General features: G+C 42.4%; 4 protein-coding genes, 4 long non-coding RNA genes, 1 other non-coding gene and 1 pseudogene across 24 annotated transcripts; 4 read left to right on the forward strand and 6 right to left on the reverse strand.

The window, feature by feature from the left end:
• Nucleotides 1-86,920: 86,920 nt before the first annotated feature.
• Nucleotides 86,921-88,615, reverse strand: LOC138755538 (dynein heavy chain-like). Its single transcript, XM_069921735.1, has 2 exons — nucleotides 88,518-88,615; nucleotides 86,921-88,346 (listed from the first exon to the last, which is right to left on the reverse strand). The coding sequence occupies exons 1-2, from the start codon at nucleotides 88,613-88,615 to the stop codon at nucleotides 86,921-86,923; spliced, it is 1,524 nt and encodes a 507-aa protein (XP_069777836.1).
• Nucleotides 88,616-165,681: 77,066 nt separating this feature from the next.
• Nucleotides 165,682-169,628, reverse strand: LOC138751330 (uncharacterized). The gene is made up of 3 exons (XR_011349820.1): nucleotides 169,094-169,628; nucleotides 168,215-168,382; nucleotides 165,682-166,061 (listed from the first exon to the last, which is right to left on the reverse strand). It is a non-coding gene; the product is annotated as an uncharacterized lncRNA (long non-coding RNA).
• A 10,805-nt stretch (nucleotides 169,629-180,433) lies between these two features.
• LOC138755574 (general transcription factor II-I repeat domain-containing protein 2A-like) lies at nucleotides 180,434-181,969 on the reverse strand. Its single transcript, XM_069921842.1, has 2 exons — nucleotides 181,000-181,969; nucleotides 180,434-180,885 (listed from the first exon to the last, which is right to left on the reverse strand). Exons 1-2 carry the CDS (start codon nucleotides 181,967-181,969, stop codon nucleotides 180,434-180,436), a joined length of 1,422 nt encoding a protein of 473 aa, XP_069777943.1.
• An 8,788-nt stretch (nucleotides 181,970-190,757) lies between these two features.
• LOC138742262 (N-acetyl-beta-glucosaminyl-glycoprotein 4-beta-N-acetylgalactosaminyltransferase 1-like) lies at nucleotides 190,758-901,203 on the forward strand. 11 transcript variants are annotated; one of them, XM_069896459.1, is made up of 23 exons: nucleotides 282,221-282,273; nucleotides 326,124-326,340; nucleotides 357,982-358,143; nucleotides 362,248-362,432; nucleotides 413,942-414,057; nucleotides 556,980-557,093; nucleotides 578,197-578,292; nucleotides 579,574-579,664; nucleotides 626,378-626,478; nucleotides 627,397-627,464; nucleotides 677,293-677,371; nucleotides 749,970-750,036; nucleotides 772,238-772,378; nucleotides 778,262-778,371; nucleotides 807,369-807,469; nucleotides 815,916-815,986; nucleotides 817,631-819,140; nucleotides 829,698-829,990; nucleotides 832,743-832,896; nucleotides 844,994-845,066; nucleotides 861,248-861,401; nucleotides 865,259-865,385; nucleotides 876,147-877,976. In XM_069896459.1, the coding sequence occupies exons 5-23, from the start codon at nucleotides 414,001-414,003 to the stop codon at nucleotides 876,271-876,273; spliced, it is 3,534 nt and encodes a 1,177-aa protein (XP_069752560.1). In that variant the 5' UTR covers nucleotides 282,221-282,273; nucleotides 326,124-326,340; nucleotides 357,982-358,143; nucleotides 362,248-362,432; nucleotides 413,942-414,000; the 3' UTR covers nucleotides 876,274-877,976. The 11 variants fall into 11 exon arrangements, 10 of the variants coding, with proteins under 10 accessions (XP_069752515.1, XP_069752503.1, XP_069752581.1 ...); XM_069896424.1 differs by having other exon boundaries at nucleotides 362,248-362,392; XM_069896469.1 differs by lacking the exon at nucleotides 362,248-362,432.
• Nucleotides 459,420-553,047, forward strand: LOC138742292 (uncharacterized). Of its 5 annotated transcripts, none has more exons than XR_011344041.1 (5): nucleotides 459,420-459,552; nucleotides 474,024-474,124; nucleotides 537,843-538,013; nucleotides 548,294-548,368; nucleotides 552,931-553,047. It is a non-coding gene; the product is annotated as an uncharacterized lncRNA (long non-coding RNA). The 5 variants fall into 5 exon arrangements; XR_011344042.1 differs by lacking the exon at nucleotides 537,843-538,013 and adding an exon at nucleotides 546,303-546,399; XR_011344044.1 differs by lacking the exon at nucleotides 537,843-538,013.
• Nucleotides 748,242-748,380, forward strand: LOC138752051 (U1 spliceosomal RNA; annotated as a pseudogene).
• On the reverse strand, nucleotides 801,213-801,317 carry LOC138752144 (U6 spliceosomal RNA). Its single transcript, XR_011350408.1, has one exon. It is a non-coding gene; the product is annotated as a U6 spliceosomal RNA (small nuclear RNA).
• On the reverse strand, nucleotides 884,932-890,180 carry LOC138742303 (uncharacterized). Its single transcript, XR_011344045.1, has 2 exons — nucleotides 889,759-890,180; nucleotides 884,932-885,415 (listed from the first exon to the last, which is right to left on the reverse strand). It is a non-coding gene; the product is annotated as an uncharacterized lncRNA (long non-coding RNA).
• A 17,030-nt stretch (nucleotides 901,204-918,233) lies between the features above and the next one.
• Nucleotides 918,234-966,908, forward strand: LOC138742311 (uncharacterized). Its single transcript, XR_011344050.1, has 3 exons — nucleotides 918,234-918,357; nucleotides 956,082-956,319; nucleotides 962,351-966,908. It is a non-coding gene; the product is annotated as an uncharacterized lncRNA (long non-coding RNA).
• On the reverse strand, nucleotides 953,269-1,023,026 carry LOC138742305 (plakophilin-3-like). Of its 2 annotated transcripts, none has more exons than XM_069896564.1 (13): nucleotides 1,022,901-1,023,026; nucleotides 991,977-992,065; nucleotides 989,194-989,987; nucleotides 987,874-987,997; nucleotides 986,878-987,082; nucleotides 974,970-975,147; nucleotides 973,673-973,790; nucleotides 969,532-969,699; nucleotides 968,516-968,695; nucleotides 967,363-967,516; nucleotides 963,692-963,884; nucleotides 962,139-962,223; nucleotides 953,269-955,156 (listed from the first exon to the last, which is right to left on the reverse strand). In XM_069896564.1, the coding sequence occupies exons 2-13, from the start codon at nucleotides 992,052-992,054 to the stop codon at nucleotides 955,124-955,126; spliced, it is 2,310 nt and encodes a 769-aa protein (XP_069752665.1). In that variant the 5' UTR covers nucleotides 992,055-992,065; nucleotides 1,022,901-1,023,026; the 3' UTR covers nucleotides 953,269-955,123. The 2 variants fall into 2 exon arrangements, with proteins under 2 accessions (XP_069752665.1, XP_069752661.1); XM_069896560.1 differs by lacking the exon at nucleotides 1,022,901-1,023,026 and adding an exon at nucleotides 999,349-1,000,214.
• Between the last annotated feature and the right edge of the window lie 12,975 nt (nucleotides 1,023,027-1,036,001).

Genomic DNA, 1,036,001 nt, shown 5'->3' on the forward strand with positions numbered 1-1,036,001 from the left:
ATTAAAGGGAGATTGTCTTGCACCGCACTGCCACAGTCTTTAAAGGAGCAGTGGCCCTGTTCTTCCTAAAATATTTTTTTTTATTGAGTTGATAGAGAGAGGAGGATTGCATTCTATATATTTTGTCTACAGATTTTAAAAAAAAATATTGATTTGGCAGGGTGAGATATTACATTGCATCAAAAATCCTCGCCTAGGCCAATTTAAGAAACATTCTGTTCTATGGCAGGCTAAACTTGTCAGCACCCAATGTGAGGTATTAAACAAGCAGCCTCATTTTGTCTTCTCCAGGCTATGGGCTCCTCTTGCGGGGTTTGAGCCGGTGGGGGGAGAGGGGGGGTGTGTGAGCGATTTCTGTTGCCCCTTGGAGAATGGGCATTCTTCCCTGCATGTCAGTGTGCTGCAGTTAAGCTCAATTAAAGTTGCAACTTTTCTTAGAGCTACGTTTTAGCAGTGAACTCTCAATGCATGTACTAACCAAATATATATTTCATGTGGCAATGAAAATTAATGGATTAAAAGCTGGGTACTTACTGATACGGAAGGTTGTTGCAATTCAATCTGACTCTCCCTCCCATAGGATGATGATGGTTCCTTTCAGTCAGTTTGTGGGGTTTGATGTGAGGATACCCCACTCCTCAGAAAGGAACAGCGTCAGCATTAATGGATTTACGCGAATAGGGGGTGGCACAGGATCCCTCTCGGATCCAGCGGCATGGTGAGGTCCAAGATGGCTGGGGGAAGTTCTGTTGCAGTGAATGGCCAGACAAAACTTCGATGCAAGGGGTGCCCTTTCCGTGCTTCACAGCATGTGTTTGCTAGATGGCCCTTGACCCTACAAGAGGGTTTGTCCACCCTTTGGCAGGTCTTGTTTCTATCCTGTGGGGTGGCTAGCCACCCTCTACATCAGGCAAGCCAAATGGAGGAGCTGGTTTAGTCGCTGACTATGTGAAAGGTAGTACTGGGTTACATGGTACCAGTAGCACAGACAAGTGACCACACATCAGTTGAAGGTTGTGATATAATATTAGATATTCATATGTTCGAAAAACCTATCCACATTTCAGCTCCATTTTTTTCTGGAATATTTTCTCTGCACTTTTTACACTGCTTTGTCATACTATGCATTGGTTAATTTGTCTGAATGGCACACACACAAAACTTTTCACTGTAATATGTCAATAACAGGAACAACTCAATCAATGATTTATTTCCAGTTATATTGACATGATGCACTAAGGGTCTTGCAATGATGTCATTTTTTGCATGCCTAGAAATATTTCTAATCTAATTACATTAAAGTGACCCAGAATTAAATTTACTCTTCTGTTATGTAATTATTCCAGTCTTTAACTTAACATTGAATTTATTGTATATTCTATCTTGTACTTCAATGGATACGTATTTATACAGATAAACTCCACTTTACAAATATTCACTTTACAAAAATCCACTTATAAAAAGAAACCCATGTTCGCTTTTATGAAGAAATTATAAAAGTTTTATAATGGGTTTTCGCTTTTCAAAAATTGCCTTCAAAAGTAGTCAATGGGTCTTCGCTTTACGAATTTTCGGTTTACGAACGATTTCTCAAGCACGCAGGGTATACCTGTACTTATAAATGGATGCATAAAGGGGGCCTTCAAATATTAATGCCACGTAATTTTATAAGGAGAATTGTTCATTTTAAAATATTACTTCTTCATTATATCACAAGCTTGTTCTGAGAAGAAGCAGTTTATTTCTGATCGATTTCTCGGGAATTATTGAGGCTCGAGGCTTTTTATCAGCACATAAAGATGTTTAAAAAATGAGGAATGGAGTTTCAAGATCTCACATTTTGCTTCCTCTGTTCTAATAACAACACCGTGTCATCAAGAGAGCAAGTGATTTCACTGTCAGTTCCCAGGCACATTCAACAATGGGAACTGAACTGGACAACAACCCTGGCTCAATCAGCATGTAAATGTAACAAATGTGAATTCCATAATGCCTTATGGGAAATAGCCTTGGCCAAATCACACAGGAATGCATCATCTTTGGAGATCGAGACAAACCTACTTCCCATGGCATTATTCTCAAAATGCAAAAAGGCTTGCTGCTCAAAAATGACAAGGTCTTTCAACTTTATATAGGGGGGAAAAGTCGCATTAAGTAACCATGTTATGTTACTTCTAAGTAAATGCCAAAAGCTTCACATCTAACAGTCATGATTGCGATGAGAATAAAAGCAGCGCACATAGAGGATCTACTCCACTGCAGCACAGGGAGTTAAGCCCCAGCTATAGAATTGGCTTAAATGATGAGGGGGAATTTTATTTTGATTAGGTTGAGAAGTATAACAGGGAACCTACTCAGTTCTATGCCATCTCATTGGCTCTACACACAGCCTTGGAAAACCTGAACAGCAGGGATGCATTCTTCAGGATGCTTTTGTCGACTACAGCTCGGCATTCAACACCATCATCCCCTCAAAATTGATCAGCAAACTCCAAGACCTAAGACTCAATAACTCACTGTGTAATTTGATCCTGACCAAAATCAGTGAGGATTGGGAAGACCATCTCCTCCACAATCAGTACCAGAGCACCACAGGGCTGCGCTCTTATCCATCTGCTCTACTCGCTTTGCTGTATAGCTTAGTACAACAATAATGTCACCCACAAATTTGGTGGAAGTGGGTTGTATAAAAAAAAGGGGGGGATGAGTCAGCATACAGGAGGGAGATTGAAAACTTGGCTGAATGATACTCCAACAACAACCTCACACAATGTCTCCAAAACCAAGAATCTGATTGTGGACTTTTGGAAGGGAAACCCAGAGGTGTACAATCCAGTGATCATTGGGAGGAATCAGAGGTTGAGAGGGTGAATACATTTAAATTTCTGGGAGACATCATCTTGGAGGACCTTTCCTGACCCACACACGAATGTCCTCAAAAAGAAATCATGTCGGCGCCTCACCTTTCTAAGGAGTTTGCAGAGGTTCGGTACAACATCCAAACTTTGGCAAACTTCCACAGAAAACATGCTGACCGACTGCAGCAGAGCTCGGTGTGGGGGCAACAACACCTCCGAATGGAAAGCCCTGCAAATGGTAGTCAACAGAGCCTAGAACATCACAAGCAAAAACTCTCCCCACCTTCAAGAAAAGCTACAAGGAACAATGCTTTGGAGAGCAGCAGCAATCATCAAGGATCCACACCATCCAGGACATGCTCTGATCACACTGCTGTCATCAGGAGAGAGGTAAAGGAACCACAAGACTCGTACTACCAGATTCAGGAATACTTGCTATCCCTCCTACACAACAAACTCAATTAGAGCTCATTAAGGACTCTTACTTTGGACATTATTTAATACTGCTTATTTCTTTTCTGTATTGCACAGTCGGTTTGTTTATATTTCTTTCTTTGTTTACACTTCTCTATTTTGTATCCATACCTTTCCTTGTGTGCATTTTTTTTGCACTACCGATGAGTAGAAATTCTGCCTGGCCTGCAGGGAATAGACTCTCGGGGTGTCATGTATGTTCATTGGCAATGAACCTGAACTTTGAACTTTGAAATTCAATCCCTCTAGGAATGGAGGGCAACATCCCATTTGCATTTTAGATGATCCTGCAAACTAACCATTTGCAGTTCATGCATAAGCCCTCCCTAGTTCCTCTGCACAACAGCAGGCTGCAATGTTTCACCATTTTTATTTTGGAATAAAAATTGAAATTGTTCTTGAAATGCTCCATTTTTTAAAACTCTTATTCATTGGTCAGAACTGGTAGTTTAATGTAGTGTTACTAGCATTCTTCAAGGTGATCTAAAGTCTTTTGTAACTATTTCAATGAGAAAATTAAATCCACACTCCATTAGCAGTACTCAAAAAATCGTTAAAGATAGCATCAAACTTGAAAAAAATAGTAAAAAAACCTCTGTGCTCACCGTGCCATAAGTTGATGCATTTGTTTTGATTATCTAGATTCGAAGGTTCCATGAGACGACATCAGCTCTTTATTCAAAATTAGGGACAGAAAGCGGGAGACCCTCCCTAGTCGTGAAACAGTCAAATGGAAAATGATAGAAACTATTTTAAATTGCTATTGGAGGGGATGTAGAAATGAAAAGAGGGTAATCTGGCAAAACCAACAAAAAAGTGATGAGGCAATTATTTTTCTCCGAGGTTCGTGAGGATTTGGAACTTTCAATGCCAAAGGCTGGTGGGCAATTATTGAATATTTTTAAAGCAGACGTGTAGATAAGACTCTTGATAAATGAAGGACCAAAGGCTCTTGGTAATACACTGTTGCAACATGCAAAATGCTGGAGGAACTCTGCAGGACAATCAGCACCCGGGGAAGACAAACACAGTCAATGTTTCAACCCCCTCCCCAAAAAAAACATTCATCAGGACGAGCAAAAAAAAGAGTGTAAAGGCAGAATAAAGGGGTGGGGGAGGGAGGAACATGAGCTGGCAGGTGATGTGATTACAGGTGGAAGGTGAAGAAGATGGGTGGGGCAGGTGGAAAGAAATGGGGAAAAATAAGAAACCAGGAGGTGACTGGGGGAGAAGACAGGGCTAAGTACTCTGACAGAGGAAGACTGTGGATCATGGAATGAAGGAAAAGAGATGGGGAGGTGTGGGTGATGGGTTGGTAGAGTGGGTGACGGAGGGGCAAGAAGAGAAGGAATGGGACTGAGGAATCAGCAAAATCAAGGGGATGGGGGAATGGGCAGTAACAAAACAAAAGGAGATTATGACTAAAAATTTAGTCAAGTTTATTGTCATCCGATTGCACAAGTACAACCCGATGAAATGGCGTTCTCCGGTCCTCAGTGTAAAACACACAGACACACAACCAGAGATAACACACATCCAGACAAATAATACATATGCAGGATAAGTATTCATATACATCTCAGATGGTTAGTGTGAGCAGTTCCTTTGGTCATTCAGCATTCTTACTGCCCGTGGGAAAAAGCTGTTCCTCAGCCTAGTGGTGCTGGCTCTGATCCTCCTGTGTCTCTTCCCCAATGGAAGCAGCTGAAAAATGCTGTACTCAGGGTGGAAGGGGTCCTCACTGATTTTGCACACCCTCTTCAGATAATGATTCCGGTAGATGGGGGGTGGGGGGAGACTCCAGTGATATCCTCTGCCACTCTTATGGCCCTGTGGATTGACCTCTGATCCATTTCTCTGCAGCAACCATACCACACTGTGATGCAGCCGGCCAGGACACTCTCGAGAGATCTCCTGTAGAAGGTTAACATGGTGGTGGCCGGTCGCCTTGTCCACTTCTCTCTTCGCAGGAAGTGCAGTCGCTGTTGCGCCTTCCTGTCTGGTGAGGAGATATTGTGTGTCCATGATAGGCCACTGTTTAAGTGAACTCCAAGGAATTCAGTGCTCTCTACTGCAGAGTTGCTAATGCCATCTGGTTGGAGACTGCCAGGGTGGAATATATGGTGTTCCTCTGACTATAATGTAGAGTTCAGGTCAGAATGCCATCAGATGTGATCTTATAAAATGGAATAGGCTTGGTTAGCTAAGAGTCATAATTCATAAGCTCCCAATAAAATCCTTTTGAAGTGACCTTAGGGAAATCATAAAACTCACAGCAAATCAGAAATTGAATTAAAAGTATTGATTTTATTCTTTAGTTCAGCTGGTGAATTGGGAGACCAAGACAGAATTTGGCTGCAAAAACCACTGGCAGGAGGCAGTCATTACAGAAACTTCTCCCACCGTAATATTCCCACCGTAATATGGTCACAGGAATTTCTAGAGATAAATATTGACTTGAAAATGAGGCTGAAGGAAGTAATGCTTTGTCAACAGGAAGTGTTAAAGATTTTTAAACGGTAGATAAATGATGTTCTGTGCCATCGTTCATAACTCCCATTGTCGGTTTCTTTGCCCTCACAGTTTCCTTCGGTGTCATGCTCCTTTTCTGTTCATCTTTCTCTCCATTTTGTCTTTCTTTATGTTTGCTCCAGGACTTTGTTCATTTCTATCTATTTTATATTCTCATAGGATCACAGAATATTTACAAGATTTTTGCCCACTGGTCTGAAAAGATTACCTATCCTCATCTTCCGCCCTCCCCCCCCCACCCCCACCCCCACCAACTTTAGCTCCCAATAGTGGATTCATAGTTCTGCAAGTCATGGCTCTTCAGGTAGACATACAAGCATTATCTAAATGTGAGAAAGTCTAATTTTAATTCTATTTAATTTAGACCTACAGCACAGTAGCAGGCCCTCCAGGCCCATGAGTCGGTGTTGCCCAAATGCACCAATTAACCTGCAACCCCTACCCATTTTGAAGGATGGGAGGAAAGCAGAGCTCCCAGAGGAAACCCACGCAGACATGGAGAGAATGTACAAACTCCTTAAAGGATCAAACCTGGATCGCTGGTTACTGCAAGAGTGTGGCACAAACAGCTGAGCTAATTGTGCTGTCCAGCTGTGCTAATCTTTCAATGATCCCCGCCTGCCTCGGGGTGAAGAAATTTCCCTCACCTCCAAGGTATTCATTTGACAAAATACTTTAAATATCTGCTGCTGGTTTTTGACCCCTCTGATGAAGAAAACTGGTCCCTCTTTATGCACTCCATTTCGATTTCACCCTCATCATATTAAGGGTCCACACCACCCACCACATTCTCTGTTCTTGCTGCTGCCATCAGGAAAGAGGTATAGGTGCCACAAGATTCACACCACCAGGTTCAGGACCAGCTGCTTCCCCTCCACCCTCAGACTCCTCAACAACAAACCCAATCAGGGATTCATTTAAGGACTTTGACTTCTACACTTTATTGATTTTTTTCCCCCTCTCTTTATTGCTCAATGTTTGTTTATATTTTTTATTTGTTTTCCATGTGTATGTTGTGTGCAATTTTTTTTGCACTACCATTTAATGGCAATTCTGCTTGGCCCGCAAGAAAAAGAATCTCAGGGTTGTATGTGATGTCATGGATGTCTCTGACAATAAATCTGAAATCTAAATATTATACTCCTCAATTCTGTCTCTTGTCCAATCCTTTCAATGTTTACACAAATCTCTTCACCCATTATCACCATATCTTTTCTGTAATGGAAATTTTAGACAGATGGCACAGGTGCTCTGTGGTTAGTAAGGGATTGCTCAAGGAGGTATGTGAGTGGAAAGAAAAAGGTTGAGAACCACTGCCTTAGACAGTGTTAAAGTTGTGGCCTTAGGACTATTACACACAGTTTGAATATAATTTCTCTGCCATTATATTCTGCACCTGAGCAGTGAAGGAACACATTCTGCATGCACCTATTGACCAGATGTGCCATTCTTCAGAATCTTGAATTGAATTGTTTATTGTCAAATGTGCCAAGATACAGTGAAAACCTTTGTTTTATGTGAAATCATCCTAAAGTACAGAAGGCAACCCGTACCCTACCCCTCCACCCCCCCACCCTCCCTGGACAAGTCAACTATAATGTAGGTAACGTGCTACTTAGACAAAGTTCAAGATGTAGAGAAAAGCACAGATAAACAGTTTAGGGGGATCACCTTTTAAGAAGTCTTTCATGTCTGATAATACCAGGAAATGTACAATCCCTTTGATTTATTCACAGCTCTATTCCTACTAATTGTGTCTTCCCTTGCCGACTTCCACCTGCACAAATGCCTTATCTCAGAGGTGTTTGGATTAAATTTCATTTGCCATTTTTCTGCACAGTATCTTCTTGTAGTTTAAAACATTTGTCCTCTCCATTAACCAAGATGGCGGTGTGTTTGCCACAGGAACCCCCAAAGTAGGTGTCGTGCTCAATTTTTGAGCGGACAAGGATGGAGACTGGAACACAGGGAGTCAGACGTTGAAATTTGGGGATGCCAAGCAAGAGCAGACCTCCAAAAAAGGCCAAAGGATAGAGCTTACATTGTGGACTCGAAAGGCCGAGGGAATTGAGGCCTCTGCTGGGTGATGTGGCCTTCAGTCTTTAGCACCAGAGTTGACGTTGCCTGTTGCCAGGGGTCGTTGAGACGACGTGGCACCGACAGAGGAGGTGTCCCAAGCCATTCGGAGCAGCGGAGCCGGAGGATGTGTCCTGAGGTGTCCGGAATGGAAAAGTCATAAGCCCAGTTCAGGGGTCCTGAAGATACTTGTCCAGGATCACTGGGGCCTCAAAGCCTTGGCTTTGATCTCGAGAGATGGCAAACTGTGAGAGTGGTTTTCCCTTAAAAAAAGACAATTTCACATCCAGAGTCCTGCAGATTCCAGGAAACCTGGCCTTGATTGTGGCATGGTAGCAGCCTGCAGTGGCCTCTTTGGATCGGGTGAATGGTCTCTAGCAGACATTTTAACACCTAAAGACATATTTCGACATCGCTTCTGTAACCATGGCCCGGCCTCTGAAAAATCAGTGTATTGTGGCACTGTTTTTTAATGTACATTTTACATAGCTGTGTGTAATTGGAGATGTGTGTGTAAGAGAGATATTTTAATTTTGTGATGTTGCAGGGATGTCCTATGGGGAGATAGTGGTGGCCAAGGGCCCAAGATGGCAGCGCAGCAGTCACTTGCAGTGGCCTCTGTTCCTATGCTGACATGGACATTGCTATCCTGTCTTACTGAGCCTGCGGACTGGTCTCGGTCTATAAAGATGTTCGGTTCACTGTTACTTTTGTACATTCTGTTGAAGCTGCTTGTTTTAAAGTTCAATGTAATTCTTCTTCTTTCTTCTTTGGCTTGGCTTCGCGGACGAAGATTTATGGAGGGGTAATGTCCACGTCTGCTGCAGGCTCGTTGGTGACTGACAAGTCCGAAGCGGGACAGGCAGGCACGGATGCAGCAGTTGCAAAGGAAAATTGGTTGGTTGGGGTTGGGGGTTGGGTTTTTCCTCCTTTGTCTTTTGTCAGTCTTCTTCAAAGGAGGTTGCTGCCCGCCGAATTGTGAGGCGCCAAGATGCACGGTTGGAGGTGATATCAGCCCACTGGCGGTGGTCAATGTGGCAGACACCAAGAGATTTCTTTAAGCAGTCCACGTACCTCTTCTTTGGTGCACCTCTGTCTCGGTGGCCAATGGAGAGTTCGCCATATAACACGATCTTGGGAAGGCGATGGTCCTCCATTCTGGAGACGTGACCCACCCAGCGCAGATGAGTCTTCAGCAGCATGGATTTGATGCTCGCGGACTCTGCCAGCTCGAGTACTTCGATGTTGGTGATGAAGTCACTCCATTGAATGTTGAGGATGGAGCAGAGACAGCGCTGATGGAAGCGTTCTAGGAGCCGTAGGTGATGCCGTTAGAGGACCCATGATTCGGAGCCGAACAGGAGCGTGGGTATGACAACGGTTCTGTGCACGCTGATCTTTGTGTGTTTTTTCAGGTGGTTGTTTTTCCAGACTCTTTTGTGTAGTCTTCCAAAGGCGCTATTTGCCTTGGCGAGTCTGTTGTCTATATCGTTGGTGATCCTTGAATCAGATGAAATGGTGCAGCTGAGGTAGGTAAACTGGTTGACCGTTTTGAGTTTTGTGTGCCCGATGGAGATGTGGGGGGGCTGGTAGTCATGGTGGGGAGATGGCTGATGGAGGACCTCAGTTTTCTTCAGGCTGACTTCCAGGCCAAACATTTTGGCAGTTTCCGCAAAACAGAACGTCATGTGCTGGAGAGCTGGCTCTGAATGGGCAACTAAAGCGGCATCGTCTGCAAAGAGTAGTTCACGGACAAGTTGCTCTTGTGTCTTGGTGTGAGCTTGCAGGCGCCTCAGATTGAAGAGTCTGCCATCCGAGCAGTACCGGATGTAAACACCATCTTCATTGTTGAGGTCTTTCATGGCTTGTTTCAGCATCATGCTGAAGAAGATAGTAAAGAGGGTTGGTGCGAGGACGCAGCCTTGCTTCACGCCGTTGTCAATGGAGAAGGGTTCAGAGAGCTCATTGCTGTATCTGACCCGACCTTGTTGGTTTTCGTGCAGTTGGATAACCATGTTGAGGAACTTGGGGGGGCATCCGAGGCGCTCTAGGATTTGACAAAGCCCTTTCCTGCTCACGGTGTCAAAGGCTTTGGTGAGGTCAACAAAGGTGATGTAGAGTCTTTTGTTTTGTTCTCTGTACTTTTCTTGGACCTATCTGAGGGCAAAGACCATGTCAGTAGTTCCTCTGTTTGCGCGAAAGCCACACTGTGATTCTGGGAGGACATTTTCAGTCACACTAGGTATTAGTCTATTAAGGAAAATCGTAGCGAAGATTTTGCCTGCAGTGGAGAGCAGAGTGATTCCCCTGTAGTTTGAGCAGTCTGATTTCTCGCCTTTGTTTTTGTACAGGGTGATGATGATGGCATCACCAAGGACCTGAGGCAGCTTTCCTTGGTCCCAGCTGAGCATGAAAAACTCATGCAGTTTGGCATGCAGAGTTTTGCCGCCAGCCTTCCAGACCTCTGGGGGGGATTCCATCCATACCTGCTGCTTTGCCACTTTTCAGTTGTTCAGTTGCCTTATAAGTCTCTTCCCGGGTAAGGACCTCATCCAGCTCTAGACTCAAGGGCTGTTGAGGGAGCTGGAGCAGGGCGGATTCTTGGACTGAGCAGTTGGCACTGAAAAGAGATTGAAAGTGTTCTGACCATCGATTGAGGATGGAAATCTTGTCGCTGAGGAGGACTTCACCGACTGAGCTGCACAGAGGGCTTTGGACTTGGGGTGAGGGGCAGTACACAGTATTTAGTGTCTCATAAAAACCCCTGAAGTCGCCAATGTCAGCACTAAGCTGGGTTCATTTGGCGAGGCTAGTCCACCACTCGTTTTGGATCTCCCAGAATTTGTGCTGAAGATGGCTGCATGCGAGACGGAAGGCTCATTTTTTCTCTGGCCAGGAAGGCTTTGCAAGGTGAGCCTGGTGGGCAGATCGCTTCTTTGCCAGCAGCTCCTGGATTTCATGGTTGTTTTCGTCAAACCAGTCCTTGTTTTCCAGGAAAACCTCCAAGCAAAGCTCGAGGATGCAAACTGCCTCAATGTAATACTATGCTGTTATTTGTAAGGGCTAAAAATTGTAAATGGAAGGCTGTGACAAGAGCGTGGCCGTGGTTCATAATGGCTGCACGGCAGTCACTTGCAGCGGCTCCTTGCTGTGGTGCCATTTTGCCCACTCCTATGTAATTATGTAATTAAATAACACCTTGTCCTGGAGAAAAGCAATCTCGTTTTTATGGCTGTTTTACGGTTAGAAAAATGAGCCTGACTGAAGTTGTTAAGTTGTTTTTATGTAGCATTGGGGGTTTGGGGAAACATCTCATTTTTCTTAAAAGCAACAAGCCTACTACTACTAACCAGTTTCTGTGTCAGTGCAGATTACTTTACCGCACTTAGATCTTCATCGTTAATCAGTACCTGTATTACAAAAAAAAGGACCGAATACCGAGCCATTAACATTACCTTTTGATTCTTGCCTCTGAGAGAGTGGTGGATTCAATTTTCCACTCCTACTGAGATCCCATAGGTGTTTACCTTTTGACTACCTTGCCACGTGGGACCTCATCAAAAACCCTGTTAAAATCTGTGTTGATCATATTATGTGCCCTGACTCATAAAACATCCCTGTAATATCAGGGAGACTTCAATTTCTTCAACCTGATTAATCCATATATTTCACAAGATCACAAGACCAAGGAACACAATCAGGCCACTAGGCCCATTGAGTCTGTTCCATTAATCCCCACTAAGCTACTCTACACTAGTTCCAATTTCCGGCCTTCTCCCCAAATCTCTTGATGCCCTCACTAATGAGATACTTGTCTAATTTCTTGTTTAAATACTCCCAGTGATCTGGCTTCCATTGCTGTATGTGGCAGCAAGTTCCACAGATCCATGACCCTCTGGGTAAAGAAGTTCTTCCTAATCTCTATTTTATATGGATAGCCTCTAATTTTCAGACTATGGCCCATTGTCCTCAATTCACCCACCAAGGGAAACATCTTACCCGCATCCACCCTATCTAAACCTTTCAAAATACAAAATGCCTCTATGAGATCTCCTCTCATTCTCCTATACTCCAATGAATACAACCCAAGAGCTGCCAAATGCTCTTTGTTAGCCCTTGCATTCTGGTATCATCCTAGTTTATCTCCTCTGCACCCTCTCCAACAACATCAGATCCTGTGTGCCCAAAACTGCACACAGTGCTCCAAATGAGGTCTCACCAGTACCCATAGAGCGTTATCAACACATCTTTACTCTTGTACACTATTCCTGTTGAAATGAATGCCAACATAGCATTCGCTTTCTTCACTACCAATTTCACCTGGTCATTAATTTTTAGGTTTCCTTGCACAAGGACACCCAGGTCCCTTTGCACATCCGAGGTCTGAATTTTCACCCCATCCAAATAGTATTCTGCCTGTTTATTCCCACTGCCAAAATGTACGATTGTACATTTCTCTATATTAAATCTCAGCTGCCATAATTTTGCCCAGTCTCCTAATCTGTCTATATCCTTCTGCAACTTTACGGTTTCTAAATGAAGTTTTTTTTTGGTCCCTCTAACTTTTGTCACCTACTGGTGTGATTTATCCCAAACTTTCTTTCAAAGCAATGATACAATTTTAACAGTCCTGTGTTGGTGCATCGAGTTCAGTGTTTGATGAAGCTTTTCTTTTATTCCCTTGTCCTGCCCTCTCTCTGCCTTGTTATCCAGATTTCCCTTTCCTTCCATTTTAAGCATCTTGCATTCAATTGTGTGCCACATTTTCCTTGCATTTCCTCTCGCTTCATATCCAATCACGCATATTTGATTTTAAAGCAAGCCTGGACAATATCCCATCAGATCGGAGGCGGACACAGCAGAGGAAAAATAATCAAACATGAAAACATTCAGGACTTAAGTCAGAAAGAAATTGAAGGGCTACGACTCAGAATCAGGGCAAAGCAGCGATGAGGAAATGTAGCCTGGGGCTGGTTTACAGAGCCAGAATAATTGTAGAGCTCCTCAATTTAAATTTTAATATTTACATTCAAATTTAGACAGACAGCACCGTAACAGGCCATTTAGGCCCTGCAGTGAACTGGGATTCACTGGTTGGGTGTTGTGCTGATGGCTGGCCCTGCCCCCATCTGCCCACATAGAACCCAGGCTTTCCGCCTAAACCCAGAATCCTTCCGAAGACTACTGTGAGACCCTACCCTCAGTTATAAGCTAATAAAAGCATTTGTTCTCCCGCCAGATGTGAGAGCTTTTATTCATGCTATGATTTTATTAGCTTATTCCCTAATGATGGAAGCGGTACTCAAGCCTGGTACGCTGCTGATAGACCCATTGTCCCCCAACGTGGCTGAGGAGTTCACATACTGAGTAGACTGCTTCCAGGCCTACCTGAGCGTGACCAGAGACGTCTTCCTCACCAATGAACTCAGGAGGTCTGCACTCGTTTCGAGGGTAGGAACGAAAGGGTATGCAGTCATCAGGGACTGCACTACATATGATGCTGCTATCGAGGCATTGAAGGCATGGTATCTGAAGTTGCAGAACGATATTCTAGCAAGGCACTGATTCTATGTATGTTGCCAGCGGCCAGGAGAGATGATCAATGACTACCTGCTGGATCTGTGGACGCTCGCCAAGAAGTGCAGATACAAAGCGGCTACAGGCCGTGCTTGTGAGGAAGAATAAATCCGGGACACTCTAGTCGCGAGGGTCTGCTCGAGGTACATGAGGCAGTGACTGCTTGAGTCAGGAAAGAAGGACCTGGCTAGCCACGTCGAGCTGGCCAAATTGCTGGAACAGGCCAAGCTCCAGGATGACAGCAAACTCGCTGACCCCGATGATCTATTCCAAGGACCGGCTGCTACCACTACCCCAGCTCTAACAGCTGCCACATCCCGTGCTAGGGAGAGCTTTTTCTGTAGCAAGACCCAGCATCCCTGATCTCGTTTCTGAGCTAAAGACTCAGTGTGTTCCAGCTGTGGCAAGAAAGGACATTGGGTGAGAGTTTGCCGCACGAGGGGAAGCCCGGGAAATTCTGTGGCCTGCACTGTTCCTGGTTCTGATTCCAGCCCCAAATTCATCCGAACCCACTTGCTGCGCGACATGCCAACAGAGGGTGGAGGTGAGGAAATGGCACGCAAAGGCTCGACGGCCATCTTGGCTACATGATGGAGAATGACATCATTGGTCCCAGTCCCAATAGGATGCACCCCCTGTTAGAGGTCCACATTCCCAGGACCACAAAGACTTTGAGGAGATGCCTGAGCTTTTTCTCATATTGGACCCAGTGGATCCCTCAATACACTGATAAGGTTCGCCCTCTCTTAAAGCCACTAATTTTCCCCTCTTGGCTGAAGCCCAAACAGCTGTTAACTACTTCTGGAGCCACATTGTGAAAGCCGCCATGTACCTTTTCAAGAGGAAAGCGATGCTTTCAACGTAGCCCTAGCCACTACCCTCAACCAGGTAGGCAGACCAATTGCATTTTTTCAAGGCCACAAGAGCTCCGGAACCCATTGGTGGAAAAGGAGGCTCAAGCCATTGTAGAAGCCGTGAGGCACTGGAGACACTACCTGGCTGGTAGAAGATTTACGCTCCTCACTGACCAATGTTCAGTCTCATTCATGTTCACTAATGTCAAGAGGGGAAAAAATCAAGAATGATAAAATTGCTAGTGGAGGATCAAGCTCTCCACCTACAATTATAACATTGCCTTTTGGCCAGGAGCCCTTAAGGACCCTCCAGATACCTTATTCAGAGGAAGCTGTGCCTCTGCACACACCGGCATAATGAGCTCTGCCATCCAGGGGTCACCCGATGGCTCATTTTGTCAAGGCGCGTAATTTGCCCTACTCCATGTAAGGTGTCAGGGAACTGACCAGGACTTGCCAGGTCTGCACGGAGTGCAAGCCACACTTCTACCGCCCCGCAAAGGCGCATCCGATCAACTCATCCAGGCCCTTCGAATAGCTCAGCGTTGATTTTAGGGGACTCTCCTCTCCATGAACGGGAACACCTTATTTTTCCTCTCTGTCATTGATGAGTACTCCCACTTCTTGTTCGCTATTCCATTCCCAGACACATCCACCTCGTCAGTTATGAAAGCCCTAGACTCTATTTTCACTCTGTTGGGTATCCTCGCTATATTCATAGTGACTGGGGCTCATCCTTTATGAGTGAAGAACTGCATCAGTACCTGCTGGTGAGGGCATCGTGTCCAGCAGGACTATCAGCTACAAACCCCAGGGGAACGGGCAGGTTGAAAAAGAGAAGACTACGATCTGGAAGGTTGTCAAACTGGCCCTGAAGTCAAAAGGCCTTCCAGACTCATGCTGGCAGGAAGTCCTCCCTATGGCACTCCATTCCATCCATCTGCTACTGTGTACCATAACCCACCACTACTCCTCACGAGCTACTATTTACTTTCGAAAGAAGGTCGACATCGGGAACTACACTCCCAACCTGGCTCACCACTCCTGGTCCAGTCCTTCTTAAGAAGCATGTGAGGAGAAGCAAGACCGACCCTCTGGCGGAAAGGGTGAAACTGCTCCACTCTAATCTCACATACACCTATGTGGAGTATCTGAATGGCAGGGAGGACACCGTCTCTATCAGGGATCTGGCACCTGCTGGAACAGAGGGTCCGTTTCCTCAAGTGCCTTGTGAACCACGGAGCTTATTCTCACCATCCGCCAGTCAGGGCTTTGGGGGATCCGGTTCAGGAGGAAAGTGCAACCCTCTCCACTGTTGAGCCGGACACCCAGGCTCCTCTCCTCCCTCACAAGGGGACCAGAAGACCCAAGGAGTCCCGGTGCTAAGGTGTTCCACCAGGGTCTCCAGACCCTGGACCGCTTAAATTTGTAAATTTGTAAATAACTGTATATTTTTTTACCACTTATTTCTGAACCCATGTTCTCGGTCTTCATTCCAACACCCTAAATTCTACAGGAAGGGGTGAACGCAGTGAACTGGAATTCACTGGTTGTGTGTTGTGCTAATGGCTGGCCCCGACTCCCGGCTCTGCCCCCATCTGCTCACATGTAACCCTGGGTTCCCACCTAAACCAGAACCCTTCTGAAGACTGCAGTTGAACCCTACCCTTAGTTAGTCGTGAGAGCTTTTATTTACGCTACAGGCCCACAAGTCCGTGCCACCCAATTTACGTGCACTTGTTCCACACCCCTGGTACATATCAAATGGTGGGAGGAAACTGGAGCCCTCGGGGAAAACCCATGCAGCTATGGGGAGACATGGGTTTTGGGGTCCTCTGGGATCATAACAATACCAACTCCTTACAGACAGTACATGATTCAAACCCTAGTCCCGATTGCTGGCGCTGTAAAGGCCTTGCACTAACTGCTATGCCAACAGTGCCACTTGAGGCCAAAGAAAGCCTGAATGCAGCTGGAAGGAGGTTATTTAAATTTGAATGTGGTGAGAATGATGCCTGGGAATAGCAATCTGGGATGTGGTTTGCTTCTCTAGTTTGGAGCTTGGAAGTACGAATTAGATGGGAGATGAGGAAAAATTCATAGAGCTGTCTGTCAACAATCAAGAGACACTCCGCTGCAGCATAGGGTGTTTGTATTTGGAAGGAAAGCTGAGGCAATTTGGATCTCCAAGAATTAGTCCTGGTATTGGCTTAGTACCATGTAAGGAGAGCAGGGCTACCTGGCAGGGAGAGGGAGTTAGGCTGGTTGGGGGTTGGTAGGGCCTTAGATAAGCACAATACACAACAAGTTGCAGCTGGCATCCAAGCATGGGAACCTGGTCACTGGCAGAATCCAGAAACCATATCATTTACTTGTGCTGATTGCAAAAATTCTGCATTCCTTTCTATTTGCTTGTTGCTTTTATATGTGTGTTGCTTACGTAATGCACATTCTTTCTCCATTTTTCATGCTTAAATGTTATGCCATAGCCATCAATTACTGATATTATTGCTAAACAATAATTATACTTAATTCTAGTAGGAATTGTCATTTCCATTCCTGTTTGAATTATGGTCTGCAGCAAAGTCACATTTGATCTCCTTTCTAATTGTGATGGCAGTACATTACTCTCTTCAGTTTTCCTTGAACATTTTGCATATTTCATTCCACCAACCACACATCTTTCTCCAAGATACATCATCGTACAGTTCCATGAAACAAGTCCCAGCCTATTCATATTCCCAACACTGAATACAGCTTCTGCATCTCCACTAATGGCTTCTCCTTTCTCCCAATGTTGCTATCATCATTTAAACTCTTCTTAGAGCCATAGAACATTACACCATAGAGGCAAGCCCTTCGGCCTTTCTAATCTGTTCTGGGCTATTACTCTGCCTCGTCTCAATGACCTGCACCCAGTCCATAGCCACCCATCCACGTGCCTGTCCAAATTGTTCTTAAATGTGAAAATTGAGTCCGCATTCACCATTTCAGCTGGCAGCTTGTTCCACACTCTCACTGTTCTCTGTGTGAAGAAGCTCCCCTTAATGCTCTCTTTAAAGTTTTCCCCCTTTCACACTTAACCCATGTTTGGTTTGTATCTCACCTAAACTCAATGGAAAAAAAGTCTACTTGCAATTACTCTTATCTATAGACATCATAATTTCTTCCCATTTCTATCTCAATCCACTGCATAAAAGGCAAATTATTAAAAAAGGATACATCATAGAACTGTACGGAACAGCAAGGCCTTTTGGCACACGATATCTGTGCTAAATATGATGCAAAATTAAGCTGATCCCATCTTCCTGTTCATGACGCATATCCCTCCATTCGCTGCCTGTTCATATGCTTGTCTATGTGCCTTTTAAATGTTGCTGCCATATCTGCTTCTACCAAAAACCCTACCTAGAAGGCAGTAGGTTCCAGGCACCTATAAAACTGAGTTTAAAAAAAAACACATCTCTCACATTTTCCATAAACTTTCTGTAACAGAAATTGTTATTATTAAACTTAAGTTTAATATATATTTCTTAGTAAAAGATACTATGTAGGTTTGGAAACAGGAGAAAGACACAAACAAAGTCTAGAAGAGATGCTGTGGCTCCAATCCCCAAGCTGTAAGCAAAGCCATAAACCAAAGTTGATTGCTCCATTGGAAGCCTGTTTGCTCAAAAAGACAGTTTGTCTGCTAATTCAGAGCAGGAAGAGGTTTGGTTATTGTTCTCCATTGAAAGTTTGGAACAATAGATTTTTTTTATTGTTTGCTAAAAAGATACTTGTTCAAACAAACAGGAGGCCATCTGCCATGAGTCGTGTTTTTGGATAAAACAACAAGTATCGCTTAAGCTAGTCATGTGATTGAAGACACTTCAAAGAAGCAGCTTTTGTGTATCATCAATGAGATTGAACTGAGGTCAGAAATACAGTAGCATTCTGTGAGATCGATACTGTTGTGTTCACCTTACTAGAAGGAGAAACGATGCTGTTGCTATTGTAATAGTCACTTGTGAGTAACCCATATCTGAGAAAAAAAGTAAGATTATTCTTGAAGTTGAAGCATAACTATTATAATGGTTATTTCATTTAACCCTTGCCTGAGTTTGTGAAAACATCACAGAAATCACAAGAGAGAGGAATTGTGAAATCATTTGTTTGTTGAATCATTTCTCTGAAAACAACTCAACAAGAATTCATGAGTTTTGAGAAGTCTGATGACTCGGTGTCTCAAAATACTTCGCAATTACTTCTGAACATCAATGTAAAGATTTTAAGTTTGAACACAAGACTGAACTTTAAATTTGAATATCTCTTCAGAATTGTGCCCAAACTGTAATGGTTTGGGATGTGCCCTCCCCCCACCACACACACACACACACACACACACACACACACACACACACACACACACACACACACACACACACACACACACACACACACACTTGCACATAGTGGAGAGTTAATTTAGAGTTAAGTAAGATTTTATATTATTAATACTTAAAAATTATTGTTTTGAAGATACCATTATCTTGGAGAATTTCTATTGCTGCTGGCCTATGTCCTAACACTTCCTCCTTTCCATCTTGAATCTCTGCCCTCTGCTATTTTACATTTCTACCCATAGAAAAACACTCTGACTATCTGTCTTTGCCTCTCATAATTTTATATATTTCTACGAGGACACCCCTCAGCCTCCAACACTCCAGGTAAAACAATCCCATTTATCCTCTCTTCTGTTGGCTCATACCCTCTAATCCAGGCTAACATCCTGGTGAACACCTTCTGCATCCTTTACAAAGCAACCACATCCTTGCTGTAGTGAGATGACAGCAGAATTGCACACAATACTCCAAACGCTGCCTGATCAAAATTTTGCACAGCTGCAACATGGCATCCCCCAGTCGTATAGTCAGTGCCCTGATTGATGAAGGCAAGCATGTCATGCTCTTCCTTTACTATCCTATCCATTTTCAGGGCACTATAGATGTACCCCAAATCCCTCTGAGCATCAGTGCTCCTCAGGGCCCTGCCATTTACTATACACTTTTTTCTTGAATATTTTATATTAATTTTCATAGACTCGTCAAAGAAACACTACAATCATTTTTAACAATCATGTGACATAGAGTCTGCATTTATCCCCCCACCCTCGTACAACTGAATTTAATTACCTCAATAGCAAAATGAAAAACAACCCATATATTCCCCCCTCCTCTTTTCCCCCTCCCAGTTTATCTTTACCCACCCTCCCAGCACCAACAAACAAGCTATTGGTGCCAATCCCCCTGCCATTCTGAGACATGCCTATTGTACCCATCTATCTCTTGTACTTCCCTCCCTTTCCTTGAGCTCCCTGTATTCATTCTTACTTCTAATATACATTCATCTTTAAACATTAGCATTATGAAAATAACACACATCCCCCATCGAATTCCACACAATTACAATACTTACAGTCCATATTACCCCGATTCCCTCTTTCCACCTTATTTACATTTACATTTAATTCCGAAGCGGTGGCAGGATTCATACAAAGTCTGTTACCTCTCTTGGATCCTTAAAAAACTTTATATACTTTTTTTTTTCTTACTTTTGACCTCTCAAAGTTCTGCACCTGTCATTTGTCTGGATTGAAGTCCATCCGCTATTTCTCAGACCATATTTCCAACTGATCTATATCCTTTGGCAGCCTTCCTCCATATCCACAACTCCACCAACTTTTGTGTCATGTGCAGACTTGCTAATCAACCCACCTACATTTTCATCCAAGACATATCACAAGCAACAAAGGTCTCACTGGACACAGATCTCTTCCACCGATTTAAGGAATGTTTCTCTACTTTGCCTTTGAGTGGACTGACGTTTTCCTAGCTCGTCTCTTGTTTTAATGTAATCGCATAAAATGGATGGGAATTTTACTTAATCTTCCTCACCAAGGTAATTTTGTGGCCGCCTGACTCCCTGTTTATGTTCTTGTCTGCTTTTCTTTTATTCCTCAAAGACCTTATCCAATTTCAGTTTCCTGAACTATGCATACGCTTCCTTCTTTGTCATTCCCTGTCTTTCTTCCTCACAGGAACACATTAGTCCTGAATTCTGACCAGCTGGCCTTTAAACAATTCCAACTTGTCAGTTCTAGACCTATCCAAAAGCAGCTGGCTCCCAATCTACTCTCCTGAGTTCCTGCCTAATACTGTTGCAATTAGCCTTCCCCCAATTTAGCACTTTCTCCCAAGATCCAGGCAAAAACAAAACAACTTTCCTGAATTTGTAGCTATCAGGGTCAGGTTTGGGCTATTTGCCAATACTTTTGTATCACAGGGATTTAAATTCTTTGCAGGTTTGGAGAAAAGAGCACAGAAGAGCAGGGAAATCGTATTAAATCTTGTATTATTTGTTAATCTGTGACTGGAGTATTGCATCCAATTCTGCTTGGCACAGTATAGGATGAATGTGAATGCTCTGGAAAGGATGCAAATAAAACTTACTGATGGTTCTCGCCATGAGGTATTAGATGGGAGAAATGATTCTCCTCATTGATTGAGAGGAGCTAGAAGCTTAGACAGGGGAAATAGAAGAAAGCTTACCCTACCAGCAGTTGGTTCAAGGACCACGAGACGTGGGTTTGAAATTCTGAATAAAAAAGAATACCAAGCGGAGTGAGAGGCAACATTTTTGTGCAGTTTTGATCTGGAATTCTTCATAGAGTGAAACACAGAAGCCTTCAGATTGTAGTTAAAACACAAAACAAAATGCTGGAGGAACTCAGCAGGTCTCACAGCATCCATAGGAGGTAAAGATATATAACGAACATTTTGGGCCTGAGCCCTTCCTCCAGATATGAGGAAAAGCAGGCAGGTGCCTGAATTATGGAATTGTCCACGTCAGGATGGTGGGATTGGATCCGGTGAGGGCTTTCAAAAGGGAATTGGATTGAAGCTTTGAATAGGATCGTGTGCACATCTGTGGGCAAGAATGCAGGAATGAGTCTGATGGAACTTTCCTCAATCAGTGAGAATAATGGGCTGAATAGTCACCTTCGGTGCCAAAATCAGTTATTAATTCTAAGATGTCACACATTATCTGGCAGTAATCAAAAACAATTAAATCTCATATGAAGGGAAAGCTACTGTTCATCTGGAAATTTGTGACTACAAAGGGCAACATTAATAACTGGGAATTAATACATTCCCGCCAGGTACAAAGAAAGAAACCAACATGGAATTAATCAACTAGAAATTGAACAGACTAATTGAGGGTGTCACCCAGATATTAAGTGGTGATAGCCAGGATTTTCAAAAGGAACAAGCCAGAGGTTAGAGGAGCTCTGCCATGGGAAAGGTTTGGCGGCAAAGGGCTGAAGAAATAGGCCATACTTGCGTTAACACCAATGAGTGGGAGATGCTGGAGGTTGGAAATCTCTTCAGCCCCAGTCATCAAAATGCCATTAGACCGGACTGCTCCCACTGTCAGCAAGCTGAAGCAAAGCATAATAAAACCAATGAACAGATTCCACATACCTTGAAAGATGATGGAAAGAGTAGGAGAAAAACAAATCAGGACTGGGGGTGGGATGGGTCAAGATCCACACATTGTGAGGCACCATAGACTATAATGATACAAAGTGTGGGCAAACACCATAGATGGCTGTGATGCTTCATTGCCTGTTGAGCAGAACACCTTCTACACCTGCTTTGAGAAGCATAACTCAACAGTGTTTATTAGAATCCCTGCAAAAGGCCGAAGACCCTGTGATATCTGTCTCTGATGCTGGCATCTGAAAAACAATCACAAGGGTGAACCCCCGCAAAGTGTCGGGCCCTAATGGCAGACATAGCAAGGTACTGAGAATCTGTGCCAACCAACTGGCAGGAGTGTTCACGGATATTTTCAATCTCTCACTGCTGCAGTCGAAAATTCCCACCTGCTTCAAAAGGAGCAGAATGAGTTGCCTCAATGGCAATCACCCAGTAGCACTCACATCTACTGTGATGAAACGCTTTGAGAGATTGGTCATAGCTTCACAGCAGTCGCAATATCACTGGCTCTCCACTCAGCTCTGGATCACCTAGACAACAGCAGCTCATACATACGGCTGCTCTTCATTGATTACAGCTCAGCCTTTAAAACCATTATTCCCTCAGTGCTGGTCAACAAGCTCCAAAGCTTAGGCCTCTACATCCCCTTCTGCAACTGGATCCTCAATTTCCTCATTGGAAGACCACTGTCATTACAAATTGGAAACAATGTCACCTCCTCATTGACGATGAATACAGGCACACCACAAGGACGTGTGTTTAGCCCACTGATCTACTCCGCACCTATGACCGTGTGGCCAGGCACAATTCAAATGCCATGAACAAATTTGCCAATGACATCACGGTTGTTGGCAGAGTCACAGATGGCAATGAGGAAGCGTACAGGAGGGAGATTGACCAGCCGGTTGAGTGGTGTCACAACAACAACCTTGCGCTCAGCTTTAGTAAAATTGAGGATATGATTGTGCACTTCAGGAGGAAGTGAGAAATACATGAACGGTCATCGACGGGTCAAGAACTTCAAATTCATGGGTGTCGACTTCTCTGAGGATCTGTCCTGGAGTCTCCAAGTTGATGCCATCACAAAGAAGACTCGCCAGCAGTTGTACTTTGTGAGGTGTTTGAAGAGATTTGGTACATCACCGAAGACACCAGAAAACTTTTACAGGTGTTCCATGGAGACCATTCTAGCTGGTTGCATCACTCTCTGCAATGGAGGTGCCAACACTCAGGAGAAGAAAAACTCCACAGGGTTGTTAACTCGACCTGCGACATCACAAGCACCAGGCTTCAATCCACCAAGGACATCGCCAAGAGGCAGCGTCTTAAGAAAGCAGCCTCTATCCTCAAAGACCCCCACCACCCAGGTCATGCCCTCTTCACTCTGCTACCATCGGGGAAAAGGTAAAGGAGCCTAAAGACGAGCACTCAGCGGCACAAGGACAGCTTCTTCCCTGCTTCCATCAGATTCCTGAATGAACAATGAACCAAAGACACGGCCTTGCTTTGACTTTTTCTTGCACTATTTTTTATTTATTTTGTAAGGTGGTTTATATACAGATTTGCACTGTGATGCTGCCGCAAAGCAACGAATTTAGTGACATGTTCATGACAATAAATTCTGATACAGAGGGACACTGGAACAGTTTGAGTAGCAAAAGAAAGAATAAGGATATTTTTCCTTCAATGTGCAATTATAAAGCATATTAACAGATTTTTTTTAAATTGTTTTTAAAATGCAATTAATAAAAGGAAATTGGATAGAAAATACAAAAATAATGCCACAAGGTCTTTAATTCCAACCTAAATGGAAGTGGTCCTCAGTTTGAAGTCTATATTAATAATAGATGATGCAGCATATCACCTATTGTAAATGCCAGCTTGCATGAATGGACAGCACATATCAAAGATACCCATGCTATCTGTTCATGCAAGCTAACATTTAACTGGTTAACTTGCCAGTGTTTAAAGAAAATAAATCAGCCTTTACATAAGATGACATAACTTTTTGTCGCAACATTCCAACCAACAGGGTATGAAAGGAAAGTCATAGTTCACATGTAACTTAGTGAATGTTGAAAATGCGGTGAATATTTTGCAGTCTGGTACTCTCAGTGTGGATCAACAACTTTAATTATATGCTATCTTTGTTGACATGTGATTGAATCAGGATAATTATGTGACCATAGTCTTAGTTAAAGAAAGGAAAGAGGGTTTACATGGATACCTAACAATAAAGTGGTTTGAATTTCTCACGGAATTATAAATAACGTGAAATAGCCTTGTTCTACCTTCAATTTCTTGCAAATATTATTGTCAAATGATTATCATTCGACCAATCCTTAGGGCCCTCTGAAAAAACATACTGTTCTCTTGAGAAGAAGGTGTCATGTGAATTCGCAGTCTGTAAAGCTTTAGTGATCAAGACCTTCCTTCTTTTTTTTTAAATGTTTTATTTTTCACACTATGAACCATATTGACCAAAATACACATAAACATTTCCCTCTTGAATATACACAGTGTCATTTTCTCCCCTTTTCCCCCTCCCTCCTTCACCCCCCCTCCCCACCCACTCAACGTTCAACATATATGATACATTAAACCCATTAAAAAATGTCATCACACATTGAAAATAAACAAGAAAATTGTGTCTACTTTTACATACTGGGTCAGTTCATTTAGTCTTCTTCTCATTTTGTCATTTTAGGTGGTGAAGGTCCGCAGTAGGACTTCTCTGTTGTGTTCCATGTACAGTTCCCAAATTTGTTTGAATACTGTGATGTTATTTCTTAAATTATATGTTATTTTTTCCAATGGAATACATTTATTCATTTCTATGTACCATTGCTGTATTCTCAGGCTATTGAGGCATCAAGGAATATTCCAGTTGAACAAATTTCATCCCTTTCACTTCCACTGTGGAGAACATCTTATCCCAAAATGCAAAATTTCCAGTGGAGGAAGCCAACTCGCTTCTCCCTTCCATTGAACATAAAATCTTGAGAAATATGAATAGAGCCAGTCCATTTGGCTCCACATGCTAGCTCGGTATTAGGACAATGACTGATCTTTTACCCAGCCCCATATCCATATCTATAAATCTATTTACCTCTGTCTTGAGCATACTTGAGAATTCTGAGGATTTGATACCCTGGATGAAGATAAGAGCTTGCATAAGATTACAACATATCAGACCATTTCCAAATCATTCTTATTTAGTATAATTTTGTGAACTTTTCATTTTTACTTTCACTGGAAAAAGTGCCAGTCTGCAGTATGAAACATTTCGTCATTATTCTCACTTTTATAACACTAGACATTACCAGCCCAGCTTTAATTTAATCTGGACACTATAAATTGTTTCAAAGAATGTGACATTTGTGTGGCAAGCATGCGGAAATATTATCTGACTTTTATAAATGGAGCAACACCAAGGACGTTCTCAGAAATGCTGATTTTAGTGAAAGATAAATTTATAGTGAGTATTTCTTGGGAATGCAGTTCCCTTTGTTACAGGGTTTGGATGAATTATTGAATCTGAAACAACATATCACTTGAAATTTAGAAAGGCGCCGAAACTCAGCACTGAAATGAGTAATAGTTGAGAAAACTAGATGGCTGGTGAGAAGAGCTGATTATGGTAACAATGTTCAGGTTTATTATTTTTCAATTCTGCTAAGTGAAGACTTCCACTTCAATATTTCAAGGATCTAGAATTTCTTACTAATTTCAAATGTTTGCACTCGTTAGTGCTTGTCCATCAAGTTTCTGTCTTACCTCTCGAGCAGCTGAAAGGAAGCATCACCTTCTAATTTTATCACTGCTTCCCCTCCCAAAAATATCTGCCCATCATTGGTCGCGGCCCCTGATGATCGTTGAGAGAAATTGATTGGTGAATCACATGTGCTCTCATTCTTTGGTTCAACACATCTTCCATAGGAACGGTGAGGTTTGAGAAGCATCTGCGTGTTCCTCCCCTAAAGTGAGAAAAGGTTTTCAGTAAAAGTACAATCATCTTCATTTTCTTTGGATGGTGCTGACAGATGCGAAGCTCTAACTGGATTGTTTCTGACTATTATCTATCATGCAAGTGGCCGACATTATTGATAGCTGTGATTTTGACAAAGTGGTGAATCCTAGCCATGAATATATGAGACCTTTCTTGCATGGTGCAATATATCCATCTTGCCCAACTGAAGTAAGGCCAGATCTGGAGTGCCAGTAATATTCCACACCTCAGGTTAAAAAAAAGACCTACTAATAAAAGTGATACCAGGAGTTATGTGTAAGAACTTCCAACATTACAATAAGATTTAAATTCAAATTAATGATGAACTTAGTGAATGCATTAAAGTATCTCTTAAAACTTTGGCTGATGATAACATTAGATCTTTCTCCAGTACATACATCTCTTGCCTTCAACATGCACATTTCCCCCTTTTAAATCCACCTCTGAGGTTCTGAAGAGTTTGAACAGTGCAATAAAAATGATGCATGCCATTTAGCCACATCTGCAGTCTTACGTTATGACAGTCTTATGGGCTATTGACCCTTGAGTTTAACTGGATGTACACATTTTTCAAAAGGCTCCACTTGTGCAGACAAGCAGCAGTCAGGAACAAATGAGCCACCATCAAGTTGAAGTGAAGGATTGCAGGAAAAAATAGAAATCCATTAGGGAGTCTCATAAAGAGTGAAGTTAACTCGTTAACAAGTTAAATTCATAATTGGTGCAAAGGAGAGTAATATGGAAGGACTACCAAACCTAACATGAACTTCCCTGAGAGAAACAGCAAAAAGTGGTCATGTGAAGTCACTGAAGTCATGGATAGGTGAGGCTGTGGTGAATAAGAATGAAATACTTTGTGCCCATTTACTAATAGAAGAAAACTAGATAGGTTGAGGGAAACCCAAAATATATCATAGAAATATTTAATGGTTTTTTTTAAGTGATAGAGATAATAATAGAGGATGCATTAGGAATTGAGACCCAGAATCCAATGGTATACATCCCAGAAGATGAAAAGACGTAGGTGAAGAAATCATTGGTGTGTTGGTCATAATTTTCCAAACTTGTTTATTTCACTTACTTGAATGTGCCCTGAGAGATAGAGTGACAGAAAGTAGGGAGAGATACCAATTTGTCAAAGTGAAGAGTGAGACATGCCTGATTAAACATTTTTTGAGGGTGTTATTAGTGTGTTAGGTAGAGGAGCTTCTAACCAAGGAGAAATGTTCTAAAGCTGAAAAGGAGATTGCAAGAAAAGAGTTTCTGAAATTAGGAATAACTGTGTTGCTAATTGATTGGGAATTGAAATTCAAAAATGAGAGAATTATTCTTCTGTGTTCAGCAGTGGTTCTCAACCTTTCCCTTTCCACATTAACTTTTATACAAATATTTTGTTATTAAGAATCAACCACTTAGAATGCTATTTAAAGACTTTTCTTAGAACAATAAAGAAAAAGGTTACGAGTTTTGTGTATCCTAAATGAAGGATTTAAATACAACTGAACTTGTATTGGAAATAATTGAAAATGCATTGCTGATACAAACACCTAACTTAGCCTCCTAGCAACTATTTATATTGGATTGAAGTTGCTACGGGGACGAGGGGAGTGGGGGAAAACGGGGGTGTGGGGGGGAGGGTTTAACTACAGATCACGGATCATATCACAGAACTACATGATCACATCAGGGAAGTATAAAATATCTTGTGTAAGGGAATTTTACCTGTATTGTTTGTATAATTTGTGTATTCAGTATTATTTTTGGACATAGTACAAGTTATGATTTAATTATTATAATTATAGAATTTGATGTCCTGAAGGAAATGTTATGTATTAATTATGCTTCTAATTTATAATTGATATGTGATATGTATATGCTATGATTTGATTTATGTTATCATTATTTACCTTATGTAAAGGGTTTTTGTTAAACAAAATTAAAAAATACTTTAAAAAAGAATATATCAAGAGCACAAGTCAACATGGATTTATGAAAGAGAAATGGTCTTGACAAATTCTCTGGTGTTTTTTGAGGTTTTGGCTGGTAGAATAGATAAGGGAGAAACAGTGGATAGAGGGTATTTAGATTTTCAGAGTGTCTTTGATCAATTCCCACAAAAAAATTGGTGTGCAGAATAAAGAGGATGAGACTGAGTGTAAATAAATTGCCTGACAGACAGGAAAGAGGGAGAAGGATCTTTCTCACTGGACAGATCTCTGGTGTCATACTATTAGGGATTGGAGTTTAAATTCCTATTGTCAATATATAACAATGATTTTGAAAAAAATAAACTTAATGTAGTATTGTCACATTTGCTAAATGACACAGAACTGGGATTGTGAGTTGAGAGGAGGCTGCACAGAGACTTCAAGGCAATTTATACAGTTTCCTGGCTAGACAAATACTGGACAGATGCATTTAACTCATTCCTGGGGTGGTGAGAGAAAACTGAGGTCTGCAGTGACTTTTGGAAGCTTGTCGAAAACCCCATTTTGAAGACAGGTTGTGAGTTCTGAGTTCAGCCTGTTGAAAACCCTTGTAGTCCTTACAAGAGGAAATGGCTTTCTAGAGTGTTCCTCCTGAAATAAGGGAAACAAGAAGAACTCTGTGGTGACCTGGAAGAAGAGGTTATCATTTAGAAAACACATGACGGGGCAAGTTTCTTTGGCAAGACAATGAAGTGGCTGATTGGAGAAAATCAGTTTGCATGTGTCCAAAGAACAACAAATCTCTCTCTGAAACCAACTAGAACCTTCTGATTTACCTTTTCATTAGAGCCTGATGAAGTTCATAATAGTTAAATTCTGTGCACAGTATAAGAATTGCCTGCAACCAGTGAACTTGGAGGAGTGAGAAGTGAGATTGGACTGTGAATCAAAGAACTTACCTGAACATATACACATTACATACACGTGTGCTTAGAAATTAGAAGGGGGGGGGGTGTTAATAGTAATAAGTTAAAGTTTGATCCTGTTTTTATGTTTAAAATGAATTAAAAGCTACTTTTGTTTAAGTAGCCATGTATCTTGGTGAATTTCTATTGCTGCTGGGTTTTGGGGTCCTCTGGGCTCGTAACAGCAGGGAGGAGTACAGACCAACAGACAAAAGTGATCACTGGATATGGAGAAGAAGCCAGGAGAGAGGAAAGATGAAAATTGATAGTGAGGTGCAGGCAGGTGGCTTTGTGAATGCAGAGCTGGGGTAAAGGCAGAAGAGTACAAGGAGAGACAGAGCTATGGGAAAAGAGAAGGGGGTAGGGGGATGGAGTGGTGGGGGCTAATGGAAACAGGAAATGTTGATGTTAATGTCATTGGGATTGAAGGTGCCCAGACAGAATATGACGGGTTGTTCCTCCAATTTATGTGTGATCTCATTCTGGCATGAGACCAGGCAAAGGAATGGGACCGGGAATTGAAATGGGTGGCCACTAGGCGTTCCCCGTTATTACAGTGGACAGAGCCGAGGTGCTCAACCAAGTGAGCCCTAGTCTGCGTCCAGTCTCTCAGGCACAGAAGAGCCTTCAACGGGAGCCCTGTATGCATTGGATGACCCCTCTAGAATCACAAGTGATGTGTCGCCTGCTGGGCCACAAGTGGCGATGAGGGAGGAGGGAGGGTGCAAATGAAGCACCTCCTGTTCTCATGAGAGTAAGTGCCAAGGGGGTGCATAGCATTCCATAATTGGAATAAGTGAAAGGGGTGGTGAAATTGAGATGGTTGATATAAAGATCTGGAGTGGGCAGCTGACTAGGACAAGGTCTCAAAGAGGAGGAAGGCGGCTAAAGGTGGGAGAAGGGATCATAGATGGGGGTGGGGGATGAGGGTGGAGAATCATAGGGGAAAATGTGGCCACTGAGACAATGATGACAGAAAAAGGGGTGTCCACAGAACTCATTGAGGTGTGGGCGAAGGGTATTGAAGGTAACCCATGTACTGGGGACTGGGATTTTCGTCCCTGAGATGGGAAGGTCGGAGGGGATGGGAAAGACTAAGCAGGAGTCAAAGTGGGAGCCAGTGTGGTGGAGGGCATTGGGGCATGGAGGCTTTGGGTTATTGATGGGGATGGGGGGAGAGTGGGAGGTCAGAGGGTGTAGATACCAGGTCGGGGATGTCAGAGGAGAGAGGTGTAGGGTAGAGGGTGTTGGAGGAGTTTTTGGGGGGGGAGATGAGAGGGTCAAGGTTGGGGGTGGGGCTGAGAAGCATTAGGGGGTGTGGACTGCACTGGGTGATACCATCAGAGGGGGTGATACCAGAATGGCTGTCTATAAAATTTTTGCACAATGTTTCAGCTGAAATTTATTACTTTTTATAAAAATATCCCTGTAGTTAGTTAAACAACAAATCTTTTTTCCTAAGCCCATCTTATATGTATCAATATAAGATGATAAAAATTCTATCAACCTGATGCGCCCCCCTCGCCCCCCACCACCCGCCCCCCCGCCCAGCTCTGCTTCCACCCCAGACATACAAGGAACTAACACCTGTACACTTATACACTCAGTGCATGGGGGTGGGGGAAGGTGGGTGACCCCATGAGTTACCGCACTGGGTGACACCAACCCTCGAAGGGGAGCTCAAAGGAGTAGATGGGGGATGAATAAGAGAGGTGGTGGTGGGAGGGATTAGTGGCAGAGTAACCAAGCGAAGGCTGAGGTTGATGTGGAAACTGACAAAGGTGTCACCGTGGATCCCAGAAATGGTGGTGGTCAGGATCTGGATGGGTACCTTCAGCGACGGAAGCGTCAGGGTCTCCTCTGTGCGGGCAGCCAGTGCTGAGGTGAGAGATCGCGTCCGAGGCATCAAGAGTTCCAGTCAGCAGGCGGCCAGGGCCGAGGCGAGAGTCACGATGGAGGGATCCAGCAGGTGGGTAGCCTGGGCCAAGGTAGAAACCTGCATTTAAAGTTGAAGAGGCTGCAGTCTCCAGGAAGGTGAGAGTCCCTGAGCATTCTGGTTTCATTTCATTCTCCTCTCCCAGAGACTGGCCTCTGAAAACTGCCCCAAGTGAACATGAGGGACAGGAAAATAAGCAACGAGTTGATGGGCATTGGGAGAAACATTTTGACCATTGGATTTGACTGTTATTTTGCAAAATTTGTCAAATTGGCAACACTGAACACACTCATTGGAGTATTATCTGTAATTCTGTTCAACCAGCAGTGGGAAGGATGTCATTAGGCTGGAAAGAGTGCAGAAATAATTCACAAGTATTTTACTGGGCCCAGAGGCCTAGAATTAAAAGGGTGGGACTGTTTTGCTTGGATGGTACGAGGGCTGATCTTAGGGATATATAAAATCATGAAGGGCATGGATATAGTGGATGTCCACAGCCTTTTCCACAGTAGGAATATCAAAAATAATAGGGCATAGGTTTAATGTGAGAGGAGAAAGATTTTAAGGGGACTTTTTCCAAAGTGGGGTGGTGGGGATGTGGAGCAAGCCAGCAGAGGAAATGGAAAAGACAGGTACAATTACCTTTAAAAGTGATTTTGACAGTGGCAAACATAGAAATACTTTTGAAGGATATGACTGCCTTTTGCTTTTGATGGAATGCTGCATATTCTGTTGAGTTTCTCCACCACTTTTGTGTACTGCATGAGACCCCAAAAGGCAAACAGGACAAGCTCAGCTTGGCATCTTAGCTGGCAGAGATGAGCTGGTCTGAAGGGCCCGATTCCCTGCTGTATTTCCCTCTGACTTCAGGTTCTTAGTCCGTGGACCTTGTTTAGAGCCAGTCGCCAGTGGAAACGCATCCAGGGCGATGCGCAAGAGACAGGACCGGAACAGTGTGGTGGTTCATGTGCATGCGCGGGGCTCGGAGGGAGGAGAGTAAGAGGGTTGTGGTCACCTGCGGGTTTAGGGTGAATGGGAAAGGCATGAAGGGATGGTGAGAGTGGTTTCTGGGAAGAAGATGGTCTTCACCATTTGGGGCTGAAGAACAAGCGAGTGCGTTGTTAAAAGTTGTGTGTGTAGCATCCATCTTATCTTGCAGTTACATCAAGTTACATGCGGTGACCCCACTTGTTCACAGCAGCTTCTCAGTGAAAATGGAAAGGCATGAGGATAAAACCATTGCGCGAGCAATTGGGGAGATCAATCTTGAAGTCCACCTCCCCACCCCTTTTTTACAAACAATGCACAGGTATGGTTTTCAATCCTTGAGGCATGCTTCTCCTCACTAAATGTGACAAGTCAGTCAGGGGACAAAATCCGGTTTGCTTGCGGCACGCCAGGTTGCTTGCGAAGTAGAAGACGTTCTAGTTAATCCAGCCGACAGCTTTCCATATGACATCCTATTTTGGAGCGAATCCTGCCGTCCCTGGAATCTTGCATTGCGGAACTGCTAGGCAATGGCAGCCTTGGTGACAGGAACCTGTCATTGATGCTGAGAAGATGGCTGAAGAAGATCCTATTGAAGGGGGGGGGGTGGTGTTACGACCTAGACCACCAGCAATAGAATTCACAAAGACAATGATATTTTATAAACAATAATCATTTTTATTATGAACTATTAATTACATAACACTTATAATTTAACTCTAACTTAACTCCACTATGAGTGTATGTGTGCGTGTGTGGTCCCAAACCATTAAAGTTTAAGCACGATTGTGAAAAGTCTATTTTTTAAAGTTTAGTCTCAGAAATCTTTTGTTCTAAAACTCAAAATCTTTACTGTTGTTCTCAAATCTCATGACAGTGTAGAGTTATTTTCAGAGAATTATTTCTTCAAACAATGATTTCCCCCTCTTGCATGGAAGTTATGGAACTTGTTTTAAACATTTATTTCACATCCAGGGTAGGGTTATATGAAGTGACCATTTAAAAATGGATACAATAGAACTGTCTTCTTTTGACAAAGAGACAGTGAAGTGAATCTTTCTCTTCGAAACCACCTCCGATAACAAGGAGAACACAACACAACAGTATCTCTCTCACTGAATCACTCCTGGTTCTGTTTGAAGTCTCATCTCTTCCAAAAGTATGAGTTGATGGTTCTGATTTGTCTGCTCAGGTCACATGTAGATAGCTTTGTGTGTACACAGATCAATGGAGCAAAAGCCAGCTTGTTTGAGCAGATGCCATTTCTTAGCAAACACCATTGTCTTTAGTTTCAATGAAGAATCACTTCTGACTTTTATGGTTGTTTATGTATTTTCAACTGAACAATGAATTTGAGACACTTCATTTCTCAAAATGGTTTATGTGTGCAAGTGTCTATGTGTGTCCCTGGATCCAATCCACAAAGTATTTTTCCAAGAAATATATATAATTTTAACCTAAAGGTTAATGATAACACAATTCCATCACAGGGGCATATGGAAACAGAGATTCCTCTGCTGTTTACCTCCTCGAGTTCAAGGACACCTGGTAAGTGTCCTTCAAGTGTCCACCCTCAAGGAATTAGCAAGACATGCTGACCTAGTTATGGTCATGACCTCTGCAGTGCAGCGAGCTGTCTCGAGTCATCAGGAGAAACAGACTACAGCAAAAGAAAACTGAGCTGGAGCAACAAGTGGCATTGCTTAGTGCACAATTTGAGCAGCAAATAGCAGCACTCAGTGCGCAAGTCCAGGCTTTAACCACCCAACGAATTACCCCCATTTCTGGCCTAATTGAAATTGTGCGGGTCAGTGACTCAGCAAAAACGATGGACAGTTTTTGTGTGTAGAGTGTGTAGAGCTGTTGGCTAAGCACGCATCCTTGTGGTGTGTCTGTGTTCATCGTCAGTGAGGAGGAGCTGTTGTTTCCAATTCATACCGACTGTGGTCTTCTGATGAAGAAGCCAAAGATCTAGTTGCAGAGGAGGGTGCGGAGGCCCAGGTCTAATGCCAAATGGTTTGAGGGACAGAATCTGCTAGTCTACTGCAGGGTTGGTATCAAGGGGGGGCATCAGTAGGCATTGCCACCCCCAAAACGAGGAGCTATGCTCCCCCATACGGTCACGGCCATCAGACCTACCCGCACACCCTCCCGCATCAGTACCATCTAGGTTGATGCATGCTACCGACTCTCCGACTGCCCCCAGCTATGTCAATAACGTACATCAAGCGTCAGTAGCATCTAGTGATGACGCAATTACAAAAGCGTCCTTGTGCCCAATGTCAGAGGGGAAGATGGTGTTCCCGATAGGTAGGTCCCTGCCAGCACCTCCCCACTCCCCGATGACAGGTCCCTGCTAGCACCCACCACCCTCTGCTGAATGACCCCCCCCCCCCTTCAAAATAGCTAATGCCCCCTTCTAACATACATTCTGGCACCAACCCTGGTCTACTGATTTACTGGAGGATGTTACAGCTGGCCACAACTTTGACAGTGGCAGCCAGCCCCAAGAAGTACATTTGCACAATGCAAACAGTGCTGTTCCAGTTATTGAGGAGTGCTGCTGCTTTAAGAATTAGGGCTCCCACAAAGGGAGCTCCCAGGGTAGGTTCATCTGAGCAAACTGCTAAAGAACAGTGCTCACAGGGAGTTGTGTTCTTTTTTCAGTAGGTGATAGTGTAGGTATATGACTGGATACTCCTGGTTGGAAGAAACGAATGTGTGTGCTTTGGAAAAGTCTTCAATCTCGGCAAGTTTCTGTCACCACGTTGTCTGTTCCTGTGCCCCAAGGAAAAATGTTCTGAGTGTGCCGAATGAGTGACCTTCTTATTGGAGTAGAGGGCAACACACTGCGAGATGTGCACAAGTCAGCAGCCTAGAATAGTCTTGAGACTGTGAACTTCAGTGAACATGACCCCTAATTTCCACATGCAAAGCAATTCAAGCCCATGTGAAGGATTGTGACCGAGGTCACAAGGAGGTCTTATCTCAGCTAGAATAAAGATCAGACCCTGAGCCTTGGCCCTTTAACGAGCAGTTTTAAGAGAAACATGGTTAGCAAAGCCAAAAGAATTTAAAAATGGAGGTATTGTAGTCTAAATTTTGCTGGAAACATTTTGGGCATCCAGTTATTGTTGATGTAATCTCGGGCACTATAATGTTGAAAATGTCAATTAAAAATTCAACTGAAAAAAAAATTTAAAAATTTTTTTTAAATCGGGGATCATATTTCCCACCAGGTGCTAAACGGCCTGACAAGGACACAGTTTTGCTCAACCGAAGGCTGAGAATGTTTTCAACCGCACAGCACTTCTACTGTTATATAAATGAATTTCTCAGCCACAGTCTGCTTTTACAGCCAAGCTAAATTTCTAGATTACAAAACTGTGATGCTTTTCAACAAGTGAAGCGTAGGTAGAAGGTTTCACGTCTTGTTCAGTCCAAAAGTTGATAGATTTGTTGATGATGAGTTAAGATTTGGCTGCAGGTTTGGCATGTTTACAAGGAAAGATGCCTGTGGAGCATTACTCTGCAGTTAAGACTGCACTGGGGGAGTGGGGCACAAAAGCTCTAGGCTAACATCTGTAAATCACTATCCAGCCATTTCAAAGCACTCAACAGGTCTGCTTCAGAGCAGAGGATGGTGAGATTTGAAGGATTCAGAGATCTTGCATTTTCTTTTTAAGCAAATTGTGAGCAGTCTTTGCAAAATATTTTGCAAGAAGGTTTATCGCTGGTCGTAACAGAATCAAAAATTGCTGGTAATATTCAGCTGGCCAGAACAGGGACAGAGAGAAACAGCTGAGGCTGATGATCTCTCGTCAGAACTGTGAGAAGAGTTTAAAGACGTTTGTTATTGAGCAAGTTAGAAACTGGGTTGGGAGGGGTGGAGGGAGGGGTTTGGAGAGGGCAAAGGAAAAGTCTGTGCTAAGGTGGGAAATAAGAGATCGATGACATGGGATGGAGATCCCATTGGGGTGGAGAAGAGATCTTGGCATAAAGCAAATAAAGAAGATGATTGAATTCAGAGGAGAGAGAGCAGAAAATAAAGGAATACTGGAGATGTTTATATCAAATGGAGGCATCTAACACCATCATCCCATGAAAACTGATCACCAAACTCAAAGACCTGGCTGTTTGTATCTGTGTAATTGTATCCTGGATTTCCTCACCTCCAGACCACAATCAGTGAAGTTTGTTAACAACATCTCCTCCACAAACTCTATTAGTTCTGGAACACCACAGGTCTGCGTTCTTAGCCCTCTGCTCTATTCATTTTACACCTGCAACTATGTGGCCTGGTTCAACAATAACAAGATCTACAAATTTGCCGACAAAACCATGGCAGTGGGTTGTATAAAGGAAGGGGGTGAGTCAGCGTACAGGAGGGAGATTGAAAACTTGGCTGAATGGTGCATCAACAACAACCTTGCACTCAATGTAACCAAAACTAAGGAGCTGATTGTTGTCTTCAGGAAAGGAAAGCCAGAGGTCTACAATCCAGTGATCAATGGGGGATCAGAAGAGTGGAGAGGGTGAGCAATTTTAAATTCTTGTGAGTCACTATCTTGGCGGACCTTTCCTGGATCCGACACACCAATGGTATCATGAAGAAAGCACGTCAGCACCCCTACTTCCTCACGAGTTTGGAGAGGTTTGGTATGACACCAGAAACCCTGGCAAATTTCTACAGAGATGTGGTGGAAAGTGTGCTGACTGGCTGCATCAAGGTCTGGTATGGAAACACCAATAGCCCTGAGCGTAAAGCCCTTCAAAAGGTAGTGGACATAGCCCAGGACATCACAGGCAAAATATCCTCCCCATTATTGAGTACATCTACAGGGAACACTGCTGTCGAAGAGCAGCCGGAAATCATCAAAGACCCACACCACCCAGTGCACCCTTTGTTCTCGCTGCTGCCATCAGGTAAGAGGTATAGGTGCCACCAGGTTCAGAAACAGCTGCTACCCCTCCACCATCGGACTCCTTAATGACAAATTCAACCAGAGACTCAGTTAAAGACTTTTACTTGTGCACTTCATTGTTTTCTTTTTCTCTCTGTATTACAGTCTGTTTACATTCATTATCTGTTTACAATTCTTTTTTTGGTTTACATTGTGTACAGTTTTTTTTTGCTCTACCAATTAGTGGTAATTCTGCCACGTCCACAGCAAATAAAAGAATCTCAGGGTTATATGTGATATCATGCATGTACTCTGACAAGAAACGTGAAATTCCAAGGTGGGATAGGAGATCATCTGAAATTGTTGAATTTAATGCCGAGTCTGGAAGGATGTAAGATGCCACGTCAGAAGATAAGGTAAATACATTAAAAAGTGCCAGAGAAACTCAAAAGATCCTGCAGAATCCATAGGAAGCAAAGATATACAACCAACGTTTCTGGCCTGAGCCCTTCGACAAGGGAAGAGCAAAAGGCAGGCAGGCGTCTGAGTAAAAAGGTTGGAGGAGGAGCGAAGAAGGAGCAGGGGAAGAAGCATAAGCCAACAGGCAATAGGTGGCTATGAATAGGAAGGCAGGAGAGAAAAGCTGAGAATTGATCAGGGTAGGGGGTAGCTCTGTAAATGCAGAGTTTTGAAGAAAAGAGAAGGGATGGGGAATTGGGGGGGGGGGGGTGTAGGGACTAATGGAAACTGGATAAGTCGATGTTAATGCCAATTGGTTGGTGGGTGCCCTGACAGAATATGAGATGTTGTTCCATCAATTTACAGATGGCCTCAGATGGGCAGTGCATGAGACTATGGACAGACACGTTAGCATAGAAATGGGGAAAAGGGTGGGGAATTGAAATGGTTGAATCTGGGAGATCTCCACTATTATTAGTAGACAGAGTGAAGGTGCTCAACGAATGATCTCCCAGTCTGTGTTGAATCTCATCAATGAAGATGAGACCACTGCAGGAGCCCTGGTGATTCAAATGTGAAGTGTTGATTCACTTAGAAGGACTATTTGGTCACCTGAATGGTGTTGAGGGAGGAGATGTGGGCATTTTCAGGGGTAGGTGCAAAGGAGGAGATTGGTGGGAAGGGGAAGTGTTGCCTGCAAAAGGTGGAAGGAGAAGAAGAAGTGAAGATGCGTCTGGTGGTGGAAACTGTGGAGAATGATATGTTGGATGCAAAGGTTGATGGGGTGATAGGTGAGAACAGGGTAAATCCTGTTCTTGCTGTGTCTGGAAAGGGCAGACCTGCAGGAAATGGAGGAGATGTGGGTGAGGGCCGTATTGATGGTAGTAGAGGGGAAGCCAAGTTTTTTTGAAGAAGAAGGAGGACATCATGGATGATCTGGCATGGAAGAGTTTATCCTGGGGGCAGATGCGATGTAATTGCTGGTGTAATTGCAAGAAAGAAATAAAATCCTTGCAGTGAAGAGGTATAATCAAGGTAACTGTGGGAGCTGGTGGGTTTGTAGAAACATTTGTAGAAGAGAAGGTGCAGTACTTCAAAACCGAATATTACAGGAAGACAAAGTAAGAGTTGGATGATGGATTAAAGTGACAGGTGAGTGCAGTCTGTGGATCTCCCTTGTGGACAGAGCAGTCTCGTTCTACAAAGGGATCACCCAATCTTCGATTGGTTTCTGCAATGTGAAGGGGAACACTGAGCAACAGATGTAATACAGCATATTGCAAGAAATACAAGTACAGGTGTATTTCATTGTTTTACCTGGAAAGAGTGTTTGGCTCCCTGGACAGGAGAAGAGATAGAACAATGGTTTTACTTCTCTTGAGGTTGCACGGGAAGGTACCCGTTGGAAGCTGAGTGGATGTCGGTGGAGACAGTGGAGCAGACTTGGTGGAATATGTCCCTTTACTGATGCTGTGAAGGGAAGGGAATGGTAGAGGCATAGAGAAAGCGAGGGAAGATGAGAAGGATGGAGGCAGGCAGAGAGAGGTGGCTTCACGTTGGAGATATTGGAAGTTATGGAGGTTGACCCCTTTCGTGGTCAGGTGGGGTGAAAGGTGAGGACAGAGTGATGTCCTCAGAGGAAGCAGGGTGCAAGTGTAATGAAGGTAGCTGTGGGATTCTGTATATCGGTGGCCAACCTATCCACAGAAGTCGGGAGAATTAAAGAAGGGTAAGAGCCATGTCCAAATAGGAGTAGTATGGAAATTGTTATCTCTGGAATCTACCAGAGATATTATTTACTCAGTTGTTGACAGACAGGTGAGAGAGGTGGTAGGAGAAGAAGAAGTGCTTCTCGAATATTTAAACACATGTTTGATTCTGAAATTGTGGGGCTGACATGAGAAATGAAGGCGAATGGACCTTTATTAACTGGAGTTTGAAAGAAATAGACTTGGTCATACTGAATGAAATCTTGCTGTCTGTGGTTTGTTGATAATTAAAAAAAACCCACTGACATCAAACTTTTGAACTTCATTTACTGATGTCTTACAGGTTGGGGAAGCCAAATGTGTCACTTTAATCCACTGCTGGACTTATAGAGGGAGAGGATACACAAGAACTGACACCCCATTGATTTCAATGTGAATTGATGCCTGTAGCTTATGGTTGAACTTATCATCATTCAGGTACCTTGCCGTTTGGCATGGCTGATCACATCTCTCTATCTGTCATGATTGTCTCCAAATTGTCTCCTTTGGTGAAGGCTCCATCTTTGATCTGAGACCGTAGTTGATTATACAAGGGGGAGGTGGTTTCCCATTGTCTTCAGTCGGAGTGTCCACCCTGGCCATCAATTAGCAGATTCATCTGCCCAGCATTTTTAGTTCCACAACCATAAATTCCAATTTGTTTTGTTTTGTTTAACATTCTTAATCATTCCTAATTGCTTTTATTTATTTAAATTAATTTTACTTTTTTTTTAATTTTATGGAGTATTTTCATCTTTTGGAATAACAATTTAATTTTGTTAATTATCTGGGAATCCAAGTGCCATCTGGATAATTCTTCATTTGAGCTGAACTGATTCATTTTTGTGGTACAGTAACTATTATAAACAAGTGTTAACAAAGAGGAGCTGGAACAACTCCTAGGCAGTGTCAATGGAGTGAAGTAGATAGACATCATTTTGGTTGGGACCTGCTCAAGATTCCCATCTGCAACTTCTTGGGTCTCTCCATTTATTGTATGTGGTTTCTCGGTCCCCCACTTTTGTTTTGTACGTGAACAATCTCCACCAGTGCTTCTTCAGCCCCCTCTCCAGTTAGTGCACCATCGACCTTCCATCTAATTTTCTTCCCGGCCACAATTTGGGGTCTTTATTCTGGTGAACTAATGATGATCTCTGCCTTACTGTGCAGCAAGAGCTATAGAGCCATAGCATGAAAACGGACCTTACAGCTATCGATACGCACTGTCAAAAGGTTAGTCCGACCTGAACCCAACATCCCAACAAGTTCTCCTGTTTCTACAACTCACACACAATTTACAATTAACCCACCAACATGTGGCATGCAGGGTGTGGGTGAGGGGGGGGGGGGGAGAAGAGTCTGGGCACCTGGAGGAAATATACCCAGACACATGGATAACATGTAAACTCCACAAAGGCAGCATTGGAAGTCAAGATTGAACCCTGGTTACTGGGACTATGAGGCAGAAGCTCTACTACCTGCACCACAGTGCTGCTGATGTTCCAGTGCTTTGCAGTAATACCCATGTGTCCCTATTTAGTTTACTTACATTTGGTGAAAGTTCCTTTGAATATTGAAGATCAGAATGTATGAGGACAAGAAATATAATCATCCCCAAGGGTCCCTAATTCCTCCAATTAGGCAGAAGTCCTGCTGTAACCTATGCTAATATTAGCAACAGGTACCATCAGTTGGAAGCCTCACTGAGCCTTCAGAAGCACTTGGATTGATCCTGGACGCAACTCGAGGCTTTCCATCATTAAATGGAGCTACGAGAATGACTGAGTTGAAGCCTTAGACTGAAATCCAAGGACACGGCAAAATTTTTGTCCAGCATGAGCATCGACTCACTGCTGATGCACGGTTCAGGAGATAATTAATCCTCCTTAAATGTAGAGCTTGTTAAGAAGAGAATTGGAAGCTTTTTTAAAAAAAAAATCTTCAAAAGAGAGTAAAGCAGAAGAAAAAGGAAAGAGGAAAATTGAACATTCAGCTAGGATACGATCATCTCAGGAGAATGGCATTTTATCAGCAAGGAGGAGGGAGGGGAGCAGAGGCAGACGACCTGAGCCCTGGAGTGTGGTACTCAGAGTTTGCAAATTCGCTAAGGATCCGCACATTTGTTGCACAGTTTAGTGCCGTCTTTCATTGAGTAATACATCATTTGCAGTGAAGTATACACTTTGAACAAATGCCAGGTGGAAAAATGATTCTGTAAACTCTCCAGAGGCTCCTCCTGGCCTGCCTTTGGTCTGCATTAAACTCCCATTCACATTCCATTTACTTAACAGTGTGTTTACCCTATGACATTCGGAGAAAAAACATAACTCAGGAATACACAGATTATTCAAAGCGAGCAAGATATCAATGATTAACAGTTGTTCCTTTGGGGATATGTATCATTTCTGGGGTATGGTGAGTCACTTAGTAATGTGTAATGCAGACACAGAGGGAACTTTAATCATTTCGATACGTTGTGGCTTGCTTCTTTCATTTTTTTGTGTCTAATTTGGTGGAATAACATTTCTAATATGAAGTACTTACATATCTCTACTTAGCATCAGGTCTTGCATTACATTCACACTTTATACATTTACCATACACACAGTCAGGTAGCATGCGCTTAATGCCAAAACCATGAAATAGCAGCTAAAGAGACCAGATGAAGATGTAGCTCAAGCAATGAACTTTACCAGCAGACAGTCATCAACAATATGCACACAGTGGTAGTTGGGGTTGGTAAGAAAGCCTCAGGAAGGGATTTGCACTGATCTAATGATTAGATAATGACAACATACCCCATATATTATACCCATATGACACACCCCAATAGTTATATTGAAGAGCGGGGTGTAATGGCTGACCTCACATGGAGTGCTGGAAATAGTCAGGTAGGAGTGGATGGAGGTGGAAGTGATGGAGAGCTTGGCAAATGAGTACGACTGGGGGTGGGGGGGTGGGGGGGAAGAATTCAGAAAATCAAAATTAAAGGAGTGTGATACAGTAAAATCCCTGGTGTCCGGCACCTATGGAAATTGGTAGATGCCAGATAAGTGCATTTTCCATTTGCTTGAGGTTTACTCTTGCAATGCCTAACTAATAGGAACATAGGAAGTAGGAACAGGAGTAGGCCAAAAATGGCCCATCGAGCCTGCTCCGCCATTCAATACGATCATGGCTGATCTAATTTATGACCTAACTCCACCTATCTGCCTTCTCCCCAGATCCCCTAATTCCTCTATCATGTAAAAATTTATCTAACCGAATTTTAAATATGTTTAATGAGGCAGCCTCAACCACTTCCCTGGTTAGAGAATTCCAAACATTCACTACTCTCTGGGAAAAACTATTTTTCCTCATCTCTGTCCTAAATCTACTCCCCCGAATCTTGAGACTGTGTCCTCTCGTTTTAGTTTTCCCGGCCAGCTCAAAAAGCCTTCCTACGTCTATCCTATCCATACCCTTCATAATCCTATATGTTTCTACAAGATCTCCTCTCATTCTTCTGAACTCAAGCAAATACAATCCTAGACGATTTAATCTTTCATCATAAGTCAACCCCTTCATCCCAGGGATCAACCTAGTAAACCTCCTCTGGACCATCTCCAAAGCCAGTATATTCTTCCTCAAATATGGAGACCAGAACTGGACACAGTACTCCAGGTGCGGTCTCACCAGTACCTTATACAGTTGCAACATTACCTCCCTACTCTTGAATTCAATTCCTCTAGCGATGAAGGGAACATTCCATTTGCCTTCTTAATAACCTGCTGCACCTGCAACCTAACTTTTTGTGATTCATGCACAAGAACTCCCAAGTCCCTCTGCACAACAGCATGCTGTAGTTTTTCACCCTTGAAATAATATTCAGCTCTTTTATTTTTCTTGCCAAAGTGGATAACCTCACACTTACTAACATTGTACTTCATCTGCCAGACCTTTGCCCACTCATCCAGCTTAACTATATCCCTCTGCAGACTCTCCACATCCTCATTACAATTTGCTCTTCCACTCAATTTGGTGTCATCCGCAAACTTGGCTACACCACATTTTGTCCCCTCCTCCAAGTCATCCATGTAAATGAACAGTTGTGGGCCTAACACTGACCCCTGCGGCACCCCACTTACCACTCTCTGCCAACCTGAAAAACTCCCATTTATCCCGACTCTCTGCCTCCTGTCAGACAACCAATTTTCAATCCAGGCCAATATACTTCCCCGGACTCCACTTTCCTGTAATTTACTGATAAGTCTCTTGTGCGGCATCTTATCAAACACTTTCTGGAAATCCAAATATACATCAACCTGTTCCCCTCTATCCACCACACCCATTATATCCTCAAAGAATACCAACAAGTTTGTCAAACAAGATCTTCCCTTTCTAAAACCATGCTGCATCTGCCTGACTGAATCCTTGCGTTCCAAAAGTTTCACTATTTCATCTTTAATGACGGCTTCAAGCATTTTTCCAACCATAGATGTCAAGCTAATTGGCCGATAATTTCCAGTCTTCTGCCTACATCCCTTCTTAAAAAGTGGTGTGACATTTGCTGTCTTCCAGTCTGCTGGGGCCTGCCCAGAATCCAACGAATTTTGGTATATGACCACCAATGCATCAACTATAACTTCTGCCATTTCCTTCAGAACCCTTGGATGCATATCATCAGGACCAGGTGATTTGTCTGACTTTAGTCCCATTAGTTTCTCCATCACTACATCCTTTGTAGCAACTATTTTATCAAGGCCCTCCCCAACATTAGCATCCTTAACTTCGCACTTGGGCATGCTGGACATGTATTCCACCGTGAAGACTGACAGAAAATATTTGTTTAATGCCTCGGCCATTTCCTCATTTTTTGCTACCAGTTTTCCAATCTCATCCTCCAAGGGTCCTATGTTAACTCTGGCCACCCTCTTCCGTTTTATATATTTATAACATTTTTTGCTTTCTGTTTTTATATTTTGTGCCAATTTACTTTCATAATCCTATTTGCCATTTCTTATTACCCACTTTGTAACCCCTTGTTGTCTCTTAAAGTTTTCCCAATCTTCCAGTTTCCCACTGCTCTTTGCAGCTTTGTACACCTGCACCTTCAATTTTATACTCTCCTTTATTTCCTTTGTTAACCACGATTGATTTTCCCCTCCCTTGCTGCCCTTTTTCCTGACCGGAATATATTTTTGTTGAGCATTACAAAATATTTCTTTGAAAATCTTCCACTGTTCCTCAACTGTTTCATCAATTAGCCTGTGCTCCCAGTCCACTCTGCCCAATTCCTCCCTCATCCTATGGTAGTCACCCCTGTTTAAGAATATACTAGTTTTAGATCTAACTATTTCCCCTTCCATCTGAATGAGAAATTCAATCATACTACGATCGCTATTTCCCAGATGATCTCTGACTATTACATCATTTACTCTACCTATCTCATTGCACAACACTAGATCCAGGAGAGCATTTTCTCTTGTGGGTTCCCTAACATACTGCTCAAGAAAGCTATCGCGGATGCATTCTATGAAGTCCTCTTCCAGACTCCCACGACCAACTTGATTTTCCCAATCTATGTGAAAGTTAGTCCCCCATGACGACTGCCATGTCATTATTACATGCCTCACTTATCTCTCCATTTATTTCCTGTGCCACTAAACTATTGTTATATGGTGGGTGATAGATAACACCCACCAATAATTTTTTCCCTTTGTTATTCTTTATCTCTACCCAAATGGACTCAACATTATGCTCTTTAGATCTTGCATCATTCCTCACTACTGCCTGGAGCTCATCTTTGATTAAGAGTGCAACTCCACCTCCCTTACCATCCTGTCTATCTCTTTGCACCACCTGATACCCTTGAAAGTTCAATTCCCATTTAGGGTCACCTTGTAGCCATGTTTCCGTGATGGCTACCAAATCATAGGCATGGGTACCGATTTCCGCCTCAAGTTCACTAACCTTATTTCTAATACTGCGGGCATTCAGATAAAGTGCCCTTATGCTCTTTGTCCTTTTAATATCTAGTGACTTCTGTAACCTTTTCTTTTGATTTTTCTGCCCACTATTTTGTTTTTGTAATTTTCTTAACACTATCATTGACCCGAAAACTCACTGCACCATCTGATTTTTTACTTTCTCCTCCCAACATTACTTTTCCTATTTTACTTTTCCTGGCCATTACTTTATCTTCCCTACCCTTTTCCCTATCACTCTGGTTCCCATACCCCTGCCAAATTAGTTTAAACCTTGCCCCACTGCTGTACCAAACATACATGTCAAAATCATGACACCTTTTGGATTTAGGTGCAACCCGTCCCTCTTGTAAAGATCATGCCTTCCCCAAAAGAGATCCCAATGATCTAAGAAGCCAAATCCTTGCCTTGTACACCAGCACCTCAGCCACACGTTCATTTTCCTTATCCTTACATTCTTTTCATCACTTGCATTTGGAACAGGTAGTAATCCCGCGATCACCACCCTAGTGTTCCTGTCTTTCAGCTTTCGTCCCAGCTCACTGTAATCTCTTTTCATTACCTCCTCCCTCTTCTTGTCAATGTCATTTGTACCCACATGTACCAAGACATCAGGCTGCTCTCCCTCTCCTCTCAGAATATTTTGGACCTGATTTGTGATATCTCGTACCCTTGCACTAGGGAGGCAGCACACCATGCAGGTATACTTATCTGGCTCACAGAACCTCCTGTCCGTACCCCTGACAATGGAGTCCCCAATAACTACTGCATTTCTCCTTTTCCTTTTCTTTTGCACCACTCTGCCAGGCTCATTGCCATTGACCTGGTGCCTGTGGCTATCTTCTGTCCGGTCATCTCCCTCAACAGAATCCAACACAACATAACTGTTGCTGAGTGGGATAGTCACTGGTGTGCTCTCCGTTTTTCTCGCTATTTTTCTTCCCTCCCCCCCCCCCACCCCCGACGGTTTCCCACTTACCTGATACAGGTTCTGGAGTATTTATCACCCTGAAAGTTGAGTCCGTTAACTCCTCACTCTCCCTTACAAGCCGCAGGTCATCAATCTGCAACTCCATATCCCTAATTCGCTCCCTTAGTAACTGCATCTCGGTACACCTGGTGCAGATGTGGCCATTTGGGAGGGTGGAGGTCACCCATTGTTCCCACATCTGACACCCAGTACTGAGCACTAACCCTATTAGCATGACTCTGAATATGAAGGCAAATAACTCAGCTTACCTTTTCTCCTTGCCTGCTTTCGCCAAAGAATATATCGGCATTAAGAATAAACATTTAGTACAAAAGATAAAAACATCAGTAAACTGTATTTTCACTGAACAAACTTCGATTGCATGAATATACTGGCATACCCTGTACAACACGGTTTTGAAAAGCATGGGTTTTGATATAACGTGGCTGGTCCCCATCCTGAGCGATCTTTGATCAGATAACAAAGCCCGACCAAGGTACTCCGCTGGTTGAATATTCGCTCCCATCTTAACCAAAGGTTTATGTGTTACTTCAGAGAACATTTACTTTTACAATTTTAAACATACATATTTTTTTAACCTATTATTTTATTTTTATTCATTTTAATTTTTACATTTGTTTTCCTCATTTATTTTTCTGTTTGTTTGAATTCCAGATACCAGGGGTTTCACTGTATAAGCTTGCAAATAATTTGTTTATCTTTGTTTCATCATCTTCAGAGCATTATTTGGTTATCAATGAGCTGTTGGAGAAAATTAATAAGCCAGGCAACATTCCTGGGTAAAAATGGGACTGTTTGGTGGTCTTGATTTCTTACTTTTCAGACTGGGCACTCCGACTGATATTTTAATTGTAGGTTCCACAGCAAAATAATATTCAGGGAAAACTATAACTTGGTTACCCTGCAAACATATCAAGTTTATCCTTTTTTAAGTTTGGAGACCAAAACTCCAGATATGGTCCACAAAGGGTCTATCTTTTTTTATTTTTATTTTTATTTTTTTAATTTTTTATTTTTCACACCATAAATCACATTAGCCATGATACACACTTTTTCCTTTTCACACATATACGGTGACATTTTCTCCCCCCCCCTTCCCTCCTCCCAACCCACCCCCCCACCCCCCCCCCATCCATTTAAGGTATACAATCTAGGATACATTAAACCAGTCAGACAATGTTGTCACTCGACAAAAAAAAAAACACCAGAAATTCTACTGAGTCCATTCTTTTCTTTCCTTCTCCTTCCATCAACTTAGGTAATGATTGTCCCCGTAGGTTTTCGGTATTGTATTTAATGTAAGGCTCCCATATTTGTTCAAATATTTCAATATTATTTCTTAAACTATGTTATTTTTTCTAATGGAACACATTTATTCATTTCTATATACCATTGTTGTATTTTCAAATTATCTTCCAATTTCCAGGTTGACATAATACATTTTTTTGCTACTGCTAGAGCTATCTTAACAAATCTTTTTTGTGCATCCTCCAAATCAATTCCAAATTCTTTGTTTTTTATGTTACTTAGGAGAAAGATCTCTGGATTCTTTGGTATATTGTTTTCTGTTATTTTGTTTAATATCTGGTTGATATCTTCCCAAAATTTTTCTACTTTCTCACATGTCCAGATTGCATGAATTGTTGTTCCCATTTCTTTTTTACATCGAAAACATCTATCAGATACTGTTGGGTCCCATTTATTTAACTTTTGAGGTGTAATGTATAGTCTGTGTATCCAGTTATATTGTATCATACGTAGCCTCGTATTTATTGTATTTCTCATCGTTCCAGAACATAATTTCTCCCATGTTTCCTTTTTTATCTTTATATTTAAATCTTGTTCCCATTTTTGCTTAGTTTTACCATTTGTTTCCTCATTCTCCTTTTCTTGCAGCTTAATAAAACTGATAGGTATCTTAATTGTGCGGCTCTATAATAATTTTTAAGTTTGTAAGCCTCCTTGTTTATACCATTCTGTTAATTTATCTAGTGCTATCCTCGGTTTCCCCCCTCTCCATAAAAATTTCCTTATTATTTTCTTCAACTCCTTGAAGAATTTTTCTGTCAGTTGTATTGGCAATGCCTGAAATAAGTATAATATCCTTGGAAAAATGTTCATTTTAATACAGTTTATCCTTCCTATTAGTGTTAGTGGTAAATATTTCCAATGCTCTAAATCGTCCTGTAATTTTTTCATTAGTGGATAATAATTGAGTTTATATAGTTGGCCGAGATTTTTGTTTATTTGTACACCTAGGTATCTTATTGCCTGCATTTGCCATCTAAATGGAGATTCCTTCTTAAATTTTGAGAAATCCGCATTATTCATAGGCATTGCTTCACTTTTATTTACGTTTATCTTGTAACCCGACACTTCTCCATATTCCTTCAATTTCTTATATAATTCTTTTATTGATAGTTCTGGTTCTGTGAAGTACACTATAACATCATCCGCAAATAGACTGATTTTATATTCCTTGTCTTTTATTTTTATTCCTTTTATATTATTATCTATTCTTATCAATTCTGCTAGTGGTTCTATAGCTAACGCAAACAATAAAGGTGATAGTGGGCATCCCTGCCGCGTTGACCTGCTTAAGTTAAATTGCTTTGATACATGTCCATTTATTGTCACTTTCGCTAACGGTCCCTTATATAATGCTTTAATCCAGTTAATATACTTCTCCGGTAAACTGAATTTTTGCAATACTTTGAACAAATAATTCCATTCTACTCTGTCAAAGGCCTTCTCTGCGTCTAAAGCAACTGCTACTGTAGGTGCTTTATTTCCTTCTACTGCATGAATTAAGTTAATAAATTTACAAATATTGTCTGTTGTGCGTCTTTTTTTGATAAATCCAGTTTGGTCTAAATTTACCATTTTCGGTACATGCTCTGCTAATCTGTTTGCTAATAGTTTAGCTATTATCTTATAATCTGTGTTTAGTAAAGATATTGGTCTATATGACGCTGGTAAGAGTGGATCTTTCCCTTGCTTTAGTATTACTGTAATTATTGCTGTTTTACATGAATCTGGTAAGCTTTGTGTTTCATCAATCTGGTTAATTACATCCAGGAGGGGCGGAATTAATAAGTCTTTAAATGTTTTGTAGAATTCTATTGGAAATCCATCCTCTCCTGGTGTCTTATTATTTGGTAATTTTTTTATTATCTCTTGTATTTCTACTATTCCAAATGGTTCTGTTAATTTATTTTGTTCCTCTATTTGTAGTTTTGGTAGTTCAATTTTAGTCAGAAATTCATCTATTTTCCCTTCTTTCCCTTCGTTTTCAGTTCGGTATAATTGTTCATAGAATTCTCTAAAGTTTTCCTTAATTTCTTTTGGATTATATGTAATTTGGTTGTCTTTTTTCCTTGATGCCAATACCATTTTCTTAGCTTGTTCTGTCTTAAGCTGCCATGCTAGGATTTTGTGCGTTTTTTCACCCAGTTCATAATATTTCTGTTTTGTCTTCATTATATTCTTCTCCACCTTATATGTTTGTAGTGTTTCATATTTTATTTTTTTATCCGCCAATTCTCTTCTTTTAGTTGTATCTTCCTTCATTGCTAATTTTTTTTCTATATTTACTATTTCCCTTTCCAACTGCTCTGTTTCCTGATTGTAGTCCTTCTTCATCTTTGTTACATAACTTATTATTTGCCCTCTAATGAATGCTTTCATTGCATCCCATAGTATAAACTTATCTTCCACTGATTCCGCATTTATTTCAAAATACATTTTTATTTGTTTTTCAATAAATTCTCTAAAATCCTGCCTTTTAAGTAACATGGGGTTTAATCTCCATCTATACATTCTTGGAGGGATGTCCTCTAGCTTTACTGTCAATATTAAGGGTGAATGGTCCGATAGTATTCTAGCTTTATATTCTGTTTTTCTTACTCTATCTTGCATACTAGCTGATAACAAAAATAGGTCTATTCTTGAGTATGTTTTATGTCTAGCCGAGTAATATGAATATTCCTTTTCTTTTGGGTGTTGTTTCCTCCAAATATCCAAAAGTTGCATTTCTTCCATTGATTTAATTATAAATTTGGTTACTTTGTTCTTTCTGTTAATTTTTTTCCCAGTTTTATCCATATTTGAATCCAAATTCAGGTTGAAATCCCCTCCTATTAATATGTTCCCTTGCGTATTTGCTACCTTCAAAAAGATATCTTGCATAAACTTTTGATCTTCTTCGTTAGGTGAATATACATTGAGTAGATTCCAAAACTCTGAATATATCTGACATTTTATCATTACATATCTCCCTGCTGGATCTATTATTTCCTCTTCTATTTTAAATGGCACATTTTTACTAATTAATATAGCTACTCCTCTTGCTTTTGAATTATACGATGCTGCTGTTACATGTCCTACCCAATCTCTCTTTAATTTCTTGTGTTCCAATTCAGTTAAGTGTGTTTCTTGCACAAATGCTATATCAATTTTTTCTTTTTTCAGTAAATTTAGCAGTTTCTTCCTTTTAATTTGGTTATGTATTCCATTAATATTTAAAGTCATATAGTTTAACGTAGCCATTTTATACTTTGTTTATCTTCCCTTTCCGTTTCTCCATCATTACCTTTCCTTCTTATCCATTTCTGTTTTCTTGTTTTAAACCCTTTATAAGACAACATTCCTAAAACATCAAACATTTTCCTTATTCTCCTATTTAAAACTTCTTTAGCCCCAATCTCCCCTTCCCCTCCTGAGTTGTCCTTTATCCCTTGTCGGACAACTACATCTCCCCTCTCCATTTGGGTTTGCGAATTCACTCGCAAGTGTCAGCTGATTTTGCAGTGACCGCAACTCCTCCCCACCCAGCCCCCCCAGAAAGGATTTCACTTTTCATATGTAACAAAGGTCACTCTTTTAGTTCCCTCCTTATTCCCTCTATTCCATTTCCTTCCCTTATTAATTCTTGTCTATACTATCTATATTTTCCTCTAAATACGGATACATTCACATATGCACATTATACATATACACACTTATACCTCTTTACCCACATACATATAAATCGTGGTCATTTTTACTCTCATTACGTGTCTTCATCCCTCAGTCTATTTTGTAATTGTTCTGCAAATTTTCGTGCTTCTTCTGGATCCGAGAATAGTCTGTTTTGTTGTCCTGGAATAAATATTTTCAATACCGCTGGATGCTTTAGTATAAATTTATACCCTTTCTTCCATAAAATCGCCTTTGCTGTATTGAACTCCTTTCTCTTCTTCAGGAGTTCAAAACTTATATCTGGATAAATGAAGATTTTTTGCCCTTTGTACTCCAGTGGCTTGTTGCCCTCTCTTACTTTTTCCATTGTCTTCTCCAGTACCTTTTCTCTTGTAGTATATCTTAGGAATTTTATTAAAATAGATCTTGGTTTTTGTTGTGATTGTGGTTTAAAGGCCAATGCTCTATGTGCCCTTTCTATTTCCATTTCTTGCTGTAGTTCTGGACATTCTAGGATCCTAGGGATCCAATCTTTTATAAACTCTCTCATATTCTTGCCTTCTTCATCTTCCTTAAGGCCCACTATCTTTTTGTTATTTCTTCTGTTATAATTTTCCATTTTATCTATTTTCTGAGCTAACAGTTCTTGTGTCTCTATAACTTTTTTATTAGATTCCTCTAATTTCTTTTTTAAGTCCTCTACCTCCATTTCTGCTGCTACTGCCCGCTCTTCCATCTTGTCCATTTTCTTTCCCATTTCTGTTAAGGTCATATCTATTTTATTCATTTTCTCTTCTGTGTTGTTTATTCTTCTTCTTAAATCATTAAATTCCTGTGTTTGCCATTCTTTAAATGACTCCATGTATTCTTTAATAAGAGAAAGTATATCCTTTATCTTGCCTTTCCCTTCTTCTTCTATTTCACTGTACTCTTCCTCTTCCTCCTCTTCTTCCTCTGGGTTGGCCATCTGTTGTTTCTTTGTTGCCCTTTTCTTCTCTTCTTTCTTGTTTCCATTGTCTTCTGTGTTCTCTTCTTGCTGCAGGTATTCTGCAGCTGTCGTTGCTGGCTGTGGAGATCGACTCCCCAGCTGGTCACCCCTCCCGTCGGTGTGTTTTTTTTCCTGCGCGGTTGCGCACTTTTACTCGGCTCAGCGAGCCATTTTTGTAGTCCAATTTCTACCGACCTGAGGGAGCGGGTTTCCCTCTCCACCGCGGGCCTCTTCGAACAGGTAAGGCCTTCTCCTTCTTCCTCCGTTGTCTTCTCTTCCTCTCTTCTTACCGTTGCTTTCGATTTTTCTTTTTTTGTCGCCATCTTCTTTCCACCTTTATACTCACTTTTCTTTAACTTTTATTTCTGTGCCTTTGTGTTTTCCTTTGTTTTTTTCCGACTTTTCTGGAGAGGGCTGGAGTTCACCGTCCGGCCACTACTCCATCACGTGACTCCCCCCACAAAGGGTCCATCTTAATGGAATAAGACCTCTCAACTTCGGCACCGAAAACCTCTCACGATAAACATTAGCACACCACTTTTAATCTGCTTGCTGAACCTACATGTTAGATTTTGGTGACTTGTGTATAAGATCCAGACCCTTAATAGAATTTTGGATGATGATAGTCCATTCCTGGACTCAAGCCATCCATTTTAAACTTGGGAATGTAGATCATTGCGTCCTTGGAATTTTCCTCCTCACAGACTTTTTTTTAAGCTGTGTTCTTATACTAATGCCTATAGTATTTCCTTCAATTCACTAATATTTCTGGTAGATTTTTTTTCTTTGACTTTTCATGAAGGGAGATCAAAGAATTTAATCCAATTCCTCTGTCTTTTCATCGTTGGCGGTTGTAAAATTCTTCTGCCTCTGAGGGTGAGGGACCCAGAATTGTTCTTGTTAGACTTTTGATATTTCTATGGAATATTTGACTGTCTCTATCATGGTTTCTCAACAATTTATCATTTATTTAGTTTCTTCTTTATTTCCTGGATCTTTATTTCCTGAAATGGTCCCAAATCTCAGATCAAAACACAGAAATACTGGAGGAACTCAGCCGGTCTTGCAGCATCCATGGGGGGTAAAGATATATGACCTCGTTGGGGGGGAGGGGGTAAAGATATATTACCTCATGGAAGGGCTCAGGCCCGAAATGTTAGTAATATATCTTTACCTCCGATGGGGGATGTGAGCTAAGCCAAGTTCCTCCAGCATTTCTGTGTTTTGACTGCAAGTCTGCGGATTTTTGTGATTCACTCTACATCTCAGATCTCCTACTAATTCTAGAAATGTTGTAACCACCACTTTTGATTTTATACCATCTTTACTTTATTCAGTCAATCATATTTGGGCCACTGCCCCTGTTATGATGTTGTCCCTTTAAAGGATTTTTTTTTGTTTTGTTTTTCCATATCATATTGTGCCATTTTTTAATTCCTGGCCATTGCTTATGCACCGTCAATTAATATACTTTTCTGATCAAGTTGAGCCAACTCTCTGCTCCCACCTGGAGGTTTTCTTTCTTACTTGTACAATTTCAAAAAAATCTATCATGTTAAGCTTATTTTTCCCTAAAAGGACCTTAAAAACAAAATTGTTTCCATATTTGACAGCATATCGTCCCCCCCACCCCATTTTATTGGGAAATTTTAAGAAAAGTTTGTTTGTCTATTTACAGGTAAAACGTGGACATAACATGCAACTAGGATATCGGTAAAGCATGTTTTAATAACGCTGGTGTAATTAACAAGAGGACATTAAAACAAGCAACTTTCATAAACAAAAACACAAGTGTTCCAAAACAAAGACTAATCATCTTTAATGCCTGAAGATTCATCAGGCATCAACACTGACAAAGCCCAAAAACTCAGAAGGTTAGTGTTATCAATTCATGAAGCTACTTGGTTTTTCAATGGGAACAAAAACATCGAGTGCACAGAAAATGCCAGCAGATTATGAAGATAAAATATTAGAATTTTAAAAAATTTGTAATGAATGCACAGAAAAGAACTTGTTTTGAACTGAGCCAAATAGGGAGCATGGATGAAGATCCAGTATGACCGTCTTCTTCGTTCTCAGTGCCATCAAGGGCATTACTAATTCCACACTTCTTAAAAGCCTTAATCATAATTCCAGCTCCTACTGTTTCCCAAGAAGGCTTCGCACACTCACACACCTGTGTAATGGTGGGACGTTTCACTCTTCCTCTTTGTGTTAGTGCATGGTCCTTTTCTCCCATCCATTTGTTCCAGTGTTCCCTCGTGCTATTTTTAAATGGCTTGTTTATACACACATTTGAAGGCTGCGATTAGCTCGTCAGACCACCAGGAATGACAGCCATCTGGGTTTTCGGTTTGTGTGCCTTTACTTTTTAAAACAGCGTACTTTCTCTGTGCCCCGAACTGATCCCAGACCAGAAGTGCAGATTAAAAAATATATATACAAGAGTCCACCGGGACGCCTTCACCACATTTTCTGCAACTGTAATTTGATTCCAGCTTCATCCATCCAGCCTTTTGGATGAACATGAGCAAACACTGCAAGGTATTTTTTTCCGTCAGGCTGAGCCTTTTAAATATTGCAAATGGTGGCAGTTTTGTGCCAATAGCACAACAGGCCAGAACCACTGTATAGTGTGTCATTTCATGACCAGTGGATTTTCCTCCGACGGTTTTACCTCCTTTAACACTCACATTTTTGTTGGATGATACATCGAATGTTACTGGAACTTCATCCATGTTCCCCATTTGGCTCAGTTCAAAACAAGTTCTTATTTGTGCATTTATTACAAATTTATAAAATTCTAATATTTTGTCTTCATAATCCACTGGCATTTTCTGTGCACTCGATGTTTTTGTTCGCATTAATAAACCATGCCTTTTCATGAACTGATAACACCAACCTTCAGTTCCACCAAAATCTTTATGCTTTTGTTCTTCCCCTAATCTCCTGGCCATGGTAGAAACGCATTTCGCGGATTCTCTTCCATTTATCACCCAGTTTAAAAAAAAATTCCTCCAAGTTGTGGCCAAATTGGGGATGGACAATGAAGGTTACGTTTACCCTTTTTCCCAGCCTCGAGCCATTTTTCTTGCTTTCTCCTTACATGCACCTTTTTTTTGTTGTAGGCAGCGCTCCAAAAACTTTAGCTACACCTTTATTACCCTACTTCTTAGCATATATTACAACTTTTAGTTTTAATGCAGCAGTGTAACTTGACCGCTTTCTTCCTGTCACCATCTTGCGGATGAAAGCCTCCACTTCAGTGCCCAGCATGGCGGCTCCAAAATGTCATCTTCATGTACAAGACCTGGGGGAGGGTATTTGAGGTGATATTTTGGAAAAGAAAAATGGGCCTTATACGCCATCAAATATGGTAATTAACCATTTTCATTGCACAATGTTAGATCAAAAATAACCATTTATCAAGTTGATTTCTCAGTATATTGATGGAACATGGAACAATACAGCACAGGCCCACATTGTCTGTGCCAGCCCTGATGCCCATATTAAACAAAATCCATTAAAATTCATCCAATGAGGTGTCTGTTTCAATGCTGCTTATAAACGTTTCAATTGCATCTGCTACACTGTTCCCACTCCCGCCTTCCCCAACCCCTCCAGCATGTTCCAGACTCCTCCACCTTTGTGTAAAAAAAAAGCATTGTAAATCTCGTTTAAACTCCACCACCCAACTTAAAACTCTATCTCTAGTAGTTGACATTTCCATCTCAGGGAAAAGATTCTGACTGTCTATCCCATCTTTGAATCTTATAATTTCATAAACTTTTATCACGTCTCCAACACTTCAGAGTAAACAATGCAACCTTGTGCAACTTTACAGCTGATACTCTCTACTCCAAAGTCTACACCTGCTTCATATGATGCAGCAACCAGAATTCCCCACATTACTTCAAACGGGCCTAACCACAATTTATACAGCTGCAACACGACTTCCCAAATGACATACCCAAAGTTCCAACCAATCAAGGCAAGGTTGCCTATGCCCTCTTTATCACCTTCTTCACTCGTATTGTCACTTTCAGGGAGCTATTGACTTGCTTCCAACAAATTTATCTCAAAATATACATTCCAAGAATTTTTTTTGGTGTAATATTGTATTTTGAGAATTTTCAATCAACATGCAGTCAAAATGAAGAATAATAAAAATCAGGAATGTAATACAAATATCGATCTGTTTAACATACCCCATACCCCACCCCATACCCCACCCCATACCCCACCCCATACCCCACCCCATACCCCACCCCATACAACATATAACATATCAGTTTACAGCATGGAAACAGGCCAAATCGGCCCCTCGAGTCTGCGTCGGTTCACTTGAACAACTCCACTAGTTCCTCCCTCCCACTCTCCACCCATAACCCTCCAACCCCCTCAAATCCATGTACACATCCAACTTTCTCTTAAATGACAGATAGGACCCTGCCGCAACCATCTCCTCTGGAAGATCATTCCATTCTGCCACCATTTTCTGTGTGAAGAAGCATCCTCTAACATTTCTCCTAAAGTTTTGCCCCCTTATCCTTAACTTATGCCCTCTTGTTCCAACCTCCCTTGCCCTCAGTCTAGTCTATCTTTTCCTTTCATAATTTTAAATACCTCTATCAAATCCCCCAGACTATTAGAAGAACGCCTTCCTTTAACAAATCTTACCTGATCTGAATGTATCATTTTAGGTAAACATTGCCCCAGTCTATTAGCTAATTCCTGTGCAAAAAAAAATCTTATAATCAGTATTCAAAAGCGAGATAGGTCTATGCAATGAGATTTTTTATGGGTCCCTTTTTTTTTAACCCCGGCAACACTGTAATAATAGCTGTTAAAAAAAAAGTCCAGGCGTGTCTGAGTCTCCACTGCCTGATCTAGCACTATACCTCTAGTATAATTCCTTAAATTGTCTATAGAACTTGGGCAAGTTGCCGATATTAAAAAAAGGTAAGCGTCAACATGTGATTCAATTATTATAAAGAAAAATTATAATAATATGACAAAAATGCAAATTCAATGTCCATGTTGAACCAAAGGAAGAAAAAGATAATAGAGAGAAAGCAGAACAAGAGGAACCCACCTCCTCCCCAAGAAATAAGAAAAAAAGAGAAAGAATAAGAAAAGATTGGCTTTGCCCAGATAAACCTCTCCCATCAAGGGACAAATAACCTGACTTATCTAGGGTCTTCAGCGCTGCAAGCACCCGGCAGGGGAAAGACAGGGGAGGGGGGGGGGGGGGAGAAATCATTAAAGATTTGCATGATATAAAGGAAATGGGCCAATGACAATTTTTCCCAAGCAAAATATTTCAGTCACAATTGGGTCTAGAGTAGCGATTCTCAGCCTTCCCTTTCCATCCACATACTACCTTACTAAGCTCAGAGCACCAATGGCATAAGGATTACTTAAAATGGTATATGAGTGGGAAGAAAATGCTGGACGACCACTGCCTTAAGGAAAAAGGGAAAGAATCAGATCCCATTCCTCAGGATGAAGTTTGAAATTAATCCCAACTTGGCCTTCACACATACTCTTATTTTCACTTCAAATGTGTTTCTCAATATCAAACGATAATGATGTTACAGTCACTACCTCAACAGCTGCTGGTAATAAAGGATTCGGCATTATTAGTTGGATAGAATTCATGTGATAAACTGGAGGATCACAGCTGGTTTTAGGAGGAGAAAATACAGGCAACGTCTCTGCTCCTAGTAAATATTCAGTGAATTTCTACCCTAGTATTAGCCTGAATGGGAATTGGATGAGGATAGGATTTGGATCCACTGTGACGTCAACAGGATCTCAACATCTTGAACTCACTATTGTAACAGTTTTGATAACAGTTCATTAATCTTAAACTTTATAACTGTTTAACTCTTCATGGATTTGTCTGACCTGCTAAAGTATTTCTCTAAGACCACAAAACAAAGCAGCTGAAATAGGCTATTCAGCCCATTGAGTCTGCCTCGCCATTAAATGATAGCTGATCCATTTTCCTACTTAGTCCTATGGCCTGGCCTTCTCCCCTACTTTCGAAACCATGTCTAATTAAACATCTATCAATCTCGGTCTTAAATCGACCAGTGACCTGGCCTCCACAATGACCTGAGGCAACAAATTCCACAGATTTACCACCTTTTCTGTGAGGGACACTTGACAAAGTAGCAACTCTCTGCCTTCCTTACAGTAGGCAAGTTAAAGAATTTCATACATGTTACATTCTAAATGCAGAGCTTTGTGACAATAATGGAACCTTTACCTTCTGGCTGAAGAAATTCCATCACATCCCTGTTTTAAGTGGACACCCTTCAATCCTCAAGTTGTACCCTCTTGTCCTTAACTCTCCCATCACAGGAAACAGCCTTTTGACATCTACTCTATCCACGCCTTTCAATTGAAAGTGTTCTTCAATGAGATTGAATGCCCCCCCACCCCACCCACCCACCCACCCCCCAATTCTCCTAAATTCCAATGAGTACAGGTCAAATACTCCTCGTATGTTAGCCCTTTCATTCTCAGAATCATTCTTGTGTATCTCCTCTGAACCCTCATCAACACATCCTTTCTTAAATTGGGAAGCCCAACCCTGCTCACAATACTCTAAGTGATGCCTCACCAATGGCTTATAAAGCTTTAACATAATTTCCCTGCTCTTGAAATGAATGCCAGCATTGCATTTGCTTTATTCACTACCATCTCAACATGTAAGTTTACCTTCAGGTTATCCTGCATGAAGACTCCCAAGTCCCTTTGCATCAGGATATTTTTAATTTTCTCCCATTTAAAAAAAAGTCTGCTTTTTTTCTATCAAAGTGCATGACCGTACACTTTTCGACATTGCATTCATTTGCCACTTGCCTGCCTATTCTCCTAATTTGCCCAAGTTCTTCTACAGCCTCTCTGTTACCTCAACACTACCTGCTCCCCCACCTACCTTAATATCATCTGCAAAATTAGTCACAAAGCCATTCATTCCAAAATCCAAAACTTTAATTTCCAACATCGACCCTTGTGGAACACCATGAACAACTGGCAGCCAACCTGAATATGATCCCTGCATTCAAACTCTCTATTTCCTCCTAATCAGCCAATAATCTACCCATGTGAGCTTGTTTCCTGTTATATTATATGCTATAATCTTGTTAAGGAGCCTTATCTAAGGTACCTTGTCAAAGGCTTTGTGAAAAATCAAAATACTCAATCTTCTTCTTTCTTCGTTGTGCCTGGAGGAAATGGGTGCCCCCACCTGGGGAGGGGTGGGGGGTACCTGTTCAGAAAGTGTGTATTGCAGGTGTCAATCACCTCACCCTGTTGGACACATGCGTGCCCCTATCTGGAATGTTTTCAGAATTCACATGACCTGTTAATCAAGGTTGGGCTCTGGCCACTAAATACATCACCTGTCAATCCAGCCACTAATTAGTGTATACCTTGCTATTGGCTGATTCAAATCATTCAGCATTACTATTGGCTAGAGCCCTGTATTTAGCACCAGGTGAGAGCCTCAGACAGTGTTCCATACCATTGGTTGTTACTGTGGATGTTGCTTGGAAGGATTGCAGGTAAGGTCTGCACTGAAGCTGAGCTGTAGTATTGCTATAGTTTAAACTGCTGCAGATCAATGTTTGCAGTAGAGTTGCACTTCCCAATGATCAGGGATCTGGAAAGGGTGTGTGTTACCCCTGCTATAGTGTGTGGGGGTTAGCATTGATTGTGTATTATAAGTTGTGTATTGTTCCCATGTTCCATTGTAAACTGCATGTGCTTTATTCCTGTAATATTTCTCATACTTGAAATTGTGTGTTAATAAAAACTGCATGTCATTGCAAGCCCTTGTGTCCAGACTCTTCTCTCTGTGAACCCACCAAATCTGATGTCTTTCCCAACATGACAATTAGCACTGTGGACATGGTTCAAAATGTTATGTCTGGACATGTGGAGTTTTAACCATATGGCAGTGTGACTAGTTTAATTAATCATGAGTGAGGTTATATTTATAACTGTGTATCTACTCACCAATGGAGGCAATAGGAGGTGACCCACAGGTAAGAAAGGGACCTTTGGGTTAAAGTTTAAAATTCCTGGTTGGACCAATGACTGTCAGGGTTTCAGCTGTTTAGTGGTGTGGTTGGCAAGCCAGGCCAGTTGGTTGGTACAATATGTTGGATCCTGTAGGCAGAAGATAAAGCATCATGTGGTCTCCCTACTGGGGTTTTCTGAGGCTGGGGGGAGTCATAGGGCAGCCCTATGGTTACTGATAGTCCTGCTCAGGTGCTAGTGGGATATTGCATCAGAGCTAAGTAGCTGGAAGGACTGGGAAATAGAATCCTGGCAATAAGGACACACAGAAAGATAAGGAGGTAGAATCCCTGCAACATGTGTGTTGTGCACTGCAAGAGGCAGTGCTGATTGCCCAAGGGCAAGTGACTAACTTAGAATTTAAAATAGTGGTGGAAGCTTCCAAGCTGATTGAAATGTAGCAGCTTGAATCATGAAGAGTATGAGCTATTGGCCAACAGGGTGAGGTGATTGACACATGGTTGGAAGATAAGTATACATGAATGAATGGTGATAAAACTGAGACCCATGACACTTCCATCTCCCTGCATGCCTGAGCCTTCACATGACTGACCAGTCACCACATGGTCCCAGGTATGCCAGGAGTCCACTCTGCTGATTCTCCAAAATGGGGAGGTAGCTGAAAATGGGGGACCTTGGTTGGTCATTGGAGCCCCAGGAATACTTGGGTAAGGGGCTAACTGGGTGAGGGAACCAATACCACCAGTGGCCAAAAAAACACATAGCCATTCTGCTGCTTCAGATGGGAGCCAAGGGTGCTCCCAATTCTCTTCTCTTTCATGGGCAAATGAGCACCCTGGTGGTCTGTCTGACCAGCAGATGATTGCCATTGCAGAAGGGGTTGATAATGGCACCACACCAGAGGGATGTGAGATAACTGCAGTCTGAGTCAGGTTTCCTGCCCTCCTAGAATGGGGCCAACACAACTGGCCACAGAGGGCATGGGGATGTGGATTAAGCAGTGGGCACTGATCATGGGTATGTATAGAGGTGCCAATGGGCACCACCTCCCTGGGAGCATGAAGGTGACATTTAGTCACAGCCACAAGCTCTGACCTTAGAGAGGTGGTCTTGCCCCTCATGCGAATGGCAACTGGTAAGGCAGTCCAGGAAGCCATTACCCTCCTGAAGGAATCTGAATAGACAGAGCAGAGATCTCCTGCTTGAGGTTTCAGGGCTGAGAGGAAGTTCAGCAATGTCACCCTGCCAGTGACTTATGGAGTCATGGGGGCTCTCTCGGAACAGCATGGAGGGGAGGGGGGAAGCCCTGTGGGGGTGGAGTTTCCCATGTGCTGACTGGACCAGCCTCCCTCTGGTCTTGGCCACCCCCCCACCCAACCCCGTGTCACAGAAGACTCCCCTTCAGGCTGTACCACTTCTCGATGTGAGGATCTATGAAAGACTGTTACTCAACAGACCTGCTGCTACTGAATCACAACTGTGGCCACTACACTAGCTTTTGGTACTTATGTAAAATTTCCTAACTATCAGGAACCAGTTCTGCCACTTATTATGCAAAGAACTTTCCTGTAAGACTGGCAGCAGCTGTTGCCACGGAAATTTTATCAATTGTCATTTTTGGACTTTGAACCTTTGCGTTTTTCTTTTGTTTTACTTTGTTTTTTCCTCTTTTCAATCATCCTGAGCTGTAGTAATATTGTTTCAGAAGTAGTGTTAGGGAATTAAAGTTACAAGTTGAAGATTCATAGTTTATAAGTAGAGTGTAATTGATCAAACCAAAGTAAGAAATGTATATATTGTGTCACTTTACAGTGTTAGAGTTGCCCCAGAACTCCCATTAACAGAAAAGCACCTCATTGGTGGGGGGGCTTTTATTTAAACACTAAATTAGCTAACATTCAGTTCTGACTCCTCCTGGCTATTGTTACAGGGATCCAACTTAGGCACTTGTGGCACACATTTGAAGAGAACGCGAGCAGGAACGGCATCCTGGTATCAAAGAGCCCAGAAAAATGGGACACTCGGGGGTGTAAACCTTGGATAAATGCCTGCTGGCCTGCACCTCCTTGCCTCACAACACGTCAACAGGTGTCTGGGCTCTGTGTGTAGGGAGTGCCCAAGTGTGAGGCCAAGGTGCAGGATGTGCAAGCCAAGAGAGGAGTCTGGCATGTGCACTGTCTGGGCCCAGATGTTGATCAGGGTGCTCACATTTGGCAGCCAAGCTGGAGAAACAAGGTATGTGAGTTGGTGACAAACAAATTCCTTTTTCTACCATCCCCTCTGACACTGGGGACAGCTTCCACAGGACCCTGCTCCATTGGTAATACAGTGACCCTGTTGGGTCAGGTGGAATAGTCTTGCCTAGCATTTGGAAGGTACTTGGGCATTAGTGTTGTTTTTGTTTTAAAGCACATTGCTTTTTTTATAGTTATTCCATACACATTAAGTCATTGATTGACATTCCAGAGTAATGTGGTTTCTGAGAGGTGGGAGGTTGTATGCAGAGAAAATGTGTCCCCCCGCTTGTCTATAATGTGCATATTGTTGGTGGTCACATGTCCTCCCTGTCTGAAATGAATTTGGAAGTCCCATCACCTATCAAGGTTGGAATCCAGCTGCTAATTGCATCACCTCCCAGTCAAGATTGGGCTCGAGCCACTAATTAGTGCACACTTTGCTGTTGGCCAATTCAAATCACTCAGTTTCACTATTGGCTAGAGCCCTGTATTTGGCATCAGGACAGCCCATTGCTCTCTCTGTTCATGGCGATAGCCCTGGTCACCCCTCCATTCCATAGTCGCTACTGTGGAGTTGGCTTGGAAGGGCAAGGTCTGGACTGAAGCTGAGCAATAGTACTGCTATAGATCAATAGTAGAGCAGCACGTCCCAATGATCAGGGTCTGAGAGTGTGTGAATACCCCTGCGGATACAGTTTGTACCAGAGCAGCCTCCTGACAACTGACGATCAGGGGTCCGGGAAGGGTGTGTATTACCCTTGCAATAGTGTGAATGTTGGCACTGCTTGTGTGAATTATAAATTGTACCGTGTAGCTTTTTCCCATGCTCCATTATAAATTGTGCATCTGTGCTTTATTCCTGGAATGTTTCCCATGCTCCACTATAAATTTTTATGATAATAAAAGCTTAGTGTGATTGCAAAGCCCTTGTATCCAGACTAGTCTCTCTGTGAACCCACTGAATCTGATACCTTTCCCAACACCATAAACATCCACTGCATCTCCCTTATCCAGTCTGCTTGACACTTCTTCAAAGAATTCCAATAGGTTTGCCAAGCAAGATTTTTCCTCAAGGAAACTATGCTGGCTTGGGCCTATCTTGTCAGGTGCCTCTAAGTGCTCCATAACCTCATCCTCGACAATCTACTACAGCATCTATAATTTCTGCTGTTTCCCTTCCTCCCTTCTCGAATAGTGGGGTGACTTCTGTGATTTTTTTTCTTTTTTTTTTCTTTTTTCCTCCTGTCCTCCAGGATCATAACAGATTCCTGACAGGTCATTACCAATTCCTCCACAATTGCTACTGCTGCTTTCATAACCTGAGGGTGTAATCCATCTTTTCTGAGTCTTATCCACCCTTAGACCATTCAGCTATCAGATCACCTTCTCCCTTGAAATAGTAACTGCACTCACTTCCTGCCCTGTTAGCCTTCAACATCTGGCACAAAACTAATGTCTTCCACAGTGAAAAATGATCCAAAATAGTCATTCGGTTCCTCTGCCATCTCCTTTTATTTCATCCAGCATTATTTTCTAATGGTTCCATTATCTTACCTTTTACTCTTTATATACTTGAAGCTTTTTGTATCCTCTTATATTATTTGCCAGCCTATTTTTGAACTTCGTCTTTTCTATCCTTGTAAATTTTTAATTATCTTCAAGTTTTTAAAAACTTCCCCAATCCTCTATCTTCCCACTAATTTTTTGCTTCATTCTATGCCCTCTTTTGCTTCTACGTTGGCTTTGACTTCCCTTGTCACCCATGGTTGACATTTTTTAATTTGAATATTTTTTCTTTTTTGGGTCTGGATTTATCCTGCACCTTCCTTGTTTCTTGCAGAAACTCCATCCATTATTGCTCTGCCATCTTCCCTACTAGTGCCCCTTCTAATCTACTTTGGCCAGTTCCCCTCTCGTGCCACTGAAATTCCCTTTACTGAAATACTGACACATCTGACTTTAGTTTCTCCCTGTTAAATCTCAAATTGAACTCCATAATATTGTGGTCACTGCCCCCTAATGGTTCTTTCTACTCTGAGTGCTCGAATCACCTGAATGTACTCTGCCACTTTTAGAAAGTGGAACTTGAAAGTCTGCAGTTGCTGTGATTGTAGTAAACATATAGAAATGCTGGAGAAACTCAGATCTAGCAGCGTCCATAGGAAATAGAGATATATTACTGACGTTTTGGGCCTGAGCCCTTCTTCAAGGTATGGACAATGCAGGCTGTGTCTGAATAAAAGAAATGAAGGTGGAAGGAGTACAGACCAACAATCAATAAGTGATAATTGGATATGTAGAGGGCAGAGGAAGAGAAAGGTGAGGGGTGGGGGTGTTTGATTCTGAATGTAGTGCTGAGGGGAAGGAGACAGGGAAAAGGAGAGAGGGACAGAGCCACAGGAAAGGAGATGAAGGGGGTGACTAACAGAAACCAGAAAAGTCTATGTTGATGCCATCCAATTGGAGGGTGTCCATCAGGAATATGGGTCTTCCAATTTGTGGGTGGTCTCAGTCTGGCACTGCATGAGATAATGGGCAGACACGTCAGCAAGGGAATGGGGGCAGGCAATTGAAATAAGTGGCAACTGGGAGATCCACACTTTTGCAGCAGATCGAGCCAAGCTAGTGAATGAAGCGATCTCCCAGTCTTCCTCCAGTCTCTGATGTAGAGGAGATCATGACAGGAGCACTGGATGCAGTAGATGACCCTGGCAGCATCACTAGCGAAGATCAGATCGGGCTGTAGATTACAGTGCTGAGAGCCTGGGGCAAACTTCTTTTCTCCATGCTGAATGCTCTCTGCCTTTAACAGGAACCTGTGCTGTGAATCCTAGCACCCACCAGATTCAAGGTAAAGTTTATCATCCGATTGCACAAGTAGATCCTGATGAAACCACGTTCTTTAGACTTCAGTGCAAAACATGCAGGCACACAACCAGACATCACACACATACAGATAGGTGCTACACATACAGGACAAATACAAGAATATATAAAATAAATGGATGGATACTATTAAGTGAGCATTAGAAGCTCAGATAGTTAATATGAGCAGTTCCTTTGATTGTTCTGCATTCTCAATGACTTTGGGAAGAAGCAGTTTCTTGGCCTGGTGGTGCTGGCTCTGATACTCCTTTATCTCTTCTCTGACAGGAGTAGCTGAAAGCTAATGTGTACAGGGTGGTAGGGGTCCTCTACAATTTTGAGTGGCTTCTTCAGACAAGAATCTTAGTAGATCCCATTGATCGGGGAGGGGAAGGAGACTTCCCCCCCTGTGATCCTCTCTTATGGTCCAGTGGATTGACATCGAATCCAATTCCCTACAGCAATTGTAATACACTGTGATACAGTCATCCAGGATGCTCTCAATAGAGCTCCTGTAGAAGGTTGACATGATGGTGGCTGGTAGCCTTGCCCACATCAGTCTTGTCAGGAAGTGCAGTCCCTCTTGTTCCTTTTGTGATAGGTGAGATGTTGAGTGTAAGTCATAAGTTAAGTGAACTCCAAGGAACCTCGTGCCCTCTACTCTTTCCACGACAGAATTATTTATGTATAGTGAAGGGTGGTTGTTCCAGGACCTCCTGAAGTACACAATCGTCTCCTTCATCTTGTCTAGGTTGAGATGGTTGTTATTCTCACATTATATCAAGATTTTCCACCTCTTCTCTGTAGTGCGACTCATTGCTGATGAGGCTGACGACTTGTGTTATCTGTAAACTTGCTGACACTGTGGAGCTGGATCTGGTGATGCAGTCATAGGTCAGTATGAACAGGAGTAGGCTCAAAGGGAAATGGGGCCAGTGCTCAAAGTTCTACTACTGACCTGATCTTTCTATTAGGTCTAGAATTCAGTTACAGAGAGGGGTGTTGAGTCCCAGCGCGAACATCTGATCCACCTGTCTTTGGGAAATGATCGCATTAAAGGCCAAGCTGAAGTCAATGAATAGCAGCCTAGCGTGTGAGGTGTTGCTCTCCAGATAGAGGGACAAAACCTCTACTCAGTGGAATGGTTTCTTCCATAGGCACATTGAAATGGGTCCAATGTTTGAGAGATGTGTTTTAAACCATTCCATCACCAGACACTTGAAGCATTTCATAATGATGCAATTTTCTAATTTCATTTCAAGCTTGCCATGATGGTGGATGCTGGCCATTATCCTTGCTATCATCGAGGTATGACTGATTTTGGGAGAGCTGTGCAGTCAGAGGGGAGACAGCAGCTTCTATTAGATCTAATTGGAAGTGATGAGAGAGCCTGAGGCTGTGGATATTGGTCAAAATATGGAATGGGTCTCCTACAATGGCTGCACTCACTTTACCATTCTGAGCTCTGCATCTCAACAGCTGCCCATCCCATCCCCTACAGGTAGCCAGCTCACAGTGCACAGTGGAGCGATTCATTCCTGGAAGGCAGGTTCCACAGCAGGAAAGATGGGACTTTCTGCCACAATTCCTGAGCAGCTGTCCTGTCAGTGACACATCCCTCAATAAATAGTGTGGTGGCGCACATCCTCATGGTGAACCGGCCTCACTTGTATTGCCACGTGGCGGGGCAGCCATGGGGAAATGGCGTCGTCAGGTTTCTCTCTGACTCCAGCATCCCTTCCATCAGTGCCGAAGGACTACGGTCTCCAAGCCCATCCTGGTGTAGGAGCCTGGAAGCCCATTGCCCTGTTTTAAGAGTGGTGTACTTGCCCACAGCTGGTGGGTGGTGGATAATGTTGTTCACCCACACTGCCATATCTTGCTCCAGAGCACTCACAATGTGGTAAAACATCATGGTGTCTGCGGAGATGTTGCGGAGTTGAAGTGCCTGCCTGAACCATGTTCTCGGTTGGTGGGTCCAAAGGGGGGATTGCTTGATGGAGTCAGTGTTGAGTTCTGCCGAATCCATGGTGTTCAGTCCAGAAATTCACCATGAGGATGTGCGCTGCCACAATGATCCTTTTCAGCATTGATTCCATTAGCACGCTTATTCTTTGGAATGCACCCTGAGCCCTTAGCAAATTAAGTTTAATGCTGCAAGGAAATTAAGACTACATTAAGTGGGACGGTTGGATTGCGGTTAGTGCAATGCCATTACAGTGCTAGTGATTGGGATGGGGGGTTCAAATCCCACATTGTCTGACAGGAGTTTGTACGTTCTCCCTGTGTCTGCGTGGGTTTTCCCCAGGGCGCTCTGGTTTTGAAAAGTACTGGGTGTTTTAGATTTATTGAGTGTAATTGGGTAGCACGGGCTCGTGGGCTGAAAGAGGCTGTTACCATGCTGTCTAAATTTAAATTAAAAGAAAAAAAATCTAAGTGGGAATGGGAGCTGGAGTTGGATAAACTCAATAATTTGAGAGGCAGGGAAGACCACAGACTGCTGCTTTAGTGATAACAGCAGCCCAAGGTGTAGTGTTTCTGTGGCTGCAAGTGAGACTCCAGATTGGGTCATTGTCACCCTGGTTCCAGAGTCCAGGATATCTGAATGGGTGGAGGTCATTATGAGAGGGGAGGGAGAGCAGATGTGGGTTGTGGTCCCTGTTGGTACCAATGGCATTGATAGTAAGAGATCTGGTGGTCCTGAAGAAAGAATTTGGGGAGCTAAGTAACCAGTTTAAGAAGCTGAACTTTCTGGGTTTGAACCTGTGCCATGTGCTAATGAGGCAAGAAACCAGAAAATAGTGCAATTTAATGCATGGTCAAGTAAATCACAAACTTCTGCAGACACTGGTTGAAGTAAAAAAAAACATGCTGGAGGATGCAGGGGGGAGGGGTGGCAAAGGCAGGAAATAATAGGTGTAGGTAGGGGATAGCAATAATGAGCTGGAGGAGGGATAGCCAGGTGGAGAGGGAGGGGAGTACTGGAAAAAACAAAGGCAGAGGGGATAGAAAAGGCAAACTGGTTACCAGAAAGCAGAGGTCAATGTTGATGCCATCTGGCTGGAGGGTCCAGAAGGAAAGTAAGGCGGTGTTCCAATCTGCAGGTGGTCAGGTTGGGACAGTACACAAGGCCATGGACAGACATGTGAACATGGGAGTGTGACTCAGATTGAAATAGTTGGCTACTGGAAGGTTATTATTGTTGGGAACGGAGTGGAGTTGCTCAGTGAAGCAATTGGCTAATCTGCGACCGGTCTCTCTGATGTAGAGAATGCCACAAAGGGAGCACTGGATGCAATAAATCAGTCCTGTGGATATACAAGTGAAGGGTTGCTTCATTGCAAGTGTTGCACCTACTGCGGCCACAGGGGAAGGGGGTGGGGGGGGGTGACAGAGGGAGGGGTTGGTGATGGGTGAGGAGGAATGAGTGCATGAGAGAATCACGGAGGAAGGGGTGCCTCCATGATTCCCTTGTACACTCATCCCTCCCCTCCTGCACCTTCCTCTGTGGCCACAGAAGATGCCACACATGTCCACACTTCCTCCCTCACCATGGTCTGGGACCCCAAATACTTCTTTCAAGTGAAGTAACACTCGTACATCCACAGGACTAATTTACTGCATCTGGTGCTCCCTCTGTTCTCCTCTACATCGGCAAGACTGGTCGCAGATAGCTTTGCTGAGCACCTCTGCCTCAACAAAGAGCTCCCAGTAGGCATTTAAATTCACAGTTGCACTCATGTGCTCACACGTCTGACCATGGCCTTGTGTACTGTCCCATCCTGGCCACCCCCAGATTAGAGGAACACCTTATTTTCCATCTGGGCATTCTCCAGCCAGATGGCTTGAACATAGACTTCCCTGCTTTCTGCTTATCCTGCTTACCTTTTCTATCCCCTCAATTTCCAGTTTTTCCCAAGTTCTCCCATCCCTTCCCCTCCACTCACCCAGTCATCCCTCCTCCCCCTCATCACTGCTGTCCCCTCTCTCCACCTATTCTGCCTTTGCCACCCCCATCCTTTTGTTCAGATGCTTGCTGTCACCCTTTCATACCTTAGTGAAAGGCTCAAGCCAGAAACGTTGGTTCTGTATCTTTACCTTTGCTATATAAAGGACACTTTGACCAGCTGAGTTTCTCCAGCATTTTGAATTTTTACATGATGAAATAATGCAGGAGGGAGAGATTTGGATCATTGGGTTCTCTTCCAGGGCAGGTGGACCTGTACAAGAAGGATGGGTTATAACTGAACTGGATTGGGGGGAGGCAATATTCTTGCAGGGAGGTTTGCCAGTACTACTTATGATGGTTACAACTAGAGTAGCAGGGGTGGGATTCTGAGCAACAGGGCAGTGTGGAAGAGCTGAGGGGGCTGGGAGATGCTCGGACCTACAAACGTGAAAGGAAGGTGAGAGGCCAGAGTCTGAAATGTGTTTATTTTTAATCCAAGGAGTATTGTGGTTAAAGGCAGAGGAACAGCCTAGATCAGTACTTGGAACTGTAATGTTGTGTCCATGAGAGAGTTAGTACCAAGAGGGACAGGATTACTAGTTCAATGTTCCTGGGCTTTGTTGTTTTAAATGAGATTGATAAGGAAGTTAAATAGGTGGAGGTGCAGTGTTGTTAATTGGGGAGAGTCATAGCTGTACTCAAAGAAAATCTAATGGTGGCTCAACTACTGAGGCAATGTGGGAAGAGATAAAAAATATGAAAGGTGCAGTCAAGCCATAGACCTCCTAATGGTCATTGGGAGGTGGAGGAATAGATGTGCAGACAGATTATGGAAAATTGCAGAAGCAACAAGGTTGTCATTGTAGGAGATTTTATTTCACCTAATATTGACTGGATGTTGTCTCTGCTAAAGGCTTAGATGGGGCAGAATTTGTTAAGCATCCAGGAGAATTTTTTTGAAGCAGATAGTCTAACCAGGAAGAGGCCCAGACTGAGATGTTGGCAAATGAGCCAAGCCTGGTGATTGGAGTGTTAATGAGGAAACTATTTTGGGAAGAGTGATCACTCTTCCTTAAGCTTCAAGTTATGGACAAAGGCAAACTTTGGCCTTGTAGAAAGATACTAAAATGGAGGAAGGCAAAGGTCTGATGAGGGTGGAGCTGTGGGTGTGTTTGACATAGCCTTCAGTAAAGCAGTCAACAGGATCCCTCCTGCTAGGGCTGTCCCCAACAAAGGAAAAAGCTATTATTTGTGGTCCACAGGGATTTGTATCGTTTCAGAGAAATGTAAATGACATGGATGAAGAAGTAGGATGGTGTGCTGCAAAGATTGGTGGAGCTGTGGATAGGGTGTTGAGGGCAACCAAAGAATACTACAGAATATGGATCAGCTTCAGATATGGGCAGAGAAATGGCAATGGAGTTTATTTTAAATGTAGACATACTGCACAGCAACAGGCTCTTCTGTCACTTGGGAGGTTAAGTGTAAGGGGAATATAAACAGCAAATGGCAGTACTCTTTTTTATAAAAAAAACAAAAAACCCCACAAATAAATAAATAAAAATTGATGTGCAGGGAGATCTGAGACACTTGGATCATAGTTCATTTGAGAGGCCATGCAGGTAGATGGGATGGTAAAGAAGGCATATGGTAATCCTTGGTTTCATAAGACTGGGCATAGAATTAAGGAAGTCTTGTTTTACCCTCATGAAACTTTGGTTTGGGTACACTTGCAAGGCTGGTGGCCTCATTACAGAAGGATTTGGAACATTTTAGAAAATATATCGAAGGGGCTTACCAGAATCTTACCTGGTTTAGAGGGTATAAGTTGTAGGGGAAAGATTGGTCAAATTTGGGTGGTTTTCTTTGGAACCAGGAGCCTGACAGTTTTATAAAATTGATGCATTGATAGGGGGACAGTCTGAATATTCCCACTCCCCCATGGTCAAAGTGTCACACTAGAGGACGTGCACTTAAGGTGAGGGGAAAGATGTTTAAGGGAGATGTACTGGGCATATACTTAATACTGAGAGTGGTATGTGCCTGGAACGGGCTGTCAGTGGCAGTGCTGGAAGTAGATAGAATAGTAGCATGTAAGAGGCTTTGAGATGTACATGAAAATGAAAGGGATGGAGGGATATCTGTCAAATGAAAGCAACAACAATAGTTTTTTGGAACATCTTGGCCCACATATGTGGGCTGAAGGGCCAGGAAGGGCCATGTGCCAAAGTTGAAGACAAAATGAGGGGTTTTCCATGAATGGCTGTGATTTAACTTGTGCATTTTCTGACTTGGTTTATTGCTTTACATTGGTCTTCCTGATTAACCTGCTATGTAGAAATAAAAATGCCTCATTAACCTCTTCAGCTCAATGTTCTTTTCATTGCTGGCATTTTCTCTCTGTGACTGTATCGAAGATATAAAATGTTCCTGATGTCATGGTCATTAATGCAGCATGAGCTGTGGTCTGGTACAACCTGCACCACAATTGCTGTGCATCATAACATTTCAGAACACTGATTCAGTTGTTGAGATTCGCATAAAATGAGGTAGCCAGACAGCATGGCACCAGGCTCAAACACCTCCGCCACCAAAGGAAGGCAACGAACTCAAACTTCAAAGCCACATAATATGACTGAGGTCATGTCTCCAGCAAAGCTCCAGGGAAATGGATCATGCAAGCTGGCCAGGAAACATTTTAAAGAGGAGTAGAAAAGTGGTTATAAGGCTGGGTTATTGTAAATCAACTCAAAAGGATGCCATGCCTTTGGTCAGTGAGTGCACAGTTTATCACTTGCCAAAAGCCCTTTATGACTGGAGTTGAGGAAGATTGCTAAGAACAGGATCAGGGCTCCTTGAGGTCAAATTACTGCCAAAAATCACCAGGTCTCAGACAGAAATAATTGTTAGAGATGGCAGCCAAGAGTAGATACATAAATTGATGCAGAGTGCAGAAGAGCCACTGGTCAAATTTTCATTTTCAACATTCAAAATTGGGCCGTGAAACAGGATAGATGGTTTCATTCTTGGGCAGCAAGATAAACATGATGCCCCTTCTATTTCGATCAAGAAGGTGAAAAAAAAACTCAAAATCTGCTATTTGATGGTTTGGAAATCACAATGGTTTGGCACTGAGCTTTCAGAGATCCCATTCTGCTCACCAGGGCCTTGATCCTACTCTCCTTTTAATCACACTGCAACCCTATTTACATATCCCCATTAAACTTATTGGGCCCTGTTCCCACAATCTCTTTAATCACATTGTGACCCTGTTTCCATACTTTTAAACTTACTAGGGCCCTACTCCCTTCAAACACACTGGGACCCTCTTCCCAAACTCTCTTTCAGTTTCACTAGTTCACTATAAAATATGCTAAAATATTAAAATGTGTCACTATATGAATGGGAGTAACATATGGTTTGGAAAGTTTGCCAGTCCAATGTCCGAATGATAATGGATTGAATTTTATTATATTGAGACTAAATTTCCCTGGACAGTAAATTGATGACCAAGAATGCTCCCTGCTCTCATGGAAATTTCATGAGAATGGAAGTGAAGTGCTTTTCCTTCAGTGAATAATAATCCACAACAACTCTACGGGAACTGAAAAGCTGAAATTCTACTGCAAGGCCTTGCGAGGGAGAGTCTGTGATGGGTAAGGGCTGGTGAATGAGTGGTGAAAGGTCTAAATTGTGGTAATAGTGCCCAGAACCACCAAAGGAGACCTGTTGTGATATGTAATTACACCACTAGGTCACCAGGGGTCATCCTGGTGACCTTGTATATAAAGCACTCCAGAGCTACAGTCTAGCCTTCCAGGTTTTTCTTGCAGAGAGATAAGACCTCTTAGTGTACATATTAGTTTATTAAAGCTGTCTTATACTCGCACTGCTGTTGTGGTTATTGTCAGTACAATTTAATAAACTAATATGATAGCTACTATGATGGAAGCTGCTTCTGCTCCAATGTGCATTCCCAATCACCTGGAGACTCTTCCTGAGGAATGGTATCCAGGGACGACTAGCACGCACTTGCTTCTGAGGACAGATGGCAAGGAACCGCAATACTGGAATCGTGGCGGAATGCAGGGAAGACCGCAGAAGTACGATAGGGCAGGTAAGAAACGACCAAGAGCCCTGCCTGCCTGTGGTTTTGTCAGTACAGGTGCTGTCAACCCTAAACCCCGGTCTGATCAGAAAGGAGCCACTACAAGTGCGGGTGGAAGGATCTCCAGAAGTCGTGCTCCCGATCGCCATGAAAGTGCAGAATTCCCAACCACTCCAGAGCCAGGGAAAGCAGACACTGCTACTGTCACTCCCCCAGCATCAGTTTCCCCAGTACCATGGAGACCTGATGCTACCACTGGGATCCCCCCTAAGCCTGCTGCAAATGTCCAAAGCCAGAGATTCAGCCAACAGCCCCAAGCACCCAGGTTACTCCTCCAGCAGACACAAGCCCCACTGAGGCTCTACCAGCAGCTCCCAGTACCCCAGGGTCCACTCTTGCTACACCTAAGGGACCAGAGATGGCAGCCATGTGCTGCAACCAGACAGGCTGGAGCTCGACCCCAGAAATCCTGGAGCTGGGACGCACTTCAGCCGCTGGCAGAGATGCTTTCTGAATTACGTGGAGGGTGCTGAGGCATCGGATAAAGAGCTATTAATGCTGCTGGGTGCAGCTGGGAGACCACCCTTAAACCTTTATACAGGATGCCAGGTCCTACCAAGAGGCAATGAGCATTTTACAGAGGCGTTACAGTGAAGGGAATAGTGAACTCCACTCCTGGTACAGACTCATGACCAGGTCACAACAAGTAGGGGAGTCTGCCAGAGACTTTATACTCTCTCTGAAAGACCTGGCGAGAGGCTGCAACTTTAAAGCAGTATCAGCTCAGGAGTATGCGGAGGACCTTATTAGGGACAGGATTGTTGTGGGCATACGGTCCACTGAGACAAAAAATTTTGGACTTGTGAACTTACAAACAAGGGAAGGCGGCGGGGGCGGGGTGGTGGGTGGGGAATAACAATTTTTTAAGGGGGGGTGAATGTGGTGATATGTAATTACACCACTAGGTCACCAGGGGTCATCCCGGTGACCTTGTATATCAGGGGTGTCAAACTCAAATTCACGGAGGGCCAAAATTAAAAACTTGGACTCAGTCGAGGGCTGAACTAAATATTTATTGAAAATTTTCAACAACATCTGCATGTTTTCTCTTCTTTCAACATATGTAATGTTAATCTTTAGGATATAACTTCAGGAGGATAATGTTACAGGTCAGGAGTAGGTAGCTCAAGTTCACCCTTTGCTTGACCTGAGGGAAACCTATTTGGTTCCTGTGGAGATGTAGTCAGCATTCACAGGCTGTGTCCATTTTGGCCTGCATCAGGACTCAGCATTTCCTGCTCACTCCTCAGGCTCTAGACCTCTATTCACCCTCGACCCATCATCCCGCTACCTGACCAGTCCTTTACCCAACCTCTACTCACCCCTCACTCTACTTGCTCTGCCTCTACCCACCCCATCCTATACACGCCCCTCTACTGCCTCTACCCACCCCATCCTATACACGCCCCTCTACTGCCTCTCCCCTCAACCTGTTCCTCCCTCTACCCGTCTCTCACCCTCTAATCACCTCTCCCCTACTTGCCCTGCCCCTCCCTTTTACCTCTTCCCTATCCACCCATCCTTCTACTCATCCCTCCCTCTAACTGCCCCTCGCACCACCATAACTTCCCCTGCCCATTACTCCTCACCTACACCCTCTGCCCACCCACTCAGGCCCAGTGCTCTGCCGATCAGCCTTTGCGGGCAGCCACCATCTCTCTCTTCACGTGCAGGGCCGAACCAGCTGTCCCTGGGGTCCGCGCGGGTGCAAGCGCTGAAGGCCGTGGCGACCGGGAGAAGTGCGCTCGCGCTGTGGAAGAACCGTCCGGTGCCAGTCGCGCGGGGCTCACGCTGCCTGGGGGCCGTGCACAGCCTGCCATGCCCGTCGCACCGACAGGAAATCACAGGCGCTCGCCAATCCGCCGCACTGCTCGACAGGTGGGAGAAGTGACTGCGGGGAGCCTTCCAACTGGCTTGCTGGCTGATGACACTGACAGACTTCTCGTGTTACAATTTCTCGTGTTACAATGGGGAAGGATGTGCAATGAAGGGGGAGGATGGTGGGGGTGACACATTACCAAAAAACAGCATCGGCTCTCGCTGCAGGGTGGACCACCTCTAATACTTATTTGAAATGATTTGGCCCGCGGGCCAGAGTTTGACGTGTGTTGTATATAAAGCAGTCCAGAACTACAGTCTAGCCTTCCAGGCTTCTCTTGCAGAGAGACACAATCTCGTAGTTTACATATTAGTTTATTAAAGCTGTCTTGTATTCGCATTAAAAGCTGAAATTCTACTGCAAGCCCTTGCGAGGGAAAGTCTGTGATGGGTAAGGGCTGGAGAATGAGTGGTGAAAGGTCTAAATTGTAATACAGATGCCCAGAACCACCAAAGGAGACCCATCCAGGCCTCTGACCAATGATGCAATATCTTCCTAGTGAGGTCAGGGATCACAGTGCATTCATCTTTTTTGGCAGTAAAGTATTTAGCCTTTAAACTCTTTCCCACTCTATCATTAAGATGTTCTTTAAAATGGACTTTAATTCACCTCCAGTAACATTTCTTCCTTTGGCTCTGTGCCAGTAGGAATCATGGAACACTACAGTACAGAAACAGGCCCTGTCAGCCTTTCCATTTTTTTGTCTAGTCCCATTGACCTGCACCCAGTCCATAGCCCTCCATACCTCTCCCATCCATGTACCTGTCCAAATTCTTAAATGTTAAAATTGAGCCCACACTCACCACCTCAGCTGGCAGCTCATTCCACACTTCCCCCACCCTCTTTGTGAAGGTTCCCCCTCACTTTCCTCCTAAATTTTCCCCTTCTACTCTTAACCCATGTCCTATCATTTGTATCTCACCTACCCTTGGTGGGAAAAAAAGCCTATCTACATATACTGTCTATCCCCCTCATAATTGTAAATATCAAATCTCCCCTCATCTATGCTCCAGGGAATAAAGTCCTAACCTGTTTAACCTTGTAACTTAGTTCCTGAAATCCAGGCAACATCCTAGTAAATCTTGTGCACTCTGTCTTATTGATATCCTTTCTCTAGTTAGATGATCCAAGTTTGGCCTCACCAATATATTACAAAACTTCTCAACTCCAATGCTCAACACTTTGATTTATGAAGGCCGATATGCCAAAAGCTCTCTTTATAACCCCGATCTACTGTACTTTCAGGGAATTATGGATCTGTATTCCCAGATCCCTCTGCTCTACTGCACTCCTCGGTGCCCTATCATTTACCATTTACAAACCTTTCTTGGTTTGTCCTTCCAAAATGCAACACCTCACATTAAATTCCATCTGCTATTTTTCAGGCCACTTTTTCCAGCTGGTCCAAATCCCTCTGCAAGCTTTGAAAACAGTCTTTGCTGTCCACAATGTCTCCAATCTTAGTGTCATCTGCAAACCAGCTGTTTATTTCTATTCCTATGAGGGCTCTCTTCCTATTAAAGAGGAAGTGTAAATTAAAAGCTTCTTTAGTGTCATTGCAAGGTTATAGGTTGCACTCAGATTGGACCAGGCACAAAGATATATGGAGCTAACTGGTTTGGAGTGAGACAGGATTGTTTAATTCCTTTCAATGGACCACAGATAGTGACATTTTTTGATGAACTGTCCTCACACTCCATTCACCCTCAAATTTATGATCAACATAACTAATGGATTTTATAGTTAAGTTTTGAGATGAAATCCAGAGACTTGGACTAATAGACCAGAGCTTTGAGTTCAAATCCCACCATGCCATTTAAAATAAATTACCTGTTTCTTTAAAAAAAACACTACTGGATGGTTGTAAAAAATCTGGCTCAATAATCTCCTAGAGGAGGGAAAATGCCATCCTTACCTTCCCCATTCTATCCAATCAGATACACCTATGTCAATGACTCTTAAATGGCTGAACAAACCATTCATTTCAAAATCAGACCAGGCTGTAAATGCTGACCTAAGCAGTGGCTGGACCTTGAAAAATGTAAATGTGTCAGAACATTTGAACATTCAACAAAAAACACTGAATTTCTTCCTTAAAGAGTGACAAGCCTGCCAGCTGGATGTGTTCAAGTCTAAGTTCCTCAGGTACATTAAACTCTTCAAAGTCAAAAGCATTAAATGGAATGAGCAAATCAATTTTAGGATGGTTATCAGGTTTCTTGGCTGGATATTCTGGTGGCTCCAAAATGGAATGGTGTTCTGTGGGGCTGAGCTGCTTTTAATGTTCATGTTTTGTGGACTTTTTCTCTGATTAATCTGATTTGGCACCTGCATGCAAAATATTGTTCATATTCATCAGGACCTTTCTTGGTTTGGTGCAATGTCTGCAATGGAGGTGTTCCAGCTGTGGAAGAAAGTAGCTTTGGTTATTCTTTGCTACCAACACTCAAGTTTGTTTACTTTCTCCACAAATATTCTCACTGCCATTTCAATTTTAGATCATTACATATATCCTGCTCGTTGACAACATTTGAAAACCACTGCTAACTCCAAGAGTTAAGTCAAGAGCCCACTCCAGTGATTTAAGGACATAATCCAGGCAGACTTTTCATTGCAGTCCTGAGAGCATGCTCTCATGCCAGAGTCACTGTCTTTTGGATGTTTAAAATAAGACTCATGAATATAAAAGATCCCTGACCCCAATGTAAAATGTAAAATTGTATAGTTAACTTGACATTCTTTTATTCCATGAATAACAAGTCCATGTATTCAGCTTCATTTTGACTGAAACACAATGGTGGGGGCGTGGAAAGAATTAAACAGGTTTGAGTAGAATTATGTAGAAATGGGAATTTGATGTTCAGTTTAGATTATGGGTGGGCCAGAAAGCTTGTTACTATGCTCTCCTCTCTATAACTCTATGACAACCCAGAGTGGGAGCCAAAGAATCCACTTGCTGCTTGTGTTTTTAAAAAAAAAAGTCACATAAATCCTCTCCTTTCCCTTTCATATCTCTTCCGAGTCAAAAATGGAATGCAATATTTATCCACATGGAGGAAGTAAAGCTTGAAGATGAATGTATGTGTATGCTTGTCCAATATGTAACTATTTGAGTATGCTTGTATAATATCCACAAATAGATGCATTGTAGGAAATGTATATTTACACTTGTATGTTCACTTCTGAAATTTCACTTAATGCTTCCTTTTGCGTTTCCCACATTCTATTAAAAATCTTCCCAAATTGCTGGAAAGGTATTTTCTTGCAAGGAGCAAGTGACATCAATTATGTTTGTGTAACTCAAGCAGTGTCTTTTGAAAACCATTTCTGTCACCAGGGCTGAATGACTGGGTAGGTGAAGAGCCCTTTACTGGGCTATACAAATACAGCTGGAAGATGTCACAGCAAGGTGGCAGATTGTGTCAAGAGCAGACCCTTGAGTTTGAAGTAATTAACTCCAACATATTATTGCTGCAAATGTTGTAATGTATTTATTAAGATTTGATGTTTTTGTATTCATGCATCTCTGATTAAATAACAAATGTGCTTGAAATGTATTTTTAAAAAAAAATTACAGAAGAATCTAAGATGTTGATGCAAACAAGGTAACTTAAAAAAAAAAAAAAAAATATTCTGGTTAAGTTGAAGATTTCGTGGAGGTGCATCTCCTAACACTGGTAACATCACCAATTTGATGATATTTAGAAAAACTGACGGCTGTCTGAAAGTATTTGCAGCTGGATATATTTATGGCAGCCGTATGATATCTGTCTTGACATGTTCCATTATTAAACTTTGCCACTGTTTGTGGCTGCAATGATGTAGCGGAGCAGACTGTTTTTCCTCCTTTGATTACTTGCTTTGCAAGACTTCTAAATGCCTCTCTATCTAAATAGTAAGTATTCCACTTTGTAAAGACTGGTAGCTGTCTTCCATAGATTTCCCAGCTGACAACTGCAGGTGAAAAATCCTGACAGTGACATGTTGGTGACAGACATTTAAATTTAGCAAATTCAATATCTTTTCTACTCAGTAATGTTCATGATTATTTTTCAAGATTATTTTATTGTCATGCAATAAAACACAAAATGTGATTTTAGACAAAAAGTCTATCCTAAGGCAAAGATTTGCTATCAGCAAAAAATGCCCAGTGCCCCTTACAGCCAGAGAAATAGAAGCAAAGAAGAGAATCACTGAGTGTCCATAAGATTCACCTCTGGTGCCTAAGCATCCACACAGCCTCAAGTCTGAGGATACACACCTGACATGATCAGAAAGCCTCCAGAACCCAATTGCATCCCGGTTCTGATACCTGGTACCCCTTCAGCCAGTCTGCAGCTTGGTGCTAGTCCCTTGATATCATTCACCAGCAGTCCTCAGCCTACACTGGTTCCTCGCCTCGAGTCACCGACAGCCCACTGCCTGTTTTCTTCTGCCTCAGAGCCCCTCGCTAGTCTGCTGCCAAGGTCACCATCCTATGGGTCGTCTCCTCTGCATTTCCTTCTCAAATAGTGGGTGGTCTCCCCATTTTTGGTGGTCTGCACCAGTCCTCTGCTTTCCCCGGAGTCTGCCACTGCTGACCATTGGGGCCCAGACCATTAACAGTCATGGGATTTTGATGTCCATTGACTACATGAAGGTCTCCACAGTCCCTCATCTTGTGACCAGTCCAGGGGGGCCCAATGCAAATATTTGTAGCAAACCTTGTTTCATGGAATGGTTGGAACCTAACCATGGTTGCTGAATGCTCATGGGATATGTCTGCTTGGCCCACTGTAAACTTCAAAAGCTGCTCTTTAACTCTTGCACTTTGGAAAGTTCAACACGTGTTGAAGCATGCATCTTTTCCCCAGGGGTAATTCAAACAGGCCATTCCCTGGAGACAGTGACCATGTTGACCATTGGCTCAAGATTACTTGACCTCAGAGATCAACCCCACCAAACATCTCTGTTGGAATCCTGTCAGCTCAGGCTCCCATGGATTGCGGATCACATTTGCATTAGTTACAAAAAAAAAGTTGAAAAAGTGACCTATTGCAATATATCTGTTGAAATTGAACAAAATGCTTTGCAAATTTTAAAAATCTGCAATCCATCTCCCTTTATTGTAATTATAAATCACTTACCAGTGGCCTTTCCATTGGGGACACTGCTCCTGTCTCCAATGCCACTGCTGAGATTAGAATGAGGTCATGTAAGAGGTGATGTAATGTAATTGCCTCCTCTTTCCCTTATCCAAAAGCCTAAGCGATTTGATTGGCACCTTGATAATAGACAATGTAAACATGATCTGGATGCGAGAACATGCCTAAAGCTGTTACTGACAAACAAGTGGCTTTGAAAACTGTTTTTCTCAGTGGCTTTATAATTGTAAGGGGAAAAAAAAATCACTTTTTCAGCAAAAAAAAAAAATTCTGGCATAACTATAAAGTGAGTGATTTATATCAGTCTCAACAGAAACTGATGGTGAGCTTATGCTGTAGTCAGGACTATTAAAATCGAGCCTTGGGACCACAGGATAACATTATTAGTCAGTGAAACACAAAACTCTGCACACTCAGTGATTGTAGTGAAAACACAGAAATACTGGAGGAACTCAGCAGGGGTCGCAGTGTCCATTGGAGGTAAAGATATATAACCAGTACTTCGGGCCCATTCCTTCAATGTTTGAGTTCAAAACAGGCAGGCACATGAATGAAAAGGCTGAGGAGAAGGAAAGAAAAGGCAGGGGGAGGAGTACAGATCCACAGACAAAAGATGACAATTGGCTTTCATACTGGCGAGCCAGTAAATTGGCCATACATTGAATTGGTTAAAGAAGCTGCTTTTCCCATTCATACTGGACCACTGTTAACCAGTTCTGTGTCTTTTCACACACCACCAGGCATCCTGGGGAGAGGGGCACCTATCCTCACTTTTTGTCTCCAATACCCCATGGGCTAACTGGCACACAGGCGTCAGATTGCCCAGGGGATGATACATCTGACCTAGGTGGTCCATGCTGGCATGTTGATTGATATATTGGCAATTAATTACTGGATAAGGTGCCAGTGTGAAAGGGATTAGAGCAGTGGTTTTCTAACTGCCCCCTTAATTCACATACCTCAAAGTAATCCTTATCCCATCAGTGCTCTGTGATTAGTAAGGGATTGCTTAAGGTGGTATGTGAGTGGGAAGGGAAGGTTGAGAATCACTGCTCTCGACCCAATTGTTACTGAAATATTTTGCTTGAGAAAAATTGTCATTGGCCCATTTCCTTTGGAGTCGTGAAACCGTGCACGAGTCAATTTGGTACGATTAAAAGTGGTTTTCAAACTTTCTTTCTACCCACATACCACCTTACTAATCACCGAGCACTTAAAGTGGTATGTGAGTTTAGGGAGTAGTTTGAATACCACTAGGATCGAGAGACAGGACTAAAGAAAAGGAGAAATCGAGATAGATGGGGGTGGTGGTAACAGAAACCAGAGAAGTTGATGTTAATGCCATCTGGTTGAAAGGTGCCCAGATGGAATGAGGTGCTGTTCCTCTGTTTTGTGGGTGGTCTCAGTCTGGCAGTGCATGAGACCATGGATAGATATGTCAGCATAGGAATGGGGCAGGGAATTGAAATGGTTTGCCACTGGGAGATCCCTATTGTGGCGGACAGAGTGAGGTGCTCGATGAAGTGATTTCCCAGCCTATGTCCAGTCTCCAATATAGAGAAGACTACAATGGAATCATCGGGTGCAGTCGATGACCCCTGCAGAAACGTTATTAATCATGCTTAATCATGTTGTTGGTGAGCTACATTTTTTAACTATACAGACTACTTGGTGAATGTATTTTCCTGATGCATGGTTTAGGATTTCTCTTCCCATTGAGAGAAATGACGATAGGAGTTGGATGCAATCAGATCTGTCTGGTGGGAGTGATGGCCGATTGGTGAGAGTGGTAGCCTGAACAACACATGTAATTCTGGGATATTGACAGTGGAAGTTTGAATGAGGAGCTACTTATCAGTCTCAATGCCTCCGACTGGGTACAGTAAAGGCTGGTCCAACAACTCCAAATGAAGCCTTGACTTTCTTCACAAGTCAGCCATAGAGTTGTACAGCATGGAAAAAGGACTTTGCATTGAGCATGTGAGTGCCCACCAAAGTCCCTGTCTGAGCTGGACCCATTTGCCTGCATCTGGCCCATATTCTTTTCCTATCAATGAACCTGTAGAAATATTATTTAAATGTTGTAATTATATTTGCCTCTACCACTTCCTCCAGCAGCTTGTGTGATAATACATATTGCCATATGTGGAAAAAGTTGCCCTTTTGAATTTTAACCCCTTGCATCAAATCTCTGCCCTCTCATTTCAGACTCTTCTATACTGGGGGAAAAAGATTGCCATATGTGGAAAAAGTTGCCCTTTTGAATTTTAACCCCTTGCATCAAATCTCTGCCCTCTCATTTCAGACTCTTCTATACTGGGGGAAAAAGATTGTCACTATTCACCTCATCTAATCATTTTGTCTCATCCACCAATCAAACTTCTACAGACAATATTGGCTGGTTGCTTCACAGCCTGGTTTGGAGATTTGAGTACCCAGGAATGTAGAAGGTTGCGGAAAGAAGTGGCAAACCCAGCCAAATCCATCACACATGGAGCTCTCATCCATTGAAAATGTCCATGGAAGGTGGTGCCCTTAAGAAATGACATCATAAGAGATCTCCATCACCCCATTCATGTTCTCTCTGGCTGCTATCTTCTGGCAGAAAGTAGAAAAACCTTAGGTTACAGCACTTCCAGATTCAAAGACAAGCCTTGTTCCATCAGCATTGATGCTGTTGTTTAACAACAAAGCTAACTATATGTACTCTGGGGCCACCAAACAAATACTGTCTATGCTGTTGGTTTTTTGCACTGACTGCAACTGACAATATTTATTTATATAATCTTTCACATTGTTATTTTCTGCCTCATGACAAATTACAATAATTAGTACAATTTTCTTGACGTATCTTGCATATCTGTGGTTAAAACGGGAAGAATTTTGGAAAGAACATTGTACTACTGCATATGACAATAATATTTCAAATCATAATTCTCCTTGTACCCCAGATCCAGTAGCATTCTTGTGAACATTTTTGCATTCTTTTCAGTTTATTGATAGCCTTCCCAGAGCAAGGGGACCAGAAATCCATACAGTATTTCAAATGTGGCTTGCATCGGAGTTCAAAAGTTCAAAGTTCAGACTTATTGTCAAAGTACTTGCATGACATCACATTGCAACCCTGAGATTCTTTATTCTGTGCCCTAGGCAGAATTTCTACTTGTTGGTAGTTTAAAAGCTGAATTCAAGAGGAGGTCTCTTTTGTAAGCTCTTCTAAATTCCTGTTTAAAATGGTGAAAGATGAATTCCAATATTTAGGAATTACAATTATGAAAAGTTACAAAAAATTTAGTGAAAAGTTTTTGGTATTGTGGAATAAGATGAAACTACTATTATCAGGATGGTCACCCTTATCTATTACACAATGATAGGTCATTAATGCGATTAAAATTAACTTTTTGCCTAAATTTCTCTTTCAAGGTTTATCAATTTTCATTAGATTCAGTTATTTCTACTTGCAGATGGCAGGGGAAAAAAAACCACATAAATAAAGCCAATCTTCAAAAGACTAAAAGGAATGGGGGATTATCACTTCCAGATTTTAGATTCTATTATTGGGCAATTAATATACCTAATTTACTTTTATTATTAAATTTGGGTAGAAAATGGAACTGAAGTTTAAAAAAAACACTTGTATGTTGGCAATTTTAGGATGTTTTTACTATTTTCCTTTTCTAAATTGACATCTAATCTATTAATGAGAAATAGGTTGAGAATACAGGTTCAATTTAGAAAATTCTTTGGGTTTAATTGTTTTTCTCTGGTTAGTCCCATTATATATAATTTTTTAGCCATCTTTGGATGAAGGTTTCAAGGGTATAGATTAGTTATCCAAAGTTATAAGGATCATTTATTTGAGTTAACTTTGCCTCTTCTGAACAATTATTAGCCAAATTTAGTCTTTCTAACAGACATTTTTAAAGATATTTACAAGTTGGACATTTTTTTTCCAGTCCAAGTTTTCAGATTTTCCATGAATCTCAAACATTAATATTCTTGATTCACTTTTTAACGTTTTTCCCCCCCCATGGTGGATTAATCATATATTTACAAAGATTTATTGGGCTTAAGATCAGCCTCAATGACTGATTAAGAACGATTTTGGAACGAGATTTGCATGTAACATTTTCAGATGAAGACTGGTTCTCGACTCAGCTTGAATGATTCTCCATTTTGTGCAAGGCATTGCTTATTCCAATTTAAGGTGTTACATAGAACATTCATGTCCAAACATGAATTATCTTGGTTTCATGCTGATATTGATCCACTGTGAGAAGTATAAAAATTTTTTGAAGCTTAATGATCCATCTGTTTTGCAAATGCCTAAATTTAGATTCCAAAAAATACCTTTTCCAAACCTTACCAATGATTTTTAAGATTGATATGGAATCTTGTCCATTAATTGCTTTGATTTTTTTAACATCAGGCAGATAAATCTATCTGCAACTCTGGAGAAAATTTTAGCCTTCACTATGTTGATAGCCAGACGAGCAATTTTATTGAAATGGAAAGGTGACTTTTTGCCTACTCATATGCAGAGGTCACATGATGAAATGTCCTATTTAAGATTGGAGAAAATTAGATGCAACATTAGAGATAAAAAGTTTCAATTTGTAAAGATGTGTGGCCCATTCATGGATACTATCATGTTTGGAAGAATTAAGAATTTTGAATGATCCGGAGATGTCTGGAGGTCGCTGTCCAATCCACAATATCCCTTTTCTTTTATAAAGGTTTCCTTGATTAGAGGGAGGGGGTAGATTCAATTTAGTTTTTAGTGTTTTTCCTTTTTATTTGGATTAATTTGGCAATTATGGGTTTCAATATGTTATTGTAGATTAATTCAATAACTTGTTGATAAAGACACCATTATTAAAACATTTGCTTAATGTTTGGAATAAAATGAATCATGATATTGGTGGAGGGTCTATTTCACTTAAAATGCCATTGGTCCAAAGCCGCCTTTTAGCTTTTTCAAGGATGATCAGTTCTTGAATATATGGTGTGGTAACAGAATTAAAGTTGAAGATTGTTATGTGAGAGGTCAATGAATATCATTTGAGCAATTGAGAATCAAATATGCTATACCACATAATACTCTGTTATTTTCAGTTAAGAGCATATTTGAGAGATCAGGTTGGACCAATTATGTTTGTCTAGTTATACTGAGTTTGAACTTGTTAGGAGTGGAATTGTTTAAAAAATGCACTTCTTTAATATTTTCACTATTACAAGCAGGAACTCTTAACCTCAGATTACCTAGATCTAGGCAGAGATGGGAAACAGACTTGAATATTGTAATTGATGAACAAACATGGGAAAATTTGTTGAGATTAATACTATCAATGAGCGATTATAGATTAGTTCAATATAATTTTTTGCATCAATTCTATTTTGCACCACAGAAATTGAATAGATTGAAATCTGATTTATCAAATCAATGTTGCAGGTGTGGTGAAGATGTTGGTTCCTTTATATTTTCAACGTGGTCTTGTCCTAATGCGAGTTCTTTTTGTGTGGATTTAGGGAACCTTTTGGAGCAAGTCACAGGTGTTGTAGTTCCACAAAATCAAGATTTATTTTTATTGCAAACCATTGAAGGAACAAGACTGAAATTGTCAATTTATCAATTGGAATTTGTTAAATTAGCATTTGTGATAGCAAGGAAATGTATTGCAATTACTTGGAAATTGGATACCACTTCAACTATGCTGAAATTCAAAGTTGTTTTCCTTTAGGAAAAAAAATCACTTGTCAAGTAAGAAATAATTACCCTGTTTTTACAAATTTGGTGCCAGTACACACAAATAATGGGATTAAATTGGTAGAGAAATCCTTCTTATCACTCTGGCCCTGTGGATACTCTTATGTTTGTTAGATCTGGTAATTTGAACTGGACAACGTCTCTTTCTGTAATCCAAAGATCTCTTTATCTTTATACCTATAAAGTTTTTTTTTTCATTTTGTATTCTGTTTGAGAGAGGTGCTTGGGTTTTTTGGTGGGGTGAAAACCATGCAGATAATAAATTTGTTTTTTAAGATCCATTATAATAAATAGTTACTGCATATATGGGATTTTAAATAAAATATAAAAAAAATTAATTCCATAACTTGTTTCTCATGTGGATTAAGGAACTGTCTAGTGTAGTTCCATCCACTTCTTTTTGCAGTTATATGTATATGAGATGACTTGTGTTTTCCTTAACATTTTTTAAGTCCTTGTTAAACTCAATAAAAATATTTTAAAAAGATATGAGAAAAATGTAAATAAACTGAGCAATACAGAAAATAAATATTCAGTAATAAATCATGTGCAAAGTTGGTCCTTAAATGAGTGGTGTGAGTCTTATGTCATCTATTCCTCTTTCCTCATGGTGGCAGTGAGAAAAGAGCATGACCTGGGTGGTGTGGATCCTTGATGATTACGGCTTCCCTCCGACTGCAATGTTCCATGTATACTTTCCTCAAAGTTGGGGAGAGTTTTGCCTGTGATGTACTGGGCTGTCCTCTACCTTTTGCAGGCCTTGCGTCCAGGGGTATTGGTACTCCCATACCAGGCTGTGATGCAGCCCATCAGCACACTATCCACTACACAGCTGTAGAGGTTTGCCAAGGATTTTGATGTCGTACTAAACTTCTGCAAACACCTGAGAAAGTAGAGGTTCTGATATGGTTTCTTTCTGATGTCATTCATGTGTTGGGGCCAGGAAATGTCATCCAAAATAGTGATTCCCAGGAAATAAAATTTGCTCACCCTCTCCATGTCTGATTTCTCCTCCCCCCCCCCCCCACAATAATCACTGGATCATCCACAATCAGCTCCTTGGTCTTGGTGCCATTGAGTGCAAGATTGTTGTTCATACACCATTCAGCCAAGTTTTAAATCTCCCTCGTATGGTGACTCATTGCCCCCTCTTGTACAACACCCTACACTGGTATCATCAGAAAATTTAAAGATGGTGGTATTGTTGTACTGAGCCACACGGTTAGAGGTGTACTGAGCCACACGGTTAGAGGTGTACTGAGCCACACGGTTAGAGGTGTACTGAGCCACACGGTTAGAGGTGTACTGAGCCACACGGTTAGAGGTGTACTGAGCCACACGGTTAGAGGTGTACTGAGCCACACGGTTAGAGGTGTACTGAGCCACACGGTTAGAGGTGTACTGAGCCACACGGTTAGAGGTGTACTGAGCCACACGGTTAGAGGTGTACTGAGCCACACGGTTAGAGGTGTACTGAGCCACACGCTTAGAGGTGTACTGAGCCACACGCTTAGAGGTGTACTGAGCCACACGCTTAGAGGTGTACTGAGCCACACGCTTAGAGGTGTACTGAGCCACACGCTTAGAGGTGTACTGAGCCACACGCTTAGAGGTGTACTGAGCCACACGCTTAGAGGTGTACTGAGCCACACGCTTAGAGGTGTACTGAGCCACACGCTTAGAGGTGTACTGAGCCACACGCTTAGAGGTGTACTGAGCCACACGCTTAGAGGTGTACTGAGCCACACGCTTAGAGGTGTACTGAGCCACACGCTTAGAGGTGTACTGAGCCACACGCTTAGAGGTGTACTGAGCCACACGCTTAGAGGTGTACTGAGCCACACGCTTAGAGGTGTACTGAGCCACACGCTTAGAGGTGTACTGAGCCACACGCTTAGAGGTGTACTGAGCCACACGCTTAGAGGTGTACTGAGCCACACGCTTAGAGGTGTACTGAGCCACACGCTTAGAGGTGTACTGAGCCACACGCTTAGAGGTGTACTGAGCCACACGCTTAGAGGTGTACTGAGCCACACGCTTAGAGGTGTACTGAGCCACACGCTTAGAGGTGTACTGAGCCACACGCTTAGAGGTGTACTGAGCCACACGCTTAGAGGTGTACTGAGCCACACGCTTAGAGGTGTACTGAGCCACACGCTTAGAGGTGTACTGAGCCACACGCTTAGAGGTGTACTGAGCCACACGCTTAGAGGTGTACTGAGCCACACGCTTAGAGGTGTACTGAGCCACACGCTTAGAGGTGTACTGAGCCACACGCTTAGAGGTGTACTGAGCCACACGCTTAGAGGTGTACTGAGCCACACGCTTAGAGGTGTACTGAGCCACACGCTTAGAGGTGTACTGAGCCACACGCTTAGAGGTGTACTGAGCCACACGCTTAGAGGTGTACTGAGCCACACGCTTAGAGGTGTACTGAGCCACACGCTTAGAGGTGTACTGAGCCACACGCTTAGAGGTGTACCGTGAGTAGTGCAAGGGGCTAAGAATGTAGCCATGTGGTTCTCTGGCACTAATAGAGATGAAGGAGATGTGATTACCAGTCCTCACTGATTGTGGTCTTTAGGTGAGGAAATCCAGGATCCAATTACACAATGGGGTATTGAGGCTCAGGTCTTAGTGTTTGCTGCTCAGTTTTGAGGAGGATGGCATTGAATGCCAAAATTTAGTCAATAGAGCATACTGATGTATGTGTCTTTGCTGTCCAGGTGTTCCAGGGATCCGTGAGATGGCATCTGCTGTAGACCTGTTAGTGTGGTAAGTAAATTGGAACAGATCCATGTTGCCACTGAGAGGAACTAATGTGCTTCAACACCAGTGTCTCCCAACACTTCGTAACTGGATGTGAGTGTCGCTGGTCAGTTGTTAGGCAGGTTACTACACTCTTCTTGAGAACGGGTACAATTGAGGCCTATGTGAAACATGGGTATCACGTTCTGCTGGAGTGAAATGTTGAAGTTATTCAATGACTTGTCAAGTTGGTCAGCACAGGTTTTCAGTCCTCAGCCATGTACTCTATCCAGACTGGATGCTTTCCTTGTATTCTTCTGAAGGCAGCCTGCATGTCATCCTTCGATTCTGACAGGATAATTAGGGAGCATGGGGGTAGACAGTGGTTTTTTGTTCTGGTGGTCAAACGTTTCAGAAGGCAAAGAACTTGTCTGCGAGTGCACCTTTTCTGTCTCCTACTGCACTGGATTTGGTTTTCAGCACGTTATGTCATTTAGGCCCGGTCACAGCTGTCGGGTGTCCTTCATTGCTTCCTTTCTTGTCCAGGATCTCCACCTCATTTGGGAGATGGCTTTTTGTATGAGGCCATGCTGGTTGAGAGTCTCAGGTAAAGTGAAATGCAAAAACTGTTTAAAATTGTTGCCATCTGAGAGTAATGTGCATGTCTGGTGCTGTGATATGCACAAGATAGCTGAGGCCAGGAGGAAAACTTGCAAAATGAAGTGAACTGAGTTCAAAGGACAGGAATTAGTTTTAGGTTTAATGTCCTCGTTGTGCACAAAATGCTTCCCTTTCATGACTGCAACCCTTGCTTAATGTCACCTTTACTCTTGCTATTTCATTGGTCTCAATCCCTAACCAAGGTCTCTGGTCCAACAATCGATTTCCACCTTTGACCCTTCACCAGTGTGTGGCTCCCATCTCTCACCATTGCAGACCACCACAAGTCTTCATCATCACCTTTATCACTTACCCAGGTATTTACCACTCCAGATATGCCCATATTAGTGGGGGACACGAGAGATTGCAGATGCTGAAATCCAGAGCATAAAACAAACTGTTGGAGGAACTTTGGGGGTGGGGGGGGGGGTGGCGGGGGGTGGGAAACAGTGGGGCCAGGAAGGGAAATGGACAGTCAACACTTCAGGTTGACACCTTGGATCAGGACTGAGAAAGGAGAGGTAAGACGGGCTGCATTGAAGAGAGGGGTAGGGGCCACCAGGTGATTGGTGGACAAAGTAGGGGTGGGATGACAGATGTTTCCAGATGGGGAAGCAGGAGGGGTAGAGTTGAGAGACAGAAGCAGGAGAGCAAGTGGTGGAAGCATACAAAGAGGGAAAGTTTCTCAGTGAGGGCATTATGGTTGCCATAGTGGTTAGTGCAACGCCTTTATAGTACCAGTGATTGTGACTGGACCGGGGTTCAAATCCCACACTGTCAGGAGTTTGTATGTTCTCCTCGTGTCCATGTGGGTTTTCTCCAGGGGCTCCAGTTTCCTCCCACCATTCAAAAACATGTAGGTTAATGGGGTGTAAATTGAGTGGTATGTGCTCATGGGCCAAAATGGCCTGTAACCATGTTGTCTAAATTAAACATTTAAATTTAAATGCCAGTAAACTTCAGCACATATTCAGCAGGATCTGCTCAATTTAACTCCCTTCTCACTGATTCTCAGTCCACATTGACAATTTTAAAGTCCAACCTACCTCAACCTACCCCTCTCACCATAACCAATGATATTACCCAGTGGCCAATCCCACCCACTCTAACTGCTTGTTCTTTCCCTCATCTCAATTTCCCCTTTATGAGCAGGGATGAGGTGAAAGTCAAATCAGAGGAGAGTTGGGGAAAAGGGTGGAGAAGAGTAAAGGGCAGATGAGATGCTGAAATGGTAGGTAACTCGGAAAGCTCTTCAGGACTGCAAGTCTTCATTTCAAATGCGGCGGGGGGCGGGGGGGGGGGGGGTGGGGAGAACGCCCTCTGTAGCTTCAAGGAAATGCACAGGGAGTACGAAAGTTTAATTGACTTTGGGTTGAATGTAGGGGTGAATCAGTTTACACATGTACCTTCATGAATGGAGTATGGAAATATTATAAATGAATGCTAATAGTATTTAAATGAGGCCAGCTGCTGTAAATGATGCAGATTCCCAGAGGGTTGGTTACGGGGATCAGAATTTTAAGAGTTGTCGGACGAATAACCAATTTTTTATTTTCCATTCCTTTCCAGCTGGTACTCAGGGAGGAAATGGTGGGTGATGCTCCATGAACATTCCATTCTACAAGCCTGCGCAGGCCCGTCTCTATCTCTCTCCGTACATTGGCCACTACTTTGGTGCTGCCCTGATGGCCAGGGTGAGCTTGCCAATTTTATTTGGTTTGGTGATGATTTCCACCCTGCCCTCTGATTACTTGTTCCATCTCTAGCAAGTTCCCCACACCTTGATAAAGGGCTCAAGCCTTAAACATTGGCAATGTATCTTAACATTTGCTACATAAAGACACTGACCTGCTGAGTTTCTCCAGCATTTGTGTTTTTTACTTAATCCTGTGTTTTACTTTCCCTTTTCTTGATCTTTGCCTCCATCTCAGGAAACAATGCTTGACAGACATCATCTGCAAACCCACCAACTCCCACAGCTACTTGACTACACCTCTTCCCACCCTGACCCCTTTAAGGTTTCCATTCCTTTCTCTCAATTCCTCTGTCTCCATCGCGTCTGCTCCCAGGATGAGATCTTTTGCCAGATCATCCGAGATGTCCTCCTTTTTCAAACAACATGGCTTCCTGTCTGCCACCATCAATTTTGTGCTCACCTGCATATCATCCATTACCCACCTTGACCCCCACTCCTTGTTCCCCCACATACAAGAATGGGATTCCCTTGTTCTCACCTACTACCCCACCAACCTCCACATGTAACAGATCATCCTCTGCCATTTCTGCCACATGATCTGACCGACAGACACATCTTCCCTCTGCTTTCTGCTGGGATCACACCTTCCGGGCCTCCCTCATCCACTCCTTCCTCTGCACCTATTGCCTTCTTGGCACTGACCCCTGTGACTGCAGGAGATGCTCCACTTGCGCCCACACCACCTCCATCATTTCCACTGGGGGGTCCCAACAGTTCTTTCAAGTGAAGCAACACTTGCAAATCTGCAGGGGTAATTTACTGCATCCGGTTCTACTGTTGTGGTCTCCTCTACATCAGAGTGACTGGACACAGTCTGGGTGTCCTCTTCATTGAGCTATTCAGCTCTGCCTCCGCAATAGTGTGGAGATCCCAGTGGCCACCTATTTTAATTCCCCACACCTTTCCCTTGCTTACATTTCAGTGAAATGGTCTCATGCACTTCCAGACTGAGACCACCCACATATCGGAGGAACAACACCTCGTACTCTGTCTGGAAACTCTCTGACCGGATGGCATTAACTTAAACCTCAATTTGTTAGACCCCCACACCCATCCCATCATTCCTCTACAATCTCTCTTCCCTTTCCCCGATTCCTTTCACGGATCCAAAATCAATTTTCATCTTTCCTCTCTCTTGTCCTCTTATCATATTCAATGAACGCTGATTATTGGTCTGTCCTCCCTTTCCCATTCTTCCCCTTTATCCCCAGCCTTTAACACAGACGCCTGTCTTTTTTTTGTGGCTCATACCCTGAGGAGGGGCCCAGGCCTGGAATTTCGGTAATTAATTTTTTTTTACCTCCTACGGACGGTGCAAGACTGGCGGAGTTTCTGCACCCTCTCCGTGTTATGACGACAGTCACAGCTGCTGCAAACCTTTGGGTTTCACTCTAGATAAACCCTTGTCTACCTGCAGTGTTAAGGCTGAAGATCTGTCCAATATTTTGCTGATGTAGGAAGGGTGACTGGAGACACAAAAAAAAGCTCTTTCCTTTAGACAGAAAAAAATGAGATTTCACATAACATGTTCACTTGGTGTCATGGATCACTCACTCTGGGTTGTGTTCTGTTATGAAGCTCATGAAATATATCCTTTTCATAAAATGCACCAATGATTGTGTCCTTGACATTTAAATGTCCTTCTTGGACCTTCATTCCATTTGTTCTGTATGATGTCAATTAATCTGAAAGTATCCTCACACATGGCTCTCCTGAGCATTTTTGAGGAAATGACTTTCATGAGTGCGAAACAGAAGTTGAACTCCCCTCTTCAATTCCCTTCAAATTAATAACTTGCATTGCACATTATATTGGAGAACTTTCCAGTTGAACTTGACCAATAGGACAGGGATCCAGCAAAAAATTGTGGAGGAAAGATCACTGTACATTTTTAGAGACTTTTTGAAAGAAAAGTCGGAGAGAAACAAAATTTCTCAGAAGATCCTTAGATGAGGTAAGAATGACTGTTTTGAACATCAAGGGGTCTGAGTAAAATTGAACTGAATTGCTTTGTCTGCCTCAGCCTTCTCAGGAAGTGGAACCTTCCTGATGTCGCGCTATCGATCAACCACGTTGGACTGAGTTGTGATTTAATAGGCTGCACATCGCACATGTGGCTGGCCTGGTTCCAAGGCAGGTACTGAGGGAGGAGTTTAGGTGTAACAGCCTTTCTGGGAATTCTGAGGGGAGGAGTCACAGGTAAGGGGGGGGGGGGTTGGCCAGCCCATACAGTGCATTCATACAGGTGATGCTAATAGCTACACAGTGGTTCCACCACACTTAAAAAGTGAGATGTGTCCAGGATAAGTCGCTCGTTAAGTGGACTCTGAGGAATGTGATGCTCTCCACTGCTGACATATTAACGTGTAGTGGAGGACAATTGTCCTTGGTCTTCCTGAAGTCCGCAATTATTTCCTTTGTCTTGTGCACGTTGAGATTCAAGTTATTATTCCTGCACCATTTCACCAAGTTTTCAACCTCTTCTCCATATTGCAACTCATCGACGTTGATGACGAGACCAACTGCTGTTGTGTCATCTACAAACTTGATGATTCTGTTGGAGCCAGATCTGACATTGCGTGGGCTGAGCACACAGCTCTGATGTGCTGCTGCCATCACTTAATCGGATTGTGGGAAAAAATGGGTTCAGGAGGGATTAGTGTGGTTGATGGTGTGCTTGGACAAGCAGAGCCCGTTTCCATACTGTTCAACCAGCATGATAGACAATTGCTGCATGAGCTACGATCACACTGCATAGGTGAGCAGGTTTGACGGACTGAATCAATATAAAAAGAAAATATTAGAAATGTCCAGCAAGTCTGGCCATATTTGTGGGAAAAGAAATGGTCAACATTTCATGTTTGGGACATTTTCTGGTTTTGTTTTAGATTTCCAATATTTGCAGTTTTTTTCCATTGTCACTGTTTTATTGAGGGCTGAATGGCTTCAACCAGATTATGTCTAATGGTCTAAAAATCTCAGGATGAATCAGAGGATTGTTTTAATGTAAGATTTTCTGATCTGAGGTTGAATCCATCCAATTTTGGATGGGATGGTGCTATTAGTGAGGGAAATGTTCCCTTTCCCTCTCCTGGATTCAGGAGGCAGAAAATTCTGATATTCAATATCCCTTCACTTATAAGAGGGTCATTTTGATGAGAAATAAAGGGCGTCCCTCAAACAACTGCCTCATCCACATTGTGAATTATCTAAAATAATCCTCTACCAGAGTCCTTTCCAGATTAAGATTCAGAAGTGCTAATCTGATGAAGAGTTAGGGTGTGTGTTCTGGCCAAACACTTATCATTTATCTCACTGTATATTGGAGACTTGCTCTGTTGACTGTCATTTTATTTGCACTGACAAAACTTCAGAATGGCTCTGTAGGCAGTGACTTGTGGTATAGCATAGTAATGGCTAAAGTGGTCAATCTCTGGGTGTTCTTGTTGCAATTATAGGGGGAATGGTTCGATATTAAAATTTTGACACATTTTGTATTTCTAACAGTGAGGATTGCATCTGGATCTCTGCCTTCTGCCTCCTGTTTTAGATTCCACAGTACACACCCTTGTCTAACTCTGTACCCCAAAGAGGTGCTAAGCTCTGGGGAAAACAGAACAGTCACCTTTGTCAAGTAATTTATATTTCATTTGTGGTCAGTAAAATTCTGGTCTTTAGCTCCATTACTGTGTCATTTTGAGGCACTCTACTATGGCTGACATTGAACCTGAACCCTGACGAGGCAAATGCCCTGTTTATCTTTAGCTGAGAGCTCCTCTTTGTGGAACTGCTTGGAATTACCTTCTGGAAAGACAACTGCTGATTTTGTAACGAACTCGTGTCCTATGCACATTGGAAGAGGTGTACCAGATACAACAAGCTCGTATATTGGTCACAGTTACAATGTGTCACATGGGAGTCTCCATTCAAACAGTTCTCAGGTACAGTGAACACTATTTATATATAGTGCAAGATAGGTACCTGTGCTTAACAGATGTCTTGAAGTAAGAGTTATGCAGGTATCCTACATAGTGAAGTACACTGTTGAATTCAATGAGCTATTACAGATATTCTAGGAATAATGACTAACAGGACTTCCAGGTAGCATTGGTACAGGCACCTTAGGTACAGTGGAGTACACAATGGCCCTTGGTTATACCTGTGTCTGTGCCCCAGGGCAGCCTGTTATAGAGATGTCCTCTGTATTACAGTAAACTGATTCCAGTAAACTGATTCCAGATACAGTAGATCCATCAGAAGCTGTGGACAACAGCTCAGTGTTAACCAGAAAATTGTCTGAGCCAAGCGAGCTATACAAGTATTATAGGTATAGTTTACACTACGGTCCCAGGTACAGGCACCTCACATTTAGGTTAGTGCACACTGGCCCACATTTTCTATCATCTAATTATAAAGCTTTATTTGATATTATACAAAGGGGGCAGGCTGGTAAACAACATGATCACATCCCTTTGGGAGCATTCTCCCTGTGAAGGAAGACACCCGAGATTAAATTCGTCAAAGGCTTCAATGCACCAACATAGACTTTCACCATCTGAGAAAACGAATGTTCAAAGGCCAATGTCTCAAATCCTGCACCAACCTCATGGCCTATTGTGCAGCAGGGGCCTATTGTGCAGCAGGAATCCCCGCACTGCCATGTGCTTTGAGACCTGTATTACCTGAAGCAGGTATTTCAAATCATTGCAGATATACTGCAAAACTCTGTCTCTTCCAAGACCGACATGTCATAGGAGAAAGGAACCAATGTTAGCCATCACTCTCTGCCCAAATCTTTACTGAGGTCTAATTCCAATCAGTTGACTATGATGGGCAGGCCATTTCACTCGTGTGGCAGGCACTCTATTCCAAAATCTATCAGATTGCTAGTGAACTAAGGACAAGATTCATGGATCTACTCAAAATTTCCTGGAGGAAAAATGATTAATGTTCTTCCTGTCACATGACTTTAATAAAGAGGAGCAATCTAAAACGTTACAGAACAGTAGCAGGCCTCTTTGGCCCTTTTAGCCTGTGCGGAACCATTTTCTTTTTTGCCTAGACCACTCCCATCCATGCACCTGTCTAAATTCCTCTAAAATGTTAAAACAGCCCACTTCAGCTGGCAGCTTGTTCCAGCACTCTGTGTGAAGAAGTCCCCCCCCACTAAACTTTTTCCCTTTCACCCTTAACCCATGTCCTCTGGTTTATATCTCACCTACCCTCAGTGAAAAAAGCCTATTTACATTTACACTATCCCCCTCATAATTTTAAATACCTCTATCAAATCTCCCCTCATTCTTCTACACTGCAGGGAATAAAGTCCTAACCTGTTTAACTTTTCCCTGTAAATCAGTTCCTGATGGGATTGAGAACCTCATATCCATGCATTCTGATCTCACAGAAGTTCAGTGTAGTGCCAGAAGGAACACACCAGCTCCCAAATCACCCACATGACACCTCATTTTACTCATCTGCCAGTTTCTGCTGATCACACATTGGCTACTTAGGAAACAACAGAACTAAAGTGGGAGCAAGCTATCCTTGATCCAGAGGCATTCTGTTATCAGCTATTAACAATACATTTAGTTCCTCTTGAACTTTTAATTCATGCGACTTAACATTTAAGAACACAAGGCCTTTTGACCCATCAAACCTGCTCCACCACTGATAGAGATCATGGCTGATCTGATAGACTCATCTCCACCTCCCTGCCTTTTCTCTTAATCCCTCAATTCCCCTACTATGTAAAAATCTATTCAACCTTGTCTTAAAATACATTTACTGAGGTAGCCTTCACTGCATCAATAGACCGTGAATTCCATAGATTTACTACTCTCTAGGAAAAGCAGACGAAAGAGGTGTGGCGGGTGATGGGTGGGGTGCGGGTCAATGGGGCTAAGTGGGAGAAGATGTTCAGCATGGACCTGAAGGGTAGAACTGGCCTGTTCCTGTGCTGTAATTTTTATATAATCTTGAGGTTATACCCCCTAAAATTTAGTCTCCCCCACCAATGGAAACATTTTGCCTACCTCTATCCTATCTATGCCTTTCATTAAAATCTCTTCTCATTCTAAATTCCAGCAAGTACAATCCCAGATGACTTAATTTTTTGTCCTCATAGGTTAACCCCCTCATCTCTGGAATCAACCTGGTGAACATCCTCTGCACCAAAGCCAGTATCTCCTTCCTCAAGAAAGCAGACAAGTACTGCATGAAGAGAGTCTTACCAGTACCTTGTAATGTTGAGGCATAACCTCTCTGCTCCTAAATTATATTCATCAAGCATTGAAGGCCAGCATTTCACTTGCTGCCTTCTTGCACCTGCAATCCAACCTTTTGCGATTCATGCACAAGCACTCCCAAGTCCCTCTGCAGGGGAGGAATGCTGCCTATTGGTTGCCATTTAAATAATAATCAGATCTTCCATTTTTCCTTTTAAAGTTTTATTCCATCTGCCAGACCCTTGCCTACTCACTTAACCTATCTATATCTCTCTGTATCCTCTGCATAATTTGTTTTTCCACTCAATTTAGTGTCATCAGCAAACTTGGATAAACAGCACTCTGTCCCCTTTTCCAGATCATTAATATATATTGTGAACAGTTGCGAGCCCAGCATCGACCCCTGCGGAAACCCGCCAGCCAGAAAAACACCCCTGTCCCAAATTTATGCTTTCTATTGGTTAACCAATGCTCTACCCATTCTATACATCACCCCATCTATATGCATCCCAATCTTATGTACGTCTTTTATGTGATATCTTATCCTTTTGGAAATCTGGGTAAACATCCATCTGCTCCTCTCTATCTATTGCATTCATTGTATCCTCAAAGAACTCTAGTAAGTTAGTCAAACAGTACCTGTCTGCTTAATTCATGCTATATCTACCTGATGGATCAATTTTTCTCCAGATGCCTCGTAATTATTTTAATGGTAGGTTCAAGTATTTTTACAACTACAGATGTTAAACTGTTTGGCCTATAGTTCCCTGCCTTTTTCCCTACATCCTTCTTTGAATAATGTCATGACATTCACCTTTCAATGCATCAGGATCTGCCCAGATAGGAGATAATTTTGGTAAATTATTCCCAAATCCTTTACCATAACTACTGCCATTTTTTTCAGTACCCTGTGATGCATTCCATCAGTACCAGGGGACCTGTCTATCTTTAGACCCACAAGTTTGCTCAGTACTACCTCTGTAATGATGGCTTTTACATCCAGGTCCTCACCTTCAATCACATCCATAACATCTTCCTTTTATCACGGGCTGACGTGTCCTCCGCTGTGAAGACCGACACAAAATAGTCATTCAAAGCTTCAGCCATTTCCTCATTATCTAATATCAATTCCCCCTTCTCATCCTTCAAGGAACCAATCTTCACTTTAGCCACCCTTTTCCACTTTATATAATTATAAAAACTTTTACTGTTCATTTTTATATTTTGTACTAAGCTTTTATCATAAACTACCACCCCTCTCTTTATTGCTCGGTTCCTTGTTGATGTTTAAAGTTTACCCAATCTTCTAGTTTCCCACTGCTCTTGGCAACTTTGGACACACAAGCTTTTGGTTTGATGCCTACTTTTATTTCCTGAGTTATCCATGGATAACTCCATGTCCCTACCCTTATTGTCCTTCCTTTAAACTAGAATATATTTTTGTTCACCTTGAAAATCTCTTTGAAAGTCTTCCACTGTTCCTCAACCGTGCCTCTATGTAGCGTGTGCTCCCAGTCTACCACTGGCCAACTCCTCCCTCATTCCCTGTAGTTTCTCTTATTTAATACATTGATTTTCGACTGAACTATTGAACCACCTATGAGAAACTTGATCATTACTGTGATCCTTCTTTCCAAGAGGATCCCTAACTACAAGATTGCTCATTTTACCTGTCTCCTTGCACAGGACCAGATCCAAAATACTACTTTCCTTTGTAAGTTCAGTACCATGCTCTTCAAGAAAGCTATCACTCATTCCATGAAGTCCTCAAGATTGCCTCCACCAACTTGATTCACCCAGTCTGTGCCTGATGATGAAAGCTGTTCAATCTTTACATGCTTCTGATATTTCTTGGTTCATTGCCTGTGCCACAGAATTGGGATGGAGTGGTTGGGAATTGTGGAGAGAATAAAATGGATTAGGGTAGGATTAGTGGTTCTTAACCTTTTTCTTTCCACTCACATGCCACTTTAAGTATTCCCTATGCCTCGGTGCCCTGTGATTAGCAAGGGATTGCTTAAGGTGGTATGTGGGTGGAAAAAAAATGTTTGAAAACCACTGTGTTAATTGTACCTAATTGACTCGTTATGTGCACAGTTTCATAACTCCAGAGGAAATGGGCCAATGACAAATTTTGTCATCAAACAAAATATTTCCATAACAATTGGTTCTCAACCTTCCCACTCACATATCACCTTAAGCAATCCCTTACTAATCACAGAGTACTGATAGCATAGGGATTACTTTGTGGAACGTGAGTGGAAAGAAAAAGGTTGAGAACACTGAGTTAGGTGCTTGATGGACTCAGGGTATGAAGGTCCTGCTTCCATCCTGTATCTCTCTATGGCTTCTAGCAGCAGTTGGAGACGCTCCACATCGAAGTGCAGTCGGATTTTCGATCTGTGCCAGTTCCAGAAGCTTTATGCAAGATCTTCCTGGTGGTTCATTTGGGAATACACATCAGTACATTTATTTTAGTGTGTTATAAGAACAAAACGAAAGCACTTAGCAGATCTGGCTGGATCTATGGGAAGAGAAACAGTGAACATTTCAGATCAAGAACTTTGTCTTGGGAATGAGATGTAAGAAGCTTGTTAAGCTACTGGGATGCGGGTGTCTGAGGGTTAAATCAAGGGGATAATTTAAGTTATCTGATCAATGTGTGATAAGGTCAAATGATAACACAGACAATAGAATGTAGATGTGAAAAGCAGAGCAGCAGGAGATGCTCTTTTATTGCATTGGTTAGGCACTGCAATCAGTGTAATGAGGTACACACAAGAAATGTGTCCAGCAATGGGACAAACTAGCACAGTGTATTGCTCCAACATTCTTCCATTGCAAACCAACATGATCCAATTTCTCTTAATTATGATCATGTGGCCACCCCAGCCACACTCTTCCCACTGGGAACGAGATTCACAAGGGTGAGATCACACACAACCAGATTCAATAAAGAGTGTCTTCCTCACTGTTGTCAGACTCCTGAATGAACCTCACATGAGTAAAATTATTCTGCTCAGCAGTATCTAATCTCCCCAAGTCTGCACTTCAGTGCTGCACCTTACTTGCTGTACTATGTCTGGGGTATCTAGCTGGATTGCTTGTAAAACAAACTTATCACTGCACCTTGGTATATGTGACAATATATTTGAACTTGATATATAGGGCATGTTTCTCAGACATTGGGAAGATCCAGGTGAGCTCAAATGAGAAAGGTTCAGTCCCAAGATGTAGGCTCATTTAATGAACTGCCTGTTGGCCATTTTAAACATAGCCAAAAAGCCCTGTACATACCCATGATTTATTGTTGCCCAGCCTATTACTAAATTATCTCTGCAATATTTTCCCCTATTGACCTTCAACCCCAACCATGAATTGCCAATGAATGGGATCCAATGGCAGTCTCTTCCACGTCTGCTTGTGATGTTGGACTGCCAGCTTCCTGTGGCTCCTTTTTCACTTGAGTAATTGCTCCAGAAAAATTTAATGAGTTTTGGGCAAGTAGGTGCAGTATAATAACTTTATTCCAGAGTGATGTTTTTGCATATTTAAATCTAAACATAAAACACGGTAACAGCCTTTTGGCCCACGAACCCGCAGCACCCAATTGACCTACAAGCCCAGTACATTTTTTGAATAGTGGAACGAAACTGGAGCCCCTGGGAAAAACCCAGGCAGACACGGGGAGAATGTACAGACAGGGCAGCATTCAAACCCCAACTGTGATCGCTGGTGCTGCAACAGCGTTTCACTAACCACACTAACTGTGCCGCCCCAACTTTCAACTGTTAAAAGCTTTCCATTGCCTGGAAAAAACAATATCAATGGCACCAAACCCCACTCGTGATACCTGAAAGTCTGCAGACGTTGTGAATGCAGTAAAAGCACAGACGAGCTGGAGGATCCCAGCAGGTCTTGTAGAGTCCATAGGAGGTTAAGATGTGCAACTGACATTTTGGGCCTAAGCCCTTCTTCAAGGTCTAAATAAAAGGCAGGCAGGTGCATGAATTAAAAGAAGGCATTGGGGGAATACAGACAAAAGGTGTTCATTGGATTTGGGTAAGAGGACAGAAGATAGGGAAGGTGAGAAATGATTGGGGAGGAGGGGTTTAGCTCTGTAAATTCAGAGCTGAGGGAAAGGAGACAGAAAAGGGAAGACAGACAGTAAGTGGACAGAGACATAGGGATAGATAGGGGGATGGGGGGTGGCTAAAAGAAACTGGAGGAGTTGATGTTATTGCCATTGGGTTGGAGGGTGCCCAGATAGAACATGAAGTGTTGTTCTTCCACTTTGCAGGTGGTCTCAGTCAGGAGGTGCATGCCAGCAAGGGAATGGGGCGGGGACTTGAAATGGGTGACCACTGGGAGATCCCCGCTATTGCAGTGGACAGAGCCAAAGTGCTCCAGGAAGTGAATTTTTTCCCCCAGTCTGCGTCCAGTCTCTCCGATGTTAAGGATACCACAAGGGAGCACCATATACAGGAGATGACCTCTGTAGATTCACAAGAAAAGGGTTGCTTCACTTGGAAGGGCTGTTTGGGCCCCTGAATTGTGGTGAGGGAGGAGGTGTGGGCATGAGTGGAGCACCTGAGGTCACGGGTTAGGGTGAGGATGATCTCATGCGGAAGACTTCATGGTCATCTGAGGTGCCCTCCTTCAAAAAAAAGTAGCTTCCCTTTTACTATTATCAACTTGCCCCTTACCCTCGCATGCTCCCTTATGCACTCATCTAGCCTGGGCCCCTCCACACCCACTACGCAACAAGGACAGGATTCCCTTTGTCCTCACCACCATCCTACCAGCCTCCACATTCAACATATCATCCTCCACCATTTCTGTCACCTGCTATGTGATCTACACCCCCCCCCAACACATCTTTCTTCACCCTATACATCATCTAGAGGGGCTGCTCCCTCCATGACTCCCTTGACTCTTCTTCCCTCTCCACCAATTGCTGCTTCAGCACCTACCCCTGTGACCTCAGGAGGTGGTGCACTTTCACCCAAACCTCCTCCCCTCGCCACCATTCAGCACCCCAAATAGTCCTTCCAGGTGAAGCAACCATAGTGAATCTGCCGGGATCACTTACTCTTGTTCTCCCGCAGGTGGTCTTCTCTACATTGGAGAGACTGGACTTAGACTGCAAGATTGCTTCGTTGAGCGCCTTCAGTCTGACTACTGCAATATTGGGGGTCATCTATTTCAATTCCCTGCCTCATCCACTTGCTGACATGTCTCTCTGGTCTTGTGCATGGCCCCACTGAGACCACCCACAAATTGGAGGTACAACACCTCGTATTCCATGTGCGAACCCTCCAACAGATTGGCATTAACCTTGACCTCTCCAGCTTTCGTTAACCCCACCCACCTATGTCTTTTTCCCTCTTGCTCTGTTTCACTCCCTTTGCCTCCTTTCCCCAGCTCTGCATTCACAGAGCTAAACCCATCCTCCACTCCCCATCAATTCTCACATTTCCTGTCTATCCTATCCAAATCCAATTAACACCTTTTGTCTGTTGGTCTGAACTCCTCCCCCTGCCCTTTCTTTCATTTCAGACTTTTTACACATACCTTGAGGAAGGGCTCAGGCCTGAAATGCCAGTAAAATATTTTTACTTTCTATTAGACACTGTGAGACCTGCTGTTTCTCCAACATTTCTGTTTTAACAAGCTAACTCCTCCAGTTTCTATACACTGTAATGAGAGGACCAACCTCTAGATGTCAGCACTTTACCTTCAATGCATGAGGTGGTCCAATTCAAATTTGGTTCAGGATAAGTGTTCTGGTGTGTATACTCTAGGTGGTGTCAAATATTCTCCAGCCTGAGCCTTTTGGGTAGACCTAGGGCAGTGGTTCTCAACCTTTTTCTTTCCACTCATGTCTTTTCTTTCTTTGGCTTGGCTTCGCGGACGAAGATTTATGGAGGTGTGTGTCCACGTCTGCTGCAGGTTTGTTGGTGACTGACAAGTCTGATGCAGGACAGGCAGGCATGGTTGCAGCGGTTGCAAGGGAAAATTGGTTGGTTGGGGTTGGGTTTTGGGTTTTTCCTCCTTTGTCTTTAGTCAGTGAGGTGGGCTCTGCGGTCTTCTTCAAACGAGGTTGCTGCCTGCCGAACTGTGAGGCGCCAAGATGCATGGTTGGAGGTGATATCCTTGTACCTCTTCTTTAGTGCAACTCTGTCTCGGTGGCCAGTGGAGAGCTCGCCACAGAACACGATCTTGGGAAGGCGATGGTCCTCCATTCTGGAGACGTGACCCACCCAGCGCAGTTGGGTATTCAGCAGCATGGATTTGATGCTTGCGGACTCTGCCAGCTCGAGTACTTCAATGTTGGTGATGAAGTCATTCCAATTAATGTTGAGGATGGAGTGGAGACAGTGCTGATGGAAGCGTTCTAGGAACCTTAGGTGATGCCGGTAGAGGACCCATGATTTGGAGCCGAACAGGAGCATGGGTATGACAACGGCTCTGTACACGCTGATCTTTGTGTGTTTCTTCAGGTGGTTGTTTATCCAGACTCTTTTGTGTAGTCTTCCAAAGGCGTTATTTGCCTTGGTGAGTCTGTTATCTATCTCTTTGTCGATCCTTGCATCAGATGAAATGGTGCAGCTGAGGTAGGTAAACTGGTTGACCGTTTTGAGTTCAGTGTGCCCGATGGAGATGTGGGGGGGCTGGTGGTCATGATGGGGAGCTGGCTGATGGAGGACCTCATTTTTCTTCAGGCTGACTTCCAGGACAAACATTTTGGCAGTTTCCGCAAAACAGGACGTCATGTGCTGGAGAGCTGGCTCTGAATGGGCAACTAAAGCAGCAAAGAGTAGTTCACGGACAAGTTGCTCTTGTGTCTTGGTGTGAGTTTGCAGGCGCCTCAGATTGAAGAGACTGCCATCCGTGCGGTACCGAATGTAAACACCGTCTTCATTGTTGAGGTCTTTATTGGCTTGTTTCAGCATCATGCTGAAGAAGATTGAAAAGAGGGTTGGTGCGAGGATGCAGCCTTGCTTCACACCGTTGTCAACGGAGAAGGGTTCGGAGAGCTCATTGCTGTATATGACCCGACCTTGTTGGTTTTCGTGCAGTTGGATAACCATGTTGAGGATCTTTGGGGGGCATCCGAGACACTCTCGTATTTGCCAAAGCCCTTTCCTGCTCACGGTGTCAAAGGCTTTGGTGAGGTCAACAAAGGTGATGTAGAGTCCTTTGTTTTGTTCTCTGCACTTTTCTTGGACCTGTCTGAGGGCAAAGACCATGTCAGTAGTTCCTCTGTTTGCGCGAAAGCCACACTGTAATTCTGGGAGGACATTTTCGGCGACACTAGGTATTAGTCTATTAAGGAGAATCCTAGCGAAGATTTTGCCTGCAATGGAGAGCAGCGTGATTCCCCTGTAGTTTGAGCAGTGTAAATTCTCGCCTTTGTTTTTGTACAAGGTGATGATGATGGCATCACGAAGGTCCTGAGGCAGCTTTCCTTGGTCCCAGCAGAGCATGAAAAACTCATGCAGTTTGGCATGCAGAGCTTTGCCACCAGCCTTTCAGACCTCTGGGGGGATTCCATCCATACCTGCTGCTTTGCCACTTTTCAGTTGTTCAATTGCCTTATATGTCTCTTCCCGGGTAAGGACCTCATCCAGCTCTAGAGTCAAGGGTTGTTGAGGGAGCTGGAGCAGGGCAGATTCTTGGACTGAGTGGATGGCACTGAAAAGGGATTGGAAGTGTTCTGACCATCGATTGAGGATGGAGATCTTGTCGCTGAGGAGGATTTCGCCATCTGAGCTGCGCAGAGAGCTTTGGACTTGGGGTGAGGGGCCGTACACAGCCTTTAGTGTCTCATAAAAACCCCTGAAGTCGCCAATGTTGGCGCTAAGCTGGGTTTGTTTGGCAAGGCTAGTCCACCACTCATTTTGGATCTCCTGGAGTTTGCGCTGAAGGTGGCTGCATGCGAGATGGAAGGCTCGTTTTTTCTCTGGCCAGGAAGGCTTTGCAAGGTGAGCCTGGTGGGCAGATCGCTTCTTTGCCAGCAGCTCCTGGATTTCCTGGTTGTTTTCGTCAAACCAGTCCTTGTTTTTCCTGGAAGAGAAGCTCAGTACCTCTTCAGTGGATTGCAATATGGCCGTTTTCAGCTGATCCCAGAGGGTTTCAGGAGACGTGTCCGTGAGGCAGCTTGCATCCTCGAGCTTTGCTTGGAGGTTTGCCTGGAAGTTTCCTCTCACTACGTCTGACTGCAAGTTTCCAACATTGAACCTCTTTCTGGGGGCTCCACTGTTCTTGAACTTTGGCTTGAAGTGAAGGTTGAGCTTGCAGTGAACAAGCCGGTGGTCAGTGTGGCATTCCGCGCTGGGCATGACCCTGGTGTGGAGAACATCTCGTTTGTCTCTTACTCACACCAGAACATAGTCCAGGAGGTGCCAGTGTTTGAATCGGGGATGCATCCAGGTAGTCTTCAGGCTGTCTCTCTGCTGGGAAAGGGTGTTAGTAATGACAAGCCGCTGTTCTGCGCAGAGTTCCAACAAGAGGCACCCATTGTCGTTGCACTTGCCGACACCATGCTTGCCAAGGATTCCTGGCCAGGTTTCTGAGTCTTTGCCGACGCGAGCGTTGAAGTTGCCAAGGATGACAACCTTGTCAGCTGTAGGGGTGCGTTGGATGAGGTTGCGCCGATCAGTGTAGAACTTGTCCTTTTCTGCTGGTTCCACCTGAAGGATTGGAGCATAGACATTGATGAGAGTGATATGTCGCTTGTTTTGAAGGGGGAGTCGCATGGACATGATCCGGTCAGAGTGGCCTGTCGGGAGGTTTTCGAGTTTGGAGGCAATGGAGTTCTTGACCATGAAGTCAACACCAGATAGGCGTCATTCAGCCTGAGGCTTGCCAGACCAGTAGAGTGTGAAGCCCGCACCGTGTTCTTGGAGGCTGCCTACATCTGCAAGGCGGACTTCGCTGAGAGCGGCTATGTCGATGTCGAGTCTGAGGAGTTCATGTGCGATGAGGGCAGACCGACGTTCAGGTCGGTGGCTGTCAGCCTTGTCTAGCATGGTTCTGATGTTCCAACATGCTAACTTGAGTTTGTGTGCATCTTTTGAGAGGGAGGATGTGGACCTGTCCTTGGGCCTGCGCAAAAGAGCTTTTAGGTGGAGTGCAGTGTCCCCATTCATGTACCACTTTAAGTAATCCCTATGCCATCGGCGCTCTGTGATTAGTAAGGGATTGCTTAAGGTGGTATGTGGTTGGAAAGAAAAAGTTTTGAAAACACTGTTTTAATTGTACCTAATTGACTCGTTATGTGCATGGGTTCACAACTCCAAATGAAATGGGCCAAATACAATTTTTCTCAAGCAAAATATTTCTGTAACAATTGGGTTTAGAGCAGTGATTCTCAGCCTTCCCTTCCAATTTGCATACCACCTTAAGCAATCCCTTACTAATTACAGAGCACCAATGGCATAGGGAATGCTTAAGGTGGAATAGGAATCTAAGGGGGCAGTTTGAAATCACTGCTGTAGAGCATTGAATTGGAGGTCAGTCCACAGGACTATGAGAGTGGCAGAGAAGATTACTGGAGTCTCCCTCACTCCCATCGATGTGATCTACTGGGATCATTGTTTGAAGGGGGTGTGCAAATTCACTGAGGACCCCTTCCACCCTTCACACATCTTCCAGCAACTCCCATCGGAGAAGAGATAAAGGAGTATCAGGACCATCATTACCAGGCCAAGAAACAGCTTCTTCCCACAGGCAGTGAGAATGATGAATGACCCAATGAACAGCTCACACTAACTATCCGAGATTCACAAATGCAAAACAAAATTTGTTTATTTATTTGTATGCATGAATACCTGCCTTGCATAAGAAAAGATATGTGTATTATGTCTAGCTGTGTGTCTGCATGTTTAATACTGGAGAACACTGTTTCATCAAGTTGCACTTGTACAATGTGATGATTATAATAAACTTCTCCCTCATGATTATACAGCCTCGCCTTTACTACATTCACTGTTCAAACCCTCCTATGGAAGTGAGTGCAACCCTCTTTCATCTGGGGCACAGAATTCTCTTTGGTTTACTCACATGCATGTCTTTCATTTGCACCCCTCCTCTCCTGGCTCCATTTGCCCATCATCCTTCAACCTCCTTGGTCCACCTCACCTTGCAGCCCCAGTCTCATCCCTCTCCTTGTTACATCAGCTATCTTTCTTCCCTTCCCCCCCCCCCCCCCCCGCCCCCCTCTCCTGATGCAGGGTCTTGAACTGAAATGTTGACAATTCCCCCAGCAGTTTGTTTTCTTTCACTAATTACCTGCTCACAACTAGAACACTCAAAACATTTTTTTATAATCTACTCCTTTTCTAGGATGAAGAGACCCAACTATTCATTCTTTTCTGGGAGATGCAATCCATTTCTACACCATTCTTGTCAATATTTAATTTGCACCTTCTCCAGGAACTCTGATAAAGCTGAATAGAATTCTCCAAGCTTGGTCTATCTTCTAAAAATATGTACTTATGGAGCTGGCCACAGCCAAGAAAGACACAGCCACCACGTTGAATGTCGTAAACAACTGTTTAATTCAAATTCAGCACGCGCCCCTTTAAGGGCAGCATTTATGCTGCCCCAGGTGCACGCTGGGCAGGAGACCTGAGGCAGGAAAAAACTCTGATGGTGTCATCTTCCCATGGCTGCCCCGCCACGTGGCGTTGCATGCGGGGCCGGTTCGCCATGAGAGAGTGTGCTGCCACATAATATTTTCATCTGCTTTTTGTGACTTGATAAGCATCTTCAATATTTTAATATTTTGTTGGTTTAGATCACAAATTACCCGGGGTTGGGGAAGCAGAACAGACCAGGCCTCACCTGGATTTGGGAAATTGAGACCAGGGGTCAGGGAAACGCAGTGAGGGAAAACAGCGGGGCTCCATCCTGGGCTTGTTATCTGCAGTCCCTGTAGCATGAGGAACAATGGGTACAAGCAGCAGTGTTTGTAGCTAAGCTGGAGGAGGTGACAAGGCCCATGGTCACTCGCCATCTCTAAAGGGACTTGCTCTTTCCTGTCTTTTTCATCCATTTTGTAAGATGGTGCCAGAGCAAGAAACCTCTTTGCTAGACTTTGAATGGCACATAAAAAAGTAAACTTTGCACTGTATCTCTGTACACACGACAAAAATCAATAAATCTTTCTTCCATGCAATAGACAACCTCCTCATTTTCTATACCAAACTGTAACACAGCACACTCATTGACATTGCTCTGAGCTCTGAAAATGAGTTGTAATCTATTTTTCTAAATCTATCTAATAATAGATAACTTCACATAAGCCGCCACCTTTCCTGAAAGCTAAGCCAGCACTAAAGAGATAAAATATGGAGATTGCATTGAAACCTCTGACAGGATTTCCTGCTCATACCTTGTAGCAGATAATTACATTTTTATCATTTTACTTTTTTTAGATGTTCACTTTTCTGATTGGCTTCACTATTGACTATTTATTCATAATCCTTTGGCAAGCAGTCAAAGGCACCAGCAGAGTGATGGGAAGAGATTTGGTCACCAGACTTGTCCATGAAAATACTATTACAGTGGAACCCCAATTTAACATGAATTTGGATATTATGCGATGAGTCATTGGACCCCTTAACACCACGTTCCATTCTTTGAGATAGGACATAAAGCGAGCCCATTTTAAAAGATGCAGTACCAAGGATGGCCATCCTGTGGTGCAGTGGATGTTTAGAAGTGGAGCGTCTAAATGATTAAGGTAAGTACTGTATTGTTTATCTTGTTGGGTCATTCATGGCATGGATGAAGGGGTGGTGTGTGTTGCTGAAAACAGGGTGGGGGTGGGTTTGTGTTGCTGAGAATGGTGGGGGGGGGGGGTGGGTAGATGCCTAGAATTGTGAACCAATCTTCCTCAGAGGGATAAATTCAGATCGTTCTCCCATTCCTTTTTAATCTTAATTAAGGAAACTGTCTTTATATTCAATATTTTATAATATAAAGTGGATATTATAACTTTATGTACAAAATGTAGTTCAGAAAGTTTATCTACAAAATCAGATCATGAAGACGTGGAAATTCTGGAAGTTTTGATTGAATAAAATGCCCAATTTGATAATACTTAAAAAATGTCTATTTAGTAAATTAAATTCCACCATCAATTGTTGTAAAGTTGCAAAATTTTGTTGAATAAACAATCTTTAAAGCTTTTAAACCCTAGCCCATTCCATTCTTCATAAACTGCATCTAAAATGCATCGGGCAAGTGAGGAAAAATTCAAAATATTTCCTCAGTTGAACCCAAATTCTTTGTCTCTACCTCATTATTAAATTCTTTGTTAGAGGTGAGGATAAGCCTAAAACAGCCGACATATAAGTATTTTTTTTAAAATTCAACTCCATTTCAACCCAGTTAGGATAGTTGTCTGTTTTATCAAATTGTAACAACAGTTACTTATTTCTTGTATTCTGAAGATAAATTTTATTTAACTGAGTTTTCTTTCCTTGCCATATATATGCCATAATAAATTATTCCAATGTATCAAAAAATTAGGAATAAATATTGGTAATGATTGAAATATAAACATTTTGGTAAGATATTCATTTTGAATTAATATGACTGATCAATAGTCAGAGAAAGTGGTGACCGTCCTGATAATATTATCTTAGTTTGATTAAATAAACCTGCAAAATTTTCTTCAGAGGTTTTTAATGTTCTTATTTATCATGATACCTTGATATCTAAATTATTCTTTCACTATCTTAAAAGGGAAATTAGAGTATAAAGTAAGAGAGCTTTTCAATGGTAACAATTCACTCTTAGGTAAATTAAGTTTATAGCTGGAAAACATGCTAAAATGTGTAAGTAACAACAATATCTTTGGAATGGAAGTCTCTGGGCTAGACACAAAAAATAAAAGTTAATCTGCATATAAAGATAGCCTATGTTTAATTGTCCCTCTAAATAACTCCTTAAAATTTTCTTTTGAACGTAAAACAACAGCTAGCAGTTCCAGCACTTGATCAAAAAGCAGGGGACTTAGAGGATAACCCTGTCTAGTACCTTGATGTAATTAAAAAAAACATTGTTGGAAATTAGTACGAATTTAAGCTATTGGGGATGCATATAAAAATTTTATCCATTGAATAAAAACTGGGCCAAATTAAATTTTGCTAAGGTAGCAAACAGATATTCCAGTTCTACCCTATAAAGAGAGAATGCATTCATTTGAATGAGTGGAATAAGAGTGTATAATATTCAGTAGTCTATGAATGTTATAATAAGAATATCTATTTTTGATAAATCCAGTTTAAACTATATTCCAGGCAGAATATTCTCTAATCTGTGAGCTAAGATCTTTGATAAGATCTTCATGTTGACATTAAGTAAAGAGATAAGATGCACAATCCTTTGGATCCTTCTCTTTTTAAGATTACTGAAATTGAAGCCTCACTAAATGAAGGTGGTAACTTTCCTTCTTATAGTAACTTATTCAACACTAAACTTAGTTGTGGAACAAGTTCTTTGGAAAATAATTTGTAAAACTTAACCAGAAACCCATCAGGACCTGGAGATTTGCCTGATTGTAAAGAAGATTTTGCCTTTTGCAATTCCTCTTGTGATATTGGAGCCACCAAGCTTTCCTGGCTTTCAGAGAAAGAGTAGGTAAAACTCAAAGGAATAATGTTTAATATAGAAATCTCTAAAAGCATCATTTATTTTAAAGTAATCAGAGGTTGTTGTACCATTAGGGAGACATAGCCTATAAATTTGTTTTTTTTTAGCCAAAATTCATTTCAATAGAGTGGCTAATAATTTTCCCAATTTCTGCCCATGAATATAGAATTGACTTTTAGTCTTCAATATCTGTTGTTCAATTGGATAAATCAAATATAGTTTTAAGTTCAATTCTTCTGTTGTATAACTCCGGGTCTTTATTTTGTGTAAATTGTAAATCAGTCTGTTTGATCTGATTAATCAAATTTATTCTGTCTTTCCTAGTCTTTTTATCTATACTAGCTGTATAGTATTTTCTAAATTGTTGGGCAGAAAAGAAATCCTGTTGAAATGGAAAGATGATTTTTCGCCTACCCACTTGCAGTGGTTACAAAATACCATGTCCTTTTTGAGTCTAGAGAAAATCAGACATAATGTCAGAAAAATTAAGGTCACGCTTGATAAGACCCAATGGGGTCCATTTATGATTTATTACCACAATTTGAATAATTAAGGTACATGGATGTGGTAGTCTGGAATACTTTTCTGGACCTCCAGAGGTCGCTGCTCCATTCCAAGGCTGCTAATAAATATTAATTTTTTGGAAAACTTTAGTTATAATCAATAATAGATAATACATGCAAAATACAATGTAATACATATTTTATCCCATAATACCCCTCCCTATCTCCATCCATCCATCCACCCCCCCCCCACTAATCTACCCCCCAAAAAAAGAAAGATGGAGGAGAATAATTAAAATAATATATTTAAATATGTCAGGGTTAGGAACCACACCACCCACGTGTGGGAAATAATTTAAGAGTTAGTATGCATCCAATCCATATACCGGCTCCAAACTTTAACAAAAAAAAGATAATTATTTCATAAATTATACGTTATCTTCACTAAAGGAATACATGATCTCATCTCCGCCGTTGGATATTCAATTGAATATCATTCTTTCAAGTAACTGCTAAACATTTCCTAGCTACTGCCAAAGCCAACCTCAGAAAAGAAATTTGAGGTTTATAATAAATATTAATTCAACATTGTTTGGTAGGAGGGGTTAGAGCAACTGTGTTTTTCTTTTCATTTTAGTTGGACTTCTTTCTTGTATTTGGGGGAAACAAACACATGGGTTTGATTAGGATTTCATGTACTATCATTAATGTACAATATGATCATCAATATAAATATATATTGTATTTGGTTCTTTAGGAACTTATTATGTATATGTTTTCAATTAAACTCAATAAAAAATATTTGAAATAGGCAAAGTTTCCAGCAGAATTGAATTTGTATTGCCAGCATGTTGCCCTATTCCTTTTGATTGTCTGTGGTGATCTATCCCCATCATGGCTTCCAGTTATTGGGTGAGCTGTTCTGTTAAGAGCTTACACCATCAACAATAGGAGCATGCTGGTCATCTGCATAGAAGCTCATAATGTTTAGTAATGCAATTCTAAAACAATAACAGATTTTGTTTACACTACAGCCAGCAAAAGATGAAGTCTAAGTGCTCCCAATGCATCAGTTTTGCCCATTAAATTTTTCAACCCTCCTATGGATATTTACAATAAATCTACAGGCACTGAACATACTGACTAATTATGCAGGGGAGCAGTGGGGGATGAAAATGGATCCTGACCCCAAAACATTCACTGTCCTTTTCTTTCCTGGCCTGTTGAGTGCCTGCAGCTTATCAACATTTGTGGAAAATGCAGTAAATATCCCTTAGAATGAAACCCACTGTGTATTTCCAGCAGTTTGTTTTATACATGACAGGAAACTTTGTTATTATGGACTCGTGACTCCTAACCGATTCTGCACAAGTTCCTGGAGAAGGTGCAAATTTAAGATTTACAGGAATAGTGGTACAAATATATTGCACCTCCCAGAATCTAATCATGGAATTGTTTTAAATGTATCTCAGAACCTTCTTGAAGTGTAAAGCAAGAACTCTCATCTTATATGGAAAACAGAACCTCTTTAAACTTTGTATTCAACTGGTGCTCTTATCTAAAATTTTACAAGCACTTTAAATGTCCAAAACTAAGGAGAACTGTAGAAACATAGAACACTACAGCACAGAAAACAGGCCATTCAGCCCTTCTAGTCAATGCCAAAACTATCATTCCGCTAGTCTCACCAACCTGCTTCCATTTCATAATCCTCCAGTCCTCTCCCAACCATGCATCTATCCAATTTATTTTTAAAACTTTAGAGTGAGCCCACATTTACCATGTCAGATGACAGCTCATTTTATACTCCCACCACTTTCTGAGTGAAGAAGTCCCCCTCCTAAACCTTTCCCCTTTCACCATAAAGCCATGTCCTCTTGTATTTATCACTCCTAATCTCAGTGGAAAGAGCCTACTCACATTTACTCTGTGTATACCCCTCATATTTTGTAAATCTCTATCAAATCTCCTCTCATTCTTACACACTCCAAGGAATGTCCTAATCTGTTTAATCTTTCCCTGTAACTCAATTCCCGATGATCCAGCAAAATCCTAGTAAATCTTATATGCTCTCTTTCAATCTTGCTGATATCCTTCCTGTAGTTTGGTGACCAGAACTGCACACAATATTTAATTTGGCCTCACCAATGTCTTATCCAACTTCACTACAACATCCCAACTCTTGTGCTCAGTACTTTGATTTATGAAGGTCATGATGCCAAAAGCTTTCTTGACAACCCTGTCTACCAGTGGCGCCACTTTCAGCAAATTACGTATCTGTATTCCTAGATCCCTTTGTTCATCCGCACTCCAGTGCCCTACCATTTACTGTGTATGTCCTACCTTGGTTTGTCCTTCCAAAATGCAACACCTCACACTTGTTTGCATTAAATTCTATCTATCATTTTCTGGCTCATTTTTCCAGATCCTTCTGCAAGCTATGAAAGCCTTCTTCACTGTTCACAATGTCTCCAATCTTAGTGTCATCAGCAAACATGCTGATCCAATTTACCACGTTGTCATCCAGATCACTGACATAGACAACAAACAACAAATGATTCCAGCACTGATCAGGCCTCCTATCTGAGAAGCAACTGTCCACTAATACTCTGTTTTCTCCCACACAGCCAATTTCGAATCCAGTTTACAACCTCTCCATGGAACTAATCTTCCATATGGGACCTCGTCAAAGGCCTTACTAAAGTCTGTGTAGACAACATCCACAGCCTTTCCTTCATCTACCCTCTTGGTAACCTTCTCGAAAAACTCTACAAGATGTGTTAAACATAACCTACCATGCACAAAGCCATGCTGACTATCTTTAATCAGCCCATGGCTGCCCAAATACATGTAAATGTATATTCCAGTTTTTGATTTTGAGGATTTCTGAGGCATAATTGTCCCTATTTTAAGTTTAATTAGCCTTTAATACACATGAAAACTTCATTCATTCACAATAGCTTTATAATTCTATGGACAATTTCATGGATGGAGGCCATTCAGCCTCTCAAGACAATGTTGCTTCTCAGAACAACCTATTCCCCCCACTAATTTCCCCTTCATGCTCATAGGCCCAGCATCTCCCCACTATCCTTCTCCCACCCATGCCATGGATATTTGCAATACCAAATAATTAATCAGCACGTCTTTGGGATGTGAGAGGAAACTGGTGCATCCAGAGGAAACTAATACGGTCGGGGGAAGAAGAAGCAATCTCCACACTTTGCACCAGAACCATGATTAGACCCAGGTCATTGAACCTTTGCAGCAGGTGATGCTGCTGCATCAGTACCTTGACATTCAGTGATGTGACTGTGTCCCTCAGTCCATATACCTACCCGCCTTGAGCATGCAAGCTTGTGTATGCGGCTCCTGTCCTAGGCATTGCATTATTTAAGTCAGGTTTTGTTGTGAAGTGGGGAAAGAAGTACTATGTGTATGAGAGGAGAGGGGATGCAATACAAAATCATTTCACGGTGGATAAACCAACTGATTCCAGAATGTTGCTCAATTAAAATTTTGATGCTGCTATTTTTCAAATCTCTTCATGACTTGTGAACCTTGTGGACCTTCCTTTGAAATGTGAACCCTCTAATATCCTGTTTTCCTCCAATTCCCACAACTCCAACTTTTATTGCAGCACCACTGACATTGCATTTTCAACTTAAGCCCCTCCTTTGTGTACATAATTTAAAATTAGACATAAGCACGGTGTAGCGTAGATAAAAACTCCGACTCAACTGGAGGGGGAACTAATGCTTTTATTAGCTTACAACACAGGTAGGGTTCATGAACAGGCTTCAGATGGGTTCTGGGTTTAGACAGGAAACCAGGGTTATATACGGGCCCCCAGGGGAGGAGCCGGGAGGCAGGGCCAATCATTAGGACAGCATACTTCTAGTGAATCCCAGTTCACTACACACGCTAACATGCCCTTCTGGCCGATGAGACTGTGCTGCCAATTAACATATAAGCACCATGCATTCTGAAAGGTGGGAGGAAACCGGAGACATGAGAAGATCCTTCCAGGCAGTGCTGGATTTGAACCCGGGTCGATGGCACTAAAATAGCACTGCACTGACCGCTGCACTGACCGTGCTGCCCTATAGCATTAGTTTTTCTGCTCTGACAAATAACATTTCCAATAACCTCCAAAAAAAAAGTACTTTTTGAGAACAATTAAATTTTAAGTATATTTCTGAATACATTTTACTTTAAGAATACAGGTTTTAAAATGTGGATTTTGTATACAAATGTTAATCAAGCACATTTATTTGTTGACACTTAATGGAACATACCAGTGATGATAAGAATCGGCTTTACAACTTTTCTCCCAACTTGTTCACACCAACCAAGTTTTTCCACTCCAACTTGTTCCATTTGCTTGAGTTCAGTCCATATCTCCCTGAACCTTTTCTATACATACTCCTGTCTAAGTCTCTTGTACACATTGCTACCTCTGGCAGTTCATTCCACATGACCCATGACCCACCGCTCTCTATCTATGCCCCTCATGACATTAAATCCCCCTTGATCTCCTACACTCCAGGTAGAAAAGTCCCAGACAATCTAGCTTGCCAAGCACTGTAACATGCTCCCTTCAGGTTTAATTATATTTTAATTATATTTTTCCTACAGCTGGGTGAGCAAAACTGTACACTATGCTCCAAGTGTGATCATATCAATGCTTTGTTCAGTTGTCACATGAGTTTGCAGCTCAATAAAATGTGATTACATAATTTACAGGGATATGGGGTGGGGGGGAGGGTGGTGCTAGAGAAACTAGATTAGTAAAAATCTATTCTTGCATTGAAGGCTTTGAAGAGTTACTAATGAAAAGAAATTACTGATAACACAGCACTTTGGGTGTGGTGCGCTGAGTGAGGTAGCCTCAAGCAAACACAAAACTCAAAAAACTACAACAGGCTTTATTCCAGTAAAAGTCTGAACGCCAGTTCATGCCTTGGTGCCTCCCGTGTGACTGGTTCAGGAGGGGCCAGCTCAGGTCTATATTCGGGTTGGTTGAATGACAGCCGGCCAGGTGGAATCAGCCCCTTAGGTGGTCTTTCTGCAAGTACAGAGATCACCCCCTGCAGTGGGCTGGTGGTCATATCACCACACTGGGATATATATTCTGAACTATTGGATGTTAATATTCAAACCCACATCTATTTAAAGAAAAATGTTACCACGTTGCAGTAAACTTTTCAGTGAACTCAGCAAGTTTAAAGGGAGCAGAAAACTGGTCCCCAAAGAGTTTTTTTTTTAAAAAAAGGAGTGGGGAAATAATGTTTAAGCTTTTTTTTCCAAATTCAATTTATCATCATACAAACACCCCAGACCCTGGCTCCAGCTGCAAACCTACCGACCTTTCCAATCTTCTGGCCACACACGCACCCCATGCCCTGGATGTCTAGCACCTAACATGTGAGTCGGTCGCTAAACCATCAGGTTATCTGAACAGTCAGGAGCTGAACCATTGACATTGTTATTACTAAGATAAAAGTCCATGGGTGCTCTGAGCTGAAGAACACATAGGTGGAGGGCTGCTGGCAACTCAAGGAGGGGATCCCACTCAGGCTGTTGCTGGTAAGGGACTCGCACCAGGCTGTGGACTGTTCGAGACTGGCTAAAGGGGTACCAGGTATCGGAACTGAGATGCGAGACGGGGCCGAGGGAGCTGAAGTCTTCCTAACTGTGTCGGAGGTTCGGATCTGGAGCTCAGGTTGCTGATGGTTTGGACTCAAGGCCTTATGGGTGTAGAGACTACGGGGGAGCACTGGGACGAATCCATAGATTCCCGGTGTCAACGGGGAGACTCTCTTTTGTTGCTCTTTCTCTGACTGTAAGCGGCACCGTGCAATTTCAGCTGATGGTGGATCTTTGCCTGACATTAGACAAAAGGAAATTTTGTGTAATATTACATTTTCTGTGCTATTACAGAATCTGTTTTATAAAAGAATCTTGAATGAAGTTACAAATTGTTTATCATCATTAACGGTTGATATATTTGCCTAGAGCTTTTAAATAACCAAAAAGGTGTCAGCAATTTGTATTAATTTGAAAAACACCTCCAAACTGGACAAAATATTTCAAAACTTGCACAATTCTTCCTTTTTGTTACCCTCTTGCTTCTTTGCCTTAAATCTAATGTGGCAGAGAGTCAATCTTGTTTGATTAAAGTGAAGTTCATTGTTTCTTTTTGACTTAAATGCAGACATTGGATTAGCTCATGCAATTCTACACTGTCCTGGTTTTGGTTCAGATTTTCACTGCCTTTCCCTTTTGTTTGGTCAGCGATTCCAATTTTCTTTTAATGATTCAATGGGCTGTTATAAAGTGCACTGCCCTTGGCTATGAAAACAAACCTTTCACAAGAAGCCATTCTCTTTCTTGATCTTGCTCTTTTGCCAAAGGGCGAAGTGTTGAGAATTACTAGACTTTAAAGTATTTTCCTAAAAATATTTTAGTTACATTTCAAGCAATAGTTTTCTTTCCATCTGTGCCATCCATTTGCAAATGATGCAGTCAATGGTTCAAAGATCTCAACTCTGTGGTATCTATGCCATGTGACTCGTTCTTACCTTTGGGGAGTCGGGAGGGTGGGGGGGAAATGACACTGATTTAGATCTTTTCAAAATTTTCAGTATTTTAGGCAATAGTTCAAGACCTGCTGCTCATTCAGATATATGATCTTTCGGTTGAGATATCCACTCCAGGTGTTTCCTGGAATTCTGGTAAACAAGAATCCCCTTGGCCAATGTCACCAAAGAGAACACAACATTAATTTTTCAATGCCTCCTTTCTGCATTAGCAATGAGCAAACTTCTGCCACCCCACCAGCAGTACAGCAGGGATTAATGGATTTTTGGAGCCCTTCAGAAACCAGCCCTTTGGCCTCGTGTCGCCATGGTGGACAAGTTGTCTACCTAAGCTGGATTTGCAAGATGCACAGTTCTTCGGATGACAGATTGGAGCAGATAATAGATCATCTGCTTCAAAGCTCCAGTAGCACAGATTATACCAACCCCAGGGAAATTTGCACATGCTCTGACCATGTTGGTTCTTCTTGGTGGGCTGCTTCCTTTCCATATCCCAAAGTAGTGTTGTCATGGCGGGGGGGGGGGGGGGATTAATTGATGCAGAATGAAAATTAGCAAAAGCTGTGAGATTATGAGAATAACATGATATTAATGTAGAATATGTGTGAAATTTGAATCCATGGTCTGAAGAACATTTCTGTTTATCTCTTTATGATCACCTCTCCCTCTGTCAGTCCAGAAATTATGTATCTCTGTACCCTCCCCAGTCTGCATCAGTGTTAAGATGGAGCTAGTAGATAGCTCTGTTTCTAGGGGGTAAATGCCTCCAGTGGCTTGTGAAAAGGCCAAGAAATACACCAGCATCCCAACTTCCTCAGGAGATTGAAGAAATTTGGCACTTCCAACAAAAGCCTCGACTTTTACAGGTGCATCGTTGCATGGTATGGGAACAAGAAATGGTCTGCCTAAGACCACAAGAGTTGCAGAGGGCAAAGGAGCTCACCCATTACACAGCCGACATATTGAAAGACTCATTCTACCTCAGCCACTCTCTCTTTACTCCCACTCCTGCCTGGAAGATTCACGAATGTGAGATTATGCACCAAAAAAAATTCAAGGTCAGTTCCTTTATTGCTGTTATCAGACTCCCAATAATAAAATTATGTTGCCTTTGATCTGTACCAACTGATCTCTCTTTGTATCTCTGCAACTTATACTGATATAGTTTTACATGTTGCATTATGCATAAGATGACTTCTGGTCTGTTCGCAAAGCAACCTTGATAAATGCATCTTGGAACGTGACCATGAACCTTAACTTGACTTGCAGGTTATGGAGTGTGTAGATGTTGTGATGGTTGTGCACCCACAACAGCACTGAAGAAATTCAGCAGGTCACACAGTATCACATTTTGGGTGGCATCTTGGTGCAGATAATGCTGTTATCTCAATTCCTGAATAGGAAAGCCACAAACAATGATCAGGCATCATGATATGGGCTCTCGAACTTGGGATGTTGTAATAGAGACAATGTTTCTTGTGTAGGTCTGAGATGGGTATTTATGGTGAGGTAATAAACTGGATTTGACATTGGCTGTGTGGGAGAAGCCAGTGAGTGGTGGTGGATGATTGCTTCTCAAACTGGAGGCCTGTGACTAATGGTGTTGCCTCAGGGATCGGTGCTGAGACCATTGTTGTTTGTCATCTATATCAATGATCTGGATGATAATGTGGGAAATTGGAAAAGAAAGTTTATAGTTGACACAAAGATTGGAGGCATTGTGGACAGCAAGGAAGGTTTTCAAAACTTGCAAAGGATCTGGACCAGCTGGCAAAATGGGCTGAAAAATTGCAGATGGAATTTAATGCAGACAAGTGTGAGGTGTTGCATTTTGGAAGGACAAACCAAGAAAGGACATACACGGTGAATGGTAGGGCACTGAGAGGTGCAGTAGAACAGAGAGATCTGGGAATACAGATACATAATTCCCTGAAAGTGGCATCAAATGTAGATAGGTTGTAAAGAGAGCTTTTTGCATATTGGCCTTCATAAATCATTGAGTACAGGAGTTGGGATGTTATAGTAAAGTAGTTTAAGACATTGGTGAGGCCAAATTTGGAATATTTTGTGCAGTTTTGGTCACCTAACTACAGGAAAGATATCAATAAGATAGAAAAAGTGCAGAGAAGATTTACTAGGATTTTGCCTGAGTTTCAGGAACTGAGTTACAGGGAAAGGTTAAGCAGGTTAGGCCTTGATTTCCCTGGAGCGTAGAAGAATGAAGGGAGATTTGATAGAGGTATTTAAAATTGTGAGGGGGATAGACAGAGTAAATGTCGATAGGATTTTTCCACTGAAGGTAGGTGAGATACAAGCCAAAGGACATGGGTTAAGGGTGAAAAGGAAAAGTTTAGGGGGAACTTCTTCACACAGAGAATGGTGGGAACATTCCCAGCTGAAGTGGTGAATGCAGGCTCAATTTTAACATTTAAGCAGAATTTGGACAGATTTGTGGATGGGAGGGGTATGGATGGTGCAGGTCAGTGGGACTAGGCAGAAAAAATAGCTCAGCACAGATTATAAGGGTCAAAGGGCCTGTTTATGTGCTGTAATTTTCTACGGTTTTATAGGAAGTAAAGGAGAACCAACATTTCAGGCTCAACCCTTTGTCAAGGTGTGAGCAAAAAGCAGGCAGGTACCTGAATAAAAAACTGGGGGGTGGTGGGGAAAGAGAGGAGAGGAGGGAGGAAGAGCGCATGCGAACAGGCAAGAGGCCATGGGTGGATATATGTGGGAGGGTAAAAGAGAAAAATGCTGAAGTGAGAGTGGAGGGGGTAGCTCTCTGAATGAAGGGAAGGGAGTGAGGAGCTGGAGGGAGGAGGATAGACAGATGGGAAAGAAAGAGACTCAGGGGAGGGTTTTAACAGAAACTGGAGGTCAATGTTAATGAAGAGAGTGCCCAGAAAAGACATTAGGTTTTGGTCCTCCAATTTGCATGTAGTCTCGGTCAGTTTGGCAGGTTTCATTGATTATGAAATAGTGATTACAACCTCATCCAATCATGTCACTAAGAATAGACAGCAACTTCCATGAAATAAGCATCCATTGTATTGCTGTAAATGAGTCCTGAGCTCAGAAAACCTCAAACCCACTGATGATATAGCTCACCCTACAAATGGAATGACCCCATTTGCAATTTGCAAACTGCAAATCCCCTTCCATAACAGGGCTTGCCGCAGTTCACCGGTCATGAATGCTAAGCCCCTATCGGGCTGAATGTAATTGGGAACACCAAAAATTCTGTCAAGTGACTTAATGACAGATGCTGAAGAGACGTCAGGGCAGGGTATCGCAAAGGGAAACCTGGAATATTCGTCCATTACAGTAAGGAAATATACATTTTTGTTGTTGGAAGGTAACGTTCCTTTAAAATCTAAGCTAATCCTCTCTAAAGATTGGGTTGCCTTGATGAGAGTGGCCTCCGGATCTTTGAAGTATTGCGGTTTACATTCTGCGCAAACGGGACAGGTGTTAGTCAGTTTCCTGACTTCTTCCAGAAAGTAAGGAAGGTTGTTAGCCCTTGTGTAATGGAAGAACCTCATGACTCCTGGGTGACACAGTCTGCTATGGATCTCTTTTAGCCCCTCCAGCTGAGCACCAGCAGCAGATCGTGACAATGCGTCAGAGGGATCATTTAACCTGCCTGGTCTGTACTGGATCTCATAATTATAAGTTGAGAGTTCTATTCGCTCTTTATTTTGCTTATGTGTTTAGTACTGAACATGTAGGCTACAGATTTCTGATCAGTGACGAGAGTAAATTTTCTGCCAGCTAGAAAGTGTCTCCAGTAGCGAACAGCTTCAATAATATCCTGGGCTTCTTTTTCAATGGCAGGATGTTTAAGTTCAGGTCCGCGTAACGAGCAGGAGAAGAATGCCACAGGTTCCTGGCAAGGCACAATCTGAGGCATCAGTTTCCACTTGGAATGGGACATCCTCGTCAATGGACGAGAGTGCAGCTCTGGCAATATCAGCATTAATTCTCGAAAGCCTTCAAGGCCATTGGAGAGAGAGGAAAAGATTTAGTGTCAAATAGAGGGCGTGCCTTCGTGGCGTAGTCCCGAACCCATTTGCAGTAGTAGGAAAAGAATCCCATACACCTTTTAAGGGCTTTTGCTGAGTCTGGGGGTGATAACTTCTTAAGGGGGGGCCATTCTTTCCAGGTCGGAGCAGATTTTGCCCTTGCAGTTAATGTAGTCCAGAATAGGTAGCTCTGTCGCATTTAACACACATTTGCCCTCGTTAAATGTAAGGTTGAGTTCTTTAGCTGTTGCTAAAAATTTCTTTAAGTTGTTGTCATGCTCAGCCTGTGTTTTCCCACAGATAGTGACATCCAGATAGGGAAATGTACCCTGTAACTCATACTTCCTAACAATCTTATTTATTTCCTTCTGAAACACGGACACACCATTAGTGACCCCAAAAGGTACCCTTTTAAACTGGTATAACCCCCCATCAGCCTCATAACCCGTATAGGGCCATTCCCTTTTCTTAATGGAGATTTGGTGATAAGCTGCTCGATATTGGAGTACAATTTGTATTGCGCTATCTGATTAATCATTTAATTGATGCGTGGGAGGGGGTAGGCATCCAGGTTAGTGTAACAGTTGATTGTCTGGCTGTAGTCAATAGCCAGATCGTGATTTTTCATGACTACCACTTGGGCCTGCCATGGACTCTTACTAGGTTCAATTACTCCCTCTTTAAGCAGTCTCTGGGTCTCCACTTTGATAAACTCACAATCCTCTTTGCTGTAAGAACGGCTCAGTGGCAATTGGCTGACACTCAGGGGATAAATCACTGAAAAGGGAAGGAGCTTTGATCTTTAATGTAGACAGACCACAGTAACTAGCGCGGGGGATGGCAAGTGTGGGTAGAGTACACTGTTTATCCGAGATTGAATATCTAACCCCAGTAACACAGGTGTGCAGAGCTCCGGCATAATAAAGAGCCACACATCAGTAAGGCAATGTCCCTGCAAATTTAAAGTAAGTTTACCCTTGTCCCATACAGTTTTTGTAAGTTCACAACAAGCCATCGATATCTTTCGGTTCGCTGGATATCTCCACAAATTTAAGGCTCTGGCAACTCTCTCGTGGATGTAGCTGTCAGTATTCCCCGAGTCTATTAGACAATCAAGAGTCTCACCATTCACCTCCCCCTTCATAGTCGACCATTCCAGTCCATAACATCCCCCAAGCTTTACAGTCAATTGACATATCACAGGGGATCTCACCTTGCCGCCACTTGAAGTCGATTCAGCCTGCTCGTCTAAAGATTCCCCCTTTTCACAGTTGTCTTCCATTCCTGCAGCTCCAGGACACATTTTCTTGGTGCTTCTCTTCTTATCAGTGGGAGTACTTTTCGCCTTGCACGCTTTAGTGAAGTGGCCGAGTTTCCCACAATAGCTGCAGGTAGCAAATCGATCCGGGCACTTCTGTCTGGGGTGCCAGCTCTTATCAAAGAAGTAGCATTTTTCAGACATTCGCCCTTTTCTTTGGTCTTCCAGCACTCCTGGATGTTTCCTTTTCGGTTTCTAGCATTTCACTGGACCGCGTGGCACTTCTCAGTGTTTTGGGTAGAGTATTTGCCCGGTCATAGGTTAAGGGCTCCGTCTCCACCAGCCTCTGTCGGATGTAACTGGAGTCAATCCCGTTGACGAAAGCATCCAGCTTCAAGGCATTGCGATGTTGTTGCACATTGACTGCCCTGACATCACATTCGTTTGCCAGTGAGTCGTGGGCCAGTGCAAAGGCAGCATCACTTTTCCCGAGTTTCTGGCGTCTAGTCAGCAACTGGTGTCGAGCAAGCACCACGTTCCGTGGCGCTGCATAGTAAACAGTCAGACGTTCCCGGGCTATAGCCAGAGTGGTAGCTCCTTGCATTATGGCAAAAGGGACCTCACCCAGCAGAGTTCAGGTGGCCCCACTGTATCACCTCATCGACCACGTTGTTTCGAGCCATGCAGTAATCGAAACAAGCAATCCAGTGGTTGAAAATTTCTCTGGCCCTTGGGGCAGACGGGTCGATCATCAGCCGCTCTGGCTTGAGTGCTGCATCCATTTCTGCTAATAAAATTGAAGTGCCAGTTGATGAAGTAGACAGTCGATGTGGTCAAACAATAATCATGGCTTTTATGAGCAGAAACTCATGGTACAATAATGAAGATAGTAGGTGCATATACAGTTATATCCAAGAGGAGTGTCCTTAACTGTAGAGATAATGCACAGCCAATGTTAGTATAGCAAGGCTCACCAGAGGGGAGACAGGCAGCTTGGCAGACATTCACCACAGCTTCTTTAACAAAATTAGCTGAGCTTGCATCAGAAATTGGAAACTAGAGATAAGGCAGCCCTTTCCTTCATTCACTTCTTCAGCTCCGATGCAGATGGCTAATCACCTTGGATACTGTTCTCCATTTAAAAATAACTATCCACTCTCACTATATTAAAAAAATGAAAGGCTACCTACTAGTTCAGGCCAGGTTATCCTGGTTACATAAGTCATCCTGCTTGCTCTTTTATAATTTTGTCTTGCCTTCAGTCTCAGTCATTTGCTTGTACTTCAGGTTTGGAGCTTTCTGCGAATGGGGTCATTGGTGGCTATTTAAACAAAACTTCTCCTGCCCTCCTTTCCTTTTCCCTCCCCTCCCTTCCACTCCTTTTCCCTCCTCTCCTTTCCCCTCCCCCTTTCCTTTCCTTTCTCCTCCCCTCAAGGTTATCAGGCAACCAATTTAAATAGTCCCTTCCTAGGCATAATTTATTCCGCTGTGGGGATTTAGATGTTTGCCTTAGAAACTGCAGGCACTAGGAGCCCTGGAAGCTTCTGTACTTAAATAATTCATTGCTCTTTGTTCTTTTTTTCTTTGGCTTGGCTTCGCGGACGAAGATTTATGGAGGGGGTAAAAAGTCCACGTCAGCTGCAGGCTCGTTTGTGGCTGACAAGTCCGATGCGGGACAGGCAGACATGATTGCAGCGGTTGCAAGGGAAAATTGGTTGGTTGGGGTTGGGTGTTGGGTTTTTCCTCCTTTGCCTTTTGTCAGTGAGGTGGGCTCTGCGGTCTTCTTCAAAGGAGGTTGCTGCCCGCCAAACTGTGAAGCGCCAAGATGCACGGTTTGAGGCGTTATCAGCCCACTGGAGGTGGTCAATGTGGCAGGCACCAAGAGATTTCTTTAGGCAGTCCTTGTACCTTTTCTTTGGTGCACCTCTGTCACGGTGGCCAGTGGAGAGCTCGCCATATAATACGATCTTGGGAAGGCGATGGTCCTCCATTCTGGAGACGTGACCCATCCAGCGCAGCTGGATCTTCAGCAGCGTGGACTCGATGCTGTCGACCTCTGCCATCTCGAGTACTTCGACGTTAGGGGTGTAAGCGCTCCAATGGATGTTGAGGATGGAGCGGAGACAACGCTGGTGGAAGCGTTCTAGGAGTCGTAGGTGGTGCCGGTAGAGGACCCATGATTCGGAGCCGAACAGGAGTGTGGGTATGACAACGGCTCTGTATACGCTTATCTTTGTGATCTGCAACAAAAACCCAACCTGTAGTTCCTCACCTCTCACTAATCACCCTCAGGTTGTTTTGGTTCATTGGCAATTAGATCTGTGATCTGTGGGAGATGAGGAAGAACTAACTCATCAAGGCACTGCAGTAGTGATTTATTGACACCTGCAGGAAAGAGTTGTTTGATAGATACAGAATGTTTTAACTATATTCATGCTGCAAGATGAACACTGGAGTATAATATGAGTGTAAATTGAATGTCAAGAACAATACTAAGTGTGGGGCACTTCCTTAAAATTAGAACAGGACCATCGAGGAATTATGTCAGGAAACGATCATTGAAACCTGGACCCTTTTCCCATGAAAAGATGGCGAAGAGGGCAATGAGAAATGCACACCAAAGATGGACATGATAATCACAGAAGTAAGGCATGCAAATGGAATAAAGGTTCAGACCTGACAATGACTGTGCAGAATTTTCCTTGTGACCATGTGCGTTCCCTCGAGGTGTTCTTGCTTCCTCCCACATTACAAAGACAGCTTGGTTGGTAGGTGAATTGCCCCTCTGTGGAGAAGCGCAGTGGAGTCTGTGGGAAAGAGATGAGCATGTTCGGGAATAAAATGGTCCAATAAATAATATGGGATGAATGTAAACAGATGCACTGTCAAAAAGGACTTACCGGTAATAAGTTGGTCCTTTGTGTAGGGAAGAGTGAAAAGTAACAAAGGGAAGTTGATGACATGTGAGAGGGAACAAGTTACAGGGGGACAGAGAAATGAGACTTGTACGATTACTCTGCTGGGAGCCAAGGTTTATTAATTGGCTTCCATCAGGCTTGTAGCAAACAACAAATAAAGATTTGAGAGATAGAAAGGGCTCAACTTGTTCCCATGTACTGAATTGATCAGGATGTTGCCAGGTATCCATCTCCGTTGAGTTCTCTTGTTTGTGCTCAGGTGGGGATAAAGAGACTAGGGCTCTTGGCCTTTATTAGGGGTCTTGGGGGGAGGCAGGAGGGCCAGCCTGCCCAGCTCAGTGGGGAACGTACCCGCAATACCATGTTCCACCACATTCACCTCTCCTTTTTAGATGGAGTCCAGCTGCAGGTTGGTTGTGCTGCCCAGCCTCCAGGTGCATGATTGGGCCTCTCCAAAAGTTGGGGGAGGGGGGTTGAGACTATGAGTGGGGGATGGGGGCTGTCAAAATGCATCAGTACCCCTTTTAACTGGCACTGGAAATCCAGTCCCAAACTGATGGGGGTGCAGAGATGGGGCATCACCAGCAGACTGAAACTTTTGTATTTGGTTTCCCCCACCCCCCCAATGGTTAGGTTCACGGAGCACTTCCCGTGGATTTCTGTCAAGAGGGACTTGGAGGCTAGTGCTACCTGACACTTCGCAGGGGATACGGTCAGGGAGTAGCTTTCGGTGGTGCCTGGGTGTATGAAATTCTTGGTGCTCCCCGTGTCAAACAGGCAACCCATAGTGTGACTGTTTACCTCTAAGTCCATCATGGAACGTCCCAGCTGGTGTGGTTGACTGGCCCAAGATTATCAAGGCTAACATCAGTTTGCTGTTTGACCCACTGCTATCGTGTCATTAAGTTGGTGGCCACCAAGATGACCGCCCAGGAGATCACGTAGATGGCAGCCCCCATGGATCGCACGCGGTGGGGCCCGGAGGTGAAGCCAGCAGTGACGTCCCTCCTTGTCATGATGTGGGCCCAGAAGTTTGGTTCTCCACAACCGGAAGTGACAACTGGAGCTGCTCAATCCAGATGGTGACATGGGTCTTGGGCTGCAAGCAGTGCTCCTAGCAGGAGGCTTTGATTGGCATACCCTTGTGTAGTGCCTTTTCCACCAGCAGTTTGAGCAGGTTGTGCTACGTGCAGGAGTACTTTTGAGGGTGCTTGCTCGGCCCACAGTAGTTGCACCTCATGTGCTCAGCAGTTGTGGTGACCGTCAGGGGCAGGGTCCACAAATCCCAAGATGGCACCACCCGTTCTGCATATCTGGGGGCCACATAGCCCATGATGTAGGCCTCTGCATTCTTTTGGGCCGTCTCCATGGCCTGGGCCATCTGCACGACTTCTTGTAGGGACCGATTGCCCTTCGAGTCTTTTGCGGATGTGTTAGGAGTGGAATCTACGAATGAGCTCCTCCTGGTACTCGTACTCTGCCATCATCACGTCCCAGTACTCGAAGTCTCATCTCAGCTCCCGCATGGCCTGCATGAACTCTTGAACTGACTCACCCAGGCCTTGGTGTTGGGAGCTAAGCTGGAAGCATGCATACATGGTGTTCCTCAGTGCACCATATGGCTGCTGGAGCAGGGCCTCTTCATACCCCATACAATCGCGGATCAGTTGGTACGCGTGATGACCGACCGCTGCGAATAGTAGGTCATACTCTTCGCTGTCTGCTGTGATTTTGTGGCGCCTCACGTCGGCCTTCAAGCAGTGTGACCACATGGCGAATTTCACGGAGGCCTCTGGGTCTTTTGGGTCGATCTCCAGCTTCTCCAACTGAATTGCCTTGTCCATGGCGCTTAAAACTTTAGATCAATAAATTGCAGCGTGGTCAACGACCACTCCCAGACACAAAGTAAAGGCCAAAGGCTTTATTGATCTAAAGATCCGAGCATGCCTCAACATGCTGCTGGCTCAAATCCAAGGGCATGTATAAGGGAGAAGACTGGGGATCTCGGCCTTTAATTAGGGTCTTAGGGAGAAGGGGCTATGGTTCAGCAGGCCGGCCAGCCTGCCCAGCTGAGTGGGGAATGTGCCAGCAATACCATGTTCCACCTCACCCTCCTCCAACCATACATCAACTGGTGTATTCCCACCACATACCCGGTGGATAAATTTAGAATATGTGAGGACATCATGCCCAGAGGCGAATAAATGGAACAATTTCACTTCATTCCATTCAATGAAAGGTGGGGGTCATGGGGCAAGGTCAGGGTGGCCTTACTAAACCTCAGCCTAGGGCCCTGATAGTAGTTAATCCGCCACTGCTGGGATTCCCTCAAGCTCATCTACACACAACTGTGTCCAATATGACTAAAACAGTGGGGAGGAGCCCCACAAGGCAAAGGATCTTGAAGGAACATTGTGCCTGCAGTGGTTCAGTCCTTCTCCTGGCTCTCCATCCCAGAGGATGGTGATGGTTCCTTTCAGTCAGTTTGTAGGGGTTTGGTATGAGGATACCCCACTCCTCAGAAAGGAACAGCGTGTGTGTGAATGGACTTAGGTGAGTAGGGGATTGCACAGGTCCAGATCCCACCCTTTTATCTCCTCCCTGATCCAGCAGCATGGTGAGGTCCAAGACGGCTGGCGGAAGTCCTGTTGCAGTGAATGGCCGGGCCAAGCTTTGATGCAAGGGATGCCCTTTCCGCACTTCACGGCATGTTTGCTGGATGGCCGTAATCCTACGAGAGGGCTCGCCCACCCTTTGACAGGCCTTGTTTTTCATCCCACGGGGTGTCCAGCCACCCTGCGCACCAGGGCAAAGTAATTGCATTTTAAAATGTTAACTAAACATATATGCGACTACTTTCATTCTGTTGAGATGTACTAAATTCTTTGCAGTGAAGTACTTCGGAAGTATGATCACAACTGCGTTCTAGGAAATTTGAGCACTGATTTAACCGAAGTGATGTCCTGCAGAGCAAGTAAGATAATCACCAGGTGTAAGGTAAGGGTGGGGGAGAAAAGGAATTTCAATTAAACCTTTAGCCACGATAAAATTCAGGGTGTAGTTTAGAGTTTTATTAGCAATCAGACAGTATTTTGCAACTTGACAAGAATAAGCTTCTACTCGTTACCTCGGAGTTTGAACTAACTTTTCAAAATTTGTAAGATTAATTTGTTTCTGGTTTTTGACCCTATTGTTTACCTTATTTTTAGTATTAGTAGTGGACTGTTTGTGTTAAGCCAGTAGCCTCCAAAGAGAGGGGATCGATAAGTAGATAATTAATGTACTGTTTTTATTACTTCTTGATGTAACGTGGGTTTCAATACTATATTTATTACTATATAAGATTTGTTAATATTTTATTTTATTGTCATGTACATTTGTAATATTTATTTGATGAATCCAATAAAAATATTGAAAAAGAAAGTTTCACCTGTCTAAATGCTGGCAAGATCTCTCGAGGAGAGACTCTCAAACCAATAATACAGTGTTCACAGAAGGGTGTTTACACTGAATTAACAGTAAGGTCAAATATCTCTTTATTATCTGGGGTTTTTTTTGTCCAGAATGATTAAATCTTTACTTCGGAGGTCCTCCTATCTTAAGAAAACTACAGAGCCCAATCAATAATATAAAACACCATGGTCGTCATTATTGAAAGAGTGTACAATCCCATTGATGAGTCCTTTTTGGTACCTTTTAGATTTGACCCTTTGGAGTTTGTGGAATGAGTGGAAGGATAGGTAGGTCCAAACACAGCCAGTGTGGAGTTCCGGTAGTTTTTTTTTGTTCCTCTGTTAAAGTAATACTTTTGCTTTTCTTTCTGTTGTTCTTTGAACTTCCTCATTTTCTCCCCTTCTTTTGTTTTCAGGAGGTTCTCCTCAATGGGTAGGTTTGATCTTAGCCTATGTCCCATAAGGAGTTGGCTGGTGACATACCACATTGGAGTGGCATTGTGCAGTATACTAGCATGCTCTAGTAGAAGTCTGTTCCACTGTCTTTTGCCTTGTTCATCAGTCTTTTGACTGTCTGTACTGATTTTTCCATTAGACCATTGGACTGTGGAAAATGAGGACTTGACATGATGTGTACAAAGTCCCACTCTTTGGCAAACTGTTGGAACTTTAAATTGCAAAACTGGGGTCCATTGTCTGTGAGGACCTCGCTTGCCATGCCATGTCTAGAGAATATGGCTTTCATACCTGTTATTATAGGATCTGCAGAGATGGCTTTCAGTCTACACACCTCTGGATGCAGGGTGTAATAGTATGTTACTACAAGATAGTCCTTCTCTTGTCATTCAAATAGGTCAGTGCCTACCTTCTGGTAAGGTTTGTATGGTGCTGGGTGAGGCTTTAGTGGTTCTGCAGAATCGCTTGCTTGATATTTCCGGCATATTGTACAGTTTGACACATCATTTGTTATATCATTGTTGATTCTTGACCAGTACATCATCTCTCGTGCTCTTTCTTAAACTTTTTGATTCTGAGATGTCCTCCATGGTTACTTTTTAGCATCTTTTTTCTCAGACTCTTTAGGTTAAGGATTTTGCTTCCTTTGTAGATAATGTCTTCAACCACTGATAGTTCCGCCCTGCAGTTCCAGTACTCTGAAACGTCAGGTGAGCAGTCCTGCTTCACGTTGGGCCATCCATCCAAGATGTTTTTTTCTCAGTTGTCTCAGGGTTTCATCTTTGTTTCTCTCTGACTTTATGAGCTCCATTTTTGCATCTGATATGGGCCGTGTACTTGTGATCATGTCCATGAAGGCGTTCATGTCTTCATCCATTTGGTGTTTGCTGTCTCTCTCATGCCAACAGCTCTAGACAACGTGTTTGCTGTGTACATTAGCTTACCCGGAGTGTACGCTACATTCAGTGTATAGCATCATCATTGTATTCTAAGTGGACATTCATTTAATGGCTTTTGGAACAATGCAATCAGTCTCTACACTGATTGTTTATCCTGACACAAACTGATGAAATCTTTTACAGGTGTATGTGATGCTGAGCGGCTCCTTTTGTCCACAACATCGAGTGAACTCACCCACTCCATTGGCTCATCTATGTTCTGAATCACATTCAGGCTTTCCATCCTGTCCAATTCTGCTTTTAGTTGCTTTAGAAGCACAAATGGAACTTTTCTGCATGGATGTATTATCGGTGGCACATGTTTATCCACTATGATCGTGTGTTCTCCTAGAAGGCAGCCTAGACCCTGAAATAGGTCATTGTACTCTTTCATGAGTTAATCATAGACTTTCTCTCCTTTGCTTTCCACCACGAGGAGTCTTTTTATCAGGTTCAGTTTCTCACAGGCTGTTAAACCTAGTATGGCCTGTACATCCTTTTGTACCACGATGAATGCTAGCATATGCTCTTTGTCCTTGTGTTTCACTTTGACCATGCATTCTCCTTGCACTGAATATCCTATTACCTTCACTTTTGTTCCATTCATCTTTGGTCTGGGTCTAATTTTCTGAAAATCACTCTCTGATGTTACATTAATTTGTGCTCCAGTATCCAATTGAACTGAAATGCATATGTCATTCACTTTTAATCTCAATATCCAGTCTCTGTTTTCTTTCTTTTTTTCAGTCACGATATCTACATAGAATTCCTCTGTCTCTCTTTCATCTACTGCATGAACCTTGCTTTGTTGCACTTGGTTCCTGCAGCAACGGGCATAATGGATGCTTTTGTTGCACATATTGCATGTTTTACCATATGCTGGACACTTTTTTTTGGTAGGTGTTGTGCACCATATTGACGACATGGCTTTTAATTGTTCCTTTCAGTTTTGTTTGCTGGCCTCACCTTTCTTTTCACTTTGGTGTGCTTTTTGTTAAATGGTTTATGTCTGTTCTTGCTCACTGGATCCACATTGCAGCTAGTTTAACTGAACAGCTTTTTTGCCTGTGTTTTTACAGTTTCTGTAGCCCTACAGAGTGCTATGGCTTTATCCAGGCCTAGGTTTTGCTCTCTTAGCAGCCAGTCTGTCTTTTATCAGCAATTCAGTCAGTCCTCCAAATTCACACATTTTGCTTCTGTTTCTCAATTCAGTCACATACTTTCTTCCATTTTCTGTGCCTCTCAAACATCACATTATGTTTAGATATGCAGTATGCCTCAAAGTGTTCCATTTTTTTTTCCAGTTTCATTTTACCTCCTTCGGCAGCAAATGTGAAGTTATTATACACCTCCATGACATGTAAGAAAACTGATGGTTTAACTTTATCACTTTTCTCGTCATCTCCGACTACCACAAAATACAATCCAAAATGTTGTTTAAATCTGTTCCAGTTTTCAGCCACATTACATAGCAGCTGAAGTTTTGCTGGTGGATGTAATCCTTCTGTTTTTCACTGTGTTAGCTTCTCTTCACTGATCAGTTGCTAACTTTAGATTTTACCTTTTAAAGTATTTCCTTTAATTTCCTTCATCCCACTTCTGACACCATATTTCATCTTGTATTCATCTATATGAGTTCTTAGACAACACATGGATGAGGTAAAGGTTATTTTCTTTAAAGTTGTAAACAGCACCATGAGGCTGCTAGCCTCCATTATAGATAACATTCTGTGTGTCGCTGGCAGCCAAGTCTAATCAAACAGTAAGGCATTGCTAGTTGCATTGCAAGCCATGATCATTATCATTACATCATATAGGCAAGAATGTGGCTGAAAAAATTCAGGCCTTGGGGTCGTTGTGGATAACAGTGAGTGGGGTTGACACACCTCAGCTTTGTAGCTTCAATCAAGCAAAGTTACGTGAAATTTCTTGCAGATGTCCATTATCTTAAATGATTGCAATTTATCTTAAATGATTATTTTGTAGGGGCCTGCACAAGGAGACAAAGACCATCCCACAAAATGGCTGACAAACGCTGTAACCATGCGGACCTGGGGGTGACACTGACTGTCGTTCCAGGTGACAGGGAACTCTGGCGGGAGTGCCAGCCAACTCAAGATCGGCGCTCTGACTGAGCGGGCTCCTGACGTCAGAGTCAAGGGCCCATATAAGCAGAGCTGCCAGGGCAATAAAACCGTCTTCAATTTCGACTCCTCGTGTGTGTGAGTGCATGTGTCTTCCTTCCACACTTGTCGTAGCATGTACACTACAATTTTAACGTTATTGAAAAAAAGAATTAAAAGTTGAAATTTAGGCAGTCCACGATCAATTCCACTCCAGTTCTCTGACTGAAGAGGGAAATGTGGAACCACACATTCTTCCACAGGAGGGATGGTGCACTCCTTCCATCGCCTATGCAGTGTCTTTGTGTGCTCCTGATGTACTATCCCAAATGGTCCCTCTCTACATTGAGTGGAGATGAGTCAGATAAATTGTGCTAATGGTTAAGGAGGAGAAGTTCCACAACTTGAAACAATTCCAGATATTTATTTTAAATCCTGCCTTGGATAATCTTTTACCTTTAAAATGCAACTTTTTTTGCCAGTAACTTGTATTTGTTACATGAGTCAATATTTATATACAATCTGAAAACTGTCATCACAGCAAGATAGAATACTTTATTCGACAGAGTGTCCAATTAACATCATTTAAAATTGTGCCGAGGTCAGTTGTTATTTCAGAAACAACTTGTTCCTCGTATTTACTGGCCTATCAGTTTCATTTTAGATTTTGAAAAATAGAATAAGGTCTGCATGGATGTACAGTTACTACTCACAGACAATAGAGATGGTACTAAATTCCAGGCACCATCATTGAAGATGTAGAAGATAAGATGTCAGTGAAAAAAGAAAGCGCGCCAGTGAAACGTACCATCAATGTTTGTACACCATTCAATAGATGCAGCAAGTGAAGCTGGTTTGTACTTTCTGCTGTGATTTTTGAAGTCAAGAGCAAGGATAGAAATGGTGGGCCAGGTGTCTTTGAGGAAGTGCTTTGGCCGTGGTTACCTTGGGGACGTTGGTTGCCATTTTGTGTAACTGCAACACTTGCTTGAGCGATTGATTCAAGACGGCAGCAAGATTTGATTACCACGAATATTGCTTTGTCTCTTCTGATTCATGTATAGCTACTGAGGGAATGCTTCTGTCTCCTTGTAGTCCTCCTTATACAGTGTGGAAATCTTTGGCCTTGTTATATTGGAGGGCAGCAAACTGGCCTGACCTCAGCAACATCTCAAAGGAATCTAATACATAATAAGTGGAGAAGTGTGGATGAGATCAGTTACCTTGCTTGTCCTCCAATCACTGCAATGTAGAGGAGAACTGAATATGCCATCCTATGGAAGCAAGGTAAGAATCAGCTATGCTCTTTGAAGACAAGAATCAAATGCCATTTCTAGCTTCTATAGCAGTGGAAGTTAAATACAATAGCTTATACACTTATCTATTAATTATCTAATGTGACAGTAATAATTAGATTGCCTAAACGTAGTGTTTCATATGTATTGTCTTGGCACTTTTCTGAACAGTGATGTGACAGAATGCATAAAGGAGATACCTCTCTTGAAATTACTGCTCAGTAATTAGCTGATAGCATAAAGGGATTTTTACGAACAGTGGTTTCTGGGTTAAGGTGTCCAGAGTTTGAACTGTGGCAGGTTGCGGTTCGAGCATTTCTTTGATCCTGGTGACCACACTTGCATGAAGGAGAGCCCAAAATGAGGAAGGAACGAGCTTAAATTTCAGCGTATCCATCAGGATCTTCTTTCCTACAATTGTCAATGTTATTTCCACTCCTGCCAAGAAAATTGTGTTTGAAAAATTAGAGCACTTCTATGAAAATAAAAAATAATTTACCGTAGAAACTGAACAGCGCTGACGTGACTGTTGCATTTGGGAAAACTTTGGAACATTTATGTTCAACAACTTCATAATATCCACATGATTGTAAAATGGTAACTTTTTTTTAACCCACAGATCACCTTAAGTATTTCTTTACTTATGGTGGATCATCAATAATAAACTCCCTGTGGGGTGGGGAATTGAGGTTAATGAGCTCAAGCCTCTTCACAGAACAAAGAAGGGATGTTTGTTTTATTGGGAAAAAGTTTTGAGAATTTTTGTCTGGAAGGCCACATTTCGAGTCCAGCCACTCCCCTGCCTGCCTCCTGGCTGAGACTTCCAATACAATTAACCACTGAGAAATACTGTTTTAGAACACCAGAGAGTGGTGGAATGAAACATGTTAATTTGCTATTTAGATTTATATTTTAAATTTAGACATACAGCACGGAAACAAGCCATTTTGGCCCATGAGCCAGTGCCACCCAATTAATCCCCAGTACATTTTGAATGGTGGAAGGAAACCAGACCCCCCCACCGGGGAAAACCCACACGGACATGGGGAAAAGGTACAGACTCCTTATAGACAGTGCGGGATTTGATTTCCACCAACCACCCCCCCCCCCCCCCACTGGCGCTGGAATGGCGTTGCGCTAACCATCATCCCAATATGTAACAGGGGTTTGGTCTCAGATAAGCCATTTAGAAGAAATGAAAAGCAGACATGGATGTTTCCATAGAGAGAACCAGATGTGGGAAATCAGCACCCCTCAATATTGGATATTCAGCTGCCCAGGATAATACGTGCAAGAACATCGTCCTCATCTGTGCTCAGCCTTGTTATGAAGGGCTGTTGAAGAGAAAAGAAGAATAATGGTGAGAAGATTGCAATGCTTCATATTAGAATGAAGTTCTTTGAAAATCAAGGGCTGATTGTTTTTAATGTGGGTGCCTCAGTCGCCTCAGCTGCAGAGTCACCAGAGCTCACCGCAGGCCCTTGCCCCAGCTGCTCACCCATCCAAACTCCCAATGCCCGAGCTGCCCGCCCATCCGAGTTCCTGACACCCCGACTCCGACTCACCACCCAGTCCCAGTCACCCGAGCTCCCGACAGCTTGAATGACACAGGTACTTACCGTGGTCAAATGTTTGACCTGTGTAGAAGTCAATCCTCTCCCACCCCTCTTTTTGGGCTCAAAAGTGGTCCAAAAAACTCAATGCTTGCACAAGTATGTACAGTATTTAGGTATCTATTGGAAGTAAAGATGGTAATGACATCTATTCTTATCACAATTTCCTGGATTTTGTATGATAGATGTAGAGTGGCGAAGTTAATTGGAGCTTCCATTACAAAGAATGTAAGACCATCTATCTCAATAATAGATTCATTCATCATAGTTTATTTTGCTCTAATGCTCATTTGTTCAATATTTTCCACTATTAGTGATCCTCTGGGCTGTAAACCACACAGCAAAATATTATCCAACATCTGTTGCTGAAAAGTAAATATATTTTTATTATTTTGGCTATTAGTTTAGTTTTGCTGCCTTGTCTTCAATTTTTAAAGCTTGTGAAAAATTTGCATTTTAAGTGCGATTAAAATTCTAATGGGTACTGCAAACATTTATGTGTTATGCCTTGAAATTGCAAAACCCTGTAAACACAAATTTTGTCTCTGCAACATGCTCTTTATGTGTGATACGAGTTTGAATTGAATCCAGTTTGGGCGGAGGGGGGAGTGTGGGCGCAGGGGTGTGAGTGTGTGTGTGATTGTGTGGGTGTGTGTATGGGGGTGTGTGTAATAAATACAAATGATAGATAATAAATATTCATAGTTACCAGAGTGCAAAATAATATTACAATGGCGCAGACAGTCCTTTTGTGGTGTTGGAGCACTCCGTGATTAGTGTAACAAGGGAAAGTTAAAGACCCCGATTAGCCATTGGAAACAAACCATTCTTGAACCCAAAGGCACTGGTCTTCAGGCTTCTGTACCTTCTACCCAAAGATAGCAGTGAGAACAGGTAGTGACCAGTGTGATGGAGGTCCTCTCTTATGGTTCTCTGCCTTCTTGAAACAGTACCTCACAGAGATATCTTCAATGGATGCCTGTGATGGACCTGGCTATGTTTTATACCTTCTCCAGCCATCTCTGGTCCTGGGCACTCAAATGACCAAACCAGTCTGTGATGCAACTAGTCAGACTCCTTTCCACAATGCACCTGTAGACATTTTACAGGTGGATAAGCTTGGATTATTCAACAACATGCTGAATCTCCTCCGATTTCTCAGAAGGTATGGGCTCTAGTGTGCCTCATTCAACAGTTGCCTTGATGTCCAGGAATTAGAAGGTACTAATGGTCTTCTCCTCTGTTGCAATAATGTGGACATCCGCAAGGTTCCACGGCCCCCCTTTCTAAAATCAACAAGCTCCTTGTTCTTGTGGACAACTGTTGTAAACCACCGTATGTACATGTTTGTCTGTTTGGGCGCACCCATTGGCTGAATGTGCCTGTGGCACCTCCCACAGGCTCCAGAATGTTCTACAGCTCCCTGCCTAGTGCAGAACAGTCGAGCAGCATGGATGTGCTTTTGTTCTAAAGCTAATAAAAGCCTATCAGTTTGTTCAACTTCGGTCTTTTGGAGTTATTGGTGGTGCATCAACAACTCTATCCTATATTCTGATACTTCATTTCCAGTTACTCAGACAACAATAACACTCATCAGTAAATATATAGATTACATTGCCAAACTTGGCCACCCAGTTGGAGTGTGAAAGGAAATGAGCAGGGGGCGAAGCATGCAGCCTTAGGGTGCCCTGTGTTGATGGTCAGCAAGGCAGAGGTGATTTTGCTGATTCACTCTGATTGGGGGTCTGCTGATGAGGATGTCAAGGATTCAGTTGCAGAGGAATGGACAAAGACCTAGATCCCTTAGTTTGGCCATAAATGTTGAACAACAGCCTGATGCATATGTACGTGTAGTTTAGGGCCAGCAAGATGGCATCTGCAGCTGACCTGTCGTAATGATGGGCTAATTTAACTGGGTCCATTTACTTTTTGAGACAGGAGTTCATCTGTTCCATGACTGACTGACTGACTGACCCTCATTTGGACGTTAGTACATCCAAAGTTAATCACGCTAAGTTTGAAGTGTAAACGCATTGTGATGACAGTGAGCATGCAATGTTAATTTGTTATCTATATTGCTCATTGCTGAAGGTACAAGGATCCAATTCATGGCAGGAAAGAACCCCTAAAACTGGTACTTCAAGAGATTTGTCATTGGCTGATTTCAATTAGCTGTGGTCTTCGTTGTACATGTGTTTGGCAGTTATTGAGTTTTATAAAAGTGCTAAGATCCTCAGGAGGGATGTGATTGTTGCTGAAATCCATCTGCACAAACCAATTTCTTCCAGACTTTAGAACAGATGTTGTCCTTGAAGGAAGGTATGGCTGGGAGAATGAGTGAGAACTGGGCAACTTGCATGCATAGACAATGCAGAGATGGGCTGGTGTTGGGTGTGTGAGGCATTTGTGCTCCCATCTTATGTTGACGGACACTGGTTAATTGCACAACATATACCCACTTTCCGTTGAAGGTGGCTATCCAATTTGACCCTCATGTATCAACACTTCATGTTTCTCTCTTCGCAAATTCTGACGGACTTGCTGAGGATTTCCACCCTCTTTCTATTTTGATGTCAGCATCTAGAACATGGAGCATAAACATCCACTGCACAGGCCCTTCAGCCCACAGTGTTGTGCTGACCTAATAACCTGCACTAACTGCTTAGAATTTCCCAACTACATAACTCTCAATTTTTCTCAGTTCCTATTGTACCTGCCTCCATCACAGTTGCCGGCAGCACACTCCATGCACCCACCACTCTGTGTGGGAAAAACGTACCTCTTACATCTCCCCTGCACATTCTCCCTGGTACCTTAAAACTTTGCCCCCTCGTGTTTACCATTTCAGCCCTGGAGATAAACCTCTGGCTCTCCGCACAATCAATGGCTCTCATCATCTTATATCCATCTATCAGGTTGTCCTCCAAATGTGTATAAACCAAGCTCACTCATCCTCTCTTCATAAGGCATGCTCTTCATTCTAGGCAATATCCTTGTATATCCTCTCCGTAGCATCCACATCTTTCCTATAATGAGGTGACCAGAACTGAACATGTGGGGCCTAAATAAGTACTTGTGCAGCTGCAACATTACCTCGCAGCTCTTAAACTTGAACCCATGGTTTATGAAGGACAACACACCATATGCCTTCTGAACAGCACCTTCAATCTGTGCAGCAGCTTTGATGGTCCTTTCAATTCTTCCATCCTTGTCAGAGACCTCCCACTAACAATGTATTTTGACTGAGCAAAATGAACCACTTAAATGGGTTCAACTCCATCTGTTACTTCCCTTTGTAATCTCTGACAAGCACCCAGACGATCCACATTACTACCAATGTTCATATCAGTAAACTTACTAACCTATCATTCCACTTCCTCATTCAGGTCACAAGGAGGAGGGTCCCAGGACAGATACCTGCAGAATACTTCTGGTCTCTGACCTTCATGTAGAATACAAGCCATCCACAACCACCCCAAGCAGGCCAATTCTCTATACACAAAGCAAGGTCTCCTTGGCTTTTTAAAAAAAAAAATTATTTATGAGTTTCCAAACTTATACAGTTATGTATTATCAATGATGACAATATCAATATTGATTACAATTTACAATTATCAATTCTATACAAGAGTTTCTGCAGAGTTCATTTTTTCAATCCCCTTCCCCCACCACCCCCCCCCCCCCCCCCCTTACCCCCTCCACACTTAACCAACCACAGTTACACACAACACTCAGGACATTCACAACAAAAGGTATGAAACATTTATCGGGGGTTTATGGGTTTGTCACGTCATGGCGACCAATGCTCAGGTTGTTTTCTTTTTCTTGATTTCCCACCCCCGCCAATTGAGGGGTAGATAGGGAAGGTAGGGCAGCGAAATACGATGGTCCACAGTATAATTGTGCTCCTATGAAATTTAGGTATGTTTGCCAAATTTTAAGCCTTCCTTGTCTTCTATCCCTCCTTGCATACTGTATGTGCTTGTACGGGAGTGCCTTACCATATTGGCTTACTGAAATCCATATACACTACATCCACCACTCGACCCTCATCCTTGTTCTTTGTTACATCCTCAAAGAATTCAATCCAGCTTGAGAGACATGACCTTTCCCTGACGAAGACAAGCTGACTGTGCCATATTAGATTATCCCTCTCTAAATGTTTGTGAATCAAATGCTGCAGTTTTTCTTTTGCTCTTTTTCAATAAATTTACTTACTTTTTGAAACAGTAAACGAGTCATCCAAATCACAGTGACTAAAAGTCTGCAAGTTTTAAAAGTTCTGGCATTCAACTCAACATTTTAAATAAAATAAATAACTCAAAAAAGTGTTAAGTTTCAAGAACGATGATATGATATTCATTGTGCCTTTGTTTTCTCCTCTATTACGGGAAGGATGTGGAGGCTTTGGAAAGTGTGCAGAATAGGATGCTGTGAAACAAGAAAGTCGGCAGTCGCTGAGATTAATAATAGGATGCTGCCTGGATTAGCCAGTAAGATGTAAAGAGAGATTGGACAACCTCACTGGCGGAGGGGATACCTGGATAGGAGTTTGTGAAATTATGGTCAAAGCCTTTTACCCAGGGTATTGCCAGATTTTTAGAGGAGATGGGGGGGGGGGGGTGGGTGGAGGGAAGAGAGATGTAAAGGGAAAGTTTTTTTTCAATACAGAGAGTGGTTGGTGTCTGGAGCAGGCTGTAAGGGGGAGTACCGGAGCAGATATGATGGCAGCATAGATTGAGTTTTGACAGAAGACTCCTAAAATAAGGATAAGCGTGAGGAGGAGATGACCTTATGTTTTATCAACACACAGAGTCTTGATTTTACCTGACACGAAACAGGTTGCTCTTCTTTTCTACTTTCCAAAGCAGAATACTGTTCGTTGAGCTCCTGTAGTGTTTAAATATCAGACAATTACATTCACTGGGGTCCTGATCAATGATCAATATTCTAAGTTTGAAGTTTGGATTGAACAGGAGTCTGTGGGCCTCCAGAGACTGCGGGAGAGCTAGAGGCAAATACTCGGACACTCATTGTTTCCAAAAGGACGCTCTATGTAGCAACTATGAATAGTTAATCACAGACATAATGATAATTAAAAAAAATTATAACCAACATGTACATCAAATTGCAATATAAGGAAGAGGATGAAACAATGTATAAACCGAAACAAAGTTGGGAAAAATTTAAACACAGAGATAAAGAACGAAACATGGGAGAAGTTATGTACAGGAACAATGAGGAACATGATAAATAGTAGATTATGTATGATTCAATATAACTGGATACACAGGTTATTTATTACTCCTCAGAAATTAAAAGAGTGGGACCCAACAGTATCGGATCGATGCTTTCACTGTTAACAAGAGACTGGAACAACATTACATGCAATTTGGACATCTTCAAAAGTAAAAACTTCCTGGGAAGATCTAAACCTAATATTAAACAAAATCACAAAAAATAATATACCAAAAGATCCAAAAAAATTCTGTTAAATAATATAAGAGACAAAAAATTAGGACTAAAATTAGACAGAATCCAAATAAAATTTATGATGATAGGACTAGCAGTTGTCAAAAAATGTATTATGACAACCTGGAAAATGGAAACAAACCTTAAAATACAACAGTGGTATCCATACAAAATAAACAAGTGTATTCCATTAGAAAAAATTACATACAATCTGAAAGACAAGTGTACATTATTTGAACAAATTTGGGAAACATACATAAAATATGTTGGAGAATGTCGACCACAAACCTCCATCTCGTAAAAGAACATAATTATGAGCACAATAAGATTTAAATATGTGAAAGTGGACGATACGACTTTTTTTGTTATTTCTTTGTTTTATGTGTTTTATTATTTATTGATTTTTGAAGGGGGATGGGGAAGGGGAAAAGAGGGGGAGAAAAGGAAGAAATGTCACTATATATATATATTGATGATGATCAGTTGTGGATGTTACTGATACAACTCAGTTCAAGAAATAAATTTCAAAAAAAAAACCCAAAAGGATGCTCTATTGCTTCTCTTTCATCAATTGGGGTGCTGGCCCATGCTAATGGCGACTCTCTGTCTTTACGGCAGGCAAAATTTGTATTTTAAAATGACAGTAAAAAGGAACCTCGAAGAACTCCATAGCTAAAGAGAAAAACTCAAACTCTGGCAATCTTTTCACCTGTTGCAGAATGAGTTAATTCTAACAAATAAAATACAATTCCCTTATTTCACACATGACTTGAATTAAAGGGACAATTATTAGATATTGGGGCTGGAAACTTGAAAAATCAATGTAGTATTGCAAAAAAATAGTTTTATATTGGAAATATAATTATCGAAGGGCTTCTTGGATGATATTAAATGTGACAGGTCCAATCAAACAATAAAATGGAATTGAGATTAAGTAAGCTACTGAGTAGTACTTGTACCTTCACCATGTGAAGGGTCTTCCAAACTAGACTCTATTGAATACGCAGAAGTGAATATAAGCAACAATAAATAATATTGGACACGTCATTGGATTCTTGTCCTTTCAGTGAATTGGGACCACTTTGTGGATTGGTTGATTGTTGGTTATATTTTTCCAGTATTTTCAATATTTTCAAATTTTTATGATGGTGGTCCAGATCTTGGAAACATGTAGGACCCTTCTGCACGTGTGACATACGTGCAAGATGTAGACCAGACTTTAGCCCCTTTTCCACTGGCATCCCAGTTAATTGGCCATGCAGTGTCCCAGGATAGGAAGCCCTTTGTGCTGTTTCCACTGGGCCACCCTTAACTGGGACACTAATTGCTTTTCCACTGAACGCCAACTCATCCCCGGCGATTGGAGTGTTCTACCTTCAACTGGAAATGGGTGACTTTCTGCTGTCCCTTTTCCACTGGTTTTAGCAGCACACTGGCGTCAGCAAATGCCGGGGATATGAGTAGGGGTAGAGGCGGTTAATCCCTGGTGTGAAATGACGTCGTTTGACGCCAGTGTTCCTTTTCCACTAGACCCTGTCCCAGTAAATTCCCAGTTAATTCCTGGGACAGGGTGCCAGTGAAAAAGGGGCTTTTGTTGCTGGTTGTTCACACAAGACATGTCTGAGTTTATTGGCTGTTGCCTGCATTTACTAGGTGCATATCCAGTGCAGCCAAATGTACTGTACAGAGGCGATTACAAATAATGGCGAATTATATTGTGTATATTAAGTGCTCATAGCTAGAGATGAATTTTTTCCCACTCCATCTTTTCTTGGTGACACTTTAGATTGTTGCTAAATGCAATGATCTTTGGAGGATCAGCAAATTTTATAGAACCATTTCTTTAACAAATCTTGTCTGTAGCACAGCTCCTTCTGATACTACCGTCTGGAAGATGTTGTTGCAGGAGATCCTGCAGAAGAAGCACAGTGACTAAAACTGCATATTTAAAAATAGTTTTGCTTGTTCATGGTGAGTGAATCTCTTTAGATTGCACATCAGCAAGAGAGCAGAGAAATAAATTGACATGAGAAGGAATGAGCTCAAAGATAGAAGCATTTGGAAGAACTGCACCAAATATTAAAAACTTGGTCTCTTAGGTGCCATTAAGGAATGCGGTAAGTGGTTTAAATGCTTGTAGTTTACTTTGATGGAAGTTAGCACTGCTCTGCTTTAATGTGCACAGCAGCATGACCAGCCTTGGCAGATCTTATGCTGCCATTCAAAACTGCTGCAAAACTTACTGTAGTGACAGTAAGCAGACACAAGATTTGGAAGACTGAACAACAGGCTTTATTCTACTTAAAGTCTCTGCTGCAGTTAGATGCAACTCTGTGTGACTGACCTCGAGGGGCCGGATGTGGCGGATGATTGGCAGCCGACCAGGTGGGTGCTTGGTCCATTCAGGTCAGCTGATTGACACCCGGTCAGGTGTGGTCTTGTCCTCTGGTGATTTTCCTGCAGGTACATAGGTCGCCCCCTGCAGTAGGCTAATGGTGTATCACCCCACAGATACTCACTGCTTGCCATTGCAAACCGTCGCAAGCTGCCTCCAGCATTCAGTGGTCGCTTTTCAACAAAAATACCTATTTGGCTGCAGTAAGTAAGGATTTTGCTGCGTGTGTACGCAACACTTATGATCGTGTTCCTACTAATGTATCATATGCCTCACCCCTTTGTGCATCACATAGTTACCACCTCAAACCAATCAGATTGAGTGAAAGCTGGGCACCAGTGAAAGCTTGAATCAGACTGAAAGGAATTGAACAGATATTTTGTGATGTGCTTCAATAAAGCCCAAAGAGGTAATCCTTGGATTAAATTTAAAAAAAACACCATGCCTCACAAAAAATTCCAATTATCATGTGATGAGTTTTTTAAAAAATTCCAAAATTTCTTCCCAAGGGTTCTTTATGATCACTTGGTATGCAATAATTAGATGTGTGTGTTTAAATGGCTTTACTGGAAAATTTGGTAAAAACTACAAAACAATGCTTATACTGGCATCAAATTATTTTGAACAAGACAACTAACCTTGCATTTGCATGAAACTGCAGTATCTATTGTTTTCGTGAATGCATTGATCCATTATTTTGAAAAGTGAATAAACATTTCCATTATCTTAGAGGTCAAAAGAATTTCCAACAGGTTAGCCATTTATTTGTTAACACAAAAGTCCTCATTGCAAGGTTACTGTGTACACACCCTGCTTTGGCTGGTGAAGAGTTTATGAATTAATAAGTATAAATGTGATGGAAAAGGATCTGTAGGACCCCAGCTGTTGAGGGCCTGTGCACCAGAAGTTGCTCTAGAGTAGTGATTTTCAAACTTTTTCTTTTTACTCACATACCACCTTAATTAATCCCTATGCTATAGGTGTTCTGATTAGTAAGGGATTATTTAAAGTGGGATGTGAGTGGGAAGGGAAGGTTAAGAATCACTACTCTGGACCCAAATGTTACTGAAATATTTTGCTTGAGAAAAATTGTCATTGGCCCATTTCCTTTGGAGTTATGTAATTGTGCACATAACGAGTCAATTAGGGACAATGAAAACAGTGGTTTTCAAACTTTTTCTTTCCACCCACATACTTTAAGCAACCCCTTACTAATCACAGATTAGTGGTATATGAGTGGAAAGAAAAAGTTTGAAAAGCCACTGCTCCAGAGCAACCATTCTCAATCATTTTTTTTTTGACTACGGCTCCCTTAGGGCTCTGCTCAAAGTTTATGGGCCCTTTTGCTGTGAAGTAATTAAGCTTAGTTGGTTTCCCTCACACTTCTCTCCAACCGACTACACAAAAAACTATTTTTAAATGATTTCAGTCCGTGGTTCCCCTTAAATGTGATGTGGCCCCTGGGGAGCTGCCATTGGGAATGGCTGTTCTTGAGAAAGGAATCAACACTGATTGGGCCACAGCTGGAGAACTACAAGGATACAAAGCTCATGTTAAGGGCTTCATGCAAACTTGTTCCGAATGAGATATTTCAGTCATAAGGTTAATCTGAGTGAGCTATGACTTTTCTCCCTGAAGAAAGAAGGTTGGGTAAAGATATAGTGGAAATATACAAGAGAATAGTTAGTTTAAATGTGGAAAATATAAGGAAGTTGGTTAAATTTCAAGATTATTCAAAATCAGATTTAAGATTGTGGGCAAAATTGCAAAAGAATTATGAACACTTTTATTTAAATATCTCTGAGGGTATTAATATCATGAATTCACTGACTTAGAATGCAAAAACAATTGGTTAGCACCTTCAAAAAAGAAATTGGATTGAGCCTTGAGAGACACTAACTTGCGTGGCTAGGGGGGGAGAGAGGGGGAAATAGGGAATGCTTAACCAGTAATTATAATATACTTGATCAGCCTGTGGTCCCTTCTTTGCCATAAAAACATTATTTATTATGTACAGCACGGTAACAGGCCATTTCGGCCTACGACCCCAAACCGCCCAATTACACCCAATTGACCTATACCCTTGGCGCGTTTTGAAGGGTGAGCCGAAACTGGAGCCCCTGGGGAAAACCCACGCAGACACAGGGGGAACATACAAACAGATAGCGCTGGATTCAAACCATGGTCCCAATCGCTGGCGCTGTAACGGCATTGCACTAACCACCACGCTAACCGTGCCACTCCTAGTTTTGTCATTGCTCTGATTTTTGTCATTCTAACATGACCAAAACATTTTAAAAAACATTAAAACCAATAGTTTAATGCTGCTTTATCCTTACCCTTTTAATCAACCAGAGGAAGATTATCTCTGCTTCAGATTTGTGTAGTAATGGTTTACTTCACAGGCAAACATAAAAAATTCCAGAATTCAGGAAATGTTGTCTTTTAAGATTTGAATTTTAAATAACATTGAGAGTGCACCTGAGATTAATTTATAAAATTACCGTGAAGTGACAATGTCCAATTTTGCATTGCCAATTCAGCAATATTAAACTTCTGAAGTGGAAAAACATGGATGATGGAAATCTGAAAAAATCCCCAGAAAGAGCTGGAAACGTACATTGGATGGCACCCGTGGAAAGAGAAATAGAATTAACATTTCAAGACAAAGAACCTGCAACAGAGTTGGGAAAGAGAGAAAAGTCCAGGGAGTTTTGAATTGGACAGAATGTGGGAGAGAGATGGAAAGGACACATCTGTCAGGGTATGGATGGAGTTGCCACGGTGATAAGCTGTTGATAAAGCAATCTGTTGATGGATTACTGAGGGATATTTATAGACAGATATAAGCACTGTAAAATACTAGTCGGCAGTAGAAATGTCCTTGCCCCAGGTCCCCAGCCCCATGTCATAATGTTGTAATGAGTTCTATCATACTCAAAACTACTACGATGAAATGGTTTGAGAGGATGGTCATGGTTGGAATTAACACATACCTAAGTAAAGGTCTGGATCCACTGCAATTTGTCTACTGTCACAATCGCTCCATTAGCAGATGCAATATCACTGGAACTCCACTCGGCTCTGGATCACCTAGACAACAGCAACTCATACACACGGCTGCCCTTCATTGACTACAGCTCAACCTTCAACACCATTAATCCCTCCCTGCTGATCAATGAGCTTCAGACCCTGAGTCTCTGCAACTGGATTTTTGACTTCCTCATCAGAAGACCACAGTCAGTGCAATTTGGAAAAAAATGTCTCCTCCTCACTGACAATGAACACAGGTACACCTGAAGGATGCATGCTTAGCCCTCACTCTACACCCATGACTGTGTGGCCTGGCACAATTCCAAAGCTATTGGCAAATTTGCCAATAACCCCACAGTTGTTGGCAGAATCACAGACAACAATGAGGAAGCGTACGGGAGGGAGATGGATCAGCTTATTGAGTAGCGTCACACCAATAACCTTGCACTCAAAGTTAGCAAAACCAAGGAGATGATTGTGGATTTCAGGAGGAAATCAGTAGAACATGATCTAGTCCTCATTGAGGACTGGAGAAGGTCAAATCCTTCGAATTGCTGGGTGTCAACATCTGAGGATTTTCCCTGGACCTTCCATGTCAATGGAATCATGAAGACTGCTCACCAGCAGCTAAACTTTGTGAGGATTATGAAGAGATTCAGTATGCCACCAAAGTCTCTCAAAGGTTTCTACAGGTATATTGTGGAGAGCATTCTGACTGGTTGCAACTCTATCTGGTATGGAGGTGCCAATACTCAGGACAGGATAAAACTCCAGAGGGTCATTACCTTGGCCTGTAACATCATAGGCACCACCAGTCTTCACTCCATCGAGGACATCTACAAGATGTGGCGTGTTAAGAAAACAGCCTCAATCCTCACCATCCAGGCCATGCCCTCTTCACTCTGCTACCAATGGGAAAAGGTACAGGGGCCTGAAAAGGCGAGCCCTCAGTGGCACAAGGACAATTTCTCCACTGGCATCAGATTCCTGAATGAGCAATGAACTGCAGACATGACCTCGCCTTGTCTTTTTCTTTCTTTTGCACTATTTTTTATTTATTTTGAAATCTGCTTTATATAAATGTTTGCTGCCACAAAACCACAAATTTCGTGACATGTTCATGACAATAAATTCTGATCCTCAAATTAATTAAGCATGAAACACTTCATGCAATATAGTTTGATAGGCATTTTAATCACTTACTCAGATTTGGATTTTTTAAAAAAAGATCTAACTCGTATCAAAGGTAAGAAAAAATTGCAACTCTTCCAGGATTACATACGCCGTAAGGTCTGTGAGAATGTAATGAATATGGCACTGGTGGTGGTGGGGGGGTTAAATGCATATCAAATAATGTATTGAAAGTGAAATCAGCATGTAAGATGATTCCACTCTCATTTTATTACAGTTTATTAATAATTCCATGTATTTAGGAAGGTTTAGTCAAATTTTCATGCAGTCATCATAAAATTACAGGCACTGCAGGTCAAATCAACCCTTCAGGAGGTTTCACTGAAGCAAATTACTTCCGTCATGCTGAATAAAATATAACATTTAATAAGGAAATGAGGTTGCAAATTGAAAATTACATTTCCATCAGGCTATGAAAGCATTAGTTCTGGAAGTATGCAAATATAAATTAGAATAAAATCTGTTCTTGGAGCTCTCTAACAGATCAATAGTTATTGAATAGTGTTATGATACAGTATCATGGAGAGCAGAAAGATCAGAAGATCTTCATTTCCAGACTTGTGTTCATGTGTGAGAGCCATTTCTATAGCCTCCAAAAATCTTTCTTTGGCTTGGCTTCGCGGACGAAGATTTATGGAGGGGGTAAAAAGTCCACGTCAGCTGCAGGCTCGTTTGTGGCTGACCAGTCCGATGCGGGACAGGCAGACACGATTGCAGCGGTTGCAAGGGAAAATTGGTTGGTTGGGGTTGGGTGTTGGGTTTTTCCTCCTTTGCCTTTTGTCAGTGAGGTGGGCTCTGCGGTCTTCTTCAAAGGAGGCTGCTGCCCGCCAAACTGTGAGGCGCCAAGATGCACGGTTTGAGGCGTTATCAGCCCACTGGCGGTGGTCAATTTGGCAGGCACCAAGAGATTTCTTTAGGCAGTCCTTGTACCTTTTCTTTGGTGCACCTCTGTCACGGTGGCCAGTGGAGAGCTCGCCATATAATACGATCTTGGGAAGGCGATGGTCCTCCATTCTGGAGACGTGACCCATCCAGCGCAGCTGGATCTTCAGTAACTTGCAGGAATTCACACATCCATGAGCTCCTTTTTCCTAATTATGTACCTGCCCAATCAGTTTCAAAATATTGCAATTGTATCTACCTCTACCTCTGGCACCTCGTTCCACATACCCATCACCTTTCCCTTGGATCCTCTTGAAATCTTTTAGCTCTCACCTGCAGCCGGCATCCTCTAGTTTTAGATTCCTCTGCTCCAGCAAAAAGATTACGACCATCCACTTTATCTCTGCCCCCAGTCATTTTGTAGCCTCTATTGGGACACCAATCTCTTTAGAACTCAGGTTCTTCAATCCAGACAATATCCTTGTGAACCTTTTCTGCACATTCTGTCCCATCAGCAGCACTGAGATGATGGATAGGATCTTGTTGGCGTTCCAAATTCTGGTCCAGACTTGCTGAGATTTTCCATCATTGGTCCAGTGCATCATCATCTGGATCTGGGGCGGGATGGAAAACTCCATTGAATTTAATCGGGGAAATCTGGAACCGCAGATTAGAAGGCAAAAGGCGAATTAGATGGTAAAACGGCATTATTAAAAATTAATCTGGCATAATGTAATATTTTTAATTATTTTAAATTATTTGTAATTTTGCATTTTAATTATTGGTTTTAAAATGTTTAATGCTGCAAAATAATTTTTATTCTGTTTAATTAATTGGTTTGTTTTTTGGATGTCTCAATGTCAAAGATATTTAAAAAGTAATAATATCTTTAACAGGAGGCAAAGCTCCTCCTCCTCCAACTTTCCTTTCTCTCAAAGCCACCCAGAGGTTTTCAGGGAGCAGAGAATCTGCTGCAGGACATCTAGGTCTCAATTGCCATCAGACTTTCTCTACCATTTGAGGGCCAGTGAGACTATTGATTAATAAGTGGTTCTCAACCTTTTTCTTTCCACTCACATGCCACTTTAACTATTCCCTATGCCATAAATGCTCTGTTATTAGTAAGGGATTGCTTAAGGTGGCATGTGAGAATCACAGATGAGAACTCTCAGGGTACATAGGTGTCTGCATTTAATTGAGATTGGCTCTAACGCAGAAGAGCAGGAGGTCGACATGACTCCAACATCCATTCACCAGCCAGTATTAACTAGAACGCACACACTCTCCCACCCCCCCCCCCCCCACCCCCCGACCCTTTCTTTGCCAGAATCAGAGTTCCAATCCAGTCTTTGAATGGTGAGACCCTTTGGTTGGGTAAAGGTGTCTGGTGCATTCTCTGTTCAATATGACTTTATCAGAAGTCTCTCCAATCTGTAGCCTATTAAAAATATGCCAAACTCACCCACGAAAGCAGCAAACCAGAAAGCTTGTCTCAGTATGAAAGAAAAGGAAGGACAAATGTTCAAAGAGATGAAGGTGGTGAATCAATGTCAGATTGAAAATTTGGATAAATTCCTATGAAGATATAATATTTTATCTGATTATTAAACTTCAATTATCATGAAGCATGAAGTTTTTAATGAGAGTAGATTCATTTTACTTTGCATGGGTCTGGCTGACAGATCATAGGCAGATATTTTAAAATTGCAGAATCAAAAGCTTTTATCCCTGATCACCTTGTGCAGAGATTCCCTGATAGCTCCAGAATGCCAAAGTACTGAATTGAATACATGATGACTTCAGTGTAGTAAGGCAGAACATTTTAAATGTTCTGTTTGGTGTGACTGGTAACCACAATTTCATGGATTTTTACAATATTTTCCGTTCAACCACAGCAACTGAAGTCACATTTCCAAGTGGTATCGTAGTATTGTGCCCTATATTTATTGTCACGTGGCACAGCTGAGGGCTCAATTTGGATCATTTCTTACACCTTGAGTTACCAGCCTTCCCAGGCTAATCTAATGAATTTTATCCTGACTTTGTCAAAATGACAAGCAAAAGATTTACAAATATGGTTTTAGTATTTTTACATTCTGAAGCTTTTGGGAAATTAATTCCTTATGTCTTAATATAATAATTCTCAATCTGCGGTCCACAGATGACTGGTGGTTCATGAATTTGATATAGGTGGTCTGAGTGACACGGCAAAGTCAAGTTTTATTGATATAATATACAAGTACAGGTTGATCCTCTTTAATCTAGTGACATCAGGACCTGGCCATTGCCAGACTACAGAAAATGCTAGAAAACAGAAATGGACCTCTAAGGTAACTCCCTTTGGAAACATATCAAAGGTAGAACAAAGGTTAAAACAGGAAATAATATTGTGAGGTGGCACGGTTAGTGCAATGCCTTTACAGCATTCGGGACTGGCGTTCAAGTCCTGCGCTGTCTGTAAGGAGTGTGCACTAACGGTGGCAGATTCAACCTTTACAGCGCCAGTGATCAGGACTGGAGTTCGAGTCCCGTGCTGTCTTCAAGGAGTTTGTACTAATGGCCACTTTATTCAAATTTCCAAGTTCAGAAATATTGTCAGAGTAGATACATGAAATCATATTCAACTGTGTAATTCTTTTTTCCTGTGGCCAGGCAGAACTTCTACTGATCAGTAGTACAAAGCAACTATGCGCAAGAAAAGATACATATACAAAGAGAAATGTAAACAAAGAAAGGAGTGCAAAAAACTAACTGCAATTCAGAAGTAAATATTTAATAATAAATAATGTGCAAACTCAGAGTCCTTAAATGATCCTCTGATTGGGTTTGCTGCTGAGGATTCTGAGGGTGGAGGGGTATCAGCTGTTCCTGAACCTGGCGGTGTGAGTCTTGTGGCATCTGGACCTCATTCCTGATAGGAGCAAATACATAGCCTCTTAATTCCTGGCTCCAAATTCTGGTTCCCACCAGTCATTGCTGAGCACAAGCACCGCCCTCGCGGGCACAGTCCCCGCAGTTGCAGGATTTTACAAACTCACTTGGCTTCTTTACCGGGCTATTTAAAAGTCTGTACAGAGCTGTTTGCATTAGGACTGGGTGGTGGAAACCTTTGGAGCAGTGCTTTGTTTCCGTTCCCCATTCTCCTGGGTCCGCACTAGCAACAGCACGGCCATTACAGAAACTCTAACAGCGCTGCCATTGGAATGCAAATCATATCAAAATACTTAATCGTATCAGTTGTTGTGGCTAAAAAAAAAAATCCCACACTCTTATAGCTGTCCTCAAGAAACTGCTCAGCAAAATCCAGGACTCACAGGTTGCTTTCTGGAGCACGTTAACAGAGGAGGAGTTGGAACTAGACACAATTACTACATTTAAGAGGCTTTGAAACAAACTCCTAAATTGGCAAGGTATTAAAAGATTTAAACCTAATGCAGGCAGATGGGCTTCTTGCATGTGGGCCAAAAAATCAATTAAAACATGATGGGCTGAAGGGATCAAAACTGTGCATAGTACTCCAAATGTCGATCAATCCACACCCTGTACAACCAGAACAATACCTCCTTATTGCTGAACCTGGGGCGTAGCCAGGTTCTAAAGTTAGGGGGAGCAAACACATAAAAAAGGCGTCACGATGTACAGCAAATAATTTTAAATTCATTGTACATTTTTATTTTGGTATTTAACATTGACACACAAGGGAATATATAATTGTTATTTGTATTTAAAATGAAAACATAACAGAAATATGTTATTTAATTATTTTACATTTTAAATGTAAGATGAAAACAAAATGAAGCAATATGAAAAATGTTTGAAGCAACTACAACAGCCTCTTTCATCTCGGCTTCATTTTCTAGCAGAATTATCTATTACTTTATTATAATCTACCTCAGTAGCCAACCCAGACAATCTATCCTTGCCCAATGTAGGACGAAGGTAGGACTTTTTGTGTTTGAGCTGGCTAAAGAATCGTTCCACATCTGCGCTTGTTATTGGGAAGGTCAGAAAAATGTGGTACAATGTGGATAAATGGGACACGTGTCATTGGCGATCGTGAATTTTCGTACATTGTTGATGGTCAGTTTCTCGACACTTGAATTTGTCGTACTGCTAGTGCTCATTAGCTCCTTGTTCATGTCTTTGAATGTAAGAAACTCTTGTACGATTTCAGTTTGACTGTTGATGACGTCTGAGTAAGTGTCTGCTAAAAATTCTAATTTGTTCACATTATCTGTGTTGTCAAAATGCTTTGGATCTAAACCACTAAATTTGGAAGCCACATTTTAAAAATGCTCAAATCTTTCATTTGTCCAACAGAATCTAAGAACAACTATGATTTTCTTTCATGCATCAAATATTCCTTCATCCTCTACAATTTCTTCATGGCTCTCCTTAGGAGAGTTGGCTGAAGGAGGTGGGGAGGGTTCTTTTCTTCTCTTTTTTTTATATATATAAAAAAAATGTTCATGTTTATTGCTGTATATGTCATATATTATTTGTTTTTTGAATGAATAAATAAAGTTAAAAAAAAGGAATCTTTTCTTTTATCTTCTCTGCTTCTTCTATTCCGTATTAATATCACGTTTTCTCGCCAACTTGGTTGCTTCAATCTCAATCCATTGGAACTGAGATTCATATTCATTTCTCATGTTTTTCATATCTTTTTCTAAAAGCTGAATCAAATGAGGAGCCGTTACCAGATCTAGACTATTTTTCTGTAAATATATCGATAAATTGAAAGCCTTGTCTAGCACTTTACTTCAGAATATAAGAACAACTAAGAATGCGTAAGTACTGAGTGTTTCCAGTCTACCCTCTGCCTCAGAGAGCTGTTTAGGAGAACAGTTTTCTATCTCATCATCCAGAATTCTTTGCAGAGCAACTACTAGCCCTGGTAAATTTTAAAGACTGGCTCTACTGCTGACTTTCTGGATCCCCCTCTAGTATCACAAAGTTTCTTTAGAGTCGTGCAAAAGATTTGATATGATGGCATTGTTTTTTTAGCACTGACAGACGGAGTAAACAGTCATAAAAAAAGGTAAAGACACTTTCTAGAATTCCAGCTTGGTTTGAATATTGGAGCTTACTGCATCGATTAGAAGGAAATTTAAATTCTGTGCACAGCAGTACGTAAAGAGTGGATTTGGGACAACTTCTCGAATCTTTGTTTGGAGACCAGATATTTCGCCTGACATGATGCTTGCTCCATCGTGAGACTGACCGTTACACATAGTCATTGACAATGCTAGGTTTTTGATTGTTGGAAGAAGAATGTTGAAAAAAATCTTCAGCCCTTGCTCCAGGTAATTCGCTGAATTGCATAAATCTTTCCAGTGCATCACGATTTACCATTACATTGCAAGGATAAATAAAATTGATAAATCCTGCCAATATCAATTGTAGAATCAACAATTATTGCCAAGTATTTAGCCATCTTGATTTCAGCTATTATTTTTGATAGAACCAAGGCTGATAAGGACTATATCAGATCATTTTGTATGTCAGGGCTGAGATATATGGCATTTCAATCACTCCAATAATGTATCATTTTTGGCAAACACATCAATAAGTTCCAAAAAATGGCCTTCATTTGTACTTGGGGCACCTAAACCTTGATGCTCGCGATGACCACGGAATGTCAATCCCTGTTGTCCCAAAAAGAGAACCCCATCTACCACACAAGTTAGAATCATCCTATTTTTCTCCATCTCTTTCCTTTCTGCCATTACAAGGCTAGCCAAGACAGTTCTGGTCATTGAACAAACAAAATTTGGTAAGGAAAAGAGTTTTCTCCGCTTTTTGGTGACTTTCACTTTTTTCCCCCCACTTTTTTCAGTTTTGTGTGTACCTTTAACAAAAATCTTGCAGCCAGTTTTTGGATCATTCCAACCATCCACCTGATTTGCAAAAAGCCAACAAGCAAAACAAAGAATGGTGTCAGCTTCTTTCTGTCCCACCCAGATAGTTTCTTCTTCTTAGTATTTTTCTTCATTTTTTTTTCTCCTTATCAGAAATAAAATCCATGACTACAGCACCAAAGGTCGGTGGATTGATAATTGCACCCATGGAAGGAGAGCAAGGAAAGTTCATTGGTAGGCTATGGGTGCCAAAATGTTTTGGCTTGTGAACAACACAAAATTCATGGGTAGCCTAACTATTATTTGATGCTCCGTCCAACATTATATTTTTATTGCACTTATACCTGTCACCGCTAACTTATTATAATTTTGAAAGCCAAGGAGAAAGTAAAATACCCTTGGAGTTATTCCTCCCAAACATGCTCAACATTTCTACAAACACTTAGATATTATATATTTACAAAGCTGTAGATGGCCCACGATCGAGTAATGGCACCAGCAGAGGTCAATTTTCAGTTTTACGCAACAAATTTTCCGACAACAAAAGTATGTTGTTCCAATAGTTTAGACAATGCCAAGACACTTTTCTGCTTTGGCATTTTTGGGGGAAATGCTTCGTTTTTGAGTTATAACCAGTTTTATATATGAGCGCCTAATAAAAATTATAATGGACAGTAGCCTACAACTAGAAAATTGTAAAATCTATGCAGATGTTTAATGAGGTGGCTGTGTTGTACATGAAGCAATTATATGTTTGTTTATGCCACAACAGACAGTATCAGCGTGTGACAAGAAAATATTCTATTTTGATTTGTGCAATGATGCTTGGTTCATCCTTGACTTTCGGTTATCAACAAACGAGTTGTGTACACGCACTCTCATTTCCTTTACATTACTCAAATATTTCATTTCCTAGCTATAATATACATAATTGTATTCTACATTCATTAATTTCACGTTTCAGTAATAGTGTCATTATGTATGAAACTTACATATATCTGGGGTTGTGACTTGTGACAGGAAAACGATGATGTTCCACGGGATCATCCAGTGCCAGAGAGGAGGTGATGGGATCACGGTTTGTTTTGGTTCCCCAGATGCCAGGCTTCCAGTGGCCACCAGTGCATCACGGGAGACTGAGCACACGATTCAAAACACCAGGAGGTTGGTTGAATAAAGTAATGAATGAATCCAGAAAGTTCTTCCGTGACCATGCAATAAAGGGAAAAAAATAATAATGAGGTTTGACTTGTATTGCACAAGGGGACTAAAGAGTTAGACTTGTTGAAAAGGCATCACCTTTGAAACATATGTTCAGGCCCCCCCCCCCCCCCCCCTAGCAATGTCACTGTTCTGACCCTAATCCTCTTGCAAAGATGGCCAAATTACATTTGCCTTCTTGATGTACATGCCTGACATATTTTATTGATTCAGACAAGAGTACCAAGATTGTTCTCCACCTCATTCATTTCTATTCTGTTGAGCATGTTTGGGAGGAATAGCTCCAAGGGTATTTTACTTTCTCCTTGGCTTTCAAAATTATAATAAGTTAGCGGAGAAAGGTATAAGTGCAATAAAAATATAATGTTGGACGGAGCATCAAATTCTAGTTAGAAAGATAATATCTTTCTATTCCTCCAATTGGAATGCATGATTTACCCACATGCCATTTTTTATATATTTTTTATCTGTTGCAGAAGATTATAACATGCCCTCCCCTCTGTTTCTGTGATCTTGGTAAACTTAGATACTTTACACTCTGCTCCCTCTTCCAGATCATTCAAATAAATGGTAAATAATTGATGGCCAAAGACTGATCAACCCACAACTTGCATCCTTCTCGTCTGAAAGGGGCCCATCTGTTTCCGATGTGACAACCAATCTTCAACTTACAGCACTCATTTTCTCCCAAACAATGAACTCATATCTTGTGCATTCACTTTTGTGTGTCAAATGCTTTCTGGAAGTCCAAATCTCTATATATACTGCTACTCCTCTATTAATTCTGCTCATTACATCCTCAAAGAGCTTTAATAAATCTGTCAAACATGATTATTTTTCATAAAATCGTCTTGTCTTGTTTTGATTACATTAAACTCGACTAAATCACAAGCAATTTCATTCTTGATTGCAAACTCCAGTATCTTGCTGACAATAGATATTAACCCATATTTATTGTTTTCCAATCCAATTAGTGAATTCTGAAAAAAATTCAACCAATGGCTCCACCACCTCCACAGTAACTTCATTAGTAATTACTGATCAAATCCTCTTTTTCTCTTCCCACAGATGGAGCCAGACTTGCTGAGTGTTTCCAATAGTAAAACACAAAAACACACAATGCTGGTGAAACTCAGCAGGTCAAACAGTGTCATTTATATAGCAAAGGTAAAATGCACAACCGACGTTTCGGGCTTGAGCCTTTCCTCGCGGCATGGAAGAATGTCAGCAGGCATCCAAACAGAAGAGTAGGGGTGAGAGGGAAGGGTGTTTTTGTTTCATGTTTCCAATATCTGCTGATTTGACTTGATTTTTACTGAGCACTTTCAAAAATTTTGGAACTGCATCCATCTGTCTTCAGATGATACCAGAAGTCAGGAGAATTGCAATGACGGAATTTTGGATAGTGAATCCTGTGGTTTCCCGAAGTTCTGATTTCACATCCTGAAACCTTGCTGTATTCACCTAGATGGACATTCACTTGATTGGCAGGCATGGATTCAATCCGGGTGGGAAAGACTTCACGTAAGGCCCAGACTGTGCTTGGGGAAGATCACAGTGAAAGTCAGCAAAAAAAATTCCAGAGGTATGTAGGGCATTGCTGACCCCTACCCCAGAGATCTTTGAGCGGAATGTTCCCTCTAAATTTTAGTAGTCAGTGTGCGCAAAAATCTTAAGTTGTGCAAATTTTTTTCCTGTGACAAAAGTATGTGTGCACTGAATGCTTGTGCAAATGTAAACTTGAAACTGTTTTAAGATCATTTTGGCACAACCTGTCTCTCATGACTAATAAAACTGTATTGATATGTGTAATATAATATGTATGATTGCATTCTACAAAGTAAGGTATTTAGTTAACATTTTATTCCATACTTTGAACTGCATTATTTGACGTAACTAGTCTTTTGTGCACACGTTAATTTCCTTTGTGCACTGGTTGCAAACAGTTTGGGAAGAACAGTGTTTGAGTGGTAGTGGGAAGAATAAAGCTGAGGATGGGAATAAGCTTCCCTGGTCTTCCAAGCCCCACAGACAGCAAAGTAGCTGTGTTCTAATAGTGAATAATGTCATGACTCAACACTGAAAATATTCTATATTATTCTCATTCTGTGATTCCTGAAAAATTAATACAACAATACAGCACAAGAATAGATCTTTCAACCCATGATGTCTTTGCCAAATATAATGTCAAATTAAACAAAGTATCTTCTGCCTGCACAGGATCTCCTTTTATAAATGTAAATATTTTATTTGTGACATGGTCGTAAGTGATTCCAGCCAATGAAACCTTTGCTGCCCCAATTTCACCCAATTAACCCAAAACCCCTATGTTTTGTTTGGAGGGTGGGAGGAAACCGAAGGACCCAGTGAAAACCAACGCAAGGTCTCGGTGACAAAGTGCAAACTGGATTTGAACCTGTGTCTCTCGGGTCAATAGTGGGGCTTCAACCACTAGGCTAACTGTGCTGCCCACCATGCACTGTGTCTTATTTACCCAGCTTTACTTTCATTCATTTTCTAGGGATCTGAGTGACCTCTCCAAGCCAGCACTTACTGTTTCCCCTTAAATGCCTCTGAGCTGAGTGGTTTACTGAAGAATTTGAGGCATCTACAAATGGGTCTGGATCTACATGTTGGTCCGTCCAGGTAAGGATGGCAGATTTCCTCACCTGAAGGGCATTAGTGAGTCAGAAGAAGTTTTATAATGTTAAGGTTTCTGGAAATAAGTTTAATTTTTAAAATGTTACATTATTTACTGCTTTTTAATTCTGTGATGGAATTTGGAGTCATGGTTCAGGATTATTAGTCCAATAGGTCAACTGCTTCATCACTATACTCTGGCAAGGACTATTTTAAAACATTTGCCATCTTGTTTTCAACTCCCTTTAAGGCTTTACAATTCTATAACTACAAACCTCCCCCAACTCCACAAACTCCCATAGCCTTTATCTTTCTGAGGTTTTGATTTACCTGTGGTGGGCAAGCCTTCAGCTGACAAAGTATCAAATCTCTCTGCCATCCTCTCCACAGCACATACCCTTAAAATCTCTCCCCTCAACCAAAGTTTGGGACATCTATTTTTCTCTTTTCAAATATTTTTTATTAATTTCAAATATAATCATGCATATACCAAACATTTATGGAATACACAGTAGTAATAGCAAATGACAAATTTGATAACTCAACAAGCTATAAAGCACATATAACCATAATTCATCTGTTCTAACGTCTCATTATCTGGTTGAGTGACACATTTTATTTAATAAGCAATCCTGAAATGTCAAAGATCAGGTTGTTTCTGGTGACAGCACATATTACAATCTCAGGATGACCAGGTGTGTTACAGCCATGGAAGTTCTGTCATAGTGTAAAGCTTTTGTTCTGGAAAACCGTGGAAAATGATAATGTACAATAATGTTTGCAAAATTAACAATTGTATGAAGACTATTAGCCACAATGCTTTCTTTACTAATTTCTGTTTGCTATCTTATTTCTTTATTGGTGATCTTTGAAATTTTCTACCAAGATATTAAAAGTTACTTATTTCCAAAAGCCAAACTGCTAGTGGTAAGATGGTGGAAAGGAAGTTCACCAATCAAATTTAAGCAATACAAAACTCTATTTTGCCACAGAAGGCCACTTTCAAAAATTATTTTTATTTGCCTTTATGTATAACACTTTGTTTTCACCTTAGCATATCAATGAAGCAGGCACTAGTACTAACCATACATATTTCATATTTGGTCTGTTTATGACAATCAACACCAGCAATAAGGTTACAATTGATTTCTAAAGGGCTACATTGACATTTAGCACAAGTGACCAAGGGACAAAAAAAAATCCTGGTTGTCACGTGGAATAAAAGAGTTTTGTCATGAATTTCTGTTTTTTTTTTCCCTGAAAACCATACTGTTACGAGCCCAAAGGACCACAAAACCCAGCAGCAATAGATATTCACCAAGACAAATAGTTACTTAGATAAAAGTTGTTTTTAATTATCTTTAAACATGAAAACAGAATCAAATTTTAACTTATCTCTATACTTAACTAACCCAAATTAACCCCCTTCTAATTCTAACCACACATGTATGTAATGTGTGTGTAAGTTCAGAAAAGTTCTTTGGTTCACAGTTTAATCTCACTTCTCCTTCCAAGTTTTCTGGATGAAGGCTTATACTGTGCACAGAATTTAACATCTATAAAATTCACCAGGCTTTGGTGCTCGAAAGGTAAATGTTTACCGTTCAGGAAGGTTCTTGTAGGGTTTGCAGAGAGAGATGTGTTGTTCCAGGATTTCCACAACTGAGGTACCAGCACTAGTCACCTCAATGTCTCAGTGATGAAACTTGCCCCATCAGGGTTTTCCAGATGGTAACCTCTTTCTTTCAGGTCACCAGAATTCCTTTCTGTTCCACTTATTCCAAGAGAAACATCAGACAGATAGCACTTTCCCCCATCTGCCTCTCTGGAGCTTTCCTGTTTCCAACCAGCTTTTCCTGGCTTGCACTGTCCAGTTGCTTTCAGTGTCAAACACACTAGCTGAGAGAGCTTGTTGAACTTGTCTTATCTCTCTCTCTCTCTCTCTCTCTCTCTAACTGCCAACTGCCAGAAAGCCATGTGACTCTCTCACTTGCAAAAATCCCCACCTTCTTCAGCAAACAACAGGAGTTATCCTTCTCTTCTCTTGGTCAAGTTGTTGTCTTAGGTAAACAAAACCCAGGAGTGACTCTTCTGTGAGCACTTTGCAGAAAGGTCAGAAGCCTTGTAGTTATCCAACCATCCAGCGTGTCTTCAATTCCAAACAATGGTCTATTCATTTCATGATTGTCATTTCAATTAGCACCTACTTGTGGAATGTGCATAAAAATCTCCAAAGATCCTACAATGGTACTGAAAATGAATTCTTCAGTATTTCAAATAAGATCTGTTTTAAAATGTGTGTATGTATGTAACCTACTCTAATTTTACAAAATTCCTCTCAATATTTATACTCCATCACCATAGAATTATTTGCATGCTCAAATATCTGGGGCATATCACCCATGTGATACACACTTTGCCCATGCAAAAAATTCTAAGAGCATCCCCTTCTCCAATTATGCCATTGCACCATAGCCTTTAAGGAGTATTCTTTTTTTTGTCCTTGAATAGAATTCTAATGATCTATCTTTCTGCTCGCAACTTGAGTACGATGTTTCAATAGTTTAAATCCCTTTCAATTCATTCTCATTGTATTTCAGTACAATGGACCTAACCACTTTCCATCTACCACTATCACATAGAAATGATTGTCAAAGCATATTCATGAAATACATCATCTAGTCTTTCACAAAATCTAATCAGTTCTTCAATTTTGAAGCAAGATGCATGACCTGTAATCAAACAGCTGATAAATTGAATGCAATTGAATGCTGAGATATGATTATAAGAAGCAAATGTTGGAAACCTGGAAGGAAAAAAAGAAAACTGGGCAAAAATTATCTAAAGATCTAGAAAGAAAAATAATATCAGAAACCAGGAGAGACTAAAAAGACAAATAGAATAATGAAGAAAGAGGCAAGAAAGTGCAGCTGGGACCAGTTTTGGCCTTTAGTATCCTCTTGGACAGCTTTTCACCTGATTCAGTGTGAACCTCCTTATGTTCTGATTCACTCCTTTCTCAAGGGTGATTTGGAGCATTTGAAATAGACAGCTTCCTTTCTGGAATCAGAAAATTATGTGCTGCAAATGAACTTAAGGAGTTGCAACCACAGTTCATTATTTGACCAATAATAAAGGAAACAGTGAGGAGATTAAACAATGTCTCTGGCACCAATAGTGAGATTCTCAGACATAATCTGGGAACTTTTGGTGAGATCGCAAAAATCATTTTCCCCTTGACTTGTCATATGATGAATTAGGGAATGAGCTTTAAAAAAGATTGGAAGCACTTTGTATCTCTTGACTGCAATAAGAAATTTATTTCAGGTGCTCAAAGGTAGGATCCATCCTCACCTCTCATGACTTTGTCTACTCAAATGAGTAAACCTATCCTTGGGTTTTCCCAGCTGTTATTTTCTTGATTATCACTTCCCCCCACAGAGATACAGGGAAACCTTTATTGTCATTTTTTTCTGCCTTGTTCTTTTCAAAAGCACATCTTTTTTCCAAACTTTCATCTCTTTCCCAAGTTGACTGTTGCCTCCCCCCCCCCCCCCCCCCGCCCCAATTATTGCCAGTGTACAGATAGATGACAGCACAACTGCCTTTGCTAATCATTTGCAGGTCTCATGATGAACAGATTTAATCAGTCCAAGGAGGGAAGCTCCTCAATTGAACCCCAGACAAACAACCTTTCGGAAGGCTTATACAGCCCCCCTCCCCCACTTTATCTGCAGTTTTGCTTTCCACGGTTTCAGTTACCCATAGTCAACCACAGTCTGAAAATATTAAATGGAAAATTTCCGAAATAAACAATTCTTCAGTTTTAAATTGTGTACCATTTTGAATAGAGTGATGAAATCTTGCACCGACCTGCCTGGGACCTGCATCATCACTTTGTACAGTGTATGCACACTGTATACGCTGCGCGTCCTTAGTAGCCATCTTGGTTATCAGATCAACTGTCGCGGTAGTGCAATGCTTGTGTTCAAGTAACCCTTTTTTAGTATTGTTCTATTTTATTATTGATGTTGTTGTTAATCTTTTATTGTGCCTAATATATAAATTAAACTTTATCATAGGTATGTATGTATGTATAGGAAAAAACATAGTTCATATCAGGTTCGGTACTATCCATGGTTTCAGGCATCTGCTAGGGGTCTTGGAACATTTTCCTGTGGATAAGGGGAGACTACTGTATAGGTTATATGGAACATGGAAGAGTACATCACAGCAACAGGCCTTTTGGCCCATAATGGCTGTGCTGAACACAATGTCACATCTCTGCTGCTTGTACCCTTCTATTCTTGTATATTCCTGTAACTGTCCAGAAACCTATTAAATTTAATCTCACTTCTCCTTCCAAGTTTTCTGGATGAAGGTTTATACTGTGCACAGAATTTAACATCTATAAAGTTCACCAGGCTTTGGTGCTCGAAAGGTAAATGTTTACCGCTCAGGAAGGTTCTTGTAGGGTTTGCAGAGAGAGATGTGTTGTTCCAGGATTTCCACAACTGAGGTACCACCACTAATCACCTCAATGTCTCAGTGATGAAACTTGCCCCATCAGGGTTTTCCAGATGGTAACCTCTTTTTTTCAGGTCACCAGAATTCCTTTCTGTTCCACTTATTCCAAGAGAAACATCAGACAGATAGCACTTTCCCCCATCTGCCTCTCTGGAGCTTTCCTGTTTCCAACCAGCTTTTCCTGGCTTGCACTGTCCAGTTGCTTTCAGTGTCAAACACACTAGCCGAGAGAGTTTGTTGAACTTGTCTTATCTCTCTCTCTCTCTCTCTCTCTCTCTCTCCAACTGCCAACTGCCAGAAAGCCATGTGACTCTCTCACTTGCAAAAATCCCCACCTTCTTCAGCAAACAACAGGAGTTATCCTTCTCTTGGTCAAGTTGTTGTCTTCAAGCCCATTCAAGACACCTGCCAACTAAAACTTACCTCGGACATCTCCTTTAAACTTTCTGCCCCTAACCTTGAAGGCATGACCGTGACTATTTCAAAATTGTGGGTGCATCTTTCTTTCATTGCTTCTCTTGAGGGCCTACCCTCTCAATCAAGATATGACTCAGCAGCTCTTGAGCAAGCAACCATTATGTAGTCCTGAATAGGAAAGTAATCTGGCAAATCTTCCTCATTCCAATTAGAAATTTATCCTCAATTCTCTTCTACTAACCTAGATCAAACTAAGTGTGAGCCAGTGGAGCTGATCAAAATGCATTAACACACAAACTCATCTTCTAAGTACTGCACAGAAATGTACAGCCTTGAAGACTTTTGTCAGAGAGGAGCTCCCAGAATAAAGTTCAAGGAAGCAGACGCAGGGACCAGCAGTAAAAGAGGAAAAGTGATCATCTATCAGCTGTCTTACTAGAACATACTGATCCTGGACTCCTTGAACAACTTTCACCTGACAAATAATGTTGAAATTTGGCATCTCTGTTTTTTATTTTTCCACAAGGTCCAGGCTGAGCCTTCTTCACAATTATCTTTAAATTGTATTTATGTATTCTAAATTTCCATTTAAAATTGTTCATGATCAATATTTAGGAATCACTATTACAAAAAGTTATAACCATGAAAGAAAATTTTATAACATTACTTAATCAGATTAAAATATTATTATTGGGATAGTCACCATTTTTGATTACATTGATTGGACCTATTAATTTAATTAAAATTAAATTTAAAGACTTCTGATCAGTATTGCTCTCCCACTGAAACCTTGATCACATGGATAGGTTCATTTGCCAAATCAAGGTCTTGTATGGCCCTTTCCCTGGACTCTCCACATGCTGTTTTAAGAAAACATTTGGGATGACCCAAATTCTGCCCCATATGAACCTATGGCACTAAGGAATTCCTGGTCAATGTTGGGGAAATTAAAGTCCCCTGCTGCAACCACCATGTTCCTTTTACATCTTTCTCTAATCTGTCCACATATTTGTTCCTCTATCTCAGTGGTTCTAAACCTTTTTTTTCCACTCACATACCACTTTAAGTATTCCCTGTTCCATAAGTGCTCTGTAAGGTGGTATATGGGTGGAAAGAAAAAGTTTGAAACCACTGCTTTAATCGTACCTAATTAACTTGTTATCTGCCTGGTTTCATAACTCCAAATGAAATGGGCCAATGACAATCTTTCACAAGCAAAATATTTCAGTAACAATTGGGTCTAAAGCAGTGATTCTCAACCTTCCCTTCCCACTCACATACCACCTTAAGCAATCCTTTACTGATCATAGAGCACAATGGCATAGGGATTACTTAAAGTGGTACATGAGCGGAAATAAAAAGGTTGAGAACCACTGGTCTATCTCCTGGGAATTGGGAGAACTTCAGAACTGCCCCATCAGAGAGATTGCACCTTCCTTGCTTTTGATCTCAACGCATTTTGTTTCAGTACATGTCATTTGTAATGAGTAAATTTGAAAAGAATACATAGGGCAATTGCATTTGCAGCTATTTAATCTGCTGGCTATCGTATTGTGACTGGGTGGTGGGGGGAATATAAGAGACTTAGTTTTAAAAGGACAGGAAAAATTATAAAAGGAAAAAAAAAGTGAGACAGACAGGAGCTGTTTTCAGGTGCATTCTCCGCCAAGAATGTCCCTGCAGAAGCAGATGCAGAGCTTTGGAATTGTTGTTCAGGTGGCAGCCCTAAAAGTGCTGTGCTGTGTAGGCTACTAGCATCAAACCACACAAGGCAGAGTGCAGGTAAAACATTAGTTTTAATAGACTGGTATACAGCTAGGCTTTGAGGCCTTGTTCTTGCCTCTGTACAAGCCTAGGCCAGAATGAGGGGGAAGGGATCCCCCCCAACCCCCCGGGCTTATATACACCTGGTGACCTGGTGGTACAATGACATCATGCATGACATACCACCACATTCACCCCCCCTTAAAAAATTGTGACTGACCCTCCCCCCACCCCCTCTGTCTCTTTGCACCCGTTCATAAGTCCAGTATTTGATGTGGTTTCCTCTTCCTTCTGGACCTTCGAGGGGTGGGGGAGGTGAAGGATGCCAGGGCCTGGGGGTCTTGGCCCTGGGTGAGGGTATGGTGCATGGGTTTCCACCCATGGGGGTGTGTTTGTCTGCTGCTCTTCATGCTGCTCCATGGGGGTCCGCGACGCTCCCACATCGACCTTGGTTCCTTCCTGCTGATTCTCCGGAGCCTGTGGTGCTCCTGTGTCGTCTGCCGTCCCATCCTGCCGATCTGTAGGGGTCTGTATGGCATCTGCAATGTTTGCAGAGGAGGGCCAGTCCCAGCAACATCATCCATCTAGGCAGCACGCCTGTCACGGCTTTCCTCAGGAAAGAAAAGATACGGTCATGTGGTGTCACGTTAGTGGCGGTACACAATAAAGAGCATATGGAGTGCAGAGCCTCTGGTAACACGTCTTGCCACCTTGCGACTGGTAGGTCATTTGCTTTGAGAGTGAGGAGAACTGTCTTCCACATGGTGGTGTTCTCCCTTTCCACCTGCCCATTCCCCTTAGGGTTATAACTTGTAGTGCAACTGGTCATAATGCCTCTATCCCTGAAGTACTGTTGGACCTCGGTGCTCATGAAGGCAGCACCTCTATCCGTGTGTATATAGCTAGGGTACCCACACAAACTGAATATAGATTGCAGGCACTTTATTACTGTGGCTGCGGTGACCTCGGGACACGGGATAGCAAAGGGGAACTGTGACTACTCGTCGATAACGTTTAGGAAATAGATGTTCCTGTTGTAGAATGGGTGGCCCAGCTAGTCGTGCAAGCTCTACAGCTGAGACATGTGATTCAGGGCCACACAAGTGCTCCTGGACAATGCGTCTGAGGGCTCATTGAGCCTCCCTGGATGGTATAGGATGTCGTAGCTGAACATCGACAATTCTATCCTCCAGCGCAAGATTTTATCATTCTTTATCTTCCCCCTGTTCTGGTTATTGAACATGAACGCCAAGGATCATTGTCCCGTGACAAGGGTGAAGCGTTAACGGGTCAGAAAATGTTTCTAGGGCCGCACTGCTTCCACAATGGCCTGGGCATCCTTCTCCACTGCTGAGTGTCTTACCTCGGACCCCTGAAGGGTCCATGAGAAAAAGGCCACCATCCGCCCCTCTTGATTCAGGGTGTCTGAGGTGTCAGTCTCTACCTGAAAAGGAACCGTCTCTCAATGGATCGCAGGGTTGCCTTCGCGATCAGATCTCTGATCTCTTTGAAGGCTTTGATAGCAGCAGGGCTGAGGGGAAAAGTTGAGGCCTTTATGAGTGCACGGACCCTGTCAGCATAATTGGGGACCCACTGCGCATAGTATGCAAATAGCCCCAGACACCTCTTTAATGTCTTTTGAGAATGAGGGATGGGGAGATCTAGCAGCGGGCTCATGCGGGCTGGGTCCAGGCTGATATCCCCGTTTTGCACCATGTAGCCCAGGATCGCTAATTTCCTGATGCTAAAGACACATTTATCCTTATTTTATGTTAGATTGTGGTCCTTTGCTGTCTGAAAAAAAACATTGAAGGTTAGCATCATGGTCAGCTTGATAGTGGCCGCAGATTGTAACGTTGTCCAGGTACGGGAACACCACCTTTAAGTGGTACTCGTCCACCATGCGGTCCATCTCCCGCTGGAACAGGGATACCCCGTTGGTGATACCAAAGTGGAGGAGGAGGAAATGGTACAACCTGCTGTTCGCTTCATACACCATGTATATCCTATCGCTCTTTCTAATGGCCAACTGGTGGTACGCTGCCTTGAGGTCGATAGTGGAGAACACTTTGTACTGGGCAATGCTGTTTACCATGTCCGCGATATGCGGAAGCGGCTATGCATCCAGCTGAGTGAATTTGTTGATGGTCTGACTAGTCTACAACCATACGCCTCTTCTCCCCAGACTTCACTTCCACTACTTGTGCTCTCCAGGGGCTGGAACTCTTTTCTATAATGTTCTCCTGCAGGAGTCTACGGACTTCTGCACCGATAAACTCCCTGTCTTTTGGGCTGCACCTCCTGCTCTTGGTGGCCACCAGGGTGCAGTCAGGCTTGAGGTGCCTGAATAAACGGGGAGGGCTCTATGTTCAGGGCCATGAGGTTGCAGTAACGCTTCCTTCTAAGGATTAATGGGGGAAGCGGCCCATCATGCACCATTGTGATGCTTTTCAGTTGGCACTGAAAATCCAACCCCAGCAGCACTGGAGCACAGAGGCATGGGAGTACCTGCAATTTAAACTCCTCATATGCCTACCCTGGATCTCCAGAGTGACCCTGCAGAAGTGGTTGCCCTTAGTCACATGGTTGTTAGATGCCATTAGGATCTGATGGTCACTGGGGTATGTTTTTAACACAAGGTATTCAACCAACCCTTCATCTGTAAAGCTCTCTGTACTCCCACTATCCACCAAACAATTTACAGTAGCCCCGTTAACCTTAATACTAACGGTCGCGTCCAATAGGTTGTGCGGACTCACCTGATTCAGTTGTTATGAGGCCAGCCTGGCATTTCCTCCATTCTGATAGGAGCTTTCATCCCAACCTCAATTGTAGTACTCAGTACCGAAGCCGTCATCTGGTCGCTGTGTCCACTGCCCGGCGTCCCAAAATGGCCAACAGCACATGGGCACTCTGCTTCGTCTTGCCTGTGGGGGAAGGAGATCTTTCCTACCTCTCATTTGCATGAAAGAGGGCTTTGGCGGGAGCCTTGAGGCTTCTGCATACTTTCACATAATGCCCCTTCTTTCCACACCTCGAGCAGTCCTTCTCCTTAGCTGGACAGTGGGCTCTGGGGTGCTTTAGCTCCCCGCAAAAAATGCACTTGGAACGGTCTAATAAGACAGTTGCTGCAGAATGTTGCCCTTGTTCACCCATGCACCTCTCCCTGTAAGTGGCCCACGAGTCCAGCTCAGTGTACTCCTCCAGCTCCCTCCTAGAGTCCTCCAGAGCCTCCGCAATGGTTTCAGCCACATCTAGCCTCACTGTCCCCTTTTCTAACAGCCTCTGTCTATCTCCGTTGACCTGACCCCGGCTACGATTCTGTCCCTCACCAGGTTGTCTGCATACTCTTGGGCAGATACTGTCTTAAAATTGCAAGCCCTCGCCAAATCCTTTAGTGTGAGTATAGTCTCTAACAGACTCCCCTGCTTGCTGCGACCTGGTCATGAGTCTGTGCCTGGAGTGCAGCTCACTGTGCCCCCTTTTATAGTGTCCATGCACAGTGTTCATTGCTTCCCGGTATGACTTGGTGTCCTGAATTAAAGAGTACGGACGATCTCCCAGCTGAGCCAGCAGTAGCATCAGCATTTCCTCCTCTGACGCTCCCTCTACCCCTGCGTAATTTAAAAAACACCTACCTCTTTTTCTTCTTTGGCTTGTCTTCGCAGATGAAGATTTATGGAGGGGGTAAAAGTCCACGTCAGCTGCAGGCTCGTTTGTGGCTGACAAGTCCGATGCGGGACAGGCAGACACGCTTGCAGTGGCTGCAGGGGAAAATTGGTGGGTTGGGGTTGGGTGTTGGGTTTTTCCTCCTTTGCCTTTTGTCAGTGAGATGGGCTCTGCGGTCTTCTTCAAAGGAGGTTGCTGCCCGCCAAACTGTGAGGCGCCAAGATGCACGGTTTGAGGCGATATCAGCCCATTGGCGGTGGTCAATGTGGCAGGCACCAAGAGATTTCTTTAGGCAGTCCTTGTACCTTTTCTTTGGTGCACCTCTGTCACGGTGGCCAGTGGAGAGCTCGTCATATAACACGATCTTGGGAAGGCGATGGTCCTCCATTCTGGAGACGTGACCCATCCAGCTCAGCTGGATCTTCAGCAGCGTGGACTCGATGCTGTCGACCTCTGCCATCTCGAGTACTTCGACGTTAGGGATGAAAGCGCTCCAATGGATGTTGAGGTTGGAGCGGAGACAACGCTGGTGGATGCGTTCTAGGAGCCGTAGGTGATGCCGGTAGAGGACCCATGATTCGGAGCCGAACAGGAGTGTGGGTATGACAACTGCTCTGTATACGCTTATCTTTGTGAGGTTTTTCAGTTGGTTGTTTTTCCAGACTCTTTGCCGAAATGCATGCTAGCACCGGGGGTTCTGGGATCCAGCTCAAGGTTCTCTGGCCGCAGTACCTGGCTGCGCCTCAGCTTGTGGTTTGATAGTTGGGGGGTAGACGCATGCTGGGCCTGATCCCTCTTGCACGTGGTCGCTTGCCCCTGTGGAGACGTGGGCCCCCTCTGGGGAATCGGAGACGGTTGGAGTGGCTCTGGGGTAACAGCCCGTCCCCCCGATCCTGCCTGTAAACCGCAATCGGCAAGGCAACTTGCTGTATGCCCTTCACCCATGTCTGGCATGATTCCTGGTCGTACATCAGGTACCCCACATGCTGCCCCAGTGAGTTCGCAAACAGGTAGGGTACTCTGCCACTCGTTACTTTCCCCGGGATCCTCGCGTGCTACATGGCTGATCCTGGTCCCGGTGAGTTGGGGAACAGGCTGGGCACTCTGCCCCTCGTTACTTGCCCTGGGATCCCCACGTGCTGCATGGCTGATCCTGGTCCTGGTGAGTTCGAGAACAGGTAGGGTTCTCTGCCGCTCGTTACTTGCCCCGGGATCCCCGCGTGCTGCACGGCTGATCCTGGTGCCAGTGTATTGGTGAACAGGTAGGGCACTCTGCCACTCGTTACCTGTCCCGGGGTGTTTCTGACCCCTCCGAAATCCACCACAACTGTGGAGTGGGCTCCACCCTCGCTTTCAATCCCGATCTCACAGCTTTCTGGCCAGTCCGTTTTCAGCTGCATGTGCGCAGGGCCCATTTCCGTTCCTGGGTCCCTGAGTCGGGAGCAAGTGCAGCCGAAAACGGACCGGCCATAAAGCTGCGAGATCGGGATGGAGAGAGAGGGGAGATACATTGAAATTGAATTATTAACTGAAATTAAAACCAGATTTATCTAAACTAAAATAGGAATAAAAATTTGGCAGCAAAATCAAAACAATTGTAAACCTTAATTAAATTAAGGCCATTTTTCTGAGGTTTACACAGAATGAACGATTCTGGTTGAGCAGCAGTACGAGCTCGTGCAGCTTTGAGATAACCCAAGAACTACCAGTAGCTCTGGGAGAAGATTCAAATGATTTAAAAATAACAAACTGAGATTGAAAGAACTACTGAATAGAAGAACAAAAATAGAATCAATGAAAAAGAGGGACAAATCGAGCAATGGAGAGGATTTAATAGGAGTTAAAAGGTTTTACAGGAGAGAAATAGAAAATGAAATATATGCAGAGAGGCAGGGAAAATGGTGACCTGCCAACAATCTGTGTTATATTGGGACGGCTTCAGTTTGTCAGAAATGAAAACTGGATGTTGATTTTTACATTGAGTTTCACTGCAACTAATCAACAGGTTAAAAAATATGGAGAGGCTGGTGCGGGAGGGAATTGAACTAGTGAAATGAAAGGAAGTGAAAAAAGATGCTTAGAAAAGGAATCATCCAATTTATGTTGTTATTTAGCCTCAAGGAGGCATCACACGAAAGGAAAAAGTGTGTATCATGGCTAATGTGATTTATGGTGTGAAAAATAAAAAATAAAAAAAAAAGGAGGCATCACACGAATGTACACGGTTTAAAACTAAATTGGTGATTCACTTGGAAAGAATTTTGTTTAAAAGCTCGGACAACTGTGGAAGGAAATGGATGGGAAGATGTTTTTGAACTATTTACATTTGAATATGGCTGAACCAAATAGAGTGAAACCCGATTTTATGTGCCCGATTTAACGTGAATTCGTATATAATGCAACGAGTCATTGAACACCCTGCGGATACCAAACTCTGCAGATACTAAAGTCCATAATTATTCAGGGGTAAAATAAGCAAGCAAGTGATCCCAGCAGGAGTGAGGATGCCAGGCTCCCAGGCAGGAGCGAGGTCCCTGGCAGGAGTGGGAATGTCGGGACCCCGTGCAGGAGCGGGAACGTTGGGCCCCCCCGGGCAGGAGTGGGGACCTCGGGCTCCCAGCAGGAGAAGGTACGTCGGGCTCCTGGGCGGGAGCGGGGACCATCTGCCACTTGTTACTCTGACCGACAGCGGGGCAGATTGCAAGCGCTCTATCCGCGGATGTAGTTCTGGCTACTTCAAAAGGCAGTTAAACGAGCTGCTGAGCAGTGTTAAGCTGTGAGCCTTCAGCATCACACACTTGTTTCCTGCTGGCAAAATTGCCATTTCAGGTGTACTAAAAATTAATTTGTGTTCTAATTTCAACTGTAACAGCAACAATTTATTGAAACCCTGATTTAGCGTGACCCCGCTGTTTTCACGATGAGATTTCATGGACCCCAATGATCGTGTTGTAACGGGGGCCACATTGTACAGCTGAATATACGTTTGATTGAATGGTGAAATGATGATTGTACATGTGCACATGTACTGATTCCTTCTGTAAACCAGCAAGGGAAACTATGTTGGAACCATGTTGCAAAAAAAACCAGAAACAAAAATCAAAAGAGCTGGAAATACTTAGCAGGTCAAAAAGCATCTGTGACAAGGGGAATAGGTAATATTCTTGGTCTAGGTGCCTTTGTTAGAACTCTGAAAGAGGAAAAACAAGTTTTTTTCTTCAGTAGCAGAGAAGATGGGGGAAGGCTGGGTAGAATATCTCTGACAGGTGAGACCAAATGAGTTGATGTGACAATGGAAATAGCAGATTATGCTCCACTGTTTATATAATGTGTTTCTAATGGCATAGTGGTAGGATGTGCCCAGAAGCTAGTCTAAACAAATTAGAAAAATAAAACTGATAGCAGGAAGAAGTGGCCAGTTCTGAGGCAGACAGAGATCTCAAATTGGATAATTTAATATCGAGTTCAGGAGGGTGTAAAGTGCTCCCCTGAACTCAATATTACATTCCTCAAACTTATTTGGGCTGCTTTGTAACAATGCAGGAGACGACAGACGTCACCTGGAAAGGCTATTTTGCCCCGGATGGTAAGAAGGGAAGAAATGCAGTCACAAGGGGAAATATCACGGGGAAGGACCTCCTAGTAGGAGGTTATGTCATGATAGTTGAGCAATCAGTAAAAATAGTGAACTGAAGTAGGTGCAACTGAACAGGATTCTTGATCACAAGAAGTTTTCAAAGGTTGATGAAACTTCCATGTGTATCCAACATTTTCCATTTAATGGGCAGCTAGTTGGTTGTTTCCTTAATTTACAGAATGTCTCATCGAAAGAAAATTCTGACTGAAGGGAGCATTCCTCAGTGGATTATATCCACATTTTTCAGGACTCTTCGCCGCTTCCAATAACTTATCGTCAGTCTTTTTCTCATGTGTTTACTGGCAACCTCAAAGGCAGTGGAGCATTTGACATGCAAGATTTTCATCTAAAAGGGAAGAAGGATGTATTTTAGTAGCATCTCTCCTGACTTTGGGACATTCGAGGGTGTCAACAAAATACTCTGAAGTGCAGTCACTGATGTAATATGGGAAACATTTGGAATGCTATTTGCCGCCTTTTCCATGCTCAGCTGTCATCATGAGTAGTTATCCGGTTTCTCACACGGAACCTATGCAATGTTAAAAATGGTGATTGTGGAACAAAGTGAACACAGAAGACATTGGCACTATTTGGTAGTGGCTGCTACTTCCATCATGTTTTCCAGGGCCTATCTTCCGTTTTGATCAGATCACAGATCTGAAAAACATCCTTTCCTACTTCCCATTACTCCATCTATTCTCCTCCTTCTCCTTTGCCACCCATACTTGAGTTAAGATTCTTTTAGTGCTCCTCAAGTGGTGATGGTCTTCTGCTTTAAACATTGGTTTCAACGCTCACTATTTCAGTACAGAGCCTCAACCTATTTCTGCTGTCCAATTCTCTTCAAAGTTTCTCCTTTTTTTTTTCATATTTCACATCTAAGATGGCAAGCAAGTAGCCTTTACCAAGTCTTGGTGCAACTATTGAATTATAGAAGGAAAATTATATCTTTCCCACCATCATTAATGCAGATAGGGATAGTGAGGAGGATCGAGGTGCTGACAGTCTGATCCTGGAGTTCTAATGTAAAGTCATCAACCTCAATCGATGCTTTTTGTCCCACTGGGTATCTAACGATTTTCAATATTTATTTCAGATTTCCATCATCTGCACTTGTATTTCATTTTCATTAAATTAAAGTCTATTTTTTGGCACATGAAAGTTCTGCTGAACTGAAGTCAGTCAGATTGTTTTCTCTTTTTCAGTTCTGATGAAGACTGCCAGATCTGAAATGTTCTTTTCTTTTTCCAATCTTTTTATTAATCATATTATAGGTAAAAATACATGAGGAGAATTAAAAGAAGACACAGGTTGCACCATGTATGAGTCTCAGGTAAAGCAGCAAGTGCCGATGAATGAGCCACCAAACAGTTCATTAACAGTCTGGATGAGTTAATCTGTAATGACGGTTATCAACCAGAGCATATTTTCGATGTGGACGACACGGGACTTTTTTTTTAAGCAGAGGATGCCGGGACAAACTTACACAAAAAGCTTGCACAATGCTGAGATTTAAAGCATTTAAGGATCGAGTGACCTTAAGAAGATATTTTTGAGTCAATATTATCAAAAAAGGATTTTGGAATTAAAAACGGAGACTTCTTGAAATAAATACAAAAATTTAGGTAGAGATTATTTCACATAATCTAGCAAAAGAAAAAAGTTAAATTTATTTAGATCTTTAAATGTTTTGGTAATTTTAACCCCAAGATAGGTAAAATGATCTTTAACCACTCTAAAAGGTGTATAATTATAAACAAATACACATGTTTATTGGGAATAATTTGCTCTTGTAAAGATTCAATTTATATACAGAGAAACTACCAAATTGTGAAACCAAAGACAACATTTTTTCAGGATCTGAAATATATACCAAAAGAACATCTCCATATAAAGATACTTTGTGAATTCCATCTCCTCTATTAATTCCCCGAATGCCAGTGGAATCCCAAAGTGCTATTGCTAGGGGTTTCAAAGCTAAATTAAATAGTAAAGGGCGAAGTGGACAATCCTATCTAGTTCTTTGAAATAACCTAAAAAGTGAAGATTTTTAATTATTCGTAATTACAGCAGCGGCTGGAGTTTGATAAATCAAATTAATCCACGAGATAAAAGCAGGGACAAATTAAACCTTTTCAAAATTTCAAACAGATATTTCCATTCCACTCAATGAAAAGCCTTTTCTGCATCTAACAACACTACACATTCTTGAGTTTTAAATGATGGGGGATAAATTATATTCATTAATCTACGGATGTTAAAGTGTGATTATCGATTCTTTATAAATCCTATTTGGTCTAACAGAAATAATCTGAGGAAGAATATTTGAAATGTTAACTTTATTTCTCTTTTCACTGATGTTGCATGATCTGCTGAGTGTTTCCAGCACTTCTTGCTTTAATCAGTGGTGTGCAAAGGTGTTTCGGTCTATTTTTATTGCAATTACTTAGAACTGCCTTGCTGATATAAACGAGCTGAGTACTGGATGTAAACACAGCTGCAAACTAGAAACAATGTTCCCATGAGAGGAAGCTGATTGATATTGATTCTCCCATTGTTGACCTTTGTCACCAATGTCACTTAGCTTTTCCCTTAGTTTCAAACCTTTTGGTTCCTGCTATGTTCCTTGGCATGATCACACTCAATACCGGCAATCCTCAAGGATATGTATTAAGTCCACCACCATACTTCCTATACACCCAGAACTATACAGATAAATACTGTTACAACTCCATCTTCAACATTACTAGGCTGGGTATCAATAACAATGAATCAGTATATAGGAAATGAACTTAAACTCCAGCGGAATGGTGCCAAGATAACAACCTCTCCCTCAACTTCAATAAAGATGATCATTGCCTCCAGGAGAGGTGGCACATCTCTGTACACATTGCTGAAGTCAAAAGAGTAGCTACCTTCAAGTTCTTAGGAACAAATATCTCTGATGACCTGGGACAAGCACATTGACACAGTGATCAAGAGTGTGTATCTGCACCTTGCCTTCCACCAAAGGTGAAGGAGGTTCGGCATGTCCCCAATGTCCTTCAGCAACTTCTACAGGGACACTGTCAAAAGCATACTTGCTGGGTGTATCGCAGTGTGGTGTGGTGGGCTGCTCTTTCAAGATGAGGAGAATCTACAGAAGGTAATGAAAGCAGCCCAGAATAGAACAAAAACACCATTCCCCTCCATAGACTCTGACTACATCCTTCACTGCCGAGGCAAGGCAGCAAACCCATCACATGCTGATCACGCTCTCTTTTCCTTCCTTCAGGGAGTAGGCTAAAGTGTGTGAAAGCACACATCAACAGTCTTTAAGATACTCTAAGTTTCTTTCCTGCAGCCATCAGACTCCTGAATGAACCCTACAACAGTGCTCTAATGCTGCCCTGATCTTCCTTTTCATTGTAGTCCGATACTCTGTAAATTGTGTTCTTTGCATGGCTGTTGAGATACTATGGGATCCAATCACCTCTGTATATATTTGTATATAGTGTTAATGATTGGCTGAGAGCCGTAGCCACACCTACTGGCCAGGTCATAAGGTGCCGCTTCTAACCAGATCCAGGTCAGTCTGGACTGGTTGCCCTCGATGTACTACACTCCAGTCTTTTGTTAATAAAAGCCTTGGTTTGAGTCAACAAGTCTTTGAGTCATTCGACGTGCTACAGCTGAATATAGTGGTAACTTGTTAGCTGGTTTGCAGAAGAACCAGTCTCACTGTACTAGGTAGTTTGCAACAGATAAACTAATTTACATCTTAAATATTTATTCATTGCCATGAAGATGAGCAGAAACTATATTAAAATAGAATTAATAATACAGAATTGAACTTCACAATTACTCTGAATCTCAAAATGCTATGCTGTAAGAAATAGTGAGAGCTCTTTACAAGAAAGAAGAACACAATGAAAAGCAGGAAGCAGAGAGGTTTAAGGTGCTAGTAGTGATGTGAGCTTGTGATAGGAAGATAAATGTGGCAAAGCCAAATAAATCAGTTCCAGTGGATAAGGAAGTAATGACTGAAAGGTCACAGTCAGCAGGTGGAAGAGGTGATCAAGGACTGATCAAATCTGATGCTGAAGCAGGTTTAGTCTTCCTACATGACACTTAAGTATCTAAAGAGAACCTGGAAGGACTCAGCACATGGAGAGAAAAAAAAAACAGCCAACGTTTTGGGTCAGGACCCTGAATCGAGACAAAAGATCTTGATTATAGAGCTTTTTAAAATTTAGACATACAGCATGGTAACAGGCCGTTTCGGCCTGCGAGTCCATGCCGCCCAATTACCCCCAATCCACCTACACCTCTGGTTCGTTTCCAAGAGTGGGAGGAAACCGGAGCCCCTGGGGAAAACCCACGCAGACATGGGGAAAACGTACAAACTCCTTACAGACAGCGCGGGATTCGAACCCTAGTCCTGATCGCTGGTGCTGTGAAGGTGCTGAGCTAACCGCTACGCCAACCGTGCAGTTTAAAGTTCTGAAATTATTTTACATTTAGTATGTCCCAAATCAGTGTGTAAACTATTACCCAAATTAAACTGTAATAAGTTATTGGAATTCATAACAAGCTCCAACAAACATCAATTAAATAAAGGTGATCAATTTTGAATGCTAGATGGGAAGTGAGGAGATTTCCTTGTTCTTTCTTGAATCATACATACCTGTTGAGGGACAGCAGAGCCCGTGTAAACTACCAATGCTGCACCTCAGTCAGCAGTGCAATACAATTCATGCTCAGGCCTCAAGACCACGTCCTTAATCCACCACTTTTTATCTCGTAGGTGAGAATGCTACCATTGAATTAAGTCAGACTCCAAGATCGGTAGAATCCCCATTATCCGGAATCCAATCAACTGGAAATTCAAACAACCAGCAAGGAAATCAATGAATATTCAAGTAAATAAGAATGGACAGATGAATCCAGCAGGAGAGCACTGAGTCTTCCTTGGACACGAGGAAGTTTGCCTCACTGAACTACAATGCCCCTCAATGTGTGCACATTCCTTTCGCTGTCGCCATTTGGGTGGAGGTGAGCTGGGTTGTCAGCGGTGGGAAGGTGGTAGAGTGTGTTGAGGGTCTGACTGGGACACTTGAGTTGAATCCAGTGGGATGGGGATAGAATATGAAGGATAGGATAGGATATTAAAGTAAAAAAAATTAAAATAAATGAAATTTTAAATACAGATAAAAGTTTAAAATTCTCAAAATAAATGTTGTCCGAAACAACACACAAACACCTGGGAGCAAACATTCAGCCAGTGGAGCACACTGATCCACCCCACCCCTCCCCCACTCCCCTCATCCTGCAGCAGCTGTTTGAATAAAGTTTCAATAAAGTTGTGTTTGAATAAAATGGCAGTGCCCAGGATGAAGAGCAGGCCGGTGGGGCAACTCTCCCAAAGTGTCTCCCTATCCCTGCCTAGTAATAGTCTATAACTTTATTAGTATAGAGTATATCATAAGGCCATAAGGCTTTTACTGTAAACTTGGGGAGGTGGGAGGTTAATTACGACGGTGGCACGGTTAGTGTATCGGCTAGAGCAACATTGTTACAGCGTCAGTGACCGGGGATCAATTAAAAATTTTGTAAATTACAAGAATTGCTTGATTAAAATGAACTTTACATAATTAAAGACTTCAATACTGATTGTTTTCATATTACTTTACATTTTGCACTGTGCTTCATCTTTTAAATGGTGTATTTTTAATGCAGGTGTATTAGTTAGGCATTGGAAGAGTGAATCTCAGTCAAGTAGAAAATTTGCATCTCTGACATCCTGTAGGTGCCAGATAATAGGGATTCTACTGTACCTACAATGGTTATTGTACAGAGTGTAAACAGAGTGAATTTTGTCAATAGCTATCTCTTGATGGTAAACAAGAAAATCTGTGGTCCAGTGCAGCATCTATAGAAAGTAAAAGACAGTTCAATGAAGGGCTCAGGTGCGAACCATCGACTGCCTTTTACATCCTATGGATTCTGCATGACCTGCTGAGTTTCTCCAGCGCTCTTGAACACCCATCTCTTCATGTTCACACTATGTGGTAGTTGGTGCCCTTTCCTAATTCTTTCATTTCCAAAACTTGTCAGGAAGAACCACCGTTTATTTGTGATGATGATTTTGCTCTCTCGTTTGCTGGCAGTATATTTTTGCTTTATAATTTATTCACTTGCAATGCCAACTATTTTTCAGTGGTATCTTTTTTCTGGGTCAAATATTATGGCTCCTTAACTAACGACATGAGCAGAAAATCTCAGCTGTGGCTCCAATGTGGTAGTAGAGAAGTGCTTGATTGTAAAAAGTGCCAAGCATTAAATGAGATCTTCAAATGAGGTGTTATTTTCCCTCTCAGGTGAACACAATGGATCCAAAGTCATTGTGTAGTGAAGAACATGGAAATTCTCCTGGTGTCAGTTGGAATTATCCAGTCATTTATTCCACAGCTGTTCTTACCATGGTGTTTCACACAATAAATAGTTTCCAAGGTTCAAGAATTATTTCTTTGGCTTAAAAATACTGAGGTAGAGGAAGGTTCTATGTCAAAGAAGTTCCTCTTCTATTCCATATTTCATAGATTTTTTTGTGTCGTTGAAAGAGGCAACTTGGCCCATTGCATCTATAACTGGCTCTCAAAGCAATCCATGCTGTCCATTATTTCTCTCAAACTTAGTTTCTTACAAATACCTATTAGCATGCCCTAATTCTTCCACCAGCTACTTACTTCAACAATAATTTAATGCAGCCAGCTGACCTATTAATCTTTGATAAAGCCAGAGCACCCTGGGGAAAATCCATGCAGTGACAGAGTGAATGCACAAACTTCACTTGGACAGTTCTGGAAATCACAGCTGAACCCAAGACATAAGGTATTTAAGCTATCGGCAGCACCACTGTGTTGTGCAAGTTCAAATTCAAGTTTATTGTCATCTGAGTGTACATACCCAATCCGACGAAACAGCATTTCTCCGGACTACAGTGCACACATGAACACACACAATACACAGGACACAATAATCACATACACTGTACACATGAAGATATAACTTAAAATAAATATCTATAAATATTTTGGGATGATATACTCAGTAACAGGATATTCATCAATTTCACAGCCTGCGGGAAGAAGTTATTGATCGGAAACTATTTTGACACTCCTCGCTCCCTCCCCCCCCTTGCTGAGGTTGGTGGGCACCGGAATAAGGTTGGTTGGAACCTGGACCTGTGTCAATAAAGGTGTCAGGGTGCTACACTATGTTTGCAGTTGGGCTAACCCAGGGGTGTCAAACTCAAATTCACCGAGGGCCAAAATTAAAAACTTTGACTAAGTCGAGGGCCGAACTAAATATTTATTGAAAATTTTCAACAACATCTGCATGTTTTCTCTCAACATATGTAATGTTAAACTTTTTCTTATTAAAATAAATGTTTAATAATAGTTTTGGTTAAACTCTTTCCATAAGAAGCATTAACAAATAAGAAATAAAATATTCAATAAATAATAAATAATATCTAGCCTTTAAGCACCTTTTAAATGTATTTTTTTCACAAGCCAACAAGTCAAAAAAATAACAACTCACTTCAATGAAAATCCAATCTTTCAACTATGAACAGTCCAAAGTTAACCAAAGAAAATATTAATCCAAGCTTAGCTTGCTACACTGTGATTTACTTTGATGCACCTGGGTCTAAACCAGATACTTGGCATCTCTTCTTAGATGCAAGTTCATCAAACTCTGGTGTCAGACTCTGAGCTGAGGAAATCCTCAGGACTGAATGAAGGTGCTCGTCAGTAAGACGACTCCTGTGTGGTGTTTTGTTTATCTTCATCAAAGAGAAGAGTTGTTCGCAGAGATACGTGCTGCCGAACATTGACAACATTTGAGCAGCTTGTGTACGGAGTTGGGGCAGTGTGTCGGGAAGGAACTGTGGGAACTGCGCAGCACCGACAGAGTCATACTTTGACTTGAGTGTGTCATTACACTGGAGCTCAATCAGCTCCATTTGGAGGTTGGTTGGAGCGCTTGTCACGTCAACCGCAAACGGATTGCTGAGTAATTCAAATCTGCATTTCTGGGCTTCAAAGTCAGCAAATCGTTGGGAAAACCGCACGAAGTACGCTTAGTTTTTCAGCAAACTCTGCACTGGGCAACACGGCAGGTGAGATCTGTTCTTTCATAATTTGGCAGCACAGAAAATGAGCCATGTTTCCCTGCAGCATCTGAGTCTCCCACAAGCACAACTTGGTTCTAAAAGCCCTCGTCCCTGAAGCTGCAGTTTTAGCGCATCGAGATGGCTCACGATGTCACACAGGAATGCCAGCTCACATTGAAACTTTTTATCCCTGAGCTCTGTTGTATCTTTGCCTTTGCTCTCCATAAACAGACATATTTCTTCACGCAGCTCAAAGCATCTCTTCAGTACTTTTCCTCGGCTAAGCCATCGTACCTCTGTGTGATAGGGCACGTCTCCGTATTCTGACCCTAACTCCTCCAGAAAGGACTGGAACTGGCGGTGATTTAAACCTTTGGCTCTTATGAAGGTAACTACTCGAGTTACAGTATTCATAATATGCTCCGCTTTCAAGGCTTTGCCACACAAGACTTCCTCGTGGATTATGCAGTGGTAAACTGTAAGCTCACCTGCGTGATTCTCCCACATCTTCTCCCGAATCCTGCCCACCAGTCCATTTTTCTGACCATGCATCGCAGGTGCACCATCTGTCGTTAGTCCCACAAGTTTATCCCAAGGCAGCATCATTTCATTGAGACATTTGGACACCTCCTCGAAGATTTCTTTTCCTGTCGTTGTGCCATGCATGGATTTTAATCCTAAAAGTTCCTCTGTAACGGAAAGTTTCGTGTCCACTCCACGGATGAATATTGATAGCTGGGCAGTATCTGTTGTGTCGCTGCTCTCGTCTGCAGCAAGTGAGTATGCCATAAAATCTTTCCCCTTCTCCTTTAGTTGTTCTTGTAGATTAGTAGCAAGCTCACAAGCACGCGCAGCCACGGTGTTTCTTCTCAGGCTCACATTTAAAAGCGTTTGCTTTTTATCTGGGCAAATGACATCGCAAACTTTGAGCAGGCATTTTTTAACAAACTCTCCCTCCGTAAAGGGCCTGGCTGATTTGGCGATCTCTGCGGCCACAATAAAACTAGCCTTTACAGCAGCCTCACTTTGGGATTCTGCTTTGGTGAACATAGTTTGCTGTAAAACCAGACTTTTTTTCATCTCCTCCACCTTCTGGAGCTTTTGCTTCTCGTTCAGATCCTTATACCTGTCCTGGTGTTTTGTTTCATAGTGTCGTTTTATGTTATATTCTTTAACCGCAGACACACTGGCTCCACACACAAGACAAACAGGTTTCTCTTTTAAAATGATGAACATATAGTCAGCCTCCCACCTGTCTTGAAAGGTCCTGTTTTCTATCTTTCGTTTGGCCATTTTTTGTAAGGGGTTTATTAGATGTGAGTTAGGCAACAGGACCTCGCAGATGTTAATGAAAATAAACAGAGGAGGTGGGGGCGCCCATGCATTTGCAAAGCATTCTGGGATTCAATTCAAATAGCTTTATTGTCATTGTACAAAGTATACAACGAGATTAAAAGACAGCAGTTCAAGGTAACCTATGCAGCAACTCAACCACAGACAGCACCACGGAAGTTAAATAAACAAAAAAAAACGCCACAGTTCTTAACATAACGGTCATCAGCCACCCGAAGTTCCAGCTCGTCCATTTTGCCTGCCAAGGATCGCACGTTGCCGAGAAGCATGCCAGGGAGTGGAGGTCTGCAGGGAGCCCTCCCCAGCCCAGCCAGCAGGCCCGAGCGGCATTCCCCCCCGCCCCCTCTCCCTCCTCCGCCCCCGCCTCCGCCCACCGCAACCGCCGCCAACAACCCAAGGAGACCCCGCTGGTCTCGCCATCTCACCGGGAATACCGTGAGAGCGGTGGAACTCATCCACGACCTCCACCCCAGCGGAAAGTCCGATGCCCAGCAGCACCTGCCCACAGATGAAGCTCAAGGAGACGCGGAGGTGACCCACCACGTTCAGCCACATGGAGCTAGGCGGCGGGTCCGTTGTAGCTAGGCGGCGGGTCCGTTGTATCGGCGCCGCTGTGAATATCTAATGAACGTTCCCGTTAACTATATCGGTGTACTGCTGTGCCTGCTGTGGAAGTGCTAAAACTACTATGGTAGTGTTTGCTACTGTGCATGTGCTATACTTGTCCGGCGGCCAGCGGGCCAACTCTAATATATATTTAATATGATCTTGCGGGCCAAATATAATTACATCGCGGGCCAAATTTGGCCCGCGGGCCAGAGTTTGACATGTGTGGGCTAACCTGTGGAAGTGATGGTGGCTCCAGCACCTGGTCGGTGGGGACGGAGGTTAGTGATGGAGGTGTTGGAAGCTCGGGCCTGTGGGTAGCAGGGACCAGGATGCAAACCCATGTTGGAGACATCAGGAGCTTCAGCTGGGGCCGAAGTGCAGACCTGCATCAGAGGCTTTGGAAGATCTGGCCTCTGGGCACTGGGGATGGGTTGGATACCCACTTCTGGAAGGTCGGTGGGCATTTGGGGTCTGAGAGGTCAATGATATTTGTATTTGCAATTTGGTTAATGTTCAGTTGAAACAAAATAATCAAATTCTTAAGAAATGGCCTCAGATTGCTTACTGTTTAAGATAAATAATTTAATTTAAACTAGACTCAACCACGCTCGAACCAGAAATTGAGCCCTTCTACTTCCGGTCGGCTTCCGGTTGGTAACCACGTGGTTCCGCGATTTCCAAGTGCTCCCCACAAAGGATTCCGTGAGCTAAAAGGTTTGGGAAGCCCTGATCCAGGGGCAATTTAAGAGGCCAATTAACCCATCAATGTTGGATGAAACTCACACTGTCACAGGGTGAATTTGCAAACTCCACACAGACAGCAGCAGAAGTCAGAATTGAACTTTGGTCACTGGGAGATGTGAGACAACAGCTCTTCTAGCAGCATCACTCTTGTTACCACTTCAAGGTGGATGGATCATCCATTGAGCAGTGCTAACCCTAACTGATAAGATGTTCCGGTGGTGCATAAGATGTTCATACATCTCAGATGACCTCTATTCTCAAGACTCACACGGTGAGACGTAAATAGGGTGAACCTGTGGCGGCTTGCCTGGCAAATTCATCCTTAACACATTATTCGTGGATCTTTTCCTTTAGTCATCCTCTGAAATCAGTCTTTTCTGTTGCTTTCCATGGATTGAAACTAAAGATCTATAGACTACCGGTAATTCTTGCTACAATTTAATAGTATACAAGAGACCAATACTATGAAATACTTCTTTGGAATTTATGGTGCACAATAAGTAAACTGTTTTCCACCAGATTATATCTGTAGAAACTTGTAAAATGTTACAATTAAAACTGGATAAGACCAATGTGTCTTTGAATGGATACAGATCCAATACAACCCATGGTGTAATGGATCACTTGTCTCATTGAGAAGTTGATTTACTGATAAAAATGTATAAAACCTGTACATGTGTCAGCAATGTTGCTTATTAGTTTCTGCATAATATTTAACAAGATGGAGTAGATTCTGATGTCAGCAACTGTATATTCATCACATGTTAACATATAGGCATGATGAAATGTGACAACCCTTGTATAAACATGCTGTTTTATTTGTCCAGCAGATCTATTGCTTGCACTTGCCTTTTACAACCACCAAGAATGTGATCTGAATTAATTGATTCTATATTTGGTGTGGTCAGGTTAGGCTCAGGTATAATACATGGATATAAAAAAGAAAACTAACTTTCACTTACGTATCAGCTGTCACTGCAGATGGTAAATATGCAACCATTTTATTCTTTTTTTAAAAATCAAACTCTCTATACTTCTGCTAGATTCCTCTTCAGCTATTGTCTTCCTTTTTTTCCCAAAACTTTTATATGCTTTAGACTGGGGTCCGAATCCCACGCTGTCTGTAAGGAGTTTGTACATTCTTCCTGTGTCTGCGTGGGTGTTCCCTGAGGGCTCTCGTTTGCTCCCACCATTTAAAACGTACCAGGTTAATGAGCTGTAATTTGGGCAGCATGGACTCGTGGGCCGAAATGACCTGTTACTATGCTGTATATTCAACTCTTGAGTTTTGTTAGGCATTGAAAAGAAGTATTTGATCAGACCCATGATATTGATAGAAACTTTATGAAGCAAAGGGAGGCCATTTGGCCCATCTTGCCACAAGTTGAACAAGTGGAATGCAACCTAGTCCCACTTTTCATCATTTGGTCCCAGACATGATGGTTTCTGCATCTATCATCCTTTCTGGAATTGTCTCAGCTGTCTACCACCCTCTGGGTGGAAATACATTTCTCATCTCCTCTTCCATCTTTCCATCAGTTACTTGAATTCTGTGCCCTCTGTTCTTTGAACCCACTTTTCAGGGGAATTAAAGTAGAAAATAAGAGAAGGAGAAGGCCATTCACTCCTTAATTCCTGCTCAATTTAACATAATCATGGTTGATCATACTCTTCAGTATCCTATTCCAGCTTTCTCTCCATACCCCTTGAGCTTTTTAGCCAATCAAGTCACAACTGCTTTCTATAGTCAGGAGGGCCAGAGCAGATAGAGGTGTGGAGGAGGAAAAAGAGGGTGAAGATTGTACGCAATGTCAGAAGTCGAAGTATTGAACATCATGGAAATTTCTCAATGCAAGAAGTATTGATGAGATGAACTAGAGAGTGTGGATTGGCATGTGGAATTATGACATTATGTCCATTAATAAAACTTGGTTGCAGGAGGGGCAGGACTGGCAGCTCAATTCTGGGCTTCCATTGCTTTAGACATGATAGAAGGGGATGGGGAGGGATGAAAGGGAAGGTATGGCATTGCTTGCCAGGTAAAATATTACAGCTGTGCTGAGGCAGGATAGACCAGAGGGTTTGTCTACTGAGGCTATATGGGCGGTGCTGAGGAATGGGAAAGGTATGACCACACTCATGGATGTTGTATTATAGACCACCCAACAGTCGATGAGAATTGGAGGAGCAAATCTGTAGAGAGAGAACCGACAACTGCAGGAAACATAAGGTTGTGATAGTAGGAGATTTTAAACTTTCCACATATTGATTGGGACTCCCATACTGAAAAAGGGATGGATGGCTTGGAATTTGTCGAATGTGTTCAGGAAAGTTTTCTAAATTAATATATGGAGGTACCAACTAGAGAGAGTGCAATACAGGATCTCCTATTAGGGAATGAGACTGGACAGGTGACAGAAGTATGCGTAGGGGAACATTTTGGGTCCAGTGATCATATTGCCATTAGTTTCAAGTTAATTTTGGAGAAGGATAGGTCTGGATTGAAAGGATCTAGAATTCATGGATTCGGATGAGTTGATTTCTGGCAAGGATGTGGAAGACCTTGGAAGGTGAAAGTTTGCGAAAACAGCATTTGTATGTACCTGTCATGATTAAAGGCAAAATTAACAGGCATAGGGAACTTCAGTTTTTGAGGGATATTGAGGATCTGGTTCTGAAGAAGAGAGAGGTGTATAAGCAGGTATAGACAACAAAGAGCAAATGAAGTACTCGAGGAGTATAAAAAATCCAGAGAAACCTAAAGAAAGAAAACTGGAAGGCTAACAGGTTGCTTTGGCTGACAATGTGAAGGAAAATCCTAAGGGTTTATATAGAGCAAAAGGAACAAAATTGGTCCCCTTTAAGATCAGAGCGGTCAGCTACATATGGAGTCAGAAGAACTGGGAGAGATCTGAATTTTTTTTTTGCATCAGTATTTACTCAGGAAACTGGCAATAAGGAAAACAAGCAGTGAGGTCCTGAAATCTATACAGATTAATGAGAAGGAGATGCTTGCTGTCTTAAAGCAAATAAGGGTGGATAAATCCCCAGGACCTGACAAGATATTCCCTCAGGCCTTGAGGGAGGTTAATGTAGAAATTGCAGGGGCTTTGACAAAAATATTTAAAATGTTCTTAGCCATGGGTGTGGTGCTGGAAGATTGGAGAGTAGCTCATGTTTTTCTGTTGTTTAAAAAAGGTTCTAAAAGTAACCCTAGAAATTATAGACCGGTAAGCCTGATGTTAGTTGTATGTAAATTATTGGAAGGTGTTCTTAGGGATTGGGTATAAAAGTATTTGGATAGTCAGGGACTGATTTAGTGATATACAACGTGGCTTTGTGCGTGGTAGGTCATGTTTAACCAATCCTATATAGTTTTTTGAGGTTACCAGAAAAGTTGATGAAGGAAAGACTGTAGATGTTTACATGGATTTTAGTAAGGCCTTTGACAAGGTACCACGGGAGATTAGTCAGAAAGGTTCAGACGATAGGTCCTCATAGAGAGGTAGTAAACTGGATACAACATTGGCTATATGGGAGAAGCCAGGTGAATGCTTCTTAGACTGGAATAGTGGTGTGCCTCATGGATCAGTGCTGGGACCCTTGTTATTTGATCATTAATCTGCAAGATAATGTGGTAAATTGGATTAACAATTTTGCAGATAACACTAAGATTGAAGGCATTATGGACTGTGAGAAAGGCTGTCAAAGCTTCCAGAGGGATCTGGATCAGCTGGAAAATGGGCTGAAAAATGGCAGATAGAATTTAATGCAGAGAAGTGTGAGGTGTTGCATTTTGGAAGGACAAACGAAGAAAGGACATATATGGTAAATGGTAGGGCACTGAAGAGTGTGGCAGAACAGAGGGATCTGGGAATACAGATAGATAGGGTTGTAAAGATTTTTTTTGGCATATTAGCCTTCATAAATCAAAGTATTGAGTATAGGAGTTGGGATGATATGGTAAAGTTGTATAAGACATTGATGAGGCCAAATTTTGAGTAATTGATACAATTTTAGTCTCCTAGCTACAGGAGATATATCAATAAGATAGAAAAAGTGCAGAGAAGATTTACTAGGATGTTGTCTGGACTTCAGGAACTGAGTTACCAGCAAAAGGTTTTAAACAGGTGAGGACTTTATTCCTTGGAGTCTAGAAGAATGGGGGAAGATTTGGCAATGGTATTTGAAATTATGAGGGGTATAGACAGACTAAATGTAGATAGGCTTTTTGCACTGAGGGTTGCTGAGATTCAAACTGGAGAATGTGAGTTAAGGATGGAAGGGGAAAAGTCTAAGGGGAACATCATGGAGGGGGGGGGCATCTCTTCACACAGAGTGGTGGGAATGTGGATCGAGCTGCCAGCTGAAGAGGTGAATTCAGGCTTAATTTTAACATTTCAGTAGAATTTAGATAGAAACATGGATGGGAAGGGAATGGAGGGCTTTGGACTGGGTCCAGGTAAGTGGGACTAGGCAGAATAATAGTCCAGCACACACTAGAAGGGCCGAGGGGCTGTAATGTTCTACGGTTCCAAGTTTCTTCTTATCTCACTCAGTCTTTAGTGTCTTACCCCTTAACCTTAAACTGTCCTTATTTATGTTAAGTAGATAACTTTATACAACTCAAAAAGTTTCCCTTTATACACTTGCTCCATAAAGAACAACCTTTTCTAATCATTCTTCATGGATAAAATTTTTTGGCTCTGGCAACGATAATAGAGGCAGTAATACTTTTACTATTAAATCGAGCCCTTTCATTCTCTAGCATTTTCTCTCGGTTGATAACAATTATTAATAATATAGTCACAGAGTAAGTAGTTCAGCATTGAATTCGGCCCACTGCTGCCCAACTTGCTTATCTATGCTAATCCCATTTGCCTGCTAATTCCACATCCCTCCAAAGGCAACTCTTTCAAGTATATGTTTTGTTGTCAAAACACAATGCTGGAGAACCTCAGCAGGTCAAACGGTGTCCTTTCCAGAGCAAAGATTAAAAAAAATACATAACCGACGTGTCGAGCTTCAGCCCTTCATCAAGGTATGGATTCATGAAACCCTCCAGCTTTTCATTACTGTGGCAATTGTTACTCGATAAGATTTACGTGAAAAAAGTGTGTGGGCGTGAAATTCAAGGGTATTGACACGTGCCATTGGCTGTTCACACTGGGAAGCGGGGCGAGGACAGTTCACACCTCGGGTCTGGCCAGAGTTCTTCCACACCTCGCTCGCATCACTGGACGGTACCGGCAGGTGTCACACAAGACTGACGCCATCCCCGATTACACAGTCACCGTTGGTGTTGCTGTTGACTTGCAACGTGTCGATATAAATAAATGACACTCGGTTGATTCCGCAGGACGACCCCACTTTGTTTCGATGTAGCATATGGGAGAGGGTGACAGCGAGCCAAGCCTTTCCATCGCGAACTCCCAGTCTCCTCGGGGCAAGGGGGGCAAATAAAGCGAAGGCAGCAGTTTTCAGGTCCCAGGACTGTTGACGTGGGAGCAGCCAAGATAAATGAAGTCTGGCTCTATCTGACTGTTTCATACACCGAATTTAAAATAAAAGTACTGATCATTGCCACCAGTTCCTGGCTTAATTGCACAGGCAGTTACAACGCCTCCGGGGGTTTTTTCTCTCCCCACCGAGCAGCCAAAATGATCGTCCCTGTTCAATGTTTTTAAAAGGACAGCCAACAATGAACTTGGAGCAAGATTGATCCCTCTTTCCCTCCTTCTCCCCCCGCCCCGGACTGGGCGAAAGTGACGGTATTTCACGCAGGGTTGGCCACGGTCGGGAGAGGTGGGAATGAGCACGACTCCGCTCGTTGGCAGCGGGGCGACTTGTTCTTTAAACTCCCTTTCAGGATAATAAAGCAGATATTTGCCCTCTTGCATGAGCCGGCTTGACTCAGGGGATGTGCCAAGTTTGCCACCACTGAGCCGGAAAGCAGACTCCTCTCCAATCCGCCAGTTTCTTTTGGTTAAATATAGTCTATATAATGCAACCCAAGACTTTGCAGTGTAATCGGACTCGGGCTAGAAAGAGCACAGTCAAAAGAGAGAAGAGCGACTCCTGCAAAACAAAAAAGGGACTCGCTTTAATTTGGATCGCGGCCAGATGTTGTCTTCATTGCTTTCGGGGGCAGGTTTTGTTTTATAATATCTGGAGGTTGTCTAATCTCCCTATTTCTATTTAATATTTGTCATGAGTTTTGCATTTTAACCGGATTGGCCCGACCACATTTCGAACGGTTACTGCGCCTATTTGCCCCGAGAGCCCGGCGACGTTTTCAATATTGCACAGAGCAGCCTCAGGGGTGTAAACGGGTGTCACGAAAACAATGCAACTCCCCCGTGCAACCGAAAATTAAAAAAGACATCCTTATTTCCACCACCTTCTGTCTGACCGTTCACTTATAACATTGCATTTGGGTAAAATTGCCTCCTCTATGTTTTTTTTTAATGAAAGAAAATCTAACCCCTTGACAGTTTTTAAGCCTGAGAAGTTTCACGCTTTGCTTTTTTTATTTAACCCAGAGTTTCACGAGTAGCTCTTTCCAGCGAATGCTGCAACGTGCATCTATCTGACACTTTCTAAACCAGGCGGGGGGGGTGGATGGAATTTAAAATAAGATTTTTGAACACTATGGTTCGATTGTTGAAGCTACTTTTAGGTCGCTTTAAACATTCTGTCAATGAGCACAAGGGCTGACCCCCCCCCCCCCCACCAATCTGGGCCAGTGGTATGATCCTACAGGTCGCTGTCACCGTGCTGAATCGGAGCCCGAGCTGTGTGTAGCCTAACCTGCTGGTCGCCCTGGACCCGCCCTGGCCCTTCTCCCATTGGCTCGCGCGCCTGCCAACGGGAAAAGAACCGGCGTCCGATTGGCGGCCGCCGTCTCTGCCCTTGGCCCGGCTCGTTCTGCATGCTGGGTTGAGCGGTGGCGGGAGTCCGCCGCTGCCGCCCGTGCAGGAGGGGGACTGAGCTGCGTCCGGTCCCGCGGTCTCCACCCGTCGCTGGCACCTGGCAAGGGGGAGGCAAGTCGCCCGCGTATCCGACGCGGGGGTGCAATGCAGCCGGCTGGCCTTGCCTGCCATTGGGACTGAGAAGGGGGGGGGGGTGAAAATTCGCCGGGGGAGGGGGGGGGAGAGGTGGGCATCGCTTTGAAGATGTGGCGGCGGCTGTGAGAGAGCCAACTGCGTTCGGCTGTTGGCACCCGGGGAAAGGGACGGCTTCTTTCCCCCCCCCCCTTTCCCTCCCTTGGCGGCGCGCCTCCAGTCCCCTCCTCCCCACCTCTCGCGGAGAGAAATGGGCTGGCGGCGGCTAGTGCACTGAAAGGATGTGGCGCTTTCCTCTCAAGAAGATCCGCAAACAGTTCAAACTGCTGCTCCTGCTCGTCCTGCTCACGTTTGGCATCTGGTTCACATACCTGCACATCGCGGTGCTGAAGAGCGGCAGAGCCCTCAAGCTGCACCTCGCCTACGGACGCGGTGAGCTCCCTCCCTCCCTCCCTCTCTCTCTCTCTCTCTCTCTCTCTCTAATACATGGCATTAACTCAAACCGCCCTTCACTTTAACCTCGCACCACTTCACCTGTTGCGGTTTGCCAGATGTACCGGTCTCGTCCCGAACTGCGGTCAGTTTGCTCTATTGTGTGCGAGCGGAACATCTTGTGTAAAAACACAAGAGGGGCAGTTAGAACATTGCGAGCGAACTGGTTGGAAGTTTCGCTGGGGGGGGGGGGGGGGAATAAACTTGGGTCACAGACCTGATGATGTTGGGGGGGGGGGATGCCCTCCGATTTCTCACCATCAGGAGCTTTGATCTGGATATTCCCCCTCCCTGTGTCGAATACAACGGAACGTTCACAACAGAGCGGCAGGACCGTGTCAATGAAGGCAGAGTAGCCCCCAATCCCCCGCAAGCTCTGGAGCCCGACCAGATCGTATGATCTAGGCCATACTGGTCGGCAGATTGCCATCTGTATTCGGGGTTGACCAAACAACTGCAATTAACACCCAGTGCAATATTTCAGTGGATCGCGGGCATCAGAAATAATAATAAACGAAAAGGCGGTTCCCTGCCGAGGTGGGGCATTCAGAACATAGAGACGTGATCTCCAGTTGAAATGCAGGCTGCTCCAAGTTTTTTGTGTGTGTGTTGTTTTGCGCGTCTTTCCAGTTTCCAACTGGAATCTCTGAACATGAGCCGGAGAGCGGGCACCGTTCCCGGACGGCGGGGACCGAGATCGGACATCGGTTCGCCGAATTTGCGGACTCACACCGGCTTTCAGTTCACGAGTTTGGGGATTCGGGCATCTTTTGGACGGCAAAACTTGTGCGACTTGGTTCCTTGGCATGTGGAAGGGTCTGTACGGGAGACGGAGGTGCAATCTGCCGAGTTAACATTTCGGCAGTGATCCTGACACAGCTACAAGAGGTTTTTTAATTCACTGCCAGGCCAAGTCGGAAGACCAGCTGAAACCTGTGATATGAAGCGACGCGATAAAAGCGTTTTTTAAATTCCCAGATCAGCCTGAAATCGCTCCAGGTTGTCCAGAGAAATCGGAGAGAAAACCATGCCCATAATTTTTCAATCTTACCGAGGCATGACACTTGAAAATCTGCTCATAGACTTAAACAGAGAGTTTGCCGTAACTTGGGTGGCAGGTACATTTTTTAGGTGGAAAATAGAGTATGGTTTTTTTATTCCTGTTAAGGTGCAGATGGTCGTGTTATTTTTCAATGGCCTGCCCAACTAATTCTGATTTCTAATGAACTGGACAAGATTTACGGAGATGTTCCTTATTGATCAGTAAATCCAAAGCAAATAGGAAAGTTGTTGGATTTAAAATGAACATGGTAGCAAGCAGCAAAGCTTGACGGTCAACTCTTTCAAGTATGATGGCTGGTGGGGTTATACAAGCCTCAGTACCTGGTGATGATGCATCAATAACTTTGATTTAAATATCAGAAGCACCAGCAAAATGTTTACAGTTGTGTGGAAGAGAAAATGTGGCAGACCATAAACGTGGGAAAAGTGCAGAGTGGTGAGTTTATGCATTGGGAGAGGGGAAACAGATCACAGGAACTTACACTAAATATTAGTGTACAGGAACATGTGGGAGGAACAGAAGGACCTTGAAGAGTTTGTACCACAGACCACTCAAGGTAGACAAACATTTTGATAGGATGATTAAAGGCATATGGGATACTTTTCCAGTGTTAAATGCAGCAGAAAGAATTGCATAGAACACAAAGTAAAATGTACAGTTCTCTCCACTACATTGTAGGAATGATGTGCTGGATCAAAGAGGATTCTCATGCTTGTGAATGCAAGAGTGAGAGAAATTTGGATATGAGGAAAGATTGTACAGATGGATTTGTTTAACTTTGGAACAAGAAGCTAAGGAGAAATTTAATTGAGATGCACACAATTGCATGGGGCCTAGATAAATAAAAAATGGGGTTCTTTTATTCCTGTAAACAAGGTGTGAAGTAAAGGCTCCTCTTAAAAACACACAAGATGTTCCGCTCGCACACAATGGCAACTAGAGCAACTACTACATTTAGAATGTAACATACAGGAAATTCTTCAACTTTGTCTACTGTGTCAGACAGTCGCCACTTTGTCCAGGGCCCCTCACAGAAACCTGCAGCACCTGGTGTTCCTATGCGGTCTCCCCTCCAAGTACTGACCAATCCTGTGCCGGCTTAGCTTCATTCCTGGAGCAGAGATATAAGGATGAGTGGGTGATGGATGTCACTACTGGAAAGAGTGGCAGAGCTAGACATCTCCATTATACATGAAGTGCCATTTCCTGCAAAGCTATGGGATAGTACTTGGAAAGTGGGCTTCAGCTGGAAATTCACTGTGTGCACTTAGTTGGTGGACAAAATATACTGATGATGTTACAATATGCATGAACAAAGAATAGCTGAATGGACTTGGTTTAATTATATTTGACACAAAATACCCGCACAGTGAGAGAAGTTCTTCTGCGATTAAACTAGCAGGCTATATCCAACAATTGTAAAGAGCACCATTTGCAGAGTATAGGATGAAAATGAAAAGAAAGATAATTAGCATCAAGCAAGGATAGTATAATAGCACTGTTTCTGAGTTCATTTTGGAGCCTGATGGCTTTAAGCCTGTTGGTGCATGTGTTCACACTATAAAGCCGTCTCCCGAATGTGAGGAGGGAGGAGAAAATGTGTCTGGAGCGTGTTTGATCTTTCAGGATGTTGGCGGCCTTTCCTCATCAGCAGGGGATGTAGTCAGTGTCCATGGAGGGGAAAGAAGTTCTCATTCTGCTCTGAGCTAGGCAATGTCCATGGAGAGAAATGGTCAGTCAGTGTTTCGGATTGGAATCCTTCATTGAGACTAAACTAATTTTGATTTCTAATGAACTGGACAAGATTTACGGAGATGTTCCTTATTGATCAGTAAATCCAAAGCAAATAGGGACCCAACGGAAAGTTGTTGGATTTAAAATGAACATGGTAGCAAGCAGGAAAGCTTGATGGTCAACTCTTTTAAGTATGATGGGAAGGAAAGATATCAAGCATAAAAAGAGGGTGAGTGCTGGGAAGGGGCCAAGTGGTGATAGAACACTGAGTAGCCATCTGTGCCAAATATGGTACACGTTACATTACTGGCACATGATACCCCCAGTATTGCTTGCATATTCATGTCTATTGAAATGTCCATTAAACATTACTGTCATATCTGCCCAAACCATTACCATGCTCTGTGTGGGGAATAAGCCTACCCTGCATAAACCTTTCCCCACATATTTCAAATCTAATATGTAATATTTTTAGTCGGGATGGGGGAAAAAAATCTGCCTATATCCTGACTATGCCTCTCATAATGTTATGAACTGTCTGGTCATTCCTCAGCCTCTGATGCTCTGGAGAAACGAGTCAAAGTTTTTTCATCCTCTCTCCATACCTCATGCCCCTCTAATCCAGACAGCATCATGCTAAAACACATCTGTACCCTTTCCACTGCCCCCACAGTCTTCCTGTAATGGGGTGACAAAAATTGAATGCAATACTCTAAGTGGGCCTAACCAAAGTTTTGTATAGCTGTGATATAATGTCTTTACTTGTTGATCACTTTTAAGGAATCTGGACCCTCAGATCCCTCTACATATCGATGCTTTTAAGAATCCTATCATTAACTGTAATTTTGCCCCTTGGATTTGACCTCTCAAAGTGCAACACCACTCACTTTTCCTGATTGAACTGCATCTTCCTTTTCTCTGCCCATACCTGTAACTGATCTATATCCTGTTGTATTCTGTAATAGCCCTCTACACTGTCCACAACTCCACCAGTCTTTGTGTTGTCTGCAGACTTACAAGCCTGCCTATCATCCAAGTCATTAATTTCTATCTCAAATAACCTGGATTCCAACAGTGATCCCTGCAGAACATCACTCATCATAGACCTCCAGCCAGAGTAACCTCCTTCCACCACTACCCTCCTGTGAACTAGTCAATTCTGAATCCAAACCTGTGGATCCCATGCATACTTACCTTCTGAATCACGAGGAACATTGTCAAATACATTATGAATGCCCATGTAGACGACATTGACTGTTTTACGCTCCAATTGTCTTTGTCATCTCAAAACAAAACTCAATTAAATTATGAGACATGATTTGATCCAAGCAGAGCCACCTTTACTGTCCCTAATCTGACCATACATTTCCAAATGTGCATGAGCGCTGTCCATAAGTATTATCTTCAGTTGCTTGCTTACCACTGATGTGAGGTTACTGGCCTATAATTGACTGGATTTCCCTTCAAGAACTGGCTTCTCTTTAATCTTCTGCGACAAGACCAGATTCTAGAGTTTAAAACAAAAATAGTAATCTCCTCTTGTTTCTTTTAATAACCTGGAAAATATCCCATCAGTCCCTGAGACTTTTCCACCTTAATTTTCTTTGAAAATGCTCGTCAAAAGTGCTAGGATTTGAAAGTTACAACTGTGGGCTGGATCTGCACATTCTGATGCTCCAACTCATGGTGGCAGTCTGCAATTGCGGACATGATTGTGTATCACAAAATAATGATGCCTAATCCAGGGCAGGGAATGAAAATCTGTTGTTGGTAAAAATATTTGATTAAAAAATTGCTGTGTTTTATTTTTTTTAGCATTGATTACAAACTATGGTGAACTTTCTCAAAACCAGTTATTGTTCTTCAAATTCAATTAAAAAAAAACCAAATGTATGAGAGTTATATAAACTGCTAGATATTAAGGACTCAGTGGGTGTGGATCAGAACAATCCCCTTTAGAATTAATCCCAGAGTCCTGGTATCCGGATTGCCTGATGTGTGTGCATTTAAGACAGATTCCCACCTATTTGACTGCTGAGCTCCTTCCCTGATATATTTGTCCTTTGTTTCAGAATAGTCAGTAAGATTTTACATTTGTATCGCATGCTTCTGCACACTCTTTACAAGTATTTTATCAATGGCTTGGACATCCCGGCAATGAATAAGATAAAAATATATTGCCCATCTCCTGCTGTTCTGAATGGACGGGCTAAGGGGTGTTACAGAGTTCTGTGTTGTGTATTGGCCTATGTGTTGTGTGGTTTTATGTTAAAAAGTGACAGTTTGCCTTAGAGAGCCAAGGTGAAGGTGGACTCCTGAGAGAGTGGGAGACGGACTGAGCATGTGCAGAAACTGATCTAAAAATTTCTGGACTTGGGGGGCGTGGCAAGATGGCGTAGAGTCTAGACGTGTAATCTCGACCTCTGACCGGACTTTTCAGTACCCATTTTTTAACCCTTTGTTTTCAAGTTTAAACTTAAATTTTAGGTTAAAGTATTAAGGAACTATTATGGCCATTAATGGTAAAAAGATTAAACCTCAAGTGCAGAAGAAGTTACATTTTTGAAATATTGACGATTTGGGGCCTAAACAACTTGCTACAGCTTCAGGTTTAATTTCTTCAGTGCCTAAACTACAAAGATTGCCTGTGGGAGCTGAAAAAAAAATGTCTACTACTCACCAAGTGAAGGATAGTGCTGGAATTACCCATTCTCTGGAGGAAGGTGCGTGTTCCCAAGAAGTGGATCCTGATTCTGGCAGCCTGCTGATTTTAACGGAGGAGCAGGCAGGAAGACTACTCCATTGTCTGAAATGCTTCATCTCGATTTCATCTGTGATTTTTTGAAAAAACTGCGAGCTGCGGGGGGAGACCAGCGTCGACCCCCTGAGGAAGTCGGGGTGCCGTCGCTGAGAGTCCAGACCCACAGTAAGACCGTTAAAAAGCCTTTTGTTGAGTTGCAGCAGGAGCTGCAGTTACCTGGTTCTGCCACTATGTTAGAGAAAGCATGGGTGAGCTTTTCTGAATTACAATGTAAGCAGTTAAATGCTGTCATTCAGCCTATAATGAATGAGTTGGCTCAAAGGATAAGTTCAGAATTGAATACAGTTAAAGCACGTGTAGAAGCATCTTGTGAAGATTTTAAAAAGTTTCAGTCTGCTTTTTTGGAATGTCAACAACAAGTCGCTTCTAATACAGAAAAAGTGTTGAAGGTTGAAAAATCCATTATAGAATTGCGAGAACGTAAGAAGGAGTTAGAGAGGAAAATAGACTATTTGGAGAATCAAAGTAGAAGGAATAATGTGAAAATTGTTGGATTGCCAGAAGGTATGGAAGGACAAGATCCTCTTCATTTTTTTAAAGACTGGATCCCACAAGTATTAGGGCAAGAATTTTTTTCTGAAGGCTTGGTACTGGAAAGAGCTCATAGAACTTTAAGGAGAACACCTTTACCTGGTCAGCCACCGAGACCTGTAATAATTCGATGTTTGAATTATTTGGATAGAGAAGCCATACTTCGACTGCCGGTGCAAAATGCGAGAAAATGACAAACTCCATTATTGATTCAGAAGAGCAGAGTTTTTTTCTATCCTGATTTGAGTCAAGAGGTTATTCAACGTCGACATTTATTTAATCTAGTTAAAGAAATTTTGTGGCGTAAAGGTTATAAGTCTACTTTTCGCTATCCGGCAGTGTTGAAGGTTTTTCGTGGAGACTATCGATCTGAGTTTTTTGAGGATGATCATGAAGCTGATTCGTTGCCAGATGTAAGAGGACAAAGACGTAGTCCACCATTGTCTCCTAAGGAAAAATCTGGTTGTTCTGGAAACAGAAGAAATGGGAAAAATGGGAATGGAAAGAGTCCAACTTCTTTTGAAATGGGATCTCCGAGTTTGGAACCTCTTGGATGAATAGCAGAATCTTATTCTTATTTTACTTTTTACGTTATTATGATATTTTGAGATTTTTTTTGTTCGGCTGGGGAGGAAGAGATTTGTTCTAGGTTCTATTAGTCATCAGCCACTGGTGGGTGATCCACACCCAAATTTTGTTTAGGGATTACTACCTTTTGGTAGTAACAGTTTTACACTGTTATAGAGATTATTTGCAGAGTAACCAGTGGGCATTGTTATAAAAGGGGGGATTTTGATTTAAAGTTTGAAGGTGAATTTTTGTTAATAAAGTAATTGTTCATCTTTACCCCTGTGTGATAAGCCTTTGTGGTTGCTGGTTTGATCTTGTAATGGGGGTGTGATCAAGCACAAGTCAGGCAGGTAAAGGTAGGGTAGTTTTACAAAAGGTCAACATTTTTAAACTCTCTCTTACTGCTGCCACATCTTTATTTTCCGATTTACAAAATAAACTCCCTCTCCTCTTTCTCCTCTTCTGGGACAAATATGACCTGTACAAATACGATGCTCCCAAGGGGGACAACTAATATTCTGGCAGCCACGTTTGCTAGAGCTGTGGGAAGGGTTTAAACTAGATTGAAAGCCCATGGAATGACAGGAAAGATTCTTGCATGAGTAAAGCATTGGCTGATCGACAGGAAACCAAGAGTGGGAATATAGGAATCCTATTATGGTCAGCTGCTGGTTACCAGTGGTGTTCCACAGGGGTTAGTGTTGTAGCCACTTTGTTTTGTGTTGGATGTTAATGATTTGGATTGTGGAATAAATGGCTTTGTGGCTAATTTTGCAGATGGTACAAGATTCTTGTTGGGGCAGGTAGTGAGTAGGAAATGGAGAGGCTGCAGAGAGACTTGGAGAGATGAGGAGAATGGATAAAGAGGTTGTAAAGGTTAAAACCCTGAGTTTTTGACTCTTAGTTAATTTTGTGCCTATCTCTTTAAGAAGGAGTGTTGTTTGTAGTGTTACCATAGCAACTATGACATAGTATGTCTTAATATCTGACCAGACTGGGTGATTGGATCTTATTCTTCGACGAACCGTGAAGTAGATATGAGCTCGAGATAATTTTCTTTGAATCCGTCTTATTTCTTCTTGTATATCTCTTTGAAGTTGAATATTGTTATGTCTTTAAATATAGCCGAATGCTTTGTTTATTCGTCATTATGAAAATCAATGCGAAGTTATATAAAATGTTTATCTGTTTTATCAACAAATTGAAGCATCATCTACAAAGTCTGGTTTATTGGATTAATAAGATAGTAATTAGGAATATTGTCCTCGCATCTCTTTGAGGATGACACGTTTTGAAATGTGGAAATACTAGAACCTGGAAAGTGTCATCTATAGAAGTGGCAAATGAAGTAGGATGCTGCAAAGAGTATGGTCATGCACTTTGGTAGAAGGATTGGAGGAGAAGACTATTGTTTGGATGGGGAGAAAATTCAAAATTTGGAGGTGTAAAGGGACTTGGGGGTTGTAATGCAGGATACCTTAAAAATGAATCTCAAGGTTGAGAAGAAGGCAAATGCAATGTTGGCTTTCATAACGAGATGAAGAGGGTATAAGAGCAGGGATGTGATGTCGAGGCTTTTTAAGTCCTCAGGGTTCAGTTTTATGTAGACGGTCTCTCCAGTTTGTTTCAGGATGAGCCAGCAAAGATTTTACACTTTCAGCAGTTTTTCCTCTGTCCTCATTAATCACATCCGATGTACCTCTCCTCTGGACAGATAGTGTGTAGTTAATACTGTATATTTCGGTGTATAAATCAAGTTGTGAGACCACAAAAAAAATCTCTTTTATATAAAAAAAAATGGGGGTAGACTTATAAGCCGGATAAACTTTTGAGACCTTAAATTCAGCTCAAAATCCAATCCGTGTTGATCTGGTGTTCAACTGATTCGACGTATGTCAACCCTTGAAAAACAAAAAAAAAACCCTGACTGCGACAGATTTTCATTGAGATTTTTAATGAAAACAACAACACAATTAGCACCCTTCAAAATCTCTGTCATCGTCTGAAAATAGCATATTTAGTACCCTTCAAAATCACTCTGAAGCAAAGATGGCAGCGAGCACATCCCTACTCTCACTGTTTAAACCGTCATCATACCAGTCTGCATCTGATGAGGTGGCTTCAGCTTCGTCATCAGTGTCCCACAATAAATCATCTTCCATGCCATCAATTGCATAAGAGATACAGCACTTTTTAAACAATTTTATCACAGTTTCTACTTTAACTTTGTCCCATGCTTTGAGCATGAAGTTACACAGCAGATCGAGTGATGCATCATGCATTGCCCCGCCTTTTGTAATGGCTTTTCTGCACTTGACATCCATGTATTCCATTCCTCGTGCACATGGTCTTTGAATGGCTTCTTCAAGTAGACGTCGAGAGGTTGCAATATAGACATCAAACCACCTTGGATAACCCCCATGTAAGTATTAAGTAGCGCTAGCCTACATTTAGTCTTCTCAGTTAAGTGGCCACAAAACGTATCCCAGACCAGCAAACTTCGTTCTTTGCGTAAACCCCCGGCCACCTGTCTATCCATTGTTTTATACCATTTTCATCCATCCATCCTTTTTCATGAAGATGTACCAAAATACCTGGAGGGTATTTCATTTTCTGTTTGATTTTGGGTTTGAAGATTACCATGGATCTTAACTTTGTCTCGTCGGCCATGCATGATAACACCACGGTAATCCTGGTCCTTTTGTGGCCTGTAATTGTGGTTTGCACAGTTTTCACACCTTTCCATTCCACCATTCTATTGCCTATCATGTCAAAATTCATAGGGATTGTTTCGGATTTCAGGTATTTGGATATGGGGTACTGTTCCTGAATCACCACTCTCCAGATCACTCCCACCTCCATTTGTAACACATTCTGTTGTTCTCCATTTTATCGCACACCCTTCTTGCTCGCCACTCTGCCATGAGTATTACTTCCCTTACTTGTCGCCAAAATGTTATTTGCCTGGTTGCAAATTTAGAATCTTTGACACTGCATGTAAAGGTTTCTGCTCCCACCTTTTTTTTTGTAAATTGGTGCCTTCATTTTGTGTTTCACCAAAGACTGCAATAACATTTGAAGATCCCAAATCAAACAATGGTGCTGACAGGGACAACCTTTATCACTCTACTGTAATGGGACAGTAATTAGATTTAAAGCGACACATTGGCACAGCAGTAGCAATACGGGTTCAATACTGACCTTTGGGGTCCTCTGTGTTTTGTACATTCTTTCTATGGCCATGGGTTTCCCTGGGTGATCCATTTTCCTCCTAAAGACGTGTGGCTTGATAGGTTAACTGACTACTGTAAATTGTCCCTCGTGGGTAGATCAGTGGTGGAATCTGGAGGGTGGTGGGGGGAAGTGAGAGTGAAGGAAGATAGGTTGCAGGTGGACAAGTGAGGGAATGGGATTGACTAGGTTGCCCTCAGAACTCATTGGACTGAATGACCTTTTGTCACAAGGAAATATGACGTCTGTCCTACTTTTGCTGGGCAAACAGAAAATGGCCAATTTTTCACATTGAGGGGGATGGAGCAGCATTGTGGCTGTGGTGGGGGAGGTTTGCCAGAGATTAAATATTCCAGTGTGTGTATACATATCTCTCTGTGTATGTGTGTGTATGTAACAGATAAAGACAAAAAGCCTTGCACATAAAGAATATGGTCTTTACTGTATCTGTGCCCTTAATAAGCCTTCATATCACATTACTGACATTGGGCTCCAAGATGGCTGAGGTGCAGTGTCCATCTGACATCCATTCCAAGTGCGAGGGTAAAAGTGCTCATGGAGTGATGTTCCCCTACTCCCCATAAAAATAAATTTAGACATACAGCCCCTGAGCTTGTGCCATCTTAATACATTATTTGTTTGCTTAATTGCCCACCAGCTCTTAGTCTCTTCTGTTGCATGACTGAGTGCTATCCACTGTTTGCTTCATGTGTATGCTTCTTTTTTTAATGTGTTGTGCATGAAGTCCTCTTGTAACCAGGTAATTTCTTCCACTCCCAAGTGCATTTCCACACACCTGTGTACCAAAATTACAGATTGGTCAAGGTTATCAGGACTGACTGGGTGTATTTCACTGCTCTAGCTTTTTAAAGCATCCCTTTAACTTTTGCAATATGCAAGTTATCCTCTTCAGCAAACACTCCCTGACTCTTTTGGCATGCAGCTATTTGGTAGGCTGTGCGGGGATGGGGGACAGGGTGGTGGGGGGGTGGGTGTTGGGGTTGAAAATCCTCATCTCCTCATTTATAATGAAACTTCTTGTGTAGACTTTTTTTTTTGCCCTGTAACTTCTCTCTTCTATCAGCCTGTTCATTTGTAGGAGGCACCACTCCTCACAATTTTCCCAGTAATCAAATACAAGAGATCACTGGGGAATAAAAGTGGAGTTGTGGTTAATTAATCTCAATTTCTCATTCTAAATGTTTTGAGTCTATTTGCAATTCCTTGCTTCTCATCAATACATTCAAATTGCAGATCAAGTCCAGTTTAAAGCTTTGGTTTCTCTTTTCCAGAAATATAAACCACTGGACTTTCAATTCCATTGCCATCTTTGACCGTAAATTTGTATTTGGAATGAAATAGTCATCTTTTAAGTGGGTGATTGGTGGGGAGGGATGAGTGCACAAGGGAGTCACAGAGGGGGGAGTCCCTATGGAATACAGAGAGGGAGTGGGATCCTGTTGTAAGTGCCAGAAATTCTGCAGAACATGTTGGATGCGGAGGCTGGTGGGGTGGTAGGGTGAAGACAAGGGGATTCCTGTGTTGGTTACGTATGCGGGCAGAGGGGGCCATGGGAGATGAACAGGAATTGGAGGAGTTGCGGGTGAGTTGATGGAGGTAGAGAGGAAGCCACGCTTGTGTAAGAAGGTTTTCATCATCTCCTTTCCAGAATCGAGCTCGCTGTTGCAGGTTTGGGCTGAGTTTGCCATGAGGTTTGGAGCCGAGTCGACTTGGCAAAACCCTCACTTGGTGTCAGTGAGTAGGTGCCACTTGATAGCATTGTTGATGACGACTTCCATGGAAAGTGAAGGTGAGGGAAGCCAGTGGTACCAACTATTTATTTTGAAATCCTGCAGATGGCGAGTAGGAAAGGAAGAATGAGGTGGGTGTGGAGTTCCACACTCAGCTTGCAAAGTGGTACTTTGTAATGTCTTTGGATTCATTGCTTTTGCCAATCATAGAAGGAAAGAGAAACCTTAACAATGAGCTTTGAAATAGTAGGTATGTGTGACTCAAGTTTTTTATGGGTAATCACAATGGACATTAAACCCAAAATGGATGTTTAATATAGCAGCACAGTGCAGTGATCTGTATGAAGAAATCCACAATGAGACTGAAGACTGATGACTGATTTGATGATAAATTAGCTACAGAAGTGACTAAACCTTTAATTAAAATCTTTTCCTTAGAATGGGAGGTGTTAGCATGAACATTTAATATTGTTTAAACACTTTGGCTATTTGGCATTGTGGGCGTATTATTATAATTTTAACTAACTAGCAGTTTGTTTGGCAATGCTAATTAGTATTGATGTAGAATTGGGTTTAGTGAGGCCTGAAGGTTTGGCATTTGGACCTCCTGGACTTGGTTCCTGTCTTAAACTGCAGGGATAAAAATGGCATCAAGCTGTGAGATTCTATATTAAATGATTGTGGTTGATTAAGCTCAATTCCCCAGCAACTGAGAGTCCACAGCATGAAATTGTTTATAATTCCACAATTATTGCCAGTCTTGGCACGATCATAAACCTGGCTGGCATGGTGTATCGGAATAGCACATTTAATGCTCTCTCCAGTTTGTAGTTATCTATAACAATCCATATAGTGAGAATTCATTTACAGTGGCGGCATGTTTTTAATAAAAAATAATTTGGCTCCAAAGCAATTTGGGATATCCTGAGGATACTTTTTTTTTGTAATTTTGGCAGGTGGCAAAAGCTTTCATTACTTTTCGGAACTTGTAGTACTGAATAGCACATGTGAAAATGCTTCAATTCCAAAACTCCTATAGTTTAATGATTACAGGTTAAGTAAAATCCATATTAACTAACCTCCCAATTGCATGCCTGTCTATCAGTGGGCTAACAAGTATTAATGAAAAAACTATTAATGCTTCCTCTTGTGTGAGGTGCGTATGCGACATTTGGGAGCTCTTTTTATTTTTAAACATTTTACTGATAGAGCACGGTAAATGGCTCTTCTAGCCGATGTAACCCATGCAGCTCAGTTATACCGGGGTGTAGCCAGGTTTTAACATTAAGGAGAGCGATCACATAAAAAAGGTGCCATGACCGCTGTTCCCTCACACACACACATTTTACGACCACTTGCAAAGGAAATTAATAGGCGCACATCCACGACGCATACCAAATTATTTTAAATTCATTGTACATTTTTATTTTGTACTTAACATCAAAACACAAGGAACTTAAGGAAGATACAGTTTTAAAAGAAGTACATAATTGTATTTAAAATCAAAACCTAATAAAACACATTATTTAACTATCTTACAGCCTACTGCACACCGAAGCTTCCAACACCTGACCCTGAACCCTCCCCTCAGCCTACCACACACCGGAAATCCTCCCTTTGGCCTAAAGCATACTGGAGCTCCCGATACTCCGACCCCTCCTCTCAGCTTACTGCACACCGGAGCTCCTGATGCCCCGACTCAGAACACCGCCTCTCCCCCCCCCCACCCCCACCTAAGCCTATCATACATCAGAGCTCCCGATGGCTGACTCTAAACCTTCCCCTCAGCCTACCTGAACTGTGGGACATAATTTGCATCTAATGAATTAAGTTTTAAAATAAAGCATTTTACTCACAGCCCCTTGGGTTTGTGGCGATTCATTCAGGCGTAGCATGCAAACCCCGATCCATGGCAGCTAACAGCTGAAGGCCTAAACGTGCCTAATCAGCAAATTGTGGTGCACTGTTCGCCAGAATCAGACACACAAAGGTAAAGACTGTACAACAGGGTTTAATGCATAAAGATTTCCACAGAGCCAGGCTGGCTGTGGCTACAGCAACTCTGAGTGAGGCCTCAGGAGGCCGGCACAGGCTTATATCCCAGAGTGTGATTGACACCCGACTGGGTGGGGCTTGATCTATTCAGGCCGACTGATTGGTAGCCGGCCAGGTGTTGTCCTGTCCCCTTACACTCCTGCAGGTACAGAGGTTTCCCCCTGCAGTAGGCCGGTGGTGTACCACCACATTCACCCCCTTCTTTAAAATTGTCCCGGGGTTAGGGGGGGGGGCAGTAACAAGGAATCGCACACACTATGTACATACAATATTTACAGGTTGAGACGACTCGGCCGGCGAGGTCCCTGTGACCGTCGTAGGACTGGCTCCTGGTCAGCGGTGAAGTGGGGGGGCTGGTGGCAAGGGTGTGTGTGGCTGGTGTGGTTCTGCACGGAGGGGTAGCCAGGGGGGCTGGGGTGGACATATGTGGGTCGTATTGGATGGGTGGGGGGGTGGGTTCATCTCCTAAGGCTGAAGCGGGCCTCTGGTGGTTAAGGAGGCCCTGCGTGCCCCAAAGCTGCATGGGGACGGGGATGTATGCCTGGTCAGCGTCGTCCTGGGTTGGAGGGTGGTGTGGTGTGATGGGTGCTCCTGCTGGTGCCAGGTCCCTGGTTGAGACGGTGTCCTCCCTGCCACTGCCGAACCTATCGTAAGCGTAGTTATGGTTTGCATGAAGGAGGAAAACCTGCTCCACCAGGGCTTCAGCCTTGTGTGTCCATACATGCTTACGCAGAAGCACCGGTCCCGGGGAAGTGAACCATGCTGGGAGTGACATTCCAGCCACTGACCTCCTGGGGAATGAGAACAGATGTTCGTGAGGGGTCTCGTTGGTAGCCGTGCACAGCAGTGACCGAATGGCATGGAGTGCCTCGAGGAGGGCGTCCTACCAGTACTCAACGGCCCACCCTTTTGACCTGAGAGCCAGGAGGACTGCCTTCCAGACCACCCCATTCTCGCGTTCCACTTGCCCGTTGGGTTATAGCTTGTCGTGCGACTAGTCGCAATGCCCCTCACTGTCAGGTACTGGAGCAGCTCGTCGCTCATGAAACTAGACCACCGGTCGCTGTGGATGAAGGCGGGGTAGCCAAACATGGTAAAAATCTGCCCCAAGGCCTTGATGACGGTGGCTGTGCAGGTGTCCGGACAAGGGATAGCGAAAGTGTAGCGTGAGTACTTGTCCACTACTGTGAGGAAGTAGGCATTTCGGTTCATGGAAGGCAGGGGCCCTTTGAAGTCCATGCCGAGACTGGCTGAGTGGCCTTTACAACGTGGGCCTGGGTGGGGGTGGGGGGGCGGGGTGGAAGAAGCGGGGTTTACGCTCCGCATAGACCCAACAGGCCTCGGTCATGTCCCTGTTGTCTCTGATGGTGTATGGCAGATTTCGGGACTTAACGAGATGGTACAATTGAGTGATGCCCGGATGGCAGAGGGACTCTTGCAATGCCTGCAACCTGTCATCATGCATAGACGTGCAGGTGCAAGAGAGGGCATCAGGGGAGTCGTTAAACTTCCCGGGGCGGTACTGGATGTTGTAGCTGTAGGTTGCTGTGCGCAGGATCTTGTATCTCCAGCGCAGGATCTTGTCTTTCTTGATCTTGCTCTTGTAGGTAGTGTTAAACATGAACGCCATGACCCACTGGACTGTGAGGAGCATGAATCTCCTGCCGGCCAGGAGGACCGCTGTGCCAGTGGTTGTGGTGCCAGTGGCGGACCGCTTCCATGATCGCCTGGGCCTCCTTTTCAATGGCAGAGTGCCCTAGCTCGGAGCCGTGGAGGGTCCTGGAGAAGAAGATGACAGGGCGTCCCCCTTGGTTGAGGGTAGCAGCGGGGGCCATCTTGGAAACATCGTTCTCCACCTGGAAGGGGGAGTCCTCATCCACAGCCTGCATCGTGGCGTCCGCGATGTCTTGCCTGATGCGGGTGAAGGGTGCCTGTGCCTCGGGTGGGAGGGGAAAAGTTGTGGCTTGGGCCAGTGGGTGGATCTTGTCTGAGAAGCGAGGGACCCACTGCGAGTAATAAGAGAACAGGCCCAGGCACCTGTGGAGGGGATTGGGGGAGGGGTAACTCCATTGATGGGCGCATCCTTTCCGGATCTTGGCCGATGACTTCATGGGCCACGAAGTACCCCAGGATGGCGTGGCGGGTCGTGCTGAACACACACTTCTCCTTGTTGTAAGTGAGGTTCAGCTCCACAGCCATCTGGAGGAATTTTTCCAGGTTAGCATCGTGGTCCTGCTGGTCACAGCCACAGATAGTGACATTATCTAGATATGGGAACGTCACCTTTTGCTTGTGCCAGGCTACCATACGATCCATCTCCTGCTGGAAGACGGTGTAGGGCTTGTCCTTCAGTTGGATAGGGATTTGGTGATACGCCGACTTCAGGTCAATCGTGGAGAAAACCCGGTAACGGGCTATCTCATTGACCATGTTGGTGATCCTTGGCAGGGGGTAGGCATCCAGCTGGGTGTACTGATTAATGGTCTGGCTGTAATCCACGACTATCCTCGGCTTACTTCCCCCTTTGACCACCGGTACTTGGGCTCTCCAAGGGCTGTTACTGGGTTCCATAACGGCTTCTGCCAGGAGTCGCCGCATCTCCGCCTTGATGAAGTCCCTGTCTGCAGCGCAATAGTGTCTACTTCTGGTGGCGATCAGCTTGCAGCCTAGCGCAAGATGTGAAAAGAGCGTCGGTGTGGTGATGCGCAGTGTGGAGAGGCTGCAGGTTGGCTGGGGCTGATAGGTGAGTGGAGATTGGGGCACCCGGAAGGCAAGGGTGACACTCTGCAGGTAGCACTGGAAATCCAGGCCCAGGAGGAGTGGTGTGCAGAGTTTGGGCATGACCAGGAGCTTGAACCTTGTGTAAGTCTCCCCTCCCACAGTTATATTGGCTGAGCAGCACCCAAGGGTACCAACAGTCTTATCCTTGGTGGTGAAGGTGATCGAGCAGGTGGTGGAGTGGACCTTTAACCTTGGGGAGTGGGCCACGCTCGGGTGAATGAAGCTCTCGGTGCTGCCACTGTCCAACAGGCACTTTGTTGACTCACACGTCCATCATCGAGTAGCCTGAGATCATGGGGGATGTCCCTGGTCAGCATGGTGGCAGCCAGGACTGTCTCAGAGTTGGAGTCGTTGCTATCAGGAGGGATGGGGAGTGTTGATAGGGTGGCCTGGTCATTGCCCATGTTGACCACGTCGACATCGGTTGTGAGGTGCAGCGTGTGGTAGTCGATGGCCTCCGGAGGCATGGAGAATGTCGGTAGGGCAGCCTGGTCATCGCCCATGTTGACCGCGTTGATGTCGGTTGCTGTATGCGGCGTGCGGCAGCTGATGGCACCCGGAGGCGTGGGGAGTGTCCTGGTCATCGCCCATGTTGACCACGTCGTTCTCAACGTCGTCGGCGGCCCTCCGTGTTGGGTACTGCCTGGCCCAAGATGGCGGAAGCATGTGGGGGGCTGCTGCGTGGGTGGCCTCCTTCCCCAGCCATGTCCGGTGCATTGGGGAAAGTGACATCATCACAGCCGGCAGCAGTGACGTCATTACGTCAGCCGGAAGGGAGTCACGCCGTGAGCCAGAAGTGATGTCACTGTAGTTCTCAGTGAACGTCGCTGGCGAGAGTGGGGGCTGGTGGAGATGCTCAGGGTACACGCTGTGATAGTTGCTAGCGGGGCCGGATGTTGCGCGGTCGAAGTCGGGGAATACGGAAGTCGTCGCGGGGACAATGGCGCTGCCCGCACGCTCACGTGGTGGGGGGGGGGGGGTTCTGTGGGGAAGGAGGGGAGGTCATAGTGGGCCGCTGAGCTGCCGGCAGGTTTAGATAGGCAGACTTTTGCAAAGTGGCCTTTCTTGCTGCATCGGGAACAATAATGGTTCCTAGCTGGGCAGTTTTGGCATGATTGCCGATCTGACCCATACCAGGACCCACAGTACTTATAGGGGCATCGGGTGCCTGCCACAGCGATGTTTTCCTCCCCTTCTTCTCGGCCTGGGGCTGCAGCTGCCGTGTGAGAGGGCCATGAGGGAGCCTGGGGGAACTGGAATCGAAGGTTTTGACATGCAGGGGTGCTGCTTCCAGAGATTGGACCACTTCCACGGTCCTGGTTAGGGCATAGATGTTGACTTCCAGCAGCTTCTGTTGGATGGCCCTCGAGTGTAGCCCTCAGACAAAGGCGTCCCGGATCAGTCTCTCGACCTCCTCTACACCTACCCTGGGTTCAGCCAGACACGGTCGGGCCAACTCTCGGAAGTGTCCCAAGTAAGACTCCGCCATCTCCCCGATTGCTGGGCTCAGGTGTTGAGGAGGTACCTTGCACAGACCACATTCTTGGAGGGCTTGTACAAGTTTTCGAGAGTGTCCATTGCGCTCTTGTACGTGGAGCAGCCTTTGGTTACCTGGAAGGCGCGGGGACCCAGCTTTGATCGGAGTAGGACCAACCTCTTCTGATCGGAGTCCAGGATGTCGCCCTCATATGCCTCGATGATTGCCTCGACCGCGTCCTGCCAGATCTCAAAGCATGTCTGGGCTTCCGGGTGGCATGGGTCAACCTTGAGGCTCCCTGCGCACAGGAGTTTTTCCATAGCCACCGTGGGAAAATTTTGTGGATTAATTTGTGGTGCGCTGTTAGCCAGAATCAGACACACACAAGGTAAGACTGTCCAACAGGCTTTAATCCACAAAGTCTTCGACAGAGCCAGGCTGGCTGTGGCTGCAGCAACTCTGAGTGAGGCTTCGGGAGGCTGGCGCAGGCTTATATCCCAGAGGGTGATTGACACCCGACTGGGTTGGGCTTGATCCATTCAGGCTGACTGATTGACAGCCGGCCAGGTGTTGTCCTGTCCCCTTACACTCTTGCAGGTACAGAGGTTGCCCCCTGCAGTAGGCCGGTGGTGTACCACCACACAAATGATAAGCACAAAGTTCAAAAAGACACCACTTTTGAATGAATGTGCTCAGGGGGTGTGTTTGCTCCCACCCCTCCCCCCAGCTACTCCAATGAGTTACACCCAATTAACCTACTAACTCCATATGTTTTGGAGGGTGGAAGGAAAGCGGATCACCTGAAGAAAACCCACTCAGGGCATGGGGCAGCCATACAAACACCTTACAGAAAACTAATGCTCAGTCAGCAGAACCCTGCAAAGTCCACATTGACTCAGGCAGATGCAAGTAGTGCAGTGCAGGGACTCTGAGGTCTTCGCTCCGATCCCTCCCCAGTAGTGTCTGTGCTTAATACTTATACTGTATCAGTAGTTAAAACAAGAATAAGGGAAGGTTTTTCAAGCATGAAATAAAGCTTAATTCTTACTTTGAGTACACGAGCTCTGCTGGATTCAAAATGGCGCTAACAGTGTGTCAGAGTCCCACTTGAGTACAGCAAGTTTAAAAAAAAATCAACTTGTTATGTCATGTCGCTGCTAAAAAATTTTGAGGATAATTGGTAATTTTGGTAAAGTGGCTTTTGGATAATCAGAAACGTACTGTACAAAAAAAACCCCTGCTGATGCACAAAATCCAAAATGAAGGTAGAAAATGCCGGAAACACTGTTTCATCAGGCAATAGCTGTGGAAAATGAAACAGACAAAGCAATCTGGTTCAAGAAACATTTGTCATGTCTGACCTGATGAGGTAATTCAATCTCTTTGAATGTCATGCCACATCTTTTGAGCGCTGTTAATCTGCATCCTTCATCAGTTCTGATGTTTTGGCCAGTCCAGACAATGGAAACTCTGTTATCACTCATTGTCCAATCTAAAATTGCTCTGAATTGCTCACTGGCTCATCAAAAGTTTTTTTGTGAATTTAAATTTCAGAATAGGGAACAAAAAAAAATTAAACAGTGTTAATTTCACTGTTTGACGTGTCTCCTCTATGTGGTAAAAGTGCTACCCAAACTCCATAAAATCATTATGCTACAATGACCTGCCAAGCTTTGCCATTTCCAAAGTTCTGTGATAGCTGAGTTCAATCAGAAAACTAATTAATCAATCCACTTGGATCTGGAATTTGCTTGAACTGACGTTTTTATCAGCTGGACAATTTTGTCTTTTTTTTTGGCACACGAAGCCTATTTAGCATTTGAATTTAAGCAAGGAATATCCAGGAGAAAAAGCCCACATTTGCAGAAGAGGGATTAAATTTTAAAACCACCCTGCAATCACTGGGCACAGTTAAGCAGTAAAATTGTTCATCTTGTGCTGAGCATCAACAACAGGTAATTAATTAATATTTTATTGTGGAGTCAGGAAATTTGTCCGAGAGTAAAATAGAGTGCATTGTAACACGGAGGCATTTTTTAATTGTCAAGGATACATTTGTGTGCAGGTATAATGTTGAAGTAAACACTCCCAATGTTAAACTTCTTTCCTTGCCACAAGCAACAGCCTGCTCAGAGCTCATTTGGTTTCCATTTATTTGATTAAAAAAAGGAAGTCATGTGCCCTTTCGGATGTGGAGTCTGGAGTGGATGCTGGGTGGGGTGGGGTGATTGGTTTGGGATAGAAGTAGGCATCGCAATTAAGTGTTGGGTTACAGGGATGGGCACACAAAGTTACATATGTGATTGGGTCCGGTTTGGCAATGGACAGAGTGGATGAGAACACACTGACCGAGGGGACCTTGGTATTGAGTAGCAAGTTGGAAGGGGAAGTGCTCAAAGATGGTTGCAAGATGACAAATACCTTGGGTTGATGGTGACGGATTGTGAGTGGTTTATTTTTAATGCATGGCTTGTTTTGAATCTCCAATTTTGATGTATCAAGTGCAGTTCATGTGCCTAGGAGGCAAGGCTATTCAGCAGGTGACATCAAGATGTGTTGCACGGGGCTCCATAAATCTCTGTGCATATCTGTTCTGCTCTTTGTGTATAATCCATCAAAATGACAGATGATCTAATTAAAATTTACCAAAGTGCACCCCACTGGATTGTACTTGGGTTTTAAAAATATTGAGCAATTTGATAGAGCTTCAGGTCTGTTTTTTTAAAGTGATTTTTTTTTTTGCTTTAGAATAAGTATTTGCCGAGAATCCAGGGTTTATCCCTCTGTTTTTCCTGTGTGAAATAGAATACTTAATAAAGTACATCTGACAGGGCAGTGATCCTTCAGGACTGGACTGAAGTTCTTCACCCTTCCTTGGGGTCAGTACTTGGAAGAGGCACGATAGTCCTCACTGCTCTGACTTTCGTGCAAATGCTACTGGTGAGTGATGGCACTCTCTCCTGAGCAGACAAGAACCTGCCCTTTGTGCTCCAAGGAAGGGGCAGAGTGCACAGACTATAATATTCATAAATGGTGTGATGCAATATATTAATCAACTGTACTTTGTTTTGAGAAATTGTATTAGTGAAGTGTTCTGCAGAATAACATGGACTAAACCGTGCTTGTATGCAAGGAATAAGCTCCGTTCCAAATTCTCACATTGCCTTTGGTATAGCAAGAATCAACAGTCATGTGTTCATTGCACGTCAAAAAAAAAACATGATGAATTAAATCAAGCTAACTCCCAAGTTAAGCTCCTAACTTTGCATTGCCTGGTAGGCAAAACGATGCAGATTAATGACCTCAAACCTGCTTCTAAGTTACTTAGTAAAACACAGACACTGTGGTTAAAGTTAAAACATCATACTGGAGAAACTCGAGATAAAGCGGAGGGATGGCTCATGCCAGTATTAACGGCAGCCATCCCTTCTCCCTCTGCTTACTGCTGTGTCCTCCCTCTACCTATTACCTCCTGCTTTTGGTGCCGTTCTCCTCTCCCCTACCCCTCCCCTCCCCACCATTTTGTTTGGACACCTGCCAACATTTTTTTCATAGATTGTTGAAGGGCTCAAGCCCGAAACATTGGTTATGTATTTTTATCTTTGGTAATATAAAGATTATGTCTCATCCCGGGTGAGGACTGCACCATTTCATCAGATGCAAGGATCGATAACGAGATAGACAACAGACTCGCCAAGGCAAATAGCGCCTTTGGAAGACTACACAAAAGAATCTGGAAAAACAACCAACTGAAAAACCTCACAAAGATAAGCGTATACAGAGCCGTTGTCATACCCACACTCCTGTTCGGCTCCGAATCATGAGTCCTCTACCGGCATCACCTACAGCTCCTAGAACGCTTCCACCAGCGTTGTCTTCGCTCCATCCTCAACATTCATTGGAGCGACTTCATCACCAACATCGAAGTACTCGAGCTGGCAGAGTCTGCAAGCATCGAATCCATGCTGCTGAAGACCCAACTGCGCTGGGTGGGTCACATCTCCAGAATGGAGGACCATCGCCTTCCCAAGATCGTGTTATATGGCGAGCTCTCCACTGGCCACCGTGACAGAGGTGCACCAAAGAAGAGGTACAAGGACTGCCTAAAGAAATCTCTTGGTGCCTGCCACATTGACCACTGCCAGTGGGCTGATATCGCTTCAAACCATACATCTTGGCGCCTCACAGTTCGGCGGGCAGCAACCTCCTTTGAAGAAGACCGCAGAGCCCACCTCACTGACAAAAGGCAAAGGAGGAAAAACCCAACACCCAACCCCAACCAACCAATTTTCCCCTGCAACCGTGCCTGCCTGTCCCGCATCGGACTTGTCAGCCACAAACGAGCCTGCAGCTGACATGGACATTTACCCCCTCCATAAATCTTCGTCCGCGAAGCCAAGCCAAAGAAGAATATAAAGAATACTTTTTGACCCGCTGAGTTTCTCCAGAGTTGTGTTTTTATTTCTAAGCGACTTGGCAAAGTGTTGACAAGAGAATGAAGGGTTGAAACCTTACTCTTATTCTTTGGTGAGGCTTTTCAATTCATAATGTCTCGGTGCATTGGCTGCAGTTAATGCTGGCATTGCTTACACAGCATTAAATACGAGCATACCAGACCTCAAATCTAGCCAAAAAACAGATTGAGCAAATAAGCAATTATTGCAGTGACATTTAATAATTGAACTTTAAATTCAAGAATTGATTTTTTTCCCATTAAAATCTTCTTTCATATGTAAATGTAATGGGGCTCATTTGCAAGATTATTTTCCATTTCATAAGATCTTGGTTCTTGTGTATTTTGTTTCATAAAAATGATTTAATTTTCCTTGATATTTCAAAGAATGGCTTAATTAGACTCTGGGAGAGTCATTAAATGAGGTTAATTTGGTCCTTTGTTAGTGATTGTCAACTGACCTGGGCAGTTTTTGATGAGGTCTTTTGTGCACAATGTCGGAAAGTAACATATCTGAATTGAGTTTGATGTTTCTAAATGGGCAGCTCAATAAATCAGCTTTTCATTTTAGATTTGATGATGCGAGAGCTGCACTTAAAATACATAGTAATAATAGCATTGAATTTAATAAAAATTTTAAAATTGCCATTGAATGATTTGTTCAACAGCTACAAAGAAAAATGAAATTAAATGACTAGAAAATTGTGTTCCTTGAGATATCATTTTGAAACTCAATGGATTCTTTCTGGAGATGATGATTTTGTTCATATGGTCCCTTCCTTTTTGATTGTAAATATATCCCTAATTATTGGAAGATTTGCATTCAGGGCACACCCTACTTGCATTTGACGTATGCTTTCAGAGATGAGAAGGGGTGGCCTGGTTGATGTAGTGGTTAGTGGAATGCCTTTTACAGCGCCAGTGATTGGGGCTAGGGTTCGAATCCCGTGCTTTCTGTAAGGAGTTTGTAAGTTCTCCCTGTGCCTACATGGGTTTTCCCCAAGGGCTCTGGTTTCCTCCCACATACCGGGGGTGTAACTGTGCTGTATGTCTGAATTTAAAATTTAATTTAATAAATCTGTAACTGGAAAGTATTTACTTCTGGCATGAGCGAAGATGACTAAATGAGAGAAGGCATTTGACTCATTTGAAAGATTTTTTAAAAACAAATGGTGCTCCACTCTTGTTATTACCTTTGGCGAAAACATTTTGCAAGAATATCTCTGTGCCCCTCCCACTGAACCTAGAGGGAAAAACACAGTGGAAATAGAGAGAGGACCTGAAGATTGGATGTTTGTATGAATAAATGGATGATGCCCATTTCCTGTCCCTCCCTCTCTCAGATCTCCCATCGTCACCAAAGAAAACAACCCTTGACTTCTTTATCCTTGCAACCTCTTCTTTATTTCTCCTTGTGCACCTGAATGTGGTGTTGACTCCGAAATTCAAGTTGCTCTTTCCTGCACCTTGTTTTAATCCCTACAAGCAGGCATGTGTTATATGTTATGATCAACATTCGACATCAGCCATTCTCAACCTTTTTTGCTCTGTGACCCTCTTCCGACTCTTCTCAAAGTTTATAGACCCCCCCTTGCTTGTGAAGCAGTAATTTTGATTTCTTCTGTACTTCTCTCCTACTAACTACATAAAAATATTTGTTATGTGAGGTGAAATATTTTTATGCTCGTGCCCCTGTTGAAAATGGGTATTCTCTGCCACTATGGCAAGGAAAAGCTATTCTCTGCCACTATGGCAAGGAAAAGCAATCTATGTTCACCTTTTCAAAATGACTGACCCCTTTGTTCTCCTCCTTTGCCTTACTGCTGTTGTCCATCTTTTTGGGACCTCACTCATCTGATTCAAATCTCATGTATCTGATTATATCTGGAGAATTGTCATAGTAGGTTAAGTTCCTACTTTTGTGTAGCCATCACTGTCATCCCACAAGAATCTCTGTATTCTCACCTGCACAATGCCCTTTGGCAACAATGAGACAAGCAAGGTCAGCTTGTATTCATATAGTGATGACTCTCAGTTCTACCTCACCACTAACTTTCTCCACTCCTTTTCTGTCAGAATGCACAAACATTTTCTTCAACCATATATTGGATGTCTTGGTCATGTGAAACGGTGAAACCTTTTTGGAATAAACTTAAGGAATTTCTAGAAGTTATTTTGAAAGTGAAAATTTTATTAGATCCTCTGGTATTCTTGTTGGGTAATAGAAGGATTAGTTTAGAATTGAAATTAAATAGATTTCAAATCGCTTTTTTGAGATTGGCTTTAGCTGTGGTTAGAAAATATTTGGCAATTACTTTGAAAACTGAGACTGATTTGAGTGTTCAGAGATGGCATATGGAGTTGTGGTCTTGTATTCCATTGGAAAAGTTAACATATAATTTGCGTGATAATTATTTATTTTATCGTGAAATTGGAGCCCGTATTTGGATTATATAGGGTTGAATTATTAAATTCTGGTTCTGGACGTTAGTGGTGTTGTTCCACCATAGTAATCAACTGACGAATTTTGATGTTATGTGATCTCCTCTTTCTTTTTTGTGGGGTGAGTGCGTTAGGGAAGGGGGAGGGGGGGTTGTAGGGGATTAGCTTTTTAAAAAGATATCATCTATGTATTTCGTGCCTTTTCTAAGTTTTATTCATTAATTGTATGTTTAACATATGCAATATGATTTAATAAATAAAATTTTCCAAAAAAAAATCTATACATTGGAAGATGCTGTGTTTGGTCCCCTCGCAAATTCCATTTCCTTGTTATGGTCATCATAGATCTCCATGGTAACTCAGACTGAACTGATCACTTCTAACCTTGAACCACTCATCCCTGCTGGCATCACAGTCATAATATCATCACCTCTCCTGTTGAAACCATCAACCCTGACTGTGTTACCTCTGGATGCCCCTCTTCCTTAGCATACCAGCCTCATTGTTCCTCTCTCCACAACTTTGTGGCCATCCTAAGTTCTGTTCCACATGTCCTTGCATCCATCCGCCCACGTTTATCCATTATCCCTGTGTGGACGGCTGCTTATGGGTTCCAGTTAAGAATCCCAATGACTTTAAAAGATGTTCACCCTCGTTTTCAAATATTTCAGCGCATTTCATTTCACAATTTCCATTCCTGAAAATTCAGTGCTTCACCAGTTTTTTCCTCTTGACCATTTTCAACTTTATGACTGTACTTTAAGGGGCCTTGTCTTTCTTTACCCGGCATGGCACTAATCTCTGGAATTTGCTTCTGCTCCTCCTTCCACTTCTAAGATGTTTAGTAAACACTTGGCAATTTACCATAATTTGTCCTTGAGTACCTACTCATTAAATCTGGTTTGTTTGATAGATAACCAAACGTAATTTTATGAAGTACTTAGAATATCTTGGTACAATAAAGGCATGCATAATGAGATGACATTGTTACCAGATCATTTTAATTAAATGCGATGTGGAGAGAGGGCACAAGAGATTTACCTGGGATGGAGTGTTTCAGTCGCAAGTGGAGACTGAAGAAGTTTGGTCTGTTTTCCCTGAAATAATTCTTAAGAAGGTATATGCTGAGGCATATACAGTTATGTGTGGGAATAGATTGGGTGGACTGCAGGAAATTGCCCTTATCGGAGATGGGTAAAGAGTATAAATTTGGATTAAGAGATTTAGAGGGGATCTGAGGGGGACTTTTTTTTTCCAAAACGGTTAGTGCAACGCCTTTACAGCGCCAGAATTGACGGCAGCATTTAAGAAGATGAGCACTTTAGTTGCCTGGGCCTGCAGGGCAGTGGGCCAGTGATGGAGACAGAATTAATTTAGATGGCTGCCCACTAGTCAGTGTGTTTATGAGGTGTGAAATGGCTTGTTTCTATGCAGCACTATGAGTTGGTTTGATCATTTTTGACATTGTAGCAGATTAGAAAATTGATATGAACAAATTCATGAAAACATTAATAAGACAAATATTAAATATTTTTTAAAAAGTGCTAGAGGAACTCAGCAAGTCCCACAATGTCCATAAGGGCAAAGGTGTTCCTTGATGAAGGGCTCAGGCTTGTACTCCTATAGATGTTGTGGTTCCTACTGAGTTTCTCCAGCACTTTTGTGTTATTACTACAATCACAGCATCTACAGAATTTGTTTCACTCCTTAGACAAAAATGAGTAGTTTATTTCCTTGTGAATACAAAATGGTGGATGTATTTTACTTGGAATGAGACCAGCATCTGTTCTCTACCACACACATATTCCACTCATTACATCAGATGGATAATCTATTGACCAAAATCTTGCTTTCGTATTTGGAGCTGGATCAAGTCCATAATTATCTGGAAGGTTAAGAGTCATATTTTTGTGTACATACATTTTGATTCAACCAAGAATCTGATGCACTTTGCTGAAAGATCAGCATCTGGGCAGCACGGTTAGCGCAATGATGTTACAGCGCCAGCGATTGGGACCGGGTTTTGAATCCAGTGCTGTCTCTAAGGATTTTGTACGTTCTCCCATGTCAGCGCAGGTTTTCCCTGGGGGGCACCAGTTTCCTCACAACCTTCAAAAATGTTCTGGGGTTTGTAGGTCAATTGGGTGTAATTGGGTGGTATGGGCTCACAGGCCTGTTACCGTGCTGTATGGCTAAATTTAAAATTTAATTAAAAAATCTCATAACACAGACATTGATTTGAGTTCATGTAGTGTTTCATTATCTTTAGCTCTGATAGAATAGTTTTTTTAAATCCTACTTCATCCAGAGTTGATAGAATAGGAATAATATTTGCTGCATGTAGTTCTCGTCAAATCACTCATTATTTTAAAATTTTTTTTATTTAATACATCACAATATAACCAATGTCTAACAATATTTACACAAACTTTGTACATGTATATATACATAGTATATCTTTGGCTTTGCTTCGCGGACGAAGATTTATGGAGGGGGTAAAAAGTCCACGTCAGCTGCAGGCTCGTTTGTGGCTGACAAGTCCGATGCGGGACAGGCAGACACGATTGCAGCGGTTGCAAGGGAAAATTGGTTGGTTGGGGTTGGGTGTTGGGTTTTTCCTCCTTTGCCTTTTGTCAGTGAGGTGGGCTCTGCGGTCTCCTTCAAAGGAGGCTGCTGCCCGCCAAACTGTGAGGCGCCAAGATGCACGGTTTGAGGCGTTATCAGCCCACTGGCGGTGGTCAATGTGGCAGGCACCAAGAGATTTCTTTAGGCAGTCCTTGTACCTTTTCTTTGGTGCACCTCTGTCACGGTGGCCAGTGGAGAGCTCGCCATATAATATGATCTTGGGAAGGCGATGGTCCTCCATTCTGGAGACGTGACCCATCCAGCGCAGCTGGATCTTCAGCAGCGTGGACTCGATGCTGTCGACCTCTGCCATCTCGAGTACCTCGACGTTAGGGGTGTAAGCGCTCCAATGGATGTTGAGGATGGAGCGGAGACAACGCTGGTGGAAGCGTTCTAGGAGCCAAACGAACACAGCTCAGCGCGGACATTGGCGACTTCAGGGGTTTCTACGAGGCTCTAAAGGCTGTGTACGGCCCCTCACCCCAAGTCCAAAGCCCGCTGCGCAGCTCAGACGGCAAAGTCCTCCTCAGCGACAAGATCTCCATCCTCAACCGATGGTCAGAACACTTCCAATCTCTTTTCAGTGCCAACCGCTCAGTCCAAGATTCCGCCCTGCTCCAGCTCCCTCAACAGCCCCTAAGGCTAGAGCTGGATGAGGTTCCCACCCTGGATGAGACATATAAGGCAATCGAACAACTGAAAAGTGGCAAAGCAGCAGGTATGGATGGAATCCCCCCAGAAGTCTGGAAGGCTGGCGGCAAAACTCTGCATGCCAAACTGCATGAGTTTTTCAAGCTTTGTTGGGACCAAGGTAAACTGCCTCAGGATCTTCGTGATGCCACCATCATCACCCTGTACAAAAACAAAGGCGAGAAATCAGACTGCTCAAACTACAGGGGAATCACGTTGCTCTCCATTGCAGGCAAAATCTTCGCTAGGATTCTACTAAATAGAATAATACCTAGTGTCGCCGAGAATATTCTCCCAGAATCACAGTGCGGCTTTCGCGCAAACAGAGGAACCACTGACATGGTCTTTGCCCTCAGACAGCTCCAAGAAAAGTGCAGAGAACAAAACAAAGGACTCTACATCACCTTTGTTGACCTCACCAAAGCCTTCGACACCGTGAGCAGGAAAGGGCTTTGGCAAATACTAGAGCGCATCGGATGTCCCCCAAAGTTCCTCAACATGATTATCCAACTGCACGAAAACCAACAAGGTCGGGTCAGATACAGCAATGAGCTCTCTGAACCCTTCTCCATTAACAATGGCGTGAAGCAAGGCTGTGTTCTCGCACCAACCCTCTTTTCAATCTTCTTCAGCATGATGCTGAACCAAGCCATGAAAGACCCCAACAATGAAGACGCTGTTTACATCCGGTACCGCACGGATGGCAGTCTCTTCAATCTGAGGCGCCTGCAAGCTCACACCAAGACACAAGAGAAACTTGTCCGTGAACTACTCTTTGCAGATGATGCCGCTTTAGTTGCCCATTCAGAGCCAGCTCTTCAGCGCTTGACGTCCTGCTTTGCGGAAACTGCCAAAATGTTTGGCCTGGAAGTCAGCCTGAAGAAAACTGAGGTCCTCCATCAGCCAGCTCCCCACCATGACTACCAGCCCCCCCACATCTCCATCGGGCACACAAAACTCAAAACGGTCAACCAGTTTACCTATCTCGGCTGCACCATTTCATCAGATGCAAGGATCGACAATGAGATAGACAACAGACTCGCCAAGGCAAATAGCGCCTTTGGAAGACTACACAAAAGAGTCTGGAAAAACAACCAACTGAAAAACCTCACAAAGATAAGCGTATACAGAGCCGTTGTCATACCCACACTCCTGTTCGGCTCCGAATCATGGGTCCTCTACCGGCACCACATAGTATATATACATATGTATATATACATAGTGACTTTTTCCATTTTCGTGTTACAGAAACAAAGTCCATAATTAATGTTGAAAATTATTTCACTTTGTCACTAGTTTTCTTCTATTAACAGTTCAAGTCCAGGGGGAGTGCATAAATGATGAGGCTATTGGTAAATTATATTACAAATAATTACACTCACATTTTATTATTTACTATTTCAACTGGTAACACTTGGCCTTGCTACTAATATTTTACCTGAATAAAAATTTTTGACTCCACAATAATAGTTTGTAGTTAGTGTATCAGTGTATAGTGTACCTTTTATCGTCAAGACTTTTAAACTTAATTCATAATATTTATGTTTGTTTATTTTCACCTGTACAGAGCGTAAAAAGCCTAAGGGTAACTTACAAAAACTCTCCATGCTTTTTTTCTTGGATTCACTTTTTAAACAAAAATTTCAGTGAACAGTAATGAAATTGATCAGCACTGAACTTTAACAATATCATCAACGTTAACATCACAGCCAAATCTAATTTAAACGTTAAATCGAAGTTAATAGTACCTTTCCAGTGGGAATCATGGCCATCACTCCAGTCACATTGCACCTATGTTATCTGGGTTTGAAATGTTGATCTGAAGGAATTCTTAATTAAATAGTGAAAGGCTGAGGTGAACGCAATGAAAATAGCAGTGGATTTCATTATCAGTGCCTTTCTTTGCTATCAAGCTTTCAGGTTGTGGAGAGTGAACCTTTGTTATTCTTTACTCTTGCAGGTTGGGAGAGGTTCCTGATATTCAATGTACTGCACATTCCCTCATGCACTTCAGTCTTTTATGGTTTCTGCGCGACTACTGCGCTTACCTTCCGGAGTGGCCGTTCACACAGGAAGGACATTTACATTATTTGCGGAATTTCGTTTGCTGGACGTGGGTCGATTTCGATCATGACGTAGACCCCAGGTGCGATGCCATCCTATTCATTTAGCCCATTGTTGCAGACTTCCTGCAGTTCAGTTTAGACTGCAGGCAGTCAGCAAAAATATCTAGGCCTGCGGCAGGAAAAATTTGGGAACAGGAATGAGTCACTCCTTTCTGGTCCAAACTTTTTAAACTGCCTGCATTGCAGGAATTTTGCAAAAATTTCCTGTTATGCAGCAGCTGTGTTTTTTTTTAAAAACATTTATGATGACTTGATGCCCATTCTCCAAGCCCGAGCATTTGTAATAAATGTCTGTGTACAGCATTTTGATGACGGAGTGTGGAGTAATTGTGATTCTAAAGTTATACTGATTGAAGTTGAATGGTTTCCTATTTGTCATGTAGGTTGGTACCACTCCAATGGGGAACTTGTTTGAGTAAAGGTTCAATAAACTTGAGAAGGGATTGGGGGGACTGAAGCAGCAACATGGCCTCGCATGAGCCAGTTTTGTATTGGGATTGGATTTTCATTAAACATGCTGGATAGAATCAGAATTTGCATGTCGTCATTGAGCCAATATAGAAAGGAGATCTCTCTCTCTCTCTCTCTCTCTCTCTCTCTCTCTCTCTCTCTCTGAACTGATGAAATGATTACTTTCAACCTTGAACCATGTATTCATGCTATCACTTCAGCCATTCCACCACAACTGCATTACTTCTGAAGCATGTCAGCCTCCTCATTCCACTTTCTCTAAATTTGTGATCATACTGTTCTGTTCACCTGCCCTAACTCATCAAGCCATGTTAACCCATTGACCTTGTATGAACTGACCCTCTCTGGGTTCCAATTAAGCAATCCAGTAGTTTTCTTAAGATGTTCACCCTTGTTTTCAATCACTTCTCAATTTCCAACCCTGAAAATGTTGTGCTCCTCCAATTCTTGTCCCTTGATCATTGATGCAGAAATAAGGGTTTTTAAAAAAAATTGGGCAAATTTGAAAGGATTTTTCACAATCTGCATCGCTGATAAAACTGAAGACCTTGTACAATCAAAAAAGGACATGTTTAGTGATCCATACTGTTCCCTGTTTTTCCCCCCCCACCCCGGCTGGAGTTGTTCAATGCTAAAGGTAATACCGATTGTACCTCTTTGTGAGGAGGCAATTGGGGAGGATCCTTGCAATAACTTCCCATGCAGTGAGACCCACTTAGCACAGTAATTATAAACAATTAGACGTGTTTTTTCTTTAATTTTCTATTATGTCCCTCTGAGATTTAGGAGCGCACTGTTCCCTTCACATGAAGGAGATGAGGCTGTGATCTTGCATCTGATGCTCCATCCCAACACATTTGGCGGGCTTTTCAAACTTGTTAAGATGACAGTGCTCCTCTTGAAGGATGGGTCATTTGTGACACAGACCAGACAATTTGTTGAGAAATGGAGTCGATGGCATTTGTATGGAAGTTGGAGACTAATTCTTTGAAGCACTCCTCCTGCTGGGCACACTTTGCCCCTTTTGAGGCTTGATCAGCTCTCTTCCATTCTTGGGTGTCCATGGGGTAGGTCGTTGATTTTTGGATGAAGACAGTCTGGACTTTGAGAGAACTTTTCAAGACCAACACCTCAAAATCCTGCACTAATCTCATGATCTACCTGGTAGCAGTGATGGACATCCTGATGCATACTATGGAGACGTGGACTTAGCAGGTATCTCAAAATACTGAAGAGATGCCATGAACACTGTCTGTGCAAAATTCCCAAATCCACAGGCCGGATAAAATAATCAACAATACTGCCCTCTCCCGGGCCAGTAAGATGCTATAAACACTCTGCTATCTCTGGTTGTTTGGCAGTGGCAAGTCTGACACCAATCTCCTGAAAGTACCCATCATAATGTTTGGGAAGAAGACATTTTTTTCCCCTCAATTTACCCCTGTGCTCCACAGATTTAAATTTGTAATCAAACAATTTGTATTTGATTAAAGTGCACATTCCAGATTTTATTAAAAGGTATGTTTTGGTTTGACCATGTAGAAATAACAGCACTTTTTGTGTCAACTCCCCTCGTTTCAAGGCACCATAATATAGGGGACATATGGTATGTATATTAAAGTAGTCATGTTTAGTGCTTTGTTGTTTATCCCAATGACTGCTTGAAGTCTATGATTCGTAGACATCACCAGGTGCTGAGCATTTTCTCTGGTGATGCTCTGCCAGGAGTCTACCGTAGCTGTCTTCAGCCCCTGCTTGTTTCAGGGGCTTGTCCTGTTGTTTTCTCTTTAGCATGTGGAAGGCAGACTCAATTGGATTTAGATCATGGGGGGGAGGTGGGGGGGGAGAGAGATTCTTTTTTCAACTATTTCCAGAATTATTTTTGGTCCTTTTGTTTTTTCTTTCCCTTTTTTATTTGAATCTATTAATGTTGTGATTAGTAGTCGATTCCAGCAATTGCTCAGGTTGGTGTTGGAGATTAGATTAGCAATAAATGTTTACTTTCTTCCTTTCTTTTCATCAATAACATGGATCATATTGTATCTTGTTTACTGTTGTTTATCATTTGTAATTCTGTTTGATCTTGAACATTATATCATTTGCATCTATGTAGTCTGATAAAATAAAAAGATTGAAAAGCAAAGGATTTAGATCGGGTGACTGACTTGGCCATTGAAGAATTTTCCAGTTTTTTAGTTTTGAGAAAACCCTTTTGTTCCAATGAGTTTGGAGGCATTTGCTCGAACTTGATCAGATAAGATGTTTTGTAACACCTCAGAATTAATTTTATGACTGCCATCAACAGTTCCCTCATCAATGAAGATAAGTGCACCAGTACCTGTGGCAGCCAGACATGCCCGGGCCATAACACCATCCCCACCTCCCCCACCATGTTTCACCAGATGGATCTTGAACATTTCCTTTAGACTTCCACATTTTGCTCTTGCCATCGCTCTGATACAGGTTAATCTTGGTCTCGTCCATTCACAAGACCTTTTTCCAGAATTCTGCAGACTCTTTTAAATACTTCTTGGCAAACTGTAATCTGGCCATCCTGTTTCTGTGGTTAATTAGTGGCTTTCGTCTTGCAGTGTAGCCTCTGCATTTCTGTTCATGAAGTCTTCTGCGGACAGTAGTCATTGACCCATCCACATCTGCTCCTGGAGAGTGTTTCTGATCAGTCGGACAGGTGTTTGGGGATTTTTCTTCATTACGATGAGAATTCTTGTCATCAGCAGTGGAGATCTTACTTTGCCCACCAGTTCCTTTGTGATTACTGACCTCCCTAGTACACTCTTTCTTCTTAATTATGTTCCAAACTGTTGATTTTGGAAATCCTAAGGTTTGGCCGATGCCTCTTACTGTTTTATTCTTGTTTCTCCAGCCTTGTAATAGCTTCTTTGACTTTCATTGTTGAGAAATGGGAGCTACAGACTCCAAAAGTGATCACAAGCTTAGAATCAAGCCGAGCTCTCTTATACCTGGACCAATGAAGCAATTAAACATATCGGAGGAATCACAAACACATGTGAAGCCAAATGTCCCGAAGATTATGGTGTCTTGAAATGAGTGAACTATGAAAAAAACCAGTGCTGTAATTTCTACATGTTTAAAGCAAAATTATACAAATAGCCTTGAATAAAATCTAGAATGTGCACTTTAATCACTCTTGAATAGTTTGATTACAAATGTAAAATTGTAGAGCACAAGGGCATATAAAGGAAAAATATCTTTGTCCCAAACATTATGGAGGGCACTATATATTCCAAGCTCTGTCGGAGAAGATATTTCTTTTGGAAGAAAGAGAATATATTTCAACTCAGCTCTCAAAGTCTTTTTGGCTTGTGAGAATCTGTTGCTTGTGAGAGTTCAAAGTGCAGAAGGATGCAGCAAGCTGATCTACTGCATGCAGCTCCAGCAAACTGGGTTCAGTCTTGACCTTCAGTCCTGTCGGTGTGGGGTCTGCATGTTCTACCTGTGATCATGCATTTTTCCCAGGTGCTCCAGTTTCCTCCCATGTTCAAAAGTTCTGCATGTTGGTAGTGATTATTGTTCATCTTCTCAAGTTCTAGTGTTGCTATCTATGTATACAAAGGTGGCTAATTAGATCAATCTGGGTCGGAAGTTCACATTGGTGATGGAGATGCAACAATTCTGATTTTTTTTTTAAAAATGGAAAATTCCATTAAAAAAAAACTTGCCTCCAGAGTGATCATTTACACAACCTTCCTGTGTTGCAGAGTTTGTAAGAGGATGAACGTGGGTGGACGTCGTAGACATCAGCCCGGTATCTTACGGCGTGCCTGCGGTCAATTTAGACGGCAGCTGCTCTGTAAAAATGTGTAGGAGTCTCGGTGGAAAAATTACGGGATGGAATTTAGCAAATAAATTTTGTCACGGCGTTTTAACTCTGCTAGCAATGTAGATAATTTGCACAAATTTTCTGCTTCTCAGCAGCTGTGCAAAAGAGCCGAATGCAGTAGTTAGTAGCGCTCGAGTTTTGAGGATCTCTTTATTTCCTCCATTCTAACTTTCTTATCTGAACAAGTACTGCTCTTTGTATGAGCATGCCAAACAGGATAATGATTCAATGTACATTGCACCCAGTGGTAAGTGTCCATGTTAAGAAACGAATTATGGCTATGTTTTCAATTTATAATTTATGTATGTTGTGTATATGATATGGTTTATGCCATTTACTATTTGATTTTTAAATTAAACTCAATAAAAAAAATTATTAAGAAAAAGAAAATGTTCAGGGACGTAGTAAAAAGAATCTTTATCGGTCCACCACATAACCGCCTGGCCTTGGCCACCTCTCCAGAAAGGAACTGATTTTGCCCTCTGTCATCAGACTTTCTTCTAACATGAGAAAATAATGAGGGTCAAGCAGTATCCAGAGGTAGAAAAGGTCACTCATTGTTTTGTGTTGGGATCTGTTGTGTGTGGGAAAGACAAGTTCGACAGGTCCCAAGAGAAGCGAGTCTGAAGTTAGTAATTTTTTTTTTACACCCATGAGGAGTTTGCGACAAGGATAAAAGACGTAGACTTGCATTCTTTCACTGGATTGTATGACACACTCTCATCAGATGTAACAAGTGCTTGATACTCACAGCCACTCATGGAGAGATAGCTTTATAATCATGTACTATGCCCAACCCATCCCTTGATACACTGGAGGCACAGCTTTTAACTAAACTAAACTCGGGACAGTGATTTCTTGAAACCCAATATTAAAGCTCCCAACCTTGTATCCGTGCACACCTTGCCAATGACTCTCCAGCATTGCCCATGGTCCCCAACCTGGAGTGGAGCTAGGGTTCATCCTAGGGGAAGAAGAAAAGGGACAAATAGTCCGGTCGTGGTGGGCTTTATAGTGCCATTGGCTGGAGACTCCGGCCCAGATTATCCATTGGGTAATTAAAGGATTCAATGACTCTGTGTGCTAATCTGTTGGCAGGGCTTGACCTTGATTTGCAGGTGAGGTGATTTCTAACAAGGTACCTGCCGGTAGGGTCATGTGGCACACCTAATCCTCCATTTTACTGGAGCCTTCATCGAGATATTGCCATTTCTCCCTGTGGTTGCTGCCTGACCTGATGAGTAGCTCCTGCTTTTCATAATTGCTTGCTCAAGATTTCAACAGATGCAGTTCTGGTGTTTCTTCATTCCTCGAACATGGGGGTCTCCAAAGTGGTTGATATCGACCCCTATGTTCAAGGAATGAAGAGACACCAAAACTAGGGGGGGGCGGTAGTTGATTGAACCTTTGGGGTTGAAAGAATTGTGGAGCCTGAGTTCCCCACTCCTGCCAGGAGCCTGACATCCCCTCTCCTGCATAGGAACTCGAGTCGACTTCTTCGATGCAGAATGCACCACACCCGAAGACTTGCATCCAGCTACTTTTGGCATCTCCTTGGCCAGAAGCGAAGTTTAAAAAAAAAATACTATTGTAATCATTTGCTTGCTTAATTTACCAATTTGTTACTTGGCGATTGGAATGTGGTTACAAAATTTGGGTCGTTGCTGGGAGGCTTGGACACCACGCACGTGCTCTGCAGTTTCCCTCACTAATGCATATGGAAACTGCTCATATACTTAACTATTTATCAGTCTATTTATTTATTTTTGTACATGCCTGGGGGTCTAAGAGGGATCAAGGATTTCATGAAGGGGTCAATGGTCTAAAGAGTTTGGGGACCTCTGCTCTAACCTGTCCATCCCATTCTTTCAATAGCGTGTGTAGATACTGGGAGCCTTGTCCAGGACTTTCTGAGTTCCCCTTGTACAATGGTGAATAGTTGAATCTGGACAAGAGTTGATGGGAAAAGAAAAGGAAGGATAAGTAGTATTAGTGCAAATAAGTTTTTGATGGTCAGTGTGAACTGAAAAGGATGAAGGTCCTGTTCTTGCATTGTCAAATTTGTTGTCATATGATTGTACAAAAGCAGTCTGTTTGAAACTGCATTCTCTGGTCCTCAGTGCAAAATGTGCAGACACGCAACCAGACAAACACACATTGTTTTATGTGAATTTTGGAGGAGCGTGTGGCCTCCCTGTCTGGAGCATTGTGGAGGGTCACATAACCACCTTGTCTGAAATTTGTTTGGAAAGTCACATCACCTGCCAATCAAGGTTGGCCACCCATTAGCACACATCTCACTGTCGGCTCATTTATAAAGGACTCAGTGTCATAATTGGCCAGACACCCAGCTCAGAACAGAATAAACATTTCTTTCTCTCTGCCTCTTGGTCCAAGTCTGCGCCAGGTTGCTACTCTGCACATTGCTAGAAGAGTAAGGGTAATGTGTGCACTACACTGAGTTGAGCTGTAGTACTGCAATAGATAAGTGCTTGCAGAGAGCCCAACCCCCTTGGTACATGGATTCGGGATTGTGTTTGAAAGCCGCTATATGTGAGGTGTGCACACGTGTGGTAGGGTAAGCAGCCACCAGTGTTGGAGTCCCTTGTGCCCAATATGCCTTCTTGCACTGTTATAGCTTTTGCATCTCATACCATGTAGAAGATGGGCAGCCACTGGTATTGGAGTCCAACCTGGGTCCACAGTGAATGCCTATATAGTTATTTAGTGGTAGAGTAATGATGTTTGTTTTTCATGTATTCAATAAAGTTACCTTGGATTGTAATACTTGCGTCCAGACTTGTCTTTCTGTGAACCCCCTGAACCTGATATTTCCCAAACACAACGTGCATACAGACAGACAAAACAGAAGGCAGATGAGCATTCATATATAAAAATAAATAAGTAAATATTGATGATTTGTAGATATGAGAGTCTCGAACGGTTAGTGCGAACAATTCCTTTGGTTGTTCAACATTCTCACATTGTCCTGGATATTTCAGTGTATAGGACGAGCCTTGAAGTACCAAAAACACAGGGATCATCTTATAGGCCAGAAAAAAAAACATAACTTTAAAATTCTACTCAGAATACCACTCTACTGTCACTTTGTCCCATGGTTTGATCATAAAATCACACAGCACAGCAAGTAATGCAAAAGGATTTTTCAGCCCTCATCACCCAGTTATTCCATTCTTCATGCATATGATCTTTAAATGGGTTGTTCAAGCAGACATCTAGTGGTTGCAATGGAGAAGTCAAACCATCTGGTATAATGGCAATCACAGTATTGTTTAAAACCAACCAATTTTTACTGTTCTCAGTTAAATGGCTGCAAAACATCTCCTAGACCAACAAACTCCATTCCTTGCGTAAACCGCCTGTTCAACACATTGTCTATCCGTAGTTTTTCACCACTTTCATCCATCCGTCCTTTTCTCATGAAAAGGAACTGGTGGGAATTTTATTTTTGGCTTTAATTTTGCACTTGAAGATGACCATGGGTTTTAACTTTGTACCGTCGGCCATGCACGGTAACACCACGATAAACCTGGCCCTTTCGTGGCCCATCCTTCTGGCTTGTACAGTTTTCCCCCTTGACATTCCACCATTTTATTGGCAATCCTGTTGAAATTCACGGTGTGGGGGTGGTTCATCCATGTTTCCGATATTTGAGAATGGAAACTGGTGTTTTTTGCCGCTGACTTATAATAAACTGCTGAAAACTGTTAACTTTATGATCAAGATCTTTTGGTAGTATCTGAGCAATTTTTGTTTTTTTTGTTGTATTACCAGATTTTTTTTTCCCTGTTTGTGAAATGGCTGCACCAGCTGACTGTACCTTTAAAATCTCTGCTGTGTTCTGGGTTTGACCATGCCCACCTCAGTCTGATTTTATTTCTTGTGACTATGTAGCGATCTTGCCTCGGTGAGACTACCCATTCTGCAATGTGATTTTCTAACTCTGGCCAACAAATGATTCCTCTTCTCATCAAACATTTGTTTCTTTGGTATTTTTCTTAAAACATCACTTTTTTTCTCTCCACTCTCTTACCATCTTCTCAGTTATGTCCAATGTCCTCACAGCAGCTCAGTTGGTAGATTCCTTGGCCACTTCAGTGACTTTTAACTTAACTTAAAACTTGCTTCATACTGTGACAGAGTATATAGATATGTTTTTGGGAGATAAATTGGGGAACGGTTTGTTAAAGTAGGTCACATACCAACACTTTAAAACAGATCTTATTTGAAATACTGGAGATCTGCTAATGCTCGACATATCGTCTCCACAGCTTTTGAAAGAGTGCTCAAGAGACTTCATTAATAGATTGTTGTTTACAAAAGGCAACAGATGAAAAATCTTGTTGGAGCTGCAGATTGTCTGGAAGAGTGTCATGTGGTTTTGCAAGCAGAGAGAGTCAAACAGGCTTTCTGTGTGTGTGTGCGCGTGCGTGCGCGTGCGTGCGCGTGCGTGCGCGTGCGTGCGCGTGCGTGCGCATGCGTGAGAGAGACAGAGATAATTCTACAATGTTCCAGCCAGCAGAAGCAGCTGGGACTGGACAGGACAAGCTGGGAAGCTTGTGGAAAGCCCCATTTGAAAGATGGCCTGGTGCAAGTCCTTGTGGCTCATGCAAGAGGAGAGGACTAGCAGTCTAATGTTTCACTTGGAATAAGCAAAACAAAAAGGAACTCTGTGGTGACCTGAATGGAAGAGGTTATCATCTGGAGAACCCTGATGGGGCAAATTTCATCAGCAAGACACTGAGGTGACTGATTAAAAAAGATCAACAATGAAAACTGACAAGAACCTTCCTGAGCGGTAACCATTTACCTTTAAAGCTCCAAAGCCTGGTGAACTTTATAAATGTTAAATTCTGTGCTCAGAATAAGAATTGCCTGCAACCAGTGAACTTGGAGGAATGAGAAGTGAGAACTTTTCTGAACTTAGACGCACATTACATACATGTGCGCTTAGAACTAGAAGGGGGTTGAGTTAGGTTATTTAAGTTAAAGTGTGATTCTATTTTCATGTTTAAGATAATTAAAAACAACTTTTGTTTAAGTAACCAAGAGTCTTGGTGAATATCTATTGCTGCTGGGTTCTGGGCTCATAACAATACTTTCTTTGCTTTGCTGGAGGCACCATGATAATACCCACCTTCTGGCCATGCCCAACAGCTCAGTCAACGCGACACCAGCCCAGTCAACCCACGTATTTTTGAGAGGGGTCATCTTTTACACCTGATTATATGATAAAACCAGGAAATTCAGGCTGAAATTGGGGACCCATCTTTTCTGAAGGATGTCTTGTATGCTGAAATATATGATAGCTGTTTCTTAGCCTGGTGGTGTTGGCTCTGATACTCGTGTATCTCTTTCTTTCTCTGTGTTGGACGACTCTGACTTACCATAGGCGTCTGAGCAAAATTTGGCCATTTGGCCTCTCGAGTCAGGTCTGCAATTCGAATTATGGCCAATTTTGTTTTTTACACTCAACCTATTCTCCTGCCTTAAGTTTTTGGGGCAGCATTTGGCTTTCAAGTGTGCTCGAGTATTGGGTTTTTTTTGTGAAGGCCAGCGAAAATGGCAGCAGAAACGCTGAGGCCTCCAACCAACCCACCTCATCGAGCCTCACCCGTAGCAGTGCCTGTGGATCCCACACAGCCCTGCTCGGCCACTGTGGAATGCAGCCCATAGAAACGAGCATCCTCCATGTCGAGGGGCCACCTGAGAGTTGAAACATACACTTGATGAAGGGCAAATAAAAATATGAGCTGGAAGGACAGAAGAAACTGCAGACGCTAGAATCTGGAGCAAAAACCATCTGCTGGAGAAACTCAGTGGGTCAGGTAGCATTTGTGGAAGGAAAGGGCACTAATTTGGGCCTGGAACTCTCCCATAAAAATTAGATAATTTATATGTTGTCCTACTAAATGAGGAATAAATATTGGCCAGGTACCTCTTGCATTTGGACATTTGACATGTCCTTTACAATCAGCTCCTCCATTTAACATTTTATCTGAATGACTGCCCCTCCCTCCATCCACAAGAGAATTTTCTTTTTAAAATATTTTTATTGGGTTTAACAAAAACCCTTTACACAAGGTAAACTAATGATAACAAACATAAAATCATGTACATCGTTGTAAGTTAGAAGAATGTTCATAATTATTACAGAACTTCAGGATACCAAATTCTATAATTATAATAATCAAACAATTAAATCATAACATGTATTATGTCCAAAAATAATATTGAATACACAAATAATACACGTAAAACTCCCTTATATAATATATTTTGTACTTCTTTGATGTGATCATGTTGTTCTGTGATCTGTAGTTTAAACCTCCTCCCCCTTGACTTATTTGTCTTAATAAAAGAGTCTCAACCATTTCCCTTCGCAGTTGTTGCCTGAGTCACTCCTGCACTGGGGTGTCCTTTTTGGCTTGGTTAGCAGTTTGTTTTGGAGAATGTTAAAGCAAAGCTGTTTCTCATGAGTCAAAAATTCACATGGAAGCAGTTTCTTGACTGGAGTAATACAGTCTATCACCAAATATAACATTGAATGACTTGTGAATGTCAGTAGCATTTGTCTAGCAAAGCAATGCTGTTGAAAATTGTATTGGGTCTACTCAAGATTTTGCTTGAATGTAATGGTGATCACGGAGGGAGTTCTTGTGATGTCCCCAATGTGCGTGCTTTTATTAAGTGTTAAAAATGAACAGCTAGCACCATGTACCAGTATAATTATTCAATGTAGCATGGAAAGTTATGGCACAAATTGCTTATTTCTTTTGGAGTGGGTGTCTGATTACTTAGAATGCTGTTTAACTGTGTACAGTTCTATGGAATACTAGGTTATAGTTACATGTGGTAGAGAGAAGATTGGGTATCTAAATCTCTGTGACTATGACATGGAATGAAAAGAAGTTTCTAAAGCACTGACTCTGGGGAAAGAGGGGATTGAAGGAAAGATTTGACCCTTCATTAAGTTGCACTTTTAATAACTCCACAGAGGTTTAAGCCACCCATGGCTTTGAACCTATTACTGAGCTTGATGGCTGACGCTTAACGGCATCAGCGAGTGAGTTAACTATTTTACACTGCAAGGTATGGGGATTGTTTACAAGCTGAAGCAGGGAAAAATGGAGACCGGCGAGGCTCTGTTGTTCTTGGATCGACTAGTGGAAAAGGCAGCTCTGAAGTCCAAGTACCAAGCAAAGGCCACGGAAGTAGGAGGTGTCAAGGTGAAAGATGGAGTAATATCATCTGAGAAGCTTTGCCAGATCTTGAAGGTTGGAAGATGAGAACCTGTACAATTTTCTCATCTTAACGATGAGAACTTTGAACTCTTGAAAATTCTGCAAAACAAACCAAATGCCGATTTGAAAAAAAAAAGGATATTATTTAACTATTTATCCTTTCATGGTTTTAATGAAGGATGCTGTTCATTGGTTGTCCTTAATTATCCTTGAAGTTGGCAGTGAGACGCACTCTTAAATTTGTACAGACTGTTGATGGGACAAAGAGCTCTGAGAATTTGGTAATGGGTTTCCGAAGTATTTCCAAGTTGGTGCAACATGTGCCACGCAATGTTAATCCTAGCCTTTCCTTCTTAGATGATCGAAGTCACAGGTCATTGAAAAAGACCAAACTAACTTGCTGGGGTCTCGTTGTGTGACGCTGCAGGCTCCAGTCATGATAACACCAGTAATGGATGGAGTGAATGTTGAAGATGATGAACTGAGCACCTCCTGTATCCTCCTGAGCTTTCAGAGTGCTGGAACTGCTCTTATCCAAGCAGGGGGAAAGCATTCTTTGTAAGGTTGGAAAGCCTTTGTGGAGTTGGTGGCTATGTTGTATTGCAATCTCCCACTTGGAGTCCACTTTGGGCCCTTGTCATCCATTCTGCCACTTTGAATATTGATAGTGATTGATTTATTGGAATGAACAGCACCATCGGTTATGAGCCACAGATAGCCATGTCCGCAGTTGATGTTCAGAGGCTTCATGGGGTCCAGAATTGGTTGAGGACTCCCATGGTCACCTCATCTAAATTCTGAAGTCACATGTGATGGAAATGCCACACTCCCAATTGGTAGTGGGGGAATTTGGAGGAACTACTGAAATATGATTCTATGTCTAGTACCATGTCAGGCTGTTGGTTGAAGTAGTCTTTGCTGAGAGATTCCATTTTGTCATGTACTAATGCACAAAATCTAACAATCCACAAAAGTCGTAAACTTCTGCCTGCTGCAAAGACACACTAACAAGCACCAGTTCCATTGTCCAGTGTCCTCAACAATAAAAGAAAACAGTAAAAGAAAATCCCTTCAGCAACAGCACTGAGTGTTCATGTATTAACTCCAGTGCTCCTGCAGCCTCACAACCCCCTGTTCAATCCACCGAGCTCCCAGTTCTGAACCTCCGATATAATCTGGAAACATTCAGCACATGAGGGCCCTTTCAGGATCCCTTCTTCCCCTCGACTACGTCACGAATGCTAGTCCTGATGCCTGGTTCCCACGAGGCCATCTCCAACAGTCCACAACACGGTGAGAGTCCCGTAAGATTAAAATCTTTACTTTTGATTTGTAGTTAATTTTATGACTACCCCTTTAAGAAAATTTGTTTTTTTAGTGTTACCATAGTTACTATGATGCCAATATTGTCGTAATATCTGAGCAGACCAAAAGTTTGTATCCCATTCTTCAAAGAATGACAGAGATGCAAGCTCAAGATACTTTACTTTAAAGTCATCTAAACTTATGTTTGTTTAAAGTTGAATATCGTTATGTCATTATACAGTATGCTTTGTTTACTCATTGCTACGAAAATCTCAATGCAAAGTTGTGCAAAATGTTTGTTTGTTTCATCAACAAATTAAAGCTACCTACTGCTGCATCTACGAAGTTTGATTAATTGAATTAATAAGATAGTAATTCACAATATCATTGCTTACTTTTCTTTGAAGATGACACATTTTGAAATTGGGAAATACTAGAACTTGGAAAGTGTTGTCTATCAGTCCTTCAGCTGCCGATCGCCAGCAGGCCTGTGTGGGTCCTTCAACCACTGAGCCTCTCGCTGGTCTGCTGCTGTGGTTACCTTCCCTTTGGGGTTCTCTCCCAGTTATCTCCTGCTTAGTGGATATTGTTTGGGTTCTTGTGGGTCCCACAGATTAAGACCCAGACCAAAGTTGGGGTACAAAGCACACATTTATTTCAGGGATGCAAATGGGACAACAGGGTCGATATGTTAGGCAAACATCTATCGCGTGTGTGCGCACAAGCACGCACACACGCACACACACGCACACACACACACACACACACACACAGATAATGAGAGAAACTGGGGGAAATTACATGAACTTACACATTCAACAATCAAATCAAGGTGATATTACATGCCCCCACCCCTTGACTGGTACTGACACGGCTCTTGCTACCTGGCCTCGAGACTCACCCCAACCCAGTGTGAAAGGTGCCAAAGAGGCAGAACAAAGGGGTGCATGATCCTTTATAGTTCTGCAGACAGTACGGGGGGGGGGGGCAATCACTCGGGGCAGTCTGGGTCCCGTTGGCTGCTGTGGCCAGTGGCTTGAAGCCAAGTGCAGGGGTCAGTTGAGGTGATTCACCTGGGCCAATTGGGTGAAGGTCAGGGCTGAGTCTGGGGGGGCTGCCTTAACTGCAGCACCTGGTGATTTAGGTGGGCCAATTGCAAGGGTCACCTTGATGGCTTGGGGTGAGTCTTTGACCTTGATTGGCAGGCAGGGTGCCCTCCGAACATGAGCACAGCAGTGCCACCAGGTGGTGGATGCTGCCTCTCCATAACAGTGGAGGATGGGGCTTCTCCCACTCTGATATTGTGCCCAGTCTGCTGATTACCTGGAGTCAACAACCCATTGTGGTTTGCTGCCAAACATGGTCAGTGCCAACTTGAGCAAGAACTCCCGTGGTTTCAAGATATTTAAAATGACACCATTGGATCACTTAACAGCCTATTTGAAGCACATACCGAGGTTGTCAGCATCACGATCGGGCAGTAAGACCTTGAGGAGGAGCATTATGTCTCAGTTCCCCACTCTCCTGGGTCCGGTACTGCAGTTTCAGAAGTGGCGTCACAATTTGGGGGAGGGTGGGGGCAGTTCTCCCTGTTTATGAACACTCCCTCGATGCTGTAATTGTCTGCATTCGTCTTTGTTTGAGATTAATGCTGGGCAGTCAGTCCAGTCTTGTTTCTGAAAGATTTGTATGTGATTTCAGGTTTCAGTAGTAAGAGACTGAGCAATAATGTTAGATTTTTTTTTCTTGACAGGACATGCATGAGCTAAATTTTGTTTGACAATCGAACATTTTCATGACCACTGTTACTCACGCAGTACTTTAATTATAGTTATATTCAACTGAGTTTATTTAATGAGCTAAATTTAAATTCTTTGGGTTTGGCACTGAATCATTAGTTCAGGCTTCAAGATGACTAGTCAACTAGCATTATCACTGTTACTGTATCCTAGGAGTCGCTGGAGAAATTGAGAGATTAAGCATATTGTATAATCTGTTGCAAAGTGAATTTGTGATTCTACTTTTACATTCTTGTTCAGTTGAGGTGCATAATTAGGTAACCATTCATTCAGCTTTTTAATTTTTTAAAAAATTTTTCACACTGTGAACCGTATCAATCAAAATACATACAAACATTTCCCTCTTAAATATACACAGTGGCATTTTCTCCCCTTTCCCCCCCCCCCCCACCTTCCCTCCCCTCCAAACCCATTAAACGTTCAACATATACAATAAAACCATTAAACAATGTCATCACACAGTGAAAATAAACAAGAAAATTGATTCTACTTTTACACACTTGAAGATGTAATAAGAAAGATCTAGTGTGATTGTTTTTATTGAAAAATAGATTAACATTTTTATTTATCTTAATTAAATGATGGGATATTTAATCATCTACTAATTCTCAATAAGTAACTCAATATCACGATGTTGATTGTGGAAATAGATAGACACTGAAACTGAGTTAATTACTTTTGCAAACTGAATGCTTTACCTTCTCACTTTGCAAAGTTGCTTTCTGTAGTTGTAATTACATTAACATTAGGTAAAGGTTCCATTATTGCCACGTCACACCACATTCTAAAATGTAACATGCATAAAATTCTTTAACTTTAGGCAGCAGAGAGTCACCACTTTGTCCATCGCCCCCCTCACCGTAACCTACAGCACCGGGTATTCCTAGGCGGTCTCTCATCCAAGCACTCACCAGGCCTGAGCCTGCTTAGCTTCAGACAACACTCAATCTCAGGTATAATATTCAGGCTATTACGCAGACCTTTCATTGGGGCTTGAGAATGAAAATACTGACCTGGGAGAGTTGTTATCCATTAGTATTTTTTAAAAATATCAACTCCCTGTCAAAATTCAATCATGAACCAAATATCTAACAATGGAGATCATCCACCATCAAAAGACTACACTGTTACTTTCTTTGTTTGATAATTTGACAAAGTCTTAGGTTCATTTTGAAATCATTTAACTCCTAATTACAGTACAACTCCAATTATCCAAAACCCTCAGTTAACTGAAATTTTTTTGGAGTGGAGTTGACCAGGGACCTGGGGGGAAAGGAGTGGGGGGGGGTGCAGGAGTGCAATTCTAGGGCTCCTGGCACGATCAGGGCCTCAGTGGGGAGTTGTTGCTGATTGGCGGTGGCCAGCATTTTTTTGGGTGAGCATTAAGCGTTATTTTAATGCTTAAAAAGTCTCCACTTGTTGTTTTTGCTGTTTAAACACAGTGATTTACTTTTTCTACTGGGCTGTTTTAAAAAAAAAATGATTGGCTCTCCGAAAAATAACCAAAAAAAAACCTCAACAACATTTATCCAAAATGGGCCCGGTCCTGATCATTTTGGATAATCGGAGTTGTACTGTACATTTTTTTTTTCCCAGGCCTTCTCCTGGCTTGGATGCACAAAGCCTATTGTAGAACTGCACTGAGATCAGATAATCCAACAGTCTACAAAACCTGGAACTCTTCTGGTCTAGTCTGTGCCACCAGGATCTGACAGTCACCTGAAGATTTGATGCGTGAGGTCATGTACTAAATGTTATTTTCTCACAAACGTCAGGGTGGTCCCGTGGTGATGATGAAAGGAAACCTTGCCTTTGCATTGATCTGTTGAATGAACAAGAACTGTAAATAATAAACTATAATGATGAACCTTTAAATATTTTGCTTAGAGTTCCAGCAAATGCTGTTTTCAAGATTAATGAAACAATCTGCCTGATAACAGCATTGAATAGTTTCTTAAATTAATAAATTTGAAATCAATGAAACAAACACAGCGTATCTTGACTGTTTTGAATCACTCCCGCTGTCCTTGCAATGCACCAGCTTCCCAAAGAACCAATGTGAAGAAAACAAATTTGGCTGACAATGTGATTTTTTTTTTTAAAAATTTGCTGCGAGACACAAAAAAAGTGGAAGGCAGGACCAAAAATCCTTAACAACCCCCCCCCGTTTGTCCTTGCCTACAGACTTCAATAAGAGAGACATCATCTTCGCTGTTCTCTGCTGCCCTAGCCATTTTCAATCTTTATTACCTTAGGACATGCATGTCTGTGCATAAGAGTCTCAGAGACGTGCATATGAATTTTTAACTCATCGTTTCCTTTGATTTATGATTCATCTCCAGTAATTGAGGGAAAAAAAGATTTGTTTTAATTTCCAACTTAAACATGAGGAGGCATTGCCATGTGACAGTTGAACACAGGTCCAGGTTTACGACGATTAAATCCTGCCAATTTTGTAATGGAAGACTATTGTCTCTAAACAGAAGGCTTGTATTTGTGTAGCGTCTTTTGTAACTCTGGAGTGTTTTACATTTCACTAGCCCTTTTTACGCTGAATCATTGCATTATTGCCAGCTCAAGTTTTTTTTTTAAAAAAAGGAAAATTTACCTCCTATGGTTGTTTCATCTTGTATTCGTATGTTTGAGTTCCTAGACAACACATGGATGAAGGAAAAGGTTCTTTACTTTAAAGTTGTTGTAAACAGAACCATGGGGCATGCCCTGAGGCTGCAAGCCTCCATTACAGATTGCATGCTGTCTCTTGCTCTGTGTCAGCCCCCTGCTTGCAGCCAAGTCTAATCAAACAGGAACTATAATCAAGGCCCTGCTAGTGGCCATGCAAACATGATCACTACTTATACAATGGTGACAACCTATAATGAGGATCCCGCTGTGCCTTTATGCATAGCTGAGTTGGGAGCCGCTTCCTGAGCTGAAGGAGGCGGGGCAAGTGGTGCGGTAGTGCTGTCTGGCATTGTGACCTCAAACATGCATGCTGAGAAGGGAAAGCAGCCTATACTTGAAAATGGTGACCGAAGAGCAGGTAAGAGTGCTAGTTGAGATCTGTGCAAGTGGTCTTAGGACTCTGGAAGATCTCCTGCACAATGTAATAGCCTCTGTTAACCATATAGGTCTTTAAAAATTTGCACTCTTTGGTCACGGGCTGACGGTGTCATTGTGATGTCATCAGCCCTCCTCTTTGGAGGCACATTTAGTGGCATTCCTTTTAAGTAGGAGGTGGAATGACGTCACTCCACCTCTGAATCTACCTTCCAGTCAATCTGCCTTTGGACCTTTTACCGAAGTGTGAGGCAATTTAAAGACAGAGAATATCTGTCTTTACAATCACTTTTTTCCCCTCTCTTAAAGGGCCTAATGAGTTGCTTTGAAAATCCAATTACGTTCCAATGTAGGGGGCTGTGGTGGTTAAATTTGCATGGCAGGCTCGCAAAACAGCAAAGAATGAAATAACCAGAAAATCCACTAATGGGGTTAATTGCAGGATAAACACTACCCAAGAAAACAGAAGAACCCTCCACTGCTTTTATTACCTTTTCTGACCACCTGGGAGAGAACGTGGAACTCCAGAAAATCTCCAAAGATTGTGTCTTTGACACTGTGGTACTGTTTTAGTACAGATCTGGAATTGTGCTCTGGTGGAAAGTGAACCCTGAGGCAAGACCTTTATCACTGTGCTGAGGCTGATACATAAGATTTTTGAAGTCACAAGTAGAACATTTGAGATCACTCCCAAGACTTCTGCAAGTGTTCCATTTTTTTTTCCATTAAAGACAAATAGATTAAATCTGTTTCCAACCAATCTATTGAGGTGTTTTCCATAAATTCTCTCTTCACTATCACAATCTCGCTCTGCATCCTCCTGCATTTCCACATTCATCAGCCCACTGCTGGGAAGATGAGCAAGGAAGTTTCCCATTTTGAAGTGAAAACCTAACTACCACTCAGCACTTGACCAGCTTCGTGCGTCTGGCTTAAGCGCATTCCACAACTGGGTGTGCTTCTCAATGGACCAATCAGCAAAAAAGTGCTTTATCATCAGCACCTAGTGATGCTGGGAAAGCAAAGCTGGCGCTAAATGAGCTATTCACCTCCACCAACAGCCTTGAAGCGAAGCATCTTGAAACCGTGTTTATCATAGTAGGGCACTTTATCCAAGCCAACCTCATGTGCCTGCTACCAATTGACGTGTCTCATGTCCTACCAGAGGCCCCAAACACTCAACCATGAGAAATGCCAACTGCTCCAACCCCCCACCTATACTTTGATAAACAGACCTCTAGACAGTGCTTTTCCTACCTGCAGAAGCTGAGGTGTGAGACCTTAGTGGTAAAAGTTGTGCCACACTAGGCTGAGTAAGCATATGATATCTATGTGACTGTTCTGAGTCAGGAGATTGGTCCTTGTTCAAGGGCTCGGCAACCAACCTCAACGAATATGCCATTACCATCGTTGACTTCATCAGCAAGTGTTTGGAGTATGTATGAGTGCCAAGAGAACAGTCCATGTGTCCCGTCTCCCCCCACACCCCCCATCTGGAAATTATCATTGCTGACAAAGTCCACTCACCACTGAAGGTGAGGAATGAAGTCAGGCAACTCAGCCCAATACAATGTATCCAGATAAAACTGCAAGGCCATCAAAGTTGCCAAGAGGTGGTACCAAGCCAGACATGAGTTGAGGACGAGCATTGTGAACAGCAGGAAGGATGTGGAAAGGTGTACGTGCCACACAGGCTCTAAAGAGACACTAGACAGAATAACAAACAATTGCCTTTTCTCTCCTTATCGCTAGAAGAGCAATTTTAGTGAGATGGAAAGACACTGTCCCTCCTAGTCTTATTCAATGGCTATCTGATGTGATGGAATGCCTTACTTCAAGTTTATGGGGTAATTTTCTTCATTATTTTCAAAATTTATTAGATTATTTAATCTCGTTTTGTGGTTTGGTTGTTTTCCCTTTTACAGTGATGGAACAGATCTGTTCAACCTATAACTTCACAAGGGAGGGGTTAAATTATTAGCATAATTTTTACGTCTTTTTTTTGGCTTTTTCAATGTATCCTAGGTTGTTTGTATCCATATGTAATAGTATATTTTTTGGATACTTGTTCTTATTATTAGCTACTAGTCCAGTGGTTCTCAACCTTTGTCTTTCCACTCACATACCACTTTAAGTAATCCCAATGCCATCGGTGCTCTCCAATTAGTAAGGGATTGCTTAAGGTGGGATGTGAGTGGGAAGGGAAGGTTGACAATCACTGCTCTAGACCCAATTGTTACTGAAATATTTTGCTTGAGAAAAATTGTCATTGGCCCATTTCCTTTGGAGTTCTGAAACTGTGCACATAACGAGTCAATGAGGTACGATTAAAGCAGTGGTTTTCAAACTTTTTCTTTCTGTCCACATACCACCTTAAGCAATCCCTTACTAATCACAGAGCACCGATGGCATAGGGATTACTTGAAGTTGTATGTGAGTGGAAAGAAAAAGGTTGAGAACTATAGATGACACTTTCCAAGTTCTTGTATTTCCCAATTTAAAAACGTGTCATCTTCACTGAAATGTAAGCAACAATATTCTGAATTACAATTATAATATTCCAAATAAATCAAATTTTGTAGTTGCAGTTTTATGTAGCCTTTAATTGCTTGAAAAAAACAAATTAACATTTTGCATAGCTTTGCATCAAGATTTTCATACTGATGAATAAACAAAGCATTTGGTTATATTTAAAGGCATAACAATACAAAATGAAATAAGACAAATTAAGATGATATAACATGATAAGAAATGATTAAGGCGAATTCAAAGAGAAGTATTTCGAGCTCGTATGTCTTCCATGGTTCTTCAAAAAATGAAAGCAAGTTCCCCGTACACCCGGATATTACATCATAGAAACCATAGTAACATTACAAACAACAATCTTTTTTAAAGGGACAATCATTAAAAATTAACTACAAATCAAAAACACAAGGTTTTAACCTTTACAAGAACCACTGTACCACCAGCGTTGCCCAGGAAATAAAACACTCGATTGTTGACTACTTGGTTGAGACAAAGTACGCGAAAAAACTTATTGGTAATTCTGCATAAATTGCCCCTTGTCTGTCTGGAGGCCTAAGCACTGAGATGGGCGTATCGCTGCTGTTCTGTTTCCCGCTGCCTGCGCCTTGCATGTCTGGAAGCATCAACAGTGAGGCCAGACTGATGTTCCTCTGCTGTCTCTCACTTATGGGCTTGTGAAGAGCTTCTGCCAATGTGGCTCCACTTTTTTTTTGGGCCTGTATTGAACTGGGTTTGGCCACTCGTTTTTATTTTCAAAGCACATTGATGCACAGCACTGTAACTAATTGAGGTGTCCCTGCTGCAAGTTCAATTTTTTTGAACTGCATATGACCTTAAAGGTTAAATTCAATGTGGTCATGATATTTGGCATCAAATGTTACCACAATAATAAAGTCAGTGCAAGCTGGTCAAAAAACAATTTTGAATGACCTTAAAGGTTAAATTCAATGCGGTCATGACATTCAGCATTAAATGTTATCCCTACTGAACCTCCTTGGACATTTCTATAGGGCTCCATATTGATTTGTGTGGGGAACAGACAAACAACCAGACATACATGCTCAAATATGTATTAGGTATATGATTTACTTATTAAACTCAATAAAAATTATTGAAAAAGGAAGAATAGCAAACAATAGTGGATCCCTCCCTGATAAGCTCAAAGCTACCCTTCTCCTTAAACAGGAGGTCAGTGAGCCTCCATGGTCTCTGCTGCAGACATCATATTGGCCTTCTGGGCAGTGAACCTGTGGAAAATGATTGGTCTAGCTGGTGGGAGTATTCACCCTACTTCAAGAAGTCTATCATTGTCCTGGTGCTGCAGAACATAGTGCAAAATGACTGCTGGCTGGTGCCTCTGACTATCGTGAAGTGCTTTGGGAGGCTGGTCATGGCTTTCATTAACTCCATGTTCAAGTTTATTTGTCATCTGATTGTACCAGTACAACCCACTGAAACAGGGTTCTCCGGTCCACAGTGCAAAGCATGCATAAAGACATAAGACACACACAGACAAATGATACTCTCGCTGCCTGTGGAGAGAAGTTGTTCCTTAGCCTGGTGGTTCTGGCTCTGATACTTCGGAATCTTTTTCTCAATAGTAACAGCTAGAAAATACGAACCCTCTTTAAACAATGATCCTAGTGAATTCCATTTTTTTTGGGTGGGGGCTAGGGGAGGTGATCCTCTCTGGCACTTTTATGGTCCTGTGGATTGATCTCTGATTCGATGCTCTATAGCAACCATAACCACACTGTGATGCAACTGGCCAGGACGCTCTCAATAGAGCTCCTGTGGGAAGTTGACAGAATGGTGGCCGGTAGCCTTGCCTACCTTAGCCTTTGAAGGACATGCAGTCACTGTTGTGCCTTTCTGACAAGTGACAAGATGTGTGTCCAGGATGGATCACTTCTTAAGTGGACTCTAAGGAACAGTGCTCTCCACGCTCTCCACTTACGAGTTATTAATGTGTAGTGTAGGGTGGCCATCCCTGGTCCCCTGATGTCCACAGTCATCTCTTTTGTCGTGCAGTTTGGGACTCGGGTTGTTATTCTTGCAACATTTCATGAGATTTTTCATTTCTTCTTGTGTATTGCGACTCATCGATGAGGCCATCTACTGTCTGCAAACTTGATGAGTTTATTGGATTTGAATATGACCATGTATTCTTGGGTCATTAGCGTGAACAGGAGTGGGCTGAGCACAAAGCCCTGAGCTGCATCAGTACTCAGTATGATGGTGCCTGACATTCTGCTCTGAATGCGGACAGACTGTGACCTTCTGTTAGGAAGTCCAGAATCCATTTATGGAGAGGTGTGCTGAGTCTCATTGAGCTCCTCCATCAGCCTTTGAGGTATGATTCTATTAAATGCCGATCTGAAGTCAATGAACAGCAGCCAGGCGCCCTTCTCCTGAAAGGTCAGGGTGAAGTGGAGGGTCAAAGCTATAGCATCGTCAATGGAATGGTTCTGTCTAGAGGCAAATTGAAATTGATCCAGTGTCTCTGCACTTTGATATGTTCCATGTCCAGACGTTTGAACCATTTCATAGTGGTGGACATCAGTGCCACTGGGCGGTGGTCGATGAGGCCTATTACTGTTGCTCTCTTTAGTACTGGAATGATGGTGGCTGCCTTGCAACCCATGGGGATGATGGACTGTTACAATTATGTGTTGAAGATCTCCGTAAGGACCTCCATCAATTGGTCAGCACAGTCTTTTTGTACCCAGCTGGCTATGTTGTCTGGACCCACTGCTTTATGTGGGTTCACTTTGGATAAGATTCTCCTCACCTCAGCTGTGGCTATGCAACTCCCATTTTCCAGCCAGCCTTGACCTGCTCTAATTTGCCATCTGCCACAACAATTCCTCGGCAGATGCTATCTCCCTGGCTCTGCAGTCAGTCATGGAATCTGGACAACAAGAGCATTTATTCCAGACTACTATTGACAGCCTATAGCTCTGCCTTCAACACAATATTACCAATTGTTTTTTTTTCTCTCCCTTTGGCATCTGCGAATGTACTGCTTCTGTCTGTTATGTTTCACAACCACCTTGTTGACTAATTTCACATTGGTGCCCTCTTTCATCCCTCCCACCCTGTCCTCTTTACACTGGCTTCCCTACTATCTCTCTCCAGTCTTTTAAAAAATTTATTTAATAATCATCTTAATTCATACAATAAAATACAAACAAAGACATAACATTTTAACCCTTTATACCCCCCTCTAAACTACCCCAAAAAGAAAGAAGAAGAGGTAAAGATCAAATAACTTAACACCCATCAATTATTTGCCATGGTTTGGGACACCACCACCAATGCATGGGAAAAAAAATTAATAATTTAATCGCATATATTCCATATATGGGCTCCAGGTTTTAACAAAAAGAGTAATTATTATGTAAATTATATGTTATCTTTTCCAACGGAATACAAAATCTCATTTTCAAATGCTGTCGTTGAATACTCAAATTGGTCTCATTTTCTAGCCACAGCTCAAGCTAATCTCAGAAAAGCAATTTGAAATTTATTTAATTTTCACTCCAAACTCAATTTCCAATAAAAAATACCAAAGGGTCAAGTGAAATCTTAAATTTGAAAAGGGCTTCTAAAAGTTCCTTAATTATTTTCCAAAAGGGGTTAACCATCTCGCATAACCAAGTAGCATGTTTTTTTTTAAAAAAAAGAACCAACTTCTTTATGACATCTGAAACATAAATAAGTAGAAATAAACTTATATTTCCTTAATTTCTCCGGAGTTAAATATAATTGATGAAGAAAATTGTAATGAATCAGTCTTTCCCTTACATTTACAATTTTAATCATACTGTCCTCACACAAGTTCATCCAATCATCGAGAAATAGATATAGACATATCTTTTTCCCATTTTAATTTAGATTTATAAACATCTGGTTTAAGCATTTTATTCTGCAATAAACCATACATCTCAGATATAAATCCTTTCTTACCATTAGTAAGTAAACTTTCAAATTTAGTCATAATGTACGCCTCAAATTATCCAACAATGGTGCTTTAACTTGACAATAAGAAAAAAAGAGTATTCGAAGATATTTCATATTTCTCTTTCATTCTTTGAAACGAAACAAAATATCCAGCTTTGTAACGATCTTCTACCAATTTAATTCCTTTCTGTTTTCATGACTTCAAAAGTTGATTATTAAGTGTAAAATGAAAAAGTTTATTTTGAAACAAAGGAACTTTAGCCAAAAGTTTAGCTTCAGTACCTATAATTTTGTTCTTCTTAGTCCATAATTCTATGAAATGTTTCAACACTGGTGAATTACAATCTCTCCAGTCTTGATTAAAAGACTTTGACTTGAAATGTCAACCATTCTTTTTCTCCCACTGATGCTTCCTGACCTGCTGAGTTCCTCCAGAAAAATGTGTTTAGACTCTGATTCCAGCGTCTGAAAGCTCCTATATGTTCCTTATAAAACAAAGTTGATTTTGCACTGCATTAATTGATCTCTCTCACTCTCTGCAGTTTGTTCTACTTGCTGTGCTATGTATAGTTTGACGAGACAGATTGCTCACAAAACAAACTTTCTCAGTACTTAGGACAATAAACTTTAAGGAAACAAGAGCTGTGTTGGCAATAGCCACTCACTCTGTGCTGACTCTTAGGATGCAGAACATTGATAAAACACGTCAAGAAAACACAGACTTTGATTTTCAATTATCTGTCAGGGAGCTACCCATCAATACAGACACCTTTTTGGATACTGCAGGCTGTCATTTATAAACCACTGAACCCTGCTGTACAGTGTGCATTTCTCCATTAAATCAGTTCATTCCACTGTCGGATATTGTACATCATGGTTTAAAACCATTTATTTGCCTCAAACAGCACCATTAATCCAAGTAATGGAAGTTTAGTTAGAAGTGGGAAGAGCCATGCGCACATTCTATAAGTAATAACACATGGCACTCACACATCCCAAAGAGTTCGCATTCTCGGCCACATCATCTTTTGCACTATGGCCACTGGAATGAAACACAAGTGCCAGTGAAGCAGTCCTCTTTGTGTCCTGATTCTTCAGTCGGGTACCACCTGATGCTTCATATTGTACTTGGGTTTCTAATCTAAATACAATGAAATGAAAGAACTAACTTTATTTTGCCATTGTTTCTGCAGTTAATTTAACTTCCTTGAGATGCCTCTTTTATTCCCCAATAAGATCACTGGCCGAAGAGCTTTGCTCCTTGTAGGTTTGTTTTCCAAATGCTTTCCCATCCCACCACCAGGTGAAATCCACAGCAGACTAATGATTAAGCTTTTCCTATTCTCTCGAGAGAATCATGTCCATTTCTTCTTCAGAAGCTGCATCACGTTCTAATTCCAAGCCCTGTATTTGCACTTTGTCCTTTCAGACATTTGATCTTTTGCTGTGCTATAATTATTTCCGTTGAAGCATTAGTTCCATCATGGCCCATATTTAGGCTTGCTGTACCATTGTGTCCAGGAGTTGTTTGTTTATTCCAGGTCCTTTTTTTTTGAAAAGCATAACTTGAACCCCTTTTGCCAACTTCAAGTAAGCCCAATATGATAGAGAGGGATCGTGGGAAGAAATGGCAAGTTCAGGCATAGCTCACCATTTACACAGTTAAACATCCTTTGTAGAAAATCTATTAATTCAATGATTAAGTATGCAATGGCTGGCTGTCAATTAGTTCATCTCTTTGCCTCAGTCATTCAGTAAGGAGTTTGTATTGTGATCAGTCTGTGGTAAATATGGAGGATTTTTATTCTTTAGCATGGTTGGGTATGAATTGTCTGGAGCTAGAGGTAATGTGAACTCTGTGATAGGGATGTTTGCAGAGTGCTTGTACTCTACATTAGCTTAAACAGGCCTTTCTGCCCATTATGTTTATTCCAACCATCATGTCTGTTTGTACTAATTCCAATACTTACACTGTTTCTAAATCTTTCGAATGTCTTTACTATTCCTACATCCATTGCCTCCTTTGGCAGCTCATTCGAGATACCAACTACACTTTGTGTGAAATATATACCACTCAGATTAAAGGAGATCTCCCTTCCACTCAAAACTTATGCTGTCTAGTTTTAGACAGCCCTGCCATGGGAAACAGAGAATGACTATCTGCCGTCTCATTGCCTTTTGTAATTTTATACCTCTTTCATGTGTTAAGAACTAACATCCCCCTCAATTTTGTTAGGGACTAAAAAGACTTTGTTAGCATTTACAAAGGAACAATAATGGCAAAAATTTACCACACAATGGTAGATTCAAAACGATAGTTTTTAATTAAACTGTAATAACATGTTATTTCTTACTTAAACTCTAACTTAAACCATCCACTGTGTGTGCGTGTGTGTGTGTGTTAAAGTCCCAAACTCTGAAAAGTCAGTTTTAAAACTTCAACATCATTTTGGTCTTGCTTGAAAGACTTAAATTTTCAGTTCAGAAATAATTGTAAAGCACTTATAAGTATCTTATCTTCAGGTCTCTTTAAAGTCACAATTCCTTTGATGAGTTGTTCTTCAGAGAGATTTTCTTTACATGAGCGTTCTCTTGAATGAAGATTTTGGAATCTGTGTTCCAAACGATGAAACTGCCCTCTTTATCTTAGAGACAACCAGAAGTGGGCTTACTTATTTCAAATACACTTAGTCTGTGTTTCCCTTTTTCAGGAGTAACGTGGGCAGCTTTTTCCCCCTCTGCAGGAAATATTGCTGCTGGTCAGTTCTGCATCTTAACAGAACAGCAGGTTTTCTTCAACTGAACTCTTTGTCTCCCATTTCAATAATACATTTCTGGCAAATCTCTCATGTCACATGGTATGTGACATCATTTCTGTCTTTGAAGTTCATATTGTCTTTTCACGCTGATGTGCTAAAAACATCCAAGTCCACTTCTTTACGAATCAAAGAAATTAACTTTGTTTGAAGGTTCTCTCCTGTTTCTGGGCTCTCTGGAACTTACTAATGAAATGGCTTCTTGTACACACAAGCAAACAATCCATTGTCCCACTTATCTCAAGAACCATCATAAAAAAATCTTGCATCTCTTCTTGGAATGCAACACCAGACTCTTCGGCTTTCAAACTGACCTCTGTGGTCAACAATGTTTGAAATGCAAATGAATTTGTTGATGGTGAAGTCAGCTACCTGCTGCAAAGAACCATATGTGTCCGTAGAATGTAAATGAGCCCTGTCCACCTTAAACAAACATAAAATATAGTTTCAACATTAAACTAAGGATTAATATATACAGATCAGTTACACATGTCACTACAGCCCCCTTTGGTTCAGGGAAAAGAGACCAAGCCTACCCAATATCTGCTGATAATTTGAGTCCTCCAGTCCAGGTATCCTTGTGAAACTTTTCTTTATTCTTTGAATAATGTAAAAATACAATGCTGGAGAGACTCAGCAGGTCAACAGTGTATTTTATATCGCAAAGATAAAGATGCATAAACAACTTTTTGGGCTTGTTTATGGAGAAAATTTTGGGAGTTGCCCGCACAAAATGGTGGGGAAGGGAAGCAGAAGAATATATGAAAAGTAACGTAGCCTATTCTCTCTTCTCATCAATGAAGCAAGAAGTTTCACAGCCTTCCAACTCATAAATTGCAATATATTTTGCTCATGTATGTTTGATTGAAATAAACATCTGCTTCTCTGCTTGTCTCTGCATTAAATAGAAGTTTTGCCTTCAAACACAAGAGCATTGAAATTTAATGAGCGACTAATGAGAGACTAATTTGCCACCTGGCATTACATTCATTTGTTTGTATGTTTGATTAATTTATTAATGTATCTTTCTCTTAAAAGATCTCCAATGTAAACATTTCTCTTTTGCATACTTCTCCATATTAAGAAAGATCTTGTCAAATGGAAGTCCAGTCATTTACCTGTGTGAACATTTTACTTCATTCCAAATATTTTTGCAAGAAATCGTTAACTTATAATTGCCAAAGCACATTCTTCATTTCCATGTATTTTCTCTTAATGCAATGATTTTACAATATGAGGATACTCTTGCCTACCATTTATGTTTCCATCTTCTACTTGCACCCAGTGCTTGATTAGCTGCAAGCAAATGTAGTCCAAAACATAGCAGTTTCTGTAAGTAAGCTGACAACCTCCTGCTCTATCACAGCCCTACATCTCAAATCTCTTACACCTCCTCACACTGCTCATACATGCACTGCTCAGATGAGAAGAAATTTCTTACAATAAAAGACTGGAATGCAAACCTATTGTCTTCAGGAACAACCCTGTTTTGTCTGGTTGTGTACATACAGTCAGATGATAATAAGCGTGAATTTGAACTTCACTTCGAGCCACAAATTTTGTGCCATGGCTATGGCCAGGTGCTCTCTGAAGTTCAAAGCCACGATGAATCAAATTTCTGCTCCATCACCTCCACCTCCAAATGCCAGCTGCTTCATCTCACCTGTTGTAAAACACTCATCCATGTCGATGTTGTTTCTGGGCCCAACGGTTCTAATATACTCCTTGTCTTCCTTCTGCTCTGCAGTGGGCTAAATGACAGCATAAAGAACATCTTCCCTTTTAAAAAGTACATTAAATGAGCATTTGCAAGCAAATTTGATGCTGAGATATTGGACACAGGTGGCCGTAATCTTTGGTGAAATGGTTGTTTTCTAAAGGAGGGAGGGAAATGCCCAGATGAATGGAGAGGTTATTGAGGTTAGCGGGTTTGTCCAAAACTCAGCAGTTCAATTCTCATTTCACGATCCCTGCTTACTGACTTACATTGGTCCCTATTCAGCCAATTTGTTTGGCCTTAAACCAAGTTGCTGTTTCATATTTCTCTGTTTTGCTTTTCCCAGATCTCTCTAAACTTCTGTAGCCCTGTTATCCCTGGACGCTGCCCTGATTTTTGTTCCTGTGCCATTGGAAAACATGTCTCTAAGCTTTGCAATTTTCTGCTTAACTGCCTTTTTGACTTTTTCTCCCTGACACTGAAATTGGTCTTTTTAAAATCTTGTGCAGAAAGATGAAACTAATTGGGCATGTACTCTTGGGTTAAGGAAGGTTGAAACACAAGTTCCTCTGGATAAAATGGGTGGTGAGAGGATGTTTGCTTTTGTGGGAGAATCCAGGAACTAACCATTCTCAACCTATTTTTTTGCCTGTGGCCCCCTTATGACTCTGCTCAAAATTTATGGGCAGTCAAGCAGTCAAGTTTTAGTTTTTATACTTTTGTCCTACTGGCTACACAAAAAACCCCATAATATTTATGTTACTTGAGGTGAGAAGAAAACAAGGCTTTTACTTAAATGTGCTCTGGTCACCTGGTGTGGTGGGGTGGGAAGTCAGGCCATTGTTGAGAATGGCTGCTCGAGATAAAGAGTTAACTGTGCAAGATTGAAATAAGGTGGAATTTCTTCTGAGGCTTATGAATCTGGAGGATTCTTCCCGTCAGGGAGCAATGCGGGCTAAATCATTTAAGAATCCCAAAGCCTGCAAAATTATGATCTCTTGGGCTGCAGGGAATCAGGCAGGGGAAAAGAGCAGAGACCAAGATCAGATCACACTTTATGTCCTGACATCTACGCCTTTCAGCTCCTTGAGTCTGTACCAGCTCCCAGAATAATCTCATCATTCCTATTCCTCCACTGGCTTTTCTGTCGGTCATTCTTTTCCACATCAACTTCCTCATGATAAACCAATTATCCAACTGCTGTGGACTTGATTTACAGAAACCAAATAATTACTACAAATAGCAGCCATTCCATCCTTGATACAATACACCATCTGGCCAAGCTCTTATTTTCTTATGAAATTTTGTTTATTCATACTTCTATGAAGCACCTCTGTACATCCCAGCACATTTACAGGAGCTAAATAAATACATGCTGTTTAGTTATAGGAAGGTTGCAGGGCTTTGTGAAATTGTCATTGAACAGTAATATGTAAAGTAATTGGTAAATGTATTAAACTCAAAACGATTGACGGTGATGGACAATTGCTTCAATCTATCTGAAGAATAGAGTAGCAGAACTGCAAATGCAGTTGCCTAAAGAGAGCATTCTTTACTGTTGGGAGTTGATGATCCAAGACCACTTTTTTTTTTGGTCTGGTAACTGATTGATGCAGTGTATAATTCCATGTGTCACTTGTGGTTTTACAGAAGCTCATAAAATGTTTTGTGAAATATGAAAATGTCAAAACAATATGAAATAGTTTTCCTTAGTGTCTGCCAGCAGAGAACCATAGAACACGACAGCACAGAAACAGGTCCCTTCAGCCTGTGCCAAAAAGAAGAGGGATATTTATACAGGCATCTCGACTAAGCACCACTTGCAAACTATATTTGAACTTGAACACTTATGCATTTCAGAATCAGAATCAGGATTTATTGTCATGAACAAGTCATGAAATTTGTTGTGCAACCGTTCATATTATCACCATCTTACAACATTACTATAAAAAAAATAAAAATAATAATGCATGAAAAGTAAGGCAGTGCCTTTGGTTCATTGATCATTCAGGAATCTGATGGCAGCGGGGAAGAAGCTGTCCTTGTGCCATTGAGTGCTCATCTTTGAGGTCCTGTACCTTTTTCCCGATGGTAGCAGAGTGAAGAGGGCATGGCCTGGGTGGTGGGGGTCTTTGAGGATAGAGGCTGCATTTTTAAGACACTCTCATGTAGATGTTCTCAATGGAGTGGTCTGGAGCCTGTGATGGCGTAGGCTGAGTTAACAACCCTCTGGAGTTTATTCTTATCCTGAGAGTTGGTGTCTCAATACCAGGCAGTGATGCCACCAGCCAGAATGCTCTCCATGTTACACCTGTAGAAGTTTATGGGAGTCTTCGGTGACATACCGATCAACTCAGACAAGTCACAAAGTATAGCCGCTGGCGAGCCTTCTTTGTGATTGGATCAATGTGGAGGCTCCAGGACAGATCCTCGGAGATCAAACATCAGGGTGTCAACATCTCTGAGGAGATGCACTTGACCCTGCCTACTACTGAGCCCTTGATGAGGAATGGGTTGTGTTCCCCTGGTTTCCTCCTGGTCCACTATCAGCTCCTTGATTTTGCTGACGTTGAGCGCAAGGTTGTTGTAATTACACCATTCAACAAGCTGATCTATCTCCCCCCTGTGTGCTTCCTCTTTGCCATTTGTGATTCTACCATCAACTATGGTGTCATCGGCAAATTGGTAGATGGCGTTGGAATTGTACCTGGCCACACAGTCATGGGTGTATACCAAGTAGAGCAGTGGGCTAAGCACACATCCTTGGGGAGTGCTTGTGTTGATGATCAGTGAAGAGAAGACATTGTTTCCAATTCATACTGACTATGGTCTTCCAATGAGAAGGTCAAGGATCCAGATACAGAGGGGGTGCAGAGGCCTGGAGCATGTATCTTCTTTACCAGTACTGAGGGAATAATGGAGTTGAAGGCCGAGTTGTAGTCGATGAAGAGCAAGCATATGTGTGAATTGTTGTTTTTGAGGTGATCCAGAGCTGAGTGGAGAGGCAGCAATATTCCATCTTCTGTGGAGTGATTGTGACGATAGGTGAATTGCAGTGGGTCCAGGTCTTTGCTTAGGTACATGTTAATTCTGGCCATGACCGGCTGCTCAAAACATTTAATCAGAGTAGAAGTTAGAGCTACTGGGCAGAAGTCGTTGAGGCAGCTCACACTACTCTTCTTGGGAAGTGCGATGACTATGCCCTTTTGAACCAGGTGAGAACCTCTGACTGCTGCAATGAGAGGTTGAAAATGTCCGCAAACACCGGCTAGTTGGTTGGCGCAGATTTTCAGTACTTTGCCAGGTATGCCGTCAGAGCCTGACGCCTTGCGAGGTTCACCCTCTTGAATAATATTCTGACATTGCCCTCAGAGATGGATATCACAGGGCCCTCAGCCTGTTCAGGGATTCTAGTAGGCACTGTTTGGTGATTCTTCTCAAAGCAGGCATAGAAGATGTTCAGCTCATCGGGCACACCCACCCACACACCCACCCACCCACACACCCACCCACCCACCCACACACACACACACACACACACACACACACACACACACACACACACACACACACACACACACACACACACACGTGCACGTATATTCGAGCATAGTTGGGGTAAATTTAAATAAGATGTTATATTTTTAGTAATTATTAATAAATGTATTTTAAAAGAAAAAGAATAACAGTCTCTTGGTGGATTTGTATTACTCCTGGTCTGTGGTGTAATCAAAGCACACACACAAAATTATTGCCGATAATGCAGATAGATTGTGTTTCCATGATGTACACTTTCTACAGAGCAGTACAATTTTCTTTGGCTTCAAGCTTAAAGATTACTTCTACTTCTGCTGCCTGCATGGCCTTTGAACTAAGACAATTTTTTTCTCATAATGAGGATGGGATAGGAGGTAATAATCTATTGCAATTTGCAGGTATATTGTTTCTGAGTGTGCCATCACTTTAGTTCTCAGGCGGCATGAGATTATTCAAATCTGATATAAAACCACTGCTTTGGACGAGTTCATGCTGCCATCTTTTACTCTAGATGTTTGTTGATGTCAAAATGCATCGAGTGGGATTGGCCTTTACCATATCTGCAAAAATGATATTGTTGGTGTGAACTCATCAATAACTCAAAACAAAATGATATTCACTTGATGCTGCTAATCCACATAACAGGCCAAATGCTTCTAAGGTTGCTTGGCCTTGACTGTCAATTCGCTGTAGGTGGTTAAAATAAAATAAATATCTACAGAACAATATTATCAAGCTTGTATGTTTGAGAAGATTCCAGCTTTAGACCAGAATTGATTTATCAAATGTTTTCCTCTGGATTTTCAGTGGAGTGGAGAGAGAAATAAAAGCAATCTTGTTTTTGAAATAATGAGTGTGCCAGCTTCACGAGAACACTACATTCGTTCAAAATACAGAGAAAGGATGCTGGAAGTCAACTTTGACTTTCAAGGTGGTCTTGGAACGGTGAACCTCCGTAACATGTGTGCGAGATAGAAAATAATGGTGCTTCGTGTAGTCTAACCAGATCTGGGAGTGAATTGTTAAATTGATCCACTCTCGTCCCTTGGACAAGAAATAACAAATAGTCCATGCCTGATTAATAGTCAGGATGGACATATGCTTTCATTGGGAAACTAGAGGATCAAAGATGGACGCAAGAGCCTGGGTGAGCTCGTCAATAACTAAGGAAATGCACTGCAAACAGACAGCTGAAGAAAGTCAAGCAGTTAAGATTTTAAAAGTGTAGAGGTAAGTGAATGGGAGCATGAATTTTTCATGATATCACTGGGTGGTGAACTGTGCTCAAGGAGTGTAGTGAACTGGGATTCACTAGAAGTATACTGTACTGACGACTGGTCCCGCCTCTCGGCTTCTCCCCGGGGGGCCCGTATATAACCCTGGTTTCCACCCTAAACCCTGAACCTCTCTGAAACCTGTTCATGAGCCCTACCTGTGTTGAGAGCTAAATAAAAGCGTTAGTTCTTCCTCCAAGCCGAGTGTGAGATTTTACCTATGCAACAAGGAGGATGAAGAGCCTTGTGCTTTGATGTTCACCATTGATTGTTGTACAGTCCAGGAGAATTTGAGCTATCAGGGGAAATTGGTATTTGGCTGCAAGGGATCTGTCTCCCTGTCTATTGGGAGAACTTCAGATTGGGTAGGTCTCTACGATGGTTTTGTGCTTTGTGTTTCAAAAATAAAATAATTGGAGTTCAATTTAAGATATCTATCTCAAAGTAAACCTGCTGAGCTTGCAGTGAATGGATTTGCATACCTACAGGCTGCTCAGTTATAAGAAATGAAAGCTTGTTTCATACCAAGCAACTCTCATTCATTTTTATTCCTGGGGCATTGTTTGCAAGATTGAATTAGACTGGTATTTGCCTTTAAACTGCTCTGTTGTATGATCTGTCCTTTGTATAGATCTGCAGCAAAATAGAATTATTTGCATTGGTTTAATTTAGTTGTCTCCGTTGTAAAGAGAAAGAGGAACAATATCGCATCGGGGTTAAGTTAGTCAAAGCTGTAAAATTCGCATTCAAATTTCAAATTTATTGTCAGAGCACATACATGAGGTAGCGTGAGTAAAAGCTCTCACGAATGGAAGGAGACCATACTCTTTTATTAGCTTTTAACTGAGGGTGGGGTCTTACAATGATCTTCAGAAGGGCTCAGGGTTTAGGCGGGTAGATGGGGGCAGAGCCAGCCATCAGTATAATGCACCACCAGTGAATCTCAGTTCGCTGCACATGAAGTCACATGCAACCCTAAGATTCCTTTCTCCTGTGGGCACGGCAGAATTACCACTAATTGGTAGTGCAAAAAATAAACTCCACACAGCGTGCACACGTAAGCCACGTAAACAGACAACGAATGTAAACAAACTGACACTGCAATGCAGAGAGAACAAAAGAAAATCAATGAAGTGCAGAAGTAAGAGCCTTAAATGAATCCCTGATTGGGTTTGTTGTTGAGGAGTCTGATGGTGGAGGGGTAGCAGCTGTTCCTGAACCTGCTGGTGCGAGTCTTGTGGTACCTATACCTCTTTCCTGATGGCAGCAGTGAGAACAGAGCGTGCGATGAGTGGTGTGGGTCTTTGATGATTGCTGCTGCTCTCTGACAGCAAGGTTCCTTGTAGATGTACTTGATAGAGGGGAAGATTTTGCCTGTGATGTCCTGGGCTGTGTCCACTACTTTCTGGAGAGTTTTGCGCTCTGGGTATGTTCCCATACCAGACCATGACGCAGCCAGTCAGCACACTTCCCACCACACATCTGTAGATATCTGTAGATATTTGCCAGGGTTTCTGGTGACATGAAATGTTTATTTTCAAGATTGTAATGTGCATTAATCTGTTTTATCAACCAGTCAGCTCCCACCATACAATGACCTTTCCATCGACTGAGTAAACCCGATTCATAATGAGTTGCTGCTTTGGCAGTCGGGGTGGTCTTCTGAAGGGTTTTCCTTTGTACCTTTCCAACAATTTCAGCGACCACACGTGAAGTATCGCATCCTCCTCCAGTTCATCTCTCATTTCCACCGGTTTCTCCACGTCCTTCAAAATATTTAGCAACGTAATGGCCCGCTATAACTCAAGCTAAAGAGTGATAATGTATATTGTGGCCCATCTGTTCTTGAATCTGGGCTTGAATGCACATCAGAAAGCTTTGCTGGCTGCAATAAAAAAAAATCTTAATTAAATGAGAATTGCTGGAGTTGCACCACTGATGAGGTGTTACAATTGCCTGGGAAAACTAGACAGACTGGGATTGTACTGCATGGAGAAGCAATGATTGAAGTGAGATTTAAGAGATCCATTGGTAAACTAGTCTTGATGCAGTAAATAAGAACAGTTTCCACTCGCTGGTGGAGCTGTAACTAGAGATTGGATTTTAAGTACATGTCAAAAGAATGAGGAAGATGAAGATAAAAATGCATTTTTTTCTAAGAGTGTGCTCTTATAATGAAATACACATCCTGAAATTGGAAGCAGATTCTCCTGTATCTTCCACATAGAATTAAACAAATAGTAAAAGAGGAATAGAATTCGGGGCAATGAAAAATGAATCAATGAAGTATCGTTGAGTGGTACAGCGGGATGAATTCATTGGTTCTTTCGAAGGACTGTCATGAGTTTGAGTTTAGACAATTTTAATCATAGTTTTCATCTATGTTGGCACAAATCCCTCTGCCCTGCCAAGTTTTAACTATTTTGCAAGTCTGTGTTCTCCCATAAGCCTTAGACAAGAGTCCCAGTGCTCCTATCCTCAGTGGTCTGTTCAAGCAATTATAAGGATCGGTTGCAAGTGAACAGAGACTAACCTGGCTCATAACTACACTCCAGATGGCAATCAATGAAGCACAGGAGCGCTCCAACCAAAGCCATCTGGTTTGCAGACCTAGCGATACCGAATGTGGGTTTGTAGTACATTGCTCTGGCACTTCTATGTGCACCTGTCAGTGTATCAAGCATGTGGCAGAAAGTTCAGACTCTGCATTCAGTGTGTTGAGGAGGATAAAGGTGCAGTAAGCACCAAGGAGTTGGATGGTTAATATACACCACTAACCCTAAGGTTAAATAGCCTCAGGCAGTATCCACAGTTGGCATCTCGTAGGAAGTCCCTCTGTGCCTTGCCTCCTCATTGCCAAGTCTGACCATTTTGCTAGACCACAGTGTCAGTAATCATGCAAAATGGGTCCAGACTGGAAATGGGATAAGAGATTATTTTGATATGAGTACAAACTGTAGAAGCCTCGATGCTAATTCTCCATAGTGATGGTCACTCTTTTCAAGGCTATTGGTAGCATGTCTGAGGCACACTCATTCAATCTCTTCACTCATCAGCCAATACTTTGCATATTTTTGATTGTTGATACACTCAACAGCCTCTGATATGCACCATTTCTATTCAGTTCAATGGAATGCACAGACACTCCAGTGCTGATCTTTTCACCATTATCTGCTTCTGATGTATAAAATGCCTTTGTTAAATAAACAACTGCCATTTGCACTTGTTGGCAAATGGCATGAGGTGTGTAATGCCACAATATCTGAGTGTTGAAAGATTTTCTTCTGCAGGATTGTAGGATGGTGCAAGGGTATGGTTTTGCATAAAAGCTGTATGAATTGCTATTGAGTTCACATTCAGACTGGTGAGGATTTTATGCAGCATGTTATCAAGTTGTATAGTCATACGGCACAACACTTATATGATACAAATGTTATTTCCAACTCACTGGTCGATGCAGAATTCACTCTAATCTTGTTGCATGCTGCAGGCTTGGGGTGCTTTATGCTTTAAAGAGTTGTGAATGGTTTTAGAGGTGATGAAGTTTTCAAAAAAATTGTTCCAGTGCTAATGTAAGACCTCTGTGTGTGCTTAGTGCATAACCTCGCGATTGTCAATTAAATCTTGAACTTTGAGAGGATGTGAATCAGAACTGCCGAGGATTCAGCGAAGATGCCGCACTTCTTCATGGAAGTTTTGAGCAGGGCATGAATCCCCTGAAGCCTAATGAGTTAAAAAAAGACGGACATCAGACAATATTTGTAAATTTATTAACTTAATTCATGCAGTAGAAGGGAGTAAAGCGCCAACAGTAGCAGTTGCTTTAGACGCAGAGAAGGCCTTTGACAGAGTAGAATGGAATTATTTATTCAAATTATTGCAAAAATTCAGTTTACCAGAGAAGTATATTAATTGGATTAAAGCATTATATAAGGGGCCATTGGCGAAAGTGACAGTAAATGGATATATATCAAAGCAATTTAATTTAAGCAGATCAACAAGGCAGGGATGCCCACTATCACCCTTATTGTTCGCGTTAGCTATAGAACCACTAGCAGAATTGATAAGAACAGAAAATAATATAAAAGGGATAAAAATAAAAGACAAGGAATATAAAATCAGTTTATTTGCGGACGATGTTATAGTATACTTAACAGAACCAGAACTATCAATAAAAGAATTATATAAGAAATTGAAGGAATATGGAGAAGTGTCGGGTTACAAGATTAACGTAAATAAAAGTGAAGCAATGCCAATGAATAATGCAGATTTCTCAAAATTTAAGAAGGAATCACCATTCAGATGGCAAATGCAAGCAATAAGATACCTAGGTATACAAATAAATAAAAATCTCGGCCATCTATATAAACTCAATTATTATCCACTAATGAAAAAATTACAGGGTGATTTAGAGCATTGGAAAGATTTACCACTAACCCTCTTAGGAAGGATAAACTGTATTAAAATGAACATTTTCCCAAGGATACTATACCTATTTCAGGCATTGCCAATACACTTGACAGAGAAATTCTTCAAGGAGTTAAAGAAAATAATAAGGAAATTTTTATGGAAAGGGGGGAAACCGAGGATAGCACTAGATAAATTAACAGAATGGTATAAACAAGGAGGCTTACAATTGCCAAACTTTAAAAATTATTATAGAGCCACACAATTAAGATACCTATCAGATTTTTATCAAACAAGGGAAAAGCCAGATTGGGCTAGATTAGATCTAGATAAAATAGGGGAAAAGATACTTGAACACATATTATATAAATGGGATGAAAAATTGGTACAACGTAGGAGTTCTCCAGTATTACATCATCTGCTCAATATTTGGAAGAAGATTCATGTAGAAAGGAATAAAACAAATTACCAATTACCAAAACTAATAATGACGCAAAATCAGTTACTCCCTTTTACAATAGATAACTTTTCCTTTAGAGAATGGGAGAAAAAAGGGATCAAAAGAATAGAAAATTGTTTTTCAGGAAATAGATTATTATCCTTTGAACAAATGAAGGATAAATATAATATAACTCAAGATACAGTGTTGGCATATTACCAATTGAGATCCTACTTGAAGGACAAATTAGGAAGTAGTCTGAGGTTACCAGATTTATAACAAATATGTATATTAAACTGCAAGAAAAGGAGAATGAGGAAACAAATGGTAAAACTAAACAAAAATGGGAACAAGATTTAAATATAAAGATAAAGAAGGAAACATGGGAGAAGTTATGCTCTGGAACGATGAGAAATACAATAAATACGAGGTTACGTATGATACAACATAACTGGATACACAGGCTATACATTACACCTCAAAAGTTAAATAAATGGGACCCAACAGTATCTGACAGATGTTTTCGTTGTAAAAAAGAAATGGGAACAACAATTCATGCAATCTGGACATGTGAGAAAGTAGAAAAATTTTGGGACGATCTAAACCAGATATTAAATAAAATTACAGAAAACAATATACCAAAAAACCCAGAGATCTTCCTCCTAAGTAACATAAAAAATAAAGAATTTGGACTTGATTTGGATGATGCACAAAAAAGATTTGTTAAGATAGCGCTAGCCGTAGCAAAAAAATGTATTATGTCAACCTGGAAATTGGAAGATAATTTGAGAATACAACAATGGTATGTAGAAATGAATAAATGTATTCCATTAGAAAAAAATAACATATAATTTAAGAAATAATATTGAAATATTTGAACAAATATGGGAGCCATACATGAAACACAATAGAGAAAACCTACCGGGGACATCTACCACCTAAATTAACGAAAGGAGAAGGAAATGAAAAGAATTGTGGAATTTCTTGTTTATTTTTATTGAATGACAACATTGTTTGACTGGTTTAATGTGTCTTAGATTTTGTACTTTAAATGAATGGGGGGGGAGGTAGGGAGGGTGGGATGGGAGGAGGGAGGGGGGGGAAGAAAATGACACTGTATATATTTGAAAAGGAAAATGTATGTATCTTGGTCAGTGTGGTTTATGGTGTGAAAAATAAAAAAAATTTAAAAAAAGCCTAATGAGTTAAGTGAGATGCATTTGTGCCTCAAATATTGTTTAGTTTGTTAGGGAACAGCTGATCATCAGTCAAATTGATTTTGAAAGTACAGAGAGTAGATGCTTGAGATTGGCTGATCTATTGGTTTGAACATATTGTGAACTGACAAATTGTTTTTAGTAGGGATAAGTAAAATTTGCCATTCTGTACCAAGAATCTTTTTTTTAAAAAAAAAACAGACCTGTGAAATTAATTGGAAATTACACTTAATAAAGCTATTTTTAGATGTATCATTTTGTATGCCCAACATTTTCCCTTATTGGTAAGTAAGGATATTTTTGTCTTTGGTCAGCATGGAAATAATTTGGCTCTTGGCTTTGAAGGTGGCACAATTATTAGGCTTTGCAGATAGCAAATATTTACTCAGACTTCTGAGCCATTTGAATCAAAGAAGAATCCTGAAACTTTGATACCGGCTATGATCTAAGAAACTCCTTTCTATTTTGTATCCACTGCTGCTTTAACCTTGCTTTTCATATTTTATTACCTGCAGGCTATGGTGTTTACCACTGAATTTTGTTTCATGTGTTAATCTAATAGTCTTGGGGAGGATTCTGTGCTGTGATTCCTATAATGAGGAAAAAGTTCTTTCGTGTTCCAAGTTAATGAAAATATGATGAGATGGGCATATAAACCAAGTATTATTTCTGAAATATTGTTTCAGTTCTATGCACAAAGTAATTGTATTCATGAGTGGGACCTTTGGTAAGGTCTTTCCACAGTAATAGCTGTCTCTTTCGTTACACTTTATAGATTGTATGCTTCTGAATTTCATTTTTTTTGTGTGTGTAATGTGAATTCTAAGAGGATTTGGGCCTCAATAGAGACACATTATAGATACAACGGTTTTGAGTAAAATTCAAAATCTGAACAGCTGCTTCATTCTTTTTATTCATTGGTTATTGATGTGCTGACTGACTCTTGTGGAGTCCCTGGAGGCTGAAGCCAGCAGAACAGTTTCAATGGATGAATAAGCCTTGTTTACCTTGACAGGCACTCAAGGGGCAATTAATATTGATAAAAGCATCCTTCTCCCTGTTTGAACCCATAGATCAGTGGATAATTACACTATCAACGGATGCAAACCAAGTGATTCCATAGCTGATCTCAGTACTTGCTCATCCTCCCCTCCGACATTGCACGATCAGGGCACATCTTTGCATCAGGGAGGGGCAGTGAGGGTTAGTGCAATGCTTCCTAATATTTCCCCAGAGTGACGCCATTTAAAATGAGGAATGTTTCGTGATCCCTAAAATGATGCAGCTATTAACTTCATGAATATGCATTCCATTTTATGGACTTTAAAATCCAGATTAAAGGATTTGCTTTAAATGTAGTGACTGGTATCGCAGCAAGTTGTAATCTGGGTGGGCCATTGTGCCACAAATGACAAGGAAGCATCCTTCAATGAGAAATAGCCACAGATCTTCTGCAGTCACCACCCAGCAAGGATCATTGCCTTGCAGGGAGAAAATTGGAAGAGAATAGAAATACAGGTGTTTGCCAAGTCACAAGGATTTGGTCTCAGAGCAGCATTTAAATTATTTTTGTCCAAACAGTGATACAGAAGGAGCTGTTTGACCCATTTAGGTCAAGGCTGACTCCAAACACATTCCAGCTAATTCCCCCAACCCCCACTTCCCTGCATCCTCTTCTCAATCGCATATGCAGGGCAGGACATTTATAATAGTTGAGTAACACGTCTTTTGGGTGTGGTAGGAAACCAGAGCACCTGTGGGAGACCCACATGACCATAGGGCGAATGTGCAAACTCTCCTCTCGAGAGGTTGGGATGGAACCTAGGTCACTGGAGCTGTGGAGCTGTTCTGTTTGCGATACCATGTTTGTAAGTTGTGGAGTAGAACAAGGCAGTACTTGCAATAGCATAGAATTTGTTTTCCAAGATTTATATAGTGCAGTGTGGGAGCAATGAGATGTGATCACCATAATTCATTGGGGAATAGAACACTTCCATTATTGAGCCCAATTTTATGTACGATGTGCAAAACTTTTCTGCAGTGTTGGATTAACTACCACCTGGGCCCTAGGCAGAGCATTAGTAAGGTTCCGCCCCCCACCCTGAACTTTCCCCCATGCTCCATGGCTCCCACCCTTCATCCGATACTGCGACTGTGGTAAAACACAGAAATGCTGGAGGAACGCAGCCAGTCTCGTAGCATCCTTGAAGAAGGGCTCAGGCCCGAAACGTCTTTACCTTCTGTGGACGCTGCGAGACCTCCTCCAGCGTTGTGATTTTACAATTCAATTTACAAACATGAGTTTGGCTTCTCCTCTGGTACGTTTGTGCATTGCACTCGACTCTTAACTCTGCAGACTTTGTTTAACACTTTTAATGTTCGGAATGTTGCACTATTTGTACTTCATGGAGTTGCCCAAGCAGAGTGGAGAGGTAATATAGGATTACAAGCTGTGATTTAACTAGTGGTCATTTCACTGGTGATAGGAATTTTCCAGAAAGAATGTAGTAAGTAGCTATCTCAGTTCATTGTTATTTCCCAGGTGTTGGTCTACAACTTTGTAAAGTTCAGGGTTTATTCCAGTCCCATCACTGTGCCCTTGAAGAACAGAAACAATCTCTGTTCTCTCCATGACTGCAAAATTGTGCCTCAGCTGTAACCTATTCTGTCCCTCCAGCCCTGTCTGGGCCTCTCAACATTCTGCACAATGAATTAAACAGGAAGTGCTGCCTGCAAACACCTAACATGCTCAAAAGCCTGTGTAAAGAGAGGGATGGAGTGGGGGGAAGAGGGAGAGAAAGTTGATGTTTGCTCAGAACTCACCATCTGCACCTCAATCTCACTCCTGCTTTGATACTTCTCTTTACCAGTGGGCAGCGCAATACCACAAATTCCAAGGTTTGGTCACTTACCCATCAACAAGGTGCATCGTCAACTTTCTGACAAAGATTGCCTCTCCTCCTCTCACCCTTGAACCCATCCCACTGGGCAGAGAGGTCACGGCCCTGTCCCACTGGCCAGGGAGAGGTTGCTGTCCCTTGGCCTGTCCCCTCTCCCGCTGGGCAGGCAGAGGTCGTCATACCCCATCCCTGTCCTCCATCCCTCCGGGCAGGGACAGGTCCCTGGACCCCGTCCTGCTGTGCAGGGAGAAGTCGCCGAACCCACCCCCAATCATCCTCCACCTTCCCACCAAACTAATAGATCTTTAACATCTCTCCAACTAAATTGGATATTAAAAATCTAATAGTTTGGTGGGAAGGTCAAGGATCCCACACAATCCGCTGTCGTCGCAAAATCTTCATGCCGCCAGCCCGGCACCGCTGGTTTCCAGAAACCGCCGCACGCGACACCAACTCTGACCCACAGTCACCGCCGGGCTCATCTGCACAGACACAGTAAGTAGAGACCAAGCGGCTACCCTTTACTGAGCAGGCGCTGAAGCCTCGGGGCTCCCTAGGCTTCAGCCTAATGGTTAATCTGCCACTGATCTTCTGTTCTATTGATGTTCTTTGGTCTCACCCGGGTGGAATATCATCAATTGTTTAAGGGTAATTAATGTTTCTTATTTCAAAGATCTCAATTAAGTCCCTGAGTGAGATTAGTTACTTGCTCTAATTAGTGGTGAAGTATACTATAGGGTATTTGAGAATAGTGGAAAATATTTTTCATGTCACCAGGCTTAAATTTGCAGAGATCCATTTCTGGAGTAAGGCAGATTCTATAAGATATATGTCATTAGCACTGATATGATGGGGGTTTTATTATTTCGTGTATCATTCTTCCTATTGTAGAGTATCTCTCACAAAAGATTTTGAAAAAGGATTTCTTGTGATCCAGCAAAATGGGCTAAATTGCATTTTTATTTATAGTAGTTAGGCCATCGAAATTGGAGATGGTTGTAAATTGCAGAGGCTTTAATTGGATAGTGCACGAAGCAGAAATCTCTGGGATTAGTTCTGTGATCCCAATAGTTTGCAGTGTTAGTTATTAATCTGAAAGTGTTATAAATAGAGAACCTGTCTGGTGTCTCTAAGGCATTCTGTGGGGGATGAAATCCCAAATGATTTACAGTTTCTTAACTAAGCACTTAGTAAGTGCAGTCCACATTTTCTAACAGATTTTATTTCAAGAAATCTAGCAAATATAAAGGTTATGATGTCTCATTAAGTATCGCAGTCTGTAAAGTATAAGACATGAAATGGTGAAGAAAAAATACTCTGAATTTTGGGACATAAGTAGAGGCACATTGAGGGGAGACTTTTGTCACAGATTTGACCAGAATCAACCTCAGGCATGATGAGTTGTGATCTGTGCAGACTCCGAGCAACGAGTCTTCCATCAAACCTCACGCTGAACATGTTATGCCATGAGCTCTTGCGTCAGTGCTCGGTTTTGATGTTAGCATACCATGAATCATGACTGAGTCTCTGTCTGTCTCCAGTAGGAAATAAAAACTGAAGATCCTGGAGAGAGAAACAAATATAACAGTCAGGTCAGGCAGCATCCATAGAAAGAGAAACTGAGTTAACATTTCAAGGTCAAAACCCTTTGAAGAAAACAAAACTGTTTTAAATTGCTGAGGAAGTAGGAAGGATGAAGAGAACAAATATCGTTCTACCTTGAAAAAGGTTCCCAACCCAAAACTGTCACTATTTCTAGCCCACAAGTCCCTCCAACTTTTCATTATTTGTTCAAGATTCCCGATTCTGCAATTCCTGGTTTGAAAAAAGCAGACAGAGCAATTGCTGAAACCAACAGGCAACTGCTGGAAATACCCACTAAATTAGGCAGTGTCTGTAGAGAGGTACAGAGTCTGTAGAGAGTCTGTAGGGGGTGCGGGGGGAGGGAACTGAACTGTTAATTTAGTTGGATAAGCTGATAGTAGGACTGCTCAGTTCTAATACAAGCAGGAGGAGCAAGCTTTGTGAAAATTCTTTTTCTTCTTTGGCTTGGCTTCGTGGACGAAGATTTATGGAGGGGTAATGTCCACGTCAGCTGCAGGCTCGTTTGTGGCTGACAAGTCCGATGTGGGACAGGCAGACACGGTTGCAGCGGTTGCAAGGGAAAATTGGTTGGTTGAGGTTGGGTGTTGGGTTTTTTCTCCTTTGTCTTTTGTCAGTGAGGTGGGCTCTGCGGTCTTCTTCAAAGGAGGTTTGCTGCTCGCTGAACTGTGAGGCGCCAAGATGCACGGTTTGAGGCGATATCAGCCCACTGGCAGTGGTCAATGTGGCAGGCACCAAGAGATTTCTTTAGGCAGTCCTTGCAGCAGTGTGATTCCTGCAGTCACAGATAGCCCCAGATGTTGACCACTCTGGCTTCAGGGGTCAGAATGGTCTCATCAAGCTGGCATTACAAAAAACCACAACTATTTCCCATTTCTCCAACCACTTAAAGTAAGAGTCGTGGAGAAATCTCTTCATTCATATATAACCAATGAATGTGATGTTCCTTTAAGTTGTTTTCCAGAAAAAGGAACATGTTCCATTAGACTCTTCTGTTCAATACTTGGTTGCAAGCAAGATTATTGTGTGGATTTTCTTGCCCACAATGGAACTGTTTTGATGAAGGCCCTATTGAAAAATCATCCAATTACAGATGAAAATTCCTGTTTGTGCCACACGATTTTGATGACTAATTCAATAAATATGAGGCAGCATATTCTAGAATTTTCTGTGGAATTACCACTCCCATTTTAATGCTTTTACCCTAAAGCCTTTGGTAAATATAAATATATATTGTATTTCATGACAACACACGCTAATTGTAGATGTTATTTTATGAATTTTTTATTTTTCTGATCTGCAATATTTGGAAGAATCTTTTCATTTATCTGTGCAAAACAACACTGATTTCACATTCACTTTAGTTTCCGTGTATTTACAGCATCTGCAGACTTTCTGGTTTCACAGTTTTCATGGGGACTTTTGTTAAAAGAAGCACGGAATGCAGAATTGTCTTTTGATTTTTTATAAAGATCATTGTAGAAATTTGGATCTTTCCACCCCAAAGCGTGCTGCCAATCCTTGGGCATCTGAAGCTTCCACCGCCAGAACCAATTTTACATGAAGCAAGCGTGGCACAGTATGTGGAGCAAAGGCATAGAAATGATGATGGGGCACAGACCGAAATAATAAATGGTGGAACATAAGAGGGAAGACCAGCATTAAGCCACATCAACACTTGGCTGCACTGACATTCAATAAGAATGTGGCCGATATTCACATCCCTGCCCGATCCTTTAAATCTCCCGCGAGCTATGCGTCAAATCAGTGTTAGACTCCCGCATAGTTACTCGAGCTACATCAGAATAACAATGGGTTCCAGTAGGTCAAAAAGGTATGATTCCATCTCTCACCATGATCCTAGTGGACATTTTCCAGCACTGTGTAGTGTAAATAAAAGCTCTCGTGACTGGAGGGAGAACAAATGCTTTTATTAGCTTATAATTATGGGGAGGGTTTCACAGTAGTCTTCAGAAGGGTTCTGGGTTTAGGCTGGAAACTAGGGTTATATGTGAGCAGATGGGGGCGGAGCCGGGAGGTGGGGCCAACCATCATTACAACACACCACCAGTGAATCCCAGTTCACTGCATTCACCCCTTCCAGCACAACTTAGGGTCTATGAATGAAGAAGGAGAACATGGGTTCAGAAAAAAAATGGTTGAAAAATATACAGTTATTTTCAAATTTATAGATTTAAGTGGTCTGGGGGTCTGGAGATCCTGGTGGAGTGCCTTAGCACTGAGGGGGGGGGAGAAGAGAGGTGGGCTGGGTCTCTGGCTCAACGATGGAGGAGGATGCACTTTCCTCTTGAACTGGGGGTGGTGAGAATGAGCTCTGTGGCTCACAAGGCATCTGAGGCAACGGACCCTCTCGTTCAACGGGTGCCAGGTCCCTGATGGAGATGGTGTCCTCTCTGTCATCCGGGTACTCCACATAGGCGTACATGGGATTGGCATGGAGCAGTGTCACCCTTTCCACCAGGGTGTTGGTCTTGCTTCTCCTCATATGCTTCCTGAAAAGGACTGCCAGGTTGGGAGTGTAGTACCCGATGCTGACCTTCTTTCAAAATTGAATACGAGCTCGTGAGGAGCAGCATTGGTCACGGTACACAGTAGCGGCCGGGGTAGGGGGTGAGATAGTAGTCCTGCTGGACATGATGGCCCTCACCAGCAGGTACTGATGTAGCTCGTCACTCATAAAGGATGAGCCCCGGTTGCCATGAATATAGCTGGGATACCCGAATAGGGCGAAAATGTAGTCTAGGACCTTTATGACTGACGAACTGGGCAATGTCTTGACATGGGATGGCAAATGGGAAGTGGGATGACTCAACAATGATAGAGAGGAAGAAGGTGTTCCTATTCATAGAGAGGAGAGGTCCCTTAAAATTGACACTGAGCCGTTCGAAGGGCCTGGATGAGTTGATCAGGTACGCCTTTCTAGGGCGGTAGAAGTGCAGCTCGCACTCTACGCAAACCTGGCAAGACCTGATCATTTCACTAACATCTTCCATGGAGTAGGGAAGATTTCTCGCCTTGACAAAATATGCAATGCATGTGACCCCTGGATGGCAGAGCTCATTATGGCTGGTGTGTTCAGAGGCACAGCTTCCTTTGTATAAGGCATTTGGAGGGTCATTAAGGGCTCCTGGCTGATAGACAATGTCATAATTGTGGGTGGAGAGCTCGATCCTCCACCTAGAAATCTTGTAATTCTTAATTTTGCCCCTCTTTACATTATTAAACATGAATGCAACAGAGTGCTGGTCAGTGAGGAGTGTAAATTTCTTACCAGCCAGATAGTGTCTCCAGTGCCTCATAGCTTCTGCAATGGCTTGAGCCTCCTTTTCTACAGATGGGTTCCGAACCTCGTGACCTTGGAATGTCCATGAAAAAAATGCAACCAGCCTGCCCACCTGGTTGAGGATCGCGGCCAGGGCTAGGTCCGAAATGTCGCTTTCCACTTGGAAAGGTACACTCTCATCCACCGTGTGCATGGCGGCTTTTGCAATGTGGTTTTGGAGGTAGTTAAAAGCCATTTGGGCTTCAGCTGAGAGGGGGAAATTAGTGGCTTTTATTGAGGGATCCACTGGGCGTAATATGAGAAAAACCCCAGGCATCTCCTGAAAGCCTTTGTGATCCTGGGAATGGCGAGCTCTAACAGGGGGCGCATCCTATCAGGATCGGGGCCAGTGATGCCATTCTCCACCACGTAGCTGAGGATAGCCAGACGTTTAGTCCTGAACACGCAATTGCTAGAATTATAGGTGAGATTCAGGGCTTTTGCCGTATGGAGAAAGTTCTGGAGGTTGGCGTCATGCTCTTCCAAGGCATGGCCACAAGGTGACATTATCGAGGTAGGAGAAGGTAGCCTTCAACCCATACTCATCCACCATTCTGTCCATCTGCCTCTGGAAGATAGAAACTCTGTTAGTGATACCGAAATGGACCCTCGGAATTGATAGATACGACCGTTAGCCTCAAATTCTGTATATGGATGGGTCCTCGGAACGGATTGGCAGCTGGTGATGAGCAGCTTTCAGGTTGATGGTCGAATAGACCCGATGCTGTGCAATATCATTCACTATGTCTGAAATTCGAGGGTAGGGGTATGCATCCAGGTGTGCGTACTGAATAATACTTTGGTTATAGTCAATTACTAACCTAGTGTTGTTTTCTCCTTTTACCACTACCACTTGTGCTCTCCACGGGCTGGTGCTAGGTTCAATGATACCTTCCGTCGAGCAAACATTGTGTCTCAGACTTTATAAAATCTCAGTCTGCTGTACTGTACTTCCTGCTCTTGGTAGCAATAGGTTTGCAGTCTGAGGACAGATTTGGGAAAAGAGGTGGGGGGGGGGGGGGGGGGTTGATATTCAGCATGGAAAGGCTGCATTTGGGTTTTGATTTTAGGGGCCCTCCATTCCAAACTGTTATAGAAGGGAGGGGACCAGAATACTCCAAGGTCACGCTTTTAATGTGACACAAGAAGTCCAGACCCAACAATACCGGAGTATGCAGTTCATCAAATACATATAGGTGTATCTTATAAAACTCACCCCATCCCTTCAAACTAGAGATGTACTATATAATGTTGTTGAACATGTGTAGAATGTGAATGAGATGGGAGAAATATGTGGTAATTGGAAGGATACATCCTTAGGTTGTACTTTTGTACAGTCCGTGAGTCTATGAAGCTTTCAGTAGAACGTGTGTTGATTAGGCATTTAGTGGAATGTCTATTTACCTTCACTGTCACTATGGAGTTGCTGAGTTGGTGAGGTCTGTCCTGATCTAGGAACATCGAGGCTAGGTACCTGGAGACTCCATACTCCTCACTCGAGTGGCCCTCACTGTCCTGGGTTGCTCTGTGTGGGTAAGATTGTGTCGACCTCGTGGCATGGCAAGATGGCTGCTCTCCTCCCTCTGACGATGATGGCACCAAGTTTGAATTTGGGTGGCGGTAAGATGGCCGCTGAGCTGCTTTGTGCTGTTTCCTCACTTTCACCCTCTGTCGGTATGTAGTGCAGCAAGAGGGTTCAGGTGAATTCGTGGCAGACAGTTTGGGGCTGGAATCGGATCTAGGAGTGGTGCAGGCCGCGGCTTCTCCAGGCTTCCCCTCATACGGCAAACCCTCACCCAATGTCCTTTCTTGCCACAGCTGGAACACACTGAATCTTTTGCCGGGCAATGTGATCAGGGATGTTGACTCTTGGCACAGAAAAAGCACTCTCTTGCATAAGAGTGCTGTCTAGTATGAGTAACAGCATCCGTTCATGCAGGGGTAGCAGGAGCAGCTGGTCCTTGGAAGGGGTCACCTGGGTGAATGAGCTCACTGGCTTCTAGGTCATCGTTCTTTAGCTTAGCCTGTTCCACGTGGCTAGCCTGGTCCTTCTTTCCCATCTCGAGCAGTTGCTGCCTCATGTACCTCGACCGGACCCCCGTGACAAGAGTGTCTCGGATTTGTTCTTCCTCACGAATGCGTCATGTAGCCACTTCGTATCTGCACTTTTTGGAAAGCATCCACAGATCCAGCAGGTAGTCATCGTTGGCCTCTCCTGGCCACTGGTGACGTAGAGTGAGACGGTGCTCCCACCTAGACCTTGTTTTGCGACTTCATGTTTCTAGCCTTCAACACCTTGATGGCAGTTGCATATGTAGTACAGTCCCTGTTAACTGCATCCCCTTTCATTCCTTCCCTTGAAATGAGTGCGACCTCCTGAGTTCATTGGTGTGGAAAACACCTCTGGTCGCGTTCAGGTAGGCCTGGCAGCAGTCTACTCAGTACGTGAACTCCTTAGCTACGTCGGGGGACAGAGGGTCTATCAGCGGCATACCAGGCTTGAGTAGTGCTTCCATCGTTAGGGAATAAGCTAATAAAATTGTAGCATGAATAAAAGCTCTCTCGACTGGAGGGAGAATAAACACTTTCATTAGCTATAACTAAGTGTAGAGTTTCACAGTAGTCTTCCGAAGGGTTCTGGGTTTAGGCGGGAGACCAGGGTTATATGTGAGCAGATGGGGGGCAGAGCTGGGAGGTGTGGCCAGCCATCAGTACCACACACCACCAGTGAATCCCAGTTTACTGCATACTGTTCATTTTACCCAATAACCTTCCTGTTTGGGATGATTTTTACATGTTTCAGATATTTCATAGAGAACCCATCAAGGATTAATTTGGTAGAAAATCACCTGGCTTTTTGAGCTGATTGGGAAGACCAGTGAGGTACTTTGATTTGCAAAATGTATGGTGTACTTTTATATTGTGACTCTGTGATCCAAGCTGTTGTTGCTTTTGTAAAAAAGCACAATTTAGAATGAAGAACCCATTTTGTCCTTGTTAAAGAAATTATGCTCTATTTCTATTTGATGGTTCCAGTGATGACAGAACAATTACAAAGATACACGGCAACTAATTATCTGTTGTTGAAGGTTGTTTTGTCAGCAGATGAGACTGATGGCAATTCTACAGTCTGCACAAGGAAAATTCTCACAAAGTTCCCCCTTGGGTGCTTCCTATCAGTGTTGGAAGAACTCTTTATAGAGTTGCAGTCTACATGCTGTTCATCAAGAGTCATATTCACTCTATGACTGTGAATAATAAAGAATAGCACCAACCACTTTCTATGGCAACTTTAAACCTACAAGTCCATCTTCGAGAGGGATGATGGAGTTTGGCTGTCATTAGAAATTCGTAACCATTCTATTTCTGCTGCACAGAGACTTGGAAGCCATGATCACAACTGATAGGTCCTTCGCAAACCCATTCCCAGGGCCATCTTGGTTCCTTTCTGTGCCTCTGCTTCTTCTAAAAAACATCTTCCTGGAGTGGAGAAACAACTGGGGTGGGGGGGGGGGGGGGTGGGTGGTACATTAAGAAATCCTGTTGCTGGAATCTTGAGCAACAAAGAGACACTGAAGCCTCTCAGCAGATCAGACAGCATCCATGGAGAGAAATTGACAGTGTTTGGGGTTGTGAGCCTTTTCTCGCCACTAAGGTGGAAAGGGGAAATAGCAAGCATAAAAAGGGGCAGGGTTTGCAGTGGAGGAGTCAAGAATAGGAAACTGGACAATGGAAGGTGGAAGAGGTGGCGAGATTGATGGGGGATGGAGGAGATGACCAGGGAGGGGAGTTGAATGAAAAGTGAGTACTGAAATGGGCAATGGAAATGGGAAAAGATAAAGGACAGTTGGAACCCCAGGAGCTCATTGTCTCCAGAACTCGCTCTCCATCATAACTGATGCTTGCATGTGGGTCCATCTGGAGGCAAGGGTCCATGGCATTGCTAACTTATTCACTGAAAGTTAGGAGAATATGGCCTCAAGCTAATAAACAGCCAAAGACTGACAATCCAGGCCCGCAACAATCAAGATCCACCATGGGACCTTTTTAGAATACGGATTACTTTCTATATCACGAAGGCAATTTTCAACAAATGTAGATGTCAGTGATGGAATTAAGCACTGTGTCCAATGAACCACCACCTCCTTCTGCTCTGGAGGAACTGCATTTCCGTCTTCAGTCCTGCCTGCCAGTTTGTGGTCTAACGAGAAACCGTGAGCTTTGCCCTTGTGTGTGCTTCTGATGCACGGACATTCTACAGGAGGCTGCTGAGAGATGCCAACAATGCTACTTCGATTAAATAATTCACATCCAATCATTCCAATGGTTTCATTTTTTAAAAAGTCTCCTTAACGCCACACTCAGTCAAATTAGAAAAGAAATCGGAGCAGCGGTAGGGTCTGTGGTGGTACACCACCGGCCTACTGCAGGGGGAAACCCCTGTACCTGCAGGAGTGTAAGGGGACAGAATAACACCTGGCCGGCTGCCAGTCAGTCAGCCTGAATGGATCAAGCTCCACCCGGTTGGGTGTCAATCACCCTCCAGGATATAAGCCTGTGCCGGCATCCCGCCAGCCTGGCTCTGTGGAGGTTTTTGTGGATTAAAGCCTGTTGTTCAGTCTTTACCTTGTGTGTGTCTGATTCTGTCTAACAGCGGACCACAGGGTCTTTGGCCCTCAAGCCTGCTGGGTCATTTATCAAGATCATGGCATATCTTCTGCCTCAATGTTATGGTCCTGTCCACTTCCATTCATTTCTTGAATGTCCAGAAATACCACTGGCAGTCACTCTCATCCTGCCAGGTCTTTATTCCACCTTTGGGATCCAGATGGTGATAAGGGATGTGAACTTCGGTGAGCAAGGGCAGTGCACTGCAGGCCCAAGGTGAGGAGCGAAGCAAACTAAAAATATGGTGCGCAGGTTGTTGCACGCAGGAAAGTGTGCACTCCTCCGTGTGCTGAAGAGTAACAGTGTACATGTATGGACACGTTTCATTAATGCTTTCTGCTAAAATTAAACAGTCTTCACCTTTTTAAATGGAAGCACAAAGGCAGGTGCTGGGACTAAATCAGAAAATGCTGTGTCTGCTCAGGCAAATGCATCATTCTTACAGCAATGAGGATTGGGGGTTGGGAACATGGCATTGATAGGGCAAGTATTATAGAAGATATGATGTGACACAATTCTAAAGGAACCATATAGATTCAAGTGGCATTTTGATAATGAGCTTAAAGAATGCATTCTAATTGATCCCTTCCTGTGTGATTGTATTGGTGGATATTCCACTTTGACTCATTCATTTATTCACTGCTGTTCAATCTCAGGATTTGTTTGTATAATTGTCAATTTTATTGCTTTTCAAGAAGAACAGAAGAAATACTGTGAGTAGTATTTCCACCCAATGGCGTCTTCCCTTCTGCCATCAGATTTCTGAACGGAGAGTGAACTTTTCCACTAGTTTATTTATTTTAAAAAAATGTAATTTATAGCAATTTTGCACCTGTAACGCTGCCACAAAACAACAAATTTTGTGACGTGTTCATGACAATAAATTCTGATTCAGAGACAACCATTTTCTATTCCTCTCAGTGACCTTATCAGAACATGTTTGAGCAGGGGTGGTTTATTTAAGCTGTGATTGCGATCTGATCCTTTCTGGCGTGGGGAGCTGTGGCGCAGCCACACTACAACTTTCTGAGGTCCAGAACAGGTTCAAACTAGGTTATAACCTCAAGGTGCCAACTTCCAGGGTCGGCGCCAGGGAGGGGGGCATTCACGGGCATCACCCCCAACTGAGGTATTGTGACCGACCCTCCATTCACTCGCGGCTGTCGCCCCCTGAAATGACTTATTGTGACCCCGCCCCCACCCGCAGCCCTAGCATCACAAGGGTGCATCACTCACATCGAGCGCCACTAGTCTCCACACAATGTAAGCCGTGCATTTATTTGCTGCTTCGGAGGGATGCGGCTGCACGGAGAGGGTTCCCATAGTCACCACCACCTCAACCCCTCCCACTGAGCGAGTTTTCGAGCATCAGCTTGCGCTCCCCTAATGCCCCCCTCCCCGGTTAGACTTCTTCTGGCGCCGACCCTGCCAACATACCTTGGTATGTTTGTCTTGCTGCCTCTTTCAGATGCCTTCAACCCCTCTTCAGTGTGTATTCACACATTGGAACTGAGAATGGTGCTCAATCTTTCCTGCATGACAGCCAAGCCAGAGAGTGTACCATCAGAAACGATAAATTGCTTCATTCTCAATGTATCCAAGCATTCCATCCTGAGGAACATCCCCAGTGACTAATAGGCAGATTCCCCTCTTTGTAAGGAGTTCGGATTGACCATTAGCAGCAGGAAGGTGAAAGTCACGGCCAAACCACCATGGTTTAGCATTGATAATGTGCTGTTGGCAGCTCACACATCTAGTTGTGAAATCAGCAGCAAATTTCCATTAGATGCTGAAAGCAGCCCTGGAGATTCAAACACTGCAGTGGTTACGTTGAACTGAGGAAGAAAGTGTGGACACAAATCAACCTGACAAAGAATGAGGAGCAGGGTTTATTGTCATGAGCAAGTCGTGAAATTCGGTGTTTTTGCGGCAGCGTCTTGGTGCAAACATCCATATTATAACCATCTTACAACATTCCTATATATAAAAAAAATAATAGTGCACAAAAAAAAGAAGACAGTCTTTGGTTCATTGATTGATCAGGAATCTGATGGGAGTGGGGAAGAAGCTGTCCTTGTGCCGCTGAGTGCTCAACTTTAGGCTCCTGTACCTTGTTCCCAATGGTAGCAGAGTGAAGAGGGCATGGCCTGAGTGATGGTGGTCTTTGAGGATAGAGGCTGCTTTTTTAAGACTGCCTCATGTAGATGACCTCGATGGAGTGAAGTCTGGTGCCTGTGATGTCAAGTTAACAAGCCTCTGGAGTTCATTCTTACCTTAAGAGTTGGTGCCTCAATACCAGGCAGTGATGCAACCAGCCAGAATGGTCCCCTCGTTACACCTGTAGAAGTTTATGAGAGTCTTCGGTGACACACCCATCTCCTCAATCACCTCACAAAGTATAGCCGCTGGCGAGCCTTCTTTGTGATTGCATCAACGTGAAGGCTCCAGGACAGATCCTCGGAGATGTTGACACCCAGGAGTTTGAATTTCTTGACCCTCTCCACTACTGAGCTCTCAATGAGGACTGGGTCGTGTTACCCTGGATTCCTCCTGAAGTCCACAATCATCTCCTTGCTTTTGCTGACGTTAAGCACAAGGTTGTTATCGTTACGCCATTCAATAATCTGATCTATCTCCCTCCTCTACGTTTCCTCGTTGCCATTTGTGGTTCTTTCGGCAACTGTGGATATCATCGGTAAATGTAGATGGCATTGAATTGTGCCTGGCCACACAGTCATGGGTGAATAATGAGTAGAGCAGAGGGCTAAGTACACATCCTTGGGGTGCGTTTGTGTTGATAATCAGTGAAGAGGAGACATTGTTTCCAATTTGTACTGACTGTGATTTTTCCAATGAGAAAGTCCAGTTGCAGAGGTAGGTACAGAGGCCCAGAGTTTGCATCTTCTTGACCAGCACTGAGGGAATAATGGTATTGAAGGCTGACCTGTAGTCTATGAGCAGCTGTATGTACAAGTTGCTGTTTTTGAGGTGATCCAGAATTAAGTGGAGAGCCAGCGATATTGCCGTTGAGCAATTGCAGTGGGTCCAGATCTTTGCTTAGCTACTTGTTAATTCTGGCCATGACCAGCATTTCATCACCGTAGCAAAGAACGCTAAACAATGAGCCCACCAAACTCCCATCCTCGATATGCTCCACTCTGTTTCACTCTGCCACAGGTATGAGAATAGGCACACAAATCAAAAAAATAATTGCAGATGCAAGAAATCTGAAATAAAGCCAGAAAAGCTGGAAACATTCATCAGGTCAGGCAGCATCTGTGGACTGAAAAGTAGTTAACTTTTCAAGTCTGGTACCCCTGCTACAAACATCCTAAATGTCCACTGCTGGGACTGGATCACCAATTTAGAAGATCTGGAGTGCACACACTTTGGTTATGAAGCCAGTAATGATAGCCATCATCCATCCAATAGATATGAACAATATTCCCAAGGACATTCTGAAGAATGAACTGAATCACATCCTGATACAAGGTCAACAGTGAGTGAACTATAAAAATGGCAAGCAACATAATAGACCACTGGAATTCAACCAATGATGGTTTGGATCTTTGGAGGCTGACTAGAGAAGGGTGTAGGATGAACAAAGGAGGAATGGAAAGCTGAGCTGGGGTAGCAGTGGGCTCTGTGAAATCAGAGGTTCTGAAGCTTCATCCTATGGTCTTCATTTCATTTGCTCACTTATTGCAATGCAGAAGGAAGCAACCTGATCCATTAACTCCATGCTGACTCTCATCCCAGCATCCCAACGGTTCCCTTTGATCCTCACTTTCCTGTGGTCTTGTAACATCTTCTCTCTCGTGTCCACTTCCCCACCCCCCCCCCCCCCCCCACCCCACCACTGTCAGCCTTCTGCTCCTTATCTATACAATCTACAGTAGCTAATTCACTTAACAGCATGTGTTTGGGTTGAGAAGAGAATGTAGCAATCAGCAGAAACTCAAAAGCAAACTTCTCACCGGCAAAACTACAATTGAGATTGAATCCCAGGTCCCTGGAAGTGTGGGTCATGCAGAATTTATTACCTGAACCACAGCAAACTATGTTTCACATGGAGATGACCATTTTATGGAATGGAATGGTGGCTTGCCCAGCCAGTAACTCAGTTGCAAAGAATTCCAATTTAACACAACATTTACCCCCTTTTACCCCAATCCCATTTAATTTGGGTGTGAATGACCCATGCTTGAAGCAAGGTCAACCTGTTCACACTGAACCAAAAAAAGCAGGGTCGGTGCGACCTTTTACATAGGAACCCACATCCTGGCGCAAAAGTATGTTGAACCTGCAGCATTATAGCAGCGGACAAGCTTTTTACACAGGATCCAATGCGAAATACATCGGCTTTGATGCTACCTGTAAAGGTTAAAAACTTGTTTTGATTCTTCGTTAATTTTGCGCCTGATTCTTTGAGAGAACACTTGTTTGTAGTGTTACTATACTGACTATAATGTAATTTGTCGTAATATCTGCCAGGCTAACCGCTTTCTCATTCTACAAGATGTGACGGAAGTGTGAGCACGAGAAATTTTTCTCTGAATTTTTGTATCTCTTTAAAGTTTATGTATCTCTTTAAAAGCTTTTTATATCTTTTGTATCTCTATTATGCAGTAAATGCTTTGTTTATTCATTGTTATGAAAGTCTTAATACGAAGCTATGCAAAATGTTTATCAGTTCTGTCAATGAATTAAAACTACATAAAGTAACAGCCACAGAGTTTGATTTGTTGGATTAAAGAGATCAAAATTTGGGATATCGTCACTCATGCTTTGGAAGATGATTCTTTGAAATTAGGATATTATTAGAATAAGTAAAGTGTCGTCTATACTACCTACCTTGCAGAGCAATTGCCGGGATTAAAATGTTTACAAGAGGGGTGTGAGAAGTCCTTTGTGATGTTATTTGCTTTCTGCCATGCATTGTATGTTGTAGATGTCCATCATGGTAGGAAGAGAGATCCCAATAATCTTGTCCGCTGACTCCACCAACCTCTGCAGGATCTTGCGGTCAGAAGTGGTACAGCTTCCAAACCAGGTGGTGATGCAGTTGCACTGGATGCTCTCAATACATCCTCTGTAGAATGTAGTGAGGATGGAGGGTGGGAGATGAATTTTCCTCAGTGTTTGCAGGAAGTAGAGGCATTGGTATTGAGCTGGTGTTGAGGGACCGGGTGAGATCCTCTGCCAAGTGCTCACCAAGAATCTTGGTACTCTTGATTACCTCAACGGTGGAACCGTCAATGGTCAGCGGAGAGTGATTTTCCCCCTGGGCCCTCCTGAAGTCAACAACCATTTCTTTTGTTTTATTAACATTCAGATGCATGTTGTTGGCTCTGCACCAGTCCACCTAATCTCTGTACACTGACTCATCATACTTGCTGATAAGGTCCACCATGGTGGTATCGTCAGCAAACTTGATGATGTGGTTTAAGCTGTGTATTGCTGAACAGTCATGAGTTAGCAGTGGACTAAGCAGGCAGCCCTGGTGGGGGGTTCGTGTTCAGTGTGATGGTCATAGAAGTGCTGTTTCCGATCCAGACTGCCTGAGGTCTCCCCATCAGGAAGTCGAGAATCCAATTACAGAGGTAATTTCTGGTTCCCATAAGATGGATTGGCTTTCACTGGCAAGAAGGGAAAATATGAATAGTCAGTGCGTGTTTGGAGCATGGGTCAGGGTTGGGAACATGGCCAAGTCTGCAGCTGGACCTGTGAACGAGTCTTTGGAGTAAAACATCATGCATACACCGTGACTGAAGTTTAAAAACACCCAAAATGTTGGAGATACTCAGCCGGTCAAACAGCATACTTTATATAACAAAGATATGTTACAGCGGTCAACCCCTCCACAGATACAACAACTTCTAAGTATCAGCTTGTAAATCTCAATTGGCCTACTTCAGCTTCTCAAAACCAGCTGAACTGCACTCTTACAAAAACACAATGCTGGAGAAACTCAGCAGTTCAAACAGCGTACCTCTTATAGCAAAGATAAAGATACATAACTAACGTTTTGACCTTCTGCCCATTTTGTTCATAGTTTGATGAAGGGCTCAAACCCAAAACGTTGGTTATGTATCTTTATCTTTGCTATAAGAGGTACGCTGTTTGAACTGCTGAGTTTCTCCAGCATTGTGTTTTTGTAAGAGTGCAGTTCAGCTGGTTTTGAGAAGCTGAAGTACGCCAATTGAGATTTACAAGCTGATACTTAGAAGCTGTCGTATCTGTGGAGGGGTTGTCCGCTGTAACACATTGTTACTGCAATGTTATTGTCTGCGGCATTACCGGTATCCATATTTTTTTTGGTTAACTATGGGAAGCCAGTGCCTCGAACCCTCATGAAGAAGGAGGCAGTATAACACAATTTTTCCAGATAATTTGGGAGAAAATATAATATTTTGCCTGATGTTCTTCACATTCTAAGTTATTTTGAGATTGATGCATTTGTTTTCATGTACCAAATGCCATAAATATTATAAAATTTACCTGTTACTTCAACCACATGGTATTTACAGAGAGATAAAGGTAATTGTTGAGCTTTTATAAAGAAAGGGATTGCATTTATGTCACACTTTTCACAACCTCAGTTCATTCCAAGCTGTTTTTGTGTTAATACTTCGATTTTAAGATGCTGGTCACTGGTGATTACTCAGGACTCACTATTACTACTATAAGTAAGAAGTTCTGTCATTCAACATTGATAATTAATTTCAGGGGAAATTTCTGTGAGCAGTTCTTGAAAATAATGAAAGGCACTAGGAAAAGAGAGCACATTTCTTTATGTTGAGTTGTGCACAATTCAAATCACTGTACAGATAATGAGAATGGGCAGCACGGTTGGCGTAGCGGGTTTGCGTAACATCTTTACAGCGCCAATGATCGGGAACGGGGTTCGAAACCTGTGCTGTCTGTAAGGAGTTGGTATGTTCTCCCCATGTACACATGGGTTTTTCGTGCATTCTCCAGTTTCTTCCCACCGTTTGAAATCTACTGGGTGTGTAGGTTAATTGGGTAGCACAGACTCTTGGGCTGAAATGGTCTGTTACCATGCTGTAAGTCTAAATGTTTAAAAAAAAATTCAAAAATGTAAAAAAAAATTGACCAAGTTGGCAAGTTCCCTCTTGTGAACAATCCAAGGACTCATCCCTTGCTGACCCCTGTGCCATTCTGCTTCCTGTCCCATTCCTCCTCCCAGTGACAAACTCATGGATGTTCTTCACTGCACGTCTGTTCACGATGTACTTTCATGGTAGTCGGGGTTGGAAGATTGGGCATTCAGTGCTGATGTCCTTGGTGTTGGACTATTCCCCACTTCTTGTTCAAATCCAGCACTGATGATGATTCGAATCACCTTCTCCTTCCCAGGACACCTTCCCCTTCATACACAGGGGTTGCAATGTCTACCTGTTGATCATTGCCAAATCACGATTCCTCCTGACACACCTCCTTGCAGGAAAGAAGAGTGATCTCTTTCCAGCCGAAAGAACTTCCAATACTTGCTGTTCACTGTTAATGTTCCTCTGTAATGGCAATCATGTAATTTATAAAAGCCAAATAGCGATTGGGTGACTGCTCTATAGGGCCTATCAAGTAACCAAGTATGATCCTCAAGTGTCCAGATGCCTGCAACCTTTTTGTCTCGCTCCCACTCTGGCTCCTGTGGGTCTTTTAGTTGTGTTCCAGTGCAGCTCAACCAAAGCTTGAGAACAGGCACATTGTCTTTCAGTTAAGCACCTTGCAGCTTTCCAGATTTGCCATTGTTCAACAGATTTGGATAATAATGCTTCTTTTTCACCTGCACCTTCTGCATATCCTTTGACGTGGCTCGTGCTGTCATCAGCCTCTCCCCTCTTGCAACACAATGCTTCTCGCAGTTTGATCTCTCCTGTCGCTGACCCAAGTTATGGACCTTCTCATTTCCCCCCTTCCACTGTTTCTCTGCAGCTTAATCCTTGAGTCCCCAGTTCTGATGCAAGGTCATTAATCTGAAATGGAAGCGGTTTCTTTCACCCTTGAGGCTGCCGGAGTGGTTGAGGATTTCCGTCATTTTCTCATTTTTATTCAGTGGTTTACTGTTTTTCCCTAACACCTCTAATCCTTTCATCTCTAACTTTAAAACTGATTCGACTGCACACTGAGCCTCGTAATTGGGTTGAAAATATAACAACAATATTAATAAAGTAAATAGTTACGTCCAGGCTGTTCCTTGATGTCTTTAATAGATCCAAAATAGAAGCAAAAAAATGACTAAATGCAAGAGGAATTTAAGAGGGATTGATTATGATATAAAAGCCAGCATGACTGAGGAGATATTTGAATCATAAAGGTTAAATACAACTGTGAACAGGTCTCAATTCATGTGGCTAAAAGCAATCTTTCTCTGTGCGTTCTTTCTCGCAAACTCATTTACTATAAAGAGTTATCGTTTGCGCTGTCAGGCAACAAATGATGGATAGGGTGCCATTGTGAGTAGGCAAAAGCTCCATGACAACGCAAACAATATTCTGATAAATGTGGCTGTTCTTGCTATTCAAGCTGCTTCTAATTCACCAAGACGTGAGTTTTAAAAAAATAGGCTGATGCACTGCCTTTCTGTCAATTAAGTTAAACTGATATTTTTAGCAAAATTAATTATTGGCTGGAATTCTAGGGCTCTTGTTTAAAAATTGACAGTCATTGGGTTAATATTTCAGGTTCAACAATCCTGAAGTGACGTTATGGTAGAAGTTAGTTTTAGGGTCAGGGGAAGTGACATGTGGTGGTCCCTGTACAACAACAAAGCCCTTGCGGCTGATGAAGGCCATTCAGCCCCTCTTTCTGCAAATGAGGTGCAATTGGGAAACAGGTAGCGTGTTCTTATTGAATGCCTAAGCATATTTGAAGGTGGGAGGGTGGCAGAGGAGGGGCTGTGGTGGCAGGAAACTGTACATCCTACTTATTTTTCAATGACCAATCTGTCCCCTTGCTCTATCCCCTGTACTAGATACCCTATTGTTTCATAAGTGATTCAGGAATTTTATCCCACTCAGAGAAGAACTGTTTGATTTTTGCATTCTAAATAGATCTCGTGATGGTCTGAAACTCTAATTCTCTGTGCTACTTTGTCAGTTTATTATAACCATATAACAATCACACCCCTTCTAGTCCTTGCCGAAACTCTTACACTCTCCTAGTCCCACCGACTTGCACTTTGCCCATAACCCTCTATACCTTTCCATCCATATAGATTTTCAATTTTTTCTTAAAAGATAATATTGTATCTGCTTCCACCACCTCCACTGGAAGCTTATTCCACACAGATGCCACTCTCTGAGTAAAGTAAACTCCCTCTTGTATCATACCTAAACTTTTAGCCCCCTAGCTCTCAGCTCAAGTCCTCTTGTTTGAATCTCCCCTATCGTCAATGGAAAAAGTCTATCCGCATCTACTCTATCTCTCCCCCTCAAAATTAAAAAAAAAACATCTATCAAATCCCCCCTCAGCATTCTACGCCCCAAGGAATAAAGACCTAACTTGTTTAACCTTTCTCTATAACTTAGGTGCTGAAACCTAGGTATCATTCTGGTGAATCTTCTCTGTACTCTCTATTTTGTTCACATCTTTCCTGTAATTTGGTGACCAGAACTGAACACAATATTCCAAATTTGGCCTCACCAATGCCTTGTACAATTTTAACATTACCTTCCAACTCTTAGACTCTATGCTCTGATTTATAAAGGCTAGCTTTCCAAAGGCTTTCTCCACTACCCTATCCACCTGAGATTTCACCTTCAGGGAACTGTGTACCATTATTCTTTGATCTCTCTATTCATTTGCATTCTTTAACGCCCTGCCATTCGCCATCTATGTCCTATTTTGATTAGTCCTATCAAAATGTAGAAATTCATCAATCCTATTTAAGAACCTTCTCAAGGGAAGAGCATTCACAACTGTTTCATGGTTGATCTGTACCTTGTCCTCTTTCTCTGGGGGTAGGGAATTGCAAACACACACATCTGTCCTCCTTGGGACAGATGAAAGGATTGTGGTGCACAGATATTTGAGTGGCTGTTGCTTCTGAATTTTATCAGGGTAAAGTAAGAGTGGAATTTTGTCTGATTTACATCAAGTCAAGTCAAGTTTATTGTCATCTGATTGTACAAGTAGAACCTGACGAAACAGCGTTCTCCGGTCCTCGGTGCAAAACATGCAGACACACCACTAGACATAACATGCATACAGGCAAATAATGCATACATGCAGGACAGGTATTATATCTATAACATTAAATAAATAAATACATATTGCTCTGTACAAATTAGAGTCTCGAAGGGTTAGTATGAGCAGTTCCTTTGGTCATTCACTGCCTGTGCGAAGATGTTGTTCCTAGCCTGGTGGTGTTGGCTCTGATACTCCTGTAAGATGCTGTGTGTAGGGTGGAAGGGGTCCTCAATGATTTTGCGTGCTCTCTTCGGACAATAATCCCAGTAGATCACATCAACTGGAGGGAGGATGAAGCTGAAGAGGAGGGAGACTCCAGTGATCCTCTCTGCCTCTCTTATGGTCCTATGGATTAATCTCTGATCCATTTCTGGCAGCAACTGTACCACAATGTGATGCAGCCGGCCAGGATGCTCTCGATAGACCTCCTAAAGAAGGCGGACATAATGGTGGCCGGTAGCCTTGACTGCTTCAGTCTTCTCAGAAGTGCAGTCGCTGTTGAGCCTTCCTGACAAGTTAGGAGATGTGTGTGTCCATGATAGGCCACTAATTAAGTGAACTCCAATGAACTTAGTGCTGTCCACACTCTCCACTACAGAGTTGTTGATATGTAGTGGAGGGTGGTAGTTCCTGGTCCTCCTGACGTCCATGATCAGCTCCTTCATCTTGCCAATGTTGAGACTCAGGTTGTTACTCTTGCACCATATCACGAGATTTTCCACCTCTTCTCTGTAGTGCGACTCTTCGTTGTTGCTGATGAGGCCGACTACTGTTGTGTTATCTGCAAACTTGATGACACCATTGGAGCAAGATCTGGCGATTCAGTCACTGGTTAGTAGCATGAACAGGAGAGGGCTAAGCACACCACCTTGAGGTGCACTTATGCTTTATGTGCTTGATATTCTGCTACTGACCTGGACAGACTATGGTCTTACTGTTAGGAAGTCTAGGATCCAGTTACTGAGAGGGGCATTGTCCCAGTGAGGACAGCTTCTCCATCTGTCTTTATATTAAATGCCGAGCTGAAGTCAATGAACAGCAGCGTGGTGTATGAGGTGTCATTCTCCAGGTGGGTCAGGACAGTGAGAAGCAACAAGGCTATAGCATTGTCTGTGGAATGGTTTCTTCTCTAGGAGAATTGAAATGGGTCCAACATCCCTGGGAGATGTGTTTTGATGCATTCCATCACCAGATGCTCAAAGCATTTCATAATGGTGGAGGTCAGTGCCATAGGGCAGTAGTCATTGAGGCCTGTTATTGACGCCCTCTTGGGAATCAGGATGATGGTGGCTGTCTGGAACCCTAAGGGAATGATGGACTGCTGCAGTGAGGTTTTGAAGATGTGTGTGAAGACCTCTGTCAGTTGATCTTTGCAGTCCTTCAGTACTCGACCAGGTATGTTATCTGGTTCTGCCACCTCGTGGGGGTTCACCCTGGATATGGTTCTCCTCACCACGGCTGTGGCTATGCGGGAGGCCTGTTCATCAGGAGGACACAGAGCTTTCTTTGGCATCATCCTGTTCTTCTCATAGAACACCGTGCATAGAAGGTGTTCAGTCCGTCTAGAAGGGAGGCGTCTGTCCTTTATTACGAATCAGAAGTCAACCTTGTGAATTGAGTTGATCCCTTGCTGGATATTGCAGGATAAAGCAGTTCAAAGTTAGGGAGTTCAGAAAACACTCAAAGGGCCAAAGGGTTAAGGCCATCCTTCATTGTGGACAGCGGTTTCTATATGGTGCATGTTGTTTGTAAGCACCGTGGCCCTGAATTGAAATAGATTGCTAAGTTTTACCTGCTGAAAATGTCGGTTGTAATGGAACATGTGTTTGAAGGCTTTTCAATCAAATTGGTTCACGTGTATGTACTTAACACATTTTGCTCCAAGGACTGGCAATCAGGTCAGATATTGATAACAACCTCTGGACTTGTGTTGATTCTGCAGACCAACTGCAACAAAACTGATCTTGCTCAAAACATCAGTCTATTTTGTATGGCTCTTGGTCCGAGCAGCTTGCTGGGCCTTTCTCGGGGGCAGCTCAGAGTCAGTAACATTATAATGATGTCTGAATCCATATGTTTGCCAGCTTCCTTTCATGAAGGATATGAGTGAACCATTTTCTATAATTGTCTGGTAATTTCATTGTTACTAATATGAGATTTTAATTCCTGATTTATTTAGTGAACTGAATTTGGATTCCCTGCATCATCAGTGAAATCTCTAGATGGCTAGTTCAGTATCACATTATATCGATGAACTCCTATCCATCACTAATTTGTTAGCATGGCTCTTGCAGAAAAAAAACCTTTTGCTCCGTTATGTAGGATTTGGATCAGTAATTTAGTAGATTTCAATGCATTTTGTTCCTTTTAAGAACAGTGGATTATCTTAGTGTAAGCTTGGTGGGCCTGCCACATGCTCGGTCAGTGGTGAGGCATTGAATGCAAAGCTTCTTCCATAGATCAGCATGTTGCCACGAAAGCCATCAGACTGAATCTGCAAGTCTGTCTCCCAGTTCTGGAGTTTGTGCCTGAACTTTTGAGAACACCCAGCATTTAATTTTCTACATCCAAAGAGTTTTGCCTCTCCCACAGAAGCAAAAATGTGGGGTGATTCTCAGAAACTTCCACTGTCCAAGGAGCAAGGTATCAAGTCGGCAAGGTTTGCAAAGACAGAGTACTGGCTAGCGTTGAATGTGAAGGATTGGTGTCTTAAGTTGCTTTCTGGGCAAAGGTGGCTTGCTACATGCTGCTCACTCCTGAATATGTGATGGGCTGCTTTTATACCACCATTCTCACCTTCTTTTCTTTATCAGATGCCAGCACTGGGAGCCTTTGTCTAATCACCATCCCACCTAACCCTACTGCTTTTCCTGCCTCTCTCTCCCTTTGTTTGGCATCTCTCCTTGCCTAGCTGGTCAGAGCTCCAGTCAGAGAATACAGCCTCCCCAGTGAGAATATAGACTGGCTCCTGGACAGCAAAGGCTGAGAAAGAAAGAGGTTGTGGTACGGTTGGCAAAGAGAGGTCTTCTGTGAATATCATGGAGTCATAGGAATATAGCACAGACAGGCACTTGGTCCACCTGATTTGTGCTGACTATCCAAGACACACTTAGGCTTCACTCATCTTATTTTCTCAATATCTATTGTCATGCTCAGGTCTGTAACCCATCTCAGTAGCTGAGGGCTTCTAGAGAGACTTGTTGCCTAAAAGGAGCAACGCCTTCTCTTCTGCTGATATCATCTAGGTGAGTTTCAATGAGTGCAAACTGACCAAGACCAGGCAGTTAGGCAGTACGGTCAGTCGGACCCTTCATAGACTGCGGCAAAGCATTGAAATCCTTACTTCTAAGATTTAATCATACTATCTGCAGTGTGTATCAGGTTCTTCGGTGCCAAAGACAGCCAAGCACATTCAGCTCTGCACCTCCATCAACCACCCTGAAGTTTCATCCCAGTCCAGAACTGATGCATCCCTGCAGTTTGTGCCATCTGACAGCTGGACTGCACATCTTCCTCCCCTAGAATTGTCTCCACCTGCACCAATTATACTCAGTGCCATTACACTGGAAAAAATGTTTCCAAATTGCACAATCCCCTCCGATGGAAATGTATATTTCCCTTCCCTTTGTCCTGGCTCCTTTGCTACATTGGAATTCCCATCTCAATTTTGGCGGATCCTCGTGGTGGAGCATGTCAATTAGAAACATGGGACTTTCTCACCACCTTCAAAGGCAAAATGAAACAAATAACAGAATAATTGCTGATTTTGTGTTGATATTTACTACCCAGCAGAGTTAATCAGTAAGAGAAATCTAAATCAGCATGGTATCAGGGTTTTCATGTGTTCTCCTCTGCTATTGTAAACTCTTTAAAGACTAATTGTGAAAGATACAACTGATAGAATAGGCATGCCAAACACCATTCATGTAAACTGTTGACTGTCACTCTTGGATATTCTTTCTGTGCTCTACTTCGGTTTGCCTTTGGCTGTTCTACTGCCTCTTCCTCAATAATCCTCTTGTGACTGATGGACGGACGGTTGCTCAATAGCAGAAGTCCAACAAGGGCAACTGCAAGGCTTTGGAAATCTTTAGTAAACTGTTGGAAGCCCCTTTGCTGCAGTGTCATGATGCCATAAAGCCATGTGGAGCCTGTACTGAACCTTGCTGGAGCTGCCTAACCTTGCAATATTGTCAAAACAGCTTACATGACAAAAGTCTGACCTTCTATGGCTGTAGTCACTTTGGTTGCTTTTCTCCACACTGCAGTGGGGCCAGAACATTAGGCATCAGACACTAAAGCATAATGGAATCTGCTATGACAGTATTTGCTATGGAGCTGGCCCCCACCTCTCAGATAGATATGTAAAGGGTGCAGCGTTGCCGTTACAGTGGCTCTAGCAGTGCCGCCATTTCCCACTCTGTGGTTGAAGTAAAAACACACTGGAGGAGAAACTCAGCTGGTCAAACAGTGTCCTTCGCCTAGTAAAGGTAAGTAATATGCAGGGAATAGAGATATCTATCTATCTATCATTCATGTGCAGGCATAAAAGATTATTTGGCCCATGGCCTATCAAAGTGGAGAAGATTATTTACAGTAAGAAATTCTGGCTTCGAATCGGAAGGGAGAATCGAACGACACCTCTGAGCTCAGTGCTGTTTCTTTAATTAATTAATTTAAGTGCATTAAGTTGCTGAATTTACTTAAATAACCCAGCTTCAGAAACAATGTAAAGTTTTCAAATTTAAAATAAGAATAAAACCAGAAGGAGTAAGATTTTGCTCAAAAATCAGACAGTGAGTTGTCCAAACAACATGATGAGTACATTTTAATACAAACAAATTTATTGAAATACTTAAAAATTATACTTTTTTTACAGGGTCTGGTTAGACAATCATTTCTCTTGCAAGGGATCTAGAACTAAGGGCCACAAGCTGACAGCCACACAGGGAAGCTCATGAGAAAGTATTACTTCCTGGAGGATCTGTATCACTCTCTTGGTTCCATTCATACTGGAGCTTCATGTGTACATCTGAGTAAGACTGAAGTGTTCCTAAGTGTACACACTAATCAAGTCATGTCAAAGTTTCATTTGGTTCCTAAAACCCAAAACCAACTAATCTGAAAGCTTTGATGAACAGTCAGCTGCTTAAAATGTCAACTCTCACTCTCTCCCAATGGATACCATTATTACCTGCTGGGAATTCCCATATTTTCTGTATTTATTTAACACTTTCAGCATTTTGTTTTCAAGTGCTGTCACTTTACACACACCTCTTGCCATTATCCCATAGCTACAAAGCACCCTCCTTTGAAGAAGACCGCAGAGCCCACCTCACTGACAAAAGGCAAAGGAGGAAAAACCCAACACCCAACCCCAACCAACCAATTTTCCCCTGCAACCGCTGCAATCGTGTCTGCCTGTCCCGCATCGGACTTGTCAGCCACAAACGAGCCTGCAGCTGACGTGGACTTTTTACCCCCTCCATAAATCTTCGTCCGCGAAGCCAAGCCAAAGAGAACAAAGAAGCGACCAAACCCCCTAATATCTACCCACCGTTTTGTAGGAGTAACAGGCATACATCCACTATCAACCAAGAACGATGGCAGGGGACAGTCAACTATGTCTGCCAGCTAAATTGCATGGCATAGAGGATGCAGACACTCATGATGTCAACCACTCTGGACAGGATCAGAGGCCATTTGAGATGACAGCATTTCAAAACATCACGACTTTCTCGTATCTCATTTTTACTTCGTCCCATCAAATCTTATGGTGTGTAATATTAAATTTGTTCCTTTACCCAGCCTATTCTTCCACCACAAAATGCGGCCCTCAAAGCAATGCTCTGGAGCTCTGAATGGATTTTACAGCCAACATCTGTGCATATGTTGGCCGTGAGTGACCAGGCAGGGGAAGACAGTGGACAAGGGATAGTTTTTTTTTCAAGTTCCAGTTCCTGTACAGTGAAGTTGCAGGAGGGCAATATTGGGATGATGGGCATGTACATTGAGATGGCTGCAGCATTGTCTAGCAGCATGACTGAGCCCAACTCCACCCTGTACATATCTATCAGAGAGGTGGGGGCCAGCTCCATAGCAAATATGCACAGGTTTTGAATGGCCCATTAAAAGAGCCGACAGTAGTTTTATTTAAAATCCCGCGATGGTGGGGTCTGCGCCCAAGATGGCGATGCCTATGATCGGCAGCAGCTATGAAGGGTTTCAGACTCCAGGGGAAGTGGAGGACTGGCGCAGGGTACCAAAAAATGGGGAGACCCTTCCCCCACCCCCCGCTCCCACTCAGTCTGAGAAGGAGAAGCAGAGGAGACGACCCATGGGATTGTGACCGTGGTGGCGGACCAGTGGGGGGGGGGGGTTTTGTGGCTGAAAGACCAATGCATGCGGCGGGCTGCTGGCGACTCGAGGTGAGGACCCCATGGAGATTGCGGTGGGAGACTCGCACTGGACTGTGGACTGCTGGAAACTGGCTGAACCGGTACCAGGTATCGAAACTGGGATGCAAGAGGATGCCAAAGGCACTGAAGACAGTCAGATCTGGAGCCAATGGTTTGTACTGGACTCGTGTGGCTGTTGAAACACTGGAGCTGAATCTACCGACACTCATGACTCTGGGGAGGGGGACACTCTCTTTTGCTTCTCTTTCTCTGACTGTAAGAAGCGCTTTAGGCAAGAGCAATTTTGTGTAATATGTCACTCTTTTATTACAATGACAATAATTTGAATCTTGACTATTTACATGTCTACATAAAAACCTCTTAAATGCTATTAGTTTATCTGCTTCTACCATTACCTTTGGAAGCCTGCTGCAGTCATCTGTGTTTGAAAAAAAATGCCATGCACATCTCCTTTGTACTTTTTCCCTCTTACCTCAAATGTAGTTTAGCTTTGGGGGTAAAAAGATCCTGACTGTTTACCCTGTCTTTGTCTCTCATAAATTTATAAACCTGTATCTGATCTTCTCTCAGTCTCTGACTTTCCAGAGAAAACAACCCAAGTTTGTTCTCTTCCTTTATTGCTCAAACCTCTAATCCAGGCAACAAAAGCATCCTGTTAAATCTCTTTTAAACCTTTCCAAAGCTTCCACATCCATTCTGTATTCGGGGGGGGGGGGGGGTGGTGGGGGGAAGGGGCGAGTGTGGGGGGAGGAATTAGGACTGTACACTTCAATACGACTTTAAGCATACATCCTTTAAACCAGTAATTTTCCACCTTTTTCTTTCCACCCACATCCCACCTTAAGCAATCCCTTACTAATCACAGAGCACCTACGGCATAGGGAATACTTAAGGTGGGATGTGAGTGGAAAGAAAAAGGTACCACATCCTCAACCATCCTTTTCCTCAGTCAACTAAAGGCTGTAATGATTCACTGAAGGTGATAGCAAATTTCTGCATCTGAATTTTGATAACAGACAGCTTCTAAAGTATGGCGAGTGGCTGTCCCTGATCTCACCATGAACCTTCACTGCCTGAGGGCAGGTGGTGCAGCAGGAGTAGGTCCTTGCCCATTGCCAAATCAATCTGCAGGTGGGTTTAGTGAGGACATGTGTCAAAGATTGGTGGGGGGGGAAAGCCGGGGTGGGGAGGGGGGGAAAGAGGAGGTTTGGCAAGTAAGGGTGGGTGGGGGCTAAGGGCAAGATTTAGGCCATTGAGTCACTGGGGATATCATCTGACAGACATCAGGAATTATAAGGCTGTCAGGTAGGAGGGTTGGGGATGACTGGGAGATCAAAATGGATATCAGATTCTGATGCAGGGTCGGTGCCAAGGGGGAGGGGCATTCACGGGCATTGCCCCCCAAATGAGGTAATGTGATCCCCCCACCTGTTTGTGGCCATAGTGCCTGCATATGAGGTACCCCTGCCCCCACCCACAGCATTAGCGTCACTAGCGTCCAGTGTCACTGTCCATGCAATATAAGCAGCATGTTTGCCTGCTACCTTGGAGGGTTGGCGGTGCTATCGCCACCCAGAGGAAGTTCACATAGTCATTACCACTACCCCCATCTCCCACCCCCACCTGCTGAGAAATTTTTTCATGCGTCAAATCCCCCCCCCACCCCCCACCCCCACCCCCACCCTGGTTACTTAAGACTTGTGCTGGTGCCGACCCTGTTCTGATGTTTGAGGTTGATCAGAAGTTGGTCGGAGTTGCTTGGGGATGTAGGAGGGTCAAGAGTTTAATTCGGATTGGTGAGATCAGGACAAGTGTGGGACTGATGCAAAAAAAGGACAGACCAAGCCACTATTCCCTTTCTCTTTTCCCACAGCCCTGTAAATAATTTTCCCTTGCTCCTCTCCAATTCCCTTTAGAAAGCCATGATTGATTCTGTTTCCACTACACTATTTGTCAGTGAGAATAATCAATATTCTCCAGTCAATGGGGTGATGGACATTTTTAGATATTAAAACACCGAATGTTTGAGCTACTCAGGAAGGCAGGCAGAATCTGGAGAGAAAGGATTTGCTGGATGATGACTGGAGTACTGGTCATAGTATCTACCTGAGCAAAGACCCGTGTCATTGTGAACATTTTTTTTTAAACAGAATTGCATTGAAGAACTCTTGAGACCTGTATAAACTGTTCAGTTGAAATAGTTAATTGGGCTCTGTCTTCTTTACTCAGAGTCAGTATTGAATTTAGTGTCAAATGTGTGATCGTGGAAATGAGAAAGCGCAAAAGGGAGCTGACTTTATTTTGCACTGACTTTATTTTACCGTGAAAAATATTGTAGGTACATATGAGCTGAGACTAACTGGCACTAACCCAGAGTTCCTGTCGCCATTCAAGTATTCTGCAGAAGTGTCCAAGTAATGTATTTGATAGTTATTGACCGGGTTTTCAAAATATAGTCAATAGTCAAGATCTGGAGTGATAATGTCAAAAAGGCAAGTTGAACGTGTAATCGAAGGATCAATAAGCATCTTTGGCAATCCAAGTTTATTTTGACTTTGTTTCAACATTTTAACTGTATTTTTTATATTTTCTGCTGTATTTTTTTTTACCATTTCCTTTGTCTTTGTTTTGAGATTAAACCTTTACAAGTTGTGAGTGGCTCATGTATTTTACTCTTGTTGAAAGAGCAAGTGGAAGAGGGACCTCCAGAAAGGTAAAAGTTGGGAAAGTTTCCAAGAGAAATGGAGGTCTCCAAAAGTAGGACCAGGAGAGAGGGGCATTCTGTAAAATCGTGGCTTCCTCTGTTTTAATGAGGTAATGGCTGACCTTATATTGACCTCACCTCTTCTTTCCTATCTGGCCGCCAGTACCCTGGACTCCACTAAAGACTAAAACAATCCAGCCTTGAATATATTTCATTGATTTGGCCTTCATGGTTCTCTGAAGTTGAGAAATCCAAGGATTCACAACATCTTACAACATCCCAAGAGAAGAAAATCCTCCTCATTCCTTTCTGGAATGGATGGCCCCTTATTCTAAAACAATAACCTCAATTCACCCAAAACTCAAATGTCCACTCAGCATCTACCTTAGAAAGCCCTCTCAGATTTCTTCCGATGATTAGAGACTTACCCTATACAATCTTTCTTCAAAGAATAACTCCTTCATTCTATATAGTATTCTGAAAATTTTTTGAGCTCCCAATAAGGTAAGTATATCTTTGACAGAGTTCGAATTGAAATTGCAGTGTAAAACCACTTTGAAAACAAACTCTAGTTTGAGGCAGAAGTGAGCTGTAGTAAATCGGTAGATACGTGAAAATGCATGACGGTGAACAAGCAGTGGCTGACATTTAAAGAATTAATACTTTATTTGATCATTAAAAATTTATTAGTCTTAATTGTAGGTAGTTGATGCCCTTGCACGGATCCATCACTTATAGTGTGACAACCTGAAATTGACCCATTTATCCTGACTTTCTATTTCTTCTTAATTAGCTAATTCCTTATCCACAGTAATTCGTCACCTGATATCGCCTCAAACCGTGCATCTTGGCGCCTCACTGTTCGGCGGGCAGCAATCTCCTTTGAAGAAGACCGCAGAGCCCACCTCACTGACAAAAGGCAAAGGAGGAAAAACCCAACACCCAACCCCAACCCACCAATTTTCCCCTGCAACCGCTGCAACCGTGTCTGCCTGTCCCGCATCGGACTGGTCAGCCACAATCGAGCCTGCAGCTGACGTGGACTTTTACCCCCTCCATAAATCTTCGTCCGCGAAGCCAAGCCAAAGAAGAAGAAGAAGAAGAGTTGGATTAGGGTGGACTTCATTGGTGCATTTAAGGAAAGCAAATATGATGACCGGGTGAGGCAAGATGGGAGGGGCCCTGTTCAAAGTTGAAACATCAACATACAATACTCCTGATTATAAGCCCTCCAAAAGGTAGGGTACACACCATAGGCAAAACCCTCCCCTCCATTGAGAACACTGACAGGGAATGCTGACGTTGGAGAGCAGCAGCAATCATCAAAGACCCACACCACCCAGCACACCCTCGGTTCTCACTGCTGCCATCCGAAAAAGGTCTAGGTGGCACAAGACTTGCTCCACCAGGTTGAGGAACAGCTACTAGTCCTCAATCATCAGACTCCTCAACGACAAACTCAATCAGAGATTCATTTAAGGACTCTTACTTGCACACTTTATTGATTTTCTTTTCACTCTCACTGCATTGCACAGTCAGTTTGTTTATATTTGTTATCTATTTACAGTTCTTTATTTGCTTACATGTAAACACTGTGTACATTTTTTTTGCCTTACCAGTTGGTGGTGATTCTGCTACACCTGCAGGAAAAAGGAATCTCAGGGATGTATGTCATGTGATGTCATGTATGTATGCTGACAATAAATCTGAAATCTGACCTAGGGAATTGTTTATTTGATTAAAAATTCTTGTAGAATTTATAGAATTCAACAGTTAGTCTACAGAGCTAAGAGATGGACATTCCCTTCCAGGAGATCATCTTGTACCTTCATTCCAATGTAACATTAGGCAGCTTATATTATACTGAGTTTCTGTAGTTGGCTAGTCCATTGGATCTTTATCATTGAAAATAACATTGAACCTGCTGTTTGTGATCTCTTTGTATTACAATACAGGGAGGGTTGGGGTTTTATATTGAGAAGTGAAGTCTGTTTTAGTGTCTTAGACACTGAGGTATAGATCCCCACTGGCACTGAGTGAAGGTCATAGATTCTTGGAGCAGGCCCTTTGGCTCAATTGATCCATGCCAATCGAGTTGGCATCTGGGCTGGTCCCATTTGAGGCTTCAGGATTCCTACAAGCTGCAGTTACCACTCCAGTGCCTTTGGACTCATTTTCAGCATTTAAGTAGAGTTAATCTTAAAGTGAATCAAGATGGTGGGATTGAGAGAAAGTGTGGATAAGCATTTTTACCCAGAGGGCATTTGCGATCTGGAACCCACTGCCTGTAAGGAAAGTCATTCAACTGCTTTCAAGAGAAAATTTGAGAGGCATTTGAGGAAGAATATTTTTCCAGTACTATTGGGAAAGAGTGGAGCATTGGGATTGAGTAGCTTGTTCTTCCGCACTGAGGTTTAAGTCCATTTATCTGTAGTGAGTGCTGACATTGAGTGCAACAGGAAATGTGTGGCAAAGTCTAGGCCCAAGTCCACAGGTGCTTTCACCTTCCATCAGACCTTGGCATCATCACAACCCTCTGATCTTGTTTGTTCATGTGCTAATATACTGACTAATCCTGCTCAGTTCTCATGAATGCTGGATTTCAGCATGGTGTTTGGCCTTCCTGTTCTGACAGTGTGATGACCAAGGGAAAATATCTCCCTCTTTCCTGCTTGGTGATGGAAATACTAACCCTTTCTTTGTTTCTTGTTTCATCCTGCTTAAATGACGAAAATGAGTCCCAGTGCATTGGAGTTGGAACTGCAGCTGGGAGGAATCTTGAAGCCTTAAATGGGACGAGCCCAGATGCCAGCTAGGTTGGCATGGACCAGTTGGGCCAAAAGGTCTGCTCCATGACTCTTTGACCTTCACTCTCAGTGCCAGTGGGGATCTAATGCCTCTGATGCCTACACTAGTATCTAAGACACTAAAGTGATGTGGGGCTATGGCAGCACTAGAACTCCCAGAAGGCATCGAACTGGCTATGTGACATCAGTGCATGATGACATCAGTGCGAGTCGGGCGTGTAATTCAGGTTTTTAAAAGGTTGCACGATAAATCAGTTTGATTCACTTGAAAAGCTCTTTGGGTGGTTATTTCATCGTGTCCACTGTGGTTCCTTTTTTCCAAAGGCACCCTGTCCCAGGAATTATCTAGGAATTTAATGGGACAGGGCCAGTGGAAAAGGAACACTGTCCGAACGCCAAATTACATCATTTCACGCCAGGGATTAACCGCCTCTGCCACTACTCATATCCCCGGTGTTTGCTGATAAAACCAGTGGAAAAGGGACAGTGGAAAGTCACCCATTTCCACTTGAAGGTAGAACACTCCAATCCCCAGGGATGAGTTGTGTTCAGTGGAAAAGCAATTAGTGTCCCAGTTAAGGGTGTCCCAATGGAAGCGACACAAAAGGCTTCATATCCCGGGACACTGCACAGCCAATTAAGTGGGATGCCAGTGGAAAAGGGGCTTAAGACAGTTCTCCCTCCACCTCTCAACCTGAAACCCCTTTATTCTTCCAATCTTTCAACCAGCCAGCCATTTGAGCACCAAGACATTTTATTCACAATTCAAAGAATGCAACATTCCCATGTTTTTGCTCTGTTTCACATGGTGGAGAGTCAGCAGTGTAATGTCCAGTAGATTTTGTTTATCAGTCAAAACACACAAATCTCACAACCAGACCTGCTGAGTCCTTGTTTGTTCTTTTTTTAAGCTTACAGAAAGGTAAAGGAAAAGGGCTGAAAATTCCAGGCTGTTCCAGAGTTTGGATAGAATGTTTCCCGGCCCCTTCAGCCAAAGTGGAATACAGGGCATCGGGAATGAAAATCTAAAGCCCTTCCTCCGCTGGCATCCCAGTTAATTGGCTGCACAGTGTCCCGAGATAGGAAACCGTTTGTGCTGTTTCCACTGGGCCACCCTTAACTGGGACAGTGACGGCTTTTCTTTTTTAAAAACGTTTATTTATGAGTTTAAAACCACACAATAAAATACATAATTAAAGATAATTCAAAACAATACAAATACATGTGGTATATAAGCAAAAGATAAAAAAACCCTCCCATATACCTCCCTCCTTTCCCTACAGAAGAAAAAAGAAAAAAGAAAAGACTAAGAACAGGACAAGAGACCCTCAACAGGGATCCCTATTACTTTAAAGTCTTTATAATATACTGAGACCTTAAGGAGAAGGGAATGTCAGAGCTTCATTTAAATATTAACACTCATATTTTGTAAATAAAGGCTGCATATCTTTCAAAATATATAATATTTTCTCTTAAATTATGTCATTTTCTCAAGTGGTATACAACTCCGGACATCAGCATGCCATCTTTCTCTACCCAGATCTGTATCAGATTTCCAAGTTATGGCAATACATTTTCTTGCTATGTATTAAACTTCTTTTGATACATATTCAATTTCAACTTGGGTTCAATAATTTTTAATTACTCAATAAAAATAGCATTGCATCCTGTGGGAATTTAATCCTCGTTATTCATTCCAATAAAGCGATTACTTTTCCACTGAACACAACTCATCTCCTTGGGGCAGGAGAGTTTACCTTCAACTGGAAACCAGCGACATTCTGCTGTCCCTTTTCAACTGGTTTAGTCAGCATGCCAGAGTCAGCTGACGCTGGGGATTTGAGTCTGGCTCGAGGTGGTTAATCCCCGGCGTGAAGTGACGCCATTTGACGCTGGTGTGCTGACAGTTTTCTTTTTTCACTGAACCCTGTCCCAGTTAATTCCCCGTTAATTCATGGGACAAGGTGTCAGTGGAAAAGGGGCTTAAAAGAATGCCCTCATGGGATGTTAAAAATTCTTGCATGCATTGACACTGACGGAGATAAAGGCCAGTCAGCTAAACTCTTGAAGAGATATCAATCCAAAAAGCAGTTTTCTAGTCACGATGCTGGGAAATCTCAGCAAGACTGAGAGGACTGAGAGCTCTGCTCTGAACTGCATGAGCAGAAGCCCGGACTTACTGTTGCATTAAGTGGTTAAACGTTGGAGTGACCACGTGAAAAGGCTGACAGTTGGAAAATCTCCTCCATCAGTTGTTTGAGGAAAATGCCACATTTGGGAGTGGAGTCTCAAACAAATGATTTCCTTACTGCTTTTGTTCCATTGTACAGTTCCAATGAAATCAACAATATCTCCCTGCAATCTCTGTCACCTGGCAACCATCACAGACATTCCCTTTGTTCTCTCTACCCTGTCACCTCCCCCACCCCTCTCACAAATTGAAACCTAATTGTCTGATCATTTCCCCAGTTCCAATGAAAGAACGTTGACCTGAAATGCTATTTCTCCCTCATCAAACACTGCTGAACATCCAACTACTATTTCTAATTTTCATATTTACATTACATCCATTACCAAGCAACAGTTCCTCGAAGCGATGAACATTTATCATAACACAGTGGGATAAGGCTGTCACTTATGAACGATCATACACAAGAAACAAACAATTGCTTACATATTTAGACTTTTCCCATTGTTGCCACTGCAGGGTCTAATCATAAAATAATGTTTCTAAATTTTCTTCCTATTATGGTGTCACTGGTGGAGAACAATATTTTTTTTCTGCTTGGTTATCAAATGTCACTGAGCACACACTAGGAACTGAAAAAGCATACTCTGCATTCTTCAACATTCGTAGGTGCACAACTAAATGCAAAATGTGACTTTTTTCATCCTTTTGGGTGTTTTTACATAAGACCGCAAAACCGCCACTATTTCAGCTCTGGCATAGGGTGACATCATGAGGTGGACAAATCAAGGAGACACTGTTAAAATAAAATGCAACATCTGCATGACTCCTGATACCTCCTTTTTAAAGGCAACAAGTTACTGTATTTCACCCTCCTCTCCCTGAATTGTCTGACAATGATGTCCTTCTTAGAGAGGTATTCGTTTAAGACCTTGCTTATGTCCCCGTCTCCATGCACAGATCGACTTTTTGTTCCCTATTCGATCCTGCTCTTTGCCGAGTGGCACTCTTGCCCTTAATGTACAGGTACTACCCAACTTGCGAACTATGCAACTTGCGTCCATCCGCACATGTGACCGTAGTTAAGAGAGCAAATTCAATATCATCAAGGGGCTTAGCCGAACTCCAATACGCAAACCCACCACACATGCTCCAACTGAAGACCCACGCATGCGCACAGGAATCAAGATGGCCGCGCCCAGCCTGCAGACCCCGGGACGGCGACTAACAAGGTAAGTACGCACATTTTGGCTCTTGCATGCCCTGTATCCCTGTTATAGTTTGTCAAATACAACATTTGATTAAAAAGTTTGCTTTAAGACTTCAACACTCCACGCACTTGGGCAAAATCCCGACTTGTGTCCATTTTGAGATAAGGTCCCAATGACAGTCATAAGCCACGGAGTACCTGTATTCACAAATGCTCAGGGATTTCCTATAATCTTTTCTCCTAGTACTTCTCAGGCCATCTCTTCACCCTCCTGATTCCTTTTTATAATTATTCCCAACACATTGTTCAGTGAAAATAGCCAGTTTGATTTTGTCTGATTGCATAACTATGAAATGACTCCCAAACGTGGCATTTCCATTTTTCCTCAACTGCCCTTATCTGTCATTTCAAATTGACTAAAAAATGAAGAAAGATGCACTTTATTGTGCATATGGCTGAGCAACAAGCATTAAATGATCAAATTAATCCCTACTAACCAATGACCCACACTCTCTTAACCCTCCTCTCGTTTGGGAAGAAGGGTCACAACCAGGTTGAAAAATAAACCCTTTTCACATTTGCATCCCACAAAATTGCCATTCAGTTTCCTGAGATTGGAATAAAGGTTTGGCTTTTCACACTTGACCACTCCTAACTGGGACACTGCAGCGAACTGGGATTCCCTGGTGGTGTGTTGTGGTGATGGCTGGCTCGGCCCCTTCTGTTCACATATAACCCTGTGTTCCTGCCTAAACCTAGAACCCTTCTGAAAACTACTGTGAGACCCTACTCATAGTTATAAAAGCATTTGTTCTCCCTCCAGTTGCGGGAGCTTTTATTCACGCTACAATTTTATTAGATTATTCCCTAAACGATGGAAGCGCTACTCAAGCCAGGCATGGTGCTGATGGACCCTCTGTCCCTCGATGCGGCTGAGGAGTTCACATACTAACTACACTGCTTCCAGGCCTACCTGAACACGACCAGAGACGTCTTCCACACCAATGAACTCAGGATGTTCACACTCGTTTCGAGTGTAATGTAAAGCGTATGCAGTCATCAGGGACTGCACTACATAGTATGCTGCTATCAAGGCGTTGAAGGCTCGGTATTTGAAGTCACAAAACAAGGTCCTAGTGAGGCACCGACTTGCTCTACATCACCAATGGCCAGAAGAGACCATCGATGATTATCTGCTAGATCTGTGGATGTGCAGTTATGAAATGGCTATGGGCCAAACTCGTGAGGAAGAACAGATCTGGGACACTCTAGTCTTGGGGATCTGCTCGAGGTACATGAGGCAGAGACTGCTCGAATCAAGAAAGAAGGACCTGGCTAGCCACATTGAAATGGCCAAGCTCAAGAACGACGAACTCGAAGCCAGCTCGCTCGCTCACCCAGGTGAGCCCTTCCAAGGACTGAATGCTCCCGCTACCCTTGCCTGAACAGCTGTCGCTTCCTGTACCATGGAGAGCTTTTTCTGCAGCAAGAGCCAGCATCCCCGATCTCGTTGCCGGCTAAAGACTCAGTGTGTTCCAGCTGTGGCAAGATAGGGCATTAGGTGAAGGTTTGCTGTGCGAGGGGAAGCCTGGAGAAGTCCACGGCCTGCACCGCTCCTGGATCAGATTCCAGCCCCAAGCCATCTGCCCCGAATTCACTTGAGACCACTTGCTGCACTACACCCCGATGGAGGGTGGCAGTGAGGAAATGGCGCGAAAAGGCTAGGTGGCCATCTTGCCACGACTCAAATTCAAATTCAATGTCATCATCGTCGGAGGTGGAAAGAGGGCAGCCATCTTGCCGCGCCATGAGGTTGACACCATCTTACCCATGCAGGGCAACCCAGTATGGTGGGGGCCACTCTAGTGAGGAGTATGGAGTCTCCAGGTACCTAGTCTCGATGGTCCTAGATCAGGACAGACCTCACTAGCTCAGCAACTCCATAGTGACTGTGAAAGTAAACGAACATTCCTCTAAATGCCAAATCGACATAGGCTCTACTGAAAGCTCCATTGACTCATGGACTGTGCAAAAATACAGCCTAAAGATGTATCCTTCCAATTATTACATATTCCTTGTGCCTCATTCGCATATTACACGTATTCAACAACATTGTATAGTACATCTGTTGTTTGAAGTGGGGGGGGGGGAATTCTGTAAATTTGCTTGCATATTCTGGATGAATTATGTGCTCCGGTGTTGTTGGGTCTGGACTTCCTGTGTCAGCTTAAAAGCGTGACCTTGGAGAATTCTGGTCCCCTCCGCCCCCTGTCATGGTTTGGAATGGAGGGCCCCGAAAATCAGAAGCCACATGAAGCCTCTCCAAACTTAATGTCGACCCCCCCCCCCCCACCTTCCCGAATCTGTCCTCGGACTGCAAGCCTATTGCTACCAAGATCAGGAGGTACAGCACAGCAGACTGAGATTTCATAAAGTCTGAGACACAATGTCTGCTCGATGAAGGTATTATTGAACCAAGCACCAGCCCGTGGAGATCACAAGTGATAGTGGTAAAAGGGGAAAACAAGTCCAGGCTAGTAATTGACTATAGCCAAAATATTAATTGGTCCACACTCCTGGATGCATTCCTCCTCCTTTGATTTTCGGACATGGTGAATGATACTGTGCAGTGTTGGGTCTGTTCAGCCATCGACCTGAAAGCTGCTTATCACCAGCTGCCAATCCGTTCTGAGGACCATCCATATATGACATTTCAGGCTAATGATTTTCTCTATCAGTTCCGGAGAGCCCCTTTCGGCATTACTAATGGGATTTCTATCTTCCAGAGGCAGATGGACAGAATGGTGGATGAGTATGGGTTGAAGGCTACTTTCCCCTACCTCGATAATGTCACCATCTGTGGCCATATCTTGGAAGACTATGACGCCAACCTCCAGAGTTTTCTCCACACGGTGAAAGCGCTGAACCTCACTTATAACTCTGACAAGGGCGTGTTCAGGACTAAATGTCTGGCTATCCATGGCTACATGATGGAGAATGGCATAATTGGCCCCAATCTCGATACGATGTGTCTCCTGTTAGAGCTTCCCGTTCCCAGGATCACGAAGGCTTTGAGGAGATGCCTGGAGTTTTTCTCATATTACGCCCAGTGAATTCCACAATATGTTGATAAGGTTCGCCCTCTTTTAAAAGCCACTATATTCCCCCTCTCAGCCGAAGCCCAAATGGCTTTTAACTACCTATGGAACTATATTGCGAAAGCCACCATGCACGCGGTGGACAAGAATGTACCTTTCCAAGTGGAAAGAGACGCTTCAGATGTAGCCCTGGCCGCTACCCTCAAGGAGGAAGGCAGGCCGGTTGCATTTTTTTCACGGACATTACAAGGCCACGAGCTCCAGAACCCATTTGTGGAAAAGGAAACTCAAGCCACTGTAGAAGCCGTGAGGCATTGGAGATACTACCTGGCTGGTAGGAAATTTACGCTCCTCACTGACCAGCGCTCAGTCACATTCATGTTTAATAATGTAGAGGGGAAAAATAAAAAAATTGCCTGGTGGAAGATCGAGCTCTTCACCTACAATTATGACATTGCCTATCATCCAGGAGCCCTTAATGACCCTCCAGATGCCTTATCTAGAGGAAGCTGTGCCTCTGCACACACCAGCCAACTGCAGTCTCTGCATAATGAGCTCTGCCATCCAGGGGTCACCTGCATGGCTAATTTTGTCAAGGCATGCAATCTGCCCTACTCCATGGAAGATGTCAGGGAAATGACCAGATTTTGCCAGGTCTGCGTGGAGTCCAAGCTGCACTTCTACTGCCCCACAAGGGCGCACCTGATCAAGTCATCCAGGCCCTTCGAACGGGCTCAGTGTCAATTTTAAGGGACCTCTCCCCTCCACGAACGGGAACACCTTCTTCCTCTCTATCACTGATGAGTACTCCCACTTCCTGTTTGCCATTCCATGTCCAGACATGTCCACTTTGTCAGTCATAAAGGGCCTAGATTGTATTTTCGCCTTGTTCGGGTATCCCAGCTATATTCATAGAGACTGGGTCTCATCCTTTATGAGAGACGAGCTACTTCAGTATCTGCTGGTGAGGGGCATCATATCCAGCAGGACTTCTAGCTACAACCCCCGCGGGAACGAGCACCTTGAAAAGGAGAATGCCACGGTCTGGAAGGCTGTCTAACTGGCCCTGAAGTCAAAATGCCTTCCGAACTCACATTGGCAGGAAGTCCTCCCTATGGCGCTCCATTCCATCCAGTCACTACTATGTAGTGCGACCAATGCTACTCCTCACTAGCTCCTTTTCAATTTTGAAAGAAGGTCGGCATCGGGAACTACACTCCCAACCTGGGTCACCACTCCAGGTCCTGTCCTTCTCAGGAAGCACGTGAAGAGATGCAAGACCGACCTCCTGGTGGAAAGGGTGAAACTGCTCCATGCCAATCCAACTTAATACCTACGTGGAATATCTGGATACCGTCTCCATCAGGGACCTGGCACCCACCGAACAGAAGGACCATTGGCTCAGGTGCCCTGCGAGCCACGGAGCTTATTCTCGCCTCTCCTAATCAGGGCCTCGAGGGATCCCCCTCCACCATTGAGCTGAAGACCCAGCCCGTCTCTCCTCCCTTACAAGGGGACCAGAGACCCAAGGAGTCAAAGGTTCCCCCTGTGCTAAGGCACTCCACCAGGATCTCCAGATCCCCAGACTGCTTAAATCTGTAAACTTGTAAATAACTCCATATTTTTCAACCTTTTTTTTCTGAACCCGTGTTCTTCATTCCCAGACCCTAACTTCTACAGGAAGGAGTGAATGCAGTGAACTGGGATTCACTGGTGGTGTGTTGTGCTGATGGCTGGCCCCGCCTCCTGGCTCCACCTCCATCTGCTCACATATAACCCTGTGTTCCCGCCTAAACCCAGAACCCTTCCGAAGACCATTCTGAGTCCCTACCCATTGTTATAAGTTAATAAAAGCATTTGTTCTCCCTCCAGTCATGAGAGCTTTTATTCAAGCTACAGACACTGAACACTTTTACACTTGCAAGGACTGTTCTACCTTCTAATGGTAACATCATGACGCATCAAGTGATGGTGGACCTGCCCTAAATCCTGATCAATGCATTATGATTTTGTATTTGAACAAAATTAATCATGCCTAATTATAACATAATTTAGCTTTATGTACAGCACAGTCTGAGCCCTTCACCTCTGTTGTTGTTATGCCGACCTATATAAACCTTTATAATGGTCCGTGGAAGAGTGCTAGCAATAAATAGCAATTGCGGACAATTTTTAAACGGGGTGGGGAAGTTGGTAGCACTATAGTGTACAATTTATGCAGCGTGGGAAAGTTGATAGCACTATCACTTATAATTTATAAATACTATGGGGGAAAAAGTGATGGTGGGCCTGCCGTCCCAGAATTCCATGCAGCAGAAAAGGGGCTGGATGCATGGAGCATTCATGGAGGGATTTCTCTGCCACATGGGATTCTGGGAAGTTAGGTTCACCATTGCCTTTTCCCATGGTCTTTATAAATTGTGTACTACGGTGCTACCAACTTTCTGATGCTGTTCAAAAATTGTCCACTGTTGCTATTTATTCCCCCCCTCCCGCTACAACTTTGCCACGGCAAAGTTTATTTCTTCATTTTAATCTTTTCTTCCTTCATGATCCTGCACTCGTGCAAAAACTTGGGTAATTTCAATCCCACAATACAATTACCTGTTTCACACTTGAATGATTGCAACACCAGATTCTGCAGACACCGGGCATCATACAAGGGGTCGAGGCCGTCAATCCCCAGCGTGAGATGACGTCAGTAGATACTGGCATTGAGCTGATTTTGCTTTCACACTATATATTTTAAAAGTCGATTGGGCGTTAATTCCTGGGACCACTTGCAAATGTGAAAGGGGCTATAGTTCTCTTCCTGCCCATGATCAGAATCTTCAACACTTGTAATATAATGATGCCTTTGCTCTGTCATAACTGATCTCTCTCTCTCTCTCTCAGTGAATTTAAAACTACATTCTGTATTGTTTTTAACTGCTGGTCTATGTATGGGTTGACTTGCTGGACTGCTCACTAAAGGGCCTATCTCATTCTGGAGACTAGGTGGTGACCTGGTGGCGACTCGAGTCTCTGCTGGTTGCGGAGACTAGCTGGGTCTCCGGGGAGTCACGAGAAATTCAAACATGTTTGATTTTTTTGGAGACTTTTTCAGTCTCCAGCAGGTCTTGGAGACGTCGTGGTGACATCGCCCCAGTCGCGGAGACGTCTCCAAGACCTGCTGGAGATTAAAGAGACTGAGGAGACGTTGCGGCGATGATGTGGCGATGTCTCCGCGACGCTGCTTGACTTAGAACCACGTGACTGAGCGTGTGCTGGCATCATCGAGACGCCTTCACTCCTGGTCCAAGTCACAGGTACATCCCGGTCAAGGTCTTCATCATCTGGTACTTGTTCCTGCTGCTGTTGCTCCTTGTACTGCCTTGGAAGATGCCCCACCATCTTGTCTTGCCAGGGGACAGCTCCAACCCCAGAGTAGTACTGGGTTAGGTACTCTCTCTGGTTCTTGGCAACAGACGCATGTTACTTCCTCTTCTCTGCATCCCCTCCAACTAGTTAGTATACTGTCTCCACACTCCAGGGGCAACTTCATGGGTGTGTGGGTCCTCTCTGTCAGCTGAGAGTCTGATGTCTGTCATCATGCTGTGGAGTGTACAGGCAGCAAGGACCACCTTTTCTACCGTCTGTGGGCGCTTCATCATCATGGTGTGGAAGCATCTGAATCTGGAAAGAAAAAGAAGAGTTAAAATTAAAGTCATTGTATTTGCTGTGTTTACAATCTGGCAAATATGACTGTCTGTGTGGCAGGAAAAAAAAAGTGCTGCACACCTGTTTGCCAAGATACCAAATCTGTTCTCCACAATAAGCCTGGACCTGGACAGCCTGCAGTCCCTGAAGATGCCAGCATCTGAGTCAGCCCCAGGTGTCCCCACGTTGAGGTACATGAACTTATAGTCAGCATCTACCAACGCCAGCATGATGATGGAAAAGTAGTCTTTGTAGTTGTGGTAGACCCTGCCTGACCCTGGAGGTTCAAGAATCCAGTGCACCACAGACGTGATGGAAGTTCCACTTCTCAGAAAAACCCTTGGCTACTTCCTTCCACTCCTCTGGAGTAGATGGACACTTGATAGCCTCCTTATGATACTCATCATAGATGGCTTGGCACACCTCTGGGACAATACTGACAATGGTGTTTGGAGCCACAGGGAAGCCACGGGACAGGCTCTTGTAGGAGTTTCCTGTAGCAAGGAACCTCAGAGTGATGGCAACCTTCAAACTAGGGGGCAGGGCCTTCCTGAAGTTAGTGTCTTGCTTCTGGATCCTGGGAGTAAGGTGAACCACCAACTTCCTGAACATCTCTGGATCCACCCTTAGGAAATTCTTGAAGGACCTCACATCCCCTTCTTCCAGGTGTTTTATCAGTTTCTGATACCAGTCATGGTGTTGCCGTTGTCAGAGCCACTCACGTACCCACACTGTCTTTGCCTTCCTGACACCTTTTCTGGTCTTATCCCTAGCCCTGGCCTTTGCCTTATTCACGGCCAGAGCTATCAGCACGAGGGCCAAGGCCTCCTTCTGCTCATCCTCCAGGTAGGGATCCTGCTCCAACAGCATAACAGCCTCATTGCAGATGTCCATGGTGAGAGTTCTTGACTGTCTGATGTTTGAAAAGCGAATGATAGATCTAGTTGTAGATTTAGGTATATATAGACAGGGAGAAATCACGATGACTTCTCTGCAACCTTGCGGAGACCCATGGCGACCAATCGGCGACTGCCGGAGACGTCGCAGCAACTGCCGGAGATGTCACGGAAACGTTGCCGTAACTGAGAAGACGTCCACATGACTTCCAGGCGAATTGGTTGTCACCTTGTCAGGAGACGTCGCGGAGATGTCTCGGACGTTGCCCTGGCGTCGCCTTGGTGAGAGCGCAAGCCATTTTTTGGTCTCCTGAGTCGCGGTGACGTCTCCGCCAATGAGATAGGCCCTTTAGCAAAGCTTCTCACTGTACCTCAGAACATGACTATAAACTTGAACTCGAATGACCCTATCCTCTTTCCTTCATGAAATGATGTTGCAAACCATTCCTCTTCTATTTAGCTGTGACACCTGAATTGAGATGGTTGATATTTTTAAGAAACAAAGTTGCCCAAAAAAAAGACATTTCCAGCAATGACGGAGAACGTTGGAGAGGGAATGCAACAAATGAGTTTAGAGAACACAGACAGTGAAATGAAACAGAACTGAGCTCTCCTGAGGCAACAGTAATTTCCTTGTGAAATGCTATTCGACTCTTGGAAGGCGAAAAGGAAGTTGAAACAATGGAGAGTCAGGCAAACACATTGACGCAGGCAAGGCCAGAAAAATATAAGTAATGAAACCATTAACCCAGTGCATTCCTGGAAGCCCAAGGGCTTTCGCTTAAATCAGATAAGGAAGAGAATGACCTTTGGCTAATTCTCTGAGAATCAAAATGAAGGCAAATCATCTTAGCTCTGAGAATGTGTTGTGTTTTTCTCCCGCTGCAACGTAACTTTTTATGTTGCTACATTTCAGCAGGTTTTTTTTTGGTCTATTCTCAGAATTTAATGTTTATCATTCTGTCGCCACTGTCTCCTATGTTGCCATTGCTTCCACTTCCTCTTGGTGCTGATATCAGAGCATATCGGCTTCACACAAAATGCTGCAGAAACATTGACTGCCAGTTGCTTTCCACGAATGCTGCCTGACCTGCTGAACTTCTCCAGTGTTCTATGTGTTCCCCCCGGTCTTCCAGCTGCTGCAGTTTGCCAGGAATTTCGGCATGCGGTCTTTCCAGACTAGCTGCCAGAGTTGTTCACTGCACTTTCTGTTCTTATTCCAGCACGTGGATCATTGGTGGCCTGATCCCAGGAGGAGACTGGAGGCACGAAATGCTGAAATCCGGACCAAAAAAAAATGTCTGCTGGAGGAACTCAGTCCGGGGTTAAGCAGTGTCAGTAGGAGAAAAAGAACTGTCAAAATTTCGACTTGAAGGGTTCCAAGCCAAATTGTTGACCACTCTTTTTCTCCCATTGAATCTTGCTATTTATCCCCACCCCCCCCCCCCCCCCACACTGAGTTTGTCCGGAAGATTTTTTTAAAATACAAGCCATAAAATACAATACATTTGCCAACATTGACTCTAAATCCCCAGATGTTTCCCAGGTTTGGTCAGGCTAATTGAAGCTCCTTGCACTGAGCTGAGAACTATATACATGCAGTACATCTGCTCCAACTTCCCTTTGTTAATCAGCTTATGTTGACAATGTTTCATCACCATTTCTTTAAATTTAAAGGTGCTCATTTTCTTTGCAACTTAAAGTAATTCAGATATTTTTAACTACAAATAAGGCAGGAAGATGGTGTGAGGCCTCAGTGACCCTTTCCGAGATTGATGTTTTCATCAGAAACATGAAATGGTTTGTGTATTTTTTTTTGCCTAATTATCCCACTGGCATTATCTTTGTCAGGCTTAACCTGTCCTTGATTAGAAGACAGAAATGACATCATGGAGATGTAATAACCCAAGGAAGACATTGTACAGTAAAAATCAAAGGGACTTGTGTAGCCAAGAGTTGAAAATAGTGAGCACATCATTTATGAAACTGGATATCAATGTCTGAGTGATGAACTTTATTTGTAATAGGTTATATCATTGTTTGGTTGAAAAAGATGATTTATTAATTATCTTTGTATTTTCTGGCCCTTGTATTAAAGAAAAAAGATAATCCTTTAAGAGGTACACAGCTTGAATACACCTGAGTTTGTCTGATCTCAGAAGCTAAGCAGGCCCAGGCCTGTTCAGAACTTGGAGGGGAGACCGCCTAGGTACACCAGATGCTGTAGGTTTCTGTGAGGGGCACTGGTCAAAGTGGCGACTCTCTATCTGCCTTACGGTAGATAAAAGTTAAAGAATTTCATGTATGTTACATTCTAAATGTAGTATTACGTGGCAATAATTTTACCTTTAATCTTAACATTTCAGCGTTTGCTGTATTTCGATCTAGGCTTCTCTTTGGTTTGGTTACTCTTTGTCAAAGAATTGAATATTGGAAGGGGAGAGTGTGTGGAATTCTTGCTAAAAATGACAGTTGGAGAATATATTTAATTAATAACCTTTCCTCCCCTGATGGTGATTCTGTGCCTCATTTATGTACATTGACCTAGTTCTGGAAAGATTTGCCTGACTTTGTCAAAATACATAATTGAACATTCCTACCTAATGTCAGTATAACTGCAGCTATTATGAGATGAAAGTAAACAGGTTCCATTTTGTATTAGAGAACAACTTTGATTATTCGGATTCTCCAAAATCTTCATTTATCTGAATTTTTTTAAAAAATTGGATAAATGAGGATATAGGAAAAAAAATCAGAAATCCTCATTTATCAGAATTGTTTTCAGAGCTGAACTGACTTCACAGGTTGAAACAAAATTCACCTGACATGAAATTAGAACATGATTGTCCTTCTTCCATTACACGCTCTATCAATGACTCCAAAGATTGAATGGCTTTAATACACATTTGATTTCAGCTAGCCCAACTCCATGTGCTCGAATGAATGGAAGGGGGCAGGGAGGTCGACCTTTATGGCCAGGTAACAGGGGGAGGGATTACATGGGGTCGAGTCATCAGTGGACAGGCCAGCCACTTATACACGGAGCAGCAACATTATATCCATACACCTTCCCCTACTGACTTTTCTCTCCAACTCTCCCTCTCAAACTGCGTGCCACTGTGTCCCAGCCGCAAGCGGTCAGAAGAATCCCCTGACCCAGTGTCATCAAGCAGAATAGCCTCCCGGGGGGGGGGGGAGCAGGAACTCAGGCTCAGTGGCATTCTCTCTTCTCCCCTTCCCTTCCCCTTGCCTCCTTCCCTTCTCACCACAGCAGACACCGACACCAACTCTGAATCCTGAATCCTCCCCTCGGTCTGCTTTCCCAGTGTGCGTGCGCAGTAGGCCTAGGGGACAATTCAGAGTTGGGACTCTGGCGACCGGGGAGACAGGAGCCTGCTGACCTGTCAGTGTGTGTTCCACTGGTCCTGGTACACTCCCTGGGGATCAGCGGCAGCCGTAGGTTTGTGTTGGGGGATGGGTAGCGGTGGTTGGGAGGTCTTGGTGATTGGCAGTGGAGTTGGGTTTGTCTCGGTATCAGCGATGGCTAGAATTTTTTTGGTGAGAATTAAACATTATTTCAATGCTTAAAATGCATCTCCTTGTGGTTTGTTGTTGTTTAAACATTGATACAAGTGATTTGCTGTTACCTCTGGGCTGTTTTTATAAAATGATCTGTTCTCCGAAAAGGCCGTTTATCTGACATAGGCCAGGTCCCAACCACTTCGGATAATTGGAGTTGTTCTCTATTATTTATATTTAAAATTTATTTTTATAGGGTTTATACAAAGATTTGGTGGATTCAGATGAGATAGATTGAGACACATTGTTTCTTCCATTGTATATAGTTATTGTTGGTTACTGTATATATGGAGCTGGCCTGCCCACTGATGACTCTTACCCTATGACACCTCCCCTGTGGCTTTGGGCCATAAAGGTTGAGCCACCTCATCCTTCCCTCCATTCCTACACCTGGATCCGGGCCAGCAAGGTTCTTCTGTATATTAAAGCCTATCATTCCCTCAGCCCAGTCTTGGTGGTTACTGGTATTGCACTACACACATCTTTAGACACACCATTTTTAGGACAAGCATGCAAGAAATTGGGCAAGTCATTAAAATTCTCAAGCACTGGGAGTAAATGTTGAAGGCTCTTAGCAGGATAATAAGCATTTGTGAAAAGAGAAATAAAGATAATGCTTTAGGTCAAAGACCCCATCATCATATCAGATCTTCAAAGATCTGACCAGACATGACGGAAGAGTTGATCTGAAACCTTAACGCCATTTCTCTCACCACAGATTGTTTCAGATTTTCAGCATCTGCATTTTTTTTTTAACATTTTCAATTTTGATTGAAATCCTCATGCTCTATTGACACCAGGCAACTTAGCCTCAGGCCTAAAATGATAACTGTCTTTTGCTTTCCATGGTTTCTACATGAGCTACTGAGTTTCTCAGGCACTCTGTGTCCTGCATCCTTGCTGCTTGGTTGTGAATTTGTCTCCACCCTCTAACGTCAACTGTCCTTTTGTTTTTGCAAAGTTTATTCTTGGGATGTGCCTGCTCCTGGTGAACTTGCAAATTGCTGGATTTCTTCCATTTTCTGTCTCTCATCTTAAAATTGATTCTCAGGATTGAGGTATTGCTGCCACTGCCAACAGAGATTGTTCATGCCTCATTGGCTTTGAATTCAAAGGCTTGCTGGGCCATTTCAAAATCATTCACAATGCAGTCAATCTGGAGTTACAAAGGCCACAGATTAGCTACATTAACAACACCAACATTCTGAGGTACAGGACACATTTTCCAGCAAACCTGGTGAAATCATAAGTTCTGACCAATAGTTTAATCACTCTGCAACCTTAACAGAATCAGGCCAGGAAGTTTCAGGTATTTCATCCGAATCTGAGCTTAAGGTGAGGGGAGAGAGGTATAATAGTTACCCGAGGAGTGAGGGTGGCGGGAGTATTGAACAAGCTACGAGAGGGGTAAGTTGAGGCAGATACTATGGCAATGTCTAAGAAACATTTTGACAGATACCTGGATAGGATGGGTTTAGAGGGATATGAGGAAAATGTAGGCAGGTGGGATATTCTGGTTGGCATGGGCATTGAGGTGAAGAGATTGTTTCCACACCCTCTGAATCTGTGACCACGACAAAATTCTTGTTGAAGTTGAAGGCAACATGTATGAGATCCTTGTATTGCCTGGGCTCCTGGTTGCCTCAGCTCCAGCTTATTTCATGTAGAAAAACTGAGGACATTTTTAATTAGCATTCTAATGCATTGTTGCAGGATTGAAAGCAGAAACCTACCATTGCTGCTGAACCATTGTAGATGTCTACCAACAGCAAAAGAGACAGATAGGGAGAAGGCAACTTTGAAGAGAAAAAATTAAATTCCAGGTTTGCTCCAGATTGGCTTTAAATTGTAAATCAGAAACTTCTGCTCCCAATCTCTGGAGTAATGCAGGCTACCCTTACTACGTGTTTGTTAGGCAACCATAATGTCTGTGGTATCATCTGTTAGTTTCTGATCTTTTTGAAACATTTGAACTGGTTCACAGATTTGTTAAAAAAAGAAATTCAAGGGTATAATACTTGACAGTATTATGATGGGTAAGGGTATGGGTGGGCAGGAAATGAAAGTTTCTGTTGCAATAACAATAGATCCCTTTAAGGTCAGATATGTCATTAGTGCCGATCACTGATGGGACAATAAAGGCATATTGAAAATGATCTTATTGCCTGCTGTTTGGTCAAGCTATTGATCAGTTTGGGTCTGAAACAGTCAATGGATAGTTCAAGGGACAATGTAAGAGCGCTGAATTAGCAACCAAGGAGGAACATTAAAGAACGGCCATGTATAGATCTAAGACAGCAAATAGTTTCTGTCTCTTGGCACTGAATAGACAACTGAGTTTGAAAATTAGTAAGGGACGTGAAGTAATTTTCATAGTGTAGAACAATAAAAATGCAGGGAATAATCCCAGAGCAGTAAGTAATGATGTATTGATTAATTCCTTCTGAAAATAATTGTGTAGACTGGGAGTGATGTTGAACTGGAGCTGAAAGAGATTATAGGGAAAGAGAAAACTTAAAATCAATAATATTTTAAGAGTAAGTTGCTGTTTAACTTTGACTCTCTGTAAGGCAAAGTGGTGATGGGTGAATGATGTCAATTAAGATGTAAGTAACAGACCATTGTTTGTTCTGTAGTTATCAGCAGGTAGAATGGAGGAGTTTGGCCAGAAGTGCATTAGAGTACTCTTAGTATTAGAGCAACTAAAACACGGAAGAGGATTTCAGTAACAGATGAGTTGAGGCAAGGCTGTTTGTTACAGAAGTGGAAAGGACACCAGATACGTGGTCAGAATTTTATCTCAGGACGGAGTGTGAAAAGACTTTGATCAACAGTCCAGTTGACCCTCAGACAGATCCAGAAATGGATAATTGAGTCAGTAGCGAGGGAGCAAAGTTGATATTGGGACCAAACACAAATGCTACAGACTTCCCAATTTCTGAATGACATTGGAGTATCCTGTCCAGCTACATCACAGCTTGGTGCAGCAGTTGCTCTGCTTAAGGCTGCAAGAAACTTTAGCTCAGGCCAACACACAAGCGAACTTCCCGTCCACCAATACCTCCCACTGCCATTATATTAAAGGGCCGTCCCATCCGAAAAACACACTCTTTTCCTTTTGTCAACAGAAGATAAGTGAGCTTGAGAACACAAACCTCCAGACTAAAGGACAGTTTCTTTTCTGCTGTTATCAGACTCTTGGATGGATCCTTCAAGAGTACCTTTCTTCGTATCCTGCACTTTGTCTTAGTAACATAATGCACTGTACTCTTTGATCCTGCATCACTACACACTGCACTCTTGTTTTGTTATTGCACCACCTGCTGTAATGAAGTATGGATTGACTTGCCTGCATTGCATACAAATCAAAGATTTCCATCATGTCCTATGTGTGACAGTAAACAATTCAATTCAATGAGTAGTCCAGCAATTTAGAATTTGAGAGTGGAGGTGGTGAAATAGGGTTTAACTCAAGAATATAGGTTCAGTCCACTCAATCTCCTCAAACATCACTCTGATACAATGGACTCACCATCCCAGGGAGAGATCTGGTGAACCTTCAATGTACTCCCTCAATTGCAAGTAAACGCTTTCCTCGGTGTGATAAGACTTGTACATTACTACAGTGAAATCCTGTTATAATGCAATTGTTGGGGTGCCATAAAATCTAATCACAAAAAAAGCAGGGTGGCGCTAAATTGGGATTCAATGTATTTCCTCATTTAATTTGCATACCTACATCATTTTCCATTTCTTTTTTATTTGGAACATCCCACTTATTCTGTATACATTTTAAATCAATCCGGGAGCCCAAGGTCCTTGCTCCTGCCCAGAGCCCAACATCCCCTCTCCTTCCCAGAGCCCAACATCCCCTCTCCTGCTCAGAGCCCGACATCCCCATTCCTGCTGGGAGCCCGATATCCTGCTCCTTCCGTGATCCCGCCGCTCGAGTCCAATGACTTACTATGTTATATCTGAATTTGTGCTAAATCGTGGAGTGTAAAATCAAAGTTTCACTGCATATTCCAGTCTCACTTGGATCCTCAGAGTAAGATATCTGTACACTTGTATTCAAATTCTCTTACCATAAATTACTAGACTTCCATTCTATTTGGCTTCTACTCACTCTGCATCACAAGTTTCATGATATATATTAGTGGCTGATTAGTTTTTAATTAAAATGTATTTCCCCAGGCTGGCAACACATTTAAAAAATCTAAGCAAAAAAAAATTCCATCTTTAAGCTTGGGTCTGTCAACACACTTGTGCAATTATGAACTGATGGTGCAATCAAAGAAGCTGCTGAGCAGGATTGTATTGTGGGTTGGGAGATTTAAGCAGTGGGCACTGCTGAGATGGCCCCTGTAACTTGACTGGTGAGAATGGAAGGGGAGCAATAACATTAAAATGTGTTAAGGCCTTCTTCTATTATCGTCTGAGCACAGGACAAGTTGCTTACCTGAACTTAATTGAGATTTTAAAATGCTTTTAATTTGGGCTGGAGACTTGAACATAATTTAAGAAATGAATGGGATGACTCAGGAGAGGAATATCCTCAAATTAATGACATCAGACATTAATGTAAAGAAATAAATGTATTGTAAATAATGGAATGCAACACGTAGCCAAACATATTGAGCTATTCTGGAAAATCTAATTAAGCGGAACTTTCGATCTGTGCAAATGCCTGTGTTTTTGCATATCTCATTTAGACAGCTCCAAATACTGCAACCATGTTGAAATTGGCTGCTAAACTCGCCAGAAACTAATGAGTGTAAATACAGTGCTTCTGACCAGCAATGAAAATGTTGTGAGGTCTATAGTGATTTGTGCAATACAAATTATGTGGTGCTTTTATCAGCAAGTGAAAGATTGGATAACAAAACTTTAAGTGGCAGTAATGCCTTTTTATTTTTTATTTGAGTTTTGTTTCAGTTAAAACATAGAATCGCAGAATAATTCAGCGTAAATGAAGACCATTCAACTATTTTTGCCTGCTGGCTCTTTGCAAGAACCAACCAGTAAACTCACACCATTCCTTTCTCTCTCTTAACCCTGAATTTCTTTTTCTTGTGTGCATTCATCCATTATGTTTTACAGTTGCTATTGAATCTACCAGACTTTTCAACGCAGCTCATTTTTATTTTAATACCTATTCCTTCAAAGGAGGGAATCACTGCTGACAATGTTGTCCAATTATTCAGAATTGGCCCTGAATTGAAGAGTCATCCACTTTGGGCAGTCTACAGTCAAAAATGGCGAGACCAAGTAAGGGTGGCAGTTCTCCATGCCTGAAAGATATTAGTAAGCTGGGCAGGGTTTTACGGCAATATTGTGTGTAAGAATATAATAATAATTAAGACCAGGAATATGACACTTGGTCTATTGTCCCTGTTCTGCCATTCATCAAGATTTAGCTGATCCTGCAATAAGCCATATTGTTCGATATTCACGACATCCAGAAATCCTCTGATCTCCACAGCTCTCTAGAGGAGAACATTCCAAAGTTTTATCACCCTCTGAGTGAAGAAATTTCTCCTCATTTTAATCATAAATGGGCTTTCTTTGATTTGGTCTCCTCTACCTCTAAAACCCTAATCCCAGGAAAAGAACCTCCCTCTATCCAGACAGTCCAGCCCCTGTGAATACTGTAAACTTCAATGTGGTGAACATACAGATACAAGAATCATTGCAGAGATAATGTTTTTTTAAATTTTCCACATTTATTTAATTAAATTCAAATTCCCCAGCTGTCATGACTGGCATTCCAACTCATGCATTTATCAATGGAAAAGATGACTTCCCCTGGACATTTTCTCATGAGTCAGGAAGGTACAGCAGCACCTACACTTCCACAAGAGGTTGAGGAGGGGAAGGCAATATTTGACACGAGCACAATTGAGAGTGTCCTGGCTGGCTGCGTCATTGTGAGGTATGGTAGCCGCAAAGCATCGGACCAGAAGTCAATGCCGAGAAGATCACTGAGTCTCCCTTTCATCTAATGATGACATTTACTGGGAATGTTGCTTAAACAGGGCGCAGTGCATTATGGATGAGCTTTTCCATCCAGCACACAGTACCATCAAGAAGAAGATAGAGGAGCATCAAAATCACATAGGAAATAGTTTCTTTCCCGCAGGCTGGTAGATTAATGAATTTTATTCATAATCCCAAAATATTTATTGTACATATATTTTAAATTATATCTTTATGTATACGTCCAGTGTATTGTATATGTATATACCGTGGTCTAGAACAACACTGTTTCGCCGGATTGTGTATGTAGCCAGACCTGATATCTCTCTGCATATCCAGTCATTTAACCATTCACTAAATTCCAAAATTCTCCTAAATAGAATAATACCTAGTGTCGCCAAGAATGTTCTCCCAGAATCACAGTGCGGCATTCGCGCAAACAGAGGAACTACTGACATGGTCTTTGCCCTCAGGCAGCTCCAAGAAAAGTGCAGAGAACAAAACAAAGGACTCTACATCACCTTTGTTGACCTCGCCAAAGCCTTCGACACCGTGAGCAGGAAAGGGCTTTGGCAAATACTAGAGCACCTCGGATGCCCCCCAAAGTTCCTCAACATGGTTATACAACTGCACGAAAACCAACAAGGTCGGGTCAGATACAGCAATGAGCTCTCTGAACCCTTCTCCATTAACAATGGCGTGAAGCAAGGCTGCGCTCTCGCACCAACCCTCTTTTCAATCTTCTTCAGCATGATGCTGAAACAAGCCTTGAAAGACCTCAACAATGAAGACGATGTTTACATCCGGTACCGCACGGATGGCAGTCTCTTCAATCTGAGGCGCCTGCAAGCTCACACCAAAACACAAGAGCAATATGTCCGTGAACTACTCCTTGTAGACGATGCTGCTTTAGTTGCCCATTCAGAGCCAGCTCTTCAGCGCTTGTCGTCCTGTTTTGCGGAAACTGCCAAAATGTTTGGCCTGGAAGTCAGCCTGAAGAAAACTGAGGTCCTCCATCAGCCAGCTCCCCACCATGACTACCAGCCCCCCCACATCTCCATCGGGCACACAAAACTCAAAACGATCAACCAATTTACCTATCTCGGCTGCACCATTTCATCGGATGCAAGGATCGACAATGAGATAGACAACAGACTCGCCAAGGCAAATAGCACCTTTGGAAGACTACACAAAAGAGTCTGGAAAAACAACCAACTGAAAAACCTCACAAAGATTAGCATATACAGAGCCGTTGTCATACCCACACTCCTGTTCAGCTCCGAATCATGGGTCCTCTACCAGCATCACCTACGGCTCCTAGAACGCTTCCACCAGCATTGTCTCCGCTCCATCCTCAACATTCATTGGAGCGACTTCATCCCTAACAACGAAGTACTCGAGATGGCAGAGGCCGACAGCATCGATTCCATGCTGCTGAAGATCCAACTGTGCTGGGTAGGTCACGTCTCCAGAATGGAGGACCATCGCCTTCCCAAGATCGTGTTATATGGCGAGCTCTCCACTGGCCACCGTGACAGAGGTGCACCAAAGAAAAGGTACAAGGACTGCCTAAAGAAATCTCTTGGTGCCTGCCACATTGACCACCGCCAGTGGGCTGATAACGCCTCAAACCGTGCATCTTGGCGCCTCACAGTTTGGCGGGCAGCAACCTCCTTTGAAGAAGACCGCAGAGCCCACCTCACTGACAAAAGGCAAAGGAGGAAAAACTCAACACCCAACCCCAACCAACCAATTTTCCCCTGCAACCGCTGCAATCGTGTCTGCCTGTCCCGCATCGGACTTGTCAGCCACAAACGAGCCTGCAGCTGACGTGGACTTTTTACCCCCTCCATAAATCTTCGTCCGCGAAGCCAAGCCAAAGAAAAAGAGAACCTCCTTTGAAGAAGACCGCAGAGCCCACCTCACTGACAAAAAGCAAAGGAGGAAAAACCCAACACCCAACTCCAACCAACCAATTTTCCCCTGCAACCGCTGCAACCGTGTCTGCCTGTCCCGCATCAGACTTGTCAGTCACAAACGAGCCTGCAGCTGATGTGGACATTACCCCTCCATAAATCTTCGTTCGCGAAGCCAAGCCAAAGAAAAAGAAATTCCAAATTAAAGGGTGTAGATTTAAGGGGAGGAAGGGAACATTTTATAAGGGACCTGAAAGCCAGGATCTTGCTACTGAGGGAAGTGGATGCATGGATCGAGCCGCCATGAATAGGAAAGGTTTTGAAGAATATGGGTCAAACTCGGGCGGATGGGACGACTTTGATTGCTGTGGGCAAGTAGAGCTCCATGATTCTGATGGACACGCTTCTTTTTCTCTCCACAATTTGCGGACATTCAATGGGACAAACATTTGCAGCATAACCCTTGGATTTCTTTTCTCTGACTGTGACACTTTGATTATTTCCACCGTCGCCCCCCCCTTACCCTTTTGAAGTTCAGTGCTTATGATCATGGGTGCTTTGTGTTCAGATGGCACCACAGATTGCAAAAGAAACACTTAGTGCACAGTCTGCAACATTCGCTGCGTGGGATAGATGCAGGAAGCAAAGCTGGAAGTGGGACTGTGAGAAGTTGGTGCACAAAGGGCAGAAAGCATGGAGCTGGCAGTGAACTGGGAGTAATACTCAGTTTTGTTTAAAAATGCTTGGCTTTCTTTCTCCTTGAATATCACATCCAAGTTAAAAAGGAGCAGGAGTAGATCTCTCAAATCAGGCTTGACCTTCTATTTCAAAATCATTCTTCTGCCTGATTCATCTAATATCCAGACATTTCTCGATCTGAACGCAATTAGTGATTATCATCGGATTACCTTCTACTTCAAGAGCCTGATAGCTGCTGAGGTGAGATAGGCGTGGGGGGGAGGTGGTGTGCGGGAAACAAAAACTGTTCTTGAATAATATAAGAGGCTGGCATCTATACAGTCTGCTTGAAGGTAGCATCAAGAAGAGTGCACAACCAGGGTGATGGGGCTCCTTTATGATGTTGGCTACCTTCTTGAAGTAGTGCCTTACTAAGGTGGATGGAGGTCAATGCCCTTAATGGACACGGCTAGGTCTGCCACTTACTGCAGTCTTCTGCGTTCCTAGACTTTTGATTTTCAAACTAGGAAGAGTGGTGTGGAGAAAAATGTTCTTCCGCATCTTGCTTGTGCAATATTAACGTATGCTGGCAGCAGATGTGGTGGAGGCAGGTTCCACTGTGGGTCTCAAAAGGAAACTGGATTAACATATGATGAAAAACTTGCCTTAAAAAGAATAGGGTTGTGACATGGAACTGGAGAGTTACTCTGGTAGATAGCTGGCATTGACACACTGGCCCATGTGTCCTCTGTCTGTGGTGTAATTCTATGATTCTGCATCATTTCGATTCTTTGAAAATTTCAAGATTATGGCCAGTCGGGGAGGGGTGGGGGGGGTCACCTAATGCAATTGCTATGCCATCAGTCCCTGAGCAATGTTTCTTTTGAAAACTTTACAGGAGAACTTCAACCACATTGTCTTGACAGTACCTCAGTTATGATCAGTCTGAAGCAATAAGGTCTCCCAGCCCAGTACTGGACTGGGATGCTGTGGTGAATTTCTGCTGAGCTGTCAGCCTTCCTTTCGGCTAGCCTTGCCTTACTGACATTAGCCGTGTATTATCTCTACCACTAAGGACATTTAGTGGTATAACTGTGTATGCACCCATTGTCTTTCATTATTGTACCATTAGTTTCTGCTAATAAAATTGAAGTGCCAGTTGATGAAGTAGACAAAGACGATGTGGTCAAACAATAATCATGGCTTTTATTAGCAGAAACTAATGGTACAATAATGAAAGTTATCTGTGGGAAAACTCAGCTGAACACGACAGCAACTTAAAGAAATTCCTTGCAACAGCTAAAGAACTCAACCTTACATTTAACGAGGGCAAATATGTTTTCAACGCAACAGAGCTACCCATTCTGGGCTACATTGTTCGCAAGGGTGAAATCCACCCTGATCCTGAAAGAATCGCTCCCCTTAAGAACTTACCAGCCCCAGACTCAGCAAAAGCCATTGAAAGGTGTATGGGATTCTTTTCCTACTACTGCAAATGGGTATATGACTACGCTACGAAAGCACGGCCTCTGTTTGACACAAAATCTTTCCCTCTCTCTCCAATAGCCTTGAAAGCTTTCGAGAGAATTAAAGCTGATATTGCCAAAGCTGTACTCTCATCCATTGACGAGGATGTCCCATTTCAAGTGGAAACTGATGCCTCAGATTGTGCTTTGGCAGGAACCTTTAATCCAAAGAGCTGACCGATGGCATTCTTCTCTAACATGTTACACGGACCTGAACTTAAACATCCTGCCATTGAAAAAGAAGCCCAGGCTATCATTGAAACTGTTCGCTACTGGAGACACTTTTTAGCCGGCAGAAAATTTACCCTGATCACTAATCAGAAATCTCTAGCCTACATGTTTAGTACTAAACACAAGAGTAAAATCAAAAACGATAAGATGGCACGCTGGCGAATAGAACTCTCAACTTACAATTATGAGATCCTGTACAGACCTGGGAGGTTAAATGATCCCTCTGACACATTGTCACGAGCTGCTGCCGGTGCTCAGCTTGAGGGACTAAAGGAGATCCACAGCAGACTGTGCCACCCAGGGGTCACAAGATTCTTCCATTACATAAAAGCTTACAACCTTCCTTACTCCCTGGAAGAAGTCAGAAAACTGACTAAAAGCTGTCCTGTTTGCGCAGAATGCAAACTGCATACTTCAAAGCTCCAGAGGCCACTCTCATCAAGGCAACCCGACCATTTGAGACGATTAGCTTAGATTTTAAAGGACCGTTACCTTCCAACAACAAAATACCTTCCAACAACAAAAATGTATATTTCCTTACTGTAATCAATGAATATTCAAGATTTCCCTTCGCGATACCCTGTCCTGACATCTCATCAGCGTCTGTAATTAAGGCACTTGACAGAATTTTCAGTGTTTTTGGTTTTCCCAATTACTTTCATACAGACAGAGGCTCAGAATTCATGAGCGCTGAAATGCGCCAAGCCTTGTTACGCACCATGAGCTACAACTCACAGGGCAATGGGCAGGTCGAAAGGGCTAATGCTACAGTCTGGAAGACTGTTAACCTTGCGTTAAAGATACATGGTTACCCTGTTACCTGGTGGCAGGAGGTGCTGCCTGTAGCGCTACATTCTATTCGGTCTTTACTGTGTACTGCAACAAATCAAACACCTCATGAACGTATGTTTGCTTTTCAGGAACTGTGATGGACTGGCCAGCCTGTCTATCTGAGCCTGGAACCATACTGTTGAAGAGCCACTCTTGGACGCGTAAAACGGTCCCTCTAGTCCAACCAGTTCAGCTACTGCACACTAACCCCAATTATGCTCATGTTAAATTCCCTGCCTGGTTCGCCCCTTCCACATACCCCTACTCAGAGTGTTCCTGAGAGGTTGGACTCAGCCCTCCCCAGCCTGTGACCCCTAGTAAGCATCCAGATGGCCATGCTGAGGCTCCACTGCCTCACGCTGGCCATTCTGGAGCGGGTCCAGAAGTCCAACCTTCCCACACTACAGATCCAGGAATTATATCAACACTGCCAGCTCCCAAGGTTGCAATGCCTGCACCTGTCCCAATTAGAAAATCCACTCGTATCCGTAAACAACCCGAGAGGCTCCAGTACTCATAAACATCTCATTATATTCCGATTGCTGTGCTAGATACTGGCCTTGTTTTAGCTGTCAGTGAATTCTCAATGCCATTTATTTTATTAATCTATTACGCTTGCAGTAAATTGCCTGCCTGCTAAAATTTTACCTAGCAGCTGTCCCTTTGATTTTAACCCCTCTTCTGCCAGGGGGAGACTGTGGTGAATCTTTGCTATGCTGTCAGTCTTCCTTTCAGCTAGCCTTGCCTTATTGACATTGGCCATGTATTATCTCTACCACTAAAGACAGATATAACTGTGTATGCACCCAATGTCTTTCATTATTGTACCATTAGTTTCGGCTAATAAAAGCCATGATTATTGTTTGACTACATCATCTTTGTCTACTTCATTAACTGGCACTTCAGATACTTGCCAAATAAGGGAATTATTTACATTAATCATTCAGCCTCCGCCCTAGTTTGTTGTCCCCAACCCTACAATTACCTTAGTCCCTTGCATTTGTGTTCCCTGCCAACCTAGCACCTCACTGATTCAGATACTCATTCCATCTCTCATGGCACAGCTGGCCCTGCTTTCTCTCTAGATTACTATTGCCATTCAAGCAATCTGTGCTCTCCCAGTCCCCACCACCACTGTCAACTTCCCAATGACCTCCACCTGTCTTTTGAAGGAAATACCAAGTGGTTGGAATGATCTTTCAAGTTGTGCCTACAGCTCTTAATGAAGGGGGGAATGTTGGTGCAAGGTGTTTAAGAAAGGAAATGTTTTTTTTTAACTTTCCTCAAATGATAACCCAATTTTCTATTCAGTTGTTATTTCTACTGGACTATTCTATTGGAACTTCCTAAAATATTGATACATTTCAGCAACATGCTGTTTGTGTATGGTTCTTCATTTCCTTTGAGGTGGTTATTGAGAAAAACTTGCACCGTTTGCCAAATTGGGAGTTGATGGAATGCTAGTCTCCATCAATCACTTCAAGCCTTCATTTCATCCATTCCCATTGTGCAGTGGATGTAGTGTTTATGGCCTACAAAATGCTTTCCAGTGGTCTTGACGTATCCAATAGCATCCCACAACTCACAGCTTTGACCACCAAGAAGGATGAGAGCATCATGTGCTTGGGAACACCAGCACGTGTAGCTTTTCCTCCAAGCATTGACTTGAAAATATACCACTATACCTTCTTTGCCATGGTCCCTCAATCCAGGAACGTCCAACAGCACTGTTGGTGTACCTTCACAATAAATGATTCAAGAAGGTGGCTCACTGCCACCTTTCAAAGGGTTTGAAGAATTGAGCAAACATGCTGACCTTGCAGATCCTGAATATACAAGACAGTGATGTAATTACTCAAGCAATGCATTGTTTCCCTCAATTACTTTCCATTGGACTCAAATATAATACAAGAAATCAAATGTATTCTCAAGTATGCTCTGCTTATCACATGACTTGATTCAAATTGCTTTTGTTTTTGTTTCCTAAGGTGATTACTTGATTGAGGAGATGGGTCACTGGTTTAAATCGGTAAATGTTATCCAGTTGGCAGTGTTTTTCTTATTGTTCTTTTTGCTCGCAACACTTCATGTCTTTATCTCATTATTGAAATTTTCAACTTTTGCTAAATTTGTAAAATTAGGAAAACTCTTTCTGCCATTGGCTTGGATTTTTCCACAGGGTCCATAGATTTGATCACCTGTCCTTTTCACTGGCTGCCTTCCATGTGCCTTATTTCCTCTCTTTCTTTCCTATAGTCTATACTTTGATCACCTATATTAACTGTTCTTTGAACATTTATATTTCTCTCTGACTCTTTTATATGTTTTTCCTTTTCTCTCTTTCAACCTTTAAAGTGATCACAGTGGTGTTAAAGCTGTGGTTACCTGTTGCGTTCCGATTTGTCCAGGGTTGTAGCAATTGTCAGCAAATTTTCATCATGTATCAGCATCCATGAATGCTGAAAGCAGGAGTTTGATGCAAAAAAAAAAACCCCATCTAGTCCCAATTATTTTCTGAATATCACTCCATGGAGAGTTTGAGGCAATAATTTGCAATTAAGTGTAAAAGACTGTTCCCATTGTAGGAGTTTCAAAAACAAGATGCCTTGGGTTTAAGGTGAGAGGAAGGAGTTTCAAAGAAGTTCTGAGAGGTATTTTGATTTTGCGCAGTGGTTGACATATGGAACATGGTGCCAGAGGAGGTGATGACATCAGATCATATAGCATAGGGACAGAATTAAGCCATTCAGTCCAACAAGACTGCTTTGCCATTTGAATCATTTTTGGTATTTTTCCACTTGACTCCATTCTCCTGCCTTCTCCCCTTACAAATCAAGAACCTATTAACTTTCATTTTAAATGTACCCTGTAGTGACTATTTTCCTTTATAATCGCTTGAAGGAATTAAAATATTGTTGTTGTCTATGACTCATTCATACAAATCCGTACTAAAGTCAAGTTGAGTTTTCCATGGTTTATTTGACATTATTATCAGTTGCTATACATTGTTACAAGTCATTAAAATTTTGTTAGACAGTACTAAACTTTGTTAAACAATAGTTAAATGGTCAATAAAAGTTGTTGGATCATTCTAATTTCTTACCATTTCATAGAATAAAGAAACTAACTAGCTGGTAATCTCTAAAATGGCAGAAAATCCAGCTGTAACCTTGGCTCCAAGATTGTTACTATGTAAACAACATCTAAAAGCTGCATACAGAATTTGCTTGCAACCATGAAATATTTTTTATCCTTACATACCCAAAGAATTGGCCTCAGCAGCTGTCTCTGGCAGCAAGTTCCATAGATTAATCCCCTCTGGTGAAGTAATTTCTCCTCATCTCTGTTCTAAAGGGACGCCCTTTTCTTCTGAGACTGTGCCCTCTGGTCCTGGACTCTCACGCTGCTGGAAACATTTGCTCCACATTCACTCTGTCCAACCCTTTGAATATTAGTAGCTTTCAATGTGAGCATCCATCAGACGTGATCATGATGTTTAAGAAGCATTTCAACTGGTACTTAAAATAGGCAAGGCATATAAAATATGAACCTGGAGCAGGCAAATGAAATTAGTGTAAGCATAGATATGGTGGGCTGAAGGGTATGTTTCTGTGCGATTATGGCTTTGCAACCGATTGCACACCAAATGATGTAAGGGAAGACCCATCTGGGGAAGATGAATGCTGCAGACAGAACTGGGATATTAACATTAATAGGAATGTTTTTCCAAGTTCTGCTGTTATCTTGGAGTTTCTTCCACAAAAAATTCCAAAACTAAGGGATAGCTTTCTCCAAGGCCATTCTGTCAAACTAACTTAGATTGTAGGATGAATAAACAAAAACTTGGTCACTGATGTGGCTTTTGAAGGGAAGAGAGCGATTAAAAAGTGGATTGAGGGAGGGAATTCTAGAGGTTTGGGAAGGCAATGAAAGTGACAACTGTCAAAGTCACTCTGATGAATACCTTCTCTCCAAGGAGATAATGCAAAAATTTAGTTTATTTTTTGCATGTTATTGTTCAGTACAACCCTCCATCCTAGGTAACTCATTTGAAATTCATTAAAATGTACGTAAATATCTTACAGATGTATTTTAAATCTCCAGGGTCAGAATATTATGAGATATAATCTTTACATTGAGCCAGGAAAGAGCAGAGAGCTCATAATTGAAGGACTTGAAATTAGTGTTTGAGATGGGTGAACATTGTGGTTCTTGGTGTTGATACTGACCTCAAACGCTGATAGAGTACGACAGTAGTTAGCGGGCAGGAAGCAGAATGGACTTTGTTGGGAAAGAACAGAAAACAGATGGGGCTTCTGTGACAGGAGGCTGAGGATAGGATATAAGGCAATAAATTGCTCTAATTATATATTTTTAATAAAAGTAATGTTATACATGATCGCTGAATGCTGAAATTTTGTTGCCCCTTTCCTGTCCTTATTGTACAGAGACAACTTGTATTGCCTACCAAGACTGAGGCTAATTATTCAACTATCAACCGAAAGGAAGCTCAAGCTATGTTTTGTGTGATGCTGCCTTGCTTTGACTTAATCTGCTGACAACTTACTCATTGGTCGGGTGCGTTGAGTGACCACGAGCAGCTTTCTTGAACTTGGCAATGGTGGCAATATTTGAAAGGATGATCACTAAAGTGTTCTTGTTAAGGTGAATATTTCCATGCAGGTGCATTTATTGTAACTGTTACCATGATTTAAATGGCTCGAACAAGTTAATCAATCCTGCTATCATTCTGCGACAGCTTGGACGTGCTCATTATGCAGCAGGTTTATTTTATCCTTGTCTTTCCATTCTCATTGTCAATGATAAACTCGGAGCTTTGTGTGTAGTCATTGATTTGTTCTATCCATGACAAGTGAGATGAATGCTGAACACACAATAGGATTTCCCCCCCAAAATCTTAACTTAGTCATGTATATGTTAATTTTGTGGCAGAGCTTGTATTATGTATTATTTATTTACTTTGCCTGATCAAAATATGATTATAAAGAGGTGTTATTATTTTGAAGATCTGAGAAGGAATTACAATTTTATTTTGTGTATCACTCAGCTATTTTCTTGTTCCTTTATAATCATATCGGGCAGGCAGACTAGTTCATCATGACTTGACCCATGCAGCTTAGTTTGCATGATGGCTTGGTAAGGGATTTTCCTTCCTCTTTGTCAAGTCAGAAATACTGACACTAATCAAAGACATTTTTTTTGCTGTCATTGACCCTGGTGCAGCTGGTGGTCCTGCTGCTTCACAACTCCAGCAAAGTGGATTATTCCCTTCTGACACAGGACGCTGTCTGGACAATATTTGCATGCCCTCCCTGTGACTGGGTGTGTTTCTCTCAATTACTCTAGTCCCACATCATAGAGACTTGCAGGTGGATGAGCTAAATGACCTGCAAGTGGCCCCCTAGTGTGAGGCAGGATATGAGAAGAAGGAGAACAGAAAATGCAGCTGTGTGGCCTCCGTCGCTCATGATCAACCATGGGTACTCTGTCTCTGGTAGTCCCTGGTTTGTTGAGTAGCGTCAACTGTGGCTATTGATGCTGATCCTGGAATGGAATGCTGCATACGTAGGGCACCATTGAATTGTTGCCCACTGCCCGCTCCTCAAACTGACTCAAGATCACTCTCTTGCTTTGCTCAAGGTGTTAATGAAGCGTACCTCGCCATTTGTTGCGATCATCTGCTGTATCCTCCCAGCACTCTGCGTTGATTTTTTTAAAGGCTTTCATGTCACACTTGCAGAGGTCCTTGAAGCGAAGCTAGGGTCTACCAATGTTCCTCTTACCTATTGCCAGTTCTCCATATATGATGTCCTTTGGCAGTCTACCATCCTTCATACGATGGATGTGGCTCAGCCAGAGCAGCCTGACTTGTCTTAAAAGCATGAACATAGTGGGAAGTCCAGCATGGGAGATGACCTCAGAATTTGGGACTTTGTCTCTCTGAGTGATGCAGGGGATGTGGAGGTGAACACTATTGAGTTTCCTCTCTTGCTTGGAGTAGATGGTCCAAGTCTCGCTACCATACAGAAGGGAGCTGGTAACACATGCATTGTACACAGCACTGCTAAAACCTCGCACACCAAGCATCAACTATAGTTTCTCATGGACCGCTTCGCTAATGCCTGCAAGGAGTGCGGACTTATTATTACCCTAAAGAAAACAAATGTCCTTATCCAGAACGTTGTGGAGACACCAGTCATTACCGTCTACAACTACGATATAGAAATGGTCCATGCTTGGGGTCCACCATTAGAGTCACTCTCTCCCTCTTTTTTTTTTTTTTTATTTTTCACACCATAAATCACATTAGCCATGATATACACAATTTCTTTTTCACACATATACAGTGACTTTTTCTCCCCCCCCACCTTTCCTCCCAAAGCACCCCCCCCCACCCCCCCCTCTCATCCATTTTAGGTATACAATCTAGGTTGCATTAAGCCAGTCAGAGTCACTCTCTCCCTCGATGCTGAAATCAATAGGCGCATTGGGAGAGCAGCATCATTCCTTGCTCAACTCTCCTCACGAGTCCAGGAGAAGCAGAAACGCACTACAAAGGCCAAGACTACTGTGTACAATGCATGTGTTATCAGCACCCTTCTGTATGGTAGCGAGACTTGGAGCTCATGAGGGATTCCCATAAATAGGTGTCTGATAGTAGGTGTGGACTCAGTGGGCTGAAGGATGTTTTTCTGTACTGTGGGATACACTCTGATACTATCACTGAGCTGCGAAAGATTAAATGTGGGTCCAACATAACCGTAAATTGGAGGAACAACACCTAATATTCTTTCTGGGCACTCTCCAAACAGATGGCATTAACATTAGCCATTTTCAGGTGCTCGGACGCAGATAATGCACTGGCAGACGCTGCTGGGTGAGTGCAGCTGGGACGTTCAGGTGGCCGCGGAGAAGACACCTTTCTGTCACCTGAACATGCAGGTTGAAGGAGAGCCGCATCTGAGCGAACGCGGCTCCTGTGGACTGTGGACATAGTTACTGCTGCATTCCCTTCCCCTCTTCAACCCTGTATCTCTTTTGAGATATCTTCGGACCTTTAATTTTGACCTCTTATTTATGTCAACATTTAATTATGCCAACTTTGGCAGCCCTGCCTTCAGCTGTCAAGGTTCTGAGTTTTGGAAGCAATGTGCTATTTTTTTTACCAAGTTTTTGATTATGTAATCTAATACCCCAGAGTAGTTTTTTTTTAAAACCGAATAAATGCTTTGCAATGTTAAAGTCACTAACTAAACGTAAGGCGCTGTTGTTAAATTGTTACCTACCCGATGGCAAGAGAAACAATATTTAATAGGATATTAAATCTTGAACTAAATATCTTAGAAGGATTGTGTCTTAGGCTACATTCACGATGCTGCGTTCAGATGCAACGGGGGATGCTCCGAGCTGGAGAATATACCTACCCGAGGAGGGTTAGGTAAGTGCTCCTTGGGACTGGGTTCTCCACTTTCAGGTGGCCACCCAACAGGGTTGAATAGGCGGCTTTATAGTCAGGTATTCTGGCCACCTGAAAGTGGCTTTTGACTTCTCTGGCTTCTGCTAGCCTACTCCCTTCTCTCCCCTATCCCTCTGTCTCCTTCCCTCGAGCTCCCCACCACCTTCTCTCTGCATTCACAGTTTACTCCCTGTTTACTGCTGTACCCTCCTTCCCATATTCACCTATTACCTCTTGACTGTGGGCCAGTGCTCCTTCCCCCTCCCCCCCCCCCACCCCATCACTATCTTATTCAAGCATCTGCCTACATTTTGCTCATAACTTGAGATGAAGGGATGAAGGGCTCAAGCCTGAAACATTGGTTATGTATCTTTGCTGTATAAAGTGCACTGTTTGACCTTCTGAGTTTCTCTGGCATTGTGCTTTTACTTCAACCACAGGGTCTGCAGACTTTGTGATTTACTCCAACATGTATTGCACAGGGCACCACCCAAATTGGAAAAGAGTGAAAAGGAGGATGCGATAAATGAATAATTGAAAACGCTTGAGTTTAGAATCCTGTAGTTTTGTAGAAGTCTGCAAGGCTTTGAGGCCTTGCAGCGATCATGGCAGCAAGACCATCAACATTTGCCATCAACATTGGGGATTTCTCTGCATACGTAGCTGCATACGTAGCTGCTGCGAGTAACAGGTCCCTCATTCAGAGGCCATGGTGTGGTGCGGGAAGTCAGCAGAAATGACAATGATATCAGGAATTTACAAACGGCTCTGCTACAAAATACTCTGCAAATATTATACTTTTTGCATGAGTTCTGAATAGATTTTAACAGTGCCCCAAATCTGAATTACTGTTTTGCTATCTCCCTGGCATTAAAAAAAAGTGTAATGTTTTATCTACGGATTGTAATACTGTCCCAAATATTTTGATTATCAATGTTAAGATACATTCCTTTTTTCAAAATGTAGCTTTATTTATGGTCCTTCGGCTTCTAGCTAAATCTTATGCACATAATCCAAACTTTATCTAGCACTGCATAAAGATGTTTAAAATTTAAGTCAATTTTTTTTCCTTTCTGGTTTATTATCCACAAGAGACACCTTGGAACTGTTGCCTAATTACAACTAACATTGGAAAAACACAGAGAATGGAAAGAAAGAAAGAAAGAAAGAAATTCCTAACTCATTATTTGGTTTGTGTTCCCCTTGTGAGCTCAAAATTCTTTAGTACTTACTGAGTGCCCGTAGATTTGCCTCATGCATTCCCACAGCCCCCCCCACCCCCTGTTCTATCCATTGGTAACCCAAACCTCCAACGTGATCAGGAAGCCTTCAGCACCCGATGCCCTTCAAGAGCCCTTCTTGCCCTCAGCACCCTCTTGAATCCCAGTTCCGAAATCTAGTTCCCATGAGCCAGTCGCCAGCATCCTGTGTGGGTCTGACCGCAAATCCTTTCAGTCCACAGCCTTTGTGGGCTCTTCAGTCAGTGAGCCCCTCACTGGTCGATTCTCCTGGTCTTGTCCCTGTAGTATTTTTCCCAAGATTGGCTGCACATTTTTACTCCCCATATCATACACTAGCATTTCATGGCTGTACTTATCCTGATCTATTTACCGTATTAGTTTTAAATTGCACGGTGTTCCATTCAGCCGTCATTGTCAATAAGACTTTCCTACAGGATTTGGGATTATGCTAAAATCTCAGCTGATAAGGTTTCATCTTTTGTGTTCTGCAATTTGTAAACAGGAGAAAAATCATAGGCTATGTGAAAGAAAATGTTCTGTTTCCATTTTTGAGTTTATTTATTCTTAAAATATCAAACTGGGATAAAGGCTGTGTGAGTTGGGGCAATTCAGGGCAGAAGATCACAAGATGAAATCCCCCAAAAGTACATCCAATCATAACTGCTAAAACTAGCAGTAAACTCGTTTATTGCCCCAGGAAGTGTGACTTCAGGAAGTGTGACTTCACGATGCTGTACTAGGTGCTTTTTTTCCCCCAGAATGGGGGAGGGGGACTTTAACACTGATGTCTAAGTCAGACAATTACCAGTAAATCTGTTTTCTCTTCCTCTCTCTCTCTCTCTCTCTCTCTCTCTCTACCCCCCCCCCCACCCACTCTTTCACTCTTTACCCCTCTCTCTCAGCACCCCCCCCTCCCCCTCCAGCTTAATGCATGGCAAATTTGATTTAACTGAGCAAGATTCAACTTGAATTACGGTTCCAAGGGAATGAGATGACGAAGCAAGATATAGGTATCTGTCTGAAACACACTACTATCATTCAGACAATGAATGTAGTACATTTGCCAGTCCCAACTCAGTGCTGTGAGGAGGAAAATGAAGCATTCCAATCAGCCCATACAGTAAAACAACAATTTGCATTTAAATTACACTGTTAGGACCATAACAGGCAATTCACATGAGCAGAATCGGAAATCAAAAAGACATTAACATATTGACAGTAATTGGGCAGGACTGGGATTTGTGAAAAGCAAGAGAGATGGTTTTCTAGACTGGTAATTGTGATGCACTGTTAGCCAGAATCAGACACACACAAGGTAAAGATTGTACAACAGGCTTTAATCCACAAAGACTTCCACAGAGTCAGGCTGGCTGTGGCTGCAGTAACTCTGAGTGAGGCCTCGGGAGGCCGGTGCAGGGTTATATCCCGGAGGGTGATTGACACCCGACCGGGTGGGGCTTGATCCCTTCAGGCCAACTGATTGACAGCCGGCCAGGTGTTGTCCTGTCCCCTTACACTCCTGCAAGTACAGAGGTCGCCCCCTGCAGTAGGCCGGTGGTGTACCACCACAGTAATACACTTTGATTAGGCCACACCGGGAATACTGTGTCCAATTCTGGTCTTCCCATTGCAGGAGGGATATGGAAGCTTTGGAAAGAGAACAAGGGAGGTTTCCTGAGATGCTCCCTGGTTTAGAGGGTATGAGTTTTGAGAGAGGTTGGACAGACTTGGGATGATTTTCTGAAATGTAGGAGGCTGAGGGTCAATACAGCAGTGATGTATAAAATCATGAGAGCTAATGATGGTATGAATAACCAGAATCATTTACCCAGGGTAAAGTGTCACACACTGTAGGACAGGCATTTGGGGTGAGGGGAGGAAGTTTTGGGGAGATGAGCGGGACAAACCTTTGGGTTTCTGAGGTGAAGTATGAGGAATAGTGGCTGAAGCAAATGCAATGTGGCATTTAGGAGGCTTCCAGATAGGTGGGGGTGTGAGGCCAGTGGATGGAGGGATATCTATTATGTGCAGGAAATTATTAGCTTGATTTGGACATCATGTTCAGCATAGACATGTGGACCCACGGGCCTGTTCCTGTACTGCATTGTTCTATATGCAACTCAGGTTTTGGATTAAAAAAAATCAATTTTCTAAAGCAAATGAGGTGGGGACGTTTACAAAGGTAGTTCCAATATGTTGAGTGGCAGCTACCAGAGTTGAGGAGAAGGAATCAATTGGTGAAATAATGTCCCTTCCAAATCTCACCTCTCAAGGAAAAACGTTATTCAATGTAATTCTGTCTAAGACAGAATTTCCAGAGGTGCCTGACGGTGGAAGAATAACAGCAGTATTTCTCACTTTACTGTGATCTCCCTTGCCCACACCAATTTGAGAAGGCAGCTTTTTTTTTTAATGCTTGTAACTTCTATATGTGTGAATTAAATAACTATCCTGCTTCCAAGGGCAGCCTATGGGATTTTTCTATTAACATTTTTATTTTTAATGTCTAAGCAATGAGAAAGTTCTTTAAAGATGGTGACTTTTTTTTAATGCATCTTTTACACCCCTGGAGATTCTTTTATCTGATAGGCAGTCACTGTATTTTTTTCTTGTGCTCAGTTGTACATCTACCTAAAAACGATTTACTTGAATGTCTAAATAAGTTCTTGTTTTTCACCCAGCGAGCAGCTTCAGATTCTCCCAGGGCATCATTAACGTGCTTCAAAGCTCCATGCATTTTTTGCCAACCATTCAAGTTTTCCCTCCCAACCACAGAAAGGCACACCTTTCTTGCTAGCGTGCCACATTACCATACCCTCAAGCAATAAGTATGCAATACCTGGGCATACATACTGTCAGATATAAGTATATTAAATTCGGCCAGTCATTTTAATAGCGTAGCAAATACCAGGTGGCTACTTTTACAGAAATGAAAAATTTGTGAATAGAATTTGCACGCATATTATTTACACATTGGAATAACCTGCCTGAAAGAAAAGCATGTGAGGTATTCAGGTTGCTAATTTGCAGATTACTACTGGACTAGTTTTATGGGGCCTGCAGCCTATTCTTGCCAAGATATATGTTCTCATTTTCCTGTGCCACTAGGCGACACATCACACCAGTGTTGGATGCATTTTATTACTATTCTTGCATCTTCAGAATTACGAAGACAGAAGTCTTGCCGATGACAATCTATCATGCATACAGAAGTACAACATCCAGGAAAGCACTGTGGTGAATTAGGAGCCAATCCCCGTCAAGGAAGTGAACTTGGACACTGTTTTATTTGATCCTGGGGCATCAGGCAGGCTAGTATTTATTATTCAGTCCCTAGATATTGAAAGAATAAAACTCAGTGCAGCATTGAATCACATTCAACTCCATTCCCATGACACATCTCAACACGGTACAATATTAATTAAACCAGTGGGCTTTCTGACAGTCTAATGCGATATTTCCTTTTGTTTCCAGGTTTAATGAAATCATTTGTGGTGTTGTAATTTGAGCTAAGACCTGCTAGTTACTGAAATAAGACCAAAATACCCATATTTCTGCACCATTTGAAATATTACTGTGAGTCTATTCTGCTTTAATTGTTCTTTTAAGCCTCTGGCCTCCCTCATTCTTTGCTTATTCTCCTGGGCCACTGACTGGAAATAGATTCTTGTGTTTCCATCCAGGATATTCTACATTGTTTAAGTTACCCCCTTTCCCTACTCTTACTTTGGTGTCTCTGTTTCTGTGGGATCGCCAGATGAATTGTTCCCACGCCTTCTTTCTTTTTTTCTTTTTCAATCTTTTTATTGATGTTATAATAATAAAACATATGAACACGTAATAGGCTCCAAAAGCTCGATGGTTAGAGCCTGGGTCTTGCAAACTAGGGGTTGTGAGCTTGTTCCTCACTGTGGCCTCATTTCTGTGACAAAGTGGCGACTCTCTGTCTTCCTTACGCTAGACAAAGTTAAGGAATTTCATGTATGTTACATTCTAAATCAGAGGTTCTCTATCTTTTTATTTTCACTCCCATACCACTTTAAGTATTCCCTATGCCATCGGTGCTCTGTGATTAATACGGGATTGCTTAAGGTGGGATGTGGGTGGGAAGGGAAGGTTGAGAATCACTATTCTAAATATAGTATTATGGGACAATAATGGAACCTTTCCCTTTATATAGAATACATAAGTACAGAAAGTAACAACATTTTTTTGAAATATTTTATTATAATATGTAATATCTATCTCCACTACCTAGACCGGAGTTGTATGGCAAAAAGAATAGTATTCTGCTTCAGAATAGTATGTAATGTAGCACTAGATGTTAATATCCTTTATTACACTCCTGAGACTTACCGCCTGGACTCTGTGGGGTAGTCAAGTGAGTGATGGCATCTTCTGGGTTATTGAGTGAATGTTCTCCTTCCTCAATGTTTCGCTGCTAGACCCACGACACCTCTGGAGGGTTCAGCAGTGAATCCCAATGTCTTGGGCTCACCCCCCAAGATGCGATTCACTCACTTGGGGGGCCCAGGTGAAATCCTTTCTCCTCATCCAGAGCCGACTACCCTTTTCAGCAGCTCTGGAGAGATCTTTAACTGCTTATCTGTGTATCTTTCCCCTAACTCTTGGAGTAGCCTTGATGTCGAAGTGGCTGCAAATCCTCTGCAGCCGATTTCAACCGGTCGGACCCTTGCCTTCCAGCCCTGTTACTGCACATCAGCTGCCAGCTCAAAGTCCCTCAGTTTTGAAAGCGCAACAAAAACCATGAAATAAAAATTGAAATTGTAATTATTCTATAATTCTGAAAATAGTTCGCTAATGGTCCCCACATATTTTGAAAATTCATATTCGTATCAGTTCCAGAGCATCGGATTTTCTCTAAGTTAAGGCAAATCATAATTTCACATAAACCATTGAGCAGAAGGGGGGCTTGAGTGTCTTCGATATACTAAGTGGCTCAAGAGTAAAGTCAGATCAGCCAGGCACTGCTCTCCCTCTGATTCCTCTCCATCTCTTTCCCTCCTTCATTGTACACTTGCCTTGTGTTGCAAAGATGCCTGAGCTCAGAACTCTCCTACGTGAAGTGATCCAAATTATGGCACCTTTACCCATTTCATCCCTTCTCTCTAACATTGATTCTCTGAGGAGAGACATTGCCAAATCCGGCAAGTGGCAGAAGTAGGTCAGCCATGGTCCTGACAAATTAGGCTGACACCCATCACTTCTTCAAGGACATCCACAAGAGGCAACCTCTATCCTCAAGGAGCCTCACCACCCAGGCCATGCCCTATTCAACCTGCTGCCATCAGGAAGGATGTACAAGAGCCTGAAGACAAACACCCGGCAGTACAAAAACAGCTTCTTCTTCTCTGCCTTCAGATTTCTGAATGGACAATGAAGAGCAGACGCTACCTCACTTTAATCTTCTGTTTATTTTAAAATGTTATTTATAGCAATATTTGCACCTGTAATGCTACCACAAGACAACAAATTTCATGACATGGTCATGGCAATAAATTCTGATTCTGAAATTATAGAGTAAGTCTGAAGGGACAAATGGCTCATTCCTCTTCCTCCAATTTTGTATCTTTTTCAAAAAAACTTTTTTATTGATTTTAATAAAGAACTTTTACAAACAAAATAGGTACAATTCAATAAAATGGTATGGACAGTAAAATAAACTAAATAAGATATTCCATATGTCATTAACATACATAAATTATAATCATATCCTTAAGACATATTCTAAATTGTATAAAATTATGCAACGTGCAACATAGTTTTAAAGGAAGAGAAATGGTCTCAAAAATGAACACAATTCATAACTCCAAACCACATTCTTAATCGTACATCAAAGCATAACATCAAAGAAAAACCCAATCTAAAGGGGAAAAAGAAGGAAAGAAATGAAACAAGAAATTGTAACTTCTTTACAAAGAAGTCGTAAATTTTATTTTTTCCCCAAAAAAAGGATTTACAACTCTTTCCTTCTACTTGTACAATAGTTTTATCGATATTCACAATATTCTCAGATGAACGAAGCAATTATCTATTATATTATCAAAGAGAGAGAGAAAAACCCAGTCCCTAATAATCAAAACCTCTACTTCTAAGCAAGGTTAAAAAACAAAGATACATGGGAATCAAGTGACATCACTCGGGAAGCATACAGCACAGCGCCAGAGCATCTAAACACCCCAATTCTTTATGTTATGATAATATTCCACATCTTATGGAAGTTAGTATTTACATCTTTAATAGCGTATCTGTTTTTTTTCTAAACTTAGGTAAGACATGATATCATTTTGCCTCTGAGTGGGTGTAGGTCCAGTATTGCCTTTCCATTTAATCAAGTTTGCCCATCTAGTTATCAGAGAAGTTGATTTTGAGTTGGAGTTAGAAAACCATCATATTCTTGAAAAGATCTAAATCCGTGGTTCTCAACCTTTTTCTTCCCACTCACATACCACTTTAATATTCCCTATGCCATCGGTGCTCTGTGATTAGTAAGGGATTGCTTAAGGTGGTATGTGGGTGGAAAAAACAGTTCGAATACCACTGTTTTAATCGTACCTCTTTGACTCGTTATGTGCACGGTTTCATAACTCCGAAGGAAAGGGCCAATGATAATTTTTCTCAAGCAAAATATTTCAGTAACAATTAGGACTAGAGTGGTGGTTCTCACCCTTCCCTTCCCACTCACATAGAGGCCTTCGCTTAGGCAAGGCAAGGGGAATGGATGAGATGGGAGGGAGCGGAGCAAAGAAAGTTCTCCTGGCAAGAGCAGTGGGAGCTTCACCATTAGGGCTACTTATGATATCTTGCCATCTGCCATGAATCTCATCCAGTGGTTTGGAGTGGACACTACATGCTCCCTCTGCCCGACTTCAGCAACACTAAAGCACATTTTGGTGGGCTGCAAGACCAGCCTCATTCAAAGCTGATACACCTAGTATTATAACCAAGTGCCATGGTGTCTTGCAGCAGTGCTGGAAAATCAGCAGATGAGTGGTAATGTTCTGCCTCCCCCTTCATCCTGGTGGCTGTTGACAGCACTTATCCAGGAAGGTGAGGGTCGAGCCGGAATCGCCACATCAAGATCAGACAGGGAGCAGTTAGGCAGGGCGTGTGATTGGAAGATGGTGGCAGACTTACGCCAGTGCTTCCCAAATGAAATCATGGAAACCAACCTCAGACTAGGTCAGAGGTGTCATGGGTCTATCAGAGAAACACCAAGGAAGGAGGGCGCCCACTTGATAATCCAGAAGATGCCACCACTCACTTGGCTACCCCACGGATCCAGGCAGCAAGTCTCAGGATGTAATAAGGGATATTAACATCTAGTCTGACATAACATACCTAGATATAAATTGCACAAGTGCTATGATTACTACTGGAAGTTGTTTGAACAATGGAGAGATTAAGTCGATAACCTTTTAACATTCAACTTCTGCTAATTTCTGTGTCAGATCGACTGTCATGCAGCGCAGTTGGAGCTGCCAACATTTTGATGCGATGTTAAGTTGAGGCACCGTCTTCTTTATTTGCTTGGACAGATTATATCCCATGGCATGTTGCAAAGAAGGTTTCTATGAAGCTCTGATCAGCCAATAAACATTTGCCAAAAAATGGCTATTGTTTCCCAGGATGCATTCATATTTACATTGCAATCTTGGTTTTTAAGATTACTACATACAAGTTTTCTTGCATTTCTGTCTGCACGATTGAGGTGGGGGATCATGCATAGTCAGAGGTCATAACTTTGTTCAAATATTAAGACCAACAATAGGAAGGGCATACATAGGACCCTGATGGGATGAGGTCAAATATATCAAATGACCCTTTGTGCTTCAGGTTACCTTGGATTACATTGGTGACTTTACGCAACTGATAACCTGCATGAGGAATTTGTAATCTTTTTCAACATTGCGGAATCATACCTTTGCATCTTAACCTGAGGATTCATTGGCTATATTTCCAACTTTAGGGTGAATTAAATAGAATATACTTTGCACAATTTCTAAAATGATCTCCTATCCATGACTGCCTCCATTTTTAAACAGTTACCTGATGAATATTGGATGCACAACAGGAATGTCTGCAGGTTCGTTAGAACCACTTAAATATTACAGGCAAGTCTATTTTAATGGAAATCTGTAGCTCAAAATTCCCAGAATGTAAGTGTTGACCTGATTGCACCATATAACATGTCACACTCATTATTTCCTCCTTTGTGGAGACTGGAATTTGACTCTGAAATGTTCAACCCTTGGAAATTCATAGACTAATTCTATTGCACACTTCATATTGAGGTTGATTTGTGTTAAACTGATTAACACGATGGTGGTTTTAAACTCAATCTGTCTCTCATCAAACTTGTTTCATCTACAGAAGCAGAGTAAACAGACATATCACATTGCAGACAAAAGTAATGTTAAGCAACAATAATTTATGATAATAAGAGGGCAACAAATCCATGCCCACTGGTTTCACTGTGTATTTACATTGTCCTTCTCAACCAGGAATGGCTGTTTTTAACCATTGCCCACCGGAGGGCCAGAGTCTTCCTCTGATCTATGATGTATTTATTTTGTTGATCTAGACATGAGATGGCATTTTTAAGGGCACATCTCTTTTTCATTTGAAGTTCTATAGTCATGTATTCTTTGGAACTGGCTAAAAATGGATAGTTGGGGACCTGATCATTTTAAAGGTTGTTCCAGCTTTAATTATTTTCCCTATCCATTGCTTTTGCTTTCTTGGAACTGCTGGAAGTGCAAGCCACCTGTTCCTTGGTCTGTGACAGATTATGTTATGTTTTATATTGTACATAGATGTGTTTTAAAGGAAATAAATTGTGGCAGGTTTTTTTAGTGTAGATCACATACAAACACTTCAAAACAGGTCTCCTTTAAAATGGCAGAGCTCTGCTCAAGCCAGACAGTCCAGGCTCCGGGTGCCTTAGCAGAAACTTGAAGAATGCCTATAAGGGATTCACAAGTAGGTGTTAATTGGATGTGCTGTGGAGTAATGGATTATTGTGTTGGAGAGCAACAGATGAACACACTTAGAAGATTGGGTCCAGTGCCGCAGTCTGAGTGCTCTTCACTGTTCTAAGAGGGTCATGTGTTTTTTTCTCTGAGTGAGAGAGAGAGAGAGAGAGAGAGAGAGAGAGAGAATTCAGTTCTACAGTTCAACAGCAGCAGCTGGGACTAGAACAGGACAAGCTGGCAAGCTTGTGAAAAACCCCATTTTGAAGACAGGCAGTGAGTTCTTAGTTCCGCCTATTCAAAGCCCTTGAGGTCCATACAAGTGGAGAGGAATAGCTGCATAATGTTTCACTTGAAATAAAGGAAACAAAAAAGAACTCTGTGGTGACCTGAAAGAAAGAGGTTATCATCTGGAAAACCCTGATGGAGCACGTTTCTTCAGCAAGACACTGAAGTGGCTGTTCAGAAGGAATCAGTTGTGGATGTCCAACGAGTAACAAATCTCTCTCTGGAAATGGACAAGAACCTTCCTGAGCGGGAACCATTTACCTTTCAAGCACCAAAGCCTGGTGAAATTCATAAATGTTAAATTCTGTGCACAGTATAAGAATTGCCTGATACTGGTGAACTTGGAGGAGTGAGAAGTGAGATTGGACTGCGAATCAAATAACTTTTCTGAACTTACACACATATTACATACACATGCGCTTAGAATTATAAGGGGATTGTTAGATTAAGTTAAGTTAATAGTAATAAGTTTGATCCTGTTTTCATGTTTAAAGATCATTAAATGTAACTTTTGTTTCAGTTACCATTTGTCTGAGCAAATTTCTATTGCTGCTGGATTTTGGGGTCCTCTGGGCTCATAACAGCTCCCTTACATACCATCCTCTGAGCCAATCAATTGTCTCTATTGTCCCTTTCTCTTCTAGATACCCAATTGCATGTCTGACCACCAGCCATTCCTCTTCACTTTTGCTCCATCTCCACTCATCCCTGAATGATTAACTTTCTATGATTCGCAGTCCATGAACTTTGCTGGGAGTTCCTTCCACATAACTGATGCAGGCACCTGCAGAGCACTATTTTATCATGACCTCTCTCGGTGTTTTAGAATTTGAAAAGGTGTTGCTGAAGAAGCTTTGGCAAGTCACTGCATTATATTTTAAAGATGATATCCACTCCAGCCAAAATGCAGCCACATTGGAGGTGGGGTGGGTGGGGGGGGGGGGGGGGGGTGAGGGGGTGGAATAGATATTCGAGTTGGATGCACTCTCAAGCCAAGAGTGATGTTAGGATATTCTTGAGCTTCTGAAACATATTCTTCAGCTGCTACTTCCAGCTCAATGGTGGCTGTTTCTGGATGATACTTTCATGAGGGCAGTTGGACACAGATCCAGAATTGCATTCTTCCCTCTTCTAGAGCTTCCCATTTTGTATAAGAGGTATGTGGCATCAGCTTATGGTGTGCCCTCCTCCACACCAAATGAAAAATCCACTGAAAGTACAAGCAAAGACCATACACTTTGACTGATGAAAACTGCAGCATTGTTCATCAATGGAGAGCAAATCTGGGAGAACTAGATAATGAATTGCAATTGATATCCTGCATGTTTCCAGATATGTCTGAGTGAGTAATTCCAAATAGTTCCCTGCAGGCAAGGGTAATGGATACACTCATTAATGAGTGCATCCAAAGGCAGTTTAGTGCCAATAATTAATTATTCAAATTGTCCATAAAAGTTGCCTTTAAATTAATGATATTATTTATGACCCTGGAGATGGTGAATGGAAGGGCATCTCAAAATGCAATGGGTTGTGAATGCTTTTCTGTTACTTAAGTCTGTTATTAACATCAGCATAAATAATGGAGCTGTCTAACGTCAATGTTGCTGCGGATTCTGTAAATTCCAGCAACCATTGTAAGTTTGACTGCGAGAACATTACCACCAATTACTTAAACTAACCACTAATTACATACAAATTGAAGTGGTGGATTCCAACGAGGGTCGCTGGTGCTGTAATAGCATTCCACTAACTGCGACGCTAATGGCATCGTCCTACTTTTCTTTGCTACCTTCAGGAAGAAGATACAGAAACCTGAGGTCGAGCACCTCTGAAATAGTTTTTCTCAATGGCTATCAGGCTGTTGAACCTCACTTTACTCGCCTATATAAAGTCTCCATAATGTTTGGGACAAAGACACTATTTTTCTCCTTTATTTGCCCTTGTGCTCTCCATTTTTAAATTTCTAATCGAACAATTCACGTGTAATTAAAATGCAGATTCCAGATTTTATTACTACATCGTTTGACCATGTAGTAATTACAGCACTTTTTATACATAATCCCTTCATTTCAGGGCATTTTGGGACATTTGGATTTACAGGTGTTTGTGAGTACTCAGTTATGTTTAATTGCTTCATTGGTGCAGGTATAAGGGAACTTGGCTTGCTTCTAAGCTTTTGATCACGTTTGGAGTCTGTAGTTGTCATTTTTCATGAGGACCAGAGTTCTGCAAATGAAGGAGGCTGAAAAACAAGAATAAAACAGTAAGAGACATCGCCCAAACCTTAGGATTACCAAAATCAACTATTGACACATCATTAAAAGGAAAGAGCGTACTGGTGAACTCAATAATCGCAAAGACTGGCAGGCGAAGGAAGGCCTGATGACAGGAGAATTCTCATCATAATGAAGAAAAATGCCTGTCCAATGGATCAGAAACACCCTTCAGGTGCCAGGTATGGATATATCAATGACTACTGCCTGCAGAAGACTTGATGAACAGAAAGTCAGAGGCCACGCTGCAAGATGAAAGCCACTAGTTAGCCTCAGAAACAGGACGGCCAGATTAGTTTGCCAAGAAGTATTTAAATGAGCCTGCAGAATTCTGGAGAAAGGTCTTGTGGACAGATGAGACCAAGATTAACCTGCATCAGAGTGATGGCAAGAGCAAAGTGTGGAGCTATAAAGGAACTGCCCAAGATCCAAAGCATACCACCTTTACCATAGTTTCCATTTTGTGTAGCCCCTGTATTTCTGTCCATGAAAAATCTTCTGCAGACAGTAATTTGATATATTGACATGAAGAGTGTTTCTGGTTTGTCAGACATACTATTGGGGATTTTTCTTCATTATGATGAGAATTCTTCTGTCATCCGCAGTGGAGTACTTCCTTGGCTGATCAATCCCTTTACTCACCAGCACACTCTTTCTTCTTAATGATGTTCCAAACTGTTGATTTTGGTAAACCTAACGTTTGAGTGATGTCTCTTACTGTTTTATTCATGTTTTTTAGCAAAATGGCTTCTTTGACTTTCATTGCACAACTCTGTTCATCATGTTGAAAAATGGCAACTACAGACTCCAAAGCTTACAAGCAAATCTAGCACCAATAATCATTTAAAAAAAATTATTTTAAAATTTAAGTTTAAAAAGAATTAAACATACCTGAGTAACCATAAACACCTGTGAAGCCAAATGTTGCAAACATTATGGTGCCCTGAAATGAGGGGACTATGTATCAAAAAGTGCAGTATTTCTACATGGTCAAACCAAAATGTCTACAAATAACCTTGAATAAACTCTGGAATGTGGACTTTAATTACATGTGAATTGTTTGATTACAAATTTAAAACTGTGGAGCATACGGGAAAATAAAGGAAAAAAAGTGTCTTTGCCCCAAACATTATGGAGGGTGCGGTATATTTATGCATACTGGGGTCATTTAAAGCATACTATTGGTGTTGAATTTTTTAAACCAAAGTACCTGTTTGGTTGCAGCAAGTATGAATTTCAGTGGATATGTGCGTGGTACTTATAAGTCATTTTCAATATCCCTAATCCATCCAAGTCCATAAGCAACTGATTTCTACAAAAGTTCATCAAGAAGTGTTTTGACAAATGCATCTCTTGCTGTGGCCTTTATCAACCTTAAGCACGTATAGAAAGCATGCAACATTGTCCTCATGGCCAATTAAAAACTAACTACAGGTGGTGGATAATCTCAAAAGTTCCTTCCTGCGGCTTTGAGCTTCATAATGCCAGTTCAGGCATTACGAATACTCGAATTATGAAAATTTGCTTTCATGAAAGGTTTTGAATGGGTTTTCACTTTTACAAAAATAGCCTCCAATCATAGTGAATGGGTCTTCGCTTTAAGCCATTTCGGCTTACGAACGGTTTCCTAGGAATGCTCTAATTTCGTAAAGCGGGTGTACCTGTCTTACCTTTAAATTGGTATCTTGTGACTTGCCCATCTCATTTTGTATGTGCGGAGAGTGCCGTAGTGGAATTTTGGGGGCCATCTATAGCAGAGAAAATGGGCTCCAAGGATCATGCTTGTCCCCTGATTTTGTTGTGAGTCCGTTGTTTTCACCTTTCTAAAAGAAAATAAATTTTATTCTGTGCTGAATACTTCCAATAAAAGAGAGAGTGTAAATTAATGGATCAAAATGCCATATCTACTACCTTGTACTTAGCTCAGATAATTGTAAAGAGTGAACTGTCCAGGCACTGATACCCTGGCACATATCAATTCCATCTCTATATCACCATAATTCAGTTAAGTATCATTTCCCTGACTGTATCTGATCTTAGATAAGCACACTGGCCTGTTTGTCTGGCCTTATTATGCCTGCAGGTCTATTTCTGTCAGTTATTTTTAAGAGAAGCTACATTACTGTGTTTAGCTACCAGAACAAAGTTCGGTGAAGATTTAATCTAGAAATGCTATGTCTGAAAATTTTTTCAGAGCCACTGCAATAATTTTCATTGCATATTTGGGATTAGCTTTTCATCGGAAAACTTTTTGATACAGATTCAACCTTTTGATATTCTAACTAAATAATTGATAGTCTTTAAATTTTGATATCCAAAATAAGATGAATAGATCAATTATCAGCAACAAAATAAAATAATGCTTTTTTTTCCCTATCCTGTTAAAGTTTATTGTGTTCAATGAATGAGATTTAAAAGATCTGAAGATTTACGATGATTGAATCACTTGTAAAATGGAAGAGGGCGAGTTTAAAACATAATTTTTTTTGAGTCGTTGAAATGACCTTTTCACTTACAGAGAATGGTGGTTGGAGGGGGAAAATATGGTCGAGCCACAAATGTTACAATTTTTCTGATTTCTGCTGATGTTTACTACTTCCCCAAATCCTCCACTAAAGTGATTCATCTTCCGGCTTCAGCCCTTCCGCAGAAGCCATTTACAAGCAACAAAGTTTGCTTTCAGAGCTAGAGCAATTAAGCTATGTGGAGAAGCCGGGACCGTTGTTGCAAAGCAGAGAGAGTCAAAGGGAGATTTACTGGAGCCTGCCAACATTTTGAAGGATTTATTTATTGAAATAAATCGTCTTCACACGGATGAGCATTGCATTTATACAAGTATAAAAGACTTAATAAAGGAAACAGTGTTGAGTGGCAAGTTTAAGAAGCAGGTAGTCCTCAACTTAAAACTGTGATCTGTTCTGACCCACCGGTCGTATCTTGAAGTGGACGCATGTCACAAATTCACTGTATCCGCTTTATCATTTATCAAATACAACATGGCGGCCACCAAGGCCAGCTCTCGCGAGAGGTTGGCCACCACTGACATAAGCACTATTTTCCATAGATAGGCCCCTACCTTCACCCCAGAAGTGTAATGTTTATGTTCTTTATTTTTTAAAAAATTAGTCACATGTACGGATGGCCGTAAGCCGCATAGGTTGTACGTCGGGGACTACCAACTTATGAGATGGAAGGGCGCAGCAGGACTTGGTGGTAACAAAATCACTTTCTATAGGGAATTAAATAAATGCTTGTGAAGGAAAGGGAGCCGTGTAAGAGATGTATGGAAAATGAGGCTGTGGGTAACTGTGACCGTCTCTAAGGGCTGAAGAGAGTGCCCTGGGATCCTCTCCCTCTACATCTTATGTCATAATGACATATCATGGATCATTGGAGCCAACCATACCTGTGAGAGTTGTTGAATAGTGAGCATTTTCTTTGATAATGATGTAAAAGGACAAATATTATGAATGTTGGATTTTAAGATGCCTCACTTTCCTTTCAGTTGTTGTGGGGACAGGAAAATACTCAAAAATAAATCTCAAAAGTCCAAAGTTCAGATTTATTGGCAGAGTACATATATACAATCCTGAGATTTTTTTTCCCTACGGGCCAAACAGAATTTCTAATGATCAGTAGTGCCAAAAAACTGTACTCAAAAAATGATAATTATATAAAATAGAGAAATGTAAACAATCTGGGGAATACAGAAAATAAATATTCAATACTAAATAATGTGCAAGGTTAGAGTCCTTAAGTGAGTCTCTGATTGAGTCTGTTGTTTAGGAGACTGATGGTGGAGGGGTTGCTGACTGATCTCGAACCTGGTGGCACGAATCGTGTGGGACCTGTACCGCTTTCCTGACGGCAGCAACCAGATCAGAGCAAGTCCAGGGTGAGGGGGATGCTTGATAATCGCTGCTGCTCTCCCACGTAGATTTTCTTCATGGTGGGGAGAGTTCTGCTTTTGATGTGTCCATGACCTTTTGCAGGGGCTTTCCGCTCATAGATATTGGTGCCCCCCCCCCCCCATACCAGGCTGCGTTGCAGCCGGTCAGCACGTGTCGAAGTTTTCCAAGGTGTCATACCAAACCTCCACAAACTCTTGAGAAAGTGGAGGCGCTAATGTGCTTTCTTCACGGTGACATTCATGTGTGAGGTCCAGGAAAAGTCCTCCGAGATGGTGACTCCCAGGAAATATAAATTTGCTCACCATCTCCATCTCTGATGATTAATGGATCATCCACCACTGGTTTTCCCCTCCTAAAGACTAACTCAAGGAAATACCAGCCACTATTATTGCTGGTAAGTAAACATACAGTAACAAAGAACTTGAAATATTCTGTAGAGCATCATTATTGAAGGACCATACTTCAAGTGTGATGACTTTACAAAAGAAACGAGCATTGAGAAACTGATAACACATATAAAAAATTCTGCATGAAGTGCTTCTCCACAAGCTGGTGACTCTAGGAATCCTGGGTTAGAGTTGGAAATGAATGACACATTGACTGGAACAGATTATATCTTGGGAACCAGAACAAATTAAAGCAGATGCCAGACGTCAGAAATAAAAGCAGAAATTGTGGCATCCATTAACTTTTCATTGGAGCTTTCTTCAAAATAACGGCATTTCTTGTGGCAGTCAAGCAAACTAGGGACAAGTTTTCTGTGAGCTATCTTGACAAATGTCTGGAGTTCTACCACTCCCAGTGTTGCATTGGTTTTCATTTCTCCCACTGGTAAGTCTGCTTGTTCTGACCCCTGCCACAATCCCTTCATGTTTCAGAGTGATTCCTTATCATCCCCACAATTTGTCTCACACGAGGCCTGGGTCTCCAAATCTTCAAAGCTTAATTCTCTTTTAACTGAATTTATCATCGCATTCCATCATAGCTAATGTTTTCTTCCATTTTCATATCTTCTGTATCACTGGAACTCCAATATATATGAATATATATTCACAGGTAAAACACAGGATTCTGTTGACACTGTGGTTAAGTGGAAAAAAAACACACATTTTGGAGAGACTCAGCACGTCAAGCAGTGCCTTTATATAGCAAATGGCTCCAGCCCGAAACGTTGCGATGTATCTTCACCTTTGCTATATAAAGGCACTGTTTGACTTGCTGAGTTACTCCAGCATTTGTGTGTTTTCTCATTGTTTCAAATGGTGATTATTCCCTTGATTTCCTGCCCTCTTCTTTTGCTTTCCACAAGTGGTGATGCAGGAGACCGCAGCTGCTTTAATATCGAGCAAAAAATAAACTGTTGGAGGAAGTTTTGTCCATTTCTCTCCATAGATGTTGCCTGACCCATTGAGTGTTCATTTTCCCCTTAATTCCCCTCATCCTTGCCTACATTGGTTCCCGGTCACCAAACATCCCAATTTAGGAATTATCATGCATCTTTAATATTCTACATAGTTTTAAGAATCCCCAAGTCTGTCACTTTTCTATGCCTGCAATGCAATCCAAGATCTCTGTTTCAGGGGATCAGACCTTTGAATTCCCCCTCGTGGGGTCCTAATTTGCAAGCCCCGCTTCAGAAACTGCTTGGCTGACACTAGTGTGGGCTATGGTGGCACCCAGATGAGAAATTAAACTGAGCTCTGTAGTGCAATCAATTACCACCCACAGACATGAAGCAAGAAGTCAAAGGCTTTATTAATCAAAAAACCAAGACATGCCTCTACATACTTACTGGCTCACATCCAAGGCAGGTATGAGGGCGGAGACTAGGGCTCTCGGCCTTTATTAGAGGATCATATGGGGAGGGGCTATAGGTACAGAAGGTGGGCCAGCCTGCCCAGCCCAGTGAGGACATACCGGACATGCCCACAGTACCATGTTCCACCAGAAGCTCCATTCTGGTAGATGACAGAAAATCCCATTCTTTTTTTTGGAAGAAAAGGCAGGGCAATCTCTAGTATTCTGATAATTCACTGTTGTTCCTGGGGCAACATTGGGTCACCTTCGAAGTGACCACGTTGCAACATTTGTTGATGATCTCATGTTATAAGGGGGACATATAAATGTTCCATGAATTGTTGCTCCCTCTTCAGCAATTTTAGGATGTCCAATCATAAATTCTCTCTCCAGCCTCTCCTCCCCTCTCTTTGTTTGGAACCCAAACCCCCACTTCTTTGTCAAGATTTTTTCCTCAGTCTCTTCTTTGGCTTGGTCTCCATTTATATCTCTCGATTCTGTGTTGATTTCCCCCTTTTCCCCACCACCCCCTCCCCTCCATGTAAGAATGTAAGAAGGGCATCAATCATCTCACTACCCAAGAAGGGTAGTGTGAACAGCCTCAACGACTACTGCCCAATAGCATTAACTTCTACTGTGATGAAATGCTATGAGACGCAAAATTAACATGTACCTAAGCAAAGATCTGTACCCACTGCAATTTGTCTATCATCACAATCGCTCCACAACAGATGCAATATCGCTGCCTCTCCACTCAGATCTGGATTACCTCGAAAACAGCAATCCATACAGACGACTGCACTTCATTGACTACAGCTTGGCCTTCAATACCATTATTCCCTCAGTGCTGGTTAAGGAGCTACAAACTCTAGGCCTCTGTACCCCCCTCTGCAACTGGATCCTTGACTTTCTCATCAGAAGGCCATTGTCAGTACGAATTGGAAACAACGTCTCCTCCTCACTGATCATCAACACAGGCACTCCCCAAGGATGCATGCTTAGCCCACTGCTCTACTCATTATACACCCACGACTGTGTTGCCAGGCACAATTCCATGCTATCTAGAAGTTTGCCAATGACACCACAGTTGTCGGATGAATCACCTACGGCAACGAGAAAGCGTACAGGAGGGAGATAGATTAGCTCATTGAATGGTGTCACGACAACAACCTTGCACTCAACGTCAGCAAAACCAAGGAGATGATTGTGAACTTCAGGATAAAGTCAGGGGAACATAACCCACTCCTCATCAAGGGCTTAGTAATGGAGAGGGTCAAGAACTTCAAATTCCTGGTGTCAACATCTCTGAGGATCTGTGCTGGAGTCTCCACATTGATGCAATCACTAAGAAAGCTCCCCAGTAGCTATACTTTGTGAGATGTCTGAGGAGATTCGATATGTATCCGAAGGCTCGTAAACTTCTACAGGTGTGCCATGGAGAGCATTCCGGCTGATTGCATCACTCTCTGGTACAGATGCACCAACTCTCAGGCCAAGAATAAACTCCAGATGGTTGTTAACTCAGCCTGCAACATCACAGGCACCAGACTTCACTCCATCGAGGACATCTACACGAGGCTTAAAAAAGAAGCCTCTATAGTCAAAGATACCCCCTCCCCCACCACCACCAGGCCACACTCTGCTACCTTCGGGGAAAATGTACAGGAACCTAAAGATGAGCAATCAGTGGCATGAAGACAGCTTCTTCCCCGCTGCCACAGATTCCTGAATAATCAATGAACAATAAAACACTGTCTTACTTTTCATACACTATTATTGTTATCTTTTTAATACAGTAATGTTGTAAGATGGTTATAATATGAATGTCTGCATCATGATGCTGTTGCAAAACACCGAATTTCTTGACTTGTTCATGACAACAAATCCTGATTCTGATTCTGAAAAGAGTTCACTCTGGAAGCTGTGGGTGGGAAAGGGTAATTGGGGAGACAAATGTCACATGATTCTCCGATGCATTGTTCAACCTCCCCTCAGGTTCATCTCCTTACCTGCGCTGAATTAATTTGTTCTCCAGACACCAGCACTGAGGGGAATTCCGGCTGAAGTTCCTGTTCCTGGCTTCCACCATTTGTCATTGCCAACTGAGACCAGGAACTGTGACTTTTCTTAGATAACTATCATCAGGAGAGAAAGTAAATACAAATATATTTAGTCAATATGCAGACTTCTGATGCTTTGTTGATTTAAAAGTCACTTGTTGCTTGAGAGACTGGCAGGAGACTGATTCAATCCCCCATTTATTCTTTTAGAATTCAGATTTCTTAGCAAGTCTCTCAGTGTATAGGAACTGTATCATGGATTTCACCCTCCTGTGAGGTGAAGTGAAGTCATTAGCTTTTTATTAGCTTCCCAATAACTAGTGGCCAACAAAATAAGAGACATGAATCCACAGTGTTTGAAAATAGGGTCTTTGGCATATCAAGTCCATCAAGATCTTCTTTACATTCGTCCCGTTTTATTCTCCAACCATTCTCCATGATTCTACCACTCACATTAGGAGAAATGCCTTTGAGCACAATGTGACACAATGAACCTACCAACCCATGTCTCTGGAGTGCCAACATTTGAGATGCATGTCTCGGGAACTTCACCAGGAATTCCCCTCGGAGCTGGTGTCCAGAGAGCCATTAATTCAGTGCAGGGTAGGAGACGAACCACAGGGTTCGTTGAACACTGCATCTGAGCATCATGAGACACAGTTAACCTACCAGCCCACGTCTCTGGGGTGAAACATGAACGTCTGCAGACGCAATGATTGTAGTAAAAACACAAAATTGCTGGAGGAACTCAGCAGGTCGCACAACATCCAATAGGAGGTAAAGATATATAAACAATGTTTCAGGCTTGAGCCCTTCAACATATGAATAAAAAGTAGGAAAGCATCTAAATAAAACAGCTGGGGAAGGAGGGAGGAAAGGGCAGGGGAAGAAGCACAAACCCACTGATAAAAAGAGATAATTAGACATGGATTGGAGGACAGGAGAGAATTGATTGGGGAAGGGGTGTGGCTCTGCAATAGTAGATCCGGAGAAAAGGAGACAGAATGGAAAGAGAAAGAGAGAGACGGAGCTAGGGGATCATTGGGATGGGGGAAGTGAACAGGGGGTGGGTGTGGGGGTGGCTAATAGGTACCGGAGAAGTCACTGTTAATGCCATCTGGTTGGTGGGTGCCCAGACCCTCCAATTTGGAGATGGTTTCAGTCTGGCAGTGCTTGAGACCACGGAGGAATATGTTGGCTTGGAAATGAGGCAGGGAATTGAAATGGGGTGGCTACGGGAGACAGAACAAAGATGCTCAATGAAGCCATATTCCAGTCTGTGTCCAACCTCTCCAATGTAGAGAAGACCACAGCGAGAGCACAGGATTCAGCAGACCACCCCTGCAGATTCACAAGTGAAGTGTTGTTTCACTTGGAAGGATGTTTGGGACCCAAACGGTGGTGATGGAGGTGGTGTGGGCAGATGTGTAGCATTTCTTGCACTCACAGCGGTACATACCAAGTGAGCAATGAGTGAGAAGGGATGACTGGACAGGGGAGTTATGGAGGGAGCGTTCCCCACGGAAGGCGGAGAGGAGAAGATGTGTCTGGTAGTGGGATCACATTGTAGATGGTAGAAACTACAGTCGGATGTGGAAGCTGGTAGTGAGGACAAGGGGAATTCTGTTCTTTTTGCACTTGGTGGCGGAGAGGGTCTGGGCAGATGTGTGGCTCAGGGACAAGTTGATGTAGTGGAGGGGAAGACATGCCTTTTGAGGAAGGAGGACATCTCAGATGGTCTTGTCCTGGGAGCAGATTCAATGGAGACGAAAGAATTGCGAGAAAGGAATGGAATCATTATAGGTGAGGGAAGAGGTGCTGTTGAGGTAACTATGGGATAAGTAAAATCACCAAGCTGGAGAAACACAGCAGGTCCAGCAGTGTCCTTTATATCGTCAAAGTGAAAATACATAACCGATGTTTCAGGCCTGAGCCCTTCATCAAGTTATGGAAAAATATCGGCATGCATCTGAACAAAAGAGTAGGAGGGAGTTGGGTGGTTTATAAAAAATTCCTGTTGAAGGTTTGTATCCTGAGATGAATGCAGTGGGATTGAGAGGGTGAAAGTGTTGCTAGAGATGGACAAAGTGAATGTGACATGTGGGAGAAACCAGGATCCAGATACAGAGCACTACAGGTCAGGTCGAACCTATATGGCCAGAATTCCACCACTGTAGTGGCAGCTACACAGATCCTGAAAGAACACACACAATCAGATGGGTTCACCTCAGGGAGCAGACTAGTTTATTGCAGGCTGCTGGGCTGCACTTATACTCCCAGCCTGGACCTGGCTGAGAACTCTGCTGGAGGGGGCTGACGTCACCCGGGCATCACGTGATCTGTGCAGGGTCTTGGAGAAAGGAAAAACCCCCGACGGTGTCATTCTGGCTGGCTGCCGTGCCGCGTGGCTTACAAGCGGGGCCGATTCACCTGCCTAGTGGTGAGCCGCCACACAGCCCCCCACAGAACCGGCGCCAACGTCCTTTTTTGCCGGGTGGCCTCGCTTCTTGGGCTAGGCTATGACCACAGGCTCGGTGGGATTGAGGTGTGCTGGCTTCAGCCTGTCCACGGTAAACAGCTCCCGCCTGCTGCCAATGTCCAGCATGAACGTAGAGCCGGAACATTGTACAACCCTGTAAAGCCCCTCGTACGGTTGCTGCAGAGGTGCCGTGGTCTGGCCCTGCTGAACGAAAACGTACTCCATGGAAAGCAGTTCACCGGAAACGTGAGATGGGTGGGTGCCATGCCTGGGCAGCAGTGGGGGTTCGAACGAGTCCAAGCGTGTGCTGAAGTGAGGAAGTAGTTTGTTCGGTGACCGCTGAGGATTGTGAGGTGTGTTGACGAACTCACCAAGTAGTGCCAGCTGCGCACCATAGACCAGCTCAGCTGATGATGCCAGCAGATCTTCCTTGGGAGTGGAGGGGATGCAGTTCGTCTGCCCACTCGGGACCGATGAGGCAGGCCATGAGTGCTGACTTAACGTGGTGGTGCAGACATTCGACCAGTCAATTGGCCTGCAGGTGGTATGCCGTGGTGCGGTGTAGCTGGATCCCCAACCTGTTGGCGAGCTGTGCTCACAGGCTGATGTGAACTGGATGCCCTGATCGCTGGTGAGGCGAGTCAGGACACTGAACCAGGTGACCTAACCATGCAACAGTGCTCGGGAGCAGGAATCGCTGGAGACATCTGTCTACAGGATCGCCTCGGGCAGCAAGTGGTGCAGTCCACCATCGTAAACAGGTAACGGTTGCCCTGGGAAACGGGTAAGGACCCGACAATGTCCATGTGAATGTGGCTAAACTGTTCCTGGGCATTCTCGAACTCCTGTACAGGCGCCCTGGTGTTCCTGTGCACCTTGGACATCTGGCAATGGGTGCATGTTCTGGCCCAGCCCGCGATCTGCTTCCGCAGCTCATGCCGTATGAACCGTTCTGCCTGATGGACCTGATGGACGGATGTGAAACGTCGTGGATGTGACGGAAGACCTGCCTGCACCACTGCTGGGGAATCACTGATCGCGGGGTGCCCCTGGAGATATCGCACAGGATGGTGCCTTCGCCGCTCAGAGTCGGGAGATCTGGGAACCTCAGGCCAGTGATGGCGGTCTTGAAGGCCCTCGTCTCCTCATCAGACTTCTGGTCCCAGGCGAGCTGGTCGAAGTCGAGGCTGGGCATCAGCGCGCAGATGGCCGGTCGCGAGAGTGCATCGGCAATCACATTGTCCTTCCTCACCTTGTGCTGAATGTCGGTGGTAAACTCCGACACGAAGGAGAGGTGACACTGCTGGCGGGCCGACCAGGGATCTTTTGCCATCGCGAGCACCTGGGTGAGTGGTTTGTGGTTGGTGAAGTTGGTAAAAGTCCTGCCCTCCAAAAAATAGTGGAAATGCCGCACCACCAGGTACATTCCCAGTAACTGACGGTCGAAGACACTATACTTGTGTTCCAGCGGGCGGAGCAGGCGGCTGAAGAATGCCAGCAGCTTCCAATGTCCATTCACCTGTTGCTCCAGGATGGCACCGATGGCTATGGCAGAGGCATCGACAGAGAGTGCCGTATGCATGTCAGTGTGCGGGTGGGCGAGCATGTTGGCCTTAGCGAGGGCATCCTTGGTGGCCTCGAATGCGGTGCAGGCTTCTGGGGTCCAAGCAAGTGTTTTGTGCTTGGCTGCAATGAGGGCGAATAGCGACTGCATGATGACACTGGAACTTCTGGGATGAAGCGGTTGTAAAAGTTGACATTACCTACGAACTCCTGCAGCCCCTTGAGGCTGTCTGGGCATGGGAACTCCCTGATAGAGGCGACCTTTGCAGGGGTGGGCGTGGCTCCTTCGGCCGTGATGGTATGGCCCAGGAACTGCATGGACTCTTTCCCGAATGGGCACTTGGACGGGTTGATGGTAGGGCCGAAGTCGGCCAGCTGGGAGAAAAGGGCGCAAAGGGGTACCTTGTGTTGCCCCCAGTCCTTGCTGGCAATGAGGATGTCGTCCAAATAAATAAAGACAAAATCCAAGTCCCTGTCCACAGAGTCCATGAGGCGCTGGAAGGTCTGAGCAGCGTTCTTGAGCCTGAATGGCATGTGCAGGAATTCGGACAAACCAAAGTGGGTGATGATGGCCGTCTTGGGTATGTCCTCAGGGTGCACCAGGATCTGGTGATATCCATGCATCAGCTCAACCTTGGAGAAAACCCTCGCACCTTGCAGGTTGGCTGTAAAGTCTTGGATGTGAGGGATGGGGTAACGGTCAGGAACTGTTGCCTTGTTGAGCCGTCGATAGACTCCGCAGGGACACCAGCTGCCGGAGGCTTTCAGGACCAGGTGGAATAGTGAGGCCCATGGGCTGTCAGACCACTGAATGATCCCCAGTTCCAACAGGTGCAAAAACTCCTTCGCCACCTGGAGCTTGTCAGGTAGGAGCTGGCGTGCCTTGGCGTAAACTGGTGGGCCCTGGGTGGGGATGTGGTGGAACACCCCTTGGCGCGGCGAGGCAACAGAGAATTGTGGCTTGAAAAATGTCGGGAACTTGTCCAGGATTCACTGAAACTCGCCTCTGGGCATGCTGATCGTGGCCATCTATGGTTGCTCCGAGTGGGAGGCGTTGAGATGAACAGCCTAGAAGGTACAGGCATCCACCAGGCGCCTACCTCGAATGTCCACCAGAAGCCCGTGTACGAGGAGGAAGTCTGCACCCTGGATGGCGGTCGGAAGGGACGAGATGGTGAACCTCCACGCAAAATTTAGTTGGCTGATCTGGAAATGGACTGTCTTGTCTCCATACGTCCGGATTTCTATTGCATTGGCCGCATGGAAGGGAGGTCCACGAGGTCGGTACCTGGACTCAATGGCCATGGCCGGGATGACGCTGATCTGGGTTCCAGTGTCAATGAGGAACCGCCGACTGTTGACTGAGTCTCACAGGTAGAGGAGGCTGTGTGCTTGGACAGCCACCGCAGCCATTAACAGCGGCCGGCCTGCTCGTTTCCCTGGAACGAACAGGGCTGACGACACTTCCAAGCCTTGGCTCTCCAGTGCTGGTGGTAGAAGCAGAGCCCTGGAGCGGATACTGTGGCCTTGGTTATGCTCTTGGGGGCCCCTGCAGGGGCCGGATGCTCTACCACAGCGCTAGGGGCAGGCTTGGTATGGTCGAGCACGTGCCTTGTGACCTGCTGGGCTGCTGAGCCCTCTGGGAATCGTGTGAGCCATAGGTCTTGGCCCTTCTGGGTGACATTCCTCAGGTCGGTGATGCTCTCCTGGAGCAGCAGCAGCCAGATGTCCCCAGGGATATGGTCAAGGAAAATGAGCTAGAAGAGTGGGCAGTTGATGTGATCAGCCATGAATGTGAGCATCTCGTCCATCAGGACAATCGTGGACCTGTTCCCCAGGGCGTCTAGGTGCAGGATCCGAGCAGCACGTTGGTGCCTGGATAGTCCGAGGGATCTGGTAAGCATTCACTTGATGGTCTCGTATTTGTCTTCGGCGGGTGGGTGCTGAACGAGGTGCAGCATGCGTCTGGTGGTGTCCTGGTCCAGGGCAGCGACCTCATGGTAGAATTTGGTCGTGTTGGACGAAATCTGGCGGAGGTGAAACTGAACCTCTGCGTGGTTGAACCAGGTTTCTGGCTCCTGAACCCAGAATTCAGGCAGTTTCACGGCTATAGCGCTGATCCCAGGCTCCTGATGGGTTCAAAGACATTTGAACCAGTCGGGGTCACCAATTGTAGCGGCAGCTACACCTGCTCCTGAAAGAACACACACAACCAGACGGGTTGAGCTCAGTGAGCAGACTGGTTTATTGCAGGCTGCTGGGCTGTACTTATACTCCCAGCCCGGACGAACCAGGCTGAGAACCGCGCTGGAGGGCACTGACATCACCCGGGCTTCACGTGGTCCCCCAGCGCGGGCTTATGAGCCCCGTGCTGGGAGGAAAGGAAAACCCCCAATGGCGCCATTTTGGCCGGCTGCCCCGTCTTGTGGCTTACAAGTGGCGCCGGTTTGCTTCCCTCGTGGTGAGCCGCCACACAGCCCCCCCCCCCCCTCCCAGAATTGGCACCAATGTCCTTTGTCGCTGAGTGGCCTCACTTCTTGGGCTGAGCAATGACCATGGGCTCGGTGGGATTGAGGTGTGCTTCAGCCTGTCTATGGTAAACAGCTCCCGCCAATGTCCAGTGTGAATGTCGAGCCGGAACGCTGCACAACCCTGTACATTAATTTTAAAAATTACCATCACTTTATGTTTTTGAGATTGATAACTAACACTGGTCAGCATCTAAAATGGTTATTAAATGCATTTCTCTGAAATTTACATATTTCCTTTGACTGTGAGATGCCATTAAGACAGCTTAAAATTAACAAAAAGCAAAACTTGAAATGTTGGCAAATGATTGCTCAACTACATTTGTTGCTTCCCGTTAAACAAAACCCATGCCTGTCTGCAGAGAGACCTGGAGAACATTCAGGCAAGGGCTGATGAGTGAAAAGCAACATTAAAACCACTAAAAACAAGCAGCCAAAGGGCATCTCCAGTGAAAGAGCAATAACCCGGTATTGGCTTTGTTATTGCCTAGTGTCGTACCGTCGACATCCCGGCTGTTACCTATTGACCAGAAATTCTCCTAGATCACCCACTATCACTTCAAAAACAAGTCACGGGTATTATTTGGCAAGTAGCTCACCTTCTGATTTTCCACTGTCCCAGAGGCAGTGTGATGAAACCCTCTCCTCTAGCCTGGTAAAGGGCACCACCAACAGCATTGAAGAAGCTCGCACCATCCAGGAAAAAATTGCCTGCTTGATGGGTATTCCATCCAGCATTCCATTTATTCCATCCGCCACTGATTGTAGTGTGTCCATGATATTTGCTTGCTCAAATTACTCCAACAGCACCACAACTTCCATCAAGAAGAACAAAGGCATCTGGTACTGGAGAAAATGACCTGATCTGGCTTGGAAATGGTTATTGCACCGAATAAGCAGACAACACAAGTGGTAACCTTGGTCAACGCCTTACTGTTAAACTCTATGTACAATGGGAGCTTCGAGTAGTGGCGTCTGGTATCAGCCAAGCTCTGTTTTCAACCACCGTGCCTCGCGGGGAGTCGCGCATGCAAGGCAGCGCTGTGGCGAGAAGGGTGGCTGCAATGCAATCGCAGTGGGCGTAGAGCAGCTGATGGGAGCGCTGTCCTCAGAAATGTATCTTCATTACTGGGTATGAATCCTGAAATTCCTTACCCAAGTAGCAGGATGGGATTATCTTCAGTCGAAAGACTGCAATGGTTGAAGAGGTTTGTTTGGCACCACTTTCTCAAGGATAATTAGGCATGGGCTATTACTGTTGGCCTTTCGAGTGACATTCAAATCCTAAACAATGAATTAATACGCATATTAAGGCTACATAATACACAGGATTTATATATGAAATTAAATGGCTATTACATGCCACTGCTACTTTTAGGTTATGCTTGTTAAGTTTAATTGTTTTTTTCTAACTCACGTTGAGAAGAAAGAAATACAAACCAAAGGGACTGTATCACTTTTTAAGCAAGATGAAACAGTAAATGACCTTTCAAATTCAGAAGTGTTCTGACAGAGAGAACAAGAATAAGAAGAACTTATGTGAGACCATGTCCGAGCCTCTGGACAAAATTAGTTAGAGCTTGGACTTGTGGTGAACATGGCAGGTTGGTCAGAGACCCAGCTTCCGAGGGAATGAGTAGGAGATTGGGGCATTGAAGGCACACACACTCTCTCTCTCTTTTTCTTTCTCTTTTAGGTGTTGTGCTTGTGAAAGATCCACATAGATGTAAAGGGTCTTTATTCAGCAAAAACATTCTGGAAAACATCCCTCTCTGACACACAGTGGAGAAGCTCTGGAGAATCTCTCTCAACTCAAACAGTATACTGAATATTTTATACTCGAAGAGTTAAGATAACAGTGAGTAAATACAGATTCAATAGTCACAGTGACAGTTTACTTCAACATTCTTGGTCTGGACATATGGCTCCAGAGAATTAAACGTCCACAATGGGAGCAGATTTGACAGACATATGATAGCACTTTGTTGGGAAATCAGACACACAAAACAGCTGTTTTTTACCATTGCAGATAATGGTTCCTATTCATGTAGTTATCCTTGTTGTAGATTGAGGACTGGTTCTTGTGGATATATACTGGTTGAACCACCTGTCCCATTACTCCTGAAAGATGTTTAATGCCTGGCAATCAGACATGGGTGCTGATCAGCACGGAACTTCCTGCAGACACTGAGGAACATGGGCTTGATGATTACTATGAAGTGGTTGCCTGAGCAGACTGTGCAGATCATCTGGCAGAATGCCTCATCACCAGAACACACCAACAAGCACCAAGACCCTGCTCGGCCACCAGTGAGTGGAGCCCTCCCAGTTAGATCTGTTCTGAACAACTGGAGTATCGCTCCCTTTGCACATTACCCTTAAGAAGACAGTCACCAAAGTTCCAAATTTGGATTTATTGTCAGAGTACATTCATGCCATCACTTACAACACAGAGATTCTTTTTCCTGCAGTCGAGGCAGAATTTCTATTTATCAGTAACTGGGGGTGCAAGATAAATTCTATCAAAAAGAAAGAGCAAATATTTGAATGGAAAAATATCACACTGAGGCTGACAAGTGAAGTCATAGCCAACATGAAAGCAAAAGAGAGGGCATACAAGGAAGTAGAAATTAGTGGATTGGGGAAGTTTTAAAAAACTTATAGAAGGTAACTAAAAAAAAAACTCACAAATAGGGAAAAGATGAAAATAAGCGAGAAAATAATATCAAAGAAGATAAGTAATGCTTCTTCAAAATTTTAATGATTTGGATTACAGTATAAATGGCCGAGTTTGCAGATAGTGTAAAGGAAACATGAAAGCTGCAGAAGGACTGGGGGAGATTAGGAAAATAAACAAAGAAGAGGTAAATGAAATATAATTTTGAAGAATAGATTATAAAAGCAGGGATGTAATGGTGAAGGTTTATAAGGCACTGGTGAAACCTCACATGGAGTATTGTGAGCAATTTTGGGCTCTTCATTTAAGAAAAGATGTGCTGAAGTTGGAGAGGGTTCAAAGGAGATTCACGAGGATGATTCTGGGAATGAAAGGGTTATCATATGAGGAGTGTTGGACAGCTCTTGGCCTGTATTCGTTAGAATTTGTGAGAATGAGGAGAATCTCATTGAAACATTTTGAATATTGAAAGGCATGGACAGATTAGATGTAGAGAGGTTATTTTCCATGGTGGGAGAGTCTAGGACAAGAGGGCACAAGTTCAGGTTGTAGGGTGTCCACTTAGAATGAATATGTTGGAATTTCTTCAGCCAGAGAATGGTTAAACTGTGGAATTTGTGTCTGCAAGCAGTTGTGGAGGCTAGATCACTAGGTGTATTCAGGGCCGAGATTGATAGGTTCTTGATTAGCCAGGGCATCAAAGGCTGTGGGGAGAAGGCCGGGCAGTCATGCTGACTGGGAAAATGGATCAGCTCATGATTAAATGGCAGGGTAGACTCAAATGTTCTGAATAACCTATTTCTACTCCTATGTCCTATGTTCTGAAGGTCCTCCAAGGTAGTAACTCCCAGGGTTTTCCCAGTTTCTCCATCTCTGATCCCTGCATCGTACACCTCTGGTTTTCCCTTCTGAAAGTCCTCTATCAGCTCTTTGTTTTGGTGACATTGAGTGTGAGGATGTTGTCATGGCACCCAACAGCCAAGTCTTCAGTCTCCTTCCTGTAGGCTGACTCGTAACTCCTTCTTGTCCATCTCTGTCCTTTCTGTCTGACACTCTCTGTTTCAGTCTCTCCTTCTCCCTCCAACTATTTCTCTCACTATTTCTGTCTTTATGTCTCTTCACTGTCTCCACCTCTACATCTGTCTTTTTCTCTCTCTCTTGCTTTCATTCTGTCCATCTATATTTGTCCCTTTTTCAGCCTTTGTGTGTCTATTCCTCTCTTTCCATGTCTCTTGCTCCCTCTTTCTCATTCTTTCTTTTCTCTTTGAATGTCGGTCTGACTCTACTTTTTATATTCTTAATTCAAGTTCGTTGTTTTTTTAAATCATCTGTATATATACAGCCCGATGAAACAGCATCTCCCTTGTCCATAGTTCACACACAAAAACACACAATGATGCATAATGATCAAATAAATAATTAAAAAATTAGAAAATACATAAATAAGATATCTTTCTATTTTTTATTTATTTATATATTTGGGATAATTTTCATGGTTGCAGGATACCGTTCTTCATTCTTACTACCCGTGGGAAGGAGCTATTCCCCAGCCTGACAGTCCTGATTTTTATGCTTCTATACCTTTTTCTTTGATTGTAGTAGGTTGAAGATGCCGGATGGAAAGGGTCTTCTAGAATTCCTTGAGCCCTATTTAGACAGTGCTCCTTGTGGAGGAAAGGAAGTTCTGTGCCGATATCTGGTCTGATGCTTTACAGCACCATAACACATAATATTGCAGCCAGACAGGACACTCTCAATTGTGTATCAAGACAGAGGCCCGGTAGCCTTGCCCTCCTCAGCCTCTAGTTTTGAGCCTTCCTGATTAATGATGGGGTGTTGTTAAGCCCAGGATAGGTCATTCTTTATATGCACACCAAGGAACTTTGTTCAATCTGCATTAATATCATTCATGTGTAGCGGAAAATGGTAGATATTTGTTCTCCTGAAGTTCACAATCACCTCCTTTGTCTTTCCGCATTGAGACACAGGTTGTTGTTCTCGCACCAGTTTACGAGCCATTCAACCTCCTCCCTGTAATCCAACTCATCATCGTTGCTGATGAGACCAGCTACCGTTGTATCATTCACAGATTTGATGATTGTGTTGGAACTGAATCTGGGAAAGCATTCATTAGTCAGGAGCGTGGACAGAGCACACAGCTCTGAGGTGTGATGGGGCTTGAGGTTTTGCTGCCAACCTACAGGCAGACTGTGGTCTTTCCATAAAGAAGACCACAATCCGGGTGCAGAGAGGGTGTTGCCTTGCAGCTAGGACAGTTTATCCACCAGCCTCTGAGGTTACGATCATGTTAAATGCCGAGCTGAAGTCAATATAAAACAACCTGACATAGAAGGCATCATTCTCTCGGTGGGTCAGGAAGTAGCGGAGGTTCAAAGTTATTGCATAATCTGTGGACCAGTTTGGACGGTAGACAAACTGGAACAAGTGCAATGTCGCTGGAAGGTGCACTTTGATGTATTCCCTTCACCTGCTGCTCAAGGAGCCACTGGGTAGTGGTCATTTAGTCTGTTTACCGTTACTTTCTTGGACAGTGTGATGACAGTGCCTGCCTTGAAACCTGTGGAGACAGTGGACTGCTGTAGTGAGATGCTGGAGCTGTCCATTATGACCTCTGTCAGCTGGGTCACACAGTCCTTCAGCACACGACCAGCTTGGTATCTGCACCTGCTGCTTTGTATAGGTTCACACTGGAAAGGATCTTAACCACCTTAGCCATGGCTATGCAGGGTGTCTCTTCTTCACGGAAGACGAGGCTTTCTTTGATGTCACCTTGTTTTTTTTCTCATCGAATCATGTAGAAGGTACTAAACCTGTCAGGAAAGTGTTAATTGATTACTCACTGAGGCTACTGTCTCTGATGAACTCTGTTGTTCATTTGATCAATTGACCTGGCTTTGGCAGTGGGGTTTAGATGTAGGCTTTTAAAGGGGATATTTTGTGGAGTGAATGGCCATAGTAATGGAGTCTGCATATAAATAATGATTCTTTTGGTACTCAGAATGGATAGGAAAATGAAAAGGGGGTAATTTCATTAATCGAAGCAGTATCAATTGTCATAATATTTTGATGGTGTGGTTTCAGATACAGTCTGAATTGATGTTAACCCAAGATTAGGAAGATCCTTTGCTATTTAATATGAGCCACGTTAATATTATTCTTTGGTTTCTAAGTGAAGAGATACAGGTATGTGATAGTGGGCGATTTTATTTCAGTACGTTTATTTTTAATGCCCTACCTTTTTACACTAATTTGTGCTTCTTTCAGGAGCCAGTTTCACTGAAGAGAGTAAAGTAGAGCGTCTTCACATTTATGCTGGCAAACAAATCATTAAGTTTGTCAAGTATCTGACGATGACAGTAACACTCTTGAAAGGCATCTTGCAAGTGGGTCTACTCACTCATGCATCAGGGTAAATGTATTGCACTCGATTAACACAGTTCAATTGTCAGGTAAGAAGGCGTGACCTGGAATCGGGAACAAGATAAATTAGGCACACCCATGATAATTAAGAAGGGATTCAAGGGGTATAATCTCAGGTGAAAAGTAATGAAGGCAAATGAGCGAGATGGTGGCAGACTCCATTTTCCCACCAAGTTTTATGGTTCAGCCAAACTCATCACTAGCTTTGCCTTGTATACAAGAAGTAACTTCCTCAATATTTACAGTGACAAAGACCAGGAATAGGGGAGAAAGCCAGCAGTTTCATACCAGAGAATCTAGTCCAGTGGTTCTCAACCATTTTCTTTCCACTCATATACCACTTTAAGTAATCTCTCTGCCATTGGTGCTCTGTGATTAGTAAGGGATTTCTTAAGGTGGTATGTGAGTGGGAGGGGAAGGATGAAAATCACTGCTCTAGACTCAATTGTTACTGAAACATTTTGCTTGAGAAAAATTGTCATTGGCCCATTTCCTATGGAGTTATGAAACCATGCACATAACGAGTCAATAAGATACAATTAAAACAGTGGTTTTCAAACTTTTTCTTCCCACCCACAGACCATCTTAAGCAATCCCTTAGTAATCACAGAGCACCTATGGCAAAGGGAATGCTTAAAGTGGCAAGTGAGTGGAAAGAAAAAGGTTGAGAACCATGGTCTAAGGTCACCTGTAGAAACAATCACCCAGGAGATGATTTTCTGGTGTTTGCAAAAGTGCATGTGACTAAATATCAGGTGACTCAGATTTGCCAAAAATCATGTGTGTGATTAGCCTATGTGATTGTTGTCGAGAGGTATGATAAAGAAAGGCTGCTTGAGATTGAGTATACAGTTCCCACACAGAGTGAGTTAATATACTTGGTGGCAAACTTAAAGCATGTAGTATTAAACAGGTAGAACTGGTTACCAATCCGAATGTTCAGAGTACTAGTGAGTGGATTTGAAGTGTACAGTTGTGATAAACTGCTGTATGTATATATTTGTCTGTTTGGACACACCCATTGGCTGACTGTACCTGTGGTTCCTCCCACAGGCTCCAGAATATTCCACAGCCCCCTTCCCAATGCAGAACAGTCGAGCAGCATGGATGTGCTTTTGTTCTAAAGTTAATAAAAGCCTATCAGTTCATTCAACTTCATTCTTTTAGGGTTACTGATGGTAATATCAACAGTCATGGTTCCCAGTCAATGGCACTGCTCTTTATGGCATGGCTGGCACCAGGAGGAGGGGGCATGCATGGGCATTGCTCCTCCAAATGAGGTATTGTGCCCCCCCCCCCACCCGCACCTCGTGATATAAGCATGAGGGTCTGTGTGATACATTGGAGGGAGGGGGAAGTGCGTCACACCGAGGTCCATGACGTTAAAGCAAACTCCCTGAGAGAGTCTTCGAACCTCAGTTTTTGCCCCCCCCCAATTATACATTCTGATGCTGACCTGCTTTTTGGTTAATGCCCTGGACTTGATTTACAATTTCAAATTTACAGATGATTCAAAATTCAGAACTCTGCAGGCAAGCAGTAAGAGACCTCAAATGGGTGCATGCTAACGGAATGAGCAGGGGAAATGTTCATTGGTACCTTTTGGTAGCAGGAATGGTGAATGTAAGCATTTGATACCATTTAATGTGGATGCTGGAACAAATAAACCTTAGTATTTATGTAGTCATTGATATGATGGATTCAATGACAATACTGATAACAAAGTACATGGCATTATTAATAGGATAGCAGGACAAAAGCAGAGAGGTCCTGATTTTAAGGTCTCTTATGCAATATTCTCTTCCGTTCTGTGCACCATACTTTAGGAAGAATATCAAGAACCTGGGAAGCATGCCTGGACAAGTTTCTAGGGAAGATGGATTTTTAAAAAATTATCGGTCTATCATGGGTACACAGGGGATGATAGTAAAAAATAAAATAAATTAATAGTCTAAACATGGGTGGTCTGGAGAGATATATATATGTAATAGTGGATCCTGTGTAAATGTTGACCCTCCTTTTGGCCTAAAAATCACATATTTTCCATATATCATGTGCAAAATTCGACCACCTAATTTTTGGCCCCAAAATAGCTTATTTTCTAGACATTGCGTGTAAAAAAAATTGGCACGGAAATATAAAAAAGCATCAGCTTTTTGCAGCTCAACTTGCAGACAGCGCTCGTGGTTTGCCTCCGTTTTGTTTCAGAAAAGAAACAACAAGTACGCAGCAGCATTTAAGCTAAAAGTTATCAATATTGCTGAAGACAAACAACTGTGTTGCAGGAAGAGGAATTTGTGTGTCGGAGGAACTTGTGAACGACTGGAGAAAGATATCAAACAAACTTCAGACAGTGCCGAAAATAAAGTATGCTGCCAGAGGTAAACATAGCAAGCGGCCACAATTGGGGGAGAAAAAAAGCACGTCGCTGAGTGGATGATTGAAAATCGTCAAGACGGAAAATGTATTACTCGTGGTGCAATTCGAATCCATGCATGAAAGGAATCAAGGAAGAAAAGACTTGAATTTCATGGCAAGTGCTGGATCATGCATGCGGTTAATGACTTAGCACTTTGGCAGAGAGCTAAGGTTTCACAAAAGCTGATCCGGATGTAAAATATTACAGTTTCACCAGTTTGATTTCAGACATGGGAAGAAGGAAGGCTCCAAGTTATCATGCATTGGGAACTTAGATGAATGACACGACATGCCAGAGAATCGAACGGAGAACCACAAAAAGGAGAAAAAAACAGTGGTTGTGAGAAAAGTAGGCCTACTGTAGTTCTTTCTTGCATGGCTGACAGAATGAGTTTAAACCCGATGGTTGTTTTTAAAGAGAAAAACTCAGCCAAAGGAGAAATTGCTGAAAGGAATTGTCCACCTACTGGCTGGATCGGTGCAGGCAGATGTAGAAAATGGTTAAAGGAAGTCTGAAAGTTGGTGGCCGATGCAAGAAAGAGTTTGCTCGTCTGGGATCAATTTAGGGCATGTCTAGTGAAGAATATTGTTGATAACCTCCGATTGCAAAAGGCTCACGCGGTTGTGATTCCCGGTGAATTTGCAACCAATGGATGTTTGTATCAATAAGCCATTTAAGAACATGATGAGAAAGAGGCAGAATAACTGGATGCGTGAAGGAGAAAAATCATCCAGAAAAGGAGGTAGTATGGCGGCTCCTTCACTGTATCAGATCCATGAATGGATCGTTGGTTTTCATGAAAACCAACATTATTGTCAAATCATTCAAGAAATTTGGAATTTTGAATGCATTGGATGGTACAGAAGATGATTATCTATGGGATGACTGGGATGGCGACGAAGAAGCGGATGTACTAGCTCAGACTAGGAACAGCACTGATGATGAAGATGAAGAGGATCCGTACAGTGACATGATGATTAAGGCGCTTTATTCGGTGATGAAGATGTTCAATAAACTTTTGTGTTTGAAGGCATGTATTTAAGTTCTTTATTCATTTAGCGATCGTTTGGACCTCTGCCACAGACACGGTACTTTTGGACTCTTGTGGGAATTTTGGCCTCTCAAAAACAGTATACGTGTGAAAGTCAACCCCCCCCCCCACCAAAATTTGACCCAAACAATTCATCCCCAAAACTTGACTGTTATACGTGTACATTACGGTAAAGGGTGAAAAGCAAAATAGCAGAGGAAAGAAGAGCACAGAAAATCTGGCAACAGAGAAGGCTCCCTGGTGTAGGAATATGGTGGAAATAGAGGTCCGATTGGGGGGTGGGGGGGGTGGTCGGATGTGCTGCGGAGGTTAATGCCTGTCAGTCATGAACCCACGCTGTACCACTGTTACCTATATCATTTTCATCACGGATATTTTTTCTTCCTGATTTTCTTCTCTCTGCATCCTTCATTCAGAATGCTGTATTTTTTAACATCCAATTCTGATTAAAGCATCTTTCCTGTTCCTCTCTCCACAGCTGATGTCGGTTTCCAATATCCTCTTTTTGATTGTCCATTATTGGATGAGTTAGGTGGCAAGGTTGCAGACTGCCAGTGCAGGTACCCTTTAAGGTCCACTTGCCCTCAGAACTTCGTCTTCCTTTCAGGAGGCATCTGCACTTTACCGTTGTTGATTCATCCAGCACTGTCTGGTTGAGTATCACCACTGCTGTCTCCAAATTCATATATTTGCCAACTATCATCTCCTGAAAAATATCAGGCATGCTGAACGTCTTCACATTGGCTGATCCACCAACAAGCTCCCCGCTCGCCCTGCGTCCCTAGAAGGCTCATTATGGTGGCGTGTTTCTTGAAGACTTGCCCCATTGCCGTTCATCCCTGTCATTGGCCCACTCTACGCGGTCCACCTGAACACAAAGCTGCATCTTCCCTTCAGGTCTGTGTGTGTTCTCAGAGTGGTCCAACCTATAAGGTCCCCTCAGTCTTCATCATTTTACACCCGTCTGCGCTCTGTTCTCGCTGGTTCGCCCACAACGGTCCGCCTGAGCACCCACACTGCATCTCCCTGTTGTGTCTTTGTTGTTTACTGAAAAATATCAGCTGGCCTGCATGTTACTCTGAATGCCTTCACATTGCCTCGCCCACCAACAAGTGCCCCACTCGCCCTGCTTCTCTGGGTTGTTCATTGCTGTGGCATGTTCCTTCGCTATTTGTCCCAATGTTCCTGGTTCTCCCTAGATAGTCCACTCTGGCTTCACCCTTTAAGATCCACTTGCTCTTTGCTCTGCATGTACTGTATCCTTCAGGTCAGCCTGTGCTTAATTACCTGTCGTACACGTCCGCCTGAGCACCATGCCGCATCTAGGAAAGCATGGTGTCTCCTTTTGGAATTTAAATTAATTTTTCAGGATTTTAGTCTTTGAGTGCTGGTGCCTGCTTCAACAATCAACCTGTGCTTGTCCTAAAAATCTCTCCTAGTTAATTGTAATGTACAGCAGCAGGTTTACGAATGGATAATAGAGAAAAATGGTGGCGGGGGGGTGGGGGGGGTGGAGGGGGGAATAGATGTCTCATTTAATTTGGCTGTATTAAGCTTTTTACAAAGTGCCAGCACTGGTTTTACATTTTCATAGCCTACTCAGGAAAGGAAATCAACTGTTGTTATGAACACAATTTATTGCCTCCCTTCCAGGGATTGTTTTTTTTTAATGTAGTGTTGTTCCTAATGCAGTCAAGGGCAGATTGGACATTTGTAGACAACAGAAGCAATTCACCATTGAAATTCTAGCCTGTGTAATGAGTTCCAGAAGAAGCCTTTAGTTCCCTGATACCTTCCTTTTGTCCATGACAATAAGGACATAGTCATAAGCAGAATGTGACCAGGGCATGGATTAGCATACCTAGTTTTAATAAATAATCCTTTATTATTAATATGTATCATGAATTGTTTATCCTTTTATATTTACAATTTATTCTTCTGTCTTGAAATACTGTGGTAATTTAATTTGTACTATTGAAGTTGATGTATTTTACTTATGTGTGTGGCTGCAGCAAGTAAGAGGCTCCCCAGCAGCTATACTTTGTGAGGTGTCTGAGGAGATTCGGGACGTCACCGAAGACTCTTGTAAACTTCTACAGGAGTACCGTGGAGAGCATTCTGGCTGGTTGCATCTCTGCCTGTTATGTTGGCGCCAACTCTCAGAACAAGAATAAACTCCAGAAGGTTGTTAACTTGGCCTGCGACATCATAGGCACAAGACTTCACTCCATCGAGGATATCTACATGAGCCGGTGGCTTAAAACCGCAGCCTCTACCCTTAAAGGTCCCCCACCATCTGCTGTGATATGCTGGATCTAGAACTGGGCCTCAGCCTGGTTGATTTGTCTGGATGGTCGGCAGCTTGAGGGCAACTGTGTTGACTGCTGCCTGTTTGCTCATTGCTGGGTTTAGATGCTGTCTAAACCATCAGGGTCACCAATTGTAGCCGCGCACTACTCGAAAGAAGACACACACGTAGTGTAGTCAGGTTAAACTTTGAGTTTTATTGGGGCTCAGGCCCGACTTTTATACTTACACTGTTCCCGCTGTGCCCCCTCCCCCCCCACAACATGCATAACATAAGTGGTTTCCCGCGCGTGGGTACTTCCCTGCATATCAATGCCCTTCTTTCCCACGTGCTGTCCCTGTCTGTTGGCTGTGCAGCAAGGCCAGCACCATTTTGGGGTCATTAGCCCTTAAGTTGCCCTTGCCATTCACCCACCGGTTTGCTTGTTGGGGCTAGTGGAGCTTCGAAGAATGAGTGGAGATTTGATAAAGGCATAGAAAATTATGAGTGGTATAGATAGAGTAAATGCAAGTATGCTTTTTCCACTGAGGTTAGATGAGCTATAAACTAAACGACCTGAAAATTTGAGGGAGGAAGAAAGGAGGCAGCAGAAAGGAATCTATAGACTTCTTAATCTGACGTCAGTGGTTGGGAAGATGTTGGAAGCAATTGTCAAAGATGAGGTTATTGAGCTCCTAAGGAGCATCACAAGAAGATAAGTCCAAGTCAGTATGGCTGCAGAGAGACTTAGATAGATTAGCAGAATGGGCAAAGAGATGACAGATGAATTATAATGTTGGCCAGCGTACAGTCATACACTTTGGTACAAGAAATAGACATGGAGACTATTTAGAGGGGAGAAAATTCAAAATACATTAATACTCAAAACATATTGCACCTGGTATAGGTGAGAAGCAGGAGAACCAGGAGATGATGGGAAGTCAGAGAGAGTAAAGGTTACAGTGAAACATGGTAGACCCAAATTACGAGAATGTTCTGAGAACGAGCATGGAATTTTTTGCCCAAATGGCATCTTTCTGTGTTCTAAGAAGATAAACAAAGGTGGCGAATCAGTAAACAAAAATTAACTATGCCCAGTTGTGGCTGAAATCTTTACTTTTAAAATATCAGTGAGATCATTGAGACTTTTGGATGAAATGGTTGAGATTTAGGACAGCAACAGGTGCCCCTAGATGGGGCAACCCAATCCAAGGTCTCTGACCTGATTTGTTGACTGACCATTTCTACCCATGGTTGTGACCTGATCTGCTGACTTCCTCCAGTAACTCTTGGCTTACTCAAGATTTCAGCATCTGCAGTTGTTCTGTTTCACAAACTAAGGATTCAGAAATAGCTGCATCGTAATTATCTTCCGAAGTAAGATGCTTTGAGAATGTGGGAATGTGTTCTGCACATCATCGTAGCTTTCTCTTTGGCTAAAACTAAGGACACTGCAGATTTCCTCAATACTTACTCAGCACCTAGGTGTTTGAAATCAGAAATGCGATCATCAGGATTAATGACAACAGGAACAATTTATTGTATAGAAAACTAATCAGCAGACACTCTCAGAATCAATAATGCTTTGCCCATGCATAAATCAATTTATAGTTACATTAAAAAAACAAGTGTGCCATCCTTAATTTCAAGGAGAGGTCATCTTTGCCTTCCTATTAAAGTCTGATCAAGAGAAAGCATTGATAATTTTAACTTGATTTCAAAATTGCTCACTAAAATAAAGGATTCACTTGTTTGGTTGTTGAAGTTCATCTAAAGGCAGTGTGGAGCCAATACACAACACCTTGTACTGTTGAATGAGACTGATTGCATCACGAGTTACAAAGTCATACATTTACAGAACCAGGTCCTTCGGTCCACTGAGTTTGTACTGACCGTCAACCATTTGCATCCCATTTTAAAAAAAATCATCCCTCATTCTCATCAACCTCCACCCCCTCTCCCTCACCCATCAGTTTTACCTTTTACAGTGGACGGTTAACCCGCCAACCCACATGTTCCTGGGCGGTGGGTGAAAACTGGAGCAGCTGGAGGACGTTCACACAGACTCAGGAGGAACATGCAAACTCCACTGAGGTAGCACCTGAAGTCAACATTGAACTCAAGTCTCTGGAGCTGTGAGCCAGCTAGGAGATAGAAATGAGCCCCATAGTTTGATCTAGATTTGCCACTCCCAGAAGAACACATGGTCTGGCTGTGACTTTCATTGCCAAAGTTATCAGATTATGGTGCCAATTGGTGTCCAGGCTGGATCCTAATGATTTGCAGCATGAATACTTCCCCCAAACACTTTACCCTTATAAAAACACAAAATTCATTAAAGGATTATTGAGTTTCATTCCCTTTTGCCAAGTTGTTTCAAGGCATATGCAGTCCTGAGGTATAGAGTTGTTGGAGATTAATTTAGAATGCACTGGTTAACTATCGGTTAGCCTTTTACAGAGCCCTGTGGCAGTAGTGGCAATGTACATCAAACTGGGTTTACAAGAAATGGGAGTGTTTGAATTCAAGCTGAAGCAAAATGCAATTGTTTCTCCGACTTGATGCCCCAATCTTGGAAACAGGACTGCAGTGTGATAAAGGAGATCAAGGAGCAGCTTGTTGAGCTGGGAAAGATGCCAGAAGTTGGAAGAGGGTGAAAAGGCCTTCAGAAGGAGGCTGTATTCTCCAGTCTGCACTTCTCCTTTCTGAACCTTAGTGAGGACTGGAACCTGAGGAGATTAATTCCTTGGGAAAGTGCTCTCAAAGATACACCCCAGGATTAGGACCATGACTGTGAGTTGCAAAATGGGGCTGGAATCACATTGCTGTTTGCAATCACCACTAGTTTCTGGGACTTTCTAGGCAAGTCAGATGACATTAAAACATTTCAGTTTGGACGAGATGAGAGTGGTCTCAGAATTGACAAGATCATGGCAACTTTCAAAGGCTACAGGCCTCCAAATCTGGCCAAGAATTACCCCTGGTCTTTCCCATTATCCTTGCAGCCACTCATTTCCAGTCAATCATCATGTGCCGGTGGCCTTTCAAGCCTACAAGCATTAGTAACTGAACTGGTTACTGAGGTCAGCCTTCTACCTGCGAGAAAGGCACAAGGTCAGAGTGAGGGATGAGGGTGAGGGATTAAATGGATGATGCACCATCTGCAGATGTGGCACAAAGGTATGTGGCGAGGAAGATTGGACTTGAGCATACCTGTTGACTTATTGCTGACACTGGCCCTGCAGCTGAGAGATGGTCACTCTAAAAACATGGCTCACTCACTCCTCCCATTGCAAAGTAATCCCTGCTGGTTTGTTGCCATTGGCATTGATAGAGTATCATCTTCCCTTATGAATGAGATGTCCATTGAATTGTATTTGGGCAATGTAACCATCATGGTTGAATTGCTGGTAGCTTGTTTAGAGTGTGAGCTTCTGAATTCTGCTGAGAGTCTTTGTCTGTGAGAGATCAGCCAAAAAACGATGAGGTTTCTGGCCTGAGTGATAGGGATTGTTGGTGGGAGAGCGAGATCTGTCCTGGAGCCTCCATGGCGATACAATCACGAAGAAGGCTCACCAGCAGCTATACTTTGCGAGGTGTCTGAGGACATTTGGTATGCCACCAAAGACTCTCGTAAACCTCCACAGGTGTACCATGGAGAGCATTCTGGCTGGTTGCATCGCTGTCTGATATGGAGGCTCCAACTCTCAGGACAAGAATAAATTCCAGAGGGTTGCTAACTCAGCCTGCGACAGCACAGGTGCCAGACTTCACTCCATTGAGGACATCTACAGGAGGTGGTGTCTTTAAAAAGCAGCCTCTATCTCAGTGGTGCTCAACCTTTTTCTTTCCACTCACGTGCCAGTTTGAGTAATCCCTATGCCATCAATGCTCTCTGATTAGTAAGAGATTGCTTAAGGTGTGGTATGTGAGTGAGAAGGGAAGGGTGAGAATCACCGCTCTGGACCCAATTGCTACTGAAATATTTTGCTTGAGAAAAATTATCATTTGCCCATTTCCTTTGGAGTTATGAACCCGTGCACATAATGCATCAAAAGGTTTTCAACCTTTATCTTTCCACCCACATACCACCTTAAGCAATCCCTTACAGAGCTCCTATGGCATAGGGAATACTTAAATTGGTATGTGAGGGGAAAGAAAAAGGTTGAGAACCACTGCTCTATCCTCAAGAACCCCCACCACTCAGGCCATGCCTTCTTCACTCTGGTACCATCAGGAAAAGGTATAGGAGCTTGAAGTTGACCACCCAGCAGCACAGGGACAGTTCCTTCCCCGCTCCCATCAGATTGTCAAATAATCAATGACCAAAGACTTTCTGTGCATTGTTAGTTTTAATTTTTAAATAGTAATGTCATAAGATGGTTATAATATGAATGTTTGCACTATGATATGCTGCCATAAAACACCAAATTTCATGACAATACATTCTAATTCTGGTGTGTGGTGTCTCGAGCAGGTGGCGCAGTTGATGGAAGAGGGCAGGTGAAGATGACATTCACCGCCTTTAGCACTGGTGTGAGATTGTTGAAGTTCTTAAGAGTCCACATCCTTGCCCTTCAGGAGACACGAGAGACATCAGATGTTGGAATCGGGAGCAAGAAACGATCTCTTGGAGGAACTCAGGAGCATCAGTGAGGAAACAAAATGGCCAATGTTTTGAGCTGGAACCTTTCATCAGCACCTGAAGTCTTGATCAAGGGTTTGGACCTGAAATGTTGACCATTATTTTTCTCCCACTGATGTTGCTCGACCCATTGAGTTCTTCCAGCAGATTTTTCGCTCTATGCCATCAGGACCTTATTCCTGAGATTAACCTCAGCAGCTGCCCTTCTCTGCTACCATTTTATCTTGTGTCTGAACGATTTCCTGTCCATTTTTGGACTGAAGACCTCTCTCATCCTTTCCATATCCTTCATCAAGGGCTGCATCTGAACATGTGAATGTGCATGCTTTTGATTCCTCTACCACAGCTTTCTGCAAGCCTCTAACCACCCCCACCCCCACCAAAATACATCCCACCTTCACTGCAGCCACAAGAGGAACAGGGCTGGTTTTCAGCAACATGGCTTATGCAGGGATAACCACATGAAAAAGAAAGGCAATGTGCTAAATCAAGAAATAGCATGGTTAGCACTGACCTCTTTCCAATATAAACAGTATATTTTTGTGCATCTCAGACTATTTGTGTTGTGGGTTAATAGATCATGAGCACACCAGTGTCTGTTTCTAGTATAATGGAATTTAGCCCTATCCATCACTTGGTTTAGTCTTAGAAACAAATGATCTGACTGCATTTACTCCTGCTGCATAAAGCATAAAAGCTTTAGTTCTTTTTTTTTCTAACCACTTATCTACAAATAACACTCAAGTTGCATAAAACCACTTACGATCAGGCAAAGTAAATAACTGAGAATGTTTCCTTTGTAGAGATTGCAGTACAGTTGTGGATCATGGTAGTGTAAAACAAGAACTAGTTAGTTGTAAATTTCCTACTTACTCTGTGGAACTCCAATCAAAAAAGTACCAACTCTCTAGACTGGTGAGTTGAATTGAATTAATACCACCCTGTACCACAAGATCACTTGATCTCTATCGGCTAATCAACTTCAAATCCAACTGCCTGAGTCATCTGACTCCAATTGCCAGATATAGCCTTCAGATAAAATCCCTGCTGAAGTCTGCTGCAGTAGTGAATATTGTGTCGACCTGAATGAAGCAGAGTGATGAACTAATGTCAACCAATTTTAAAAAAAATGGTTGGAGACACCACTTCCTTTTGTTTATTGATGGCACATTCAAATTTGATGTAAAAGTGGGGCTAATTTTCTGAACTAATGGAATTCAATGTATAGCATAGACTCCAGAGCAACAGAGTACCTGATTTTCAGATGTTGAGCTGCCGTATCCAGATGTTCCTTGCATGTGTACATGTGTGGAGGCTGAGCTCCATCCCATCATCAACTCACAAGAGGTTGGGCCTCAGGCTCAAATAATGCACAAACTGAGAGTCCTTAACTGAGTCTCTGATGGAGTCGGTTGTTTAGGAGTCTGATGATGCATGGCCAGCAACTCTTCCTGAACCTGGTGGTCCTTCTTTCATCGTGGCAGCAGCAAGAATGTAGCATAACCTGCGTGGTGTGGTGCTGCTGTTTTAGTCTCCGAGATCAATGATGAAATTCACTCTCTGTTCGGTGATGGAGGAAAATTCCTCAGTCTTGGCAGGGAACTCGGAATCTGTCAGGCAGCAGTGATCCCTGCCTTTTGGTATTCTTCTGAGAATTTTCCTTCAGCAGGTAGCTCAAGCCACCTGAATGATGGCACCAAAAAGCCTTCAAATTCACTGTTTACAGGAAGTTGAGCGATATTTGTACATGATAACTATTATAACTATCTTGGAAATCAGATGAAATGTTAGGAATCGCATTGCCCATCATTAAATTTAGATATAATTTAGACATCCCCCACATCTCCATCGGGCACACAAAACTCAAAACGGTCAACCAGTTTACCTATCTCGGCTGCACCATTTCATCAGATGCAAGGATCGACAATGAGATAGACAACAGACTCGCCAAGGCAAATAGCGCCTTTGGAAGACTACACAAAAGAGTCTGGAAAAACAACCAACTGAAAAACCTCACAAAGATAAGCGTATACAGAACCGTTGTCATACCCACACTCCTGTTCGGCTCCGAATTATGGGTCCTCTACCGGCACCACCTACGGCTCCTAGAACGCTTCCACCAGCGTTGTCTCCGCTCCATCCTCAACATCCATTGGAGCGCTTTCATCCCTAACGTCGAAGTACTCGAGATGGCAGAGGTCGACAGCATCAAGTCCACGCTGCTGAAGATCCAGCTGCGCTGGATGGGTCACGTCTCCAGAATGGAGGACCATCGCCTTCCCAAGATCGTGTTATATGGCGAGCTCTCCACTGGCCACCGTGACAGAGGTGCACCAAAGAAAAGGTACAAGGACTGCCTAAAGAAATCTCTTGGTGCCTGCCACATTGACCACCGCCAGTGGGCTGATATCGCCTCAATCCGTGCATCTTGGCACCTCACAGTTTGGCGGGCAGCAACCTCCTTTGAAGAAGACCGCAGAGCCCACCTCACTGACAAAAGGCAAAGGAGGAAAAACCCAACACCCAACCTCAACCAACCAATTTTCCCCTGCAGCCGCTGCAACCGTGTCTGCCTGTCCCGCATCGGACTTGTCAGCCACAAACGAGCCTGCAGCTGACGTGGACTTTTTACCCCCTCCATAAATCTTCGTCCGCGAAGCCAAGCCAAAGAAAAGAATTTAGACATACAGCATGGTAAAGCCCCTCTCAGCTCGCAAACCCGTGCCACCCAATTACACCCAATCAAACTACACCCCTGGTATGTTTTGACAGTGGGAGGAAACCCACACAGACATGGGGACAATGTACAATACAATCTCCTTGCAGACATCGTGCGATTCGAACCCCTGTACCGATCGCTGGCTCCATAACAGCACTGCACTAACTGCTATGCGAACCATGTTGCCCTGTGACACAAAATAACCTCTTTATAGATAATATTGGTAAAAGTCCTACAATTTTATTTGATGTGGGAGTTAACAGGTCTGCTTATCTTTTCCTGTGACGTTTGCGATTTTAGTTTGTAGTGCTCACAGAATGCATTGCAAAAACACATTTAGGCTTATTAATATGCCTTTCAAACCCATAACCACCCTCATCCCGGACAAGAACAGCAGGTGCATGAGAATGTCATCACTTGCAAGTTTCATAACACCTTGCTTGGATGTATAATGCACTTCCTCAACCCCTTTGGATCAAAATCCTGGAACTCTTCTTGAACTGCAAGGCATGACATCAATTGCACTGTTTCAATTAAGTCTCACCACTGCGTTCTGAAGGATAACTAAAGTTGACAACCAGTGTAGTCTTTATATCTCAAGAAAGCTATTGTTTTAAAAATAGCATGCCTATTTCCTGCTAATTTTTTTATTATTCATGGAATACGGACATCACTGGCATGCCAGCATTTATTGATCCATATATTGTCCTGAATGAAGGAGGGAGATAAATATCAACTACACTGATTGGTCTGGGAGATTTGCTTCCATAATCGGGAGTGAACTGGATTGGGTTTTTTTTGACATCCTAGTAGGTTGATGGTCACCGTAACAGACTATTTTTCCCCAAACTCTTGATTTATTTATTTACTTGATTTTTGAGATCCCCTGCTGTCATAACGAGGCTCAAAATCGTGCCTCAGAATCAATGGTCTAACATTCTGGCTGAGAGCCCAGTAACTTAACCACTGTGCTGCTATACAATACGCTCAATTAGCTGATCAGATCTATCACATAATTACCCTTCTAACATTTATTATGGCATGTTTAGACTTTTCAACATTAACAGTGGGATTCAAAATAATTGGGCTGGTATGAATTTTACAAATCAGATCATGCTGCCTGTGGCTGTAGTTTAATTCCTAAAAAGAAGAGTTCAAGAGTCCAGTCTTAACTCTGCCCATGGATATATATGCTGCAATGTCAATCATTGAAGATTTCTGAAAGGTTGTCATTTTCTTTGAAACCTTTCTTTTAAGGATTTTTGTTTTAAATGCTGGAGAAATGCAGCATGTCATGCAGCCTCTTTATGTCCCAAAAGCCACTTTCAGGTGCATTCTCCGCCTTGAAGGTGGATGCAGGAGCAGATCCCAGCCTGATGACTCACCTTTCAGGTGGCAGCCCTAAAAGGCTGCTACAGCCCACCTAAAAAGGGCCTGTTGTTCCAGAGGCACCTCGTAGCACCTCTGCATCTGAAGGAGGCGGGGTGACTGGTGCCACCCATCATAAATGTGTGGCATAGCAATTGCCGTCTTCCCTACCCATCATCCCCCACGCAGGTGGAGCCGCTCTGTATTTCCCACACAGTTCCAACTGCGTGGGGGTTGATGGGTAGGGAAGGCCACCATTACTACGCCGCATTTTGAGCAGCAGAGAGCGGCCCCAGTGCAGGAGCGGAAAGCTGGGATGTGACAGCCCGCACTGGCCACCCCCCGACGTCCCCTGCTGGCCGCCCCTGCCCTGATGGCCCCCACCGGCCACCCCTGTCCCGACATCCACGCCGGCTGCCCCTGTCCCGCTGCCTGAAGCCCTCCTTCCCACTGCCTGACAGCCGCCCCCCGCCCCACTGCCTGACTGCCCCCTTCCCTGCTGCCTGAAGCCCCCCACCCCACTGGCTGACAGACCCAGCCTTATTGAGGAGGGGAGGTTGGCGATACATTGGGGCAGGGGCGGCCAGCGGGGGATGTCGGGGAAGGGGCGGCAGGCAGGGAGGAGGGCTGTTGGGCAGCAGGAAGGGGAGCTGTCAGGTCATGTGGCGGGGGGGAGGTTGGGGGAGGGCTGTCGGGCAGCCGGGAGTTGGGTTTAAGGCAGCTGCATTCAGGTGTGTCGGGGAACTTTGCCGATCCACAGATTATCCCTCCTGGAGGAGGGTTGGTGAGTGCGCCTCGGAGGCATGTCAAACTCTTTCAGATGGTTACCCCGACAGCTGTAAAGGGGTAGAATTTGTGGCTTTACATTGGGGTATTCTGGCCACCTGAAAGAGCCTAGAGATAAAGATACTTAACCAATATTTTGGGCCTGAGCCCTTCATGAAGGAATGTGCATTAGCAAACAGTGGGCAGGCTGTTTTTAAAACAATATCTGTAAAAGTTATAATTACACAGAAAATTACAAGGACACACAACATATCAATATGTTGGGAAGTTTTTGATTAACATGACACCTTGGCCTTGATTCAAGTCAAGCCAAGTCATGTTTATTGTTATCCGTACAACCTGACGAAACAGCGTTCTCCGATTCTCGGTGCAAAACACGCAGACACAACCAGACAAAACACACAGACAGGCAAGCGATACATATAGGTATGCATGACAGTTATTCATATAGACATATAAATAAATCAATGCATATTACTTCCCAAATATGATAGTCTCAGATGGTTAGTGGGAGCAGTTCCCTTGGACATTCAGGATTCTCACTGCCCGTGGGAAGAATCTGTTCCTCAGCCTGGTGGTGCTGGCTCTGATCCTCCTGTATCTCATTCCCCGACGGGACCACCTGAAAGATGCCGTGTGCAGGGTGAAAGGGGTTTTCAATGATTTTGCTGGCCTCTTCAGATAATGATCCCCTTTAATCATGACTATGGGTGGTGGGGGGGGTGGTGGGAGGTGGTGGGGATCTTTTCTGCCACTCTTTTGGTCCTTGTGGATTGACCTCCGAACCATTTCTCTGCAGCAACCCTCCGCAGGATTTTAGCAGGATTAGAGCAGGAAGCCTCTCCAGAAATATCAAAGCAATTAGTGTTTCCATGCCTTTGACACTTTCTTTGGAAGTTAGCACTGAAACGTAGAACTACTGCAGGGAACCTTGTTATTTATAGTACAGTGAATGTGCATTAAGAATGAACTGTCAACTGTGTTTGGATATCAGTGCAAGTTTGCCTTTGTTCTGGTGCAAACTTACTATGTTTGCAGTCAATACACATGGCTGACTCTATCAATTCAATCTTGACATCTATTCAAAGATTCTTTCTGCCCAAAATGGGTTTCTATTTTGTGTCGACCCGGCCACAGATAAAACAGAGTTGTTTGCTAACAATGTTTCCTATGTTTTGTGAGACTGTATGAATTTTTGTCAGTAAATATTGAAGGAATTAATGAAGTTTATTTTCGTCTATACAGTACTTTGAAAATTTTACATGCTGCAGTTTTCCAGATCCTCAAAACAGACTCACAATAACTTAAATAGAAGAACACATAAGATGCATTATTGTGAAGAAAGAAATCTTGCCAGTGTTTGTGACACTGAAGAATAGGAATATTATTTTAAATAAATTGGTTTTCTGGACATATATTTTAATATATTTGTTTGATATACCAGATGAATATTTATTATTAAGGATAATTTTCAAGAGGAGAAGGAGTTATGTTATGATCCAGAGACTTTTAGTTTTGAGTATTCTATCTGCTATGTCAGGGACTGTTTAAGCTCAACTTGGTGATTTTCTAATAGAAACTATGCTTCCAAGGTTCCGTGCAAGGCACCATGAGATTTCAAGGTCAATTTTATTGTTGAGTAAGTCAGCCCAGTTTATGTCATGGTCCTGATTTTCTCTCCCTCTGGAAGCCATCATATCAATTTGTAAGACGCACTGCATAACCAGGGACTGAGAATTAGGGTTAAGAGTATGATTTTATTCAGTCTTCGTGCCACCGTAATCTTGTAAACCTCTATCAAATCTCCCCACATTCTTCTTCACTTCAACTGAATAAAGTCCTAACCTGTTTAATCTTTCCCTGTAGCTCAACTTCTGCCAGGTCTTCAGGGGGTGAGTTAATCATGAATAATTTTGCATCCCAAGCACTGTGTGCATCACACATATTTTGCAACTCGCGCGCAAAGGAAATTAATTTGCATCAAAGGTTAGTTACCTAAGATAATGTAGTAATTAATATTTATACTAATTGAAAATAATCTCTCAGCAAACTGTTTCTGTTAGCTAGTTAGTTGGTTAAATTAACCAAACTTGTATTAGGTTAAGCAGGAAAGGACTTTGGCAAATACTAGAGCGCATCGGATGTCCCCCAAAGTTCCTCAACGTGATTATCCAACTGCACGAAAACCAACAAGGTCGGGTCAGATACAGCAATGAGCTCTCTGAACCCTTCTCCATTAACAATGGCGTGAAGCAAGGCTGTGTTCTGGCACCAACCCTCTTTTCAATCTTCTTCAGCATGATGCTGAACCAAGCCATGAAAGACCCCAACAATGAAGACGCTGTTTACATCCGGTACCGCACGGATGGCAGTCTCTTCAATCTGAGGCGCCTGCAAGCTCACACCAAGACACAAGAGAAACTTGTCCGTGAACTACTCTTTGCAGATGATGCCGCTTTAGTTGCCCATTCAGAGCCAGCTCTTCAGCGCTTGACGTCCTGCTTTGCGGAAACTGCCAAAATGTTTGGCATGGAAGTCAGCCTGAAGAAAACTGAGGTCCTCCATCAGCCAGCTCCCCACCATGATTACCAGCCCCCCCACATCTCCATCGGGCACACAAAACTCAAAACGGTCAACCAGTTTACCTATCTCGGCTGCACCATTTCATCAGATGCAAGGATCGACAATGAGATAGACAACAGACTCGCCAAGGCAAATAGCGCCTTTGGTAGACTACACAAAAGAGTCTGGAAAAACAACCAACTGAAAAACCTCACAAAGATAAGCGTATACAGAGCCGTTGTCATACCCACACTCCTGTTCGGCTCCGAATCATGGGTCCTCTACCGGCACCACCTACGGCTCCTAGAATGCTTCCACCAGCGTTGTCTCCGCTCCATCCTCAACATCCATTGGAGCGCTTACATCCCTAACGTCGAAGTACTCGAGATGGCAGAGGTCGACAGCATCGAGTCCACGCTGCTGAAGATCCAGCTGCGCTGGATGGGTCACGTCTCCAGAATGGAGGACCATTGCCTTCCCAAGATCGTGTTATATGGCGAGCTCTCCACTGGCCACCGTGACAGAGGTGCACCAAAGAAAAGGTACAAGGACTGCCTAAAGAAATCTCTTGGTGCCTGCCACATTGACCACCGCCAGTGGGCTGATAACGCCTCAAACCGTGCATCTTGGCGCCTCACAGTTTGGCGGGCAGCAACCTCCTTTGAAGAAGACCGCAGAGCCTACCTCACTGACAAAAGGCAAAGGAGGAAAAACCCAACACCCAACCCCAACCAACCAATTTTCCCCTGCAACCGCTGCAATCGTGTCTGCCTGTCCCGCATCGGACTTGTCAGCCACAAACGAGCCTGCAGCTGACGTGGACTTTTTACCCCCTCCATAAATCTTCGTCCGCGAAGCCAAGCCAAAGAAAAAGAAAGTTTTATTAGCACTAGGCTGTGCCAAAATGACCTTGAAACGATTTCAAGTTTACATTTGCACAAGCATTCAGTACACACGTAGTTTTGTCACCGGAATAAAATTTGCACAACATAAGATTTTTGTGCGCACTGACGACTTTGTTCTGAAGTGTAATTGAACCAAGCTATTTCACCCAGGCAGGCAACCTCCTGGAATTCCTGAACTCTTCATGATATGATCCATGGATTTAGAGGGAATATATAGGGTGTATATAAATTGTATTGAAAGATTTGAGCAAAGTAAATACCTGAAGAGAGCTGGTGAAACTTGATTTAGAAATGAATTGAAATGAGGCCGAAGGGAATCAGAACAAGCCTTAAATAACCTTCAGATTGCAGGGCAGAGGTAAACAAATTTAATTAGTGTATTTTGGGACTGGTTGCCTGGAGTCAGAGGGGCTATAAGATAAGGCAATGCCAGCTTCCCTTTCTGAGAAGTAAAGGGAATGGAACTATGTGGTCAAAACTGAGAAGAATTACCTCAAAAACAAGATGTTTAGCAAAGTGAAAGGTTAAAAAAAAAACTCATGGTAAATGTGATACAATGACATTTCAAAATCAGAATCGGAATTTATTGTCATGAACAAGTCATGAAATTTGGTGGGAGCTCTTGGACAGATCCTCGGAGAGGCCAACGTGGCCTATTTCCGCTCCGTAAATGGTTATATGGTTATATGTTGACACCCAGGAATTTGAAGTCCTTGACCCTCTCCGCTGTGGAGTGATTTTGACAATAGGCTTATTGCTTAGGTACGTGTTAATTCTAGCCATGACCAGCCTCTCAAAGCATTTAATCACAATAGAAGTTAATGCTATTGGGTGGCAGTCGTTGAGGCGGAATCGTTCATGCTGCCTTCTGCAGAAGGTCCTGGTCTCACTGCTATCTCCACCTATACATCTTGCGCAACTAAACCTTTCACTGGCGATCCCTGTTTTCCTGTCATTAGCATTGTTTATAATTGAAATTCACCATGCCCTGCTTAGTATTTGCCTCCTTGAATGAGCAAATTAAGTTTATTGCCATGCACAACGAATGTCCTAATCTCTGCAGGTTTTCAGGAACATTAAAAATAACCCACCAACAATTGTTTAAGCATAAGTAACACAGAAGAAGAGAAAAAAGATAATAAATATAGAAAGAAGAGAAAAAAAATCAGAATAATAAATATTATCGGGCAAATGTTGCAGTTCACCTGCTTTAGTGTTCTGTCTCAGAGTGCAGTACTAATTACATAGTCCAGGTGTGACTAAAAGATCACCCCTCATTGTAGGCAAGACTCTGCTGTCATAATGGTTGACTCTAGTCCATGAGTGGTCATGACTGACTAATAGTCCAAAGCCACATGAAGAACCTGGCAACAGGAACTCCAATATCCCCCCCAAAATAATGGAGAGCTTCTCTTCAGACCCTGGGCAGATCCCTAAAGTTTGCATTGCAGCTGGGTGCCAAACACCACAATAAATTCAAGCAGGAATGGATGGGATCTGCAACCACAGCCCTTTTATGAAAGCACAATTATGTTCATCCTCTTGCACTAGGATTACAACCAAACTATGATCACACATTCAATGATGAATGAACACAGGTTCAGTTTGTAAAAATATATAAATGTTTGAAAGAAAAGCTAGTCAATTATCAGCCATTTAAGTCTTTTTTTTGTATTGAATTGAATTTAATTGTTTATTGTCAGGTGTACAAAGCTACAGTGAAAACTTTGTTTTGCATGCTCTCCAGACAGGTCAACCCCTACCAGCACAGCAGGTAGTGCAATGATAAAACAAAGTGCAGATATAGTGATAGAGGAAGTCCCTGATTCAGTTTATTTTTGAGGAGTCTGATGGTGGAAGGGTAGCAGCTGTCCCTGAACCTGATGGTGCAAGTCTTTTGGCATCTATACTTCTTTCCTGATGGTAGCAGCAAGAACAGAGCTTGTGCTGGGTAATGTGCATCTTTGATCGCTTCTCTGACGGCACCGTTCCCTGTAGATGTTCTTCATGGTGGGGAAGGTTTTGCCTGTGATGACTTGGGCTGTGTCCACTACTTCTGCAGGGCTTTACGCTCAGGAGTATTGGTGTCTCCATACCATATTGTACTGGAGAGTCCAAGATTACCTTTAAGAACTGTGTGAATGGCATAAAATGGCCTTGATACATTTGCTATTCTCGACACTGTGGTTTCATCGATTGTCACCTTGTCATGGTGGAGGAGCTTGTGTGGTCCTGAGATCCTGAGAGTGATGCGATCTGGAGCTATGCTCCTGGTAGGACCACCCACAGTGGTAAGATTGATGGTGAGGTCCCTGACAAAGAACAATCCAGCTAAAATGTCAACAGTGGAACAGGTGGACGAAGGTTCTTCGAACTCAACGGTTGTGAAGGTGGACGAAGGCTGCAATCCATCAGCTCCAATCATTGTGGTTTCCATTCCATTGGAACTAGTTAGTTGATCTGTGAAGTATCGTATGCTTCTTGGAGTGCAAAATGAAGTACACGTTAAACAAATACATGCACAAATGTCTTCGCTCAATGGGCCACTTTCCAAGATTGGACTCATAAGCCACTTGAGGGCCCCTAGGAATCAAGACCATCACCCTTGACCTCGATGGATAGCTATGACGACAACTGTGGTTTAGTTCGGAGTCTCAAGTCCCTAGTGTATGACTTGATTCCACAATGTTTTGAATGAGAGATGAAAGCCCTACCACTGAGCAAATGGCTCGCTTTCTACTTTATTGTGTCATTTAATGTACAAAATAATTCAGCAAACCAATTCCAGCCTCACAAGCTGCAAGTTAGTTAAGATCACAAGGAGTCCATTGTGTGAGGTGAGACGGTGATGCGTGGGCTTGGAATTGACTGACTTCCTGATCATATTGCAGGCTACAGAGTGAGTCTGTGCAAAGAAAAGGTCAAGCTTCTCCAAAGTGAGTGGGTAGTTACGCATGCAGTTAAATAAAATATTTTATGTCCTGTTTATTTTTATTACAATCACAGATTTTGCTTATATTGTGCTTTGGTGACTGTGGGTATTAGAAGTGAAAGTTTTGTTGGACTTTTAGTAGCATCCACACTGAACTATTTTTCCACCTACTTCCGTTGACCTGCAACCATACTCTTGGACTTCATACCTGTCCATCCATGTACCTATCCAAATTTTTCTTCAATGTTGAAATCAAACCCACACTAACCACCTCCGCTGGCAGCTCATTCCATCCTCTCACCACCTCCTGAATGAAGACATTCTCTGTAATGTTTCTCATAAACATTCCAGCTTTCACTCTTAATCCATGTCTCTTGTTCTTATCTAACCCAACCTCACTAGAAAAAGCCTGCTCATATTTACCATTTCCATGCCTGTCTAATTTTGTATGGTGTCAGGTCACTTGTCAGAATGCTACTGGTACCATGTAACCCAGTACTACCTGTCGGATGGTCGGGTGGTCAGCGACTAAATCGGCTCCCCTATCTGGCTTGCCTGGTGTGGAGGGAGGCCAGAAACCCTGCAGGATGAAAGACAAGACCTGTCAAAGGGCAGACCAACCCTCTCATAGGGTCAACAGCCATCTAGCCAACACATGCCATGAAGTGTGCAAAGGCATCCCTTGCATCAAAGCTTGTTCCGGCCATTCACTGCAACAGAACTTCCCCCAGCCGTCTTGGACCTCACCATGCTGCTGGATCTGTAAGGGGATGTCGAGAAGATGGGTCTGGACTTGGGTAACCCCAAACTCACCTAAAATCCATTCAGGCACACGCTGTTCCTTTCTGAGGAGTGGGGTATAAACCCCACAAACTGACTGAAAGGAACCATCATCCTCCTACGGTTTGGAGAGTGAAAAGAAGAAGAATTTTGTATCCCTTTTTCAAATCTCCCCTCATTCTCTGACACTCCAGGGACCTATTCAACCTTTCCCTATAACTCAGCTCCTCAAGTCCTAGCATTATCCCTGCAAATTTTCTCTGCACTCTTTCAATGTTCCTATAGGTAGGTGTCCATAACTGCATTTAATATTCCAAGTTTAGCCTCACAAATGCCTTGTACAACTTCACCAAAACATCTCAACTCCTGTACTCAATGCTTTGATTTATGAAGGCCAGTATGCCAAAAGTTGCCTTTACCTGTGTGGCCAGTTTCAAGTGATTATGTATCCGTATTCCCAGATCCCACTGTTCCTCCTACTCTTCAGTGCCTTACCACTTACTGTATAAGTCCTATCCTGGTTTGTCCTTCCAAAATACAACACCTCACACTTGTAAATTCCATCTGCAGCCCCTTTTTCAAGCTGGTACACATCCAGCTGCAAAATTTGAATGATTTCTTCGCTGTCCACAATGCCCTCAATCTGTAAGCTTGTTTATCCATTTGACCACATTTTCATCCACATTGATGGCAAACAACAATGGACCCAGCATTCAGCTCTGAGACACACAATCACTAGTCACAGGTCTCCAATCAGAGGGGCATTCATCTACCACCACTCTCTAGCTTCACCCACAAAGCCAGTGTCTAATCTAGTTTACAACCTCATCCTGATACCAAGCATTGAACCTTTTTGACCAATGACTCATGCAGGACTTTGTCAAAGGTCCATGTAGGCAACACCCACTGCCTTTTCTTCAACTTTCTTGGTAATCTCCTTGAAGAAAAACTTTTATCAGATTGGTTAGACATGATCTACTACGCACAAAGCCACTGACCATCCCTAATCATTCCCTATTATGCAACTACTTATAGGTCTCTTAAGATACCTTCCAATAATTTACATGACTGATGTCAGGCTCACTGTTTCTTATAATTACCTGGATTGTAACCAACATTATCTTTCTTCTAATCCTCTAGGTCCTCAAACTCTTCACCCATGTCAAAGGACATTTTAGATACTTTGTGTGCTCTTGCAGTTTCTGCACTCACATGTCTCAAGGTCCATGGCAGATTCTGAGCGATTTAGCCACCTTTATTTGCCTCATTGCAGCAAACACCTCTCCCTCTGTAATCTGTGTGTGGACCACAACCTCACTGTCCATCTCCTGACTAAATACATATTTAAAACAAAATCATTTAAGATCTTCCCCATCTGCATGTGCAGATGACTTTCAATGTCCATGCGTACATAACTGGCCTTCAATTGGACCAATTTTCAGAATATTGTCATGAGCATGTCACAAAATGCATTGTTTTGTTGCAGAAATACTGTGTAAATATTGCTATAAATTAGATTTTTAAATAAATGAATTAGTCCAAAAGAAGTGAAAAGGAGGTAGTGTCTGTGGTTCATTGTCCATTCAAAATTCTGATGACAGAGGGGAAGAAGCCGATGAGTGTTTATCTTCAGGCTTCTGAACCTCCTTCCTGATAGTTACAGTGAGAAGAGGGCATGGCCTGGATGTTGAGGGTCCTTGACGACAGAGGCTACTTTCTTAAGACACCACCTCTTGTAGATGACCACAATGGGGAGGTATGTTGCCCATGATGGCACTAGCTGAGTTCACAACTCTCTGTAGTATTTTTTCCCTGTCCTGTGCATTGGGACCTCCATCCCAGACAGTGATGCAACCATTCAGAATTCTCTCCATGATACACCTGTGGAAATTTGCAAGCATCTTTGATGACATACCAAATCTTCACAAACTCCTTGCAAAGGCTAGCCATGGGTGAGCTATCTTTGTGTTTCCATCGACATGGTGGCCCTGTTTCCATCGACATGGTGGCCCCAGGACATATCTTCCAAGATGTCATCACCCAGGAATTTGAAGTTCTTAACCCTTTCCACTGCTCACCCCTCATTGAGGACTGGTTCATGTTTTCCTGATTTCCCCCTCCTGAAATCCACACTCTACTTCTTAGTTTTGCTAACATTGAGTGCAAGGATATTGTTGTGGTGCCACTCAACTGGATAATTTTGTTCTTTATTATTCTTTTGCTCTTAATATATCAGAGCCACCTCATGCCATTTAGCCTTCCTGATTTCCTTCTTGTGTTCTCTTGCATTTCTATAGTCTTGTTTGTTCCTCACTGCGTATATCTCCTTTGTCTTAACCAGGGCCTCAGTGTCTTTCAAAAACTAAGGTTCCTTATACCTTTTTGTCCTGCTATTAATTCTGACAGGTACATTCAAACTCTGTTGAAGGATTCCCACTAACCAAGCATGCCTTTGTCAAAAACAACCACTTCCTAATCCACATTTGCCAGATCCGTTCTGAGACCATCAAAATTGCCTATTCTCCAATTTAGAATCTCAACCCAAGGATCAGGCCTATCCTTCTCCTAATGGCATATCACCCTATCCAAACTGTTCCCTCACATTGTTACATTTTTCCAATTGCATAATGCAAAAGGTCCAATTGTTATTCACAGTGAGCCAACAATCCCAAAGTCTGACCGTATTAATTAATCGCTGGAGAGCTCCGTTTTGCTTTGCTGCAGATGATATATCAAAATAGATCCAGTGGTTCCCACCCTTTTTCTTCCAAATCACATACCACTTTAAGTATTCTTTATGTCATTGGTGCTCTGTGAGGAATTGCTTAAGGTGGTATGAGTGGGAAGGGAAGGTTGAGAACCACTGCTCTAGAGCCAATTGTTAACAAAATATTTTGCTTGAGAAAAATTGTCATTGGCTCATTTCCTTTGGAGTTATGAAACCGTGCACATAACAAGTCAATTAGGTATGATTAAAACAGTGGTTTTCAAATTTATTTCTTTCCACCCACATCCCACCTTAAGCAAAGCACCTATGGCATCGGGAATGCTTAAAGTGGTATGTGAGTTGGGAGAAAAAGGTTGGGAACCACTGAAATAGATGCTTTCTCCTTTTTTTATTTTGTGATTTTGAAATAGGTTAAAAGAATGGAAAGAGTTCGAGTGTTGTTGAACAGGGAAAGGAGAATAAATAAACCCCAGCCAGATGTCCAGAGACACCACTTGTGCATCTCAAGCTGTGATAATTATTACATGGGAGCTTATGAGGGCAATATAATTACATCCCAGTGTGGATCTGCTGTATTGTATCAAGTACCAAGGCTGTATAAGGGGCTCAGGTACATCACCTCTATTGCATGAAGTTACTTTAGTTGATAAAACTATGTCAAGTGGCTCTCTTTGCTGCCTTTGTGCTCATGCTCCAGTTTTTCTGATTTGAAAAGCTGTTTGTTTACCCCATGCATTGGAACAGCTACAAAGGCATACAATATAGAAAGACCAGTTCCTCACCTATTTATTTATAATTAATTTTTGCTGATTTGTCTGGTGTCAACCCAGTCAGCCACAATCGGATTCCATGAAGCAGCACATAAATGAAACACAATTATAGTGGAAAAAAAAAGAAGTAAAAAAGAGCAGGTTGGCCACCAGGCCCCTCACTTTGTGATCGATGCTGGCCTCAACTCAAAGTTCAAGGTACATTGTCATGTGCACAAAATGTATTTACTCGTGTGTCTTATAGAGTCATGCAAAGAGGTGCCATCGTCCAGTGCCTTCATCAAAAAGAAAAAGAAAAGCAAAAGGCTGGATCCTTTCAGAGGTCCCTTCTCTGCAGATCCCCTTCCGTGCCCAGTTCCCCATAACCCACAGATCAGTGACTTACCAGGCATTTATCCCCACTTTAAATAGATCTAATAATCTGACCTCCACCATCTTCTGGGGCAAATAACTGCAGAGATTGACAGCTCTGGGAAGAAATGTCTGTATATCTCAGTTTTAAACGACTAGACCCTTATTTTGTCCCTTTAATCATTATTCTTGCACTGGTAAAAACATCTCATCATCTACCCCTTAGAATCTTACATAGTTCATTAAATTCACTCTCATTCTTCTAATCTCCAACAAACACTGACCCAAACTATCTAGACTTTTTGACAGTAGTCCTCTCATCCCAGGAACTAGCCTGGTGAAACTTCTTTGGACTTCCTGCAATGCTACTTTCTTTTTTTTCCATTAAAGTGGCCAAAACTGTGCAAGAGTATCACCAACATCCCATGCATCTGTAATTAAACCATGCAATTCTTAAACTACAACCTCTTTGCAATAAGAACTAAATTGCTGTTTGCCTTCTCATCTATTTGTTGGACCTGCCTGTTGATATTTTGTGATCCATGTACCAGAACACTGAAATCTCTCTGCATTTAACTCATTTGGTGCCTCTCTCTATTTTCTTAAAAATTGTTCTTTTGATTCTTCTTCCAGTTGGCATAGCAGTTAACGCAATGCCTTTACAAGACTAGTGATTGGGACCTGGGTTCGAATCACTGTCGTTAAGGAGTTTGTATGTTCTCCCCGTAGCTACAAGGATTTTTTTCAGGGTCTCCAGTTTACCCCCCCTCCCCGTGAAACATACCAAAGGTGTAGGTTAATTGGGTGTAAATTGGACACCGTGGACTGTGGGTCGAAAACGACTGCTGTAAGTCTAGATTTAAAAACATTTAAAATTCCCAAAGAGCATGACCTCACACTTCCCCACGTTAATCTCCACAGGACATGACCGACTCGTCTAAACCCAGTAAATACTGGCATGAGGAGACTGGCAGGTCATGAAAGCAAGTCAGGAAATTAAGGCCAATAAGATTTACTCCCTAATGTTGTTACTTGTGTGAAATTTGCACATTCACTCTGCAATGATTTAGTCCAGATGCTGAGATTTTCTTGCACATCCCGAGGATATATTGCTTGGTAGGTTAATTTGCCGCTATAAATGACTTTTAGCATGCAAGTAAATGGTATAATTTTTAGGCGATTTAGTATGAAGTTGGGGAGAATAAAATGGGATGAGTGGAAGTGGGTGCTTTGATGCAGGCACAAACTCTGCCCTGCAGGACCTATTTCCATGGTGTATGACAGTATAACATTTGCTTTTGCACTGTAAGTTGCTTTCAAAATTTTTTAAAGAAATACCACTTGGTGTGGCGTGGCATGATGGTGTAGGGAGAAGGCGTGGGAAGACACCTCACCCTGCCATACTCTTCAAAACCCGTCTAAAAGTTTAAAAAAATTTAAAATTACTGTTGATTACATTAGGGAGGTACACTACAAGCAGCTATGAGGAAAACTAAACCTAAATCAGCAAAGAAAACAGCTACTAAACAGTTAACAATTACTGAAGAATCTCAGCCTACTTTGCAAACGGAGCCTCCGTAGTTGATTTCTACTCAACCCAGACCGCAACGCCAGTCCATCGATAAGGTGTACACTACACTGGCAATCTCTTGGTGCCTGCCACATTGACCACCGCCAGTGGGCTGATAACGCCTCAAACTGTGCATCTTGGCGCCTCACAGTTTGGCGGGCAGCAACCTCCTTTGAAGAAGACCGCAGAGCCCACCTCACTGACAAAAGGCAAAGGAGGAAAAACCCAACACCCAACCCCAACCAACCAATTTTCCCCTGCAACCGCTGCAATCGTGTCTGCCTGTCCCGCATCGGACTTGTCAGCCACAAACGAGCCTGCAGCTGACGTGGACTTTTTACCCCCTCCATAAATCTTCGTCCGCGAAGCCAAGCCAAAGAAAAGAACACTGGCACCGACTTTGTGAGTCAACGATTTTCAGTTATGAAGGAACAATTTGCTGAAATGAAGGGAAAAATATCTTCTATTAAAATGGATGTGGTAAAGTGCTTGAAAGCAATGGATTAGGTCCAAGATAAATTTAAGAAGATTAATTGTAAAGATGATGTGGACCAATGTAAAGAAAGGATGGGACAGATGGAGCACTCGTTTACTGGTTGGGAGATTCAGAAAAGTGATTCATTAAAGAAGACTGATGTCTTAGAGAATCATAGTCGGAGAAATAATGTTAAAATTGTTGGTCTTTCTGAAGATTTTGAAGGTTCGGACCCAGTTCAGTTTTTTCAGAAGTGGATCCCCGAGGTCTTGGGAACAGCATATTTCCCGAATGGTCTGGAATTAGATAGAGCTCATCAAGCAATACGAAGAAAGCTGCTCCCTGGTCAAGCTCCACATTCCGTTTTGATTCGATGTCTGCGTTATCAGGACAGAGAGAATTGATTTTAAGACTTGCTGTACAGAATGCAAGAAATAATCAGGGCCCTAAACTTGTTAAGAATAATAGAGTATTTTTCTATTCTGATTTGAATCAAGCTGTAATTAAATGTCGTAAAGAATTTAATTCAGCTAAAATTGTTCCGTGGAAGAAGGGATTTAAGTTTGCTTTTCATTATCCTGCTGTGCTTAAAGTTTTTTATGGAGATTATCAAACTCAGTTTTTAATGATGCTGCTGAAGCCCTGACATTTGCTAATTCTTTACCTGATAATAAGCAGGGGTTAGGTCAAGAAAGGTTCCCTCAACAGCTTGTTATGGTTCCGAAAGGGAAGAATGGGAAGGAAGCGATAAGTGGATTTGATTTGATTTTTATGTTTTATTTTTGATTGCTCTCATCAGATAGGGGTGGTTCGACTACCAATCCTTCTGAAGTAATTCGCCACTTTGTGGCATTTGTCGCTCCTGTATACTTGAGAGGGGTAATACTATTATCTTTCTTTCTTTGGCTTGGCTTCGCGGACGAAGATTTATGGAGGGGGTAAAAAGTCCACGTCAGCTGCAGGCTCGTTTGTGGCTGACCAGTCCGATGCGGGACAGGCAGACACGATTGCAGCGGTTGCAAGGGAAAATTGGTTGGTTGGGGTTGGGTGTTGGGTTTTTCCTCCTTTGCCTTTTGTCAGTGAGGTGGGCTCTGCGGTCTTCTTCAAAGGAGGCTGCTGCCCGCCAAACTGTGAGGCGCCAAGATGCACGGTTTGAGGCGTTATCAGCCCACTGGCGGTGGTCAATGTGGCAGGCACCAAGAGATTTCTTTAGGCAGTCCTTGTACCTTTTCTTTGGTGCACCTCTGTCACGGTGGCCAGTGGAGAGCTCGCCATATAATACGATCTTGGGAAGGCGATGGTCCTCCATTCTGGAGACGTGACCCATCCAGCGCAGCTGGATCTTCAGCAGCGTGGACTCGATGCTGTCGACCTCTGCCATCTCGAGTACCTCGACGTTAGGGGTGTGAGCGCTCCAATGGATGTTGAGGATGGAGCGGAGACAACGCTGGTGGAAGCGTTCTAGGAGCCGTAGGTGGTGCCGGTAGAGGACCCATGATTCGGAGCCGAACAGGAGTGTGGGTATGACAACGGCTCTGTATACGCTTATCTTTGTGAGGTTTTTCAGTTGGTTGTTTTTCCAGACTCTTTTGTGTAGTCTTCCAAAGGCGCTATTTGCCTTGGCGAGTCTGTTGTCTATCTCATTGTCGATCCTTGCATCTGATGAAATGGTGCAGCCGAGATAGGTAAACTGGTTGACCGTTTTGAGTTTTGTGTGCCCGATGGAGATGTGGGGGGGCTGGTAGTCATGGTGGGGAGCTGGCTGATGGAGGACCTCAGTTTTCTTCAGGCTGACTTCCAGGCCAAACATTTTGGCAGTTTCCGCAAAGCAGGACGTCAAGCGCTGAAGAGCTGGCTCTGAATGGGCAACTAAAGCGGCATCATCTGCAAAGAGTAGTTCACGGACAAGTTTCTCTTGTGTCTTGGTGTGAGCTTGCAGGCGCCTCAGATTGAAGAGACTGCCATCCGTGCGGTACCGGATGTAAACAGCGTCTTCATTGTTGGGGTCTTTCATGGCTTGGTTCAGCATCATGCTGAAGAAGATTGAAAAGAGGGTTGGTGCGAGAACACAGCCTTGCTTCACGCCATTGTTAATGGAGAAGGGTTCAGAGAGCTCATTGCTGTATCTGACCCGACCTTGTTGGTTTTCGTGCAGTTGGATAATCCAACTGCACGAAAACCAACAATACTATTATACTATTCTAGTATTCTCTTTTGGGGTTTTTTGTATTTTCCTTTCTTTTCTTTGAGGAGATCCTTAAGTTTGTTTGTATTAAAGCAATGGAGAGTTGCTTCACTATTTATGGGGGGAAGTTTATAGTAATGCTTTATGGCTAACTTAAATTTACAACTTTTAATGTTAACGGGCTTAATAATCCGATTAAGAGAAAGCAGGTATTGGCATATATTAAAAAGTTGAAGATTGATTTTGCCTTTTTGCAAGAGACACATCTGACTGAAAAAGGAACATCAGAAATTAAAAAGAGATTGGGTTGGACAAGTTATAACATCTTCTTTTAATTCTAAAGCAAAAGATGTCACTATTTTGCTTAATAAGAAGTTATCTTTTAAACTGCATTCAGTTTTTGAAGCAGCTGGTAGGCTTTTGATTGTTAAATGAAATTTTTTTTTTTCTGAATCCTGGACCTTAATGAATGTTTATGCTCCTAATATAGATGATAAGCAATTTATGGTAGATTCCTTTCTTAATTTAAGTCAAGCATATGATAAAATTATGGTAGGGGTGATTTTAATTGTTGTTTAGATCCATTATTAGATAAATCTCCAAAACCGATAGTTAGAACTAAAGTGGTTAAACAGTTAATGACATTAATGAAAGATACGAATTTGGTAGATATATGGAGAAAATTAAATCTTAAGGAGAAAGATTTCTCATTTTATTCATCTTGGCATGATTATTATTCTAGAATAGATTTATTTTTAGTATCAGCACAAATACAAGGATGAGTTTTTAAAGCTGAATATAAGACTAGGATTTTGTCTGATCATTCTTTGTTATTAATTACTTGTACTGGTTCAGAGAGAGTGGAGAATGTTTATCATTGGAGATTCAATTCATAATTGTTGAGACATCCTGAATTTGCTAAATTTATAAGGTACCAAATACAGTTATTTTTGAAAATAAATGTAGGTTCAGTTAATAGTAAATTTGTTTTATGTGATGCTTTGAAAGCTTATTTATGGGGACAAATTATTAGTTATACTGCTAAAATTACTTATAATTTAAGAAATAGGTATGCATTTTTGAAAATATGAAGCCTATATTTACAATTTGTGGATATTAATATTTGAATAAATCTCAGACTTTCACTTTCTCTCTCTCTCTCTCTCTCTCTCTCTCTCTCTCTCTCTCTCTCTCTCTCTCTCTCTCTCTCTCTCTCTCCTCTCTCTCTCTCTATATATATATTTTTTTTTAAAGATATTGATGATGTACTCCTATTGTGGTTCTCTAGTCCTGGTCTTTTTTCTTTTCTTTTCTTTTGTGTAGTAGAGGGTTGGATGGAGGAGGGTGGGGGGGAGGGATGGAGTAGTAGGGGGTTGGAGGGAAGAGGGTGGGGGGGAGGGGTGGAGTAGTAGGAGGCTGGAGGGAGGAGGGTGGGGGTGGAGTAGTAGGGTTTTTTTTTCTATTTTCCTCTCTGTATGTGTGTGAACACACCACATGTATTTGGAATGAATTTTAAATATTTCAATTGCTTATTTTGTGGTTTAAAATAAAGTATTCAAAAAAATGTTTAAAGAACATTTGGAGTAAAACCCAAAAGTCTGCAATCAATGAGATTGTAGTTAAAACTAAAAAATGCTGGGAGAACTCAGCAGGTCATGCAGCGCCCATAGGAGTCAAAGATATATAACAAATATTTCGGGGTTGAGTCCTTGTTTTTTTTTTTGAAAATTTTATTTATTGGTATCTTTCATGCATTTCAAATTAACTTGCAATATCATTACATAATAAATACTAAATAATTTTCAATTGTTATTTCCTCCACCCCCCACCTACAGATAGAAAAAGAAGAAAAAGAAAGAACACATTCATTGTAATAATTAGAACCACATTCATAATACCATAATATATTTCTTGATGAAAGTACCATATTTTCAGGGGGGGGGTTGAATTAGAAGGTCTGGATTAGTCTATATTAATAAATCTCATATAAGGCTCTCATATTTGACAAAATTTAACATAATCATCTCCCATATTATGTAATTTTTTTTCTAATGGGAGACAATATTTTATTTCATTAAACAATTCTTCTATTTTAACATTATTTTCCATTTTCCACGTTTTAGCTACACACTTTCTCGCTATTGCTGTTGCTCGACTCAAAAATCTCTTTTTTATATTTATCCAATTCCAACTTTACCCAACAAAAAAAAATCTTGGCTCTAATATCTTCTCTAACATAATTCTTTCCAGAAATCTTTTACCTTTTCACACAACCATACTGAATGTAAAAAAATTACCAACCTCTTTTTTTACATCTAAAACATTGAGTAGAGAAATTTAGATTAAATTTATTCAACTTATAAGGTGTAATAATACATTTGATGTAAAAAAAAATTATATTGAACCATTTGGCATTGAAGGGCTTGAGCCTTTCTTCAAGAACATTTTAGTTTCTCCACAAATCAATTACACAGGGAATCGAAAAGATCTGAATGTGATGAAGGGGAATAAGGTTTTGCCGAAAAATAATTAACCAGTGTTTCATTTAAATAATCGCAGCGGTAGTATATTTTTCATGAGTCATACACATATTCAACAATACCTCAAGGTGTGGAGCTGATACTGATATTTGTTAACTGCTTCTTCTGTCAGATGATGCATATTTTCCATGAGTAGAAGCCAATAGCACTTATATTGAGAAGTGAAAGAAGTGGTTTATTAATGTCATCTCAGCCAGAAATATATACAGTATGCTGATTCCTTGTCACAGTTGAGATTGCATTATTCATTAACTTCAACACCAACTTAAGAAACTTCTTGCCATTTCCTTTAACAGAGATGGTTCTGGGGTCTGAAGCATACATCATTGTACCAAATTAAGGTTGTGCTAAGATTGAATCACTTCACATGGCATTTTATTTATTGTTAAGTTTGCAACTTAAACAACGCAATAAATTAAAAAACCTAGCAAGCTTGTGTGGTGGTACACCACCGGCCTATTGCAGGGGGAAACCTCTGTACCTGCAGGAGTGTAAGGGGACAGGACAACACCTGGCTGGCTCTCAATCAGTCGACCTGAATGGATCAAACCCTTCCCAGTCGGGTGTCAATCACTCTCTGGGATATAAGCCTGCGCCAGCCTCCCGAGGCCTCACTCAGAGTTGCTGCAGCCACAGCCAGCCTGGCTCTGTGGAAGTCTTTGTGGATTAAAGCCTGTTGTACAGTCTTTATCTTTGTGTGTGCCTGATTCTGGCTAACAGTGCACCACAGTTTGTGCTGCGCATTGTGTTTGACAGTAGACATTTAGACATTTTCATTCCCTTCAGTAGAAGTGTGATATCATTTGAAGAGTTCTGGGCCTTTCAGATTATGGAAGCTATGAAACTCTTGATAGCTGTCAGCCTCCTTGTCAACTCGTTGGCTCCACTCTCCCACTTGGGTCAAATGCACTGTCACCAATGCACATGACATTCAGTGCACTGTTTCATTTTGACCCAATTAAATGATTTTTTTCCTTATTGCATCAAACTATGGAGGGCTATGATCTGGGTTCAAGTCAATGGGGCTAGGCAAATTAATAGTTTGGTACAGACTAGATGGGCTGAAGGGCCTGTAGTGTTCTAACTCAGTATTGTAAACATTTGTTTTAGCTATTGCATTTTTCAAGTGTGTCAAACTCATGTTTTACTTTTCATTGCAAGACTTTGTAGTTTTTTGTAATATTGAGGTGAACTTCTTCCAGTTCAAAAGTGAGATTTTGCATTACTGTAAACATGGTAAATAGTTACACTTTGTTGTTCTTGACTTTCTACATTCCCAGGTAAGTCTGACTACACCACCCTCCTGATTGTTTCTCTCTCTTGTGGTCTCAGCAGATCACACTCCGCAATTTTCTTACATAATTTACAGGGAATCTCTTGCAATATCATTTCTACCCAGCCTTGCACCTTCAGCTCTTACACCTCACTGAAACTCTCACAGCCTGTCTTTCCCTGCATTTGCAACATTTCCATTCTGCTTTCATTCCCCATCGTCTCTCCATCTCAACTACCTCCTCCTGCATAAACATTACTTTCCTTTGTTTGCTACTAAATCCAAAATCTGTTTCTTTTTGGCCATCTACAGGATAATTTGAAACTCTCTGGCCTGCCTCTCATTTGCGCAAATGAGAAAAAAAGGGCTCTGAATTTTTTTTTTAACTACATTTATCACAGTACAGTGGTGCAGCTGGTAGATTTGCTCCCTCACACCTCCAATGACTAGATGCCAATCCCATCCTTTGGTGCTGTCCACATGGATTTCTGCAATGCTGTGGGCTTCCTCCAAATTCTGCAGTTTATATCCATATCCCAAAGATATATGAGCTGGTAGATTAATTGGCACTGTAAATTTCCCCTCCTGTACAGGTACGCGGCAGAACAAGCTGGGAATTAATGGAAAGGTGGGAAGAGGTGGTGGAATATGCAATGCCCTCCATAATGTTTGAGACAGACACATTTTTCCTTTATTTGCTCCTGTGCTCCACAGTTTTAAATTTGTAATAAAAAATTCACATGTGATTTAAAGTGCACATTCCAGATTTTATTCAAGGTTATTTGTATACCTTTTGGATTGATCATATAGAACTTACAGCACTTTTTGTACATAATTCCCTCATTTCAGTGCACCATAATGTTTGGGACATTTGGCTTCACAGGTGAATGTGAGTACTTAGGTACGTTTAATTGCTTCATTGGTGCAGGTATAAAAGAGCTAGGCTTGCTTCTAATCACCTTTGGAGTCTGTAGTTGCCATTTTTCAACAGAGTTAAGCCAATGAAAGTCAAAAAAGCCATTATGAGGCTAAAAAATGAAAAGAAAACAGTAAGAGACCTTAGGATGACCAAAATCAACAATTTGGAACATTAAGAAGGAAGGACGCACTGATGAGCTCAGTAATTCCAAAGGGACTTGTATTCCAAGGAGACCCTCCACTGCTGATGTCAGAAGAATTCTCTTCATAATTAAGAAAAATCACCGAATGTATGTCTGACAGATCGGTAACACTCTTCAGGAGGCAGGTGTGAATATTTCAATGACAATTGTCCTCAGAAGACTTCATGAACAGAAATACAGAGGCTACTTTGCAAGATTCAAACCAAGGGAAAGGTGGTATGCTTTGGATCTTGGGCAGTTCCTTTATATCTCTACACTTTGTTCTTGCCATCACTCTGATACATGTTCATCTTGGTCTCATCTGTCCACAAGACATTTTCTTTCCAGAATCCTGCAGGCTGTTTAAGATACTTCTTGGCAAACTGTAATCGGGCCATCCTTTCTGTGGTGAACTAATAGTTTGCAACTGGAATACCAGGTCCTTTGTGATTACTGAGCTCATCAGTATGCTTCTACTTCTTAATGATGTTCCAAACTATTGATTTTAAAAGACCTAGAATTTGGGTGATGTCTCTTACTGTTTTATTGTTTTCCAGCCTCATATAATGATTCCTTTGACATTCATTGGCCCAACTCTGCTCCTCATGTTGAAAAATGGCAACTACAGGCTCCAGTGGTGATGAACAGAGTAGAAGGTAGCCAAGCTCTCTTATACTTGCATCAATGAAGCAATTAAACATGCCTGAGTGAGTAATCACAAACCCTCTGTGAAGCCAAATGTCCCAAATATTATGGTGCCCTGAAATGAGGGGACTATGTATCAAAAGTGCAGTCATTTCTACATGGTTAAACCAAAATGGTTTAACCATAAATAAGCTTGAATAAAATCTGGAATGTGCACTTTAATTCCATGTGAATTATTTGATGAAAAATGTAAACTGTGGAACACAGGAGCAAATAAAGAAAAAATGTGACATTCCCCCCTACATTATGAAGAACACTGTACCTATATTTTGCTGTAGCTCCAGACTACCTTTGTCACTACCCACAGTACCACAAATTTTTGTCATCTAATAACTTGCCAATCATATTTACTACATTTACACCAAATTATTGATATGTATCTCAAGCAACAAGAGCCCCAGCAACAATTTTGGGGTGGCACGGTTTAGTGTTGTGGTTAGGACAATGCTATTCCACCGTTCAGGGTTTGCATGTGGCACTGTCTGCAAGGAATTTAACCGTTCTCTGCATGTTTGTGTGGGTTTGTTCCGGGTGCTTCAGTTTCCTCTTATATTTCAAACACGTATAAAGTTAGTAGGTTAATTGGTCACATGGGTGTATTTGGGCTCATGGGTCAGAATGGCATATTACTGTGCTCTATCTCCAAATTAAATCCCTGTGAGACACTGCTGATCACAAACTTCTATCAGACAAACATCCCCCCACCCCACCTATGCTTCCTGTCTCTAAGCCAATTTTGAATTCAATTAGAAGCTCACCTTGTATTCCATGTGTTACAACCATCTGGGCAAGCCTACCATACCTTGTCAAGTGTTTTATTAAAGTCTGTCTTGACAATGTCTCCTGCCCTGCCTTTATCAATCTTCTCAGTTACCTCCTGCAGTCAAATTGCTGAGGTAGGATTTCCCCCGCAAAAAAACCATGTGGACTATCTCTGATCTTCCCCCGCACTTCAAAATAACTAAATTCTGTCCCTTTCAACAGTAATTTCACTAATGCCACTGATGTTAGACTCACCATCTTACCTGACTTATCTTTGCTGCCCTTTTTAATGACAAAATTTTCCAGTCTTCTGGCACTAACCCTGTGGCCCCAACTATCTCCACCCTTTCTTCTCAAATCACCCTGGAATAATCTCTTAGGAGACTTCTTTACCTTATTTACCAAAAGACTCCTAGACAGATGTATGGATGTAAGAAAAGTGGAGGGGTATGGGTGTGTGGTTGGGAAGGATTAGATTGTTGTGGAGCAAGTTTATATAAGTTGGCACAATTATGCTGCAATGTTCTGCTCGATCACATCCTCATTTTGCTCTCCTATTTTTCCCCCTTAAGTGTACTCCTGCATCCGTTGTACTTCTCAAGGGATTTGCTTCATCCCAGCTGCTTGGACCTGACATGTCTCTCCTTTGTTTCCTGCCCAGAGCCTCAATATCCCTTGTTAACCAAGGTTCTTTAATCTCTCCACTTTACTAGGAACATGCTGGCCCTGAGCAATCCTTGTCTTATAAAAGCTTAAAAAAACACAACTAAATTTGGAGGAACTCAGCCGGTCTTTTCAGCATCCATAAATTGCTAACGTTTTGCACCTGAGCCATTTTTTTCAAGGAATAAGACAGAAGCAGGAAATCTCAGAATTCAGACAATTCCGACTGGGGGAGGAATCCAGACCATTAACATGTGTTAATTGGATATGATAAGGGGGGATGTAAAAATTCATCATGTCTGTGGGCAAGGAGGCAAGGAAACAGAGGAAGGTGATGGGGGAAAAAGTGAGGGGGTTAGTTTTAATGAAACCCAGAGGTCCATATCAATGCCACTTGGTCAGAGGGTGACCAATCAGAAGATGAGGTGTCCCTCGAATTTGTGGGTGGTCTCAGTCTGGCAGTGCATGAGACTATGGACAGACATGTCAGCAAGGGAATGGAATGAGGTCACCAGAAGCTCTCCCAATCAACCTGTGTAATTTCCTGTCTAATAACATCAAAATTAACCTTGCCCCGATTTTGGATTTTTACTTGTTGACCAGTCCTATCTATTTCCATGACCACTTACAAATTGCACTGCTTCATATCCCAATTGGACGTCCCGTGTTGCCCCCTAACAATTTATCCATTACTCCAGAAAACGTTCCTGGACACATTAACAAATTTCAGCTTATCTAAGCCCTTAGCACTTTGGCAGTCTCTGTCAATAGGGAAGTTGAAATCACCTTGTTCTTTTTCCCCAAAAATAAACTTTATTCACAAAAATTATTTACAAAAAGACCCTCAGTGTCATGTCCTTACATTCCCATTATTGTACATTGTCACATTCTCCCTATTTACAATATATTTACACCATTGCCACTAATGTAGCACCTTGTCATTACTCCCCACCACCCCTCCCCCCCCACCTCTCCTCTTTGAAGGGCTTCCCTCAGTCTCAGTTCCTCAATGCTCAGTGACGGAAGGACTCTGGACTCTAAATTGAAATGACTTAATGTTACATCATTTACGCCTGTCTGCAATCTCCCTATTTACTGCTCTATTCCTGCTGACTGCTCCAATCAAAAGCATAATTCCCTCCTCTTTCTTACCTCCACCTTTATCAAACCTGTGCTATTGAGCTGCCAGTCATGCCTCACTTTCAACCATGTTTCTGTAACAGCAATAATTATCCCAATTATATGCCCTGAATTCATCTGCTTTACCTGTCTGGCTTCTTGCATTAAAATAAATGCGGTTTAGTGTGGTGCGCTGTCAGTCAGAAGCAAACACAAAAAACCAAAAGACTGTACAACAGGCTTTATTCGATGTTAACTTCCACAGAGCCAGCTGTGAGATTGTGCTGCTGTGAGCTCTGAAAGAAACTTTGAAGGGCCGGCTCAGGCTTATATCCTGGAGGGTGATTAACACCCGACCGGGTGGGGCTTGGTCTATTCAGGTCGGCTGATTGACAACCAGCCAGGTGTTGTCTTGTCCCCATGCTCTTTTGCATGTACAGAGGTTGCCCCCTGCAGTAGGCCAGTGTTATACCACCACATTTAGTCCATCAGATCTTCCTTGCTCTATCTTAGTCCTGTCTACTGAATTTGTTTGCTTTATTTGACGCAATGTTCCTATTGGCCCCACCATTGCTTTGGTTCTCGTCCCCGCTGACAGACTCATTTGATCCATCCTGAGTAGCATTGGCAGATCTCCCTGTCGGGAAAATTGGAGTCTCCCCAGTTTAGATGTAACCTGTTCCTCTTGTCCTGGAAGAGAGCCCAACAATACATATCCCTAGAACCCTTCCTCCTGCATCAGATCCTTAGCTAGATATTTAATTGTGCCAGCTTTCTAATTCCTGCCTCTCTAGGGAATAATCCTGAGATTATGACACTAATGGTTTTCATTTTAAACTTCTACCTAAATGTTCTTTGTTGTAGAATATAACGAGGATGGAGGGTGGGAGATGGACTATCCTCAACCTTTGCAGGAAGTCGAGGCTCTGCTGGGCTTTCTTAGTTACGGAGCTGATGTTAAGGGACCAGGCGAGATACTCTGCCAGGTGCATGCGGAGGAACTTGATATTCCTGACAACCTCAACAGTGGAACCGTCGACGATCAGTGGAGCATGATCTCCACAAGCCCTCCTGAAGTCGACAACCATCTCTTTTGTTTTATTTTAGCATTTGCATACAGGTTGTTTGCTCTGCACCATTTTCTTAGTATCTGCACATCATCTCTGTATTCTGCCTCCTCATTCTCGTCACTGTTGCGTCATCAGCAAACTGCCCAATTGTGGGTCAGCAGAATGAACAGCAGTGGACTAAGCACGCAGGCCTTGGTTGGGGGGGGGGCGTGCTCAGTGTAATAGTCTTGGGGGTGTTACTGATTGGGAGGTCTCCCCATCAGAGGAAGGTGTTTAGACCCAGCAGGCCCAACTTCCTTATCAGGTACTGAGGTATGATCGTGTTGAACACTGAATTGAACTCCATTCAAACATACGAGTCTTTATTTTGTAGGTGGGTGAGGGCTAGATAAAGGGCAGTGGCAATAGCATTGTCCATGGAGCAGTTGGATGTCTATGTGAACCTGCAGTGAGGTGGCAGCAGGTGCTTGATGTAGCCCATGATGACCCTCTCGAAGCACTTCATGACGATGGACATGAGTGCGACAGGGTGATAATCATTGTGGCAGGGTACAGACGACTTCTTCAGCACAGGAACAATGGTGGCGGCTTTGAAGCACATAGGGACCATGGCGTGACTCAGAGAGATGTTAAAGATGTCAGTGAGAACGACCGCTAGCTGAACCGTGCAACCCCTGAGCACTCTGCCGGTCCAGCGACTCTCCTTGGGTTGACCTTGCTGTTCATGTCTGCCACTGTAAAACACAGGCCCTGATCATTTGGAGGAGGGGTGGTCTTCTCTGCTGCCACATCGTTTTTTGCCTCAAAAAGCACGTAGAAGTCATTCAGTTCATCTGGGAAGGTTTCATATCAGATTTATTCTGAATATTGCAATATCTTGCCAAAGCCAGCTCACTTTTGGCCAAATTACTGTGCTGACCTCTTTTTTTAATGCAGGTTTTTTTTTCCCCCTAATGCTTGAACAAGTGACCAAATCAGTAATTTTCCATTCCTTTCACCTTACCCAGTATTTTTGGAATTTGGTGTGAGAAGCACTCATAAGGTCTGAGTAAGAAATGCTGTGTCAGGAGGAAACACTCAAGCTTTGCGATGCTTATAGTTTATTTGTTTTAATGGTATTAAAATTCCTTGACAACACTTCATGGTGAGATCAAAAATTAGGAGATGGATAGATAATTCCTCCCCTGACCAACACTACAGTAAAAAAGTCACTGGGATTGATTTGAACAACAGGGTTCTATCGGTTACATTCAGAGAGACTTTTTTTTAATATACTGTGAATAGATTTTGTTTTAGAAATCAATAAATAAGTTTCATCTTTAATGTGGCAAAGGATTCGCAGCAGAAGCAAGGTACAGCTTCTTAAACCTGTCCCAACATTCAGTATCACGACTGATATCCTATTAATCTATCCTGGTGAACCTGTAGCTCTCATTCTGGCAGTGACTGAGCCTCCCGCAGCCCTCAAAGATGGAGAATTCTATAGAAGCCATCCACGTGATTGAAGGAAGTGCTCCTTGTGCTAAATGACTGAGCCCTAATCTGAAAAAAAAACATGGACCTACTGTTAGATCCCTATTCAGGAGAAACAACTCTTTTTCACCTTGCTCTGTTAAGTCATCTCAAAGTTGTATCCGTTTAATTGTGCTAATGAAGCAGAGAAATTCACCACAGGAACTTATCCCATGAATCTTTAGTGTTTGTTTTCCAACAGCAACATTGGAAAAATCTGTGAAAAATTTAACATAAGTTAACATAATTACTCACCTTGTGGTTGTTTAAATTGCACGCCTTAAGATCCTGTGCTCGCTAGTCTCGGTGCTTTGACGTGGAGCAACGTGGCCTGAGTCATCACTGGGCGTTGAAGCCATAAGGTGGGTTTGGCGCTGCAGGCTTCCCCCGGAAAGTAGTTGGGGTCCTGCACGATAAATCGCGGTACAGGAATCGACTAAGCATTCCTACACTTTCCTTTTTAGGCTGCCCGCGTAACGGTAAATTCCGTTGTTACATGCCTGCAGTCTAAAAATCCTTTTTGAGAAAAATCTTCCCTTGGGAAAGGAAAGGAAAGCAGAACATAAAACTCATCAGGTATATTATTAACTAAAGTCTTATTCATGCAGCAAGGTTTATTTTTATGCTTCATTGTTCTTCTAGTAAAGCCTATTTGCATTCATAATTATTTGTTGTAGCTGTTTTGCTTGTTTTAAAGCCTTTGTCTGTCAATCCTGAGATAAATCTTTCTATTTGTAAATCTCACGGCCAACTCTTTGGCAGACAATGTGCTGTCACTGATCCTCCAGTAATTTTAACTGGATGGGAATCTTAAGAGATTGAAGAAATGCTGATGTTTTACTCTGGTTTATATAATTCTCCTTTGACTTAAATGAAAAATAAAACCCAGAAGATGCAAAAGCAGAGGTGCTGGTAAGGTCCTGTCTCCTCATAGGATGAGTTGATGTTTTATCCACTAAAGAGGATAGTTTTATGCTCTTGCAAACATGAACACAATTGCACGTTAATTGAGGCAATTATTTCCCAAGCTCCTAAGCAAAATTTGGAAACAAAGCCTCGGCTTTTATCAAAGGTTTTTTGAATGTGTTGCAATACTCTCTATGCTATAATGCAGCTATTCTCAACAGGGACAGTTGCTCACCCTGCCCCCCCCCCCCACCACCAACACCCGCCTGCGGCCACAGCACATTTAAGGAGGAGGGGGGCATGGACTGAAAAATTATGTATTCGGCAGGAGAGATGCATGGAAGAAACCAACTAAACTTGACTGCTTCACAGGAAAGCGAGCCCATAAACTTTGAGTAGGGTTTTGGGGTTTGGGGAGGGGGGAGGGTGCATAGCTAATAAAAGAGTAGCTGCATAATGAACCATTTTTTCACAACAACCATCTTGCAATATTTTGTTCCAGTTGCATCACTTCTTATAATGTGTGATGCCATGTTCAATGTTTAAATGGAAAGGACAGTTAAGTTGTTGGTAACGTCATTGTTAATTGAAAATCAAAAGAAGTGCAGATGTTGGAAACCTGAAATAAAGAAGGGAAGAAAGAAGTGCGGATGCTGGAAACCTGATATAAAGATGGGAACAAAGTGCAGATGCTGGAAACCTGAAATAAAGATGGGAACAAAGAAGTGCAGATGCTGGAAACATGAAATAAAGATGGGAAGTGCTGGACGCACTCAGCCGGTGGTACAGAATCTGCAGAAGGAGAAACAGGGAATGACTCAGGTCCAGGGCCCTTGGAGGAATTGTTTCCTAGGAATTCAACCTTCTGTAACTGAGTGTTGGTGTGGAAAAGCTGCAATATAGTGTAGTCATGAAAACTATACCTTACTTGTAAGTCATTTCTCCTGAATTCCGATTAAATGACACAGTATGAGAAGGATTTTCTCCCTATGCTGATTTAATGCCATTAAACTGGACTGGAGAATCACATCAACGAGATCAATGTGTAATATCATATCAGGCGCACGGACATTGACTGTGCTGTGAGATACCATTGATTTTACAAAGAGATTATAGGGCTTGCAATGAAACCTAGCCAGATTAGCCTCAAAGGCTCACAGAAGATGACTTTAAGGAATAAAATTCAGATATTTGTTTTGAGGAATTTTTTTCTGATCATTGAATTAGATGTTGAGTAAGTTCAGTCTGCGACCATACAAGGTGAATATAATGTGAGGGGGAAACTGAGCAAACATTCTCTAGTCTCCTTGTAGTCCACTACCAGTAACCACCAAGACTGGGCTGAGGGAACGATAGGCTTTTTTTAAAAAATTTTTTATTTTTCACACCATAAATCACATTAGCCATGATATACACTATTTCTTTTTCACACATATACAGTGACTTTTTCTCCCCCCCCCTCCTCCCAAGCCACCCCCCACCCCCCCCTCTCATCCATTTTAGGTATACAATCTAGGTTGCATTAAGCCAGTCAGACAATGTTGTCATTCAACAAAAATACACCAGAAATTCTACTGAGTCCATTCTTTTCTTTCCTTCTCCTTCCATCAACTTAGGTAATGTTTGTCCCCGGTAGGTTTTCGCTATTGTATTTAATGTAAGGCTCCTATACTTGTTCGAATATTTCAATATTATTTCTTAACCTATATGTTATTTTTTCTAATGGAATACATTTATTCATTTAAATTTAGTAGTTTCTTCCTTTTAATTTGGTTATGTATTCCATTAATATTTAAAGTCATATAGTTCAGCGTAGCCCTTTTATATTTTGTTTATCTTCTCTTTCCGTTTTTCCATCATTACCTTTCCTCCTTTTCCATTTCTGTTTTCTTATTTTCAACTCTTTATAAGACAACATTCCTACAACATCCAACATTTTCCTTATTCTTCTATTTCTATCTTATTTATCCCCAATCTCCCCTTCCCCTCCTGAGTTGTCCTTTATCCCTTGTCGGACAACCACATCTCCCCTCTCCATTTGGATTTGCGAATCCACTCGCAAGCGTCAACTGATTTTGCAGAGACCACTATTTCCCCTCACCCCGCCCCCCCCAGAAAAGATTTCACTTTTCATATGTCACAAAGGTCACTCTTTTAATTCCCTCCTTATTCTCTCTATTCCATTACCTTCCCTTATTAATTCTTGTCTATACTATCTATATTTTCCTCTAAGTACAGATACATTCACATATGCACATTGTCTCTATTCACTCTTTACCCGCATACATATCAATCGTGATCATTTTTACTCTCATTACCCGTCTTCATCCCTCAGTCTATTTTTGTCTTTACCCACATACATATCAATCGTGATCATTTTAACTCTCATTACCCGTCTTCCTCCCTCAGTCTATTTTTGTAATTGTTCTGCAAATTTTTGTGCTTCTTCTGGATCCGAGAATAGTCTGTTTTGTTGTCCTGGAATAAATATTTTCAATACCGCTGGATGCTTTAGTATAAATTTATACCCTTTCTTCCATAAAATCGCCTTTGCTGTATTGAACTCTTTTCTCTTCTTTAGGAGTTCAAAACTTATATCTGGATAAATGAAGATTTTTTGCCCTTTATACTCCAGTGGTTTGTTGCCCTCTCTTACTTTTTCCATTGTCTTCTCCAGTACCTTTTCTCTTGTAGTATATCTTAAGAATTTTACTACAATAGATCTTGGTTTTTGTTGTGGTTGTGGTTTAGAGGCCAATACTCTATGTGCCCTTTCTATTTCCATTACTTGCTGTAGTTCTGGACATCCTAGGGTCTTAGGGATCCACTCTTTTATAAACTCCCTCATATTCTTGCCTTCTTCATCTTCCTTAAGGCCCACTATCTTTATGTTATTTCTTCTGTTATAATTTTCCATTGTATCTATTTTTTGAGCTAGTAGTTCTTGTGTCTCTTTAGTTTTTTTATTAGATTCCTCCAATTTCTTTTTTAAGTCTTCTACCTCCATTTCTGCTGCTACTGCCCGCTCTTCCATCTTGTCCATTTTCTTTCCCATTTCTGTTAAGGTCATCTCTATTTTATTCATTTTCTCTTCTGTGTTGTTTATTCTTTTTCTTAAATCCTTAAATTCCTGTGTTTGCCATTCTTTAAATGACTCCATGTATCCTTTAATAAGAGAAAGTATATCCTTTATCTTGCCTTTCTTTTCTTCTTCTATTTCCCTGTACTCTTCCTCTTCCTCTTCTTCTTCCTCTGGGTTGGCCATCTGTTGTTTCTTTGGTGCCCTTTCCTTCTCTTCTTTCTTGTTTCTATTGTCTTCTGTGGTCTCTTCTTGCTGCAGGTGTTCTGCAGCTGTCGTTGCCGGCTGTGGAGATCGACTCCCCAGCTGGTCCCCCCTCCCATCGGTGTGTTTTTTTTCATGCACATTGCACATGCGCGACTCCTCGCGCATGCGCAGTTGCGCACTTTTACTCAGCTCAGCGAGCCATTTTTGTAGTCTATTATTTACCGACCTGAGGGAGCGGGTTTCTCTCTCCGCAGCGGGCCTCTTCGGACAGGTAAGGCCTTCACCTTTTTCCTCCTTTGTCTTCTCTTCCTCTCTTCTTACCATTGCTTTCGATTTTTCTTTTTTTGTCGCCATCTTCTTTCCACCTTTATACTCACTTTTCTGTAACTTTTATTTCTGTGCCTTTGTGTTTTCCTTTGTTTTTCCCGACTTTTCTGGAGAGGGCTGGAGTTCACCGTCCGGCCACTACTCCATCACGTGACTCCCCTCGGGAACGATAGGCTTTAATGTACAGAACAACTTTGCTGGCCCAGATCCAGGTATAGGAATGGCAGGAAGAGAGAGGTGGCTTGACCTTTTTGGGGGAGGAGTCATAGGGTATGAGTCATCAGTAGTCAATCATAACTATATACACTCTCTCTCTTTGGCTTAGCTTCGCGGACGAAGATTTATGGAGGGGGTAAAAGTCCACGTCAGCTGCAGGCTCGATTGTGACTGACAAGTCCGATGCGGGACAGGCAGACACGGTTGCAGCGGCTGCAGGGGAAAATTGGTTGGTTGGGGTTGGGTGTTGGGTTTTTCCTCCTTTGCCTTTTGTCAATGAGGTGGGCTCTGCGGTCTTCTTCAAAGGAGGTTGCTGCCCGCCAAACTGTGAGGCGCCAAGATGCACGGTTTGAGGCGAGATCAGCCCACTGGCGGTGGTCAATGTGGCAGGCACCAAGAGATTTCTTTAGGCAGTCCTTGTACCTTTTCTTTGGTACACCTCTGTCACGGTGGCCAGTGGAGAGCTCGCCATATAACACGATCTTGGGAAGGCGATGGTCCTCCATTCTGGAGACGTGATCCATCCAGCGCAGCTGGATCTTCAGCAGCGTGGACTCGACAATGGAGGAAACATATCACCACACTCCTGTTTCCAAGGATATCAAATTGAAGTGAGGTTTTGCCTCTTTAGCTCATTCAAATTTAATACACATATTGGACATCAACTAAAAATTCTTCACATTTTATTTCCTGCTGGTTGGTTTTCATCTTTGGAGGTTGATATTGTTTCCATTAGCTCCTTTACATAAAACTCCTTTTCACGACCTTCTAAGGACAGAGCTGTGCAGAAATGTTATTTTTTTCAATCTGGTTGAAAATAGCATTTGGTTTATTTAAATTTGTTAAATGCAATTGTTCAGAACATTTATCGTCTATTTCTTCCATCCATTGGTGAGGCCAGAAATGGGTTGCATTTCAACATTTTCTTGTAGCCTCAGGTACACAACTACAGAAGGCATTAAGCTAGCAAGCCAGTCGGGGTTTCTATCCTTATGCTCAATGTGGCTATTGCTAAAAAAAGCAATAGTTATTGTCTGTCGATAATCTCCTTTGAGCTAACAAAATGGCTTGCTCAGGGGTTATTAAGAGATAACAGCATTGTTCAGTTGAATAAAAATGATAGATTTTCTTCCCACGAGAGAATAAATTTTATATTTAATAATATTAGTCATTATTACTTATGCTATCTTTTAAATTCCAAATCAACGTAATTGACCTAATTTTAACTTACCAGTGGCCATGGCAGGATTTGATATTGGATTTGTGTCTTTATCATCAGTTCAGGCCATTGAATAGCCACACCAGGCAGATAACAGCTCCATCTCTTATCATTACATTGTTCCTCTTCTATATTACATGTAGATTTCAGGGGCCAATTCTATTATTTTTTTGGCCAGACAATGAGAGGGACAGAGAGGAGAGTGGCAAAGTGTCTGCCCAAAGATGATATGCAGAAGATCCAGATACTGTGTAGGAACAGGGAAGGATGATGAATTAATTGAATTGCATTGTTTATTGTTATGTGTATTGAGCAACAGTGAAGAACTTTGTTTTATATGCTATTAAGGGAAGTCAATCGATATTAAGTAAAACAACAGTTCTGGTATGGTTTTACACTAAATCGAGATTGTAAGGTATAGTGTGACAAAATGGAGGAAATAGAGAAAAGTACAGTTAAAACAGAGCTAGGGCATCATCGTTTATCAATGAGAAGGCCATTCAAGAGACTGTTAACAGGAGGAAATAAACTGTCCTTGAATTTGTAAGTTTGCATTTTCAAGTTCACGTCCTGACAAAGAGGGAACAGAGAATGTGACCAGGGTGGGATGGGTTTTTTAAATATGTGGTCAGCTTTTCCAAACCAGGAAGATGTAAACAAAATTGATGAAGGGAAGGTTGGTGTGTATGATGGCTTGAGCTCCTAAGTTATGAGGAATCTCTGGGCAGCAGAAAGGTTTGCACTGCAAGAATAACAGAGGAGATCTCCATGATGACATTCAGGATCCAGAAAGGAAAAGCTAAATGTGATTTCAGTATTAGATGTTATTAAGAATCAAAGAAATCAGTAAGAAAATTAGCATATTGTTAAAGAAAATAGTAGCTCCACAGAGCTCTGGAGCATTTTGTACATCACCATCTGTAACATATCAACAGTGTCGGATTAACCATTAGGGCTGAGTAGGCTGAAGCCTAGGGGCCCAGAGGGTAAAGGGGCCCAAGCCCCTAGGCTTCAGCTTACTCAGTAAAGGGTAGCCTGGTCTTGGTTTATAATATCACACTTACTGCGGGTCTGCACAGGTGAAGCCAGTGACTGTGGGCCAGAGTTGGCATCATGCCATTGCTGGAGTGATGCACGTGGTGATTTCTGGGAGCTGATGGTGGTGGCATGAAGATTTTCCATTGCGGCACATGTGACCTCTCACCTTCCCATCAAGTGATTAGATTTTTAACGTCCAATTCGGTCAGAGGGATGATAAAAATCTAATCGTTTGGTGGGAAGTTGGAAGATGATTGGAGAGGGGGGTTGAATTAAAGCAACTCGGCCAGAGCGCCTGGAGGCAATCAAGTGAGTGGCACTCTGGTGGAGTTGGTGGGCACTGCTGGGAGATTGACTGAGAGGTCACTTCAATCAAGGCATTCATCCAATTAGCAGTGGGGTGTCAGACCCATGTATCAATTCGGGCTCAATGCTACCTGTCCATCAATGCTCGCGATTGTAAAAACATACGTGAGTCTTAGGTCTGCCACCTGCAGCAGAGCTTGGCTCATGCAGTGCCAGCATAGCTCACAGAAAAGTCGGGGACAACTGATTCAATTAACCCTGGACTCTCTGCCACGGGAGCAGAAAAGAGATCACTTTAATTCAGAGTAAGTGATCACTTTAATTATTCACGCTGTTTAAATTATGAACGACAGAACAGTTTCTGGAAATTGTACCTAGAGTTGAATGGCGGGACGGCTGGCTGTGGCTGGTACAAGCCGGAGGGGTGTTGCACAGCGGAGAGCTGAACAGAGACAAACTGACCCAAATACATCCCTGTGTCAGAGTCTAGCGATGAGGTCTCCACCAGCGGCCGGCACCAAGGCACCCCACTACTGGCCAACCCCTCCCCTCCTCATGCACTCCACTCCACTGGGCTATTGCCCCCCGGCCTATCAGTTCTATCCTGCCATCACCGAGCACACCGTACACACGCAGACCCTGAGTACATACCCAATGGATGAATTTAGAATATGTGAGGGGAGGGCATCATCGGGGTTGACGGGGGGGGGGTGAGCAAGGCCAGTGCAGGCCTTACTAAAACTCAGCCTAAGGGCACGGGTGGTAGTTAATCCGCCACTGCATATCAATAGCAGTAGCAACTGAGAGCATCGTTTATCTTAAGAAGCAAAGTAAAGCAAAAGCATTCAGAGTAAAATATGAAGAATCTGAGTGAGGTAAACAAAGGCCTCACTACCTCTTACGTTGAGAAAAAAACTAGCTGGAGTTCCTGTCCCCATTTTGAATGTGTGGTCTCTTCTACAGGAAATAGATAATGAGTTGCTCATAAACCCAACAATAGCACAATTGTTGTAGTTTATAATCTGGGGTGGGGGGGGGGGGAGGTCAGTGGGGAGTTGTGTGTGGAAGAGGAGAAGATCTCCATTTGGAAATGACGTGAAAGGGAGAAACCCAAGGATAAAAGGCTGCTTTGTCACTTCAGCAGTCTGATGCTCCTATTAGAATGGATTAGTGTCCGAACTGAACTGCTTGGGATGGATTTTAGAGAACTTACGTGCTCGTGCAGGCAATTTGAAGAGTGCACTCCTGCTCTTGCCTTTTTGGACATGTTACTGAGGGTGAATTATTCTTAAACTTTTGTGCTCTGATATCTCAATTGCACCTTTCTTGGTGTAAGCTCATCTCCTGTGTTTAGATCTAGGTGCACAGGAATCATTTCCTCTCCATTCTCCCAGCACATTTTAGGTCATTAGCAGGGCTCCTGCAGCAACCTGGACAGAGATTAGTTAGTTCATAGTCGACTGGAGTTCGAACCTGGAGGGTCTGGCCTGTGTGTTTAAATGCATTTCAAATGGGCCTCATGATATCCCTTTTTAGATCAGGGATTTGATGTAGAGTTTGCTGTACCTCAAACAACAGAGTACGCACCACTAAGCCAAGGAGATGATAGAAGCTTGCATCTATACCTTTTTAGGAGTATCACAATATTTACTTCTCTCCACAGAAATTGACTGTTTAGGGCAATGATTCTCAACCATTTTCTTTCCACTCACATACTACTTTAAGCATTCCCTGACATCGTGCTCTGTGATTAGTAAGGGTTTGCTTAAGGTGGTTACGTGAGTGGGAAAGTTGAGAAACACTGCTCTAAACCCAAATGTTACCGAAATATTTTGCTTGAGAAAAATTGTCATTGGCCCATTTCCTTTGGAGTTAGGAAACCGTGCACATATCGAGTCAATGAGGTACAATTTAAACAGTGGTTTTCAACCTTTATCTTTCCACCCACATACCATCTTAAGCAATCCCTTACTAATCACAGAGCATTGATGGCATAGGGATTACTTAAAGTGAGTGGAAAGAAAAAGGTTGATAACCACTGGTATAGGATGATAGTGGTCTTGTAAAGTCAATAGAGGATATGATTCATAAAGTTGTAAAAAAAGCAGAAATTGCACGATATACTTGGAATGAGTGAGTGGAGTGAACATGAACCACTCCTCATCAATAGGTCAGCAGTGGAAAGGGTTAAGAACTTCAAATTCCTTGGTGTCAACATTTCCGAAGGTCTATCCTGGGACCTCCATGTTGATGGACAAAATAGGCAAAGAAGGCTCTCCAGCAGCGATACTTCATGAGGAGTTTGAGGAGATTTGTTTCACCCCCAAATCTTGTAAATTTCTACAGGTGAACTGTGAAGGTAATTCTGATTGGTTGCTTCACTGTCTAGTATGGAGGTGCCAATGCACAGACTACGGAGAGTTGTGAACTCGGCCAGCACTATCATGGGCATCAGTCTTCACCCCATTAAGGACACCTACAAGAGGCGTTGTCTCAAGAAAGCAGCCTCTATCTTTACCACCCGGGCCATGCCCTCCTGTACCTCTAACACCCAATCGTACAAAAACAGCTTCTTCCCCTGCCATCGGATTTTTGAGTGGAGAATAAACTACAGACACTGCTTCACTTTCTCTTCTTTTGCACAGATTATTTTTACATGTATTTATAGCAATATTTGGATCCATTAAATGCTTCTGCAAAACAACAAATTTCATGACATATTCATGAGCACAAATTCTGATTCTGATTCAGACACATACCCCATTTAAGGATTAGAGTAAAGATTTGAATGGTCTCATAATTTGTTGCAGGTAAGGTGAAGTGAAGGTTTATTTTTTTCTCTGCTTATTGAAGCCCTGGAAGAGTTGACCAAATTGCATTGTGAACGTCAGCTGAGCCCTTCTGAGCACCTGTGTCCCCCTTTAGCTGCTAATTCCCCCCCCCCTCTGCTTATTCCCCTGCAGATGCAGAGAAGCTGAATGAAGTCACTGATATCGGCAGGAGAGCTGGCTCAATCCATGCCATGTCCGACAAAAGGAAGATTGATGACTCCAGTGACAGTCAGGAAGATGAACAGATGGTAAATGAATTCTTAACAGTTTCCTTGAGGAAGATATATCAAGCCTGGACTGTAATTATCTTATTGATGTGCCTTAGGTTGCAGTGATCCAGTCATGGCAAAATAATTTCTCCATCACTTTCAAGGTAAATTCTCTCACCCTCCACATTCACAGAAAATAGAGAAAAACAAAGGTTTTTGGTGCATTTCTGCAGGTAGTACTAGATCAAATAAATCTAGATTTTGCAAAGAACATTAAACAGCATAGAAAATAACTTTTCAGCTCAATGTTCAAATTGCCTACATAAACTCGTCCCATTTTTCTGTGTTTGGCCCATCTCCCTTTAAACCTTTTCCATAACCACCTTGACAAGTTGTCACCTACGTCCCCTTTAAGCCTTTCTCCATGTTAAATCTATGCCCTCTTGTTTTTAAAGCCCTCTACCCTTTACCCTTGGAAAATGAATGTGACCAACAAGGAAATGAATGGAATCTGAAATGCCAGGAGGAAAGTGAAGTAAAAGAATGTGGTGAGCCCATTGGACCCCAAAACCCAGCAGCAAAAGAAATTCACCAAGACAAATGGTCATTTAAACAAAAAAGTTACTTTTAAAACAGGATCAAACTTTAACTTATTACTATTATCATCTTAACCCCCTTCTAATTCTAAGCGCATGTGTATGTAATGTGTGTATAAGTTCAGAAAAGTTTTTTGATTCATAGTCTATTCTCACTTCTCACTCCTCCAAGTTCACCATTATCAGGCAATTCTTATACTGTGCACAGAATTTAACATTTATGAATTTTCACCAGGCTCTAGTGAAAAGGTAAATGGTTACCACTCAGGAAGGTTCTTATCGGTTTTCAGAGAGAGATTTGTTGCTCACTGGACACACACAAACTGATTCCTTTCGATCAGCTACTTCAGTGTCTTGCCGAAGAAACTTGCCCCATCAGGATTTTCCAGATGATAACCTCTTTCTTTCAGGTCACTGCAGAGTTCCTTTTCTGTTTCCCTTATCTCAGGCGAAACACCACACAACCAGCCATCTCCTCTTGTATGGACCACAAGAGCTTTAACAGGCTGAACTAAAACTCACAACCCATCTTCAAAATGGGGTTTCAAACCAATTTCCAAAAGCCACTGCAGAAAACCAGCACTCTCTCTCTCTCTCTCTCTCTCTCTCTGTCACACTTAGAGAAAAATCTGTTTAACTCTCTCTGTTTGCAAAACCACATGGCCATCCTAAAACAGCATACCCCACCAAAACAGCTTGCTGACTCCCAAAATCAATTCATGAGAGATCTTATCAGTTTCCTGAGATGAGCCCTTCCATTTGGACCTCATTGAGAAAATCTCCAGCACAGGAGTCTATTCTCTTTGCAGACCTGTAGGCACCACCTTTTGCATAACTGTTGCATTTTAAAATGAGATATGTTTTGAAGTGTTTGTATCTGCCCTTGACCCAACCAAAACCCCACAATCTATCTTCCAAAAACATATCTATACATAATATAAAATATAACATAATCTGACACAAGTTGATTGCTGGAACTAATTAATGATCTCTAATTGTTGAATTTAGTGTTGGCTCAGGAAGCTACAGTGTGCCATATCAGATGTTGAGGTCCTATTCCCTGATTTTAAGTTGACCTTTATTGGAACAGTGCAGGAAGCCAAATGCAGAGAGATTAAAATGGGAGTGAGGTGAAGAATAAAAGCGACAGTGAACTGGAAGCTCGGGTTTACACTTGGCGACTGACCATTCTGCGTTATATGACAAACAGCAGAAACAATGCCCTGTATTGGGTAAATCGTAGTTTCAGGCAGATGACAAGAAATGGGGAAGTAAAAGAGCTGGTTATTCATCACCTCCACAGGAATATGCCATGAGAAGAGGAGTAGATAATTATTTTCAGAGTTAGAAAATGGCAACAGGCCTTTTCTGCTCGAGTCTTTGCCGCCCAATTACATCCATGTCATCCTGTAACCTACTAACCCCATAGGTCTTTAGAGCATGGGAGGAAACTGGACCACCGGAGGAAACCCATGCAGTCATGTGCAGAACACACAAATTCCTTGTAGACAGTGGTGGATTGGAACTGCTGGCACTGTAATCACATTGTGAAAATGTCTCCTTTTAATGATGATGAGGTTGGATCTTGGCAGGCATGGCCCATTTAGAAAGTTGAAAGGAGAATGAGTTGGGATGGTGTACTGTAGCTGCATCAAGTTGAAGGTGTCTGAAAATGTGACAGTTAATTCAAGGTGGAGATAGTGTAAAGGAAAACGAGGCCAAAAGGAACTCTGTCTGCTTTCTGGGTCGGAGTGAAGGTGAGTACAGACTTGTGAGAAATGAAACAAGTGTATTTGAGATCTAAGGTGGGGGATGAAGTGGGAAGGAGTAACCACAGAAATGGAAAAGGACATTTTGGAAGATGGAATTTAAAGGGCTTTAGACGAAAGAAATAATGAAAAGTAAAAAAAAATTATGGTTGAGAGGGAGAGTTTTAATATTCAAGTAAAAACACACCGAAATGCTGGAGGAACTCGGTCTTTTCAGCATCTATTGGAGACAAAGATATATTGCCGACGTTTCAGGCCGGAGCCCTTCTTCAAGCAATAAGCAAAATAAGCCAGAAGCAGGAAATCTCAGAAAGTCACAGAATTCAAACAATGCTTGGCTGGGGGAAGGATCTAGACCCACAAAAGGTGTTAATTGGACATAATAAGGGATGAGGTAAAAATTTATCATGTTGTGCAAAAGGGGACGGAATGGAGAGACCGAGATAGGGAAAGGTGATGGGGGAAGAAGGGGGAGGCGGGGGTGGTTTAATGAAAGCCAGAGAAGTCGATATTAATCCCATCCGGTTGGAGGGTGCCCAGTCGGAAGACGAGGTGCTGTTCCTCCAATTTATGGGTGGTCTCAGTCTGACAGTACATGGACAGAAATGTCAGCAAGTGAGTGGGATGGGGAATTGAAATGAGTGGCCAACTGGGAGATCCACGCTATTGCAGCAGACAGAGCTGAGGTGCTCAACAAAGTGATTTCCCAGTCTGCATCCAGTCTTTCCAATGTAGAGACCATGGCAGGAGCACCAGATGCAGTAGATGACCCCCTGCAGATTCACAAGTGAAATGTTGCTTCACTTGGAAGGACTGTTTGTGGCCCTGAGAGGTGAGGAGGGAGGTTGTATGGGTGCAAGTGGAGCATCTCCTGCGGTCACAGGGGTAGGTCCCAAGGGGACGATTAGTGGGAAGGGAGGAGTGGACAAGGAAGTCATGCAAGGGAGTGGTCCCTGCGGAAGGCGGAGAGGGGAACCACCGTTAAATTGGAGGAATAGCACCTCATCTTCCAACAGGGTATCCTCCAATGGATGGCATTAATATTGACTTCTCTAGCTTTAGTTAACCCCCTCCCCTTTCTTCCCCCATTGCCTTTCCCTATCATTGTCTCTCCATTCTGTCTCCTTTCACACAAACATGATAAATTCTTACCTCGTCCCTTATATCCAACTGACAATTTTTGTTGGTCTAGATTCCTCCCCCATTGTCTGAATTCTGGGACTTTCTGAGATTTCCTGCTTCTGGCTCATTCTACTTATTCTTCGAAGAAGGGCTCAGGCCCGAAACGTCAGCAATATATCTTTGTCTCCTATACATGCTGAAAAGACCGAGTTCCTCCAGCATTTTGAATGTGTTTTTACTACAATCACACGGTGTCTGTGTTTCACTGAGTTTTAATATTCAGTTGTGCCTTTGAGCTGTCTAACTTGGTTGGGTTCTTGCCTCCCACTCCTGAGGCTTCAGCTGAATAATCCAGGACATTAGTCTGCATGCACCATTGATGGAGTGGTGCACCATCCTCTGAGTTGGACGCAAAGTGTGCCCTGGCATTATTCTGAGGAGGGACAGCAGTATTTTATGCTCCATTCCAATGAATATTGATCCCTCAATCGTCATTGCAAATACTAATCATTCTGTCATTTTAATCTGCTGTGCACATTTTAAGCTGCTTTGCGCTTGAGAGGGCACTTTCAGAGATTCTCTGTTTGTGATGGCACAGACTTTCTTTGCAGTCGTTAATAGGTTGTAGTAATAAGACCTTGACTCGGTATTGAGTTCTGCCATGGCATTTCGAAGAGAAGGAGCATTGCTCCATATTCAACAACATTGCTCTCTTTAAAGTACATTAAAACATATTGTGAACATTCCTTCAAATCCATAGAAATATATTTAATTTTAGCCTCAACATAAAATTCTAGCATTCTCACTTGCTAATCATTGTTTTCATTCCTCAAAATGGTGGAAATATTAAGCAGGTCAGACAGCATCTTTCGAGAGTGAAACAAAGTTGTGATGAAAGGTTGCAAAGTTGACAGATGCTGCCTGACCTGCTGAATTGTGTTTTTTTCCCAGTTTCGTAGCATCTTTTTGATTGCCTGTCGCCTGAAGTGCAAATATTTCATCTCCGGCCAAGATTGTTTCAGAAGTGAGTGTTTCAGTCAGAGTTATCACCTGAAGGCAGAAACCTCAATTGTGAAGAGGGAGCTAATCAGCAAAATGCAGAAACTCCAAGGGCAATGTTTATCGAGGATAATAACAGACTGACGGGCACAATAATCTTTAAGCTATTGATCCTTTAATCTTGCTGTGCTCTTTGAATAACGCCCAAGCACAGTGCAGTGAAAGTAATGTCCTTCCTAAACTCATAGTGAGAGGATAATTGCCACAAGTTGTGATTTTGCAAATGCACATGGCAACTCAGGAGTAAAGAAGAGATTTGTATTATCCGGTACTCATCAGTAAAAATACCTCTGTCTTTGGGATTTTACACAACATGCCATTTTAACTGCAGGGTGTTCATCTTGTTCTTTCCAAGATGATCCCTTTCAAAGTAAGTACAGCATTTATATTCACACAGCATATCAACCAATCTCAAAAGTTCTAAATTTGATCTGTAGCGGCAGCTACACTGCTAACTGAAGGATTGCACAACCAGACGGGTTGAGGTCAGTGAGCAAAAACTGATTTATTGCAGGCTGCCTGGCTGGTCTTATACTCCCAGCCCAGACCTAGCTGAGAACCGCGCTGGGGACCCCCGAAGACACTGGGGCATCACGTGGGTCCCCAAGCGTGGGCTTCTGAGCCCGGTCCCGAGGTCGGGAGGAAACCTCCAATGGCGCCATTTTGGCCGGCTGCCCCGCCGCTTGCGTGACAAGTGGGGCCGGTTCCCCAGCTCCTGCAGATGCGAGAACTCTTCCTTCGCTATCTGGAGCTTATCCGGCGGGAGCCGGTGTGCCTTGGTGTGGACCGGCGGGCCTTGGGTGGGGATGTAATGAAACACCCTATGGCGTGGTGAGGTGGCGGAGAACTGCGGCTTGAGGAGGGACAGGAACTCATTGAGGATACACTGAAACTCATCCTTGGGCGTGCTGACCGTGGCCATCTGTGTGGGAGGCGTTGAGGCGAACGGATTAGAAGGTACGGGCATCTACCAGTTGCCTACCTTGAATGTCAACCAGGAGTCCATGGGCAAGGAGGAAGTCGACACCCAGGATGGTGGTTGGAAGAGACGAAACGGTGAACCTCAACGAGAACTTCCACTGGCCTACCTGGAAGTGGACGGTCTTGTCTCCATACGTTTGGATCTCTGTCAAATTGGCTGCACAGTGGGGAGGTCCTCAAGGCTGGTTCCGGGACTTGATGGCTGTGGCCGGGATGAAGCTGATCTAGGCCCCAGTGTCGATGAGGAAACGCTGGCCGCTGACTGAATCCCGCAGGTAGAGAAGGCTGTGTTCTTGGCCAGCCGCCGCAGCCATTAACAGCGGCTGGCCTGCTCGTTTCCCTGGGATGAGCGGGGCTGACAACAGTTCCGAGCCTTAGCTCCCCAGCGCTGGTGGAAGAAGCAGAGGCCTGAAATGGATGACTTGCTTCTGGCTATACTCTTTGAGTATAGGGGCCGGGTGTTCCACCGCAGCACAAGAGGAAGGCTTGGCGTGGTCATGCCCGTGACTTGTAACCTGCTGGACTGCTGAACCCTCTGGGAATCGTTCGAGCCATAGCTCCTGAGCCTTTTGAGTGACCTTCATAGGGTCGACAAAGTTCTCCTGGGACAGTAATGGCTGGATGTCTTCAAGCAGATGGTCGAGGAAGATGCGCTCAAAGAGTGAGCAGTTGGTGTGATCGCCCATGAACGTGAGCATCTCGTCCATCAACTCGATTGGAGATCTGTCCCCCAAGGCGTCGAGGCGCAGCATCTGAGTGGCACGCTGGCGCCTGGAGAGGCTGAGGGAGCTGGTGAGCACCTGCTTGATGGTCCCATACTTATCTTCCACAGGTGGATGCTGAACGAGGTGCAGAACTTGTTTGGCAGTGGCCTGGTCCAAGGCGGCGACCAGATGGTAAAACTTGGTCGAATCCGATGAAATTTGGTGGAGGTGAAACTGAGCCTTTGCGTGGCTGAACCCAAAAGTCAGGAAGCTTGATGGCTATAGCGTTGATTGAAGGGTCTTTCTTGTTGGGTTCAAAGACTTTTGAACCTGTTGGGGTCACCAATTGTAGCGGCCGCTACACTGCTAACTGCAGGATCGCACAACCAGACAGGTTGAGTTCAGTGAGCAAATACTGATTTATTGCAGGCTGCCTGGCTGGTCTCATACTCCCAGCCTGGACTTGGCTGAGAACTGTGCTGGGGGCCCCCGATGTCACTGGGGCATCACGTGGGTCCCCAAGCGCGGGCTTCTGAGCTCGTTGCCAAGGTCGAGAGGAAACCCCCGATGGTGCCATTTTGGCTAGCTTCCCCGCTGTGTGCGTGACAAGTGGGGCCGGTTCACCTGCCTAATGGCATACCGCCACACTCCAATCAGTGTGCCACAAGAGGTGGAACACATGTTAACAATGCTTGCATAGCAAGAGTACCAGCCAGACTATTTTAATTCTACGCAAAGACTGGAGGAACTCAACAAGATTTCTCAAGATTTGAAGAAAGGGTCCTGACCTGTAATGTTGACTGCCTATTTCAGTGGTTTTCAAACTTCCCCCCCAAACTCACATTCCACCTTAACCAATCCCTATGCCACTCACATCCCTGGTATGTGAGTGGGAAGAAAAAGTTTGAAAACCACTGTTTTAATCGTGCCTAATTGACTCGTCATGAGCATGGTTTCATAACTCCAAAGGAAATGGGCCAATGACAATTTTTCTCAAGCAAAATATTTTAGTAACAATTGGGTCAAGAGCAGTGATTCTCAACCTTCCCTCTCCACTCACATCCCACCATAAGCAATCCCTTACTCATCACAGAGCACTGTGAGTTTAGGGGGGCAGTTTGAAAACCGCTGGTCTATTTCTTTCCAGGGATGTTGCTTCATTCACTGAATCCTTTCAGCTTTTCATCGTTTGCTCAGGATTCCAGCATCAGAAGCTTCTAGTGTCGCACATTTTAATTCTAACACAAACCACTTGATGCTTTGATTGATAAAATAAACATCAAAATACCAGCTTGAGCAAAACCATCCTTTATAAATTTGCATTTGTAAGTGGAATAGAATATTTAATTAGCAGCCTTACCTCATTCTTATTTATTTTTGTCTTTGTTTTCTGTTGCTCAGTTTTGTGTAGGTTGTCTAATGACAGTGACCTTATTTACATAGGTGGCTCCCATGCAAAAGTTAAAACAGGGAACTTGCTCATTGTAAGTCTGCAGTGACACATAATCAATCAGCGGTAGGTAGATTTCAATCATGTAATTCTTGGTGGCATTGCCCATCATCGTCAGTGTGATTCTCAGCCACACACAGAATCTGAGCTGAGAAACGGAGTTCATGCTGTGACCGACCCCCCCCCCCACCCACCTACTGTCCAAAATCCTTCCGTTATCCGGCACTGAGGGGAAGTCCCTCGAACAACAGAAGGGGAGTCAGGACAAGGTGCCACAGTGGCTAAATAGAGAACCAAGGCAACAATGTACATTGATGAAAATGTATGGATGTGGCACTAAGGATGTGAAAAGACTTTTAATAATTTATCATGAATAAAGTTTATTTTTAAAAAATGCAATGCAATCTGTCTTGCTGCTGTGATCAAATGGAATATATCCCCAGCAATTCAGAACGAAAAAGCTTTAAAAAAAAGATTAGTTGTTAGTTTTATTTGTGCAAAGTATCTTTCAGAGATGGTGAAAGATGTTGTGGAATAGAATGCATTTCACCTGCTCACATATCTGACAAAATTCAGTTTAAATGTAGCATAGGTCAAGTGTACATTAGAGCATCTTTTGCTGCAGCGTCATAATTAGCCTCTGACGACTTCACGGTGACATTTCTGACAGCAGGTTCCTCGCTAACTGATGCTGAATGTCTTGTTGCTTTGGGGACTGACAATCTTTCAGGCCAGCGGAGGTGATCTTTTATCCTTTGTGAGATACATTGAGCTTATTTCTGTTAGGTCTGCTTTGTTCATGAATGAGTGAGACAAACACCAGACTGAGTCGAAATCAGGGTTCTTTGTTCTTTATTACCGGATTGTAACACTTGCGACTAACAATGTTAGTCGGAGAATGCATTCTGCCGTTATCAGCAAAATGGTGATTTTTTATACCCTTGGATACATGCTTAGAACATCATCATATCATTACTTGTCCAATGACTAAAACTGTTGCTATCCTTTCCCTGCTAGCTTCCTGCCTCTCAATCCATCAATGTCTCTCTTATCTTGTAAGTACAAGGATGCATTCACATCTTGTTACAGCCCTGTACAGGGTAACTCCTTACACATTCCCATCTCATGATGTTTTACCTTACATTTCTCAAAGGTGAAAGCTAAACCCATGTCTTTGCCCCTGTCCATAGGGTTAATCTTCCATCCAATGTCTCTCTGAAACTTTCCTTTGAGAGATAATGAATCTGTTTGGGAGCCATTGTAAACTAATCTGGCTGGTGGGGAACTGATGTGATCTGGTTGGCTAACAGCTTTCAATGTAGCTGATTTTTATTTTTCATCCATTTCAGTTCGATGCCTCATTGGTTAAAATGGCTTACTTTCCTTCTGGCTTGATTAATTGTCTCCAGTAATGGGTTAGATCTTCAATTTATTGGTGCTGATACTCAGTCTGGTAGTTTGGCAGATTTGCTGATTCAGGAAACCCAATGGCACAAGGCAGGAGCAGTTACTGTGGTTGCAATGACTGAGGATGGTCAAAGATCATTTACAGTTGGAAAAATGGGATGGGGATGGGGGGGGGGGGGCGGCGTTGTGCGTGCATGTTGGGAGATGTCAGGATTATGGGGAGGTTATGTTGGAGAATGGAAAGGGTTTGCAGCAGACTTCAACAAGGATTTTATTTGAAGGCTGCACCTGGCAATTGGAGTCAGGTGATGCAGGCAGTTGGATTTGAAAAAATATGCTCAGATCAGCAAGAAGCTGATCTAGGCAATAGTGATGAAGGGAACTTGTGATACGGGGTGGTATTAATTCACTTCAATTCAGCAGTTTAGAGAGACAGTACTTTTTTTTGGAATGAAGTTTCATACAGTACCTACAGCAATGAGTAAGAAATTTACAACTAACTAGATTTTTTTCTTCTACTGGTTAATAGTTTGAGTGGGGTTTAATGAATACATAACGATTGCAGAGCCAAGAGAGTTTAGGAGAGTGTTTGGTATTGAGAAATTGGTTACAGGTAACTCGGACCAAATGCCTTCTTCTAGTTAAGATACCTGTCTCATATTTTAATGTTATATGTTTTCAGCATGGATTGAAATTAATTTTTTTTACATAAAGACACAAAGCCTCCTTTAATGGTTTTTGGGATCTAACTTCTCTCTGTGTGTTGAACCATCTTCCTTCTCCAGATGTTGGTGGGCCTTGTGTCTGATAATTAATATTTTTAAATTTTTCTAATTGGCTCAATATCATCCATTTTAGGGATTTAAAATTAGCCTATTCTTTGTCATGGCCTCCATGTAAGTCCCTTCCTCCCTTTATTTATGTGCATTATGTAAATAATACATTCAAGTTCTGTTTCAGATAGGTTCAGCAGTTTGGTTTAGTGCTAATTCATTTGTTAAACTTGGGTGGGATTCATGGTATTGGATGCAGTAAATTGTTTCACTGTTGTTTGATGCTAGTCCATAACTAGTTACTGTTTGAGATGATCTCCAGTGTCATTAGTCACAGTTCCTTCTGGGCCAGGTGGTTTTGCTTTGATTTGATGGCATGAATTCCATACATCCTTGATCCCTTTTACATAGCGATCACTCTTAATTGGTGTGTGAATGACCTGTGCTTAAAGCAAGGTTGGGTTGTTCACACTGAACCAAGAAAAGCTAGGTCAGTGTGACTTTTATAATAACCCCGTATCCTGGAGCAAAAGGATGCGGGACCTGCAGTATTACAGCGTCGGTGTCCTGTGTGATGTATAACGTATGTGTCGGGCAGTGACTTCATTGCTGCTGCTTGAAGTTAGAATCACTTGCTGGTAAGTTGCATGCATTCAACATCATCAGTGCATCACAGCCTTCGACTGTTCTGAAGATGGGTAAGCCTTCTTGACAGGAGCTGATGTGAAACGCATCGGCTCTGATATAATTTATCTTGTGGGTAATACATGGGATGAAAATGACCCCATCCTGTATTTGTTCTGTTCACACAGGTAAGTGAAGCAGTTAATTCCCATCTTTTAATGGCTGTGTAAAAGGGGTATCTGAGTATGGATATATTGTGACCCTATTGGAATGGTGGAAGTTGTGGTGTTCCTGCTTTGTAACAATAAACTGTCTGGAACCACTAATCTGCAGCAGGAGCTAGAAGTCTCAACACGAATGTTGGTCGAGTGTTTCTTGCAAATAAACCATTATCCCTTTTGCTACGTATCTATTGTGCGTTAATGCATTTGAGAAGACACTACCATTAGAATACTGACATTCATATGAACTTAAATAATGTACATTTGTCATGAAATGCACAACACTTGCAGATTGAGAGGTTGGGAGGAAAAAGAACTAAGAAGATTTGTTGAATTTTTGAATGAACTGATCGATAAATAATAATCCTAACCTCTGCCGTCATTCGTGGATAATCATAAAAGTGACAAAATTCTTGTTTTGTCCCACAAGGATAGGATGAAAATACACAACTCTCTCACAATGATACCAGCCTGATCCATATCCATCTGACCAGTGGAACTTGTCTAATTGACCACAAAGAATGAAGCCTGCACAACATCTCTTCCAAGGGATCTACCTTGCAAGCGCTATTATTTAAATAAAATGGAAGATAAATAATTTTACAAATATAGGACTTGAATTCATTTATTCAATGTGAGCCAATATTTTTACTTCAAATGTTTGTTCTGCGCACCACCAGGATGAAATCAAAAGCTCTTATCCTAATATGCTAATCTATTCTTCTTTCTTTTTTCTTTGGCTTGGCTTCGCGGACGAAGATTTATGGAGGGGGTAAAAAGTCCACGTCAGCTGCAGGCTCGTTTGTGGCTGACCAGTCCGATGCGGGACAGGCAGACACGATTGCAGCGGTTGCAAGGGAAAATTGGTTGGTTGGGGTTGGGTGTTGGGTTTTTCCTCCTTTGCCTTTTGTCAGTGAGGTGGGCTCTGCGGTCTTCTTCAAAGGAGGCTGCTGCCCGCCAAACTGTGAGGCGCCAAGATGCACGGTTTGAGGCGTTATCAACACACAATAATCATAAAAGTGACAAAATTCTTGTTTTGTCCCACAAGGATAGGATGAAAATACACAACTCTCTCACAATGATACCAGCCTGATCCATATCCATCTGACCAGTGGAACTTGTCTAATTGACCACAAAGAATGAAGCCTGCACAACATCTCTTCCAAGGGATCTACCTTGCAAGCGCTATTATTTAAATAAAATGGAAGATAAATAATTTTACAAATATAGGACTTGAATTCATTTATTCAATGTGAGCCAATATTTTTACTTCAAATGTTTGTTCTGCGCACCACCAGGATGAAATCAAAAGCTCTTATCCTAATATGCTAATCTATTCTACTATCCTCATAATTCCTGTTCTTGGATGCTATGTTAGGGAATCAAGGGATATTGGCACAGTGCAGGTTAATGATACTGGGATCGAAAGTCGGCCATTGCTCATTGACAGAGCAGGATTGAAGAGTGACATGGCGTACATTTACTCTTAATTATGCTCCTCCGTTGGAATGACAAGCAATTCTCATGAAATAATTTAACAGTATGTATTTATCGATGAGAATTTTTTTAACACCATAGGTTTTAAACTGTCATACTGAGGTGTAAAACCACCTTTTATGGGGATGGCTATAGGGAAGACGATAAAGGAAGCAATCTTGTTGTCATTCTGAAACAAAGTTCTCAACATCTTACAGGTGTAACCTATTTATTGTTTTTTTTTTAAATTTTTTATTTTTCACACCATAAATCACAATAGCCATGATATACACTTTTTCTTTTCCACACATTTACAGTGACTTTTTCTCCCTCCCCCCTCCCTCCTCCCAAGCCACCCCCCCACCCCCCCCCCCCTCATCCATTTTAGGTATACAATCTAGGTTGCATTAATTCAGTTAGACAATGTTGTCATTCAACAAAAATACACCAGAAATTCTACTGAGTCCATTCTTTTCTTTTCTTCTCCTTCCATCAACTTAGGTAATGTTTGTTCCCGGTAGGTTTTCGCTATTGTATTTAATGTAAGGCTCCCATACTTGTTCGAATATTTCAATATTATTTCTTAAACTATATGTTATTTTTTCTAATGGAATACATTTATTCATTTCTATATACCATTGTTGTATTTTCAAATTATCTTCCACTTTCCAGGTTGACATAATACATTTTTTTGCTACGGCTAGGGCTATCTTGACAAATCTTTTTTGTGCATCTTCCAAGTCAATTCCAAATTCTTTGTTTTTTATGTTGCTTAGGAGAAAGATCTCTGGATTCTTTGGTATATTGTTTTCTGTTATTTTATTTAATATCTGATTGAGATCATCCCAAAATTTTTCTACTCTCTCACATGTCCAGATTGCATGAATTGTTGTTCCCCTTTCTTTTTTACATCGAAAACATCTATCAGATACTGTTGGGTCCCATTTATTTAACTTTTGCGGTGTAATGTATAGTCTGTGTAACCAATTATATTGTATCATACGCAGCCTCGTATTTATTGTATTTCTCATCGTTCCAGAGCATAATTTCTCCCATGTTTCCTTTTTTATCTTTATATTTAAATCTTGTTCCCATTTTTGTTTAGTTTTACCATTTGTTTCCTCATTCTCCTTTTCTTGCAGTTTAATATACATATTTGTTATAAATCTTTTGATTAACATTGTATCTGTAATCACATATTCAAGGTTACTTCCCTCTGGTAAACTCAAATTGCTTCCTAATTTATCTTTCAAGTAGGATCTCAGTTGGTAATATGCCAGCGCTGTATCTCCAGTTATATTGTACTTATCTCTCATTTGTTCAAAGGATAAGAATCTACTTCCTGAAAAACAATTTTCTATTCTTTTAATCCCTTTTTTTTCCCATTTTCTAAAGGCAAGGTTGTCTATTGTAAAAGGGAGTAGCTTATTTTGCGTCAATATTAGTTTTGGTATTTGGTAATTTATTTTATTTCTTTCTACATGAATCTTCTTCCATATATTGAGGAGATGGTGTAATACTGGAGAAGTTCTATGTTGTACCAATTTTTCGTCCCATTTATATAATATGTGTTCTGGTATCTTTTCCCCTATTTTATCTAATTCTAGTCTCGTCCAGTCTGGTTTTTCCCTTGTTTGATAAAAATCTGATAGGTACCTTAATTGTGCGGCTCTATAATAATTTTTGAAGTTTGGCAATTGTAAGCCTCCTTGTTTATACCATTCTGTTAATTTATCTAGTGCTATCCTCAGTTTCCCCCCTCTCCATAAAAATCTCCTTATTATTTTCTTTAACTCTTTGAAGAATTTTTCTGTCAGTTGTATTGGCAATGCCTGAAATAAGTATAGTATCCTTGGAAAAATGTTCATTTTAATACAGTTTATCCTTCCTATCAGTGTTAGTGGTAGCTCTTTCCAATGCTCTAAATCGTCCTGTAATTTTTTCATTAGTGGATTGTAATTGAGTTTATATAATTGGCCTAGATTTTTGTTTATTTGCACACCTAGGTATCTTATTGCCTGCGTTTGCCATCTGAATGGGGATTCCTCCTTAAATTTTGAGAAATCCGCGTTATTCATAGGCATTGCTTCACTTTTATTTACGTTTATCTTGTATCCCGACACTTCTCCATATTCCTTCAATTTCTTATATAGTTCTTTTATTGATAGTTCTGGTTCTGTTAAGTACACTATCACATCATCCGCAAACAGACTGATTTTATATTCCCTGTCTTTTATTTTTATTCCTTTTATATTATTATCTCTTCTTATCGATTCTGCTAGTGGTTCTATAGCTAGCGCAAACAATAATGGTGATAGTGGGCATCCCTGCCGCGTTGACCTGCTTAAGTTAAATTGCTTTGATACATGTCCATTTACTGTCACTTTCGCTAACGGTTCCTCATATAATGCTTTAATCCAATTAATAAACTTCTCCGGTAAACTGAATTTTTGCAATACTTTGAACAAGTAATTCCATTCTACTCTGTCGAAGGCCTTCTCTGCGTCTAAAGCAACTGCTACTGCCGGTGCTTTATTTCCTTCTACTGCATGAATTAAGTTAATAAATTTACAAATATTGTCTGTTGTGCGTCTTTTTTTGATAAATCCAGTTTGGTCTAAATTTACCATTTTCGGTACCTGTTCTGCTAATCTGTTCGCTAATAGTTTAGCTATTATCTTATAATCTGTGTTTAGCAGAGATATTGGTCTATATGACGCTGGTGAGAGTGGATCTTTCCCTTGTTTTAGTATCACTGTAATTATTGCTGTTTTACATGAATCTGGTAAGTTTTGTGTCTCATCAATCTGGTTGATTACATCCAGGAGGGGCGGTATTATTAGGTCTTTAAATGTTTTGTAGAATTCTATTGGGAGTCCATCCTCTCCTGGTGTCTTATTATTTGGTAAATTTTTTATTATCTCTTGTATTTCTACTGTTCCAAATGGTTCTGTTAATTTATTTTGTTCCTCTATTTGTAGTTTTGGTAGTTCAATTTTAGTCAAAAATTCATCTATTTTCCCTTCTTTCCCTTCGTTTTCGGTTCGGTATAATTGTTCATAGAATTCTCTGAAGTTTTCCTTAATTTCTTTTGGATTATATGTAATTTGTTTGTCTTTTTTCCTTGTTGCCAATACCATTTTCTTAGTTTGCTCTGTCTTAAGCTGCCATGCTAAGATTTTGTGTGTTTTTTCACCTAGTTCATAATATTTCTGTTTTGTCTTCATTATATTCTTCTCCACCTTATATGTTTGTAATGTTTCATATTTTATTTTTTTATCCGCCAATTCTCTTCTTTTGGTTGTATCTTCCTTTATTGCTAATTTTTTTTCTATGTTTATTATTTCCCTTTCCAACTGCTCTGTTTCCTGATTATAGTCCTTCTTCATCTTGGTTGCATAACTTATTATTTGCCCTCTAATGAATGCTTTCATTGCGTCCCATAGTATAAACTTATCTTCCACTGATTCCGTATTTACTTCAAAGTACATTTTTAATTGTTTTTCAATAAATTCTCTAAAATCCTGTCTTTTAAGTAGCATGGGGTTTAATCTCCATCTATACATTCTTGGAGGGATGTCCTCTAGCTCTATTGCCAATAACAGGGGTGAGTGGTCCGATAATAGTCTAGCTTTATATTCCGTTTTTCTAACTCTCCCTTGAATGTGGGCTGATAACAGGAATAGGTCTATCCTTGAGTATGTTTTATGTCTAGTCGAGTAGTATGAGTATTCCTTTTCTTTTGGGTTTTGTTTCCTCCATATGTCCACAAGTTTCATTTCTTGCATTGATTTAATTATAAATTTGGTTACTTTGTTCTTCCTGTTAATTTTTTTCCCCGTTTTATCCATATTTGGATCCAAATTCAGATTGAAATCCCCTCCTATTAGTATTTTCCCTTGCGTATTAGCTACCTTCAAAAAGATATCTTGCATAAACTTTTGATCTTCTTCGTTAGGTGAATATATATTAAGTAGATTCCAAAGCTCTGAATATATCTGACATTTTATCATAACATATCTCCCTGCTGGATCTTTTATTTCCTCTTCTATTTTAAATGGCACATTTTTGCTAATTAATATAGCCACTCCTCTTGCTTTTGAATTATACGATGCTGCTGTTACATGTCCTACCCAATCACTCTTTAATTTCTTGTGCTCCAATTCAGTTAAGTGTGTTTCTTGGACAAATGCTATATCTATTTTTTCCTTTTTCAGTAAATTTAGTAGTTTCTTCCTTTTAATTTGGTTATGTATTCCATTAATATTTAGAGTCATATAGTTCAGCGTAGCCATTTCATATTTTGTTTATCTTCTCTTTCCGTTTTTCCATCATTACCTTTCCTCCTTTTCCATTTCTGTTTTCTTATTTTCAACTCTTTACCAGACAACATTCCTACAACATCCAACATTTTCCTTATTCTCCTATTTCTATCTTCTTTATCCCCAATCTCCCCTTCCCCTCCTGAGTTGCCCTTTATCCCTTGTCGGACAACCACATCTCCCCTCTCCATTTGGATTTGCGAATCCACTCGCAAGCGTCAACTGATTTTGCAGTGACCGCTCTTTTCCCCCACCCAGCCCCCCCCAGAAAAGATTTCGCTTTTTATATGTCACAAAGGTCACTCTTTTTATTCCCTCCTTATTCTCTCTATTCCATTACCTTCCCTTATTAATTCTTGTCTATACTCTCTATGTTTTCCTCTAATTACAGATACTTTCACATATGCCCATTGTCTCTATTCACTCTTATACCTCTTTACCTGCATACATATCAATCGTGGTCATTTTTACCCTCCTTATCCGTCTTCATCCCTCAGTCTATTTTTGTCTTTACCCACATACATATCAATCGTGATCATTTTTGCTCTCATTACCCGTCTTCATCCCTCAGTCTATTTTTGTAATTGTTCTGCAAATTTTCGTGCTTCTTCTGGATCCGAGAATAGTCTGTTTTGTTGTCCTGGAATAAATATTTTAAATACCGCAGGATGCTTCAGTGTAAATTTATATCCTTTCTTCCATAAAATCGCTTTTGCTGTATTGAACTCTTTTCTCTTCTTTAGGAGTTCAAAGCTTATATCTGGATAAATGAATATTTTTTGCCCTTTATACTCCAGTGGTTTGTTGCCCTCTCTTACTTTTTCCATTGTCTTCTCCAGTACCTTTTCTCTTGTAGTATATCTTAGGAATTTTACTACAATAGATCTTGGTTTTTGTTGTGGTTGTGGTTTAGGGGCCAATGCTCTATGTGCCCTTTCTATTTCCATTTCTTGCTGTAGTTCTGGACATCCTAGGGCCTTAGGGATCCATTCTTTTATAAACTCCCTCATATTCTTGCCTTCTTCGTCTTCCTTAAGGCCCACTATCTTTATGTTATTTCTTCTGTTATAATTTTCCATTATATCTATTTTTTGGGCTAGTAATTCTTGTGTCTCTTTAGTTTTTTTATTAGATTCCTCCAATTTCTTTTTTAAGTCTTCTACCTCCATTTCTGCTGCTATTGCCCGTTCTTCCATCTTGTCCATTTTTTTCCCCATTTCTGTTAAGGTCATATCCATTTTATTTATTTTATCTTCTGTGTTGTTTATTCTTCTTCTTAAATCATTGAATTCCTGTGTTTGCCATTCTTTAAATGACTCCATGTATCCTCTAACAAGAGCAAGTATATCCTTTACCTTGCCTTTCCCTTTATCTATTTCACTGTATTCTTCCTCTTCTTCTTCCTCTAGGTTGGCCATCTGGTGTTTCTTTGCTGCCCTTTCCTCCTCTTCTTTCTTGTTTCCATTGTCTTCTGTGGTCTCTTCTTGCTGCAGGTGTTCTGCAGCTGTCGTTGCCGGCTGTGGAGATCGACTCCCCAGCTGGTCCACCCTCCCGTCGGTGTGTTTTTTTTCATGCGCATCGCGCATGCGCGAGGAGTCGCGCATGCGCGGTTGCGCACTTTTACTCGGCTCTGTGAGCCATTGTTGTAGTTCTTTTTCTACCGACCTGAGGTAGTGGGGTCTTCTCTCCACAGCGGGCCTCTTCGGACAGGTAAGGCCTTCACCTTTTTCCTCCGTTGTCTTCTCTTCCTCTCTTCTTTCCGTTGATTTTGATTTTTCTCCTTTTGTCTCCATCTTCTTTCCTCCTTTATACTCACTTTTCTTTAACTTGTATTTCTGTGCCTTTGTATTTTCTCTTGTTTTTCCCGACTTTTCTGGAGAGGGCTGGAGTTCACCGTCCGGCCACTACTCCATCACGTGACTCCACCTCCTATTTATTGTTGATGGTAGGACACAATGTCCTGCACTCAGGATGTATCTCTTCTGAAATAATGCCCAATCCCATCCCTTTCACATCTGGCCATAAAACAAGTGTGCAGACAGTGGTGTTCTGGAGGGAGTCAGCAGGACAGATAGCATCCATGGGCAGAAATAATCACTATTTTAGGTTGGGACCATTTAATTTATTTTTAAATTTAGAAATGCAGCACATTAACAGGTCCTTCAGCCCAAACGCACACAATTCACCTATAATCCTGGTATGCTTTTGGAATGTAGGAGAGCACCTAGAGGAAACCATGGGGAGAACGTGCAGCCAGCGCCTGATCTGAACCCGGGACTCTGGAACTGTAATGGCAGTGCACTAACTGCTAAGGAGAGAGTCTGAACCTGAAACATTGACAGACCATTTCTGCCCATGGATGCTGAGTTCCTCCAGATCCTCATTATTTGCTCAAGAGTCCAGCAGCTGCAGGCTTTGTGCTTCTCTGCTAGTAACTGTGGCTCCTGTTGAGAACTGCTGCTGTAAGAATTTCAGCCCTGGTAATAGGGTGGCCATTTCAAACTTGCCAAAACGGAGGACCGCATCTGAAACTCTCTTGGCGCGGGCATTGCTGTCACACTTCCTCCTCATTACTCACGCGAAGCTGACACTTCGTGCGCCGCCGACACCTTCCCCCTCATCGCGCGAGTCGAGAAGAAACATGGCTGCACATGCCACTTTTAACAGGTAAGTGCCCTTTCTGCCACTTAATTTGTCCTCCATTTGGCTTGAGGTGTCTGGCTTGAGGTGATGTCAGAGGGCTTCAAAGTCTGTCTGGCCGGCCTAAAACCGAACATCTGGCCACCGTACCTGGTGGGAATATTGGGCCAATAAGTTTTCAATTTGCATGTAGCTCGGAAAGTTTCCTTCAAGGGCATTAGTTGACATTTTGCCTACAGGAGGTGGATAGGGATGCATATCAGTTGGATCGTCCAGGAGATTGAATGGATTCCTCTTGCACTCAATACTTACATTTTCCCTGTCTTTTAAGAGTGCTTTAGCTTCTGGCTTCTTTTAACAAGAGTATGGCTCAGACACTGAATGAATGATGTGGATAATTAGGAATAAATGATTAATTCTTGAGATGATGAATAAAAGTGATTCTCTCTTTTGCCATTGAGGAAAATGAAACTAAGAGGCACTTTCATTCAAAAATTTAAAATATTGTGGCTGGCTTGATTATCATGACTTGAATGGTGAGAGGCTCTCCACCCTGGTCAGAGACTGTGGAATGAGATGAGAATAGGTGAAAACACAAAGATACTCGCTGGAGCAATTCAGCAGGTCGTGAAGTGTCCATTGGAGGTGAAGAGATGTCACCTGTGTTTTGGGCCTGAGCCCTTTGTCAAGGTACCTTGACCAGCCCTTAATGAAAGGTATGGGCCCGAAACATTAGTTATGACATGGTCGCGTATTTACCTTAATTGGGAGCGGATTCAGCTGCTACTGATGTAAGTGATGCAATACACGAGGGTAATAGCTTGTGGGTGTGTTGAGTGTCAGAATCCAGATGATGAATCTCAGATGCAAGAGGAGGAGGGTGAGAGGGTCAGGTTCAGCTGTGTGGCAATGAGGCAATGAGAAGGTTGGGATTTTAGCTGAGTGGTATTTGAGGAGTTGAAGAATGCAACATTGAGTCGAGTGAAAATAATAGTCGATCATGGTGTGCAGAAAGAAATGAGCGACCGTGTTCTTTATTTATCTGTGGTAAATCAATGCCATTATAAGTGGTGACCCCATGAGTTCACGTTTAAAATAGTGATGGGGATAAGCCCCTTACAGGAGCAGTTGGGGAAGTCAAACTAATGGTTCATAATCCTCAGTGCATTTTTCTGCCCTCAGTGTGCCGGGTCAGATGATAAAGTACGGTTTACTTGTGGAGCATCTTCCAGAGCAGATTGGCTGTGAGGTGGAGGATGTCTTAGTGGATCTGGATGGTAATCCCACATACAATATGCTTAAGGCCTCTATTCTGCAGCATACTCGGCTATCTAGGGAGACTCATTGCCCAATTACTAGCTGAAGACAGTCAAGGTGATTGGCAACTGTCACAGGTGTTGAGCATGTGGAGTGGGCTAACGGGAACTGATCCTGTCAAAGGTCATTTTTTTGAAATTTCAAGAGCATTTGGAGAGTGTCTTTCGAATGTCCACCCTTGATCAGTTGGCGGATCATGTCGACCTTGTGTCCATGACCTCTGCATTGAAGGTAGAAGGATCGGCTTTTTCCCCTAGTCAACAGGAGCAAATGGAACTGGAACAGCTGCTTACTGTATCTTGCGAAGCGCGAGCATCTTGTCAATCGAAGGTAACTGAGTTGGAGCAGCAAATGGTGGCACTGACTACTCGGGTCCAGGCTTTAGGCACACAACGGAATTCCTTCTGTTGACCTGGTTGGAATCGTAGTGGTGAGGACGTGGTAGAGGTGACAGACGGTGTATTTGTTGGAAGCATCGGAGATTTGGTGCTGTTGCCGAGTCCCGTCAGCCACCTGGCAGCTGTCTGAATTAAGTTTTGTCTCATTAATAAAATGGATGAAGAGGAAACCCATCTCTATTGGATTGCAACATTTTAATTTTCAAAATTACCCCAGATTTAGGGGATGGCTTCATTAGATTAGAAAATAGCAGTTCTTTAGAAAAGTGAAGACAGAAAGCAGGAAACTTCAGGCTAGTTACCTGAATATTTATCATCCACAAAAGTTTGGAAGATATTATTGAAGTTCACTTTTCAAAAAGAAAGTGCTATGACTAAGTCAACATGGTTTTATGAAAGGAGAATTGTGTTTGACCAAGTTATTGGAGTTTTAAAAAAAAATATTTTTCACTCTGTGAACCATATCAATCAAAATACATACAAACATTTCCATCTTAAATATACACAGTGGCATTTTATCCCCTTTTTTCCCCCATACCTTCCCTCCTACCTTCCCACCCCCCTCCAAACGCATTTAACGTTCAACATATACAATACAATAAACCCATTAAACAATGTCATCACTCAATGAAAATAAACAAGAAAATTGTGTCATCTACTTTTAGACACTGGGTCAGTTCATTTCGTCTTCTTATCATTTTAGGGGGTGGAGGTCTGCGGTAGGCCCTCTCTGTTGTGTTCCATGTACAGTTCCCAAATTTGTTCAAATAATGTGACTTTATTTTTAAATTATATGTTATTTTTTCCAATGGAATACATTTATTCATTTCCATGTACCATTGCTGTACTCTCAGGTTCTCTTCTGATTTCCAAGTTGACATTGTACATTTTTTAGCTACAGCTAAGGCTATCATAATAAATATTTTTTGCTGAGGCCTAATTCTTTACTTCTTATATTACTTAGAATAAAGATCTCTGGATTTTTTGGTATGTTGCTTTTTGTGATTTTATTTAATACCTGATTTAGATCTTCCCAAAACTTTTCCACTTTCTCACATGCCCAAATTGCATGTACTGTTGTTCCCGTTTCCTTCTTACAGCGAAAACATCGATCTGATAATGTTGAATCCCATTTTTTTAACTTTTGGGGCGTGATTATATTATATCATGCGTAACCTCGTGTTTATTATATACTTCATAGTTCCAGACCATAACTTTTCCCATATTTCATTTTTTATCTTTATGTTTAAATCTTTTTCCCACTTTTGTTTGGGTTTATAGCTTATTTCATCATTTTCCTTCTCTTGCAGCTTGATGTATATGTTTCTTATAAATCTTTTAATTATCATTGTGTCTGTAATCACATATTCAAATCTGCTTCCTTCAGGTAATCTCAATGTTTCCCAATTTATCCTTTAAATAAGCTTTTAATTGATGATATGCAAATATTGTACCATGAGTTATTCCATATTTGTACTTCATTTGTTCAAATGTTAATAAATTATTTCCCAAAAAACAATTTTCAATTCTTTTAATTCCTGTTCTCTCCCATTCTCTAAAGGAAAGGTTATCTATTGTGAATGATTAGTTGATTTTGCGTCAGTAATAATTTTGGTAGTTGGTAATTTGTTTTTTCCCTTTCTAAGTGAATCTTCTTCCATATATTGAGTAAATGATGCAGTAATGGTGAACTTTTATATTGCACCAGTTTTTCATCCCACTTCTAAAGTATATGTTCCAGTACCTTCTCCCCTATTTTATCTAGCTCTATCTTAGTCCAATTTGGTTTTCCCCTTGTCTGATAAAAATCTGATAAATACCTTAATTGTGCTGCTCTATAATAATTTTTAAAGTTTGGTAACTGCAAACCACCTTGTTTGTACCACTCTGTTAATTTATCTAACACTATCCTTGGTTTCCCCCCTTTCCATAAGAATTTCCTTATTATTCTCTTTAGTTCATTGAAGAATTTCTCTGTTAAGGGAATTGGTAACGATTGAAATAGGTATTGTATCCTTGGGAAGACATTCATTTTAATGCAATTTACCCTCCCTATCAATGTTAGTGCAATTCTTTCTAATGTTCTAAGTCGTCCTGTAATTTTTTTCATTAATGGCTGATAATTTAATTTGTATAGGTGACTTAAATTATATCGGAATCGGATTGCTTGTGTTTGTCATTTAAATGGCGATCCTTTTTTAAATTCAGTGTAGTCCGCATTATTCATTGGCATCGCTTCACTTTTATTTGTGTTGATCTTGTACCCCGATATTTCTCCATATTCCATTAATTTCTTATGTAGTTCTTTTATTGATATTTCTGGTTCTGTTAAGTATACTATGATGTCATCTGCAAATAAGCTGATTTTATACTACTCCTCATTTATTTTTATCCCTTTTATTTTATTTTCTGTTCTTATCAATTCTGCCAATAGTTCTATTGCTAAAGCGAACAGTGAAGGAGATAGTGGACATCCCTGCCTAGTTGACCTACTTAATTTAATTTGGTTCAATACATATCCATTTACTGTCACCTTCGCCAATGGTCCATTATATAATGCTTTAATCCAATTAATATATTTTTCTGGTAGGTTGAACCTCTGTCAAAGGCTTTTTCTGCATCTAAAGCAACAGCCACCAATGGTATCTTATTTCCCTGAACTGCATGAATTAAATTAATGAACTTACAGACGTTATCTGCTGTTCGTCTTTTCTTAATAAATTCAGTTTGATCTTGTTTAACTATTTTTGATACACAGTCAGCCAATCTGTTTGCTAATAGTTTTGCTATTATCTTATAATCTGAATGAAGTAGAGATATTGGTCTATATGATGCTGGTGTTAGTGGATCCGTCCCCATCTTTGAATTACTGTAATTATTGTTGTTTTACATGAATCTGGCAAATTTTGTGTTTCTTCTACCTGGTTTATTACTTCCAAGAGAGGAGGAATTAATAACTCTTTAAATGTTTTATAGAATTCTATTGGGAATCCATCCTCTCCAGGTGTTTTATTGATTGGCAGCTTTTTTAATATATCCTGTATTTCCTCTATTTCAAATGGTTTTATCAACTTGTTTTGCTCCTTGCAATTTCGGCAGTTCAATTTTAGCTAAAAACTCTTCTATTTTGTCTTCTTTCTCCTCGTTCTCAGTTTGGTATAATTGATCATAAAATTCCTTAAAGTTCTCATTAATCTCCATTGGATTATATGTAATTTGTTTCTCCGTTTTCCTTGATGCCAATACAGTTCTTTTAGCTTGTTCTGTTTTAAGTTGCCAATCAAAATCTTTGTGCGTTTTTTTTCTCCTAGCTCATAATACTTTTGCTTTATTTTCATTATGTGCTTCTCCACCTTATGTTTGTAATGTTTCGTATTTTATTTATTTGACCGCCAATTCTCTTCCCTTGTTGCTTGTACTTTTTCTGTACTTACTATTTCCCTTTCCAACTGTTCTATTTCTCGATTGTAGTCCTTTTTCATCTTAGTTACATAACTTATTATCTGCCCTCTAATGAAGGCTTTCATTGCATGCCATAATATAAATTTGTATTTTACTGATTCTGTATTTATTTCAAAATACATTTTAATTTAGTGTTCAATAAAATTTCTAAATTCCTGTCTTTTAAGTAGCATGGAGTTTAATCTCCATCTATACGTTCTTGGTGGCATGTGCTCCAGTTCTATTACTAATAACAGGGGTGAATGATCAGATAGCAATCTAGCTTTATATTCAGTTTTCCTAACTCTCCCTTGAATATTGGCTGACAACAAAAACATGTCAATCCTTTAGTATGTTTTATGTCTACTCAAATAATATGAGTATTCCTTCTCCCTTGGGTGCTGTCTCCTCCATATATCCATAAGTTACATTTCCTGCATTGATTTAACCATAAATTTGGCCACTTTATTCTTTTTGCTGGTCTTTTGTCCAGTTTTATCCAACTTTGGGTCCAAATTAAGGTTAAAATCCCCTCCTATCAATATATTCCCCTGCGTATCTACAATCTTCAAAAAAAAATTTGCATAAACATTTGATCCTCTATTAGGTGCATATATATTGATCAAATTCCAGAATTCTGAATATATCTGACAGTTTATCATTACATACCTCCCGGCTGGATCTATTATTTCCTCCTCTATTTTGATTGGTACATTTTTATTGATTAATATGGCTACACCTCTGGCTTTTGAATTATATGATGCTGCCGCTACGTGCCCTACCCAGTTTCTCCTTAATTTATTATGTTCCACTTCAGTTAGATGCGTTTCCTGTACAAATGCTATATCTATTTTTTTCTTTTTTCAGTAAATTTAATAGCCTCTTCCTTTTAATTTGGTTATGTATTCCATTAATATTTATAATCATATAGTTCAACATGGCCATCTTATATTCTGTTTACACCTCATTTCTGCTTCATCACCACCACCTTCCCCCTTTTCCCCACTTTCATCTCTTAGTTTTCCCTTTTTGAACTCAATGTATGACAACACTTCTAAAACATAAAATACTTCAACAACTCTCACATCTAAAATTCCCTTAACCTCAAGTGTCTCCCCTTCTCTGAGTTGCCCCATATTCCTTGCCGGGCAACCACACGCATTTGGATTGTGAACCCGCTCACAAGTGTCAACTTATTTTGCAGTGACTGTTATTCTCTTCCACCCAACTCCCTCCAGAAATGACTTTTATCTTCACATTTAACAAAGCTCACCCTCTTTTTTTTTATTTTTTCCCCCTTTACTTCCCTTTCCTTTTCCTTCTTTAGTTCTTACTTGTATATTATTTTTACATCATTATATGTAGTTTGTCATCGTTCTTCGTTCATCGTTCTTCATTTCTCCTTCTGTCCTGCAGGCGTTCTGCAAATTCTCGTGCTTTCTCTGGATCCGAGAACAGTCTATTTTGCTCCCCTGGGATAAATATTTTAAGCACAGCTGGATATCTTAACATAAATTTATAGCCTTTTTTCCATAGGATTGATTTTGCTGTGTTAAACTCCTCCCTCTTCTTTAGGAGTTCAAAACTTATGTCTGGGTAAAAAAATATTTTTTGACCCTTGTATTCCCATGGTTTTTGTCTTTTCTAATTTTATTCCTTGCCCGCTCCAGTATATTTTCTCTTGTCGTGGATCTCAGAAATTTTACTAAAACGGATCTTGGTTTCTGTTGTGGGTGTGGTTTCAGGGTTAGTGTTCTGTGTGCCCTTTCTTTCATATCTGTGCCTTCTTCATCTTCCTTTAGGCCCACTATCTTTATGTTGTTTCGTCTACTATAATTTTCCATCATATCAATTTTCTGAGCGAACAACTCTTGTGACTCTAACTTTTGTGTCACTTTCTTCCAATTTTCTTTTTGAGTCATTCAATTCCATTTCTACTTCCATTTCTCATTCTTCCACATTTTCTAATCTTTTCCCTATTTCTGTCATCTATTCTACTCACTTTTTCTTCTGTACTTTTCATTTCACTAAATTCTAATGTCAACCATTCTTTTAATGCTTTCATTTGTTCTTGAAATTTTTTTATCTATAAACTGTCCATCTATTTTACCTTCTATTCCTCTGTGCAGAGCTTGGTCTTTTTCTTCCTCTTCTGTGTCTACACCTGTGTTTGTGTCTTCTCCTTCTCTTCCTAATATCTATGTCTCTTCTGACTTTTATGTTGAGCTGCTTGCCTCACTTTGCTGGGTGTCTTTTTGCATGGCTTCTTGCTGTTGGTCTTCTTTTTTCTGGGCTAGTTATCTGTTGGGCCTCGTGTTGCTGTTTTTCTTTCCTATCACTCCCTTTTCTGTCGCTTTCCTCTTCTTCCAGCTGAGAGCCCTGCTGTCGGGTATCTCTCAGCTGGTCGCACTGTGTTAGTTCGCTCCTCAGCTGGGCCCCCCCCCTCCCTTCGGTGTTTTCTTTTTCCTTAGTGTGCACAATTGCGCTCTTCTGTTTGGCTCAGAGAACCATTTTTGCAGTCCAGTGGTCGGGAGGTCGTGACTCTGTGGGGTCACCACCAACTTTGGGGAGAGGGCTCCTCTCTCCATGACAGCTCCCTGCCTCTTCATGCAGGTAAGCCCTTCTCATTTTTCTTCCGGCATCTTTTCTTCTTTTTTTCCCGTTGTTTTTGCTTTTTCCTTCTTGGGTGCTATTTTCTTTTCTCCACAACTTTATCCTTTATTTGTTATGTTTTGTGTTTTTTGAACTTTGTGTTTTTTCACTTTATTTCTTCTTTTCTGGAGAGGGCTGTTATTCTCCTACCGGCCACTACTCCATCACGTGACTCCTCCGTTATTGGAATTCTTTGGGGAAGTAATGTGCTTTGGATAAAGGCAAACTGGTGGGTGGATTATAAATCAGTGGTTCTGAACCTTTTACTTTCCACTCACATCTTTGGCTTGGCTTCGCGGACAAAGATTTATGGAGGGGTAATGTCCACGTCAGCTGCAGGCTCGTTTGTGGCTGACAAGTCCGATGCGGGACAGGCAGACATGGTTGCAGTGGTTGCAAGGGAAAATTGGTTGGTTGGGGTTGGGTGTTGGGTTTTTCCTTCTTTGTCTTTTGACACTGAGGTGGGTTCTGTGGTCTTCTTCAAAGGAGGTTGCTGCCCGCCGAACTGTGAGACGCCAAGATGCACGGTTTGAGGCGATATCAGCCCACTGGCGGTGGTCAATGTGGCAGGCACCAAGAGATTTCTTTAGGCAGTCCTTGTACGTCTTCTTTGGTGCACCTCTGTCTCGGTGGCCAGTGGAGAGCTCGCCATATAACACGATCTTGGGAAGGCGATGGTCCTCCATTCTGGAGACGTGACCTACCCAGCGCAGTTTGATCTTCAGCAGCGTGGATTCGATGCTGTCGGCCTCTGCCATCTTGAGTATTTCGACGTTGGAGAAGAAGTCGCTCCAATGAATGTTGAGGATGGAGCGGAGACAACGCTCGTGGAAGCATTCTAGGAGCTATAGGTGATGCCGGTAAAGAACCCATGATTCGGAGCCAAATAGGAGTGTGGATATGACAACGTCTCTGTATACACTAATTTTTGTGAGGTTTTTCAGTTGGTTGTTTTTCAGACTCTTTTATGTAGTCTTCCAAAGGCACTATTTGCCTTGGCGAGTCTGTTGTCTATCCCGTTGTCGATCCTTGCATCCGATGAAATGGTGCAGCCGAGATAGGTAAACTGGTTGACCGTTTTGAGTTTTGTGTGCCCGATGGAGATGTGGGGGTGGAGGCTGGTAGTCATGGTGGGGAGCTGGCTGATGGAGGACCTCAGTTTTCTTCAGGCTGACTTCCAGGCCAAACATTTTGGCAGTTTCCGCAAAACAGGACGTCAAGTGCTGAAGAGCTGGCTCTGAATGGGCAACTAAAGCGGCATCATCTGCAAAGAGTAGTTCACGGACAAGTTGCTCTTGTGTCTTGGTGTGAGCTTGCAGGCGCCTCAGATTGAAGAGACTGCCATCCGTGCGGTACCAGATGTAAACATCGTCTTCATTGTTGAGGTCTTTCATGGCTTGTTTCAGCATCATGCTGAAGAAGATTGAAAAGAGGGTTGGTGCGAGAATGCTGCCTTGCTTCATGCCATTGTTATTGGAGAAGGGTTCAGAGAGCTCATTTCTGTATCTGACCTGACCGTTGGTTTTTGTGCAGTTGGATAACCATGTTGAGGAACTTTGGGGGGCATCCGAGGCGCTCTAGTGTTTGCCAAAGCCCTTTCCTACTCACGGTGTCGAAGGCTTTGGTGAGGTCAACAAAGGTGATGTAGAGTCCTTTGTTTTGTTCTCTGCACTTTTCTTGGAGCTGTCTGAGGGCAAAGACCATGTCGGTAGTTCCTCTGTTTGCGCGAAAGCCGCACTGTGATTCTGGGAGAACATTTTCGGCGACACTAGGTATTATTCTATTTAGGAGAATCCTAGTGAAGATTTTGCTTGCAATGGAGAGCAGCGTGATTCCCCTGTAGTTTGAGCAGTCTGATTTCTCTCCTTTGTTTTTGTACAGGGTGATGATGATGGCATCACAAAGGTCCTGAGGCAGCTTTCCTTGGTCCCAGCAGAGCTTGAAAAACTCATGCAGTTTGGCATGCAGAGTTTTGCCGCCAGCCTTCCAGACCTCTAGGGGGGATTCCATCCATACCTGCTGCTTTGCCACTTTTCAGTTGTTCAATTGCCTTGTATGTCTCTTCCCGGGTGAGGACCTCATCCAGCTCTAGCCTTAAGGGCTGTTGAGGGAGCTGGAGCAGGGCGGATTCTTGGACTGAGCGGTTGGCACTGAAAAGAGATTGGAAGTGTTCTGACCATCGGTTGAGGATGGAGGTCTTGCCGCTGAGGAGGACTTTGCCGTCTGAGCTGCGCAGCGGGCTTTGGACTTGGGGTGAGAGGCCATACACAGCCTTTAGAGCCTCATAAAAACCCCTGAAGTCGCCAATGTCCGCGCTGAGCTGGGTTCGTTTGGCGAGGCTAGTCCACCATTCATTTTCGATCTCCCGGAGTATGCGCTGAAGATGGCTGCATGTGCGACGGAAAGCTCATTTCTTCTCTGGCCAGGATGGCTTTGCAAGGTGAGCCTGGTGGCCAGCTCGCTTCTTTGCCAGCAGTTCCTGGATTTCCTGGTTGTTTTCGTCGAACCAGTCCTTGTTTTTCCTGGAGGAAAAGCCCAATACCTCTTCAGTGGATTGCAGTATGGCAGTCTTCAACTGATCCCAGAGGGTTTCAGGGGATGAGTCCATGAGGCGGATTGCATCCTCGAGCTTTGCTTTGAGGTTTGCCTGGAAGTTTCCTCTCACATACCACTTTAAGTAACCCCTATGCCATCGATTAGTAAGGGATTGCTTAAGGTGCAATGTGAGTGGGAAGTAAAGGTTGAGAATCACTGCTCTAAACCTAACTGTTGCTGAAATATTTTGCTTGAGAAAAATTGTTATTGGCCCATTTCCTTTGGAGTTATGAAACCGTGCACATAATAAGTCAATTAGGTACAATTAAAACTGAGGTTTTAAACTTTTTATTACATTATGTGTAGATTTTCAGAAAGCATTAGATGAGATTATTGCAATATAAAAGTGTACATATCCGTATGGATAAAAGATGAGTTGATTAACAAGGAACATGTTATCAGCAGAAAATATTTTATCTGGTTGCATTAAGTTATTTATTGTGACAAGTCGTGAGATGCAATGAAAAATTTTGTTTTACATGCAGTCGAGGCGAGTCACCCTATTCTTGCCTATGACAGGTTATGCAAACTCGTATAAAAGGGCAAACAATTTGCCTGCATTAGCGCTTTGATGGAACTGTCTAAATATTCCTAACCACTGCTCTTTGCCAAATGCATGACATTTATTCCCTTCAAGTATTTATCCAGTTCTCTTTTGAGAACTGCCATTGCTTCTGCCATTAAATTGTATTTTAAAAAGTGTATGGCAGCTCATAATTCAGTGTGTAAGGTTTACCTCCATCACTTTGGTAACAGCCCGTAAGGATCAATTCAATGGCTTTATATCACCTTCTAATGTCAGTGGCCCCTGTTGAGATGAGTTATCTCAGCATGAACTGTGGCTAAACCCTTTTGCTTAGTTACTCATGCCCATCACCAGCCATGAATTGGAAATGGGCCCTTTCAATGAGTCTATTTCTTAGTCACCCTTCTGAGAAAGTAAGTGGTGTTTGTTTTTCCCTAGGCACTTATTACTGCCAGTTTCTGAGTTCCATGGCAAAGTCAATACAGGAAGAAATGCTGCCAAGATCACACTTCATTGTGACACTTATCTTGCCTTCAGAAGAAGAGTATTCCTGAAATTGGATTACTAGCCAGTCTGGATTAATCTGGTATTGAGTTATTATTTAATCTAGGGCACCTGCATGAGCAACCCACAAGAAAAAATGCATAGAAATGTACATTTTATCTTTTCTTTCCTTGAATCATTCTCAAAATGCTCGATATTGTTTTGACAGAGTCATTAATTATGCCTTTGCTCAATAAACATAGGAAGGGAAATGGTGGCCAATTGCAAGTGTCTGGGAGTGACCCAGTTAAAGAAGCAGATGAAAAATCGTGATGCAAAGGGAATCCTGTCTTGATCTATTCTGAGAGGTGACAGAATGTGGTGGGGAGGGAACGAGGGTTGATGGATGTCCATAGTTCCAAATGAATGCAACCAAAATTTGTGGCTCCTATCCGAGGAATACACTTGCAGTCCAAAACTAGCTTGGAAGTAAATTAAGTTCAGCCGATCAACAATATTGCAGTTACAAGGAAGGATATTTCATTTTGCAATGTCTGGGAGTCGGTGTTTGTCAGGTGCTCTGAGGAGAACAGCAGCAATGTCTGTGTTGGATCATTGTTCTTATTCTGCTGCACGGTGACCACCCTCACTAATTCCCGGGATTGTTGTACTGTTGAACAAATTTTAAAGGCTCTCGTGGTTTGCAATCCCTGCAATCTCTATGGCGCCTGATGAAATTTGGTGAAAAGATCACCTGCAAAATTTTCTGAGGTGCCGCTACAATGATAGGAGGTGGATGGCTATTAGGGTCCTTGTATTGGGCTGTCCTGTAGTCCAAAATGGGCTGAGAGGAGTTGAGCTATGTCTTGAGGGTCAACAATGTTATGTGATGGGGTGGGAATGGGGGCTGGTGGATGATAATTCCCTCCAATAGCAAGCTGCTGGCGGATCCTGGGACAAGAGTTGATCTAGATCTCAGGTGGTAGGGGATCGGAGATTGAAGTTACTTGTATAGTGCCAAAGTTGGCAGTTTGGAGGAGGGAGTTCATAAAAGATATGTAAAAGGGTTCCAATGCAGTGCTGGCCAGAGGTAGTGAGCCAGGAATTCCCAAGTGATGGTCTCTTCTTGGACGATCTAGGCCAATTTCCCCCACAGTGCTCCAAAGGAATCTTTCTTTGGCTTGGCTTCGCGGATGAAGATTTATGGAGGGGGTAAAAGTCCACGTCAGCTGCAGGCTCGTTTGTGGCTGACAAGTCCGATGCGGGACAGGCAGACACAGTTGCAGCGGCTGCAGGGGAAAATTAGTTGGTTGGGGTTGGGTGTTGGGTTTTTCCTCCTTTGCCTTTTGTCAGTGAGGTGGGCTCTGCGGTCTTCTTCAAAGGAGGTTGCTGCCCGCCAAACTGTGAGGCGCCAAGATGCACGGTTTGAGGCGATATCAGCCCACTGGCGGTGGTCAATGTGGCAGGCACCAAGAGATTTCTTTAGGCAGTCCTTGTACCTTTTCTTTGGTGCACCTCTGTCACGGTGGCCAGTGGAGAGCTCGCCATATAACATGATCTTGGGAAGGCGATGGTCCTCCATTCTGGAGACGTGACCCACCCAGCGCAGCTGGATCTTCAGCAGCGTGGACTCGATGCTGTCGACCTCTGCCATCTCGAGTACTTCGACGTTAGGGATGAAAGCGCTCCAATGGATGTTGAGGATGGAGCGGAGACAACGCTGGTGGAAGCGTTCTAGGAGCCGTAGGTGATGCCGGTAGAGGACCCATGATTCGGAGCCGAACAGGAGTGTGGGTATGTCAATGGCTCTGTATACGCTTATCTTTGTGGGGTTTTTCAGTTGGTTATTTTTCCAGACTCTTTTGTGTAGTCTTCCAAAGGCGCTATTTGCATTGGCGAGTCTGTTGTCTATCTCATTGTCGAACCTTGCATCTGATGAGACCCCAACAATGAAAACGCTGTTTACATCCGGTACCGCACGGATGGCAGTCTCTTCAATCTGAGGCGCCTGCAAGCTCACACCAAGACACAAGAGAAACTTGTCCGTGAACTACTTTTTGCAGATGATGCCGCTTTAGTTGCCCATTCAGAGCCAGCTCTTCAGCGCTTGACGTCCTGCTTTGCGGAAACTGCCAAAATGTTTGGCCTGGAAGTCAGCCTGAAGAAAACTGAGGTCCTCCATCAGCCAGCTCCCCACCATGACTACCAGCCCCCACCCCCACATCTCCATCGGGCACACAAAACTCAAAACGGTCAACCAGTTTACCTATCTCGGCTGCACCATTTCATCAGATGCTCCAAAGTTATATTGCACTGGAAATCGCACCAACATTACGATTGAATCAAAGGTGCACAAGTTCAATGTTTATTGTATTTTGCTCTGGGGCGCAAAGATTTTATTTTCATTGCATGTAAAACAACCAGTGTTATATCTAGCCAACATAAGCATTGTGCTGATTTTAACTGTTCAGTTTTAGTACATGAACAATGATAACCTAGCTTATGTCTTGTTATACTTGGGGAAATCCAGTGCTGGCACAGCTCATCTTGTGTGGACCCCATAGGCTGTGCTTGGCTCATCACCGATTTAATGGCTTTCAACATCGTAAGATCAAAGAGCTAGAAACTGGATAGAATGTAATCTCTTGGTGTTCTTGGCACAAGTTCCCTGCAGATCTTTGTTTCTCTGTTTTACTCGTTCAAAGCAAGTCTACTAGCTCAGTTAGATACATTGAAGATCCAAGGTCTCATTATAGATCTTCACTGATCATTGTAGAGTATCTGAAGGCTAAAAGAATGAAATTAATTTCTGGAACGTCTCATAACACTTCTGGCTCCCTGGTGAAGGCATCTCTGCTGGAAACAACAATCCAAGTCAAATATCGAGTAGCCTTAATTTTTCATTTTAAAACCAAACTGTAAATGCAGTCCCGCAGTTCAAAAAAAACAAGATGAAGTTCCTCCAAACCATGGTGCTACATTAAACGACACGAGATACATAAAAACAGCGCAAGACTACACTATTACTACGAAAGAGAAACAACTACACTAGACTACAGCCTTCACAAAGCTACACAGTGAATAAAACAGTGCAAACAATACAGTAATAAAAGCTAGTCAGTAGGCACTGTAGAGACAGGTTACACTATAATACTCTGGATATTAAAAGTCTGATAGCATGAGTGAACAAACTGCCACACAGTTCACACTCCATAGGAACCTGAAAGCTTCAACTCCTATGCCAATAGCAGGAGGAAGAATTAGACTTTGCATGAGGACGTGTGTGGTCCCCCACAGTGCCTTCACGGATATGGTTCACCATGAGAAAAATGCCTGCAATGGCAGAAGGGGTGACAACCTCCTCACCATCTGCCAGAGGGCCCCGCGGTCTAAGACAGCCCAATTCCAGAACCAGGCAACACGATACAGCTGCTCCAGACACCACGGTGCGCCCTCTGCAGAACACGTCACGGCATCCCCACCTTGGCCACCAGCAACCAGCGACACCGAAGACTGGTGGTCTTGTCCCCACAGCAGATGCTCGGACCCCACAGCAGTTAAGGCTGCATAGCTTCATCGCTTCCAGAAGGTCTGTTGTTGCTTGGGCATTTTCTTTCTTTTCCATATTGCAGCAATTGTCTCACGATGCTCTGCCGCCCATTCTTCCCAATTTAAAAAATTGTGCATGGTGCCTTAAAAAGTTACAGTAGCGCCATGTCCGGAGAGGCCTGCTGCTGTGCCGCCATCTTGGACCAGGGCCAATCAAGCCACGTGAGCCAATAAAAGAATTCTTAACTGAAAATGATGTCAATGAACTTGAAAGGCATTGTCCATATTCTTTGCTATAGCAGAAATAAATTGCTCATTCTGTTCCAGCCAATTCGTGCATCAGTCTGAATCTCATCAAAATGTGACAGCATCTCCCCACCCACGGCAATTCATTTTAAAATCCAACAAAGGACTGACTACGTTGGGATTTCTCTGATGATACAACAAGCACATTCACCTGAGGCTGCACAGCCTTGGCTGGCTGTCATTATTTTCCTTGTGAAACTTTGTGACGGGCGTTTCAACATTCACTTCTCCTTCCTGCTGGTGTTATACAGTGACACTTCTCCAAAGTAAGACACCATCTGAAAGGAATTTGGAATGAGGCCTTTGTTGTGCTCATTGATGTATTTACAACTTAGTTTCTTCTCCTCATTAATGGTGCTATTCTGTTGAAAGCTACTTAATATGTTCTGCCATTTTTGAATTTGCTGCCACTTAGTCTTTTTGTGTATGGTGCCAAGAGTTGGCTGGTTTCACCTGATGCTCTTAATTAGTTGCGTTCAGATTCACGTCCAAACATTTCAACAATGTGATAGTGGAACACCATTTATTATCCAACTGCCAGACAGACACTCGTATTAGCTGCTGATGGGAGATTGCAGGGGGGAAATTTATCAGTCTTTATTACAGCATATATACAGTATGGTAATAGGCCCTTCAGGCTGACGATCCATGTAACCCAATTAACCTACAAACCCCCCTAAGTTTTAAGGGTGAAAGGAAACTGGCATGCCCATTAAGCAGGAATTAAACCTGGATATTGAATACTTGCAGTGAAAACAAGTGGATTTTGCCCTTCAAAATATCCTTCCAACCTCCCTTCCCACCCCCACTTTATTCAAAAGGGCAGATTCCTGTGCCATTATGGCCTAATGTTACATATTGATCTACCCATACAGATTTAATTCTATTGTCAGGAATACTTCCGATTAGTCGCTGAACAATATCAACAGTTTCCAACTTCCTTTGCCTCCCGATGGTTACACCTGGCTGTTTAATAATTGCAGGGTTGTGTCAAGGAAGTACAGCCATACCTTGCGCCCGATTGAGTAATGTCTGAGTTCACCATAAGTGCTCGATAAAAATGTTAAAATTTATGCCAGGACTGGCATTGGCAGTCGTTAAGTCATTCATTTGACACATGAGCTCAAACCAAAGCGTTTGCACTGCCAGCTGTACACTATATATGCCTAACTTATTGTATAGTACGTATATGTAATTGTAATCTAATGTATGTTCTTTTTATTATTACACTAATGTGCACTCTATTTACTACAAAAAAAACTAACATTTTTTTAGTCTTGATGGCATATGCGACACTAACATCCAGAATCAAATCGCGTTCCGTGCGGTCTCTTGTTTGCGTGTTATCTTGGTGGCTAAATTTTAACACAGTGCATCATGGCTCCTAAATGCCCCCAAAGCAAGCCTCTGGCAGAATCAAAGAAATGGCGTGCCATCAATTTGGAAGAGAAGGCTTAGGTAACTATGTATATGTGTCACAGAATCTTATGTTGTACAGTATATTTCACCTATAATGATCGACTTGCGCCCAAATCGATTTGTGTCCCACTTCCAGAACACGTTGATACATGGCTGTACAGGAATGTACTGAGTGGATGGGGCCTGGATCATCTTGACCTTTTTTTTTGTGGCAAGCTTTTTGTAGGCCTAAAACCTTCTCTGTTCCCAAGATTTTGAGTACACGAAAGACCATTCCATTAAAGATTAATTCAGAATATGAATTTGTCAAAAATGTCATTGCAACTATTTTCAAAAACAAACCGCATAGAGCAAATAGTTTCCATTTTTCAGATCAGTGTGTTTTGATGTCTCACGTCTTGATACAATCATGTACAGTTACAAGGGGAACTGTGGGCAGAAATTTTGGAGATAGCTCTCAAATTTAAAGGGGCATAACTTCTTTCTCAGAAGGTACCTGCTCAAGGGATTTTTGTTGACAGCATGATTCATTATGAATCCCTTGTATATTTTCATTCTATATTTTCATAGTCTTGTTCACTCACAAATGTAGACCAGGTAATTCATCATGAACATGGGCAGAATCCAGATACGTTGTCATCAGCTGAGGCCAATTTGACTGAGCTGGTTTATTGAGGCATTATTTTCAATCTTTTCAATCTTCTTCAGCATGATGCTGAACCAAGCCATGAAAGACCCCAACAATGAAGACGCTGTTTACATCCGGTACCGCACGGATGGCAGTCTCTTCAATCTGAGGCGCCTGCAAGCTCACACCAAGACACAAGAGAAACTTGTCCGTGAACTACTCTTTGCAGATGATGCCGCTTTAGTTGCCCATTCAGAGCCAGCTCTTCAGCGCTTGACGTCCTGCTTTGCGGAAACTGCCAAAATGTTTGGCCTGGAAGTCAGCCTGAAGAAAACTGAGGTCCTCCATCAGCCAGCTCCCCACCATGACTACCAGCCCCCCCACATCTCCATCGGGCACACAAAACTCAAAACGGTCAACCAGTTTACCTATCTCGGCTGCACCATTTCATCAGATGCAAGGATCGACAATGAGATAGACAACAGACTCGCCAAGGCAAATAGCGCCTTTGGAAGACTACACAAAAGAGTCTGGAAAAACAACCAACTGAAAAACCTCACAAAGATAAGCGTATACAGAGCCGTTGTCATACCCACACTCCTGTTCGGCTCCGAATCATGGGTCCTCTACCGGCACCACCTACGGCTCCTAGAGCGCTTCCACCAGCGTTGTCTCCGCTCCATCCTCAACATCCATTGGAGCGCTCACACCCCTAACGTCGAGGTACTCGAGATGGCAGAGGTCGACAGCATCGAGTCCACGCTGCTGAAGATCCAGCTGCGCTGGATGGGTCACGTCTCCAGAATGGAGGACCATCGCCTTCCCAAGATCGTATTATATGGCGAGCTCTCCACTGGCCACCGTGACAGAGGTGCACCAAAGAAAAGGTACAAGGACTGCCTAAAGAAATCTCTTGGTGCCTGCCACATTGACCACCGCCAGTGGGCTGATAACGCCTCAAACCGTGCATCTTGGCGCCTCACAGTTTGGCGGGCAGCAGCCTCCTTTGAAGAAGACCGCAGAGCCCACCTCACTGACAAAAGGCAAAAGAGGAAAAACCCAACACCCAACCCCAACCAACCAATTTTCCCTTGCAACCGCTGCAATCGTGTCTGCCTGTCCCGCATCGGACTGGTCAGCCACAAACGAGCCTGCAGCTGACGTGGACTTTTTTACCCCCTCCATAAATCTTCGTCCGCGAAGCCAAGCCAAAGATTTATCAAATGAGCAGCCTTGTGAAATAATTGCTATCAACATATTCCACAAACATAGCCACTTAGACCACACATGATGATGTGATTTATGACTTGGTAAATCTGGGGGGAGTTAATGAGAATCTAGGGAAAAGAAAACATGGGATTATTGTGGGTTTTAATGTAAGTGGGTGGTTGATTGTTGAACAAAAGGCCCTTTGCTATGACTGTTCTTTAGGGAGCCTCATTTGTAAGGTTCAGTTGTACACTTAGATTGAAGATTTTTTTAGTTGCTTGTTTTGACAAGAAATGCTATAAAACTTTATGGGTTGAACACGATAAAGTGAGATTGGGTTCCTTTTCATAAAATAACAATACAGAATTGACCAAAACATTTAAAAAAAATTTCTATACAACTGAAAAATATAATTTGGGATGAAGTTCCCCTTTTGTTTTACTACAAGAATCTATATTTTAAAAAAAATTAAATTTAAACATACTGCATGGTAACAGGCCCTTTCGGCCCATGAGTCCGTGCTGCTTAATTTATACCCAATTAACCTACGTTCCACTGGTACATTTCAAACAGTGGGAGGAAACCAGAGCCCCTGGGGAAAACCCCCACAGACATGGGGATTGTAAACTCGGGAGAAAGTTGGGAGAGGACGATCCAGTCCTCATCAAGGGCTCAGTAGTGGAAAGGGTCAAGAACTTCATATTCCTGGGTGTCATCTCCTGGAACTTACAAGTTGATGCAATCACGAAGAAAGCTCACTAGCGACTATGCTCTGTGAGGTGTTTTGAGGAGATTCGGTATGTCTCCAAAGACTCTTGGAAACTTCTACAGGTGCATTCTGGCTGGTTGCATCACTGTCTAGTATGGAGGTGCCAATGCTCAGGGCAAGAAAAAAAAACTCCAGGGGGTTGTTAATTTAACCTGTGACATCACAAGTACCAGACTCCATTCCATCACGTACATTTGGATGTGATGGCGTCTTAAGAAAGCAGCTTCTACTGTTAGGGTCCCCCACTACCTAGGCCACACCCTCTTCACTCTATGATTGGGGGAGGGAGAAAGGTACAGGAGCCTGAAGATGAGCCATTAGTGGCACAAGAACAGCTTCTTCCCCTCTCCCATCAGATCCCTGAATGAACAATAAAGATCTTGCTTTACTTTGACTTTCTAAAATATTTTGTAAGGTGGTTTATTAAATATTTGTCATGATTTACTCTTGACAATGCATTTGATTCCTGGTCTGCTGCCCTTTGAACTTGGTTTTTCTGCAACTGAGCCCAACAGTGATTCTCCCTCAGCCCAGCTGGTCCGTTTTCCCCCAGGTTTGTGTCTCCTCTGTGACTACTGCCCATTTAGAGTTTTCCTTGGAATTGCACATGCATAGCGCCAATGGTTTTGATCTTTGATTTTGGTGCCAGGCAATGGGCAGCCCTTCTTCACTGTTGATCCTTGGACACCTTGGGCATTGTAGCTTAAAGGAAAGAACTATCTGCTCACCACTGACTCTTGAAAGAAACTGAAAGCTGTCTTTCGCCAGCCTTCCAGTTGACTGTCACAGCCACTCCTTTCCGATCTTACAGACTACTCCAAGCGTTGGAGTTGTCTGTTGGAAGGTGGTTATGGGGGATTTACAATGGATTGTCTGGAGGCTGAGGGGGTAACCAGGTTTAAATAGAAAATTATGAGGGGTAGATCATCATTCTCAGGTTGGAAATGTCGAATCTTAGAGGGCATGGGTTCAAGAGGGGTAAAGTTTACAAAACAAGTTTTTTTTTAAACACAGTTGCTGGATACCATTGCCAGGAGAAGTGATGGAAATGGATATGATAACAATCAGATTGGTAAAATCTATCCTTTTTACAGATTATACTTTAGTGCATTAAAAATGTTACCATTGTAATGTTAGGGATAAGTTTTTTGCGCAGTGGTGGGTGCCTGGAATGGCTTGCCTAGGATGGTGGTAGAGGTGGAAACATTGAAACGTATTTAAGAGACACATGGGTGAAAGAAAAATAGAGGGTTACAGAGTAGGGAAGATTTGGTACTTTTTTTTAAAAGAAGGAATCTCTGGGTTGTCCAGGGGAGAAGGCCTGTAATGTGCTGTATTGTTCTGTTGTGTAAGGGACATGTAAAAAAACAATGTTCCTCCGAATGAAGTGGCGATAACAGAAATATGTAGAGGAGTAGCCTTGATTAATCTTATCACTGAAAATATGACACTGGACTAATTCGTGAAAATAAAAACATTTACATTAAATTCTAAATTTGCATTAAAGAGTGGCTGGGTTTTTAGAACAAGATTTAGAGAAAAATACTACTGTAGTCTTATAATTGCCAAAAGAATGGGTTTCTACAAATCATTTCAGCCTGACGTTTTGCCCAGTTTTTAACACGGTGAAATAGAAAAGGTTAATTGGTCAGCATTTTGTGAAATCACCTGCAACATGCAGAGTGAACGCAGTAACGAGAGACACATTTTGAAATGTGTCGGAAAGATTTTATCCAGGCTTGCATTGTCAGAATCATTCGGGCAATAATAAGCCCTGAGAAACTACTGACCTAAATTAAAAGTGATTGCAGCACCACTTGAAATGATCTTTCCTGTCAAATCTTGCCTCAGCTCTTCACTAACCTTCCCTGGATCACGTTAAACCACACAAATATAACTCTTATTGAAAGTGATTTTTCTTTTCAAAAGCTGTGCAGAAGAGTATTTATGTTCTGTGCAGTTTTTAAGCAGAAAATACAGAAATATCATTTGCCTTGCAGAGTATGGTTGTATGTAGTTTGTCTATCTCCAAGACTTTTTATAGTAGGGGGAGGAGTGAATGCAAATGTGGATATTCTCCATCTTTACATCGCTTCACTTACCTTCGTAAAAGCTCCAAGGGCCGATTCAGCAGGCGAACTCAGGGCGGTGGTGGGGGGGGGGGGGGGGGGGTACACTCAATGTAAAGCCAATGTCACTGTAAGAGACTGCAAAAGGGCAGGCTGATGATGTCACGATGACATCGCCAGCCCATGACCCAGGAACGCAAATTTTAAAGCGTGCAATTTGTTCAGATACTTATCACTCACATCATTACTCTCTCACATTGGTGATGGCTAAAGTTTTTTGTTCTTTTTGGTGGGAGATGACATCACAGTATCGGGCGGCGCTACTGCACCACTTGCCCCACCTCTCAACCCTGCTCTATGAAGGCAACGCTAGATCTGCCATAGGCTTTTGCCAGAAAAAAGTTCACTTTTTTTTCGTGGAGCTGGCTTTAATGTTGCACCATTTATTTTTTTTTAAAAAGGCCTACTGTTAAAAATACATCAAGGCCCACTGCTCCCTTGCTTCATTGAGTAGGAAAGACTCCATCTCTTCAAAAAAAACTTTAAATTAAAAAAAAATGATTATAGAGATGAGTAGAATTGTAAAATCTTACTCTCTGCTAAAGAAAATAGAATTCTCCTATCTAAATGAGCTTTTCCTTCCTTCTAAGTAGGGGATTGTCTGGCAGAGTGATTGGGAATATTGGACTGCCTTTCATCTTTGTAATGTGGGGTTAAACCTTTGGATCAGTAGAGTGAAAACCTCCCTTGCTGATAAAGGAATTGACCAACATTGAAATTTATAAATCTCACTCAGCGAAGTTTAGTGTAAGAAATAAAATCGCAGCAACAGTAGTAAACAATGGTCTAAACTGAGAAGGGTAAGGTGCATTTTCAGGGTTGAAGCATTGAATTCTCAATGCAATTTCACGTTTTTAGTCCTTTTGAACAAGTAATCTGCCTGGCTCGTCTCCCTTGCCCTTTCCCTACATACTTTCTGTTTTTTCAAATATTTAGATATCTTCAAAGAGTGATGTAAATTCTGGTTCGGCAGGTGACCTTAGAGAGTGGTGTCATGACCTTGTCTAAAAGGAAAGCTTCTCAGCGCTCTCCTTTGCCTTTGCTCTTTCCACAGTCAACTTAAATGAACGCCACCCAGGGACGGAAGCGCTCACTGGCTGTGTGGTACGCTGAGGTGCAGCAGGCAGACACAAAACACACAGACTACTACAGGCTTTAATCTACTTATACACCAATTTCAGTGTCCGGGCCATGTTTGGGTGCACTAAGCTCTCGGTACTGCTGCTATCAAACAGGCATTTTATTACCTTGCTGTTGACAGCAATGTCCCATCATCCAGTGCCCGGGACAATGGGGAATACCCTTCTTTAGCATGGTGGGTACTAGGACAATCTCTGGGTCCAAGTCGCTGCTCCCCAATGGTTGTGGTGAGTAGTGGCCAGTGGTTTCCTTGGTCGAGTCTTGATCATGCACACGTTGACCATGTCTGTGAGGTGAGCGAATTGCAACAGTTGCGGGCCGGCTGGGCCAGGCGGATGCATGTGGCCTCGGTGCGGTTGGGTGACCCAGCTGGAAGTGAAGCCAGAGGTGATGTCATCATTGCTTCTGGATGTAATGTCCGGTGCGGTGGAAGTCTTCCAGAGGAAGATGGCAGCACCTGAGGTGAGCACACAGCAGTAGTGCAGGCGGGTGGCTGGACATCGGTGTTGTGGGTGGAAGTGGCAGGCCGAGTAATGGCACGCCCCTGTCCTTGCATGTGGTGGCATCCAGGAGGGCTCCCAGCTGGTTGCGGAGGGCAGCAGCGCTCCTGGCGGGTCTGGAAAGATACACCTTAGCGAAGTGGCCTTTCTTACCTCATCATGGGCAATGCAAGTTCCTCTCTGGACAGCCCTTCAGTCACCCCAGATTCGGTCAGGCATGGGCGAGCTAGCTGATGCAGAGCCCCCAGATAGGCATCTGCCATCTCACCAGGCTGCTGCACCTTGATGCTGAGCAGGTCCCAGGTGTAGAACACATTCGTCGGGAGCCTGTACATGCTTTCCAATATGGCCATCGCAGGTTCATAGTTCGAGCAGTCTCTGATGGCTTGGAAAGCGCGGGGGTTCAATTTAGTGCGGGGTACCACGAGGTGTTTCTGGTTCATGTTAATTACCTCAGCTGGATGATCGCCTCAGTCGCATGCTTCCAGACCTTGAAGTGTGCCTGGGCATCCAGGTGTTGGGGGTCGATTTTTTTTTTCATTCTTCTGATGGTGAGGAACTTCATCATGGTCTTTAAATTACATTGTTATGCAGCAGGCAGACATAAAGACTACTACAGGCCTCAATCCACTTAAAGTCTTGTACACCAGTTTCAGTCTCGATGGATCCATGTGTAACTGGCCCGGGAGCGGCCGGCTGAAGGTCCATATCCAGGTGGGTTGATTGATTGTCGGCCAGATGGAGTCAGCCTCCCAGGTGGCCTTCCTGCAGGTACAAAGGTCGCCCCCTGCAGTAGGTTGGTGGTTGTACCACCACACCAGTAGATACAGTTTTCCTGCTTTATCTTACCAGTCTTTGTTTTAGTTTCACTAGTCTCAACTCTCAACTAAAGCCTCTTTTCCCCACTGTTTCATCTTAGTAACTTTCTCCTGTTCCATTGCAGTGACCGCCCAAAGAAGGGTGCACAAAACCTCATAAATATTAAATGCAGATGAACTAATAAAGTGAATAAACACTTGTGTGTGGGGGAGGCTCCCTACCCATTGCTTGTTTCATGTGGCCTCCCCACCTGAGACTCGTTCGGAAGTCACACCACCTGTCAGTACATGGCGTTCTTCTTGTTCCATTCAGTTATACAATGTTACAAATTGCAGGTGGAGTGCCAGTGAAGATTGGGCTCAGACTATGGGTCAATGCACACCTTGCCATTGGCTGGTTCAAATCACTTTGCATCTTATTAGTTGGAGCCCTGTATTTAGCATCAGCACAGAGGATACCAGCTCTCTCTCTGACTTGTGGTGATAGCCCCGGACACTGCTCCATGCCAGGTTACTGCTGCAGACGTCGCTTGGAAGAGTCATGGGTAAGGTGCACACTGCACTGAAGCTGAGGCGTAGTATTGATATTGATCAAATTGCAATACTGGCAGTAGAGCTGCTGCTCTCAATTGATCAGGGGTCTGAGGGTGTACATATAATATACCCCTGTGGGTTCAGTTGTACCAAATCCACCTCCCCTTGTTCAGGGGTCTGGGAGGGTGTATATAACCCTTACAGTGTGCAAATGTTTGCATTGCCTGTGTTAATTAATATAATTGTGTACTGTTTAATGTTTTCCCAGGTTTATTTCCCATTATAATTGTTTCCATGCTCCCTTATAAATTGTGTACATATGTTCCCAAACTTGTAAACTGTGCACATATGTTACCACGCTCCCTTCTAAATTCTCTCTTATTAATTGTTGTTTTAATAAAGTTACATTTGATAGCAAACTCTTGTGTCCAGACTTGTCTCTCTTTGAACCCTCGAACCTGACACTTTCTCAACAAAACAACACTCCATTCTCCTGCATTCCAGCTGCTTGCTTTATGAATTTGAAAATTAATCCATGAAAAGATGTTCACGCTCCCTAACTAATCCTGTTCCAAGCGTATTTGGTCTGAAATTTGAAGATGAAGAATCCTCTCCTGTTATGCTCCCATAAAATACTACTTATTCTCAATTGTGCTCATTAACCAATCTGGTCCCGATCAGTCGTGTCCTTTTGGATCCTGGTCACTGTGCAACACCATTTTTTAATGCTAAAATTAAATTATTTCGCTGACTTGCAGCTCCCTATTTTTGGACCCTTCGACTGCGCAATGAAGCATGCTGTGTGGTTACAGAAAGTTACTGTTAATTTTTTTTCCCTCTTTTCCTTCAGTGCAGTAAGTATGCTTTTAGATGTCCTGCTGCTTTTAAATTCCTTCCCTAAACTCTTAACATCTCCACCAAACTGCATTCCATTGAGGTCAAGCTTTTCATTCCATTTTCTGTGAATAGGAAATGAAAATCAAGAAGACCATAGATGCTGGAAATGTAAACATGTACGGAAAATGTTGGGAACGCTGAGCGTATCGAGCATCATTTGAGGTCAAAACACTTTCTTGAACATTCTGATGAGCAGCCATGTTCCAATCACTGGACCCCCATTTCCTCATTATCTCTCAGACTTCCAGACATCAGAATGATGAATTCTAAAAATACGGAGCTAAACTGCTGAAACCTGGATATGGAGATTTACTGAGTTCTGGCATGATGCACTCAGCTGAGTTTCCCTTTAAACACAAGGAGGGCTTCACTTTCTCCTATTCTGAGCCATTGCCAAGATAAATAAGTTATTGTGGCCCGCTAATTAAACTGTTATGGGAGAAGGTCAGATAAGCATCCATTTACTTATCTATCTTATTTAACTCCTCTTGATATCATACTTTGTAAAGAAAATAGTTCAAGCACCATTTAAAGTCGACTACTTCGAAACAGAAATTCCATATCTATTGCCCTCTGCCGAATATATTGCATATTTATATGCATTTGCTTCCCAAGTTCTTATGTGAAATAGTTGGTAAGCTGATTCTGTCAATTCTGTGGAAAACTTGGTGGCTTTGGAGGTTAAATCTACAATTATTGTAAACAAACCCAGCCTTTCAGCAGCAGTAACAAGTCTGAAAAATTGATTGTGTGATGGCAGCCATCCTGGTCTTACCACAAGTAAATCACTCACCTTTTGAATAAGAAGGAGTCAAGTGCCCAGTCGTGGCATTAGTGGGCATCTGCTGAACTCTCTTGGCCATGCATCGGCGATGTACTCGAGTGTCCATAGTGACCATTGTCTTGTCAACCTCAATTTATTGCATCATGTGAGCTGCTTTGCATAAGTTGGTTTGCTTATACAAGCAGGGTTTGATTTCTGCAACCATGCAGTTTGATGAACTGCTGGCCTGACTGCTTATCCAATACTTGTATTTGCAGAAGTCAAATCAGTGAACTACCGAAGCAAACACCTAAAATGTAAGTGATTACTGCTTATTGATCTTAACCGTGACAGATTGTGGACGAGGGTCATTAACAATTATTTTTCTCTTTTGAGGCAACTAGGTTTTAGTGACGGAAAAATTGATGGATTTCAGGATCTGTGGCTCTATATTGCAATTCAGTTTTTGTGAATGCTGATTTGTGGCAGGAAACAAAATAGTTCAAATGGAAGTGCAGTGGGACACACATTTGGGGCATTCAGTGGCAAGTTTTGTTGAAGGCAGAAAAATGTCACGGGAGAATTGCAATACCCAAAAGTGATGGAGAAACTCAGCAGGTCGTGCAGCGTCTAAGCAAAGGGATATAACTAAAGTTTATTACTGCCTGACCTGCTGGATTTCTCCAGCATTTTGGTGTATTGCATTCAGTACAATCACAGCATCTGCCAACTTTCCTCTTTAACTTGGCATAGAATTGGCACAGTTTAATGATAACTGAATACCTTCACAACAATTGCACCAAAATATCCTTGGGATTTTCTGGAGTGGCTTCACAGGATTTGCGAGTGGCAGTAAAAATGAGGATCTCTATTGGGAAATGCTGATGCACAAGAATGCTTCAGTAACATTGGCAGCATGGCATGTTCATGGGTGGTTACTTATTAAATTGGGTAGTACTTTAATGCGTTTTTTGGGTTTTACCAAACCAGTTGAGAATTGAGAATTTACTTCAGCTTTTATAGATGCATTGCTGTTGGGTGTTGTAGTTCACATTGATGCCACCTAAACCTTTTCTATTGCAATCCTGGGTTTTAATGGGATACTTTCATTACTTTTGTTATATTATTTTTATAACTTCTCTCTTTGGACTGAAATGTATAGCTTATTGGAATTAATAGTTAGTTTAACATTGGTTTGTCATTTATTTTAGCCCAGCTTTTGTGGAAATTTTACACATTCCACTTGCTTATAATTAAGCTCTATTTCTTTAACCACAGCTCTTTGAATGCACCTCAAATAAAGCAATTTCAAGCAAATTAAAAGCTTTGAAAAAGCAGAATAGGTGATTGGCAACTTAAATTCAACAAATAGAAAAAAAAACAACAACCTGTGCAGCTCTTGGGCTAGAGGAAGCATTCAAACAGCATGTGTGTGGCATGGAAGTCGTGTGCACTTCATTCTGGGGCGAGCTCGTGGCTGAGGTACTGGAGACGTTTGAAAGGGTGACCGTCACCTGCAGACAGTGACACATAGACGTTGGCGAACTGGTGACTTGAATCAATTTTCCAAATTTTTCTTGGGGGGGGGGAGAGAGAATTTTTACACCGCAGCCCCAAGAAAAGTTCCCGCACCACCCTCTCCCTGTGATGTTAAAAGGCAAATGGCCAAGCAGTAGAAGCCTCGTAAGTCGACACTTGCATGCTGCATCACATAGGTGATTAAAATTTAAATTAAAAGATACCTGCCTCCTGAAACTACAGGCAGCAGCATGCAGGATGAATGGCTGCCCTGGTTAACCATAATCCTTCATGCAGCTGGATTTCCCACAGCATTTCTCGCTGTGTGAGGGATTATGGGACGTCAAGTCAGCCATTCATCCAGCATTGTGCTGCTGTCGCAATATGCTGAAGAGCGGGGGTGGGCTGGTGGGAGCTAGCGGGCGAGCGACTGACGGAAGGGGGGTAAACTTCTGTGAGTGTGTAAAGTGCCATTGGGTTGGGGGCAGGACCCCCATAAATTGCTGATGAGGGCAAATTCCTGGAAATTTGGACCAGGATGTGAATGGCCCAGAAGGGAATTTCACCGGGACAAAGTAGTGTCACCACTCGCCTGTGGTGTGAAAACGGCTAGAGAGAGAGAGACTGACAGTGTTTGAAGACAAATGCAAAATGCAGAAATCCAGTGAATTGATATTGATGTGTGGAGAATCAGTGAGGTTGTTTGGGATGCTGCATCTGCTTTCGATCAATAAACTACAAGAAGTAAAAGGATAACAAAATAAAAATAAATCTGCTTTTGATCAATAAACTACAAGAAGTAAAAGCATAACAAAATAAGAATAAAGTTTACAGCGGAACCTAGACATCTGCATTAGTTTTCTATACAAAATGAATTAAATTCTCACGGTTTATGTGCAAAGAGGTGTTATGTCAGGTTGATGATCCTTCTTCATGATGGAACGTTAATTCCGTTCACTTTCCATAGATGCAACATTTCATTGTTTTATTTTAAATTTCAGCCATCCAGCATCAGTTGCATTTTTTTTTTCAAGCAATTGGAAAGAAATCTGATTCAATGAGTTTTATAAACTGTGATGATGTAAATGTTAAATGATTGGGATCCTTCGGACCATCTCCTGTAAAATCTCTTAAGAAAAACATAATTAATCATCTAGTGCACATCATTTAAAATGCAACTTTGCCAGAATAGAGTTGCTAACTTATGGACTAGATTGCCAGAAAATGTCAGTTAACAGAAAAATTGCTACAATCGTTCAGCTGAGTGTTGAAAAATCACCTTTTTAAAAGAAATTGATTTAACCAACTAAAACTAGGTGAAATGTCGAGAGCACACAATATTAATTGACAAATGGGATAACTACAATGTTCCTTTCCTTGTTTATATTTTCACTCAGTTCAGTAATTCGCTGACTTACAAATGTTGACTTTTCAAATTTTAGTAGAATGTGATTGACTGAAAATTGTGTCTTTACTTTAATGAAGCCATTTTTCAATCTAATGAGCAGCATTCAATTTTTCTGAGCGTAGAGATAAGTCATCCTGTTATTGGTGAGCCGGATCTTAACACATGACCCCAATTGCAACTCCTGTACAATATTGGGTGACCTGGAGCCAGGTAGCTGGATCAATAGCCCCTTTTACACTCGCATCCCACTAAATCAGCCATTCAGTGTCCCAGGGTAGGAATGGCATTTTTGCTGACCACTTTTAACTGGGACACTGCACAAGTTCACTGCAAGGAGCCATCCCCGGGGTTAGTTCTACCAGTGATGTCATGACGCATCGAGCGATGGTGAACCTTCCCTAAATCCTGATCAATGCATTATGTTATATTAGAACAAAATTAATCATGCCTAATTATAACAGAATTAAGCTTATGTACAGCACAGTATGAGCCCTTCAGCTCTTGTTGTGGTTGTTGTTATACTGACCTATATCAACCTTTATAAGGGAGGGCCTGTGGGGGAAGTGCTAGCAATAAATAGCAATAGCAGACAACTTTTTAAACAGGGTGGGAAATTTGGTAGAGCTATCATGCACAATTTATAAGGGCAGTGGGAAGTAGCGATGGCAGACCTGCCCTCCCAGAATGCTGTGTGGCAGAGAAAGGGCTGTATGCACGGAACACTCATGGAAGGGTTCCTCTGCCGCATGGCATTCTGGGAGGCCAGGTCCACCATTGCTTTTTTCCCCTACTGTCTTTATAAATTGTGTGCTATAGTGCAACCAACTTTTCCACGCTGCTTAAAAATTGTCTGCTATTGCTATTTATTTCTTCCCCCCTCTCTTTCTCACGGCAAAGTTTATACCTTCATTTTAATTTTCCTTCATGTTCCTGAACTTGCCTAAAAATTTGGGTAATTTCTATCCCAGGATGGAATTGCCCATTCTGCACTTGCCTGATTACAATGGTGGCATCTGCAGATGCCGGGGATTGCACTAGGGGTCGAGGCAGTCAATCCACAGCATGAGATGACGCCATCTCACGCTGGCGTTGAGAAGATTTTGCTTTCACATTAGACCCTTTTTAGGCCAATTGGCTGTTAATTCCTGGGACCACTTGCAAGTGTGAAAGGGGCTAATGTTTGGGGTCTTGGGCAGTTCCTGCTCTGTGCCACAACAATAATTTACTTACATCTTTGATGGCTTCACCCCATCACTACTTCATTCAACTGGGAAGCTTGGCAGATGACACATGGCAGATAAATGGAAACAGGGTGATAAAGAGAGAACAGCAAGTTAATTTCTTCTTCCACTCCATGTCCTTTGGGCAGAGACAGATTTATAATATGAGGATATACTACAATTTTCATTGTTGGTAATAATCCAACATTTACTTAAATAGGTCAATTCCTACAACCCTGTTCTGATGAACTGTTTCATCAATGTATTGGAACTGAGATGATTCCCCTTAACCACTGGTGCTTCATTAAATGGAAATTTGATGTTAAGGTAATTTCTCTTGCCTCTGTTGTCCATATTCAATCAAATGAAAGGTCCAGAGCTCAGCTACAGAATTCAAACTAAATAAATGAGAGTAGATCATTGGGAAATTGGTCTTGACAGTTCCGTCTCTTGATTGGATGCTGGATGACAGAGCAACATTTTGACGTTTTCTACCTATTTTAATAGCCAGAAGGTAATTGGGCAATTTTCCATGTTACCAATTTAGATGTCAAAGTTGTAATGTTACTGGAAAAACATAAGAGAGTTTGAGAGTACAGGTCCTTAGCGCTGTAGCTGATAAGTTTATGTGATATTGTTATCAATAATGTAAGTTACATTTGATCATAATTTTGTGAAATGTTAATATTTACAAATTTTCATAGTTGAAATAAATGGATGAATTTATTGTCTGTTAGGCTGATTAGGGAACACCTTCAGATGAAATTTTAAGATTTACACTGTTGGTGTAATCCAACATTTACTTTGATATTTAAAACAAAAATACTGTTACAAATGGGTCAATTCCAGTTAGTTTTCTGTTCTTAAATTGTCATGGGTCTTCTGTGCAGTGAGTTTGCAGGCAGCCAAATCAAAATGAAAAGTTTATTTTTATTCATTTATAAGACATTTTTGCTGGCAAGGCCCACCATTTTTAACCTATCCCTACTGGTCCTTGGTCATTTGGGGTCCTCACCATAATGCCTATCTTTCTGATGAAGTGATGGTGTGCCATGAATCCTGTGATTATAAACCCAGCAATGATAAAGGAATAACAACATGTTTCCAAGTGAGAATGTGTGACTTGGAACTGGTAGGGTTCACATGCACTTGCTGCTGGACATTGCAGGTTTGGGAGGTGGTGTCAGATGTGTACTATGTGGTACTGTGAGTTGCTAGGTGAGTGATTACTGTGCATGTTATAAATAGTACGCATAGGAGCCTCGGTGTGTTAGTGAACGAATGACTGGATGGATGATGTGCCAATCAAGCTGGCGTTTTCTCCTTGGTGTTGAGGTTTAGGAGTGTTCTTGGAGCTGCCATTGTCTCGGCAAGTGGTGAAAATTCCATTCCAAACAGATGGTGAGATAACTTTGGGGCATATGAATTCATTAGGTACAGAATACTCACTCTGGGATGTTCTGGGATTTCTGGCTGATTCACTTTAGTTTCCGGTCCATTATGTCAACTAAGATGTTGGTGATGGTGGACTCCTTGATGGTATTGAACTTGTGACAGCAATGCCATTGAATATCATGGCTGAGTGGCTAGAATCTCTATTGTCTCAATTGTCTGACCCATGTGTGCCATGGACATTCATTTCCATATCATAATTGGGTGTAATTAGGTGGCTGGTGCACATTATTTTGTGCCTTATCGTTAAATTCAAATAAAATGGGTGTTGTCTCTGATTTTTCATATCGTAAAATACATGAATTTCAAATGTATACTTTGCACTGTTCTGCACCATTGACTGGAGAATGCTGTTTTATTGGGTTGTACTGGTACAATTAGATGACAAATGAACTTGATGTTCGAATGCTATTCAGGTCTTGTCTGATGCAAGCATGCATTGCTTCATTTTCTGAAGAACTTGATCCAGCCATCGATAAGTATTCATCTGATCAAAGGAAGGGCATGGGCAGCAGTGTTGCGTGCTGGAGGCTCTTCTGAGGAAATGGAATGCAATATGTGGGGCTGGGCTACCTGGCCCCCAGTAACCACCACCCTCCTTGGGTGACTCCCAACTGTTGGGTGATTTCCTTTTATTGCCTACTGATTCCAGTCTTTGTTGCTGCTTTAATACCAAGGAACATCACTCTTGGTTCCCATTCAAATAATTAGCTTTCAGACCAAGGCTGTCATAAGATCCAAGTATGAAGCAAGAAGTTGATTAAATTGTAATCTGACATGAATAGGAGACATTTGTTTTCATCAGTGAGACTTAGAGCAGAGCAGCAGCAAAGTTATGGTACTACCTTGTAAGGCATTGGCTTAGTACACATCTGGAAGGTCTTGCGGCCATTTTGTTTGAATGAAGATGGTACCAGAGAAAGAGGGAATTCACTAGAGATGTGGGCATGGTGGAGGTTTTCAGGCATGAAGAATGATGAGTTGGGGAAATGCAGCCAGTCGCCCAGCATCCATAAGAAGCAAAAGGCAGTCGATGTTCCAGGCCCGAGCCCTCCTTCAGGAGTGTGGAAAGTCAGGCCTTCGTGACCTGCTGCATTTCTCCAGTGCTTGTGTTCTGCACTATTCCCCCAGTCTCTGCAAAGTTTCTTGTTTCCCAAAGATTGGGTGGTTAGTTTTATTTTCTTGGAGTAGGGGAGGCAGAGGGGGAGGGGATAGAGGGACACTGATGGGCAGAGCTTTTCAGTCCCCCAGTTTTAGCCTGACCATGCTGTGGCGGTGTGGCACTTCCTGGCTTCTGGAGCAGCATCACATCTGGCCTCTGATGTATCCTAGCACAACGAAAATGTACCTTGTGCTCCTGCTTTTTCTGTCGGATAATGCAGGAAGGGACCATTCTAATTGAACTGACACTTGGACTGTTGGAAATTGATTTTTCTATTTAAAAACGGAGATTGAAAATGCTGGGCACTGCTTAAGCCTGCAGGAATTTCAGATGTATTGATGAGACAGAGTCTCATTTATTACCTTTGATTTGATTGGATAATTAATTCTTTCAGAACCATTTTAACTGGCTTGTTATTTTCACGCCCATATATTTTCAATTCTTTTGATGATGTGAGTCTTTTTTTGCTCCTCAATCCTGTCACAGTTTGACAATTACATGTCCTTCTGAAGAGTTGTCTCTTTTTTTAATTTAGGAAAGTTGCCACTCAATTTAAAGTCAGTTCAAGAACCAAACCTGCAATGTGATTAAAACCAGTTAATATTAGAGCAATTGGATTTCACCTGTTTTTTTCAAATTGGTATCCAGCACGGGTGACTAAATTGGATGTCTCTCCAAAAAGATACTGAGATTGGTCAGAAGCAAGTTTCAAACAGTGCAAGGGGGTTTCACACTCAAAAAGGAGCACTGAGAAAAGATCCGAATGATTGGATCACATTCAATGCATAACAGCTCTTGATACGTTGATGTGCAGCTGCTTGTAAAGGGTATCAGCTAAAGACACACTTCCTATGTCATCCGTGTGGGTAGGGAGGGAGTTGTCTGAAAAAGACATTAGTCCTCACAAGTGAAATATACAGTGGGAGGAATTTCCTTTGTGCCAGGGAATGAGAACACCCACTTATGGTCAAGATCGTAGCCTGGCAGGAGATGACTGATCTCCTCGTATCTTCCAGGAGAATCCATGAGCAATGAAGGAAATGCTCGCAACATTTCAAGTGAAGTAAGGTGAGCTTCACAGCACTAAAAACGAGTGGAATACTCTCTCTTTCTCGTGAACACACACTGTTACTCCATCACCCCTCTTCATGCACCCCATGCTCTCCTCTACAAATGGCATCCTTATACCATCTGACATTCTATCTCTTCTTCCCACCCTACCTCACCCAAAGAGGTCAAACCTACACATGCATTTAAGCAGAAACAGCAAGGATAGGGGGAGACCCCTACACAGATGGGTGGGTGTCTCAAGTTCAGTGCCTCACTAACCTGAAGGAGATCATCGTCCTCTTGTACCAAGAGACTGAGGCACTCAAGGGATTGGCTACTTATTTAACGAGGTAATTGGACACAACTTGAGTGTGGTCAGATGAAGAATGTTAAAAATAATTGTCTCTGCCTGGGGAACATGGTTGGAATGTGTCCATTTTTATCCTGGCAATGGTTTTGTATGACCTGCTGTGTGCAGCTGAATGCTATTGCAGTATTCTTCTCCCCTGCTGGATCTGCTCTTCCAAAATTTATTCTGGCTCCTCCTGAGAGAGGAACTCCCCTATAAGTGGACAACAGAAATGAGTGTGGCTGTGTGATGAAAAGAAAGATTTGCTCTGAGATGCTCACCCTTGGGGACCCTACCATTTTGCATGGGATATTTTTTTAAAAAGAGGGATCGGTGGGAAAAAAAATTGATCAGAATTTATTGTCACGAAATTCGATGTTTTGCGGCAGCGTCATAGAGCAAACATTCATATTATAACCATCTTACAACATTACTATAAAAAATAGTGCACGAAAAGTAAGGCAGTGTCTTTGGTTCATTGATTGATCAGGAATCTGATGAGAGTGGGGAAGAAGCTGTCCCTGTGCCGCAGAGAGCTTGTCTTTAGGCTCCTGTATCTTTTTCCCGATGTAGCAGAGTGAAGAGGGTGTGGCCTGGGTGTTGGGGGGGGGAGTTTGTCTTTGAGGATAAAAAATGCTTTTTTTAAAAACCCCGCCTCATGTAGATGTCCTCAATGGAGTGAAGTCTGGTGCCTGAGATGTCGCAGGCTGAGTTAACTACCCTCCAGTTTTTTTCTTGTCCTGAGAGTTGGCACCTCCATATCAGGCAGTGATGCCACCAGCCAGAATGCTCTCCACGTCACACCTGTAGAAGTTTTCAAGAGTTTTCTCTGATGCACAGAATCTCCTCAGACACCTGACAAAGTACAGTTGCTGGCTATTCTTGATTGTTTAAAATGTTTATGAAGGAAACTGTGACCGTACATTGAGTTCAAATCCAGTTTATTGTTTCATGTACCAAGGTGCAGTGAGGAAGTTTGCTTTGTGAACATCCCACACATAATACGGGGAGAGTTACAGGGAGAGTTACAGGGAGAGAGTTCAGAGCAAAAGGATAGGATCACTAAGCCTGAAAGAAAGTTTAAGAGAATAGTGTTGGTGATTCTGAAAGGAGAGTAGAGCAGTTGTAGAGATTGTGGGGAGATCAGCTGATTGCAAAATGTTGCCAAACTCTGGCACCATTTATCACATTCCTTGGTGAGCTGACTGACACTTGGTAACCAGGATCAGTATTTTTCTCATTAAGTGCATTGAAAGGGTCACTTTGTGCAATGGTTTAAAAGGATTCTGACTTGAGAGTTTCATGAAAGATTCCTCATGGCTGACTGAGTGTGGGCTTAGCTTAAAATGTTGATTTCTCCCCCCCCCCCCCCACATCATCCTGCCTGCCAATCTCACAATATTGTGATGCACAATGGTCCCATCTGCATTAGCTACAGAAGATCAGTAACTGGTCATCATCGATTTTGAGCAAGAGCCCAAAACATTCTGAAAGAAGTACATTTTGTGTGATGGAAGTAGTTTTTTAGATAAGATGCCTGTCAGTGTGATGACACTGCCAACCAGTTAAGTAATGGCATCTGGGATTCATGCATTGAGGGTTGTCTAGAATTTCAGGGCTTGAGAGGAGGTTATACATCACATGGGCTTTCCGAGCTAGTAGTTGGTGTCCAGTGTAAGAGCATGGACGCTTTGTTGGCATTGGGAGTCCCAATCAGAGTTTTTTTTTAAACTCCTTCCGCTGCCCTGCTGGGAGTTGCAGGTAGTTGTATGCTTGCCTTCCTTTTGGTCTTCCCATCCTCCTGCTCCTGACGTTCCTCAATCTGTGTCTTATGAATCTCATCCTGTAGGGCTGTATGCAGCACTTCCTCTGGTACTGGTTGCTCAATGCAGGGCAGCACACAACAATGAAATCTTCACTCCTGTGCTGTAGGGAGCTCCTGGGCACGAATCTATCCTGAGGAGATGATTGATGATATTCCACTTCTGCTCTTGAACCAATGGCCTTTGTGTCACTGCTCACCACTGACACTTTGTGTCACTCTAAGCTGTGGGTGCGTACAGGCGCCCACGTTTTGCAATCAGTGCACAAATGAAAGGAATGTGCGCACAAAGTAGTTCAAAGTATAGAATAAAATTTAAATTTGCTACTTGTAGAATGCAGTCAGCCATGTACCAAATCAGGCTGTGCCAAAATGATCTTGAAATAATTTCAAGTTTACATTTGCACAAGCATTCAATGCCCACATACTTTTGTCACAAGAAAAAGATTTGCACACCATAACATTGCTGCTCATGGTTACTGGAGTCTGGATGTGACAGAGCTGCCACCAAAATATAGGGTAGCCCTTGGGGCAATACTGGTTGTTAAAAATGGGCCTCCCTGCAGCCTTCGTCAGGATCTGGATGCTCCAGAAAATGTTGCCCACATCATTAAAGAATGCTTCTTAGAATCAAAGACATTTAAACCCTTTGTTGGTTATTATTCAGAGTCATTCTGGGCAAATGGCTATGGCCAAAAGCTGTCTGCACTTCTGGGAAGTGGACAATCCAGGCAAATGCCAGTGTCTGAGATGCCACTCTCTTCTCATTTAAAAAAAATCTATCATATTTTTAGAATTAAAAAGAATATTTTGGAACACAGTGGAAACAGATTCAGGCCAGTTAAACACGAGCTTCCCAATTAAACCTAAATTAACATACAACCCTGTATGTTTTGATGGAGGGAGGAAACCAGGGCACCCAGAGGAAGCCCACGCAGACACAGGGAGAGCGTACAAACAGACAGCTCCTGATTCGAATCCGGGCTGCTTTGAGAGTAGAGGGCTTCAGTGACACCTCAGATGCTCAGGTGAGTAAAAGTTGGGAAATATGGCAGAGGGGTGTTCTCTCCTGGAAAAATGAAGTTGATAGCCACCCATTATCACCTTGACCTCCACAGAGAAACATGTCCAAGCAAAAGACTGTTCTAACGTCTTCCTGTAGAAGTTTACTTATCTCTGAGATGAGTGTTTTAGAAAACCTTACTCTGTTAATACATTGCTATGTCATAAGGTGTAGGACTGAGCAGGTTCTGAGTGAGATAAGATAGAGACCTCCATGCTAACTCCCTGGAGGCCTTCATTCCTACTCTGCATGTCTTCCCACACCTAGCCTGATTCCTCCTGCAGCTTCATCCATTGATCGAGCAGCTAAACTGATGGTACATTTCAGCTCGTTCGGTGAACTTAAGAATGTATTTGAACAGCCTGAGGTTAATTCTGAGGCTGCCCAGCCAAGTCTTCCAGAATTAGCTGAGTGCCCTTTTAAACAGGAAGGAAAGCAAGAATGTAATGCAATGTGCTCCTCGTTCCCCAAGGCTATTTCAATGGTGGTCACGTGGGGTTTGAGCTTGCATTCAAGTCAAAACAAACTGGAAAAAGCATTGCACAGCCACCGCCATCATTTGGTGGGCCAGACCTGCTGGAAGTATCCCGGTCCTGTTTTGTTGTTGCTGTGACTTTGCTCAGCAAGGTTTATTTAATTCGGATGAAATCGAATGTCGCAATTGGAATTTACCCTTGGAACTATATCAGTGCAGTGCTAACTTTTTAGGCGATGGAGCTCCCCAAAAGCGGCGACCAGCAGGTGCCTGGCACGGTACCGAAGCAGCACTCCAGTGAGCTCGGGCACCCTTGGGGGCAGTCCATTTTCTTTTCAAACATTGATGGAGGTGTTATTCTGAAAATGAGGTTAACAGTTCACCCAAAAATCAAGAGCACTCACTAGGTACCGCAGTGGAATAGTTGCAGGACATGCATGCTACTGAGTGAAGAATAGATGATGGAGTGTGCATTTGTCCTGAGTGAGGAAAGGGGAAGATTTTAGATTGTGGTGACATTTATAGGAAGGAGAAAAATGTATGTACTACACAGTGGAACAAAGTGAGAAAAGAGCATTAATCTGAATTATGGAAAGGAATTGGGATAGAATTGTGTTTTATTTCTGTTCTTATTTATTTGACTTTGCTTAACATTGGAACATGATGCATGGTGACAGAGTGCATTACCATACTTGAAATTGCAAAATGCTACCAGTTTTACTGGAGACATGATCTATTAGGAAACTGCCTGTGATTACTCTGTGCAATATATCAAGAACTTGCATTCTGCCATTACAGCCCAATAGAATGAGGAAATATCAAGGAGGCAAGCGATGGAGCTGATCACCTTGAAGAATGACACACTTGGGTTTGCAAACAGCAATGGACTTCATAAATAATCACCTCTTTGGGTGGCAAATTAATTCTATTCTGCAGAATTTCATTACTGTCACCAAGGGCTATAATCTTAAGTGAAAGACAACAGATGTGCACCTGGTGAATGGGTTCGGCGAGCAAGGTCAAATACAATGTATTAGCAAAGGAGTGACTTGAAGGGCCGACATGGCCTGTTTCTGTGCTGTAAACGGTTATATGGTTATATGGTAAACATACAACTCACCAGGCCCTGTGGCTGATGCAGAGTTTTGGGCAGGGCAGTCAGATCCTGAGCATAGATTAGGGGCAGGAAGGCATACTTTAATTCGCAGATGCTGTGAATTCTTCATGCGGAAATGAACACATTTTGAAAATGGGCATGTGGCTGCTTGGAAGCAGACTCTTTCAATATGTCACTTGCTTGGACAAGCTCCAAGTCCAGGTTTCTATCTCTGGCAACTCCTCTTTGTGATTACTTCTCCAAACTTTGGGTAAATTTCCACGCTTGTTTCAAGTTGCAGTGGTTTCTGGGCAGCTGACATCTAATTTTGGTTGCGTCGATGTATAGTGCACACATTGGTTGCTTCCTGACCCATCATTCTTAGCTTTCTCGGCACTGCACATCACCTTTTGTTTTCCGAGCAGCTGTCGAACCTTCTGCATTACCCCGACTCCAACCATAGTACCACTAGATGATCTCGCCACACAATTGAAATGTCACTTTTTTCTCGAATTAACTGCAACCATGAATATTTATCTTTCCTTTAATATTTACGATCTCTATCTGTCTCATGGCATCGTGTGGCAATTTTTTAAACTATTGTGGTTGATCTATTTTACGTACCTGTGTGGCAATGAGACATGGACTTCCCCTCTCATTGTTACCTGGAATTGGTTATTTCTGTCATAAAAGGGGACCATCAGCCAGTGTGTGTCATTCACACTGAAACAAATCCATATTGGGTAAAGGCCCTGAATGGTAAAGATTTCTGGTGGATGAAAAATGAAGATCTAATGGGCTGAAGTAAAAATACAAAGCTGGGGAAACTCAGCAGGTCAAACAGTGTACTTTCTACAGCAAAGGTAAAGATACATAACCAACATTTTGGGGCTTGAGGCCTTCATCAAGGTATGATAAATCTCATGGATTGAGTGTAGTCTGAGGTAAGTGGTGCAGTTGATAAGACTCATTGTCCTGTCCCTGTCAATTCGTGTGAGGTCAATGAACTTCTGATTCTCATCTAGCATTAACTTTTTTTTTGCTGCTGTTGCTACTTGTTTCTGGTCATGTGATCCAGTTGATCCCTGGAACACCTGATGATACGGAAACAGGGCCCCACAGCACGGAGGAAGCCCTTCAGCCCATCTCATTCATGCTGGCCATTGGCATCATGGGCTAGCTCCATTTGTGATTTTTAAAAAATATTTAATTTGACTGAGAAGGTAATCCTTGATGGACATGCCAGTCAGATGTTGGAGGTGGAAAGATTGGCAGTCCTTTTTGAAATCTGGTGAATTAATGACACATGAGGCCATTACAGAACATATTAAAAATACTCAGACAGATATGATGGTCTTTCAGTCAATTGTGCAGAGTAAATTACCAAGCCATCATCTTCATAATATTTGAAACTTCGGCTTGGAACATTAAAAATCTAGATATTTATTTATTTATTTTCTTTAACTTGTCCCTTTCCACTGACTTTGTTATATTATCGAAATGGATCAATTTGCATCAATCAAGAAATTGCTGATCCATCCACGAGATGTAAGGAAAGTTCATCTTCTACTGGGTGGTTTATTATGGCTGGGTGCTTGGTGGAATTGCTGTGAGTGACTTCATCTGCAAACCCATTCACTCAAATGTTACAGCCTCTTGGTATCAAGACAGACACTGCTGGAAATACTCCAGCAATCAGGCAGCTTGTACGGAGAGAGAAGCAGTTGACGTGTTGCATCTGCGACAGGTCATCGGATTGTGTTGCAATTGAAGGCCATGAACCTGAAACATTAGCTCAGCCGGACACGATTAGAACATTTTATTTTTATTGCGTATCTTTAGGCTCTCCAAGTTTTGGCATTTTACCTGCTGGTCCCAGTTTTAAGATTCAAGCTTATAATCCAAGTCACACGTACCTAACCTGTGAACTGCGACAACTTCCCAGTGCCATGTCTTTGAGAACATTTCTAGTATTCGCATCCAGCAGCAGTAGCAGTGTCCTTCATTGAAAAGTAGTATCTATGCTGTGTCCGCATGAGGTCAATACTTGAGGTGAATTGATGATGGTGGTTATTTACCAACTGATCTATTTTAGTCACACCCACGGGAGCGGCAATACATTAAATGTTCACAACATGTAATATGTGACTGTCACATTCCTGTTTCTACACAGGTGAGAACATGGCCATCTTCATTTACTGATCCAAGTATTTGTCCTTGGAATCTTTGCACCCAACCACTTTCTGATGTAACAGGAGAACAAGCGGAGTCGGAGTGAGTTGTGCAGTGACTACGTGGTTCAGTACTTGCCAGCTTTTTATTCCAGAGACGCCAGCTCTCTTTCTACTGTCACTTAGCACTGTCATTTAATGATTTGCATTTCTCTGTTCATTTTCTCAGCCATCGTCCTGTATCCCCTTTGAAAAGTGGTGTAATCCTCATTAAGCATCTAGGGAAATATGACAACATTATTTTGATATCCTATCCTACAAGTCACCAGTTGATGCATTAACAAACCACGGGTACTTATGTGGAGTATTGCATTTAATAGAAGATGAGATTCCCTTTTCCAATGCATTAACATGTTCATATTTCTTGTGACTGATCTCTTAGACTGGAGCATTTTCCCATTTTCTTCCCACTTTCATCCATTTATATTGATTTCTCCCAGGTCAGCGGAGGCACCAGTTATTTGCAGCTTGCTCACTTTCTCGTCGATTTGATGTGTTGCTTTTGCCCCTGTGTCTCCTGAAGGTCTAACAAATCCAGGTAGCTCATGGATTATTTCTCAAGGATATTGTTCAGATGTTACCTAGATAATGAGCACTGGAAATGATTTGGCTGCAGGAATTATTTACAACGGAACCTGATCCTGCGATTATCAAGCACACTTTCAGCAGAGGGTTACGATCAGGAGGAGAAATTGTTATCCATTTCAAATGTAACCCCTATCCACTCCCCCTCCTCCCACCTTTACCTGGGGGGGAATGACCTTGTGTGTAGAAATCTTAAGTATTTTTAACTCTACACCCATACATTGCTGCTTTCAATTCTGCCTGGCTATGTAGTGTGATGCATGCAGGACATGTGAGGGATCGTGGTGTTGTATTGTTCCTGGCCTACTGTGTACTCACTGGTAATGGTTTGCAACTATGACAACTTTATCTAAGTAGAGTTTAAAATTTAATAGTAGAAAGCTTCAGCTCACAATTCTAACATGATTAAAGGATTTGAATCCATATCACTCTGCACCTCCATGCATCAAGCCTTGAACAACATGCATCTGTTAGACCAATGCCCTCAGGAGAATAAGGGGGGGTGGGGGGGAAAAAGTGGCAGATCAGTCTTATAAGAAAGCAAAATGTGTATCTAATTGGTGCCTAATCTGACTGAGGAGAAATCCATGAATGTGGGGGAAGAAAATGTTCCAGCTCTGTGGATCAGCGACAAAAAGTGTTAACATGTTAATGTACTGGGGAAGGGAATGTTATAATATATTAAAGTTTGGGCTGATGGATAAAGAAATATTAACATTACATTATTTGGAATAAATGAGGATCTCATACTGGAGGGAGCTTAATTGTCTTTGTTATCAATTTCCCACGGATCACAACCAATAAACTTAACTGCATTAGTCACAGAAGAATTGGGTTACAAGATCACTTCTCAGGCTAGGTGTTGTACAGTGAGTTAACCATTTACTAATTCCAAAAGCTTTTTCATCATTAACAAAATATTCCCCACTTAGCTGACTGAGAGTAACCCCAACAGGAGTCAAGAAGCTGGATATGAACAAAGTCATAGAAATCTTTGCTTTATCATTATCACATCCTCAAGCTCAGCTCCATGGCTGCACAAAATCCTCACTAACATTTTTTGACAGGACTTCATAAATGTGATATGCCTGTCACCTGGGGACACGGGACCACATCAACTCCCAAGTCACACAACATCCTGAACTGGAAATAGCCAGTTGTACTTTTGTTTTCCCCTACTGAGAACCATAGGACAATTACAGCTCAGAAACAGGCCCCCTCTGCCCTTCTAGTCAATGCCAAATCTTTTTTGTTTGGCCTAGTCCCACTGACCTGCTCCTAGCCCATCACCCTCCATACCTCTCCCATCCATGCACCTGTCTAAATTCTTCTTAAATGTTAAAATTGAGCCTGCTTTCACCACTTCAGCTGGAAGCTCGTTCCTGTAGTAATATGTATATACTGTTACTGCTCTGTGTATAAGTGGCCGTCCCTTCCACTGATGACTCGACCCCATATAACACCTCCCCTGTAACCTGGCCATAAAGGTCGACCTCCCTGCCATTTATTCGAGCACATGGAGTTGGGCCAGCTGAAGTCTAATGTGTATTAAAGCCTATCATTCCTCACTCAGTCTTTGGAGTCATTGATAGAGCATTTCAATTCCACACCCCACTACTCTCTGTGTGAAGAAATTCCCCCCTCATGTTCCCTCTAAGCTTTTCCCCTTTCACCTATCCTCATTGGAAAAAGCCTATCAACATTTACTTTGTCTATTCCCCACATAATTTTAAATACTTCTATTAAATCTCCCCTCATTCTTCTATGCTCTAGGGAATAAAGTCCTAAGCTGTTTAATCTTCCACGTAACTCAGTTCCTGAAGTCCGGGCAACATCCTGGTAAATCTTTGCACTCTGTCCTATTGATATCTATCCTGCAGTTAGGTGAATAAAACACCACACAATACTCCAAATTTGGCCTCACCAATGTATTATAAAACTTTAATATATCAACCCAACTCCTATACTCAACACTTAGCTTTTGGCAATATTGGCCTTCATCAATCAATCTTTATAACCCTACTTTAAAGGAATTATGTATCTGTATTCCCAGACCCCTCTCTTCTCTCACATTCCTCAGTGCCCTACCACTTACCATGTATGACCTTTCTTAGTTTGTCCTTCCAAAATGCAACATCTCACACTTGTCTGCATTAAATTCCATCTGCCATTTTTTTTATTCAGCCCATGTCACCAGCTAGTCCAGATCCCTCTGCAAACTTCGAAAACCTTCTTTGCTGTTCACAACACCTCCAATCTTAGTGTCGTCTGAAAAGTTGCTGATCCAATTTACCACATTATCATCCAGATCATTGATATTGATGACAAATAACAATGATCCCAGTACCAATCCCTGAGGATCACCACTAGTCATTAGCCTCCAGTCTGAGAAGCAATCTTCCACCACTACTCTCTGGCTCCTCCTGCCCAGCCATCGTCGAATCCAGTTGATTACTTCACCATGTATACTGAGCATCTGAATCTCCCTGACTAACCTCCCATCCAGGACCTTGTCAAAGGTCCATGTAGACAACATCCACAGCATTCCTTCGTCAACTTTTCTGGTAATCTCATTGATAAATGTTGCAAGGTTGGTTAAACATGACCTAACACACACTGAACCATGTTGATTAACCCTAATCAGTCCCTGGCTATCCCAATAATTGTATATCCACTCTCTTAGATCACTTTCCAATAATTTGTCAACGACTGATGTCAGGCTCACCAGCTTATACTTTCCAGGGTTACTTTTGGAGCCTTTTAAACAATGGAATAGCATGAGCAACCCTCCAATTCTCTGGCACCATACCCGTGGCTAAGGACATTTTAAATATTTCTGCCAGAGCCCCTGCAATTTCTACACTAGCCTCTCTCAAGGTCCAAGGGAATATTTTGTCAGGCCCTGGGGATTTATCCCCCCTTATTTGCTTTAAGACAGCAAGCACTTCCTCCTCTTTAATGTGTATAGGTTCCATGACCTCACTGCTTGTTTTCCTTACTTCCCATGATTCAGTGTCCATTTTCTGAGTGAATACTGATGGAAAAAAAAACGCCCCAATCTCTTTTGGCTTCATATAAAGCTGACAACTCTGATCTTTAAGTGGACCAATTTTGTCCCTTTCTATCCATTTTGCTCTTAATATACCTGTAGAAACACTTAGGATTTTCCTTCATATTGTCTGCTCAAGCAACCTCCTCTCTTTTATCCTTCCTGATTTCTTTCTTGAGGTTTTTCTTGCAAATTTTTATACTCCTCAAGTACCTCATTTGCTCCATGTTGCCTATACCTGTTATACACCTCTTCTTCTGAACCAGATCTCCAATATCCTTTGAAAACCAAGATTCCTTATATCTTCTAACCTTGCCTTTGATCTTGACAGGAACATGCAAGCTCTCAAAAATTTTCCTTTGAGGGTCCTTCACTTACCTTGCACATCCTTGACCGAAAACAACTTATTCCAATCCATACATTTTGGATCCTTTCTCATTTTCTCAAAATTGGCCTTTCTCCAATTTAGAATCTCAACCTGAGGCCCAGACCTATCCTTCTCCATAATTAACTTGAAACTAATGTCATTTTAATCACTGGACCCAAAGTGTTCCCCTACACATAATTCAGTCACCTGTCCTAATATGAGGTTCAATATTGCACTCTCTCTAGTTGGTATTTCTATATATTGATTTAGAAAACTTCCCTGAACACATTTGACAAACTCCAAGCCATCCATCTCTTCTAGCGTATGAAAGTTCCAGTCAATATGTGGAAAATTAAAATCTCGTAATATAACAACCTTAAGTTTTTTTGCAGCTGTCTGCTCTCTCTGCAGATTTACTCCTCCAATTCTCATTAACTATTGAGCAGTGTATAATACAAGAGTGTGGTCATATCTTTCCTGTTCCTCAGCTCCAACCATATAGCTTCAGTAGACGAGCCCTCTGGTCTGTCCTACTTAAGCACATCTGTGATGTTTTCCCTGTCGAGCAATGCCACTCCTACCTCTTTCATCCCCCCCCCACCCCCCGCCTTTCTATCACATCTAAAGCAACGGAAGCCTGGAACAAATGAGCTGCCAGTCCTGCTCCTCCTGCAACAATGTCATAATTCCATGTGCCACTCCACGCTCCAAGCCTTTCCTATAATATTTGCATTGAAATAGATGCACCTGAGAACATTTCCACCACGCTCAACCTGTTGACTTCTAATGGTGCATGCAATTTTAACATCATATTTTCCCTCTTCTACTCTGGTTCCCCTCCCCCTGAAAATCTAGTTTAAACCCACCAGAGCAGCATGAGCAAAGCTTACTGCAAGGATATTAGTCTCCGTCTTGTTCAGATGCAAAACATCAGTCAGAACAGGTCCCACTTTCCCTGGAAGAGAGCCCAATGATCCAGAAACATGAAACCCTCCCTCCTGCACTATGTCTTCATCCATGGACTAAGCTGCATTATCTTCCTATTTCTAACCTCACCAGCATGTGGCACGGGTAGCAATCCTGGAGGTCCCATCCTTCAACCAAGCGCCTAACTCCCTGAACTCTCCTTGTAGGACCTCCTTACCCATGTTATTGGTCCCTACATAGACTACAACATCTGGCTGCTCACCTTCCCTCCTGAGAATGGCGAGAACCCAATCTGAGATTTCTCTGACCTTGGAACTAGGGAGACAACATACCATCCAGGTTACTCATCCTCCTTCGCAGAAATTTCTATCTTTCCCCCTTACTATGAAATCCTGTATCACTGCATCTCACCTTTTCGCATCCCTTCCCTTCTTAGCCACAGGACCAGACTTTATGCCAGAGACCTGACTGCCATGGCTTGTACCTGGTGGGTCATCCCCCTCAACAATATTCAAAATGGTATACTTGTTATTCAGGGGAATGGCCACAGGGGTGCCCTGCACTGCCTGCCTGTAACCTTTCCCTTCCCTGACTATCATTCATCTACCCTCCTCCTGCCTCCTAGGTGTGATAGTGTCATTGCAACTCACTCGTGTCAATCACACCCGGCATTCATCCAATTCCAGCTCTAATTCCTTAACTTGGTTTGTCAGGAGCTGCAGCTGGATGCTCATCTCCCATATGAAGTAATCAGGGATACTGCTGGCTTCCCTGACAACCCCATCCTGCAAGAGGAACATTCCACTCCCCTGGCTGCAATACCCACACTGTGTGTATGTGTGTGTGTGTGTGTGTGTGTGTGTGTGTGTGTGTGTGTGTGTGTGTGTGTGTGTGTGTGTGTGTGTGTGTGTGTCTCTCTCTCTCTCTCTCTCTCTCTCTCTCTCTCTCTCTCTCTCTCTCTCTCTTGGTCTCTGTCTTTCCACTGCTCCTTTTGATTTACTACCACTCTCTGCCCTAATACGTTGGTACTGTGGCTCCTGGGGGGGAGACAAAAAACCAAAGGGAAAAAAAAAACCTGTGGCCAATTTTAGGAAAAAACTTTGGGAAATTCCTCCCCAACTCCCTAACGGTAATCGTGTAGTGCTCCAGGAGATGACTGAAATTTGTGGTTACATTACCAGCAAGACTTATTCTAATAGCTAACATCAAATTTCAGACACAAAATCAAAATTGAGCTTCCCTTCGCGATTGCTCCTGCCAGGCCTCGCCGCATCCAGGCCCGTTGCCGCTGCCGCTGTCGGAGCTCGCCGTGTCTGGGCCACTGGCCCTCTCTTTGCTGGAACTGCTTGGTCAGCAACTTCATGCACATTCATACTTGAACTTTGAGCAAACGATAAGCTGCTGGATGACCTCAGCAGATCGGACAGCATTCATGTGCCGGGCACTCTCTCTGAGGGCTCTGCTGCTGCAGTAAACAGAATACCAGCTTGCTGGTAGGTAAAGACGTGGTGCGTGCATCACTGGCATTGCCATCTTCAACATCCTCCCGGGGTGGACCACTTTGACCAGAATTTCAGCCTGGCGAACTTCATAAACACTGTGGTATGGAAACCGATCAGAGGCTGGTTATCCTGTGACAACTGACTATACTCCTAACAGCTCAAAGGCTTACCTCAATGAGTGTAGCTCAAAGCAGCTCATTTGATTCACATCCCACCTATCTCACAAAACATTCACCAACCTCACTATTGGTGGATCTTAGCTGCATCACGCATATTTCACAATTGCTGTTCTGGGAGGCACCAAGGCTCCTCCACCTGCCATCATCCAAATTTCTCGTGGGAAGCTCTGAGAACGTATTCAAATCCATGACAGTAAAATTGAGTGCAAGTACGGCAAAGAGCCACCACACGCCTTCACAAAAATATAACACTTCCGTTGCCAGTTTCTTTTCCACTGATGGTGGCCCATTTCTTTCTTCTACTTCCTGTATTTCAGGTTGATATATTCATCTTTTATATTCTTTTCAAAAGCAGAGTATCCTGTTGATATGACATTTGCTTTGAGTTTATATTTAGCCACTAATCAATACTGGCATTTATTTTAAGGGCCAACTGCAGCTGATTGACAGGCAGTGGCTTTTTACATTGCAATCGCTTGCTTGGCAATGTTGCATCTCCTTCCTTGTAGCCAAGTTTCAGCAAGTAATGAGCATCCACACACGCTCAGAGCTGCTGAGGTGAGGAATGCCAACAACAAATCAATTTGCGATGCAGTCATTTTTTTTTACTTCTGTGGTTGAAGAGGTGTTTTCTGTTTCGTTTCTCAGTCTGAGTATTTCATCGAATGCATCTGCAAGCAGTGGAGTATTTTGAAGTGCTAAGGCATAATATACGTACTTTGGATTTATTTTATTTTATATTTTGATCTCAATTAAATTAAAATTAAAATGCTGGTTTAAGATTTATTCTGTTCAGATTTTTGACATTTTATTGGTCAAAAAAAAAATGACAAACTTGTTTAAAGCAAATACTGTAACTTCAAATTCAGTTGCGTTCCTGTATTCTAATTCTCACCAGGATTAGAGAATGCAAAGGGGAAATGATGCCTGCTTCATTTACTTGTTGAAGGTGTTCCTGACGTAATGAATGTGTGAAATACGGTTAATGTAAAAATGTTTTTATGGAGCGACGCCGCATTGAGGATGGCTTCCTGGGGGGTTGGGGGTGGGGGGATGGATTAAAAAAAGTGGACAGTTTTTTTTATAGAGAAGGCTGAAATGCTGGTCCAGTGTTGCTTTCATGGAAAGTGCCGCTGTGTGGTGTCCTCCAGAGCTGATGGTGGGGGGGGGGGGTGACTAGTGCCACCCGCCAACATGACATCATCCATACGCACCGAGAGGGAAGGTGCCCTCTACCAGAAAATGGCGACCTTAGAGTAGGTAAGAACAATGGTTGCGATGTGGGCAGGCAGCCTTATGAACACACCTGCAATGAGTTCCCTGGCATGCGCACTTATGGGGTTTTAAAATTCGCGCTCTTGGGTCGCGGGCAGACGAAGTCATCGCGATGTCATCAGCCCGCCCCCTAAGCAGCCGCATTCAGCGGCAGCTCATTTATGGAGTGAGGTGGCGCGAGTTGCTCCTCCTGAGAGACCAACCTCTGGATGGATCGGAGTCCGTGTGCTCAATCCACACGTGGAGGTTTTATGAAGGTCGGTTAAGAGAATATCTGCCTTTACACTGGCTATTTTTTCCACTATAAAAAGGGCTAATGAGACAAAGCCCTGAATCAGAAAAGGCCATTTCATCTTGTATTCTGGATATCAGAGCCCCCATATCATTTTTATTCTATATCATGCCTTGTGTCATCCATGATAAGTATTTATTTTCTCAATGGATTTGGGGAAAAAAAATTGGACTTTGTGTTCTGTCATCTCCCAACTCAAGGATAGTCAAACACAATACTCAAAAAATGCTGGAGAAAATCAGAAGGTCACACAGCATCTGTGGAGAGTACTGTATAGGATAACCAACCTTATGGGCCTGAACCCTTCATCAAGGTGTGAGCTAAATGCAGGCAGATGCCTGAAATAAAAAGGTGTCAGGAGGAGAGAAGGGAGGAAGGGACAGTGGGATGAGTACTGGTGAAGATGTATTGGGTGAATATGAATGGGAGGGTAAAATAGGAAAAAAAAAGCTGAGGTGCTAGGGGTAGGAGGTAGCTCTCTGAAGAGAGAAGGGGTGGGGAGAGCGAGAAAGGAAACAGAGGGATAAGGAAAGGGAGAGACTTGGGGTGGGGTTTAACAGAAACCAATGAAGTCAAAGTTAATGCTATCAGATTGGAGAGAGTCCAGATGGAATTTTAGATGTTGTTCCTCCAAATTTGCAGGTAGCCATGGTTTGGCCATACATAAGACCATGGACAGACATGGCTTATGGAATTAAAATGATTGGCCACTCTCAGGCTTCTGTTATTGCAGTACACAGAAAGTGCTCAATGCAACAATCTCCCAGTTTGCATCCAGTCTCTCTGATATAGATGCGGCCATAATGAGAGCACCAGATCGAGTAGAAATTCCCTGCAAATTCACAAGCAAAATTCACTTCAAATGGATGGACTGTTTGGGGCCACAAATGATGGTGAGGGAGGAGGCGTGTGTGCTTTTCTTGTGCTTACAAGGATAGATACCAAGAGAGGAATTAGCAGGAAGGGATGAGTGGATAAGGGAGGCCCCTGCATAGAATGGAAAGGGAAGGAGAGTGAAAGATATGCCTGGTGGTGGGATCGCAATTTAGGCGCTAGAAATTGTGGAAGATGATACATTTGATACAGAGGTTGGAAGGAGAGGACAAGGAGTCCTGGCATTATTGCATCTTGGGGCGGAGAGGGCCTGGGCAGATGTGCGGGAAATTGAGGAGATGCGGGTAAGGGGGTGAGTCAATGGCAGTAGAGGGAGTCCTTTTTTGAAGGAGAACATCTCGGATGTGCTGGAATGGAAACCCTCATCTTGGCAGCAGATGAAATGGAGGTGGAGGAATTGAGAGAGAGGAATAGAACCCTTCCAGGCAATAGGGTGAGAAGAGGATTAGTGGAGGTGTAACCCACAGTTGTTCACTTGTCTCCTTTAATGTTATCTTTTCCACCAAGAAACAATTGCGCCATTTACCCTGCAATAACCATATAACCGTTACAGATCTATGCAGAAACTGCTTGGGAGGACTAATAAAAGAAAATATTAAAAAATTAAAACAATGATATTAATCAATCATTTGGATCTTTTAAAAAAAAGACATGTTGAGAAGTACCAATAGGTTAATGTCGAGGTGTGCCACCGGCAAGAAACTTGCCCTTCTAATATATCTTTTGACACTGAAGTAATGAAGAGCGGTGATTTATTGTGGAAGGCACGATTGTTGTTGAGGCATAAATGAGAATCAAAATTCGGTCGATATTGTGATGAAACATGTTACTGAAATACAAATAGGCTTGTTTTCCTCTTATTACAAAGGAAGTCTATCTGAAAAGTGTGTTCTCAATGTTATGGAAAATGCTTTAAATGCTGACAGGAATATTAAATAAGCATTCTTGGCACTGGACCCTCTCTTGCAACACTCATTATATTCCAATCAAATTATTTCAGGTGAAATAAGTGGGTTATTCCAGGTGAAATGAGTGGATTATTGTAGTTGACCCGTGTCACCTTTAAAAAGTGATATCATCTTATTTTTCTGGGAGCTCATTAAGTTCAGTTTTCCCAATTTCTAATCATTCAACACATTGCAGTTTGGTTTGTGACTGTTACCTCAGACAAATGGCCACTTGTAGACATCAGTAATTTTTCACTTATCTGATATTCCTTGTCCAAATCGGAAGCTTTCCTCTATTACAGCACACTGGCAATCCTGGATACCTCCACTGTTTGAAATGAAGTTAATCAACTTGCATATCTTGTCAAGTTCCTTCAGACATTCCAGTCAGATGGAGAACGGTTAACAAAGCTGACAGATGTCAAAGGAAGTGACTTCACAGATGTATTCATTATGTCCCGAGGTCGAGCTAGAGATAGGAGTAGAAGTACTTCAGAAGTTTCCTCCTTGCCAGGTGATAGATCATGACTGCCATAGATATCTATGTGGTGAATAAAGAGGAAATATATTCCGCTGGAAATTTTGCTCGGCAACATCTGTTGGCTGGGTGCTATGTCCACTTAGAACCCAAATGTAATGGTGAAGTTCAGGCAGAGATATTTCTGAGGTAGCAAATGAGAGGTAGATTCTGGCAGATCATTAGCCATAGTTTTAGTGAATAGAAATTCTCAATCTTGTAGAGCTAAATATTGATGTTCCCAGGCCTTTTAATGACCATCAAACATTGCCATATAAAATGAAAGGGAAATCTTCAGCAACACAGGATGCATCTGGGAAAGAGAAACAGAACTTTTGGTTGAAGTTGATGATCTTTTGATCAACCTGAAAAATTAACTGTTTGTAGTTAGATGTGTTCCAATTCTAGAAATGTTTTGTGCTTACTGTAGTGTTGAGTTTTCAGATGGTTACATGACCTATGGTAGGTCCTGAGGGGGAAAGATATAAAAGGGGAACCTTCTCCACACAGAAGGTGTGAGATGCAATGAAAGTGGGAGATGCAATGAACTGCCAGAGGAAGTGCTAGAGGCGGGAACAATTACAACATTTCAACAACATTTAGGTAGGCACATGGATTAGAAAGGTTTATAAGGATATGGGACAAGTGTTGGCCAATGGGTCTCACTCAGGGTGGCAATTTGGTGAGCATGGATGAGTTGGGCCAAAAGAGTCTGTGCTGTATTACTGCATGACACTAACAAACCACATCTGAGACTTCAGCGGAAATGCCTTCACTGAAATGTCCTAGAAAGGATAATACAAGTTAAAACCGCAAGGTAAACTGTGGGGAAGGCAGCCCCTCAGAATTAAGGGTGACTTGATTCGATGGGACCTGAGATGAATGTTAAGCTCCATGATGGATCTGCAGACTTTGCCAAAGGTAAATAGATGCCCCGTGGCTTGGTGGATGCGTTGAATTATTATGCTTTTGAATAAGTAGGGCCAGACTCAGGGTTTCCCATGAGTGGCTAAGTGACATTTTTTTTCCAAGGAAATATTAGGAACAATCCTGAAATATTTTCTTTGCCCTCATTGGAATTTCTTCAGTGTGATTTCCCATCCCTTATTCCCACTCCTCCCAACACCCCTTGGTTCATGTTATCTCCCCCGCCTTCTCCCCCTCTCTTTTTCTCTCCCCTTCAGTAATCCATCCTTCTCTATTCCTGCCCCTGTGCAAACCTCACATCCCCACCCTCTTCTCCATGCTCTTCTTCCACTCAGAAACTGCTAGCTGTCCACTTTTTGAAGATGCTGGACCCTCAAGTCCAGCTCCATGATGACAGCCTAACCACCATACTACCCCTGGCCGGCTCTCCCTCCCCCAATATATTGCTATCTTCCCTCTAGATGAACTCTCATGGGCCCTCTTTATGGGTGCCCTCCATTGCAGCTTGTCCTCCAAGCCTCCTCCTCCTGCCTGTCCCAGCAGCCACTCCACCCATACCTAAGCAAAGATCTGGACCCACTGCAATTCACCTATCGCCCCAATCGCTCCACAGCAGGTGCAACATTGCTGGTTCTCCACTCAACTCTGGATCACATCAAAAACAGAAATTCATACATATTCATTCATAGCTCTTCATCGACTACAGCTTGGCCTTCAATACCATTATTCCCTCAGTGCTGGTCAAGAAACTACAAACTCCAGGCCTCTGTACCCCACCCTGGAACTGGATCCTTGACTTTCTCATCGGAAGACCACAGTCAGTACAAATTAGAAACAACATCTCCTCCTTACTGATTATCAACACAAGTGCACCCCAAGGATTTGTGCTTAGCCCACTACTCTACTGGTTAAACACCCATGACTGTGTGGCCAGGCACAATTAAAATGCTATCTACATTTGCAGATGACACAACAGTTGATGGCAGAATTACAAACAGCAATGAGGAAGCGTACAGGAGGGAGATAGATCAGCTCATTGAATGGTGTCACGCCAACAACTTTATGCTCAATGTTACCAAAACCAAGGAGATGATTGTGGACTTTAGGAGAAAGTCAGGGGAATGACCCAGTCCTCATCGAGGGCTTAGTAGTGGAGAGGGTAAAGAACTTCAAATTCCTGGGTGTCAACATCTCCGAGGATCTGTCCTGTAACCTCTGATGATGCAATCACAAAGAAGGCCCACCATTGCTATACCTTGTGAGGTGTCGGAGGAGATTTGGTATGTCACCAAAGACTCTCAAAAACTTCTACAGGTGTACCATGGAAAGCATTCCGGCTGGTTGTATCACTGTCTGGTATGGAGGAACCAACTCACAGGACAAAAATAACTCCAGAGGGTTGTTAACTCAACCTACGGCATCACAGGCACCAGACTTCGCTCCATCGAGGACATCTACATGAGGCGGTGTCATCAGATTCCTGAATAATCAATGAACCAGAAAGCACTGTCTTCCTTTTCGTGCAGTATCATTTTAATTTTTTTATAATAATGTTGTAAGATGGTTATAATATGAACGTTTGCTCTATGATGCTGCCACAAAACACCGAATTTCATGAATTTGTTCATAACAATAAATTTTGATTCTGACCTCTCTTGAGATCGTTGAGGAACTGTTTTCAAATTCTCACATTTTAACTTCTTTCAATGGCTGCCTTGATCATGTTTGGAAGCCCTTCTGACTTGGTGGGGGTGCAAAGTGGCCACTTGGCCAGTAGAAGTGGTAGAGCCACTTCCAGGCAGCACCAATGACCTAGATTCTCTCTGTGTGGGGTTTACACGTTCTTCCAGTGGAAGTGCAGATTCTCCAGTTTCCTCTCACTGCCCAAAGACCTATGGGTTGATTGTCCATTGCAAATTGCCTCTAGCATGTAGGTGAGTGGCAGAATTTGGGGGAAGTTGATGAGAAAGTAAAATGGTACTGGTTTAAACAGGTGATCGCTGTCACTTCAGGCTCGATGGGCAGAAGGTCCTGTTTCCATGAAGTACATGTCTAACTCGATGAGAACATCTTCCCCAATTTATAGCTTCTCCACATTGGCCACCAGTGCAGCGAAGGGTAACCTTGGGGTCTGTTCTCTGACATGTCATCCTTCAGCAGCCAACTTCAGCTGGAAAATGACTGACACCCTTGCTTCAGCCACATCACCCGCCTTTGGACACTCCAGCTTTAAGCTGAGCAAGGGACAGCCATTCTCAATATTAACCCTCTGCTGCTGCGAGAACAGTACTTTTAGCACCAGCTTGGATACTGAAACGTTATGATGAGCTTGCAGTTTAATCAGTTCCTTTGCAATCAGTTAGTCACACTGCAATTCCCATGCCTATTGTCAGAGACTGTTGAAGTTAGACCCCTTTGTCTTTGCTCAATGCTTCATCAGGATGGCAGGCGGGAGGGAGCTTTACCCATTGTGTTGGAGCTTTACACAGGACATAAAGCAGTACTTTCTTTTACATGGATGTAAACATACATTGGGTAATTTAAAATCAAACTTGAATTATTATTTACTGATCGAAATGTTCAGAATCAATTCTGACCTATGTATTTTTGAAGTCAACTTAATTTCATTTGGAGGGTATAGTTTTATCTTGTTCTGTCTTGTGAATGTAAAACAAGCAGAAATACAAAGTGTGGAAATGTGCTGATGGTTGTTAGCAATATTTGAGAAAAAATAAATCATGTCTGTTAGTTTTGGGGGTCCTTTGTATCCTGGTGGAAGTCTCTCCTGGTAGAATCTTTCAGTAGTATCTTATTGACCCCCCCCCCCCACCCCCCCCCCAAGAGCATATTGAGGTTTTATGTCCCTTACACAGAAAGAAATTTCAGGATAATTTTTTTTTAATTAGTTAGACAAGTAGCACTGTAACAGACCAATTGGGGCCTACAGGTCCGTTCTGTCCAAATTATACCCTATTTACCTACACCCAGGTACGTTTTGAAGGGTGGGAGGAAACTGGGTGCCCCTGGAGAAAACCCACGCAGACACGGGGAGATAGTACAAAACTCCTTACAGGGTGTCATGTGGACTTTCTGGGCCCAAGGGCCTGTTTAGAACTGTATGGTCCTTCAAGAATGTAGTTTTATCTATCGATTTCCTTTGGACTTTCTTGCATGTATTTTGTGCTAATTGAGGTGAGAAATGTTGGGTTCAATACCTGGGATGAAACGGAAAGGACAAACAGATCAAACATTTCCATTGCAGGCAGTGCACGATTAGGCACAAAATACAGATGTTGTGTTTCGAGATAAGAAAGAGCACTTCTACCACCTTTGAATTGAGTTGCTTGATGTAATGGTAAAATTGTGGGCAATGGGAGAGTTACAGTTGGCATTTCGTAGATGGTAACATGAATGGATTAGTTCAGATTTCCAAAATGTGGAGAGTTTTTGATTTTTTTTTAACCTAATCAGAGACATTTCCTTAGTTTTCTTACCCTGTAACTTAAAACATTCATTTTCTAATTTTTTAAAAAAAATTTGAAGGATTTTTGACCTAAAACATTGGTGCTGCCTGACCTACAGATTATTTGCTGCATTTTCTATTTTTATGTATTTCTAACATCTGAACTTTTCTGCTTTTTAATGAAAGGGTTTGAACCTGTATAGGCTAAGGTTCTGTGTGGATAAACACAGATGCGTAGAAGATGTATTTCCCACATAAGCCTGTTACATCGTAAATCTACCCAATTCTCTGAAGTAGGGAGAGATTAAAAACCATATAGACCCTCCAATTGGATTGTTCTGAACATGACACCTAATTTTTTTTTTAATGGGCACATCACGCACTGCACCCCAGGCCAGTGTGATGTTAGTTTGGGTTGAAGTAGCTGGTGCTTAAATGAGTTTTAACCCTTCTGGAATAAGGATAGGAAATGTTATTAAAATTCTTGCTTGCATCAGGAAATGGATGAGGATAGAAATGTGCCAGAGATGCCTCCAGAGCCAAACAACCTGCTGATGCCATATAACCGTATAACAATTACAGCACAGAAACAGGGCGTTTTGGCCCTACTAGTCCATGATGAACACCTTCTCCCGCCTAGTCCCATTGACCTGCACCTGGCCCATATTCCTCCACACCTCTCTCGTCCACATATCTATCCAACTTTTCTTTAAATATTGAAATTGAACCATGTCACCACTTCGGCTGGAAGCTCATTCCACACTCCCACCAGCTTCTGAGTGAAGAAATTCCCTCTCACGTTTCCTCTAAACTTTCCCCCCACTTCAATCTTAATCCATGACCTCTTGTTTCAATCTCCCCCTCTCACAATGGAAAAAATCTTGTCCACATTGACTTTATCTGTCCTGCTCCTAATTTTAAATACCTTTATCAAATCACCCCTCAATCTTCTACGCTTCAGGGAATAAAGTCGCAGCCTGCTCAACCTTTCCCTGTAATTGAAACACAGGCAATATTCTTGTAAATTTCCTCTCCACTCTCTCTCTATTCTGTTTATATGCTTCATTGACCAACATTGCACACAATATTTCCAAATTTGGCCTCACCAACATCAACATGATATCCCAGCTCCTGTATTCAATACTCTGATTTATGAAGCCAACATAGCAAATTCTTTCTTCACCACCCTATCTACATGTGACTCAACATTCAGAGAATTATGCACCCCAGAATTCCTAAATCCCTTTTTTCTACTGCACTCTTCAATTGTCTACGATTTAAGTTGTATAACCTTTGATTAGTACTACCAAAATGTAGCACGTCGCATTTATCAGTATTACACTCCATCTGCCATCTTTCAGCCCACTCTTCTAATCGTTCTATATCCACTGCAAGATTTAATAACCTTCTTCCCTGTTCATAACACCACCAATCTTCATATCATCTGCATACTTACTAATCCAATTTACCACCCAGTCATACAGATCATTAATATATATGACAAACAACAATGGACCCAGTTCCAATTGCTGAGGCCCTCCACTAGTCACTGGCCTCCAATTTGACAAACAATTTTCCACCACTACTCCCTGACATCTTCCATCCAACCATTTGTTGAATTCATTTTACTACTTCAATATTAATACCTAATGCTTGAACCTTCCTAACTACCTCTTGTGCGGAATCTTGTCAAAGGCCTTTCTAAAGTCCATATAGACAGCATCCACAGCCTTCCCCTTGTCAACTTTCTTAGTAACCTCCTTGAATTTCTGTAAGATTTGTTAAACATGATCTACCACATAAAAAACTGTGTTGATTATTCATAACTAATCTGTCTTTCCAAATAATTGTGTATACCATCTCTAAGAACCCTCTCCATTAATTTACCCACCACCAATGTGCTGTAAAGTCAGATCATGTAGATTTAAGCTCATCTTCTATAGCCTCTGATACAAAAATTATTGTAGCTGATTTAATATTGAGTGCAGACCAGGAAGCCTTGCATTTTTTCCCACATTCAACCCTGAATTAATACAGCTAAACTCTGCTTGTTATCCCTGTGACAAGAATGACTGAAAATTGTCTGTGCACCACTTCAAAAGCTGATTGGATAACTCAGCAAGAAGGACGAAGAAAATTCTCTTAATAGTGTATTTTACAAAACTGTTGTCAGTTTATTATATTTGGTTGAATGCGGAATCAAAAGAACTGCCATTTCAGTAATCACATTATTAAATAGAGCACTCGAAGGAGCTTTGAAACAGAAGGTCACCTTAACACTTTGAAGCAGTTTTAATCAAACAATTCACGAGTAAATAAAGTGCACATCCAGATTTTATTCAAGGTTATTTATATACATTTTGGTTTGATGAAAAATTGCTACAATTACTGCATTTTTTATACATATTCCCCTCATTTCAGGGCACCATAATGTTTGGGACATTTGGCTTCACAGGTGAATGTGATTACTCTGGTATGTTTAATTACTTCATTGGTGCAGGTATAAGAGAGCTAGACTTGCTTCAAAGCTTTTGATCACCTTTGGAGTCTGTATAGATGCCATTTTTCCACATGAGGACCATTGTTATGCCAATGAAAGTCAAAGAAGGCTGAAAAACAAGAATAAAACAATAAAAGGCATCGGATTTCCTATGCCTTAGGATTTCCAAAATCAACAGTTTGGAACATCATCAAGAAAAATAACGTGATGATGAGTTCAGTAAAAGCAAAGGGACTGGTATTCCAAGGTAGACCTCCACTGCGGATGACAGAAGTATTCTCATTATGATGTAGTGTAGCCTCTGCATTTCTGTTCATGAAGTCTTCAGCAGACAGTAGTCATTGATACATCCACACCTGCTCCTGAAGAGTGTTTCTGATCTGTAGGACAGGCATTTGGGGATTGTTCTTCATGATGAGAATTCTTCTGTCATCCGCAGTGGAGCTCATCCTTGGAATATCAGATCCAATTACTGAGCTCACCAGTAATTCTTCCTCATGATGTTCCAAACAGTTGATTTTGGAAATCCTAAGGTTTGGGCAATATCTTTTACTGTTCTTGTTTTACAGCCTCATGATGGCTTCTTTGACTTTCATTGGCACAACTCTGGTCCTCGTGTTGGAAAATTGGCAACTACAGACTCCAAAGGTGATCTAAAGCTTAGAAGCAAGCCTAACTCTTTTATACCTGCACCAGTGAAGCACCTAATCTTGCCTGAGTACTCACAAACACTTGTGAAGTTGGCTTCATGGTGGTGTCCTGAAATGAGGGGACTATGTTGAAAAAGTGCAGTAATTTCTACCTCGTCAAACCAAAATGTCTACAAATAATCTTGAATAAAATCTGGATGTGCACTTTATTTACTCGTGAGTTGTTTGATTTTAAAACTGTGAAACATAGGTGCAAATAAAGGAAAAAAAGTGTACCAAACATTATGGAGAGCACCATATATACAATATATTTATTATTGTATATATGCCCTGAAATACAGACTTGTTGCAGCTGAACAGATACTTCATAAAGGAAACAAAAACCACCACAACAATTGTGGACTGCTCAGGCTCCCCAAAAAGGATTGCCTGCAGAATTTTAATGGCACACTTTTTTCTGATCTTCCTTTTATCATCTATCTTTTGTATTTAATATCTCTTTTCAATTTAACAAGTGTACAGTGGTGAAGGGAACTTGACGGGCCAAATGGTCTACTTCTGCTCTTATATCTTATGGACTTATGGGACTAAACATGCAGCCTTGGAGTGTCCCTATATTGATGGTCAACAAGGAGGAGGCAATGATTTTGAACCTCATTGATTGGGGTCTGCTAGTGAGGAAGTCAAGGATCCAATTGCAGTGGAGTGAACAGAGTCCCAGATCTCTTAGTTTGGTCATAGGTTTTGTGTATATGATGGTGTTGAACGTTGTGCTCTAGTTAATGAACGGAGGTGTTCTTGTGGTTCAGGTACAGAGTGGAAGGCCAACAAAATAGAATCTACTGTTGATTTGTTGGGTGACAATAAGGGAACTGGAGTGGTCAAGGTCCTTCCTGAGACAAGAATTTATCTGCTCCATTACCAGCATCTTAATCTCAGTATATAGTACTTGTGGCAGGATACCTTGGTCTTCTCACCAGAATAATTGATATCTTTTTGAAGAGCTAGGGACTTCTAACTGTTGTAGCAAGGTTGACAATGTGAGCAAAATCTCCAGCCAGTCGGTTCACGCGTGACTTTAGGTCATGGCCAAGTACATCGTCTGTGCCAGATGCTTTTCAAGGATTTCCCCTCCTGCAGCTATGTCCACATCAGGCCCAGAAATTGGGAACACCGAGTTTCCAGGGTTGTGGGGACTTGCAAGGGTACTTCATTGTTTTCCCTTTCAAAGCGAGCAGAGGAGGCATTGAGCTTGTCCGGATGAGATGCATCACAGTCAATGTTACCTTGTTTCTCCTTATCGATGTGACAGTGTGCCGAGCTCTGTCACAGCTGCTGAGCATCCACCTGTTACTCCAACTTGTTCCAAGATTGACCCTTTGCAATGGTTATGGCATTCCAGAAGTTGCGTCTGGTCTTTCCGTGCATTTCTGAACCTCCTAATCTGAACACCATTGACCAGGTTTTCTACATTTTATAGATTTCTTGGTTCATCCCTGGCTTCTTGTTAGGATACACTCAGATGGTCTCAGAAGGAACACACTCATCCATGCATTTCCTGATAAAGTCGGTAAACACTGTGGAATAAATAACAATGAATCATATTGAAAAGGGCATGATGGTCAATATTCTAATCAGCCAGCAATCAGACCTTTCAAATGTATGAAATGATTTGTAGATCTTTGTAATTAAAATAACTCTGCAAGATGGATTCTGTTATTTCTAAGACCTTGTTGTGTTTTCATAGTAATTATCAATCAAATTTTCTGCAGAACATGAAATGGGGTAGACGTCCGGTCCCATCTCAGAGCCCATGATGAGGCCTTCAGGTCAAGGGATAGGATAGCAGTGAGATCAGTCAAGGCTAAACTCTCCATTCAATCGGGAAGGCAAAATGAGGGTATGCAACATGATTCGGGCTGGCGAGGGGGGAGAGAGACACCAGTACGACTCGGGCGGATGAGGGGGGGTGGTCGTATTATACACGGGTAAAAAAATTTCCCCTCAAAAATGGGGGGGGGGGTCGCATTATACACAAATATTTACAGTATGTGTATTTAACAAATATAGATAGCATTTTAATTGTGCCTGGCCACACAGTCATGAGTATAATGAGTAGAGCAGTGGGCTAAGCATCCATCCTTTGGGTGCACTTGTGTTGATAATAAGTGAGGAGACATAGTTTCCAATTCTTACTGACTGTGGCCTTCCGATGAGGAAGTCAAGGATTCAATTGCAGAGAGGAATACAGAGGCCCAGGGCTTGGAGCTTCTTGACCAGCACTAAGGGAATAATGGAATTGAAGAGCGAGCTGTAGTTGATGAAGAGCAGCCATATGTATGAATTGCTGTTTTTGAGGTGATCCAGAGTTGAATGGAGAGCCGGTGATATTGCATCAGCTGTGGAGCGATTTTGTGACGATAGGCGAATTGCAGTGGGTCCAGATCTTTGTTTAGGTACATGTTAATTCTGGCCATGACCGGCTTCTCAAAGCATTTCATCACAGTAGAAGTTAGTGCGACTGGGCGGTCATCGTTGAGGCAGCTCACACTACTCTTCTTGGGTACCAGGATAGGGCCTGGAATGCCAGTTTGATCTGTAGCCACCTTCTCTGCATCCGTGTAATCCGGTCTTCACCTGGTCCCTGAGTCTGCCACTGGTGGTTCCTGCGATGTTTAAATGAACCATGCGCTGTTCCTTTAAATTACCTGCCATGTTTAAATGTACAAAGTTTTCAAAGTGTGGCAGAGAGGATCACTGGAGTCTTCCTTCCTCCCATCGGCATGACCTACTGGGATTGTTGTTTGAAAAGGGTGCACACAACTTTCAGCTGCTCATGTTGGGAGGGAGGTACAGAAACATCAGAGCTAGCTCCACTAGGCTGAAAAATGAGCTTGTACCCACAGGCAGTGAGAATGCTGAAAGACCAAAGGAACTGGTCTCAGCAACCATCTGAGACTCTCGTATTCATGAAACAATATATCTTTCTTTCTGTACATGTATACTTGTCCTGTCTATGTATTATTTGTCTATATGTGTGTTGTGTCTGCATGTTTTGCACCGAGGACCACTGTACGCTGTTTCGTCAGGTTCTACTTGTGCAATCAGATGATAATAAACTTGATTGGAATTTTACAGAAATATTTCTGAAACCATGCCAATTGACATCCTAGAAATTAAAATAACATCACTCCTGTATGCAATGAATTACCATTGAAAGCATTTAAAATATTATTTTATATTTTTCCTCTTCCTTGAAGTTTAATCCAATAATTGCTTTCCTCATGTTATTTTTGATTCTGTGCCTGATTTGACCTTGAGTATCAAGTCAAGTTTATTGTCACCTGATTATACAAATACAACCTGATGAAACAGTGTTCTCCAGTCCTCGGTGCAAAATGCAACCAGAGATAACAACACGCATGCAGGCAAATAATACATATGCAGGACAAGTATTTTATCTATAAAAATAAATAAGTATTGTTTTGTAGAAATGAGAGCCATGGATGGTTAGTGTGAGCAGTTCCTTTGGCCGTTCAGCGTTCTCACTGCCCGTGGGAAGAAGCTGGCTCTGATCCTCCTGTATCTCTTCCCCGAAGGGAGCAGCTGAAAGATGCCGTGTGCAGTGTGGAAGGGGTCCTCAATGATTTTGCATGCACTCTTTAGACAATGATCCTGGTAGATCACATTGATGGGGAGAGGGAGACTCCAGTGATCCTCTCTGCCACTCTTTATAGTCTTGTGGATTGAAGTGCAGTCACTGTGGTGCCTTCCTGACAATTGAGAAGATGTTGAGTGTCCACCATAGGTCATTGGTGAAGTGAACTCCAAGGAACTTGGTGCTCTCCACTCGCTCTACTACAGTTGTTGATGTGCAGTCATTCCTGGTCCTCTTGAAGTCCACAATCATTTCCTTTGTCTTGTTCACGCTGAGACTCAGGTTGTTATTTCTCACACCATTTCATGAGAATTCTCCACCTCTTCTCTGTAGTGTTGCTGATGAGGCAAACTGCTGCAAACTTGGTGACACTGTTGGAACTGGCAGTGCAGTCATGGGTCAATTGCGTGAACAGGAGTGGGCTGATCCTCAGCCTTGAGATGTTCTGCATAATGGTGGTTGCATTTCTGCTACTGGCACAGACAGTAGTCTTTCTGTTAAGAAGTCCAGGATCCAATTGAATTCCAGCGAGGACTACTTCTCCACCAGGCTCTGGGGAATTATTGTATTAAATGTCTAGCTGATGTCCATGAACAACAGCCTTGCGTATGAGGTATCGTTCTCCAGGAGGTGCAGGATGGAGTGAAACATCAAGGCTAGAGCATTGTCTGTGGAACAGTTCCTTCTACAGGCAAATTGAAATGAATCTAGGGTCTCTGGGAGGTATTCTTTGATGTGTTCCATCACCATATGCTCGAAGCATTTCATTATGGTGGAGGATAGTGCCATAGGGTGGTAGTCGTTGAGGCCTGTTATTGTCACCTTCTTGGGTACCAGGATGATGGCAGCTGCCTTGAACCCTGCGGTAACGATGGACTGCTGCTGTGAGGTGTTGAAGATGCCCGTGAAGACCTCCGTCATTTGGTCTGCGCAGTCCTTCAATACCCAACCAGGTACATTGGCTGCTCCAGACGCCTTGCCTGGTTTCCCCTTGGATAGAGTTCTCTCCTTGGCCGCAACTCTGCAGGGAGGATCCCTCCTTTTCGGTGGTTCTCCTCTTACCCTAAATCTCATTGGTAAGGAAGTTGTGCTGTCCAAAATCTCAAATGCTCCATTGATGTTCCCACGTTAAAGTCCATCCATTCTTTACTAGACAAAATAAAGATCCCACTGTAATATGCATTGGTTGTGCAGGATCTGGGGTATTGTCTCTCTGTGAAGTTTCCCTGCATAAAGAGAATTAAGGAATAGTAAAGAATCAAGACTCAAGATTCATTTTATCATAGTAATAAAACTGTGTCATATTACATGTAATTTCTTTTTGCCTGCTGCAGAGCAAACCGATTCGCTGCCGGCAGGAATTGCTGAAGTGCCTCTTACAGCCAGAGAGAGAGCAGTAAGAGAGTACCCCAGGGTCACTGAGTGTCTGTAGATTTGTCTCCAGTGCTTCCACAGCACCCCCAGCCACAGAATCCAGTCCAAACCATTGGCAACCCGAGCTCCAGATCTGAACCTCCGACACGGTCAGGAACCCTTCAGCATCCTCGGCAACTCCTCGCATCCCGGCTCCAATACCTGGTATCCCTCCAGCAGTCGGCAGCCCGGCACAAGTCTCCTGACTGCAGCCCACAGCTTCCGCGGGTTCCTTGCCTTGAGTCACCAGCAGTCTGTTGCATGCACTGGTCCCTCAGCTGCAGAGCTCTGCCACTGGTCTGCTGCCGTGGTCACCATCCCCGCGGGTCGTCCCTCCACTTCTCCTTCTCAGATGGGTGAGGGGGTGATCTTCCCATCCTCTGGTGCCCTGCTCCAGTTCTCCGCTTCCCTAGAGTCTGCAGTCCCTTGTGGCTGCTGCCGATTAGAGGCGCTGCCATCTTGGCACGCAGTCCCACAGTCATGGGATTTTATATAGAAACCCCTGATGGCTCCCTCAATGGGCTGTTCGAAGCCGGTGGCTGTCAACCGGGCAGCTGGACTCCGCAGGAGCGCTGCATCTCCGCTGCCTCGCTCCCTGTGGGTCTGCACCATCACAGTGGCTTTGGTAGCATCGCCATCTTCACAGCGCTGCCGGAGTTCACAATTTAACAAAGGCAACCCTTTCAAAAAATGACATCTTTTCATTGATTTCCTTAATTAATAAATCCTGCCAGGATAAAACGAGAGCTTGAGCTGGAAAGGAGATTGAAGATATTAGTACATTTGGGAATGGAGGGTGGAATATTTTAATCTGGATGATTTAGTAGCCTAGAAAACAATTGATTTAGTTCTTTCAAAAACCTCCAACTAGCTTGGCTGCTGCCCGCTAACAAGGTAAAGGAGATTGGCAAACAAATCATTTTCATGCTTTGAGTGTGTCAGCTGAGATCCTTTGAAAATTGGGTGGCATTTATCTACTTAGAGAAATGGAAACCTGCTATATCCTGTATTGAGTGAAACATTTCCCTTAATCTATCGATGTTCCTAATTACTTTGAAAAGGTTGGTATTAAAAGCCACTATAGATATTTAGGATGGTGTTAAGTATTCCTTCCTGCAAGCCTGATTCAGTTTGCTAACTTAAATCATTAGGAAAATAGCATTTATAAAGGACGCAAGAAGGTTATAAAACTTGAGTCATTTGTATTTAAATTTGACTGATGCAGTCAAACTAATCTGTGTTCTATGTATTTGTTTAATTGCTGTTAGTCATTTGCATAATGGAGCTTCGTGTATCTTACATTTGTTCAAGTGATCACCAGAATATTTCTCAAGAGCCTTTTGATGTAAAATTCCAAAGTGACCGACCTGAGTCACACATTGCTTATGAAATAGAGTCTTTGGTACAAGGGTTAATCAACTTCAGTGCTATGCAAGTAGCTTTGTGGGATCGTTGAAGAGGAGTGGGAGTCCAAGTTGATTTTTCACTGCTCACCCACAACTCCCCCCACCCCCCCCCCCCCCCGCCCTTTCTCAATTACTTGGCCTGCTATAACCAAGAGTGGCATTGTTCTCTGTTGCTCCAAGTGAGGTGAGCTCATTTATTCCAGAGCAGCAGTTTGGGATTTGGAGAACAGAAACCGGTCATTGAGCTCCTCCAGCCTGTTTACCGTGTGGTGGATGTTGGCTGAGTATATCACATCGAATGACTCAAAGACTTGTTGACTCAAACCAAGGCTTTTATGAACAAAAGACCAGAGCGTAGTACATCGAGGTCGACCAGTCCAGACTGACCTGGGTCTGGTTAGGAGCAGTCCTTTATGACCTGCCAGTAGGTGGGGCTACGGCTCTCAGCCAATCACTATCGCTACATGTAAATATATACAGTGGTGATAGGATCTCATCCTATCACACTGAGGTGTGCCTAAATTCAATTTTGGATTCAGATCGGATGATGGGTCGTCAATTGTTTTCTTTCTTTCCACAGATGCTGCTAGACTGGTTGAGTTCTTCCAGTATTTCTGTTTGTGTTTTAGATTCGAGCTACTGCAGTTTCAATTGTTCGAGACTGAATAAGAGAAGCTCGTTTTAAATACAGCGTTTAATCATAGATGTCCTGGATTTTAAATACGTCAGGTGGAATTTTAATGCCGATAGATTTGGAAATAAGTGACCCTAAATTTTGCAAAGATAAAGTGGGCAATCCATACGCCACATCCAACTTACTGATTTCCAGGTTTCAGCCCGCATTTTGCTTTCTACACTGAACTCTGCCAGAGAGGCATGTCGATTATTCAAGGCACTAAATGAAGGCATTCCAACAATATTGAAGCTGACATAAAGTTTACCTCACATGCACAAGTTTCCAGAGCTGCTTGAAATCTGAGAACAAAACCAAGGCAGGAAGACCAATAGTCATTTTATTCAAGTCACTCAGAATTAAGGCTAGGGTATCAATGATTTCTTAATGTTCATTGCTGGTTAGTGACCAGTGAGTGAAAGCTGCTGGGGTAACTATTAAAAGGGGGTTTGTAATGCTGCCTCCATTCTGCCCCTGCTGCCTTGGATTTGAAACTAGGCAAGGGCATGGTAACCACAAGTAACAGTAAGAGCTGGCAGCAAAGAAATTTGCAATCACTCAGCAGAGAGACGAACGGTAGAGTTGGAGTCTCCAGGTGTACAGAAGGAACATCAGTTCTTTTGATTGGCTGAAGGGCCATGCTCCTGGAGATTCAGATTCAGGTAGACCAGGAAGAGATGGTGTTGGTATGAAGTGCCACTGTATTTGCTATTAATGATCAATTGAAATCATTGTGCACTGAGTCCTGAAGGGTGGCGCAGTGTCCCTGTGACTGACCTCTTTCATTGACGTAGCAACACATTTCTGTTGTGGAAGTGTATTGGTCCAACTCATCACAAGCCCCCTACCTTGTTAAAGCTTAATGCCGTGTTATCGCAACACACCTGCGCAAAACCAAATCAGGAATTAATATTGAATGATCAACCTACCAGAGCTTTCCACACACTGATGTGTACAAATAGCTGCCCTACCACATCTCCAGGATTTTCCTGGTATAATTCTAGTCCATAGTCTGTTGTTTTGTTTTAATGTGTGAAAGATCTATTTACTTATATGACTTTTTAAATGTGTTTGCGCTAATTGTTTGTGACACATAGAGATTACTAAGCATTTGTCATTCTACACCCACACCAACTATGTGTTACAAACTCTTGCCGCTTCTACAACATGATGTCTTGCTTACAATGTCGGCCTGATAATTTAGTGAATTAGCCTTTTTGAAATAGGGAAGAATCTGTTTGAGCTCCTATTCCTGATCACTATTTAATGTCTTACGAGATAAAACTGGATCAATTGCAGCCAAAAATTTCAGGAGACATTTAACCCAGGCCGACCTTAGACGAGAATTATGTCAGAATGACTGGGGGAAGATTGATTGGCCCTTGCTAATGTCAAATTATTCCTGTATGACTAACTCCAACCCTAACTCCCAAACTTCTCAACTTACCAGGCCCTGAACAATGAATTCCCGAAAGCTTTAATTCAGACAAAAGTGGTAGATTATAAAACAATTTAGAACTATCAATCTGACCCCAGCCTCCCGAGCCAGACCCCTGGATTCCTAAGCAAGGCTACTCCTTCAACAACAACAACAACAGAAACGATGTTTCTCTTAAACTCCCCAGTGTAACCTCAGAGGCAAGTGGAATTGGACAAAAGGAATACAATCCTGGATCGTCGAAGTAGTAGTGAGGCTAATAATCTCAGGTCATGAGTCAAATAGACAAAAGAGAACCCAACAGCCCAGAAACTGAACACTAATCAGTTCTGCTGTTGGCACTACTTCCGCACTCCTTGGGTAATGCTTCGTCCTCCAGTTGCCGAGAAAATGCTTTGTGACTGTTCTCTCTAAGAAGACTTGAAATGCAGTAAAACAACAGTCTTTGGGGAGGTTCTCTCAGTCTTTTTTCCCTGTCCAGCTAAACCCCATCAACGGTGGCACACACACAGTGAGGAAGGCCATCTTCACCTCTCCCACTTGTTGATAACTAAGGGCATTGGTTATGCTAGTTTTAAACTTCCCTTTCCACCTGGAATCCTTGGATCAATAAAGAAAAATCATGGAAACCAGAACAGGTAGGGGAATGGAGACTGGATCATTCTACTTCAAAATTGGCTCCTCACTCAGCCAATCAAAATGTCATAGGATTCCAATGTCCCAGTTCCACCCGCCTATTACACCAGATGACATCCATCACTTTTATTAAAAAACCAAGTATGTTGGAAAGAGATGTGATTGAATTTTAAGAACACTGGTGAAATGGGAAATACAGCTGCACACATTGCCCCCTCTCTCTCCGTACATGACCCCACCTTCCTCGTATGCCCATTCTGCCAATAATGCTTTTGCCACAAAGCTATATTGTATATGTAGGGAGGTGGTGCGAGCTAGGGGATGAGGATGGTATGCAGGGAGAAATCTACAGAGTGATCTGGAATGTATTTAATAATTATGAGCCTTGACTGCTCACTGTGGGCCAGTTAACTTTTGAAGCTCTTGAAATAATTTATAGATGCAGTCCTTCTAATGTTGCTTTAGAAATGTTTTTTAAAACATTGCCTCGCATGAAGCTGGCTGGCAGAATTTATATTCAACACACCTCCTGTGTGCTGCTTTGCTGGCCAATTGAAACATGTTGATCAGCGCAGAACACTGCGCAAAAACCACAAAACTGGTCTCAGTGGAGAGGTAGCATAGCAATTTTGTCTCATTTAAATGAATCATTTGTAAATTTCCATTGCCTTTTTGTCTTCTTAATTAAAAGTGTTTAATCAGAATCGTCATGGCTGACATGGAAAGGTTTGGGCTCTTTGTGAATCAGAAGGGGTGGGGGGGAAATAAAAATATCTGACTCGTCAGTCAATAGCGTCCCTTGTATCAATAACTATGTGGAACACGAAACCTACTAATGGAATTCAGAGGTTCCATCTGTACCTGATGCCACTGTGGTTTTGTATTATTCATATTCTTGGCAAAATCACATTTTTCTTCTGCAAATTTTCTCTGGCCCATGGTAGATTTGGAACAAAGACTCGGACTTTCCCGATGAGGAATGGAGGGGGATGGGAAGTGGATGTCTGTGGTGAAGTTGTACTCAACTTGAGCTCTTTTCACTTTGGTTCCTTTTCCCTGCATCTGTGGGTGGGTGGTTTAAACTGTGCCTTTCCATTGAAGTAGGATTTGCCAAATGACTGAGAAGGAAGGGACACCAGAATGGATGAGTGGGGAGGCATGACTGAAATTGATTCAGATCAATTTTGTAAATTGAGTTAGAAAAGAATTATGGATCAACTTTCCAAAAATCTGACAGAACAGCAAGTATCGTCATTTGCATACAAGAACGTGTTAGCAACATTCTCTTCAAGGAATATCTTTGCTGACCTATTTTGTATCCCTCTGATACTAACTTTTTATCTAGTCCTCAGTATCCACTTTTGCTTCTGGATATAAACCAGCAGACAAGTGTCAGTCCTATTGTCTGCCAGACTGACCTCTACTTTATGGAGGCTAGACAGCAGTTCTGGGAACTTGCTCGTGCCTACACTTGGACCATGACCCCACCAACGAATTGCAGGCCACTGTCTTCCAGACCCCTGTCTTCACATCAAGAGATCTTCCTCCCACAACCTCCAACCTGATGGTGCCCCCACCCGGCACTTTATCTACTTCTAACTCTTACTCAAGTTTCTACAAGCAGGACTCTCCTGGTAAGTTCATTGTTTCTGCTGCTTTTGCCTTAATAATTTTATCTTCTTGTTTCTTGATGCTCTTTTGTCCTTTCTTCCCACCTATATCTGGGACACCTCCACCATTTGGCCAACTTCTAATTCTTTGGTTCCCACTGCCTCAACTTCACCATCAACATCTACTTCCCATACACATCCACCCTTTATCAGAAAGGACTTAGGACCCACTGTTTCATCTTTTTGTTGGCTACATGAAACAGTCCTTGTTCCAAGTCTACCTGGGCACCACTCCCCAACTCTTTTTCTGCTCTGTTGATGACTGAATTGGTACAGTTTTCCCAGCACCCATTGCTGAACTTGTCAATTTTACCAATTTCACTGCTAACATTCACCTAGACTATTGATGACACCTGTCACCTCTCTCTGGTTTATCTCAGAACCTTGACTACATCTCTTCCCTATTTCATATTTTAAGGGCTCCCAGTTTCTCCATCTCTATTGCATCTATCCTCGCCATGTGGCTGTCTGTTTCAGCAACTGTAGTTTCCCCTCTAGTGGCTGATAGAGCCTTCACTCACACCTCGTCCATTTCCTTCACTCACCATGTCTTTCCATAGGCAGAATAGGGATGAGAGTTTCTTCCATCCTGCCATTTACTGCAGCCAGAAAATCATCTTCATTACTTTTGCTAGCTCTTACATGATCTCACCGCCAGTCACCTCTTCCTCTCCCCTACCCTTTCTGCTTTCCATAGAGAGCACTCTCTCCATGGTTTACTCAACTCTCCTCACCCACTTATCCCTGTCTCCAGGCACTTTCCCAAGCAACCTGTTGATGCAACTCCCCACTCAGCACCATCCAGGGGCCTAAACAGCCCTTCTAGTTACATTAGAGATTCACATGGTTCTGAGCATTGCGTGCTCATGATGTGGCCTTCTGTTCACTGGTGACACCGTGTAACTGGGTGATCACTTTACTGAGCACCTACAGTGCTTGCAATGGCTACCTTAGGTTCCCAGTTGTGTGCCATCTAACCTCCCCTTCCCTAACCCACACCAGCCTTTTCCACTGCCAAGGTAAGACCAAACTCAAACTCGAAGAACAGTACCTTGTATTCTACTCGTGTAGTCCCCAACCCAGTGGAATGAACAATTTCAGGCAACTGCATCCTCTGCCTTGCTTTCTTTTTTTTTCCGATCCTCTCAGATCCTTTCCAACCACCACCTCCCCAACCTCCACCCAACCCAGTCCCTCCCTGTTACCCAGTTTTGTTCCCCTCCCCCAACTGATTCCATTGGCCACACACAATCCACTTGGTTTCACAGCCCCTCCTCCGTGGTTCCATCTGGCCATATTGTCTTCCGGATCTAGTTCCCATTCAACACTTCCCTTATTTCTCAGATTCCATCCTTTTGGTGTCTGCACGTCACCTTCCAGCCTTTTCCTCCTGTGATAGTACAGATCTATCACCAATGTACATAGTGTATATAGTTACTGTATCTAGACTGTGCTTACGGCGATTGGCTGAGAGCTAAGCCACGGCTATTGTCTGGGCCTTAAAGGGTTGTGTCCCTAGCCAGGTCGGATCATTCTGGACTGGTCGGCCACCTGTGAAGACTCCTGTCTTTTGCTTTTAAAAGCCTTGGTTTGGATCAACGTCTTTGGTTCTTTCGACGAGCTCTACACCTCCACCCTCCTCACCTGATTCCATCTGTCAGTCATCCCCTTTGTCACCTGATTCTACCTATCAACGATTTTCCCCTCAACACTCTCAGGCCTCAAGCAGGGTTTCGACCCAAAACACTTGACCTCGCCAATGCCTCTAAAGATGCTCCCCAACCCCCGAGCTCTTCCACTGTTCATTTTTTTTCCTCAACAGTGACATTCTTATTCTCCTGTGGGAGATTTTCAGCCTCTATACTTTTGCCAAACCTGTCTGTTCACCTCATCCTGGCAATAATTTTCAAGCTCATGCTGGCATTCTGTACTCCACTATTTCTCCCTTACCACATGCTCACAGCCCTGGAAATAAATATGCCTGCTCCCTCATTCTTATTGTTCACTTCCTTTAGCATATCTTCACTATGAGGCACTGCTGTGTGAATGTTATCTCTCTCCCTTGCTCTCAAAGGGGCTTTGGAATTCCAAACATTCACACAGCTGTGCCTCATAGTGAAACATTTGGTACCTGGCTGTCTCACCTGATGCCCACATGCAGGGGCGAGTGTGTTTCTTTTACATCAAAGATCCGTGGGGTCTGGCGCCAAAGATGCTGGCAAACTGGCGAAGGGCACCAGAGTGAGAACACCACACCCCTGGGAAAGGATGCTGTAGGGTAGGAAACCACAGCAGAGGAACGGCACGGAGGTTGTCAGCCGAAGGCCTCCCACCAGGCGAGAGCAGCTGGTGTGAAACCCGAAAGTCTGCAGATGCAGTCAAAACACAGAAATGCTGGAGGAACTCAACAGGTCTTACAGCGACCATAGGAAGTAAAGATATAGAACTGACGTTTTGGGCCTGAGCCCTTCTTAAAGGTATGAGTAAAAAGCAAGCATGCACTTGAATTAAAAGGTTGGGGTGTAGGGAGGAATGGGCAGGGGGAGGAGTACTGACCAAAGGTGTTAATTGGACATGGACGGTGCACAGGAGACAGGAAAAGTGAGAATTGACTGGGGGAAAGGGAGGCTTATTTTTGGCTCTGCGGAAGCAGACTTGGGGGGAAAGGGGGAGAGAAAGAGAGACCGAGCTAGATGGAAAGATGTAGGGCTAATGGAAACTGGAACAGTTGATGTTAATGCCATCCAGTTGGAAGTTGGCTAGATGGAATAAGAGGTGTAATTTCTCCAATTTGTGGGTCGTCTCAGCCTGGCAGAGCATGAGACTGTGGGCAGACATGTCAGCAAGGGAATGGGGAAGGGATTTGAAATGGGTGCCACTTGGAGATCCATACCACTGCGGTGCTCAACAAAGCGATCTCCCAGTCTGTGTGCAGCCTCTCCAATGTAGAGGAGACCACAACAGGAGCACCAGATGCAATAGATGACCCCTGGAATAGGAGGAGGATGTGGTGGGATCCAGACACTTAATTCCCTGAAGGGTCTCTTTTGGTTTTGCCAAAATTCTCCATTTCTTGACTTGATAGTGGCATTGGACTAGAGGCACCTGTGCCTTCACAAGGCAAATGAAGGAAAAAGATTTACATGAATTTTATGTACGTGATGACAAATGGAATCTTGATCTTGATGCTATGAGCAGTGGTATAAAAAAAATAACAATGCCTGATAATGTTTGAATGGTAAGACATGGGGACCAAGTGCAATAAATGTGGAAAACCAAAATTTAGCACATGATAAAGTGTTGCATGCTAGCCCAGTGTCGTCTGGCTGTGTGGCTGTGTGGAGGCAGAACTGAATATGGCACTGGCAGAGGCAAATGAGCATACAGTGAATGCTTATGGCTGGCACAAATAGGAAAGAATGAGGAACATGCATCAAACAATCCCTGGCCATCTCAAAAAGCATGCCATAGTTAATGAAACACTTTGCTATTTATATGGATAGATAGCATTCAATTTATATGCATACCAAGTAGCAGTGAGAGAGAGAGATCACCGTTTTCTTCAGATGCTTATATAAGTCAGGATGCCTGAAGAACTGTTCTGCTTACTGCAGGAGTAGGCCTAGCACGTTTAAACTCTTGTTCGAAAGGGGGAAACATCTGGTGGCGTCGTGGCCCCTCAATCTGCACTAAATTGTCAGTGTGTGGCTGAACTTTAGAGAAAGGCTTTAACCTTCATAAGAAGACTGAGGTAAGAATGGGTCACCTCAGTACTTCCTATATTTGGGCAAATCAGGGGTATCCTCCTCTACATCCATCCTTGTTGCTGATGCTGGTATAGATTTCATGACTTCTCCTGCCAGAGTTAGGTAGAATCTCCTGATTTAAATTCTGCCGAAGGGAGAACTGGAAAACAAAGACACTTGCTTGAGGACAATTGCTCGCAAGCTTTTAATGAACTGAATGAATATGCCCATATAATCTGTATAATGTGCCACATGAACTTTCTCTCTCCTGCTTTCATTCCTATCATCCCACTACTTGTCCACTTAATGCAAGATTTGTAAATGCGTTCCTGGGTGTTCTGCTGATATCCTACTGTAATTTCTTTGGAAAGCTGCCTGTACCTTTTGATTGCAACTTGCGATGTCTTTGATCTTTTCTTGTGTCTGGTGATGATAAAGTGACCATCTTTTCATGAGGCGTTAACCTCGGGTTGTCTACTCTCTAAGATGGATATAAAAGGCTCCATTTAAAGAAAGTCAGATGAATTCTGCTTGGTGACCCAGCCAATGCTTGCATCTCAAACCACGTTTCTAAAATAGATTATCAGGTTATTATCGCATTTCTGAAATTAAAAAAAAGGCAGATGCTGATAATCTAAAACAAAAGCAGAAAATGCTGGAAATAGCAGATCAGAAGAGAAACAGGGTTATTGTCTCAGGTTGGATTCTCTGACCTGTACTTCTCTCCGCATGGATGTAGGCCGAGCTGCCAGTATTTCCAGTATGTTTTGCCTTGGTTTTAGATGATCACATTCCTGTGAGTTGGAGCTTGCCGTGTGCTAATTGGCAGCTATGTTTTTCACATCACAACTGTCTCTGCTCATATAGAGCTAGTTCTTTTGGTTGTGAAGTGCTCTGGGATATCCTGAGGCCAGGAAAAGCATTGATGTAAATGTTAGTTGTTTGCTCTATATTTATCTCCATCCTACTTGTGAGGCCATGCATCTCTGGGACTGTCAGCCTTGGATTTGACATTCCATTGACACATTCTTTTTTTTAAATGAGTTTTGGTGTCTATTAGTTATATTGTTGACATTCACTCCATTGCAGATTTATCTCCTCAGTCAGATTTATCTCGTCAATCTGCTCAGTAGCTTATTTTACTGTTTCTCTGAATTACTTTGTTCACACCAACTATGTAGTTAAAATTCTTTCTTTGGTAGATTTCAGATGGGAACCGCTCCTCTCTATCTTTCTCCACACGACAAAACATCCACTCCCACCCCATCTCCCTCCACCCTGGATCTTCCTTGAGGTAGTCAGTAGATCAGACTCTCTTCCAACATGGGTTTGATGTTTTCTGTCCTATTCAATCCTTTTTTTCCCTGAAGCAATACATGTTTCTCATTGGATTAAACACATCAGGACAGATTGACCTATGAGCCATGACACTCCCAAGAATCATGGAAGCAAGTTTCCTTTCCCTCATCCTTTATTGCTTGACTGGTACACTTTAAATTGGCAACTGACAATTACAGGGTCTTGAGGTTGGCATCATTGGAAAGCCTTTGACACCCAGTGGCCACTTTTGCCCTGGTGGCTCAATCTAGCTGCCACAAAGCAACACTACCTTCCCATAATTTTAAATATAATCCTAAATATGGGAAGTAGAAGAAGCATAGCTGACTCTGCAGGGCAATGATCATGGCAGCGAATTGACGAGGGGCACAGCGGCTGGAAAACCCACATAGGCTGCGGGCTGTTGCTGACGTGGTCGAAGGACCCACATAGGCTGCAGGGCTGCTAGAGACTGTCTCACGGGAACCAGGTATCGTTACCGGGATTTGAGAGGGTGCAGAGGGTTAGAAGGGCTCCCAAAGGGACTCCAGGCATTGAAGGTTTCCTGACCATGTAGGAGGCTTGGATCCGGAGCTCGCGTTGCTGATGGATTGAATAGGAGTCTGTAGGGCTGCAGAGGCTGTGGGAGCATTGTAGACGAATCCACGGACACTCCGTGACAAGGAAGGGACTCTCTTTTATTTCTCCTTTTCCTATTGCTAGGAGCTCTTGGCCATATGCAGACAAAAATTGAAGTATGTCATGCACATTACATTTTGGAATGTATTTTTACGTGGCAATAAAAGGAACCTTGAAGCTTGAAATATGAGGTGAAACCCATTCCAGATGGCAAAAACTAATAGAGCCTATTGGCAAATATCTGTGATCACTTCCAATAATATCCCTGAATGACTGATGTTACCTAGTTGAGATGCAGTCATTTTGCTGGCATTGAAGGTCTCCTTCTGAAGGATGGCCAGTTACCAGCTTTAATGCAGTCATTTAATTTGAGATAAGCTCCAAGATCACTGAGTGGGTGCTTTATTAAAATAAGCTAAAACCTGAGATTGGTTTTCTGCTTTACCTGATTTACATGGGGTGGTTCCCTTTTATTCCATTTTTAAAAAATATATTACCCACAATTGCTCTCATTGTCCATTTCAAATTAAGTAAGACATTGCCTGATTCGAGTGCAAGAATAATGAAGGCAAATATTCGTCAACAGACATCTAATATACTCTTTGATTTGTGTTATTCGTAAAATGATAAGTTTACTGTCATGCGGAGTGTACAATGTACATATCCATCAAAATATTTACTTGCTGCATCTGAAGAGGTGCTTTGCTTTAAAAAAAAATGCAAACTAAAATCTACCACAAAGGTTTATTGAATTTAAAATGGACCTTAAATTTTAGATAATGCATATTCACAGTTATCCTTATGTAAAAAGTGGGTTAGCAACATTACAGACAGTCTTTTTGTGGTGGGAGTGCAGTCCCTGATTAGTGTAGCAAGGGGAGGTTCAAAAGCTGGATAGCTGTTGAAAAGAACTCTTTTGAACCAAAAGGTTCAGGTCTTCAGAGAGGTATTAGTGAGAAGAGGTTAAGGTCAGGGCAATGGAGTCCTAAATGGTGTTGGCTACCTTCTTGAGGCATCGCCTCACCTAGATGCATTCAGTGGATAGGAGGCCAGAGTCTGACTACGTTTGTTACTTCTGGAGCCTTCTGCGTTCCTGGCTGGTTAAATTCCCAAACCAGGCTGTGATGCAACCTGTCAGTGTACTTCGCACATTATTCGTTGTACTTTCTGATCTTGAAAGCATTAGCTTGTTCACAATGAGGAGAATCACGGGACACTACAGTTGATCTGAGTATTGAAAGTCAGTTAGGTTTATATGTGCTCCTGATAACTGAGTAGAAGATTTGCTATATCCTGGCCCATATACAATGTACAACTGAGATGGTTAAAAGAGTAACCATAGAACTCAGGTAATCTGGCATTGCATAGATGATGGCGGATTGCACATTTTCCAGGCTATTGAACATTATTCCCGTCATTAACCTTTTAATGCAGTTTGCTTTCTATGTTATTCAGGTGCTCCTCTACCTACAATGGGGTCACGTTCTGATAAACCCATCCTAAGTGGAAAAGTCGTAAGTCGGAAAAGAATACCGCACCAACTGTACATCATAGCCTAGCCTTCCTTCCTTAAATGTGCTCAGACCATTTACCATCGCTCACAGCTGGGAAAATTTATCTAAAATAAAGCCTATTTAATTATTAAATGTTGAATATGCTTTATTCCATGCTGAAAAAAGCAATTTTTAATCATAAAATATAGTGCCAGCCTAGCATCGTAAGTTGAGCCATCGTTGGTGGAGGAGCATCTGTACAGTGATAAAATAATTAAATGCTATACAGTGGTAGCTTCTAGAAAACCCTGTAAGTTTATAGGGGCCCTGGTCTCTTTAAAAAGAATGTGTAACCAACCCTTGGTGAGTTTAAAGGGAGAATGTGAAACGGGGCCTTAGTGTGTTTAAAAAGGAGCATGCAAAACCAAAAGGGGCATCAGAAATGAAGCCACAGTTAAATTTTGAACTATTGGGATCTCTGAACAACGGGAGAGTGAATCATTGGAATTGTTTTATAATGTGATCATAAGCCATCCCAAAAAAAAAACCCAAACTGCTGGAAATACTCTCAACTGCAACTGATGAAAGAGAAAAAAAAATGTTTTCAAGAGAGGAACTTTAACAGAAGGTCCCTTAAATGTTGAGTACTCCAGACTTCACAGTCTTATTTTCATAGTCCAAAACCTACAAGTTTTTTGTTTGTACTTTTTGATGGACTTTTAATCAGAATTGGGGATAGTCAATAATTAGCACCATGAAAGATGTAGAGAAAAGACAAGATGGGGTTTGAAATTGAAGAGGAAAAGTATGTGGAAGGCAGATGAGATTTAATTTTATTTCCATGATAATAAAAGATTAAAGGAGATGAATGTTTGAAATTATGAAAGTAATTTAGAAGAAATGTTGAAATGATAGAGTAATATTTGGGACTGTTGTTTAATTAAAGTTGAAATTGAACTCTGTCGTCTAAAAGGTGAAGCTGAAAGGCTGTGGTAGACTTAATCTGAAGGTGAAATGCTGTTCCCCAGCTTCATTAAAACAATGTATAAGGTTGGGGACACAGGGCTCAGAGTGGAGCAAGTTAGAAAATTAAAATAAAACTGAATGAGACCTCGGGGGAGTGCTCACAGATCCTGGGTGTTCTGCACAATGGTCTCCCAATCTGGATTTGGTTTGCACAGTGTAAGAGAAACACATCATGCATGTCATTTTCAAGATGCTAAATTGGGAAAGGTACAAGAAAATGATTACCTGATAGGGAAAGAGTTTCTGCCATGAAGGTAGGAGGCAAAAGGCACTGGTGTTGTACAAGAAGGTGCTGTGGGGTGGGGGAAGTTGAGGGAGGAATGGGGTGGAAGTGTTGGAGAGAACAGACTCTTTAGAATATTGAAAGGGTTGGAGAGGGGAAGAATCATGTTGGGGCCGTCAGAAATAAATATCATCTCTTTGCAGTTAGGGATCCCTTGCTGTTCATCACATTCCCAAGAAGATAACATTGAAAGAACGACTTTGTTGGCGTTAAGGCGCCTGAAGTCTCGAGTCATGTCCAGGTCATCTCTAAAGTGAGTGGGCGTATATGTATGAATGTTGTTTTCCAAGGAAAGCTCACTGGTCCCATTCCGAGCTTTACACAGCTCACTGACACCAGAACACAACACAAAGAATGACTGCACAATCAAGGTGCACGTCCCTGAATAAATTCATGCTTTAAGAAGAGTTTAAATAAAAGTGTAAGTTTAATTTATTCAAATTATGGATGAATCCATGAAACAATTTTGTAATGAAATGATTTTTTTTTATTTTAATTCGGGAAGATTAATGACACTGAGTTGTTTCTCTGGAGTCTACATCTTATTGTTAATGATCATTGATATATGTCAGCTCATTTCTGAATGTTCTCGGTGTTTAATATGTGCTGATTAGTTCCTGAGAGGCAAGTTACTTTCTGTATAATGTGTTGAAGGTGTAAATATGGACTGTACCTTGTTGTTGAAAGAGAAGATGAATGGATAGTGTCAGGATGTTTGAGAGGTTCTGGATATTGCGGATATAAGTAGTGAAATATTTGGCCACATATTGAATACTAAATTGACAATGACAATGTTGGTCTACCCTGGTGTTTGTTTATTCTCATGATATTATTAAAGATATGTGTAAGGTCAAGTTAAGTCAAGTCATCTTTATTTATTGCATGGTAAAGATGAGATAGTGTTTCTCCAGGACAATGGAGCATATTTACATAAATATAAGTTAGAATACAAATTTAGCACATTAAAATATTAAACTATTAAGACATATACAGTAAATGTCCATGGTACACTATCTACATATGTTGTGGGAATTCAGGAGCCTGATGGCTTGGGGGAAAAAAACTGTTGCCCAATCTGGAAGTAATGACCCGAGTGCTACAGTACCTCCTATCAGATGATAGAAGGAAGAATAGTTTACGTGAGGGGTGTGTGGAGTCCATCACAATGTTTATTGCCTTTCATCTGCATCGAGTGTCGTAGATGTCCTTCATGGTAGGAAGAGAGCCCCAATGATCTTTTCCGCCCACTTCACTATCTTCTGCAGGGTCTTACAGTCCGAGGCGGTACAGCTTCCAAACCAGGCACAGGTTGCTCTCAATGCACCCTCTGTAGAATGTAGTGAGGATGGAGGGTGGGAGCCTTCACAAGAAGTCAAGATGCTGCTGGGCTTTCTTGGTCTGGAGATGGCAGAGAATCTCACCTGGTCCCTTAACACCAAGTGCACTCCAAGGAACTTGATACTCTTTTTTTAAATATTTAATTTTTTTTCATACATATACATAGATATTTAATATATGAGAGTTTTTCGAATTCCCTCTTTTTATGTATATATTTAAATTTTTCTTTTTAAAAAAATATACAAAGCATCCCCTCTCCCTCCCTTTCACAGTATAAATCCACACACGTTCAGGGCTCGCATTTATATTGATCATCAAAAATTCCTTATGTGGAAGCCTCTTGCATTCATACTATAGCAGCATTTATTATTATCCTTTTTATTATTATATTTATAATCATAACTGGGCCCCTATATGATCCAAATATAACTGCAATATCTTGATACATATGCCATATTTGTTCTTTAAGTTGTATGTAATTTTTTACATGGGTAGGCAACTATTCATCTCAACAGTCCATTGTGCTATATGTAAAGGGGAGTCATGTTTCCAAGTAATTGCAATACATTTCTTAGCCACTCCTAAGGCTATTGTAATGATTGAAGTTTGGAATTTAGTTAGTTTATTACTTATTTCAATGAAGCTACCCAAAAGATAAAGCTCCAGGTTGTCTGTGAAGGCCATCACTGTTATCCTTGTTAATATTTCAGTAATATTCTGCAAGAAAGGTCTCACCTTGACACACAACCATGTAGCATGTAAAAATGGTCCTATTTCTATCCCACACCTAAAACCCATTTCTGATATTTCAGAGTTTGATTTATGCAACTTCTGTGGTGTGAGATATAATTGGTGTATGAAATTATATAGTATTAATCCATATCTTGCTTTTATAATTGATGTCATGCTATCCAAACACTAGTCAGACCAACATCTTTCCATTATTGCAGCACCGAGATCTGACTTCTCTCTCAATCTGAAGATCTCAATCTCGAGATCTCTCTCTCTCTCTCTCTCAATCTTGAGATCTCTGTAAACCTAGTTTTGCACTTTCATTCTGGGAGAATAGTATATCTTAGTTATAAATTTAGGTGTATTCCCCAGCCAAATTGATCATTCAATTTCACTAATTTCAAGTGGAGCCAAATATGGCCCCAGTCTTTCTCTTAAGAACAATCTTAATTGAAGAAAACAAAAGTAAGTCCCATTAGCTACTCCGTATTTATTTCTTAAATGTTCAAAAGACAGAAGAGATCCTTCCACATGAGTCATCAATATTTCTTATTTTTTGTCATTACCAGGAATTCAATATTTTGTTACCCAGATTCACAGGCAGCAACACATTTTTACATCATGGTGTTCTTAATTATATACTGTGGCGGCGCACATCCTCATGGCGAACCGACCCGGCTTGTATCTCCACGTGGCGGGACAGCCATGGGGAAATGGCATCGTCAGAGGTTTCTCTCTGACTCCAGTATCCCTTCCAGCGCCCACCCAGGGCAGTGATTATGACGTCACAATGGACCAGGTGACTGAGCTCATCCTGCCCTTAAAGGGGCGTGCTGAATTTGAATAAAAGCAGTCATTAATGACCCTCAACGTGGTGGCTGTGTTTCTTCCACTGCTCAGACTGCCACAATACCTACTTTTTTATCCAATACACTCCTTTATTTCTTGCCATATTCTAATCATATGTATTAATATAGAATTATCCATCTTTTTTGTTATTAACTACATTCCACATAAATAAAGTCCTTTGCTGTTGTTTCTTCTATTGAATTCAATCCCATTCAGATCTAGGAAGGGGACTGTCTTCTTCAAAAAAGAATGATAAAAAATTTTGATTGAGCTAATAAATAGTATTTCTTAAAGTCCAGACATCTGATTATTCGTTATGATTTTGGATTGTGGTTTATGATAAATCATAGAATAGAGTTTAGGAGCTGGGAAGAGTTGCTGCAACTGTTTAAGGGATTGGAGTATTGTGTTCAGTTCTGGTCTCCAAATTCTAGGAAGGATATAGATGAGGTGGAGAGGGTGCAGAGAAGATTTACAAGGCTGTTGCCTGGTTTACAGCATCTGGATTTCAGGGAGAGATTAAGGAGACTGGGACTTTATTCATTGGAACATAGACGGCTGAGAGGGGACTTGATAGAGGCATTTAAAATTATGAAAGGAATAGATAGACTAGACATAAACACTCTTTCCCCTGAGGGTAGGGGAAGTTGGAACAAGAGGGCATGAGTTAAGAGTAAGGGGGCAAAACTTTAGGATAAATATTAGAGGATACTTTTTCACTCAGCGAGTGGTGGCAGAATGGAACGATCTTCCAAAACAGATAGTTGCGGCAGGGTCCCTTCTGTCATTTAAGAGAAGGTTGGATGTGTACATGGAGGTGAGGGGGTTGGAGGGTTAAGGGTGGAGAGCAGGAGGGTTGAGCTAGTGGAGTTGTTCAAGTGAACCGCTGAGGACTTGAAGGGCTGACATGGCCTGTTTCTGCAATGTAAATGGTTATATGGTAAACTCATGTTCCATCTTAACCAATCCCTATGCCATAAGTGCTTAAGGTGGTATGTGAGTGGAAAGAAAAATTTTGAAAACCACTGTTTTAATCATACCTAATTGACTTGTTATGTGCACGGCGTCATAACTCCAAAGGAAATGGGCCAATGACAATTTTTTTCTCAAGCTATTTTGCTTTCAGTAACAATTGTGTCTAGAGTAGTGGTTTTTATCTTTCCCACTCATATACCACCTTAAGGAATCCCTTACCAATCACCGAGCATTTATTGCATAGGGATTCCTTAAGGTGTAGGGGAGCAGTTTGAAAACCACTGCTCTAGGCTATCCAGCGCTGTAGCATGTTCCCTCTTAAGATTTTTTTGTATAAGAAATAATTTGTTCTCTTAGATAACATTTAAGCGTATCCCATATTTTAAAAAAAGCTATTATCAGTGGAAGAAAGGTTAGTTTCATAGAATAGTCTTTCCTTTTCAACAGTGTGGCATTGGGATGCCTTCTATACACACTTACCTGTTTTTCCATTATTGCAATAGTTTAAGTTAATGGTGAATGATCTGATAGAAGTCTCACCAAATATTCCATTTTTACCACTCTACTTTTTAACTGGGCAGACATTAAAAACAAATCAATCTTTGTATGTGAATCATGTCACCTTGAGTTGAATGAATAGCCTCTTTCTCTGTGGTTAAGCTGCCTCCATATAACAATCAAATTTAAATGCTTCATAAATGATAGTGTCATTTTTACAGCTTTTGCCCTTGTCACTGTTCTGGTTGATTAATTGAGTATTGGACCAAGACAGAAGTTGAAGTCTCCTCCAACCAGTATATTTTGTCTCCTTTCTGTTGGTTTTAAGATTATATCTTTCATAAAGGCTTCATCATCATAATTTGATGCAGAGATGTTAATAAACGTTCATGATTCTGCATAAATTTTACAATGTGTCATTACAAATCTTCTGTTTTGGTCATTCTGTGTCCCTTCTATTATTATTGGTATATTTTTGTTAATTTGAATCGCTACTCCTCTTGCTTGTGAACTGAATGTAGATGATATTACATCCCACCCATCCTCTTTTTAGTTTAGCATGTTCCAATTTGATACGATGCGTTTCTTGTAGAAAGACTATATCTGCCTTTAATTTTTTTTAGGTGTGCCAAGACCCTCCTCCTTTTCACCATCCCATATTAGCTCATTAATATTAACACAATAAATTTTAATGTTCTGTCCATATTTTTTTTTAAAAGAAATATTGTTTAAGAATAAAACCTTTTCAATTGTTTAAATAATAGTGATCTTTCCCCTTTAAAAAACACATACAATGTCCCTGCCCTGACAGTGATGTAAATAGGAATCCCTGAAAGCCCACGAGAAAAGGCCCGTGGAATCTCTTGAGGAAGAATAACCCCTCCCTTTAGCACATCTAAGAGGTGCTAATCTCCCTCTTAGAATGGAGTCTCCACCTTGCTACTACTTTTCCCACGTCTTTGCTCTTTTCTGAGCTCTCTATGAACATCCCAATAAAGTTTACTTTTCCCAATAAATACACCACAATTTTTTTTTGAAAAGTACAACTTTAGTCCCATTGTAAACATTCTCCACAGTCTTCCTCTTTGGCAACCTTAGCCTTTTCATAAACCTCACATGAAGTCTTCCACCTCATTCTTAGTCTTGAAAAATCGTCAATTACCTTCTGCTACTTTGAACCTTAGAGTTACAGGGTATATCATTGAATATTTCAAATTTTTGGAACCCAATTGTCTTTTTAAGTCATCAAACTCCTTCCTTTGCTTGATCAAAGTAGGGCTACAATCTTGAAAAAACAACATTTTTTCATGTGGAATCTCGGGCGGGCCATTATTTTGCTTAGTGAATTAATATGCCACTCCCAGTAAGTCTTACCAGGACTGGTTGTGGTTGCCAGCTTTCTTGGGTCCAAGGGCCTGGCGAGCCCTTTCAATATTGCAGTTTTTCTCTGAATTTGTCTTCTCTCAGCACTCGCGGGATCCATATTTTGAAGAAGCTCACCGGATCTCTTCCCTCGATTCCTTCTTTCAGTCCAATAATTTGGACATTACTTAATCTGCTAAAATTCTCCATGTGGTTGATCTTGTCCAGCAGACTTTGTCTGCCTGACTCCGATTGCTTTGCATCTTTATCCAAAGCTTTTTTGGTTTATCTTGTGTTTTTATCAAGTCTACTTCTGCTTGGGTCATTCTTTCCATCAAGTCTTCAGCGATTTCTTTTTATTTCAGTCATCCTTTCAGTCATGTCTCTCATTATATTTCCAACCTCAGCAAATTGGTTGCTCAAGTTTTCTATTTTCTCCAGGGTAATATTTAGTTCTTGTCCCGACTCCCCAGCTCTGCTGGGGTCCACCGGTCATATGCCGCTCCCTTTCAGGCTTTCGCTCAACGTTCCTGGCTGAGTAGAAACTTCTTCAATTTTTGTTCTTGATTTCTTAGTACTTATTTTGTCCATTCTTTAAGTGAAAATTTCTTAATTTTAAAATTTTAGCCATCTTTTTTATGCTCTCCATGGAGAGTTTGATCAAAACATGTCTGTCTAAGTCCTTTGCATGGCAACACCCCCGGAACTTGATACTCTTGACGACCTCAACGGTGGAGCTGTCAATGGTCAGCAGAACATGTTCCCCCCCCCCCCCCCACCAAGGTCCTCTTGAATTTGACAACCGTCCCTTTTGTTTTATTAACATTTGGATACAGGTTGTTGGCTCTGCACTGCACTTCATCTCTGTACACTGACATCTCATCCTTACTAATAAGACCCACCACGGTCGTGTCGTCAGCGAACTTGATGATGTGGTTCGAGTTGCATTTGACTGCACATTTGTGGGTCAGCAGAATGAACAGCAGCGGACTAAGCACGCAGCCCCAGTGGGGGCCCCCGTACTCTTGGAAGTGCTGTTACCGCGTGAGATTTCCCCGACAGGATGTCAAAAATCCAATTTGAGAGGGAGGTGTAGGATGATGGGAAGGAAGTTGAGATTTATTTAGAGTATTGCAGGAAAGATGCCAGTTTTTTTGTTCTAAATTCCTGCGGTTGATCAAGTGTCTTGAGCCGGTCGAGAGTTCTGTGTGGCTGTGGGCCAGCTTTAAATTTAAGATCACTGGCTGCACGTTTAAAGTTTCAGCCTGGCTAAGGAGATGTTTCTGATACAAAATAAAATGGTATGGATGTAACAGTACGTAAAATATTTGAAGAGTAAAGTATTTATCACATTTATTGTTAAAATGTCAGATTCTATGTATCCAAGACAATTCTGAGCAATGGCTGCTCATTTCGAAAAATCTCTTTATTGAAGTGGAAGCTTCAATGCTAATTTGATTTGTGTCCATCTGACTTCTGCAGTAAGCTGCAGACAGTCTGGTGAAGATCCCCGAGGCATTTGGTGAATGTCTGGGACTTCTGTGTTATGCCACAATTCAAGGGAAAGAGAACCAGCTAAAATGTTCAGTAATTTTCAAATGTACAGTAAATCTGAGAATGCACTGATCCGAATGAACCCAGCTTTCTATATTGGTACCTATGGAATTGTCATTTAGAGGCTTTGGAACAAGCAGTTGATGTAAATTGCAAAGAATTATGAATGCAGCTCAGGCCATCACACAAAGGAACCCACCCTTCATCAATTCTGTCTATACATTCTTGGGGAAGCTACTAACATATTCAGAATCAAATGTCACAAACAAGTCATGAAATTCAGTATTTTGCAGGACCATCATAGTGCAAACATTCATTTTATAACTATCTTACAACATTACTATAAATTTAAAAGAAGCAGTGCACGAAGTTAGACAGTGTCTTTGGTTCATCGATTACTCAGGAATCAAATGGTAGCGGGGAAGAAGCTGTCCTTGTGCCGCTGAGTGCTTGTCTTTAGGCTCCTGTACCTTTTCCCTGTTGGTAACAGAGTGAAGAGGGCATGGCCTGGGTGGTGGGGGTCTTTGAGGATAGGGGCTGCTTTTTTAAGACACCACCTCATGGAGATGTCCTCGATGGAGTGAAGTCTGGTGCCTGTGATGTCGCAGATTGAGTTAACAACCCTCTGGAGTTTTTTCTTGTCCTGAGTTGGCGCCTACACATTAGGCAGTGATGGAACCAGCCAGAATGTTCTTCACAGCACCCTGGAGAAGTTTTTGACAGTTTTCGATGACATACCGAATCTCCTCAGACATTTCACAAAGTATAGCCACTGGTGAGCCTTCTTTGTGATTATATCAACATAGATGCTCCAGTATAGAATCTCAGAGATGTTGACACCACGGAATTTGAAGTTCTTGACCCTCTCTACTACCGAGCCTTCAATGAGGACTGGGTCATGTTCCCCTGACTTCATCCTGAATTTCACAATCTTCCCCTTGGCTTTGCTAACATTGAGTGCAAGGTTGTTGTCGTTACTCCACTCAACGAGCTGATCTATTTCCCTCCTGTACCCTTCCTCATTGCTGTTTGTGATTCTGTCGACAACTGGTGTCATCGGCAAACGTAGATAGAATTGGAATTGTGCCTGGCCACACAGTCATGGGTGTATAATGAGTAGAGCAGTGGGCTAAGCACGCATCCTTGGGGATCACCTGTGTTGATAATCATCGAGGAGATTATGTTGTTTCCAATTTGTACTGACTGTGGTCTTCCAATGAGAAAGTCAAGGATCCAGTTGCAGAGGTGGGTACAGAGGCCCAGAGTTTGTAGCTTCTTGACCAATACTGATGGAATAATGGTATTGAAGGCCAAGCTGTAGTCAATGAAGAGCAGCCATATATATGAGTTGCTGTTTTTGAGGTGATCCAGAGCTGAGTGGAGAGCCAGTGATATTGCATCTGCTGTGGAGTGATTGTGACGATAGGTGTATTGCAGTGGGTCCATGTATATTCTTCAGTACATGTTAATTCTGTCCATGGCCAACCTCTCAAAGCTTTTCATCCCAGTAGAAATTAGTGGTTCTGGGTGATAGTCGTTGAGGTAGCTCAGACAACTTTTCTTGGGTTCCGGGATGATTGATGTCCTTTTAAAGCAGGTGGGAACCTCTGACTACAGCAATGAGTCACTGAAAATGTCCATGAACACTCCGGCTCATTGGTTGGCGCAGATTTTAAGTACCCTGCCATGCATGCTGTCCTGATGCCTTATGAGGGTTCACCCTCTTGAATGATGTTCAGATATCTCCCTCGGGGACAGATATCACAGGGTACTCGGCCTTTTCAGGGATTTAAGGTTAATACAGAAAAGTCCTGGAAAAAAAATCAGCAGGTCACACAGCTTTTTTTTGTAGCAAACATACATATAAACATTTTGGGCCTAACACTGGTACCTTGATGAAGAGCTCAGGCCCAAAATGTTGGTTATTGCTACATATAACTGCTGCATGACCAGCTGAGTTTCTCCAGTGCTTTTGTGTATTAAACTACAGTCACAGCATCTATAGATATTTTTGTTTAATTAACACATTTAAGGGCCTATCCAACCTGCCACTCTCTCTTCTCCCCCTTTCCATTAGGTAGAATAACACAAGAACGTACGAAATTGGAACAGGAGTTGGCCATCCAGCCAGATCATGGCTGATCTGATCATTAACTCAACTCCACCTACCTGCCTTTTCCTCATATCCCTTAATTCCTTTTTTTTAATATAAAAATCTATCTAACTGAACCTTAAATATGTTTAATGAAGTAGAGAATTCCACAGATTAAATACTCTGGGGAAAACAGTTTTTCCTCATCTCCATCTTAAATCTACACCCTTGTATCTTGAGGCTGTGTCCCCTAGTTCTGATCTCACCTACCAGTGAAAACAATTTTCCTGCCTCTATCTTATCCATCCCTTTCATAATTTTATTTGTTTCTATAAAATACATGAGGTTGAAAAGATGACCCTCCAAATTCAAGGACAGTTCCTTTCCAGGCGTTATCAGACTCCTGAATTGATGTCCCATTGATAAAGTATGATGCCACTGTGTTGTTTAATTATGCCTTTCTTTAAATCCCCCCCTTTGTCCGAGTAACACAATACCCGGTCCTCTTTGATTTACAACAGCACTATACAATATTAAACAAGAAAATCTACAGATGTTGGGGTCTAATGCAATACACAAGTGCTGGAGAAACTCAGCAGCTCATGCCGCATCTTTCAGAAGTAAAGAGTAACCAACATTTCGGGCCTGAGCCCTTTATCTGAATCATTTATGTCCCTTACATAGAACTTGCATTTTTTTTCTACTCTGAAGTGTCTCCCTACCTTCTGAAGTGGCTGTTCACACAGACTCCAAATATCTGTATCCCACCACGAGTTTGGACAGAATACCTGAAGAGCAGTATTTACATCGGCCATCAATGTTGACTGTGGTGTATACCCTTTGTGCGGCATACAGTGCCACGGCGGCGACGTCATTAGTGACGTGAATCATTCACGTCTGCAATATCCAGCCGACAGAAGATTGCTGCAACGTCACCCAGTTTACGCATTATTGTGCACCATCAATACGTCCAATACCTCCTGAATTTATTAGCCCATTGCCTGCAGTTCAGTTTATACTGCAGGCGTTCCATAAAAGTATATAGGGATGGAGGAGGTAAAATTTTGGAACAGGAATGAATCCCTCATTCCCATTACAATCTTTTTACGCAGACTGCATGTAGTATGAAGGGTAGGGACTCACAGCATTCTGGGTTTCCAGAATCGGTTCTGGGTTTAGGCGGGAGCCCAGGGTTATATGTGAGCAGATGGAGGTGGGGCCAGCCATCAGCACAACACACTACCAGTGAATCCCAGTTCACTGCAATCACCCCTTCTGTGAATGAAGACAGTGAGCATGGGTTCAGAAGAAAAGATTATTTACAAGTTTACAGATTTAAGCGGTCTGGGAATCTGGAGATCCTGGTGGAGTGCCTTAGCACCGGGGGGCCTTGTACTCCTTGGGTCTCTGGTCCCCTTGTGAGGGAGGAGAGGCGGGCTGGGTCTCTGGCTCATCAGTGGAGGGGGATGCACTTTCCTCCTGACCCGATCCCTTGAGGCCCTGACTAGGGGTGGAGAGAGTGAGCTCCATGGTTCGCAAGGCACTTGAGGCAATGGACCCTCTGTTCCGGTCAGTGCCAGGTCCCTGATGGAGACAGTGTTCTCTCTGCCATCCGGGTACTCCACGTAGGCGTAGATGGGATTGGTGTGGAGCAATTTCACCCTTTCCACCAGGATGTCAGTCTTGCTTTTCCTCATGTGCTGCCTGAGAAGGACTGAACCAGGAGTGGTGAGCCAGATTGGGAGTGTAGTTCCCGATGTCAACCTTCTTTCGAAAGTAAATAAGAGCTCATGAGGAGTAGCGGTGGTCACGGTACACAGTAGCGAAAGGATAGAATGGAGCACCATTGGGAGGACTTCCTGCCAGCGTGAGTCTGGAGGGCATTTTGACTTCAGGGCCAGTTTGACAAACTTCCAGACCGTGGCGTTCTCCTTTTCAACTTGCCAGTTCCTCCGGGGATTGTAGTTGGTAGTCCTGCTGGACACGATGCCCCTCACCAGCTTGTCCCTCATAAAGGATGAGCCCCAGTCTCTATGAATATAGCTGGGATACCCGAACATGGCAAAAATGGAGTCTAGGGACTTTATGACTGATAAAGTGGATGTGTCATGTCTGGAAGTGAAAGGAGCTGCATCAGTGATATAGAGGAAAAAAGTGTTCTCATTCGTGGAGGGGAAAGGTCCCTTAAAATCGACACTCACATGTTTTAAGGGCTGGATGACTTGATCAGGTGTGCCTTTGTGGGCCGGGAGAAGTGTGGCTTGCACTCTGCGCAGACCTGGCAAGACCTGGTCATTTCCCTGACGTCTTCCATGGAGTAGGGTGGATTGCGTGCCTTGACAAAATGACCCATGCGGATGACCCCTGGATGGCAGAGCTCATTATGCAGAGACTGCAGTTGACTGGTGTGTGCAGAGGTACAGCTTCCTCTGGATAAGGCATCTGGAGGGTCATTAAGGGCTCCTGGCCAATAGGCAATGTCATAATTGTAGGTGGAGAGCTCGATCCTCTACTTAGCAATCTTGTCATTTTTGATTTTGCCCCTCTTGACATTATTAAGCATGGATGCAACCGAGCACTGGTCAGTGAGGACTGTAAATTTCCTACGAGCCAGGTAGTATCTCCAGTGCCTCATGGCTTCTACAATGGCTTGAGCCTCCTATTCTACAGATGGGTTCCGAAGCTTCTGGCCTTTTAATGTCTGAGAAAATAATGCAATCGGCCTGCCTGCCTGGTTGAGGGTAGTGGCCAGGGCCATGTCTGAAAGATACACTCTCATCCACCTTGCACATGGCGGTTTTTGCAATGTAGCTTCAGAGGTAGTTAAAAGCTGTTTGGGCTTCAATTGAGAGGGGAAATTAGTGGCTTTTAAGAGAGGGCGAACCTTATCAGCAAATTGAGGGATCCACTGGGCGTAATCACAAAACCTTTGTGATCCTGGGAATGAGGAGCTCTAACAGGGGGCGCATCCTATTGGGATCAGGGCCAATGACGCCATTCACCACATTGCCAGACGTGTAGTCCTGAATACACACTTGTCGGAATTATATGTGAGATTTGTGGCTCTTGCCGCCGGGAGAAAGCTCTGGAGTGCTGTGGTGTGGCCACAGATGGTTACATTATCGAGGTAGGGGAAGATAGCCTTCAACCCATACTTGTCCACCATTCTGACCATCTACCGCTGAAAGATAGACACCCTGTTGATATTGCCGAAAGGAACCCTCCGGAACTGACAGAGTCGACTGTTGGCCTCAAATGCTGTGTTTGGGTGGTTCTCGGAACAGATTGGCAGCTGGTGATAGGCAGCTTTCAAGTCGATGGTCGAATAGATCCGATACTGTGCAATATTGTTCACCATATCCAAAATGCGAGGGAAGGGGTATGCGTCAAGGAATGTGTATTGGTTAATAGTTTGGCTATAGTTAATTATTAGCATGGACTTGTTTTCCCCCTTTACAACCACCACTTGTGCTCTCCACAGGTTGGTGCTGGGCTCAATGATCCCGTCCTCCAGCAGTCGTTTCATCTCCGTCTTTATGAACTCCCTGTCTGTCGCGCTGTACCTCCTGCTCTTGGTGGTGATGGGCTTACAACTGGCAGACAAGTTTGGGGATAGAGAGGGAGGGTCAATGTTCAGCGTGGAGAGGCTGCAAGTGAGTCCTGATTTTGAGAGCCCTCCTTTCTGAACTGTTATTGGCGGAAGGCGACCAGAAAACTCTAAGGTCACGCTTTTAAGGTGACACAGAAAGTCCAGTCCCAACAGTACCAGAGCATACAATTCATCCAAAATCTACAGACAAAATTTACAAAATTCGCCCCCCTTCAAACGATACAATGTTTTTGTACACGTGCCGAATGGGACTGAGACGCGAGAAATATTTGATAAATGGAAGGATACATTTTTAAGTTATACTTTCGTACAGTCCGTGAATCTATAAAACTTTCCGTGGAGCCTGTGTTGATTAGGCACTTGGTAGAATGTCCATTTACCTTCACCATTACCATAGAGTTACTGAGCTGGTGAGGTCTGTTTTGGTCGAGGACCAGCAATGCCAGTTTGCGGAGGTGCCTTTTTACTTGCTTGAGTGGCCGCCCCCGTCCTGAGTTGACCTGTGCATGTAAGATGGTGCTGATCTCGTGGCATGGCAAGATGGCCGTCCTCCTTCCTCCACTAACTATGATGGCACAGATTTTGAATTCTGGCTGCAGCAAGATGGCTGCCAAGCTTTTTCACGCCATTTCCGAAGGCGGCGGGTTGCGCAGCAGGCGATCTCAGGCATGTTCAGGGCAGACGGCTTGGGGCTTGAGTTAGATCCAGGAGTGATGCAGGCCGTGGACTTCCCCGGACCTCCCTTCATGTGGTAGGCCCTTGCCTAAGGTCCCTTCTTTCCGCAGCTGGAGCAGACCGAGTCTTTAGCAAGGTAATGAGATTGGGGATGCTGGCTCTTGCCACAGAAAAAGCCCTCCCCAGCCCTTAGGACTGGGGTAGCAGGAGCATCTGGTTTCTTGGAAGGGGTCACCTGGGTGATTGAGCTCAATGGCTTTGAGATCGTCATTCTTGAACTTGGCCTGTTCCAACTATTTGGCCAGTTCGACGTGGCTAGCCAGGTCCTTCTTACCCAACTCGAGTAGTCATGGACTCCTGCGACTAAAGTGTCCCGGATCTGTTCTTCGTCACGAATGCAGCCCATAGCCGCTTTGCACCTTCACTTCTTGGCAAGCGTCCACAGATCCAGCAGATAGTCATCGATGGTCTCTCCTGGCCGCAGGCGACGTAGAGTGTGTCCGTGCCTCGCTAGGACCTCATTCTGCAACTTCAGGTACCAAGCCTTCAATGCCTCGATATCAGTGTCATATGTAGTGCAGTCCCTGATGACTGCATACCCTTTCATTCCAACCCTCGAAATGAGTGCAGACCTCCTGAGTTCATCAGTGTGGAAGACGTCTCTGGTCGCGTTCAGATAGGCCTGGAAGCAGTCTAGCCACGTCGGGGGACAGAGGGTCTATCAGTAGCTTATCAGGCTTGAGTAGTGCTTCCATCATTAGAAAATGCTAATAAAATTGTAGTGTGAATCAAAGCTCTCACGACTGGAGGGAGAACAAATGCTTTTATTAGCATATAACTATGGGTAGGGGCTCACAGTGGTCTTCAGAAGGGTTCTGGGTTCAGGTGGAAAACCCACAAATAGGGGGCGGAGCTGGGAGGCAGGGGCCAGCCATCAGCACAACACCCTACCAGTGAATTCCAGTTCATTGTACTCTGCCTCCAGGGGAATTGGTTTTTCTAACTGCTCAAAGTTCTTCATAATGCTCTGACACAGTTTCTGAGGCCTTGTATTCTCATCTTGATACTATTCTATTAGGCCGGTTGAGTATCATGTGTATCTGTTACATTACATGTTCATCAATTATGCACATTAGAGCTTACTTTCATTCTAGCTTTTCACCATTTTGAAAGTGTTCGTTTGCATGGAAATTCATTTTCCAGCATCTTTTAACCTGTTAAAAAGGTTTTTTTTAAAAATTAATGCCTCCAGCTACACTGTCAGATTTGGATAAATGCCTTATTTTACTGCAATCTGTGCTACTTCTAGGTTGTGGCCCTGACGTAGGTTCTTGGGGACTCTGCTAGTCATATCCCATCAATTTGCATCTGCTTGTTGCCCCTTTCTTTGACTTTCTGCTGCTCGCCCTGGAAAGCTGGTGAGGTTCAACTTTGGCTAATGAGGGACTTAATCAAATTACCTCAGGAGATCCAGATAAATAAAATTGTACACTGTCTCTTGTCCACTATTCCATTATAATTAAGAAAAAAAATAATTAAAGCAGAGCATATGCCTATCTTTTCGACACATGCTTCTTGCCATCCCCCTGCCACACCACCACCACTTCTCCAATGGTGTCCAAGTCAAGCCTACTTAGAACATGGAACAGAGAATATTACAACACAGTCCAGCCCTTTGGCCCACAATGTTGTGCTGACTTCTGTAAGCCTACTCCACAATAATCTGATCCTTCCTCACCTGCATAACTCTATGAAGTCACCTTTCATCCTTCATCGCACCAAAGAGAAAAGCCCTTGCCCTGCCAACCTTGCTTCATAAGAAAATGATTCCACTATTAGAACATAGAACACTGCTGTATACTATGGCCCTTCGGCCCACGATGTTGTGCCGACCTATATCAAGTCAAGTTTATTGTCATCTGATTGTACGAGAACAACCCAATAAAACTGTTCTCTAGTCCTACATATTATGTACCTACCCTCCCCAAGAAATGGAACCTTTCCTACCTCATAACCCTCTATTTTCTACCTAAGATCTCTCCAATGCCCCTATTATTCAAGCCTCCACCATCACTCACAATCCTCCTGACATCTCCCCTAAACATTCCTCCCTTCACTTTGTACAGATGTCCTCTGGTGTTTGCTACTCCTGCCCTGAGAGAAAGGTGCTGCCTGTCCACCTTCTCTATGCCTCTCATAATCTTGTAGACTCTATTAAGTCACTTACTTCTTTCACTTCTCGGCTAAAGCTATTTTTATTGAATTATCTGTTGAATCTGTGATGACCTCATTTATATTTATGATTTAATTTGAAGCATTTCTTCTTGTGTGGCCTATCACACCACCTGTTAAGATTCTACATTCTCTTTTCTCAGGGAAAGTGGCTGTTCAACCTTTCCTGACTATGCTTCAAGAATTTTTGTCACATTTAACTATAAAACAACAAAATGTGTGACTGGCCAGCTGCAAAATTAGCTATGATCTTTAATTAAAGGTGTGAAACCCTATACTGCTGTGCCTGAAACGTCTGGCCTGCAGTTAACCTAGACATACAGCACAGTAACAGGCCATTTTGGCCCACGAGTACGTGTCGGCCAATTAACCTACAGACCCAGTTTGTATTCATGGGCCATGTGTATGTATGCCTAAATTAAATATTAAAAGGTTGCCCACGCCCCTGATGGTCTTCAGACTTAGCCAAATGCACTCTAATTTATCTTTGGAATAGCTTGATATAATTTACTCTCACAGGCAAATGAATGAGCAGTTGAAAGTCGAAAGAAGGGATTTGGAACCTTTGAGAACAGAGCAAACCATTTTATAACTTCTTAAACCATTCAGTTTAAAGTATCATTAAAGAGCAGCAGAGACTTGATCAGGAAGTGTCAAGTAAATATTGAATTGAACAACAAAGCCAACAAAGACAACGAAGTTGATGCTGATGCCATCTGGTTAGAGGGTACCCAGATGAAATATGAGGTGTCATTCCTCCAGCATGCAGGTGATCCCAGTCTGGCAGTTCATGAGACTGTAGACAGACTTGTAGGCATGGCAACAGGATGGAGAATTGAGATAGATGATTACTGGGAGATCCCACTATAGCAGTGGACAGAGCAGAGGTTCTCAAGAAAGCAATCTCCCTGTCTGAATCCAGTCACTCCGACATAGAGGAGACCACAACAGGAGCCCTGGATGCAGTAGATGACCCCTACAGATTCACAAGTGGTGAGAGAGGAGGTGTAGGCACAAGTGTGATACTTCTTGCAGACACAGGAGTGGAATGGGCAAGGGAGTCATAGAGAGAGAGTGGTCTCTGAAGAAGGAGGAGAGTGGACAAAAGGGAATCATGCAGTAGGCGGCAGAGGATATGTTGGACAAGGAAGCCAGTGTGATGGTAGGTGATGACAAGGGGAATTCTGTCCTTGTGTGTGGGGGCAGAAGGGGAAAGGGCAGGTTTGCAGGTAATGGAAGATATGCTCATGAGAGTCAAGTTGATGGTAGCAGAGGGGAAGTCATTTTTTTAATATATATGTACACATTCACACACAACAAAAAGAACAAGAAAAGTATGCTATACAGGAACAGAGTAATTACAATGAATCCTAGAATAAAAATGAACATCAAACATCAGACAGAATTCAATATTAGATCTCTTGTTCCTGCAAAAAAAAAACAAAAAAAAAAGGACTGTAATTAACTAATCCTAAATCTATACTCCCTAAACTTTAAAAGGAAAAGAGAAAAAGTTGCTCGGGCACCTTAAACCACCAAAAGCAATAGTATATTGGTGAATGGCCTTATAAGTAAATAAAGTAATTTCAGGAAGAGACTACAAACGCTTTGTATATTACATACAAAACAGTAAGCAACTGTATTATTCATTAAACATTAAAATATTCGATAAAAGTGTGCCACATTTTATTAAACTTCAGTTTTCAGAACATTACATCTCACCTTCTCGAGGTTCAAGCATGATAAGGTTTGTGTCACCCTTTGAACATATCTGAGAGGATTAGAGTCTTTCCATCTTAGCAAATTACTTCTAGCCAGTAAAGTGGCAAAAGCTATTGCATGGCGATCTGACGCCGATAATCACTTGTTCTCTCTCACCTCACCAAATAAAGTTGTAATGGGATGAGATTGAATAGTAACCAAGAAAATACAGGAAAATGCATTAAAAATTTCCTTCCAATAATGACCTAATGCTGAACAGGACCTAAACATATGAAATAAGGAAGCAAACCCATTACAACATCTGTCATATACAGGGTTTATGGTAGGAAAAATCTTAGCTAATTTATTTTTGGATCCACGTGCTGAATAAGTGAATGACACAAGAGGAATGGACCGATTTTAAATACTTGGTCCAAATATCCTTAGAAAGAATAATTTGTAAGTCACTCTCCCAAGTGCTCTTAATTTTATTCATTGAAACACAATGTATTTTTAGAAACTAATCCATAAATGAATCCTATTAAACCCTTTTGACAAGGATTTAACTGAAAAAAAAGTCAATACGATTACTCTATCATGGGAGAATGGTTCTCAGAATATCTCCAACCTGTAAATATCTTATTAAAAAAAAAAGGAAATTAGGGAGATTAAATTTATTTCACAAAAGCTCAAAGGTCATAAAACAGCCATCTACAAATAAATCAAAAGTGAAGTGATGCCCTTTTCTCTCCATTTATGAAAAACACGATCAAGGCAAGATGGAGTGAAAAATAAATTATTAAATATTCATTAGAGCAGATAAAGAAAACTGTTTCAGTTCAAAACAGCACCTAAATTGAAACCAAATTTGTAATGAATTTTTGACTCCCAAACTGCCTATTAATTTATTTTCCTTTACCAAAGAAAATGGAAAGGAAGCACCAAGTAGTGTAGCTAGAGTGAATTTGTTAAAAATCTTTCAGCCCCATGGATGTCCATAGGAAGCAGTTTTTTTTTAAGAAGGAGGGCATCTTAGATGATTTTGCATGGCTTCCTGGGAGCTGATGCGATGGGGACAGAGAAATTGAGGAAAGGAATGGAATCCTGACAGGGGACAGAGTGTGAAGCAGTGTCATCGAGGGAGTTGGTGGGTTGTTGAAAATGTCTGTCGAGCATTTCTCTCCCAAGATAGAGACAGAGGCATTGAGAAAAGGGAGAGTGTTGCTAGAGATTGATCGTGAATTTGAGGTGGGGTGGAAGTTGTCAGCCAAGTGGATAAAGTTGACGAGCTCATCGTGGGCGCATGAGGCAGCACCAAAGTAGGCGTCGACGTAGTGGAGGAAGAGTTGAGGAACCTTTCCTGTTTAGTCTCGGAGTATGGATTGCTCCATGTAGCCAACAAAAAAACGGGCACAGCTGGGACACTTGTGGGATGAGTCAAAGGAAAAGTCTGAGGATGAGGACATGTTCTCCCAGCCGGAGGAGGGTGGAGCCAATACATTAAACTCTGAATTATAGTCTATGCAGTATGATTTGCTGTTTAGTCTGGACTCTCCATGGATGCAAATATAATTGGCTTGGGTGTAATTAATACAAGCATTTTTAAATCATTTGATCAAGAGCCATAACCTGATCCCCAGCAGTTCCCCCGATTCTTTCTGCTGATTTGCTCTTCTCTTGTTTTACTTGCTGATAATAGCACATGACATGACACTGGAGGAATTGATGGCATCAATAATTCAAGGATAATATGATTACTGAATCAATGAGCATGGCAGACGCTTGTGAGAGTCAGTAGAGAAAGTGGTTAGGATTAAAGTGCTTTTACATTATTGTTTAACTTTTACATGTCAATGGCAGGATACAAGTGGACCTGTCAGGTGGGGAATTGTCTACTTGGAGCCGAACACTGTGACTGAAAAAGAGTGTAGAACAAAATGGATAAGCAAAGCACATCGAGTCATAAAAAAGAAATTGTAGCATGGAAACTGGCCTTTTGACCCATTGAGTCTGTGACGACCATCAAGCATCCATGAGTGTCAGATGAGTGTTGGTGTTACACATGTACAATGTACAAATGCACTGAAGTTCTTCCTTGCAGCAGCCACACAGATATTTCATACACAAATAAAGAATAAGCCAACATTAAGTTACCACACGAGAGGAAAAAAAGATAATAAATATAAAATGGATCAATAAGCAATTACTTTTGTAGTTTAATGCAAAAAAATGGTTACAATTGGGCAGACATGTCTTTGGACTTGGCACAGTCAGTTTGTTATCTTTTTACAGTTCTTGGATTGTTTACATGTTTTACGCTATGCACAGTTTGTTTTTTGCAAGACCAATTAGTGGTAATTCTGGCACACCTGCAGAAAAAGGAATCTCAGGGTTGTATGTGATGTCATGTATGACAATAAATCTGAAATCGGAGTAGTGTCCTGGTTACAGCAATTTGGCTAATTTTTAAAGCGTGATAGCTTTTGGAAAATGTTCTTGAACCAAGAGGTGCCAGGCTTCAGGCTTCTGTACCTTCCGTCTGATGGAAGCAGGGAGGATGACCAGCATGTTGTTCATGTTGTTTACTGTGTCCTTGAGGCAATGCCTCATGTAAACATCTTAAATGAATGAGAGGTCAGTGCCTGTGATGGATGTGGTGAGGTTGGCCACTCTCTGCAACCTTCTACTCTTGAGTATTCAAGTTTCATTCGCACTATTTATTTAATGAATTTCTACGCACCTGCATTTATCCCATTTTCTTTTTATGCCCCCCAACGTACTCAGCAACTGTCCACAGATTTTATCACTCACTTACCACAGCCAGTTAATCTACCAAATTAGTACCAGGTCTTTGGGATGTGAGAGGAAACTGGAGCATCTGGAGAAAGTCCACAGGAGAACATGAAAACTCCACAAGGTCAGGATTGAACCAAGCTCTCTGGCACTGATAGATGCACTACTTGATCATGGAACCGAAGATGAGGTGAAGGGAGGCACAAAATGGAACATATTGTCTAACAACCCCATCAGTTGTGCAACGAAACTACTCTCGGGGCAGGTTTAACAAAAAGCCATGTCATTGGCTTCACAGACCCAATGTAGGTGGACAGGGATGCTGGCCATACCAGTTATGCCAACAGTCTGCATTTAAATAAATACATTTCAGTGAGTGAGCAAGAGGTTTTAGTTTTGTTATTGTAGCACGTAGCTTATATTTGTATTACAGTTGACCAAATGACCCTTTCCCATTTGTAAATACAAAGGAATAACCATTTGGTTCAACAGCTGAATCTCGTGAGCCGGAACTGTTTACTTCAGCTCATACAACTTGTCTTCTGTTCCTGTCTCACAGAGTGAAACAACATCGAAATAGGCCCTTCAGCCCTCGATGTTTGTACAAGCCTGGCCATACTCATCCTGTTCTCCAGAGCGCAATCCACAATCTTTGATGTTTCCAGAGCTTATCTAATACTTCTTAAATGTTATGGGAGCACCTGCCCCCTCAGGCAGTGTGTTTCAATTTCCAGGCACCCTCTGGTTGAGAACATTTTTTTTGTCAGATCCTCTCTAAGTTTGTTATCTATTAAATCTGTGCCCCCTGTCCAGAGCTTCCTCTGCTTAAAGGGACTGGTTTCTCATTACTGATCCTATCTATGCTCCTCATCACCCGCTCAGCCCACTCTACACCCAGTGAAACAACCCCAGCTGATAGAGTCTCTGAAATGTTTCCTCCTGGGAAACATCTTGTGAATCAGCTCTGGCTGATTAATATAATCAGTATAATCGCATTGTGGCAATCTGGACTGCACACAGTTTTCTATCTGTGGCTTAACTGATATGGTAGACATTTATACCATAATGTTCCTGCTCTTATAGTTTCTACCTGGCTAATAAAGCCAAGTTTCCTTGAGCATTCTCGACCATCTCATCGACCTCGGCTCGTCCCTCATGTGTTTACCTTTCTCTGCCATCATTCCACAATTCTCTTCAAGACCTCTGACCTGAAATGGTGACCGCTCTTTTCTACCACTGATGCTGCCCAACCCATTGAGCTCCTCCACCAGGTGGCTCTTTTCTCCATAGTCCAACATTTGTTGTCTCTCGCATGTCTCCTGTTTGCTTCAATTTTTTTAATTAATGATGACACACTCCATATTCTAATCAACCTCTTGGTGAAGAACTCGCTCCTGTATTCCTAATTGGATCTATTGTTTTCATTATAATACTTATGGCCTCTGGTTCTGTGCACCCCAACGCATTCCAACAGTCTGAGGCCCGTTCGATTGCGCAACCTCAGGAGCGTGTTGGCTGGCCCTCCACAATGGCAGCAGCATCGTAAGTCAACAATTTACGCACCAACAAAGTGTGCACAGAAGTCTTTTTTGGACATTTGTAGCAACCAAACAAAAGAGATGTTTCCAAAACCAATTCAGCAAAATCCAGGCAATGGAAAAGACATTTTATTCAAATGTGCCACATTTCACTGAAGCAGTAATCTCCTGTGACTTCCCAGATGTTACAGGCTGATGTTTTCCCCCAGAGTAACATCTTGGTACCCCAAGCAGAACTGTGCTTTCCAGTCCATTCATTGCAGCATCTGCAGCAGGCAGATTGCCAAGGGCAGCTTTACCTCTTTTGTTAGTTTCCTCACCACCTGCCCTCAACCCAGTCTGATAGGAATGTCCTTCAGTACTCAGCTTGGCCGTTGTCCTCAGTGCCTTTCCAAATGGGACTCAGCATGGAGGAGCACTGATTCCTCACCTGAATAAGCATTCCCTACTGCTGACAAAACATTCATGTGTTCGTGCTAGGATAGGTTGCCCAGAGCATTGTGCTCAACGATGGCTATGCCATCTTTAATTAGACATTGTGCACTAATTGCTGTCAAGCCCTTGAAACCATAAGGAAAACCGTAGAAGCTAAAAACACAAAACAGCATCTGCTACTAAACCCTGTTCTGCTCCCTTAGTCTTTGCCAGTCTTGTCAGCATTGATGTTTGTCATCATGGATCCTGACGGTCCATCTGGCCTTCTCAATTATCAAAAGGAGGAAAGTCCCCCATCCTACTTAGCTACTTAAAGAAACAATTTGTACTTTTAATTTGTCAGCCACTTGGTAATTGTTATGTCCCAATGCAGATAGTAGGCAGTCTTTATCAGTGTGCGACAGAAATCATATTTTCAACATCATTTATAAAGCTGCAATGATTGTTGATGGCTATTATTAACTCCTTCACATTAAGAACATCCCAACCTCAATTGACCCCTGTCAGCATTGATGCTTGTATGTTCCTACTGCCTCAGGTAAATGAAGTGATTCATTTATTCCTTTTTAATTTGCTACCTCATTTGCTTACAAAAAAAACAGTGCGTGCACTTCAGAAGTAATTCATGGTCTGAGGAGAAAAGCATTTCATTAAAATGAAGCTTGCTTTTTACCATTCATTTTAACCAAGTGACATAGACTATTATCGCCTTTGACTATTGAGCATTTCTATTTATTGATTACTGTGCTTTAGTTGTGACTATGCAGAGGTTTATAATATCCGGAGATACAATACCAGGTCAACAGAGCATGTGATTATCACACACCGGGAGTCTTGCTTGTATAAATCCTTTCAAGATCTGTTCTATTAATGTTTCAAAGTTAATCAGTTTCTAATAGTATCCTTCATGTGGGTCTAGGTCGTTTTAGTGCCGAACATTTTGGCATCCACATTTTGGCACTGGACTTCTTGGGGCTAAGAGTTAGGCTACGACAATTTAGTCACTTATTATACTTATTATGAAGTGAGGAGCAGTGCTTCAGGCTGAGTGCTGTACCCTGCACCCAGGACAGCGGCAGTCGCTCTATCACGTCAAGCTGACCGATGGTAGCCGAGGCAGGTTGACTGGGGACCGGACACTGATCCCTGATCACCCTCCGCTCCCGGTCCGCCTCTGCCACCAGCCCCCTCCACCTGGTTCCCCTCTGTCCCCAGTACCAATGACTCACTGACTCAGTCATTGCTGGTCGGCCTCCAGCGCCCGTAGTGCCATGTCAGTCAGCTTGATGTGATAGAGCGACAGGTGCTGTCCCAAGTGCAGGGTCCCACTCAACAGCTCGAAGCACCACTCCTCACTTCATAATAACGATAATAAGTGAATAAATTGTTGTAGCACCAAGAAACAATTTTAATCAATGCTCAATATTTATACTACTTAATGAAAATTATAATTAATTACATGCCATGTGCATTGCCAAATGTGAATACCAAAATATCCGACGTCAAACTGCAGATGCCAAAATATCCAAGGGACAACAGAAGGCTTGTTTCTTTCACCAAAATATCTGGCGTTAAAATGTCCGATTCTGCCTTCATGCACATTATCATCAAACAGGTTGCACATCAATTGTAGATATTTGTCTTTTACACCTATTCTCTGAGTTTGGTCTGAACCCATGTGGATGAGGTAAAACTACTGTCGGCTCACAGAGAAGCAAATCAGGAGATGTTTTAAATGCTTATTAAAACTGAGCAATATAATGTAAATAGAGACACTCTAAATAATGGAGATGAAATTACCAAATTTCTAGGATGTAAAATACTAGGAATAATTGTGCAAAATATTGCCTCCATATACCATTCCTCAGAAAGCTTCAACACTTTAACCGATGACACATACTCACACATACTTCTCTCTGACTTCAACTGATTTTGCCCACAGTGCCCTCTTTAACTGTAAATATTATGCAGCCTTTGCGCAGAGATCATCAACTTTGTGTATGGATAACTTGCAAGCAGCCAATATCTTCACTGAGCCCTCCTTATTTTATAACAAAAATCACACCTGCAATGAACTCTCCCTTATTCTACCATATCATGCTTATTATGTTTACTTGTGACGAGACCAGGAATTGTCTGAAATGAGAATATTTGGTTTTCAACAACTGGCGTGAGAGAAAAGTTTTGTTGATGAAAAGGCCTAATTTTATCAGCATTCTGAACAGGTCTTACAGTAAAGATTACTACTTTCAATGGACAGCCCAGCAATCTGTCTATAAAGCTATATCTGCCCATTATTCCCTCCCCCCTCCTCTATCCACCCATTGCCAGCAGGCCCCTGTCTCACCCCTTCTCCTCCCTCTTTATACTGACTCACCTCCCCTCTTCTCTCTCACTCCTGAGACAGGATCTTGACTGGAAATATCAACAATTCCTTTCCCTTCCTGAAATATCAACATTTCCTTTCCCTTCCCGAATGCTGCCTGACCTACTCAGTTCTTCCAGCAGTTTATTCTAGCATGCTTCAAATTCCAGCATTACAGTTTCTTATGGATCGGACTGCATGGTGCACATGGGACAAGGGAGAAGAGAGTGTGTCCAGGCTCCAATTAATCTTTTCAGCATGTTGGCTGCCTTTTCCTGACAGCGGGAGATGTAGATGGAGCCCATTGAAGGGAGGGAAGTTTGCATCATGCTCTGAGCTGTAATCGCTACCTTCTATAACTTTCAATCTTGAGCAGAGCAGCTTCAATATCATGCTGTGATGGTGCATATGTAGAAGTTGATGAGCGGCAAGGGGGGCATTCCCTTACTCTTCCGACAAAGCAGAGGTGTTGGTGTGTTTCTTGACTGCCACATCACCTTGCATGTCCAAGGCAAACCATTGGAGATATTTCTTCCTTAGAACTTGAAACTATTCACTCTTTCAACTTCACCACCTTAAGCACAGGAATGTTTTCTCTTGAGAAGTCACTGATCATTTCCTTTGTCTCAAGAAGGTTGAGAGAGAAGTTGTTATCCTGACACCATGTCACCAGAATTTACTGTACTCTGTCTCATTATTTATAACCCAACCAACTACTGTGGTATTGCCAGCAAGTTCCAGGATGGAGTTAGAGTGGTACTTGGCTGGACAGTTATGGGTGTAGAGCTTGTGAGATCACCTCCCTCCAACATCTTCTCTGACAGATCTGAAGGGAAAGCTGGATGCATGCTGTAAACGTGGGAGAGGAGGCCCATATTGGAAGGCAGAATTGGGAGAGTGTAGTCCAGCTGGAACTGAGTCGTGTGATAGGAGGGGTTCACCTAATTGGCTGTCCTGTCAAAGCATTAAATGGGGGTTTTGGTGATGTTGAGGCTCAGGATTGAGCTGGGAAGCAGAGAACCAGGTTTTATGCTGTTCCCCATCTTCCCTAACAAGCATTATTTTTCACATGTGAATACACAAAAATACACTGAAGATTAACCCTTGAGGCCAGTCAAGCAGTTGTCTGGATACATTTAACAACTGTTTAAAATTATTTATTACAAAATACCGAGTGCAATGAGAAGGGTTCTTGCAACAGGTTATTTCCAACATTCATACAGCTGTGTAAAGAACATCATGAAAGCACTTATGGGGTTCATTCAAGAGCCTGATTGCTATGGACAAGAAACTGATTTTAAGCCTGCGTGGTGCACATGGGTCAAGGGAGAAGAGAGTGTGTCCAGGCACCAATGAATCTTTCCACCATGATGCTTAAAGTTGATCCTAGCTCAACTTAGTCCTCCATCACATTGGTGAACTGAGTTAGTTCCTCAATATTGGCAAACTTCTTGTCTACCTGATCAACTTTAGTGCCTTTTTCCTGCTTTATCCCTATATGCCTTGATTCCTTTTAAATCTAGAAATGTATTGATCTTAGGTTTAATCACCTCAACAAGTGAAGTTCCACAATCCTTGTGGGCGGAGAATTCCAAAGGTTCACCATCCGCGGAGTGAAGAATGTCCTCCTTCTCTCAGCTCTATACGTATAGCAAATCCTCCATCCCTGGATCCAGCCAACTTCATCAATGCATAATCCATTCTTTAAAAGGTATGGAGACCAAAACTGCATCCTATACTCTAGGTGTGGTCTGACTGTGGCCCTATAAAATTGGAATGAGTCTTCCTCACCCTTTAATACAGTGGTTCTCAACCTTTTCCTTTACATTCAGATACCACTTTAAATATTCCCTATGCCATTGGTGCTCTGTGATTAGTAAGGGATTGCTTAATGTGGTATGTGTGTGGAAAGAAAAAGTTTGAAAACCACTGTTTTAATTGTCCCTAATTGACTCGTTATGTGCACGGTTTCATAACTCCAAAGGAAATGAGCCCATGACAATTTTTCTCAAGCAAAATATTTCAGTAACCTTCCCTTCCCACACGCAGAGCATTGATGGCATAGGGATTACTGAAAGTGGTATGTGAGTGGAAAGAAAAATGGTGAGAACTATTGCTTTAATAGGTAATAGCTACCATACCATTTCTTCGCAATTACCTGAAAGTTTGCTTTATGTGATATATGCATCAGGGCCTAGCTTTTTTTGAACAGCAACATGGTCCAATCTCTTATTAAGGAATATTCTACTTTTCGGTTTTCTGCACCAATTGTGATGGCCTCATATTTTCCACTGCATTCCATCTGCCTTGTTTTCACCCATTCAATTGGCTTGTCTAAATTCTCCTGAAGCCTTTCTAGATCCTACGCTATTCCATCTACCGGTAGTTTCTTTACTCTCATTGGTGGACTTGCAAATATGGAATTTGTGTCCCATCCAAATCATTGATATAGAATGTAAATATTTGGGCCCCAAGTACTGATCCCGGTGCCGCCCCAATAATCACAACCTGCAAATACAAAAAAAAGAAAACTGTGACTGTTTCAGCTCAATTTTTGAACCTAGTCTCTGACTGAGTTGTATAAAGTCACCTTTGTCTTGATTTGACTCAATATTCAGTTGACATACGCTCATCAAGAATTAAACAGTCTGTATTTTGCTTTGATGTTTCTTCAGTTACATTTGAACATCTGTCCATCAATCAGCAAGAAAATGCTGCACTGCTGAATTCCAATTTTCTCACCATCATCTTCTTTGCAAAGTGTGTGACATTGCAGCTGTTTCACCACTCTCAAGCACTTACTCCAAGCTGTTGTGTTTGCAGTCAATTCCCTTATCTCTGTTGAAATAATCCTTGCAAGCTATATTTGGAAGTTTTAACAGTACAGCCACTTGACTTACAGATTACCCAGCATTTATATAACCTCTTAATCTCTTTTTATTTCTTCTGTTATCACACCCAAACTATATCTGTTTAGCCTGTCAAGAATAATGAGAGGGGAACACAAAAAATTATGAAAGGGGTAAATGGAGACAAGGAAGTTGTTTCTACTAATCGGTGAGATTAGAACCAGGGGATGTCACCTTGAGATTCACGGATGTAGATTTAGGACAAAGATGAGGAGGAACTGCTTTTCCCACAGGGTAGAGAATCTGTGGAATTCACTGCCTTTGGAAGAAGTAGAGGCTACGTCACTAAATATATTTAATGCATAGCTAGATAGATTTTTGCAGAGTTGGGGAATTAAGAATTATGGGGAAAAGGCAGGTAGGTGGAACTGAGTCCATGGCTAGGACAGCCAGGATCTTGTTGACTGGCAGAGTGGGCTTGAAAGCTGACTCGTGCTCCTCTTTCTTTAAAAAAAATAATGAGAATATCTTCTGCGTGCTTTGCCTATTGTTCTGTCAGGTACTTTGCTGTTCAATGTGGGTTATCTATTTTAATTTCTTTATGTGCAGTCCAGCCAATTACATCACCATCATCCGATTGAAAAGGGAAAACAATCTGATCCCAAGTCAGTAAATCTTTGCTTGGTTGTTGAAATGTGGGCTTCCTAGGTTTCTTTTAAGTTTATTTGTCACAAAATACATAGAACTGTGAGAAGGGTTATTCTGTGAGCAGAACTAACCGGTTATCTCTAGCATTCATGCAGTATGTAAAGGTCACACTTAGAGAGTATAGGATTGTAATGAAAAGGAAGATGGGTTAGCATCAAGCAAGGGCAACGTGAGAGGCCTATGGGGTTAATTCAGGATCCTGATGGCTGTGGGGAAGGAACTGTCTTTAGGCCCTGGAGGAGGGAGAAGAGAGAGTGTTTGGGGTGTCATAGGTCCTTCAAAATATTGGCGGACTTTCCCAGGCAGTGGGAGATGTGGATAGGGTCCATGGAGAGGAGGGATATTTTCTTTATGTTCTGCATGTATTGCCTTCGGTAGCTTCTTCCAATTTTCAGATGAGCAACTTTTGCTATCATTCCACCATTTTGCTATCATTCCACCATTTTGCTATCATTCCACCATTTTGCTATCATTCCACCATTTTGAGAAATCATGTCACTTGCACTCTGTTCCTTTATTGGCCAGATTTTGGGAATTAACCCATGGATCCCCCTGCACACCTCCAATTCCAATTCATTCTTCCCAACTAAATCTATTGCTTTTGCTTTTAACTTCCTTGTCAACCTTTTGTCCATACTCCCTTTTCTTGTGATTACACTCCATTTTTGGACAGAACATATTGCAACTGGAATACTGTTCGTAGAATGTTTAGAGTCACGTGACAATCATAATAATGACATCGCTGACTTCATTGAAGTGACTCTTTGTAAACTGGTATCATTTTTCCAAGATTTAGTAGATTACTGAAAGCTATGAAATCAGGAGGGGAATGGATAAGGTCAATAGTCATCGTTTTTTTTTGCCTGGGGTAGAGAAGTCTAAAATGAAAGGACATAGTATAAGATGGGGAGAGGGGTGATTTTTAAAAGGGGTTCATGGGTCACCTTTTTCCACACTGAAGATGTTAGGTATATAGAACAAGGTGCCAAAACAAGTGCTAAAAGCAGATGCAATTGTACCATGCAAAAGACATTTAGACAGGTTATATTGAACAGGAAGGCTTAGAGGGGCATTAGCTCGACACTGGGAAGTGGGATTAGCTTGGGGAGACAATTTGGTAGCCTTGGACATATTGGACCCAAATCCCTATCCCATGCCATTAAACTCCATGAATCTATATCTCTGAACCGAGACTTCTGACATGTGCATTACTTCCCTTCCTAAGAATAATGAGGTGAAATATTTTTGTTATTGGAGAGCTTGTAGGCAACTGAGAAGGATCTGAAAGATGAAAGGGAGTCCACAGACATAGAGAAAAAATAGAAAGCTGATTGAGTTAGCAATAACAGATGAATGTGAGGTGGGAAAGTAATGATCTCACTACCTGTAAGACAGAAATACAACTGAGTGAAAGAAACGGACAAACTGTACCATCCGAACCCAGTAGACAGGACAGATTATTTGTTATGTTTCGACTTGAATTTCCTACGACATCAGCATTTTGCATTGGATTGGGTGGTGTTTGGATCTCTTTATATTTGTGTGTAATGGTCCAAGGGTGTGCAGTAACTTGTTCCATGTTCTTACATTGCACCTAAAAATGCTCTGATATTAATATAAGTAAGTTTCCTTCCTAACCTGTTAGCAACCCTCATTCTCCCGGAACTGGGACTGCTTCTTGCCCACACCTAACTAATAGCTTCACTTCTGCTAACAGAGGCATGACTCAACAAAGAATACACCTGTGTGACGCAGTGATCATTGACCTGACATCGCTTTTGACGTGGATGAAACTTCCACATTCAGAAAATCTAACAAATGTGGAATTTCATGAGCAAACAGACCTCATCAATATGTATATTTCATATTGAACATTTTGGGGCATGTCCCTTCCACACTCATCAATAACATAGAGCCATAAAAAAATCAACAGTATCTGTGTCACCCAGAAGCAGAAAGTGAATGATTCAATTGGAAACTGCCTCCCCCTCCAAACCTGTACTCCATGGATGGAATGGGTTTGGAGGGATATGGTCTGGATGCTGGTCAGTGGTATTAAGCAGGAATAGTTTGGTACAGGCCGTAGGGCCTGTTTCTATTCTGTAGGGTTCTATGGTTCTAACAGGTTACGTCTAAAGTATTTAACTTTTTCTGTGAGTTTAGTGTTTTTCAAAAAATATGGTTTCTTTTCAGATTTCCAGCATCTTTTTTATATGAAATATTAGATCTATTTTTCTTTCCAGATGCTGCCTGAACTGCTGAGTGTTTCAAACTTTTTATATTTAAGTTTTAGATTTGCAGCTTCTGAAGTTTTTTTTTACTTTTTAATTTTTTATGATATTTTTCATGCTGTTTCTGCCAGATGGAATGTATCCAATTCTTTGCCTATCATCCGGGATAATGAACCGGTGGTACTCAAACACGCCTGAGTGTGAATTCTGTTCTTTACCAGCGTTCTCACTTCCTGCAGTTCAAACGGATAATTTAACAGATGTCTCTTTGTTGCCTTTCTTTGTAAATTGTTACTACCGCTGTAACTAAAAAAAAATTGCAAAATTCTCCAAGCTTAAGTGGAATGCCATCACAATTGTTTACTGTAAACTGGTAGTTTATGGAGTCCACTCCACTCTAACTATTTACACTCCGCTGCATTATTCCCTTTTTCTTAAATTCTCCACATATTTCTCATCAACTCTTTTGCAAAATTCTGCTACTCACCTGCAGGCTTGGGGGAATTTATTGGTTAATGAACTGACTAACCTGCATGGTGTTGGGAAGTGGGAAGAAACCGAAGCACCCAGAAAAAACCCAGGGTGTCATGGGGAGAATGTACAAACTCCCGGTGGACAATACTCAAGGCCAGAATTGAACCCAGCTCTCTACTAGCCATGCCACTTTGCCTCTGGGGTATACTCTTGGATAACCTGCCTCACAACAATGACCTGAGTATTCTTGACATCCACTAATTGTTGAGATGACCGGCTGAAAACTCTTTTCATCAAAATTTTTTCAGTCTTACTTCCCTTTAGCTCTCAATTGTGCCCCCACTGGATGACTGAGTTGTTAAGACATTGGATTTAAGATTCAATGAACGGATCTCCAAATAGGTTCAATCCCCACTCCTGGTCTAAATGCAAGTTGCAGTGATTGGGGTTGCCTTGCTATCACATTGGTCACACGTGACCATTTGAATTTTTTTTCCTCGACGAAGGCATCACAGTCTCAAGATGAGAGTTAGGTCCAAGTTTATTATCATTTGACTGTATATGTCTTCGTCATTGTGGCTACACCTCAAGGTTAAGGGTGATGGTCTTCATTCCTATGGGCTTTCAATTGGCTTGTGGAAAGTGGCCCACCAAGCGAAGATGCCTGTGCGTGTATTTGTTTAACGTGTATACAGAGCCGTTGTCATACCCACACTCCTGTTCGGCTCCGAATCATGGGTCCTCTACCGGCACCACCTACGGCTCCTAGAACGCTTCCACCAGCGTTGTCTCCGCTCCATCCTCATCATCCATTGGAGCGCTTACACCCCTAACGTCGAAGTACTCGAGATGGCAGAGGTCGACAGCATCGAGTCCACGCTGCTGAAGATCCAGCTGCGCTGGATGGGTCACGTCTCCAGAATGGAGGACCATCGCCTTCCCAAGATCGTGTTATATGGCGAGCTCTCCACTGGCCACCGTGACAGAGGTGCACCAAAGAAAAGGTACAAGGACTGCCTAAAGAAATCTCTTGGTGCCTGTCACATTGACCACCGCCAGTGGGCTGATAACGCCTCAAACCGTGCATCTTGGCGCCTCACAGTTTGGCGGGCAGCAACCTCCTTTGAAGAAGACCGCAGAGCCCACCTCACTGACAAAAGGCAAAGGAGGAAAAACCCAACACCCAACCCCAACCCACCAATTTTACCTTGCAACCGCTGCAATCGTGTCTGCCTGTCCCGCATCGGACTTGTCAGCCACAAACGAGCCTGCAGCTGACGTGGACTTTTTACCCCCTCCATAAATCTTCGTCCGCGAAGCCAAGCCAAAGAAAAGAACAAGAAGCACACGGTACTTCACAAATCAACCAACTAGTTCCAAAGGCACAAAAACCATGACGATTGGAGCTGATGGATTTGTTGCAACCTTTGTCCACCTTCACAACTGTTGAATTCAAAGTAACTTCATCCGCCTGTTCCACTGTTGAGATTTTGGTTGGATTGTTCTTTGTCAGGAACCTCACCCTCGACCATGGGATCTCAGGAGCACTCAAGCTTCTCTGCCACAACAAGGTGACAATCCACAGGGAAGGACTGTGCATATTAAACCAGAGAAAACCGTGTTTCTCCGGACTGCTGTGCATACACATATACACAGCACATAATCATCATATATTTACATAAAAATACAAAATAAAATAAATATATATAACTCATTTGCAAACTTGAAATGAGGAGAAATTCTTTTATTCAGAGGGTGGTACTACCCTGGAAATTTCAGACGGTTCAGTTAAAGGAGGTAGATAGATTTCAGGATCTAAGAAGAATCAAGGAAATGGGGTTAAGTTCTGAGGTATTAATCTTCTTCAACAATGGAGTAACCTTGAGAGGATAGTTAACCACTTCTTGCTCCGACTTGCTTAGCCCATACGTAACATAGGTAATTGAAGGCAGATGAGAAAGACACAAAGACTAATGGCAAAATAGTTTGAGCCTAAAATCTGGAACAATTCTAAATCACCCACTAGGTTCATGGCTGTTCTTCAGGCAAGGAAATTTGCCACTGCTACCCTGTCTGACCATCATGAAATTGAACTAGATCAGTCAGTCAAATAAAGCACAATGGAAAATGGTTGTTGCAGAGGATTTGATGTGTCCTCGCCAGTGGAAATCTTGAATCTGATGCATGCTGTGTGCTAGACTATTTGCACCATTTTTAACAATTTGTCTTTTCAAGAATTTTGCAGATGTGAACCTGCAAAAGTGATTATTATATTACATTTTTTTAAAAATTAATTAAATTTTAAATTTAGACATACAGTACGGTAACAGGCCATTTTGGCCCACGAGTTCGTGCCGTCCAATTTACACCCAATTAAACTACATCCCAGGTACATTTCGAATGGTGGGAGGAATCCGGAGCCCCTGGGGAAAACCCACGCAGACGTGGGGAGAGCGTACAAACTCCTTACCCCAGTCCCAATCGCTGGCATTGTAAAAGCGTTGCGATAACCTCACTGCCTGGTGGCAAAGCAATTTATCTGTATTGTATATCGCAGGTCTGCTATCTATTCCTTCAATTTGCATTTTTCAGGAGACATTGTTTTAATATTTCATTTTAAAAAATTTAAAACTATAATAACATCAATTATAATAAATTCATATACAGAAAATATATAAGTAAAAATCCCCCAACCTCTCTCTCCCTCCCCACTAATACCCATCCCCTCCCCCTATATCTACCCACTACAAAAGAGTGAAGAAAGGAAATCATAGACAAACATTCAACTATTTAGCTGTGAAAACCAAGACGCCATATTGGAATGGATTGAGAGATCAAATCTTCAAACCAAGAATTTGTAAATATGGACTCCATACTTTTACAACAAAATGATATTTATCCCTCAAATTATACACTATCTTTTCAAGAGGGATACAAGGTTTCATTTCAGTATGCAATCTTTACATTCCCAAAAATGTCAGATTTCCAAGTAATAGCCAAACATTTCTTAGATACAACCAAAGCTAAACATAAAAATTCAATTTTAAAACAATCAACTTAATGTCCCCAAATAAAAACAACATTGGACCAAATGGAAGTTTAACTTTTAATACTTTTTCCAAAAATAATTTAACTTGCATCCAAAAGGTCTTAACCTTGGGACAAGTCCAAGTTGCATGAAAAAAAGCATCTATCTCTTCACCACATCTAAAACATAAATTTGAAATTAAATTAAATCTCTTTATCCTTTGAGGGGTTAAATATAATTGATGTAAAAAAAATTATATTGTACTAATCTAGATCTTACATTTATAACCTTAGTCATATTATCACTACATACATTTCTCCAAACATTTTCATCTATTTTCCTATTCAAATCAATTTCCCATTTTAATCTTGATTTATGAATATTTGATTTAGACATTTTACTTTGTAATAACTTGTACATTTCAGAAATAAATTTATTTGTTTCTCCTTTAGTAAGTAATAACTCCAAAGCAGATTGTCTAGGTAATTTTAAACTATGGCCTAATTTTTCCATTAAAAAAGCTTTTTACCTGATAATTTTTTTAAAAAAGTATTATCAGGAGACATTGCTGATATTATGGCTTGCCTTCTGATTATTAAGTTCTCTCCAATGTCCATGCCTAAGTTTATCTTTAAATTGATATCACTAGGGCAACGAATTAGCCAATTGCTTTCATGTGGCCAGACAGTGATACAGAGTTAATGTTTCAGGTCAGAAAACTTTCAGCAGATCTGGGAAAGAAAGGTAATAGCCATTTTAAATTGGAGAGAAGTGGCAGGAAGGAAGAATAAGACAAAGGGAATAAAGGTGAGACCAGATCAACTAAGGTGACCATGCTTCTTTTTCTTTCTTTAAGGATGCTAGTAGGAGCACTGTAGGACATTGCCGGTGGATCAGGCTGCATGAATGGAGAGAGCAATACAGAGCTAGTATCATTAATGGATGAATGGAGAGACCATTACTGAGCTAGTATCATTAATGGATGAATGGAGAGAGCAATTCTGAGCTAGTATCATTAATGGATCAATGGAGAGAGCATGAATGGAGAGAGCAATACTGAGCTAGTATTATTAATGGATGAATGGAGAGAGCAATACTGAGCTAGTGTCATTAATGGATCAATGGAGAGAGCAATACTGAGCTAGTATCATTAATGGATCAATGGAGAGAGCATGAATGGAGAGAGCAATACTGAGCTAGTATCATTAATGGATGACTTGCAGTCCAAATGGCAAGTTCTGATCCAGACAGAAAAGCCAATTCTCCCAAGGCCGGAAATTCTGATAGCGTCAAGAAATCTGTGATATGCCCAGACAGAAGTGTTGCTATTCCTTGAACTTGCATTGAGTTTCAGTATAGTAGGTGCTGGAGGCCATAGTCATTGAAATGGGATGGAGAATTAAAATGGGAGACAATGGCAGGTGCAAGATCTGTCCTGCCAAATTCTGAGAATGTATTGCCCAATGTATAGCAGTTGACATTGCCCACACAACATGAACTAGATTGGAAGAGTGTAGGTAAACCACAGTTTCACCTGGAAAGGCTGTTTTGATGCTTGAATGTGGAAGGAAAGAGATGAAAGGACACTTGCTGCGTCTGGATATTTGGTGAGGTAGGAAGGGATCCCAGGATGTTCAGAAGGGAATATGCGGCTTATTGGAGAACCTTAAGATTTCCGTGAGCAGATTGGATTTGAGTAATTTTTGCAAGCCTGAACTCAAAGTTAATAATGCTTCCTTCTGCTGTTTGGCTTCATAGCATCGTCCACTCTGTTTGTAATTTGAGTAATTTTATAAATGGAAATGCAACAGATGATGCAAAGGGTATACAATTTCAGACACATTCCTGGCCAATATTTCTGTCGCGAAACATGCTAATATTCAGTCAGCTCATCTCTTAGCCAAGGGTCAGGGACCCTGCGTCATGAAGTGGAATATGCTCATATATAAAAAAAATAATTGGGACATGACTTACGGTCAGATTAAAAATAGTACTCATTTAGAGTTCAGTACCCTGATGAGTTTCACAGCATGGATTAATGGAATAAATTCCTTCCCAGTGCAAGATGTAAGAACCTAACAATCAATGCATGGAAATTATTGCAATTTAAACTAGAGGTCATGGAGACTTACATTGCAGGTTACTTTCACCCATTGTCAACACTGACAACTGCTGACATTTTCCACATGATGAAAGGAGCTAATGTTGGATCTCGCAGGTTTGAAATGCTTCTTCTAGTTCTTATACATTATTAGAAAATACTAGGGCTGCTACTCCATTGCAAATCTCGCCAGCATCAATACCTTTAGTTCTCTTTCTGAAAATCATCAGATTGCCACTCCATGTAATTCTTTAATTGCAATCAGTTACTTTACTGTGCCTTTCTGTCTTCAATTATGCTGTGGAAATACTGGTACAAAACATTGGCTCAGGTTGATCAGCCAATTTCTTTGTCAAGAGGGAATGCCTTGGTTCATCTTACACTAAATACTAGAATCAAGGGTCATTGCTGTGTAATACTTGAGAGAATTCAAACTGTAAGTGATTGTGCTAAGCTACAAGAAGAATAATGGCAACTCTGATTTTGTAAACCCAATTAAGTTACCATATATTTCAGTGTGTAAGTTGACCCCCAGTTTTCAGATTAATTTTAAAGGTTTTATGGTACATCCAGCATATAAGCCCCATTTTTTTTTTTCAGACTGTCCAGGCCTCCCAGGAACCACAATTTTTTTTTTTAAAACCTTCAATCACAAGAAACAAAGCTGTAAATTAGGTAAGTTTAAAAAAAAAACACCCTTGGCCTACTGGACAGCAACGGCGATGGCCCACAAATCTGGAATGCCGACATTGTGCTCCTAGCGGGAGCAGGAACCTCAGCCTACCAGGCAGAAGTGGCAACAGTGACCTCAGGGTCCTAGGTAGGAGCGGTTATGGTGGCGCCCAGTGGTGGGGAGGTGATGGGAGCAGTGACGCCAGCGGTTGGGAGGTGCTTCCAACATCGACTTGTACGCCGAATTGAGGTCATTCTTTTTTTTCAGTGAATTTAAGGTCTCAAAATCATATCTGGCATATAAGTCGACCCCCCCCCCCAAGAAATTTTTAGGGTTTCACGACTCAACTTATATGCCAAAATGTACATTAATTTGAGTAATGAGAAGGCAGAATCACAGTAAATTCAGTTTAACAATATTTACTGCAAAATTTAAGGAGTAAATACACACATGATTCACAAAAGGTAAGTATTGTGGTTCAGTGAGTAATTAGAAAAGCCAATAAAATGTTATGATTCATTGTGAGGGTAACTGAAAGCAAAAGTAGGAAGGAGGGGTAATCTTCAGTTTTTTTTATGTTATGGTCTACAAAATTTGACATTAACATGAGTTGGAGAGATCACAATTGGAGTACTGTGTACAATATTGGTCTCTTTATTTAAGGAAAGAGAATGATGTATTGGAAGTAGTTCAGAGAAGGTTTACTGGATTTATACTTAGAATTGGCAACCAGCAGGAAGGCCTAGACTTGTACCTACTGGAGTTCAGAGGATGTGCAGAGGATGCTTCTGCTTTTTGGAGAATTTAGTTTAGGTGTTACCCACTTAAGCAAGAGGCAAGGATTTTTTTTTCATTGATTCCAATATAGTTTCCATCTATTAGATTGTAGCAAATGTAAACATCCTCTTCAGTAAAACAGGGAAAGTGAATAGTGGTGGAGTAATTACTGGAAGATACGATCAATAAAATGGTTACAGATACTTCAAAAATTTGAACAGTTGACACAAGTTTGTGCAAAGGAAAATGATGTTTGATAAGACTTTTTTTGGAGTTTGTAATCAGCAAAATAGATGAAGTGAGACAAATGATGTTGTGTATTAGGTCTTTCAGAAGACCTTCCACACAAAAGAATATTAAACAAAATTAGAGCTCATAATATTAAACGTAATAGGTTTGTATGAATTACGTCCAGTTAACAAACAGTAAAAATCAGAATCAAATTTCTTTGTCAGGAATATGTGGTGAAATTGGTTGTTTTGCAACAGGATCACTGGAAATATTTATATAAACCACCTTACAAAATAAATAAAAATAGTGCAAGAAAAAGACAACAAAATAAGGCAGTGTCTGTGGTTCATTGTTCATTCAAGAATCTGAATATTATAATTGTAGTAGTATATAAGTAATCTTGAACTTCATCTACACACACACATACACACACACACACACATACACACAATTAGTTGTTATATTATAGAATTAGTTAGTCATTATATACTTAATTATATGTAATTAGAATTAGTAGGTATATATACTATAAGTTTCAATCTTAAACTATATCCAGTGTCCTCTGTCTATTTTTTCTTTATTTTTCTTTTCATTCTTTTGTTTTTTTCTCTCTTCATGTCCTTTATGGGGATTTTGGAGTGGGAGGGTGTGGGTGGGTGGGTGGGAGGGAAGGGGAGAAAAAGCATGCAGTAATTTTGGTATATCATCTGTCTATTCTATTTGTATCTGATCTTTAATACATGTAACAATTAAATAATTTTTTTAAAAATCTGATGACAGCGGAGAAGAAACTGTCCTTGTGCCACTGAGTGCTTGTCTTCAGGCTCCTGTACCTTTTCCTTGATGGTAGCAGAGTGAAGAGGGCATGGCCTGGGGGGGGGGAGGTGTCCTTGACGATAGGGGCTGGTTCTAAAGACACTGCCTCTTATAGATGACCTCGATGGAGTGAAAACTGGTGGCCAGGATGTCTCAGGCTGAGTTAATAATCCATAAAATGCTACAGCTCAGAAAACATTTGGCACCTTTGCACCAGACAGTGATGTAACCAGCCAGAATGCTCTCTATGGTACACCTGCAGAAGTTTTCGAGAGTCTTCGGTGACATCCAAACTGCCTCAAACTCAAAATGGAAATAGGACTAAACAGGTGGATTGGGAAGATATGATATTGCTGCAATAATTAGTGCTGGGGCTCCAGCTGCTCACAATTTATATTAGTTTAGATAGTGTATTATATCCAGTTTTTCAGATGATGAAAAACTTGTTGATAATGTGTGCTGCAGACAGGCTTTGGCTGTTTCAGGGAATAAGCACGGACATGACAGATGGAACATAATAATGTGAGATAATTCAATGATGAAAGTATGATGCGCTGTGGTGCAGAAAACAAACTCAAAACTTGAGAAGACTACTACGGGCTTTAATCAGCTTCAAGTTGAACACCAGTTCTCTGTAGCTTCAGGTTCCATGTGCCCGACTGGTTTAGGAAGGGGCCGGTTTGAGTCTTTATATGGGCATGGTGGGGTCAGCCTCCCAGGTTGCCTACCTGCAGGTACAGTGCTTGCCCCCTGCAGTAGGCCGGTAGGAGTGCGGCTTTAATAGTGGTTGTATTACCACAGAGAGATTGAGAAATACTTGCATTGAGAGAGACGGGTATTTGTAGACTTATCCATGAAAGTTCATCTGCACGACAGCAAGTTATTAAGGTGGCAAATAGTAGATTGACCTTGATTGCATGAGAATTTGTGATTGAGATCTGTTTGCCTGACATAAGGAAATATATTCCTGGGATAGGGAGCGTATAGCAAAGTCTAGAATCTTTTACAATGTTATTTTATTGTATGGGGTAGATTCAGCAGAGGTATGAGGTGATTACATCGCAGACATATTTTGTAATATGCAAAGTAGTTATATGAGCTTTGTGATGTGGTTACAGATGTTTCAGCTGCTGTCCACAAACAGCACCACAACCTCAAATTAAAAGGTAATTCATCCAGGACAGAGGGGAGTTTCTTTGCCCAGAGGCTCATATGTTTTTGGAATACTCTTTCCAAGAAGGTTGTGGAGATTTCGTGGCTGAGCATATTCAAGATGATGCATTCAGCAATCAATAGATTTTTAGATATTAAATGAATTAAGGGATAAGAGGTTAATACTGAGAGATAGCGCTGAAGTAAAGCATCAGCCATGAATTTAAATGCACGGTATTTTAGCCCATGAGTCTGTGCCACCCAATTTACACCCAATCAATCAACACCCCCGGTTTGAATGGTGGGAGGAAACTGGACATGGGGAGAAGGTACAGACAGCATGGGATTTGAACCCTGGTCCCAATTGCTGGCACTGTAAAAGCGTTGCGCTGACCGCTATGTCCACTGTGCCACCCCAAATCAATGATCTTAATGAATAGAGGAGAGAGAGGACCTGGGGCTGGAGCCTAATAATTGACTATGCTATGAATTTTATGTAATTTTTGTTTCCGTTATGTGAAAATCTGATAATGTTACCAATGTTTTAGAGGTCAAGTTCTGAGAATCCATGAGTTTGCTTTCTGTGCAAATGGCAAATCTACAGTTAGAGTTGTAAATGAATGAATGGGAAGAGGCTGGAGGATTGTTCAGGAAAGAATAAATTCCAAATCATTAAGAGAAATGTTAGACCTCCAGAGCAGAGAGTTATTGAAATAAAAATAAGCAGTTTATGTCTTAAAGGTTTTGGGGGCTCAACATGCATTGTGAACATTTGTGATTAAGGCAACCTTGAGGAAGAAGAAAAATAAACCAAAAGACTGTTAATGTGAAAGTGAACAGAAAAAATGAATTAAAAGAAGACATATCAGTGGATTTTATCCAGTTGTCCTTGCAGAAACAAAGTTACAGTATGACTCTTAGAAATTAAATATTTGTAATAATCGAAGAAGGGATTGACCTTTTTTAAAAAAAAAAAGGTCTTTGGTGTGGGATTGGGGGATGTTTGGGTGTGACCGGAGAGAGGAAGCACACTAAATTAGCAAATAAAGATGTGGAATCAGTGGTGAGGCAAGCAAGTTCCTTCGTCCTGGAGGTATATCCTGCCAACAGAAAATGCATTTTTCCCTGAGTCCATTTGGATGTAGAAATTCTCCTGGACAATGACATAAAATGGGCAGCATCACATGGACTGTCTCCAATGTACTCTGCACAATAACATTTTCCTAATAGGCAATGGAACTGCTTATCAGACGAAGTGTGCTCCAGGCCTGTGGCTATGGTATGGTATTTGTTTGACTATCACCCTCCTCCCCTCCTCCCCCCCCCCCCCAACCCCCTATTTGTATTGTTTTCCTCACAGAATGAGTTGAACACCAAATCCAGTTGAAGCTCCAAGCCTCCTTGAGTCAATCTCGTGAATGTGAAGTTTTCTACTTGGCAGCAGTTATTTTATTCAATGTCCTCCGTCTTTCATTCAGTGAGATCCTGCAGAATGTCTATTAAAATTTAAACTCCAAGGCAAAATCTCATCACAAAATGATCGTGATAGAGTAATTAATTCAGACTTTTTTGTCCCCTGAAATCTCAGATCCTTGAAGAGGAACAGATAAAGATGAAAAGCAATAATGTGATACAAGATTGAAATTGTGATGGAGATGAAGCCACAAAAATTACTTCAATAAAGTGATATCTTAATAACCATGAACATTTGATGTGATTATTGTACGTGCATGCATTTCTGTGGTTGAAGTGCGAAGAGCACCATACATTTGGCTGGGCCATTGTGAAAGCAAACTGAAAGCCTGGTTAATACACAAAAGTGCTGGAGAATCTCAGCAGGTTCCACAGCATCCAGAGGAGGCAAAGATATCTAACCAACATCTCCTCTGAATGCTGCAGGACCTGCTGAGTTTCTCCAGCTCTTTTGTGTAGTTACTACAATCGCAGCATCTACAGGCTCTCTGGTTTTACTTACAGGCTGGTTAAATTGGCTGAATTAAGAACAAAGTTTAAGAGTAGCAGTGGAAAGACTAGAAGGTCTCTATCCAAAAATAAAACCTGTACAGCTTGAATAAAACTAATAACTCTTTAGCTGCAGTCCTCAGTTTAGTATATTATGATTTGCTTGAATAATTTGCTGAAGTATTAATTTTGCATCTCTGCTATTGGTAATCAGCAACTTTTTGATTCACTTATGTTGCCTGATCAAAATCATCCATTGAAAGAGGCCTGATTTTTGTCAGTGCCCTAATTTGCTAAGCATTTGGACATTTGAATCCAAATCCTTCAGGAGGCATCTTCCCAAATACGTTCTGTGCTTCTCTGCCATGTTAACATAGAGTAATGCAGCACAGTACAGGCTCTTTGGCCTGCGATGTTGTGCCAAACCATATATTCCTTCCTAAAAAAAATACTAAACCCTTCCTACCCCATAACCCTCTTTTTCTTTCATCCATGTGCCCATCTAAGAGTCTCTTAAATGCCCCTAATGTTTCAGCCTCCACCACCATTCCCGGCAAGGCATTGCAGGCACCCACAACTCTCTGAGTAAAAGATTTAACCCTGATGTCTCCCCTAAACTTCACTTTGTACATATTTCCCCTGGTGTTTGCTGTTCCTGCCCTGGGAAATCCTATCTATGCCTCTCATAATCTTGTAGACCTCTATCAAATCTCTGTGCTCCAAAGTGAAAAGTCCCAGCTCTGCCAACCTTGCCTCATAAGACTTGTTTTCCAATCCAGGCAACATCCTGATAAATCTCCTCTGCGCCTTCTCCATAGCTTTCACATCCTTCCTGAAATGAGGTGACCAGAACTGAGCACAATACTCTAAGTGTGGTCTTACCAGATATTTGTAGAATTGCAACATGACCTCTCTACTCCCAAACTCAATTCCCCTATTAATAAAGCCCAGCATCCCATAGCCACCTTAATTATCCTATTAACCTGTGCGGCGATCTTGAGGGATGTATGGATTTGGACGCCAAGGTCTCTCTGTTCTTCCACACTCTTAAGTAACTGACCACTAACCCTGTACTCAGCCTTCTGGTTTGTCCTTCCAAAATGCATCAGCTCACACTCATCCAGATTGAACTGCATCTGCCACTTTTCTGGCCAACTCTGCATCCTGTCTATATCATCTTGTAACCTTCGACAACCTTCCGCTCCATCCACAACTCCTCCAACCTTCATGTCATCCACAAACTTACTGACTCATCCTTCTGCCTCTTCATCCAGATCATTTATAAAAATCACAAAGAGCAGGGGGTCCCAGAACAGATCCTTGGGGCACTCCACTAGTCATAGGATGCCATGGATGCTCTGTGGTTAGTAAGGTAGGTAAGTGGAAAGAAAAAGATTGACAACCACTGAATTAAAGCACTGTTTGTTTTCTGAGCATTCCACCTATCATGAATGGTGATGATTTTCTGATAACAAATTTGAAAAAGGTTATCATGTTGATCCCTAAAATTACACAAAAACAATGCAAAGAGTTTTTTGTCCAAATTACGAAATGTCTGAACAATTTTTTTTATATTACCCTATTTCGCTCAAGGAACTGTAATGAAACTTGAACTGAATTTTCACATTGCTTCTTATAATCAAGCAGCATTCACCTATCCCATGTATTGACTTTCATCTCTCAGCCACTCCTTTGCTTCCATTGGGGAAAAAAAACAATATTTCCACACTGCTTTTGAAACATCCTGACATAGATGAATTATCATTTCTTATAGAAATAGATTGGAAGTTCAAAGCTGTCATTTCAGATTCGCGCACAAATTCATCAGTTGACGTTGATCCTGTTTCTTGCTGATATCCTGGTTTGACTCTGAAATAACATTTCTGACTTCACATCCCTTCTATTATTGCCATCTCTGCCATCACTTTATCTCCATAGAGTTCTGGAAAGATATGGTGTCCGTGCAGAACATCCAGTTACAGTAATTTTACATTAACTCCATATATTGTTTTCTCCGCACTCTCATCAACTCCCTCATATTCCCCACTCATCTGCACACTCCGAGCCATTTACGGTCGTCGTTCAACCTATCTATACTGATGTCTGTGGGTTGCGGGAGGAAACTGTAGCAGCCGGAGAAAACCCATCAAGTCATCGGGATGACATGCAAACTCCATTAGAGTATTGGTGGATTGGCAGGAAACAGCGAGTAGGAATAAAGGGATCCTATTTTGGGTGGCTCCCAATTAGCCGTGGTTTTCCACGAGGTCGGTGTTGGAGCTGCTTCTTTTTACATTGTGTATAAGTGATTTGGATTATGGAATAGATGCCTTTGAGGCTAAATTTGCAGATGATACCAAATGGTAGGGATGAGGATACAGAAAGGCTACAGGGAGATTTGGATAGATTAGTAATGGCTCTTAACCATTTTTGTTGTTCCATTCACATACCTCTTTAAGTAATCCTTTACTAACCACGGAACACCTACAGCATCCTATGGATTTGGAGAATGGGAGATGAATTTCATTGTTGGAAAGTGTACAGTCATGCACTTTAGTAGAAAAACAAATAAACAGCCTATTATTTAGATGGGGAGAAAATTCAAAGTTCCGAGGTCCAAAGGGACTTGGGAGGTCTCATGCAGGATAGCCTAAATGTTAACCTCAGGTGGTGAAGAGGATTCATTGCCAGAGAAATAGCAGATAAGGGAAGGGATGTAATAAAGCACTGGTGAGACCTCACTTGGAGTACTGTGTTCAGTTTTGGGTGCCTTTATGTGAGAAAAGATGTTGTGGTGTTGGAGAGGGTTCAAAGAAGATTCACTAGAATGATATCAGGAATGGAATGGTTAGCATATGAGGAATGTTTGTCAGCTCTTGGACTGTACAGAATGATGAGGTGGGGCCTCATAGAGACATTTTGAATGTTGAAAGGCCCATAAAGATTAGATGTGGCAAGGATGCTTTCCATGGTAGGGGATTCTCGGACGAGAGGATAAAAGGGTGTCAATTTAAAAACAGCGATGGGGAAAAAAAATCTTCAGTCAGAAGGTCATGAGTCTGTGGAACGTTGCCACAAGCAGCTGTGGAAGTGAGGTCACTGGGTGTTTTTAAGGCTGAGATTGACAGGTATTTGATTAGTTAGGGCATCAAGTGTTGCGAATAGAAAGCCAGGAAGTGGACTGAGTGGGAGGATGGACCAGTTCATGATTAGAATAGCGAGCAGACTCGATGGGCCTACCTCTGCTCTGAAGCACTGATGTCAGGATTGCACTTGGGTCTCGAGTGCTGTGAGGCAGCACATCTACTCAGTGCCCCATTGTGTGGCCATTTATTAACCCTCCCCCCACCCCCCCCCCCCCCACCACTATCTGTAACCATTTCCTTTAAAACCTCCATAAAATTAAAATTTTTGATCAAACTTCAGTCACCTTTTCAAATCCTCTTTCAGGTGTTTTGAATGTACCTTGCATGATCAGGAGCCTGTCTTTTTGTCTTCCATGAACAAAAAAAGTTTTGCAAATATGTTCAGGGGATTGATGTCACCCAAGCGATGATGCATTGACAAATGTTTGTAATTAATATCAAGTCATCTCAACTTGCATCTAAAAATATATTCCTGACCTATTATTTGTTTGCTGGGTAGTGATGGATAACCTCTCGTTTTATTTGACAGCTGGACACATTGAGCAAAAATGGTAGATCTTCCCAAGGTGAGCTTCACAGTTATCCCAGAGGATCCAGACAGATTTTAAACTTGACGCAAGAGAGTTTACCATGGAAACCAGAGGTGAGGATCAGAAATTGAATGTAATGTCTGAAATTGCTGTACGTAGAACAAAACCCAGAATCCCTTGAAGTTGCACTTTAAATGTAATTCCAATTTACCTTCCCCCTCATGTCCTGACCTCTCTAATCTTTCCAGCAACGTCTAGAATATGTAAAGATGTTATCACGAGCCTTTTATTGGTGCTGCTGTATAACTCTCTAAAGCATGAGTCATTACCACTACTCCAGCTTGTTTGGGAACTGGTGCGTGAAGTGTAAAAAAAAGTCAATAACTTGCAGTTTGAGACAAATCTTTTCTCAACTTGTTCATGTTTTATCTAATTACAGACAGAATCAAGCTTTGTTTCATTCTGCAATAGATTACGTTTTCAAATCAAATTACATTTTGTCTTGAAGTATCCTTCCTCAATTTCCCTCTTCGTTCTTTTCATTCGATAAACAGCATTGCTACCATTTGTATTGGCCGCTGTTGCTTTCCATAAGTGCTGGGAGATTCGCAAAATTCCATATGTTCAGTTGAAGCCTTCCTGCATGAGACCAATGTAAACTCCTTGTCCAACGCTGTCTGTAAAAGGGTGGATTTATAGTCACCAAATCACAAATCAGGACCCTGATGCCTCCTAATGTTTGCAGGTGCAGCAGGGTGTCAAGAGGCAAAAGGAATGTTGGCCTTCATAGCTAGAGGGGCTGAATTTAGGAGCAGAGAGGTTATGCTGCACCTGCAAAAGGTACTGGTGAGGCCGGATCTGGAGTACTGCGGATGGTTCTGGCCTCCTTATTTGATGAATGATGTACTGGCTTTGGAGGTGGTTCAGGTTGATTCCCGAGATGAAGGGGTTAGCCTATGTGGAGAGACTGGATTGTCCGGGACTGTTACTCGCTGGAATTTGGAAGAATTTGGAAGAATGGAAGGGGATCTTATAGAAACATACCACATTATAAAAGGTACAGAGAAGATAGAGGTAATTCAGTTTCCTTTTGTGAGGGAGACTAGAATTTGGCGACACAGCCTCAAGATTTAGGATGGGGTTGAGGAGGAACTGAGGGTGTGCAATCTATGGAATTTGCTCCCCATTGAAGTCCATTACCTCAGTAAATATATTTAAGACAAGGTTGGACAGATTTCTGCATAGTAGGGAAATTAAGGGATATGGGGAAAAGGCAGGTAGGTCATATCAGATCAGCCACCATCTCATTGAATGGCAGAGAAGGATTGATGAGCCACATGGTCCAGTCTAGCTCCTATTTCTTATGTTCTTAATGTACATTTTCATTTACTTTTATATCAGTGGTTCTCAACCTTTTGCTTTCCACTCACATTCCACCTTGAGCAATCCCTTTGCCATCAGTGCTCTGTGATTAGTCAGGGATTACTTAAGGTGGGATGTGAATGGGAAGGGAAGGTTGAGAATCACTGCTCTAGACCCAATTGTTACTGAAATATTTTGCTTGAGAAAAACTGTCATTGGCCCTTTTCCCTTGGAGTTATGAAACTGTACACATGACGAGTCAATTAGGTACGATTAAAACAGTGGTTTTCAAACTTTTTCTTCCCACCCATATATCACCTTAAGCAATCCCTGACTAATCACAGAGCACCAATGGCATAGGAATTACTTAAGGTGGGATGTGAGTGGAAAGGTAAAGGTTGATAACCACTGTTTTAAATAAACAAACTTGAAGTAGGTCAGTCTCCGTCTGTATTATTCTTCTAAGTTTCTGAACTTTTACCATTGGATGGGGAGCCACCTGTTTCTGCCTCTTGTTCTTTCCAATCTGTTTGCATGCTGCAAAGTGAGCCTTGGTCCAGATATTGCGGCATAACGTATAAATGCTTCATGTCAGCCTCTGAGATGTATTTGGCTTATCCTGATTTTGCTAAACTGTCTCGATGGGAGGAGGCCAAATCCTGCGCAATACCATACTCTATTGGCCCCAATGATTCATTTAGGTGTGGAAAGTGGATGTTGGTGCTTAACAAAATTGGGAAAGCTGTCCTCCTTAGAATCGACAACTCCACAGGTTTTAACAAAGGCCATTAACAGGAGAAAAGCTATTTGGAACCTCTGGAAGATAGGTTGCACACAAGCCTTCTCCCATGCTGTTCATGTCATTTCGTCCTATCAGTTTCCTTTTATATCATTTCCTCTTACATATTTGGATATTTTAAACAAATGTATTGATGGCAATATAGAGAAGTATGATTTCAAAGGATATGGACCAAATGCAAGCAAATGAGATGAGTCTAGAATGCCAACTTGTTCAGGCAGCTGAGTTGGGCAGAAGGGCCTGTTCCATGCTGTATGTCTCTATGACTGTAAAATGCCTCCATGCTATTCTCTGCAACCAGTTCACATGGTAACATATTCCATAAGTAAAACATGTTCTATAATCCCACTTCATCTGTTAGATGCTCAATTATTTACTAGATTTCTCAGTGACTGTAATGGGACAGATCATGCGCACCTTTAATTCTGTGAAGAACCTACAGCTCTCTCCTGTTCACTTTGCAGTTCATCTCCAGCTTCCATGCATTAGTTCATTGCTGCAATGTAGAAGAATGAGAGGGGATCTTACAGAAAAAGTATAAAAATATGAAAGGCATAGATAAGATAGAGGTAGGTAAGTTGTTTCCTTTGGTGGGGGAGACTAGAACTCGAGGATATAGCCTCCAGATTCAAGGTATTCAGTGCACATTAGACCCTTTCAGGTGGCCTGAATATCCCAGTGTAAAGCCACCTAATCTCTCCCCCCACCCCCCCCCCCCAACCTTGCGGCTAAAGACAATGCAGCAGAAGTGCTTCTGAGGCACTGACGTCAGTCCTCCTTGGCTCCACCGAGGCACCTGAATGTGCAGCTGCTGTAAGCGGCTACCTGGGAGCGGGCTGATGACTCTATTAGCCGGCGATCCAACTCACTGCTACCTGACAGACCCTACCTCACTGGGGAGGGGAGGTTGGCGGGGGCAGTCGGGGAAGGGGCGGCTGGCGGGGGACGTCAGCGGGGTGGCTGGTGAGGGCTGCCACAGCCCGTCTGGCCGCTCCTGCACCGGGACCACTCTCTGTGTCTCATAAAGTGTCATGGCAATGGCAGCTGGTACTGTTGTGGGCAACACAGCGATTCCACCTGCAAGGGGGATTATGGGTTGGGAAGACGGCCATTGCTAAACTGCGTATTTATGACGGGTGGCGCTGTGGTACCAGTCTCCCGTCTCCATCAGATCCGCAGACGCTACCTCCGGATATCAATAGGCCCTTTCAGGTGGACCAGGCAACGCTGCAGCAGCCTTTTAGGGCTGCCACCTGGAAGGTGAGTCCGCAAGTTAAGATCTACTCCTGCCGCCGCTGTCAAAGCAGAGGGTCCACCTGAAAGGGCCTATTGAAATATCCAAGACAGATATAGGCTGAAGACTAGTTGTAGCCGTATCTGATCCAAGATGGATTGGGTATCTTGCAGATGAAATCTGATGTCCATTCACATCTCAGTGCTCAGGGACCATCAGCACTGCTAAACCGTCTGCTTGACCTACCTCAGAGGATAAGTAAGCCTAGTTTCAACCTTGTAAATTGCCTTGCCAGAAGCTAATAGTTTATAGCATGAATCCTATGTTGATCATGTGTGGGCCCAAGCAAGGTGCTGCGCCCAACGGCTGATGTATGGGAATATCTGCTGTAGAGCAGTTGATAAAGGGTGCAGGGGAAGCTCACCTTTCTTCCTGCATGCTCAGACGGATGCCACCAATAATGTCTTTATCACAGCACTCCAACACTCTAAATCTAACCTTCCAGCAGACGCCACCACAGGGCATGGATTTCCTGTTCTCCATTAGCTATCATACCCAGCAATGCCTTGTGCAGATCAGGCAGCAAGCTGCACCTGCTGATACTTGTAGTGAGTTGTGTAGTCATCAGCTGGGTCACCTAGATCTCTTGTTGCCCACTGTCACCGAGACCCATTGTAGTGTGAAAGAACAAATGGTTTTATGAGCTTATAACTACAGGGAGGGTTTCACAGTAGTCTTCAGAAGGGTTCTGGGCTTAGGCAGGAAACCAGAGTTATATGTGAGCAGATGGGGGTGGGGCCAGCCATCAGCACAGCACCCTACCAGTGAATCCCAGTTCACTTCACCCATCCGCAACCTCTTGCACAGCAAGTGAGCAAACCTCCATCAACATCAAATTACAGGATAAAGACCGAGAACAAGAGGGGAATTTGTATGATGGATTTGTCAAAGGTTTTTAAAGTTATAGCATTGAATGAATGTTTAACAGGTTTTGTCCTTGTGGACAATTTTATCGGCAATAGTTCGAGGGTGGCATTACCATGGAAATTCTGGTTTCTCATTATTCACAAAGTCTTCAGTTGAGTCATTGCAAAATTCATTATGCTTTTGCAAGTATTTAGGTAACTGGCATGTATCAATTCCTGGTCAGTGGCATACCCCATTGTACATCATGGGGAAATGGCTTGTTGTCATCTTCTTTGAGATGGTAATTGAGGTGCCTGATTGCAATCTTCCACGTCTATTCACAATGGTGCTTACGAGGAGATAAAGTTGTAGGAGGGCATCGACTGACTAATGGAATAGGATCCTCATTTGAGCTGAAGAAATTAGGGGTCACTCAAGCAGCATGTCCAGAGAGATCCCTCAACTAGGGTGGCCAGATGTCTGGTTTTAGTCCAGACAGTCAGGGTTTTGAGCCCTCTGTCCTTGAGCCAGACATTAATTTGTCCACTGTTTTGGAGTGCAGGCCCTACACCCCCAAATGGAGGCCAAAACAAGGGGCAGAAAGAGCACTTACCTGTTGAATGTGGGTCCACAGGCCGTGCACGGCCATGTTTCTTCTCGCGCGCGAGTGCCGGCTAGCGCATGCACGATGAAGGGCAATTATTATCTCCTTCTCCGTCTTCCCCTGCCTCCTTGTCTGCCTGATGCTGCACACCAGGAAGGTTCAGTTTATTAGATTAGAATGAAAACTGTGCACAAATGGAGGCAGGAAGCGCACAAAAACACAGGCCCATCCAATTAAATTTCTACTCCCTTAAACTTCTAGATTCCATCAGTGTAATCACTGACCTGAAGTTTTGACAGGAGACTTGTGATTCAAATGGGATACTTATGTAAATCGTGAACCATATTGTTTCCATGGCCAGTCCCTGTGGAATGCCAATTCGACCTATCACCAGTCTGAATAATCTTTTAACTAACTCCTGTTTTTTTTCCCTGAATGCTTATCTGTTTTGTTTTCTAGCCAGATGACTCTCATTCTGTTACTTTCCCCTGACTGCACGTGCTTTGACTATTAATTATGTCTATACTGTGCTTATTAAAGAGATCTGGGAGGCATGGATGACTTGTGGAGAGTTGTGAGGAACGGCTCAATACATTTGTTGAGTCAAAATAGAAGGTTAATTGTAAGCTACTGTAGTTAAAGACATGACACCATTAATACTGGGTGGAGGTAAATTCTGAATTTGTAGTTTACTATTTAGATTCTTCCACCATTTCCCAAAAGCTTAAAGAAGTAAACCTGTTTAATAAGGGCATTGAATCATGTAGAAGCTACCCTTCAACTCTGTCAACTTGCATTTTTATAGCCTGTTTAACATACCATTATATCCTGAGGAAGTTTCAGAGAAGATTTAACACAGGAGATATGTAGGGAAAAAAAAACAATAACCATTAATATAGCACAGTTAAAGTAGAAAAAAAAATCCCCAAGCACTTTGTGGGAGTGTTCTCAAACTTAAAAAAAAACAAACGACAAAAAGATTTCTTTTTAATGTGACGGTTGAAAATCTCAGATGCAGATACAAAGGATGAAAGAGAGATTTCAGAAGAGAATTTCATTGCTCTAAACTCTGGCAGCCACTCCATAAATTTGGAGATGCTCAGAGCAGTGAATGGCAGGAGTATTTCAAGGTATCTCAGAATTCCACCCAGCTGGGAGAAAGTGCACACTGGAAAGCCAAGGTTAGATTTTAAAAATCAAGCATTGTCTAAGTGGGTTCCAGTGTAGACCAGGGTTTCAATGAGGGCATTTGGAGGAGGGTTTTGGATGAATTTCAACTTTAGTTTGGGAGGCTAGCAAAAGTTCACTGGAATAGTCATACAGGAAGTTACAACACCTTTGAGTCATGGTCAATACTACAAACTGCAGACTTCATCTTAATGGTTAGTTACAATTGACTGCTTCCATCTTAATGCATTTCTGAAAATGCCTTTTATTTTGTATATTTCTAAATATTAATACTCAGCATCTTGGATAGATGAAAAATCTCTTTCCCAACTACGCTTCCCTTAATTAGTGTGAACTACTGTTTTCAATCACTGGGGGTGGTTTGATGCATAATGACCTTCCAAGCCATTTCAGAAGCAGCTGTGAGTCAACCCCAGCAGTGCCCAGCTGAGTTGGATACAACTGGGGCATAAAACATAAGGGCGTATGCAATAGAGGCAGGAGCATGGCCAGCTAGCCCATCGAGCCTGTTCCGTCATTCAACAAGATCATGGCTGATCTGGCCTTGGACTCAATTCCTCTCGCCTGTCATTTCGCCTTGACCATTAATTCTAACTGGGCCTTAAATATATTTATTGAGGCAGTCTCTACTGCTTCCTTGGGCAAAGCAAACACTAGACATTCAAAGCAGAAATAAAATTCTGAAAGCGAATGGTTGGCAACATCAGTGGGGAGAGACCCAGTGTTTCCAGTAAAGAACCCTTCACCAGAAGTGTGGTTTAAGTAGCAGAGAGGGAACAGTGTGTGATAGAGTGTAGACCAAAGTTTTCATGGTAGCAATTTAAGATTTCAGATTCAGATTTATTGTCCGAGTACGCACATCACATCACATACAACCCTGAGATTCTTTTTTCCTGTGGGTGAGGCAGAATTATCACTTATTGGGTGAGCCAAAAAAATCTGTAGACATGTAAACAAATAAAGAAATGGCAACAAACTTTGCAATACAGGGAGAAAAAAAAACAATAAAGTGCAAAAATAAGACCCTTTAAATGGATTCCTGATTGAGTTTGTTGTTGAGGAGTCTGAGGGTGGAGGGGGAGCAGCTGTTCCTGAACCTGGTGGTGAGAGTCTTGTGGCACCGATACCTCTTTCCTGATGGCAGCAACTAGAACAGAGTGTGTGATGGGTGATTGGATTGTTGATGATGGCTTCTTCCATCCGATGGCAGCATTCTTTGTAGATATTCTTGCTGGTGGGGAGGATTTTGCCTGTGATGTCCTGGGCTGTGTCCACTTCCTTTTGGAGGGCTTTTTGCTCATGGTGCACTGGTGTCCCCATTACCAGATCGTGATGCAGCCAGTCAGCACATTTTCCACCACACATCTGCGGAAGCTTGCCAGGGTTTCTGATGTCATACCAAATCTCAGCTAATTCCTGAGGAAGTAGTAGAAGCACTGACGTGCATTCTTCCCGATGCCATTCGAGTGTTGGGTCCAGGATTCCAGCATCTGTGGATTTGGTGTTACTCATCATGGGTTAATTTGTGACAACTGGCCGATACAATTACATCCAAAGCCTTTGACGAACCTGAACTGAGCACAGATTTAAAAGCAGACTAGAAAGGTTAATTAAATGAGAGTTCCTGTTCAGAGATCAATCAAAAAAATAGAGAATTTGTTGACAAAATGGGAGGCTCCATGAATCAGAGAGTTCTTCAATTGGGAGTGGGATTTCACTGACAACTCCAGACCAAGTAAGAGAGACTCGATGTGGTGTAATTTTTTTTTGGTCATCGAGCCAAAGGAGCCAAATTAATGAATCAAAGAGAAAAATATTTCAGAAAGCTCACGATAATTAAACAGAACCTGAATTGAATGGAAAGGCTCATTAGATTCTTGTAAAAAAAAAAGGAACAAAATCCTGTTGTTAACATCAGAGGGGGCTGGGGCGTGAAACAGAGAGAGTGAGAAGGAAACAGCAGGAAATCACAGAAAGTGAAACCCAAAAAAAAACTCTCAATGGAGAAAATGGAACAGATGGGAATTTTTGGCCCTGAATCTGAAGTAAAAGCAGAAAATGATGGAAACGCTCAGCAGACTGAGAGCATCTGTAGAAAGAGAATCAGCTGAATCTTTAGAGTCTGAGACCATCCACCCAGACCCTGCAAGAAGCAGGCTGCTTATTTGGACTGGAGAGAGAGAAATTGTTCCTGCGTTATTGACTTTGTGGGCTTTGTTGTTGGATTTCTCTTCATATTAACTGGTAACAAAATACAGTGCAATGTAGACCTTCGATCTCCCATCCATTGCAGACATTTATGTGAGGCGATGCCTCAAGGAGTAAACCAACATCATAATGGAGCCCCATTACCCTGGTCACAACCTTTTCTCACTGCTATATGCAGATGCAGAAAGCCTGAAAACCCCCACCTCTACATTCAATAGCAGTTTATTTCCAACAGGTATCAGAGTCTTGAACCTCCCCAATTTACACTAGTCATGGACTACTTCAACAGCATCAAAAGACTGTCTGCACTATTGTTTGCACAGGGATTATTGTGAATATTTATTATCTAATTTACGTATTTATTGTCCTTTTCTTTCTTTTTCAATCTTTTTATTATTATTATAATTTATAAACACATACAGTTCAAAGAGATATAAAAAAATACATAGCAAGTAATGAATTAATACAGAGATATTAAACAATAATATTACAGAATAAAAATATATCATAAAAAAAATTTTTTTGATCAGTTTAGGGTGTGAACTATCTCTAAAAAAAAAGATATAATTAATAACAATATATGAAAAAAGAGAAAAAAAAAACCCAAAAAAGAAGAAAAAACAAATCTGAATTAAAAAAAACTTAAAAAAAAAACTTTAAAAAAAAACCTACAGATATAGCTAAACCACGCCGATCACTCCGATCTCATCTTACAGCCCAATTATCATACATAATCATAGAAAGAAAACAGAGCCAAATCAACTCACCACAAATGAAAATATTGAATAAATGGTCGCCAGGTTAACTCAAACTTAGAAGGGGATTCATAGACAGAGTTTCTAATTTTCTCTAAATTTAAACATAGTATAGTTTGGGTAAACCATTGGAAAACAGTGGGAGGATTTACCTCTTTCCAATTTAATAGTATAGATCTTCTAGCCATTAGTGTAAGAAAAGCAATCATACGATCCGCAGGAAGAGATAAATAAGTCAAATCTATCATAGGTAATCCAAAAATTGCAGTAATGGGATGTGGTTGTAAATCAATATTCAAAACAGTAGATATAATGGAAAAAATTTCCTTCCAATAATTCTGTAAAGAGGGACAGGACCAAAACATATGTGTAAGGGAAGCTATTTCCAATTGACATTTATCACATATAGGATCGATATGAGAATAAAAGCGATGGAGTTTATCTTTAGACATATGAGCTCTATGAACAACTTTAAACTGTATTAGTGAATGTTTTGTACATAGAGAAGAAGAGTTTACCAGTCGCAGAATTTTATTCCAATTTTCATTAGAAATATGAAGGTTGAGTTCTCTTTCCCAATCATTTTTAAACTTTTCAAAAGTCCCAGAATTTATTTTTGTAATTATATTATATAATTTAGATATCACACCTTTTGGAGGGAATTTTGAATATAGTATATCCTCTAAAACAGTCGTAGTCTCCCGATTGGGAAAAGAGGGTAAAGTCGAAACTAAGAAACTCCTAATCTGCAAATATCGAAAGAAATGAGATCGAGGTAAATCATATTTCATGGATAATTGTTCAAATGACATGAAAGAGTTATCCAAGAATAAATCCGAAAAGCATGTTATACCTTTAACTTTCCAGAGTAAATAAGCTTGATCATCCTTTTAAAATTTTTATTAATTAAAAAAACATATGCAAAAATATCATGGAATACATAATATTAATTACAAATGACAAATTTGATAACTCATCAAGCTAATAAAAACATATAACCATAATTCAAAGTTATAACAAAAAGAGAAAAAAAAAGATTTTCCACATACAAAGTGATTCTAAGCCCTATTCCCTAACCCAAGGTGTATGACTAAAGAAGTTATGTACTTCATTCATAGAATAAAATGGCAAATATAAAATTTTTGAATAATAATAATGTCTAGAGATTACAAAAGTAATTCAAGAATGCGCCCCACAGCATTTGAAACTTTGTATTTGATTTATATTTTTTCTAAATTTAAGTAGGACATAATGTCCCTGAGCCATGGAGCATGAGTAGGTGGGGTGGCATCCTTCCATCTAAACAGGATAGCTCGTGCCAGGAGAGATGCAAAAGACAAAGTCCGACATTTAATTTGAGCTAAAGGAATTCTCCACTTGTACCAAAAAGAGAGACCAGAGGATTAGGCTCTAAATTTACCTTTGCAATTAAAGATAGAGTTTGAAATACCTCCCTCCTGTATTTTTCAAGGCATGGACATGTCCAAAACATGTGAATTAAAAAAGCTTCTTCTCTCTTACATTTATCATAGAAAGGATTTGCATCTGAATAGATACGAGATAGTTTAACTTTAGTCATATTAGTCATTTTTTTTTTAGTCATATAACTAAATTGTTTATTAATATAGTTTTTCTTTACAAATACCTGTTCCACTGCAGCAAGTAATAATTTTGGTACATATGTATATTGTACAATGTATACGACAATAAACTTATTATCATTAGTTAGTATGGTTACTAAATCTGTTGATCACATCAATACTGGCAGTTTAGTGGACAATGCAGAAGGTTATATAAGATTATAACAGGATCTAGTTGCATTGAGAATACATACCAAGGAATGGCAGATGGAATTTAACTTGGACATGTGTGAGTTGCAGCACTTTGGTAGATAAAACTGGGATACTCTGTTCACGAGGAGTATTGTAAAACAAAGAGACTTGGGGGAACAAGTACAGAGTTCCCTGAAAGTGGTAGTGCAGATAGACATGGTGATGAAGAAGGTGATTGGTATGCTTTACCTTCATTTGTCAGGACACTAAAGGCAGGAGCAGGGATTCCATGTTATAACTGCACTTTTGGTAGGACTGCCTTTTGGAATATTGTGTGCCATTTTGGTCACCCAGCTATAAGAAGGATATCATTAACCGGGAAGGAAGCAGAAAAGAACATGAGAATATTGCTAGGACTGTTTGGCTTGTATTATAATGAGAGGTTAGATATGCTTTGCCTTTTCTCACTAGATGTCAGAGGCTAAGCGGTAACCTAATGGAAGTTTATAAAATCATGAAGGGCATAAATAAAATTACTCGTAGTAGTCATCGCCCTTTGCCCAGAGCAGTCGAATCTAAAAGTAGATGCAAGAAATCTAAGGTGAGAAAGAGAGAGAGAAAAGATTTAATCCGTCCCAAGAGGCACCTTTCTCCTCACAGAGGGCATTGGCTAAATGGAGAAGGTGATAGAAGCATGGATAATTATAACATTTAAAAGAGATTTGGACAGGTACTTGTGTAGTGAAGGTTTAAAGGAATATGGGCTGAATGCAGGCAAATGGAACTACCTTAGTCGACATGGACAAGTTGTGTGGAAGGTGCTGTTATCACAGCAAATTAATCATTCGTATCAAATCACCAATTTGACCACAAACTCCAACAAATTGTGGTCTAACAAAAAGAACATCACTTTTGTTTTAAGTAATGTCAGCTTGTGGGGTAACTATTGACCAGGACGATGGGGAGACCACTGCTCCTCTTTGAGTAGCATTGTGTGGTCTTCTCTATCTACCCGGACGGGTTGAAAAATCCTCTGTTTAATGCTTCTCCCTATAAATGGCATCTCCAACAATGCAGCGTTCCCTTGGTTATGTGCTCCAAGTGCAGGCATGGGAGTAGAATGCTTGTAAATACGTCTAGGATGACAATTAGCATTTTCATTGTTTGAACCTTTAAAACCTGCTGACAAACAGTATTCATAAGAGAGGACAGTGAGGTGTTAATTTACCATGCTACAGGGTTGGAAACTTAATTCTACAATCAAAAGTGAAAGCTATGGGGTGAAAATATTGCTGGCTGCTTTGCGATTGCCATTGCTCAGTGGCATTACGATAGCTTTGGGAAGCAGGCTGGCATCCCGATGTGAGGAATAATATGATCAGTTTTGTCCATGAACTATAGTGGAAACAGGGTAATAGTGATTCCACAGTCTGATTTCCAGATTGCTTTTCTATTTCAATTGATGCTCGTGGAATCAAATATTGCGAGTGGCGTAAAATGGGCTAAAGCTGATCACCTTTATCATACAAAATCCACCCCAGCGCAGGTTATGTTGGGAAAGAAGATATTTTTACCCATGTCTCCTCAGAAGGATTTGGGATTCTTCTGTGAATAAGACAAATTGCTGAGGAACTCATTACCAACTGGTTGAGCTAAATGAGCAATATGGTTGTGTCAGCGAGTTAGACACTACTTATGAAATTCATTCCAATGAAGGAGCTGACTTTGTGGTGCCGTGCACTTGCAAGAGCCAACCAGGGACACAGTTCTAGCCCTTGCTCAGTCAATTCATCTCAGTGCAAGTGATTATTTAACCCTTTCTTTTTGCATAGAAGGGTGGTAAAAATGTAATTAACTGCCCCCTTTACAGATAATAAAAGAAATGCATTAGAAACTGCAAGGTCCAACTGCTTCAAGAATTCAAGAGGATCCAGGTTTACTGAAATATTTCTTATTTGATGTGGCAGTAGCATGGCACTTACATCCAGATTTTGTAAAGAACACTCTGCATCTAGCTTTATTGGTGTTACAAATTAGCTGCAAGAGTGCTCTAAGCATAATGCAAATAATTTCCACTGCAAATCGAGTATATTGATCATTGTGCCTGTTTAACATTTTTTTCAATTCAGGGATTGCAACGATATTAAATTTACCATTCTATAATATCCAATGCATTGAAATATGATTTTGCAAAAATCTGAGTAAACACAAGTGAAATCAAAGTTGAAAGTAAATTAAAACTCACTGAATGAATGAACGTCCAAATGCAAAGGATCCACAGGATGTCTAATCAATAAATGCAATGAGCTTTCTTGCTCATTTATTTGCATGTCTAGAAAACAGATAGTAAACTCTCCGGTCCACCTTGTGCATGCAGTAATTACAGCCGAAGCGAAACTTTCAGAGCATACCATTGATAAGTTAGCTTGGTGGAAAACCTGGGTGCTTTGTGCAAAACACCGATCGGATGATTTGGAAACACTGGTGATTAGCTGGATGCTTAGCTAACGAAGTCGTGTTTATCACGCTTGGGCCCATGTTCCTGCTCTCCCTCTAAACTTTCCGATGTCACAGTCCTGGTGCTCCCTTCTCACTCACTGGGGTCCCACTTCTTTCACACTGGAAGGGACTCCTCCTACTCACCTTCACTTCCCATTCACACGGGCCCTGTCTCCAGGGTCCTAATACTTATGCATATTTTTCTTTACTGAAACTCTAGTTCCTACATTCCCTTTCAAAGCATTTGGTTCAGTGGTAAATTTATTACTCAACTGTGTAATATCTTTTAAAAAGTTCATTAATCGTATGTTAGGATATTGTGGTGGAACATGGTATTGCTGGCACAATCCCCACTGAGCTGGGTAGCCTGGCCCACTTGCTGAACTGGTAAACCCTACCTTTAAGACCCCTAATTAAAGGCTGAAAGCCCTGATCTCCTCCCTCATACCTGCCCTTGGAGTTGAGCCAGCAGCATGCTGAGGCATGCTTGGATCTTTAGATCAATAAAGCCTTTGGCCCTTACTTTGTGTCTGTGAGTGGTCATTGATCGTGCTGCAATTTATTGATCTAAAGTTTTAAGCACCATGGACAAGGTGATTCGGTTGGAGAAGCTGGAGAGGCCTCTGTGAAACTCGACATGTGACTACACTGCTTGAAGGCCTACGTGAGGCACCACAAAATCACAGCAGACAGCGATGAGTTATGACCTACTATTTGCAGTGGTAGGCCATCGTACATACCAACTGATCCGTGATTGCACGGGGTATGAAGAGGTGATGGCCCTGCTCCGGCAGCAGTATGGGGCGCCAAGGAATGCCATGTATGCAGGCTTCCAGCTTGGCTCCTGATGCCAAGGCCTGGGTCAGTCAGTCGACGAGTTCATGCGGAAGCTGGGATGAGACTTCGTATGCTGAGACATGATGGTAGCAGAATATCAGGAGGAGCTCATCCACGACGGGTTGGTCACTGGGTTCCACTCCCAACACATCTGCGAACAACTCCTGGAGAAGGGCAATGGGTCTCTACAAGAGGTCGTGCAGATGGCCCAGGCCATGGAGATGGCCCAAAAGAATGCGGAGACCTACACCATGGGCCACGCTGCCCCCAGGTACACAGAACAGGTGGCACCATCTTGGGATTCGATGCCCCTGCCCCGACAGCTGCCACAACTGCTGAGCACATGAGGTACAACTACTGTGGGCAGAGCAAGCACCCTTGAAAGTAGTCTCCTGCATGTAGCACAACCTGCTCAAACTGCCAGTGGAAAAGGCACTATGCAAGGGTATGCCGATCGAAGCCTCCTGCTAGTAGCACTGCGTGTGGGCCCATGACCCGTGTCACCATCTTGGATCGAGCAGCTCCAGTCATCACTTACAGTTGTGGAGAACCGAACCTCCAGGCTCATGTCATGACAAGGAGGGATGTTACTGCTGGCTTCACCTTTGGGCCCCACCGTATGCAATCCATGGGGGCGGCCACCTTCACGATCTTATGGGCGGTCATCTTTGCGGCTGCTGACTCAATGACACGACAGCAATGGGACAGTGAACCAACGTTAGCCTCGATCATCTTGGACCAAGTCAACCACACCAGCTGAGACGTTCCAGGATGGATTTAAAGGTAAATGGTCACACTGTGGGTTTCCTGTTTGACACGGGGAACACCAAGAGTTTCATACACCTGGGCACCACCAAACGCTACTCCCTGACTGTGTCCCCTGTGAAGTGCCAGGTAGCACTAGACTCCAAGTCCCTCTCAACAGAAATCCGCCAGAAGTGCTCTGTGAACCTAACCGTGGGGGGAGCGAAATACAAAAATTTCAGACTGCTGGTGATGCCCCATCTCTGCACCCCCTTCATTTTCGGATTGGATTTCCAGTGCCAGCTAAAAGGGGTATTGATGCAGTTTGACAGCCCACATCCCCTGCTCACAGTCAGGAACAACCTGTTCTGGGAGGTCCCACCCCTCCCCCCCTTTTGGAGAGGCCCAATCACGCATCTGGAGGCGGGCAGCGCTACCAACCTGTGGCTTGGCCACCCTACGGGTCCCTCCACCCCCAGCTGATCCAAAACCTCACCCCATACTGTAGGCTGGTGGCCACTAAGTGTAGATGATACAGCGGGAGGACAGGGGATTCGTTAAGTCCGAGGTAGAATGGTTGCTGAGGGAGGGCATAATAGATCCCAGTAATAGTCCATGGAGGGGACAGGGGCTGGTGGTAAAGGTGACAGAGAAGAACCAGATGGCGATTGACTATAGTCAAACCATCAACCAGTTCACCCTATTGGATGCCTACCCCTGGCCCGAATTGATGACATGGTGAATGAGATTGCAAAATACAGGGTTTTCTCGACCATAGATCTCAAGTCAACGTACCGTCAGATTCCTATCTGCCCAAAGGACTGGCCCTACACAGTATTTGAGACTAATGGTCGACTGTATCAATTTTTATGGGTCCCTTTCGGCCTCACAAATGGGGTGTCGGGGTTCCAAAGGGAAATGGACCACATGGTGGATGACAATGGGTTAAAAGCCACATCCATACTTGAATAATGTCACCACACGCGGCCATGACCAGAAAGAGCATAACGACAACCTGCAGAGGTTCCTGGCCACTGCAAAAGCCCTCAACCTAACATACACCAGAAGAAGTGCGTGTTCAGCACGGAGTGGCTGGCGATCCTGGGGTACGTGGTGCATCATGGTGTGATTGCCCCCAACCTTGAGCACATGCGCCCCTCCTGGAATTACCTGTACTACAGAACCTCAAGGCTTTAAAAAAGTGCCTGGGGGTCTTTTTGTATTATCCACAAGGGATCTTCAACTATTCTGGCAAGGCCCAACCCCTGGTGAAAACCACGGCATTTCTCCTATCGGCGGAGGCCTGTTAAGGCTTTTGATGGTCAAAGCAGGAATACACGCCATTGACAAGTCAGTCTTGCTTCCAACTTCGCCCTGGCCACCACGCTGAACCAGGCAGGCAGGCAGGCCAGTGGCATTTTTTTTTCAGCACCCTGCAGGGCCCCCAAATGCAGGCACACCACTGTGGAGACGGAGACATAGGTTATATATTACTGGAGGCACTACTTGGCCAGCAAGCCATTCACCCTGTCGACGGACCAGTGAGCTGTGGCTTTTATGTTTAATAACAAACAGTGGGGCAAAATTAAGAATGACAAGATTATACAGTGGAGAATTGAGCTGTCCACCTAAATTTACGAGATCATGTACCGTCTGGGTAAGCTCAACGAGCTGCCCAATGCACTGTCCAGTGGAAACTGTGCCAGGGTGCAAGTAGATCACCTACACACACAAAATTCTACCACTTCGTGAGGGCATGTAACCTTCCCTACTCAGTGGAGGAAATCAAAGAGTTGACACACAATTGCCCGGTCTGTACAGAGTGCAAGCCACAGTTTTACAGGCCAGAGAGAGACCACCTCATCAAGGCCACTTACCCTTTGAACATCTCAGCATAGACTTCAAGTGGCCCCTCCCGTCCACAAACTAGAACAGCTATTTCCTGAACATTGTGGACGAATACTCGCGCTTCCCATTTGCCATTCCCTGCCCAGCCAAAGCACTCCGCACCATATTCATTCTGTTCAGGTACCCCGTGTACATGCATAGCAACCGGGGTTCAGTGTTTATGAGTGAGGAGCTCCGACGTTACTTCCGCTCCAGGAGCATAGCGACAGGTAGAAACACCAGCTACAACCCCTGCGGGAATGGCCAGGTAGAGAGGGAAAATGGCACCATTTGGAGGGAAAAGGGGATGACTGTGTCCCGGGGCAAGAGGTACTCCCGGAAGTGCTGCATGCCACCAGGTTCCTACTCTGTACAGCTACGAATGCAACACCCCATGAAAGATTGTTCTCCTTCCCTAGGAGGTCGGCGTCAGGAACCACGCTGCCAGTCTGGCTGTCGGCTCCTGGGCCGGTGCTCCTCTGGAATCACGTTAGGACCCACACGGTGGACACACAGGTGGAGGAAGTGCACATCCTGCATGCAAACCCCCCAGTATGTGCTGGTAAGGTACCCAGATGGATGGGACGACACAGTGTCATCTGTGACCTGGCATGAGTGGGAATCCAAGCGCGGGAGGTGCACCCTATACCCTTGGGCAGCGACCATCCGGCCCCAGGGACCACCCGAGTTGTGAGAGATTCCACCCCTAACACAGCCCCCTGAATGTTTCCCCCCACTGGTCCTAATGACCATCGGAGAGACTAAACCTATGAACATTGCTGTGCAACTCATGGATGATAAAGACAGTGCCCCGCATCACCCTGCCGGACTCTATCTAAAAAGGAGGGGTGAATGTGATAGAATATGGTATTTGAACATGTTCCCCACTGAGCTGGGCAGGCTGGCCCGCCTACCTCCCCCTAAGACCCCTAATAAAGGCCGAGAACCCTCGTCTCCTTCTTCATACTTGCCCTTGGACTTGAACCAGCAGCATGCTGAGGCATGCTTGGATCTTTAGATCAATAAAGCCGTTGGCCCTTGCTTCGTATCTGTGAGTGGTCATTGATTGCGCTGCAAATATGAATAGAATTAATGTGTTCTGGAAAGTCTGCTGGTGCAGCACCACCAAAATCTCAAGCATGCCAAATTATCAGTGTTTCTGTAGGTTTTTCGTTTACCCTTCCTCTGTACCTGAGCCGGACAGGATGGCCTCGATGTGGACCAATCAGTCTGTAACATGAGATTGACCATAGGAGCAGAAATAGGTTATTCAGCTCATCGAGTCTGCCCTGCCTTTGAATCATGAGCTGATCCATTTTTCTGTTCAGCCCCACTGCCCGGCCTTCTCCTCATAACCTTTGATGCACTGGCTCATCAATAACCTATCAATCTCTCCCACTGACTTGGCCCACAGCCACCTGTAGCAACAAATTCTGCAGATTCATCACCCTCCGGCTCACGAGATTCCTCCACATCTCCATTCTAAGTGACTTCCCTCGGCCTGTTTTGTAGGGCTGTTTCATCGGATTGTCTCCTCCATTCTTCCACTGCCAAGCCAGTTATGTTGGAGGCAAGTTGACATCCAGCACTCCCCAGGGAGTAACCATCAAGGATATTTTCCACTTAAATGTTACTCAGTGGAAAGCATGACAAATCACAGGTGATTTCGGCGGCATTGTGATGTTTTCCTGTCCATAAAATAAATTTCATTTCTTTCCCACTACTTCAAACGAATCAAGCATTTCTTTTGAGCTGACTGACCTTTGATGCATTTCCAACAATTTATTGCTCTGACTGCCTCAAACAGGCTGCACATGAGATGATTTTTTTTTGGCAGAAGTGACTCCGCAGCATCCCTTTGACAAATGATTGGGATAGGGCCTGGGATGGCTTTTCCATGTGTTAATCCTCATGTAGAGATGTCAAATCCATGTCCTGTGATTTGATGGGCTCGAGTTCAATGCCATGAGCCTGTTTTCCCATATCTTGGTGATGCTTAATCTTGCCTTTCAAGAAATTATTACAAAAGGACATCTTAAGCCTGTTTTACTCCAACCATACTATGGTCTTTATTAATTGTATCAAACAGGGTTAATGTAAACTCATGTTGTGTCCTGGTCTTATAAGTAGCAGATGGTTTTTAGTCTTTTTTCATTTCTGCATAATTGATCAGCTCAAATTGAATTGTTTATTGAGAAACAATGAAAAGCTTTCCTTTGCATGCTATCCAGGCTAGTCAACGTGTACAGCAGGTAGTGCTATAATAAAATGCAGAATGTAGTCTTACAGTAAGTCAAAGAGAGCAGGTATCGTGTTGCAAGGCAAACTGCAGGGTATAGAGTTAATAATGTGAAAGGACTAATCTGCATTTTAACATTGGGTACTGAAGTGAATTTGAATTTCAAATCTCAGTGCTCTGGTCAAACTGGAGAAATGACTGATTGTCTTTCTAGGTCAAAGTGGCATTCTGCCCTTCCAGTTGATCCCATTGTTGGACATAATTTTAATGCTTTTGCAGTCGCATTGGAATGAAAGATATTGAGGCCACATCCCTGTCTGCATCCATTTCTCAGTGACCGGACCTAGAACAAGTAAGCTGATACATCTGTCAAGAAAGCACACCATTTCACATGCCCTCCTTGTCCCTCCACAACTACAGCTGCTTCTTAGAAAGTGTGCTTGCTGGATGCATCTCTAGGAAGGATGGGAGCTGCTCTGTTCATGATGGGAAGGTAGTGAATGCAGCTCAGAACCACACAAGAACTCCCTGGATCCAATCTACATCTCCAGCTGCTGCGGAAAGGTGGCAAATGTATAGAAGGATCCATCATCTCTCTCCCTCCACTGGGGAGAAGGTTTAAGAGTGTGAAATCGCTCACCAAAAGGCTTAAGGAAGTGTCTTCCCCACAGCCATCAAGCTGCTGAACAAACCTCTCAACTGTCCACATGCCGCCCTTGCTTGGTACAAATTGATCTGGTTCCACCCCCCCCCCCCCCCCCCCCACATTGTAAATCTCTACGCTGAAATTTTGCTCTTGTTCTTCAACTTTATCCGGCAGAATGTGTGCTCGAGTTAACTTGTTAGGATTCTCACAGGAATAATCATCTCACTGTCTGGAAATGAACTTAAAAGAGCAAATGCTCTTTCTGTTACACTGAGCTTTTCCGAGAAGCAGGGGGTAAGGGTCCACCTTGCTGTACTTTACATTGTGGTGGCCAAGCACTGCATTTTGAAACGTTACCTATTTGTCCTTATCAATGCTCATTCGGTGTAGAGGTGATGTTAAAATAAGCACAGCAGTCTGAGAATTTTCTGAAGGGGCTATTTTCTAAATCCTATCAGAGTCCCAAGATGGATTTTTTTTAAAGTTTTTTTATTTTTCACACTATGAACCATATTAACCAAAATACACACAAACATTTCCCTCTTGAATATACAGTCATTTTCTCCCCTTTTTCCCCCTCCCTTCCCTCCCTCCTTCCCACCCCCCTCCCTTCCCTTTAAACATTCAACATATACAATACAATAAACCCATTAAACAATGTCATCACACAATGAAAATAAACAAGAAAATTGTGTCATCTACTTTTACTCACTGGGTCAGTTCATTTCATCTTCTCATTCTATGATTTTCTCATTTTAGGTGGTGGAGGTCCGCGGTAGGCCCTCTCTGTTGTGTTCCATGTACGGTTCCCAAATTTGTTTGAATAATGTGACTTTATTTTTAAAATTATATGTTATTTTTTCCAATGGAATATATTTATTCATTTCTATGTACCATTGCTGTACTCTCAGGCACTCTTCTGATTTCCAGGTTGACATTATACATTTTTTTGCTACAGCTAAGGCTTTTATAATAAATCTTTTTTGTGCTTCAAGAGATGGATTTTTTTAAAAAAGCATGCTTTTCGTACAGCACGGTAACGGGCCCTCCCGGTCCATGACCACATGTTGCCCAAATATCCCAATTAACGTACATTTTGAAGGGTAGGAGGAAGCCAGAGCACCCAGAGGAAACTCATGCAGACCTGGGAGAACGTACAAACTCCTTACGGACAGCACCGGTTGCTGTCCCTGTAATATCATTGCAGTAACTGCCACGCTAACCCTGCCGACGCTTGGTTTGCTTGTTCTTTCGACAGTTGGAATGTAGTGGATCTGAGGATAAGGTGCTATCACAAAATTCTGTATTTATAACATACTGTCGTTCCACATGATTGCAGTAATCATGCACTGCTGTGTTACTGCTCAATCCCCTGTGTGACTCTTCTTGCCATTGCTGTGAAAATGGATATAGTCCTTGTGTTTTGGGTCCTTAAACCATTCTGGTACTGTGCTAAAATAAGATTCTGTCCATGTTTTATATGTGCTAGTTTTCGGAGATACTGTGATGATCATTTCCTTTCTTTCCATGTTCCAGTACAAAGGCAAAGTAAATCTTCACGTTTTTGAGGACTGGTGTGGCTCTTCAATTTATCAGCTTCGAAAGAACATTCATTTTCCACTATATCCTCATGTAAGTAGGTTGCAGTTGTAGACCTTTGCCTTGGGGTATCCCTTCTCTGGTGTTTATACAAGAGGTTAGAAGTTTAAGAGCATAAACAAATACCCAACTCGCAGATAATGGAATCCTGAAATAAAAACGGAAATTGCTGTAAAAACTCAGCAGGTCAAGCAGCTTCGGTCAAAAGGAAAAGTGTTCATGTTTCAGATAGAAGACCCTACCTTCAAGCTGAGGAAATGGGAAACAGGAAGGTGGTAGAGGAGGCAGCGAAGGTGGTAGAGAAGGCAGCGAAGGTGGTAGAGAAGGCAGCGAAGGTGGTAGAGAAGGCAGCGAAGGTGGTAGAGAAGGCAGCGAAGGTGGTAGAGAAGGCAGCGAAGGTGGTAGAGAAGGCAGCGAAGGGCAATGGGTGGAACTCCAATGTAGCATTAAGTAAGTTCTTTTGTCTGTGGAAGGTACCTGCTGATGTTGATTGGTAAGTTTTCACATGGCACAAAACTTGGTCAACTTTTGCATAAATTGGGAAGGACACAGGATGTTGATAAATTGGATATTAGGATGGAGAAATGGCAGCTGGTGTTTAATGCAGACAAATGTGAAGAGATTAATTTTGGGAGGTCAAATGTAATTTTGTGCCGAGGGATCTTGGGGTGCAAGGCCATAGCTCCCTGAAAGGTGGTTAAAAGAGGTGTATAACAAGCATCAGTTGAGGTCTTGAGTGTAAACGTGGGAAAGTCATGTTGCAATTGTGTGAAAGTTTGGTTAGGTCATATTTAGAGTATTGAGGGCTGTTCTGGTGGCTCTGGAGAGGATGTCGAAGAGGTTCACCAGGATGTTGCCCTGATTGGAGTTCATTAACTGATACTAGCCAAACTGGTGTTGTTTTCTCCAAAGGATTGGTGACTGTGGGGCAACCTGACATAACTATATAAAATTAGGAGATGGATAAATGAGGTAGAGAGCCATAGTCTTTTTTCCAGAGTGGAATTATCCGGTACCGAGGCAGAGATTGGAGATGAGAGGAGAAAGTTTTTAAGGATATTTTAAAGGCATGCTTGTCAGAGGAAGGGATGAAAGCATTTAAGAAGTGTCTGGATAGAGCCATGAACTGGCAGGGAATGGAGGGAGAAGGACTACATGCAGGCAATTGAGATCCATTTAAATTAGCATCGTGGTCAGTGCAGACACAATGATTCCTGTACTGTTCCGTTCTATTTTCCTATATCAGGATTAATCTTCTCTTGAATTTTGTTACTCTTGATTAATTAGAAGTTAAAAGGTATGTTTTTGTTTCAGACACGTACCACAGTGAATAAAATTGCTGTTTCTCCAAAGTGGAAGAATTATGGGCTCCGTATATTTGGCTACATACACCCCTACAAAGATGGTAAGGACAAATTAAGAAACTCAACTCTATTTAGCACATGTTATATTCCTCCAGTCATCAATGTTTGTAGTCATTTAAGATAAACCATTAGTGATCTGATGAAAATTTTGAAAATAAACCACTAGTATCTAATTTGTGTGCATCATGTGGGCTTGACTAACAATTTACAAGCTTGTCACCCACTTGATCTAAAGTCAGGTGCAGACACGTGGTAGTTGGTTTTACGAGGATTATTAGAAATCCTCTATCTGCCCCCATTTCCTTTGTCCAACACTGGCAACATTCAGAATGCAAAGCACTGTAATTTCTGTCCTAACCCTCCATCTTCTTGCGTGGACTCTTTGATCTGGTCTCAATCTCCACAATTGGCACGGGGAGAATTTTTGTCTGAAGCACCTTCAATGTTAAAGGATGCCAGTAAAATGTAAACACTTGCTGAGAGCTGAAGTACGGTCTGATTAAAAAAATAAATCCTGGTAAACTCACGCTCTTTCACCTTCCACTATAACCCATCCTGCCTTCTACTTTGCCCCTTCCCCAGCCTTGTTCTTTCCTCTCTCCAGTTCTTGTGCATTTCAAAACATATTGAAATCCCTAACTGCTCCCTGCCTCGAAATTCCACACCTGCACAGCAAAGGGTAGAGATGAGCGGCACGTCATGCTACCTGCTCTCTTTCTGGACATACCACGAAAGCCAGTACAAGAGCAATGACAGGGTCCAGAGCTACTTTGAATCTAGTCTTCTTTATCCCATGACGGCTTGTGTGGGGGCAGTGACCTCCTCAGCTTGACCTTGTCGGAAAAAGTTGCACAGGTAATTTTCCAGTGTTTTTCATTATTTTTCTTCAGTAACTAATTTTAATGATGGAAATCAACCTTAATTAATTTGTAAAGATCTCCAAACACCAGAAACATTTATTACCATTAAAGAAGCCCACAGCCTACAGGTCCAATGTGCATCATGTGACTACAGTCAGATTATTCAGCCATCCAAATCTGAAAAAAGTAACTGTCGCCAGCAGGCATCACATTTGCAAATTGTGTTCAGGATGATTCGTCAGGACAGGCGTCACATGCAACAATTTGCGCTCAGAATGGTTCCTCAGGGCAGGCGTCACGTGCAACAATTTGCGCTCAGAATGGTTCCACAGGGCAGGCGTCACGTGCAACAATTTGCGCTCAGAATGGTTCCTCAGGGCAGGCGTCACGTGCAACAATTTGCGCTCAGAATGGTTCCTCAGGGCAGGCGTCACCTGCAACAATTTGCGCTCAGAATGGTTCCTCAGGGCAGGCGTCACGTGCAACAATTTGCGCTCAGAATGGTTCCTCAGGGCAGGCGTCACGTGCAACAATTTGCGCTCAGAATGGTTCCTCAGGGCAGGCGTCACGTGCAACAATTTGCGCTCAGAATGGTTCCTCAGGGCAGGCGTCACGTGCAACAATTTGCGCTCAGAATGGTTCCACAGGGCAGGCGTCACGTGCAACAATTTGCGCTCAGAATGGTTCCTCAGGGCAGGCGTCACCTGCAACAATTTGCGCTCAGAATGGTTCCTCAGGGCAGGCGTCACCTGCAACAATTTGCGCTCAGAATGGTTCCTCAGGGCAGGCGTCACGTGCAACAATTTGCGCTCAGAATGGTTCCTCAGGGCAGGCGTCACGTGCAACAATTTGCGCTCAGAATGGTTCCTCAGGGCAGGCGTCACCTGCAACAATTTGCGCTCAGAATGGTTCCTCAGGGCAGGCGTCACGTGCAACAATTTGCGCTCAGAATGGTTCCTCAGGGCAGGCGTCACCTGCAACAATTTGCGCTCAGAATGGTTCCACAGGGCAGGCGTCACGTGCAACAATTTGCGCTCAGAATGGTTCCTCAGGGCAGGCGTCACGTGCAACAATTTGCGCTCAGAATGGTTCCTCAGGGCAGGCGTCACCTGCAACAATTTGCGCTCAGAATGTTTCCTCAGGGCAGGAGTCACCTGCAACAATTTGCGCTCAGAATGGTTCCTCAGGGCAGGCGTCACGTGCAACAATTTGCGCTCAGAATGGTTCCTCAGGGCAGGCGTCACGTGCAACAATTTGCGCTCAGAATGGTTCCTCAGGGCAGGCGTCACCTGCAACAATTTGCGCTCAGAATGGTTCCTCAGGGCAGGCGTCACCTGCAACAATTTGCGCTCAGAATGGTTCCTCAGGGCAGGCGTCACGTGCAACAATTTGCGCTCAGAATGGTTCCTCAGGGCAGGCGTCACCTGCAACAATTTGCGCTCAGAATGGTTCCTCAGGGCAGGCGTCACGTGCAACAATTTGCGCTCAGAATGGTTCCTCAGGGCAGGCGTCACCTGCAACAATTTGCGCTCAGAATGGTTCCACAGGGCAGGCGTCACGTGCAACAATTTGCGCTCAGAATGGTTCCTCAGGGCAGGCGTCACGTGCAACAATTTGCGCTCAGAATGGTTCCTCAGGGCAGGCGTCACCTGCAACAATTTGCGCTCAGAATGGTTCCTCAGGGCAGGCGTCACCTGCAACAATTTGCGCTCAGAATGGTTCCTCAGGGCAGGCGTCACGTGCAACAATTTGCGCTCAGAATGGTTCCTCAGGGCAGGCGTCACGTGCAACAATTTGCGCTCAGAATGGTTCCTCAGGGCAGGCGTCACCTGCAACAATTTGCGCTCAGAATGGTTCCTCAGGGCAGGCGTCACCTGCAACAATTTGCGCTCAGAATGGTTCCTCAGGGCAGGCGTCACGTGCAACAATTTGCGCTCAGAATGGTTCCTCAGGGCAGGCGTCACGTGCAACAATTTGCGCTCAGAATGGTTCCTCAGGGCAGGCGTCACGTGCAACAATTTGCGCTCAGAATGGTTCCTCAGGGCAGGCGTCACGTGCAACAATTTGCGCTCAGAATGGTTCCTCAGGGCAGGCGTCACGTGCAACAATTTGCGCTCAGAATGGTTCCTCAGGGCAGGCGTCACGTGCAACAATTTGCGCTCAGAATGGTTCCTCAGGGCAGGCGTCACGTGCAACAATTTGCGCTCAGAATGGTTCCTCAGGGCAGGCGTCACGTGCAACAATTTGCGCTCAGAATGGTTCCTCAGGGCAGGCGTCACGTGCAACAATTTGCGCTCAGAATGGTTCCTCAGGGCAGGCGTCACGTGCAACAATTTGCGCTCAGAATGGTTCCTCAGGGCAGGCGTCACCTGCAACAATTTGCGCTCAGAATGGTTCCTCAGGGCAGGCGTCACCTGCAACAATTTGCGCTCAGAATGGTTCCTCAGGGCAGGCGTCACGTGCAACAATTTGCGCTCAGAATGGTTCCTCAGGGCAGGCGTCACGTGCAACAATTTGCGCTCAGAATGGTTCCTCAGGGCAGGCGTCACGTGCAACAATTTGCGCTCAGAATGGTTCCTCAGGGCAGGCGTCACCTGCAACAATTTGCGCTCAGAATGGTTCCTCAGGGCAGGCGTCATGTGCAACAATTTGCGCTCAGAATGGTTCCTCAGGGCAGGCGTCACGTGCAACAATTTGCGCTCAGAATGGTTCCTCAGGGCAGGCGTCACGTGCAACAATTTGCGCTCAGAATGGTTCCTCAGGGCAGGCGTCACCTGCAACAATTTGCGCTCAGAATGGTTCCTCAGGGCAGGCGTCACGTGCAACAATTTGCGCTCAGAATGGTTCCTCAGGGCAGGCGTCACCTGCAACAATTTGCGCTCAGAATGGTTCCTCAGGGCAGGCGTCACGTGCAACAATTTGCGCTCAGAATGGTTCCTCAGGGCAGGCGTCACGTGCAACAATTTGCGCTCAGAATGGTTCCTCAGGGCAGGTGTCACGTGCAACAATTTGCGCTCAGAATGGTTCCTCAGGGCAGGCGTCACGTGCTCAAGTTGCGCTCAGAATGGTTCCTCAGGGCAGGCGTCACGTGCAACAATTTGCGCTCAGAATGGTTCCTCAGGTCAGGCGTCACGTGCAACAATTTGCGCTCAGAATGGTTCCTCAGGGCAGGCATCACGTGCGACAATTTGCGCTCAGAATGGTTCCACAGGGCAGGCGTCACGTGCAACAATTTGCGCTCAGAATGGTTCCTCAGGGCAGGCGTCACGTGCAACAATTTGCGCTCAGAATGGTTCCTCAGGGCAGGCGTCACCTGCAACAATTTGCGCTCAGAATGGTTCCTCAGGGCAGGCGTCACCTGCAACAATTTGCGCTCAGAATGGTTCCTCAGGGCAGGCGTCACGTGCAACAATTTGCGCTCAGAATGGTTCCTCAGGGCAGGCGTCACGTGCAACAATTTGCGCTCAGAATGGTTCCTCAGGGCAGGCGTCACGTGCAACAATTTGCGCTCAGAATGGTTCCTCAGGGCAGGCGTCACGTGCAACAATTTGCGCTCAGAATGGTTCCTCAGGGCAGGCGTCACGTGCAACAATTTGCGCTCAGAATGGTTCCTCAGGGCAGGCGTCACGTGCAACAATTTGCGCTCAGAATGGTTCCTCAGGGCAGGCGTCACGTGCAACAATTTGCGCTCAGAATGGTTCCTCAGGGCAGGCGTCACGTGCAACAATTTGCGCTCAGAATGGTTCCTCAGGGCAGGCGTCACGTGCAACAATTTGCGCTCAGAATGGTTCCTCAGGGCAGGCGTCACGTGCAACAATTTGCGCTCAGAATGGTTCCTCAGGGCAGGCGTCACATGCAACAATTTGCGCTCAGAATGGTTCCTCAGGGCAGGCGTCACGTGCAACAATTTGCGCTCAGAATGGTTCCTCAGGGCAGGCGTCACCTGCAACAATTTGCGCTCAGAATGGTTCCTCAGGGCAAGCGTCACGTGCAACAATTTGCGCTCAGAATGGTTCCTCAGGGCAGGCGTCACGTGCAACAATTTGCGCTCAGAATGGTTCCTCAGGGCAGGCGTCACCTGCAACAATTTGCGCTCAGAATGGTTCCTCAGGGCAGGCGTCACGTGCAACAATTTGCGCTCAGAATGGTTGCTCAGGGCAGGCGTCACCTGCAACAATTTGCGCTCAGAATGGTTCCTCAGGGCAGGCGTCACGTGCAACAATTTGCGCTCAGAATGGTTCCTCAGGGCAGGCGTCACGTGCAACAATTTGCGCTCAGAATGGTTCCTCAGGGCAGGCGTCACGTGCAACAATTTGCGCTCAGTATGGTTCCTCAGGGCAGGCGTAACGTGCAACAATTTGCGCTCAGAATGGTTCCTCTGGGCAGGCGTCACGTGCAACAATTTGCGCTCAGAATGGTTCCTCAGGGCAGGCGTCACGTGCAACAATTTGCGCTCAGAATGGTTCCTCAGGGCAGGCGTCACGTGCAACAATTTGCGCTCAGAATGGTTCCTCAGGGCAGGCGTCACGTGCAACAATTTGCGCTCAGAATGGTTCCTCAGGGCAGGCGTCACCTGCAACAATTTGCGCTCAGAATGGTTCCTCAGGGCAGGCGTCACGTGCAACAATTTGCGCTCAGAATGGTTCCTCAGGGCAGGCGTCACGTGCAACAATTTGCGCTCAGAATGGTTCCTCAGGGCAGGCGTCACGTGCAACAATTTGCGCTCAGAATGGTTCCTCAGGGCAGGCGTCACGTGCAACAATTTGCGCTCAGAATGGTTCCACAGGGCAGGCGTCACGTGCAACAATTTGCGCTCAGAATGGTTCCTCAGGGCAGGCGTCACCTGCAACAATTTGCGCTCAGAATGGTTCCTCAGGGCAGGCGTCACCTGCAACAATTTGCGCTCAGAATGGTTCCTCAGGGCAGGCGTCACGTGCAACAATTTGCGCTCAGAATGGTTCCTCAGGGCAGGCGTCACGTGCAACAATTTGCGCTCAGAATGGTTCCTCAGGGCAGGCGTCACCTGCAACAATTTGCGCTCAGAATGGTTCCTCAGGGCAGGCGTCACGTGCAACAATTTGCGCTCAGAATGGTTCCTCAGGGCAGGCGTCACCTGCAACAATTTGCGCTCAGAATGGTTCCACAGGGCAGGCGTCACGTGCAACAATTTGCGCTCAGAATGGTTCCTCAGGGCAGGCGTCACGTGCAACAATTTGCGCTCAGAATGGTTCCTCAGGGCAGGCGTCACCTGCAACAATTTGCGCTCAGAATGTTTCCTCAGGGCAGGAGTCACCTGCAACAATTTGCGCTCAGAATGGTTCCTCAGGGCAGGCGTCAAGTGCAACAATTTGCGCTCAGAATGGTTCCTCAGGGCAGGCGTCACGTGCAACAATTTGCGCTCAGAATGGTTCCTCAGGGCAGGCGTCACCTGCAACAATTTGCGCTCAGAATGGTTCCTCAGGGCAGGCGTCACCTGCAACAATTTGCGCTCAGAATGGTTCCTCAGGGCAGGCGTCACGTGCAACAATTTGCGCTCAGAATGGTTCCTCAGGGCAGGCGTCACCTGCAACAATTTGCGCTCAGAATGGTTCCTCAGGGCAGGCGTCACGTGCAACAATTTGCGCTCAGAATGGTTCCTCAGGGCAGGCGTCACCTGCAACAATTTGCGCTCAGAATGGTTCCACAGGGCAGGCGTCACGTGCAACAATTTGCGCTCAGAATGGTTCCTCAGGGCAGGCGTCACGTGCAACAATTTGCGCTCAGAATGGTTCCTCAGGGCAGGCGTCACCTGCAACAATTTGCGCTCAGAATGGTTCCTCAGGGCAGGCGTCACCTGCAACAATTTGCGCTCAGAATGGTTCCTCAGGGCAGGCGTCACGTGCAACAATTTGCGCTCAGAATGGTTCCTCAGGGCAGGCGTCACGTGCAACAATTTGCGCTCAGAATGGTTCCTCAGGGCAGGCGTCACCTGCAACAATTTGCGCTCAGAATGGTTCCTCAGGGCAGGCGTCACGTGCAACAATTTGCGCTCAGAATGGTTCCTCAGGGCAGGCGTCACGTGCAACAATTTGCGCTCAGAATGGTTCCTCAGGGCAGGCGTCACGTGCAACAATTTGCGCTCAGAATGGTTCCTCAGGGCAGGCGTCACGTGCTCAAGTTGCGCTCAGAATGGTTCCTCAGGGCAGGCGTCACGTGCAACAATTTGCGCTCAGAATGGTTCCTCAGGGCAGGCGTCACGTGCAACAATTTGCGCTCAGAATGGTTCCTCAGGGCAGGCGTCACGTGCAACAATTTGCGCTCAGAATGGTTCCTCAGGGCAGGCGTCACGTGCAACAATTTGCGCTCAGAATGGTTCCTCAGGGCAGGCGTCACGTGCAACAATTTGCGCTCAGAATGGTTCCTCAGGGCAGGCGTCACGTGCAACAATTTGCGCTCAGAATGGTTCCTCAGGGCAGGCGTCACCTGCAACAATTTGCGCTCAGAATGGTTCCTCAGGGCAGGCGTCACGTGCAACAATTTGCGCTCAGAATGGTTCCTCAGGGCAGGCGTCACGTGCAACAATTTGCGCTCAGAATGGTTCCTCAGGGCAGGCGTCACGTGCAACAATTTGCGCTCAGAATGGTTCCTCAGGGCAGGCGTCACCTGCAACAATTTGCGCTCAGAATGGTTCCTCAGGGCAGGCGTCACCTGCAACAATTTGCGCTCAGAATGGTTCCTCAGGGCAGGCGTCACGTGCAACAATTTGCGCTCAGAATGGTTCCTCAGGGCAGGCGTCACGTGCAACAATTTGCGCTCAGAATGGTTCCTCAGGGCAGGCGTCACGTGCAACAATTTGCGCTCAGAATGGTTCCTCAGGGCAGGCGTCACCTGCAACAATTTGCGCTCAGAATGGTTCCTCAGGGCAGGCGTCATGTGCAACAATTTGCGCTCAGAATGGTTCCTCAGGGCAGGCGTCACGTGCAACAATTTGCGCTCAGAATGGTTCCTCAGGGCAGGCGTCACGTGCAACAATTTGCGCTCAGAATGGTTCCTCAGGGCAGGCGTCACCTGCAACAATTTGCGCTCAGAATGGTTCCTCAGGGCAGGCGTCACGTGCAACAATTTGCGCTCAGAATGGTTCCTCAGGGCAGGCGTCACCTGCAACAATTTGCGCTCAGAATGGTTCCTCAGGGCAGGCGTCACGTGCAACAATTTGCGCTCAGAATGGTTCCTCAGGGCAGGCGTCACGTGCAACAATTTGCGCTCAGAATGGTTCCTCAGGGCAGGTGTCACGTGCAACAATTTGCGCTCAGAATGGTTCCTCAGGGCAGGCGTCACGTGCTCAAGTTGCGCTCAGAATGGTTCCTCAGGGCAGGCGTCACGTGCAACAATTTGCGCTCAGAATGGTTCCTCAGGTCAGGCGTCACGTGCAACAATTTGCGCTCAGAATGGTTCCTCAGGGCAGGCATCACGTGCGACAATTTGCGCTCAGAATGGTTCCACAGGGCAGGCGTCACGTGCAACAATTTGCGCTCAGAATGGTTCCTCAGGGCAGGCGTCACGTGCAACAATTTGCGCTCAGAATGGTTCCTCAGGGCAGGCGTCACCTGCAACAATTTGCGCTCAGAATGGTTCCTCAGGGCAGGCGTCACCTGCAACAATTTGCGCTCAGAATGGTTCCTCAGGGCAGGCGTCACGTGCAACAATTTGCGCTCAGAATGGTTCCTCAGGGCAGGCGTCACGTGCAACAATTTGCGCTCAGAATGGTTCCTCAGGGCAGGCGTCACGTGCAACAATTTGCGCTCAGAATGGTTCCTCAGGGCTGGCGTCACGTGCAACAATTTGCGCTCAGAATGGTTCCTCAGGGCAGGCGTCACGTGCAACAATTTGCGCTCAGAATGGTTCCTCAGGGCAGGCGTCACGTGCAACAATTTGCGCTCAGAATGGTTCCTCAGGGCAGGCGTCACGTGCAACAATTTGCGCTCAGAATGGTTCCTCAGGGCAGGCGTCACGTGCAACAATTTGCGCTCAGAATGGTTCCTCAGGGCAGGCGTCACGTGCAACAATTTGCGCTCAGAATGGTTCCTCAGGGCAGGCGTCACGTGCAACAATTTGCGCTCAGAATGGTTCCTCAGGGCAGGCGTCACATGCAACAATTTGCGCTCAGAATGGTTCCTCAGGGCAGGCGTCACGTGCAACAATTTGCGCTCAGAATGGTTCCTCAGGGCAGGCGTCACCTGCAACAATTTGCGCTCAGAATGGTTCCTCAGGGCAAGCGTCACGTGCAACAATTTGCGCTCAGAATGGTTCCTCAGGGCAGGCGTCACGTGCAACAATTTGCGCTCAGAATGGTTCCTCAGGGCAGGCGTCACCTGCAACAATTTGCGCTCAGAATGGTTCCTCAGGGCAGGCGTCACGTGCAACAATTTGCGCTCAGAATGGTTGCTCAGGGCAGGCGTCACCTGCAACAATTTGCGCTCAGAATGGTTCCTCAGGGCAGGCGTCACGTGCAACAATTTGCGCTCAGAATGGTTCCTCAGGGCAGGCGTCACGTGCAACAATTTGCGCTCAGAATGGTTCCTCAGGGCAGGCGTCACGTGCAACAATTTGCGCTCAGTATGGTTCCTCAGGGCAGGCGTAACGTGCAACAATTTGCGCTCAGAATGGTTCCTCTGGGCAGGCGTCACGTGCAACAATTTGCGCTCAGAATGGTTCCTCAGGGCAGGCGTCACGTGCAACAATTTGCGCTCAGAATGGTTCCTCAGGGCAGGCGTCACGTGCAACAATTTGCGCTCAGAATGGTTCCTCAGGGCAGGCGTCACGTGCAACAATTTGCGCTCAGAATGGTTCCTCAGGGCAGGCGTCACGTGCAACAATTTGCGCTCAGAATGGTTCCTCAGGGCAGGCGTCACGTGCAACAATTTGCGCTCAGAATGGTTCCTCAGGGCAGGCGTCACGTGCAACAATTTGCGCTCAGAATGGTTCCTCAGGGCAGGCGTCACCTGCAACAATTTGCGCTCAGAATGGTTCCTCAGGGCAGGCGTCACGTGCAACAATTTGCGCTCAGAATGGTTCCTCAGAGCAGGCGTCACGTGAACAATTTGCGCGCAGAATGGTTCCTCAGGGCAGGCGTCACGTGCAACAATTTGCGCTCAGAATGGTTCCTCAGGGCAGGCGTCACGTGCAACAATTTGCGCTCAGAATGGTTCCTCAGGGCAGGCGTCACGTGCAACAATTTGCGCTCAGAATGGTTCCTCAGGGCAGGCGTCACGTGCAACAATTTGCGCTCAGAATGGTTCCTCAGGGCAGGCGTCAACTGCAACAATTTGCGCTCAGAATGGTTCCTCAGGGCAGGCGTCACGTGCAACAATTTGCGCTCAGAATGGTTCCTCAGGGCAGGCGTCACCTGCAACAATTTGCGCTCAGAATGGTTCCTCAGGGCAAGCGTCACGTGCAACAATTTGCGCTCAGAATGGTTCCTCAGGGCAGGCGTCACGTGCAACAATTTGCGCTCAGAATGGTTCCTCAGGGCAGGCGTCACCTGCAACAATTTGCGCTCAGAATGGTTCCTCAGGGCAGGCGTCACGTGCAACAATTTGCGCTCAGAATGGTTCCTCAGGGCAGGCGTCACCTGCAACAATTTGCGCTCAGAATGGTTCCTCAGGGCAGGCGTCACGTGCAACAATTTGCGCTCAGAATGGTTCCTCAGGGCAGGCGTCACGTGCAACAATTTGCGCTCAGAATGGTTCCTCAGGGCAGGCGTCACGTGCAACAATTTGCGCTCAGAATGGTTCCTCAGGGCAGGCGTCACGTGCAACAATTTGCGCTCAGAATGGTTCCTCAGGGCAGGCGTCACGTGCAACAATTTGCGCTCAGAATGGTTCCTCTGGGCAGGCGTCACGTGCAACAATTTGCGCTCAGAATGGTTCCTCAGGGCAGGCGTCATGTGCAACAATTTGCGCTCAGAATGGTTCCTCAGGGCAGGCGTCACCTGCAACAATTTGCGCTCAGAATGGTTCCTCAGGGCAGGCGTCACGTGCAACAATTTGCGCTCAGAATGGTTCCTCAGGGCAGGCGTCACGTGCAACAATTTGCGCTCAGAATGGTTCCTCAGGGCAGGCGTCACCTGCAACAATTTGCGCTCAGAATGGTTCCTCTGGACAGGCGTCACCTGCAACAATTTGCGCTCAGAATGGTTCCTCAGGGCAGGCGTCACCTGCAACAATTTGCGCTCAGAATGGTTCCTTAGGGCAGGCGTCATGTGCAACAATTTGCGCTCAGAATGGTTCCTCAGGGCAGGCGTCACGTGCAACAATTTGCGCTCAGAATGGTTCCTCAGGGCAGGCGTCACCTGCAACAATTTGCGCTCAGAATGGTTCCTCAGGGCAGGCGTCACCTGCAACAATTTGCGCTCAGAATGGTTCCTCAGGGCAGGCGTCACGTGCAACAATTTGCGCTCAGAATGGTTCCTCAGGGCAGGCGTCACGTGCAACAATTTGCGCTCAGAATGGTTCCTCAGGGCAGGCGTCACCTGCAACAATTTGCGCTCAGAATGGTTCCTCAGGGCAGGCGTCACGTGCAACAATTTGCGCTCAGAATGGTTCCTCAGGGCAGGCGTCACCTGCAACAATTTGCGCTCAGAATGGTTCCACAGGGCAGGCGTCACGTGCAACAATTTGCGCTCAGAATGGTTCCTCAGGGCAGGCGTCACGTGCAACAATTTGCGCTCAGAATGGTTCCTCAGGGCAGGCGTCACCTGCAACAATTTGCGCTCAGAATGTTTCCTCAGGGCAGGAGTCACCTGCAACAATTTGCGCTCAGAATGGTTCCTCAGGGCAGGCGTCACGTGCAACAATTTGCGCTCAGAATGGTTCCTCAGGGCAGGCGTCACGTGCAACAATTTGCGCTCAGAATGGTTCCTCAGGGCAGGCGTCACCTGCAACAATTTGCGCTCAGAATGGTTCCTCAGGGCAGGCGTCACCTGCAACAATTTGCGCTCAGAATGGTTCCTCAGGGCAGGCGTCACCTGCAACAATTTGCGCTCAGAATGGTTCCTCAGGGCAGGCGTCACCTGCAACAATTTGCGCTCAGAATGGTTCCTCAGGGCAGGCGTCACGTGCAACAATTTGCGCTCAGAATGGTTCCTCAGGGCAGGCGTCACCTGCAACAATTTGCGCTCAGAATGGTTCCACAGGGCAGGCGTCACGTGCAACAATTTGCGCTCAGAATGGTTCCTCAGGGCAGGCGTCACGTGCAACAATTTGCGCTCAGAATGGTTCCTCAGGGCAGGCGTCACCTGCAACAATTTGCGCTCAGAATGGTTCCTCAGGGCAGGCGTCACCTGCAACAATTTGCGCTCAGAATGGTTCCTCAGGGCAGGCGTCACGTGCAACAATTTGCGCTCAGAATGGTTCCTCAGGGCAGGCGTCACCTGCAACAATTTGCGCTCAGAATGGTTCCTCAGGGCAGGCGTCACGTGCAACAATTTGCGCTCAGAATGGTTCCTCAGGGCAGGCGTCACGTGCAACAATTTGCGCTCAGAATGGTTCCTCAGGGCAGGCGTCACGTGCAACAATTTGCGCTCAGAATGGTTCCTCAGGGCAGGCGTCACGTGCAACAATTTGCGCTCAGAATGGTTCCTCAGGGCAGGCGTCACGTGCAACAATTTGCGCTCAGAATGGTTCCTCTGGGCAGGCGTCACGTGCAACAATTTGCGCTCAGAATGGTTCCTCAGGGCAGGCGTCATGTGCAACAATTTGCGCTCAGAATGGTTCCTCAGGGCAGGCGTCACCTGCAACAATTTGCGCTCAGAATGGTTCCTCAGGGCAGGCGTCACGTGCAACAATTTGCGCTCAGAATGGTTCCTCAGGGCAGGCGTCACGTGCAACAATTTGCGCTCAGAATGGTTCCTCAGGGCAGGCGTCACCTGCAACAATTTGCGCTCAGAATGGTTCCTCTGGACAGGCGTCACCTGCAACAATTTGCGCTCAGAATGGTTCCTCAGGGCAGGCGTCACCTGCAACAATTTGCGCTCAGAATGGTTCCTTAGGGCAGGCGTCATGTGCAACAATTTGCGCTCAGAATGGTTCCTCAGGGCAGGCGTCACGTGCAACAATTTGCGCTCAGAATGGTTCCTCAGGGCAGGCGTCACCTGCAACAATTTGCGCTCAGAATGGTTCCTCAGGGCAGGCGTCACCTGCAACAATTTGCGCTCAGAATGGTTCCTCAGGGCAGGCGTCACGTGCAACAATTTGCGCTCAGAATGGTTCCTCAGGGCAGGCGTCACGTGCAACAATTTGCGCTCAGAATGGTTCCTCAGGGCAGGCGTCACCTGCAACAATTTGCGCTCAGAATGGTTCCTCAGGGCAGGCGTCACGTGCAACAATTTGCGCTCAGAATGGTTCCTCAGGGCAGGCGTCACCTGCAACAATTTGCGCTCAGAATGGTTCCACAGGGCAGGCGTCACGTGCAACAATTTGCGCTCAGAATGGTTCCTCAGGGCAGGCGTCACGTGCAACAATTTGCGCTCAGAATGGTTCCTCAGGGCAGGCGTCACCTGCAACAATTTGCGCTCAGAATGTTTCCTCAGGGCAGGAGTCACCTGCAACAATTTGCGCTCAGAATGGTTCCTCAGGGCAGGCGTCACGTGCAACAATTTGCGCTCAGAATGGTTCCTCAGGGCAGGCGTCACGTGCAACAATTTGCGCTCAGAATGGTTCCTCAGGGCAGGCGTCACCTGCAACAATTTGCGCTCAGAATGGTTCCTCAGGGCAGGCGTCACCTGCAACAATTTGCGCTCAGAATGGTTCCTCAGGGCAGGCGTCACCTGCAACAATTTGCGCTCAGAATGGTTCCTCAGGGCAGGCGTCACCTGCAACAATTTGCGCTCAGAATGGTTCCTCAGGGCAGGCGTCACGTGCAACAATTTGCGCTCAGAATGGTTCCTCAGGGCAGGCGTCACCTGCAACAATTTGCGCTCAGAATGGTTCCACAGGGCAGGCGTCACGTGCAACAATTTGCGCTCAGAATGGTTCCTCAGGGCAGGCGTCACGTGCAACAATTTGCGCTCAGAATGGTTCCTCAGGGCAGGCGTCACCTGCAACAATTTGCGCTCAGAATGGTTCCTCAGGGCAGGCGTCACCTGCAACAATTTGCGCTCAGAATGGTTCCTCAGGGCAGGCGTCACGTGCAACAATTTGCGCTCAGAATGGTTCCTCAGGGCAGGCGTCACGTGCAACAATTTGCGCTCAGAATGGTTCCTCAGGGCAGGCGTCACCTGCAACAATTTGCGCTCAGAATGGTTCCTCAGGGCAGGCGTCACGTGCAACAATTTGCGCTCAGAATGGTTCCTCAGGGCAGGCGTCACGTGCAACAATTTGCGCTCAGAATGGTTCCTCAGGGCAGGCGTCACGTGCAACAATTTGCGCTCAGAATGGTTCCTCAGGGCAGGCGTCACGTGCTCAAGTTGCGCTCAGAATGGTTCCTCAGGGCAGGCGTCACGTGCAACAATTTGCGCTCAGAATGGTTCCTCAGGGCAGGCGTCACGTGCAACAATTTGCGCTCAGAATGGTTCCTCAGGGCAGGCGTCACGTGCAACAATTTGCGCTCAGAATGGTTCCTCAGGGCAGGCGTCACGTGCAACAATTTGCGCTCAGAATGGTTCCTCAGGGCAGGCGTCACGTGCAACAATTTGCGCTCAGAATGGTTCCTCAGGGCAGGCGTCACGTGCAACAATTTGCGCTCAGAATGGTTCCTCAGGGCAGGCGTCACCTGCAACAATTTGCGCTCAGAATGGTTCCTCAGGGCAGGCGTCACCTGCAACAATTTGCGCTCAGAATGGTTCCTCAGGGCAGGCGTCACGTGCAACAATTTGCGCTCAGAATGGTTCCTCAGGGCAGGCGTCACGTGCAACAATTTGCGCTCAGAATGGTTCCTCAGGGCAGGCGTCACGTGCAACAATTTGCGCTCAGAATGGTTCCTCAGGGCAGGCGTCACCTGCAACAATTTGCGCTCAGAATGGTTCCTCAGGGCAGGCGTCATGTGCAACAATTTGCGCTCAGAATGGTTCCTCAGGGCAGGCGTCACGTGCAACAATTTGCGCTCAGAATGGTTCCTCAGGGCAGGCGTCACGTGCAACAATTTGCGCTCAGAATGGTTCCTCAGGGCAGGCGTCACCTGCAACAATTTGCGCTCAGAATGGTTCCTCAGGGCAGGCGTCACGTGCAACAATTTGCGCTCAGAATGGTTCCTCAGGGCAGGCGTCACCTGCAACAATTTGCGCTCAGAATGGTTCCTCAGGGCAGGCGTCACGTGCAACAATTTGCGCTCAGAATGGTTCCTCAGGGCAGGCGTCACGTGCAACAATTTGCGCTCAGAATGGTTCCTCAGGGCAGGTGTCACGTTCAACAATTTGCGCTCAGAATGGTTCCTCAGGGCAGGCGTCACGTGCTCAAGTTGCGCTCAGAATGGTTCCTCAGGGCAGGCGTCACGTGCAACAATTTGCGCTCAGAATGGTTCCTCAGGTCAGGCGTCACGTGCAACAATTTGCGCTCAGAATGGTTCCTCAGGGCAGGCATCACGTGCGACAATTTGCGCTCAGAATGGTTCCACAGGGCAGGCGTCACGTGCAACAATTTGCGCTCAGAATGGTTCCTCAGGGCAGGCGTCACGTGCAACAATTTGCGCTCAGAATGGTTCCTCAGGGCAGGCGTCACCTGCAACAATTTGCGCTCAGAATGGTTCCTCAGGGCAGGCGTCACCTGCAACAATTTGCGCTCAGAATGGTTCCTCAGGGCAGGCGTCACGTGCAACAATTTGCGCTCAGAATGGTTCCTCAGGGCAGGCGTCACGTGCAACAATTTGCGCTCAGAATGGTTCCTCAGGGCAGGCGTCACGTGCAACAATTTGCGCTCAGAATGGTTCCTCAGGGCAGGCGTCACGTGCAACAATTTGCGCTCAGAATGGTTCCTCAGGGCAGGCGTCACGTGCAACAATTTGCGCTCAGAATGGTTCCTCAGGGCAGGCGTCACGTGCAACAATTTGCGCTCAGAATGGTTCCTCAGGGCAGGCGTCACGTGCAACAATTTGCGCTCAGAATGGTTCCTCAGGGCAGGCGTCACGTGCAACAATTTGCGCTCAGAATGGTTCCTCAGGGCAGGCGTCACGTGCAACAATTTGCGCTCAGAATGGTTCCTCAGGGCAGGCGTCACGTGCAACAATTTGCGCTCAGAATGGTTCCTCAGGGCAGGCGTCACATGCAACAATTTGCGCTCAGAATGGTTCCTCAGGGCAGGCGTCACGTGCAACAATTTGCGCTCAGAATGGTTCCTCAGGGCAGGCGTCACCTGCAACAATTTGCGCTCAGAATGGTTCCTCAGGGCAAGCGTCACGTGCAACAATTTGCGCTCAGAATGGTTCCTCAGGGCAGGCGTCACGTGCAACAATTTGCGCTCAGAATGGTTCCTCAGGGCAGGCGTCACCTGCAACAATTTGCGCTCAGAATGGTTCCTCAGGGCAGGCGTCACGTGCAACAATTTGCGCTCAGAATGGTTGCTCAGGGCAGGCGTCACCTGCAACAATTTGCGCTCAGAATGGTTCCTCAGGGCAGGCGTCACGTGCAACAATTTGCGCTCAGAATGGTTCCTCAGGGCAGGCGTCACGTGCAACAATTTGCGCTCAGAATGGTTCCTCAGGGCAGGCGTCACGTGCAACAATTTGCGCTCAGTATGGTTCCTCAGGGCAGGCGTAACGTGCAACAATTTGCGCTCAGAATGGTTCCTCAGGGCAGGCGTCACGTGCAACAATTTGCGCTCAGAATGGTTCCTCAGGGCAGGCGTCACGTGCAACAATTTGCGCTCAGAATGGTTCCTCAGGGCAGGCGTCACGTGCAACAATTTGCGCTCAGAATGGTTCCTCAGGGCAGGCGTCACCTGCAACAATTTGCGCTCAGAATGGTTCCTCAGGGCAGGCGTCACCTGCAACAATTTGCGCTCAGAATGGTTCCTCAGGGCAGGCGTCACGTGCAACAATTTGCGCTCAGAATGGTTCCTCAGGGCAGGCGTCACGTGCAACAATTTGCGCTCAGAATGGTTCCTCAGGGCAGGCGTCACGTGCAACAATTTGCGCTCAGAATGGTTCCTCAGGGCAGGCGTCACCTGCAACAATTTGCGCTCAGAATGGTTCCTCAGGGCAGGCGTCATGTGCAACAATTTGCGCTCAGAATGGTTCCTCAGGGCAGGCGTCACGTGCAACAATTTGCGCTCAGAATGGTTCCTCAGGGCAGGCGTCACGTGCAACAATTTGCGCTCAGAATGGTTCCTCAGGGCAGGCGTCACCTGCAACAATTTGCGCTCAGAATGGTTCCTCAGGGCAGGCGTCACCTGCAACAATTTGCGCTCAGAATGGTTCCTCAGGGCAGGCGTCACCTGCAACAATTTGCGCTCAGAATGGTTCCTCAGGGCAGGCGTCACGTGCAACAATTTGCGCTCAGAATGGTTCCTCAGGGCAGGCGTCACGTGCAACAATTTGCGCTCAGAATGGTTCCTCAGGGCAGGTGTCACGTGCAACAATTTGCGCTCAGAATGGTTCCTCAGGGCAGGCGTCACGTGCTCAAGTTGCGCTCAGAATGGTTCCTCAGGGCAGGCGTCACGTGCAACAATTTGCGCTCAGAATGGTTCCTCAGGTCAGGCGTCACGTGCAACAATTTGCGCTCAGAATGGTTCCTCAGGGCAGGCATCACGTGCGACAATTTGCGCTCAGAATGGTTCCACAGGGCAGGCGTCACGTGCAACAATTTGCGCTCAGAATGGTTCCTCAGGGCAGGCGTCACGTGCAACAATTTGCGCTCAGAATGGTTCCTCAGGGCAGGCGTCACCTGCAACAATTTGCGCTCAGAATGGTTCCTCAGGGCAGGCGTCACCTGCAACAATTTGCGCTCAGAATGGTTCCTCAGGGCAGGCGTCACGTGCAACAATTTGCGCTCAGAATGGTTCCTCAGGGCAGGCGTCACGTGCAACAATTTGCGCTCAGAATGGTTCCTCAGGGCAGGCGTCACGTGCAACAATTTGCGCTCAGAATGGTTCCTCAGGGCTGGCGTCACGTGCAACAATTTGCGCTCAGAATGGTTCCTCAGGGCAGGCGTCACGTGCAACAATTTGCGCTCAGAATGGTTCCTCAGGGCAGGCGTCACGTGCAACAATTTGCGCTCAGAATGGTTCCTCAGGGCAGGCGTCACGTGCAACAATTTGCGCTCAGAATGGTTCCTCAGGGCAGGCGTCACGTGCAACAATTTGCGCTCAGAATGGTTCCTCAGGGCAGGCGTCACGTGCAACAATTTGCGCTCAGAATGGTTCCTCAGGGCAGGCGTCACGTGCAACAATTTGCGCTCAGAATGGTTCCTCAGGGCAGGCGTCACATGCAACAATTTGCGCTCAGAATGGTTCCTCAGGGCAGGCGTCACGTGCAACAATTTGCGCTCAGAATGGTTCCTCAGGGCAGGCGTCACCTGCAACAATTTGCGCTCAGAATGGTTCCTCAGGGCAAGCGTCACGTGCAACAATTTGCGCTCAGAATGGTTCCTCAGGGCAGGCGTCACGTGCAACAATTTGCGCTCAGAATGGTTCCTCAGGGCAGGCGTCACCTGCAACAATTTGCGCTCAGAATGGTTCCTCAGGGCAGGCGTCACGTGCAACAATTTGCGCTCAGAATGGTTGCTCAGGGCAGGCGTCACCTGCAACAATTTGCGCTCAGAATGGTTCCTCAGGGCAGGCGTCACGTGCAACAATTTGCGCTCAGAATGGTTCCTCAGGGCAGGCGTCACGTGCAACAATTTGCGCTCAGAATGGTTCCTCAGGGCAGGCGTCACGTGCAACAATTTGCGCTCAGTATGGTTCCTCAGGGCAGGCGTAACGTGCAACAATTTGCGCTCAGAATGGTTCCTCTGGGCAGGCGTCACGTGCAACAATTTGCGCTCAGAATGGTTCCTCAGGGCAGGCGTCACGTGCAACAATTTGCGCTCAGAATGGTTCCTCAGGGCAGGCGTCACGTGCAACAATTTGCGCTCAGAATGGTTCCTCAGGGCAGGCGTCACGTGCAACAATTTGCGCTCAGAATGGTTCCTCAGGGCAGGCGTCACGTGCAACAATTTGCGCTCAGAATGGTTCCTCAGGGCAGGCGTCACGTGCAACAATTTGCGCTCAGAATGGTTCCTCAGGGCAGGCGTCACGTGCAACAATTTGCGCTCAGAATGGTTCCTCAGGGCAGGCGTCACCTGCAACAATTTGCGCTCAGAATGGTTCCTCAGGGCAGGCGTCACGTGCAACAATTTGCGCTCAGAATGGTTCCTCAGAGCAGGCGTCACGTGAACAATTTGCGCGCAGAATGGTTCCTCAGGGCAGGCGTCACGTGCAACAATTTGCGCTCAGAATGGTTCCTCAGGGCAGGCGTCACGTGCAACAATTTGCGCTCAGAATGGTTCCTCAGGGCAGGCGTCACGTGCAACAATTTGCGCTCAGAATGGTTCCTCAGGGCAGGCGTCACGTGCAACAATTTGCGCTCAGAATGGTTCCTCAGGGCAGGCGTCAACTGCAACAATTTGCGCTCAGAATGGTTCCTCAGGGCAGGCGTCACGTGCAACAATTTGCGCTCAGAATGGTTCCTCAGGGCAGGCGTCACCTGCAACAATTTGCGCTCAGAATGGTTCCTCAGGGCAAGCGTCACGTGCAACAATTTGCGCTCAGAATGGTTCCTCAGGGCAGGCGTCACGTGCAACAATTTGCGCTCAGAATGGTTCCTCAGGGCAGGCGTCACCTGCAACAATTTGCGCTCAGAATGGTTCCTCAGGGCAGGCGTCACGTGCAACAATTTGCGCTCAGAATGGTTCCTCATGGCAGGCGTCACCTGCAACAATTTGCGCTCAGAATGGTTACTCAGGGCAGGCGTCACGTGCAACAATTTGCGCTCAGAATGGTTCCTCAGGGCAGGCGTCACGTGCAACAATTTGCGCTCAGAATGGTTCCTCAGGGCAGGCGTCACGTGCAACAATTTGCGCTCAGAATGGTTCCTCAGGGCAGGCGTCACGTGCAACAATTTGCGCTCAGAATGGTTCCTCAGGGCAGGCGTCACGTGCAACAATTTGCGCTCAGAATGGTTCCTCTGGGCAGGCGTCACGTGCAACAATTTGCGCTCAGAATGGTTCCTCAGGGCAGGCGTCATGTGCAACAATTTGCGCTCAGAATGGTTCCTCAGGGCAGGCGTCACCTGCAACAATTTGCGCTCAGAATGGTTCCTCAGGGCAGGCGTCACGTGCAACAATTTGCGCTCAGAATGGTTCCTCAGGGCAGGCGTCACGTGCAACAATTTGCGCTCAGAATGGTTCCTCAGGGCAGGCGTCACCTGCAACAATTTGCGCTCAGAATGGTTCCTCTGGACAGGCGTCACCTGCAACAATTTGCGCTCAGAATGGTTCCTCAGGGCAGGCGTCACCTGCAACAATTTGCGCTCAGAATGGTTCCTTAGGGCAGGCGTCATGTGCAACAATTTGCGCTCAGAATGGTTCCTCAGGGCAGGCGTCACGTGCAACAATTTGCGCTCAGAATGGTTCCTCAGGGCAGGCGTCACCTGCAACAATTTGCGCTCAGAATGGTTCCTCAGGGCAGGCGTCACCTGCAACAATTTGCGCTCAGAATGGTTCCTCAGGGCAGGCGTCACGTGCAACAATTTGCGCTCAGAATGGTTCCTCAGGGCAGGCGTCACGTGCAACAATTTGCGCTCAGAATGGTTCCTCAGGGCAGGCGTCACCTGCAACAATTTGCGCTCAGAATGGTTCCACAGGGCAGGCGTCACGTGCAACAATTTGCGCTCAGAATGGTTCCTCAGGGCAGGCGTCACGTGCAACAATTTGCGCTCAGAATGGTTCCTCAGGGCAGGCGTCACCTGCAACAATTTGCGCTCAGAATGTTTCCTCAGGGCAGGAGTCACCTGCAACAATTTGCGCTCAGAATGGTTCCTCAGGGCAGGCGTCACGTGCAACAATTTGCGCTCAGAATGGTTCCTCAGGGCAGGCGTCACGTGCAACAATTTGCGCTCAGAATGGTTCCTCAGGGCAGGCGTCACCTGCAACAATTTGCGCTCAGAATGGTTCCTCAGGGCAGGCGTCACCTGCAACAATTTGCGCTCAGAATGGTTCCTCAGGGCAGGCGTCACGTGCAACAATTTGCGCTCAGAATGGTTCCTCAGGGCAGGCGTCACCTGCAACAATTTGCGCTCAGAATGGTTCCTCAGGGCAGGCGTCACCTGCAACAATTTGCGCTCAGAATGGTTCCTCAGGGCAGGCGTCACCTGCAACAATTTGCGCTCAGAATGGTTCCACAGGGCAGGCGTCACGTGCAACAATTTGCGCTCAGAATGGTTCCTCAGGGCAGGCGTCACGTGCAACAATTTGCGCTCAGAATGGTTCCTCAGGGCAGGCGTCACCTGCAACAATTTGCGCTCAGAATGGTTCCTCAGGGCAGGCGTCACCTGCAACAATTTGCGCTCAGAATGGTTCCTCAGGGCAGGCGTCACGTGCAACAATTTGCGCTCAGAATGGTTCCTCAGGGCAGGCGTCACGTGCAACAATTTGCGCTCAGAATGGTTCCTCAGGGCAGGCGTCACCTGCAACAATTTGCGCTCAGAATGGTTCCTCAGGGCAGGCGTCACGTGCAACAATTTGCGCTCAGAATGGTTCCTCAGGGCAGGCGTCACGTGCAACAATTTGCGCTCAGAATGGTTCCTCAGGGCAGGCGTCACGTGCAACAATTTGCGCTCAGAATGGTTCCTCAGGGCAGGCGTCACGTGCTCAAGTTGCGCTCAGAATGGTTCCTCAGGGCAGGCGTCACGTGCAACAATTTGCGCTCAGAATGGTTCCTCAGGGCAGGCGTCACGTGCAACAATTTGCGCTCAGAATGGTTCCTCAGGGCAGGCGTCACGTGCAACAATTTGCGCTCAGAATGGTTCCTCAGGGCAGGCGTCACGTGCAACAATTTGCGCTCAGAATGGTTCCTCAGGGCAGGCGTCACGTGCAACAATTTGCGCTCAGAATGGTTCCTCAGAGCAGGCGTCACGTGCAACAATTTGCGCTCAGAATGGTTCCTCAGGGCAGGCGTCACCTGCAACAATTTGCGCTCAGAATGGTTCCTCAGGGCAGGCGTCACCTGCAACAATTTGCGCTCAGAATGGTTCCTCAGGGCAGGCGTCACGTGCAACAATTTGCGCTCAGAATGGTTCCTCAGGGCAGGCGTCACGTGCAACAATTTGCGCTCAGAATGGTTCCTCAGGGCAGGCGTCACGTGCAACAATTTGCGCTCAGAATGGTTCCTCAGGGCAGGCGTCACCTGCAACAATTTGCGCTCAGAATGGTTCCTCAGGGCAGGCGTCATGTGCAACAATTTGCGCTCAGAATGGTTCCTCAGGGCAGGCGTCACGTGCAACAATTTGCGCTCAGAATGGTTCCTCAGGGCAGGCGTCACGTGCAACAATTTGCGCTCAGAATGGTTCCTCAGGGCAGGCGTCACCTGCAACAATTTGCGCTCAGAATGGTTCCTCAGGGCAGGCGTCACGTGCAACAATTTGCGCTCAGAATGGTTCCTCAGGGCAGGCGTCACCTGCAACAATTTGCGCTCAGAATGGTTCCTCAGGGCAGGCGTCACGTGCAACAATTTGCGCTCAGAATGGTTCCTCAGGGCAGGCGTCACGTGCAACAATTTGCGCTCAGAATGGTTCCTCAGGGCAGGTGTCACGTGCAACAATTTGCGCTCAGAATGGTTCCTCAGGGCAGGCGTCACGTGCTCAAGTTGCGCTCAGAATGGTTCCTCAGGGCAGGCGTCACGTGCAACAATTTGCGCTCAGAATGGTTCCTCAGGTCAGGCGTCACGTGCAACAATTTGCGCTCAGAATGGTTCCTCAGGGCAGGCATCACGTGCGACAATTTGCGCTCAGAATGGTTCCACAGGGCAGGCGTCACGTGCAACAATTTGCGCTCAGAATGGTTCCTCAGGGCAGGCGTCACGTGCAACAATTTGCGCTCAGAATGGTTCCTCAGGGCAGGCGTCACCTGCAACAATTTGCGCTCAGAATGGTTCCTCAGGGCAGGCGTCACCTGCAACAATTTGCGCTCAGAATGGTTCCTCAGGGCAGGCGTCACGTGCAACAATTTGCGCTCAGAATGGTTCCTCAGGGCAGGCGTCACGTGCAACAATTTGCGCTCAGAATGGTTCCTCAGGGCAGGCGTCACGTGCAACAATTTGCGCTCAGAATGGTTCCTCAGGGCAGGCGTCACGTGCAACAATTTGCGCTCAGAATGGTTCCTCATGGCAGGCGTCACGTGCAACAATTTGCGCTCAGAATGGTTCCTCAGGGCAGGCGTCACGTGCAACAATTTGCGCTCAGAATGGTTCCTCAGGGCAGGCGTCACGTGCAACAATTTGCGCTCAGAATGGTTCCTCAGGGCAGGCGTCACGTGCAACAATTTGCGCTCAGAATGGTTCCTCAGGGCAGGCGTCACGTGCAACAATTTGCGCTCAGAATGGTTCCTCAGGGCAGGCGTCACGTGCAACAATTTGCGCTCAGAATGGTTCCTCAGGGCAGGCGTCACATGCAACAATTTGCGCTCAGAATGGTTCCTCAGGGCAGGCGTCACGTGCAACAATTTGCGCTCAGAATGGTTCCTCAGGGCAGGCGTCACCTGCAACAATTTGCGCTCAGAATGGTTCCTCAGGGCAAGCGTCACGTGCAACAATTTGCGCTCAGAATGGTTCCTCAGGGCAGGCGTCACGTGCAACAATTTGCGCTCAGAATGGTTCCTCAGGGCAGGCGTCACCTGCAACAATTTGCGCTCAGAATGGTTCCTCAGGGCAGGCGTCACGTGCAACAATTTGCGCTCAGAATGGTTGCTCAGGGCAGGCGTCACCTGCAACAATTTGCGCTCAGAATGGTTCCTCAGGGCAGGCGTCACGTGCAACAATTTGCGCTCAGAATGGTTCCTCAGGGCAGGCGTCACGTGCAACAATTTGCGCTCAGAATGGTTCCTCAGGGCAGGCGTCACGTGCAACAATTTGCGCTCAGTATGGTTCCTCAGGGCAGGCGTAACGTGCAACAATTTGCGCTCAGAATGGTTCCTCTGGGCAGGCGTCACGTGCAACAATTTGCGCTCAGAATGGTTCCTCAGGGCAGGCGTCACGTGCAACAATTTGCGCTCAGAATGGTTCCTCAGGGCAGGCGTCACGTGCAACAATTTGCGCTCAGAATGGTTCCTCAGGGCAGGCGTCACGTGCAACAATTTGCGCTCAGAATGGTTCCTCAGGGCAGGCGTCACGTGCAACAATTTGCGCTCAGAATGGTTCCTCAGGGCAGGCGTCACGTGCAACAATTTGCGCTCAGAATGGTTCCTCAGGGCAGGCGTCACGTGCAACAATTTGCGCTCAGAATGGTTCCTCAGGGCAGGCGTCACCTGCAACAATTTGCGCTCAGAATGGTTCCTCAGGGCAGGCGTCACGTGCAACAATTTGCGCTCAGAATGGTTCCTCAGAGCAGGCGTCACGTGAACAATTTGCGCGCAGAATGGTTCCTCAGGGCAGGCGTCACGTGCAACAATTTGCGCTCAGAATGGTTCCTCAGGGCAGGCGTCACGTGCAACAATTTGCGCTCAGAATGGTTCCTCAGGGCAGGCGTCACGTGCAACAATTTGCGCTCAGAATGGTTCCTCAGGGCAGGCGTCACGTGCAACAATTTGCGCTCAGAATGGTTCCTCAGGGCAGGCGTCAACTGCAACAATTTGCGCTCAGAATGGTTCCTCAGGGCAGGCGTCACGTGCAACAATTTGCGCTCAGAATGGTTCCTCAGGGCAGGCGTCACCTGCAACAATTTGCGCTCAGAATGGTTCCTCAGGGCAGGCGTCACGTGCAACAATTTGCGCTCAGAATGGTTGCTCAGGGCAGGCGTCACCTGCAACAATTTGCGCTCAGAATGGTTCCTCAGGGCAGGCGTCACGTGCAACAATTTGCGCTCAGAATGGTTCCTCAGGGCAGGCGTCACGTGCAACAATTTGCGCTCAGAATGGTTCCTCAGGGCAGGCGTCACGTGCAACAATTTGCGCTCAGTATGGTTCCTCAGGGCAGGCGTAACGTGCAACAATTTGCGCTCAGAATGGTTCCTCTGGGCAGGCGTCACGTGCAACAATTTGCGCTCAGAATGGTTCCTCAGGGCAGGCGTCACGTGCAACAATTTGCGCTCAGAATGGTTCCTCAGGGCAGGCGTCACGTGCAACAATTTGCGCTCAGAATGGTTCCTCAGGGCAGGCGTCACGTGCAACAATTTGCGCTCAGAATGGTTCCTCAGGGCAGGCGTCACGTGCAACAATTTGCGCTCAGAATGGTTCCTCAGGGCAGGCGTCACGTGCAACAATTTGCGCTCAGAATGGTTCCTCAGGGCAGGCGTCACGTGCAACAATTTGCACTCAGAATGGTTCCTCAGGGCAGGCGTCACCTGCAACAATTTGCGCTCAGAATGGTTCCTCAGGGCAGGCGTCACGTGCAACAATTTGCGCTCAGAATGGTTCCTCAGAGCAGGCGTCACGTGAACAATTTGCGCGCAGAATGGTTCCTCAGGGCAGGCGTCACGTGCAACAATTTGCGCTCAGAATGGTTCCTCAGGGCAGGCGTCACGTGCAACAATTTGCGCTCAGAATGGTTCCTCAGGGCAGGCGTCACGTGCAACAATTTGCGCTCAGAATGGTTCCTCAGGGCAGGCGTCACGTGCAACAATTTGCGCTCAGAATGGTTCCTCAGGGCAGGCGTCAACTGCAACAATTTGCGCTCAGAATGGTTCCTCAGGGCAGGCGTCACGTGCAACAATTTGCGCTCAGAATGGTTCCTCAGGGCAGGCGTCACCTGCAACAATTTGCGCTCAGAATGGTTCCTCAGGGCAAGCGTCACGTGCAACAATTTGCGCTCAGAATGGTTCCTCAGGGCAGGCGTCACGTGCAACAATTTGCGCTCAGAATGGTTCCTCAGGGCAGGCGTCACCTGCAACAATTTGCGCTCAGAATGGTTCCTCAGGGCAGGCGTCACGTGCAACAATTTGCGCTCAGAATGGTTCCTCAGGGCAGGCGTCACCTGCAACAATTTGCGCTCAGAATGGTTCCTCAGGGCAGGCGTCACGTGCAACAATTTGCGCTCAGAATGGTTCCTCAGGGCAGGCGTCACGTGCAACAATTTGCGCTCAGAATGGTTCCTCAGGGCAGGCGTCACGTGCAACAATTTGCGCTCAGAATGGTTCCTCAGGGCAGGCGTCACGTGCAACAATTTGCGCTCAGAATGGTTCCTCTGGGCAGGCGTCACGTGCAACAATTTGCGCTCAGAATGGTTCCTCAGGGCAGGCGTCATGTGCAACAATTTGCGCTCAGAATGGTTCCTCAGGGCAGGCGTCACCTGCAACAATTTGCGCTCAGAATGGTTCCTCAGGGCAGGCGTCACGTGCAACAATTTGCGCTCAGAATGGTTCCTCAGGGCAGGCGTCACGTGCAACAATTTGCGCTCAGAATGGTTCCTCAGGGCAGGCGTCACCTGCAACAATTTGCGCTCAGAATGGTTCCTCTGGACAGGCGTCACCTGCAACAATTTGCGCTCAGAATGGTTCCTCAGGGCAGGCGTCACCTGCAACAATTTGCGCTCAGAATGGTTCCTTAGGGCAGGCGTCATGTGCAACAATTTGCGCTCAGAATGGTTCCTCAGGGCAGGCGTCACGTGCAACAATTTGCGCTCAGAATGGTTCCTCAGGGCAGGCGTCACGTGCAACAATTTGCGCTCAGGATCATCCGCCTGTTTGCTGTTTCTCCTCATATTCTGCATGATCAAATCCAGCCTTTCCATTTTTATTGCCAGATTTCCTTGCAAAAGTACACTGTTATATACATTTGATTTTTATGTGCTTACTTTGTTCATGTAATGACAATGCAACTACTTATTGTTCATTCTTAATTGTTCCTGCCTAGACAGGACTGGGTATTAAATGGGTGGAGTCCAGCTAAAGATGACAGGTTTCCTCTCCTTTGGGACTTTAGTGAACCAGATGGGTTTGATCAATAGTTGAATTATTTCACATTTATCAATGCTGGGACTAGCTGTTTAATTCCAGATTTATTTAGCTACTTGAAATGAATTCTCCCTGCTGCAATTTTACAATTGAAGCGTGTAGTTGGGCCCAGTTTTCTGACAAATAGTTCTGTAATTTTAATGCCTCACCCCCAAATCCTGGTTCATCTGCTCGTATCTTTTTATAAGCAGCAGGAGAAATGTGTTATCAGTTGTGTTGCCAATAGTAATAAATGACGAGAAATTACGGCTTTATCATTAATTCTAGACCCCCTTTTCAATAGGTTTCTATCCACTCTGCCTGAGCACCTCTCAAAATAGTTAGAAATCACACTGGGCCATCAGAAATATTGTCTCAGCTGAAGTGAACAGAGGAATTGATCTTTGCACGAAGTGTAATGGAAGTCAGGATGTTGCTGGCTAAAATGGTGGCTGTTATTGAAGCTCCTTAGGTAGAACGATAGATGTTTGTTAGGAAAGGTGGGTTAGAGATGCGGTCTAAAGGCAGGTAAGGTAGCATGGTTGGCGTATTGATTAGTGCAGTGCCTTTACTGCACCAGCGATCAGGACTGGGGTTGGAATCCTGTGCCGTCTGCAAGGACTTTGTACGTGTGGGTTTTCCCCAGGGGTTACATAGGAAGTAGGAACAGGAGTAGGCCAAAAATGGCCCATCGAGCCTGCTCCGCCATTCAATACGATCATGGCTGATCTAATTTATGACCTAACTCCACCTACCTGCCTTCTCCCCATATCTGGTTTCCTCCCACCGTTTGAAAACTACCAGAGGTTAATTGGGCGTAAATTTGGCACCATCGGCTGAAACGGCCTGCTTACCATGCTGTATGTCTAATTTTTTTTTAAAGACTTGATCAGAAACAGAATAGGCTCCAGGGACAGAAAAGTTTCCTCATGTTCCCACATTCCTAAGTTGATGTGCCAGTCAATTTCCAAAGACGTTTAGTTTTAATGTGCACCTTATTAATGACCGACCAAGTTTTCAATGTCTCTATTGTTGCCTCACCAGCAATATTTTCTTTCTTGCTCTGTCTCTGTCTTTGAAGGAGGCCATTCAGCCCAATCTATGTTACATAGAGTCTACACTGGCTCTCAGATCAATCTGGTCAATTCCATTCTGCCACTTGTTTCCCTGTCACCCATCCCCCTTGAACTCCTCCCTGATTCTTCTACCACCTACCTACCCTAGGAGCAAATTACAGAGATCAATTAATCCACAAATCTGTCTGGGTCAAAGCAGAACATTTGGGGCAGAATAGGTGGATTCCATGCTGACAGCACAGGAGGTCAGGATTGAACCTGGATCACTAGAGTTGCGAAGAAGCAGCAGTACCTGCTACACACCTGAGTGCTCCCTCATTTTCTATCCAGCAATAGTTTGTGCTGAAAGAGCCATGGTGCAGGATAGAAAGAGCCTCTTTGACCCATTGATCCAGTGCCAACCTTTAACCAGCCATTTACCCTAATCCTGCAATAATCATTTTTTTTTCCTTTCCATACCTTCATCAAATCCCCACAGATTCTGACCCTCATGAGGGGCTCTCCAGAGGGGCTAATTAGCCCAACAATCCAGGATGGGCGCGGTAACCAGATCACCCAAAGGAAACCCACACAGTCAAAGGGAGAATGTTGAAACGAATGTGCAAGCACACACACAGACAGCGCCCAGAGTTAAATCCAGATCACTGGCGATGTGAGCGAGTGACTCCACTTATTCAACTTCATTCCTTGAAGAAGGGCTCCTATAGACGCTGAAAAGACTGGCTTTGTCCCTTCGGCATTTCGGTGTGCTTTTACAGACTTTTGTGTTTGACTCTGCCAGGTGCACAGAACAATTGTTCATGAAAATCAACTGTGTTGTCTTATCGAAACACAGGAATCAGGGCAGTTGTTAATGATCACGGTCTTGGTTTCCACACGGGGCTGGGCTATTTGCAAAATTTAGCAGTGGGCTATGAAAAATAATGCACTGAACAGCTCTGGATGATGGAAGTAATGAGCCTGAAACTCATCACATCAGCATGACTTCAGGGGAAATTTCTCAACCATTTAAATGATATAACACCATTCCCAACCCTTGGTGGCATAAAACAAGGTTTAATATCTGTGCTCCTGCATCACCACTTTCATGCACCATCACTTATGACACAGCATCTTTAGAACAAAGCTGAATGAAAGTAAACAGCACATAAAAATAAAGTACGTCCTGGTGAATGTTTGTCGATCAGCTGAACTTTCCTAAAAACGGCAGCACAGCTTTGAGGGGTTCAGGACTGGAATATAACTAGGAATGATCATGAGTGAGACATTCTTGGTGCACGTTAGGGAAAACGGATTAAAGGAATAAGATGGAGCCACTTGATCCATTAACTGCTCTACTGTTCATCTGTTCCTCACCTTTAGCTATCTTTCATTCATTCCCCTTGATACTTCTCCCTGACAAAATTATATTGAGCTTGGCTGCAAAAGCTCCAACTTGTCCCAACATGTCAAAGAAAGCAAGTTTTACATTTCCACTGTTTTTGAATTGTTTATTGGCATATTTACTAAGATTATACTGAAAAGCCTTTTTTGTTTGCCCTCCAGGCAAGTCAGTCCCATACGTCAGTATAGCGGATAGTCTAACAGTAAAACAAAAGGAGTTTTTCTGCTGGGCCTCCACTTTGAGGTCGGCTCCATCCGCGGAGAAAAATTTAAATTTACCTTTTTATGGACTGCTCCTGCTCTGCTTTTATGAAGAGCGGCGCCTCATGGCGTCCTCCGGAGTTTATGGAGGCGGGGCGAGTGATGCAGTAGCGTCGCCCATCGCTGTGAGGTCTAACGTGCGCTGAGCAATGGCTGTATTCATTACTCATAATCCCCCACGCAGCTGGAACTGCTTGGCAAATGCAGGTGGACACAGGGAGATAACAAGCAAGGCAGAAAAAGGGACCGAGAAAGTCTCTGCCTAACTCTTATTTTCTATTGCGTGCCTCCTGTCCCGATTTGTTCGTGTTTCTCCATCTCTGTTTCCATTCTTGGCTCTTGCTTCATTCTTCCATCTGCCTGCAATTTCCACACCTATCTTTCCCTTCTCTTTGTCTCTGGTTCACTTTCTCTGTCCTTTTCTCTCGATTAGAGAGCAGGGCACATTGTAAATGGAAAAGGGAGCAAAGAGGGTGGATGGGGGGAGGTGAGAGAGAGAGAGTGAGAAGGGGTGTGGAGAGATGAGAATCGGAGAGAGAGGGATGAAGGGAAGAGAGAGATGGGAATGGGAGAGAGAAGGAGAGAGAGGGGGACACTGAGAATGGGGGAAGAATTGAGGAGAAGGAAAAAGGTTGAAAAATGTGTGGGCAGCATAAACTGCTCAACAATTTGATACAATATGCCAACTCGTATCCTGGTACTTTCTCCTTGATTCTACCTTACCTGGCTCCTGCCCCGTTCAACCACTGTCTCCTCTCCTCATTGCCCATATCCCCCATTCTTTCCCCTCGCACCTCCCTGTCCACCTTCTCCTCTCTTCTTTATTTTGTTTATCCAGGTTTGATATATAATTCTTCAATTTTGCCTTAAACTTGTTATTCTTTTCACTTGGCAAGTCTTGAACATTATATTCAGATGCGAATGTGAGCGCGGAGGGTGGTTCATCACATCCTCGCCAGATCTGTCCTTTTCTCCGTGCTTGATATTGAGTCAGGAGTATTCTTGGGTCGCTCAATGAGCAGAGGACTATTTTAAAATGTATGCGGTGTTCAGTCGGTATGTAGCAGATCCCAGGAAATGAGACTGCAGTGGGCCCATCTTCTCCTGGGTCATGGGCTGACAGCGTCTTCGCTACACGTCCCCAGCCAGCCACTTGTAGCAGTAGTAAATTTATGAAGTGGGGTGCTGGGGGGGTGGGGGGGGGGTGGTTGCTCTCCTCCACCGCTGACACAAGCCTGAAGAGGAATTGGAGTCGGCATCTTGGAGCCGCTCGCGGAACATTTATGAAGGTAGGGTTAGAGAGGTGAGGGTGGAGAATCTCCACCTTTACAATCGCATTTTTGACTCTATAAAAGGGGCCCAAAGTGGTGTTACAGTGTCAATAGGTGCAAGGCGTAGTGTTACTAGAACAAGGTGCGGGATGCAGAGAAAGCACCTTTAAATATCGCAGGGACATTATCTTTGAAACAATGGGGTGGTTGATTTAAGAGTCTGATAAGAACATGGGGTGGAGGGGAAAAGAAACTGTCCTCGAATCTTGAGGTTTGTTTTCAAACTCTTGCAACTTCTGCCCGACGTGACAGAGAGTGACCAGGGTAGCCCTTTAATATATTGACAGCTTTCCGTAGGTCGCATGAGCTATAGATGGAGTCGATGGAGGGAACATTGTTTTGTGTGATGGTCTGAGCAGTGTTCACAAATCTCCGCAGCTGCTTGCAGTTGTGAGTGGAGCAGTTCCCATACTAAGCTGTGATGCATCTGGTCGGGATGCTTGTAAAAATTGGTAAGAGATACTTGGGACATGTCTTGATTTCATTCTTGGATAGTTTCGCTCTAATTTTAAAATGGCAGTGGAGCTACCCAAGGAAATCTAATCTTCATATTGGACCTTCCAAATCATTTCTAGCAATGGCAATCTAATTCCTCATAGGAATTGTTGACCACAAGTACTTAACATAGTGGGCATAGTGGTTAGTGCAGTGCTGTTATAGTGCCAGCAATCCGAGTTGAAATACGGCGCTGTCTGGAAGGAATTTGATGTCCTCACCATGACCATGTGGATGCTATGGCTTCCTCCCAACCTCCAAAAACATATGGGGTTTGTAAGTTAATTGGTGTACTTGTGCGTCATGGACTCATACACTGGAAGGGCCAGTTACGTTGTTGCATCACTAAATGCAAAAAATTTTAAAACATTGTAAACATCTAAAATTTAAAACAATATGTGGAGCGTTTTCTTTGGTGTTAACATTCCACAATCAGTCATTCATTTGCAGTCACCTGGCCTAGATTATGATAGAAGTTGAAGCCTCTTCAAGACTCCCTCGCTTTATGATTTCAATGGTCTTTTCTCTCAGCGACACAAGGAAATACCCAGCACAACTGAAGTTTTCTTCCATCTGCTGCCTGTAGATTAGTAATAAACTTAATTCAGATTTTGAAAAAATAAAGTTTCAAAGAAAAACAGAGTGTGCATTCCAGTCTTAGTGTCATTTAGCCAATACGTTCACGTTCTGCACATAAAATTGCGATCCCATGGGATCTTCTGTGTTGCACATCCTTGCGTGGGCATCAATCACTCCTTCACACAAGCACATCTGTGCTACCCTGGCCATTTTCTGGCTGATGGATTGCCATGTAATCCAGGAGCACTCATGTTCAGGTGGCAGATGTGCAGCTGCCGGGAAACAGCACCTGCACGCCCACACATCTAATCCTGCTGTAAGTCCCTGAGGTGGGGGGGGGGGGGGGGGGTCAGTTGATTTATACAATCGCCTGGCACAGGAACACATCCTGAAGTTTACTGCGGGTGTTTCTGACATGTTCACTTCTTTTAATCAGTTCTTTTAGAGGTTAGAGTACAATTTTTCATATGTATGGTGCTAATTTTGGTCCAGAAAGTACTTGGTTCTTTCTTCAGTTCTTTTTTGGCCTAGGGCAGGGGTTCTCAACCTTTTTGTTCCTCTGTACCCCTTGGGCATTTTTATAGGTTCCCGTGTAAAATTAAGGATAAAAAAGACATGACATTGTGCAATCTGACTGCAGATTACAACACCATGTATTGTTCTTCTTTTCTTTTTCTTTGGCTTGGCTTCGCGGACAAAGATTTATGGAGGGGTAATGTCCATGTCAGCTGCAGGCTCGTTTGTGGCTGACAAGTCCGATGCGGGATAGGCAGACACGGTTGCAGCGGTTGCAAGGGAAAATTGGTTGGTTGGGGTTGGGTGTGGGTTTTTCCTCCTTTGTCTTTTGTCAGTGAGGTGGGCTCTGCGGTTTTCTTCAAAGGAGGTTGCTGCCCGCCGAACTGTGAGGTGCCAAGATGCACGGTTTGAGGTGATATCAGCCCACTGGCGGTGGTCAATGTGGCAGGCACCAAGAGATTTCTTTAGGCAGTCCTTGTACCTCTTCTTTGGTGCACCTCTGTCATGGTGGCCAGTGGAGAGCTCACCATATAACACAATCTTGGGAAGGCGATGGTCCTCCATTCTGGAGACGTGACCTACCCAGCGCAGTTGGATCTTCAGCAGCGTGCATTCGATGCTGTCGGCCTCTGTCATCTCGAGTACTTCGATGTTGGAGATGAAGTCGCTCCAATGAACGTTGAGGATGGAGCGGAGACAACGCTGGTGGAAGCTTTCTAAGAGCCGTAGGTGATGCCGGTAGAGGACCCATGATTCGGAGCCGAACAGGAGTGTGGGTATGACAACGGCTCTGTATACGCTAATCTTTGTGAGATTTTTCAGTTGGTTGTTTTTCCAGACTCTTTTGTGTAGTCTTCCAAAGGCGCTATTTGCCTTGTATTGTACAGTAGTGGTTATTCTCTCAGACCCAATGTCCCCCCTGAAAAGGGCAAATGTACCACAGGGACTACATGTACCACTGGGACTACATGTACCCCAGGTTGGGAACCCCTGTCCTAGGGTATGGGATCTCTTTGAACCAAGAAGTCAGTCGACAAAACCCAAGTTAAATTGTAAAGTCATTTGCAAAATGGAAACTGGTTTGTGATCTCTCTTGTGTGAGGTGGGCAGTGCTGAAGAAAAGACCCCAATAACACTGAGGTAAATCAGAAAGGTGACCCAAAAAAAAAGTAAAATTAAATAATCATCGAACTATTGAGTCATGCAAAACAGAAACAGTCCAGTTGGTGATGTGGAAGGACATTGGAGCAGCTGGAGGAAATCTGCATGGACAGAGAGAGAATGAGCAATCTGTACACAGATAGTGCCAGGGGTCATTATTGAACCCAGGCCACTAGACCTGTGAAACAACAGCACTACTAGCCATGCCATATTGGCCACCTTTATTTACTCTCTACTGGCTTTAGTATCCTGCCGATTGTTTTTTTTTAACCTTGGCTCATGGTAAGACCGTTGTAAGTTGGGTGCTCGGGTCCAGAAATTACACAGTTGACGGAAGTCTCCCATATTGATTTTGTTCTGGACAGCATATTTGCTGTTGAGATTGTGGAAGTCATTTATAATAAAGGACTAGGACCAGTCTAGGTCTGAGTAATGCTTCCTTAGAGTATTTGTCATGAAGTGCCACGTCCTTCTTACCCTCTAATTCTAAGCCAGCAAAGGGAGAACTTTCCCTTTAGAAGTCTTTGATTCATTGTTACAGAACTATGGGGTTTCTTACTTTACTTCAGTAAAGGTTTTTGCTTTCAGAAACAAATAGGGCCACAGGCTGAACATTCAGCTTGCGTGAGTGTGCCTAAGACCTTTCACTGTGTAAATGGAGGAATTCCCTGATGAAATCCAGCAACTCAACCTAATTTTATTCCCCTCAACTGCATTTCCTTTTAAAAAGTTTAATTAACTTCAAGTAGATTAATTTAATCCTTAAAAGAAACTCATTTGTATCCATGTTGAGACCAGACATATTCAGATCCTCTTCCTCATCTCTCGGGTGTTATTCATTGATGTCTGTTGTTCTTTGCTCTAAACCAAATTTGGAAAGTCTCATCAATTTTACTGACGATGTCTGCCTCCTGATCACCTTCAGCTTGTGCATCTGCAACTTTGCCTTTCCTGAACTCTTACATTTGCACCTGTGTCGATGGTGTAGTAACTGATCAACTCTATGCCCACTGATTTCCGACACTACCTTAACTACACTTCCTCCTGCTGTGATTCTTGTAAGCACTCGTGTTTCAAAATTCAGTTTTTTCAGACCACAATGCATTTGGCACATCGAGTCCATGCTGACTTCCAACAAAGCAATGCCATTAGTTCTTGTTTTTATTCTCCTGTAGTCCTGCAATTTATTCTCTCTCACAGGCCCACCAATTTCTACATAGACAGCACACGAGGTCAGTATAGAACCTGGGCGCTTTGAGGTGTGAAGCAGCAGCAGTACTGTACTGCCTTGAATGCCAGCTGTTCTAATATATTGCCCCTTTTCCTGGATGTAAGATTCCAATCCATTATAATTTTCAAGGAGCTTGAATATGTTGTTTCTCGCACTTTTCCTCTCACCCCTTTTCCACCTCCTTAAAACAAGGTGACAATTCTGCTTGGTTCACTTTGGACCTCACTGACCTACAATATTTAAAGCTTGCTTTCCCGCCAATGCCACGATCTCCAACCTCCTGCCACCATCAATTACATCGTTCCACCCCGCCCCCCCCCCCCATCCTGTCCATTCAGCTCTCTGACGTCCACTCACTCCTCAATCTTTGCATTGAAGAAGTGACCGCTGGACCTTTGCCCTCTTCCTTCACACTCTCCAGGGCTCAAAATATTTTCCTTGGGTAAAACAGTAATCCACTTCTACATCTTTCAAGTCAGTGAATTGTAGTCGCTGCTCTCTGGGTCATTTCCTCTATGATGAAGAGTCCAGCAAGGCATGGCTGAGCACTTTGTACAACACTTTCATTAATTTGGGGAATGCATCCCTGTCCTTGTCACTTTATCTTGTCACTTGTTACTTTATTCTTCCATTCATCCTGACATCTCCCATTGGCCTTCTCCACAGTTCCAGCTAAATTCAGTGTACCTTATCTTTTGATTAGACAATTATAGCTTTCGGGACTCAGCACTGAATCTAGCAACCTCAGATAATCATTCTGCTATTCTTCTTTACACCTCCCATAGGTCATCTTCTGTTTTTTGAACCACTTTTGCCCTGGATCTTTCTTTTTTTTTGCCTTTTCCATTATCTGAGACATTTTCTCCTTTCTTTCAATTCCCAGCATCTTCAAGCTGCTTTTCTATGTATCTTTTTTCAGTAATAATGAAAAATGGCAGACCTAAAAATGAATGATTTCATTATCTCCACTAATCCTGAGAATTATCAGCATTTTCTGTATTTATTTTTATTCCACTCAAACCATTTAGCTCATTGTGATTTTGTTATGCCAATGTAAAGGGTGCTCCTAATTATCTGGGCTATTAGCGTTTTGAACCCTTTCTACTGATAAGCCAGTATCAAGTTTCCAAATGCTTCTGCTTCTCAGATCAGCAAGAGCAGGGTATGCTCTGCCATTTCTGTGTGTCGCTGAAGGACCACTTCACTCTCACTAACAATGTCCCCAGAAGGTCCAAGTACATTGAATGATCAAAAAGGAAATGCTCTGCTTCAGAGCACAGTTTTTTTTAACTTCATGTTAATCCTCGTCCCTATGCTGCCCTTCATTTGGGGTTAAACAGTGGCTAGAAAGAGGCAAGGAGTCCTGCTTTGTTTGCAAAACTGGGCAATGCAGTGAACTTGGTTTCATACATAGCTCTGGATATAGAAAGAATGTTTATTATATTTTTCCTTAAATATCAGGCACTTTGTATTTCATTTCTGTATTTTAGATCTCATTCCCTCCACCCTGTTGGAAGCCTCTCTTTGGCTGTTTGAATATCATTCTATTTTTCCCCCAGAACTAATTATGTTGGAAATTTTGAAGAGGTCCACAAATATGTAGACATTCATAAAACATTTGGAATCTCACAGCACATTATGACTCATGAAATTTCAGGAGACTAAATTGGAAAGAAATCTTAACTATATTCATTAGAATCCTGGGCAGTTTGGGTTAATCTGTGATCATTTGGTCACATGGTTGATTTGTATGATTGTGAAACTTTTGCTGACATTCAACATGTTCCATACACCGAATAATTTGACACCATTAAATTCAATTCAAACCATTTCTGGATATGTTTAAATAGTTCATAATTTATTAACTATGCAAACATATTCAGAATTGGTTTTAAATTGAATTTCATATTCCATAATTAAAATAATGTTTACCCACAATATTTTTCTTGTTAAATGCAGACAACAGCTGTGCATATCACAGCTTGTTTGGAGTTTCTCTTATAGACAATCTTGCTGCTGTCCTGCCAATACTAACGTCTAAGGAACAGTCATAACTAGATTTATTTCACCAGGGAAAAGGTACTGTCAACGATCACATCTTAAGTAGGCTATTCAGCCATTGAATCCATTCTTCTGCAGCTCATTTCCATGAACCACTGAAACTTGGAGGTCAAACTACCCTTTTGATTAATTTTCCTATTCACTTGCACCAAGAGGTTAGAGCCAAATAATCTACCAGCATGTCTTTGGGGTGTAGGAAGAAAGCAAAATACCCAAAGATAAACCACATATTCACAGAGAGAGCTTACGATTTCCACACGGACAGCACCAGAGGACAGGATCGAACCTGGCGCCTTGGAGCTCATGAGTTTGTACTTTCTCCAGCTGCATCTATGGTGTCTGAGGAATTTGATAATTGAAAACAAACTGGAAATCTAAAATAAGAACAAAAGGTACTGGAAGTAAATAGCTGATCATGAAACATTCACCAGGAGAGAACAAGAGGCAGAATTTGCTCAATGACCTCAATCATTAACCCTGTTCATCTCTCTACAGATGCTGCCTGACCTGCTAAATATGTGCAACATTTTCTTTCTCAGTTTTTGAATTCTGATGTCACTTTTTTTTGTGGATTATGAGACATTTGCTTTTATATTATCCCTTTATTCTGTATAATAATGAGGACAGAATTAATTTTGTCAATGTGCCCTGCCCTCCCCCAGCTCACCACCCTCTTCTTCTCCGCTCTGTAGCAGCCGGCTTTATTGCCCCATGATTGATACTAATGTTACTGGGAAACAATACATTCCTGAGCTGGAGCAGTTTAAGTTTGATTCATACAGATGGATTATAACTCAATTTGATTTGGTAAATAACATGGAGCTGAAAGATTTGTCAGGCTTAGAACATAGACTTCTGATCAGGAGTTGATTTTACAAGATAGTTTATTGAATAATGAAAGCTAAAATTAAAACATCCATCCAATGATTTAATAACAGACACAGTAGCATAATGATTATGTTATTGGAATATAAATACAGTAGAGGAGTCACATGATGGAGTAGGGGCCGGTAGGAGAATACCAGCCCTCTCCAGAAAAGAAGGAAAAAAGTGAGGAAAAAACAAAGCCCCAAACACACAAATCACAACAAATAAAAAAATAAAGGTGTGGAGGAAATGGCACCAAAGAAAGAAAAGCCAAAAACAATGGGAAGAAAAGAAGAAAGAAAGACGCCAGAAGAGAAAGGTGAAGGCCTTACCTGTACGAAAAAGCAGGGACCCGCCATGGAAAGAGGAACCCACTCCCCGAGGTCAGTGGAAACCCCACAGGGTCGTGACCCACCGAATGCAGGACTCCAAAGATGGCTCATGGAGCCAAACAGAGGTGCGCATGACAAAGACGGGAGGGGGGACCAGCTGTGGAGTGGAACGCTACAGCACGAACAGCTGAAAAAGACCCGACAGCAGGTCTCCCAGCAGGAAGATACAGAAAATAATGGGAACGGGAGGGGTGAGAATGAAAAAAGGAAATCAGAGACACAAAAGATAACCAGCCCAGAAGAAGAGAACCAACATCAAGACACCATTAAAACAAAATACCCAACAAACTGAGACAAGCAACCCAACAAGAAAGTCAGAAAAGACACAGATACAAACCCTAGAGCAGACACAGAAGAAGAAGAAAGAGAACATCAAGCTCTGCACAGAGAAATAGAAGAATAGTGAATGGATGGTACATAGATAAAACATTTTTTCAAGAATATATGAAAGCATTAAAAGAATGGCTGACATGAGAATGTAGTGAAATAAAAAGAAGAATGAAAAGTACAGAAGAAAAAGTGAGTAGAATAGAACTGGTCATAACAGAAATAGGGGAAAAGATTAGACAAGGTGGAAGAACGAGAAACAGCCGTAGAAATGGAAATGAACGACTTAAAAAGAAAATTGGAAGAAACTGATAAAAAAGTTAAAGAAGAACAGGAGTTGTTAGCTCAGAAGAATGATATAATGGAAAACTATAGTAGAAGAATCATGGGTCCTCTACTGGCATCACCTACGGCTCCTAGAATGCTTCCACCAGCGTTGTCTCCGATCCATCCTCAACATTCATTGGAATGACTTCATCTCCAACATCGAAGTACTTGAGATGGCAGAGGCCAACAGCATCGAATCCACGCTGCTGAAGATCAAACTGCGCTGGGTAGGTCACGTCTCCAGAATGGAGGACCATCGCCTTTCCAAGATCGTGTTATATGGCGAGCTCTCCACTGGCCACCGAGACAGCGGTGCACCAAAGAAGAGGTACAAGGACTGCCTAAAGAAATCTCTTGGTGTCTGCCACATTGACCACCACCAGTGGGCTGATATCGCCTCAAACCATGCATCTTGGCACCTCACAGTTCAGCGGGCAGCAACCTCCTTTGAAGAAGACCGCAGAGCCCACCTCACTGACAAAAGATAAAGGAGGAAAAACCCAACAGCCAACCCCAACCAACCAATTTTCCCTTGCAACCGCTGCAACTGTGTCTGCCTGTCCCGCATCAGACTTGTCAGCCACAAACGAGCCTGCAGCCTACGTGGACATTACCCCTCCATAAATTTTCTTCTGTGAAGCCAAGCCAAAGAAAAAGAAAAAGAAAAAGAATAATAGGAGAAACAATATAAAGATAGTGGGCCTTAAGGAAGATGAAGAAGGCAAAGATATGAAAGAATTTATAAAAGAATGGATCCCCAAAGTCCTGGGAATGCCATAAATGCAGGAAGGAATGGAAATTGAAAGGGCACACAGAACATTTGCCCCGAAACCACAGCCAAAACAAAAACCAAGATCCATTTTAGTAAAATTCCTGAGATATACAACAAGAGAAAATATATTGGAGAAGACAATGAAAAAAATGAGAGAAGACAAAAAAAATAAACTGGAATACAAAGGTCAAAAAAATTTTTTATACCCAGACATAAGTTTTGAGCTCCTGAAGAAGAGGAAGGAGTTTAAGGCAGAAAAATCGATCCTATGGAAGAAAGGCTATAAATTTATGTCAAGATATCTAGCGGTGCTTAAAATAGTTATCCTGGGGCAGCAAAGCAGACTGTTCTTGGATTCGGAGAAAGCACGAGAATTTGCAGAATGTCTGCAAAACAGAAAGAAAGATGAAGAGATGTAACAAGAACAAAGAATGTCGACAAACTTCATATAAAGAAGAAAAATAATGTATAAGTAAGAACTAAGGAGGGAAAGAAAAGGGAAGAAAGGAAGTAAGGGGGAATAAAGAGGGTGAGCTTTGTTATATGTGAAGATAAAAGTCTTCTGGAGGGGATTGGGTGGGAGATAATAACAGTCACTGTGAAATCAGTTGACGCTTGCAAGCAGATTCACAATCCAAATGGAGAGGGGAGTTTTGGTTGCCCGGCAAGGGACAAGGGGCAACTCATAGAGGGGGGGGGGACATTTGGGGTTAAGGGAATTTTAGATGTGGGAATAGTTGAAATATTTTATGTTTTAGAAGTGTTGTCTTACAGTGTGTTCAAAAAAAGAAAACAGAAATGGATAAAGAGGAAAGGTGGTGATGAGGAAGCGGAAATGAGAGGTAAACAAAGTATGAAATGGCCATGTTGAACTATATGACTATAAATATTAATGGAATACATAACCAAATCAAAAGGAAGAGGCTGTTAAATTTACTGAAGAAAGAAAAAATTGATATAGCATTCGTGCAGGAAACACATCTAAAGGAAGTGGAACACAAGAAATTAAGGAGAGACTCGGTTGGGGATGTAATGGCAGCATCATATAATTCAAAAGCCAGAGGAGTAGCTATATTAATCAATAAAAATGTACCAATCAAAACAGAGGAGGAAATAATAGATCCAGCAGGGAGGTATGTAATTATAAAGTGTCAGATATATTCAGAATTTTAGAATTTGCTCAATATATATGAACCTAATGAAGAGGATCAAAAATTTATGCAAGATATGTTTTTTAAGATTGCAGATACGCAGGGGAATATACTGATAGGATGGGACTTTAACCTTAATTTGGACTGAAAGATGGATAAAACTGGAAAAAAGACTAGCAGAAAGAACAAATTAACCAAAATTATGGTTAAATCGATGCAGGAAATGCAACTTTTGGATATATGCAGGAGACAACACCCAAAGGAGAAGGAATACTCATATTATTTGGGTAGACATAAAACATACTAAGGATAGACCTGTTCCTCATGTCAATCCACATCCAAGGAAGAGTTAGAAAAACGGAATATAAAGCACTCACCCCTGTTATTAGCAATAGAGCTGGAGGACATCCCACCAAGAACGTATAGATGGAGATTAAACTCCATGCTACTTAAAAGACAGGATTTTAGAGAATTAATTGAGTGACAAATTAAAATGTACTTTGAAATAAATATGGAATCAGTGAAAGATAAATTTATACTATGGGACGCAATGAAAGCTTTCATCAGAGGGCAGATAATAAGTTATGTAACTAAGATGAGGAAGGACTACAATTGGGAAATAGAACAGCAGGAAAGGGAAATAGCAAGTACAGAAAAAGAATTAGCAACAAGAGAAGATACAACAAAAAGAAGAGAATTGGCGGACAAAAAAAAAATATGAAACACTACAAATGTACAAGATGGAGAAGAACGTAATGAAGACAAAGCAGAAGTATTATGAGCTAGGAGAAAAAAACGCACAAAATACTAGCTTGGCAGCTTAAGACAGAACAAACTAAAAGAACGGTATTGGCATCAAGGAAAAAGGACAAACAAATTACATGTAACCCAACGGAGATCAATGAAAACTTCAAGGAATTCTACGAGCAATTATATCGAACTGAGAACGAAGGGAAAGAAGACAAAATAGATGAGTTTCTGGCTAAAATTGAACTACCAAAATTGCAAGAAGAGGAGCAAAACAAATTAATAAAATCATTTGAAATAGAGGAAATACAGGATATATTAAAAAAACTACCAAACAATAAAACGCCGGGAGAGGACAGACTCCCAATAGAATTCTATAAAACATTTAAAGACTTATTAGTTCCTCCTCTCCTGGAAGTAATGAACCAGACTGAAGAAACACAAAGCATGCCAGATACATGTAAAACAGCAATAATACCAAAGACAGGGAAAGATCCACTAACACCAGCATCGTATAGACCAATATCTCTACTCAACTGAGATAATAAGATAATAGCTAAACTATTAGCAAACAGATTGGCCAACTGTGTACCAAAAATAGTAAAACTACATCAAACTGGGTTTATTAAGAAAAGACAAACAACGGACAATATCTGTAAGTTCATTAACTTAATCCATTCAGTACGAGGAAACAAGACGCCAACAGTGGCGGTTACCTGAGATGCAGTGAAAGCCTTTGACAGAGTAGAATGGAATTATTTATTCAAAGTACTACAGAGGTTCAACCTACCAGAGAAATATATTAATTGGATTAAAGCATTATATAAGGGACCATTGGCGAAGGTGACAGTAAATGGATATATATCAAACCAATTTAAATTAAGCAGGTCAACTAGGCAGGGATGTCCACTATCTCCCTCACTGTTCGCTTTAGCTATAGAACCCTTGGCAGAACTGATAAGAACAGAAAATAAAATAAGAAGGATAAAAATAAAAGAGAAGGAATATAAAATCAGTCTATTTGCAGATGACGTTATAGTATACTTAACAGAACCAGAATTATCAATAAAAGAATTACATAAGAAATTGAAGGAATATGGAGAAGTATCGGGGTACAAGATCAACGCAAATAAAAGTGAAGTGATGCCAATGAATAATGCGGATTTCACAAAGTTTAAGAAAGAATCACCATTTAAATGGCAAACACAAGCAATCCGATACCTAGGTATTCAACTAGATAATAATCTAGTCCATCTATACAAATTAAATTATCAGCCATTAATGAAAAAATTACAAGATGACTTAGAACATGGAAAGATTTACCACTAACACTGATAGGAAGGGTAAATTGCATTAAAATGAATATCTTCCCAAGGATACAATACCGATTTCAATCATTACCAATTCACCTAACAGAAAAATTCTTCAAGGAGCTAAAGAAAATAATAAGGAAATTCTTATGGAAAGGGGGGAAACTGAGGATAGAGCTAGATAAATTAACAGAATGGAACAAACAAGGGGGCTTACTGCTAGCAAATTTAAAGTATTATTATAGAGCAGCACAATTAAGATACCTATCAGATTTTTATCAAACAAGGGAAAAACCAGATTGGACCAGATTAGAGCTAGATAAAATAGGGGAGAAGGTACCTGAACATATACTATATAAGTGGGATGAAAAGCTGGTGCAACATAGGAATTCACCAGTACTGCACCATCTGCTCAACATTTGGAAGAAGATTCACGTAGAAAGGAAAAAAACAAATTATCAATTACCAAAATTAATATTGACGCAAAATCAACTAATCCCTTTCACAATAGATAACCTTTCCTTTAGAGAATGGGAGAGAAAAGGGTTCAAAAGAATAGAAAATTGTTTTTCGGGAAATAAATTATTATCTTTTGAACAAATGAAGTATAAATATGATATAACTCATGGTACAATGTTTGCATACCACTAACTGAAAACCTACTTGAAGGACAAATTGGGAAGCAGGCTGAGGTTACCAGAAGGAAGCAGTTTTGAATATATGATTACATACACAATGATAATTAAAAGATTTATAACAAACATGTACATCAAACTGCAAGAGAAAGAGAGCGATGAAATAAGTTGTAAACCCAAACAAAAGTGGGAACAAGATCTAAACATAAAGATAAAGAATGAAACATGGGAAAAGCTATGCTCTGGAACTATGAGAAATACAATAAACACGAGGTTATGCATGATACAATATAATTGGTTACACAGGCTATACACCACACCCCAAAAGTTAAATAAATGGGACCCAACAGTATCAGATAGATGTTTTTGCTTTAAGAAGAAACGGGAACAACAGTACATGCAATTTGGGCATGTGAGAAAGTGGAAAAGTTTTGGGAAGATCTCAATCAGGTATTAAATAAAATCACAAAAAGCAACATAGCAAAAAATCCAGAGATCTTTCTTCTAAGTAATATAAGAAGTAAAGAATTTGGCCTCGATTTGGATGAAGCACAAAAGATTTATTATGATAGCCTTAGCTGTAGCAAAAAAATGTATAATGTCAACCTGGAAATCAGAAGATAGCCTGAGAATACAGCAATGGTACATAGAAATGAATAAATGTATTCCATTGGAAAAAATAACATACAATTTAAGAAATAACATCACAGTATTCGAACAAATTTTGGAACCGTTCATGGAACACAACAGAGAAGCCCTACCATGGACCTCCACCACCTAAAATGACAGAATGAGAAGAAGACGAAATGAACTGACCCAGTATGTAAAAGTAGAAGACACAATTTTCTTGTTTATTTTCATTGTGTGATGACATTGCTTAATGGGTTTAATGTATCGTATATGTTGAACATTTAGTGGGTGGGGAGTTGGGTGGGAAGGAGGGAGGGGGAAAAAAGGGGAGAAAATGACGCTGTGTATATTCAAGAGGGAAATGTTTATGTGTATTTTGGTCAATATGGTTCATAGTTTGAAAAATAAATAAAAATTTAAAAAAAGAATATAACTCCAGTAGACTTGACCAGTGGCCAAAGCCCCTACACTCGCTGAGAATTTAAATTCTGTTTATTAAATATAAATCTGGTATTAAAAAGCCAGTATCTTAATGGTAGAAACTACTGAATTTTCTTCTTTGCCCTGATCAAGTGGAAGATGGTTAAAGTAGTTTCAACATTTGACTCAGGAGATATTTCTTTAGATGGTTTTGAGAACAATGATAGGTGTGCGTTATCGTGAATGAAATATGAATGATGAACATTTTGTAGCAAGAATTCTCAGATGTGCTGTGTCTAACTGGGTACCTGTTAAATGCAGAATGTAAGATTTACCCAAAAATTTCATGCTTGAATACCTGCCATGCAAATGCAGCAATTTCACTTGTTCAATCCCTTCCATGTGTGTTTGTGCTGTGACAGAGTATATAGATATGTATTTGGGAGATAAATTGGGGCGCAGGATTTGTTAGTGTAGGTCACATACAAACATTTTAAAACAGATCTTATTTAAAATACTGGAGCTCTGCTAAGGCTAGACATGTCGGGGCCTCAGAGCCTTTGCAAAAGCTTTGGAGAGTGCCAAAGAGACTTCACTAATGGATTGTTGTTTACAAAAAGGCAACAGATCAAAGAGCTTGTCGGAGCCGCATTCTGTCTGGAAGGGAACTTGTGGTTCTAAGAGGGTCATGTGGTTTTGCAAGAAGAGAGAGTCATACAGGTTTTCTGTGTGAGAGAGAGAGAGAGAGAGAGAGAGAGAGACACACACACACAGATCACTTCTACAGTGTTATAGTCAGCAACAGCAGCTGGAACTGGAAGAGGACAAACTGGCAAGCTTGTGGAAACCCCATTTGGAAGACGGGTTGTGAGTTAACTTAGTTCAGCCTGGTCAAAGGCCTTGTGGGTCATTAGACTGGCTGTCTAATGTTTCACTTGAAGTAAGAGAAACAAGAAGGAACTTTGTGGTGACCTGAAAGAAAGAGACTAACATCTGGAGAACCCTGAGGGGGCAGATTTCTTTGGCAAGACACTGAAGTGGCTGGGTGTCCATCGTACAACAAATCTCTCTCTGAAAACTGACAAGAACCTTCCTGAGCGGTAGCCATTTACCTTTCAAGCACCAAAGCCTGGTGGACTTTATACATGTTAAATTCTGTGCACAGTATAAGAATTATCTGCAACCAATGAACTTGGAGGAATGAGAAGTGAGATTAGACTGTGAATCAAATAACTTTTCGGAACTTAAACACACACACACATCACTTACACGTGTGCTTAGAATTAGAAAGGGGTTAAGTTAGGTTAGTTAAGTCAATAATGATAAGTTAAAGTGTGATTCTGTTTTCATGTTTAAAGATAATTAAAAGCAACTTTTTTTTAAGTAACCATTGGTTACCTTGGTGAATATCTATTGCTGCTCGGTTTTGGGGTCCTCTGGACTCGTAACAGTGCAAGGCTAACTCTGACTTAGCACTTGGTTTCTGCAACTTTTAGATATCTGTGTTGAACTGCATGTATAAATTTACCTGAAAGTACGTAGAATTTGCCTACAAATAAAGCTGTAATTGGCTTCCTTATTATATTGACAGCAAATTATTGGACCCACAACAGTAAATATTTTCTTTTCCCAGGTGGTCTTTTCCTCCCATGTGTTCTCTATTTAGATACAGTTGGTCCTAACATATTGGGGTGGCACGGTTGGTGTACCAGTTAACGCAACGCCTTTACAGCACCAGCAGGGTTCAAATCCCGTGCGGCCTGTTAGGAGTTTGTACATTCTCCCTGTAACTGCGTGGGTTTTCACCAGGGGGGCTTCAGTTTCCTCCCACTGTTCGAAACGTAGGTTAATTAGGTGTAAATTGGGCGGCACGGACTCGTGGGCCAAACTGGCCTGTTACCATGGTGTATGTCTAAAGTTTAAAAAAAATTAAATTAAAAAATTTAAACAAGAAAAATTTCTGATGTCTAGTGCAATACACAAAAGTTCTGGAGAAAGTCAACAGGTCATAGAGCATCCATAGAAGTTAAAATGCAATCAACGTTTCAAGCCTGATCCCTACATTGGGAACATGGAATGTCTGTTTTTCCACCCTTTCCAGTGTGATTAATCATTTTTCATTTTGATTTTTTTTTAGGTGACTTCCAGTTTGCAATTGCATCTGATGATAATTCCGAGTTTTGGCTCAGTTCTGATGAAAGCCCTGCAAATGCCAGACTGCTGATACATGTAGGCAAGGTATAGAACGTCAGTTCAATCTCGCTCCTTTTGTCCAGCAGCTATTTGAGGTATTTCAGTCACTTCATTAAAATGTATTTCCAGATGTCCAATTTTTTTTTGTTTTATGGACAGTCTCTAATTATCCACCTTCTAATGATAAAGAAACATAGGATCAGACTCCAGCAAATGAGGAGAATTATAATGAAGTCAATGCTTTAACCTGTAATGTACATAATGTTCTATGATATATTAAACATATGAAGGCATTTCCCAGAATATTTTAATCTATTTTAGTTGCCTGCTGTTCTGTGGACTGACAATTGTATTAATAGGGCAGTGTGATGGTCTCAGTGATGTCATGCTAAGGAGCATTGATCCTCTCCCTGCACAGAGGACCTGTATGTTAAATCTGTGCAGCACAGCTTTGTGGTGAACTGCTGAACTGTATTGTATTCCTGATTTCCTGTGACTGTACCTGCAATCCCTCGCTCTTTTGAATTTGTGTAAAGCCGCCATCACCCTGACCCCTCCCCAGAAAGCCCAGGTCACGACACAGGATGAGGTCTTTGCCATTGTGAATGAAAGCCTGTTGATCAGTGACTCAGTTCCAGCCTCTAGTTATTTACTGTGCATCAAGCTTACCCTCAAACTGCCTTGGATCTGGTTGCATTGCACCTTGCTCTGTGCAACACCCCACCCCATGTTGAAGGAAATGATTCTAATTCCTCCTTCTCTTCAGAATCATGCCAATACCTCCTGCTTCTCAGAAATAGAATGGAAGCATGCCTTTCTTAGACCTGAGAGTCCGCCAGAGGTGAAAGACGGAGGTCTTCATCAAATAAAGCATCTTTTTTTTCTCCCAGTCACTTCAGTTGAATTTCTTTAACTGGTCTGAATCAGTTAAGTGACTAATCCCTCCTATCATTGCCTTTTCAGCTGGGAACAGAATGGGCCGCTCCAGGCGAGTTCACAAAGTTCAGATCTCAAGTATCCAACCCAGTCCAGTAAGTGGATTATTTGTTCATTGTTCACTATGACTAGAGCAATCCTGGTGTTGGAATCGTGCAAACTGGTTGCCTTGTAACTTCAAATTGAAAGGCTATTTGGTCCCAATTAAGTAGATTACAGGTACAAAAGTTTGATTTTGTTATCCTGTACACCTTTGAAATTTGGCTGCTGGCTGAATGTTTTCACAACATTTGAGGTTAGTTCTAATTATTTAGAAAATGTACATGTTTGTCTTTTTTTCCTTATTCATTGAATTGATTGGGAAAGTAAATCAAAGAATACCACTATTGACATTTTCACCATATATTGTTGCTTGGGGAGTGAACACATAAGTCCCTTTTCTGACTGGCACCCTGTCCCAGGAATTAACTGGAAATTTACTGGGACAGGGTCCAGTGGAAAAGGAACATCAGCATCAAATGATGTCATTTCATGCCGGGGATTAACCGCCTCCACCTTTACTCCTATCCCCGGCATTTGCTGACAAAACCAGTAGAAAAGGGGCAGCAGAAAGTCACCCATTTCCAGTTGAAGGTAGAACACTCCGATCCCCAGGGATGAGTTGTGTTGAGTGGATAAGCAATTAGTGTCCCAGTTAAGGGTGGCCAAGTGGAAGCAGCATAAAGGGCTTCCTATTCCTTTAACAGCCAATTAACTGGGATACCAGTGGAAAAGGGGCAATAATGTTGGGTAACAGCTCAGAGCAAACTTGACAGCTTCTTCCTATTCATCCAAGTGGAGGCCATAGATACTAATTTATCAATGTGACCTGCTTTAAGAATGGTACTGTTGTGAACTCCCTCCAGGGGTTCATGGAGAAAAGAGAGAGCAAAAATATTATTCAATTAGGCACAAACTCTGAAATGAAAAAATAAATCTTTGTATATTTTGTAAATTTACTTTGTTGTGTCCTGTCGCAGAGAGTAGGCTTCACTGAGGTTTGTTAGGAACAACTTGGTGAACACTGAGAAATATTCAACATGACGTTGCTGCTGGTATAACAGAAAGAGTGATCCATAGGACGGAAAAGTTTACTTTGGAAAGAAAGCCATTTTTTTTTTCACACTATGAACCATACTAACCAAAATACACACAAACATTTCTCTCTTGAATATACACAGTGTCATTTTCTCCCCTTTTTCCCCCTCCCTTCCTTCCCTCCTTCCCACCCCCCTCCCTACCCTCTAAACATTCAACATATACAATACAATAAACCCATTAAACAATGTCATCACACAATGAAAATAAACAAGAAAATTGTGTCTTCTACTTTTACATACTGGGTCAGTTCATTTCGTATTCTTCTCCTTCTGTCATTTTAGGTGGTGGGGGTCTGCGGTAGGGCTTCTCTGTTGTGTTCCATGTACGGTTCCCAAATTTGTTCGAATACTGTGATGTTATTTCTTAAATTATGTTATTTTTTCCAATGGAATACATTTATTCATTTCTATGTACCATTGCTGTATTCTCAGGCTATCTTCTAATTTCCTGTTTGACATAATATATTTTTTTGCTACAGCTAAGGCTATCATAATAAATCATTTTTTGTGCGCCATCCAAATCGAGTCCAAGTTCTTATATTACTTAGAAGAAAGATCTCTGGATTTTTTGGTAGGTTGCTTTTTGCGATTTTATTTAATTCCTGGTTTATGTGAACTTTTCCAGGAGGCATAATAACCCAGGTGTGGGTTTTACGCTGCATCATTCCTTTGCCAGTCTTAGCCAGATGAGTAAGCAAATTGATGTGTGCTTCAATAAATGTACACCAAATGTATCTGTTTCTTCATGGCCATCTGTCAGTCCTTATTCTAAAGTGTGGGTTACTTTGATTAAGAATACAAACTGGAGTCATGTTTCCATTAAAATATGTTTTTTTTCCAAATAAACTGAGGTTGTGGAAGCTACAGAGGCTTTGTGACCTGCAATGCACATACTTCGGTCTCAATGAGCTAACATCTGCATCATCATGTCACACTCTGACCCATGCCCAGAGGAGAAAGGGAGAATAAAGAGATTGATAGATGTTATGATAATCAAGGAGTAATGGGCTAGTGCATGAAAGTGCCTCTGATGTAAAAGATGAATGTGATCTTATTGAAAGGTGGAGTGGGTATGACCCATTTGTGTTTCTGATTATGACCCATTTGTGTTCACATGACGAGGTTAGGAGGCATTTCTATCCAAGGTCTGATCAGATTTGCGCTACACTGCTCATAATTTCCATTTCCCATTTCACAACATCCTGTGGTCCAGACAGATGAGGAGACAGCAGCTTCCATCACATCCAACAGGAGCTGATGAGAGAGACTGGAGGATCAGGATAGGCTGCCAACTGGCAACTGCTGTCAGTCTCCAGCCAAGGCCTGTACTTGCTGGGCCAGTGAGAATGCAGTCCTAAGTCCTACATATCAGTGTTGAGTGGCCACCCAGGCTCAGTCCAGAAAAAAAACTCTTGATACAGACTTCCAATCCAAAATGTTGGCTGCTCCATGGATGCTGCCTGACCTGACGAGTCCCTCCACCTTCTCATTACTCATTCATCATTTTTCATGAATTAATAATAGACTTTCCTTAGCCAATGTTTGCCAGATTAGTATGCCATTTCTGGGTGTGAATGATGCAGGATAATTAAACCATTCATTGGGGAAGAAGGCTCTAAGAACATCCCATACTCAAGAAGGGCAGGGCCCAGAATGAGAACATAAGAATACATGTTTGCAGATGGATTTTTATATAAACTTTTACCCAATTTGTAAGTGTTGGTTCAAGCCAAACTTTTCCAATACTTTATACAAAAAATTCCATTCTAACCTGTCAAAAACCTTCTCAGTATCTAAAGCCACTACCTCAGATTAATCACCCCTTTTCTCAGCTAAATGAATTAAACTAATTAATCTAGCAACATTATCAGCAGGTTATGACTTTTTGACAAACCCTGTTTGATCCATAATAATTAAATTTGGTAGGTATTTTGCTAATCTATCCACTAAGATTTTAGCAATAATTTTATAATTGCATTCAATAATGATATAGGTCCATAAGATGCAGACTTTAATTAATCTCTCTTTTTTTGGAATGACTGTAATTAATTACATTTAAAAAAGATTCCAGTAGAGAATGGGATTCCATAACTTGCTTCAACACCTCTGTAACGGAGAGGGGGGGGGGTATTAAATGGTCCTTAAATTTCTTTAAAAATTCAGATGGAAAACCATCCTCTCCCAGTGACTTATCACTCTGTAACAAACTTAATACTTCACTTCTTGTCACAAGTGGACTGAGATATATATATAAATTAGAATAAAAATCTTTAAATCAATCAGTAATTTATTGAGGTTTATAAGTAATCTTCTTAGAGTTCTTTCTAATAGCATTGATTGTTCTAGAAGTTTATTCATTTTTCAACTGCCAAGCTAGAACTTTGATCTCCTTCACTTAATTCATAATACCTTTCTTTACTTCTCACAATCTTTCTGTTCTATAGGCCTGAAACATATTTTAATGAAGTTTTTTTGTTATTAGATTCTTCCTTTTTTATCATAAGCCTTCTTTGTAAATGCTTTTCCCAACCTTCAATTTCCTTTTCCTTTTGAATCTGTTTCCTTATAGAATCACAAAAATCCACTCTCTAGCAATGTAGAATTAAATTTCCTCCTATGAACCATTTTTTTCTTTCTCAGGAACCAAACATGTCATCAGTAGTGGAGAGTGATCAGATAGAATCCTAGCCTTCTATCCTGTAAACATAATTCTTCCTTGCAATTGCGCTGATATAAAAATAAATCTATTCATACAACTCAAAATCATCTTTTCCACTTTTGCTTTTACAACTGATCTTACTGACTTACTTGACATCGGGTCAAGACAACAATTAAAATCCCCTCCTATCAAAACCTTCTCATGAGATTCACAAATAAAACTTTCATCATTCGTATTTGGTGCATAAATAAGTGTCCTCATTTCAGAATAAGTTTAGCAATGAATCAAAACAAATCTCCCCACAGGATCTGTAACCACCTTTTGAATTTTAACAGGTAAAGTTTTCTTAATCATTATCGTATCTCCTTTTGCATTAGAGTTAAACATTGAGGATACTACTTGACCTGCTTAATCTCTTTTTAATTTCTGATGTTCCTTCTCTGTTAAATGAGTCTCTTGCAAAAATGAAATAGCAACTTTCATTTTTTTATATATAAGCAAGCACCCTTTTCCTCTTAATCTTGTTATTAAGCCCATTTATATTAAAACTTACAAAATTTAATACCATGCTATCAGCTATTTCTCCATTTCAGAAAAAAATATCAGAACTTCCCTTGCCCTCCCGTTGGATGCCCAGCACCATAAAATTATCAATCACTCTTGACATCTCTGTCGAAAAGAGAGAAGAAAATTGAATAAAAAGAAAAAGAAGAAAAAACTGAAAATGCCCTCAAAAGAAAAAAGAACCAGTACTACCCTCTTCTATTGTACAGGAAGTTACCTTCGCCACAAGATGGCACATGGTTGCAGAAGGTGAACGAAAGACCTTTGCCACCACACGCCCCCCCCCCCACCCCCGTAAAAACATTCCTCATAAAAATTTAATAGGAACCAATTCATTTGTAGGTATAAGCAGCCTCCTCAAGTTCTCTATTCACTTGATCATCATCAAGCTCTTCAACTTCTTGTTGCTTCAATACTTTTCCTATAGCTTGCATCACCTAAGATTGATCAGAAGAAACTTATTGATCTGATGAAACTTGTTGAATGCCAAAGTTCTGTATATCCATCTGTTTATCTTGTTTCATACTTGGAAGAGAATTTGTAAATTCCCGAGCTTCAATCTGTTATGGGCCCAGAGGACCCCAAAACCCAGCAGCAATAGAAATTCATCAAGGCAAATGATTACTTAAACAAAAGTTACTTTTAATTTTCTTTAAACATAAAAACAGGATCAAACTTTAACTTTTTGCTATTAATTTAACTTAACGTAACTTAACTCCCTTCTAATTCTAAGCTCACTTGTATGTAATGTGTGTATATGTTCAGAAAAGTTCTTTGATTCACATTCCATTCTCACTTCCCACTCCTCCAAGTTCACAGGTATCAGGCAATTCTTATACTGTGCACAGAATTTAACATTTATGAATTTCACCAGGCTTTGGTGCTTGAAAGGTAAATGGTTACTGCTCAGGAAGGTTCTTGTCAGTTTTCAGAGAGAGATTTGTTGCTCGTTGGACACCCAAAACTGATTCCTTCAGATCAGCTACTTCAGTGTCTTGCCGAAGAAACTTGCCCCGAAAGGGTTTTCCAGATGATAACCTCTTTCTTTCAGGTCACCACAGAGTTCCTTTTTGTTTCCCTTATTTCAAGTAAAACATTATACAGCCAGCATTCTCCTTGTGTATGGACTACAAGGACTTTGACCAGGCTGAACTAAGAACTCACAAACTGTCTTCAAAATGGAGATTCAAACAAGCTTGTCAGTTTGTCATGTTCCAGTCCCAGCTACTGCTGCTGAACTGTACAACTGTAAAAGCCTGTTTTACTCTCTTTGCTTGCAAAACCAGATGACCTTCCTAGAACAGCAAACTGCATTCAGACAGACTGCGGCACCGGACCTAATCTTCCATGTTCGTTCATCTGTTGCTTTCCAACACAATAACCCACTACTCCACAGCATGTCCAATTAACACCTACTTGCAAACACATTCTTCAAAGTGTTTGCATAGGCACTCAGAGCCTTAACTGTCTGGCCTGAGCACAGCTCTGGCATTGTAAATGAGATCTGTGTTGTGAAGGGTTTTTTTTTTGTGACCTAACTAAAAAAGCCCCACAAACTAACTCTCTCAAAACATATCTATACATAATATAAAATATAACATAATCTGTCTCACATCTCATTTGCAAAGAACTGTGCCTGATTTTCACCCAAAAATGCTTTAAATATAACTGGATGTCATGAATCATTCTCAAAAATAGATTTCTTTTTGGTATCAGCTCATTTACAAGGTAGGATTGAACAAGCTGAATATAGGAGTAGAATTTTGTCAGACAATTTGTTGTTGTTGATTTCTTGTAACGTTGCTGAGAAGGTGGGAACATATGATCATTGGAGATTCAATGAGATGTTGTTAAAAAGGCCTGAATTTATTTTGTATGTGAAAAATCAGATTTTTTTTTGAGAAACAAATGAGGGATCTGTACAAAGTAGATTTACATTGTGGGATACTTTGAAAGCATATTTACGAGGTCAAATGATTAGCTATACAGCTAAAGTGAATAAGCAATATAAAGCGGAACTTTTAGAGTTAGAAAAAGAAATTGCAGTATTGGAAAAAAAACATTTCAGAAAAATGCAACAGAAGAGAACAAGATACAGTTATCTAAGTTGAAGCTTCATTATAACACAAAGCAAACTTATAATTATGAGAGAATGATTCAGAGATCAAGACAGCGTTATTATGAATTAGGGGAAAGGGCACATAAGGTTTTAGTGTGGCAGTTGAAGACTGAACAAGTCTCTAGAACAATTAATGCAATTCGGGGAAATTCAGAAATTACATATAAACCACATGAAATTAATGAGGAATTTCATGTTTTCTATCGGGATTTATATGCATCTGAAGGGGTTGCAGATTTAGAACAGATTGATTCTTTTTTGACGAATTTGAACTTAACTTTATTGGAAGAGGAGGATATTAAGTCATTAGATAGTCCATTTACTGATTTGGAACTTAAGAAGGCATTACAATCTATGCCAAGTGGAAAATCACCTGGGAAAGATGGTTTTACGACAGAATTTTATTAAGAATTTCATGATTTGTTATTTCCAGTGTATATGAAAGTACTTAAACAAGCTACTGATACAGGTTTATTTCCTGAATTGTTTTCAAGGGCATTGATAACGGTTATGCCAAAGAAAGACAGAGATATATTAAAGGTTGCATCATATAGACCTATATCTTTATTAAATGTAGATAATAAAATTGTAGCAACTGTGCCTGATTTTCACCCAAAAATTCTTTAAGTCTAACTGGATGTCGAAAAGAAAACTTGTATCCTTTTTACTGCAAAATTGATCTGGTAGGATTAAATCCATCCTTCTTTTCATTACCATCATACTTAAATCTGCATTGAAAAACATTCTCTATGAGCCACTATGTATGGGCCCTGATATTTTCGGACATTCTGGACAGCCACTCTCAATATCGTTTCTTTATCCTGATAACGTAAATATTTAATGAAAGTAGAGTGTAGAGCTTGTCCTGGTAATGACTTCTTTCTATTTTCCTATGTGCTTTATCCAATTCCATTCCTTTCAGAAAATTCTCAGGTCCCAGAACTTCTGGAATCCATTTTTGAAAAAAATTGTTAAAAATCTTCAACCAGCCCAACAATCTTCACACTATTTCTGCAGCTATGATTTTCTAATGTATCAATTTTTTTTGGAAAAAGTTATTTCTAATCAATGTCCCATGCCATAATCGTCTCCCATTTCTTTGCATTGTTCCACTGCATCACGATATTCTTGCATATTCTCTTCAATTTTTCTGAACTTGAACTTTAACTTTATCAACCACCTTAGTATATTTTTTCATTTCTTCGTTAATATTTTTTCAAATCCCCTTTAATATATTAACATCACGTCTACCATTGCCTATCAATCGTCTTACTCAATAAATGCAATTGATTCAATATAGAAAATCCTAACCTGCATAGCTTCAATACCTTGTACCAATTGAGCTTCTTTGCCCTCATATTCTATTCCAAGAGGCTAAACCTGTAAGGTAATGCTGCTAACAGCAGCTTTGGTTGATTCAGCTGTTCCCCATAGGGAAACAGCTTGTTCAGTTCTGCGCATGTGCAATTGATCTTGAAGAAGCTGCAGATCGATAGTTCTCTTCCCGACTCCAGCGCCATCTTCTCTGGTTCCCCAGAGAGTTGGTGCCAGGGTCACTTGTAAATGGGCCATTGCAGCTTGAGCTGACCAAGGAGGAGGAGGAACTAGAGCTCGAGGTTCCAACATCAATGTAGGCCCGGATTCTTCCAATTTTTTTTCACCTCCTTTGCAGCAGTTTTCTTCATAATCTTGGAAGCCATATTGAAAAATTTGCAGGTAGGTTCTTAAAGCTTAATAACTTCAAAATTTAAAAAATAAAAAGTTTTAAAATTGATTAGTAATTAGTTCTCCCAGGAGAAGAGTACCTTCATCATCCCCTGGAAAGGTAGACTTGAGTAATCAGGTAATCTACTGTCGCTCTTGTGGTATTACATGCATGGATTCTTCAGAATTCAGGGAATGTTAGTGGTTTACCAATACATCCACTTATCCCAGCAATTTCCTTCCATATCATAGGAACTAGGCTATCAGACCCAGAGGACTTGTCAGTCTTTAGCCCAACCGTTTTTCTAAGTACTGATTGATTGAAGCATTCACGAGCGTGTACAGCCTGATCCACCTCGGTACCCTCTCGAGATCCTCACCCTCAAAAAGGCCAGTCTTCAGCCAAGTCGTTGCACTTATCTATTATTAAGAAACAGTTGAGATCACTGAACCTCACAAAAGCTCTGGAACCAGACAGCGTCCCAGGCCCAGTCAAGAAATTCTGCCCTTTAGAATTAGCTAAACCTCTAGCCAAGCTTTTGCATGACATTACACCACTGATTTCCACCCAACAATGCAGAGGGACTATAAATGCTGGCACCCAGATCCTAAAATGTCAATAAATTAAGGTAAAAGTATCTGAATATTTTAATCTTTTCCAATATATTTCACTCTGCCTTGGATTGTCGCAAGAACCTTAATTTTTGACACTTTGATTTTTTTTTAAGTGTACTGTTCTTTACTGCACACATCCAGCTGACAAGAGTGTGATGAAGTTGAACTCATAACCTTTACTGTGTTGCTGCATCATTTACAATAGAAGAGCTCATGGGAAATGAGATAATCCAGATCTGCTCAATCACAGCTGACATCCTTGTGTCTCTGAGCAAGGTTAACACCTAAAGTATCAGCCGGCATCGTGTGGTGGACTGCATTATTCAATTGACCCCATAAATCAGCAGCAGGAAAATACTCCCACAATAATCGGGTTGTGAATTGTGAAACACGGCTAAGATAATGTCAGGAAGGTTTAATGCTGTGTGGGAAAGCTCCTGCAAATCTCAGAGTCAGTCATCAGCATAAATCACAAACAAAATTCTGGAATTAAGGGGCAGAGGTTTAGAGGTAACATGAGGGGGAACTTCTTTACTCAGAGAGTGGTAGACGTGTGGAATGAGCTTCCGGGAGAAATAGTGGTGGCGGAGTCAATTGTATTATTTAAGAAAAGGTTGGACAGGTATATGGATGAGAAGAAGATGGAGGGTTATGGGCATTGTGCAGGGAGGTGGGACTAGAGAGGGGTGTTTGGTTCGGTGCGGACTAGAAGGGCCTAATGGCCTGTTTCCGTGCTGTAAATTGTTATTATGTTATGTTATGAAATGCGCAACATCCGAAAGAGGAGGGCAAATTAAACTTTGCAGGTGCCCTTGTCTTCTACCTCCTGTACAAGCTGAACAGTTTTCCTGTGCCTGTCTCTGAATTGTCTGCTCAATAAATGTTGCTTTTCTTTCCAATTTCAGATGTTCATCCTTTTCCCCCATTTGTCCCCCTGAGATCCAGTAATCCAAAAATATTGTTGAATTGGAAAAACTGTTGTGCTTTTGAGGCTCTGCTCCTTTCTCACTATAGACCACTGTGAGCCAAGCTGGTACAGTGCCTCCAATTAATGTTTGAAATGAATCTAAAAGTGCTTTAACAAAGCACAACATTTGACTTTTCCCTTTCATTTCTTTAATTGGCAAATTGTTGCTGTCAAGTTGAATTCCGTTGGTTTTGCATAATTGTAAAGCATTGGAGGCCAGACTAGCTGCTTAAGGAAACAGCAATGTAGAGAGTGTATTCAGCAATTCTGGGAAGCAGATGGCATGTTCTTATAGAGGTGAAATCCTTTGACATATTGCATATTCCTTAATAAAGGATCACATCATGAGGGGCAAACACATTTCCATTTGGTTGCTTTGCAAGAGTCTGTTTATTGTGATAGCAATGCTATCTTTCAAAATGCATTTGGGTACCTTGTTACGGAGTGCCACAGTAAATGTTTTTGAAATGTTTACTTTGAGTACAGTATACAATGCAGATGTAATAAGCATAAACTAAAGGAGATAATGTATTTTTTTTATCTTAGAAACTAGGAATGAAAATAAAGCAGAATGAGAGTCTATTATACTTAACAATGCTGCATGCCTCAAAATTCCAGTGCACACTTAAGGGTTTGTTGGAATGACATTGAAACAGTGTGCTAGCAATCCCCTGACAATATTTTGTTCTATTTTCTGACTAAGTTGGGTGTAACATTTGATTAGATGTTTTCTGAAAGTCAATCCATAAACATGCACTGGCTCACCTTTCTTATTATTTTGTCAAAGAACTCAATTACATTGGGCTAGGCACAATTTTCCTTCAATATATACAGCTAACCCATGTTCCTCCAAGAGAGAATTAAAGCTATTAATGATTCAAGCAATTTTCTCCACATACGGCATCTTTCTCCCTTTCCTTGAACAAGATGTAATACTTGCATTTTTGCAGTCCATATCTAAGGATTGGAACATGGTCAGCAAAATTTGTGCCATCTCCACCGAAAACAACGGGATGCATTAATCAGGACTGGGGAATGTCACTATTTTCACTTCATAGCTATCAATTCTAATCCTCTCCAATGTCTCTTTATTCATATACAAAGAATAGTACAGTATAACAAAAGAAGAGGCTTTGCAGCCCCACGCATCTCCACCGAACATTCGAGTCCAGTGGGTCTCAACCTTTTTCTTTCCACTCACATATCACTTGAAGTATTCCCTATGCCATAGGTGCTCCGTAAGGGATTGCTTAAGGTGGTCCATGGGTGGAAAGAAAATGTTTGAAAACCACTGTTTTAATCGTACCTAATTCACTCGTTATGTGCATGGTTTCATAACTCCAAAGGGAAAGGGCCAATGACAATTTCTCCAAAGCAAAATATTTCAGGAACAATTGGGTCTAGGACAGTGATTCTCAACCATTCCTTCCCACTCATCTACCGCCTTAAGCAATCCCTTACTAATCACAGAGCACCGACGTCATAGGGATTACTTAATGCATGGAAAAAAAAAGGTTGAGAACCACTGGTCTAAACTAATCCCATCTGTTTGCACATAGTCCAGATCCCTCCTTTTTTCTGTCTGTTCATGTGCCCATCTAAATGACTCTTAAACTTTGCTATTGTACCTGGTCCTACGATATCCCCAGTAATGCATTTTAAGCCCCTGCCACTCTCACCTTAAATCTATGCCCTCTTGTATTTGACATTTGCATCTTGGGGAAAAAGGTACCCTGGCTCTCTGCTCAATCTAAGCCTCTCATAATTTTATATTGTTTTATCAGGTCTACCCTCAGCCTCCATAGCCTTTTATTAAAGTTCCTCATAGGAGATTGGTGGGCAAAATTAGAGCACATGGTATTGGGGATAGGGTACTGACATGGATAGAAAATTGGTTGGCAGACCGGAAACAAAATGGCAGGCAGTGACTAGTAAGGTAAAGCGAGGCTCAGTGCTGGGATCGCAGCTATTTGTAATATACATTAATGATTTAGATGAAGGGATTAAAAGTAACATTCGCAAATTTGCAGATGATACAAAGCTGGGTGGCTGTGTGAAATATAAAGAGGATGTTATGAGAATGCAGGGTGACTTGGACATGTTGGGTGAGTGGGCAGATGCAGTTTAATATGGATAAATGTGGGATTATCCACTTTGGTGGCAAGAAAAGGAAAGCAGATTACTATCTGAATGGTGTCAAGTGGGCAATAGGGCAAGTACAATGAAACCTAGGTGTCCTTGTTCATCAGTCACTGAAAGTAAGCATGCAGGTACAGCAGGCAGTGAAGAAAGGTAATGGCCTTCATAACAAGGGGAGTTGAGTATAGGTGCAGAGAGGTCCTTCTGCAGGGCCCTGGTGAGACCACACCTGGAATATTGTGTCCAGTTTTGTCTCCAAATTTGAGGACATTTTTGCTTTTGAGGGAGTTCAGCGTAGGTTCGTGAGGTTGATTCCCAGGATGGTGGGACTGTCATATGTTGAAAGATTGACGCTTGTTTACACTGGAATTTAAAAGGATGAGAGGGGATCTGATGAAAAAAAAAATAAGATTATTAAGGGATTGGACACGCTAGAGGCAGGAAAAATATTCCTGATGTTGGGGGAGTCCAGAACCAGAGGCCACAGATTAAGAATAAGGGGCAGGCCTTTTAGAACAGAGTTGAGGAAAAACTTTTTCACCCAGAGAATTGTGGGTCTGTGGAATGCTCTGCCTCAGAAGGCACTGGAGGCCAGTTCTCTGGATGTTTAAAGATAGCGGAGTCATGGGATATGGGGAGAAGACAGGAATGGGGAACTAACTGTGGATGATCAGCCATGATCACAGTGAATGGTGGTGTTAGATTGAAGGGCCAAATAGCCTACTTGTTCACCTATTGTCCAGCGAAAACAATCCCAGTTTGACCAGCCTCTCCCTTAAAATTAATACATTCCAATCCAGAGAACATCCTGATTAACCTCTTCTATACACTTTCTAAAGCCTCCACATCCTATCAAAAATGTGGTACCAGAACTGCTCACAGTACTCCAAAATTTTCTACAACTACAACATGACTTCCTGACTTTTGCAGTTAGCACCCTGACCAATGAAGCTAAATATTCTGTGTTCCTTCTTTACCACCCTATCTACTTGATTGTTACTTTCAGGGAGCTGTGGACTTGCTCTGAATGAACCCTCTGTACATTTGAACTCCTAAGGACCCTGCTGTTTATTGTATACTTACCTCTTACACTGGATCTCCCAAAGTGCGATGCCTTGCACCTGTCTGGATTAAACTCAATCTGTCATCTTTCCTCCCAAATTTCCAATTGGTCAGTATCCTTTTGACAGATTTCTCCACTGTCCACAACTTTTCCAATTTTTTGTTGTTGTGTGCATACTTACTAATCAGCTCACCTACATTTTCATCCAAATGATTTATAGATATTACACATAGCAGAGTCCCCATCACTGATCCTTGCAGAAAACCAGTGCTCATAGACTTCATCAAAATAACCCCACTCCACCTCAACCCTTTCTCTTCGATGCCCAAGCGAGTTGTGAATCCAATTTACCAAGGCTCTCATGTATGTTAAGCTTCTGGGTCAGCCTATATCATAAGAGAAAACTCTTTGAAAGCCTCACTGAAGTCCATCTATGCAACATCTCTGCTCTACCCTCATCTATCATGTTCATCAACTCTGCAAAAATAATTCCATAAAATGTGACTGGACTACATAAAGCTATGGTATCTCTTACAAGTCCATGCTTTTTCAAAACTGAGTACATCCTACTCCCAAACAAACTTCTCCAGCAATTTCTCAATGACTGATGTGAGGCTCAGTTATTTTTCTGGTAATTTCTGATCCAATTAACAGAGAACCACTTTTTCTTTCGTAGATTGGTTTCCAGCAACTTTGAGGAGGTACCTGGTGAATCCCCATGAGGGTGGGAGGATGGTGTTAGGCTCCCAGTATAAGTCAGTCCGCTTGGTGTAGTTGGGAAACACCCTGCCAATGGTTGCAGTAGAGATGTGTGTCTGACCTATAAATAGCATTCAGTTTGATCCTTCAATTTTACTTCAAGCTGTTCCTTCAGGTGATAAATAGTGTCAATCCTGTACTGTAGTTGAAAATCTCTCTGCTGCAGCGATGATTTGCTGTTTCAGCCATTGGAGCAAAGTGGATGCCCAGTAAGTAAAACTAATGAGCACACAAAATCTCACAACAAAAGTAAGACCATATGAAAGCTCAATCAAGTTAGCAAGACGTGACCTCCGCCATACAAAAAGATCCCAGCTCCAAGAATCTTCCCCAGTCATTTCCCTGTTGGTCATGTAAGGTTCACTTCTGATCCAAAGAATGGAGAACTACTTCCCTTTTTATATAGTTTTCTGGCAAATTAATTTAGAAGGTGTAACAGACTTCAACAAGGATTTTATCTGAAGGCTGCTCCTGGGAATTGGAGTCAGGTGACTCAGGCAGTTGGATTTGAAAAAGCTCAGATCAGAAGGACAATAGAGATTAAGGGAACTTGAGACACAGGATGGTACTCATTCACTTCAACTCAGCAGTCGAGGGAGATGGTACTCTTGACTGGAGTTCCACACAGTACTTGCAGCAGTGAGTGGGAAATTTACAACCAACTAGTTTTTTTCTCTACAAAGGGGGCCCTACTGAAATGGCTTGAGTGGGGCTGTGGATTCTTAAGTAAGCCTTATAGCTCACCACATCCATGTTGATTACTTTGCTCATCTGCAGTAATTTCATTGCCACATTAGGGCTGCATCCTTCTATGCCTTGTCATCTTAAGGGTTGTCTAAATGCCTCTAAAACATAATAATTGTACTTCAGTTCATGACTGCATCTGGCAGCAATTCTTAGAGATAGAATAGTTTGGTGCAGGGGAGTTTAAGTCCTGCAAACTCTCTGTGTAAACAATGTTAAACTCAGATCTCTTCTTTTCACCTTAAAACAATGGCCACTTGTTTTTGATAGCCTTTCTGTAGGGAAAAATAAAGATTCTGACCCTCTCTAAACCCATCTCAATCTTATAAACTATCAGGTTACCCCTCAGTCTCTGTTGCTCAATGGAAAACAGGCCCAGCTGATCTAACATTTTTTTCCTTAACTGAGACCCTCCAATCCAGGCAACATCCTGGTGATGTTTGTCTCAGATCGTGAGTGAGTGGTGCTCATGTATCCCAGAATGGAGCCAGTAGCCAAAGTCAGGCCCAATGTTGGGTGAGTCTTGAGCCAAGATTGGATGGGGTCCAGGCACAAATGTAGAGCTCACCCTTTTCAAACTTGAATTTCAGTCATTTGACCGATGGAACTCAAATAATGTTGCCATAAAAGGAACGTGACCAGTCAGTGGATTGAAAGCAAGCATTAGATGAATGGACAGATCAGGTCTGGCGTTCACCTGAACCACCTTTCATGTTGAAAAGGGCCATGATATCCTGTCCTCTACCTAACATGGTCTAGCAGCAAGGTTTGGACCTGTGTGTTTCCCCTTGCTGCTGCGCTGTTCCAATGCAAAAAGATGCTAATTTTATCACCTATAAATCATGAGAAAAGAAGCATGTGAAAAATGCTGATGAGCGGAAGACAGTGATCGTTTCCCATTTCATTGAAATGGGGATGGGTATGTGCCCTCCCTTTTGAAATCCATGGAATGAACCATTGGGCAGTTAATGTCACCCAAGATACTCGGCATTTAGACCTAACAGCTCAGACACCCCGTTGTGCTCCTCAGGAGGTGTCATGTGGGATCATGCCTGACTGAGGCCTACCCAGCCCCAGTGAAGCATACTGTCAGCAGCAAGCAAGTTTCCTATCCTTTGGTAGGAAGCTTTATGGACAAACTGAGCCAGTAAGGCAAATTTTATCATTTTGATTCTTTTACTCCCCTTCCTCTCATCATGTGATTGACAGAAGGCTGCAGCCAACATCTTCTGGAAGAATGTGGTCTGCCCAACATAACCTACTGAGTGTAACTAGGGCATCATTGCAGGGGAGGATGCTGACATTGGTTCATTTATCCTTCTGACGGACTTGGAGAGGGCTGAACAGATACATGCTTCAGGATAAAGTGTCTCTGCTCTGACAAAGTCCAATCTTGACCATCAGAAACAGCCAGAGAACTTGTTAACCAGTGCCTCTGTGTGGGCTGTTTTAAGATTTATTAATCATATTTTATTTTGGCTGGCAAAATTTTATATCATTGCTGACTTTGCTCACAGACTGAGCTACTGACTAAGAGTTTGGGATTAATCAAATAACATATATTCTTAGACACCCGGCAGTAACAAAATGGCATCGGATCCCTGGAAAGCAGCAAATAAATAGTATTTTCATAGTTATGTTGAGAATCTGATCGTATAGGCCATCTGCTGAGATGCAGAGAAAGAGTCCAGTGTCAACTGCTGTGAGATAAATTCAGACTTACCGTCAGAGTACATGCTTGTCATCACACACAACCCTGAGATTCATTTTCCTGCGGGCGAGGCAGAATTACCACTTACTGGTAGTGCCAAATATAAACTGTTCACAATGTGCACATGTAAACAAATAAATGTAAACAGCTGACTGTGCAACGCAGAGAGGGAAAAAAAAATAACATGCAAAAGTAAATGAGTCCCTGATTGAGTTTGTTATTGAGGTGTCTGATGCTGGAGGGGTTGCAGCTGTTCCTGAACCTGCTGGTGCAAGTTTTGTGGCACCTATACATCTTTCCTGATGGTAGCACCAAGAACTGAACATGTGCTGGGTGGTGAGCCTCCTTGATGATTGCTGCTGCTCTTCGACTACAGCATTTTCCATAGATGTTCTTGATAGTGGGAAAGGGTTTGCCTGTGATGTCCTGGGCTGTGTCCATTACCTTTTGCAGGGCTTTATGCATAGGGGTATTAGTGTCCCAAGTTAGCCCACTTTCCATCACACATCTGTAGAAATTTACCAGGGTTTCTAATGTTGTACCAAACCTCCGCAAACTCCTGAGGAAGTAGAGGTGCTGACGAGCATTCTTCACAATACTATTAGTGTGTTGGTTCCAGGAAAGATCCTCCAAGATAGTGAGTCCCAAGAACTTAAATTTGCTCACCCTTTCCACCTCTGATCCCCCAATGATCATTGGATAGTACACACCTGTTTTCCCTTCCTGAAGTCAACAATCAGCTCCTTGGTTTTGGTGATATTGAGTGCAAAGTTGTTCTTAGTAAACCATTCAGCCAATCGTGCTACCCTTTGAGTTTGCCTTTCCCTTTATTTAGATCATGACTGGGCCTTGGCTTGGATTTCTGATCTCCAGCACATCTGATGGCTTTGTCCATAAATCTGTCCATTCAGCCTTGAACACGCTTGATGAAGAAGCATCCAAAGTCTACTGAAGCATAGACTTCCAAAAAATCTACACTGTTCTGTGACTTCACCCCAGTTGTAAATACTGACACCCTTAATCTGAGACTAACCCTCCTAGTTCTCCAGTGCGAAAACCTACCTCATGTCATCTACCCTGTGAATCCTTCTCTGTGTCTTGCAAGTTTCCATGAGATCATCTCTCATTCTTCTAATATTGGTAATTCTTATTTCACCTTCCTTCTTAGACTAATGCCTTATCCAGGAATCACTTCAGCGAATCTGCACTGCACCGGCTCCATGGCAAGTTGTTTTTCCAAGGTCTGAGTATAGTTGGCATTGCTAGAATTTATTGCCCATCCTTCATTGCCCTTGAGAGGGTGGTGATTGGATGCTTTCTTGAATGGCTGCAGTCTTTCTGGTGATGGCAATGATCTAGGACCAGTGGTATAGTTTCAAGACAAGATAGTGCATGACCTGTGGAGGAACCTGCAGGTGGTGGCTCACCCCTGAACCTATAGCATTTCTCTTTCTAAGTGGTACATGTCATGTGTTCAGGAGTTGCTGTCAGTGGCCCATTTTTATAATTACAGTGCATACTGCAGCCATTCCAAATTGAGTGGACAGGTGGATCGCAAATCAAGGGAATTGCTTTGCCCTGGATGGGCCATTGAGGCTTGTTAAAGCTGCACTCATCCAGGCAATGAAGAGCATTCCATCTCACTCCTAACCTCTGCCTTGCAGATGATAGAAAGGCTTTGGAATGTCAGAGATGAGTCACTTACCACAGAATATCCAGTGCCTGGATATGTTGCCACAATATCTATTTAGATAGTCCAACTGAGTTTCTGATCCACGGTGACCTTCATGTTTTTGATGGGGGAGCATGGTGATGGTCATGCTTTGGAAAGTGCAAGTGGTTTGGCCTCTGTCTTATTTGTACTTTGCTTGTGCAGACACACAGGAGACTGCAGACATTGGAATCTGAAGCCAAACACATTCTGCTGAAAGAACTCGGTGGGTCGAACGGCGTCAATGGGATTAAAAGAACGGTTGGCAATTTGGGCCAAAACCCTTCATCGACACACTTGGGTCTTGAAGGGTTTTGACTCGTAACATTGGCCATTCTTTCTCTCCTATTGGTGTTGCTCGACCCCCTGAGTTCATCCAGCAGATGTGTTTAGTTGCTGGTGCATATGTTACCTGCTACTTGTCAACCTGTGTCCAAAGGTCGCCTAAGTCTTGCTGTTTGAAGGCATGAGTTGCTTCATTTATTGAGGAATTATAAATGGAATTGAACATTGTGCAATCATCAGGAAACACCCCCACTTCTGACCTTATTTTGTCATTGAAGAGATTTGGATTTGACGATGGTCAGTGAGTGCAACATAGCACCGTAGTTTGTTCTTGAATGTACAGTATACCAGTTTACAAGTAGTGATAACGTTCTCAACAGTAGTTTGTGGTATAGGAAAAAGTCATTTGATTCGGCAATATGAGATAGATTAAATTCTTGTGTTGAGCAGATGAAATATTATCTGACAGCATTGAGTATATTCTAAGCACTTTACCTACCTTCTGATAGGCAATCAATCTTCTTTTATTGAAAGCACCAGACTGGTGTATTAATTGTGCAGCTGACATGAATGTGTGATAATGGATAGCCAGAGGCAGTTTTTTGTTGCATTGCAAAATAAAACCAAGGAGGCTGTTTCGATGTGACTTACAGAGTGGCTGTGGATTTAGGCAACCATGTGTGGAGAATTTGTGTTAGTAATGCAGAGAGGATGTCATATTCGATTGGACGTAGAGCGGAGGGCTGATGAAAAGACATTTTAATGCTGTATCTTTAGCTAAGATGATTAAATGTTATTACCAGGAGAGGGAAAATGACAGGTGAAATCCCACTGTTTTCTGCCTTCCTGCATGCCTGTTGGTAATTTTACTGATTGGACTTGGTAGTATCTTGTCTTGGACCAGGGAATATGTAACATGCATATCAGTTTCTTGATCCTGTGTAACTAATCATATTTAAAAATACTCTACAGTTTTTCTTCCTATCTTATCATCAGAAGGAAACGAGTTACATAGGAACATAGGAAGTAGGAACAGGAGTAGGCCAAAAATGGCCTATCGAGCCTGCTCCGCCATTCAATACGATCATGGCTGATCTAATTTATTACCTAACTCCACCTACCTGCCTTCTCCCCGTATCCCCTAATTCCTCTATCATGTAAAAATTTATCTAACCGAATTTTAAATATGTTTAACGAGGCAGCCTCAACCACTTCCCTGGTGAGAGAATTCCAAGCATTCACTACTCTCTGGGGAAAAACTATTTTTCCTCATCTCTGTCCTAAATCTACTCTCCCGAATCTTGAGACTGTGTCCTCTCGTTTTAGTTTCCCCGGCCACCTCAAAAAACCTTCCTACATCTATCCTATCCATACCCTTCATAATCCTATATGTTTCTATAAGATCTCCTCTCATTCTTCTGAACTCGAGCGAATACAATCCTAGATGATTTAATCTTTCATCATAAGTCAACCCCTTCATCCCAGGGATCAACCTAGTAAACCTCCTCTGGACCGTCTCCAAAGCCAGTATATTCTTCCTCAAATATGGACACCAGAACTGGACACAGAACTCCAGGTGCGGTCTCACTAGTACCTTATACAGTTGCAACATTACCTCCCTACTCCTGAATTCAATTCCTCTAGCGATGAAGGCCAACATTCAATTTGCCTTCTTAATAACCTGCTGCACCTGCAACCTAACTTTTTGCGATTCATGCACAAGCACTCCCAAGTCCCTCTGCACAACAGCATGCTGTAGTTTTTCACCCTTTAAATAATATTCAGCTCTTTTATTTTTCTTGCCAAAGTGGATAACCTCACACTTACTAACATTGTACTCTATCTGCCAGACCTTTGCCCACTCATCCCTCTGCAGACTCTCCACATCCTCATTACAATTTGCTCTTCCACTCAATTTGGTGTCATCCGCAAACTTGGCTACACCACATTTTGTCCACTCCTCCAAGTCATCAATGTAAATGATGAACAGTTGAGGGCCTAACACTGACCCCTGCGGCACCCCACTTACCACTCTCTGCCAACCTGAAAAACTCCCATTTATCCCAACTCTCTGCCTCCTGTCAGACAACCAATTTTCAATCCAGGCCAATATACTTCCCCGGACTCCACTTTCCTGTAAATTACTGATAATTGTTTTGGCTATCAAAGAAGGATTCTATCTACCCAGCAAGATTGGGTTAAATTTGCTCGAACGATACAACACAGAAACAGGCTCTTTGGCCCAACACACCCATACTGACCAAGTTGTCTATCCAAACAAGCCCCACTTGTCTGTGTTTGGCCCAAATCGCTCTGAACCTTTTCTATCTATGTACCTGTCTAAGTGTCTATTGGCTATTACTGCCTCTACCTCTTCCTCTTGCAGTTTGTTCCAAAGTCCCTACACCCTCTCTGTGAAAAAGGCCCCTTTTAAATATTTTACCTCACCTTAAATCTATACCTCTTATTTTAGAGTCACCTATCCCATGAAAAAACTTTGACCCTCATCCCTGTATAAAATTACCCCTCAGCCTCTTCACCTTCATGGAAAACCTTGACTATGCCGTCTCAGCACCTATGTCAAGCCCTCCACCAGCAACATGCTTGTGAATCTTTATGGACCACTTTCCAGCATAATATCATCCTTTCGGTGGACTGTGTGAGTTACATGGAACACAAATGTGAAGAAAATCTGTAAAATCACCATACAAGAAAATGTATTTTTGCATTGATCTAGTTAAAGATAGGCAAATATTAAATGCACCAACACTGAACAGTGCTGAATCTGAAGTGTGGACATGCTGAAGAAGAGGTGTGTTCAAATCTGTGCAGGAGGCTTTGTCACTAGGAAGAACAGCGATAAACACCAACCCTCTTTTTAATCTTCTTCAGCATGATGCTGAACCAAGCCATGAAAGACCTCAACAATGAAGACGCTGTTTACATCCGGTACCGCACGGATGGCAGTCTCTTCAATCTGAAGCGCCTGCAAGCTCACACCAAGACACAAGAGAAACTTGTCCGTGAACTACTCTTTGCAGACGATGCCGCTTTAGTTGCCCATTCAGAGCCAGCTCTTCAGCGCTTGACGTCCTGTTTTGCGGAAACTGCCAAAATGTTTGGCCTGGAAGTCAGCCTGAAGAAAACTGAGGTCCTCCATCAGCCAGCTCTCCACCATGACTACCAGCACCCCCACATCTCCATTGGGCACACAAAACTCAAAACGGTCAACCAGTTTACCTATCTCGGATGCACCATTTCATCAGATGCAAGGATCGACAACAAGATAGACAACAGACTCGCCAAGGCAAATAGCGCCTTTGGAAGACTACACAAAAGAGTCTGGAAAAACAACCAACTGAAAAACCTCACAAAGATAAGCGTATATAGAGCCGTTGTCATACCCACACTCCTGTTCGGCTCCGAATCATGGGTCCTCTACCGGCATCACCTACGGCTCCTAGAACGCTTCCACCAGCGTTGTCTCCGCTCCATCCTCAACATTCATTGGAGCGCTTTCATCCCTAATGTCGAAGTACTCGAGATGGCAGAGGTCGACAGCATCGAGTCCACGCTGCTGAAGATCCAGCTGCGCTGGGTGGTTCACGTCTCCAGAATGGAGGACCATCGCCTTCCCAAGATCGTGTTATATGGCGAGCTCTCCTCTGGCCACCGTGACAGAGGTGCACCAAAGAAAAGGTACAAGGACTGCCTAAAGAAATCTCTTGGTGCCTGCCACATTGACCACCGCCAGTGGGCTGATATCGCCTCAAACCGTGCATCTTGGTGCCTCACAGTTTGGCGGGCAGCAACTTCCTTTGAAGAAGACCACAGTGTCCACCTCACTGACAAAAGGCAAAGGAGGAAAAACCCAACACCCAACCCCAACCAACCAATTTTCCCCTGCAACCGCTGCAACCATGTCTGCCTGTCCCGCATCGGACTTGTCAGCCACCAACGAGCCTGCAGCTGACGTGGACATTTACCCCCTCCATAAATCTTCGTCCGCGAAGCCAAGCCAAAGAAGATATTCGAAACAATCTTCCTCAAGATGAAGGACAGCTTACAATATAATTGGTTTCACAGGCTATATATCATGCCCCAAAAGTTAAATAAATGGGACCCAACAGTATCAGATAGATGTTTTCGATGTAAGAAGGAAACGGGAACAACAGTACATGCAATTTGGGCATGTGAGCAATTGGAAAAGTTTTGGGAAGATCTAAATCAGGTATTAAATAAAATCACAAAAAGCAACATACCAAAAAATCCAGAGATCTTTCTTCTAAGTAATATAAGAAGTAAAGAATTAGGCCTCAAACTGGATGAAGTGCAAAAAAGATTTACTATGAGAGCCTTAGCTGTAGCAAAAAAATGTATAATGTCAACCTGGAAATCAGAAGATAGCCTGAGAGTACAGCAATGGTACATAGAAATGAATAAATGTATTCCATTGGAAAAAAATAACACATAATTTAAAAAATAATGTCACAGTATTCAAACAAATTTTGGAACCGTACATGGAACACAACAGAGAGGGCCTACCGCGGACCTCCACCCCCTAAAATGATAGAATGAGAAGAAGACGAAATGAACTGACCCAGTGTGTAAAAGTAGATGACACAATTTTCTTGTTTATTTTCATTGTGTGATGACATTGTTTAATGGGTTTATTGTATTGTATATGTTGAACGTTTAGTGGGTAGGGAGGGGGGTGGGAAGGAGGGAGGGAAGGGAGGGGGAAAAGGAGAGAAAATGACTGTGTATATTCGAGCGGGAAGTGTTTTGGTTAGTATGGTTCATAGTGTGAATAAAAAATTTTTTAAAAGATGAAGGACAGCTTTTTCATTTTAGGCTAGTTAATTTTTTACTGCCCTTGTCTACACCTGGAAATATATATTAATCAGATAATCACATGGACTGTCATCTGTGACATTTCAACCCTTTGATGGCAATCTGCAGTTATTCCCGCATCAAGGACAAGTTCAAATCTATCAGCTCATCCTGCTGGCCTTTCATTCGAAACCTTTCCAATTAATTTCTCAGAACCATCTTCAGTCCATCAAAATATATTGCCTGAAAAATATATAAGCCTGTCCAGATGCAGGCCATCTCATCAGAATGTTGTACAGGGTTAAAGTAAATAGATTTGACATGTAATCAAATCTTCAAGTACTCGCTCAAACTTACTGCCCATGACCTTGTGCTGATTGGCACTTTTGGGTGAAGGATTCAAATATTTGTCATTTATAGTTTCAGCAGCTGGACGTCACATTGGTAAATGGATAGCCAATACTCAGTACATTTCTTGCTTTCAACATGCCATATTTCATCCCAAGAGTAATTGTAATCAGTATAGCAATCCATGATCTTGCTTCACCCTATATTATCTCTCAGCACCAGATGCATTTTAAACATACACCGAGTGTTCCTTTGTCATTTCTCCTTTCATCGTAGAGGGTAGTGGAAAAGCAGTGCAATTGAAGAAGGGGAACCATGATGGATTCTACCCACCCACTCTAAACTCCTTTACTTTGCTGTTTAAAAGCCCTACCACTGAACGTTCTTGTTGACTCCTTTACTTATCTCTTTCACATTTCTTATATTTGTTTCCTTCTTCCTGCACACATTAACCAAGAAAATAAGGAAGAAACTCTGAAGTACAATGAAGTTCTTTTTCAGTTGGATCAGTTCATGCAAAAAATCCCCAAGTATCTACATCTTATTCAAGGTGGAGAGTTAGTTGCTGAAAAGCTTGAGGTTTCAATTCTCCATGTATCTGAGAAGGGACATAACAAAGCCACCATTACTCTTGTTTTAATTCCAAAGTGTCAGTTGGTTCATCCTTTGTTCACTTGAATCGATTCTGTAACGAGGCAAGGCGAAAACTCTTGATTTCAGTGTCAATTATATTCAGTAAGACTAACATTGGCTTTGAATTTTTACAGTACAGAAACAACCTCTTCAGCTCAATGGCCAGGTCACCCAAGCGAGTCCCATTAGCCTGCATTCAGCCCGTAGCCCTCTAAACCTTCCTATCCATGTGCCTGTGTAAATGTCTTTTAAATATTACCATTGTACCCTCTACCTCTTCCTCTGGCAGCTTATTCCACATACCCACCATCCTCAGTGTGAAAAAAGTGTCCCTCAGATCCCTTCCTTGTCAATTTTTTTCCTTTTATGATGAATCTATATGCTATCTAGTTTTAGAATCCCCTCACCTGGGAAAAAGATAATGACTTATCCATGCCCCTCATGATTTTCTAAACCTCTATAGGATCCTCTCTTAGCCTGTTATGCTCCAAGGAAAAGTGTCCCTGCTCTCTGAACCGCCAGTCCTGGTAAATCCTTGTGAATCTCCTGTGCAACCTTTCCAATTTAATGTTAGCTTTCTTATAGTGGGGTGACCAGACTGGCACACAATACTCAAAGTGTGGTCTCACCAACTCCTTTGCCCCTTTTTCACTGACATCCCAGATAATTGGCTGTGCAGTTCCTGGGATAGAAAGCCCTTTGTGCTGTTTCCACTGGGCCACCCTTAACTTGGACACTAATTGCTTTTCCACTGAACACACTCATTCCTGGGGATCAAAGCATTCTACCTTCAATTGGAAATGGGTGACTTTCTGCTGTCCCTTTTCCATTGGTTTTATCAGCAAATGCTGGAGATATGAGTAGGGGTAGAGGTGGTTAATCCCCGGCGTGAAATGAACTCATTTGACACCAGCATTCAGACAATGTTCCGCTGGACCCTGTCCCAGTAAATCCCCAGTTAATTCCTGGGACAGGGTGCCGGTGGGAAAGGGGCTCTTGTGTCATTGTAACATGACATCCGTGTAATCAATGCCCAAACCAAAGCAGGCAGGTGTCCCAGACACCCTCTTCACCTCTCCGTCTGCTTGTGTTAAACATTGAATATTCAAACTTTTTTTTTAATGACACAGATAATGAAAATATCAGCCCTTGTTTTGTGATGGCAGGATTATTTGCTTTATAAGACGTACTTGCTAAGTCTGAAATTATCTCCTTGTGTCTGAAAGCACGAATATCACCATTAGAATTGCTGGAAACATTAAACAAATAATCTCAGCCTTCCCCCACTGACATAAATTGGAAAGTAACTATGATTTATTTGCTATGATATTTCCTGTTCCATTTACCTGTCCATTCCACCTCTTTTTGGAGCTTTTCATTTCAGCTGTATAATTTTACTTTAGATGTAAGATGTCATTTTGAAACCAAGATTGACACGTTAACAAGCAATTTGTTTCTCAGCACGATCAATGTTTTCAAGCGGCTTGTTTGATAGAGTGCTCTGTAATAGGAAGATTCCTCTGCAGTATGGAACCAAGCATCACTTAAGGTCAACAAAATAGGCACTGTATTATCTCCACACTAAATCATTCAAATTTGAGGGAAATTATACCATTTCCTATCGTCAGGAAGACTTCAGAATTTAATAAAGGTTAGCGTTGCCTTTGCAAGATGGCATTTCTAAATAATAAATGGGTAGAGTGGTGTATATCTTCCTTGATTGTCTTATTCTGACACTGAGTTGATTTATGCAAGAAAGAAGGGGTTGCTAAATTACAGTGCCTTCCATGATGTTTGGGACAAAGACATTTTTTCCTTTATTTGCCCCTGTGCTCCACAGTTTTAAATTTGTAATCAAACAATTCACGTGTAATTAAAGTGCAAATTCCAGATTTTATTCAAGGTTATTTGTATACATTTTGGTTTGACCATGTAGAAATTATGGCACTTTCGACACACAGTCCCCTCATTTCAAATGTTTGGGACATTTGTCTTCAGGAACACTCACGTATGTTGAATTGCTTCATTGGTGCAGGTATAAGAGAGTTGGGCTTGCTTCTAAGCTTTTCCCGACCTTTGGAGTTGCCATTTTTTCAAATGAAGTCCAGAGTTGTGCCAATGAAAGTCAAATAAGCCATTAGAAGGGTGAAAAACAAGAATAAAACAGTAAGAAACATCACCCAAACCTTAGTTTACCAAAACCAACAGTATGGAACATAATTAAGAAGAACGAGTATACAGGTGAGCTCAGTAATCGTGAAGGGACTGGTATTCCGAGGAAGATCTCCACTGCGGATGACAGAAGAATTCTCATCATAATGAAGAAAAATCCATGAACATCTGTCTGACAGATCAGAAACAGTCTTCAGGTGGCAGGCGTGGATATGTCAATGAGTACTGTCTGCAGAAGATTTCATGAACAGAAATACAGAGCCCACACTACAAGATGAAACCACTAGTTGGCCACAGAAAGGATGGCCAGATTACAGTTTATTAAAAGTATTTAAAGAGCCTGCAGAATTCTTGGAAAAAAAAGGTCGTGTGGACAGATGAGATCAAGATTAACCTGTATCAGAGTGATGGGAAGAATCTTCCAGTTTTTATCTTTGGAAAAACTCCTTTGAGGAGTTGGAATCATTGTCTTGCTGCAGGATGAAGCACCGTCCAGAGTTTGGAGGCATTTGCTTGAACCCGAGCAGATGTTTCTATACACCTCAGAATTCATTTTGTTACTGCCATCAGCAGTTACATCATCAATGAAGATAAGTCTGCCAGTTCCTGTGGCAGCCACACATGCCCTGGCCATAACACCCCCACCACCATGTTTCACAGATGAGGTGGTATGTTTTGGATCTTGGGCATTTCCCTTACACCTCCACACTTGGCTCTTGCCATCACTCTGATGCAGATTATTCTTGGTCTCATCTGTCCAACTGACCTTTTTCCCAAATTCTGCAGGATCTTTTAAATACTTCTTGCCAAACTGTAATCTGTTTCTGTGGCTAACTAGTGGTTTGCATCTTGCAGTGTGGCCTCTGTATGTCTGTTCATGAAGTTTTCTGCAGACTTTAGTCATTGATACATCCACGCCTGCTGCCTGAAGAGTGTCTCTGATCTGTCGACAGGCGTTTGGGATTTTTCTTCATTATGATGAGAATTCTTCTGTCATCAGCAATGGAGATCTTCCTCGGAATACCAGTCCCTTTGCGATTACTGAGCTCACTAGTACGCTCTTCTTGATGTTCCAGAAGATTTTAATAATCCTGACATTTGGACAATGTCTCTTAATGTTTTCTTCTTTTTGTTCAGTCTCATAATGGCCTATTTGACTTTCATTGAGACAACTCTCATCCTCATTTTGAAAGATGAAAACTACAAATTCCAAAGGTGACAAAAGCTTAGAAGCAAGCCTTGCTCTCATACCTGTACCAATGAAGCAATTAAATCTACCTGAGTACTCACAAAACACTTGTGAAGCAAAATATCCCAAACATTATGGTGCCCTGAAATGGTTAAGCATTGTATAAAAAGTGCTGTAATTTCGACATGGTCAAACCAAAATGTATAAAAATAACCTTGAATGAAATCTGGAAAATGCACTATAATCACATGTGAATTGTTTGATTACAAATTTAAAACTGTGGAGCACAGGGGCAAATAAAGGAAAGAACTTGTCTTTGTCCCAAACATTATGGAGGGCTCTATATATGCTGACGCTCACCCTTGAACTGATATGGAAAACAGCATCTTGTGAAAACTTATCAACCTATCTCAACCATACCATATCCTGTCCTTTCATTACGAGACTCTCTCATCGCTATCAGTTAGATGTGGGTTTATGCCACTTTGAAGAGCCACCTGCCTGTCTTGTTGACCCCTTAAGTCACACATGTCAAACTCAGGCCCGCGGGCCAAATTTGGCCCGTGATATAATTATATTTGACCCGCAAGATCATATCAAATATGTATTAGAGCTGGCCCGCTGGCCGCCGCGCCAGTATAACGCATGCACAGCTAATACTACAAATCCCAGAATGCTTTGCAAATGTGTTGGCGCCGGCCCGTCAGCCCGCTAATCGCCCCCACCCCCTCTCTTTACTTTCATTAGCATCTGCGACCTGTCGCCCAACTCACGTGTAATAAACCCCTTACGAAAAATGGCCAAACAAAAGACAGAAAACAAGGCCTTTCAAGACAGGTGGGAGGGAAACTCTGACCCCAGAGTTTGATGAACTTGCATCTAAGAAGAGATGCCAAGTATCTGGTTTAGACCCATGTGCATCAGAGTAAATCACAGTGTAGCCAGCTAAGCTTGGATTCATATTTTCTTTGGTTAACTTTGGACTCTTCATAGTTGAAAGATTGGATTTTCATTGAAGTAAGTTGTTATTTTTTTGACTTGTTGGCTTGTGAAAAAAATACATTTAAAAGGAGCTTAAAGGCTGTAGCGAAATATTATTTATTGAATATTTTATTTCTCATTTGTTAATGCTTCTTCTGGAAAGAGTTTAACCAAAACTATTATTAAACATTTATTTTAATAAGAAAAAGTTTAACATTGCATATGTTGAAAGAAGAGAAAATATGCAGATGTTGAAAATTTTCAATAAATATTTAGTTTGGCCCACGACTTAGTCCAAGTTTTTAATTTTGGCCCTCTGTGAATTTGAGTTTGACACCCCTGCCCTAAGTGGTCCAGATTAAATTAATATCAATTTTCCATGTGACCTTGAGCATTGCCCAAAGATTTCTCGAGCACTTGGGTATTATCTGAGAATATAGTTCAAATGTAGCCATACAGCAAGGTAACAGGGGCTTCCAGCCCACGAGCCCATGCCACCCAATTACACCCAATTGACCTACAACCCTTGGTACACTTTTGAACGGTGGGAGGAAACAGGAGCCCCTGTGGAAAACCCATGTAGACACGGGGAGAACGCACAAACTCCTTCGTGCAGGAGTCGAACTCTGATGGCTGGCACTGTAATAGCGTGGCGCTCTCTGCTACACTAATCAGTACATGAAAGTAGAGACCACTGTGAAAATCCTGGACTGTAGATTTGCTGTCAAGGCTGATGGACAGCAGTTATTGTGCAAACTCAGCTAAATGCCACAAATTCACAGAGGGTGTAATCGGGAATTGATTTAACAATATAGATTAAAATGATCAGGAAATTAATAGCTTTAAAAGGATCAATGGGATATATTTTATCTTGAAAATAGCTTAACCTGACAACTCTCATGTGTGAGTTATGGCTGTGGATTGGATAAATCAGTCTCCATGGAGTTTTATAATGTACTCCGTTTATGCTTTGCATTAAAAATTAATTAGGTAAAGAGGTTAAAAAGTAATGGGTTTAATGGTGCAGTGTGTATCTTTTGTACTTTGGTTTTAATACAGCCAGAGGCAGTGAGTGCTAATTAGCCTGCTGTTTTGGCATGTGGGTTTAGACAATTTCAAAATAAATACTGGGTTCAATTCAAGGACAAAAGTAGTTCAATGCAAGCACCAGCACTGTTCCTTTTTACCATGGGCGACTTGTATTGGGAGGGGGTGGGGGGGGGGGGGGGGGAAAGACACTGAATGTTTTTGATGCTGTTAAATTAAATTACAAGAGCCAGAATTTACATTCCATCAAGTGAATGCTGTCTCATTGGCAGTTGAAGCAGCTCATTAATATATCATTCAAGGTTGCTAACTACTTGCCCGAGCAGCTGAGTGCCTCTGAGCACCGTCCAACCTTGTTAACTGCTCTATCGTCAGTGTGTCCTTACCTCCGTTTTTAATAGTGCCTGTGGCAGATGAAGAATTTGGCCAGCTTCAATCAGCTGTTTCCCCAAACACTCATTTTGTCCCTTTCCATTCACTGATTCTCCCATTTTTGGATGTACTTAGCTCTGCATTGAGTCAATCCTCAGAGATACCCCAACAAGGTCAGACGAGGCAGGGTGGAAGTGAGCTTGTGTGTCACCTTATCACCAGAGAGGACCAGCTGACCCCAAGGTCGTCTCATTCTGTGCTGCAACCTCAATGCTAGGCAGTCCCCGCCACTTCTCAGCTTGGATCTTCGTATCTTCAATGCTGTAGGGGTTAAGAACTTTATCGTGGGAGAAGAGACCGAGGTTGGCTACCTTGCCTGACCCCCAGTGGTAGTCTCAAATTAGATCAGCTAAAAAAACATTTGGGTTGTGGTCAAGTTGTGCTGTGTTGGCCCTGCTCAATAGATTTTTCAGGACTAGATGGTTTGCTTAATGAGCAGGCCACTTTAATTAAGTTGAAGGCCTCAGATTGATTTGATGTTTCACCCTCAAGCAGATGGCTGAGATAGACATAGTTACATTAATGACTGAGTCCAGTGCAAAAAATTCTGCAAGTGTTGGGATTGAATTCAGGATGGATTTTAATGTTATACCTTAGCACCAACCAGCTAGGAATAAGGACCCAACATTTTGACATGATTCTACCTTTAATGTCTCTCAGGCTAGATTTGCCTGGCAATTGATGCATGCCTATATCTCCAGAGGTGGTCACACTACTGGCTCTACTTCTTACGGTTTCTGCAGGCATGGCATGGTGACTGTAATGAAGTAATAGACTGTGAATAAATGACGGACTAAGTTTGTCTGTTCCACAAAAATCCTTTCACATGCTATGGTAGATCCTTTGTGATAACTGAGAGAATAGTGTCTGTCTTTTCATCTGCCAGATGGATTTCAGTGAGCTCATCAAAATGAAAGATTATTGAATCAAAGTGGCTGTAAATTTACGTCACTTAATGCATGTTATATCACGTCAAAATGCTGTTAACAGATCGCTTCTGTTTGTGGGTTGCTAAATTTCGCAATTTCGACAATGGGAAACATTTACTACAAATCACCACATGTTTGAAGGTGACATCAGGCCTCTTCAGAGGAAAAATTATGAGCCATCGCCAATGTTAGGGATGTGGAGTCACACATAGGCCACGCAGGTTAAAAATAACTAATATTTTCCTGTCATGATAATGAATATGTATGAGATATACCGGAAGTCACGTGGTATGAGAGGGAGATAAGAACACAAGCAGGAGAACAAAGTAAACGGGAGAATAAAGACACTCAGACGTTTACCTGATAAAACTTGTGTTTAATGTTTTATTAACTTCACATTTCGGGCCACAAATGTGACATTGGCGACGAGGATGGAAGAAGCTTGAAGAAAATTAAAGACTAAACAAGATTACAGAGGTTTACAGACAACTTCAAGGTGATAAGAATTTTCTCTTTGTCTCAGTACTTTTGGGGCTGGAATATTTCCTCATGGCTGGTGCAGACAATGACTTTCTAACACATAGTGGACTTGCTCATTTTGACCCGACGGGTGATGCAAGCACTGTAAGTGTGAAGTGGAAGGCATGGCTGGAAGAATTTGAATCCTACGCCGACAGTCGTGGCCTATTTTTAGATACCGGTACAGTTGAACAAAAAGCGCAGAGAAGGGCGTTACTTCTTTTCACTGCAGGACCCTCAGTTCGGGAAACATTTAAAACACTTTTGAATACTGGAAGAAAGGATGAGTACCGGAAAGCGGTAGATGCATTAAATGCACACTATGTAGTGACACCGAATGCTACATTTCAACGCCATTTGTTTCGGAGAACGAGACAAGAAGATGGCCAGACAATTGCTCAGTACGTGACGACACTACGCCAGCTAGCTGTTGGATGCAATTACATGCCAGCTGATTTGGACAACCAATTATTGAATCAAGTCGTACAGCACTGCAGATCAGATAAACTCAGAAGACGTCGACTGGAAAGAGGGAGTGAGTTGGAACTCAGCGATGCTTTAACCATTGCTGCTGCATTAGAGGCTGTTGAAGGGCAATTTCATACCATGACCCTGAAAGACAACTCAAGCCAGCAAATTAAGAGGCTCTCACGTCGCCATAATCAGCCAAGATATACGTCGACACAGGACGTAGATTGTTATCGATATGGAAACCAAGGTCACTTTGGAAAAGACCCATATTGCCCGGCCAAAGGCAAAGTTTGCAGAAAGTGTGGAGGTAAGGACCACTTTGCAAAGAAGTGCAAAAGCAAGTCCAATGCAGACCAGAAGAGGAAGAGTACAACTTCCAAAGGCAAAGCCTGGGGGAAAGGAAAGTATCCTGGAAAGAAAGATACCATTCGCCAGATAGACGGTGACGATGATGATACCCAGGAGGAACAGAGTTGTTACCAATTTACGTTGAATGAAGTACATCATGAGAAGGTCCCAGTGATCATTGATGGAGTGACAGTGCAGGTCATTGTAGACTCAGGCAGTGACAGTAATGTGATTGATCGACATTTATGGGAGAAGTTGAAAAGGAAAAAGATCATCTGTACCTCAGAGAAGTGTTCCAAGAAACTGTATCCATACACAGCAACCAAGCGATTGCAGACCATTGGATGTTTTACTGCAACTGTTGAAGCTGGAGATAAGTACACCGAAGCAGAGTTTATGGTCATAGAAGAGAGGGGAGAACCATTGCTGAGTAGAAGCACAGTGCAAGACCTGGCAATACTTCATATTGGAGCTTGTGTCAATTCAATTCTGTCATACGAGGATATGAAGCAAGAATTCCCCGCAGTCTTCCAAGGAGTAGGAAAGCTGAAAGGTCGACAATTGAAGCTAGCGGTAGATGAAACGGTCAAACCCAAGGCACAACCAATGCGCCGAACTCCGTTTGGACTTCGTGGGAAAGTCGAAGCCAAAATTAAAGAATTGATCGAACAAGACATTATTGAACCGGTGGAACATTCGACACAATGGGTCAGTCCCGTAGTGATTGTGCCCAAACCAAAGGGTGACATAAGACTATGTGTTGACATGAGAATGGCCAATGAAGCTATAATTAAAGAACGACACCCTATACCAACAGTGGAAGAAATACTTCAAGAACTAACTACCAGCAAGGTATTCTCAAAAATTGATCTGAAATGGGGCTATTATCAATTAGAGCTGGATCCAGGTTCCCGAGATGTAACTACATTTGTGACTCACTGTGGATTGTATCGTTACAAGAGACTATCATTTGGAATTAATGCAGCTTCAGAGATCTACCAGTATGACATCCATCGAGTGATTCAAGGCATTCCTGGAGTTGCCAACATTTCTGACGACATCATAGTCCATGCACCAACGAAGGAAGAGCATGACAAACGGTTGAGGCGTGTACTATCTAGACTACAGGAGGCAGGCCTTACCGTGAATGGAAACAAGTGCCAGTTCAGTGTGTCAGAAATGGACTTCATGGGACACAGACTTACACAGGAAGGACTAAACCCCGCAGAGGCCAAGGTGAAAGCTATTGCAGAGGCACGTGCACCTCAGAACGCAACAGAGGTGAGGAGTTTCCTGGGATTGGTCAATTTTTGTGCAAAGTTCATTCCTAATTTCGCTACAGTGGCAGAACCACTAAGGAAACTAACCAGGAAAGGTGTACCATTTCATTTTGGATCTGAGCAGAAGAAAGCATTCACAGCGCTGAAGCAAAGCCTGACAGATGCAAAAACTCTTGGATATTACGATCCGGCGGCATCAACCAAAGTCATAGCGGATGCCAGCCCAGTTGGTTTAGGAGCCATGTTGGTCCAGATGCATGATGGAGGACCAAGAATCATTGCCTATGCCAGCAGATCGTTATCTGATGTGGAAAGAAGATACTCTCAGACAGAGAAAGAAGCACTCGGACTTGTATGGGCCTGTGAGAGGTTCCATGCATATTTATACGGCATTGAATTTGAACTCATCACAGATCATAAGCCATTAGAGGTGATCTATGCACCTAGATGCAAACCATGTGCCAGAATAGAGAGATGGGTACTCAGACTACAACCCTACAAATATAAAGTAATCCACATTGCAGGGAAAGCAAACATTGCTGATCCGCTGTCCAGATTGGTGAAGGATGGAGGTCCACAATCCAAGTCAGAATTGGGAGCAGAAACAGAGAGCTTTGTACGCTTCATAGCTATTCAGGCGACACCGAAAGCTGTGACTACGAAGGAAGTCAAGAGAGAATCCGAACGTGATCCAGAACTCATGGAAGTAAGAGAATGCATACAGAGTGGACAATGGGACAAGTGTACTCACAAGGCTTACATTCCCATTAGAGACAAACTTTGTTGCATCGGACAGTGTGTATTGAGAGGTTGCAGATGGGTGATACCGCAAAGATTGAGACCGAAGATCGTATCCTTAGCGCATGAAGGACTCCTAGGTATTGTTGGTACCAAGCAAAACCTCAGGACCAAGGTATGGTGGCCAGGTTGTGATAAAGACGCAGAGAGATTTGTTAAAACTTGTCACGGATGTCAAATCACAAGTAGGAGTAATCCGCCAGAACCGATCCGGAGTACGCAACTTCCGACAGGACTATGGATCGATGTAGCTGTTGATTTTATTGGACCTTTACCGACGGGTGAATCAATTATGGTAGTGATAGATTACTACAGCAGATACTATGAGTACGTGGTGTTGAAGTCCACAACCACTGAAAAAACAATACAAGCGTTAGCAGAGATATTCGCAAGATATGGATTACCTGTTACATTATACTCTGACAATGGTCCACAATTCATTTCAGAGACATTTACGGAATACATGAGGACCACAGGTATCCACCATCATAAAGTAACTCCGAAATGGCCGCAAGCCAACGGAGAAGTAGAGAGACAAAATCAGTCCATTGAAAAACGATTGAGGATTGCACACGCAGGACAAAATTGGCGAGAAGCATTGCTATCTTATGTGGCTGTCTATCGAGCAACCACTGGAAAAAGTCCTGCAGAAGCATTTTTTGGGAAAAAAATCCGCACAAAAATGTCAGAAATAAAGGAAATCCGAGACGACCAGGAGGTGAGGGACCACGATGCTGAAAAGAAAGGTGCAGCAAAGCTGTACACAGATTCGAAACGTGGAGCCAAGTACTCAGACATCATGCCAGGAGATAATGTTCTAGTGAGGCATGAAACTGGTGGTAAGCTAGACACACCTTATTACCATCAACCCTATACTGTCGTATCCAGAAGTGGCAGTATGGTGACAGTCAAGTCTCCGACTGGAGTCCTGTATAAGAGAAATGTCTCAGGTGTAAAAAGGTACCAGTCCAGAGATACATCGAGCGAAGAGGTTGAAAGGCCAATACGAGATGCTGAAACTGAGAGACCTGATGATGTTCCAGAGGCAGTTACCAGCACTCCTGATGAAGTGACTAGAGCGCCAGAAACACTCGAAGCCGTGGCGAGCAGTATTTCCGACGCCGAGAGTGAACAACCGAGAAGCGACGACAATATCGCAGGCAGGCCGAAACGAAACCGGAAAGTGCCCAAACGATATGAAGAATTGTGCCATAGTTTTAATAAGAACTTTGGGACAGTATTTTAATCTTATATCATAAAGTGCATGTATGAGTGCTGTAGGAAGTGAACTTTATGTAGTTGAGTTATAGTATTACCATTAGTTACGATGTTTGTATGTTTCCGAGGAATATTGGTAAGTGAAGGTAAAGTTTATTTCTGATTAAAGGAGGGATGTCATGATAATGAATATGTATGAGATATACTGGAAGTCACATGGTATGAGAGGGAGATAAGAACACAAGCAGGAGAACAAAGGAAACGAGAGAATAAAGACACTCAGACGTTTACCTGATAAAACTTGTGTTTAATGTTTTATTAACTTCACATTTCGGGCCACAATTGTGACATTTCCCTGTATGCTTTTAGAAATAGGAGAGGTTTTATTTGATAATCTCACAGATCAATCTTACTGAACAATTTAATTGAAGTTAAACTTACTATATGCCATTATAGGTTGCGAGCATATCTTATTTAACTAGTCATCTGGACACTTATCCAATAGCTTAATCATCGTGTTCCAATACTTAAGTGGACTGGAAAGAAGCAAGAGCTGGAGATGCTGGTTAATAAGGAGAAGTATCCACTGGTCAGCATGGGGTGAATTGGGCTGAATGGCCTGTTTCTATGTTGTACCATTCCATGAGATGGCTGTAGATAAGTGTGGCCAATGAAACTGAAAGTTTTGTCTGAATTAAACAGTTGCTGAGTTGAGGGTGTTGATGTAAACGTGATGAAATCGACCTGAGCTTGATGATATTCAGTTGTCTGAGATGACCAATCAAGTTGGTCTGGTGCTCAGACTTTAGGGCAGCCCACAAGACGTGACTATTGAAGGTGAGGAAAGGATATTATCCAGATGAGGGAAAAGTGAAATGTTAGAACAATAATGTAGATACTGAAAATCTGATTATGAAAACAGAAGATACTGGAAATATTTATTGACCCCTGCTGAAAGAAAAACAAGATTACTGCTACAAGCCTACATGGGTAAGGCTCCTCAACTCTTTTTACTACATTGAAGACTACATTGGTTCTGCCTCCTGCACCCATGAAGAGCACGCTCATTAACTTTATTCACTTTGCTGCTAAATTTCATCCCAAATTCACTTGGTCTATCTCAAGCAACACTTTCCCCTTTCCCAGTCTCTCTGACAGACTTTCTGCAGGCATTTTCTATGAACCCACCAACTCCCACAGTTACCTTGACTGAACCCTGTCCCCTGTAAGGATTCAATTTCTTTTTTTTCTCAATTCCTCCTCCACCCTCTTTGCATTTGCTCCCAAGATGGGGTCATCCATTCCAGATCATCCAAGATCTCCTCCTTCAAAAAATGTGGTTTCCTTTCTACCCATCATCATCCCAGCCCTTACCCACATCTCCTCTATTTCCTGCACCTCTGATCTGGCCCCCTCCACCCCTAGACAAAATATGGACAGGATTCTCCTTGTCCTCTCCTACCACCCCACCAACCTCCACATCCAACATATTATCCTTAGCAATTTCCACCACCTATAATGTGATCCCATCACCAGACACATCTGCCTCTCTCCTCCCCTCTCCGTCTTACACAGGGACTGCTCACTCACATGTCCACTGATCCCTTCCCACTAATTTCCCCTTTGTACAGCACTAATCTCCCCCTGTGACTGCAGAAAGTGTTCACTTGCACCTCCTCCCTCACCACCATTCAGTGCCCTAAACAGTCCTTCCAAGTGAAGCAACACTTCACTTTTGAATCTGCAGGGGTCATCTACTTCATTCAATGCTCTCTTTGTGGCTGCCTCTAAATTGGAGAGACTGAACACAGTGGGAGATTGTTTCGTTGAGCATTTTCACTCTGTGTGCTAAAATAGCGGGCACCTCCCAACAATCAACCATTTCAATGCCACGCTCCACTCCCACGCTGAATTGTCTGCCCATGGCCTGATGCACTGCCAAACTAAGACCACTGGTCAACTGGAAAAACAACACATAAAATCCCATCTGAGCACTCTCCAACCAAATGGCATTAATGTCGACTTCTCCAGTTCCATTCGACCTCTCCACTGTCAATCTCTCTCTCTCCTTCTTTCCTCTAGTTCTAACCCCCTACCCTCTCCATTCAGAGAGCCAAACCCTCTCCCCAGCATTTTTTCTCCACCGATGACCTCTTGCCTGTGGGCCCATGCTCCTCCCCTCACCTTGTATTCAGGCGCCTGCCTGTTTTTTTGCTTAGTCCTTGATGAAGGACTCAAGCCTGAAATAATGGTTACTTATCTTTGCTACAGAGGGAACTTTGCATGACTTGCTGAACTTCTGCAGCACTTTTGTGTACTGAACTACAATCACAGCTGTTATGAGCCCAGAGGACCCCAAAACCCAGCAGCAATAGATATTCACCACGACAAATGGTTACTTAAACAAAAGTTGCTTTTAATTATCTTTAAACATGAAAATAGAATCAAACTTTAACTTATCTCTATTAACTTACTTAACCTAACCTAACCCCCTTCTAATTCTAAGCACACGTGTAGGTAATGTGTGTGTAAGTTCTTTGGTTCACAGTACAATCTCTCTTCTCATTCCTCCAAGTTCACTGATTGCAGGCAGTTCTTATACTGTGCACAGAATTTAACATTTATGAATTTCACCAGGCTTTGGTGCTTGAAAGGTAAATGGTTACTACTCAGGAAGATTCTTATCAGTTTTTAGAGAGAGATTTGTTGTTTATTTTTAATCAGCCACTTCAATGTCTTGCTGACGAAACTTGCCATTTTGGGGTTCTCCAGATGATAACCTCTTTCTTTCAGGTCAACACAGAGTTCCTTTCTGTTTCCCTTATTCCAAGTGAAGCATTAGACAGCCTGTCCTTTCCTCTTGCATGAACCACAAGGGCTTTGACCAGACTGTCTTCCAAATGGGCTTGCCAGCTTGTCCTGTTCCAGTCCCAGTTACTTCTGCTGGCTGTAACACTGTACAAGTGATCTCTGAGTGTGTGTGTCTCTCTCTCTCTCTCTCTCTCCCTCTCTGAGAGAAAGCCCATTTGACTCTCTCTGCCTGCAAAACCACATATCTCTCTTAGAATAGCAAGTTCTCTTAAAGACAGCAGTGGCTCTAGCATGCTCTTTCAATGGTTGCCTTTTGCAAACAGTAATCCATTAATAAAGTCTCTTGCACACTCTTCAAAATCTCTTGCAAAAGCTCTGGAGCCGATACATCTACCATGGGGCAGAGCTCCAAATGGTTAAAATGAAGACTGACATTACGGAAACCCATCACTTCTTCTCCCAAGAATTAAAAAGGTGCTAATTTAAAATATTAAATGCAACAGACACATATTGATATGTTAATATATTTATTGTCATAAAATATTACTCCAGGTTTTATTCCATTAGAAATTAATTAATTTTGTACAGAAACATACAGATAAATTCTCATTGTGACATAAATACTCTGCATTATTAGGTCAGTACAATTTGTATCTACAGTAAAACCCCTGGTATTCGGCACCTATGAGGATTGGTAGATGCTGTATAACATGTATGAAAAATTGAATTAGAAGAATGTTAGTGTATTAATTGCAGTAACATCCAAATGTCTGGGACATCTGTCAGACAGAAATCCTATGCAAGCTGGATTCATGGAGTTTAAGTCAAGTTTATTGTAATCTGATTGCACTAGTACAAGCTGATGAAACAGCGTTACTGTGCTATACTCTGATGCAATAACCATCAACAGAATTACATTTGCAATGTAAAATATTTTATGCTAGGAAAATTGCAATATGATTTTATTTGTGCAAGCTGGAATTATTCTTGTCAGGTCATTTGAATTTTGTTCTATCAATGATTATCTCTTCATCTTCCCCTTTCCTCTTTGAAAAATAAGAGCATCTCTGGCAGTGGTTAACACTCCCTAAGAGAATGAGGTTCAATTCTCAAGAGACTATTTTTTCATTGATCGGTTCTCAGGCGATTCAGAATTGGTGGGGGGGGGGGGTGATCAAATTGGTAGAGTCGGTCATTGTATAATCGCTTATTGAATGCTATTAGCTTTTGTGTGACAAAACATTTTTGAATGACAACTGCCAGTTGGACAGGCAGCATTCATTCCATAACCTTGTTTCATCATCGATGTCTGGCAGCAACAGTACACCTTAGTCGTACGGTTGCTGTTTCATTAATGCAATCAAAAGGTTAGCTGTTTCATTTTTTTACTGATGCCAAAAGCCCTGAAGTTAGTGGCATGAATAATTCAACTGCTACAACTGTTTGATTTTTTTTCCTTTCATGAGCTTCCATGGCATTTTCTACCTCTTCTCCTGTGGTGTTCTTTGACCTCGTGTATCTTCGGCAGAAGGATCTGAGGTTTTAATGGAGACGAAGGAACTCTTCAAAATGACTTCTATTAGATGATGAGCAGGGAGTTTGCTTCATAGGAGAACAAATTTTGACAATTTTTAAAAATCAATATTTTTTATTAGTTTTATCCAGTAAATGTTACATGGGTACATAATAATAAAGTGTTAAACAAAGCATGTATATTAATAGTGTTGAGACCTACGTTGCATTTAAAAGAAAAGAGAAATAAACAAAAAAATCGCTATACTGTCAACCCTCTCCCTTCAAAGGCCGCTGGCTAAATATAAGCAGTGCATTACCTGATAACGAAAAAGGAAGGAAATCAATGGGGTCAAAAACCAAAAGTTATCTAAATCTTACAAATTTTGATAAAGGTATATAAGATTATGAAGGGAATAGATAGAGTAGATGTGGATAAGCTCTTCCCCTTGAGGGTAGATGAGATTGGAATGAGGGGTCATAAGTTAAGGGTTAGGGGGCAAAATTTAGAAGTAACATAAGAGGTAGCTTCCTCACTTGGAGAGTGGTGGCTGAATAGAATAACCTTAAGGAAGAGGTGGTTGCAACAGGGTCATTTTTGTCATTTAAGAGGAGGTTGGATGAGTGCATGGATGTGAGGGGGTTGGAGGGTTATGGGCAGGGAGCAGGTAGGTTGGACTAGTGGAGTTCACTTAAATCGGTGCAGACTAGAAGGGCCGATTATGGCCTGTTTCCATATGTCTTGGGCAAACTTATACCTCTCATTTTGTTTGTTTTAGATTGGTCACAGTGTTCAAACTACTGAAAGAAAATAGACACACACTGAGAGCAGTTCAGTTTATACAAGGCTTTATTACTAAATCTAAAGGTGAATTCACATTACAATATGCAAGCCCATCCCAGTTATACTTATCAACGCCTGGACTGGTCCCAACTGCCAAAGCGAGGCGACGACTGCACACTTGTAGTGGGTTGTCTGGGCACCGGTAGTAGCTTCTCCATCTCCCCGGACTGGGACGTCGGATTGGAATCTTGAAGTTCTTCTTCTTGCTGAGAGATGTTGCCACCTCTTGGAGAGTCTCAAACTTCAGCAGTGGGACCATGGCTTATATTACTCAAAAGTTGTTTACTTCAGATCTTACCTCTTTGAACAAATGATTTAATTATCTTCAAGGTCTCCTGACAGTCTGCAACCAACAAAAGACAACTGCATCTCTGGGCCTCCTGATGAAAGTTAGATAATGTCTACTGATCCATATGCATCCCTGGGCCCCATGGTGGAATTGAGATTATGTTTTCTGATGCAACTGCATCCCTTCTTTCATAAGCTAGTCTAAATCCTCCATTACACCATACTGTAATTGTTATATGGCTAATTAAGAAAGGAACCCCATAAAGAAACAAAACTGAGATTCTAGTTTTTACCAAAGTCCTCATATCAGATATCCCTTGAGTGGGAGGGACAGCGTCTTTCCATCTCATCAATATGGCCCTTCTAGCGATAAGGGAGGTGAGGGCAACTACGTGGGATTGTGAAGCAGTCAATGTCAGACCCATTTATTCCAAAGAGAGCAAGAAAGGGTTTTGGAGTCAAAGTACCAGTAATGTTAAGAACTAAAGGTACAAAGTCTCCCTTCCCTGAAATTAACCAGAACATATAATTTCAGTGTATCTTCTTCAGTTCTACATTTATCACATTTAGGAAAAAAAAGATTAGAATAGAATTTAGCTAATTGGATTTTGGAAAATCAGATTTTTTTTAAAAACTCATACAAAGGGTTTTGTGCCCAGATTAAAGGGCAGGGACAATGCTTGATATCTGTGAGTTTGGCATGCCCATCAGTGCCTTTTCAGTTTATTTTTCTGCTGTAGTTGTCATCCACTTAGATGGAGCTTCGACAATGAATGTGCAATGCAAGCACACTTTCACTATCTCAAGAAGAAAAAAATCCAAAAATTGTCGTTTGTGGAGTTGGGAAGAGAGAAAAAAATTGAACAATGGTTTGCAGATATAAAAGGGAGAGTTAAATTCAATGTTTCCTCCTCTGGTCCGCTGTTGCAATCTGTGCTGAGGGAGAGGGACAGAGTAGAAGTTCAATAATCCAAATGCCTGAAATACAGACACTCAAAAACTCTCAAACTTTTAAAATTTAGCAAGAGTGCCACACCTGTACACAGCGGACATAAGCGACCATGCTTTTGACTTTATTTTTCTTTAAAACTGCCCATTTTGATAAATGAAGCATGCTGTATTTGCTAATGAATAAATGATCAAAACATACCTGTTCATCTCTTCCTTATTCCTCCTTAAATCTGAATTTTAAAAGAATCTGGAAAATCCAAAAATCTGGACCGATCCAATCCCCACACAGTCCGGATTTTCAGACTTCTACTGTACTATTCCCCAGCAATGAGAGGAGAAATCTGACAGAAAAAAAAACAGAGGGTGGCCTCATGAGTTTAATAGCAGATGGGGCACCACTTTGCTGAATTCACTGTAGGTAGTTTTTTTAATGATCTAGCCATGCCAGAAGAGGTAAGCATGTTCTCCCACCCTGAATATCATCTCCATCGAGAGATATGGGGAAAAGGCCACAATTTGGAACTCGATGTGAGAATGGTTTAGCTCAGAGTGGATTTGCAGAGCAGACTCGATGGGCTAAATGGCTTACTTCTGTTCCTTTATCTTGTGATTAATATTGATTGCGATTCCTCAAGACTATCTTCTGCGCTCCACACACCCTTTTGCTGTAAAACCCAACCTTCCGGTTGATATTGCTTATTGGACCTATCTTTGTGCAAGACGGGAGGGAGAGAATTGGAGAGAGCAAAATCTTGCAATTGTCTGGCCCCCTATAACTTCCTGTTCCTGCTTGTTCCGTATACCCACCACACTTTCTGTGGAAAAAGTTGCCCTGAGGTCCCTTTCCAATCTATGCCCTCTAGTTTTAGGTTTCGCAACCCTGAGGAAAAGACTGCCACCATTCACCTTATCTAATCCCCACGTGATTTTCTATCCCCGACTGGGTAATCCTTCAGTCCCTTGCAACCCAGGGGAAACAACGCCAGCCTATCCTTCTAACTCCAGCTTACCACTCCTGGTAACATTCTTATGAATCTTTACTGCACCTTTCCATCCTAATGATATTAGTCAAAGAAGTGGGTGCACAAAACCGTAGCCAATTCGCTAAGAGTGGTCTTGTGTGGACATCACAGGCAAAACCCTCCCTACCATAGAGAACATCTACAGGGAATGCTACCGTTGGAGAGCAGCAGCAATTATCAAGGACCCACACTACCCAGCACATGCTCTGCTCTTGCTGCTACCATCAGGAAAGAGGTATAGGTGACACAAGACTTGCACCACCAGGTTCAGGAACAACTGTGACCCCTGCAACATCAGACTCCTCAACAACAAATTAAAGACTCTTACTTTTGCACTTTATTGATTTTTTTTCTCTCTGTATTGCACAGGCAGTTTGTTTACATTTCTTTATTTGTTTATGTATCTTCTTGAGTACAGTTTTTTGCACTACCAGTAGATGATAATTCTGCCTCTGACAAGAAATTTGAACATTGTATAGTTGTAAGCTGCTCTCCCAATGCCTGTATTCAATGAAGCAAATGAAAGTCAGTTGGAAGAACTTGGCAGTTTGAGTAGCATCAGTGGGGGGGGGGGGGGGGGGGGTGGAATTGGGGGGAAGAAATTGTCAATATTTCAGCCTTCTTCAAGGCTGATCGTGGAGAGCAGGGAGAGCCACTTGCCATGGGGAAGGTGATTCAGAGGTGAGTGGAGAATTGGTGAACCAGGAAGGGGTGAAGAATGACAGGGAGTTGGGGAGAGTCAGGGGAGGAGTTTGGAAACAACAGCAGGTGATTAATAAGTGCAAGGGAGATAAGAAAATGAGGGGTTTCAGTTGGAGCAAGGTGAGTCAGGGAAGGGTGAAGCTGGAGACAGCTGATAATGGGTGATGAACAGAAATAGAGGTTACCCATGCAGGAGTCTGTAGGTAAAGAAGGTTATTATGGTGGTAAAAGAAATCATCAGGCGATAATTGACATCCTTATAGGACCAGAGTGGGAGGGGATGGAATGTGGATGGAACCAGGTGGGCTGGGCCAGTTGTTTAGGGGATTGTGGGAAAGGGTGCAAATAAAAGGGGTGGGGTAGTTCAGCAGTGGAACAAAAGATGAGAGCACAGGAGGTGAGGGCTACTTGATGTTGGAAAATTCAATATTCCTACCATTAGGCTGTAGACTTCCCAGGTGGAATATGTTGCGTTTGCATTGGGCCTCATCCTGTCAATGGACAAGGCTTTATCCTGTTTATCTCATCTCTTGGTTAAAGGTTTTAATCTATGTCAGCAATAACCTTCTCTCCCCACAGATGAATTCCTCCAGCAGATTGTTTTGCTCTGGATTTCTACATTGGGAATCTCTTGTGACCCCTGAACTCATTCCTGATTAACGAATGCAAGCATGCCAAATGCTTTCTACATAATATCTAAACCATATTCCTGTATTTCTGTTCTACAACAGATTCCAGTACCCTGTCTAAGTTCAGCTGTATTAAACCTACCAATGTTAGCTCTGTGCTGCCCCTAGTGGATGTGACACATTGTTAACTCCATGGAACTATTGAAGGACGTGACACAGTCTCAGCTCTGTGGTGATGTCCATTGACCTTCATTTTACCCCAGTCGTGAATGGATGAATCTTGACAATTTGGATATCATAGATGTTATTAAGGACTATGCTTTGTCTACAAAATATATCACAGGTGGTTCTGGCATGGAGTTTTAGTAGAAGAATTTGAGAAGTGATTGAATAAATACAGACCAATTTCATGAGCATTATTACTGAGATCCATTCCACAAAGAAACAAAAATTAGTCAAAAACACATTCTGAGGTTTTGAATTCATGGTGGGTCAATATAAACAATCCCCAATTCGTTTGGACATGATTCCTAAACCGATTGAAATTGCTCTGACATAAATATCCATCAGACTTAGTCTCTCATTTCTGAAATATAAATTTGCACAAAAATCTTTCAAGACTTCCCCTGCTCATCACTAAACACGTTCCTTAGAAAAACCATATCAAGAATGTCAAGACAGTTGCAAACAGTGGACTGAAGTAGGACTTAAGGTGAGATGAGCAGGAGGGTTAGACCAATGTGATTTGAGCTCAGGTCACAATTGGACATTCTTCTGACTGAAGAGGTTATAGCCCAGCAAGACCTTTCAACTTGAGGGAAGTGCATATATCATTTGGGGATAATCCCAAAACATGTTGAATGAAATCTGGGCAGGGATGAAATATTGGTAGTGTTGTGAATTTCTGGAGTTCAAAAAAAGATGCATTAAAAATTGCAGCATCTTCAAAACATTTATATTTTCATAAAGTTCCTTGACCTGAAACATTGATTGATTTTGTTTTCTCACACTCTCTCTCCACAGACGCTGCCTGTCCTTTTGAGTACTTCCAAAATATTCTGTTTTTATTCCAGACTCCCAGGATGTATACTTTCACTTTTCAATCTGTTTCACTTGTTGAGGTTTGAACTGTGTTCTACTGTCCCTTTCACATTTTGTGCACTCTGGTTTGAACCAGTGTCAATTGTACACTAACTAAGTTCAAAAGTTCAGATTCATTGATAAAGAAAGATGAACAAATCACTAGAGTAAAACCAAACATAAAAGCAGTAAAAGCACATCACAATAATGTCTTCAGGTTGGATTCTTTTAGGGACTTCTTGCAGTGTTAACTGTTTCATTAAAAGAGATTTTTATCTTTAATTGAATAAACTGCCATAATCGCATGCTCAGTGATAAATGCACATTGTTCTATGCCACCAATTAACTGATGGCGCATTTTAACCATATCACCTATGGGAATTTTTTTCACCTGCATTCACAATGTCTTCTTCCTCATCACTACTTGTGTCATGCTTATCGTTAGGTAACACTATGTCTGCAATTTCTCCATCACTCAAGAAATGCACATCAAGTACATCATTATCAATGTTCAGCACTCCTTCGAGGTCAGCTGCCTCTAATGTGTTTACATTTTCTGCTGCAACATTTTTGGCCTAAGCAATGAGGTTTGCTATCATCCCCTTCTTGTCACTGACCTGGAATCCTTCAAGGTCTTCAACTGCAGGCTCATTTTCAGCGAACACTGTTGCAGGCCAAAGTTTGTGCCAAGCATTTTTGTAATGTGGCTTCAGTTACATTTTTCCTATCATTAACAAGTGCATAAATGGCATCCTTAACAGGAAACTTTTGAGACTAACTCATCTGTTGGCTGCATCGAGCACACAGTTCAGAAAAAAAATCTTTATAGTTGGTCTTTATGGTCACAAGGTGTAGCGTGAATAAAAGCTCTCAAAACTGGCAGGTGAACAAACGCTTTTATTAGCTTATAACTAAGGGTAGGGTTTCATAGTAATCTTCAGAAGGGTTCTGGGTTTAGACGGGAAACCAGGATTATATGTGACCAGATGGGAGCAGAATTGGGAGGTGGGGCCAGCCATTAGCACAGTACACTACCAGTGAATCCCAGTTCACTGCACAAAGCTGTATTAACGATGTAACATTCGGGGGAAAGGTAAATGCTGTCGAAAACATAATTTTTCACAAGATCTTCCGGGGTGGGGGGGGTTGTACTAAGCAAGTGTCTAGGAGCAATATAATTTTGCAGTAATCTTGAGGTCCAACCTCCCTATAATGTACTCGAGCAGTTGGTATGAAGTGGTTATTGAAACAATCAGAAAACAATTCTCTGATTACCCATACTTTGTTGTTAGCATAATAATGCACAGGTAACCTTGTTAAACCTTTGAAACATCTCGGATGTTGGCTTCTTCTGAGCACTGCCAACTTTAATTTGTGTGTGCCTACAGCATTTGCACACCCAAGAACAATCACCCTGTCCTTAAGTGTCTTTGAAACCTGATGGTGCTTTCTCATTAGCCACTGCTAATGTTTTTCTAGGCAGGTAGTGCCAGTAGAGAGCTGCTTCATCAGCTTTGTAAATTTGCTCAGGACTAAGGTTTTTGATCAAATACCATCTCAGCAAATTCATCCATGTAGCATTCAGCTGCATCAATAAAGCAGAAGCTTTTCCACCGCCGATTTTCAATATATTTTACGCTTCTTAAATTTCTGCAGCCAAACTTCTGAATATTCACATTCGCCTCAAGGTTCAGTTCTTTGTGGAATTTTCTAGCTTGTCTCGTGACAAGCAAACCAGTCAGTGGCATGCGTTCACTTCTTTGTTGTTGAACCCACTCCATCAGCACACCATCAATATCTGCGTTGTTTTTGCCCCTATGCAATGTTTTCCTATTTTTCATTAATCTATGGTCATCACTGACACTGTAAAACTTCAACAACTGAGCGCTCTCTTTCCTTCGGTCATTATATGGTGGTGGTGCCCACACCATAATCTTCAGAAAGACACTGCACAGATACACCACCATTAAACTTCTGCAATAACTCTACTTTCTGCTTCTTTTCTGCTTCTCACTGTTACCCATAAGAGACCCTGTGTGATGATGTAATGGGGGAGGGGGGGGGGGGAGGCATATTATACTGACTGTTAATAAAAGCCCAGAATTAGTATAACACTTGTCTGGTCCGTCTATGGCGTATCACCCTGCAGCTCTTTTCAACATTTTCACAGTCTTCAAAGTCGGTGAGCAGCAGAGGCGTCTGTTGTCGATGACCTCTGACGTCGATGTCATACCATCCACGATGAATCAGGGATTCTTATACAGCGAATCGGAGGCCCAGCACTCTGTTTCTTTCCAGTGGCACTTATAAAGTAAGCGTTCCCATGTGCACCGCTAATTAACGATGCGGACCGACGCGGGATTTTCATTCATGAGTTGAGCACATAACATTCATGGAAAAAAGTTTGGTTTTTGGAATTACGGATAAAGGGATAAGCACCTGTACCTTAATGCCCTCAATCTGATGAACCACCAATCTCCTAAGACCATAGAAGCCAACACTTGAAAATATCCTGAAACATGATCAGGTCAGGTAAGTTGTGGGTTACAAGCAAAATGGAGCTCTCTCTTTCCTGTCCAACCTCAGTCCATCAGCCCTCCTCCACATTATCAGCAGGGAAATCTCCATTTTGTTCCACCACAAGTTTGTGGATGAGTTCATGCCAAAATAAAGTGATTAAATAAAGGGACAGCAATAATAACAGTGAACTGTTCTACAGTGAATTAGCAACTGCATTTCAGCAATGCGAGCTTATTTATCTATGAAGATTTTTTTCTTCTCCCAGCTGTCTAGGCTGGATTCAAATTGTAGCTAGAGTGCTTGCCAACTCATGCCACACCCCGTTTACAAGAAGATATGCGCCATAGCTTTTGGCATTTCGTTAGTTTGCATTTTGCATTATTTTACTGGCAAGGCTGGCTTGTAATGCATTGTGCAGTAATTGAGCCTGTTTACTACATATTAACTGCTCTTGCCGTTGAGTGTAATTAAGTCCAGAGGTAGAGGATGGTCTGTTGGGATTTTGAGTTGATCCCAGTTAAAATGGCTCTCTCAGTTGTTAGCTCGTTCAATTGCATTGATAAATATAATGAGCAATTTTATTTTGAAGTTGGCGCAGGCACTTACAGTGAGCTGAATGAGGAAGTGAACGCTGGCAGTTAGCCTTGTTCTCCTGCTAGGAAAATATCTTGTAGGTGCAGATTTATTAACCACGTGTTTCAGCCTTCAGTTGGTAACCTGCTCTGGAGTTAATAGCCTGCTTTGAAAATGGCCTTTATGTGTTTGGGTGTTGCTGCTTGGCTTCCACTGTTACATGCATTGGGTGGCAGCTCCAAATCCAATACTATCAGAGCTCAGCACACTTTTCAGCGCAGCTGTATATGGCAGTGGTGCACATTGCAATCGATCCTGTTTCAAATGTCACATTCTTAAAGGTTATGGTTATATTCGCAAGGTATTCCTTCTGGCTTTTAAATATCAAATTATTTTCCTAGCATGTTGCAAAAGATTACTGCGTAACATTTTCAAACCAGCTAAAGAAGCTGTAGCAGTGGAGATGTGTCTTGTGGGTGAAAGGGTCAGGAGGCAATGACTGGGTTAGTTTTTGTTAATCTAATGTGAAGTTGTGGAGTTATTTATTTTCAAGAGCCCTCTCTTTGCCTCTCCGCCGTCACTGGTTTTATTTTTTGCCTCCATAAATATTATGACGTTCACTCTGGTACACTTCCACGGCTGCTAGCTCCCCTTTGGTTACAGAGTAGAAATAGGGCAGTCAGGCCAGCACACCCATGCCACCAGTGGGGCTCATCCATAATGAGCACATAACCTTCTGCGACGAGACGAGCATTTAAAATTGCCTTGACGCTTAAATACTCCCAGTGACTTTTGCTTCCACCAATCTTTTAAGCAGTGCTTTCCAGGTACTTGCCGCCGTCTGGATGAAAACAATCCCCCCCCCCCTCGAATCCCCTTACCTTAAATCTATGCCCGCTAGTTTTATCTGTGGTATTGCTCAGGCATGTGCTCCCTTCTTTGCTGCAAGAGTCTAGTTAGACTGTTCCATTACAAAAGGATCCCATTCCTGGGGTTAACCGAGGTCTAGATCAGACCTCACTGACAAAAGGCAAAGGAGGAAAAACCCAACACCCAACCCAACCAACCAATTTTCCGCTGCAACCGTGTCTGCCTGTCCCGCATCGGACTTGTCAGCCACAAACGAGCCTGCAGCTGACGTGGACATTTACCCCCTCCATAAATCTTCGTCCGCTAAGCCAAGCCAAAGAAAAAGATCAGACAACATTGATTAGGGATTGGAAGTCCGTCTGATTTTTTTTTCCCCTCTCTCCATTGGTCAGTGTAACTAATCACTATGCTATTGAAATATATTAAGAATGCAAATTTTAAAAATTTACTAAGACTAAATGGATCAATATTTTGATTTTGTAATATTTTACCATCCACTATACTATAGCACTTCTCTTAACCAAGAGTTGCCAGGAAAGGTGAAGACCATGCTGTTCTATTACATGGTAAGAAGAATGCCTCCCATCAGGAGAAACATGTTACGGAGGCAAGGCTGAGGATGTACAAACAGTGGAGAGTGGGATCAAACTGGCACCCACTCATCCAACACACCACTTCATGAAACAGCAGCTGAAAGATTGTTTTCAATACATGTCCTCACCAGTGTGTTTCCTTTCTCCGCAGTGTTATTTCTGCACGAAGATACTACTTTGAGGTGCTTCACAAACAGGATGATAAAGGATCTGATCACGTGGAAGTGGGGGTGAGTGACAGTAACTTAGCAACCTCCTCTGAATGGGATGTTCATTGGCAGAGTATTCTAGAACTGGCTAGGTGCAGGATGGTGAATGACATCTGCTTGGATTATTGGTACTCCCCGACTTGCGATATGCGACTTAGATCCATCCACACATATGACCGAAAATGCTTTAAAAGTTTAATTTACACGGATTATGTTGTATTTGACAAACTATAATTGCATTGATAAATATAATGAGCAATTTACTCTTTGTAAGAGCCAAAATGTGTGCACTTATCTTGTTAGTCGGCATCCCAGGGTCCGTCGTCTGGGTGCGGCCTTCTTGATTCTTGTGCGCATGCACAAGTCTTCGGTTGGCGCATGCGCGATGGATTCGCATATGGGAGTTGGGTTGGCGCGTATGGGAGAGTTAAGGGTGCAAATTCAATGTTAGGGCTCTTAGCTCTCATGCAAGCGCCAACCGACCTCTCATATGCAAACGGACCATGCATGCACCAATTGAAGACCAGCACAGGAATCGAGATGTCCACGCACAGCCTACAGACCCCAGGACACTAACTAACAAGGTATGCATGGACCAGAATTTCGAAAGATTTGCCAAAGGTTGATCAACAAATTCAGGAAGCTCCAAGTTGATATCATTAAATCTATGATTAAAAAATACAATTTGATTAAAAAGTTTGCTTTAAGACTTTGGAACTCCACGTACGGGGGTAAAATTCCAACTTGCATCCATTTCGAAATATGACCAATCCTTCAGGCCCAATTATGGTCCTATGTTTGGGAGTATGAATATTTCATTGGTCTCTCAATTAAATGTAGAGCTGGAGAGGTTGATATTGAAGGACCTGCTGGAAATTAGTGATTGTCTTCCTTAATTTGGGTGACTGATTATTTGAGCAAGGATTCAGCGATGCGATTTAATGATAAATGCTGCAAAGTGGAGGCTGGTTGTGAGACAAGCTTGCAATTATGCCTGTTCTCAGACTGAGATTTTCATTGGGCTCAGTTTGAAGATCACACATCGACTAATTTGGTGCTCAATAGTAAGAAAATATTTCCGAACAAAGGGTAGCAATGGAAAGTGATACCCAAACTGAAGGAAACTTGGAGAGAAAGATGGATGTCTCGAGATTAGTCACTGATCAGCCATAGTTATTATGAATAGAAGAATTGGCCAGAGGGATAGAGGGACTCTGTCCAATATTCTCAAAGATCATCAACCAACTTTATGTCCCTTACTATGAAGAAAAGTGATGGATATGTAAGCTAACTGGGCTCTTACTGTCGGACTTGCTCACGTGGTCCTTAAAGGGAGGCATCAGTGTTTGTAATTAGAGCATGAATTTCCGGTCATTTCTTTACACAAAATACCCAGTACAGTGAGAACGGTTCTTCTGCGAGCATACATCTGTGTAAAGAACACAAATTACAGAGTAATGGATTGCAATGTAAAGAGAGATCAATTAGCAACCTGATAGTACTGTTCTGGGGTTCACTCAGGAGCCTGATGGCTTCAGGGAAGACACTGTCTTTAGTTATGGGTGCGTACTTTTACACTCATAAACCTCCTCTCCAAGGAGAGGAGGGAGAAGGGAATGGGTCGGTGCATTCATAAACCTTCTCCCCAAGGAGAGGAGGGAGGAGGGAATGGGTCCTTGGTGCATTCGTAAGCCATCTCCCCAAGGAGAGGAGGGAGAAGGGAATGGGTCCTCGGTGCACTCGTAAACCTTCTCCCCAAGGAGAGGAGGGAGAAGGGAATGGGTCGGTGCATTCATAAACCTTCTCCCCAAGGAGAGGAGGGAGGAGGGAATGGGTCCTTGGTGCATTCGTAAGCCATCTCCCCAAGGAGAGGAGGGAGAAGGGAATGGGTCCTCGGTGCACTCGTAAACCTTCTCCCCAAGGAGAGGAGGGAGAAGGGAATGGGTCCTCGGTGCACTCGTAAACCTTCTCCCCAAGGAGAGGAGGGAGAAGGGAATGGGTCCTTGGTGCACTCGTAAACCTTCTCCCCAAGGAGAGGAGGGAGGAGGGAATGGGTCCTTGGTGCACTCGTAAACCTTCTCCCCAAGGAGAGGAGGGAGGAGGGAATGGGTCCTTGGTGCACTCGTAAACCTTCTCCCCAAGGAGAGGAGGGAGGAGGGAATGGGTCCTTGGTGCACTCGTAAACCTTCTCCCCAAGGAGAGGAGGGAGGAGGGAATGGGTCCTTGGTGCAATGAATCCTTCATTATGTTGGCTTCTTTTGGTGAAACTGAGAAATCTCTTGTAGATTTTGTTTTAATCATTATTTGGTAAAGGTGCAATTGGCTGTTTAAAACAGCTTCAACTTCAAATTTCTGTAATAAATGATGAATAATTAGCATTGATTGTGGCAACACTATCAAATTCGAGACCACTCACCATCACCCACATTATTACTGCACTGTAGTGTTCCTTAGACACAGCAAAAACTGTTGTAATTAGCCAATATTCTGTGTGGTATCCACGATTTCTTTGCTGCACTCTTTGTGCCAAATATTTTGTTAATATTGTCAATACAATATTTTACCTGTGTTTTATTTTTAAAAAAAGATTCTCTTTTGTGAGCAGAACATCAGGTTATCATTGGTTAAAGCAGTCAAGTTTAAGGCTACTCCGTGCACCCATTGATGGAATCAATGAGAACTGAGAACACATTTATTGGGATTCAGATGATAACTCCGATAATTTCTGAGTCCTCCAAACCTCTCTCCTGAACTCCACCTCAGTTTCACAGACGTTCCTGAGAAATAGAGTTCCTTTGTTTCTTTTTAACTTCTTGCATGTATTCCAGGCAGTTCCCCCAAAACCCATCAATGACCTGGAGCAGAGTTTATGGTTATCCCCCTGCTGACAGGCAGAATATACGAGAATGAAAACATGAAGCTCTAGATACAAGGGCATTTTCTTTCTTGCTGGTGGCGGTTATCAGACTCTTCAAAGGATTGCTCATTGGTAAAGGATGATACTTCTGAATTGTTTAATCATGCCTTGTCCCAGGAATACTATACCTTGCACTGACTGGTCTTTTATTATTGCACTACCTGCTGTACTTAAGTATGGATTGACTTGGCTGAATAGCACGCAAATCAAGGCCTTTCACTGTACCTTGGTCAGCATTGACAATAAACGGGGGTGCGTGGCAAGATGGCGTAGAAGGAAGATCTACCAGCTGGATTACTAAATACCCGGTTTTAAAAAAGCATAAAAGTGGTTAAAAATAATATTTACAGTTGTTTAAATAACAGTGATTTATGATGGCATCTAATGTGAAAAAATTTAAACCTCAACTTTAGAAAAAATTACCATACAAAAGTGCAGAAAATTGAGGCATAGCTGAATTGTCGTTGGAAGTCTCCAAGCCTCAGAGGACTCCAGCCTGTTCGAGTTTGACATCGGCGCCAATCCTGCCTCTGCAAGATGGTGCCGACACTTTGGTGAGCTCGGCCGTTGCCGATCCGTGTTCACGTGAAGCCGTGCGCGCGGGCGACACAGCTGACAAGGGAACCCGCGACCTCGCTGGGCGACCCAGGGGCGCGCAGTGTAGCGTCGGAGGACAATCCTGCGTGTCCAGCGGCTTTGCCTGCCTTGCATGGGGCATCCCGGGTCCAAGAATTGCTGGATAGAGTATTGGCTGTGTGGGAGCCCGAACGCCTATGTCCCAAAGAGGTCGGGGTGCTGGCGTCGGGTGTCCAGACCCACAGGCATTCAGCTAAGGGATCTACGATGACTGAGGAAGAAGAGGAACTTAACTTATTGGAATTTGTCCAGGAGGAGGAGCCTGTAGTTAAAAGAGGAAGACCTCAAAAAGTGGAAGTGGAATCTGGAATGGATTTAGTATTTACTGTTTTGGAAGGGATTGTTTGTCAAATGCACAATATGTCAAAACAAATATCAACACAGGTGAATCAAGGATTTATGGAGATGAAAATAAAAATGAATAACTTGTGTGATGAAATGTCATCTATGAAACAGGAAATGACTGTAGTTAAGAGTGATATTAATAGATGTATAAAATCAGCTGATATTGTGCAAGATAATTTTAAGAAAATTGAAACAGTCTTTTCTGAGTGTCAAAATCAGGTGGAACGTAATCGAGAAAAATGGAAAAAGTGGAAGGTTTTTTTGTAGATTGGGGGATTCAAAAAAGAGATTTATTGAAGAAGATTTATTTGTTGGAAAATCAAAGCCGAAGGAATAATGGGAAAATAGTTGGTCTTCCAGAGGACATTGAAGGTTCCGATCCTATAAATTTTTTTAAGCATTGGATCCCAGAGGTGCTGGGTAAAAAGTTTTTTCTTGAAGGCCTGGAATTGAAATGGGCTCATAGAGCTTTGAGACAAAAACTACTTCCAGGACAAACACCAAGAGCAGTCTTGGTTCATTGTTTAAAATATCAAGATAAAGAAATAATTTTACGTATGGCAGCACAGAAAGCATGGCAGAATCAGTCTCCATTAATGGTTCAAAATAACAGTGTTTTTTAATGCCGATTTGAGCCAAGAGGTTATTAAAAGATGACGAGAATTTAATACGGCCAAAGATGTTTTGTGGTGACAAAAAAAGGCTATAAGTTTGCTTTTCATTATCCTGCAATTTTGAAGGTTTTTTATGGAAATTTTCAATCTCAATTCTTTGAGAATGATCATGATGCTTTGGGTTTTGCTAATTCTTTTCCGGAACTGCGAAAAATGGGTGTTCCCCTCCGTTGTCTCCTAAGAAGAGGGTAAATGGAAATGGACATGGGTATGAAAAGAAAGGGAAGAAAGAAGAGTTGACAATAAGTCTTCTTAATGTTGAAGATCTGGAGCAGTCGTTGGGCATGGAATCATTGGACTGAATATATGGACTATATTTTATTGTGTTTAATTAAATAATAAATATGTATCTGGCTGGAGGGGTGATGACACTGAAAGCTTTGATCGTCACCTGCCGCTAGTGGGTTTACCACACCCAGATTTTTATGGTATTACTACCTTTGGGTGTTTTTTTATGTGTTTTTCAAAAAAGAATTGAGAGTTTTTTTTGAGAATTATAGAGGGGAGCATTATTTTATAGTGTGTAAATATATTCACACACACATATATATATATATATATATATATTTTTTTTTTTGCTCCCCTTAAGGGAGTTTTCTGAAGAGGTGGGGTGGGTGTTAATGTAAAATCTTTTTTTGATTAAATAAAGTTTGGAAAAAAAAATGTTGACAATAAACAATTGAAAGCTTTGCGGTTCAGTCATGATATCATGTGGCAGAGGATCATTCACTCTGGTGGAAACAACTACTGAAGTTGTTTATTGACATGTATACATGCAAGGATATGTTTATGAATTAATGTATCACATAATATGAGTTTAATAAGATGAGCCAGTTGCTGCCATTTGGTTGAGAGCTTCTGCCTTTAGTATAGATGTTCTGCTTGACCTCCTCACATGTCTTTTCTTCTTTGGCTTGGCTTCGCGGACGATTTATAGAGGGGTATGTCCACGTCTGCTGCAGGCTTGTTGGTGACTGACAAGTCCGATGCGGGACAGGCAGGCACGGTTGCAGCGGTTGCAAGGGAAAATTGGTGGGTTGGGGATGGGTGTTGAGTTTTTCCTCCTTTGTCTTTTGTCAGTGAGGTGGGCTCTGTGGTCTTCTTCAAAGAAGGTTGCTGCCCGCCGAACTGTGAGGTGCCAAGATCCACGGTTGGAGGTGATATCAGCCCACTGGCAGTGGTCAATGTGGCAGGCACCAAGAGATTTCTTTAAGCAGTCCTTGTACCTCTTCTTTGGTGCACCTCTGTGGCCAGTGGAGAGCTTGCCATATAACACGATCTTGGGAAGGCGATGGTCCTCCATTCTGGAGACGTGACCCAACCAGTGCAGTTAGGTCTTCAGCAGCGTGGATTCAATGCTTGCGGATTCTGCCTGCTCGAGTACTTCGATGTTGGTGATGAAGTCATTCCAATGAATGTTGAGGATGGAGCGGAGACAGCGCTGATGGAAGCGTTCAAGGAGCCATAGGTGATGCCGGTAGAGGACTCATGATTCAGAGCCGAACAGGAGCGTGGGTATGACAATGGCTCAGTACACACTGATCTTTGTGTGTTTCTTCAGGTGATTGTTTTACCAGACTCTTTTGTGTAGTCTTCCAAAGCCGTTATTTGCCTTGGCGAGTCTGTGTCTATCTCTTTGTCAATCCTTGCATCAGATGAAATGGTGCAGCCGAGGTAGGTAAACTGGTTGACTGTTTTGAGTTCTGTGTGCCTGATGGAGATGTGGGGGGACTGGTAGTCATGGTGGGGAGCTGGATGATGGAGGACCTCAGTTTTCTTCAGGCTGACTTCCAGGCCAAACATTTTGGCAATTTCCGCAAAACAGGACGTCATGCGCTGGAGAGCTGGCACTGAATGGGCAACTAAAGTGGCATCATCTGCAAAGAGTAGTTCACGGACAAGTTGCTCTTGTGTCTTGGTGTGAGCTTGCAGGCGCCTCAGATTGAAGAAACTGCCATCCGTGCGGTACTGGATGTAAACAGTGTCTTCATTGTTGAGGTCTTTCATGGCTTGTGTCAGCATCATGCTGAAGAAGATAATAAAGTGGGTTGGTGCGAGGATGCAGCCTTGCTTCATGCCGTTGTCAATGGAGAAGGGTTCGGAGAGCTCATTTCTGTATCTGACCCAACCTTGTTGGTTTTCGTGCAGTTGGATAACCATGTTGAGGAACTTGGGGGGGCATCCGAGGTGCTCTAGTACTTTGCAACCCTTCCAGTTCCACCGCATTAATGAATTGTACTTTAATGCATTGTACTTTGCTCTAGTATTTGCATGTAGTCACATGTAGAGTACATGCAAATAGACACAAAACAAGATGGTATAGGTTTTGGTCAAGAGGTTTAATAGAGATCTGAGGAACAAACCAGGGGGTCGTTGGAATCTGATAAAGATCTGCCTAAGAGGCCGGGAAGGGTGTGGTCTCTTGCAACTTTTAAATATCTGGGGAAGCATTTGAATCATCAAGATATAAAATTCTATGGTATAAGTGCTGCTAAATGAGATGAGTATAGATTGTTACTTGATGGTCCATGTGGGCATTGTGGGGTAAAGAGCCTGATTCTGTGCTTGTTATTCTAAGATGATGGAAAAGAACATTGGATTATTGTTTAAGTGAATAACATCAGGATAGTGATTCATTGTGAAGAAAGTAAAGAAATTTTTTCTCCAAGTAGAGCTGTGGTGATGACTGGTGATGGAGATGGAGGATTTGCATGAGGGCTTCAGGGGTATGAATGAATATAGTCTCAGTATGTGGAATGAATGGAAATGTTCCTAAAAGGTGGATGATCTAATGGAGATCCCCGGAAGGACCCTGGGCAATCTATGAGAAGGGTATGATGAAGGTTATGTAATAATATTGGTTAGTATATAAACTACTGGCAAGGTCTTGTGTGAGGGCAGTGAGCCCTTGAAAAGACGTTTCGATCATGTACCGTAGATTTGACCCTTGTAACCAGGGTCCATATGAGCTGGTAGTTTGGTACAGTCAGGATAAAGACATTGGAAGAAAACCCTATTTCTAGACTCTTAGATTGAGCATTGCAGAGTGTTTGTTGTGCACTGGGTGAGTGGAGAATTCCAAGCACAATATGGAGAATGAAGTTTTGGAGAGCAGCTTAAAATCCCCACCAGTATGGAGGGAGCACTTAAAAAAAATGGAGGGTTGCTTTGCTTGGGAATCAGATGGCTATGGTTCAGTGGAAAATCAAGTAATGTGAATGGAAATGATGGGAATGCAGCAGGGGCACAGATAAAAAGGTCAGGAGACTTGTATCATGGCTGTTGCTGAAGTCTCCCACTCTTGGATGGCCCATTCAAGTTGATCCAATGCCACAGTTATTGCAGGGTCGGGTAAATTGCATGGGTTACAAGTCTCTGATTTGTCTGTCTCTATCTTCAAATGTCCCTGACAGACTTAGATACAAGAGGCAAAACTGTGGAAATGTTCCAGTGGGTTGACACAGTACAATTCATTAATGCGGTGGAACTGGAAGGGTTGCATAGTACTTTGCAACCCAGTGAGAATGTTGAGGGCAGTTTAAGATATCTTGGAGATTAAGCAGTTTTAAATATGAGCATTGATACAATAGTAAGCTATAGACTAAGAGACATATCTGAAATAGTTTAGTCCTTTTCAATTGAGACAGAACATAGTGTATGTTGTATATGCCAAAGGGACCTCCCAATTATGGTACAAGTGAACTGGTGGCTATCTGGCATAGATGGGTGGGTCCATTATGGGCCAATCATGAAGCCACATTTACTGGCACCATTCAACTGGGCTCCAGATCAAGTGGGGATTGGAAGGAGCAAAGAAGTCTCTTGCTAGTAGACACTGACGACAGTTCCAATGAGATAAATAGTAAACTAATCCTTCCTAGGATTGGACTGCAGCAAAAATGAGCATCTCTCTATGAGTTTGGATTGGCTGACAGAGGCAGGCAGTTTTGAGCCAATAACATTCCATCTGAAATTGGATGACAGACCATCAGATGAAGAAAACTAAGCCAAGGCAGAAGAATCAAACACTTAAGTACAGGACTCTTTTGGGAGGAAGCAAGACATTGGACTGGCGGAAGTATGCCAGTGTTGATCAACTAGGAAGCCTGAGAAAGATAATGTGAAATAGAGCCAAAGGCTGTGGTGAAGCAGCATGGTGGTAAAAAGGGTATATGCTATCTCCAGAATGAGGGATTTGCAGTGTGAATGGACAAGATTAATTGAGAGGCTCCATTCAGAGACATCGAAGCCATACTGAAAGCATTCTTCAGGATTTGTGAATTTGCACCACTGCTGTTTGACCTTAAAGACCATGCATTGATCTATACTGCTACATTCTATCTTAATAGCTGTGACATACTGTTGCTTATAGAAATGGCTTCAAAGCCCACTGTCTGGCTGAGAAGCTGACCTCCAAAGCAAATGAACAAACTGGCCGGAAAAAATTAAACAAGGTTGCGATATCGAAGACGTTCCAGGTCTGAGCTCATGGAAAACGGCGCATCCAGATTGGAGGCATCACCTTGAAGGTGATTCGACATTTTCTGAAGAGTGGCATTTTTAGAAACTTTGAAGGCAGACAATTCAGAGTGATCCTTATGAGAGATCTAGTGCATGGAGGTTTCAGGACAACATCAATGTCATGTAAGAACTCCATAGACAAGGCTCAGTACAGAATGCAATAAAGTGATGTTGATCAGGCCCAATAATGATGACACAAGGAAGATGGGTTAATGAGAGTTTGGAGGAAGTCCTTGATTCCCATGCAACATCTTATAGTTTGCAGAACTGCTGAATAGATTGTATTGTGGGAGAGGAGGGGACGGGCTGCTCTAAAGTACCTCCTGAAGGATGTTACCGCAGGCACTAGCTTTCAAATGTTAGCACAATACAGTGTAGCTGGAAGACATGGTCATTTCAGAGTTGATGACTTTGATATCAATCCAGAAAGGGCAAGACAGGAGGTGACTTTGTCATATCCAAAATTACAGTCAGAGGAGGAAAGGTTTTGTGCTTTCAGGAAGTCAGCTGAAAAGGTGAGGTCTTGTGAAACTAGAGGCACAAAGATGAAAGGCATTAAGAAGAAACTACAGGAGGAATTATTGGATATGAAACGGTGGCTTTCAGCATTATATCAAAGGTTGTACAATTGTGACTTCTGTGATTATTGATGAGAGAGATTGAATACTGTTAACGTTTAAAATTGAACAGTTTAACGACTACAGATGATATCAAGGAGACAGTCAGCCAGGCTCAGAGAGTGACTGCTCAAGGAACAATTGCAGAACAAGATAGGAGGCCAAATGTGCAGGAGCTCTGTTTAACAAAAAAGTGGTCCACTGGAATTTCTAGTGCTTGGATTGGGTAATTCTGAGATCTCATGCAGTGAAGAGTTCAGTGACCAAATAAAACAGGAAGTTGAGGGAATTTATAGTTTTTTTTCTATATACAGCTGTATGCAGATGTAATTGTTCATCAAAATGTGGTGATTTATTTTTAAAGGGGATGCTGTGTCTTGTGTGTAAAGAGCAAATACACTTTTTTAAGGATTGTGGGTACTATATGGCAAGACTCTGATGAAAATGTATCTGGCAACTTGATCTAGTTGAGTGTTCAATAAAAGCTGTTCTTTCAATAGCTCTATCTTTGTTTATTTGCTTTTTTTCTAGCTGCAATCCAGAGGTGATGTCAGAAATAGCAGTTAATTTAAAGAGGCGCAGAAAAGATCAGGAGTTGTATTGGTCGCAGCAATGAAGGGTTGCACAAGGTCTCCAGCAGGGCACATTTTAATGCATTATTTGCTGAGCAAAGAAATTTGAACCTCCTATTCCTCTATCACCCATTGCAAACTGGCATGGCACTCAAAATGGAGCACACAGGTGTATCAACTTTAGAAGACTGCAAGATCCTGAAAGTTCTTGCAACTTTACCATTATATATTAAGTTGAACCAATGTATGCCTGGAGTGCAACACGAAAGTCTGCCAATACATTGATTGTAGTAAAAACACAGAAATGCTGGAGGAACTCAGAAGGTCTTGCAGCGTCCATAGGAAGTAAAGAGATATAACTGACATTTCGGGCCTGAGCACCTTTTACCTTGGTAACAACCTTTGCCATTCTCCCACAAGCAAGAAGATTTATGAGTGTGAAATCATGCCCCACCAAATTAGAACAAATCCAAATTCATTCCCACCATGGTCAGACTCCTGAATGAACCTCACCTTTTGCTCTGTTTAACTAAGCTCTCCCAGTCATTCGAACCCTGCACACTGTGCTGTATTTCTATCATATAGGCTGACGGAGTGCTCGCAAAGCAACCTTTATCACTGCACCTCTATACGCATGACAATAAACTTGTATTGCTTGAAATCGATATTTAAAATAGATCACAATTGTAACTTGTGATGACTGACCACAGTACAGTTCAAAAAATTAAATGTTTCCTGGATCAGCCTAGGATTAGTAAACACTTTGAAGTACACCTTCTTACAATACCTTTAAAGTTGTTCTACAATCTGCAATGCCCAAATGACAAGCTCAATGGAATTCACTCCAATTGCAATGAGGAACTAAAATAAGACTGAAAAATCTCAATGCCATTCAAATCCAAGAGATCTGCTAAGTAGACATTCCTTGAAAAAGCCTAAATATTCTTTCCTTCTTGCATTGATACACTATGGCTGACAAATACACTACAGTTACTCGCCCGGTCTGAGAATCGTTGGAGGACTTCAGCAAGGTAGAAATGGTCAGTCAACCTTTCTGTTCAGGACCCTTTATCCCTCCAGCAAATTTTGGTCTGCTCAAGATTTCAGCAACTTCAGCTTTTGTTTCTCAACTCAGCCTGTCCACTCAGACGGCATCTCCCAAACCTGTAACCTCAGAGATTAGAAGAATAGGAGAAGCATAGCAGCCACAAGGATCCTCATTCCAAGACAAGCTGATTGGGAAATCTTTCGCCATTGCTTCATTTCCTCCCGACCCAAACCCTGCATAATTTCAGGAGTGCAATTGTGAGGACAACAGCAGCTTCAGATGACCCTCTAGAGGGAAATAACGGAAGCCCAATAGACGTTAGGCTCATCAGTCAAACCCATGTCCCAAAAACATTTTTTAGATTCTGTATCCATGAACCAGAATTCATCAGTGGAAAAATTGATAGCTGCCACGAATACAAATCATGGACACCAGAATGGAGGTTCTGCATTCATTCTATTTATGGATCTACTTCAGTTGACACCCTGAATATGATGGATGTCTACCAGGTTAATTAATTAGCTGCCAGCAGTGATTGGGCAGCCCATCGCATCCTGAATTTCTAGCCTGAAGCACCTTGTCAGTTCGCTGGCTGTCAAAGACTTTTACTTTCTTTTTCAAATATTTTTATTAATATTTAAAGTATAATCCATTGAACAATACAATTATACAATGCAACATAATTAAAATAAAATCCAGATATGAACACAGTTCAAAAATCCAAAGCACATTGGTACAGATAATAATAACTTCCAAAAAAAACAGCCCAGTGGAGAAAAAAAGAAAAGATGAAATTATAGATTCTTTTCAAGAAAGTTATAACATTTGTTTTATTTTTTAAAAGTTTACAATTTTCTTTCCTTCTCCTTCTATAATAATTTTATCAAAAGAAAGGGGAAAATAAAGAAAATCCCAAGCCAAAAAAAAACCTTATAAATCAAAACCCCCCTACCTTTTTAACAATTTCAACTCGTCTCGGTCAGATTTCAAAGGTATGAATGAAAACAGACTAAAAGAAAACATTAAAAACTGAAATAAAATGCTTGAAGCTCTTAGAACCAGTTTTAGGTCAGCAAGCCTAGCTTGCCCACCCTAGATTAAAACACAGTCTATATTGAGGGTTGTTGAGAACTCAAATCATGTTGGTTGGCTTTGGAAACTGCTCAGTAGATCAGTGCCTTGGAGAGATACAACATGAAAACGGGGTCGCACAAATCAACACGCACTTATTTTCACACTGATTCTACCTTAAGTCATTATATTCTCCCCACATCCTCGTTGGCTCTCCCAGATTCTACCATGACCTACCTACAAGAATCAATTTACAGTGGCCAATGAACCTAGCCAACCTGGTGGTCTCAGGGATGTGGGAAGAGTCCGAAGTTCTGGAAGGAAATCGATGTGGTCACAGGGAGAACTTCATACAAAGCATCGGGAGTCATGACTGAACTCAGGAACCCAGCTGTGAGGTAGGTTGTTCCCTCTGCTTCACCACTGGCTCAATGGGAAGTCAGGGGTGCAACTATCCGACCTCGGCTCCTCTCAGATTTCTGATTTTGAATTAGCATGTGCGCCTGACCAGGTATGGATCAGTTCCCTTCCAGTTATTACTCAGCAGAAGTCATGTAAGTATATTTCTCACCATGGACCTTTAATTCATGTTGAGGATTACCAAGTGCTGTCTGTGAAATTTATCCTAGTGGTAATATCAGAGCAGATGTATTCTGAATATCAGCATGTCTCCTACACTTCAACTTCAATTGAAGCTTGCTTTATTAATATTTATATAATTAATGCCCAATAAAATTACTAAAGCTGTTTTGGATTATGAATGACTGAATATAATGATTTAGAAATGTATGTTGATTGCTGTTATGTATTTATATTTTTAGTAGTATACAGAGACGTGAAGCTTCTTTCATAGTTTAGTACAAGTTAAAGGTGTTTTTTTTGCCCCCAGTGCAATATATAAGTGATGACATCATGACAGTTGCATCATTTTTAATATCAAGACAGCAATAGCTTTATTTCATTTCTTTCTCTGCATTCATTTTTCTTAAAAATGTGGTTGGCCTGCTCATGACAGATCACCTGATAAAACAGTGGATTCATGTTTTGTCCAAGATTCTCATTAGCATCATCCATTTTGAGGGCAAGTGAGAATTCCAGCTAAAAAATAATATTCTTATCCAAGACATTTTTGAGTGATTGGAAAATCATGAAAATCATTGATTTTTCGGAAGGTGTTTTTGTTGGGGTTGAATTCACTCTGTGTCCGAGGTTGTGAAATATTAGAAAACCCAATTCTCTGCTGTATGACTATGTCTTCCATGAACTAAGTTGAATTACCACACCTGCATAACTTGGAAGAACCACTGTATTCAACGGTTTTGCCAAGACGTTCATGTTATTAGAAGCACAAAGCTGCTGGTCCCAGCTATCACAATGGTTGGAGGTCCATTTTCCAAAAAGATGGATCGATTTGTGGCGTCCCAGAATCATCAGGGAAAGCTGAGTAGAATTACAAAGGTATAGAGGTAGAAGATTCCTATATTTGAAGAGTGTCCTTCTGATTCACATTCAAAGAGCAATATGTCAATGTGGTGAAAGGAAATAAGAAGGACTTTGTTTTGCTCATAGAGGTACAAGGACTGCTTAAAGAAATCTCTTGGTGCCTGCCACATTGACCACTGCCAGTGGCTGATATCGCCTCCAACCATGCATCTTGGTGCCTCACTTTTCGGCGGGCAGCAATCTCCTTTGAAGAAGACCGCAGAGCTCACCTCACTGACAAAAGACAAAGGAGGAAAAACCCAACACCCAACCCCAACCAACCAATTTTCCCTTGCAACCGTGCCTACCTGTCCCGCATCGGTCTTGTCAGTCACCAATGAGCCTGTAGCAGACATGGACATACCCCTCCATAAATCTTCGTCCGTGAAGCCAAGACAAAGAAGGAGATGAGGTATTTTGCGCTGCTGTGAAATTTACATCACAAGGGTTTTTTGGTGAAACAAGCACTGCAATTCAAAGGTCCATTGGCTGGTGTTGGAATTAAGAGGAACACAGGAATTTTTTTTTAAATTCCAGCAACTCTCTTGCATTCCTCTTAAATAAAATCACTCCCTGCCTTCTTAGTTGTTTCTCTCATTTTCCTTTCAGAGCAAAAAGAATTAATCTTAAAGCATTATGAACCAAGTAATCGGCCTGCTCCCGTGGCCATATAAGAAGCTTGTCAATGAGCTTTTAGTCTTTTCAAAAGTTACATCTGACAAATTGCCCACCACCACCACCCAAGTCGTACCGAACTAACTCTCCAAGGACGTCTTCAGCTCTGGAGTTGCTTATGTTATTGCTTCCATTTGGGGAGCTTTTCAGGATGCAATGTGCCAAAGTTTGTGTCGTGCGTTGCTTGGAAGATAGTCATGACGAGATGTTGAAAGTAGTTCCCCAGGAAAAACTGGAGTTTTTGGGGGGATCTTGGTGTCAGTGGCAAATAAAGTGCATAATGAGTGCAATGTTATTGTTTGTCAAAAGAGATCAAGCCAGCATGTGATGCCTCTCCATGCAGCATTGGAGCAGTAATCTTACCTTCTTGATAAATCAGTAATAGATGCATTACTGTATTTGCATCTTGCACCCTCAGTACTCCTGAGTATAATTATGCTTAAAATAAATGTTGACTCTGATGTTTGACATTACACAGTTCCATAATTAATTCATTTGTGGGTTAATAGCCATACGTGGTCAGCTATTCTGAATCCTAAATTGCTAGTTCCCATATTAGCTACAGCATAAATTTAAAAATGAACCTTTATTCTGTCTGCTTACAGCTACAACGTTTGTGATCAAAGATCTCCATAGTATTGCAATGTTCAAGTTATGATTTCCAATGTGAGTTACTCCAAAAGAGGAAGAAGTGTTTTCATTTTGCTATTTGGATGGCTCGCCTGTCATTGCAAAGATATTGGCATGGCAACTAAATGAAATGATCTTTTGGCCAGGTTACATGGTTACATTGGCAATGGTTGGCTCGATCACCTGTCAGTCTCAGATGAAGCTATTCACTCACATTTTGTTTGTACAAATGTGAGAAGTCAGATTAATAGTTTACGAGAAATGCAGACCTCAGTTGTGAACATCTTAACACTTTGGAATATGTCTGACGGTCTCACATACCTATTGGAGGTCATCTTGCTGAGATAAGAACAATGTCAGTACGTGCAATACTTGGCAGCTGGGAAGTAAAATGCTCCCTTTCATCCATGGATGTTGACTTCTAGAATATGGCAACAGACTGCAGGAAGGGTAACGATTGTCAACTGTGATACATGGCCTTTCAAAATAGGTAGCAATGCTTCAAATAAATTGAATGGCTCTGAGCAAAAACAATGGATAATTCAGCTGCCTCATTTGAGTTCCAGAACAAAGTTGTGTCAACGAAATAGAAAGAAATGTCAAATGGCATTGGATCCCAAACAGGTAAATTCTCAAAATGATCAAAAGAAAGTTTGCCAGGACAATCCCCTCATCTCAAGAATTAGCTTAGCAAAATAGACTACAGGTTGGATCTATATTCCTTGAAACGTAAAAGAATAAGAAGAGATCATATTGAAATATACAAGATCATGAGAGAGCACCTCCCGATACCTTTGGGATCATTGTTGAGGACTTCAATCATGGCAACCTGAAGAAGACTCTGACAAACCACCATCAACATGCGACATGTGTGACGAGGGGAAGCGCGCCTGACCACAGGATGGCTGAAGGTGCCTGGAGGAATGCCTCAAAGCAGCATAGCCAGAGTTCATAGTTGGTCGATTTCCAGCTTTTCTGTCTGCACCATTACCAAAATAATTGTAGCAAATAAAAATGATGCGCCATTAATGACTCCAAAAGACTTAAGCTGAGCAAACTGATAGGCTTTCATTCGCTATAGAACAAAAGCACGTACATGCTGCTCGGCTGTCCTACACTGGGGAGGGGGCTGTGGAACAGTCCCCTTTATTCTGGAGCCAGTGGGAGGAGCCACGCTGCTCGACTGTCCTGCACTGGTGAGGGGTCTATGGATCAGTCCCCTTTATTCTGGAGCCAGTGGGAGGAGCCAGAGGTACAGTTGGCCAATGGGTGTGCCCATACACACAGTGGTTTACCACATTTGGAGTACTTGCATTCATCAATCGGGGTGTAAAGGGAAGGATCTGGGGCACTATTTTACAACTGTACAAAGCATTAGTGACAGCAATTTGGATCACCCAATTATAAGAAGGATTCTGAGCAGGTCAGAGTATAGTAATGTTTCTGGGAGTTGTGGGCTTTGATTACAAAGAGAGACTGGATAGGCTAGGACTTACCTCCATGGAGTAGAGAAGGCTCAGGTGAGATGAACCTTACAGATTACAAACACTTACAGAACAGTGCTGTCAGTTTACAAAACTGATGGCGGGAAGAAATTAGGGAAATAATCACTGCCTTTTTCCCAAGGTAACAAAATTTAAAACGGAAGAAGATAAATTTAAGTTGAGAGGGGAATGATTTAAAATGGGCACCATTTTCCCCACAGAGGGGAGTGGGTACATGGAACACACTACTAGAGGAAGTGATAGAGGCAGATGCAATAAATAGTTAGATTTAGGAGGATATGGGGCCAGCCTTTGGACAGTTTGGTCACGATGGATGCGTTAGAGCAAAAATCATGTTTCTGTGCTTTAAAACTCTGACACTAGATTGTGAGATTTTTTTCATTAGGGATCACAATTTCAAGAGTCTTGCAATTTACAGTGGAGGTATGTGTTAATTCCTTACAAAGAACAGTGAATCTTTGAGATGGTCTGTTCCAGAGAGTTAGAAAAATCTAAATTAGAGGTAGTGTGGCCGTGTGAGCAGTGGAAGAAACACAGCCACCACGTTGAGGGGCATTAATGACTGCTTTTATTCAAATTCAGCACGCCCCTTTAAGGGCAGGATGAGCTCAGTCACCTGGTCCATTGTGATGTTATAATCGCTGCCCAGGGTGGGCGCTGGAATGGATACTGGAGTCAGAGAGAAACCTCTGACGACACCATTTCCCCATGGTGCCCCGCCACATTGCATTGCAAGCAGGGCTGGTTCGCCATGAGGATGTGCACCGCCACAATAGAAACATATTCAAAAAATGGAGGCATTTGGCGTGAGCTAAACCAACCATGTTGAATAATGGGACAGGCTTGATGGCCTGAATGGCCTGTACTTCTTTTACTTGTGTTCTCACACTTCGGTTAGCAGAACATCAGGTGAGCTGCCTTTTAAGGGGAGGGTTATGAACAAGCTCCTGTGACTTGAAGCCAAATTTGACACAGTTGGCAGAAGAGAAATAAAATAAATGTAATTACAGTTTAGAGAAAGGTAATTTCAGACATTGTTTTTTCCACACAGAGGGTGATGTGGAAGAGATGGATACTAATCCTTTCTCATAGTCTACCTTCCTTCCCTTTCTTGCTCGCTTCGCGGTTCTTTGCTGGTTTTTAAAGTTTGCCCAATCTTCTAGTTTCCCACTGCTCTTGGTGACTTTGTACACGCAAGCTTTGAGTTTGATGCCGTCCTTAGTTATCCACCCTTAATGATCTTGCTTTTAACTAGAATATACTTTTGATGAGTATTATGAAAAGTCTCTAAAAGTTCTCCACTGTTCCAAGATAGAATGTTCACTTGTAGGTTCAGTAACCTGCTGTTCTAGAAAGCCATCAGTTGTCTCGACCAACCTGATTCACCCTGTCTCTAAGCACTATGGTGATAAGACCACTAGCCTACTGCAGGAGGCGATCTCTGTACCTGCAGGAAGACCACCTGGGGGCTGACTCCACCTGGCCAGCTGGCCTCCTGAGCCAGTCACTCGGGAGCCACCACAGCTGAAACTGGTGTGTACAGACTTTTAGCAGAATAAAGGCTGTAGTACAGTCTTTTGTGTTTTGTGCCTGCTTGCTGCTACCACAGCGCATCACATGCATGTTGAAGTCCCCCACGACAACTGCGGTTCCAACATGCCTCCAATATTTCTTAGTTTATTGCCTGTACTACTGTAATTGGGTGACCTATCGACAACTTCTACAACTGATATTTTTCCCCCTTTACTATTCCTAATCTCTAACCAGATGGATTCAATATTTTGCTCCTTTGGTCTCACTAGTGCCCTGATCTCATCTTTAACTAAGAGCGCTACCCCACCTCCTGTCTGTTCTTCCTTATTACTTGATATCCTTGGAAATTTAATTCCCAATCCTCTCCACCATGAAACCATGTTTCTGACATTGCATCTAACCCCTTTGTACTGCTCTGTGTCACAAGTTCACTTAACACACGGTTTCAAATACTACGGGGCATTCAGATAAAGTGCCCTTATACTCATTGTGCTTTTAAAATCTGGTAATCTTTTGCACTTTATTTTTTATACACTACAATTTTGTCTTTTTCACTTTTGCTTTCACCTTATCCACATTCTTCTCTTTCACTTTATCCATCCTTCTCTAATCTGTTGAAACCCCCCCCCCCACCCCATTATTTAGTTTAAACCCTTGTCCATATATATTCCCAGTTCTACAATTCACCAGGATCCAAGTCCCACCACCCTTCACATGGAGCCTGTCCAACTTTGAACAGTTTCTTCCTTCCCCAATGCTGGTGTCCCACACTTGTTAAATGTATGGTTTGTTTGCTCAGAGATCGTAACAATAACATTCCAGGATTATTTTTGTTTAGAAGTTCTTGATACCAGAGCACAACATAACTATGAACAGTGCTGTCAGGATGGAATAATAAGCAGTATTAATTAAAAAGCAAAGGAGGAAAAACCCAACACCCAACCAATTTTCCCCTGCAGCCGCTGCAACCATGTCTGCCTGTCCCGCATCGGACTTGTCAGCCACAAACGAGCCTGCAGCTGACGTGGACTTTTACCCCCTCCATAAATCTTCGTCCGCGAAGCCAAGCCAAAGAATTAATTATATGTAAACGTAATTGTTTGTAGCTTTCTATAGGAAGAAATGAAATAGCACCCTGTTATGTTTGGAGTATTGAACAATTGCTCTACAAGGAATGAACTTAGTAACAATTTATGAACATCAGGTGTGTAATTGCAGTAAACATTACATAAAAGTCACTGAGAGATATACACTAGGATCTACAAGTTAATGTCCTCTTGCTGAATAATGCATACTTGTAACATATTCAGTGTTAATTGTGTTTCTTCAAGCCCAGTCTTCACCTGCTTCTCACTGTACTTTAGAGGTTGATGCCATGAAGTATGTTGTTTATTTTTCCATTAACATTTTTTAGGAGAAACTTGTGGTAATTAGCAGGTGAGAAATTGGCAATGAGTGCAGCACTGCGTTTGCACTGGGGCTCCCAGTATGAGCTTGGCTTTCATCTCATCCAGTATCTGCTCCAAGAGGTGAAAGGGCGTTGTCCTGCACACCCAGTCCTCCAGCTCTTCTGCAAGAAAATAATTTTAGTATTTGAAATGAAAAATAAATCCTTTAATGAGTTTAAGACTATCAATATTCCTTGCTGGCCTACTCTTGGAGCAAACTAAAGTTGATGTTAAATATTCAGTATTTAATTGAATTTCAAGAAACTACAATCTCATAGTAATTAATATTTACACTGAGGACACTAATTTAAGATGCCTGAATTTCCTAGGGTGAGTCATACTTGAAGTTCAAATGCAATTTACTGGTCTTTGCTGTTTGAATTTCATGATGGATTTCACACAAACTCTCTCCAAGAACATTTAATCACATCTTAATGTGTTTTTTTTCATATATTTCATTTGCATTTTCTATTTCCAGTCAAATTGCTATGACTGCGCCAATTAAATTTATATTATAAATGAAGCAAAATTGAGGGATGAAAGGTAAGTTCAAACTAAATCTAATAACTGAGCTAGATGCTCCAATTTCATTATTCAGTTCTAATTTATTATGTCAGTGGGTTCTATTTTGGAACATTATTGTGTTTAGTCTTAATACAAAGACAAATGAAAGAAATGGATTTAAAACCAAGAAACTATTTTGTACGGTGCTCAGAGTACACAAAGCTAATAAATGCAAAGGCATTAAAGAACCGTTTCTGGATTGAAACATCAGTCTGTTGGGGACACTAGGCCTGATCATTATGAGGGCAAAGGACAGCAATTTCCTGATGTGTCACGTAGGTTAGCATTTTAAACGCCAGGCCTCCTGCGTGAATTGCAATATGATGTCCTGCCTTACTGAAGTCCCTTAAAACAGAAATGAATGATGGGCCATCTTAATGACAACAGAAACCCAGGGAAAGTTCTACAGATGTGTGCGGGGTGGAATGTGTGCTAACTGGCTGCATTACATTCTGGGGTGGAGACACCAATACCCCATGAGAGCAAAACCTAGTGGACACAGCCCAGGACATCACAGGAAAAACCCTCCGCACTATCGAGAACGTCTACAGGGAACACTTCAAGAATTCACACCACCCAGCATGCATTCTATTCTCATCAGGAAAGAGATATAGGTGCCACGAGACTCGCACCACCAGGTTCAGAAACAGCTGCTCCCCCCTCCACCGTCAGACCCCTCAACGACAAACACTCGGGGATTAGGGTCAGTGTCACGGGGCGGAGGGCATTCGTGGGCCATGCCCCCTCCCAAATGAGTTATTTTTTCCCCCCACCCACCCACCCAGTCCTATGCTGCAGCCACCACCCTCCCCCCACCCCTCCTGGTCTGATGCCACTGAAAAATCAGTGAGATCCCAAAATATTCAAAGATATTTTAAAGCTATAAAAAAAGTGAAACAATTAAGAAAATATATCTAATTATTTAAAAAATGTTAGAGAAAACGAAACAAAAAAAGTAAATAATTTTTCCTAAATAATTAATTAAAAACATGACCTGAATGTACTTGTCCTCCCTTTCTGATATCGTTCACTATTGAGATGTTTTCATAGAATTATACAGCACAGAAACAGACCCACGCTGGCCAAGATACTTCTCTAAACTAACCCAATCTACCTGTGTTTGGCCCTGGTAACCAGACGCATCTCTGTGACGTCTCACCGGCAGACCCTGCCCCATTGTGCCTGCAGCATGGAGGCAGCAAGTTTTTGACGCAGTGCACAACCTGGCGCAACTGGCCAATGCAAGTTCTGTCAAAATGGTGGCCAGTAGGTTTAGCTGGCACAGCCTTCGGAAACAGGTCAGTCAGTGGGCCAAGACCTGCACGCTCTGCCAGACATCCAAAGTGCAAACACACGTCAAGGCAACCCCCCCCCACCAAGACTTTTGAGCTGGCATGACGTAGGTTCAGCCACATCCATATTGACATTATTGGGTGACTACTGGCCTCCCACGGAGCAAGACGCAGGCCCGCTGACTGACACAACCACTCAGTCTGCACTAGGGCTCTGATTTACACCTGGGTATTGAGATTCGGAGTTCCAGAGCGTACGACCTTTGATAGAGGTACACAGTTCAATTCGGGTCTCTGGGCAGCACTTACCACCATTAGGCCAACAGGTTGGTGGATTGGTTCCACAGGCACCTTAAGGCAGCCTTGATAGCTCAGCTCAAGGAGCCAAACTGGCAGACGAGCTATTCTGAGTCCTCTTGGGGATCCACACCGTGCCAAAAGAAGGCTTCAATGCCTTAGCAGCCGAGATGGTGTACAGCACACTGTTGGTGATACCAGTTGAGCTCTTGGCCACTGTCAAGGACCCAGAGGACCTCATGGACTCATTGACTAAGCTGAGAGAAAGACTGGGTACTCTAGCACCTCTGCTGCCTCTGTCACATGGCCAGGCCAAAGCCTATGTCCCCAGAATCCTATAAATATGTTTTCATTTGTGGGAGGGCACACCGAACACCTCTGCAATGGCCATAGAGAGGCCATATAAAGCAATCAGACACAACCAGTCGACTCGTATGCTGGATATTGGCAGTAAGGAAGAGACTTTCACTATCGACTGCCTCAAAACAGTACTTCTGGACATTAGCCAACCAGTCTGCGCTCAGCCCCTGTGATACAGAGTTAGGCCATCGAAAGCGTGAATTCCACTCCAATCGCCAGTTCTGGGGAGCAGGTTGTGTAGCGGGCGGCCCACTAACTGGGACGTGACCTAGTACACAAGATGGCCGACGAAGGCAGCGACCGTGCAGACCCACGGGTGGGGGGCCAATGACCTTCATCCCAGGTGACCACCTGCACGGCGGGAAACAATGAGCAACGGCGGGAGCGCCGCCCAATCCGAGGCCGGAGCTGCTGTGTCGTCACTCCTGATGTCAGCAGCGGGTAGAGAATATAAGCAGAGCTGCCAGTGCAATAAATCAGACATCGACTTCTTGGGTGTGTGTCATTCTATCCACGCTTCATGGTAACGTGCACGCTAGGTTACATAGATTTTATTGTTAAGGGAGAAGTTCAAGACGGTAATTTGCAAAAGATGTACAAAGTTCTTGTATGTATTTTACATCAATATTTTGGTTGAAACTGTCCCGTCAACTCATGTCAGGGTAGGTTTTTTTTTGTAGTCGATAAGGTTCTCTGTCCTGATACAATTGTTCCACTTGAAGTTGCATACCCACTTAATCATAATGGCTTCAATGTCTGGTAACTGGATGATGCTGAATAATGCTGAGCTGTGCATTAATGATTTGAGAGCCACAGAGCAGCTACAGTTAAAATTCACTCACATTCCATCAGGAAATGCAATAACAGTGGGGGTGGGAAGGGGGAAGGCTTGAAAAGTGAAGATGTCATTTTCACAGGAACAAATAGGGTACTGGGGAAAGATTTTCAAAATTCTCACAGCTTTCAAGAGGTTAAATTGTGAAAGATCATACTCATTACATGTGAATTCATTCCACAAGTTTACAATTTTAAAGAGTAATTCTTAAATGGAGCAGGCTGTAGGAGGAAAGGAAAAGTTAGTTGGTCTTTTATCAATCCTATGTTCTTTGTCTTCGCTGATGCTAATGTTGGTGACCTGTCCATTTAATTGCTAACTTTTCACGAGGCATTGGTGTCAATTTAGTTGTCAGTCTTGCCCCCAATCCAAAAAGTTGAGGCTTTTGTCCCCTTGTGCCGTTGGGTATATCTAAAGCTGAGATTGATAGGTATCTGAGCAGTCAAGATGTAAAGTTTATGGGTGTGAAGCCAAGAGAGTGAGGCTGATTGGGAGAATGGTAGATTGGCAGAGCAGACTCGATGGACCGAATCGCCGACTTCTACTCCTGTATCTTATGGTCTTATGGAATAAAAATGATGGTTGGCACATTTATCATCTGGTAACCAAAAATGGAGCAGTTACAGGGCACATAGCAAGCATGATCAGTAAATGAAAATGATTCCCGTGCCAGTAAAATATAATTAAAGTAAACAAGGCATAATACCAAGGTGATCACTAGTACTTTTTTTTTATTTCTGACGCAGAGACCTGATGAGCTGATAATGGCCACCTTTAAACTGATAACTTTCTAAGGAGGCTCTGACTGCTCTGATAATATCTTGCCCCTGCTGACCCTTCACTTCATCATCATGTGTCTTATTTGAATGTACAGGTACTTCCAACTTCTGATCGTAATTGGGACCGAAGGATCGGTCGTATCTCGAAATGGACGTAAGTTGGAGTTTTGCCTGCGCATATGGAATACCCAAGTCTTGAAGCAAACTTTTTCATCAAATCTTTTTCATCGTAGATTTGATGATTACAACAAAGATTCCTGCATTTGTCGATCAACCTTGGTGAATCTTTCCACATTTTGGTCCATGCTTGTTAGTCAGCATCCCAGGGTCCGTAGGCTGGGCGCGAACATCTTGATTCCTGTGTGCATGCGTGAGTCTTTGGTTGGCGCATGAGCGAGTCATTGGCTTGCATATTAGATTTCGGTTAGCGTATGCACGAGAGTTGAGCGCCCTAACGATAATGAGTTCACACCTTTAAAACTCGCGCACATGCCATCAGAACTCCGATACACAAACCCATTGCACGTGTGCCAACCGAAGACTTGCTCGTGCACGCAGGAATCAAGATGGCCGTGCCCAGTCTACAGCCCTTGAACAAGGTAGGTACACACCTTTTGACTCATACATGCCCTTTATCCCTGTCACAATTTGTCAACTACAACAGAAACTGCATAAATTTTTATTTTTATCGGTCGTTTGTGTGGATGGACATAAATCGCATCCGCACAAATGGGGAATACCTGTATCTAAGTAATTTTCTGACATTGGGTATGTTACTTGTAATGTTTCATTGAGTGAATATTTCAGTAGGAGCAATTATAAATGAAGAAAAGTAATCTATTTTTCTGACAATTATTCATTCCAAATAAGGTAGATGCTGCCATATTCTAGAGTGACTCAGTGGCACCTGTAATCAGCCTACTGCTTCTCAGCTCCTGCAACTTGGGTTCGCCCCTTACCTTCAGAGCTGTCTGTGGAATTTCCACCTTACCCTCGTGTCTGTTTGGGTTTCCTCCAGCTACTTCAATTTCCTCCCGTAACCAATAGCCCAACAGGACAAGTGTAACCTGTTCCTTGTGGGGAGTTGAGTGGGAGAATTTGACTTGATGGCAAAGAATAAAATGAATTTGCTGTCGGATTAGAGTAAATGGTGCTTGAGGTTTAGCATAGATTTGGGGAATTTAAATTCAAAAAATTAAATAAATCTGGAGCTAAAATGTAGTTTCTATAAATGGTGACCATAAAACCACTAGAGCGCTGTGAACTCTTTATCTTGTCTACTGGTATATATCCAAAGAGGGAAATCTTTCACGGTGGCCTGTTTCTGTGCTGTATGACTTCATTATTCTCTTATAGTGCTGGCCTTCAAGCTTTTACCAGAAAACTCTGTTGAAAATACTTTGGCTTCCAAGTGCACGTTGCCAATACAAGCTGGTTCTCATTGTCGTACTTAGTAATCAGGTGTCTGCAGGGGTGCAGTGCTAATTTTTTAAGGTGCTGGAGCTCACCAAAAACGGCAGGAAGATGCCTGGAGCGGTCCCATGAGGTGCCAGAGTGGTGATCTGGTGAGCTCTGGCAGCACTGCACCCCTGGGAATTTGTCTGTGGGCAATACCATATTTCTAGATTTTTAAATTTCTTTTCAAGAACAGCTCAGCTAAAGATCTGAATTTTGCAAAAGGCAGTACATGTTTTGACCTAGCCTAGTTGCAGATAAATTAAGAAATGTTTTGCGGTGGGGCGGACAGAATGTACATTCATAGTCGCCATTTGTGTGTAGAATAAATCTGTTGCCCAAAAGAAAGGTGTGATATGTTAACTGTTGCATTCTTCCCAAATTCTTAAACCAGTGCTGCAAATTCACAGCACAATTTTATGCAGGAACCCTAATTCTCCCAATGGTGGCTGTCTGTACTATTCTCAACAGGTAACCTTGGCATATCATGGATTTTGTTGATCCACATCTTTTCAACTTAAGTATGCAAATTTGAAATGTAGCAGACATATCTTAAAGGTGAGGGGTCAGATATCATGACATTTGAGTCACTTACTCTCATGGACCAATCAACCCAGATCCACTCTAATCCCATTGTAGAATTACTGCTGCACCACAGTCTAGCTGCACACACTAGTTCACAACCAGGCTTGAAAGACAGGAACATGTGTTTGTCTTCCAATGTGATAAAATTAAATTGCTAATTCAAATCCCAAAGGAGTTTTGAAGACTAGTTCATCAAGCATTTGATTCACTTTGATCTTTGAATTCTTGAGTGAAATGTGAATCTTTCCATTAAAAATTCTAAAAGGTTAGACTTCAGAAGGTCCTTATCCTTCAATCAGATACTTTTCAATTGCTCTATTTTTTTTAACAGATAATTAATGAAAGATTTCATCCAGAATTTTCTGTACTCTGCTCACTCCTTCCTGCAATAAACGTTTAGGTGTTAACCTTTTACATCCTTAACAATACCTGGAAAGAAACATTTTGCTGTTTCATTGCCTTCAGAGATATAGGTGCTTTTATTTAGAACAAAAGCTACAGTAAAAAAACATATAGTGCCCTGAAATCTTCCAAAGCTGAATGAATGACCCTCTGGCCTCAGTCACTGAAGCCAGCATAAGAAGAATATTGAAGATGGTGAAGCCTTGGAAAATGTCCAGCCCATAGAGAATACCTCTATAGCAGCTTCTGACTCGTTTAGAGTTCTAATTTTCTTTAAACAGTTTAGCCAATTGGCTGAATTACTCCAATATGAAAAAATGCTTAAATATAATCCACATTGAGTAAGAAGTTGTATTCATCTCAATTTAAAAGAGCAATCACAGGACTTGCTTATTCTACCTTGTGTATCTTACTTATCCGCATTTATCTGTCATTTACAATTACATTGGAGAATTCATTACCTGTATGGTGGCCGATGTAAAAATGTTACCATATCCAACTTAGGCATTTTATTCTGTAATAAAGAATACATCTTAGATATAAATCCCTTCTTACCACACTCTGTAATTAAAATTTCAAACTTAGATCGCCTAGGTAACAGTAAAGTATGTCCAAAATTATCCAATAAAGCTTTAATTTGATAATTTTTAAAAAAGAGCATTTGAAGGAATGTCATTTTTCTCTTTCATTTTTTGAAAAGAAATAATTAACCCACTTCATAACAATCTTGTGCAAATTTAATACCCTTTTGATCCCATAACTTCAAAAGTTGATTATTAAGTGTAAAGGGATAAAGCTTATTTTGATACAAAGGAGTTTTGCCTGAAATCTTCTCTTGAGTACCTATAACTTCATTTATTTTTTACCATAATTCAATTAAACTTTTCAAAATAGGTCAATTATAATTACTCAATAACTTAGAGTTCCATCTATAAATAAACTGATCCATCCTCTTCTCACCAATTTGAGATAATTCAATATTAGCCCATATCAATGACTTTTCCATATCAAGCATTCTATTAATAAATTTCAACTGTACTGCATCATAATAATTTTGAAAATTCAGAAGTTGAAAACCACCTAATTCATATTTCCATGTTAATTTTTGTAAAGATAGCCTTGCATTTTATCCTTCCATAAAAAAATTATCACCATGGAATTCAAATCCTTAAAAAATTTTTTGAGGAATCTTACAAGGAATAGATTGAAATAAATACTGAATCCTAGGAAAAGTATTCATTTTAATACAATTAACTCTTCCTATTAATGTAATCAGTAAATCTTTCCATCGATTCAAATCATCTTTAATTTTAGAAAGTAACAATAAATAATTTAATTTATATAAATGACCATAATTACTATCTACTTCAACACCTAAATACTTAATTTGATCCAACCACCTAAATTTAACAATATACTTACAAGGAAAATAATCCATTGCTGCTAATGGCATAATCTCACTTTTTTCCCAGTTAATTTTATAGCCTGATATTTCACCGTAGTGTTCCAGTCTATCATGCAACCGCTTCAAAGAATTCTGACATTCTGTTAAATATATCAAAACATTATCTGCAAACAAATTAATTTTAAATTCATCAGATTTCACTTTAATACCTTTAATATTACCATATTTCCTAATCATCTGAGCCAAAGGTTCAATAACTAATGCAAAAAGAGCTGGCCACAAAGGACATCCTTGATAGTTGATCTATTGAGCATAAAAGGTAAAGATAACTGTCCATTTGCCTCAACTCTAGCAATAGGATTTTTATATAAAGTCTTAATCCAAGCAATAAATATTAAACCAAACTTAAATTTCTCCAAAACTTTAAATAAAAAAAGCACTCAACTCTATCAAAAGCTTTCTCCGCATCCAATGAAATAACCATTTATAGATTAGAATCCTCCTGAGAACTATTAATCAAAGGAATTAATTTCACAATATTATCTGCAGAATAACGATTTTTAATAAATCCAGCCTGATCGAAATGAATTAAATCTGGTAAATATTTTGCCAATCTATTAGCTAGAATCTTCATTACAACCTTATAATTAACATTCAACCATAAAATTGGTCTGTAAGACCCAGCTTTCAACGGATCTCGATCTTTCTTAGAATTACTGTAATAATTGTCTAAGAAAAATAATCCAGAAAAGAATGAACCTCAGTCTCCTGTTTCAATACTTCCATCAATAATAGAATTAATAAGTCCTGAAATTTTGTATAAAATTCAGAAGTAAAGCCATCATCACCTGGAGACTTCCCATTGGGCATAGACTGAAGTGCATCTATTACCTCTATAGAAGTAAAAGGAGCATCCAAATCTTTAATATCCATACTACTCAAAGAAGATAAATTAAGATCAAATAAAAACTTATCAATTTTAGCTTCATCTTCCTCTAATTCAGATGTATATAGTTTTGCATAAAATTCTGTAAATGCATCATTAATCTCTTGAGGTTTATATATAATCACTGAATCTTTCCTAGTACCATTTATTGTTCTTGAAACTTGTTCCATTTTTAATTGCCAAGCTAAAACCTTGTGAGCTTTTTCCCCTCATTCATAATGTTTAGTTCTCTGTAGTAACTTCTCAAACTTATAAGTTTGTAACGAATTATACCATAATTTCATATTAATCAAACATTTTTTTAACCTCTGTTGAATTCTGCTCTAAATCTTTTTCTAAAATCTCTATCTCCTTCTCTAACTTAGGTTGAAATGGGAAAAGGATTTAGGAATACTTATTCATCAAGATGATTGGATGTATTTACGTAAGGATAGTATGACTAAAATTATAAAGGATAGGTATCGGCTAGTTCATTATAATTTTATTCATCAATTATGTTTAAGTCTGGAAAAATTAAGGAGATATAATTTCATTTCTTCAGATTTATGTTTGAGATGTCAGAAGGAAGTAGGTTCTTTTTTTACATTCCACTTGGTCATGCGAAACAGTAAGACCTTTTTGGAATAGACTGAAGGAATTTTTAGAAGTTATTTTGAAAGTGAAACTTTCATGAGCTCCTTTAGTGCTTTTGTTGGGTAATATTAAGAGGCTGAGTTTAAAATTAAGATTAAATAGATTTCAAATTGCACTTTTGAGACCAGCATTAGCTGTAGCTAGAAAATGTTTAGCAATTATTTGGAAAAATGAGCCTGATTGAGGATACACAGATAGATATGGAATTGAGGTCTTGAATCCCATTGGAGAAAATAGCATATAATTTATGTGATGATTATCTTTTTTATTGTAAAATTTGGAGCCCTTATTTGGATTATATGGGTTTGAGTTTCTCAATTCCCCTACTGCACAGTGGTGGTCTTTCTCTAATCCATGGTAATTAATTAATGAAACTTGTTTTCATGGTTAATTTCCTCCTTTTCTCTCTTTCCTTTTCTTTGGGGGATAGGTTAGTGGTGGGTGGGGTTGGGTGGGTAGGTTAGGGGGTGGAGGGTTGTAGGGTGTTAGTTTGTATAATATACCATGTCTGGATTTTTTTCTAAGTGTTATCTTATATATGATTTTTGAATATATGTATCATGGTTTCAATAAATAAATTGTTACCACCTATAATATGAGTGCTATAATATGAAGTGTTGAGCTGCAATTACTTTTTCCTGCTGGGGATTGGGAAGATATTAACCTTATTGCATATGAATTGGTTCTGCTTTTGTTGCAATTACCTGAGTGTTCAACAGCATGTTATCGAAATACCAAAAAATTAGTAAGCAAGTGTTTGATTTGGACTCTTAAAGAGAACAAAAAGTTCACAACATCTGCTAAATTCCAGAAAAAATGTTTTTTACTAATTGTGATCTTGAGATTTGGTGCTCGTCAAGGGATTTAGATAACTTCAAAGAAAATTGGACTTTCAACCCTTGAAAGAGAGGTGACCGAATGAAATAAATATCCCAATTTCATTTAGTTAGTCTTCACACACGCGCACAGTGCAAAGCGCTCGCTCGCTCGCTCTCTCTCTCTCACTCTCACACACTCTCTCCCTCTCACACACAGTCTCTCTCTCTCGCTCTCAGTTTAACCTTCTTTCCCACACACACACCCCTCCCCACCCCCCGTCCTACTGTCATCTTTGCAAGTTTAGTGAGCTGTTACTTTATCTCTCTCACACACACTCTCTCTATCCTCTCTCTTTCTCCTCTCTCTCCTCTCTCTCTCTCTCTCTCTCTCTCTCAGTTTAACCTTCTTTCCCACACATCCCCCCACCCCCCACCCCCAGTCCTACTGTCATCTTTGCAAGTTTAGTGAGCTATTACTTTCGAAAGGATCATTTTTTGTATTTTACTCAAACCTAAAATCAATCCAAAAGGAAATCTTTGTCACAATTTATGACATCCCCAGCATTAGTCCACTGTGTTCCATCATTTTTGTCAGTTAGTTTGATCCCTGGGAAGGATTTTTCACCATAACTTATATACTTGAGTAAAAGGTTTATGGAAATTTTATTTTCATACAGCAGTTTAGTGCCTGAGATAATACTGCAGAAATTTGAGCTTCCCGTAGTTGAAAGGAGATGACCTCATTATGCAGGCACCTCCAAGTATTACACAGAGCTGGCACCCATCTCAGGTCATGACAGCGTCGGTCAATGTGGAAATGAACCAGCTCTTTTATCCCTGAAGCAAATGCTTAACTTGTGTCAGGAGCATATGCAGCAATGTCATTTAAAATTTTGCAATTTAAAATCGGTCCAGTGATTCTCAGTGCAGTGTAGGGAAAGCTTGGCATCAGAAGTGCCATCTTCCAAATGAAATGTCAATCTGAGACACCATCTGTCGATTCAGCTCCATGGTACCAATCAAGGAACAACAAGGAATTTTGGTGCCTTGGCCAACATTTGTCTCTCTATTGACACGAGCTAAAGAAAGTCACCAATCAAGGGTCTTATTCCCTATTTGAGGAAGCTTGATATGTTAAGGTGACTGCCAAGATTGTCCATTGAACAACAATAAAAGTACACAAAAGCAACATACTGTGAAGTGCTTTGGACTTTACTGTGAGTGTGAAAGGCAACATATGAATGCACTTCCTTCTGGATTTGGCGAAGGCTCCATTCGCTTAGGTGGAAATAAAAGATCCACTGGAGCTCTTTGAGGAAAATTGAGCTTAACATTCGATTGTGCAAGCTTGGGGTGCCTGATTAACACTCACTCATTGATTCCAGAGGGTGGTCACGGCAGGATGAAGAACTGTTACAGGACTGCGCGTCAGTGGTGTTCAAGAATTTATAATTACACCAGGGCCATTACAGACTTTATCAAAACAGCTGTGGATGAATGCGTTCCCACAAAATCTACACACTCACTTTACACCTACGATTGTGTGGTTCGGTACGACATTAACACCATCTACAAATTTGCTGAGGACACCACGTTAGTGGGTTGTATATAGGATGGGGATGAGTCAGCGTACAGGAGGGAGATTGAAAAGATGGCTGAATGGTGCACCAACAACAACCTTGCACTCAAATGTCACCAAAACTAAGGAGCTGATGGTTGACTTCAGAATCCGGATTTATTGTCATGAACAAGTCATGAAATTCGGTGTTTTGCTACTGCATCATTGTGTAAACATTCATATTGTAACTATCTTATGACATTACTATAAAAAGTTTTTTAAAAATAGTGCATGAAAAGTCAGGCAGTGTCTTTGGATCATTGATTATTCAGAAACTGATGGCAGCGGGGAAGAAGCTGTCCTTGTACCATTGGGCCAAGGGTCCACACCACCCAGCACACGCTCTGTTCTCGCTGCTGCCATCAGGAAAGAGGTATCGGTGCCATAAGACTCACACCACCTGGTTCAGGAACAGCTGCTACCCCTTCACCATCAGATTCCTCCACCACAAACTCAATCAGCGACTCATTTAAGGACTCTTACTTGTGCACTTTATTGATTTTCTTTTGTTCTCTCTGTATTGTTTACATTTGTTATGTGTTTACAGTTCTTTTATTTGTTTACACTGTATACAGTTTGTTTTTTGCACTACCAATTAGTGGTAATTCTGTTGCGCCATCAGGAAAAAGGAATCTCAGGGTTGTATGTGATGGCATGTATGTACTCTGACAATAAATCTGAAATCTGAATCTGTTCAGGGTTTTGCCAACCAGAAACCCTGGATGAACAATGAAATCTGCTGAGATCCACATTATAGCCATTTAAGTCTGGATATCTTGAACATGACATAAGGAGCAGGTATGAGCTGCAAAAAGCCTTCTCCTGGTGAAGTTGAGATTCTGGACAAGAATGGAAACAACGAAGGATACCTGGCAGCTGTGGCAGGACCTAAATGGTGTAACCTGCAACAAAACCACATCTGGTGCAAAAGGAAACAGCAAAGCTTCACTCCCAAATGAGCTAAATGCCTTCTATGTCCGATTTGACCACCAGAACAAGGAAGAACCACTGCGTACCCCCATGTCTCCTGATGATCCTCTACTGTCAGTATCCGAAGATGATGTCTGGGCTGCCTTCAGAAGAATGAATCCAAGGAAAGCATCTTGTCCAGACAGAGTGTAAGGCCCTGTACTGAAAATCGGTGCTGACCACCTTGCCAATATATTCACGGATAACTTCAACATCTCACTCAAGTAGGGGTGTGGTACCCACATGTTTCAAACTGATGTCAATCGTACCGGTGCCCTGGAAGAATGTGCAACCTGCCTAAATGACTATCGACCAGTGGCACTCACATCCTCAACGATGAAGTGTTTTGTGTGGCTGGTGTTGAAGTATATCTGCTGCATTCTGAGCGGCAACATGGATCCGTTCCAATTTGCCTACCACAGTAGCAGGTCTATGACAGATGTCATCTCACTGGCTCTACACACTTGGAAAACCCGGACAGCAAAGATACATACATCAGGATGCTCTTTATTGACTGTATTTTCCATTTTAGAAGGCAAGTTGTACTCGCAACTATCAGCTTGTGTCCTCCATGGGTAATTAAGAGAGCATTTAGATCTCTCTGTTCTGCAACACTGGCCAGGCCACTCTGCAAGTCCTGTCCTGTTTCAACTTACCAAAATACATGACTGTTTTCTGACCACAATCGGGGTGCCTTCCTTCTCTTACAGGCTGCTAAGCCTGCTACATTTGAATACCTACTGCAAAAAATTTGTAATTGTCCGTGTTAAATTCCAGAATTTGAATATTTATGATCTCAAGCATTCAATCTCCTGGAAGGTTTGAAGCTGGAGTTGTGACTTTCCTGGTTGTTGAAATTATTCTGGGAAGGAAGGGGGTGGGGGCTTATATTGATCAGAAACACTGTGCTGCTCAGGGCTTTGTTTATCAGCTGAGAATGCATTGATGAAGGGCTCAATCCAGAAACATTGCTTATGTATCTATCTTTGCTATATAAAGGACACAGTTTGACCTGCTGAGTTTCTCCAGCTTTGTGATTTTTTTGTGATTTTACTTCCTCCACAGTGTCTGCAGACTTTCGTGTTTTACTGCCAGATTATTTATACTACCATTTAATGGTAGTATTAGTGTAGATTTTGCCAGGGTATTTATATTAAGAAAGGAGGAAATGGAGTCAGTTGGGGTAGTTAAGTGCTCATGAGCGACTGTGTTAAGGAGCTTGAGCTGCAGTTGGATGAACTGAGGATCATAAGGGAAGCAGAGGCAGTGATAGAGAGGAGTTACAGGGAGACAGTCACCCCTAGAAGGCAGGAGTCAGGGAATTGGGTGACTGTGAGGAAAGGAGGGAGAATGCCTGTGCAGAGTACCCCTGTGGAAGTGCCACTCAGCAATATGTATTCTGCAATGGATACTGCTGGGGGGAACAGCCTATCAGGGACGAGTCGTGGGGGTCAGGTCTCTGGCACGGGGGCTGCCCCTGAGGTTCAGAAGGGAAGGAGGGATAAGAACAGGATACTTGTAGTTGGGGACTCATTAGTCAGAGGGACAGATAGAAGGTTTGTGGGACGAGATCGGGGATCCAGGTTGGTCTGTTGCCTCCCTGGTGCCAGGGTCAGGGATATCTCTGATCGAGTACATAGCATTCTGCAAGGGGAAGGAGAACAGCCAGAAGTCGTGGTCAATGTGGGGACCAATGACTTAGCTAGAAGTGGGGATGAGGTCTTGAAACAGGATTATGTGGAATTAGGTAGGAAGTTAAAAAACAGGACCTCCAAGGTAGTAATCTCTGGATTGCTGCCTGTGCCACGCGCTAGTGAGGGTAGAAATAGGAGGATGTGGAGATGGTGCAGGGGGCAAGGGATAAGATTTCTGGATCATTGGGATCTCTTCTGCGGAAGGTCGGACCTGTACAAAAGGGACGGACTCCACTTGAACTGGAGGGGGACCAATGTTCTGGCAAGCAGATTTGCTAGAGCTGTGGGGGAAGGTTTAAACTAGTTTGGCAGAGGGGTGGCGAACAGAGTATGAGAGCAATGTCAAGGGAGCATGGCCAGCTAGATAAGAATAAAAACGATAACAAAGGTAGGATGGAGATTAGGGTAAAAGGTAGAAAAGAGAATGTATGTGAGGGTCATTCTCTGAAATGCATATATTTTAATGCAAGAAGCATAGTGAACAAGGTAGATGAGCTTAGAGCATGGACAGATACTTGGGGTCACAATATTGTGGCAATTAGTAAGACCTGGCTACAAGAGGGGCAGGACTGGCAACTTAACGTTCCAGGATACATTTGTTTTAGATGTGATAGATCAGGGGGTAAAAAAGGGGGAGGAGTTGCTCTGCTTGTTAAGGAGGACATTACTGCCGTGAGGTGGCAAGATGGTCTGGAGGGATCATCCAGTGAGGCTGTTTGGGTGGAATTGAGGGGTGAAGGAGGCATGAAGGTGCTAATAGGGGTGTATTACAGACCACCAAATGGGTCAAGAAAACGAGAAGAACAAATGTGTAGAGAGATAACGTATATTGAGAATCATAAGGTAGTGATCATGGGAGATTTTAACTTCCCTCACATTGATTGGGATACCCATTCAGTTAGAGGGCTGGATGGGCTAGAGTTCGTTAAATGTGTTCAAGATTGTTTTCTGAATCAATTAGTAGAAGAACCGACTCGGGACAGTGTAATACTGGATCTCCTGTTAGGGAACGAGCTAGGTCAGGTATCAGACATTAATGTTGGAGATCCAATTGGGTCTAGTGATCATAATTCTGTTAGTTTTAAGGTAGTTTTAGGGAAGAGCAAGGAGGGGCCTAAAGTTGAGGTTCTGGATTGGAGAAGAGCAAATTTCGAAGGAATAAGAAGGGATTTGGGGAGTATTGAGTGGGACAGGATATTTTCAGGTGAGGGTGTAAATGAAAAATGGAGGATATTCAAAAAAGAAATTTTGAGGGTACAGAGTAGTTATGTCCCAGTGAGGATCAAAGGAAAGGCTGGAAGTCATAGGGAGGCTTGGTTTTTGAGGAATATTGGAAATTTGGTTAGGAGAAAAAGGGAGGTGTACAAGAGGTATAAAGAACAGGGAGCTGACAATTTGAAGGAGGACTACAAGGAGTGTAGAAGGAATCTTAAGAAAGAAATTAGAAAAGCCAAAAAAAGGCACAAAGAGCCTTTGGCAGACAGAGTAAAAATAAATCCAAAGGGTTTCTATAAGTACATTAAAAGTAAAAGATTAGTGAGGGATAAAATTGGACTCCTTGTAGATAGTGAGGGTAGGCTGAGTGAGAAGTCAGAGGAAATGGGGGAAATTTTGAATGATTTCTTTGCCTCGGTATTCACTAGGGAAAAAAATATTGAACCAGTTGAGGTAAAGAAAAATAGTGGGGAGGTAATGAAGCATATAAGGATAACCGAGGAGGTAATGATGGCTGTGTTGAAAAAGATAAAGGTGGATAAATCTCCGGGCCCGGACAAAATATTCCCAAGGACACTCAGGGAGGCTAGTGGACAGAAAGTGGGGCCATTAACAGAGATATTTAGGATGTCACTGGCCACGGGGGTAGTGCCAAAGAATTGGAGGGTGGCGCATATGGTTCCGCTGTTTAAGAAAGGGTCTAAATGTAAACCTGGGAATTATAGGCCCGTGACTCTGACGTCTGTGGTGGGCAAGTTGATGGAAAGTGTTCTGAGGGATGGTATTTACAAATATTTGGAGGTACAGGGATTGCTAGGGAGTAATCAGCATGGTTTTGTCAGGGGTAGATCATGCTTGACAAACCTGATTGAGTTTTTTGAGGGGGTTACAAAAAAGGTTGATTAAGGGAAAGCTGTGGATGTTGTCTATTTAGACTTTAGTAAAGCTTTTGACAAAGTTCCCCACAGGAGGTTAGGAAAAAAGGTGGAGGCATTAAGAGGTAGTGAAATTAGGAGGTAGTGAGTGAATGAGGAGGTAGTGAAATGGATTCAGCAATGGTTGGATGGGAGGTGTCAGAGAGTAGTGGTAGAAAATTGTTTGTCCAATTGGAGGCCGGTGACTAGTGGAGTTCCTCAGAGATCAGTCCTCGGTCCACTTTGTTTGTTATATATATTAACGATCTGGAAGTAGGGGTGGAGAATTGGATAAGCAAGTTTGCGGATGATACAAAGATTGGTGGTGTTGTGGACAGTGAGGAAGATTACCGTAGATTAAAAGGTGATTTAGGAAGGCTGGAGGTGTGGGCTGAGAAATGGTTGATGGAATTTAATACAGATAAGTGTGAGGTATTACATTTTGGAAAGGCAAATCTAAATAGGTCATATGCATTAAATGGTAGGCTATTGAGATGTGCAAAGCAACAAAGGGATTTAGGAGTTGTGGTAAATAGTACCCTCAAGGATGATACTCAGGTAGATGGTGTGGTGAAGAAGGCATTTGGAATGTTGGCCTTCATAAATCGGAGTATTGAATTCAAGAGTAGGGAGGTTATGATGAAATTGTACAAGGCATTGGTGAGGCCAAATTTGGAGTACTGTGTTTAGTTTTGGTCACCAAATTATAGGAAAGATATAAACAAAATAGAGAGAGTGCAGAGAAGGTTCACGAGAATGTTGACAGGATTTCAGGGTCTGAGTTACAGGGAAAGGTTGTGCAGACTGGGGCTTTTTTCTCTGGAGCGTAGAAGATTGAGAGGGGACTTGATAGAGGAGTTTAAGATTTTAAAAGGGATAGGCTTTTTCAATTAAGAGTGGGGGAGATTCAAACTAGAGGGCATGGTTTAAGATTGAAGGGGGAAAATTATAAGGGGAACATGAGGGGAAATTTCTTTACGCAAAGGGTGGTAGGGATGTGGAATGAGCTTCCGACAGACGTGGTCGAGGCAGGATCATTGGTTACATTTAAGGAAAGACTCGATAGTTACATGGATAGGAGAGGACTGGAGGGGTATGGACCGGGTGCTGGTCAGTGGGACTAGGAGGATGGGGATTTGTTACGGCATGGACTAGTAGGGCCGAACTGGCCTGTTCTGTGCTGTAAGTGGTTATATGGTTATATGGTTATATTACCTGTGTTCACTAGTGACTGGGACTCAACCCAGTGCAGGCTTACTGAGCAGGTGACCAGCAAATGTGGCACAATTGCTGCTCGGCAAAAGAAATGGACCATTTATTTTCTATTGCCGTTGAGCTGCCTCTCCAGGGAAGGTTGAGAATCACTGCTCTGGCCCCATTGTTGTTGAAATATTTTGCTTGAGAAAAAATTGTCATTCGCCCATTTCCTTTGGAGTTCTGAAACTGTGGTTTTCAACCCTTTTCTTTCCATCCACATACCATCTTAAGCACCGATGGCATAGGGTTTACATAAAGTGGTATGTGAGTGGAAAGAAGGTTGAGAACCACTACTCTAATGCATCAGAATGGGAGGGCCTCATCATCAGCTGATAGCTCTCATCAGCCAGTGGCCATCCTTTGGTTTGCAGTAGCTGCTCCAAAAGAGTTGGAGTGGCAGCCTGGAAGAGTTGTCTGAAAATGGTCATTGACCTGTAAGATTCACATTCAGGCAGCTCTGGGTGAATATGTTGCTAAGGTAAGACAGAGTCATCATGAGATACTGCACACTTTTAAGCGCTCCATTGTGTTATAAGCACCTTGTAATTGTAGTGAAGCCATAAACTCCCTCTTTCTGATGCCTCTGGAGATGTGGAAAATGTGTCCGGTTTGGAAGATGCATAAATTTTCATTGTCATAGCCTCAGTGATTTCTTGGCCTCTCCTTAAGCAGTAAGAAACAGTTGCAATCAGAACATTTATTAATGAAGCAGAGGTACATTGCACCTCTCTGAGGCTTACATTGGAGTTTACTTTTTGAACTCCCTGGCCTTCCTTCCTCCCACCCCCATTTCCTTTCTTTGTAAAATATTTTTATTGGTTAAAATGAAAAAATTATATCCAAAAAAAGTACAAATCAGTAAATTATATCAACCATTACATAAATGAAATAAACCTTTCCATTTAACATTACATCCATAATTGTAAATCAGTGGGGGGGGGGGAAGAAATAGATTTTCAAATTTTATATCACAATCAATTCTCTATCTCTGAAATTAAAAGAAAAGAAAAAAATAAACAAAGAACTCCCCCCCACCTCCCTTTTAATCAAACCCCTACCTCTATACAAGGTTAACTGAAATAAGAAAAATATACATGGGAGTCAAGTGACAATAACCAGAGACCAGCCAGCACATCGCTGGAGGTTCCAAACACCTTCGTTCTTTAGATTATGAAAATAATCTGAATTGGGCCCCAAGTTTTATACAAATTACACCTTGCATTTTTAATTGAGTATCTGATTTTTTTTTCCCCAGACTTAGGTAGGACATAATATCCTGTAACCATCGAGTTGATGGTTACAAAAGGAGGACATGGTCATAGATTACCAAATGTATATACATATATATATATATATATATATATATAAATATATATATAGAGTGTGTTTGCAAAAAGGTGTAGATTTTATTAATTTTTTTTAAACACACTGTGATATATATGGTAACCTATGACCATGTCCTCCTTTTGGGAAATTAGGAAATGGCCACCCTAGTTAGTGGAGTGCTCCCTTTCCATTTCAACTAAATTGCCCGTCTGGCTATCAAAGAGGTAAAAAAAATTTCAAATTCACTTTATAAAATATCCTCTTCTCGCGGGGAAAAAAAAACAAATAGAACAATTAATGGGCAAAGTTCTACTTAGAACATAAAAATCACTGATGAAAGTATGAAAAATATTTTTCCAAAATCCATCTGAACTAGGGCAAGACCAAAACAAGAATCACTGAAGCCTCAAATATTTTACAACTATTGCATAATGGATCAATGTTGAAATACATAAGCGATAATTTAAATATAATTCCAACTTTCAACAGCATGTCCTCCCAATTAGGTTCTATTCCAAGGGGAACATCATCTAATACACTTGTGGCTGTATGAGTAATTGGTTTGTGCAAAACCTTGAAGTCAGTTAAAAGTGCTTCAACTTCTGCCACTTCCACTCCCTGTGGATATTTGAAATAAGTAACAAAGTGACCAAATTGTATTTGGGAATCAGAGTGAAGAACAAATAGGAGTCAAATAGTAATTAATCTGCACAGGCCTCGAGATGCAGAAGTGTTGAGGTGTTGGGGTCCTTCCTGCCACTTTGCATTTCATGTGTACGTACTTCCAAAATGTCAGCAGTGAAATCAAATTTGTATGTACACTGATAATTTAATTTGTTTCGATTGCCCCAAATGGCACTCGTCTAATTTCATTTAGAAATTAGCTGCATTTTACCAAACAACAGTTCCAAAAATTATTCTTTTTCTATTCATTGCTTCTAAATATTGAGGATATGCATACAGCTATGTGGGATCAGTGTGGGAAATGATAGCAGGCTTGGGAGAGTGCGGGACAGTGGGATCAGTGTGGGGACTGAGAATGGGTTGTCTTTCTCATCTTTAGTAGCTTACAAATATGGGTCATTCATCTCTGGTTGAAAGTCATTTGTCATTATTTCATGCACGGTACTACTCTGATAATCTGGCATCTGATTCTTCAGAAATCTTAATAGACTGGCAACAGTCATGAGTGCAGATGGGAGCCAGGTGCCCAAAGTGCACGCAGGATATGTTCCCAAAGCCAGAAGTCTGGAGTACAATCATGGGGTCCAGACAGTGGGCCGAGAGTATGGTTGGAGCCAGAGTTGGGGTTCCGAACACCAAAGGTCAGGAACGTGGGCGTTGGAGCCAGGGTCCAGAGGGCTTGCTTCCTTTTCAGCTCACTGGAAAATGTATTATGGAATTGTGTCATGTTTTAAAAAAAAGCAATTAAAAGTGTGTTCAGATATTAATAGAAATAACATCCAATAGTCCAAACGATCGAGCTCTTTGACACCACCAATGTCCCAAGGGTGTTGTAATGTCAGATCTTTACTGTAGTTGATTTTTGCTCAAATCCGTGATGTTTATCCCCCGCTATCTGAAAGTAGAGTGTTCCTATGAAACCTTGCGTAAGCCAAAATGGCATAAAGCAAAGAAGCAATTACCAAAAATATGGGAAAATGTTTGAAACGTTCTCAGACCCAACAGCCTACTCTTAGTCCCCACACTGATCCCACTGCCCCACGCTTTCCCGACAGCCTACTCTTAGACCCCACACTCTCCCGACAACCCACTGAATGCAATTTTTGTAAAAGTGAAAACCCTCTTTGGATTTCTTTTGGTTAACAAAAAAAAGTTACTAATGTAGGTCTTTCATAAAAGCAAACTTTAGAAAAGCAGGAGGTACCTGTCTTCCATTTTCTTTAGATTCTTTACTTTTTTTCTGATTTTACAAGAAATTTGCTGGTAAATAAAGTCTGATTATTACTTGCAGCTGCCGATTGTATCTGGTTTTACTCTAGTTTTTGAAAACTGATCAAGTATCATGTCAAACCTTTCCTGAACCTTAAAATATAAGTCAAATTATGGAACAAGAACAGCAAATAGTCAGCGACATTATGCAATTTTATCATTTTCAGTCCAATGATTAGGATCTCATTCTTTCAATAAGTTGTGTTTCATATTCAGCAGAATAATTTCCTTGAGGTAGGTGTGGAATTGCCTGCAAGCTGAAGATGTTGTACGGTTACCTACCCACTTGGCGACCTAGTGAAGGAGTATTCATAGCAGAGGGTTCCTTGAAGTGCAGGCTTCAAGTGCTCATTCACTGAAGATCACTTCAATGATGTTGCTCACACAGTCGGGCGGATTAACAGTCTGATGAATTACTTGTGGAAAGGTCAGAGGAGGAGGTGGCACATACATCTGCTGTTTCCTCTGCCAACTGAGCTAGATGCAGAAGAATGGGCTCCGTGCATCCAAATATGATTCCTAGCTATGCCACCCCCCGCCCCCCCCCCCCCCCCCCGAAGTGGAACCTATCTGCTGGGATAAACAAGGATATTGCTTGTTTTGGAAATGTTCATTTGATTAGATGAATTTTGGATTGTCTGGATTTGATTGGCCAACCTTTTAGATGTAAATCAAAAAGGTTTGTGGATCTTCCACCTTCAAACAATCGCATCATCTTGTAGGGTATCTGATGGCAGTGCAGAGGGCCATTTTTGGATGCTTTAGTACTTTTAACATCAAAGAAGGAACCTGTGCTTTTAGTTACACTTCTTCCTCCCTGAGACCTATTTCACATACTATTGTCATGTGAAAATAGCAGAAACTTAATATTACACGAAGTTGCCTTTTTTTTCTGCCATAAAGCAGCAAAAGAATATTGCAGTCACGTTGTTTGGTGCCCCTTATGGACAGAACCAAAAGAGAGTCCTCTCAAAGTCACTGAGTGTCTGTGGATTCACCTTCAACGCTCCCACAGCCTCTGCAGCTGCACGAGGTGGTTCAGTTCAAACCGTTAGTAATCCAAGCCCAGATCCAAATCTCTGACTCGATGAGGGCCTAGGTCTGTCAGGAGCTTGTCTTGCCCTCAGCAGTCTCTCGAATCCCGGTTCCCATACCTGGTTCTCATGACCCCGCAGCCTGGTGTGAGTCCTTTGAACTCAAGTCGGCAGCAGCCCTCGGCCTGTGCCGATTCCTCACCCGCAAGTCGCCAACAGCACGCCGCCTGGTTGTGCCTTTCAGCGCAGAGACCCTCACTAGTCCGCCTCCCTCCTTAGGGTCATCTCCTTTGTTTCTCCTCAAGGAGGGGGTGTTTACCTCATTACTGGTGCCCTGCGCAAGTCCACTGCTCCCCCAGAGTCTGCAACCCCCCTCATGGCCGCTGCCAAACACAGGCATAACCTCTCACTCCAGACTCCCACACCCACCCCCCCCCCCCACCCCCACCACGGTCTCCGGATTTTAAATAAAACACCGTCGGCACCTTTAACAGGCTGTTTAAAGCCTGTACAGAGCCATTGGCAGTTGGGCTGGGCAGCAGGACCCTGTGGGGGAGAACTGTGTCGCTGGTCTTCGTTCTCCCTGGGTCTGCACCTGCGGCAGTGGTGCCATTGCAGGTATAGATTCATGAATATTCAGGGTGAGAGGAACATTCATCACGCACCTGCATCAGAGATTTAGTTTAACTTGGTATCATGTTCAGTGTACCAATCATGGACTGAAGGGACACTCCAGTGCTGCTCTGTGCTTTTTGATGAACATCTGCCTCTTCTATTATCTCATTGTTTCCATGAGCTGACTCTGCTGTGAAATACGGTTGACAAATTAATAGAGGTGATAATAAGACTTGCGTAAACTAAAGCAGTCATTGCATTTGCTGCAGGCAGCTGTGTGGAAGTTTATATAAATAACTCAGCAGCAAGCTGTGCAGCTTTAGTTCAGGTTAAGTGTGTAAAAGACCAAATTTAAAGGCTAACTTACTTTTAATTTAAAAAAAATAGAAATACAGCATGGTAACAGGCTATTTCAGCCTACAAGTCCACGCTGCCAAATTTACACCCAATTAACCTACACCCCTGGTACGTTTCGAATGGAGGGAGGAAGCTGGAGCCCCCAAGGAAAACCCATGCAGACACGGGGAGAACGTATAAACTACTTACAGATAACGCAGAGTTTGAACTCTGGCTGGTGCTGTAAAGGTGTTGTGTTACTGCTAAACCAACCATGCTGCCCTTAGAAATTCATTAAATCTTCATTATCTTCTGACTTATCGTCCAGGGATCTGCATACTCACAAGCTCAAGTGTATTTTACAGGGAGTATTCATAAATTTATCACGTGCATCTTGAACCTTCTCCCATGTGAATTGTGTTTGCATTTGCTGTCTTATGTTGGCCAGTAGGGACAAGCCAATAATCCATTGTGCAGTGGAGCCAGATTTGGATTAGGAAGACTTGGGGTCAGGAATGTGGGTAACTTTGCATCTGGAGTTGAGGTCTGGAATATGTTCCAGGTATGCAGCCAGATCTAGGATCGGGATTGAGAACACGACAGTCAGGAACAAGAGTAGAATTGTGTTTGGGGTTAGTTACTCTTGAGGAACACTAGGTAAGTTTTGAGCACAGTTAATTGTATCAAGCTGAAACTTGGATAGAAGGTGTGTCCAGGGAACACTTGACCTCTTTGCAATTACAATCTTGGTATCTTTGCCTATGGTCTTATGGTATCAATGTTTTTGTAGTATGTTTGAAGGCTGTGTTGTACCCCTGTGGTTAAGAACATCTAAATGTGCAGCCTTGAAGATTCCTCACACCACACCAGTATTGGGTGAGGTTAGAGGAGAATTAACTGATTTCCACAATGTCAATGGGTTTACTGTCTTGTTTTGGGATAAAACAGAGTTCTTCTAATGGTAAGAATAGCTGCTTCCGGCCAGAGTTCGACCATTATCAAAAAACAATAAAGAGGATTTCTTTTTCTTTTCAAAACTTCCCACTAATCGCTACCTGTGACTGCAGGTAATGCTCCACGTAAATGTGCATAGGTCATCTACTGCATCTGGTGTTCCTGTTGTAGCCTCCTCTACATTGGAGAGACTGGACGTAGACTGGGAGATCATTTCATTGAGTACCTTTGCCCTGTCCGCTGCAATAAAAGGGACCTCCCAATAGTCAACCATTTCAGTTCCACACCCCATTCCCATCCAACATGTCTCTCCATGGCCTCATGCACAGCCAAACCAAGGCAGCTCACAGATTGGAGGAACAACCCCTAATATTCTGTCTGGACACTCTCCAACCAGATGGTATTAATAACGATTTTTACAGTTTCTGTTCTCTCTATCTTTAGAAACATGGAAAATAGGTGTAGGAGTAGGCTATTTGTCCCTTCAGGCCTACACCACCATTCATTATGATCATGGTTGATCATCTACTCAGTACCTGCCTTCTCCCCATACCCCCAATCCCCTTAGCCACAAGGGCCAAATCTAAGGCTTCAGCTACTTCCTGTGGCAAAGAATTCCACAGATTTACCACTCTCTGAGAGAGAAAAAAAAATGTCATCTCAGTCCTAAAAGACTTCCCCCCCACCCCCCCTTATCCTTAAACTGTGACCCCTGGTTCTGGTCTTCCCCAACAACGAGAACATCATTCCTGCATCTAGCCTGTCTAATCCCTTAAGAATTTTATATGTTTCTATATGATCCCCCCTCAAATCTTCTAAATTCCAATGAGTATAAGGCTAATCGATCCAGCCTTTCTTCATAAGCAAGTCCTTCGGTTCCTGGTATCAATCACTCCATCTCTTTCTCCCTCTCCCTATCCTTTCAGAGACTTTTACACAGCCTCTTTTGTTCTGGGATATTTGTGGCTTTTTAACGCTATGCCTAAAAATCATCGACATGGAATGGTAGGGTAATTCCAATCCCTGCTTTTCTCCAGCAGCAGATGTAGTGACAGTACTGGAATACTATCTGTGTAAAAGGGGCAATCTGGCATTCCAGTATCATGGTGGGAGCTTGGACAATGCATGCATGTAGGACAACAAGAAAAATCTTCTTAATAATAATAATACCATTGTTCCACTCTCTCCCAGTGGCTCACTGCCTGCACACTGTTGCTGTGGGCTGCTCATGGAAAGGGCTGAGGGGAAGCGCAAGTGTGGCTGGGTCCAGCACAAACCTGGAAAGGTATTCTTGCCATAACATCACTGAATTGACACTAGGTCTGTCAGATTAAACTGCAATTATGCAGCAAAGGTAAAAAGTAGAGTTGATCTGGCTGACAGCGAGTAGTTCACTAGGGAATACCTGACCGGCAGTCTTTTGGGATTTAGCCCATCTTTGATGTCTATGCGTGCTCCCATAACAGCAGAAGTCTGACACAAGCTGTAGATGACATGGCTGGAGCTGGAGATGAAATGAGCTGGTGGGGAAATAGTGATGCATCCTCTACTAGACTCACTGTTTCGTTAGGTGGGTGAAGCACTGATGTGTTGCTGGGAGGAGAATGAGAGGTGATTTAATTCATAAATACATAATTTACGTTTTTGACAGGACAGATGTGGGGTGGCTATTGATCTTTCAAAACAGGGATTGATCATTCATAAATAAGATAAAATGTATGAAAGGGTTCTGAATCTGGAACTCTACAGAAGGAGGGTGTGAATGCTCAGTTACTGAATGTATTCAAACTGATCACTGACAGACCTTCAGATATTAAGGGAGAGGAGATTTGTGTTTGGGAGTGGCATTGTGATAAAAGACCATCCCCCACACTGATCCCAACGCCCTGTTCTCAGCTGTCCCCAGACGTCTCGAGTCACCTTGTGCTGCGAGCAAGCTGGTCTGTGGGTTTGTCTGCTTGAACAGCCTGAAGCTGCCAACGTTATCTTTCTTTATCTGTCACCAGCCCCCAACGATAGATAGCGGTGATTAATAAGGGATTACTTATTCAGTATGTTGGGACCAAGGTAAACTGCCTCAGGATCTTCGTGATGCCACCATCATCACCCTGTACAAAAACAAAGGCGAGAAATCAGACTGCTCAAACTACAGGGGAATCACGTTGCTCTCCATTGCAGGCAAAATCTTCGCTAGGATTCTACTAAATAGAATAATACCTAGTGTCGCTGAGAATATTCTCCCAGAATCACAGTGCGGCTTTCGCGCTAACAGAGGAACCACTGACATGGTCTTTGCCCTCAGACAGCTCCAAGAAAAGTGTAGAGAACAAAACAAAGGACTCTACATCACCTTTGTTGACCTCACCAAAGCCTTCGACACCGTGAGCAGGAAAGGGCTTTGGCAAATACTAGAGCGCATCGGATGTCCCCCAAAGTTCCTCAACATGATTATCCAACTGCACGAAAACCAACAAGGTCGGGTCAGATACAGCAATGAGCTCTCTGAACCCTTCTCCATTAACAATGGCGTGAAGCAAGGCTGTGTTCTCGCACCAACCCTCTTTTCAATCTTCTTCAGCATGATGCTGAACCAAGCCATGAAAGACCCCAACAATGAAGACGCTGTTTACATCCGGTACCGCACGGATGGCAGTCTCTTCAATCTGAGGCGCCTGCAAGCTCACACCAAGACACAAGAGAAACTTGTCCGTGAACTACTCTTTGCAGATGATGCCGCTTTAGTTGCCCATTCAGAGCCAGCTCTTCAGCGCTTGACGTCCTGCTTTGCGGAAACTGCCAAAATGTTTGGCCTGGAAGTCAGCCTGAAGAAAACTGAGGTCCTCCATCAGCCAGCTCCCCACCATGACTACCAGCCCCCCCACATCTCCATCGGGCACACAAAACTCAAAACGGTCAACCAGTTTACCTATCTCGGCTGCACCATTTCATCAGATGCAAGGATCGACAATGAGATAGACAACAGACTCGCCAAGGCAAATAGCGCCTTTGGAAGACTACACAAAAGAGTCTGGAAAAACAACCAACTGAAAAACCTCACAAAGATAAGCGTATACAGAGCCGTTGTCATACCCACACTCCTGTTCGGCTCCGAATCATGGGTCCTCTACCGGCACCACCTACGGCTCCTAGAACGCTTCCACCAGCGTTGTCTCCGCTCCATCCTCAACATCCATTGGAGCGCTCACACCCCTAACGTCGAGGTACTCGAGATGGCAGAGGTCGACAGCATCGAGTCCACGCTGCTGAAGATCCAGCTGCGCTGGATGGGTCACGTCTCCAGAATGGAGGACCATCGCCTTCCCAAGATCGTATTATATGGCGAGCTCTCCACTGGCCACCGTGACAGAGGTGCACCAAAGAAAAGGTACAAGGACTGCCTAAAGAAATCTCTTGGTGCCTGCCACATTGACCACCGCCAGTGGGCTGATAACGCCTCAAACCGTGCATCTTGGCGCCTCACAGTTTGGCGGGCAGCAGCCTCCTTTGAAGAAGACCGCAGAGCCCACCTCACTGACAAAAGGCAAAGGAGGAAAAACCCAACACCCAACCCCAACCAACCAATTTTCCCTTGCAACCGCTGCAATCGTGTCTGCCTGTCCCGCATCGGACTGGTCAGCCACAAACGAGCCTGCAGCTGACGTGGACTTTTTACCCCCTCCATAAATCTTCGTCCGCGAAGCCAAGCCAAAGAAAGAATGTGAGTGGAAAGAAAAAAAATTGAAAATCATACCCAAAAATATCGATTACAAATGTATATATGTTAAAATTCAAAAAGATACATTACACTTAAATCATTTCATTTCATCCACGGTATCCCACATTTTAATCAAACAGATTATAATGTATTGATATTTTATTATTTTTTAAAAAAGGAAAATCTAAACCCATGACTAAGAAAAAAGTTGTTTGGCCAAAACAAAAGAACAGGAAGATAGAATTCTTGTCAGAGTGATAAATTACTCAACAGTTCTACCTTCATAACAAATCAAAGATTATAAAAGTAACTCAGAAAGGGTTCCCACGGTGTTTGAACATTTAAATTTAAATTGGAAATTGAGCATCTAATCTTCTCCAAGTTTAAACGTGACACGACATCACATATCCATTAAGCATGATTAGGAGGGGTAACATCCCTCCATCTGAGCAACACCGCCCACCTAGCCACAAGAGAAATAAACGCTAATACATGTGTGACAGAGTATATAGATATATATAGATATGTTTTTGGGAGATAAATTGAGAAAGGTTCGTTAGAGTAGGTCATATACAAACACTTTAAAACAGATCTTATTTAAAATACTGGAAATTTTCCCCATGCTAGACATATTGGGGCCTCACAGCCTTTGCAAGAGGTTTTGAAGTGTGCTCAAGAGACTTCACTAATGGATGGTTGTTTACAAAAGGCAACAAATGAAAGGACATGTCGGAGCCACTGCTGTCTGGAAGAGAGCTTGCTGTTCTAAGAGGGTCATGTGGTTTTGCAAGCAGAGGAGTCAAACAGGTTTTCACTCAGAGAGAGACACATAGATCACTTGTACAGTGTTACAGCCAGCAGACAGCAGCTGCGACTGGAACAGGACAAGCTGGCAAGCTTATGGAAAGCCCAGTTGTAAGACAGCCTGGTTAAAGCCCTTGTGGTTCATACAAGAGAAGAGGATTGGCTATCTAATGTTTCACTTGGAATAAGGGAAACAAAAAGTAACTCTGTGGTGACCTGAATGAAAGAGGTTATCATCTGGAGAACTCTGATGGGGCAGGTTTCTTCAGTATGACACTGAAGTGGCTGATTAAAAAGGAACAACAAATCTCTTTCTGAAAACTGACAAGAACCTTCCTGAGTGGTAACCATTTACCTTTCAAGCACCAAAGCCTGGTGAACTTTGTAAATGTTAAATTCTGTGCACAGAATAAGAATTGCCTGATACTGGTGAACTTGGAGGAATGAGAAGTGAGATTGGACTGTGAACCAAATAACTTTTCTGAACTTACACACACATTACCTACACATGTACTTAGAATTAGAAGGGGATTAAGTTAGGTTAAGTAAGTTAATAGAGATAAGTTAAAGTTTGATTCTATTTTCATGTTTAAAGATAATTAAAAGCAACTTTTGTTTAAGTAACCATTGGTCATGGTGAATACCTATTGTGCTGGGTTTTTGGGTCCTCTGGGCTCATAACACATACAGCTCAGATGCTGCTAAAGTTATGTCACTGTCTCCAACAATACCAAATAAAGCAATTATGGGATTTGGTTTAAAATTAATTTTAAAAATTGCAGAGAAAGTTTGAAATACTTTGTTTCAATATTTCTCAAGACTCTGGCATTTCCAAAACATATGAATTAATGAAGCATCTCCATTGTTGCATTTATCACAATGAGGAGATACGTCTACATAAAAACAAGGTAGTTTAACTTTAAATTATAGGAGAAACTGGTGGGAACAAAAAGAAGAGGTATTAACCAATTTGAAAATTACATTCCAAATTTCTTCAGAAATTAAAAGGTGTGAGGAGTCACGTGATGGAGTAGTGGCCGGTAGGAGAATACCAGCCCTCTCCAGAAAAGAAGAAAAAAATTAAAGAAAAAGCAAAGCCACAGACACACAAACCACAACAAATAAAAAATAAAGGTGTGGAGGAAATGACACCAAAGAAAGAAAAGCCAAAAACAACGGGAAGAAAAGAAGAAGGAAAGGTGCCGGAAAAGAAAGGTGAAGGCCTTACCTGTATGAAGAAGCAGGGACCCGCTGTGGAAAGAGGAGCCCACTCCCTGAAGTCAGTGGAAAACCCCGAAGGGTCGCGACCCAATGATCGCAGGACTACAAGGATGGCTCACGGAGCCAAATAGAGGTGTGCAACGCGCTAGACAAAGACAACACCGACGGGAGGGAGGACCAGCTGTGGAGTGGAACTATACAGCTTGAACAGCTGAGAAAGACCCGACAGCAGGGCTCCCAGTGGGAAGATATAGGAAATAACAGGAACAGGAGGAAGGAGAATGAAAAGAGGAAATCAGAGACACAACAGATGACCAGCCCAGAGGAAGAGGACCAACATCAAGACATAATTTAAAAAAAAATACCCAGCAAACTGAGATAAACAACCCAACAAGAAAATCAGAAGAGACACAGATACAAGGAAGAGAGGTAGAGGACACAGGTCCTGGAGTGGACACAGGGGAAGAGGAGGGAGAACATCAAGCTCTGCACAGAGAAATAGAAGATAAAGGGACTGTACATAGATAGAAAATTTTTTGAAGAATATATGGAAGCAATAAAAGAATGGCAGACACGAGAATTTAATGAAATAAAAAGAAGAATAAAAGGTACAGAAGAAAAAGTGAGTAGATTAGAGATGGTCATGACAGAAATAGGGAAAAGAGTAGACAAGATGGAAGAATGAGAAACAGCTGTAGAAATGGAAGTGGACAACTTAAAAAGGAAATTGGAAGAATCTGATAAAAAAGTTAAAGAAACACAGGAGTTGTTAGCTCAGAAGATGGATATAATGGAAAACTATAATAGGAGAAACAATATAAAAATAGTGGGCCTTAAGGAAGATGAAAAATGCAAAGATATGGAAGAATTTATAAAAGAATGGATCCCCAGGGTCCTAGGAATGTCAGAAATACAGGAAGGAATGGAAATAGAAAAGGCACACAGAACATTAGCCCCTAAACCACAGCCACAACAAAAACCAAGATCCATTCTAGTAAAATTCCTGAGATATATGACAAGGAAAATAGAGGATTATAGGGTAGGGAGGTTTTAGCATTTTTTTAAGGAATATATAGGTAGGCACAGCATAGAGGGCCAAAGGGCCTGTACTGTAATGTTCTACATTCTATGTTCTAGGAAACTCACAATTAAGCGGGAGGTTTGAGCTAGTGGTGTTCTAGTGAACCGGTGTGGACTCGAAAGGCCAACATGGCCTGTTTCCACTCCGTAAATGGTTATATGGTTAAGAGAAAATATATTGGAGAAAGCAATGAGAAAAATGAGAGAAGACAAAAATACCATGGAATACAAAGGTCAAAAAAAATGTTCTACCCAGACATAAGTTTTGAGCGCCTGAAGAAGAGGAAGGAGTTTAACGCAGCAAAATCGAAGAAAGACTATAAATTTATGTTAAGATATCCAGCTTAAAATAGTTATCCCGGGGCAGCAAAGCAGACTGTTCTCGGAACCGGAGAAAGCACGAGAATTTGCAGAACGCCTGCAAAACAGACAGAGAGATGAAGAGATGTAACAAGACAAGAATGACGACAAACTTCATACAAAGAAGAAAAATAATGTATAAGTAAGAACTAAGAAGGGGAAGAAAGGAAGGAAGGTGGGAATTAAGATGGTGAGCTTTGTTATATGTGAAGATAAAAGTATTTTCTGGAGGGGGCAGGGTGGGAGAGAATAACAGTCACTGCGAAATCAGTTGACGCTTGCGAGCGGGTTCGCAATCCAAATGGAGAGGGGAGTTGTGGTTGTCTGACAAGGGACAAGGGGCAACTCAGAGAGGGGAGGAGGACATTTGGGGTTAAGGGAATTTTAGATGTGGGAATAGTGGAAATATTTTATGTTTTAGAAGTGTTGTCTTACAGTGTGTTCAAAAAAAAACAGAAATGGATAAGAAGGGAAGGTGGTGATGAGGAAGCAGAAATGAGAGGTAAACAAAGTATGAAATGGCCATGTAGAACTATATGACTGTAGAGCTCGTCAAAAGAATCAAAGACTTGTTGATCCAAACCAAGGCTTTTATTAGCAAAAGACAGGAGCTCTTCACAGGTGGCCGACCAGTCTGGAATGATCCGACCTGGCTAGGGACACAACCCTAAGGTGTGGCTTAGCTCTCAGCCAATCGCTGTAAGCACAGTCTAGATTCAGTAACTATATACATTATGTACATTGGTGATAGATCTGTACTATCACAATGACTATAAATATTAACGGAATACATAACCAAATCAAAAGGAAGAGGCTGTTAAATTTACTGAAGAAAGAAAAAATTGATATAGCATTCGTGCAGGAAACACATCTAACGGAAGTGGAACACAAGAAATTAAGGTGACACTCTGTAGGGCATGTAACGGCAACATCATATAATTCAAAAGCCAGAGGAGTAGCTATATTAATCAACAAAAATGTACCAATCAAAATAGAGGAGGAAATAATAGATCCAGCAGGGAGGTATGTAATGATAAAATGTCAGATATATTCAGAATTTTGGAATTTGCTCAAAGTATATGCACCTAATGAAGAGGATTAAAAAATTATGCAAGATATTTTTTTGAAGATTGGAGATACGCAGGGGAATATACTGATAGAAGGGGACTTTAACCTTAATATGGACTCAAAGATGGATAAAACTGGAAAAAAAGACCAGCAGAAAGAACAAAGTAACCAAATTTATGGTTAAATCAATGAAGGAAATGCAAATTTTGGATATATGGAGGAGACAACACCCAAAGGAGAAGGAATACTCATATTATTTGGGTAGACATAAAACATACTCAAGGATAGACCTGTTCCTGTTGTCAGCCCACATCCAAGGGAGAATTAGAAAAACTGAATAAAAAGCTAGATTGTTATCAGATCACTCATCCCTGATATTAGCAATAGAGCTGGAGGACATCCCACCGAGAATATATAGATGGAGATTAAACACCATGCTACTTAAAAGACAGGATTTTAGAGAATTAATTGAGCGACAAATTAAAATGTACTTTGAAATAAATACGGAATCAGTGAAAGATAAATTTTTACTATGGGATGCAATGAAAGCGTTTATCATGGGGCAGATAATAAGTTGTGTAACTAAGATGAAGAAGGACTACAATTGGGAAATAAAACAGCTGGAAAGGGAAATAGCAAGTATAGAAAACGAATTAGCAACAAGTGGAGATACAACAAAAAGAAGAGAATTGGCGGACAAAAAAAAAATGAAACACTACAAACATACAAGGTGGAGAAGAACATAATGAAGACAAAACAGGAGTATTATGAGCTAGGGGAAAAATCGCACAAAATACTAGCTTGGCAGCTTAAGACAGAACAAACTAAAAGAACAGTATTGGCATCAAGGAAAAAGGACAAACAAATTACATATAACCCAATGGAGATCAATGAAAACTTCAAGGAATTCTACGAGGAACAATATTGAACTGAGAACGAAGGGAAAGAAGACAAAATAGATGAGGTTCTAGCTAAAATTCAACTACCGAAATTGCAAGAAGAGGAGCAAAATAAATTAATAAATTCATTTGAAATAGAGAAAATACAGGATATATTTAAAAAACTATTGAACAATAAAACACCGGGAGAGGATGGACTCCCAATAGAATTCTATAAAACATTTAAAGACTTATTAATTCCACCTCTCCTGGAAGTAATGAACCAGATTGAAGAAACACAAAACATGCCAGATTCATGCAAAACAGCAATAATTACAGTAATACCAAAGATGGGGAATGATCCACTAACACCAGCATCGTATAGACCAATATCTCTACTTAACACAGATTATAAGGTAATACCTAAACTATTAGCAAACAGATTGGCCGACTGTGTACAAAAAATAATAAAACTAGATCAAACTGGATTTATTAAGAAAAGACGAACAACGGACAATATCTGTAAGTTCATTAACTTAATCCATGCAGTACAAGGAATCAAGATGCCAACAGTGGCAGTTGCCTTAGATGCAGAGAAAGCCTTTGACAGAGTAGAATGGAATTATTTATTCAAAGTACTACAAAGGTTCAACCTACCAGAGAAATATATTAATTGGATTAAAGCATTATATAAGGGACCATTGCCGAAGGTGACAGTAAATGGATATATATCAAGCCAATTTAAATAAAGCAGATCAACAAGGCAGGGGTGTCCACTATCTCCCTCACTGGCAGAACAGATAAGAACAGAAAATAAAATAAGAGGAATAAAAATGAAAGAGAAGGAATATAAAATCAGTCTATTTGCAGATGACGTCATAGTATACTTAACAGAACCAGAATTATCAATAAAAGAATTGCATAAGAAATTGAAGGAATATGGAGAAGTATTGGGGTACAAGATCAACGCAAATAAAAGTGAAGCAATGCCAATGAATAATGCAGATTTCACAAAGTTTAAGAAAGAATCATCATTTAGATGGCAAACACAAGCAATTCGATACCTAGGTATACATCTAGATAATAATCTAGTCCATCTATACAAACTAAATTATTAGCCATTCATGAAGAAATTACAAGATGTCTTAGAACATTGGAAAGAATTACCACTAACACTGATAGGAAGGGTAAATTGCATTAAAATGAATATCTTTCCAAGGATACAATACCTATTTCAATCGTTACCAATTCACCTAATAGAGAAATTCTTCAAGGAGCTAAAGAAAATAATAAGGAAATTCTTATGGAAAGGGGGGAAACCGAGCATAGCACTAGATAAATTAACAGAATGGTACAAACAAGGGGGCTTACAGCTACCAAACTTAAAGAATTATTATAGAGCAGCACAATTAAGATACCTATCAAATTTTTATCAAACAAGGGAAAAACCAGATTAGAGCTAGATAAAATAGGGGAGAAGGTACCTGAACATATACTATATAAGTGGGATGAAAAGCTGGTGCAACATGGGACTTCACCAGTACTGCACTATCTGCTCAACATTTGGAAGAAGATTCATATAGAAAGGAAAAAACAAATTATCAACTACCAAAATTAATATTGATGTCAAATCACTAATCCCCTTCACAATAGATAACCTTTCCTTTAGAGGTTTGGAGAGAAAAGGGTTCAAAAGAATAGAAAATTGTTTTTCGGGAAATAAATTATCTTTTGAACAAATGAAGGACAAATATGGTTCAACTCACGGTACAATGTTTGCATGCCACCAACTGAAAACCTTTTTGAAGGACAAATTAGGAAGCAGGCTGAGGTTACCAGAAGGAAACAATTTTAAATATGTGATTACAGACACAATGATAATTAAAAGATTTATAACAAACATGTACATCAAACTGCAAGAGAAAGAGAACGAGGAAACAAGCTGTAAACCCAAACAAAAATGGGAACAAGATCTAAACATAAAGATAAAGAATGAAACATGGGAAAAGCTATGCTCCGGAACTATGAGAAATACAATAAACACGAGGTTACGCATGATACAATATAATTGGTTACAAAAGCTATACACCAAGCCCCAAAAGTTAAATAAATGGGACCCAACAGTATCAGACAGATGTTTTCGTTGTAAGAAGGAAACGGAAACAATAGTACATGCGATTTGGGCATGTGAGAAAGTGGAAAAGCTTTGGGAAGATCTAAACCAGGTATTAAATAAAATCACAAAAAGCAACATACCAAAAAATCCAGAGATCTTTCTTCTAAGTAATATAAGAAGTAAAGAACTTGGACTCGATTTGGATGGAGCACAAAAAAGATTTATTTAGCCTTGGCTGTAGCAAAAAAATGTATAATGTCAACCTGGAAATTAGAAGATAGCCTGAGAATACAGCAATGGTACATAGAAATTAATAAATGTATTCCATTGGAAAAAATAACATATAATTTAAGAAATAACATCACAGTATTCGAACAAATTTGGGAACCGTACATGGAACACAACAGAGAAGTCCTACCGCAGACCTCCAGCACCTAAAATGACAGAAAGAGAAGAAGACGAAATGAACTGACACAATTTCTTGTTTATTTTCATTGTGTGATGACATTGTTTAATGGGTTTAATGTATCATATAGGTTGAACGTTGAGTGGATGAGGAGGGGGTTTGAAGGAGGGAGGGAAGGGAGGGTGGAAAAAGGGGAGAAAATGACACCGTGTATATTCAAAAGGGAAATGTTTGTGTGTATTTTGGTTAGTATGGTTCAAGGTGTGAAAAATTTAAAAAATTAAAAAGAAATTAAAAGATGTCAGTCCTGTTCCCAGGCTTAAATTTTATCTGAGGGAGCCTCTCTTATTCCCAACAACATATCATAAATGTTAGATATTGAACCATTTTAGAAAGGTTGTCAATTAAAAATTAAATCAATTAAATTCTTATCAGTCCTCTTCAGATGTGTATGTTATTGAGATCGTAAAAAAAAATCTCTAATCTGAAGATAATGGAAAAAAAAGTATTTGGTAGCCTGTACTTAACTGAAAGTCATTCAAAGGACGCAAGACTCCCCTTCACAAATAAATCTTTAAAACATTTTATGCCATATCTATACCATTCTTTAAAAGTTACATCAATCGTAGAAGGTTTAAAGAAATAATTAGAAAAAAATAGGACTAAGAGAAAATCTCTTTAAACCAACATGTTTTATGAGTTGTGTCCATGTCCTTCTTTCTTCTTTCTTTGGCTTGGCTTCGCGGATGAAGATTTATGGAGGGGTAAATGTCCACGTCAGCTGCAGGCTCGTTTGTGGCTGACAAGTCCGATGCGGGACTGGCAGACACAGTTGCAGCGGTTGCAGGGGAAAATTGGTTGGTTGGGGTTGGGTGTTGGGTTTTTCCTCCTTTGTCTTTTGTCAGTGAGGTGGGCTCTGCGGTCTTTTTCAAAGGAGGTTGCTGCCCGCCGAACTGTGAGGCGCCAAGATGCACGGTTTGAGGCGATATCAGCCCACTGGCGGTGGTCAATGTGGCAGGTACCAAGAGATTTCTTTAGGCAGTCCTTGTACCTCTTCTTTGGTGCACCTCTGACACGATGGCCAGTGGAGAGCTCGCCATATAACACGATCTTGGAGAGGCGATGGTCCTCCATTTTGGACATGTGACCTACCCAGCGCAGTTGGATCTTCAACAGCATGGATTCGATGCTTTCGGCCTCTGCCATCTCGAGTACTTCGATGTTAGGGATGAAGTCGCTCCAATGAATGTTGAGGATGGAGCGGAGACAACACTGGTGGAAGCGTTCTAGGAGCCGTTGGTGATGCCGGTAGAGGACCCATGATTCGGAGCCAAACAGGAGTGTGGGTATGACAACGGCTCTGTATATGCTTATCTTTGTGCAGTTTTTCAGTTGGTTGTTTTTCCAGACTCTTTATTTAGGCAAGAATGTTTATTCTTCCATATATAAGATGAGATTGAGTCAAGGGAATCAAAAAAAGACAGGAATAAAAACAGGCAAAGCTTGGAAAAAAAAAACAGTTTCAAACATTTCTAATTGACTCGTTATGTGCACGGGTTCATAGCTGCAAAGGAAATGGGCCAATGACAAGTTTTCTCCAGCAAAATATTTCAGTAACAGTTGGGTCTAGAGCAGTGATTGTCAACCTTCCCTTCCTACTCACATACTACTTTAAGCAATCCCTTACCTATCACAGAGCACCTATGGCATAGGGATTATTTAAAGTGGTATGTGAGTGGAAAGAAAAAGTTTGAAAACCACTGCTATAGATTAATACTTGCAGTAGATTTTCCCATGCTCTTTTATAAATTGTGCATGTATGTTTTACTCCTGTTATGATTTCCCACGCTTTTCTATTAATCGTTGATGGCAAACCCTTGTGTCCAGACTGATCTCTCGAACCTGACATTTTTTCAACACAACCATTACCAGTGTGGGGACCTGACAGCCCCCCACCAGCCATTTTTTTGAGGAATGACGTGGGTCTAACATGCCGTCAAATATGGTGTGTTATACATGACAGTAGATGCCAATGCTGTTGTGTTACACATCCCCCCTCTTTTTCTCCCAGAATGCCAGCTTGCTGTGTAAAAAAAACACACACACACTGACCCGGCATTATGCTCAATTTGGTTCAGTGTAAACAACCAAAATTGGCTCAATGCCAGGGCTTCCTTATGGCAATATTGCGGGATTTCTGCAAAAAAAAATCTTTAATGTCTCCTTTCCTCCAGCTCTCCACCCACTTCCTTCTCCATTCAGAGAGATACCCCTTTCCCCTATCACTTTGCTTTTTACTCTTCTACCCTCCTATCTGTGACCTCTTGCCTGTTGGCCTGCACTCCTCCCCATGCCCCTTATTCCCTCCTCCCCCCACCTTTTTGTTCAGGCATCTGTCCGCTTTTGGCTCATACCTTGATGAAGGGCTCACGCCCAAAATATTGGTTAGATTCCTTTGCTTCCTATGGAATCTGAGTGACCTGCTAAGTTTCTCCATCACTTTTGTGTATTACACAGTGCTTTAAATCTGTGGCATTTCTCAAATTGCTGAATAAAGATCTCCTTAGGAATTACTTTTTTCTCCATTATGATAGTATTTAATGTATAGATTTGACAAAGTAAACTTGTATATATAAATATTAACTTTCCTATTGATAATTTGAGGCCATTGGCTTGCATGAACCCCTATTTTCATTTACAACATTTTAACAATAAAATTTCGAGTTCCTTCTAACTATTCCACCTTCGAGGTTGGAGTACTGGGGATTTATGTTCCTCTCGGGCAATTCACATAAAAAAGACCCTGAGACGATTGGAAGAGAATCTCAGCTGAATGTAACATGGGCTTCAGACTGAATATGGGAATAAAAATGGGTAGTGGGTTATTCAACCTTACAACTTCATGCTCAAGTCTGATTGTGTAGAAGAATGATGTTTGTTTCTTCTTCATGGACTTTGACTGTTTCACCTAGTTCCCAAAAGGGCTCAAAGCACAGCTTCAAGTCATCAAATCAAGTCAAGTTTATTGTCATCCAATTGCACTAGTACAACCCGACGAAACAGAGTTCTCCGGTCCTCGGTGCAAAACACGCAAACACACAACCAAACATTACACACATACAGACAAACAATAAATATCTAGGACAACTATTCATTTCTACATATAAATAAATAAATATTGTTTCATGAATTTGAGAGAATCAGATGGTTGGTGTGAACAGTTCCTTTGGTTGTTCAGCGTTCTCACAGCCAACGGGAAGAAACTATTCCTCAGCGTAGTGTGTTGGCTCCAATACTCCTGGAGCAGCTGAAAGATGCTGTGTGTGGAATGTAAGGGGTCCTCAATAATTTTTTTCGCACCATCTTCAGAAAACTATCCCAGTAGATCACATCACTGGGAGGGTGAAGGGGGAAGGAGACTCCAGTGATCCTCTCTGCCACTCTTATTGTCCTGTGGATTGACTAACTTCCAATCCATTTCTCTACAATAACTGTACCACACAGTGATGCAGCCAGCAGGACACTCTCGATAGAATGGCTGAAGAAAGTTGATGTGATGGTGGCCAGTGACCTTGCCCACTTCCGTCTTCTGAGGAAGTGCAGTCGCTGTTGCGCCCTCCTGACAAATGAAGGGATGTTGTATGTCTGCAATAGGCCACTAGTTAAGTGAAGGCCAAGGAACCTGGTGCTCTCCATTACAGAGTTGTTGATGTGTTGTGCAAGGTGGTCGTTCCTACCCTCCTGGAGTCCATGGTCATCTCCTTTGTCTTGTCCATGTTGAGACTTAGTTTGTTACGTCGCACCATATCATGAGCGTAAAGGTGGCATTAATTGATACCAATTTACAGTCTTGCTCAAATGAATAAAGGCAGGTTAGCAAAAATAGAATTGTCAAATAATTGATGCTGGGAATACTGTAATGAATCTGGTATGCAAAAATGTATTATGAGAATTTAATAAAATGTCCTTTCCTCTGCCCCATAGCTCATATGGGTGAGCTTGGTGGTAATTACTGCATGCTCGCATTTCTTAGCATTTATCCACAAGCTGTCTTGGCATTATTGAAGTAAAGGTTCGTTGAATTTATGGTTAATCACATACTAAATCTATAGAGTAGATCTGTTGCTTTTCAGATTACATTTACCAGTGTCTTATGACCAAATTTAAAATCTTTGATGTGGAAATTGTTCTATCATGTTTTAGGTTCTGGCCCATCTTATCTCTGCAACATGCAAAGAAGAAACCATTTTGTATCTTGGACAAATTTAAACACTGATCTCATTTGGGCCATTCTAAAATGAGTAATGCACACTTGAAGACAAACACCTCCATGACAGAGTCCTATGGGAAACACAACTCACTCCTGAGTACTCTTCTTCTGTTTTCAAGAATGTTGCTGACTTTCCCCTGAATCCCCACCTTCCACTCTTTGTTAGTAATTGTAATTGGCCAGTCTGGACTTATGTCAGGCACGGGGAAGATGTGGCCAGCCTAGCAGAGCTGACTGAGAGTAACCTGGGTCTCAGAGCTGGAGATAGTGGCCTGGAAAGGCCACTCGCGTAGGTTCACCCGTCCTTTGCGTAAATGGGGAGAATTTTGTGGAGACAGCGCTCACGGTATCTTTCCAGTGCCTTGAGGTGCCAGGTCTGAGAAAGATACAGAAGAGCAAGGATCACAGATGCTGGGCAAACCATGTTTTGTGCCATTTCTGCATTCGAAACGGCCAAGATGACTGGGGTTTTCCTTTCCTCTAGTGACATGGGACTCAAAGAATTATAGAAAACCCTTCCATCCAGCACATAGTGTTTTTTGATCCACTACCATCAAGAAGGATGTACAGGAATATCAAAATCAAGATTGCCAGGCTTGCAAATAACTTCTACAAACAGGCTGTGAGATTAATGAACAGTAACCAAGTAATCATCCCAAAATAGTAATTTAAGTCAGAAGGATTTCTTTTTTCACTCCAAAATATTTATTTCAATTTTAAATATTTATTGTGGGTGATTTTATTTTATATATATATATATATGATTATCTACTGTGCATCATGGTCTGGAGAAAAGGTATGACAGATGATGATAAACTTGAAATGCCCTTCCCTTCAGACAACATGTAGGACAACCAGGCACATTGGAGGCACATTGGTGGTGAAATGCATCATCACCTTTCATGTCGACCTTTGCTGAGAAGTGGCTTACAATACATAGGAAGTGATGCACATTATCCAAGGTTTCGTCATGAACCTTAATTGTTAGGGGGATGATAGACAGCCTTGGCGGCAGATTGGTCTCAATAAACTGGGCTACCTTTCGGAAAAGTATTGCTGATCTAATTAAGTTTATAAGATGGTAAGGGAATGGAGAATGTTTGCTGACAGATTGTATTAAATAAGTGAGAAAGAGGGCAGAGGTGTAATAATTTAATGTTAGATTTCAGGAGGTGGTTGTTTTCCCAGAATCCTGGAAAAGGCTGCCATCTCGTGTAGTGCATGACAACTTGACAATTTCCTTGCAGCCAGAATTGAATATTTTAGCCAGAGAAGATATGAATTTTTACAAATGTCACCTACTGCAAGGAAATCAGGATTTAATTCAGGGTGATGATTAATGCTGTGGGAGGGTCAGACAAGAATTATTATTTTGAATTAGCCAAGGATTTTAATTTGTTTCATATTTACCATGAGATTGAACAACATTTTGGAGCAGTGACTGTGTCTAATTCTTCGAATATGATGTTTCATTATTTTATGATGTGGATTGCATGGATAAAGTCTTTTTGGTTGTCCTACATGTTTAAAAAGTGGTAATTTCACCATTCATCAAAAACCTTCAAATCTGAGTGAGTATAGATGTTTATGATTGGCTTGTTCAATTTGCTCTCCTCAGTTTAATAACTGACCATCTTCAGCATTCTTGATAGCATCCAAATGTAGTCCAGTCCTCTAGTTTCCAGAGCCTTGGCAAGAAGTCCAATATCTGTCAGGATCTATCTTTGTTTTCCTTTAGCTGACTAACATGGATCGATCAAAAGCTTATTCTTTCCATTCAACCATTTTGGATTTCAACTTCTTTCCTCTGGGCCACCTTTTAGTCCAGAAATTTGCACTTGCATAGCCTGTTTGAAAAAGTGAAATGTCCTCATCTGCTTCAGGAGAACTGACCTGCACAACAGAATCTGTTAGGAAGGTTGGCGACCAACCTCATGCAAGTTTTAAGAAGGATCATAAAGGAGGAGAAATAAAAATGTTATAGAGATAGAATTCTAAGTTAGATGTATACAAAAGTATGAATATTGACGATGAGAGAAAGAGATACTGTATATTCTTATCGGAATCAAGACTGCCAGGCTTGCAAATTGCTTTTTCCCCACAGGCTGTGAAATTAATGAACAGTAACCAAGTTAATCAAGCCAAAATAGTTATTTATCAAGTCAGAAGACTTTATTTTTTCACTCCAAAATATTTATTTTAATTTTATATTATCTTTATGTGTGTGTGCGTAGAATTGGAAGCACGTGACATTTTCAAAGATTTGTTACATTGAAAGAGATTGCAGCAATAAGAGGCAATAAAGCAATGGATTTGAGCAATTTAAATTCAAGCTGTTGATCCAAACAGGCAGAGTTGGCCAGGCTGAGGGGGGAAAAAAACTTGGCTGGAAAACTTATATGCTCATCTAAAAGATTCGCTGTGGTGAACTTTATTATGTTTGTAACAGCTGGACGTCCCCTGGAATTCAGTTCAAGTGCAACAAGTCACATAATAATTGATATTATTGCTGATTAACTCACCTGGAGCTTGGCGAGTTATATACATTAGGGGTATTGAGCTTTCATTGTTCCAGTCCCATGGGTCACACTTTTGTAAGATTAGATAGACATTTTAAACTTCTCAAGATGGGATCTGTTTACATGATAATCTTTAAGGCCGTTGCAATGATATTGGATGCAGTAATTGCAATAAGTGCTCCAGAGTGTTAACATTAATTAATTTTGCAAGAGCAGATTCACTTTGGAGCTTTCACAACTTTTGTTATTTCAGCAACTCAAATCTTGGTACAGATTTACAGTCAGGAAATGATCCTCCTGTTGTTTGTACCACCTAGAAATCCTGAATTTTATGGTGGAATTTGCAATGAATCAGAATCAGGATTTATTGTCATGAACAAGTCACAAAATTCAGTGTTTTACGGCAGCGTCACGGTGAAAACATTCATATAAACCATCTTACAACAATAAAATAAAATCTTCATATATCTGCTGTGGAGCGATTGAGATGATAGGTAAATTGCAGTGGGTCGAGATCTTTGCATGAGTACGTGATAATTCTGGCCATGACCAGCCTCTCAAAGAATTTCATCACAGTAGAGGTTAGTGCTACTGGGCGATAGTCGTTGAGGCAGCTCCCACTACTCTTCTTAGGCACCGGGATAATTGATCCCCTTTTGAAGCAGATGGGAACCTCTGATGCACCAATGAGAGGATGAAAATGTCCATGAACACTCCAGCTAGTTGGTTGGTTCAGATTTGTAAAGTCCTGACACCTTACAAGGGTTCACCCTCTTGAATGATGTTCTGACATCGTCCTTGGAGACAGGTAACACAGGGTCCTCAGCCTTTGAAGGGATTGTAGTCGGCTCTGTTTGTTTTTCCTTCTCAAGTGGGCATAGAAGATGTTTAACTCATCGGGTAATGAGCCATCACAGCTTTGTAGGCTGTAATGGCCTGCACTCCCTGCCATAGCTGGCGTGTATCTGTCTCTGATTCTAGCTTCCTCTGGAATTGCCACTTTGCTTCAGAGATGACCTTCCACAGGTCCTACCTGGACTTCTTATAGAGATCTAGATCCTTAGCTTAAACGCCCTTAATCTTGCCCTCAGCAAGTTGTGAATCTTCTGATTCATCAAGGCATTGGGTTGGGAACACCTGTCATATGTGTGTGGGCACACATTTATCTATGCAGGTCTTGATGAAGTCGGTGATATCTGTTGCATATTCATTCAACTCTATGGATGAGTTCTTGAATATATGTTCCAGTCCACCGATTGAAAGCCATCTGGCAGACACTCCTCCGTTTTCCTTGACCAGACTTTTATCATCTTCACCACTGGTGCTATGGTCTTCAGTCTCTGCTTGTACACTGGGAGTAGAAATAGAGCCAGGTGATCGGACTTGCTGTAGTGCAGTCATGGTATGGCTTGGTGACGTTCTTCATGATGGTGTAGCAGTGGTCGAGTGTATTGGCTCCCCTCGTCTTGCATGTGACGTGTTGGTGATAGTCTGTCAGAGTCTACTTCAGGTTGGCCTGGCCTGATTGAAGCCCCCTACAATGATCTGGAAGACATCAGGATGTCCTCTCTTATGGCTGTTAATCACAGTGCTCAGTCCCTCCAGTGCCATCTAGATGTTAGCCTGGGGCAGAATGTACTCTGTGACCAGAATGATGGCATTGAACTCCCTAAGCAGGTAGAATGGGAGGGGGGACAGTTGATCACCAGATGTTTCAGGTCAGGGGAGGGGGACTGGGACATGAACATCATGTTTGTGCACCATTGAAGATGACACAGACGCCACCTCCCCTGATTTTTCCCGACACTGCTGTCCAGTCAGTGTGGTGGAGGATGATGTTGACAGTGTGAAAATTCGCCGTGGTACAAATTGGATCGTAAGCTGAAGTATGTGCATTCATGCAGTTAAATCTAGGAGCTACTGTCCAATGTGCCCCACTTCTCATAAGCATGTTCATGGAACTTATCAGAAACGATGAATGCAAACAAATGTGTGCTTCAGAAATCATATGATTGAAACTTAAATCTCAAGGGCTATGAAAATTGTAATTTGTAAACATGGGATTCATTCCTTCAGAGCTTAGTTGCTGTCAGATATTCCTTTGTTCCTTTTTATATACTTTCTCAACCCCTTTGTTTTGCATGCTATGCATGGTTTGGGGAATTTTACCAGCGTTTCGACTTTGAAGGGTATGTTTGAAACCCCAAGGTCACATGGGTTGGGCTGGAATCAAGTAAAACTTCATAAGTATCGAAGACGAGTGACAGCCTGTGAGTTTGACAGAGATGGTTGGGGGGGTGGGCAGCCAACCAGGTTTAGAAGGTGGATTTCCAACACACATTTCAATGGGGCTGGAGGTATTGGATTTAGCCTGCACCACCAACAACAATTGTTTCCCAGTCTGGAAGGGGAGAGGAGGGCTGGGGTCAGAGCATAGTTCTAGGACAAACCAGGAGGAGCAATGTCCACCTCTGTCACCAGCACTCACGAGGTCCTCCAGTGATTGAGCAGGCCCTTCGGCCCACAAACTCTGTGTCAATCATCAAGTACCTTTTTCAATTATTCCCACATTCCCATCAACTCCTCCGGACTCTGCCATGCACCTAAAGAGGGTCATTAATGTACCAGCCTGCATGACTTTGGGATGTGGGGGGAAACTGGCACATCAGAAGGAAATCCACTCGTTTACAGGGAGAATGTGCAAACTTAATACAGCACCAGGGATCAGATTAAACTTGGCACACTGGAGGAAATAGTGAGGTCACAGGGAAGATGGGAAAACTCTACACAGCAAGTCTCTGTTGAGGTTGGGATGGAACTTTTGCTGTCCATCCCTTCCCGCTCTTTTCCAACCAATCCCAATTCTTTCTCCCCCTCCCCCCCCAAAAAAAAACATTTTGGGTAGAAATGCCTCTTTCACTCCTCCTCCCTCCTATCTTTCATTCCCAAGTTCTACCTGAGCCTGAAGTCAGATCTTCTTCCTGGATTAGGGTTTCAAACTCCAATCAGCATCAGGTTAAAATTGCATCCATCCCATTACCCACATCAAACAGGTATTTCCCCCCCCCCCCACCCCCACTCCCAATAACAGCTGCAGGCTCCTGACTCATATTCATGACCTGCTTCAAAGCCAGCTGGCCACAAACTTTAGCAAATTCTAAAATCCATACTCGAAAACTTGTGCAACAGTCCAGTAAATTAAAGACATGAATACATACAATTGATGCAAATATGAATTAATACACTGAACACCATCCACTGTCTTTTAACAAGAGAAATGTAGGGTCGAATGTCAACACGACATTTTGTATCATGCTTCATGCATTCAAACCTAGGTCGCCAAATCTCCTCCGATCCCTGGCTCCCATTGCCCCACAATGTTCCCAAGACTGAATTGTAATGAGAGACTGGATAGGCTGGGACCTTGAAGGGGTGGGGAGGGGTGGAACCATATGGGGGTTTATAAAATCATGAGGGGCATAGATAGATCAAAGATCATTATTGTTTTTCCAGGGACAGGGATTCTGAAACTAGAGAGCATGAATTTAAAGGGAAGGATTTAGAAGGGAAAGAAGGACACATAGAAGATGATGGGTGTATGGAATGAGCTATCAGGGGAAGTGATAAAATTGGGGACAACTGTTTGAAAGACATTTAGACAGATGCACAATATGAATGCTTTTGAGGGATATGGGCTCAACTCCTCAGCAGAGCAAGAGGAGCTGAAGGGCATGTTGTTTCACGATATAGAACTCTTGTGACCATGTGTAAACTGTGCACTATGATTGAAATGAATTGTCCACAAAACACAAATGCATGAATTCCTATAAAGATGGTTGCAGCCCTGACCGTAGTAAAATACACGACCTAATTATTAAAGGGATGACAGCCTTAAAAGTAAGAATATTTAATCGCAACCTGTATTCTGAAGAATGGAATGGTTATGGCATGATGGATGGATTAATCTTATTTCTTTCTCTGATTATAATTTTTAATTATTTTGATAACTTTGTGCTCTCTGCTCTTCCCTTTCTTTGCACAAACGCTATTTTCCCCCTCCCCATGGGTAAGTTTGTCAACCTCCTTTTAGAGCTCGTTAAAGTCGTTTTCAAAAAGAGTTTGTTTCTTTGATTGCTGCACAAGGTGGTTACTGTCGGATTTTGAGCACCACAGGAGAGTGTGCAATTCCTTTAAAGATCAGCTTCAGATAAGCTGCAGTGCACTGGCAAAGTCGGCGCATTTAAATTGCACAGAAGGAAGAATCAAGGAGCTGAAATCTAGCTGAAATTCTTGACAGGAAGTCTGGCACTCATGTTTGCAAAACTGTTTTCTCTTCACAAAGGAAGCCTTTCTCAGATTCAGAATTTCCTTGCTGTTGGTTGGAATGTCTGTTGCGGCTTTCAAAGAGAGACTTCATTGAAATAGGAGACTCATCTGTGTGCTGGATGAGTGGTGCTGTGTGTTGGTGTTGGACCTATTTTCAATTTCTCTTTGAACGTGTTTACAGCTAGAAGTATATTCTGAAGGTTGGTTCCAGACTTGGCAAAGAGAACGTACAAAGTTGTAGTACAAACTCGTGATGCCTCTGCTTGCCAGTATGTGCAAAGTGGAGGGTGGACAGTTCCTGATCACTTATTATCTCAGACATTGGAGATATCCTTGCTACCTGTCAGATATCCTTGCTACCTGTCAACTACTTTATATCTATAATAGAGATAGAGGAATGGACATGCCTCACAGTTGATGTAAGCAAGCAAAGAAATTAAATGATTTGTTTAGTGCCTGTTATGAGCTCAGGAAAAATATTTTAGCATTTTACAGACAATTAAAATCTACAGACCTAAATGCAATAAATATTTCAGGCCATTTGTACTCAACTATTAAATAAATAACCGAACCATAATAGATTGGGCAGCTATAAATATTGGTCAGAACTATGCAGAATTCCTTCCTCCATATCCCGCTGAAAGGTTAAACGAGACCAAGGCCATACCCTCACTGAACGGAAGTCTAACCCACAGTAACTTCGCAACTAGAAATAGCTTCTGTGTGAGAACATATTTGGATCAGCAACTGCAAAATCTAAGAAAATTGTCTTCTCCCAGTTATACTTGTCATCAGATATTATCAACATAAATTCTAGTATTCATTCAAATCACTTAAATTACATTTGTACTTGAGCTGTTGTGCGAGAATAATCAAACTGCATTATGGATTCCATTTCAATTCTGTTCCGAGTACAAGACCCCACAGTACATTGGCATTCAAACTCACTGTAAAAGCTGTGTATCACTTGCAACCCATTAAGGCAAAATTTAAGCATTTTACTTGAGATTGAATTTCCATCGGCAATATACTTTTCAGCAGTAAGCTAATTATCTGCTTTATGATGGCCAGATGTGTCGAGGTGCTTCACTTTTCCATTAAACTTGCTGAGATAATGGTTCTTTCAGTGTTCTATTGACCAGCTCATTCGATCTATTTTTTTTTCCTTTTGGCTCACACTGCAACAGGAAGAAGGAATGAACTTGACTCATTGGGAGACAATCTGGCTGACCCATTGGGCAGAACTTTTCCGCTCTCTTTGTTTAAGCTATTTGCAATGACCAACAAACCGATACCTTATCAGGTCACTCATGTCTGTTCCTTCGGGATGTTATATTCACTCCATCAGTACATATACATAACAGTAACTCCTCACACATCTACCATTAAATCCATCTGTTTCTGCATTCTCGGCCTGCAATTTTCTCCTGCTAACCTTTAACTATCAAAAGGTATAGTTTCAGATGCAGGTCAAGGTTCTATTAAACACCAACCTGGTTGATATTTTTCACGTTCCAGCATACAGGAATCCGAAACAAAATCAGATTTATAGTTATGTGCCATGAAATGTGTTGTTTTGTGGCAACAGTATGGTGCAGAACAAAGTGCATAATTGCAATAAAATTACAATTACACAAATACAAGATTTTTTAAAAAGTAGTGCAAAAAGAGAAAAAGTCCGGTGGTGCCTGGAAGTTCATTGTCTGTTCAGAAATCTGGTGGCTTGGGGAAGAAGCTGTTTTTGTAGCATTGAGTGTGTCTCTTCAGGTTCCTGTCCCTCCTCCTCGATGACAGCAATGAGAAAAGGACATGACCTGGGCGTTGAGAGTCCTTGATGATAGAAGCTGCTTTCTCGAGGCACCACCTCACAAAGGTGTCATTAATAGAGGGAAGACTAATGCCCATGGTGCAAGAGTCTTTGGTGATATACCAAATCTCCTCCAACTCCTAACAAAATAAAGCTGCTGGCGAGCCTTCTTCATAATTGCAGCAACATGATGGTCCCTGGATAGATCTTCAGAGATGTTGATAACCAAGAATCTGAAGTTTCTTCCCCTCTCCCCTTGATGAGGATTGGTTTGTGTTCTAACCCTAACCCTTCCTGAAGATTATAATCAATTCCTTTGTTTTACTGATGTCAAGTGCAAGGCTGTTGTTGTGACACCACTCAGCAAGCTGGTTATCTCACTCCGAACAGTTTTGCTCTCAGAGAGGGAGGGAGTGAAACAGAGAGGAGAGAGACAGAAAACAGTTCCAAAAGGACAAAGCTGGGAAACTCTTGGAAAGCTGTCTGGTCAAAGGAGAAGACTGGCTGTCTGAGGTGATCCAAAAGAAAGAGGATCACCTGGAGAACCCTGAAGGAGGCAAGTTTCATCAGCAAGACTGCGGATGTCCTGGAAAAGGAATCTCTCTCTGAGTGGTAACCATTTGCCTACTAAGCACCAAAGACTGGTGAACTTTGTTAATGCTAACTTCCATGCACAGTACAAGAAATGCCTGCAACCAGTGAGATTGGACATTACACACACCTACACTTAATATTAGAGGTAGGCTAAGTAATAAGTTAAAGTTTAATTCTATTTCTTGTTCAATTATAATTAAAAACTACTTTTGTTTAAGTGACCCTGTGTTGTGGTGCATATCTATTGCTGCTGGTTTTGGGGTTCTCTGGACTCCGTAACACTAGCTACACAGTCATAGGTGTAGAGAGAGTGGAACAGTGGGCTAAGCAATGTGTTGATCATCAGTGACGAGGAGACACTGTTACCGATCTGCATTGACTGTGGTCATCCAATAATGAAGACAAGGATCCAGGTGCAGGGGGGAGGTACAGAGGCTCAGGTTTCGAAGCTTTTTAAGATGTGCTGAGAGGATGATGGTGTTGAAAGCTAAGCTTTAATTGATGAAAAGCAGCCTGTATTTATATAGCTGTTGTCCATATGATCTAGGGCTAGGTAGAGAGCCAGTGAGATTGTATCTGCTATGGAACGATTGTAGTGCTAGCTCCTTTAGAATTAGCTACCTGGCTTTAGTTTCCCCAGAATAAATGTCCATGTAGTTCCAGGTGAACAAATGGCTGACATTAAATGGGAATTTGGGTGGTCTGGGTGGGGTAATGATCAACCTTATGAAATGCACCAATGTGGATATAAAGATTCTTTTAACAAGTTAAAAGTTTTGAGTGCCAAGTTCGTGCCAGAATTTGGATGAACAATTTACTCATGTTAAAAATGAAGAAGCACTGCAAATATTGAGGTTTTCTCAATTTTGCTTAGTGGCACTGAAGGCCATTTGCCCACTCTAGTCCATGCCACCTCTCAGTGCATTTCCATCAGCATTATTTTCTCCCTGTCCTCTGAGTTTCCTCTTTTATTTCTCACATGAGCATCGACTCCCACCTTACTTTTCCTTTTGTTCCCCGACGCGGGGTGATTTTCAGTGCCAACCAGCACACACTTAGGATATGGGAGAGAGCAACCCAGGTGGTCACAAGGAGAATATGCAGACTTCTCAAAGGCAGCATCCCTGGATCAGGAATGAACCAGGAGTCTGATGTCAGGTAGCAGCGAAGCCAGAGTCCACTTTCGATGGAATATAAAACCAAGGTTCTATATATCTCTGGAAGTAAAACTCGAAAGTTTGCAGACACTGTGATTGAAGTAAAAAAACACAATGCTGGCAAAACTCAGCAGGTTAAACAGTGTCCTTATGAGACACCTTTGATGAAGGGGGTTCGAGCCCAAAATATAGGTTGTGTATCTTTATCTTTGCTACATAAAAGACACAGTTTGACCTGCTGAGTTTCACCAGCGTTGTGCTTTTACTGCTATGTGTAGAATCATAGAATGCTACAACACAGAAACTAGGTAATTTGGCCCTTCTAGTCTGTACCTCTTCTGTATTTCAGAAACTCGCTTTAAATCTCATCATACTGCTTAAAAAGGGGGGCAGGAAGGTCAGTTGGGTGGAGTATTGGCTGATGGAATTTAATTCTGATTAATATGAGGTGATGCATTTTGGAAAGTCCATTTGGGGTAGGACGCTGACAATAAATGATAGACATTAAGGGATGTTGATGAACAGAGAGACCTCAGGGTCTATAATTCCCTGAAAGTGAAAACTGGTGGATAGGGATATGAAGAAAACATCAGGGATGCTTGCCTTCATAAATTGGGGAACATGTTGTAAAATTTGGTATATACTTACCTGGAAGGGGAGAATTGGTGGTCAGGATGGCTGATCTCCCAGGACTAGGCTATCCCATTGCATTTCGAGTTGTCTTCAACTCGAACTGCAAAATTTGTGGTAGTGGAGAACTGTGTTGGTTCTCTCCCCTGTTTTTACAAAAAAATAAATTGGGATGTACTGTGGTAACTTTACACAATACTGGTTAGGCCAGACTTGGAGTATTGAGTGCACCTTTGGTCGCCCCACAACAGGAAGGATGCAATTCACGGAGAGGATGTTCACCAGCATGGGCTCTGATTTGGAGGACCATTTATGGGAAGAGACTGGATAAACTGGAGCAAAGGAGGCTGAGGGGTGACTGATTAGAATTGAATAAGATTGTAAGAGGCAGAGCTAGGGTAGGTCATCAAAATCTTTTTTTTCCCATGGGAGGGATATTTTTAAAAAAACCAAAAGGTTTAAGGTGAGAGGCAGGAGGTTTAAATGGGATCTGAGGGATCAGAGAATGATTGATAACTGGAGGCAGCGGACTTGAACCAAGTCACAATGTTTAAGTCGGCACTTAAAAGGCAAGGCACAGAAAGTGAGCAAAAGGAATTAGTGTTGATGAACAATATGTTCAGTATGGACATGCATCGAAGGGCCTGTTCCATACGATTATTGTTCCAAAATGTATTCCGTGTCTTGGCCGCATCCCCTCACCACCAATTCCATCAATTCTTCTGAAATCTGGTGAAATGCTAATATTTTAGAAATGATTGCTGCATAAAATTGCTACATCGGTAGCTACATTTAGTAATTAATTATGCGCAGTGCTTTCGGGACCTTTTAAAGTATTGAGGTGGAGTATAATCTGATCATTTTATTTGTGACTTGCTCAGCACACTTTTAATACTCTTGAGTTTAGACTGCAAGAATGTAAGCATGGCCAATTTGACTCTTTCTCTGCATTATGTGGGAGCTGCGGGAACCTTCCATTTAATCCCCTTGATCCCACAATCTGTGGGTTTTAAATGCAAATTAGCAGTTAGAGGTGACAAATGGAGCACTTTGTGTAAAGTGCTAGACTATTGTCAATGTTTTGTCTTTGATTGAGATCAGAGATCAGGTAACTCAATCCATGTAGCAGAGGGGCTCTGCTTGAATGTTTCCATTACCTGCACGTCCCTGTTAGATAGTTCACATTTCTAGATATTGAACAAATTCAGGATTGAGGTAATCGGGGATATACAGTGTGGCAAAGATCACTCTTCAGTTTTGGCTAGGAATGGTTTAGAGAGAGAGAAAGAGAGAGAGAGAGAGAGAGAGAGAGAGAGAGAGAGAGAGAGAGAGAGTGGGTCGAACAAAGGCAAATGGGATGAGCCTACAGAGACAACCTGGTCAGCAAGGACACTGGGCCGAAGGGCCTATTTCCCTGCTGTAGCACACCCTGACAGCATAAATAAGCAAGTAGATTTTGGTGCATTTGTACAATATTTATGACAATAAACTCATCATCATCAAGTGGCCAAACAAATGTGTCCAATAAGGTGGAACAAATGTGTCAAAATAAAAACATGACATACTGATTTTATGGACATTTTAGTTTCAGAGAGGCGAAAGCTTTTAATCTGTGATGAGCAGGAGTTAGTTAAATTACATCTCCTTCTTTTGCAGAAGTGGTGTTAATATCCACACTATCACGTCAAGATTGCAGCTGGTCTCACCTTACTCACCTTGTCATTCTTTTCTGTTCCAGTGGCGCCCCTTTCGTCCTGGAGTAAAGTTTGAAATTATCGATTCGATGCACATCTCTCTGTACACAGGTAAACGTTTCCAATTCCTTTCTCACAGCTCAATTTTTTTTTCCTGCGAAGGATTCTTGACGTTGGGTAGATTTTGCGGCCTCATCAACACTGCTGCTTGACAACGGGATCTCCAATCCTGGGCTCCCAAACCTTGCAATGCACCAGACTGCTGGAGAAACTCAGCAGGCCATGCAGCATCCGTAGGAAGTAGAGGGTAACCAGCATTTCATGCCTGAGCCCTGTTGTCAAGGGATCGGCTCTGACATGTTGGTTAGCCTTTACCTCCTACAGATGCTGCATGGCCTGCTGAGTTTCTCTGGCACGTCTGTGTATCATTCTATGATCACATCATCTGCAGACTTTCTTGCTTAACTCCTAGACCTTGCCCAAGGATGATTGCTGAAGTGTTATTGGACTTTCCTTTCAGCTTCATGCGAAGTTGAAAGCTGGTCCGAAAAGGGCCCATCCCACCCCAGGAGAAAGAGGAGAGTGAGTCCCATGCGGGATGGTGCTTTCAGTATGTTGGCTGTCTTTCCAAGACAGCAGGAAGAGTAGATGGTTTTGATAGTGGGAAGGGAGGTTCTGTGTTATGTTCTGTGTTTAATTCACTACCTTCTGCACCATTTCTGAGTTGGAGTAGAGCAACTCCCATACCATCCTGTGATGTATCCAGGTAGGATGCACCTGTAGAAGATGTTAAAAGATGTGGGCGACATGCCAACCGTCCTTAGTCTTTTAAGGAAGTATTGATCCAGGTTGAGTCACTGAAAATGTTTAATCCCAAGAGTTTGAAGCTATCTACACTCTCCACTTCAGTACCATTGATATGGATAGTAGAGTGGGCTCTCTCACACCACCCCCGTCCCCCACCGCTCTAACTCTCTGATCAGTTGCTTTGTCTTATTGACATGGATGGAGACATTGTCGTCTTGGCACCAGTCCAATAGACTCTCAGTCTCATCTCATCATTGTTTGTTCAAATTGTGACAGGTGTCATCAGTGACTTTAAAAGAGGTGTTTGACTACGCAGTTGTAAAGACATTCTCAATTAGGGCAAAACAGCTCCCATTTGGGGGGGTGGGTTGGGATACAGCACATTTAAGGGGGAGCATGGACTGTAATCATAAAATAGTTTTTTTTATGCTGTTTATGTAGTTAGCAAGAGAGAAACCACCAACTAAATTTGACTGCTTCACAGGGAAGGGATCCAAAACTTTGTGCAGAGTCCTAAAAGGCCATTACCAAAAAAATGGCTGGAATAGAGGGTGTAAACTAGGGGGCTAAGTACACATCTTTGCTGGATGCTGATATTGAAGTAATATTGTTTCTGTGGTGCGCTGTTAGCCAAAATCAGATGCACACAAGGTAAAGACTGTACAATAGGCTTTAATCCACAAAAACTTCCACAGAGCCAGGCTGGCTGTAGCTGCAGCAACTCTGAGTGAGGTCTCAGGAGGCCGGCGCAGGCTTATATCCCGGAGGGTGATTGACACCCGACTAGGTGGGGCTTGATCCATTCAGGCCGACTGATTGACAGCTGGCCAGGTGTTGTCCTGTCCCCTTAAACTCCTGCAGGTACAGAGGTTGCCCCCTGCAGTAGGCCTGTGTACCACCATAGTTTCCCATCGTCACCAAATCAGACTGTTAGACAGGAAATCAAGATCCAGTCATCTGCTGTTTGTTATCCTTTCTTCTCTCTCTTTACTCTGTGTACTGTTCCTGTCTTGACATTTCATGGTCCACCTCTTGCCTGCCATCACCTGTTTAATTGTTCTCTCATTCAACCTGCCCTGCAAGTTCCAGGCTTCCATTTGTGCTAAACCATCTCTCCGTGCTCGTTCTCTGTCAAGACACTGCCTGTGAGTTCATATTTTTGAAAGGAGTTTGGGACCACAGTATTTTCTGGGATGGGCTTATGAATGATGTAGTGGCATTGAAATGGGCAGGTGGGGGAGAAGGAAAAGGAACTAAAAAAAATAATTAAATGAAAATTCCCTAAATGGGTTGTGCTTGCATTTTTCCCTTGAACCTTTGACTAAATAAGCATTTGGCTGCCTGCCAAGCCCCGTTGCAGGAGCTTTGTGGGTGGGGAGACTTTGCAGGAAATGGTGTGTGGCTGACCACAGCAGCAAACGGACAACATGGAAGCTGACAAATAGTAGGATAGTTATTGCTAGAGTAGGATCTGAACAGATTAGTTAATTTAAATGTTTAAATTACATTTAGACAAACAGCACAGTAATAGACCCTTTTGGCCCACGAGCCTGTGCTGCTCAATTGCACCTAATTGACCTATACCCTGGTACATTTTGAACAATGGGAGGAAACCAGAGCCCCCCATGGAAATCTCATGCAAGCACAGTGAGAACGTACAAACTCCTTACGGACAGCCCGGGATTCGAACCTGATCCCGATCACTAGTACTGCAACCATGCCACCCATTGGTGATTCAGTGATGCGAAAGAACCTGCCTGTTGGAAACTTTCAAGCTCTTCCAGAGCCATGCATAGTCGTGAAGCAGCTTCTCTCACCTTCCTTTCCCTTTGAAGCAATTCCTGAGAACCAGGAAGCTTGAATAATACAAATTTTTTTAAAAATAATCTGTTTGAGTGAAGACCTATTGGTTCGTTTAGTAAATTTCTGTGAGCGAACTCTCTCCTCATCCCCTTTCCACTAAAACCAAAAGGAGAAGGGTTTGTTTGGTTTATCCAACACCTGATACAAATCTACCTCTTCATGAGGGTTGAAATTATCCTTTTTTTTACTTCCTAGTTGATTTTTGGCAAACGTCCGTGTAGGAATGCTTTAAGTTACTGTTTTCACCCAAGGTTGGTAGTGATAATCCTGGAACTAATGCGACAGGCCCAGTGTTCCCTTTCCAAATGTACTAGTGAGGAAATCAAATCATAAGTTAAAAAGGAAGTTAGATACTCTGAAATCTATTATTTTCTTACATCTCAGCAAAGAAATCAAACCTTTCTTTTCTGATTGCATTACTGGAGAAGAAACCAGATTCTTTGTTTCTTTTTTCTATAAATCACAAGCTAGTTTGAAAATCAATTTTCCTGATATAAATTCATTGGGGCTTGACAACATCTGAATAATCCTATGCCCCCCCCCCCCTCCCCACCCCACCACTCCCAAGATAAAACTTTTCACTATACATTAGGAGTAAGAACTATATAATCAGGAATGACAGATTAGATTAAAAGGTGATGAGACAGGAGAAATTGAAAGGAGTGTGCAAGACTGTCACAGCATTTTGTTTGTTCGAGGCCAGGGAACTGTTTCACTCGTAATGGTTTACCGTAATTGCTATTAACTCCAATGCAATAATAATTCAACAGACATCAACAGCCCTTGAGAAAACTATTCCTGAATGTTCGGAAAGGGATAGAGGCGCCCTATGAGATTCAGGTCTTGGATCTTCTGTTCGTTGAATACATTAGTGGTTTGGGCATCCTGGAGGAGTGAGAGGCAGTAGGTTCTGAGAAAGGAGGTAATAATTCTTTCCATGAATCAATGCAATTGCAAAGGGATTATTGATAAGATAAGGTAATGAACTAAAACATGGCAGATGGAATTAGATGACTACATGGTAATATACTCTGGTTTAAAAATAAATAGAGCAATCAGACTGTGAGTGGAAAAGGGCTCGTTGCTGTGAAAAATCATTTGCGATTACAAACTCGGGGCATGAAATTCCTATTTTTTTCAAAAAGATGTAGGTTTTGTCTCAAAGGCTTCAGAATGCAAGACGTGTGATAAAATTATGCCAAACATCAATAAGACATATTTTGTCATATTGTGGCATCATATGACTCCACTGGGTATGTAGGATGTGACGCCTTACAGGAAGGGTAACAGGGATGCTCGCTAATATGAGAGAATGCAAAAAAAAACCTGTTCATTAGAACCGCCCCAATTATGGTGCAATGTGTTGGAAGTTGTTATAATTCTGAGAATGTAAGACCATCTAGATAGAAGCAAATTGCTCCCACTAGAGGAATCTAAAATGAAAGGCCACCGATATAAATGAAATGTTTTAGAATTAAGCCTTTCTTGTTTGACCGTAATATGCAGATTTACTTTTTTAATGGAATAGAATGTTAATTGAAAGCACAATAATTAGATTAAATAGAACTTAAGACCAGAAAATCCTTGTGTTCAGAAAGCTTTTCCTTGCATTCTGGAAGTATTTAAGGCAATTGCCGTGCTGAGGTCTCAATGCAGCAGAATCAGTTTCCCATTTGCCATTCCATTTTACATAATTGAACACAGGGGGAAGGAGAAACCAGATCAATCATCATATTACCTCAGCACCATCTATCCGTGAAGATCTGCACATCCAGTTGCGTTTTCCAAGACAATTCCCAGGTGCACAGAACCAGGCTCCTGCCATTTATTAAACATGCAACACACTGACATACCAGGCATCATATCTTCTTGTTCGTGAACTCACAACATCCCAGGAGCTATAGTTCCTCTTTGCCGGTCTTTTTGCTTGGCTCATTATGTAGAGTCATGCAATTATACAGCACAGAAACAGACTCCACTTGCCCACCATGTCCGTATGGACATTGTTTAATCAATCTTCACTAAATGCAGAAGACAAAGTGGTAGCTAAGAGACAAGGAACGGTTGTTATTCCCTTGGCTGCAGCAAAAAAAAAAGGCTATTGGAGTTGCTCATGAATACAATATCACCTAACATCCAGTTTTGAGGTTGATAAAGTTTATGCCTTATATTGTGGGCCAGTAGTGATTCCTAAGTTGTTTTTTTTTCTTATTAAACCTTTGCAATCAAAAAAGAACTGGTGATATCATGAAACTGGTGATGACATTGCTGATGCTGCAGTCCCATGAAGGCAAGGAAACCAATGGAAAACTAATGGAAGCTGAAAGATGGACTTCGTCGTCTTGCTTTCACAGATGAATAGAACAGGGCTACTTGGAACACCCAAAGAAATTCTCTTTCTGTCTCCAAACTCCAAATGTTATATCCTTATTCCTACAACTATCCCCCTCCTCCTTGATCCAGAAGATCAACATTACCCAACACTCACCTGGAAGATGAAAAGGCCAAATTCAAGTTTGTACCTGCTCCTGACTATCCCTTGTGAGTGTGCAGTCATTGTAACACTGTGTTCGAATGATTCTGTGATGCAGAAGGCTCCTGCAAAGTATATGGGTTTTTGAGGTGAACTTATGGAATTGTGCAGTTCAAAAGAAGGCTCTATGTCCAATCCATCCATACCAACAAACGTGCTTTCCTGAGTTAATCCCATTTCCCTCATTCAGCCAATATTCCTCTAAATCTGTCCCATCCGTAAACCTGTCCAAATATCTTTTAAATATTGCAAGTCTGCATGCTTCCACATCTTGTTCCATATACTCAAAACCAGAAATGTACATTTGCAAACCCTTCCTGCTAACTCTTTACAAATCACAGTTTGCATGAAAATTTAACTTTGCAGGGTGCGAGTTCAGATGTGTGAATCCCAACTATATTAATAAATAAACTAAATTTTTTCATAGATTACCTGCGGAAAAACATGTCCCTCAAGTCCGCTTTAAAGGACCTCTGCCTATCAACTACCTCATGTCCTGGGAAACATTCCAGTTACCAATGGATAATAGACTTTACAGAATTGGACAAATAATTCATTTGTTGGGAGGATGTCAATCAGATGCTTTAATTCACTCAGAATGATCTTGCCTGCCCTTTTACCATCTTTGTTTATTAATCTAAAGCAGTGGTTCTCATCCTTTTTCTTTCCACTCACATGCCACCCTATGCCAAAGGTGCTCTATGATTTGTAATTACAAATTATTGATGGTACAAAGAGGTGGGTTAATAAGCTGTGAGGGGTCATAAGGAGCCTATTAAGGGTCATTGGTGGGTTCAGTCAGTAGGAAAGAAGTTAGCAGATGATATTTAAATCTGTGACGTGAAGTTACCTGTTTTAGAAGGAAGAGTTTTATTGAGTTGGAAGACAAAGGTTTGTCATGCAAGTATAGTGATTAATTAGGATGGCCAACAGAATGTTGATCCTTATTTCAGGGAATGTGGTGAAAAAAAGAACATTGGAATATAAAACAGGGGGATTGACAGGATGGATGTTTGCCCTGGTAGGGGATCCAGAGGCACAATCTCTCTATAAGTGGTCACCCATTTAAACAAGATTTTGTGTCCAGTGACCATCATGTCATTAGCTCCAAGTTGATTATGGAAAAGGATAAGTCTGGTCCTCATGTTGGGATTCTAAATTGCGGAAAGGCAAATTTTGTGGGAATGAGTAAGGATCTAGGAAAAGTGGATTGGGATATGCTGTTTTCTGGCAAGGGCGTATCCTTCAATGGCAAATTTTGAGGGTGGAGAGTTTGCATGTTTCTGTTAGGATTAATGGAAAAGTTAATAGGCACAGGGAACCCTGGTTTTCAAGGGATATTGAAGAAAAGGGAGGTGTATAACAAGTATTGGCAACAAGGAGATAATGAGTTACTTGAAAGAGTAAAGAAGTTGCAAGAAAATACTCAAGAAGGAAATCAGGAAGGCAAAAAGAAGGCATGAGGTTGCTTTGGCAAGATAATGTGAAGGTAAACTACAAGTAAATTAAAACTAAAAGGATAGTAAGGGGCAAAATTGGTCCCCTAGAGGATCAGAGTGGTCAACCCTGTGTGGAGCCTCATGTAATGGGGGAGATCTTAAACAGTTTTTTTCCATCAGTCTTTACTCAGGAAACTGGCAGAGTAAATAAGGAAGGAAGGGAAACAAAGACAGGTGTCATGGAACATGGAGATTAAGGAGGTGGTAGTGGTTGCTGTCTTACAGTGAATAAAGGTAGATAAATCCTCCAGGCTGGGTATGATATTCCCTTGGTCCCTGAGGGAGACTAATGTAGAAATTGCAGGAGCCCTGGCAGAGATATACAAAATGCCTCTTGCCAAGAGTGACATGCCAGAGGATTGGAGGGTAGCTCATATTGTCCAATTGTTTAAAAAAAGGCTCTAAAAAATAAAACAGCTAATTAAAGGCCAGTGAGCCTGATGTCAGTAGTAGGTAAATTATTCGAAGGAGTTCTGAGAGATAGGATATATAGGTATTTGGACAGCGATGGGCTGATTTAAGGGCAGTCAGCATGGGTTTGTGCGTGGTGGCACATTTAATGAATCTTGGAGTTTTTCATGGAAGTTATCAAGAAGGTAGATGAAGCTATGGATGTTGTCTACATGGACTTTAGTAAAGACTTTGACAAGATCCCACATGGGAGGTTAGTTCAAAAGGTTACTAGATATCCATGGAGAGGTTGTAAACTGGATTTGAAATTGGCTATGTGGGAGAAAACAGAGAGTGGTAGTGGATGATTGCTTCTCAGACTGGAAGCCTGTGACTCGCAATATGCCTCAGGGATCTGAGCTGGGACCATTGTTCTTTGTTGTCTAAATCAATAATCTGGATGATAATGTGGTAAATTGGATCAGCAAGTTTGCTGATGACACAAAGATAGGAAGTGTTCTGGACAGGGAGGAGGACTTTCAAAGCTTGCAGAGGGATCTGGTCCAACTGTGAGAATGGGCCAAAAGTGGCAGATGGAGTTTAATGCAGACATGTGTGAGGTGATGCATTTTGGAAGGGCAAACCAAGATAGGACATGATCTTGTTATTATGTTTAAAGAAAATGAAAAGCAACTTTTGTTTAAGAAACCATTGTCTTGGTGAATTTCTATTGCTGCTGGGTTTTGGAGTCCTCTGGGCTCGTAACAATCACAAAAGATTATTATTATCTTGAAAATTTATTTGCTCGCCAGCCGGAATCTCATCAGAAACAACAACAGTGCACAAGATCCAAATGGGCAAGAGAACGACTGATTCCACCTGCATTGAATTCGTCCATCGTTATTGAATGAAGATCTACCGGGACCAATGCCTGAAGAGGGCGCACAAAATCAGTGAACTGGTGCGGACTTGAAAGGCCAACATGGCCTGTTTCCGCTCCATAAATGGTTATATGGTTATATGGCAAGGCACTGAGGAATGCAGAGGAGCAAAAGATAAATGCAGATAAAAAGAAATACAGATACATTGTTCCCTGAAAGTGGTATCACAGGTGGACAGGATTGTCAGGAAAGCTTTTTGGCATCTTAACCTTTTTAAATCAAAGTTTTGAGTATAGGAGTTGGGATGATATTTTGAAGTTGTTTAAGACATTGGTGAGGCCAAATTTGGACTATTGTGTGGAGTTTTGATCACCTAACTGCAGGAATGATATCAGTAAGATTGAGAGAGTGCAGAGAAGATTTACTAGGACTACAGGTCTTTGGGAGTTAAGTTACAGAGAAAGATTAAACAGGTAAAACGTTATTCCTTGGAGTGAAGAAGAATGGAGATTTGATAGAGGTTTACAAAATTATGAGCGGTATAGACAGAGTGCTTGCAAGTAGATCTTTTCCACTTAGATTGAGGGAAATAAGTACGAGGGGTCATAGTTTTAAGCTGAAAGGGGAAAGTTCTTCACTCAGAGAGTGGTGGGAGTGTGGAACGAGCTGCCATCTGATGTGGTGAATGTGGGCTCGCTTGAGTTTAAAAATAGATTGGATAGGTACATGGATGGGAGAGGTTTGGAGGGTTATGGAGTGAGAGCAGGTCAGTGGTTTAGCAAAATCGTGGTCAGCACAGTCTAGAAGGGCCAAATGGCTGTTTTCTGTGCTGTAGAATTCTATGGTTCAAAGATTATAAGTTTCTTCTCTCAGATGATTATGACACATTATAACTCTGTACTTTGGAGAGCTCTGGAGGGGGAGTTATTAAATGCAATGGGTAGAGGTTGACAGACATTTAAAAGGCAAGCAGTTTTGGTGGAGAGTGGGAAGATCTAGTTTTGAACCCAAGGTGGAATACACCCTGATCTCGGTGAATGGTGGAGCATGGCTCAAGGACCCTGTAATTTTGATTAACACTGTGTCAATGCTTCTTCACCGACCTGACATCAGCATCGGCTTCTTCTCAGTCATCCGCAGCACTCCCAACCTGAAAGTGGCAGTCAATTCAGGTTAAAATCTTTGGCTCACATTTCTGGACCTGTTTCAGCCTGTTTGCATGTTCCAATTCATACTGCCGTACTTTACTACCGGTTCTATGTCTGCATTTCACAACTTTGCCACAATTGGGAATGCCTTTCACCTCACTTCTAATGTTATGAAACACTTCTTCCAATTCCTCTGCACCGGATTGATGTGGTGGGCTGTGCATTCACATGTGTCTGGGTACAGGGCATCTGCTTGGAAGGCGAATGGAGATTCAGCCCGAAGAAAGATCAAGAAGTCTGTGCACCTTCCTGGAGCAGAAATGTCATTACTTCTAAACACACCAATGCTTCAGCTAATCACTGGAGCCCCAAGGTCCTGAATATGTAACAGAATAAATGACTCACAGTGACTAGAGAGAAATGTAAATTTGCAAACCCTTCCTCCTCTTTACAAAACCACTTTGAATGAATTTAACTGCTGCCTGCAGGGTAAGGTTCAGGGTATGAACCTTAACTATATTAATAAAAGAAACTAAATATTTTCATAGATCACATATCTCCCAGAAGAAGATACATACTTTTCTCGGTTTAATAATGTGCAGGTGAATTTGATTTGAATGGCCAACGGGCAGGTTCAGGATGAAAAAGCAAATCTGAGCCTCACAAAAGACTGGTGCAATGTTGATCTGTGTGTGGTGAAGGAAAATTAAACCCAGTGGTGAAAAGGTTGCTCCTGTTGAATTATTCAACAGGTCTTTATTAAATTATTGTCAGGCTTGCCTTAGATGGATTTAGCTTCTTTCAAAGTCGATTAGGTCATAGAGTCAAACACCTCTGAAACAGGCCATTCAGTCCATCGCATCCATGTTGACCACCATCTACGTTGATCCAATTGACCAGCACCTGGTCCGTTTCCTTCTAGACCTTGGTTATTCAACTGGTCATCCAGGTACTTTTTTTTCAAACTTGTAGGAATAATTGCCTTTGCCACTATCTCAGACAATGACAAGTTTCTTCCTGCATGCCATTAAAGCAAGTTTCTTTTTGTCCATCCAAGGGGTTGCTTGTTTAAAGCCTGTCCTATTATAGCATCACAGGCTCTGGTTTTCCAGTGCAGAGTTAGGTTTGATTGCAGATGATAGGATATTTACACAGATAGATAGTCGGGTGATGAAACCTTCTCAGATTGTTCTATTGAACCTGCTGCAGTCTGTCGAATTGATTGGAGGAAATTAAGTAAGGTAACTTAATTCCTTGATTTAATTGAATGCTTTTAATTTTTTTTTCATGAAAGTTTCAATTATTTTTAATGTTTTTTTTTTCCACTGCTCTTGAACATCCACACATATTATCTCCTTGGCAGCCAGGCTTAATTGACTCTCAAAACGATTCTTGGGTGTTGTGAGTGGCTTTTCATTGGAAGGACCCTTGGGATGCATGGACCCACATCAGACAACTGGGAGCTGCCTTCCTGGTGGAAGACTTCACCGAGTGACCCACTCCAGGAGGGGCAAGTCCCCAGCGAACCCGGGCAACTACCTGTCTATGGAAGATCCTATTTAGTGAAATTGACCACCCCGGGCAACCAGGCTACTTTGCCTGAAATCGCAGTCGGAAAGGAAATTGGGCTCAGTCCAGCATCCCTGTTTATTGTCCGTAACCTGCAACATACCTCAAACTGAAATGGTAGTCCATGCAGAAACAGTTAAGGAATCTGCCGTACCCACAATTGCATTCCATGTGCCAACGGCTCTAAGTGAAAGCATTTAAAATCATAGACATCAACAGCAGAGGAATCGGCTCTTCAGCTCACAGGGTCTTTGCTGATTGCGAAGCCTAAATCAAAGTAAAACTCTGCAACTTGCACACGCTCTATGCCCTTCTATTCCCTGCATAATCATATCTATCTGGAAACTGCTTAAATGCTATTACTATATCTGCTTCCAACACTACTCCTTACAGCCTATTCCGGGCACCTACCACTCTGCATGTCAAAAAAAAAACAATCTGGGAAAACGAGTCCGATTGTCTACCCTATCAGTGCCTCTCATTACTTGATGAACTTCCATCAGGTCTCCCTTCAAGCCGCTGAAACACAAAAGAAAACAAACCAAGTTTGTCCGTAGCATATTCTCTCTGATCCAGGCAGCATCCTGGTAAAACTCCTGTCCCCTTTTCCAAAGCTTCCACACCCATCCTGTAATGGAGCAACTAGGATTACTCACAATACGCCCAAGTGCAGCTTAACCAGAGTTTTAAATAGCTGTAGCGTGACTTTCTTGGTCTTATAGTTAATGTCCAGACCAGTGAAGGCCAGCAATGCCATATGCCCTGTTTACCACCCCATCTACTTGAGTAGCCGCTTGCAGGTAGTGAGTTTGGATCATCATCTCTTTAATTTTATGTTCACAAACCTCCTGCTTATTGATCAGTAAGCGGGATGCATGCATTTTCTACCAAACCCTTGAGTTTTAGCCTTCTCCAACCAAAGGAAGATCATCCATACTTTTCCAACCAGCTGAAATCCCCAGATTCATGCTGGTTCAAGTTTATGATCACCTGACTGTACATGTAGAACCCAACAGAACAGTGTTTCTTCAGACCAAGGAGGACACATACAATGCACAGTTCATAATGATCACATACACTCTATACATAAAGATATAATTTAAAGTACATATATGTGTTTTGGAATAATTTACTCAGTTACAGGATTCTGTTCATCCATCTCACAACCTGCAGGAAGAAACTATTTCCCAGCCTGGCAGTTCTTTGCTGCTCCTTCTTGATGGTAGTTGTCAAAGATATTGTGTACTGATTTATAGAAAGGTTCTAGAAGACTCTTTATAGAAAAGGTATTCTATAATTCTATTAAAGCAGTGCTTATGATAAACGTCGTCAAGAGAGGAAAAGGAGACCCCCATGATCTTCTCGGCTGTTTTAATGATCCCCTCTATTGACTTCCTGTCTGATGCTTTGCACCTACCATACTGCACTGGATACTACCATACTGCGCTGGATGGGTCACGTCTCCAGAATGGAGGACCATCGCCTTCCCAAGATCGTATTATATGGCGAGCTCTCCACTGGCCACCGTGACAGAGGTGCACCAAAGAAAAGGTACAAGGACTGCCTAAAGAAATCTCTTGGTGCCTGCCACATTGACCACCGCCAGTGGGCTGATAACGCCTCAAACCGTGCATCTTGGCGCCTCACAGTTTGGCGGGCAGCAGCCTCCTTTGAAGAAGACCGCAGAGCCCACCTCACTGACAAAAGGCAAAGGAGGAAAAACCCAACACCCAACCCCAACCAACCAATTTTCCCTTGCAACCGCTGCAATCGTGTCTGCCTGTCCCGCATCGGACTGGTCAGCCACAAACGAGCCTGCAGCTGACGTGGACTTTTTACCCCCTCCATAAATCTTCGTCCGCGAAGCCAAGCCAAAGAAGAAGACTGCACAATAACACAGCCAGACAACACACTCTCAATTGAGCTCCTGTAAAAAGTCGTCAAGATCTTGTCAAGGCGGGGACTGATAGCCTTGCGCTCCTTAGGGATTGTGGCTGCATCTCCCTGTCTAACGAAGAGGTAAAATCAACAGGGTCTGCACCAGAACAAGTCTTAGGGGAGGTGGGAGGCATGAACCTCCGTGCGCCACCACTGTCCCCTCCCCCCAGACGATACAGACAAATTCACTGCTTATGTTGTGGACTAGGAATGCTGGACGCTAGGCTATGGGTGAAGGAGGGCAAGGACCGTGAGCGGGTGGGCGGAGGTCACAATACCTCATTTTGGGAGGTCAATGTCTGCAAATGACCCCCTCCCCCCCATCCCCCCTTGGTGCCGACACTGATGAAAACCCAAAAATGCTGGAAGAACTTAGCAGGTTATGCAGCATCGATAGGAGGTAAAGATAATCAATGATTAAGAGCTGAGCCCTTCTTCAGGGAGGTGTTGTGGGTTCAGGATAGGTTGATCTTTACATGTACACCAAGGAACTTTGTGCTCTGCTCTCTCTTCACGATGGAACCATTAATGTGTAGTGGAGAATGGTCGACCTTCATCCTCCTGAAGTCCACAATCATCTCCCTTGTCTGGTCCACCTTGAGACTCAGCTTGTTTTTCTTGCACCACTTTACGAGCCTTTGAAACTCCTCTCTCTACACTGACTCATAAGTGTTGCCGATGAGGCCAACAGTTGGGTCATATTAACTGCAAACTTGATGATTCTGTTCGAACTGAGCCTGGGAATACAGTCATGAGTTAGCAACGTGAACAGTAGTGAGCTGAGCACACAGCGCTGAGGTATGGCATGATGGGATTGAGGTTTTACTACCAACCCGGACTGATTGTTGCCTTTCGGTTAAGAAGTCCAGAATCCAGTTGCAGAATGGGGTGTGGAATCCCAGCGAGGACAATTTATCCACCAGCCTGTGACGTAGGACCCTCTACCATCTCTCAAGTCTTCCCTGAGTATGATGAGCAGGATGTTTCCATTTGAGACTTAGTCAATGATTTCTAACTGTGTTGCGTTGTCTAATTTGGGGCTGCACAGTTCGTAGATCTGCTGTCTCCCCATCTTGAGTAGCTCATATTCAATCCTGACCTTGGGTGCGGTTTGTGTGGAGTTGGCACATTCGCCCTCTAATTGTCTGTTTCCTCCCACATCTCAAAGATGTGCAAGTTGGTAGATTAGGTAGCACAGAGGCTCTGGTAGCTCAGTGGTTGGAGCACTGGTCTTGGAGACCAGGGGTGTGAGTTCATTCCTCACTGGGTCCTCATTTCTGAGAGGGGCGTTTGACCAAGTGGCAACTCTGTCTTTATGATAGAATGTTACATTCTAAGTTTAATATTACATGACACTAATGGAACCTTTACAGAAAATAGCCCAAATGTGTAGGTGTTAACAACAGTTGAGAGGAAAGTGGGGAGAAATGAAGTGGGGTCAGTGCAAATGGGTGCTTGATGGGCTGCATAAATTTACAAGGGTGAAGGGTCCAATTCAACGTTCAAGTCTATTGTCACATATACTGAGGTACAGGGAGAAAGTTCATTTTGCATGCAATCCAGCTCGTTAACCCATACCTCATAGAGCAGTTGCAGAGAGAGAGATCAGATAGAACAGAACAAAATCAACATGATTTCATTTGTGTGAGCTTTTGTCAGGGGTCTGAGAACAGCAGGATAGAGCAGTCTTTGAATATAGTGGTGTGCAAACTCGCTCTCATAGATCTTCTTCCCAAAAATGTTTGGGACCAGACCCATTTCAGATGACTGAAGTTTTCGGAGAACTGTTGATATTTTTTTAAAAACAGCCCTAGTAGCAACAGCATATCACTTGTATCAATAATTAAACAACAACAAACAACAAGGGAAGGCCTTTTAATCATTAAAATAAGGTTCAATTCTCACCAAAAAAAAATGCTGGCCACTACCAAACCCCTGACACGTCCCCGATTCCGCACCGATCACCGAGAACTCTGCCAATCCCCGACACGTCCCCGATTCCGCACCGATCACCGAGAACTCTGCCGATCCCCGACACGTCCCCGATTCCGCACCGATCGCCGAGAACTCTGCCGATCCCCGACACGTCCCCGATTCCACACCGATCGCCGAGAACTCTGCCGATCCCCGACACGTCCCCAATTCCGCACCGATCGCCGAGAACTCTGCCGATCCCTGACACGTCCCCGATTCCACACCGATCGCCGAGAGCTCTGCCAATCCCCGACACATCCCCGATTCCACACCGATCGCCGAGAACTCTGCCAATCCCCGACACGTCCCCGATTCCGCACCGATCGCCGAGAACTCTGCCAATCCCCGACACGTCCCCGATTCCGCACCGATCGCCGAGAACTACTACTGCTCCTGATCTCCAGGGATGCTGGCGGAACACTCACTGGTGAGTCGGTGGGCTCCTGTTTCCCTGTGGGCTCGTTCCGGCAGGAGCTGTTTCAGCTTCGCGTTCTGGTTCTCGATGATGGAGCAAAGCACGGACCCAGTCTGCACCTGCACACACTCCCCCTCCCAACCGCTGCCGCTGATCACTAACCCATCCCCACTGTGGTTCTGCTCCTGCCCGGGAGCCCGAAGCCTCCACTCCAACCTAGGAGGTCACTCCCCTTAATGGTGTGGGGACAAGGGATGCTTGCAACTGGGAGACAGTGCCCTGCAGTTTGAGAGGGAGAGCTGGAGAGAAAAGTCAATAGGGGAAGGTAAAGAAGTATTGGAAAGAGAGAAGGGGAGGGAGTTACCTGAATCAAGGGCAATCGTTGTTCTAATTTCTTGTCAGGTGAACCAGTGAGTTCAGTTCGACTCTGAAAAAATTTTTTGGATAAATGAGCATTTTGTACAGCCTGATTCTGGATAATTGGAGTTATACTGTACTCATAGAGCAAAGATAAAGATGAGTAACTAACATTTTGGACTTGAGCCCTTCCTATCTTGAACGGCTCAAGCCTGAAACGTTGGTTCTGTATTGTTATCTTCATTCTATAAAGTACATTGTTTGACCTGCTGAGTTTTTACTTCAACCACAGTATCTGCAGACGCTCGCGTTTTACTCTTGTGAGCCTTTTTAATGCTGCCTGGTTTTCCCTGGGCAACAGGAAATTTAGATGGAGGGAAGGGGAGTTTGTGTGATGGTCTGAGCTGCGCTCAGTGAACAATTTTCATCTCTCTCTTAATGTTCTTATATGATAGTCATTATTGCAAAATGATTTGCCCATAGGAGCAAATATATCTTGCTTCATTGATATGGAGAGTCAACGATACTGCCTCTGAACATTGTGTACAGGTCTGTTCTCTGTACCTACTTGGGATACAGGGGTGTAATGAAGTTTCAACAAATTGATTTCTAAGGAGATTAGTTTGACATACGAGAAGCAGTTAAGTATATTGGGTATATATTGTTCATGGCTTAGAAGAAATGGAGGTAATATGATTGAAACCTAGAAGATAGATCCAGGATTGAATTTTCCTCTGGGATCACGCCCTCAACTGGGGGGGGGGGGGGGGTTGGGGTGGAATTGTCACTCAAAGAGCAGGGGATCTTGGCATTTCTCTACCAAGTTTGCCTATGCCAGCTCATATTCTCAGTCAATTCATCAGATTTTTGTTTGTTCAGGGAGGAAAAGCATATGAAATTCATGTGGTGAAATTTGGGGCTGAAGTAAGAGATCACCCTTGATCCTATTGAACAGCATTGGAGACCAAATGGCCTCCTCCTGTTTCTCCTTTCATAGAACCATTGAACCATAGTACAATGCAGGACAGAAAACTGACCCTTTGGTCCTTCTAGTCTCTGCCAAACTATTATTCTGCCTTGACCCACTGACCTGCACCCAGTCCATATCCCTCTGTACCCATTCCATTCATGTACCTGTCCAAACTTTTCTTAAATGTTAAAATTGAGGCTGCATTCATCACTTCAGCTGACAGCTCATTCCACGCTCCCATCACTCTTTGTGTGAAGAAATTCTCCTTAATGTCCCCCCCTAAACTTCGCCTTTCCACCCTTAACCCATGTCATCTGGTTTGGATCTCACCTAACCTCAAAGGAAAAAGCCTACGCATTTATTCTATCTGTACCCATCATAATTTTATATCCTGCTATCAAATCTCCCTCATTCTTCTGCACTCCAGAGAATAAAGTTCAAACATGTTTAACCTTTCCCTGTAACTCAGTTCTTCCAGTCCCGACAACATCCTGGTAAATCTTCTCTGCACACTTTCAATTTTATTGATATATTTCTTGCAGTTAGGTGACCAAAATTGCAGACAATACTCCAAATTTGGCCTCACCAATGTCTTCTACAACTTCACCATAACATTCAACTCCTGTACTCAATATTTTGATTTATGAACATCAATGTGCAAAAAGCTCTCTTTACAACCCTGTGATGCCCCTTTCAAAGAATTGTGTATCCGTATTTCCAGATGCATCTGTTCTACTCCACTCTTCAGTGCCTTACCATTTACCGTGCTTGTCCTTTCAAAATGCAACACCTCACACATTAAATTCCATCTGCCACTTTGAAGCCCATTTTTCCAGCTGGCCCAGATCACTCTGCAAGCTTTGAAAGCCTTCCTCGCTATCACACTTCCAGTCTTTGAGTCATCTGCAAGCTTATTGATCCAATTTACCACATTATCATCTCTAAATCATTGATATAGATGACAAATAATAATGGACCTAGTCACAGGCCTCCAATCAGAGAGACAGTCATCCACCAACACTCTGACTTCTCCAGTAAAGCCATTGACAAATCTAATTTATTATCTCTCCATGACTACCTAGCAACTGAACCTTCCTGACTAACCTCATGTGTGGGACTTGTCAAAGGCCTTACTAAAGTCCATGTAGACAACATTCACAGACTTAGCTTCATTAACTTTCATGGTTACCACCTCGAAAAACAATATAAGATTTGTTAAACATGACCCACTATGCACAAAGCCAGATTATTTCAAACATACCCTGACTTGTATATCCAATCTTTTCGACCACCTTCCAACAACCTATCTCCTACTGATGTCAGGCTCACCGGCCTATAATTTCCTAGATAACGTCAGCTGGGGTTGTTGCCGGCCAGAGTGTTTCGTACATTCTGGCTGGTAGCAATGAGAAATGTCAACAAAATAGAGAATAACTAAGCCAGCCTGGATGTTGAACGGGGGTTGATCTTGCTATCCTGTACAGTGAGGTTGATACTGGGTAATGAATTTAGACTCATCGTGACACTGGGAGAGCTCAGTCTGGAAGTCTGGTGTCAGTTGGCAAGACAACTACTTCTGCTAAGGTGGTGCCAGTAATGTGATAATATGTTTCAATGAATCGTCCTCTTATCCTTTAATTATGAATTATGATAACGTGCCATGTCGTTCTTCAGTAACATAGGCTTCAATTAATACTATAGATCCACTATTTTAGAGCAGTGGTTATGATTAATTTTTTTCTTTGGAGTTCTAATGTTGGAGCACGATAGACAAGAAATCCGTAATTAGCAATGCTCTACCATTGCCACAGTTCATTATTGTTGATAGCTGGTGAAGGATATGCAGCAATCTGAATGAAGTACAGTGAGCAAGTTATCGATCCCATTGTGAGCTGGTTATGAAGAGCAGAGTCATCCTTAAGCATTTGCTTCTTGACAATCAATATGCAATTGTATTTTTTTTAATTAGACTGAAGGCTTGGGATATTGGCAAACCTGCAAACACTGTCCCCAATATCTTTTCTCCAAATGTCTCTCCTGCGTATTAGGCTACACACCAGAACCCTGGCTCTTCATGAATTGCACCTCTGATGTAGTGTTGGAGCAAAATCAGCAAGTTTAACAAAGCCCTTGTGGCATTGCACTTTGTTTCAACTGTTTCTGTGGCGATAGGTCAAGATTAATTAACCTTTCTGTGTGGAGGGGAAGGGAAATGATTGTTCAAAATTTGCAACTTGAACCTGTCAGAGAAACAGTGGATGTCCTGAACAGCAAACGCGGTTCACTCCTCAGGATGACCTTGTCAGCAATGATTTTATCATCAAGTTTAAAATGACGGGGTATTTTCTACCGAGAGAAATTTGGGCTGGTTGTTGTTCTAAAATTGTGTCTTTCATCCCTCGGAATTTTCAGACGCTACTTTAGTTACCCACAAAGAATATTGAGGGCATTAAAACGAAAGGATGGAAAAATAATTTACGTCAAGAAAATTGGAGTCGCAGAAAATGGCCATCAACATACTGTAATATCTGTGGCAAAAAATGGAGGATTTCAGAAATTCAACTGTGTTAGGCCTTTCTGCCCAAAATCCTGTGCCACCCAAAATACCCTAATTAACCTACAATCCCTGTATGTTCTGAAGGGACGGAAGAAACCAAAGCACCTGGAGGAAACCCACACAGACAAAGAGAGAACATACAAACTCCTTACAGACAGCCCCAGAATTGAATCTGGATGGCTGGTGCTGTAATGGCATTGCATGCTAACCATGCTGCCTGGAATTACTGGAATGAAATACACTGGGCGTCCCATTTTGGCCATGAATGATGGTTGTTCAAGGCAAGGGAAACAATGGATAGTGCAGTAGAAATAGTGAAGGCCCAACAGTCTGTGCCGAATGAATCAGTAAAAGAGATGAATAGATCCTTGGGGCAACTAACCAAGGAATATACATCAGTTATGGGCCACCGAATGTGCTGGGATCAGCTCGAACTTTGACAGTGGCCGGGCAATGCTAGGAGTTGTAATGAGTCATGCGTCAGGTCTGTTCAAACACATAGACAAAGATAACTGAATGGAAGAAGGTAGCGAGGTGCTCAGTTACAGGAGAGCACAGGATACCCTGAAAGGGTGAAGGCAAAGCAAGCCTTGTAGGGTGAACCTGGAAGGAAGACGTAGCTTGAACCTGGAAGTAGATGTGTAGGGTGAACCAATAAGAGCGGGGAACCTGAAAGGAACCTGCAGAGCAGAATGCAAGTGGACCATAAAGAATGATGGGAGATCAGACCTTACAGTGTGAACAGGAAAAGTTGAGCTCAAGCCAGCCTGAAAGGAAGATGCGTCATTCTGATCAAGTGGACTGTGAAGGGTGGTCCAGTAACAGCAGTGTGTGGGCGCACACTGAAAGGAAAATGAGGCCCGGGGTTTCAAAGCATGTATAAGCTGAACCAGGAACAGGAATGGAAAGGGGGAACATGGTCTGCGAAACAAAGTGAACAGGGGGCTTGTTGGTGGCTCAGGTCATTGGAGCTGCAGCAAAAAAAAAAATCATAGTGCATTGTTGTACTTTTGTGTGTAAGAGGCTTTCATCTTTGTTATTTGCCATCTCTGCTCCTGCTTTCTTCTCTTTGTGCCTGGTGTGCAAATACTTGTTTTGCCTGCAGTTGAAATACTCAGAAATGCTGGAGGAGCTCAGCCGGCCTCGCAGCATCCATAGGAGGTAAAAATATATTACTGACGTTTCGGGCCTGAACCCTAAAATGTCAGTAATATATCCGTACCTCATATGAGTGCTTCAAGACCACCGGAATCCCTCCAACATTTCTGTGTGTTTTTACTGCAATCGCAGAGTCTGCGGACTTTTGTGCTTCACTCTTGCCTGGTTGAAACCACAGTCAAGCGTAAAGCGTAAAAACTTTTCAATTGGTTTCGTGGCTTATATGTACACCCCTCCTAAAATTAGGTCTCATATTTTCTTATTGCGTAGGAGGCCATTCAGCCCATCGAGTCTCACTCATTTTCAGGGTAATCTTCTCTGTCCCCTTCCCCCATTTATTTCCATGTAACCTATTCTCCTTCACGTGCTCATCAACTCTCTGAGCTTCTCGGCCCATCCATCTATTCAGTGGGCAATTGACATCGTCCGTCAGCACACCATTAGAATGTAGAAAGCACCTGGGGGTGGGGTTGAGTCACAGGCTCACGGCAAGAATGTGCAAACCCCATGTGGACACCATCAATCCCAGGTCCCTGAAACTGGTTTGTCACTGTGACTGCATCAGAAGGACAATACGAGTAAGAACAGAGTTGTCCTCCCATGCAGCACGTTGGTACTGTTAGAGTTCTCGGCTTCATTCTACAATGTGGATAAATCAACAATTGCCAGCCTTAATGGCTTTGTTATTATTAATATTGTTTCTTGTGCACGTTGCTACTTCTGATGGGGCTGTAACATTGTTTACTGCATATTTAATGACTCTGACCTTCACCTAAATTGTGCTTGGTTGGAAGTAAATAAATATTCAGTAATTTATGGAAGAAAAGTTTGAGCATGTATCAAAATGCACCAGTTATTAAAGCTTGCCTCCGAGCCACTGATTAATCCTTCACTGAAATATTTCTTTGTACAATTTCCCTTGCATTTATCTAAACATTCTCTTTGTAATGGAGTAAAATGTGTCAGCAAATGTTCCTGAAGCACCAGTAGATTGTCTACATTTTGTAGTGTTTGTTGAGAGTCTTGTAATGGCCAGAGTACTGAAAATCGCACAATATTCTCAACACCCAAAGGAAGCCAATGAGTGTTTTACATGCACTTCAGAGGAAGACAAAATCTCCGTTTAACATCTTATCAGAATCGGCCTACCTCGTGTGCCGAAGTTTCTGGGATGGGACCTTCAAACGTGGTCAGGAGCGCTGCCAAACACACTTAGGAACTCGTTAGATTTGACCCAGTGACAATGGAATAAAATCCAGGCTTTGCCGATCGAGTCCGTTGCCTGGAGTCACACGTCAGATCTTGCCATTGGGTCCTTTAGGCAGTGCAGTCCATTTGACAGGTGCTCATCCGACACCAGGACTGCAAAGGCTCAGATTGTAGCCTGCAGGTGCCGAAGACCAAGATTCCGAGCAAATAGTCTGTTAGCTTTTATTGCGAGAGGTTTTGTACTTTGATACAGGGAAGTCTTGCTGCAGTAGTATCAGGTCTCGGTCAGGCCATACCTTGAGTATTGTACTGCTTTGGTCTCCAAATCCGAGGAGAGTCATTCTTGTCATGGGGTGCAGAATAGGTTCTCCAGACTGATTCCTGGGATGGCAGGACAGTATGGAGAAAGATTGGATAGACTAGGGTTATAATCATTTGAGAATTTCAGGAAGGAGCCCAGATGAACAATCGTTCGCCCGAATTCTGATAAATGGTTACTCCTTGTCCTTAGCACTCAACTACTGTCATCTGCTATTGATGAAGGTGGGACTATTGCTTAAACCACCACCTCCTGTTAGTTGATTCATTGTTCAACATCATTCCGAGCACTGGTAAAAACACAGCGCTGGAGAAACTCAGCAAGTCAAACAGTCTCCTTTATATAGCAAAGACAAAGATACATAACTGATGTTTCAGGCTTAAGCCCTTCATCAAGGTGTCAAAAGAGCACTAACCTGATACATCCGTTGTGAGACATTACATGCTGTTTTTGCTATTTAGCAGGACAAATCCAATGTTACTTATTAGCACTCCATTTGTCCTGTGTGGCAGCTTCACTGGCCTTTGGAGAGGTGTGCTGAATGTTAACATTCACCTAGCACGGGGCAGGGGGAGACATTTGTGTCTCTGCCATCCCTCATGAACAAAACCAAACATGTTCAATCATTGTATGTGGCCTTGGCGCTGTAAACCCTTAATTCCACTTTACTTATTTGCTTCCCATTTCTTGGTGCCGAGCGTGAAACGTTCATTTTCTGTCTCTAGATGAAACATCATTGAAGATGAACAGTGTTGATCACATTCCGCAAACCCTCGCAAGTCACGGAGGAGGTCGAAAGATGCTTCACAGAGAGCTGCATGCAGCTGACATGCTCAAGTCTGATCCCAGGGACACTTTCTTCTTGAGTGAGTCCTGTTTATGTTGTCAATCTCTCAGTGTAATAAAACACCAGCTGGAACCTGTGTGCACTTCCAGCAAGGAGTTTCTGAAAGAGTTTTATGAACTGTGGTTGTTTTCTTTTGCTGGCGAGGTAAGTTATTTAATGTGCTTCAGATGATAGCCATTTGTCACTATGCAGATTGGCTCACAACCATGAGCTTGGGTAGAGTTGATGTGGGGAAACATCGGGAGGCTGTGGTCACGTTGGTGGATTATCATGATCTCCATGGTGTTCACACTGCCTTTCATTTCCTCCTTTGGCTTTCTGCCATCTGAGAAGTTTATGAGAAACATAGTGAAAAGAGTTCGTGTTATTCTGGATCCGAGAAATGATAATGCGTGTTACCACTTGTATGTTAAATGTATTTGTATCTTTCTTGTAATATCCAATTAAGCAATATTTTCTCTGTAATAATCTCCCAGCATGAAACCAGCCTATTTGCTGCAATCATTTAAATATTAATTGCCAACAAAATTGAGCAAATACAAATTGCCCAAGAAGGCATTATTTAGCAGCGAAGTAGGGAGCGAGGCAGGGTTGGGAAATGCAAGGGTCTCACTAGCAATCTTTTGTCACACCCCTCTTCATCCATGAGCTCCTATTGTTGTGCAGGGCAAACTCGAAGAGGCAGCAGTAATGATGGCTCAGCAGGAGTTGGGAGCTGGAGAAGGAAAAAGAATCAGTGGGAGGGGCAGGGGGGACTTGTGGAGGGCAAGTGATGGAGAAAGGATTGTGTGGATGCAAGAGAGATTGCAAGGAGGGGGTAAATGAGAGAAATGGATCATGAGGTAGGAGAGAAGGGGTTATGGGGATAAGCAGGAAAGAGAATAGCTTGGGTGGGAAGAAGGATATAGAGGGTATTGCAGGTTTGGAGAGCAATAGCTGCTTGTTTTAGATTGGTTAGCGGATCATGAGGCTCAAGAAAGAGTGGAAAGTATCCAGTGATGTTCTTTCTCACCACGCCCATTAATGTCCTCTTGTCCGCTCTCCCAGTGATAATATTCCTTCTTTTTAAACTCTCAACAAACTCTGTCTTTGTTCTTCTCCCCTCTTCTTAACAACTCCCAGTGATGTCCTCTCCCTGCTGCAGAATGCCCTTGATTGGTTGCAAAAGTCGGCCTCAGTTTTCAGGAAATAAGCAAGTTATGTTTTATTGATTTCCACCCACCGAGGAGCTTGGTATTAACTGCTTATTTGTGTATTCTAGGTGGAAGGATTTGGTTTGAAGTTCTGTATTGTTTTGTGTAGACTTCCAGAAAGATAACAAAATTGATGTACCAGTATTAATTAGCAAGGGTACCCTGTTAAGATCACTCAGTCGTGTCCTTATTCAATGAGATTAAACACATTCCATGCGACAAAGAAACGAAGCCTGCTTGGAGTGGCTGGTAACATAGTATCAAGGAAATATCTATTGCAAGAAACTAATAATATTAGTATTGATCCTTCATGTTTTAATTTATCCAACCGTAGATGGTAGATTTTGAAGGCCATTTCTTGCATTCAATTGTGCTTCTTTTTAACATTTGTGTGTATTATGTGCTCTTAAAAGTGCATCTGCATGTTGAATGTTGTTCATTATAGATGTTAAATGATATCACAAAAGTTATTGCCCATGGGTTAATGTGTATCGTAATCCTGTTACCTTTTGAACCCAGGAGCATAAAAACAATGCCCGTTGATTGAGAAGCTGGTGTGGCAACTTAATAGGGGTGACTGATGAAGATAAGCTGCTTAAGATGTTTTGACAATTAAACTGCTGGCAGTTTAACACTTGTTTTATGATGTGCCTAATGATATGTAACATCGCCATGAACAGACCTAATATAATTACTTGAGTTTCTGACTGTTTCTGTTCTATTTAACATACAATTTGTGTTTGTAAGTTATTGAAAGAAATAGACAGATTTCATAAAATCAATGAAGCATCTGCATTTTCTCAAATTTGAGATCACACTCACTTTTTTGCTGTAATAGTTTCCCACATACCCTACACTGCTCACTATAATCATTTCTGACATACCCTACACCCTTAATTGTAACCGCATCTGATGTAACCTACACTGCTCACTGTAACACATGCTGACATTGCCTATACTGATCAGTGCAACACTGACATGCTGCTCGCCCCCCACACTAACAGATTTTCACACGAACTTTGCTGCTCTCTGAAATACTATATAATCCCTATATCATTCTACCTTTTCACTGCTTTTCTGTTTTGACTCTCTAATAGGTTTTACAACTCCCAAAGGTTTAGGAGTAACATGAGGGAGAACTTCTTTACTCAGAGAGTGGTTACTGTGTGGAATGGGCTTCCGGGAAAGGTGGTGGAAGCAGGGTCGATTTTGTCATTTAAGAAAGAGTTAGATAAGTATATGGATGGGAGGGGGATGGAGGGGTATGGGCAGAGTGCTGGTAAGTGGGATTAGAGGAGGGGACTTGGATCAGTGCGGACTAGAAGGGCCAAATTGCCCTGTTTCCATGCTATAATTGTTATATGGTTAACAATGTTTCTGATATTCCTTGTATTGACTGTAATATTCTATGGCTTGCATTGCTGGTAGCCTTTCCCAGCAGACTAATAAACTAATCATCTAACACTTTGTAATGTTCTCTGTACTGTGCACAATGCTAAGTGTTCACTCTAACATGTACATTGTTAATCCTCTCGTATACTTACTTGGTCTTGCTCACTGCAGCACATTTTGCTGAGACAGCACTATGCAACAGTTCCTGTAGGTTCTACACTGCTCACTGTAACTCTCTCTGTGGATAACTGATACATGCTTGGACTGCAGTGAGCCTGCATCCCAAAAAAAATTATTTTAAAAAATCTTGCATTGCATATTCTCGCAATATATATATCCTACATTTTTCACCTGTTACACAAAATATCCTATATATTTGACTGTTCACCATATACTCTATCCCCTAAAACACTCTCTGTAGATTCCGACATGTTTGCCATAACACCATGCATCCAACACAGATTCTTCTTGCACTCTGTGTCCTATCATGGACATCTAACAATATATCCCACACTGCAGACCGTGAACTCTGTATCTTGCACTACTAACGATAATACCATATATTAAACAATTTTCATTTACATGCTGTCTATATTTTACCTTGCTTAATGTAAAACTGTATATCCTGCACAATGTGTTCTGATTCTGTACAACATACACTGTACCTTCTGAAATGTTCTAAGAGATCGGACATAAAGATATTTTGATAGACAGAGACTGATTGGGAATAGTCAACATGGCACATGGTAGGTCATGTTTAACCAATCATAGAGGTTTTTCAAGGAGGTTAGCAGGAAAGTTGATGAAGAAAGGGCTGTGGATGTTGCCTACATGGACTTTAGCAAGGCCCCACAAGGGGGTTAGTAAGGAAGGTTCAGCCACTCAGATTCATAGTGAGGTAGTAAATTTGATTTGACATTGGCCTTACTGGAAATACCAGAGGGTGGTAGTAGATGATTTCCTCTCTGATTAGATGCCTGTGACTAGTGGTTTGCTAGGTCCATTGTTGTATGTCATCTATACCAGATCTGGATGACAATCTGGTAAATTGGATCAACAAGTTTGCAGATGACACCAAGATTGGAGGCCTAGTGGACAGTGAGGAAGGCTTTCAAAGCTTGCAGCAGGATCTGGACCCGCTGGAAAAATGGGCTGCAAAATGGCAGATAGAATTTAATGCAGATAAATGTGAAGTGTTTCACTTTGTAAGTTCAAAGCAAGGTAAGATGTACACAGTAAACAGCACTGAGGAGTGTTGTAGAACAAAAGAATCTGGGAATACAGATACATAATTCCCAGATTGAAAGTGGTTGGATAGGTCATAGAGAGCTTTTGATGCATTGGCCTTCATAAATCAAAGTATTGAGTACAGAAGTTGGGATGTTATGGTAATGTTATATAAGACATAGGTTAAGTCAAATTTGTAGTATTGTCTGCAATTTTGTCACCTAACTACAGGAAGGATATCAATGAGTCTGAAAGAGTGCAGAGGAGATTTACAAATGATGTTACTAGGATTTGAAGAACTGAGTTTAAGAGAAAGGTTAAACAGGTTAGGACTTTATCCCCTGGAGCGTAGAATGAAGGGTGATTTAATAGAGGTATACAAGATTATAATGGATTTAGATAGAGAAAATGCAAGTAGGCTTTTTATACTGAGGTTAAGGGAAATTTAAAAAATCTAGAGGAAATGGGTTAAAGGTGAAAGGGGAAAAGTTTAAAGGGACACATTAGGGGGAATGCAGAGTGATGGGAGCATGGAATGAGCTGCCATCTGAATTGGTAAATGTAGCCTCAATTTTGACATTTAAGAAAAAGTTGTACAGGTACATGGATGGGAGGATTAAAACGGGAAATTGTGTGGGTTCAGGACAGTGAGACTAAGCAGAAAAATAGTTTGGCACAGACTAGATGGGCCTGTGTTTGTGCTGCATTGTCCTATGGTTCGACATTGTTTTCTCTATTATACAAGTTTACTGTCACAAGTACTGAAGTAAACTGAGAAATTTCATCTTGTGAGCTATCCAGCTAGTCAAACCATTCATCGAAATACGTACAGTGCAAAGTGTGTAATTACATACACTTTAGAACAGGCGAAGGCAACCTTATTTTATGTTCAGGAGTCTGATTACGGCAGGAAAGAAACTGTTCTTGAGTTTATTGCAGCGAAATCTCGTGTTCATGAATCTTCACCCAAACAGGAGGAAGGGGAAGAAAGCATGGATGGGGTGGGGTGAGTTTCTTTACTATTTGCTTTTCTAAGGCAGGAGAAATTTTTGATGCAGTTGATGGATGGGAGGGGAAAGAGTCTGAGTAAGTGCTGTTTCTTTCAATCTTGGACAGAGTAGTTTGCACACATACAGTGGCCATATCCTGACTTGATCACCTGTCCAAGAATGCTGCTAATTTAACTCGTAACTGCAATGCAAGTTATAAATGCTAGAGGGTGTTTTTTCCCCACAGAGAGACAATTTATACCAATATTGAACAAAATTAAAATCTAAAATCAAGGTGCCATTTTGTAAGCCAAAAAAAATTGAACTCTCCACCAACTGTCTCCATTTTCGCCATCCTCTGGCTCATCTTGTCCCTTTTATTTTTCTTTCCCTCTCCCTCTCCTGTCAGTGTTCTGCCTCTATCTCTTGATTCCTCTATTCCCATGCCTGTGAACCTTTGCTCCTTGCCCGTTCACCAATCCTCTACTGGCCCCTGACTCAACCCTCCTTATCCCCTCCTCCTTTTGCTAGCTATCTTCTGTCTTCACTATCAGTTTCAATGAAGAGACCTGAGACGTTGACGATTGCCTTTTCACTCACTGATGCTACTTGACCTGCTGAGTTCGTCCAGCAGATTGTAATTTCCTCCCTTTTTATTTGTAAGGATGAAACAAGTCTCCAGGCACATTGTGTCAACGAAGGGAGCCCGGTGAGTGAGGACAGTGGTTATTGCACACACTGTAGCCGGAAACCTGTTGCATTTTCAATATCTTCATGCATTTTGATAGATGTTAGACGACAAAGGGAAACTTTCATCATTTCTGTCTCCAAGCATTGCTCGCAGTGAAATTGTGAGTGACCACACACGCAATCAAAATGTGAATCGAGAACTCATGTAAGATAATGACGATCATCACTCAAAGGCAGTGTGTAGACTTCTGTCATTTACTGCTGGGAAGTGCAAATAGTCACATAGCTAAAGCATTTAGCCACATTCATTTGGTGAACCATGCCAAATAATAGGTGATTCACAGAGGTGAATGCCACCTTTGGTTCTTTGTGGTGCTCTCTGATATAACTGGACTGTGTTCCCCTCTCCAGCTCCACCAATCGATCCATCACGGGTGCAACACGTACTCCCAACTTGCCTGTACCTACCAACTTACATCGTGAAGGATTTCCCAATTGCCCGTTACCAAGGACTCCAGTTTGTAAGTTTGATGCTCCTTTTCTGGCTCTTTGACCCAATGCACGCGAAGATTAATCTGCTACTTCACTGATTAAATTAAATGTCTGCTGGAGCCCATTCTGATTATTAAAACCTAATGCAGTTATCGTTTAAAGAGAATGTCAATGCATAATTCATTTTTTCCCCAATATGTTTCTGAAGTATTGATAGTAAGAGTTGATTGGTCGTCCTTTGAGGTTGTAGAAGTTTTGCGTGGATAGATGATTTGTTACACTGGATAATTTAAAAAGTCCATGCTTTTTTGGTAAGCAGCTGGCACCAGGGAGCATGGGTAGGATTGTTATTAAATTATAAACATCAAACTACAATAAGATGCTGGAAATTTTAAAAGAGAAAATACTGGAAAATCTCAGCCACTGTGGAAAATTGAACTCTCCACCAACTGTCTCCATTTTCGCCATCCTAATGTTTTAGGTTGAACACCCTTCCGTTCTGCAGTTATTCAGTTCTGTTGTAGCAGATATTGGAATATCTTCTGTACTTCATTATTTACTCCTTCCCACACTGTTGTTTTTGATAACTACGACTATTGTCTTTTTGTAAAAAGAAGAGAGGATTTTAGAAGTAGATACAATAAGGTTGTCGGTGGCACCGACCTAATTCCAGATTTTTCTAAATGAATCCTGTTCTTTGAAACCTTGTACTATTGTGAAGCAGTCCTTGGAGAATCTCATGGTACTCCACCTACAGGGTTAATTTTTAATTTCAATAATTAATATCTTGTCATGATATATGATCTCACAAACAGGAATATAATAAATAATCCTGTTAGTTAGAGGGGAGTGTACATCTGATTATTTTTCAAATCTTGCTAAAAAGACTTGCAAACCCTCCTGAATTAAATACAAACAAACAAATGGAGATGATGAGCAAATTGTCCAATAGCTTTGGACTTCTTGACGGAAAGGCCACAGTCTGCCCTGGTTGGCACTGGCGCACCTCAGGGCTATGTGCTCAGCCCACTACGGTTCATGCGGCTGACTTGCGTCTGCTCTGCCAGATTCAGTTCCAACAGAATCAGTAGTTGTTAGCTTGTGTTGGGTCGCAGTACAGAGAGGAGGTTGAAAGAATCGTAAAATGGTACAAGAACAACCACCTGGTTCTCAATGGGAGCGGGACAAAGGAGATGATTGTGGACTTAAGGAGGACGAAGATCGACCATTCTCCACTACACATGAATGGTTCTGTTGTAGGAAGAGGGCAGAGCACAAAGTTCCTTGGCATGTACACAAAGGACGACCTCTCCTGGACTCACAGCGCCCCTTCATTAGTCAGAAAAGTGCAGCAGTGCCTACACTTCCTACGGAGGCCGAGGAAGGCAAGGCTACTGATCCCCATCTTGACAACCCTTCACAATTGAGAGTGACCTGTCTGGCCGCATCACTGTGGGATATGGACGGATGTCTATGCAGAGGATCATTAAAACAGCCAAGAGGATCACTCGAGTCTCCCTTTCCTCCATGGATGATATTTCCCGAGAACACTGTCTAAATAGGGTTCAAGGAATTATAGAAGACCTTTTTCATCCAGTGGGCAGTATCTTCAACCCACTACCATGAAGAAGAAGGTACAGGAACATTAAAATCAGGATAGAAAAGGCTGGGGAATAGCTCCTTCCCACAGATTGTTAGACTGATGAACAGTATCTTCTCACCGTGACAACCATTCTAAATATTTACATGTATTTATTTTGATTATTGATATGATCACTATGTACTGCGTATTATGTGCTTTTGTGTGTGCACCATGGTCTGGCTGGACACTGTTTTGCTGAGTCACTATCAAATGATAATGAACTTGAACTGGACCTGAATTTGATATTTATACTTTTATCAAATTGCCTTCCATCCATACCAAGCATGTACAGAAATAAATAAGGAATGAATCTTTGGACCCAGCTGAGGCATTGGAAAATAATTCCAGGTGAAGTTGCTGAGATTGGGTTTCAGTCAGGGTTCCATAAATGCAACCTAAATGTGACAGAATTAAACATTATTGTTTTTGTTCTTCTTTGCATTTTAAAAAATCCATTCATATAGGCCAGGGGATAACAGTACAGCTTTGTTATAATAAATATTTATCTCCTCTTGAACTGATGCAAATTGAACGTTCTCCATCCACCGACTTTTGGTTCCTTAATAATGTTTAATAATTCAACACCTTTTTTTTAAGGGTGTCCACAGCAAGCGTCATGTAATAAAATGGGGATCTGATAATAAAAGGTCCCCAACTCCTCTTCAAATAGGCATAATTTGAAGAAATGTTTACCTAATTACTTCATGACAGGGGCATGACGTGTTTTGGAGGCAGGACTAGCACAAATGAAATACCAGTGTGCTGAGCTGATGTTCAGTACAGAATGCCTGAGCACTGGAATGCGGAACATGGTGGGGGACAGGTGCTGGCCGGGAACTCCTCCCATTGTCTTGCTGGACTGACCTCTGAATGCAAGGGTGTACTGTGATGCACAGTTAAACCCCAGTTATCTGGAATTCAAGCAACTGGCAAATTCAATCAACCAATTTTTAAAAAAATCAAGGAAAATAAATAAGTAGAATTAAATTAAATTAGAATGTATAAACAATTAAATAAGTTTAAAATTGTAAATGTTGTCTGAAGTAACACAAAAGCCTTTGGTGAAGATGGGAGCAAATATTCTGTCAGCATTGGTCATGCTTTGCTCGGAGCAGCTGTTTGAATAAAGTTGTGTTTGAATGAAATGGCATCACTCAGTACGAAGAGCAGGTTGATGCTGCTCAGGTGACTCTCTTAACGTGTCTCCTTATCCCTGCTTAGTGAGAGTCTTCACCTTTATCAATACTGAGGTGAGTTGATGCATGCATCCTCTGTTCTCTGCTAGCCACAACTTCTGCATTCCCTAATGTGTTGGGAACTTTGTAATAGGAATTAACGCACTTATTAATTAATTAAGGTTGAATTTGGTTTTAAATACATTTATTATGCATTTTATGCATTTCTAACATAAAATATTTTATTACTATTCATAAGTGGCCCTGATCATCTGAACCATTTAGGAACAGAGGGAACGGTCTTCTGACAGTGGATGGTGTCTGAAAGAAGTGAGAGTGATGCGAGCAGCCTCGTCACCCCACGAAGCTTCCTCTGCATCATGGGGCGGCTGCAGCAGTGAGGCCTGCAACGACGTCATGAGCTGAATGGTCCAAGTCCCCCACTGGGCATCTCTCAAGAGACAAAAAATGGGTCAGAGTGTAATGTTTCATCTGGGCTACCACTGAAGATCATGGAAACTGAATTTCCACTCTACTTTGCACTGATTAAAGACCATTCATCATCCTGTATTGCAATCAATAGACTGGAATTGGGCCACTGGCACATGATTTTCTTCTGGCTTATACTGAAGGCACCATTACAAATAAAGTCCTAAATTCATTCTAAATGTCAATCTGACATTTCTTTTAATATATATATTACACATACACCATATATTTCACCATATATTTTGAGGACTATTTTTTAAGTCCTCAAAAATAGGTGTCAACATACGTCAGGTATATTTTTGAGACCTTAAATTCACCCAAAAAAAAACCAGATCGATGTCAATTCAGCATGCAAGTTGATTTTGGAAGCACCTCCCCACTGCCGGGAACCACTGCACCCTGACACCTCCCCACCGCTGGGCACCGCCATAACCACTCCTTCCGGAGACCCTGATGTCACCTGGTAGGCCGAGGTTTCAACTCCCACCGGGAGCATGATGTCGCCGCTCCAGCTCCACGGGACATCACTGTTTCTTGCCCGGTAGGCCAAGTATTTTTTTTTTACTTAATTAATTTACAGCTTTGTTACTTGCGATTAGGGTGTTTTAAAAAATGCTGGGTTGTTCCTGGGAGGCCTGGGCAGCCCAAAAATGGGAGTCAACTTGTACGCTGGATATACCATAAAACCATTAAAATGAAGCTAAAAAATAGGAGGGGGGGGGGGATCAACCTATCTGCCAGTTGACTTATACACCAAAATACAGGCTGATTCTTGACAGGCCCTGCTAGCCCCTCCAGGCAGGTGAGGCCTGGAGGGGCAACAGGGGCAGATGTTCTGAGGTGGCACTTCATGTGCCTTTCGACTGTTGTCTCTTTGGGTTTATCCTCAGCAGTGTCCACCCCTTTTCTGATGCCGTCCCTCCACCTTGAGCGACCTTGAGCCAGATCCTCCCATTTTGATGGGGCAATGTCAGCTTTCTTGAGGCTCCTGTGCAGAGCATCCTTGTACCGTAGTTGCTGGCCTCCTCGTTTTCAGGTACCACTGGACAGTACAAGATGCCCATGGACAGTCTTCCTTCAGGCATTCTGACAACATGTCCTGCTCAGTGCAATTGGGCTGGCATCACCAAAATTGAAACTGCTGGCATTCTGGATTGAGAAAGGACCTCGATATTGGAGGCCTTGCCTCGCCAGGCAATGTTCATTAGAGAACGTAGGTGATGCTGCTGCAGTTGGCCCAAGTGATGTAAGTGACTCTGATATAGGCGCATCTATTTAGCAAGGATGATATGACAACGGCCCCATACACCTTACACTAGTGGCCAACCCCGTGTTCTTTGACCAAACCCGATCTTTCATCTGACCAAAGCCAAAGCAGGCCTTTCTGGTTCTACATCTAGTGAAGCTGAAGATGTTATTGAGTGCTACCCACGAAGCTAAACCTGTTGGCAGATTTGAGACAAAGGTCATCAATGAGGACAATTGATTGTTCATAGCTCGAGCCAGGGGCTGGTTGGTACAAAACTTCCATCTTTTTCTTGCTGATTGTCAATCTGTAGCTCTTGGCAGCACTGGCAAAGCAACTGATGATGTCCTGTAAGTCTTCGAGAGAGTGGGCAACAGTCTTCAGCAAACTGTAGCTCGTGCATCACAATGTCCTTGACTTTTGTTTTTGCTCTGTCTTGCGAGGTTGAGGAGCCCACCTCAGCACTCGTCTGTAGGAAGCCTCCTAACTTCAGGTGACATTATGCCAACTAAAATAGAAAGTCAATGAAATACTATCAGCATTCAACCAGAAGTTTAAAAATAGTGCTATATACAAATAATTATGTGCAAATAAAGACAAGGACATTCAGCAAGCAAACAATTATGAAAGTACTGACAGTACAATGTGAGTGCTGTACCACTCAGCATTGTGAGTTAAGGTTCAGCAGGGTCATAGCCTCAGGGGGGGGAAAAAGCTCTTCTTGAGTCTGCTGGTTGGAGAGCAAAGGCTCCTGTAGCCCCTACCAGATGGTAGAAGAGTAAAAAGTCCATAGTTTGGGTGAGATGCATCCTTGATGATGCTCTTCGCCCTGCCCAGACAATGTTCCTGATAGATGTTCTCAATGGTGGGCAATTGAATGTTGATAATCCGCTAGGAAGTTTTCACCATCCGCTGGTGTCCTTAACAGTCCAATACGAGACAATTGCCATACCCCACTGAGATGTAATAGGTAAATATGCTCTCAATAGTACAGCGGTAAAAATCCATCAATATCCAGGGACAGGGGTGTACTTTCTTTGTGCTCTGCAGAAAATAAAGGTGCTGTTGCGCCTTTTGATCAGGATGGAGGAGTTGAGGAAGCAGGTGAGATCTTTGGAAATGAGGACACCAAGGAATTTATAACGCACGCACGCACGCACGCACGCACACACACACACACACACGCACGCACGCACGCACGCACGCACGCACGCACGCACGCACGCACGCACGCACGCACGCACGCACGCACGCACGCACGCACGCACGCACACACACACACACACACACACACACACACACAGACACACACACACACATTGATACTACTCTTATCATTTCAGTAAGATCATGGTCAATCTTTTACTTCAGAGCTGGTTTCCTGAACTAGCCCCTTAACCCCTGATTGCCTTAATAACTCAAAAGCTTTCTGTTGATTCCTTCCTCATTTCAATAGTTTTCTTTCACCAAAGCTAATTCCATTGTTCTGATTGCCAAAGTGGCGTTTACTCTTATGTTCAGGGATTCGTGACTCTTAGAGAAGAATTCATCTGTGCTGGTATTTACAGCCTGTAAATTGAGTTGCTAACAGACTTATACATACTAGGAGGGGTAGTTTGTAACCTGAACACCTCTCCAAATATTGGTCATGTTGTTTTGTTTCCAGGTCACTTGAAATATGTGCCTAGCACATTGATAACAAATGGCCATTTGGAAGATGCAAAGAACCTTAAGATTTGTTTTGTGTGTATAAAGAATAACATCGTTTGACACTATCCAACATGGTGAAGGATGAGCTTCTAGCTGGGGAAAAAAGAATATGCATGGTTCCTGTCTTGGTAATCTGCCAAAGTTACCTTGTACTCCCTCACCATGTGTGATCTTTTTTTATTTTTCCTATTCTTGGGACATTGAAAGGAGTGGGAGCCCTCAACTGGAGCAACATTCTGATTGAGCAACTGAGCTTTTTTTCTGGATAAATTTACACATACAGCATGGTAACAGGCTCTTCTGGGTCATGAGGTGGAGACATCCTCATTTTTTAACAAAAATTTAGAGACACAGTGCCACCCAAGTACACCCATGTGACCAAATATCCTACAATCCCTGTCCATTTTTGAAAGGCAGTGGGGAGAATGGGCTGCCAGGAGGAAACCCACACCGACAAGGGGACAATGTACAAACTCCTTACGCACAGCACCGGAATTGAACCCAGGTCACTCATGCTTAAAAGCATACACAAACCGTGACACCCAAATAACTTGGATAAACCTGTTCAGCCATTTGGGTGCAATAAAATGCCCTCGAAAGAGAAATCGAGAGATTCAGCCGTTGCTTGTCGAATCATGGATCCCACTGCACTTCTCATTTAATCTCCATGTTTGTGATGTGTGGCACTTCAGCTCTCATGGCATAGAGGGAGGCCATTTAGCCCATCTCAGAGCGATCCCGTCAGACCCATTCACACACTTTCTTCAATGTCACCTCTTCTCACATCTAACACCTGACCCCTGCTGTGGGGTTTTTTTTAATTTGGAGGTACTGCATGGTAATAAGCCCTTCCAGCCCATGAACTCGTGCCACCAAAATACACCAATGAAGCGACAAATCCCGTACATTTTTGGATCAATCAGATAATGCTTCATGTCTCAAAAGCAGCCTGAGAAGTTTTTGCTTCCCGTTGGCCCATTATCATTCCTTGCGTTTCTTGTTGCTTCCTTCTCCCTCTGCAGTTTCCTTGTTTCTCTAAATCTTGCTGTTCCCATTTTATTCATGGGTATTCAATGCCCATCCATAACTGATTCTCACAATGGATCTACCCCTACGATCATCTCCACCCAGCTTAGCTTCTTCTCCCCTACCCTCCCCCCCATTCTGAATGTACAGAATTGAGAGAAAATCATTTGATTTGAAGGGCCTCAGGCGTTAGGAAATAATGTAGTCCTCAATATTGGATGACAGCCTGTTAATCAGGATGCACTTCCTTCTACTGCTTCACACTGTTTCTGGAAGGAATGTCATATGGTGTTTTCCCTAAACTCATGCTTTTGGTCGCAGTTAGCAATATGATCTAACATTCAGAATGTTTCTTGCAAAATATTACTTTTTAGTAAAAGTAAAACTACCTTTTGGTCCTGGTTTAGTCACCTTTACAGCTGACAGCTCTGAATGTTGTGCCAAAGATAATGATTGATGAAGGCTAATAATTATGAGAATGCTGATGGTGATGTCAGCACTTCCAAAGTAGATTCAGATTAGCTCCCCCTTTCCTGTCTTTCTAGTTCTCTCCTCCCTCACTCACCCAGCCATCCCTCCTCCCCCTCATTGCTGCTGTTCCCTCCCTCCTTTCTCCACCTACCATCTCCTGCCTTTGCCATATCACCCACCCCCCCCCACACCTTTTTGTTCGGACACCTGCCGTCATTCTCTCATACCTTGATGAAGCTTCCCCTTTCCTGTCTTTCCAGTTCTCCCCTCCCATTCCCACCCAGCCATCCCTCCTCCCCCTCAATGCTGCTCTCCCCTTTCTCCACCTACTATCTCCTGCCTTTGCCACCCCCATCTCCCCTCCCCCTAACTTTTTGTTTGGACCCCTGCCAGCATTCTCTCGTGCCTTGATGAAGGGCTCAAGCCCAAAGCGTCAGTTATGTATTACAGAATGATCACTGTTTGACCTGCTGAGCTTCTCCAGCATTTTGTGTTTTTACTTCAACGACGGGGTCTACAGATTTATTTCAGATTGTGTTACTGCCTCCTGCTTTGATGTGATGGATCAACACCCTGATTAGGTCAGGCAGGAGCAGAAAAGTATCCTAGACCATTTGTCTATTTGTATCTTGTGTCTATATGTGGCACTTGCTGTACTCATTAATAGGCCATGTTGACGACCAGCCTGTAACCTTCCTCTTTCCAATCGTTGGTCAGTACTTCAGGTGGAAGCCAGCAGGGGTGGGGGACAGAGTAGATATCTTGTTACTTTTATGATTAATATATGTAGCATGACCTCATTTTAAATTCTATATAATTTGACTAATTGTTTACCTGACAGGTTTTTTTTCATCTCTTTTAAATGACTGGTTAGCAGGGAGGAGCAAGTGTCACTCGTTAAGAATGTAGTGAAATGGCCCAGACAGCCTTTTATACTTGTCAAAGGAGCCAGCGATAAAGAAAGGGTCAAAGCATTGAACAAACTTTCTATGATGTGAATAAGTGCATGCCCGGAATATAATTGTTTGGTATCACATTTTTTCCTTCAAATGACACATTTCTACAACCTGCTATAAAAAGCCATCTGTGGATAAATGAGCAGACAGGCATGTTGCAAGTCTCCTGCTCATGATGGCTACAGGCAGAGAGATAAAAGACGTAGAACACTACAGCACAGTACAGGCTCTTCAGCTATCAATGTTGTGCTGACCTATATATTCCTACAAAAAAATAAATAAACCCTTCCTTCCTCGTAACCCTCTATTTTTCTTTCATCCAAGTCTCATAAATGCCCTGAATTTTTCAGCTTCCACCACCACCCCTGGAAAGCCATTCCAGGCACCCACAACTCTCTGCATAAAAAAAAAAGAGTACCCCTGATGTCTCCCCTAAACTTTCCTCCCTTCACTTTGTACAGATGTCCTCTGGCTGCTACTCCTATCCTGGGAAAAAGGCACTGGCTTTTTTTATCTGTGCCTCTCAGAATCTTGTAGACTTCTATCTCTCAAAGGGATCGAAAGGGAAAAGTTCTATCTCTGCTAACCTTGCCTCATAAGTGTAAGGTAAAACATCATGAGATGGGAATGTGTAAGGAGTTACCCTGTACAGGGCTGTAACAAGAAGGGGAGGTGTCCTTGTACTCCTGTTAGGTAAAACATCATGAGATGGGAATGTGCAGGGCTGTAACAAGATGTGAATGCATCCTTGTACTTACAAGATAAGAGAGACATTGATGGATTGAGAGGCAGGAAGCTAGCAGGGAAAGGATAGCAACAGTTTTAGTCATTGGACAAGTAATGATATGATGATGTTCTAAGCACATATCCAAGGGTATAAAAAATCACCATAGTGCTGATAACGGCAGAATGCATTCTCCGACTAACATGGTTAGTCGCAAGTGTTACAATCCGGTAATAAAGAACAAAGAACCCTGATTTCGACTCAGCCTGGTGTTTGTCTCACTCATTCATGAACAAAGCAGACCTAACATAAGGCTTATTTTCCAATCCAGGCAACCTCCTGGTAAATCTCCTCTTGCACTGCTTCCACGTCCTTCTGAAAATGAGGTGGCCAGAACTGAACACAGTACTCTATGTGCAGTCTCACCAGAGGATTGTAGAGTTGCAACTTGACCTCTTGATTCAATTCTCCCACTAACGAAGCCCAGCACCCCTTAACTACCCTATAGTGACAGGGTTTCTTTGGTTATGTACGTTTTTCTTTATAATGGCATTCAATAAGGCAAGAAGCAGCAAAGATAGAACTTTAAGCCAAACATATATACTGGAGATGGTGAACAATATCCAACTAGCAACATTGAACTAACATAATTCTAAGGGCTATGTATATACTCAAAACCTGCAAGAGTGCAAAATGAAAATGCTGGAGACACTCAGCAGGTCAGGTAGCCTGTGTGGGGAGAGAAACAGATATGTGAACAGCATATTCTGAATTATTCTGTTGATCCACAGAATTAATATCACCTTGATGGCATGTCTAGCATAGCAGCTAACACGACACTATTACAGCATCAGTGACCCAGGTTTGAACCCGACGCTGTCAGAAAGGAACGTCTGCATGGGTTTCCTCTGGGTGCTCCGGTTTCCTCCAATGTTCCCAATACGTGCGGGGTCAGTAGGTTAATTGGTCACATGGATGAATTTGGGTGGCATTGTATCTCTAAAATAAAAAAAATGAGGATATCTACAGCAATTTTTGTCACTTTATACTGCCTTGCTTTCTCTTTTAAAAACGTATCAAACCCATAACAACACCGGCTTTCTCTGTGCATTAAATTATTCAAGTAGCTATTTACGCTTGATGTAAAATTATGCAATAAACTGACAGTTTACAAAAGCATATAGAAAGTGAACAGCGAATCAGAATACTGAAATCCAACCCCTTCTCTAATCCTCTCAGTACATCACCACTAAACAAACTAAAATCACTATGAACATCGGATTCTGATGAAACCTAATGAACGACATCTCCAGCATAAATGGCAAATCTTACAGTCTTTACTAACGAATGACTTTAACTTTACCATTACCATCTGTGAATGATTTTCCCTATCTGACCTCTGGGCTAGGTTCTGAATAAAACGGTTTCATCCTCAATGCCCTTTCCATTCTCATAACTATTGTCATGGTTCCCTTGAACTCTGGATCCAGCCCATCAGCAGCTTTGCTTGAAGCCCCTTGTCTACTATATGCACACCAAACCATCCAATATTTCAAATGTCTGTAAAGTGCACATTTAAGCCAGTATCTTTAACCAGACAACATGTTCAACAGCAAGCCTCTGGTTCCATGCGCCAAATGTAACTTGGATAAATCTCTGAAGAAGGGCCATGCTATGTTTCTGCAGTATGCTCACGATGACCTCATCTGCAGCCCATGCCACAGTAAACTTTTTTAATATATATTTTTATTTTTCACACTATGAACCTTATCAACCAAAATATGTACAAATGTTTCTCATTAAATTTACACAGTGGTCTTTTCTTCCTTTTTTTTCCCCTTTCTCTCCCTCCCTTCTACCGACCCCGCTTAAAAACCAATAAATATTCGACATATACAATATAATAAAACCATAAAACAATATCTTCACACAAAGGAAAATAAACAAGAAAAATGCAAGCTCTCTCTGATATGTTCCATGTATGGTTCCCAAATTTGTTCAAACATTGTGACTTTATTTTTTAAATTATATGTTATTTTTTCCAATGGAATACATTTATTCATTTCCATGTACCATTGCTGCACTTTCAGGCTCTCTTCTGATTTCCAAGTTGAGATTATAATTTTTTTGCTATCGCTAAGGCTATCATAATGATTTTTTTTTGCACTTTATCCAATTTGAGGCCTAATTCTCTACTTCTTCTGTTACTTAAAAGAAATATCTCTGAATTTTTTGGTATGTTATTTTTTGTAATTTTATTTAATATCTGATTTAGTTCTTCCCACAATGTATTCACTTTTGTACATGCCCAAATTGCATGTAATGTTGTTCCCATTTCCTTCTTACAGCGAAAACATCTATCTGATAATGTTGGATCCCATTTTTTAAATTTTTGAGAAGTAATATATACCCTGTGTAACCAATTATACTGTATCATGTGACATTCTGTTTATTGTTTTCTTCATAGTTCCAGAACATAACCTTTCCCATCCTTCATTTTTTATCTTTATGTTTAGATCCTTTTCCCACTTCTGCTTAGGTTTATAGTTTATTTCATTTTCCTTGATTTGCAGCTTAATGTATATGTTGGTTATAAATCTTTTAATTATCATTGTGTCTGTAATCACGTATTCAAAGCTGCTTCCTTCTGGTAATCTCAAGCTGTTTCCCAATTTATCCTTTAAATAAGCTTTCAATTGATGATATGCAAACATTGTACCATGAGTTATTCCATATTTGTACTTCAACTGTTCAAATGTTAATAAATTATTTCCCAAAAAACAATTTTCTATTCTTTTGATTCCTTTTATCCCCATTCTCTAAAGGAAAGGATGCCTATTGTAAAAGGGATTAGCGGATTTTGCGTCAATAATAATTTTGGTATTTGATCATTCATTTTTTTCCTTTCTAAGTGGATCTTCTTCCATGTATTAAGTAAATGATGCAGTACTGGTGAGCTTTTATATTGCACCAGCTTTTCATCCCACTTATAAAGTATATGTTCTGGTACCTTCTACTTTATTTAGTTCTATCTTAGACCAGTCTGGTTTTTCCCTTGTCTAGTAAAAATCTGATAAATACCTTAATTGTGCGACTCTATAATAATTTCTAAAATTTGGTAACTACAAACCACCTTGATTATACCTCTTTGTTAATTTATCTAATGCTACCTTTGGTTTCCACCCTTGCCACAAGAATTTCCTTATTATTCTCTTTAGTTCCTTAAAGAATTTTTCTGTTAAAGGAATTGGTAACGTTTGAAATGAATATTGTATCCTTGGGAACACGTTCATTTTAATGCAGTTTACCCTCCCTATCAACGTTAGCGGTAATTCTTTCCAATGTTCTAAGTCTTCCTGCAATTTCTTTATTAGTGGCTGATAATTTAGTTTGTATGAGTGGCTTAAGTTATTATCTAACCTGATCCCAAGGTATCAGATTGCTTGAGCTTGCCATTTAAATGGTGATTCTTTTTTAAATTCTGTATAATCCGCATTATTCATTGGCATCACTTCACTTTTATTTGTGTTGATCTTGAACTCTGATATTTCTCCATATTCCTTCAATTTCTTATGTAATTCTTTTACTGATACCTCTGGTTCTGTTAGGTTTGCTATGATGTCACCTGCAAATAAGCTGATTTTATACTCCTCCTTTATTTTTATCCCTTTTATTTTATTTTCTATTCTTATCAGTTCTGCCAAAGGTTCTATTGCTAAGGCGAACAATGAAGGGGATAGTAGACATCCCTGTCTCGTTGACCTACTTAATTTAAAGTGACTCGATACATATCCATTTACTGCTACCTTCGCCAACAGTCCATTATACAATGCTTTAATCCAATTAATATATTTTTCTGGTAGATTGAACTTCTGTAATACTTTAAATAAGTAGTTTTGCTCTACTCTGTCAAAGGCTTTTTCTGCATCTAGAGCAACAGCCATGGTTGGTTTCTTATTTCCTTGAATTGCGTGGATTAGATTAATAAGTTTACAGACATTGTCCGCTGTTCGTCTTTTCTTAATAAACCCAGTTTGATATATTTTTACTATTTTAGGTACAGAATCGGCCAATCTGTTTGCTAATAATTTTGCTATTATCTTATAGTCTAACTTAAGTAGAGATATTGGTCTATATGATGCTGATGTTAATGGATCCTTCCCTGTCTTTGTTATTACTGTAATTATTGGTGTCTTACATGAATCTGGCAAGTTTTATGTTTCTTCTATCTGGTTAATTCTATTGGGAGCCCATCCTCTCCTGGTGTTTTATTGTTTGGCAGCTTTTTTAATTTATCCTGTACTTCCTCTATTTCAAATGGTTTTATTAATTTGTTTTGTTCCTCTTGCAATTTCGGCAGTTCCATTTTAGCTAAAAATTCGTCTATTTTATCATCTTTCCCCTCTTTCTCAGTTTGATATAATTGTTCATAAAATTCCTTAAAATTTTCATTAATCTCTGTTGGATTATATATAATTTGTTTGTCCTTTTTCCTTGATGCCAGTGTCATTCTTTTAGCTTGTCCTGTTTTAAGTTGCCAGGCTAATATGTGCTTTTCTCCCAGTTCGTTATACTTTTGCTTTGTTTTCATTATGTTCTTCTCCACCTTGTACGTTTGTAATGTTTCGTATTTAATTTTTTTGTTCACCAATTCTCCTCTTTTCATTATATCATCCCTTTTTACTAATTCCTTTTCTGTACTTACTATCTACCTTTCCAACTACTCTATTTCCCGATTGTAATCCTTTTGCATCTTAGTCACATAACTTATTATCTGTCCTCTAATGAAGGCTTTCATTGGGTCCCATAATATAAATTTGTCTTTCACTGATCCTGTGTTTATTTCAAAATATGTTTTAATTTGGCGTTCAATAAACTCTAAATTCCTGCCTTTTAAGTAGCATGGAGTTTAACCTCCGTCTATATGTTCTTGGTGGGATGTCCTCCAGTTCTATTGCTAATAATAAGGGTGAATGATCTGATAGTAGTCTAGCCTTATACTCAGTTTTCCTAACTCTCCTTTGAATATGGGCTGACAACAAAAACATATCAATCCTTGAGCAAATTTTGTGCCTACTCGAATAATATGAAAATTCCTTCTCTTTTGGCTACTTTATTCTTTTTACTTGTCTTTTGTCCAGTTTTATCCAACCTTGGGTCCAAATTAAAGTTAAAATCCCCTCTTATCAATATATTTCCTTGTGTGTCTGCAATCTTCAAAAAAATATCCTACAAAAACTTTTGATCCTCCTCGTTAGGCGCATATATATTGAGCAAATTCCAAAATTCTGAGTATATCTGATACTTTATCATTGCATACCTCCCTGCCGGATCTATTATTTCCTCCTCTATTTTTGATTGGTACATTTTTGTTAACTATTATGGCTACACCTCTAGCTTTTGAACTATAGGATTCTGCCATTACGTGTCCTACCCAGTTTCTCTTTAGTTTGTTATGTTCTGCTTCAGTTAGATGCGTTTCCTGCACAAATGCTATATCTATTTATTTCCTTCTTCAATAAATTTAGTAGCCTCTTCCTTTTAATTTGGTTATGTATTCCATTAATGTTTATAGACATACAGTTCAACATGGCCATCTTATTATCTTGCATACACCTCTTTTCCACCTCTTCACCACCTCCATCCCCCTTTTCCTCATTTTCATATCTTAGTTTTCTCTTATTACACTTAATGTACGACAACACATTTAAGACATAAAGTACCCCTGCAGTTCCCACATCCACTAATACCTTAACCCCAAAAGTTCCACCCCCCCCCCCTCTCTGAGTTGACCCATATCCCTTGCCAGGCAAGATTGCAATCTTGTTTGCAGCGTCAACTGATTTTGCAGTGACAGTTATTCCCCCTCTACCCAGCCCTCTCCAGAAAACACTTTTTTTTAACACATATAACAAAGCTCTCTCTCTTCTTCCCCCCCCCCCCCCACTTTACTCCCTTCCTTCCCTTCTGCCACAGTAAACTTATTGGACTTTCATGCCTCTAGCTTTACTATGCTTCTTTCCATATAATTAGGTCCACATGGCTCTGACCTCCCCTGGGAACTCAGTGCTATTATTTGCTCTCAAGGATATCTCCACTTGTTTCAAGTAAAGAGAAAATGCTGTATGGCCTCCATAATTTTGCAGCTCACAAAATACCTCCCATATCTACCTTCAGCCACCGTTACCTCTCCCCAGTGAACCCTACTCCATTCACTAGCACTTGGGAATGATCATGTTCCTTCCTCCTCTGCTTTTCCTTCTCAAGCAGTGGGTGTCCTTCCTGTTTTCTAGCATCCTGCACCAGTCCTCTGCTTCCTTGGGGTCTCAAACCCCCTCGAGGCCACTTGCCAGCACAGGTGCCACCATCTTGGGCCCAGACCCTGTGATCATGGGATTTTACAATAAAACACCCACTGTCTCCTTTAACAGGCTGCTTAAAGCCTGTATGGATCCATCAGATATTCGACTGGGAGGTTGAAAACTATGGAGGAGCGCTGTTTCTCAGTCCTGCTCCCTCCTGGTCCGAGCTCATGACCTTACTTTTGGGAGACAAGATGGCAGTAAGATTTTCAGGGACTGAACTCTCCCATGCAATCAGGAGGGAAAAATGGAGATATGCACAGAGAATCTACAGACATCGTTGTGACATCGCTATCACGGAGCACAGGTGGCAGGGTATTAAAACCATAACTGACTATAAAGTAACCCTGCTGGGCAGCAACAATGATGTCTCCCTTCTTGACAAGTTGAATACAGTTTGATGAGGAAAACAAGTTGACATCAAGGAAAGCCTCATCTCCCCCTGAAGAATAGACACCCTGCATAGCCGCAGCTGAGGTGAGAAAGTTCCTATCTAGGGTGAGCCGACGCAAAGCAGGAAGTCCAGATAACCTACGGTAACTGAAGGCCTGTGTGGTCCAACTGATGGAGGTCCTAACGGACATCTTCAACATCTCACTGCAGTAATCCACTGACCCCCTGTGATGCACGGCTGCAACAGTAAGCAGACACAAAACTCAAGAAAGACTGTACCAGGCTTTATTCAGTTAAAAGTGGAGCTACAGTGGTAGCTGTACCAGTGATTCCTGAGTGACTGGCTCAGGAGGGGCTGGCTCAGGATTATATCCTGGGCGGTTGATTGACAGCTAGCCAGGTGGAGTTTGGTCTATTCAGGTCAGCTGATTGACAGTCAGCCAGGTGTGGTCTGTCCTCCGGTGATCTTACTGCAGGTACAGAGATCGCCTCCTGCAGTCGGCTAGTGGTGTATCACCACACCCCGTAGGTTTCAAAACAGCCATCAACATCATCCTTGTGCCTAAGAAAGCGATAGTATCTGGACTAAAAGACAACTGACGGTGCCAATGACAACCACAATCATGAAGTGCATTGAGTGGCTGGCGATGTAATGCATCAAAATGTGCATTCAAGCAACACTGGCCCCATTCCAGTTTGCTTCACTTCCAAACTGGGCCACAGATGGTGCAATACCCTAACCCTCTACTCTGTCCTGACCCACCTAGAGAACAACGCCTCATATGCCAGGCTGTTGTACGTTGACTTCAGCTTGGCATTTAACATGATAATGCTTCAGAGGCTGGTGGATTAATTGTCCTCGCTAGGACTCAACACCCCTCTCTGCATTTGGATCCTGGATTTCTTTATTGAAAGTCCACAGTCTGTCTGGGTTGGTGGCAAAACCTCAAGCTCCATCACACTGAGTACTGGCGCTCCTCTGGGCCGTTACTATTCATGGAACTGACTCATGACTGCACTGCCATTTTCAGCTCCAAGATGCTCATCAAATTTGGTTCATCAGCAACAATGATGAACCACATTACAGAGAGGAGGTTGAAAGGCTGGTAAAAATGGTACGAGAATAAAAACCTGAGAATCAATGTGGAGATGATTGTGCGCTTCAGGAGAATGAAGGTCGACAATTCTCCTCTACACATCAAATGGCTCCACCATGAAGAGAGAGGAGAGCACAAAGTTCCTTGGCTTGCATGTGAGGGATGATCTATCCCAGGACTCACAACATCGTTGTCAGTCAGGAAGGTGCAGCAGCACCTACACTTCCTAAGGAGGCTGAGGAGGGCAAGGCTACAGACCCCCATCTCGGCAGCCTTTTACAGGAGCACCATTGAGAGGGTCCTGTCTGGCTGCATCACTGTAGCTGCCAAACATCAGAGTGGAAGTCCATACAGAGGATCTCTAAAACATCCAAGAGGGTCATTGGGGTCTTCCTTTCCTCTATAGTCAACATTTATTGGGAACATTGTCTAAAGGGGATTCAAGGAATTAAAGAAGTCCCCTTCCATCCAACGCACCATATCTTCAACCCTCTTCCATCAAAAAGAAGGTACAGGAGCATCAAAATCAGGACGACCAGGCTGGGGAATAGTTTCTTCCCAAAACCTGTGAGATTGATAAACAGTATCCTGTATATTTATATATTTATTTTGATTATTTATACGTTCATTATGAACTGTTTTTGTGCGTGCACCTGGTCTGGAGAGTGGCTGTTTCGTCGGGTCGGATATGCGCAATCAGATGATAATAAACTTGAAATTATGGTAATTTCATTTATGAAGTGCTTTAGAATATCCTTCTATGATTTAATAGGCCATATAAAAAACAAGTTGTTTCTGCTAGATTTGGATACACACATCTTATGATGAAAAATGCTATTGCATTGTACTGCAATATCACATCACTTTTGATGGGATATCTTTTGCATTGTGCACATCTCATGGAGAAAATAATCATCTATTTACATCTATTTTAGCGTGCAAAATAGTCAACAGAAGAATGATCTGCTCCATTACAATCCTCATAATTTTTAAAATCTACTAACCACCATATGCTGTCCTTTTCAAGACATTCCCTGCATTCTTTAACTACCATCAAGAAGACAGTAAGAGGAAGCAATCTTGACAAGTCCCTCTGCTCGTGTCTAAAAAAAGAGGTGATGAATCCAACAGCAAGGAGTCTTTCAACCCGAATCACCTTCAGATGTTCACCTTGCTTCTCGATGGACAGTAGCAGTTTCCTTAGCCAATTGGTTTAAAATTTTGGATCGGGTGCTCAGTCAAGTTCACGTTTTAAGGGAAAATATCTGCTGATATCAAAGCAGAGCAATGCTTTGCATCTGGGTATTTTAAAATTAATGCTGGACAGTTATTCAATGTATTCTTGACCTTTCAATAAAAGCTGCTTGGGGTTAATTCAGGTCATTTTAATTTGATTTTACGAATAACAACATCAAAACAATAGCAATGCCACTCGGAATCATATCTGAGGTGACTTTTACAAAGAATTGATAAGAATGTGCTGCTTTTTCAAATGCCGTGGAGCAATAATCTGCAGAAGCTCGTTCAAATCATGAAAAGCTGGGAGCAGCAGGGTTCTGAGTAAAAGTGCAAAATTTAAATAAATTTGGTGTGCAACCTTTTGCTAACAGAAAGTAGAGTGCCAGAAATGCTTGGCAACGCAAGGAAGAAAGAGATAAATCAGTGCAATCTTGTTTCCCAGCTTAATATCGTTCTATCCTCATTATATGAATTTAAACAGATGGTAAAGATCACTGATTTAAGATTACAGGAAGGTGCTGTTCTTGAAATAAATCACAATTTTACAATTTGCACTCTTGCTCATTGATATTTATCCGTAAAGGAAACCTGAAAAGAGCTCAGAAACACGATATTATTATGATATTGTTTTTGGCTATGGAGGCTTTACCTAATGAGTATCCTCTGGTTCACGTAGGACAGAGACAAAGGCAGTTTCTTCCCTTTTTTCCTCTTCAGAAAATAGTGTCTTCACTTTCACTTCATCCTGGTGAGGACCTGTTTTGATGAACGCATGGAGCTGAATGTACTGTGACTGTATGTGTTTGTCTCCATCATTGGATGCCGAAAGCTAGGCCCTCTTCTAAGATCTGTCATGTGAAAAGGTGAATAACTCGAGCATTTTCTTGGAGATTCCTTAGAAAAGTTCAATGGTTCGACCCATGTCATCTCAAAAAGGAAACAGAAGGCTTTTAGGATGGCATTGAGTCCAAGTCCATAGGCCAAGTGTAGAGAGGATCAGTGTGACATACCACCTTCCAAGCTATGCATTTCATCTGTTCTGTAGGTCAGCACCTGTCCCTCCTTTCTTTAAATTCATTCAAAGTATGTGGACTTTGCAAGCCAACCTCATACTCAATTGGCCATGAGAAGTTGTAGTGAGTTGCCTTCTTCATCTGCTGCAGTCCCACAATCAGGGCCAGTGCCAGACTATTTTAAGCCCTAAGCAAGTCCAACTACTTGCACACCCCCCAAAAAAAAATTAAAGTCTTACCTGCAAATGTTCAAAGGGTTACCGCAGGAATCAGATCCATCCACCCAGGGTTTAACGTTGACCAGGAGCTCTGGGGGGGGAAGGGAAACAGCGAGGGTGGGGGGGGAGCAGGAATGGGGCAGGAGAAATGGGGTACCAGGGACTGGTGAGGAGGGACAGGACACTGTGGGAGGGTGGAGCGGGAATCGGGAGAGAGGTGCAGGGTGGCATGGGGGGAACAGGGACTGGGGTTGGGGTGGGAGAATGGGGACCAGGGAAGAGGGGGAAATGGGGACCAGGCAGGGAGGGGAGAACAGGGAAGGAGGGTGAAACAGGGATGGGGAGGGGGGAGTGGGGACTGGGAGGGGAGAGAGCAGGGAAATGGGGACCGGGGATGGAGCGGGGAATCGGGGGGAGGGGTGGTGAACAGAGCAAAGACCACAGGGAGGGGTGGGGGGAAAGAAAAGAACAGGGCGGGTTGGAGCGAAGAGAGAGGGAGGGATGTGCTGGGCTCCAGCAACCCAGCACAGAGCCAATCTGGCCAGAGCCAAGTGAGGGCATTTGCAGCCCCCCCTCCCTCCCTCAGGGAGCCACTATCCCAATGCCCTTCCTGAGCCCCTCACTCACTGGACTGCTAAAAAAAGTGATGTGATATTGCAGTACAATGCAATAGCATTTTTCACCATAAGACGTGTGTATCATAAAAAAAAAAGCCTGACTTGACCATTGTATGTTTGTTGGGGCACTTGAGCTGAACTTGTCCCTCACTAACTGCGCCCCACTGTGGTCTGCACTCTAGGCAGATGCCTAGTTCGCCTAATGGTAGCGCCGGCCCTGCCCACAATGTCAATAGGGTTGGAATGATGGCTGACAACCATAACCACCTTCCTTTGCGCAAGGTGTGATTATTATTATCATTTCATGCCCATTGACTATTTTTACAGAGTTCCCTATCACCACACTCGGTAAAAGAGAGGGGCAGTCAACATTAGTGCTCGAATTTCACTTGATTGCCCAAGTTTAGAAGTCAAGTTTATTGTCATCTAATTGTACAAGTACAACCCGACGAAACAGTGTTCTCCGGTCCTCTTTGCAAAAACACTACCGGACATAACACTCATACAGACAAATAATGCATATGCAGGACATGTATTATAGCTTTAAAAATGAATAAATAAATATTGCTTTGTGCAAATGAGGGGCTCAGATGGTTAGTGTGAGCAGTTCCTTTGGTTGTTCAGCGTCCTCACCGCTGGTTGTGATCGGCTCTAGAGCAGCATGGTCAAAGAGTAACCCAACTTACAACATCCCTGGCCAGGTTATTGGGAATTACCACTTCATAACACCTTCCATAATGTTGCTGACGACTGAGAGTAGATTAATTGTGTAGCAGTTTGGATGGATAGATTTTTAACTGTTTTTGTGAACAGGGCATTCCTGTGCAATTTTTCATATCATCGGCTAGTTACTGGTAATTTAAATGCACTGGAACAGCTTGGGTTGAGGCAGAGCCTTTTCTGGATTGTAACAAGGCTGAGATATCTATCCTGAAGTTTTTTTTAAATCTAGTGCTCTCACCTGTTTCTTTGTTATGGCACAGAATTAATCAAATTGATTGAAGTCTGAGATCTGTGACAGTGAATGGAGCTCCAAAGGAAGCTAAACTGTATGATACATTTGGAGCTAATGATTGAACATGCTTGTTAATAGGACATACTTGTTGGGCCCTGGCATAATTCAGGATGAGGACAGGGAGCCTCCTTTACCTATTGGCTGAGGACCACCATTCACAGCTAGATGTGGCAGGAGTACAAAGCTTTTTATCTGACCCATTGTGGGGATCACTTGGTCCTAACTACTGCAAATTCTTCCATTGTTTAGCACACATAAGTTCTGCATTCCAAGTTTACCAGGTTGGCACCTCTTCATTGCATGCTACTCTGCACTCTTCATTGAGCCAGGGTTAATTTTCTGACCATTATACAGGCAGTCCCCACGTTGAAAATGTCCGATTTACAAACAACTCATAGTTACGAACTGACAAGCTGGCCAGAAGGAGAATGATGCCTGCTTCTGGTTTGAGTGGAGTTCACTTTCCTTTGGCTCGCTGCCCCGTTGGTCGTCAGGTGGCCAGTGACATGCATCCGCTGTCAGGCTAGGCCACGTACATCAAAGCAGTGGGTGGGCAAGGGAGGAGGGGAGAAGAAGAAACAGGGTGTGCCATCATGAAGCTTCCAGTACCATCACAGATCAGTGTGGGGCCACCACTCCCCCTGCAAAATGGCGGTAGGGAGGGGGGAGGGAGTGAAATAGCCGGGTGCAACATTCAAAATTGAAAGTACCAGTAATGTAGCCATCTTTCTGTCATCTTCTCCTGTAATTTGTAATCATAATCATATGATCGTATGTAGTTAATTTTATTATTGGATGCACAATACTCTATTATTACCTTCATTATTATTATTATTATGTTCTGCATTATTCTGTTTAAGATATTTTAGTGTATTGGGAAGTATTGGTTATATGCATAAAAAGGTAATATATATACTATATACTAAGATGAACATTTGACTAACTGACACTAAATAAGGACCTACATATTGGTTCCGACTTAAATACAAATTCAGGTTAAAGACAGACCTGGGTAATGGAACTTGTATTTAACCCGAGGACTGGCTATAATAACAAAGCGGGGGGGTTTTCTTGTGTTGAATTCTGCAGCAGATCCCATGGGCTTGAAAGACTGATTCCTTATCATGTAATTAGAATCACAAAAACCTGAAACAGACATTTCAAAGATCTTAATTGTAATCTCTCATGAGGAAGCTTCATGAGAGGGCATGTTAAATGTTTGATTAAATGTATAACTGCAAAGTCTACTTCTGTAAAAAATTTGTATTATATTTTTATCTATAAATTTATAACTGATCTAATTTTATATAACTATTGGATGGTTCATATGGGTTCAGTTCTGTATAAGGAAAGGCAATGTAGAGTACATGATTGAAGAACTGAGTGCACTTGGTGGTATGACCTTATGATAGTGCTGTACCAGTCTCCACTGGTTAATTTGAGAATGATCTTCTTAAATTCAGAAAGCTTTTTTTTGAAAAATATGGAACACCACGAATTTGTGTGCCATCTTTGCACAGGGGCCGTGCTCATCTTCTCTGCATCGTTCCAGTTTCGATATAGGTGCTGCAGAAGCGAGCTCAGCTCTGTTGGATGATACTTGCAGCAGGGCCAAAAACAATTCGTATCCTGGGTTATTGTCTGCAAGGCTAAAATATGCTGAATATGCTTTCTGTATAGCAGTTAAAGGTCGATAAACGTGACAGGTAATAAACACATGGTGTGAGCTTGCAGGCGCCTCAGATTGAAGAGACTGCCATCCGTGCGGTACTGGATGTAAACAGCGTCTTCATTGTTGGGGTCTTTCATGGCTTGGTTCAGCATCATGCTGAAGAAGATTGAAAAGAGGGTTGGTGCGAGAACACAGCCTTGCTTCACGCCATTGTTAATGGAGAAGGGTTCAGAGAGCTCATTTCTGTATCTGACCCGACCTTGTTGGTTTTCGTGCAGTTGGATAATCATGTTGAGGAACTTTGGGGGACATCCAATGCGCTCTAGTATTTGCCAAAGCCCTTTCCTGCTCACGGTGTCGAAGGCTTTGGTGAGGTCAACAAAGGTGATGTAGAGTCCTTTGTTTTGTTCTCTGCACTTTTCTTGGAGCTGTCTGAGGGCAAAGACCATGTCAGTGGTTCCTCTGTTTGCGCGAAAGCCGCACTGTGATTCTGGGAGAATATTCTCGGCGACACTAGGTATTATTCTATTTAGTAGAATCCTAGCGAAGATTTTGCCTGCAATGGAGAGCAACGTGATTCCCCTGTAGTTTGTAGAAACTTGTCCGTGAACTACTCTTTGCAGATGATGCCGCTTTAGTTGCCCATTCAGAGCCAGCTCTTCAGCGCTTGACGTCCTGCTTTGCGGAAACTGCCAAAATGTTTGGCCTGGAAGTCAGACTGAAGAAAACTGAGGTCCTCCATCAGCCAGCTCCCCACCATGACTACCAGCCCCCCCACATCTCCATCGGGCACACAAAACTCAAAACGGTCAACCAGTTTACCTATCTCGGCTGCACCATTTCATCAGATGCAAGGATCGACAATGAGATAGACAACAGACTCGCCAAGGCAAATAGCGCCTTTGGAAGACTACACAAAAGAGTCTGGAAAAACAACCAACTGAAAAACCTCACAAAGATAAGCGTATACAGAGCCGTTGTCATACCCACACTCCTGTTCGGCTCCGAATCATGGGTCCTCTACCGGCACCACCTACGGCTCCTAGAACGCTTCCACCAGCGTTGTCTCCGCTCCATCCTCAACATCCATTGGAGCGCTTACACCCCTAACGTCGAAGTACTCGAGATGGCAGAGGTCGACAGCATCGAGTCCACGCTGCGCTGGATGGGTCACGTCTCCAGAATGGAGGACCATCGCCTTCCCAAGATCGTGTTATATGGCGAGCTCTCCACTGGCCACCGTGACAGAGGTGCACCAAAGAAAAGGTACAAGGACTGCCTAAAGAAATCTCTTGGTGCCTGCCACATTGACCACCGCCAGTGGGCTGATAACGCCTCAAACCGTGCATCTTGGCGCCTCACAGTTTGGCGGGCAGCAACCTTCTTTGAAGAAGACCGCAGAGCCCACCTCACTGACAAAAGGCAAAGGAGGAAAAACCCAACACCCAACCCCAACCAACCAATTTTCCCTTGCAACCGCTGCAATCGTGTCTGCCTGTCCCGCATCGGACTTGTCAGCCACAAACGAGCCTGCAGCTGACGTGGACTTTTTACCCCCTCCATAAATCTTCGTCCGCGAAGCCAAGCCAAAGAAGAAGAAAAGAATAAACACATAATTTATATCATCATGGCACTGTTTAGTGCTGAATCATTAAACTTGTAACTCACTCCATCGTTCTTTGTGGAAATACAAATATAAAAAATAAATAGTCCAAGAAACTGCCATATCCCTTTTATCGGTGCAATTTCCCCTGAAGCAGCACTTCTACCTCTTTAATATATGCTTATTTTTGAACTGAGTGATTTTATCCTATTTCAAACGGTGACAGAGTACTGGAGCTTTGCTACCCAATGGAGCAGTTGCTGCAATGGGACTCGTGCTCATTGCCAGTGGAAACTCATCTAATTCATTCCCACATTGCACCTATCACTGCACCTCCTCCAGTCTGGCAGCGCATTGTTAAAAGAGGATAATAAAACTAAATGATTCCTCAAAATTAATGCAACCTTTTTAAAATCATGTCACTGTTTAGTGCTGAATCATTAAAAGGTAAATGGACCCGGGCCACTAAATTCTTACGGCCTTCATGGTGACGCTGCAGAGCAATGGCTTGTGTGTTGATTGGAATGGTGGACTGTGATGTGGACTGTGAGCCTCCGTCAAGGAGCTGACAGCAAGCTGTGTTGTTCTCAAAGAGCAGCACGCAGCAAGAGGACACAAGGACTGAAAGAATCCCTTGGCCCTGAAGACCTGGCAAGCAATGATTTTGGAGAAGAGTATGACACTTTTGCGTTTAGGTTTCAATTGGGTAGAGAGGAAACAGAGGCAGATGTTTGCAGCAAAATAGGATCAAGTGTAGCGGTGGCTACTCTGCTCCTGCAATAACACACACAACCAGACGGATTGAGCTCAGTGAGCAGACTGGTTTATTGCAGGCTGCTGGGCTGCACTTCTACTCCCGGCCCAGACCTGGCTGAGGACCATGCTGGAGGGCGCTGACGTCACCCGGGCGTCACGTGGTCCCCCAGCGCGGGTTTCTGAGCCCTGTGCTGGAAGGAAGGGAAACCCCCGACAGTGCCATTTTGGCTGGCTACCCCGCCACATGGCTTACAAGCGGGTCCAGTTCACCTGCCTTGAGGTGAGCCGCCACACAAGCAACATTTATTAAAATATTGGAACTTGATCTGGGTAAAGTTTCATGTCATTGCTTCCTCTTTGATTAGAACTACAATTGCCATAGTTTGGTCTGAGAGGAGTTCAACGTTCAGCTTTCTTGTCAGAATAGATACATAACCTCACATAAAAACCTGAGATTTTTTTTCCTGCAGGCCAGCAGAATTTCTAATTAATGGTAGTGCAAAAAAAACTGTACTCAAGAAAATATGTATATATAAAAACAAATAAATGTTCAATAATAAATAATATGCTAAGTAAGAGGCCTTAAATGAATCTCTGATTGAGTGAACATGCCGGATCGCCCAAAGCCTGAGCACATATCTTCAGTTTATCCTTTTCTGCAATGTGTCTTTGGTTACAACTGAATGGCATCATGTCACAACACAGCATGGTACAGTACCTTCCTTGCCCAAAATGGCCAGCCCCATGTCACCAGAGACTGGAAGCTAAAAGAGTTAGAGGAGAGATCACAGGTCAGGGAAGCTCTTCTAACCAGGATGTACGGCATTATAAATTTTAAAAAAACAACTGAGCAACTCTATGTTTCTGTGGAAAAAAAGCACTTTCCATCTCCACAAACAATTCTTGTGGATTGGAATGTGAATCTGTGGCAGTGCTTTCCACGGACACTTGTGGAAGCCATCAATGGGAAAATGGCTCTTTGTCCAGAGATCTAGGACACTACACAAGGAATAGGTAGAACCTGAGGAAAGCCACCTCCCAGTCAAAGTGGAGGCAGCAAAGTTTCACACCCAGATGAACTCAATACCCCTATGCCCGATTTGATCACCAGAACAAGGAAGAACCACTGTGCACCTCCAAGTTGCCTGATGATTCTCTACCCTCAGGATCAAAAGATGACATGTAGGCTGCCTTCAGGAGAGTGAATCTATGGGAAGCATCCAGTCCAAAGAGAGTACCTGGCCAAGTACTGAAAAGCTGTGATGACCAACTGCCCAACATATTCACAGATATCTTCAACATCTCACTCGGACAGGGAGTGTATTGTGACCTTTATAATCGCTTTTGAGAACATGTAGCAGGTTGTTTTGACTTGTTCATTAATATGTCCGTTTCAATAGCATTGAGTTTTCCACTGTTTATTTGTACTCTAAACAGTAAACTGTTCTTTAAAACAATTAATAAATGGATAATAAGATATTAATAAATTCAAAAGTACACAGTCAAAGAAATTGTCCTAACTCTGTGTTCTCAATTCTAACACCACAATTCCAATTCAAAACTAAACCACTGTTCCTCTAAGATGGTTGAAAACACAGCTTTTAAACTTGACTGTAACTATCCGAACACTCAAAGGAATGTCAGCAAATTTCTGCAGCTGCTAGAACTGGCAAAAAAAAAATGTTTACAAATTATTTTAACCCTTTCAGTGTGGTATCCACCTGTTTCAAACAGGCCTCAATTGTACAGGTGCCCAAGATGTGTGTGATAACCTCCTAAATAACCATTGACGAGTGGCACTCACATCCACAGTGATGAAGTGTTTTGAGAGTCTAATTGAAGCATATCAGCTCTTGTCTAAGTAGCATCATTGGATCTGTTCCAATTTGCCTACCACAGCAACAAGTCTATGCCAGATGCCATCTGACTGGCTCTACACAAAACCCTGGAACTCCTGGACAGCTAAGACACATACATCAGGATGCTTTGGTTCAGCATTCAACACTATCATTCCCTCAAAACTGATCAGCAAACTCCAAGACTGGATCTTGGATTGCCCCACCTCCAGACCTCAATCAGTGAGGATTGGCAAGAACATCTCCTCCACAATCTCCATTAATACCAGAACACCACAGCGCTGCATTCTTAGCCCCCTCCTCTCTTCGCTTTACTCCTATGACTGGATGCCTCAGTTTGACAACAATTATGCCACCGTAGGGAGCTGCATAAAAAGGGTGTGGAGTCAGTACACAAGAGGGAAATTGAAAATTTGGCTGAATGGTGTACTAACAACAACCTTGTGCTCAATGTCACCAAAACCAAGGAGCTGATTGTGGACTTTAGGAAGGGAAAACCAAAGGTGTACGATCCAGTGATAATTGGGGGAATCAGAGTTGGAGAGAGTAAACAAAGTAAAATTCCTGGAATTCACTATATCGGAGGATCTTTTCTGGACTTAACACACTAATGTCATTGTGAAGAAAGCATATCAGTGCCTCCACTCCCTCAAGAGTTTGTGGAGGTTTGGTATGACATTGAAAACCTAGGCAAGTGTAGTGGAAAGTGTGCTGACCAGCTGCATCTCAGCCAGCATGTCTCAGGCAAAACTCTCCCCATTATGGAGAACATCTATAGGAAACACTGCTGTCCGAGAGCAACAGCAATCATCAAGGATTGACACAACCCAGGACATGCTGTGTCACATTGCTGCCATCTTTTGTACACATATCTTCCTCTTGACTTCAGTTTGCTCTACCGATTAGTGGAAATTTTGGCTGCAAGAAAAGAATCTCAGGGTTGTATGTGATGTGATGTCATGTATGTACTTTGTGAGTAAATCTGAGCTTTGATATTTAAAGCAGAAGTAGACAGGTTCTTGATTAGTAAGGGTTTAAAAGGTTATGTATGGGGAGAAGCCATGAGCAGGTTTGAGAGGTATGATTTGTATGGTGGAGCAGACTTAATGGGCCGAATGGCCTAATTCTGCTCCCACATCTACGGTCTAAAAGATCCCATGGCACTTCCTGAAGAGGAACAGGGGTGTTTTTTCCCTCTTGTCCAGTTGATGAACGTGACTCAACTAATGTGGCTAAATAACCCAGTTTTCTGCGATTATTTCATCGTCAATTGTGTGATCTTGGCCTCCAGCATTTCCCCATTACACTTCCTTAAAAGCCACCTTCGAGTCAGTGCAATGGAAAATCCTGAATTCATGCAAGGTATGACATGTCTTCCTTCAGCATGTTTTTGATCTGGTTGTTGAGGTGCTCCTTTAGAAAGCTGAAGAAACAAAGCATAAACATAACAGTAGAACAGTGAAATCAGTCATTAGTGCAAATGTAAGAGAAAGTGAATAGAATTTTACAAATGTCATTCTGGTCTTCATGCGTGCAGGCACTATTTTCTGATTATTTCCCCCAGCCCTTCTCTCCCTCAAAAGTTACGGCAGCAGCAGGCAGTTTTGGAGCTTCACATCCTGAATGATTTCATGGTGTTGTTTCATTTTTCTCATTGTATGTATAACGTAATTCAAAGGAATCATGTTCAAGACTGATTACAGGAATCGGGACAGTACTTACCATGTTATTTGTGTATTCCTGCAGGTCTACTTGTCCTTTGTCTACCCGAATGACTTCACCAGGCTCACTCACATGGAAACGGAAAATAAATGCTTCTACCGAGAGAGCCCCTTGTATTTGGAGAAGTAAGAACACAGGAGTGCATTTTGAATATTAAATATTAGACAACAGTCTAAAAAATGGAGATAACCACAGTGGAGCTGAGCGTTAGTTCCTTAAACGAGGCTTATCAGGGCCATCAGTATAAGGCGTTGATTTAAATTTATAAGATACTGAAAGATAGTTTATTACCTGCAATAGGAAAACTCATGAACTGCAGATATTGTGAACATGGAATGGACTGACTCAGAGTGGTAAGGTTTGGCTCAACAGTCTTTGGCGAGAACAAGTAAGAGATGATAGGAGTTAAAGTAAGAAAGGGCCACTTTTTCAAGGATTCAGCAGGTAGGCACAGGCAAGAGCAGGTTTTAGATGTCATTTTTTTTTCCTCTTGACATAAACAATGGGAAAGGCAGCCAAGGCAGGGGAATGCTCCTCTTGCAGAGCGTGTGTTGAGGCAAGTGAATCCAACTGTAGCCCCTTACAAGCTGAGTTAAGGAACTGGAGATGGAGTTGTATGAACGCCAGATTATTCAGGGGGCAGAAGGGGCGAGAGACAGGAATTATAAGGACACTATCACACCTAGGAGGAGGGTAGATGGCTGACAGTCAGGGGAGGGAAAGGGAACAGGCAGGCAGAGCAGGGCACCCCTGTGGTTGTTCCTTTCAATAACAAGCATACCATTTTGGATACTGTTGGGGGGAAGACCTATCAGATCTCCGACATGGAGCCTGGTCCAGTGGCTAAGAAGGGAAGGGAGGAGAAGAGGCGAGCTGCAGTGATAAGGGATTCCATAGTTAGGGGAACAGATAAGAGGTTCTGTGGAGGAGATCGAGTATTCCAGATGGTAGGTTGCCTCCCTGATGGTAGGGTCCAAAATATTGAGTTCATGGCATTCTCATGAGGGAAGGTGAGCACCCAGATGTCGTGATCCATATAGGGACCAATGATGTGGGTAGGAAAGGTGAGGAGGTCTGGCAAGGAGATTTCAGGACGTTAGATGCTACGTTGAAGGACAGGATCTCCAGGGTTGTGATCTCAGGATTGCTACCCATTTGTCATGCTAGTGAGGTTAGAAATAGGATAATTCAGCTTAACACGTGGCTAAAGACGTGGTGCAGGAGGGAGGGCTTCAGGTTTCTGGATCATTGGGCTCTTCCACGAAAGGTGGGACCTGTTCTGATGGGACGGTTTGCATCTGAACAGGAGGGGGAATAATATCCTTGTGGGAAGGTTTGCTAGTGCTGCTCTGGTGGGTTTCAACTAGATTTGTGGGGGATTGGAACTAGAGTGCCAGAGCAGATAGAGGAGTGGAGGAGGGAAAACAGGTTGAATGTGGTGGAAATGTTCTCAGATGCATCTGTTTCAATGCCAGGACTATTGTAGGAAAGGCAGATGAGCTTAGAGCATGGATTGGCACATGGAATTATGACACTGAGGCCATTAGTGAAACAGTTGCAAGGGGGACAGGACTGGTAGCTCAATGTTCCGGACTTCCATTGCTTCAGAAGTGATAGAACGGGAGGGATGAAAGGGGGAAGAATGCCAGGCAGGTCAAATCAGACCATATATGGGTAGAGCTGAGGGACGGGAAAGATGTGGCCACACTCATGGGGTTGTATTATAGACCACCCAATAGTCAATGACAATTGGAGGAATAAATCTGGAGAGAGATAGCAGACAACTGCAGAAAACATAAGATTGTGATAGTAGGGGATTTTAATTTTCCACATATTGACTGGGGTTCCCATACTGTAAAAGGGCTGGATGGCTTGGAGTTTATCAAATATGTTCAGGAAAGTTTTCTAAACCAATATATAAAGGTACCAACTAGAGAGAATGCAATACTCGATCTAAAAGAGAACGAGACAGGACAGGTGACAGAAGTATGTGTCGGTGAACATTTTTTGGTCCAGTGATCATCATGCCATTAGTTTCAAGTTTATTATGCAGAAGGATAGAACTGGACTTTGGGTTGAGGTTCGAAATTGGAGAAAGGCTAATTTTAAGGAACTGAGAAAGGATCTAGGATGCGCAGATGTGTGAGGTAAGTGGAAGACCTTCAAAAGTGACATGTTTGAGAGTACAGAGTTTGTAATGTTCCTGTCAAGATTAAAGGCAAGGTTAACAGGCCTAGGGAAACCTTGGTTTTTGAGGGATATTGGGGATCTGGTTTGGAAGAAGAGAGAAGTGTTTACCAGGTATCAGCAACCTGGGACAAATGAGGTTCTTGAGGAGTATAAAAAATGCAAGAAAAACCAAGAAAGAAATCAGGAAGGCTAAAAGAAGACATGAGTTGCTTTGGGAGACAAGGTGAAGGAAACATATAAGGGTTTCTACTGGTTTTATTAAGAGCAAAAGGAAAGTAAGCGACAAAATTGGTCTCCTTGAAGATCAGAGTGGTTGGCTTGGAAATGGGAGAGATCTTAAAAGTTTTTTCATCAGTATTCACTCAGGAAACAGGCACAGAGTTGTGGGAAGTAAGGAAAACAAGCAGAGGTCATGGAACATACAGATTAAAGAGGAGGAGGTGCTTGAAGTCTTAAAACAAATAAGGGTGGATAAATCCGCAGGGCCTGAAAATATATTCCCTGGGACTTTAAGGGAGGCTAGTGTAGAAATTGCAGAGGCTCTGGAAGAAATATTTAAATGTCTTTAGCCACGGGATTGAAGGGTGTTTACAAAAAGCTCCAAAAATAACCCTGGAAATTATAGGACTGTGAGATGGTAAATTATTGGAAAGTGTTCTAAGGGATCATATATACAATTATTTGGATAGCCAAGGACTGTATAGGGATAGTCAACATGGCTTTGTGCATGTTAAGTCATGTTTAACAAATCTTATAGAGTTTTTCAAGGAGATTACTGGAAAGTTGACAAAGGAAACACTGTGGATGTTGTCTACATAGACTTTAGTAGGGCCTTTGACAAGGTCCCCCATGGGAGGTTAGTCAGGAAGGTTCAGATGCTGGGTATTCATGGTGAAGTAGTGAACTGGGTTTGACAATGGTTGGATGGGAGAAGCCTCAGAGTAGTGGTGGATGACTGCCTCTCAGTCTGGAGACCTGTAAGTAGTGGTGTGCCTCAGGGATAGGTACTGGGACCATTGTTATTTTGTCAGCTATATCAATGATATGGATGATAATATGGTAAATTGGATAGCAAGTTTGCAGATGACACTAAGATTGGAGGCATTGTGGATGGTGAAGAAGGTTTTCAAAGCTTGAAAAGGGATCTGGACCAGCTGGAAAAATGGGCTGAAAAATGGAATTTAATGCAGACAAGTGTGAGGTGTTGTACTTTGGAAGGAAATCCCCAGAAAGGACATACTGAGGAATGCAATAGAACAGAGGGACCTGGGAATACAGATACAGGTGGGTAGGATTGTATAGAGATCTTTTGGCATATTGGCCTTCATAAATCAAAATATTTGAGTACAGGAACACAATCCTTTATCCGGAACCCTTGGGGTACAGTGTGTTCCGAATTTCAGATTTTTCCAGATTTCAGAAAGCCAGATTTAAACCCACCCGAATTGTGCTGCTATATCCAACCACACCCCCTTCCAGTCATGCTGTCGTCTCCCCTCACCCCCTCCCCCTCACCGGCCCAACTTGCGCTGCTGGTCTCCCATCCTCGCGGCCTGACTCGCACTGTCGGTCTCTCTCCCTCGCTGCCCTGACTCGCACTGCCAGACTCCCACCCGCCAGTCTCATGCTGCCAAACTCCTCCCCCTCCCCTCGCTGGCCTGACTCATGCTGCTGGTCTCCCACCCGCCCAACTCATGCTACCAGTCTCTCTCCCTAGCTGGCCTGACTCGCACTGCTGGTCTCCCACCCGCCTGACTCACGCTGCCGATCTCCACCCCTCCCCTCGCTGGCCTGACTCGCACTGTCGGTCTCTCTCCCTCGCTGCCCTGACTCGCACTGCCAGACTCCCACCCGCCAGTCTCATGCTGCCAATCTCCTCCCCCTCCCCTCGCTGGCCTGACTCGTGCTGCTGGTCTCCCACCCGCCCAACTCATGCTACCAGTCTCTCTCCCTAGCTGGCCTGACTCGCACTGCTGGTCTCCCACCCGCCTGACTCACGCTGCCGATCTCCACCCCTCCCCTCGCTGGCCTGACTCGCACTGTCGGTCTCTCTCCCTCGCTGCCCTGACTCGCACTGCCAGACTCCCACCCGCCAGTCTCATGCTGCCAATCTCCTCCCCCTCCCCTCGCTGGCCTGACTCGTGCTGCTGGTCTCCCACCCGCCCAACTCATGCTACCAGTCTCTCTCCCTAGCTGGCCTGACTCGCACTGCTGGTCTCCCACCCGCCTGACTCACGCTGCCGATCTTCACCCCTCCCCTCGCTGGCCTGACTCGTGCTGCTGGTCTCCCACCCGCCCAACTCATGCTACCAGTCTCTCTCCCTAGCTGGCCTGACTCGCACTGCTGGTCTCCCACCCGCCTGACTCACGCTGCCGATCTCCACCCCTCCCCTTGCTGGCCTGACTCGTGCTGCCGGTCTCGCCCCCCCCTCGCCCGCCCGATTTGCGCTGCCCTCTCCTGCCCGCCCAACTCGCGCTGCCATCTCTCTCCCCACTTGCCGGATTTTGGAGCTTTCTGGATTTTAGATGTCTAGATAAAGGATTGTGTACCTGTATAGGAGTTGGGATATTATGTTAAAGTTGTATAAAACATTAGTGAGTCCAAATTCGGAGTATTGTGTGCAGTTTTGGTCATCCAACTACAGGAAAGATATCAATAAGATAGAAAGAATGCATAGAAGATTTAAGAGGCTATTGCCTGAACTTCACCAACTGAGTTACAGGGAAAGGTTAAACAGTTTGGAGTTTTATTCCCTGGAGCGTAGAAGAATGAGGGGAGATTTGATATTTAAAATTATGAGGGGGGATTGACAGAGTAACTGTAGTTAAGCTTTTTTTCCGCTGAGGGTGGATGAGATACAAACCAGAGGACATGGGTTAAGAGTGAAAGGGGAAAAGATTAGGGGGAACTTCTTTGCACAGAGAGTGGCGGGAGTGTGGAACGAGCTGGCAGCAGAGGTGGTGAATATGGGCTCATTGTTAACGTTTAAGAAGAATTTGGACAGGTACATGGATGGGAGAGGCATGGAGAGCCATGAACTGGTACATTCTTCTGTGTTTGTGTGGGTTTTCCCCAGTGCTCCCATTTCCTCCCACCCTTCAAAACGTAAGCTAATTTGGGTGTAATTGGGCAGCACGGGTTTAAACAGATGGAATCACCATCTACTGTGCAGTAAATAAAATTTTTAAGTAAAATGGATGGGTTAAGTGAATGAACAAGGATCCTGCATATGGAATATAATGTGGAAAAATATGGAATGATTTATTTTTGCAGAAAAATAACAAGGAAATATCTAAAGGACAAGAGATGTCAAAACTCTGGGGTGCAGAGGGATATCGATGCCCTCATGCACAATTCACGTAAGACAGGCACTGTGGGAAATTGGGAATGTTATTGTTTGGTGCTGAGGGAATTAAACTGAACAATAGGAAGATTTTCATGCAGTCACATAGGCCTTTTTCTTCCTCTCTTTGCTTAAGATGTTAATGCAGTAAAAGCATTTGGAGAATGAGTTTAAAACCTGGAATAAGTAAATTGAATTATAAGGAAAAGTTGAATAGGCGAGAGATAACCAATGGAGTTTGAAGTTGGGATGAGGGATTGTGTATAATCTTGAATAGTCCAACGTGGAGAGGATATTTCTTGAGGGAGGACCTAGGGCTAGAGATCACTGTTAAAGGGAAAAGGATTGTCCTTTTAAGATAGAAATGATACAATTATTTTTCTCTGAGGATCATGATTCTTTGGAACTCTCTTCCTCAATGGGTAGTGGAAATAGAGTCTTTTTTTTTTAAATTTTCAATTTCTTTTACAGAAATTGGACATACTGCAAAGTAGCAGGCCCTTCAGCCCACGAGCCCGTGCCGACCAATTACACCTAATTAACCTGCATCCTCTGAACTTTTAGAATGGTGGGAAGAAACCAAAGCCCCCTGGAGAAAACCCCATGCAGACATGGGGAGAACGTACAAACTCCTTACAGACAGTGCGGGATTCGAACCCCAGTCCCGATTGCTAGCTCTGTAACAGTGTTGTGCTAACCTCTACGCCAACTGTTATATTTTTACAATAGATATAGAGAGACACTTGATAAGAAAGGGGGTAAAAGGTTACCATGGGTCAAATGGAATGAGGAGTTGAAATTAAAGTGTCCTGTTCCTGTGTCTGAGTTGTATGTTTGAAGAGAAAACAAACATTGGGAGCATAAACTTCTACACGCACACTCAGTTAAATACATGTTAGTGTTTCATAGGGAACGAGGCGATGATCAGATATGTTCACAGGATCATCTTCATGTGTATTACTTGATTTTGTATCATTCACTTCTTGACTGTAGTCTTCAGCTGCAAGACCAGTCCTCACAATACTTTTGGGTTGAGAGTTCCAGGGTTTAAACTTAAAGACAACAATGATAAAGGAGCAATGTATCATTTCCAAGAGAGGATAGTATGTTTTCACGTATCTGAAGTTCCCAATCCTAAATAGTTGTAGTAACTGTGGGCTTGGGAAATACAGTTAAAGTAGCATAGCTGAATAACTGTGGTGTATTTTGCACACAGAAGACATTGCAGCCACTGTGCTGCTTGTAGGAGTGTTATGTTTTGTGTGGTGTGAGTCATGCCAGACTAGACACAAGGCTGCTCTATCCATTTTGGTTACTCTAAAGCAATGGTTTTAAAATTGCCCCCCTAAACTCACATTCCACTTTAAGTAACCCCTATGCCATAAGTGCTCTGTGATTAGTAAGGGATTGCTTAAGATGGTAGGTGAGTGGGAAGAATAAAGTTTGAAAACCACTGTTTTAATTGCACCTAATTGACTCGTTATGTGCACAGTTTCATAACCCCAAAGGAAATGGGCCAAATGACCATTTTTCTCAAGCAAAATATTTCAGTAGCAATTGGGTCGAGAGCAGTGATTCTCAACCTTCCTTCCCACACACCTACCACCTTAAGCAATCCCTTACTGATCACAGAGCACTGATGGCATAGGGATTTAAGGTGGAATGTGAGTTTGGGGGGCATTTGAAAACCCCTGCCCTAAAGGTGGTTGTACAAGTTACAGGTACATTTGTAATCTGATGAATGGATTCATTTCCTTTTAATGTCTGTGATTCGACATTCTAATTACAGTTCCGACATGGGACTAGGGAATATTCTCAGACTGTATTAAGATTTATCTGTATTAAGATTTATTGTCTCTATCTGACAAGAAAGGGAATAAATTGGAATATTTTTCTGCTGATTAAATCTCCATTTAACACAGCCATAAGATCATGTTTAGGCTGATTAAAAAGAAAGAGAAAACTCGGACATTGCATATTTCTTGTCTTTTCCAGAATACCCCAAAGCAGTTTATAGCCAAAGAACCATTTTGAAGCATATTAACTGCTTTAGCATATGAATACAGCCAGCTCCCACAAACAGCAATATTTAAAGGGCACTGGTCATTCTGTTTTAGTCACATTAATTAGGGCATAAATATGGCCAAGACACACTGGCATCACTAAGGGGTTGCAGACCATACCAGGTGACACCAAATTGATTATCTCTAAAATTTTTGTGCAGTGTTTCAGCAAAATTTATAATTCTTTTCTAAAAAATATCCCTGTAGTTAGTTATAACAACAAAAACATTTTTCGTTAGCCCATCTTACATACTGTATATCAATATACCTGCAAGACTAAAACTCTATGCTAATTTACTTTTTGAACCTTCTTCCGCGCTCCGGTGAGAGCTGTCATTATTATGATGCTTCAAATCACGTGGCTTTGTCTGAACATGCTATTGTTCTTGTTGCTACTGTGTTAATTGTAGTTTAAAGGTGTAATTTTAATTTTGCTAGTTGTTCATCTCACTACTATTGCCACTGCATTCTGTGATATGAGGGAATTATGATTTACGAGGTAACATTAGTACAAAAAACATTAGGAAGGATTCGCTACAGAAGGAGATCCGTGGTTTTGGGGAGGGGGGGAGGGTGACGCCATGAGTTACCACACCAGGTGACGCCACTGCCAGTGTATTGACATTGGTTCCTTATTCATGGGTCTGAACATGCTGACAGGGCCAGCCTTTATTACCCATTCCTAAAGGTATAGTGGTGGTGTGACACTTCCTTGGGCTATTGTGGTTTCAGGGTTTGGACCAGTGGAACTGCAGGAACATCAGAGTCTTTCCACGTCAGGGTGGTGTGTGACCTGAAATTGCAGCTGAATTCTCAGACATACATACTATGATTTGGGAAATTTTATATTGAAGGGATGTTAGAAGGTGCGACCATTGTGTTTTGATGTTGGAAGCAGTGAATGTAAATTGCCAATCAATTGTGCTGTGGAACACCAAATACACTTCAATTGATCCTGTCTTTTCTCCCGGCAGGTTTGGATTCTACAAGTACATGAAGATGGATGAGGAGGAGAACAAACCATTCTTGTTTGATAACCCAGAGGGTAAGAGTGGCAGGCAGTCAGGTAGTCAGTCACTTTGTAGAGAATTACATCAGAGCCTGTATCATAGGAAGAGATAATAAAGGTCTATGGGTTTTATTGCCCCATTAAGCCTTCTCCCATCAATTCACCACTGCCAGTGTGTTGACATTGGTTCCTTATTCATGGGTCTGAACATGCCTTTATTGCCCACTCCTAAAGGTATAGTGGTGGTGTGACACTTTTTTGGGCTATTGTGGTTTCAGGGTTTGGACCAGTGGAACTACAGGAACATTAGAGTCTTTCCACGTCAGGGTGGTGTGTGACCTGAAACTGCAGCTGAATTCTCAGACATAGATACTATGATTTGGGAAATTTTATATTGAAGGGATGTTAGAAGGTGTGACCATTGTGTTGTGATGTTGGAAGCAGTGAATGTAAATTCACTTGTATTACATCCAGTTGCATCAATCTAATTTGGACATTTTTTTTAAAAGTTATCTGTGCATGCTTTTCAACACAAAAAAGTCATATCAGGTTTATTGTCATTGGACTTCACAAGTACAACCTGATGAAACAGTGTTCTCCATACCATATTCAACAAAAGTTTTTTTTCCCCCTGCTGCTTTTTATTAGTGTCACTAATGCCTACGCCGGAAACCAAGTGAGCCAAATGCAGAACGTGCAAATGCTTGAAAAATGTGCTTTACAACTATTCTCCAATAGCTTGCTCTCAAGTGATTATATCCATATTCCCAAACAAGCGAGCAGATTAACACAAAGTTTTAAAAACTACGAATTGGAAGGAGTTCTTTCCCCCAAAGAACTTGGCTTAAAGAGTCCAAATACACAAGAAAGGTTGGAAAAGAAACAAGAGAAGAATTTTAAAGATATTTGTCAGTGACAATGGCACCATGATAGGGTTACCACCACCTTGTATTGCACCGAATTTGCAATTTCGTAAAGGAAATATAGCTGTCTGGTGTATTATTTATTATAATGCATTAATTTTCCTGTTTATCCAATGGAGAAGATGGGGTGGGATGAGGCATCCCAGACCAGTCCAACTACCTTAAAAGGAGCATGCCATGTAACTATGCAGCCAGCAGTGAACTTAGACAAACAACACCACTCGGAGCCCAGATAACTAGTGTAGACCAAGACTCCAGCTCAGGAGTCAGACATCTTTTGGTGAGAACATTTTTGGACATTTTTCTTTTATTTGCCTTCATATTTACAACCTTGTTTTACGTATTACGTGTTTATTTATCAGTAATAGTCATGTGTGCTGCCGATAATCTGAAACCCACAGACCACCAGTGATTCTACAGAAATACTGTCTTAATTTGCAGCTAAAGCCTCCTCTGTCCCATGTTTGAAGACCTGTGCACTTTGCAGAGCCGTTCGGCATGGTGGAATTTCATATGTGATGTCAAAATGAGGGTTGATCACCATTTGCCACAATACAACCTAACACGGGGTGCCATGTGTCTATCTTAGATAACCAGAACTCAGCTCTAAAATCTGTAAGAGTGCTCATTACATCAGTGTATGTAAAATCCCATTGCATGGTTTTGTGCTGAAAACTGCTCTTTAACACTCTTTCACTTTCAGTGTTTACTGCTCTATTGTTCACTTGCTTTTTTCCACACATTTTGGACATTACAGATTTCCCTGAAGAATCAGAAGGAACCGATCCAGATTCCAAGATGACGTGGAACAAGAACAGCATTAAAGAAGAAAATAGCAGCCTACTTCAGAACCAGTTAGCTGCAAAGCGGAGCACTCTGCCATTGGTCGAAGACCGTAAGGATGACTTTGACGACACGCTCAGCCACAAGAGAAAGGCTGCAAAGCGGAGCACTCTGCCGATGGTCGAAGACCGTAAGGATGACTTTGACGACACGCTCAGCCACAAGAGAAAGGCTGCAAAGCGGAGCACTCTGCCATTGGTCGAAGACCGTAAGGATGACTTTGACGACACGCTCAGCCACAAGAGAAAGGCTGCAAAGCGGAGCACTCTGCCGATGGTTGAAGAACATAACGATGACTTTGACGACACGCTCAGCCACGAGAGAAAGGCCACGACCCAGGGGTTCCACATGACGAAACCACAACAAACAGCACAACATACAGTTCCTCAAGACGTCAAAAGTCAGGAAATGGGCCTCTTCCATAAATCAAAACAAAGACAAACAAGATCACTAACCTGGGCTAAATTTATCCCGGAAGAGTCAAATAAGAAGCTGGCTATCCAGTCAGTTCCGTCCAAACTGAGTAAGAGTAGCTTGTTCAACTTGCAGCCAGAGATTTCCTTTCCAATCCTCCCCAGTAAAACCAAACAGTTTTTAAGTAATTCTGTACATGCAGAGATTTATAAAAAGAGACTTGGAACACCCAAGAAGTTGCAGAATAGAATCTATGTGACCAGACCCCAGGAGAAGAAGAAAAAGCCTTTGCTTACAGAGAAGCCCGGGGAATTGTTTCCTGGGGTATACCTGCGTGGCAATGCAAAGGATGGTGAACTTCAACACCTGGGCACGAAAAAGAAAGAGATGAACCTGACTTCTGCTGCAAAGGGGAAAAAGACAATGCTGTACCTCACTAATAAAATGCTTTGGTTAAGAAACGTAACATCTCAGGAGCAGGAGGTGCAAAATGTCAATAATGAGTCCTTTCAGGTGACAACTATTAATAAGGTGAAGAGGAACTGGATGGCATTGCAGAAAAAACTGGAACAGAGTAGGGAAGTCAAGAACAAACACAACATCACTGCTAACTTCATGAGCGAGGAGGTTATGAGCAAGGAAGAAGTTGCCCTTTACAAAAATGCAAATTACCTTAAATCCAACACCACTGCTCCTGAGCACTTCATTGAAGAGACAACCGACTGGAAGGCTGGCGATTTGAGCGAGCAAATTTACGCAGACCAGTTTGAGGTCACTGATGACGGGCTGTCGGATTACAGTTACGAGGACACTGAGGTGCAACGAGGTTGGATGGAGGAATCCATCAATTGGCAGCGGACGTTCAGTGTCAGCTCCATGGACTTTGAGCTTCTGAGGTCGGATTGGAATGACCTCAGGTGCAACGTTTCTGGCAACCTGCAAATGAGCGAAAGTGAAGTGGTAGATGTTCTTGCACAATACATGGAGAAGTTGAATGAGAAAAATGGAGGGCAAGTATATTTCATTGTTCATGGGAAGCTGGGCATCATCTTATATTGAATTATCTACCATACAGGGCAAAGCAATCTTTCTGCAGAAGTGCTTGGGATGTTCCTTGAGCCTGAAGTCTAATGGCATGATACCAACATAACAAACATCCCCAGCCTACTACTGCACATGCACACCGGACTCTGGTGTGTAAGTGCATTAGGCCAAGGGGACACACAGGGGAGAGTTCGGAGTCGGGCATTGGGGGCACCAGTGTAGGCCTCTGGGAGGGTTGGGAGTCGAGACTCGAATGACGGAGCTCTGGTAGGAAGGTTTGGAGTCAGGAATCAGGCGTTGGGAGCTCCGGTGTAGCTGTTTAGGCCGAGGAGAGGGTTCAGACTCCAAGTTGGATGTCGGGAGCTCCACTGTCCAGAGCTCCTGATGCCCAACTCCAAATGCTCTCCTTTGGTCTACCTGAACTGTGGGGCACAATTTGGAATTCAGTTTTTAAATACAACAAACATTTTACTCACAGCTCTCCCCTCTCGAGCTCTCTGTCTCCAATTTACTGTTCGAACATGAATCTCATTGGAATTCTTTTTGCACCTTGTGGTTCGCGGCAATTCACGCATGCGCGGCATGCGATCCATGCCAGGTAATAGTCCAATCAGCAGGAAGCAAACACAAGGAGACAGCAGTGGGGTTTGTTTTTGAATTGTGATAGTGGGACTACAGCATCTGTCTCACAGTTCAAAAATATGAGGTACCGGAAGGCTTTGGGGTCGGGGGCGCTGCCGGGCTCAAAAGGCGGGGAGCATTCGCTCCCCTGCTCCTCCCCTAGCTATGCCCCTGGCTGTTGTTCCTCCTTTGGAGGTGTAGAAACTCCAGCAGCCGCACAAATGGCTTTCAAAGGGAAGCTACGCCATTTAATGGCTCTATGTTAAGATCCAGTTGAAATATGAGGTGAATTGCAGCACCCTCCATTTCCACACTCCCCTCCATTCCCTACTCCAACAACAATGGATACCTATTCCCCCTGCACACAGTTTACCAACTCAGATATGGAAGTTCTTTTGGAGTGAGAAATGGAAGGGGCGCAAACTTTCTCTCCCTACAACAGACGCCAAGTGATCTGGGGCATTCACTGACAGCAATGGAAGGAAACCTGCCTTAGCAGGTGGATGCCAGAAGCAAGGTTTCAAAGATAACAGGTTACACTACAGGAGAATGCTTTATAACCAAGGCAGGGTTTAAGCCTTTGGCAACTAAAGACTTTTCTCTCAGACACTGTTCCAAGGAACCTAGGAGAAAAGTCAGTGTTTTTAATCTTTCAAATGCTTTGCATAAAATTGTTTGTCAGCAACACTGGAGCTGGACAAAAACACTTTATGATATAGGTGTTAAAACTCCCAGCAATAAGGAAACCAGAGTGGATATTCCAGTTGTCTATTTTCTGTACAGGTATACATTCCTCCACTTCCTGCACATCTCCTCTAATTACAGCAGGGCATCTTGAAGCAGCATTTTCCTGCATGCACAGGTCGTCAGACATTCCTCTCGTGTCTGCTCATGCAGCTTTCTCTTATCCAATATGTTACATTAAGGCGTATCATAAATATCTTCAAACCCCTTCAGTTAGCCAAGGAATGATCAGTCTCCACCATTATGGCAGGAGAATATGACACAGAACAAGGTGGTCTGGCAGTCTGAAATATATGTCAGCTGCTGAAAGCATTGGCAGAAGTCAGGCAGTACATGACCGGCAAGGCAAGTTGTCCAATGCAGATTTTCTGTTGAAATTTTCCTTTCCTATTATCTTTCTAATCAATGCTCCTGCTTGTCGTCTCAGACAGGCAGGCCGCCCTCAGAATTTGCAAATAGTGGGTGAGAGGGACCCAAACTGGGTTCTGCACTCATCACAAATTGGCAGTTTCACGTGCCCAAAAATAGTTCAGAGGCAGGCAAGATCTCATTCCGTGGCCACACTGAAGAGGATAGAGATGCCAACTCTCCCAGAAAATTAGCAAAGCCCTGTGCAGCAATTGGCCTCCTGGTGGAACTGCGTCAGCTGGTGGGGCCTGAATAAGTCCTTCTAATGGAAATGTTTTGTCAGGTGATTAATCCGTGCCACCAGGCACAAAGATATGAATGTCTCTGCGTTTGAAAATAATTCCAAAAGTATTAAAATTTAAATAGAGCTGGGTTATTACGCACAAAGAAACTTAAAAGTACTGAAAATTTTGAAAACAATTATTTTGAATAGTTACCTGTGACGTAATAACTGCTCTCCGTCACAGCTGTTCCTTAACATTCAAATAAATAAACTAGCTGAACCTATGCCAGTTTCCCTGTCTCTGAGGAAGCTTGGGATTTCTTTGTGTATACGTAACTTGTGTGGGAGTCTGGAACTTCCTTATAGCTAAGAAATGAAATTGCTGGCAGCTTCATGTAGAATTGTAGCATTTCACCAGAAGATTTAGTCATTGATGGTGGATGTGGCATGCAAGTTTGACTGAACAAACTTGCGGCTTTTCTCAGAACAAAGAATTTGTGGGATAACTTGGTAGAGGTGCACAAGATCGTCACAGGATCATATTGGGTAAATAGTAGAGAGACATCTTCATTATGTCTCGAGAGCCAAGGGAATAAAATTTTGGTAAATTATTCAGTCAATAGAGGAACACAAGAAAATTGCAGCAAGAATAGGTCACTCAGTCCCTCAATCCAGCCCTGCCATTCAATAATTTTAGTGACCTTAACTCTTCTTCTGTACCAGTTTCTCAATCTTTCAAATATTTATCTATTTTCCTTTTAAATATATCCATTGATCCAGCCCCTACCACCTTAGGTGCCAGAGAATTCCTGAGTTGCTCTACTGCAAACTCTCTTTGAGGTATGCCTATCCTAATGAAGTTCTCCTTCTCTCTTTGAAGGGCGTTCTGTGAGAGCCTCTCTCAACTACTCCCAATCTGCACTCCCTGCTGCTCTCAAGCTCGACGACCATGTATTCACCCAGACTCACTTCCACATCCATGTGTCCTTCCTGGGACACTTGTCTCTGCCGCCATCTGGTTCCCCCTGAATTCCAGCTCTGGTTCCAGGCCTCCCAATTTGGCCCCCTCCAGGATCTCAGGTTCCTGAGGAGCTTGCTTCACTTCTCTCACTGGATCCTACAGACCATTGTCACATCCATGCACAGATACTAGCGGACACTCATCCTCTCGCTACTACAACTTCGCACCTCACACGCCACAACCTGCCACGGACCTCTCAGGCACTTCATCCTCTGCTAGATCCGCACATTCAGCTGCCTGCTCTACCTGGAGATTGCCATGTCTGTCATCTTCACCTTGGCCTCAGTAGCCTTTAGGACTGAGCCTCCGTTGTGATCTCCCACCTTGGCCCCGGCGACCAACCCTCCAATGCAAACTGTCTCACTGAATCCAGTGGCCTACAGGACTGTGCTCCAGATGCAGGTCTCGACCTTGGCCCTGGTGATCTACAGGACTGGGCCTCAGTCGAGAACTCTCACCCTATCCCTGGTGGTCTACAGGTCCGAGCCTCCGATTCAAACTCTCACACACTGGCATCACTAGAGGGGTATGGGAATGCGGACCATATCAGGTAACATGTGGGTGACACCAGAATGACAGTCTATAAAATTTTTGTGCAGTGTTTCAACAGAATTTTTTTATTTTTTATAAAAATATCCCTGTAGTTAGTTATAACCACAAACACATTTTTCGTAAGCCCATCTTACATGTATCAATATACCTACAAGGCCAAAATTTGATGCTAATTTACTTTTTGAACCTTCTAATGCGCTCCGGTCAGAGCTGTCATTATTACCCAGTTACAATGACGCTTCGAATCACGTGGTTTTGTCCGCTCACGCTTTTGTTTTTGTTGCTGTTGGTGTTTTTATAGTCGCTGCTTTTGTCAAATTTTCTGGTCTTTTATCTCACTACCTATTACTATTACATTCAGTGATATTTGGGAATTATGATTTATGAGGTAACATTAGAAAAAAACATTACTAAGGATTCTGTATGGCCTGGTATGGGAGGAAGTTCATGGGTGGGCGGAGGGGGGGGGTGACACCAACCCTAGTGACACCACTGCTTTCACCCTGGCGCCAGTGCTCCACATGACCAAGAGTCGATCGGCCTCTCTCTCTGGCCCATGTCACGTCACCCCCCCCCACCCCCCACCCCCCCCAGTCTGACATCCCCAACCCTCCTCTTCCTTCTTTGGATCCTTCGTACCCTCTGCTTCCTGATCCACCCCAACCTCCTCCCTCCCTTGCATCCTCCACCCTAGTGCCCCTCTCTCCAACTCCTACCTGGTCTTCACCATCCCATCTAACCTTCCCCTTTCAGAGACAGAACACTCTGTCCTCAGTAGAGGCCTTACCTTCGTTCCCATTCACTCATACCTCAACGAGTTCCACGCATGACATGATGCCGAACTCTTCCTCTGTCAGCTCTGTCTCGGTGTCCACTTCTGCAACCGGGATCCTCCATCCCCACTAGAGACCCCTTCTCCCGCTTTAAACCTCCTTCCTCTTTCTGAACACCTCATTCCATCCTTCAGCCTGCTCTGGACCTTAATATTCCCAACTGCTTCTGAGACATCAACCATATCGACTTCACCACACCCCTCACTCATTCCAATCTCACCCCCATAGAAACACCTGGCCTCCCCTCTCTCCACACTAATCCCAATCTCACCATCAAACCCGCAGAGAATGGTGGTGCTGTTGTGGTCTGGTGCACTGAACTCTATCTGGCCAAAGCCAGATGACACCTCCTCTTACTTACCCCTCCAACAGGACCCCACGAAAACTCATCAAACCACTGTATCACACACTATGTCTGAACTAATCTTAACACCCTCCCCCCCCCCCACCCAATTGTCTGTTTCTACTCCTACCCAAGATCCACAAACCCATCATTTTTGCATGCTCCTGCCCAACCGAATTGGTATTTGCTTACCTCACTTCTGTTTTATCCCCCCCCCCCCCCCAACCCACGGATCAAGTTCCTCTCCACTTACATTCTTGATACTTCACATGCCATCCATTATTTCAACCACTTTCAGTTCTCTGAACTCAACTGCCTCATAGTCATCCAATCTCTATACACATCCATCCCCATACTGAAGGCCTCAAGGTCCTTTACTTCTTTATTGACAATAGACCCAACCAGTCCCCCTCCACCACCACCTTCCTCTGGCAAGAAGAATTGGTCCTCACACCCAATAACCTCCTTTGACTCATCCCATGGGTATCCGCATGGGCCCCACCTGTGCCAGTTTTTTTTCTAATGGCTACGTGGAGCAATCCATGCTGTAAACCTACACAAGCAAGGCCCCTCAACTCTTCCTCTGCTACATTGAAGACCACTTTGGTGCAGCCTCATGCCCGTACAATGAACTTGTCAACTTCCACCCTGACCTCAAATTCACGGTCCATCTCTAGCTACTCACCCCCTTTTCTCAATCTCTGTCTCCATCTCAGGAGACAAATTGACAGACATCTTATACCAATCCATCAATTTCCACAGCTACCTCGACTTACATCCTGCCCCCCAAGGATTCCATTCCTTTCTCTCAATTCTATCTCCATCGCATTTTCACCCAGGATGAGGTCGTCCATGCCAAATCATCAAAAATGTCCTGCTTCTGCAAACAACGTGGCTTACCGCCATCACCCGCACATCCTCCATTACCCAGTTATCTGCCCCGTGCCTCCCCTCCTTCACACACAAGATTCTCCTTGTTCTCACCTACCAATCCACCCACTTTTCTGATACCTACTATGTGATTCCACCACTAGACACATATTCCCCTCTCCTCCCTTGCCCATTTCTGCAGGGACCACTCACTTTGTGGCTCCCTCATCCACTCCTCCCTCCCCACCAATCATCCCCTTGGCACTTACCCCTGTGACCCCAGGAGCTGCTCCACTTGCACCCACACTTCCTCCCTCACCAGCATTTGGATCCCCAAACAGTCCTTCCAAAGTGAAACCACACTTCAGTTGTGAATCTGAAGGGATCATTTACTGCATCCAGTGCTCCCATTGTGGTCTCTACGTTGGAGATTTTGGATGCAGACTGGGAGATCGCTTCATTGAGTACCTTGACTCTGTCTGCCGCAATGGCATGGATCTCCCAGTGGCCACCCACTTCAATTCCCCACTCCATTCTCTCGCTGTCATGGCTGTCATGGTCTCATGCACTGCCAGACTGAGACCACCCACAAATTGGAGAAGCAACTCCTCATATTCTCCAACCAGATGGCATTAACAGCAACTTCTCCAGAATCTGTTAGACCCCACCCCGTGTCTCTTTTCCTTCAGCTCTCTTTCTCAGGCCACTGGCAGTAAAAGAGCCAAAATTAAATCTCACCTTTCCTCTCTCTTCCCCTCTTATATACAATTAACACCTTTTGTCTATTGGTCTGTACTCCTCCCTCTCCAATTCTTCCCTCATTTCTCCCCAGCCTTCAACACAGACGCCTGGTTCTTACTCATACTGTGAGGAAAGGCTCAGACCCAAAACATTAGTAATATATCTTTGCCTCCTGTGAATGCTACGAGACTGGCTGAGTTCCTCCAGCATTGCTCTGCCTTTTAACGAGAATTCCTGAGATTCACTTTCCTCTGAGAGAAGAAATTTCTAAACACCTCAGTTTTAAACGGCCCGTGCCAGTATTTTGTTGTTACACTCACTTGATCATGACTCTCCCAGTCGTTAACATCTACCTTATAAAACGCCCATAGGATCTTGTATGTGTGAATAATGTCACCCCTCTTTCTTCTAAGCTCCAAATCTCGATCAGACCAAAACAGCATTATCATCCCAGAATAAAAGGAAAGCCTTTCCCCACACCTCCCCCCAAGATAGATTATATCTTTTCTTTTGAAAACATTTTTATTGATTTTTTTTAACAATAAAAAATATTGAACAGTGCGATTATTAAATGTGCTACAGGACTAGGAAAAAAAGTTACAATAATGACCATACGTACAAATTCAGAAGCACATAACGATGCAATAAAATATAACAGTTAGAAGAGAAATAATTTCTAATCCCCTTCCCCTAAGCAAGGTGGAAGATCAACATTCAAGACATCCAAGTGGCACGGTCTTGGAGAGAGGCAGCTCCACGCCAAAATTCCAAATCAACACTAACTCCAAAGGTTATGACAGTAGTCCATGAATGAGCCCCTTATTATTTGAAATTTAATATTTGAATCACTGATAGCATATCGTGTTCTTTCCAGATTTAAGCAAGACATATCTTTTAGCCATTATGTATTTGTAGGTGGAGTATTATCCTTCCAGTTAATCAAAATTGCACCTCTGTCCATCAACGAAGAAAAAGATAGATTGTGACATTGAATTGAAGTTAGTAAATCTTTATCATCTTGGAGTATCCCTAAAAGAGTTAAACATGGGTTAAGTTCCAGTTTTAAATCAAGTATTACCGATAAAGTTTGAAAAATTTCCTTCCAAACTTTTTTTCTAAGCTAGGGCAGGTCCAGAACATGTGAATTAGAGGGATCACCTGTTTTACATTTGTCACATCAGGGATTTATACCTGATTAATAGATTGTATCTTGAACCCATTGCCTACTGGGGTGGTTGAAACAGAATTAATCAGTGCCTTGTATAGGGAATTGAATAGACATGTGATGGAGAATAGATTGCAGGTGAAAGAGTGGGAAATAGGGATGTCTAGATTGATCTGCCAGCATCCGGCAATGACCGAATGGCCTCCTGTTTTGTAATAATTCTGTGATTCCATAAAAGACGGGAGCAAGAAAGCCGAGTGCTTTATTCAGACTGAAATTAAAGCTGAGATGCCTTTGTGAATTATGTATGAAGCAGATGCATTCAACCAAAGTAAATATTGCACAATATAAAAGTGTCTTGATTGTAGGGACATAAATGTTTAATTGCAACTGGTGAAAGCAAAATTGGTGCTGTAATTTTTCTATCAATGCTGCTTGGCAGAACGTAATAAACTGTAGATCAGTGCCCCTTTTAGTGCAGATATTGGGTGCAGAGCCTGGGCTTGCAAGTCAATGCCCTCTCTGCACTCCACGCCTTATGTTTCACAGATAACTCACCTCTGTGAATCTTTGTCACTTATCGCCCATCCCCAGCTTTCTTGTTTGAACCAGTATTGACATGATCAGGGGCTCACCATTGGATCCACATTTTCATTTTTGTTTATTATATAAGGTAACCTTGATTAGAGGGAGGGGGTAAATTAGATGTCGTTTTTTTTTTCCTTTTTTTCACTTCTTTTTATTTGGCTTAACTCAGCAAACGGGTTTAACATGGTTTTACAGATCAATTCAAATTATTGTTCCTTATGTTGATCAAGCAATTCTCAACTTAGTTTCATCTAGTTTTCTCTTTCTTTGGGGGGGGAGGGTGCTTACATGTATACAAATGATTTGTTATCTATATGTAATGAACTCAATGAAAATATTTTGAAAAGAAAATGACCTCTTGAGTTATCATATTTTTTTTTATCTTATAAAAATCAAATCTGATGTCCAGCATACTGGTGGTTGAAAACCATTTCATTTATTGACTCTGAAGATAATGGGCAGAATTGATGAGGTTGCATTTGGGGCCCAAATCTGTTTGCCCCGAGAAAATGAAAGTATCTAATTTTCTGTTGTTTAGGATTGAAATTTGGCTTTGCCCATCAGTGGTAAACCCTATTGAGAATGCTAGCCACCAACTGATTTCCACGGCTGACTATGCCGGGTTGGATATAACCAAAGGCTGAAACTCTTCTGCACTTTTACTGCCAGTGGCCTGAGATACATTTCTCTTGCTTTGGATTTCTACTGAAAATTTCTCATTTAAACCAAAACTTTTCTGGACTTCTTAGGGAAAACAATATATATACATTTTTGTTTTTGGCCCCTACGCTGACAAGAAATATTTTTATAGTGACAGATACAATCACAAAGAAGGCTTGCCAGCGGCTATACTTTCTGAAGTGTCTGAGGAGATTCGGTATGTCACCGAAGTCTCTCATAAACCGCTACAGATGAAATGTGGAGAGCATTCTGGGCAGTTGCATCACTGCCTGGTGTGGAGGTGCCAACTCTCAGGACAAGAATAAACTCCTGAGGGTTGTTAACTCAGTCTTCACTCCATCGAGGACATCTACATGAGGCAGTGCCTTAAAAAAGTAGCCTCTATCCTCAAAGACCCCCACCACTCAGGCCATGCCCTCTTCATTCTGTTACCATCGGGGAAGAGGTACAGGAGCCTAAAGACAAGCACTCAGCGGCACAAGGACAGCTTCTTCCCCGCTGCCATCAGATTCCCAAATATTCAATGAACCAAAGGCACTGCTTTACTTTTCGTGCACTATTATTTTTATTTTTTCGTAATAATGTTGTAAGATGGTTATAATATGAATGTTTGCTCTATGATGCTGCTACAAAACACCGAATTTCATGACTTACTCGTGACAATAAATCCTGATTCTGATGTATGAAATGATTCATAGACTTTTACAATACAGATATGAATCCAGCCCAACTGGCATTTACGCTTCACACTTCTTTCATCTAAACCACTCTCCCTTCCTCCCTCAGCTACAGATATATCTCCTCCTTAAATACTATTCACCTCAACTGCTTGCATTCGGACCGTTGCACCTTCCTTTGGATGTAAAAGTTCTTATTGGAATTGTCAGACTTACTTATATTTGGAACATCAAACAGTACAGCTCAGAAACAGGCCCTTCATGCTGTCTGCATGGAACAGGATGCCCACATTAAACTAAATCTCTGGTGCTTTCATATGATCTATATCTCTTCACTTCCTGTATATTCATAAAGCTTCTTCAATGCAACTGTTGTGTCTGCTTCCACCACTACCACAGATAGTTTTTTTTACAATAAAACTTCCTCATATAGGGTGTCACATTTAACGTTGTGATTAGCACAACGCTATTACAGCGCCTGTGCCAAGTTCGACTCTTGTGCTGTCTGTAAGGAGTTTGTATGCTCTCCCCATGGCCTGCCTGGGTTTTCCCGGGTGCTCTGATTTCCTCCCATCCTCATGTATGGGGCTGTTGGTTTATTGAGTGTCATTGGACAGCACAGGTTTCAATGGCTGGAGTCAGCTTCTACTGTGTTGTAAAAAAAAAATTAAATCCATTTAAATGCATATCCTCAAGTATCTGATATTTCTACCCTGGAGGAAAAGACTGTGACTGCCCACCCAATCTATGCCTCTCAAAATTTCCTATAATCCCCTGGACTATTTTTTTTAGAGATACAGCCCTTCTGGTCCACGAGCCCATGCCACCCAAATACGCCAATCAACAGACAAACCCCACATGGATTTTTGGAGGGTCAGACGAAACCGGAGCAGTCATAAGGAGAATGTATAAACTCCTTACAGACAGTGCCAATTTTGGGCCCAGGTAACTTGGGCTGTCATAGAATTGTGTTAACCGTGCCGCCAAATTTTTGTCATGAGCAAGAGCGTTTCTTTGCCATCTCACGGGATCCACTTTCTCTGCCTCTTTCAACAGGATTTATACACTTCTGCGGATCATTAATGTGGAAAAGCGAAGGGACTCTGCTCGTGGTAACAGGTACCTCATTGAACTCGAGCTCATGGAGAAGGGAAAGAAAGTGGTCCGTCTGACGGATTACATCTACCTCTTGCTACACAGAAGCAAACAAGATGATGGGATTGAAGTAACAACAGAACTGCAAGATAAGGAGACCACTCAACAGAATGTTCCATATTCCAAACCACTCCTATGCCAACCAATTGGATTGCGTATCAGGTCTAATGTCATGGTGCACTTTGTAGTTCCAGGTGAGGAAGAACTTAATTGAAATGAACTTTTGTAAATTTGGAAATTTACTTGGAAATTTGAAAAGCACTTCTCTCATTTATAATAGTGTGTTTCTTTTGGCACAGAATTTTGGATTAAAGGTGATGAAAATGGTTCCCCCTGCAATTCCATGCAAGTAGGATGCGCTCAAAGTAAACAAACAAATCAATACTGAAATTTGAGCTGAAGAGTTCTAATCACCAGAGATTTAACCTGACAATAGGACAAACTGTCTATCTGCCATATCCCATCAATAAAAATAGCCAATCTTAATTAAAATAGAAATCTTCCTTAATTGCTCCCCAATTTTAGAACTATCTGGCTCATTCGATAATATAAATGTGTTCGTGGTTCAGATTTGATCTGATTTATAATGCCCTGTTCAACCTCGTTCTCCCATTTGATATGACTCCCTTCAAATTCTCAGAGCTGTTCCATTTCATGCGTGTGTGTTTTTCAATCACCAGCCATTCTCAGCCTTTGCAAAGCAATTCAGCTTTGCCCAGACACCCCCACCTTCCTCTCTTCACAAAGGAACTGTGGTCGCAAACAAACCTTCTCATACACACGCTCTATTCTCTTTATGTCTGCCACTCACAGTAATATTTCTGCTGCTTCTCTGTAATTCACCACTCATCCTCTTCAGCAACCACTCACCTTAGGCTTCGAGGCTTCGAGTTTATCATTTATTGTACTCTACTAGGTAAGCAATGATTTATAAATTTCCTGAATTCATTGTTTTGGGGCCATTTGTTCGCTTTGATGTCACCAACATTGTAAAGCTACAAGACTTGCTTTCATGATTCTTTAAAAAAAAGTACGGTAATTCATTTTATAAATCTCAAGCAGTCTATGAATGCACCACCCACCAATATTAACCATAACCATCAAATCATTACATTATTTGCTTTTGCATTTAGTGTAAAATTTACATCATAGGAGTATAAAGTGTGGAATAATCTTGTCACTTCTTAAAAATTATATCCTTGTATTCAGCCTCTAACTAGATGACAAGCAACATACTCCAATTTTGTTCAGTGCCTGTGGAGTCATTTCAGTGGGCAAACACCAGAAAGATACAGAAGAGTGAGGCAGCAGAGAGAGGAATGGTGGGATGAGTCACAGCATTCCAAAACTACATCTTTTCTTTTTCAATATTTTTACTAACATTGAAATTTCACATCCAAAATTACAAATGGATATATGTTGCTGTTTTTCTTTCCTATCACTCCCTTTCCTGTCGCTTTCCTCTTCTTCCAGCTGAGAACCCTGATGTCGGGCATCCCTCAGCTGGTTGCACTGTGTTAGTTCGCTCCTCAGCTGGGTCCTCTCCCGTCGGTGTTTTCTTTTTCTTTAGTGTGCGCATTGCGCACTTCTGTTTGGCTCAGAGAGCCATTTTTGTAGTCCAGCGGTCGGGAGGTCGCGACTCTGCAGGGTCGTCACCAACCTTGGGGAGCGGGCTCTTTTCTCCACGACGGCTCCCTGTTTCTTCATGCAGGTAAGGCCTTCTCCTTTCTCTTCCGGCATCTTTTCTTCTTTTTTTCCCGTTGTTTTTACTTTTTCCTTCTTGGGTGCCATTTTCTTTCTTTTCTCCACAACTTTATCTTTTATTTGTTGTGTTTTGTGTTTCTTGAACTTTGTATTTTCTTCACTTTATTTCTTCTTTTCTGGAGAGGGCTGGTATTCTCCTACCAGCCACTACTCCATCACGTGACTCCTCCCCAAATTTTTCTTTGGCTTGGCTTCGCGGACGAAGATTTATGGAGGGGGTAAAAAGTCCACGTCAGCTGCAGGCTCGTTTGTGGCCGATGCGGGACTTATATATCCCCAAATGGATATATGTTAAAGGTCAGAAAGATATATTACACTTAAATCATATCATTTTATCCATGGTATCCCACATTTTAATTAAACAGATTATATTGTATTGATATTTTATTATAAAAGAGAAATCTAAACCCACTACCAAGAAAGAAGTTGTTTGGCCAAAAAAAAAGACAGAATTCTTATCGAAGTGATAAATTACCTCATTAATCAACATTTCTACCTTCATAACAAATCAAAGATTATGAAAGTAACTCAAAAAGGGTCCCCACAGTGTTTGAAAATTTGAATTCAAGTCGGAAATTGAGCATCTAATCTTCTCCAAGTTTAAACATGATGTGACGTCACGTTTCCATTGAGCATGATCAGGCGGGGTAACATCCCTCCATCTGAGCAACACGCCTGCCTAGCCACAAGAGAAATAAAAGCTAATACCTCGGAGGCTTGTATGCATCTGACCTAAGTATTGGGTCCTAATTAGTAAATGGTATTAAAAATGTAATGGATTAACTCTCGTTCAGATTCTCACGAGTGGGTGGCAAAGGACCAATGCTTTCGAGTCTACAAAAGAGGAACTTCAGACTGAATTTTCAGGGGGAAACAAAATACTCATCTTTCCATGGCCCTTTCATAATTTAATGAAAGCTCAAATTGCTTTACAGCCAATTAACTCTTTTTGAAGAACGGTCGGTATTAATGAAATGTTCAATTCATTGAATAAGCCACTGGGAAATATAATTTAGGAGAAATATCTGTATTTAAGATCAGCAAAAATGGGCTAATTGAATTTTTGATCTCTGTTTACCGAGTTTCCTCCGGAGAGGAGGAAGGCAAGGTGCAAAAGACATTTCTGCCATTGAAACAAGTAATCTTTACATCAGCAATGATCTTTCCTTTGTAACTCCACAGTAAAGAATCAGGCCCGGTGGGTGCAGCAGTTCATAACAGACATGGAAGATCTCTACAAGGCAACAAAAGACGAAAACTTCAATGTTATAATCATTGACTTTGACAGTAGTGACATGGATGTAGAGGAAGCCTTGAAGAGCAGCAAACTGCCTCGGTACTGTAAATGCTGTAGAGTAAGATCTTTATTGAAAAATGCAAGCTCAATTGTCTTTATATTTAGTGGACACTTTTATTTGGGAGGAGGAGGACCACTCTCGTCTTGTCAGTGCCGTGAACGTGGCTTAATGGGCCATTTAAAATCAATTGCTGTTATTGAACAAATCAAAAAGGCAACCTGTCTTAAATTGGTATTTGCGCTACAACATGAAAAGCCATGCCCCTGAAATAAAATGAGCTCTGGCATCATTCACTCCAGTCATTAACGAATACACTTCTGCAAAGTCAACTCGGGCTTTGTCTGACATGGATTCATAGTTAATTTAAGATGCAGAAGGAGGCCATTTGATCCATTGTTCCCTTGCTGGTCAGAAAAGTGCCCTTCATCCCACTTTCCGGCACTCGGTCAGTCACAGCTGATCAAATAAACAAGCAGGTCCTGCTTGAATGTCAGGTGGGTTTCATCCTCCACTATTCTTCCAGAGTTCAGACCCTCAGAGTGAACAAAAATGTTTCTGCCCTTCCAATCCTCCACGGTTTTGGCCTCCTCTCTATTAAAGGGTACGAGATGAAGGCCATTAACATGGCAATACAACAGAGGCTCAGACAAAAACACATTGAATTACAGAGATAGCTCGAGGGGAAAAATGGCCTTTTCTTATTCTTAATCTTGCTTTGTGAAAAATGAAAAAGTATCTTGAAGAGTAAAATGGAACAAGAGCTGGGTATAAAGGTTCAGCTGCAAAGACGTTGATGGCTTCAGTGCAATTGTAAGCATTTTTGTACTGGGAATGTGCAGACAGATCAAATGTTTAACACATTACTTTTTGAGGCAGAATGCAGTCTAGTCCCGAAAAATGCGATGGAAATGTAGTTACACGACTAGAAAACAGCATTATTGTGTTCATGCATTCTGGATTTTGGAGGATGCAGTTATGGATGATATTTTTAGATATATCTATGTCTCTAATTTCAATGTAAGGGGTGCAGAAACTTGCATATCTGTTTAACTATAAATGAAAATGAGAATGATCAATATACAAGAGTCAGGTATCAGCAACTGAATATAGCTGTTAACTCCTTACTTTTTCATTTAAAAGTACATTTAAATCCCTATTTGCAAAATACCATTCCAACATTATTTCTGTGTAAATGGCAACTATCCATGCAACGGTTTGTATTTAATTTCTACATCCTGATCATTCTATATTCCAATAACACCTGTTAAAACTATCTTGGAATGTCTCTCTATTTTTCTCATGGTGCTAAATGAGTCCAACCTCTTATCATTGCCCTTTCCCTCATCACTGTCTCTTCATTGCTGGTTCACTCTCCTTATTCTGCATTCCATTTGTAGTTGAATAATACATCCAGGTTATTGTAGCTCCCTGCATAAATCCAGCGATCAATGCCACATACAACCAAGCATATTATCCTCTATTCAGTTTTAGAATTGAATGCTGTATGATTGCTTTAACTGTTACATTGTGCCGCTATCCTGATTTTGTTATTAAACCCTTGGTCATTTGTGCTCCAGCAATACAATTCTGCAATCCAACCTGTATTTTTGATTGCACGCTATTGAGATCCTGATGTGCAACAATTTCTCTTGTTATAGCTTGTCTACTTTTGTGATCTTAAAGGTGATTGAAACTGAAGGATGACAGTTTGCATATCAGGCAGATTACTGCAGCTTGTGTATTATTCATTGACTATCATTTGTCATTCATCTGGAATTGTTGCATTGTCTCAAGTGCGCAGAGGAGATTAGGTCAGTGGATTGTTTCTCCGAGTACCTCAGCAAAACAGTGAAAATAAAACTTCATAAAGACATTTCCGTCATAAACCGAGTACCACTGTACTGGGGCAAATATTCTTTTCCCCAGTCACCTGCCCCTTGGCCGCACTTTTTATTGCAGTGTGGTCATTCAAGAGTGGCTCAATTCAGTATTTCAGTGTTGCCCTGGGGTGTACTGGCACAGCAGTCATGTGAGCTCCCAGAATGTCTCTCTCCTCACCGCATCGGTCAATGTGTCAGTCTTTGTCATCCACAATCAAGATTGTGAATAAAAGTGAGAAAAAATACTTTGCATAAATGATAAAGTTAAAATATAGAAAAAAAATCAAGTAAATCATGAAAACTACTGGTAGCTTAAATTAATAAATTAAAGCGCTTCCTTCTGACAGTGGGTTTCTTCCAGGCAGTTGAACAGGGCCTGCTGAACTTTGGTTAGGTTAAGACCAGCACAGAGTCCCAGGGGCATTTTTCCTCCCTCGAAGGCTGGGGAGCCTGGAAGATGTAACCTTTCACGAGCTCGTTTTCACTCCATAAGGAATATACAGGCGCAGCCACAGCAGATGCAGCTGTCAGCTTTAGCCAACACCAGAGTTGGAAACCGGGACTTTTACAAGTGTAAAATTAGTGCTGTCGCCCGGGCAGGAGATGTGTCTCATAAATATTGAATAAGTAACATAGTCGTCCACTTAAGGAGGATTTCAATTTGTCAGGCATTTTGGAGGATAGAGAGAGAAGATTAATTTGCAGCATGAAAATTGGCAAGGTTCAAGCATCTGATTAATTATTACATCCAGTACATTTTTAATTGATTTTTCTCCCATATTTTTTCACCTTACCCCTCCTCCCACCAGTTTCTACCCTTTCCATTTAAAAAAAATATTTAGTTAAGTTTAAATCCTGAAGGCATTAGCTAGTGTCGATGTTCTATTTCCCAGGCACCGATATCTCAATCAAGTGCTTATTCTTCGTGCTTGAGCTTCCATGGTGGAGGCCAGTTGGCTGCAATAACAAGCTTGATCTGGAGAAAGATGGAGTGAATTCCTCTTGTTTACTTCTATCGTTCCCTCCTTTCCACTCCACTGAGTTGCCACCCCACCCCCAATTCTGTGCACCATTTTGCTGCCAAACGCTAGTTCCTTGTTTAAACTGGCAAATCATAATAAAGCACATGGCACAATTGGCGTTGAGAGGAACACAAGAGATTTAAAGTGGTTCAGGTTTGTCAGGAGGATGTGAAGAATTATGTAATTTTGAGTATCAGGAGTAAGTGGGAGTGCAATTGCTGTGGGAGTGCTTGTCTTCATCGGCAACACACTGCAGTTCAGAACTTGCAGCACTGCTGATCAAAGCTTCAACGTATGGCGTAGCACTTAAAACAGCAAAGTGCCAATATAAAGTGAGGAGCAGTCTGTAGGCTTTCACCAGCTTTCAAATGAATCTTTCAATCATGAAAATAAAAATGGCGGCCCTACCGGAGCCACTGTGTTGGTAGCCCTGCTGGTGGTGCGGACTGAGAGAACGGGAAGTAGGGACACAGTACTATTCAGCAGGACCCTACTGCCCACTCCTGATGTTGACGGCTTCAAACAGGCTATAAAGAGGAGCCAACAGTGTTTTTTTTTAACATCCTGCAACCATGATAGATCTGTACACAAGATAGTGACGCCTGTGCTGGGCAGCATATCACGAATGGTCGCAGACACCAGAGAGCAGCAGACCAGTGCTGGGCACGAGAACATTCGGAAGGAAAAGCTTGGCTGGCGAACCTACAGCGAAGACTACCATGGCAGCAGACCAGCAAGGGGCTCAGTGCCTTAAGGATCCACGCGGGTTGCAGGCTGCCGGCGAGGTCAGAGGACTCACTCCCGTCCACAGGCTGCTGGAAACTCGAGCATGGTAACCAGGTGTCGAAACGAGGATTCGAGAGAGTGCTGAGGGCAAGGAAGAGCTCTAGAAAGGCCTCGGGCACTGAAGGCTTCCCGATCCTATTGGAGTTTCGGGTCTGGAGATCAGTTTTCCAATGGTCTATGCAGCTGACGAGACCGTGGAAACGCTGGAGGTGAATCTCTGAAGGGTCTCTCTTTTGCTTCTCTTCCAGCAATGCTCATGGTGACTCTTTGTTTGCCTTACGGCAGGGAAAGGTTGAAGATTACGTTTTTTGTACTATTACGTGACAATAAAAGGAACAGCCTGTTAAAGGAGCCGCCGGCTTTATTTAACATCCTGTGGTTGCACGGTCCAGTCCTAAGGTGGCGCCGGCTGTGATTGGCAGCAGCCATGAGGGGATGCAGACTCCAGAGAAGCGGAGGACTGGTGCCAGGCACCAGAAAACAGGGAGACCCCCCCTCACCTCCGCCATTTGAGAAGGCGAAGCAGAGAAGATGACCCATGGGATGGTAACCATGGCGGCGGACCAATGAGGGGCTCTGCGGCTGAGGAACCCACAGGCTGTTGGCAACTCAAGGCGAGGAACCCATGCAGACTGCCTGAGACGGCGTCAAAGAATTCATGCCAAGCTGCGCACTGCTGGAGACTGGCTGAAGGTGTAATTAAGATGGGAGAGCAAACCTAGGGTGCTGTGTTGGAAGTTGGGATCTGGAGCTCAGGCTGTGGATGGTTTGGACTGGAGCCTGCGTGGTTGAGGAGGCTGCGGGAGCACTGGAGGTGAATCCACGGATACTCGGTGACTCTCTTTTGCTTCTCTTTCTCTGACTCCGAGGCAATTTCTGCTGATGGCGAATCTGTCTGCCTTACAGCAGATTAAAGACAATTTAGTGTAATATTACACCTGCTTTTATTACAAGACAATAAAGGAATCTTGCATTCAAAAATTCTCCATTTGACTTATGAAAGTCTCTCCATGTTGTTTAAATAATTAATTTGACATATGAAAAAACATCACTTAGCGACTTGCTGCAGCTCCCACCTAAAGATTTGTTTCAGAAATGTTCACAGGGATGATAAATCAAACTCATGTCCAGGGGGCCAGAACGAAATTTTCTCTCAGGATGAAAGAGTGAAGCCAACATGACAATTTAATTATTCTATGTATTGCATATTGCATGGAAATACCTGAGTGACGAGCACAAATTTAGGTGTTTTTATTGCCGGGCCTCTGGTTCGAGGATGGCTCCATCCACGGAGAAAAATCTGAACTTGCCGTTTTATGGAGCGACCTTAAAAAGCTGCTCCTGTGCCGCTTTTATGAGGAGCGGTTCCTCATGGGGTCCTCTGGAGCAAATGGAGGTGGGGCAAGTGGTGCCATAGTGCCGCCCGTCACCAAGAGGTCTAATAAATGCGCCAAGCAATGGCCATCTTTGTACCCATAATTCCCCCATGCAGCTGGAACCGCTTTGGGAAATGCCGAATGCTTACAGTTGCATGGGAGATTATGGGTAACGAAGACAGCCATTGATGCTTCTTCCAGCTCTTATGCCACGGCGCTGCCCCTCCGGAATACCAGGCATGGCTCTGCACAATCTTGCATCCATTGGACTCCCCTGCTCTTATTTTCCCTCTCCACTGCTCGACATCTGTCTTCCTTCCTCCTGGGATGTGGAGTTCAGCACCCGGGTCCCTTTGCCCTCAGCCCAGGCAGCTCGTTGGGTTGGGACTCTCCTTGCCCCCGCTGGGCTTCCACACTCTTTGGGCCAAACTCCCTCCACTCCCACTCACGTTGCACATTCAGTCCCACTCTCTCCGGCTCCTCACTGCCCTCCTGCTCCTTGGTCTCGGCGGCCTTGATGAAGAAGCGAGGGATGGAGGGGAAACGGGAAGAGGACATTTCCAGGTGGCAGGAGGGAGCCCAAACCCCAGCCCCAATCACCGTGGGAGCCCCGACTGTGGCTCCTGGGTCGCGGGCTCATGGTGTCATCATGACATCATCAGCCCGACCCTAGCCAGCCATTTGCAGTGGCATTTCATGAAGCAAGGTGGAGTGCTCTGTTCCACCTTTGCCACAAACCTGAAGAGGGATCAGAGTTGGCACCTTGGAGCCGCTGATGGAGCATTTTGAAGGTAGGGTCAGTGATGAGAGGGCAGAGAATCTCTGCCTTTATGGTCGCTTTTTCTTACTCTATAAAAGAGCGTACTGTGTGAAGTTGGGTTAACTATTGTGGAAGTGAGTGAAACTCGAAAGTCTGAAGACGCTGTGATTGTAGTATAAACAGTCCAAAATGCTGGAGGAACTCAGCCGGTCTTTTCACCGTCTAAAGGAGACAGAGGTATTGTCGATGCTACAGACTTGAACCCTTCTTCAAGGAATAGACCAGAAACAGGAAATCTCGAATGTCTCACAATTCAAACAAGGGGGGGGAGGAATCTAGACCAACAAAAAGTGTTGATTTGTTATGATAAGGAACAAGGTAAGAATTTATCATGTTCGTTCGAATGGAGAGGCAGTGAAACGATGTTGCGTAATTTAAGATTATGGATGTATAGTGAAGGAGTGTTTCATTATGTACCACAGTTGGTAAAAAAAAGTCCCTCCAAGATATACTTATGCATTTCTCAAGAGGCTTTCAGTCTAGACACCCTCCTCCTTCCCAAAATATCTTGTGTGCATGCTTCTAGTTGGCGCTCTGAATGGGCATGTCTGGTCTTAATATAACCTGAAGAAACATTTATGTTGTTGCAAAATCAAGAAGGGTAAAATGTACCAAATAAAATTAATGCTAAACATGCACATATGAGCATGATGTAAGTGGCAGACAGTCTCACATACTATCCAGTCAGCTACCTCATGAAGCTTCGATAGCTCAGTGGCTGGAGCACTGGTCTTATAAACAGAGGTCGCTAGTTCATTCCTCGCCGGGCCTTATTTCTGGGAGGGACACTTGACAAAGTGGCGACTCTCTGTCCGCCTTGCGGTAGACAAAAGTTAAAGAATTTTCATGTATGTTACATTCTAATTGTAGTATTATGTTCCAATAATGGAACCTTTACCCTATCTTATCACTGGAAAAGTCATCAGCTCTTTGGAACCAATAAAATAGGAATGGAAATCATCCTCAATCCCAAGGATGCTTCAGAGAAGATGACTGCAGTCAGCAATGGTTCTAATCCTGGATCTTCCATGATTCTTTCAATGATATTAACATCATTCGGGGAAGGATTGAAAGGAACTTAATGCTGGTAGAAGTCATCTGATTTCAACTGCTGTCAAAAGAGATTGATGGTGCTGGGTTCGCCCTGACTATCACACACTTCGTACTGCAAAGATCATGATAAAAATGGTTTTACCTGAAACTCCAGTTAGGACAGTGACATTATCTTAACTAGATTAGCAAATTGGATTTTTTTTTAACCTTTATGTTTCCAATTACCTTTTTAAGGCCATAACTTTCTGTTGTTCAGAGATTTAAGGTCATGAATCTTTCAGATGACCAAAGGTTGTGAAAAGCAGTTTGTAAAAAGGCAAATCTTTCTTCTTTGTAGTTCAGAAGTAACATCAGTGTTGCATTTACAAGTGGTTTTTCTGTCATTGGGAGAGTCTGAAGTTCACACCATTATGTTTCACACACTGAACACTTTTAGGTGTATTTAATACCAAGGACACGCTGTTCGTCTGTACACCTGTTTCCGTTAGGGGTTGTCCAGTTCAGTGTCTGAAATGTTTTATTGCATTAAGAAATCTCATAAACTGGAAATGAGATGTAAAAGATCAAGAGAAAGGAAACACTTGCATTTGTATAGTCCCTTTGGGATCTCTGGTCATCACAGTGTACTTTATAGCTAATTGAGTATTTTGATGACTCACTGCTTGAATGTGGGAAAAAAATAACAATTACTCCATGCACGGCCAACTCCCACAAATATCATCACAATTCTAACTAGATTGATTGAGTGATAAATGATTGCCTGTGATACCAAGGATAACTAAGGTCTTCCAGAAAGGAAAGCCAGAGTTATACCATCCAGTGATCATTGGGGGATAAGAGGTGGAGAGAGTGAGCAAATTTAGGTTCTTGGGAGTCACTCTCTTGGAAGATTTTTCCTGGACCCAACACACTAACAGCATCGCAAAGAAAGCACGTCAGCACTTCTACTTCCTCGGGAGTTTGTGGAGGTTTGCTATGACGCCAGAAATCCTGGCAAATTTCTACAGAGGTGGAAAGTGTGCTGACCGGCTGCATCACAGTCTGGTATGGGAACCCCAAGACCCCTGAACGGAATGCCCTCCAAAATGTGGTGGTCACAGCCCAGGACATTACAAGCAAGACCCTCCCCACAGGGATGGCTGCCATCTTAGGGCAGCAGCAATCATTAAAGACCCACACCACCCAGCACACACTCTGTTCTCACTGCTGCCATCAGGAAATAAGTATAGGTGCCACATTATCGCATCACCAGGTTCAGGAACAGCTGCTACCTCTCCATCAGACTTCCCAACTCAAACTCAATCAGAGACTCATTTAAGGACTTTATTGATTTTTCTTTTCTCTTTCTGTATGGCACAGTCAGTTGTTTACATTCATTACCTGTTAACAGTTCTTTTGATTGTTTACATGTTTATGCTGTTTATAGTTTATTTTTTGCACGATGAATAAGTGGTTATTCTGCCACACCTGCAGGAAAAAAGGAATCTCGGGCTTGTATGTGATGTAATGTATGTACTCTGACAATAATTCTGAAATCTGAACTCCCCAATCATCTTGAAAATAGACCAATGGGATCCTTTACATGCACTTCAAGGGAGTTCAGTCTAAGATATCTCTTCAATGCAACATTCCCAATCAGGAAGTGCCTCCTTTTGTTATATTCCATCTTGCAAAGGGATCGTTGTTTGAATTCCTCCAATCATTTTTCTGATCTAGCCACAGTATCAGAACCTCTCTAACGGCATCCTAGATAATTGTGATCAACGTCATTTAACCTTCCGTGACCTACTCAACCTCACTGCTCCCTTTGTCATGGCTAACATTCAGTCCAGTGCCTCTTTTCCACCATACAGCTGGATGGGCTGATCTCACCAGCTCCCTTCAGACTTATCCAGTCATCATCAACAATGAACAATAACCTTGAACAGATGGCACAAGACGCACACCACCAGGTTCAGGAACAGCTGCTCCCCCTCCACCATCTGACTTCTCAACAACAAATCCAATCAGGGACTCATTTAAGGAATCTTACTTGTGCACTTTATTGATTTTCTTTTATTCTCTCTGTATTGCAGTCAGTTTGTTTACATTTGTTATCTGTTTACAATCCTTTTATTTGTTTACATATTTATGGTGTGTACAGTTTATTTTTTGCACTTCCATTAAGTGGTCATTCTGCCTCACCCACAGGAAAAAGGGATTGCAGGGTTTTGTGTGATGTCATGCATATCCTCTGACAATAAATCACAGGCTAAAGCTCATCTCCACCCATTCATCAAGGTTGATTCTCTGTCCCCACTATTTACCATTCAAATGCTGCTGTCCAAACTGCATCCTTTTCCACTGACCTCCAGCTTTACCCGTCTGTAGAGCGCGTCAAAAGAACCAAAGACTTGTTGATCCAAACCAAGGCTTTTATTAACTAAAAGACTGGAGCATATCACAAGTAGGTCAACCAGTCCAGAAAGACCTGGTCTGGCGAGGAGCAATCCTTTAAGACCTGCCAGTAGGTGTGGTTACACTCTCAGCCAATCACAGTCATCCTACACTACCATCTGTACATATACACATTGGTGATAGAATCACACCATCACAATTGCTCCACTCTCTCCACATTATCTGACCCTTTTGTTTGGCATCCTGTGTTGTTCAAGCAGAAGCTACTTCCCACTAAACATTGGGATGACTGAAACCATTGTTTTTGTCTGAGATAAACTCCATTCCCAGCCATCTACTCTCCATTCCTCGTTCTGACAATGACCTGAAACTGAACAACACTCTGGAAGTTGAGGGTTTTCAACTTCCTCCCCATGCCATCACTAAGATCACCTGTTTCCACTACTGGAATTTGTATCTAACTTTTTTATTACCTCCAGTGCTAACTTTTCCAAAGCAATGTTACCAGCATTGCCCATTTCAATTCTCCATGAACTTAATGTCCTAATTACTCATTGCCCTGTGCTTGCTGATGTGGTACCTTAATTGTAGAATTACAAGTGAGTGAAATTCAGACGGATCAAGATGTTTCAGTGCTTGAGTCACAAAATGTTAGCAGGGAGATCCAACAAGTGATAGTCATATACAGAAAAATCCCCTGATATCCTGCACCTATAGGGATTGCTTGAGACTTATACATTGCCTAACTAATACACTTACATTAAGACAAAATGACTATACTGTACTTACACTGGACAAACCACTTGCATGAATATATAAACTTTAAAGCATTTTCAGTCACATTCTTTGAAAGCATTTAACCGTCACTGTATCTGCAGTTCCTCCCCCTCCACAGAACCACCTGAAAGGCGAGCAATAATATTATAGACATTTAATCCCCCCTCCCTCAAGTTTACAGATTAATATACTTAATAATGTACTAACAAAGATAAAGGCTCTTACTAAGTATGGATAAGGAGACACATTAAGAGAGTCACCCCAATGGCGAGCAGATCTTCATCCTGGGCGACGCCATTGCTGTTTCACACAACTTTATTCAAACAGCTGCTACGAGCAAAGTGCAACCAAGGCTCTCCACTGCCTGAATATTTACTCCCATCTTCACCAAAATTTTACGTTACTTCAGAGAAAATTTACTTTTACAATTTTAAACATATGTATCTTTTTTACCTATTATTTTATTCTTATTTATTTTATTTTTTATTATTATTTTCTTCAATATATTTTGCTGGCTGCTTGAAGCTGCTGATTGCTTGAATTCCTGATACCGAGTTTTACTATGCATTATAAAAGTGCCTTTGCACTAAAATTCTTAGTTGCTGTAGCCAAACAAACAATCCGTTTTTTTTTTAAACTACAAAGGTAAACATTTCATTTAAAAGAAATAATAAATGCAAAAGATGGATAATAAGTATTCAATTACCATGGAGCAAGAAAAAAGTGGCATTACTATAATGCAGACAATCCTTCTTGTGGTCTCAGAGCAATTAGTGCAGTGGCTCTCAACCTTTTTCTTTCCACTCACATACCACTTTAAGTAATCCCTATCTCTGTGATTAGTGAGGGATTGCTTATGGTGGTATGTGGGTGGAAAGAAAATGTTTGAAAACCACTGTTTTAATCGTACCTAATTGACTCGTTATGTGCACGGTTTCAGAACTCCAAAGGAAATGGGCCAATGACAATTTTTTTCAAGCAAAATATTTCAGTAACAATTGGGTCTAGAGCAGTGGTTCTCAACTTCTCCCTTCCCACTCGCATACCACCTTAAGCAATCCCTTACTAATCACAGAGCACCGATGGCATAAGGATTACTTCAAGTGGTATGTGAATGGAAAGCAAAAGGTTGAGAACCACTGAATTAGTGTTACAAGGGAGTTTATAGAGTCTGATAGCCATTGGAAAAAAATCTGTTCTTGAATCTAGAGATTCTGGTCTTCAGGCTTCTGTACCTTTTACCCAAAAGCAACAGTGAGACGAAATTGTGACCAGGGTGATGGAGTCCTTTATGATTTTGGCTGCCTTCTAGAGGCAAGACCTTCTCTGGATGGGAGGTCAGATCCCTGTGATGGACCGGGCTACGTTTACTATATTCTGCAGTCTGCATTCCTAGGGGACTTGAATTATCAAACTGGGCTGTGATGTAACCAGTCTGCATACTTTACACAGTGCACCTGTAGAAATTTGATCGACTATTCAATGATAGGCCAAATCTCCTCATCCTCCTTAGACAGTTGAGGCTTTTTGCCTTAATGCCTGACTCCAGGAGAGGTCTTCTGATGGATGGATTCCCAGGAACTCGAAGGTACTAACCCTCTCCACCTCCAACCCATCCATGTGTAGAGGCGTATGATTAGCTAGCAAATTGGTGTTTATCGGAAAAGGGACAAAGTATAAGAATAGGGAACTTGCAGGTGTTGGTGAGTCCCCATATGAAATACTGCACCCTGTTTCGGTCTCCTTAACGAAAATAAATCATAACATTGGAGGCAGTCCAAAGGAGATTTACAAGGCTGCTTCCTGGGATGGAAGGGTTGCTCTATCGAGAGTTCCTATGATCGAGTTTCCCTGAAATTCTCTGAGCAGTGTCTGATGATCAGAGAAGCTCCATATTTTGGAGACTGCTTAAATGCAATCTGCAGGAGTAGGAAAGACAGGTCACTTTAAAGACCATTTGAAATGTAGAAGATTACCTGATATAAACTACCTTATGGGATTTAAGTTTCTCAATTCCTTTTCAGGTATCAATATTTGAAGCGCACGGGGAGCTTTGAACGTTCAGCTGGGCTTCAGGCAGGAGCAGATGCAATAGAGGTGAGTGGTCATTTTGAACTGCTAAAATGATGGAGCTTCCTCATGCAGCCAGGTTGTCGTGCAATGTATATAAATGAAAACCTTATCAGGTGGGACTCTTCTCCAATTTTATGCATTCTAGTTTTTGATTGTAATGTAAAGTATTCGAATGGATGATAGGCTATTATTTATTTTCTTAGCTGGCAGACAGTAATTGGTTAAAAAAAAATGCTGCACGACCTTCAAATTTCATTTATCTACTATTACCTTCTGCAACACTTCCATGTCAATGAAATCAATGGGAAGTGACCTCATAGCCTTGGAAGGTACTAAATCTGTTGGTCCGAGGAACAGCTAAAGTTAAATTGTGACCCAGGAAGTATGGGAAATGTGGTGAAAGATAATCTAGAGCTATTGGGAAGAATGTTCTCTCATGCTTGAGTGATTGAGACTCAAAAAAGCTGCCTGAGCAGGCAAGTGAGACTAGCCCAAATTGCCAACTGGATAAGTTTGGCTAAAGGCTTGTTTTGTGCTGTATGACTCCATGTCCATTCAGGAAGTGACTGGAGGAGAGGATCAATGGTAAATATGGAATAATATAGAACCAAATGTCCCCCTGCTGATATGAACAGATGAACATAAAATTAGAGCTACTTCATCATAAGATTGTGGTTGATCTGATGGTAATTTAACTCCATATTTCTATTTACCCACAGTTACCTTCAATTGACCAACAATCTTCAAAAATCTCTACTTTATACAAAAAATTGTTTTTATTATCCTTTGAGAAAGAGTTCCAAAGACTCTCAACTCTTTCAGAGAGGAAATAAAATGGTTCAGATCTAACTGATAATGGTTAGATATGCTCCTTGTATGTGAACAGAATCTCTGGTCCTTGATTCTCCCACATGAGAAACAACCTCTACACATCCATCCTGTCACTCGTCACTTGCATTTCAGTCAAATGTGCCTCTCACTCTTCGAAGCTCCAGCAGATTGCCCATCCAACCTTTCCTCATGACAACCTGCCCACTCCGAGCTTTTATGAAATTGCCCTGCTTTCTGGTCAAAGCACTGACAGCAACTTATGGAAGAAAGTACGAGTTAAGATACAGATGATTTAGCTGAATGCTAGAACAGACCACAAAGGTTAAATGGTGGCATAATGGATAATGAGGAAGGTTGTCTCAGGCCCCAGCAGGATATAGATCGGATGGAAAGACAGGCAGAGAATTAGCAGAAGAAATTTAATCTCACTGTCTCTTATTTGAAAAGTGATCCAATAAAACCTGTAGTGTCCAGAATTCAAGCAACCAGCAGCATCAAGCAACTGGCAAAAAAATCAAGGAAAATAGCTTAAAAATTAAAATAAAAAAGAACAAAATAGGTAAAAATGCATAAGTAAAAGAAAATGTTCTCTGAAGTAACATATAAAACTGGTGAAGACTGGAGCAAATATTCAGGCACAGTGGGGTGCCTTGGTTGGACTTTGCTCGTAGCAGGTGCTTAAATAGATTTGTGTGAAACAATGGTGTGGTCCAGGATGAAGAGCTGGTCGGTACCATTCACTGTTGGGGGAACTCTCTTAAAGTGTCTCCTTAACCCTGCTTAGTAAGAGTTGCCCTGGTTAGAGGCTTATAACCATATAACCATATACAGAACAGGCCAGTTTGGCCCTACTAGTCCATGCGGAACAAATCCCCACCCTTCTAGTCCCACTAACCAGCACCTGGTCCATACCCCTCCAATCCTCTCCCCTCCATGTAAATATCCAGTCTTTCCTTAAATGTAAATAATGTCCTTGCTTCAACCACCTCTTTCGGAAGCTTATTCCATATCCCAACCACCCTTTGCGTGAAGAAATTTCCCCTCATGTTCCCCTTATAATTTTCCCCCTGCAATCTCAAACCATGCCCTCTGGTTTGAATATCCCCCACTCTTAATTGTAAAAGCCTATCCACATTGACTCTCTCTGTCCCTTTTAAAATCTTGAACACCTCCATCAAATCCCCCCTCAATCTTCTACGCTCCAGAGAAAAAAGCCCCAGGCTGCTCAACCTTTCTCTGTAACTCAAACCCTGACATCCTGTCAACATTCTTGTGAACCTTCTCTGCATTCTATTTTGTTTATATCCTTCCTATAATTCAGTGACCAAAACTGCACACAGTGTTCCAAACTTGGCCTCACCAATGCTTTGTACAATTTCATCATAACATCCCAACTCTTGAATTCAATACTCCGATTTATGAAGGCCAACATTCCAAATGCCTTCTTCACCACTCTATCTACCTGAGTATCAACTTTGAGGGTACTATTTACCATAACTTTTAAATCCCTTTGTTGCTCTGCACTCCTCAATTGTCTACCATTCAATGTATATTTAGATTTGCCTTTCCAAAATGCAACACTTCACACTTATCCGCATTAAATTCCATCAGCCATTTCTCAGCCCACTCCTCTAGCTTTCCTATAACTCTTTTTAAGCTACGGTAATCTTCCTCACTGTCCACAATACCATCAATCTTTGTATCATCTGCAAACTTACTTATCCAATTTACCATCCCTTCTTCCAGATTGTTAATATATATCTATATATATATATAGATATATATACATATCAAACAATAGTGGACCCAGGACCAATCTGGGATCGGTAAGTTTTGGGGGAGGAGGGGGTTAATTATCTATTACGCCATTGTTCGATTTTCAGATGGCTCTGTAGAGATACAGTGACAGTTTAATGTTTTCAAAGAATGTGACTGAAAATAAGATAGAAAGCTTTAAGGTTTATATATTCATGCAAGTGAAGTTTGTTCAGTGTAAGTACAGTATAGTAATTTTGCCTTTTAAACTGTTTATTCTTAATGCAAGTGTATTAGTTAGGCATTGAAAGAGTAAGTCTCAAGCAACCAGAAAATACACTTATCCGGCATCTGCCAATCCACATAGGTGCTGGAAACGAGGGTTTATACTGTACTAAGTTGCACACTGCCACTATTGGATCTCTCTAACCTGATTAGAAGAACTTTTCTTCTAACTCCTCTCACTCGCTCTCCCTTACTTTGCCACACTCTGCTTTCTATCCCCCATTATTACCAGCACTTCAATTCCCCACCTTTTGGCCTACCTACTCCATAAAGCACAACAGCTTTTTCCTCCGATCCCTCCCCCCCCCCCCCACCCCGCTCCCACCCCAGAGCCTCCACTCCCTCTTTCTCTGCCCCATGGCATGTCCCCTCTCTGCCCCAAAGTCATCTCCTTGTGTTACATTTTCCCTTTCTGTGCACCCCCACAACTCTCGGTCTGCCCCCATTTGATCTCCATCCATCTCCTGTTTGCCCTCCCTCCCTTTTGCCCTTGCTTGTCTGCACTCGACTAGTCTCTCTGCATCCTGCTTCCCACGGGTGCCCGTGTCCCACTCTCACTCTTCTTTCTGTACCCCGCCTCTCCTTGCATCCCTTCTTCTCCGTCCTCTGTCCTCGACTTATCATACTCTCTAATATTCTTCTGTTTCCTATTTCTCCACTGCTCCCTTCTCCCCACCAAATGTTCCTGCTTTTCAGAGCAGATGGTTGAAGATGTTTCACCTGGAGGTAGGCCAGGAGAGATTTGCCAGAGTCAAGCTGGAGGTAACAATAGCAACCATGAGCTGAAGCAGGGATACACTCAGAGAATGCTGCTGAGATGGAGAACGCAGCCTTGCTGATGTAGGACTACAATCTCAGTTCAGGTCCACGTGGAAAGCTAAATTTTGAATCACCTCAGAATATATCATAACCTTCCACAACAATATGTGGGCCCAACATGTGTAGAGCAATATAGTATAGATTGTTACCATTTTTTTTAGATCCTGGAGAAAAGGTGGGAAGCACCTTATTTTAAACTTGACTTAAATGAATGGGGGAAATGTCAATAGAATCAATGAAAGGAGCTGCCCCTTCTCCACGTGCAGAACTTCCCTGAATTCAAACATTTTACCAATTTTATGTCATTTGACAACAAAATAGAAACCTGGACATTTTCATGAAGCTACACAATAAAACATCATCTAGGCTATTTGACATCATGGCACAAAGAATCAAATGTTGCTTATTCTCCAGAAACTGAGGAGATATTTGACTTGAGATAGAATTGAAATGCTCAAACATCATTGCACTACTTTTAAATAGGGTGTCTTGGGGAAAAAAAGTTAAAATCTGATTTGAAATGAAATTTTACATTCAGATGCACCCCTGAAATGTCCCCGATGGCAAGTTGCTCAGCAGCATAGCTGCTAACGTTTTCCTGCATAGCAAACGGAGAAGGGAGTCAGGCCTTAATTGCACACTACCTGTGGCAGCCATACAGATGACACACACTGCGATTACCATGCAGGAGACAGGCTGCTCTGCAAAGGGAAGCAGCTCTCACTCAAAGGGTCAATCTATTCCTGGTCAACAGAAGCTAGGTGCCAACGGGAGATCATCCATGCTAGAAGATCAAAACATCTGCATTCTCTTCAGTGTCTCCTCTAATTTAGGCAACGTCCTGATTAAACGTCCTCTGTACTCTCATCAACACAATCAACGGCTTGTGTGTTCCTCCCAGTGAGCTGATATAGATCGAGGATAGGAGTTCACAGTCCAATATCATGAATGTTGCATTTCAACGAGAAATGATCTCAGTGTCGTTTACTCTGGTTTAAATCAAATTTGGAGTTTTCACATAAACATTGTGAACTAGACAATCCAATTTTTGGTTATTGACCACAATGATGCAGGGGGAAGTATATATAAGAATTCACCTGAATTATTGAAGCATCCCTGGTATAATAATTGGATTGATGCTGAAATAATTCACGACTTTCACACATTTGGATTCAGTGACTCTCAAAGAAATCAACAATGCTAATTAAAGAATTAAGGCTTTCAACTGGAATAGCAAGAAATAAAAGGATTTATTTGCCTAATCTATAATGTTCCATATTAAATTGGAAGAAGGTTGCCATAACTTACAATCTTGAGGAATTATTTCCTCCCCGAGTTACCTGCCCAAGGGAATCCATAGCTTATTGAAATCCAGCTTGGTCCATTTACTTTTTTTTTGTAGTGTTTTGTGCTCTATCCTTGTACGCTTAACTTTGGGTCTTGCTACTGACGTTAGCTTTTCAAAAACCGTGCCTTTGGCTTCTGATCCTAGGTCACCCACAACACAAAGGTCTTTGTTACTCTCTTGGAATAATCAGTGCATTTTCAGGTTGAATGGAGCACAGTCATATATTTCACAGTATTACCGGTGTCCTGCTGTCATTATCTGTCCCTCCAAGTTAAAGGTTTTGCCAACTGTATTCAATGAAAAGTTCCTCTTTTAAATCTTTCAGAGCAGGGTGTGTACTTGCTGTCATTTGTCTTGGTTACCTTTGATAAAGGTCTAGATTTGAGGCCTTGATTACTTGTGAAATGCTTGTCTGGAGGCATATACTCGAAAATTGGTAGATTTAGTGATGTCTCAATTACCCTGATGATGCCCGTGCAATGAAAGATCACATTATATGATTCAGGAAGTCGAGTCGCAGCATTGGTTTCTGGAATTGGACAACACCCCAAGACTCAATTACAATGAAAGCTATTCTGGTGGCTGTGCCGAAGAAGCATAGAGCAGACGGTGTTGTTTGGAAGTCTTTTGGGGAACGGCCCACTTCTCGAGCACAATGTGCTGTTCTGTTAGCTAAATGTTCAGGTATCCGTCCACCAGAAGTAATAATGTGAACAATAATGCAGGGTGCGGCAATGTTTGCAGGGGCTGTTTATTCTGGATCCATTAAGATGTGCAAGATTAAGGGCAAAAAATGTAAAACTATCAAATGTCTGAGGAAGTGAGACAGCAGGAAAAAACAATTGGACTATTTTTTTTCTTTCACGTCATCACTAGTTTCTTTGTGAGACCGGAATTCTTCCCTTCGCCCTCATTGCTAATCTTTACTTTTTGAATAATAGTCCAATGATCACTGAAATGACCTATAGGTATTTCTAGTGCTTCTGTTGACTGCCACCCTGTGTAATGTGAGTGAAACACAGAAGTCTGCAGATATTGTGATTGCAGTAAAAACACACCAAAATGCTGGAGGAACTCAGCTGGTCTTGCAGCACCCTTTGGAGATAAAGATATATTTCTGAAATTTCAGGCCTGAGCCTTTCTACAAGGAATAAGTAAAGAATAAGCAGAAAACAGAACATCTCAGAATGGAGACAGTGCTTGCTGGGGGAGGCCAACAAAGGGTGTTAATTAGATATGATGAGGTGTGATGGAATTCTGTTATTATTAATCTTTAGTTATAAAATATATATTTTTAGAAAAGTTATTTTATGGGTTTGGACACACAGACATACACAATTTCACTCAGAGAGAGGAACCATTTTTGGAGTCAAAGAGTCTGGTAAGCTGCCCCAATAAAACTGGAAGTGTTTGTTCATTGAAATATCTCGGACATTTGGCTTGCTCAAGGAGGACATCTAATTAAACAAAAGGTTCTTGTTTACCTATTTGTTAGAATGGAGACTCAGATGGCATCTGTTTTTTAAAAAAAACAGGCTTTTACTTGTGGTCAGCAGACATATTGGCGGGATTGGCTCATAAAACTTTTGGAAGAGATGGGAATGATGTCATGTCATGTGGTGAAGACACTTCAAGACAGAAAGTATTTTTGAATATTAAGGAACTAATTTCAAAGTGAAGCCAGAAGACACCTTACCATCCTGTAGGTAACATTGGATTAGAGAAGGTGCTTGATCATCCTGTAAGTCACACAGGATTTAAATGCCATAACATTCTGTGAATAGCACAGACTAACAGTGGCTTCAGAAGGGATGACCATTTTGCTGCTTCTCTTGGTCAAGAGAGAGAGCAGTGGTGCGGTGGCTTTTTAAATAGCCACTTGTGACTGATCCAATTCTGGGCAAAAGTAAGCAAGATCATTCTTATTTCTGGATCATAACCATTGTGATGGTTCCTTAGTCCGACTCGTACCTGAGTTTTTGAAATCATCATGGAAGAAAAAAACAAGAACTGTAACCTCCATGCAAGAGGGGGAAATCATTCATATGAAGAAACAATCCTCTGAATACTATTCAACAAATTTATGATTTGAGAGGTCTGATGCCTTTCACCTTCTCCATAATTGCTGTTGAGCAACAATTTAAAGAATCTGAGTTTCAAAGCAAAACTGACTGAACTTTAAAATTACCGCTTCAGAATTATGCCTAAACTGTAATGGTTTTGGTTTTCACACACACACACACACACACACACACACACACACACACTTGTATATAGTGGGGTTAAGTTTAGAATTAAGTTAAAAGTATTACATTATTAATAATTGATAATTTAAAAAATTGTTTTTGAAAATACCATTATCTTGGTGAATTCCTTTTGCTGCTGGTCTAGATGTGGAGAGATGAGAATTTATTTTGTGTGAAAGGAGAGAGAGAGCTGGGGGAAGGCAAAGGGGGAAGATGGGGGGCATAGGATTGTTGCCAAGGGGGCCATCTGTGGGTATTGCCCCCCTGGGCAAGATGCTGTGCCCCCCCCCATACAGTGTGACCCTCGCTCGCCATCAGACCCACCCCAACCCATCCAGCATCACTAGCATGCGTTAAGCGTCACTATCATCTAGCTTGGTGCATATTAATGACTCTCCACCCACCCCAGGCCGCATCACTAGCATATGACAAGCATCACTAGTGTGCGTCAAGCGTCACTAGCATCTAGTGATACTTGACACAATAAAAGCCACACTCTCATCCCCTACATCGGAGGGGCGGATGGTGTTAACAGCAGCTCCCCCCCACTCCGCTACTGAATGAGTTTATGAGCATTGAACTGTGCACCCCCTCCCCCAACACACTAATGCTCCCCTCTAACATTTGTTCTGTCGCCGACCCTGGGGGAGAGGGGTTAACAAAAGCCAGAGAAGTCTAGGTTAATGGCATTTGATTGGAAGGTGTCCAGACAGAAGATGAGGTGCTGTTCTTCCAGTTTTAGGCGTCTCAGTTTGGCAATACATGAGACCATAGACGGACGTATCAGCAAGGGAATGGGATGGGGAATTGAAATAGGGGGCCACTGGGAGATCCCTCATCTTTCATCTGAGCAGACGTAGCACATAATACTCATAAAACGAATGTACAATTATCAAGACTATAAACCTGCTGCTGTAGATGCACAATATGAATCCAACATGTACCTTATAGATTTAGATCTGGAACCTTTGATGTGGAGTATGATATTAGTGATAATGTACAGTATGACTTTCACGCAAAGTTCAAATCTAGTTCTGCAAATGTAATATTGAATGTTGGGCTAAAAATGTAATGTATAAATCAAATACTGCAAATTCACACCTAGATCAAGGAGTGTAGATGCTCAGTGTGTATCTTTACACCATATGAATATTCGACCATGTAATTTTGTGGTGAGGGGCATATTTGGCACAGTAATGTCCATTATAAATTACTTGCAAAATGGAGCTTTGAATTAAAATTAAGCATTTAATTAGCTACATGCTTTCCTGGTTTGATTTTGAAACTAAAGCATTTAAGTAGAATATAATTGTTAATTAATGCTTTTGTTCATTTTTAAAAGCTTATCTGAATATGATGATATTGACATTTTACAGATTAATTCTGGATTTCGTGATAATTATTGCTGACTTTCCTTCTGCAAAAATATTGGTAAATTATTACGTTGGAATAGAGGGTCATTAATAAATCCGAATGAGAATTTGGGAGAAACCCTTTTTTTTTGCACAGTATCATTAAACTGTGGGTCTTGATTATTGAGATGAATAGTACAGATGTTTTTAAGGGATATCTGGAAACTAGCATTTTAATAGAACCTCACATGAAGCATAAACACAGGCATGGAATATTTGGGCTAAATGACCTATTTCTGTGAGACAAATTATTTGCTGGCATTCAATTAATTTAGTGTCTGTATTTGAATCTTACATTGCACAGGCATAATAATAAATAGAAGACTGTGTGTGTACTGCATAAGAAGAGCATTAGTAAACATTATGTAAATCTATTACTGTTCATGCACTGAATTTTATTGCTCTAGAGTATGTCTTTAAACCTGCAATGAGTTCACTGACACTATTTTCTGCCCTATCCTTGTATCCCTCTTCTACTAATGTCCAAAAAATCTAAGTGTCGAATGAAATCTATAACCATACCTCACTTGTTCTAGATTCCTCCTCCAGGAATAGCACTGGCCCTGTATCTACCCTGTCTGCCTGCCCTGTGTGTGTGTGTGTGTGTGTGTGTGTGTGTGTGTGTGTGTGTGTGTGTGTGTGTGTGTGTGTGTGTGTGTGTGTGTGTGTGTGTGTGTGTGTGTGTGTGTGTGTGCGTGCGTGTGTGCGTGTGTGTGTGTGTGTGTGTGTGTGCGTGTGTGTGTGTGTGTGTGTGTACTGTTAAAGTCCAGAGGATTCCAAAACCCAGCAGCAAAGGATTACTTAAACAAAAGTTGCTTTTAATTATCTTTGAACATGAAAATACAATCAAACTTTAACTTATCTCTATTGACTCACTTAACCCCCCCCCCCCCCTTCTAATTCTAAGCACATGTGTGTGCAAGTTCAGCAAAGTTCTGTGATTCACAGTCCTACCTCACTGGTTGCAGGCAATTCTTGTACTGTGCACAGAAGTTAACATTAATAAAGTTCACCAGGTTTTGGTGCTTAACAGGTAAATGGTTACCACTCAGAAGGGTTCTTGTTGGTTCTCGGAGAGCTTCTCTTATTCCAGGACATTCACAACTGATTCCTTTTTAATCAGCCACTCCAGTGTCTTGCTGACAAAACTTGCCCCCTTCAGGGTTCTCCAGATGATAACGTCTTTCCTTCAGGTGACCACAGAGTTCCTTTCTGTTTCTCCTATTCCAAGGGAAACACCGGACAGCCAGTCCTCTCCTTTCACCAGGCTGTCTTCCAAAGCTTGCCAGCTTGTCCCTCTGGAACAGATGTCTATGTCTCTCCTCTCTCTCACACTCCCTCCAACTTTGAGAGCAAAGCCTGCTTCTTTTGCTCTCTGTCTGCAAAGATCACCAGACCTTCCAGACCTCAAGTTCTGTTTTCCAGACAAAGCTGCTACTGCCTGTTGTTACATTTGTTGCCTTTTTCAAACAACACTCCATCATGAGTCTGAACTCTCTTGCAAAAGCTCCTGCAAAGATTATGTGTTTTAAAGTGCTTGCGTTCTAACAAACCTTTCCCAATTTATCTCCCAAACATCTCTATATACTCTGTCACAATACTTTATATATATCTATATATATAGATATATATATATATATATATCTATATATATAGATATATATAGATATATATATCTATATATATATATATAGATATATATATAGATATATGTGTGTGGGTGTTTTAATATGTGTGTGCATACATATAAAACATACATTCATACAAACACACCATAATAGTCAAATTTTGTAGACCAGTTTTTGGAAGGGGTCAACTATTACATGCATGCTACTTTTGATCACGATAAATACCTGTGTCATTTAAGGTGTCAGGAGCTTAATGAGCAGCTGATCAGGTGGTAAATCCACATTCAGGCATCAGGAGCTCGGATGGGTGGACGGGTGGCTGAGGCCGGGTGCTAAGTCTGCATTTGGGGCGTCATTAGCTTGATGGTCAGGCAGGCAGTGGGATTGAGCGGTATGTCTGCATTCAGGGCATCGTGAGCTCAGAGAGATGGGCAGTGGGGCCTAGGAGAGAGTCTGCGGTCGGAGCATCAGGTGCTCCGGCGGGTGAGTGGCATGGGCCTTGGCGAGAGCCTGCAGTCGAGGCATTGGGAGCTCTGGCAGCCAGGACCAAAAATAGAGGGGAGAGGGGTTGTCGACCTTTACTCGCGATATATGGAAAATATCAAATTTTTGGGTCAAAAATAGGAGCGGGGTCGACTTTTACATGGTATCGACTTTTATGGTACTTCTTTTAGGTAAAGAAACCAAAGTTGTATGCGGTATTGCAAGGATGGTCTCTCCAAGTCCTTAATTATAGGAAAGCATTATTACTTAAATTCTGTAGTATGAACCACACTACTCATTAAAAATCTTTATTAATCATGAAGTTTTCTTTGGTTGTTTACATTTACATATATGTATTTCTTCTATCTCAAATGAGCAGTTACTTAATCGAGAGTTATGACTGCCACCAATTAAAGTCTTATTCTGAAGCTGATTCAGCGCCCCTTGTCAATTTTAACTCTGGACAAAGGGACAGATATGTGAAGTTTTAAATGTAAACTAAGATGACCTGTATAGCACTCAAATCTGGGAAGAGGACAACATACCAGGGGACCTCAGAGACCAAAATCAGTCAGGGGATTCCCTGCGGTCAGCACAGGAAGAGTCATTGCTCGGGTTCTCCTTCCCTCCTCTGACTGTTTCCAGTGGCTCAGCAAAATCATTTTCCAATTTGACTCTCCACAGAAACTCTGCACCATGATTCTCAATCTGCTGCATAATGGTACACAAAGTGTGATTTTATCCAACAGACCCATTACAGACCCAATCTCAGTGCAGATTTGGGCCTTGTACTGGAATGGAGCTAATCTACAGGATGCATGGGGAACTGTTCAAACTATGTTCTTGTAATTCCGGAACCAAAATCACTCTCATTTCTATCATCAAGCTGCATCAGAGTGAATATTCATGGCAAATGTGGCGGCTGGCCACCAAGTCACTGACTCGTTAACTAGAGAATGGGTCCGACACTAAGCATCCATGAAACTAAGGTCCATACCAACCAGTCCCCTCTGCAAATTCTCCTGTCTGGCAATAAAGTTGCACGACAGAACCCTTAGAACCAAGGACCAATTTCCATATCTCAATGAAGGGAGAAATCAATTATGAAATTCACTATCATCTCCAGTGTACTCTCACCTCAGAACACATGACTGGAGTGGAAACAATTTAACCGCAAAGAGGGAGACTGAATTGCTTGTAATTGCAAACCAAGATTGTTTGTTTAATTTCATTCATAGGGTATGGACAGCTTTCCACACTCTTGCAGAGTGTTGCAGAGTTTCTCCTATCTATTTCTAAAATTTCATCTTGAATCATTTTTTCAATCATTGAACTATTGTTCTAAATCTGAAACACAACTTTGAGACATGTCAGTGCACAAAAATTATTTAATTTTATTTCTTTTTATCTTGAAGGAAGAGATCTATGAACTCATATTGTTCACTTAGGTTTTGATTTGTTATGTATCATTTTAGATATGAAGAATAGTTGTCTCTGTTCCATGATAAGCAAACATTGAGCAATATATTGAGGTCCCACATTGCTCTCTCTAGCCACTTTCAGGTGGCCAGAATACCCGACTGTAAAGCCGCGGCTTTACAATGCGGCTGTCGGGTTAGCACTTACCTAACACTCCTCCTGTAGGTATATTCTCCGGCTTGGAGAATCTCCCGTTGCACCTGAAAGCAGCAGTGGGACTATGGCCACAGTCCACAGAAGCTGGCGTTCGCTCGGACACAGCTCTCCTTCAGCCGGCACATTCAGGTGACAGAAAGACACGTCTTTTCCGGGGCCATCTGAACGTCCCAGCTGCACTCCTCCGACTGCATCTGCTGACACATTATCTGCATCTGAGCACCTGAAAGCAGCTTCTATTACCACTTGAATGTAATTTATAGATTTCTACTTATGGGTTTATGCTGTAATAGAATGTTTTTAAATCATTGGACTTCTTCTCATGTACAAAATATACATCTGCAAAAATGCCTTCAAATTGTTAATGATTCGGTCTTGCAGGAGCACCTTCTATCTGTATCAATATCCTTTTAGGTTCTCTTCAAGAAAATTATGTGTCATTACAGTTTGACTGGTAGCTGCTAGTGCTGGGTTAGTTTGTCAAATTCCTTTTATGTCCACATTCTGGAAACCATCCACGTAGCCAGAACTGTGATTGACTGGAACTTGTTCGGTTTTTCTTTTGGTTTGGAAAAGGGAGAGAAAGAGAAGTAAACGCACACATTATTTCAGATCAAGTTGTGGCGGAGGGCATGGGCGCTCATAAGAAATGTCAGAAAGCTACTTGCACAAATTGTGGAATGTAGTTTGAAGTAAGATCATGAAAAAAGCGGGTGGAAGGACAGCAAGTCAGTTCTGGACAAAAGCTAGATTTGATTGATGGGCAGGCCAATGCACAAAAAAAATTGTACCAAATGAAAAGAATTTATAAATTTCAATTACCAAGTAACCCCTTCTAATGTAGTAATGATTTCATTACATAGCAAATTAAATTCCAGGCCTGTAATGCTGGAATAGAGTTAACAGTATTTTTAGAACCATCCGCTTGTATAAAAAATAAGACAGTGTCATTTGGATTCCTATATCTTGATTCTGGGCCAGCGAACTTGATGGAATTGCACATGCAAGTGTAAGAAAATAATCAGCTCCCATCGATCCTCAGAAAGTAATACATTTAACATTCTGTGAACCCTCTGCTACCATCATCAAGGAAGAAGCTGGGGGGGCAAAAAAAAGACGTATTAATGATGCGTTCTATATTTTCTGGTTGCTAACAACAGAAGGTCTAATAATCTGCAGGAGGATTTTATTCAGTTGTGAGAATTATTTCACTTTTTCAGCAAATGTCAGCTTCAATATAATTTACTACAATTTTTCTCATGACTTCAGGTGTGGCCCTAAGTGCTTTTTAGCTAATCAAGTAGTTTTGAAGTTTAATCATTTTGCTGAAAGCAGAACAGGCAAGATCCTTCCAGTCACTGCAAGGGATTTTATGGTGAAAAGGGTGGCATGTTCAAATTTGAAAAGGCATTTTTAGGAAGGTAAGCCAATACATTGGAATATAGCCACAACTTCCAGGTTTGATCTTTTTTTAACCCGAGCTGTTCTACAACAGTCCGTTTCAGACAGAACAATAGAATAATATCTGGACTCAGTGTTTCATGGTAATTGTGGTTTTTAGAGAGATAGGGTGGGGGATTCAATTCTAGGTGTCTGTTGGAAATGTGCAAGTGAAGATTGGTGAAGGCTGCACCATGCTTGGTCTCTGTGACAGAGCTCACAAATGAGGAGTGGTCTTTGGAACATAAGAGTCAGGAGTAGGCCATCTGGCCTGTTGAACCTGACCCACCATCATGGCTGATCTGCCACCTACCTGCCTTTTCCCCATAATGGTTAATTTCCCAACTGCGTAAAAATCTATCTGTCTTGTATTTGCATTAAATATACAGAAAAAAAAAACCCTGTTAGCAGGAATTCAAGCTAACTACAACCTCAAGCATTCAGGAAAAGAAAATAAATAAACTAATAAACATTAAAATAAATAAGAAAAACATGTTTAAAATTGTGAATGTTCTGTACAGTACCACATAATCCTTTGGTGAAGGTGCAAGCAAATATTCCTCCAGCATAGTGTCTTGGTTGTACTTTGCTTATAGCAGCTGTTTGATTAAAGTTGCGTTTAAATAAAATGGCATCATCCAGGATGAAGATCTAGTTGATGCCGCTCACTTTTGGGGTGACTCTCTTGGGGTGTCTCCTTGTCCATAGAATCATAGAGCAATAGCACAGAAACAGGTCCTTTGACCCTTCTAGTCTTTGCTGAACTATTCCCGCTGACCTGCACCCCAACCATTGGCCTCCATACCTGTCCAAATTCTTCTCAAAAATTAAATCGTCCAAATTCATCACTTCAGCTGGAAGCTCGTTTCACTCTCCCACCAGTCTCTGTGTGAAGAAGTTCTCCCTAATGTTCTCTCAAAACCTTTCCCCTTTCACCCTTATCCCATGTCCTCTGGTTTGTATCTCACCTACCCTCAGTGGAAAAAGCCTCCCTGCATTTACTCTGTCTATCCTATCCCCCTTGTAATTTTAAATACCTCGATCAAATCTCCCTTCATTCTTCTACCCTCCAGGGAATAAAACCCTAACCTGTTTAACTTTTCCATCTAACTCAGTTCCTGAAGTCCAGGCAACATCCAAGTAAACTCTGCACTCTTTCAATCTCTATTCCTGCTGAGTAAGAGTCGCCCTGGTCAGAGGCTTTATCTGTAAGCTCAGGGAGGGGGTGGGTTCATTATTTATATTGATCCTGTAAGCTCAGGGAGGGGGGGGGGTTCATTATTTATATTGTTCCTGTAAGCTCAGGGAGGGGGGGGGGTTCATTATTTATATTGTTCCTGTAAGCTCAGGGAGGGGGGGGGGTTCATTATTTATATTGTTCCTGTAAGCTCAGGGAGGGGGGGGGTTCATTATTTATATTGTTCATCTTTTGGGGACTCCATGGAGCTTTAACCTGCAAATGCAGAGTTTACAGAGAATGTGATGGAAAATAAAGTAAAATACTTTAAGGTTTATATATTCATGCAAGTGAATTTTGTTCTGTGTAAGTACTGTATAGTATTTTTGTCTTTTAAACTGTTTTTTCTTAACGCATTTGTATTAGGTATTGTAAGAATGTGTCTCAAGCATCCGGAAAACTTGCTTATCTTGCATCTACCAATCCCCATGGGTGCTGTATACCAGGGTTTTAATATATTTGTATGCATCAGTGAGCTAATGCAAAGTATAGAATCTAATCCCCAAAGAAGGTTAACATCTGTGAGAAAAAAATGGATGACTAAAATAGGTTTTGCACTCCAATTTTATTTCTAAAGCGCAATCTATTTGTGTGGCCACCTGCATAATCTCAGGATGAACAGCATACTGCTGCCAATAGTCATTTTGAAATCTTATAAAGCAATTAGGAATCTGTGTATATCAAAGTGCTCCAATGGAATAAATGGCCAGATCATTTCTTTCAGGTAATTTTTTTTTCAGATAAATGTTGATCAGGACAAGTCCCCGGATGATTTACAAAGATCACTGTGGATCTTTCGGCAGGTTTACCATCTAATCTGAAAACAACACGTTTGATTGCCGTAGCGTTTTCTCATTGCTGCGGAGTATCAGCCTCAGTTTTGCACTCAGCTCTCTTGAGCCAACCTTGTGTCCACCATCACTGGTGCAAACTAATCTGTGGGATGACTGAGAAGCACACATCTCCTGATGCTGTAGCTGACCCTAATGAGTTCAATAACTTTTTTTCCAATTTAACTTTGGTTGTGTACCTTCTGTGCCTCGAGTTATTTTGAAAAGACATGACATTGCTTTCTTTCCCTTTTAGGAGGGTCATACAATTCTTTTCCTATGTGATCTTCACATCCACTTTCCCATTAATATTATTGACAACATCAGAAAGCACTGTACAGAAGGGAAACTGGCTTATGCCCCTATTGTGATGCGACTAGGCTGTGGCAGCTCTCCTAGTGAACCTGATGGTAAGTGATCTTTCTGGCAAGCAGCTCACCTTCCATCCTAAGACGGCATGGCAGCCTGCTGTCATCAAAGGTCTGGTAGTGGAAGCGGCCCTTAATTTCTGCAACTCAGCTATTTGTTTGAATGTTCATCTGTAATACTGGATAGATTAGGAGAGTTGACAATGCTGGAAATGTTTAGGAAACAAAAATAATCATCAGGATCTCTACAATTTTGTTTTTTGGATGAGTGTCCTTAATTACTTTTGTCAGTTACAACGATCCCATGACGTCCACGAAAAGGACAAATTTTTGGATCATTCTCCATTGGCTTTTAACTAGATCTACTACTTGATGTTAGCTTCAATTAAAAGCAAGTTCTGGTTCAATACTTGAATGTCTTTAGTTAGAGCCACATTTATTTTTAAATCTGCTGTGAGCCATGATCATCTTTGGTAGCAGAGAAATCCATGAGTGTGTTCTATTCAAATATTAATATTTGCACCGCTTCTTGCAAAAGAGTGTTGATCATAAATGATGTGACTAAAGCTGTTTGGGACTGATGAGCTTTCAAATCTGGTACTTTCCAATGCAGTTCTTATCCCAGCTGTCAAACTGTAATATGACACAGTTCAGTATGGAAGCAGATTTGCATGACAAGTGATGTATTACCCTGTTTTTTTCCTCATTGTTCCTTTAAATTCTTAGAAATCTTGGTATGTTTCATCCAATCTTTAAATTTATGGTTACCACTAAGGGAATAAATAGTTGTATTGGTTTATTTTCAAAGCATGAAATATTGATGAGGAAATTGGGTTAGAAGGTGCTTATCTGACTCCAGTATGTTTCGCGTACCAAGAAATAGTGAGGAAGCTCATCTCTCAAACAGTCCAGCGAGTCAACCCATACATTGTACTGTTTTTTCACTGCTAGACTGAGTGCAGTATTAGAGCTAGAGAGAGAGAGAGAGATATTGGTTGGAAAGGTGAACCAATAAGTAGGCCTTCATGGGACATCCAATCATACAAGACAACATTCCAGGTATCATTTTGCGCTGCTCTGTCGCACAAGTCGAAGTGAAGTGTAGAAGTCTGCTCTGATTGGAGTAAAAATACAGAAATTCTGGAAGAACTCAGCAGGTCTCACCGTGTCATTAAAGATAGATAACTAGTGTTTCAAGCCTGCTCCCTTTTTCGAGGTACCTGAAATGTCAGTTATTTATCTATGGTGCGAGACCTGCCAGAGTTCCTCCAGCATTTCTGTTTTTACTGTTACACAGGTTGACTGCTGAAGCACCGTCAGGACTTTGATAATTGGGTGCTTTGGTCCATAGGCTAAGGAGGAAGAAAAATTACACTGGACAACAAAGATTTTGCTTCCTGAACCCTATTGGATATATTTTCATAATCATGAAAATTACCTTAAAAATTTCCTATCACGTCCCGTTATTTAGATACAACCTATTTTTATGATTTCTTAAGTCTACTGGTATAATGCCCACAAAGCAAGCTGTTTTGGTCAGTCCAAGCATGGCCTGGGCAGACGCTCAGTGCCACGTTCAAAGATCTGCTAGTGAAGCTGAAGAAAATATCATGGAAGGCATTTTCTGCGTTCGCGTTTGGATTTCCACCCTGCTGATCTTGGTGCAGTCAGAGACAAGCATGGGGAAAAGTTTCACCAGGACATTGCAGCCATGGAAAAGCAGTATCAGGGCGATTGGGATCCATCCATGCTGACTGACTCTGAACACGAAGCATCAGATGCTGAGTTCAAATGAAAATTAGCAGCAAAACACTTTCAGGTCAGTTGAATGAACTCAATATTATGCGATTAAATATGGTAAATTCAATTAAAGTTAGTTTAATGTTTCTCCAACTTACTGCATAATAATACAGCAAATCTGAAATTATCTTTGTGTTCAGTTTGAAGTGGCCTATCATAATCCTCAATTTTTATTTCAGGAAGCAAACCTTTTGAGAAAAAGTTGTTGTCCTGTGATTGAAAACACACTGTTAATCCTGATTTTTAAAAAAAAACAGACAGTGGATCTGAATTTAAATGTGTGGAGCCAGGACTAAATTCAATGCTGCAATGATAAACACTGCAAAAAGGAAAAGATTTGCATTAAATGCTTAGGTAGAAAGGATGTTTGCGAGAATAAAGAAATGGTAGAGAAAAGAAACAAAAGATTTTGCCTGTGGTCTACAAACCCTAATGTAAGCTTGAGGTCCTTGCCCACATCATCTGTCTGAACACTTTTGTATTGAATTCTACAATTTCTGGTAACTTGCCTTTCACTGCTTGAATTAAAACAGGACATTTTGTCCAAGATTAGTCAAATTTATTCATCTGTTATATTCTATTTCCTTTTTCCACAGGTGTGCATTAACAACATTCATAAGTTTCTAATCTGTAACAATTCTAACCTGCACTTTATAGCATTTGCATGTCCCTTTGTTTTTCTCTAACTACCCTCTTTAATTTAACAGCCAGATGGCTTTGTATGCGGTGCATCACCATGGCAATCCAATTTGAAATAATCTTGGTTTTATCCATTCTGCTCTGACCATCTCTGCAACTTTAACTGGTTTTCTTCAACCAAAAATGTTCATTCTTCCCAAAGATGCTGCCTGCAATCAATATTTTATACTTGTATTAAATATCTTGTATCTGTCCATGAAAGAAATAGAATGCCTCCTGGAAACACTGGAGAACAATGGCTGTAGGAAAAAAGTGTTGAAAGCAAGTTGTATTAGTGGGCAGGGAGTCCAAATGTACTATCTTCGTTTGCTGAACAAAGCTTGGATGTCGTGTGGATTTTGAGTAAAGGCTTCAAAGAGGGAAATAAACCAACCAAATTAATGTGTGAACACGTCAGGTGATATATAATATGGAAAAATGGGAGTTCATCCACTTTGGTAGATAAAATAGAAAGTTAATCACCAAGCAGAGCAAAAAATATTATCCAGCCTTGCTCCAAAATTTGAAAAACAAGGTTACAGATACTTTGCACTAATTATATGCACCCTATGCTCTCTTTCTCTATGGACATACTTGGGTCAAGCGGAGTACACCAAAAGGTTGTCCAATGTGAGGAGAATAACTAGATGGACATATATTCACAAGAGTTCAGGATGAGATATGATTTAATTGAAATGCTATATTTGTACTTGGCTTTACAGGGTAAGTGCAGGGATGCCATTTCACCTGACTGGATATCTAAAAGTACGAGTCTCTGCTTCAGAATAGAAAGTTGGAAGTTCTTCACTGGAGTATAATAAATCTATGGAATTTTCTACCTTACAGGAACTGTACAGGCTCAATTATTGAGCACATTTCAAAGCAGCTTGATAAATTTCTGAATTTTAAAGGAACTGAGGATCAGTTATGATCTATTGAATGTGGAGCAGCCAGAAAGGGGGCGGTGGGGGGGTCACATAGCTTACTGCTTGTTTATTTTGATCTTATTACAAAACTCACGTGAAGCATCATTATGGGCACTATCTAGAAGTAATGCTACAAGTAAAATTTTACCCGCCAACACATTTAAAATTGCATGAAAAGCAAATAGATAATTCACATTCAGCTTTGTTGCTATCATGTCACCGGGGGTTCAGCTCAATACTGATGAGCTTTTGCCAGTAAAGCGTGAATTGCTGTAGGCCACTGGTTCACAACTTTTTTCTTTCCACTCACATACCACTTTAAGTATTCCCTATGCCATCGGTGCTCTGTATTGCTTAAGGTGGTATGTGAGTGGGAAGGGACTGTTGAGAACCACTGCTGTAGGGTCTGTGCGGTGGTTATAATTAGTCCATAGCTTTTTACAGGATTTACATCCAAAAAAGTGAACACTTTTCTATTTTTAATGCATTCTCAAGGGTATTGGGAAGTGAATGGATTTGGTCTGTTTGGAATCTTTAAAAGCGATTTTGACAAGATTGGAGGAATGAACACAGAGGAATTCCGGGATCGTTGGGGTGGAGAAGATTGGGAGCTACTGGACAGGTATGTCAATAAGATAAATTAATTTATTGATCTGTGCTATTCCAATTTTTTTGAAAAAAAAACTTTATTCACAATAAATTATTTACAAAAACCAGAGAACCGTTCATGTGCCAGTCATATCTATGCATTCTCATCAATGTACATCGTTACAACCACTGTGGCACCTTGTTGTTTCTACACGTGGTCATTAGACATGCCTTGTCTATAAAAATATTATTTACAAACAAGAAAACCACTCAAGTCTTTTTAGACGCAATATCAGTCATATTTATACATTCTCATCAATATACATTGTTACATTTGTTGTAAATCACAAAATCCTGTAGACACTGTGGTTGAAATAAAAATCCCCACTGACCTTCCCCTCTCTGAGATGAGCACTCGGTCCTCAGTAGAGGACTCACCTTCATCCCCCTCTGCCCATACCTCAATGAGTTCCACGCACATCAAAATACCGGACTCTTCTTCTGTCATCTCTGCCTCCGGGCTCAATTCCATGGCCGTGACTCTCCACCCCTCCCCACCACCCCAGACCCTTTCTCCTTCTTCAAGGCTTCTTCCTCTTCCGGGACACCTCGTCCCGCTCTGGACCTTTTGTTTCCAACTGCCACTGAAAAATCAACCATCTCAACTCCTCTCGTATTCCAACTTCACCTCCTCAGAACGCTCTGCCCTCCACTCTCCACAACAATCCCAACCTCACCATCAAACCTGCAGACAAGGGCAGTGCAGTTGTGGTCTGGCGCATTGACCTCTACCTTGCTGAGACCAGTCGACAGCTCTCAGATACCTCCTCCTATTGTTCCCCTCTCATGGGACCCCACCACCACACATCAAGCCACTGTCTCCAACATTATCTCCAACCTCATCACCTCCCCTCCACTGCCACTAACCTCATTTTCTCCCACCCATTGTATCTGCCTGCTCCACTGAACTAGTTTAATCTTACGTTGACTCTATCTTTTCTCTCCAGTCCAATCCCTCCCCACCTACATCCGCAACACCTCAGATGCCCTCCATCTCCTCAGTGACTTCTGATTCCCCAAACCGGACACCTCATCTTCCCGATGAATATCCAATCTCTTTATACCTCTGTCCCCCACACAGAGGGTCTGAAAGCACTTTGTTTCTTTCTGGACCAAAAACCTGACAGGTCTCCCTCTACCATCATCCTCCTCCACCTGGCAGAACTTGTCCATGCTCTAAACAACTTCTCCTTTAACTCTTTTCACTTCCACCAAATTAAAGGCATAACTATGGGTACCTGCATGGGTCCCAACTAGACTTGCCTGTTTGTGGGCTTTGTAGAGCAATCCATGCTGCAAACCTACACGTACAAGACCCTTCAACTCTTTCTCCGGTATATTGACGACTACATCAGGCTGCCTCATGCACCCACAAAGCCTGTCAACTTCATTCACTTCACGGACAACTTCCACCCCAATCTCAAACTCACCTGGTCCACCTCCTACATCACTCTCTCCTTCCTGATCTTGGGAGACAATCTGGCCACCGACATACTACAAACCCTCCAACTCCCACAAATACCTGGATTATACTTCCTCACACCCTGCCCCCTGCAAGGATTCAATCCCCTTCTCTCAATTTCTCTGTCTCCACTGCATCTGTTCCCAAGATGAGGTCTTCCAGTCCAGATCTTCCTAAATGTCTGCCTTCTTCCACAAACATGGCTTCCCCTCCACCACTATCAACTCAGCCCTCACCCACATCTCCTCCATTTCCCGCTCATCTGCCCTGGCCTCCTCTGCCCCCAGATGCAACAAACATAGAATCCCCCTCATCCTCACCCAGCACCCCACCAGCCTCCGCATCCAACACATTATCCGCCAGAATTTCTGGCACTTGTACAGGATCCCACCACTAGACATGTTTTTCCTTCTCCTCCATTCTTGGCCTTCCACAGGGGCCACTCCTTCTATGATTCCCTCATGCACTCATCCCTCCTCAGCCATCACACCTTCCGGTGTCTTCAGGAGTTGCAACACTTGTGCGCACACCTCCTCCCTCACCACGTTCCAGGGCCCCAAACAAGCCTTTCATGTGAAGCAACACTGTACATCCAGAGGACTTATTTACTGCATCTGGTGCTCCCTTTGTGACATTCTCTACATCAGAGAGATCAGTTGCAGTTTGGGAATCGCTTCACTCAGCACCTCCGCTCTGTTTGAGACCACAGCGACATCCCAGTGGCCAACCATTTCAATTCTGAGTCACTCCTGCGCTCACATGTCTGTCCTTGGTCTTGTGTACTATCCCGCCCAGACCATCTGCAAACTGGAGGAGCACCACCTTATTTTCTCTCTGGGCATTCTCCAGCTAGACTTTACTGCCTTCCACTAAACCTGGTTGCCTTTTCTTTCCCCTCCCCCTTTCCGGTCTTCCCCATTCCTCCAGCCATCCCTCCCTCCCTCCTTTCTCCCCCTATCATCTCCTTTCCCCCCCTCCTTCTTTTGTTCAGACACTTGCAGGCATTTTCTCACACATGGATGAAGGGGCTCAAGCCCGAAACATCGGTTATGTATTATTATTATTACCTTTGCTACACTGTTTGTCTGTCTGAGCTTCTCTAGCATTGTCTTTTTTGTTACATTTGTTCTATGGTATTTTGAATCACCCAAAACAAATCCAAGCTCATAATTAAATTGGAAAGCAAACATGGAATTCTCTAAACCAGTGGCTTTCAAACTGACCCCAAACTCACATTCCACCTTAAGTCATTCCTCTGCCATCAGTGCTCTGTGATTATTAAGGGATGGCTTAAGGTGGTATGTGAGTGGGAAGGGAAGGTTGAGAATCACTGCTTTAGACCCAATTTTGCTTGAGAAAAATTGCCATTGGCCCATTTCCTTTGGGATTAGGAAACCGTGCACATAATGAGTCCATTAGGGACGATTGAAACAGTGGCTTTCAAACTTTTTCTTTCCACCCACATGCCACCTTAAGCCATCCCTTACTAATCACAGAGCACTGATGGCATAGGGATGGCTTAAGGTGGAATGCAAGTTCAGGGGGGCAGTTTGAAAGCCACTGTTCTAGCCCATCTTGCATGGGCACATAATTGATAATGAGAGACAATTTCACAGCCAATCTCTGTAAAGTGACCAGGAGACCTACTCATCATTTGGTGTCGGAAAATAAGAGGTAGTGATGGAGAGAGTAAGAGGCCCCAGAAATTACTTCATGTATTTGGGCATTAAAACAGCATGGTGGATCCCTCTAAGAAAGTTGCATGTGTTAAGATTGTGATTATTCATGTCAGCACAGTTTTTATTTCCCTTTTGAGGTGCTTGTGCAGTTTTCAGATAATAGCACAAAAGGATGTGCAAGAAAGCTACTGAGCTCCAGCGGGGCTTCAGCCTTACAAATCCATCTGGGAGATCTCTCTAAGCACATTAGTACAGGCACTGACCGTCTATCTTCTTTGGCTTGGCTTCGTGGACGAAGATTTATGGAGGGGTAAAGTCCACGTCAACTGCAGGCTCATTTGTGGCTGACAAGTCCGATGTGGGACAGGCAGGCATGGTTGCAGCGGTTGCAAGGGAAAATTGGTGGGTTGGGGTTGGGTGTTGGGTTTTTCCTCTTTTGTCTTTTGACAGTGAGGTGGGCTCTGCGGTCTTCTTCAAAGGAGGTTGCTGCCCGCCGAACTGTGAGGCGCCAAGATGCACGGTTTGAGGCGATATCAGCCCACTGGCGGTGGTCAATGTGGCAGGCACCAAGAGCTTTCTTTAGGCAGTCCTTGTACCTCTTCTTTGGTTCACCTCTGTCTCGGTGGCCAGTGGAGAGCTCGCCATAGAACACAATCTTGGGAAGGCGATGGTCCTCCATTCTGGAGACGTGACCTACCCAGCGCAGTTTGATCTTCAGCAGCGTGGATTCGATGCTGTCGGCCTCTGCCATCTCGAGTACTTCGATGTTGGAGATGAAGTCGCTCCAATGAATGTTGAGGATGGGGAGCGTCTATACAATCTAGTTAAATACCTCCACCTCTTCCACCTGCTGTGAGAGCTGAAGGAAAAATCAGAGACAGCCCTTGTCCAAGGCCAACTGTTTTCCCCATATGCACTAATCCCATTGGCTTGCATTAGACACATTTCCTTCTAAGCCTTGCCTGTTTAAATGCTTCATAAATTTGATCCCACCAAATATTAATCACTGATAAAAGAAACTTTTGCCTCAGTTTTGCCATGGATCCCATGTGATATTACCTTCCAGAAAAGCCTTCTGTGCGGAAACTTATCGCATGCCTCGCTGAAATCCAGGTATACTGTATGTCCACAGCTCTGCCCTTGACAACCTTCTTGTCACATCTTCAAAAAACTCATTTATATTTGTGAGACCTCCCAGTTACCAACCATGCTAACTATACCCAATTACCCCTTGTCCAGCCAAGTGCATCCACATCTTCTCCCTCAGAATGCTCTTGAGTTACTTACCAACCACAAATGCTAGGCTCAATGGCGTGCAGTTCTCAGGATTTTCCTTTCATCCTTTCTTGAATCGAGGCACAACATTTGTCACCATCCAGTCATCTGGCACCTCACCTGTACTTAATAACAACTTATGAATCTCCAGCTTCCTATAGTGTCATTGGATAAATGTGATCAGGCCCAGGAGTTTGTCTACCTTAAAACACATCCAGACCTTTAGCATCTCCTTTATTGTAATATAAACTTATCTCAAGATTGACTACCCAAAGTTCCCCAATCCTCAGGTCTTTCTCCACAGTAAAAACAGAGAAGTACTTGCTGAGGATCTTGCCCATCACCTGTGGTTCCACAGAGAGGTGATCACATAGATTCCAGAGGGGTCTTACTTTATCTCTGGTTACTTTTTGTTAAGCTTGCTCTTTAGTTCCCAAAACTTCTCTAGGTATACACTTGATCCAAGCTGCTTATTCCTGCCCTTGAAGAGCGCCTGAATTTCCCTCATCATCCAGGATTCCCTACGCTTGCATGTTTGACCCTTCATTTCCAACAGAAGCATGCATGTCCTGGGATTTTGCCAACACACTTAAAAACATCCCATTTTCTCAAGGTTCCTCTTCCTTCAAATAACCTTTTCCATTCAACACAAGCTCGTTCCTTTCTTGCATCTTCAATGTCAATTCTGAATTTTAAATCATGATCCTGCCCTATCTTTCTCCATAACTATCAGAAACCTAATATACAATCCCTTATCCGGACATCTAAAATCCGGCAAGTGGGGAGAGAGACCGGCAGGTGAGGGGTGGGGGGTGGTGAGACCGGCAGCACGAGTGGCAGGGGGTGGGGGTGGATACGGGAGCACAATTCGGGTGGGCTTAAATCTGGCTTTCCGAAATCCGGAACACCGTCCCCCAAGGGTTCCAGATAAAGGATTTTGAACCTGTCAAACAATGGTTCCTGCTCCCCAAAGGCTCATCCGCTCGCTTTTCCCAAGACTAGATCAAACATTGCATCTCCCTTTTTAAACCTTCTACATATTGCCTGTGGAATATTACTTTTACTTTTGTACTTTATTGATTTTATTTCTCTCTGCACTGCAGTTTGAGTACATTTCTTTATTTGTTTACATGTATATGCTGTGTACATTGTTTTTGCCCTAATTCTGCCATGCCCGCTGGAAAAAGCAATCTCAGGGTTGCATGTAATGTCATGTTTGTACTCTGACAATAAATTTAATTTCGGCATATGGCATGGTAACAGGGCATTTCAGCCCACGAGTCTGTGCCGCCCATTTTACACCCCCAGTATGTTTTGAATGGTGGGAGGAAACCGGAGCCCTCGGGGAAAACGCACGCAAGTACAGGGACAATATACAAACTCCTTATAGACCACATGGGATTCAAACCCAAATCCCAATCACTGGCGTTGTGTTAACCACTACACCAACCGTGCCACCCTGAAATCTGGATCTGAAACTTTCCTGAATACATTTGATACATTTCACACTAAACCTTTCACACTCCATACTTAGAAAGTTAAAATCCTCTTTCACAACAGCCTTATGTGACTTGTATCTGGCAGAAATCTCCTGGCAAATTTGCACCTCTAATTTCCATTGACTATTTAGGGGCTTGTAGTACATACCCAACAAGGTGATCATGTCTTTCTCGTTCCTCAGCTCCACCCATATAGCCTCAAGTGCTGACCTGTTTGTGATGTCTCCTCTAACCATTACTGTGATGTCCTTCTTAGCCAATAATACAACACTCCCTCTTATCCCTACCTATGTCTTTCACCAAGCCACTGTACCCTGAAATGTTGAGCTGCCAGTCCTGTCCCTCTCTCTTAACCAGCTTTCTGTCAAGCGTCCCAGTCAAACGTGTTCATCTGCCTGAACCATCAAGCTTCTAGCATTAAAATTAATGCAATTTAAACCAACTGTTCTTCCTCATTCCCTGCCTATCCTTCCCAATAAACTTTTTCTCATCACCCTCCATACCAACTTCTAACCTCCCGCCTGTCTCTCTGTCCTGCATAGGAACCTACCTTCCACTAATCAAATTTAAACCTACCCTTGTCAAATTAGATTCAAGATTCTCTTATTGTCATGCAATAAAACAAAACGTGATATTACACAAATGTTCCTTTAATCTACTGTAAGGGATAGATTCAGCATCAACACAAATTGCCCAACACTCCTTACAGATAGAGAGCCCCCTCTCGAGTCCATGGATCTGCCTCTGGCACTCCCACAGCCTTCAATCCAAACCTCCGACACAATCAGGAAGCCCTCAGCTCCCTCTCGCACCGTGATTCCAATACCTGGTACCCCTATGGCCAGTCTCCAGCAGTCCGCAGCCTGGTATGTGTCCTTTGACTGCAGTCGCCAGCAGCCTGTGTGGGTTCCTCACCTTGATTCGCCAACAGCCCACCACCTGTGTGTTCAGCCTCAGAGCCCCCCTCAATGGTCCACCACTGTGGTCACAGTCCTGTGGGTCATCTCCTCTGCTTCTCCTTCTCAAACAGGGAGTGGTCTCGGCATTTTATGGTGCCCTGTGCCAGTCCCCTGGAAGCTGCAAACCTTTGTGGCCACTGCTGATCATAGGCACCACCATATGGGCCCAGACCCCGCAGGCCCAAGATAATCCACTGTCAGCTCCTTTAACAGGCCGTTTAAAGCCCGTTTGGAAAAGACAGCTGTCAGACTGGACAGCAGTCTTTTGCACCCCACAGGGAAGCGCTGTGCCTCCGCTCTCCACGGATCCGTAACAGTGGCAGCGCTGCCTTTTTTAAAAATATATGCGTACCTGCCTGCCAGGATGTCGGTCCCTCTCTGATTAAAGTGCAATCCTTGCCTGACCTCCCAAAATACATAGCAGCGAAGGGCTCAGGCCTGAAACGTCTAATGCCTTTTACTTCCTCGGGAATATTGCACAACCTGCTGAATTTCTCCAGCGCATTTGCGTATCGCACTAGACCCCAGCAACTGCAGACTTGTTTCTCTCCCCCCTGCCTACCTTCTTGCTCCTAATACACGTATGCCTTGAGATCCTCTTCTACATTTGGCAGCACGGTTGGGGTAGCGGTTAGCGCAACGCTTTCACAGCGCCAGCAATCAGGACTGGACCTGGGTTCAAATCACATGCTGAAAGGAGTTTGCACATTCTTTCTGTGTCTGTGTGAGTTTTCTCCAGGGCCTCTGGTTTCCTCCCACCCTTCAAAAACGTACCGGGGTGTAGGATAATGAGGTGTAAATTGGGCGGCATGGACTCATAGGGCCGAATTGGCCTGTTATTGTGCTGTATGTCTAATTTTTTTTTTTAATCATTGTTTCCCACCTGCCCAGATTCATTTCCTAATACCAGGTAGAGTGCAGGCCAACCTTTAGTAGGGTATTGTCTTGGTGTGTGGGGGGGGGGGGGGGGGGTGCGAAAAGACTCTTGGACATACTTAACAAATTCTGCTTTGACTAATCTCCTTGCACTAAGGCAATTCCAGCCAATACTGGGAAAATTAAAATTCCCTCATTGCTTTATGATTTTGCCTTGCACCTTTCTTCAATTCACTTATATATCTCTTCCTCTAATTCTGACAATTATAGTATAATCCCAGCAAAGTGATCCTAATTTTTTTCTTCCTTTTATACCCATGTCGCCTTGTTGGATGCTTACTCCAAGTTATGCTCTCAAATCAGTAATGAGGCTCCCTCTCTTATTTGCATTCTGAGAGTGAGATTCCAAAATATTATATTGCATCCTTCTCTGTTTATTCTATATCCAGAACACCAAATGGTCAATCCTGCGCTTTTCTCGTTACAATTCATTGTGCTGATCCATGGTTTAAGGTCACTTGTTTTACCTGTGAAGTCCTCAAAGTAAGTGTAATTGGGTATATCAGCTTATACCTGCCTGTCTGCTTTGCCTGATTTAGCCTTTTAATAGTTGTCAATCTCCCCAACTGCAGCACTACTACTCTGCTCCTAACACCCCTGCCAAATTACTGGAAACCTTCATGGAAGGATATCTGTCTCCTTCCAGTTCAGGTGCAAACCATCCTTTTTGTTCATGCCCCAGCTGAGGCAGAAACAATTCTATGATCCAAGTACCTAAAGTCCACGGTATTGCACCAGCTCTGCAGCCATGCATTCAACTGTCCTACCCTCCAATGTCTACCCTCATTATTGGGAGTAATCCCAAGGATATGAGCCTAGAAGTCATGTTTTTTAACCTACTGCTTAACTCCATAAATTCACTTTGCAAAACTTCATTTCTCTTTTCACCCATGTTGTGGGTGAAAAGAGATATTCCTTCTCCTTTCAAATTTTTTGAACCCACTCCAAGACATTCCTGGCCTCTGGCAGTAAGGAAACAATATGGTACTTTAGAATCTCACTCTCAGCCATAAAAAAACACCTTCCTGTTCCCCTCACTCATGAATTTCCCCCCCCCCCCCCCCACCACAGTGTATCAGTAGCACAACTAATTCTATTAATGATGCCGGATCACTCAGAGAATGGCATGATTAGCGTAGCGGTTAGCACAATGCTGCTACAGCACCAGCGACCGGGACCAAGGTTCGAATCCCCTGTTGTCTGAAAGGGAGTTTGTGTCTGCATGGGTTTTCCCTGGGGGTTCTGGTTTCCCCCCACCCTATAAGAAGATGTACTCAGGTCAATTGGGTGGCACAAGCTCATGGTCCGAAATGGCCTGTTACTGTGAGGGAAAAACCAGTTGAGGAAAGTGTAGGAGACTCCAAACATCGATCCTATAAATTGACAAACTATAAACCAGTTTCTTTTCAGCAAGTAAACAAAAGCAATCAATTTCTAGGTCAGCAAGGTCAAAAGATTTGCACATTGTGCTGCTGTCACATTTTTGGAAGGGCTTTATGCTAGAAATAAAAGAGTCACACAACACAGAAACAGGCCCTCCGGCCCATCATTTCTATGCATGTACCCATCTAAACTAATTCCATTTACCTGCACTTGATCCAAAGCTTGCTTTGCTTTGGCAATTCAAACACTCACCCAATGATTCTGTTTTATATTTTATTTAAGAATTTTAAAACCACATTTACAATTATTAAATGGATAAATTGAAAAAAAAACATTAGTGGGGTGTGTACATATAAAAATGTACCCTAGTCCCTCTGCCACCCATCCTTAACAAGAAAAAAAAGGAAAAGAAGAAAGTAAGGAGAATACCAACAAAGAAAAAAAAATCTCATTTCACATAGTACTGGAGCTAAGGGTTACCAGTCTGGCGAGTTTTCAGAGAGTCCTTCAAATTGTCAAACCAACACATTGTAAGTATAGGCTCCATATTTTCAAAAAAGAAATAATATTTATGACATAAATTATGTTATTTTCTCAAGTGGAGTTCGCCCACTGATTTTTTTATCATGGTGCATTTACCTACCACCTGCCCCACTTACTCCTCTTCTTACAACTCTTCATGCAACACAACTTACTAGAACTTACCATATTAATCCCTCTCTCAGGACCAATATTCCCTCTAATTTTTTTTAGTGGTCAGTGTGTGCAAAAAAATGTGATGCAATTTTTTTTCAAGTGACAAAAGTATGTGGACACTGAATGCTTGTGCAAATGTAAACTTGAAACGGTTTGAAGATAATTTTGGCACAGCTGACCTCTCATGGCTAATAAAACTATTGGCTTGTTTGAACCTAATACTCATTAATTATAATTATTCATTACAACATTATTTAAGTAAACTAATCTTTTGAGCGCACATTAACTTCCTTTGTGCGCTGGTCACAAAATTTGTGTTCACGCCCACAGCTTAGAGGGAACAGTGCTCACGACTGCCTTTGCCTCTTCTGCTCCAAAGAAAACAAGCCCAACCTGTTCAATCTCACCCAACTGAAACATTCCATCCCAGGCCTCTGGACCCTAGCGCCAGGGAGAACAAAAGTCCAGCTGAAAAATTTTGAACCGAGAATGCCAGGGAGCAAGACAGAGTGGACCAGTACTGCATGCAAGAATGCACATATACGAGAGAGCAGATGGAAGCAGCTTTAAATATAGAGAATGTAGAACTTCTAGAATGAAAGAGCATGACTTGAATGTCAGAGGAATGAACAGAGAAGAAATGGATCAGGGAATAGGCAACCACTAAGCTGAAGGAAGCCAGAATGTACATTCTAAAGAGAGATATCCAAAACAACATGTGAATGTAAGGACATGCAAGTGAAAAGATGACATTCTACCAAGTAATCTCATTGGTGATGTACATTTGTTTTACTATTTAAAATTCTGAACACATTGTGAAAAGACATTTTTGTTTTCATCTCCCAGGGTTCTTCAGAGTGGGCTTGAAGTAGAACGATTGCGCCTCAGGAACTTCTACCATTATTTTCACTCCAAGCGAGGAATGTGGGTTTCTCAGGCCAAGAAAACAACTATCGAACCAAATGAAGGTTGAAACTTTCTCTATGCACTTTAAAAAGAATCAACTCGAGGCAACACAGCCGATTACCAAGCCATGTGGGGGACGATCTCTTTTGAGGAAGCATTAGTTGCATTTGAATCTTGATTTATTTTGCTCTGAGTTTCCAAAAGTCTTGTTTTTTTTTAAAGCTGCTGGTTACTGCACGATTACTAAAATAAACTGATGGGAAGCAGTCAAGGACCTAAAGACTGAATCTTTTGCAGGACGTACTGACCTTCATTATCATTTTGGATATTTTGCTACTCCTCCTTGCCACAAGACCATAGAACAGACAGCGCAGCTCTCTTACCCATTCTATGGTTGCTGTCCCTTCTCATTGTTTAGTCACTATGTTTTGTATGTTCTCCATCTATCAGTAATAATCATACCAAAATACCCCACCCCTTGGATTACAATTGTACATATTTGGGGAGCACTAAGCATTTGGTGTTCCTCTCCAGCACTCTCCTTTGAGCCCCCTACCCCACTGAACTAATAGAAAGAAAAAACCTGTACATGTGTATTTCTTGGACCCAACACTGAAAAAAATTCACCCAAGGAGCATTGGCACTGATCAGAATGCTGTGTCCATTTATATATGTGAATGCTATGCTTTAAAAGAACTGTAGGCACTCAGTCAAGTTAAGCCAGTTCAAGTCCAGCCAAATGAAGCCTTATTCTGGCCTGAAGAGCATTCATCGTTTTTGTTATTACAAAAGTGCAACCTGGAAATCAGCACCGAATATTCAGTCCTCAGCAAAGACCCAGATGACTGCCCATTGAAACTGGTTGTAGGTTATCTGTGGTGACATACAACGGAAGACTTAAACTAAATGAAGACTGATGCCAAGGACTTTCTTTTTCCAAATACAGGCACAGTTCTACGTGGCAACTTTAAAAGCAAAACACGTTTCTTCCGTGAAATGTCATCTCCCTTGACATTGATCAAAATATGCAGAAAGCAATTTTATCTTTTTCTTATTACTTTTACTGTCATTCCTTGAGTGAGGTTAGGACAGCCTGAGTTTTTAACCGAACGAATGATGAAAATGAATTAAAATTCAGTGTTTAAAACCGAACAATTGGAACTAAATCAGTAATGTTACACTTGTTGTCTTGAGAACTGGTGAAAAATTTTAGGATGTTTTTAGAGTGATGTAGTTGGAATTTATGACATGAAAATTATGTTTTAATTTACGATATTATCTGCAGCTTTTATTGTTTACAAGGCATACTCCAGGAAGGAGAATTTGTTTTTTTTTAAATGAAGTATTCTAAATGAAGAATCTTTTTTAAAATTTTATTTATTCAGGTGACAGTATCTGATTGAAATAAATACAAGGAGTCTTTTCACAGGAGAATAAGCAGTGACAAAGTAAAAGTGAATTATGTAATGATTATGCGGAATCTGAAAAAAAATTCTCTCATTTTAGTCGTAGTTTTTTGCAGGTGGCCTTAGAAATATTATTAGATGTCCCCACTGGCATAGTTAATGAGTGTCAATCAGGCCATGATGATCCAAATTTATGATTACATTTGGATGCCAGTAAGGCACTAAAAAAGCCCTTCGGTTGGATGATCTATGTACAGGGATCTAGTTTGGATTTGAAAAACAATATCCTTTTTCAATAATCATTGTTTGTACCTTAATTCTAATTCTGGTCACCACTTAACAATAAAGATGGTAGAAATAACTAATTTGCTTTTAAACCCAACACTTGATAGGGTCATACTCACCTTGTCTGATCTCAGATTTAATAGATTTTGATAGTCTTAAATGTTTTTTTAATAACATCCTGTAATGGAGAATTCCTAAAATTTATATTATAATGAATCTTTCTCCTCCTCTCAGTTCTCAGACTTCAGGCAGGGCAATATCCTACCAATTTTACCTTTTCAAACATCTCAATGGGATTGCGTCCAATTCACTTGCACTCTTGGGAATATAGCTCAAGTCCGCTTCACTTCTGAACAAGGCAGCCCTTCACACTGGAGAATCCTTTACTTGGAGGTAAATTCTTAGATCACATCTACTGATTGCCATCTAGTTGTACTCTCAAACAAATAGTATAAAGCCATTCCCTGACATATATCTGAGATCCATTCTGACCGACCGGTCAGATCTCAAAATGGACAAAAGTCGGCATGTAGTCCCCACACTGATCCCACTGCCCCGCACTCACCCGACAGCCCACTGTACCTGTACAGCATTCTTTTATCCTGAGAAAGCTGTGTTATGCACAATGCCAAGATATCGTCTGATGATCAATATCGTACGCACACAGCCATTAGCACTGGTGGATGTATGACCAAGTGTAATTTTTATATTTACTGTATATAATTTTTTTTATTATTTTTTCTATCATATATATGGATATATACAAGTCTCAAAGGTTGTAAGTAGAACATCCATATTCATGGATTTAAATTGACTTGCAAGAAAAATTATAATTTACTAATTGTTTGTTACTTATATATACATAGGGCTGTGGGTCTTCTCATATATTCCTGTCACATCTTCACACTATATCCTGCTTTTCTGTTTGTGCAACTAAAGTGGCTAATTTCCTATTTCTTGCAAGGTTTTTGATTTCATTTTGCCCACTCTTAACTTGGCTATCTTTATTGTGAGTTTGCATCCTTTTCATAGCTTACTTTACCCTATGGATTGTATCATTAACACCCTTGGATTATATTAGAACTGCTCCCCTGTACCATTAGCTGAGCGCCATACTCTGCTCTTTGAAGCTTTTGAGAAATGTCCATTTGAAAATGAGCTATTTAGAGCCTTTGATTTTGGTCAGTTAGCCAATCCTCAATCCGTGCTAGTATTTAGCCCCAAACCTAATTTTATGCAACTTAGGCACTTGTGCAAATGATGAATCCCTCTCCTTATCCATCTTGTTCAATATAATATGAAAAAAAGTTATGATTCAATTGGAATGTCATTCATAACAATATGTAATCTCTAGCCAATCACATTAAGATATGATGTCTTTTCACCACTCCTAGGAGAATAGACAAAAATTTTCTTGAGTAATATCGACATATCTAGCTGATCCTTATTTTCTCTATCATCTTCTTAAATAGCCAGATAGCAGACTGTACCTTTCTATTCAGCAAAAGCATTCTAAAATCCATGGTGTTTGGAAAGTCAAAATATCAACTGTCTGAAGCCATTTTCTAAACCTCCAAGGATGCAGGCCATCAATTCCAAGAGATTTGTCAACTTTTAGTTTCATTAAATTTGCTAGTAGATTTTAAAAAAATACTTCTTTAAATTCCTCATTGACCATGATACAAAACAATCTAACTGTCGAACTTTTAAGACTCCAGAACAAAGCAGATCTCCAGCTTAGCTGATGCAGTACATTTGCAACATTGCCATCTACCTGTCAATGTGAAAACTGATCAGAAATGTCCTGCTAATTAAAGTAAAAACTGTCCAATCAATGCATTTATAATCTGTAATGTCATCAAAGGCATTTTAGATAATGTCATGAAGCAGCATCTACTCTTCAAAGACCTATAGAATAATAATATGCAGCACAGTACAGGCCCTTTGGCCAACCTAATAACTGACTAGACGACTCACCACCATGCCATCGATGCACCTTCCTTTAAATTTAAATCCCATTCGTGAGCACTGTTACAGCATGCTAGCTGCTTCGCTAACCGTGCTGCCATCATAATTAACCCTCCCTCCCCTAAATTTACAGATAAAATTTTACTAATGTACTTAATAGTAATAAAAAATGAGGACTTCCAGTAGGCAGGGATAGGGAGACACTTTGGGAGAGTCACATCGACGGCAAGCTGCACTGGCCAGCTATTCACCCTGGGCACCGCCATTTTATTCAAACACCTGCTGTGGGCAGGGCATGATCAAGGACACCCTGCTGGCTGAATGCTTGCACCCAAGGGGTTGTGTTGCTTCAGAGAACATTTGCTTTTAAAATTTTAAACTTTTAGTTAAAACTTTATTTATTTTTATAACCATTTATTTCCTCAATTTTATTTTCTGATTGATAATTTTTTTTACTGTAATTACTGTCCTGCAGTACAGAAACAAGCCCCTCAGCCCATGAAGTCAATACCAAGCATTAATTTGGACCAGCACTTGGTCTATAGCTTATAGAACATTGAAAGGGTTCTTTGTATTAATCCTCCCAGTGCATTACCAGACACTCATCGGGATTAAATTCCTTTGCCAATGCGGTGCTCATTTCACCAATTGTTCTATATCATCCTGTAGCCCAAGACCAGGGGTGGGCAATCATTTTTTGAAAACTCACATTCTACCTTAAGTAATCCCAATGCCATAAGTGCTCTGTGATAAGTAAGGGATTGCTTAAGGTGGTATGTGAGTGGAAAGGGAAGGTTGAGCATCACTGGTCTTGACCCAATTGTTACTGAAATATTTTGCTTGAGAAAAATTGTCATTCGCACATTTCCTTTGGAGTTATGAAACCGTGTGCTTCACAAGTCAATAAGGGACAGTTAAAGCAGTGGTTTTCAAACCTTAAGCAATTCCTTACTAAACACAGAGCACCAGTGGCATAAAGAATACTTATGGTGGAATGTGTTTTTAAAAAAGGTTGCCAATTCACCACTAATTGTTGTTTCATTTGCAAACTTACCAAATATACCTTCTGCAGTCATATCCAAAATATTAATAAACAAAGGTCCCAGACAATTAGTATAGTGCATCACTGGTTACAGAGCTAAAAATCACAGAAACAAGTCTTCGTCAACACCTCTGTCTTACTTCACTAAGGAAGTTTTTGATCCAATTTTGCAAACTTGGTTTTCATGGGCTTTGGTCCAGTCTTCTGGACGTTGTTGAACAAAAATATAACAATATATCTTGTGCTCTTTCAAGAGATTCAATCAAATGGGTCAGGCAGATCTCCTTCAAAATTAAGGTGCCCATCTTTGATTAATCCCTTTTATTTTTTTCAGCAACTTGCCCATCGTTGACATTAGATTAGAAGGCCTATAATCCTGATCCCCTCCTTGAATAATGATACCAGATTTGCTCTCCTTCCATCAATTGGCATGTTAAATGTGATCCAAGACTTATAAATGTCAGCATTCCACCATTCTTCTTTCTTTCTCAAGTTAAGTCATCTTTATTTGTCATTCATACCATGCATAGCACGGTAAAGACAAGATAGTGTTTCTCCAGGACCGTGGAGCAGATTTACATAAATAGAAGTTAAAATATTAAGCAGGATAAAGTAAAAGTCCACTGTGCACTATCCACATATGTTGCAGGAATTCAGGAACCTGATGGTTTGGGGGAAAACAAACTTGCCAAATCTAGACATAAGAGCCCGAGTGCTATAGTACCTCCTACCAGATAACAGAAGGGAGAACAATTTACATGAGGGATTTGTGAAGCCCTTCACAATGTCTATTGGTTTCTGCGTGCATCATATGTTGTAGATGTCCGTCATGGTAGGAAGAGAGCCCCCAATGATCTTTTCTGCTGACTTCACTATCCTCTGCAGGGTCTTACAGACTGAGGTGGTACAGCTTCCAAACCAGGCAGTGATCCAGTTACACAGGATGCTCTCAATACATCCTCTGGAGAATGGAGAGAGGATGGAGGGTGGGAGATGAATTTTCTTCACACTTTGCAGGAGGTTGAGGCGCTGCTGGTCTTTCTTGGCTATGGAGCAGGTGTTCAAGGAATAGGTGAGATCCTCCCACACCATCCTGGGATACATCTCCTCAGACCTTTGAAATGTATCCACCTTTCAGTCTGCAACACCTCTAATACTTCCTCCTTTTGAATAGCTATTTGTTTTAGTATTCACTATTTCCCTCTCTGAATTCTTCTATTGCTGTGTCCTTCTGAGTGAAGACAGAAGCAATATTCATTTAACCATATAACAATTACAGTACGGAAACAAATCCATACCGATTTAAGTGATCTGCTCTAGTCCCATTTGCCTGCACCCTGCCCATAATCCTCCAATCCCCTCACATCCATGCACTTATCTAACTTTTTCTTAAATGACAAAATTGACCTTGCTGCAACCACCTCTTCTGGAAGGTCATTCCACTCTCATATTACTTCTAAACTTTTGTCCCCTAACCCTCAACTCATGACCCCTCGTTCCAATCACCTACCCGCAAGGGGAAGAGCCTATTCACATCTACTCTATCAATCCCCCTCATAATTTTAAATACCTCTATCAAATTCCCCCTCAACCTTCTATGCTCCAATGAATAAAGACCCAGTTTAATCAATCTTTCTTTGTATTCTAGATGCTGCAATCCAGGCAACATTTTAGTAAATCTTCTCTGCACCCTCTCTACCTTATTGATATCCGTCCCATAATATGGGGACACAGTATTCAAATTTTGCCTCACCAACGCCTTGAGTAGTCTCAACATCACTTCCCAACACCTATATTCTATGCTTTGATTTATAAAGGCCAGTGTACCAAAAGCCTTCTTTACCACTCTATCCACATGAGATTCCACTTTCAAAGAGCAATGAACTGTTATTCCAAGATCTCTCTGTTCCCCTGCATTTTCACATCCTCTGGCTCAATGTCCATATTGCCCTTTTAGCCCCTAAAGGGCTTTTCTCTTTCTACCATCTTGCCCTCAATAGACTTATAAAATTCTTGGAATGTGTATTAATCGGCAAGCAAGGATATTTTGTGCCACTTCTTTACTCACCACCCCCTCCCCCAATTTGTTTAAAAAAACCACCAACTTTTACACTCTACTCTCATGGGTTTTAGAATATTGGCCTTCATAAATCAAAGTATTGAGTACAGGAGTTGGGATGTTATGGTAAAGTTGTATAAGAAATTGGTGAGGCCAATTTTGGAGTATTGTGAGCAGTTTTAGTTGCCTAACTACAGGAAAAATATCATTAAGATAGAAAGAGTGCAGAGAAGATTTCCTAGGATGTTGCCCAGACTTCAAGAACTGGGTAACAGGGAAAGGTTAAACAGGTTAGGGTTTTATTCCCTGGAGTGTAGAAGATTGAGGAGAGATTTGATAGAGGTATTTAAAATTATGTGGGGGATAGACAGAGTAAATGTAGACAGGCTTTTTCCTCTGAGGGTAGGTGATATATAAACCAGAGGACATGTGTTAAGGATGAAAGGGGAAAATTTTAGGAGGAACATGAGGGAGAACTTCTTCACTCAGAGAGTGGTGGAAGTGTGGAATGAGCTTCCAGCTAAGTGGTAGATGCGGGCTCGATTTCAACATTTAAGGGAAATTTGGACAGGAACATGGATAGGAAAGGTATGGAGGGCTATGGACTGAGTGCAGGTCAGTGGGACAAGACAAGAAAAAATGGTTCAGAGCAGATGAGGGGAACCAAGGTGGCCTGTTTCATGCTGTAATAGTACTATGGTTCTACTCTCCTGACCATGTCTGCTCTGCCACATGGACTAACTTAATTTTCCTTCTGTATTTGATTGTATTATGTATTCTCCTCCCTTCAAAATCTTTTATATGTCTCATTCTCATGCCAAAACTTTCTTTTCTCCATTATCCTCTCAACCACATCTCCTAATCCCATTCTCTAGCACATGACACTCCAAATAATCTATATTTTCAACCTTAGGATGGACTGTATTCCAAATTTGTGTTGCATGACCGTCTACCTCTTTTCATCTATGTCATTACCTTTGGCAGTGTTGTCTCCATTTTTCAAAGCACCACAACCATTCTGTGACATTCCTGACCCAGACATTACGGAAATAGCACATCATCCTGAATGCACATGAACTGTCACAGCAGCACACAGCTCTGACACTCACTATTGAGACCCCTGCCATGATTGTCCTTAGACATTTGGTCCAATCTCCTTATGCTGCTGAGCCATCGTGATCCTGTGGTGTCAGAATTTCACCTCTGGATGGATTTCCCAGGGATATACTTTCCCATCATTTCCCAACATGGAAAACCAGTAATCCAACAAATCAAGGACACTCCATAGTGTTTCTAGCTGGTGTTCAACCTGGCCAGAATGTGATGATCTAGGTTGCACGGAGCATCTCAGAATTCCCACATTCTGCAAACACACTAGACTATGTTTTCCTGCCTCATCAACCTTTTAAACCAGTGGTTTTCAAACTTGCCTCCTAAACTCACATTCCACCTTCAGTAATCCCTACACCATCGGTGCTCTGATTAGTAAGGGATTGCTGAAGGTGGTATGTGAGTGGGAAGGGAAGGTTGAGAACCACTGCTTTAGACCCAATTTATATTTTGCTTGTGAAAAATTGTCATTGGCCCATTTCCTTTGGAGTTATGAAACCGAGGACATAACGAGTCAATTAGGCAGAATTAAAATAGTAGTTTTGAAACTTTTTCTTTCCACTCACATACCACCTTCAGCAATCCCTTACTAATCACAGAGCACTTCTGGCATAGGGATTGCTTAAGGTGGAATGCGAGTTTAGGGGGTAAGTTTGAAAACCACTGTTTTAAAGTATAATTCTGTCTCTGTTTCTACACTATATCTGTCAAAGAGCAAAAACACCTAAGAAAGAACCTACTTGACTAGCTCTAATGTCACATTGTTCAGAAGTTGCTACATACTCTCCCCTTCCAAAGCTTGCACTTGGAGTATTGCATGCAAGAGAACTTTTGTAAGGAATTAAAAAAACATGCTGTGGTTTCCTGGTATTTATTTTCTTTTGTACACAAGCACCAGTAGTTCAATCAGTTGAAATTAATTGATCTTAATTGAAAAAGTTACAATCAAAGCGAGCAGGGTGGTGAGAGGGCAGAGATGTTCACTTCCCTCCCTCTAAGTATATCCCTTATCTCCTCACCTGAAATTCCAAGCTTCAAGCTAAAAAGTCAACAAGAATATTGTTTTAAACGTTACTAAAGTTGACTACAAAAGATAGGATAAACAGACAAAAAAAAACACTGATCAAACCCAGTATTCTGAAACTGGTGTGCTCAAGGATTTTCAACAACTTCGCTTCTGTCACAAGGTCAAAGAGGGGATGGTTCCAGGTGATTCACAATGTTTGATTCCATTTATCGGCACGTCAGCAATTGCAGTGGCCCACTTTGACCACTGGAGGAAGCCAAATGCTTGACATCTTGCAACAAATCATCCGAAATGGCAAAGCTTTTCAACTATCTACAAGGCAGAAATCATAAATAAAAAAATAAATGCATGCTTTCCACTTGTCGGATGAGTACAGTTCCAAAGGCATTCAAAGCTTGTCAACATTCAGGACGAAGCAGCTTCATAAATTGGCCTATTATCTATCAATCATTCATTCTGTTCATCAATGTTGCATTGTAGCATGCATCATATAGGTGGTTGTTCACCCAGGCTACTCTGACAGCAACTCTCAAACCCGTGACTTTCTGTCCCTTACCACCCCTCTCCCCCCCCTCCCCCCCCCCCCCCCGCCCTCCACCAGAAGGGAACTGGCAAGAGGCACGTGGAAACACTGCTACCTTCAGTTCTCTTTCAAGGCACATGCCTATCCAACATACAAGTTTGCCACAGCAACTGTACCCAAAAATAAATGAATTAAAACATGTTGTAATGAATCTAGAATAATTTTGTGCGTTCTGCTTTAAAAGGTGTGTTAAATCCATTCTTTTCTGCATGCTTACCTTCCATGATTAAACTTGGCACACCTCAGGAGGATTCTAAATCCCTGCATCTTTTGTTAATTTATTCACATCTTCTAGCATCTGTCCATCAATTCTTGACACTTTTAAAATCAACCCATCACTGATTTGGATACCCTTACAAGTCTCTCTCTTAACATATTACGATCTTTAATTTCCATTGTTAGTCATAGTTGGACAACTTCTGCAGTAGGATTTTGTTTTATTAAAGGAGTAAACATTTTTTGTTGAAAAGTTATGATATATTTATTTAAGTTTCCCAATGTTGATCTACAATTGTTGAATTTCATCTTGATTCTCAATCCGCTTTGGTCAATTTGTACTCGGTTTCCCACCTTGAGATCTTAAATTCTCATTCCAGATTTAACTAAGTGAAACAAACTTAATAGTTTGTCCTGATTGTGTCATCACTCTTCTCCAAAATCTTCCTCAATATTAACTATGTCTTGCTGCACATTACTAAATTTAACTTGCTGTCTAGTAGGTTCCTTGACATGTTCATTCGGCTTCTCCCATCCAGCCATTGTCAAATCCAGTTCACTACTTCACTGAGGGTCTGAACCTTCCTGACTAACCTTCCATGCGGGACCTTGTCAAAGGTTTTGCTAAAGTCCATGTAGACCACAGCCTTTCCTTTCTCAACTTTTCTGGTAATCTCCTCGAGAAACTCTATAATATTGCTTAAACGCTACCAACTATGTACAAAGCCATGTCGACTATCCCTAACCAGTCCATGGCTATCTAAATATTTGTAATCTGATTACATAGAACACCTTTCAATAATTTAACTACTACCCATAAGGCGCACAAGCCTATAATTTCCAGGGTTACCATTGGAGCCTTTTTTTTTAAAAAAAAACAGAACAACTTGAGCTACCCTCCAATCCTTTGGGTCCACACCCATGGCTCAGGACATTTTAAATATTTCTGCCAGAGCCCTGCAATTTCTACACTAGCCTCCATCAAGGTCTGAGAGAATATCTTGACAGGTCCTAAGGATGTATCCACCCTTTACTATCCTATTGCTCTAAATATACCTGTAGAAACCTATAGAATTTACCTTCACATTGTCTGCCAAAGCAACCTCATATCTTTTAGCCTTCCTGATTTTGTTCTTAGAGTATAAAAATGCATGAAAAACCTCAAGTACCTCATTTGCTCCATATTGCCTATTCTTGATATACACCTTTCTCTTCCAAACCAGATCCCCAATAACTCTCAAAACACCAAGGTTCCCTATGCCCACTAATCTTGCCTTTAATTTAGACAGAAGCGTATAAACTCTATACTCTTAAATTTCAACTTTGAAGGTCTTCCACTTACCTAGCACATCCTTGCCGAAAACATTATCCCAATCCACGCATTCTGGATCCTTGCTCATTTCCTCAAAATTGGTCTTTCTCAAATTTAGAATCTCAACCTAAGGCTCAGACCTATCCTTCTCCATAATTAATTTGAAACTAATGGCATTAAGATCATTGGGCCCAAAATGTTCCCCACGCATACTTCAGTCACCTCTCCTGTCTCACAGAAGGCCCAGTGTTGCACTCTCTCAAGTCGTACCCCTATATAGGATTTGGAAAACTTTTCTGAACACATTTGACAAACTCCAAGCCATCCACCCCTTTTAAATTAAAAGTTAAAATCTCCTACTTTCAAAACCTCTTGCTTCCTACAGCTGCCTGCTGTGTCTCTACAGATTTTCTCCTCCAATTCTCATTGGCTGTTGGGCATGAGTGTGGTCCTACCTTACCCATTCCTCAGCTCCACCCATATAGCCTCAGTAGACGAGCCCTCTGATCTGTCCTGCCTGAGCACAGCTGTGATATTTTCCCAGATGAGCAATGCATTCCTCCCCCTTTCATCACCCCCCACCCCCCCACACAATCAAGTCTAAAGCAACAGAAGCGCAGAACATTGAGCTGTCAGTCCTGCCCCTCCTGCAACCAATGCACTAAAGGACACAATGTTAGAATTCGAAGTGTCAATCCACACTCTAAGCTCACCTGCCTTTCCTACAATACTCCTTGCATTGAAATAAATGGACCTGAGAACATTTCCACCACATTCAACCCATTGACTTCTAATGTTACATGGAATTTTTTCACATAATTTTTTCCCTCCTCCACTCTATCTGTTCTGGCACTCTGGTTCCCATCCCCCTGCAAATTTAGTTTAAACCCTGCAGAGCAGCATTAGCAAACCTCCCTGCAAGGATATTAATCCCCCTCCAGTTCAGGTGCAAACTGTTCCATCAGAACAGGTCCCACCTTCCCTGGAAGGGAGCCCAATGATCCAGAAACCTGAAGCCTTCCCTCCTGCACCGTCTGTAGCCACATATTTTGCTGCATTATCCTATTTCTCAACTCACTGGCATGTGGCATGGGTAGCAATCCTGTTATCACAACCTAACTCCCTCAACTCTCCTTGCAGGAACTCCTCACCTTTCCTACCTACGTACATGGACCATGACATCTGGCTGCTCACCCTCCCTCCTGAGAATGCAGTGAGCTCAATCTGAGATATCTTGGTACCTGGCACCAGGGAGGCAACATACCATCCAAGATCCTCGCTCTCTTTAACAGAACCTCTTATCTGTCCCCCTGTGGAATCTCCCTCTTCTTTTCTCTTTCCTTCTTGACCTAATCACTATGGTAGGTTATCACCACCCCACCGCCCCACCACCATCCCCCACCCAACAGCATCCAAACTGATATACTTGTTATTAATGGTACACTTGTTACTGCACTGCCTGCCTGTTCCTTTCCCTCTCCTGACTGACTGTCACCCATCTACCTTCCTTCTAGGTGTGGTGGCATTCCTGTAATTCCTGTCTATCACCCCCCCTCCCCCCACACCTTGCTTCCTGGATGATCTAGGGTTCATAGAACATCCAGCTTCATTTCCTGAACTCAGGTGATTCAGCTCTGATGCACTTCTCGTGGTTGAAATAGTCAGGGATATTGCTGGCTTCCCTGATGACCCATGTTCTGCAAGAGGAGCATTCCACTGCCTTGTCTGTCATTCTCACAGTCTTGGACTAGAGGAAAAAACATACAAGATATAAAACCTGGCCTGACCTGTCCCTGCCTGCTGAATCCTTTTTGTTCCTCGAATCGGGTGGCCCTTCCTTACTTCAACTCCTGTACTATCACCTCAGCCCCTATTCGCCAAAGCCCCTGGAGCCTTTCTGATCTGAGGCCCCTTTCACACTTGCCAGTGATCCCAGGAATTGAACGCCAATCGGCCTTTAAAGTAACAAGGGTGAAAGCAAAAGTCAGGTGGCATCATCTCATGTCAGTGATTGCTAGCCTCAACCCTTAGTACAATCCTTGGTGTCTGCAGATGCTGGCATTGAGATCAGGCAAGTGTGAAATGGGCAATTGCATTGCAGGCACTTCCAATTAAAGGTAGAACAGACCAAAAGCCAGGGATAGACCCTTGCAAGTGTGAAAGCGTTCCGTCTTCCAGTCTAGTGTGAAAGACCAAACCCTCATTCCTATCCTGGGACACTGAACAGCTGATTTACTGGGATGCAAGTGTGAAAGGGGCTTGACTCAGTCCACTCCGATAATGACCACTCCGCTGCACAGTCCCTCACTTTTATAGTGAGGTTTGGGTCACCTGATCTCGATTGCAGTTCAACTGTTGAACTCAATTGCCCAATCAGCTGCTCCTTTGTCTTCAACTTGATTGCCCATACAGCTGCTATCAAATATAATTCTTTGCATTTCTGAAATGGAAGCTCTTTTAATGGCAAACACGAGTGCCATTTACAAAGCCCAGACCCCCCCCCACCCCCTACCTTCAATCACGCCAACCAGAAAGTGGTCTTACCATAGTTTAAACAGCATGTCAACATTCACCAGAGGAGAGGACACCCTGGATCGAGTGTACCAACGTTCCTTATGCGTACAAAACTGCACCGCGCCACCACCTTGTTTACTCAGATCATATATCCATCCTGCTAATCCCTATGTACAGTCCAATGGCAAAACAAACTAAGTCAGTTCGCAGGGAGATCAGGACATGACCTGTCGGAGACGTAGCAGTGCTACAAGACTGTTTTGAGACCACAGACTGGAGCTGTTTTAGGGAGGAAGCCACCTTCAATGGTCATGAATTCAGTGATTGGCTACGTCAGCAAGTGCATTAATGATGTCACTGTGGCGGCGCATATCCTCTTGGCGAACCAGCCCTGCTTGTATCGCCATGTGATGGGCCAGCCATGGGGAAATGGTGTTGTCAGAGGTTTCTCTCTGACTCCAGTATCCCTTCCACTGCCCACCCTGGGCAGCGATTATGATGTCACAATGGACCAGGTGACTGAGCTCATCCTGCCCTTAAAGGGGCGTGCTGAATTTGAATAAAAGCAGTCATTAATGCCCCTCAACGTGGTGGCTGTGTTTCTTCCACTGCTCACATCACCAAAATAAAATGTTTCACAGCCAGGGCAATCCAGAAACCATGGTTGGATGAAGATATCTGGGCCCTTCTCAGAGCTCGTGATGCTACCTGCAGGACAGGGAATAGGATGGCACTAAGATCAGCCAGGGCTGAACTCTTCCATGCAATCTGGAAGGCAAAGCAGGGGTACACACAGAAGATCCACAGACAGTTGTGCGACAGGAGGTGCACGTGGCAAGGGATCAAGACTATAACAGATCATGTCAACCTTATGAGTGAAGGACAACGGCACCTCCCTTTCAGACAGACTGAGCACCTTCAATGCATGGATTGATGAGAAGAACAGGATGGTCCCCCTAATGAATGCACCCCCTGCATAGCCAGGGCCTAGGTGAGGGGAAACCTATCGAAGGTGAACCGACACAAGGCAGCAAGACCAGACAACATACCTAGTCGGGTACTGAAGGACTGCACAGATCAATTGATGGAGGTCTTTACGGAATCATTCAACATCTTACTCCATCAATCCTGCAGGGTTCAAGATAGCAACCCAAGAGGGCGACAATAACAGGCCTCACTCTATGGCACTGTCCTCCACCATTATGAAATGCTTCAAGCATCTGGTGATGGAATGCATCAAAGCACATCTCAGAGACCCTGGACCCATTTCAATTTGCCTATGGAAGAAACCATTCCACAGACGATGCTATAGCTTTAGCCCTTCATTCCATCCTGACCCATCTAGAGAACAACGCCTCACATGCCAGGCTGCTGTTCACTGACTTCAGCTCGGCATTCAATACAATCAGAGGCTGATAGAGAAGCTATCATTGCTCGGATTCATCACACCTCCCTGTTACTGGATTTCCTAACGGAAAGAATAGTGTCTGTCCGGGTCGGTAGCAGAATATTGAGCATCGTCATGCTGAGCACATGTCTGTGTGCTTAACCAATGACTAAATCGCCAGATCCAGCTCCAATAGTTTGCAGATGACACAACAGTAGTAGCATGAACAACAATGAGTCGCACTACAGAGAAGAAGTAGAAAATCTTGCGATATTGTGCAAGAGTAACAACCTGAGTCTCAAAGTGGGCAAGAAGAACATGAAGATTGTAGACTTCAGGAGGATCAGGAACAACCACTCTCCACTACACATTAACAACTCAGTAGTAGAGAGAGTAGAGGGCACCAAGTTCATTGGAATTCACTCAACTTGTGACTCATGGTAGACACACAACATCTCCTCACTTGTCAGGAAGGCACAACAGCACCTGAACTTCCTGAGAAGACTGAAGCGGGAAAGGCTACCGGCCACCATCAGATCAACCTTCTACAGCAGCACTATCGAGAACGTCCTTGCCAGCTGCAACAAAGTGTGGTACAGTGGCTGCAGAGAAATGGATCAGAGGTCAATCCACAGGACCACAAGAGGAGCAGAGAAGATCACTGGAGTCTCTGTACACCCCCTCCCATTGATGTGATCTACTGGGATCACTATCTGAAGAGGGCGCGCAAAATCATTGAGGACCCCCTTCCACCCTGCACACAGCATCTTTTAGCGGCTCCTATCAGGGAAGAAATACAGGAGTATCAGAGCCAGCACCACCAGGCTGAGGAACAGCTTCTTCCCACGTGCAATAAGAATGTTGAACGACCAAAGGAACTGCTCGCATTAACCATCTGAGACTCTCATATTCACAACATTTTTTTACTTATTTGTAGATATGAAGGCTTGTCTTGTTTGTGTATCATTTGTCTATGTGTGCTATGTCTGGTTGTGTGTTTTGCACCAAGGACTGGAGAACGCGGTTTCGTCGGGTTACACTTAGGCAATCAGGTGACAATAAACTTGACTTTACTTTAACTGGCCAGCATGTGGCACCAGAAACTCACGAGAGACACAGCAAAACTTGCATTATCCAGCTGACACAGGTGTCTTTCTTTACTCCTTTGTTACTCACCAAGAGTTTTCTGCCCCTTAGGTTCTGCTGTCTTTGGTTAGGTTTCTTACCCTTTATGATACTTCCTGCTTCGATACTTGCCTCTCTAAAGCTTTGCATGTCCCTCTCAAATGCTTTAAATGTCTCTCTCTCCCTTTCACATCTACTTGTATGTATAGAGCACAGCTGAAATAGTTTCACAGGTTAATGAGATTAAAATGTAATACGAAGACACACAGGTCATACATACAGTGGAGGCACCAAATGTTGGTCAAAAATAAATGTTTTAGGAAATGTTTTGAGGGAGGAAAGATAAATAGAGAAGGAAAGGTTTCAGGAGAGAATTCCAAAATTTGTCCGGAGAGCAAGGTTCAGATTGGCAATGCTGGAGCCAAGACAATCGGAGAAGCACGAGAGGCCAGAATTGGAGGAATCCAAAGCTCTTGGAGGATAGTAGAGATGGCAGAAGGAAGGAGGAATGAAAGCATGGAAAAACATTTAAATAAATATCATAATCTTGCTTTTCTTTCTCTTATTGTCATGGACACATGGTGACTCAGTTTGCCTTACAGCAGACAAAAGTTAAAATATATCATGTATATTAAGATAATTTTATTCTCATTGCACAAGTGCAATCCTAATGGTGCACACATATATCAAAGAAATATACAAACCACACAATAAAACAAACAGATGATGACCAAGGTGGTCAGAGTCTTTCAGGATATTGGCTGCTCTGTGGAGGCAGTGAGACCTGTATCAATTCTCCAAAAGAGGGCAGTGCACAGCCAATAATCTTCTGGGCTGTACTGATGACCTTCTCATCTCGTGCCGAGCAGCTGGCACACCACATCTGAATGCAGTAGGCCAGCACACTCTTGAAGAAGCAGCGGTGAAAGGACACTAGCAGTTTCCCCTGCAGCCTGACCTTCCTGAGAATACTCAGGGCATGGAGTCATTGTTGTGCCTTTTTAACTACTGTGATAGTATTGGTTGTCCAAGAGAGATCTTCAGCAAAGTGTATGCCTGAAAGCAGTGACCCTTTCCACACAGTCCCCTTTGATGAATAATGGGTCTGGAACTATACTGTTCCTCCTAGTCTGTTATAAGTTCTTCAGTTTTTGAGGTGTTTAAGACAAGGTTGCTCTCTGAACACCACACTGTCAGTCTTTGGACTTCATCCCTATAGGCTGTCTTGTCTCTTTAAAAATGTAACACGATGGTTGGACTTATATTTTTACATGACAGTAAGAGCAACCTTTGACTCTTCTGTTTTGCATTTGCTTTCTGCTATATTCCAATGTCTGATTCTCATTCTTTCTTCGACTGATGATTAATTTCCAAATTCTCATGCTAGCAGTTCCAGTTGCCACACCATAAAATGGGTGAGGTTACATTGGAGGGGCACAGAGAGCATTCTCAAAGAATTTACTGAGGATAGAACTTTTCACAGAGGAGGAGGGACAGTACAGTCTGTATACATTTTCCCTGGAATGGAAATAGGGTAGGAGCCTCCATTGAGATGTGCATAATTAAGAAGGGCGTAGATGAAAAATGAGATTATTTTCCCCTTTAACAGAGGGATTTATGGTCACATGGTATAGGTTTAAGAAGGTTGGGAATAGGAGAGTTAGAGGGGACCTGAAGACTTTTATTTCTACACAGATCGTGGTTGAAATTTGGAAACCATTGTTTGAGTGGATGCAGAGGCAAATACAGCCACAAATTTTAAAAGAAATATTTAGAGGACTATTTGAAAAACCAAAGCAGAAAAGCTGCAGATGCTAATGACTGGATTGAGTATTAATAAATACTTGATTGACTGGCCTCAACCAGTGCTACATATGGTAGGTCCATCAGGAACCATAGACATGTCAGCCTGCAGTTCCAACATTTACTTTATTACCTTGATTAGAGACTGTCAGCATGGCTTTGCGCATGGAAATTTGTCTCTCACCAGCTTGATTGAGTTTTTTTTTGAGGAGGCGACCTGGAAAATTAATGAAGACATTGGTGGAGCCCATGTAGACAAGGTCATTGTTTCACATACTAGTGAAGATAAACCCAGCTTTCTAATTTCTCATAACTACAGACATATGAACTTGCGAATCTTTTCTGTGCCCTTCTTTATTGCAGCCACATCCTTGGTTTTGTATACTGACCACAATAATTGCTGTCTAACTGGTTTTGTACAACGACAACATGAGAGCCCAACTCTTATGCGCAATGCTCAGCCTAATGAAGATAAGCATAACAAATGATATTTTCACTATCCCATTCACCTGTGTTGCCACTCTTCCAGAACAACAGTCTTGTCCATCAACACTCCTAAAATACCTGCCATTTGTTCTGGCTGTGTTAATCTCCCAAATGCCATCACCTCACACGTGTCTGGTGCAAGGGTACAGGATATCTCAAATCAGGTCCAGAGTATTCTAAAAGGAGAGGGCGAGCAGCCTGATGTCTTGATACATGTGGGTACCAATGACATAGATAAAAAGAGGGAGGAGGTACTGAAAAAGGATTACAGCGAGCTAGGACGGAAGCTAAGAAACAGGACCGCCAGGGTGGTGATCTCTGGATTGCTACCTGTGCTAAGTGCAACTGAGGACAAAAATGGAAGGTTAAGACAAATGAATGTGTGGCTGAGGGGCTGGTTTAAAAGACAGGGTTTTGGCTTCTTGGACCATTAGGATTTCTTTTGGGGAAGGCATGACCTTTACAAGAAAGATGGATTACACCTAAACCCAAAAGGGGTCAATATATTGGCAGCTAGGTTTGGTACAGCCGCCAGATGTGGTTTAAACTAATTTGGCAGGGGGATGGGAACCTGTATGATAGGGCAAAGGACAGGAAAGATAAAATAGAAAAAGTTGGGTTAGGCAGCGAAAGTAAAAAATCAGAAAGAGCAAGGAGGGTGAAAAAAGCAAATCTGAAGGCTTTATATCTTAATGCAAGAAGCATTCGGAACAATTGGCTGTGGAAATTGAGACAAACAAATACGATTTGATTAGGATTACAGAAACATGGCTGCAAGATGGGCAAGCCTGGGAACTTAACATCGGGGGTATACAATATTTAGGAGGGATCGGCAAGAAAGAAAATGGGGTGGGGTAGCATTGATGGTGAGAGAAGGGACCGACACGATTGACAGGAAGGATATTAACTCGGAAGATGCGGAATCTATATGGGTAGAACTGAGGAATAGCAAGGGGCAGAAAACGTTAGTGGGGGTGGTATATAGGCCTCCATATAGTAATGTAGAGGTGAGGGAAGGCATAAAAAGAGAAATTAGAGAAGCGTGCAATAAAGGAACAGCTGTCACCATGGGAGACTTTAATTTACATATAGTTGGACTAGCCAAATTAGTAAAAATACTGAGCAGGAGGAATTTCTTGAATGTTTATGGGACGGTTATCTAGACCAATATGTCAAGGAACCAACTTGAGAGCAGGCCATTTTAGACTGGGTATTATGTAATGAAAAGGGGCTAATCAGCAATCTTGTACGAGGCCCTTTGAGTAGGAGCGATCACAATATGATTGAATTGTCACTCGACATGGAGAGTGAAGAAATTAAAACCGAGAGTAAGGTCCTGAATTTAAATTATGATGGTATGAGATGGGAGTTGAGTAAGATTGATTGGGGGGTGTTTATGGGGGGGTTGACGGTGGATAGACAATGGAAAGCATTCACAGATCTACTGGAAGAATTCCAGAAATCGTTTATTCCGGTTTGGCATAAAAATAAACCAAAAAGGTGACTCAACCATGGATAACAAGTGAAATTAGAGACAGCATTAGGTCCAAAGAGAGAGCATATCAATTGGCCAAAAAAAGTACCAAATCCAAAGACTGGGAACAGTTCAAGATGCAGCAAAGGAGGACAAAGGGATTAATCAAGAGAGCAAAAATAAATTACGAAAGTAAGCTTGCGGCAAATATAAAAACCGACTGCAAAAGCTTTTATAAATATGTCAAGAGAAAAAGATTGGTGAAATCCAGAGTAGGTCCCTTGCAGTCAGAATCAGGGGAATATATAATGGGGAATAAGGAAATGGCAGACCAATTAAATTCTTACTTTAGTTCTGTTTTTACAAGAGAGGATACAAATAACCTCCCAAGGATTTTGGGAAACATAGAAACTAATGCAAGGGAGGAGCTGAAAGAAATCAGTATCTCTACGGACATGGTCTTGGGGAAATTGAAGGGATTGAAGGCCAATAAATCCCAAGGGCCTGATAATTTACATCCTAGGGTACTTAAGGAAGTGGACATTCAGATAGCAGATGCTTTAAGAATTATTTTCCAGAACTCGATAGACTCAGGATCAGTACCCATGGATTGGAGGGTAGCTAATGTTACCCCACTATTTAAAAAGGGGGGTAGAAAAAAAGTGGGGAATTATAGGCCGGTGAGCCTTACATCAGTAGTGGGCAAAATGATGGAATCCATTATTAAGGATGTAATAGCAGAGCATATGACTAGCAGAGAAGGGAACGGACAGAGTCAATATGGATTTACAAAAGGTAAATCGTGCTTGACAAATCTATTGGAATTCTTTGAGATGGTGACAGATAAAATAGATGGGGGAGAGCCAGTGGATGTGGTGTACCTGGACTTCCAAAAGGCCTTCGATAAGGTCCCACATAAATGACTGGCATGCAAAATCAAGGCTCATGGGATTGGTGGCAAGGTATTGATGTGCATTGAGAACTGGCTGGCAGGTAGAAGACAGAGAGTTGGGATAAATGGCTCGTTTTCTGAGTGGCAGGCGGTGACCAGTGGGGTGCCACAGGGATCTGTACTGGGACCCCAGCTGTTCACAATTTACATTAATGATCTGGATGAGGGGATTGGATGTAATATCTCCAAATTTGCAGACGACACTAAGCTAGGTGGGGTTGTGTGCACTGAAGAGGGTGTCAGAAAGCTCCAGTGTGATTTGGATAAATTGGGGTACTGGGCAGATACATGGCAAATGCACTACAATGTGGATAAATGTGAGGTTATCCACTTTGGTAATACAAACCGGAGGGCAGATTACTATTTGAATGGAAATAGATTGGGAGATGGGGAAGTGCAGAGAGACCTAGGGGTTCTTGTGCACCAGTCACTGAAGGCGAGCACGCAGGTACAGCAGGCGGTTAAAAAGGCAAATGGTATGTTGGCCTTCATATCAAGAGGGTTTGAGTATAGGAATAAGGATACCTTCCTGCAGCTGTACAGAGCCTTGGTGAGACCCCACCTGGAGTATTGTGTGCAGTTTTGGTCGCCTTATCTAAGGAAGGATGTTCTTGCAATGGAGGGAGTGCAGAGGCGATTCACCAGGCTGATGCCTGGAATGGCAGGAATGACTTATGAGGAAAGATTGCGCAATTTGGGATTGTACTTGCTGGAGTTTAGAAGATTGAGAGGGGATCTCATAGAGACATAAATTCTGGCAGGACTGGACAGAATGGATGCGGAAGGGATGTTTCCAATGGTGGGGGAGTCCAGAACCTGGGGCCATGGTTCAAGGATAATAGGCAAACCATTTAGGACCGAGATGAGGAGGAATTTATTTACCCAGAGGGTGGTGAATCTGTGGAATTCATTGCCACAGAGGGCAGTAGAGGCAGGTTCATTGAATATATTTAAGAGGGAATTAGATATATTTCTTCAGCATAAGGGAATTTGGGTTTACGGAGAGAAGATGGGGACGGGGTACTGAACTTTAAGATCAGCCATGATCTCATTGAATGGCGGAGCAGGCTCGAAGGGCCGAATGACCTACTCCTGCTCCTATCTTCTATGTTTCTATGGATTAAATTCCATCTGCCACCACTCGGCACAACTTTTCAGATCATCTCTGTTCGGCTGTATCCTTAGTCAACCTTCATCACCATCTACAACTCCACCAATTTTCATGCTATCTGTAAATTTATTAATCATACCTCCACGCTCTCATGCTCAGACTCCCTGATAGATCACAGTGAAAGTTAAACCCTACTAATATCCAAGGAAGACTGCCCACTAAGGGATTCAAGAGGAGCTCTCGTCAATACACGAATATCAAGGCTGCAGCTAAAAGAATCACCTGCTTCATTACTGGCATGCAAAGCATCAAACTCTGAAATTTTGTCCACAGAGCAATCGCAATGCAGGGCCCAGAGTCCGGACTCTTGCTACCAATGCTGCACAAGTCTCCAGAACTTCAGAAAAATCATGTTTTTCCACTGCTATTGGCTGTGTCACCATGAAATGCAAAGCATTTATTCAGCTGCCGAACTAAATGTTCAGGAATCTGCAGTGTAGAAGGTATGCGTTCTTTTGCAACAGCTGCCAAAACAAACACAACTGATTTTATCTGAAGGAAATCTGTCCAATGTCAATAGGTTCTCATTATTAACCTATTGGTTGCCATCATGAAAAATTTTCACCTGTTTTTTGGTAACAGTTTATCTTTTTATTAAATGGAAAGAAGGAAACGTTAAGACACTTGAAATTGTCAAAAAAGTAAAACCAAACACAAGAGCTCTTGTTTTTAACAGCCCATAACAAAAAAAGAACTAAACCAAAAATAAACTTTAAAATTAAATAACTTTAATCCTAGTGTCCAATCCACAGAGCACTCCTTACAATGGCTACGGGTACAAAGGCTTCAGATCACCCAGTCATGGACAACAAGAAACAAGCTAGGAATCAGAATAAAGTAGCAGCCAAGTTCTGGTTCTACAACAAAAAAAAACGTAGTTCAGTCAGACAAAGAATTAGCTCTGCTGTAATGTTATTATAAATAATCTTCCCTACTGCGCAAGCCAAAAAAATAGTGTCTTAGGATTGGAGAGGCAATTCTATTTTGTAATGCTGATAAACTCTAGCAAGAATGCCAGTCTCAGAATGTAGCCACAGATACGGGGTCTCGTCTTTCAGTCAAACCCTGACTTGCACCAGATGTGCATGAGTGCAGAATGTGCTTCAACAAGAAATAGAACAGAAAATACAGCACATTGGGCAGCAAATTTTAAATGTTATCCACTCAGCTCATCTTTGGGGGCTTTTTTTCCCCTTGTTTCCCAATGCTTTCTGTTCTTATTTCAGATTTTCAGCCTCTGGAATTTTGTTTGATTTTCATTTGCTGAAGGTTCTGATCGAAGCAGCTCCCCATAATCAGGTAAATTCAACATTTGATTTGTTGTGGAACAGAACACACAAACTTGCAATTCCAAGATTGTAATAGAACCAGCAATGAAGAAACTAATGTTCCGAAATAAACACGTGAAGGATTTTGTGAACAAGTCAGTATTTTACACAAAAAGAATGGAAAAACGGGTCATTATAATACTCAGAATCATTTCAGTTGCATGCTGTGCTCCAAGATACTTAAGTTGCTAAAAGAGCACATCACCTAATCTACCATCACAGCAGCTGCAGATTTTCTTGCTTAGTGAGCATTATACAAGATCCAAGCATCACTTGCTGCTTCCGCAGTGCTATCCCGCCCCACCCCCGGCAGGAGTGGCAATGCTTGCTCACAATTCTGTGTTGAGCTCATCAGAAAAAAAAACCCAAAGCAACTGCTCATCACGTATAGCAAGACAACATTTGCGTTGTTCCAGTGGCATTGTCACTGCAGCTTCAGTGTGTAATATCAACATTTCTCTGTATTTTTTTAAACTACAATCACTGTGTCTGCAGGCTTTCATGTTTCACTGCTATCAACACCTTGCACTGCAGTTGGTGGCCAAGACTTCTTTGCCCGCACTTGCCCAAATTAATCACCTCTAATCAGCAACACCTTGCCACCTTCTCTGTGGCTAACTAGTGGTTTTCATCTTGCAGTGCAGCCTGTGTAATTCTTTTCATGAAGTCCTCTGTGGACAGTAGTCATTGACACTGCCATTCCTGTCTCCTGAAGAGTGTTTCTGGTCTGTCGGATGTACATTTGGGGATTTTGTTTTCATTATGAGGAGAATTCTGTCGTCAGTAATGGAGGTCATCCTTGGAATACCAGTCCATTGGCGATTTCTGACCTAACTAGTACACTCTTCCTTAATGATGTTCCAAATGGTAATTTTGGTAATCCTAATGTTTGGGCGATATTTCTTATTGTTTTATTCTTAATTTATTCTTGGCAGGTGCAGATGTGTCAAGGACTACTGTCAACAGAGGACTTCATGGACAGAAATACAGAGTCTACACTGCAAGATGTAAACCACTAGTTAGCCACAGAAAGGACGGCCAGATTACAGTTTGCCAAGAAGTATTTAAAAGAGCCTGCCGAATTCTGGAAGATGTCTTGTGGACAGGTGAGATCAAGATTAACCTGTATCGGAATGATGGCAAGAACAAAGTGTGGAGGCATAAAGGAACTGCCCAAGATCCAAAGCATACCACCTTTGCCATGGTTTCCATTTTGCAGTGTAGCCCTTGCATTTCTGTCCATGAAGTCTTCTGCAATCAGTAATTTGACATATTGACACATCCACACCTGAAGAGTGTTCCTGGTCTGTCGGACATACTATTGGGGATTTTTCTTCATTATTATGATGAGTTTTCTGTCATCCGCTGTGGAGATCTTCCTTGGAATACCAGTCCCTTTACGATTACTGAACTCACCATCTTAATGATGTTCCAAACTGTTGATGTAGGTAATCCTAAAGTTTGAGCGATGTCTCTTACTTGTTTTTCAGCCTCATAATGGCTTCCTGGACTTTCACTGGCACAACTCTGGTCCGCATGTTTAAAAATGACATCTACAGACTCCAAAGGTGATCAAAAGCTTAGAAGCAAGTCTAGCTCTCTCATACCTGCACCAAGGAAGCAATCAAACATAATGGAGTCCTCACAAACACCTGTGAAACCAAAAGTCCTAAACATTATGGTGCCCTGAACTGAGGGGTCTATATATAAAAACCAAAATATATGCAAATATCTTGAATAAAATCTGTAATGTGCATTTGAATTAAATGTGAATTGCTTGAATAAAAATTTAAAACTATGGAGCACAGGGACAAATAAAGGAAAAAGGGTGTCTTTGTCCCAAACATTATGGAGGGCACTGTACACAACTGTGCCTTAGAAACATATCACTAATCCTTCACTATCACTAGGTCAAAATAACAAAGATAAGTTTAGATTTCAAAGATCTGACAGTGGTATTTGACTTTAGCTATTTTAAATACATGTTCCTTTATCAACTGGGAAAGTTGGTAATTCCATAGATAGGCTGTACTTTAAAATATTTTGAAAAGACTATGCTAAAAAATTACAAGTTTTCTTCGAACCATAGAACACTATAATACAGAAACAGGCCTATTTGGCCCTTCTAGTCTGGGTCAACCCACTTTTTTGCCACTAACCTGCACCCAGTCCATGGCCCTCCATACCTCTCCTATCCATGTACTGTCCAAATTCATCTTAACTGTTGAAACTGAGCCCACAATCTAAGTTCTTGTACCCATCATATTGTCAGATAGCCATTAAAAAGTCAGATTTCTTTTAAAAAAAACATTTACTCGTGAATAAATAACCAACAAGTGACCTTTGGTCGAATAGAAAAATGTGTGAGGAATTAAGAGTGGAAAATAAGGAAACTGAGAAGTAGGTAAGAATTCAGGAAATTACAGTCATCAGGATGTGCTGAAGTAGTTGCAGGCTGACATAGCTATGGTGTCTAATGGACCTATATAAGCACAGAAACTGGTCAATCAAGTATTTATATATACTAATCCCATTTACCAGCATTGTCTGTAGCTTTTGTGCTGTGGTGTTTTATAGGGTCATCTATTACCTAAATATTACCCAAGTACCTGCCTCTGCACCTCCTCTAACAGTGGTTTCCAAATGTCAACCACTGTCTTCAAGTTTCCTCAAAATCTCCTAATCTTAACCTTAAAACCTTGCTCTGGGAGAAAAGAAATCTCACCCTTTCCTTCATCTATGCCCCTCTTAATTATATACATCTTAATCAAGACTCTTCCCCCCACCCCGCCAATTCCATTCCAAGGAAAACCTATCCAGAAAATCTCTATCCCAAGCAAATTCTTGGTGAATCCTCTATGCACCCACACCCCCCCCCCCCCCCCCCAATGCAATCTCATCTATTATGTGCTGTGACAAGGAAAATTACTTTCATGAGAAGTTTGGATCCAATGTGCTCTTAGCTTTTGCAGAGGGACTTTGTCAAAGGCCTTAGTGAAGTCCACATAGATGACAATAACTGCATCCACACATCTAATCACCATCTTGATAAATTCAATCAAATTAGTTACATCGCTTATCAAAGCCAAATGGTTATCCTTAATTAATCAACATCTTTCCCAGTGCAGATTATTCCTCTCCCTCAGTTTTTTCCCCTACTGGTGCTCTACGATGTTAGATTTATAAATCTCTTCAGTGAAACCCCTGGTATCCAGAATTCAAACAACCGGCAAAAAAAAAGAGCAAAATGTTTTTTTTTAATGTAGGTAAAAATAAACAAGCTTAAAATTGTAAAAGTAAATATTCTCTGAAACAACACATAAATATTTAGGGAAAAATGAGAGGGAATAATTCAACCAGCTGAGCGCCTTGATGGTGCTTCGCTCAAGGCACCTGTTCGAATACAGATGTGTGAAAAAGCAATGGCATTGCCCAGGACGAAGAGCTGGTTGATGCCGCTCACCATTTGGGTGATTCTCTTAAAGTATCTCCTTATCCCTGCCTAGTAAGAGTACTCCACTCAGAGGCTTTTGTTTGTAAACTTTGGGAGGGGGGGTTTAAATTATCTATAATATTATTGTTCGTGGAAGGGGAGGAACCTGCAGATGCAGCGATGGTTAAATATTTTCAAAGAATGTGACAGAAAGTCAAATGCTTTAAGGTTTACATATTCATGCAAGTGCAGTTTGTTCAGATTAAGTACAGTATAGTATTTTTGTCTTCTAAACTGTTTATTCTTAAATGCAGGTGTATTAGTTAGGTATTTTAAGCATTAAGTCTCAAGCAACCAGACAATACATTTATTTGGCATCTACCAATCCTCATAGGTGCCAGGCACCGGGGGGGGTGGGGGGGGGGGTTGTACTGTAATTACGTGGCCAGTTTCTGCTGCCCTTCTTGGAGAGAAATGTCATTTCATAGTCCTCCAGCAATTTGGCATTTCCTCAATGGCTCATGAAGATTTGAAACTTCCCCTCAGCAGTCTTTTGCCTTGCCTCACAGCAGTGTGAGATACATCTCACTGGGACCCAGGCATTTAAATAGATTTAAGCCCACTAAAACATATACCTCTTCCTTTTTTTTGCTGGCCATTTGTTCCAGATTTTCTCTACCTCCCTTCCCAATTTTTTCAACTGTAATCAGGCAACATTATCTGGATTTCTGGAATGTTTAACTCAAATTCTTCAGTGTCTAAGTGTGAATCAGTGACTGTCAAATAGAATTCCAGAAGACATTTGCCACAATGCTGCAACAAAAAGAAACAACTCAGGGTGGAGGTAACATAATCAGAGTGGCTAGAGGATCGGCTTGCAAATAGGAAATAGTAGGCATAAATGGGACATTTTCTGGTTGGCAATAGGTGAGGAATGATGTGCCACAGAATCTCAACTTTTCACAATTTATATGTGACTAGGCTTCAAGTGTATGGATATTAAGTTTGCTAATGGTATAACGATACACAAGAAAAATAACTTGTTATAAGAACAAGTTCTCTAAAAATGCATATTTATAGCGTGAAGTTCTCCACCTTGGCAGAGAAGGGAAAAAAAAGCACATTATGGTGAAAAATTGCGGATTTTATCGACAAGCGTATTAAAGTACTTCTTTGAAGAACTTTAGTGCATTAGATGCAGAGGGTTGCTATTTCATAGGAAAGCAATTAATTAAGGAAGCTAGCAGAATGCTATCATTTATTCTGCAAGGAGCTGAATACAAACGGATGAGGGTCATGCTTCAATTTCAGAGCATAATGGTGAACCTCATCAGGAGTACTCTATGATGGATTCATCTCCTTAATTAAGGATATAGTTCTGAGAACATTTCAATTATGATATTATGGATATTAGTGAAATAGCTCAATTTTTCAGGCTTCCTTTGCCTTAAACCCAATGAAATGGGGTGGTGGTTGGGGGAATGAAAGGGAGGGGAGTGGCATTGCTCATCAAGGAAAATATTACAACTGTGCTCAGGTAGGGCAGACCAAAGGGCTCATCTACTGAGGCTATATGGGTGGAGCTGAAAAACGGGAAAGGTATGACCATACTCATGGGGTTGTATGATAGACCCCACAATAGTCAACTAGAATTGGAGGAGCAAATCTGTGGAGAGATAGCAGGAAGCAAGAGGTTTTGATAGTAGGAGATTTCAGCTTTGCACATCTTGACTGAGGCTTCCATACTGTAAAAGAGATGGATGGTTTGCAGTTTGTCAAATGTGTTCAGGAAAGTTTTCTAAATTAATATATGGAGGTACCAACTAGAAAGAGGAGCAATACTGGATCTCCTATTAGGGAATGGGACAGAATGGGAGACAGAAGGATGTGTAGTGGAACTGTTTGTGTCCGGTGATCATAATGTCATTAGTTTCATTAATTATGGAGAAAGATAGGTCTGGGCCTCAGGTTGAGATTCTAAATTGGAGACAGGCCAATTTTGAGGAAATGAGAAAGGATCTAGAATGCATGGATTGGGATAAGTTGTTTTCAGGCAAGGATGTGCGACGTAATTGGAGGACCTTCAAAGGTAAAATTTGAAAGTACAGAGTTTACATGTTCCTGTCTAAATTAAGGACAATGTTAGCAGGCATAGAGAACCTTGGTTTTTGAGGAATACTGAGTATCTGGTTCAGAAGAAGAGGGAGGTTTATAACCATTAGAGGCAACATGAAGCAAATGAGGTTCTTGGGAGAATAAAAAATTTTAAAAAACCTCAAGATGGAAATCAGGAAGGCTAAAAGAAGACACTAGGTTTCTTTGGCAGACAATGTGAAGGAAAATCCTAAGGGGCTCCACAGGTACCTTAAGAGCAAAAGGATGATAAGGGTCAAAATTGGTCCCCTTGAAGATCAGAGTAGTCGGCTTTGTATGGAGCAAAGAGATTGGGGAAATCTTAAATGTTTTTTTTCTTCAGTATTTACTCAGGAAAGTGTCAGAGTTGAGGGAAGTAAGGAAAACAAGTAGATGGTCATGGAACTGATACAGATTAAAGAGAAGGAGGCATTTCCCATTTTAAAGCAAATCCCCATGGCCTGACAAGATATCCCCTTGGACCTTGAGGGGGTCTAGTGTAGAAATCGCAGAGACTCTGGCAGAATTTTTTAAAATATCCGTAGCCATGGGTGTGGTGCTGAAGGATTGGAGGCTAGCTCACATTGTTTTAAAAACAGCTCCAAAAGTAACCTTGCAAATTATAGGCTGTGAGCCTGACATCAGTAAATTATTGAAAGGTGTTCTAAGAAATTGGAAATGCTAGTATTTGAATAGCAAGGAATGATTAGGGGCAGTAAACATAGCTTTGGATGTGGTATGTCATGTTTAATCAATCTTATAGTTTTTCGAGGGAGGTCACCAGGAAAGTTGATGAAGAAAAGGCTGTGGATGTTGTCTTCATGGTTTTAAGTAAGGCCTTTGACGAGGTCCCACATGGAAGGTTAGTCAGGAAGGTTCAGATGATACTGAAAGATTGGAGGTGTTGTGGACAGCGAAGAAGATTTTCAAAGGTTGCAGAGGGATCTATTCATAGATCTATCCAAATGTCTTTTGAGCATCAATTGTGCACATTTCTAAAGTTTACTTTGGCAGCTTGATTCAGATATTGACAGCCCTTGGAGTGAAAAATTTTCTCCCCTCCCCTCTGACTTAAAACTCAGCCTTTGAGCTGTATAATTGTCTACTTCAGGAAAAAGTCTGTCTGAATTCACTCTATCCATGCCTCTCATAATTTTAAAAACCTTTGAGGTCACCTCTTAGCTTCCCATATGCTCTGGGGATTAAAGATCTAGCCTATCCAACCACTCCCTGTAACTCAAGCCCTCTGTTCATATTAACAACCTGGTTAGTGTCCTCTGGTCTTTTCCAAAGTATTGATATCCTTCTCATAACCAGGCAACCCAGAAGTATGCACAATAGACCAATTTTGATCCCACCAACACCTTGATTCATGAGATCCCAACTTTTATACTTAAGTGCCAATGTAGGCAGGGTTTGGAGTGTCACCATCTTGTGCACCCAAGTTGGGACTTTCTGAAAACTATGCATTTGTATCCCTTGGTCTGTAAAACTCTCACAATCCTACCATTCAGCATGCAAGTCCTACTCTGGTCTGCAGCATCTCAAACTTGTTAAATTCTATTTGCCACACCTTTGATCACCTTCCCAACTGATCACAATCCAGTTGTTACCTCACTGTCAATTTTGGTATCATGTTTTTTTAGAATTCTTATAATCCCAAAGTCCTCTCAATTACAATAAATAGAGATCTACTTTCTTTAGATGCTTCTGATAAACACAACCCTCTAATCGCAGAAATCATCTTGATGAATCTGGGCTGCTAGAATATCCTTTCTTAAATTTGGATACCTAAACTGTGGACACAACACCAGGTGTTTGTTTCATCATTACAAAAAAATTAAACTCCAATCCTCTTGGAATTAAGGCCAATATGCAATTTGCCTTTCTATTACTTTGAACACCTGCCAGCAAACCTTTTGCACTGTGCACAACAATATTTTGATCCCTCTTTATTGCACTCCCTGGCATTCTTTCTCCTTTAGTTGATCTCTAAATTTCAAAGTGCCATAGACCCAAGGCCCAGTCCGACCTCCAGTGAGGTCTGTGTGGAGTTTATAACCATATAACCACTTACAGCACAGAACAGGCCAGTTCGGCCCTACTAGTACATGCCGTAACAAATCCCCACCCTCCTAGTCCCACTGACCAGCACCCAGTCCCTACCCCTCCAGTCCTCTCCTATCCATGTAACTATCCAGTCTTTCCTTAAATGTAACCAATGATCCCACCTCGACCACGTCTGTCGGAAGCTCATTCCACATCCCCAGCACCCTTTGTGTAAAGAAATTTCCCCTCATGTTCCCCTTATAATTTCCCCCCTTCAATCTTAAATCATGCCCTCTAGTTTGAATTTCCCCCACTCTTAATTGAAAAAGCCTATCCACTTTTACTCTATCTGTCCTTTTAAAATCTTAAACACCTCTATCAAGTCCCCTCTCAATCTTCTATGCTCCAGAGAAAAAAGCCCCAGTCTGCACAACCTTTCCCTGTAACTCAAACCTTGAAATCCTGTCAACATTCTCGTGAACCTTCTCTGCACTCTCTCTATTTTGTTTATATCTTTCCTATAATTTGGTGACCAAAATTATACCTAATGCCTCCACCTTTTTTCCTAACCTCCTGTGGGGAATTTTGTCAAAAGCTTTACTAAAGTCTAAATAGACAACATCCACAGCTTTCCCTTCATCAACCTTTTTTGTAACCCCCTCGAAAAACTCAATCAGGTTTGTCAAGCATGATCTACCCCTGATCAAACCATGCTGATTACTCCCTAGCAATCCCTGTCCCTCCAAAAATTTGACCTCACCAATGCTTTGTACAATTTCATCATAACCTCCCTACTCTTGAATTCAATACTCCGATTTATGAAGGCCAACATTCCAAATGCCTTCTTCACCACACCATCTACCTGAGTATCAGCCTTGAGGGTACTATTTACCACAACTCCTAAATCCCTTTGTTGCTCTGCACATCTCAATAGCCTACCTTTTAATGCATATGACCTATTTAGATTTGCCTTTCCAAAATGTAACACCTCACACTTATCTGTATTAAATTCCACCAGACATTTCTCAGCCCACACCTCCAGCCTTCCTAAATCACTTTTTAATCTACAGTAATCTTCCTCACTGTCCACAACACCACCAATCTTTGTATCATCTGCAAACTTGCTTATCCAATTCTCCACCCCTACTTCCAAATCGTTAATATATATAACAAACAATAGTGGACCAAGGACCAATCCCTAAGGAATTCCACTAGTCACCGGCCTCCAATTGGACAAACAATTTTCTACCACTACTCTCTGACACCTCCCATCCAACCATTGCGGAATCCATTTCACTACCTCCTCATTTATACCTAATGCCTCCACCTTTTTTCCTAACCTCCTGTGGGGAATTTTGTCAAAAGCTTTACTAAAGTCTAAATAGACAACATCTACAGCTTTCCCTTCATCAACCTTTTTTGTAACCCCCTCGAAAAACTCAATCAGGTTTGTCAAGCATGATCTACCCCTGACAAAACCATGCTGATTACTCCCTAGCAATCCCTGTCCCTCCAAATATTTGTAAACACCATGACCTGGTTTTCCTCTAGGTTCTGCACACAATACTCCACATTTGGCCTCACCAGCATCTTGAACAACTTTACCCATAACATCCCAACTTCTATATTCAATACTTTGATTTAGGAAGACCAATGTGCCAAAAGCTCTCTTTACAACCCTATCCACCTGTGATGCCACTTTCAGAAAATTATGTATCTGTATTCCCAGATACCTCTGTTCTACTGCACTCCTCAGTGCCCTGCCATTTACTGATTGTCCTTCCAAAATGCAACATCTCACACTTACTTGCCTTAAATTCCATCTGCCATTTCCAGCTGACCCAGATCCCTCTGCAAGCTTTGAAAACCTTCTTCACTGTCCACCAATCTTAGTGTCATCTGCAAACTTGCTGATCCAATTTACCACATTATCATCCAATCATTGATATAGATAACAGACAATGATCCCAGCACCAATCCCTGAGGCACCCCACTATTCAAAGGCCTCCAACCTGAGAAGTAATTATCCACCACTACTATCTGGCTTCTTCCATCTAGCCATTGTTTAATCCAATTCACTACTGTAATAAATTGTAATACCTCCACCCTCTAGCACCATCCTTATTGGTTTTAAGACAGCAAGCACTTTCTCCTCTTTAACTTATATAATTTCCATGACCTCACTGCTCATTTTCCTTACTTCCCACAACTCTATGCCTATTTCCTGATTGAATACTAATTAAAAAAACAATTAAGATCTCCCCCATCTCTTTTTGCTTCGTACAAAGCTGACCACACTGATTTTCAAGTGGACCAATTTTGTCCCTTAGTATCCTTTTGCTCTTAATATATCTGTAGAAACTCTTTGGGTTTTCCTTCACATTATCTGCCAAAGCAACCTCATATCTTCTTTTAATCTTCCTGATTTTCTTTCTTGAGGTTTCTCTTGCATTTTTTATATTCCTCAATACCTCATTTGCTCCATGTTGCCTATACCTGCTATGCACCTCTCTCTTCTACCCAACCAGATCCTCAATTGTTGCAAGTGTTGAAACTGGTTTGGTAGGTCTCAAAGGCAAGGACTCCAGACACAGTTTTTGTAGTGAAGGATTTTATTTACAGAAGGCAAGTGTGGGAAATAGTAACAGATGCAACACACACGCACACACACACACACACACACACACACACACACACACACACACACACACACACACACACACACACACACACACACACTACAGCAGCCATGGGAAAATAATATCAGCAGTGAAGCATGCCTACATTTAATAACAAACATGGGTAAAATAGTATCGGAACAAAATGAACACATATACAGTAAACTGGTACATACAATGATCAGGGAAAAAAATCACTACAATGCCCCACCACCCCTTGATCAGTGCAGGCACAGCTCTATGCTGCAAGGGACCCTAATTAAATGCTATCAACCCTTTTAAACAGTGCATATTTTATCAGGTTTCTCCAGTATCCTTCCGTTTCTAGGCCTGGAGTGAAGCAGTGTGGCCCCAAGCTGGAAAGAGGGAACACAAAGAACACATGTCACGTTTATAGTGCTGGAGGGTCCAGCCCAGGACATTATCAGGGTTAAATGACTTAGTGCCTCAAGGATTAATCCAATTACAACAGCCAATAGCCCAAGGCCAAGTATAGGCAGGCTGGAGAGCCCAGTCCAGGTAATTTACATGGTTCCAATGGCAAGATGTGCACTAATGGGTGGGGTGAAACCAAATCTTGATTGGCAGCTGATGCCCTCCAATTAGGTAGGGGGCAGTGCTATCACGTGATAGCTACAACACTTCCCAATCCACCGATGCCTGCTAATCTTGCCTTTAATCCTGACAGAAACATGCAAATTCTGTACTTTCAAAATTTCTCCTTTGAATGTCCTCCACTTACCTGCACATCCTTGCCAGAAAACCTATCCCAATCCACGCATTCTAGATCCTTTCTTATTTCCTCAAAATTGGTCTTTCTCCAAATTAGAATCTTAACTGGAGACCCAGACCAGTTCCTCCAATTTTCGCTGACTATTGGGTAGTCTATAATATAATTCCTTAAGTGTGGACATACCTTTTCCATTCCTCAGCTCCACCCATTCAGCCTCAGTAGACAAATCCTCTGCTCTGTCCTGCCTGAGCACATCAGTGACATTTTCCCCAACGAGCAATGCCACTCCTCCCCCTTTTATCTCCCTTGTTCTATCACATCTAAAGCAATGGAAGCCCAGAACATTGAGCTCCCAGTCGTGCCCCTCCTGCAACCAAGTTTCACTAATGGCCACTATGTCATAATTCCACATGCCTGTCTCCACTCTTAGCTTATCTACCTTTCCGACAATACTCCTTGAATTGAAATAGATGCACTTTAGAAAATTTCCAAAATGTACAACCTATTGAGTTCTAGTGCTGCATGCAATTTTAACATCATCTTTTCCCTCCTCCACTCCTCTATCTGCTCTGGCACTCTGGTTCCCACCCTCCTGCAAATCTGGTTTGAACTCACCAGAGAAACACCAGCAAACGTTCCCACAAGGATATTGACCCTCCAGTTCAAATCCAAACTGTCCCATCAGAACAGGTCCTACCTTCCTTGGAAGAGAGCCTAAGTATCCAGAAACTGGAAGCCCTCCCTCCTGCGCCATGTCTTTAGCCACATATTAAAACTTCATTATCCTCCTATTTCTAACCTCACTAGCACGCGGCAAGGGTAGCAATCATAAGATCGCAAATCTGTCTTTCAACCAAGTGTCTAACTCCCTGAACTCTCCTTGCAGAATATCATCACCTTTCCTACCTATGTCAATGGTCCCAATATGGACCACTATATCTGGCTGCTCATCCTTCCTTCTGAGAATGCTGTGAACTCAATCTGAGATAGCATTCAATAACTCCAAAAATGTTGGTTCTACAAGCACTTAGAAGGGTGTTGGCCCCTGGGATGTAGATATCTCTGGCAAGTCTGTGGACACTGTCAATGGGCATCTCCTATGAAGAGGCAAGGATGTGCTATTTACAGTGAAGACTGGATATCTGGGATGGAAGGCCTCAACCCTGTAAATGAAATAACTTTACTCCTCTGATTTCTAATAAATACAAGCAAACTACTATGTTGTACATATGATATTTAGTTTTTTTTTCCATTCTCACTCATTGAATGAGTGGGTAGTATAAAATGGGTTGAGGTGGAGCTGCCATCATCCGGCATGGGTTAGGAGAGACACCAACCTGACTCTTCTCGTCGCTGTTGGTCTGCTGTTCAGCTTCTTCATCAGGCAACTGAAGACATCAAAATGATATATGTGTTTAACTCCCATTTCGGGGAGGCGGGTATATTTAGCTGAAGAGACAGTGTCTATGGCGAGTGGGGAAGTTGACGGTTGGGCTTGATGGCCTTTGGCATGAGCTGACGCGCATGCCCGGGCTGGAAAGCAGATGGACAAGGGTGAGCGGGTGCCACTAGCAAGACAATGAAGGTCCATGAAAGAACCTGAAGAAAGTCGGTGGTTGTGGTTGGTATTTTTAGGTGAGGTGGGACTATTGTCAGAAATTGCCCAAGATGAGACGATCACGATTGGAATGCCAATTGGAAGTGGTCTTCCTGTTTTCTTTTGTGACCAGTGTCAGGACTGGATATGAAAGCAAACATATTTTAGAGTATAGATATGCCCCGACTTACCACCTATGCAACTTGCGGCCATCCGTACACACAACCAAAATTTTTTATAAATTGAAAAATATAAAAATTATGCTTTTACAGTGAAAATCTGGGCCTATCTACAGAATTAGCGCCTCTCGTGAGAGGTTGGCAGGGGTGGACAACCTCTTGCGAGAGCTGGCTGGTGGCCAACCTCTCATGAGAGCTGGCTGATGGCCAAACTCTCGTGAGAGTGGACCTTGGTGGCCGCCATGTTGCCTTTGATGAACGATAACACAGTTACAGTGCATTTCCAATGTATGTCCCTTTTAAGATTTAACCGATTGGTCAGAACAGAACACAAACATAAGTTGAGGAATACCTGTAAATATCAACGATGAATACAATATGATTGAAATCCCCATCATGAAAAAAGAATCTTAGGGTTGTATGTGTACTCTGTCAATAAATCTAAACTTTGATGTGTTTTCAGCCCTTCATTCCCTCCATTATAAACGTTAGTCCAGATGCTTTGATAATAAAAAAATATTTGCTACATTTTGCACATTGAATCAAGAGGAAAAAAGGTAGTTGCAAAAGTAGACTTGAGATACAGGATTGACCTGATTGAACAATCTTATTGATTGCCTGACCAACATCAATGGGGCATTGATAAGAATGTGAGGAAAAGAAGCTGGCATTAGCCTTTCGGCATGTATTTCCTCTGCCATTCAAAGAGATTGTGCCTATGCCAATCATGGACATGACTCCACTTTTCTTCCTATTCTCCATAGTCCTATCCCTCCCCTACTCCCCTAGAATGAAAAATTAATTCAATGGTTGCAAATAGTCCTCTCATTCTAGATTTTATCATGAAAAAAAATCTTCTTCTCAATATCTACCTTACCAAGCCTCCTCTGAATCTTCGGCTATCTCAATTTGACCACCTTTAATTCCACTAAATTTCAATATTACATGTTCTATCTTTCATTCCAAGAATCAGCTTGGTGACACTTCTCTGAATTATCTCTATTAACGAGATCAAAATTGTACCGAGAACTTCAGGAGTGGACACCCTGTTCTCTGTTCAATTGAAGCAAGACTCCACCTACTTTTGAAAAACAGGGCATCCTCTTGGCCTTCAAAATGACTTTCTGTGTTGATGTGAAAAGTTAAAATAATAAATAATCAGAAATAAAAATAGAAAATGCTGGAAGGCAGTAACTGTGGAAAGAGAAATAGTTTATATTTCATGTTAAAGTTCCTCCATCAGAGCTGGGTAATTAATTCACAGATTCTGACACAGGATTTTTGACCTGAAACATTAATAAGTTTTCCCTGGTTGTTGCTTGATCTGTTGAGTGTTTCCAGTATGTTCTGTTTAATTGATAATTTATATCCGCATATGAGGACACCCAGATCCTGCTCTAGCTTTTCCCCCCTTAATCAGTATTCTGCTTTTGTGTTCTTATAAAAATTTATTCTTCTCATGACTTACTTTCATGTTTATTTTTGTTGTCGATTAGAAGTACCTTATCCCTACTTCTAAATCGCTTCTGCAGCTTATGAATAGTTTTCAGTGGTTTTCCAAAACTCACATTCCACCTTATGCATCCCTAATCTATCGGTGCTCTGTGATTAGTAAGGGATGGCTTAAGGTGGGATGTGACTGGGAAGGGAAGGTAGAGAACCACTACCCTAGATCCAATTGTTACTGAAATATTTTGCTTGAGAAAAATTGTCACTGGCCCATTTCCTTTGGAGTCATGAAACCTGCACATAACGAGTCAATTAAGTACAATTAAAACAGTGGCTTTCAACCTTTTTCTTTCCACTCACATACCATCTTAAGCAGTCCCTTACTAATCACAGAGCACCGATGGAATAGGGATGACAGAGCTAATGATGGAATGTGAGTTTGGTTGGGGGGGGGGCAGTATGAAAATCACTGGTTTAGATCTATCATTGATTCCTGTGGCACCCCAACTGTTTTACCTTGGTGACCTGAAAATAACCTATTACAATGTTTAAAAGACATTTTGACATAATTCTGGATAGGAAGGGTTTAGAAGGATATTGACCTCGTGCAAGCAAATAGGAGTAGTGCAGAAAGCCAACTCAGTCAGATGGGTGCGTAAAGGACAGAGCTAATGCAGGCTGGGGATTTGATGTTAATGATGTGGAAGCAATGATTACTTTTCAAAAATGTTGGCTGGAGATGTGTTACATCACCATTCATGGCATGAAGTAAGCTTGTGTTGGTACCTTTGGATAACTTTTTATTATTAAGAATGTAGCAAATTTTTGTGTCCACTTTTTCAGGTATTTCTGGAAATTACTCAGAGATACATGAAGGTCTTATTCCTAGGTCAGATTAGCACCTCTGATTTCAACTCAAGAATTGTGGTAGTCGATTTTTGAAGCAGTGGACAGAGGCCCAAAATTTCCACATAAATTAACATCGTTAAAGTATTTCTATTGATTTTTTTAATATATGGCTGCAACTGAAAAGGGATTTTGAATCCATTCATGGCAGTTGCTTCTAGGAAGCTCAGGTTTTGATGACATAATAATGCTCTTCATTTGTCTTTGGTGACTTGAAACTAGGTCGTTTACATGTAATCGTTGCCACGTGCACTGACAGCTGCTTGAGTACTGCCCTGGTCTCACACCTTTATTTTATGATTTACTAATAAGAGTTTTGTTTAGCCCAGGATGATTTGAAGGATCACTCTTATCGACCTCAGGCACCATCAGTCTGATCAATGTTATAAGAAATAACCTTGTCATGAGACATTAGCCCTTCCTGTTTACGCCTGTGGTGCTTGCTGAATATCTCCAGCATTTTGGGTGTTATTTCAAATTTCCAAAATCTGAAGCATTTCACTCCTGTCTGCATTTGATCTCCCACTGAATAGCATTACTTGCAATGGCCCAGTGAATTGATCAAAGGTGAATCAAACTCTTTGGACAGACATATATTAAGAAATTTACCAGAAAAGTAATGAGCTAATCTTGAAGGCTTTATAACTTTCTACTAGCTTGTTATTTTCATTCTTCACCAACACCTAATTCGAGCTTAAATACCATTGTCATTTTCAGGAGTCAAGGACTACTGTGATATTTTCAATTTTGAAATTTTATAGAAGATGCAAATAGTGTACAGTGAGATCTGGCCCAGACTGAACAAGCTCCATTCAGTGGACTGAAAAAAAGTCTTATTTCAATTCATAAGGAGTGCTGCCTGTCAATCAAAATTACTGTCAGATTGTCTGAAGCACATTACCCCTTCATCACTATTGAGCAGATGCAGACTGTGTATAATTCCAGACATCTGAAAGCAGTCATCAACAGCATGCAAAGTGCAATGGTCAACACATGGTTTATTCAAAGATAATGTTTCAGTAATGTTGGACAAGGTTTGTAGTTCCCTACAAGGACATGTGCCGTAGTCATAAGGGCCTCTTAGCTAAACAGTAAAGACGTACTGTTTTTAACCATTTGGAAAGTAGTCAAACAAAACCAGTAGAAACTGAGAGTGAGGTTGTAGTGAACGGCGAGAAAAGATCTCAAATCTAGCAGTGAGATCCGGATCAGTGAGAAAAACTGATTGTAAAATGGTAGACGGAATTTAATGTGGACATTTTGAGGTGCGGCACCTTGGGAGGGTGGACCAGGGTCGAACTTGCACGGTAAACAGTAGGGAACTGTGGAATGCAGCAGAAAAAAGGGATCTGCAAATATGAATATACTTCCCTGTAAGTGGCATCACAGCTTGGTAGGATCATAAGGAGAGGTTGTGGGACATTGGCTTTCATAAATTAATGTTGTGAGGAAACTGCTTTTGTATCTGAAAACAGGGGATTTCATAAGCATGAAGCTGTGTTGATTCATCCTGAAATAGTTTAACTTGCTGGTGACACAACCTATTCATGTTAACAAGATCAAATTTATTTAAATGCTGGATTATTACTGAAATTTTGCACTTTTAAAGGCTGTCAGAAGAGAAATTCATGTACAGTATATGGTCAACATTAGGGAATAGAGGAAAAGATAAATGCTATTTCAAGACTCAGAATTAGAATCAGAAATTTTGTCATGAACAAGTCATGAAATTTGGTGTTTTGCGGCTGTGTCATAGTGTAAATATTTATACTATAACCATCTTTCAACATTAATATAAATAAAAATAAATAAAAGTGGTAGTTCCCGGAAAGTAAGGCAGTGTCTTTGGTTCATTGATTATTCAGGAATCTGATGGTGGTGGGGAAGAAGTTGTCCTTGTGCAGCTGAGTTCTCGTCTTTAGTCTCCTGAACCTTTTCCCCAATGGTAGCAAAGTGAAGTGGGCATGACCTCGGTGGTGGGGGTCTTTGAGGGTAGAGGATGCTTTGTTAATTCTGGCCATGACCAGACTCTCAAAGCCTTTCATCACAGTAGAAGTCAGTGCTACTAGGCAGTCGTCATTGAGGCAGATCACCCTGCTCTTCTTGGGTACCGGGATGATTGATGCCATTTTGAAGCAGGTGGGAACCTCTGACTGCAGCAATGAGAGGTTGAAAATGTCCATGAACACTCTGGTTAGTTGGTTGGGATAAATTTTCAGTACCTTACCAGATATGCCATCAGGGCCTGAAACCTTGCGAGGGTTTACTCTCTTGAATGATATTTTGATGTCGCCCTCAAAGTCCTCAGCCTTTTCAGGGATTCTAGTAGGCACTGTATGGTTCTTCTTCTCAAAGTGAGAATAAAAGGTGTTCAGCTCATCGGGTAATAAAGCATCACAGCCATCTATATGTTCACCCTTGATTTGTAGGCAGTAATGACCTGCACTCCTTGCCATAGCTGGCCTGTATCTGTCTCTGTCTCTAGCTTCTTCCAGAATTGCCACTTTGCTTCAGAGAAGACCTTCCATAGGTTGTAGTTGAACTTCTTGTAAATATCCCAATCCCCGGCCTTAAATACCCTTGTTCTTGCCCTCAGCAGGATGCATGTGGGCACACACTCATCCATGCAGGTCTTGTTGAAGTGAATGACACCTGTTGCATATTTATTCATGTTCTTGAATATGTTCCAGTCCATCAATTCCAAGCCGTCCTGCAGACGGCTCCCTCAACCACACCTTCGCCGTCTTCACCACTGGTACTGTGATCCTCAGTCTCTGCTTATACATTGGGAGTAGAAGTACAGCCAGGTGATCAGACTTACACCACCGAATGGTGGTGTAGCATTGGTCGAGTGTTTTGGTTCCCTGGTCTCGCATATGATGTGTTGGTAGTAATTTGTCAGAAACTTCTTCAGGTTGGCCTGATGGAAGTCCCCCACAATGATGGGGAAGGAATCAGGATGTTCTGTCTCACGGGCATTAATCACAGTGCTCAGTCCCTCCAGTGCCAGCCTGACATTAGCCTGGGGCGGAATGTACACTGCGACCAGGATGATGGTGGTGAACTCCCTCGGCAGGTAGGATGGGCAGCACTTAATCACCAGATGTTCCAGGACAGGGGAGCAGGACTGGGACATGACCGTCACAACAGTACATCGTGATGAATTGATGATGACACAAACACGGGCTCCCCTGGTTTTCCAGACACCGGTGTTCAATCAGCCCAATGGAGGGTGTAGCCCTTGGGCTGCAGCGCCATGTCCAGGATGTCTGTGTTTAGCCATGTTTCTGTAAAGCACATCACACAGCATTCCCTGATGATTCTATGATGCTGAAGTTTGGCTTGGAGTTCATCAAGTTTGTTCTCCAAGGATTGTGCATTGGCCAGGAGGATGGTAGGGAGTGGAAGCCTCAGGGCCCAGCATCTCAGTTTGACCTGTAGCTCCCCCCCCCACCACACCCCCTCTGCATCCATGTGGTCGGGTCTTCTTTACCTGTTGCTGGTAATTCCTGCAGTGTTTAAATGGTCTGTGTGCTGTCCCTTTAAATCACCCGTGATGTTTAAATGTACTGAGAGTCTGCTCTTTGGGACTCTCAGTACATTTACAGGGCCCAATCACTGGCTGTTTAAAACTCTCGTGGTGTTGTACTTGCCTGAGCGCTGGCTGCTTAAAGGCCCTGCGGACCAACGGAGACTGCCGATTCTGCCGATTCCGACGTCTGCCAGCGATCTTAGGATATTGTGGGGTAAGTTTGATTTTTATGTTTCTGAGTTTGTAGTTCTGAACAGGAATATTTAATCATTCCCGTCAGAGCTGCACACAGAGCAGCTCTGTGTTAAGGCACCATCTTTATTGATTATAGATTGACACTTGTGAAAGATTTCTACAAATATTCAGAATTCCCATTTCATTTCTCAGTGCTGTATCAGCTTTTGGACCTAGACATGAACAGGAATGTTGCCATATCAAAATGGGGGGTAATTTAAACCACAGTTTATTGTTTCCAAACATACTACAGGTAGTTTGACATGTATTTCCGATTCTGCTTTATCATCACACCTATAAATGATTTAGTTTCAATTTGAAAATATTTATTTAAAAGGTATATTTTGAAGTAAGAATGAATGTGATGGTCAGCTTTCCTGATATACATTAGACCAGTGATTCTCAACCTTTTTCTTCCTACCCACATACCACCTAAAGCAATGCATTACTAATCACAGAGCACCTATGTCATTCTTTTTCTTTTCTTTGGCTTGGCTTCGCGGACGAAGATTTATGGAGGGGTAAATGTCCACGTCAGCTGCAGGCTCGTTTGTGGCTGACAAGTCCGATGCGGGACAGGCAGACACGGTTGCAGCGGTTGCAGGGGAAAATTTGTTGGTTGGGGTTGGGTGTTGGGTTTTTCCTCCTTTGTCTTTTGTCAGTGAGGTGGGCTCTGTGGTCTTCTTCAAAGGAGGTTGCTGCCCGCCGAACTGTGAGGTGCCAAGATGCACTGTTTGAGGCGATATCAGCTCACTGGCGGTGGTCAATGTGGCAGGCACCAAGAGATTTCTTTAGGCAATCCTTGTACCTCTTCTTTGGTGCACCTCTGACACGATGGCATAGTACTTAAAATGGTATGTAAGTGGAAAGAAAAAGGTTGAAAACCACTACATTAGACTTAATGGAATTAAAGAATGATTCTTGCTTGTAAATAGTGTCAGGGCCCTAGTTTAAATTCTAGCTCAGTTTTAAGAACATAAGAAATAGGAGCAGGAGTCGGCCATCCGGCCTATCGAGCCTGTTCTGCCATTCAATAGGATCATGGATGATCTGATCATTGACTCAACTCCACCTACCTGCTTTTTCCCCATATCCCTCAATTCCTTTCTTCATATAAAAATCTATCTGAACCTTAAATACATTTAATAAAGTAGCCTCAACCGCTTTCCTGGGCAGAAAATTCCACAGATTCACTACTCTCTGGGAAAGATAATTTTTCCTCATCTCCGTCTTGAATCTACTCCCTTGAATCTTGAGGCTGTGTTCCCTCGTTCTGGTCTCACCTACCAGTAAAAACAATTTCCCTGTCTCTATCTTATCTATCCCTTTCATATTTTGATATGTTTCTACAAGATTGCCTCTCATTCTTCTGAATTCGTGTGAGTATAATCCCAGACGATTTAGTCTCTCCTCGTAGGTCAATCCCCCTCATCTCCGGGATCAACCTGGTGAACCTCCTCTGGACTGCCTCCAAGGCCAGTATATCCTTCCTCAAGTATGGAGACCAGAACTGCACATAGTGCACCAGGTGCAGCCTCACCGGTACCTTGTACAGTTGCAGCATGACCTCCCTGCTCTTGAATTCAATTCCTCTAGCGATGAAGACCAACATTCTATTTGACTTCTTAATAACTTGTTGTACCTGCAACCCATCTTTTTGCGATTCATGCACAGGCACTCCAAAGTCCTTCTGCACTACAGCGTGCTGCAGTTTTTCACCACTTAAATGATAATCTGCTCTTCTATTTTTCCTACCAAAGTGGATGACCTCGCATTTACTAACATTGTACTCCATCTGCAGACCTGTGCCTGTGGTGACTAAATAGAAACACAGCTGGACTGAGCAAGTAAGGAAGTAAACCTCCGAGTAATTATGATTTTTTTTTAATGACACAGATGCAAGGCTTCTTCCTGTTGTTCAGACCTGATTTCTTTGTGGCCCATAAGGTCCACTTTGCCTATGTTCACTTCTTTCTTTGGCTTGGCTTCGCGGACGAAGATTTATGGAGGGGTAATGTCCACGTCAGCTGCAGGCTCGTTTGTGGCTGACAAGTCCGATGCGGAACAGGCAGACACGGTTGCTGCGGCTGCAGGGGAAAATTGGTGGGTTGGGGTTGGGTGTTGGGTTTTTCCTCCTTTGTCTTTTGTCAGTGAGGTGGGCTCTGCGGTCTTCTTCAAAGGAGGTTGCTGCCCGCCAAACTGTGAGGCGCCAAGATGCACGGTTTGAGGCGATATCAGCCCACTGGCGGTGGTCAATGTGGCAGGCACCAAGAGATTTCTTTAGGCAGTCCTTGTACCTTTTCTTTGGTGCACCTCTGTCACGGTGGCCAGTGGAGAGCTCGCCATATAACACGATCTTGGGAAGGCGATGGTCCTCCATTCTGGAGACGTGACCCACCCAGCGCAGCTGGATCTTCAGCAGCGTGGACTCGATGCTGTCGACCTCTGCCATCTCGAGTACTTCGACGTTTGGGATGAAAGCGCTCCAATGGATGTTGAGGATGGAGCGGAGACAACGCTGGTGGAAGCGTTCTAGGAGCCGTAGGTGATGCCGGTAGAGGACCCATGATTCAGAGCCGAACAGGACTGTGGGTATGACAACGGCTCTGTATACGCTAATCTTTGTGAGGCTTTTCAGTTGGTTGTTTTTCCAGACTCTTTTGTGTAGTCTTCCAAAGGCGCTATTTGCCTTGGCGAGTCTGTTGTCTATCTCATTGTCGATCCTTGCATCTGATTAGCTAAAATAGCATGTCTTAAGGTTCCATATTCCTGTTTCATTTTAGTATCTCTTTTATAACATTTTTTTTTGCGACTTTTCTATTACATTTCTACCATCCCTGTCGGCTCACGTTTGAATAGCTTGGCAGCATGGCCCCAGTTCACACATAAGAAAGTGTACACTCAGCAACCTTTGACTCAGAACTGCAGGTGTGTTGCAGCTTGTGTAACAGTTTGCAGGTGTAACTTTTGCGGATTAAATCTAATCTGTGCTTTTCAAGATCATGAATAACCAAGCAAAGTTCTGGAGCTTCAGAGAGCACATAGAATTTGGTCTGTATTTTATGGCTGTGGATAGGAGTCACCAGCCTTATAACCTCCATCTACCATTAAGAATGCCATAAAATCTTCATGCCAAGCAGTCAAATTGGATGGAGATCTTATTTTGCCTGATTATTCACTCTAGTTGTGAGCAACTGTCTTAAAACATTAGCTGAGTGAATCACTGTTCAATATAATGTCATAATTTCAGACAGGGTGTGAACAGGTATTTTGTAAGACTAGGTGTGGCTTTCAAAGACAAAATTTTTGATCTTTATTTTTCATGGTCATGAATTTATGTCAACTGACTCACAAATTCCCTGAAACTTTATGAAAAACGTTAATTTTTTTTCAGAATCGTGATTAAGATACAAAAAAATGGTAAAACTCAGGACTTCCCATATCTGTGAATTGTGTTTTCATATTCATGGCTCATTGTAACCTTGTTTTACTAACTTGTGGCTGAATTTAATTGCTGAAGGGCATGGCACAAATTTGGAGACCAGCTGCATCTCCTTCACCCGTTTAAGTTCCTAAATTAGAGAGCGAGCAAGCAACATTTTCCATCCCTTTCATTCTGTTCTTGAACCCTGGGAACTATCAGTGTCTGGATATTATCGAAGGCTCAAAGTTAATCCCCTGTACATTGGGTGTTTTTTGTCAAAAAAAGCAGGGTGTCGTTAGGAAAGAGGCTTAGCTCCCATTTGTAAGATTACTTTTTTGAGTTGCCAATATTTAAGAGCTTGTTAGCCAGAGAGAGACCAATTAAATAAAACAATAAAAAGTTGTTGCAAGATAAGATAAAATGGTTTCACTGATTGAAACATTTGGAGGTGTTATGTTTGTTCCTTGAAGAAGAGCAACCTTGCATGGTTTTAACACTTAAAGCGACTTTATTTTTTGAGCTGCTTGAACCAACAACACACTCAACTTCTGTCATAGTCTACTTTTTGATCCCACACAAACTGCATGCGTTGCCTACTGGGAAATGTAGTTCTTTATAATACACGCAAAATAACACATCTTTTCCCTTTATTAAAAAAACACACAAGCACAATACTATGTCTACATAACCCGACCAGTCTCTTTCCACTCAGCAGCTTTCAATCAGTGTCTGAGGTGGTTTAATGGTCCTTTTTGGTTTGGTATGCGTTATCACCAGTGTACGGCTTGCATTTGCTGTGTTAGTATTTGTGTCTTTCTGTGAACTCTGCAACAACATGTTTCTTTTCAACGTGTGCTGGCCACTTTTGTGTATTGATAGGTGACACAACCATGGGTTGGAGCCTGTGGTCATAGATCCACATGGTTCCCTCTGTCTGGATCTGATAGGAATGTGGATGTATAATGTGGATTAATCATTAGACTGAGAAGGCTAAAGCCTGGAAGATAAGGGGACCTGACAAACAACAATTGAAATAAGAGATACAACACAATAGAAATTAAGAGAGACAACAATAGAAATGTTACTTTAACGATGCCAAAGGGAAATAAGCCATAATATTAGAAGTATTTTAAAATTGTAACAACTTGTAGCTTTCAACGCTCCTGTTGATTGGCTTTCACCTATCCACTGAAATAAAAAAAACAACGGGGAAGGGGTTGGTGTAGGAGACATTGACAGGGGTGCAGTGCTGCCTGAGCTCACCAGAGCGCCGCTCCAGCACCTCACGGGCCAGCTCAAAGCAGCAGCAGCTCAATGCAGGATCAATGGCTGTCTTCATTACTCAGAATTCCCCACGCAGCTGGAACCACTCAGCCTGTGCCAGCACCAGGGAAACGCGCCTGTCTTCTATCCATAACTATGTACCCAAATGCCGTCATAGCGTTAACTCCAACAATTGTAATCCTTATTCAGGTAAGTATAAATAACCCATACACTTCGGGAAATTTTATTTTCTATCCAATACAGATGCACAGGGATGGCTCATAGAAGAACTGGAAAACTAAAATTCATAAAATTGTTTGATCTAATATGGCCTTCTTTGAATAAATATAAGATTAAAATTCACTCTTAGTACATGGGGCAAAGACTCGAACACGTCCCAGCTTCTCTCTGCACATGCCAATGAAAGTGCCACGCACATGTATTCTCTGAAATAGGCAATGGATTATCGATGTGGTGTTCCCTGTCGGGTTCCTCAGAAATTAAGTTAAGGGCAATGTGTTTCAGGCTGAAAAGCAAAGCAATCTTTGAGAGTCACAAAACAACACTGATGAGATTCAATGTCGAGATCAAGAAAAATTTACATTGGTAACATTCGTACAAATTATCGTGGTCTTTAGTGAAGTCTACATGACCTTTGTTGACCTCACCAAAGCCTTTGACACCATGAGCAGGAAAGGGCTTTGGCAAATACTAGAGCATCACGGATGCCCCCCCAAGTTCCTCAACATGGTTATCCAACTGCATGAAAACCAACAAAGTTGGGTCAGATACAGCTATGAGCTCTCCGAACCCTTCTCCATTGACAACGGCGTGAAGCAAGGCTGCGTCCTCGCACCAACCCTCTTTACTATCTTCTTCAGAATGATGCTGAAACAAGCCATGAAAGACCTCAACAATGAAGACACTGTTTACATCCGGTACCGCACGGATGGCAGCCTCTTCAATCTGAGGCGCCTGCAAGTCACACCAAGACACAAGAGCAACTTGTCTGTGAACTACTCTTTGCAGACGATGCCGCTTTAGTTGCCCATTCAGAGCCAGCTCTCCAGCATATGACGTCCTGTTTTGCGGAAACTGCCAAAATGTTTGGCCTGGAAGTCAGCCTGAAGAAAACTGAGGTCCTCCATCAGCCAGCTCCCCACCAGGACCACCAGACCCCCACATCTCCATCGGGCACACAGAACTCAAAACGGTCAACCAGTTTACCTACCTAGGCTGCACCATTTCATCTGATGCAAGGATCGACAAAGAGATAGACAACAGACTCGCCAAGGCAAATAGCGCCTTTGGAAGACTACCAAAAGAGTCTGGAAAAACAACCACCTGAAGAAACACACAAAGATCAGCATGTACAGAGCCATTGTCATACCAACACTCCAGTTCGGTTCCGAATCATGGGTCCTCTACCGCATCACCTACGGCTCCTAGAACACTTCCATCAGCGCTGTCTCCGTTCCATCTTCAACATTCATTGGAATGACTTCATCACTAACATCGAAGTACTTGAGCTGGCAGAGTCTGCAAGCATCGAATCCATGCTGCTGAAGACCCAACTGCGCTGGGTGGGTCAAGTCTCCAGAATGGAGGACCATCGCCTTCCCAAGATCGTGTTCTATGGTGAGCTCTCCACTGGCCACCGAGACAGTGGTGCACCAAAGAAGAGGTACAAGGACTCCTTAAAGAAAGCTCTTCATACCTGCCACATTGACCACCGCCAGTGGGCTGATATCGCCTCAAATCGTGCATCTTGGCGCCTCACAGTTCAGCGGGCAGCAACCTCCTTTGAAGAAGACCGCAGAGCCCACCTCACTGACAAAAGACAAAAAACCCAACACCCAACCCCAACCAACCAATTTTCCCTTGCAACCGCTGCAACCGTGTCTGCCTGTCCCACATCGGACTTGTCAGTCACCAACGAGCCTGCAGCAGATGTGAACATACCCCTCCATAAATCTTTGTCCGCGAAGCCAAGCCAAAGAAAGATAGGAGTAAATGAGGAGGTTTGATTTTTATCTTCTTTACCATCCACCACCTTCACATGATCGACTTATTTGACATGTTTAAACTGCAACAGAGAATAAAGTTTGCACTAATCAAAGTCACTGCAACTCTGCCAATGCTTCCAAGTTTGCTAAGAAAAATACAAGTTAGGAAAGAAGCCTTAAATAACTATTGGAATGGTGGGGTCTTCTTGTGTTTGGCAAAAGAAGGAAATTACTTGATTGCTGATTTCATCATGATTCATTGACATAATATCTCATCAGGCCGAGATTAATAAGAACGCAACAGCAAGGAAAGAACGCAAAAGCTCAAAATATCCATACATCCCTCAAGGTCACCGCACAGGTTGATAGCACAGTAAAGAAGGCCAATGGGATCTTGGGTTTCATTAATAGGGAGTTCAGGAGTTGAGAGGTCATGTTGCAATTCTACAAATCTCTGGTAAGACCATATTTAGAGTATTGTGTTCTCTTCTGGTCACCTCATTATAGGAAGCATGTGGAAGCTATGGAGAGGGTGCAGTCGAGATTTACCAGGATGTTGCCTGGATTGGGAAACAAGTCTTATGAGGCAAAATTAGCAGAGCTAGGACTCTACTCTTTGGAGTATAGAAGGATGAGAGGGGATTTGTGTGGTGCACTGAGGTCACAGCAGGCAAGTACAAACTCAGAAAAGAGTGTACAGCAGGCTTTATTCCAGTAAAAGTCTGAACACCAGTTCATGCCTTGGTGGCTCCCTGTGTGACTGGCTCAGGAAGGCCTGGCTCAGGTTTATATTCAGGTCAGCTGATTGGCAGCTGGCCAGGTAGAGTCAGCCCCTTAGGTGGTCAATTCATGTCGGCTAATTGACAGCCAGCCAAGTGGAGTCAGCCTGTGGTCGTATTGCCACAACTTGATAGATTATGAGAGGCATAGACAGGGTGGACAGCTAGCATCTGTTTTCCAGGGCAGAAACAGCAAACACCAGAGGACATATGTACAAAGTGAAAGGAGGGAAGTTTAGGGGAGACATCAGGGGTACATTTTTTACATTGTGGGTATCTGGAATGCCTTGTTGGGGATGGTGGTGGAGGTTGAAACACTGGGGGCATTTAAGAGACTCTTGGACAGGCACATGAATGAAAGAAAAATAGAGTTATGGGGTAGGGAGGGCTTTGTAATTTTTTTTAAGGAATATATGGGTCGGCACAACATTGATGGCTGAAGGGCCTGTACTGTGCTGTAGTGTTCTATGTTCTATGACTAAGTTGTCTGTCCAAGTTTGTTGCATTGACCTGCATTTAAGCCAAATCCCTCTAAGCTATTCCTATCCATGTGGCTGGATAAATGTCTTTTAAATGTTGCTATTGTGCCTGCCTCAAACACTTGTCACCCTTCAGCTTCCTATGCTCCAGGGAGAAAAGTCCCCACATATCTAGCATCTCTTTGTAGCTCATGCCCACCAATCCTGGTAATATTCTCATGAATATTTTCTATTCCTTTTCCAGCTTAATGCTGCCTATCCTGTAGCTGGGTGACCAAAACTGTGCACAATACTCCAAGCATGGTCTTACCAACGTAAGTGTGGCTTGGTGAGTAAATAGTGATTTTTTGGGGACTGTTTAAAAAGGGCGTATAGGTGGACTTGGGCCTTTTTCGTTTCATTTACAGGCGAGTTGGTGTTAGAGTCAGAGGTGGGGGCGAGAGACTGATGAGTAAACCGTGATTTTGCAGGGGCTGTTTATAAAAGGGCATGAGGGGGAAATTTAGAGTTGATTTTGGAGAATAAGTAATTTGGTAATTGAGTTAATTGGCAGGGACCAATAAAAAGAAGGGTAGATGAAGGAGCAGCCAGAGTGGACTTGGAGAGGCTGAGAAAGAGCTAGTTTACTTGCTACAAGAGAGGTAAGGCCAGGTGAGGTAGTTCAAATCCTTCAATTGAAGTTAGATAATCGAGTCAGCTAGGGCATTGGGTTACTGTGGCTGTAGGAAATCTGGGACAGCATACTTGTCCCTGACGACTAGACCTGCAGAAAGTGCATTCGTGTTAGGGAACTGGGACAGAAGTTGGATCCCTTCCGATCAGCCACTTCAGTGCCTTGCTGAAGAAACTTGCCCCATCAGGGTTTTCCAGATGATAACCTCTTTCTTTCAAATCACCACAAAGTTCCTCTTCTGTTTCCCTTATCTCAGGTGAAACCTTGTACAGCCAGCCTTCTCTTGTATGGACCACAAGGGTTTTGAACAGGCTTAACTAAGAACTCACAATCCATCTTCAAAATGGGGTTTTTCCACCAGCTTGCCATCTTGTCATGTTCCAGTCCCAGCTGCTGAACTGAATTCTATCTCTTTCTATCTCTCTGCCAAGAATGTGCCTGCAGAAGCGAATGCAGACCTGTGGAATGGTCATTCAGGTGGCAGCCCTGAAAGCACTGTGCTGTCCACCTGAAAGGGACAGCTGCAGGATATGTGCCTTGGTGTGCACTTAGGCTCCTGTCCCTTCAGGATGGTGGGGTAGGGGCGGCCGGCGGGGGATGTCGGGGCAGGGGCGGCCAGCATGGGACTACAGGGCAGGGGTGGCCGGCTGGACGTCAGGGCAGGGGCAGCTGGCGGGGCATGTGGGGTCAGGGGCAAGCTCCATAGGACTATGGGGCAGGGGCTGCTGGCGCAGGACTACAGGGCTGGGGCGGCCGGTGCAGGACGTTGGGGCTGGGGTGGCCAGCGCGAGACATCAGGGCAGGGGCAGTAGGTGCAGGACCGGGGCAGGGGCTGCCGGCACAGGACATTGGGGCAGGCCGCCCCTACCCTGAAGTCCCACGCCAGCTGCCCTTGTCCTGACGTCCTGCGCCAGGGGGCAGGGGCAGCGGGGAGGGGGGCTGTAAGGCAGGGAGTTGGGTTGCCAGCTGATTGTCATCAGCCCACCCCTTAGCAGCCGCTTTAAGGCAGCTGCATTCAGGTGTCTAGGGGGACGACAGTGCTCTGGCGATTATCCCTCTCAAAGGAGGGTTGGAAAGTGAACCTCTGAGGCGCCTCCTGCTCTTTCAGATGGCCTCCCGACAGCTGCATAGGGGTAGAATATGCGTCTTTACATTGGGGTATTCTGGCCTCTATCTTGATGATATTCATATTACAACTATATTTACTTGTTTTCTGAGGTCTAATTGGACACTTACCAATTAGGGCAGCATGGTTTGCAGAGCAGTTAATGCAACACTGTTACAGCACCAGTTCGAATCCAGCACTGTCAACAAAATACATTCGCCCCCCCCCCCCCACCTCCCCCATGACTGCATGAGTTTCTTCCCGGTGCTCAGGTTTCCTCCTACCCTCTATAAATGAATTGGGTTCGTAGGTTCATTGGTGTGTTTGGGTGGCATGGGCTCATGGTTTGAACACCCTGTTACTGTGCTTTCTCTCTAAAGCCTAAATAAAAAAAATTACTCCATATCCTGTATAGATGAAAAGGAAGCATGGATGCTGTTTTGACATTAGGGAGACTGTCAATTCTTAACCCTTCACATCATTTGACCTGGTTTTGGTTCAAAAGTATACAGCGGACACTCATGTCTAAGATTGTAGTACACTTCTTGTAAACTGTTGTGGAAACATATTTTCTTGAAATTTAAATTTTAAATTTAGACATATAGCACAATAGCAGGCCCTTCCTGACCATCAGCCCAATTACACCCAATTGACCTGCAATCCTAGTATTTTCAAGGAAGGGAGCGGACTGGGGGAAACCCATGCAGGCATGGGTAGAACGTACAAACTCCTTACAGAGAGCTCTGGATTTGAACCTGAGTGGCTGGTGCCGTAACTCTGTTACCCTAACCATGCTGCCCTACTTGACAATTCGAGGTGAAGCACTCATCTTCTGAAACTCTGTGTTTCTTTGTACATGCTGCATATTATTACACTCAAAACAAGGAGCTCATGAGGATAAATGTATTATATTGGGGTGGAGGCAGGACAGAAAAGAATCAGGAGATAGCAGGTACTGGAATCTGGAGTAACAATCTGCTGGAGAAACCAGAAGGTTGAGCAGCATCAGTGGGAGAAAAAGAATGCTCAATGTTTTTGGGCTAGAACCCTTCAACGATAATCAGAATTGCCCATAGGAGCAAAGTTGTTGAATGCATCAAATGATTGCAGACTCATGGTGACAGGTTGAGTCAACAAGTTCATGATTAGTCCCAGGTACCTGAAAAATATGTTGTCCTAAAGTTTGTCATTGGGCCAAGGGAAAAATTTGTTGTGCTGCTTTTAGGATGCTGCTTCTACCTTTGTTCTAATTTCTTAAGGAATGTGGGTTTAGGCTTAGTATTATGGGGTATGGTGAGAGGAGAGAAGATCGCTAACAGAGATCTGAGGCACTTTTTTTCTACTGATTCTGGAATGTAGTGCTTTAGCTGGTGCTGAAAGAGAATATTCTCTCAGTATTAGGTGAGCACTTACATTGCCATGGCATAGGCTACGAAAGCGCAGGCAAATGAAGTGGGTGCAGATGAGTAAAAGATGATCAGCATGGATGTGGAGGTCTGGAGGATATGTTTCTGCGCTGAATGACTCTAAAACAGTGCTATTGGTGCATGGTTATTGCACTAATAAGCTGTTGTGGGAACATATTTTCTTGACGATGGCTTGGGCATCTGTGCAGGAGATTACCTGGGTGTGAAGTCTGAACTGAGAATGGTTGTTAGGCGAGTATGCAGCAGGGCAGACAGGAAGCAGCCAATAATATTCATCGTCAACTGGAAGCATTTGCATTTTCATTTGGCTGGTGCCTTTCCCGTGGCAGTTCATTACTGAAGCAGAAATTGTTGCCCATGTGAACCTTCATGCTATAAGGAGTGTTTCTTTTGTGAGGGCAGGGCACAATTGGGCGGACACAAAAATGGGTGGAGATTGTCACAGCTGCCGGAACCTCAGTCGTTTCTTGTCCAAGGACTCCAACCCAAAATATTGACAAACCTTTTCCTCCTGCTGATGCGGCCAAGCCCACGGAGTTCCTTCAGACAATTGCTATTTGTAGCTGAGTAATTTCTTAATGCTTCATATAACGATTTAACTGCACTGCATTCATTTTTGAGGGAGAAATTGGTGCCACGAAGGATAACTTGGAAGTTAGAAGAGTATTCTTTAGCATGAGAGTGCTTAAAAAAAAGACCAGCAAACATCATGCTTCCCAACGTGCTTTTCTGTTTAACCTGAGTGGCATTAATATAAAATAAACCCTGTGTCACAAAGAAACCTCACCCATTCCTGTGTGACTGTGACCCTGCAAGTTTTGTTCACCCACTGTGGAACTTTTTAAGTTTGTAAATGATTAAAATAAAGATTTTTGAGGAAACCTCAACCCTCCAGGGCATGTTAATGGCGACCATGGCAACAGAAAGGAGTGTTGGCTCGATAACAAACAGATGGTGACATACATAGCTCAGGGAGTGGCAAGCGAGCTTCAGGCAGGATAAACAAGCAAGTCTGGGAATGTCCTGTACTGTATCAGGTGACCAATAGGGCATAATTAGACCATTCAATGCATTACACAATAATCTCTAACTTTAAATGACACTAGACAATGAATGTTTTGCTTTCTGAACACCTTTGGTTGTATTTATGGATTTTGGGCTGTTAATCACAAAAATCACCTTGAAATTTTCCTAGCAAATACTTTTTTTTCAGATACAACTTATTTTTGTGGTTTCCTGTCATTTTTTTTTAACATGCTTCAACTTAAAAAAAACATGAAGTACAAATGTCATTGAAAATTAATTTTCTTCATTCAAACTTGGACTTCTTCCTGGCTGATCTCGGTGCAGTCAGTGACAAACAAGGTGAAAGATTTCACCAGGATATTGCGACCATGGAAAAATGGTGCAGGTACACGATCCTTTATCTGGAACCCTTGAGGGACAGTGTGTTCTGAATTTTAGATTTTTCCAGATTTCAAAAAGCCAGATTTAAGACCACCCGAATTGGGCTGCCATATCCACCCCCACCCCCTTCCAGTCACCCTGCCATCTCCCCCCCCTGCCTGCCCACCCGACTTGCGCTGCTGTTCTCTCCCCCTCGCCTGCCGGACTCGCTCTGCTGTCTGCCCTCCCCGCCCGCCCGATTCGCGTTGACGATCTCGGTCTCTCGCCCACCCAACTCGCGTCGCCGGTCTCATTCTCTTGCCCTCCCAACTCGTGCTGCCGTCTCTCCCCCTCGCCCGCCCAACTCACACTGCCATCTCTCTCCCCACTTGCTGGGTTTTGGAGCTTTCTGGATTTTAGATGTGCGGATAAAGGATTGTGTACCTGTATCGGGGCAACTGGAATCTATCACTGTTGGCCAACTATTGTTGGACGCTGACATGAGAAGCATCAGATGCCGAGTACAAAGGAAAATCAGCGGCAAAATATTTTTAGGTCAGTTGAACTAATGCGATGTGTCAGCATCATTAGAATTGGAATTTATGGTCATGAAGAAGTCACGAAATTTGGTGTTTTGCAGCAGCGTCACATTAACCATCTTGCAACAACAATATAAAAAATAATAGTGCACGAAAAGTAAGGCCAAGATTTTTGCTCATTCGGGAATCTGATGGTAGTGGGGAAGACCCTGTCCTTGTGCCACTGAGTGTTCGTCTGCTCCTGCATCTTTCCCCTGAGGGTAGCAGAGTGAAGAGGGCATGGGCTGGGTGGTGGGGGTCTTTGAGGAGAGAGGCTGCTTTTTTTTAAAGACTCCATCTCATGTAGAAATCCTCGATGGAATGGAGTCTGGTGCCAGTGATGTCGAGTTAACAACCCCCTGGAGTTTATTCTTGTTCTGAGAGTCGGCACCTCCATACCAGAATGCTCTCGACAGTACACCTGTCGAAGTTTGCAAGAGTCTTCAGTGACAAACTGAATTTCCTCAGAAACTTCACAGAATATAGCCGCTGGCGAGCTTTCTTTGTGATTGCATCGATGTGGAGGCTCATGATGTGATTAAACATACTAAATTCAATAAAATGTAATGTTTTTCCAACTTCCCATGTAAGACAGATACAACAAATCTGAAATCATCTTTGATTTCAGCTTGGTTTTCTAACATAATCCCCATTTTATTCAGGAGAAAAAAAATTGTTGTCCAGTATAATGTTGTTGAATCATTAAGGATAGACCTTGAAAATGGCTCACAGCCGACTTTGATCATTTTCATTGATGACATTAGCCAATGTCACGATAGAAATGGTGAATCTCAACATTTTGGGTTGGAACCCTTTATTAAGACCCTACTGAACTACCTTCAGAGAGATAAGTACGAGAAATTCCAGTGTTTCCTCCTCGATCCCCTGGTACACAGCCGTCACTTCTGGAAGCCTGCACACACGTCACCAGAAATGGATGTTCCCCAGCGTGCAATGTGACGAATTCAAACAATAAAGTCAGTTATTGGTTCACCCTTGCACTGTGTGGATATCACTTTAATCTGTGGTGCTGCCGTAGAAGATAGGTACCCTATCCCACATGTCCAGGATTTTGCCACAAGGTTCCAGGCCGCCAAGTTTTTTCCAAGGTAGACTTCATGAAGGGGTAGCATCAAAACCCAGTGCATCCCAGCCTTTTTGAGTTCCTGCAGATGCCATTCGGACTGAAGAACCCAGCCCAGATGTTCCAGTGGCTGATGGACATGGTTGGTAGGGACCTTGACTTCATACTCATCTACCTGGATGATATCCTCATCACCGGCCCTGACACTAGAACACACAGGATGCACCTGACTCTCCCTTTTGACAGGCTGCAGAAGTTCAGACTTGTGGTGAACCCAGCCATTTCGGCCTAGAGACAATCTATTTCCTGAGACACCGTATCACCCCACAGGGAGCCACACCGCTGCCGAACAAGGTAGAAGTCATCCAAAACTCCCAAGCCGAGCATGATCAAAGGCCTACAGGAGTTCCTGGGGATGGTGAACTTTCATCATCGCTTCCTCCCGGGAGTGGCCACCCTCATGCAGCCCCTGTTCGACCTCATCAAGCTCAGCATCAAGACGCTCCAGTGAATGCTGTACCATCACAGAAGCATTTCAGACCATGAAAGTGGCACTAGCGCAAGCCACAGTCCTCGACCTCCCCCCCACCACCCCCGGCCCTTACAATGGACGCATTGGACAGAGCAGTGGGTGTGATGCTGGATCAATGGGTTGACTAGTCTTCAGCAAATGCTTCTGGATGCCAGAGCTCAAATACAGTGCGTTCAAACATGAGTTGTTAGCCTTGTACCTGGCGATACGGCACTCCCGATACATACTAGAAGAAAAGGTCTTCACCGCCTACACAGACCACTCACCTACGCACTCAGCAAGATCTCAGACCTATGGTCTCTTACATCTCAGAGTACACAATAGACATCCGCCACGTCGCAGGCAAATCCAATGTGGTGGCCAACGTGTTATCCAGACCCATGATCGCTCTCACCTCAGGGGGGCTCGACTTTGCCCAGCTGGCCCAGGATCAGGCAGAGGATGCAAACATCCAGGCCTACCAGACGGTAGGTCAGCGATTTCTGCCCTTCACCAGGAGGCCCGTCTCTACTGTGCGACATATCCACAGATTTCCCCAGACTTATCCTACCTGGTGACGGCGGGTGTTCAATCAAATCCACAGCCTGTCCCACCCCTCCATAAGGTGCACAAGTCCGCCTGTTGTCCAACAAGTTTGTGTGGCACGGCCTCCACCATGATGGGACCCTGTGGGCTAAAACCTGTTTGCAGTGCCAAAGCACCAAGGTGCACAGACACACCAAGACCCCACTACAGACTTTCAAGCCAGTCCACTCCCGTGAGCCAGGGCCCAACAAGATATTCCCTTAGATCTTGAGGGAGACTAGTGTAGAAATTGCAGGAGCTTTGGCAGAAATATTTAAAATGTCCTCAGCCATGGGTGCAGGAGAATTGGAGGGTGGCTCATGTCATTCTGTTGTTTTTATAAAATGGCTCCAAATGTAGCCATCGAAATTGTCGGCCAGTGAGCCTGATGTCAGTAGTTGGTAAATTATTGGAAGGTGTTCTAAGAGATTGGATATACAGGTACACGATCCTTTATCCAAACATCTAAAATCCGGAAAGCTCCAAATTCCGGTAAGTGGGGAGAAAGGCAGCCAGCGCTTGGGGGATGCGGCCGGGCGGCCAAGGGACCAGCGGTTGGGGAAGACGGCTGGGCGACTGAAAGGGGGTGGAGGTGGATATGGCAGCACAATTCGGGTGGGCTTTCCAAAATCTGGAAAAATCCAAACTTCAGAACACACTGTCCCCCTCCAAGGGTTCCAGATAAAGGATCATGTACCTGTACGAGTATGTGGATAGCCAGGGATTAATTAGGATATTCAACATGGTTTTGTGCATTGTAGTTCATGTTTCACCAATCTGACAATTTTTCAAGGAGGTTGCCAAGAAAGGTGATGGAAGGAAAGGCTGTGAATGCTGTCTTCATGGACAGGTCCCACATGGGAGGTTAGGAAGGTTCAGACGCTGGGTATTAATTTAGTTGAAGAGCAGAAGGCACAGAAATGCCTACAGTAATAGTTGAACACAACAATAAACTCCTGTAATGTTAACAGTTAAACTGTTTAGTAGTGTCTTATAGTTTTCAGATAGAAAATGAAATTTCAATGGCACAGGTTTTACTTGCAGTGTCACTGGTTGAAAATTGTCCTCGTTACTGTGAGCCTCTCCCCCCCCCCCCACCCCCACCCCCATCTCTCTCTGTTTCTCTCCTTCCATCTGCAGAGCAACCTCCTCTCCTGATAGGAACATAGGAAGTAGGAACAGGAGTAGGCCAATAATGGCCCATCGAGCCTGCTCCGCCATTCAATACGATCATGGCTGGTCTAATTTATGACCTAACTCCACCTACCTGCCTTCTCCCCTTATCCCCTAATTCCCCTATCATGTAAAAATTTATCTAACCAAATTTTAAATATGTTTAATGAAGCAGCCTCAACCACTTCCCTGGATAGAGAATTCCAAACATTCACTACTATTTTTCCTCATCTCTGTCCTAAATCTACTCCCCCGAATCTTGAGACTGTGTCCTCTCGTTTTAGTTTCCCCGGCCAGCTCAAAAAACCTTCCTACACCTATCCTATCCATACCCTTCATAATCCTATATGTTTCTATAAGATCTCCTCTCATTCTTCTGAATTTGAGCGAATACAATCCTAGACGATTTAATCTTTCATCATAAGTCAACCCCTTCATCCCAGGGATCAACCTAGTAAACCTCCTCTGGGCCGTCTCCAAAGCCAGTATATCCTTCCTCAAATATGGAGACCAGAACTGGACACAGAACTCCAGGTGTGGTCTCACCATTACCTTATACAGTTACAACATTACCTCCCTACTCCTGAATTCAATTCCTCTTGCGATGAAGGTCAACATTTCATTTGCCTTCTTAATAACCTGCTGCACCTGCAACCTAACTTTTTGCAATTCATGCACAAGCACTCCCAAGTTCCTCTGTACAACAGCATGCTGTAGTTTTTCACCCTTTAAATAGTATTCAGCTCTTTTATTTTTCTTGCCAAAGTGGATAACCTCACACTTACTAACATTGTACTCCATCTGCCAGACCTTTGCCCACTCATCCAGCTTAACTATATCCCTCTGCAGACTCTCCACATCCTCATTACAATTTGCTCTTCCACTCAATTTGGTGTCATCCGCAAACTTGGCTACACCACATTTTGTCCCCTCCTCCAAGTCATCAATGTAAATGATGAACAGTTGTGGGCCTAGCACTGACCCCTGCAGCACCCCACTTACCACTCTGTGCCAACCTGAAAAACTCCCATTTATCCCGACTCTCTGCCTCCTGTCAGAAAACCAATTTTCGATCCATGCCAATAGACTTCCCCGGACTCCACTTTCCTGTAACTTACTGATAAGTCTCTTGTGCGGCACCTTATCAAACGCTTTCTGGAAATCCAAATATACAACATCAACCTGTTCCCCTCTATCCACCGCACCCATTATATCCTCAAAGAATCCTAACAAGTTTGTCAAACAAGATCTTCCCTTTCTAAAACCATGCTGCGTCTGCCTGATTAAACCCTTACGTTCCAAAAGTTTCACTATTTCATCTTTAATGACGGCTTCAAGCATTTTTCCAACTACAGTCATCAAGCTAATTGGCCGATAATTTCCAGTCTTCTGCCTACATCCCTTCTTAAAAAGTGGCATGACATTTGCTGTCTTCTAGTCTGCTGGGACCTGCCCAGAATCCAAGGAATTTTGGTATATGACCACCAATGCATCAACTATAACGTCTGCCATTTCCTTCAGAACCCTTGGATGCATATCATCAAGACCAGGTGATTTGTTTGGCTTTAGTCCCATTAGTTTCTCCATCACTACTTCCTTTGTAACAACTATTTTATCAAGGCCCTCCCCAACATTCACATCCTTAATTCCTCACTTGGGCACGCTGGACGTGTGTTCCACCGTGAAGACTGACACAAAATATTCGTTCAATGCCTCGGCCATTTCCTCATTTTTTGCTACCAGTTTTCCTTTCTCATCCTCCAAGGGTCCTATGTTAACTCTAGCCACCCTCTTCCGTTTTATATATTTATAAAATTTTTTGCTTTCTGTTTTTATATTTTGTGCCAATTTACTTTCATAATCCTTTTTCCCATTTCTTATTACCTGCTTTGTAACCCCTTGTTGTCTCTTAAAGTTTTCCCAATCTTCCAGTTTCCCACTGCTCTTTGCAGCTTTGTTCACCTGCGCCTTCAATTTTATACTCTCCTTTATTTCCTTTGTTAACCACGGTTGATTTTTCCCTCCCTTGCTGCCCTTTTTCCTGACCGGAATATATTTTTGTTGAGCATTACAAAATATTTCTTTGAAAATCTTCCACTGTTCCTCAACTGTTTCATCAATTAACCTGTGCTCCCAGTCCACTCTGCCCAATTCCTCCCTCATCCTATGGTAGTCACCCCTGTTTAAGAATATACTAGTTTTAGATCTAACTATTTCCCCTTCATTCTGAATGAGAAATTCAATCATACTATGATCGCTATTTCCCAGATGGTCTCTGACTATAACATCATTTATTCTACCTATCTCATTGCACAACACTAGATCCAGGAGAGCATTTTCTCTTGTGGGTTCCTTAACATGCTGCTCTAGAAAGCTATTGCAGATGCATTCTATGAAGTCCTCTTCCAGACTCCCATGGCCAACTTGATTTTCCCAATCTATGTGGGAATTTACTTTCATAATCCTTTTTCCCATTTCTTATTACCTGCTTTGTAACCCCTTGTTGTCTCTTAAAGTTTATGACGACTGCCGTATCATTATTACATGCCTCACTTATCTCTCTATTTATTTCCTGTGCCACTAAACTATTGTTATTTGGTGGGCAATAGATAACACCCACCAATAATTTTTTCCCTTTGTTATTCTTTATCTCTACCCAAATGGACTCAACATTATGCTCTTTAGATCTTATATCATCCCTCACTATTGCCTGGAGCTCATCTTTGATTAAGAGTGCAACTCCACCTCCCTTACCATCCTGTCTATCTCTTTGCACCACCTGATACCCTTGAAAATTCAAATCTCACCTTTCTTCTCCTGTCCTCCTCGCCAAGTCCAATTTTGACTTTTGGCCTGCACTCTACCCCCTGCTGTTCTCCCTTCTTCCCCAGGCTTTTTTATTTATGGCCCTGCCTGTTTTTGGCTCACGCCTTGAAGAAGGGCTTGGGGCTGAAACCTTGGTTATATACAGTATCTCCTATGGGCACTGAAATATGTGTTTTTACTACAGTCACAGCAAGTCACAAAGGGGGTTAAATTGTAAATATATCACAATATTGACATAGAGTTGATTAAAATGCAATCACATGGTTGCACTGACAGAGAAGGAAGGCTGGAATGTGTCGTTAAAATGTTTGCATGGCTAGAGTTCAGAGGACTCAAGTGCTTCAGTTCTAACATTTACGAAATTTTCAGAGTCCATCTGGCTTGATGAGGAATAGATATTTCAATTGGTGAAATTCCGATACATGAGAAATTCCAGAAAAAGATCAGAAAATATTAACAAAAAAATGCTCAAGAGCAGATTGCAATGATTCAAGGGCAATATTAACACAAGTTTAAAGCATTTATAGTGACTGAAGGACAAACAATAATAGGCCTTTCCTAAATTTTTGGATACAGACATAATACTTGTTTCATCACATGGCGGTTTTGTGGGAATATTACAGCCAGACCATGAAATTAAGGATAATTTTCAACAACTCTTGTTCCAATTTGTGTGACATGTAACTGACACATTATGCTGAAAGACATCAGGTTCCATGCACACTCAATGCAACAAGATTTTGGTCCAATGCCAAGGGAGTTAAATCTACAGAGGCACACACTGCAGATCAGCAATTCTTAATGGGGGTTGGGAGGGTGACATCCAGCCACCCTGGGCACCACAGTGCTTTTAGGGGGGGGGGGTGCATGAATGGAAATCTTTCATGGGGGTGGAGGGGTCCAAGGTATACAGGGGAATGGAATCTGAATGGATGAAACTTTTTTTTAGGTGGGGGAGGAAGGAAAGGACTACTCCTAGGGCATTGCTGTAGAGTTGCCAAGCAATGCGAGATTTTTACAAGGTTGGAGGCTTTTGGAGACAGCCTGAAATGACCTAGATAAATGTGTAAAATTAACAATATTTTTAGAGCATTCCTTGCTTGGACATGATTGTGTTTGCCTTCAACATAGTTTTCCTCTTTTGCTCCATTGTCTTCAATTCCAGGAAATAAGAGCGCAGGCTGAAAAGTTTTGCTCTATCTGCTCAAATCTGCAAACAATCTCATTTTGCTTGGTTTTTGTGATGGGTAGTGAATGTAGGTTAAATTTTATTGTAAAAGGTATGTACTGTTCATTATTTTCCATAACATTTAAGTTGACTTATGAGCTAACCCTGGTAAGAAGTGCTTTCATTTTGTAATAGCTGGGAATTTTTACTATTTCCAAATCCAGACACTAACACAGAGGTACTGAAGGTCAATGACATTTCTGTTTATTGAAACACTTAAAGCACAGATGGCCAAACTACAGCCCATGAGAACTGTGGCCTGTTAGAGCATAGTCTCTAACAATATACAGGAATGCGCCTCTTGACGTCCATAATACGTTCTGGGAAACTGGGCATTCTGGGATGTGGACGTTTTGCAAATGCCACGTTACTGTATATACAGAAAAACTATAGGATGCTGAACTTATGATAAATTAAACTAATTTTTCTTCACTTTTATGTTCACACTTTTTATTAGCCTCGATCACACAATTTATCAGGATCATCCTCATCACCGTTCTCAACTTCCTCAGAGTTTCAGGTGGAATAACCTCCACTGATAAATTGTCGCTCTGGTAATGCCTGAAGGACCTGGCTGAAGCTCTTCTTGGGGAGGTGTCGGCTTCTTCAGGAATGTATTCAGTGTTGTTGGCCTAATTTGCTTTGAATTTCTTTATATGCAGCAAACACTGAATGACCATTCCTCTCTACCAATGAAAAGCATTCAGTGTTTGGGTCCATCTCTTCAAAAAGCTGTTAAGGGGTTAACCAGATTCTTTGCAGACCTTAACAGTGAACTTCTTCTGCAGTTTCCTTTACCCTTCCCTCTTCTTCAGTTCCAGTTATATCTGCTACGTCCTGTTCTCCCATCAGGATTTCTGACTGAACTCCATTATAACCCTATTGGATAATGGACGTAGAGGCGGTCGGACGTTATGCGGCGGACACTTGTATTACACTGTATGTACATTACACTTTTTAGTTTCAACACTAGATGTTGCTGCCATTTTGAACAATTACAAGGTTAACTGTTGCATTGTTACTGATTGATTGAAAATGTTTACCATGGTTAAATTTTTTTTTAACTTCTACCTCAGTTGATCAAATGTAGTGGAACTGAAGACAGAAAATAGTAAGGGGTGCTGAAAAATTCAGACTTGGTGGGGAAAATTAATACTATTTCTCAGAAGAGGAAATGTTTTGTTTGATTTGCAAGGAATCTGTTAACTTCAATAGTCTATTTTTAAAGTCTATCTACAGATTTATACATGGCATCATAACACAGGTTATGACATCATGACACAGGCCATGAAATGTATTCACTGAGAGTTCTGGAGCAATGTTGGAGACGGCCTTGTCCCTTTCTTGATCTTTTCTCCTGTTCTTATTTTGCACCCAGCTTTTTATTTTTGCTGTGTTTTTTTTTAAATGTTTTAGAGTTGTATTATATTCATTTAAATTGTAGAGCAGCAGGTAGAGAAATGCCTACTGTAATGTTAACAGTTAAACTATTCAGTAGTGTCAGATAGTTGTTTTGATAGAAAATTAAATTGCAATGGCACAGAGGTTTTCTGATCTAAAAACAGTTTTTCTTGCAGTGAAACTGGTTGAAAACTGCCAACCTTAATGGTGTTTGGCCCGTGACTCATATTTTTCTGTATGTGGCCCCTAATCTAAAGCATATTCACACAGATCTTCAGGAAAGATGCAATGACCTGTTAAACCTCAATGTAATTGCATATAAAACCCATTTGAGGAACAACCGACCAATGTTGGCACTTAAATTCAAGAAGTTGATTTTCAGAGTGATGTAGTGGATTCACCAAGGTGGCTTCCTTGACAAGATCCAGGAATAGACTGAACATCACAAGATCATTTGAGTTTGGACACGTATATTCTATGTTTCAACTTAAATTGTAATAAATGATGTCTTGCACAAAATGAGGACAAGCTAAGAGTACCAATCTTCATCTGAAAATGTTAGGTTCAAATCTTGTTCACAGCCATTGAGGCTGATCTTAAATCCAGTAGGTCTTTATAAATAAATGACATTAATCCACGGAACTAAATGTAAGTTTAAAAAAAATAAATCAAGAATATTTGAGATTAGAGGGGAAAATCAAAAAGCTTGAACTAAACAAAATGCCAAACTCATAATTACCTTTAAAAACAATATCTATTAGGAAGAATAAATTTGGCTGTCAATTGTTCAAAAGAACAGTTATCTGAAATAAAAAGATCTTTATAAACTTTTGATACCTAATCTGTACAATTCCTTAAAACCTATGTCTAACACAGATGGTTGAAATAGTTTGTCATCTATAATGGGACTAGAAAGAGAAAAAACTATTATAAACAAAAACTTTCTAAATTGAACCCATATTCTCAACCTATTTCTCATTACTGGATTATGTGTCAAGTTAGAAAAGGAAAAGGATAAAAAGGATCCTAAAATTGCCAACATAGATTAGAAAATATGTCCAAACTCAAATGATCTAATTTTTATGCAGATGTCGATCCACTATGTGAGAAATGTAAAATTTTTGAAGTTTCACTGATTCATGTTCTGGGATGGCCCCAATTTAGGAAGATTTTGGAAAAACATTTTCCAAACTTTATCAACAATTTTTAATATCAAAATACAATCATGCCCTTTAACTGCTTTGATTTTTCCCATGAACCAGATATATAGTCTGCAACTCAGGAGAGAGTATTAGCATTTTATCATGTTTACAACCAGACAAGCAATTTTAAATAGTGGCGGCGGAGTCAATTGTATCATTTAAGAAAAGGTTGGACAGGTATATGGATGAGAAGAAGATGGAGGGTTATGGGCATTGTGCAGGGAGGTGGGACTAGAGAGGGGTGTTTGGTTCGGTGCGGACTAGAAGGGCCTAATGGCCTGTTTCCGTGCTGTAAACTGTTATGTTAAAGATGACTCTTCACTTACACACACACAGTGGTTACATGATGTAATGTCATATTTAAATGGAGAAAATTAGATATAACATTAAAGAGAGTTTCAATTTGAAAAGATGTGGGGGCCCATTCATAGATATTATCATGTTTGAAAGAATTCTCTGGATGCTTCAGAGAGTTTGAAGGTTGTTATTTGATCCATAACCTTACATCATTTTCTACAAGGTAACCTTGATTAGAGGGAGGGGTAGTTTAGATTTTTCTTTTTTTATATAAAAGATTAACTTATTAAATTTGGGTTTAAATATGGTTGGCAAAGATCATATCATTAGACAGAACTTGCCCTTTGTTTAGATCAGGGGTCGGCAAACTTTTTAAACCATCGACCTCTTCATGGAATCCTTGATCTCTCGTCGACCCCCAAGCATGTAAAATTAATAAATAAATATTATCAATAATAAATTTTACTATAGCCTAGACATTTAACAACCCTTTGGATAGACCATTTTGCTGACCCCTGGTTTAGATCAAGGGATGGTCTAATGTAGTTTTATTTATTTTCTACCTATGTGTATACATGACCTGTTATTTGTTTTTATTTGTAAGATTTATGTTAAATGCAATAAAAGTATTTTAAAAAAATATCACAACAAGAGGCAACCTTCAACTATCACTTTCCAATTTGGAACCTGACATCAAAAACTTGCACAGGGGCCGGAGTCACGTGATGGAGTAGTGGCCGGACGGTGAACTCCAGCCCTCTCCAGAAAAGTCGGGAAAAACAAGAGAAAATACAAAGGCACAGAAATACAAGTTAAAGAAAAGTGAGTATAAAGGTGGAAAGAAGATGGAGACAAAAGGAGAAAAATCAAAATCAACGGAAAGAAGAGAGGAAGAGAAGACAACGGAGGAAAAAGGTGAAGGCCTTACCTGTCCGAAGAGGCCCGCTGTGGAGAGAAGACCCCACTACCTCAGGTCGGTAGAAAAAGAACTACAACAATGGCTCACAGAGCCGAGTAAAAGTGCGCAACCGCGCATGCGCGAGGAGTCGCGCATGCGCGATGCGCATGAAAAAAAACACACCGACGGGAGGGGGGACCAGCTGGGGAGTCGATCTCCACAGCCGGCAACGACAGCTGCAGAACACCTGCAGCAAGAAGAGACCACAGAGGACAATGGAAACAAGAAAGAAGAGGAGGAAAGGGCATCAAAGAAACAACAGATGGTCAACCCAGAGGAAGAAGAAGAGGAAGAATACAGTGAAATAGATAAAGGGAAAGGCAAGGTAAAGGATATACTTGCTCTTGTTAGAGGATACATGGAGTCATTTAAAGAATGGCAAACACAGGAATTCAATGATTTAAGAAGAAGAATAAACAACACAGAAAAGAAAATAAATAAAATGGATATGACCTTAACAGAAATGGGGAAAAAAATGGACAAGATGGAAGAGCGGGCAGTAGCAGCAGAAATGGAGGTAGAAGACTTAAAAAAGAAATTGGAGGAATCTAATAAAAAAACTAAAGAGACACAAGAATTACTAGCCCAAAAAATAGATATAATGGAAAATTATAACAGAAGAAATAACATAAAGATAGTGGGCCTTAAGGAAGATGAAGAAGGCAAGAATATGAGGGAGTTTATAAAAGAATGGATCCCCAAGGCCCTAGGATGTCCAGAACTACAGCAAGAAATGGAAATAGAAAGGGCACATAGAGCATTGGCCCCTAAACCACAACCACAACAAAAACCAAGATCTATTGTAGTAAAATTCCTAAGATATACTACAAGAGAAAAGGTACTGGAGAAGACAATGGAAAAAGTAAGAGAGGGCAAGAAACCACTGGAGTATAAAGGGCAAAAAATCTTCATTTATCCAGATATAAGCTTTGAACTCCTAAAGAAGAGAAAAGAGTTCAATACAGCAAAAGCGATTTTATGGAAGAAAGGATATAAATTTACACTGAAGCATCCTGCGGTATTGAAAATATTTATTCCAGGACAACAAAACAGACTATTCTCGGATCCAGAAGAAGCACGAAAATTTGCAGAACAATTACAAAAATAGACTGAGGGATGAAGACGGGTAATGAGAGCAAAAATTATCACGATTGATATGTATGTGGGTAAAGACAAAAATAGACTGAGGGATGAAGACGGGTAAGGAGGGTAAAAATGACCACGATTGATATGTATGCGGGTAAAGAGGTATAAGAGTGAATAGAGACAATGGGCATATGTGAAAGTATCTGTAATTAGAGGAAAACATAGAGAGTATAGACAAGAATTAATAAGGGAAGGTAATGGAATAGAGAGAATAAGGAGGGAATTAAAAGAGTGACCTTTGTGACATATAAAAAGCGAAATCTTTTCTGGGGGGGCTGGGTGGGGGAAAAGAGCGGTCACTGCAAAATCAGTTGACGCTTGCGAGTGGATTCGCAAATCCAAATGGAGAGGGGAGATGTGGTTGTCCGACAAGGGATAAAGGGCAACTCAGGTGGGGAAGGGGAGATTGGGGATAAAGAAGATAGAAATAGGAGAATAAGGAAAATGTTGGATGTTGTAGGAATGTTGTCTGGTAAAGAGTTGAAAATAAGAAAACAGAAATGGAAAAGGAGGAAAGGTAATGATGGAAAAACAGAAAGAGAAGATAAACAAAATATAAAATGGCTACGCTGAACTATATGACTCTAAATATTAATGGAATACATAACCAAATTAAAAGGAAGAAACTACTAAATTTACTGAAAAAGGAAAAAATAGATATAGCATTTGTCCAAGAAACACACTTAACTGAATTGGAGCACAAGAAATTAAAGAGAGATTGGGTAGGACATGTAACAGCAGCATCGTATAATTCAAAAGCAAGAGGAGTGGCTATATTAATTAGCAAAAATGTGCCATTTAAAATAGAAGAGGAAATAATAGATCCAGCAGGGAGATATGTTATGATAAAATGTCAGATATATTCAGAGCTTTGGAATCTACTTAATATATATTCACCTAACGAAGAAGATCAAAAGTTTATGCAAGATATCTTTTTGAAGGTAGCTAATACGCAAGGGAACATACTAATAGGAGGGGATTTCAATCTGAATTTGGATCCAAATATGGATAAAACGGGGAAAAAAATTAACAGGAAGAACAAAGTAACCAAATTTATAATTAAATCAATGCAAGAAATGAAACTTGTGGACATATGGAGGAAACAAAACCCAAAAGAAAAGGAATACTCACACTACTCGACTAGACATAAAACATACTCAAGGATAGACCTATTCCTGTTATCAGCCCACATTCAAGGGAGAGTTAGGAAAACGGAATATAAAGCTAGACTATTATCGGACCACTCACCCCTGTTATTGGCAATAGAGCTAGAGGACATCCCTCCAAGAATGTATAGATGGAGATTAAACCCCATGCTACTTAAAAGACAGGATTTTAGAGAATTTATTGAAAAACAATTAAAAATGTACTTTGAAGTAAATACGGAATCAGTGGAAGATAAGTTTATACTATGGGACGCAATGAAAGCATTCATTAGAGGGCAAATAATAAGTTATGCAACCAAGATGAAGAAGGACTATAATCAGGAAACAGAGCAGTTGGAAAGGGAAATAATAAACATAGAAAAAAAATTAGCAATAAAGGAAGATACAACCAAAAGAAGAGAATTGGCAGATAAAAAAATAAAATATGAAACATTACAAACATACAAGGTGGAGAAGAATATAATGAAGACAAAACAGAAATATTATGAACTAGGTGAAAAAACACACAAAATCTTAGCATGGCAGCTTAAGACAGAGCAAACTAAGAAAATGGTATTGGCAACAAGGAAAAAAGACAAACAAATTACATATAATCCAAAAGAAATTAAGGAAAACTTCAGAGAATTCTATGAACAATTATACCGAACCGAAAACGAAGGGAAAGAAGGGAAAATAGATGAATTTTTGACTAAAATTGAACTACCAAAACTACAAATAGAGGAACAAAATAAATTAACAGAACCATTTGGAACAGTAGAAATACAAGAGATAATAAAAAATTTACCAAATAATAAGACACCAGGAGAGGATGGACTCCCAATAGAATTCTACAAAACATTTAAAGACCTAATAATACCGCCCCTCCTGGATGTAATCAACCAGATTGATGAGACACAAAACTTACCAGATTCATGTAAAACAGCAATAATTACAGTGATACTAAAACAAGGGAAAGATCCACTCTCACCAGCGTCATATAGACCAATATCTCTGCTAAACACAGATTATAAGATAATAGCTAAACTATTAGCGAACAGATTAGCAGAACAGGTACCGAAAATGGTAAATTTAGACCAAACTGGATTTATCAAAAAAAGACGCACAACAGACAATATTTGTAAATTTATTAACTTAATTCATGCAGTAGAAGGAAATAAAGCACCGGCAGTAGCAGTTGCTTTAGACGCAGAGAAGGCCTTCGACAGAGTAGAATGGAATTACTTGTTCAAAGTATTGCAAAAATTCAGTTTACCGGAGAAGTATATTAATTGGATTAAAGCATTATATAAGGGACCATTAGCGAAAGTGACAGTAAATGGACATGTATCAAAGCAATTTAACTTAAGCAGGTCAACGCGGCAGGGATGCCCACTATCACCATTATTGTTTGCGCTAGCTATAGAACCACTAGCAGAATCGATAAGAAGAGATAATAATATAAAAGGAATAAAAATAAAAGACAGGGAATATAAAATCAGTCTGTTTGCGGATGATGTGATAGTGTACTTAACAGAACCAGAACTATCAATAAAAGAACTATATAAGAAATTGAAGGAATATGGAGAAGTGTCGGGATACAAGATAAACGTAAATAAAAGTGAAGCAATGCCTATGAATAACGCGGATTTCTCAAAATTTAAGGAGGAATCCCCATTCAGATGGCAAACGCAGGCAATAAGATACCTAGGTGTGCAAATAAACAAAAATCTAGGCCAATTATATAAACTCAATTACAATCCATTAATGAAAAAATTACAGGACGATTTAGAGCATTGGAAAGAGCTACCACTAACACTGATAGGAAGGATAAACTGTATTAAAATGAACATTTTTCCAAGGATACTATACTTATTTCAGGCATTGCCAATACAACTGACAGAAAAATTCTTCAAAGAGTTAAAGAAAATAATAAGGAGATTTTTATGGAGGGGGGGAAACCGAGGATAGCACTAGATAAATTAACAGAATGGTATAAACAAGGAGGCTTACAATTGCCAAACTTCAAAAATTATTATAGAGCCGCACAATTAAGGTACCTATCAGATTTTTATCAAACAAGGGAAAAACCAGACTGGACGAGACTAGAATTAGATAAAATAGGGGAAAAGATACCTGAACACATATTATATAAATGGGACGAAAAATTGGTACAACATAGAACTTCTCCAGTATTACACCATCTCCTCAATATATGGAAGAAGATTCATGTAGAAAGAAATAAAATAAATTACCAAATACCAAAACTAATATTGACGCAAAATAAGCTACTCCCTTTTACAATAGACAACCTTGCCTTTAGAAAATGGGAAAAAAAAGGGATTAAAAGAATAGAAAATTGTTTTTCAGGAAGTAGATTCTTATCCTTTGAACAAATGAGAGATAAGTACAATATAACTGGAGATACAGCGCTGGCATATTACCAACTGAGATCCTACTTGAAAGATAAATTAGGAAGCAACTTGAGTTTACCAGAGGGAAGTAACCTTGAATATGTGATTACAGATACAATGTTAATCAAAAGATTTATAAAAAATATGTATATTAAACTGCAAGAAAAGGAGAATGAGGAAACAAATGGTAAAACTAAACAAAAATGGGAACAAGATTTAAATATAAAGATAAAAAAGGAAACATGGGAGAAGTTATGCTCTGGAACGATGAGAAATACAATAAATACGAGGCTGCGTATGATACAATATAATTGGTTACACAGACTATACATTACACCGCAAAAGTTAAATAAATGGGACCCAACAGTATCTGATAGATCTTTTCGATGTAAAAAAGAAAGGGGAACAACAATTCATGCAATCTGGACATGTGAGAGAGTAGAAAAATTTTGGGATGATCTCAATCAGATATTAAATAAAATAACAGAAAACAATATACCAAAGAATCCAGAGATCTTTCTCCTAAGTAACATAAAAAATAAAGAATTTGGAATTGACTTGGAAGATGCACAAAAAAGATTTGTCAAGATAGCCCTAGCCGTAGCAAAAAAATGTATTATGTCAACCTGGAAATTGGAAGATAATTTGAAAATACAACAATGGTATATAGAAATGAATAAATGTATTCCATTAGAAAAAATAACATATAGTTTAAGAAATAATATTGAAATATTCGAACAAGTATGGGAGCCTTACATTAAATACAATAGCGAAAACCTACCGGGAACAAACATTACCTAAGTTGATGGAAGGAGAAGAAAAGAAAAGAATGGACTCAGTAGAATTTCTGGTGTATTTTTGTTGAATGACAACATTGTCTAACTGAATTAATGCAACCTAGATTGTATACCTAAAATGGATGAGAGGGGGGGGTGGGGGGGTGGCTTGGGAGGAGGGAGAAAAAGTCACTGTAAATGTGTGGAAAAGAAAAAGTGTATATCATGGCTATTGTGATTTATGGTGTGAAAAATAAAAAAGTTAAAAAAAAACTTGCACAGGAACAGCAAGCTCAAAGATCTCTCTAAAATTTTAATTTTATATTTACTTTTTAAAGGTCTTTTAAGCTTTCACATCTTCACGTTTATGCTTAAGATTCCCTTATGATTCATTGTGTACCAATCATTGTGCTCTAAGAATCTTTTGTATATCTTTTTTCTAATATGTACGTACAGGTTTTATTCTTTCCTACATTTTCAATAAGAAAAATTTCCTGTTTATTTGTTCTGAAATCACACAGTTGATATGTTCAGAATAAAAGCCTTTGCTTTCTTTTCACCTCACGTAACAATTTTTAAAAAAAACTCAGTCAACAGGACGGAAGTATGGAAGAAACCAACTAAACGGCTGCTTCACAGGTGAGGGGACCTACAAACTTTGAGCAGTCCCAAGGCATCATAGCCCAGAAAAAGGTTGCAAATGGCTGATGTGTTCAGACACAGACTCACTTGTGACGCACTCATACACATGATCATATTTGCTTTCGACCAACCCTTCCCTCACAGAAATTTCACCACAAACCTTTTACTCTAAATTCTGATCTTGAATCACTTCAGAATTATTAAATTGACTTGTATGTAAGAGGCATTTGAAAATTCTGGCAAAAACAAAAAAGGGATTGGAGAGAGGACGAACCATGGAGTATGAGAATGCTTTTGGCAAAAACTCAGAAGGAATCAGCCTTACTTAATTAACTGTCCTAAAACATTTTCGTCAAAAGAATACAACTAAATTACCATGCTACCATACCTATTCAGTGAAGTCTTGTGCATGACCATAGTCTTAAAAGGCTTCGGTTTCAAGATAGTTGCTATATTATCATGTTCCTTTACAACATGGAAGTCCACTCAGCCCATTGCAGACTCACTGAGAAATCTCAAAGAGCCACTAATTTTCCCCTGTAATCTATTGGGGTTATCCTGCATAGATACTGAAGTACAGTAGTTTAGATTTTGCCAAGCACTTGATTCATAAGATGAAAAAGTTTTTAATTCAAAGACCAGTGAATGGAAAATGAGAACATGTAGTAAGTATCATGCCTTGGGAATACAGTGCTGGAATGTTTGCTTAGCTGAAAAACTGCATCTTGGTTTTTTTTGTGCACAGCCACTGATCAACTTAAGATACAAGGTGTTTAAAATGAGGTGCTAACTAAATAATTAACTAAGGTACATGAACATACAGGAATTGCACCCAAAAGAAACAGTAGCCCCTTTTCACACTGTCAATTCCATGTGGGTTAACCGGCTAATTTAACAGACTCATTCCCAGTAAGCATGTAGTGTAAAACATCCCAATCTAGCAGGGAGAGTTAAATCCATCCGGGCTCTGACACTTGGTGGGGGCAAGTGTCAAGAGCCCAGCCAAGTTAACTCACTAATTGCCTTCTGGCACTGTGAAAGCACAACCTGCTCTCGCATGGTCACCGCTGGAAGTGGGGACCCACCCCCCAGCCCTTAAAATCATGGGTGGCCGATTAAACAGGTAAATCAGGGTGAAGTGGGAAAGGTTGCCGAGTGCAGCACGCTCAGTAAGTTTTCCCGCTTCCTAGGAGGGTTGGTGGTGTGAAAGGAACAGCAAACCATAGCAGAGCAGTTATGAGAAATTGGAAACAATCACAATGTAGAAGGTCACAACAATGAAGTCAAGTACATTCCAATAATAAGAGTTGTGCAAATTGTACAAACAGTTGAGTGAACACTTAGACTAATTGATAGATGGACTACACAGGAAATACGAGTGTGGAAAGCCTGGATTATTGCTTAGTTCCAAGTGCAGAGAAATAAAAGGATTCAGAAACTGAAATGTTTAATTAGATAAATGCCAGAGGCCTGGTTTCATGTCTGTAGAGTATCGACTCCAGTCCAATAGGATAAAACGGTGCAAGAGTTATGTACTCTTATGACCAGAGCTAGAACTGTGACATCATGAGGGTATGGCACAATTTTCAACTTTGCATAAAGGAGGCAAATACCGTATTTGATGGCATATAAGACCCACCCCATTTCTACGGGGAAAATTAACAAGGGTTTTGTGTATTTACAGGTAAGCTTTGAGTGTTATTGAAATCTGTAGCTGCAGAAAAAAACTTGCAAATCAGACAACAGGAAACATCTTTAGAGAAAACAAAAGCAGCTCAGCTATAGCAGAAAACATTTTAAGAACAAACTGCTGCTGTCCGACCCCACGTTCGGCCCCCCCCCCTCGTCTGTCCCCGTGCTGGTCCCCGGGGCGGTGGGACCAGTACAGGGACCCACAGCGGGCCGCTGGGAGAGTCTCCCAACAGCCAGCTGCCAACTCCCACACTGATCCCACTCTCCTCCTCCTTCTGCCCCCCGCCCCCCTCGACAGTGCACCACCAGTCCTCAATAATAGATGGTGGTGATGCTAGTGAGCCAAGCAGCAACAATGATCAATGTTGGTGTTCCTCAGCATTATCACCCCAATTTCAACTTAGGATACAAGAACAGGGGATATTTTTGTGGCAGGGAAAAGTGGATCTTGTATGCCATCAAATGTGGTACATGACAGAAAATTGTGGTGGGTTATGAATGATCAAGTAGGAAAAAGGGGAACACAAATGGAAGGATTTATAGGAATAAAGGTGCAATTAAATTGTTTACATACAAATATCCCCAGAGTAGGATGTCAAATGTTATTCAAATCCTTCCTTCTGCACAAGTTGGAATAGAATTAAACTTCCAAATTAACATGTTTTGAAATGTGACATTGCTAAAGATATGTTTATGGCATTGAATATTTTTGGGGTAAGAATCTCTTTAGTTTGAAATGGGAAATAATACCAAGTGAACTGTGTCAGAGAAATAAAGTGAGCAGTTTACAAATATTTAAGGACATTTATAAAAATACTTTGCGATTATTTGGATTGAATTACTTTTCTTTGGCTTGGCTTCGCGGACGAAGATTTGTGGAGGGGTAAATGTCCACATCAGCTGCAGGCTCGTTTGTGGCTGACAAGTCCGATGCGGGACAGGCAGACACGGTTGCAGCGGTTGGTTGCAGAGGAAAATTTGTTGGTTGGGGTTGGGTGTTGGGTTTTTCCTCCTTTGTCTTTTGTCAGTGAGGTGGGCTCTGCGGTCTTCATCAAAGGAGGTTACTGCCCGCCGAACTGTGAGGCGCCAAGATGCACGGTTTGAGTACGTCTTCTTTGGTGCACCTCTGACATGATGGCCAGTGGAGAGCTCGCCATATAACACGATCTTGGGAAGGCGATGGTCCTCTATTCTGGAGACGTGACCTACCCAGCGCAGTTGGATCTTCAACAGCATGGATTCGATGCTGTCGGCCTCTGCCATCTCGAGTACTTCGATGTTAGGGATGAAGTCGCTCCAATGAATGTTGAGGATGGAGCGGAGACAACGCTGGTGGAAGTTCTAGGTGTGTAAAAGGACTAAAAATGATACCGAATGTAATTTGTAAAAAAAAAGATTAAAAATCTTAATTGGGGAATGCAAAGCAACAACTAATTATGCAATATGATAGAACAACAAAATATTTCATAAAAGCAGCTCATCACTGAACAACTGGATGTTTGACCAAAAGCTTATACACAAAAAAAAATCAGGTTCAAACAGAATCTGAAAATTATAAAGGGATTGAGGCCAAGGGATCGGGTGTTGGCATGGAATGCCACAGTTTAAAGCTCATATGTCAGACATACAAAGGCAAACTGGTTAAAACTGAAGACAACAAGGAGAAGAGTCACCTGAATGGGCTGCATGAGGTTGGAGAAATAAAGAGGTAAGAAAATCAGTATGAGAAATTTAACACAGAAATTACCAGACTAAGTCCTGCTGTAGCTCTATAAGTGGTGTTTAATGAATAGGATTTTGAGAGAGCCGGAATACTGGATTTAATTTCTACACTAGGGATCTAAATTAAGAATAAATCACTGTGTTCCTTTAGTCATTAAGTACTATATTTAGTCATAATATCTCATTAAAATGGAACATTTACATTTGTTACATCTTCAATTTCCTTTATATGATGTAATACACTGGACTGGGATGCCCTCCCTCTAAAGCCATTTTGCCTTCATTATCTTCCAAAATAGCTCCCAAACATAATCTTAAAAAACTTAATATAAGTACGTAATTGCCTCCAAGTTACAAACTTCTGTTCCTGCATTCCACTGGCTCATAATTTTGAATTCCTTCCCACATAGCCAGCAGTGATTTTTGAAGACTTGCCACCCAGGCCCAAAGGGTAATTCAGTTGGGTAATAAAGGCTGTCCCAATTGATTCTGGCTCCTATTCAGAACAAATTTTCACCTTTCACCTTCAAAAGATGATGGAATTCTTCAGACCTGTTTCGAGGCTGCTGTCTTTTCTGTTCTGTTCCACTTTCACCGCCCGTTTGCATGCACCAAGTATTTAGATTTTTGTACCCATACAAGAACATTGAGATATGAATGCACAGAAGCAGATCAACTCTAGGACAGAGGCAGTCAAATTGGAAATTGCACTCTTCCACAAGCAATACAAGCGGTGAATTCTTAGTTTCACGCAGGTATCCTGGAATTTTCCCCTCCCTTCTGTTTATCTGGCATTATCAGAGAGAGCTTGGAAGTCTTCAACACGACTTGCCACACAACTTGTGAGAGAGTATTTCAAGTTTTCTTTTCAATTACCATTATGTCATAATTGTAAAGTCTCAAAGGGATATCCTCTGGCAATTCCTTCAGACTGACATACTAAATTATATACCATGAAGATGAATTTTGAGATCAGATGAAATATTAAAACATTTATTTTTTGAAAACAGTTTTACAAAAGCAAAGCTGGCATTTTTACAGTTAAAAATTAGTACTGCCATAATTCATAATATCAGGACATTTACAAAGAACCTCAACAACCATCCATTTATCTACATGCTTAAAATGCTGCTTATTCATTTGGTGTTACTGACTGCTCCACACAAAATCACAATTCTGGAATTTTCCACAAAGAACTTAATGGTTCTGTAGAAATCACATGGCACATCAATGGAAAAAAAACCCTGGTTTTCCCATCCCTAGCCCACTTGAATCGTGGAACCACCTCTTCCAACTTCCAGGTCAGCCTGTACCCTTACTTATTTCCCACCCACCCACTTCGACTTTTGTCCTTTACGTCTGCCTCCCAGTTTTTTTTCTCTCTCGTCTCTACTGAGGGAAATAAGGAATCCAATTGGAAATTCTGCCATCATCAGACCCAAGTTTCTAAATAAAAGCCAGGTCTACAAAAGCCCTTGTATCAGCAGACCAACTGGTCAGGCAACCCAGTATATAAAAATACAAACTTCCTCTTTAGAATTTTATAATGCAATAAAAACATCAATAAAATATTCTTCTGAGGTGGTGGGATGGTTACACTATAGTACAAATGTACACTATCTACAGTTACATTCTCATTGTTTAACCATTTTATTGCTAATTAGAAAGGGTAGCATCCAATTATACTTCACATCTTAAATTTCCTCTCCCAGATTAGTTACATTGTGTAAACATGATCTGTGCATATCACATTACAAAACCAAAACTCTACCCAATCCTTTGGGTTTCTCTATGTTTCTTTGAGATCTCCATTTCCCCTCCCTCCCCCAAAATCACTGTATATAATTGTACCTTTCTAAACGCAAGTTTTCAAATCCAGCATCTTAAATCCTCTCCAAGGACAGATTAATAATCTACCGCACAAATCATAATAGTATAAACTTTGTAAATACACACATACTGGAGAAACTCAGCAGGTCCCATAGCATCCAGAGAAGGCAAAGATATATAACCAACATTTCAAGCCCAACCATCCCATGGACACTGCAGGCCCACTTGAATCGTGGAACCACCTCCCGAGTTCCTCTAGTACTTCTGTGTATTTACCACATCTGCAGACTTTAGTGTCTCACCCCCCCCCCCCCCCCATACAAACTTTGTACTTTTTGTTAATTCTATTTTGTTAGTTACATTATGGACTGTTCATATTACCTACTTATTTTAATGTTAAGTAAATTCTAATTTCTAGAATGCAAGACCAAACTAGATAACATTCAACTCAGAATGACCAGAAAACTAGCATCATGTACACCACTATCAATGAGTTTGTACACCTTAAGTAATGGCAATTTAATGGAATTATAAAACAATCCAGCAATTATTATTTAAATCTTTGGTAAACCCATTACCTGCAAAATACCTGGCCATCACAGGGACACAAAACAGTTTCAACTAAAACATTAGAAGAATTTAAAATGCAAAACTATTCTGAAAGTAAACCAAAAACATCTGGATTATCTTTAGTAAAAGGCAAAAGATTTATACAATCTGAAGAGAAACCAAAGATCTTTTGAAGAGTAATTCTGATAAGCCTTATATATTTTTTTTCTCTAAAAGCACTCTATAGCTTATAACAAACACTATGGTGTCTTAATAACTTTCTCCTGTGTCCATCAGACCTGTTAGCAGTGGCAAAATTCAGTCCCAGTGTACTTTTTAAAATTCAAACACTCCCATGTTAGTTCTATTTTGAAGTGACACATTCAGTTGTATTTGCTTTTGTTTGCAGTTTTGAATGAAGCTTCTTCTGGCGTCAAATTACATTTCATTAGGACACAAAATTGCTCTTTAGGAAGCCCCTCTGCAGAAAAACAACAAAGAAATAACAAGTCAGTGTCAAACCATTTTTATAAACAACTTGACCACCACACCTTTTACATTCCGAAAAACAATTTTCCTGCAGTTAACTCTTGCTCTGGGCATTGTGCTGGTTTTTTTTTGTTCTGGGTAGAAGGTGAAGGATAGCAGAGATATCTGGAAGATCAGCAGTCTCTCATAAGTAGTGGAAAATCAAAGTAGAGGATTCAGGGTCATTTATATCTCATTCCAGACCACAAGCCCTGCTGTCAACAGAAGATTCTAATAGTACCAGAAGCTCAATAGACCAAACCCTCCCCTGGACACTTCATAATATTAACTAAACAGAGGAAGACATGTTCTGTCAGTTACCAACCAAGTATGGCTTTCTTGTTTTTTTTTTAAAAAGAATGAAATTGTTTCACTTTTACAATGATTATTTTTTTCCAACAATCCAGGTCAGAGGGAAGCTGCTCACACCTTCCCTTTATTTTCACTTGCCTAATTCAATCCTTACATCCATAGCAGCATCAGCTTTAACTGAGAACCAAGTTTGTGGATAGGCCTTTATCTAACAAGACCAAAATCTGGATTGGAGACAACATGGGAATAGTCACTCAATCTTCAAAGAATCTCAGATTCTGGAGATGTGCTCCATTTCCTACATCTTTCCTCTAGTCAGCCAGTCCCTTAGGACTGGGGTTAGCTTGCCCAAGTGTGAAGCATAGATCGCACTGCATTAAGACAGGGGAGGCAATACTTTTCCCTTTGCCACTTGTGCAGTGCTATGTGCTCCTGATGCAAGCATTTTCGATCCCTTCCCAAATACTGCCCCTCCACTTTTAGCTGTGTGTAACGACATTGCACTTTCCTACCTTGCCTCTGTCACAAATGGTTTTGAATACATCCTTGCATCTTTTCCTCAACAGGACATGGCTCGCCTACTGAGAACCTGGTGTTTGGTGTGCCTGCGACATGACTTGGCCAACAGAGTCAGTGTAATTTAAACTTCAATGCTGCAGATGGTGACTTGAGGGAAGATGGCAACATTGGCTTAATTAACATTCCAATTGGTGGCATCCGTACAGTAACGCAAGTTGTCCACTGCCAGTGCACATACAGGAGGGCAAGGATCATTGCTGCTTGAAGCTACAAGTTTTGTACCAGGTTTGACGTCTTGGTTTTCGATTTCCTTTATCAATTAAAGGCTATGCTAAAGCATTGAAAGTAATGCTAAGTTTCATCAACAATGCCTGCCTTTGAGAGACAGCCCCTGAGATGTGGGAAGTGATCTGCCTTTTCCAGAATCAAATCATAAGCCATTAACATCAGAGGGAATTGCTGTACACCTGGGCCAGGTTGAGGAAAGACTACAAGAGCATGACCTCACATGTTTCTGTGAACAAGTCCATGATGCCCTAGAGCTCAGCTAACAACTACAGTACAACTCCAATTATCTGAAATGTTTGGGACCTGTCCGATAAACTGTTTATTTTGAGAACTGGTCATTAAAAAAAAAAACAGCCCAGTAGCAACAGCAAATCACGTGTAACAGTGATTAAATGACAACTAAAAACAAGAAAACTTTTTAAAGCATTACAATAATCTTTAATTCTCACAAAAGAAATGCTGGCCAATCACCAACAGCTCGCCACCTACCGCCAGCAGCTCAGTGTCCCCAGTCAGTTCGGATCCAAAAAATTTTTGAATTAAGATTGCCATTTCAGCCCACGAGTACACATTGAGGTTGTAGGTTAATTTTGCAGTGAGGACTCGTGGGCCAAAATGGCCTGTTACCGTGCTGTGTGCCTCAATTAAAATTTAAAAAGTTGGCCACCTCTGCCCCCAAACCTTAATCCTAATGATCTCTTGAATCTTGCCAACCACTGAAATTAGACTAACCAGACTGTAATATCTTGTCTTTTGCCTCTTTCCCTTGTTAAAGAGTGGAGTCACATCTGCAATTTTCCAGTCCTCTGGAACTATTCCTGACTTTCATAGATTCTTGAATGATCACAACTAAAGTCTCTTCGCCTGACTCACCTGGATCACACATTCTAAGCTTCCAGACTGGCCAGCCTTTCAAAAATGTCAAATTCATGAGATACGATTTCCCACATGACAAGTCATGCTGAGTATCGATAATCAGTCCACACCTTTCCAAATGAAAACAAATCCAGTCCTTTAGAATCTGTTCCAGTAACTCTCCTCCCAGTGATGTCAGGCTCGCCAGTATGTATTTCCCAGTCTTATCTTTGCTGCCCCTCTATAACAAAGGCATAATGTGAGCTATATTTTAGTACCTCACTCACACCTAATAAAAGGTCCAAGCTCCAGACGTCTTCTCATAACATCTTACAATATGCCTAATCAGGCCATGAAAATCTATCTACCTTCATCTTTCAAGATATTCACCACCTCCTTTGTAATGTTTATTTGCTCCAGGATATCACTACTCCCTCTGGCACTCACTAGCTTTCATGTTCCCCTCCAAAGTACATTCAGAAGAAAAGCATTGAAGACATTAGGCCATTTCAGTTCTGGCCTCTGCCTGGAGACCGGCTATGGGGGCGGATCGAAATTCTGGAACCTACCATTCAGACTGCAGCCCCAAAAGACTGCTCCAGCGTCCCATTCAAAGGATCCCCGTGGAGGTTGACTGACGGCTGTGTAATATGCGGCAGAGCAATGGTTCTCAGAGCAGTTCCGGCTGCGTGGAGGATTATAGGTAGGGAAGACTGCCATTGCTCTGCCGTGTTTTGAGCCGCAAAGAGCGGCCCCGAGAGCAGAGGCGGCCTGGTGTGGCTGCCCTAGCCCGCACTGGCCTCCCCGATGGTCCCTGCTGCCCTAATGGTCCCCACTGCTCCGACTGTCCCCGCTTACAGCTCTCGCTGCCCCAAGGGATCCCGCCGCCTGACTTGGAGTGAATGGTGAGATGGGTTGCGGGCTGATGACATAATCAGCCCGCCCCCAAACAGCTGCCAAGCCCAGCTGTCAATTCAGATCGATCGGCGGAGGGCTGCGTTGTGGAGATTATCCCTCTCTGAAAAGGGTTGGATTATGCAGTTCGGAGACCGCCTCTGTACATTCAGAGAGATAGGTCTTTATGCGTTTACATCCTGACTTTTGGGCCATCTGAAATGGCCTCATGCCCATTTTTTGTGGCTCCTCGTGTAGATTACGACATTGATCCTTTAGGGGAATCACCCAACCTCACCCTTTTCTCTGAACGTAGAATCTTGGGATTCTCCATTATCTTGCCAGCCAGGGATATCTCAAGGCCCCTTTTGCCATCCTGGTTTCCTTTTTGTATATTCCTACACTTAACACTCCAAGGAACCTGCTTTATTCTAGCTGCGTACATCCAAAATGTTGAGGATGGAGCGGAGACAACGATGGTGGAAGCGTTCTAGGAACCGTAGATGATGCCGGTAGAGGACCCATGATTCGGAGCCGAACAGGAGTGTGGGTATGACAAAGGCTCTGTATATGCTAATCTTTGTGAGGTTTTTCAGTTGGTTGTTTTTCCAGACTCTTTTGTGTAGTCTTCCAAAGGCGCTATTTGCCTTGGCGAGTCTGTTGTCTATCTCGTTGTCGATCCTTGCATCCGATGAAATGGTGCAGCCGAGATAGGTAAACTGGTTGACCGTTTTGAGTTTTGTGTGCCCGATGGAGATGTGGGGGGGCTGGTAGTCATGGTGGGGAGCTGGCTGATGGAGGACCTCAGTTTTCTTCAGGCTGACTTCCAGGCCAAACATTTTGGCAGTTTCCGCAAAACAGGACATCAAGCGCTGAAGAGATGGCTCTGAATGGGCAACTAAACCGGCATTGTCTGCAAAGAGTAGTTCACGGACAAGTTGCTTTTGTGTCATTGGAGCGACTTCATCCCTAACATCGAAGTACTCGAGATGGCAGAGGCCGACAGCATCGAATCCACGCTGCTGAAGATCCAACTACGCTGGGTAGGTCACGTCTCCAGAATGGAGGACCATCGCCTTCCCAAGATCGTGTTATATGGTGAGCTTTCCACTGGCCATCGTGACAGAGGTGCACCAAAGAAGAGGTACAAGGACTGCCTAAAGAAATCTCTTGGTGCCTGCCACATTGACCACTGCCAGTGGGCTGATATCGCCTCAAACCGTGCATCTTGGCACCTCACAGTTCGGCGGGCAGCAACCTCCTTTGAAGAAGACCGCAGAGTCCACCTCACTGACAAAAGACAAAGGAGGAAAAACCCAACACCCAACCAATTTTCCCCTGCAACCGCTGCAACTGTGTCTGCCTGTCCCGCATCGGACTTGTCAGCCACAAACGAGCCTGCAGCTGACGTGGACATTTACCCTTCGTCCGCGAAGCCAAGCCAAAGAAGACATCCAAAATAAGCCTCTACCCCCCCCCTCCCCCCCTCATCAGGTACTTAACATCCCACATCAACTAATATTCCCTAACCTTGCCAATGCCACAACATCAAAAGGGCAGAAATTTTTGATCCCATGTCAGTTTGCAGCTAACTAGTGCTCTTGCACAACACGAATACTAACTGGTTTCAGTAATTCAGAGTCGTTTACATTCCTTCCTGGATGTCAAATTGTGTGCAAAATACAACTTTTATACAGGTGCTCATATACTCAGCAAAAAAAAAACCCTTAAGTTCTCAAAAGATGTTCTCTCTTCTGAATTAATGCTCATTTTGTCAAATGGAAGTCACAAGTTGTTCAGACTTGTTTATGCACACACCCTTGTAATATCTTGTTATAATTGAATGAATATTTTTGACAAGCTCTTACAAGATCACTGATCTGTACAAAAACTGATTTAGTCACCGGGCAGAAACAATTCCTTCAGCTACTGCAACTGTCAAGTGCCCATCAGTACTAATCTCATTTACCGACACATGGTCCAAAATTTTAATGCTCTGATGGGGAAAGGTTGAGAGAGTACCTGCCCCCGCCACTTTCTTAGGCTGGGTGCTCCAGATTACAACACCCTCCAAGTGACAAAAATCCTCAACCCCCCCCCTACTCTTACAGGTCAGCATTTTCTGAGAGTCACTTCACTGCCATAGTTACTGGTGCTGCCACTTTCAGGGATTGGACAGTTAGGTCCCCCTTGCTCTGTCCTCCCTTGGACCCTCCCATCCATGGTACATGCCCTACCCTTATTAGATCTCTCACAATACAACATTCACTCATTGGGTTTAAATTCCACATTCTGCTGCACTGCCCAATTTGGCAGATAAGCAACATCATTCCATCGTGGAGCAAGAGAGCAAAACTAATTCTTTTAAGCAACAGCGAGAAATATGATCTCAGTTTACTGGGAACTAAAGTCCTCCATTAGACCATAGGAATTTGGGAGTTATGCAAGGCTACAGTGGAGACTATATACAAGAATTTAGGTGCTTTCAATGACCATGACTGAAACTTGGCCCTCATCCTGTGACCATGTCAGGTTTAATTTCAAGTACTGGAACCAAATCCAGATCCACTTCCATTTGAAAAGGCTTCTCCTCCCACCGCCCCCCCCAACAGCCCGCCACCATCTGCCACCGCCCCACTCTCCCCCCGACAGCCTGCCACCAGCCCCCACACTGATCCCACCGCCCCACTACCCCCCGACAGCACATCACCAGTCCCAACAATAGATGGTGGTGATGCAAGTGAGCCATGCAGCTACGAAGACCACTGTCGCCGTTACTCACCATTATCACCCTAATTTGAACTTTGCATCCAAGATCCAGGTTTACAAACTTGCATGGGGTGAATAATGCTTGAAACTCTTCACCACTTGAGATACAGTAATCAACCATTCTTAACCACTTTCTCTCACCTCCAAGCCCCAATGTGTTGCTTGGTTTTCCAAACGGAAAAGCACACAAAACCTATTGTACTGAGCATTAACAGACCAAGTTGGAATTGTTCAGCAGCTTGGCCATTTAAAATGTGGGCCCTTTGTGCAGTATACCCAAAACTAACAATTCCATTCAGTCAAATTTTTCCAGTCCCTTGAAGCATCACTGAAAATAAAAGGGTTTTCACAAGTCAAGAATAAAATTGTTTGTGCAGCATATCGTTCTAATGTTTTACACACCGCCTTCAGACGTGGACGAGGCAGATTCTATTAAGGCAAGGGAGTAGTAAACCTTTATCATGTGTCATGGGCCAGATGGTGGGTGAGTGGTTGAATGGTGGGTTGTACAGATTTTTGGGTGGCGTTGGACCAGGGTGGGAGGGGCAGCAGCACTGTACAAATACATTTATATCAAGAGCCAGATAAATTTACATCGCAGGCCATAGATTGCCCACTCTGGCATCAAGGCCTTTCAGGAGTACAGATAGAGAACCAGTGTGGGTGCATAGGGCCAAATACCATTCTTCTGTGTGGCAACCATCCATTAACCTGTATTTATCCAATATTGTTAACACAATAATCTCCTTTCAGAGCCTCAAAGTAGTTCACATATAAATCAAAAATGACAATGACGTTAAAAATTTGCACTGACAGCTCCGCTTTAAGGTGCTTCTTAGAAACAGGAACTGGGAGGTAATTCCAGGGATAAGAGTTTGGGTGGCCGCTAATGGTGGAATGAAAGTGAAAGACGCACAGGGTGCACAACAGTTGATAAACCAATTTTAAAAATTGTAAATATTTTCAGATTTAGGGAAGGATTAATCCACAAAAATCACAAGTTTCAGTTAATTTTTTAAAAATTAACAGCATCGGGTCAATGTTCCTTCAATTCTCATTGGGAAAAGGAAATGCTCCATCATGATGGAAGGGCTCAAACCCGAAATGTTGGACCTGCTGAGATTCTCCAGCATTGTGCTTTAATTCTGCTCCATCATGTTGCAGCTCCATGATTAACACCCATCAACAACTCTCTGGTGTATAGTTACTGGGTTTATCCATTCACCCTTTTGATTAAAGGCTGAAGAGGCCAAACTGGTAGCACTGGTCTGGGTGTGTCTAATTGCTTTGCTACTTACCGATCTATATTCACGGTGCATGGACCTGTAATACCACATATTTCCCAAAAGGCTGGTGGCAGCTTTGACAGCTTTTTCGGATTCACTGAAAAAAAAAGCAATCATCCTTCAAACTTCTGAAAATTCATGTTTATTGGTTGCTACCATTTTTCATTAAAGCACAAGAGTTGTTTGACAGTTTACAAAGATTAACACTATTATTCATTGTGTAGATACCAGAGCATGTGATCAACCTGCAGCAGAAATTCATAGATCTTATGGGATGGCTTCTCAAGCAAATGGTTGCAATCAACTGGTCAAATGCTTCATTGTTTGAACTCATTAACAAGCACCAAGACGCCACTTGGCTGGGAGTGGAAAAGATCCGGTCAGATCTTTCCAGCATGGTCTCGCCCCCAATGCATTTATGATGTGTGTGAGGTGATCATTTGCCAAACATGTCTATAAAAGAACACACACGCACACAAGAGGACTCCACAATCTAGGGACAGTTCCCAGAGACAAACTACCGCAGGAGCATCACCAATTTGGTGACGGGCACACTTGGGTCAGCCCATAACTTGATGGTCTTCCAACAAGACATCTGAAACTGAAGGCTGCCGACGTCCCCATTCCAGGCTGCTGAAGTGCATGCAAAAGGCTGCACTGAAACTCACTGCAGCCAAAGCAAAGACTCTGTGGAAAAGGGCTGTAATCGAAGGTCCTGCTGGCACTGGACACCAAGGCTCTCAAATACTTAGTGGACATATTGTCCCAATCGACCACAAGTGGCCTTGGTGCTTTGTAAATAGAGTGCACTATGAACACATTAATGACACTAGAAACTTTCTCAGTTCCTTTCTCTGTCCTCGTCATCAATCTATGTTTTCTCACATCCTTTTTCCCAACCTCAGGCCTATCACAGTTCCTTTCCCTACCCCACATATCCAACCAACACCTACTCCTCCCATCCCTTCGTCCCATGGTTCTGCCAATCGCTTCCCTTCAGTAGCCATCTTTACTAATACTCTTCTCGCTCTATATGCTTCCACCCATTACCCAGCTCCACTGGTCCATCATCCTTCGCTCCTCCTTGGATTGACCCTTTGTTCTCTTTAGTATGGATCTTCTCCCCTCTAATTTTTTCAATACTGAAGCAGGATTTTAACCCGAAACATTGACTGTCCATTCTTCTCCATACATGCTGCCAAACCCACCAAATTCCTCTACCATTTTTTGATGTCTTCATCTACAGTCTCAGGTCTCCAAGATTCTCTAACAAGCAGCTCCTGTTTACCATCAATAAGCCAATGCAATGGTTTTACTGGTACACGCAATCTTAACAGTGAACAAGAATGAAAACTGTACATCTTGCTTTATCATAGTAGCTAACCAATGCAAACAGGCTAGGGCCAAAAGGCAAGATAATTAGGTCATTTTAACTCTGATACAAATGATTATTTTGTTAACTTTTTAACCTGCTGTTTAACCACCAATCTTAATATTCTGATTTTTATTTTCTCTGCTTGGGAATTTTTGTTCCCCCCCCCCCCATTTAGTATTTATTCACTTACAAATCTCTTCTCTCTTTGATGTTCATGATCCTTCCCAATCCATTATGATTCACGATTTGTCTGGGAGCTTCATTCGTCTCGACTACTAGACTGTTGAGTATTGTGCAAATATTAGCAGCCACCTCATTCGATGGTACAGAACTGTCGTGACCTTCGGGTAATTTATTCAAGAGGGGTCCGATGATTTTGATCGCTGCAGAAATAAAGAGTTATGGAGCTTTTAAAATCTTCTTCTGTTTAACAAACAAACAATTTGTACTTTTGTGTGCAAGGCACAAATGTGAGCAGAGGGAATCAGGGGGTGAGCCCAGGGATGGAGAAAATTGCCAATGTTCCATTTTTTTTAACCCTCAAATAGGATGCAGTTGGTTATCCATGGCCTGGTAACTTCTTGCAAAAGACTCTAGAAATAATCAAGGACAAAATTTGCATTCATTTAGACGCGTGGGAATTTCCCACTATGGATTTGTTAATGGGCAAATCATTCAATTAATTTTGTGTTTTTTTAAAATAAAGTAACAGAGGGGGTTGATGAGACAATGCAATTGATGCAGTACACATCAAGTTCCAAAGGTATTTGATTAAATACCACCTAATAGATGCAATCTGCATCAAATCCATGGAATAAAAAAGGGTCCATAGCAGCATGGGAAGAAAAACAGCAAACTTCATCAGAACCGTAGAAGGGATAGTGGAGACTGTGGATAGACCAGAAGGGATGTCTGCTTTGTTGTCAAGATAACTTTTTTAAAAAAAATGGCAAGTTAATAAAGAAACAACAAATTGAAACAAAAATACAACCACACCTGTGCAAAATAAAAGGTGTGTGGGAATGTCCACCTGAAACGGCAAAATGTATCCCAAGGGTTAATTATGTGTCTTATGCACATGGGAGTTCCCACAGCTAAACTTTCGACTTGGTGAAAGTGAGTGGAATTGAAGTTAATCAATGCCAGGACAAGTTCAGCCAGCCAAAGGTGTTGAAAGTACAATGGTTGGATCGCTTTTCAATTTAATCATCAGACTATCCTGATATTGGATGCCCGGAACAGTCTTTTCCCTTAGCCCTTGTAAGAGACAAATAATGGCCATCATATGCTCAGGGCACCTCACCTCGTCATTTGACTAGATGCATCACAAACCTCTAGACTTGCTGCCAAGTTTAACATTTTCATGCAATTACTCCCCCCATCCTAACTTGTATTTCCTACCCATCCCCCAAATGTTCTTGGATCTTTTTGTTTCAATTTCTTGTGAATCAAAAGATTTCTTTAAAATAAATAGTTGGAGCAAAGCAATGACACATTATTCATCTCAACAATTTAAGTCTAAGCCTTATCACAGATAATCCTGCTTCTCAATTTAAATAATTTTGATTTTGGCTTTTCCAGTTCCAATGAAGTATCCTTGTTCCAATTTTCTTTCTCTCCCCACTGATGTTGCTGACCTGTTGAGCACTTCCAGCTTGGTGTTTTTATTTCAGACTTTGCAGTTTTTGTGTTCCTAGTACAATAAAACCTTTCTTATCTGAATTCAAGTAACCAGCATTTTCAAGCAACCAGCAAAAGAAGAAAATAAATGAAAAAAACAAATTTAAAAAAAATAGGTTAAAAAATGTACGTTTAAAATTGTAAATGTTCTCAGAAACAACACGTACACCTTTGGTGAAGATGAGAACAAATGTTCAGCAGCGGAGCACCTTGGTCTTGCTTTGCATGTCGCAGCTATTTGAATAAAGTTGTGTGAAATAGCAATGGCGTTGCCCAGGATGAAAAACTGGTTGATGCCGCTTGCCGTTTGGGTGACTCTCTTAAAGTGTTTCCTTATCCCGGCTTAGTAAGAGTCACCCTGGTCAGATGCTTTATCTGTAAACTAGGGGGAGGGGAGTGTTATTGTTCGTATTTTGGTGGCTCAATTGAGGGGGAGAAATCTGCAGATGTAGCGGCGGTTAAATGTTTTTAAAGAATGTGACTGAAAATAAAAGTAAAATGCTTTAAGGTCTATATATTCATTCAAGTGAAGTTTGTTCAATGTAAGTATAGTATAGTTTTTTTAGTCTTTTAAAGTGTTTATTCTTAATGCAGGTATATTAGTTAGGCATTGTAAGAGCAAGTCTCAAGCAACCGGAAAATGCAAATTCCCTAAGGTGCCAGATACCAGGGGTTTTACTGTATAAGGTTGTTTGTCAGGCAGGAAGGAAATGTACAGTTAATTTTGTCAGGAGTCACTACTAGGACCAATGCTTTTAAAGCATTTTTTAAAAATAATTTAGAACTGGGTGTTCAGGACACAATCTTCAAACATGATGTCAAAATGAAGTGTAACGAGGAAGATAATAATAGACAGATGGAATTGCACAAACTGGAAGACAATTCTAAAAGGACTACAAGAACAGGTATCAAAGGTTCAAACTAAATTTAAAAACAAAACTGCAAGATCCTTGGCTTCGTGGAGTAGGAATAATGAAATCCTGACAGTCGTTTATAAAACACTGAGTCATCCAAACGTCTAGTTTTAGACGTCACTTTAGAAACGATGGGAAGGCTTTGAATACAGGTTGGAATATATTTATCAAAATGGTTCCAAGGGCAAGAGACTTCAAATCTACAGATCGAGTGGAGAAGATGGGGTGTTCTCCTTGGAGGGTTACGTGCAGATCCAGTAATTATTTACGATCAGGGAAATTGTGAATTAGTGGAAAGCATGATTTGGAGAAAGAGCCAAACATGATACAAGATTTTTTTTACATTTTGCACTGATGCCAGGGTAATAGTGGAAGCAGATTCAAATGTTGCTTTCAGAAGGGAACTGAATAAGTACAGCAAGTCCTTGAACAAAATACTGAGCCACACTTTGTAATTGCTTGGGTTGGAACCCAATGCTGCCTCTTAGTTTTTGCTTTTCAAACAGTTTGAGCAGTCAGTGCACCAGCAACACCACGACCTGAGGCAACACCAGGACCCTCAGGAATTTCTTGCAACACCCCTGCCTTCTGAGATGATGACGACCAAGCTGCCTCTCTATCCCTATACTAGCCATCACTACTATGACCACCATCACTCAACTGATGCACCAAAATTGATTAAATAAATTTTATTTGCTTTCATTAAAATTTCTTAAATGTGTGTATAGCACACAATTATTTCAATGTTTAATACTAGAAGTGTTTTGTGCCATTATTTAGAAGTTTGGCGATGCATTTGTGACCAGAAATAAACCATAGGAACTGAAATCTTGTTTTGTTTTTTTTTTAAAATTGCGCACATAAAATTGGTTTTGTTTAACGTCATTACACTTAAAGTAGCATTTTCCAAGAAAGTGTGAACAGCGTGAAGTGAGGACCTGCTGTCCATGAGCAGCAAGTATTTGCAGGGATGTGTGAATAAAGAGAAGCAGGATTAGTCAGATTGCAAATGCAGGGATCCTGCACAACTCACTAGGCCTAAAGGCCTCCTTCCCTTCTATAACTTGTCTGAATTATAATGATGTACAGCTTTTGTATATAATGTGGATGCATGTATGCAATTTACAGTAATGCTGACATTTTTTTTCCACTTCAACCAACCCCGCACAGATGAACTGCAACAGGAAATGCACAAGAATTGAAATTGTTAATGGTTTATATTTATGAAAATAAGCAGGATTCTACCCAGAACACACTGGTTACTCACAGACTTCTTCCTTGTTCTTTGCATGCAAGGCAAGATTTCGAAGAAGGCCAGTCAAAGCTTTTAATACGCTATCGTTATTGCTCTTCAAACAGTCGATAAGAGTGTACCATGTTCTGTCCTGATCCATTGTCAATCGACTCAACACAGAGGCCCACTGATAATTTAGAAACACAAAACTTAGACATAATTCCAGATCAAAAATCTAGAATTCTTTAATTAAAAAAAAAATCAGGATTGCCAATAATTACTTATTGTAAAGGGCAGCTGACTTGATAAAGAAGGGGAAGTCTATTTCCCTTATTTTTCAGACTTGTCACCCAATATAGAGGCAGGCAAGGTTCAATGGCCAGGATTCTAAATCAGTGGACTGAACCACTGAATAGATGAAAATATAATTTGCAGACATTCTCCCAGGATTTGACAATTGCTGTGGAGTCCTACAGGACCATGCTAATGCTCTGCCCATAGTTAGACCACTCCTCCAGCAGCAGTATCTTCATTTCACTGGCGACCAGCACCAGGTCATGGCATAATTAGCTCTCACCTAACAGTACAGGGTAGAAGAGTGAAAGAAGGAAGTGAAGTCATGCTCACAACATGAGATGTGTCAACTCAATAGAAAAGTATTACATTCTTAATAGTTTTAGATTTATTGTCAGAGTACATACATGACATCATATACAACCCTGAGGTTCCTTTTTCCTGCGGGCACAGCAGAATTACCAATAATTGGTAGTGCAAAAAAAAACTACACAGCACAAACATGTAAACAAACTGACTGTGCAATACAGAGAGAACAAAAATAAAAATAATTAAAGTGCACAAGAGTCCTTAAATGAGTCTCTCTGAGTTTGATGCTGAGGACTCTGATGGTGGAGGGGTAGCAGCTGTTCCTGAACCTGGTGGTGTGAGTCTTGTGACACCTATCCACTTTGCTGATGGCAGCAGTTAGGACAGAATGTATGCTGGGTGATGAGGGTCCTTGATGATTGCTGCTGCTCTCCGACAGCAGCATTCCCTGCAAATGTATTCAATAGTGGGGAGTTTGTACAAAATATATAAAGAGGATGCTCCCCCTATATGTGTAAATGCATGCACACTATATCACAGCACAGGTTGTTAAATGGAATAAGCTGGAAGGATGGTTCCTTACCCGGAAGTCTCCTGCTGTAACATTCTGCAGAGCTCCCAAGGCAGCTTCAGTTGTCTGTAGGTTAATATTACTACTCTCCAGGAGTTGGATGTACTTTTTAACAATGGTGGGGTTCCACAGCCACTCAATTCCTTTTGGACTTTTTGAAACTTCAGAAAATATTGTCATATCTGTATTGAGCTAAGAAAATAAAATTAAACATAATCAAATGGGAAGTGGGCCAAGGAATGGCAGAAATTTCATTCAGACACTTTGGCAAGTCAAACCCAGGCAAGACTTGCAAAGTAAATGGAGGTGGTTTTTGAGCAGAGACTTTGCAGTACAGGTGCATAGCTCCCTGAAGGTGGCAACAATGGTAGACAGAGTAGTGATGGTGGCATGTAGCACAGGAGTTGGGATGCCACGTTACAGCTGATTAAGACTGTGGTGAGGCCACATTGGAATGTTGTGGGGAGTTCTACTCATCCAGCACAGGAAGGAGGTCATTAAATTGGAAAGGGTGCAGAAAAGATTCACAAGGATATGTCTATAACTGGAAGACTCACGTTAGAGGAAGATGCTGAAAAGGCTGGAACTTTTTTTCCCCTGATAGGTTTATAAGATCATGAAAGCATAGAGAAAGTGAACGGTCTTTTTCCCAGGATAGGGGAGTTCAAAATTTGGGGGATACGTTTGAAATGAAGAGAGGAAATATTAAAAAGGTGCGCAAGCTGTAAAGGAGAGTACAATTGTGTGTTTAAAAGACATTTAGACAGGTACTTTGTTTGAAAAGGGCCAAATTGGACCAGCTAAGATGGACAACAAAGGACTCCTTTCCATGCTGCATAGCCCTATGGCTTGGGTCTATGCATATCCATGTTTTATTTCTAATTTAATGTAATAGTTGGCCAAAAAATTGAAAAATTTTCTTTTCTATTAATTACCATCAACATACTATCCATTTCTTCCACTTGACATGAAGTGAAAACACACCCACCCCTTTCCCCATGTGACATAATAGGCAAAAGATCTCTTACCTCTTTAACTTTCCGACCCTGAGGAGTGAAACATCCCACAACATCTTCCCTTTTTGCACTTTTGTCATTCCTGCCAGGGCCCTCCAACCGGTTCTGGTAATAGGATGGTATTTCTTCATAAAGACGATAGGACAAATTGCGCAAAACACAAGTGGAATTCTCCAAACTCTTTAAAAAAAAAGGAAAAAGAGCAAAATTTGCTGGGGTACAGCATCTGAATCAGACAATGACAAACATAACCTCCCCCCTCCCCCCCCAAGAATGGGTGGAAACTGCTTATCTAGATTGGTAACGTCTGTTTTTTCTCAACACCTCAGCTAGTTATCTCTGTTTACAAATGAACAACATTATCAATTACCTATCAAAAAGCAATCACTGCTTTCTAGAGTGAAGTGAAAGAGTTTGGATACGCGACTTGCGTAAGAGAGCCCCAGCCCACCCCCCCCCTCCACCCCCACACACATTCACAGTAAAGTAAACCTCTGCACAGTATCACAATTTTCACTGGAATGTTATTCACTGTTCAGCCAAGCAAATTTTGCTTGGGAGATGATAATAACCAAAATCTTCAAATTTGTGTTTTCAACCTGGATTCAAACAATTAACCGGTAAACTAGAAGGAAATTGAGTGCACGTCTCTATAAGATCATCTAAGAGCCCATGTACTGTACTCACAGAACTGCAATGGACAGACGGAATAATAAGCAGTTTTAAATTTTCATGTGAGGGAGGTTTGGTTTTATTCAAATATTTGTAAATTATCACGTTTTAGAAGCAATTACACATTACAATGAAACAAAAAAAGGAACAAATAATATGGAATTTCCTGCCCAGTTTATATTCAATCATCATTTTTTTCTGATTATTGAGTGGTGTTTGACCAACTCCTGCGATGGTCTGATCTCAGAGGCTAAGCAGGCTCAGGCCTGGTCAGATCTTGGAGGGGAGACCATCTAGGAACACCAGCTGCTGTAGGTTTCTGTGAGGTGCACTGGACAAAATGGTGACTCTCTGTCTGTCTGTCTTATGGTAGGCAAAAGTTAAAGAATTTCATGTGTGTTACATGTCAATAATGGAACCCTTTCCTTTAGTTATTGGGAATCAGGAGTGATATCTCCATAGACTAGAATTGTCTATGGTTATGGGACAGTAGCATTGTAAAGGTAGTTTTTTTTCAGGGCTATTCCTGAGACCCACAACTGATCTATCAATGTCCTTCCCGATCACAAGGTCAGAAGTTGGGATGCCCGAGAAATTCCATTTGCTAATCTTTAAATAAACAATCCATGCAATCATGCCAAACGAAATGGCATTTGAGCAGATTAATGATTACAAAATAAAAGATGCATCATGAGCACAACAGCAAGAATCTCAGCCCCTCCCCAAGATGGCAACTGCATTCATTCATTAAATCCATTGCCAATATCTTTGGAGTCAGTAATGGGCCAATAACTGAATCAGCCACTCAAGAACACAAAAGATGAAATATTTCCCAGTAAGTGACCTATCTCCCGATTCCTCAGGCCGTTCCTCCATCCACAAGGTTAGGCAAGTTCTGAAATATTGTCCATGTCCTTCTAGCAATACTCTAGAAGCTCACAAGACAACCACTAGCAGGCATCTCATCTACACACTAAATGCTCAGTCCTTTCACCATCAGATCATCGATTCCACTTTCAAATTGGACTGCAGCGAATGGCCATAGCATTTCTCCAAACGGTTTCAGAAATCCTCAAGTCCTCTCGTATGAGATCCCAGAAAGGGCTGCTGTCATTCAAGAAACTTGCTCACCACCAGCTTCTAATGGGCTCATTGAGTTGGGAAATAAAGGATTATGGAAGATTCAAGACGAAGGGAGAAAAATGATAGGCCAATTAGTTTTAACATTTTGTCAGAAAACTATTGGAGATCAAGGATTCAGCTCTTAACAGCTCAAAAATTCTCAACTGAGTAGGGAGCCATTGGAAATTGTAAACTGAAGCTCATGGCTGATCAGCACAATTTACTTTTTTGACATGAGCAGGGAAATGGATGCTACTGACATGAACTCCAGAAGTATTTGATCCCTCACAAGAAATCACTAAAGGTGAACTCTCAATGGAACTAACCGTTGCTTTCGGTAGAATTTATATTCATGTACATTAAACATGTGCAACAGAATATTACTTGCTGTAGTTGAACATTACTCAATGAAAACTGCAATAATATGTATACATTAAAGATAGATAAACATGAAAGATGTGCAGCTATTAAATATTCACAATTTTCATAGTTCAAAAGAAAAGACATTACAATAGTGCAGACAGTCCTTTTGTGATATCAGAGTAGTCTATGATTAATGTAACAATGGGAGATTCAAGAGCCTTGTGGCCATTGGAAAGAAAATATTGTTGAACCTAGAGCTGCTGGTCTTTAGTACCCTCTACCCAAAGATAACACTATGAAGAGGTTGTGTCCAGATTGATTAGGGTCTTTTGTGATGTTGGCTGTCTTTTTTTTAAATTTTTTTTATTTTTCACACAATAAACCATATTGACCAAAATACATACAGACATTTTTCTCTTGAATATATAGTGTCATTTTCACCCCTCCCTTCCCTCCCTCCCTCCCTCTCCCCCATCCCATTTAGTCAAAGTTCAATCTATAAGATACATTAAATCCGTTAAACAATGTCGTCACAATAAAATAAACAAGAAATTTTTATTACTTTTATGAACTGAGTCAGTTCATTTCATTGTCTTCTCCTTCTGTCATTTTAGGTGCTGGAGGTTCATGGTAGGATTTCTCTATTGTATTTCATGTATGGTTCCCATATTTGTTCGAATATTGTGATGTTATTTCTTAAATTATATGTTATTTTTTCTAATGGAATACATTTATTTATTTCTATGTACCATTGTTGTATTCTCAAGTTGTCTTCTAATTTCCAGGTTGAAATAATACATTTTTTTGCTACAGCTAGGGCTATCATAATAAATCTTTGTTGTGCTCCATCCAAATCGAGTCCAAATTCTTTATTTCTTATATTACTTAGAAGGAAGATCTCTGGGTCTTTTGGTATATTGCTTGTTGGCTGCCTTCTTGAGACAGTATCTCATATCGATATCTTCAATGGATGGGAAGTCAGAGCCTGTGATAGACCTGGACCTTTCTGCAGTCTTCTGCATTACTGGGCCCTCAAATTACCAAACCAGGCTGTGATCAGCAATATCCTTTCCGCAGTGTACCTGTAAAAGTCTGGTAGTATTCAAAGACATGTCAAATCTCTTCAGACTACTTAGAAAGTACTGGCGTTGGTGTACCTACTTCAGGTGATCTCTATGTGCTGGGCCCAAAAGAGATTTTCTGAAACATGCACTCCCAGGAATGTGAAGGTACAACTCTCTACTTCTCTGTCCCACCCATGCAGACAGGAGTGTGGTCCCCTCAGCCTCCTCTTCCCAAAATCAACAATAAGCTCCTTGGTCTTGATGACATTGACAGCAAGATTGTTTTTCAGGCACCTCCCAACCAGGTTTTCTCTTCTATATTCTGATTTATATTTCCAGCTATTTGGCCAACAACAATGGCTTCGTCAGCAAATTTATAGATTGTGTTGGAGCCAAACTAATGGCAACGTACACCAGGCAAGGAAATTATTTGATGAACAGAAAACCCTGGAGTGGAGCCAAATGCAAACATGCTCATTGGCACAACACAGTTGGTGTTGTCCTGCCAGCATCTGTGATGGGGATATAATTAATCATTTGTCCATTTGTATTCAAGGATGCTGTCTGACCTTCTGAGTCCCTCCAACAATTCTTTGCCTACCCAAGATCCCAGCATCTCCAAATTGTGCATTCCTCTATTCATTTGTCGTCTCCAGCATCACCAGGTACTTTGGATAATTGTTCGGGGTATGGACAGAGGCATGTGATGGTGAACAGTGTAAAACAGCAGGGCCGTGGAGGAAAACATCAAAACAATCCACTTCATAACAAACACCAATTTCCAAAATTATTTTACATAGAGCACATTTTTGAATGTTGCTCTTCTGACACCAAAGAAATGAGCTGGGCTCATGAACACAATTTAGGGGTAGACTGGCCACCACTCACCAGTTAAAGTATTTGTTTGCAAATGTTGGTTAAAGATAACCTACCTTGTCTGTTGTATTCTTGTCATCAAGGCAGTGCTGGATGTAAAAGACTAGCGAGTCAACTAAACCTTTGCAATGCCGCATTTTCTGACGAGTTTCCATATTTCCTGAACTTAGATTCCTGAATAAATTATGAGATGATTAATAGTTTTATTCTTTACACTGAAACAATGAAGAAAAATATACCTCTGAAAGGGAATCATCAATTTTGAATTGCATGAATTATTCAGTTAATTGTTTCCCTCACCACAATCCGAAAGCCCTTGAAAGCAACTAAATGGCATGGATAGAATGGAATTTCTATATCCTGATAGCAATTACTAATACTACCATCACTGATACATGTTGTGGATAAATGATATTTTCAGATAACTCACATCAAACTCCTTAATTTTCCAGACCATTCATTTATCTACCCTTGCAATACAAGGCAGCTGCCTTCATTGAATATCATTAATAAATAATTGCCAGTTTTGTATTCAAGTTCACAAAACTAGGGTGAAATTGTTTCGCCGTGACTTGTCAAATACGGGTATACTCAAGATTAAATGCCCTTATCCTCCTTTGGCCACCTTTAACGCTTGATCAGAGTATGACTATTTTTTCTTCAATGTACAGTACAACTCCAATTATCCGAAATCGGATTATCCTCAGTTATCTCAAATATTTTGGACCCAGAAATGATGTCTTTTTGGCTCTGAAATTTTTTGTTAGATAATTGAGGCTTTCAGAAATTTAAAAAAAAAATCAGAAATCCTCATTTTGAAGTTGAAAATTTTGGATAAATGAGGATATCCGAAACAAAACAAAATCCTCGGTTATCCAAAACTTTTTCGGAGCCGAACGGACATCGAAAGTTGAAAAAAAATGTTGCAGTTTTGAAAAACCTCCGAGTAGAATTTTGAGCTTTTGGGATTGGATTTGTTCAGGTTGTTTTTTGGTGAGAATGAAACATTATTTCATGCTTTAAAAAGCCTTCCTTTGTGGTTTGTTGTTGTTTAAACACTGTTCCAGGTGATTTGCTGTTGTTTCTTAAAAAAAACTGACCAGTTATCTGAAAATATTGTTTATCCGAAATAGACCCGGTTCCGACCATTTCAGATAGTCAGAGCTGTATTGTAAATGAAGCTATGATAACTTCTCAAGTTACTTGGTTCCTTCTTGCTACGAAAGCCCGGGACTAAAAACAGCATCTTTCTTCAAATTTTGAATAATTCACTTTTAGTAATTTAGATACAAAATGAACTTATAATAAGTAACAATGAAGCTGTGATACATGTGCCTGATGTGAAATCATTACCGAATGTAGCCAGTTGTATTATAGAAGACGTTATCTTCTGAAGAAAACTGGTGGCGGTCATTACTATTCCTACTCCAGCCTGAGTAAGGAGAAATAATTTCTTCAGTGACTTCATCCATTGTCCCTTTTGCAAGGGTGTCCTTCAGATTCTCATTGGAAGACAGATTCCACAAAATTCCTACAGAGACAAAGTTCAGTGCAAGAGTAAATTTGTGCAGTGTGAAACTATCTTTCCCCTACTCCACACCAATCGAAATATTCCAGAAAATTGCCAGAGCCCTCGATGGTACTCTTGTATTCCACACAAGGTAGTGGTTTATAATGGAGGATCTTTCTGGCATGATATTAGAGTCATTTGGATTGCAGAGTTTTTTCCTCCCCCAAAATACACGGGGGATGACAATTATTTATTGGTAGTTTGAACATGAAACTCAACTTGTCAATTGTCCCAACAAGATATTTGTCTCCTGCAGCACTGATCCACCTGCAGTGGATCATAACAGACTGGTAAAAATGTAAACGCATCAGAAATAACAATAAGGGAAAAATATTTCTGAAAAGGGAATCACTAATATCAAATGGCATGAATTATTCAGTATCCTGTGTTTCGATGCAACTTTTAATTAGCAGATATTAAGTTTCCACCATGGAATTCATAATCCAAGTGTAAAATATACAAACCCACAACCTGCTGGAGGTACATTGAATAAAACATGAGGTGACTATTTAGTTTCACATTAAGCTCATCAACTTCACTTCTCACAACTTGCTTCCCTCCCAAATGGGCTCCAATCACTAATGCAGTTAAGTTAATTGACAATAATTTATTGAAAAAGTCTCTTGTAGTTATTTACATGGTGCAGGGCCATTTACAGTGTTGTTGCTCTAATATTACAGATACTGTTAAATGCACAAGAGGTGGATCCTACTTCAAAGAAATTCTACATTAAACCTGCAAGAAAACTTATTTGTTGGCTTATACTTTTCAAGTATACACCTCAGATACTTTGATCATGAGAAGCCTTAGATCAACTTTGCCTTTGGGAATACAGGACAACACAAACATCCATTTGCTTTGGAGGTACACAATATGGGAAAATTGCACATGCCTCAAGGAAGTTGCCCCACCTTGAGTGCCCCTCCCCCCCAAAACACTTGATATTCCAACAACAGAATGCATAATGTATTCAAATCTGACTGTCCTACTCAATGTGGTGAATGAAAGGTCGTTGTATTCAAATGAACTTGAGGTAGTTTTGTTACTTTAATATTGAAGAGTTAGACTGGAGGTGGACACAAATTTTAAAGCAAAGGAGCAAAATAACAAGGTGTACTGGTGAACATTTTTAAGCAATCCTTTCTCTTTCAAAGCACTGAATCACATGAAAAGAAATCTAAATTTTTAACTAGAAAGGACATTAATCTCCTGTGGATGGTGCCAAATGTGTATAAAAATAAGTCATCAGTCACATTTATACACACAATTCTCAAAGTAAATAGTATCCAGCATCTGAAAGGAAAGTACAATCTGTATCAATATTCCCACCTCTGTAATTTGTGGATTAGCTTGGATCAAGATTGACAGTTAAAGCTAAGCAATGGTAGTAACTCTTTTATTGCCAGTTTGCCCTCTTTAAGGTGATAGTGCAATGGTTAAGCTGCCTGACTATATGTAATATCAACCCTTTCCCTAAAGTTTCCATAAAGGGTCAAGGCCAGAGAGGATGACTGATCATTTCTAGCCACAGATCTTGTCTGACCTGCTGAATTCCTCCAGCAATTCTTTATCAACAATCCACTGACCAGAGTTTAAATTCCACCTTCGCAGAAATTAAATTCAATTAATTCTCTATAATTGGAGGGGAAAAAAACAGCTATTCTTGGCAGTGGGGAAAAAATACACCAGATTGATTTTTTTTAAAAAATCCATAGAGTTCACTTTTCCTTCATGTGTGGAAATCTGCCAGTCTTACCCTCACCCTTCCAAATCAGACCCATAAAATGTCTTCTCAAATGGCCTATAAAGGCACTTGGTTGTCATCATCAACTTGTCAAAGTTCAATTTGATAAGTTAATACATATGGGTCCTCACCAGATGCAAGAAAAGACACTGAAGGATCAAGAAAGTTAAATATCATAAATAATTACTGTTATACAAATGGAACTGGTACTTGTTCACAAGGACTGATACAAAGAAAAGGAGAAAATCTGAAATTCCCCAAACCCAACATGAAGCCTTTTTTTTGGAAAAAGAACAGAAAATGCTGGAAATACTCAAGATCACCAGGGTTAGTATAGTAATTAGCATAACACTCTATTACAGTGCCAGCGACCAGAGTTTGAATCAGCCCCTATCTGCATAGAGTATATACATTCTCCCCTCATCCCTATAGGTTTCCTCTGGGTGCACCAATTTCCTCCAAAGAGGTGCGGAGTTAGTGGGTTAATTGGTCACATAGCTTTATTTGAGTAGTGCAGGCTCAAGGGCCGGAAGGATCTATTACCATGTTGCATCTCAATGTTTATATCGAATCAGGCAGCACTGGAGAGGAAAGAATTATTAACATGTCAAGTCAATGGGTTTTCATCTACTTGAAACCTGTTCCTACTTCCACAGAAACTCTCTGATTACTTCCAGCATCTCGATATGTGTGGTTTATGGAATCATCTTCCTAATTTCAACTGCATACTAAATGTCCTCACACTGCCTCCTCCACCTGCCCCCCCCCCCCCCCACAAACACTGAGCAATTAAGGTCTACCTGTTCCTCAGGCATTAGCGGAGGCAAGCCCCACAGACCGAGGAAAGCCCTAAAGCAAAACCCTACCAATGCAGGAAATCCAAAATCAAAACATAAAAAGTTTGAATACTAAATGAGGTCAGGCATCATCAGTAGTAAGACGATATTTGGTTGGTATTGCAGGTCAATCACCTTCCACCAGAAATTGGAAAAATTAGAAATACGACAAGAGTAATGCAGAAGATAAATTGCGGGGGGTTAGAGAAAATGCTCAGTCATAGAGTGGAGATTGAATGACAAGTTCTGGCTGAAAAATAGTAGGAAAGGCTAGTGAATAACAAAATCTATGACTGAAGGTGTAAACTAATGAAACTTGAAATGCCAGAATAGGACAGAGAGGGGGAAAAAAGTAATGCTAGAGATGGGAGACAAGACTGGGAAGGATAATTACCCAAAATTGTTGATTTCAATGTTGAGACCTGAAGGCATTTCCAAAGGTGAGATGCTGATCTTCAAGCTTTGCTGAAACATTTTAGGAGGCAAGCAAGAGGAGTGGAATGGGGAATTTACCCGAGACCCAATGGAAACTCATATTCATCCTTGCAAATCGTCTAGTGGTGTTCCACAAAATGGCCATTGAATCTGAATTAGGTTTGGCAAAATTTAGAAAATCCCACCAGCACAACAGGGAAAATACTAATTTAGAAATACAGTCATGCGCTACATAAAGTCCATTTGGGCAACAACATCGGGCTGCAAATATGTCAGTGGTCCCATAAGGTTATCAGAAATGCTGATCAGTGATTGGGGACCTAGCAGATGCAACCAGACATAGCAAACGCAATAGTTTCTCGCACGCATATCTCATGTCTTTTGTGTACAAAACAATTGCGCTGCCAGGGGTATAATGGTACAGTACATATATAACTTGTAATACATGTCTTGATAGATATAATAAATACCTACGTTACTGGCTTATGGATGTACTGTACATTACATTGTTATTTTGATGTGAACTTTCCCTAATTACAAATAAAAAGTTTACCATATAAAACTGTATTCTTCAACTTCAACCAGCATCCAATCTCATGTAACAGCATCGAGTGTTGTAGCATTCGTTTAATTTGCTTTCAAAAATATTACAGGCCAATACAGGTACACTACAGTATCCTATACAGCTTTGCTAAGTAAATAATATGGTGTTCACATCACATCCAAATCACATAACATCCTATTTCATAGAACGTATCGTGGACATTAAGCGACATGTGACTTTAGCACAAAAAATGTTTCTTCTCAAAGGAGTGTAGGGCACCTGAATGAAGATAAGGGTGATGTGGTTTAAAAAAAAGGTCATATTTTGCATATCTCCCAATACCATGGGGTTAGGATGCAAGAGCAAACTGAAGTATCAAAGAACAAAAAGGACCTTCTAGAATGAAGAAAGGGAAAAGTGGGGAGAATAATGTGCTTGGTGGTGGGATCACAAAGAGAGTCCTCACTGAACCCAGGTCTTTAAAGATACATTAGCAATCTGAAAAAATTCTTCACAAATTTGGCTGCCCTGAAAAATTCACCACTTTTCTATGCAAGCCATAGCCTGATTCTAACCAGTCGGTCTGACACAGACCCAATCCTGGCTGAAGTTGAGCAAGACAGTTTCATGACAGGAATTTCTTTCCAATCTGTCTGACTGAAGCATTGTGCCTCACCGTTAAAAGGAGAGCTAGTCTTCAGGAAACTCTCATTTGTGCCCAAAACCAAGATTACTTCATTCTCAGTCAGAAGGTGCAGAATGCAGATAATGTGTGTGTACCTGCACACTGAAGGCAGCGTTCCAAGTCATCAATGAACCACTCACTGTAACAATGAGTGCAGGACCTTGAAAAAGATGGATAATTTTCCATATCTTGGGAGCCATTTTTGGCAAGGGTTAAGAGAAGTGATGAAATTCATTATTGGCTCTTGGGCATCATTACAACCTTGGGCCTCTGATGGAAAAATGTTCAGAGAATACGATTTCAAATTGAACACCAATGAGTGATCAACCAGGCAGCGCTGATCCTCATTCATGGTGTGCTTTGGAAACACAAACCACCAAGTACAAGCATATCAAATTACACGAGTCAATAAAAATTTTCCTTCCTGAACACTTTTGTGTATATTTTTTGGATTTTGGGCTGCTGATCACAATCACCTTAAAATATTCCCCTCATTTTTTTTCTAGATATAATCCATTTTTGTAGCGTCCTGTCATATTTTAAGTCTACTTCAAGAATACAAAACCATGAAATGCAACATGTCATTGAAAATTCATTTTCTGCATTCGCACTTGGACATCTTCCCTGCTGATCTTGGTCCAGTCAGTGATGGACATGGTGAAAAGTTATCCCTGGACATTGCAACCATGCAAAACCAGTATCAGGGCAACTAGAATCCGTCAATGCTGGCCGACTATTGTTGAATACTGACTCAAGAGGTATCAGATGCTGAGTACAAATGAAAATCAGCTTGAAGTTGCCCATCATAATCCCCAATTTTTTCATAGTAGCAAAAGGTTGCTGTCCAGTGTTATTGGAAAGGTACGTGTCACCAAGTGCACCAAATCCTTTGGAAATGCCCATTAATCCACAAAGCCCCATCCCAAGCCAGAATGAAGCTCTAATTACAATCAGCTCAGCTGATGGGCAACAGATTTCCACAGTGAGCATTCTATTCTGTCCCATTAGAACATCAGATTACCAGGAGACCAGAGAAAATGCTTCAAGAACATTTTAAATGTATCCTTGGGAAGATATTCATTTTAATGCAATTTACCCTTCCTATCAGTGTTAGTGGTAAATCTTTCCAATCTTCTAAGTCATCTTGTAATTTCTTCATTAATGGCTGATAATTTAATTTGTATAGATGGCCTAGGTTATTATCTAGTTGAATACCTAGGTATCGGATTATTTGTGTTTGCCATTTAAATGGTGATTTTTTTTTCTTAACCTTTGTGAAATCCACATTATACATGCAATTTGGACATGTGAGAAAGTGGAAAAGTTTTGGGAAGATCTAAATCAGGTATTAAATAAAATCACAAAAAGCAACATACCAAAAAATCCAGAGATCTTTCTTCTAAGTAATATAAGAAATAAAGAATTAGGCCTCAAACTGGATGAAGCGCAAAAAAAGATTTATTATGATAGCCTTAGCTGTAGCAAAAAAATGTATAATGTCAACTTGGAAATCAGTAGAAAACCTGAGAGTGCAGCAATGGTACATAGAAATGAATAAATGTATTCCATTGGAAAAAATAACATACAATTTTAAAAATATCACAGTATTCGAACAAATTTGGGAACCGTACATGGAACACAACAGAGAGGACCTACCGCAGACCTCCACTCCCTAAAATGATAGAATGATGAAATGAACTGACCCAGTGTGTAAAAGTAGATGACACATTTTTCTTGTGTATTTTCATTGTGTGATGACATTGTTTAATGGTTTTATTGTATTGTATATGTTGAACGTTTAATGGGTTTGGAGGAGGGTGGGAAGGAGGGAGGGAAGGGAGGGCGGTAAAAGGGGAGAAAATGACACTGTATATTTTAGAGGGAAATGTTTGTGTGTATTTTGGTTAATATGGTTCATAGTGTGAAAAATAAAAAAATATATAAAAAAGAACATTTTAAATGTTTGGGGTGGGAGGGGGTGGGGGCAGGAATGTAACATCCTCACCAACCTTTGAAAAGCCCAAGCCAGTCTCCAATTACAATGAAGAATGCCCACATGGAACCTCAGCAAAAAAAAAAATCCAAGCATTCACATTTCTAAAATAATCCAGGATACAAGCATTTTAAAATATAGCTTTTATATTGTTACAATTTCACACCGAGTAGCTGCCATGATGCAGACTACAATTTCAGTATTAACTCCCCTGGCTCCAAATGAATAACCTCTCTTCCATTAATTTCATACCCCACCCTTAGCATTAGGAGGCAGAAAGTACCTTCCTCTGTTGTGCAAACTGTCTGCTGATGCGCTCCAAGTAACTTGACCATGCAATTTACATAAAACTTTTTCTACATCCCCATCCCTGTAAGGATAAAAGCCTGTACATCTTTGAGCACAAGGGCATTTGGTGACTAAAAATAACCAAATATAACCACAAACTTTTAAAAAAAGAGCATTTTTTCATTTGTGACCCTTATAAATAGTGTTCCTTAGTAGAAGGGAAGTGAACAGTCTTATGAGACTGGTGAGGGATGTACATTTTATTCCTTATCACATCCTTATCACATCCCATGCTAGCGATGCGATGCTAGTGCAGGACACAAGATCTCCAACAGATTCCAAAATAAACGAAAATAAGATTTCCCACCAGTTAAGTCTCCCAGCACAAGGAAGGAAAGATGGGTTGTCAGTGGTCCAAATTGAATGGAAAATTGACTACACATTGGCTTTGGCTTGGCTTGGCTTGGCGGACGAAGATTTATGGAGGGGTAATGTCCACGTCTGCTGCAGGCTTGTTGGTGACTGACAAGTCCGATGCGGGACAGGCAGGCACGGTTGCAGCGGTTGCAAGGGAAAATTGGTTGGTTGGGGTTGGGTTTTTCCTCCTTTGTCTTTTGTCAGTGAGGTGGGCTCTGTGGTCTTCTTCAAAGGGGGTTGCAGCCCGCCGAACTGTGAGGCGCCAAGATGCACGGTTGGAGGAGAGATCAGCCCACTGGCGGTGGACAATGTGGCAGGCACCAAAAGATTTCTTTAAGCAGTCCTTGTACCTCTTCTTTGGTGCACCTGTCTCGGTGGCCAGTGGAGAGCTCGCCATATAACACGACCTTGGGAAGGCGATGGTCCTCCATTCTGGAGACATGACCCACCCAGCGCAGTTGGGTCTTCAGCAGTGTGGATTCGATGCTTGTGGACTCCGCCAGCTCGAGTACTTCGATGTTGGTGATGAAGTCGCTCCAATGAATGTTGAGGATGGAGCGGAGACAGTGCTGATGGAAGTGTTCTAGGAGCTATAGGTGATGCCGGTAGAGGACCCATGATTCAGAGCCGAACAGGAGCGTGGGTATGACATCGGCTCTATACACGCTGATCTTTGTGTGTTTCTTCAGGTGGTTGTTTTTCCAGACTCTTTTGTGTAGTCTTCCAAAGGCGCTAATTGCCTTGGCAAGTCTGTTGTCTATCTTGTTGTCGATCCTTGCATCAGATGAAATGATGCAGCCGAGGTAGGTAAACTGGTTGACCTACACATTATGATATCAGTAAATTGCACCTATAATGATTGAATACTTGTTTACTTAAAAGCTGAACTGAAATGCCAACTACGACATTACTGAACCTCCAGCTTGCCATTAAAAAATGATCCCAAGTTATCCTGGTGCTATCTTTTCAGTTTTAGCATTGGAGAATTGTCAGAGTCCTTTCAGTTGACAATACAAACCCTGCCCACAGCTTGCTCAATCTTTGAAATGCATGTTATAATCCTTTGCAAAGTAATTCTGATCATCAGTCTGGCCCTTTACACTTAAAAAATAAGGTGCAATTGGATTTGCCAGAAAGCAAGAGTACTGCAATTTTTATACTAGCTTAGAGCAAACTTTTAGATCAAAATGTATTAACTGCACATAGTTTTTCATTTCTTCCTCTTAGCCAAAGGATAGCAACCTCTTTTTAAAGTGTCACATTTGGAATATAAATAAATCATAAGATGACCAAGAATATTGAAACACTTGGATGACAAACCTGTTCCAGAAGCCAAACCTACCAGATTGTGTTCACACCCTACTTAGCACTGCCATTTTTCTACTGACACCACTGTTAAATTTACATTTTTTTAAAATTTAGACATACAGTACAGTAAACAAGCGATTTTGTCCCAAGAGTCCATGCAGCCCAATTTACCTACACCCCGGTACATTTTGAACAGAGAGGGTAAACCGGAGCCCCTCCCAGGGAAACCCACACAGACACTGGGAGAGCACACAAACTCCTCTCAGGCAGCATGGGATTTGAACCTTCATCCCAATCACTGGTGCGGTTTTGGTCCTGCACTAATCGTAACACCAACTGTGCCATCACCAATCAACCCAGGATATTTGCAGGACATGTGGAGAATAGTGTCATTGGAGAAATGTAATGTATTGCTGGGGGGAAAAAAAACTGCTAACAGTAACATGATACTGAGCATTACAATTACCATTGCTACAATTAGTAGTCAAGGTGATTCAGGTCACATTAAGAGGAGAATGAAGTAGAGCCAGTACTCGCTCATTAGAATCAACAGAATCAGGATTTATTCTCATGAACAACTCATGAAATTTAGTGATTTGTAGCAGTGTCATAGAGCAAACATTCATATTATGACCATCTTTCAAAATTACTATAAAAAATAGTGCACGAAAAGTAAGGCAGTGTCTTTGGTTCATAGATTATTCAGGAATCTGATGGGGATAAAGCTGTCCTTGTGTCATTGAGTGCTTGCTTTTAGGTTCCTGTACCTCCCCTCCCCCCCCCCCCCCCCCCACGATGGTAGCAGAGTGAAGAGGGTTGGCTTGTGGAGGACTTTGAGGATAGAGGCTTTTTTTAAAAAACACCCATGTAGATGTCCTCGATGGAGTCAAGTCTGGAGCCTGTGATGCCACAGGCCAAGTTAACAACACTCTGGTTCTGAGAGTTGGCGCCTCCATACCAGGCAGTGATGCAACTAGCCAGAATACTCACCTGTAGAAGTTTACAAGAATCTTCAATGACATACCAAATCTCCTCAAACACTTCACAATGTATAGCTGCTGGTGAGCCTTCTTTGCGATTGCGTCGACAAGGAGGCTCCAGAACAGGTTCTCAGAGATGTTGACGCCCAGGAATTTGAATTTCTTGACCATTTCCACTACTCGATGAGGGCTGGATCGTGTTCCCCTGACTTCCTCCTGAAGCCCACAATCATCTCCATGGTTTTTATGGCATTCAGCGCAAGGTTGTTGTCTCTACACCATTCAACAAGCTGATCCATCTCCCTTGTGTACGCTTCCTCATTGCTGTTTGTGATTCTACTGACAACTGTGGTGTCATCGACAAATTTATAGATCGCTTTGGAATTGTTCCTGGCCACACAGTCATGGGTGTATAAATGGTAGATCAATGGGCTAAGCACGCATCCTTGGGGTGTGCCTGTGTTGATAATCCGTGAGGAGACATTGTTTCCAATTCATACTGACTGTGGTCTTCCAATGAGAAAGTCAAGGATCCAGTGGTGGGGTGGGGTACAGAGGCCTGGAGTTTGTAGCTTCTTGACCAGCACTGAGGGAACAATGGTGTTGAAGGCCAAGCTGTAGTCAGTGAAGAGCAGCCATATGTATGGATTGCTGTTTTCGAGGTGATCCAGAGCTGAGTGGAGAGCCAGCGATATTGCATCTGCTATGAAGCGATTGTGACGATAGGCAAATTGCAGTGGTCCCAGATCTTTGCTTAGGTAAATATTAATTCTGGCCACGACCAGCATTTCAATTAGGGATAGTACTGGAGAGGAAGATTTGGTGCAGGGTGAAAATGGTGCTGGACGTAAATCACACAAAAGGAATGTGTTTGACTGGATGTAGTTAGACAAGAGAGGTCACAAATTGAAACTTGCAGTTAAAGGATAGAAAGATTGAGTAACTGGTGAATGTAAATGAGTAGAGAGCAGAGGATTGATCAGATAAAGTTATAAGCTGGAGAAGAAAAGATGGAAGATCCGAGGGGAAGACTTTGTTGATGATAATGCAGTTGCACCGCAGGAGAGGATGTACTTCATCCAGACAACAGCTGTACAATGAAGGACTTTTTTCAATTTTATCTTCATAGATTGGAGTCCTAAACAACAACAACTATTGGAGAATCCCTTTCCTACAAAGCTACTTTTGCTTCCTGTGGTCACATCGTCCGTAATTCCACAAGCTCCATGGTCAACTGATAATGAAGAGTTTGTAATGTACATATGCTCAAAATTCTTATTTGTTGCAAGAGAACAGCTACTTGTTATGAAAAAAATCTCAGTAAACTAATTGAATTAAATTAAAAGGGACAATGCACCCACAAGATAAATAATACATATTCACAGCCACCTTGGTGCAAAAAATGTGACTTACAATAGAGCGGTTAGCCCATTATTAGTGGACCAAAGGAATCTGGGACCACTGGTACCAAATCAGTAGGGCACCACCTCTAAACGGCAAACAAATTGTTGACCTGCATGGATGGAAGCTAATTTAATGGCACTGTGGTCAGGAACACTCTTTCCTTCCATTGGCTTGGCTTCGCGGACAAAGCTTTATGGAGGGGTAATGTCCACATCACCTGCAGGTTCATTTGTGGCTGACAAGTCCGATGCGGGACAGGCAGACACAGTTGCAGTGGTTGCAAGGGAAAATTGGTTGGTTTGGGTTGGGTGCTGGGTTTTTCCTCCTTTGTCTTTTGTCAGTGAGGTGGGCTCTGTGGTCTTCTTCAAAGGAGGTTGCTGCCCGTCGAACTGTGAGGCGCCAAGATGCATGGTTTGAGGCGATATCAGCCCACTGGCAGTGGTCAATGTGGCAGGCACCAAGAGATTTCTTTAGGCAGTCCTTGTACCTCTTCTTTGGTGCACCTCTGTCTCGGTGGCCAGTGGAGAGCTCGCAATATAACACAATCTTGGGAAGGCGATGGTCCTCCATTCTGGAGACGTGACCAATAATATGAGAATACATCATGGTAAATTCCTTGAGTCTTTAAAGTCCTGCAGTCTCAGGACTGGTCAGCAATACCACAATACTTGGAGACAAATCGAGAGAAATTATCAAATCATTCTTTCACAGTTAAGCTTGTGAAAGAAAGCCATGGCAAAAATAACACTAGAGATCCATTCCATCAGTCATGTGATAATTTTTATAATATTTTTTTTTTTAAAGACCTAAAACACAGTCCCCCACTAGCCCCCCAAAACACCAATTTACAAATCCTGTACTTTTTTGGAGAGGGGAGACTAAACCGGAGCACCCAGAGGAAACCTCCTTACAGATAACTCTGGATTCTAACCTAGGTCACTGGCACTGTAGTAGCACTGCACTAATTGCTACGTTAACAGTGCCACTCCAATATGGCTGTCATCCACTTATTTGGCCTGTGGCAGCTTTGCAACATAACGGCACAATTAACACCTACCTGTGATGTTGCCCTTTAGTTCTTCGTCTTGGACTTTGATAGCCTGCATCATCTTCAAAATCCCATTCTGCTTGACCAGCTCCTCTTTGTTTATATTATTGTTGTAGATCAGGTTACGCATTGCTGCTGTAGAACTTCTCTGAACCTCCACTGAATCATGGTTGAAAAGGTTCACGAGGTGAGCAATGGCATTCAAGTTATAGGCCTACAAGAAGGGAAGTACCAAATTCAGCAACAATAACTGTAATGAAATGTTACAAAATGCAGAAAAGTAGAAATGTGGGTCACCTTGCAAAAAAATGCCTTTATTCTTCAGAAAAATTAATGGTTACTAGCACTGAAACACTTCAAATCCACAGCCTATAAAAAGTTAAGGTTCATTTGAATAAGTATTTTCCCCTCCCCATGGGAGAGGTAGCCTTTCATATTTAAACAAAAATCGCATGGTGTGATCAATAGTCCCAAAAGGGAAAAAAAACATGTATTGTTTTGCATTGATACAAACTTTGTTTAAAATAAAGCACAACAGAATATGAAACTTCATCTTCACACCATCCAAGGATGCACTCGCCCTTCTAGGTAAAATAGCAACTTACATTTATTGGTTTAGTGTACTACATTCTGTGCTCCTCTCCACAATGTGGTATCTACTTTTCAAAATGACTACTCCAGGAACTCAGCAGGTTGAGGAACATCAGCAGGAGAAATGGAATTGTCGACGAGGTGAGCTGGAAGCCACATGGGAGAAGATCACCCTCCACTAGCTGTCACCACCTTCAGCTGCTCCCTGTTCATCTTGCTCCACTTACCTTCACCCTCTCTTATTGGCACCCCATCCGCCCTGCCCCCCCAACAATGTGTCTCGATGAAGAGTTTAGATCTGAAATATCGAGAATTCTTTCCTCCGCGCGGATGTTGACCTACCAAATTCCCTCAGATTTAAGTCAAGAAGATTTCAAATAAGGCAGTAGTCAACTTTCTACACACCACTCTTACCTGTATTTTAGCATTTGCATCATGGTAGCACAAATGCTGAATGAATCCAGCTCCAACGATCTGATTATTGGCATCATGGCTGCTCAGAAATTGCACAGCTGTCGGCAGGTTCAATGCATCAGCCCTATAGGAAACAGAGTTATAAATTATAAAGCCACTTAACATTTCTGAAAGGTACTGCAATAAAAATTAATCTCCAATGCTCATAACTAACATGTCGGACACAAATTGTACTCCCTCCCCACATTTGTTCTTTTGGCATTGCCCAGAAATTCTAATATTCCAGCAGGAGTCAAATGGATGGCTGCCACAATGGGATATCACCAACCACCAGCTGTTGACTTTCCAGCCAGAGGCAAGGATTTATGGACAGGATTAGGGGGAACTTTTTCCACACAGAGATTGTGGAATGAGCTGCCATTTGGACAGGCACAAAGATCGGAGGGGTATGGAGGGCTATGGACTGGGTGCAGGTCAGAGGGCACAGGCAGAACAATAGCCTGGCACTGACAAGGTGGTGAAGAGCCTGTTTCCATGTTGTAATGTTTTATGATTCCATGGATAGGGAACCAGAGTAGACCTGACTGGGAAACCAACAGGTTGGTCACTTGTTAGTTTTGGTAACGAGAGTGAGAAGCAGCAAGATGCGAACGGGTGGTGGCTGCAACAAGTGGCAGGACCCCAATGCACTCCGAAAAGACGAAGGTCAGTAAATTTGCTTTACTGCTAATACGTCAATCCAGCACTATGCTTACAATACCATGTTGTCCTCAAGACATTCAACAACTGAGTGCTTGGGTAATGTGGATAAACATCCTGGATAAAGTAGTACACCAAAAGGAAATTTCATCAACATGCACACTGATTCTGCAGCTTTATCAACATACAAAGAGGAACCCATACGAGCAAATTTCTGGTCATACTTACAGATTAATGATAAAGAATCTTAAAAAGAGTTTATTTTTCCATTATTTTAAAATAGCCCTTTTTTTTTAAAAAAAAAGACAGCTTTTACTATAATGGTAGACAAGAGAACACGATTAACCATAAGAAATATGTAAGCAATTTCAGGCAATTTCAAAGCTTCTCCCCACCCAAAGATATTTAAATAAGGCATGCTCTGAGTCATTATAATTAGGCGACAATGCAAAAATATTCCTCTTCATGTTGTCAGGCCTACTTATTCCCACCATTTTCTAATTTTATTTCCAAATTGTCATCCAATAGGAATGGAAAATTAGAAACCGTACAATCCCTTTTGCTCTCAAGGCATCTGATACACTGTGGAACTGCCAAACACACGATCAATCACAAACTTACTGCGACACTGGAAGCGATGCCATTTGAAGTCTGCTCGTTTCTCTTTGTAACTGTTGCATCTGCTGGCCTCCCAATTCTCGGACGCCACTTTGCATTTCCTTCACACTGTGCATGGATGAAGAGCGCGATAGATGCACTGGAAGGTGGGAACTCGAACCGGATTTTCCTTGAAGGACTTTGTTGTATTGTTGAACTCTCTGCAGTGTGCGTTGAGCTGGGGGTCTGACATGTCGGCGGACTGATGCCTCCTCCGCATCTTCAACTGTGTAACCAGTCATGCTCATTGACCCAGTTGATATCCTTGATGACCTTCTCACAGAGTCACCTACACTCATCTGCTTACTCAGAGGATAATTAATTCCATAGTTTGCGCTGTTGCTATATTCATTACCACTAACTGAAGACACATAGCCATTATCAACCTGATCCGAGATCATGCTCACTTCATCATCTGGTCTCTGGTACACAAGCTGCCCATTCATTTGAGCTCTGGACCAAGAATGTTTCTGAGCCTGTTTGCCTGGTAATTGCAACGAGCGCAGAGACAAGTTATCAATGTCCTGTCGCCCCATCTGAGATCTGGGGGCGTATTCGTAGTGCGAAGATTGGTGAAAGGACATTGGTCTAGTATAGGACTGATGGCTTGAAATAGATCTGTGGCGAGGGATGACTTCCTCCCCTTGTCTGCCATAATGACTTGCACTGGCTGACCCTTTAAAGCCATAATCTCCCACAGCCGAGCGCGACGACCAGGTCTGATTGCTTCCCTGTTGGTGCACAGATGGCTTGACGGTCTGAAATATTAACCATACAACTTTTTAAATAAGCCACAATAACAGTCCTGAAAACCAAGTCAACTGTGATCCAGTACCATCTGATGATTAGCTTACTTCACCTCTTCACTGTCCTCTAAGAATTGACTTGCGCAGGGATTTGATTTTACATTTGCACAGCATTCCTCATTGTCAGCAAGTGTCAGCTGGCTTTGGACTACCCAGTCCTCCTTTCGCTTAGTCTACTGATTTGCAGAAATGATTACAATCATATATTACAGCACAGAAACAAATGGTAATGGATCAAAGCTTCAGAACTGTTCTGATTTATTCCTTGTCCGCCTAATGAAATCCCTCCCACCCCCCCACCCCAACTGATCAATTCCATTTTGTGAGTGACCTTATGCACTCTCAAGCAACATTTGACATCAACCAACTGTCAAACCCTGGCATGAAGATGGCATCATACCAATCTTCAATCTTCCCTCCTATAGCCAAAAAACTTCATTCCAGTTTCTACCTGAAAATGCATCCCCTCATTCCTGAGAAAAACTCAATGAAAAACTCAGCAGCATCCATAGGACCTAAAGGGGTTTTGTACCTGGGGCCTTCATCAGGTATAAGCAAAACCAAAGAGGCACCTGAATAAAAGGGTGGTTGAAGAGGGCAGAGGAGAGAAGGGAGGAAGGGGCAGGACCACAGGCTTGCAAAAAGCCAGATACAGGTGGGAGGATAGAAGAGAATGTACTTTTTTTTTTACATCTTTCATACATTAGGTCACCAAAGTGGCACGTAGACCTCATACCTAGTACTGAGGTTTATGCTGAGGAAAGTATTTCTCTGTTTAGGAAAAGGGGAGATGCAGAGAGACTTGGGTGTTGCTGTGCATCAGTCGGTGAAAGTGGGCGTGCGGGTGCAGCAGGCGGTGAGGAAGGCGAATGCTATGTTGGCGTTCATAGCGAGAGGATTTGAGTACAGAGATCCTACAACAGCTATACAGGGCCTTGGTGAGACCACATCTGGAGTACTGCATGCAGTTTTGGTCTCCTTATCTGAGGAAGGACATCCTCGCCACGGAGGGGGTGCAGAGAAGATTCACTAGACTGATACCAGGGATGGAAGGACTTGCATATGAAGAAAGTTTGGATAGATTAGGCTTGTATTCTCTGGAATTTAGAAGATTGAAGGGTGAATCTTATAGAAACATAAAATTCTTAAAGGTTTAGACAGACTAGATGCAGATAGGTTGTTTCCAGTGCTGGGACAAACCAGAATCAGTTTAAGGATGAGGGGGAAGTTTTTTTTAGGACTGAGAAGAGGAAAAATTTCTTCTCTCAGAGGGTGGTGGATCAGTGGAATTCTTTGCCACAGGAAGAAGTAGAGGGCGGTTCCTTATCAATATTTAAGATAGGTTAGATTTGGCTCTTGTGGCTAAGGGGATCAAGGGAGTATGTGGAGAATGCAGGAACCAGGTACTCATCAGCCATGATCACATTGAATGGCGGTGTAGGCTTGAAGGGCCAAATCCTACTTCTGAACCTATTTTTCTATGTTTCTAGGAAAGATTACTGACAAGGTTCAAGTACTTCAAGCACACAATTTCCCACAGCTAGTACACTCTACAAACACAACAAGCAACAGTGGAGCAGAGTCAAGGCCATTAACCTGAGAGTTAATTCTGCCAGTTACAGAGATTGTAACTGAGTTACAGAGATTGTGATCAGACCCTAACCCTAACCCAATTCAATTTCCTCCTTTGCTTCATACCCTTCTACAACCAACATGTATCTACTTCCATCACTAAACCCTTAATTGGGTATAAAGTTTTTCTTTAGCTCCAGCCTAACCACTTTTGTTTTTTTGATTCATTTCTCTCCGTAGCCAAGAACTGATAATGTCACTTCCAGTGTTCGAATACAGGTCAAATTTGGACTGACATTCTGTGCCTGGCCAAATGGCAACTTATGCAAGAAAAATCTCATTCTGATACAGGAAAAACCATATACTCACAAAATACTTTTTCTCTGTTAACAGAACTTGTGACTTGGAGCTGAAGCCCGGCATAGTTGCTGTCTGATACCTTGTCATTCCTCCAAAACCTATAGAGGTGTTAAAAGTCAAAAATTACGTTCAGAGTCAAAGAAGTCTTGGTGTACTTTAATTTGTTTTATTCTTATTTAGTTATCCAAGGAGTTGCTTTAATACTTTGTCCTTGGGTTGGATTCTGGCACACGTAATCCTGCTAAAATGCCATGTTTAAACTTTACCTGACCAGGAGGCGATGCAGCTGGTCGGCTCATTAACTGGTGGCAGTTTCTTTCCAGCAGCAGTTTCCCCAGCAGGAATAACAGCTCAGCATTCAGAAATGGAACCCTTGGATAATCAGCTTCTCAGCCCAAAGGCAGACTCTCAATTAGATTAGCCAATCTATACCACAGACCAACAATCAATCGTTTGTATGGTATGACCCACTCTTGTGCACACCTTCAAACCCCGAGCCACACTTAGGGTTTTTAAGACTCCAATGTCGGGAAAATTGTCAAAAATATTTAACATAACCCCACATGGTTGTTCACACTGGGCGAGTTTTTAAGTCTGGAAGTACCAGAGTGCAACAGTCCCAGCGGTTGGACATGCAGTAGAGTGGATGACCAACAACAAATTTTTCCAGTACGATTTACGCTGCAGGCTTCCTCCAACAGATTGTAGGGGTCCTGCAGGATTAATCGTGGTGCAGAAATTGACTCAAAACTCCTGCACGTTCCTTTTTAGTCTGCTCGTGTAGCCGCAAAATTCCTTGATTGTGCCGTTACAAGCATGCAGTCTAAAAACCATAATTGTCTCAAAGAAAACTATTGCTGCTCATTCAAATCAGCCCTCCCATTGCTCTTGAAAATGAATATTCAATGAGATGCACAAGATGAATACTGAGCATCTATGGAATTTAGCACCAACAGATTAACAATGCACAGCTTGCAAAGAGTTCCATAGAAATTTATTCTAAAAGATTAATGAGCAGTACTCATGCAAGTATGGGTGTCCATTTCGAGTCACTAACAATTATGAAGATAAAGCCACAATTAAGGAGAACTGAGATTCTTCTACTTTTGAACAGTGGCAGAAAGGTATTGGCTATATGTGATCAGAGAACAATTCTTAAATATTTTCATTGAATATGTGTTGTTATCATAAATCTTCAGTATGTCGGGCACCTTGGAGTCAAAGTTGTCCCTTTCCTACATATCCCAGCACCATCCCAAAACTGCTAGAGATGTTGTAGTCTAGTGGCTTCATACTGTTCCTCTTCTTCAATTTATTTCCATTTTACCAAATAGAATTGTTTTTCTGTAATCCATTCCCACCCCCCACCCCCCTACACATGTCCAAGTCTGTCATGTTCTTCTTAACAAATTAGCCCAGTAATTCTCAATCTTTTTTTTGGACCCACATCCCACTTTAAGTATTCCCTATGCCATCGATGCTCTGTGATTAGTAAGGGATTGTTTAAGGTGGTGTGTGGGTGGAAAGAAACTGTTTTAATCATACCTAAATGACTTGTTATGTGCACAGTTTCATAACTCCAAAGGAAATGGGCCAACGACAATTTTTCTCAAGCAAAATGTTTCAGTAAAAATTGGGTCTAGAGCAGTGATTTTCAACCTTCCCCTCCCACTCACATACCACCTTAAGCAATCCCTTACTAATCACAGAACACTTACAACACAGGGATTACTTAAAGTGGTATGTGAGTGGAAAGAAAAAGGTTGAGAACCACTGCTGTAAATGTTCTTGATGTTGGGGTGGGATTTGCCTTTGATATCCTGGACTATGTCCACTATCTTTTGTAGGGCTTTTTGGTCAGGGGTACTGGTGGCCCCATACCAGACCGTGATGTAGCCGGACACCACACATTGGCACTCAAAGCTATAAAAGTATAGACAAAAGAGGCAGAAAAGTTTTTTCAACTGGTAAGTGAGGCAAGAACGAGGAGATTTTGCCTCATGATTCAGGAGAGTGGAATTAGGATAGAGACAAAGAAGAATTGTTCCTCCTCCTCCTCCCCCCAAGAGAGTCGTAAATCCGTGGATTTCTCTGCTCAAGGAACCATACAGGCTGCTCCATTAAATATATCTAAGAAACAGATTTTGCATAGTTCAGAAAATATAGGGAAAAGGCAATAAGTAGATCTGGGTCCATGGCGAGATTAACCACGATCTTCTTGCAATGTAGAGCACACTTGGCGGACAAGATGGCTATGACTCCTGCTCTGCTTTTTTTAAATGTTCTTGTGTATGTGATCGGTGGGGGGTGGGTGGGGGGAGAGACTGTAAAGGAGGACTAACAGTGCTAGATAAAAGGGATTATTAATGGGATGAAGGCACATCAGAATGGCAGAACTGTTGTCCAAATGTATTGAAATTGGCACACAGATCAGAGGACTAAATTGTGCCTGGCTGAAATTTTGGCCAAGTGGCAGTTGAAAGGAATATCAAGGTATCAGGAGAGAAAAAAAAAACACTTGAGGACTGAAAACAGAACAAAAGTGTGACAAATGTGGATAGAATGGAAGTGTTTTATAATAATCATCAGATTGACACTCTTTCTCACCCACAGAATAAATTGCATTACATTAAAATACAGTATACATTGAGATTATTTGAGAGCCCTGCATCGTGTAAAGATTAAAGGGCAGACGTCAGAGCAGAGTTCTTTTTAAAATTGTATTCATTAAAAAAACATCATGATAGGAAATCCTAAAAAAAATTCAAAATAAAATCACCTATGTTTCTTTCAGTGGATGATGCTATGATCAACTATTCAAGGCAGAAATTAGAGGAATGTAGTGGGATAATCTGAAATTATCTAGTTCTGTAGTGTGCTGAATTGCATAGTTAGATTGTACTGCGTGTCAAGGATAAGAAACAAATACTGTGATACAAACTGATACCAGTAGTGTGGAGAGAGAGTTACAAAGAGGAGATGATGTTGTGTCTGGAGCCAGGGAGGCTATCTTCCATGCCTTTGCTCATTTTTTTGTTCAGATAAAGAAATACTCCAGAAGCCTTGGTAGGACAGGGGTGTTGAATGGAAGTTCCAGTTGAGATTCACGAGGCCTTTTCATCGTGCAAAATGTGGATATTCTCTGTCTTTGTATCGTTTCACTTACCTTCACGTAAGCTCCGAGGGCAGATTCAGCAGGCAAACTCCGACCTGTCTAGGGGGTACACCCAGACGTGGAGCGACTCTCTCCACTTCTTCCATAATGGCCGGCGACCCAGGAGCGCGTATTTTAAAGTGCTCAGTGTGTTCAGATACTTATTACTTACATCAATCACTTCATTACTCTGTTCATATGAATGATGGCTAAATTTTTTTGTTCTTTTGGGTGGGAGGGAATGTCTATATTAATTTTCCACTTGCTGGCACGTATGGATGATGTCACAGCGACAGGTGGCACAAATGCACCACTCGCCCCGCCTCCCTAAGCTCCCGACACTGCTCTGTGAAGGCAACGCTGAATCAGCCTTATAGGCCTTCGCCATAAAAAGATAAATTCACCTTTTTTTTCGTTGAGCCGGCTTTAATGCAGGGATACACCATAAAAAGGTCCATAGTCATCCAGCAAAAAAATGGGCCCTTTTGCCCAGCACGTCCATGGAAATTTTCTTTCCCCATTTACACTCATCGAATTTGCCTCTACCCTTCTGCACATTGCATATTTAAGTCTCTCTCTAAATCAGTGGTTTTCAAACTTTTTCTTTCCACTCATGTACCACCTTAAGTATTCCCTAATGCCATAGACACTCTGTGATTAGTAAAGGATTGCTTAAGATGGTATGTGGGTGGAAAGAAAAAGTTTGAAAACCACTGTTTTAATCGTACCTAATTGACTCGTTATGTGCATGGTTTCATAACTTCAAAGGAAATGGGCCAAATACCATGTTTCTCAAGCAAAATATTCCAGAAACAATCGAGTCTAGAGCAATCCCTTACTAATCACAGAGCACTGATGGGATAGGGATTACTTAAGGTGGTATGTGAGTGGAAAGAAAATGTTTGAAAATCACTGGTCTAAATGCATTTTAAACAGTGATTGTATTCGGTTCCACTATTTTATCTGGCAGCACATTCTAGATTATAAAACCACTTTTCGAAATAAAAGTATCCCTCAGATCACCTTCCTTCACTTAAAGCTTACGCCCTCATTTTTGAAACCCCACCATGGGAGGGTGTTGCAATTACACCTTCTCTGGTTTCTTTTCCATGATTTAGCATCATGTCCTGTTTAACATTCCTCTTCCCAGTCTCCCAGAGAGAGCAAAGAGAGTTTGGAAGTGGAAGCGTTCAACATTCTTGCTGACTGCACAGGATCTGCTCTATTTGAGAGGCCTTTGTGTTTACTTCTGACAAAGGCTTTTGTGATTGGTGGCTGAAATGTGATTACATATTAGCCACCTTGCTGGAACCAAGTGGCACCCGCAGCATCAAAAGGAAAAAGAAGTTAGCGCCAGGGATTTTTAATAAAGGTGACTGGAAAACACTGCTGGGTGAAAGCAAATACGATAGTAGAATTTAAGTGGATTCTAGTCTAACAAATGAATATGCAAGAATAGGCACATGCTTCATGTGTGTGCAGAGATTCAATTTAATTTGGACAGCAGGTTAAGCACAGTGATTATGGCTGAAGGGCCTGTTCCTGTACTGTTCTACAAATCAAATTGTGTAACCTTTTTGATGAACATTTCAGGGCAACAAGAAAATGCAGCACAATCCAACTCTCACAAAATAAATGGTTTGTAATCAAAACTTTGAAATGATGGCTTTCAATTTTGCATAGATTTCATTCAGAAGTGAAAAATCCCCAAGTGGAGTTGGCCTTTGAGGAAAAAATGGCATTCCCACTTGGCACCGCACTCCAAGGCACAATTTCTTGAACGCTGAAGCCATCGCTAGTCGTACAGTGGTTAATGCTCAGATCGGAATTCAAATTCTTGAAGATTATGCACGAAACTGTAATTACATATTCTACTAACTAGGCAAACTTGAACTACAAAGTTAACTTTAATTAGTTTAAAACACTGAAAGCTCTGAAGGGAAAACAAACAAAACCATTGACCTCGCTTCCTATTAAGTCACTTAGAGCCAAAATAATGAGCCAAGTACATTTACATTGCAAAGAAAGATCATTTTCTAACAAAGTTACAGCTCAAACTCTTTTTGTAAAGAAATATTATAATTCCTTCTCTTTCTATTTTTAATTGGAACTAGAATTGTAAAAGAAAACTTGTGATTTAATTTAGTAACAGGAACCAGAACTATTAATTAGGAATTCAAATACCTCATTCCAAGCTGCAATTTTACAACTGTTACTAGTTACTATCTGATGAGCATTTATAGCTCTGGGAAGTTCAATACACAAATCAGAATTCAAACTAATTCAGATTCCACAATATGAAGAATTCTATCATTCTATTTGTGCCATTAGAGTAAAGAGGTGAAGCTGGGCTGGTCAACTTTATAACCTTAGAAAATGCAAATGAGACATGCAAAATTTGAGAAGGTATTAAGGATTAGAAGATTAATTGGAATGATAAATCTTGGAATAATATCAAAGTAGAGCACGGAATAAAGCAAGATCTTTCTTCCACAAGCGCTCCCAGTTTAGTCCTACATAGCAAATTTACAGATGGCGAAAGAATGGGGGGGGATTTTCAACCATGGTCTGTCTGGATCTTATCTGGATAAGACATTATCCCAGTACACAAATGCTCTCTTTCAAAGAAAAAAATTGATACGTTTGCAACACAAAGTATTTATCTGATCTTTGCACCTTGAACATAATGAATTCATTGCAGCTGAAATAGTGTAGTAATCGTGAAATCTGTGTAAAATTTAAACAGCAACTATGCTCTTCCAGTGTTTATACAATCATTGATTGAAATTTCACAAAATGTAATTAGTGCATCCTACATGTGAAACAAACCTCAAAGCATCAAATAATGCACAACTACAAATTATATGCATATTCATACATCAGATTTGTAAATTATTTTGTTAAATGCAAACTCAATATTTCCAATATAAAAACAGAAATCTTCAAGTGATAATTGCAGTACTCAGTTATTTCATTAAGAACTTTTTTTTAAAGTTTGTTTTTTTTTAAATGAAAAAGGACTTACATGAAGGCAGTTGACCAAAGGTTTATATAGTGAACATATCAAAAGCAAATTAATTCATGGATACCTATTAATGTTTAAACATATTTCTTATGTCCCAATGGCAAAGCTGCACTTTTAATTGAATATGATGTGCAGTCCATCTATTTTGGTTCAAAATTTAAGGTAGATCTTGAAACCACACGTACAATAGAACTTTAAACAAATCTGTGAAAGTTCCAAAGGTTTGTTTAATGTTTACATCATTACAGGCAAAACTCTAAAGTTTGTATCTCTCACCAAATACCAGAAGCATTAGTCTCCGTGGGGGTACAATGTACCATTGTTGGTACAGTTTGACTCTCATCTCTCTAAGTATTTTAGTTCCTAGTTTTAGAATACAAGTCAATTATGGATTCAAACTTTGCTGCCCCTTTGCATGGGACTGGCCTTCTGGATCAGAGGAGTCTTTTCAGTTCTAATGTGCATCAATGCAAATAATCGAGTGAAAGGTGTTTGATGAACCTAGTTTTTCTCTCTCTCTCTCCAGATGCTTCCCTACTTGCTATACATCCCCATGCTGCTTGAAATTTTGTTACACCGTTGGTTACCAGAGGTTCCCCTAAATATTTGGGGGATTCATTCTCTGCCCTAGCTTTTCCGTGGAGAGGTTTGTTACATCAGATTGAGGATGGTACTGAGGCCAAAGGTTTGACACTTCGTGTAGGATCAGAGCATGCACAAGCCCTGCCTTCCAATTAAAATAAAATGCACAAATTCAAAGCTGGCCAGGGCACAAATAAAAATCGAAGCAGGGGAGGGGGTTAATTAAAGAAGAGTGTGAGAACATTTCTGAAAAGTGGACGAGTGTGATTGATCAAGCGGCACCAAACCAAGAAGGGGTTAAAACCTGGGCGCTGCAACCCTGTAAGTGACACCTTTGCAGAGAAGAGTAGAACTCCTCTGACAAAGAACACGACAAACCTGAACTTTAGCCGAGAGGACTACGCCCAGTTAGTTATCAGTTAGTCACCTCCATTCGTTGACAGAAAGAGATTCGCCCACTTTTTGTTTTAATCCCTTCTAAAAGCACAATCCAGCGAGGGGAATGAATGTTCCTGTGCTTGACCCCCCCGCCAAATCCAGTGCACCTGGAGAATGCAACAGAAAGGGGCTTTTAACAATGGGAAGGGCGAGGGCGTTAGGATGCCTCGGGGAGCTCTTACCTTCGTGAAGCGAGCCCGCGTACGAGGAGCCGCCGCCGCTCTTCAGCATGGTCAGGACCTGCTCCTGCACCCTCATGCTCTTCTGCTGAGCCCGCTGCTGGTACTCGATGCGCTGGTCCAACTGGCTGTCGGACGGCACGGCCAACGTGGAGACCGGGGCGTTCGTCGGCAAAGTGGACTTGAGAAAGCGAGCCTCTTGCATCTTCAAGGGGGTGGGTTAAATTATCTATATAGTTTTTCTAAAACCCACAACGCGCGTTCGTGCTGCTGCGGACACCCAACCCCCGCCGCAAGCTGCCCTCTCTGATCTTTCCTGCCGGCTTCACACTGCGAGGGGGGGGAGGGAGGTGGGGCGATGCCGCTTGCTCTAGGGTGGAGGCTGTGCCCAGCCCTGGCTCGGCGCGACGCTCCACCTTCCCAGGTGAGTCAAAGCCCCCGCCCCGCTGAGCGATGTCCCACGCCACGCCCGCCCGGCAAGTGGTGGGACGGGGTTCGGCCCGACTGCCTGGTGGTTTCCCCCTTGATTCGTCTTTTCAAAGCGACTTTTTTCCTCCTAAATTAGGGCTTCCTTCTGAACAAAAAAAAAACCCTTTCTGCTGTGAGCAACGTTGAAGGTTTCTGTCGTCTCTCAATAAGATTATGATAATCTGACCGAGCCACTTGGGATTGGTTTTGTTCAGTCCAAATAAATTCAAAGAAAAACTATTGCAGGTCCTGTAGTTTCCAGAATTGGTCAAATTTAGAAATCTTCCAATATTTTTATTAATTTTAGGTTCCATTGGTACAAAACAATAAAACTAATCTCACATAGCCATACAAATAGGTAGCTATAATAAGGCTACAATAAGGCTGTAGCTTGAATCCACACACGCACTAGTAGAGTGTATTCGACACTGAGTTTATTCGTGGCAGCTCTACCTTTTATAGCCAGCTCGGCGACATCACCACTGGGGCGTGGCTTGAGTGGGCCGGCTGCCGATTGGCTATCTCGGATGCCCAGGCCCCGATTGGGGGCCCCCTGCGTTCCACCGGCGGCGATTGGTCGGTTTCACCGCTCTGCCGGTGGCCTATGGAAATGGGCGCACGGTGCTTTGCTGGTCGTCGCGTTCAACCCCATCAATCATCACAAAAGGCTGGAGTTGCGAAACTATCAGGCTTTTATCAACTATGGACTGGAACGGCCGTCAACCTCATTGACTGATTGAGGCAGAGCGGAATGGGAAGCAGGCAAGGGGCTATGGGCAGGATTGGTCTCGGGCTACTGACTAACATGAAGAATCCACTACTAATAATGTAAAAATGGGTTCAAAAACTAATTATTCTTACAAATGTAGTAATCAAACATATTTTAAGTTAAAATTTCTAGTCTAGACAGACCTGCCAACTGCTTCCAGCATGTTCTGTTTTTAGTTTACATTTGCAGTATCTACCATGCATTTATTCTAAAGTATCACAGCAACCAGTGTGGATTTATTGCAACAACTCTTCTTCTGGCTCTCCATCCCATAGGATGATGACAGTCCCTTTCTGTCAGTTTGTGTGGTTTGGTATGAGGTTACCCCACTCCTCTGAAAGGAACAGTGTGTGCATGAATGGATTTAGGTGAGTAGGGATTGAACAGGTCCAGACCCACCCTCTCAACATCCCCTCCTGGATCCAGTGGCATGGTGAGATCCAAGATGGCTGGGGGATGTTCGGTTGCAGTGAATGGCCAGACTAAGGGATGTCCTTTCTGCACTTCACAGCACGTCTTTGCTGGAGGGCTGTTGACCCTACGAGAGGGTTCGTCCGCCCTTTGATAGGTCTTGTTTTTCATCCTGTGGGGTGTCTGGCCACCCTCCCGTACCAGGCGAGCCCAGTGGGGGACTCGTTTAGACGCCGACCACATGACCATGCGACAGGTAGTACTGGGTTACTTGGTACTAGAAGCACTCAGGCAAGTGACCTGACCTGCAACAACAATGGACTTCCTGCATCATAAACAAATAAAGCATTGGAGTCATTTCCAAATACTTGTTTCCCCGCTGTGTCTGAGGGCCTGACCCACTCTGAAATTGTAGTTTCAAAAGAAAATAAATCATCATCGATTATATATATGAAAGAAGCTTCTGCTAGTAGCTCTAAAATGAGGGCAGCACATGGGGTTAAAAAAAATATGTTGTTTATGAAGCAGTAAATACAAAAGTCTGCAGATGCTATGATTTTAGTCAATACAGAAATGCTAAAGGAACTCAGCTGGTTTCACTGCGTCCATAGGAGATAAAGATATAAATTTTTAGGGCCTAAGACCTTCTTCAAGGTATGAGTAAAAATTAGGCAAGGGGCCTGTATTAAAAACCTGGTAAAAGAATGGGATGGGGAGGAGTGTTAATTAGATATGATAAGAGGAAAGGTGAGAATTGATGGGGGAAGGAGGATAGTTTTTGGCTCTGTGAAGGGGGACAGAGGGAAAAGGGGAGAGAGAGCTAGAGGAAAGGAGACAAGGAAAAGATTGGCGGGGGGGTTGGGCCTAGCAGAAACCAGAGAAGTCAATGTTAATGCCATCTGGTTGGAGGGTACCCAGATGGAATATGAGGTGTTCAGTCCAGCATTGCATTAGACATGTCAGCAAGGGAAAGGGAAAGGGGTGGGGAATTGAAATGCATTGCCAAATGGCAGATCCATGCTATTGCGGCAGACAGAGCCAGAATGCTCAACAAAGCAATATCCCAATTAGTAAAAAGGGGAAGCAATGTTAAAAAGGAAGCTGAGATGAAAAGAAATGTTTTGGTCGGTCTGATGGGCAAATGGATGAGGTCTAATGGGAGGGGGGGGTCAATGAAAAAATGAATTGCGATGACTATTAGGAGCTACTGTACTGTATACACCAAAGGATGGTCAAAATGGTGAAACACAGGCACAGATATCAGATGAATGCCAGGCAAATTCTGGGTTAAGGACAGCCACATGCAAGGTGCTGTGGAAATATGAATTATTGTGCACTCATTGTGCATCAAGCTCACAATAGATTGAATCCAGCAACATTTCAGGGTTTTTTTAAAAAAGAATGGTTGTTGCTGAGACAAAAAGGCCAAAACCAGGTCATGCAGATCTATACAGAGCAAATGCATAAAAAACAAATTAAGATTTAAAAAAAAACTGCCGGGATAGCTCAAAGATAAAATGTACTTTTTAATTCCCATATATCTTCTATTTTGTAAGAACAGAATTTGGAACATGGACAAGGCTATTGAATGAACAAGGGAAAGTGAGAAATCAAGGGGTTTAACAGGTTCATTGTTACCATTAGCTGGCTGATATCTGCCTCTGGTATTTGTCATCTACCAAAAGTAAACTTGGGTGTTCTGACGGAACTGCTACTATCCTTTGCTGAACCTCCACTTGGTGGACACTGTCAAGCAACACATACTTTTGCATATGCCCTCTTTCTTAGCCAATCACCATCAACCCTCCTCCACCTCACACTACCCTTCCCCTAACCACCTCCCTCCCTCCATTCATCTCCATCATGAGTCCATGTTAAAGATTTGGCCATTCAGCTCCCTCCCCTTTCTTTCTGGTTTCCTTTCTCCAGCCTTCTCCCTCCATACTCCCATTGGCTCTCCCAATCTACCGACGTTCCCCCTCTCCCACCACTTCCTGACATTTCCCACTCCCTTCTACCTTGTTTTCCACTAATTGATCACAAACTGTATTCTGGAGAAAGGATACTCTCCTGTCCCCACACATTCCCTCCTCCCTTCCCCCCCCCCATCCCCATCCCCAGCATCCCTCATCCGCTTCCTTCATCTCTGTGCTCTCACCAGGTCAACTAGTTCCTTCTCATTATGTCAATTAGGCTGGTTAATCCTTCCAGTATAATTCTGACCACACCTTCAAGCTTTCACCCAAGTGTAAATAAGCTCCACATATTTACCAGATTTCAGATTTTATTTATTTACTGTCAGAGTACATACATGACATCACATACAACCCTGAGATTCCTTTTTCCAGCGGGCATGGCAGAATTACCACTAATTGGTAGTGCAAAAAAATAAATTGTGCACAGCATAAAACAAAGAATTGTAAACAGATAACAAATGTAATACAAAGAGAACAAAAAAGAAAATGAGACTCTGACTGAGTTTGTCATTGAGGAGTCTGATGGTGGAGGGGTAGCAGCTGTTCCTGAACCTGGTGGTACGAGCCTTCCTGATGACAGCAGCGAGAACAGAAGGTGTGCTGGGTGGTGTGGGTCTTTAATGGTTGCTGCTGCTTTCCAACAAAAAGGTTGGGTCAGATACAGCAATGAGCTCTCTGAACCCTTCTCCATTAACAATGGCGTGAAGCAAGGCTGCGTTCTCGCACCAACCCTCTTTTCAATCTTCTTCAGCATGATGTTGAAACAAGCCATGAAAGACCTCAACAAAGAAGACGCTATTTACATCCGGTACCGCACGGATGGCAGTCTCTTCAATCTGAGGTGCCTGCAAGCTCACACCAAGACACAAGAGCAACTTGTCTGTGAACTACTCTTTGCAGACGATGCCAATTTAGTTGCCCATTCAGAGCCAGCTCTTCAGCGCTTGACGTCCTGTTTTGCGGAAACTGCCAAAATGTTTGGCCTGGAAGTCAGCCTGAAGAAAACTGAGGTCCTCCATCAGCCAGCTCCCCACCATGACTACCAGCCCCCCCACATCTCCATCAGGCACACAAAACTCAAAACGGTCAACCAGTTTACCTATCTCGGCTGCACCATTTCATCGGATGCAAGGATCGACAACAAGATAGACAACAGACTCGCCAAGGCAAATAGCGCCTTTGGAAGACTACACAAAAGAGTCTGGAAAAACAACCAACTGAAAAACCTCACAAAGATTAGTGTATACAGAGCCGTTGTCATACCCACACTCCTGTTCGGCTCCGAATCATGGATCCTTTACCGGCATCACCTACGGCTCCTAGAACACTTCCACCAGCGTTGTCTCTGCTCCATCCTCAACATTCAGTGGAGCGACTTCATCTCCAACATCGAAGTACTCGTGATGGCAAAAGCCGACAGCATCGAATGATGGCAGAGGCCGACAGCATCGAATCCACACTGCTGAAGATCCAACTGCGCTGGGTAGGTCACGTCTCCAGAATGGAGGACCATCGCCTTCCCAAGATCGTGTTATATGGCGAGCTCTCCACTGGCCACCGAGACAGAGGTGCACCAAAGAAGAGGTACAAGGACTGCCTAAAGAAAGCTCTTGGTGCCTGCCACATTGACCATCGCCAGTGGGCTGATATCGCCTCAAACCGTGCATCTTGGCGTCTCACAGTTCGGCGGGCAGCAACCTCCTTTGAAGAAGACCGCAGAGCCCACCTCACTGACAAAAGACAAAGGAGGAAAAACCCAACACCCAACCCCAACCAACCAATTTTCCCTTGCAACCGCTGCAACCGTGTCTGCCTGTCCCGCATGGGACTTGTCAGCCACAAACGTGCCTGCAGCTGATTACCCCTCCATAAATCTTCATCCGCGAAGCCAAGCCAAAGAAAAACATTTAGATGTGTGTGAGTGAATGATCAATTTACTTATCTTGGATTTATAAACATCTTTTTAAGGAAAAAATTTCTATTTTATTTAATCATGTTAAATTACTCTTATCAAGATGTTCACCCTTATCTATTTTTATGAATTGCCTTTTCAATTCTATTAAAATGAACATTCTACATAAATTTTTTTCCAATTTATACCAGTTATCGTTCCTATCTGATTTGCTTATATCTTCTTATATATGGCAAGGAAAATTCCCCCACTTAAATAAAGTTCATCTTCAAAAAGCTGAAAGGAATAGTGGTTTGCCATTTCCTAATTTTCGATTTTATTATTTGGCAGTCAGTATACGTAACTTGATTCTTCTGCTACAATATGATAATCGAGTTGACCACCCTACATGGATAGAAATGGAGCTAAATTTGGTTACAAACACTTCTATTATGGCAATTCTATGGTCTTCTTCATCCTCTTTATATAAACTAACTGTTAACCCAACAAAGAAGCACAGACTGGGAATATGGGCACAGTTTAGAAGGTTTTGTGGATTTCAGAGTTTTGCTCTCACCAGCCCTATTATATCCAATCCCCTTTTTCCACCTTCTTTACAAGACACTGCCTTCAGTGACTGGCACAGTGATTCAAAGACCTTTTTATTGGCAACAATTTTGTATCTTTCAAACAATTGGTGGTAAAATGTTAATTTATCTAGAACTCATTTTTTAGATATTTACAAATTAGTCACTTTGTTCAATCTCAGTTCCCTGATTTTCCTGGAATCCCTGTGGTGACTGTTCTTGACACCTTTTTTTGATCTACAAACTTCCCATAATGGCTTAATTTCTCTATTTTATGATAATTTGGCTGATCTAAGACTTGCTCTGCCTGGGAGCAGGATTTGAATCTTTCATTGATGAGGTTTAATTTGTTTAACACGATTTCCCTTTGTTCACAGCATTGTTTGCTCCATTTTAAAGTAGTCCATGGAGCACGTAGTTCTAAAGTTAAACTGACTTGTTTTTACTCAGACATAAATCCTTAAGGTGACAAATGTAAAATAGGGAATGCTTTTTTAGTCCATATGTAATGGGCCTGCCCTAGCCTAAAAGAATTTTGGAAAGATGTTTTTCAAACATTATCAGTAATTCTTGGTTAAAATTGGAACCTTTTGGGGTTAGCTCAAAATGTTGATTTATCACTGACTTCAATCCAAAGCCGAATGTTACCATTGACAGCCAGAGGTGAAATTTTGATGAACTGGAAAGATAACACTACCTACACATAAGTCTAGATAAAAATTAAATGTGCTATTCAAATTTCAAATATTATGTTTCAAAAGATATGGGGCCAACTTATGGACTACTATCATAATCTCAATGTTTAATTTTGTTCTAGAATTTTGGCGCTGTCGAGTTGGTGTCACTTGATTCATATGTCAGATATCAACCTTGCTTAGAGGATGGGGTTTTGAATTATTTTCTCTTCCCTTTTTTATATTTTTTTGTTGTAAAATTTTGCTTTATGTCATAATTGTGCACTGGTTTTCCTTATCATGAGAATATTTGTATTTTTTTGGAATTTTTCAGCACATTGTATAATTGTAGTGTTTAAAATTAAATAAAAATATGTTAAAAAGAAAAATGTGTGTGTATATATTTATACATATATATATGTGTGTGCGGGTGTGTGTGTGTGTGTGTGCGCGTGTGTGTGTGTGTGTGTGCGCGTGTGCGTGTGCGTGTTTATACACATCCATACACTATACATACATACTGTTTGTTTATATAATGTTAATTTACTGTGTGTGTGAGCCTGGTGGGCAGCTCGCTTCTTTGCCAGCAGCTCCTGGATTTCCTGGTTGTTTTCGTCGAACCAGTCCTTGTTTTTCCCGGACGAGAAGCCCAGTACCTCTTCAGTGGATTGCAGTATGGTAGTCTTCAGCTGATCCCAGAGGGTTTCAGGGGATGAGTCCGTGAGGCGGATTGCTTCCTCGAGCTTTGCTTTGAGGTTTGCCTGGAAGTTTCCTCTCACTTCATCTGACTGCAGGTTTCCAACATTGAACCTCTTTCTGGGGGTTTTACTGTTCCTGGACTTTATATATATATATTTATATGTGTGTCTATATATATATATAAATATATATATATATATTTATATATAGAGAGAGAGAGAGAGAGAGAGAGAGAGACACACACACACATGAACTGTATGTATATACAGTATATATGTATAGGTGTGTATATGTGTGTATACATAAAATATATTTATTTTATATGTATGTATACACACATACACACACACACACACCACACACACACACACCACACCCACACCCACACCCACACACAAACAAAAGACCATTAGGCAGGATATTATAACAGATTATAGCAGAATTTAGATTCTAAATCAATTGAGAAGGAATGGCAAAAGGAATTTTACTCTGACAAGTATAAGGTTTTGCACTTTGGTAAGTCAAACCAGGGTAAGATTTACATAGGTAAAGTTAGCGTCCAGGAGAATATTGCAGAATAGAGAGACCTAAGGATTCCCTGAAAGTGGCAATTTCCATTGGAGCGAGTGTAGAAGGTGTTTGGCAAGCTCACCTTCATCGGATGGGCTATCAAGGGCAAAAGTTGCGACCTCATGTCAGAGCTAATCCAAGCATTGGTAAGTCCATACTTTAAGTATTATGTACAGTTCCAGTCGTCCAGCTGCCCAAATGTTATCAATGAGTTGAAAAGGTGCAGAATTCACCAGGATGTTGCTGGGTTTGGAGAGCTTGAGTTGTCAGGAGAGATTGGTGACTCTGGGCCTTTATTCCTGAGAGCAAGTTCCGGAGGGTTGACTTTCATGGTTAAAATGAATGCTAACCATTTTTCCAGTGGGTAGACAATTCTAGAGCTAAAGACCATTGGTTTAAGGTGAGGGAGGAGAGATTTAAGAGGGACCTGAGGGGCACCTTTTTCACTCAGAAGGTTGTCTGTATTTGAAATGAGCCACCAGAGAAAGCTGTGCAAGATTCAAAATACACTTGGACAGATCTATGAATAGGAAAGGCTTGAAAGGATATGGACCCTAGGAATGTAGCCAAATGGGACTAGCCCAGAATGTTAACTTGGTTGGCACTGATAAGTTGGGCCAATGAGCCTGTTCCATATTTCCATTTCCTTGTTCCCCATTATAAAGTATCCTGTCATTGCCTGTAACTTGCTCTCTTGGTCTTTATTTATTTCTGCATAAATATGAAAGCTCTGGCAGTTCACCTTTATGATTATTGGCAAATTTGTTCTCAAGAACAACTTAATTTTGTGAATATTGTGGCTGCATTGAAAGAGACACTTTTGTATTCTGTTTACAGTTTATAAAAGGTTGTCCAGTTTGAAAGGGTCATTTTCTGTGCCGTACATGCCTTTTAGGGATGTTCTGTTGTTATGTTTGTCTCTAAATATCTATATGTTAGAACAAGCTTGTGTGTGCTGTCTTGGCACAGAACCTAGAATGTTGTAATTAATATTAATTGTCACATGCATGTACATTTGTACTGAAGTTCTCATTTGCTGCAACCAGATCATTCATTAAAAAAAAAATATAGGATATATTATCCATATAATTTTCTAATTTACACAGGTCTTTAACATTGTTTCAGTTATGACACCACTATTGAACAAAGAGTGCATTTACTCTTCTGCACTTTTCTATTCATATTTTACCAATAGCACAATAACATGGATGCAGAAAATCTAAGTACCAACAGTGAATTCTGGAAATGCTCATCAGCTTGATCATTCTCTTTGTGTAATGTTAACTTTTTCCATAGATGCTGAATGAGTTGCTGTATGTTTCTAGGATTTTATGCTTGATATTTCTTTTCCTAGATTTATGGTGTAATTTGCAATGAACTTATGAATTTAACACACCTATTTATAATTAATTTCGTGAACTTTATAAACAGTAGCTTCATAACACATGATTGTACCCTCGATTCCTATATTCTCCAGCATCACAAAATAATATCTCAGCCTCTATTTCCTCAATGTCCCTTCAGAATAGTTCCCCCATCACTTTGAAGAAATAAGAGCCAGTGATAGTTGGGTGTAAAATAAAAACAATATCATTAAAACTTTAGTGTCGGAACCAACGGCCAAATGAGAATTTGAAGTTTGAGAGAAAAAAAACACCAAGGATAACAGAGAAGGATGATCAATTACAGTGCAGGGATAAAAATCAACCCACAATATGCTGTACTTTAAAAATCCCTTCGGACGAACCTTACTGAGTTCAGGAATGAAAACAAGATGTGTTTTCTTTCCCAGGCCAGAATTTAAGAAATATCACGTTGTAACAAGAGTAGTTAGTATCTTTTTGTATCAAGTTGAATGGACATCGGCAAGTTCTTAAATGTAGGGCTGATTATGAGGGGGCAATTGCACAAAACAAATAAGAGAATTTTATTTCACAAGAGGATTTTCGTTTAACAAAATATCCTCTTGCTCCTTTGGATTTGCCAAACAGTTTTCACATTTATAATATAAACCCCTGTGGTGGTACATGCAAGTCAACAGGCAGGTAACAAAGTGCCTGTTCGACAGTGGCAGCACTGAGATTCATTCAGCTGACTATGGCCCACTCCCTGAGATTAAAAGTCCACCCCACCACCTGCTCGATTGCCCTTGCCGCCAAGGATAAGAATGTTGGTACCCATGGGTGCTGCTCTGCCAATATAACTGTGGGAGGAGAGACTTACACAGGGTTCAGACTCCTGGTCATGCCCAAATTCGGCGCCCCAGTCCTCCTGGGCCTAGATTTCCAGTGCCACCTGCAGAGTGTCACCGTTGCCTTCGGGGGGCCCCAACCTCCACTCACATTACACAGCACACCAACCTTCCAGCCCTGGCTAACCTGCGGCCTCTCCACACTACACATCACCCCACCAGCGCTCTTCCCACATCTTACTCTAGGCTGCAAGCTGAACGCCGCCAGAAGTAGGCGCTATTGCACCGGAGACAGAGACTTAATCAAGGCAGAGGTGCAGCAACTCCTGGTGGAAGGTGTCATGGAGCCCAGTAACAGCCCTTGGAGAGTTCAAGTCCTGGTGGTCAAAGGGGGAAGTAACCCGAGGATGGTTGTGGATTATAGCCAGACCATTAACCAGTACACCCAACTGGACGCCTACCCCCTGCCGAGGATCACCGACTTAGTCAATGAAATAGCCCGCTACCGGGTTTTCTCCGTGATTGACCTGAAGTTGGCATATCACCAAATTCCCTTCCACCCGAAGGACAAGCCCTACACCGTCTTTGAGGCAGACGGGCACCTGTACCAGTTTCGCCGAGTTCCCTTTGGGGTCACAAACGTGGTCTCCGTCTTTCAGCGGGACATGGATCGCATAGTAGACTGGCACAAGCTGAAGGTGACATTCCCGTATCTGGATAACATCACTATCTGCGGCCGTGACCAGCAGGACCACGATGCTAACCTGGAGAGATTCCTCCAGACGGCCGCGGAGCTGAACCTCATTTTCAACAAGGAGAAGTGTGTGTTTAGCACCACCCGCCTCCCCATCCTGGGGTTCATCGTGGCCCATGGGGTCATTGGCCCAGATCCAGAAAGGATGCGCCCACCCACGCTAAAGGCCCTCCGCAGATGCCTTGGCCTATTCTCCCATTACACGCAGTGGATCCCTCGCTTCTTGGACAAGATCCGTCCACTGGCCCAAGCTACAACTTTTCCCCTCCCACCCAAGGCGCAGACAGCCTTCATCCTCATCAGGCAAGACATTGAGGATGCCACAATGCAGTCTGTGGATGAGGACTCCCGCTTCCAGGTGGAGAGCGATGCCTCCGAGGCAGCCCTCGCCGCTACCCTCAACCAGGAGGCTTTCTTCTCAAGAACCCTCCACGGCTCCGAGCTAGGGCATTCCGCCATTGAAAAGGAGGCCCAGGCGAATGTGGAAGCGGTCCGCCCCTGGCGCCACTACCTGACCGGCAGGAGATTCACCCTCCTCATGGACCAGCGGGCCGTGGCATTCATGTTTAAAACTACCCACAAGAGCAAGATCAAGAACGACAAGATCCTGGGCTGGAGAGTCGAGCTGGCAACCTACAGCTACGACATCCAGTACTGCCCCGGGAAGTTTAACAACTTCCCCGATGCCCTCTCTCGCACCTGCACGTCTATGCACGACGACAGGCTGCAGGCATTGCAGAGTCCTTCTGCCATCCGGGTGTCACCAGGTTGTACCACTTCATTAAGTCCCGGAACCTACCGTACACCATCAGGGACATCAGGGACATGACTGAGGCCTGTCGGGTCTGCGCAGAGTGTAAGCCCCGTTTCTTTCACCCACTCCAGGCCCATGTTGTAAAGGCTACTCGGACCTTCGAGCGTCTCGGCATGGACTTCAAAGGGCCCCTGCCTTCCAAGAACCAAAACATCTACTTCCTCACAGTAGTGGAGGCGTACTCACGCTTCCCTTTCACTATCCCTTGCCTGGATACCGTCATCAGGGCCCTGGGGCAGATCTTCACCATATTTGGCTACCCTGCCTTCATCGACAGGGACCGGGGGTCTAGTTTCATGAATGACGAGCTGCGCCAGTACCTGATAGCGAGGAGCATCACGACCAGTCGCACGATGAGCTATAACCTGAGAGGCAATGGGCAAGTGGAACGTGAAAATGCTGTGGTCTGGAAGGCAGTCCTCCTGGCTCTCAAGTCAAAAGGGTGGGCCATTGAGTACTGGCAGGACGCCCTTCCTGAGGCGCTCCATGCCATTCAGTCGCTGCTGTGCACGGCTACCAACGAGACCCCTCGTGAACGTCTGTTCTCATTCCCCAGGAAGTCGGGAACTGGAATGCCCCTCCCAGCATGGCTCACATCCCCGGGACCAGTGCTCCTGAGTAAGCACGTACAGATACACAAGGCCGAAGCCCTGGTCGAGCAGGTCTTCCTCCTACATGCGAACCACAACTAAGCCTACGTTAGGTTCGGCAGTGGCAGGGAGGACACCATCTCAACCAGGGACCTGGCACCAGCAGGAGCACCCACCACACCACGTCATCCTTCAGCCCAGGACGACACTGACCAGGCAAACATCCCCATCCCTAGGCAGGTATGGGGCGCACAGGACCTCCTTGACCACCAGGGGCCCGCTTCAGCCCTGGGAGACGAACCTGCCCCCCTTCCCATCCAATCGACCCTCTTACATCGACCCTGGACCCCGGCCTCCCCTCCGCGCAGCATCACACCAGTCATACAGACCCCTGCCGCCACCCCCCCCCCACTTCCCCTCCGACCAGTGACCAGGAGCCAGTCCTATGACGGTCACAGAGACCCCAGCGGCCGTAGGATCGTCTCAACCTATGAATATTTAATGTTGTATAGTGGGTACGATTCCTTGTTACTGCCCCCCCCGGGACAAGTTTAAAGAAGGGGTGAATGTGGTGGTACACCACTGGCCTACTGCAGGGGGCAACCTCTGTACCTGCAGGAGTGTAAAGGGACAGGATATCACCTGGCCGGCTATCAATCAGTCGGCCTGAAGGGATCAAGCCCCACCTGGGCAGGTGTCCATCATCCTCCAGGATATGCTCCTGCGCCGGCCTCCCGAGGCCTCACTCAGAGTTAATGCAGCTACTGTGGAAGTCTTTGTGGATTAAAGCCTGTTGTACAGTCTTTACCTTGTGTGTGTCTGATTCTGGCTAACAGCGCACCACAACCCCATTAATTTGACTTTATTTTTCTCGCAAGGTTTGGTCGAATATTGTACAGAGTGAATTATTATAATGGAAATCAGTTTCTTGACAGTATGGGCGAACAAGTCTTGATTTGGGAAAGAATACGAACTGTATAGATGCATTTATGATGACTAAATAGCAAGACAGTATTGTAACACCACTGCCTGGAATTATAAGTGAGGATTTCAAATGGTAGGTGTGTTCAATTTAACAAAACATTGAAGATGGCAGTCCATGTGACAAAGTGAGTGTGGAAGATTAAATGCCTTGTGGGATCAGGGTGAATGCAAACACTGCAAATAGTTGGTTCAGTGGCTGGAGAGAGGAATGGAATCAGAGTCAGCGTTGTGGAATTTGTGTTTGAGGGTTGTGTGCAGAAGGGCAGGTACAAAGGTCAAAGACTCTGGCCTAGAAATTCTTTTGCAAAACCCTATTTCTCAAAGAAAAGTATTAATATCATTGAAAATTGGCTTCTCTGGAAACTAAGAAATGTTGTTCAGGCAGAAAATTCTGAAATAGCAATTCATACATACATCTGCTCTTCATCGACTACAGCTCGGCCTTCAATACTATTATTCCCTGAGTGCTGGACAAGAAGCTACAGACTCTAGGCCCCTGTACCCCCCTCTGCAACTGGATCTTTGACTTTCTCATCAGAAGACCACAGTCAGTATGAACTGGAAACAACGTCTCCTCCTTACTGATTAACAGCACAGGCTCACCCCCAAGGATGCGTGCTTCACCCACTGCTCTACTCATTATACACCCATGACTATGTGGCCAGGCATAATCCCGATGACACCACAGTTGTCACAAACAGCAATGAGAAATCATACAGGAGGGAGATTGAACAGCACTTTGAGTGGTGTCAGATCAACAATCTTGCACTAAGTTAGCAAAACCAAGGAGATGATTGTGTACTTCAAGAAGGAGCCAGGGCTTCCTCATTGAGGGCTCAGTAGTGGAGAGGGTCAAGAAATTAAAATTCATGAGTGTCAACATCTCCAAGGATCTGTCCTGGAGCCTCCATGTTGATACAATCACAGAGAAGGCTCACCAGTGGCTATACTTTGTGAGGTGTTTGAGGCAATTTGGTTTATCACCGAACTCCCATAAACATCTACGGGTGTACCGTGGAGAGCATTCTGACTGGTTACATCAGTATCTGGTATGGATGCACCAAATCTCAGGACAAGAAAAGAGGGTTATTAACTTGGCCTGCCACGTCACAGGCACCAGACTTCACTCCATCAAGGACATCTACATAAGGCGATGTCTTAAAGAAAAAGCAGCCTCTATCCTCAAAGACCCCCCACCACCCAGGCCATGCCCTCTTCACTCTGCTACCATCGGGAAGGAGATATAGGAGCATAAAAACGAGCACTCAGTGGCACAAGGACAGCTTCTTCCCCGCTCCCATCAGACTCCTGAATGATCAATGTACCAAAGACACTGCCTTACTTTTCGTGCACTATTTAAAAAAAAATCTTACTGTGGTAGGATGGTTATAGTATAAATGTTTATACTATGACGCTTTACTTCACCCATTTTTATGACTTGTTCATGACAATAAACCCTGATTCTGATTCTGGGATATTCAGCAGGTCAGGCAGCTGCACTGGAAAGAGAAATGTAATGAACTTCTCTGGTTCCTCAAAACTGGGTTTGAAGTTGCACTGAGGGGAGGTATAGAGGAATCATGGTGTATGACTGTGAAAGCTTGAGACAAAGATTGTCCACATGATAACAATTGGTTTCTGTGCCATACATGGGTAGGAACTGCATGCATGTTAATCCTAGGATGAGGATGCTTTAGAGAGGGTGCCGAGGAGATTTACCAGGAGGTTGCCTAGATTGGGAAACATGTCACATGAATGGAGGTAGACAGATCTGGGACTTTTCTCTTTGGAGCGAGGAAGGATTAGAGGTGACTTAATAAAGGTATACAAGATCATGAGGAGCCAGGATAGGGTGAACCTGTGTCAGGCAGGCAAACACCCCATCTTTGTGGCATATTTACACTCAGTCATTCATCTGTTTCCCCTATGCAGGGCATTCAAAACAGGCCTGAATTCTGTTGCAAAAAGAAATAACCAGCTACACAGAAGAAAGGATTCAAGGATGTGCCTTGAGGAAGTACACCAACCTCACTGACTCCAGGGTACCTTTGGCCTGTGACAACTTAGATTGGAGAAGGAGCATTCAGGATGGTGCTAAGAAGCTCAAATCATCCATCAGGCCTAGCAGAAATGCTAGAAAGGGAGCATCAACTTGCAAATTCCTCACCTGCCTGACCTCAATGACAAACTTGGTCAGAGACTCATTTAAGGGCTCTTACTCGTGCACTTTATTGATTTTTCTTTTGTTCTCTCTATATTCCACAAGTCAGTTTGTTTACATTCGTTATCTGTTTGCAGTTCTTGTTTGTTTAGATGTTTACGCTGTGAACAGTTTCTTTTTTTCACTACCAGTTCACGTGATTCTGCCTCGCCTGCAGGAAAAAAGAATCTCAGGGTTTTATGTGATGTCATGCACGTCCTCTGGCAATAAATCTGAAATCTGTTAAGTGCCTCCTAGCCCACTTATGACAAAATCCCACACTGGCCATATTATTGAATCATAATTGAATTGTATTTTACTTTTACCTTTTTAACCTTCAAATTTCTGGCTCTGGGCACCGCTGCATTGGGTCAGAATTTATTGCCAGCCCCTAGTCGACCATGAGAAGGAGGAATTGAGCTGGCTCGTTGAACCACTGCAGTCCTAGTGATAGTATACCCATAGTACCATTGAGGGGAGAGAGTTCTGAGGTTTAGATCCACTGATGATGAAAGACAATATATTTCCAAGTCAGAATGATGTGCAACTGGGAAGGAAAATCGAGGATGGTGATACCAATGCATCTGCTGCTTTTGATGTTACAATAAACTCATTGACTAATCCCAATATATCTTTTTAGATGGCAGATAACCGCAGGCTGTGATAGTGGTGGAGGAGATGCCAATCTGAGGAGGGGTGGGGGGGGGGGGGGTGTTTTGTTCTGCTTAGTGGTGATCTCCATGGAGCTGAGTTCATCCAGGCATGCGGAATGCATTCTGTCAACTTCCTGGAGTGCGATTTGTGGATGGGAGAAGGGCTTTGAGATTTCATTGGATAGTGCTCTTGTCGTAGGAAACTGCTCTTGTGGCAGAGGTGGGGATGTAGGCTTTGAATATGCAAGGGAACTGGGTTTGTGATAAAGCTCTAGGAATAAGAGTACATTGGAGCACATATAAGAGTAGGAATCCTGACTGTTACAGATTACTTGTGACCAAATGATATGGGTATCCTGATTGAAGTAGCAGTGCAATTGGAAGGATAAGGAGTTTGAAAATATTGTCATTGATCAAATGTTCATTGTTCAGGAGAGCTTGGGGGGAAATCACTCTCTGCTGACTATCAGTGGCTCCACCGTCCTGGTAGTCAACCACCAAATTCCTTGGCGTGCACCTGGCGGAGAATCTCGCCTGGTCCCCCAGCACCAGATCCATTGCCAAGAGGCCCAATCATGCCTTTACTTCCTGCGGAGGTTGAGGAAAGTTCAGCTTTCACCCTTCACCTTCACCACATTCTGTGTAACTACATCACCACCTGGTTCAGGAACTGCAACATCCCAGAACGCAAGCCCTTGAAGTGGATAGTGAGGACTGCTGAGGGGATCACTGGGGCCTCTCTCCCTGTCATGATGGACATTTATAATGACCATTGTCTGCAGAAGGCTATAAACATGGTGAAGAACTCCTACATTCTATTTTTCCTCCTGCCATCCATGAAGCATTCGAGCCCTCAAGACCAGATTGCGAAACAGCTTTCTCCCCCAAGCCATGAGGCTTCTGAACTCTGGGGATACACATGGCAAGCATATGTAATATAATATAATAAGTGATATGTTGTTATTAAAAAAAAGTTTCTGATGTAATTTACCATGGACCAGCTCCATGGTCCAGAGAAACGTTATCTCATTTTTCACTGTACACTGCAATGTTTATGGTATGAATGACAAATAAACCCAATGTGACTCAACCTCTTGCATCAAATTCTGCATCTTAGGCTTAAGGCTGGAGTTCTCCCTGGTTATGATGCTCAACCTTTATGGCCCAGGACCATGGGGGAGGAGTCATAGATATGAGTCATCCATGGGTGGGCGAGCTGCATATATACAGTAGTCAACCATAACTATATACAATGGAGGAAACATATCACCACAGAGGCAAGATTCACTTTTGAGAATGTGGCCAGTATTTGTTGCCAAAGTCTCTCAGCCATAAGAAAGTGGATTTGTGCCCTCCTCTGAAGTGTGTTAATTAGCTGTTGGTGTGACTCACTTTATCACAAATTTATCAGTTCCAATCTGCAACAAACATTTAACCACAAAAAGAAAGTTTACTGTATTTTAGTTGGGACACTTCCAACTTGACTAAAATCCCATGGCATTACCCTAGAGAAGAGCAGGGAAGATCTTGGTCAATAATTAACTCTCATTAGGAACATTTTGCCTGGCCAGTGACACATAACTTTTAGTGGGAACTTTCTGTCCACCTTTACTTCAACAACCACACCTAAAGTAAAAGTACTTAATTGACCCTGCGAACATCAAAGGTGGTATAGGAATGGAAGGTTGTTTTTTTTTATATACACACACTGTACTTTGAAATCATATGGAGAATTTCACAATTTTGATCCAGGATGAACAATATTTTTCAGTGGTGTCACTAGAGTTGGTGCCACCTAGTGCAGGTAACTCATGGTGTCACCACACATGAACCTCCTCCCATAATAGACCATACAGTATCCTTAATAATGTTTTTTGTACTAATGTTATTCATAGATCATAATTCTTGTATATCACTGAATGTAATGGCAATAGTAGTGAGATAAACAACTAGCATAATTAAAATTAAAGCTTTAAATTACAATATCATCTGCACAGCCTAAATGTATTTACATTTACATAGTTTCCTGTGGTTAAAGTGAACATTCAGTAAGAAAACAATAGAATTCGAAATAAAAACATTTAAGAACTACATCAAAATTATGTTGATTTTTAACGTTAAACTTTATTGTTACATTAACTGAGCGGAAGCTCCTTTTTTGATTTTTCTCCTTCTTTTCCTTTAATTACTACTTCATTCTCAAAAACGTTATTGATGTAGGTTCACAAACACTAAAGACCACAATATTGTAGCTAAAACACGAGAGAATTTGACAAAAGAAGCGACTATAAAAACACCAGCAGCAACAAAAACAACAGTGCATGCTTGTAGCAGGGGCAGACGAAGCCACATGATTCAAAGCATTATTGTAATTGGGTAAATCGACAGCTCTGACTGGAGCACATTAGAAGATTCAAAAAGTAAATTAGCATTGAGTTTTAGCCTTGTAGGTATATTGATACATGTAAGATGGGCTTACGAAAAATGTTTTTGTTGATATAATTAACTACAGGGATATTTTTATAAAAAATAATACATTTCTGTTGAAACACTGCACAAAAATGTTATAGACAGTCATTTTGGTGTCAGTTCCTCGGATGGTGTTACCTGGTGGGGTCCGCACCCTCTAGTGATGCTCGAGCTATTTCTTCAGATTGGAATGATATTACATGGATTTCCTGCTCATGGCTTTCAGCAACGAGGTGAAGAAGAAAGATACAGAAATGTTTTGTGAAAACCCCGAGTCCACCTGTCTAACTTGCTCATTACAACATAACAGAAAATCATTCAGTCTGGGCCCATGCCAACTCCCAGAAGATCAATCCCATCAGATCTCTCACGCCTATGGAAGTCCTTTGATTTTTAAAAATATTTTATTTTAGTTTTATGATCAGACAAGAATCAATAATTAACCATGACAAATATATTAAATAAATGAAAATGAATCATTGATACACAGTGTCCAAATTTCCAGAAAAGACCTCATCCCTCCTTCCCCAAACAAAAACCCCTTGAAAAGAAAAATGAAGGAAAAAAGAACAGAAAGAGAAATAATAGAGACATGAAATGAAGAAAAAGAAGAAAGAAAAGATAGAGGAAAGAAAGAAAAAGGAACTGTTGGGATCCGGAATGAACTTCAGAAAGTCCAGTTCTTTTTTTTCCCCTACCTAGATCTCAAATATGGGAGAATAAAGGATAAAAAATTCAAAAACAGTACGAGTGCCGAAACCTGTATTTGTAGATATGGCTGCTATACCTCCGAAAACATACTATATTTTTTTCCCCTTAAATTGTAAGTTTCTCCAGGGGAACCCAACTATGCATTTCCACATTCCATCGGACTATGTCCAGAAGGGAGTCAGACATTTCCTGGCCACTGCTAATGCAATCTTAAGAATTGGTTCCTGGACAGCGTCATTTTAGGTCTTACGTCCATAATATTTCCTACAAGAAACAATACTGGACTTAGTGGCAATTGCTTCCCAATAATCTGGTTTAATAAAATTCATACATTTCCCCAAAAAGGTTTCAGTTTAGAGCATGACCAAGTAAAATGTAAGAAGGTACCTACTTTTTCCCTGCATCTAAAATATATATCAGATACATTAGAATTTAATTTACGCAACTTCTGTGGGTTAAGAAAAATTATATTGCACCAGTCTATATCTTACATCAATTGTATTAGTCATGCAATGATGACATAAATCAGACCAGTTCTTATCATTAATGCTAATGTACATTTCATTCCCATCTTTGTTTTGATTTATATAACTCCCACTTAGGAGTGCCTGATCGAAGTAGAAAGTACATCACTGATGTCAATTTGCACAGCCCTTCGACTGGCATTGTCACTTACTTGCACCACGGCTTACTACCAGCATATTTTGGAATGGAAGAGGAAACTGGAGCACCTGGGGCAACCTTGTGCAATCACACAGAGAGTGGAGAAGCTCCATACAGACAACACCCAAAGTCAGGATCGAAAGTGGGCTGCAGTGAGTTGGCAGCACGACCAGCAGTGCTATGGCACTGCCCCATGCCGAGTGTCGTGCAACAGCAAAGCTATTTAAAAGTCCTTTATTCTTTTTTTCATAGCATTCATCCTGGGAACACCTTTCACTTTGAAAGGAAGTTCAATATCATGATTCATTTTGGAAAACTTGAGGTGAATAATCTCTCTGCCAGTAGCTACATGTTGGATGATTCATAGTTGTGTGTCTCTGCAATATGATTTTCTACACATCTCCTCAACCAACTGTTCCAGTTTTTAATCAAAAGAAAGCCCTCATATACCTGAATTCCCATCCATCCTTAGAAAATGCAAATATTGTACTTTGAAGTGTTCGTGGAGGCCATCACACGATCCAAATAGACACGATCTTCATAAACACCATCTTTGCTGATGAATATTTCTGGAAACTTTGTTTTTCTTTTCTCAAGATTTCAGTATCTACAGATTTGGCTTCAGTCTATTGTTATTAGTTTCATATGTTCTAATTTTGTATGCCTGTATTGTAACATTAACAAAATTATCAGATATTAAAGAAAGTCAATTTCACATTGGTTTCATAAGTGGGATTAACAGAGTGCCGGCCACAGCTCGTGGGGATACTGAGAAAGTCCCTTGAAGCAGACGGCGGCAATATCTGCACACCAAGGATTTTGAGGGTAATGTGGCGAGGTCGTTAAATCCACTGGATTGAAATTTAGACTTTGACAAGCGGTGACAGATGAAACATAAGAAGTGAAAAATAAGAATCAACTGGGATAAGCTGGAGAGAAACAAAGAAGATATATGAAGGTCAGCCATAGTTGTTGATATTTGGGAGAAGTGCTAGCATCAGAAGAATGAGGTTTTATTGATTTAAGAACAATATTCTACTCTGGTAATTATGTTAGCATTGAGTTTAATTTGTGAACCTACTTGTAAGTAATGCACATTGAAGGAGTCATTTTGTTTATATTTGTAGCCTTGGTTTGTAACAGCTGCTTAGCTATGGAGGGTGTGCAGATGCCAAATTAAACCTATGAGCTGGCCAGGTGGAGTCAGCCCCCTAGGGGGTCTATTCAGGTCGGCTGATTGACAGCCGCTTAGGTGGTCTTCCAGCAGGTACAGAGATCGCCCCTTCACTAGGCTGGTGGTCATATCACCGCAGCCTGTGAAGTATATAGCCCCTTTCACACTTGCATCCCAATAAATCGACCATTGTGTCCCGGGATAGGAATGGAGGGTTTGGCCTTTCACACTAGACCACTCCTAAACGGGACACTGAATGCTTTCACACTTGCAAGGGTTTATCTCCGGCGTTTGGTCTGTTCTACCTTTAATCGGAAGTGCCTGCAAAGCAATTGCCCGTTTCACACTTGCCTGATCACAACGCCGGCGTCTGCAGACGCCGGGGATTGTAATAGGGGTCGAGGCTGGAAATCCCGGGCATGAGATGGCGTCATCTGACGCCAGCGTTGAGCAGATTTTGCTTTCACACTTGCCACTTTAAAAGCTGATTGACATTGGATTCCTGGAATCATTTTCAAGTGTGAAAGGGGCTTATGGAGGAAAACATGCAATTTATGGAACAAAGAGATAGCAGTGTTTGGGAAACACAAATTTACTTTTACTGGATACATTCAAGCAATCCTCTTCTGAGTAAAAGAAATTCTTCAGAGTCTTCAGATAGGAGACCAGAAAAGCTGTTAACTAAGCCTTTGGTGGCAATTCCTGCACTCAGAAACCTGAATCAGTTCTTGACATTATCCCTCCCACCCTCGTGGGTCTCCCAAGCAGTCAGATCCAGAATAAATTTCATAATTTCATTGAGCTAATGAAGGAAAATTGATCTATTTTGGTGCTAATTTCAACAAGCTAGAAGTTAGTGACACCAGCTCATGACTTCTTACAGGCTGGGAAGCTCATCTGGAAATTGGATAGGAGTAAATCTACTGACTCTCGTATGACAGCACTTCTTGTTAGACGTGAGTATTAGCTCAGTTCAAGGCTAAATGGATTGGTCCTTTTAGGAGGGCAAAACTGAGACAATGGGAGCAGCACAAATAACAGAGACTATACTTCGTGAGGAGTTTGAAGAGATTTGGTATGTCTCTAAAGACTTGCAAATTTCTACAGGGGTACAATGGAGACCATTCTGACTGGCTGCATCACTCTTTGGGTATGGAGGGACCAATGGACAGTACAGGAAAAGACTACAGAGAGTTGTCAACTCGGCCAGTTCCATCATGGGCATCAGTCTTTGCTCCATTAAGGACACCAAAAAGAGGCGTTGTCACAAGAAAACAGCCTCTTTCCGCCCCAGCCGTGCCCGCTTCTCACTGCTACCATCAGGAAGGAGGCACGGGAGCCTGAAGATGAACATTGAACAGTGCAAAAGCAGCTTCTTCCTCTCTGCCATCAGATTTCTGGAATGGGCAATGAACCACAGGCACTTCCTCTACTTTTGCACTAATTTAATTATTTATTAGCCACTTTGCACCTGAAATGCTACCGCAAAACAACAAATGTCGTGATGTATCCCTGACGCTAAATTCTGATTCTGACCTAGGACTATTAGAAGATAGCAGGCTGACATTTTTAAGTATTTCAAAGTACTGCTTTTAACAAAAGAATCTTCCTGTTTAAAGCATTGAACAATTCCAAAGAATCACAACCCTCCGGGATTTAGAATGAATTGTGTCACTACAAATTGCAGTGTTTATAGCCAGTTTGATATAGCTGCTTTTGTCCAATTCCATGCGGCAACTAGCACTGGAGGCCCTGCGATCAGCAAGATAAGCGGTGTTGTAGCTGGAGGCAGAAGGAGCTGTTGAATGTTGCAGAAATTGCATGTCAGCTTAAAGTTCATTTGGGACCTAACAATATCAACAAAGAACCTGCAAAGCACTCCAGAGCAAGATGCCTTTTGTATTTCTTGTGTGTAAGTTCCAGTAACAGCGAGCTTCCCTTAAATTAACAGGTGACCAGATATCCTGTCAAGATTTAGCGTGAAAAGGAATCTATTGCCCACAGAATGGGATACCGACTTAGTTCCTTACAGCAGAAAATTACTTGAAGAAATGTCATATTAGTAATTAATAATATTTAAGAAAATACCAAGAAAACGAAACTGAAGCAAGATATTTCTTTTAACTCTGAAAGCCAGCAGAAGAGTTTTTTTAAAAACAGATACATTATCAAGTAACCTAATTAGGTAAATATAAAATGTTTTCTCATGACATGAGAACAAAACATAAACAACTAGTTAGGAAGTTCCAATATCTCTAAGGAACAGTCAGATTTTGCATAATTGCTTTAAAACATTATTTCACTTACTCAGGTAGTTAAGGATCTTGAAGTTTTTGCTTTGCTCTCTTTGCTTTGAAGGAGAATGTCTCAGTGATTATAATTGACAGCAATGTCATTTATAGGTGTGGACTGTTTCAGTGAATCCATGGGTGTGAGGTTAATAAACAAAATTTGTCACTATATTTAAGCATTGTCTTAAACTTACATCATTTTTTAAAAAAATTGGTAACTGTTTAGTGCCAATCCTTCGTATGCAAAGGCAGAGGGTGGGGCACTGCAGCAATAGGGAGTAGTAGGACCCTGTTTCATTTTTTAGGTGTGCATCACCTGCACCTGGACTGACGACAGTTCTTGCTTAAGTGGAATGAAATTAAGAAAGATAAGGAGGGTAACAGGTGATCCAAGTGAGGAGATGCACACTACGAAGAACTTGCAAAGCAGAGGTGTGTGTGTGCACAGCTTGGATGCCATATGTGGGATGAGAAAGGGTGGATATTTCAGGTTGAAGACCCGCGAGCATTACATCCAGCCATTTGCACACACTCCAAGCGTTCTGGGTGGTGCCACTGCCTCAGAACATCCGGATCAATCTGGAGCTCAAGTATTGTCAACGTGATGTTTGCACATGCACCCTGCAGGTTTCTGACAGTTGCTGCAGCTTCCTCCCACCTCTCAAAGGTGTGCTTGCTGGCTAATTAGCCGTTGTAAATTACTATGGTAGAATGGGTAAGCGGCAGGTTGATGGGCATGTGAGAGAGGAGAAGTTGCTGGAGTAGAGGAAATAAGGTGGTCGGGAATGCAGCTGCTTGACTGGGAACTGGCATGGTCTTCTGTAAATACATAAATGAAATGTAAATACCAATCAAATAAAAATTAATAACAAATGCCAAAGATCACATTAAAATTAAATAATCTTCAGTAGGTTCATTGCCCAATCAAGGTCTCATTTAAAATGCAAGCACAATTGTTATTACAACACAGCTAATGCAAACTGATTTTGCATTTATCTGAGAACTTAAATTTCAATCCAGTTGACAACTTTTGAAAGGACTCTTTCAAACTTTCAATCCTTGAAAAATCAAGTCATCATTTCTATCAATTCTTTGCTGTAACTTTTCCCATGTAAAATCAACAATCTTTTATATATCCCTCATGACTGGAGGGAGAACAAACAATTTTATTAGGTTATAAAAGTGGGTAGGGACTTAGAATAGTCTTCGGGAGGTGGGAACCCAGGGTTATATGTGAGCAGCTGGGGGCATAGCCAGGAGGCAGGGGCCAGCCATCAGCACAACACACCACCAGTGAATCCCAGTTCACTGCATTCACCCCTTCCTGTAGAATTTAAGGTCTGTGAATGAAGACAGAGAACATGGGTTCAGAAAAAAAGGTTGAAAAATATACAGCCATTTACAAATTTACAGATTTAAGCAGTCCGGGGGTCTGGAGATCCTCGTGGAGCGCCTTAGCACTGGGGGGCCTTGGACTTCTTGGGTTGCCTGGTCCCCTTGTGAGGGAAGAGAGGCAGGTTGGCTCAATGGTGGAGGGGCATGCACTTTCCTCCTGAACTGGATTCCTCGAGGCTCTGACTGGGGGTGGCGAGAATGAGCTCCGTGGCTCGCAGGGCAATTGAGGCAAAGGACCCTCTGTTCTGGCGGGTGCCAAGTCCCTGATGGAGACGGTGTCCTCTCTGCCATCCGAGTTCTCCACATAGGCATACGTGGGATTGGCATGGAGGAGTTTCACCCTTTCCACCAGAGGGTCGGTCTGTTCCTTAGAGACATTGGAACTTCCTAACTAGTTGCTTATGTTTTGTTCTCATGTCATGAGAAAACATTTTATAGTTACCTAATTAGGTTACTTGATAATGTATCTATTTTAAAAAAAACTCTCCTGCTGGCTTTCAGAGTTAAAAGAAATGTCTTGCTTCGCTTTCGTTTTCTTGGCATTTTCTTAAATATTGTGAATATGCTTCCTGAGAAGGATTGGGCCAGGAGGGGTGAGCCAGGTTGGGAGTGTAGTTCCCGATGTCGACCTTCTTTCGAAAGTGAATAGGAGCTCATGAGAAGTAGCATTGGTTGCGGTACATAGTAGCTACTGGATGGAATGGAGCGCCATAGGGAGGACTTCCTGCCACCATGAGCCTGGAAGGCCTTTTGACTTCAGGGCCACTTTGAGAGCTTTCCAGACTATGGCATTCTCCTTTTCAACCTGCCAGTTCCCCAGGGGGTTGTAGCTAGTAGTCCTGCTGGACACGATGCCCCTCACCAGCAGATACTGACGTAGCTCATCACTCATAAAGGCTGAGCCCCAGTCACTATGAATATAGCTAGGATACCCAAACAGGGCGTAAATGGAGTCTAGGGCCTTTATAACTGATGAAGTGGACGTGTCTGGACGTGGAATGGTGAACGAGAAGAGGGAGTATTCATCAATGATAGAGAGGAAAAAGGTGTTCCCGTTCGTGAATTCTCCAAGGTCACATTTTTAAGGTGACACAGGAAGCCCAGACCCAAGTACACAATTCATCAAGTACATACAAGTGAAATTTACAGAATTCCCCCACCTTCAAACAACAGATCTACTATTTAGTGGTATTGAATGGAATGTCTGCTTACCTTATGGAGTTGCTGAGCTGGTGAGGTCTCTCCTGATCTAGGACCCGGAGACTCCATACTCCTCATTCGAGTGGCCCCCACCATCCTGGGTTACCCTGATTGGGTAAGATGGCGTCAACTCATAGCATGGCAAGATAGCTGCTCTCCTTCCTCGTCTGACGATGGTGACACCGAGTTTGAATTTGGGTCGCGGCAAGATGGCCACCGAGCCTTTTCGCACCGTTTCCTCGCTGCCACCCTCCATCGGGGTGTAGCGCAGCAAGTGGTTTCAGGTGAATTCGGGGCAGATGGCTTGGGGCTGGAATCGGATCCAGGAGCGGTGTAGGCCACGGATTTCCCTGAACTTCCCTCACGAGGCAAACCCTTGCCCAATGCCCTTTCTTGCCACAGGTGGAACACACTGAGTCTTTAGCCAGGCAACGAGATCAGGGATGCTGGCTCTTGCTGCAGATAAAGCACTCCCTGGCACGGGAAGCGGCAGCCATTAGGGCTGGGGTAGCAGGAACAGCCGGTCTTTGGAAGGGGTCACCTGGGTGAGAAAGTTCACTGTCTTCAAAGTTGTCATTCTCGAGCTCGGCCTGTTCCAGCGACTTGGCCAATTCAACATGCTGGGGGATCTCAGCAGGTCACGTAACATCTATAAGAGGTTAAGATATGTAACCAACATTTTGGGCCTGAGCCCTTGTTCAGGGTATGAGCATAAAGTAGGCAGGTGCTTAAATAAAAAGGCTGGGGGTGGAGGAAAGAAAGGACAGGAGAAGGAGCACAGACAAACAGGCTAAAGGCATAAGCTGCTTTCAGGTGCTTGGACACAGATAATATACCGGCAGACGTGGCAGGGGGAGGGCAGCTGGGATGTTCAGGTGGCCACGGAGAAGAAGCCTTTTTGTCACCTGAACATGCCGGCTGAAGGAGAACTGTGTCCGAGTGAATGCCAGCTCCTGTGGCCGTAGTCCTACTGCTGCTTTCAGGTGCAACGGCGGATTCTCCAAGCCGGAGAATATACCTACAGGAGGAGGGTTAGGTAAGTGCTCCTCCTGGCCGGGTTCTCCTCTTTCAGGTGGGCACCCGACAGCTGCATTGGGGTAGAATAGGCGGCTTTACAGTCGGGTATTCTGGCCCCTTGAAGGTCAGGAGAGGAAAAGTGAGAATAGATGGTGGGAGGGTGTGGCTCTGAGAATGCAAAGCTGTGGAGGAAAGGAAGGAAAGGAAAAGAGAGGGAGAGAGAGACAGAGCTGGAGGGAAGGAGACGTAAGGCCCTTTCAGGTGGGCTCTCCACCTTGAGGGGGGCAACAGGAGTTGATCTTGTGGACTCAAAAGGCTGCTTGCAGTGTTGCCTGGTCCACCTGAAAGGGCCTATAGAGATAGGGGAACTGGAGAGATGGGGGAGGAGGGGCTAATGGAAACTGGAGAAGTCAATGTTGATGCCATTCAGTGGGATGCCCAGATGGAATATGAGATTTGGTTCCTCCATCTTGTCTGGGAAAACGCTTTGAGCACCTTCACTCTGTCTGCTGCAATAGCGAAGATCTCCCAGCGGCAACCCGTTTCAGTTCACTGCCCATGTCCCATGTCCACGTGTTTGTTCATGGTTTCATGCACTGCCAGACTTGGGGCTGCTCGCATAGTGAAGCAGCATCTCTCTAGACCAGGGGTGGCCAAACCTCAGCTTGCAAGCCACATGCGGCTCTTTGACCTTTAATATGTGGCTCGCTGCCGGTCTCTCCCCCTTACCCGCCCGACTCACGTCTTTTAACAGCCTGTTATTTGGAGCATTGTATTTTAGTCGTAAAAAATATAATTATAATAAGACTAATTTTGTAAGGTGGAAATCTAGTTAAAATACCTCTCATTTTTTGGTTTACCTTTTTTTACATATTTGTGTCTTTGATTACTGAAACTAATTCAAATTAACAGTTTAAAAACTGCATGCATGAATAAATATTATTGGATTTAATATGCATTTCTTAAAATTTATTTAAAATTTTTGTTACAAAATGTGTATGTAACAATAAAAATGTACGTGTGAATTTTGTTCTTGTCCTGCGGCTCTCAACCATCTGAGCTCTATCATTTGTGGCTCTTACATTAAGCAAGTTTGGCCACCCCTACTCTAGACCATGGTACACACGCAAAAACACATAGTGCACAGTACATACATTGTACGTTTGAATTTACAATCTTTATTTTTGTTTTCCATCAACTTAAATGAAGAATAAAAATTCCCAACAGCAAAGTCAGAGGTTAAAATTTGCACTCAAATTTTATCTGCACTTTTTTAAAGATAATTTTAAATCAAATCCCTTACTGTTTTCTTTGGTATTGTTGGAGAGAGTGACGTAACTTCAACCACCCCTGAGCTGCATGTATTAGCTTTTATTTCTCTTGCGGCTAAGGCGGGCGGTGTGGCTCAGATGGAGGGACGTCACCCCGCCTGATCAATGGCTCCGTGACGTCATGTCATGTTTAAACTTAGAGAAGATTAGAGACTCAATTTCTGATTTGAATGTAAATTCTCAAACACTGTGGGGATCCTTTTTGAATTACTTTTGTAAACGTTGATTTGTTACAAAGGTAGAACTGTTGACTGATGAGGTAATTTATCACTCCGACAAGAATTCTGTCTTCCAGTTCTTTTGTTTTTGACCAGCTTCTTTCTTGGTAGTAGGTTCAAATTTTCCCTTTTTCTCAATAAAATATCAATACAACAGAATCTGTTCAATTAAAATGTGAGGTACCTTGGATGAAATGATATGATTTAAGTGCAATGTTTCTTTTTGAATTTTAATATATATCCACATGTACTCTTTATTTTTGGATGTGAAATTTCAATTTTAATAAAAATAATGAAAAAGAAAGAAAATTGTTCTCAGGGGGATCTATCAATGTCATTTTGCTCTAAATCTAAAACAGATGAGATTAGCAACATTTTGTTGAATTGCATCATCCACTGGATGAACTTTTGTCTCTTTACTGCATTCTTGCTGATACTGAAGGTATCACAATTATTGCCTTTAAAGCAGATTGTTGTGCACTCCTTCAATGGCACAGTACTAAAAGATGCATCTGACTGCAAGTGGGACGCTCTTACAGTGGGCAAGTCAGCTGTCTTTGTTACCTGGCTCTTGTTGGCTCCATCTTTGCTGCTCTTTTTCCTTCGCAGGTATACTCTTCGAGGCTCTGTCCCAAGGGGATGCTATTGCAAATGAGAGACATGAAAAATCACAAAATTATCTGAGAAATGCGCTATAAATTCATTTAGTTTTAGAGAGAAATATTGGTCTTGAAATTGTATCTTGGATCATTTATGCCCACTTAAGGGTTCCAATTTAATGGTTCTTTCAAGCAGCAGCTATTGATGCTGGAATGCATCCATGTGACACTGAAATCTGCACTAAAACCGTATTTGAATTCCCCATCCTGCAACCTATATGGCACTATTGCAGATAATGTAAACAACTATTTACATTTAAATAGCATATTCCCTGCAACATCTCAGGCATCAGACTTCACTCCATCGAGGACAAAAAAAAAGCAGCCTCTATCCTCAAAGACCCCGCACCACCCAGGCCATGCCCTCTTCACTCTGCTACCATCGGGGAAAAGGTGCAGTAGCCTCAAGACGAACACTCAACGGGAAAAGGACAGCTTCTTCCCCACTGCCATCAGATTCCTGAATGATCAATGAACCGTAGACAACTGCCTGACTTTTCATCCACTAGTATAGTTATTATTATTTTATTTATTGTAATGTCGTAAGATGGTTATAATATGAATGTTGACACTGTGACGCTGCCGCAAAGCACTGAATTTCATGAGAATAAATCCTGATTCTGATTCATATTCAGAATGAAGAGCTACTTTCTGAAGGAGAAGGCTGTGGAGTCACGCATCCCAAAGGAGTATGCAATCCTGTTCAACCATGAGCTTCAACTGGTGAATTAAAGGATGAGGATGAATTACAAAAGGTCAGAGCATGGAGACATTTAATGAGTGAAAAGGAGGGGGGAAGTGGTATTACTGGAGGATACGTTACCAAACAGTAGAATCATTCAGGTAAGGTTTGAATCGAGCACATACTGAAAAACAGAGTAGAATAAATGGGAAGGAATACCTGCCTGGAAAAGATAACAGAAGTATGAGTATCACATTTAAAGAGGAAAAGACAATAATTGCCAGTTAAATACATGAAGGGACTGGGAAGCATTGTTGAATCATGATGGCAAAGTAGGTTCATTTGGGACAAGAGAGAAAGAATTAAAAGAGAATAGTACTGGGAGGCTCTGTTTTACAAAAAAAAGCTTTTAGTTTGGAGTTAGTTAAAGTATCATGAAACTCAGGTATTCGTAGGTGGCATTTGTAAGCAGTCGGTGTAAACAGGGTGTGAAGTTTAATATTCAGGGCAATGTTGGACTGAATATCACACTAGGACATGTTGGTGGAGCTTTGATTCTTCATGCTTCTCATTCAGAAGTCAGGATGCCATCAATTTAGGAAATCAATGCAGATAAAAATTGTGGTGACTGAATAGAGCAAGAACTGTGGAATCCCCACTGTCAATAATCTCAGGTAAGAGGCAACAACTATTTCAGGAAATGGCCAGCTGCAAGATTGTCTGCTTTTGACCACAATGAAGCAAGGTGGAAATATGTTCGTGTTGTAAAACAAGACAGAGGAAAGGACAACTTTGTCCAATTTTCATCCGTCCAGCCGAGGGCAGTTGGATGTTGGTAGAAGGTTGACATCCAGAATATGCACTGGCATTGCTTAACAGTGGCATATCAGTCAGCTATTCACAACGTTTTCTAACACAAACTGGATTCTTCAGCTTCACATTGACCTGTTGGAGAATTAATGTCTAGTTTCTCAAGCAGTTAGATTAGCAATTAAATCCGGAAACAGGAAGAACTTATCTCCAGATGACAGGTTGGTATATTTGTACATTCACACTTAGCATTATCAAATGTAATTGCTTCTCCAAAAATGAGCAGTAATCTGAGTCGTTGGAAAAGTTAAGGAGCAAGTGTAGTGGAAAGACTGCCATTGAGTGAATTTAGTGTCTAGACCAGCCATTCTCAACCTTTTTTTTTGGCTCTATCACCCTGAGGACTCTACTCAAAGTTTATGGGCCCCCTTCCCTGTGAACCAGTCAGGTTTCGTTTTTTTTCGGAACTTCTCTCCTACCGACTACACAAAAAAACCCACTAAAAATATTCATTTTATGTGACGTGAAAAGAAAACAAGGCTTTCACTTAAATGTGCGGTGGCCCCAGGAGAGCCCTAGGGCCCCATTGAGAATAGCTGGTCGAGACCTATCCTTTGTTGTGGAAAAATACTGCAGTGACTAGTCACTATTACAAGTGATATATTTGGTAACATGGCACCCACTGTTGGTGAATTAAAGAACTGCGTGATAGTTACATGTTGCTGGATTTGAGACTGGGAAATATAAATGACCTTTAAACAGTTCATTTTTAAAATTATTATTGGGAGGAGTAATTAGAATTTACTCACAGCAAGAATGGGTGGAATTATCACACTTCGCTCATGTCAGAATTATCTGACAAATAAAAGATGTAATGAAATCTATTAGAATACTTGTATGATATTTTGATAAAAGCACCTGGCAGGGTACTGAAAATCTGCACAAACCAACTAAATGGAGTGTTCATGGACATTTTTAACCTCTCGTTGCGGCAGTTCTCACCAGCTTCAAAAGGGCATCAATCATCCTGGTACCCAAGAAGAGTAGCGTGGGCTGCCACAATACCAACTGCCTAGCAGCATTAAATGAAATATTTCGAGAGGTTGGTCATGGCTAGAAATAGCACGTACCTAAGTAAAGATCTGGACCCACCTCAATTCGTCTATTGTCACAATCGCTCCATGGCAGATGCAATATCGCTGGCTCTCCACTCAGCTCTGGATAACGTCAAAAACATTAATTTATATATACGGCTGCTCTTCGACTACAGTTCAGCCTTCAATACCATTATTCCCTCAGAGCTGGTCAAGAAGCTACAAACTCTAGGCTTCTGTACCTCACCCCCCAACTGGAACACTGACTTTCTAATCAGAAGACCACAGTCAGTATGAATTGGAAACAACATCTCCTCCTTATTGATCATCAACACAGGCGCTCCCCAAGGATGCGTGCATAGCCCATTGCTCTACTTGTTATATACCCAAGACTATGTGGCCAGGAAATTCCAATGTCATCTACAAATTTGCCAATGACACCACAGTTGTCGGCAGAATCACAAACGGCAATGAGGAAGTGTACAGGAGGGAGATAGATCAGCTCATTGAATGGTGTAATGACAACAAACTTGCGCTTAATATCAGCAAAACCAAGAAGATGATTGTGGACTTCAGGAGGAAGTCAGGAGAACATGACCCCAGTCTTCATCGAGGGCTCAATAGTAGAGAGGGTCAAGAAATTAAAATTCCTGGGTGTCAACATCTCCGAAGATCTCTCCTGGAACCTCCATGTTGATGAAATCACAAAGAATGCTCACCAGCAGCTCTACTTGTAAGATGTCTGAGGAGATTCGGTATGTCATCGAAGACTATCGAAAACTTCTACAGGTGTACCATGGAGAGCATTCTGGCTGGTTGCATCACTGCCTGGTATGGACATGCCAACTCTCTGTAAAAGAATAAACTCCAGAGGGTTAACTCAGCCTGCAACATCACAGGCACCAGGCCTCACTCCATTGAGGACATCTACATGAGGTGGTGTCTTAAAAAAGCAGCCTCTATCCTCAAAGGGCCCCCCCAACCCCCACCCAGGCCATGCCCTCTTCACTCTGCTATCATCAGGAGAAAGGTACAGGAGCCTAAAGATGAGCACTCAACAGCACATGGACAACTTCTTCCCCTCTCCCCTCAGATTCCTGAATGATTGATGAACCAAAGACACTGCCTTACGTTTCATGCACTAGTATTATTTATTTATAGTAATGTCGCAAGATGGTTATAATATGTATGTTTGCTCTATGATGCTGCCACAGACACTAAATTTCATGATGTGTTCATGACAATAAATCCTGATTCTGATTCTGAGATTATATGATATCAGCAATTGTAATGCAAAACATCTTTTTCCTATACCCTATTCTTACAGGGGTATAGTTGCGGATGAGCCTGGTGCTGAAAAACTCTGTCAATTGAGTTACAAATTAGCTGCTTTGAGCTTGATTCATGCTACTCAAGGACTGGTGCTCATAGCTGGGCAATATAGATGATAGGGACATAAGGAACAGCAATGCTGTTGTCTGGAGCAGTAAACCAACTGTTACAGGAACTCACCAGGGCACGCAACATCCACGATGCAGCGTCTCGATCTCAAATTATTGACCATCCCTTTAATGGACTCACATAGGTTGAAGCCATCACTTGTTACAGTGACTAGTCACTGCAGTATTTTTCCACAACAAAGGATAGGTCTCGACCAGCTATTCTCAATGGGGTCCTAGGGCTCGCCTGGGGCCACCACACATTTAAGGCATAGGTTGCAAATATCAGGCAATATTTGCGGACGAAGGCTGTGGGCTGCTGGAGACTGGGTCATGGGAACCAAGTATCAAAAGCGTGACTCAAGAGGGTGCTGAGGGCAAAAAGGGCTCCTGAAGGGCCTCGGGCGCTGAAGACTTCCTGACTGCAGAGGCTGCAGGAGCGCTGGAGACGAATCCACGGACACTCAGTGACTCTGAAGGGATTTTCTTTTGCCTCTCTTTCTCCTATTGTTAGGGGCGCCGCACAATCTTGACTCCTTGGTTGCCTTTACAGCAGAAAAAATTTGAAATATATCATACCCAGAATATTATATTTTGAATGCATTATCTCGTAAAGATAAAAGGAATCTTTGAACCCCTGCTGCTGTCTGATGAGATCCTTCATCATTTTGATTTTTGCCCAATATATTGATGGAGCTGAATCAGGTTAGAGGTTTCTCACAAAAAGTAAATCAGGGTTCAGTAAAGTGTGTTGGAGCAAGGGGTGGGGGGGGGGGGGGGGAAGTGGTGTCATGATTCGTCATTACCGTTGAGACCAAGAACACCATGAGCACCTGGTCAACCCCAGTACCACATAAACGGCATCAGCCTGGAACTGCAATCATGGACCAACGTCACCAAACAAATGAGTTTCTACTTGAGATCCATATTATATCATCTGGCCTCTTGAGTGTTAGCATCCACCAATTGGTATAGCCAGGTCACCTGATTTGAAGACAAAATCACCCATACTTAAAGCAGGATGGTTGGGAAGGAGCGGAATAGGGATCAGAAATCATCCTTGATTTTCTCGACTCCTTGCTGTAGAAATACTCAATTTGATTGTATACTAGATCTTCTTCTCAGGCAGTGCTTCTGTGTTGAGGATGACACGCGTCCACTCCAGTTCTGAGGGTCTCGAGGTGATTGATGCGACCACTGCTGGAACTGTGGCTCCTTCCACCAATAGGATGTGCAGGGGTGAGGTGTGTGAGATGGTTCTCTCTGTCCAAACTCTTCTGGTGCATGGACTGAAGGTTCTCAATACCACCTCAGATGATCTTTGTGCAGTCGTGGGTCAGGATTCCCAGGTGTCAGTAGTGTGTTACATTTTTACAAGGTATCTTTGACCACATCCCTGAAACTACTTGGTAAAAATTAGGGTGGCGCAGTTAGTGCAATGGTAACACAGCGCCAGTGACCCTGGCTTGCATCCGGTGCTGTCTGTAAGGAATTTGCACATTCTCCTCCTCTCTGGGTGGGTTTCCTCCAGGTCCTCCTGTTTCTTCTCTCCCTTCAAAAATGCACAGGGGATGTAGGAGATTGCAGGTTCATTTGGTGTATTTTTGGGGGGCGCGGGCTTGTGAGCCAAAAGGGTCTGTTGATGTGCTATATATCTAAAATTATATTTTAAATTCTCTTCGTGTGACAGACCTTTGGATACCATGTCTGTTTCCAGAGTTTGGTGTTGGATACGTAAATGACATGAGATATTGAATGAAATTGGCTGGATGACAATATTAGGGGTGTGGACCTGGAATTTGCAAGGATAACATTGATGGTCCCTTTCTAGTGAATTGAGCTGCCCTAATATTTTCCCAGTGTATCTGAGTGCAGATCAGGGATCTCCAACACATGAGATGCTTAAGGAGAAGGTGAAGAACTAATTAGGTTTCAGGATTAGTTACCATGACATTGGGGGATTCAAATTCAAGAAAGTAATTAAATCTAGAACGTGACCCTGTCAAGAGTGATCACCTTATACCATGTTGCTGTAAAAAAAAAATTCTTGTTCGCTAATGCCCTTCAGAGATGGAAACTTGCAACCCTTACCTGAACTGGCCCATACACCAATCTCATCAATGTCTTCCCTTTTCAGGGGCAATTAGGGGTGGACAACAGCTGATAGAACTCTTAATCAAGGCACACAACACTATGGAGTTCCATGGCTATGTTTCTCTTTCCCCATTTGCTCTTGGAAACATGGGAACCATGAGCAGTCAGAAATTTAGGGCTGAGATAACACGAAATGTCTTCCCTCACAGGGTGGTCAGCATATCTAGTTCTGGTTTGCAACTGCTGTCAAAAACAACAGTGAGGTTTTAATCTATATTGCAAAGTTCCATTAGCGGCAGAAAAAAAGAGGCAAAATTATAAGACAGAAATAGTTGTGGGAATGCTCACGGAAAGTAGCATAACCATAGCAGTTAACACCACGCTATTGCAGTGCCAGTGACCCAGGTTCGTATTTGGCGCTGTCTGTAAGGACCTTCAACCTTGTCCCCATGTCTGTGTGGGTTTTACTCTAGGTGCTCTGGTTTCCTCCTACCTTTCAAAAAAATATACGGAGTATGGGGGTTTGTAGGTTAATTGGTGTCTTTGGGTGGCACAGGTTCATTGGCCAGAGGGGCTTGTTACTGTGCTGTTCTTTCTTTCTTCTTCTTTGGCTTGGCTTCGCGGACGAAGATTTATGGAGGGGTATGTCCACGTCTGCTGCAGTCTCGTTGGTGACTGACAAGTCCGATGTGGGACAGGCAGGCACGATTGCAGTGGTTGCAAGGGAAAATTGATGGGTTGGGGTTGGGTGTTGGGTTTTTCCTCCTTTGTCTTTTGTCAGTGAGGTGGGCTCTGCGGTCTTCTTCAAAGGAGGTTGCTGCCCGCCGAACTGTGAGGCACCAAGATGCACGGTTGGAGGCGAGATCAGCCCACTGGCGGTGGTCAATGTGGCAGGCATCAAGAGATTTCTTTAAGCAGTCCTTGTACCTCTTCTTTGGTGCACCTCTGTCTCGGTGGCCAGTGGAGAGCTATATACTAAATATACTAAAATATATTAATTCTTATTTAGCATTTCAAGTTTTGAAATCAGCACCACCAATAGCAAAACATGGTTGTGTAAACAGACATTTAATGTTGTTTCAAAATTCAGTGAATTACTTGTGGCATATATTCAGAGACAGAACATCCTTCAGCACTGAACCCTTGGCCTACCATATCCATGCCAATTATCAAGTACC

Source organism: Narcine bancroftii, chromosome 1 (genome assembly GCF_036971445.1).
Source record: "Narcine bancroftii isolate sNarBan1 chromosome 1, sNarBan1.hap1, whole genome shotgun sequence".
Lineage (NCBI taxonomy): Eukaryota > Metazoa > Chordata > Chondrichthyes > Torpediniformes > Narcinidae > Narcine > Narcine bancroftii.

Excerpts from the sequence above, each read along its gene's own strand:
- LOC138755538 (XM_069921735.1), bottom strand. The coding sequence starts at position 88,615 with ATGGATCTGTTCCAATTTACTTACCACACTAACAGGTCTACAGCAGAT. Across the intron at positions 88,347-88,517 it reads CAGCAAAGACACATACATCA|TGCCAGAGAACCACATGGCT; the intron begins GTATGCTCTATT and ends CATCTCTATTAG.
- LOC138742305 (XM_069896560.1), bottom strand. The coding sequence starts at position 999,550 with ATGCAAGAGGCTCGCTTTCTCAAGTCCACTTTGCCGACGAACGCCCCG. Across the intron at positions 987,083-987,873 it reads ATGCAAATGCTAAAATACAG|GCCTATAACTTGAATGCCAT; the intron begins GTAAGAGTGGTG and ends CCCTTCTTGTAG. Across the intron at positions 962,224-963,691 it reads ATCAAAGAGAGAAGAGATTT|TGAATCCGAAAAAGCTGTCA; the intron begins GTAAGTGAATAA and ends TTTTTTTTTCAG.
- LOC138742262 (XM_069896402.1), top strand. The coding sequence starts at position 190,971 with ATGTGGCGCTTTCCTCTCAAGAAGATCCGCAAACAGTTCAAACTGCTG. Across the intron at positions 191,122-413,941 it reads GCACCTCGCCTACGGACGCG|ATGCAGAGAAGCTGAATGAA; the intron begins GTGAGCTCCCTC and ends ATTCCCCTGCAG. Across the intron at positions 578,293-579,573 it reads ATTTTCCACTATATCCTCAT|ACACGTACCACAGTGAATAA; the intron begins GTAAGTAGGTTG and ends TTTTTGTTTCAG.
- LOC138755574 (XM_069921842.1), bottom strand. The coding sequence starts at position 181,969 with ATGTTCACCAAAGCAGAATCCCAAAGTGAGGCTGCTGTAAAGGCTAGT. Across the intron at positions 180,886-180,999 it reads TTTAGAACCAAGTTGTGCTT|CGTACTTCGTGCGGTTTTCC; the intron begins GTGGGAGACTCA and ends TGAAAAACTAAG.